At 44.7% G+C, this 1,153,433-nt stretch overlaps 2 protein-coding genes across 4 annotated transcripts in view; one reads left to right on the top strand and one right to left on the bottom strand.

The window, feature by feature from the left end:
• Positions 1-476,093: 476,093 nt before the first annotated feature.
• Positions 476,094-1,046,275, top strand: MYO1H (myosin IH). The gene is made up of 30 exons (XM_069212716.1): positions 476,094-476,261; positions 514,298-514,413; positions 518,523-518,721; positions 523,249-523,329; positions 545,967-546,146; positions 548,674-548,772; positions 556,161-556,274; positions 571,678-571,749; positions 671,068-671,187; positions 675,542-675,609; positions 703,508-703,613; positions 743,405-743,485; positions 764,058-764,149; positions 768,909-769,003; positions 775,540-775,586; positions 791,582-791,662; positions 796,587-796,692; positions 804,824-804,941; positions 816,589-816,702; positions 849,302-849,378; positions 859,460-859,528; positions 909,461-909,545; positions 951,889-952,048; positions 961,812-961,895; positions 962,328-962,421; positions 988,049-988,104; positions 1,002,198-1,002,333; positions 1,005,622-1,005,692; positions 1,012,197-1,012,294; positions 1,046,155-1,046,275. Exons 1-30 carry the CDS (start codon positions 476,124-476,126, stop codon positions 1,046,273-1,046,275), a joined length of 3,078 nt encoding a protein of 1,025 aa, XP_069068817.1. The 5' UTR covers positions 476,094-476,123.
• A 94,277-nt stretch (positions 1,046,276-1,140,552) lies between these two features.
• KCTD10 (potassium channel tetramerization domain containing 10) overlaps positions 1,140,553-1,153,433 on the bottom strand; it is a 92,107-nt gene continuing 79,226 nt past the window's right edge. For 2 of the 3 annotated variants that reach the window (XM_069214753.1, XM_069214751.1), the window contains exon 7: positions 1,140,553-1,141,484. In XM_069214753.1, the coding sequence (XP_069070854.1) occupies positions 1,141,266-1,141,484 (219 nt within the window). In that variant the 3' untranslated portion in view covers positions 1,140,553-1,141,265. The remainder of the gene's footprint in view (positions 1,141,485-1,153,433) is intronic. The other variant, XM_069214752.1, reaches the window with a different exon arrangement.

Here is a 1,153,433-nt window from a genome sequence, read left to right as displayed (position 1 = left end):
AAAGCAGTACTTTTTTGTGCCCCATAAATCTGGATTCCAATCTAATCCTGCATTGACAATTGCAAAATGAACTTTCTTTTGATTTATTTTACCTCTGCGTTTCCGAAATTTGTTCTGCTCAACTTTGACAGGGTTTTCTCTGCCACAGACTGATAGGTATCGGCCTTAGCTTGCAATACCTTATTTTGACAAGACAGCATAGTTACAGTATTTTTAGTTTCAGCTAACTGCCTTTCTAACTGCTGATTCTCCTGTTCCAACAGTTTGCATTTCTCATGCATTTTTCTATAGGAAGAGAGCAGTATCCACCCTTGCCGCCCTAAAATAGATAAATCACCACTTCGTTCAAAAGGTACCTTTTTTAAACATAGAAGCACATTTTGGGGCTCTGTTCCCTCAAGGTATTCATCCCAGGACTCAGAAAGCCCCGAAAAACAAGACCACTCATTTGCCAAAACATTATAAGATTCTTTGATCCACCCTGGAATCTCACATGCACTTTTAGAAATGGTTTGGATGCCGCTTTTGATGTCTTGCCAAACATATTTCACTTTTAAATCTTACCCTTTTCAACCTTTCCCTCCTTTCCAACTGCGCCAAAGTGTTTTGCTATACTTCAGACTAGGAGAAGACAAAATGAAAGGAATGCCAACAATGCAGCACTCTTAGTCTGAGTAATTATTTTTTTAAGGCACTTCTCAAGGTTCGTACAGGGAAAGCGTTTTGGTAAAATTCAGTAACACAAGTACACTTCTGAAAATAATTACATCACTAGAATAATAATGATCATAGAAACAAACAAAGAAAATACACTACTTTAACCATGGATAATATATCTATATTTAGTGATTATATATTCATGCACAACGCAAAGATAAAAATAAGAATTAAGAATGCATCACCATGGGGCATGACATAGCCATCATCTCTGTGCCAGCTGCAAGCCGTGAACCCAAACGACTGCGAAAAGAGAGAACTACCCACAATGGGAATCTGGGCAAAGGCGTCCCCCTCCCAGAAAGAGTTCTGTTTAACCCCGGTCATCAAGCTTACCTCCTAAATACCTTAAACAAGCTGGAGAGGAGAATTCTAGAAAGTCTACCCTCCCATACAGTAAATTGTTGTTCAAACGCCGGCTGTACCAGGTCCGTGTCAAAAGAGCACATTTACAGATTTGCCACATCCCAAGGTACGCTCCCAAGACCAACTGTTCCCTGCCGTACCATGAATATTCTCTGGTACATTCTTATATTTCTCTCACTCCTTCATGTTATGTCCCTGCCTTGCTGAGAAAGAGAGAGAGAGGAGCGAAAAACATGTTGCATAAGTTATGCGTGGAAAAATACCTACACCACCAATATGACAGTGTTTGAAGCTAAGCTAAGCTAAGCACAAAATGGAGTCAGTGGTCAAGATGGAGCTGGGGGTAAAATACAGCTAGCATTACAAGGTATTCCCTTGTCAGTGTCCTCATGTCAATGTTTGTGAGCCAAACCAATATCCCAGTTTCACTGTCCTCCTACCAAAAACCCAATGTTAGTGTTGGTAACCCTGGCACTGTCCCTGTGTCAAAGTTCTAATGTCCTTGTCCGAAAAGGCAGCATCCCAGTATCATTATCTCCATGTTTATGTCTTTGTGTCAGCACCCTTGTAAGTATTCACATATCACTACACTAATATCTTGTCCCCCAGTCAGCCTTTCCATGTCATGTTGCTGTGCTGGTACTGTGTCAGTGTCCCAGTGTAGCTCCCCCATGCCTGTGTCTCAGCATTAGTGATTGTGCCTCATGTCAGTGCTTTAGTCTCCCTGTTCTAGTGTTGTTTTGGTGCTCATGTTTCCGTGTTCTCTTTGCCAGTGGCCTATTGTCAGTGCTGATTTTCCTGTGCCTATTTGTTATTGTCCCTGTGTTAGTGTCCCCTTGCTAGTGTCCTATTGGCTTTGTTTTTTTTTGTCAATGTTGGTACTAATGTGGCAATGAGCCAGCGACGATGTTGGTGCCCCATGTCAGGGGCTCTGTGTCACTAATGGTACATCTGTGTCAGTTTTCCGGGGTCATTGTGAGCCATATCCACCCCAAACCCCATGTAAGTGTTCCAGCCTTAGAGACCCACATACTGTCATAGTTTGCTTACAGACTCCATATTCCAGCCTGAGTCCACTTTGAAACTCTAGGGAGATGGATGAGCACTGGTGGCTGAGGATAAAGATGAAAATTTCTGAAGCCTGGGGGAGCAACAGGCATGTGTGCCCGCTTTGTGTGCCCCAAGGGCACTTTAGTATTACAGAAGGGGCTCAGACACTTATGTGGCCCCTTCTGTAATACAGATAGCACTGGTGCACATGTAGCGCCAACCCTATCTGAGGGGGCATTCCCTCATTTGCCTGGGGGCACAGCCCCATGCAAATAAGGGTATCTACTTACCTCTGTGCTTGCACCATATTATGGACTGAGGTGCAATGATAAAGAAGCTGTTAGGGGGGCGCACTGTCAGTGCACCCCCTAGTAGCAGCCCCTTGGAGGGAGAACAGGGGGACTATGGACCCCGCAACCAGGACATCCCCTTGCAGGCAGGTGCAGTCACTTACTGTACCTACCTGCAAAGGGATCTCTAATCCCTCTTTAAAGTGCAGCTGGGTTGCTTTGAAGCAGCCCCTCTATATTTCACATGAATGTACTGCCCCCATGGCTGTACGAGGTTGCAGCTGCCCTGGGGCGCAGCGCATTCATTATAGTAGGGCGCACTTTCCCTGTTTGCACACTGCACATCTATTTAACGGTGAGCCATGATGCAAACAGGAAAAGTGTGCCCTATGTGTCATAGGGCCCCTAAGGGTCCAAAAAGTGGACCAAGGATGATGTGTATTTTTAGGAAGAGAGGCTTGAAAATAGATGTACAATAATGGGGCAGACTAACTACATTTTTAGCGCAATGCAACACAGCACACTAAAGTTACTGCTCTGTGTTGCAGAAGAGGGAAAAAGCAGTGCAGACTAAAAAACGGTCTGCTGATATTCTTTTACATTGCAGTGGCACTCAGTCAGGCTGCTAGCACCATACACAACCTTTTGCACCATGATGCAAAGTGTGTGTAATGTCTGGCATATATTTGTATTGGAAAAATTCTATGGATAGACCATTTCTATAACATTCCACACATTGGATGTGTGTTACCTCACAGTGCAACAAACATACAATGTGGGAAATGAGGGAATTGTTAAGAGAAATAAACTAATTTGTTCACCTTTGCACCTGTTTCAAGGAGGTGTTATTTTTTTATGCAAAGCCCGGCCTGGCTATCTTATTAGATTGGACTTTGCATCATAAAACACCACCCTGTTAATGCCCAAGTACCAACGATGAAACTTCCCTTAGATGCAAAGTGGTACACAAAGTTGTAAAACTCAATTTGCTCATAGAAAAGGACACCTTTCCTGGACTTTGGCGTAGCACAATGTTTTAGTAAATCTGCCCCAATATTTTTCTGTCAAAGGGCAGGAGAGAGACCAACTTTTAAAAGCAGAGTTGAAAAGTAAAACATACATTTCACTAATACATACATTATAGTGACTTGTGCTGCATTATGATTATCCTTTATATCACACTAATGTTTGTAATGACCATGCAGAAGCATTTTCACTTATCGTGTGAAGTTTGCTTCACAAAGCAATGCAGGTTTTTAATTCTGATGTGTATGCCTTCATACTGAGGTGAAGGAAGTGGCAAAGCAAAATAAGCTTTTATTTTGAAAACTATCCCTTGACTTGTGACAATTGCCTTTTGCACCTGGGGAAGGCCACACATTTCATGGGGGTGCCTAGCTCTTCCAAAGCCCCCATGTAGGAAGTTGGCTCTGTATGCACTATTTCAAAGTAAGGAATAGTATGCACAGAGTCCAAGGGTTCCCCTTAGAGGTAAGATAGTGGCAAAAAGAGATAATTCTAATGCTCTATTTTGTGGTAGTGTGGTCGAGCAGTAGGCTTATCAGAGGGTAGTGTTAAGCATTTGTTGTACACACACAGGCAATAAATGAGGAACACACACACAGAGACAATTCCAGGCCAATAGGTTTTTGTATAGAAAAATATATTTTCTTAGTTTATTTTAAGAACCACAGGTTCGAAATTTACATGTAATACTTCAAATGAAATGTATTGCAGGTAGGTACTTTAGGAACTTTGAATTAGCAAAATAGCATATCCAGTTTTCACATAACTCACATATAGCTATTTTAAAACTAGACACAGTGCAATTTTCAACAGTTCCTGGGGGGAGTAAGAGTTTGTTAGTTTTTGCAGGTAAATAAACCACCTACGGGGTTCAAGTTTGGGTCCAAGGTAGCCCACCGTTGGGGGTTCAGGACAACCCCAAAGTTACCACACCAGCAGCTCAGGGCCGGTCAGGTGCAGAGGTCAAAGTGGTGCCCAAAACGCATAGGCTTCAATGGAGAAGGGGGTGCCCCGGTTCCAGTCTGCCAGCAGGTAAGTACCCGCGTCTTCGGAGGGCAGACCAGGGGGGTTTTGTAGGGCACCGGGGGGGACACAAGTCCACACAGAAAGTACACCCTTAGCGGCACGGGGGCTGCTGGGTGCAGTGTGCAAACAAGCGTCGGATTTTCAATAGGTTTCAATGGGAGACCAAGGGGTCTCTTCAGCGATGCAGGCAGGCAAGGGGGGGGGCTCCTCGGGGTAGCCACCACCTGGGCAAGGGAGAGGGCCACCTGAGGGTCACTCCTGCTCTGGAGGTCAGATCCTTCAGGTCCTGGGGGCTGCGGGTGCAGTGCCTTTACCAGGTGTCAGGTCTTTGAAGCAGGCAGTCGCAGTCAGGGCGAGCCTCGGGATTCCCTCTGCAGGCGTCGCTGTGGGGGCTACTCACAGTCTCGCAGTCACCAGGGAGTCCTCCCTGAAGTGATTGTTCTCCACAAGTCGAGCCGGGGGAGTCGGGTGCAGAGTGCCAAGTCTTACGCTTCCGGCGGGAAACGCGTGTTGTTTCAAAGTTGCTTCTTTGCTGCAAAGTTGCAGTCTTTGGTGAACAGAGCCGCTGTCCTCTGGAGTTCTTGGTCCTTCTAGATGCAGGGCAGTCCTCTGAGGCTTCAGAGGTCGCTGGTCCCTGTGGAAAGCATCGCTGGAGCAGTGTCTTTAGAAGTGGGGAGACAGGCCGGTAGAGCTGGGGCCAAAGCAGTTGGTGTCTCCGTCTTCTCTGCAGGGTTTTTCAGCTTAGCAGTTCTCTTCTTCTTAGGTTGCAGGAATCTGAGTTCCTAGGTTCTGGGGAGCCCTTATTTAGGTCTGGGGGGTTAGTAGCCAATGGCTACTAGCCCTAAGGGTGGGTACACCCTCTTTATGCCTCCTCCCTGAAGGGAGGGGGGCACAGCCCTAATCCTATTGGGGGAATCCTCCATCTGCAAGATGGAGGATTTCTAAAAGTTAGAGTCACCTCAGCTCAGGACACCTTAGGGGCTGTCCTGACTGGCCAGTGACTCCTCCTTGTTTTTCTCATTATCTCCTCCGGCCTTGCCGCCAAAAGTGGGGCCGTGGCCGGAGGGGGCGGGCAACTCCACTAACTGGAGTGCCCTGGGGTGCTGTAACAAAGGGGGTGAGCCTTTGAGGCTCACCGCCAGGTGTTATAGTTCCTGCAGGGGGAGGTGTGAAGCACCTTCACCCAGTACAGGCTTTGTTACTAGCCATAGAGTGACAAAGGCACTCTCCCCATGTGGCCAGCAACATGTCTGGTGCGTGGCTGGCTGCTAAAACTAGTCAGCCTACACGGATAGTCGGTTAAGGTTTCAGGGGGCACCTCTAAGGTGCCCTCTGGGGTGTATGTTACAATACAACATACACTGGCATCAGTGTGCATTTATTGTGCTGAGAAGTTTGATACCAAACTTCACAGTTTTCAGTGTAGCCATTATGGTGCTGTGGAGTTCGTGCATGACAGACTCCCAGACCATATACTCTTATGGCTACCCTGCACTTACAATGTCTAAGGTTTTGCTTAGATATGTAGGGGCATAGTGCTCATGCACTTATGCCCTCACCTATGGTATAGTGCACCCTGCCTTAGGGCTGTAAGGCCTGCTAGAAGGGTGACTTACCTATACTTCATAGGCAGTGTGAGGTTGGCATGGCACCCTGAGGGGAGTGCCATGTCGTCTTAGTCTTTTTATCCCCACTAGCACACACAAGCTGGCAAGCAGTGTGTCTGTGCTGAGTGAGGGGTCCCCAGGGTGGCATAAGATATGCTGCAGCCCTTAGAGACCTTCCCTGGCATCAGGGCCCTTGGTACCAGGGGTACCAGTTACAAGGGGCTTATCTGGATGCCAGGGTGTGCCAATTGTGGAAACAAAAGTACAGGTTAGGGAAAGAAGGCCTCAGCACACTTTTAAATCAAAACTTAGCATCAGCAAAGGCAAAAAGTCAGGGGGTAACTATGCGAATGAGGCATTTCCTTACACCCCATCCTTATAGCTGTTGCTCTTCCTTCATGCAAACAGCACATTTTCTCTTCTAAAGACCTGAGTAACGCAATGGTGTAGGAAAGCCACCTTTTCTGTGTAGTCACCCAGATTTTTCACCTTTTTCTGGGCGGTGGAACTCTATGTATGTTGCCCCTGTTAACTAGTAGTAAAGTACCTGTCTCCCCCTTTAAATATGGATCTATTGGCATATTTCTAATTGGTAAATTTAACTTACTTATCTACCTATTTATCACATGTGTATGTACTTCTTCCTTATGAATACGGAGCTATGGCTCAGTGGAAATATCTAGTGACACAATGGCCAGGCCAAGGGTTCTATCCTGCCAATGGAGCAACCACTTGGCTATTCTTCCCAAGCTTTTAATGTGGATATATATTGTTTCCCCTGCCCTGCTCTTGTAGGTATGGGGTATCATCCATTTGTGTATGGGTTCCTGTCTTTACGTTCCTGTCCTATTATGTTTTTTTTCCCTTCCCTCTGTGTGTGTCCTCGGACATCTTTTTGATCGCTATATTCAGGCATTTTGTGTGTCAGATTCCAATCCTAGCATTTGCTTGATTTTTTCTATGTTGGCTGAAAGAAGGTAGTCATATTTCTTCCTTCTGTCCGACATTTACTCCTTCCTAATCTCATATTGATTTTGTGTTTAGGGCTGTTCCATGGATTTTGACACTCACATTTTGCCTTGCAGACGTCTACAGGTCCTGTGTCTGAACTCCATTCTGGGGGTCGAAGTCAAACATACCTTATATTTCAGAATATTTCATTATTGGGCCCACATATTGGATCACTTTCTCATACGCTGGTAATCCCTCCTGGACTTTGCCACTTTTTGCTCCAGTCCTTTCTTCAGTGACTTTTTTCTGTCTGCTGGACTGTCACTGCCATTGTCTTAACGTTTCTGTGTTTCTACTCACATGGCATTTGTCTGCCGTGTGTAGTTTTATTTCATGTACAGTGAGGTTTCTGTTGGTTTGTATCAACTGGTGATTCTACCAACCTCTTTTAACTTTTAGTCTGCTAGCACTGATTTTCCTGCTTGGCTGGCTTTTCTCTCTTGAGGGGTGTACTCTCTCCCCTCTTTTCTTGTACTCCTGTGTTGTTGCTGTTGATCAACTCTTTTCTTTTTATGTTTCGTATATATTATTATATACAAATAGGCATGTATATCTATATGTCATTTCTGCTACATAGGTCTATGTCTCTATTTTTATATAACCTGGCCCTATGCATATTTATTTATAAATATATGTATGGACACATCCATGTCTTTACATCTATAGCTGTGCGTATGGGTGTCTAGGCATACATCTTCCAGACCTCCTCATTTAACCATTGTATATGATGCATATGGCAAACCTTTCGTGTCTCCTGTCAACTGGCTCTATGTGTCTCACAATTCGGTTACACCTCTCCTCAGGTTTCCTCCTTGGGTGTTCCTGGAGAAGCGCAATCTGTCTTTTGAGTTACTCTCTATAGGAAAGTGCCCCTTTAGCATGGTTATCCCCCGCTTTTTGCCTGATATTGATGCTGACCTGACTGTGTGCTGAAATCCTGCTAACAAGGCCCCACCACCAGTGTTCTTTCCCAAAAACTGTAATATTGTTCCCACAACTGGCACACCCCTGGCACACAGTTAAGTCCCTTGTAAAAGGAAACCATGGTACCAAGGGCCCTGTGGCCAGGGAAGGTCCTGAAGTTCTGCAGCATGTATTATGCTACCCTGGGGGACTATCACCAAGCGCATGCACACTGCCTTTGCAGTTTGTATGTGGTGGTGGGGAGAAAAAGACAAAGTCAACATGGTACCCCCTCTCAGGGTGCCATGCCCACAAACCACTGCATGTGGCAAAGGTAGGTCACCACTCTAGCAGGCCTTACAGCCCTAAGGCAGGGTGTACTATACCACAGGTGAGGGAATAGTTGCATGAGCAATATGCCTCTACAAGTCCATTCTTAGACATTATAAGTGCAGTGTGGCCATACGGTAGTACCGCCCAGGCACCTCGACTGCCAGCATGGGTACTGACGGGTTTCTGCCCTTATTGTGGCAGAAATCCTGTAGTAGCCATATTATGGCAGGGGGAAGACCGCCAGCACTGGCGGTCTTCTGGCACCCTTGGCATCGGCGGATTGCTGAGGAAACCACCGATGTCATAATGAGGGCCATAGTGTGCACAGAGTCCAGGGGTTCCCAGAGGCTCAATAGAGGCTAAAGTAGATAATACTAATGCTCTCTTTTGTGGTAGCATGGTCAAGCATTTAGGCTTATCAGAGGGTAGTGCAAAGCATTTGTTGTACACTCACAGACAATAGAAGAAACACACACCCAATGACTTAACTCCAGACTAATTGTTTTATATAGCAAAAATATATTTTGTTAATTCATTTCTAGAACCACACGATTCAAGTTGCATAAATAAATATTTCACATATGTATGAATACCAGTTTGATTGGGATTAGTAAGTTGTACAGTTTTTAAATAAATGGCAATAATCTGTTTTAAAAGTTCACAGCAATTTTCAGAACAGTTCCTGGGGGGAAGAAAAGTTAATATGTTTTGCAGGTAAGTACAACACTTACAGTTCCAGTCTCTGGGGGTTTGGAAGTCCACTGGTTGGGGTTCAGGTTAACCCCAAACACTCGCCACCAGCAACACGGGGCCGGCCGGATCCAGAGGTCAAAGATGACGCAAGTTTAACATGGGCTCCTATGGAGACTGAGTGCACTCGGTTTCAGATCTGCTGGCAGGTAAGTACCTGCATCTCTGGAGGGCAGACCTGGGAGGTTTAGAGGAGCAGGGTGCAAACAGAGTGTCTGGCTCCCAATGCTTTCCTATGAGGGGTCCTGGGGGTCACCTAGATGCTGCAGGCTGGGTCCATGGGGTCGGTTCTGGAAAACCACAGGCTGGACAAGTAGGAGGGCCGTCTGCTGAACGTTGCTGCACCGGAGGTCTGGTTCTTCAAGGCCAGGGGACTGCAGGTGCAGTGTACCTTTTGGCATCAGATATCTTCATCTGGAGCTTTCACAGTCCGGGTGGTCCTCTGGATTCACACTGCAGTCTTCGTCGTACGAGACAGGAGAGGTCACCCCAGGGTGGGAACTTGCTCAGAATTGACTGGGGATCCTCTCTAGTTGGTTGGGCCACCTAGACACGGGCCGTGGGTGTCCGGTACAGAGTGGTACGGACTTGCGGATCCGGGGAGGCTCTGGAGTCCTTAAATGTAGGTTCTTCTTGGACAGGGCTGCTGTCCCCAGGAGTTCATGGTCCTTTGTGATGCAGCCAGTCCTCTGGAAGCTTGGCAGAGGTTGCTGGACCCGCAGGACGTGTCGCCTTTTGCAGGGCTTTTGAAGCAGAAGACAGGCCAGTAGGGCTGAGGCCAATTCAGTTTTAATCTTCCTCCTTCTCTGCTGAGTTTTCTGCTTAGCAATCCTTCTTCTTTCTTCTTGTGAGGGCGCCAGAAATCTGATGACTTGGGTTCAGGGGAGCCCTTAAATCCTGGATTTAGGGACATTACAGGGGTCAGAGGGCAGTAGCTAACGGCTACTCACCCTGAGGGTGGCTACACCCTTCTTGTGTCCACTCCCTTTGGGGAGGGGGACACAAACTTAACCCTATTGGTCCCTGTCTTCCAAACTAAGATAGCCAATTGTGTAACCAAAGGTACAGATTTTGGGAAAGAACACTGGTACTGTGGCCTGGTTAGCAGGGTCCCACCACACTTTCAATCCAAGTTGGCATCAATGTCAGGCAAAAAGTGTGTGTGTGTGGGGGGGGTAACTATGTCAACAAGGACACTTTCCTACAATCGTCTCTACACCACTGTATTCCCTGACAAACTGGCTCTTCATATCCCTGTTCCCTTTCTGACAAAAGTGGTATTGTCCTTCCACGTCAACCAAAACATCATGTTGCTGACTTTCTTTGCTCCACTTTGCCCTTTCATGGAAAAGGAGAGACTCCAAAACTTTGATAAAAAAGAGGGTTGTTGCTCTGCATTGATTGTACCAAAGACATTTGGGTGGACAATCAATTCTTTGTTGGGTTTGCTGGAGCAAAGAAAGGAAAAGCAGTGTATGAGAGAAACATCTCCAGTTGGATTGTACTCTTCATAAAGATCTGCTGTGCACTGAACAATAAATAACCCCTTGAAGGTTTACAGGCTCATTCCACCACGGCAAAGGCCATGACCACTGGGCTAAGTCACAGAGTTGCTGTTCTGGATCTCGGTCAGGCAACCACCTAGGCATCCCTGCACATGTTTACCAAGCACTACTGCCTAGATAGTCAGGTTCGGCATAATAGGCATTTTGCCTGTTCGGTCCTCCAGGACTTTTTCATCTAATCAGTTTGCAGATCCTCCTCTGGGGAGGTATTGCTTGGGTGTTTAGTGTTTATTCTAAGGTAAAGAATCTACAACTAGAAGTCTCTATCAGATGAACAAGATACTTACCTTTAGTAACACCTTGGCTAGTATAGACTCTACGTAGTTGAAGATTCCTTACTGGGCCTCTCATCTTACCCGCTCTGTGAACTGTGATTTATATTTCAAGTGGTCCTTGAAGACCTCAGTTTTGGCACACTGGTCATCATTTCTCAGTGTGGCTCTGTACTCCTGGCGTGGAAAACAGTCACAAACTAAGATCTGTGTGCTGGGGTGGCGCCTATATAAGCACTTCGCACGTCACTTTCGGCGCGAACAACACCTATAACCTTGAGCTGATCTACACCACCTACCAGTGCTCAGTGGTACTGCTTGAAAATTGCTGGATCTAGTCTGATGCTTGTAGGAAGCTGGCCTGGTGTGTGGTGAGCACCTGTGGTGCTATCACCTTATACCAGGTATCTCCTATTAGGGAGGTGTAGTCAGTGTCTAGGAACCCAGGGCTCTCTAGAGGTAGCTGTGGATGAGTAGCCAAGACTTATCTAGGAGACATGCAAAGCTCATGCAATACCACTGAAGTCACACAGCACTTACACACATGAAAGAACCACTCAGTGTTACAAAAATAAAGGTACGGTAACACAAATACTAAAATACTGAATAGGCAATACCCCAACTGGAGGTAAGTAAACACACTATTTTATGTACATTAGAAGTCAGGAATTAGCATAAAAGCCAGTAGAAAACAGTGAAAGCAATAGTGAGTACTGAAGGCCCTAGGTGAGGACAAAACCATATACTAAGAAAGTAGAATGCGAAGGTCGGCCCCCCACCCAAGGAAGTGAAAGCGGTAGAGGGGAGCTGGAGGAAATAGGAACCCCAAAAGTTAAGTACCAGAGTGCCCCCCAAGTGACCAGGAGAAAAGAGGTTAGTACCTGGTTCTCCCCAAACCCACCAAAAGGACTTTAGAAGAGGATTTAGCAAGACCCAGACAAGACTGCAAGAAACCAAAGGTGGATCCTGGTTGAGGAATACCTGTAAAGGAAGGAGACCAAGTGAAGTTGGAGTGTCCGGTTGTGACAGGAACCACTACCCACCTGCCTGTGGATGCAGGGCCAGGTCAACGGTGAACGATAACAGTCAGCAGTGCAACAATGGAGCAGCTGAAGTGATGCAGCCAACATCCCATGCTGGAGGAACGATTGCAATTTGTGGGTGGTGTGGAGAAACCACCAACAAGTCCTGGCAAAGGCAAATGTCGTGGAAGAAGAAATGCAGAGCTGCAGGGGACCAGCAAGGCCCAGGGGGACTCAACCCATGGAGGGAAGCCCCATGTGACCCCCAACAGTGAGGATAGTCACAGGAAGGGAAGGCATTCCCTGAGGTGACCCACAGGTAGCAAGCACAGGAGTCACGGTGAGGCCCATGTGGCACACTTAGAAAGAAGTCCCACATTGCTGGAGAAGCACATAGAGGGCTGTGCGTCACAGAGAAGAGCACTAGGGGCTGGGGCTAGACAGAGCCTGAAGATCCGTTGAAGGAGATGCTAACAAGCCTTGGTAGCTGCAAGGGACGCTGTGCATGGGATACTGTCCTGCATGCAGAGGAAAAGGCTTAACGTCTCCCAAGTTGGACAGCTGGCAGGGAGGACCAAGGAGACCATCACCTGTGATCCAGGATCTACGCAGCTCTGGAAAAGCGGAGATCCACGCAGCCGGACATTGTTGCAGTTAGTGCCTGTGGATGGAGGGGAGTGACTCCTTCACTCCAAGGGAGATTCCTTCTTGTGCAGACTGAAGACTCATCGCCCTCAAAGAATGCACAGCCGGGGAAATGTTGCAGATGCTGGAAAGAGCCGGAGAAACAATGTTGCAGAGCAGAGTCATTGCTGTAGATGCAGATCGTTGGTTCCTGGAGGGTCCAGTTGTAGTTCAAGTGGCCAGAAGGTGAAGTAAATGTTGCTATCCTGCTGTAATCTTGCACATCGAATCTGAGGACCCATAGAAGAGGGAGACACTAAATAGCCCAGAAAGGGGGATTGGTCACCTAGCAGGATGACCCCCATCAGGAGGGGGCTGTGATGTCACCTGCCTGTCCTGGTCACTCAGATGCTCCAGAGGCCTCTGCCCATCTTAAATTGAAGATGGCAGAATCAAGTGGCCACCTGGAGGAGCTCTGGGCACCACCCCTGGGGTGGTGATGGACAGGGGAGTGGTTACTCCTCTTTCCATTGTCCATTTTCGTGCTAGAGCAGGAACCCGGGGTCCCTGGATTGGTGCAAACTGGTTTATGCAAGGAGGTCACCAAATGTGCCTTTCAAAGCATACTAGTGGCTTGGGGATGCTACCCCTCCCAAGCCATGGAACACCTATTTCCAAAGGGAGAGGGCGTTGCCTCCCTCTCTGAAAGGAAATCGCTTGTTCTGCCTTCTTGGGCTTTAGCTGGTCAAGCAGCAGGAGGGCAGAAACCTGTCTGTAGGATGGCAGCAGGGCGGGCTGCCTGGCAAAACCCTGCAAACTGGTAGGATCAAAGCTGGGGGTCCTCTAAGGAGCCCCCAGAGTGCATGGAATCATACAACCAATGCTGGCAACAGTATTAGGGTATGATTCTGAAATGTTGATACCAAACATGCCCAGGTTCAGAGTTACCATTATGTAGCTGGACACAGGTAGTGACCTATGTCCAGTACACGGGTAAAATGGCTTCCCTGCACTTATGAAGTCCAGGAAAATGGACTTTGTAGGGGTACCTCTACTCATGCAGGGGTGCCCTCACACATAGGTACTTGCACCCTACCCTCTAGGCTAGGAGGGCCTGTCATAGGGGTGACTTACAGTGACCTGGTTCAGTGACCTGTAGTGAAAGGGTGCATGTACCATTTCACACAGGCTGCAATGGCAGGCCTGCAGACACATTTTTCATGGGCTACCATGGGTGGCATAATACATGCTGCAGCCCATGGGGAACCGCTGGTGCCCCAATGCCCTGGGTACGTAGATACCGTATACTAGGGACTTACATGGGGGGCTCTGGTATGGCAATTGTGGGGTGTATTAAGTCAGGAACAACACATTTAGAGGGAGAGAGTGTTAGCACATCAGACCTTAATAAATAAATTTACAAGGAGACGCGAATAGGTTGATGAACCTTTTGACTTGCAATTAAGAATTTCTTACATTAGTTCCAGTACAGGAATCAATAATCAATACAGAATAATCAACAATCAGTAATCAACAAATCAATAATCAATGGAGTCAGTAATTATCACGCACCATGACCTTTTAAGTCATGAATAACCACACCTTTAGTAAAAGTTTAGAATGTTTATTTCCCTATATTAACACTGCTAAGGTCATGTAGATTAATCTCAAGATCAAATGAAACACATACAAAAACAACACTGGTTGTCCAAAGTGGTGGAAGAAACGCAATCTAATCAAAGCTAAAACTACAACACATTCTGAAGTTACAGTGCAAATCAACAGTAGAGTCAACTGAGTCAAGGAGATAAAATACATAAAGTTAAACAGAGAAATCCATCAAGCATTAGTTTCTTTTGTCATAAGTCAGGATTCTCAACTAACATCAGATTAGCATCAGCATGTTGGGCTTAATGCAAAACAGTTTAGTAACACCAATTTGGAAAAAACATCTAACAATGATAGAGTTGTAGACAAAACAGCGCAGTTGGTACCTAGAAAGAAAAAGCTAATATGCATAATAATCACATTTCAATTGTATACCTATCCTTGTTATGGGTCAGCAAAGCAGAATCAGTCTTCGTCCTCAGGACATCAGTCGATCAGCAAGGCATCAGGCTCCCAGTCAGGGAATATGAGCCCAATGAGCCAGAATATCGGAATAATCTGTTTTCTCTCAGAATGTCGGAAAGAATTGTATCTCTCCTAAAGTCTAAAGTCTCTAGCCTCTCTTTTCTCTCTGCGACGTTATCATATCAAAGTCACGTAAACTATCCCCTAATTCTCTATTGGTCAGTTAATCATATGTTTACACTCTGTCCAATAAAACTACCATACCAAATCTATGAATTCTAATATTTCTCCATTCTCATATTGTTGATTGGTTCGTCTTGTGATGTTCTCATCATTCGGCTTGTCAGGTAACAATATTGTTGCAGCTTCCACTCTAGTCAGTATCTTTATTGTTCTTTTCCTGGGAAAGTCAGTTTCACACATATTACACATAAAATGTTGCATTAGAAAGAACATCATCTCCTAACATTCGGTTCTCACGAAAAGCTTCCGTTATGAGCACATTTAAACAATACAATAGACATTTCACAGTTTAATTCACTTGGTCAACATTTTTATTAAACGCTAAGAAATACAGCTTCTCCATGAGGCCTGGCAAAATAGGCCAAGACACTTGCTAAGTTAAGGCCTACAATTAATAAAGCTAAAGCATACTTCATAACCCTTAATATGACATATTACTGCATTAGTCTAACATTTATTCAATATTTCATAAGTATTAATCATTGATTAGTACATTTCGTTAATATTGGTGGCCATTCTTCAAGGTCACATTTCCAAATGTGTGATTTATTTTTCTACGTTATTTCATTTTCTACATAAACTCATTATTCAAAATACATAAACACTCATTAATAATTTCTTATTAAAACACCTGCGCTAGCAAGAGCAGAGTCACTGGGGTCCTGGTTAGCAGGATCCCAGTGAACACAGTCAAAATACACTGACAGCAGGCAAAAAGTGAGGGTAACCATGCCAGAAAGAGGGTACTTTCCTACAATGCCTGTGAAATATTCTAACATAAGGAAATGGAATCTCTACCAGATAAGGAACTACCGAAGAGAAGTAACAACTTCTTCTTACTGAGGGCCTCTGCTGCTGTGAGGGTGAGAACAAAGCCTGTGAAAGACTGCTACCCAGTCCAATCTCACCCCACACTAAGGGGCATATTTACAAGTCCCATGCGCTGCTGGAGAGTCACTTTTTTTGATGCTTCGGGGACACAGAGTGAAGAATCATATCGTTGATGTGGCTTTTCGCAAGCAACAACCATGGGTTTCGATACATTCCAGATTTGCGAGGCTCTGTAAACCTCGGAATGCATCAAAAACATTTGCCTCCCCATGGGAGGCATAACGAGGATAAACCTTTATATTTCTCCTAGTTTTTTCCTCTTTCCACGTGTGCTGAATTCTGCAGCACACATAGACAAGCATTTGCAATGCAACGCTTTTTGCGTTTGCTTGAGTTAGAGCTATAAGCATTGTAAATTCCTAACTAGACTCTTCTTGCCACATAAATTGAAAATGAAAAGTAGAACAGCTGACATAAGCGAGCCAATTCAAAGTGCCACAGCCGCCATGAGCGCGAAGGAGAGACACAAAAGGGAAAAGAAGTGTGCCCGCAGTCAAAGGTATCAGCAATCGTGCAGTGATTCATGTAACAGGGTCGATGGACAAGGCGGTAACAAAACCTCCTCCAGGAGGGACAAACGTAAAGCATTTACCAATAATAACAAAGGATTTTTCAAAGGCAAACTCATGAACGAGTGATAATGATGGGCGTGCGGTGGGTGTGGTTAAAAGCCCAGATAGATTACAACATGCCTGAGCGCTTGCACACTCGACCTAAAAAAGGAAAATGCCTCTATGGATTACTTTTGTGCAATAAGGTGTCCCTTCCTGCACAAACACAATCCTGCTTACAACGCAGGCACCCTTGCCCCATGGTGCAAGGGCGCCTGTGTTGGTGCTAGGCAGCCAAAAAGACGCCAGAGAAGGGGGAGAAGACAGAAATGCACTGTATTTTGATAAAAAAGTTGCATTTCTGCCCTTTCTCTGTGGCACAGGGCAGTGCAGCAAGGTCCCTTGCTGTGCTGCCCTGCGTCACCTTATTGTAAGTATGCCCCTAAGCCCTTTTGCGCTCCATTTGCGTTATAGTGCTAATTCAGAAAAAGGCTCAATGTATGGTTCATCGAATTGCAGGCTTTGACTTTGGATGAGCAGAAGATTTAAGAGTTTGCTTAAGGAGACGGCATCTTATAGTTTCATTTTTTTTTTGTTGTTGTGATTTTATATAGCTGGAACTCGACTTGAAGGTATTGGAGCGTTTTACATGAGCACCAATTACGTTATACAAGGACACATTCACACATTTATTTTTTGTGGCCTTTTAAAAAGAAACCATATCTTCACAAAACACTTTCAACATGAAAGCATTTAAGGTAGTAATCGCTGTGCGCTATTTTAATATTGTGCACTGACGTAACTGAACATTAACTGATGGCCTAATACAAATTTTAATTGTATGAGACCCGCTGCCTTTGTCTGCTGGCAAAAGTAAACAAACAAGACTTTCAAAAAATGTAGTAATAGTCATGCATAATGAAAGAAGGGCAGATTAATTTACTTCGGTTCAAACTGCCAAAACATATTTGAAAGTCAAAGCTGAAAAATAAAAACACGATCCTTTGCCACCATCAAAAGATCCCATGCATATTTTTCCAGTCACCCGTTCATGTGTGCAATGTGCGCTCTACAAATAGTGGCCAAGGGCTTCGCTTCATGTCTGACTTTTAGCTTACCTTTTACCATTACAACAGTCTTTGTATTTGGTAACATAGGTGATGACCTTTCGGAAGTATTTGTTCAAGCAGGAAAAGCTGCTACGTGATTAGCTTTTTTTAAAAGGGTATGGACTTTTGGACAAGGAGCCATATTCAAGTCACGGACCACCAACGCATTGCAGGTGGAGAATACTGGAACTTCATCCCGTCTCCCCGGCCACTCGCTTGTGTTCTGTTATGCTGGTGCTCAGCATATATCGTTGTCTCAATGTGCTGCCTTTGACATCCGCCTGTTCCCGTCCTGGGCTCACTTGCCTCCTATTCTCTCCTTCCAGCCAGGCTCCCTTCTTGTGGCTCATTCCACACATCCATGTTCCCACCACTTCACTTACATTCTCATAGATTTTGCCACCCAAAGTTGGTATAAAGAGGGTGTTCGAGTGTTTTCTTATGCTGGGAACTAGTTCCAGCCTAGTTATGAGAATTCTCCCCACTGTGCCTCGGTGAGGTGTGCAAAACTGGAACACATAGTGGTAAGTGCTGCTGTGGTGCTCGTGCGCTTTAAATCTTTGTCCTGCAATGCTATAGCGTGGAATCGGGTGCTCCTTTTCCTGCTTCCTAACTTCAAGGCACCACAGCTGGCAAAGCCCACGAGGCGATAGGAAGATAAACTCTCCGTGCCACTTCACAAGTTACCAAGTAATAAAGCGAGATAAACACGTTTTATTTTCTCAAGCTCTCTATAAAGTATGGCTCACGAATATCGACTCCAGGATATTGTTTGATCATAATACTGAGGTCAAAATATTAGTATTTTAACCATTACAGGTAAGTATATTTTTCGTTTACAGTAATATTGATGTTTAAGGTGTCGTTTATTCAAATATTTTGGTATTTAATATTGTTTTAATGTGTCTATTATTGTTATGAATTAATCATCCTTTCTACCATATTGTCCTCCATCCAACTCATGCTTCTCTCTTTACCTCACCTCCTTCTCTCTGCCCTACCTGTTTCTCTCTCCCTCGACCCCTGCCCTCCAGACACCTCATCTGCCTTTATCTAGCCTTCGACTCACACTCTAATTTCCACCTTACTCACCTCTCATACCCACACATACCTTCGGACAGTCATATAACATTTTAACAGCACACGCACCGCACACACACTGAGTGAATTATGTACTATTGCTGCACAAGCAGCAAGGTGCAGTGGGACCTAATGAATGCAGGAAAATGGTACTGATTCTAGGTATGTGAGGAAAACTTGCAGAGAGAGACAGTGTTTGCGTGTTTGTTTGTTTAGGGGGAGCTTTTAGCTACTGCCAGCACTTGCCGTGTACTTGTGTTAGGGAAGCTTAAACTGCTTCGGCCCATGACCTCTCTCTGTTATGTTTCGGCGACGCCTGAAAAAAAACCTTTCAGAATTGAAATTACTTGCATTTAAAGTGTAATTGGGTAGACCTTCCGCCACCGATCCCTTTTATATTCCATTTAACTTTCTTTAATGCGTGCTGCAGTTTTTCGTTTGCACCCACTGACTTCGTCCACTAGTTCCATCTCAACCTTTCTCTCAAGTTGCATTAGGCAAATAATAACGAATTCCGAAACCCATGAGGAGATTTAGTATAAACAAACGTAACCTCGGACATTTGCTTGACTGTTTGCTTTGTTGTGAGTAATTGTAGTACAGCGCAGCAAAGAGAGAAAGACCTGTGCTCCATTGTTCCGAAGGGAATAGGCCTAGTCGTGCATATCCTCCTTTCCCTGTTGACGAAAGCGACTCTTTTGGGCTGCCTTTTGATTGACAGTTTTAAACATGTTTCTAATTAAACGTGTTGTTCATTTGAGTGAGAGATATTGTTGACAAGGGGCAGGCACAGAGTTTACAAGACGCTTGCACATGCTACTGGGGAACTTTCTTAAATTCACTAAAAATATACTGCTACAGTGGTTCCAGTGCTGGGCAGTGCGTCCGTAATAATACGGTAATAAAGTGCGGATAGGCTGTCACTTCCTCTGTAGAATCCCAATAAGCTGTCACTTTCTCTGCCCACCTCAGGTCTCCAGAGACTGTAGTTAATAGTGGATGGTGATCCGCTACTTAACCCCTAATCACTGGAGATGAAAATGTAATGATAGCATAGTAGATCACCACCATTTCCCAGGTCTTCTCCTGCCCCCATCAGGTCTTTCTAGACCCTGGGGTAACTATGCAACAGCAGGTGAAGCTGTGGCACCATTATTTGACGTGCCCTCTACCTATCACAGGTGAGTTTAGACCCATAGGGGGCAGCAGACCTTGCAAGACTAGACTAGAAACCAAAACTATTGAAACTATACCCACCCTCAGGAGACAGTAGTGTTACAGGAAATGTAGAATATGAATGTGAAAACATGACACAACAACAGACATTGTCAGAACGTACTATGCAGATGTAAGTAGTAAAAGAACATTGCTGGCCCCAAACCAATACTGACTGAAATAAGGTGAAGAGTTAGCTTGAAGACATACAGAAATAAGTTACTTGAAAGGATTGCAGTTAAAAGCTAACGTGTTTAGCAAGCATGTAGGTATGTACGTCTCTTAACACACAGGTTCACTGGTACGTACTTTGTGTTTCCAAATAGATTGTAACCTGATTACACAATGAGTACAGGAAATCTAATCTGTTCAGACTACACAGAGGTCTTAAGGTTACAATGATAAGGCACACATGGTATTAAGGTTGTACTTAACACAACTATGTATGTATTCTAGATTGAAGAATGGTTAGTTTGCCAAGCATTGTTAAAACCACAAGTGAGGACTGTGTAGAAGACTAGTTTTGAGTTCAGGGGTTACGGGGTCACAGGTGTTCAAATTTGTTTTTGTTTCAATCTATGACTGGCCAGTCAATTATTATTTACTGTTTTGTAATAAAGCATTGTGTGATTCTGTATGTAAGAAGCTGTCTGTGCTACTGCAAATTGAGATCGGCTGCCTGCCTATGTGAGAAAGGTCGATCTCCCTATCGTGACAGAAAAGGGCTGTCCTTGCTTTGCCAAAGAGTTTGCCTTTTTTTCAATTTTTTAAGTTTTGACTTACCCTGCAACAGTAGGGTAAGTCAGGATGGCACTTGTTTTTTGTACATTTAGGGGAAGTGGAAGGGAAAGCTAGAAATACGTGGTGGACTATGGCAGTATCCAAGGCATGCCTTCCCTGCTTTTCCTTTATTTTAAGGACTTTAAAGGAATGCTCCACAGAAGGAAGAAGAGGGTGGTAGAACGCCAGGCATTTCTTTTTACATATTTACTGTGGTGGTGGATGTCGACTAGTACTAGTCATGGTATACTGGGATTGGGACCAGAAATCGGCTGCATTTTGTTGAAGGGAATAATTGGTATCGGTCTCCCAAAGCTCCTTCCTTCCTCCATAGCTGCTAAATGCAATTAGCTTCTGGGGCCAGGCTTATGTGGGGCCATACACAACAAATGAATATAGATGTGTAGCTATTTAGAAGGGAATGGCTTTACTTAGGGATCTAAGTGACATCACAGCCACTTCTATCTTTTGCTGGAGTGGACATAGAATTCATTCTCGTGACTGAGGAGCCTAGCGTCCACAGACTTCAGGTGAAATCTGGTAAACTACATGAATTGCTGAGATTAGCTCAGCAAGGTGGACGATTTAGAAGGCTGACATTAACTACTCGTTTGTCTTCATTCTAAGTTTGGTATAATTCTGAAGCAGGGACCCTGAAGCAGAAAATGATCTCTGATTTAGTCTACATGTTTATGATGAGATTTGGGAGACAACTTGCACTATCGGCCAGTATACACCTACAGCACTGATGGGTTACTACATCAATATCACCACATCTATGTAACAACTACACAGATGACCACTGCAGATCTAGCCTCTACATTGATTTACTTAAGTAAAATGGTATCTAGTAAGCATATTTATTGTAATTAAAAGTCAGTGTTAGTTTAATATTAGGTATTAAAATAAATTGTCAATACCAACTTACTTAATGTAAGTAAATAATTTACTTCAAATAAAGGTTAGGGTACCGGGTAGGACTGGGACAAAAAATAGGCCCACGCACCAAATTAAAAGTGGCCTTCATTAGCAAATAAGATAGCTAAAAAAGTGGCCCAAATTTGTACATCAAGGCAGTTTTAAACTTGTAAAGACAAGCTGTATAATTATTTGCCAGGTATGGGCGACTGCATGCATTTGTGTTTTGCTGCTGACAATGTTTGTGGTGATTTCAGAGAAATCAACAGTAAATACTGTCCCACCATATGATAAAGCAGCCCCACAATTAGCCAACAAACAGCCCTTACACTGATCTATGAAGCCAGCCCTTTGGGGACTGCCAGACTGCCCAATCAGCCAGTTCAACACTGGTAGGATAAGTATTAAATTGAGTTTAACATGTTCAGATATTTGCATACCTCTGTACTGGAGTGTTTTCAAGAACTAGGCATTATGTTGTTTATGTTGTCTAAACACACATACCCATTTGCTCTCCTTGTGCACTCACACAAACTATATATTGTTTTCATCACATTCATGGCTATGATTTGGTGTAACTCCTGCATCAATATTTTACTGCAGCCTAAAGAGCTAATGAAAATGTGGAGACATTTCTTTTGAAAAGTTGTTTAATGATCTGTTTCATGTCTTAAGCAGACAAGCATAAATCCCAGGATTGTAACCAAATTAAAGTTGCCATGAAAGTCTGGAGTCCACTAATGCCAAACCTGTGTGGGTTTTCCTAGTAAATGTAGCCTACACAATGAATTATGTGATATTAGCACAGATCACTAAATAGTGGCAACATCTCTCTTCAAGGTGCACTGTTCATTTGATGAAAGATATCAAACTCAATACTATACAGAAAGCATAAAAACAATATATTTTCTACAGCCCTGGTTGGCTGGTCGGCAGGACACGCTGAACATGACATTTGCCACTTTTTAGCATTTTTTTCCGGGAATATAATTACATTAGATATTGTTTTTATTTGAAAAAAATCTGGCTATGGTTACAATTTCAATTAGCCAAAATAACATTAAATATTAAAAAAATCATTGAATTATAAAATGTTACGCTTGTTGTAGGGTCACCGTGATAGTAAAATAGATTTTAAACGTACCTTGTAAATGCGTTGGTCATTGATGTAGTATCATTAATGTAGTAAGACAAAAATCTGATGTCAAGAAATATCGCCTTTTCATTGCTGTTTTCCAATTATGCATGTAGCCCATAGTTACAAAATCGGCAATTAACAGAGTTAATACCCTCATCAGATGATGCAAGTTAAAGTTAATGCCTTGAGCAGATGGTAATAACACTTACTCATTAAGACCATTCTTTACTGTTGTCCCTTTCCCTAGGAATTAAGATTTAATGCTTTTTGCTCAAAATATTAAAAGTCATCGCCACTGTCTGCTTCATAACCCTGCAATTAAACCTACAATACAGGCAAGCATGGATGGAGGCAGCACTCTAAGCATCTTGCTTGGCGGAGGCATTTTCAGCAGTTAGTTGTTCCTCTGTGTAAACAGTTACTCTGGTGTCAGGATGCTGAAAGACATTTGGCGTGGTAGTGGGAGAGGTTGTCCAGAGCAAACTAAGGAGACTGATTTCCACTACTATTAGTTTTATTCTTAAATATTTCCACTTCTTGCATGAACCTCTTTTGCAACATCGGGGTTAGATGGAAGAGATGCAATGGAAACCAGGCCTTTGTTGATGCTTAGCCTTTGGGGCTGTCTCCCCTCATAAGGTTGAGTCCTTGGAGACATTGCCAACTCCATTCCTTACTCTACTTGTTTTCCATTGATAACAAAGGATCAATGACCTAAACTTGTTACCTTAATTTTGTATTATACCATGTTTGTAGGTCACTTTTATCAGAGGATCTCTAGGTGCTGGCCCTTTCTTGACTTGGCAGTTGAAAGCATTTTTAGGCTAATGTGACTAGTAAAAAATAAATTCTTGCAGCAGCTAACAACCAATGTGTGTTTCTGTAGGAAGCAGAGAAAGATAAGTATAACACCAAGCAAACTGCAGAATGAGCAAATATCTCTTAGTGCAATGTAGTGAGCTTAGGGGTGTCGCGTAGGCTCTCATTATCCTAATGAGACTACTGGATTTTGCGCAGCAAGACCGTTCACAGTGTGGGGGACTAAGTCTGACCCACGGTGAAGGACCCTTGTCACTCTAAATCCGGGTTTTGCTCCGGCTAACTAGCAGTGCCTCATCTCTCCCAAAGGGAAGAGACAACTGGGCAGTCGATCGCATGACATTTTAGCACTTCCCAGGGAAGTCGTGGTCACACAGGTCATAACCGGTTCTCTCATACACAGTACGATCTCATATAGAAATGACAAAGGCAGTTTATGTTTTAAAGATTGGTTTAATAAAACAACTGCATTTTAGATAGCAAAGCGTGAGCTGCAATAACCAGAACTACACAACACAGTAGGATTAAAATAGTAACGATGAGAGTGAAGCACAAGAATAAAGCTATCATAGTGCCGCTGGGTTATGTTCTCCCTAAGTTATATTGCAAGCACAGCATGTTAAGCTATAAGCCTGCCTTTCAGGTTCCCCCGGGAGGACATCAACCCTCATACCTGAGCAAAGGCCTGTGATCTGCATCAGCATCTGCAACGGGGCAGTCAGCATCTAGTTGTAGGTTCCTGGCCGGAATCTCCCTCTGACGTGCACTAGGACTAGGAAGTGTTTTTATAACTAACATGCAGATGTTCTAAGAAAATGTCCCTACGTAAGGATGTGTATTTTCTATGAATACTGAAGACTAAACTTCTACCACGTTTACCGGCAGTGTACCAGACTGTAGCCTTGACTGAAGCACAGGGCGATCAACAATGCATTATTTGAGAACACAGTGCTGAACTAAGCTAAACAGTGTGATAGAAGGAAATTAAAACAAGACCGTAAAACTGGTTATTGTAAAATAACAGTACAAGGCTAAATAAAATGTATCTAGGGCAAAGTGCACAGCGGCCTAGTATGTTAAACTAACGTGCATGAAGCTATATTAAAAATGGCTACACTGGGGGGTGATAGAGCGAACCGTGGTAACAATTTTCCTGTGTTCGGACGCTCTTTAGGCCGATGAATCTTTTGACTAAGTGGGAACTCTCTGTACTCTTAATCGATCAATCGCATCAAATCAATAATCAATAACGTACATAAGCAATACCTTGATCAACATAACACTTAATGATTAATCCGGAATACATTTCGGCGAACCCTGACCTTTCAGCCAGGAATAACCACACCAGTTTATTGCAAAGTTAGTGAATTTATTTCCCTATATTAACAAAGCTAGCACAATATATATGTGTCTCAACACCAAATGATAAACATAAATGAACATTAATAGCTGTCCATAACGTCGGAACAAGTGTAATCTATGTAGCATTTGAATCACAAGGCATTCGATAATAGCAATGCAAAGCACTAATACGATAATCTGTAATGAACTAATTGCATACATTTAGTCAGCATAACAAGGTCTCAAATTGCATCGTGCAACAGAAGGAATCCTCATCTAACCTCAAATTAGCATCGGCATGTGGGACTTCATGCAAAAACAATTTAGCAACATAAATTTAGAAAACTCCTAGCTAGGGCTCTTATCAAAATCAGCAGTTGGTTACCTAAAAGAAACACAATGCAATTTTACAATTTCCTTTCATAATTACCAATTACGATCAGCAATCAATGAAGTCTTCGTCTCACAGGTATCGTTTCTCGGTCAGCATGGGACGGGACAAAGGGGCAGGGGTGAACGGGACAATTGCCTCACGGCGGCAAAGTAAAACTACTACTTCATGCAAAGGGATCAAAGTTAAAGTCTCTAGGGCAAGAATCATCAAAGTCTCTTTCTCTCGATTAGAGAAAGCATCAAAGTCTCTCAAAATGGCGTCGCAGCAAAGTGGGCCATAATAGCTACGAAGTCTGCAAAATGGCGGGTATCGAGCTGGTAATGGCTAAATTTCTTCTCGTGCACCTGGTTTTTATAGACAACAGTTCGAATCCAGTAGGCTCTCCATTGGAGGGTTCATAGGTTAGCTTCAAATTGTCCAATCAAAAACGACAGTTCTCAAGCTTTTACTTAAGCATACATTATCCTTGGAGATGGGTACGCAAATCGCAACATTGTCTACCAATTAGCTCACTTTCAGAGCCTCCATTGTCCGCACCTGCAAGTCGACCTTGAATTAAAGAGAAAATATGCCAGGCTGGCACGAAACTTTAAGATAAGCATGTGAACAGTTTCTGTGGAAAAGTACAGCTTCAAGCAGAAATACACGTTTAATAGCACATTGGAAAAATACAAGCATCTAAACCGTGAGACCAGGCCACTAGGCCAAAGCCTCCGCTAAAGTAATGCTAAGCTAAAGCATTTCAAACAAGCAAATCGTAGCACACGTTTATGATTATGTCGGATTAGTGCAATTCTAATACACCACGTTATATGAAGCACGCGTATAAACGTTGGCAAACTACTCTGAGGGCACATTTTGTCCCCGTACAATCTTTATTAGTTCAGTTAAAGACACACATGATTATTTCACACTACGTTTATGCGTTAATAAATCAAAACCTTCATTTTCTGCTTCATCAGGGGCACAGAAGTATTTGTCAGTTTGAGACTAGATGGCAGCACCGACAATTAAGAAAATAGTTTTCTGGTATCATACTGATGTTACAGGAAAGAGCAGAGAGCAGGAATAACCAGTTCTTGATGACTGCACAAATGCACAGCAAAACTGTCTTATCACACACAAAGACCAAGAAACCAAGGGTATCCATGGATCCAGTTCGCATTTCAGGGCTCTACGTCTTTGCAGCATTTTCCCAGCAACTTAAAGACACCTGAGTTGGAGATGATTTCCTTAAAAAGTTAGGTGTCAGCAGCATAAGGCTGACAGGATGGAGGCTAGAAATAACGAGACACATTAAACAGAGAGGATGAGGAGGGAACCCCTTGGATCCTACAGTTGGTACCAGTAGAAGGGAAGCAAAAATTACTTCTTGGATACACCCACTAAGGAAGCAGTGGAACCAAGTTATGGTGTATTCAGGTACAGCCAACACCAGAGTCTTGCTATTCAGAAGAAAGGCTTGTTCTACAGTGTCAAAGTCCACTGAGAGATCGAATATAACAGAAGCCCCCCTTTATCTATAATCTTCAGTTCTTTATCACTAGCAGAGCCGTATTTGCCTCACCGTCCCCGGCAGGATTGGAATACTGTTTGTATAGGAATAAAGGCATGATGCTGGTGAAGATGGCTGTCAAGCTCCAAAGTCACCACTTTATCTTTGCCCCTTGTCTTTTGCAGGGGGCAGTAATCGGGTGTAGTTTAGATCGGAAAAGGAGTTCAGATTCACCTTCTTCAGGAGGGGAGTGATAATCGCTCTCAACAGGAAGGCAAACCTTTTCCAGTCAGACTACAGAATAAGAGTCTGAAAACTTCAGGGTAATATGTTAGCTGCCGTACAGACCTGCTCTCTATGGGAGAGAGGTTTTGCCAGCTTGTCCTGAGATACGAAGATTCAGTTCTCTCATATCGCTGACATAGTCCATGAAGAATATCTGCATTCCCTTCCTCCTCTACTCATTTGACCAGTTTCATTCCAGCATCGAGTACACCTCGAACGTTCTTGAACATCTAACAGAAATCCAGGGTTATGGGACGGAAGTAAATAAAGAGAGCGCGAATGAGTGTCTCGGATTTTGGCTGGACTCCAGCTGCAATGCACAGGAGCTTTGTCAGGGGGAGTTATTTACTAAGGTTGTGCACCAGAGCTTGCATGGCACAAAGCGATGCAAACTATTGTGTCAATTCCCTTACCAATATAAAAGCATACAGATGCAGTACAAAACTGTGCAGTGTCATTAGAGTGCCTGAGCAACACTTGGTAAACAACCCCCAAAGATCGCAGGATGCAATTGTCAAAGACAACTGAAGAAGGGGCCAAAACAACTTTGGATTGGATTATAACTAATATTGATTTGTAACATCAGCCCACTACCACTTGCTTGTTGCCTCTCATGATCTCCCACAAACGCCTGCAATCCCAACCACTGGCCTAGCTTTCAAACGAAGGGACTCATTTACGAGGCCCTAGCGGCCCACTGCGCATCGGAGCATAATTTTTTAAGGCGCTCCAGTGGCGCAGTGTGCCAGTCCATATTTACAAGGCCACATAAAGCCGCCTTTCGTGGCTTTTCATGACCTTGTAAATATGGACCCCTTTCATACATAATAAAGCGTGAAAGGGCCATTCCAGGGTGTTGCTTGGGGTGTTTCCACGCAACACCCATGGAACCTGAAGGAATCTGGTGCATTCCCAGATTTACAAGTCTGGAAATGTGTCAGATTCCTACGCCACCTTAGGAGTGGCATAAGAGTGACGCAACGGGGAGAAATATCTGTATTTCTCCCTGTTTTTACCTTTTTTATGTGTGCTGATTTCCACTACATTCTGCAGCACACATAGAAAGAGGAAAACAGCTCTTGTGATTGTTTTGGTGCAGGAAGGTGTCCCTTCCTGTACAGAAAACAATGATCCCCACAATACAGGTACCCTTCCTGCATTGACGCATGGAAGCAATTTGTGGGCCAGCGCAGGGCTAGAGGACAGAAATGTGCCGTAACTTGTAGATACAGCGTATTTCTGCCCTTTCCCAGTGGCGCAGGGTGGTGCAGCAAGGCACTTGTTGCGCCTCCCTGCGCCACGGGCATTGTGAATGAGCCCCTAAGAAATTTTAGTCATATTGTGAACAATTTGTATCACGATCAACTATCATTATTATTTGCAATCCTTCCAAACAATCTCATAAGCATGAATTACTTGTTAGTGTGGTCAATATCTTCTCTAACATAGTGCTAGGAAGTGGGCATGAGACAACCAATAAAGCACTATAGAAATATGCGGAAATTAGTTCAGATTGACAGGAGGACAAAAGTGTGAATAAAAGAAAACAAGGGGTTTAGTTATGCCAGAGTAGTCTGGTGAAATAGGGAAATTTCACATTTCGTGAAGTGCAATATTTCCAAACTTACAGAAGGTCAGCAAATATCCTTAGAATATGGTCAGAGCTAGTCTTCAGGGACGGGTGTTTTGCTGCTGCCATCTAAATGGCACTGGAGAAACAAAGTAAGCCGCTGACAAACAGGGAGGATGCACCTCAGCACCATCTTTACCCAGCAGTGGGTAAGCGGGACAAAGTAATTCACTGCTGCCAAAACACAAAAGAGGCTCTCACTCTGTGTCCTGGAGGATGAAGCTAAGTATTCCTTGCAGTGCAGGCCCCCTTTTTTTCAGTTTTTATGATTTGTGAAGACTGTAAAACTGAAAAATCACATTTCGCCAAGTTGGAAGACCATTGACTTCTCAACTACTCCCACCCTTACACAAAAACCTAAATAGACAAGATATTCACCCGCCACCTCACCTGAAAGTGTGGATTACATATGTCAATAAGAGTTTGAATATGTGTATGGCATTCTTGGGGAATGAGTAACTAAATTAATGTAATGTGAGATGACGTGAATTGGTAATTTAGCAATCGTTTCTTTGTGTAAGTATGGTTAGTTCTGATCACATGATATATCAAGGACATGCTCCATAGTTTTGTTCATATGCTTATCAAGTATCGTCCTAAGGGACGCAATGTTCTGTACATTAAACTGCATATTTTCTTGTATGTCGGTTTTCCGCTCCTTTCCCTCTTAAAATCTGATTCTAGCATCAGTGACATAAATGCTCTAATGTGAAATTATATGATTTAAATATGGCGTGTGATCATAAAGAGGGTTTGTTGGGGGTAGCAATTGTGCTTTCCTCATCTTTTTAGTTTGTTTTACACACTGTTGAGCTTCATTATCATTATTCAAATTATATATTTTTTCAGTTAATGTTAAGTTTAAAAAAAAGAATTGAAACACATTTCCCCTAGAAAAAAAAATATGGCTCACTTTTAATAAGGTAAGAAACAATATGTAGTGGTGTGAGGGCAGTGAGCTGTTTTTAGAAGGGTGGTGTAGTGATTGGTTGTGCCGTGAGGAGGCGTAATGCTGAGCACACTAACTACCAGTCAGCGTAAGATCTGACAATACATATACCATAACCCGCAAAGTCAATGACGAGAGAGACTTGCTTAGCCCTGTAACAGCTGCCCCTTTGTGCAGCCACAACTCTACAAGACTTTACCAAGGGCCAAGGGAAGCATTGCCTTGAGGATTATCACTGGCCCCAGGCAATAATGAATATTAGTGGCCAAAGGATGAGCTAATGACCACCAATGGTTACAGACACTAATGTCCAACTATGACCCCAGCTAGTAACTAGCATTGATATGGGCACCAGGTAGTAGTGTGTACCATTGATTTCATGCAATAACAAGTCTCAATAGTCACACGCATTAACGATTGTTAATGAGTATAAACAGTAATGAGTTTCAATTGTCTCAACCATTAATAAGCATCAACAGCCACAGGCAGTAAATAGCATCAAAATAGGCCCCAGGCTTTAATGCGCACCAATTACCTTATCCAGAAATTGTCATCCGTTGCCTTAGGCAGTAACAGGCCTTAATGGATCTCGGCATGAATGAGATTCAATCAGCCCTGGCAGTAATTGGCATCAGTGGCCCCATACAATAAGGAAAATTAATGGAACCAGACAGAAACAAGCATCAGTATTGGCATAGACAGTAATAATTGTCCATGGACCAAAGCAATAATGATACTCAATGGCCTGAAAAAGTGATAGGCATCAATGGCCTTGACCTGCAACAAATATCAATATTGGCATATAGCAGTAATGAACCTCATTTTGTGAAGGTATAATGAGCAACATTGGGCACAAGTAGTAACATGCATTATTGAGCACAAATCAGACAAGGCAGTAATGAGTGTCAATAACTTTAAGGCGAAACGAAAATAAACATATGGCATATCAAAAATATTAAAAAGTAACATCAGAAATATAAAAAGTCACATCAGAAATAACCGGGAACAGCTCTGATCCTCTGTGGAATGCTACCCCAATAGAGGTTGCTATATTCTAATGGGATGAAAAACATGTTTCTTTTTTAATCTGTCTTGATGTTTGGCATCACTGTAAATACTTCAAATAGAAAAACACTGCTAAAAGTGCCAAATCCTGTGATTCTGCACTGTAAACAGTAATTCCTTTTTATGCTCTCTCGTACTATTCACAAATACAAAGTGAGATAGGGGAAAAGGGAGCACTTTATATGTACAGAGCAATTTATTTTTAAAGTGTTTAGAGGTTGGCATGCCCCTGTAATCCCATGTAGTCCCCAATTAGTTCTGTTGTTCTTTCCATGTCACTTGCTGTACCCAAGGGACAGAGTGATTTATGTACCTCTTTATCCTCAACATTGTTCCCTGCCCTTCACTGGTGGCTGGTAATTTTGGCAGGGAGGGGGGGTTGGTGTGCCACACACGCACACATATACACTCACTCACTCCTATGCATTCACAAACACGCACACACGAACAGATACACACACACATTCACAACACTCACTCACAACAAATTCATACATTTATACATACATGCACACACTCACCAAACATTCAAAAAATTTAAACTTTCCTGGTGTGTAGCTCTCAGAGAGCAAAGCCTCAGAGATTCCAGGAGAGTTGGGACTGCTGCCTTCGCTCATTGGAAGGCAGCTTTCCCTCACTCCTCACAGAATAGGATGGGGTCAGTGAGACCTGCTGGCCTCACCCCACTCTGGTGAGGTGTCACTGATAGAACTTGGCCCTGTGCACTTTAAGGCCTAGAACTGAAGCATCCAGGTCTGAGGCAATCAGAGACACTCCCCCTCATCATGAGTGGGAGGGCCTCAAGGCACTTTTGCCAAGCTGAGGAGAGCATGCCCACAGGGCTTCAACATTCTCAGCCTGGCAAAGTTCAGTTCAGGCAGACAGACGCCTACACCTTTAGCGCATGTATACCTCCTGGCTGTCTGACCTGAACAAGGAGATTGTCTGTCAGGCTGACATTTGTTCAGCCTGACAGACACTGTGTTTCTCCGGAAAAAGGTGAGGGGTGTGGCACCTTCACCCATATGAACGGGCCACGGCGGCTGGCCTTGCCCAAGTGCTAGTGAGGGTACACCCCTGTGACAACTTGGAAGCTTGCAGCTGTCCCTGTGTCAAGTTTCAAATTGCAAATGTGACACAAGGGGCTGCTGATAGTTGCCTCAGTTATCGTTGTCTTGGTAAAACCTATTGTGAAGGAGAACCAGCGGACCAGGGCAGTTGGCAGCTGACACTTTGTTATGTGTAAATTGCAATTAGAGGACTGTTTTTCTTTTTTGGAATTTTACTAATGTTCTCAAGAAGGGAAATTCATAGATCTATACCTCAGGCATGCATATTGGACAGTTACCTATTTAGCCTTTTCACAAGCATTGCTAAACCAAAATTCACTACACTTCAAAAAGGCATTGAATGAGGCAGAAATCTACATGCCTTCAAGAAATGGTAGATATTAATTTGTCCATTTTTCCTTATCTTTGCCCCCTCAACTATTTTCGAGAAATATGCCAAAATCAAAGTTAACCTCTTCTATTTAACTTTGCAGTTTGTTGTATATTCTTCAAGGCAAAGTTATTACAAACACAAAAACACATTTTTCTATGGAATATTGTGTAAACTCTAACTACTGGGGTGTTTCTGTACCTTTAAAGTAACATTATGGTTAGATGAAATTTCAGTGGCAACATAACACTTAAAACTAAAAAGACAATTACATTTACCAATTATAATTATCTCAAGTACCTATAACTCATGCCCTAAAGTATATATAACTTATACCCCCCCATCATGCAGAGTGTTTTATCAATGATGTCATTTCAAATGTTGCTGTGATGTTATCAATGATGTCAGAGACCATGTCATAAGTGATGTAATATGTGTGGTAATTAACATGTTAATACCATATGTAAAGCCAACTGCACGTCAAGCACTGCAAGGCCCTGTGTCCAAAACCTCACTGCAGCCAACCCACCCAGCCACCCACTGCAGTGCAAAATTACAATCTACTAAATCAAACACAATAGGTTTTGTCCAACCTATATTCAAAACTCATTTATTTGAAAGTGCTCTATTAAGCATCAATGAAGAAAAGGGAGTTTTAGTGACATAAAATGTTTACCTAAGATCATACAATTTAAGTGGCAAACCGCAATTTATCCTTGTTTTCTGGTTTCACTTTGTACGGATCAGCTACTAAATGAGCATCTACTTGTATATTTATGTAAACCCCTTGGATATATGTCAAGCTGGTTCACCAGGAAATGTTAGGTTAGAAACAATTAATCTGTTTAATATAAGATGTTACAACAAAGGCAGTAGGGGCCACATGTATGAACTTTCAAATTAGCGATTTCCTAATTGCGATTTCCTGTGAATCGCAATTAGGAAAACGCTAATTCAAATGTAGGAAACCCTTTAGAGGTTCATTTGTGATTCGTCGTGGGTCGCAAATAGACCTACCTCATGAATATTAATGAGGTAGGTCGCAATTTGCAACTGATTAGGAATTGCAGCCATCACAGTGATGGTGGCCTGCTGGGCTCAGCAGACCACCATATCTGTGATTTCTTTTAAATTAAGCAAACTTTTTTTTTTTTAAATGCAGCCTGGTTTTCTTAAAGCAAAACGGGATGTGTTTGAAAAGAAAAAAAATGAAATGTTTCAGTTACATTTTTTAACAGTAGGCAGTGTTCCGTAGGACCACTGCCTGCTTCCAAAAAACGTTTTTGCATGCATTCACAAAGGGGCAAGGGGCCGTTGGTGACCAAACAAAAGCTACATACATGTGGCCCTAGGTTCTGTCTTTTTTATTGTGAAAACTGAAACAACAAACAGATGATGGAAGGTATGATTGAATTAATCTCAGTCACTGGAAACTGCTTGGCCCACATTCAATTCCATCACTTTTCACTCACTCAAAACAATGTCCTGCCTGATGTGATTCAGTACCAACCCTGATCCTCACTGAAACAGCCTCTCCTGAAATTCCAGACAAGGCCCCTCATGTTGTGTAAACTACAACTTTGGTGTAGTTCTACAAGGTTTGCTTTCCCAAACATGGGTGACACCGGTGAACTTGGTTCAATGCACCAGTGCTGAATGTGAAAGACAAGTTATTGTAGCCCTACAGAAACCCACTAAATACATAGTTGGAGTGGAGTTGTTGCTTTTGGTTTACTAACAATCCCTGCACCAGGATCAGGGGCACCATGGTAACAGAAGCAAGCCTATTTTATTGTTCACAATATCACATACATATTGCACTAAGAAGAATAGACATGTTTAACTAAAAGCATTTAATACACCAGGATGAACCTGTTTCTCAGCACATCAAAATTACCTTTACAGGATATCATAAAAGAAAGAAGGCACGTTGTGAACAAGAATAAAATTAACTTTTTCTAACATGGCTAAAATGTTATCTGGCCAGGGGGACCGCTGCACTGCCCATGCCAAGTGCATGGGCAGTGCAGGGCCCCCCCTGGGGCACCCCGTCTCCGTCAGCCTTTTTATGGCGGGGTTGGCGCCAAGAAACCGCACGCGGAGAAGGGACCCGTTCTCCCCGGGACAGTGCTGCCTGCAGCACTACCCTGGCGGATTAGGACCACCAGCACCACCAGACCGACACGCAGTCATAATCTGGCAGTGCTGGCAGTCCGACTGTGGTGCTATCGCAATAGTTGTAATGTGGCGATGGTCCGACCACCATCACGACCCTGGCGGTCTTTTGACCACCAGGGTCGTAAAGAGGCCCATAGTGTCAGGACTTATTCAGAATGGAGTCAGACCTTATTAGCTTTACACCACTCCAGAAGGAACCACATGCAACCCCAAGCCAGTTTTGACCTACTTAGGTCTCATCAGTGAAGCATAGCTTGTGTCCTATGGCACAGTAAGCACAGGACCCACTTCTGGGTATACCCGTCACACTTAAAGTGTAAACTGTAAAAACAACAAGGTGATGGAGAGGACATGGCTTAGCAGTTCAGCTGGTCTGTTCCAATTGGACCAGGACCAAGGTTGATTTGCAAATGGCTAGATCCAATCTGAGGTGGCATTCTGGTAAAACAATGTACTGGGATGCAGCCCTGGTAATTACCAGTGGCTGAGATTAATCCAAGCATCCCACTCATCACTCTTTTGTATACTTCAGTGCGATGCCCTTAGTGTGACAAGAATGCCCAAATATGGGTCCCTGGCTCACTTTGCTACTGGAACCAAGCTGCACCTGACTGACAAGCCCTAATAATGGGGCGACTGGTCCTAGGTTGCCTGTGTTCCGGTTTAGAGAGGACCTGGCTTGGACGTTTGGGCTGAACTGTTTCTATTGGATCAGGATTACGACTGATATATGGATATGACTAGGTTTAATCTGAGGTGATATTGTGAGCAAAGAAAGAATGAACTGGGTAATTACCAGTACCTTAGATTAATTCAAACATCCCACCAATCACTTTGTTGTATACTCCTGTTAGTTATTGTGAAAAGCATATGTTAAATCAAATAGGCATTTAAGGATAGAGTATTATTACTCAATTTTAATGCCTGTTGAGAGTTGTTTTGTTACAATGAATCTCACAGAGTGCTAAGGTAAGTAAGGATTTTGGTGTTTTTTACCTCCTCTCACAAATGCTGGGGACAGAAGATTTGCACTGTGATATTCCTTGTTGAGTCCTCTTAGGAGGGGTTGTATATTGTTTTATTAAAGGTAATTTTGAACATATTTGTACTGGCTTCACTGAATGCTTGAAGGTTGCCTTATGCTAAGGTAAAAAAAAAAAGAGAAACTCTATAGCCTTAATTGATAAACATTATGGGCCTCATTACGAGTCTGGTGGTCACGAGACTGCCAGACTCGTGGATGGCAGTGGGACCGCTGCCAATGCTGCAGTCGAGAGCCACATTACAACCCTGGTGGTCGGGCCCCCAGGGAACCGACAGCTCTGCCAGGATCAGAGTTCCCAGCGGTCTGGAGGTAGGGGCCGGTCCTAATCCACCAGGGCAGCGCTGCGAGCAGCGCTGTCCTGGGGATTAGAACGTCATTCTCCATCAGCCTTTTCATGTTTCATTATTTTAATGTGTTTTGGTTGATATGTTATTTTGTTACTATTGTTTACATAAATGTTAATAATTGTTTTTAAAATATAGCTTGATTAATTTTTAAAGGCAATTGATAGTGTGCAGCGGGTATGATTGATGTTTATTATGAAATGTATGTAATACTGATTTATTTTTGTTATTTATTATTTGTGGGCTGGTAGGTTTGTACGGGTATAGGGTGGGAAGTTAATTATATAATGATGAATTATTACATAAATTGTTAATTATTTAATTGATTTTCAGTTATGTAATTTATGGACCACTTATTAATATTACTTGTATTTTGGGTGAGCTGCTAGGTTTATAGGGGTGTAAGATGGGAAGTTAAGTAGTAATTAACATTTTGTTAATTGGTAATTAACACTGATTTATTTTACTTATATTTTGGTTGCAGGATGCTAGGTTTGATGCGATACAAGGTGAGAAGGGAATTAATTAATTAATTGAATACAAATGATTAATTGATAATTAAATTGAATGTTAATTATGTAAATTGTTTTTGTTGTTGTTTATTAATACATATCTTATATTAATTCATATTTTTATTGAGTTTAATATTCTTTTTACATTCACGCTGTTACTCTTATATGTAATGTGTTTGAAGTGAAGTATTTTCCTTACTCTTGCTCACACTGCAGTAGGTGTAGTAAAATAAACCACTTTCCCTAACTGATGTGCTGTTTGGAGTGAAAATAATACATTTTAGCCCTTCAAAATCCAGAGCTTTCCCTACTGTTGTATAGACTGGAGTGGGAATGGCAATTTTACCCCTCTAAAGTCCAACACTTTTCCTACTGTTGCGCTGACTGGAGAGAAATGGCACATTTTACCCCCATGGAATCCAGTGTTTTCCCTACTGTTGCACAGACTAGAGTGGGAATTATACATTTTATGCCTCAGAAGTCCAGCACTTTCTCTACTGTTGCGCTGTTTGAATTGGGATTAGTACATTTTACTCCTCGGAAATCCAATGCTTTCCCTAGTGTTGTGTAGACTGGAGTGGGAATAGTAAAATTCACTCCTCTAAAGTCCAACGCTTTTCCTACTTTTGCTTAGACTGGAGTGGGAATAGTAAATTTCATCCCTCCGAAATCCAGTTCTTCCCCTACTGTTGCACTGATTGGAGTAGGAATAGTAAATCTAACCCCTCCAAAGTCCAACACTTTCCCTACTGTTGCATAAACTAGAGTGGTGACACTATATTTAATATTCTTAGAGTTCAGTCGTTTGTATAATATTGGTTAAATAGATTTTATAGTATTAATAGTTTTATTTATAATTTAGACTATTTGGTTTTATTTTAAAATATATATATAGTATTTGTTGCAAATGTGTTTTGGGGATTTTTAAATTTTTTATATTTTATTTTTTGCCTACATTATTACATTATTTAATATTTTTTCTTATTCAAATGTTTATATTTTTATGGTTTGAGTATGATTAATATATATATATATATATATATATATATATATATATATATATATATATATATATTAATATATTTTATACATATAAATATATATCACTACAACACATTTTTTCAATGAAAACGGAAAACTGACACGTTTTTTGCAAACTGCCTAGCTGTGGATTTTGGTCTCTAGCTCAGCCGGAACATAGGGAAACCTAGCAAACCTATACATTTTTTAAAGCTAAACACCTACAGGAATTCAGAATGGGGTGACTTGTGGGGCTCTCGCCAGGTTCTGTCACCCAGAATCCTTTGCAAACCTCAAAATGTGGCTTAAAAACACTTTTTACGCACATTTCGCTGATGTAAAGGTCTGGGATCTGAGGGGAGCCACAAATTTCCTTCTACCCAGAATTTCCCCAGGTCCCCGATAAAAATGTTACCTCACTTGTGTGTGTAGGCCAAGTACCCGCGATAGGAAAGGTCCTAAAACATATTGTGGCAATAATGATAACTAAGGTGAGTGTACTAATTAGTCCTGGGATTGGGAACCATTTAGGGAAACCCAGACATTTCTGACAAGTAGATATCAAGGGAAGTCCAGGGAGGTATTGCTTGTGAGGATTCCCCAAAGTTTATTTTCCCAGAACGCTCTGAAAAGGTAAACTTTTGAATAAAAACACAATTTTTCCTTGCATTTCTGTGACGTAAACTACAGGAATATGCAGGGATCCACAAACTGCGTACCACCCAGCATTCCCCATCTTGTCCCAATAAAAACGCTACCCCACTGGTCTGCCTGGGCTTAGTGTCCGTGACAGAAATGTATCACAAAACGGTTAATGGTAGTCCTTGTGTCTGTGCTTGCCACCATACACACCTGCTCTGTGGTTTGGGCTAACCCGCTTTTGTCCCGCTGCACAGACTGTGCTTGTGAAGGGACAGCATGACTGTCCACATCGTCTCCCTCAGAATTACTGAAGAGGTGTCGTCGAATGGGACTCTGCCGACTGAAAAATCACTCCCAGATTCTGCTCCATTGTCCTTTACCTCAGACCTATCTCAGTATCTGCTGTCTCAGTCTCTGATCCTGCCTCATAACTGTCCACCATAACCCGGGTTACGGCTTCAGGAGCAGTCGTCCAATGAGACGCCATCTCTGCTACTGGCTAAACAGTCCCTCTAAAACACTAGCCTACATTGGTGGCAGATATTGGAACAAAATTGCTAGTGGCTGTGGGTGATGTGTGCAACAGTAAGTGTCAGTCACCTTATCTTCGCTTCTTCCCTCAATCAGCAGGTTGTCTGAAGACACTGAAAAAAACAAAAAAGACACACTATTACTTCACCTTTCCACATACTCATCATCACAGCCTTTAGTGCTGGTGGCTCCCAGTGCAACAATCCTTTTTGCCGCTCTCCCTCACATGACCTCCTCCATGGATTCCCTCACTACCACCCAGTAAAATTGCCCTTTATCTCTCCATAGCCCCATTTCACATACGTTTCATTTGTTTTGAAGCGCAGGTAACGTCTGGATTTACTAATCCACTCACTAATTCACATAAAATACAGATCTGTTCGTTGCAGCAGGCATATAAACCTTCTGCGCTACTTTATGGCATCAAAACTGCCATTAGGCAACAGTCCGATCTCTTTCTCAAGCAGGAACATAATCACAAGAGTTATTGTAATTGCTGCCTAAAAGCTATGTGTGTGTGTGTATATATATATATATATATATATATACATACATATATATATATATATATATATATATACATGTACACATATATATAGGGAGAGAATGTCTCTCTCTCTCCATGTGTATATGTAAAGTGATCACTTTTATATGTGTGTGTGTGGGGTCCCTGGGGACTGATCGCAACCCCCAGAGAAACCACACATGCAATATATATATTGTGGCATTTGCCACTAGGAAGTTATAGTTACAACCTAGTTTCTATTTAAAAAGTTTTTTTTTTACTTGACTATATCTTTCGAGCTGCTTGACGAATCTTCACAAAACGTTCTAAATAAAATTGCCAGTTCTGTCAGCTGCTGCTTGTAAAGTTTCAGGGTGATTTGTCCGGGGGGGGGCGTGGCTGAGAAAAACACGTTTTCCCCCTTCATTTTTCCATAGGGATTTTGAACAGCGATAGCGCAAAAACTACTGGACGGAATTACACCAAATTTGGCATGAATGTAGGTCCTACTCCATAAAGAGTGGTTTTTTTTGGGTGTAATTCCGTTCAGTAGATTTTGAGGTGAAAACTAATTTGTATATCTAGGTACGCAAAGGATTCGCGACCCCTGACAATCTTGTGCACAGATCTGATTGGCTGAAAACACTTCAACAACAGAAGGGGGCCAGCGTACCAACACCCTGACCTCTTAGCTCTGGTGGTGGGGTCCCAAGGGCTAAAGAGCATTTTAAAAAACGATTTACGAACAGAGACGCGGTGGATCGGCGAATCCGATCGTAAACTTTTTTTAAAAACAAAGCACGGTCTCCTGCCCTCTGTTAGTTTAATGCCCCCGGTGGGCCAAGTCCTGGGGGCTTTTTTTTTTTTAAAGTGGGGGGGGCCTTCTGGCCCCCTACCGATACCCGGGGACCGCCACCTCCCCGGGGCACATTTTTTAGGATGCGGGGTCTGTGTCACCCCCGGCTGTCCCGGGGACCGCCACCTTCCCAGGGCTTTATTGTAATATGCGGGGGGCCACCTGGCCCCCACCCCGCTGCCCCGAGGGCCACCACCCCACTGGGGACCGCAAATGTTTACAAAAATAAAGGGGGTCCCTATTGGACCCCTGCACCCTAGGAACCACCACCCCCGGGCTAGCTTCTCGTTGGAAGGGGGGCGTGCAGCCTTCCTCATGGAGCCTCTGATGGCCCTCGGGACATCCACCCCCCCAGGGCACGGTGCAGCTATGTTCCGGGGGTGCCCACCCCTGGGACATACCTGTTTTCTGTGGCGTGGCTGCAGCACTGCAGCCAAACCACAGCAAATACTTTGGGTTTTCACAGTGGGACATTTAAAGCAGGTCACGCTGTCAAAATCCGAAGTTTCATCTCAGTTCTCTCCACGTGGGCAGGGGAGAGAGATGAAATGCTTCAGTAAGCACAGAGCTGCCGTCAGAGCAGATCCGTTCTTGCTGAAGCATTGGCACTGCGAGGGAAGCGTTAAGGCTTTCCCCGCAGTTCCAGGTAGCCCGGTTTTAATAAAAATAAAAACATTTTAAAAAATAGAGACCGTGGGGGGAGCTCTTGAGGGCTCCCCCGCGGTCACTCAAAGCCTGCAAAGGGCTTTCGATTATTATTTTTTTCCTTTAAAAATAATATTTAAATAAATAAAAAATATATAGGCCCCCTTAAGGGCTCCCCTGCGGTTCCTGAAAACCCACAAAGAGCACAAAAAAAGAAAATGTAAAAAAGAAGACACTCATTACCATTTTTGTTGTTTTATAAAAGAAAATGATACATTTTTATATTAAATCCAACAAAAATATCTTTCTCTCTCATTTTCTCTCTCTCTTTCTGTCTCTCTTTCAATCAATTTCTCCCACTCACACACCCACTTAGACACTTAAGCACCCACTCACAGACCCACTTAGACACTCACGCACCCACTCACAGACCCACTGACACCCTCATGCAGCCACTCACAGACCTGCACACACACAGATGCACTTACTAAAACACTGATGTGTGCACCCTCACACCCAGACAGACAATCTGACAGCCACTCTCACCAAATACACCCTCTCACACCTATTCTCTCACCCAGAAAAGCTGCGGCTAACTTCTGCTGTGCACAGCGAAAGGGCTGCGCACAGCGTGGGTTTGGGTGGTTGAACGGTGTTGGCCGTAGGCTCTGGCTGCTTACAATTAAAAATGTAATATTTGCAGTAAAAGTTTTGACAAAAAAAACTGTGCATGGCAGGGGCGCGAGTTATAGTTACCTTATGGCACGAGTTATAGTTACTTAAGATACCTCTAACTATAACTGGTGAATTCCTACAGTTTTATACATTTAAAATGTGAGCCTAACTATAACTTCCCTGTAACCGTTGTTTTTTTTAAGTGAATATATATGTCTATATATATATATATACATATATATATATATATGTGTGTGTGTGTGTGTGTATATAAAATATATATTTATATATACGTATGTGAGAGAGATTTCTCTCCCTTTATAGACTCTTGCTCTCTCTCTCTCTCTCTCTCTCTCTATATATATATATATATATATATATATATATATATATATTTTTTTTTAATAAGTGTGGCTGGTGTAGGGCATGCAGGAATAGCAGAAATGTTAAAACATACAAAACAGTATTTGGTGAGATTAAAAGTATTAACAAGGCTATTTCATGTGTCTCGGATTACTGAATCTATGTACTACAATGCCCTTGTGGTTTGCAGTATGTTGGCAGCACTATTGGCGCTGTTAAAAAGAGGATTTTGGAACATTATAGGGCCATTAAGAATTATGACACCTCATATCCTGTGGCGAGACATTGGTCAATTCAACATAACAGAGATGCGGACTGTTTGGTATATTTTGGGATTGATAGAGTTGAGAGGAACCCACGTGGAGGGGACAGGGAGAGGCTCCTTAGGATTAGAGAATCGGAATATATTATCCTTCTTGGGTCTAAGACACCGGGGGGCCTCAATGAGGATGAGGAGCTGTATGTGCATGTTGGACAAATGTGAATACCAATCACTGGTAACCTTCATTTTGCTGTTCTCTCCGTTTAAGCACTCTTACATTGATCATAACTTGCAATTTTGAGATACTCGTGTATTATTACCTTTCTGATTATGTATATTTGTGGTATGAGGATTACTCTCAAATGTTTTTTGCATTACCGCGAAATTGGTATTTTTATGGAATTCTTAAGAACATGTCTTGTGTATGGTTTGGGGAAATTATTACTATTTGGTTCAGAATTGGGTGATTTGGTATTAATTCTCACCGTTGTTTAATTTAAAATTCAAAACATATTTCAGTATTTATTGAGTGGTCCCCATCTTGAAAAAAATTCTTCTCAAGAAATTTCCTTAAAAAAGAAATGTCTCTGTAATTATCCCATGTGGAGTAGTATTTCTTTTATGTTCATTAACAAGGGGTATTTAAGCGCAGCTGGGGAAGAGTGCAGGTTTTTTCAATTTGGCCATGATGAAGATACTTTGGTTTTGAAACGCGTTGCCACTTTAAATGCTTTAACATTTTGTTTAAATAAAGCTTTATGGTTGAGGAGTGAACATATTGGGTGCAACTTTCTTTCTTTTTTGCCCTTTAATTTAGTGGCAAAAATAACTCTTTTTAGTATTTACAACGGGTTCCACTACCGTTTCGTTGCACCAGCCTTGTTTGGTGGATGTAGCCGTTATTAGAGGATTGTTTTTCTGTGTTTATATATATATATATATATATATATATATATATATATATACATATATATACACATATATACATATATTGTACCTAGAGGCGGTCGCCACTAGCTAGTTATAGTTAAAGCCATGTTTCCATAGCAAAGGCATTTTTTGACTTGCCTATATCTTTGGTGCCGTTTGACGAATCTTCACAAATTTTCCCCTCAAAACGTGTTTCGATGATTCTTGTTGCGTATGGAAAGTTTTGGGGTGATCCATCAAGTGGGGGCAGAGAAAAAGGGGGGTGAAAAAAGTTGTGTTTCCCATGTTAATTCTCATAGGACTTTTAGACACACCTACAGCCTGAACCACTGGACGGAATTACACCATATTTGGCAGAAAGGTAGCCTTCGGTATGCAGATCACACTTTTGGTGTAAATCTGTTCAGAGGTTTTTGAAATATTTAGGGAAATCCAAATTTGTATATCTCTGGCTGCAATGGCTTCGCAAATATTTTTCACAAATATGCATGCAAAAAGAAGCACTGTAATTGGCTGACCGCAACCTGACTAGAAAGATGCAACCGCCATTTTATTTCACAGGACACGGTCCCTGGGGATGAAATTCCAAATTGAAAGTGGCATAAGTGGTCAGGGTGAAGGTACTCCAACCCCAGGGGTGTGATATAGGTGTCTTTTAGGGGTGAATTATGGGTTTGAAATAATTTTTCAACATCATGGGTGATATTTGCGAAAATTTACAAAATTTCACGAATTTCATGAAATATTCGCAAATATAAAAATAACTTTAAAGAAAAAACGCAGACTCATTCATACCCTAATTCATTCACTCATACATGCACTCAGAGACTCTGGCGCCCTCTCACACACTCACTCAGACACTCATGCGCCCCCTCAGACCCACTCTCGCACACCCACTTTCAGACCCACTGAGACACTCACGCACCCACTTATAGATCCACCGAGAGAGACAGGCCCTGCAGCCATTGGCCGACACACGCACTAATGGGGGTTAAAGTAAATGTGTTTTACTTATATTATTATATATATATATTTCCATAGTAATACATTGATAATAAAAAAAAATATGTAATGTGAAATAAATCTTTGTATTAATTATGTTACATTATATATATATATATATATATATATATATATATATAGTTATATATATATATAGTTATATAAATACAAACACATATATGTGTGTATGTGTGTTTATATAAGTATATATTTATATACAGTATCATTATTAGTGGAATATATTTAATTTACTTTATATTAAATTATTATATTAACATTTGTAACATTTACTATTTTAACCTTTATTTATATTAAAACATTGATATTTTTGTACATTTTTTGGATGATTTTAGTGTCAAAGATATTTGTTTCCGATAATTTTGTACTTACTATGGTAAATATAGGAGCATGATAAAGAAGCAGTATTTTTGATAATATTTTAGTCAACTATATTGTTTAACAAATTTATATTTTTGTCAATTTTGTGGATGATATTAGTGTCAAAAATACATTTTTCCGATGTTTTTGTACGTTCTATAATAAGTGTAGGAGCATGATAGGTAAACAATATTTTTTACAATATTTTTGTCAACTATATTTTTTACCACGGCATTGCGCCAGTGATTCATGCCCAAAACTCCCCAGACAGTGCTAATGAACGGCTTGTTTGCTGCTCATTTAATTTGCAATGCACCCCATGTCATGTGGCCGTTGCTTCTAAGCGACGCGGCCATATTGAGTGCAGTAACATCAGTTATAAGCCAGGCCTATTGGCGTCACTAATGTTTGTTGACGTTGTCCCTCATCACATCCAGAAAATTCCTGGGGGAAAAGTTAAGTAGCATTTTGGCAATCCATAAATCAATCTATTGTGTGAATTGCAATTAGAAAAGGCTGTTTAATTTACATATTTGCCCACTATATCACAGCAGGAGGAAATTAACTTAATACCTAGGCTTTAACATCCCAGGGTGCGCAATCTTCTTCACTTATTTGTAAAATGTCCTCGCCTCCTCTCATCTTAAGCAGACCTAACGAATTGCGACTTGCTAGCTATTCTCAGAATGGTTTGCAAACACAAAATTGTGGTTTGGGATGAACTAGATCTGCCAAACTAAGGAATCAGTGATTTTGCCCAGCGAACCGAATTGCAATCCAAATTGTGAACCCCTATACTGAATCTCTATTTGCGATTTGCTATTCTTAAATATCAGTAATTTACAGATTATGAATAGTCACAGAATTACCTTTTTGCGCGTGCAAATTACCACGAAGTGGAAAGGGTTGCATATAAAAAGCCGCATAGTATGCTTCACAGCTTTCAAAACGGATTCTGTGTTTATGATGATGAGGAGAATGGGGATTTCTTACAGACTTGCAGAGAAGGAGGGGAAAAGAGCGCATTTCTCTGAAGAGGAATAGAATTACTCTGAAGAGGAATAGAACTTTGCTAAGCACAGATTACACTTGGAGGCTTATTGGCGATGGTGAAAGGTATTGAAGTGAACCTCTCTTTCATGTCAAGTACATCAAACCAGGCTCAAAATAGTGCTCCCTGTCTTCTGGCTGTTCCTGAAGCTCCTGAAAATTCAAAATTGTACGAAGTATATTTATATAATGTAGCAAATGCGCGCACTACGCACACACAACTAACATATGTCCCTTTGTATCCACTTCCCATAGACAGATTCCATCTGTTTGTAAATTCATACATTCATGCTACGAGAAATACATATCCATATATTAGTAGTTCCGTATATCATGCTCAATAATCTGTCAATGCGTCTTTATGCGTTTTGAAAAAAAAATATTTTAGAAGTTTCAACGTATTTGGAGTATGTATCAAAGGTAAAACACAAAGATGTATTAATAACTGTTCAAGATACCCTAAATAAAAACAGTAGTGGATATATGAACTACAGATCATACAGTGCATTAGTAACCGTATTACGAGAATTACTATGAAAACATGTAAAAAAAAACTTTGAACAATGTTAAATATCTTAGAAACAGATAATACAACATACTTACATTTGTACTGAATTTTCAAAATGTGGCTGTCAGTGTTATTAGGAGTGCTGAGGTATTGATTTCTAAGACTGCTGACACTGTTTCTAGCTTGAGGATTCTCTCTATCATCTCTGCTATGTTTCTGGGAGGAGGTTCTGTTAATGGTCTGCCTTCTGTAGCACAGGCTATCTTCCCCGGGTTACAATTTTTCCTTGGTATGTGGTCTTAGGAAGGACCATCTCTATCTTATTCCCTCAATGATGCACTTTGTTACACAACAGCATTAATTCTTTCTTGAACGGACTGCCACATTTTCTTTCTAGTGGCCCTAGTTGTAGATTTTCTTGCCAAAATGTTTATCGCTATTTGACACAAATGTCTAAAGGGCTCATTACGAGTTTGGAGATCTGACCGCCAGACCGCCAAACCCACGGGGGTGAGGCTGCAGTCATGCCAGGCCCTTCCCCCATCGTATTACGATGTTTCCACCAAGCTGACCAGCGGAAATATCGTATTATGATGTTTCCTCCGGTCAACCCACCAGAAACAGTGCTGCGACATTGGCAGCAGCTCCTCTAAGGGAGCCAAGGCCAATGCCTTCACACACCAGCACCCTCAGAATGCACACTGTCTGCATTCCGAGGGTGCTGGCAAGGGGGGTCCTGCACTGCCCATGCCACAGGCACGGGCAGTTCAGGGACTCTCCTGTGACCCCCAGCACTGGCTTTCTGCCATCCTTTCCATGGCGGTGCAATTGCCATGGAAGGCTGGCGGAAAGTGGAGTAGTAATCAGCATGGTGGTGCTGCCATGGGCACTGCCGTACCTGACCATAACTCTGACCACAGCCAACCCGTTGAGATCCGTGCTATCAGTGGTGGCAGCAGTCTCCTGGTGGTCCGACTGCCAGGATTGTAATCTGCCGGTCAGACCACCAGGAGTGCAGTGATCCGACCGCTCGCCATCACAGGTTTGGTGGTCCTTGAACCACCAAACTCGTAATGAGCCCCTATGTCTTCCTCACAGAAAGTTTCCTTTCCTTTTGTGTGCTCCATCTGCCTTTTGTGGGTCTTGGTGATAGATTAATTAAAAAAATGACTCCTCTCAAAATCAAAAATCAAATCAAAATCTTTTTTTTTTTTATAGAGCGCACTACTCACCCGTGACGGTCTCAAGGCCCTTGGGGGGGGTGTCAAGGGAGGGGCAAGGAGGGTCACTGTTCGAACAACCATGTCTTGAGGTTCTTTCTGAAGAGCATGAGGTCTTTGGTTTTGCGAAGGTTGGTGGGGAGGGAGTTCCAGGTTTTGGGGGCAAGGTAGGAGAAGGACCTGCCTCCTGTGATGGTGCGTTGGATTCAGGGGACTGTGGCTAGGGCGAGGTCGGATGATCGGAGGTTGCGGGTGGGAGTGTGGAAGTTCACTCATTTGTTGAGGTAGGTTGGGCCGGTGTTGTGGAGGGATTTGTGTGCGTGGATGAGGATCTTGAATGTGATTCTCTTGTCTATGGGGAGCCAGTGAAGGGATTTGAGGTGTGGTGAGATTCGTTTGTGGCGAGGGAGGCCAAGGACGAGGCTTGCGGCTGTGTTCTGGATTCTCTGGAGTTTGCGTTTGAGTGTGGTGCCGGTGTAGAGGGCGTTACCGTAGTCTAGTCTGCTGCTGATGAGTGCATGGGTGACTATCTTCCTGGTCTCTGGGGGAATCCATTTGAAGGATTTTTTTAGAGTGTGGAGTGTGAGGAAGCAGAAGGAGGTTAGAGCATTGATTTGCTGTGTCATGGAGAGGGAGGGGTCCAGGATGATGCTGAGGTTGCGTGCGTGGTTTGCGGGGGTGGGTGTGGGGCCTAGGGCGGTGGGCCACCAGGAGTCGTCCCATGTGGTTTTGTTGGGGCTGAAAATGATGATCTCGGTTTTGTTGGAGTTAAGCTTAAGGTGGTTGGTTGTCATCCAGTTGGCGGTGTCGAGGAGAGCAGCATGTAGGTTGGTTTTGGCAGTGGTGGGGTTGCGGGTGAGGGAGAGGATGAGTTGGGTGTCATCTGCGTAGGAGAGGATAGTGATTCCGTGTGATCGGAGGATGTTGGCTAGGGGGATCATGTAACTGTTGAAGAGTGTGGGGCTGAGGGAGGACCCTTGGGGGACTCCTCAGATGATCTTGGTAGCGGTGGAGTGGAAAGGTGGAAGGCGGACTCTCTGGGTCCGGTCGGTGAGGAAGGAGGTGAGCCAGTCTAAGGCTTTGTGGTGAAGTCCTATGTTGTGGAGGCGTGTGCGGAGTGTGTGGTGGCAGACAGTGTCAAAGGCTGCGGAGAGGTCTAGGAGGATGAGTGCGACGGTCTCGCCTTTGTCGACTTTGGTCCTGATGTCAGTGCATGCGATGAGGGCGGTTTCCGTGCTGTGGTTCTTGCGGAACCTGGATTGTGAGGGGTCAAGAGTGTTGTTTTCTTCGAGGAAGTGGGATAGGTGGGCGTTGACTAGTTTCTCTGCAACCTTGGCGGGGAAAGGGAGGAGGGAGATGGGGTGATAGTTGGAGAGGATCTCCAGGTCGGCTTTGTTTTTTTTTAGGTTAGCAGTGATTTCCGCGTGCTTCCAGTGGTCTGGGTAGGTGGCGGAGTCGAAAGAGGAGTTGAATATGTCGCGGAATATGGGGATGATGGTTGGGTTGACTTTGTTGTAGATGCAATGTGGACAGGGGTCGGAGGGGGATCCGGAGTGGATGGAGTTCATGTTTTTTTCGGTTTCTTCATGTGTGGTGGGGGCCCAGGTGGTGAGTGTGGTGGGAGGGTCATGAGTGGGGGTTGAGTTGGGTGAGTGAGGGGTGTGTGTGGTGGGTGTGTGTGGTATGAAGCTGTAGTGGATGTCCAGGATTTTGTGGTGGAAGTGGCTGGAGAGGGCGTCACATAGGGGCTGTGTGTGTGAGGGGTCTATGTTGCTGGCTTTGGGTTTGGCTAGTTCATTAATGATGGTGGAGAGTTCTTTGCTGTTTTGAGAGTTGTTGTCAAGGTGTGTCTTGTAGTGGTCTCTTTTGGCGGTGCGTATGAGTTGGTGATGGGTGCGAATGGTGGTTTTGAGGGTGGAGAAGTTGGTTGTGGAGGGTTCTTGTCGCCATATTTTCTCCGCTTGGCGGCATTTGCGCTTGGAGTCTGGGAGTTCGGGGGTGAACCATGGGGCGTTCTTCATGTTGCGGGTGGCGATGTGTTTTCTGAGGGGGGGCTAGTGTGTCTGCGCAGGTAGTGATCCATTTAGAGAGGTTGTGTGCTCCTGTGTTGGGGTCGTTGGTGTGGGGGGGGGTTGTGAGCCAGTTGGGAGTTCAGGCGTTCTGTTGGGATCTTGTCCCACATGCGGTAGGGTGTGGTGTGGGGGTTTGGTGAAGGAGAAGTGAACGCAGTGGTGGTCAGTCCAGAGGAGTTCGGTGGTGTGGGTGTAGGCTATGTGTTGGCTTGAGGTGAAAATTGCGTCTAGCGTGTGTCCTGCTGAGTGGGTGGCTGCGGTGACCAGTTGTTTGAGTCCGAGGTTGGTGAGGTTGTCTATGAGGGAGGTAGAGTTGTGGTCTTGTAGGTTCTCCAAGTGAAAGATGAAATCACCAAGGAGGATGTAGTCAGTGGAGTTGAGGACTTGCGAGCTGTTGTTGTCGGCGATGGTGTCGCAGAAGGCGGGGCATGGTCTGTCGATTAGTGTACCTCTGAGGGTGGAGTTGTTGTTAATGTGGATCAGAAAGTGCATGTGTTCTGTATTGTCGATAGTGTCTCAAAAGGTGTGTCTTTCTCAGCTCTCCTTCAGTTGTAGTGCGCTGAAGGAGATTTATTTTCTTTGTATTTAGTGCTTCTGATGTCACATGCTGCCAAAGAAGCATTTGCAAACTGTGATTCTTTATTTTCAATCTGCAATTCGCAACCACCAAGCCGCAAAATACGACTATATAGAAATTGCATCTAGCAAGTTTATGAAAACAGACTGCGATTTTTAAATGCTGGACTTGGTCCTTTCTGCAGGGTTATCCCTACCTTTTTGACTTCACCCTCCTGTTTTGAACCCGTTTTTGTTGGCTTTTAGGACTCTGCAGGCTTTACTACTGCTAACTAGTACTATATTGCATATTTAATTTACTTGTAAGTCCCTAGTAAGGTGGCACTACTTGTGCCCAGGGCCTGTAAGCTAAATGCTACTAGTGGGCCTGCAGCCCTGGTTCTGCCACCCACTTAAGAGGCACTTCAAAAATATCTCATGTCTGCCATTGCAGCCTGTGTGTGCAGTTTTTAAACTGCCATGTCGACCTGTCAGAATGAACCTCTCAAAACCTCCTTTTTAATACATATGTCACCCCTAGTGTAGGCCCTGGACATCACAGAGGGCACATTGTACTGCGTTTAAACAGCTGGATATGTACTTTAAGGTTTTACATATCTTGGTAGTGAAAGACTCTTAAATTTGTTTTTCGCTTCTACAAGGCCTACCTCTCCCATAGGATAACATCGGAGTTACCTTATTACATTTAATAAACTGTAATTTCCATGTTTGGTGTTTTTGGAATTGTAATGAAACATCCTAGCTTACGGTGAAGTGGGATTTTAAATTACAATTTTGAAAATGCCACTTTTCAACAGTTAAGTCTACAAAACTGTGAGGGATAGAAAGCTCAAATTAATATCAGCCACTGGTAGTCACTCAGGGCCGCATCCCAATCCATTGTTATTTTGCACACAGTTTGGACCTAGTTATGCAAATCAGTCTTGACCCTGCTCCGATAGGAACAGTACAGCCCGAACTGCCAAGCAAGGTTCTCCCTGAACCGGAACACAAGACACCCAGAACCAGTTTGCCCTAATTTTGGGCTCATCAGCCAGGTAAAGCTTGGTTCCAGTGACACAGTGTGCACAGGACCTACGTCTGGGCATACCCGTCCCATCTAGGGCAACACAATATATAGATGCAAAACAGTGATGGATGGAATGCTTTGATTAATCTCAGTCACTGGTAATCACTCGGGCCGCATCCCAATCCATCGTTATTTTGCACACCATGCCACCTCAGTTTGGACCCAGTAATATGCAAATCAGTCTTGACTCTGCTGGAATGGGAATAGTCTAGCCTGAACTGCGAAGCCAAGTCCTACCAGAACTTGAACACAAGCAACAAACTGATCCTGGGTTGCTTGTGTTCCTGTTCAGGGAGGACATGGCTTGGCAGTTCAGGCTGGACTGAGCCTTTTGGAGCAGCTTCAAGACTGACTTGCATATACCTGGGTCCAAACTAAGGCAGCATGGTGTGCAAAATAACGACCAGTGACTGAGATTAATTCTAGGATTCCATCCATCACTGTTTTGTATATGTTTAGAAAGTTGGCATTTTCCTGCCTTAGCCATTTGGTGCGTGCAGCTTGTCTCTGGGTCACATTACTGAGTGTAGTTGACAATTTGTGTATTTCTCCTAGTCAGCAACACACAATAGGAGTTTGGGTGTGCCTGGATGGACCATCATTGCCAGGATGTGGTGAGGTGCTGGGCACAGCCCTACTTACACTTGATTAGGCTCTGTCCTGCCTCCACACAAAGGGCTGCATAACCCCTGCAGTTATCCTGGAGACAGGGCATGGAAGGCAGGGCACCTGTGCACTTCAGAGCCATACCCCTAGAAGCTTCTCTCTGCTTCAAAGGCACAACTGGGTATAAATATTGGACCTCAGACTCCAACTCATCAGTACTTTTCTGGAACTGTGGATACTCTGCCGGAAAGAGGGGCTTCTGTGCTGTTGAACGGACCACCAGTCTGCTGAACTGCTGCTCTGAAGGACAGCAGCCCTGCTGTGCTGACCTACTGCCCTCTTTCCTTGGTGAGAAGGACTGGACCTGCACCTCTTGAACCCAGAACCCCAAAGTAACTCCAAGGGCTAGTTGGCTGGCCTCCTGATCTGAAGCCTCAGGGACACAACCAGCTTCCAGCAACTTTGCACCTGCACCTGGACTTTCCCATATGTGAGTCTACCCTGCCATATGGTGCAACTCCTGTCCTGGACCCTTGGAAAGTGGGCCTAAGGTGCTCTGCCAGCCCTGTAGATCCATCAGACCAGTCGCAAAGATCTGCATCACCTCTGCAGCCTCTTCAGAGTCGTCACTGTATGACGCATCCTCGACACCGGCCCTTTTCATCCCTTGTTGACGCCAGTCTCAGCGTCAGCCCGGACTCCGCAAGTTTAGCTGTGTAGCTCTTTGGAGCCATCACATCACATCCTCAGTGCCAGACATCGCATCACAAGCCATCGTCAACAGGATCCTCAATGTCGAAGCAGAACCTCACAATACTTTGCAAATGAGGACTGAAGGTACTTTGTTCAGTAGGCCTAACTGGGTCCCTGTAGCTGGCGTGTGCTCCATCGTGGTCAGCCAGAACTTGTGTTCTGGTCGGGGTTGACCAGATACCCACAGTTGGCGCGATATGGTTTTTAGTGCTGTTTTCACTAAAATCTTTAGAATTGCATATCTCCAGTTCTACTAATTTTAATTTTGGTCTTTTTTATTTATTAAAAAGCACCCTATCTTAATAGCTTGGTGTAGTATCCTTTTTGTCTTGTGTTTTTTAACTTTATTACTGTTTGACGTTTTGCCCAAATACTTTTTACATTTCCTCAAAGCTAAGCCTGACTGCTTTTTGCCAAGCTACCAAAGGATTGAGCACAGGTTAATTTAGGGTTGGCTTGTGCCTCACCCTGGCAAGGATTGTGGTTTCTGCTTGATCAGGGCTCACACCTCAGTCAACCAACAATGGAGATAGTAAAGGTTCCTACAAAAACAATGAGTTCCTAAATGTGATTCCTTAATACTCTCAACTAAGAAATTACTACAATTATTGTTTCCATCACACCAACTAGGCTTAAAGGAGTTTATAATTCATTAGTTATAGAGATTATGTACAAAAGAGGGCTGTTTGTCCACTCATCTTGTCTGCTCCACTCAACTCTGATTTAATATTGCAGGCAAAGATGAATAATCACTAATAGAAGAGGACAACGGGCTGAGTAATACAACTAACTTAAAAGAAATCCAGTGGATTCTACTCGCAATGGAATGTACACCTTACTTCATACTGAAAGTATTAGTAATAAAAGACCATTGATTTTGCTAGTGTGCTGCAAGTAATGATATAGGGCTGGGACACTAAAAAAATTTTTGTTGTTGAAAATTGTACTTAATCTATCCCAATGTTTTCAAATGCTTTACTAATAGGCAGACAATCATAATTTTCACTACCTATGTTTCACCAAGATGAGCTGCGAAAAGGTGAAAATCAGAAAGGTATATCAAGTGCTTAATTCTAACCAATGGTTACAGGTGGGGCCCGCCAGCTCTTATATTTAGGCACGAGTACTTATTTTTCCTCATCAGCATTTGACCTAGAACAAGAGAGAGGACAATACGGAAGGGGGAAAGATGGAGAAAGATAAAGAAAAGATGGAGAAAGAGAAAGATGAAAAAATAGTGACAAAGGGAGAATGTAAGGACAGAATAGAACGTACAGGGGCGAGTTTGAGAGGCAGCAAGTGTCTGGTGACGTATTGAAGATGCATGAAGGGGAATCAGGATTTTGCAGCCTTGGTATTTGGCACAACAACATTCAGCAGCACTGGTGAGCAAATGTTTGGCCTCGGTACTACAATTTTTTATCAATTAAGCACTGCAAAGGTTAACAAAATTATTAGGAACTGGAAAGGACTCAACTTCATTACTCACCTGGTGTGCTAGACTACTGAACTGCAAAATTGAATAAAGATTTTCCAGTATTTGATAACTAAATAGGTAATAAAATTGGTTATTGCTAGCGTCCTTCTTTGCAGTACCAATCACAGTTTGGAATTCAGTTGCACATGCTCTGATTACTTACTGGTAATCTTCATTACTCCGATTCTTCCTTCCTCGTCCCATTCCTTACTTGATGAGTGAATATGCCTATTTACTAATACTGCTCACCACTTCCTAAAGCTGATTTCTACTTCTATCCCTAGCATAGGGATCAACCCATAAATCCACTCCCTCATCCTAGTACTGCCTGTTCTCCACCAAGCTCTTAGCAAAGAGGCTGATGAAGGCAAGCAGGGTGGGAAGGAGCGTCGTAAAGTACTAGGACAAGGTAGGGAGAATTAGAGCAATGAAGATTACTTATAAGTAATCAGAGCATTACCTCCTCATCTCCTTCCTCGTCCAATTCCTTACTTGATGAGGAATAACAGAGCTAACACAGCCTTTCATCAGCAAAAGGAATACACCAATTAAAACTAATAACTAGGGCCGGAAGAATTGACTTGTAATTCTCAAGTCCTGCTTCTGATGTGCCTAAATTATATACCTGTGTTGGGTCCAACTAGTTAAACTGACAGAGACTATCGCTCAGGAGGAATGTATTTCAAGTGTTTACAGGATCTCCTTACTACAGTAATGGAAGAATTAGGAGATAACTGATCAAGACCATCATGCCAGAATAGAGGATAGTTCTTTCCCTTTTTTTTGTTTCTTGTTTTTTTTTTTAACAAGGAGGAAAACAAAATCCTGTAAAGAGAGCAGTTAAGACCATATACGCTGCCACTCTCTTAAAATGGATGTAAATAGTCAGTGCTACAACCAAGAGAAGAATCAATAGTTGTAACTGATTTATGTAAAGAACAGAAACGGAGATTAAGATTCTAACACCTATGAGAAATGAAACTTCCTTTCAGAAGAATGTTATGATGGGGTGCTCTGAAGCAGTACCATAGGACTAATAATCTGAGGGTTAAGATTAAAGGAACATATATGTTAAACTTTTTGGAAAAGAGAAATCTGATTTCACATGATAGATGGGTGGTAAGATATCTTGGGGTGAGACTGGCCCCAGGTTTACCAGGTATTGGTGCAACTTTTCCTGAACACAATTACTCAACCGATGCTCCTTCATTATTAAATTGTAAAGCCCTTCATAATCATGCGCATTGTTGCGTTTTAACCAACCACCTAGTGTCTTTACTGAGAAGTCTATAAAATAAATCCAGGAACAACTCAGAGTTTTTCGAGTCTCCTGAATTTGATTCTGTACTTCTCAGAAGTCAATCCAAATCCCTCAATCAGGGTAGCCTTCATGAGATCATAGGAGGTTGCTTCTTTCTCGTTCAGTTTGAGGAACCTGCAACTACACATTCCTATGAACAGTTCCCAAAGGAGAGTTCCAAAGTACTCTTTCTGACGTTTTCTAAGGCTGTGAACCACTTGATGATGTCATCACCGTCCTTATATTTGGGGACAATCCCTTTGGGGATTTTAGGTCATAGTTTTCTACTCTGTCCCTAGTTATGATATCGATGCCCCCATTCACGGATGCTAAACCCATTTCTGCTCTTTCCCTCTTTATAGCAAAGAGATTCTGTCTCTGGATCTTGAGGAACCTAAGCTACTCTCAATAGAGGGAGGTGTCCTAGACACTTGAGGTACAGATTCCTCTCCTTCAGGTGGTGGACAGTCCCTTTCTTCCTCCTCACTTGAGTTGTCTTGATCCTGACTTACAGGGTCAGTAGCTTAATCAGAAGGATGTGCCTGCTCATACCCTGTCAGTAGCACCTGTAGCTTTGCATTGGTAGGACTTGTGCCTGTTTTTATTTTGTACCCTTTACAGAGGGCTCTTAACTGCTTGTGAGAAAGCTCAAGATAAGGGGTGATGTTGAGCTCCACCACCCTGTACTCTGAGGTACTCATTATTTTACTAAAGTTGGAAACTTTTTGAGCTAGAGAAAAAAATCCTAACACAGTTTGTACAGTACTAACTAGAGTACACTTTTAAAGTATTTACTATTACGGTACAGGGACCTAACCAGTGCCCTAACAGTCCTTTTCGGAATTTGGAAAAATACCTAATTCAAAAAATGCAATTTAACTAAAGGCAATTTTTTTATTGACTTGTGTAGTCACTTATTGACCAAGTGGTATCAGCAAATGCAAAACCGCAGATCCCACCTCTGTTCCACCAATGTAGGAAGCTGGCTCTCTATATAGTGTAATAAAATGAAGAACACTGTACAGAGAGTCCAGTGGATCCCCAAAGATGTGCAGAGGCAGAAATAGATAGGTTTAGAGCTATATTTGTGGTAATGTGTGCGAGCAGCTAGGCTTATCAAGGAGTTATGTTAAGCATTTGTTGCACTCACAAAGGCATTAAATGAGACACACACTCAAAGAATACATCCAAGACCAATTTAGAAAAATAACAGTTGCTTTTATATATGCTTTGAACCCAAGAACGTTGTTGCAAGATAAGCATATTTCAAATTAAAAATACTTTTTTGTACAATTTTCAGGAAAGAGCCCCCAGGAGAAGTGAGCCGCAATGTATGCCTAAGATGGCGGCCACCAGGAGCAGACAGTAAAAGGAGGAGTGGTGTGTCTGCCAGGAAGGTGCTGAATACCCCAAACAGAGAAATGGGCACCAGACAAGCAGTGGCTCGCTGGCGCTGATGTCACCGTCTCCCTTGCTGGAGTGGGACCGGGAGTAGTGGTGACATCTGGTGCTTGCAGATCCGAGTGGCTGTGACCTGCCCACAGCTGAAGGGCATGTGGAGGCAAGTGAGGACTGGGCCACCCCACGCTTGGTAGCTGGAGCCAGTGCTGTGAGACATGTGGTGAGTCCAGGGGGGGAAGCAGTGACGGCCCGAGTGGGGTGCAGCGAGTAAGCAACCGCAGTCTAAACCCTGGGGAGGGGTGGCAACCGCTACTTGACATGCAGCGAGACTGGCGCCCACTGGCCAGATCCTATGAGGCCTGCAGTGTTACAAGAGCATTAAGTCCCTGGTGAGCAGCGAAAGGCAGGGGCTGGGAGAGATGAGAACATGGCTGCCTGAGGCAGTGCTGCCTAGGGATTGCATAAGTGACTTCCAGAGAGACAAAGTCCATTCTATTGGGGTGAGGGGTGAACGCCACCACCACATCACCCCTCATCCCCCAAAAATAACCAGTGGTCTGCGGGCCATGGGGGAATTCGAAGCCGTGCACTGAAGGGAGGTGATGCCACAGGGAGAACTACGCCCGTGGAGGAGAAAGCTAGGCCTGCCCACAGTTTGCTCTGAAGCAAATGGACTGGCAAACACCCCCAACTGAGGCCTGATGAGGGAACGTGACAGTGGCCAGTCTATATGAGACTTTGGGAGAATTGAGGAAAGGAACTTATGCCCAGTGGATGGCAGAGTGGCCCAGTGGCCACATCAGCTGCCCTCTAACGCCACAATAGGACCGCATCCTAAGGGCCCTGTTGTAGCGCTCCCTTGCAGCTTGGGAACTGCGGTGTGTGCACCTGACTCCAGCTTTGGACCATTTCGGTGCGATTAATACTAGCGCAGCGAAACAGTGACCTGCCGCTGGTGTGATTCTGACGGGCAGCCTACCTATGTGATAGCCAAGAATAAAGACTCAGTCATCTTACCAGGGGAAAATTGATAAATACGCTAAGGTGGTGGATTCCCTGCAAACTGAGTACCCACCAACCTCAGCACCGGACAATGCAGAGATTTTGGCTGCGATAAACCAATCAGGGGCAACCCTCCGGACACGCAGATCGGTGAAGTCCAGTCAGAGGTTACACTGCTGCAACAGGACCTCTGCAATTTGCCAGAGCATGTCACAGCAGTGGAGGACCGCATATTTGAATTAGAAGATGTTCAACACTCAATGACAGGAGACTTGACAGACATTAAGACTGTTACCAAGGGCTTGTTCTGGAGAGTTGATGATGCTGAAAACACAATGTAACAATCTACAAATGTTAGGATTTCCAGAAGGGGCAGAAGGGTCTAATATGTCAAAATTCTAATGTAACTGGTTCCGAACGACATTCCAGACACCTGTGCTCTCCAATTGCTTCATCACGGAGAGCCCTCAGTGCACTGGCAGCCAAACCACCTGCGGGTGCCCTACAGCAAGTGATTATTGCACGGTTTCTTAATTTTTATGAGTGTGCTGCATTGTTGAGGGAGGTGAGGCAGATGGGCACTGTTCACTTTGAGTCATTCACAGTAATGCTGTTTCGTGACTACTCCAGGAAAGTACAGAAGCAACGCAGATCATTTGACGCTGTAAATGCGAAGCTCAAGGACAAACAGCTGAAGTACATGCTGCTCTCCCCCTCTGAACTGTAGCAAAAGTAGTTGGGATGAGTGTGGAGAAGGCCGAGCAAGGGGCTAGGCTAAAGATATGGTCCTCTCCCCAGAAAAACAGAGAGCGAAGGAGCAAGTCCACAAGAAGATCCCCGAAAGAACCAGGCAGAGAAGGTGCAGTCAGAGAGCCCCTATCTGAGCCAGATGGAGACAGGGGGACTAGAGGAAACCATCCTTCTTTGGACCGAGGCGAGGATGAAGAAGCCCAACAGCTATTAGTAGTTGAACTGGAAATCAATTGTATTGGATAGGCTTCAGCCCCTCAGATGGGGTAAGGGGACAGTGATGAACTTTGAGACAACTGAAACATGGTGAGGGGGGACAAATGTGATTCTGGAGAAGGAAAGGGCCATATCCTCTGAAGGTGTGCTATCAGAAGGGTGCGAGAGATGATTAGGAAGAGTTGATACCCCTACCTGGTTGCACCATGAGAGAATCAGGGGATCGGCGTTTGTGTAAGCGGGTGGGAAGATTGATTGTGGTGAGTGAATGAGAGGAAGGGGTCTGAAGCAGCTGTCCCTTGGCAGTCCGTAGCACGGTGCAGCAATAGTGGCAAGCAGTGTGAGAGACTCTCGAAGTCAGTGAATGTGTGAGTGGGATATTGCGGAGTGGATGCATTCAGACAGCTGGTGTGGATGACTCTCTGGCAAGGAGGATCCCTGTTACTGCTGCTCTGTGGTATTGTCTGAATGAGTGTGTGCATGTTACTTAGTTGGTAGTGGTACTGTAGGTTCATAAGGGGTTAGATTGGGTTAGGGTGGGTTACAGACCTCTCAAGCCTGGTCCTGCGACGAAGTTGCCTCTTAAGTTATGAGAGTGAATGTGTGGGAGGTCTGGGGGTAGGGAGGGGATGAGGGATGAAAGTATGACAGTCAGGCTGTTAACGTGGTTTATGTGTACTTAAGGTTTGCACATCGAGAGGGACTTACAAATGTAAGGGGTATTTGTCTAATGGAGGGGATAAGACTCAATATATTGCAGAACAAGCAGGATGCAGGTGACTGACTTAGATCACAGACATAGATCAGTCCTCACATGGAATGTAATGGTTAGCGCAATAAGATCAAAAGGGGCAGGTCAAAAGGGGCCATCTTACTTCAGGTGTCTGAAGCCTGATCTAGTCCTCCTGCATGAGACAAATTTTCAGGGAACCCAATGTCACTTTCTGGCTCATGGGGTGTACACTATGCCAGCCCATGCGGGTTCCCAATGGAATCTAGGGGGCTGGCAATTTTGATCCGGAAGTCTTCCCATTTCCAGATATCGAAATCATGGGTGGACCCTCGGGGACATATGCAGCCGTACCGGGTCTCTGCAGCAGGCAGAGTGTCACCATCATCAGTATTACGCACCCCCCACGACTCCAGCACTCCACCCTTGGCAAATTTGCAGGTTTGTTATTGCAGGTTTCAGTGACTGAATCCTCACTACACATCACTGGAGGAGACTAATAATGTGATGTCCCCAACACTAGATAAATCACAGACCAGGGCCACAGTGACCAAGTGCATGCAATTACACATTTTGTGGACACATTAGGCCTGACAGATCTTTGACACCGCTGCCACCCAAATAAGGGAAACTGCTCCTACTACTCAGGAATGCACAAAAGTGTTCTCTAGGCTTGACTATGTCTTCGCTCCGGCAGTGGAAGTGGAAGTCATCCATCGAGTGGACTATCTGGCTAGGGGACTGTCTGACCATGCCCTACTGTGGGTCTCAGTGGGACAAAAGCCCTGTGGAGTTGGGGTGGGTGTCACCTGAACACTTGGGAATTGCAGTACTAGATGACCCTATGGGAGATCCGTGTAGATTCCGAATTAAACTCCACAGAAACTAAAGATTCAGTGGAATTGGCTGTGATTCTTTGGGAAGTCTATAAGGCAGTGATGAGAGATAGGGTGCAAAATATAGTAGCATATAAGAAGAATAAAGCAGTCATGGAGATAGAAGAGCTTGAGTGCCGAATCCTGAAGAAAGAGACTGAACTCATGAACTTATTGAGCCCCTGGGCACAGCGACAAGCTGAAGTTCTCCAATCTGAATATAAAGCATTAGCCACCAATGAAGCACGTACTCAGATATTAGCGGTGCAGCACCGACTATACAAAACTGGAGACAAGGCTGGCTATTTGTTAGCGTGGTTGGGAAACCGGGAGAGGGATCAATGGGTGCACCAAATAGAAGGACCAGAGGGTGTCCTAACTGAAACAAAAAAAGAGATAGTAAACAAATTTGCAAAATCTTTGAAACCAGACACAGGGAACGTCCTGTGGCCTATCATTATCAAATTGCAACATACCTGTCCGAGATAGAAATACCGGCCCTTTCAGATGACAGTTGTCTAGCCCAAGAAGTGGATTTTTCCCTGTCTGAAGTTCAGGCCGCAGTGTCCCAGATGAACTCAAGCAAAATCCCTGGACCAAATGGTCTCTCAGCAGAATTTTTTTTAAAACAGATAGATGTTCTGGCTCCCCATTTGCTCCGGTTGTACGTGACAGCCCAGGAGGATGGGATCCTCCCACCAGACTTACGCAGAGCCACAATAGTAGTTAGCCATAAAGCTGGTAAGCTACTCACCAAGTGTAAATCTTACCGGCCAATAACCCACTCAATGTAGAAACTAAGATATTGGCCACGATGTTGGCCAGTAGACGTATAGGGGCTCATTCCTCCCCTAATCCATAATGATCAGTCGGGCTTCCTGCCAGAGGTAATCTCCGCAGGCTTCACATCTGAATAGAAAAGGTGCAGTGGAGACAGGATTCCTATGTGCTGGTCTCTCTAGATGCCAAGAAGGTCTTTTATGCTGTCCACTGGCCTTTCATGAACAAACGCTGGGAAAACTGGGATTCGGTCTTTAGTTTTTTGAATGGATTGACTTGTTATATATGGCACCTGCAGTGGCAGTAAAGGTCAATAGTATGCTGCCTATGGAGTTACCAATTAGGAAGGGCGCACAACTGGATTTTCCCCCTGCTTTTCCTCATATATGCCCTTAAATTGGAGCCACTGGCATGTCTGGTGTGTCAACACACACAGATTAAGCAATTTAAGAAAACCAGATCGACAGTTGGTGAGGAAAAAATCTTGCTGTACACTGATGACCTCGTTCTCTATCCCACCCATCTGGAAGAGTTGATTCCCTGTGTACTCCAAGTTTCTGAACAATAAGGAGTCCACTCCAGCTGTACTATAAATTGGCATAAAGCGGTCTTGGTCCCTGTAGGTGGGCGACTAAATCCAGCTGACCTCCCTGGGGGACTAAGGGTAAATTGGGAGGGATTACAATATTTGGATATATATGCTATACTCCATCAGGAGAAGTGTATGGAACATAATGTAAGCAAAGTACTAGCAGATTTTTGTGCTGATGCCGAAAGCTGGAAACTGCTTCCCCTCATGACAATGGGCACCATGGCTGTGTTCAAAATGATTACCCTTCCCAAGTTTTTGTATGTTCTTCAAAATACGTACTACTGGGTCCCAGACGAGGTGTTCATCAAGATTGATGAGGTGCTCAGGAAGCTGTATGTATAAGTCCCACCCCAGAATGGAGCTCTGCACTCTGTAAAGAAGCCCCTATAATGGAGGTATAGCTATTCCAGATGTCCGGCCTATTGATGGGCCTCACATCTGATCGTCATAAGTGACTGGGGGCACATGAAGGGTGACCACCCCAACTATGCGCTGAAGAGGTCGCAATTCCACAAAGGCCCTTACCATCACTACCATTATGAAGGAAAGGGAAAAGGATGTCTGCTAGCAGCAACACAAGTAACTTTGGAGGCATTGGATAAGACAAATAAGTGTTTGGGCTGGGCACGTAAAATTCCCAGAGAGATCTCTTTGTGGATGGGTGGTACCATTTAAAGAAATTGGGAAATTGAAAACATTCACTAAATGGGACCGTATCAGCATTTCCAAAGTGGGTGACCTCCTAAAAGGAGGGGGACTCAATGCCCTTTTCATTCCTACAAATGGAATGCCAGCTATGAGATCCGCAATATTATAAATACTTGCAATTTAAGCATATATTGGGGGCAGAGAAACTTCCTACAGACCTCCCGGAATATGCACCTGTTAGAAATGGGGTTTTTGGTTGACAGTCAGGTTACCCTCTGTCCAAGCAAGAACCCTCACTCTAGTCAGGGTAAGTCACACACAATCCAAATTATCCTGTGCCCACCCTCTGGTAGCTTGGCACTGAGCAGTCAGGCTTAACTTAGAAGGCAATGTGTAAAGCATTTGTGCAATAAATCATACAATAACACAATATAACACCACAAAAATACACCACACAGTGTTTAGAAAAATATATAATATTTATCTGGGTATTTGCAGGTCAAAACGATCAAAGATGCAACATGAATTTGTAAAGATATCACTGAAAAGTGATATGAAGTGTCTTAAGTCTCTAAAAAGTAAATAAAGTCTCTTTCAAGCACAAAGTACCTGGTTTGGAGTGGAAAAACTCCGCAGAGGGCCGCAGAAGAGGAGATGCGTGGAAAAAAGGTGTGTGTGTTGGTTACGCCCCTTCACACACGGACTTGCGTCATTATTTTTCATGCGGAGAGACGTGCGTCGTTCTACGGGAGGAAAAATGGTGTGTGCGTCGGTTTCGCCCCTTCACACACTGACTTGCGTTGTTATTTTTCACTCGGGGAAGACGTGCGTCGTTTTCCGGCACGCGGACCGTCTCCTTCTGTGGATCGCGGGATTACCAGATGTCCCAGGGTCTGTGCGTGGATTCCTCGGCTTGTTATCCGGCTGCGCGTCGTTCCGGGGGGCTGTGCGTTGAATTTTCTTTCTCACGGCAGGCGTCACGTCGATTTCCTCTCTAGAAGTCGGGCGGTGTTGTCCATGCGAGGCCGTGCGTCGAAGTTCCGGTCGCACCGCAGGCGTTGCGTCAAGCGACGTCTTTCTGGATCGGCGTGTGGTCAATTTCTCACCACGGAGCAAGCTGTGCGTCGAATCTTTCGCCGCACGAGGAGTCCAAATGAAAAAGAGAAGTCTTTTTGGTCCTGAGACTTCAGGGAACAGGAGGCAAGCTCTATCCAAGCCCTTGGAGAGCACTTTTGCAGCCAGACAAGAGTTCAGCAAGGCAGCAGGCCAACAGCAAGGCAGCAGTCCTTTGTAGAAAGCAGACAGGAGAGTCCTTTGAGCAGCCAGGCAGTTCTTCTTGGCAGGATGCAGGTCCTGGTTCAGGTTTCTTCTCCAGCAAGTGTCTGAGGTGGTAGGGCAGAGGCCCTGTTTTATACTAAATTGTGCCTTTGCAGTGGGGATGACTTCAAAGAGTGGCTAAGAAATGCACCAGGTCCCCTTTCAGTTCAATCCTGTCTGCTGGGGTCCCAGCAGGGGGTGTGGCAGTCTTTTGTGTAAGGGCAGGCCCTCCACCCTCCCAGCCCAGGAATACCCATTCAAAATGCAGATGTATGCAAGTGAGGCTGAGTACCCTGTGTTTGGGGTGTGTCTGAGTGAATGCACGAGGAGCTGTCAACTAAACCTAGCCAGACGTGGATTGAAAGGCACAGAAAGATTTAAGTGCAAAGAAATGTTCACTTTCTAAAAGTGGCATTTCTAGAATAGTAATATTAAATCTTACTTCCCCAGTCAGCAGGATTTTGTATTAACATTCTGGCCATACTAAATATGACCTTCCTGCTCCTTTCAGATCAGCAGCTGCCACTTCAACAATGTATGAGGGCAGCCCCAATGTTAGCCTATGAAGGGAGCATGCCTCACAGTAGTGTAAAAACGAATTTAGGAGTTTTCCACTACCAGGACATATAAACTACACAGATACATGTCCTGCCTTTTACCCACACAGCACCCTGCTCTAGGGGTTACCTAGGGCACACATTAGGGGTGGCTTATATGTAGAAAAAGGGGAGTTTTAGGCTTGGCAAGTACTTTTAAATGCCAAGTCCAAGTGGCAGTGAAACTGCACACACAGGCCTTGCAATGGCAGGCCTGAGAAAAGGTGAAGTGGCTACTTAAGTGGGTGGCACAACCAGTGCTGCAGGCCCACTAGTAGCATTTAATCTACAGGCCCTAGACACATATAGTGCACTCTACTAGGGTCTTACAAGTAAATCAAATAGCCAATCATGGATAAACCAATCAACAGTACAATTTACACAGAGTGCATATGCACTTTAGCACTGGTTAGCAGTGGTAAAGTGCCCAGAGTTCAAAAGCCAACAACAACAGGTCAGAAAAAAATAGGAGGAAGGAGGCAAAAAGTTTGGGGATGACCCTGTCAAAAAGCCAGGTCCAACAGCACCTTTGGAGGGGAGGCTGTTACGGGGGGGAGATCCCAGAGAAGGCAGTGTCTGCCACTTATAAAACTATCACTAATAATATGCCGGATACCCTTCAGAACCTTAAACGCAAATGGGAGAGGGAATTGGGTGAGTTAGTCACACTGGACTGGGAGGTAGCACTGATGTTTCCTCGTGAGGTGGCGAACAAACCTAGGCTGAGACTTATTCAACTCAAAATCCTTCAATGTCCTGATAAAGCACAGTTGCACAGAATGGAAGAAATTGCTCTTAGAATTAGAAGCTCTTGAGACAACATTACTGGAAACCCTAATTATGTGCTACTGGAATACCTAATGATGTAGACCTTCCATGTATGCATACTAGGAGGGATTTAGCGAAACACTGGGGGCCCCTGAAGCACCAACTCTGCGAGAATGGAGGACGGTTTTGCACCTTTGCATGATAGCAGAAAGGATCTCTTACAAAGCCAGGGGATGGCCATGTAAGTTGCGCAAAATATGGCGTGGCTAATTTAACTATTATGAGCTTGACATTCCAGATGAAGTCCATGATGTACTACATGTCTAAAATGCCTAATCCATGTAACCTGATATACTCTGCCTATCATTGTGCTGTGAATTTACTAATGTTCTCGGTCCCTTCAATGTGGAACTATGAAGTAATGCCTGTGCTACTGCTGTCCTATATTTGTATGTATTGAGTACCGGTTGGTGCTCTCTTTGTTACTGTTCAAAAACTAAATAAAAACATTTTTCAAAATAATATTGAGAGGAACCTCAAAATGCTAAGCATCTGCATGGATGTTTTTTTCAAAAAGTGCTACTAATATAGGTGAAAAATGTAAAGATGTCTGTGACACATTTTTGTAACACTCATTTTTCAAAGCTACTGGACAGATGTACACTAAACAAAGCAAAATCACTCCCATGAGTACAAATCTAGTTTTATGGCAAATGTGTATTTCCATTCAGTGTTTTTCTCTGCAGTGGAGAGGAAAGATCCCTATGGAGTTATGAGGTTTTTTGTGCTATATGTATAGTGAAGAGACAGGGGTAGCGCCTCTGTAGCTATAGTAAGGTCAGACTTTCTGTTGAAATTTCTTTTGCTAATGCCCTTTGACAAATCTGCACAAAACTGTCCAAAAAAGTATTCATCAATTAAGGTGCAGATTGGCAAGTTTTTTGCAGATCTATCACGATGTAGGGTTAAAAAAATGTAAAAACGTTTAAATACCCTTAAGAATCTATTGAATTAGCTACTGAAAAATGTTTGAACGGAATTACACTAAAGTTTGCATGAAAGTAGATTTTAACTAAAGGAAGTGCCTCTGGTTAGTTTGGTATAAATCCATTCAGTTGTTTTCCAGAAGTTTCTGTTAGAAAATCAGGTTTTTGTAGATCTCAAACTGAGCTGACCTGTCAGTCAAACTTTGGAAGCTAGAGATATCTGGACCATTAATATGAAAATGGCGAGTGACCCAAATTTCAAATAAACTAAAACTATGGGACGAGTGAGCTTTTTCTCTTGTCTTCCATTTCTTGTCCACAAAGCTATAACAGGTTTGCAGACCTGAAGCTCTTTGATTGGCTGCAACTTGAAGACAAATGTTGCTGCTGCCATTACAGGACATGTGGACTTGGTCCCTATTGCCAGAAGTAGAAATGGAAGGAGCCATAATGAGGTATGGGGTGCATCCTCTTACCCGCTGCTCAAGTGAGGGTGGGGGGCCAAAAGGAACCCACAATGTTTAATAAAAAAGTAATTGTTTCCATAGATCTTGTTGAGAACATGTCTGGCTTCAATGCCCCGGCACAGTCCCCCAGGTTCTTTGGAATCCCAGCAAGGGGTTCCTGGACCATTGTTAAGAATTCTGCAAGAGTTCATGACCTAGTACCAAGCCCATGGACCCCTCTCTTCCCTGACATCTAACAATGATTTAGGAGTTAGCAGGGCCACGAACTCCAAATGTTACATATGTTCATAAGCCCTTAAAAATGTAATACAAAATACAGGGCCGGCCCTGCTTCCAACCCAAAGGCTCATTAGCCAAGGTCGGCTGCACAACGCATGTTTTCTATAGGCCTGGCCAAAGGCCAGGACAAGAGGCCAATTTCAGTTGTACAGTGCCTAATGCCCGGACCAGCAGTCAGCCCTAGCTGCACACTGCCAAAGGATGTGCACAGATAAGGTTAGCTATCCACGGGGGGTTTCGTACAGTACAATGTGCACAGCTGAAGGACATGCACAGCAGAATAAAAAAAACTGAAATTCACTAAAATTGCTGTTTAGAGTGAAATTATGGTTAGCTTTAGTCATGTCTCCTCAAAGTATATGTAAAAAAAACTTCAGAAATTCACTGAAAATGCTCAGTCAAAGTGTAGTTATTGTTATGATTTTAAACTGAAAAACTTCGCAATTCGCACGGCATGGCTAGGACTGCAATCAATAATTCGCTCAATAGCCAACTGTGCTAATGATTTTCAGCATCATAGGTAGTCTTTCGTGAGATATTTTTTTCCCGAAGAGGGCAGCGAAACAGCTGTAGTTCGCAGCTTGCGTTTTTCCATGAAATTAAAAAACATGCCACAAAACTAGAAATTGTGTTTATGATTCCTCATTTCATGGTGGTGTGCTTCGTGAAGCATCGCAGCTCTGTGTAGTCCTCACACAAGTCAGTCGAACAACAAAACCATAGAATTTTGTGAAGCTGATCAGTTTTGCAGAGCACGAGCGAAAAACATTTAATGCACGAAAATCCCCTTCGAGTGGATTTATTGCATTTCGTGCCAACGTTGCTCATTGGGTCTCGTTGAGAACAAAGAAAAAAGCTTCGACTCGGAGAACTACTGTCAAAGTTTCAGGCATATATCCGTCTACGATTATTAGTGACAAAAATAACAGCCTCATTTGCACTGTCTAATTTGCTTTGGATTTTCAGCTGCTATGTCTTTATTTCTCAGCAATGTGAGTAAATGCTCTCAAAGCGTATTTGACCTGGGCTATTTCGTTAGGTCTGTCCCAGTGACCCTTGCCCCAGTGTCTCCGTTAAACAAAACCAGTCTATCCAAGGACCTATCAGGTACTATTACAACTAATGTGGCCTGGCAGTTAGGAGAGAGTCTTTGTTTTTTAATTGGATACTGTGGTTCGAAATGTTTCACATAGATCTTGTACATTTGTGAGGCGTCTACGTGGCACACTTTTATTGGCAATGTGAATAATCAACATAGTTTACTTGGATATATAATGCACAGTTAAGAATATGTTTATTGCGATGGAACGTGTCTTTCCATGTTCACATCTGATATGTCTAACCGTGAAAGGCTATGAAAACTGTTAATGAATATGTACCACAGTTCCAGAAATGTATTTAAAACAAGTTCCACCAGAGCCAGTAGGTCTATTTTCCAATAGTTGAAAACGCGTTTTTGGTGTGGTGCTTGGGATGGTAGTGAAATGGTGGTAGCGGTGTGCTGGAATGTGATAGTGTTACACAGGACTGTGATCGTTTAGTGCAGGGAGGTATAGACTAATAGTGAAGTTTTGCGGGGTGGTGGGGGAGTAGTGCAGTGTCCTCAGGCGGTAGTTTAATTGTGGTATGTGTTACTGCAGTAATGAGGTTGGTAATGAAATTCTATGGATTTGAAAAGTACTCATAAGAGGATAATAAAATGCATTTAAGGGGCCTACAGTGTGAAGTTTCTATGGGTTAGCAGTGCAGTGCTAAGGAAGTGGCAGTGTAGCAGTGTGGGTGTGGTGGCACGTGCCTTCTTACATTCAGTTATATGCTCCTAGTAGTTCTCATTTGATCAGTCTCTCATCTCACATCTGCTCTTTCGCCCTCCCCAATGCACCTAAATTATGACTCATCTTTACTCTTCTATCTGACCTTTTCCTATTTTACACTACGATCTCATTTTTAGGTCTGGCTTGCCAGCTTAACAGTTGCTGGACCTTACTTGTTCAACAGAAACAAGAGATTTCATGAGTATTTCAAAGAGAACGACTGTGGCTCGGTCCAGATCTTGCTCACTCTGAGTATAGCTATTCATTCAGAAAACGATATGAGCTTCCACAGAATGAGTGCTTCTATTGAACTCCTATTGGCTGGTGGTGGGTTTTCCCTAACCTAATATGGCTGCCATGTTCATTCGTAATGATGCGGTGGCATGCAAAGGATAAATACTCTACCGTACTGTAATGACATTGGCTAAAAGGGCTTTTCCCTGATCGATTTGCGAGACACAGCAGCAGCTTGACCAGCAGAGGTGCTATAATGCAGATAGGAACCAACCCGAATGCAGATAGTTACATTTAAACCTCAGTTCAGTTTTTACAGGGTCTAAGTGCTGTAACCGACTGGCCATACTGGTATTTATCAACTTTATTTTGATTTCAGCCAGCTCCATTCTGGCATCAAAGTCATGTATTTCTCCGGGTACCAGACCATCTCCCCTGAAACTCTTAAAACCTTTGCCTGGCCGACATGTATCTTAGAAATACAAGGCTGGAGTTGGGTTCTGCAGTGTGAGCGCCGTTTCATGTCTGCTATGTTCGTATTTTTGCATTCCAGCGAGATTTTGGGCTGACTTCAATCTTAACACTTAAAATCACAATTTCCTCTAAATTAACTGTTTTATCACAATTAAATTTGCATTGATCTAATCACAAAAAAACACTTGTTTTGCATGTTTAAAGTTAAGTGGGCAGACTCAGACTGCTGTTTTTTTCTTTTTAAGCTGTGGAATGGTTCTGATAGAGCGTTCCGACCTAATAAATTACCTGTATTTGGACGCTCTTGGGTCGATGAATCTTTTGACCAAGTGGGGCTCTCTTCACCCGAGATTAGTCAATTTAATCAAATCAATAATCAATAACGAACATAAGCAATGCCCTGATCAACATAACACTTCACAATTAATCCAGAAAACATTTCGGCGAACCATGACCTTCCGGCCATGAATAACCACACCAGTTTATTCAAAGTTAATGAATTTATTTCCCTATATTAACAAAGCTAGCACAATATAAATGTGTCTCAACACCAAATGATATATGTAAATGAACATTAATAGCTGTCCATAACGGCGAAAAAGATGCAATCTATGCAGCATTTGAATAACAATGCATTCGATGATAGCAACGCAAACCACTAAAATTATAATCTGTAATGGGCTAATTGCATACATTAGTCAGCATAACAAGGTCTCAAATTGCATCGTGCAACAAATGAATCCTCATCTAACATCAAATTAGCATCTGCATGTGGGATTTCATGCAAAAACAATTTAGCAACATTAATTTGGAAAACTCCTAACTAGGGCTCTTATCAAAAATCAGCAGTTGGTTACCTAAAAAGAAACACAATGCAATTGTACATTTTCCTTTCATATTTACCAAATTTAATCAGCATTCAAGGAAGTCTTCGTCTCACAGGTACCGGTTTCGATCAGCATGGGACGGGGCAAAGGGGCAGGGTGGACGGGGCAATTGCCTCACAGCGGCAAGATAAAAGGACAAAACTACTACTTCATGCAAAGGGGCAAATCGAAGTTAAAGTCTCTAGGGTGAGAATTACTTAAAGTCTCTTTCTCTCGATTAGAGAAAGCATCAAAGTCTCATTCAAAATGGCGTCGAACATCAATTGGCATCGTAGAAGATGGCAAAATGACGAAGTCGGCAAGATGGGCCATAATGGCTGCAATGTCCGCAATGTCCTCGATAGGTGCAATGGGTAATGGACGATGGCTAATGGCTAATGGCTAATGGCTAATGGCTGCTTTCTTCTTGTGCACCAGGTTTAAATAAACAACAGTTCAAATCCAGTAGGGTCTTCCATTGGAGGGTTCATAGGTTGGCTTCAAATTGTCCAATCAAAAACAACAATTCACAAGCTTCTACCTAGGCATACATTATCCTTGGAGTCGGGAACGTAAGTTGCAACATATTTTACCAATTAACTCACTTTCAGAGCTTCCATTGTCTGCACCTGCAGATTGACCTTGGAGCAAAGAAGAAGATGCCAGGCTGGCACGAAACCTTAAAGATAAGAATGTGAACCGATCTCACTGGAAAAGTACAGCTTCAAGCAAGAATACACGTTTTATTAGCACATTAGAAAAACACGAGCATCTAAACCGTGAGACAAGGCAACTAGGCCGAAGCCTCCACTAAAGTTATGCTAAGTTAAAACATTTCAAACAAGCAAATCATGGCCCACGTTTACGGTTATGTCAGATTAGTACAATTCTAATACATCACGTTATATAAAGCACGCTTATAAATGTTGGCGAACTACTCTGAGGGCACATTTGTCCCCGTACAATCTTTATTAGTTCGGTTAAAGTCACACTTGATTATCGCGGCACTACGTTTATGCGCTAATAAATGTAAAACCTTCGTTTCTGCGTCATCAATCCCTCCTCTGATGACTACTTGTCATCACACAAAACCATTCCCACAAATTTTATTCCATTAAAATTCTGTCAGTTCTCTTTCCCTTTTAGTTCCCCTTGTTCTTGCCTTGTATTCTTCTGCCATTCTTTTCATCATTTTCTCTTCCTTCCTTCTTTTAATTCTTGCCATGATCATTAGTATTCCCCTCTTTATTCCCCAAATCCCAAAGATGCAAATTAGTACTATTAGTATTCCCTGTATTATTTTTAGTAATATTCCATTCCAAATGCCACCAAGCCGATTTCCCACTGAAGCAATTCCCTTTCCAACCTTCTCCCAAACTCCTGGTTCTTTCAATTCCTTCAAGTCTGCACTCTCTTTTGTTAGATTTGCAAGCATTGTTTTAATTTTCACACTGTTGTCTGGTATATACGTGCAACAGTGACGCGCACCAAGCATTTTGCAAACGCCGCCATCCTTTGCTAAAAGAATGTCTAGGGCAAGCCTGTTTTGAAGAGTCATAGCTCTTTCTGCTGCAAGTTCAGCATCCATCAGGATTATAGCACCTGAAAACTTTGTCAACATGTTATCCACTATAGTAGACAACTTTCTTATTTTGATGGAATTCAACACAACTCCCAATGAAGGAATCATGGCTCCAAATATATCTCCTACCACAGCAGCTGCGGTCTCTCTTTTCTGGATACGATGAGATCCAGGCGTCTTTGGAATCACCAATAGGTCATCCAGTTGATAAACCTTTGGGAACACTATACCCAAATAACATCTCCCCCACCATCCCTTTGGAAGACGATAATAGGCATTATGCCCACAAATGTAATATACACCAGGTATGACAGGGTCAAGTCCGTTCAGCATGAATGTCCATTTGGCCTTAAAGATAAACGTATGTTTACATTCACTCGCTCCCACGAAAATGTTATCATAATAAGATTCACCACGATATATACAAAATTTCCCTACATGCCAAGCGTCTAAAGCTATTTTCCCTTGTGTTTTTATTGCGGCAAAAGCATAATTATCTACTGAAGTCCTCTTACTTAGCTCTTTTTCTAATTTCGCATTCATTTGTGCCCTTCTATCATCTGTGCGATCTAAGAAGCTTATTTCTACTGCAGAGAGCGAGCAGGTAAGGTTTTCCCTATGAGCGTGAGCTGTTTCAAAAGGTTGCATTGGCTCGAAAAATTCCCTCATTATTTTAGCATCCCAATCTTTAGCAATCTGGCTTAGTTGCGTTATTATAGGAACATATGCAAAGGTAACATCATAATTTGAGTAAAAATACTGTATGTTAGTTTGACCATAAAATCTAGAAGTTACTAAACTACATGTAATCCCATATGTAAGAGGCATGTGGTGATAAGTCACCCCTTCCGTTACCGATGTCGGTATCTGTGTACACACATAACAATCTTTCGCATCCATAGTCTCAACATATTCTGTTAGTAGGCGATAGAAAACATTATACGAAAGTTCCTTCTTATCATGCAAGTGTCTCTCATCTAATTGTAGTCTTTTCAATGTGGTTAGTTCAGTGACAGTAACAGGAGCAGAAGTAGAAGCATCAATTTTCTCATTCTCACCCTTACCACGCGTTGCAAGCATTATTGCCATTATTATTAGTACACATGCGGTTATCAAGCCTATACACGCATATTTACAATATTTCACTCTACTGTTTTGTGTAGCGTACTTAGTCATGATCTGTATAGAATCAGAGAGCTAGAAGCACCTATAAAAGAAACGATTTAGCAAATTGTTACGAAGCTGAACGAGCGCAATGTTCACACAGTTTTCTTCAGGAGCCCAGTCACTTATCGGTTAGCAGCATTCGTCTCAATTCGGCATTAACTCAGTCTTTTATCAGTTAGCAACGTTATCTCAAATCGGGTTTAAGAGTCAATCAGGTTATCAAAGTCTTATCAAGTTAGCAAATGTCTCATCCGGTTTCAATCAGGTTATCAAAGTCTTATCAAGTTAGCAAATGTCTCATCCGGTTTAGCAATGTCTCAGCTGGTTGTATCACGTTAGATTATAGCAAGCAATGTCATTTATCAGTTTTTCAGTCAATAGTGTCCATAAAACTTTTCTTTTCTATCGGTATCTCTTCTTCTTCGTTCTCGAGGCTAAGAGATACAAATTCGTCAGGCCAATCGTCATTGACTACATATGCCCATTCTGGACCGGAATATCTCCTGTTTGGTATCCTTTTCCTTTTCAATTTTGCATCTCTCTTTGATTCTGCCTCGCTGGTACTTTCCTCTTTGGCCAAGTCTTTTTCTTCACTTGATGTTGGTATCACGACAGACACTTCCTTTCTTTTCTCTTTCACTCTTGGCCCTTCACCGTCGTTCAACCTTTCTCTAGTCCTTACTTTTACTGGTGATATACTTGGTCTTCTCTTTGCACTGTGTCCATTTGATGGACCTGCGATCTCTTCTGAAGAAGTTTGAACAGTTTCGTTCTGTTCTGCCTTGTCCCCTCCTTCTGGGGAGTCAATCAGGTTTTCCTTTTCTTTTTCTGTACCGTCTGCTTCTGGGAAAGCCCTCCTCTGATCAGGCTCTCCTGCTTCTTCACCTCTTTCGAGCCCTTTGTCACCGTTACTTTCTTCAGGCTCTTTGTCACTTTCAGCTGCTTCGTCGCTGTCTGAGGTTTCTCCTTGGTCTTCCCCAAGTGAATCGGTTGTTTCGTCCTCAGAGAATATTTCTCTCTCCTCTATTTCTGCCTGTTCGCTTCTAGTTCTGTTTTGCTCTGTCTCAGCGCTTGGCACTTTGTTATCAGGTACTGGCAGTTTCAGCGCTTCAACTTCCTCATCTGTGGGACACAACACTTTCTTTGTATGACTGGCGTGGATCCAGTTGGGAACTCCCGCACACTTCACAGCGGTAGTGGTCGTCAGGATCACTTGGAAAGGGCCTTTCCAACGGGGTTCCAGACACGACTTCCTCACGTGCTTCTTTATCACGACCCAGTCACCTGCTTTCAGTGTGTGTCCTGGACCTTGGATCGGTGACAAGGTGGTTGCTTCCACCTAGTGAGAGAAAGAGCGAACCACGTCAGCCAGACCTTTGCAGTAGTCTAACACCATATCATCTGTAATATTCAAAATCGCGTTCGCGGGAACTGCAGGAAGTCTCATGGCCCTGCCCATGAGAATTTCGTGCGGGGACAATCCAGTCTTTCTGTCAGGGGTGTTTCTCATTGACATTAACACCAAAGGCAATGCATCAGGCCATTTCAAATTTGTCGATGCACATATTTTCGCCATTCTTGATTTCAGTGTACCATTCATTTGTTCCACCAGTCCTGAGGCTTCAGGGCGATAGCTACAATGCAGTTTTTGCTCAATGTTCAGCGCTGCGCAAAGTAACTTTATCACCTCGTTATTGAAGTGACTTCCTCTATCTGATTCTAAAGAGATCGGGAATCCGAAACGTGGTATCAACTCCCTCAACAATAGTTTTGCAACTGTAAGGCTGTCATTTCTACGTGTGGGGTATGCTTCAATCCAGTGACTAAAAATGCACACAATCACCAACACATACTTCAGACCTCCATGCACAGGCATCTCAATAAAGTCCATCTGCATTCTGCTGAACGGGCCACCCGCCCTACCAATGTGGCTCACGTTCACAACCGTTCCCTTTCCTGGGTTCATCTGTTGACAAATGACACAACAATGGCAAACTGCTTCTGCAACTTGACAGAATCTGGGGTTAAACCAATCAGTTTTGAACAATCTTATCATGGCATCTCTCCCTAGGTGAGCCTGCCCTGATAGAACCGCGCTAGCTGCGATAAGAGACTATTTGGTAAAACAAATTTTCCTTCATTTGAAACCCATAACTCATCTGGTCTCCTTGTACATTGTGACTTAATCCAGGAAGCTCTTTCATCCTCCCTGACGCTATTCTGTAATGCTTTTAGTTCATCCATTGTATCCACGACCTTCAAGGCAAATGCTTCAGCTGGTTCGAGCTCTGGCTCATTTATCAAATTCCATTCATCCCTGAGCAATATACAGTTCAAGGCACAAAATCTTGCGACCTGATCCGCATATGCATTTCCCAGGGAAACATAGTCCTGTCCTTTTGTATGAGCACTACACTTTACCACTGCAATTTCGGCTGGCATCTGAATGGCGTGTAACAATTCCCTTATTCTCTCCCCGTTTTTCACTGGGGACCCTGAAGAGGTCAGGAAACCTCTCTGTGACCATAGTTGCCCAAAGTCGTGCACAATTCCAAACCCGTACTGACTATCAGTGTAAATGGTAACCTTCATCAATGTAGACAGTTGGCATGCTCTTGTAAGGGCTACAAGCTCTGCTACTTGTGCGGAATAGACTCCTTGAAGCCAGGACGCTTCCAAGACACCTGTTACAGTACATACAGCATATCCTGCTTTCAATATTCCCAATGCATCTCTTAAACATGACCCATCAACAAAAACAATTTGGTCATTTTCATCAAGCTTAGTATCCTTAATGTCAGGTCGGGGTTTTGTGCAAAATTCAGTCACCTGAAGGCAGTCGTGCTCGACGTCTTCAGCGTTCTCAATTTCAGCATTTTCACCGGGAAGCAAGGTTGCTGGATTCAACGTAGTGCACCTTTTCAGCTGCACATTCGGTGAGCCCAGAATTATTGTTTCATACCTTGTGAGTCTTGCTCCAGTCATGTGTTGCGTTTGGGAGCGGGTCAAAAGTATCTCAACTGAGTGAGGGACCATGACTGTTAATGGGTGTCCCATCACTATTCCTTCACTCTGAGTGAGGCTGATACCAACTGCTGCTACGGCGCGCAAACACCCTGGCAGTGCTGCTGCGACCGGATCCAAAGTAGCTGAAAAATACGCTACTGGTCTGTTTATGCCACCATGGGCTTGGGTCAAGACAGACAAAGAACATGCATCACGTTCATGACAAAACAATGTGAAAGGCTTTGTGTAATCAGGCATACCTAAAGCTGGAGCCCTGCACATGCATTCTTTCAATTCAATAAAAGCATCCATCTCATCTCCTTTCAGCTCAATTTCATCCAAGGCATCCTTCTGGGTCAGTTTCAGTAAAGGCTTTGCTAGAGTTGAGAAGTTGGGAATCCACTGACGACAGTAGCTCACCATCCCCAAAAACTTCCTCACCTCCCTCCTCGTCTTTGGTGGACTCATTTGAAGTACACTTGTTATTCTTTCCTTCATTATTCTCCGTGACCCTTTCTCTATTTGATGACCCAAATATTTCACTTTCTTCTGACAGAACTGCAACTTTGAAGGAGACACCTTGTGTCCATTCCTTCCCAAATGGTTCAGCAGAGCAATGGTGTCGGCTGTGCAGCCACTTTCTGTCTTAGATGCAATCAGTAAGTCATCAATGTACTGTACTAGGGTTGACTCGAATGGCAATTCTAACGCTTCCAAGTCTTTCTTTAGAATCTGATTGAAAATTGACGGTGACTCAGAAAACCCTTGAGGAATTCGACACCAACTGTAAACTCTGTCTAAGAATTTGAAACAAAAGAGAAATTGGCTGTCCTCATGAAGAGGCACCGAAAAGAATGCTTGTGACAAGTCGATGACTGAGAACCACTCGGCATCGCAAGGGACTTGAAACATTATCACAGCTGGATTTGGTACTACAGGGCAGCATTTAATTATGATGTCATTTATTTTCCTCAAGTCCTGCACAATTCGGACCTTTCCACTCGGCTTTATTAGTCCCATGATTGGTGAATTACATGGACTGCTTAACACTTCTTTCAATACTCCCTGTTTTACAAACTCGTCAATGAGTTGGGCGACTTTCATGAGGGTGTCTTGTGCCATGTGGTATTGTGGGGTCTGGGGAAAGGTTACATTGGGTTTTATGGTCACTTTCACTGGTTCCACTCCTTTCACCAATCCCACCTCTTTTCCTGTCATATCCCACACTTCCTTTCCGACTGTTTCCCGTAATTCAGCTGGAATATCTACTTCAGTTATCATCGGAAAAAGGTTAATCAGAGGATATTCTTCATCGACAGTTTCCATCTCATCCCCTTCTACACTGTCCTCTTCTTCCCCATCACTGCTCGTCTGAATTCTAATTCCATCGTTCGAACACATAATCGAACATCCCAATTTGCACAATAGGTCTCTCCCTAACAGTGCTATCGGGCTTGAGTCACATACCACAAAATTATGTAACCCTTGATAGTTACCAATTCTGACTTGTACTGGATCTGTGATTGGGTTCGTCAGGTGCCTGTTTGCTACTCCCACTACTTGAACTGTTCTCCCTGAGAGTGGCAAATTTGGTACTTCAATGCTCCTAACAGTTGAACGTGGGGCTCCTGTGTCAACCAAGAATGAAACACGATGACCCATAACTCTTCCCTCCACATATGGACCCTTTTGATCAACTTCCAAGGATGCTGCAAGCACACAATTTCCCTCCTCATCTGAACTTTCACTCTCCCATACATTGTTTATTCCATTCTCACTGTGTAGTGGGAACTGTTGTACTGTGCCATTTGTACTCATCACCTGACCCGAGACCTGTGGAGGAACCATCACTTGCTGCTGACTCACTGGTGCCAAGGGTATTTGCATTTGCTGATTAGGTACCATAGGAAACTGCTGTTGCATTGGCTGCATTTGCGTCATCTGCATACGGGGCATCTGCATCTGCTGTGGCTGCATGGGCTGTAATCCCTGCAGCTGATTTATGGTCTGAAAATTTGGGTTTGGACCTCTCATTTTCGGTCCCCTCATTGTCTGGAACGCATTGACATCATTGTTTTGCTGACCAACACCTGCACCTTCCTGCACCACCATCGGGCACTCGCGTTTCCAATGCCCGACGATTCCGCACACGTGACACGGCATCACCCTTTTCATTGCCTGCACACCATTCGGAATCACAACAGTGTTCAAATCCGGACTATTACTCCCAAAGCCTCCTCTGCCTCTGCCTCTCGCCTGTGGCTGAAACACCATATTTCCCTGCGGCTGCGGCTGCGGTATCTGCTGTTGGAACCCTTGCAACCCTTGCAAACCTGTCTGAGCTGCTTTAAGTTGCATCATCATCACTTTCTCTTTCAACCTTTTCTGTTTCACTTCAATTTCGTCGCTACAGTATTTCGCATAATTCAACACCTCATCAATAGGTTTCGACTGCCAACAAATCAAATGCGTCTTTATCATCTGACTTATCTCTGGTCTCAGCCCTTCCACGAATCTAAACACAAAATGAAGCATGTCCTTCGCTTCTATTGTTTCCGTGCCACTGTAGTTCTTGAACGCCTTCAACAACCTCTCATAGTAACCATGAATCGACTCTTTAGCCTCTTGGGCAGTTCGATCAATCTTCTGCCAATCCACATTTTTCGCGGCAACCTTCGTCTTCAAGTGCTCAATCACCTTATAGTACAAGCTCATTACCATAGGTGATGGTGCACCCGTATCCCTGTCTCTCTCTGGTTCACTTGTCGGCCAACCTACAGCCCTTTTGCAGTCTTCCCACAAATCTGCCGGAACCACAATCTCAAAGAGGGTGTTCAGGTCTTCCCAAAGACATTTTGCAAGCTTCACAAACCTATCAGTCTGTTGATACCATTCAATCGGTTTCTCTCTCAGTTTGGGAAAATCATCCGTAAAAGACTGAATGTCGCTTCTGTGCCACGGTACATGTATTAATTTTCCCCCTGCTGTCTCCCTCATTGGTAACATGGTTATTGCATCACTACTCTGTGGTCTTTTCTCGTTGTGCTCTGGGACACTGTCTTTCCTCTTTTCCTTTTTCTTTGCCCATCTGCTTTCCCATTTGTCTAAGCACCTCCACACTTGTGCACTCTGCAGCAATTCTCTAAGGTGTGTTTTCATGCCTGCTGACCTCATGTGTTCAAAGTCTGTGGTCCCGAAATCCAATCTATAGCTCCTGCTCAAGTGTTTTGTCTTGTCTATCTCAACCCCGTTTTTGTCAGCTATTTCTTGCAACCTTCTATGTACCTTGTTCACTTCTCTCGTAATCCTGGGACATAGATACCTCAGCTCTTCTTCCGAGTAGGACTCTAACCTATTCAAACCCATAGTCCCTTCCACCAATTCTTCTGCTTCCATGTTCAACCTTACCCTATTCAGATAGTCTTCTCCCTTCCCACTGGCTGAGCTTTGTGTGGAATTCAGACTGTTGAACCACTGTGTTAGCTGTTGCGCATTCAACCCCATCAGTGTAGCATTCACATCGACTGCCATTGATGGTTGCGGCAACTTTTCAGTGTTCGATGATAGCGGTATCATCAGTGGGGGACTCGACCTCACCACTGTTGACTGAGCACATATGGGACTAAACTCCATCAAGGACCCAGATCCAGTTGGCTGAGCCGCTATCGGAGTTGTCTCTGGAGTGTTTTCTATGCACCTCCTTTCCGTCCCATTCTGCACCACTGATCCTTGACCGCTCATACCTGAGTTAGGCTGAATGTACAAAGGTACCGGTGGACCTACAGTAATGGGTAGGGATATCGCATCTGGGTTCTGTCCATTCCCCAGGTTCTGAGGCATGTTCATTCCCACACTATGGGTCATCATTGCCGGCATGCCCGTCTGACTCCCCGTCATCTGAGCATGTGCGGTTCCCCCCTGCATCTGCTTTTGAGGCATCAAAAACTGGGTTGATTCAGCTTGTGCCAATGTTGGGTTGCGACCATTCTGTACTCCCATTACGGTTGGATCTAGAATCATTCCCGTACTGTTGTCACTGCTGTAGTACCTTGGGACCTGCTGCTGATAATTTTCTGCTGTTTTCAATATAGGCACATCTGGATATATTCTCCTAACCTGCGGTATCTGCGGGGTGAACAGTAAACTCGGGTCCTTAGATCCCGATGGCGTTTCTGAATTCGGAGTTTCATTATTCTGTACCAGTGCCGGAGGGGCAGAACTGGTACTTGGACCTCGTTCACTCTCTACATAATGTGGTGGACGGTCGTTCAGCAATTGCATGATGAGCTCCTCATCCTCTGACTCGTCTTCTCTATCTTTGGAACACCTCCTGTTTGTCTTACAGGTAGCTTTCTTGCCTGTCGCCTCTTCTTCCTTAGCAATTGCGGGAAACAATTTTATCCCCTGCAATATATCTGACCTCCACACCTTCTGTGCATTATCCCACCTAGCGTCCGCTAGTGTCTTTTCTACCTTTCTTATCCTGGTCTCGAACTTCTTTTGCTGTTGCTGTCTAGCCATAATTTCCCAAATCGCTAGAGCCTCAAACTGTGCTGGCCTTGGAGGTACCTTCATGTCATACATCGTGAATCTCAAATTCTCTAGGATCCTTATATTGAATGTCCCATGGATCGGGAACGCTACGCTCCCATGTCTCTCTGTCAGCTTGTGCCATTGCTTTAGCCAAAGGCACGGAGCTACCCCCCTTTCCTCCATTACAATGTAAGCTGGTGTACCTTCGGGTGGCGTCTCCTCTCCTACGCTCGCTTTAATGTAAGACTCCCCCTTCATCGCACTCTTTAATGCTTTCAAAAATTTCATTTTCTCGTCTTTTTATTTCACAAAATTTGTAATCAATAAGTGACTTTAATTCCCGGAATACTCTTCGCTTGCCTTTCCCCTTCCAATCGAGCCCCACGGACTGCGTCCAATCCGTCCGCGACCCTTCTCTGCAACCAACCTATCCCAGCGCGGCTCCTAGTGACGTCACACTCACACACACTGCGGCTGACAAAGCCTCGCGGCTAGTCCTCCTTCACTCAGCTCCTCTCGTAACAACTTCTGGCATGTATCGCGAGCAACCAAATAATAATAAAACAGATCTGTCGGTTTACTACAGGAAGGGTAACACAATCGCTTCAGGACCTTAGGGATTTTTCACTAGCCTCGGCAGTTATTCCATCTTTCTCGGTCCCCACTTTCGCAAGCAAATCTGACCCGCAGAATCTGCTCTCAACTTGTCAATGATCTATTCTAGTGCACTTAGAATTTGTCAAAGCCCGAAGTCAAAGTTTTCTTTCACTCCCTTAACACACGTACCGACTCGTTGACCACGCCCGGTCAACCTATTAAACCGACCAGACCACAACATAAAACAAGTGTCTCATACACTTTTCAACATACTCCGGAGTCTCTTGACCTCGCAGGGCCCGTCTCAACAACAACAACCACGTGGACCTTTTTCTGCACAAAGCGCCACATGCACATGAAGTTCGATAACTTCCCTACTCTCACACTCGGAGTCGCACCTCCGCTATTCTCTAAAATCCTCGCAACCTTTTCAAACAATCTGCGGCAATAAGCTGTGCAAGCGCAAAACCCTGACTTCACTCATACCGTCACTAGTACCGCCAACGCCGATTTCACACCTCCATTCTCTCCATTCGCAAGCTCCGAGATCCCGGGAAAGTCGCGGGGGACTTAGGGCATCATCATTCTCTCAATCTGTTTTACCCAAGAAAAATCTAATTCAACACCATATACCTCTCGAGTGGGGTCCCAAAGGGCGTAACCGTTACCTCTCGAGTGGGGTCCCAAAGGGCGAAACCGTTACCTCTCGAGTGGGGTCCCAAAGGGCGAAACCGTTACCTCTCGAGAAACCGTCCTCTGCTACCATCTACTGATAGAGCGTTCCGACCTAATAAATTACCTGTATTTGGACGCTCTTGGGTCGATGAATCTTTTGACCAAGTGGGGCTCTCTTCACCCGAGATTAGTCAATTTAATCAAATCAATAATCAATAACGAACATAAGCAATGCCCTGATCAACATAACACTTCACAATTAATCCAGAAAACATTTCGGCGAACCATGACCTTCCGGCCATGAATAACCACACCAGTTTATTCAAAGTTAATGAATTTATTTCCCTATATTAACAAAGCTAGCACAATATAAATGTGTCTCAACACCAAATGATATATGTAAATGAACATTAATAGCTGTCCATAACGGCGAAAAAGATGCAATCTATGCAGCATTTGAATAACAATGCATTCGATGATAGCAACGCAAACCACTAAAACTATAATCTGTAATGGGCTAATTGCATACATTAGTCAGCATAACAAGGTCTCAAATTGCATCGTGCAACAAATGAATCCTCATCTAACATCAAATTAGCATCTGCATGTGGGATTTCATGCAAAAACAATTTAGCAACATTAATTTGGAAAACTCCTAACTAGGGCTCTTATCAAAAATCAGCAGTTGGTTACCTAAAAAGAAACACAATGCAATTGTACATTTTCCTTTCATATTTACCAAATTCAATCAGCATTCAAGGAAGTCTTCGTCTCACAGGTTTCGATCAGCATGGGACGGGGCAAAGGGGCAGGGTGGACGGGGCAATTGCCTCACAGCGGCAAGATAAAAGGACAAAACTACTACTTCATGCAAAGGGGCAAATCGAAGTTAAAGTCTCTAGGGCGAGAATTACTTAAAGTCTCTTTCTCTCGATTAGAGAAAGCATCAAAGTCTCATTCAAAATGGCGTCGAACATCAATTGGCATCGTAGAAGATGGCAAAATGACGAAGTCGGCAAGATGGGCCATAATGGCTGCAATGTCCGCAATGTCCTCGATAGGTGCAATGGGTAATGGACGATGGCTAATGGCTAATGGCTAATGGCTAATGGCTAATGGCTGCTTTCTTCTTGTGCACCAGGTTTAAATAAACAACAGTTCAAATCCAGTAGGGTCTTCCATTGGAGGGTTTATAGGTTGGCTTCAAATTGTCCAATCAAAAACAACAATTCACAAGCTTCTACCTAGGCATACATTATCCTTGGAGTCGGGAACGTAAGTTGCAACATATTTTACCAATTAACTCACTTTCAGAGCTTCCATTGTCTGCACCTGCAGATTGACCTTGGAGCAAAGAAGAAGATGCCAGGCTGGCACGAAACCTTAAAGATAAGCATGTGAACCGATCTCACTGGAAAAGTACAGCTTCAAGCAAGAATACACGTTTTATTAGCACATTAGAAAAACACGAGCATCTAAACCGTGAGACAAGGCAACTAGGCCGAAGCCTCCACTAAAGTTATGCTAAGTTAAAACATTTCAAACAAGCAAATCATGGCACACGTTTACGGTTATGTCAGATTAGTACAATTCTAATACATCACGTTATATAAAGCACGCTTATAAATGTTGGCGAACTACTCTGAGGGCACATTTGTCCCCGTACAATCTTTATTAGTTTGGTTAAAGTCACACTTGATTATCGCAGCACTACGTTTATGCGCTAATAAATGTAAAACCTTTGTTTCTGCGTCATCAGTTCCAGGCTAGGTACAACTGGGGTAGTTTAATTGGATGTGTGACTTATGTACCAGGGACCTGAAGTCATGAGTTCTGTTTCTAGGTGTAAGGACTATTGGTCTTCTATGGACACAGATGCCAATAGCACAGCAGAAATATAAGAACAATCTAAGACAAGAGTTTCTGTGCTCATGTTGAGCTCCTTTGCAGAATGTACTATAAAAAGACAAGAGTCGTGTTTGATACTGGTCAGGTAAATGCTGTCTGGCACTGGCTATGGAGTCTCAAAAGGGAAGGGGTGAATGCACAGAAAATAGGCATCCATTTTTGCTCACCTTGCCCATGTTTGCTTTGATTGCATTAATTGCCTTGTAGCCACTGACAATGTAATACCTGTCAGACACCAGTGCTTGTTCTGTAACACTGAAGGTATCTTTATAGCTAGTTGATTTTGAAGACCCTGGCCTCTTTCGGCTTAAGCCCCACTGTTGTCCCTAGATTGTCTCCCTTCCTCTTTTACTATATGCTCCATATGTTGCTATACTGCTACATCTCCATATTTTGGAAACATTGAAAATACCAAAAACATTTATTTCACTTTCTTGTTATTTTAGAAGATATACTGCTGGTTCAGTCTTCCTTGCTTCATACCACCATTGTGTGTGTTTGCAGTTAATGTTCAGTTACTTACTGGTAATCTTCATTACCCCGACTGGGGATCCTGCTCGTCCCAGTCCTAACAAACGAGTCTTGATACCTCACTGACAGCAGTAGCACAGAAGTCCCTTCTCTATTTTTACACATTTTGTTTTTCTATAAAACAACTCCTTCTCCATGTTTCCAAGCAGTGCCCAGTAAGGAGCAACTGGGAGGGAGGGATGGAGGGAAGAGGACTGGGACGAGAAGGATCCCTTATCGTGATAATGAAGATTACTAGTAAGTAACTGAGCATTACCCCCTCATGTGATCCTCCTCATCCCAGTCCTAACAAACGAGGCTTGATACCTCACTGACAGCAGTAGCACAGAAGTCCCTTCTCTATTTTTACACATTTTGTTTTTCTATAAAACAACTCCTTCTCCATGTTTCCAAGCAGTGCCCAGTAAGGAGCAACTGGGAGGGACTGACAGAAAGTGACCAAGCAGAAAGAAATAAGTGAGCACCAAAAAAGGTGGTCTGCATACAAAGTCTATTCATAGAAAGACAAAACTTCATTTAGAAGCATCAGATAAGGCAGCGGAAGCAAAATGCCCATCAAGACATCAACATTGTCACAAACTGAGAGATGGAAGTGGGTAAGCAGACTATAAGGCGACGACAAAGTGGCCGCCCTGCAAATGTCCAGAAAAGAAACACCTCCTGTTTCCTCCCAGGAAGGGTACACTGCCCTAGCAGACCTCCCCTGCACATCCTCTGGGAGAGATTCCTCCACCGCAGCAGAAGCACGGGAAATAGCCTGCCTCACCGTCTGCTATGAGTCTGGGTAGAGACCTCCTGTCCCTTGGACATCGAACAATAAGCCACAAATAAGGATTGTGAAACCCGAAAAGGCTTAGTTGGATCCAAATAAATCAGAATAGCCCTCCTGACTTCCAGGGTAGAAGGAAGGAAAGAGGAGGAATCAGAAAAGGCGGCAAAACCACCACCTGAGAGAAATGAAAAGAAGAAGAAATCTTAGGGACAAACTTTAATTTCAGGCTACGAACCACCCAATCTGGGAAAAACTTTAGGTAGGGTCAGTCAAAATTTCTTTATTCAGCATAATGCCATAAAAATACAGAAGATTTAGAAAACATATTTACATTAAATATGGGGCAGTATTCAGCAAGCATGGCTCACGTTTCCAAGATATAAAGCTACGTACAAATGTATATAACAATATTTCAATAATATTATTTAAAATACAGTATCAGTATCAAACTTAAAATCTGCAAAATCAACACTTAATTAATAAATATTCCCTTCCACCAATTCATACCGTTTCCTAATTGCAAATGCTGATCTAAAGAGGTTTAAAACAGAATAACAGACTTGCGTAGATGGCCATTTTTGAGCATACATCCGTGCATCTTTATGGGAAGGGATGCGTTGTTTCCGAAAAAGAGGCAATATAAAAGTACATCTAGGAGCCAAATAAAGTGGACAAAATAGAAAAAAGTGGCACGTGCTTTGCTTGGAAATGGAATCACAGGGACAATGCTTTTTGCCAAGCGCTTTGCTTAGGAAAGGCCACTCTAAAATTTATCAAATTCAGTCTAAATAAAGCAAGAAGAGAGAATGATGAGTAACTCGGAAACCAAGTTAAGTAAGGTTCCATCAAAATCGAGGTTGAAATCTGAACATAGGGATCAAAAGTTTTCAAGTTCAGAGCCCCCTGTAATCTCAGATTCGAAACATACTCGAAATATCGAGTTTTGACCAATATCTTAGCATTTAAAGGCAGGTACTCTGGATGAGAAAAAATGCTCTCCATGCCTATATTCCGAAATGATGTTTGCAGATAGATGAGCCAAGGAATTCTGTTGAAATTGTCCAATTGGATGCAATCAATCATGCAATCTTGTACCAAACTAGCCACATGATTAGACCAAGATTTCAGCCACAGTAAAAGGTGGGGCACACCAATCAAATCTTCAATGTGACGTAGTCCCAGCTCTTCGTAGCGGATGATATTTGCTACATTGTTTAGTACCAGCAAAAGCCTATGAAAAAATTTATTCTCTATACGTTGCCCCACAGACCCGCCCCATAAATAGTTGCTGATACACATTTAGCATTATAAAGCCTAAGAATCTGGTCAACTGGTCTATGGCCTAATTTGCAAGCAAAGCGAAATATTGCTTCCAAATTCCTCACCTGTTGATGGCCCTTGATAGAAAGATGAGAATTCCATAACATAGAGGAACGTATTTGCAAACCTAGATAGCAAAATTGTTAAACTTTGTTTATATTTCCTCCCATAATAAATCGTTTAGATCTAGTATTTCGGGGGCCATCAATCATGGCAAATGTTTTCGCAAAATTTACTTTCAGAACCAGATTTTTCATAAAAATTAAAAAGAGTTCTAATAGACTTTGGAGGCCATTTGCTGTACGGGCAATTAAAACCGCATCATCCGCATACAGGGGGACAGGGAGTTGTCTTGTTCCCATTTTAGGGAAATCCTTTCCATTATTAATTAAAAAAAATCATAGAGACCATTAATATATAACAAGAATAAAAACGGTGCTAAAATACAGCCCTGTCTAACAACTCTCTTAGAGGGGAAAGGGGAAGAGCTCTCTCCATGCAAATCATACTGCACTGTAAACGTTAAATCAGAATATAATTGCTTAATTAACTCTAAAAGATTCTGATCAACCCCCAAGGATTCCATAATTTGCCAGAGCTTTGCTCTATTTACCAGGTCAAAGGCACTTGATAGATCAATAAAATCAATAAAAGCCAAATGGATGGATTATTTTCTGACAGTAACATATTTACTAAGAATAAGATGCAAATTTAACGCTTGTTCCACTGTACTTAAGCCGGGTCTAAAACCATATTGAATAGGGGAGAGAATCTTTGCCTTAGCAGCCCAATCTTCCAACCAGGTCAAAATCACACTCCCCAGTATCTTAGCAGTGGAATCTATAAGAGAAATTAGCCTGTAACAGGTTGGATCTTGCCTGTTACCCTTTTTTAAAAATAGGGATGATAATGGCTGCTTTCCAGGAGGGGGGAATATTGCTCTTGACTGCGCTTCTTAATACATTTGTATTTAGAAGACCCCAGAAATCCGGCATAGACTTGAAGAGGTCAACAGGGACCCCATCCGGGCCAGGAGCTTTCCCTGGTCTAGAATGAAAAATTGCTGTGATGACCTCAGATAACTCTGGAGAAAAATCTGTTATGTTCAAATTTGATTTCACGGGTCTCTTATTGCTGCTTTCTTCCCCCTCCAAAGAAGTGTCATTATCGGGTTGAAAACCCTCATGAAATGATTCACCCAGACCGCTTCGGGTATATAATAATCATCCTCCTTGTTATCCTGGTCCTTAAAATAGGGATGGTTTATCACCCTCCAGAATTGTGTAGTATCCTTCAGCTCGGTGGCTGCCGAAAGTTACTCCCATGCTCTGTTTCTAATTTCATTTTTCCTCTCTGTCAATACTGCCTTATAATGGCCCCTTGCCCTTCTGACTGAATCCTGTGGAAACGGAATACATCTGAGGGCTATTTTTAGATCTCTATGGACAGTGGTACGAGCGGAGTTGAACCACCGACAGGGCACTGGGGCCCCTGAAGTTCTAGCAGTCACCAGGTGCTCTGAAATAGCATGACTTAATTGCTCGTATTCGGAAACTAATTGCTCATGGGATTGGTGTTTTGACAGGCACAAATTAATAGAGTCCATTTTTTGTTCAATGATTTTCTTGTTAAGTATTTTAGGATCAACCTTTTCCCATTTCAGACGTAGACCAACATTTTTGGTAACAAAGTTCCTTCTCAATTCCCTATTAAGCGATACTGGTTTAAAATCACGAGCAAGTTTAATACATAAAGGCCCGTATTTATACTCCGTTTGCGCCGAATTAGCGTCGTTTTTTTCGACGCAAATTCGGCGCAAAACTAACGCCATATTTATACTTTGGCGTTAGACGCGTCTAGCGCCAAAGTATGGGCAAAGAGCGTCATTTTTTAGCGTGAACGCCTTCCTTGCGTTAATGAGATGCAAGGAAGGCGTTCCCGTCTAAAAAAATGACGGCGACGCAAATGCGTCGTATTTATACTCCCGGGCAAAAATCACGCCCGGGAGGTGGCGGGTCAAAAAACCCCGCATTTGCGCCACTTTTTAACGCCTGGGTCAGGGTAGGCGTTAAGGGGCCTATGGGCTCAAAATGAGCCCACAGGTGCCCTCCCCTGCCCCCAGGGACCCCCCCTGCCACCCCTGCCCACCCCAGGAGGACACCCAAGGATGGAGGGACCCACCCCAGGGACATTCAGGTAAGTTCACGTAAGTATAATTTTTTATATTTTTCAATTTTTTTTGGGTGGCATAGGGGGGCCTTATTTGTGCCCCCCTACATGCCACTATGCCCAATGACCATGCCCAGGGGACATAAGTCCCCTGGGCATGGCCATTGGGCAAGGGGGCATGACTCCTGTCTTTACTAAGACAGGAGTCATTTAAATGGCGTCTGGGCGTCGAAAAAATGGTGCAAATCGGGTTAAGACGATTTTTTAGCGTCAACCCGACTTGCGCCATTTTAAGACGCCCTAGCGCCATTTTCCCCCTACGCCGGCGCTGCCTGGTCTACGTGGTTTTTTCCACGCACACCAGGCAGCGCCGGTCTGCTTGCGCCGGCTAACGCCATTCCATAAATACGGCGCCCGCATGGCGCTTCGGAATGGCGTTAGACGGCGCTAAATTTTTTGACGCTAAACTGCGTTAGCGCAGTTTAGCGTCAAAAAGTATAAATATGGGCCAAAGGGTTATGATCGCTAGCACAGTGCGGTATTATCTTAAAATCATGAATTAAATCAGTATCAAGGAAGCTAATGATAATAAAATCAATAATACTCCCTTTAAAATTACCAGTAAAAGTGGGTATTTTTTTAATGTATGTGGCAGTCTTTTTCCCTTGCGAATACAAGATCATATTTGTAAATAAAACAATTTAAAACTTCCCCTTGTTTTTTGTGAATAAAATGGTTAGACATCTCTCTATCTTCTATAGGTGTACAGCACCCATGTAAAGTTTCCGGGGTACATAATGACATGTTAAAATCTCCATCTCATATAATAATAAACTCATTATCCTGAAGCTTGTCAAAAGAGTCCAGAAAATCTATTATCTCCTTAAAACTTCCTTTCAGGCTATGACATGGGATGTTGTTATAAAAGTTTACCAGCAATATACACTTGCTTCCCTGAGTCAGCAATAAAATACCCATAAAGTATGGTGAAGACCAAATTAAAGATGCCTCCATTTTGGGGAGTTGTAAAGAAACGAGAACTAGGAGGCCCCCACTTGCCCATCCCGCTAAGGAGGGGGTTGCTGGTTGATGAACAGAGTAATAACCATCCAGATAAAAGTGGTCCATTAACCAGGTCTCCTGCAACCAGATTATGGTGGTCATTACAACCCTGGCGGATGATGTTAAAGCGGCAGGAAGACCACCAACAGGCAGGCGGTAAAAAAATTGGAATTACGACCGTGGCGGAAACCGCCAACAAAGACAGCCACTTTAACACTCCGTCCGCCACGGCGGTACAGACAAACAGCTTGGCGGTCACTGCCAACAGACAGGCGGAAGGCAAAGTACCGCCCACAGTATCACAACCTACCAATCCGCCACCTTTTCCGGGGCGGATTCACAGCGGACAAAAACACGGCGGAAACAGGACTTCGAAGGGAAAACGCTCACCTCTACACACCCCACGAGGAATCCGGACGCCATGGAACCCAAGCTGAACATCCTGCCAGCCCTCATCTTCTTGCTCCTCTACCAGGAGCACGAATGCCGGCAGCGAAGACAACGGTGAGTACTGCACCTACGACACAGGGGAGAGGAGGGAAAAAACAGGGACACACACACGCAACACCCCCACCCTCACCCACTACAACACACACACTAACACATATTTATTTATACATTATAGTTACACCCCCTAACCACCCCGGAAGAATGCTAAGACAAAAGGAAATGAGTGTAACCATTGTAATATATTAAAATCAAGTACACAAAAATATATATATACACCATAAACAAAATATACACCAAGCTTAGTAGTCCAGGTAGTGCTCCAATGAAGTCTGTGGAACACTGGGCCCACACGGTATGGGCGATGCCCATACAAGATCCCCGACCATGACGGAGAGAACACTGCAGTGGCATCAGAGAGCAATAAAACAGGCACCTCAGGGGGAGGGAAAGGGGGGCACCTCAGCCGGTTGAGTGCACGATGCCAAATCCACGAGGGGGCCACATGCCCACTGTTCAATCCTGGGGAGTGCAAAGCCACAATCTCTCAAGTCTCTACAGTGGGTGGGTTGCCCACTGTTCTATCCTGGGGAGTGCAAAGCCACAGTCTCTCAAGTCTATACAGTGGGTGGGTTGCCCACTGTGCCATCCTGGGGAGTGCAAAGCCACAGTCACTCAAGTCTCTACAGTGGGTGGTTTGCCCACTGTTCAATCCTGGGGAGTGCAAAGCCACAGTTTCTCAAGTCTATACAGTGGGGGGTTGCCCACTGTGCCATCCTGGGGAGTGCAAAGCCACAGTCTCTCAAGTGGATGACAGTCTCCACTGGTTCTGGAGGGGGCATGGTGCCTAGAGTTCTTCATCCTGCTAAGGACAGAGGTAGTGGATGTATCTCTTACTGGTTCTGGAGGGGGCATGGTGCCCAGAGTGCTTCATCCTGCTAAGGACAGAGGTAGTGGATGTATCTCTCCACTGGTTCTGGAGAGGGCATGGTGCCCAGAGTGCTTCACCCTGCTAAGGACAGAGGTAGTGGATGTATCTCTCCACTGGTTCTGGAGGGGGCATGGTGCCTAGAGTGCTTCATCCTGCTAAGGACACAGGTAGTGGATGACAGTCTCCACTGGTTCTGGAGGGGGCATGGTGCCTAGAGTGCTTCATCCTGCTAAAGACAGAGGTAGTGGATGGGAATATCCACAGGTTCTGGAGGGGGCTCTGTGCCCAGAGTGCTTCATCCTGCTCGTGACGGACTCAGTAGCGTCAGTGCCCTTGGCGCTCATGGGCCAGCGGTGCTTGTGGCGGCGGTGCCCTGTTCAGCGGTGCTTGTAGCGGCGGTGCCCTGTTCAGCAGTGCTTGTAGCGGCGGTGCCCTGTTCAGCGGTGCTTGAGGCGGCGGTGCCCTGTTCCGCGGTGCTTCAGGCGGCGGTGCCCTGTTCAGCGGGCGGAGGCGGCGGTGCCCTGTTCAGCGCTGCTTGTAGCGGCGGTGCCCTGTTCAGCGGTGCTTGAGGCGGCGGTGCACTGTTCAGCGGTGCTTGTAGCGGCGGTGCCCTGTTCAGCGTTGCTTGATGCGGCGGTGCCCTGTTCAGGGGTGCTTGAGGCGGCGGTCCCCTGTTCAGCGGTGCTTGAGGCGGCGGCGCCCTGTTCAGCGCTGCATGAGGCGGCGGTGCCCTGTTCAGCGGTGCTTGTAGCAGCGGTACCCTGTTCAGCGGTGCTTGAGGCAGCAGTGCCCTGTTCAGCAGTGCTTGAGGTTCCGGTGCCCTGTTCAGCGCTGCTTGTAGCGGCGGTGCCCTGTTCAGTGGTGCTTGAGGCGGCGGTGCCCTGTTCAGCGGTGCTTGAGGTGTTGGGCTCCTTTGCAGTGACTCAGCTGCTGGCGGTCCTCTCTGTCCCAGCGGGGCTTGTGCTGGCGGTCCTCTCTGTCCCAGCGGGGCTTGTGCTGGTGGTCCTCTCTAGCCCAGCGGGGCTTGTGCTGGCGGTTCTCTCTAGCCCAGCGGGGCTTGTGCTGGCGGTCCTCTCTAGCCCAGCGGGGCAGGTGCTGGCGGTGGCCTACTGGGCAGCGGGGATGATGGCGGTGGCCTCCTGGGCATCGTGGATGATGGCGGTGGCCTCCTGGGCAGCAGGGATGATGGCGGTCTCCTCCGCCGTGCTGCTCTTCCCAGACTTTCCGGGTTTCTTGTGGCCCTTCCCCACCTTGGAAGGTGTCGCAGCTGACTCCACACTCCCACCGAGACCCCTGGGAGTAGCTTTGGTGTCTGGAGTCTTCCCCCTCTCCCGCCGGGCACTGGCCAACTTTTGATGCTTGACAGGTGGGGGACTGTCCGTGTTGTGGCTCCGTGCCACACTGGCTGCTCTGGTGGCCGGTGCACTCCAGATTCCGGTGACTACAGGCATCACTGGTCCCGGAGATATTGTGGCTGAGGTGCTAGGTTGGGACCTGGAGAGTCGGGCCCTAGGAGATGGACGGGGTGGAGGAGGTGTGCGAAAGAGGTCAAGGTTGGACAGGAAAAGTTTTTGGGAGACACTGGGACGGGTAGCTGGAGGGGGTTTGGGAGTGGAGTAAGAGGTTGTGGTTGTAGAAGGTGTTCGTTTGGTGACTTTGGGTGAAGGTGCATGCGCTGGAGGCTGTCGTGAGGTGGATGGCTGATGGGTGGTTGTGTGCCTGCGTTTGTGTATCTTGGGAGGTGGCGTCACAGACACACTGGGAGAGGACACAAGGGACGTGTGAATGGTAGTGGGAGTGGTGACTGCACGTGAGCGGGTGTGGTGGTGGGTGTGCTGGTGATGGCAGTAGTGGCTGTAGATGTAGTGCATTCAGGTGTGAGTGTAGACGAGAATGGGTAGGTTCTCTCCTGTCGAAGATCAGGTATCGAGTGATTGAACAGATAGAAAATGGCGGTCACGTCCACGGCGATGCGTACCATCACCGCCGGCGTACATTGTCATTGGCTCCCGGGACCCATAGGGTCCAATGTTAACCAATGCAGCATTGCGCCGCAATCTTCGACCGCCTACCACGACGGTGTACAATGCCAGCGCAGTTACCTCACATCCCATTGTCCCACTTTAGAGGTCAGGCAGCCGCCATTTCAGGAGCCCACATGGCTTCATTTTTAACTGCATCACACATACCTAGGCCTAGACTCAACACGCATACAGGCCACTTTTCGGATTAGAATTCGTGTTCTGTATAAGCTGTGGGTACGTACCTCTGAATTGTTTGACTCTGTGTTTGCTGTTGTCCTTCATAGGCACTGTCCGCTGGGACATGTGAGGAGATGGTGGCATCCTCCGGTGTACAGACCGCTGGTGGACCTGTCGACAATGGAGGAAAGACATGTGATCATCACATACAGGCTTGACCATGCCACAATCCAGGAACTGTGTACCCAGCTGGAGCCAGACCTGATGTCAGCTATCCGCCATCCAACAGGAATCCCCCCTCAAGTGCAGGTGCTGTCAGTGCTCCATTTCCTTGCAAGTGGGTCATTTCAAACAACAGTGGCTATAGCATCAGGGATGTCCCAGCCTATGTTTTCCAACGTGTTGTCCAGAGTGTTGTCTGCCCTGCTGAAACACATGCAGAGCTAAATCGTTTTCCCTCAGGTGGAGGACTTGCCTACAGTGAAAGGTGATTTCTATGCCCTGGGACATATCCCCAACATCATAGGTGCCATTGATGGGACCCATGTGGCTTTGGTCCCCCCGCAGGAGTGAACAGGTATACAGAAACCGGAAGAGTTATCATTCGATGAATATGCACATGGTATGTTTGGCAGACCAGTACATCTCCCATGTGAATGCTAAGTTCCCTGGCTCAGTGCATGACGCCTACATCCTGCAGAATAGCAACATCCCTTATGTGATGGGTCAGCTCCAGAGGCACTGTGTGTGGCTATTAGGTGAGCACCTGGAAGCAAGACAGTGGGAATGGTTGTCTGGGGTTATCCCTCCAGGTTAGTGTGTGTCTAACAGTTGTCCCTCGCCATTTGCAGGTGACTCTGGTTACCCCAACCTGTCATGGCTACTGACCCCAGTGAGGAATCCCAGGACAAGGGCAGAGGAACTCTACAATGAGGCCCATGGGCGAACTAGGAGGGTGATCAAGCGGACCTTTGGCCTCCTGAAGGCCAGGTTCAGGTGTCTCCATATGACAGGTGGATCCCTATTCTACTAACCAAAGAAGGTGTGCCAGATCATTGTGGCCTGCTGTATGCTTCACAACTTAGCTTTGCGATGACAGGTGCCTTTTCTGCAGGAGGATGGTCCAGATGGCGGTGTTGTTGCAGCTGTGGAGCCTGTGGACAGTGAAGATGAGGAAGCAGAAGAGGACATGGACAACAGGGACTCGGTGATCCAGCAATATTTCCATTGAGACACAGGTAAGAATACAAACCTGCCTGCTACATGTACTTTAACACTACTACCTCTCGTTTTCACCCAGTGTATGGCAGGGATGTGGAATTCCTAGACGCCCGGGACATCTTGTTTGGGGTCAAGGGCAACAAGTTTTTATGTATACTTTGTCCTTGGGACAAGTAGGCCCAACCCCCTGCAGCACAAACCCTTTGGCTGCCTGATTACAGAGAGTGGAACTCTCTGCAGTTGAGGTAATGTGTTTCCAAAAGATAATGCTGTTCGAACTTGTATTTATGGTTCATTATTTGAAAGCCTTCATTATTAGGGTGAGTGCTGTAAATAAATGTTTTAAGGTCACACTTCACTACTGACGTTGGTTCCAGTACAAAAAAAGAAAACGTGTATACACATGTTTGAAAAGTTTAGGCTATAAGGCTAAGTATAATGCTCCCAGAATGCTCTCTGATTATATGCAAATGAAGTGTCATTTAGTAAAATGTGTTGATGCATGCTAGTATTTCCCAAAAATATTTCTAATGGAAAATCAGTGTAACCGTTTTCAACGCGATTATGGGAAGCATGAAAATAAACAAACACTGACAAAGCCAACTGATCTGACATATTTTTATAAGTCTTTTTGTTTCATCAATGCGTGTCTTGTTTTGAAATGGCTTTTGTAACACTTTATTGTTGTGGGAGCTACCAGGCCCTCAACATTGTAACAAACACTGGCAAACCACCCCCCAAAAAGTTTTTGAACTCTCTAAAAGCACACCAGCGGCATAACAAAGGCCCCGCAGCTGCCCTCCAGGGGGCCCCTTCAGCACAGCACCTGCCCTGAGTGAGTCTGGAGAGGGGGCTCCTCCATGTTGTTTACAAAGGGCCACCCTCCAGTTTAGTTACGTCACTGATTGCCACTGTAGTTCCTGACACTGAACAAAACTACTTTGTGTGGCAATATGCTCCTTGTGGAAGAGCAGAATGCGATCACTCACAGTAAAGCCGGCCGAAAGAGAGAGAAATAGAAGTTTAATAAAAACAAAATGTCTTTGTTAACACCAGACCTAATTAGGAACCAAGACCCACATGTAGGTAGCTTTTTGCATGTCGCAAACAGCGACTTTCGCTGTTTGCGACATGCAAAAAGCACACTGCGATGCACAAACCCAGTTTTGCGATTCGGTAACCTGGTTACCGAATCGCAAAACGGGTTTGCGACTCGCAATTAGTAAGGGGTGTTCACTTCCTAATTGCGACTCGAAGTGCAATGTAGGATTGTTTTGTGACCGCGGGCGCAAACCAATCGCAGTTTGCACCCATTTCAAATGGGTGCTAACACTTTCGCAAAAGGGAAGGGATCCCCATGGGACCCCTCCCCATTGTGAATGTCACTGTAAACATTTTTTCACGTTTCATTTTTTGTTTTTGTTATGCATCTCGTTTTCCTTTAAGGAAAACGGGCTGCATTACAAAAAAAAACAAAAACTGCTTTATTGAAAAGCAGTCACAGACATGGTGGTCTGCTGTCTCCAGCAGGCCACCATCCCTGTGAGGGCCGCCATTCGCGAGGGGGTCGCAAATTGCAACCCACCTCATGATTATTCATGAGGTGGGCATTTGCGAATCCCTTGCGAATCACAGATGGTGTCAGGGACACCATCCTACATTCGGATTAGCGACTCGCAATTTGCAGGTCGCAAATCTGAACCTACCTACATGTGGCCCCAAATTCTTAAAGAAAGTCACAAAAGTGCACCCATGGTATATGTCGTACCCCTATAAAATATTTGTGAACTGTATTTTAGCATGGGTAAATACGATGTGTAGATTTGCTCATGTAAAAATCTATTGAGCATTTGCAAGTTCATTTTCCCTCCAGCCACTTTCTTCCCAACCCTGGAAGAAGTTCTGATTCTGCCATTGTCAGGAGTAAATGTCCAACCTTTCTTATTATGGGAAAATATTAGAGAGAAGCTGGTAAAAATCTTTAAAACATGCAGGTTAGTAGGTTTGCAGACTCAAAGGCATTCCAGCCCTAGAACTATTGCTTACTGCTTCCTCCAGCCCCAGTATGCAGATCTGCAGAAAGGTGGCAAAATAAGGAAATTGCTACAGTAGGGATTGAAACTGCAAGTATTCAAGCCCTACTATGGTAGTAGCCCTGGCATAATCAGAGAGGCTATTATCAGAGCACTTACATAATGAGATTGCTGCCATAATTTGTCGCCACACTACATGGCACCAAAGGGACAAGTAGATCTTTTTACAGGACAAATAGATTTGAGAAGCAACCTGTCCACTGGACAAGTAGATATTTCAATAAATTCCACACCCCTGGTATGGTCACTGAGTTGTCACTTTCCCTTACGATGTCACAGATGTGGGTCCCACTGTGTGACATCTGCTTTGATTCCTCATGGACTAGAGCTGTGTGACATAGATATGTTGACATTACAATTGAAAGAGCTTTTTGCCACAGTAATTGCTAATACACTATTTCGAAATCACAGACTGACTCCAGATTGTTTTGTGCTTCAAGGGTGTTTATTTAAGTGCAAAATTTTGGAGGGGGTTGCAAAATGGTGAGGGGTGATGGTGGAGGAATGTCCATGGCAGAGTCCAGTCTATTAGTCTCACAGGTGCATTGCCCAAATGGGCATAGGAAGTGGAGCTGGGGCAGTTTAAGGATGGACAGGGTGACAAAGTGGGACAGAAGGATGACATTCAGGGCTGTCTCATTTCTTGGTGGGGGTCTTGGCATTGTTCTCTGTCTTTGTTCTGGATCTCAGGGACCGTTTGCGGGGTGGTTCTCCCTCTGCAGGGGGTGGGGTGCTTGTGTGGTGGTCCTGTGGCGGTGCCTACTGTCGACTAGCACCGGTGGAGGTGGTGGGCAGTTCATCATTCAGGGTAGTGTCAGGGGCCCCTTGTTGTGCCACAGTGTCCCTCCTGGTGTTGAGTATTTCCTTCAGCACCCCTACGATGGTGCCCAGGGTGGAATTGAGGGATCTGAGTTCCTCCCTGAAGCCCAAATACTGTTCCTCCTGCAGGCGCTGGGTCTCCTGAAACTTGGCCAGTACCGTTGCCATTGTCTCCTGGGAGTGGTGGTAGGCTCCCATGATGGAGGAGAGGGCCTCGTGGAGAGTGGGTTCCCTTGGCCTGTCGTCCCCCTGTCACACAGCAGCCCTCCCTGTTCCCCTGTGTTCCTGGACCTCCGTCCCCTGGACCGTGTGCCCACTGCCACTGCCCCCAGGTCCCTGTTGTTGTTAGGGTGGTGGGTTAGCCTGGGTTCCCTGTAGTGGTGGACACACTGCTGATTGACGTGTCCTGGGGACAGAGGTATGGGCCCGCTGGGTGGGTGCTGTGCTGGTGTTTCCAGAGGGGGGAAGCTCTGTAGTGGCCTGTGACTGTGTGATGCGAACCGACTGTCCCGAGGTCCCCGATGGGCCGGTCATCTAGATCCAGTTGGACAGAGCTGCTGTCATCACTGTGGGCCTCTTTTGTTGGTGGTGTGGACATGTGTGGACCCTCCTGTCCGGTGACGTTGGGTAGGGGTCCTGCAGGGGTATAAAAGGATGTTTATTACATCTGTGTGTGCCATGGTGTGCAATGGGTGGGTGAACGTGTACCCCAGTGCTTGCATTCCTGTGTGGGACCTTGTGTGATGATGGTTTAGGGGGGTGTATGGGTTTGTGCAGTGGGCATGCTTTGGTGATGGGTGTCCATGCTTTGATGTTGCATGCAGGGCTTGGTGTTGGGATGTGTGGTTTGTGATGTTGGGACATTTGTGAGGGGTTGGAGTGATGGGGGTGAGGGTGTGGGTATGTGATGACATGCAGGTTGGGTGGGGGATGTAATAGTTAAGATTTGACTTACCAGAGTCCATTCCGCAATCTACTCCTGCGAGGCCCTCAGGATGCAGAATCGCCAAGGCCTGCTCCTCCCATGTTGTTAGTTGTGGGGGAGGGGGTGGGGGTCTGCCGCCAGTCCGCTGAACCGCAAGGTGGTGTCTTGAGACCACGGAACGCACCTTCCCCCGTAGGTCGTTCCACCTCTTCCTGATGTCATCCCGATTTCTTGGGTGCTGTCCCACTGCGTTGACCCTGTCCACTATTCTTCGCCATAGCTCTATCTTCCTTGCAATGGGGGTGTGCTGCACCTGTGATCCGAATAGCTGTGGCTCTACCCGGACGATTTCCTCCACCATGACCCTGAGCTCCTCCTCCGAGAACCTGGGGTGTCTTTGCCTGCCATGGGGTGGTGTGGTGTGGGTGATGTGTGGGGTGGTGTGTGTGGTGATAAGTGTGCTGATGTGTAGTGGGGTGTTGTGTGAGGTGCGTGGAAGTTATGTGGGTGATGGTCTGGTGTGCCTGTGGATGCTAGTATTGTTGATGGTGGTGTCTCTCTCTGTGCTTCTTTCTCAATTGTTGTTGTAGGGGTTTGTGGGTGATGTGGGTGTGTGTTTTATATTGTATTGAGTGTGTGGGAGTGGTGTGTGTATGTGTATCAGGTGTGTGTATTTTGAATTGTCCAATGTGGCTATGTTTTGTATGTGTGTGTGTATTTTGAGCGCAGCAGTGTGTACCGCCAATGGAATACCGTGGTTGAAAGACCGCCGCGTGGATCTGTGTGTCGTGATAGTGTGGGCGTATTTCTGTTGGGGTGACGGTGGAGGTTTTGTTTTCGCCAGTTTATCACTGACCTTTGGTGTGGCGGACTTGTGTGGGTGTCTGGGTTTTGGGGGATTCCATGCTGTGGGTCATAATAGCTGTGGATTTCCGCACCCGCGGCAGTGTCTTGGCGGTCTTCTGCACGGCGGTAAGCGGCTTTTACCGCCAATGTTATAATGAGGGTCTATATCATATGTAGATATACATTTTAACCACTCTGCATTTTTTGCCTTTGATCGAAGGCCCGCAATATTGCAGCAAAGTAAAGTAAGCGATTTAGTCCCATCCCTTTCCACTGCTTCCTCATTAAAACTATCCATTAATGGGGCTTAAGGGACATTATCTAGCTCATCAAACCCATGCCGTGATGGAGCAATAACTACCCCGTACCCTCCTCATATCCCTCCTGGGCATCGTCAACACCCTTACCCTCATATCATTCGTTCTCATCTAAAAGGGTCGGGATCTGTTGGCCTCTAAAAGGAGATTTATTTGGCCATGACAAATTATTGGCCAACCCTGGGATACAGTGGCGTTGAGCTACTTTGGAACTAACACGTAGGGGGGATGGATCATAAAAATAACTAAGTGGATAAATGTGAATCCCTTCTTCCTTCGTGGCACGATAATACAGGTCAGCCAGGAAACATTTTACTAAACAGGGGTTGCCAAAATTAATCAAAACACAATCACCCTCAAATGCTTTCCTTGAAGAGCCAATCCAAGTTACTCTGCGAGCCATAAGAATTTTATCAGTCAAATTTCCTTGATAACTAGATTTAGATCTTATCCAATGAGCACACTTCCTCATCAATGCCTGGGTATCTTCGTTATGGCAAGAATTTAATGGGGGTACATTTGCTAAAACCAAAACATACGGCAAGCAGTCAGGGGGAAGTTGTAATGACTTTCCTCTGATGGGAATGGTATTAATATGAATGTAAATCTATTCCAGGCACCATGAAGGGGCTACGCTCCATGGGTTGCACAGGTGGAGGTCCATGGTCGGCTAAAGTTTGGGCCGGAGGTGAGACAGGAGCATTTGGAAGGAAATTATGGGAAGCTTCTCTCTTTTCCGGCACAGCCTCCTCCGAGTAATGATTATTCATACTAGTTGGTCTTAAGACTGATTGGGAAATCATCCTTATCATATTAGAATGTAAATGGTCCAGGTTTTAGTTATCAGGATGACAAGTTTCTCCTCCAGGGCTGCACAAAAGGATTTAAGTAGAGAGTCAATTTTAAGTGTAATATCATCCCGTAGGACTTCCTTCTCTCCATTATCAGTTATAGGAATGTCAGATTACATTTCAAAAGCAGCCAGATGGAAAACAGAGTCTTTCAGATGTGGGTAAGGTTTCCTCTTACCCCCTAGGTCACCTTTAGAATTTTTAGGGCAGGCTCCTGCTTTTCTCTTTTTCAGTGGAGGTGGGGCCACAGGAGGACAATCGGTGTTAAAGTCCTTATGTACTCTAAAGGCATGCATACAAGGAACTTCTGTGCTGGCTGGGGGGAATTGATAATAGTGGCTGGTAAAGGGCCCTGTGCCCCTTGGTTAGATTTAACAAAAACGGTAGGCTCAAGAGGTGGTCTCTGAGTAGACTTATGAGCTGCCCCAATTTTCTCTTCAACCTGCACTAGTTCAGTTTCTATAGCCCCTATAACAGATGACAAATAAATGGAGATAGATGGTTGGGTTTGAGAGCCCAGGGCGCCCTCCCCCTTTGGCATACTAATTTTCCTTTTGCCCATATCACATAGTAGGTCACAGACCCGTATCAAAGTTGATTTTTCCTGGACCGTTGAGTCTTGCCCCGCTCCTGCAGTTTAACTCTCAACTCTCTGTATGGCGAAATTTAGGGGGGTGGCCCAGCCCGGCCTCCTCCGGTCGCTGACGGGCAAAGGACGGGCCCGCCCTTGACCCGGGCTTTGCCCGGGCACGTCCCACGTATCGGCAGCTCTAAGTGTGCTTTGAACACGTTGTAGATTTCTGGCCTGCCCCCTGGTTTCATCGGCTTCTGGGGCACGAAGTCCCTGGTTCAGGCTGCTTGGCTGGCGGCAACAACACAAAACGTTCCGTGTCGCGGGAGCTCCAAGTGCGCTTTAAGCGCGTTGTAGATTTATGGTTCCGCCCCCTGGTTTCGTTGGCTTCTGGGGCACGGAGTCCCCGGTTCTGGCTGCTTGTCTGGTGGCAACAACACAAAACGTAGGGAAAAACAGCCAACATGCCCCCAACTCACCCAAGCATCTGTCCGAGGTTATAGCTACCAGGAAAACCACGTTGCCAGACAACCAGACCAATTCTGCCTCCTCCAAAGGCTAAAACAGAGCCCCATGCAATTCCCTCAAAACAACGGACAAATCCCAAGAAGGAACCAACTTGCAGACAAGGGGCCATTGTAACCTACAGCTCTTAAGCAACGACAAAACCAGGAGAGACAAGGTAGAAAAATAATCTCGAATCGAGAGCCCACTGAGCTGAAAGAGTGCTAGAAGTCAATCCCTTCAAAAACCCATCCCATAAAAAAGTCTGAATTTTAAATGGATCAATATGAACAGGATACTCTGACTGGGCCTTACACCAAGTAGAGAAAGACCCCCAATGGTTACCATAGGACCTCAGGGTAGACTGCTTCCGAGAAGACTGAATAACCACCAGAACTTGTGAGGAGCAACCCAACTGAACCAAGCCTACCCGTTCAATAGTAAGGCCGTCAGACACAACTGAGACATCATTTGAAAGACTGCAGCGTAAACGGAAGGGGAGATGAGCTGCGAGGAAGAACCAAAAACTGACCCCCGGCCATAGTGAGAAGGAGAGGAAACCAATGATGGTGGGGCCAGTAAGGGGCAATGAGAATCACCTTTACCTCTTCCGCCCTGACCTTCTGCACCCCATTCTTCTGGAGAGGAAGTGGAGGAAAGGCATACAACAACCCAGAGGCCAATGGATCGAAAGCGCATCCACCACCCAAGCCTGCGGAGATGGCACTTCCATGCAGAAGTGAAGGCAATGGGCATTCTGTGGAGAGGCAAATAGATCCAGCCAAAGTAACCCGAACCTTTGGAACACTCTGAGGAACAGAGGACAAGCCAAGTGATACATGACAGAGGACAGCAGGTTCCGGCTGAGACTGTCTGCCCAAAAATGTATTTCCCCCCTGATGTACACACCCTTCAGATCCAAAACAATCATCTCTGCCCATGCACAAATCTGGGACGCAACCAAATTCAGGGCTGCACAACCTGTCCCCCTTTGCCTGTTGAGGTAAGCCCTTGTAACTTGGTTGTCTGTCCTGACTACCACATTCAGACCCTTCAGATTCTCTTGAAGATCCAGCATAGCTCACAACACTGCCATGAGTTCCCTCCACTGCGAAGATTGATGACTCTGCCAAGGAGACCAAGGCACACTTTTTTCCAGGAGACCCAAAACCGCCCCCCCGGCCCAACTCCCTGGCATCGGTTGTCAAAAGAACTGTGGGATGGAGCTGAAGCAGAACCCCTTTCTCTAGATTGTCGCTGACCAACCCCCTTGACAGAGCTGGCGAAACCTGGGCTGAGAGAGGAATCAGGACACCGTAGGCCCTTGAGCAGGGATCCCAATGCCTGAGAATGTGAGTCACAATTGGCTTTACATGAAACCTCGCCCAACAAACCACTGCAGTGGAAGCTGCCAACAGCCCTTGCACCCTCAACTAACATCTTGCAGGACTGTGTGAGCGAGAGAGCAAGTCCGTCACTGCCCTCCTGGAGAGACAGAACCCTTTCCTCTGGTAGAAATGCCGCCCCAAGCCGACTGTCTAGATGAGCGCTTATAAACATCTTCATCTGGGAAGGAGGCAGGTGAAACTTCGGAAGATTCACCAAGAGGCTGAAATTGCCCAAGGCCTTGAGCACCAGCTCCACATCCTGTTGAGCCTTCAAAAGAGATGGAGTAGTCCACCAGTCATCCAAATATGGATAAAGCATAACACCTTTCAAATGCAAAAAAGCAACAAAAGGGGCCAATACCTTTGTGAAGAGTCTGGCGAGGTGGCCATGCCGAAAGGAAGGACCTGAAACTGAAAATGTTGGCCGACGACGATGATCCTCAGGAACGACTGACTCTCTATTTGTACTAGCACATGAAAGTAGGCATCTTGGAGGTCCAGGGTTGCCAGATTGTCTCCCTTCATGAGAAGAGAAATGATTGACTGTAAGGACACCATCTGAAATGTTCGACCAACACAAACTTGTTCAGAAACCAGAGATTGCGAATGGGCCGAAACTACACGTCTGGCTTTGGGACCCAAAAACAGAGCTGAGTAAAACCCCAAACCCTGTTGAGTGTCTGGCACTGGAACAATTGCCTTTTTCCGCAGGAGCAAGTCCATTTTCACCTGGAGACACTGCAACTGTCCAGGATCCTTTGGAGAAAGCATAGGTCTGAAATGTGGAGGAGGAAGCTGACCTTTGATTGGAATCTGATAGTCATGTTCCACTACAGAAAGGACCCAACCATCTGTCACCTCCCACTGCCATATAGTAATTTCAGCTGTTGGATAGAAGGGGCACTGGAGAAAGATGGCTGGGACTTATTGTACCCTACCTCAAAAGGGATGGTGTTCTTTGACTTGAAAAACCTTCTTTCGGAAACCAAACTGCTTCTCATCAGTTGCAGTTTTAAAAGGCCCTAAGATCTTCTTTTCCACTGCTTTCTCTAACCATTTCATTGAGTTCTGGACCAAACAATTTTTGGTCCAGAAACAGCAATTTACAAATCAAGCAGTGTTGACCAGCGTCCAACTTCTGGGACTTTAATAATAATGACCTCCTACCCCCAATGGAAGCACCAGCTGCAGAATTCGAGACCCAAAGACAGCATCTGACAAAAACTGTGACAACAGTTCCATACATGCCAATAATTAAGAACGATCATTATGAGCCTGCAGGCAGTCAAACAAAGAATGAAAGTCCTACAAAAGAGCCTTCGTGACATATGCTGCATAAGTGTTAGTAAGAATGCCATAGTTAGAAGCAGCATACGCTAATTTCAGGGCAGGTTCCACTTTCTTATCAATGGGGTCCATAAGGACAGCATCCTCTGAGGCCAAAGAGGAAGAAGACAACATGGATGTTAAAATTGTATTAACCTCAGGCGCCTGAGGAAAGTGGTCATCAAAACCTTCCAACAGTTATTTTTTATAGAGGAAGTGAGGAAACATAGACTTGTCCACGCCATTCCATTCTTTAATGAGCAGATTCTTAATGACCTCAGGAAAAGGTAAACAGTTCACCTTAATAGTGTTATACTGCGCCAGAAACTCATCCTCTTCAAGACTTGGAGCCTCAAACCCCAGTTGATCCCTGATATGAGACAAGACCTCCCTTAATTGGTCAGACTGAATGTACCTGCCCTTACAGTAATCAGTCTCCTCTGTCTCATCATCCAACCTCTGCTGTTTTGCAGGTACCTCCTTTTCCTGCAAAGCTGAATCCACAGCTTCCTTAATCAGGACTGCGAGTCTGCATGAGAAATATGCAGCAATTCCTCAGACTCCTGCTGCTCCAGAGACTGAACATGCTTTGTCTTCTCCAAACACTTTGCCATTGTAACAAACTGTCACCAGGAAGCACAGCATCGCGCTACAGCAGCATGTGTGCTTCTTGTTTATAGATATCACTAAGTATTTGTGTCTCATCTTGCGAGAACCCGGATGCCACAAGAAGAAGTGATGAAGCAGAAAATGAAGGTTTTACATTTATTAGCGCGTAAACGTAGTGTGAAATAATCATGTGTGACTTTAACCGAACTAATAAAGATTGTACGGGGGACAAAATGTGCCCTCAGAGTAGTTTGCCAACATTTATAAGCGTGCTTTATATAACGTGATGTATTAGAATTGCACTAATCCGACATAATCGTAAACGTGTGCTATGATTTGCTTGTTTGAAATGTTTTAGCTTAGCATAACTTTAGTGCAGGCTTCGGCCTAGTTGCCTGGTCTCACGGTTTAGATGCTCGTATTTTTCCAATGTGCTATTAAACGTGTATTTCTGCTTGAAGCTGTACTTTTCCACTGAGACCGTTCACATGCTTATCTTAAGGTTTCGTGCCAGCCTGGCATATTTCTCTTTACTCCAAGGTCGATCTGCAGGTGCGGACAATGGAGGCTCTGAAAGTGAGTTAATTGGTATAAAATGTTGCAACTTGCGTACCCATCTCCAAGGATAATGTATGCTTAAGTAAAAGCTTGAGAACTGTCGTTTTTGATTGGACAATTTGAAGCTAACCTATGAACCCTCCAATGGAAGACCCTACTGGATTTGAACTGTTGTCTATTTAAACCAGGTGCACGAGAAGAAAGCAGCCATTTGCAGCCATTTGCAGCCTTTTGCAGCCATTACAGCCATTGCAGCCATTACCAGCTCGATACCCGCCATTTTGTAGGACTTTGCAGCTATTATGGCCCACTTTGCTGCGACGCCATTTTGAAAGAGACTTTGATGCTTTCTCTAATCGAGAGAAAGAGACCTTAAATGATTCCTGCCCTAGAGACTTTAACTTTGATTTGTCCCTTTGCATGAAGTAGTAGTTTTACTTTGCCGCCGTGAGGCAATTGCCCCGTCCACCCCTGCCCCTTAGTCCCGTCCCATGCTGATCGAAACGGTACCCATGCAGATCGAGAAACGGTACCTGTGAGACGAAGACTTCCTTGAATGCTGATCGTAATTGGTAAATATGAAAGGAAATTGTACAATTGCATTGTGTTTCCTTTAGGTAACCAACTGCTGATTTTGATAAGAGCCCTAGTTAGGAGTTTTTCTAAATTAATGTTGCTAAATTGTTTTTGCATGAAGTCCCACATGCCGATGCTAATTTGAGGTTAGACGAGGATTCCTTATGTCGCACGATGCAATTTGAGATCTTGTTATGCTGACTAAATGTATGCAATTAGCTCGTTACAGATTATAGTTTTAGTGATTTGCATTGCTATTATCGAATGCCTTGTTATTCAAATGCTGCATAGATTGCACTTGTTTCGCCGTTATGGACAGCTATTAATGTTCATATATATATTTATCATTTGGTGTTGAGACACATCTATATTGTGCTAGCTTTGTTAATATAGGGAAATAAAATTCACTAACTTTGAATAAACTGGTGTGGTTATTCCTGGCTGAAAGGTCAGGGTTCGCCGAAATGTATTCTGGATTAATTGTTAAGTGTTATGTCGATCAAGGTATTGCTTATGTTCGTTATTGATTATTGATTTGATTAAATTGACCGATATAGAGTACGGAGAGTCCCACTTAGTCAAAAGATTCATCGGCCTAAAGAGCATCCGAATACAGGTAAATTATTAGTACGGACCGCTCTATCAGTAGATGGTAGCAGAGGATGGTTTCGTCTTTTGGGACCCTGTACTCTTAAAGTACATGGTGTTGAATTAACGGTTACGCATTTTGAGACCCCACTCGAGAAGTTGAATTAGATTTTTCTTGGGTAAAACAGATTGACAGAATGATGATGGGCTAGGTCCACCGCGACTTTCCCGGGATCTCGGAGCTTGCGAATGGAGAGAATGGAGGTGTGGAATCGGCGTTGGCGGTACTAGTGATGGTATGGGTGAAGTTAGGGTTTCGCGCTTGCCCAGCTTATTGCCGCAGATTGTGTGAGAGGGTTGCGAGGAATTTTTTTTCTTTTAGAGGATAGCGGAGGTGCGACTCCGAGTGTAGGAGTAGTGAAGTCGTCGAACTTCATAGAGATAGCGGAGGTGCGACTCCGAGGGTGAGAGTAGGGAAGTCGTCGAACTTCATGTGCGTGTGGTACTTCGTGCATAAAAAGGTCCACGTGGTTGTTGTTGTTGAGGCGGGCCCTGCGAGGTCAAGAGACTCCGGAGTATGTTGTTTTATGTTGTGGTCTGGGCGGTTTAGTAGGTTGATCGGGCGTGGTCAACGAGTTGGTACGTGTGTTAGGGAGTGAAAGAAACTTCGACTTCGGGCTTTGACAAAATTCTAAGTGCACTAGAATAGATCATTGACAAGTTGAGAGTAGGTCTGCGGGTCAGATTTGCTTGCGAACGTGGGGACCGAGAAAGATGGAATAACTGCCGAGGCTAGTGAAAAATCCCTAAGGTCCTGAAGCGATTGTGTTACCCTTCCTGTAGTAAACCGACAGATCTGTTTTATTTTTTGGTAGCTCGCGATACATGCAAGAAGTTGTTACGAGAGGAGCTGAGTGAAGGAGGACTAGCCGCGAGGCTTTGTCAGCCGCAGTGTGTGTGAGTGTGACGTCACTAGGAGCCGCGCTGGGATAGGTTGGTTGGAGAGAAGGGTCGTGCACGGATTGGACGCAGTCCGTGGGGCTCGATTGGAAGGGGAAAGGCAAGCGAAGAGTATTCCGTGAATCAAAGTCACCTATTGATTACAAATTTTGTGAAATAAAAGGACGAGAAAATGAAATTCTTTAAGGCATTTAGGAGTGCGATGAAGGGGGAGTCTTACATTAAAGCGAGCGTAGGAGAGGAGACGCCGCCCGAAGGCACACCAGCTTACATTGTAATGGAAGAGAAGGGGGTAGCTCCGTGTCTTTGGCTAAAGCAATGGCACAAACTGACAGAGAAACATGGGAGCGTAGCGTTCCCGATACATGGGACATTCAATATAAGGATCCTAGAGAATTTGAGATTCACAATGTACGACATGAAGGTACCTCCAAGGCCAGCACAGTTTGAGGCTCTAGCAATTTGGGAACTAATGGCTAGACAGCAACAGCAAAAGAAGTTCGAGACCAGAATGAGAAAGGTAGAAAAGACACTAGCGGACGCTAGGTGGGATAACGCACAGAAGGTGTGGAGGTCAGATGTATTGCAGGGGATAAAATTGTTCCCCGCAATTACTAAGGAAGAAGAGGAGACAGGTAAGAAAGCTACCTGTAAGACAGACAGGAAGTGTTCCAAGGATAGAGAGGACGAGGAAAAGTTGAGAAGAGAAGAGGAGTTAGAGGATGAGGAGTTAATAATGCAATTGCTGAACGACCGTCCACCACCTTATGCAGAGAATGGACAAGGTCCAAGTACCAGTTCTGCCCCTCCGGCACCGGTACAGAACAGTGAAACCCAGAGTTCAGGAGCATCATCGGGATCTAAGGACCCGAGTTTACCGTTCACCCCGCAGATACCGCAGGTTAGGAGAATATATCCAGATGTGCCCATGTTGAAACCAGTAGAAAATTATCAGCCGCAGATGCCAGGGTACTACAGCAGTGACAACAGTGCCGGAATGATTCTAGAACAAACCGTAAGGGGAGTACAGAATGGTCACAACCAGACATTGGCACAAGCCGAATCAACCCAGTTTTTGATGCCTCAAAAACAGATGCAGGGGGGAAACGCACATGCTCAAATGACGGGGAGTCAGATGGGTATGCCGGCAATGATGACCCATGGTGTGGGAATGAACATGCCTCAGAACATGGGAAATGGACAAAACCCAGATGCGATATTGCTACCCATTACTGTAGGTCCACCGGTACCTTTGTACAGTCAGCCTAACTTAGGTATGAGCGGTCAGGGACCAATGCTGCAGAGTGGGACAGAAAGGAGGTGCATAGAAAACACCCCAGGGATAACTCCTATAGCGGCTCAGCCAAATGGATCTGGGTCCTTGATGGAGTTTAGTCCCATATGTGCTCAGTCAACACTGGTGAGGTCCAGCCCCCCCCTGATAATACCTCTAACATCGAACACTGAAAAGTTGCCGCAACCATCAATGGCAGTCGATGTGAACGCTACACTGATGGGGGTGAATGCGCAACAGCTGACACAGTGGTTCAACAGTCTGAATTCCACACAAAGCTCAGCCAGTGGGAAGGGAGAAGACTATCTGAATAGGGTCAGGTTGAACATGGAAGCACAAGAATTGGTGGAAGGGACCATGGGTGTGAATAGGTTAGAGTCCTACTCGGAAGAAGAGCTGAGGTATCTATGTCCCAGGATTACGAAGGAAGTGAACAAGGTACATAAGAGCTTGCAGGAAATAGCCGACAAAAACGGGGTTGACATAGACAAGACAAAACACTTGAGCAGAAGCTACAGGTTGGATTTTGGGACCACAGATTTTGAACATATGAGGTCAGCAGGCATGAAGGCGCACCTTAGAGAACTGCTACAGAGTGCACAAGTGTGGAGGTGCTTAGACAAGTGGGAAAGCAGGTGGGTAAAGAGAAAGGAAAAGAGGAGGGACAGCACTACAGAGCACAATGAGAAAAGACCACAGAGTAGTGATACAGTAACTATGTTACCAATGAGGGAGACAGCAGGGGGAAAATTAATACATGTACCATGGCACAGAAGCGACATTCAGTCTTTTACGGACGATTTTCCCAAACTTAGAGAGAAGCCGATCGAATGGTATCAGCAGACTGACAGGTTTGTGAAGCTTGCAAAATGTCTCTGGGAAGACCTGAATACTCTCTTTGAGATTGTGGTTCCGGCAGATTTGTGGGAGGATTGCAAAAGAGCTGTAGGTTGGCCGACGAGTGAACCAGAGAGAGACAGGGAGACGGGTGCACCATCACCTATGGTGATGAGCCTGTACTATAAGGTGATTGAGCATTTGAAGACGAAGGTAGCAGCGAAAAATGTGGATTGGCAGAAGATCGATCGAACTGCCCAAGAGGCTAAAGAGTCGATTCATAGTTATTATGAGAGGTTGTTGAAGGCGTTTAAGAACTACAGCGGCACGGAAACAATAGAGGCAAAGGACATGCTTCATTTTGTGTTTCGATTCGTGGAAGGGCTGAGACCGGAGATAAGTCAAATGATAAAGTCGCATTTGATTTGCTGGCAGTCGAAACCGATTGATGAGGTGTTGAATTATGCGAAATACTGTAGTGACGAAATTGAAGTGAAACAGAAAAAGCTGAAAGAGAAGGTGATGATGATGCAGCTTAAAGCAGCTCAGACAGGTCTGCAAGGTTTGCAAGGGTTGCAAGGGTTCCAACAACAGGTACCGCAACCGCAGCCGCAGTTACAGGGAAACATGGCGTTTCAGCCACAGGCGAGAGGCAGAGGAGGTTTTGTGAATAATGGTCCGGACTTGAACACTGTTGTGACTGGTGTGCAGGCAATGAAGAAGGTGATGCCGTGTCACGTGTGCGGGATCGTAGGTCATTGGAAACGCGAGTGCCCGATGGTGGTGCAGGAAGGTGCAGGTGTTGGTCAGCAAAACAATGATGTCAATGCATTTCAGACAATGAGGGGACCGAAAATGAGAGGTCCAAACCCAAATTTTCAGACCATAAATCAATTGCAGGGATTACAACCTATGCAGCCGCAGCAGATGCAGATGCCTCGTATGCAGATGACACAAATGCAGCCAATGCAACAGCAGTTACCTATGGTACCTAATCAGCAAATGCAAATACCTTTGGCACCAATGAGTCAGCAGCAAGTGATGGTTCCTCCACAGGTCTCGGGTCAGGTAATGAGTACAAATGGCACCATACAACAGTTCCCACTACACAGTGAGAGTGGAATAAACAATGTATGGGAGAGTGAAAGCTCAGAAGAAGAAGGAGATTGTGTGCTTGCAGCATCCTTGGAAGTTGATCAAAAGGGTCCGTACGTGGAGGGAAGAGTAATGGGTCATCGTGTCTCATTCCTGGTTGACACAGGAGCAACACGTTCAACTGTTAAGAGCAGTGAAGTACCAAATTTGCCACTCTCAGGGAGGACAGTTCAAGTGGTGGGAGTAGCAAACAGACACCTGACGAACCCAATAACAGATCCGGTACCAGTCAGCATCGGTAACTATCAAGGGGTACATCAGTTTGTGGTATGTGACTCAAGCCCGATAGCACTGTTAGGGAGAGACCTATTGTGCAAATTGGGTTGTTCGATCATGTGTTCGAACGAAGGAATAACAATACAGACGAGCAGTGATGGGGAAGAAGAGGACAGTGTAGAGGGGGATGAGATGGAAACTGTCGATGAAGATTACCCTCTGATTTGTCTTTTCCCGATGATAACTGAAGAAGATATTCCAGCCGAATTACGGGAGACAGTCGGAAAGGAAGTGTGGGACATGACAGGGAAAGAGGTGGGATTGATGAAAGGAGTGGAACCAGTGAAAGTGACTGTAAAGCCCAATGCAATCTTTCCCCAGACCCCACAATACCACATGGCACAAGACACCCTCATGAAAGTTGCCCAACTCATTGACGAATTTGTAAAACAGGGAGTACTGAAGGAAGTGTTAAGCAGTCCATGTAATTCACCAATAATGGGACTAATAAAGCCGAGTGGAAAGGTCCGACTTGTGCAGGACTTGAGGAAAATAAACGACATCATAGTCAAGTGCTGCCCTGTCGTACCAAATCCAGCTGTGATAATGTTCCAGGTCCCTTGCGATGCCGAGTGGTTCTCAGTCATCGACTTGTCACAAGCATTCTTCTCGGTGCCTCTTCATGAGGACAGTCAATTTCTCTTTTGTTTCAAATTCTTAGACAGAGTGTACAGTTGGTGTCGAATTCCTCAAGGGTTTTCAGAGTCACCGTCAATCTTCAATCAGATTCTAAAGAAAGACTTGGAAGCATTAGAATTGCCATTCGAGTCAACTCTAGTACAGTATATTGATGACTTATTGATTGCATCAAAGACAGAAAGTGGCTGCACAGCCGATACCATTGCTCTGTTGAACCATTTGGGAAGGAATGGACATAAGGTGTCTCCTTCCAAATTACAGTTCTGTCAGAAGAAAGTGAAATACTTGGGTCACCAGATAGAGAAAGGGTCACGGAGAATAATGAAGGAAAGAATAACGAGTGTACTTCAAATGAGTCCACCAAAGACAAGGAGGGAGGTGAGGAAGTTTTTGGGAATGGTGGGCTACTGTCGCCAGTGGATTCCCAACTTCTCAACTCTAGCGAAGCCTCTACTGAAACTGACCCAGAAGGATGCTTTGGATCAAATTGAGCTGAAAGGAGATGAGATGGATGCTTTTGTTGAATTGAAAGAGTGCATGTGCAGGGCTCCAGCTTTAGGTATGCCTGACTACACAAAGCCTTTCACATTGTTTTGCCATGAACGTGATGCATGTTCTTTGTCTGTCTTGACTCAAGCCCATGGTGGCGTAAACAGACCAGTAGCGTATTTTTTAGCTACTTTGGATCCGGTCGCAGCAGCACTCCCAGGGTGTTTGCGCGCCGTAGCAGCAGTTGGTATCAGCCTCACTCAGAGTGAAGGAATAGTGATGGGACACCCAGTAACAGTCATGGTCCCTCACTCAGTTGAGATACTTTTGACCCGCTCCCGAACGCAACACATGACCGGAGCGAGACTTACAAGATATGAAACGATAATTCTGGGCTCACCGAATGTGCAGCTGAAAAGGTGCACTACGTTGAATCCAGCAACCTTGCTCCCTGGAGAAAATGCTGAAATTGAGAACGCTGAAGACGTCGAGCATGACTGCCTTCAGGTGACTGAATTTTGCACAAAACCTCGACCGGACATTAAGGATACTAAGCTTGATGAAAATGACCAAATTCTTTTTGTTGATGGTTCATGTCTAAGAGACGGGATGGGGATTTTGAAAGCAGGATATGCTGTATGTACTGTAACAGGTGTCTTGGAAGCGGGATGGCTTCAAGGAGTCTATTCTGCACAAGTAGCAGAACTTGTAGCCCTCACAAGAGCATGTCAATTGTCTGCAATGATGAAAGTCACCATTTACACTGATAGTCAGTACGGGTTTGGGATTGTGCACGACTTTGGACAACTATGGTCGCAGAGAGGTTTCCTGACTTCTTCAGGATCCCCAGTGAAAAATGGGGAAAGAATAAGGGAATTGTTACACGCCATTCAAATGCCAGCCGAAGTTGCAGTGGTAAAGTGTAGTGCTCATACAAAAGGACAGGATTATGTTTCTCTGGGAAATGCATATGCGGATCAAGTTGCAAGATTTTGTGCCTTGAACTGTATATTACTCAGGGATGAATGGAATTCGATCAGTGAACCAGAACTCGAACCAGCTGAAGCATTTGCCTTGAAGGTCATAGACACAATAGATGAACTAAAAGCATTACAGAATAACGTCAGGGAGGATGAAAGAGATTCCTGGATTAAATCACAATGTATAAAGAGACCAGATGAGTTATGGGTTTCAAATGAGGGAAAATTTGTCTTGCCAAATAGTCTCTTATCACAGCTTGCGCGGTTCTATCATGGGCAGGCTCACCTAGGGAGAGATGCCATGATAAGATTGTTCAAAACTGATTGGTTTAACCCCAGATTTCGTCAAGCTGCAGAAGCAGTTTGCCATCAATGTGTCACTTGCCAGCAGATGAACCCAGGAAAGGGAACAGTTGTGAGCGCGAGCCACATTGGCAGGGCCAGTGGACCATTTAGCCGAATGCAGATGGACTTCATCGAAATGCCCGTGCATGGAGGTCTGAAGTATGTGTTGGTGATTGTGTGCATTTTTAGTCACTGGATTGAGGCATACCCCACACGTAGAAATGACAGCCTTACAGTTGCAAAGCTATTGTTGAGGGAGTTGATACCACGTTTCGGATTCCCGATCTCTTTAGAATCAGATAGGGGAAGTCACTTCAATAACGAGGTGATAAAGTTACTCTGCGAAGCGCTGAACATTGAGCAAAAACTACATTGTAGCTATCGCCCTGAAGCCTCAGGACTGGTGGAGCAAATGAATGGTACACTGAAATCAAGAATGGCGAAAATATGTGCATCGACAAATTTGAAATGGCCTGACGCATTGCCCTTAGTGCTAATGTCAATGAGAAACACCCCTGATAGAAAGACTGGATTGTCTCCGCACGAAATTCTCATGGGCAGGGCTATGAGACTTCCTGCAGTTCCCGCAAACGCGCTTTTGAATATTACAGATGATATGGTGTTAGACTACTGCAAGGGTCTAGCTGACGTGGTTCGCTCTTTCTCTCACCAGGTGGAAGCGACCACCTTGCCACCGATCCAAGGTCCAGGACACGCACTGAAAGCAGGTGACTGGGTCGTGGTAAAGAAGCACGTGAGAAAGTCGTGTCTGGAACCCCGTTGGAAAGGCCCTTTCCAAGTGATCCTGACGACAACTACCGCTGTGAAGTGTGCGGGAGTTCCCAATTGGATTCACGCCAGTCACACAAAGAAGGTGTTGTGTCCCACAGATGAGGAAGTTGAAGCGCTGAAACTACCAGTGCCTGACAAAACAGTGTTGAGTGCTGAGACAGAGCAAAACCGAACTGAAAGCGGACAGGCAGAAACGGGAGAGAGAGAGATATTCTCTGAGGACGAAGAGACCAACTCGCTTGGGGGAGACCAAGGAGAAAGTTCAGACAGCGACGAAGCAGCTGAAGGTGACAAAGAACCTGAAGCAGCTGAGGGTAGCAAAGAGCCTGAAGCAGCTGAAGGTGACAAAGAACCTGAAGCAGCTGAGAGTGATAAAGAGCCTGACGAAAGTAACGGTGACGAAGGGCTCGAAAAAGGTGAAAAAGCAGGAGAGCCTGATCAGAGGAGGGCTTTCCCAGAAGCAGACGATAGAGAAAAAGAAAAGGAGGACGTGATTGATTCCCCAGAAGGAGGGGACAAGGCAGAACAGAACGAAAAAGTTCAAGCTTCCACAGAAAAGATCGCAGGTCCATCAAATGGACACGGTGCAAAGAGGAGACTAAGTATATCACCAATAAAAGAAAGGACTAAAGAAAGTTTGAACGACGGAGAAAGGCCAAAAGTGAAAGAGAAAAGAAAGGAAGTGACTGTTGTGGAACAATCCTCAAGTGAAGAAAAAGACTTGACAAAAGAGGAAAGTACCAGCGAAGCAGAATCAAAAAGAGAAGCAAAATTGAAAAGGAAAAGGATACCAAACAGGAGATATTCCGGTCCTGAATGGGCATATGTAGTCAATGACGATTGGACTGACGAGTTTGTATCTCTAAGCATCGAGAACGAAGAAGAGGAAGAGATACCAACAGAAAAGAAAAGTTTTATGGACTCTGTCGATTGAAAGGGTAATAAATGATATTGCTTGCTACAATCTAACGTGATACAAACAACCAGCTGAGACATATTGCTAAACCGAATGAGACATTTGCTAAACCGATAAAGACTGAGTTATTGCCGAATTGAGACAAATGCTGCTAACTGATAAGTGACTGGCCTCCTGAAAAGGACGGTGTGAACATTGTGCTCGTTCAGCTTTGTAATTGAATTGCTAAATAGTTTCTTTTACAGGTGCTTCCAGCTCTCTGATTCTATACAGATCATGACTGGGTACGCTACACAAAACAGTAGAAAGAAATATTGTAAATATGTGTGTATAGGCTTGGTAATTGCATGTGTACTAATAATAATGGCAATTGTGCTTGGAATGCATGGAAAGGGTGAGAATGAGAAAATTGAGGCTTCTACTTTTGCTCCTGTTACTGTCACGGAACTAACTGCACGGAAAAGATTAGAATTAGATGAGAGACTCTTGCATGATAAGAAAGAACTTTCCTATAATGTTTTCTATCGCTTGCTAACAGAATATGTTGAGACTATGGATGCGAAGGATTGTTATGTGTGTACACAGATACCGACATCAGTAAAGGAAGGGGTGACTTATCACCACATGCCTCTTACATACGGGATTACATGTAGTATAGTAATGTCTAGGTTTTATGGTCAAACTAACATACAGTATTTTTACTCAAATTATGATGTTACCTTTGCATATGTTCCTATAATAGCGCAGCTAAGCCAGATTGCTAAAGATTGGGATGCTAAAATAATGAGGGAATTTTTCGAGCCAATGCAACCTTTTGAAACGGCTCACGCTCATAGGGAAAATCTCACCTGCTCGCTCTCTGCAGTAGAAATAAGCTTTTTAGATCGCACAGATGATAGAAGGGCACAAATGAAGGCGAAATTAGAAAAAGAGCTACATAAGAGGACTTCAGTAGATAATTATGATTTTGCTGCAATAAAGACACAAGGGAAAATAGCTTTAGATGCTTGGCATGTAGGGAAATTTTGTATATATCGAGGTGAATCTTATTATGACAACATTTTTGTAGGAGCGAGTGAGTGTAAACATACGTTTATCTTTAAGGCCAAATGGACATTCATGATGGACGGACTTGACCCTGTCATTCCAGGTGTATATTACATTTGTGGGTATAATGCCTATTATCGTCTTCCAAAGGGATGGTGGGGGAGATGTTATTTGGGTATAGTGTTCCCAAAGGTTTATCAACTGGATGACCTATCGATGATTCAAAAGACATCTGGATCCCATCGTATCCAGAAAAGAGAGACCGCAGCTGCTGTGGTAGGAGATATATTTGGAGCCATGATTCCTTCATTGGGAGTTGTGCTGAATTCCATCAAAATAAGAAAGTTGTCTACTATAGTGGATAACATGTTGACAAAGTTTTCAGGTGCTATAATCCTGATAGATGCTGAACTTGCAGCGGAAAGAGCCATGACTCTTCAAAACCGGCTTGCTTTAGACATTCTTTTAGCAAAGGATGGCGGTGTTTGCAAAATGCTTGGTGCACGACACTGTTGTACTTATATTCCAGACAATAGTGTGAAAATTAAAACTATGCTTGCTAATTTAACAAAAGAAAGTGCAGATTCGAAGGAATTGAAAGAACCAGGAGTGTGGGAGAAGGTTGGAAAAGGACTTGCTTCAGTGGGACATTGGATTGGGGGAATTTGGAATGGAATATTACTGAAAATAATAGAAGGAATATTAATAGTAATAATTTGCATATTTGGAATTTGGGGAATAAAAAGGGGAATAATAATGATTATGGAAAGAATTAAGAGAAGAAAAGAAGAGAAAATTATGAAAAGAATGGCAGAAGAATACAAAGCGCAAACTAGGGGAACTAAAAGGAAAAGAGAACTGACAGAAATTTAATGGAATAAAATTTGTGGGCATGATTTGGTGTGATGACAAGTAGTCATCAGAGGAGGGATTGATGAAGCAGAAAATGAAGGTTTTACATTTGTTAGCGCGTAAACGTAGTGTGAAATAATCATGTGTGACTTTAACCGAACTAATAAAGATTGTACAGGGGACAAAATGTGCCCTCAGAGTAGTTTGCCAACATTTATAAGCGTGCTTTATATAACGTGATGTATTAGAATTGCACTAATCCGACATAATCGTAAACGTGTGCTATGATTTGCTTGTTTGAAATGTTTTAGCTTAGCATAACTTTAGTGCAGGCTTCGGCCTAGTTGCCTGGTCTCACGGTTTAGATGCTCGTATTTTTCCAATGTGCTATTAAACGTGTATTTCTGCTTGAAGCTGTACTTTTCCACTGAGACCGTTCACATGCTTATCTTAAGGTTTCGTGCCAGCCTGGCATATTTCTCTTTACTCCAAGGTCGATCTGCAGGTGCGGACAATGGAGGCTCTGAAAGTGAGTTAATTGGTATAAAATGTTGCAACTTGCGTACCCATCTCCAAGGATAATGTATGCTTAAGTAAAAGCTTGAGAACTGTTGTTTTTGATTGGACAATTTGAAGCTAACCTATGAACCCTCCAATGGAAGACCCTACTGGATTTGAACTGTTGTCTATTTAAACCAGGTGCACGAGAAGAAAGCAGCCATTTGCAGCCATTTGCAGCCATTTGCAGCCTTTTGCAGCCATTACAGCCATTGCAGCCATTACCAGCTCGATACCCGCCATTTTGTAGGACTTTGCAGCTATTATGGCCCACTTTGCTGCGACGCCATTTTGAAAGAGACTTTGATGCTTTCTCTAATCGAGAGAAAGAGACCTTAAATGATTCCTGCCCTAGAGACTTTAACTTTGATTTGTCCCTTTGCATGAAGTAGTAGTTTTACTTTGCCGCCGTGAGGCAATTGCCCCGTCCACCCCTGCCCCTTAGTCCCGTCCCATGCTGATCGAAACGGTACCCATGCAGATCGAGAAACGGTACCTGTGAGACGAAGACTTCCTTGAATGCTGATCGTAATTGGTAAATATGAAAGGAAATTGTACAATTGCATTGTGTTTCCTTTAGGTAACCAACTGCTGATTTTGATAAGAGCCCTAGTTAGGAGTTTTTCTAAATTAATGTTGCTAAATTGTTTTTGCATGAAGTCCCACATGCCGATGCTAATTTGAGGTTAGACGAGGATTCCTTATGTCGCACGATGCAATTTGAGATCTTGTTATGCTGACTAAATGTATGCAATTAGCTCGTTACAGATTATAGTTTTAGTGATTTGCATTGCTATTATCGAATGCCTTGTTATTCAAATGCTGCATAGATTGCACTTGTTTCGCCGTTATGGACAGCTATTAATGTTCATATATATATTTATCATTTGGTGTTGAGACACATCTATATTGTGCTAGCTTTGTTAATATAGGGAAATAAAATTCACTAACTTTGAATAAACTGGTGTGGTTATTCCTGGCTGAAAGGTCAGGGTTCGCCGAAATGTATTCTGGATTAATTGTTAAGTGTTATGTCGATCAAGGTATTGCTTATGTTCGTTATTGATTATTGATTTGATTAAATTGACCGATATAGAGTACGGAGAGTCCCACTTAGTCAAAAGATTCATCGGCCTAAAGAGCATCCGAATACAGGTAAATTATTAGTACGGACCGCTCTATCAGTAGATGGTAGCAGAGGATGGTTTCGTCTTTTGGGACCCTGTACTCTTAAAGTACATGGTGTTGAATTAACGGTTACGCATTTTGAGACCCCACTCGAGAAGTTGAATTAGATTTTTCTTGGGTAAAACAGATTGACAGAATGATGATGGGCTAGGTCCACCGCGACTTTCCCGGGATCTCGGAGCTTGCGAATGGAGAGAATGGAGGTGTGGAATCGGCGTTGGCGGTACTAGTGATGGTATGGGTGAAGTTAGGGTTTCGCGCTTGCCCAGCTTATTGCCGCAGATTGTGTGAGAGGGTTGCGAGGAATTTTTTTTCTTTTAGAGGATAGCGGAGGTGCGACTCCGAGTGTAGGAGTAGTGAAGTCGTCGAACTTCATAGAGATAGCGGAGGTGCGACTCCGAGGGTGAGAGTAGGGAAGTCGTCGAACTTCATGTGCGTGTGGTGCTTCGTGCATAAAAAGGTCCACGTGGTTGTTGTTGTTGAGGCGGGCCCTGCGAGGTCAAGAGACTCCGGAGTATGTTGTTTTATGTTGTGGTCTGGGCGGTTTAGTAGGTTGATCGGGCGTGGTCAACGAGTTGGTACGTGTGTTAGGGAGTGAAAGAAACTTCGACTTCGGGCTTTGACAAAATTCTAAGTGCACTAGAATAGATCATTGACAAGTTGAGAGTAGGTCTGCGGGTCAGATTTGCTTGCGAACGTGGGGACCGAGAAAGATGGAATAACTGCCGAGGCTAGTGAAAAATCCCTAAGGTCCTGAAGCGATTGTGTTACCCTTCCTGTAGTAAACCGACAGATCTGTTTTATTTTTTGGTAGCTCGCGATACATGCAAGAAGTTGTTACGAGAGGAGCTGAGTGAAGGAGGACTAGCCGCGAGGCTTTGTCAGCCGCAGTGTGTGTGAGTGTGACGTCACTAGGAGCCGCGCTGGGATAGGTTGGTTGGAGAGAAGGGTCGTGCACGGATTGGACGCAGTCCGTGGGGCTCGATTGGAAGGAGAAAGGCAAGCGAAGAGTATTCCGTGAATCAAAGTCACCTATTGATTACAAATTTTGTGAAATAAAAGGACGAGAAAATGAAATTCTTTAAGGCATTTAGGAGTGCGATGAAGGGGGAGTCTTACATTAAAGCGAGCGTAGGAGAGGAGACGCCGCCCGAAGGCACACCAGCTTACATTGTAATGGAAGAGAAGGGGGTAGCTCCGTGTCTTTGGCTAAAGCAATGGCACAAACTGACAGAGAAACATGGGAGCGTAGCGTTCCCGATACATGGGACATTCAATATAAGGATCCTAGAGAATTTGAGATTCACAATGTACGACATGAAGGTACCTCCAAGGCCAGCACAGTTTGAGGCTCTAGCAATTTGGGAACTAATGGCTAGACAGCAACAGCAAAAGAAGTTCGAGACCAGAATGAGAAAGGTAGAAAAGACACTAGCGGACGCTAGGTGGGATAACGCACAGAAGGTGTGGAGGTCAGATGTATTGCAGGGGATAAAATTGTTCCCCGCAATTACTAAGGAAGAAGAGGAGACAGGTAAGAAAGCTACCTGTAAGACAGACAGGAAGTGTTCCAAGGATAGAGAGGACGAGGAAAAGTTGAGAAGAGAAGAGGAGTTAGAGGATGAGGAGTTAATAATGCAATTGCTGAACGACCGTCCACCACCTTATGCAGAGAATGGACAAGGTCCAAGTACCAGTTCTGCCCCTCCGGCACCGGTACAGAACAGTGAAACCCAGAGTTCAGGAGCATCATCGGGATCTAAGGACCCGAGTTTACCGTTCACCCCGCAGATACCGCAGGTTAGGAGAATATATCCAGATGTGCCCATGTTGAAACCAGCAGAAAATTATCAGCCGCAGATGCCAGGGTACTACAGCAGTGACAACAGTGCCGGAATGATTCTAGAACAAACCGTAAGGGGAGTACAGAATGGTCACAACCAGACATTGGCACAAGCCGAATCAACCCAGTTTTTGATGCCTCAAAAACAGATGCAGGGGGGAAACGCACATGCTCAAATGACGGGGAGTCAGATGGGTATGCCGGCAATGATGACCCATGGTGTGGGAATGAACATGCCTCAGAACATGGGAAATGGACAAAACCCAGATGCGATATTGCTACCCATTACTGTAGGTCCACCGGTACCTTTGTACAGTCAGCCTAACTTAGGTATGAGCGGTCAGGGACCAATGCTGCAGAGTGGGACAGAAAGGAGGTGCATAGAAAACACCCCAGGGATAACTCCTATAGCGGCTCAGCCAAATGGATCTGGGTCCTTGATGGAGTTTAGTCCCATATGTGCTCAGTCAACACTGGTGAGGTCGAGCCCCCCCCTGATAATACCTCTAACATCGAACACTGAAAAGTTGCCGCAACCATCAATGGCAGTCGATGTGAACGCTACACTGATGGGGGTGAATGCGCAACAGCTGACACAGTGGTTCAACAGTCTGAATTCCACACAAAGCTCAGCCAGTGGGAAGGGAGAAGACTATCTGAATAGGGTCAGGTTGAACAAGCACAAGAATTGGTGGAAGGGACCATGGGTGTGAATAGGTTAGAGTCCTACTCGGAAGAAGAGCTGAGGTATCTATGTCCCAGGATTACGAAGGAAGTGAACAAGGTACATAAGAGCTTGCAGGAAATAGCCGACAAAAACGGGGTTGACATAGACAAGACAAAACACTTGAGCAGAAGCTACAGGTTGGATTTTGGGACCACAGATTTTGAACATATGAGGTCAGCAGGCATGAAGGCGCACCTTAGAGAACTGCTACAGAGTGCACAAGTGTGGAGGTGCTTAGACAAGTGGGAAAGCAGGTGGGTAAAGAGAAAGGAAAAGAGGAGGGACAGCACTACAGAGCACAATGAGAAAAGACCACAGAGTAGTGATACAGTAACTATGTTACCAATGAGGGAGACAGCAGGGGGAAAATTAATACATGTACCATGGCACAGAAGCGACATTCAGTCTTTTACGGACGATTTTCCCAAACTTAGAGAGAAGCCGATCGAATGGTATCAGCAGACTGACAGGTTTGTGAAGCTTGCAAAATGTCTCTGGGAAGACCTGAATACTCTCTTTGAGATTGTGGTTCCGGCAGATTTGTGGGAGGATTGCAAAAGAGCTGTAGGTTGGCCGACGAGTGAACCAGAGAGAGACAGGGAGACGGGTGCACCATCACCTATGGTGATGAGCCTGTACTATAAGGTGATTGAGCATTTGAAGACGAAGGTAGCAGCGAAAAATGTGGATTGGCAGAAGATCGATCGAACTGCCCAAGAGGCTAAAGAGTCGATTCATAGTTATTATGAGAGGTTGTTGAAGGCGTTTAAGAACTACAGCGGCAAGGAAACAATAGAGGCAAAGGACATGCTTCATTTTGTGTTTCGATTCGTGGAAGGGCTGAGACCGGAGATAAGTCAAATGATAAAGTCACATTTGATTTGCTGGCAGTCGAAACCGATTGATGAGGTGTTGAATTATGCGAAATACTGTAGTGACGAAATTGAAGTGAAACAGAAAAAGCTGAAAGAGAAGGTGATGATGATGCAGCTTAAAGCAGCTCAGACAGGTCTGCAAGTTTTGCAAGGGTTGCAAGGGTTCCAACAACAGGTACCGCAGCCGCAGTTACAGGGAAACATGGCGTTTCAGCCACAGGCGAGAGGCAGAGGAGGTTTTGTGAATAATGGTCCGGACTTGAACACTGTTGTGACTGGTGTGCAGGCAATGAAGAAGGTGATGCCGTGTCACGTGTGCGGGATCGTAGGTCATTGGAAACGCGAGTGCCCGATGGTGGTGCAGGAAGGTGCAGGTGTAGGTGCAGGTGTTGGTCAGCAAAACAATGATGTCAATGCATTTCAGACAATGAGGGGACCGAAAATGAGAGGTCCAAACCCAAATTTTCAGACCATAAATCAATTGCAGGGATTACAACCTATGCAGCCGCAGCAGATGCAGATGCCTTGTATGCAGATGACACAATGCAGCCAATGCAACAGCAGTTACCTATGGTACCTAATCAGCAAATGCAAATACCTTTGGCACCAATGAGTCAGCAGCAAGTGATGGTTCCTCCACAGGTCTCGGGTCAGGTAATGAGTACAAATGGCACCGTACAACAGTTCCCACTACACAGTGAGAGTGGAATAAACAATGTATGGGAGAGTGAAAGCTCAGAAGAAGAAGGAGATTGTGTGCTTGCAGCATCCTTGGAAGTTGATCAAAAGGGTCCGTACGTGGAGGGAAGAGTAATGGGTCATCGTGTCTCATTCCTGGTTGACACAGGAGCAACACGTTCAACTGTTAAGAGCAGTGAAGTACCAAATTTGCCACTCTCAGGGAGGACAGTTCAAGTGGTGGGAGTAGCAAACAGACACCTGACGAACCCAATAACAGATCCGGTACCAGTCAGCATCGGTAACTATCAAGGGGTACATCAGTTTGTGGTATGTGACTCAAGCCCGATAGCACTGTTAGGGAGAGACCTATTGTGCAAATTGGGTTGTTCGATCATGTGTTCGAACGAAGGAATAACAATACAGACGAGCAGTGATGGGGAAGAAGAGGACAGTGTAGAGGGGGATGAGATGGAAACTGTCGATGAAGATTACCCTCTGATTTGTCTTTTCCCGATGATAACTGAAGAAGATATTCCAGCCGAATTACGGGAGACAGTCGGAAAGGAAGTGTGGGACATGACAGGGAAAGAGGTGGGATTGATGAAAGGAGTGGAACCAGTGAAAGTGACTGTAAAGCCCAATGCAATCTTTCCCCAGACCCCACAATACCACATGGCACAAGACACCCTCATGAAAGTTGCCCAACTCATTGACGAATTTGTAAAACAGGGAGTACTGAAGGAAGTGTTAAGCAGTCCATGTAATTCACCAATAATGGGACTAATAAAGCCGAGTGGAAAGGTCCGACTCGTGCAGGACTTGAGGAAAATAAACGACATCATAGTCAAGTGCTGCCCTGTCGTACCAAATCCAGCTGTGATAATGTTCCAGGTCCCTTGCGATGCCGAGTGGTTCTCAGTCATCGACTTGTCACAAGCATTCTTCTCGGTGCCTCTTCATGAGGACAGTCAATTTCTCTTTTGTTTCAAATTCTTAGACAGAGTGTACAGTTGGTGTCGAATTCCTCAAGGGTTTTCGGAGTCACCGTCAATCTTCAATCAGATTCTAAAGAAAGACTTGGAAGCATTAGAATTGCCATTCGAGTCAACTCCAGTACAGTACATTGATGACTTATTGATTGCATCAAAGACAGAAAGTGGCTGCACAGCCAATACCATTGCTCTGTTGAACCATTTGGGAAGGAATGGACATAAGGTGTCTCCTTCCAAATTACAGTTCTGTCAGAAGAAAGTGAAATACTTGGGTCACCAGATAGAGAAAGGGTCACGGAGAATAATGAAGGAAAGAATAACGAGTGTACTTCAAATGAGTCCACCAAAGACAAGGAGGGAGGTGAGGAAGTTTTTGGGAATGGTGGGCTACTGTCGCCAGTGGATTCCCAACTTCTCAACTCTAGCGAAGCCTCTACTGAAACTGACCCAGAAGGATGCTTTGGATCAAATTGAGCTGAAAGGAGATGAGATGGATGCTTTTGTTGAATTGAAAGAGTGCATGTGCAGGGCTCCAGCTTTAGGTATGCCTGACTACACAAAGCCTTTCACATTGTTTTGCCATGAACGTGATGCATGTTCTTTGTCTGTCTTGACTCAAGCCCATGGTGGCGTAAACAGACCAGTAGCGTATTTTTTAGCTACTTTGGATCCGGTCGCAGCAGCACTCCCAGGGTGTTTGCGCGCCGTAGCAGCAGTTGGTATCAGCCTCACTCAGAGTGAAGGAATAGTGATGGGACACCCAGTAACAGTCATGGTCCCTCACTCAGTTGAGATACTTTTGACCCGCTCCCGAACGCAACACATGACCGGAGCGAGACTTACAAGATATGAAACGATAATTCTGGGCTCACCGAATGTGCAGCTGAAAAGGTGCACTACGTTGAATCCAGCAACCTTGCTCCCTGGAGAAAATGCTGAAATTGAGAACGCTGAAGACGTCGAGCATGACTGCCTTCAGGTGACTGAATTTTGCACAAAACCTCGACCGGACATTAAGGATACTAAGCTTGATGAAAATGACCAAATTCTTTTTGTTGATGGTTCATGTCTAAGAGACGGGATGGGGATTTTGAAAGCAGGATATGCTGTATGTACTGTAACAGGTGTCTTGGAAGCGGGATGGCTTCAAGGAGTCTATTCTGCACAAGTAGCAGAACTTGTAGCCCTCACAAGAGCATGTCAATTGTCTGCAATGATGAAAGTCACCATTTACACTGATAGTCAGTACGGGTTTGGGATTGTGCACGACTTTGGACAACTATGGTCGCAGAGAGGTTTCCTGACTTCTTCAGGATCCCCAGTGAAAAATGGGGAAAGAATAAGGGAATTGTTACACGCCATTCAAATGCCAGCCGAAGTTGCAGTGGTAAAGTGTAGTGCTCATACAAAAGGACAGGATTATGTTTCTCTGGGAAATGCATATGCGGATCAAGTTGCAAGATTTTGTGCCTTGAACTGTATATTACTCAGGGATGAATGGAATTCGATCAGTGAACCAGAACTCGAACCAGCTGAAACATTTGCCTTGAAGGTCGTAGACACAATAGATGAACTAAAAGCATTACAGAATAACGTCAGGGAGGATGAAAGAGATTCCTGGATTAAATCACAATGTATAAAGAGACCAGATGAGTTATGGGTTTCAAATGAGGGAAAATTTGTCTTGCCAAATAGTCTCTTATCACAGCTTGCGCGGTTCTATCATGGGCAGGCTCACCTAGGGAGAGATGCCATGATAAGATTGTTCAAAACTGATTGGTTTAACCCCAGATTTCGTCAAGCTGCAGAAGCAGTTTGCCATCGATGTGTCACTTGCCAGCAGATGAACCCAGGAAAGGGAACAGTTGTGAGCGCGAGCCACATTGGCAGGGCCAGTGGACCATTTAGCCGAATGCAGATGGACTTCATCGAAATGCCCGTGCATGGAGGTCTGAAGTATGTGTTGGTGATTGTGTGCATTTTTAGTCACTGGATTGAGGCATACCCCACACGTAGAAATGACAGCCTTACAGTTGCAAAGCTATTGTTGAGGGAGTTGATACCACGTTTCGGATTCCCGATCTCTTTAGAATCAGATAGGGGAAGTCACTTCAATAACGAGGTGATAAAGTTACTCTGCGAAGCGCTGAACATTGAGCAAAAACTACATTGTAGCTATCGCCCTGAAGCCTCAGGACTGGTGGAGCAAATGAATGGTACACTGAAATCAAGAATGGCGAAAATATGTGCATCGACAAATTTGAAATGGCCTGACGCATTGCCCTTAGTGCTAATGTCAATGAGAAACACCCCTGATAGAAAGACTGGATTGTCTCCGCACGAAATTCTCATGGGCAGGGCTATGAGACTTCCTGCAGTTCCCGCAAACGCGCTTTTGAATATTACAGATGATATGGTGTTAGACTACTGCAAGGGTCTAGCTGACGTGGTTCGCTCTTTCTCTCACCAGGTGGAAGCGACCACCTTGCCACCGATCCAAGGTCCAGGACACGCACTGAAAGCAGGTGACTGGGTCATGGTAAAGAAGCACGTGAGAAAGTCGTGTCTGGAACCCCGTTGGAAAGGCCCTTTCCAAGTGATCCTGACGACAACTACCGCTGTGAAGTGTGCGGGAGTTCCCAATTGGATTCACGCCAGTCACACAAAGAAGGTGTTGTGTCCCACAGATGAGGAAGTTGAAGCGCTGAAACTACCAGTGCCTGACAAAACAGTGTTGAGTGCTGAGACAGAGCAAAACCGAACTGAAAGCGGACAGGCAGAAACGGGAGAGAGAGAGATATTCTCTGAGGACGAAGAGACCAACTCGCTTGGGGGAGACCAAGGAGAAAGTTCAGACAGCGACGAAGCAGCTGAAGGTGACAAAGAACCTGAAGCAGCTGAGGGTAGCAAAGAGCCTGAAGCAGCTGAAGGTGACAAAGAACCTGAAGCAGCTGAGAGTGATAAAGAGCCTGACGAAAGTAACGGTGACGAAGGGCTCGAAAAAGGTGAAAAAGCAGGAGAGCCTGATCAGAGGAGGGCTTTCCCAGAAGCAGACGATAGAGAAAAAGAAAAGGAGGACGTGATTGATTCCCCAGAAGGAGGGGACAAGGCAGAACAGAACGAAAAAGTTCAAGCTTCCACAGAAAAGATCGCAGGTCCATCAAATGGACACGGTGCAAAGAGGAGACTAAGTATATCACCAATAAAAGAAAGGACTAAAGAAAGTTTGAACGACGGAGAAAGGCCAAAAGTGAAAGAGAAAAGAAAGGAAGTGACTGTTGTGGAACAATCCTCAAGTGAAGAAAAAGACTTGACAAAAGAGGAAAGTACCAGCGAAGCAGAATCAAAAAGAGAAGCAAAATTGAAAAGGAAAAGGATACCAAACAGGAGATATTCCGGTCCTGAATGGGCATATGTAGTCAATGACGATTGGACTGACGAGTTTGTATCTCTAAGCATCGAGAACGAAGAAGAGGAAGAGATACCAACAGAAAAGAAAAGTTTTATAGACTCTGTCGATTGAAAGGGTAATAAATGATATTGCTTGCTACAATCTAACGTGATACAAACAACCAGCTGAGACATATTGCTAAACCGAATGAGACATTTGCTAAACCGATAAAGACTGAGTTATTGCCGAATTGAGACAAATGCTGCTAACTGATAAGTGACTGGCCTCCTGAAAAGGACGGTGTGAACATTGTGCTCGTTCAGCTTTGTAATTGAATTGCTAAATAGTTTCTTTTACAGGTGCTTCCAGCTCTCTGATTCTATACAGATCATGACTGGGTACGCTACACAAAACAGTAGAAAGAAATATTGTAAATATGTGTGTATAGGCTTGGTAATTGCATGTGTACTAATAATAATGGCAATTGTGCTTGGAATGCATGGAAAGGGTGAGAATGAGAAAATTGAGGCTTCTACTTTTGCTCCTGTTACTGTCACGGAACTAACTGCACGGAAAAGATTATAATTAGATGAGAGACTCTTGCATGATAAGAAAGAACTTTCGTATAATGTTTTCTATCGCTTGCTAACAGAATATGTTGAGACTATGGATGCGAAGGATTGTTATGTGTGTACACAGATACCGACATCAGTAAAGGAAGGGGTGACTTATCACCACATGCCTCTTACATACGGGATTACATGTAGTATAGTAATGTCTAGGTTTTATGGTCAAACTAACATACAGTATTTTTACTCAAATTATGATGTTACCTTTGCATATGTTCCTATAATAGCGCAGCTAAGCCAGATTGCTAAAGATTGGGATGCTAAAATAATGAGGGAATTTTTCGAGCCAATGCAACCTTTTGAAACGGCTCACGCTCATAGGGAAAATCTCACCTGCTCGCTCTCTGCAGTAGAAATAAGCTTTTTAGATCGCACAGATGATAGAAGGGCACAAATGAAGGCGAAATTAGAAAAAGAGCTACATAAGAGGACTTCAGTAGATAATTATGATTTTGCTGCAATAAAGACACAAGGGAAAATAGCTTTAGATGCTTGGCATGTAAGGAAATTTTGTATATATCGAGGTGAATCTTATTATGACAACATTTTTGTAGGAGCGAGTGAGTGTAAACATACGTTTATCTTTAAGGCCAAATGGACATTCATGATGGACGGACTTGACCCTGTCATTCCAGGTGTATATTACATTTGTGGGTATAATGCCTATTATCGTCTTCCAAAGGGATGGTGGGGGAGATGTTATTTGGGTATAGTGTTCCCAAAGGTTTATCAACTGGATGACCTATCGATGATTCAAAAGACATCTGGATCCCATCGTATCCAGAAAAGAGAGACCGCAGCTGCTGTGGTAGGAGATATATTTGGAGCCATGATTCCTTCATTGGGAGTTGTGCTGAATTCCATCAAAATAAGAAAGTTGTCTACTATAGTGGATAACATGTTGACAAAGTTTTCAGGTGCTATAATTCTGATAGATGCTGAACTTGCAGCGGAAAGAGCCATGACTCTTCAAAACCGGCTTGCTTTAGACATTCTTTTAGCAAAGGATGGCGGTGTTTGCAAAATGCTTGGTGCACGACACTGTTGTACTTATATTCCAGACAATAGTGTGAAAATTAAAACTATGCTTGCTAATTTAACAAAAGAAAGTGCAGATTCGAAGGAATTGAAAGAATCAGGAGTGTGGGAGAAGGTTGGAAAAGGACTTGCTTCAGTGGGACATTGGATTGGGGGAATTTGGAATGGAATATTACTGAAAATAATAGAAGGAATATTAATAGTAATAATTTGCATATTTGGAATTTGGGGAATAAAAAGGGGAATAATAATGATTATGGAAAGAATTAAGAGAAGAAAAGAAGAGAAAATTATGAAAAGAATGGCAGAAGAATACAAAGCGCAAACTAGGGGAACTAAAAGGAAAAGAGAACTGACAGAATTTTAATGGAATAAAATTTGTGGGCATGATTTGGTGTGATGACAAGTAGTCATCAGAGGAGGGATTGATGAAGCAGAAAATGAAGGTTTTACATTTGTTAGCGCGTAAACGTAGTGTGAAATAATCATGTGTGACTTTAACCGAACTAATAAAGATTGTACGGGGGACAAAATGTGCCCTCAGAGTAGTTTGCCAACATTTATAAGCGTGCTTTATATAACGTGATGTATTAGAATTGCACTAATCCGACATAATCGTAAACGTGTGCTATGATTTGCTTGTTTGAAATGTTTTAGCTTAGCATAACTTTAGTGCAGGCTTCGGCCTAGTTGCCTGGTCTCACGGTTTAGATGCTCGTATTTTTCCAATGTGCTATTAAACGTGTATTTCTGCTTGAAGCTGTACTTTTCCACTGAGACCGTTCACATGCTTATCTTAAGGTTTCGTGCCAGCCTGGCATATTTCTCTTTACTCCAAGGTCGATCTGCAGGTGCGGACAATGGAGGCTCTGAAAGTGAGTTAATTGGTATAAAATGTTGCAACTTGCGTACCCATCTCCAAGGATAATGTATGCTTAAGTAAAAGCTTGAGAACTGTTGTTTTTGATTGGACAATTTGAAGCTAACCTATGAACCCTCCAATGGAAGACCCTACTGGATTTGAACTGTTGTCTATTTAAACCAGGTGCACGAGAAGAAAGCAGCCATTTGCAGCCATTTGCAGCCATTTGCAGCCTTTTGCAGCCATTACAGCCATTGCAGCCATTACCAGCTCGATACCCGCCATTTTGTAGGACTTTGCAGCTATTATGGCCCACTTTGCTGCGACGCCATTTTGAAAGAGACTTTGATGCTTTCTCTAATCGAGAGAAAGAGACTTTAAATGATTCCTGCCCTAGAGACTTTAACTTTGATTTGTCCCTTTGCATGAAGTAGTAGTTTTACTTTGCCGCCGTGAGGCAATTGCCCCGTCCACCCCTGCCCCTTAGTCCTGTCCCATGCTGATCGAAACGGTACCCATGCAGATCGAGAAACGGTACCTGTGAGACGAAGACTTCCTTGAATGCTGATCGTAATTGGTAAATATGAAAGGAAATTGTACAATTGCATTGTGTTTCCTTTAGGTAACCAACTGCTGATTTTGATAAGAGCCCTAGTTAGGAGTTTTTCTAAATTAATGTTGCTAAATTGTTTTTGCATGAAGTCCCACATGCTGATGCTAATTTGAGGTTAGACGAGGATTCCTTATGTCGCACGATGCAATTTGAGATCTTGTTATGCTGACTAAATGTATGCAATTAGCTCGTTACAGATTATAGTTTTAGTGATTTGCATTGCTATTATCGAATGCCTTGTTATTCAAATGCTGCATAGATTGCACTTGTTTCGCCGTTATGGACAGCTATTAATGTTCATATATGTTTATCATTTGGTGTTGAGACACATCTATATTGTGCTAGCTTTGTTAATATAGGGAAATAAAATTCACTAACTTTGAATAAACTGGTGTGGTTATTCCTGGCTGAAAGGTCAGGGTTCGCCGAAATGTATTCTGGATTAATTGTTAAGTGTTATGTCGATCAAGGTATTGCTTATGTTCGTTATTGATTATTGATTTGATTAAATTGACCGATATAGAGTACGGAGAGTCCCACTTAGTCAAAAGATTCATCGGCCTAAAGAGCGTCCGAATACAGGTAAATTATTAGTACGGACCGCTCTATCAGAAGCAATCAAGCTTTGCCGCCTGTGTCAAAAGCAGACACGTGCAGACACCAGGAAACTGCCAAGCTGGCCCCAGATAACCCCTCATGAACGCGACTGCACTCCCCTGCCCCAGCTCAGGATATGAGCAGGGGACGCGTTCAAAGAGCGGTGGAAACTCACCCCGCCTGCTCCAGCAAAGGCAGCCAGACACGCATGTACCGCTTGCAGTACTCAAGCAAGTGTAAAATTATAAATAGAACACAAATGAGAAATCACAAAACAACGAAGCGGACTATTGTGCTTACCTGCGTCTAGCCACAGGAAACAAAACAGGAGGAGATGGGGGGAGGAGTTGTTTTATTAAAAAATAGTGTAAAAATAGAGAAGGGACTTCTGTGCTACTGCTGTCAGTGAGGTATCAAACCTCATTTGTTAGGAGAGGGACACGGAGGAACATGAGGGAGTAATAATTCGACTTTGTTCTTTCTGAATAGGGTAAAGCTAGGTTCAATGCAACAAGTTATCTAAGGGATCTTTGTTCACCTTTATGCATAGGATTCAATTTAACTTATGATCAGTCAATCAATAGCACCTGCAGCCCACACAAAAAAGTAATTCTTAGGTAAAGCATGTGCAGAGATAAGGCAAGAATAAAGTGTTGTTTATCGTGTAACAGCTATACTTCCACTACTTTGATCACTTTTGTCTATTCTATTCACGTCAGCTATTTAGATACTTTATCAATGGGGCAATTTGGGAATCCTTGTGTAGCATTCAGCTAGCTGCGTGATCAGTCACTGTTACATTTATCAATCCACAAACACACCCACATTCAACCATTCAAATACCCCCGCATTGAGTAACTCACATATGTATACAGCCCCAGACAGACACATTAATAAACTCTCCCCCTCAACTATGAAGTAATTTTACTATTAAAATTCCAGGTCTATTGTTGCATATTATATTGGTATTTTAAAATTGTTTTAACGAAAGTGCTTGGAGACAAATAATATGAATGGAACGAATGGGTGTTGGTAGGGTGAAGGGAATAGTAGCTGTGAGTTGTTGTTGTGATCTGGGTCTGCTGTGGTGGTAGGGGTTGTAGTGTCATGATGGGGAGGCTGTGCAGTGCTGTAGATAAGTAGCAGAATGCTGAGCAGAAAAAGTTGGTAAACTGTAGTGCAGTGCTCAGAGTTGCTATTGGAGTGTATGGAAATGGCAGTGCAGTGGTTATAGAGTGATAGGGCTGTAGTTTAGGGAGTCAGCATCGTGGTGTGGGGTGTCATTTTAGTGCTGACAGTGGTTATACAGTTGTGAGGTGGTGGTGCAGTGCTGGTAGCAGGTAGGGGGCCGTGTGAAGAGGCAGTGCAATTTTGAGTTCGTAATGTAGGCTGGAGTTGTTAGTGCCTTGCTGGCCACTCAGGGGTGTGTGAAGTTGCTAAGTATTAAAACTCGCAAGTGTGATATTTTCTAAACTCTGTGAGCGCTATGGCTTCAGTAACTCATGGAGTTTAAAAAAAAATTCATGAGGAGATGTTTCCTGCTGCAGAAAATTGTTCCTGCTGCAGCGACTTGTAAAGCGGTAAGCGGGCTATACTCAACAGAAGCCCCTGCTCCTTTTCTCAGTCCTCTCCCAGTTCCACCCACTGGCCTAATGAGTCCTGTACTCACCATTGTCTCTGTCTACTCTTGACTAATCTTGCCCATTACCCAAGGAAAGTTTCCTCTTTACTCAGGACCCACAGGGCTCTCACTGCACAACTTTCCCTGCGCCAGGAAATACATTTTCTTTAGAGTTGGAAAGTGTTGGCTTTGTTTCAACAGACAGAAATATATGGAAAACTGACCTGCATTGCTGAAAACAAAGTCATGCATAGCCCTGGCGCTGGGGGAGGATGTGTAGTGATGCTGACTGGTAGTTTGGTACTGAGGGCTAAAGAGGAATATTGGATGGTAGAAGTGGGGTGCAGGCAGGTAGCAATGGCATGTTAGTAAATGATAGTGTGCAGGTGAAGGGTTGTAGTGGCAGAGCAATGGTAGTCATGATAAGCGGTGAAGAAGTAGTGATTAATTTATTTGGACAATGTTGGGTTGAACTATTTTGCTGTGAAGTAGTGATGTGGTGGTGAGTGTTGTATTGTTATAGTTGTGTCAGTGTAGTTGTGTCAGTGTAGAGCTGTAAGGTAATAGTGCAATTTTGGGGATGGGAAGATGGTGTTGGGTGAGATTATGGTTATTGAAGCAAGCATGCAGTACAGTGGTAGGGCAGTTCTAGGGAAGAGCAGCACTTAGGAGTTCTGGAGGTGGTAGTGAATTTAGTGACTGTATCATGTGGAAAAGGCATGAAGTCGTGATGAGGATAAATATGCAGTGTTGGAGGTTTTAGCGTGTTGATAATATGTGGGAGTGTAATGATGATAGTGGTATGGTATTGATGGGAGATAGTGTGTTACTATTGAGTGTAATTACAGTGCTGGTGGAGGCGGCCCTTTAGTGAAGGGTTGTAGTGTGGTTCTGCAAGCTTGGCAGTATTATTATGTGGTAGCACAATGCTGGCTGCTGATAGAGCAATGTTGGAATATATTTGTGATAAAGTATGGGGTGATAGTGCAGTGGTGAGAGGTAATACTGTGGTGCAGTGTGGAAGTAGAGTAGTGTTTGGAGTTTACTGCTGTAGAGTAGGGTGGTTGTGCAGTGAATAGTATGGTAGGTTGGCAGTGAAGTTTAGAGTGATGGTGTATATTGTAATGCTGTGCTCTGGTGGCAGTGTAATGTGGGGCCGGTACTGTCAGCTTGGTGTATAGGTAGTGTAACCTTTGACTCAAACAAACCAGAAAGCTGTTGTATGGTGACTGAGCCATGGCTGATACAAAAGGTATTTTGCAGGAAATGGGATTAATTACAAGCATATATTGCTGAGAAATTTTGGGAGCCAGTAGCTAAGGGTGTTTCTCTCCCTAACATGGATCTTGTCATGAGGTTATTTTAGCGTTTATGTAGACATGTTTATTTTAGCTTGCGTCTGAGGCCTGTGCCCTCTCACCTAGTCATTTGTCATTTTATTTCTTCTATTATTTTAGCAAGGGTTCATTTTAGTGGCAATATTTTATCATTTTTATCAGTTGCATGTAAAATTTAATATTTATTTCTTTGCACGACATTTCATTCTGTGCTTGCTCCAAGACTGTACACAATAGTTTACTGGATATTGCTGGTCCAGAGAGCACAATGTCTACCCTACACAGAAAATATGTGTTGTCACATCAGAGCAGTTCTCAGAACAACAAGATGTTTTATTATAAAACAACATGGCGCCCCACCAACTTAGAGGGGACATTCCAGCCAGCCTGCCAACTCATGCTACATGCCATCGCGTACTTCTCCCACTTCCTTTTTAACAGATATGCCAATAAGCTTGCAAAAAGAGCTTGGAAGGACTGCTGATGTCTCCTCTTATGGGTAGTTGTAATTTTCCAGTCCATTATTAACATTATTATGCAGGCAGTTTTTCCCTTTTCACATTAACATGGTGTGTCTTCAGCAGGCTTTAAACACTTTACTCCGCAGTAAAAAATACTACATGTGAACATGTGTAAAATCCAGGTGACTGTGCTGGGTAGCAAACAGCATTCTACAGCGGGGAACCCAGAAACTTCTAGTTTATCTGTAGTTTCAGAGAAACACTGCTTTAGCCTTTTTACTTGACAAAAAAATCGGTTCAACAACATTGGAGCCATTAAAAAAAAGCACATGCCTCCAAGGTAATAATGTGATCAGTTATGGCACCCCTTTGGGCTTGCCCTGAAGAGCTGTTGACAGTAGTATCATTAGGGGTCCCTGATGAAGAAGAGTCCTGGGTCTCTGAACTTCAGCTCCTCTACAAGCTATTCCTAGAGAAATTTGCAAGCATCTAGTTGTGCCATCATTGCACCTCACAGTATTTCCACAGTATTTCCAGCTTCACAGAGGACCAGCTGACTATTATTTTCACTTTGGGTTGACTAAATAGTGAGGTGTGCCCTTCTACCACCCACTGAAAAGACTCTTTAAAAAAAAAAGAGGATTCTGGCAAGAGCAGAACATAGCATCGACTGGTATCTGTGGAGGGCGTCTTATCAATGGAGCCACTACAAAAGTTTCAAAAACGCAGATAAAAAGTTTTAAACGTCTCTTCTCTTGCTGAGATTACTAACCATTACTAACCATTGAAGAAAGTCTTGAAAAATCATTGTCAATAAAACTGTCCATGACTACCTTATCAACATCTCCACTGTCCATGATCTCTGGGCCTTCATCTAACAAGCTTCTGCCCTCAATGAAGACGAAGCCTGGCTTATGCACAGTGCTTTCGACTAGAACATAACAGTTGATGAACCCATTAATGTTCACATAATTGATGGTGGCACCATCTGGGATTTGGACAGTGATCTCATTGTCAATGACTCACCTGTTAGTGGCATCACCAGTGAAGACTCATCAGTTGATATCTTTTTCGTTGATGACTCCTCTCAGGACAACCTTGTCAATGACAACAAATCTTCATTATTGGCAATAAAGTTGGTTTCAGATAATATTTGATTTAGGGATTCACTCAATTTTACCTCCTTCACATACTTCATACAGCAATGGTGTTCCAGACTCACCCTCTAAACTGTTGGAAACAAAGGCAGAGGAGGGCTTTCATTCAGGGGCTGGGGGACCATTTGGTACTGCATACAGCTCAACTTACCTGAACGTAAAGTGTCATGAGGTGATGATAAAACCCTGGATTATGACAGACACCCACAATATTACGAGGAGAAGGACAGCTCCATGCATACTTGCTTGCATGAAGAAGACAATCAGGGTTGGCATTATGGACACCCCCTTCTAACAGGTTGTATGACAGGTTGTATGACTCTTGCTATGAGGACAATCCTTACCATTAGCCAAGGATGATGCAAGTCCCAGGAGATCTTATAAGAAATCTGCAGTCCACAATGACTGAACACTATACTTGAGGCCAGATTTACTAACATTTTATGTTGTGGGTGTGGCATTTTTTGGCTCAGCCACGATGCAAAATGTATTTTGGGATTTACAAAGCCTTATTTGTATGGCTTTGAAAAAAAACCATAATGTCAGGCAGCGCATGCTGCTGCCTTTGCATTACTCTGTATCGGGAAGGCGCTATATGGGTGGAGGATGCATCCATCCATGTATTTTGGCACAAACCCAGATTTACTAAAGTCTGTAAACCTGGGTTTGCACCAAAATGATGCACCTACCCGAGGCTGGCGTGCAAGGCAAAATGTATTTATTTCTCCTCGTTACTTCCACTTTGAATGTGTGCTGCATTCTGCAGCAAACATACAAAGAGGAATACACTTCTAAGAATAGTTTTGCGCTGGAGTGTATCTTGCGTTAAGGTGCCAGCTTACATTGGTGCAGGGCTTCCATAAGTGTGTCAGCGCAAGGAGAGAGCAGAAGTGAGCCATATTGTAGTAAAAATGGTGCATTTCTGCTCTCTTCCTTTCACGCATAGGAGCACAGCATGTTTCCTTGCTGCACTGAGCGAAAAATGAGCAAATCTGTGCCTACATTTAATGTAAGGTAACCTCAGTTGCAGCCCGAGGGCCCACAACATCCAACACCAGCATCACCTCTATTACCACCACAGGCACCTCGAACTCCCATGGAGCTCCTTCCATGTTAGGCCAAAGTGGGAATGTTGATATATTACAAGGAGGTGGATGGGAAGTTCCCACAAGACTGTACTCTGCTCAACAAACAAACTGTTTCATCTGTGTTTTTAGAGCTGAACTACATCAGTCTATGGCCATCTCATTGTTAAACCATATGACTTGAAAGCAAGACACTGATGCAGAACCGGGCTTCAATCCCTGCTTTTGTACCCAGGCTGAATATATGGTGCCTGATAGCACCTCAATGGGACTCAATGGTCACCCCAAATCTTTAGCTGTAATCATACAAGCAGCACAGAGGAGAGCTTCCAGCTCAGAAACTCCATGTACTGAATGTCTGGACAGGAAGGGTCACAAGATGGATTCTTTCTGCAAAATAAGTTTCCTTATAGGCTGATTTGCCTCTTACGGCAACTAATTCCCTGGCAATTTTAGGCCTTTATGACTGACTGATGCAATTCTTGGGTCTATAACAATCTTAACACTAGCAGTCCTTTTATAGAGGTCATACATGCAGTCCCCCTTTGTTTTGTGATACTTACCAACCATGCCACTACCAGAGGTCGCAACCTCAGCAGTTGCACTACAGACACCAATACTATTTGCCTCTTCAGAGCAGTTCAGAACAAACACCTGGTCATGTTACTTATCACAGCCCAAGAAATAAGCATCAATTGGTCAATATCATAGGACACAGCCCAAGAAATAAGCATCAATTGGTCAATACCATAGGACATCAGATGCCTGAGTCTTCCCACTGGCACCTGATATTCTACACTCTTTCTCCTACCACATCAGAAAAAAGATTTCTGCCTAAGCCCAGGAATTGTCGCCCACCATGTTGGACAGTTAGGTCTTGGAACTGATTTACCTCAATAAATCCCTTGAATTCATAGAGCATCCATTAGCTGTTCCACTGAGAAAAGAAGCCAATCTCCTTCTCTGTCGGCATCAAGCAGAAATCCTTTTGATAACATAGATAAAAGTTATCAAACCTGTTACAAAATCTTAGCAAAACAGAGGCTCCGCCTTGAGACTCTCTCTTATCAGGAAGAAGTCTGGGGATTAATGTCCAATTTCAGACATACATCAACTCAACAAACACTTAAAAAATAATGCTTCTCTCTCATGGTATCTTCATTGATAATTATAAGCACTGAATAGTCCTGCCCATGTGTGGGGATCCTGGATCACTTATGTACGGTATAGCTTCTTAAGTGTAGATGTTCGCCTTTCTTCAGTAAGGCCTGGAGAAGCACTTAAGATAATAATGTTTTGTGGCCTCTAAAAGAAGGCTTTAATGGCCAATTGCTTCAATTTGCATTTAAAAGGGGTAATATATACTTAAAGAACCAGGATAATTAATTGAAATTGCATTATTCGACTATCTAAATCTCATTCACAAACCTTTTTTAAGGGAAAAAGATGAGGAAGAAAGACAACAACATTACTTATAGGCTGCAACTCTGCATGTGTGAAAAGAGAGTCTGTGCCTTTAAGGCCTCACAGCCCACCAGTATCCAATCATAACCAGCATATGGCAGCTACCTCCATTCTTTTTTCTGGATCCGCGTGACAGAATCTTGGAGCACGAGCTCTGACTTTTTGGCTTTTTTTCTTCAAAAATCTCACTAAAACATGTTTGACAACAGCTTAATTCAACGGATTTCATCAGTTCCAGTGTTTTTCTGTTATTGCCTGACAGGAAAATAAATGTCTTTGTCAAATTAAATGCCATCCTGATTTGACAAATGCCCTGCCTGTGGTAGAAGGAAAGCCAAATCAGATCCACATGATCATGTATCATCTGCCTTCCTGGCAGCCACATCCATGATAGATGTCCACACTGCAAGACTTTCTCCAGGTGTACCCTGAAAGACAGGGAGAAGATTCACCTTCATTGAGCAGAAGAGTGAAGCTGGCAGCAGCAGGCACAGTCTGAAGGTGGGACATCAGGGAAGCGAGGAAAGGGTCAGTCCTCTATCAGGGCTCTTCTCCCGTTCTCTGAGGACTCCAGTTGAGGAAGATCCAAAAAGAGAGACCACCTTCAAAAACAGCATCGTTCCTGGTTGACATCAAGGACATTGATGTCAAGACAAGGGCCAGTGCCTACATGCTCACTGACAAGAGCTGGGTTGACAAGGAGACGATGTTCCACATTGAGACATAGGAGGTCGATGTCAAAGGATACCAGGACATTGAGACACAGGAGACGTTCGACATCGAGAAGTCTGTCAACATTAAGCCATAGGAGAAAATTGACATTGAAAGAGTCCAAAAGTCAAGACATAGATGCTTACTATCCACTTCTGACTTAGAATACTTCAAGACATATTCTCCATCATCGACCATCCTACTTCTGGAGTCTCTCTCCTACACCTTTCCCACCTCAGCCACTTCAGCCAGCGCCTCTTTCACCTACTTCACCTCTGCCCCTTCCATGGACAGAGACACCTTTGGAAGTTCCTCCTTCGATCGAGCCCTTTCCGTCTCCTCGGTGATCAAGGTCTTCTCAGTCCAGGTCTCACCATAGATCAAGACCACAAGTGCCTTTGAGACATCGTCATCGGTCTCAGAACACCTCTTCGCGACAATCCTCTTGTCACACTTCTCACTACTGTCCTAGGTCTAGATCCAAATCTAGAACACAATCAAGATGCAGGTCTTCTCATTCTACCCCTTTCTCAAATACTGGAAGATATTCATCAACTCTGGGTGTTCAGTTAGCAGGAAGTACACCAGCTTCTTCAAACAAGGAGACATCATCTGCTTATTCTTTTTTTTTTTTTTAAATATTTTTATTGATTTTCATAGGTAGGAAAAGATGCAAACAAGCAAGCAATGATACAGCACAACTGGCATGTATTAGTATAATAGATGTCAGTTTCAAATGTGTGGCAGGTACGGTACAAGCATTAGATAGCACAAGCCAAAGCACCCCCCATGTCTTAATTTTACTCAACCCCAGAAGTGTCCTTGTCTTGATCAATCCCTCCCCCTCTCTGGGCTCTCCAAGAGGACCACACCTTTTCCCTGTTTCTTAGGGCACCCTCTGCTCAGGTATATTGTCTTTTCGGTGAGCAAGCACCAGTCCATGTTGTTTTGCCTGTCATGTAGCTTTGGCCGGTCTATCGGTCCCCACTTTTGGGCAGTGTTTCTCTTGGCCACCCACAGACCGAGAGAGAGACATATTTTACTGTATCAAGGGGGTGGTCGCTCCAGATATTGAGTATGCCATGTCTGACTGTGTCCTGCATCTTGTAGCCCCTAATTGCATGCATCATGGCTCTGATGGAAAACCAGTAGAGTTTTATTCATGGGCAGCCCCAGATAATATGCAGGAAAGGTCACCTTCCCTGCAGCCCCACAAGCAGGCCACTGTTGGACATCTACCTATGGTTTGTAGAGTAGTTTGTGAATAGTAGGAGTGGTGCAGTATGCGTAGCTGGACCAGCCTGAAGCCTGATTTGATCGCAATCTCCCGGGTGGACCCCAGGGCCTCTTCGCATTTTGCTTTAAGGGCCAGCATGGTGTTGGGAGTGTTATTTAGTATCTTTTTATATATTACAGAAATGGTGTTCTTGGACAGGGTCTTCGAGTGGGGAGGATTCCTCAATGGGCGTTTATGTGTGTCGGCGTTTTTGAGTTGGATATATTTATAGTTTTGCGTAGGCGCTAATTTGTATTTCATGGTCAGTTCGGCCAGGGACTGTCACGCCGCGGCTCCTATGGCGGCCGCGGGTCGCCGCAGCGCGGCATTCCCTTCATGCCGCGGCCTGTGTGCGAGCCTCGGGAGAGGCCGCGGCTGGCGCACAGGCCGCGGGAGAAGCCGCGGTTTGCGCGCAAGCCGCGGGAAGACCAAGAGGCCTGGTCAGGGGTCGCGGCACTCGCCGCGCCCCTTTCTTTAAGTTCTGCCGCAAAGGCAGACGCGGCAGGGCTTGAGACCCCAAGTGGGTTTCAGGCCTGACCGCGCATAGCGCATTTAGTGCACTTTACATCAAGTCTTCCTGTACTAATGAATTAAACATCTGCTCACCACTTACCAATGTCTGCAGGCAAAAGCCGAACCCTTGCACATGGTGGTGTTTTTATGCCTGCCTTTTCCTTTCCCAGCATGCTGCCCACTTCCTCTCTTCCCAGCATGCATTGTTTTTCTTTGTTTAGACGCATGTACCTGATTCACTATTATACTCTTTTTCCCAATCCAAGATGGTGGTGTTTCTACTTCCTGTTTCCTACTTCCTGTCTAGAGGTATATAAGGGGAATTCAGCTGCTTGTTCATTGCGTTGCAACACTCCTTGGTGGTAGTCACGCTCTGACTGGTTTCTTCCTGTGAATCCAGTATTTCCTGACCTGTCTTCGTTTCCAGTCTTCCTGTACTCCGGATCTTCAGCTCTAACGCCTTGGTGTCCTCCTTCTGTTTCAGGGAGTTCCTGTTGGAGGTTTTTTACCCTACTGGGGTTTTTCCTCTGGGACTCCTTCTGGAGGGCACGGACTGTAGTGGCTTGCTATTGTCAAACAGCACCGTGGCTACCGGAAGGGGTCGCCCCTACCTCGGCCAGAGCAGAACCTGCCGGAACCGGGGTCGTTCCCCAACTCTTCTCAACTTCGACGGTAAGCCCATTGAAAACCGTGACAGATTGCAACGCCCAAAAATCCAGTTGCAGTCCGGAACCATGGATAATCCAGTGGCAAATACTGAACCTACGAGCCAGACCCTGCTTATGACAATACAACAACAGACTCAAGAACTCCAACAGCTACGTACTGAAAATACCGTCTATCGACAAGCCTTTGCATCCAGGACCACAGATGTACCCTCAGTAGCTGCCACTACACCTCATTTCTCCGGGGATCCTAACAAATTAAAAGAATTCCTGGATGCCTTGATGGTGTATTTTGCCTTCCGCCCCTCGCAATTTGTACAAGACAAGACCAAGGTGGGGTATTTGATTAGCGCCTTATCGGGGCCAGCATTGGCTTGGGCCACTCCTTTAGTGACAAGAAATGATCCTTGCCTATCTAATTATTCCACCTTTATCACTACTTTTAAACAGATGTTTGAACGCCCTGGACTCGAGGCGTCGGCAGAAGAAGCTCTTTGCGAAATCCAACAAGGGAATCAAGATGTATTACAATACATCACCCGTTTCAGACAATTAGCAGCAGAAACATCCTGGGTGGAATGTACCTTGGTGACACTGTTCCGTAGAGGTCTCAGAGAGGACATTAAGGACGAACTGGTGCACTCTGCTAGAATAGAGAACCTTAAAGGATTGATGGATCAGACTCTGACGATAGAATATCGGTTGAACGAACGAAGAATGGAGAAAAAGAAGAGTCGTTTGCCATCTCACTCAGTGACGTCTCGCACCTTCTCTCATCGTACCGAGGAAGTCCGTCCTGAACCTAAGGGGAATACCGAGGAAGAGCCAATGCAAATTGACACGGCTCGAGGACCTTTATCAGCTAGTGAAAGAGAACATAGACGAAGGAAGTGGCTTTGTCTATATTGTGGTGCAGCTGGTCACCTAATTCGCACCTGCCCCATTCGTCCAACCAAACCCTTGGGAAATGCCAACTCCCGTCCTCAGTGAGAAGGGTGAGGACGGGATATCGTGAAATACCTTCCATTTGTTCTTCCAGGGAGGAAGGAACTGCTCTTTTTCTTTTACCAGTTATCCTTCATTTAACTGATGGCCGGGAAGAAAGAACCTTGGCCTTATTGGACTGCGGAGCCAGTGGCATCTATTTAGATGAAGCCTGGGCCAAAGAACGACAGATAGCACAAATACCTAAGGAAGTACCAGAACAGGTACACACGGTGGATGGATCACTCTTGGCCTCAGGACTCGTACAATATACCACCCCTACCTTCTGTCTACAGTTTGGGAAACACCAAGAAAATCTTTCGTTTGATTTAATTTCATCACCACACCACGTCATGATCCTGGGAATTCCATGGCTCACACGGCACAACCATTACATCAACTGGGAAACAAGAACTATTTCCTTATCCTCTCACTTTTGCCAACACCACTGCTATCTCGCAGGGGATTATTGGTCCCCAAAAGGACTCTTAGCAGCACCCCCTAAGGTAGGATGTTCTATTAACGTCCTACAGGGAGTTCCCAGGCATTATCAGGAATATGCCGATGTATTTCAGAAGCCAGAAAAACCTGAACTGCCACCCCATAGAGAATACGATTGCGCCATCCCTTTAGAACCAGATACAGTGGTTCCTTTCGGGCGAATGTACTCTCACAGAAACGGAAAAGCAGATTCTTAAAGAATACCTTGATGAGAACCTACAAAGCGGGTTGATTGCTCCCTCTTCTTCACCTGCAGGGGCTCCTCTTTTCTTTGTGCCGAAGAAAACTAAAGATTTGCGTCCCTGTATTGATTTCAGAGGATTAAACAAGATCACTATTAAAGATCGGTACCCGTTACCCCTCATAAAGGACAACCTAGAAGCAGTCAGAGGGGCAAAGAGATTCACCAAACTGGATCTCTGAGTAGCCTACCATCTTCTAAGAATTAAAAAGGGTGATGAGCGAAAACCGCTTTTAGAACACCCTTTGGTCACTTCGAATATAGAGTAATGCCATTCGGACTCACCAATGCCCCTTCCATTTTTCAAAGGTTCATGGATTCTATCTTTTCTGATCTTCTGCAACAAACAGTGGTGGTGTATCTTGACGACATTTTCATCTTTTCTGTTCATCCAGAGGAACACTCTAAGCATGTTCGCCAAGTTTTAGAGAGACTCCGACAACACCATTTATTCTGCAAACCTGAAAAGTGCGAGTTTGATCAGACGGAAGTAAAATACTTGGGATATTGCATTAACCAAACTGGAGTCGCCATGGATTCAGACAAGGTGCAAGCTATATTGAATTGGCCATCTCCTTCTTCCATCAAGGAGACTCAGTGTTTTTTGGGATTAGCCAACTTCTATCGACAATTCATAGCAGACTTTGTCCAGAGAACCAGCTATATTACACAAACCCTTAAAAAAAAACATCTAAAGAAGGGCTTTTGTTGGACACAAGACGCAGAGTTAGCCTTTCAGGATTTAAAGAAAGCCTTTATTCAAGCCCCTATTCTATGACACCCAGACACCAGCAAACAATTCATTGTTGTCGCAGACGCCTCAGAAAGAGCCATTGGGGCTGCCTTATTGCAAAGACAAGACGATGATGGTTTAGAACACCCTGTATTCTACCTGTCACACATTTTATCCGATTCCGAGCAGAACTATTCCGTGTTAGAACGTGAATTACTCGCCTTAAAAACCGCTTGCACAGAATGGAGACACTTTTTGATGGGCTCAAAGGAACCTTTTGAAGCCCGGACAGACCACAGAAATCTACAGTGCTTAAGAAACTTTCAGTGTCAAAATAGCCGGCAGGCTCGATGGGCTTTCTTTTTCAGCCAATATGACTTCTATATCACTTACATCCCTGGTTCTCAGAACATCCTGGCGGATGCCTTGTCCCGACGTTACCCTGAGTGCAGCGATTCTACTGTACAGAACCTATTTGACAATAGAAAGATCATTGGGGTAGTACAGACTTTTTTAGACCAAGTCAAGTCCGAATATGCCCGTCTAGAAGAGACAGAGCTGAATAAGTTGTGTCCGCAACTGCATATAGATCAAGGCTATTATTATCATGATAAGGCCCTGTTCTTGCCCACTAAAATAGTACAGACTGAAGCCTTACGTATGTGCCATGATTCCCCTATCGCATGTCATCGAGGAATGAAAGCTACCTAAGAACTTCTGCTTCGCTCCTTCTGGTGGCCAACACTCAAGACAGACACTGAGGAATATGTATCATCTTGTCCTATATGTGCTCAAGCCAAGACACCCCGTACCAAACCAGTAGGTTACTCCGCCCACTACAGTTCCCCCAGGCCCATGGCACACTATCTCCACAGATTTCATGTGCGCATTACCCTCTTCAATGGGAAATCACGTAATAATGGTAACCGTGGACTCCTTCACCAAGATGGCTCACTTCACGGCCTTAAGAAAGTTACCAACGGCGAAAGAATTGGGTCAAATCTTTACACAAGAAATCTTTCGGCTTCATGGATTACCTCAGGTCATTATATCGGATACGGGTCCTCAATATATCTCCCGATTCTGGAATCAATTCTGTAAGACATTGGGAATCAAAGTGGCCTTATCATCTGGGTTCCACCCTCAAACCAATGGACAGACGGAACGACTCAATCAAGGTCTCGAACAATATTTACGTAGCTTCTGCAATGCTACGCAGAGTAATTGGGCTACCTATTTACCGCTTGCAGAATTCTCCTATAACAACTCCATACACAGCGCCTCGAAGGTCTCTCCCTTCTATGGCTCCTACGGTGTCCATCCCAAGGCCTTTCCAACTCCCCTGAGAGATAATTCCAATCTTCCTGCCATCTCCTCCTATGTTCGACAGCTACGGGGTATCCAACGTGTTATCCATTCCAACATTGTGGCCACTAAGTCCTGCATGAAAAGGATAGCAAATAGGAGACGCTGTGCGGCTCCTCAATATCAGGTCCATGATAAAGTCTGGCTCTCCTCTAGATTCCTACCTCTCCGACTCACTCAGAACAAATTCAAACCCCGCTTTTATGGTCCCTTCCTAATTCTCAAAAAGATTAACCCAGTGTCTGTGCGTCTTCGCCTGCCTCGGACGTGGAAGATTCACCCTGTATTCCATGTCTCTCAACTTAAACCTTACCTTCCTGATCCTTTTCACAGACAATTTTCCTGTCCCCCTCCTCTGTTGGTTGATGATGTGCCCGAGTACGAGGTCCAGGAAATCTGTGACTCTCGGCTTTTCCATGGGCGCCTACAATATCTTATTCATTGGAAAGGTTACCCTATGAGTGAGTGTTCCTGGGAGGATGCCCCTTCAGTTCATGCCCCTCTTTTGGTCCGTCGCTTTTTTCGACTCTTCCCTCACAAATCTGGGGCCTCGGGGGGGGACATACTGTCACGCCGCGGCCGCCGCGGCTCCTACGGCGGCCGCGGGCTCGGGTCGCCGCAGCGCGGCATTCCCTTCATGCCGCGGCCTGTGTGCGAGCCTCGGGAGAGGCCGCGGCTGGCGCACAGGCCGCGGGAAGACCAAGAGGCCTGGTCAGGGGTCGCGGCACTCGCCGCGCCCCTTTCTTTAAGTTCTGCCGCAAAGGCAGACGCGGCAGGGCTTGAGACCCCGAGTGGGTTTCAGGCCTGACCGCGCATAGCGCATTTAGTGCACTTTACATCAAGTCTTCCTGTACTAATGAATTAAACATCTGCTCACCACTTACCAATGTCTCCAGGCAAAAGCCGAACCCTTGCACATGGTGGTGTTTTTATGCCTGCCTTTTCCTTTCCCAGCATGCTGCCCACTTCCTCTCTTCCCAGCATGCATTGTTTTTCTTTGTTTAGACGCATGTACCTGATTCACTATTATACTCTTTTCCCCAATCCAAGATGGTGGTGTTTCTACTTCCTGTCTAGAGGTATATAAGGGGAATTCAGCTGCTTGTTCATTGCGTTGCAACACTCCTTGGTGGTAGTCACGCTCTGACTGGTTTCTTCCTGTGAATCTAGTATTTCCTGACCTGTCTTCGTTTCCAGTCTTCCTGTACTCCGGATCTTCAGCTCTAACGCCTTGGTGTCCTCCTTCTGTTTCAGGGAGTTCCTGTTGGAGGTTTTTTACCCTAATGGGGTTTTTCCTCTGTGACTCCTTCTGGAGGGCACGGACTGTAGTGGCTTGCTATTGTCAAACAGCACCGTGGCTACCGGAAGGGGTCGCCCCTACCTCGGCCAGAGCAGAACCTGCCGGAACCGGGGTCGTTCCCCAACTCTTCTCAACTTCGACGGTAAGCCCATTGAAAACCGTGACAGGGACAGTGATGCAGTTGCCTGTCAAACATCGCCTAGCTTGGTAATCCCTATCAATTTCCATTTTGCAAAGCCCTGTAGACTGCCCACTTCAGACAGAAGATTGCTGGTCCAAAGACAGGTCATCTCTGTCAGTCGGCCCTTACAGCCTGAATGTTTGGTGGCCTCCCTCCACATTTGGGTGACTGTTCAGGGGTGCACCGGGAGACCACAAGCTAGTTTAGCCCTGTAGAGTGTTCCCTCATAGCCCTCTATACCTCATGCTAATCTATCTAGACGTGCCACTGAGTCATCCCAGGGTGAGAAGATCCAGTCATTAATTACGGTCAGCTGTGTCGCCCAATGGTATTTGCGGATGTCCAGCAAACCATTCCCCCCATCGTACACTCCCTTGGTAATTTTCTGGAGGCTGGTTTAGGGTGGGCTATTTCCCCAAAGTAAGAGCCAGTGGGAAGCCTCCGTTCAATGGAAAAAGTCTTTGGGCACTATGTATGGGGTATTTTACATAGCATAGATCAGGCATGGGAGGGTCATCATTTTGAACATTGCCGCCCTTCCTAGCGGGGAGTGTGGTAAGGTCTTCCAGTGCTGTACATCCATCTCAAATCATTCCAGGGTGGGTTTGAGGTTGTTTTTGTAGAATATTTGCAGGTCTTGTGTGACGTAAATGCCTAGGTATTTGAATCCCTCTTCCACCATGGCCATGGGGATTTCGCCCCGCAGTGCTGGCGGGGTCCCCTAATTAGGTGCATGAATGATTTCTGCCAATTAATCATGTACCCGGAGTAGGTGCCAAAAATGCAGAGTATCTGCATGAGTCTGGGGATGGTGAATGTGAGGTCTGTGACATAGAATAAAATGTCATCCGCATACAAAGATATGCGTCCTTCTCATGTCTCCCCCAAATAATTACCTGTATCAGAGGATCCCCTCTGATCCAAATCACCAGATGCTACAAGGCTAGGGCAAATATTAATGGGGAAAGTGGACAACGCTGACGTGTTCTGCGATGAAGCTCGAAGGCTCGCGAAGCCACCGAGTTCACCCTCACCCATGCCTCTGGGCACTGATATAGAAGACGGACCAAGCCCAGAAAAACAGGGCCAAATCTGACCATTGTGGTAATACGGTGAGCTTGAGTGTAGGCCATCACCACAAATAGTTGTCTAAGATTAAGTCTGGTGCCTCTGTTGGGCATAAAGCTTGTTTGGTCCAAGTGGATCAAGGTGGTAATGACCTGTCTGATTCTGTTTGACAGTATTTTAGCCAGTAATTTGGCCTCCGCTTTTGGAAGGTATATGGTTTGTTTTTTGTGGATCACCATGATAGTGCCCTGTCACTGGTCCCGAGATAGCCGTCCCATGGCCCTATCTTCATTCCACATATTTAGGATTTGGGGCGCCATCCTGCTCAGTCCTTTATAGAATTTGATCGGTATGCCATTGGGTACCTTAGCCTTCCCTGAGGCAACAGAGCTGATGGCTTGTGCAATTTTGCTAGGTGAGAAGTCTCTATCTGGCATCTATCTGTGTTCAGCTGAGAGTCCGGCGTGGCTACGTCTCCGAGGAAGTCATGAATCTCATCTTTTTGGAAGGTACTCTAGTTCAGAGTAATAGTTTGCAAATTTCTCCGCTATGTCCTCCGCTTTAGTCCTGACTTTCCCACCGGCCGCTGTCATGGTCCCAGCTGTGAGCAGGGCTAGTCATGCCTTATTCATGCCTAATTCCCCCCTTGATGTTGTTACTTTCTTTTCATCACAGTACCAGTTTGAATCATGTTATGCCTTTGAAAACTTCTGCAACTTGGCAACTCAGTTATTTACATAATGACAATGTTTGAAGCAGATCTAGACAAATGCTTGTTGTCAAGATAACTTCTGAACACATGGGCCTCACCCAGGTAACCCAGGAAGCCCATGTCAACTGACGACAACTGCGGGTCCTTTAATTGATCCTCCTAATGGAAAAAAGACAGTTGAAAAACATGTTAAATTACAATAATGGCTCAGACTTAATCCTGCTTAGCCTCATTTAACTTGGAAGTAATGCTTACCTGTCTTCAGCTTTCGGCAGCCTTTCCTTCCCAGCAGCAGTCCTCTCTTCGCAGCGGCATCCATGCCTTCAAAGAGACATGCTTCTCCTCGCAGCGACTCATGTCCTGAGTTCTGTCCTAGTATTTGCAATCTTCTCCGCAGTACCTGTAAAAGGCAGGCAGCTTGCAATTCAACTCTCGATCGTGCTTTCTTGCACTAGCAAAAAGACACAAGTCATCCCAAAATAAGGTAATACAAGATCACAAGTTTTTTGTTTAGTTTGGGATCTTGAGCAGTGCTCATTAACCAAACTTATCAAAAGCCAGCAATAATATTCGGATCAATCTTGTGACTGAAAAGACATTAGAGAAAAGTTGTATTTCTTGTAATAGCTATGCCTTCCTGGATCTTGTGCTTATAGTTCGTTTTCTATCCATTTTTACTTGATCAGAATCTGATGTTGGTGTTCTAAAGACTTTTAGAACAATTGAAAACTATAAACTGATTGGCACTACATATTTACATATGAACCTTGGTCTCTTGATACTTTGTTGTGATTAACCCAGTTATTTTCTCTCAGTGAAATCCTTGTACAAGATAATTCCAGTTCACAATAATTTCTGGATAATTTTTTAATCACACTGGGGAATGTTTCTAGTGTGAATTATTGGTATGTTGATTTGGCATTAGTTAATGCCAATGATCTGTTTGTTTTTGTTGTTTTAAAGTGTGGTTTCATTAGAGGGAAATCTGAGTCCAGACCCTTGTATCTGAATAATCCTGACTGCCATTATCCTGAATACAGAACCAGATATCCTTGAGCCCAGCAGTGTCCGGAGTAGAGAAATCCAAATAAGCAGATGTCCCGGCATGTATCTCTTTCTCTCTCATCCCAGCCCCCCTTCCCCTTGCAAACTCCTAGGGTTGCAGTGTGTCCTTCATTGCTTCCCTGTCAGTTCTCATTGGGATTCGGGGATCATCGTCGCCCCATTGTAACCACATGGAGTTCAGGTGAGCGGCTCGCAATAGCCCCCACCACTCTAGGCACCCTAGTGCGCACCTGGTCTCTCTTTTCTAGTCACACTAGGAGCTTGCAGGCCTTATTCCCTACGTTAGAGACTTTCCTCTGTGTCAGGATATGGGTTTTGCGCTCCGCGTCTTCTGCCAGGTCTCTGTATTCTTTTTCTCTTAATTTGAGGGCATGCACCTGCATCTGTGTACCCTCCCCTCACAGGCCACGTTCCAATACTGCAAATTCATCTTCTAGGCTGTCAATCTTGGCCTCCGTCTTCTTCTTTTTCTCAGCTATCAGTGAGTAGGCCTGAGCCCGCAAGGCAGTTTTGTATACTTCCCAGAAGCATACAAAGTCACCAACCCCACAATGTCTGTGAAGTAGTTGTCTGTTGCCTGTCGCAATGACAGCATGATTTTGCCATCCCTTGTATGTCAAGGACTGATTATTTTTGGGCCTGGAGTAAGCCTGGATTCTTTTCTGAGTTCTAACCACAATGGTGAATTGTCCAATATACTCTGTGCTACATGTTTAGTCAGAATTAGTTTGGAAATGTATGCGTGGTGCATAAGGATATGATCTGAGCATGAGGTGCTGTGGTGTACTCTTGACAGGAATGTATATTGTCTCTCCCCCAGGTGTCAGAGCCACCATGTATCTACCAGGAGTAGAGAAATCCAAATAAGCAGATATCCTGGTATGTCTCTTTTTCTCTCTCATGCCAGCCCCCCTTCCCCTTGCAAACTTCTAGGGTTGCAGTGTGTCCTTCATTGCTTCCCTGTCAGTTCTCATTGGGATTTGGGGATCATCGTCGCCCCATTGGAACCACATAGAGTTCAGGTGTGTGGCTCGCAATAGCCCCCACCACTCTAGGCACCTAAGTGCGCGCCTGGTCTCTCTTTTCTAGTCACACTAGGAGCTTTCAGGCCTTATTCCCTACGTTATAGACTTTCTTCTGTGTCAGGATATGGGTTTTGAGCTCCGTGTCTTCTGCCAGGTCTCTGTATTCTTTTTCTCCTAATTTGAGGACATGTACCTGCATCTCTGTACCCTCCCCTCACAGGCCACGTTCTAATACTGCAAATTCATCTTCTAGGCTGTCAATCTTGGCCTCCGCATTCTTCTTTTTCTCAGCTATCAGTGAGTAGGCCTGAGCCCGCAAGACAGTTTTGTATGCTTTCCAGAAGCATACAAATTTACCAGCCCCACATTGTCTGTGAAGTAATTGTCTGGTGCCTGTCGCAATGACAGCATGATTTTACCATCCCTTGTATGGCAAGGACTGATTATTTTTGGGCCTGGAGAAAGGCTGGACTCTCTTCTGAGTTCTAACCACAGTGGTGAATTGTCCAATATACTCTGTGCTACACGTTTAGTCAGAATTAGTTTAGAAATGTATGCGTGGTGCATAAGGATATTATCTGAGCATGAGGCGCTGTGGTGGATTCCTGACAGGAATGTATATTGTCTCTCCCCCAGGTGTCAGAGACACCATGTATCCACCAGGCCCATGGCCTCCACAAATGTACTCAACGGGGACGTAGACCCCGTCCGCAGAGTGCTTGTGAGTCAGTCCTCTGCTCCTGACATGACAGATTTAAAATCGCCCCCAATATCAACATGCCCTGTGGGAACTGTAGGAGAGCTCGCTAAGTGAAGGTGATCTGGTAATGACATGGTGAAATGTACACAGTTATGATAATGCCATCCAATGTCCCTTATTGGGCCACATACTTCCCCTGTGTGACCCTCCATGTGGTGGTGAGGCTGAATGGTGTAGCATTTTTAATGAGGATGCCTACTCCCCTTGAATCCAGGGTGAAGCCCGTCTGGGCTATTAATGTGTACCCACTGAGGGATAGTACCTTGCATGTGTTACCTAGTAGGCGGGTCTCTTGCAAGAGTACGATGTCCGGGCTGTGCCTGTTTATGTATTGTAAAACTATGCCTCATTTCAGCTTGGGGCCCAGGATATTGACATTCCAGGACATCACTATGAGGGTGTGTCGGGTAGTCTGATGTGGTGGTGTGCTTGACACTGTGTGTGTGTCCCCTATCCTGATCCAGCCTGCCCTGCCCTCGCCGTGAGTCCTTCATTTGCCTGCCGTGCAAACATATAAACTAACCCCAATAACATTCCCCCCCTGACTGCCACCATGCATAGTAGGCTTTGAACTGCCTATAATCCCCCGAGTAGCAGAGCACCTGTGGCCCCAATAAATCTAATACAGTAACTCTTGTTAACTGGGGTGAGGCTGGCACAGTCCCATCAGTTCCCCACTCACGCCCCTCCAGTGAGGATAGTAGTAGGTAATGGGCCCTGCCCAAATCTTCGTATCAATTAACTTTTATCGGGTTCAATGATGGTCAGTAGCAGTATATCCAAATCCTTGGGCTGTGTCACTTGCATGCAATAGTATATGTAGTAAGTTCTTACGTTCCTATGAATGCTGCCACTATGATCAGTGATCACAATGGTTCTCCTCTCCATCATCCGCTGTGGAATTCAGCTCGCAGGGCTGGGTTTCACAATGCCCTCGTTGACAGGATTCCCCCTGCCGTAGGCACCCGTGTTCCTGACCTGTCAGGCACCATCTCTCCAGCCAGTCCCCTGCCTTGCTGAGTGTGCTGATGTGCCAGGTCTTGCCCTCTGCAACGACTCCAAGCCTAGCTGGAAAGAGCATCATATATTTTAAGTCTCTGAAGCAAAGTTCCTTCTTGACTTCCACAAAGCTGTGAATCTGTTGTAGTTGGAGGGTGAAGTCTGGATAGAGGTGGATGGTAGCATTTTCATATTTCTGATCCACGCACTTCTGGCTGCTGGTAGGATGACATCACGGTCCCTAAAATTGAAAATGTGGACAATAATTGTCTGCGGGGGGTGTCTGGCCTAGGAGGTGGGACCAGCGTCTTGTGGACTCGTTCTACATAGAAGAACTTTGATAGGCCCTTGGGTTTCAGTACGTCTAGAATTAAGAACCCATGAAGAGGTCTGCACTATGGCCCTCTGCTTTTTTAGGATGGCAAATAGGCGCAGGTTGTTCCTATGTGAGAGTCCTGCCAAGTCTTCAAGTCTTGCTCGCATCAGCTGGTTGTCTTTTTGTAGGCAGTTGACTCGCTAGCGGAGGGAAGCTGAGGTGTTGGTTAAGTCCGACACTGCAACCTCACTGTCATTCATCTTGTCCCTGAGTTTGTTGACATCTGTCCATAGCTGCACCATCTCCACAACAAAGGAATCGATTTTGGGTTCCAGTGTGTTCTTGACCCCTTATATAGCCGCAAATATCTCAGTGAGGGTTGATTGTGCAAGGGCAGCATCCATCTCCGGAGTTGTCTCTTTGGGCGCCATTTCTGAACCCTGTGTCACTGTAAGAACCGCATATTTGTTGATATTGTTTAGTTGTTGGGGCTTACCCCTTCTGCCCCACACCATTGTGAAGGTTGTGATGCTCCAGATCCCGGGGATCCTATTGTTAGGGCATGTGTCACCACTGCATGCCAGATGGGGACTTGCCCAGTTGTGAGGAACTCTGGGAGCTCTCACTCCTCCCTCTGCGGCCTGTCAGCTTTGCGCATAAAGTCAACACTTTTGTTTGACGGGGACTAGAGAATCTCTTCAGTCTCTTCTCCTATGGGTGTGACTGTCACAGGTCCCAGGTGGTGGGGTTGAATGAGGTTAGTCTTTGGGAAAGAAGGACAGGTGCAATCGCTGGGTTTGGAAAGGCAGCTCATCGCAGGCTTCTTGCAGACCGAATTGCCTTGGCCAGGGTGTCTTGAAGTTTCCGGTTGCTGCTGGTAGGTGAGCGGGATCACCCAGGGCAGGGCTGCGCCGATGGAGGCATGCCCTGGTCCTCACTGCCAGGATGTGCTTGTGATCTATCCCAGTATCCCAGTTGTAGGCCTGCTGCAAGGCCTTGCCAGCTGTAAATGTGTGGCAGTTTCCGATAGGGCCCCCACTCACCGTCCCCTGCCACAGAAGAGGGATCCGATCTTTCCTGCGGCATGATAACTGCTTCTTTCCTGTGGCCACAGTGGCGTTCAATTTCAATGGGACTTGCCTTAAAATAGAGCCTGGACTGTGCTGTCATCGATCCCCGTAGTTCAGGGCGAGAGACTCGCGGATTATGGTCAGATGGCAGGGTTAGGCCTGTCGGGTATGCGGGGCTCTCTTACAGAACGGACGCCATGTTGGGCTATAAGCCACTCCCCTATCTGTTTATTCTTGAACCAGGATACAGCTCCTGGGAGCCATTTTAACTATTAAAGCAGGAAAAGCATGTCCATCTGAAGAGTAGATACATCGAATCTGACCATTTCCAAAAGCTCCAGACACTTAGGTACAAATCTTTACTGGGAATAAGATAGTTCTGTATCCCACTAATTCCACATTGCTGACTACGCATGAACAGAACAACAGGATCGAGACAAACAACTGACATACGGTTAAGTCAGTTTTGGCAACATAATAAGGGTAAAAGAAAACACAATGTCATCACTACAGTGGTGGATCCATAGAAACCACATCTCAATTGAACCATATTTCCAAAGATGGCATTTCACAGTTGTCATGACACCTGACACCTCCTTAGAGGGCCAGGGGAACATCTTCAAACGATGTTGGAGAAGGGTTTCTGGACGCAGTCAGAAGCGTTGCTCCACATGAAAATCCTGGAGCTCGGAGCGATCTGCAGAGGTCTGTATTCTTTTCTTTGCTGTACAAGGACAACAAAAACTTGATATTCCAAATAAAAAAGCAAGGAGTTACTAATTTCCAAACGCTATTAAAGGAAACACAGACATTGTTGTGGTGGGTGTGACAGCATGACATTTCTCTGAAAGCAGAGACTATACCAGGGACCAGCAACTAGTGAATGAATTCACAGCGAAGATTGGGTGGAAAGTGCCACAACTGGGTGACCAGCTCTGGACGTCTTTGCAAGAAGGAGGAACAAAAATGCCAATACTTCGTTAACAGGCATTCACAACCAGGTGCAAGAGGAAATGCTTTTACCATGACATGCCATGTCACCGAGAAATAGACAGAGAGAAAAACAGACCAACAAACAATGAGAATCCTCTTGATATGCTCTACGCCTAGGAAGGTAAGGGCAAACGTGTATGTGGTATCTAAAAACCTATTGCTTATTTGCCAGAAATTCTACTCAGTAAAACGTATTCCACTATATCACAGGTCTACTGATGAAGTCTAAAGAGTCATTCCCATAAGCAACCACTTGGTGGGAAGAAATCCATACCATAAGGCAAAGCTGTTTCAGTAAATAAAATATTGTTTTTATACAATTCCAGCTTGACAGAGTAAATCAAATAGCCCCATCAATTTGCTATAATTGCAGTGAGATGTCATGATTCACTAACCTTGCAATCCTGATTTAGCAGAAGTCATGTGAGCTTCCACGCTTCCCAGAATCCACTACCAAACTTGCACTATTAACATGCAGGTTAGAAGCAAACCTGGGGGAAAGAGAGAGCAACAGAGGCCATGGATGTTGTGACCCAACCTTATTGCACAGCTGGGCCTGATCGGATTGCAGGAGAACTGATATCTATATATAGGACAAGACTTTTAGTATGGTTAAGGAACTGGCTTTGGTAACTAACATCTGATGTTAAATATAAATTACCAGCTTACAATACCTGTATTTCCAACTGTTCTGAAGTGAAACTCAATATTTTGTCCTTAGCTAAAATATGAGAGTTGATACGCAATCTGAAACCAACAGTACAGTTGTAGTACATTGTTCAATAAAATTAGCTACCTTCATTTTTAACTGATAACATACTGTGACTTTCATGATGTTAGTTATAACTGGTTGATAACTGTAATATAAAATGCATTCATTAACATCATATCGTTCAACTGCACTAAAAACAATCAGCTACTTTTTTTAAGTTAATACCATAATTATTTTAATCAATTTATTTTCTATTAAATGTGCTTTTATATGTAATTTATTACATTTATAATGTTATGAATGATTATTTTCTGTGTAATTTGTGTGTGTGTAAATACATTTATTTTGAATGTGATTTTGAATTTTATGGAGGGTGGTTGGGTTTGTAAGGGAGTAGGGTTGGAGGATGATCTATCTATCTATCTGTCTATATATATATATATATATATATATATATATATATATATACACATACATAGAAAAAAGATGAGAGAACTCTGGGTAGCTCCCAAATTTAGTTGGAGAGCAGCTCCAGTAAGCAGCACCCTACAACACCAGCAACCCTCTAGATTTGCTCACCTCAAATGTCTGTTTATCTAGCAAAGTTTTTAAGCATATGATCAGCACAGTGGTATCCACTCCGAGCTTGAGAAGGACAAAGGGCCAGATGTACGAAAGTTTTGCAAATCGCAAATCGGTCGCAGCGCTATTTGCGACCTCGCAAAAAGCAAAATGGTATGTTCCAATGCCATTTCGGAGTTCCAATTAGTTATGCAACCCATTACCGACTCGCAAACATTGCGACTCGCAATTAAAAAGTCGCAAATTGCGAGTAGCAAACCGAATGCACAAGGCAGTCGGAAATTGCGACTAGTCACAAAAAGCCCATTTTGCACACCCAGATTAGCACTGATTCAAAACAGGTGGTAACCAGAAACACAGTATAAAAGGAGACCCAGAATGCATCAGGGTTTCCCAAAATGGCTGCACTATACGTGATTGCATGGAGGAGAAGAGTCCAAGCTGCCCAGCAGAGGAGTAGGACGACGCAAAGACAGGAGAGGATATACCGAACCAGGCAGACCCTATTTCAACAAACTGAGGTCGAGATTTATGATAAATACAGACTGAGCAGCGCAGTTATCCTAGAGATTATTGAACTGCTGAAACCTCAGCTAGAACTCCAGACAATGCGCGGCTGCTCCATCCCCACACATGTACAAGTGCTCTGCTCACTGCACCTCTTGGCTTTGGGTAGCTATCAGGGGGTGATTGCAGTTGCTGATGGGGTGTCCCAAAGTGCCCTGTCACAATTCTTCAGACGGTACCTAGATACCATACTCGCACACATGTCCAGATATATATACCTTCCCAGGAATGAGGCGGAAATTAACAGCACCAAGTTGGACTTCTACAGAATTGCCAACTTCCCCCATGGAATAGGGTGTGTGGACGGGACACATATAATAATTTGCCCACCAGCAAATCTGGAATATATGTTCTGCAATAGGAAATGTACCCACTCACTAAACATCTAGGTGGTATGTGATGCCCATAATGTCATTACTGACATTGTGGCTAAATTTCCAGGGAGTACACATGATGCATACATATTCAGGCACAGTGGGATACACCGACGCCTAGAACATGGGGAGTTTGGCGAAGGATATTTATTAGGTACTGTGTAGTACACTCTGATGTTTTAAATACATGTCACTGCATAACCATGTGATGCCATGCTAATTTTGTCTCTTTGTCACACAGGTGACAGTGCATATGCTCTGAGGCCATGGATACTCACCCCATACCTAACACCTGGCAATCAGAATGAGAGGCGATACAACATAGGACATCGGCGGACCAGAGCTGTCATTGAGAGGACCTTTGGCTTGTTGAAGTCACGTTTCTGATGCCTGCACAAAAGTGGAGGGGAACTCTAGTATGCCCCAGAGACCGCATGCAAGATTGTGGCTACCTGTGCCCTCCTCCACAACATCGCCACCAGACATTGACTACATCTCACCCTTGATGACACAGATTCGGAGGATGAAGAGCAAGAGCTACCACACCGACAGCCTGGGGATGGTAGCATCGCATTGGAGGGCAGACAGAGACGGGACCACATTGCAACTCACTACTTCGGCAGGTACATGGCAACCGTGACAACACACACAAATGTAAGACATACATAGCCAGGTGGTGCAGTACAAAAATTAAATCCCTTTAATGTCAGGAGTGTAATGATTAACTTTTTACATCTCAACAGCAAGAAAAAAGCAAAATGTAATGTCTGACACATTAACATCATGTGCCTCAGGCAAAACACAGAATAGGTAGCTCACACCCTCCTGCGACTATGACCACCATGGCCCAATCCTGGTTGGTCCCCTGATCCTTGGTGGGCACTGCTACTCCGCAGGATGCGTGCTTCCGAGGCAGAAACACTGCTCACGCTGGAGCTGTCGTCACTATCCTGAGGGGTATCGCCAATGCCCCTTGCTGCCTGGGTGGTCTCTATTAGGTCCACTGCATGGCTGATGCACCCTAGTCCCCTTGCTACATCACCAGCAAAATGGCCAAGTTCAACCTGGTGTGCCTTGACAGGCAGGTAGTAGTGGTTGCAAGGTGGCCAATTGCCAGACTCAGTCGGTCCAAACGGGCAGCAGTGTTGCGCTCTCTGCACCTTATATGGGCCCTATCTGCCACCATTTCCCTGACCAAGTCATTGATGGAGCTGGTGAGGTTTGCCATGTTGTTGTTCATGGCAGTGAATTCGTTGTCAATATTGGCAAAACCCTGGGAGAGGGTCTGTTGCAGTCTGCAGATTCCTGCTGTCAGGTTGCCTGCCTCAAGATCAATATCTTTGTCCTCAGTGGTCTCTCGTGCATGGTGGACGAGTGATGTAGTCATGCACTCCCCTGCTGTTACACTGGCTGCCTCGTCTGCTGTGTTGGTGGCAAATTCTTCTCCCTGCACAGTAGGGTTGTTGGTTGTTACTTGTGAGAGACGTGTGGGACACAGGGGGATACACTGTCAGTGCCTCTCATATGTTTGGTGTATCACAATAAATATTTCTCAAAAGTTGGGCTACTGTACTACATTGCCCATAATGCATTGTTCTGTAGGTTGCAATATGGGAATGGAGCATATCTGGATGATGCATGCTTTTGTGTACTGTGGTTGTGTGCATGGTGCATTGAGTGGTGTAAATAAGTGATTTTTGGTACTTATTTTTGGATGTTCCCGGTGCAGAACTGTCCAGGTCTCCGATTCCTACCACAGCCTCTGGCTCCAGAGTGGTCTCCACCATGCTGTCAATGGCTGTAGGAGGTGGTATTGTTGATGGTCCTCCTCCAGTTCTGTGCATCTCCCTCATCCGCTCTGCCACCCTTTCCTTGGTCCTGGACCTGAGTTCGTACCACCTTTTGCAGACCTCATCGATGGTGCGATGGCTGACTCCGATCGCGTTGATCTTACTCAGGATGTCCTGCCAGATCTTCTTCTTTTGTGTGTCAGGGACACTCATTGATGCCTTGCCAAACAAGACATCATAGTGCAGGCAGCACTCCTCAGTCAGGACCTCCAGCTCCTTTTCAGAAAACTTGAGTTTCCTCTTCCTCCCAGCAGTGGGTGTCTCCTAGTCCTGAGCTGACATGGCTGTAGTTGCTCCTCTCAGCTGGGTGTGCCTCTGCTGTCTGTGCTGGGTAGGCTCCTCCCTGTTCCATGGGAGTACTTCCTGGTTCTGATGTCATCACTCAGAACCAGGAAGTGTGTTTTCACCTATTTTATTAGCACCTGCGTGCAATTTGCGACTCCGGACCACACCCTTTTGCAATTTGCGACATTGGGAGGCATGATAGTGAGTCCTCGACTGTGGCGGCTTCTATTTTTTTAAAGGTGCTTTTAAATGTGTTTTTACTTTTATTTTACTTTAAATTATTTACACTTTTAAGCTGTGGGGAGCGCTACGGCAGTTCGCCGTGCGGACACAGAGAGTTGGGAGGTTGGGTTCGGGCCTGTAAGAGCCCGCCCGTACTCCATTGATGCTCCATTTTTGGTGACCTGGGGGAGTCAGGTTAGCAGACTAGTGTTGCCTGTCACGTGCGGGGCGTGTTCCGGGGAAGGGGCCATAATTGTTGGGATGATGTGGCCGCCGAAGGCGTGCCTAAGTCAAGCCCGTCTGTGCCCGTCCGTCAATTTCCCTCAACTAGAGCGCACAGTGGAAGCAATTGCTCTGCTCAGCTAGTTGGTTGTATCCAATCCACATCTGATTGTAAACTTTGCTGCATCCCTCTCATCAGCAATATCTTGAGAGAGTATGGCCTGGACCTCTTCCAAAACCATAGGCAGGACTTGTGCAACCGTATCCCAAACAGTGTGGGAATATGGCCCAATAAGCATGTGGTGTTCACGGACTGCAATGCCAGGCCGGTGAAAGAGAAAATCCTCTTCCGAAGGTATCCAAGCTCTTGGATTCCCTATCCAATGAGGTGGTAGGAAACGTGCCTGATTTATCCTGGAGGTTGAGGTCTGGACCACCAGGTTTCGTCCCCAGGAGAGGGGCAATAGTGGCGAGAAATAATTCTGTCCACAGAAGTGCCCGTACAAGGCTTGGCCCCGAGTAGGACATCAGTGATTAAAGGGGAGTAGGGGCTTTGAAGGGGATACCTTGGGTTGAAACACCTCTGTCAAGACATTGGCCTTAACCTCAACTGTAGACAGCTGAAGGTCCAGAACTTCAACTGCCCTCTGGACCACCATTGTGCAGGAAAGCCCCTTCCTCCGTAGCCACCGTGGGAGGAGAGAAGAGGCCAGTGCCTGGTAAGGTATTCAGACCACTGTCATCAGCTGGGTCTTCAAACCAGGTGTCATTGGCCATAGACTCTGCTAGGGGGTCGGATTAGCGCTAGGGATCCTCAGACCCTCTCCATTCGTGTCCCTCAGAATGCCCTTCAGAGAAATAGGGCGCTGTCTCCAATTCAGGCTGTGTGGGCCTGGATGACTCCAGAACTGTCGTTGAGCAGTTCGGGTCTTGCTTTGAATTAGAGCTGGTAAAGCATCACTAGAACAGTTTCTGGCCTGGGCTGATCTGGAGCCACCATCAGATCCTGAGGGCTGGACTGGTACTGACGGCGGATCCACTGGCAGAGCCCCATACGGAGTCCCTTCTTAACCCATGGGGTCCAAAGGTGCTGGTTAGGGGTTCGACAGCCTAAAAAAGAGACTTCTCACCTCATAAAACTCACAAAGTTGTGCAGGGGTCACTTCAGCTCTAGAAAACTCAGGGAAGCATGGAGCAGAACCAGTGTAAGATGCCGACTCCAAAGGAACAACCTGGGAACAGAGCCTGGATTTGTGTAGTTGTTCCCATGCACTGCCTGATGAATGGGACTGGTGAAAAGAAGTCAAAGACTTCTTGTGGGACTTAACTGAAGAAATCCAGGATTGCAACAATCATTGGCGCAAGCAATACAGAGTGGTCCCAAAACCTCCTTTGCAAATAGGACCTGGAGAGGCCAGAAGCGTCATGGGCCACTCGCAAATGGCTTTCAGATTCCTGGTCCTGCAATCTGAGGAGGCCACAGAGTTGTGGTCCTCTTCCAGGGACCACAGACACACCAAATGGGGGTCTGTCACAGACATTTCCCTGTGGCAGGCACCACAAGGCTTAAAACCAGCCAGTTTCTTCAGGGACATAGTCCAAAACTAGAGAAAATAGGCACACTGGTTGAGTTCAATGAAAAGGTCGAAAAAAATCAGTCAAAGTTGACAGAGGGGAGCTCATCCAGATTCATGCTCATGGTGCGGAAAAAAGGAACTTAGGTCTGCGTGCTGAGGTAGGGCCTATATAGGCACCACATACATCACTTCTGGCATGGATGACGCCACATAGAGCCGAATGATTCCACCTATCAGTGAGCAAGGGGATTGATCAGAAATTTCCAGATCCGGTCTCATGCCTGAGTAATTCGATTCATAAATCTGTTTATTAACATTTTAAACTTTACATTGTTTCTTGTTCTGGCATTTCGTTCAAGTTGGCATATCTTGTTGTGTATTACTTACATCACTAAGCATTATTATTTAGTACATTGGCGACACATTGATGCAGTGCTGTAAGGAAATGCCTCCTTGGCATGGTTACCCCCTGACTTTTTGCATTTGCTGATGCTATGTTTTGAATTGAAAGTGTGCTGAGGCCTGCTAACCAGGCCCTAGCACCAGTGTTCTTTCCCTGACCTGTACGTGTGTTTTAACAATTGGCACACCCTGGCATCCAGGTAACTCCCTTGTAACTGGTACCCCTGGTACCAAGGGCCCTGATGCCAGGGAAGGTCTCTAAGGGCTGCTGCATATCTTATGCCACCCTGGGGACCCCTCACTCAGCACAGACACACTGCTTGCCAGCTTGTGTGTGCTGGTGAGGACAAAACGAGTAAGTCGACATGGCACTCCCCTCAGGGTGCCATGCCAACCTCACACTGCCTATGCAGTATAGATAAGTCACCCCTCTAGCAGGCCTTACAGCCCTAAGGCAGGGTGCACTATACCATAGGTGAGGGCACCAGTGCATGAGCACTGTGCCCCTACAGCGTCTAAGCAAAACCTTAGACATTGTAAGTGCAGGGTAGCCATAAGAGTATATGGTCTGGGAGTCTGTCAAACACGAACTCCACAGCACCATAATGGCTACACTGAAAACTGGGAAGTTTGGTATCAAACTTCTCAGCACAATAAATGCACACTGATGCCAGTGTACATTTTATTGTAAAATACACCCCAGAGGGCACCTTAGAGGTGCCCCCTGAAACCTTAACCAACTACCCGTGTAGGCTGACTGGTTTTAGCAGCCTGCCACACTCGAGACATGTTGCTGGCCACATGGGGAGAGTGCCTTTGTCACTCTGTGGCTAGTAACAAAGCCTGCACTGGGTGGAGATGCTATCACCTCCCCCAGGCAGGAGCTGTAACACCTGGCGGTGAGCCTCAAAGGCTCACCCCCTTTGTTCCAGCACCACAGGGCATTCCAGCTAGTGGAGTTGCCCGCCCCCTCTGGCCACGGCCCCACTTTTGGCGGCAAGGCCGGAGGAAATAATGAGAATAACAAGGAGGAGTCACTGGCCAGTCAGTGTCCTCAGCTGAGGTGACTCTAACTTTTAGAAATCCTCCATCTTGCAGATGGAGGATTCCCCCAATAGGGATAGGAATGTGACCCCCTTCCCTTGGGAGGAGGCACAAAGAGGGTGTACCCACCCTCAGGGCTAGTAGCCATTGGCTACTAACCCCCCAGACCTAAACACGCCCTTAAATTTAGTATTTAAGGGCTCGCCTGAACCTAGGAACTCAGATTCCTGCAACCTAAGAAGAAGAGGACTGCTGAGGTGAAAAACCCTGCAGAGAAGACGGAGACACCAACTGCTTTGGCCCCAGCTCTACCGGCCTGTCTCCCCACTTCTAAAGACACTGCTCCAGCGACACTTTCCCTAGGACCAGCGACCTCTGAATCCTCAGAGGACTGCCCTGCTCTAGAAGGACCAAGAAACTCCAGAGGACAGCGGCTCTGTTCACCCAAGACTGCAACTTTGTTTCAAAGGAGCAACTTCAAGACAACAGCGTTTCCCGCCAGAAGCGTGAGACTTGCACCCCTGCACCCGGCGACTCGACTGGTGGAGAAACAACACTTCAGGGAGGACCCCCCGGCGACTCCGAGACTGTGAGTAACCAAAGTTGTCCCCCCTGATCCCCCACAGTGACGCCTGCAGAGGGAATCCCGAGGCTCCCCCTGACCGCGACTGCCTGATTCTCAGATCCCGACGCCTGAAAAAGACCCTGCACCCGCAACCCCCAGGACCTGAAGGATCGGAACTCCAGTGCAGGAGTGACCCCCAGGAGGCCCTCTCCCTTGCCCAGGTGGTGGCTACCCCGAGGAGCCCCCCCCTTGCCTGCCTGCATCGCTGAAGAGACCCCTTGGTCTCCCATTGATTCCAATTGAAAACCCGACGTGTGTTTGCACACTGCACCCGGCCGCCCCCGTGCTGCTGAGGGTGTACTCTCTGTGCTAACTTGTGTCCCCCCCGGTGCAGTACAAAACCCCCTGGTCTGCCCTCCGAAGACGCGGGTACTTACCTGCTGGCAGACTGGAACCGGGGCACCCCCTTCTCCATTGAAGCCTATGTGTTTTGGGCACCACTTTGAACTCTGCACCTGACCGGCCCTGAGCTGCTGGTGTGGTAACTTTGGGGTTGCTCTGAACCCCCAACAGTGGGCTACCTTGGACCCAAACCTGAACCCCGTAGGTGGTTTACTTTCCTGCAAGAACTAACAATTACTTACCTCCCCTAGGAACTGTGAAAATTGCACTGTCTAGTTTGAAAATAGCTATATGTGTTTTATTTGAAAAGTATATATTCTATTGTGATTATTCAAAGTTCCTAAAGTACTTACCTGCAATACCTTTCATGCAAAGTATTACATGTAGAATTTGAACCTGTGGTTCTTAAAATAAACTAAGAAAAGATATTTTTCTATACCAAAACCTATTGGCCTGGAATTGTCTCTGAGTGTGTGTTCCTCATTTATTGCCTGTGTGTATGTACAACAAATGCTTAACACTACTCCTTTGATAAGCCTACTGCTCGAACACAATACCACAAAATAGGGCATTAGTATTATCTCTTTTGCCACTATCTTACCTCTAAGGGGAACCCTTGGACTCTGTGCATACTATTCCTTACTTTGAAATAGTGCATACAGAGCCAACTTCCTACAAGTGCTTTTTGCAATTTCTCTATGCAGTTGTTCAGGTATTCTTTACAACCATTGTGCTGTTAATAGTTTCCAACATATGTGGCTTTTAATTCCTAGTGTGCTGCGTTTTTGTTGTTCAGTACTGTGAATGTAGCTTAAGTGGTCGTTTGTATGCCTATTTTCTGTTTAGATCGGCACAGCGCTTGATGGCATTTATTAGTATAACGTTTTTTCATCACAATTGTTCGATTATAGTATTTTTGTTAAGAAGACAGACACTATGAATTTTATGTAAGTTAACATTTGAATAGAGAAAAAATCTAAGGAAAAAAAAACCAACAACAATGTTTGCCGGGTTCGGATAGTTATGCGGTCATTTCGGGCGTGACTGTTTTGATGTCAGGGTGGGGGCCAGTTACAACAGGTTGGTTTATCTGTGGAAAGGCTGGGTCAGCTATCTGGTTTGATGTGCATAGTTTTCCCTCCCCATGGTGTCATAGTGTGTCTAGTTAATTTCCGCATTCAGTCCCCTGGTGTGCTGCCTTTACAGGGTTATTGATACTTGTCTGTGTTAGTCCTGTCCCTCTTCTGCTGGGTGTACCCCCGTGTCACGCAGCTGTAGCAAGAGCTCTTCCCAGCAGGCAGAAATCGGGAACTGTTGCAGCCCCAGGGTTTCCTCCTGTCGCAAAGCCGAGCCCTCCGCTCCCGCCCACACCTCAAGCGAGCGCCTCCAGGCATGCACTGCTGGGGGGTCTTGCGACTTCCACCTGTGGGTCACCAATCTCTTTGCCACAATAAGTCCTAAGTCTATGAATCGCGCCTCTGCTCTACGTTGCTTGCTTCTGGGGAACAGTCCTAGAATGCATGTCTCCCATGTGAAGGGTATCTGTTGCACTGTGCAGTTAGATAAGTTGTCAATCACTACTCTCCAGTAGGCGACCAGGCTAGGACAGGGCCACACCATGTGCAACAGGTCCACCCCAGTCTTGCGGCATCGAGGACAGGCCGCATCTTGCCGGTTAAAATATCTATTCACTCGGGCAGGTGTGAGATAGGCTCTGTTTACTATATCATATTGGATTAGGTGGAATCAGGAATTACGTGGTATGTTAAGGTGGCCTGCAAGAGCAGCCTTCCATCGTGCTGTCTCAATCAGGTCGCCGGTGTCTATCTCCCATGCCCTGCGCAATGTGTCATTTTCAGGGGTGGCCTGATTCCTCAAGACGTCCGCTAGCCAGCTAATTTGATGTTGGGCACAGCCCACCACCTGCAAGTACTGTACCAGCAAGTGGGTAGGTGGGGCTGTTGTGATGTCCCCCCATTTGGATCGCAGCACCTTCACCAGAGAGCAGTGTAAAAGAAATTGGCAAGGTGGGAGTACCATTTCTTGAAGTCTAGCAAACGGCAGTAGTTGAGTGTCTTCGTAAAGGTCTCCCAGTGTGTGTTGTTCTATCTCGTGCCATGTGCGTAGCTCGGAATCTGATGTGACCTTGGGGCCTCTAGGTGTACCCAACAACGCCAGCACGGGTGCAAATGGGATCACCGATCTTGTGAGGCAAAGCGATCTGAGGAAACATTTATGGGCTATTCAGAGGTACAATTGCCGTGGGGTTTGTGTGTGCGTGAGTGGGTGGAATAAGTGCTGTATCTGCTGGAGCGGCCATGGTTCCTCCCCTGATGCTCTGTCTGCAAGCTGTGTGCCGGCCAACCACTTGGATATCCACTGGAGTTGGGCTGCTAGATAATAGTGTTCCATGTTGGGGACTTCATGCCTGAGTAATACTCTAAGGTAAGGAATTTGTGACTAGAAGTCTCTGTCAGGCTACTTTTTTCATAACCTTATCTTATTTCACTATTATCCATAGAGTGCTTTCTTACCTGAAAGGAAGTCGATGTTAACAACCTGTATCTGCATATACTTCGTTTCCTCTTCTAGAGAGGTTAATACCACAATAAAAATGTGAGTTCTTAGTGTTATGGTTTAGTTTTAAGTGGTAAGCAGTGTATCCTAGGAGTGAAAGTACCTTGTTGCATTATTAATCAATAACCTAATTATCGACTTGAAGCACACCTTTTTCTTGGTGCTTGCAAACACATCAGCAAATCCACAAGAATAAACGGACGCGCCATCAAGTGAATAATCTTTCAAACTCATTTCCTCCAAAATATTGCCACCAACCGAGTTCAGGGGAAGCTACCCCCCCCATAGTTATTCCATATTACTTTGATTCTGATGGGCACTCCTTTGCCACATAATTACAGGGGGCTTACTCTTTTTTCATGAAGTAATTTGGATGAGCTGAGAACATGACAGCTGCAAAGCGGCTCTACTACTCTGCTTTCTGCTTCCATCACCTCTGAACGCATCAACAGCAAGCCTGCACTGGTAGATGTGGCTGCCCTAAATAGGCGAGCATCCAAAATGGATCCCAAGACTTAGCGAGTCTTGCAAAAGGTCATTCTCGAGAGATTTCAGTACTGTATGCAGTTTCTGTCAAATTAAACAGAAGATGCTGATTTGGCGAAACTATTCTAAGCAGTGAACTCCATTAACATCATGGGCATAATATAGCTCTCTGTTTTTCCTTTTTCCGTAAGTCTATTAGACTCCATTGGCAGCATAATTAAAGACCACAGAGGTTCCATTAAATTCCATACTCATTAACCCCATGAACATCATAGTGGTTAGCATGTTTTTTTTTCCACAAATTAATTTTTAAATCATGACCACACAAAGCACCAGTGATTATGCAACTAAATGGGCTTTTACAGTTTAGCTAAATACGTTTAAATATATGTTGACTAATTTTAATCAAAATATTAATGTAGCTGATATTATTGTACTCTACATAGATATTGCGTAAAGTTAATATTTATGTCCTCAATAAATTTGCTGCAATATTTGTGAATCACAATATTTTTAACCTTAGAACTTGAAGTACATTGCATCAACATTATTGATTAGTGATCAGTTTGGAAGACATGATAACACCAGAGAGCTACGGATTTAGATTTGTTTATTTGTGTTATTCTTCTTCAGTGGACCTAGCTCTTTGTGGATATAAAGGGGGAATGTGCACGGTGCTTTCTGGTAAAAGGCTCACCTCAAAAGCACAGTTTTAGCAGTGTCCTGAATATGTGGTTGTTTCTTTGGATTCTCAGATGTAGCTACCTCTTGTTCCCTAGTTGATCTAAAAACATTCTCAGTGTTCTTTTTTCCACCATATTTTGTGTCTAACACCTGTTGATGGATTGGGCAGAGTTGGTAGATCACAGTTTGCAGGCCAGAACAACACAAAATGGCTGTAGGTGGTTGAACCCATTTGATACAGACAGCCTTGCCAAGATAAATATTTAATTTAGAAATGGTCAGGAGATATCATAAGTAATTAAATATTCTCCAATCAACTTTTCTTAACCTATAAGGCAGTCGCAGGCATTATTATATAGCATCCCTAAAGTATACCACCAAATAGAGCAGTTCTCCAAGCACTTGTGACAGTTTGAGTAGTCAGTCCATAGACAATAGGGCTTGAAGGGCCATCCAGGTATGGTTTAGCAAGTTAAGCCTGTGATTATCAATTCCACTGTCTGATCACATTTCAAATTCTTATCCTTGCATCTAAACATCACCTACCTATGTCTGCATGTGCTTCTATGTGTGTTGTTTCATTACACGTGTAATCACATGTGTGCCTTTATTTGTATATTTACTTATGTCTCTTGTTAGAAATGGGTATTCTGGTTGGCTAGGGTATGCACCTAAGCCAGGCCCAAACCTGCCACTCCAGTCAGGATAAATAAGTTAAACACCAAGGAAAACCTGTGCTCACCCTTTGGTAGCTTTGCGCTGAGCAGCCAGGCTAATCATCAGAGGCGATCTGTAAAGCGTTTGTATAACAAACTCACACAGTAACACAATGAATACACCACAAAAGAGACCCCATACAAGGTTATATATATAAAAAAAAAGTATATTATACATAACTTCGAACAAAAACAACATGAATCATAAATACTGTGCATACTATGCAACCCCTTCTCATTAGCCTGACAGTGCAAGTATCAAAATGATACACCTTATGACATCAGGTCATGAAATGCAACAGTTTGATTAGGAGCAAACCCTATAAATCACTAGGTATCACTGTGAGAACATAAATCACCACAAATCCTCATCAGCAAATGAGGAACAATAAGCCCACATAGGCACAGGGACCTCTGCACTACTAATAGTGGGGACAATTTTAGAGAGCAGGGTTAGAAAGGGGGGATTTAGAACTCAGCTGTAAGATGTTTATATGCCCATGTCCTACCATTTCTACTGAGCATAAGGGATGCATTGCACACATGCACTTTGACACCTATATTAACACTTTCCTGCTTGCTTTAAGTAAGGTAAGGCTTCCTAAAATACACTTTCCCCAAACACTTGCAGACTGGAGTTGGAATAGTACATAATCTTACCCCTGAATACTTGGTTACATTTCATAGAAATAAGGGGACACTTTAACCCTTAGAGCACAGATTGTAGTAGTAGTAAAAGACTTGTGCAACAGTTTCACAATTTCCTTTCTTCTTTCCTGCGTCTTCGGAGGGCAGACCAGGGGGGTTTTGTAGAGCACTGGGGGGGGACACAAGTAGGCACACAAAACACACCCTCAGTGGTACAGGGGCGGCTGGGTGAAGTGTGCAAAGCAGGCTTCGGGTTTTGTATTAGAATCAATGGAGGGACCCAGGGGTCATTCTAGTGGTGCAGGCAGGGCACAGGGGGACTTCTCGGGCCAGCCACCAACTGGGCTAGGCAGAGGGTCGCCTGATGGTCACTCCTGCACTGAGGTTCGGTTCCTTCTGGTCCTGGGGGCTGCAGGTGCAGTGCTTGGTCCAGGCGTCTTGTTCCTTGTTACAGGCAGTCGCGGTCAGAGGGAGCCTTTGGATTCTCTCTGCATGCGTCGCTGTGGGGGTCCAGGGGGTGGTCTTGGGCTACTCATGAGGTTGCAGTCTCCTGGGAGTCCTCCCTGTAGTGTTGGTTCTCTGGAGCTCGAGCCGGGGGCGTTGGGTACAGAGGGTGAAGTATCACGCTTCCGGCGGGAAGAGTGAGTTCTTTAGAAGTTGTTAGAAAGTTGCAAAAATGTTGCTGTAGGTGAACAGTGCTGCTCTTCTCAGGAGTTTCTTGGTCCTTCGGATTTCAGAGGCTTCAGAGGTCGTTGGTCCCTGTCAGATGCGTCGCTGTTGCAGTTTTCTTCGAGTCAGGAGACAGGCCGGTAGGGCTGGGGCCAAAGCAGTTGTCGTCTCTGCAGGGCTTTCAGGTCAGCAGTCCTTCTTTTTTCAGGTTGCAGGAATCTGTTTTCCTAGGTCTAAATACTCAATTTAGGGGTGTGTTTAGGTCAGGAGGGCAGTAGCCAATGGCTTATGTCCCTGAGGGTGGCTACACCCTTCTTGTGCCTCCTCCCTGTGGGGAGAGGGCACATCCCTAATCCTATTGGGGGAATCCTCCAAAGCAAGATGGAGGATTTCCTAAGGCAGGGTTCACCTCAGCTCAGGACACCTTAGGGGCTGTCTTGGCTGCAGGGTGGTGACTCCTTGTTTTTCTCATTATTTCCCCCAGACTTGCCACCAAAAGTGGGGGCAGTGTCTGGGGGCCGGGCAGCTCCGCTAGCTGTGTCCTGGGGCGCTGTAACACCAGGCTTGAGCCTTTGAGGCTCTCTGTCAGGTGTCACAGTTCCTGTAGGAGGAGGTGTGAAGTATCTCCACCCAGTACAGGCTTTGTTCCTGGCCATAGAGTGACAAAGGCACTCACCCCATGTGGCCAGAAACTCGTCTGGATGTGGCAGGCTGGCAGAAACTGGTCAGCCTGGCACTAGTAGTTGGGCTTGTATACAGGGGGCATCTCTAAGATGCCTTCTGTGTGCATTTCTCAATAAATCTCACACTGGCATCAGTGTGTATTTATTGTGCTGAGAAGTTTGATAGCCAACTTCCCAGTATTCAGTGTAGCCATTATGGAACTGTGGAATTTGTGTTTGACAAACTCCCAGACTATATACTCTTTATAGCTACTCTGCACTTACAATGTCTAAGAATTTGCTTAGATACTGTAGGGGCATAGTGCTCCTGCAACTGTGCCCTCACCTGTGGTATAGTTCACCCTGCTTTAGGGCTGTAAGGCCTGCTAGAGGGGTGACTTACCTATGCCATAGGCAGTGGGTTGTGGGCATGGCACTCTGAGGGGAGTGCCATGTCGACTTAGTCCTTTTCTCCCCACCAGCACACACGAGCTGAGGGGCAGTGTGCATGTGCTGAGTGAGGGGTCCCCAGGGTGGCATAATACATGCTGCAGCCCTTAGAGACCTTCCCTGGCCACAGGGCCCTCAGTACCAGGGGTACCATTTACAAGGGACTTAACTGTGTGCCATGGATGTGCCAATTGTGGGAACAAAGGTACAGTTTAGGGAAAGAACACTGATACTAGGGCCTGGTTAACAGGGTCCCAGCACACTCTGTCAAAAGTAGCATCAACAAAAGGCAAAAAGTTAGGGGGTAACCATGCCAACAGTGGCATTTTCTTACACATATCTTCCAGATCTGGAAGTGTAGTGCCTACCTGAATCTCAACCCACCCAAGACAAAGTCCGTTATGTCATAATAACCGCAAACAAGATACAGTACAAGCCTGGCTCAGTGACGGGAACCATGACTACTTCAAACCCCAACTTTCACCTAATGCCATGTTACTCGGATTCACTCTGTACACCAGTCTCAGGCTGAAGGAACACAATGCCAAATAGACAGCCTGGTACCAGCTCTCTCCTAAAGAAAGAGAAATATATTCTTCAAGGAAAAGACTTCAGAACTGCTATTCAAGCTCTCGCATTTGCCCATTGTCTTCCATACCCCCACAGGCATCCCCTTAAGTGCCTCGTGATTGCTGCAGCATGTCTCATGCAGGGCCTGAAGAAATATGACGACATAAACCCATCCTGATGGAACTCCATTGGTTCCCCTTGCTGACCCACACCATCTTCAAAGCCACGTGAATCAATTACAGATACATCATGGCCAGTACCCTTCTTATCTTTCTACAATTACAATTACAGATACATCATGGCTAGTACCCTTCTTATATTTTTGATCTTGTTGATTCTTAAAACAGAAACATTTTCTGCAGAACATATTAACTCCACAAGAATAAGTGAAGGTGACAAGTCAACCATTTCCAAGACAGAGAAGCACCCCGAGTCTGAGTTTTATGATTTTTTATGACTGTTTTAAAAAACAAATTGCAACACAAAATTACACTGCAGCACTCAAATTGCTGTCTACACATCTAACAAACTGGGAAAAACAGTCTAGTAAGCTTTTACATTGGAATATCTGAAAAGCATGCTGCTTGTTTACATCTTTAGAGATTTCCCTGTCACAGGACACCTAGCATTGACAGTTACATGGAAGAGTAAGGGCCTTATTAGAACTTTGGTGGTCTGACTGCCGGACTGCCAATACGAAAGTGGGGAGGCGGCCGAGATGCCAGGACACCAGAAAGAGAAGTGAAAGGATCTTCAGGTAAGAATGCTCTGCCACTCTTATAGTACCTTTGGCTCCAAAAGTCTCTCACAGAGGTAGATCAGGGAAGAAGTCAAGAGTGGTGGAAAAGAGATGACACCACTAATCTCAGGTCTCCAGACATTGGCACTCTCTATTGTTGTTAGTGATCTTGGAAGGAACAGCATTGACTTGTTTACCATTAAAATCATGATCCATCTTAAAACAGGCGTTGAATCCTCAGCATCGCTTGGCATCAGTTAAGTCTCTGAAGGGGAGGAATGTCATTGTTCTGCTTTACGTTGTATCAAAATCAGAGCACATTTTAACATTATATAGATTGCTGTTTAGGCACTTGACATTGACTCATTCTTTAGCAGGAAATCTAGCAATGTTTAAGAGAAGGTTACAGTTATTGCCTTTGCCAGCTGGGACTCCAATACAATTCTAGCCTCCGACCTTCACAATATCAGTAGAATACCCAATGCAAGTCCCTTGAAAACTCTCCGGCTGTGTCAGTTTCAGCCACTAAGCCCAAATTGGTACCCAGGCAAACATGTATGTTTCTAGTCTTTAAGAGGCCTTATTTCCTTTGGTTGTCACCTAGACCAACACTGATTCTAGCAGCAATATCACTTTCCCCTCGTCTTCCTTCTCTTTTGCATCCATGACGCGAGTTAGAGGAAGATCAGCATCTTAGTAAGTAAAGAAGGAAGGGAACTCAATCTTTGTCTTTTGTCTCAGATAGTGATAATGTTTCATCCTACACTGTAATCTTGTTGGCTGACTCCACTAGTTTACAACATTTCAACTTTTCAAGCTGTGATGGCTTATGTAGCATGTAAACTCAACAAGCATTTTGAAACTCCTCACAAGGCAGTACCAATACTCTCCAGCCAAGAGTACTGCCTATCCCTTTTTCACTCCTGACACCAGGATTGCTAGAAATAGTGGAATAATATCTGACACCAGACATGGTGAAACCTGACACTCCACAGATGATGAAGAAGTACAGGCATTCAGAGCTAGGACCCTATGTTTCTAAAGATGGACCCTAAACTTGACTCTGTGATAGTATTAACTGCCTGAAAGAGACTCAGGCAGCTCCTGTAATGTCAGCTCCTCCGAATAGAGTGCACAAGAGGATGGATACAGCAGGCAAAATATAGTTTGGTACACCTTCTACAGCTCTGCGAGCCACCAGCACAACAGCCCCCTAATGCCGATACAACAGATCCCTTCAGGGAAAAGTTCAGAAGATTCACTGAAAGACCACAGTCAGAATTTTTGAGAAGTGGTGTAAGAAATCCTTCCCCTGTCTAGCCAAGAAATTAGTGTGGCCGTTGATAACACCAAGGTTGCTGTTACAGCTTACTTTCTTTGCATCACACTGAGAAGATCACTGCAGATTGCACCTTACAATCTTAAAGTTTGATGACAGCTCAAAATACAAAACATGCCGTTCTTGGGCTCTGTGATGTTTGGGTAGCATGTAAAGAAGGTGATGCTGTGAATAAAAAAATGAGGTTGAAATATTGAGAGCCATTGGTACGGAAGCAAGTAAGAAATTCACAGTTGTGCCACAAAGATCACCGCTGTTATCAGCGACAAAGGGTTCTATCTCGTCAGTGACTGTATAAGTCTCAAAAGCAACAGCAACACCACTGTAAAGGCAGAGTTCCAAAAACAAATTCTCTGACTAACCCCAGTTTGTCATCTCAACAAAATGACTTCTGCCTAACTCTGGACTGTAGCTCCTTCATCACCCTGGAACCCCTCACATTAGCCCCACTTCAGTATTTATTTATTTGTAAAGTGCATACAACCCAATGGGTATCTAAGCGCTCAGAGTGTGAAAAAAAGACCATGACACAATGAAGCAGTTCCTCACCAGAACCTCCTAATCTTTCCTGAATAGCCATGTTTTGACTGCCCTTTGGAATTCCAGATGAGAATCAATCCTTCTGATGTCCAGCGGTAGCATGTTCCAAAGCCTGGCTGCTGCTACTGAGAAGGCTCTCCCCCGAATCTGGCCTGCCTAGATCTGAGTTATTTACTTTCTTGTGCCTTACTGATCTCAAGGCTCTGCTGGGGGCATACCAAGAAAAAACAGTCCTATCCAAAGCCTGACTAATGCAATGCCTTATGCACCAGGCATACTGCTTTGAAGCTAATCAGTTTCATAATCGGAAGCCAATGTAAGGACCTTAAACCCTCCCTCACTGAGTGGCTGTTCGGGAGCCCGAGAATCAAACATACTGCCCCGTTTTGGATCAATTGCAGCTTGTTGAGGGAGTATGGAGCAGAATTTAGATAAAGGGTATTGCAATAATCCAGGCGTGAGATGATAAGCGCCAAAACTATTAGAACCCTAAGCTCTGCTTGAATAAACTGCAGGATCTTTCTGGGCATTTTTTAGTATCCAGTGACATGTCTTTAGAGTCTTACTAACCTGACATTCAAAACACAGTTCCTTGTAAAAAATCCATTCCTAGGATCTTTGCCTCCTTTACAGGAGGGGGTAGAGGGCCACAAGCCTCTGGCCGCCAGCTACTGTTCCACATGGAGCTACTGGACCCAAAGAACAAAATCTCTGTTTTATCACCATTCATTTTAAGCCAATTTTTTTTCATCCAGCTGCTAATCTCCACCTTACAGGACCTAAACCTTGAAGCTACCTCTGTCCAATCCTTACCAATCAGCACAATGATTTGTGTGTCATCCACATAGGAGGCCACCTGAAAGCCTTAAGACTTTATCAATTGTGCCATCAGAGTCACATACAGGTTGAACAGTCACACTGAGGGACGAGCCTTGCCGCACCCCGCATGGCAGCTGAAATGGAGAGGGTGTAAAGTCTCCACAAGTGCCGATATTCATCCTATTTCGAGGAAAGGATTCCAGCAGTTGCAGAACCTTGCCCCTCTGTCCTGCCTGCTGCAGCCTACTCACCAGTAAAGATGGTGAGATGTTATCAAAGGCTGCAGACAGGTCTAACAATATGAGAATGACAGCATCGCCCTGATCCACCTGACCGAATGTAGTCAGAGGCTGATAATAATGTGGACTCCGTGCTGTGGTTGTTCCTAAAGCCATGCTATGATGAGTCTAGGCATTAACTTTTACCTAGAAGTAGGCTATGTGCAGAGTGTATCCATCAAACATTTTCAAAATGTATGGTAGTAGTGGCAGCCTACTGCATCATCAGAAGTTCTTTGTATACCTGTATCTGGATGACTGTGTCATCAAAGCAGACAGTCCAGTCTAGGTAAAGCAAGAACTGCAGACCACAGTCATCCTTTGGTCTGAGTCTACAAATCAAATTCCAGAGGTCGGTCACTACCCCATTTAAAATACTGTCTTACCTAGGCACAGCTCTGGACACAAAGCAAGGAAAAGTGCTCCATTTGAAGAAGAAAGCATCCTCATTATTGAAAAATGGCAACAGCTCAAGATAGTACCAAATGCACTGGCTTGACACATTTCCCCTCTCCTGGGACCATTTAGCATCTTCTTTGTCCTGAATACAAGATTGTACATGAAGCATGTACAATAGTGCCCTGGAGCTCAGTGACTGGAATATCTGAGTGTCTCAAATGGCAAAACAATTCCTTTGGTGGTGGTGCAATTGATTGAACCTGGTTTTGGGAGTTCCAGTCCTACAGAACTTTACATCTTAGGCAATTCCAATTAGCACCTGTATTATAGGCTCACCCAACCAACTTGTCTGTTTAGGGTCTGTGGTTGGCGAAGGATGAATTATAACACATACAATTTCTGGAGCTCAGAGTAGTCCACCTGGTTCAATAGGGCTTCTTATCTTCTTTAATTACTAACAGAGTTCTAGTGCAGAGAGACAACCTCACCACTATCTGAACAAGCAAGGTGGTATGAAATCCAGATCACTGTCTCAGGAGGCACAGAGAATTTGGTTGTGGGTTTAAGTGAGGAACGTGTCAATCTAAGCAATCTGTCTACCAGGCACACAGAATCAACAAGCACACTTAAGGTTGCGTGTAAGTGGTATTTCTGTTGCGTGAACTTAGCCAAAAGGCAGTGAAGCACTGTACAGAGCCAAGGAAGTCAATGATTAATCGGAGAGATGGCTGGTATGTAGATGGTTAATGCATTGTGATATAGGTCCGTATTTAGATCTTGGTTGAGAGATTACTCCATCACAAAGGTGACAGATATCCGTCTGCCGAAATCTAAATACCATTATTTTCTATGGAATTTAGATTTCAGCAGACAGGAGATCTGTCACCGTTGCGACAGAGTAACTCCTCCACCAAGATCTAAATCAGGCCCATGTGTGCTTTTGAGTAGGTGTGTCTTCAACTCTTTAATAAATTAGAGTAGCGTTGGGTGATCCTGATGGATATTTGGATGTTGTTCTAAAACCTGGGTGCCTAGATGAAAAGCCCTAAAGCCTTATTTTGCCATTTTTACAGTTCTTTGTCTGCAGTCTGATGGTGTCCTAGATGCAGGTGTGCTGGGAACCACTGGAGATGACAAGTGCCTGCAGGATAAGCAGATGTGCTGTTCGTGATGCCTTTGTAAATGATGCAGCTGGTATTGACAATGGTGGGGGCCTGTAAGGGGTGACATTGGAGCTCCTTCAGGATGAGGGTGATGTGATCATATTTCTTTAGGCCTTTGCTGTGGAACATAGGATGCCCTTCAGAAGTGCCAGTGTGGAGTCTCAGAGACTCTGAGGCAGGGCATTACCACCATACAAATACAAGAGCATGAGGACTTGAACAGTAGTTTTTAAGTCATTTTCTGGAACACACTGTTTCACTTTCTGGAGAAAAGAGAGGTGGTACAATGCTGTCTTTATTTTTTTGGCAATGTCTTCTGTGAGGGTGAGGCTGGTTTCCAGGGGGAATCCAAGTGACTTTTCAGTTCAAAATCGTCAAGGTTCATGTCAGTGAGCCAGGTTTGCACAGTTTCTTGTTTATTGTTAATGGAAAATGACAAACATTCAGTCTCAGTCTTCAGATAGGTCTGGATGATGTGCAAGCAGTGTTTGAGACATTGGATGTCTGAAGCAGAGGAAACTTTGAAGTAGAGCTGTGTATTTTCGAAATACTGGTAAATCTTGACGCTCTTATCTGTGAATAAGCACCAAGTGGCTCGATGTAGAGGATGAAAATGACAGGGAGTAGTATAGGACTATGTGTACTCCCCAGGTGATAGGGATCCTTTGGCACCTGTAGGTGCCCTGTATAAAAAAAACTGGTGCTAGTTTAATGGGTAGAAGGAGAACCACGTGGAGGACAGTCCTGTTTAATCCCATGTGAGACACCTCAGTGTGTCTAAGGGTGGAACAGTCATCTGTGTTGAAGAAAACTTAGAGATCCAACAATATATTGAGGCAAGTGTCAGCTTCATCTATGGTCTTAGGACATCACAGTGTGTAAGGTAGAAGTCTCTATGCTGCAGCATGATCTGATGCTAGAGTAGTAGTTGTGCAGGAGATGGTTAGCATTAATGGGATCTTTGAGAAGAACTTAGACTGCTTTTTTCCATGATCTTGCCTATCAATGGTAGGTGAGTGATGGGCCAGTAGATGGCAAGGTAATCAGAGTTGAGAAGAGGTTTATTGAGGAATGGGAGAATCTGGCTTGTCTTGAGAGCTTTTCGGAAGATTCCTTGAGCGAAGAAGGCATTGATGATGGTAAGTAGGGGCGAGAGAGCATCCTCATAGATAGCTTTGATGAAGGAGGAGTGGAAGACATCATCTTCATAAGAAGTGGCTTTGCAAGAGTTGAGTGTGTTGGTTACATCTGGGAGGGACAAAGCTTTGAAGTCTATCCATTGCAGGATTCTGTGAGGCGGGAGGGCTTAAGAAATTAGGCAGGCTTAGTGTGCTGCTGGAATTGCATTTGTCCACTGAAGAAGAGGTTGATGGCAATGCAGTTTTTCTGGGGAGTAAGGAATAGGTGGGCCTAGCAGGGGTGTTGATGCAGTGCTTCAATGTCTTAAAAAGTGTTCTGCTTCTGTTGGTGGCTTTATTGGTGGTGTTGTGCTAGCACTTTGTTTTGGGTAATGTAATGAGCTCTCTGTGTGTTGCCCTGAGTGATTCAGTATCACAATGCCCTCAGTATAGTTCTATATTTCTTCCATTTTCTTCTTTACCTGCAGATGGATCGTTTACCTGCAATGTCTTTAAGGTACCTGGATGCTGAAGGCTTTGGCTTGCACTTGTGGATCTTATTTTGGGTGAGGATGTTCACATATTTTTCCAAAAAAGTGCTGAAGTTGTTTAAAAGGGTGTTGGTGTAGGACATGGAGCTGATAAGGTGAGAAATAAGTTCAAGCATTATGTTGTCTATTGTGAAATACAGGGAGAATAACTCATCAGGCAGAGGCATTGACTTCTAAAGCAGTAAAAATCTCCCACGTATTAGCAAAAATCCATCGACGGCTCAAGGCACCCACATTTGAACTCTTAGGGAGGGTGATAAGAGCAAAACTATTACCCTCAATTACTTATGGCCAGTTGGCTTTTCCGGGCAAGTTGACAGTCACTCTAGAGAATGCCTAGATGAGAGCTTACAAAAGGATTCTTAAGATCCCTAGATCAACAAGGCATGCTGGGATATGTCTGGAATTAGACATAATATGGATGGACTTGTTGTGCAAAATAGATATGATAAAGTTTTATCAAAGTGTCAGTAGGGCAGGGGATTGTAGCCTTAGGGGGGCTTTGAAAGTAATTTTCAAAAATAAAACAAGTATCTATCAAAGGCTGAGGACCAGTTCAATCTGGCCCCTGCTTATTCCACAGACCCTGCCATCACGAAAGCTGTTTTGAAGAAAAAACTGAATGTGCTTGGTATGCAAGCTTCAAGAGCCAAAGACATCCTAACACTTAGGGACATCCGTGGAGCTGATGGGCTGCATGAATCGTATGCAACTACCAAAGGCCAGCCCTACCTAAAAGCCCCGCTAGGAGATCGAGTGTTCCAGTACATCCTCCAAATGCGACTGCTAACCTTACCTTCCCGGGAATACCAATGGAAGTGGAAAACCGCACAAGGGCACATGCATGAATGCTCGTTGTGTAAATATCACACAGAATCAATAAAACACCTTCTCTGTTGTTGCCCCAGTCTGGCGTCTGAACGGCATCGTCTACTAAAACCACTGTTCTTGAAACATGGGGTGAGAACATGCAAAGAAGCCCTATGCCTTATTTTTACCCAGTAGTCCCCATGGAACAAGCCTGTTTTGGAAAATTCTTTCAGAAGCTGTGTTCAGCCCTACGCCAGACAAGGAGCCAATCTAGTGAGAGTTCCTGTGGAGGGCGCGGGCCCTCAAAGAAACAGCTCCGACAAGATGGCTAGATGGCTCCTGCCGCCCAAGTCATCCCCCGTCACCTAATGGTCTTGGATATTGGTAATGGGTCTGGGTTAATAGGCGAACAAATTGTTGGCGCTTGCAGAAGGCTGCATTATGGGTATTTACCTGTGTAACAACTTGTGGTTAACACCTGGGTTCCCTAGGTTGGGGCAATCCCCTGGGCATTATAGTATCTTATAGTATTTATAGAAGGTGCTTTGACTAGGCACCTGTTTTTGTTGCAGAACGGTATTTTCTTTAGCGGTTTATTTTATATTTGTACTTTTATTTTAACATGTTGTAATGATTTTAATTATTCAGGCAATAAAAAAAAGATTCATTCAGATATTGTGAAGTCTTTTAGGGATCTGAAGGTTTGGTCTTCTCTTTTGGCTTGACCTTGTTTTCTTGGGAGGATGCTGAGCAGGGGAGGCAGGCATGGTAAAGTGGTTGGTTCAGTCCAGGGATATGGGTGGCTTGCATGGGAGTTTTGGTGGAGTTGAGAAGACATTGTTTAGGCTGTACCAAATTGAGTGTGTGGATGAGGTTTAGGATGGTGTATTTTTTTGAGCTTGTGTTAACTGGGATTTGAAGTCACTCAAGAGGGTTGTGTGGGCATGTCAGATGGTCACGGTGGCGAGGAGATCTGAGAATTCAACAATGAAGTCCTTATTTTTGTCTGGTAATCCCTTTTCTTCCAGGAAGGCCTGTAAATGAGATGGAAATCTGTGTTGCTAAGAGTGAGAAACACCATGTCAACCACTCCGCAGTTGAGTTTTACTTGCTTTTCTGTAGTGCAGGAACAGGAAGGGTATGCGCAGACGAGGGCCCATTGCTCGCGGTGAAAGTGGATTCAAGCTAATTGGCTGATGAGGGCTAATACCTCAAAATCAGTCCCAGGATACTAGATTCTGGTCCAGAGAGGACCTGGCTCATTGTTCTGGCTGGACTGTTCCTACTGGGAGCAGGATCAAGACTGATTTGCATATGGCGGTTTACTGGCGGTTAGACCACCAGGGTTGTTATGTGGTGGTCGGACCGCCACATAGGCAGCGGTCCATACCACCACAGTGAGTGTGGAGGTCCTAAGACCACCACACTCATAATGAGACCCCTTGTATGGTCCATCAGGTGCTACATCTTCAAGGTTCACATGACCTGAGGTCAGTGCTCCAGTGGTATTCACCCAAAAGACAATTAGGATCCTCATCTTTGAGAAAGGTGACTCTCCCTAGGTTTTGGAAGGTGAGATAGGGTGGCCGCTCCATTTCGGCTGCTAAATTGTGGAATACACTTCCGATTCACATTGCCAGTTTAATCTCTCGATACCACTTTCTGAAAAAAATTGATGATCTGGCTATTCTCTGTTCTGTAATTGTTCTCTTGTGGGCAGCGTCTTTCTGCTGGCAGTGCCTTGATACCTTAGGGAATAGCAAACTTTATAAATATTTAGCCTTATCCTTACTTACTAATTTGAAAAGGTAGTTGAAAAAATTAAGTATGCTGATAATAGTATTAAGGCGTAATCCAAAACACTGACAATATGATTGAATTTTTTAAAGAAACTTCTCATTGAGATAATTTTATGGGTCAATGTCAGTGATGACTCAGAAATATAAGTAAACTTTACCAAAGAATAAAACCATTACAACAACCAAAATATTAAAATTAACAAAAGAAATGTTGTTTTTAAGCTCAATGCAGAATCAGCAAAGGAAGAAGATGTAAGACGCAAGGTAGAGATAACATTAGTGAATGTAGTGAAGCCTGAGTAAAAATCCATGGCAAGGGTATGGTGATTTTTTTTAAACAGTAACAACGTTGCTGTTGAGGGTGCTCATGGTGGAAATGAAGGAATCCATCTTGGACTTCATTGCATAATAGAAATACTCCATTCTGTGATATAAAGACTGGGTGGGGGAATTGTTGACCAATAACTGGGTGACAGCATCATGAGTGCATGAGGTAGAAGGGTGTTTTTGTTGACTATTCTCCATCATGACTCCTGCAATGTCAGCTACAGAGTCATCAACCCCATGAAACCAAGAATGGGTGTCTCTGATATCCTCTATAAAGCCCATGTTGGGGCTGACATACCTCCGGACTTCTTCTAAAGTGCCCGTCAAAGTCTTCATCCCCGACTTGACTTCTCACAACAACCGAGGATGTACCTTAACTAGCTTGTTTCTCAAAATTTACTTGGCGATCATCTTGATTTTTCCAGAGCACACTGTGCTGGGGCTAGATCAGAATCGGTCTGGGTCAGATCACTTGGAGACACAACAATTCTATATCCCTTGCCAGGATTGGAGGAGACGTACAGATATTTTTCAGGATTTGGCTATAGGTTTCATTACTCATGGAGGGCAGGTAGGAGTCAAGGTCAGGAGACACATCATTGGCAGGTGCCTGGTCAGGAGACAGTTGTTCTTCCTCTGAAACATAAGTTAACAATCTAATGAACAGTTATATTTTAAAATTAAAGTATTAAATGCTTTTTATATATTTGTTAAGTATGTTTTAAAGTTAAAATAAAGGATTTTTATATATTTGTTAAGTATTTGGTCATAACTGCATTAAATGTTCGCTTGTTTATAGAATTCCAATATAGATATAGACATAGTTATAGGTGTGTATATATACATATATATGTAAATGTAGATAAAGATATAGATTTGTCAAGGGCAGAACATCTTGATGCTGGTTGTAGTGTCTCCTAGGTGCTTAAGAACAGCCTACTATCTCTCAACACAAAGCCAGACTACAGAATGTAGCTGGCAGTCTAGAGGTGCTCCAGAATGATACCCAGCAGGAAGGGAAAAACTGGTGAGCAGAAAAACTTTCCAACTGTCCAAGCCAAGCAGCAGGGGGAAAAGCAAGGCGAAACAAGCAGTCAAGCAAGCACAATGGTGACGCAACTAGACTAAAAATGAATACACTTTTTATAGTGTCAAATAGGATGTGAAAAATTTAGGAAGTAGTTCTGCCATCTTGGATTGAGAATAAATAAATGATATATTCCAGATTCTCTCTCTCTCTCTACATTTGTGTGTTTCTGTGTGTGTGTGTATATATATATATATATATATATATGTATATATATATATATATATATATATATATATAAACACACACAGATGTATACATACACCGTTTGATGAATCGCCACAAAACTTTCCAAAAAAAGTGCTACTTTGTGACTAGTTTGGGCATGGAACGGTTCAGGGTGAACCATCAAGCCAGGGCCAAGAAAAAAGCCAGGGGTCTGGGGGTACCAAAACACATTTTCCCCATTCATTTTTCCATAGGAACTTTAAATATGGCTTCAGTCCAAACAACTGAATGGATTTACACCAAATGTGGCAGAAAGCTATATTTTTGGTCAAGAAAGAGTGCTTCTTTGTGATTTGGTTTAAATCTATTCTGTAGTTTTTGAGCAATGAATGCTCAAAATAATCATATATATCTCACCAAAGAGGATTCATGGAGCCAACAGATCTCATCCTGAGATCTGACTGGCTGCCACCACCTCAACCAGGAAGTATTTTTGGGGACAAAATGTGAAAAGGTAAAACAGACACACATTTTTCTTTAAAGAAAAAATAATACATTGGACTATTTATTTTCACCCCTAAAATGTGTCACAGACGCATAGTTCAATAAAACTTTATAAAATATATTTTTAGGTCGTAATTAAAATATACATCTGATTAAAATTATTGGTAATTATAAATCTGCTTTATATATTGGGTGGGTGTTGAGTGTGGAGGTGGGAGGGCAGAAGTGGCTGCCTGTGAGGGGCTAGCTGCAGGGCCTGGCCATCGGCCAGCCTCTGCAGTAGAACCCCTGCCCTGAACGGTTAAAGACGTGTGGTTAAAGTGCGAGGCAGGAGGTTGCCTTTACGCATGGTAATAAAATATTACTTTATGTTTAAAAAAAAACCTAGCACTGAAAAAAACACATTTTAAATTAACATTATAGTAAGTGAAATGTTCAGTAACAATGTAACATTTTAAACTCTAAAAAACACAGAAATTCACCAGTTACAGTTATCTCAAGTAACTATAACTCATTCCACAAAGTAACTATAACTTGTGCCTTCTCCACGCACTCGTTATACCATTTTTTATTACATCACTTGTGCCATGTTAAAGAATAGTATTTAGTGACTGCAAATCACATCTTTTGTTAGAACAGAGTGCATGGTAGAGTGGTGAGTTCTACATACAGTAGTGTGGCTACAGAGTTGAATACATTGTGTATGGGGATGAGCAAGTTATAATACTTTAAAGGTGTTGAGTAAATCTAGGTTTCCGCCCGCCAGCCTAGTGGGACACTTTTAATGGGTCTGGCGGAGAGGTAGTTAGTGTGGCGGCAACCTCCCCGTCGGAAGTTCGGCAGACGGTGAAAACCGTCTGCCGAACTCCTAATCAGGGCCAAAGTGCTTTAAAGGTAATTCGCTTCCCAACTGGTAACCAGTGAAGTGAGCGCGCGCCCTCCCTCACTGACTGGAATTTGGGTATATTCAAAATAAAGCAAGCTGCAGCATTTTGAATAACATGAAGTTTATTGGGAGAGGATTTGGTAATATTTAGGTAGAGTGCATTGCAGTAGTTAAGGCGAACAGCTATTAACATAATAAACACTGCAATTCTATACTTCACAGGAATAAAAGGAAAAATCTTTCTCAAGATTTTGCCAGTAAAAAACAATTACTGACGGTCCTGTTAACCTGAGTGTCAAATGTAAGTGCATTATCAAATATGAACCCTAGGTGTTTACCAGAAGTCACCAGCGTAGGTAGAGGGCCACATGTTTTTGGCCACCACGACTCTGACCAGACTGAGTGCAGGGTGCCGAATACTAGGAACTCAGTCTTTTCTGCATCCAATTGTAAACAGTTCTCCTTCATCCAGCTCCAATAATCAACATACAGAGGTTAAGTTTATCTGCCACTGAAACCATTTCATCAGATAGGACACAATGGGGGTCATTCTGACCCCGGCGGTCAGGCCGGCGGTGCCCCGCAGGGCATTCTGACCGCGGCGGTAAAGCCGCGGTCAGACCGGCAACACTGGCGGTCTCCCGCCAGTGTACCGCTGCCCTATTGAATCCTCCAAGGCGGCGCAGCTAGCTGCGCCGCCGAGGGGATTCCGACCCCCCCTACCGCCATCCAGTTCCCGGCGGTCCGCCCGCCGGGAACCGGATGGCGGTAGGGGGGGTCGCGGGGCCCCTGGGGGCCCCTGCAGTACCCATGCCACTGGCATGGGCCCTGCAGGGGCCCCCGTAAGAGGGCCCCTACGAGTATTTCACTGTCTGCTTGGCAGACAGTGAAATACGCGACGGGTGCAACAGCACCCGTCGCACCTTCCCACTCCGCCGGCTCGATTACGAGCCGGCATCCTCGTGGGAAGGGAGTTTTTCCCTGGGCTGGCGGGCGGTCTTTTGGCGACCGCCCGCCAGCCCAGGGAAAAACTTAGAATACCCGGTATTTCGGAGGGGGGAACTCTGGCGGGCGGCCTCCGCCGCCCGTCAGGGTCAGAATGACCCCCAATATTCTGAGTGTCATATGACAAGACCTGAAACCCGTATGACTGTATCAAGGCTGCCAATGGTGCTTCATTGAGATCAAACAGAGTAGGGCTGAGTGAGGACCGCTGCAGAACCCCACATGGAAGCTGAAAAGTTCTGATCCGAAGTTGCCACTGCTGACCATCTGGGTTCTATTAGTAAGGAAAGATCCCTGTAAACCCAGTGGTGTCTCTTACTCCTGTCTGGTGCAAACTTTGCATCAGTCGGGAGGGGGACACCGTATCAAATGCAGCTGACAAAAATCCAGCATAACCAGTATGGCAGTGCCATCCTAGTCCACCTGACATCGGATGTAGTCTGCTGCATCACTTGGGCAGATTCGGTACTACTACCACTACAGAAGTCATTCTGTGAGGGCTCCTGAAAGTCTTGCGTGGAAATGAGTTTGGCCAATTTCTGGTTGATGTATTTTTCAAGGCTTTTGGCCGGGGAGGACAGAAGGGAAATAGGCAAAGATTTTTTAAATCATCTGGCTCCCTGACCAACTTTTTGTTTGAGGGGAATAACAATAGCCTCTTTCCAGATTTGAGGAAAGACTCCTACCCAGATTATTTGATGTAGACTCTTTCTGAAAGAAACAAAACGTAACACTGATGTAAAATATAGATTGAGTTCAAGTGCTGACATAGGGGGTTTACTTGACTGCCATTCTCTCCAGACGCTGAACTCGGATCTGACTTATCATGGTCTAAACCATAACTTCTTTCTGGGACCTCGTGAGAGTTAGGACTTCAACTCGATCTATATTTTACAACAGTGTTACGTTTTGCAAGAATTGAAAAAAAGTTGTTACCTTAGAAACGTATTATTTGCGCCTTGAAAAAGTCAAGTTTTTGACGAAACACGTGTCGGCTGTTGTTGGTTTTGAATCACTTCATGGGCTGTGGTTGGCGTTGAATCGCCTCATCTGTTGCAGCTATTGATGGTGTTTGAACCGCTTCATCTTCTGTATGATATACGTGTCTGAATGAGAACTACTTATCATGGAAGAATAAATAAGAAAAATATGGACTGTTTGGGATGTGCCGTGGTCTGATCATTAATCTACTTGTATTTGCTAACCTTCTGGTTACCAAACTTTACACCTTAGTGGCTGGGTGTTACACCACTTGGGCACCCCTTGGAGAATACATATTTGGACTTTTATACATTGTACTATTACTACTTTAGCACAAATTTAGGAAGTGGGAACCACGTTAACACAGCCACTGCTTATTTTACATGTTTACAAGTGTTGGTAAAAAAAACATGGGTTGGATGCACAGAAATGTCCATGCTCTGCCCTTGTGTAGCCTACCTAAATGCAAAGTAACACAAGGCAGTGCTATGAGGTATGTACTAAATCACACAAATTTAATTTGTGTGGCTCACTAAATGCCAAAATGGATTTGGTGTTGGGCCTCCACTATGAAAGTGACAAAACCCCTCTACACAAAATCTTACTAATTGTTGCCGAGAATGTTCTCACAATGTTGTGCTGTGTATACGTTTAATGTGTACAAGTGGGATTTCTACTTAGTGGAAGTGTACATGGGTTTGTTTGAAGAACAGGTGACGGTTTAGCTAGGTTTAGCCTGAGTTTTTTGCACTTTATAAGTTTCATTTAGACATTTCACTATACATTTATGTTTTGTTAGCCAGTGATTCTTTCTGAGATATGGTTTAAAATTATATTTTAGTCATATTGAAATTTTAAATTATGTTATTTGTATATGCAACAATATTATGGAATCGAGATATTTGACAATGCACTTGACAAGTGTGTTACTATAGGCCAACTTGTTATGCAAGAGTGTGTATGTAAAGGATTGTGTAATAAAATGTGTTTGTATTTTAGGAGTTACACATCCTCTGAGTGTATAATTTGGATGTGGTGAACAGCGTACATTTGTGTGACCTGGTTTAGATAGCTGTTACAAAACATTTATATGGTGTGGCTGCTATCTGAGTGCGTGGGCACAACTTTGCATGGTGCATTATATTTGAATCATAATAATGTCCTTTGAATGTAATTGAATTATTTATAATCATCATGTATACAATGTTTTGGAACATTTACATATGAAGCCCAATAATGCAAATGTTCAACTGGTTCCTTTTGCTGGGTGTCTTGGCTATGAAGGAAAGTATGCTTTTTGTGTTTTTGGCATAGTGGAGGGTGTTGTTGTTTTGTGATTAAATGACATTTGTTAGAATTATATTTTATGTTTTGATCTGGCTTCTTATTAGAATAGTAGCCAGTGATACACAATATATTTAATGTTATTGGTCTGATGAAAAACTTTAAGAGATGAAAATCAGTGTGCTCTTTGTTAAGAATGGCCAGATGCTATGGGCAATATTACACTGTTAATACAGGGAGATGACATTATGAAAATAGGGATTAAAGTGTGTATCCTGATTTTAAATTTAAATAAATGATTAGATGTGGAAAGTTTCTAAGAATGCTGATTTTGTGAAATAACCCTGTCTACACAATGTATTGAACAGGGATGTATATTGATGTATTGCAATGTAGCCAAATGTAACATCCCTTAAAAAGTATGCAAGTTATCTGAACACCTTTCTAATGGCCACGCAGGATTTACTGTGAACCTTTACGCTGGTTGAGTGGTTTCCCTCCTGAAGTATGGTGGACCAGCCTACTATGTGCTCAGAATGACTATGACAAATTAACCATCAGCAATTGATTGTCTGTAGTAGGGTTAAACTATCAATTTTAGAGAACTCCATGACATTGTAGGTGTAAGGTCACCCAGACTCACAACCCAACATTTATCCTGCAACCACACAAAATGTTTCCTCAGTCATTTTCTCCATTACACCAGTATTTAAAGAGCAACACAAAGTCTAAAGACACTCCCAAAAATGCACACAGTTTTCTAAGAGCAGGAACACTAGCAATACCTGTGTAACCTTGCAATGTAAAAGTTAATGTTCAAGTGTAATGGTTCTTTGACTCTGATGTTTGTTGATAACCAACGTATGCCCTGCTGCTGCGTTCAAGTATTCTAGACTAAGCAATATTCAACAATTAAAAATAAACGTCCTGCAACAGACCAACAAAATCACATCAACTTACGCCACAGTACAATGCCCCACAACTCACTCTAAAACACACTCAATGGAGTGTGTAGTGTGGGTTTACAAGCTTGTGCCTGCAACCAAGTTGTCCGTATGGGTTCTGAAACTGTGGTCAGGGTGGCATACATTTACGACTCTCATACAAGTTGTTTTTTCTGTCCTGGGATGGCTCTTGCTTGGTCTCTGATTCAGCAGGAAAAATGAAGCACATACTCCACAGGCCAGAACCTGCTTGTTAAGTTTGGCTGTGCGTTGCTGCATCAAAACTGCTCCCATGCTTGATCTCTGCTCTACTCCTGACATACAGGGGGTACTCACAGACCACAAATATCAACACAACTTGGTCTTATACACGATCCCCTTCTCACCATACTTGAATCCTCTACATCAAGAAGGCAACATTTGTATCAAGATAAAAGCACTAAAAAGCACAACAGCCCTCTCTCAATTTCAGAAAGTCAACACAGAAGTGGTCCACATTCTTCGTAAATAAACCATCATGGCATCCAGGGTTCACCTCAGCAGTATTTAAAACTGGCACACATGGGACCCTCTAGCTTTGTGAATGCATCATATGCAGAACAAGGAAATAACGAGGAGAAATAAACCTATTTCCCCTAGTTATGCCTCTGTTGAGATGGTGTGGCATTTTGATGTATTCCCAGATTTACTATTCCTAGATGGTGGATGCTAGGGAATGCCTAGACTCCAGGCATGGAACACATTCCCACCACAGAGTAAAGCAAAGCAGTGACTTGCACTGTTTTGCATTATTCTAGATTTACTAATCCACACAGAGCAACACGAGGTGGCTTTGAGTGGGTTAGTAAATTTGACTTAAAGGCTTGCTTAGCCTTTTGTCACCTTGCATGGTGCAAGGGCAGGAAATCTCAGCCATAGTATATATATATTGGCTTTTTTGAAATTCTTTGAGTTATTTAATTTCTGGACTCCTCGAGGTGGAAGAGAACTTCATCCTGCACAAATCTTCAGAAGTGACAAGGTAATGTTCAATTTCATACGCTCAGCTGGAAACAAAATGTTTACCAACATTGAAGGAGAGTGCAGTTGTGTGCGTCAAACACACGAAAATAAAAATCATTTTTACCCCAGTTGTCCTCCATACAAGGGTCGAAGGACCATTATTAGGCATGAAACATGACAGAAGACAAGTCCTTAATCAGTTGCATCAATAGACACAACATTGCACTACTGAGGCTAATGAAAATATCACACTTATTATCATTGTTAGCCTGAGTTTATGCGCAAATCCAGAAAAACACATGGCCTATTGTTCATGTTTCGTAAAGCTTAACCAGAAGATTTATTATAACAAGTTAATTTAGTTAAATGTAAGTTGTACTATTAGGCCTCTCTCTTCATAAAACATGTGTAATTGTTAAGTCAACAGTGATCTGAGCTCCTGTACCTGGATGCCCTCACTGGTGACAAATCACACTCTACATGTCAATTGATTGTTTCATTGAGTAGTTGAGCTCAGTGCTGCAACACAGAGATATGTCTATGGGTATGTGCAATCAACCCATGTCGAACACTATAAATGATGTGTATGGCAGCACATACTACTCCTTGGAGTTGCAGGATGACCGAGTATATGGTTACAAGAAAAGGCAGTTGAAGATGAAAAAGACATATGCATCTAAAAGTGTAGATCACATTTGCACATCACAGATAGCTTTGGCACGGCCACCATGTCATTCTTTCATTCTGAAACAATAAATTAATATGAGCAATGCCCATCGCACAGGAGGACCTCTGCACTCACAGCAGGTGAAATAACATAGGATATAGATGACTTTGGGTTTTTATGGGCCAGTTTTTTATGCCATTCCACATATAACTATTTATAAACAAATACAATTTACAATATTATTAAAACAACATAAAATATGTTGTTATAACCAAATGAATGGTAAGTGAATGATGGGAAAAGTGTCTTGATGCAAGGATGCATGTGTGGTTGAAGGGATGGGTGAAACTTCTCATGCATCAATGATGTGGAGATGGACATAAGGATGCATGGCTCAAAGGATAAATGTATGGCTGAATGTAAAACAAGATTTATGTCTGAAATAAAGACTGATTTATTAAGTGTTTATTTGTTATAATGGATTTAAAAAGATAATGCAGTATAAAACAGTGAATGCTTACCCACATGTAAACTCAGAAAATCAGATTATCACCAAGTGGATGTAATAATAAATAGACATATGCTTTGATGTAAGAGACACATGTGGTTTTGTATTGTGTGTCTACATGACCTTCTTTGTTTGTTTGTTGCCATCTAAATTTTGGCATAAGTGGTGTGTCGTAAATTACTCACATTTCTAAATTTTACATAAATACACATTAGCCTTTTCTGATTATTCAATTCACAAATATACTGGGGTTAAGATACAATCAAAATACATTTTGTTTGTTGTATTTCAAATGAGACTCATTTATGTTGGTGGTCAACGTTTTTATATAGTTGTAGTTATCTTGAAACAACAAGATATATTTATGCAACATGTGTTCACCAATGTAGCAAATTGGGGTATATATTTCTGTACAGAAATGAAAAAGAAATCAATATCAAGACCTCAATCTTTTTAGTTGAAAAAATGAAATATAAATCAAATTATTATGGAAACAAATTCAAACCAGCTCATTAGCCTATTATGTCTTTTGCTTGAATAATTTGCAATATCTTCAACATCTAGTTCATCAGCAGTTTGGTGCAGAGTGTAACCTTCCCATAATGTGTTACTCTGCATACATATGTTGTGCAGCACAACACAGACCAGAATTATTTTACAGACCATTGGTGAACTTTAAAGCCTTCTCCCTCCTGATTGGTCCAAACCTTGGACTCTGGATTTTAACACAACAAATGCCTGCTCAACACCTTTACGAGTTTTCTTAAGATGTATTAAATTTCTTTTGTCCATCATTTTGAGGATGTGCAAATGGACTCACAATCTATGATTAAAGGGCATATTCGTAATTGCCTAGAAATATGATATAAATATTATTAGTAATAAACATTAGCTAAAACATCAAGTAATACAAAAATATCTAACAAATAGTTGTTCACCCAAAGATAAAAATAAAATAACATTGTGAAAATGAAAGTAAATTTGAAATAATCCTTTCAATTGCACTTGCATTCCAAATGGCAAAGCAAGGCAACACAATTAAGAAATTAAGAAAATGTATAAAGCCATATAAGTGAATTTTTGCAAAAGCTTGCATGCCTTTGTAAAAAATAAACATTAAAAAAAAAAACCCATAAAAAAGTAATGATACGCAGCAGACGGCAGTGTGTGCAATGACAGTTGTTAGTTCCATGCATTCCATTGGTAGAGCATCAATGTTACTGTACATAAACCAAATAAAAGTGACACCATTCTAAGTTTAAAAAATGTTGTAAACCTGGGATGAGGTCTACATTGTGTGCCTAACATTGATACACACAGGGGCGTAGCTGCAGGGGGGAATGTGGGGTGTTACACTCCCCTAATAAATGTATTTTGTGATAACTAGTTGGGTACAGGTGCTCTCAGTCGGGTATGGTGAGATGTCTGTCGGATTTCACCAGGGATTTTTACACACACGTACAAAAGCGAACACACACTCTCTCTCTCTCTTTTTGGAAAGACTTAAAAAAAGTTCTTTTTTTTTATAACGTAATGCGCTTTCTCTCACTTAGTACACCTACCAATCCGCATTCCTCTCCCTTTCCACTGGACTTAAACCCCTCTCCGGCACCTAGCTGGCCGTATAATTTATTGTGACAACATGTGTCAACGTAACAGTTGGGAAATCTAAAGCTAACACCCCCTGAACATACTGACCAAGCTCCACCCCTCAATACACATAAAGAGGTAAAAATAAATATAAATCAACATTATTATGCAGTACACAACGAGGAAAACAATTAATTATAAGGTGTCCCTTCCGACCTAAACAAAATATATAAGGGTGTAACACAGGCTTCCTTGCAGCATGACACAAGGGTACATGCATTGGCAGGACAAGGCACACAGTGGGCAGTGCTAGAAGGTACCTACATTGCCAGATACCTATGTAATGTAGTACATTTGTGATCTCTATGTGTGACACAACACCACAAATTGAATTTTAGAATGTAACTACAACAAAAAGCATTACTTAAGGAAAGTAATAGTTACATACATAAAAAAGTTGAAATTTACTTAATTTCACTAACAGCATTATTTTATATACTTTAGTGAGTAAAATAATAAACTTGCATAGGAAATATAAATAAAAATTATTAATTACATTTTGTCAGAAAAATACATTGTTACCTATCAGAAGTGAGTATCCATAGAGATCATAGTGAAAATGTTGATTAATCAAGCCTTGCTGGAAAATATAGGAGTCCTGCACTTAATGGATATTTGGATCCAATATTGTAAATTGCACTTTATAGTCAACAATTGCGGGAACATTAACTGAATATGTGTGTTTGCAATTGTGGTATATGTGTGCTGTATCTGCAGTTTGCACCACTACACTTGTGAGCGGTCAATTGCTGGATCACCTATTCCTCCCTCAGATCAATGAGGCTTATCCTTCAACAAAATATTCATTCCTTTCTCCTTATCAGATTCAACGTTGACAAAAAAAGCTAACGCTCATAAAAGTGATCTCCATAGCTGGAAAGCGGTTAGAAATGATTGGTGTGCGGTATTTTCTGATTTCATTGCGTGACATCTTGTGCCTGGAGGGACATGTATTCCATTCTGAAGCATTCTGGGTATTGCAATTCACTGCATAAGGCTGAATGACACAGCCTGTGCTTTATGAATTTAGTATCTTTGTGGTGGGATTTGCTTGGGAACACCCACCTTGCATACATTAAAATCTGCACGATGCTAGCAAACTCAATGCAGGACTTGCACAATACAGATCAAGAAAAGCAATGCAATTCACACACTGTGTGGTTTTCTAAGTATGTCCTAAGCCCGTGCATTGATTTGCGTGGATTCGAGCAACAACACAAGAGCTTAGTAAATATGCCCCTAAATTTCTTTTGACAGATACACCAACAGAGTATTTGCAAAGTAACCTGGAAAGCCCATTCAACTTAGCCTTTGGGTGAATTAAAGAGTATATGCCAATATCTGAAGTAATGAGATCTTATAACCAATGCCAATATCATGCCAATATCTGAAGTAATGAGATCTTATAACTTTTATAACCTATTTGGATTGCAGCATCCATTTGTTATGTCTTTATGAAGTGCCTCATTTTATGCTATATATTAGCATGTCCACTTTTATGATGCACTAACAGCACTTCTCGCTCATGTGCGACACTGATGCCCCCCAAGAGCCTGGTTAAGCTACACAAAATGCCAAAATATATATATATACAACAGCGTGAGAAGCCTCATAAAGGCAAGGTTAATTGTGCATTATGGCAAGGAGATGTTGACCACAGCCAGGAAGTTATAATCTGCCTCAGGATTGTGAGATTATCCACATTGTCATTCTGCATCGTTGTCGGAGATTTCGTCCTCATCCTATTAGCTTATTTCTAAATGCTCACGTTTTTGGAAGTACTGTCAATAGAGCAAAGGAATAAGGTCAAGGATCACATAATTGGGTGAAGAGGGGATGTGGTGGTTCTGCCTTCGGCAACGTAGCCACTAGACCACGAGTCGTTTTGCTGTACACAACCTGGTGGTTTCTGCTCCATTTATCCCATCACACTTCTGTCCAATTTGTTTTCCTTGGCAAGGAACAAGTGTTCCATATGTCCCCCAATTGCTGGCCCATAAAAATATATTATTAGTTTTCTGAATGTTTTTGTTATCCTTATCAATAGGATGATAGGAATTTTGTGGCTATGCAGGACTACTTCATGCGAAAGTGTTGAATAAATTAGGAAGCAACGGAAAGGTAAATTATGTAGCAAAAGAAGCCCATTTGTACTGCATGTTATGTGATTGAGGACAAACTATATGGTACATTCTGTGGCATTATCTATGTATGTTGACATTGTAGTTCACATTTATACAAAAGGGCTGCCACCTGTATACAAGGTACAACTTCAGAAAGAACCCTACTCAAAGTCGACCTGATTCACAAAGGTATCCAAACACGTATGTTAACTTCAGGTTAACTTCAACATACAAATTTACATTTTAATTCATTTAAAACCCAGTAACATTCTCAAAAAGTGGTTTTACACTTGTAAAGGTTTACCCCCGTAAATATTTTCATATGAGTAAATCAACTACTTGGGGTGGGAGTGGTACCAGAGCACATATACCCTAAAGGTTCATGCACATTTTCCCCATCGATTCCCACCCTCGAAACAGATTTACTTTTGTCAAGTGCATTAGTAAATCCATTTCCAGGGTGGTAATGGGGAAGAAACACCTCCAAAAGTGGTAGGAGTGCAGGGAATGGGTATTTCTATGTGGATAAGTATTTTCCCACGGAGGAAAAAAGAAATAATTATATTGGAAGTGTTTTTGCACTTGCTTGGGTATTTTCACTAATACATACATGTATATTTGCTATACAAAGATGGATTTTAGGAATACTCTTGACAACACAGAAAATCAGCAATCGCTGCTTTCCAGAAGTACTCATAGAAATCTTATTTATGTCCAAAGTGTAAACTCTGGCATAAACATAGTAGAAAACCTATAGGTTTACATGTACCTTTTTATTTTATGAATTAGGTCTTCCTGGTAAATCTTATTCAAAATGTTATTTATGCACAATTGATTCATTATTCTTGCTTGAACGCAGTCTTATTATGCCTATTCTTTCTAAATTACAGAGTACAATGACTTGTTTAAAACATATGCAGTGCTGCACTGAGCTAAAAAACAGTCTTCAATACACATACTTTGTAATTACAGGTATGCCTCTTTTTTCTACTCATTCAGTTATGTTTTAAAACTTGTCTTCAGCTTCAAGTTTACTCTTTGTGCTCAGGAAGCATATTTCTCCACTAAGAAACAGCCCAGCAATCCAGTATTGTATATTAAATGATATTTTTGTTACATACAGTCTCACTATGACCTTGAAAAAGAGAAATAAATATTTTAAGTTCTTCTGCACTACAAGCACCCTCTGAAATAACTGAAACTTCAACCAAAACTCACATTTGCATGAATAACGAAACATGTTAATGACAAAAAGGAACCATTCAATCATTCTTTGAATGTAAAATTGTTGCTTTCAGATACAGACTAACCCCTATGTCCAAGTTCGACAGTCTGCTATATTAACAACATCTGGTCAAAATTCTTCCCTCCTTAATGCCAGACAACAGCAATTGACAGCTGATGTATGACCACTTAACTTTTGCCAACTGCCCGGCACTACCTTACACCCGGTGTACAGTTTTTGTAACATGTTAGAAATTAGGTTATTAGCTGGGAGAGGTAATGACCTGCCTCAGGTAATAATCACAATAATTGTCAGGCTGAACCACTAAAGTCTCTAAATAAACCTGAACTCAACCTTCTGGCAGCTATGGCACAGATATGGTAGGCTTAACTTAGATGCAATGTGTAAAGTATTTATGCAGTAGTAATGAAGTTGAAATGCAAAACAATAAAAATACCAAAACACATAAGAGGAACCAAAGGTATGAGTTTCTAAATTTTTACGTAGAAATAGTGCCAAGTATCAGAGGGCCAATGATAGTCAATGGTCGCCTTAGAACAGGACCTAGGTGTAATTTGTTGCTGACTGTGATGATCCATGGGTCGGATACACTAACCAGGTTTGTACTGGTCAAAGATTTTACCTTCTGACTTTAGTCCTTTAAGTCCCAATCAACAACATGAGTATAGCTCTAAAGCTCCCCAGGACCCAATGGAGGCACTTAGAAACTCACAGGATGTCAAGCAGAGGCCAACCTCAGAGTCCTTTTGCAGGTCCAGCTGCTACTGGTCAGCTGGGTAGTTGCAATCAAAGGCTTCTTGTACCTTGTGTACCTGTAGGTGGTCAGTGTTATGACGCTAGGAGAGCACTTCTTTGTTCTGGGTACAAGAGAGAGCAGGTCTAGTCCTCCTGGGCTCTTGTTAGGCTGTGGAGACCAAGTTCATTCCTCTTCTGATCTCTTTCAGGCCCAGGAGTGTTCTAAAAAGGATGCCTGGAGACGCCACATTTATTCCTGGCATGAGCTAGTGGGTGGGAATGACCCCACGGGATACCCTAACCAATGGGGTAAAGGTTATGGGGCTAACCCTATATATTTGAGACATTTTCGGGATGGCTGAAGGCTTCATCATTCCTAGCAGACCTGTCAAACAGTCTGTGACACTCAAATGTCAAATGTAGTCCCACTGGGATTGGGGCCTGACTGGCTGGCAGGATAACAGAAGGGGCCTGCTCAATTTTCAGTTAACATTTGTCTGTGACAGCAAAATGTTTTTTTTTAGTTTGAAACAATTTTTTATTCTTTTATAATTTAACAAAAAATACAGCATTCTGTACATATATTGTTTGTCTTAGGCAATGTAAAAAGTAAATAACAGAAATCAAAGCTCCATATACATACATGTGTAAGTCTGTATTATATTGGATAGAAAAATACAGAGAGAAGGTAACATAAAAAACAGCTAGAAACGTGAAGAGAGAAGATAAAGAAGATAACATAAAAGACAGCTAGAAACGTGAAGAGAGAAGATAAAGAAATAGAGTAAGAGTCAGCATGATACTGCTGCGAGATACAGATTACTGAGTGTGATATAAATTCTGGACTGAAGTCTTTTTTTTATCTTCAAACAATCCCATATTAGACCAGAAAACAGTTTCTCATACCTAATCACGGGCTTTCTAGATCCTAATATCAAAGCTGAATCGGACCGCCTAATTCTTGCTCCTCTGCTCAGAGCAGCAATCAAATCTGTTACAGCTAATTGGAAATCTACACATAAAACCGTTTTAAAGTCGTGGTTAAATTGGATAATTCAAATCCGTGGAGCAGACAGCAAATGTTTTGGCCTCTCAAAAAACACCTGAGTGACATGAAAAACCCTTAGCAGACCTTTCAGGCAGGATGTAATATTCAAGCAGGACCTGACACTTTCTTACTAAAGAGGATCCTACCAGCCTTCCCTGCATGTTGTATCAGGTTCAGATGGGACATCAATGCCCATTCAGGTCAGCCTATTTCATCTGGTAGAAGTTCACACTTCACCACAGGACCATCAGCTGCCAAGTCACAATTGGGAGGCACTGAAAGGCCTTAGAGACTTTAGGCAAGCAAATGGTACCTGTAATGGATACAATTCACTTTTATCATTAAATTGAATTTTGTTTAACTCTTTAAAAGAGTAAGTAGACTATTTCTCTAGCTGTTTACTAGGCAGAGATAACATTCATTAAACATCATATTGTACCCAAATGCTTTTTTAAGGAACAGCTAAACTTGCTACAGTGAAAATAGCCTTTTGGCCTTTTCACTGTAAGGGCATGTATAATTTTAAACATTTAGATGTAATATTTTTTAATTCCATGCACCCTGCCTTAATGGGCACTAAGGTCTACTTAAGGGTGTCTTATTAATATTTAAATGGAGGGTTTAAGCCTGTCAAAAAGTGGTTATATTGACAGGTCAAATTCTTAGTTACACCTTGCACCACTGTGCTGCACATGGCAGTCATGTTTGTTATGTGGCTGCACTGGGTAGCACAGTATGTACTGGAGTCCACTGGTGACCTTTAACTTACAGGCACTGGGTACCTTGGTATCACGTGCTACAAATTTATAGCTAAGTTGAATATGTCAATAAGAGGCATTCTAATTTTTCTATGTGCTAATGAGGAGCACAAGCTCTTTACAACGGGCTAGCAGGCTCAAAGTGTGCAGAATTCTGTAGCCAGCAAAATTAGGATTCAGGAAAAAAGCTAATTTTGGGTGACCCTGCAGAAAGGTCATATTTCCAACACATATAAAATCTATAATTTATGCAGCAGAAGATTGACCATATGATTAGGACTAGAGGTTCATATCTACGTGGAAAGAATCTGTGGGGACCACCTAATTCTTGTGGTCCTGCCAACACTTAATCAGGAGAAGCAATCCTATTATAAATTCATGATGTGTTGCATTTGTGACCCTATCTCTTACAGTTAACTTAAATTCCTTGTTCTTCATAAAAGGTGCAGCTTTCCTTGTTGCATTTAGATCCAGTCAATGATATTATTAGTGACTTTTTCTAGAGATATTACAACAAGAATAGTTGTTCTAGATTGTGTTTGGTTCTAAGGGCTAGGCACAGATACCTGCCTTTTAACCTTAATTGTGTATTCCCATATGAGGATGGCTTGAAAATTTTAAACAGTAGACAAAGTAACCAGCCTAACACATTCTGTGAAAATTGAGCAAGCATATGTACTGGCATTGCTATTTCATATCTTTGCATTTGGTCCCTGTAGTGTTGGCAGCTGTTGAAGGGAACATTTTTATGATGCTTTAAATATTTATGTATAGGAATTTTTAGATATACAAGGGCCATCAAACTAGTAAAAATGATTCTTTTATTACTCCTGGATTATACTTGGACTGTAGATGTTTCAAATTTTCTAAAACGAATTTTACCATTTTAAGTTTCACTTTTTGAGGTAATAAAAAACTGATGCTCACTCCGTGTTCCTTAAATAGCCCTAACATCCCAGTATTTACACTTTTTGTTTTCTGTGACAATTAATATGGTATTTGTGATGTAGTGTTTTGTATTGTATTGCAATTGCATTTATATAGCACTTACTACCCCTGGCAAGTTGTTATTAATTATAGCTGTAAATATGTTGGTTATTGGGTTAGTCATGTACACTGAGACAAATGAACCATTTCCTCCTGTTTTCTAATACTGGATTAAGTTAATAGGAGTTAAGGGTAACTATTAAAATCCACCCTCAAAGTCTACACCCACACGGACGACACCCTCAAGACCGCCGAACACCTACACTTCCGTATCCACACCGACCCCAACACCACTCTCAGAGGAACACTCATCTACAGACCTCCCGGACCACGAGCACCGTTCAGCGAATCCATCGCCGACCTCGCCAGCACCCACGCACTCACCTCAACGGACTACATCCTCCTCGGGGACCTAAATTTCCACCTGGAGAACAACACCACCACCAACTCCACAACTCTGATCGACAACCTCACCAACCACGGCCTCAGACAACTCGTCAACACACCCACCCACATCGCCGGACACACGCTTGATCCCATCTTCTCTTCAAGTGCCCACATCACTTTCAACCATACCACCGAACTCCACTGGACTGACCACCACTGTATCCACTTCACTTACAAGAAACATACAGAGCACCACCGCACCCAACAACCACCCCGCCGATGCTGGAGCAAAGTTACCGAAGACCAGCTTACCAACACCAACACCCTCACCCAGAACTCACCCTCCGACCCCACCAACCCAGACACTGCCGCCCACAACCTCACTCTGTGGATCAACGATTGCGCCAACAACCTCGCGCCACTCAAGAAACCCACCGACAACCAAGCCAGAAGAAAAGCCACCTGGTTCACCAACAAGCTCCAAAACTCCAAGCGCGACTGCCAGAAACTAAAAAAGGAATGGCTCCTCAAACGCACACCTGACAGCCTCACAGCCCACAAGGACGCCACCCGCAGGCATCACCAACTCATCAGACAAGCCAAACGATCCCACTTCAAGGACCGCCTGGACAACAACGCACATAACAGCAAAGAGCTCTTCAGCATCGTGAAAGAACTCTCCAACCCCAGCGCCAACGTCAATGACATCCCACCATCCCAAGAACTCTGCGACGCGCTGTCCACCTTTTTCCACCGGAAGATCACTGACATCCACAACAGCTTCAATACCACACCCACGCCAGACCCCACCCCCGAAAGCTCCACCTATGCAAACCGCCTGACCTCCTGGACCAACGTCAATGACACAGAGACATGCGAACTCCATCCACTCAGGTTCTTCGTCAGACCCTTGTCCCCACCACGTATACGCCGACTCTACCATCGCCCCCCAACTACGGAAGATCATCAACATCTCCTTCGAAACAGCGACATTCCCAGAAAGTTGGAAGCACGCCAAAATCCGCGCCCTTCTAAGAAGCCCAAAGCAGACCCCCAACGACCTCAAGAACTTCCGACCGATCTCCCTACTCCCTTTCCCAGCGAAGGTCATTGAAAAAATCATCAACACACAACTAACCAGCCACCTCGAAGACAACGACATCCTGGACCCCTCCCAGTCTGGCTTCAGACGAAACCACAGCACTGAGACCGCCCTTCTCGCCGCCACAGACGACATCAGGCACCAAATGGACAACGGCGAAATATCAGCCCTCATCCTCCTGGACCTATCTGCCACCTTTGACACAGTCTGCCACCGCACCCTGAAAACACGCCTCCACGAAACCGGAATTCAAGGAAAAGCCCTCGACTGGATCATCTCATTCTTCTCAAATAGAACCCAGAGAGTCTGCCTCCCCCCTTCCGCTCCGCAGCCACCGACATCATCTGCGGCGTCCCCCAAGGCTCATCCCTCAGCCTGACACTGTTCAACATCTACATGGCCCCCCTCGCACAAGTGGGCCGACAACACAACCTCAACATTCTCTCCTACGCGGACGACACCCAGCTCACCCTCTCCCTCACCAAGGACCCGCCCACCGCCAAAACTAACCGACACGAAGGAATGAAATCCATCGCCGAATGGATGAGAAGCAACCGTCTGAAACTGAATTCGGACAAGACGGAGGTCCTCATCCTCGGACCCAACCCCTCCGCCTGGAACGACTCCTGGTGGCCTACCTCACTAGGAACCCCACAGACACCAACCGACCATGCACGCAACCTGGGCTTCGTCCTCGACTCCTCCCTCACCATGTCTAAACAGGTCAACGCAGTTTTCTCCTCCTGCTACAACACACTCCGCATGCTCCGTAGGATCTACAAGTGGATCCCTACAGAAACAAGAAGAACGGTGACACAGGCCCTCGTCAGCAGCAGGCTAGACTACGACAACGCAGGCATCCCAACAAAAGACTTACGACGCCTCCAACGCATCCAAAACGCCTCCGCCCGGCAGATCCTCGACGTACCCCGCCGCAGCTACATCTCCCACCACCTGAGAAACCTTCTCTGGCTCCCCATGGACAAGAGGATCACTTTCAAGCTTCTTACCCACGCTCACAAAGCACTCCACAACACCGGACCAGCCTATCTGAACAACAAACTCAGCTTCTACACCCCCACCCGTCAGCTCCGCTCAGCAAACCTCGCCCTCGCCGTCGTTCCCCGCATCCAACGAAAGACCTCCGGCTGCAGATCCTTCTCATACCTCGCTGTCAAGACCTGGAACACCCTCCCTACCGACCTGCGACAGACCCAAGACCTACTCACCTTCAGAAGACTCGTCAAGTCCTGGCTCTTCGATCAGTAACAGCAGCTCCCCCCCCAGCGCCTTGAAACCCTCACGGGTACGTAGAGCGCTTTATAAATTTAATGATTGATTGATTGATAGTTAGAAAAGGTAAGGTATTGCAGGAATTGATACTCAGAAGGAGCATTTATGATTTGCAAGGATGAGGTATTTTCTAATAGCAGTTTTGTATAGCACAAACCTGACTTGAAGGTATTGGAGCGCTTTACATGAGAACCAGTTACATTATCTAAGGACACATTCATTTTTGGTAGGCACAGGGAGATTAAGGCCCTGATCTAGAACTTGGCGGAGGGGAATTCTCTGTCACAAATGTGACAGATATCCGTCTGCCGTATTACAATCCCATTATATTCTAAGGGGATCAAAATACGTCTGATGGGATATCTGTCAAGCTTGTGACGGAGTATTCCAAGCGCCACATTCTAAATCAGGCCCTAAGTGATTTGCCCAGAATCACAGGAGGTTGAACCAATGCTGAGACTCAAACCTGGTTCCCCAGATCCAAAGTTGGCATAGTTAGGTTACATACGTTTAGTGTAGTAGAGTATGACGGCGAGCGTGATACAGCAGGGCATATTTAGAAGCAGTACAGCAGGCAGGTTATGAAGTGAAAAGGTATCTTTCACACAGGAAGGTAGGAGAGAGATTACTCTCTATCTATAAACTAAGCAAATTTTCATGCAGGGTTTATGTTTTTAGAACACTGAGTTAGGATACAATCTGGTGAATTACAAAGAAAGGAAAGGAAAGGCTGAAAGTTGATTACCTGTGTTCATGTGATATATGTTGTTGCATCTTAGATTGTTCCGTTTAGCTGCTGTTGGTGTTGAGACACACTCTTTTTCTTTTTACGCAGGTTGTACATGTACTTCTGATTTTTTTTTTATATGAGGTACTAAACTATGTAGCATGTCCGGATAGCAGGTCGTTTAGCTTTGTCTGCTGAGATTTTAAGGATTGGGCAATCCCTCTTGTTTGCATTTATCATTTCGTTGTGTGTTTGAGATATTCATAGGTGGTACGTTTCTAGGGGTATGTGGTTACTCTTAAGATTTTACAGGGAAATGTAAAAACTAGTTTAACAAAGAAAATATTCGAATTACCCTATTCAAAATCTACATGTGCATTAGTGAGCAAGTAGGGAAGGGAGCTCAAGACAGTTAAAATACCCCTTTAACCACAGTCCTGCAGTCGGAAGCGAGGACTCCAAATAACGTGAGGACACATTTGTTTGAATCATGACTGTTTTCTTGATTACACTCAAATAGCCTTGCCACCAGGAGGGACTCTGGAATATTCTTTGACACTGTCACGGCACCGGGAGTACTGCTTATGTCCCAGGAATGTCACACTGATGCCGCTTAGTGCCTGCCAGATGTTACAACAGACTATGATATATAAAGCACCTTGTGTTCCTCCCTTTTCTGTGTCACTTCTGTTGGACGACAAATGCTGCCACTTGCAACGGTCCTAGTGCTTTCGTGAGTATTTTAAATTCTATGTTTTGGTTGAATTTTCTTTTAAAATGAGCGAAATACTTTTATAGTTCGTGTAAATTGGAGAGTAAGACATTTACCTTCTGACCCACTAAGGCTTACCAGGTGGGGGGTGTACTTTTATTTGTAATAATTCTGATTTACTTGCCCTAGATATATAAGAAAAAAGCCCCGCCTCCTGTTCCCATCTAAACAATTCTGCGGGCTCCAGTAGAGTGCTAACTGCAAGTTAGAATTAAATTACACCGAGGCTCTGAGCAGTATTGTAATTCATGGTAAAATACACTAGGAGTTTAAAACTCTAGCAGAGCATGGAGTCAATAAAGTTAGATGCGGTGGAGTACATTATACTGGATGAACCACAAAAATTGCCCAGAATGTGCTGTGGTATGCAGAATGTTTAGCAACTAGATGGCGGTGTGCAGCAGTTAACACGTGTGCATGCTCTGTATGGTGACTAACCAAACAATAAATCAGACCTGTCTGAAATTCTTCATAAAAAGTGTGACATTTTCGAGGTTATGTTTTGTTGTGGGTTCTGTAACTATAAGAAAATGCAGACAATGTTTACTCAGTGGCCAAAGAGATTATCTTCTATATTTATCCAATACATCAATTAAACTTCAAATAGCTTTTATTTTTCAAGGCTTTAAACAAACATCTTAGTTAATCATACCAGCAGATATTGACCCAACGAACAAAGAAAAGTCGCAATAATATACTTATATGCTCAGGATATAGACAACGTTTCCCTTGAGTTTAGCATTATTGGCAAGGTAAATCAATCTGATCTCTTTTAAAGAGACCTATGTAATGTACACCTTAATTTGGTCAAACGGTCTTGAGTCAGTTCTATAGAAACAGAAAAATGAAAAAGAAATACAATAAATACAATAACATTCCCTCAATTCACAATTCTTGAACGGTCTCGGGGCACTATATTGAACATTTCAAATTTAAAGATCCAAAGGTGAGTAAATATTAATTATGTGAAAAACATTACCGTCATTTTTCAGTAAAACATCATCCAGACCCTTTTACAACAGAGAAAAAACATTTGAGTAATAAATCCAAAGCATAAAAAGTGGGTGACCTTGGGAATACAATTAAAAAATAACGGTCCTTAACTTCTGAACAAGCATTGTTTAGGTAATCTCGCAGTGTTTTTGGCTTTGATGTTTTAATAGTCAAACAACCTTTACATCCTTCTTAATCTAAACCAGCAGTGACACATTTAGCTAACAGATTCAGCCAAGCCAGAAGCCTCGTAGCTTTACCAGTCGCAGCTAGCAGCTCTTAAAAGGGGCTGGGCGGGTGCGGCGCGAAGGGGAGGAACTGGAGGAGGGGAAAGCGAGGGAGGGATACATTATTTTTTTTTGTTTTAAATAATAAAAACTTACCTGAACGCAGGCTGAGCCGCTCCTCCATCTCTGCTGCCTTCTGCTGCAGGCACAGGCTCGCAGCCTACCCTGCGCCAATCCTGACGCTGCTCAAAGCAGTGTCAGGATTGACTGGGAGCGCCGGGTTGGAGACAGCCTACTGCGCATGTGTGTTTGGCCAGCCCATAACGGCCGGCCAAACACACATGTGCTCTGAGGGACTCTCCCTGAGTGCACATTACACTCATGGCCCCACCCATTTCAGATCGAAATGATAATAAACAGTTTCTTATCCTTTCGTTCTGAAAGGTTTGCAGCTTCTGCTGTTGGCGGGGGGGGTGACGCTCCTCAGCCCTTATGGAGATGCTACCCTGGATTACATGCCTAGTGCAGAACAAAAAGGGGTAAACTTTTCACCTTATGTTGGAGTGGATTCGTCAGCTTTGCATTATAATAATGTGAAACTCCCGATGGTTCTATATATTCCTCTAAAACAAGCAAATAATCCGAAATGGATGTCTGCTGAGTCTCATTATTCACATAGATCCTGCATTTGTCTGTGCGAGAGTAGGGAGTGAGCGTGACTTTCCCGAGAGTGGTTCAGTGGGGTAAAGGGAGATGGTCTCCCACTAAGAAAGATTTTTAACCAGGGGGAAAAATGGTGTACTTTCCATCACAATATCTTTAATAAAATGATTAAGAGCATGTGGCTCTGTTCTATAACTGATGTAGAAGGCCTTCAACTGGTAGAGCCCTTGGTAGTGGTGTAAGGAAATGGATCCCTGTTGCAGTTACCCCCCCACTTTTTGCCTGATACTGATGCAGACTTGACTGAGAAGTGTGCCGGGACCCTGCTAACCAGGCCCCAGCACCAGTGTTCTTTCACCTGAAATGTACCATTGTTTTCACAATTGGCACACCCCTGGCACACAGATAAGTCCCTTGTAAAAGGTACCAGTGGTACCAAGGGCCCTGTGACCAGGGAAGGTCCTTAAGGACTGCAGCACATGTTGTGCCACCCTAAGGGACCCCTCACCTAACACATGAACACTGCCATTGTAGATTGTGTGTGTTGGTGGGGAGAAAAAGGCAAAGTCAACATGGCATCCCCCTCAGGATGCCATGCCCACAGTATACTGCCGTTGGTATAGGTAGGTCACCCCTATAGCAGGCCTTACAGCCCTAAGGCAGGGTGCACTATACCACAGGTGAGGGCATAGCTGCATGAGCAATATGCCCCTACAGTGTCTAAGTCCATTCTTAGACATTGTAAGTACAGTGTGGCCATATTAAGTATATGGTCTGGGAGTTTGTCAAAAACGAACTCCACAGCTCCATAATGGCTTCACTGAATACTGGGAAGTTTAGTATCAAACTTTTCAGAATAATAAACCCACACTGATGCCAGTGTTGGAGTTATTATAAAATGCACACAGAGGGCATCTTAGAGATGCCCCCTGTAGTTTACCCAATCCTTCAGTGCAGGACTGACTGGTCTGTGCCAGCCTGCTGCTGAGAGACGAGTTTCTGACCCCCTGGGGTGAGAGCCTTTGTGCTCTCTGAGGCCAGAAACAAAGCCTGCACTGGATGGAGATGCTTAACACCTCCCCCTGCAGGAACTGTAACATCTAGCAGTGAGCCTCAAAGGCTCAAGCTTTGTGTTACAATGCCCCAGAGCACTCCAGCTAGTGGAGATGCCCGCCCCCTGGACACAGCCCCCACCTTTGGCAGCAAGCCCAGGGGAGATAATGAGAAAAACAAAGAGGAATCACCCACCAGTAAGGACAGCCCCTAAGGTGTCCTGAGCTGAGGTGACCCCTGCCTTTAGAAATTCTCCATCTTGGTATTGGAGGATTCCCCCAATAGGATTAGGGATGTGCCCCCCTCCCCGCAGGGGGGAGGCACAAAGAGAGTGTAGCCACCCTCCAGGACAGTAGCCATTGGCTACTGCCCTCCCAGACCTAAACACACCCCTAAATTTAGTATTTAGGGGCTCCCCAGAACCCAGGAAATCAGATTCCTGCATCCTGAAGAAAGAAGAAGGACTGCTGACCTACAAGCCTGCAAAGAAGGAGGAAGACGACAACTGATCTGGCCCCAGCCCTACCGGCCTGTCTCTAACTTCGAAAACCTGCTCCAGCGACGCATCCGACAGGGACCAGCGGCCTCTGAAGCCTCAGAGGACTGCCCTGGATTACAGGACCAAGAAACTCCCGTGAACAGCGGCCCTGTTCAAAACCAGCTACTTCTTTGCAACAAAGAAGCAACTTCCAAAGACTCCACATTTCCCGCCGGAAGCGTGAGACTCTACACTCTGCACCCAACGCCCCTGGCTCGACCTGCAGAAAACCAACACCTCAGGGAGGACTTCCCGGGGACTGCGAGCCCGTGAGTAACCAGGGACTACCCCCCTGAGCCCCCACAGCGACGCTTGCAGAGAGAATCCAGAGGCTCCCCCTGACCGCGACTGCCTGTAACAAGGGACCTGACGCCTGGAACCAACACTGCACCCGCAGCCCCCAGGACCTGAAGGAACCGAACTTCAGTGCAAGAGTGACCCCAGGCGATCCTCTGCCTAGCCCAGGTGGTGACTGTCCCGAGAAGCCCCCCTGTGCCTGCCTGCAACGCTAGAGTGTCCCCCGGGTCTCTCCATTGTTTTCAACCTAAAACCCAACGCCTGCTTTGCTCACTGCACCCGGCCGCCCCTGTGCCGCTGAGGGTGTACTTTGTGTGCCTTCTTGTGTCCCCCCGGTGCTCCACAAAACCCCCCTGGTCTGCCCCCCGAGGACGCAAGTACTTACCTGCTGGCAGACTGGAACCGGAGCACCCCTGTTCCCCAGAGGCGCCTATGCGTTTTGGGCACTTCTTTGACCTCTGCACCTGATCGGCCCTGAGCTGCTGGTGTGGTAACTTTGGGGTTGCCTTGAACCCCCAACGGTGGGCTGCCTATGCCCCAAACTTGAGACTTGTAAGTGTTTTACTTTCCTTCAAAACTAACCTTTACTTACCTCCCCCAGGAACTGTTGATTTTTGCACTGCGTCCACTTTGAAAATAGCTTATTGACATTTTTACAAAGACCGTACATGAAATTTTTTCATTCAAAGTTCCTAAAGTATCTAAGTGAAGTACCTTACATTTAAAGTATTAATTCTAAATCTTGAATCTGCGGTTCTTAAAATAAAATAAGAAAATATATTTTTCAATATAAAAACCTATTGGCCTGGAGTAAGTCTTTGAGTGTGTGTTCCTCATTTATTGCCTGTGTGTGTACAACAAATGCTTAACACTACCCTCTGATAAGCCTACTGCTCGATCACACTACCACAAAATACAGCATTAGAATGATCTACTTTTGACACTATCTTACCTCTAAGGGGAACCCTTGGACTCTGTGCACACTATTTCTTACTTTGAAATAGTATATACAGAGCCAACTTCCTACAAGTGGGCTATAAAGTTATGGTAAGGTAAGGGCATTTGTTTTTATAGCATTCTAATTATTAGCATGAATTGTGTTATACTAAAAGTAGTGAGTGAGAAATTTATTTTTTAATTGATGCTAAAAATATTCATGCAAGTGTTTGTTTAAAGTGCAGTCAGTGTTGTTTTAGGCAGGATCTAGTTTTTATTAGTTTGAAGTGTGCTTTCACACTAGGAAGCTACAAATAAGCACTTGTGCTTTTTCATAATTGGTGCATTACATGAAATTGGTCATCCAGCAGAGCTGTCAGCTGAGAGATATGACAAGCACATTTAACAGAGAAAATGGGCTCTCGGATATTACACCTTAGAAAAGGTGAATCCATTGCAGTCAACAAGAAAAAGACAGTCTTTCCATAAAAGTGCAAGCCTCAACATTGAGCAAACTCGAGTATGACCAAAAGTTTAAAATGTCCAGTGTGCTTAATTGCACAACCCCGACTGTCTATGTGTGCTGGCATTTTTAATCAATCACTTCTTTGATATGCATGTTCTTGTATATGAGCAGATAAATAGGATTGATGTTTATCTTAACGGCCCACATTTGTCCCCTTGAGTTTTAAAAAACGTGGATATTCCCCAGACCTAACAGAGACCTAACCCTTCGAAACGCGTTGCTGCAATAAAATGTGCAAAAACAGAGTACTGAGGCAGCTCAATCCTAAAGCCACCTCGGACCTCTCTAATCCATTTACAGCCACTTCTTGTCCTCACAATTCACTCTTGCAGCTTTCTTCCTTTGTGACGCTTTTTTGGTTTTTCTCTTCCCCCGTACATGTCTTTTGATCGCAGTATATGCAGAAAAAAAGTGGCCCTAAAAAATAAGTGCCAGTGTCACCCACCGGATCAAATTAAACAGTGCGCCCTCTCCAGCTCAGTCCAGTCAGTATTTAGCGGTGCCCCCAAAGCGCAGAGCGGGAAGCTTGGCCCCGAATCCGGTACAGAGTAACATCAAAACTGGCCTGGCTTGCATACTATGCAGACTCAAAGCTCAGCTTCCGCCTGCCCCTTCAAACCATACCCTTTCACAATTCGTCTAAGGGAGGGGTGGGGCCAGCGAGTCTTGTTGACCCCACCCTACCCTGTGACGAGTAGAGAACAGGTGGTGTGGCTGAGACTGCAGTGCTTGACCTACGTCAAGCCTCTGGTACTGTGAGCCTTCAAGCCAAAGCGCTCGGGCAAACTTCACAGCACTCAGTCCTACCAAGTACAACGCATCACAGGTTGGGGTAACGCAAAATAATGCTTCCCCCTCCGCACCGTTTTCAATATCAGGCTAGAACTATTAGCTCTGAAATGGCTCAAGGCGCTCTGCTCAGTTTAGTGCTTTAAATGGGCAGGCACTGTCCTGTACTCAGTACCTGCACTTCTTTAAGTTGGAGGGGACAGCACCTGCACTTCTCAGCACTATTGCATTACATCACAATGGATGAGTAACACAACTTCCCAGGAGCAAATAGATACGCTAAATAAAGAGGACCTGCACTTCAATATTTCCATTTAAAGCACTGGCCCAGAGCAACTGGAGCTTTGCAGAATCTGTTGAGCTCCACAGTAAGAGGGTCGAGCAGAGGCCATTGTTGCCATTGATACTAGGATCACTAGAAAGTGCTGCACCCTTTCCATCAACCCATCCCCTTCCAGAGACGGTTGAGGTACTTCACAGACCTCCTAACGAAAGAGACAGCAGGAAGTCATCCTTCTAGAGAGAGCGATGTTATAAAGTTTGTAGTTCTACAACACTGCACCATCTCAGTAGTGACATGTGGCTGCAGGGTGAGGACTTTAAGTAATCACATACGTTTTAGAGAGTGCTAGTCAGCATTTTTTACTTTGTTGGAAAAAATTAAGGGGGCGGAGCCCAGACACACATGATGGAGAACCGCCCATGCGGGCAAGAGGAGAAGCCCCAAGTGTTCTCTCAGAGAAAGTTGACATCCCAACAGCGCAAGCCAGACGTGGCTTGTACTTTGACAAGACCTTCGCCCTCCAAAATCTCTCTGCTCAATTCACGAGTGACCTTTATCAAGATTGTACCAGAGCAGGAATTCCCATGTCGCCTGGCATCCTGCCATCGGCTTGAGAGACTTTGCTTCCAGGATGTAAAAGAGGAAAGCCACTTCACTGCCAGAGGCTGCAGCTGCCCCAAAGACACTGTAATGAGGGATCTGACCCAGTACTTAATTTGTGCTTGTTGTTTCCGGTGCTGAGCATCGGCACTTATTTCTGAGGGCCGGTGCTTAGTTTTCTGCTTCAAGCATTTACTCTGAGAAATAGACACGTGGGAAAGACGGAGGAAGCGAAAAAAGAAGAAGGTCAGAAAGGGGAAAAGCAGGAGGCTGCAAGAGAGAGCTGCAGGGGCGGGGAGTGGCTGTTAATGGATTGAAGAGGCCTGAGATGGCTTCAGGATTACTCTGCCTCAGTATTAAGTGCTCGCACTTTTAATTGCAGCAGCCGCCTGTTTAAGTGGAGAGGTTTTAGCACCGGCACCTTTTTATTTACAAATTAAGCACTGATCTGACATAAAGTCTGCAGCTGAGCTGCTGAGAGGAAGAGTTGCGTTGTAACAAAAATGATCTGTTCTCTTAACCTTACAAATCCTTTCATAAGCCATAATCAAAATGTGTGGTTCATACACTCTGCTACTTAAACATTCCCGAGAGCTTTCATATTTGTGTTAAAAGCTTCCTCTTCAGCGCAATTCTTGCAAATGTTAATATGGGCCCTATCAGCACATGAAGTACTATTGCTTGGAATCTTCTTCCAAAAGTGTACTTTGACATTTGTTGTTTTTAATATAAATAGCATCTCAGTTTTATGTGTAGACACTGTTAATTTTACATTGAATGTAATGCCGTTTAGTTAGAATATGCAGAGATCTGTTTCTTTGTACCTGTTCATAATATGATAATATCACCAGTGCATCGTCCATAAAAATCCACATATTGTGACCATTCTATGCTCCACTGGACCAGGCATACACCTTCTCATACCAACCCATAATTTGATTGGCATAAGCCAGGGCAAACTCTATAGTAGGTGTGCAACAACATTGTGTGTTAACGGCATGCCATCACACTGTTATGATGCATGCTACACATGGTTTTCAATATGGTTTTGCTCTATACATATAAAATGATTAAGATTTGTGATTACATAGTCTTTTTTTCATGCAACAGGATAAGAAGTAAAGTATTGTAACATTTTTATTCATTGAGGAGGATAATTCTCAGCAATCAGAATTTGCAACATTGTGATTGACTTTGCAAATTATGGCACTATAAATCGCTATACAAAGATGTGAATGTATGATGCGTGATTACTAGTTGGTCTCTTACTAGATACAATTGTGCACACTTTGTAAAACTTTGTAACCAGCTGCATTTAAAACTTTTTTTTTCACAGACACAGGACACATGACCTGAAAATTGAAATCATTGGTGTGAGATACTTGCAGAACTAATATAGGGAATTCACAAGAAACACTACCGATTGGGTTAAGCTATTCTTAACATCTTGGAATGCTCTTTATTCTGAAACCTAAAGTATTATTCATTCAAATGATGAGTGTTACATTTTGGGTGTGAACTCACTGTTTGGCTATTCTCCACAAGCTCATTTGGATAACACAGTTTCTTTGAGGAAGGTAGGCTCTGCTACTAATATCAAATAACTACGCAAGGAGAAATAAAAAAGTGGGTGAAATGAAAATGTAGTTTATATAGGCTCCGTAGATTTCATAGGTTTAGTCATTGGTGTAGACTTCCTCAGCCCTCTCGCAGAAGTTTAGAAATCAAGATTGTTTAGTTACAATAACCTACTTACTTATCAAGAAACATACATATTGGCATAGTTTCGGAATTCCTCCTTCATTAGAGTGAAACAAAAGGTGATAGATTTTTCAAGGAATAGTGGATCAGACACCTCCTTGTGTGTAAGCTTCTGTAGATGGCTTGCAGCTAGGAAAAGTTGTAATTCCATGTACCGCTTCTGTTGTGAGGTTGTCCTGGGGCGTTGGGGGATACCCTGCATTTTGCTTGATTGTTATTCGTAAAGGTTCAACATCTAAGATCAGACCAATATCTTTGCCAGAAAAATCTTAGTCTTCTTCCTTCAAGGAGTCCTGTAAATCAGTGGGTAAGTCTTCCCTTGTCCAAACTGGGAATAATCCAGCGGTTGACTTTTGTGTGCTTAGTGCTCCATCCTCATTTTATGTTTGTAGCTTGACATCATCCGCTGTGCAATAGAACACCCAATTAGGCTTGCAGAGTAAATCCCTGTCCAGTACATTGAATGGACTCAAATCGCATACCACAAACTGAAGGTCCTCTTCAAGGGACATATCTTTACATAGACTTAAGCTGAAACAGGATTCACAATCTGCTTTTTGGTGATGCCTACAACTTGGACATGTTTTCCCAAGAGGGGAAGGTTGGGACTTCTACAATTCTAACAGTGGAGCAAGTAACACCTGTGTTGATCAAAAATTACACTTGGTAGCCATTCAGTGATCCATTCACATATGTGTCACTCTGATCTACCTCAAATTTCTTCCCCTCCCCTCTCAGTCACTGTCATTGTGATTGCTCAGACCCCAGATCTCTGAAACTGTAGAATAATGGGAACTGTTAAAAACAGTCAGGGCCATTGAAAGCTTTTTTCTGAACTCATGGGTTCCGGTTTGAATAAAACCATCTTTCATATTTTTTGGTATCATCAGGGGTGTGGGCATATTAGCATTCTGGAGTCTTTGCATTTGTGTATTTTGCATCTGCATCATATTCATGTTTGTCATCTAATTCGATTAGGATTCAACCTACATTCCTACTTTCAGTTGCACACCTTGTTACAATAATGACACGGAGTAGTCTTTTGAAACATGGCTACATCCATCCCTGAATTTGGGTCAACTGGCATTCATTGCCCTCTATCCTGTGGGACACCATTCCCATTGTGCATCATTTGACTACCACCTTAATAGCCATCTCTCTTCATTCGTGCAACAAGCCCAGTACCCTAAAACAAATTTGCCACATACAGGTCATTATGGAATTCTTTCTGTGTTAACTTTGTTTGAGCCAACATGAACTTGTCTTTGATCCTCCCATGTCTCTCTTCCAAATCATTACTGCAGTACTTTTCATACCATAGGATTTCATCCTGAGACTTTGACTGTCAACAGATCACAGTCTGCTAAACATCTGAGCTCATCTCCAGGCTAAAGCCAAGAATGAACTGAGACACAAAATTAATGAGATTTTTCCTCTCTGGGTTATTGTTGCCACTATGCTGCAGAGAAACCTGCATTAACCATTTGTAATAAGCATGTAATGACTCTTTAGACTCTTGGGTAGTTCTTTATTTTTTCAACCAATCAAACTCTTTCTGCCATACTTTAGTCTTCAAAAGATAATCACCTGGTTATATTATCCATGACAGTAGGAAAAGAAACATTAATTTGAACAACTCTTCGTGGTTCCTCAGTCAGCCGTTACATCAACGTGTTGCGCTCTGTGCACAAATAAGAAGGGACAACAATATCAAAGAAGATGTTCAAATCCACTAAAAGCACACTTGCATTTTTCACAAACCAGTCACCCTGAGTCTACCAAAGGTCCAGATTTCCTCTCAGTTTTTGGAACTTGATTTAGAAATGTGAAAGGATCACTGCAACTCCAAGGTACATGCATTTATTCTCCTTCATGCACTTCTCTCTATCGGTAAGGTATGACCTCTGTGTTGCTTTGGGCACTCTCTCCCTCTGGTTCTCCAGCTTCATCTTTCTTTTTCTTTTTCTTTCCATTCTGAGCCCAACGTCACTCCACCTCAAAATACTGCCAACTAACTCCCCTAGGTGTAATTTAAGCCCAGCCATTTACGTGTTCTTGAGAGTTCCCTCATTTCTGATTATTCTGAAATTCTTCCTTAGATTCGGACTTTTAGACAAATGAACCCTTAACTCAGAGACTATACCCTCTAGAGCTTCACAAGCTTCGTAAGCACACATAGCAGCTTTTTGCTCAGGACTGAATGTTCTCTTCATTGTATCATCTATGAAACTCAACTCAAGAGTTACCTTGATAATTTCATCAAACTCTGACTTTACTACAAAAATATCCAGCGCTCTTTTTTGAGCATGCCTTTCTGGGGTTTGGGACTTGGGGCTTTCCTCAACTTCTATAATAGGCACACTCACATGGGGAGTCACTGCTATTCAGGATGTGCTCCTGAATGTGCGGTAGCAGCAACACCTGATGTAGCAGGGTCTGTTGCAACTGTGGATTTACCTTGGGCTGTTATAATGTCTGAAGTTCTTGGGGCTCCCATTGGTGGACCTGGTGGTTCAAGGCTACACTCTTTGAGGGAGGCTCTGATCCACAAGTTCACTAGCACTTGTGTCTGTAGGCCATAGGGGCCCTACAGCTGTTGATTTCCTCAATCCCGATGAACAATATTATACAGAGGTGGCCAAGAAGCCCATAGGTTGTCTAAAAAGTAATAGCTGGAGACACTGTCACTCATCAATTCTTTCATTATTTGAAGTCTGCTCACCTCATGTACTTTCTCTCTGCTCATTCTCTTGCTTTTGCAGGATACATACTTATACACACCATTTACATCCTCCCTCCATTCTTGTTGTTCTGCATTTAATCTTTCTTCCATCTAACTATGAACTTTATTCTTTGATCAGGTCTGATATTTCTCCTTCTCTTTCACATGTGCAGATCGCTTTCGTGCATTCAAAACCACATATTGTGCAGGTCTGGGTGGGAGTTTCATCTCATACAACACTCACCTCAAATTGTCAATTATTCAGAGATTATAAATTCCACGAGGGTAAAATTGCAAGGACCCTAACTCTCTGTGATCGCATTTGATTGTTTGGCCCAGATACATGTGTGTAAACTTGCCTTGGTTTTCCTGTAAAGTGCGTGTGTTATCTAGGGAGAGGATCCTCTCCCTCACAAACAGGTATTCACACATATTCAATTTATTTTTAAACATCTTTTCATTGTTTTCTGCACATCCATCGACAGCAATTGCAGTTTGTCATAATAGAATTTAGTTGATTTAACATAACATAAAACGTAACTAACAATAACAACTTAGGTCTAATCCCATCCGCAGTTTTCGTTTTCTACAGCGTGCAGCTAAATCACATGTTATAGCTAGTACCATAGTTAGCAGTTGACAGAAACCATCCATTATTTTACATCTTTCTTGTGAATGTGTCGGGGTTCGAAATACAGTGTCTTCTGTTTATGTGTGTTTGCACCAATTGTATATTTTACTTCCATGTAGGACATACATAGTTCGTGCAGGGCTGTATGTGGTCTGTTCACTGTCTACATTTTCGTGGTGTTACCAGGTTTCATGGTGGGCGCTCATCGTTTTTGACCTCCAATTTGGTGACAAATGTTTTCCAGGCATCACACCCAGTGTGTTTCTGACCTTCTTTTAATAACTTACGTAGTACCTGATATTCTGTGTGTGCCCAGCGCAATGTTAAGGCACGCCACATTTTCAGATCTGGCACTTTAGGGTCTTTCCAGTTCATAGTAATCAACCTTTTGTACATTAAGAAAGCTAGGTCTGCAAACCTGTGTATGTACTTGTGCTTTTTATCCCTTTTCCTGACTCGCAATAAAGAGGAGCCGGGATCCGGCGTGAATATAAGGTCTGTTATATCTGAGATATCAGCCACCACCCCGCCATTCCATTTCCAGGGGACCACACTCCCAGACCATATGATAGAAGTTGGCTGATGGGGAGCCACAGGGAGGGAAATGAAAGTCCGCCCCAGGAAACATGGGCTTCAGCCGCGCAGGTGCGAGGTATGTTTGGTGTGTATAGTTAAATTGAGTGTATCGGAACCTAGGGTTTCTTGATACTCTGCGGGTGTGATTTAGGGCTTGGGACCATTTATCAGCTGTCAGCTGGTTCGGTAGAGCAATGTTCCATCGAGTTCTAACGTTTTCCAATCCACTTACGGGGAATGTGTTTAAAACTTTATACGTATTTGTTATGACTTTGGTTTGATTGTCGTATCACAACATATGGTGCATCATTCACACATATTCACTTAACAAAGATCTTCATTTATTGAAAATGTCACCTTTACTCTTCACCCAAGTACAGAATCAATAAACTTCAATTGAAATAACCAGCAGTTCTCAGCAAATTACAATGCAATACACAACAAAACTAGCACCCGATCTCAGCACAAGACCACTGAATTGACAACTCACAGCATTGCATTCTTAGATATAAAGAAGAATCCCAGTGTGGCACAAACTAACTGACCAATACCAGTGTGGCATCTTATGATGTGACTCGCAGCACCTCACAGCGGTTTGCACTCAACAGTGATCACCTTTGCATAAGAAATTATTCCACTAAAGAAAATTAAAAATCAGCAATGACTCCAGGAGAAGAGTGGGGAATATTGCCCTTCTGGCACTATCCTACACGCAAAGTGAATTGCCAAGCAGCGTGAAAACACTCTGACTCATACAATCTGCTTCTGTGCATACAACAAGGTTTAACTGAACACAGTCTCAGTTAGTACACCATCAGAATAGAAGTTTAATAAGCCCTTATCTTTAGTGTGGCCAACAGCACTTCATGGTCCAACACCACAAACCTGAACTGACAAATAACAATTTAATATAACTCAGTATCTAGCCCGGGATCTTCTACTACAAGCAAGTGTGTTTCTCTTCATAAGCAACAGTGATGCACACAAAACCGCATTTCAAATCGCAACTTCAGCACAGAGCCTTTCTACACCCAACTCTAGACCCAACTGGACTCTACACTGCAAACCACACTATGGGCCAGATTTAGATTTCAGTGGACCGGTTACTCTGACACAAAGGTGACCGATATCCTGTCTGCGGAAATATAAACCCCATTGGAAATAATAGGATTTATATTTCGGTGAACAGGATATATGTCACAGAGGTAACAGAGTAACCCGTCCACCGAAATCCAAATCAGGCCTATGTCATCAAAACTGCAAACACCACAGTGGTCAACTTTAGCAAGTAAAGGAGTTTAGTCCTACTTATACTCACTCCTAGGACACCGAAACCTCTTAAAAAACGCCGAACACCACCAATACTCTGATCTGGACCATGGAACCTCAGGGAAGCAGTTTGGGCTGCAACAGATTCTAATTGACTCTGGGGGAAATTCTAATCCTGTAAATCACAGTGGGAATCATCTTCTGCTACAAAATTTGCTGCACCAGGGATGGGATCTTTACCATGCAACCTGTACAAACGCAAGTACAAGCTACATTTGAGCAGATGAACCTTCTGTCCTGGGCTGAGATTTTACATTAACAGATCAATAATACATCAATAATAGCGAAGCATATTAGGCCCCACAAAGATGACAGAGAGTAGTATATTTGCAAACCATGAAGGTTTATTAGCAGATTCATGACTTCAGTGAAGCCAGAGGTGCCAGCAGGTAAAACCTCTAAAATGCAGAATCAAATGAAGATTCAGTCAGGTAAGCAAGAATTAATTTGCCCAGGAGTGTAACTATTTGAGCAGGTGTAAATAAGGCATCTAGACTTTAGACAGTGGAAAGGGGCATCTGTATGTAAGTAGCTCACCAATGCACACATAAATTGTAACATTCTCGATAAAATTCAACACTCCCCATAGTCCTCAGGGAGAGGGGGGGGGGGCAGTCAGGATCTAACTTTCCCTGATACAATGATTTCAGCCTTCTTCCCAGCCATTGCACAATGGACGTTTCTGCTTCATGACCTTCAAGAGCTATCTCTAAGCAGGCTGAGACGTCATGGTCAGTTTTTCCCAGGCATTCGCTGTTCACTCTTTATGGAATGCACACATATAACCAATTTTCACAGAAACAAAATCATTTGCAACATACTAATTAACTCACACTACTGCAGCTTGACCCCTGAAATAATTGACAGAGAGAAAGAACAGAGCAGCCAAGGGTACATTTTAATGTTAGCAAGAGTCAGTTAAACTGAGTCCTTCATTAACTATGGCTAGCTTAACATGAACATCACACTTTATATTTTGTAAATGTGGTGAAAGTTAATGCATATGTTATGCAAAATGACAAATAGAGATACAGTGGCACAATAAGCTTTGGTCACAAGGAATTATGGGCCAGATGTAGCAAAGGGGTTTTCCCATTCTGTGTCAATGGGAAAATGTGTTCGTACATATGGCCCCATGTTCGTGAGTGATGCTAATAACTAATTTTTAATGTGAGTAACACTTTGTTCAATGATGATATTTTATTCACTAGTTGTGTAGTGAGTCCTATCTTGTTTTAATGGGAAACAGGAGTTAGCTTAGCCTTCTGGATTGCGGACCTGTGCCGCCGTCACCTAGTGACTTTTACTCTACTTAGCGTTCTCTGTTTTAGCACAATTATTTCATTATATGTTTCCAAGATGGCTGCATTGTTTCTAGTTAGGCCAATGTTTTAGTTTCACATTATCAGTGACACCATGCTAAGGCGTCAATATCAAGTGACAAAGATAAACAAACTGTAGGTATTCACATTAGGCACTTTCCCTCTTCACGCCTTTAAGGGAATTGTTTACATAAATTACCGTCCCAAGCCTGGCTTGTTATCTATTGTTTGGGAACAGACCTACGTCAGGGGTCTGACCAGTTCTGTATAAATGCACCTCACTTAGACAGATAGTCAGAGGGATTCCGACCAGATGCCATTGCTGCTGTCAATGCTGCATGTCGCCTTGACGCTGACCCAGTCTTCTTGCCCCTACAGAGTCTGAGCTAGACACCTCATTCCAAGTTAACGAGTGTTGAGGGGGCTCTTCTCATGGACATGGCATTGGCAGATTAGGTTTAACACACCTAGCGCTCTTTTAGGTTGGATATTAGGTTCATCATGCTAGGGTATTAGGACATATTTCACATCTCATGTCATTTCATGTCATTGCAAGATGGTGGGGGTCTTTGTTTTAATGACTCTTGTCTTTACCATTTGGTTTCTTGCATTATTCATAATCCTAATCATTGCTGCCCATGCAACGTAGATTGCAGTTTTGTTAAATAAAACCTATTGAAACCTTACTGCATCGCCTTCATTGCTCGTGTTTGATTGAGAAATGTTATTCATGTGAGAAAGGGCTAATCTCCGTTTAACCACAACACTCCCTGAGATGTCACACTCTTGAGTCCATGCTTAAAGGGTGCCACAAATCACCTTTTACTGTTTGGGTTTTTGATAAGGTGCTACTTGTGAGCCGGGAGGGTTGGTACGACAGTTGCGACTTGTTGTAGGGCAGGCATAGTTGCCTACAAACATAAGTACTTTCATCCTTAAACCAGCAGTCTTACCTAGAGCAAGAGTCAAACTACAACAGTGCAATAAATCTAATACATTTTAAGAAGTTTTGATTCATCTGTGAACCACTGAAAGTAGTGAATTGTTGGACCTGTCAGCCTTCGGATGGCATTTTGCCTACCTCCTCCATTTCTTTTTTTGCTGGTCTCGTTTTAGGACTCTGTACACTTTACCACTGTGAACCAGTGCTAAAGTGCATGTGCTCATTCCTTAAAACCTGGTAACATTGATTAATCCTCAATTGGCATATTTAATTTACGTATAAGTCCCTAGTAAAGTGGTACTACATGTACCCAGGGTCTGTAAATGCAATACTACAAGTGGGTCAGCAGCACTTAGTGTGCCACCTACTAATGAACATAGGCCTATAAACATGTCTCAGGCCTGCCATTGCAGCCTGTGTGTGCAGTTTGTAACTGCTTTTTGGACCTGGAAAAAAAACCTTTGGCAAGGCCAAACCTTCCTTTTTAATACATCTAAGTCACCCTTATGGTAGGCCCTAAACAGACCACAGGGCAGGGCGCAATGTACTTAAAACGTGGGACATGTAATTTTAAATTTTGCATGTCCTGGTAGCAAAAAACTCTTAAATTAATTTTTAACTACTGCAAGGCCTACCACTCCCACAGACTAACACCGGAGTTACCTTATTATATTTAATAGGATGTAATTTACAAATGATCGCAGGTAACTAGATTATGTTTGGTGCATTTGGAATTGTAATAAAAAAATCCTAATTTATGGTAAAGGCAGATTATAAAATACAATTTTGAAAATGCCACTTTTAGAAAGTTGGCATTTGTCTGCCTTAACCATTTAGTGGCTGTAGCCTGTACCTGGGTTATATAACTCGGTGTAGTTGAGCTTTGTATATTTCTCCTAGACAGCCACACACAATAGGGAGCTTAGGTGTGCCTGGATGGCCCATCACTAGTAGGATGGGAGGGGGGAGCTGAGCACAGCCCCAATTACCCTTGAATTGGCTGTGTCCTTTCTCCACACAAAGGGCTGTACACCCCCTGTAGTTAGTCTGGAGCCTGGAGCAGGATGCCTGGGGATGACAAAGGGAACCCTTTGGAAGCTGCTTCCCCCAATTCAAAGGCACAACTGAGTATAAATACTGGACCTTCGACACCAGTACATTCTGAATCTGTGTATACTGTGCTAGGAAGGACTGCTGCGCTGAAGAGGCACTGCAACTCTGCTAGACTGCTGCCCTGCTGGACTACTGCCTTGCTGGACTGTTGCCTTGCTGTGCTGACCTGCTGCCTGCGCCCTCTTTGCTTGGTGAGAAGGGCTGGCGTTGACGACACCCTCATGGATGAGACTAGACACCGCATCCGCAGGCACCAACCGCAACAATAACCGGCCACGTGGATCCCCTCTCCTCCGGAACTGCATGGATCCTGCATCACAGATGGTGATCTGGAGTGGTCCCTTTGGCACTCTGTACCAACTGTCCAACTTGGGAGACGGTAAGCTTTTGCCTCTCCTTGTGCACCATGACGTGGGACTCCTCTTCAGGTGTGCTGAGTGGGCCTCACTGTGACTCCTGTGCCTGCTGCCTGTGGGTCACCTGTGGAGGCTACCTCTTCTTCTTGTGACTCTCCCAGCTGCTTAGGGTCACCTCGGACTCCCTTCCTTGAGTTGAGCCCCTGGGCCTTGCTGGTCCTCTTCAGCCTTGCAAAACCTACCTTCTTCTCCGACTCTTGCATTTGCCAAGGCTTTTTGGTGGTTTTCCAGCACCACTGGCTGACTGTATCACGACCGCCAATGTGGGACATCACTTGCATCACTTCTGGAACTCCTCTTCTGCTCCTGTGTTTCACTGCTGACTTTCTTCAGCCACTGTCAACCTGGTCCTGCCTCCACAGAAAGGTAGGTGTGCTGCCACAGCTGGACACTCCAACTCAAACTGGACTTGGTCCCCTTCTTTTACAGGTCCTCTTCTGTCAGGATCCACCTTTGGTTTCTTCCAGTCTTGTCTGGGTCTTGCACAGTCCTTTTCTAAAGTTCTCCTGTGGGTTTGGGGAAAAACAGGTACTTACTTCTTCTCTCCTGGTTGCTGGGGGGCACCCTGGTACTTACCTTTTGGGTTTCCTAGTTGCTCAAGCTCTCATCTACTGATTCCACTTCCTTGGATGGAGGACTAACTTTTACATTCCACTTACTTAGAATATGGTTTGGTCTCCCCCATGGCCTTCACTATTTCTTATTTTTACTATTTGATATTGCTTTCTATGCTAATCTCTGGCTTCTAATGTGCACATAATAGTGTGTTTATTAATTTCTTAGTGGAGTATTGCTTATACAGTATTTTAGTATTTATGTTACTATAATAAAGTACGTTTATTTTTGTAACACAGTGTGGTTCTTTCATGTGTGTAAGTGCTTTGTGACTGTAGTGGTATTACATAAGCTTTGGATGTCTCCTAGATAAGTTTTGGCTTCTCATCCACAGCTTCCTCTAAAGAGCCTTGGCTTCCTAGACACAGTCTACACCTCACTAATAGGGGATACCTGGACCTGATATAAGGTGATAACACCATAGGTGCTCACCACACACCAGGCCAGCTTCTTACACTCGGCACCTTCGGGCCAAGGAGAGTTGGTCAGGGCCCCCTCAGGTTCCACGTCTGTGGCTTCGGCCTCCCCTCTGGGGGGCACTTCTGGATCCACTCTTGGATCCACGCTGACGCCGGTCATGCCAACGCGATTTGGCTGGCAATCAATGTCGAACCTATACTTATCCCGGCGCTCAACTCCGGTTCCATGTTCCATGAGCTCTCCTGGGCCCAGGGCAGATCCTGACCCTTCTTTCTATGGGTATGGATATGGGGATAATGTAGAGGGTCGCTGGACCCTTTATATTACCAGCTTGACTCTGACATGGACTGGGTTCAGGATTTGGGCGACGCTAGCGGACGAGATACCTTTCCTGATGCTGGCATGCTTTCTCCCCCTGCCATGGCTACGGGGGAAGGAGCTTCATACTCCAAAGTGGTAAGAAGGGCTGCTGAGGTTTTGGACCTCGAGTTTCCTTCTGTGGAGGCCAGGACTAATCTCCTGACCAAGGTGCTTCAGCTTGGGGCTTTCAGTTCGGAACCCCTCCTACCCTTTAATGAAGCCCTCATGGACGACCTACTGGGTATCTGGTCCAAACCTAGCAGGCCGCCATTGGCCTGCACCCTCTGACTCAAAATTCTTGACCCAACATCCTACGCCTGAGAGCCTTGTGATACAGGCTTCCTCTTCTTCTGGTGCATTCCCTTCCACTACCCCGGAGAGGGAATAAAAAAGACTGGATAACTTTGGGAAGAAAATGTTTTCTTCCGCCAGTCTAGCGCTGTGGTTCATGAACACCGCATGCCTTTTGGGCCAATACTTCCATACTCTCTGGGGTACGGTCATGCAGGTGCTGCCTTGAGTCCCAGAGGAGGCTTGGGCAGTTCTCTCCCAAGCTGTCACTGGCGGGAGAGATGCAGCAAAGTTCATAATTCCTTGTGTCCTTGTGGACTGAATACGACCGACGCACTAGGTAGATCGGTTGCATCGACAGTAAGCTTGAGGTGCCACACCTGGTTGAGGACATCTGGCTTTTCAATGGAAGTCCAGCAATCTCTATTGGACATGCCCTTTGATGGCACCTGTCTCTTTGGAGACAAAGCGGACTCCAGCGCTCAAAGGAATCCCGGGCTATGGCTCGGTCCCTTGACTTCATAGCTGCTCCTCATCTCCCACAGTCTGCTTTTTGCCCCTTTTGTGGCTGCGGAAGGGGCACCCAGCCGTGTTCATTTCCACCTTGCCACCAACCTGTGCATGCTTCACATCCCCTGTGTGACCATGGGATCCCACGTGCTGGTGGATCAGGGAGCCAGCGGTCCGCCCAGTCCACCCCCACTACCTCCACTTCCTCCAAGCCTCCCTAGTCTGATGGAACATCCCGACCAGTTGGAGGCCGGATCTGCCATCACCTACCCCCCTGGGAATCCATCACCACGGACAGGTGGGTGTTGAAAATTGTCCGAAGGGGCTACTCTCTCCCCTTCGAGACTTCCGCTCCGGCCATGCCACGATCATACGATCATCTGTCAGAGGATGATTTTGCTCTTCTCTGTGAGGAAGTCAAGGCTCTCTTGGCCAAGAGAGCCATAGAGAAGTACCCTGTGCCAGAAGTAGGTTGTGGTTGTTATTCCTGCTACTTTCTGGTGCCTTTACCCATCTTAGATCTCTGGTCCCTCAATCTCTTCCTCAAGAAGGAGAAGTTCAAAATGCTAACTCTAGCTCAGGTCCTGTCTGCCCTGGACACTGGAGACTGGATGGTAGCGTTGGACTTGCAAGAAACCTATTTCCACATTCCCATCCTGCTGGCCCACAGACATTACTTGTGGTTTGTGGTAGGTCATGAGCACTTTCAGTTCAATGTGCTCCCCTTTGGCCTTACCAGTGCTCCTTGGGTGTTCACGAAAGTGATGGTAGTGATTGCAGCTCATCTGTGCAGTTTAGGGGTTTCAGTCTTCCCCTACCTCGACGACTGGCTGTTGAAGGCGAACTAGCCCCAGGCTGTTGTCTCCCACCTCCTGCATTCGCCGGGGTTCACTATAAACATGCTGAAGTCACACCTGACTCCCTCTCAGATGTTCCCCTTCATTGGAGCTGTTCTGGACACAGTGCAGTTTCAGGTTTATCCTCCCGAAAAATGAGTTCAGGATATTTGGGCTATGATTCCGATGATTCAGCCTCTATCCTAGATTTCAGTGAGAATGACTCTGAGGCTGCTGGGCCTTATGGCCTCCTGCATTCTGCTGGTCCAACATGCCAGATAGCATATGCGGGCTCTGCAGTGGAACCAGACGTTCCAGTGGACGCAGCATCAGGGGAATCTATCCGACATGGTCCAGATCTCGGAGGGGACTGCAATAGATGTCCAGTGGTGGCTCTCGGATCCAGAATGGGTCAGCGACAGATCTCTCTCCCTTCCCCAACCAGATCTCACAGTAGTAACAGATGCGTCCCTCCTGGGATGGGGCGGCCATATGGGAGAGGCAGAGATCAGAGGCCTCTGGTCTCTGGCGGAGTACGGGCTCCACATCAACCTTTTGGAGCTCCGGGTAATCCGACTTGCATTGAATGCATTCCTTCCCTGTCTCAAAGGGAAAGTGGTGCAGGTGTTCACCGACAAAACCACCCCCATGTGGTACTTTAACAAGCAGTTCGGAGTGGGGTCGTGACCCTCTGTCAAGAGGCTCTGCGCCTCTGGACATGGCTGGAACGCTAGGGCATTTCCCTGGTGGTTCAACACCTGGCGGACTCTCTGAACGCCAGAGCAGACAAACTCAGCCATCTATGAATAGTCAATCATGAATGGCGTCTCTATCCGGAGGTGGCTCAAGGTCTCTTTCAGCACTGGGGAGAGCCTTGGTTAGATCTGTTCGCCTCTACAAAGAATACAAAATGTCAGCTGTTTTGCACATTGGAGTTTCCAAGGCGCCAGTCACTCGGCGTTGCTTTTTGCCAAGAGTGGAGCTCAGGCCTCCTTTAGGCCTTCCCGCCAATACCACTTCTGCCCAGAGTGCTGAAGAAGATCAGGCATGACCGGGCCCAAGTAATCCTGGTGGCTCCGGACTGGGCATGAAGAGTTTGGTATCCTGAGCTATTGAGTATGGCCATCAATCCTCCGGTTAAACTACCCCTTCGGGAGGATCTTCTGTCACAGCAGCAGGGGACAGTACTTCAATCAAACCTGTCCAGTCTGCGCCTCTTTGTGTGGAGGCTGAGCGCTGGCAGTTGACAGCTTTCGACCTTCCCCCTGAAGTCTGTGATGGAAGGCAGACTTCCCTCCACCAAAATGGTATACACCTGTTGTTGGAGCACATTTGTGGCATGGTGATTCTCTCTCTTGCCCAGCAGGGCTCTGCTCTGGGCACCCTCAAGGGGTATTTGTCTGCCATCTCTGCATTTTTAAGGCTGCCAGACCGACCTTCTCTGTTCAAATCTCCCATTGTTGGGAGGTTTGTTAAAGGACTCACCCACATGGTCCCTCCTATCCGGTTCATCATGCCCCAGTGGGATTTGAACTTGGTCCTTTCATATCTCGTGTGCTATTTTTGAGCCGCTCCACAACTGTCCCCTGCGGCTCTTGACTCTTAAAACTGCCTTCTTGATTACCATCACCTCTGCTCGTAGAGTGCGTGAGCTTCAGGCTTCCTCTTCGAGCCTCCATTTGTAGCTATCCATCCTGACAAAGTGGTGCTTCGTACCAGGGTTCCCTTCTTTTCCAAAGTGGTGACACCTTTTCATGTAGGCCAATCAATCACCTTGCCTACTTTGTACACCCCCCAGCATCCCTCTCATGAGGAGGAGAGAATCCACTGTCTGGATCCAAAAAGAGCCTCAATCGTACCAAAGATTTCTGGGTGGACAATCAACTCTTTATGGGTTATGTGGGTGTGAAGAAAGGAAGGGCAGTGCAGAAGAGGACCATCTTGCAATGGGTAGTCCTCTGCATCAAGATGTGCTACACTTGGCGAAAAAGCAGCCCCTGAGGCATATCCTAGTTGCAGATTCCTTACTGACCCGCTCATCCTCCCTGCTCTGCAAACTGATTTCTAGGGACAGGAACTTCCTTTTAAGGGCCCTTGTTTTGGCGCACTATTCTCAGTGTTTTTCATGGCTCCGCACTACTGGTGTGGAAAGTCGTGATACGAAACTGACTTTAGCACGTTGGGGTGGCACCTATATACGACCGCGACGTTATCACAGCGACCGCGCCTACGATGCCTGCGGAGTCAACGACACCACCTGACGGCGCACAGGGATACTGTTCGAATAAAAATATCCAGATCCAGTCTGACACCTGGGGGAAATTCTAAGGTAAGGAATCTGCAATTAGAAGAGGTCTCTACCAGATATATCATTACTAAAGGTAAGTAACTTGTTCTTTAGTGCCTGTACTTGGGTCACTTGACTGGGTGTAGCGGACAGTTGAGCTTTTCGTATTTCTCCGAGACAGCTGCACACAGGGGCCACAGAGGAGCAATCTCAGAATGCGCACGGTCTGCTACGGCATCTGTTGGTAAAAAATGTTTCAATAACTTTTTACCCACCAAATTCAGTGACTTGTGCATTTCCTGGCCTGAGACTGCTGCCAGGTTAGTTTGAAGGCTTTGAGCCTTAAACTGACTGGTCGTGACACACTGACCTGATATGTAGCCAGCCTGAAAAAATGAATCACTAACCTTGCTAAAATGGCGATCTGCAAAAGGAATGCTACTAAGCCTTCTGTATTCAATCATTTAAGTTTAAAGCATCAGAATATCTTAATCAACAGCATTCCAGAAATCTACAGTCAGCTCCTATTCCTAAAGTGTGCTTTCTTCGTCTAAGTCTTCTTTCGGCTCGGCAACGTATTTGCTTGATGCTAAATGTTGCAATATATTTCTGTTTTTATGCGTGTTTATTTAATTTCTTGGTGATTTATGAAGAGCTCGACATTTTCAGAAAAATTCATGGCTATGTCCTTGGAATAGTGATACGAATGTTTTAAATTTATTAACTCTATTCTGAATGTTGAATCTACATAAACGTACTCATTCTTGTACGAATGTATGAACGTGCTAAGTTTTGTTCAACCATTGCTGTTGGCTTTGAAAAAAATGCATAGGTGCCAAACGTTTTCACCTCACGAAATGTGCATGCAAATTGGGAATAAGAAAAACCTTACTACACAGAAAACTGATCAAAAAGTCCTGCAATTTTGCAAAATGTGAACCTGCAGCAAAATATTCTGTGAAACTTCAAAATACACTTTTCAGGAGAAAACTGGCGAAACATTTGACCATAACAGCCGATCCTCAGGTATTGCACTTATGGACCAATTCCCAAAGGGTCCTATGGTTAGATATATCCGTGCACCTGTATTCATGTCTACTGATGGGCATAAATCAATCCTAAATGCAGTTCAGCAACTCGGGGTGGAAATTTACACCTAGTACTAGGAGAAGATACACTAACCCTGCTAGATGCAGGAAGGAGTGGGGACATGTATGGGTCAAAAACGACAGTAAGTCTGCCAAACGTAGTTCTGCAAAGCATGCGTGGAGATATATCCCTATACTGTATAGAAATATATACTGAAAGAAAGAAATAAACAGACGTGGACAAAGAAACGAATGTACACCTGACAATCATTTATGTTAGGAACCCATAAATAAAACCGAGGAACTCTTTACCATGTGCAAAAAGAAAGCCTTTGTTTAATAAGTCATCAGCTACAGTTGTTTTGTGTGTTATTGTGTGTGTGTGTGTGTCCGTGTTTGAGACATGCAGTGTGCTATGATGTGTTGCTCATGTGTATAATAGTGTCAGCTCCGAGGTGAGTCATTTTTTATAACTCATTAAGAATCTACTCATCTGTAATTTTGTAAAGATGTGCATAAATTGTATTTACAATCTCGTTTATATGGTTGTCATCTATGTCTAAAGTTCTATGTTTTGTTTTACTTTTAGTATTTATTTTAATATTTTTAAAAGTGACTTTTTTCTACAAGGACTAAGGTTGTATGACCATTCTTCCATTTAATTTTCTTTTTTTTGGGGTGAAGGTTTTTGTGCTGGTAGTTTTACCCCTTGCTTCAATTACAGTTCCACAGAAGGCAGTGTGGGTTGTGTGACATACTTTAACTCTAGTTTATTTGAGCCAGTTTGGGCTCTAAGTTTACTGCAATAGACGTGGCTGTAACTTTTCTTAATAGCACCTGACTCACGATTAGTTTTCCTTTCCTCCTTCACTTAGATATTTCCCATTTCCAACCACTCCCTCATTTACAACAAAAATATAGGACTATGGGGCTCATTATGAACACGGCGGGAAACCCCGCCGTGTTCATGCTGGTGGTCTTTTCATAGACCGCCCGCCCCTTTGAGACCCCGCTGGCCGAATTATAAACATTCTGCTGGCCCAACGGGTGGAAAAAGTGTTTCCACCCGCCGGCCCAACAGAATGCATGGCCGGGACATTGCCTACGGCTCCACATGGAGCCGTCGCCAATGCCTCAGTGCGGCGGGTGCAGCAGCACCCGTTACGCAGATCACTGCGCGTGACGGGGCACTGCACGGGGGCCCCTGAACTACCCCCAGTGTGGCCCGGAGCACCCCTTCTGCCAGCCTTTGCCTGGCAGGGGAACCCGCCAGGGAAAGGCTGGGGGAAACAGAGTTCATTAACCGGAGGGAGGCACTGCTTGCAGCACTGCCCTGTCGGATAATGATATCGCCATCATCAGGCTGCCTGTCAGCGGTAGCCTGGTGATGGTGGAGAGCCGCCACATGCAGCCCTCCATGTGTTCATAATACGGCGGTTCAGACCACCAGGCCAGTGGTGGTCTTTTCTGCCACCGCCGGCATGGCAGTCTGAACCACTGGCTTCATAATGAGCCCCTATGTGTGTGGAGTTCAATGCTGTTTCTGCTTAAAACCTTGTGGACGAGAAATAGGGCCAGTGTGGTATAGTACCTATGTGAATGGCATTTATGAGTATGTGAAGTAGTATTACAGAAATACTACTACAATAATCATAAATGGCTTTCTGAATTGGCCCTTTCCTGTCTTTTTTCAGATTCAGACTAGATTGACATCATGTATATAGCATCATCAAAACAACACACATTCATACTAAAGAATCTGACATGACTTAAATGGGGAGGAGTCCTCAGAATACACTCAATAGCATTCAAAATCAAGCACAAACATGGTGAAATAGCTCATCATAAGCTACTGAAATAATTTACTCTTTTACGTCTTGTCAGTTTGTGTTGATAACTGATTTGCTGCATTGTGCACATACTAAAGAGACAAGCTCAACAATAGTGGAGGAGCCCTTGGATCCACTGAATGGAGGGTATAACTGGCACCTGAGCAAGAACATGTCTACTGATGCCCTTCTGAGAGTGCAGCCATTCATGGATGCCACCTATGCAACTCTGGTGAGGTATGGGACTGGGTTGGTCAGCGTGAGCAAGGCTGCCTTTTCCAAGCCTGAATGAGCACTTAAAAATATTACTAGTGGGGCTACACTCGTTCACCCTGGCTTATTGAAGATTGGTGTAATGATGGGCTGTATTGTGATGGTGGTTGTGCAGGTACTTTAAGCACTACCGGAACCGGTGCAGACTTGTAGATGTGTAGTAAAAAGCAAGAGACCAACAACTGCTGTTGAGATAGCCCTTAACAACACACAATTGAATCAGCTTCCAAAATAGGCTAGTGCCCAGATGGAGTGCGTTGCCAAGTAAGATGGACTGGGATGCGATGCTGAAGTGTACATTCACACCACATTGGAAAGATTCCGGAAGTCAGTTGGTGGATAGGCCAGCTGTAGCTGAAATTAAGAAGCACATCAAAGTGATCATGACACATTATTTGGATGAAGTGGCACTTTATGACACAGCTTCAAAACTACGAGTAATAAAGTAGCACTCATAGGTATTTCCTGGCCTTAGCAGCAGCCAGTGAGGAAGTGATTGGTACGCAACTTTAGACTCTTCTGCCCAAGACCTGTTCAACAACATAGTGTTACAAATGCAATAATCAATAGGTGTGCATTAAAAGGTTGAAGGACTGGCACATACCATATATGCAATTATACTTTCTTATGCAGGAACGCTTGGGCTTTGTAAGAAGGTAGGTAATAAATCAGCGGTAAAATAGATGGTGCACAAAACATCATATCTCAGGTGACTCGTACATTTAAACATGGGGCTATTTATATATTTTGCCCTGCTGGACAGCAAACTGTTGAAGTCCCACTTTGAAAATCCCCTGGTGGAAAACCTTAGGAAACTAAGAGAAGACAATGGTAAGAAATTTCTGATGTGAGAGCTGCAACACATAGCATGAACCTGATATCTGAAGCTGCTAAGAGCAACTATAGACCTTTAATGAAATGGAAAAACTCGGCACTTTGTCCATTTGCAACTAAAAACTTACACAATGTCACTCATGGCCAAATAGGAGCATTTTGGAAACAAATAATATTCACATCTGCATTCTTGGAAGACACAAAAGAAGAAAACATTGTCATTTACATAATGTCGCTCTTTCAAGACATATTGAAAGAAGAGACAAAAATCCAAGATGGGATTGAAACAGCTCTTATTGTAAGGAGAATGCAGGCGTCTTGCAATGAGCACCCTAGGAACGTGCTAGTCGAGCTATGAAAGAAAGGATCATGTATCAAGCATGCTCTATATAAACGTTCCTGTACTGTGACAGTGAAGCAGTGGTCACCTAGTATAGGGGACAAGCTTACACACGGTCAGTCCAAGAACACGACAAGCACCAGATTTGGCAGTGCTGGGGCTTGCCTGAAGGTTTGTAATTCCACTAGAAAGACAGAGAGACTAGAATAACCTCACCTAAAAATGGGAAAGAACTACTTATTATTGCAGAAGAAGATGAGTGTTAGGTTGAACCAGACTGAACCAGAGTGAAGAAACAGCAGCCTAAACATTCTAAGAGCTAGAGGGGCAAATTGTCAGGAAGAAGTGGTCTGTGCTGGACTAATGTGGAATGTACCTGTGATGGCATGTGAGATCCTCCATTCAAGTGGAACATAGCGATCCAAATGAACTGCACAGCTGTTTCATATTTTCTTTGTCCCATTTATGTGGGGTGAGGGGTGGGGGAATGAGATGTTAGTGTCCAAAAAGATGCACTGTTTGCATGCTGAGGAGATGGAGCGTGACACCTTAAGCACAACAATGAAATGGGGCACCTGAAATGTGGATTAGAGGAATATGTTTTATTATAACTCGTGAGTTGATGACTACAGTTCATCCGTGAGGTGGGTCACGATTCTTTCCACGATCACATATGCCACACCTAATGTCTTGGAAATTCACGTTTGTGTTTTAGGGGAGATTGTTAATTTACTGGGTGCACACACCTCTGTCTGTATGTCTGGATGTTCATTAATGCCTGTTGTTCTATGAAACACATAAAAATGTATTATATATCTGTGTAATTTGTCTGGACGTAAATATACATTACAAATGATGACTGTGGTTCATCTTTTCAAAGACATCACTGCTAATTGCAACTTTATGCCTATTTTTGACATGATGTTCTGGTGTTACAATATTATTCTCGATGTTCTATCCTACAGCTATTTGTGGGGTGGCATAATAAGTCATTTGATGCATGTGAAAGTTATTTCAAGGTGAGTGGAAAACATAAATTGAATTCCCTGCAAAGAATCTGAGAAGTAAAGAAGCCGCAACCTAACCATTTACATTGCTGGAATGCTTCATGAGATCTTTGATGGGGGTTTCAGTGGTTTGCTATTGCAACCATACACTATTTTTAGAAGATAGGCCAATAACCTTGGCAGTCGCAGCTTGCTGCGCGATAAAGGGTCGGGGCGGCACATGGTGGGGGGGAGGAGGGGAACAAAAACATTTAAGTTTACAAAAAAAAAAGTACCTGCTCAGCTGCAGCGCAGCTGCTCGTTCCTGGTCACTGCAGACAGGCACAGGCTCCCAGCGTGCCCTGCAGCCAATCCTAACGCTGTATGAAATCAGTGTTAGGATTTGCCAGAGGCCCCAGCCAGGGCACTCCCAGGCAGACTAGGAGCTTGTGCCTGCTCTCTCCAGCCCAGCAACACAGTGCCGTGTTGGAGGGAGCACAGTGCGCATGTGTGTTCGGCCGGCCAAACACACATGCGCACATCTTGTAGTTTGGCTCTAGGCTAGACTGCTGGTTTAGGGATGACAGCACTTTTGTAGCTGTTAAGGGCTGCTTTAGATCTCGATTCCTCCTTTCCAAACCGAATTTTCCTCGGGATGGTAAGGTGAGGAGTAATGGAGTTCAACACCCATTGTCCCCATGGTGTCCCGAATGCCTTAGAGCAAAGGCAGGGCCCTGGTCCGAATGGAATGCTGCAACAGCATATGCACTGATAAAGATCAGCAAGTCTTTTATAACAGTTCAAGTGTCAGCTGACCGCTGAAGCCATACCCACAAGAATCTAGAACAAGAATATACAGTGACTAAGATATATTTGTATGCACCATCAGGTGCTAGGGGACCACAATGGTCAAGGTACACACACTGTAGTGGCCTGTTGGACACTAAGAGGGATGTCTGCGGAGGGCATTTGCTGTTTGAGCCCTTTACCTGCTGGCAAATATCACAGCAAAGGACATATTGCTTGTATAGACCTGGCCACCAGAAGTGTTTCTGTAAGAGTGTTATTGTGTCTGCAACACCAACATGTGCAGAGGTGACTCCCTCATGCGCTACTTTGATGAGATCTAATCTCTGGTCTTTGTTGGGGATCACTCAGTCTTCAACCCCAGGAAGTGTTGCATAGGCAACATTGTGTGCACTGATGTGATAAGAGTATTTTGTAGGGTATGCTTTTGGGAGAGGCTTGACTTCAGACAAAGTTTTCACAGCAGCCAAAATGTCATTATCCAATCTTGTCTGGAAACGAGTCACTGCAGCCACAGAAGCTGTCACTACTGCGGATCTGGCCAAATTTTTGCCAATAGCTTGTACTCCTACACATTGGTGGCCCAATGTATGCACTACATGAGCACTCAGTAGCTTATCCTTAAGATCAGCCACCCTCCCCCACAGGGTTCTGTGTTTTATGGTGTTTCAATCACTAGTGATTAAGATAATCATTGTGGGACTGGACGAAGTAGTATGAGTCACAGACAATTAAAGTGAGTTGTCCCAGGTCCGTATGTTCGAGCGCTAAGATAAGGGCTTTGAGTTCAGCCAGCTGGGCTGTGCAGTCCCCTAGGGTCTGCATGTAGGTATTGTGAGGGTGGAATATAACATCCTTCATCACTCTGCTCACGGCTGGACAAGCAGCTGAGTATTGATGTTTAGTACCTACCGCTGGTTGTGCAGAACCATCAGTGTAAATGACAGTATGGTATCTGTCAAGTGGCAAGATGTCTAGAGGTGGGGGGTACTCTTGTTCATATTGGAAGAATTCTTGTTTCTGAAGTGTCGGATTAAAGATGTAATCAACATCGGTGGCAGTCAGGGAGGTTGCCCATTGAATCCAATGTGGATGTAATGCTTTAGCATTGGGAACACTTGCTTTAGTGACAGCCTCTAAGGCTAGCACCGGGGTGACAACAATAATGCGTTTCCCTTGGGCAAGTGGTCTGTCCTTGATGACAGCCATCTGTACAGCGGTTAGACTTTTTTCTGTGGATGCAGATATTGGAGTATAAATGTGATTTCTATGCTATGAGCTATGTGTTGCCTTTGTTAAAGGTGACATAGGTAAACCCAATGGCACCAGTAATTATTCTAATGACCAAATTTGTTTTTTTGTCACATGTGTGTAAGTGTAAGGATGCATGTGGGATCTACTGTCCAGTGTCTGCTAGGAAAATCAAAGCATATTAAGTCATAGAGTGGCTTGATACGTTGTCCGTGGCCAGGAATGTATGCTCTGCCAAAGTTAAAGAAACCAAGTGAAGACTGTATTTTCTTGATTGTATTTGGTGGCTGGAGTTGAGCACACCTCTCTAAAAAAATGTGGGGCCAGGCTCTTGCCCTCGTATGATAGCTCGTATCCTAGGAACAATACACTGAGAAAGGCTATTTTAGTTTTCATAAAATTAAATTTGTAACCAAGGACTGCGAATCCTAGAACGATCCGATCGATCCTGGCAAGATGAATGTTGAGGTCATCATCTGTGAGATAGATATCATCCACGTAAGACAACGCCTCTGGATCAATATCATGCAATATTGATGTTACACGGACTGAGAACAGCCCTAGGCTGTTCTTGTAGCCTTGGGGCAAACGACAGAAGCGTTTTTGTGAGCCGAATGAGAATGCACTTTTGCTCCCCACTTTTGTGTGCTAAGTTCTGGCAGAACAAAACATTGGAGATAGTTTTTATGCACTATGTGATTAATTAGTGTTGTGCTGTGTGAATTTTGTATCACGTATGTGCGAGTATGACTGTTTGAGTGTTTGTAATCTAAGGGTATTCTGTATGAATGGTCAGGTTTTGCAATGGGGAATAACAGATTATTCATTGCTGAGACACAGGGCTCAATTACTCCCTGGTACTCGAGCTGAGTGAGGATCTCCCTCACCGGAGCTTTGGCTTCGTGTTTCACAGGATATTGTGGCTGAGGCTGGGGTGTTGACCTAACAGGTATTACATGGAAAGGAGAATACTTGTCCCAGCCTACATGATTGCGGTATAGTGAAGGTGTTTGCGCTAAAGCCCAATTGACAGCGGAGGCTTGTTTCACCACCTCTAGAACAAGATCAGAGAAAGAAGGCTAAATGACATTGTCCCCATGTGGGAGCTTACAGACGTACTCAGGTGGCCAGTCCCTTTCGGCCAGAAGGATATCACAACTAAGTTCATCCTAGAATATCACACTAATGGTGCGCTCTATGTCTTCCTCAATTTGGATATTTAAATTATAAACCCTGCCCGGTGGGAGAATGCACCTGTCCTAAGTCTTGCTGTCGCAGCCAGATCTTTCAGATTCTGGCAACATATTGTGACCTCTTCCGCACTGTCTAGCAGTGTCACTGCCCAAGTCTTGTTCTTCAGCAATGTTCTTGATTGTACTGGCATTTTTAATTGACAGTGCTGCCATCTTTTTTTTTAAAACTGTGGCTATTGTTGTGTGGGCTTATCTTCTTTTTTGTCTGAAGACTAAAATGAATCCTTTTTCTGTTTCACATAGTCAGGACATCGCTCTGACGGGCCCACTCTCTCGCTACATCTATCCGGTGCATCCTGAAAAGAATGAGAGGGACGTGAATCAGTATATCTGTCAGGAGCTTTTATATTTTCTCGATTTCTGAGATTTAGGGGGTCATTATGACCCCGGCGGTGAGTGGAAATGTGGCGATAGTACCGCCAACAGGCTGGTGATACATACCGCCACATTATGAGAATGGCGAGTTGGGTACCAAGCCACCCCGCCATGCCATGTCTATCTCCAGCCTGGCGGCCGACATAGTACTGCCTATGGCATTAAGAGCTGGTCTATCGCCATAGTTTCCGTGGCGTTAGCAATGCCACGAAAACCATGGCGGTAGGCCTTACTGGTGACAGTGAATTCCTTTCCTGTCATGGGTAGGTGGCTCCCCCGCCTCCCTAACACGCACCTGACACCCCCACACCCCCTCGATCCAAACTACCTCCTGCACCCCCTCCGATTCACACACACTCCCCTCTCCCTCAGATCCTCACACTCCCCCCATCCCACTGATCCACACACTCACCCTCCCACCTCTATACACGCACACCCCCGCAGACACACACCATGCATACACCCAATCACTCACACTGGCATACACGCATTCATACACACATACTTCTAGACTTGCTTGCTCACATTCTTACAACGATCACACTGACATGCAGACACGCACTCACTTCACCATTCTTCCACGCATTCACACACACACTCAGAGATTCATGCACACACTCAGACACACACACACACACACACACACATCCCCCACCACCTCCCCTGCCGGAAGCCCGACTTACCATGGTCGAGGAGGTCTTCCAGCAGGGAACGAAAAGGGATGCTGCTACTGCCGGCAGTGCCCCCCCAGCAGAACACCGCCAGGCCGTATCCAGGTCATGATACGGCTGGCAGCGTTCAACTGGCGTGGTGGTAGCAGCACCAGCTTACCACCGTCTGCCAGTATGATCTCTGGCGGAGTCCCGCTCTTCTTGTGGTGGAAGTCCGGCAGTGATCATAATATGGTGGACGGATGGTAGCCGCAGTGAGGGTATGTTGACGGCCATCACCGCGGCGGTAGGTGGTTCTTACCGCTATTGTTATAATGAGGGCCTATATCTCCTGTCAAAGTTCTCCGGGTGTGGAGAATCTGCTTTCTGACTTAGTCTGTATTTAAGTTGTTTTTGTTTATCTCAGTGCTTTTTAGAACTCTCTGGTGCTTGTTTAGTACATTCCTTAGTGGTGGTGCCATGTATTTCAGGCTTGGCTCCCAAACTACCCCGTACTATACCTGTATTGGCGTTGGAAATTGTTTTCGGTAGCTGTTTCTCCTCTTCCAAGTATTGAATCTTTCAGAGCTGCTGGCACATGGCCAACACTACCTCTTCACCTTTCATGTTACTGAGTATGATTGAGGAGACTACGTTAAAGTTATGCATTAACTTCATCCCCAAATTTAGGGCTGGTGTGGCCCCGTGTTCATTCTAAATTTGTTCTAACGCTTCAGGTAAATTGGCAGGTGTCGGGGTACCATGTGTGGTAGTATAAATTGCAGCACAGACTGGACCCCATGTGGCGTAATCATCCACTGAGGGAACCATCCCAAAGGCCAAGCACATTGTAAGAATTCTATGTTTTTCCTGTGGTCCTGTATCGGGAAACACGGCTTCCAGCTGATTTGTTTTTTGGGCTATCCAGAACAGGGTTTTCTCTCTTTCTGCCCATGTTAGAGTGTACTGTTTGTGGATTAATCTCAGTAGTAGCCAATTGGTATCCAGCAGGTGCTGGTGAGGCTGGACATGCTGGTGTTGTTTTCAGAGTTCGGATTACGAACGGAACAAGTCGTCTATACAGTGTTACTAGCTTAGTGAATAGATTGTCCAAATGTATACCTGGATGAGGTGTACATGTGGCAATCATAGGCCGTGTTGGTCCTTCGTTAACTAAGGGACCTAACCTCACTGGTTGCATTATGTGTGGTACGGCATCGGAATTCCAAGATACTGATATGCCTGCTATCGTTGTGGTACGTTTGCAATTTTTTTATGTATGGAATGTGTATGATCTTTGGTCTTCCTGAGGAAAGGTAAGCCCAGAGTAGAATGTTTCTGTTTGGTAAGCTTCACTAGCTTCTACAACGAATGTGACATCCCCGCCCTTGTCTGTTAAGCCATGTGCTATTAGGTGTAGTGTAAATGCTTGTCTAGCATTCTCAGGAATGTCTATGGCATTAGCCATATTGTGTAATGGGTAAAGAGATGGAACACCAAGTGGGGAAAAAATCCTTTTAACAGTACGAGCTTGAACATCCTACAGCCTAGTTAGGTGCTCCCTGTTCAGCTGAGGAGGCTCCTCCCCAAGACCATGGACATCTCTGTATAATGGTATTTAGGGAACCTGTTGTGTGTGAGACAGTGATAGTCAGGGTATCCGTGAATTAGTGCCTAAACACCATCGTTGGTGGCACCATGTCGTAGTTTGACTCTTTCTCTAGGCAAGGTTGCTGGTTTAGAGATGACAGCACCTTTGTATGTAGGTGACTAGGCCAATCCTACAACAAGTCGCAATTGTCGGCCCAGCCCTCCTGGTTCACAAGCAGTAACTTACCAAAAACCCAAACAGTAAAAGGTAATCTGTGGCAGCCTTTACACATGGACTCAGGAGTGTGAAATCTCACAGAGGTTGTGGTTAAACTGAGATTACCCTTTTTATACATGAGTAAAATGTTTCAGTCACACACAGGCAATGAAAGAGATGCAGTAAAGTTTTCATTAGGTTTTATTAACAAGACTGCAATCTACTGTAAACTGCATGGGCTGCAATGATGAGGATAACGAACAATGCAAGAAACAGAAGACCACCACCATCTTGCAATAAAATGAAATATGAAATAGATGTGAAATAGGCCCTACTACCCTAGAATGATGAACCTAATCTCTAACCTAAAGAGAGCTAGGTGTGTTAAACCTAATCTGCCAGTACCTTGTCTAACTCTCATTACCTTGGAATGAGGTCTCTAGATCAGACTCTGTGGTGACACAAAACTGGGTCAGCATCAAGGCAGCGTGTTGCATAGATAGGGTTGATGGCATCTGGTAGGAATCCCTCCAATTATTTTGTCTGTGTGAGATGTAGGACCCCTGAAACAGGTATGTTCCCAAGCAAGACATGCTTGGGACGGCAATTATATAAACAATCCGCTAAAAAGGTACCTTATGTTACTGTCAGATGAAAGTATGAAAGTACATGATGTAAATACCTACGTATCTCATTTATCTTTGACGCTGATAGTGACGCCTTTATAGAGTGGCACTGATAACATGAAGCTACAACATCTTCCTAACTATAAACACAGTAGCCATCTTGGAAGAAATAAATAAATGTGCTAACACAGAGCAAACTCAGTAGGTTAAAAGTCACTATGTGACGGGGCACAGGCCTGCAAGCAAAAGGCTAAGCTAAACTCCTGATTCCCATTAAATTTAAATAAGATCCACTACACACTGAGGGGAGTGCACAGTGCACTACCTCCCTCCCCGTCATCCCTCATGGCCCCACACCTTTAACAACAAAACAATAATAAACACAGTTCGTGAGGGGGCAACACTCCTCTGCCATAGGGAAGGAGCTGCCACAGAACCTTGGAAATATTAAGAGAGATGAACGAGAGACCTATGTAGAGCAATTACTGATAAGTTACAGCCCGATATCTGGCTAGACTTACCAAAATGCTTCAGGAGAGTTACGCTTAGGGAAGCAGCATACAAGCTAATGCTTCACATTAAACAGATACCTTCAGATACTGCTCTTGGATCCATGTTTCAGGCATGGACATATAAAGAGCATCTCCGGTTGGCATTTCATCTTAAGCGATTATGGTACTTTTGGTGCATGTCCTACAAAATAGCAACACAATTTAAATGAAATGGTGTGAGTAATTACGTTTGGTGCTAACACAAATCAAATGAAAGATGTGACTGTAAAACCTTCCTTATTTTAAACATTGATATACGCATAGTAGATCGGCACTCTTTGACTTCAAATTTGAGAGAAATGTGTGCCAACGTTTAAAAAAGACATATACATAGGAAACTGAATAATCTCTGGACATTGAGTACTCTCTGAAATACAAGGACATTGCCCATGTCAGAACAAAAGCCTGAGAAGAATACCAGTAGATGAAAAGTAGATTAAAGTGAAAATTGAAAAAAGGGGCAAGTCTAAAACAACACACATCATATAAGGAATATTGGAACATTAGAATGTTGGGTGCTTCATTACAGACAAATAGGTAGCTCAGGGCTAATAATGGCTGGCATAGCCTTATGCTCTAACATTCAAATGTTTGTCTTTCTCTCTTCTTTTTTAATTTACAACATTCTATCCTCAGTGGCATGTTTTAATAGCCTCATAGCCCTTCTGCCTCAGGTCTTTCCGGTTGGTAAAGGCCCTCTCCCTTTTTAAAGGTCCTCTTCTGCAGCTCGGACCTATAAGCTCAGGTTCAGGGCTTTTAACAACAGTAAATGCCCTCGGCAGCGGGCTATAAAGCTATATTATGTCTGTGTAGCATTATATATACATAGGATGCATGGAAGGATAACAAAAACTAAAAAGGTAGAACACTCTTAGACCATACAGACAAAACAAGTGAAAGACACTGTGGTTACACGCTATAGGGGAGAATGAAAAAGAAATGTTTTGAATAGTACTTGAAAACGTAAATAAACCATCACAGGTGAAAGTCATGGCCAACAGCTAATGTAGAAAGAACAAAGATGAATACATAATTTAGATGACATATAAAATGAGTTGAGTGCATAAACTGATTTGAAATTGTAGGTTACTTCAGAAGGTTGGAATATGTAGCAAGACATAGTGCTACACAGTTCATTCTCTATATTACTTCTGTTCACTGGTAGAGTAAATGCTTTGAGCTTTGAAAGAACTGGTACATTAGTTATTAAAGAATATTTTGTTCGAATAACATCTTGCCAAATGATAACATTATCAGAAGAAGCACATGTTCTAAGACAGTATTAAGAGGTGTTGGTTTCAGTGATCACGAACTAACAACTAAAGACCCAGTACAACACCAAAATAAGAAAATTAAATGGAGCAGAATAAAATTCCCTTTAAAGTAGGATATGACAACCTCAGTTTAGGACAATAGCAAATTAACCAACTAACTAAAATTGTCATTATCTATTAGGAGATAATAAATAAAGCATAATTAGTATTTTATGCTCAGACACAGCCTCTACAACGATTTTTTTCTGGCTAAAGGGAGAAAATAATTAGGTACAGATGTTGTACTCGCTTCTGGGCTAGAAATGGTACTAGACATGAATGGTAGAAGACAAACTGATTATTCAGTCATAAATATACAGCCTGTCATCAGTAGTTATGGCATATGTTTAAATAAAATGTTAAGGTACTACATCAAAATGCATATCTAAATCTTCATATAATAAAGGTAAGTGAAAGAAATAGGGATTCTGACAAAGCTTGAAAGAGAGATGAGCTTGGTAAATAGACATTTAAAGGGATGTTGCTATAAACCTTTATGTTACGGGATCTACCAATAGCCAGAATGCTGATGATAGATCCTATTTTTAAATGCATAAGTGATCAGAGAGAATACAAATTTGAAAACTTTTTCTAAATGTGTTTATTCATTTTGTATTCCCAGTGGTTACATGCAAGAAGCAGCATTTCTTATACTACCACAAATATGCCTGGTGCTGATGTAAAGTCTCTAAGGTCTGATTCAATTTTTGAATAGGCCCCGACTCCATCTTAGGTGATGGGAGTCACCATGTTTTCCTATTTATGCAGAATCATTGTCATGTCTGCCTTTGATGCAGATGTCATCAGACATTATCATTCTAACTATTGTGTCATTCACACAATGACATAGATGTCACACCTGATCCAACATCAGTCTGGGACAAGTGTCTAGTTATCACAGTGTCAAGATAAATTAAGATCAATCTCACACATAAAGTCAAAACAGTGTAGTCTGAATTGATGTTCATTTACCTTATATGATAATCACTTATAGGAGAATTCCCAGCCCTTGATAAGGCCACTTGTCACGTGACCCCTTGTCAGGAGAGGTCATTCACCCACTTTATTGCACAAGATACTGTTGCAGATTTTCTTGACAGTTGCCAGCACACCAAGAAGATGATACATTGCACCTGATGCAGATAGCAAGCTGAAGCCAAAGGAAAGGACACTGCTGTGTCTCATGTTTTCCTTTTGCAGGGAACACTGCCTTCATGTCTTTCTGCTATGCAGTGTGTTGTTTCCCTTTAGAGTAGCACACAGAAGTAGATTTTGGGGTAGTAGGATTAACATGACATTTTAACTATGTTAGAAATGTTCGTTCTCATCATGCCTTTTTTTATTTTTATGGTATTGTGTGGTTATTTTAGATGTGCTAAGAAACAGGTTTGCGCTGTTGCTATGAAAGCTTTTATTTAAAAGTGTCTATTCATCTTAGTACCATTTGTGTGTGTGATATTGTAAAGAGTGAAATAGCTTTGTTACCGGTATCACAATGCCCCAGATCCCAGTTAAGTGATTGTTATTAACACAAAAGCAATGATTCTACTGCATTTTGTTGGGTGGGCATCTGCAAGGCTCCAATATTCTGACTTTCACATTCAGTGCTGATGCATTGAACCAATTTCACCTGTGGTATCCGTGAGCAAACTTTGTAGAGTTACGCCAGAGTCGTAGATTACGCAACAGTTGGCACCAATCATGAGGCTTGTATCTTATGGTTATGCATTGAGAAGTTCTTTCAATATTCATGCACACGTGAACCATTATTAGATCTTCACAGAGACATCTGTATTAATTACTGGGGATAACAGAGCAACCATGTCCATATGTTTGCCAAGCTTAACTCATAAACGGTTATTTCCGATTCTGTGGGTTTTCTCATTCTTTGATTCCATTTTCAATTGAATCCACTCTCTGTGGCGGTATCTATTGTGATAGGAGCCAACTACAGGGAAGCCGACAGTCAGCATCTTAAGTCACGAGGTGCCCATGATGCGGGGGTGGCCATTACGTTTGTACTAGCTGCACATGTGGTGTATGCATTTGAGCCATTTTACTCGTGCGTGGACCTCGAGCCTCTTGATGCTCCCTTGGGGCAGTTTCAAGCCTACAAAGCTGTGTCGCCACCTGCCCATTATAGAGCTTACCAAAATTTGGAAATCTTCTTTGACTCACCGGGAACACCATAACTGGTTTGCTGGTTAATTGCCACATACTCACAGAAATGTCAGTTTTGGGCCACATAGCAATGAGGTTGTTATGTGGCCAGTCTTCGCTGGTCACTGGTCTGTTCCTTGCCATCACAACCTAGTACCCGCTGAGGTGATAGGAATTTTAAATGACACATTTGCCTTCAACAGGAAACTTTACAGTCCGTACAGCACATGCTGACCTCCAGATCTCATAGCAGGACACTCTAATCCAACACAAGTATAAACCATTAGTCCACAGACTATTAATGCTATCATGGGAAAAGCACCCAAGAAGTGTGATCAAATAGCTTTCCGGGTTTTTCATAAGACCAACAGGTTAGAAGCAGTGTATCCGTATACTCAACCCTAAGACAAGCATAGAATACTGAATATGTGTCTTCCTCATCGAATGCTGCCCCCTGTGTAGGAGTGCACACCTGGAGAAGCATAATTGAATGCATTTACACCAGCACTTATGACACGCCCACATTGGCAATTCTTCCAGTCATACGTAAACAGGTAAAGAATGAGCACAGAGCTGCACCAGCTCTGGACTTAGTACTGAAGTCAATGGGGAACTTCGCCCCAGTTTCCTACATCATCCTAAGCAAAATTAGGAGAAAAGCTTCGGTTCTGCCATACGTCAGCAACTGGAAGCAGTTCCAGTTCAAGTTCATGAACCAGAACTACTAAAATTAATTGCGGAAGTGTATACCTCTGTGGGTGGTGATACCATGGGTACTCGACCAATTAGCTACATTTAACACCCAAAAATACAATGAAGATTCTGTTAAGATGAAATCTACAACAGAAGGGAAGACTTAACAGAGGAAGACAGAGAAAAGATGGACTGGATCATCCACACCCCAGGAATCTGGTAGTGGGGGTTACAATTTAAGGGACCACATTAAAATTAAAAAACCTGATCGGTTTCAGTATTCTGATAGCCGCTCTCCATGTTCTTTTCAGGGCACTGGCAAATGAGCAGAGAGAGGAAGTCAATCTGAGTACTGAATAAAGGTGAAATATGGCATAAAAAATGACGCAGGACCCAAGACTGACATCAGCGTAAAGAGGTAGGAGAATGGATTGGAATGCCTCCCTAACTCAGAGTAAGGCAACACAGCGATGTTTTCTGTTTTACTTTACTCCATATAGATATGGTTGAAAGGTTTGTGCTGCCGTTGTATCTCTAAAAGTGACACAACGGCAGTGCAAGCCTCTCATAAAGATGTCCCCAAACATTTTTAAACCGGGGATAGCAAGACCAGCCTGTTTATCAGACTCATACCAAGTCATTCAGATTATACCTATGTGTCCTGCAGTGAGGATCAGACTGTTCATATTGCATACACGTTTCACTTGTATTCTCTGGCCGAAGAATGTTTTGTTTCCATTGATTCTCATAGCTGTGCAGACAGATATTTTGAATGAGTGCCCCTAAGTGCAGGGGAAACTAATCATTGTAGTTTCTCCCTTACCGGCACTAGAGGCAGCCACCAAAGCAAACATTCCTAATGCTTGCGCCCTTCACCCAAGGTGAGCGCAGTGGACCTCCTCTTTAAGTGCAGTGGATGTAAAGTTTCAGCATGATCCCACTCCTGATACACAAGCTTTTCTCCAGTATGAATAACATGTTGCTCCAAATCCAACTAACTTGCCCATTGAGTCTTACCAAAGCATATTCTATGAGGATGGCCCTGCGCAACCAATGGCAAGAACAAACTTTAAATATTCTGCAGCCTGTACCGTGGTGCAAGGTGTGGTAAAATATGGTGAATTCCATCCACAGTGCACCCACACTACAATTTTAGGTAACAGCACTGCGCAACATGCAGAATTTAATGCCCTGTTACTTGCATTAAAAAAGTCTGAGTCATCAGTTCCCACACTCAGGGCCATATTTATACTTTTTAGCGCTGCATTTGCGCCACTTTTTAACGAAAAAGCGGCGCAAACGTACAAAATACAATTGTATTTTGTAAGTTTGCACCTCTTTTGCGTAAAAAAATGACGCAAATGCGGCGCTAAAAAAGTATAAATATGGGCCTCATTGTGTCCGACTCATCCTTCTGTGTGCGGGTTACAATGACTTGCAACACTGGCGTTTGAATGGATTCAAGGATTCAAAGAGAAAAATCTATAATGAATAAACATCTTTGGGTAAAGGTAACTGTAGTAGAAGATAAGCTTCCATTGGTCCATGTGAGGCACTATTTGGGCCATGAGCATGATGGTGTTCATGCCAAAGGGAACTGCGTGGCTGACATTGCTGCGAAAGCTACAATTCAGACTGTTAGAATAGCAGTCCTAACCAGATCATAAATGAAGATCAAGACAGATAGCTTAACAGCAGTATTCTGTGTGGTATTTTTAGATGTGCTAAGAAACAGGTTTGCGCTGTTGCTATAAAAGCTTTTATTTAAAAGTGTCTATTCATCTTAGTACCATTTGTGTGTGTGATATTGTAAAGAGTGAAATAGCTTTGTTACCGGTACCACAACGCCCCACGCACAAGCAAGCAAGGAAGAAAGCCTCCAGCAGGCTTTCTCCTCAAGAACTCTCACACCCTTAATTCAGACTACACTCTTGCAGTCACATTGCCATGAGTGGGAGACAGAATTATACCCCAAGCTGTCCAGATCAGATTTAATCAAAGAAGCTCATGAGGTATTGGTATCTGCCCACCAAGAGGTAAATTCAACTTTAGCAGTACTACAGCAATGCTACTGGTGGCCTGGTTAATATAAACAGACTTGAGTTTATTTTAGACAGTATGACATTTGTCAACAAATGAAGCCTTCCACTGTCAAAAGACTCTCACCAGGTCTTCTCCCAGTCTCCAACATCCCTTTAAGGGCGATTTATTTGGACCACGTTTGTTCAATAAATTTTGTTAAGCGATATAAGTATATATTTGTGGCAATTGATTAATGTTCTCAATTTCTATGGGAGTAGCCAAAGAGAAATGCAAGTGCTTCAGCGTTGTGAAGGATTTGCAGTATTTGGTAGTGATAGGGGCAGTACATTCATTTAATTCAGATAAGGATCCTGCATATGCCTGTAAGACTTACAGCGATTCAATGTGTGCTCTGTGAGTTTGTCTGCAATTCAGCAACCCATTTAGGGCCGAGTCTAACAGTTTTGTTGAATGTGCTAATGCAGTGATTAAATAAGCCTTCACTGCTATGGTAGTAAGTTCAAGTCTTAATTGGTATTAGAATCTATATGGAGTCCAGAGAGCATTAAATAATTTGCATAGACGAGTATTGGGAGGCCGCATTCCATATGAGGTTCGCTTAGGAGTTGCTATGTATGTGTCTGGCTTAGATAATCTTGGAAAAGTAACAGATGAAGATGACTTTAACTTGGAGAAACATTTGTCAGGTGTTATTCCTTTTTCGCAAGAGTGAAATGGACACAACGCAATTCCCTACTTCCCTGCAAACAACAACGAACTCCAAAGAAGTCACATCTGACACACCTGACCAAAGGGATGGATCTTGACCAAGGTCAGCACCAAGTTTCCACTGTGCGATGTAGGTCATCTTAAAGGCCTCAGCATGGGAGAGGAAAATCAGACCCTGAAAGATATGCTCACTGGCCCAATGAAGGTCGCTGATGTTAGCCAGCAGCCCCAACAGGCTGTGCCTCTAAAAGGAGCATTGGAGGGCAAGGCCCGCTAACAAGATCATTTATGGAGATGCTCTTCGACTCCCTGCATGAGCATGTACAATCAGTCAAACACAAGTTTGCACAGGACTTCAGGGCAGTCCAACATGACCTGATGGAAGTAGGCGAGCAGGTATTCACACTTGTGGACTATAAAATGGTGAGGAGTTCAAGAAACTGAGCCAGGAGGTACTGCATCTGCAGAAATAGCAACTAAATCTTGCAGGCCCACACAGAGGATTTGGAGAACTGCTCACTCCGGAGCAGAGGAGTATCCTTCGTTGAGGACGGAGCAGATATTGTGGTCTTTGTGATGGTCCTATTTTGACATATCCTAGACTCACTGGCAGAGGCACGTGTAAAACTGGACAGTGTACACAGAGTTAATCACGCTGGTCCAGGGAGGACATGCTCCTCGGGCATTCTTGTCTGTGCTCATTATTTTCAGCTCAATGAACAGATCCTTCACAAGGAGAGAAACACCCAACCAGTTCACTTCTACAGCCATAAGTTTGTGCTCTACCAGGACCTTTCTGCCTGATCCACCAGAAGCGCAGAAACTTCTGTCCCATTACTGAATTCCTTAGGAGCAAAGGCATTTCGTATGGCTTGGGGCATCCATTCTGCTTAATCTTTCGCTGGGAGGAGAACCTATACCAAATGAAAACGGTGATGGAAGCACAATGCCTGCTGAAACTCCTGAAAGAGCTGGAACTCGGCTTCCAGTGTTCATCCCCTGTACCTGGTGGATGCTGTCAGCCTCAGTGGCAGCCAGTTGGGGAGTCATCCCCTGGTCTTTGCCCAGATCTGGTTCCTGGTACCACTTGGGAGAACTAATGCATCCTAGGAGGTCTGCTCCCTGGGCCTGCAATGAGGGCGGTGGAGGAGTTAGAATGGACAAGGACAAGATTGCTCTTTATCCTGGAGATAACCATCAGACACCTTCGGAGGTCACACTGGACAATTTATTAGTTCATGCTTTTTGGGTTGTTGGGGTTGTTCAAGGGGATTGTACTCTCACTTCCCCACTTTGATCTCCCTGGGCCTGTTTCCTCTACATTCCTGGGCTCACAGGTGATTCAGCCTCTGGCCACAACACCGGTTTGATGGGAAAGTACTGTTACGCACATGCACACATGCCCACCTTGCCTCAGCTAAAGGTGATCAGTGTTAATATCTGGGGTCCTAATAGCTTGGTTAAGAGGAAGGCAGTGCTATCCTTTCTGGAACATAACAGAGGAGACATTTGCCTCCTCCAAGAAACGCATCTGCTGTCACAAGACTGGCACAAACTCAAATCCTGTCACTACCGACACCAACACTTTTCTTCTATTCACACTAGGACAGGAGAAGTAGCTATATGTTCTCACACTCCTTTACTGGAACGATTGGAAGTAAATTGGTAGAGATTCGGGAGAGGCTCTTACCACTCTGTGTCCAAACAAAAAGGCTTTCCTTTTCAGTCATGTCTGTCTATGTCCCCAATGAGAACCAGGAGCAATTCCTACTGTGAGCAGTATGGGACACCATGGTCACCCCTGATCAGGGTGTATTAATAGTGTGAGACCTCAACCTCGTTTTGTGCTACAGTTAAGATAGATCAGGACAGATGTATGGGCAGGCTGAGGCTCTGTCTAAGGATTGGGAGAGATTGCTGAGAGAGGCAGGTTTTCAAGACTTATGGCGATTAGCACACCTGCACACTAGAGGCTATACCTACTACACTCCTGCCCACAAGACATATGCCTGTTTGGATGACTTCTTAGGCACCCAGCCCCTACGCTCTAGAATACAGACAATTACTAATGAGCCAACAGCACTGTCAGCCATATCCCTGTCTGCCTCAAGATACAACTTGATACCTGACAGGTGACGAGGGGACAGTGTCAGCTGCGGGAAAGGTTGAGCGCACGATCCCTGAGTACCTCCAGACCAACAAATCAGGTGTTGTTTCAGTTTCGACCCTCTGGGAAGTACTTAAGGCTGTGGCCAGAAGGAAGTTATTGTCGTCTCTGCAGCCGACAATAAAGTGCAAGTGGACGTGCAAAGGAAGCTAGAGGAGTGGGTGCTGGAAACTATTCACAAGCGCACCGGAGCACAGAGAGTCTGGTGACAACTTGAGTCCACCCTAGCCTAGTTATGGGGTCTCAACATGGACAGAGCAGAATATGCACCGCTTGTGACACATATTCTATCTAGGTGGAGAAAAGTGTGGGAGGCTTCTGGCTCAGAAGCTACGGGCTGTCCCGTGCGTTTTGCACAGTGTGTGCTTCGTGCACCACTAGGTTTGACTCACCGCATGACGATCACCCTCGAGGAACGTCCGGCCACTCCCTTCAAGTCCTGGGTAACATGCCACCAGAACTCTTCGCCTCCTAGTGATGATCCCTCTAGACAAATCCTCCCTTCCTCAGGACCCAATGCTCTGTTTATTTAAAGGCCTCAAGAATCCTCAAATACCTTTCATTTCCACATCTTCTCCTTGATTGGCCTTCCCTCTGCCCTTTCGCATGCAAATAAAAGCCGGACCCAAGCTTGGCTTTGTTCTTACCTAGGAGAAGGATCTTCAGTTCTTCGCTCTCTATGTCCCAAGTGGCCACAATGGAGTACATCAACTCTTCTTCCCAGCTTCTCCACCCCACAAGGCATCTTCCTGGCAGCAGGACCCTGAGGAATAAAAAAAGAAAGAAAATAAACTTTAAAAAGAGTTTGGTAGCACAAGCGCCCCAAGACATAAAGGTCAGTGTACTCCAACCTTTTAGTCTTTGTATAAGACACTTTGGGAGTCAGCGGTTGGCTTTAATGTGGTGGTAGTACCGCGAACAGGCTTGCGGTACTTATCACCACATTATGACATTGGCGTGTTGGCTTACCACTCCTATCGCAATGGCGGTAGCAGCTGCCGGGCTGGAGATAACGATCTCCGGCGCGGCAGCTGCCATTGTGCCGCCTGCAGGATTATGAACCCACCTACCACCATGGCGGTAGGCCCTATCAGTGACAGGGAATTCCTTCCCTGTCACTGATAGGATGCCCCCACCCCCCTAACTCTCAATCGCCCCCCACCCCCCTACCTCTCCAAACACCATCCCACCCCCTACCTCTCCACCCCCCCACCCCTACAACCACGCCCCCCATACACACACACAAAAAAGCGAACACACACTCTTTCACACATACATACACGCATGCATTCATCCAATTACACACACATATGCACACACTTCAAAATATACACGAAGCACACATTCCGATTTCTATACATACACACACTCACACTTTCATACATTCACGCACGCAATCAACACTAAACACACAGCCGCATTCACACACACACTCACACATACATGCACCCCCCCCCCCCCCACACACACACACATAACAACCCCGACTTACCTGCATCCAGGGGGTCTTCCGGCAGGAGACGGGACGGGGCACTGCTACCGCCAGCAGCGCCCACCAGCAGAACACTGCCAGGCCGTATTATTTTTCATAATACGCCTGGCAGCGCTCTACTGGCGTGACACTGCTGGTGGTAGCAGTGCCACCTTACCGACCTCCGCCAGTATGGCCACAGCTGGATTTCCACCCTTCTTGCGGCGGACATCCGGCTGTGGTCATAACATGGCGGACGGCTGGTAGTGGCGGCAACAGTCTTTTGGCGCCCGTCGCTGAGGCGGTAGGTGGTTTTTACCTTCAATGTCATAATAAGGGCCTTTGTTCTCTCTGAAACTTTTATTATAAAGACTGAGAAATGCTCCTATGCAATAATAGGATGGAACTCGATCCTTAGTTTCCTATGGAGGGAAATAGAAGCATGTTGGACTTAAAAGAGGAACATGGTTATTAGCGATAGTGTAAGCCCAACAAAAGTTTGGAGATTGGAGCCTAATTGGACATTCCTGTGGGGCCTAATCTTAATCACTGATTGTTGTACTTTGATACCTCTTTCTATAATAATAGTAGCCCAACCTCTAGGTTTTCTTTACTAAAGGGTTGTGTGAAGAATGAAAAGCCCCAGATCCTAGAGAAGCCAAAACCCAGGCCTGAATAGATGAGTCATCCGCGCAGAGTGAGAATACCATGACCTTGAAGAACCAGAACCTTATGGGCCTGGCGGCGCAGGGTACGCCTAAAATCTCCTTGGATTCACCTGCCTCAACTAACAGAGACACGGGACACTCTGTCAGGCGTAAAAGATCAGATTTTATTAGCTGCAGCTAGTACAGTTGTCCAAGAAGTACACAAGGTATGTTCTCAGGAGACTGCCACTTTACTTTGTGGCGCACAATCTTATATACCGTATAAAAACCATTTATTAACTACATACACTCCCAGAACACATAGAAAGGAGCCAGTAAGAATAATGTAAAGATAGAACAGAGCCAATAGAAATGTCGGAAAACAAGACAGCACCAATAGAAGGAATTGGAAAACAAAGTATCAAGTGACTTAAGGTTGCCTCCCCTCCAGCTGTGTTTGTCACCCCTCCCTTGAACTAATTCATTAACCGATCCACAACGAAGTTGCATGTGGTGTGATAAGTTTGTGTGCGTTTGGAGGACAGTTGTGAAATGAGAGAATACTAGCAAAGGACAGCGAAGGCCAGACGATAAGATAAGATCGGCGGAGAATAGTGTGAGCCTACAGATAGTTGAAACAAGGATTAGAAAACCAGACAGGGATTAGTGTACTCGGTCAGACCTTAATACCAGCCTTGTAAAGATAGAGGCAGAAGGCTGTTTTGAACACCATGTTGCAGAATAAGCAGAAAAGGCAGAATGGACTTCGTTCGCTGTGCTGCCTGAGTGAAGGCAACATAAAATGGCGGCGGGCCACAAAATGGCGGGTCGATACGATCGTATTAAAAATCGAATTTCCTCAGACCCTCCTTTTGCCAGAACTCAGGCAAGATACACAAACTCATGTTAATCTGAGTCGATGTCTATGGCCATGAGGTCATCAAGCTGTTGCTGTACCATCATTTTGATATTCTCTGCTCTTTGTGACTTGGGTTTGGGAATACATGCAGTAGCACATAGGTTACAGATGGCAGGACCGCAGTGCATACAAAGACAACAAGAGAATATAAAAGCTAAAATTACTCCAAAGAATGTCAATACCTTCCAACCCCATTTGGACAGTAATCCCCAAAACCACTCTGAAAAGGACCAATCTCCTTCGTCCTGATGAATCGACTCGGAGATTATGTGTAACTTAGAGATAGCTTGGTATACTGTCGGAGCGTCATTAGGTATGAAAATACAGCAACTTGATCCGATCAATTTGCATACTCCACCACGGTCCGCAAGAACAAAGTCTAAGGCAACACGGTTCTGCAAGGTCATAAGACGATCAGCCTGTAGTTCAGCTGTAATGTTACTTAAAGCTCCTACAGTGATGTCTATGGTGGTTTCTACGACACGAACCAATTGCCTTATATTTCTGCTGTTGGCCATTGGACCCCAGAAGGGAAGAAATCCTTTGAGGAAATCTCCTCCCTCTTGTCCTGCTGTGTCTTTCGAATCCACAATCCCTCTGCCATATCTATTTTTATGATGGTTCGCAGGAGCGGTGTATGTAGGGGGAAGAAGAAAGGCTATATAACAAGTACCAGAGAAATCAGCTGGCAACCATGTATAAGCCCTATCGTGGCAAACGAAGTATGTACCTTGAGATGGTACTAACGGCAGTGAATTCAGGGCTGAATAAACATATGTATGGGAACATAAACTTTCTCTTTGTCCGGTGTTTGGAGTTCTACCATTTATTTGCAGACAGAAATTTCCTTGTTGGGGTATGACCCGTATCGGAGGAGATTTTCCTTGCTCAACCTTATCATTGAGGCTGGAAATGTAATTAGTTATGTTCCAATTGGTATATGCTTTTCTTTCATCTATGGAAGCTTCACTTTTTTCCATGATTTTAGCCATAGCTACCATTCCCTTTATCAATAAACTATGACTGAAATCTGAACCAACACTATGTGAACTGACAGGTTGTTTAATTTTACTTTGATATGCATTATTGAAAATGACAAAATAAGCCCAAGCGGAACCTTCATAGGAGAATGGAAGAACTAAATATGGCATTCCTTTTTCTACCGTATGTGGTATGAGTCCACACACCCAACAGTCAGTTGTATTGATCACTAACTGATGTTGATGTAACAACTGGACGAAGGAATTGTTAAAGTATTCAGTTCTTCTGATGAGTTCATGCTGGGGAAGAGTGTGAAATAGGTGCGGAGAGATAGTAGAAGAAGATGTAGAGGTAGGAGAAGAGACAACTTTTTGCTGCAGAGTAATAATGATCCAGTTTACAGATGCCAAAAGAATACACGACAATATAATGACGCATAGAGCAATACTACAACGACTATATATTTCTTTACAATTATTCTTTACATTTTTACTTTCTCTTTTATCTAATGTAGCCTCCATCTTTCTAAGTGGATGCTCACGGCAATCTTCCTCAATCACTGTAGTCACGATTATCTACCGTCCTATGACACTGTGAGGTCCTGCAGGCCTATTGCCACTTACTCAGGTCGTAACTAAGACTCCTACCGTGACCCTGCAACCGGGATAGAGTACTACATAGGAGAGAAATTTACAAGTTCTTTGGTCTTGGTCTCAAATTATAGCGTTCCTGTCCAGAGGCAGTCTGGTTTTGAAACAATGTTCCTGGATTTGTCGTGTTCAAGCGACGATGCGATGGTATTGCTTCTTGAAGGATGTCGTCGTCCTCTTTCTCAGAAAGTGTTCCAATTAGACGCGCATCACTGAATGGTACAAATTGCGGAACTTTCTCACTTTCAGAGTCACTGATGCCTCTACGGACCCACTGATCGAAAGGCAAGGGCAAAGGCACTTTCTTGCAGTGCACGGCATGCACCCAGTTTTTCTTTCCTTCGACTTTAACTGCTGTTCTTGTGGTCAAAAGAACCAGGCGTGGCTCTCTCCATCTGGGCTCCAAATTTCTCTGTCGTTGGAAATTTTTCGTGCAGACCCAGTCACCTGGTCGGATGGAATGACCTGGGTCTGTGGAAGCCTCTGGTAGAGCACTCTGAACCTGTTGATGAAGAACACGCAATTTAGTTGTAAGGTCATGCAAGTAGTCAATCAACATCGGGTATGGCAAGTCTGAGTATTTCTTAGGGCGAGGAACTCCCCATACATTAGCTGGGCGACCAAATATCACTTCGTAAGGGCTAAGCCCCAAACGAGAGTGTACTGCTGTTCTGGTGGACAGAAGAGCCAATGGTAAAGCATCAGGCCAATTAAGTCCTGTGCTAGCTTGCACCTTAGCAATTTAAAGCTTCAAGGTTCCATTGTAGCATTCTACTAAACCAGCCGACTGTGGGTGATTTGCCGCGTGGAACTTCTGTTTTATGCCAAGACCTGCACAAACTTTTTGCATGACTTGACCCACAAATTCGCTCCCATTGTCACTCCAGACAATGCGCGGCAAACCAAACCTAGGGAAGAATTCTTTCAAAAGTATTTTGGCAGTTGATAAAGCAGTATTGTCCTTCAGAGGGTAGGCTTCTACCCATCTAGAAAAAGCACATACTACCACCAGAACATATTTGAGGTTGTTGCATCGTTCCATGTGAATATAATCGATCTGCAACACCTCAAATGGATATGTTGGAGGAGCAAAATGACCTGCTGGAGTTGGGGTTCCCTTTCCCGGATTGTACATCAAGCAAACAATACAATGTTTTACTACATTATTTGCACACTTTGGGATCCCCTCATTTTGCCACACTGGAGCCAGAAGTTTACATATTCCTTTTGCACTTAGGTGAGCTGGACCATGTGCCATAGTAACTACAGGTAGTACATAAGCATCTGGTAACAGCCAACGTTGATGTTCTGATAATTCAACCCAACATCCCATCTCATCTAACATTCCTGTACTTTCCTTCCACTTTCTCAACTCATTCTCCGTAGCCTCTCCTTGAATTGATTTCACACTCTCTACTGTATCTTCACACATTCCCTTTTCTCTTACGCAGTTTGCGGGACCTGCAACATACATTCGACTTGTGTTGTCTCTGGCTGTCTTTTTCGCTACCTCATCTGCAAATGCATTTCCTCGACCAACATCGTCCACAATCTTTTTGTGTGCACTACACTTCACGATCGCTATCTGAGTAGGCATTGTAAGTGACTCAAGAAGTTCAGTCACTAATTGACCATGTTGTATCTTAGTACCATGGGAAGTAAAGAATCCTCTTTCCTTCCATAAACGCCCAAAGTTAAACGCTACACCAAAAGCGTATTGGCTATCAGTGTACACGTTTACTCTTTTTCCTTTGGATAACACACACGCTCTAGTTAAGGCTATCAATTCAGCTGCCTGAGCTGAATTATGTCTAATGCGTGCTGTCTCCACAATCGTATGCAAAGTAGTAATAGCGTAGGCTGAAACTGTATCTCCATTCGGGAGCTTGAAACAAGAACCATCTACCCATAGTGTTCCATCTGGATTCACTAATGGCGTGTCTTTTAGGTCAATTCTACCCTTAGTCTCTTCTTCAGTACGGAGAAAACAATCATGCTGTTCAGAGACATCTCTCTCTTCTGGAAGAGGCAACAAAGTAGCTGGATTCAGGGTATTACATCGTTTGATGTGTATGTGACTAGCCAAAAGCGTCAGCTCATATCCGGACAACCGAGCACTCGTAAGATGCTGCGTTTTTGTCCTATTTAGTCAAGTATCCACTGCATGTGGCACCATAACAATGAGAGTATTATCTAGCACTACTCCAGCAGACTGTCGAATAGAAATTGCTGCTGCCGCTGTCGCCTTAAGACAACTAGGCAATGCTTTAGCTACTGGATCTAACGTAGCTGAGAAATATGCGCATGGTCGCTGTTGATCTCCAAAACGCTGCGTTAAGACTGACAATGCACAACCCTCTCTTTCGTGGACATAGAGCGTAAAGGGCCTACTGTAATCAGGAGTACCCAATACAGGAGCAGAACACAAAGCAATACGCAAATCAGTAAAACTCTTCTGACACTCGTCAGTCCACGGAAGAGGCTGAGGCGTATCTTTTAAAGTTAGCGCCAACAGCGGTTTAGCCAATAAAGAGAAACTCGGAATCCACTGTCTACAATAAGAAGTAATGCCCAAAAAAGCACTTACCTCTCTTTGTGTGGATGGCACCGACATTTGTGCAATTGCCTGAATTCGTTCGGGGGTCAATCGTCGTCCCTCCTTTGACAAGAGATGACCCAAATAAGTCACCTCGCGACAGACATATTGTAATTTAGAAGGAGAAACCTTGTGATTCAGATCAAACAAATGACGCAACAGTGCAACGGTCACGTTTTTGCAAATCTCCTCTGAATCAGCGGCAACTAATAAGTCATCCATGTACTGAATGAGAGCGGCACCGGACGGTAAGGAAAAGGCATCAAGATGACATTTTAGAGCTTGACTGTAAATAGAGGGACTTTCACAATAACCTTGAGGTGCGCGTTTAAACCGGAAGCTTCGGCCTCCGAGGGAAAAACCAAAAATATCTCTACTCTCTTCGGCGATGGGAATACTAAAGAAAGCATTCTTTAGATCAATAACTGAAAACCAAGTCGCTGTAGAAGGTATCATCGTCAACAGAGCAGTGATATCTGGGACTACAGGAAACTGCGGTACGACAATCTTGTTTACCTCCCGAAGATCAATTACAAAACGATAAACAGGAGGCTGAGAAGGATCAGTGCGTTTAAGAACCGGAAGAACAGGACTGTTACATGTATTTCCTCTCGTTTCCTCAACCACACCCTTCTGAATCAAATCATGGACAATTTCCAGAAGTGCTTTCTCACCTTCAGTAGAGATTCTGTATTGCGGAATACGTGGCATTTCAGCATTGGGCTTAAGAGTAACAACATAAGGTGGGATCTCAAGACAACCAACGTCATTCGGACCCGTAGCCCAAAGCGTTTCGGGAAGAGAAAGCAATTCAGGTGGGAATTGATCTTTTGATAAGTACATTGGACTAGTCATTTTCTGTCCTAGAGTGAGGTATACACCAGAAGGTGAACAATATATCGTAGCATGCATTCTTTTTAATAGATCTAAACCCAACAGATTTTCACCACAACCATTCGTCAGAAGAAGCGGAGCTTCTAAATCATAAGGGCCTATTGAAACAGGCAAAGGGCAAGAAACTGGATTGCGAACAGGGGCGCCAGAAAATCCTACAGATACATTCGTTAAGCCAGACAAAGGTGCGCCAGGGAGTTTAGAAGGAATGATAGAGCTTCTCATGGCACCAGTATCTAAAAGAAATGGCTCTGAAACACCCATTGTAGTGACATTAACATAAGGTCCATTCTGATCCACTGGAATTGACGTAACCCCCTTACTTTGTCCATGGCTGTCCTATTCAAAATGAAGACTTTCATTCCCTCCTTCAATATACTGATCCTCACTGTAATACTGTGTAGACCTAACATTTTGCTGGTCAAAGTAATTTCCGGAATTTGGAGGAACAAAAGAACGCTGCTCTTGGGTTAACACACCTCGACCTCTACCTCTATTTGCTGACTGAAGACCACCACGACCTCGTGAAGCAGATGTTGCTCCATTACGCTGCAACAATGCCGGACAACTGTTCATAAAATGACCTTCCTCCCTACAATAAGCACATTGATTGGGACCTAGCAAAGGTCTTGGAATGAATGGTTCAGGCTTTTGATACAACCTCTGAAACTGCGGAGGCTGTTGAAACTGAGGCTGAACATAACGAGGAGGATAAGCCTGTTGCAAGAGAACTTTAGTTTTTAATTCTTTCGTCTTTTTCTCTTGTTTTTCCCTTTCTTCTTTGTCTCTATTTTCATAATATTGTGCAGTAGCCAATATCTGGGCGGAAGAAGAAACTGCCCATGAACTCTCGGAGTCTTTTAGCTTGTGTGATAGTTCAGGAAGCAAGTTATATACGAACTTATCCACAAATAATCGCTGTCCCCCTTCTGTAGCCATATCTTGAACTGTGATCAATGAATGTCTCCTCGAATCGGGTAAAGAAATCGGAAACACTTTCATCTTTCTTTTGTTTACATACTGCTAGCTTATCCCAATTAACTCTCAAAGCAGGCATCATTGTTTTCATTAATGTAATAATCCTACCAGGGAGTTCTGAGATCAAAGCGTCGGGCTTTGCACCACCTACTTGACCTCTATCTGCGGCAATAATAGCGTTCCAATCGCCGCCTAATTCTTGAGCGTGATCCTCTCTACGAATTTTAGCCCATATTGTCTGTGGAACTACATTTCCCATCAACATGTCAATATCTGCTAGATTCATAGTACATGCATCAACTGTTTGCGACAACTCTTTATAGTAACCAGCAGGATTTTTGCGTGGATCTGGTAGTGACTGTTTAAGTGCTAAAACTTCAGACCTTTTCCAGGGGACATGTATCCATATGCGCTGAAAATGCGCAGGAATAGCTGGATTAGCACCTGCTGCTGCAACTTCTTCCTTCCATATTGGAGAAACCTCTCTCATGGGATAGTTTTTCAGTGCTGTCCTAACTGAAGGATCAGAATCAGGAAAAGTCTGTGAGAACAATAGGGATCTGAAAGAAATAAGTGTTCTGACAGCGTTTTCAACCTTAGGACCCACAATAAGTCCTTTGTCAAAGTCAGCCTGAACATCTAACAGATCCTGTGGGACCGAACCCAAATTCATATCCTCCCATTCTTTAGCGAGAGTATCGCACATAACTTTAAAAACATATCTCTGCGTAGGTGCATTCCATTGCAGAAAGGTGGACATAATATCAGACGTACTATATTGGGGACCCTTCTTGATCCATCTACAAGCAAGTGAGTCCAATTTTTCTCGCTCTTCGGAGTCTGGGAATTGACTACGAGACTGTCTTCGAGAAAAAGCTGGAGACACATTTAAAGCTTCAAAGAAAGGTGATAAGAGACCAGAGACAGTATCGGCAAATCGCTTACGCATAGATGGAGAATTTGACATAAGGATAGGGGACAAGGTATTAGGTGAATTAACTAAAGGAGCATTAGGAATTGCCAAAGGAGCAGAAGGCAAAGGAGTTAAAGGCAAAGCTGGCATAGGCAATACTTGAGGAGGCAAATGTGGAAAAGCTGGAGCAGGCGGAAGCACAACTGGCGGCTGAACAGGCTGTAACATCGGGGGTGCATTAGCACCTTGTACATAGGGCGGAGGTAATTTCAATAAGTGGGACATTAAGGAATCTTCCTCAAAATCTTTTCTCTTATCAAGGGAAGAGATAGGCAACGTCGGATAGCATTTATCTATTGCCATTCGATGCTGTCTGTCTGAAATTTCCATTGCATTATCTATTTCATCATCTTTGAATTGCTGAGCAGCCTGTATAATCGTCATTCCCTGTGTTTTCCTTTCTCGTTTCGCTTGTTTAATTTCTCTCTGTTTGGCTTCCTTACGCCAAAGGCGAAAAGAGTCAAACATTGCCGGCCGGGCTTTTCTTTTAAATAACGTTGCTTCTAAATTATCTAGCACATCAGTTTCGAAACTACCATTTTCTGGCCATTTTAAAACACCATCTTTCTTTGTATATCGGGTCCATGTCTTATTAAAGGCAATAGGACCAACACCATGTTTAGAATAGAGCTCATATGTGGGAGTTCCAACCGAAGGAATCGGACAGGAGTCCTCAAGCTGGGAGTCCCTATTACAACCAAAGCAACAAAGTTTTCCAAACTTAGTCAGACCAGACATCTCACGATTTTTACTGGCTGTTCACAAACATCAAGGGGGTAAAACTTTCAGTTTACACAGCACAAATGCACTTACCCCTCGGCTTTGGCCACTGCAATGGCCAAATCTAAGGACCTAAGGACAAGACAAAGACCAAAATTTGTGGGCGCGACCCACCAAATACTTAACTAAAGATGTCTTCTTACACCAACAGAGGCCCGTCTATCGTCTCGCTTTACCATACATCATCAAAGAAAGGGCCAAGGCAGGGCGGCAGTCAGGGCAGCAGTCGTCAGTAGCCGTCAGGAAGGAGTAACCGCGCTGAAAAAGACCTTCGGACCACTTCGACATACAGGGGTCGCTTGACGTGGCTCGCGATTCCTCCAGAATTTTCTTGCGGGGTTCCTCACGACCTTCAGGCAGAACCGGTACCGCTGAAGCCGCCCCACGTTGGGCGCCAGTTGAAGAACCAGAACCTTATGGGCCTGGCGGCGCAGGGTACGCCTAAAATCTCCTTGGATTCACCTGCCTTATCTAACAGAGACACGGGACACTCTGTCAGGCGTAAAAGATCAGATTTTATTAGCTGCAGCTAGTACAGTTGTCCAAGAAGTACACAAGGTATGTTCTCAGGAGACTGCCACTTTACTTTGTGGCGCACAATCTTATATACCGTATAAAAACCATTTATTAACTACATACACTCCCAGAACACATAGAAAGGAGCCAGTAAGAATAATGTAAAGATAGAACAGAGCCAATAGAAATGTCGGAAAACAAGACAGCACCAATAGAAGGAATTGGAAAACAAAGTATCAAGTGACTTAAGGTTGCCTCCCCTCCAGCTGTGTTTGTCACCCCTCCCTTGAACTAATTCATTAACCGATCCACAACGAAGTTGCATGTGGTGTGATAAGTTTGTGTGCGTTTGGAGGACAGTTGTGAAATGAGAGAATACTAGCAAAGGACAGCGAAGGCCAGACGATAAGATAAGATCGGCGGAGAATAGTGTGAGCCTACAGATAGTTGAAACAAGGATTAGAAAACCAGACAGGGATTAGTGTACTCGGTCAGACCTTAATACCAGCCTTGTAAAGATAGAGGCAGAAGGCTGTTTTGAACACCATGTTGCAGAATAAGCAGAAAAGGCAGAATGGACTTCGTTCGCTGTGCTGCCTGAGTGAAGGCAATATAAAATGGCGGCGGGCCACAAAATGGCGGGTCGATACGATCGTATTAAAAATCGAATTTCCTCAGACCTCCCTACCTTCTCTTTCCCTCTCCCTTCCTGCCCCCTTTCCCCTGAAGGCTAATTGCCCACACTCATGTTCTCTGTGTGTGTTTAGCCTGGAGGTGAGAGGGTGGATTACCTTCATTCATGCTGAACCTGGATTTCAGGTGAGCAGTACCTTGACACTAAGGGGGTCATTCTGACCCTGGCGGCCCCGGCGGTGCTTTCTTCCCTATTCTGACCGTGGCGGTAAAGCCGCGGTCGCACCGCCGGGGCCGGTGGTTTTCCGCCGTTTTTGCCCCGGCAGTGATAATCCGCCACGCCTAGCTTGTCAGGATTAACCACGCAGCAAGCTGACATCCTGGAAAAACCTATGCAGATGAAGGAGGTCATCTTGGCGATTGCCAGGCTGAAGCTCCACTAGTTGCCCGGCACAGATGGCTTCACAGCCCTCTATTTCACTACCTTCTACCGCACACTTGCCCCAACACTCACCAGACTGTTTAACTCCTTCGCAGACACAAGTGTCTTGCTCTGATCCATGCTAGAAGTCTTGATCTCAGCCATTCCTAAGCCAGGGAAGGACCTAGAGAGCTGAAGCTCTTACTTATTACTGTGGATGCCAAATGATTTACTGGCATCATTGTGGCATTCCTCAAATCTTTAATGCTGAGCTTGGTAGTCTCTGATGAGTCGGGGTATATCCCTCATAGACAGTGTGGAGACAATACTAGAAGGATCATTCTCATTACCCTTCACATTATAGATAAGACCAGGGGATCACAAAGGGAGGTGATGCTTCTGGCCATTGATTCTGCAAAGGCACTTAAAAGGGTTCACTGGCCAAACCTTGATGCAAACCTGAATCATTTTTTCTTTGAAGATCAATTCCGCTGATATCTCTTGAGCAGTTACAATACCGTAGAGCAAATGTGCGAGTAAATGGAATGCTGTCTTGCTCTTTGCTCTTTACGTGAGCCCATGGAAGAGAGGGTCTGTGATGACCCAATGATTACTGGGGTTCGGTTTGTGGGAGAGTCAAACACTCTAAGTCTCTATGCAGATGATGTCTTGGAGGTGCTGGAAACCCCATACACTCACTTCCTCTCTTCCTGGAGGAACCTGAGCACTTTGGAAAGGCGTCAGGATTCCTCATCAACCTCCAGAAATCACAGGACCTTGACCTCACACTCATACCAAGTGTTTGAGAGCGATACTCCACCCTCAACCCCCTAACTTGGTTGGCATCTTCCATTCTGTAGTTGGGGACACAGATAGCCCTGACACTCAAAGATAAGGTGGACATTAACTACAGGGCCTTCTGTGACAGACCAGGGCAGACTTCGCTCAGTGGAGACTCAAGTGCCTTTTGTGGCTCGGGATGGTGGCCCCTCTAAAAATGACCATACTCCTCCGGGTCTTTCTTTTGTTTCAGATATTTCTGCTCGGCCCTTTGAGGGGCATTCTCAAAACACCTGCAGCTGAGCTCCACCATTCTGTCTGGGCTGGCAAATGCCCCCACATAAACCATAACCTCACTTATCGACCCCTGGACAAGGGGGGGTGCTGGAAGTGCCTAAACTTACACTGTACAGTCAAATGACACAGCTCCACTTTTCTGCTGGATGGAGCCAATCCAGTAAGGAGAAACACTGGTGCTTCACAGGAAGCACGGATCCTGGTGCCTATACACCTCCCCGGTCACCAGACCTATCTTGGCAGTATGGAATAGAATGGCCATTAGGAACAGGGTGATGTTCTTCCCCTCACCCCTGACCCTCATTCTGGGCAACCCAAATTTCACCCAGTGACTCTGTCCTACTGATTTTACAACGTGGCAGCGGGCAGGCTGTAGATCTATAGGTCACTTATTTCGCACTGCAGGGCATTGACACTTATCTTGATACACAGCTTCCATGTTTCCCTACTTACATCATATAGGGATTTCCCCTGGTCTTCCCTCTGAAATCTTGACTGGGGCTGCACATTCGCTTAGCACTGGGAGCAGTGCTCCAAGTGAGCTTCTCCCACTGGGGCATGGACAAAACCCCAACACACATGACATGGCTCCATGGAATTTAGCACATCCTGGGCACCGGCCAACGATTTTGGAGACTATAGAGACCTCTGGGTCCCATACACTGCATTGCTCCCCACAGAATTTAACAGACTGATAGGCCCTAAATATTTGTGGCTCCTGAACCTCACTACCGTGTGAGATGGTGAGCAGACAGGGCAGGATGTATTTTAGGCTGACCTTCGAGGGACTCTGGGAGGGTGTGGGATTTAAAGCAGTATTTGGACTGATACAATCATTTTTCACTCTTTGTTCTTCAGCTTGTTTGGATGTTTTCCACCCATTTTACTGCTAGCTAGCTGTGGTATTGTCATCATCCTCCTGTTCCGACATGGAAATCAACAACATGGAGTGCACGTATCCAGCTGAACAAAGATGCTGAGAGACTCTAGTATGTTATTTGGGACATGCTTGGCTATCCAAAATAAGCAAAAACTGGATGCTATCCTTTTTGCAAAATGGATGCTACACAAGTGAATCCTGTATTCTGGTGCATAACTGTCCAATTGAATCATTTTGGACCTACATCTAGAACAGCCTATAGCCTCTTATCTTGATATGAACGCTATGCTGCAACCATTATAAGAGCACCAGAGACAATGCAGAGCAATGCATTTGTCCCTCCTACAAGATGCTGACTATGATACGTGAAGCTCACCATTGACACTTTTTGACACAACAATCAATGAGTGACTTGATTCATTGCTAATGTTCGAGCAATCAAAGGAAGAATTTCCAACATTATCAAGTGCTTCAGATGACCAGCATTTATTGCTGGTGCATCGAATGTGCAAACATATGACAACACAGACACATTATTTAGTTTCTTTAAGGGCCACATGCATGCTATGTGTGCATATTTTTATTCTGACCAATTTTTATTATCACTGTTATGTTTAATTGCCAACACGCATCTCTCTTTAGGGGACACATGAGACAGACTGAATTGTATTTTTGCTTACAACAATGCAAGGCTTAAAATTATTAATGCTTCGCTCATTACATATGCCATTTTATACATTGATCTATATGATGTATTAACTGCCTTTTATTTTATGCTATAGCACATCTTATATATTATGTTTAGGTATTTATTATGTTTAATGTGTTCTATATCCTAGTAGTTTGAGCGCATGGATTTCCTTACACATTAGCTAAATCCCTACATGTTAAGTACGCCCCTATGTCATCACATATAGAAATACAAGCTGGGTTGGCATTAATGGCCCTAAAGTCAGACTCCATTTTTGAGTAGGCTCTGACTCCATCTTAGGAAATGGGAGTCACCATTTTTTCCAGTTTATTCAAAATCATCATCATGTCTGCCATTGACACAGCTGCTGCCTAACTTCATCATTCAAAGAACTGTGAAAGTGTCAAGTCATTCAGACAGTGACATGGATATCACACCTAATCCAACATCATTCTGAGACAAGTGTCTAGTTATCACAATGTGTAGATCAAATAAGAGCAAACACAGATTTATCATCAGGCCATGCTCTAACATGTACCTTGATGCAAATAATCTATGTCAGAAATTCCTGACTTTATGTCAGAAATTCCTATCCTTGATAAGAGATAGTATAAAAGGGCTTCAACTTGACCACCTGCCGGGAAAGGTCCTTTGTCCAGATTATTGCACAAGATACTGCCGGATATGGTCTTGACTGCTGCCAGCACACCAAGCAGATGATAATTCACACTTGATGCAGCAAACAAACTGGTGCCAGGAGAAAGGATGCTGCTGTGTCGCATGCTTTCCTTCACGCCTTTCTGACAACCACAACTTTTGCTGTCAACAAGTTAGCAAGTGTGCTGCCTGTCCCTAAAAAAAAGTCTAAATTGCAAGTTCTACTTTCCATGGTCTCCTAGTGTAGTGCATAGAAGTAGGTTTTAGAGTGCTAAGTTTTAAATGCCATTTAAACTATGTTAGAAATGTTCATTTTATTCTTGTTGTCTAGTTGCTGTTTTTATGATAATCTGTGTAGTTCTTTTAGATGTACTGAGAAACAGGCTTGCCCTGTTGCAATGCATGCTTTAAGTTAAAAGTGTCTATTCTCTCGTAGGGGATTTCCATGTATAGTCATAAGCACTGAATAGTTCCGCGCGCCTGCGGGGACCCCGGAGCACTGATGTGAAGTATATTCTTAAGTGCAAACACCAGCCGTTTGAAGAAAAGGTCTGTCAAAAAACACTTAAGAATAACATTGTGCAGCCTATGTGAACAGCTACACAGGCCAAATTGTTGAAAAGAAAATCAATAGTAGTGTAAATTCATGTTCAAACACCTATTTATTCTAGAAATGTAATAACAAATACATTCTCATACTTTATTTACACCTCTGATGAGAATAAAACAATGCAGGGCAGTGTAGCCCATAGGCTGCCATTATACAGAATGTAAATAGAGCTGTGCCTTTAAGAAAGCAAAGTCTTCCCGTATCCCATCATGCACAGCAACAGGCAGTTGCCTCAGTTCTTTTTTCCGGCTCCTGCTGACAGGACCCTGAAGCATTGAGCTCTACCTCACAAAGCTTTTTGTGACAGAAATTCATTGAAATATCTTCTGAATTTAATTTTCACTCTACGTTTTTACCTTTGAGTGATCATTTTCTACTGATTTCTGTTAAATTCTGACAGAATTTTGAGGTTTTTCTAGTTAGAAATGCCTTCACTTTTTGATAAATGTCCTTCTTGTGGCAGAAAGAAGGCTAAAACAGATCCACATAGGGTCTGTATAATTTGTCTTCCATCCAGCCACAAACCGGAGTCGTGTGACATTTGTAAAACCTTCTCTAGAAGAACCCTTCGTGATAGAGAGAAGATCCGACTTCAGGCGAGAGAGGACAGGAGAAAAAGTGGCCATTCCACTACAGAGCGAGGAGAAGGTCAGGCTTCTACCAGGGCTCAACCTGTTTCCTCCATGACTCCTTCCAGACCTGCTGAAAAACGACATAGATCTCCGACGACGTCGAGAGCGTCGACGTCAAAGCAGGGAACGGCACCAACATGTTCGCCGTCGAGGAGTGGTTCGCCGGCGAGAAAAAGACATCGTTCGCCGTCGACAGCTATTTTGCCGTCGAGGCGGCGAAGACACCCGACGTCGAGAGGATCTGGGTCGCCGTCGACACGGCGAACACAGTCCACGCGAAGGAGATCCGAGTCGGGCTCGCCATCGACACGGCGAGGGAGATCGCCTTTGAGAGAGAGTGTTCGCCGTCGGAGGCGTTCACCGTCACTGCACCGACGTCGAGGGTCGTCGTCGAGAGGTTCTCAGCGGCGAGACGAGTCGACGTCTAGAGGCACTCGCCGTCACCGCAGTTCGACGTCGAGGAGTGCTTCGACGTCGAGAAGACCATCTAAGAGGCCTAGAAGGGTTTATACAACCTCGGAATCCTCGGCCTCGCTTATCCTACTTCCAGCATCGCCACAGCTCTTGCAAAGGCAGTCGCCGTTACCACAGATGCCGGTAACACCTACGGCTCCTCTTCTGGCGCCTCCTCCAGAGCCTGTTCCGAGGACTCCAACGCGATCTGCAGGGCGTTCTGGATATTCGTCGAGGCGTACATCTACCTCTAGGCACCGTCGTCAGGAATCACATCATGGACATTCTTCATCGTCCACACGGGACTACTCTCCAACCTTATCGGACTCACCGTCCCCAAGAGTGTCCCCCATAGATGATGTCAACACATTTCAGGAGGTCTTAGTGAGAGGGGCAACCAAGCTGAATATCCCGCTAGCAGCTCCGGCCCCATCGACATCAGTGATCTTTGAGACCTTGCATCAAAAGACATCTTCACGACCTTTACTTCCACTGGTTCCGGGTCTTCTTGAGCCAGCAATGGACATTTTTCTCACGCCGGCTACAACAAAGTCTGCTCCTTCCAGACTCATTAAAAAGTACCGTCCACCAGAGCAAGATCCTCTATTCTTGAGGTCGGACCCAGTACCAGACTCGGTAGTTATAGTGGCAGCGAAGAAATCGCATTCAACGTCACCGTCTTCCTCTGCTCCTCCAGACAAAGATAGCAGAAAGATCGATGCTGCAGGAAGAAAAGTATGCTCGACGGCATCCATCACCATGAAAGCAGCCAGTGCCACTGCTTTATTAGGGAGATATGATCGATCCCTCTGGGACTCTATACTGCAGTTCGCGGAGCATCTCCCTAGGGACAAAAGGGAAGATTTCCTAGAGGTCGTGAGCGAGGGAGCTATGGTTTCTAACCAGATTATAAGTGCTGCGGCGGATTCTTCAACACTATCCGCACATAACTATGCTCATGGTATAGCGCTCAGGAGACATGCATGGCTGCGGCTTACATCGCTTAAACCCGAAGCACAGCAGAGGATACAGAACCTACCTTTCTCAGGCTCCACTTTGTTCGGCTCTCATGCCGATGACGAGATGGCCAGAATGAAGTCGGAGCTGGATACCCTGAAAGCGGTAGGCATGGAGCGACCTAAAGAACAGCGAAAAGGATTCCGCCCATATCAAAGAAGACTGTTCACCCACAGGTATCAGACTCCACATTGGACGTCTTCACGCCCTCAGCAACAGCAGCAGCAGCAGCATCAGAGGGGCTTCTCCAGAAGGTCGACAAGGGGTCGTTCAACACCTCAGACCCAGACACCTCGACAGGTGCCCGCGTCTAAGCCCTGAATCTTCGCTTCCCCCTCCTCCGTTACCCACTCCGGTAGGGGGAAGTATCTCAAATCATCTGGACGAGTGGCTACGCATCACATCAGACGCCTGGGTTTTGAATATTGTGAGACATGGTTACGTTCTCAGATTCACCAGTCCTCCACCATCTGTTCCACCCAAAACAACCAACCGACACCTCGAAGCTCTTCAGTTAGAAGTCACCATCCTATTGCAAAAAAGAGCCATAGAACCCGTCCCGATCAGCCAGCAAGGGAAGGGGATTTATTCGAGGTATTTCCTTGTGCCAAAAAAAAAAAAAAAGACAAGCAAGAGTTTCGTCCCATTTTAGACCTAAGGACAGCAAACAAGTGGATTCGCAAAGAGAAATTCAGGATGCTATCCTTGCACCAAATTTACCCACATCTTCGTCAGGGCGACTGGCTCTGTGCAGTAGACCTTTGCGACGCTTATTTTCATATTCCGGTGGCCAAGAAACATCGAAAATTCTTAAGGTTCACCGTCGGAAAACATCATTACCAATTTGCGGTTCTGCCCTTCGGCCTAAAATCAGCGCCGAGGACTTTTTCCAAATGCATGGCGGTGGTAGCCGCCCATTTGAGGAAGCATCGAATTTTTGTCTACCCCTATCTAGACGATTGGCTCATAAAGGCCTCCAGTTATCTAGAGACGCAACAACATTTCAAATGGACTCTACAGCTGTTACAGAAACTCGGTCTTCAAGTAAATCTCCTGAAATCCACAGCAACACCGGTTCAGAGGTTGCATTACTTAGGAGCCATTATAGATACAAATCTAGGAAAGGTGTTTCCTTCGGAGGAACGACGATTATCGATTCTCCAAAAGTGCAAACAACTGCAAGAGGCTCCACAGACCACTGCAAGAGTAATAGCTTCCCTACTGGGCTCGATGGCGTCTTGTATCCATCTCGTTCCCAATGCTCGCCTCCATATGAGACCATTACAGGAAAACCTGGAGGATCAATGGAGTCAACTAATGAACGAATGGGAGAACAAAGTCCTCCTTTCTCCCCACGCCTTAAAGTCCCTCAAGTGGTGGTGTCTACCCGACAATCTCTTGGTGGGGATTCCGTTCCAACGACAGCCTCCAGCTCAAACCATCGTAACAGATGCGTCACTGCTCGGATGGGGAGCGCACATGGGACATCTTCGAGTCCAAGGCAAGTGGTCACAGAAAGAGAGTCTCTATCACATCAACCTGCTGGAACTTCGAGCGGTCCACCTTGCGCTCAAAGCTTTCCTTCCCTCTCTGAGAGCGGAAACTCTCCTTCTTCAGACGGACAACGTGGCCACCATGTACTATGTAAACAAACAAGGAGGCACCAGGTCCAGGATTTTATCCAGGGAGGCTCAGACAATCTGGCATTGGCTTCTAGCCAGGAACATGTCGCTAGTAGCAACTCACCTGCCGGGCATCGAGAATGTGCAAGCGGATGCTCTCAGCCGAGTAATGGACGAGAACCACGAGTGGGTTCTACACGACGACGTCGTTCATTCCATTTTCGCACTATGGGGTTCCCCCTCTATAGACCTGTTTGCAACCCCAGAAAACAAAAAATGCCAAAACTTTGCCTCCAGATATTACCATCCAGGGACACTGGGGAATGCCCTGTGGATAAGCTGGTCAGGAGCATTTCTTTACGCCTTTCCACCGCTTCCCCTGATTCCGGCGGTCCTCCAGAAGTTATCCAATGCTCAGTCCAAAATGATCCTGATTGCTCCGGAATGGCCACGACAATGGTGGTTCCCAGACCTTCTTCACCGGTCACTCAAACCACACATCAGGCTCCCTTATCGTCCGGACCTGCTCACGAAGTTCGGAGGGCAGATATCTCATCCCAACCTCTCATCACTGAGTTTGGCAGCATGGCTCCTGAGCTAGTGCAATATGGACACTTGAACTTACCGCAGGACTGTATGGAAATCCTGAGAGAAGCTAAGCGCCCTTCCACACGATCCACTTATGCAAGCAAGTGGAAGAGATTTTGTGTGTGGTGTTTAGACAACAACATTGACCCGATATCCTGTGGAGAAGAGTCTATTCTGCCATACCTCCTAACATTGGCAAAATCGGGCTTACAATTATCATCAATAAAGGTACATTTGGCGGCTCTAACAGCATACAGGAAGAGCCCATCACAACCTTCCTTTTTTCGAATCCCAATTATTAAAGACTTCCTGGAGGGTTTAAAAAAGGTTTTTCCCCCCATTAGAAGGCCGTCTCCTCCATGGGAATTGAATGTTGTCCTATCGCGCCTGATGCTACCTCCATTCGAGCCAATACATAAGGCATTGCTTCAACATCTCACATGGAAAACTGCTTTTCTGGTGGCAATCACTTCAGCGCGTAGGGTCAGTGAAATCCAAGCCCTTTGCTCTCAGGAACCCTACACGGTTTTTCATTCTGCGAAAGTGGTAATGAGAACTCATCCAAAATTTTTACCGAAAGTCGTCTCCGATTTTCATGTGAATCAAACCATTTCACTTCCAACTTTCTTTCAAAATCCAGCTACTCCTGCTGAGAGAACGCTGCACTCTCTGGATGTAAAGAGGGTTTTGAAATTTTACTTGGACAGGACAAAATGCTTACGTAAATCACAACAGCTTTTTGTTAACTATGGCCCACTTAGAACAGGGTTGGGCACGTCTAAGCAGTCACTATCCAGGTGGATTGTTTCATGTATAATGTTATGTTATCAGTTAGCGAACAAGTCCCTCGGTGGTAGGCCAAAAGCCCACTCTACTAGAGGGAAGGCAGCTACTACAGCCTTAATGAGAAATATACCTTTGGCAGAAATATGCAAGGCTGCCACTTGGAAGTCTGTCCATACCTTTACTCAGCATTACTGCCTTGATACAGACGCTAGGGCGGATGCACAGGTTGGACAGGCCTTGCTTAAGAACTTATTTGCATAACTTTAGTGTTTTTGGCACTATTTGTTTCTGTCTGCTCCACTGCGGTTATGGGGATGGGCTTGCTACTCTATTCAGTGCTTATGACTATACATGGAAATCCCCTACGAGAGAAGGAATGGTTTCTTACCTGTAACTCCAGTTCTCTCGTAGGGGTATTTCCATGATAGTCATAAGCAACCCTCCCTCCTCCCCGGTGGAGTTCACATAGAAAAAGTTGCCATAAATATGGTTGATGTTGGTACTCCAACAAAGCTTGTTCCAGGTTAAAAGCCTTCAAAAAGAACTGAGGCAACTGCCTGTTGCTGTGCATGATGGGATACAGGAAGACTTTGCTTTCTTAAAGGCACAGCTCTATTTACATTCTGTATAATGGCAGCCTATGGGCTACACTGCCCTGCATTGTTTTATTCTCATCAGAGGTGTAAATAAAGTATGAGAATGTATTTGTTATTACATTTCTAGAATAAATAGGTGTTTGAACATGAATTTACACTACTATTGATTTTCTTTTCAACAATTTGGCCTGTGTAGCTGTTCACATAGGCTGCACAATGTTATTCTTAAGTGTTTTTTGACAGACCTTTTCTTCAAACGGCTGGTGTTTGCACTTAAGAATATACTTCACATCAGTGCTCCGGGGTCCCCGCAGGCGCGCGGAACTATTCAGTGCTTATGACTATCATGGAAATACTCCTACGAGAGAACTGGAGTTACAGGTAAGAAACCATTCCTTCTTCTTAGTACCATTTGTGTGTGTGATATGGTAAAGCGTGAAATAGGTTTGTTTCCGATACCACAATACTCCAGATACCAGTTTATTGATTGTTAGTAACAGAAAAGCAAATATTCCACTTCAACAATGTATTGGGTGGGGTTCTGTGGGACTACAGTAATCTGTCTTTCACAATCAGCGCTGATGCATTGAATCAGGTTCACCTGTGTTACCCGTGGGCAGGAAAGCAAACCTTGTAGAACCATGCCAGCATTGTAGTTTGTTTTAAAAGGAAACAGGCTACAAACATGACTTAATTAAATTTGTAATTCATGATAAAATAACATTCTCGACAAAATGAAAAAATAGAAGAAAAAGAGAGAATGCGCATACCAAAAGAGTTCAGTAAAATCTGAATTGTGTTAAATAGAAAAAGTTCTAGAGGGCACAAATCTTTGAGAGAAAAAGTTTTAAAGGGCACACATCTTTAAGTCATTGTTTATGCAACAGTGAAAGACAGCAGAAAAAATCAACAGATTAACTTGAAGGTGTTGATGCAAAACAGCAAGTCTGATAGCATGAAGTGAAAGGGCAGCATGCATGTCCAAGGGCAGTGGTCAGCATGATTTCAAACAGTACTATTATACTGGTGCATAGGTTTCGCGTGCCTAAGTTGCCAGTGAGCTACGGCGGCTTGTGGTTTGACCTGTGGTCGAGTTCTAGCAATATGTCACCCCAATTGACTACGCCCCTTGCTCTCCCTCCTTTATATCTCAGGCACTGTTCTACCTTATGTCTGCCTGCACCCATTTGTACAACTCACCTTTCCAGACTGACACAGATGGGGTCTGAAAAGCTTTCCAGTTGATTGATATTGGCCTTTCTGTTTTTTGATATGGACATTAACCTCAATAGGTAGGTTTTGGGGCTATGCAAGTTTGTTTTTTGGGTCCATTACTAATCTGATTGGTTAGGGACACCCAATATATATGAACCACCCGACAAAGCCATGTTGTGGCTCCTTGCACCTCATTACGCCTGGGACATATTTGTACTTCGGGAAAAGCACTGTTTAATTGTGCTGGAGTCAGGTATGTATGATACACATAGTCAAATTGGATTAGCTTAAATCTCTTGAAACTTTAGCTGTGTTTGGGTTGCGGCTCACCCAATCACCATTGGTAAGTGCTTCACCAGGCCCTGCTTTCATTTTGCTCTCAGCCTCCCACGTCTTTATGCTGTCGGTCATTACTGCTCTCCAAAATGCATCTACTGTGGGGCAATGTACCCCCTGTGCCATGATCAAATGTAGCACCTGCTCTGTCTCGGGCTCAGAGCTCAGTGTACCACTCACCTTGTCTGCCACCTTATACAATCCTGCATGCATCAGAAACTGTCCCACAGGAATCCCATACTGCTTTCTCAGTTCGGTAAATGTACTGAGAGGCCCGGAATTGTACAGCAGACCTGGGTCAACTCCAGTTTTAGAGCGAGTTTGCCAGTCATCTGAGTGCCCTTGCGGATTCAGTTTAGGGAAGCACTTTAACAGCAGTTCTGGCAGAATTCAGAATACCTGTCACTGCCCCATTTTATGGTGATATTTTCCCAGCTGTGAATAGATATCTTTAAAAGCACACACCAGACTGTTATATAATTTTGTCGTCTATGTAGGTATTCCACTTTCTGTGTTTTTCCCAATTCTGTACATGCATATGCAAGCTTTGGGGCTTCTGCCTGGCTTACCTAAACTGCTGCCCACTTCAGATTGGCTGTCAAATAATATGACTCAAAATCAAGTACCCCCAAGCCCTCCTTTCTTATGGGCAGTTAGAGCTTTTCCAAGGTGACACTACATCTGCCCAAGTTCCAAATCAGGTTGATGAGGATAGCATTCAGGTTGGCAAAAAAGGACCTGCCTAATACTTATGGTATTTTGGTAAAAAGGTACGGCAACCTCGGCAGTAGCACCACTTTGGCACCCTGTCCATTACTGCAGAGGATTCTTGTCAGAAACTCACCAAACTAGCATCCTGCCAAAATTACCTGCAAATCACTTTTGTTAATGATCAAGTACTTGAACGTATGGTGCTTTTGTGTGAGTCCTTGCTTGTCTGGTTGGGTATCTTCCCAGTCTTTTCTCTAGACACAAAAAAATATGCATGACATTGGCATGCTCACAATGAAACTGGATTCCATCCCCTCTCATTTGTTTTACTTTTTGGGATACACAGTCACCAACCCACTGAAATAAAGCAAGACCTTATCAGCATATAGGCCCTCATTATGACATCAGCAGTCTTTGTAAAAGACCGCCAATGCCACGGGCGCCACAATACCGCCAGTGCTGGCGGTATGTGTGGCACCCGATTATGACCTTTCTGCTGGGCCAGCGGATGGAAACAGCGTTTCTGCCTGCTGGCCTAGCGGAAAAGTCACAACAACATTGAAGCCGGCTCGTAATTGAGCCGGCAGCAATGTTGATGTGCAGCGGGTGCAGCAGCACCCGTCGCGCATTTCACTGCCTGTAATTCAGGCAGTGAAATGCACGATGAGGCTGTGCCTGGGGGCACCTTGAGTCCCCCTTACCACCAGACTTTCTATGGCAGTGTTTACCGCCATGGACAGGCTGGCGGATGGGGACCCATAATCCCAGGGCAGCACTGCTTGCAGCGCTGCCCTGGCGGATTACGACCGCCAGGCTGCCGCATCGTGGGAGCCTGGAAGTACCAGCGATATGACCATGGCGAATGCACCACAGTCATAATACGGCTGGTTGGCACCGCCAGCCGGTTGGCAGTACTACAGCCACCGCCGGCAGGGTGGTCCGGGACCACCGGGTTCGTAATGACCCCCACAGTGAGACTACATGCTTGTGGACATGTACCTCTAAGCTCATTTTGTCAATTCCTTTCCTCATGTGGCTGGCAAACAGCCCCCTGGCAAAAAGCAAAGGAGAAAGGGAAAACCCCTGGCTGGTTGCCTAATGGAAAGCGCCAACTGTACCAGATACCCGACATTAGATAAGAGATATGCTGAAGTGGGCGAGGGCGGAGGCTCAAATGTTACACTCACTCCAGATAGAGGGATGCAGATCAAGGGGATAGATGAATGGGACGCTTTGGTTGCATCACTCGAAACTAAAGACGATAACCGCCCACCATGATCACATGGATAGTACCAACCGACATATACCCATATCTGAAATAGATTAGGATCTAACTGGACCCTGCGGCCTGGAGATATACACCATGATCCTATCCTAATTCTCACGTCATTTGCAACATGCCACACAGTACATATAGCATAAACTAATGCACTTAGGATGACACACAGTGGACATAAGGGACCAGACCAGGGGAGCTTTGATCATGATACACTGATGAAAAGTGGAACAAGAGCTGATTTTGCGATGACTATTGGTCATGGGAGGCCTGTACTGGAGTCCCCCCCACACACCCCTGGCTGACCACCAAGTTAGGCGCTGTGGAGCATTAAACTACTATTGCTAGAAAAATAACATCCCCCGTTGCTGCTCCTTTTTCTGGGTGCTCTCTTTTTGCCCTGCTCCCCCTCTTGCCTCTCCCCCTCCCCCCGTCTCAGTCCCCTCACCATGTAGCTTACCAATTAGGCTCACTTCCACGAGATACCAGATGTTTTAGGGTTAGTTACCTTCTCTCTGAATGCCTATTCGATTATCTCACACCGTTGTACAGTATAGCTCTGTCTTCGCTCTTTGCTCTTCTCTTTTTCTTCACTTTCTGTTTGTCACAAAACTGGATTACGCATTATAAATAATGATAAGAGCAGCGGCAAGTGCTCGGATGTACGTGATACTGTGTTTTCCACATTAATAAAGAGATTTTAAAAACAATCCCTGTCTGGTTGCTCTGTGGACCTGCCAGGCTTCTGATGTTATCTTCCTGCGCTTCACGCAGGCTGTGAGGTTGGTATACAATAATTTTATCCAAGATCCAATTTCCTCTTTTAATCTGAGGTGTAACAATACCTTAATCAGGTATTCCCAATTTAACCTGTTAAACGTTTTTTCCATATTGATGGAAATTACAGCTGCATCTTCCAATATGTGGAAGAGGTAGCATAAGTTAGGAGATATACTCCTTCCTAAGATAAATCCATTCCAATCTGGGTGCACCAGATATGGGTGGACATTCTGGTTCCTGTTTGCTAATACCTTCCCCAGTACATTGCAGTCCAGGTTTAGTCAGGTTTGCACTCAATACAGGGGCAGCACCTCCAGAATTCTTGGGAGAGGACTGGCACTGGACCAATTCCTCTGTTGGGCTCTGACCAACCTCTGGGTGGTCATTTCCAAGGAGACAGTAAAGAGGGAGGTCTGCACTGACTACCACCCTTCTCCAGCTAAGGGACCCATCTATTGCTACAGGCATTACAGCTACTGGCCTATCAGTGACTTTCCCTGGGATAACCCTTACCCGAGCAGCCTCTCCTGGGATATACTGGTTTGAGACCACCAGGCGGTCATGCACAATTGTGTGAGTGGCACAGGTATCTCTCAGGGCAGTGGTTGGGATTCCATTTACCAGTACGTGGTGGAGGTGTCTACTCCCTCTGGAATCTCCAACTCACCTGTGGGGTCCACTTTCAGTTAAAGACTATGAGGACCTCCTCATCTGAGGAGCCATCCCCAATGGCTACACTGGCTACTGCTGTGGCTTACTAGTGGTCTGTTTTGGGACAAGAAGTGCTCTTGGTGTGGGGCCCTTTCTTTTGACAGTTGTGGCACCATGCCTTAGTGGCATCCCAGTTTTTACCCTGGTACCCACCTTTGTTTTGTGAGGTGTTGGGCACTCCCTTCTGAACAGAGTTTTGGGGGCCTAAGGACTTATTTTCTTTATTTCTAGGATGCTGTATATTTTTCTCTTGGAGGGGCTTCCCTGACTCTTTCTTTTGGTCACCCGCTACAGTTCTAGCTTTGGCCACCCTAGTTCTCACCCAATGATCAGCCTTCCTCCCAAACTCTTCAGGGAAGACTGGCCCCAAATCTACTAGGTACTGGTGCAACTTGTCATGGATGCAGTTACTCAAAAGGTGTTCATTCATCATTAAATTGTACAGCCCTTCATAATCATGTACCTTCTTGCCTTCTAACCAACCACCTAGCATTTTTACTGCGAAGTCCACAAATTCTACCCAGTACTGACTGTGGGATTTTTGAGTCCCCCTGAATTTTATGCCTTATTCCTCAGTGGTAAGTGCCAAGCACTCAATGAGGGTACCCTTCATGAGGTCATGGGGGGCAATTCAGTTTCCCACAATATGTGAGCCATTCCATCTTATTGACCAGGCTAGGATGGGTGTGCAGGGTGAAATCCTACAAGATTGGACCTTCAGGTGCACTTAGGTCATCATAGGTTGAACCCTCACTACCTCACGGCCAGCAGGCCACAGGCTTTGACCTGGAGCCCCTGACTCTTTAACTTGTATGTGAGACCTTTAGCAGAGATTGTTGAATCCTACAAGCTGACATTATTCTCATATTCAGATGACACACAAATTGTGGTATCCTTAACATCCCAGCATGACCACAAGGCAGAATCTCTTAAAAGCTGTCTTGCCCAAGTTACATTTTGGTGGAATGGTAATGTGCTAAAGCTGAACGGGGACAAGACGGAGGTTCTGCTGGTGGGCAACCAACCCCCTCTCTGGGGCCCTCATTTGTGGCCTCTGCTATGGGTACTTCTCCTTCACTGGTCCAGGTGGTAAAACAATCTAGGAGTTTGGCTTGATGATAAGCTGTCTATGAGCCAGCAAATCAACAGAGTAGTGACTACCTGTTATAGTATCCTTAAGCAGCTAAGGAAAGCCTTGGTGTTGCTTCCAGCTTCTGCCCAAATAACAGTAGTCCAGGCTCTTGTAATTTCTAGACTGGGCTACAGAAATATTCTGTACCCAGAGGCTGCTACCTCTTTGCTGAAAGGGCTTCAGACCATACAGAATAAGGTTGCATAACTTTTCCCCATCCACCCTGATTTACGACATCAGCCACCTTGTTACATGCCCTTCACTGGCTGCCAACTGAATGTCGGGTTCAATTCAAAGCTTTATGCTGTATGCATAAATGTCTGCTTAATACGTCATTTTTGATGTGTGTCCTGCTTTATACCTAAACGCCTGCTCCGTTTCAGTCACCTGGAACTGGCTGCAGTCCCAGAGTCAAGAGAACCCGTCAAGGTGGCCAGGCATTTGCATATCAGGGACCAAAACTACAAAATACTTTGCCACAATTACTGAGAACTTGTAAATCCCTGACTACCTTTTGTAAGCATCCTAAAACATGGTAGTTTCCATTCTCCTAATAATTGTCTCCTGTGGCTTTAGAGACCTTGGTGAGTTAGTGAGAATGCTAGCGCTGGGAAACATTTTTTAGGTAGCTATGTGGTTTACAAATAACTTAAATAAATACATGCATAGTGAAATGTGAATGTAGCACTTGTGCGAGTGTGTAAGTCATTAATTGGGGAGGTGTGTGACTACTTACAGTGCATGTGTTAAGTGGCCATCCACATGTCCCTCAAGTTCCAATTGCCCGACCAGGCAGACAATTTCTTGAACAAAAGCCCAGCAGTAGTATGTCGCAAGAGGGGGTTGTAACCTATGTCTAGATCAACGTTAATAAAATAATTAAAGCTTCCTTTTTTCAATTGATGCTCTAACTGCTCTTTAATCAGTAGTGGAGTGATCATTTGCCTGTCTGGTGTTAGTGTATAACACCAAAGGTTGGAGCTTCCTGTTGCTCAGCAGTCCAGTCACATAAATGTACTACCCTTTCGGGTCAATCTGGTAGTCCATTACCTTAAATGGAACCCTGGGTCGCACGCAGATCAATAACCACCTAGCATATACATATTAGGTTTTCTCGAGCAGCTGGCAATTCCACTTACACTGTAGTTTTCTGCAGTAAGACAATTTGAACGCTCGCCTCTTTAAATAGGCATGCAGTTGTTGTTTTTTTACAGCATGTCACAATCCTCTCTCATTCCAGGTTACACAATTATAGTCTTCTGGGTGGTCTATTGGTATAGATCAATGTATGTGTGCGTGTGGGCATGTTTGAAAGTCATCTTGGCCCATATCCTCTGTCTCAGTGAACCATGAACTGTAAATGACAATGTCACCTCTGCTTAGATGTGGACTTCCTGTGCCTTTCCCACAGATTGTGCCCTTCCTCTCACTGCTCTTCATTGTCTTTGACTTCAGGAACTGAAACAGCAACTTTCCTACCTTGAAACTCCCGTCCTGGACTGGGCTGTGCTGGAGCTGGTCATAAAAATCCTGCCTGGAGACTCTATATGATTTATCCAGTATGGTGAGTTAATGTTAAGTAGGTAAGCATCCTTTGAATTCTGTGTGGTGTACACACAAAGTTGAGCCAGCTAGGAGGTGCACATTCTTGTTCAACACCACACCAGGGGGACAGCACTACCCAATAGCAGTAACCACCCAGGCTTTGTCATTATATCGCCACATAGGTGATACTGCCTTAACCTGTTCTCGATTCTTTCTATGCAGCTCATATCTGGAATCAGGGCTGCAGAAACACATAGCACACAGAATTCATCTATGTAGCTATATTGTTTAAATAGATAAGTTTATATGTTATCTTGGTATCACCTTAGGCAGCTGCCCTATGTCCACACTTAGTACCACCAGTGTGTTGCTGTCCTTGTTGCTTTTGCTATAGTTTTTCTAGAATCGACTGGCCAACTGGGCTGCGAGAGATGGCCACCACCAAAAGTCCTCTCCCTGCACAACAGTTGGGGTTGTAAGTTGGGACTATTGGGTTTTGTCCTTTTGATTTTGTTTCTTACAAGTACACCTGCTTTGTCTGGTCTTCCAGCTCATGGAGGCACCCACCTTTCCAATGTGTCATGCTGTTCAATCCAGTCCCCCTTCTCTTTGGGCTCAGTGACAAAGTAACTCTTTTGATCCTTCATTATTTGTAGTTTGGCCGCAAACATGAAAGCATATTTCAGTCCCATTTTGTGAAGTTTCCATTTCACCCCCAGGAATGATGATCTATGATGTTGTACATCTGGTGTGTAGTCCAGAAACGTTAGCTCCTTTTGGTTGTCCACTATAAAGGGCAGCTGTTTCCTGACTTGCAGCATTATGGTGTCCCGTCTTTGAAATCCAACAGTTTAGTTTTGATGGGCCTTGTTGCAGACCCTGGTCAGGCGGTGTGTTGGAACCCAATGAGCCCATTCTATGGAGAAAAAAGACAACAAATTCTGTGGCGCAATTAACCCTAGGATCAAATTCTCAAGGTATTTAACCATGTTGTTGTCCTCAGCACCCTCAAGAATGCCTACTATCTGGGTGTTTCTGTATCTGATTCTACTTTTAGTGTCTTCTGTCCTGTCTTCCAGGAACCCCAATCAGTTCATGAATTTCTGCACTTGGAAATGCACCTCTGAGGTCTCAGATTGCAGTTGTATGATGCACAGATATGTAATCTAGGAATGTGTCATCTGCATTTCAATATGACACTCACAGGGCCTGGGCCACAAACAGCATTTTGTAGTACATAAAATGTACTACTACAGTAGTACTATTTAATTATTACAAAATGTGATGCACAAAACTATGACCTACCTTAACCTGTCCTATTTTGTCATGGGGTTATCTTCACATATGTAAGTTTACTACATAGTTGTAAATGTGGGAGGGACCAGGGGAGCAACTGGAAACTGGTGAATATCTACTACTAAATAGAGATGGCTTAAGGAGAAGTAAGGAGGGTTTGGGATGGCCTAGGCAGGGAATTAGGGATGAACACCCACAAAAGAGTAAGCCCATTGCTATTTACAAACTGCACTTCTAAAGTTATTACTGAAACAAATTGACATGTTTGCGAGGGTTAATCTTTGTATATGAAGTACAAAGTAATATGAGGATGAGCAATAACTGTGCAACATTTGAAGATGGTTTACGCTGGAATGAGAAACAGCTTCTGAATGCGAAGAGAGGAGAAGAAGTGAGAGAGAGGGAAGACAGTATGAGAGCAGACAAACCTTTTACCCACCAGATTCCTGCACTGCAATTTATTTTGAAACAGTGATATTTTTGCCTGTTTTCTTACGCTCTTGATTATGTTTGTATCTTTTATCCACTGTGGCTGAGTAGTCCTGTCTTTGCTATATGTGACTGTTATGTTCACAGTCATAACAACACTCCCAGTAAGATTCTAAATAGTTTTATTTGAAGTATATTACAGCAGATCACCAGCCTGCACTCCCAGCTCCAAGTCAGCGATCGACTGACAATATTCAAACCCCTGCATATAGTTGGTGTACAGAGCTTTGTATGTTATCAATGACAAAGGTAATGTTCCAGTGACCTAGGTAGTCAGTGACATAGATAATATTCCAGCAGTAGAATGGTAAAGTAACTTGAACCACAACACATCTTCCTCCCATATAAAATGTACCCAAAAATAAAGGTTGAATGGTTAAATGGGAACAATATATAAGGAAAAGAGAAAAAGGATATTCTACATCAAAAGGAAAATACATGGTCTACACACAGTGCATATCTGTCCTCTTACCCTGTGCTGGTGCACACTGGACTGCCCAGCACTGACTCAGGCACCCTGACACAAGGGTGCAAGGATGCCTGCGTTGCAGGGATGATTGTTTCTGTGCAGGAAGGGACACCTTCCTGTACAAAAAGCATCCATAGAGGCTTTTTCCTCTTTCTATGTGTGCTGCAGAGAGAGAGAGAGGAAAAAATAAAGATATTTATCCTCATTGCATCTCCCCTGGGGAGGTGTAAGAATTTTATATAGTACTCATTTTACAATGCCTTCTAAATCTAGGAATGTGCCTGCACAAACCCATGGGTGTTGCTTGGGAAAACCCATTGCTATGCCCATGGAATGCTAGCCTGACGCAATGTAAGGCAACACAGCAACTTGCACTGCATTGTCTTACACAATATCTTCAAGGCCAGGAAAAGCCACACAAAATGTAGATTTGGGCCTGCAATATGTGCCGTCGGTGCATCACAAAACGCGACACACCGGCAGCACACATGGCTTGTAAACTACCCCCAAAGTCTATCTAGTCACATAATTATTGTACCAAGCAGTTTTGGCTCTCAGACTCTTGACTTCTCATCAGCTCCATCCAGATTAATAACCAATTTCTTTTCCTCTGAAGAGTTGTCACTCACATCATATTTGTCTTCAAACCTTGTCAGCTCTGACATATTTCACACATCACCTAACTCCAACACAGTCACACTCTTCCTCACTTCATAAATAATAAAAGGGCCCAGGAACATAGAACGCCCCTTCTTTAACATACGAGGATTTTGGCCAACACTTTGTCCTCAAATTTCTGTATACCTTTAGGAGCAGCATTTTTCTTATCAAATTGGGTTTTATATGTTTCTTGGTGGATGTTCTGTGAAAATTCAGATCTTCTTCAGAATTAGGCACTTCATTTCTTCCAGCATTTAACTTCCGCCATGCTAGCTTACTCTGAGGCCTTCTACCTCTCAAAGAGGCAAAGGGGGACATAAAGTTAACACAAATAATGGTGTTACAGTGAGCACACCATGTTTCTCTCAAAACATTTTTCAGATAACGTTTTGTAAGAACTGCTCTCTGTGCACAATTTTGTTCATATTTTCTGCCAAACTGTTGGCTTGTGGTGAGTAAAGATCTGTTTTGAAATGTACAATAGATAATTCTTTGAAGAAATTGCACATTTCTCGTGAAACAAATTGTACCCCATTGCCTGTAATCAGACATTTGGGAACACCTTCACTGGAGAATTCCTATGTGAGAAATTCAGTCACACTTCTAGTGTTAGATGAAGCCACACATTTTGTAACCACCCACTTACATGTGTAATCAACTAATCATCATAAGCTAAAAGTTCAAAAGGCCCCCATTGCCCAACCCTAACTTGGTCCAGGGCTCGAATGGAATTTCAATGGGGGATAATGGGGTTGTTTGAGTCCTCCTGCTTTTGTCATTGTTAACACACTGCCAACAATCCTTCATGTCCTCTTCTACTTGGTGATCCATTCCTGGCCACCAGTACCATTCCCACAGCCTAGCCTTAGTCATGCTTCTTCCCAAGTGCCCTCCATGAGCCAGATTAATCTATTTATCTCTTAAATTGCAGGGAGGTATCGCATGATTTTCTCCAATAATTTTTTCCTCCACAATGCAGAGCTCATCCTTCACATTTAAAAAACCCATCAGGGCAATAAGAACATCCATATTATCTGACCAACCTTTTACAATGTATTTTCTTAGTGTCAAAACATTTGCATCCTTAGAGTTTGCTTCATACTATTCCTTGTCATTAACTACAGACTCACACACCCAACCAACCAATTTTATGTCACTGTGTCTGCCATCTTGATCAACTGTTAAGCTTGACAAGCAGTTTAGAATACTATTCTTAGGTCCCTGTATTTACTCCACATTAAAATTGAAATCAGATAGTCCCTTCATCCATCCTCTAATCCTGAGAGATACATTTTCTGCTTCTCTACAAGTAAACATCTGGGAAAGTGGCGATGATAAGAATTAACCACAAATTGTATACTTCGTAAAAAGAATTTGAAGTGCAGAATGGCCCAGTATACGGCCAATGCTTCTTACTCTATTACTGAATATCTCTCCTCAGCTCCTTTTAATGACCGAGATGCAAATGCCACCACCTTCTATTCGCATCCACCACCTGGGATAGCACCGCACCCAACGCTCGGATGCGGGCCTCAGTTGATAAAGCCGTTCTTTTGCATGCATCAAAATGCCTAAGGGGGTCATTCCGACCCTGGCGGTCCATGACCGCCATGTCGGAGGGCGGCGGAAGCACCGCCAACAGGCTGGCGGTGCTTCCTGGGCTATTCTGACCGCGGCGGTAAAGCCACGGTCAGAAAAGGGGAACCGGCGGTTTCCCGCCGGTTTTCCCCTGGCCCAGGGAATCCGCCATGGCGGCGCTGCTTGCAGCACCGCCATGGGGATTCCGACCCCCTTCCCGCCAGCTGACACCGCCAGAACCAGGATGGCGGGAACGGGTGCCGTGGGGCCCCTGGGGGCCCCTGCACTGCCCATGCCACTGGCATGGGCAGTGCAGGGGCCCCCTAACAGGGCCCCACAAAGATTTTCACTGTCTGCTTTGCAGACAGTGAAAATCGCGACGGGTGCCACTGCACCCGTCGCACCCCTGCAACTCCGCCGGCTCCATTCGGAGCCGGCTTCCTCGTTGCAGGGGCTTTCCCGCTGGGCCGGCGGACGGCCTTTTGGCGGTCGCCCGCCGGCCCAGCGGGAAAGTTGGAATGACCGCCGCGGTCTTTTGACCGCGGTGCGGTCATTCGGCAGTAACCGCATGGCTGGCGGCGACCGCCGCCCGCCGCGGTCAGAATGACCGCCTAAGTGTAGGTAACTTTCCAATGTTGCTCTTAATATTCACAAACGCCACCCTGCATTCATCATTCCAATTAAATGTGGAACTCTTCTTTAGCAAAGATCTCAATTGCTGCAATAATCTGTCAAAATTTTGAATAAACCTAGAGCAGAACTTTGCAAATCTTAGGAAGGAACACACCTGATCTCTAGTTTCTGGTGTAGGTACTTCCAATATACTATCTGCCAAATTCAACTTAGGACTCATCATTTCTCCTGAAATTGTATGCTCTAAATAGGTTACAGAAGTCACACATAAAACTTACATTTTTCCTTCTTTATGGCTAGACTTGCCTTGTGAAACTTCCCTAACACTTGCCACAAATTCTCATTGTGCTGCCACTGATCTTTGCCATAAACCAAAATATTTTATGAAGACCTTCCGGAACTTTCTTCATTACCCTTTGAAAGCACGCAGGGGCTGATGCCAGCCCAGAGGTCATACCGATAAACATACAGGCTCCCCCCAAAAGAGTTACAAATGATGTGAAGTGCCTGGAATTGGTGTGGAGTAAAACGTGATGGTATGCAGAGGACAAATCCATGACACCGAATAAGTTTCAATTTTTTTATAATTGCCAATGTTTCCGAAATATTCTGCAAAGTTTCCCTGTCCACCCAGATTTGTTTGTTCAATCCTTGCAGATCAACGCACATTCTAATCTCTTTCCCACCATGTTTTGAGTCCATGACCTCTAGAGACAGCCACTCAGAGCATTCTATTTCTTCAATCACCCCCAGATCCAGCAATTTTGTGAATCCTGTTTAAGAGACACCATCATCAAATGGGGAACTTTTCTCACTTTAGACACAAATGGCACAGCATAATTTATCAAAACAATTTCATGTTCAAACTTGCTTAGCAAACCCACCCCACTACCAAAGACTTTAGGAAACTTAGAACATACATCATGAAGCAACCCATCTGCTGAGAGTGACAACAATTTGTCTTGAGTATTGGGATTCAGAGTTATTCCCATATCCCTCAGATGTCTCCACCCTAACAAGCTTTCACCTCTTCTGGCCACATATACTTTACCCACTGTCTCACAGTCAAAAAACTAGATTTTCATAACAGCATATCGAAGGACATCTTTCTTTACTCTGCCATACCCCCCAGATTGATATTAGGTGTAAGAATCTAAATTTTGTTCTGCCAAATACCATATCCCAGTTATTGTCACCTACCATGGTATCAGGTGTCCCTGAGTCAGCGAGCACTGATAACCTTTTCCCACCTCCTTCAATCACATTCGCATTCAGGCATCTCTAAAGGATCTCCATCCACTAATCCATTGTCCCTCACATGCAAATATCTTTCCCTTTGTGTTTTAGCTCCACGACACACACAAGCATAATGTCATTTCTTTCCACATTTTGTACATGTGGCAAATCTTGGAAAACATCCAGGGCTATTGGAAAGGTGTCCTTCCCTGCCACATCTAAAACATTTCATGCCAACGTTCTTGCTATAGTTGGTATTTTCACTGTTAGGATGTTCCTTACGATTCTCACTGTTAAGATATTTTTTAGGATCCCCATTCTTGTCAACTTCTTTTTTTATTTCATGGACAGTACTTTCCATCTCATGGGTACCTTTACCTTTTTCCTCTCTCATCTCACATACCCACATGCTGGCATTTTTCATGCCCCCACAATAGCCATGATCTCTTTCAAATCAGGATTGTTTTGTCTGACATTTTCCTTGTACCTTAATGTTATTGGTACATCTTACAATTAGTTCTCTGACCAAAGAATCAGTAAGTTGTCCATATTCACCAGTAGATGCTAAGGTCTTCAAAGATGCCACATAACTACCAATTATTTCCTGTTTCCCTGCAGTCTTGTAAAAAACGTATGCCTCTCAAGCACAATTTTGATTTGTAAGCCAAAATGGTTCTCAAGCATCATTACCAACATGTCATATAAATTGTCAAGCTCACCTTCCCCTTGACCAATGGAAATATCATCCAAGCTCTCATACACATTTCTACCTTCAATTCCAAAATTACATAGTAATATAGCTTGTTTCCTCACAGCAGAAAATGTCTTTCCATCAATTGCAAGTAGATTGGAGTCAAATAACTGCTTCCCCCTTTTCCAAGGCAATAAAGGCTCATCGCAGTTCAATGTTCAACAGTATGTAGATATGTTACAAGTGGATGACATTATAGAGAGAAAAACACAAAAATACTTTTTGGTTTTGGTGCTGTCTCTTCTTCACTCTGCAGCTGCTGTCATCTAACAATTATTGCCACAGGCTGTGCTCAAATGATACTTCATATATAAAAGAGACAACCGTGTCACCCACACACACAAGGTTTCCTGGTTGAACACTACAACACAGTTTGAAATCCCCACTGCACAGGCACACTTCCAGATCTGATACGGCCTTTCTGCTGTACGTAATGGGTGCCTCCCAGTCAGACTATGTAATGTGCCATAGCAAGGTTCCTTTGTCAGCCACTGTGATCCGATCCAGCTTGTTCAATTCTGATCTACTGTATCTGCTGAGAACGTTATTCATATCACGTAATGTGTGCAACTGCAGAATTCCGATAAGGCAGCGTCTCTTAAGGTCTGCACTCAATGCTCTAGCACTCAGAGAACACTGCTGCGCAAACACTCCACTTCAGGAGAAGACAGACTGCACCTCTCCAACTGACATCACTATTCAGACAATTAGTGCACCTTCAGCTGTCATACTTGTCACAGAGATTTGTTGAGCTGTCACAATGGCAAAGGCCTGTAAGCCTCTGTCACTAAAGTGCAGCGGTAAGTGAGACCTCTATTAGCAATATTTTAGATGCCGCAAATGCACCCCGCAAAGATCCGCCCCGCTGATGCTGCTCTAAATCACACTCCGACGCCTGTCCCCAGCTGGTGCTTGTCACCAATGTTAAGTTCGCAGTCATAACAACACTCCTGGTAAGATTCCAAGTAGTTTTAATTTGAAGTATATTACAACAGACCACCATCCTGCACTCACAGCTCCAAGTCAGCGATCAACTGACAATATTCAAACGCCTACATATAGTTGCTGTAAAGAGCTTTGTGTTGTCTTCAGTGACATAGGTAATATTCCAGTGACCTAGGGTAGGAAAGCACCCTTTTTGACATGTTTAATCCCCACCCTTTGCTTGGTTTCTGATGTGGTTTTTACTTTTAGTGAACTGGGTTCCTGCTGACCGGGTCCCCAGTGCCAGATCTCTTTCCCCAAAACTGCACAGCTGTTTTGCACAATTGGCAAACTCTTTGGCTACCACTGTAAGTCCCTAGTAAATGGTACCCCGGTACCTAGGGAATGGGGTACTAAGGAAGGTATATGAGGGCTGCAGCACCAGTTGTGCCACCCCCAGAGACCCCCTTACCAATCCCACACAGTGCTGCCTTTGCAGACTGCGTGTGTTGGTGCAGGCTAAATTGAAATCATGACCTGTCCCACACCCCTGTGTGCCAGGTCCCCTATCACTGCATGTGCCAGGTGTAAGTCACCCCTAAGACAGTGTGCATCAAGGCACATGTGAGGGCATATATGCATGAGCTAATATGCCCCTACTATGTTTCTGTCGATTCTCAGACATAGTAAGTGGACAGGGAAGCCACTTCAAATGCATATGCTGAACACTAGTCATTACAGTTCCTCAGCTACATGATGGCTTCTCTGAATCGTGGGATGTTTGGTATCAAACATCTCAGAATAATAAACCCTCACTGACCCCAGTAATGGATTTATTAATAAATGCACACAGAGGGCATCTTAAAGGTGCCCCCTGAAAACCTAACAGCTACTTGTGTGTTGACTGACTGGTTCTGACTAGTTCAGCCACCACAAATGCGTTTCTGGCCCCCCAAGGTAAGAGCCAGTGCTCTTGAGGGCCTGAGACAAATGCTTGCACTGGGCAGAGGTGTGACCTCCTGTCCTAGGCAGGATGGACATTCCAGGGCGGGGAGCTTCAAAAGGACCTGTATCTTTGTATTGTGACCCAGGTCTTTCCAAATGGCAGAAATGACCAACCCCCCTGTCCTGACCCCTCTTTTGGTGGCAGCACAGGTGGGAAAATTAGTTACACTAGGAGAAGTGCCCAATTAATGCCAGTGCCACCCCTAAGGTGGACAAGCTGAAGTGGACACTACTTTTCAAATTCTTTCATTTTGCTTGGAAGGAATTAGGCCACTAGGGTTAGGGCTATGCCCACATTCCAGCAGAAGTGGTCATAAGAAGGGTATAGTAATCCTAAAGGTGGTCATTCCATTTGCCCCTGCCTGGCACTCCCTGTAACACCCCTAAATTGAGTATTTAGGTGGCACCCCTGAACCCTAGAACTCAGATTTCGATAACTTAAGAAGACCTGGACAAAGAGTTGCACCCACATACGAGGAAAAGAAGACGCAGTTAACCACTCCAGACTGCCTGCTGACCTCAAATGACCCATGCACAAGAAGTCAACTCGTCCAGCCTTTATTAAAGACTCAAGTCTCCTGTGGGCAGCAAACCTGCCAGATACTCCAAAGAAAAGAATCTGCAGCTGCTGGAACCCTGGAAAGCCAACACCACTGTGACCACTGCACCCCAAGTCTACGACCCAAGGTGAAGTCATCCAACGATGCCTACATGGGTCCCAGCTGCCCAGAGACCGAGTCCAGTGTGGTCTCACCCATCCTGGACTCTCCCAAGATGCCTAAGGCCTCTGCATGCAGGCCCTCTCTCCCACAGGCTTCAGGTGAGAGAAAATCTGACATCTCCAGCAACCACTGTGCCTGTGATCCCTGACCCCCAGCTGTGGTGGGCCATTGGTGCCAACAATATCCCCGGCTCCTAAGAGCACGAGTTCGGCCTGGGTGCACCCCTGCCAGACCCCCCAATGATGCCTGCAGCCTCAATACACCAGACCCCCTGACTGCTCCAGGACAAGAAAACCTGATGCCTAAAGACACTCCTGCATCCGTCTCCCCTGTGTACAGGAGAAGAGGTCCAAAGGTGCATCCACATCCCCAAGCACCCCAAGTCTACTACTTACCTACCTGCTTGTTGTCCCTGACTGGCTTCTTAGCCAGAGCCTCCAGACTTTTTGTCCCTAGGTCCAACTCCCATAGAGAACCATTGGGTGCCTGACACCTTACTGCACCTCTGCACCTGGCCTCCCCAGTACTGCCTGGTGTGTCCTGTTGGTGTGGTTCTGATCAGTGCCAAAGCACTTACCTTTCCTCCCTGAGATTTGCTTCGTAAGTCATTGTTAACCCTGTGTTTACTGAACATTGTTTCCCTCCATAGGATAACGTTGAGAGAACTCTGCAAATTGCACTGTGTTGTTTTTTTGAAACTGCAAAGTATTTATACTTAAAAATCTACTTACCTGATTACGAAGTTCTTGGGTTAAAACATATATAAAAATAATTGTTACTGTTATAAATTGGCCTAAATTCATTCTTTGTTTGTGTCTCATTTATTTCCTCTGTGAGTTTAACAAATCCTTAGCACTACCCTCTGATAAGCCTAACTGCATGCCCACTCTACCACAAATAGCGCATTAGTCCTATCTGCTTTTGCCTCTGCAATACCAATTGGGGATCCACTGGACTCTGCACAGTGTGCTTAATTTTAGTGCAATATGTAAAGAGCCAGCTTCTTCCACCTAGGTAGCCAGTAACATAGGTAATATTCCAGCAGAAGAATGGTAAAGCAACCAGAACCACAGCAGCGACATAATACAATTTTATCATTATTTGTAGATAAAAGAACACACTCTAAATGGGTTAACTTATGTCAAGCAGTCCAGTTTTCTGAGGTCAGTGTGCCCTGTAGAGCCTCACGAAGTGTGAATGTTCTAAAGTCCTGGAGGTGAAACCTGCTTTTCATGGGATTCCCCTGTGTTTAGATATGTAGTTATAAATCGGTAATTGGGAAACACGAGGCTGTAAATTTACTGGGTTTTTCTGAGTGACATTAAGTAGCCAATAAGAGTGTTTTATATGATGTCACTTAGAACCGCAAGGTGAAAAGAGCCTGTAATTCACTTTTTGCCCATCTCTAATTTTATGTTCTCTCTGGGCTCACTAGATCGTCTGCCCCTGCTTCCAGGATGCACGCAGGGGCAGAGGAATATTGGCGGATCTTTATACATCATGTAATTTTTTTTATTAAAAACATATCCTGGCCTCCTGCCACCTGACCTTGCAACTCACACCGTGTGTCACACGATTTCAGCTCCCTGTACAGGTCATCCAGTGAGGAGCCGAAAATACTCGGTGGCAGAGAAAGCGAACTGGAAGCCACTTCCGAAAATGGCTTTCCAGCTCGTCATTCAAAGTTTTGAACAGTTGACGTCCATTAAGGGGTGTGAAAACACATCAGGACATCGGTGACAGCCTCAGCGACCCTTTGGGGTTTTTTTTAGCTCTTTTTTTTGGACATGGGGTGGGGGTCTCAGTGAGGGGCAGAGTGCCTCTTAGGTATCTCTCTGCATGAGCCCATGCCCCCTCCGAGACCCTCGCCCCTTCATCACATGGTGAAATTAGTTTATAGGTTGGCAGATCTGTGCCACCCACCCCACCACTCATATACCATCACACTCCCCAAATTAAAAAATAAATGCCTGTCTTCTTACCACCTGCTGAAAAACCCTTCCTGTCAATCTACAAATATTCAACAAAAAAATACATGTCCTCCTGCCACCCATCCACACGACCGTCTGCATATACTCCACCCATCCTTGCCAAAACTTTTTGCTCAGGATAAAGCTTCTTATTGAAGCCCTTTACAAGCATATTAACTTTAAACTAGCTTTGTTTTAGGTTGCTCATAAGGACATTCCACCAATGAGGTGGCGTTGCTTTGCGTGCAAATCCATAAATAGATTTGTGAGCGTTCGGCGGTGAGTTCCTCTGTAAAGGTGAACACCCAAACATTCCAATGTTTCTGAATGTACACCAACATTTTGCTGGTAGTTTTTCACCATGAAAATATATTCAAATCGATCGAAAGATAGGGGCGTCCCGTATGGAGAAAAAAACTTACTTTTTAATATCACTTTTTCACAGGCCAAAATGTGAATCTGGAACACTTTGTATGGGAAAACAGTTTTGCATTTCAGTATTGCTTTGTATCTACTACACACATAAATATCCACTAGAGGTCTTTCCAAATGACAAAAAGTTATAACAAATTACTCCAAATATCAGGTAACCATGGGGACATGGTGACAGAAGCCATATTCCTTTGACTGAAATACACCAATGTTCAACCTTAGTGCTGTGATGTCAGAGCTGCCATGTTCCTTTACCCCTAATGATCATTTTAAATTCTTCATCAGTTTCAAGAAGTATCTTGAACTTGGCACATCCAACGGAAAGTAATTCAGCATCGTAGGCATGGTGCTTAATTTGTTCCTTTGCTTCATTTGGTTGAGTCCTTGTCACTCTTTCTGTGTGCATCAAACACGTCCATTAGTGCATGGACGCATCCTGTGAAACTATTTGTCTGTTATGTTCAGTTTGTTACGGTTCTCGATTTCCGAATAATATCACTTACTTTGTGTTCCTTCTTCTTATCCCACAACATGAAATATCCTGTCGAGTTGCTCTGGGATAATGTACTCGCTGATCCATTACAACTTTACCTGTGTAGATTACATTATGTCACCTGGGAGGAGGGCAGATGCTACTGTCTTGTTAGAATCATGTTACTGTTTGAGGAAGCGTTTTCTGTTACAGGATCTGCATAAATAGCAGAAGTCTGACAAAGAACAGGTCAGGTTGGAATAAAATCTTTTGCACGCCTGCTTTCATGACTCCTTCCTTGGAAAGGACTAGAAGGCATAAAGCCAAAAATTGTTAGCCTTTCCATTTACTAAGAATCAATCATTTGGCAAATGTATAATTACAGGTAATCTCGCCTGACACCTATCAAAGAATAATGTGTCTTTTAATCAGCCGCCATAGCACTGAAAGATGACCATATATTATTAGATGGTTAGGAAAGATGTGTATTTACCAGAATTAAGGAAGTGATATCATTAGCCTTTATACATTATGCTTTGCCTGGTAACAGGTTTTCAAGATTTAACTTTAGAAGGTTTACTAAACCAGAGTCTGAATGATGCTGAGAATTACTAGAGGCTTTGTACTCAAAGCGTGGTGGCAATCGGCTCCCTGGATCTAAAGCCAGGGACTGCTTAGCATTGCCAGAATGACGTTCTATCAGTAACCCATCTTTCCGCACTTTCAGCTCTCAATAATTTGCAGTCTTTAATGTATCTGACACCATGGCCTACATTAAAATAAAGTACCACATTCGTGGTTGTTGGAAACTTTCCTTTTCTGCAGGCACACCACAGATTTTTTCTTTCTTTGACTGAAGCCGTTTTCGTGAGTTATAGGACTCTGCACACTTTACTACTGCTCAACAGTGGTAAAGTGGTTGGGCTCTCCTTCTTGATCATGGTGAAACTGGCATACACTTAAATGACACATTTGATAAATAATTACAATTAATTATAATTCTAAGTAATTAAGACATTTTATAAGCCCCTAGTATGTGGTACTATATGTACTCAGGGCATGTAAATTAAATGCTACAAGCGGGCTGCATCACTCGTGCCATCCACTAAAGTAGCACTGTAAACCATGTGTGCAGGCCTGCTCTGCCAGCCCTTGTGTACAGTTATAAACTGACGTTTCGACCTGGCAAAATAAACCTATTGCCAGACCTAAAGCTTTGGGCATCAATTCACCAAAATGCCAGTGGTGGCGGAAGAGACATCATGTGCCTTTTGACTTCCACTTTAGTTTACAGACACATACTTACACATACACAGAAATGTACACGTACACACACACACACTCTCACATACACTCTCACCCGCACGCACGCATGCAACATACATTTAAAAGCATTTTTACTTACCTTAGGTGCCGCGGAAGGGCATATTCACAGTTTATTACACTAATAGTGGATAATATTTTATTTCTCACTATTAGTGACAGAAAACAAATAGAGGGGAGCCCCAACTGGCATCCATAACGTCAATGACTATAATGATATTTGGAGGTAGGATCTCATACAGTGACCTTATTTGCCACTTCTGGTAACATACTCGGGGATTACGCTGATCTATTAGCACATTCTAAAACCATTGGAGGAGGAGTGGGAGCATCTCCCTGTAGTCAAACATTCGGCAAGGGTCCAACGCCACCCATCATAACCACTTGCCTCCCTCCAATGGCTATCGCCCCTTTTTTTGTGAGTATAATAAAAGTCCTCTCCTCAGAACACTCAGACCCACAGACCTCTCTTCAGAACACTTTTGTACCTGTGAAGATCTGAAGAAGGACTGCCCTGCTGTCTGAAGATCCTAAAGGAAGACTGAACTTGCTTGTCTTGAACCCAGTACTCCAGAAGTGACTCCAAGGGTTTGAGGGCTGACCGCCTGTTCAAGCTGCAGGGACACAACAACCTTCCAGAGACCTCCTCCTGCAGCTGTCTTGCTGACCAGTCCCAACTGGACCTGCCCTGAGCCCTGTTTCTGCTTCTGCTGGAATGAGTCCTAACCCCCCAAGTGGTGCCCCTCAGGCCCCTGGACCCTTGGATTGGTGTTAGAGTGTACTCCTCCTGCCTAACCATAAAAGTTAGGACTTAAAAACATTCATGGAAATGTCTACTTTGAGAACCAGTGTGGGACCAGTGCTTGCCTGCTCCCCGATCTGCCAAACTTGCATCACCTGTGAGATTGACTTCACCATAGCTTCTGCTACATTCTTTTCCACAGTAGCAAGTCCTGGTCAGCGGAACTTCACATCTGCAGTATCCAGTCCTGTGGAGCCCTCTTCAGCTACAGCTGGCAGCCTTGCCATGCTGAGGAAGGCCAAGCTCCAAAAAAACATCTAAGCCTCAAGGTAGAAATATTCACTGGTCCTCACATCAAGCACTAATCCATCGATGACCTCCTTGGTGCTAAACTGTGATTTTTGCTGCTTGGAGCTTTTCCCGCCTTCATTGATAGCTTCACCCAGACCTCGTTTAGGGGATCCCTGTTGCTGACAACCCAGTCTTCAGATCCAGTCTTGTGCCTTGCCCTGATGAAGACTTTTCTTTCTTGGAAACTTCTACTACGTCTGAAGGTAACTTTGAGACCGGGTCCAACCTGGTCTTTGTCTCTGACTCGTGCTACATCGCTGTAGACCTTAACTTTTGACTCTGACCCAGCATCGTACAACCAGATAACCGTGGTTGGTGCTTTGTTCTTTTTGGCACTATTTTTTTAAATTTCAGAATTTTTAAATTCATGTCTCGGGTTCCATAATTGGATTTTTGTTATTTTTGTATCATTTTATTCATTAAAATGTACCCCCTTTTTCTAAATTTGTTTGGAATAATTGTTGCGTTGTGTTTTCACTTTATTACTGTTTGAGTGCTCCAAAAATACTAAACACTTTGCCTCTATGTTAAGCCTGACTGCTTTTGTGCTAAGCCACCAGAGGCTTAAGCACAGATTTATTTAGGGACTTCTGTGTTTCATCCTGCCAAGGATTGTGATTATTTTTTGAGGTGGATTCTCATCCCTCCTTAACTAATACTTCAATTTCTAACACTGGTGTAATATGGTTGAAAATTGTGAATTACTGTGCCAATCAGGAGCAATAGCTCACATTTCTGCAGTAATTTCCAATTTCTTAATTGACTATTAGTGTGAAGCTTGGAATATTTTGATATCCATGCATACTGAAATGACAACACCTATCGTATCTATAATTCTCCTCCAGGTGGGGGTCTCCACTGATGAATTACAATCTCCATGTGCGGGATCCCAGAGCACTTTAGTAAACACACAGACACACACATAGGTGGTCATTATGACCCTGGCGGTCTTCGGACCGCCAGGGTAAAGGTGGTGGTTTCACCACCAACAGGCTGGCGGTGAAGACCACCACATTATGACGTGGCGGGTTGGCCTCTGCCAACCCACTACATCTCCACTCATACCGCCAGGGCGGTGGGACCCTCTGGGCCAGAGATGAGCATCTCCGACCTGGCGGTCCACAGAAGACCGCTGGCGGTACTAGGAGCTGCCTTTCCACTGGGGTTTCCAAAGCGGTAGCACCTCCACGAAAACCATGGTGGAAGGGCTACCAGTGACAGGGAATTTCTTCCCTGATGACACCCCACCACCCTCCACGTACAGCAGCCCCCTCTCCCACTCCCCTCCAAGCACTCCCCTACCCCATCCCCCTCCAGGTACAGTACCCCCCTCCACGCATACATGCACACGCACACAGACACCCACACGCACCACGAAGGCACTCATTCACCTAGACTTACATACACGCATTCAATCACACACATCCATACTCGTATTCACCTCAGCACTCATACACGCATTCAGCCATGCCTGCACACACCCATTCAAACATGCATACAGACACCCATACATAAACGCATGCACACACCCATTCAAAAACGCATACACACACCAATAGATACGCACATACCCATTCAAGCATGCATACACACACGTAGCCAAATGCCCACTCACACAGGGACGCACAACACCCCCCATCCTCCTGCCCCCCTCCCCTGTCGGATGATCAACTTAATTCGCGGGGGAGGAGGTCGTATGGCAGGGAACACGAAGGGGCGCTTCCACCTCCGGAAGCTCCCCACCACACAGGACACCGCCATGCTGTATTATTGCACTTAATACGGCGGGTGGGGTTCTTCTGGCTGGGAGGGGCCAGTGGTGGAACCTGCCATGGACCTCCACCCGCCAGCACGACTACTGCTGGATTTCCAGCCAAAGTGTGGCGGAAATCCAGCAATACCCGTAACATGGTGGGCGGAAGACCGCCAGCACTGGCGGTCTTCTGGCACCCGCAGCTAAGAACACCAAAGTCATAAAGATCGCTATAGTCTGTATGCAGATACAAAGCGTATAATATGCTTTAATTACCATTTTTCAGGGAGGGGAGGAGCTAGGGGCTTTGTGACTCACTCACCACTTTACTTCTAGCGAGTCATGGCCCCCTCCCCACACTGCACACTCTATACAACATACGCATCTTTCACTGAAAAAAACGATATTCAACTGAAGTTAAGGTTATTTTTTATTTGTAACACCTTAACATATGCTACGGATTAGAAAGCACAGTTAAAGTATGATTATGAATTAAAACTGAGAAACACTGAAGTTAGCAAGGTATGATTAACTGAGAACCATATGTCGCATTACAGTAATGCAAACCAAAAGTTGAACACCAGTTGTAATAATCATGAACCTACCTTTCATGTGACAGATATATTGAAAATGTCGTAAACAACTGCCCAGATTAGATTATGTACCATATTACCCTTAACATTATGAAAGAGACAACTATGAATGCAGTAGTTTTTATTTCTTTGAGAATGTTATTTAATTACATTGTGTTTTAGGTTTGCTACTTATTGGTGTAAATATTGTGAACGTTGTATTTAGTGTGCAGGCTGTGGTTTGCATGGCTGTTGTGTGAGTCACTGTGTGTGTAATGTATGCTTACATACATATATTTGTAGCTATGTATGTATTAGCCAGCAATAGGGAATGTGTAGTTATGTTTTTTAAACTGTCTTTATTATGCTTTTTTGGTTTAGAAACAACGCACATCTGACCATCTTTGATAACACATTGTTATTCTCACAAGTCCCAGTAGTTTGCAGACACATGCACAGTGATCCTCAAGTTCTCAGGCATGAGAGGGGTTGCAGCTTCAGGTCCATCAGAAGGAGCAACCCTTGCCTCCTGCTCCTCTGCCCATTTTTTCAGTGTATGTGTCAATGCTCTGTGGCGGTGATTCTAGGATCATCCCCTTGTCTCTATCAAGTTCCTGGTAGGATATCAACACTCCTTCCCCACTTTCTCAAATTTCTTGTTATGTCTCTATACAATGTGCACACCCATCACCCACATGTGTATAGTGGACACTTGAGGACTTTCCCACCTTTTTTGCTATGTCTCTCTGCACCAGCGCAGACCCCAGGTGCCAAATGGAATTGCTTCTATGGTAAGTCCGCATCTCCGGGAATGCCTAGAAGTACATATTGTGCAGTGGATGGGACTGGCGCCTCCATTATCGATGTGAGGTCCCCAATAATCTCTCACCAATGTTCCCTAATGAGAGGACAACTTGAGAGCACATAAAAAAATCTCAGGTAACTGGGGGAAGGTACTCAGGCAGTCGTAATACATTCTGTACAATATTTTCAATTGAATGAGCATGAAGTTCGTTTTTATCACGATTTCCCAAGAGTGCATCAATGTGTTTTCCCTGTCCTCATCTTCCATCTGACCCACCTCTACCTCCCATTGGACCCTCACGCGTCACAGGTTATGTGGTCCATTATTAATGAGTATCTGGTAGGTGAGGGAGATCACCTTCCCTGGTGTCACCTCCATCAGTATCCTGTTTTCAATAGGATTACAACACAACCCTCAAGGGTCGCCAATCAATGGATTCTGCCCACAGGGCGTGTCGCAACAGGGAGACCCCGGTGAAGAGTTCAATTCATATTCCTCTTGCAGGTCTGCAAAGGACTACATCCCCCTTGTGCAGACCAGATCTTCCAACGTTGAGATAATAATGGTATTCCATTTAATGTACCATGCTAGTTTTCGGACTACCTTAAGTTTGCCAATTTTTCGGGGAGTGCGGGGAACATCCCACTACAGCTGTGGTGTCCTTCTACATATTGCACTGCATTGTCCCATGCCTCCTGGGATGGCCCCAGTAGCACAGATCTTGGGAAGTTATGGTCTTTGTGCTGTTTGATGAATCCACCCAAAACTCTGCAACCAAATATTCCAGATAATGATTGTGACTGAGTTTCAACATGTGATGTTTCATGGAGATGTGTCCTGGTAAAAAGGAGGGGGTCAGATAATGAGCGGGTTCCATTTTAGGCCCCATGGGAAACTTTGCTTACCGCTACAGTAAAAACCCGTGAACAGAATAACATACAACTTGGCTTGAAAGTAGACATTTACTCAGATATGTGCATTTGCATGGTTTGATGTAAACCCCTTCGGAAGAGTTTTGAGAAATTATCTTTTTTAAGGATTGTGATTATTATTTGAGGTGGATTCTCATCCCTCCTTAACTAATACTTCAATTTCTAACACTGGTATAATACGGTTGAAAATTGTGAATTACTGTGCCAATCAGGTGCAATAGCTCAAATTTCTGCAGTAATTTCCAATTTCTTAAATGACTATTAGTGTCAAGCTTGGAATATTTTGGTATCCATGCATCCTGAAATGACAACACCTATGGTATCTATAATTCTCCTCCAGGTGGGGTCTCCACTGATGAATTACTATCTCCATGTGCGGGATCCCAGAGCACTTTAGTACACACACAGACACACACATAGGTGGTCATTATGACCCTGGCGGTCTTCGGACCGCCAGGGTAAAGGTGGTGGTTTCACCACCAACAGGCTGGCGGTGAAGACCACCACATTATGACGTGGCGGGTTGGCCTCTGCCAACCCACTACATCTCCACTCATACCGCCAGGGCGGTGGGACCCTCTGGGCCAGAGATGAGCATCTCCGACCCGGCGGTCCACAGAAGACGCCGGCGGTACAAGGAGCCGCCTTACCACTGGGGTTTCCAAGGCGGTAGCACCTCCACGAAAACCATGGTGGAAGGGCTACCAGTGACAGGGAATTTCTTCCCTGATGACACCCCACCACCCTCCACGTACAGCAGCCCCCTCTCCCACTCCCCTCCAAGCACTCCCCTACCCAATCCCCCTCCAGGTACAGAACCCCGCTCCCCGCATACATGCACATGCACACGCACACAGACACCCACACGCACCACGAAGGCACTCATTCACCTAGACTTACATACACGCATTCAATCACACACATCCATACTCATATTCACCTCAGCACTCATACACGCATTCAGCCATGCCTGCACACACCCATTCAAACATGCATACAGACACCCATACATAAATGCATGCACACACCCATTCAAAAACGCATACACACACCAATAGATGCGCACATACCCATTCAAGCATGCATACACACACGTAGCCAAACGCCCACTCACACAGGGACGCACAACACCCCCGATCCTCCTGCCCAACTGGCGGGGGAGGAGTTCGTCTGGCAGGGAACAGGAAGGGGCGCTTCCACCTCCGGAAGCTCCCCACCATCAGGACACCGCCATGCTGTATTATTGCACATAATACGGCGGGTGGGGTTCTTCTGGCTGGGAGAGGCCAGTGGTGGAACCACCCATGGACCTCCACCCGCCAGCACGACTACTGCTTGATTTCCAGCCAAAGTGTGGCGGAAATCCAGCAATACCTGTAAGATGGTGGGCGGAAGACCGCCAGCACTGGTGGTCTTCTGGCGCCCACGGCTAAGAACGCCAAAGTCATAAAGATCGCCATAGTCTGTATGCAGATACAAAGAGTATAATATGCTTTAATTACCACTTTTGAGGGAGGGGAGGAGCTAGGGGCTTTGTGACTCACTCACCACTTTACTTCTTGCGAGTCATGGCCCCCTCCCCACACTGCACACTCTATACAACATACGCATCTTTCACTGAAAAAAACGATATTCAACTGAAGTTAAGGTTATTTTTTATTTGTAACACCTTAACATATGTTACGGATTAGAAAGCACAGTTAAAGTATGATTATGAATTAAAACTGAGAAACACTGAAGTTAGCAAGGTATGATTAACTGAGAACCATATGTCGCATTACAGTCATGCAAACCAAAAGTTGAACACCAGTTGTAATAATCATGAACCTACCTTTCATGTGACAGATATATTGAAAATGTTGTAAACAACTGCCCAGATTAGATTATGTACCATATTACCCTTAACATTATGAAAGAGAAAACTATGAATGCAGTAGTTTTTATTTCTTTGAGTATGTTATTTAATTACATTGTGTTTTAGGTTTTCTACTTATTGGTGTAAATATTGTGAACGTTGTATTTAGTGTGCAAGCTGTGGTTTGCATGGCTGTTGTGTGAGTCACTGTGTGTGTAATGTATGCTTACATACATATATTTGTAGCTACGTATGTATAAGCCAGCAATAGGGAATGTGTAGTTATGTTTTTTAAACTGTCTTTATTATGCTTTTTTGGTTTAGAAACAACGCACATCTCTCCATCTTTGATAACACATTGTTATTCTCACGAGTCCCAGTAGTTTGCAGACACATGCACAGTGATCCTCAAGTTCTCAGGCATGAGAGGGGTTGCAGCTTCAGGTCCATCAGAAGGCGCAACCCTTGCCTCCTGCTCCTCTGCCCATTTTTTCAGTGTATGTGTCAATGCTCTGTGGCGGTGATTCTAGGATCATCCCCTTGTCTCTATCAAATTCCTGGTAGGATATCAACACTCCTTCCCCACTTTCTCAAATTTCTTGTTATGTCTCTATACAATGTGCACACCCATCACCCACATGTGTATAGTGGACACTTGAGGACTTTCCCACCTTTTTTGCCATGTCTCTCTGCACCAGCGCGGACCCCAGGTGCAAAAAAGGAATTGCTTCTATGGTAAGTCTGCATCTCCGGGAATGCCTAGAAGTACAGATTGTGCAGTGGATGGGACTGGCGCCTCCATTATCGATGTGAGGTCCCCAATAATCTCTCACCAATGTTCCCTAATGAGAGGACAACTTGAGAGCACATTAAAAAATCTCAGGTAACTGGGGGAAGGTACTCAGGCAGTCGTAATACATTCTGTACAATATTTTCAATTGAATGAGCATGAAGTTTGTTTTTATCACGATTTCCCAAGAGTGCATCAATGTGTTTTCCCTGTCCACATCTTCCATCTGACCCACCTCTACCTCCCATTGGACCCTCACGCGTCACAGGTTATGTGGTCTATTATTAATGAGTATCTGGTAGGTGAGGGAGATCACCTTCCCTGGTGTCACCTCCATCAGTATCCTGTTTTCAATAGGATTACAACACAACCCTCAAGGGTCGCCAATCAATGGATTCTGCCCAAAGGGCGTGTCATACTTGGCAACAGGGAGACCCCGGTGAGGAGTCCAATTCATATTTCTCTTGCAGGTCTGCAAAGACCAACTACATCCCCCTTGTGCAGACCAGATCTTCCAACGTTGAGATACCAATGGTATTCCATTTAATGTACCATGCTAGTTTTCGGACCACCTTAAGTTTGCCAATTTTCCGGGGAGTGCGGGGAACATCCCACTACAGCTGTGGTGTCCTTCTACATATTGCACTGCATTGTCCCATGCCTCCTGGGATGGCCCCAGTAGCACAGATCTTGGGAAGTTATGGTTTTTGTGCTGTTTGATGAATCCACCCAAAACTCTGCAACCAAATATTCCAGATAGTGATTGTGACTGAGTTTCAACATGTGATGTTTCATGGAGATGTGTCCTGGTAAAAAGGAGGGGGTCAAATAATGAGCGGGTTCCATTTTAAGCCCCATGGGAAACTTTACTTACCGCTACAGTAAAAACCCGTGACAGAATAACATACAACTTGTCTTGAAAGTAGACATTTACTCAGATATATGCATTTGCATGGTTTGATGTAAACCCCTTCTGAAGAGTTTTGAGAAATTATCTTTTTTAAGGATTGTGATTATTATTTGAGGTGGATTCTCATCCCTCCTTAACTAATACTTCAATTTCTAACACTGGTGTAATACGGTTGAAAATTGTGAATTACTGTGCCAATCAGGTGCAATAGCTCAAATTTCTGCAGTAATTTCCAATTTCTTAAATGACTATTAGTGTAAAGCTTGGAATATTTTGGCATCCATGCATCCTGAAATGACAACACCTATGGTATCTATAATTCTCCTCCAGGTGGGGGTCTCCACTGATGAATTACTATCTCCATGTGCGGGATCCCAGAGCACTTTAGTACACACACAGACACACACATAGGTGGTCATTATGACCCTGGCGGTCTTCGGACCGCCAGGGTAAAGGTGGTGGTTTCACCACCAACAGGCTGGCGGTGAAGACCACCACATTATGGCTTGGCGGGTTGGCCTCTGCCAACCCACTACATCTCCACTCATACCGCCAGGGCGGTGGGACCCTCTGGGCCAGAGATGAGCGTCTCCGACCCGGCGGTCCACAGAAGACCGCTGGTGGTACTAGGAGCTGCCTTTCCACTGGGGTTTCCAAGGCGGTAGCACCTCCACGAAAACCATGGTGGAAGGGCTACCAGTGACAGGGAATTTCTTCCCTGATGACACCCCACCACCCTCCACGTACAGCAGCCCCCTCTCCCACTCCCCTCCAAGCACTCCCTTACCCCATCCCCCTCCAGGTACAGAACCCCGCTCCCCGCATACATGCACACGCACACAGACACCCACACGCACCACGAAGGCACTCATTCACCTAGACTTACATACATGCATTCAATCACACACATCCATACTTGTATTCACCTCAGCACTCATACACGCATTCAGCCATGCCTGCACACACCCATTCAAACATGCATACAGACACCCATACATAAATGCATGCACACACCCATTCAAAAACGCATACACACACCAATAGATACGCACATACCCATTCAAGCATGCATACAAACACGTAGCCAAACGCCCACTCACACAGGGACGCACAACACCCCCGATCCTCCTGCCCTCCTCCCCTGTCGGATGATCAACTTAACTGGCGGGGGAGGAGGTCGTCTGGCAGGGAACAGGAAGGGGCGCTTCCACCTCCGGAAGCTCCACACCATCAGGACACCGCCATGCTGTATTATTGCACATAATACGGCGGGTGGGGTTCTTCTGGCTGGGAGAGGGCAGTGGTGGAACCACCCATGGACCTCCACCCGCCAGCACGACTACTGCTTGATTTCCAGCCAAAGTGTGGCGGAAATCCAGCAATACCTGTAACATGGTGGGCGGAAGACCTCCAGCAATGGCGGTTTTCTGGCGCCCACGGCTAAGAACGCCAAAGTCATAAAGATCGCCATAGTCTGTATGCAGATACAAAGAGTATAATATGCTTTAATTACCACTTTTGAGGGAGGGGAGGAGCTAGGGGCTTTGTGACTCACTCACCACTTTACTTCTTGCGAGTCATGGCCCCCTCCCCACACTGCACACTCTATACAACATACGCATCTTTCACTGAAAAAAACGATATTCAACTGAAGTTAAGGTTATTTTTTATTTGTAACACCTTAACATATGTTACGGATTAGAAAGCACAGTTAAAGTATGATTATGAATTAAAACTGAGAAACACTGAAGTTAGCAAGGTATGATTAACTGAGAACCATATGTCGCATTACAGTCATGCAAACCAAAAGTTGAACACCAGTTGTAATAATCATGAACCTACCTTTCATGTGACAGATATATTGAAAATGTTGTAAACAACTGCCCAGATTAGATTATGTACCATAATACCCTTAACATTATGAAAGAGAAAACTATGAATGCAGTAGTTTTTATTTCTTTGAGTATGTTATTTAATTACATTGTGTTTTAGGTTTGCTACTTATTGGTGTAAATATTGTGAACGTTGTATTTAGTGTGCAAGCTGTGGTTTGCATGGCTGTTGTGTGAGTCACTGTGTGTGTAATGTATGCTTACATACATATATGTGTAGCTACGTATGTATTAGCCAGCAATAGGGAATGTGTAGTTATGTTTTTTAAACTGTCTTTATTATGCTTTTTTGGTTTAGAAACAACGCACATCTCTCCATCTTTGATAACACATTGTTATTCTCACGAGTCCCAGTAGTTTGCAGACACATGCACAGTGATCCTCAAGTTCTCAGGCATGAGAGGGGTTGCAGCTTCAGGTCCATCAGAAGGCGCAACCCTTGCCTCCTGCTCCTCTGCCCATTTTTTCAGTGTATGTGTCAATGTTCTGTGGCGGTGATTCTAGGATCATCCCCTTGTCTCTATCAAATTCCTGGTAGGATATCAACACTCCTTCCCCACTTTCTCAAATTTCTTGTTATGTCTCTATACAATGTGCACACCCATCACCCACATGTGTATAGTGGACACTTGAGGACTTTCCCACCTTTTTTGCTATGTCTCTCTGCACAAGCGCGGACCCCAGGTGCAAAAAAGGAATTGCTTCTATGGTAAGTCTGCATCTCCGGGAATGCCTAGAAGTACAGATTGTGCAGTGGATGGGACTGGCGCCTCCATTATCGATGTGAGGTCCCCAATAATCTCTCACCAATGTTCCCTAATGAGAGGACAACTTGAGAGCACATTAAAAAATCTCAGGTAACTGGGGGAAGGTACTCAGGCAGTCGTAATACATTCTGTACAATATTTTCAATTGAATGAGCATGAAGTTTGTTTTTATCACGATTTCCCAAGAGTGCATCAATGTGTTTTCCCTGTCCACATCTTCCATCTGACCCACCTCTACCTCCCATTGGACCCTCACGCGTCACAGGTTATGTGGTCTATTATTAATGAGTATCTGGTAGGTGAGGGAGATCATCTTCGCTGGTGTCACCTCCATCAGTATCCTGTTTTCAATAGGATTACAACACAACCCTCAAGGGTCGCCAATCAATGGATTCTGCCCACAGGGCGTGTCGTACTTGGCAACAGGGAGACCCCGGTGAAGAGTCCAATTCATATTCCTCTTGCAGGTCTGCAAAGGACTACATCCCCCTTGTGCAGACCAAATCTTCCAACGTTGAGATACCAATGGTATTCCATTTAATGTGCCATGCTAGTTTTCGGACTACCTTAAGTTTGCCAATTTTCCGGGGAGTGCGGGGAACATCCCACTACAGCTATGGTGTCCTTCTACATATTGCACTGCATTGTCCCATGCCTCCTGGGATGGCCCCAGTTGCACATATCTTGGGAAGTTATGGTTTTTGTGCTTTTTGATGAATCCACCCAAAACTCTGCAACCAAATATTCCAGATAAGTATTGTGACTGAGTTTCAACATGTGATGTTTCATGGAGATGTGTCCTGGTAAAAAGGAGGGGGTCAAATAATGAGCGGGTTCCATTTTAAGCCCCATGGGAAACTTTGCTTACCGCTACAGTAAAAACCCGTGAACAGAATAACATACAACTTGGCTTGAAAGTAGACATTTACTCAGATATGTGCATTTGCATGGTTTCATGTAAACCCCTTCGGAAGAGTTTTGAGAAATTATATTTTTTAAGGATTGTGATTATTATTTGAGGCGCCTTTAAAGCTCCAGGCTTTTCTGTGTGGTCTGTTACTGACCCAGGCAGCATTGGTGTTTCCATCATTCCATATATCCAGCATTCCTCTCTGCCCACCCCCTTGCTTCCAGTCACTTCTCTTAACATGTTAACATGAAGACCAAGGTGCCTGCGTTTGTTAGTCCAGAATATTAGTATTCTTTCTGCCCCCCCCACCCAAACCTAGTGACCATTCCTTCCTCTCCTCTTTCAGTCTTGATGCAGTCCTGATGCAGTCATCCCTCCTTAACTAATACTTCAATTTCTAACACTAGTGTAATATGGTTGAACATTGTGAATTACTGTGCCAATCAGGTTCAATAGCTCAAAATTCTGCAGTAATTTCCAATTTCTTAATTGACTATTAGTGTCAAGCTTGGAATATTTTGGTATCCATGCATCCTGAAATGACAACACCTATGGTATCTATAATTCTCCTCCAGGTGGGGGTCTCCACTGATGAATTACTATCTCCATGTGCGGGATCCCAGAGCACTTTAGTACACACACAGACACACACATAGGTGGTCATTATGACCCTGGCGGTCTTCGGACCGCCAGGGTAAAGGTGGTGGTTTCACCACCAACAGGCTGGCGGTGAAGACCAACACATTATGATGTGGCGGGTTGGCAGTACATCTCCACTCATACCGCCAGGGCGGTGGGACCCTCTGGGCCAGAGATGAGCATCTCCGACCCGGCGGTCCACAGAAGACCGCTGGCGGTACTAGGAGCTGCCTTTCCACTGGGGTTTCCAAGGCGGTAGCACCTCCACGAAAACCATGGTGGAAGGGCTACCAGTGACAGGGAATTTCTTCCCTGATGACACCCCACCACCCTCCACGTACAGCAGCCCCCTCTCCCACTCCCCTCCAAGCACTTCCCTACACCATCCCCCTCCAGGTACAGTACCCCCCTCCCCGCATACATGCACACGCACACAGACACCCACACGCACCACGAAGGCACTCATTCACCTAGACTTACACACACGCATTCAATCACACACATCCATACTTGTATTCATCTCAGCACTCATACACGCATTCAGCCATGCCTGCACACACCCATTCAAACATGCATACAGACACCCATACATAAACGCATGCACACACCCATTCAAAAACGCATACACACACCAATACATACGCACATACCCATTCAAGCATGCATACACACACGTAGCCAAATGCCCACTCACACAGGGACGCACAACACCCCCCATCCTCCTGCCCCCCTCCCCTGTCGGATGATCAACTTAACTGGCGGGGAAGGAGGTCGTCTGGCAGGGAACAGGAAGGGGCGCTTCCACCTCCGGAAGCTCCCCACCATCAGGACACCGCCATGCTGTATTATTGCACATAATACGGCGGGTGGGGTTCTTCTGGCTGGGAGAGGCCAGTGGTGGAACCACCCATGGACCTCCACCCGCCAGCACGACTACTGCTGGATTTCCAGCCAAAGTGTGGCGGAAATCCAGCAATACCTGTTACATGTTGGGCGGAAGACCGCCAGCACTGGCGGTCTTCTGGCGCCCACGGCTAAGAACGCCAAAGTCATAAAGATCGCCATAGTCTGTATGCAGATACAAAAAGTATAATATGCTTTAATTACCATTTTTGAGGGAGGGGAGGAGCTAGGGGCTTTGTGACTCACTCACCACTTTACTTCTTGCGAGTCATGGCCCCCTCCCCACACTGCACACTCTATACAACATACACATCTTTCACTGAAAAAAACGATATTCAACTGAAGTTAAGGTTATTTTTTATTTGTAACACCTTAACATATGTTAGGGATTAGAAAGCACAGTTAAAGTATGATTATGAAATAAAACTGAGAAACACTGAAGTTAGCAAGGTATGATTAACTGAGAACCATATGTCGCATTACAGTCATGCAAACCAAAAGTTGAACACCAGTTGTAGTAATCATGAACCTACCTTTCATGTGATAGATATATTGAAAATGTCGTAAACAACTGCCCTGATTAGATTATGTACCATATTACCCTTAACATTATGAAAGAGACAACTATGAATGCAGTAGTTTTTATTTCTTTGAGTATGTTATTTAATTACATTGTGTTTTAGGTTTGCTACTTATTGGTGTAAATATTGTGAAAGTTGTATTTAGTGTGCAAGCTGTGGTTTGCATGGCTGTTGTGTGAGTCACTGTGTGTGTAATGTATGCTTACATACATATATTTGTAGCTACGTATGTATTAGCCAGCAATAGGGAATGTGTAGTTATGTTTTTTAAACTGTCTTTATTATGCTTTTTTGGTTTAGAAACAACACACATCTCTCCATCTTTGATAACACATTGTTATTCTCACGAGTCCCAGTAGTTTGCAGACACATGCACAGTTTTCCTCAAGTTCTCAGGCATGAGAGGGGTTGCAGCTTCAGGTCCATCAGAAGGAGCAACCCTTGCCTCCTGCTCCTCTGCCCATTTTTTCAGTGTATGTGTCAATGCTCTGTGGCGGTGATTCTAGGATCATCCTCTTGTCTCTATCAAGTTCCTGGTAGGATATCAACACTCCTTCCCCACTTTCTCAAATTTCTTGTTATGTCTCTATACAATGTGCACACCCATCACCCACATGTGTATAGTGGACACTTGAGGACTTTCCCACCTTTTTTGCTATGTCTCTCTGCACCAGCGCGAACCCCAGGTGCAAAAGAGGAATTGCTTCTATGGTAAGTCCGCATCTCCGGGAATGCCTAGAAGTACAGATTGTGCAGTGGATGGGACTGGCAGCTCCATTATCGATGTGAGGTCCCCAATAATCTCTCACCAATGTTCCCTAATGAGAGGACAACTTGAGAGCACATTAAAAAATCTCAGGTAACTGGGGGGAAGGTACTCAGGCAGTCGTAATACATTCTGTACAATATTTTCAATTGAATGAGCATGAAGTTCGTTTTTATCACGATTTCCCAAGAGTGCATCAATGTGTTTTCCCTGTCCACATCTTCAATCTGACCCACCTCTACCTCCCATTGGACCCTCACGCGTCACAGGTTATGTGGTCTATTATTAATGAGTATCTGGTAGGTGAGGGAGATCACCTTCCCTGGTGTCACCTCTATCAGTATCCTGTTTTCAATAGGATTACAACACAACCCTCAAGGGTCGCCAATCAATGGATTCTGCCCACAGGGCGTGTCGTACTTGGCAACAGGGAGACCCCAGTGAAGAGTCCAATTCATATTCCTCTTGCAGGTCTGCAAAGGACTACATCCCCCTTGTGCAGACCAGATCTTCCAACGTTGAGATACCAATGGTATTCCATTTAATGTACCATGCTAGTTTTCGGACTACCTTAAGTTTGCCAATTTTCCGGGGAGTGTGGGGAACATCCCACTACAGCTGTGGTATCCTTCTACATATTGCACTGCAATGTCCCATGCCTCTTGGGATGGCCCCAGTAGCACAGATCTTGGGAAGTTATGGTTTTTGTGCTGTTTGATGAATCCACCCAAAACTCTGCAACCAAATATTCCAGATAGTGATTGTGACTGAGTTTCAACATGTGATGTTTCATGGAGATGTGTCCTGGTAAAAAGGAGGGGGTCAAATAATGAGCGGGTTCCATTTTAAGCCCCATGGGAAACTTTGCTTACCGCTACAGTAAAAACCAGTGAACAGAATAACATACAACTTGGCTTGAAAGTAGACATTTACTCAGATATGTGCATTTGCATGGTTTGATGTAAACCCCTTCAGAAGAGTTTTGAGAAATTATCTTTTTTAAGGGTGTTTTTCAGGCTTCAAAAAGTTCATTACAGAAACATTTTGATAGTTTGTGGACAGTTCGCAGATTCAGACTTGGAAAAATTACATTAAGGAGATATTTTCTCCTGTCACTTATTTCAGATTGGCTCGCTCAGGTCCTAGTCAGGGAACCTAAAAGCTAAGACTAGCTGGCAACTACTGGAAAATTTGTGTTGCAGCTGCTGATACCCTAAGCAGTGCTCAGAGCCTGCATGAAAAAACAAGCATTTGCAATGAAACCGGTCTCACGTTTGCTTGAGCTGGAGCAATTAGCATTGTAAACTCTGATAACGCGTCTAGCCCTTATAAATTACCTGTACCTGGACACGTTGGAGGTCGGTGAACCTTTTAGCCGAGTTGGGCTCTCCTCATCCTAGAATAGTCAGATCACTTAAACCAATAATCAATGTCTATTGTAATCGATAGCCAAATACTCAATTAATAGATCAAAATAACATATTAGGAATCAATTACAGTTGGTATTTTGACGCAACATGACCTTTCAGTCATGAATAACCACACCAGTTTATTAAAAGTTAGTGAATTTATTTCTCTATATTAACAAAACTAGCACAATGTATATAAGTCTCAAAACCAAATGATATATGTATACGAACATTACTAGCTGTCCATAGCGGCGGAAGAAACGTAATCTACGCAAAATCTGAATTATAATGCATTCAGTTATAGCAATACAAATCACTAATATGAGTAATTGAATTTGACTAATTTCATACATCGGTCAGTATAACAAGATTTCAATTCAACATGGTGCGTCAAGTGAATACCTCGACTATCCTCTAATTAGCATTGGCATGTGGGGCTTCATGCAAAATGAATTTAGTTAACACAAATTTGGAAAACTTTTAGTTTGGGCCCTATCAAAATAGCAGTTGGCACCTAAGAAGGAAAACACAGTGCATAATACAATTATCATTTCATAATTACCAAATACAATCAGCATACAAGGAAAGTCTTCGTCCTTCAGGTACCGGTTCGATCAGCATGGGGCAGATATCAAAGGGTCAGAGTTAAGGGCAAGTTTCCTTGCAGCAGCAAAGGAGAATGGGGCAAAGGTACTGCATGGGCAAGACCAGGCAAATTAAAGTTAAAGTCTCTAGGGTGAGAATTCTTAAAGTCTCTTTCTCTGGAATAGAGAAAAGGGCATCAAGATGTCGTCGAAAATGTCGTCTGGTATTTAGCTTCAAAGATGGCATCAAGGAAAAATGGCTGACTGCTCTTTGTCCTGTGGGTTTAAGTAAGAAACATTCCAAATACTTCAGGGTCTTCCATTGGAGGGTTCATAGGGTGGCTTCAATTTGACCAATGAATAGTGTCTTTCTCCTAGTATTCATTTATGCATACATTGTCCTTGGAGCCTTGGAACACAAGTTGCAACAATGTTTGCCAAATATTTCAGTATCAGTGCTTTTATTGTCCGCACCTGCAGAGATTGACCTTGCATCAAAAGGGATGCAATCAGCCTAGCACGAAACCTTGAGATAAGTGTATTAGTCATTTCTACTGGAAAAATACAACCTTTAAATGAAATAATATGTTTTGGTTACTGCAAGTGAAAACCACGCAGTTGAATTTGAGACCAGGCAACTAGGCCAAAGCCTCTACTAAATTTAAGCTAAGCATAAAACAGTTTCAACAAGAAATCATAGCACATATTTGCAATTATGACGGATTACTACATTTTTCAATTCTTCATGATTAATAAAGCTCGTTTATAATAATGGTGAACTACTCCGAGGGCACAATTTCCCTCGTACATTATTTTCTTTACTAAAATCACACTACATTATACGATTTTGGTTACATGATATATGAATATATGTTGGTCCTTCTTTTTCTGCATCATCAATCCCTCCTCTGATGACTAATTATGTAATCACATTAAATCTACCCACAAATTTTATTCCATTAAAATTCTGTTTTAGTAATTTGGCATTTCAGTCAATTCCCTCTTTCTTTTGGTTCCTTTAGATTTTTCTCTGTACAATTCTATCATTTTATTTTGCTCTTTCTCTTCCCTTTTCCTTTTATTTCTTGTTTTCAATATTTTAATAGCTTTCCATATTCCCCAAATACCTAATAGACAAATTAATATTATTAATATTCCTTTTACTATTTTCAGTAAGAATCCGTTCCAAATGTTGCTGACCCAATTTCCCACAGAAGCAAATCCTTTTCCAACCTTCTCCCACACTCCTGGTTCTTTCAATTCTTTCAAATCTGTACTTTTGTTAGTTAAATTTGTAAGCATTTTTCTAATTTGCCCACTGTTGTCCGGAATATAAATACAACAGTGACGTGTACCAAGCATTTTGCAAACCCCGCCATCCTTTGCTAAAAGAATGTCTAAGGCAAGCCGATTTTGAAGAGTCATAGCTCTTTCTGCAGCAAGTTCAGCATCCATCAGGATTATAGCTCCTGAGAATTTTGTCAGCATGTTATCCACAATAGTAGACAACTTTCGTATTTTAATTGAATTCAATATGACTCCTACTGACGGAATCACTGCTCCAAATATATCTCCTACCACACCAGAAGCTGTCTCCCTTTACTGAACATGATGTTATTCAGACAGCTTTGGAAATTTCTTTAAGTCGTCCAGTTGATAAACCTTTGGGAATACTATTCCCAAATAGCATCTCCCATACCATCCCTTAGGAAGACGATAATAGGCGTTAAGTCCACAAATATAATATACCCCTGGAATAACTGGGTCTTGTACATTCAGCATGAACGTCCATTTAGGTTGAAACAAAAACGTATATTTACATTCACTCGTTCCCACAAAAACTGTATCATAATATGATTTATGTCTATGTACACAGAACCTCCCTACATGTAATGTATCTAAAGTTATTTTCCCTTGTGTCTTTATTGCGGCAAAAGCATAGTTATCTACAGATGTCCTCTTCTATAATTCCCTTTCTAATTTCTCCTTCACCTCTTTTCTCCTATCGTCAGTGCGATCTAAGAAGCTTATCTCCATCGGTGAAAGCAAGCATGTAAGGTTCTCTCTATGTGCGTGAGCTGTGTGAAAAGGTGACAATGGCTCAAAGAAACCCCTCATCAATTTTATATAATAATCTGTTGCTACTTTACTCAGGTACTCGATTATGGGGATATATGCAAATGTAACATCCTGATTGGAATAAAAGTAGTGAATATACTCCTGGCCATAAAATCTGGTCATTATTAAACTACATGTAATTCCGTACGTAAGAGGCATGCTATGATATGTCACCCCTTCCACTACTGAGGTAGGTATTTGTGTGCATACATAACAATCTTTTGCATCCATTCTCTCAACATACTCACTCAGCAAGCAATAGAAAACATTGGACGAAAGGTCCTTCTTATCATGCAAATGCCTTTCGTCTTGTTCGAGTCTCTTTAAAGTAGTTAGTTCAGTAGTAGGTTTAGAAGTAGAAGCATCATTCGTTTCTCTCTCATTCTTTCCATGCATTCCAAGAACTATTGCTACAATGATTAGTACACATGCAGTTATTAGACCTATACACACGTATTTACAACCCTTCATCTTATTTCCCTGTGTAGTGTAGCCTGTCATGATCTATATAAAATCAGAAAGTTGAAGACACTTTATCAAATCAGATTTGCAGATATGTATAAAGCTGAACGAGTTCAATGTTCACACGGTTCCTTTTAGCAGCTTAGTCTCTCATCGGTTTAGCAGCGTTGTCTCAAAATTGGTTTCAAAGTCAATCAAGTTAGGGCAATATCTTAGCCGGTTTAAAAGTCAATCAGGTTGTCAATGTCTTATTCGGTAATGTTCATGGAATTTCACTTTTCAAGTGCCAAAGTGAAGTTCTGCTTCTTCGTTCTCAAGACTGAGAGATAGGAATTCGTCTGACCAGTCGTTAGTGGCTTTGTATGTCCACTCTGGACCAGAATATCTTCTACTAGGTATTCTTTTCCTTTTCAATTTTGCATCTCGTTTTGATTCTTTCTCGCTGGTACTTTCTTCCTTGGCTGGGTCTTTCTCTTCACTTGGTGTTGTTATTGTGACAGACACTTCTTTTCTTTTCTATTTCAACTTTGGCCCTTCATTTTCATTTGATATTTCTTTAGTCCTTAGTTTCACTGGTGATATGCTTTGCCTTCGTTTCGCACTGTTTTCACCCGAGGGACCTGTAACCGGTTCTGGATGAGATTGAATGATTTCACCCTGTCCCGTCTCTTTTTCTTCCCCTAGGAGGTCAATCAGGTTTTCTTTTTCTTTTCCTGTATCGTCTGCTTCTGGGAAAGCCTTCCTCTGATCAGGCTCTCCTGCTTCTTCACCTGTCGCAGGCTCTTTGTCACCCTCAGGATCTTCGTCACTTTCTGATGTTTCTCCTCCGTTCTCCTCAAATGGATCAGCTATTTCTCCTTCAGAAAATATCTCTCTCTCCTCTCTTTCTGCTTGTTCACCTCCAGGTTCTCTTTGTTCTGTCTCGGTGCCTGGTACTTCCTTGTCAGTCACCGGCGATTTCAGCGCTTCAACTTCCTCTTCTGTGGGGCACGTCACCCTCTTCGTATGGCTGGCGTGAATCCAGTTGGGAACTCCCGCACACTTCACAGCGGTGGTAGTTGTCAGAATCACTTGAAAAGGTCCTTTCCAACGGGGTTCCAGACACAACTTCCTCACGTGCTTCTTTATCACAACCCAGTCACCTGCTTTCAGGGCGTGTCCTGGACCTTGGATCGGTGGCAAGGTGGTTGCCTCCACCTGGTGAGAAAAAGAGCGCACCACATCAGCTAGACCTTTGTAGTAGTCCAACACTATATCATCTGTAATATTCAAAAGAGCTTTGCAGGAACTGCTGGAAGCCTCATGGCTCTGCCCATGAGGATCTCGTGCGGGGACAGTCCAGTCTTCCTATCAGGGGTGTTTCTCATTGACATTAACACCAAGGGCAATGCGTCAGGCCATTTCAAATTTGTTGATGCACATCTTTTCGCCATCCTCGATTTCAATGTGCCATTCATTTGCTCCACTAGTCCTGATGCTTCAGGGCGGTAGCTACAATGCAATTTTTGCTCAATGTTCAGCGCTGCATACAGTAATTTTATTACTTCGTTATTGAAGTGACTTCCCCTATCTGATTCTAAGGAGATCGGGAATCCAAAACGTGGTATTAGTTCTCTAAAGAGTAGTTTTGCAACTGTAAGGCTGTCATTTCTGCGTGTAGGGTATGCTTCAATCCAGTGACTAAAAATTCACACAATCACCAACACATACTTCAAGCTTCCATGCACTGGCATCTCAATAAAATACATTTGCATCCTGCTGAAGGGACCTCCCGCTCTTCCAATATGGCTCAAATTTACTACTGTTCCCTTCCCTACATTCATTTGTTGGCAAATGACGCAACGATGGCAAACTGCTTCAGCAACTTGACGGAATTTGGGATTAAACCAATCAATTTTGAATAGCCTAACCATGGCATCCCTTCCAAGATGGGCTTGTCCATGATACAGTCTGGCTGACTGCGTCAAAAGACTGTTTGGTAGAACCAATCTCCCTTCACTTGAAACCCACAAATCATCTGGTTTCTTTAAGCATTGTAATTTGCTCCATGAGAGTTTCTCATCCTAACTAACATCGTTCTGTAGGGACTTCAATTCATCGATTGTATCTACAACCTTTAGAGCAAAAGCTTCACTTGGTTCAAGTTCTGGCTCATTTATCAAGTTCCATTTGTCTCTGAGCAATATACAGTTCAATGCGCAAAACCTTGCGACTTGATCTGCATACCCATTTCCCAGAGAAACATAGTTTTGTGATTTTGAGTGTGCACTGCATTTTACCACTGCTCATTCTCCTGGGAGCTGGATGGCATGTAACAATTCTCTTATTCTTTCACCATTTTTCACTGGTGATCCTGAAGAGGTCATGAAGCCTCTTTTTGACCACAACTGTCCAAAGTCATGCACTATTCCAAATCCGTACTGACTGTCAGTGTAAATGGTGACTTTCATTAATGCGGAAAGTTGGCAAGCTCTAGTAAGTGCTACCAGTTCTGCTTCTTGTGCAGAGTAAACTCCTTGAAGCCAAGATGCTTCCAGAACACCTGTTATTGTACATACAGCATATCCTGCTTTCAATATTCCTAGTGCATCTCTTAAACATGAACCATCAGCAAAAATAACTTGATTGTTTTCTTCCAATCGGGTGTCTTTGATGTCAGGTCTTGGTTTTGTACAAAATTCAGTCACCTGAAGACAATCGTGCTCGATGTCTTCAGCGTTCTCAATTTTGACATTTTCACTGGGAAACAAGGTTTCTAGATTCAACGTAGTGCACCTTTTCAGCTGCACATTAGGTGAACCCAAAATTATTGTCTCGTACCTTGTAAGCCTAGCACCAGTCATGTGCTGTGTTCGGGAACGTGTTAAAAGTATCTCGACTGAGTGAGGGACCATGACTGTTAAAGGATGTCCCATCACTATTCCTTCACCCTGATTTAGGCTGATACCAACTGCTGCTACGGCACGCAAGCACCCTGGCAGTGCTGCTGCGACAGGATCCAAAGTAGCTGAAAAATATGCTACTGGTCTGTTTACGCCACCATGGGCTTGAGTCAAGACAGACAAGGAACATGCATCATGTTCATGACAAAACAATGTAAAAGGCTTTGTGTAATCAGGCATACCTAAGGCTGGAGCCCTGCACATGCATTCCTTCAATTCAATAAAAGCATCCATCTCATCTCTTTTCAGCTCTATTTCATCCAGCGCATCTTTCTGGGTCAGTTTTAGTAATGGTTTTGCTAGAGTTGAGAAATTGAGAATCCATTGGCGACAGTAGCTCACCATTCCCAAAAACGTTCTCACCTCCCTTCTTGTTTTCGGTGGCCTCATTTGAAGTACACTTGTTATTCTTTCTTTCATGATTCTTCTCGACCCTTTCTCTATCTGGTGACCCAAATATTTCACTTTCTTCTGGCAGAATTGTAATTTCGAAGGGGACACTTTGTGGCCGTTCCTTCCCAAATGGTTCAATAGGGCAATGGTATCAGCTGTACAGTCACTTGCTGTCTTGGATGCGATCAGCAAATCGTCAATGTACTGTACTAAGGTTGATTCAAATGGTAATTCCAATGATTCCAAATCTTTTCTTAGAATCTGATTGAAAATTGATGGTGACTCCGAAAACCCTTGAGGAATTCGACACCAACTGTAGACTCTGTCTAGGAATTTGAAACAGAAGAGAAATTGGCTGTCCTCATGAAGAGGCACAGAAAAGAATGCTTGTCACAAGTCGATGACTGAGAACCACTCAGCATCACAGGGAACTTGAAACATTATCACAGCTGGATTTGGTACCACGGGACAACATTTGACTATTATGTCATTAATTTTCCTCAAATCCTGAACAATCCGGACCTTTCCGCTCGGTTTTATTAGTCCCATGAATGGTGAATTGCATGGGCTACTTAACACTTCTTTTAGTACTCCCTGTTTTACATACTCATCAATGAGTTGGGCGACTTTCATGAGGGTGTCTTGTGCCATATGGTATTGTGGGGTCTGGGGAAATTTACATTGGGTTTTACAGTCACTTTCACTGGCTCTACTCCTTTGACCATTCCTACTTCTTTCCCTGTCATATCCCACACTTCCTTCCCAACTGTTTCCTGTAACTCAGCAGGAATATTTGCTTCAGTAAGCATTGGATAAAGAGTAATCAAGGGATACTCTTCATCGACAGTTTCCACTTCGTCCCCTCCTACACTGTCCTCTTCTTCCCCATCACTGTTAGTCTGAATTTTAATTCCATCATTTGAACACATAATCGAGCATCCCAATTTACACAATAGATCTCTCCCTAATAGTGATATTGGGCTCGAGTCACACACCAAATCTATGTGACCCTTGATAGTTACCAATTCTGACTTGCACTGGATCTGTGATTGAGTTTGTCAGATACCTATTTGCTACTCCCACTACTTGAAGTGTTCTCCCTGAAAGTGGCAAATTTGGTACTTCGATGCTCCTAACTGTAGAGCGTGTAGCTCCTGTGTCAACCAAGAATGAAACGCGGTGACCCATAACTCTTCCTTCCACATACGGACCCTTATGATCAACTTCTAGGGATGCTGCAAGCATACAATTTCCCTCCTCATCTGAACTTTCATTCTCCCACGCATTGTTCATTCCATTCTCACTGTGTAACGGGAATTGGTGTACTGTGTCACTTTGGTTGATCCCTTGACCCGCGACCTGTTGAGGAAGCATTACTTGCTGCTGATTCATTGGTGCTAAGGGTATTTGCATTTGCTGATTAGGTACCATAGAAAACTGCTGTTGCATTGGCTGCAACTGTGCCATTTGTGCACGGGGCATTTGCACCTGCTGCGATTGTATGGGTTGTAAACCCTGCATCTGATTTACATTATTTTGAAAATTTTGATTTGGACCTCTCAATTTCGGTCCTCTCATATTCTGAAATGCATTGACATCATTGTTTTGCTGACCTACACCTTCCTGCACCATCATTGGGCACTCCCATTTCCAATGCCCGACGATTCCGCACATGTGACATGGCATCACCTTCTTCATTGCCTGTATACCATTCGGAATCATAACAGTATTTAAATCAGGACCATTATTCACAAAACCTCCTTGGCCTCTGCCTGCCATTTGTGGCTGAAACATAGCATTTCCCTATTGTTGCTGCTGCGGAAACTGTTGTTGAAAACCTTGCAAACCTGTCTGAGCTGCTCTAAGCTGCATCACCATCACCTTTTCTTTCAACCTTTTCTGCTTTGTCTCAATCTCATCACTGCAGTATTTTGCGTAGTTCAACACTTCGTCGATCGACTTTGACTGCCAACAAATCAAATGCATTTTAATCATCTGACTGATCTCGGGTCTCAACCCTTCCACAAATCTGAATACAAAATGGAGCATGTCCTTTGCCTCAATCGTTTCCGTGCCACTGTAATTTTTAAACGCTTTCAACAATCTCTCATAATACGCATGTATCGACTCTTTAACTTCTTGTGCTGTTCTGTCAATCCTCTGCCAATCCACATTTTTCGACGCAACTTTTGTTTTCAGGTGCTCAATCACCTTATGGTATAAACTCATCACCGTAGGTGATGGTGCACCAGTGTCCCTGTCCGTTTCTGGTTCACTTGTCGGCCAACTTACAGCCCTCTTACAATATTCCCACAAATCTGCCGGAACCATAATTTTGAATAATGTGTTCAGGTCTTCCCAAAGAAATTTTGCGAGTTTCACAAATCTATCTGTTTGTTGATACCATTCAATCGGCTTCTCTCTTAATTTAGGGAAATCGTCCATAAAGGATTGAATATCGCACCTGTGCCATGGTACATGTACAAGTTTTCCCCCTGCTGTTTCTCTCGTTGGCAACATGGTTATCAGGTCGTCATTCTGTTGTGATTTTTCATTCCGATCTGGGGTACTTTCCTTCTTTTTGTCCTTTTTCTTAACCCACCTGCTCTCCCACTTATCTAGACATCTCCAGACCTGCGCGCTCTGCAGTATCTCCTTAAGGTGTGTTTTCATCCCTGCGGATCTCATGTGTTCAAAGTCTTTTGTCTCAAAGTCTAACCTATAACTTCTGCTCAAGTGTTTAGTCTTACCTATATCGATCTCGTTTCTGTCTGCAATTTCTTGTAACTTCTTGTGTATGCTGCTCACTTCTCTTGTAATCCTAGGGCATATGTATCTCAGCTCTTCTTCTGTGTATGATTCTAACCTGTTCGAACCCATCGTTCCCTCTACTAGTTTATCTGCTTCCATGCCCAATCTTATTTTATTCAGGTATTCTTCTCCCTTCCCGCTGGATGTACTCTGTGGGGAGTTCAGACTGTTGAACCATTGTGTTAGCTGTTGTGCGTTCAACCCCATCAATGTAGCGCTTACACCAGCTGCCACTGATGGTTGCTGCAACGTTTCAGTTTTTGAAGTCAACGGCACTAATAGTGGTGGTTTTGACCTTACCACAGTCGACGGAGCACAAATTGGAATTGGACTAAATCCCGATAAGGACCCAGATCCATTTGGCAGTGTTCCTACCGGGGTTGTTTCTGGAGTGTTTTCTATGCATCTTCTCCCTGTCTCACTTTGTGTCATTACGCCTTGATCGCATACGTTTGGGTTTGCCCGTATATACAATGGCACTGGTGGACCTACGGTGATAGGCAGAGATATTGCATCTGGATTCTGTCTGTTCCCCGAATTCGGTGGCATGTTAATCCCCACATTATGGTTCATCATTGCTGGTATACCTAACTGGCTCTCTGTTACTCGAGTGTACCTCGGCACTTCTTGTACCTGCTTTTGGGGCATCAAAATTTGTGTTGATTCGGCTTGAATCAATGTCTGTCTTTGATAATTCTGTCCTCCCTGCGCCATTAAATCAGAAGTCATTCCCAGATTGTGCTCATCACAGCAGCGCCTTTGAACCTGCGGCTGATAATTATCGACAGGATTCAATTTATGCACGTCAGGATATATCCTCTGAATTTGTGGTATTTGTGGTGAAAGGGGCATATCGGAACTGCTCTGCCTCTGTGATATTCTCAAATTCGGTGTCACATTACCTTGTATTGGTTCTGGAGGGGCAGTATTAATGCTTGAGCCTTTTTCGCTTTCCACGTATGGTGGCGGGCGATCATTTAGCAATTGCATAATGAACTCCTCATCGTCTGACTCGTCTGATCTTTTCGAATTTCTGTTGTTTTCTCTATCTCTGGACTGACTCCTGTTTGTTTTATAGGTAGCTTTTCTTCCTTCCGTCTCTGCTTCGTCAGTAATTGTTGGAAACAATTTAATTCCCTGCAGTACGTCTGATCTCCAAACCTTTTGTGTGCTATCCCATCTAGCATCCGGTAGTGTCTTTTCTACTTTTCTAATTCTTGTCTCAAATTTCTTTTGTTGTTGGTTTCTAGCTATTAGCTCCCAAATTGCTAGTGCCTCAAACTGTGCTGGTCTTGGAGGTACTTTCATGTCGTATAGCGCGAATCTTAGATTCTCCAAAACTCTTAGATTAAATGACCCATGGATAGGGAACGCTACACTTCCATGCTTCTCTGTTAATTTGCACCATTGCTTTAACCAAAGACATGGTGCGACACCATTTTCTTCAATTACAATATAAGCTGGTGTACCCTCAGGCGGTGTTTCTTCTCCTACATTTGCTTTAATGTATACATCTCCCCTCATGGCGCTCTTAAATGCTTTGAAAAATTTCATCTTTCCGTCTTTTATTTTTCTAAAATATGTAATCAATAAGTGACTTTAATTCCCAGAATACTCTTCGCTTCCCTTTCCCCACAAATTGCGCTTCACGGACTGCGTCCAATCCGTGCGCAACCCTTCTCACCAACCAACCTATCCCAGCATGGCTCCTAGTGACGTCACACCCACACACTGCGGCTGACAAAGTCCCGCGGCTTATCCTCTTTCATTCAAATTCACTCAAAACTAATTTCCGCAATATATCGCGAGCACTAACCAAAAAGAAGAAAACAAATCTGTCGGTTTACTACAGGAAGGGTAATACAATCGCTTCAGAAACCTTAGGGATTTTTCACTAGCCTCGGCAGTTATTCCATCTTTCTCGGTTTCCCACTTTCGCAAGCAAAATTTGACCCGCAAATTTTACTCTCAACTTATCAATGAACTATTCTAGTGCACCTTAGAATTCGTCAAATCTCAAAGTCGAAAATTTTCTTTCATTCCTCAATATTCATACTGACTTGTTGACCATGCCCGATCAACCTATTAAACCGAACAGATTACAACATCAATCAAGTGTCTCATACACTTTTCAACATACTCCAGAGTCTCTTGACCTCGCAGGGCCCGTCTCAACATCAACAACCATGTGGACAATTTTTCCTGCACAAAGCGCTACACACATGTGAAGTTCGACGACTTCCCTACTTTCACACTTTGGAGTAACACTCCTCTAAAATCTTTTTTTTTTATTGGGATTTGTAACCCCATAAAATCCTCACAAAACTTCTCAATTAATCTGCAGCAATAAGCTGTGCAAGCGCAAGACCCTAACTTCTCTCATACCGTCACTAGAAACGCCGGAAACATTTTCACACCTCCATTTCCTACATTCGCAAGCTCAGAGATTCTGGGAAAGTCATTGGGGATTTAGGACATCATCATCTCTCCAACTTGTTTTATCAAAGAAAATTCTAACTTAACTCCGTCTATTGTTTGGATGGGGTCCCAAAGGGCCAAACCATCAATCTCTGCTACCATCTACTGATAACGCATCCAGCCCTTATAAATTACCTGTACCTGGACACGTTGGCGATCGGTGAACCTTTTAGCCGAGTTGGGCTCTCCTCATCCTAGAATAGTCGGATCACTTAAACCAATAATCAATGACTATTGTAATCGATAGCCAAATACTCAATTAATAGATCAAAATAACATATTAGGAATCAATAACAGTTGGTATTTAGACGCAACATGACCTTTCAGTCATGAATAACCACACCAGTTTATTAAAAGTTAGTGAATTTATTTCTCTATATTAACAAAGCTAGCACAATGTATATAAGTCTCAAAACCAAATGATATATGTATACGAACATTACTAGCTGTCCATAGCGGCGGAAGAAACATAATCTACGCAAAATCTGAATTATAATGCATTCAGTTATAGCAATACAAATCACTATGAGTAATTGAATTTGACTAATTTCATACATCGGTCAGCATAACAAGATTTCAATTCAACATGGTGCGTCAAGTGAATACCTCGACTATCCTCTAATTAGCATTGGCATGTGGGGCTTCATGCAAAACGAATTTAGTTAACACAAATTTGGAAAACTTTTAGTTTGGGCCCTATCAAAATAGCAGTTGGCACCTAAGAAGGAAAACACAGTGCATAATACAATTATCCTTTCACAATTACCAAATACAATCAGCATACAAGGAAAGTCTTCGTCCTTCAGTTACCGGTTCGATCAGCATGGGGCAGATATCAAAGGGGCAGAGTTAAGGGCAAGTTTCCTTGCAGCAGCAAGGAGAATGGGGCAAAGTTACTGCATGGGCAAGACCGGGCAAATTAAAGTTAAAGTCTCTAGGGTGAGAATTCTTAAAGTCTCTTTTTCTGGAATAGAGAAAAGGGCATCAAGATGTCGTCCAAAATGGCGTCTGGTATTTAGCTTCAAAGATGGCATCAAGGAAAAATGGCTGACTTCTCTTTTTCCGGTGGGTTTAAGTAAGAAACATTCCAAATACTTCAGGGTCTTCCATTGGAGGGTTCATAGGGTGGCTTCAATTTGACCAATGAATAGTGTCTTTCTCCTAGTACTCATTTATGCATACATTGTCCTTGGAGCCTTGGAACACAAGTTGCAACAAGGTTTGCCAAATATTTCAGTATCAGTGCTTTTATTGTCCGCACCTGCAGAGATTGACCTTGCATCAAAAGGGATGCAACCAGCCTAGCACAAAACCTTGAGATAAGTGTATTAGTCATTTCTACTGGAAAAATACAACCTTTAAATGAAATAATATGTTTTGGTTAGTGCAAGTGAAAACCACGCAGTTGAATTTGAGACCAGGCAACTAGGCCAAAGCCTCTACTAAATTTAAGCTAAGCATAAAACAGTTTCAACAAGAAATCATAGCACATATTTGCAATTATGACGGATTACTACATTTTTCAATTCTTCATGATTAATAAAGCTCGTTTATAATAATGGTGAACTACTCTGAGGGCACAATTTCCCTCGTACATTATTTTCTTTACTAAAATCACACTACATTATACGATTTTGGTTACATGATATATGAATATGTGTTGCTCCTTCTTTTTCTGCGTCATCAACTCCTAACCGGACTTTTCTTGCCACTTAAATTGAAAATGAAAATAAAACATTTTCATATCACTAACTGGACTTTTCTTGCCATATAAACTGAAAAGTAAAAGTTTCACATAAGCGAGCTGACGACCGTCATCAGCGCAAAGCAGACACACAAAGGGAAATAAAAGTTCACTTGTAGTGAAATTTATCGGCAAAAGTGCAATTATACATGTAACTGGCAAAAGTGCAATTATCTATGTAACCGGCAAAAGTGCAATTAACTATGTAACAGGGTGGATGTCATGCAAAGCGCTCAACTTCTGCCCAGCGAGATCGCGCTGTGAAAAAAGAAGTCCAGAATCCGGACGGAAAATGTGGAGCCTCGTATATTTTTAGTACCTGGTCGCTGCGCTCGAGGAGGGCTAAACACCGGAAAAGGCATGACTTATGCATGCCATTCACTAATGAAAGCAAGCAGATTTTAAAAGGCAAGCTCACGAACCAATGAAAGAAACTGACGTGACATGGGCGTGGTTTGAAGCCCAAAGAGAGATTACAACACATCACGGAGCACTTTGCGCTTGCCTGTAAAAAGGGCAAAAGGAAGCAGAATGATTAGACCCAGACCCCCAACCCATTTGGTGGGTCAAAGGGGACCCACCACCCCCGCGTTTAGATTCATATAAAAATATATTGTTTTCCACAGAGGGTTTCCTTTTGAGTTCACAAACCTTGCCCTACATATGTAAACTCGACCATGTCAAAACAATGATTGTATTTTCTCTAGGTTTGTAAACTGTGTTGTAAGTTTGGGAACTTGAACATGTCAAAGCAAGTGTGCAACTTCTTCTAGAGTTTGCATACTTTGATGGAAAGCTGCAGACTCTCCTGGAAGTTTAAAATTATTCTGATGCTTCTACCTTTACATACCTTCTACCACATCAAGAAGTGCCCATTTCATAGCAGCAGGAGCCACATGGTCATTTTTTAATACCTTACTTTTGTTAGTGGGATGTATAGCTGTGTTCCACACTGCATCCATCTCTTACCCCTTTAAACAGCTTCCAGGACAGCATGTCAATAGCTTCTCAACTTCAAAACAAGGAAGAAGGGCTGATCTGTGCATTGGGCACTTTGTAAACAGGAAACCACCAAAGACACCAGACAGAAAAAATGAAATGCAAGAAGGATAACATGCAAACTATGCAATATCAATGTCTGTAGTGGAGAAAGAGGTTTATGCTCTTTTGGGACTTCTACAATGCAAAGGCACCTAAAGACAAAATAAGAGCAAGAGTTTGTGAGATTTTGACTTGAATAAGGTTAAAAACAACACCACAACACCAAAGTTTAAGAACTCCACTGGCCGGACACAGAAGCACCAATGCTGCTGCAGGAGTTGGAAAAATATACCAATCCCCAACTCAGCATTTTCACACTGTACTGTATGCAGGGCAAAACTAATATGTGGTGTGGCAAACAAAATCTCATGATTGGAATGAGATGATGAAGGACCACTACATCTAATATCACTGGAAAAAAAATCAAAACTTTGTATAGAATTTTAACCTGCCTCATTGCCACCACAAGGTGTGTACAGTTTTTTTGTAATACAATCATGAGGAATGCATTATGCCATCAGAACACCCAAACAATCACTGAAAAAACACAGGGCCTCATTACGAGTTCGGCAGACGGGACAACCTGTCAGCTGAACTTCCGACGGGGACGTTGCCACCATGTTGGCTACCTCCCCGCTGGGCCCATTACGATTTTCCCACTGGGGTGATGGGTGGAAACCAATGTCAGTCCAGCTGGAAAGTGGCAGCAGCATTGTCTCTGACTCATAATCGAACCAGCGGCAATGCTGCCGCCGCAGGGTGCACTAGCACCCTCGCACAGCAGACAGTGAGCATTGCATTGGCAGTGCAGGAGCCCCCTTGTGGCCCCCTGCACCTGTTCTCCCCCAGCCTTTTCATGCCAGTAATACTGCCATGAAAAAGCTGGCGTAGAAGGGCGGTACTGCATGCTGCGCCGTCCTGGCTGATTCAGACCTCCGCCACCGTCAGCCCGTCGGGATCACTGATCCCGGCGGAGACAGCGGTACCATAGAGTTCTGAACTCCAAGGTCATAATGTGGTGGTCGGACTGCAACAGCCAGAATCAAGACTGCCAGCCTTGTAATCAGGCCCAAAGTAAGAGATGTTACAGTCAGGTTTGACCAGGACTTCCTAAAATATGTTTAAAAGAGGTTAATAAATTCCATGAAAAAACACAGTTAAAGTGAAGTTATGCTTACAAAACAAAGGCCCTCATTATAATACTGGCGGTAAAAACGCCTAACTCCGCGGCGACGGCAGCCAAAAGACCATCGCCGCCACTACCAGCCATCCGCTGTAATATGACCACAGCCGGATTTCCGCCAGAAGGATGGCAGAAATCCGGCTGTGGCCATGCCGGCAGATGGCAGTAAGGTGGCACTGCTGCCAGCAGCAGCGCCATGCCAGTAGACGCCACCAGCCGTATTATGAGAGGTATTCTGCTCGCAGATGCTGCTGCTGGCAGCAGCGCCCTGTCCCGTCTCCTGCCAGAGGACCCCCTGCACACAGGTAAGTGGGTGTAGTGGGTGTTCCGACAGGGGAAGGCGTGGGGGTGCTGTGTGTGTGTGGGGGGGTGTGTATGTTTGTATGTGTGTGTATGCGGGTGTGTGTTGAGTGTTGGATGCGAGTGTGCATGTTTGAAGGTGTGAGTGTGTGCATGTTATGTTTTGTGAATGCGTGTGTGCATTGCATGCATGTTTGAAAGTGTGTGCGGTGTGTGTGATTGGAAGTATGCATGTGTGGATGTTTGTGGGAATGTGTGTGTGTATGTGTGTGTGAAAGGGGTGTGAATGTAGGGGTTGGGGGCATTGGAGAGGCAGTGGGGTGGGGGGTATCTGCAACAGGACAGGGAAGGAATTCCCTGTCACTGATAGTGCGTACCGCCATGGTTTTCGCGGCGGTAAGGAAGCCACGAAAACCTGGCGGTAGGCGGGTCATAATCCTGCGGGTGGAACAGTGACGCCCACCGGGCTGGAGATAGATATCACCAGCCCGGCGGCTATCACCACCATGGCAGTCGGAGTGGTACATTGGTGGGTTAGCTTCAGCCAACCCGCCAATGCCATAATATGGCGGTACGTACCGCCAGCCTGTTGGTGGTACTTACCGCCATATTTCCACCGACCGCCAGGGTCATAATGACCCCCAACATCTAAAACCGTCTGAAATTCACCAGTTATGATCAGATACGCCAAACATAACTTGTTCACTAGGTATGCACTTTTCATGACATATCATGTCACTGATAATAATATTTATAACATCACTGATGCCTTCTCATATGGCATCATTGATGGATTCACTGAAAACATCACTGTTGACATCACCATTGACATCATGATTACATCACTTGTATACTCACTTTCCAATAAATACACTCATATTAAGTAGCTTACCATATACTATCTTGCCTACCCATACTGCTACAACTCATCATACGATAATCATCTCACTACTCTAAGCTCACCTCATTTACATACCATAAAGCAATCACATAACCAATAGCACACAAACACATACCTATCATCATACATTACCCGAGTTACCATCATATACATAATCAACAACTAAGGGCCAGATGTAGGTAGCTAAAAATTTGCGAGTCGGAAATTGAGAATTGTTGCGACTTGCAATTTCCGACTCGCTAACAGGTATCCAACAAGAAAATGCGACTTCATTTTGCGACTCGCAAATGAAGTCGCACCGCAGATTACGAGTCCGCTGTTTGCGAGGTCGCTTTTTGCGACCTCGCTTAAAACGAACAATCAAATTGCGAGTGGGTGTCGCAATTTGCGACTGTGCCGCAAAATGCATGCAGGTGCAGCAGAACAGTCTGGAAAACACTTCCTGGCTCTTGCTGATGACATCACAGGCAGGAAGTTTTCAAATACACCTGGGAGGAGGGAGGACCACACCCATTTCCAACTGCTGAAAAACCACCAGGAGGAACAGCAGCAAGAATGGAGGACTCTAGCAGGAAGAGGAAACTTAAGTTTTCAGAGAAGGAACTGGAGGTGCTGACAGATGAATGCTGCCAGCACCATGACCAGCTATTTGGAAGGGCTGCCCTCAGTGTGCCAGAGACCGACAAAAGGAAGATTTGGACTGACATCCAGGAGAAGGTAAATGCAATAGGGGTGAGCCACAGGAGCACTGAAGAGCTCAAAAAGAGATGGTACGACCTGCGCTCCAGGACCAAGGAGAGGGTGGCAGAGCGCCTCCGGGAGATGAGGGGCACAGGAGGAGGCCCATCCACCGTCACACCACCCACACCCATGGAGGAACGTGTGGAACAGACGCTGGAGACGGAGGCAGTGGCTGGAATTGGAGAGCTGGACACGTCAGCGCCAACACTACAGGGCTGTCACGCCGGACAGTCAGTTTACAAGTGGACTTGGGCCACTTTGCAGGGGATGTGGCTCGTGGACTGGGACGATAAGCCACGCTGTAGACATAATGGAGGCAAGACAGGTGGCTAGGGGCACGGCAGACACACCTCAAGATAGTGAGGAGAGCTCCACCGTCAGTAGTGCATCTGCCACGGACACAAGGGTATTGAGGAGTGGCAGTGCACGTCAGGGATCTGCTGACACTCCAGGCACTAGCCATGCTGAGCGTCCCAGGAGTAGGAGTTGAGCTATGCACTTGCGGACAATTGAGGCACATGAGGTGAATGTGTCCTCATTGCAGGTGGACATTTACAGCCCCTGACCAACAGTTCAGTTCTTTAGTTATTAGGTTCACTTAATAAAAGTTCTTGTTTGTTCCCCTTCACACCTGGGCTCTTTGTGTGTGACATTCGTGTGTGTGGTGACAGGTAGCACATACCTTCCAAAGTATTGGTTTGCAATGTGGTCCCATCTCTGTCTGCCTTGATTTGCAATGCTTCTATCCCCATGATGGCAATGTGGTAGCTCTTGCTCGTCATCCTCCAAATCTGGTTCTTCTGGGGTGAGATATAGCCCACGTCTGGTGGCAATGTTGTGCAGTATAGCGCATGCGCCAACTATCTTGAATGCTGTTATTGGGGCATACTGGAGCGCACCTCCACTTCTGTGGAGGCATCGGAATCTTGCCTTCAACAGTCCAAAGGTCCTCTCTATGACATTTCGGGTCCTCCTATGTGCACTGTTGTATCGCCTCTCAGTCTCATTGCTGGGTGTTAAGTACAGGGTAAGTATCCATGGTCGTAGCGCATATGCACTGTCACCTGTTTGGCACAAAATGAACAATGTTAGCTGGGCATAGATGGGTTCCACATTGATCTGTGTGTATGTCTGCAAGGTGTATTCAGCTATACCTAGGAGATATCCGTCTCCAAACTCCCCATGTTCTAGGCGTTGGTGTATCCCACTGTGCCTGAAAATGTAGGAGTCATGTGTACTCCCTGGAAATTTGGCTACCATGTCAGTGATAACATAATGGGCGTCACATACCACCTGGATGTTCAGTGAGTGGGTACACTTCCGGTTGCGGAACAGATATTCTAGATTTGCAGGAGAGCTTATTTGTATATGTGTCCAGGCTACACACCCTATTACATGAGGGAAGTTGGCAATCCTGTAGAATTCCAACTTGGTGCTGTTGATTTCTGCCTCATTCCTGGGTAGGTATATGTATCTGGACATGTGTGTGAGTATGGCATCTAAGAAACATCTGAAAAACCGTGAGAGTGCACTTTGGGATACCCCACCTGCCACAGCAATGACCCACTGATAGCTACCTGAGGCCAAGAGGTGCAGTGAGCATAGCACTTGTACATGTGTGGGGATGGCACTGCCACGCCCTGTCTGGCGTTGAAGCTGCAGATTGAGTAGATCAATTAATTCTAATATTGCTGCACTGCTAAGTCTGTATTTATCATAAATCTCCTCCTCAGTTTGTTGGAAAAGTGTCTGCCTGGTTCTGTATATCCTCTCCTGTCTCTGGCTCCTCCTCCTACTCTGCTGTGCGGCGTGGACTCTCCTCCTCCTTGCTAGCACATATATCTCCGCCATCTTGAGTAGCCCTGATGCCTTTTGGGTCTCCTTTTATACTTTGGTTCTGGTTACCACCTGCTCTGAGTTAATGGTAAATTGGGTGTGCAAAATGTGCTTTTTGCGACTAGTCACAATTTGCGAGTGGCTTTTTCATATGGTTTGCGACTCGCAAAAAGCGACTTCCTATTTGCGGGTCGCACTATGGGGTCGCAAATTTTGCGAGTCGGTAATGACTTGCGTCGCTATTTGCGATTCGGAAATGGGGTTTTTGCATCCCATTTCCGATTTTTCCGAGTCGCAAATAGCGATTCGGGCCATTTGCGACTCGCAAAATTTGGCTACATCTGGCCCTAAATGCAGAAGCACACGCAACATTTTGCATTCACATTCCTATCATCATATCCTGCTCTACAAAAAAAAAAAATACCCAAACACACCCACTATCAGACAGCTACACACCCGCCAACACCCAAAAATATCATAATAAAATATCACACAGATGGCAAAAAAGAAACTACTTGATGTCACACGGGACTCCACCTACTTTCATACATTCTCAAATCTATCTCATATATCGACATCCTCCCAGTTGTGTGGCCACACACTATCAAAAAAGACATAAAAAACTATTTATATTCAGTCAAGCACTAACGGTCATGAACATAACCAGCATCACAAAGTCAACATCACAAAGTCAACTAATAAAGATTGTTGTCTGTCTTTTAATGTCCTTCTGGGCTTTTTCCTATAGTGCTCAGTCTTCTGGGCTTTCGTAAGGTAAACAAGGAAAATCTGCTTGTGTTTTCCTGCTCTCACAAGAGGGTTATTTCACCAAAAGAGCTACCATTGTGTGAAGAAAAAAATATACTTTCTGTGAGGAAACAGAACCGAAACATTTCAAGTCTCAAAAGACATTGAGTGGTCCGAAGGTTGTGTAAGGTTTTTAAGGGACGAAGCCAAAACGGCCGAGATCTCTGCTCCAGGAAAGTGTTGTCAAGTGGTAGAAAAAGGGTCTGATAGGATAATGTCAGAGTGTGCTTCTTTAAATGAGCAGTGTCCATTTTCCAGTCTATAGCGGAGGGATTTCTACGCATTTCTATAATAACAGCTACTTACGTTCAATAGCAATCGTCTTGAACTTCTAACACAATTAGCAGTGTTGAATGTATGGGGACTTCAGGCAAAATGCCACCAGTGGCTATTGCATGCTCGATTACTAGCAGCGACCACTTCAGTGCATCTTCCAATGTCAACAGCAAACAAGCTTTATACATTTCTATGTTAATGCATCTAAATGCTATAGCAATGGTATACACAGTGCCCCTTGCTCCTAAGAAAGAACATCAGTAATAAGCCTTCCCAACACAGCATGAATTGCCATGTAAATATAAGCCCTAAATATATTTTTCCTGCTAACGTCAGCTTACTGAAAATACACACATTTTACTTTTAAATACAACTTTTTCAGTTTTAGAAACATACACAATTCAACAAACAAAAGCGTTTTAATTTACTAGGTTGCACTACTCCTTAGGGAGCTACTCACAGATAACTTCAGAGCTACCAGTAGCACCCAAGCTATTCGTTGGGGAACCCTGCTGTAGATACTGCAGCCTATCTAATTATATTAAATGCATGTCTCTCACTTTTCCTTTAAAACAGATGTGAAATAGTTTTTTTTTTAATCTGTTCTTATTGGGGTGACATTTTAAAATAACCCTGGATTATGTTTTCAAAATAAGTAAACAAAAATTGACCTATGTAGCCTGCCGCAGACAAATTCCACCACTACATCCAGAATAAAGGAAAGAGTGCATAGGGAGGAATTAGTAAACTGAAGAAATTACAGTTTCTTGTAGGGAAAGTCTGAAGTCAGCCAAAACCCTCTAAGAATTCAGGCTGATCAATCAAGCAGAATAGGCAAGAGTGAGCCTGGAACAGGAGGTAGCATGCTGAAGCAGGAGGAGAGGCACATTTTGGAGTGAGGAACAAGCATGATAAGAGATTTTGCAAAGCTGCAACACAGTCGTCTGACTCTGTCTCCTTTTATATGCTGATAGGAATTTGACCTGAAAGATGAAACAGAACACAACAGGGAGTATTCTTCCTCCATTTTGGGTTGGGAAGGAAGACTCATCGGAAAGAGTCAAAAATAAGGTAACCCCAAAGTAATATCAGGAATAGAACAAACAAAAACTAAAAGGAGAGATCAGGATTAATTCCACAAAGCAATGACACTGTTGACTATGGCTGCAAAATAAACATGGTTAAGAACCAATCGCTGGAAGGCGAATGCATCTGCATGCGTTCAGATGGCCATGCCCGGCCACATCGGAGAAGATGCATGCTGAATAACCAAAAACTAAACTGGTATGTAGTAGAAACCATAGCAAGAGCTTCTCTGCCTTTCAAAAAGGAAAATGCCTCGAACTCACAGTTTTCTTCTTAGAAAATGTGGCACCGGGATCAGGGAATGAGTGAAGCAATTCAGTGCTTACAGTTTCAATGGCAAAACCTCTGAAGAAGAGCAATCAACTAATGATCACAAATGATAAAAAGTGATTGGATCCTGAGGGTGTAGCTCTGGTATCATTAAATTCAAATAAGCTGACAATAGCCTATCAGGGGCTATATTTAGTGATTAAGGGCCTCATTATGACTTTTGCAGTCTTTTAGGAAGACCACCGCGGTGGCGGTCGCCAAAAGACCACCATGTTGGTGGTAATCAGACCGCCGCAATATGAGTCCTACTCTGAGGACCACCACTAAACAGCCACAAGTCTGACAATACCAGGATACAGGAGTGCGGGAAAGAGATGGTTGCACCACCAGCATCGCCAGCCCGACAACATTCCACCCACCAGATTACGACCCACAAATCACCACAGAGGTACTTCTATGGCGGAAAACATTGGCGGTCAGAACCGCTGTGTTCAAATACTCACTTCAGACAGAACAGAGCTCCAAATTGGACTGTTTGAATACCCCACACCTGACACATACACACACCAGACACACCTACTCACTGCACTGTATAACACATCTCCACACAACCCACAATCCTTTGCAACTAAAACGACATTCACTAACAAATTAGCACTTGTACGCCATAGGCACATATACACTTTCCACTCAGCACATACCACACAACTGCACGAACAACACTAAACACACATAATGACTACACACAAACACACAACGAACCACCCCACCCTATCAAGCCCCCTTACACACACAACACCCACCCACCCCCACCCACAACACAACCACCACCATATCCCGACAAAAGCACCCACGCTTCACAGACGATGAGTTGAGGGTCATGGTCGATGAAATTGTTTAGGGTAGAACCACAACTGTTTGGAGCACAGGTCCAGCAAACATCCATTACCAACAAAATGGGATTATGGCAGATAATTGTCAACTCCGTAGGCAACCATCTATGCACAAGGGAGGACATCAGGAGGAGGTGGAACGACCTCAGGGGGAAGGTTTATTCCTTGGCATCGAGACAGCAAATAGGCGTGCAGAAGACTGGCGGTGGGCCCCCACCTCCTCCCCCAGAGTTCACATCGTGGGAGGAGAAGGTCGTGGACATTCTGCATCCAGAGGGCCTGACTGGAATACCCAGAGGGCTGGACTCTGGTAAGTTACTACCACTCCCCTGGCACACAGTTGTCCTGTCCAGCATGCTTCCTCATCACCCAAATACTCCCCAATTCACTCTATCTCCCACTGCACCTCCCACCTAATCACCTAATGCCCCTCTCCTGCATGCTACACCACCACCCAGCCCCAATGCCCACACAGTCCCTGACAAGTGCACCAACAGTGGTGCCAATAACAATCACTACGACTCCCACAATGCACCAGCCGATATCCATCATAACCTGCAATGTGCACATCACATCTCTTGCATGTATGACTATTGCACCAGCTGCACCAACTGGATGCCTCGACTGAGGATCACTACATGGCAATGACAGCAATGCAATGGCACAACACAATGGCAATCAAGGCCAAACACAGCTACACCACTGTCAACAAGACTAATGTCTACTTTCCAGATCAACAACTCTGAAATGGACTGACCATGGTCTTGAAAGTAAGACGGTATACTCCATGCACATGCACAACATGCATAGACAGGACAAGTAACCCTGCATACACACATACCCTCCTCCCACTTGGACACCATGCTGCAATGTACAGCCATTCCCACTCACATCAAGCCAGAATTGCCACAAGCTAACAGGGCACACCTGTGTTGTGAACCATCACACAGGAGCTGAACCCACCCACTGAGCAAAAGTTACTAAGCCTGATTTACACCAACCTCTATGGAGCATGGTACACATGTCACAATACACTATCCACAAACAATGTATGCTGTGCTGCATCTGTCATTGTTGGGAATCGTGTCAAGCCACTGCATGCATCAGACAAAGAGATAACCAAACACATGTCCACCATTTAACTCTCTCTCACTCCATCCATGGGTACCCCTGCCAGTGCCACCATGGAGAAGACACCAGTGACTCCCAGCCCTCCTCAGGATGAAGGCCCCAGGGAGGACAACACTTCTGGATATCTGGACATTCACAACCTACCTGGCCCATCTGGGGCACCTGGTCAGTCTACCACTCCCTGCCTCACCCTGCCCACATCAAACCCCCCACCCTGTGGTTCCAACATTGTAGCCAACCCTTTGCCACCAAACCTGTGTCCCAAGGACAGTTCAATCTATTGTGTGCCCCACAGTAGAGGGACCTGAATCGCCCCCTCACACCCAAGTCAATGAAGGTCCTGGTGACATTGGGAGTGGGCACACCGTGCCAGGGGCACAGGCACATGGGGGCACGGTTATAGGAGGGAACCTGTGGCCCAGGGGATGAGACACCCAAGGGAGTCAACTGACCAGCAAACCATCTCCCAAATCCTGGGAGCATGCCAACTATCCCAGGACAGGATGGGGCAGATCATTACCATGTTGGGGGAAAACCAAAGGCTGCTGAGGGAATACCACCAGGAGGTCATGCAGCGGTGGCAGGCCCACAATGCCACCATGGCCTCCATTGCAGGGGTGCTCAGGGACCTCAATACCACCCGGGTGCTTTCTCCACCCACTAGCAGGCTCCCTCTACTAGCCACATCACAGCTGAGCCTTCAACCTCTGTGGCAGCTAGAGAAATGGAGCCCTGCCAGAAGCATCACATGCCTCTGGCACCCCTCCCTCTGTAGCTGAAGAACCCCAACCCCCCCTGCAAATGTGGATGTCCACCCAAACATCCAGCTGGAGCAGATGCCAACACCAAACCCACTGCCAGGAAGTGAAACTCTCCTGATTTCTCTCCCTCGTGTGCCACTGAGACACCCTGTTGACTATACAATGACATAACTCCATTTCCCCATGGCCCTTGGACACTGGACAAGTGCAACATATAGCTGTGCTACCTACTCTGATGATTACAACTACCATGACCCCACTCATCACCTGTTTGTCACTGTATGTACCATATGTTTTTTACTCACATTTCCCTTGTATGCACAATAAACACAATTGCACACAGCAACTGCCTACGTGTCTTTATTTAAACTTTAACAAATGTCTTGACTGTAAAATATTATGTGGGTATGACCCCCTACACCAACAGGCAGTGTAATGGACAGCAGAGGGAGGCATCATCTGAAGGAAACACAGTGCAACAGATATGTCCTAGGGCAGATGTAAGTGAGTCACTATTCCAGGCCCACACAAGAGTATAGTCACTTATCCAGCCTGTAAAAAAAACATGATAGAGAGTTCCATCAGGAGAGAAGGCGTGGTGCCACATAAATCACATATGCAGTTCATAGTTGCTGTGCCCAGTGTAGATTGTCTCCTAGGCAGGGCACAACATATATTAGTTCAACATCACCAGTCTCAGGAAATATTTCACAAATCACAGTAGCTGCCATCTGCCACGTGCATATCTATAATCTGTAATCAGTTACCAAAGACTAATGGCCATGAATGCCTCTAGCCATAGGTAGCAGAGGCATTGATTAACATAACACAGTAAGTGGGTTTAATGACATGGGAACAGCAGAATGCAGGACACATAGCTTAATACAGGTCTGTCTTTAGGAGATGTGAATCTAGCAACGTGCAGTGAGTTCAAATGTCAGTGAAAAGACATTTTAACTCAGCACCTCACATTCAGTCACCTCCCCCAACACACACACAGGGATAGGAACACATCACACCACTGATGATTCAACTCACGAGGACCTATGTCACCAATGAATGTGGATATACAACACTTGCAAATACACATTCATCATACCTGTATGTCCCTGGAAGTACTGATTGATGAGCTGAGTCCTAGAGTCAGCTGCACCTTCCTCATCTGCCTCCTAATCACTTTCCATGTCTGCATTACCAGCCACTGGCCCAGCTGCCTCGCCATCATCAGCTAGCAATAGTGTCTAACATCTTAGGGCTGGATTGTGGAGCATGCAGCAGACTACAATGACCTGGCATACTTTTTGGGGAGAGTAGAGGGGGGCACCTCCAGAGATGTCCAAGCACCTGAATCTGGCTTTCAGAAGGCCAAATGTCCTTTTGATTACACACCTTGTCCTTCTGTGGGCCTCATTGAAACGGAGTTCACCTTCTGTGGCAGGGTACCTCACTGGTGTCAACAGCCAGAGAAGGTTAGGATAGCCAGAATCACCTGTACGCCCAAAGGTAGGACCTGTTACAACACAGGTACAGCCACAGGGAAGAATGTGATGACAGGTGCTATAACGGAGAAACATATCCAAATGCATACATACCAATGAGCCAAGCCCTCTCTGTGTGTAGTCGTGCCATCATGTGTGGGACATTGTTGTTCCTCAGAATGTAGGAGTCATGCACAGATCCTGGAAACTTGGCAGTCACTTGTGAGATGTACTGGTCTGCCAGACACTCCACCTGAACATTAATCAAGTAACAGTTCTTCCTATTTCTATACAACTGTTCATTGGCACTGGGAGGGACCAAGTCTATTTGGCTGCCATATATGGCCCCTATGACATGAGGGATATGTCCCATATCATAGAAGTCTTCCTTCACATAGGCCAAAACCGCCTGTTGTAGGAACCTGATGTAGCTGTCCAGGTGTTTCAATAGATCACATGGTACATCTTTCAACATAAGACTGAACATGGGCTGTGACATCCTTGCTTTCAAAGCCATTGTATTCTGAAAGGGCCCAGAGGCAATAAAGTTTAGTAGTGACAGTACTTGTACTGTGGGAGGGATGGCACAGGGATTGCGTATGGCAGGAAGAAGATCAGGCTCCAATTGTGTACATAGATCCATGATGGTCTGACGATTTAGACAATAGGGCAGGATGATGTGCTTGTCCTCCATGGTTGCAAGGTCAGCTAGTGGATGGTACACTGGTGCATGTCTCAATCTCCTGATGGCAGGGTATCTAGGATAGAGAGGAGAGAATGTATAAAGTGATAGGCACTTCACACATGTAAGCAGAACATGTCATGTTCACACAAACCAAACACTGTAGGCATGCGTCACACTGCTGACACATGCTATGGGCATGCTAAAGCGGCTTGGACACCATCCTTGATGCACATTGCTGAACATGTAAATCGTTTGTGACACACATCACATGTGTAGTGTACCATATGTGGCACATTGACCTGTCCTGCGCTGATCATGTACATAGTCATGCTACATACCTATATAGTGACAACGCCTATGTGCCTCCATGTATCTGGACATACAAGTCATTTGATATCCTGCCATATCACATCACTGTTTCATACATGTCACATTTCTTTGCAAAAACATGTTGGCACAACATAAGCCCACTCCACAGTTTGGTCATATTTGTGTGATATGTGCATAAAATGGCAGATGCCTGTCCTGCTGCCTTGGACAGTTGGAAGTGACCTAAGTCCGCCGGCGTATGTCGTCATGGCGGTCGCAACCGCCATGCAATGTCTCATTGGTTAACATTGCTGCCCATGGGGGGCACTGAGGCCAGTGGAAATCACCGCTGGCGGTGATGGCCCTGTACGCGGTGGCCATGACCGCCATTTTCTACAGCCTTGCTCACTTGACTCCTGACACTCTTGCAAGCAACACCTCCAAGACCTGAAGTGGTGTGTACTGTCCCTGGGAGCCATCATGCCACGTTCTGCAGGTGATAGGGCCTCAGCCTTCACCCCAGAGGAGCTGGAGAAGCTTGTGGAAGTGGTCCTACCCCTGTATTGACAGCTGTATGGAGCACCAGAGGAGCAGGTGAGCCCAATGTCATTGTCATGTGTGATAGGGGTGTGTGTGATGGTGAATGGGGTGAGTGTACTGGTGAGGTAGTACATGCATGCAGTGGGCATGAAGTGAATGTGTGTGAGCCGAGGGGATGGTAATGTGTGGGCACATGGTGAATCATATATGTATTGTCCACTGCTGTTGGTATGGTGCCAGTGTACATGACTTTCTTCGTCTGCCTGTGTCATTCATGCAGGTGAACGCCCATCAGAAGAAAGGGATCTGGCGTGCCATCACCAAGCAAGTGCGGACCCTGGGGGTCCACAGCCAGCAGAGCACCCGTTGCAGAAAGCATTGGGAGGACCTGAGATGCTGGGCCCGGAATACCACAGAGGCCCAGTTGGGGATGTCCTCCCAACATGGGGTGGTGCCCGCCGGACCCTCACCCGCCACTAATGGCTCACATGTTGGTGGTGGCCTACCCTGAGGTGGCTAGGCATTTGAGGGCAGCACAGCAGCCACAAGGCGGTGAGTACTGACTGTATCCTGGGACTTGGCTAGCCTTAAATGGGATTAGGTGCCTCACTGCAGCCAATGTGACATTGTAGTAAATCCAACATGTTTTTAACTTTTGGAATTTGGTATTATGCACCCTGGCTGAGTATAATTTGTAGATGTGTTGCCATGGTTTACTGTCAGGGGATGTACATCTCTCATATCTAGACCTCTCCATGTCTGGAATGTGGAGATGGTCTAATGACATAGGCACATGTGTGACTCCATCCTACCTATACAATGGATGTGAGTATTTATATCACCCTAAGCATTGTGTATGACCAGCTCCATCCACCTGCATTAGTGGCTTTGAGGTGTCAGGCCACTCCCATCTGTGTAGCATATCTGTAAATGCAACTGTGTGACTCTTGTTTTATCACAGGGACTATATTCATCATGTACTGGTAATGGTATTGACTGAATGTGGGGAATCTACTACGGTTCCACCATAGATATGGCCTTCATGGGACAGGATTATTGGCCTGATAGCTGTATAGCCATATATAGGTGATCTGCTGACTGTAGGGTATGTTTAGGTTGCCAAACTGGGATACTGATACATGTTCAAATGATGAGGACTGGTTGCAAACATCATGCATTTCTATGTGCTAGACTTGTGGGGATGTAACCTTTAAACCAATGGGATAGTACTAGAAGTGGTAAGTGCCTTGGCAGATCTTGTATTTGTCACATGGTATGTGTTTGGCATGTATGACAATACCCTAGCAATTCAAATACTACTTTGCTGAGTTACTGCCTACATCATATCCTAATGGTTAGATGGGGGAACAACTGATGGACTGGGACTATATCTGCTTGCCTTGGACAAGCTGAAGAAGCAGATTAGGGGAGGATTGGGTATTGCATGACACATGGCATGTTGATGTCATTCAAATGTTGCAGTCAGTCTCCTCAGGCTGCCTTATGTAGTAGTAGGATGTGTAATTGGAGTACAGGCAGTTGTGTTAGTCCATGTGTACCTAATGCATCCATATATTTATCTTCTGAGATGTGTGTTGTCTGGGCTCTGTTACAAGTAATGTCATTTCTGGAATGGTGTGTGTGAGACTGGAGTTGTGATATTGCAGAGTCCAACTTGTGTAACCGCATGTGTGGTGGCATTGTAAGTGGCCCATGATGTAATAAGGGTGTTTCTGAAGTACATCTGTTGTGACACTGTACTCAGTGATCGAGTATGGATGTGTTATATGTGCTAGATGGTCCATTGTAGAGGCTTGAAGTGTTTTGTTCTGTGAGCTGCACTTCTAATGGGTGATAGGGGTATAGGGAGGTATGATGTGCATTCGGGCATTCAATTGCTACAGCATCCAGGGCATGCTGTGACAGGAAAAATGTCTTTGATTGTCATCATGTGGATGACTCCAGTAGTGCTGTCCTACTTAGATATTGATGTAGGTGTGAGCATTGGCATATAGTTGTGGGTAGTAGTGACAAGTCGTGACATGATGTAGGTAATGTGTATTGGCACCTGCGAGGGCCTAGTTAGGATATGTATTGTCATAGATGTGGGTACCAGTGTCTAGGAGAGGTATATATTAACCCATTTTCGCCCTATCTCTCTCCCTCCCTCTCTCTCTATTTGTGAGCATCAGCATCGTCAGGCGAAGGAGAAGGGGCACAGATGAGTGGGGAAGCAGCAACCCACAGGACCCAAGAAGCTGCTACCAGTGAGAGAGGGACCCATTGGGACAGAGGGCGAGGAGAGTGCCACTGAGAGACTGGATCTACCACGTCTTCTATGGAATCCTCCTCCAGTGGACACTCCCTGGAGGTGGCCTACCCATCTGGGACCAGCCCAGCACCATTGTTGTCCACCACCCCCCTTACTAGCACCGCCGTCCCTTCAATTCCCCACCCAGTAGTCCGTGCCCGCTCACCCAGGAGGGTGGGCATCTCCTTTGCCACAGGCATCTCTGCCCCTGCCCCAGTCAGCCCTGCTGCCCTCAGTGAGGAGGCGATTGACCTCCTGAGGTCGATCTGTGTGGGTCAGTCGACCATCGTGAATACCATCCAGGGACTGGCAGCTCAAGTGCAGCAGAGCAATTCATTCCTGGAGGGCATTCACGGTGCCCTTGCTGGCCTCCAGAGATCCTTTCAGCCTCTGGCCTCCACACTGACAGCAGCTAGTCTCCCTTTGTCTTCTGTCCCCCCTCCACCTACCTCTTTCCAATCCTAACCTCCTCTCCCCAAGCCCAGCCAAAGCACACAGCCACACAGGCCTGCATCCACCTCAACAGACAAGGGTACCACTGACAAACGCAAGCACCACAAAACCCACCACCGGTATGCACACAAACAACATACACCTGCTGACACACCAACATCCACTACCTACACTGACAACTCCACCACCCCCTCCTTCACAGACATTACACTAGAGACACCTGCAGCCATCACACCAACATACATGGATCCAGCCACAACACCTGTCTTACCCACAGTCAGCACAATATCAGATCCGCAGACATCCACCCCAGTCACTGACACCCCCACATGCAACACATCTGCCATACCTTCAGACACCACCCCAACAGACTGTTACCCATCCAGAATGGCATCTCCTTACACCTCCTCCCAAGACACCTAAATGCCCACACTCACCCACCCAACATACACCCAGCACACACAAGCATTCCACACACGCACTTGCATCCGTGACATCCCCCAAGACACATCCACCAACCACTCTCTCTCCCTCCACTCCCAAATCCTTTTGCCATGACTGCCCCAGTGTGTCATAGAAGCATTTCCTCCTGCAATTTTCCTTGTTTCCTCCTCCTCTCCCACTGCATGATATCCCCAAGCGCTCTTTGTCCCTCACCAAGTCCAACCCTTTCACCTCCAAGTCCTCCTCTGCTAGTGCCCATGACCCTCCCCCTGCCAAGAAGTCTACCTCTCCCAAGCCCAGGCCCAAAGACCCCCCCAAGCCCAAGGACCCCTCCCCCAAACCCAAGCCCAAAGACCCCTCTCCCAAACCCAAGCCCAAACCCCACCTCTCAGCCCCCCAATCCCTGAGGTGCCTGCCTTCCCCCTTGATGTCCCTACCCTGTGGAGGTCATATTGCAGTCAGGAGTCAAGTAGGGGCACACTGAGGTGCCATTTGTGCCTTGGGCACTTTGGACTGGGCAATGGCCTTATCATTGTATATAATATGTATATTAATCATATTCCTATTTATAAGACATCTGGCCCAACCTGTTGTTGGATTAGATGGTAACATACTTGTCCTGCATTTCTTTCTACATTGCTGTTTAGTATTTGTGAGCTTTGGTTTGTGTGTGTGTGTGTGTGTGTGCCTTGTGTGTGTGGGGGTTGTGCTGTCTGTTGTGGCTGGGCTGCATTTGTCCTGCTCTCATTGCTGTGTATTGTGTGTAGGATATGTTTGTTACATGCATGTATCTTTGTGAATTGTGTATTGTTTGTGTTGCCATGTGTAATAGTGGGGTTGTATGTATTTGTGTGGTTGTTGTGTGTGCGTCCCTGTGTGTGGTGATGGCTATGTCATATGCGTTGTGTGTAGTGTTAACGTAGTGTGACATATGCTTCGCTGTATGGCAGTTTGATTGTGTTTATTGGTTGTCAGGTATTGTTACGTGTTGTTAGTATGTGTTGTCATGTGGATGTGTGCAATGTCATTGCTTGGCGTAGCATTTGTATAGTTGTGGTTGTGATGTTGATGTGTGAATCAATGCTGTTGTGTATTGTTGTGTTAGACAGTGCCGATGATGTGTGTCTGCGGGTTGGTGTGTGTATAGCACATGGGTGTTGGCTGTGGTGTGTGTAGTATGGGTGTGCGTGTGTGTATGTAGGTGTGTGTGTGTGCGTATGGGTGTGTGGTTACGTGTGTGTGTAGCCGTGGCAAGACATACCGGATATGAATGTTGTGTGTGCGTGTGTAGTTTGGGTTTTCCCTTCAGTGTGAGGTAGGTGTGTGTACTCATGATTGTTGTCTTCGTTTCCATCGCTGGTTCCGGAGTCATTGTGCAATCAGGAGCAGTGGGACGACTTCCATTTGAGGTTCAAAGGCGGCTCCTGACAGGTATGCGTTCCAGAAGGTGAGTGTTTCCTTTTATAGAGTGGGTTTCCGCCAGGGTTTTTGTGACGGTGGGCCTGTGGCGGAAACTTTGGCGGTGTGCAGCCTCGTAATGTGTCCAACAGAAACATGCTCCCCACTGACATGAAGGTGCCTACCGCTGTCCGCGACAGCATGTCTGCACTGGCAGTACTGGCAGTTGTTTGGCTGCGTTCTGTTGGGGAGATTGCCATGGTCATAATTTGGTGGTCTTCACCGCCAGTCCGTTGGCGGTACAACCGCTGCAGCCAACATGGCGGTCTTGAAACCCCCAAACTTGTAATGAACCCCTAAGTTTTGAACTCTAGTTAAAGGTAAAAGTACTAGACAAGACAACACTGCATTATTAACCCTAACTTTGTTGGTAAGTTAAGGCACAGAAACATAAAGAATAATGAAGGAAAATTCAGCCAATTAGGCAGCATCGTAAAACAAATGGAGAATGCCCATTCTATATTGATGCAGACGGCAGCTTCCAAATCCAAGGATTCTGCATTTTGCCAGTTGCCTCAAAAAGTCAGGTTTTTTAAAAGCGTTATTAAAGGTTCTCTTTAATAAATCATATTTTATTCCTGGATGGAGACTAGTGAAGGCCATTTATACCTTACTTGGATTATAAGTAGGCAACATTTCCTTCTACATCGTAGGACCTTCATTGATGATAATAACTGTTACAATAGATTAGAAAGCTCAGCCCCAACTGACAAACAGTATCCTGAGATGAATGGTAGAATATCACCCTCATCATCCTGTAAACTAGTCAAAAAAGATTCTTCAAAGCAGCTTGATGGTCTGTAGTGTCTCCTCTGGTATATGAATGTATAATGTAATGTTCAGTGAAGGTATGGACAGATCCCCAAGTAGTGGGATTTCAGACTACCTTCAGAGGATTGTTTGTCATCCAAGACACATAAGTTACTTTTCTCTTGGTGGAATGAGCCCCGGTCTTTTCTGTTAAGTTTTACTAGTGGGAAACAACAGTACATGAGACAAAGACTGTTCAGACCTGGATAGGCCTGTACGTAGCATATCATAATTAACTAAGAGCTGATTAGATTTCTTGATGATTTTGTCTAAGTTAAAATACAAGACCCCTTTAACATGAACGGAAAGACATTTTAACTGCATCTAAAGGATTACTAAAAAGACTAGTAACAGGGTGTGGTTAATGTGGAATTCATAAACCACTTTGGGAAGGAAAGGATTGGTTGAAAAAGCAAAAGACGTGGAAGTACCATTGTGCCGAGATTCTTGGCATGTCATCATTGATTATTTATTTGTGGTTGTGCTTGTAGTGCCTGCTCAGTATGCCTGCTTGTGCACTGATGGAAGAGGGACTGCTGTGAGGGACAGGTTCTTGGAAAGAAGCCAATTTCAGATTGTCTGTACCTGCAGAAAAATATACTTGGCTTGGGTCCCGACTTGATTGTTAAAGTAGTGCATCTTTGAGGTATGGTCTACGAAGATTGGAATTGTTTTCTGAGAGAAGGTAAGAAGGTGTTGAGGGCAAAAGGAAGTGCTCTGAGCTTCAAGTGATTGATATGGTATTGGGGCTTCGTCTCCTGGGACAGTAAGTCTTTATATGAGCACCCCAGCCTACAAGGGAGGTAACTGTGACAATGGAATAGGAACATATTGATACACGAACATAGAAATGACTGGTTCACTGGCTGACATTGTCAATTGCACCCTGTTTTCCCAGTTATCTTCCAGTGGGTTCACTGGTCCCCCACGCATCATTTTAGTGGCCTCATAAGGAGTCTCACACTGGAGACAATGAAGATACAAGAACCCATTCAACCTAGTAAAGGTGATATTTGAGCGGTAGGCTTCAGCATTTGGGGACCTGATAACACTTTTGTACATTGATGAAGGAAGCTCTTTTCCTTGGTTTGCACCAGTTTCACCCTGAGATACGACAGTGCCTGGACAGCCTCTATGGTGACTTAGCCAGACTTACATAAAGACCTAGTCAGCGTAGGAGAGAAGCTGCTCTGTGAAAGTCTTATTATGCAAATGTTTAATTGCAAACGAAGGTGCATATTTACGACTTTGGTGACCAGACAGCGCAGCAAGTCACCTCGCTGCACTGTCCTGCATCACAGGGAAAGGGCAGGAATGCACCATATTTATCCAATATGGTGCATTCCTGTACTTTCCCCCTGCACAGGTGCCCTTGTGACACCCTTGAACCATGGTGCAAGTGTGCGTGCGTTGCATGCAGGCTTGTTTTTGTGCAGGAAGAGATACCTTCCACCACAAAGACAATCCAGGCTGGCTTTTTCCTCTTTCTGTGTGTGCTGCAAAATACAGCGTACATAGAAGGAGGAAAAAACAAGGAGAAATAAAGATATTTCTCCTTGTTACACCTCTCCAGGGTAGGCATATCTTTTTGGCACATTCCCAGGTTTACCAGGGTTGGTAAATCTGGAAATGCGTCAAAAAGCATGGAGGTTGCATGGGAAAACCAACACAACCCCCATGGAATGCTTTCCCAGGGCAGAGTAAGACAATGCAGCGATTTGAGCTGCGTTGCCTTATTCGGACTTTTGGAGCCATTCAAAGCCACGCAAAGTGGCTTTGCGTGGGTTCAAAAATATGACTTAGAGGTTTGCGCCATGCATGTACCATGTTGCGTAGCACGACCATGGCGCACACATCTTGTAAATGCACCCCTCAGTTCCCAGTGTCCTGGCTAGTAGTGATCACCAGCAACCCCACCAGTGATATTTATAGGTTGTGACTGAGACTGTAGGAACTGTGGAAAAAGCCTCTATGTGCGTCTGTGCTCCTTCGACTCAAGCACTTCTACGAAGGTCACATCACAGTCCAACCCAAATGAAATTCAATTTGTCACAATGTTTTACTAACTTCCACTGAAAAGAAGATGCACATGAACCTGATACGGTAAGTAAAGAAGTGGAGTAAATTATACAAATGTCATTTGAAAGAAAGCTTGTCTACCGTGCATTTGATTACTCTTTGTCGGATATGTTAGTCTTCTGTTACATTTTTATGGGCTATGCTGTGCTTCGGGACAAATCTTCTTACTTGTAGATGAAGATCTTTTAAAACTTGTGTTTTTACGTTGATATATTTAGGGGAATGCTCATGTGCACTCATTGTAACCTGTGATACCGAGGATGAAGTGTGGCCACTTAATTTACGACTGTATAAATTAACAGATTCATTTCAGCGATACTGTATAGCAACAAACCTGCAAATTGCAATTACTCTTTCAACTATCAAAGAATTTCCTGGCTTTATTGTGAAAGTCTTTTTTTAACCCCGTTTTAACCCCTTCGCTACAGTCCCCCTCACTCCGCTATTGTTGCCATATAGTTCTCACTACAGACATATTTTGTGTTTTGCCAGACCACGTCATCACCCCCAAAAATGTACAGAGAATTTTTGGATCAATCCTGTTTAGCCAATAGCTTGTTTCAGCCAGCTCCCTCCAGCTAGTGCTTGCACAAAGTCATTCACCCAAAGCAGCCCAGACAAATTTTGTCAGAGCGGCCCCCATAAGTTACATAGCGAGCCGGACCTCTGCAATGGGGCGTGGGAGGGCTGGGTTCTCCCCCGAAAAATATTTGGAAAAAAGGGCAAAAACGGTACATTCTACACCACATTTTTCAGGATATATTCACTTGTATTCATTTTCTAAAGCATAGTAAATCATGAACTTACAGTGCACCAGAATTCGGCAACCTTTACTGGGGCTCGTCAATAATTCCCTCACCATCACCCTCTAACAGTGCCTCTCATCTATGTATAGCTCGTCTCCCACATGTATTTCATTTGTTTTATAGCACCTCTTTTACCAGCTTAGGAAGTTGGAGCACTTTACATGACACATACATACAGAGACAATGAATCATACGTGTGTCTATAAGACAAAGGGGACTACAAGGTGTAGGATTTACATGTCATCTATACTGGTAGGCATTTTTTAAGAGTGCTTGGTCTGGGGAAGCATAAACTTAGGATTCCAAACGTAGCACATGGTTTAGGATTGACTTTAATAATAATAATTTACTTCTACCCAAGCAAACTATTTTTAGTAAATTTAGGATAATCATAGACTGGGAAAAACCATAACTTTCTAACCTGTACTGTGCAGTTTGCATGCAGTTCTTCAATGGAGGTTCATAGTTTACTGTTTTGATTATGTTTGTAACTTATGAACTGCACAGTAACAAAAGAATCTTGATGACAAAAGCAGGATCCCACTGAGCTATGTACATAAAATACAGTTCTGTAATCTGCATAGTACATGTTCTTTTCAGCAGGCACATTAACCCTCTGCACTACTTTGGATGAGTCAAAACTGGCACTAGACAAAACTCAATTCTCTTTCCAGTAGGTACATTAATCACCAATAGTTATCTTGGCCCTTTTATTGTTGCCTGAAAACTGTTGGAGATACAAGGAACTCTGCAGTGCTTTTAAAACTATTGCACTGCAACAAAACCACCCCCCAGTAACAAGAGCGGCCCTACCCTTCTAGCCTCCTGAGTAAACGTCCTATGCCCGTTATGGCCACTCCGGCCTTGACACTGTTGCTGCCTTCCTTCGCTCCTTAGCCACCATCCGCACCTCCAGAAACCACAGAGGACTAGAACAATCTGTACATGGCTCACCACTAGCTCAGCAGAACATGCCATTCAAGAAAAATATTCCTACAACAGTGGCTCTGCATGGAGTCTGACGCCTGTGTCTCCTCTGAGCCCTGCCAGTGGGATCCACAACCTGCCATCTTCACAAAGGGTTCCAAAAAATATAGGGGCTGATTTAAGAAAAGTAGCACTGCACCCAGTGCAGCACCACTTTCCTTGCGCCCCTTAGCTCCCCCCTACTGCCCACCATGTGTGCGCCGATACGGTGCACCATGGCACAGGGTAGGGGGCAATAGCATCATTTTTTTGACGCTATTGATGTACTCTGCAGGAGTAGCACCAAATTTTGGCGCTACTCCTGCAGTGTAGTTAGGGGCCCATTGTAGTTAATGGCTTGTACCCTTTTAACACCTGCTCCGAGCAGGCATTAAAAGTGCCGAGAAAAATGGCGCAAGGAAATCTCTTAGATTTCCATGCACCATTTTTTTGCCCCCCCACCCCCAACGGGGGAATGCCCCCATTGCATGCATTATGACTGGCGCAGGCATAATGTAGCGCAAAGGGTTAGAAAGTTACTTTGTAAGTATGGCATTGCGTTTTTGGCCATCGAATGCCACATTAGCATAAAAAAATGACACTAATGTGTTGTTAGGATGGCGCTGAGGGCTCCTAAATCAGACCTGTCAGTTTTCATCTGTTTCTTTGGTTGTTGACATTGCATTCCTCTTACATGTGTGGACTGTGGTGCTATGTACTCATACTTTTAAGTCGGAGGCCTGCCCGTTTTGGGGATTTTAAAATGCGGTCACCTTAAAAGTAAATGGAGCAAATAAAAGTTTCTTTTGCATACTGAAACTGTGTGGTAAACACCCCCGCCTGGTATTCAGATGCACTATGCACAGAGCACTGCTCCTTAGATGTGTTGAAACTTGAGCCGGTAAATGTTACGTGATCAAGTTTCTAGTAACAAGAAAAGTCCCAATCTAAGGTAGTTGCCTCATTAACTAATAACAGGTCTCACCAAACACATCCTTCGTCTGTTTTCTATTTTTAAGCTGTAATCTCTTTTCTTTGTTCATGACACTCAAACATGAATTGTCACAGGGGTGATGTCAGCACGCATTATACTACTGTTCCAGCTGAAAATGTGGTATCTGTGATAGGCTGGGAAGGGAAGCACACAAACGGTGCAGGACATGGTCCGGCAGGGGCTGAACAGGAACAAGAGCTGCCCTTGCAGGCCATGCTTGCTGTGGAGAGCTTCAATCAGATATTCAGGCCTGGCTGGGTGAAATAAAGGAAATAAAGGTGTTTTAGACCGACAGGATATTGGTGCCATCCCAGTAATTATTGGTGCGATGGTGTAGATCCCATGAGTAATGCTTGTGTAAGGATGATATTGCTAATTCTTGGCATGTTATATCATCACTGCTGTTGTTCCAGTCCTCAGCCAATAAGACTGATGCATTATTTGTGCATCCATCCATGCATTCACTAATTCATTCAGACACCCAACAAAGTATGCACTCAGTTATTCATCCATTAATCTGTCCACATACCAATTCACCTATCCACCCAGTTGTTGACTCATGCTCACATTCATCCACTGAACCATCTACATCACCAAATACACAGTCAAAACTTAATGAAGAAGTGCCTTCCTTAATAGCATAGGGCCTGATCTCGATATTGGTGTATGTGTTACCCCATCACAACGGTGACTGATATCCCCGTCCGCCAAAATCTAAATCTCATTTTATGCTATGGGATTTAGATTTCGGCAGACGGGATATCAGTCATCATTGTGATGGAGTTAATCATCTGCCAATATCTAAATCAGGCCCCTAGACTGGTGTATTGGCTTCGGTAATATTCGATTGGACTAGATGTAATATATTAGTTCATTTTCATTGCTGATAACTCTTAAGCTCTTCTGCAAAATGGTCCGTGATGGGGCTCAGCTCAGGGTCAATACTTTGTATGGTTGATGGAGTGATGATCCCCCTCTTTTAAAGCCCCTTAGGCTGTGGCATGCTAGTTTGGATAAGCACTCATGAGTCTTCCACAGTGCATTAGATAATTTAATGAACCACAGAGTACTATACCATCTCATTCCATTGGGAAACTTCTTAAATATTATGGTTCTATCCTGCTGAGCAATTTTGTGGTTGAGGTTCCTCTCTAACAAAAAAGAGTTTGGTTTCAGGTGTTTGTAAATGACACCTTGATAATGAGAGCTACTCCTGCTACTAATGATATTCGAGGGACAATACACATATGCTGGAATATTGTTAGACCTGTCAGCCTTAGGCTGGTCTTCCCCAAATTTTCACCTTCTTTCTGCGTTTTTGCTGATCCTGTTTTGCTGGTCTCAGACTCTTCCCACTTTACCACTGCTCACCAGTACTAAAATGTATGTGCTCCCTCCTTACTGGTACCTGTAAATTAAATGCTACTAGTGGCCTGTAGCACTTATAGTGCCACCTTCTTATGTAGCCCTTTAAACATGTCTCAGGCCTGCCATTGCAGCCTGTGTGTGCAGTTTTAAACTGCCATTTCGGCCTGGCAAAATAAACCTTTTCCCAGGCCAACATATTCCATTTTAATACTTATAAATCAACCCCAGGGTACGCCCTTGACAGCCCAGGGGGCTATGTGCACTTGTACTAGGACTTGTACTTTTAAGTTTTAAATGTCCTGAGAGTGAAAAACACTAAATTTTGTGTTTCACTACTACAAGCCTACCAATCACATAGAATTATATTGGAGAACTTATTACATTTCATAGGCTATAACTTCCAAATGGGCACAGGTAACCAGTTCATATTAGGTGGCTTAGGAATTGTAATGAAAATCCTGTTATGGTAAAGTCAGATTAGAAATTACAAGTTTGAAAATGCCACTCTTAGAACATTACCATTTCCCTGCCTTGCTATTTAGTTCATGCAGTATGCCTCTGGGTCACATGACGGTGTAGCAGACAAGTGGGCATTGTGTATTCCGCCTAGACAGCTAAACACAAAGGAGAGCTTAGGTGTGCCTGAATGGACCTTCTCTCTCTCAGGATCAAGGGTGGAGCTAGGCACAGTCCTATTTATACTTGAATCAGCTGTGTCCTGTCTCCACATAAAGGGCTGCATACCCCCTGTAGTTAGTCTGGAGTCAGGGAAGGTGAGGCAAGAAACCCAAGCACTCCAAAGGAAAGCCTCTAGATGCTTCCCTCAATACAAAGGAGACCCCTGATATAAATATTTGACCTCAAACACCAACTCTTTGGTAAACTTGTGGACCTGTGGAGGACTCTTCCAGGAAGAAGGACTGCTATGCTGCTGAAAGTACTACAACTATGCTGGACTGCTGTTTTGCTGGACTGCTGCCTTGCTGGATTACTGTCCTACTACCCTCCTATCTGAGTCAAAGGGACTAGGACCTAAACCTGGATACAGGAATCAGGATGGTCTGCTGGCCTCCGGTTCAGAGCCTCAGGGACATAGGCTCCCAATCATATTAACCAGCACCCAGATGCAGCTGGAGCAAGTCCCACACCCCCATGTGGTGCCCCTGAAGTCCTGAGCCCTTGGTGTGGCCTCAGAGAGGGGGAATTTGAGTTTTTGAGCTCTTTGCGACCACAAACAGACCAGTTGGTGCCAAAAACTTGTCACTCATACAGCCCACCAACCTGAAGTTCTGTCAGCGCGTTTTGCGCTACAGCCTTGCTTGCTTGTGGGGAGCGCCAACCTGAAGCACTGGTCTGACTGTTTGTGAGGACAACAGGAACTTCATGCTACATCGACCCCCGTCTGTGATGCCAGGCTTGCTCTTCGCACTACATCAACAATCATCCGCGATGATTCCCTGCTCCTCACCGCCCCCTCAACCGTGAAAGGGGACTCTTTGCCCTGGACTGAAAAGGTAACTTTTCAGCAGGACTAACCTGCTCCCTGTACCTAACTTGCATTACATTGCGGTTGGCTCAACTTGTGACTTTCTCCTGGTCTCGCACAACCAGAAAACCGTGAGTGGTGCTTTGGGCTTTATGGTGCTATTTTCTCTTAAATCTTTAAAATAGTAAATCTCTAGTTCTACGTATTGGATTTTTGTAGTTCTTGTCATTATTTATTACATTTTGCTCTATTTCTGTAATCTGGTGTGGGATCATTTGTGTGTTGTGTTTTTACTTTTACTGTTTGAAGTGCTGCATGAATACTTTACATATTGCCTCTGAGTTAAGCCTGACTGCTCTGTGCCAAGTTACCAGAGGGTGGAGCACTGGTTAATTTGGGGTTTGCTTGTGACTTCACCCTGACAAGGATTGTGGTTGCTGCTTGAGTAGGGTCTTACCCCCCCCCACACCACTAGTAACTCAAATCCGTACAGTCATCAACCTTTCTTTTGTAAGAGAAGTCAATATACAGAAAGCTACTGTGTGGTCAATTTACTACTTTTTCTAGTAGAGTAGCATGAAAAGTTACTGAGCTGCATTGTGCAAGTAGAAAAACACAGTGAGACACATATCTACAAAGATTGGTCTGGTATTGGTGTCATTCCCTGTGCTAGTGTTCAAACATGGCTGCCTTGTGCAGCACAGAGCCTTGCACCATGGTGCACATGTGACTGTGCAATATCTAGGATATGGTTTGTACTGGATCTATATTATTCCCATACAAATTTCTCTGTGTAAACAACTTCAAGACAATCCTATGTCTTTCAAGTGTGCTGTAATGTGTAATGTAGCACATATGCAATATGCTGTTTTTTTTTTTTCTTTTTTAGAAATGAACATATTTCACCTTGTATGTGCCTGATTAAAGTAGGCATTAGTTTTGAGGTTATGACGGGTCAGGCTATCTTACTAGGTCAGACTTTACATCAAAATTTATGGGTCTTTATGCAAAGCTGTGTGGAGTGGCGCATACCGTTTTTTGCACAGTGAAAACTGCTCCTTTCCAGCACAAAATTGATTTTGCACAGGATATTAAGTATCATGTGTCTCTTTGTGTCTTTTTGCATCAAGTTAGTGAAAGCACAAACCTTTAGTACATCTGAGCTTAAATGTGTAAATGATCAACACACAGTGATTCTTAATGTTCAACAACTTTTCTAAACAGAGTATGAAGGGCCTTGTCAGTTGGATGCTGGAATAAATAAATGGGAGTATGAACCATAAACAAAATGTGAGGCCATCCCTGGAAAGAAAAGTCACATTACCATCCTGCTGACAATTTTTACCAGCGCATTACAAGATTGGCGGGAGGACCCACCTAAAGGCTGCCGTCCCCACTGGGATCAAAGATCCCAATGGGGTGACGATGGTCGGGTTTGTAACCAGCCATAGCGGAGCTGAACTCAGCACAGCCTGGCTGATTACAACCCCTCTTTCTGCCAGTCTTTTCATGGTGGGGAACCTGCCATGAAAAGGCTGGCAGAATGCCAGTTCCAGAGGCCACAGGGGGGTCCCTGCACTACCCATGCCCATTTTTTTGCAGATAGTGTGCAATCCAAGGGTGCTGGAGTGTTAGCATATTGGCCTCAGCTCCCTTAAAAGAGCCAAGGCCAATATCCTAACACTGATGTAACATGTATTACAAGCTTCCTGCAGGTCAGCCCGGCAGGAACATTGTAATACTTTGGGGGGAACGTCACTACCAAACGTAAGTTTGGTAGTCCTGTGCAGGTACCGCCAAATTCATAACGAGGCCCATAATCTTCTTTCCAGTTAACTTTTTACTTCCAATAGTGTCATCATTTTGTTTTGTTTTTCTTTAACCAGGGCACCCAATATGTTGTCTACCAGCAGCTAATATATAACAGCATATAAATTCCAACTATTTAAGACATCTAAGCAAATCCATCAGGTAAAACATAGTTCTTAATCCATTTGTATTGTACTGTAACTGCTTCTATATAACAATTGCTTATTGGGATTAAGTGTGTGTGCCTAAGGAAACAATTCCACACATTTACCCCAGTTTCTGTGTGGTAGATAGAATTAGCAGAAGTTATGTGTTATACTTAATGGGAGGGTATTAATAGATGGGCTACGGGAAATTTGGTAGTATTGTGTTGCAGGAGTAAGGGCTTCATTATGAGTTTGGCAGTCCCACCACGGGACAGCCAAACTCATGGAACTGACGCCACCGCCACATCGATGATGTTCCTACCGAGCGTATTACAATGTTCCTGCAAGGCTGACCATTGATGTTTGCAGAGTGACCGTCAACGTGAGTGTAGTAGTCCTCGGACCTTCAAACTCATAATGAGGACCTGAGACTTTTGAAGAAGGGCCTGTGATCCTTGAAATTAGGTGTGGATGTTTTCAGAAATGCAATATTAGGGATTAGGGCAAACATACATGTTATTTAGAGGAGTCTGTGCAAACAGAGAAGAGGCATACAGAGGATGGAAAGTAAGGAGAGCTCCATTTGAATGAAAAAGAGAAACAAGAATTGGAAATCTTACATATGCTGGGTATTGCACCTAACCTTTTTTGCAGGGTCAAACAATAATTTTTTCCTTCTGTTACTGAACTTGTCTTTGTTTGAATTAGGACCCTGTGCAATTTTCTCCTGCAAACCAGCAGAAAAGTACTTTTGATGTCTTCCAAATACATGGTAAAATTGGTCTTCATTGGTACACTTTATTGGTACATTTATTGGCTTAATGTACCTATTATATGGTACTACATAATCCCAGGAATCAATGACATAATTCTGAGGAAAACAATATTGACTCATAAAAATGTTGCTAAGAAATGTTGGTTCCAAAAATATTGTCCTCCCGTAGCTAATTAACAAAAACACATGACCAAAATATTGCTGTAAAAAATATAAAAAACACGAATATCAGAAAAAATATTGTTACCTTTAAATAACTATATGAAATAACAAAAATATGGTGGGAAAGCACATTATCAACTACAATAATACTTCAAACAATAATACAAAATATTACAAAATGTTTTTAAAAATCATGTGTACATTGTGCCATAAATAAAATTTTACTTACCATAAATACATAGATCATCAAAAACAATTATCAAATTATAATTTGTAGTATATATTATACTTTTAATGTACATTATATAATTGAAATATTAGTACATCAATATTCAAAATAAAGACATGTAAATAAAATTTACCTTAAATAAATAAATTACACATTATTACAAAAGTAATTAAAAAAAGTAAACATTTCAAACATTAAAGTACAGCATTCAAGATTAAAAATATATACATATTAATAAATACCAACACAGACATATGTTTCACACTAAAACAGAAACACTAATTAGTGACTACTATATAAGGTAATAAATTAAAAAAATTGAACTAGAAGTACACTAACTATTAAAAATTACTTTAAAGCAAACCGACGCAAACAAATAATTAATTAACAAAACAATATAAAAAAGAGAGAAACATGATCTACTTCTCACACACAAAATATTAAACGTGCACAATAACAACATTCTGCTGGATTCTCAATAGAACACCGAAGAAGAAAACAGGAGACAAAATTACAAGTACCTTATAAAGAAAGTTGTAAAATTTAAATTTAAGCAATTCAAACTAACTTAATTTAAAAAATGATAAAGTATATGTAATTACCCAAACATTCTATTTTGATACCTCTAACAATCTTCAGAAACTACAAAATAAGTGTAGCAAAATCAATGACCTATAGAACCAGCAATTAAATTCCACACTCTAACACCTGAACAAAGGTATGTTATAAGTAAGTAAAATCATAAAACGTTTAAACATCAAATAGAAAATACAACTAAAAGCCCACAACCTTTATAAAGAACCAGGAATAAACATTTAACATTTAAAATATAACTAAAACATTTTTCCCCAATAGAAAAAAACTTTCAGACTCACATTTCAACAGCTTCAAAGAAACAGTTAAAAAAGACCAGCAATTATCTTTAACAGCATGCACGTAAGTATACAATGTCAGATCAAAGTAATGTTTTCTGTACACTGGCAAAATAAAATTAGATTAATGACAAAATATTTAACTATATTATTAAACTGTTTTCACACAGAGTAGCAGAAAGAGTGAGACATATGTGATCACAAATAGGTAAATAATTGCTCTTGCACATCAGATATGCTTACAGCCAGTAAAGCACACACACCAAGAATGTAAATTGGAACTGTACCTAATACTACTCTAACTCTTGTTATGTGAGGGCTACTACAAAAAATTATGTTATTATTAATGTGAGAAATCACCACCACCCGCCAGATGTCACCAAAATCAAAGTAAAACATGCAATTCAGGATTAAAAGAAGTGAACACTAGTTCCTAAGAGCCCACTACTAAAATACTAAAAGAAATACTCCTAAAGTATCTGAACACATTAAAGGTCAGCTACTGTCAGTACCCACTTTAAAATGCCTACTAGCACGTACAAAGTCACCAGAAACACTCTAGAAGATACCAAGGCACTGAAGTTCCTGAACACTTGCTACTACTCATAATGATGAATCCTTCTTCCTACATGTCCACCTTAACAATGAAATATGAATACCTATAGTTGCTAATGCAAATAATTTATTAAGACTAAGGCAATGTGAAACAGGGATGATGGACGTAACATTCAAAATGTTCCTTAGACTAGTGGTTCTTAACCTTCTGACTTCTATAGACCCCATGGACTCATTATTGGGATCCGGGGACCCCCCCTGAATCATTATTGAAATCTGGGGACCTCCACTGAGTCATTATTGCAATCTGATGACTACTGCCTAAGCAATTTTGATGCTTTGAACTACAAAACAATACTCAAAAATATGGAAGCAGGCTTTAATTAAACAAATAAACAAACTATTACATTTATTATTTAATTCACAATTATAAAAAAATAAAACATTTAATTTTAATGGCATAATTGGAGCTTTTCTAAATTCAATTGAGGCCACCCATTGCCCATATCATATTCTGTTTGACACTTCCCACAAATCAATCTGATACCAACTTAGAGACTGATTACGACATTGGTGGTCCCCCCACTGGACCGCCAATGCCGTGAGGAGGGCACCTCCATCATGCCAGCGGCATTTCCCCCAGTCATTTTACAATGTTCCCGCCGTCCCGACCGTTGGGAACATTGTATAATGATGTTCTTGCCGGTCAGCCTTCTGGAATCAGTGCTACGGTATAGGTCTCATCTCCCTTAAGGGAGCCAAGGCCAATACTGTAGTACACCAGCACCCTCAGAATGCGCACTGTCTGCAATGTCTGTCGAGGGTGCTGGGCAAGGGGGGCCCATGCACTGCCCAATCCATAGGCAGTGCAGGAGTCCCCCTTTGGCCCACGGCTCTGGCTTTTCTCCGGCCTTACCCTCAAGGGAGCTGAGGCCAATGCTGTAGCACACCAGCACCCTCGGAATGCGCACTGTCTGCTCTGCAGACAGTGCGCATTCGAAGAGTGGTGGGCAGGGGGGCCCCTGCATTTCCGATGCCATGAGCATGGGCTGTGCAGGGGTCTTCCTGTGGCCGCCGGCACGGGCCGTCCACAAGTCTATCCATGGCAGAATGACCACCATGGAAAGGCTGGTCGAAAGTTGAGTTGTAATCAGCATGGCCTCACTGAGTTCAGCTGCCCCGTGGCTGAGTACAACTCACACTTGAGATGGAAAGCTCACACTGAAGCCCTAAAAAATAAAGATCTATCATCAGTTTGGGGGTTAAAACAATTCAGTAGTAAATATGGGGGTCCTTCCCTCAAGCCGGTTATTTCTGCCTTTAAAATATGGGGTGGAAGTTTTAACATTTTCTGGGAAACTAAATTGGGAGACAGAAGAAAGCATTTGCGTAAAGCGTATGCTCTCACTGCCCCCTCAAGTATGCTACAAGCTATAAGAGCAGAATGTCAAATGACGACGTGGACTTACCAGGAACTACAAGCTGCACTGAAGTTCTGGCTAAGTATAGGAGATGAAGGGATTTGTAAGATCGCGAGATTGTGTAAAAAAGAAATAACAATAAATGAGTTACATTGGGCATTACAAATGAGAGGATGGTTAAAAAAGATCGTGTCCTCTTAGGCTTACCCGGCAATCAGTGGTGTGGTGCACAAATTCCAAAACTCCATCTACGAATAATGGTGAAGGAAAGAGCAAGAGAAATAGATCTGAAGTACTTTGAGAGTAAAATATCAACTCAGGCTATGGTAGTTGGATGGAGGAATCCGGAAAACTTTCCCTATATAGAGGCTCTACCCAACCCAAGATTAAGAGACTCAGTACTACAGTTTCGAATTGGGTTGAACCCAGGCTATAGGGATCCCAAAGTAAAAGCATTTCTTAAGGATACCAAGGGCCTATGTACATGCAGCTTACAGCAGAAATATACCATGCAACACCTACTTTTGGATTGTCACTGGTTTTTAGAAGAGTGTAAGATGTTTTTAAAACCAATTTTTAAGGAATATAATATTACTAACCGGGACCAAGCGCTTAGGTTACTCATTGACATGAGATTTTTAAATGTAACCTGTGCACTAGGCCCAAATGGTCTAAGAGGGGTTTTAACTGGACTTATAGGGTCCGGTATAATGTAGGAAGTAAAGAGGAATGAAGAGTTTTAAATACCATAATTGACTATTCTAAAATTACATTGGTTGATGGTACTTTATAAAATGTTGCCACGTTATAACGCGGCATGAAATAAAATGCAGAGCACTTTATATCAGAAATGGTACTTTATGAGAGTATAAGGACCTGAGTCTAATCAGAACTGTAGGTGGGATAATTTGGTTGGCACGTTGCCCTTTATGAAACTATAAGAACTTGAACCTCGTTAAGAATTTTATACGGGATAACTTGGCTGACACAATGTGTTCGGCAGAATTAGTAGGGAAATTAAATTGGTTTAATGTTGGGATAATGTAATGAACCATGTAAGTAGAGCTGGTTAACAAGAATTAGAATTATTAAAGAACTTTGTTTGTGAATGTAGTATGGAATAGAAATTTTTTAATGAATTTGTTTATTTCATTGTTTTTATACTTTTAAGGCTTATGCCAAATAAAATAAATTTTGATTGAATTGAGTACAACTCAGACTGCCATCTACCCATCGGGAACCACATTCCTGGTGCTGATGGTGGTCCCCTTGCAGGGCTGCCCATCAGGGTTGTAATGTGGTGGTCGGACCGCTTGCAGTGCGGCAGTCCGACCATCCCCTTGAATCTGGCAGTCCTTGGACCCCAGACTAGTAATGAGGCCCTTAATTTTTTGCCTCCAATTTCAAATTGCTTCACATTTACAGAATAGCTTAACATTTTCAATGTTCCTTCTTTATTTAGTTATAACTTGTTATTCTGTTCAATTGATAGCTTTATTCAATCATTAAAAAATCATGAAAGCACTCACAGTACAGGGTATTAAACTGCTAATATTATTTAACTTTCTGAGATGTCACGGACCCTTGAGTAGGTGTACTACAAACTACTAACTACTAAACCACATCAAAATAAAAAAATAAACTCCTTTGAGCAGGCGATGATACAAATAATACTTAAGCTATACTCATCGACAGCCATACAAGGCCCTTATTACCATGTTATCAAAAGCATTTGGATATATCTCATAAAATATGCATTAAGTGTAGAATATGCAACAAGCAACCAGTTTGCCTTTGAAATGAAAATATAATTGGACAAGCATATGTCCATGTAACAGAAGTAGCTAACCACTACAACATGCTTGAAGAAAAGCCCATTTTACCAACAAAATGAACATAAATTAAGTTACCTAATGAACTATTTTGATGACACTTGGGTTGGCAGATTACATAGCTCTGGACACAGACTCCAACCAAAATTCCAAATACCATGGGTGGAATGTCAAAGACAGCACAATAGCTCAACAAACCATAACCAACAATGCAGTAGATGGCACAATGCCTTCCAGATCACACTAAGATGAACTCAAACTTCACTGTACAAATTCGTAGCAGCCTTCCCAAAAGAACAAAGATAGGCACAACTAAGGATAGAGCAATCAGTAAGCCAAATTAAACCTATAATAATTAAATAATCAAGTGTGACATGCTACAATGTAAAGGTAAAAGTTTGATTGTGCTACACCTATCTATCCACACATTAACCAACAAAACTTAACAAAATAAAACACCTCCATAACTTAACCATTTTTAATTAAATATTAAACAATTTATTTTTATAGATCAGTCAAAAAACCACAATAATGACATTAAAAATAAGACTAATGAGTAGAGATATGTTTTAAAATGTAATGAAAAATCCACACATCAGCAACCACAAACCATAATATAAGAAACAAACACAACATGAAATCAATTAAATCACATACATTGAAATTAAAACTATTAAATTTCAATTAGATCAAATACACATACATATTTGAGCATAACATTTCCCACCCATAAATAAATAAATATGTGATACTTACAAATCTGTAGCTGTAGGTATTTCCATGTTCACAAAATCCAAACACAAGAATGTAAGAAAAACTCAAAAGAACCCTAATAATGAAAAAGTCCAAAGTAAATCTACCCAAGTAATCCAAAGTCATTAGGACATTAGGTCACATTTACTATTCCCACTGTAATCTAAATCATTTTAGTTAGGTGCTTGACACTAAAGTAGAAACACTTACTATTCACACTTCAATCTAAACCAATCTAGGGAAGGTGCTGGACACTAATGGGGTGACATTTACTATTTCCACTCTATTCCAAACCGATTTGGCAAAGGTTGTGGACACCATATGGGTTACAATTACTATTCCAACTCCAAACTAAACCATTTTGGTGAAGTGTAGGATACTAAAGGAGTTACATGTACTATTCCCACTCCTATCTAAAATAATTTGGTGAAGGTGTTGGACACTAAAGGGGTTACAGTTACTACTCCCACTTCTATCCAAACCAATTTGGGGAAGCTTCACTCAATTATAATAACTATCTTTTTACATTTTCAAGATCAAATAAAAATAATTGTATGTTTGTATTGCCTTACTCTGGCCAGGGAGGTGTTCAATGGGCATTGCGGTGGGTTTTCCCTTGCAACACCCATAGATTTGACGCTGCCTCATATTTACTTAATCATGTATACTGGGGAAGCACCTAAACCTTATGCCTCCCCAGCGGAGGCGCAGCGAGGAGAAATAATTTTATTTCTCCTTGTTTTTTCCTCTTTCCATGTGTGCACCCTTTTGCAGCACACATCGAAAGAGAAAAACGCATCTTGGGCGTGTTTTTTTGCAGGATGGTGCTCCTTCCTGTACAAAAACAATCCTGCATGCAATGCAGACAGCCTTGCACCATGGGGCAAGGGTGCTTGCATTGGTGCTAGGTAGCCGATTGGAGGGTTAGGACTGGAATGCACCATATTGCATAGGTAAGGTGCATTCCTGCCCTTTCACTTTGGCGTAGGGCAACTCAGCAAGAGGATTTGCAGTGCTGCCCTCTGCCAATTCTCCATTAAAAAAAACCTTTATATTTGAAAGATGTAAAACTCATTAATTAAAAAAATAATATAAATGATAGATATACATAACTAATATATAATATTAAATAATCATTGTGTTAATAATAATGTTAATAACAACAACAGCATAATAATAATAATAATAATAATAACTATAATAATAATTATTATTTGTTATTATTATTATTAGTAGTATTAGTAGTATTAGTATTATTATTATTAAAATACAATCAAATAAGCAGCACCTATATTCCTAACACAAAAAAATCTAACAATAAAACAGAAAACTAAATATATACTAAACTATAGCCGACATAACAGAAAAAATAAAATAATACAAAAGAATTGTTATAAAATGCTTCATTTTTTATATAAGAATATCTAATACAATAAAATTATACCATAAAAATAAAAACATGTATTAATTTGTAATACTAAATCACACACTTTGAACTAAATTTGTATCATTAGCAATATCATTTCTAATCATTTGTATACAAATGTACCATACTTTTTCTAAGCGGAAAGACATCCAGTATTACAAAAGAACCAATATTTAATTTTATTTAAAATACATTTGAATATGGTTTTAAAATTATATATACAAATTGTATAAATTTAAATAACAAAATATTCATATTTATTCAAAACACAACATAAACATAAATTACGATATTGTTAAATTTTAATAAACAAAATGAATATTTTTTTTCAATATTGGGAATTAATGTACATAAAAACAAACCTTAAACCGTATAAACCCAAAAGTAAACAACTTACTAAAAATATTGTGACTTTTTTTCAATAAAACTCAGTCACAAAAACAAACTTTAGAAGACTACAAAGGAATAAAACAAATTAAATCAACAACTGCGACAAAATAATTAAATAATAATAATAATGGTTAAGTAAAATGGATGAAAACATTTATAGAAATATATTCGATATAACAAAATGTTTTTAAAAACTAATTTAAAATTAGATGAATGTAAAAAATCTGAAAAATTATTTTCATGCAATTAGAAATATAAAACATTCTATAACAAATTACACAATTATTTTATGGAATTTTCTTTTATTATTGAATTACTGACATATAATTAAAATTACAATGGACAAATTTTAAAAATCTCCCCACTCCTTTCCCCTATAAACCTAGCACACTGCTCTTAAAACATTTAAAAACATACATTTTAAAAATAGTATTAACATAATTAATTATAAATAATAAATAACAACTTTTTGCAATAAATACATCAGAAAGAATTGACAACAAAAGTTTACAAAAACTATTATTAAAGATAACACAAAACACTAACAAATTAAACCCCAAAACAATATTTTATATAACTAAATATTAGCTATCGACATTTTTACAACAATTTTAAAATCAACATGTAAAATTATATCACCTTCGTTATTTATGCCCACAATATTTTGGACATCACAAGATTCAGCAAATGATGTATCTGTATCATGATATTTTTATTTCAATAATTTACCCAAACACCATACCTAGGGCCTATGAATAAAAGGCTAATAGCAGACAGCAGCACTTATTGTACCACCCACTAAAGTAGCCTTTCAAAACTTGTCTCTGGCCTGCCACTGGGGCCTATGTGTGCAGATTTAAACTGCCATTCCAACCTGGCAGAATAAACCTTTTGCCTGGCCTCCTCAGCCTTCACCTAAGGTGGGTCCTAAAGGCTCATAGGGCAGGATGCATTGTATTTAAATGCAGGTTGTGTGTGGTTAAGTTTTACATGTCCTGACAGTGAAAAACTCCTAAAGCAGTTGTTCACTGCTGAAAGGCCTATCCCTCTCATTGACTACCACTGGCTTACCTTATTTTATTTCATAAATGCTAACATTAAATTGGGTGCTAAAGCGACAAGGTGATGAATTGAATGCTTGAATTAATCTCAGCTACTGACGATCGCTCAGCACTAAATCCCATTCCATCATTTTTCACTCATCATGCCACCTCAGATTGGACATATGGACATAGCCATATACAAATCAGTCTTAACCCTGTTCCGCATGGGAATAGTCTAGGCCACGTCCTTCCTGAACGAGAACACAAGCAGCCCAGGACCAGTTTTGCCCTTATTAGTGCTCTTCAGCCATCTGTAGCTTGGTTCCAGTGACACTAGATGACCACGACTGACACTTTGTGCTTTCGGTGCTACTTTCACTTTAAACTTTAAAACTGAATATCTCAGATTCCACTGAATGGATTTTCGTCTTTCCGGTAGCAGTTTTTTGTCATGAGGACCTATTGGACCCAAGTTGGTTTACCCGTTTCTTAGCTTCATTTTCTATTTCATATTTTACTGGTTTTAGCTGCATCGCTTTTAGCAATGAGCTTTTACACACTTCACTTCATCTGCATGATACAATTCTAGGAATATATTGTACGAGTTCCTTGCTTTTGTTAGCCTTTTCTCTACATGTAATCAGTACATTTTGTCCAAGGCTAAGAACACAGTACACAATATCCTAGTGCTAGTGTTGGCCGTTCAGGAGACAGCTTCTTACATCTACACAAAGCAGTGTATTAGAGCCATGCTTCTAACACAATGTTGTAGTATTATAGAAATGATGCACTGACTCTGAAGGAACCAAGGGGCATTCCAGCCATGATCATCCTGGGACAAACAATGTGTTCTATATGCAGCTCTGCTGGCGCTAATCTAAACCAGCTTCCCAAGAGGATTGCCATCAACACTGCAGGCTGATTCCTGACACCATTTCCAGGTATAGGGCTAAGGATAATGCTGTAGATTGGACAGACAAAAGGGTACACTTGCTATGCTCTTAGTATCATCTTAGGGCTAGGAAGGAACCTCTATAACTTCTAGAGCCCATTTGCCATGGTTGGACTGTTCATTATCTGTACCATGTTCATTGTGCTGGTCACTTTGCTTTGTTTCATCTGCCTAATTATCGCAGCTCATTTTCTCACTGCAAGATGATGATTGTTTCAATATCTGCATTTAAACCTCATATATCTCGTGTGTTTCTACTGGGCATGCATGAGTAATACAATGAAATGGTGAGATCTGTTTCAGAGTGTCATTTTCAGGTTGCCATAATCACCTTCTACCCTGGTCAGATTAGGGGTTTAGGTGAGGCACTGTGAGCTAGCCAGGAATTGGGCTTATATTTTCCGATGATGTGGAAGGACTCAGCTCCCCACATTCTGGAGTTCTGCCATCCTTAATCCACAGTCCTATTATCTTAGTAGGAACTGTATAACAATTTATGAAAACACACTCTATTTTTCTAAATTGGTTTGGGATTTTCTTGTGTTGTGTCATCACTTTATCACTGTTTGTACTTTTGTTTGCCAAGCAGACGGTTAAGAACAAGTTAATTTAATGACTTTTGTGGTTTATCTTGACAAGGATTGTGATTGTTGCCTGAGTGGTGCTTCCATCACCTCTCCCCCCACCAAACAATAACCCTATTTCTTACAATGAGTGTATCAGCTATTTGAACTCCCTGTAGGACATAGGACATTTTCTGTTATATTAAAGTAGAATAATCATATATAATATTTTTAAATTATTTGTTGTTTGCAGCACTGTCTCTGAACAGCACTGATCTAGATCTATTTCTCAACTGAAAATAGAAGCATAGTGGACATACACCTAATACTGACATCCTTCTATCACTCTGAAAATAGACAAGAGGACAGAAGCAACTTTGTTTTTCAAGACCCATTGAACTGATACCAACTCACTTCAACTCAGTAGTAGGTGAGTGTTCCCTGTGATCAACTGTGTGCTCTGTCACCTGGTGAGTGTCCACACTCACGTTCACTTTCTGTTCACTTCACAGCAAAATGAGGCTGTCCCACACATGATTACATATGGACCAGAAACTACAGCAGAATAAACCATATTTCACTCAAATGTAGGGTATAATTTTATACCTCCATCAGCTTTTCAATTGTAACAATCAGTTGGTGCATCTTGGACCGTCTGACCCAAACCAAGCTAAGGCACAACATTGTCCATTCATTTGTATCTCAAATCAATCCGATGCCAAAACAATGTGACCAGATACTCTGATCACTTCCAACTCTACCATATACTACTAGATCCCGTGTGCCGGACATGACACATGGAATAAAGTGCAACAAGTGACCATTACATAAGAATGTCTTGTGTACTTTCCTGGTAAATTTGCTACTTTTTTCACTATGACATCTGCTTTAGGGCGGTAGTCAATTGGTTATGCTTTCTATTTATAATGCCTACTATGAAGTACTCTGGCATGTCTGTCTTTATTTGATGCAGTCTTTTGCTCTACTGCTTGGAAACGGCCTTAGCAGTGACAATAGAAATGGCCCTGCAAGACTTTTCTACATTACATCTCTTGCCTTTATGGTATTGTTCACTCAAACTCCTTTACATTTTTCTTAAATTATGATTTTTCTATCCAACAGCAACTTTACTCATCTCATATACATTAAGGTATTATGTTGCTGCTTCTCACTCAGTTCTTGCTTAACTCCTTAACTACTGGGTCTTCTTCCCACAACCCCCACACCCCAGTGCAGAGCCCTTTCTCTGGCTATTTGGAGCAGTTCGCTTTAAGGGCTCCATTACTTTTTTCCACATAAGGTATCCATTCAAAGTTTTTTTGTTTTTTTTTCAAGATCCTGGTATTCTCAAGCTACCCAGAGTTTGTGGATTCCCCTGGAGGGAATCAGGAAAATGGCCAAAATATAGCTACATTTTGAGATTTTTATGGACAAAATAAGAAGTGCTCCTCAAAAAATGGCATCAATGAAAGGTTTGCTATGCTAAAGTAACCATCTTCCCAGCTTTCAGGTTTCATGCAGGGCTGAATCGAAAACAACTCATTATTACTACAGCTTTTGGCATTTTTCAAAGAGGTAGCACATTTTCCCATTTTTGGTACTCTCTCTCATGACTTGCGTGGCTCTTACAAGGTCATTTTACCCAGATGCCCTTGCAAATGTCAAACACCGATACAAAACACACATTTTCTTCACATTTTTGCAATGAAAAGTTCTGGAATCTGTGGGAAGCCACACATTTTCTACCACCCTGAGTTCCCACATGTTCCCTGATAAGAATGATTTTGAGGGAACTCCCATTGACCTTGGTTTGCTACATTTCTGCTGTGGGCACTAGGCCTAGCCACACAAGTACTTCTGCGTTTTTAGGGGCACACGTGGGGTAGCAGTGTGTGGTAGGAATTATATGGACTCCTGTGGATCACAGAAGTTTCCAACACCGAAATGTAAGGAAACTGCTTGATTTCAGGCACAGTTTGAGGATTGAAGGGCATTGTGTGTAAGAAAACCTTGTGGGAGCCACACAAGGCACAACACTCTGGAATCCCTGGGTTGTCTAGTTTTCAAAAATGTCTGTGGTTGGTAGTTTTCCATGGGTGGCTGGGTCAGCACAGACCCAAATCCCGCAGCTATCCTTATCACTGATCTCTCAATGTAGAGATTTAGGACCTTTTGTGTCAAGGTCTCGTGGCCCACCAACCAAGTGAGGTGGCAATTTTATCACGAGACGTGGGGGAATGCTGGGTGGTATGTGTAAGGAAATGCCTCCTTGGCATGGTTACCCCCTGACTTTTTGCCTTTGCTGATGCTAAGTTATTATTTGAAAGTGTGATGGGACCCTGCTAACCAGGCCCCAGCACCAGTGTTCTTTCCCTAAACTGTACCTTTATCTCCACATTTGGCACAACCCTGGCACTCAGGTAAGTCCCTTGTAACTGGTACCCCTGGTACCAAGGGCCCTGATGCCAGGGAAGGTTTCTAAGGGCTGCAGCATGTCTTACGCCACCCTAGGGACCCCTCACTCAGCACATGTACACTGCTTCACAGCTTGTGTGTGCTGGTGGGGAGAAAATGACTAAGTCATGGACTCCCCTCAGAGTGCCATGCCAACCTCACACTGCCAGTGGCATAGCCCTAAGGCAGGGTGCACTATACCACAGGTGAGGGCATAAGTGCATGAGCACTATGCCCCTCCAGTGTCTAAGCCAAACCTTAGACATTGTAAGTGCAGGGTAGCCATAAGAGAATATGGTCTGGGAGTCTGTCATACACGAACTCCACAGTACCATAATGGCTACACTGAAAACTGGGAAGTTTGGTATCAAACTTCTCAGCATAAAAAATGCACACTGATGCCAATGTGCAATTTATTGTAAAATACTCCCAGGGGGCATCTTAGAGATGCCCACTGAAAACATACCCGACTTCCAGTGTAGGCTGACTAGTTTCTGCCAGCCTGCCACACACCAGACATGTTGCTGGCCACATGGGGAGAGTGCCTTTGTCACTCTGTGGCTCGGAACAAAGCCTGTACTGGGTGAAGGGGCTTCTCACCTCCCCCTGCAGGAACTGTAACACCTGGCGGTGAGCCTCAAAGGCTCACCCCCTTTGTTACAGTGCCACAGGGCATCCCAGCTAGTGGAGATGCCCACTCCTCCGGCCACTGCCCCCACTTTTGCCGGCAAGGCTGGAGGAGATAATTAGAAAAACAATAGGAGTCACCCACCAGTCAGGACAGCCCCTAAGGTGTCCTGAGCTGAGGTGACTCTTTTAGAAATCCTCCATCTTGTGGATGGAGGATTCCCCCAATAGGATTAGGGATGTGCCCCCCTCCCCTCAGGGAGGAGGCACAAAGAGGGAGTAGCTACCCTCAAGGACAGTAGCCATTGGCTACTGCCCTCCCAGACCTAAACACACCCCTAAATTCAGTATTTAGGGCCCCCAAGAACCTAGGAAACTAGATTCCTGCAACCTTAACCAGAAGAAGGACTGCTGACCTGAAGCCCTGCAGTGAAGACGGAGACGACAACTGCTTTGGCCCCAGCCCTACCGGCCTGTCTCCCAACTTCGAAGAAAACTGCAACAGCGACGCATCCAACAGGGACCAGCGACCCCTGAAGCCTCAGAGGACTGCCCTGCAACCAAGGACCAAGAAACTCCTGTGAGCAGCAGCCCTGTTCAACAATCTGCTACTTTCTTGCAACAAAGAAACAACTTTAAAGACTTCACGTTTCCCGCCGGAAGTGTGAGACTTTCCACTCTGCACCCGACCCCCCCGGCTCGACCTGTGGAAAACCAACACTACAGGGAGGACTCCCGGCGACTGCGAGCCCGTGAGTAGCCAGAGACGACCCCCCTGAGTCCCCACAGCGACGCCTGCAGAGGAAATCCAGAGGCTCCCCCTGACCGCGACTGCCTGTAACGAGGGACCCGACGCCTGGAACCAACAGTGCACCCGCAGCCCCCAGGACCTGAAGGAACCGAACTCCAGTGCAGGAGCAACCCCCAGGCGACCCTCTGCCTAGCCCAGGTGGTGGCTACCCCAAGGGGCCCCCCCTGTGCCTGCCTGCATCGTTGAAGAGACCCCCGGGTCTCCCCATTGCTTTCAATACAAAACCTGATGCCTGTTTGCACTCTGCACCTGGCCACCCCTGTCCGCTGAGGGTGTACTTTCTGTGCCTGCTTGTGTCCCTCCCTGTGCCCTACAAAACCCCCCTGGTCTGCCCCCCGAGGACGCGGGTACTTACCTGCTGGCAGACTGGAACCGGGGCACCCCTGTTCTCCATTGAAGCCTAGGTGTTTTGGGCACCTCTTTGACCTCTGCACCATTTTACATGCGGGGAGTGCACACCCACAACATCAAATTGCGTCTATTCCTTATGGGGAAATGGTAAGGGCGCGACGAAACTGTAGTCTGGACAATGAATTTTTGCTTCATGTGAATGACATGGGTAAAAGATTTTGAGCACGAGGTTACTCTAACAAAGTAATCAAAAAAGCACAATTAAGAAGCAAAAAAATCAATAGGGAAGACACCCTAAAAACTAGAGATTCCAAGAAAGTGGTAGATGAATCTAACAAGGTGCATTTGATAACAGATTTCAATGATGCATCTATAATTATGGGAAAGATTGTGGCCAAACATTGGCATTTGTTAACACATGAGGAATCAATCAGTAAGCTAGTACCAGCAACAGTGCCCACCACCTACCGAAGAGGTATTACTTTACGGAACATGTTGAGCCCTAGCTTCACTACTGTGCCTCCTGATAAAACCTGGCTATCTGCAAAGATCATTGGTTTCTTTAGATGCGGTAACTGTGGAGTCTGTCGGTGGGCTTGTCATAAGATTAAAGAATTCTCCTTTGAAGGGAAAGTTTACAAAATCTGTACCATGATGAACTGTAACACTACTCATGGTATTTACGTAATACAATGCAAATGTGCTCGCATGTATGTGGGGAGTACAATACGCCCATTAAAGGCAAGGATTGGAGAACATATTCGCTTGCTTAAAAATGGTGATGTAAGATATCCATTAGTTGCTCACATTTTATCATGCAATTCACAATCAGTATATAAGAACTTAGAATTTTTTGGACTGGAACATGTTCCCCGTGACCCAAGGGGGGGTAATCGTGAATTATTGCTACGTAGAAAAGAGGCAATGTGGATAATGAGGTTAAAGGCGGTTGAAGTAGGCCTCAACTCTGACAGAGAGTTGGAGTTCTTTTTGGGAGATCACTGAGAATGTAACGTGTTAACCATTGACATCATTGAAAACATTTTATGTCTAGTTTTAATTTATTCACGTTTAGCTTGTTAATATAAACCATGTTTCCCACACCATTATTTCTCTAATAGATAAGTTATGGTTAATTTGAGGATTATCATGTTAAAGATTTTTTGGGGGGTCTATTCACTGTTTCAATATTTTGTCATGTTTAACTGTGTCAGTCTAAACCAAAATTCTCACACTATATATTTTTTTCTGTAGTGTTTAGTTTTGATTGACCTCAGGTTATAATCAACTTGTCAAAATAATAATCTGTCTCCTTCTTTTTTCTATATCATCTCTACTACTCCTCTGTTGTAAGGGGGCAGGCAGTTTAAAAACAAATTCCATTCTCTAACCTGGACGCATGCCCGAAGTGCAACGTTAACAGCTAATCAAGTTTTGTTGGTGATTTAGTCTATTTATGCATGAGTTTTTATTTATCTTGGCCCCTACGATTTTTATAGTCTTTGATTTTTGTAGTGTTTGACGCATGGAGTCGGCTGATATACTTGACTGCTAACATTAGTTTTGCTTTCCGCGTTGTTCTAAGCAGTGGTTGTTAGTCTTATTGCAACATGCGCGTTGAACTCGCGCTCCGGAAACACTTCGTAATACTGTAGACACGAGACGCGTACTCGCGTACTCGGGACGTAACGTGGTCTATTTTTAGTTACAACGTATTTGTTTCGCTCGTCAACAGGAACGCCGGTAACCAAATTTAAACGGTTGTAGAAGCGAGACGCACCCTCGCGCACTCGCGATGAAGCGTTTCCTTATTATGGAAACACCAATTTTGTTCCATTCATAACTGTAGGAGGTAAGGACTTTTCGGAGAGTGTATCTGGATTATTTCAGTAGAAAATCTTGAACTTTGATTTATGGTGATTGTAGTCTTGGGGACTATAACATTTAAAAGATATTTATTTCTCTTTAGCCTTGAAGTATACGGCCATCAAAAATTCATGAGCTTTTAAAAGTCGAGGAAATAGATGTAAGACTAACGTTTTTAACTATATTTGGACTTTGAAATCGGGCTTGTGGTTACTCATGTAGTCATATTGGGTGTTGTTTATTGATTTAATAGGTATACCTTTCTGATGAAATACTTAGTCAAAATAAGGACACTTTAAAATAACTCAAGATTATAGGAGATTGTAAGTATATATGGTAAAATTAACTTTAACTATACATTGATAAATAGGATGTATTTTTGTTGAATACTCATAATATCTGGCTTGTTGAATTTTAATTGTACTGCACATACATAGATTATTTTGTGTGGGTAAATATGAAGTGGTTCTGGTCATCACATGTATAGGTTTCACCTGTTGTTTTTCTTGTATGTTTAAAAAAAAAAAAATTCTGGTGAATGGTAGCACTGTGAACATCGTCATAGGTTAACCTGATAAGAGCACCAATGAGGGTGTGCTTTAGGTGATGTTTGCTATTTGTTATTGGGTGTTCAGAATGGATCATTTAAAGGCTTGTTAATTAGGTGAATCACTATGCCTCTCACACCATCTGGTGTTCACTGTCTCTCTTTTCTTAAGGACATTTTAGAGTTTACGTTAAGTATTATATAGTTTGAGCATTTTGGTTTCTAATACAAACTATGTATTCATAATTTAGAGCCCTGAAGAAGTCGTTGGGGACAAAAGAACTTTCCCAAGATGAAACACGTGTTGGCTCAATGTGTATGGCTCAAGATGTATCTTCATGAAAGATATTGATTATCAGAAGATGTGATCCAATAAATCTTGGATAAAATTGGACTTTGCAAAGACTGGCGTGATATTCATGTTTGCGTTCACTTGAACTTTACTCACTTGAATTTTGACCTGGTTGACTGTTAACTAGATAACTTTGTTAAAATTGCATTATAAGAGAGAAAAATAAGGGGGGACCTCACATTGTGCTTTACTTACCTGCTGGCAGACTGGAACCGGGGCACCCCTGTTCTCCATTGAAGCCCAGGTGTTTTGGGCACCTCTTTGACCTCTGCACCTGACCGGCCCTGAGCTGCTGGTGTGGTAACTTTGAGGTTGCCTTGAACCCCCAATGGTGGGCTACCTTGGACCCAACTTTGAACCCTGTAAGTGTTTTACTTACCTGTGAACTTAACAATTACTTACCTCCCCCAGGACCTTTCATTTGAAATATTACTTGTAAAACTTGAACCTGTGGTTCTTAAAAGAAACTAAGAAAATATATTTTTCTATACAAAAACCTATTGGCCTGGAGTAAGTCTTTGAGTGTGTGTTCCTCATTTATTGCCTGTGTGTGTACAACACATGCTTAACACTACCCTCTGATAAGCCTACTGCCCGACCACACTGCCACAAAATAGAGCATTAGAATTATCTCTTTTTGACACTATCTGACCTCTAAGGGGAACGCTTGGACTCTGTGCACACTATTTCTTACTTTGAAATAGTATTTACAGAGCCAACTTCCTACATTGGTGGATCAGCGGTGGGATACAAGACTTTGCATTTGCTGGACTACTCAGCCAATACCTGATCACACAACTAAATTCCAAAAATTGTCATTAGAAACTGATTTTTGAAATTTGAGCTATTTTTCTAAATTTTTAAAAGTCCTGCTAGGGCCTTGTGTTAGTCCCTGTTAGCATTTCTTTTAGAGTTAAAAACGTTTTGTAAAAGTTTGGATTAAGTTCTAGATATAGTTTTATATTCTTAAAAAGTATCCCAACTTTTAGAGAAATAATGTCTAGTACAGATGAGATGGGGGTGGAGCTCAACCTCACCCCTTACCTGCATCTTATGATGTCAGAGTTAAGGACTCTCTGTAAAATCAAAAAGATAAAAACTGGATCAAACCCTACCAAAGTACAACTCCAGGAGCTTTTGGCAAAGTTTGCTAGAGACAACCCCTCTGAAGACAACCTTACAGAGGGGGAAACCAGTGACCTGGAGGAGAATTCCCCCCCTCCTGTCCTAGTTAGGGAGCCCAGGGTTTCTGAAACCCTGACTCCACAAGTGATAGTCAGAGATGCTGCTTCTCCCACAGGGGAGTCCAACAGCTCTGGAAGCATTGAGGGCAGCCTCAATGAAGATGACCTCCTGTTATCCAGGATGGCCATAAGATTGGCTTTGGAGAGACAGCTCCTAGCCATAGAAAGGGAAAGACAAGAGATGAGCTTAGCTCCCATAAATGGTGGCAGCAACTTAAATAGGGTCAGAGAAACTACTGACATGCAAAAAATCGCCCAAGGGATTGTAACAAAATATGAAGAGGGTGATGATATCACCAAGTGGTTCACAGCTTTTGAGAGGGCTCGTGCAACCAGAAAAGTAAACAAATCTCACTGGAGTGCTCTCCTTTGGGAAATGTTCACTGGAAAGTGTAGGGATAGAATCCTCACACTCTCTGGAAAAGATGCAGAATCCTATGACCTCATGAAGGCTACCCTGATGGAGGGCTTTGGATTCTCAATTGAGGAGTACAGGATTAGGTTCAGGGGGGCTCAAAAATCCTCGAGCCAGACCTGGGTCGATTTTGTTGACTTCTCAGTCAAAACACTGGATGGTTGGATTAATGGCAGTGGTCTAAATGATTATGAAGAGCTGTATAATTTGTTTATGAAGGAACACCTTTTAAGTAATTGTTTCAATGATAAACTGCATCAGCATCTGGTAGGCCTAGGTCCAATTTCTCGCCAGGAATTGGGAAAGAAGGCAGACTATTGGGTCAAGTCTAGGGTGACCAAGACTTCCACAGGGGGTGACCAAAAGAAAGGGGTCACAAAGACTCCCCAGGGGAAGAGTATTGAGACATCCAAGGGAAAAAATAAAGAGTCTTCTACAGGGCCCCAAAAACCTGCTCAGGAGGGAGGGTCCAAAGCCTCTTCACAATCCTCATTTGGGTACAAGGGTAAAAACTTTGATCCCAAAAAGGCCTGGTGTCGTAGCTATAATCAGCAGGGACACCAAACTGGAGACAAGGCTTGTCCCAAGAAAGGTTCCACTTCTACTACTACTCCAGTTAGCACTGGATTAGCCAGTCTCCAGTTGGGATCAACAGTGTTCCCAGAGCAAATCATGGTCCACACTGAAGCTACATTAGTCTCTGAGGGTGGGGTGGACCTAGCCACACTAGCTGCCTGGCCTCCTAACATGACAAAAATACAGACAGCAGCTCTTTATTAATGGGACTAGTGTAGAAGCCCTGAGGGATACAGGTGCCAATGTCACAATGGTGACAGACAAACTGGTTTCCCCAGGACAATACCTGACTGGACAAACTTATCCAGTCACAAACGCTGACAATCAGACTAAAGTACATCCCATGGCTATGGTAACTTTAGAATGGGGAGGGGTCACTGGCCTGAAACAGGTGGTAGTCTCTTCTGCTATACCAGTTGAATGTCTGCTTGGAAATGATCTGGAGTCCTCAGCATGGGCTGAGGTAGAACTCAAAACCCATGCAGCCCTGCTGGGTATCCCTGAACTGGTGTGTGTCAAGACAAGGACACAGTGCAAGGCTCAGGGTGAAAAAGAGGTGTTGGAGTCTGGAATAATGGCCCAACCCTCCAAGAGAAAAGGAAAGAAGACTGGGGAACCAGCTTCAGCACAGAAAAAGAAAAAGAACCTTTCTTCTCAGGAAGAAGTTCTATCCCCTGAGGGAACTGAGCCTATAGAGTTGGAACCTTATCAGGTTGAGCTCTTGGGCCCAGGGGGACCCACAAGGGAATAACTGTACAAGGGGCAAGAAACACGTCCCCCTCTTGAAGGCCTTAGGCAGCAAGCTGCTGAGGAAACAAAAGGAAATGTCAGTGGAACCCACAGGGTCTATTGGGAAGATGGACTCCTTTACACTGAGGCACGAGATCCAAAACCTGGTGCCACTAGGAGAGTGGTAGTGCCTCAGGCGTTTAGGGAGTTCATTCTAACCTTAGCCCATGACATTCCACTTGCTGGGCATATGGGACAAACCAAGACATGGGAGAGGTTAGTCAACCATTTCTATTGGCCCAACATGTCCCAGAAAGTAAAGGAGTTTTGTGCCTTCTATGCCACCTGTCAAGCCAGTGGTAAGACAGGTGGCCACCCAAAGGCCACCCTCATTCCACTTCCAGTGGTGGGGTCCCCTTTTGAAACAGTGGGAGTGGATATAGTGGGTCCACTTGAACCTCCCACAGCCTCAGGGAATCAGTATATCCTAGTAGTAGTGGATCATGCTACTAGGTACCCCGAAGCAATCCCCCTTAGGTCCACTACTGCCCCTGCAGTAGCCAAAGCACTCATTGGTATCTTTACCAGAGTGGGATTTCCTAAGGAGGTGGTTTCTGACAGAGGTACCAACTTCATGTCAGCTTACCTAAAACACATGTGGAATGAGTGTGGGGTGACTTACAAATTCACCACACCATACCATCCACAAACCAATGGTCTTGTTGAAAGGTTTAACAAGACATTGAAGGGCATGATAACGGGGCTCCCTGAAAAGCTCAAAAGGAGATGGGATGTCCCCTTGCCATGTCTGCTTTTCACCTACAGAGAGGTGCCTCAGAAGGGAGTAGGGTTTTCCCCCTTTGAACTTCTGTTTGGGCATCTTGTTAGGGGACCACTAGCTCTTGTGAAAGAAGGCTGGGAGAGACCTCTTTTTGAGCCTAAGCAAGATATAGTGGACTATGTACTAGGCCTACGTTCAAGGATGGCAGAGTACATGGAGAAGGCAAGCAAAAATCTTGAGGCCAGCCAACAGCTCCAGAAGATGTGGTATGACCAAAAGGCTGCTATGGTTGAGTTTTAGCCAGGGCAGAAAGTCTGGGTTCTGGAGCCCTTGGCTCCCAGGGCACTTTAGGACAAATGGAGAGGCCCTTACCCAGTCCTAGAGAAGAAGAGTGAGGTCACCTACCTGGTGGACCTAGGCACTAGCAGGACCCCCAAGAGGGTGATCCATGTGAACCGCCTTAAACTCTTTCATGACAGGGCAGATGTAAACATGTTAATGGTTACAGATGAGGACCAGGAAACTGAGAGTGAACCTGTCCCTGATCTCCTCTCCTCTGACCCTAAAGATGGCTCAGTAGATGGAGTGGTCCACTCAGACACCCTCTCTGGCCAACAGCAGGCTAACTGCAGGCAAGTCCTCCAACAGTTTGCTGAGCTCTTTTCCCTAAACCCTGGTCAGACACATCTGTGTACCCATGATGTGGACACAGGGGACAGCATGCCTGTCAAAAACAATATTTTTAGACAGTCTGATCAAGTTAAGGAAAGCATCAAAGTGGAAGTCCACAAGATGCTGGAATTAGGAGTGATTGAGCACTCTGACAGCCCATGGGCTAGCCCAGTGGTCTTAGTCCCCAAACCTCACACAAAAGATGGCAAGAGAGAGATGAGGTTCTGTGTGGACTACAGAGGGCTTAATTCTGTCACCAAGACAGATGCCCATCCTATTCCAAGGGCAGATGAGTTAATAGACAAATTGGGTGCTGCCAAATACATAAGTACCTTTGACTTGACAGCAGGGTACAGCCAAATAAGAATGGCACCAGGAGCAAAAGAGAAAACAGCATTCTCTACACCTGATGGGCACTACCCGTTTACTGTGCTGCCCTTTGGCTTAAAGAATGCCCCTGCCCCCTTCCAAAGGTTGGTGAATCAAGTCCTTGCTGGCTTGGAGTCCTTTAGTGCAGCTTATCTTGATGATATTGCTGTGTTTAGCTGCTACTGGCAGGATCACCTGGTCCACCTGAAGAAGGTTTTGCCAGCCCTGCAGGCAGCAGGCCTCTCTATCAAGGCATCTAAATGTCAGATAGGGTAGGGTACTGTGGTTTACTTGGGACACCTTGTAGGTGGAGGCCAAGTTCAGCCACTCCAACCCAAGATCCAGACTATTCTGGACTGGGTAGCTCCAAAAACCCAGACTCAAATCAGGGCATTCCTTGGCTTGACTGGATACTATAGGAGGGTTGTGAAAGGATATGTATCCATAGTGACACCCCTCACAGAACTTACCTCCAAGAAAATGCCCAAGAAGGTTAACTGGACTGTAGAGTGCCAACAGGCCTTTGACACCCTGAAACAAGCTATGTGCACAGCACCAGTTCTTAAAGCTCCAGATTACTCTAAGCAGTTCATTGTGCAGACAGATGCCTCTGAACATGGGATAGGAGCAGTCCTGCCCCAAACAAATGAAGATGGCCTTGACCAGCCTGTTGCTTTCATTAGCAGGAGGTTACTCCCCAGGGAGCAGCGTTGGTGTGCCATTGAGAGGGAGGCCTTTGCTGTGGTCTGGGCCCTGAAGAAGCTGAGACCCATACCTCTTTGGTACTCACTTTGTAGTTCAGACTGACCACAGACCTCTCAGATGGTTCGTGCAAATGAAGGGAGAAAACTCTAAACTGTTGAGGTGGTCCATATCCCTACAGGGAATGGACTTTATAGTGGAACACAGACCTGGGACTGCCCATGCCAATGCAGATGGCCTTTCCAGGTTCTTCCACTTAGAAAATGAAGACTCTCTTGGCAAAGGTTAGTCTCATCCTTTTTCGTTTGGGGGGGTTGTGTAAGGAAATGCCTCCTTGGCATGGTTAACCCCTGACTTTTTGCCTTTGTTGATGCTAAGTTATGATTTAAAAGTGTGCTTGGACCCTGCTAACCAGGCTCCAGCACCAGTGTTCTTTCCCTAAACTGTACCTTTGTCTCCGCAATTGGCACAACCCTGGCACTCAGGTAAGTCCCTTGTAACTGGTACCCCTGGTACCAATAAGCCCTAATGCCAGGGAAGGTTTCTAAGGGCTGCAGCATGTCTTATGCCACCCTAGGGACCCCTCACTCAGCACATGCACACTGCTTCACAGCTTGTGTGTGCGGGTGGGGAGAAAATGACTAAGTGGACATGGCACTCCCCTCAGAGTGCCATGCCAACCTCACACTGCCTGTGGCATAGGTAAGTCACCCCTCTAGCAGGCCTTACAGCCCTAAGGCAGGGTGCACTATACCACAGGTGAGGGAATAAGTGCATGAGCACTATGCTCCTACAGTGTCTAAGCCAAACTTTAGATATTGTAAGTGCAGGGTAGCCATAAGAGTATATGGCCTGGGAGTCTGTCAAACACGAACTCCACAGCACCATAATGGCTACACTGAAAACTGGGAAGTTTGGTATCAAACTTCTCAGCACAATAAATGCACACTGATGCCAGTGTGCAATTTATTGTACAATACACCCAGAGGGCATCTTAGAGATGCCCCCTGAAAACATACCCGACTTCCAGTGTAGGCTGACTAGTTTCTGCCAGCCTGCCAAACACCAGACATGTTGCTGGCCACATGGGGAGAGTGCCTTTGTCACTCTGTGGCCAGGAACAAAGCCTGTACTGGGTGGAGGTGCTTCTCACCTCCCCCTGCAGGAACTGTAACACCTGGCAGTGAGCCTCAAAGGCTCACCCCCTTTGTTACAGTGCCACAGGGCATCCCAGCTAGTGGAGATGCCCGCTCCTCCGGCCACTGCCCCCACTTTTGGCAGCAAGGCTGGAGGAGATCATTAGAAAAACATGGAGGAGTCACCCACCAGTCAGGACAGCCCCTAAGGTGTCCTGAGCTGAGGTGACTCTTACTTTTAGAAATCATCCATCTTGTGGATGGAGGATTCCCCCAATAGGATTAGGGATGTGCCCCCCTCCCCTCAGGGAGGAGGCATAAAGAGAGTGTAGCCACCCTCTAGGACAGTAGCCATTGGCTACTGCCCTCCCAGACCTAAACACACCCCTAAATTCAGTATTTAGGGGCCCCCAGAACCTAGGAAACTAGATTCCTGCAACCTTAACCAGAAGAAGGACTGCTGACCTGAAGCCCTGCAGTGAAGACGGAGATGACAACTGCTTTGGCCCCAGCTCTACCGGCATGTCTCCCAACTTCGAAGAAAACTGCAACAGCGACGCATCCAACAGGGATCAGCGACCCCTGAAGCCTCAGAGGACTGCCCTGCAACCAAGGACCAAGAAACTCCCGTGAACAGCTGCCCTGTTCAACAATCTGCAACTTTCTTGCAACAAAGAAACAACTTTAAAGACTTCACGTTTCCTGCTGGAAGAGTGAGACTTTCCACTCTGCACCCGACGCCCCCGGCTCGACCTGTGGAAAACCAACACTACAGGGAGGACTCCCCGGTGACTGTGAGCCCGTGAGTAGCCAGAGACGACCCCCCTGAGCCCCCACAGCGACGCCTGCAGAGAAAATCCAGAGGCTCCCCCTGACCGCGACTGCCTGTAACAAGGGACCCGATGCCTGGAACCAACACTGCACCGCAGCCCCCAGGACCTGAAGGAACTGAACTCTAGTGCAGGAGCGACCCCCAGGCGACCCTCTGCCTAGCCCAGGTGGTGGCTACCCTTAGGAGCCCCCACTGTGCCTGCCTGCATCGTTGATGAGACCCCCGGGTCTCCCCATTGCTTTCAATACAAAACCCGACGCCTGTTTGCACTCTGCATCCGGCTGCCCCTGTGCCGCTGAGGGTGTACTTTCTGTGCCTGCTTGTGTCCTCCCCGGTGCCCTACAAAACCCCCCTGGTCTGCCCCCGAGGACACGGGTACTTACCTGCTGGCAGCCTGGAACCGGGGCACCCCTGTTCTCCATTGAAGCCTATGTGTTTTGGGCACCTCTTTGACCTCTGGCCCTGAGCTGCTGGTGTGGCAACTTTGGGGTTGCCTTGAACCCCCAACGGTGGGCTACCTTGGACCCAACTTTGAACCCTGTAAGTGTTTTACTTATCTGTGAACTTAACAATTACTTACCTCCCCCAGGAACTATTGATTTTTGCAGTGTCCACTTTTAGAATAGCTTATTGCCATTTTTGCCAAAACTGTACATGGTATTGTGATTATTCAAAGTTCCTAAAGTACCTAAGTGAAATACCTTTCATTTGAAGTATTACTTTTAAATCTTGAACCTGTGGTTCGTAAAATAAACTAAGAAACTATATTTTTCTATATAAAAACCTATTGGCCTGGAGTAAGTCTTTGAGTGTGTGTTCCTTATTTATTGCCTGTGTGTGTACAACAAATGCTTAACACTACCCTCTGATAAGCCTACTGCTCGACCACACTACCACAAAATAGAGCATTAGAATTATCTCTTTTTGCCACTATCTTACCTCCAAGGGGAACCCTTGGACTCTGTGCACACTATTTCTTACTTTGAAATATTATATACAGAGCCAACTTCCTACAGTATGACATGTGGCTCCCTGCAGATTCCAGAAGTTTTTCTCACAGAAATGTGAGGATAATTTGTGTTTGTAGTCAAAGTGTGAGGTTTTCAAGGGAATGTGGGTAAGAAAATGCTGTGGGATCCACCCCAAGCACACCACTCTGGACTCCCCTGCGTGTCTAGTTTTCAGAACTGCCTAGGTGTGGCAGGTTTTCCCACGTGGCAGCTTACCCAAGCCCAAACAGTGCAGCCATTCACCATTTCAAGTGGGACAATATTGGGAGTTAGCCACACTCCCCCTGGCCCATATATAAAAACAGCACCCAAAATAATCCAATGTCCTCTGGTTTGCCAATGGAATGGGATTTTTTGGTCTGCAGGGGAGCAGAAAGACTATTAGAGGTTAAGGGGCAAGGGCAGGGCCTGATGTTAGGATGGGCCAGACCCACATATTTATTTTTATAAAATATATATCCCTGCCACGCAGTCGGCTTTCTGCCCCCCAGGGGAAAATTGGGGGCAAACCTCCTCTCTGCCTGGAGTGGGAGGGGTGCAAAAGGTTAGTTTGCCCCTTTGGTGGCGAGAGTCTGGCCAATGCCAGAGTTCAACAGCTGCACCACTTCATTTTGCCCTAAAGGCAAAATTTCTAGAGTCTGGTGGACTTTCTACTCCTTCGGGGTAGGGGAAGATTTGGGGAATTCTCCTTAATTGGGACAACCCTCCTGGTGTCAGGTGGACTTTCTACTCCCCAGGGGGCAGAGTTGGGGCATTCTTCACAATTGGGATAAACCACCTATCTGCCCCCAGGGGACTCTTGCTGCTTCTGGGGTGGGGTATGGCTTGATGCCTTGCTAGGCCTTACCCTGCTTGTTTTTGCATTAACGCCATTTTGAATTCTCTGGTGTGTAGTGGGCTTTCTACCCCCACTCAGGAGCAAAATTAAGGCAAATCTCATGTCCGGCTACACTGGGCAGAGATATATTAGGAAAGGGGTAGTTTGCCCTTTTTGAGTGATGCCACTCGCAACCCAATCAGTATTTGGGTTGAGATATGCCCTCTGAGCACTGATGCAGTGAAAGTAAAGAGAGCCCATCGGCTCCTGTTGCTGATTGTCATTGCAGAAACCAAAAGCAAGTCTCAGGCTGCTCAGAAAGCTCTTCTCGTGCAGCCTGAGATAAAAATAGAATAAAGGAATCCCTCTGGTGGGAAGCACCCGAGGGCCCTTTATACCTCTCCCCAGTGTCGGCCAATGGCAGACACACTGTGAAGGGAGTGCGGGTGTTGGCTATTGGCCGACACCCTAACTTAAGAGGTTAACTAATTTTTGTTAAACATTCTATATAGTACCTATCGTCCAAGATACATAACTTTGTTTCAAACCCTACCTGCTTTTGTATTTAATCATGTTATGTGCAAAATGTTGTTTCCTCCCCGTATCTTGCTTGTACTCCCCTACCCCTGCATATTGCTTACATAGTGTTCTCTGCATTTTTGGATCTAGTCTTGCAAAAACCGTAGCTATCTCATGTATTCAAAATAAGTAACAACTAAAAAATAGAGATATATACATACATAGAGGGGCTTTTGGGTCAATATTCTTCATCCATTGTTCTGTTCATTTCTCAGCAATCATCATTCAAATTTTACTTCCAAATTCCACAGCATAGATATGGCATAGGGAAATGGGTCAGCCCCCGTCAGCCATAGGCTCTCTCACACTCTCTAGAGTTAATAAAGCCCTATCGCCCTAAAAATAAGTTTACTTCAACATTGTTTTTTTTACTTATCCATTTTTGTCATCTTTGTGTGTTTAAACTTTCTCTTTGGGTTACAGAAATTCAAAACCATCAATACCTATTCTTTGTACCGGCAAGATTCATATTTTCATTTAATGTGTATTACAAAAGTTACAAAATCTGTTTTGTGGCATATGCTTCCAATGAAAAATTGAAAAATATGTAACCATAACATCACTGTACCAAGGCTAGACTTTTTGGCTTTGCAAATGCTAGTTCTCCTTGATAGAGCTCTTTGGCTTTTGTACTTGTCCTTGTGCCATGTTCTCTGATACTCTGTGCTCTGAAGCCCTTCTCTGATACAATGTGCTCTGAAGCCCTTCTCTTTTCAGGGGTTAGTTTGTGCTTTAAAAAGACTATAATTAATCTATTGAACTCTATTATTTTTAAGTCCTTATGTGCACTTTTGGTTTTTAGTTCTCTTGCGTGCTTTTCTCTCCTGCACACTGTACTTTGTTTTCCTCTTTGTGTTCAGTTTTATTATTTTGTCTTTGGCTCTTTCTCACTTTTGTCGGCTTCAATTTCATTTCCTCGCATGCTGTGTTCTTTTATTGTGTTCAGTGGCATCTCACGCTGCTTTTCAGATGAGTTCTGTACCTTTCGTTGCAATACTCTCTGTCTTATATCATTCTTTTATATCCTTTGCTCTCTTTCCCCTCACTCTGTTACTCTCTTTTGCTATCCTTCTCCCTCTCTTTCTCTTTTCTCCTCCTCTATATTTTTTCTTTGTGTTACTGCGTCTCTCTCACACTATGGGGGTGATTTCGACTTTGGTGGATGGTTGCCGCCAGTGCAGCCACCTCCCCACAGGCCCTATTAAGAGTTTCTGCTGGCCCTGTGGGAAACGGCCTACATCTTTGACGTCAGCTCATATTAGAGCCGGCGGCAATGCTGTAGTGGATAGGGTGTACCACCCGTCGCGATAATCACTGTCTGTCATCATGACGGGACTGGCTAGGGGGGCCCCTACACTGCCCATGCTAAGTTCATGGGCTGTGCAGGGCCCCCCCGGGATTCCCATGTTACCGCCATGTAACTGCTGACGGAGAAGGGGGTCGTAATCCCCAGAGCGGTGCTGCTTGCAGATTAGGACCGCCAGCCCCTCCTATGGAGGAAAAGTGGCAGTGCTGGCAGTCCGACCGTGGCGGTAGCCCCAAGGTTGTAATGTGGCAGTGGGACGGCCACATTAGCGGCAGTCCGACCGGCATTGCGACATAATGAGGCCCTATCTGTCGCTCCCAAAGTCTCTCTCTCTTCCATGCCCCTCTCTCTCACACACTCTTTGTTCCCTACCCATTTGCTTACCTCTGTCTCCCTCTTCACACCTCTAACTCCCCTCTCTCTGTTCTCTTTCTAGAAGGTGTATCTCTCTTTTCCCACCTCTCTCTCTACCTTACCAGTGATTTGCAAAGTTAAAGGTTTGAGACCGCAATTTTTTTTTAAGTACTTACCCCATTTTGCGAGTTGGAAAACTATTTCCGAATTGCAAAATAGATGTAACCAGCCACTTCGAATTGCAATTAGGAAGGGTTGTTAGAGAGCTATCCCTTCCTAATTGCAACTAGGATTAGCATGTATCATTTGTTTGCAACCACAGTTGTTTTCATAAACCACTAAACAATTATCCACTCTTACAAAGGTGGCAATACCCGTTTGCAAATGGAGAGCTGTCCCCGTTAAATAGCTTCCCCTTAGGTAACTGTGTCGAGTAACCTAAACACAATTCGACTGAACAACTGTCTACTATCCTTGATGTATTCACGGATTTGATTTTTTTAATGTGCCCACTTCTTTTAATGAACAAGGGCTGCTTTAAAAATATAAATTCCGTTTAGGAATGTAAACACGGGGATTTTGGTGTATTGTTCATTGCAGGTCAACATCCCTGGTTTTGTAGCCAATCACAATCGGCTGCAAATTGCAAGCTGTTTGATTATTGTTCAAGGGGCAGGTCGTTCTGCCATCCCTGGCAATTTTACAAGGTGACCTATTAGTACATAGGTTGCCTCGCAAAATTAAAGACTGGAAGCAAAAAGTTTGTGTGCAATTTGCAACAAGTTTTTGTGATTAGATTTTTAATGTAAACGGCCCATGGTCTGCAAAAGCACACCTCATTCAGGTGATCTTTACAACTATTTAAAATAGCTTAGCTACCAGGTAAATGGACAACCACTTTACTGATTTCTATAAAATGAACACCTTACAATAATTACACATAAAAATAATTTAGTCTGGTGATCAAGATGTGTCATGCAGTTCTGGTTCGAGAAGGTACAGCGGTTCACTGTCAGAGTTTGCAGTAACTGTACAAGGGCACCACCGTAAAACATAAGTGATTAAAGAATTGATAATTTATCATCTGCAGTACTGAGATCAGCAGTATTTCAGCCACATTCCTAATTGGGTATTATTATCAGTCACAGACCTGTAATATCAATGTCGTCTCCAGTGCTTAATTTGTGCTTATTGTTTCTGGTGCTGAGCACCTGCACTTATTTTTGAGGGTGGGGGCTTATTCTTCTGCCTCAAGCATTTGCTGCGAGCAAAAGACACATATGGGAAAGACGGAGGAAGGGAAAAACGAAAAAGTGTCACATTGGGAGAAAGCAGAAAGCTGCAAGAGTGAGCTGAAGGGGCAGGGAGCGGCTGTAAATGGATTAAAAAGGCCCAAAATGGCTTCAGTATTACGCTGCCTCAGTATTCCGTGCTCACACATTTAAATGCAGCAACCCCGTGTTCAAGAGGAGGGCTTTGGGCCCCGGCACCTTTTTATTTACAAATTAAGCACTGGTCGTCTCACAGTAGCTATCCACGACATTTGATCCGATTATTCCACCGAAGCAAACATCAAGGATCAGTTTGATTTTAGTTAAAGAACAATAACTAGAACCACAAAGCAGCCCTTAATCCAAAGCCTTGGAATCATTTCATTTAAATGAAACATCAACCCTTAAAAATGTTAATTTAAACCCACAGGTGCATATTTATAAGACAAATATACATTTGAGCATTTGGGAATTTACAAGCAGTACATAATAGGATACAGACCACATATATTTTAAGATACAAATGTCCAGCTTATGTCAAGGAAGGCTGGATCCATGCCAACTTTATGGGATAACCTCTGCAACACTCTGTCTTCATTTCCCCTCTCTCATGCAAAAGTGTCTCTTCCTTCTCTCTTTATCTTTGTCCTCTGTGTTCTGCCTCTCCTATCCCTCCCCTGTCTTCCTTTCTTTCTATCTTGCAGGAGCCTCGCCTCGCCTTACCTCACCTCTCCTCTCCTCTCCTCTTCTCCCGTCATTGGCCCTTAAGTCGTTTCTGGGGTGGAGAAAGAAAAGATTTGTCTTTATTGGCGTTTTCAGAAAACATCTCAGAGAAATACAGAGAGTAGCGCAGTGATCCCTTAATGCAAATATAAGTTGCCATGTAACCTGGCAAATGCATTGCCACTATATTTCTGTAGTTGGTAAATTATTCATGTTTTGCGACCAGAATTCGGTTGCAACACATTCATACATTCCAATTCTGAATTTGGGAGGCACGCCCCTTCAGAAACCGAATCGGTATTTGGTCACAGACTAAAATTACGATTCGGTATCTTGCTACTGAATCGCAGTTTTGGCTTGATAAATGCTAAAATGCTTTTTTCCGGTCACAAACAGGCCGATTCTCTGAATCAGCCTGTTTTCTACTGGAAAACAAGCTTGCTACATGTGGCCCCTAGTTCTTTTGCAGGAATGAATGAAATCCTTTGTCTAAAGTCTTATAAAAGGACCTGCATTTTCACTGTTTAGAGCTCCATTTTCCCCACTTTAGAAGTCAAATCTATGTCTTAATTTCTATTAAACTTTACTGAGTTCTTTGTGCTTATGATTTGTATGCTAACTTGATTGATATTCCAGGTTCTTTATTCCTGTTTTGTATTCTTAAAATAAAGCTCTAAAAATGTAGGCTGTGTGTGTCACTCTTATTGAGAATGTCACAGCTTCAAGCTTATGTATCTATAAATAGAGAAACTAGTCCAGGTGGGGAGCACCAAAGTCTGCAGAGGGACTAAACCTATCCTGGTCCAAGCAGTTGGCTCGCTTTGGGTAAGCAACTGAGAGAATACACACTAGTTCTGTGCTGGACAGTGTCGAAAATGTACCAGTAGAGAGTGGTGATGGACTATATAGACTACTGTTTCCAAGATAAAGGTTCTTCATCCAGTCCAGGATGCTAGGGCTGGCCCAGTGTTCGTACAAGTGTGTGATTCAGCTGTATATATAGTCATCCCCACAACCACCTTGGATTGCTTCAGATTGGCGCTCCTGTGGAACTCCATGAAATATTAATCCAAACTTTTGTTAGCAGCAGTTTTTTCCCCTGCGTTGATTGCCCGAGGTTTTAAAACTTTGATGCAGTAGTCTACCTGAGGCCTGGGAAAGAGATACTCGACACTGCAATATATACATTATTAAACTTCAGACTGCCAATGTGACCTAATTCCGACGAGGACCAGCCTCCCGCCTCCCAGAAGGACGACTCGTTCTTCACACTTCCACGAATCTAGATACATTATCTTATTGCACCACGACTTGGCTCTGGGGAGAATTTTCTGTTGCGCGCTCCTGCGTCCTTCCTTATTCCAAAAGTTAGTAATTAGCCGCTAATGTATCCCCCTAATCAAAGATCAGCAGTGGATGTAACCCAATCTGGCTGCAGATCCTGTTTCCAGTTCTTATCTCGGAGAAGGGGGCCAATGTGTGTATACATGTATCCGCTGCACAAAGTCACTGAGTCACACAGTGAATTATTGATGGGGCGCACTCAGGCTGAGGAGGTGTCTGGCAGGCCTGGCTGCACAGTGCTATGCTACACTGCTCCAGAATAGCACGCGGCATCTCTTGAGAGGCTTCGCAGGAACTGCTCCGCATAATTACCGCAGCCTTCATCAGCGTGGGAGATGTACACCCAGGTACCTTTAATTATTCGATGGCTGATGCACGACAAGCACCAAGCGAATGCTGATGCGTCAATGACAGCGAAGAAGTCAGGTTTGCTGTTATGTTTTGCGCGGAAAGAGCATGGTTGGCAATATTGATTTTGGAAGGACGTTGAGCAAACGGTGTTCTTGTTCATGAACAGTTTAGTTTGTTGGTTGTGTTTTCCCCCCGCAGGTGCGTTGCCATTTATTTTTCAGATTACAGCAGAGATGTCCAACCCGAGTCCAGGAGGACTGAAGCCGTGCCAGTTGTCCGGGATAGTCACATAAGACAAGTTTACCTACAATGGATGTAAATGGATCTTATTTAGATTGCAGATGTTATCCCACAAAGTTGGCATGGATCCAGCCTTCCTTGACCTCAGCTGGACATCCGTATTTTACAGTATATGTGATCTGCATCCTATTATGTATTGCTTGTAAATTCCCAATTGCTCAAATGTGTATTTGTCTAAAAAAATATGCAACTCTGTGGGTTTAAATGAACTTTTTAAAGATTGATGTTTCATTTAAATGAAACTGATTCCCAAGCTTTAAATGAAAGGCCTCTTTCTGATTCTAGTTATTGTTCTTTAACAAAAATCAAAGTGATCCTTGATGTTTGCTTCGGTGGAATAATCGGATTAAATGTTGTGGATAGCTACTGTGAGGCGACATTGATATTACAGGTCTGTGACTGATAATAATTCCTCATTAGGAATGTGGCTGAAAGACTACTGACCTCAGTACTACAGATGATAAAATAACAATTCTTTATATCATCACTTACGTTTTACGGTGGTGCCCTTGTACAGTTACTGCAAACTCTGACAGTGAACTGCTGTACCTTCCCGAGACAGAACTGCATGACAAAGCTTTATCACCAGACTAAATTATTTTTATGTGTAATTATTGTAAGGTGTTCATTTGCTAGAAATTAGTAAAGTGGTTGTCCTTTTATCTGGTAGTTAAGCTATTTTAAATAGTAGTAAAGATCACCTGAATGAAATGTGCTTTTTCAGACCATTGACCATGTCTACTAAAACATCTGATCACAAATAGTTGTTGCTAAGTGGCAACCAACTTTTTGCTTCCAGTCTTTAATTTTGCGAGGCAACCTATGTACTAATAGGTCACTTTACAAAATTGCCAGGGACTGCAGAACGACCTGCCTCATGCACAATAAACATCTTGCAATTTGCTACCCAATGTGCTTGGCTACAAAACCAGGGATGTTAACCTGCAATGAACAGCACACCAAAATCCCGGTGTTTGCATTCCTAAACGAAATGTTCATTAAAAGAAGTGGGCACCTTTAAAAAATCCAATTTGGGAATACATCAGGGATAGAGGGCAGCGGTCCAGGAGAATTGCGTTGAGATTACCCGACATGATTGCCTAAGGGGAAGCTATTCAATGGGGACAACTTTCAGTTTGCAAATGGGTATTGCCACATTTGTGAAAAGTCCATCGTTTTTACGTGGTTTCCGAACGCAATTGTGGTTGCAAACCAATGATACATGCTAATCCTTGTTGCAATTAGGAAGGGATGTCCCTCTCACACCCCTTCCTAATTGCGATTCGAAGTGGGTGAGTAAATCTATTTTGCAATTCGGAAATGTTTTTCCTATTCGCGAAATAGGGTAAGTGCTTAACAAAAGCAGTTTCGCAGTCTCAGACCTTTAATTTAGCAAATCACTGGTGTGCTACCACAAAGTGGGTTTGTTCCTCTGACCCCATGTTGTATCCCATGCTGCAGAACTGAGATGCATCAGTGTGTGCAACACCTACATCTTCTGAAATCATTGGTGTTTCTTTAAAGTGACAGATCATATAGGTTTCAAATGTATTGAAAGAGAATGTACCTTGAAGGAGAGTGTTCTCACAAGGCGAGGTTCCACTGTGGTGTCTTCACCTTCGCCTGGATGCAGGCGATAAAATACTTTCTTTCTAAAGGTCAGACATTATCTTGATGCCTAAATTTGCAGGCTGGGTGGAGATGGGAAGCGTGCTTGCTGCTACTGCACAAAAGGCACGGACTAGTATGCCGCAGAATCAACCCAATAATATACACAGGCGCTCAAGCATCTAATGTTAGTGTTCAGTGTGTTTATAACATTAATGTGTACGCTTATAGGTCTGTCTCACTAATGTGAATCATAGGCAATTAGGTTTAAACACCTGTATTATTTTTCATCCACTGTCTCATCATGTTTGATCTTGATCTGAGTCTAGTCTTAAATAGAATTGGTAAGCGCATTGTAACGTTTTCTATGTAAGAATGAAAAGCATTTTGTTTTCATCATCAAGCATTGAAACACGAACAGGATTTTTAAACCCTTGATTCACATGAAGAAGGCCACATCTGTGACCAATTTTACACAGTTAACATAAATTACATCACTCTTTTGAATTATGGATTTCGGGGAATGTGAAGTATAGAAAATGAGTTTCTCAGTCTGATGATCTTCTCACCAGTCAGTTAAGGTCCTTGGTCTTTAAATATGACAATCTCTCTGAGCAGTCAAAGTACATTTTCCAACCCAATCAATACCATACCTTCTTTGAGCATACCACCCTTGAAACATAAAGTAAACACATGTGGAGTCATTTAGGGCTAGATGTACAAAGCATTTTTCCGGTGGCAAATGGCCAATGATTTTTCCATTGTACAAAAAACAAAATACAGTTTTGTAACTTGTTAACAAATCACATTTTGCTTTTGCGATTCAGTATTTGGAAGGGGCTTGTTTAGGGCATCCCTTCCAAATACCCAATTGGTATGTTAGGTATTACTGTTTTGCAACTGAATTCCGGTTGCAAAATAGTAATACTTTACCACCAGTTTAAAACTAATGGACCCCGTTCCTTTTGAGAATGGAAGGGACACCATCCACACCATCCCCTTTGAGAATGTAAATGATAATATTTAAGAGCAGGCAGCGATCCCAGTGACTACTGTCTACTGTTAAAAAATGAAACTGAGAAGTTTCATTTTTGCTTTTCAGACGCATCCCACTTTCCTTTAAGGAAAGCGGGCTGCATTTAAAAACAAAAAGATTGCTTTATTAAAAAGCAGTCACAGACATGGTGGTCTGCTGAGCCCAGCTAGCCACCATCCCTGTGATGGCTGCCATTCCCAATGGGTTGCAAATTGCGGCCTGCCTCGTTAATATTCCTGAGGTAGGTCTATTTGCGACCCTCTATGAATCGCTATTGAAACTCAAAGGAGTTTCATACATTAGGAATACTGATTTCCTAATTGTGATTCTGAGTGAAATGCAATGAGGGAATCAGAAATCCTAATGTTAGTACATTTAGCCCTTAGTGTAGAGAGGGCAGTCCACCAAGTTGCTCGTTCAGCATAGGCCATCTCTTGCACCTTTTCGGCAGCACGCCCAGGGCTGGACTGGGAACCAAAAGCAGCTCTGGCAAAAATGTTCATACCAGCCCTGCTCTCTTCGTTCCTGCTCTCTTATCTTTCATTCTTTATCTCCCTCTCCTCTCTCTCTTTCCTCTCTCTCTCTTTTGAAACACCCCGCTATCCCGTGCCTGCTGTTATCACTTTGGGAACCTGGAGATAGTTACAGAGGCATAGATAGCAAACCCCTGCCCTAAAAGTTGGCCTCCAAAGGCTCTGGACCACCGGTGAAACGCCCTGTGGAAAAATGTGGAAAAAATTGGGCAGTCTGGGCCTGAGTACACCACCAGTCATACTTAAATATCCTCACCAATACACCTGGGATTTTTTCCAAAATTGCTTGCACAACTCCAGCAGAAGTCCCTTGAGCAAAATCTAAATGCTGCTCGGCCACACTAGCATTTTTATTTTGTTGCAAAAACAAACTCTAATAATCGGTGTTTATTTCTGTAAAACAAAAAAAAAATCAGTAGGCCTGATATGCTGTGAGTTTTCTCCCCACATATGGGGTGTTATTCCTGTTTTCTTATATTCAGGACCACCAAGCTTGTCCTGCTGGCCCTGAAAATGAAAAATGTACTTCAGTAGGATGACCCTAAATAGGCCAGGCCTTCTGATGTTCATTGACCGCTGAACCCATGACAAATGGCTGTCAGTCAAAAGTTTCATCCTTTGAGGCTTCACCATCGCAAACCTGGAATTTACTTGACTCTAAGTAGAGAAAGGTTACCATAAGTTCAGCAGAAGACACATCTTCCTCTTTCTGGAGGAAGATCCACATCCCCCAAGTTTAAATAACCCTCACATTCTCTGCAACTAGGTGTTCATTGCTAGCTGAGCATTACAAAGATGAGGTGTTTAAACCACCACCTTGGTGCAGATATTGTACTGAAAATGGGTTTGAGGGTTCCAGTTGTATACCTGGTGCCCCCTTTGATGTGGGAGAAGCTTCTGAAGTTTCTCCCCCACAGAAGAGTCTGGAAATTCCTGTGCCTACCCTGGTCCCAGTCTGTCTGGGGACACAATAGGCTAGTATGATGTCCTTTGTGCATGTGAATGAGTTGCGCCACTGCCTTTGACATGCAAGTTCGGTAGGTGACAACTATGCCCTACCCTCTTTTGTGATACTGTCTGGGAGGAATACACAAAGGCCAACTACACCTTGTCCTGTGACCCAGGCACAAGCTACATGCACCAAATGGTTAGGACAAGAAATCACCAACTAACATTTTCAGATTTTTACTTAAAATCCAACTTTACCATTAAAGAGGGTTTTATATTACAATTTCTCAGACACCAGAGATGACATTCCTCCTGCTCCCAAACAAACATTAACACTTATTAAATGTAAGAAGGTGACCCAGTGGTATCCTATATGGGAGAGCTAGGTCTTGCAATAGTGAAAAACGAATTTAAGAGTTTTTCACTATCAGGATATGTAAAACCTAAAAGTACATGTCCAACCTTTTAAATACACCATGCCCTATGGGGTGTTTATGACCTACCCTAGGGTGGAGTTCTAAGTATTAAAAAAGAAGGCTTAGGCCTGGCAAAAAGTTTATTTTGCCACATTGAAATGGAAGGTTCAAACTGCACACACAGGCTGCAATGGCAGACCTGGGAAATGTTTAAAAAGGCTACTTAAGTGGGTGGCACAATAGGTGATGCAGGCCCACCAGTAGAATTTAATTTACAGGCCCTCGGTACAGGCTGTTCCACTTTACTAGGGACTTGCAAGTACATTAAATGTGCCATTTGGGTGAAAGTCAATTGTACCCTGTTTACAGGAGTGAGCAGAAGCACTTTATACTGGTTAGCATTGGTAATATGCACAGAGTCATGGAACCAACAAAAACTAATGCAGCAAAACAGGAGGAGTGAAGGCAAAAGGTATTGGGGGAAACCACACCAAGGATTTCAGGTCTAAAATCTTTGTTCTGCCTTTCAGTCTCCATAGGTTCTGTTTTTTTTTTATTTCTCACTGGTCACATTTCCCACTCTCTCTTCTTTGTTTTTGTTTTCCCTGCCACTCTTATTTTGAATTGCCTTGTCTCTGTGCCTTTTGTCTTCCAACTATATGTGCCTTTGCTCTCCTTCCCCATTACAGTTGTTTCCCTCCCCTCTGTGCTTTCAATGTCCCACTTCACTGTGTTATTGCTCTATGTACCCTTTGTTTCTTTTCCCTATCAGGGGAGTAACAAAGTCCCTAACAGCCCCTGCTGTGCAGGGCCCACAAGGCTTATCTATCTGGAGGGGGCCCCTCCAGGCCCTACTGATGTGAGTGTCAGGGCCCCTTCAGCATATCTTGCAGAGGGGGCCTCTCGCATTTTGTTACACCACTGTTCCCTATTACCATTTTTTGCCATTGATCTCTCACTACTGTGTCTTTGAACCCTCACCCATGTGTGAATTTGCTCTCTCCTCTGCACATTTTTGCCCCTTACCCTATGTTTCTTTCATTTCAAACCCCTACAATAATCAAATATCTCACCCACTTGTGTATTTAGTCTTCCTCCCCTCTTTTCTTAGGACTGAAGCTCTCCCCTTTGTCTTTCATCTCTATTTCTTATAATTTGACATCCCTTCCATTTGTGCTTCTGATCTTCTTCCCCTCTCTACACATCATCTTCCTTCCCTGTGTACAGTCGCTTGCCCTCCCCTCTTCACTGTTGCTCTTCCTTTTCATTGTTTATTTCATTTACCTCCCCTATTGGCCTTTGATCTACCACTTCTTTGTGTCTTTGGTCAGTATTTAATCTCTGCCTTTGCTCCTGTGCCCTCTTTTGACGTTCTTTGGTTTCCTTCCCCTCTGTGTCTTTGTCCTCCCTCCACCCTCTTACTTTAAACCAGTGGTGGCACCTCTGCTATGGCGGAGGAGTGTTGCCCCCCGCCATCAGCAGCAGCTGCAAACCTTTTACTACAAAATGATAATAAACGGTTTATTATCGTTTTGTAGTAAAAGGGTGGGGCATTCGGGATGACAGCACTGAGGAGGAGGGCTCAGCACTCCCTCTCATTGCGCATGTATGTTTGGCTGGACACATGCGCAGTAGACTCTCTCCGCCCCGGCATTATGTTGCTGGACTGGAGAGAGCCTGCACAGCCTCTAAGTCTGCCTGGGAGTGCCCTGGCTGGGTGCTCCCAGTCAATCCTGAAGTTGCTCTGAACAGTGTCAGGATTGGTGCAGGGCAGGCTGGGAGCCCATGCCTCCTGTGAGGAAGAAGGTGCGGCGCGGCGCAGCACGGAGCGGAGGTACGTTTTTCATTTATTTTTTATTTTTTATTTTATTCATATTCCCCAACTCCCAATCCCCCATCCCGCCCCCCTGCCCCAGTGCACCCCCCAACAACCCCAGCGACTGCTTTAAACACCCTCCTGAAGGTTTGTTGGCAGTGAGCACTGGTCACATTAGGCACTGAACACAGATGCTACAAGGTGTCAAATAAACAATAAGATAGGGATACAGACAAAAATATACTGTCCCAAAAATAGAGACTTGGTAATTTTGAACTTGCATGCTTTATTCACATCCTGTTTCTCCTTCACTTCCTACGTGTCATGTGTATATATACATTAAGCAGTTGGTTGAGAGGAGGAAAGAAAGGTGGCCCTTTTGGTTACAAGGCACCAATTTCCAAATTTGCTACATGTAAAAATGTATTTAGTAAACAAGTATGTAAAGATACTGATTGAAGCTGACCTCGGACAACTGTAATTCTGCCTCCGGCAGTGTGTTAGGTTTTGCTACCTTTTCAAGTATGCCAATATAACAATGTTTTACAATTACGTGTGCAGTAATTTAGAAAAACAACAAGAATTCTGATGTAGATATGGCTTGGCGGATTATGCACACAATTAAGTTAATTTTTTACTCAGGTAACCTGTGCATCAGTCATGATTCTGTTTGACTCCTCTCGGTCAGGGGTGGCTGCTGCCAGGAAGGGCTGGTGGGGCAGCGCGCATGTAGGAAAGTACACTCTTTTTTGGCATGGTTACCCCCACTTTTTGCCTACTATCAGTGTGCCTAGACTGTTTTCACTGGGATCCTGCTAACCAGGACCCCAGTAATTGTCCTCTCTCCCTCTAAATTTGCTTGCCTAGGACTTTTGTACACTCCACAATTGGCATACTGGTGCCCCCTTATAAGTCCCTAGTATATGGTATCTAGGTACCCAGGGCATTGGGGCACCAGGGGTTCCCCATGGGCTACAGCATGTATTGTGCCACCCATGGGAGCCCATGCAAAATGTGTCTACAAGCCTGCCATTGCACCCTGCACCAGGTCACCATGAGTCATCCGTATGGTAGGCCTTCCTCACCCAGAGGGCAGGGTGCAGGTCCTTGTGTGTGAGGGCACCCCTGCATGAGCAGAGGTGCCCCTACAAACTCCAGTTCCATTACACTGGATTTCGTAAGTGCAGAGAAACCATTTTACCCGTGTACTGGATGCAGGTCACTACGTGTGTCCAGCTACATAATGGTAACCCCGAACCTGGGCATGTTTGGTATCAAACATGTTGGGATCATGCCCCAATACTGTGACCAGTATTGGCTGTAGATTCAACGCACTCTGGGGAGAGGATCCCCCCCAGTATTGGTCCTACCAGTCTTCTATGGTTTTCCAGGAAGCCTTCGCTGCTGCCACCCCTCCGACACAGTTCTGCCCTCCTGCTGGATGACCAGCTCAAGCAGGGGGAAGGCATAACAAACTATTTCCAGTGGGAGAGGGAGGCAACATCTTCTGCCTTGAATATAGGTGTTACAGGCTTGGGGTGGGTTGCCTCCCCAAGCCACAGGTTTGCATTGAAGGGCAGATTGGGTGCCCTCCTTGCATAAACCAGTTTGCACCAGCTCAGGGACCCTTGGTCCCTGGTCTGGCACAAACTGGCTAAAAGAAAGGGGAGTGACCACTCTCCTGTCCACCGCTACCCCTTGGGTGGTGCCCAGGGCTCCTCCTCTAGGTGGCCACTTGATTCTTCCATTTTCAAACTAAGATGTGCAGAGGCCTCTAGGAGCATCTGAGTGGTGAGGTCAGGCAGGTGATGTCAGAGATCCCTCCTGATAGGTGGTCAACTTGCAAGGTGACCAAACCCCCTTTTAGGCCTATTTAGGGCCTCCTTCGAGGGTGGGTCACCAGATTTGACATGCAACACACCACCAGGACTCCTCTACATTGTTTACTTTCACTTCTGGCCACTGGAACAGCAACTGGACTCTTCAGGAACTGACAAGATGGCAACATTGTTTCTCTGGATCCTTTCAGCAAAAGCAACATTTCCCCAGCTGTTCATCCTCTGAGTTCGGTGAGACTTCAGCCTGCACCAAGAAGCAAGAAGGAATCTCCCTTGGGGTGAAGAAGTCACTCCCCTGCATCTGCAGGCACTTACAGCAACAACGTCTGGCTGCTTGGATCTGCTCTCCTCTGGAACTGTGTGGACCCTGCATCACAGGTGGTGGTCTGGAGTGGTCCCCTTGGTCTTCTCTGCCTGCTGTCTACACAGAGCTGGGGTGGGGGACTTGAAGGGGGCACAATAATAAAAAAATACACTGACTTGCTGCTTCGCCTCCGCCGCTTCCAACACCTTGGCGCTTGCCTTGCTCCCCTCTGTACCCAATTCCGATGCTTCTCTCATGCTATTACACAGCTTGAGAGAAGCGCCGGGATTGGTCTGAATGGGCTGAAATGCCACTCAGGGAGGACGTGGGAGCCTGTGCTTGGTCTCAACCCAGCTCATGTCAGTTTGGCCGGCCTTAGACGGCTGGTCAAACTGACATGCACACTTAGAGTGCACCACTACTCATCCTCCCTGATGATATGGAGGATGCTGTGTAACCTTTCCAAATAATAATAAAATGCATGATACAAATGGAACGTTTCTATTACAAAAACAACCCTAGTAAAAAAGACACATCATGAATGTTTTTTCAAATATAAAATTATTAATGCAAGCATATGGTGGCCATGTATAGATGGTCACAAGTTTTCATTTTTTCTGTGGCACATTCTTGCAATAAAAAATCATTAAAAAAAATTAACCATCGCACCAGCCTGCCAAGGCCACAGCTAATGGCTTTACCAATGCTGTTTTGAAAATGAAATGTCTAGTTTCAGCCCTCAATTCTATTAGCAACACGTTCCATTCATTTGGACCAAGAATGAATGCCAAGCAAACAGCGTTCTTGAAACGAGAAATCCTGGGTGCAGCCGAGGAACAAAGGGGCCTGGATGGCCAGTATGAACCAAGTTTGCCTTGTAGAAATGCAGGACTTTGCTGTCGAGGGGCATGGTGAGTAATGCATAGACGTTAACCAACATATTTTTATTAATGGAGAGCCAGAGATGATCCTTCAGAATTAGGAAAATATGAGAGCATGGTCCATCTATGCAGAGATAACATGATCTGTCCTGCAAGGTTTTGTATCAACTGTAGTTTGACCAGCTGGTACTCAAGCAGCCTCAAAAATAAGACGTTACATTAGTCTTGTGTAAAATGAATAATTAATTGGGCCACAGAAGATCATTTAACTCTGTGGGTCATTCAGAAAAAAACAATTCTACCTGGTCTCATTTTAGTTCCCAATATCTGTGCACGAGACTCTGTATTCTCCGTCTTGTACAGCGCACTTTGCCGACAGTTGTCTCATAAAGAAATCCCACACTCTGCCAAATCAACTCTAGATGTGATTTCTCGCCATCAAGCAGAGTGGCTGAAAAAATAGAGTGTTTTCACATAACATGTGCTGTCGCAGTTGCAGCAATGTCATAGCTCTGCTAATAACATTATTCAAAGCTACAGTTTTGTTGACGGTGGAAGGTTGAAAGACTGAGCTTGTGTGCACATGATTCAAACAGTGAATCTTTAACTAATGCACACATTTCAGTAGAGGATGCATTACTCTCCATGCCTTTTCTATCAGCTGGCATTGTAATCTTTAAGTGTCATTAAGATAGCTATTAATATAAATTCACTATTATTATAATCACTGTTACAACTACGCATATTGAGGTTTTATCTTTGTTGTTACTCCTAACCAGTGCGTGGTTTATGATTCACTACATGAGACAAAAACAGCTGTGGAGATATTTCTTTTCTCTCTGCTGGTGCATGATCATTCTGTAGGTTGATACCAATCAAAGATAATCAAATTAAAGGAACAGTAGACCTTTCTGTGTAAGTGAATTGTTACCTATTGCCAAACAACATGGCTACCGTGGTGGACACAATAACAATCAAATAAGATTGAGACGAGAAGTACTAAATGACTTTCTGCGCAGCACCTTCAAGCTCTGTGTGACTAAGAATCACTCTCTCATGTCAGTATCACACTTAAACATAAAGAACGTGTACCTCTTTGATTTACTACAACAAAAGTGAGCAGTGCAAGAGTATTTCTTGCCATTTTAGAACATTTTAACCAAATGAAAAGCAGGCTTTGTAGACTTGCCTACAAATCTGAAATCAAGACCACTGTAGATTTGTGGCCTGCTTCCGAAGCATTTGATTGAGATTGTAGCGTGTTAAGGTACAAGATCAGCTCAGCTGGAGTTCCATGTAGATGTCCATGTTGCATGCGAGGCCGCACATGATGTAGGTCTCCACACTGCAAGGTGAGGACATATAGGATGCAGGTCTCCGCAATGCAAGAGGAGGGCATACAGGATCTTGCAGGTGCAATTGTGTTCTTTCTGGGCAGATCATGATAAAAACCCATTGAAATACAGACGTGACTGAGTGGTGACTGAAGCACACTCGTGATGAAGAAACTACCAGTCAAGACCACAGAAACAACGGCACTTTCACCATTTCACAAGTAGTTTTTAAATTCCATGTCATTAGCGCTAAACTCGATGGGAAAAGGCAGTGCACCAAAAGAAGGATAGTATGTAGTGTTCATTTGTCTTTCAGTTAGCAATATATGTTTTTGTAGGCGCCTATGCTAATGGTCCATTTAACTTTGCATGATGTTCATATAAAATAAAATGACAGTGATGGGCATTTTTTTCTGTTCCCACAGTTTTTGCATGGGACTCAGAACCATTCCAATCCACACAAAAAACAGTGTTTTTTTTCCCACAGATAAATCCGAAAACTTGCCCATTGACTTCCACAGTCTGTTTCTCACCTGAAATCTGAAGGGTCTCTTTATGAGAGCATGAGAACCATGCCGAGCACTGGATTACTGGCCATGGCCCAAGTCCTCCAACTTCTCATACACAGCCCGAGAAGCAATTGCATTATTAAAAGTGACACTCTGAATGGTGTTTTCTTCAGGATATTCTTTACCTGTCTTGTTGCGTTAAAGTGGGGACAAGCAAAGCAGCAGAGAAGTGGGCAGTGAGGGAGCGGGGTGATGTGGGCCGCACACAATACCAATGCTGGTTTCGTGGCCTGAGCGCGCAACCTCGCAGTGGCTGCGCGGATCCCTCTGACAAGAAAGAGTTGCTAAGAACAAATCTCAATTGTTCCCTGTCATCTTTAAATGAGTGTCAAAGTAGGCAGGGGGGCTTTGACCGTTAACCGAACAATTTAGCTTGCCCGTTGTCAAGTAGGCACCTCCTCCTCTCAGTTTCTCAGCTTAGCCAAGGCCTGGGTCTCCCATAAATGGGCCAGCGCCCCTGCTTTGTACTCGGACTGCTCAGTGTGAAATCTGTGGTGACGTTAAATGTTTTATAATGAATAATTACTCAAAGAGAAATTGGGAGTATATGTGTTGCGGATTGTACTGCATTATGGCTCTGCACTTTGCGCACTCAAATGTTGTCCTTCACAAGCACCAGGATTGTTGCAGGGAGCCTTTGTGCAAATGCGATTCCACGGATTATCTCGAGCTTTTGCATTCCAAGCAGATATCAAAGGCCTCCTTTGGCATACGCAGGGCACTACACCAAAATGGCATCCGCATAGCCCCTCGAAGTATTGAATGCTTGGTCTCTAAAGGAATGTTTCAACGCCGAAGATTTTCTCACTTTTTTCTCGCCCTTTTGATTTTTGAAAATGGGGTTCTTCGACTTGACCCTCTGATTTTCTCAAGGAATAAGTAGCCAGGTTTTAACAAGTTCATGAAAGCAACAGACGGCAGGCCCTTTAGAGCCGTTCACACTTTCCCTCGGCTGATGATTAACCTTAAGGCCACGATTAAATTTCCCATCAATTATTTAGTGCTTTGAAAGATTTAGTGCTGGAATGTGCATGTTCAAAATGTTTGATATGGGTATCTTTTTGTTTTATTAACTGTTGTCACTGCACTAAACCTTTGCTAAGTCCTTGCGCTGCGAATATCTATGTACTGCTACCATCTTTGTTAAATGTATAGAACTCCTTTTATCATTTTATTACTTAACTGTAACACCTTATTTTAGGGTTTTATTTTTATTTTTCAATTTTAATTTTCAATAATGAGGCCCTTAATGTATCTGATTCAAAGAGAGTAATTGTTCATGTATTCATGAAAAATATGTTTATGGTAAAAGAAAGTACACAGAAGTATCAGCGATTAAGTTTGGCCTGTAGGAAAATTGAAGTGTGACTCGTAGTTAGACGTAGGTTTATTGTGGCAACAATAAAGCAGACGTGTCATGCTAAAACAACATGGTTCATGTGGCTGAAACAGCGATCATTGCATCAGAGTTGAAATTTAGGGGCATATCTATTTAAGAGTTGCTTTGCCCTTGCGCCATGCAATGGGGCACAAGAGCGACATAACTCTTAATGTAAATTTATCAAGCCACCTTGCGTGTTGGGCTGGAAAACAGGGGACATCTCTAAGATGCTCTCTGTGTGCATTTCTCATTAAATCCCACACTGGCATCAGTGTGGATTTATTGTGCTGAGAAGTTTGATGCCAAACTTCCCAGTATTCAGTGTAGCCATTATGGAACTGTGGACTTCATGTTTGCAGGCAGTGAAAAGCGTGACTGGTGCTCTTACACCGCAACATTCCCGCCGGCTCGATTATGAGCCGGCGTCAATGTTGTGGGTTGTTTCCTGCTGGCCCAGCAGGAAACTCATAATAGGGCCAGCGGGCGGAAGACCTAACTGGCAGTCTTCCGACCTAACGAGTTTGGCGGGCAGCCTCCACTGCCCACCAAACTCATAATGAGGCCCTAAATGTCATGGAGTTGGGTGGTCACAAGGAATGGTCACGATGGTCAGTTAGACAAAACTTCCCCCACTGCAATGCTGGCTGCAGCACTGTCTAGCTCGAGTTTGGATAAAGGGGTCATCAGGGGGATGTTATCGTCAGCAGAATCAAAAGCTGCCAGAATGTCCAAAAGCATTGACAGGCCTACAATCTCATTGTGGAAGCCTGTATGGTAAGTATTGAGTAGGGATCTGTTGCTACTGAACCGGTTCAGTTGCTTGGCTACACTTTTCTGTAGGATTTTTTTAGGATAAATAATGCTAGGACAGGACAGTAGTTCTCATTGATTTCTGAGTCTCAGGTTGAGTCTAAGAATACATATTTCTAAGCCTCATTTCAGTAATGCAGCAACTTTACCATGAGCAATTGGGGGACGTACAATGTTCTTTCCATGAAGAACAAGAGATGAACGTGCTGATTTTGCCATTATAGGAGGGACTGGGTCCAGTAACTGACTTGAAAGCTTTATGCCAGAATCTATTTCTTTTAGATAGTCTTAGATGAGTGTTCTGAAGAAGGTTCAGTTGGTAATTTAGGGTTCAAGTTGCAGTCATTTGAGAGAAGTGGACGGACAGAAGTCGGCATATCGTTTTTCAATGAATAGTTATGTAAATGCAATATACTGATTATCAGACATAGGAGTAGTGTTTGGGCAAAACAGATTAGTCCCAGAAGGTAGGTATACATAATATTTTGTGGCTGATTTGGGTAATGACTGAGTAAATATTGATTTGCTGTCTTGCATAATGCAAGATGGGTGGAGAGATAAAGATTTTCTTTTAAAAGGCAAAGTCCCCTGCATCCTTTTATTACACATAAATGGGAATCCCATCCTGAAAGTGGCAATCAATAAACTATATTTTGCTGTCAAGTGCCTGGGTCAACAGTCTGAAAGGACCATCAATTATTTCATTAGAAAAGTAGATATATTTTTTATTGCACTGGGAGCACTATAATCTGAACTACTCTGAAGAAACACCTAAAATCCACTTAGGAGGTGAGCTACAGAAATACATAAGGCGGAGGTTAATTATTTTCCAGAATTACTACTTTTTCTCTTCGCTGATATATTTTCAAGTGCAGGCTGTAGGAAACTGTCCCTTGTTGCAGTTACCCTCTCCACCTTTTGCCTGGTATCTGATGCTAACTTGACTGAGTCAGTGCTGGGATCCTGCTAACCAGGCCCCAGCACCAGTGTTCTTTCCTTAAACTGTACCAGTTTCAACAATTGGCACACCCCTGGCACACAGCTAAGTCCCTTGTGAAAGGTACCAGTGGTACCAAGGGCTCTGTGACCAGGAAGGGTCCCTAAGGGCTGCATCATGTATTGTGCCACCCCAAGGGACCCTTCACCAAGCACATGCACACTGCCCTTGCAGGATAGTGTGTGCTGTTATGTGGAAAAAGGTAAAGTCAACATGGCACCCCTTCCAGGGTGCCATGCCCAGAAACCATTGCCTGTGGCCAAGGTAAGTCACCCCTCTAGCAGGCCTTACAGCCCTAAGGCAGGGTGCAATATACCACAAGTGAGGGCATCTGCATGAGCAATATGCCCCTACAGTGTCTAAGCCCATTCGTAGTGCACTGTGGCCATATTAAGTACAAGGGCTGGGAGTCTGTCATTGCGAACTCCACAGCTCCATGGTGGCTCCACTGAAATCTGGGAAGTTTGGTATCAAACTTCTCAGCACAATAAACCCACACTGATGTCAGTGTTGGATTTATTGCAAAATGCACCCAGAGGGCATCTTAGAGATGCCCCCAGTATTTTAACCAACCCTTTAGAGTAAGGCTGACCAGTCTGTGCCAGCCTGCAACTAAAAGATGAGTTTCTGACTCCATGGGGTGAGATCCGATGTGGTCTCTGGGGACAAGAACAAAGCGCTGCACACCTCCCCACTGCAGAAACTGTAAACACTTTGCAGTGAGCCTCAGAGGCTCAGGCCTCCTGTTACAGTGCCCCAGGACACTCCAGCTAGTGGAGGTGACTGCCCGCTGGTCCAAGCCCTACTTTTGGTGGCAGGTCTTGCAGAATAATTATGTAAAACAGGGAGGAGTGGCCACTACAGCTAGGACCACCCCTAAGATGTCCAGAGCTGAAGTGACCCCCTTCCGTGCAGAATCATCCATCTTGTTTTGGAGGGTAGGGACCAATAGGGTTAGAAATATGCATCTCTTCCCAAAGGGAGTGGGCACAGGAAGGGTGCAGCCACCCTAAGGCACAGTAGCCATTGGCTACTACCCTCTGACCCCTGTAACGCCCATAAACCTAGTATTTAGGGGTTTGCCTGAACCTAGCTCAGCAGATTCCTGGTGACCTCAAGAAGAAGTCAAAAAGAGAGAAGAAGGACTGCTAAGCCGACCCCTGCAGTGAAGACTCCAGATGACAACTGACTTGGCCCCAGCCCTACTGGCCTGTCTGCAGCTTCAAAGACCGCTGCTCCAAAAACACAATGCATCCTGCAGGACCAGCGACCTCTACAAACTCCCAGAGGACTGCCTGCCCAGTAGAGGACCAAGAGCTCCTGAGGACAGTGGCCCTGTCCAGAAGAAACCATCAAAAAGGACTCCAGAACCGTCCCGGATACCCAAGCCCTACCCACTCTGCACCTGACGCCCACAGCCCGTGCCAGGTGGCCCACCAGTTCAGAGAAGGTTCCCAGGCAATTCGGACCTTAAGTCCACCCTGGGTTGACCCCTCCTGACCAACACAACAATGCTAGCAGCCTTAATCCGGAAGGCCCCCTGACCTTAACGGATCCAACAAAAGATATCCAGCAATGTCCAGTGGGCGCCTCCTGTGCCTGTCCATCCTTTGGTTTCCCGGAACCGATCCCCTGGACCCAGTCTGCAGCATCTTTAGTGACCCCGCTGTGATTGTGTGCCCCCCCCAGTGCTGATCCAAACCCCTAGGCCCGTCTCCTGGAACCGCAGGTACTTACCTGCAATCTGCTTTCTACCAAGCACCCCCAGTCCTCATAGAATTCTGTTGTAAACCAAATGCCAACTTTGATCTCTGCACCCAGCTGGTCCCGTGTTGCTGGTGGGGCATGTAAGGAAATGCCTCCTTGGCATGGTTGTCCCCTGACCTTTTGCTGATGCCAAGTTATGATTGAAAGTGTGCTGGGACCCTGCTAACCAGGCCCCATCACCAGTGTTCTTTCCCTAAACTGTACCTTTGCTTGCTTCCATAATTGGCACAGCCCTGGCACTCAGATAGGTCCCTTGTAAATGGTACCCCTGGTACCAAGGGCCCTGATGCCAGGGAAGGTCTCTAAGGGCTGCAGCATGTCTTATGCCACCCTGGGGACCCCTCACTCAGCACATGCACACTGCCTCACAGCTTGTGTGTGCTGGTGGGGAGAAAATGACTAAGTCAACATGGCACTCCCCTCAGAGTGCCATGCCAACCTCACACTGCTTGTGGCATAGGTAAGTCACCTCTCTAGCAGGCCTTATAGCCCTAAGGCAGGGTGCACTATTCCACAGGCAAGGGCATATGTGCATGAGCACTATGCCCCTACAGTGTCTAAGCAAAACCTTAGACATTGTAAGTGCAGGGTAGCTATAAGAGTATATGGTCTGGGAGTTTGTCAAACATGAACTCCACAGTTCCATAATGGCTACATTGAAATCTAGGAGGTTTGGTATCAAACTTCTCAGCACAACTTGATGCCAGTGTGGAATTTATTGTAAAATGCACCCAGAGGGCATCTTAGAGATGCCCCCTGAATACCAATCTGACTTCTAGTGTCAGGCTGACCAGTTTCTGCCAGCCTGCCACAACCAGACGAGTTGCTGGCCACATGGGGAGAGTGCCTTTGTCACTCTGTGGCCAGGAACAAATCCAGTACTGGGTGGAGGTCCTTCTCACCTCCCCCTGCAGGAACTGTAACACCTGGCGGTGAGCCTCAAAGGCTCACCCCCTTTGTTACAGCGCCACAGGGCATCCCAGCTAGTGGAGATGCCCGTCCCTCCGGCCACTGCTCCCACTTTTGGCGGCAAGGCTGGAGGAGATAATTAGAAAAACAAGGAGGAGTCACCCACTAGTCAGGACAGCCCCTAAGGTGCCCTGAGCTGAGGTGACCCCTGCCTTTAGAAATCCTCCATCTTAAGTTTGGAGGATTCTTCCAATAGGATTAGGGATGTGCCCCCTCTCCCCGCAGGGAGGAGGCACAAAGAGGGTGTAGCCACCCTTCAGGACAGCAGCCATTGGCTACTGCCCTCCCAGACCTAAACACCCCCCTAAATTTAGTATTTAGGGGCACCCAAAAACCCAGGAAATCAGATTCCTGCAACCTGAACTAAGAAGAATGACTGCTGACCTGCAAGCCTGCAGAGACAACGGAAGACGACAACTGCTTTGACCCCAGCCCTACCGGCCTGTCTCCTGACTCGAAAAACTGCTACAGCGACGCATCCAACTGGGACCAGCGACCTCTGAAGCCTCAGAGGACTGCCCTGAACCTAAGGACCAAGAAACTCCTGTGAGCAGCGGCTCTGCTCAAGAAACAGCAACAATATTGCAACTTTTCTGCAACTTTCAAATACCTCACTCTTCCCGCTGTAAGTGTGAGACTTCACCCTCTGCACCCGACGCCCCGGCTCGAGATCCAGAGAACCAACACCACAGGGAGGACTCCCCATTGACTGCGACCCCGTGAGTAGCCCGAGACGACCTCCCTGGACCCCCACAGCGACGCCTGCAGAGAGAATCCAGAGGCTCCCCCTGACCGCGACTGCCTGTAACAAGGGACCCGACGCCTGGACCAAGCACTGCACCCGCAGCCCCCAGGTCCAGAAGGAACCGAACCTCAGTGCAGGAATGACCCCCAGGTGGCCCTCTGCCTAGTCCAGGTGGTGGCTGGCCCGAGAAGCCCCCCTGTGCCCTGACTGCACCACTAGAGTGACCCCTGGGTCCCTCCATTGAATCCAATACAAAACCCGATGCCTGCTTTGCACACTGCACCCGGCCGCCCCTGTGCCACTGAGGGTGTGTTTTGTGTGCCAACTTGTCCCCCCCCCAGTGCTCTACAAAACCCCCCTGGTCTGCCCCGAGGACGCAGGTACTTACCTGCTGGCAGACTGGAACCGGAGCACCCCCGTTCTCCATAGGCGCCTATATGTTTTGGGCACCTCTTTGACCTCTGCACCTGACCGGCCCTGAGCTGCCGGTTTGGTAACTTGGGGTTGCCTTGGACCCCCAACGGTGGGCTGCTTATGCCCAGGAACTGAGACTTGTAAGTGTCTTACTTACCTCACAATCTAACCTACACTTACCTCCCCCAGGAACTGTTGATTTTTGCTCTGTGTCTACTTTTAAAATAGCTAATTTCCATTTTAACAAAAACTGTACATGTTATTGCTCTAATTCAAAGTTCCTAACTTACCTGTGTGGAGTACCTTGCATTTTATATATTTACTTCAAATCTTGAACTTCTGGTTCTAAAAATAAATTAAGAAAATATATTTTTCTATATAAAAACTATTGGCCTGGAGTTAAGTCTTAGAGTGTGTGTTCCTCATTTATTGCCTGTGTGTGTACAACAAATGCTTAACACTACCCTCTGATAAGCCTACTGCTCGACCACACTACCACAAAATAGAGCATTAGAATTATCTAATTTTGCCACTATCTTACCTCTAAGGGGAACCCTTGGACTCTGTGCACACTATCTCTCACTTTGAGATAGTATATACAGAGCCAACTTCCTACAGGGCACTTTTGGGGTCAGCCTAAACTTTGACCTGTGGACCTCTTAATTCCCAAAGACTAGAATCATAACTCGTGTACTTACCTATTAACTGTGCTAACACTCCCCCCCCGGACTCTATTGACTCCTATGAAAAATTGCAGTGTGTCAACTTTTGAAATTGAAAATTGCTACTTACTTGAAACTGCTTAATCTGGAAAAAATAAACGAAGTACACTTGATACATATGCTCGATAGCTATTGACAACTGTACTTACCTGCAACAAAAATCTTCTGGTGCTAGAAATAAAGTAACAATATATTTTTGCTATATAAAAACAATTGGCCTGGAGTTAGTCATTTCTTCACTGCAAATGCTTTGCACTATCCTCTGATAAGCCTAACTTCTCAACCACACTCCCACAAAATAGAACATTAGTATTATTTACTTTAGCCTCTGTTAAGCCTCTGGGGAACCCCTGGACTCTGTGCACACTATATCTCATTTTGATGTAGTGTATACGGAGCCAGCTTCTTACACAGGCCGATTCCTTAGTCGGTCTCTTAAGGGACAGAAAATTCCACCAATCCTAAAAGCCTCTATATAGACCCTCACCCAGGACAAAATGTAGAATTGGACAGAGGAATGGCAGAGTAGACATCTGCTGCTGCACAAAAGTTGTTGGTAAAGTGTAAGAAATCGGTTTATTCGTCGAGACGAATGAGAGCCCTATTCCAGTAATAAACATATTTCTTGTCAAGGTGACCCACAAACGTCACTAAATAAACCTGTGCTTAACCCTCTAATAGCTTGGCGCAAAAGAAATCAAGTGTAACTTAGTGGTAATGTGTAAATCATTTTTGCATCACTTCAAACAGTAATGAAGTGAAAAACCAACACTAGAAAAATCCCAAGCCGATTTAGAAAAATAGAGTAAATTATTTTAGAGAAAATGACAATAAAACAGCAACAATTCAATATGTAGGAAAGGAGTTAAAATGTTGTAAAGGTTTAGGTGAAAATAGCCCCAAAAAGCACAAAGCACCACTTGTAGTTATCTGGTTGCCCTGGATCGGGTCAAAGTCGCAAGACTGCAATGGAGCCCAGGTCGGATATAGGGACCAGGTTCATCCTGCTGAAGAATTTACCTTTTCACACAGTCCAAGGTCCAGGAACTTCGCATTGGCAGGAGCCACAAAGGTATCATTGTCAATGTGAAGAGCATGTTGCCTTTGGAGGTTTGGGCTGGCAGGAGACATGGGTGGGTAGTGCTGACGGGAAGACCCAGGCACGTTGGATCTTTGCTTTGGTGGGTATTACGGGCAGTCATTCGCTGTCAAGAGAAGCCCAAAACTACTGGATTTTCATCTAGGGTTCAGTTCTTGCATGTGTGAAGCAGGAGGAGTATACTTTGATGCTAGCCAAGGGCCCAGGACTTGGTGGGGTGCGTTGGGAATCAGTACTCACTCCATTAAAGGCTATTAGCAGGGCTCAAGCAGGTTCAGTTGCTGCAGGCAGCTGGGAAGTTGCAGGAAAATCTTCCGAAAGCTTGTTTCATCCCTGTAGCTCAAATAGGAGGTCATCCAACTGACCCTTAGAGTCACCTCTAGGGATCCTGGGTTCAGGGCATGCAGGTCCAGTCTTCCTTCTTAAGACAGCATGGCCGTCTTTCTTCTGAATCATCCACAGGTCCAGGTGTGTTCTGATGAGATGTTTTAAGGATACAATCCATAGAGGTCATATCAGCCTGTGGTTGGTGGTCACCCTCTAATCTTAACTGGTTCTGGTCAGTTCTTCCCCTTCCCCGCTGGGACTGGCTCCAGTCTGTCTAGGGTAACAAAGGGCAGACAGGTATTAGCTGCATTTGCCACTGGCAGAAGAGACAGCTTCAGAAGTCAGGATGGGGTGAGCACAGCCCTCAGGCCACATTTTGAATCTCAGGAAGTGAAGAGTACAACCCTCCAGGCGAAAAGCCCAGGAGAGGAACACCCTGCCCCACACCCAAGGATGTCTTATTCCCTGTCTGGAAGGAATACACATCACACCTTGGGAGAGCCATTACAGTTATGTCACCCTGGATTCTGAAAGAAAGGCACATTTAGTTTAGACAAGAAAATGCCAAATACTTAAAATTCAACTTAACCATTAAAGAGGATTTTAAATTTCAAGTAAAATAAGTAGAATAATTTCTCTATCGGCTCCCAAAATAAAGGTATGACTTATTAAGTGCAATAAGGTAACTACTGTTAGTTTGTGGGAGAGGTCGCCTTGGCACACTGAAAAACAGGTTTAGGAGTTGTAGTATTCAATGTGCCACCCACTAAATTAGCAATGTAAAACATGACTCATGCCAGCCTGTAGTGCAGTTTTAAACTGCCATTTGGACCTGGCAAAATAAACCTTTTGCCAGACCTCCTTCTGTTTTAATACTTTTAAGTCACCCTTCATGTATGCCATAAGAGCTCATAGGGCAGGGTGCATGGTATTTGAGAAGTAGAACATGTGTTTTTACGTTTTACATGTCCTGACAGTGAAAAACTCCTAGATACTGTGTTAGGCCACAACTTCGGAGTTCTCGGTGCCAATAGCACTTGGTTTTCACTTCTAGGTGGGATTTAGGTCTGCCCAGTCCCTTTGCGGGAGCCCTGTAATATAGCAGAGTTGTTTTTTGTTTAACTTGTTTTCAGCTTGTTCAGAGAATACCTCTGTGTGCTTCATAGGGTCTCACTGTATGGGCTTGTGTTTCTTGCTGCTGCCTTCCAGTCATTTACAGTCCCCATCTGTCCAGTGCTTTGGGGCAGAGTCACTAGTGGGTCAACGATTACCTGCTGGGTGCTTGTCCATCTCACCAGGACATCCGATTGCTGCAGTTCTAGCTAGGTGGCCTCAGGCTGCCATGGTCCCCTCCAGACAGTGCTTGCCTCCTCTCTTCCTCTGGCAGGGTGACACCTTCACAGCCTCACATCTCTTGGTCCAGACAGTTTAGCTTCAGTCACTTCCCTTCAGTCTTCCAGTCGCCCACAGACATTACTCTATCGATTTACATCTTTGACTTGCATGGGCTCTGCTTCTCACTGGTATGAGCTGCAACACCACAAGCTGTTGCTACTGCGAACCCCTTTGCAACTTTATTAGTAGCATGTGTAAATTCTATCTGCCATGTTAGATGCACAAGAGTGTGGTGTGTATGAAGCCCAATACCTCCATACTTGATAGATATTCTCAGCACCCAAAGCAGTCGCTTTACAATGCAACCATCTTTGAGCCTGGAAAGGATCCCGTCTCCTAGTAGAGAGTTTGTATAAGAAGTGCTCCGATGGGGGACTTGGGAAAGGCAGAAAGGGATGGAAAGCAAGCTGAAGGGGGCAACAGTCCAGTGGATTCTAAAACCATTTGAAAAGAGAACCAGGAAGCATCACAACTAAGTAAGAGGCATTGATAGATTGAAGACAGGATCAAGGGCTTGAAGAAAATGCATACTTCATTATGTAAGCAGATAGGGAGACAATGGTGGCTAGAAAATTGTAATCCAGAGATAAACGTTCAGGAACATTCTTTAACCCGTTGGCAGCCAAGGACGTAACGTTTACATCCTTGGCTGCGGCGTTCAGGTGCCAAGGACGTAACAGTTACGTCTTTGGACCGGCTCCCCCAGGGCAGGGATGGAAGGGGAATCACTTCCCCTTCCAACCTGGGCCTCCGTGATTCCCCCGTGGCGTCTGATGATGTCAGCGTGCAATCGTGCACTGACCTCATCAGAGGCCTACCTCTCCGTGCTGATCAGATAAGAAATGCAAAAGCATTTCTCCTCCAATCATGTGGAGGGGCCGAGAGAGGCATCAAAGGAAAGGGCTTTCCTTTCCTTTGATGTCTTTCTCGTGATCGGACAGCAGAAATGCCCACTAGACACCAGGAAGTTTTTTTTTGTTTGTTTATGCTTAAGGGGAGAAAATTATTTTGCGGCTGTTTCTGCCCCCAAGGGGGGACAGAAACCACTAGACACCAGGGATCTTTTTTTTTTTTTTATATCTGGGGGCAAAATTAATTCTAGGGAATTTCTGCCACCCTTGGGGGCAGATCAGCCTATTTATATTAGGCCAATCTGCCCCCAAGGGGGGCAGAAACCACTAGACACCACGTTTTTTTTTGTTGTTGTTCAGTTTCACGTGAGGGGAGTGACCCCTTAGGCAAGGGTCGCTCCCCTGGGGGAAAATTATCTTTAGGCCATTTTTGGCCCCCTTGGGGGCAGATCGGCCTATTTTTATTAGGCAAGTCTGCCTCCGAGGGGGGCAGAAACCACTAGACACCAGGGATTTGTATTTTTTTGTGTCAGTTTCACTCAAGGGGAGCGACCCCTTAGGCAGGGGTCGTTCCCCTGGGGAACAAATTTATTTTAGGTCATTTCTGCCCCCCTTGGGGGCAGATCAGCCTATTTCTATTAGGCAAGATCTGCCCCCGGGGGGCAGAAACCACTTAGGCACCAGGGATTGGTGTGTGTGTATGTGTGTTTTTTGTTTGGGGGGGGCAGTCCCTTGGGCAAGGGTCGTTCCCCATGGGGGTACATTACTGTTGGCCATATATTTTTTTTCACAATTGGATGGTGGGGGTATGGCCATACCCCCACCCCAAATAAATGGGTCCAAAGTTGTTCTGCCCACCAGTGGGTAGATGGGGCAATTACCCCGGATCCACACTCTGGGGGGGCAGAAAGTCTACTAGATGCCAAGGAATTAAAAAAAATAGTGTGGAGGTGGCTACCAATCAGTATGGGCACGGTTATGCCCCCACCCCAACTGAAGGGGGTAACAGTCTTTTTGCTCTCTCCTGCACACTAAAACATGTTATCCCACGGCAAGCAAGAGGACATTTGATTATTTTGGGTTTTGGTTTTACATTTGGGCCATGAGAGCTTGGCTAACTCTCAAAATCGTCCTACTTGGAATGGTGAGGGCTGCACTCTTTGGACTTTGGGACGCTGCCATGTAGAATAATCCGCAATACCTAGACACATGTGAAAACTAAACATCTGGGTGAGTCCAGGGTGGTGTGCTTCACATGCACCATTTTACTACCCACAATGCCCTGCAAACCTCCAATTTTGCTGGAAATCACACATTATTTCCACATTTTTGTGATGGAACCTTCCGGAATCTGCAAGAATCGACAAAATTCCTACCACCCAGCATTGTCTCATCTATACCGATAAAAATTCTGCCCCACTTGTCAGCCTAAAAATGTTTTTTTTCAAACTGCCCCTTGGACCTGCTTTGGTTCCTCTTCGATTTCGACATGTTTTTGGCTCTTCCTTGTCACAGGCACTTGGACCACCTACACAAGTGAGGTATCAATTTTACCGGGAGACTGAGGGGAATGCTGGGTGATAGGAAATGTGTCCTGGTGCGGTGATCTTACACACACGTGGGAAAAATTTGATTTTTTAACTAAATTTGAGGTTTGCTGAGGATTCTGGGTAAGAAAACACAGGGGATCCACGCAAGTCACACCTCCCTGGACTCCCTCGGGTGTCTAGTTTTCAGAAATGTCTGGGCTTGGTAGGTTTCCCTAGATGGCTGCTGAGCCCTGGACCAAAAACTCAGGTGCCCCCCCCAAAAACAGGTCGTTTTTTATTTGATAATTTTAATGTGTCCAGATAGTATTTTGGGGCGTTTCCTTTCGCGGGCACTAGGCCTACCCACACAAGTTAGGTACCATTTTTATCGGGTGACTTGGGGGAATGCTGGGTGGAAGGACATTTGTGGCTCCTCTCTGAATCCAGAACTTTCTGTCACCAAAATGTGAGGAAAAAGTGTTTTTTGGGCCAAATTTTTAGGATTCTGGGTAACAGAACCTGGTGAGAGCCCCACAAGTCACCCCATCTTGCCCCATATTGGATTCCCCTAGGTGTCTAGTTTTCAAAAATGCACAGGTTTGGTAGGTTTCCTTAGGTGCCGGCTGAGCCCAAGGCCAAAATCCACAGCTAGGCACTTTCCAAAAAACAGCTTTGTTTTCTTTGGGAAAATGTGATGTGTCCATGTTGTGTTTTGGGGTATTTCCTGTCACGGGCGCTAGCCCTGCCCACAGAAGTGAGGTACCATTTTTATTGGGAGACTTCGGGGAACGCTGGGTCGAAGGAAATTTGTAAAAATGTGATGTGTCCATTTTGCATTTCCTGTCGTGAGCATTAGGCCTACCCACGCAAGTGAGGTACCATTTTTATCGGGAGACTTGGGGAAACACAGAATAGCAAAACAAGTGTTATTCCCCCTTGTCTTTCTCTACATTTTTTCGTTCCAAACATAAGACAGTGTGTAAAAAATACATCTATTTGAGAAATGCCCTGTAATTTACATGCTAGTATGGGCACCCCGAAATTCTGAGATGTGCAAATGACCACTGCTTCTCAACACCTTATCTTGCGCCCATTTTGGAAATACAAAGGTTTTCTTTATGCCTATTTTTCACTCTTTATATTTCAGCAAATTAATTGGTGTATATCCGGTATAGCATGAAAACCCATTGCAAGGTGCAGCTTGTTTATTGGCTCTGGGTACCTAGGGTTCTTGATGAACCTACAAGCCCTATATATCCCCACAACCAGAAGAGTCCAGCAGACGTCACAGTATATTGCTTACAAAAAACCGACATCGCAGGAAAAAGTTACAGAGTAAAACGTGGAGAAAAATAGCCGTTCTTTCAACTAAATGTTTGATTTTTTTTTTCATTTCAGCTGTTATTTTCTGTAGGAAAACCTTGTAGGATCCATACAAATTACCCCTTGCTGAATTCAAAATGTTGTCTATTTTCCAGAAATGTTTAGCTTTCTGGGATCCAGCATCGGTTTCACACCAATTTCTGCCACTAACTGGAAGGAGGGTGAAAGCACAAAAAATAGTAAAAATGGGGTATTTCCCAGTAAAATGCCAATTTTGTGTTGAAAAATAGGGTTTTCTGATTCCAGACTGCCTGTTCCTGAAAGCTGAGAAGATGGTGATTTTAGCACCGCAAACCCTTTGTTGATGCCATTTTCAGGGAAAAAACTACAAGCCACCTTCTGCAGGCCTTTTTTCACATTTGAAAAAAGCACAAAAAAACCAACATTTTCGCTGTATTTTGGATAATTTCTTGGTCTCTTTCAGGGGAACCCACAAACTCTGGATACCTCTAGAATCCCTAGGATGTTGAAAAAAAAGGAAGCAAATTTGGCATGGGTAGCTTATGTGGACAAAACGTTATGAGGGCCTAAGCGCGAACTGCCCCAAATAGCCAAGAAAAGGCCTGGCACCTGAGGGGGCAAAGGCCTGGCAGCGAAGAGGTTAATGATGCTGTTGACATGCACAATGATTAGATTCATGACCTAATTATTAATCTGAGCTTCATGGGTATTAAGAATTTTGAGTAAAGAAGGCTTGCAAAGCACAACATGATCCAAATGACCACAACACAGTGCTGAAAGACGGAAAGTATGTTAACAAGCAGAAATCCAGCACATAGACAGTGACACCCTAAGGATTTGTGGGGCCTGGGCAAGTTAAGTTTTGGGACCCGATGTGGGGGGCATCTTTGAATTTATGACCCCTTTTTGGCTCTTTCAAGTCCCTATGAAGCCAAAAAATACTGAATTACATGTTAAACCTTCAAACACAAGGGCACAAAACAGCTGAAAGCTCAAGTTGCTTGAATTCGACCAGCCAAATAGTACCAGGAATTGATAAAGGCGTTTGCTTTATTGAGTTTGGAAGTAGGGTTTTTATTACTTGCAACAACATTTTATGTGGGATTCATAGTCTATCCAACTTTTTACTCCCACGTTAGGACAACAGTGCTAAGGGTGACTCGTTAGATGTTTAGTTAGAAGTGTTGTGGATTAGTGCATAACATTAAAGTAAGACATGTGCATAAATCACTTAAAATTGTAGCCTTAAGATGCCGAATATTTGTAATCACATCCCCTTTCACTACTGGTGTTCTTGCTGCAACTGTTAAAATAACTTTAACATTGGTTAAAATCTATTATCTTTCTTCTAATTTCTCTTCTCATGCCTTGTCCCTCTTCTCCTTTTGTATGTGTGACCCTGCTGAGTAAGTAAATAGAACAAACTAGGCTATCGAAGCACGCATCAGACAAAAAGAGAACAATATAGCGATCTATGTAATCTCCGACCATAACTAATAAAGTGTATCAATTCACTGATCACGGGGCCCACCACCTCCCCGGGGATAGCGCACAATGGAGGGGGCCTGTGCAGCCCCCTGTGAGGAGCCAATGATGGCCTGGCGACTGCCACCCCTCAGGGCCGGCTCCTGTTATGTCCCCGGGTGCCCACCCCTGGGACATAGCTGTTTGCTTTTGCTTGGTGGGAGCTGAGAGCTGACAGCTCCTGCTTGCAGAAATCGAGTTTTCATCTGTTTCCCTTTATGCAAATATGTGTTCATTGAAACAGGTGAAAACATTGCTCCCACAAGCAGGGAGCTGCTATTTAAAGGGCTCCCTGCTTGTGGGAGCAAGACTGGCTCCCCCGGGAAGTGGGGAGCCAGCTAGGCCCACGGGCCGAGGCTCCCCCCACTCCCTCCCACAGTCCTGTCACACTCTCTCGCTCCCATAATGGAATGGAATAGAGAGAGCTTGATATTGCAATGGTCTCTCCATACAATGACTTCAAAGAGTCAGACTAACAAGATGTTTGGTCCGAATGTTATAGTTACGTTTGGATGCAGAGCAGAAAAAAGTCACTTCTGGCCTAATGGTCAAGGTCTTGTGCTGTCACTGAGTAGGCTGAAGGTTCACATCCTAGTATCGCTTGGCAGTGTGTTTGTTTGTTTATTTACTAGTGTTTTGACTGTTAAACCTTCCTAGTGATGGAACATTTACGTTTCTTTCCAATCACATGCATAGGTTGACTGTCAAAGGTATGTCTGGAAGCATCACAGTATGGAGCCACCTATGGCCTAAAAGTTAAGGTTGCAGAGCCTCACACTGAGAGTTGAGGGTTTTACTCCAGGTGTGTTTGTGGTCATTTACCTTCTTTAATTTATTTTAAACTTCAAAAGTTTAAGGTTCATACTGAAAGGTGCTCTCACTCTTTTTAATTGACAAATCAATTTTTCTTTTCAATTTTTTCAGAAATATCTTATTATAAGTATATCATTCATCTAAGCCTAAAAACTCTCTATTTCGCTCCCTCTCCCTCTCTTTCTCTCTCTCCCAATTTCTCTCTAACAATCTCTTTCTCCCCCTCACACACCCACTCCGACTCTTACGCACCCACTCCCAGACCCACTCAAACACTGATGCATCCACTCACAGACCCACTCAAACTCTGACGCACCCACTCACAGGCCCATGCAGACACTGAAGCACCCAGTCACAGACCCACTCAGACACTGACACACCCAGTCAGAAACCTATACAGTCAGACATCCACTCAGACCCTCACACACCCACTCACAGACCCAAACAGACCCTCACGCACCCACTCACAGACTCACTCAGACACTCATGCAGCCACTCACAGACCCACTCTCTCAGACCCTCACATACCTACTCACAGACCCACTCAGACACTCATGCACCAATTCACAGACCCACTCAGACCCTCACGCACTCACTCACAGACTCACTCAGACACTGACGCACCCACTCATAGACCCCCTCAGACACTGACTCACCCACTCACAGACTCACTCAGACCATCACACATCCACTCACAGAACCACTCAGACCCTCACACACCCACTCTCACCCAGAGACACCTAACACCTGTTTTCACACCTAGTATGACAGATCATTTAACCTTGAGTGGCAAGGAGTTGGGTAATTATAGGGCCTGCGGCCAACCCCCCACTACGCACAGCTGAAGGTCGTGTGTGGTGGTGGTTGGATTCCTGTATAGTAATTAAAATTACTTTACGTTAAAATTTACATTAAAAAAACATAGAAATTCACTGAAAAAAACAAAGGTTACAGGGATGTTGTAGTTAGGAAATAGAATAAAAAAAGCCATAAAAATTCATTAAAAAAAGGTTACAGTTAGGTTCTGAACTTACTCGTACAAAACCTTAGAAATTCATTAGTTACAGTTATTTCAAGTAATATGTGCTGCTAATTACCCCAGATATTACAGCACTCATGACATCTTTTATAACATAATTGATAATATCACTGCAACTTTTGTAGTAATTTTTTTTTTTAAACTTTGCATGGCGGGGCATGATTTATAGTTATCTTAGGGCACGAGATATAGTTACTTGAAATAACTCCAACTATAACTAGTGAATTTCTAAGGTATTGTACGAGTAAATTCAGAACCTAACTATAACATCCCTGTAGCATTGCCAGGACTCCCTCAATGCATTCTGTTTCCTATGTGGGTGTCACTAACTTGTGTATACCACATCAATTTCATTGGTGAACTACCGTGATCAAGGCTACGGCCGCAAAACACTGGTTGGGCTAACTGGGTAATTAAACCACACTTTGCATTGAGGCGGTGTTTGCAATTTCCTTGATCTTTCGATGTGAGCAGTGTTTTTTATCTGTATATATATTTCACTAATTATTCCACCACAGACTATGATGTTCCCCTAATAAATATATGTTTATTTTTTTTAAAGTATTTCTATTTATTTATTTAAAAAATGTTTTTTTTTAACAAGTCTAACATTCACTTTATTTTAATTAAATATATTTAATAGTTTAGAAGCATATGTTTTTGAAGTCTATATTTTGATTTTCGATACTTTGGTCATTTTTATGTTATTTTAAAATATCTATAATATTGTAATCCATATTTGGAGTTTCGATATTTTAAACTTTAAATGTATTTGTATAACGATATTTAGGATTTGATGCTTTGGTTGTTTTATTCATAGGGTTGTCAATATTTTGGGTGTCGATATTTTGCCTTCGATATTTCTATACCACAATATTTGTGGTCTTGATATTTACTATGACAATTCCTAAGGAAAATGAATTAATTGACTGTTAGGACAGTAAAGTCAGTACACTTTACTTTTGGGAAAAACATAGTGTTGAGGTCTATGGCTGGCTGATTTTCAATTGTAGAAATACAGGCCTTTGTATATTAATTTCAGGTAGCACACCAGTTGCTGTGCGAAAACAATGACTGGTTACCAACCTGAAAATATGTTTGCACTGCAACGGATGAACAAATTTAACACAAAGTAAAATTACCATTCTGTAGTGCTAGAAAGTGGCTTATTAATTTGCGAAAAGGAGACCCTTAGCAAAGCAACACGCCCTAGTTAGGTCTCAAAACAAGACATTGAGAAACTCTGACCAACACCTGTAAGCCATGCCACAAGCAGCAGAATGTGCTCCAAAGAAATGCATGCTAAGTACTAGTACCAACAATTTTAAAGTGAAGAATCCAACAAAATAAGATTTCCTAACCAATTTAGGAAACTAGAGAAAAAACTTAGGGCCTGATTACGCGTCTGGCGGTCACAAAACTGCCAGACTCTCGGTCAGACCGCAGTGGCTGTCTGACTGCCACATTACGACGGGGTGATGGCGGTCTTGGTTGTAATCAGCCAGGGCGGTGCTGAACTCAGCGCCGCCTTGCTTATTACAAGCTTGTTCTCCACCAGCCTTTTCTTGGTGGTTTCCCCACCATGAAAAGACAGGAGGAGAACAAGTGCAGGGGGCAACAGGGGGGCCCTCCTGCCCAGCACCGTCATATTCATTCTGAGGGTACTGTTCGGCCCCCTCTGTGCTACAAGATAGCACACAACTCCTTTAAGGTAGCCAAGTGCTATCTCATAGCACTGTGGCGGGCACGCTCTACTTCAAGGTTTCCACCGGTCAGACTGGTGGAAAATTGTAATAAGGGGGGTAGGATGCCACCGCCATCACGGTGGCATCCGCCCCCCAAGTTTGGCGGTCTTGCGTTGAGCCCGCCAAACTCGTATTAAGGCCCTTAATGTGCAATAAAATTTAGCAATATCATTAGAATCAGGTCAAGAGAACAGTGATCTATATTTTTTAAAGTTTTAAGGCAAAATTGAACAGTTTGCACTTGACTGGGACGTAGGTGTGATTTCAGTTGAATATGCAAAGCTGATTGCCCCAGTCTGGGAGGCAAAATTCTTAAATTGAGCAAGGTCCAAGGCGGAGGCTGGTGAGGGTTCCTCGAAGTCAAATATGTCATCCTTAAGCACCAGCTGAAGCTGTTGGTTTTGCTGCTAAAGGTTCTGAGTAGGACAAAACTGGATCTGGTCTTTGCCCAAGTTACTTAATTGCTGTAATGGATTTGTTGCATCACCTTGGTTAAAGGTTTTACTTTCAGACTAAAGGCCTAATTTATATGTTGGCTGTAAGGGTACTCCGTCACAGTTGCCTTTCCGCCAACATAATGGTCTGCCCGTCCGATTTAAATGCAGGTGGGCCTTTGGTGTATTAACGGTGGAAACTACTCCATCTCAGCTGTAATTACACCTCTCCAATGGCCGAACGTTGTAAGTGCCGTCATAGGTTGATTTACCCACCTAATTTAGAAGTAGGGACATACAGGTCAATTTTCACTGTCCATGAACACTAGGAAAAACTTGGTGGTAAGGGGCAGTGAATTTGTGCAAAGTCAAAGTTCAAGCCAGACAATGGATCACTGGGCACTGATATACAGGGCACCTTTTCTGCTCCAACTAATCTACAAAGTCTAATTGTGCTGGAAATTAGCTAGTAACAATAGATCTCCTGGGTAATGTAAATTCTAATGGTTACATTCAAGCTGTTTATGGTTTTGGGTAGAAGGGGTAACCAGCAGAACCTGTGGAGGCTGAATTTAGGGTCAGGGTACTTTCATGTTATAGAACCATGATATCTCTGGAAATGTAAGGGCAGGAATGTGAATTTAAATGAGTCTGAAATCAGGGTGGTCAGCCTCATCCAACACTATACCAGCAGAGCAGAGCTCACCACATGTGCACTGCAGGCCAATTATAGGCCACACAGTGCAGGTGCAGACTGTCTGCGCTTGCGCTGTGTGGCCCATAACTGGGCTTCAGTGCGCAGTCTCAGCCTGACGGCGATGGAGCTGATGCCAGCAGCTCTGGATCCAGGAGGATCATCCCAGGCCTCCTTCTGCCAGCAGCCCGGGCCGGACCTGGTAGGAGGGGCCAGAGGGAGGCAAAGCGCCAGGCCACTGCCAACGAGGACCCAGGTGAGTCCTCGTTTTTCTTTTTTTCCTTTTGTGCACACTGGTGAACAAGAGGTGTGAAACAGAAGCTTTCGCTGCCTACTGCCCTGGCCTGAATTTAAGCCTCTTGTGCACCAGCCTGCCCAGGCCTCTTTCACTGCCTATGGCCCTCCCCTGAATGCGCCCGATCTCAGTAGTGCTAAGCAGGATCAGGCTAGTCAGGCCCGACCCTGCTTAGCGCTTCCGGGGTCGGGTGCTTACAGGTCAGGGTGCCACTCCCCAGCTCACGGAACTCCGCGTCTGCTAAATTCCACGGAGTTTTAAATCAACTCCACAGAATTCCAGAGTGGAACTTTGTAAGCTCAGCCTAGGCCTAGTCCTGAACAGAGTATTAGGATGGGGTGGGCAATTACTGCCGAGTGGCAGCACGGAGGTCTGCACTTTAGTTTAAAGTGCACTTTGGTTTAAAGTGCGCATGTCCCTTTGCCCGGCTGTCTTGCGACGGCCAGCCAGAAATGCACATTTTAAAAATCTGTAACCCAGCTATCTTAGGATAGCTGGGTTAGAGAAAGCACAGGCCTCCTAATAGTGCTGAAAGAGGCTGCTCCCTCCAATCCTGACGCTTCTCTCTTGATGTTCAACAGCATGAGAACAGCGTCAGGATTGGTTAGTGCAGTTTCCTGGTTCCTGCGTTGGAGAATCGAGGAGAGATGAGGAGGATGCTGTGCGGCATGCCATTAAGGTAAGTGCCATTTTTTAAATGTTATTATATTATCGCCCATATTTTGTCCGCCACACTACTATAAATACAAGCCAGCTGCCACTGGCACCCACTGCTTTTCATCTCAGTCGCAAAGAGAGTGGATAATACCCTAAAAGAATGATGAATTATTTGGGCGCTAGAGGACATACATTGAATAGTAACCCCACAGGCAAAGTATTCCATTCCTCTTATTCATTGACTTTAACCATGTACAGTGCTCTGCTGCCTTTTGCTAGGCTCGCACTTTGGAAACACCAAATACGTACATAAATATGTACATTTTTCATATTATGCACACATGCATGAACTACATGGTAGTTGGTTAAATTTTACTACATTAAGGGAATGCTGCCTTTGGTCTCACACACTGAATTCATAGGCTAGGACGAATTCCAACCACAATCTGGTACTGTTTTTGTTACAGTGGGAATAAAACAGGACAGAAATCCCATCCTGGCGTCTACGGCTGGCAGCGCTGGAAGATTCGACCTTTAGAATTGGAGAAGAAATAGAAAGGTAATTCCAGGAAAACAAGTGCAGTGCAGATAAACTGCTTGAAAAGGAGTTTTGTTAAGTTGTGATCTGGGGTTATTGCAATGAAACAAATGCAGAGTTCGAAACAAATGCAGAGTTCGAAAGGCAATTGATGCAGACATTTTGGGAACCGAATATAACATACATGTTTTAGAATGAATAGTTCCGGCAACAAAGGCGAAGAATAGGAATTTTGACCAAGCCAGCATGAAACACATACAACTGACACTCTGTTTAAAATGTCACAACTACAGACAACAAATGGCTGTTAGAAATTAATCAGGCAACAAAGCTGGGAGACTTCTTGCTTGGATGGATCGGCCCACAAGTGAGAGTATTCCCATTACTGAATTTAACGACGGCACAGGACATGTAAAATACACTCCTACCGAAATAAGCAATACTTCCATAATTACTATGCAACGTATGCTCAAATAATGAAGAAGCAGAATAAAGGAAGTTGGACAAATACCTAGATGATACTCGACTGACATGCTTAACTCTCAAACAAAGACACTACACTAACGGATTGATGAGTCTGGAGGAAATATGCACACCGGTGAGAAGTCTAGCACTGTCCAAGACACTGGGTTCAAACAGACTTCTAAAAGAATTCTATAAAAAGCAGCGTCTGCCGCTGCAAATGTCAATGATGGAGGAGTGGGGAGTACAATCGGTACCGGGGAAACAAAGGAAAGAAAAACACACCTTTCCCGCCGTTCCTGGCACAGTCGCCACCTGTCACCTTGCTCGTCACTCCTCTTCTTGTGTTGTTCCAGCATTCAATGGGACAGCAGCATTGGCTCCCCAGCAACCCTGGCACTGCTTTCATGCTAAACGTAGCATGAAAGCAGACTCAGGATTGGTCTGAGCGGCTTGGACTGCAGCTTAAACACAGCCCTGGGGCCTGAGACAGTCAGCCAAACACACATGCGCACTTAGGTGCACTCTCTCCTCCTCCTCCCTCCCACCTCCTATGACCCAGCCCCCCCTCTTCCTGCTGCCTGAGCCAGCAGATGAAAAATAAAACAATATTAAGCTATCCTTTTATTTTTCATCTCCTGGCTTTTGGCCAGGGGGGCGCCGCTCCTCCACCATTGCGGATTAGCAGCTCCTGATAAAAAGCATGTAGGAAATCGGGGTACTAATTGGGTTTGGTTTAAAACCTACTCAAGCACCAACCCAGGGCGTAGCTCGGAGAGGGGGGCTGGAGAGTAAGGGGGGTCAGGGGGATGTTACACCCCCCAAAATATATGCCATATTTAATAAATAGTTGGGTATAGGAGCTTTCAGTTGGGTATGGTAATGTGTCTTGCAGATTTCTTCTGGGATTGTTAAGTACTCACTCAGACAAAACACAAACATACACTTTCATCTCTGTTTTGAAGGCTTTAAAACATGGTTATTTTATATAATACTGTGTTGTAAGTACCCTTCACAATCCACACTCTTTTCCCTTTCCACTGGCCCTTAAGCCCCCCTTGTGCGCTGCTTTCCACATAATGATTAACAGTGTGATTGCTAGCATGATAGTTGGGAAATGTGAAGCTCATACACCCTCAAGGACCCCCTGGATTTAGGAACCGCCTGGTGTGCAGGCTCAAGGTGCATCATAATGCTACAGATGTCATAGTGTTATGCTGCCTCAGGATGGAGGACGTTAAAATTACGCCACCCCCACAAAAAAAAACAATTCCTGCAGACGCCCATGCACACCCTCAGTCTTACTGACCAAGATACCCCCTGGGGCCAACCACAATTCCTCTCAGGGTGAAACACAGGCAAACCGCAAATTTACCTGTGCTCAGCCCTTTAGTAGCTTGGCACAAAGCTGTCAGGCTTATCTTTCGAGAAAATGTGTAAAATACTAATGCAGTACTGTAAACAGCAAGAAGATGAAAACAGAACACAGGAAAAGTTCCACAGTAACATAGAAAAGAATAGAGTAAAGGTTAATAAATTATTTACCACTGATATGACAAAAATCTGTAAAACTCGAGATATGCAATTTTAAAGATCTAGATAAAAAAGTGCTTAGAATCAGAAAGCGCCAACTGTTGTTATCCGGTTGTGCCAGACAGTGCCAAAGTCACATGTTCAGGATAATTGCTATGGAGTGTGAGCTGGGTACTGGGACCACGTTAGACCCCCTGAACAAACTACCTTAAATCCTAGTTGCAGAGCATTGTGAGATCCTGCATTAATTGTGTATCGGGCAATGGCAGTTCTGATGAGCTGCGGGTGGCTTTGCAAGGTCCTGCATCAAGGAAGTGTCAAGCAGCGGCGGTTACGGTGAAACCATTACTGGGCTTATGATGCGACGTCCTGCGTTATTGTAGCTGTGCTGTCAATGGAAGCTTACAGTATGAACTCTTGTGTTGGGGATGGGTCACATAGCAGTGGTTCTGAGGAGCTGCAGGCTGTGACGCATGGTCCAGCATTGGAGGTGCATCATGCAACGACTGTTCTGATGTGGAGCTGCGAGGAGGAGATATAGAGAGTTGCGTTTGTTCTGCCCCACTGCTATGCTGGCAGATCATCTTGAGGCCCCCTTCAAAGGGTCCAGGACTGGGATGGCATCACCTGGAAGACAAGACAACACAGAAGGCAGAGGTCAGGTTCTGGGTTCAACGTGGTTGGAGCCTTTTCTGTCCCTTAAGCTCTGATCAGGAATCCAGCCAACTAGCTCTTGCAGTCACTTCGGTGGTCCTGGATTCAAAATGCAGGTGCAGGCTTTCTCACTCAAGCTTCAGAGCAGCAGGTCAGCAGAGTAGCAGTCCATCTTGCAGCAGAGCACCACTGCAATCTTCCACCGGTCCAGATGTGTACTGAAGAGTTGGGTCTGAGGGTCTAATATTTATCCTTAGCACCAGCTTTAAAAAAGTAGATGTTCTAGATGGTTCCACCCCAGAGGTGTATAGAATGTCCTCCCCAATAATGTTGGCCCCAGTTTTTCTGGGGGCACAAAAAGCTTGAATGAAACACTTTGTGAGTGTGCTGAGACAGAGGCAGTGTGATGAGTAAGTGTGGTAGGTGATAGCTACTCCCCCATCAAGTCCGAGATAGCCCATCCTGCCAACACCTATTCCTCCTTTGTTGCACTATCTGGGGGTAATGCAGAGAGATCGGCTACTAGCTACACTTAGTCATGTGACCCAGGATACAGGCTGTAGACACCAAAGTGTTGGGACAAGAATTTTCTAACTTTCTAAAAGTGCCATTTTCAGAATTGTGACTTAAAATCCAACTTTACCATTAATGAGGGTTTTAAATTACAATTCGTCAGAGACCAAATTAGACATTCCTACCTTCCCCCAATATCACTTATTAAATGTAATAAGGTACCCCAAAGTTATGTGAGAGACAGGCTTTGCATCAGTGAAAAACAAATGTAAGCGTTTTTTCCTACCAGTGCATGTATAAGTTAAAAGTACATGTACCCTTTTTAAATACACTGCACCCTGCCCTATAGACTGTCACACCTACAAAAGGTGTGACATGTATAAGAAAAGAAAGGTTTGGGCATGGCAAAAGGTTTATTTTACTAGGTCGAAATGGAAGTTAAAACTGTCCATATAGACTGCAATGGCAGGTCTGAGACATGTTTTAAGGACCACTTAAGTGGGTGTCACAATGAGTGATGCAGACCCATTAGTAGCATTTAATTTACAGCCCCAGGGTCCATGTGGTACCACTTTACTTGGGACTTATGAGTAAATAAAATGTGCCAATTAAATGTAAGCCAGTTTCACCATGTTTAAAGGAGAGAGCACAAGCATTTTAGCACTTGTCAACATTGGTAAAGTGTGCAGAATCCTAAAGCCAGCAATAACAATTTCAGCAAAAACAGGAGAAGTAAGGCAAAGGTTTGGGGGAAGACCACCACCTAGGGCTGACATGCCTAACAACATTCATGGAACGATTCACTCTGAGATTACAAGAATTATAAGAAACAGTAGCCCATGCCAGATGATTGGCTCAGGTAGATTCTCTCTTGCACACTAAAGTGAAAGACGCATCCCTGAATGAACCTCTGCAAAATGGAAGAAAAATCATTGCATACATTTAAAAATCACTCTTTCCGGATTCAAAAGGTGACCTGGCAAAAATAAGAAACATGTACGCCCAAGATCTAGGCCATGAGCTCTCAGACCAATGATGAAAGACTGTTTTGGATCACCCATCACGAGTATCGAGGAACACAAGGTTTAGGTTGCCGCAATTTAATTTCTTGCATAAAGTATTTGTTAACCCCTAGCAAACTATGGAGGAAGGGAGCTTTTGCTACTTGATGTGGACTTTCTCAATTATAATACATATCTGGAAGAAAACAGTAGCAACACTTGAACAAACATTGGATAGATCTGACCTACTAAGCCTGCAGGACTAGTTTCCAAGCCTGAGGGGGGGGTGTGTGAAATAGATTCCTAGTCACATCTCTGATATTAGCTACAAGATACATGACAACAACATGGAAAATTGCTGGAGGCTCATGAATATATCAATGAGTTAACACAGTACATTACTAAGTACTCAGAGAAGGAAACTTTAAGGGCAGATGCAAGAGGGATTTCCGCTAGGGTGAAGAGGTCACACTGCTGTTCAAAAAATGTACTACCCCTAATACCACACCCAAAAAGTTGCGTGAAAGAGACAATATGTGAGTGATGTCCAAAGAGGGTTGAACAACCAACTGGTTTTCCTTCCCTTGGCCATGTCACTATGCTCCCTGACCAATGGCTAAACATACTCTAGAGCTAGATGATTTTATGACCTACTCCATGCAGCAGACAACAGACAATGTGAAGTAAAATGAGTACTATCCCTCAGTTAGGGATAAAAGTTTAATGTGGGTATGATAATATCATGCAATTTAATATATAAACAGCATGCTGTCATTGTATGGTTAATGTAAACATTAAGAACTCTTAATATCCATGAATGAGGACCAATGACATGTATTTTGCGCTTGTAGAATGTTGATGAAGAAAAACTCTGTAAAATGGTTCAATAAATTGAAATACTAAGCTGCTCCGCTTGAGTGACCATCACACAAGCCCAGTATCAAAACGTCCTCTATCTGAAACCCTAGCCAGCCAACAATCTCCGAAATGTGAAGGGTGTATACTAATAACAAACATTAACTGAGAAACGGTGTTGTTGGTTGACTAGGGAGTGAGCCCTGGTCAAGCAACAGCCACAATCCCTTGCATGGTGAACTACAAAAAGTCACTCAACTAAACTGTGCTTAACCCTGGGGAGCTTGACACAAAAAGCAGCCAAGCATAACTTAGAGGCAATGTGCAAAGTATTTATGCAGAACATAAACAGTAATGAAGAAAAATCCCAAACCAATTTAGAAAAACACAGTAAATTCAACAAAAAAAATTGACACAAAAACAACAGAAATCCAATCAGTAGAACTGGAGTTAAGAATGTTTGAAGTTTCAAGTTAAAAACAGCACCTAAAAGATCAAAGTGCCAACTGCGGACGTCTGGTCTTGCAAGACCAGGTCAAAGTCAAAAGTTAAGGCAAACCGAGAAGGAGTGCGAGTTGAATACAAGAAGTGGATGGGGCCTGGTCAGTGCATAACTTAGAACTTAAAAACATTTTGAGAAAAGAATGTCTGAGAAGGTGGATACTCTTTTGGCGAAGGACAGCTGAAACAGATTTATTGCTGTGGAGAACATAGTGGGAGAAGCCGCAAAATTAATCTGACGATGCACCTTGGGCGGATAGGTGAGGCAGTTGGTCATGGTCTCCTCCAGGTTCCTGGTTCTCAGAGCACTTTTTGTCCAAAGTCCTTGGTTTTAAAAAATGGCCACCTGGGCACTTTTAGCACCGTAACCAAGGGTCTACGAGTGGATGGAGACCTATTAGGGGTTCAGGATTCACTCAGACTGGGTACAGGTGTGGTTCAAGTTGGTGGGAGCCTGTCATGTCCCTGTGGCTCTGAACAGGAGGACAGCAAACTAGCCGATAGATTCACTCAAGGTAGTCCTGGGTGCAGATGGAGGGCTCAACAGCAGGGCTGGTCTTTGAGGTCCTTCCAGGTACAATAGTAGTCTGGGAGAGAGCAAAGCAGATCACAGGAGCAGACAGTCTTCTGAGAGTCCTTCTGCAGGTCCAATAGTGAACTGAAGTGTAAGTCTGAGAGTTCTATTTTTATACCCTGGTGCCCTACTCCTAGAAGGTGGGAGAAATTTCTGGAAAGGTTCTTTGAAGTTCTTGGATTTTCCTTTCTCCGCTGCCCTGGCTCCAAGCTGGTTACAGTGACAATACAGGGTTGTTATGCCTATTATGAGGAGACAGGGCACAGCCTATGAGGGTGCAAGTGGGGCTCTGCTCAGCTCTATTTTCCCCGTCCTGCAAGTTGATAGCCCATTGAAGCTCATCTAATTCCACTACTGTGTGACTGTGAGAGAAGAATTCACAAAGTCTAACTGCTCATGTGACCCAAGACAGGCTGCAGGCACAAAGGGCTAAGGGCAGGAAAATGCCAAATTTCTAAAAGGGGCATTTTCAAAATTGTAATGAAAAATCTAACTTTACCATTAAAGAGGATTTATCATTGCAGTTCCATAGGTATCAAACATGACATATCGACCTCCTCTCAAATAGAAATTACAGCTTATTAAATTTAATGAGGAATCCCTAATGTATCCTGTGTGACGGGTAGGCCTCATAATAGTGAGAAATTAATTTGGGAATTTTTCATTACCAGTACATATAAAACCTAAAAGTACATGTTCTACCTTTTAATTACACAGCATCCTGCCCTATGGGTTACCTAAGGCGTACTTTAGGGGGGGACTTATACGTAATAAAAGGGGAGTCTAAAGCTAGGCAAGGGGATTTAAATTCCAAGTCGACATGGCAGTGTGAGGCTGCATTCAGGCTGCAATGGCAGGCCTGGAACACATTTTAAAGGGCTGCTTATGTGGGTGGCATTTAATTCACAGGCTCTGGGTATATGGTATATCACTCTACAAATAACTTACAAGTAAATTAAATATGCCATTCTTGTAGATGCCATTCAAATCATATTTAGGTAGTGAGCACAAGCACTTTAGCGCTGGTTAGCAGTGGTAAAGTGCACAGAGCCCTAAGGCCAACAGAAGCAAAACTCCAGAAAAATGAAGGCAAGCAGGCAAAAAGTTTTGGGAGAAAACCACCGTAAGGCTAGCAGGTCTAACAGTAATTGAAATGCTCAATGCCCTCCAAATATTACACAGTTCTGATACAATGTTAAATTTATCATATTAATTGGAACTTTAGTTGCAACACAACAGGCAAAGGGCCTGATTCACAAAGGTCAACTTTAAGTGAAATTCACCAACTATGTGAAGAGTTTTACAACTCTGCATGTCCTATCTTTATTATGTGCAGGGATTCCAGTATACTTAGGTGTTCGGAGACTCTGCAATCAGGGCAGAGATCTCTACACATAAAAAGATAGGACATGCACAGTTGTAAAACTACACATGTAGTTTGTGAATTTCACTTAAAGTGTAAACTTACAAAACATTAAACTTACACAAAGTGTAAGTTAACCTTTATGAATCAGGCCCATTGTGAATGCAATGTCAAATCTCTGTAGTATGACACATGTTGGGATGACAGATTTGTAGGTATGCATTTATATTATAGAACATAGATTAAACGTCGGGGACATGGCTACCACCTGAGAAAAATGGACACCTAATAGGAGAGCTCTGCCACGCCAAGGGACAAAAACGGCCCACTCTGCTGATACACCGCCTCCAAAGACACTTTAAACAGTGCACAGCATATAGGAAGGTGTGGTGCGTTCAGCGACTCACGTTTGGTGAAACAACTTCAAGAGAACTACCTCCTATAACAAAGATTTCCAGAAGCTGTCTCACAACACCTGACCTTAAAATGGCTGACAACTTGACTCCACGTGGATGATTCTCTACTCGACTCCCCCAGCATCAATACAAACATCCTACTCCTAGAGGCGAGCAATTAGTGGTACTACTCTACAACACTCTATAGGGGTAGGAACCTAAAATATACAAACTAACCTACCGACCAGAGCAAATATGGCACAGTCCCTCGCATCCTATGCCTGACCCTAAGATGGCCACCTCCATTTAATACAGGTCTTTCTAAAGCATGCTCCAGAACTATCTTACTTCTAAACCAGTGGTTCCCAACCTGTGGTCTGGGGACCCATTAGGGTCTGCAAAGCTTTCTCAGGGGGTCCGCAAATGCTTACAAAATTAAAGAATATTAACAGATTAATAAAGTGATCTAAATACAGTGGCTAAATGTACAACTGAGCATTCTTAAACGTACTGTAAATGTCAAGCAATTTGAAACTGGAGGCTAAAAACTAAATTAGTATCCTCAGATTAATTTGTGGGAGCAGTGCGTATGCATCAAATAGAATATAGAATGGACGATGTGTGGCTTCAATTGAATTTAGAAAAGCCCCAACCTTCCTATTAAAATTCTTATTTTTTTGTTTATTTAGAGTTGTTTGCCAGTTAAACACAATGTATTATCATTTATGCATGTTTTTTGATGGCTGCTTGTTTCTGTATTTTTTGTGTATTGCTTTGGGGTTAAAATCATCTACAATGTTTAGACCGGGGCCCCTGGCTTCCAGTAATGACTCCTTGAGGGGGGTCCCGGATTGCAATATTGATTCAGTGGGGATCCCCTTGTTCCAGTATTGAAAAAGTTGGGGTCACCAGACACCTTGCTATTCAACAATCTGCTTTGTGGCACCATATAAAATTATTTAAGTATTACTACCCCAGGAAGGATACCGACTTCTGCACCTCACCCTACTTCCCAACATTCAGCACCTCTGTCAGACATCTCAAGGACTGCCCCAATCCCACTAGGTGCACCCAACACGAAGTATTCAGTAAGGTTCTCTCTCAAAATGACAGACTCCAAACTGCACGCCCCCAAAGAAGCGAGTGAAGGTCTGAAAGACACCAAACCAGCAGAAAAGAGACACAAGCAGGACCCCCCGGCCCCAAACTCCTCAATAAAATCTAAATCGGAGAACTCCGCAGCTTTAGACCTAATTATGCAGAAAATCGACATGCTACACATGCTTGTTCAATTGACAAAATCCACCACAGAAACTTTACAGAGCGACCTTGGATCTTTGAAACAAGAAATTATACTCTTCTAAAACTTTATCAACCACCTCCGCAAGATGGGCTCGACTGGAAAGGAACATCACCGAACTCGAATCAATCAATCAATCAATCAATCAATCACTGCATTTGTAAAGCGCGCTACATACCCGCAAGGGTATCAAGGCGCTGGGGAGGGGGGGGTGCTACTGGTCGAAGAGCCAGGTCTTGAGGAGTCTTCTGAAGGCCAGCAGGTCCTGGGTCTGTCGTAGGATGGTGGGGAGAGTGTTCCAGGTCTTGGCGGCGAGGTAGGAGAAGGATCTGCCGCCGGCTGTGGTTTTTCGGATGCGGGGGACTGTGGCGAGGGCGAGGTTGGCTGAGCGGAGGCTTCGGGTGGGGGTGTGGAAGCTGAGTCGGTTGTTGAGGTAGGTGGGTCCGGTGTTGTGCAGTGCTTTGTGTGCGTGGATTAGGAGCTTGAAGGTGATCCTTTTGTTGATGGGGAGCCAGTGCAGGCCTCTTAGGTGGAGTGTGATGTGGCTGCGGCGGGGGACATCGAGGATGAGTCGGGCCGAGGCGTTCTGGATGCGTTGGAGTCGTCTCAGGAGCTTGTTTGTAGTTCCTGAGTAGAGGGCGTTCCCGTAGTCGAGTCTGTTGGTGATGAGGGCCTGGGTAACGGTTTTTCTCGTGTCAAGGGGGATCCATTTGAAGATCCTGCGGAGCATACGGAGGGTGTTGAAGCAGGACGCGGAGATGGCATTGACTTGCCTGGTCATGGAGAGAGTGGAGTCGAGGATGACCCCCAGGTTGCGTGCGTGGTCCGTGGGTTCCGGGGCTGTGCCTAGTGACGTGGGCCACCAAGAGTCGTCCCAGGCTGATGGGGTGGGTCCGAGAATGAGGACCTCCGTCTTGTCTGAGTTCAGCTTCAGTCTGCTGTCCTTCATCCAGTCGGCTAAGGCCTTCATTCCTCGGTGGAGGTTAGCTTTGGCGGTGTCGGGATCTTCGGTGAGGGATATGATCAGCTGGGTGTCGTCGGCGTAGGAGATGATGTTGAGGTTGTGTTGTCGTGCGACGTGGGCGAGGGGGGCCATGTAGATATTGAACAGTGTCGGGCTGAGGGAGGATCCCTGTGGGACGCCGCAGATGATCTCAGTGGTTTTGGAGCGGAAGGGTGGGAGGCGGACGCTCTGGGTTCTGCCGGAGAGGAAGGATGTGGTCCAGGCCAGGGCCTTCTCTTGGATACCGGCGTCATGGAGGCGTGCTGATAGGGTGCGGTGGCAGACCGTGTCAAAGGCTGCTGATAGGTCCAGGAGGATGAGGGCAGCTGTTTCTCCTTTGTCCATCAGGGTCCGGATGTCGTCAGTGGCGGCGATGAGGGCGGTCTCGGTGCTGTGGTTACTGCGAAAACCAGATTGGGACGGGTCCAGGATGTTGTTGACTTCGCGGTAGCGGGTCAGCTGTTTGTTGACAATCTTCTCGGTCACTTTTGCCGGGAAAGGGAGCAGGGAGATGGGACGGAAGTTCTTGAGGTCCTTGGGGTCTGCCTTGGGCTTCTTCAGAAGGGCATTGATCTCGGCGTGCTTCCCGCTTTCTGAGAAGGTTGCTGTCTCGAAGGAACAGTTGATTGTTTTCCGGAGGTGGGGCGCGATGGCTGCGCTGGCTTTGTTGAAGACGTGGTGAGGGCAGGGGTCCGATGGGGATCCGGAGTGGATGGAGTTCATGGTTTTGATGGTGTCTTCGTCGCTGACGCTGGACCAGGCGGTCAGGCGACTGGTGCGAGTGGTAGTCGCAGGGGTGGTGGACTCGGTGGTGGGTCGGGGTTGAAACTGTCGTGGATGTCGGTGATCTTGCGGTGGAAGAAGGTGGCCAGGGAGTCACACAGGTCTTGAGATGGCGGGATGTCGTTGGTGATGGAGCTGGGGTTGGAGAGTTCTTTCACGATGCTGAAGAGCTCCTTGGTGTTGTGTGCGTTGTTGTCTAGGCGGTCCTTGAAGGCGGTCTTCTTGGCGGTCCTGATGAGTTGGTGATGTCTGCGGGTGGCACTCTTGAGGGCTGTGTGGTTGTCTGGTGTTCGGTCGTGGAGCCATTTCTTCTCCAGCTTCCGACAGGTGTGCTTGGAGATACGGAGGTCCTCGGTGAACCAGGCGGCTTTCTTGTTGGTGTGGTTGGTTGTAAAGGTCTTGAGAGGGGCAAGGGTGTTGGCGCAGTCGTTGATCCACTGTGTGAGGTTGGTCGCGGCAGTGTCTGGGTCGGTGGGGTTGGTGGGTGGTCTCAGGGCGAGGGCGGTAGTCAGTTGGTCCCCGGTGACCTTGCCCCAGCAGCGGCATGGTAGCTGTTGGGTGCGGTGGTGTGTGGTGGGTTTTCTGAAGGTGAAGTGGACGCATCTGTGGTTGGTCCAGTGTGGTTCGGTGGTGTGGTTGAAGGAGACGTGGGGGCTTGCGGAGAAGATGGGGTCAAGCGTGTGTCCAGCGGCGTGAGTGGGTGTCGTTACTAGTTGTTTGAGTCCGAGGTTGGCGAGGTTGTCGATCAGGGCGGTGGAGTTGGCGTCGTTGTTGTTCTCGAGGTGGAAGTTCAGGTCCCCGAGGAGGATGTAGTCCGTGGAAGCGAGGGCGTGGGTGCTGATGAGGTCAGCGATGGTGTCACTGAACTGTGGGCGGGGTCCGGGAGGTCTGTAGATGAGAGTTCCTCTGAGGGTGGTGTTGGGGTCGGTGTGGATCTGGAAGTGCATGTGCTCGGCGGTGGTGAGGGTGTCATCGGTGTTCGTTGAGATTTTTATGGAGTCTTTGTGGATGATGGCGATTCCTCCTCCCACTCCGTTGGTGCGGTCTCTGCGGGAGATCTTGTAGCCCTGTGGGATGGCTATGGCAATGTCTGGTGCTGAGGTGGCGTTCAGCCAGGTCTCCGTCAGGAAGGCAACGTCAGGGGCAGTGGAGTCTAGGAGGTCCCAAAGTTCGATGGCGTGCTTGCGAGCAGAGCGGGTGTTGAGGAGGATACAGCGGAGGTGGTTGGGTTCTCTGGCTGGTGGTGTGGAGGGTTGGATGCTGGAGAATCTGCAGTTCCGGCAGGTGAAAGGCCCCTGGGTGCGTTTCGGGGTGGCCCGGTAGCAGGGGTGGTCTCGTCTGGTGTTGAGTGCGTGGAGGGTGCTTGCGTCGTAGTGCAGTCTGGCGTTGCGGGGGTGCAGGTCCCAGGGGTTCTGGTGCTGGTGCTGGGTGCGGTCCAGGCGTGGATGGGCGCAGACGGGCTTGCCTTAGGCGCACCCGCTGCGCGCATCCGCTGCGCGCATCCGCTGCGCGGCCGCTTTGCGGCCTCCATATGAGGGCAGAGGGAGGAAGGAGCAGCTGGGAGGTGGGAGCGGGCGGCCAATGGGAGTGAAGGGGGCGGGGCAGCAGGGGCTCAGCAGCAAGGGAAAAACCCGGGGAAAAACCCAGGGGAAAACCCGGGGAAAAAACGGCGGGAAAAGACGGCGGGAGAGGGACAACAGAGCACAGGGGTACAGAAGCAAAACACAGGGGCACAGAATGGAAAAAACAAGTGGCACAGAAGCACAAGCTCAGGGGAATAGAAAAAAGGGAGCGAGTAGTCAGGCGGCAAAAGTGGCAACGGAGGTTCAACCCACAGGGGGCTGCGTGGCAGATGGGGGGAGCGACCTGCCTGGTCGAAGATAGAAATAGAAGGGCCAGCTTGTGCATTTTTGGACTTCCTGGAGGTAGTGGAAACCAAGCTCCTTCCTGTACAACCTTCATTGAAAAATGGACCCCCCACGTACTCAATATAAACTTAGACAAGGACTTTGAAATAATCTGAGCGCACAGAGTGCCCATACATAAGCCTGCAAATAGTGAAAGCCCTCAGTTTCAGACCTCTCCGCTACTCACAGACTGAATCCATCCTCACACAGATGAAGAAAATACAGAGAATTAAGTGGCAAGGTGCCTCCACTGGGATCTCTCAAGATTATTCCAAAGACACTTTCAAGAAATGAAAGGCGTACTTTCCCGAAGGAAAAATCTCGGAAACATCTTTCAATACAATTTTTGCTTATTGGTCCTACACAAACAAATGCAACTTCCAACAGCAAAACCATAATTTTTGAAGACCCTAAGGATCTGGACCCCTACGTTGCGGAAATCCAAGACCTGAAAATGACTTCTTAAAAACTCTGAAGGAATGGCTAACACTTAAATCGAATCCTTCCTACTAATTTTCAATACCTTTCTACTCACTTAGTAACATATGATAATCAAAGCTGCCCACAAAAACCCAATTCACGTTCTTCCCATAACGCTGAAGAACTCTGATTGACCCATGGGATCATCACACTGATGTACAAGCTAATTCTTCCATAATAATTATAACAGGCCGAAATATTTGTTTGAGTTGCTTCCACTTCTTCAAACCGAGACTGAATAAATAAAGTAGTCAGCAACCTACAAAACCTTACCTAAACTAAGCAACTAGCACCTACTAACTAGTAGTAACCTAACAATAAACCCAACAACCTACTATTAACCATAGCCAATGGTAAGATTTCACTTCTCTTCTTCAAGGACTGGTACTGTATCTCTATAATGACCTTCAACCTGCTCTGGTTAAATCAGATGTTTTATAATTGCCTTCAACCAGATGATGGATTTATTGCAATGCTTCTGTCATCTTCTCAGTTTCAACATAATTCAGATTTTTAAAATCTAATATTGATGTAAATTAATATTGATATACCAGCCTCACATTGATGATAATATAATGCAAATCTAGTGCCATCCAGTAGGTACTTAGCTGTTGTCCAATTGTTATCAAAACTGCGCTTTGACCCACAGGTTGGACAATTCAAAAATCACTAATGTTTGACCGCACTACCTACAGAAACCTGAGGTCACTTGACTGACTCACTTCCACATGTGTTGAATCTGTGATGAGAATATGCTGGCACTATGTGAACATTAAGCTGGTACTAGGTTTATAATATGTTGTTTCTAGGTAGACACCTTACTGATGTACTGAACGTGTTGAAACTCTGTTGGCTCTATGTTTACACTATGTTGATATTATGTTAGCACTATAATGACAGTAAGTGGAGGATTTACTGAAACTGTACATTGTACTCCATAAATATAAAATACATCAGGTACCATTTTTTGCAACCCTAACATAAAAACTTAACTCAGCAGAAATATTGACACGTCACCAACTAACACCCACCCCACAAAGAGTCATGAAACTCACTACAAATATTACACTTTCTATATATACTATACCTTAATATAAACAACAGAATACACATTATTATCCCCTCCTACTAAATGGCAACTAATACTTAGACACTGCCATGATTCTTAATACACACCCCATTCTATAAAAGGCACAGCAAGACTGCACTCCGGACCTAGGCTTGACCACTCATTGCCTCCATCACCTCTCCTCAATTAGATTTTGTCAGATGCCTCTCCATGGTATCTAGTTTCTTATCACAAATACTTAATTAATCACTATACTATAATTTTCCTCTCCATTTTCTTTTTACCTTTCATATCTTTCCTCCTGTCCTGTACTGTGCTACTCTGCTATCTCCTTTCCCACCTCCCTATCTCCCTCCCCTTCCTCTCTCACCCATTCCATTTCCCGTCACCCATACCATCCCTTCACATCCATTCAACCACCCTCCCTCCCACCCCCACGTCACCAGCAAACAACAACTGGCATTTAGTTGGTTGCATTGACGAGAAGACTTACCACCCAATCAAACAACAGAAAATCCTAGACTATACACACAAACTTAGGGGGGACCTCATTCTATTTCAAGAAACCAAGGTGGCCATGAAAGAGGCAATCCTCCTAAAAAAAAAAGCATGGATTAGTGACTTATCATGCACCCCAGACACAAACAAAAAATGGACTGATCACCCTTATTTCCAAAGCCTCTGGCCTCACTATCCTGTCCTCAGAAGCAGACACTGAAGGCAGATGGGTTCTTACTAAACTACACAGGGACACAGCTGAAATTATAGACATGGACATGTATGCCCCCAATACCAACAACCCTACTTTTTGGATTAATCTCAATAAAAAACTCTCCACTTTACCTTCCAACTGCAGAATGATTCTAGGAGAAGATTTCAATTTACCCTGGGACGCTACCCTTGACAGGAATTCTGCATGTAAATTTAAACCCAACAAACCCCATAAACATATGCTAAACATGTGCAATTCTTTTAAACTTAAACACATATGGAGACTATTCAATCCCACAGGGAAAGATTACTAATTTTTCTCTCATCCTCACAATACATTCTCTTGCATCAATTATATCTTAATTGATGAAACTCATGTACCAGCCACCTCTTCCCCAACCATTGAACCGATCCTAGTCTCAGACCATACCAGTATTTCATTACCCTATAATATTTCTTGCAATAAATCGGTGTCTGCGAGTGAATATCAGCGGACGACCCACAGAAGAAGGGACCATGACCCCGGAGTTGTCTGACACCAGAGAGCGCCTCACCCGGAAGTAGCTATTTCTTCCGGGTCGAGGACGCAAACAAGGAGGAGAGCGATGAGGAGAAAGGAAGACAAGAGAGAGAAGAGCCGGAGAGCAGAAAAGAGGAAGAGAGACACACGGGGAAGAGCAGAAAGGAGGAGAACGTGATAAAGCAGAAGGAGGACAATAACAGCGAGGAGACAACCAGCGGCAGACGTAGCAAGGAAGAAACAGGAGAGGGAATACCACCCACAAGGAACCTAGAGGCGGCCAGCGCCAGCCACGTTCCAGGAGGAACGTGGCTTAACAAGGTACGATTCCTTTGTGGGTCTAGAGAACAGGATGACCCTAGGGAGGAGAAAGGGGAGGGAGACAGAGACAGAAACAAAACTTAGGAATAGCACATGGAAGTCTTGGGTACACAAAAGAAAAGAACACAAGCACTCACCCTTTTAGGTTTGTCATTTGGGATGCACTATTTCGGTTTTGTTTGTCTGGTGGTCCCTCACTACTCAACCCTCAATAATAAATAGGAAGAATACCTACCTGACAGTCTGCCGTATGTTGTTTTTGTTCCTGAGGTGGTGTTTTGATTTAACCCAGGAAGAGGAGGCCGTGAAAAGTCGAATAACCCTGGGAAAATCCTATCATTGGACTGTTGTTTACCTACCCCGATAGATACAATGGATTCCAAAACACAATAAAATGTTTTTTTTTCTGGCACTTACTGTATGAACTTGTAAAAGTTTTTTAGAAGAAGCTGTCTATGAACCATTCCAGGACACCTTAGAGTATTTCAATCAGGAACAAAAACATGGAGAATAAACAACCTCCTCACGGAGGAACCCTCCTTCAAGAAAATAATCAAAAGAGAGATCAATGAATACATAGAACTCAATAGGCCTTCTAGTCCAAATGCACAAATCATTTGGGACACCCTAGAATGCACTAGCCGCAGGCACATGATTAAAATAACAAAACCAACTAGAACTAAACATAAAAGCATTAGGGAAAGATCTCAAATGCACCAAAGATAAAACTCAATTAAACAATCTAATTAAAATCAAGTATGAATTCAACAAGCTTCTGAGTGACAAAGCCCACTGAATAGTCCAAAAATACAAAGGTATCAATTTCTGTGGACGTAATAAAGCTGGCAAAATAGTTGCATCTTATTCAAAACAGACCAATCAGAAGACAAGAATAACCTCAATGACCAACGAACATGGTGTCACATTGACAAACGAGAAGGACATCCTAAATACCTTTGAAAAATATGACCACACCCTCTACTCCAAAAGTAATAACACATCCTATGACACATGCTTAAACTACCTCAACTTAATTAATGTAAGATAGATGAATCAACGAAAGCATCACTAGAACAATGGATTTCTCACAATGAAATCATAAACGTGATCAGAACAATGAAAGTCAGGAAGGTTCTAGGCCCAGACAGCTTCCCGGCTTCATTCTGTCAATCTTGGGATACCTCCCTAATCACTCCCCTAGAAGACTTATTCACCCACTTCTTAATGGCAACCATTAATTGTTATACCAAAAAAGGGAAAGACCCATCCAATCCCAAGAACTACCGACCCATATAACGCATAAACACAGACTGCAAAATATACGCAAAGGTCCTAGCCCTCAGCCCATTCTCCAAAACATAATGCATCCCTCTCAATGAGGATTTATCAAAAGGAGATTCAGCGCAGATAATATCAGACTTTTTAGCCATGCGAATGAAATAGGCTAGTGATTCCCAACCTGTGGTCCGTGGACCCCTGGGGGGGGAGCTGCAAAGCCTTGCCAAGGGGTCCGTGACTGCTTAGAAAATTAAATAATAATACAGATTAGGTCCCCAACTTTCAGTAATGACTCAGTGGGGGGGGGTTCCCGTATTCCAATAATGATTCAGTGGGGGTCCCTGGGTTACAGTAATGAGAAAGTAAGGGTCCACAGAAGTCAAAAGGTTGGGAATCACTGAAATAGGCAAACCCCTGTACCAACCAACCTGCGAGATAGTATTATATGCATCAAAGGCCTTTGATAAGGTATCGTGGACCTTCCTCCAAGCCTCACTCACCTCCTTCAACTCTGGCCCTGCAAATGATCCTTACTCTATACAAAGAACAGAAAGCTAGACTAAACATCAACTAAAAGTTGTCTAATCCCTTTTATCTCCAACAAGGAACCAGACAAGGATGCCCTCTCCCCGTACTATTTCTACTAATACTAGACCTCTTCTTACATTGATCAGAGAAAATCCATTCATCCTTGGTATCCATTTCTCATCAGGCCCACAAAAACTAGCCGCCTATGCGGATGACATTCTCCTTTTTACCACCCAGGCAAACTAAGCCTTGTCGCATATCCACCATCAATGACTACTCTAAGATGTCACGCTACAGCCTCAACAACGAAAAGACAGAGGTACTTCCTCTCAATGTGTTCTGTAGCAGCTCACACATAAGCCGCTATGGACTCAAATGGGCCCCAGGTAAGACAAAATACCTGGGTATATGGTTCACCCATAACCTTAAAGACTCCGTCGATCTCAAGGAGAAAAATATGCTAAATACCATCAAAGATAGCTTAGACAAATCATCAACCAGGTTCATTCCTTGGTGGGGTAGAATAGAATCTATCAAAATGATGATTACCCCCTCATTAAATTTTTAATCATCATGGCCCCAATATACCTCTCAGACACCTTTTTTCTAAAATAGACACATAACTTACCAAATTCATCTGGAAGTCTAAAAAGACCAGAATTGCCCTAAAGAAACTGACACTTCCTAAAAAACTTGGCAGCCTAAACTTACCTGACTACCTGAGATACTAGCATGCTTTCCTAACCACCACCAACCCATCATCCCCATGGTCCGCTTTTGAAATCATCCTTGCTAAACCCTAATCCTTCACTTCATTTCTAACCGTCAAAAAAAGTAAAACACACTACTCTATAAACATTCTATCCACCACAGCACAGACTCTCTGAAAAATTGACAACAAACTACCCAACAAAATTAAACACTCATGTCTAGCCTCGCTATGGCACAATGAAAACAAGAAGGGAGAATGATGTATGTGGAAAAATCGGCAAAAAAAGATATTCTCCTGGTGAGAGATATCAGCATCCCCTCAGAACCCATACCGTTCTCTCAAATCAAAGACAAATTTGACCTAAACGACCTAGACTTTTACCATTTCCTTAAAATAAAACCACTTATAGCCAAACATAAACCTCCAACACCCCGACCTACCCGACACATTAGAAAAATGTACCAAAGGCAGTAACCTAGTTTCCAGACTATACTCCCTCCTATCCCCCCCAAAACATCACTAAGTAAACCAACACAAGACAAGTGGGAAACTCTACTATTAGACTCCAACAACACTCCAAAGGTCTCATCGGACTGCCATCTACCTGGAGTAGCCTCACTTCCAACATAATAACTCCATCACTAGCACAAAGCAGATACTGGATTGCCAATATAGCCCACTGGACTCCGGCAACACTTTATAAACTAGGCCTCTGATCCTTCGACACATGCTGGAGCTGTCAGAAGGAAACAGGAGACTTATAACACATGCTAATGGAGTGCACCTCCACTAAAATGTTCTGGCAGGACATCAGTAATATGATATCTCAAATACTTCATACAAAATAGACTCCTACTTTAGCCTCTATTACACTAGGCATCCTCCCACTGACATTAAACAGGAATTAAACAAAGAAGACTGTCTCCTATGGGACATTCTAGTCACAGCTGGCCTTAAAGTTCTCCTCAATTAATAGAAATACTCATCCAAACTATCCCCCCACATATGGTGGGAATGGGTCCTGTTCTTCAGAACTGCCTATAACTCACTAAACCTATACTTGAAGACAACACCAATGAAGAATGGTAAACTCTGGTGCAAACTAGACAACTTATGTCTCACTCGTCCATGTAACCACAATCATCTGATCACTCAATCATTTATTCATTAACTCACTCATTCTCCCAACCTACCCATCCTCTTCCCACTCTCCCGCTTCCACCTCTCCCCACTCTCCTGACTCTCCCTCCCCCTCCTCTCCCTACCCACCCCCTTTCCCCATGTACTCCCTACATTTCACCCTCTATCACCTTCATCTTCTCTTCTCTTGTCTCTGCTCTTTTACTCTGTCTCGTTCATCTACAACTGAATGATCACCACAACATCAAAAACCACTCTGTCACAATACATACAATGATTAACCTCACAAATCTCTACTATCTACTTTTATAAATGTGGACCGACTCCTCATGCTATATCCTAAACTACTGTTCCCACTTGAATTGATGGTAGCATGCAATGTATTATTTATTTTCATTTATGTTATTTAATTTTCCTATTGTATAAAATTCCAATAAAACACTCTTGAAATAAAAAAAGAACATAGATTCAAGGTCACTCACTAGGATATTTCCAAACTTATCGTCCACCATTTCATGGATGACAATAACATCTGCATTGATATTTTCTGGTTCATTTTCTACCTTGACAAACCAACTCTCCATGGTGGCAAACACAAAAGCAGACTGCAGAATGTGAATAGTGTTACATGTTTTATGTCAACTCTGTGATACAAAGTCACAATGACCAGATTGAATGGAGTTATTTTTAAGCAACCTGTAGGAGGCTGGCCTGGTTTGTAGTGGGTACAAAAGGTACTTACACCTTATACCAGGTCCAGTTATCCCCTATTAGTGAAATGTTGTTAGTGTATAGAAGCAAGGCTGTTTAGGGGCAGCGGTAGCTGAGCAGCCAAGGCTTATCTAAGAGACATGCAAAGCTCATGCACTACCACTGTAGTCGCACAGTACTTACACACATGAAAGAAAATACTCAGTGTTTAAAAAGTAAAGGTACTTTATTTCTAGTGACACAATTCCAAAAATACCTTAGAAACTATACTCCCTTTGGAGGTAAGTAACATACACAGTATATACACTAGAATGCAGAAATAGCTGTAAAACAGTTAGAAAATAGTGAAAATCACAATAGGTTGTAATGGGCCAAGGGGGAACACAAACCATATACTAAAATAGTGGAATGCGAAAGTCGGTTTCCCCCCTAGGCAAGTGTAGTGTGTAGAGGGGTGCTGGGAGTGTAAGAAAATACCAAAGGTAAGTAATAGAACCCACCCCTGAGCCCAGGAAAGCAGGAGTAAATCACAGTAAGTTTCCTAGAACACACAAGAACACATGATAGAAGATAATGCAAGAACCAGAAGAGACTGCAAGACACCAGCGATGGGTTCCTGGACCTGAAGACCTGAGAAAGAAGAGGACCAAGTTGAAGAAGCACTTAAGAGTCCAGGGAGAACAGGAGCCCCTGCTAACCTGGATGAAGGTGCAAAAGAATAACCAGTGGTGAAGAAGAACAGTCAGTACTGCACCCAAGAAGATGGATGCGGGTTCCTGGTTGGTGCAGATGATGTCCCACACCAGATGGATGATTGCAGTCTGATTTGTGTCGCTGGATTCTGCCAACAAGCCTTGGTACATGCAAAGCACACGGTTAGCGGAAAATGGTGCTGCCTGGGACCAGGAGGGACCTGGTGGCCTCTACCCAGGAGGGGTAGACAGAGGAGGCTCTCAGCAACTCAGAGAGCCCTGAGAAGACCAGGCAGCATGCACAGGAGTCCCACAGCACGGGGACAAAGAAAGTGTAAATGGAGGCCCACGCAGCACAACACAAAGGGATCCCCGCCGCTGGAGAACCACTCAGGAAGCTGTGAGTCACAGGAAGGAGTGCTGGGGGCCTGAGCTGTGCATGAAGAATTCGTGGAAGGTCGTGCACAAGTCTTCGCAACTGAAAAATCATGTGGTCCATGGGGGTACTGTCTTGCGTACGGAGGCAAGCTCTTACCTCCATTAAAGTTGGACAGCTGGACCTTGTGACAGTCAGGGTCACTTCGGTCCACCACCCGTGTTGCTGGATCTATGCTAGTCATCAGGAGAGGGGACCCACGCCATCGGTCATCGCTGCAGAGGGGTGCCTGCTGAAGCAGGGAAGTGACTCCTTCACTGCAAGATAGATTCCTTCACTTCTTCTGGTGCAGGCTGAAGACAGGCAGTCCTCGGAGGATGCAGACCTGGAAACAGTTGCAGTTGCTTGTAGGAGCTGAAGATACAATGTTGCAGAAGTCGTCTTTGCTTCTTTGTTGCAGTTTGTAGAGTTCCTGGAGGGACCGGATGCAGTTTCTTCAGTAGAAGATGAAGTAAAGGATGCAGAGTATTCCTGTTGGAGTCTTGCAATTCGATTCTGAGGAAACACCCAGGAGAGAGACCCTAAATTGCCCTGAAAGGTGGATTGGCTAGCTACACAGATAAGCACCTATCAGGTGAGGCCTCTGACGTCACCTGCTGGCACTGGCTGCTCAGATGCTCCCAGAGTGCCTCACCACCTTGGAATCCAAAATAGAAAAACCCAGGGACACTCTGGAGGAGCTCAGGGCACCACCCCTGGGGTGGTGATAGACAGGGGAGTGGTCCTTTGCCCAGTGTAGTGCCAGAGCAGGGACTGGGCTCCCTGAACTGGTGTAGACTGTATTATGCAAGGAGGACACCATCTGTGCCCTTCAAAGCATTTCCAGAGGCTCTGGGAGGCTACCCCTACCATGCCTGTAACACCTATTTTCAAAGGGAGAGGGTGTAATACCCCTCTCCCAAAGGAAATGCTTTGTTCTGCCTTCCTGAGTTCGAGCTGCTTGAGCAACAGGAGGGCAGAAACCTGTCTGTGAGGTGGCAGCAGCTGGGGCTGACTGGAAAACCTCAGAAGGCTGGTATGGTAGTACTGGGGGTCCACTGTGGAGCCCCCAGAGTGCAAGGAATTGTAAAGCCAAAACTAGAATCAGTATTGGGGTACAAATCCCCAGTGTTGGACACCTTACATGGATATATTCGGAGTTACCATTGTGAAGCTGGACATAGGTATTGACCTATGTCCAGTGCACGCATAAAATGGCATCCCTGCACTTACGAAGTTTGGAAAAATGGTCCTGGACAACGTGGGGGCACCTCTGCTAGTGCAGGGGTGCCCTCACTCACAGGTACTTTGCACCCAGCCTTCAGGGTTGGACGGCCTGACATATAGGTGACTTATAAGTGACCTGGTGCAGTGTAAATGGCTGTGAAATGGTGCATGCACCATTTCACACAATCTGCAATGGCAGTCCTGTAGAAGCCTTTGTATGGGATCCATATGGGTGGCAAAAGTAATGCTGCAGCCCATAGGGATCCACTGGAGCCCTAAAGCCCTGGGTACTTAAGTACCATATACTAGGGACTTATAAGGGGTGATCAATATGTCAATTTGGGATGTAATACTGGATTACCAGTATGTAGTGACAAATTTGGGAAAAGAGAGAGCATAAGCACTGGGGTCCTGGCTAGCAGGATCCCAGTGACACAGTCAAACACACTGTCAAACAGGCCAAAATGGGGGTAACCATGCTAGAAAGAGGCTACTTTTTCACGCAAACCTTGTTGACTGCTATGCAAATCCATTTCAATGATCAGACTTATCATTAGCGCAGTTTTCGCTTTATTTTTCATTTATTATGTTTTGCTCATTCTACACTTTTCACTTGTAAACAATCACAAACACCTACAGAATCAGCGTATTTCTTCGGTGCCATTATCCCAATAAATGCAGAAATATTAGCTAAGCACATTTGTCTTCTATGTCTACTACTATGCACTGGGGAAGGCATATGAAAATATGCTTTAGAACTTTGCATTGAAGGCAGGTTTCTTACTATCTTTTTAGGGGTGAGCGCAAAGCGCTCCATCCCCTGCTGTAATCTCTCTTTGGGCTTCAAACCACGCCCATGTCACGGCGTTTCATTGGTTTGTGGGCTTGCCTTTTAAAATCTGCTTGTTTTCATTTGTGAAAGGAATGCATATGTCATGCCTTTTCCGGTGTTTAGCCCACCTACACAGCACCGTTAAACTACTGAAAACATACAAGGCTCGATGTTTTGAGCATAGTTTCCGGACTACTTTATCTTTTTATTTTCCACACAACACAATCTCACTGGGGTTTACATAGCGCGATCGCACTGCGTTTTTTTTCTTTTAATTTGTGTGGCAAGAAAAGTCAGGTTAGGAATTTACAACGCTAATAGCTCTTTAGTTACCCATCATGTAGATTTATTGCATGGACTCTTCAATACTGTAGTGAAATACATGTAAGGCTTCAAAGACAAAAAGACTAAAATAAAAAAAAAAGCATTGTTTATCGGGTTCGGCCGTAGTAAGCGAACCCTCGTTAGGCAGCAAGAAGTTGCACTCCAGGGCTCCCCATGCTGACTCCTACATAAGTCAAAGCATCTGACTATAGAGGTGAGGGAAAAATGCTTTCTGTGCTTACTTCGCACTGGGAGAAAGGACCTGAAGAGCCACTGCACCTCGCTCCTCAGGATCATCCAAAGTGGAGGACCCAGGATGTTGTGTTGATTTGAAGGACTCTGACCTACTTCAGAAGCAGCTTACCCGGAGGGGATTTCGCCTTCCTCTGTGGGACAAAAGATGGGGGAGAAAGGAGAATTTGCAGACATTTCACCGCAGTGCCCCACAGTGACTGCTGTTTGTGCTCTTTCTTTTTGCCCCTGCTGCCCTCCTCACCCTGTCCACGGGCGTTTCTCCACCTCCAACTGCAAAGTTGTTTAATGAGGCACTGCAGTGCAGGCTGTGAAATGTCAGTCGGCAAAACAAGTAAAGTACAAAGTCCACATGCCAGAAAGAAGTGCAACCTGGCAGGGGAATGGTGGCTAAGCTTCTGCCTGCCCAATTTGTCACCTTACGTTCAAAGCAGGCAGCCATTGAGCTGTCAAAAACTGGAGCTATGCATTCCTAGTGTGGGGCATGACTAGGCTTCACATCTGTTTTCTGCTCACACTGACATCTCATGAACTCATTTCATATATAGGTTTGAAGTGTCTTTGCTTGGTTGATGTCCTAAATCAGTACGAACCTTGGTAACCTCCACTGAGTTTTTGCTCATGGATCTTACATGTCACTGTCCACACATTCAACTTCTCACCCTTGATGCAGGGCCAGACTTGCTGTACTGGGCATCGGACATTTCCCTGGAGGCTGGAAGGGTAGGGACCGGTTTTGTCATAGGGGCCAGTTTTGCAAAAGTGCTGCAATAACAGCCCCCAGTAAAAAAAACAGCAAGCCAGCATAATCCACTCACTCTGTTTCCAGCCTCCTGGGGCCAGCCAGTGCTTCACACAAGCACTCAACTGCTGTTTCTGTGGGACTAGTCTGGCAAAATTGCCAGGGCTGCTTTGGGTTTCCTGTCCAGCCCTGCCTTGATGTGCATAAAGAACTCCCACACGACTGAACATTTTGATGCTCTCTGCAACTCCACTATTTCTCCTGTACATTCCACCTTTTCCGCTGCTGTTGTACCTAGCCCTGTCATGCCTACCTGACTCTTTTCTGCCATTTTTGCCATTTTTGTTTGCAGGAATGAGAAATCTCCCCCTTTCGGAAGTGTCCAGGCCTCTTGCACTAATGGAAGTAGTGGAAATGCCCCCTGGTTTCAAGCAAAACACGTTGTGTGGCCTCTAAGCCAATCAAAAAACAATTAATCCACAAACAGCAGATCGACAGAAAGTCTAGCCTTCATTATTTTATGAAATGGGTCCATTGTTTCATAAGGGTGGCAACGAACTTGGTGCACAGCAAAAACAGTTAAGTATGAATGGGTATGGATGGGTCTGTGTCGTAATTTCGGAATGTGGAACTAGGAAAGGTAGAGTTTTGTTATATAGATAACATTAAAAAAATAAAATTAAATGCCCCCAATTGTGGCAGTAATCTACAGGCTAGTTTTAATAGGCAACTGAGTCACCACAAAAATGCCTCCAGCTATCGTCGACCTTGGCAACTAGATCAGGGGCTCAGTACACCAGAAATGCCTCTCACAATCCACACACAAAACCACTGAAATTCGTTATTTGTAGTTCACAGCGCAAACAAAGTACACAATACCTATTTTAGCCAGCCATGTTTAATACTTGCTAGACTGCAATTTTAGGTGGAGCATAACAGCGTGCAAGCGCTGCTGTTTTAGGGATGAGCTCAAAGTGCTCCGTCTCCTGCTGTAATCTCTCTTTGGGCTTCTAACCACACCCATGTCATGTCAGTCACTTTCATTGGTTCTGGCTTGCCTTTTAAAATCCGCCTACTTTAATTTGTGAAAGTCATGCATATGTAATGCCTTTTCCAGTGTTTAGCCCACCTACCCAGCACCGGTAAACTACAAAAAACATACAAGGCTTGATGTTTTCAACATGGTTTCCGGACTACTTTATATTTTTATTTTCCGTGCATCGTGCTCGGGTTTACATAGTGCGATCGCGCTCGGTTTTTCCGTTTTAAATTTCAGTGCGTTCGCACTGCATTCTACATAGTTCGATTGCGCTGCATTTTTTTTCTTTGAATTTGCGTGGCAATAAATGTCCGGTGGCGGTAGCCATCAACAGCCAGGCAGAAGACAAGGTACCGCCCACCATATTATGACATAGAACACCGCCACGATTTCCGGGGCAGTACCAACGCCATCAAAAGCCTGGCAGAAACAGAACACAGAAGATGAAAGACTCACCCTCGGAGACACAGAGAAGATCAAGACTGCCATGGAACTGGAACTTCAAGTCTTCCCGATGCTCTTCTAAGCCGTGCTCCACCTGCAACACCAACCCTGACAAATATGACGATGGTGAATACAGCCGCCTAGCACACAATGGAGGGATGGAGGAAAAGGAGAGTGACACACACTCACAACACACACCATACACACAACCAGCTGCAGAGGAAAACCAATGTCACAGGACACACTTAATAATAATGCAAGGACTACAACATTCCAGAACTGAAAGTGTAATTGGATGAAAACAGCCACCATATTGTCCATGTGACAAAATACAAATGAGTCACTGTGCAGAAAGGGCCAATGGCCAGTCCAAAGTACAAAAGGCTCACAATGCCACAGGGCACAGTCCAAGCCCCAACTCTTTCCCTGACGTAATCCGCACTACACTGTACAGGGGCATCATGGTGGGAATGGCCAGGCACCTCGGGGGAAGAGGGATGAGTGGCACCGCAGCTGAAGTGGGGAACTTGCCCACTGGTTCTGGCGGGGGCTCCATGCCCATTTTCCTATGCTGGGGAGTGAAAAGTCACATTCTTTGATGTGGGTAACATGCCCACTGGTTCTCGAGGGGGCTCCTTGTACAACTGTCCCTGGGGGTGGCCTACATGCTCTCTGCTGGAGGTGAGGGCTGATGTGTCCCAGCCTGAGGTGAGGGCTGCTGTGTCCCAGCCTGAGATGAAGGTTGCTGTTCCCCAGCTTGAGGTGAGGGCTGCTGTGTCCCAGCCTGAGGTGAGGGCTGCTGTATCCAAGCCTGAGGTGAGGGCACCTTGACCACTGCTGTTGGGGGGGCCTCTTGTCCTGCTTAGTTGGTGGAGTGGGATCCTTCGCGGCTGGTGGAGTGGGATCTTTCCCTTTCCTGGGTGGTGGAGTGGGATCCTTCCTTTTCCTGGGTGGTGGAGTGGGATCCTTCCCTCTCTTGGGTGGTGGAGTGGGATCCTTCCCTGTCTTGCCTCCATGACTAGGAGGTGCCTCCACTGTCCCCGTGGACTGTTTGGCTGAGGTGCTGGGCTGGGTCATTGGGACCTTGCTCTTACAGGCAGGACAGGGGGTGGAGGGGGAGAGAAGAGGTCAAGTTGGGCAAGGAAAAGCTTCTTGGGGACAGTGGGGCAGGATGAGGGAGGTGGGATGGGAGTGTAGGTCGAGGGAGTGGTTGTCGGAGGTGTACGTCTGCTGGACTTGGGTGTAGGTGCATGGGCAGTGTGCTGATGTGAGGTGGAGGGCTTTTGGGTGTCTGTGTGCATGCGTTTGTGTCTCTTAGGAGGTGGGGGACAGACAGTGTGGGAGAGGACACAGGAGACGCTTGGATGGATGTTGTGGAGGTGTCTGCAAGTGAGGTGTGTGTGCTGCTTGGTGTGGTAATGGTGGTGGTGGCTGTTGATGCAGTGCAGGCATGTGTGAGTGCAGATGTGACAGTGAGGGAAGAGGAGGAGGAGGAGGGGGAGACAGTGGAGGCAGTGGATGTTGTTGTGTGTGCAACTGTCTGTTGTTTGTGTGAGTGCTTGTGGCCTGAAGTGTGCTGCCTGTGTTTGTCTGTGCCACTCTTGTGTGTTGGTTTGTGTGCATGCTTGTCTGATTGTGTGCATGGGATGGGTTTGGGTTGAGGAGATTGGGACTGGGAAGTGGTAGTTGGAGGGGGAGCGGTAGAAACAGGGACAGTGGCTTCCATCAGAGAGGAGGCCAGAGCCTGGAATGATCGCTGTTGGGCCGCCAATACATTGTGAAAGCCCTCCAGGAATGCATTGATGCATCTGGGATGCCAGCCCCTCGATGGCATTCACCATGGTAGACTGCCCTACAGAGATGGTTCTCAGGAGGTCAATAGCCTCCTCATTGAGGCAAGCAGGGCTCAAGGGGTCAGGGCCTGAGGTGCCTTGGGCGAAGGAGATGCCCATCCTCCTGGGTGGGTGGGCACGGGCAACTCGGTGAGGGGCTACTGGGAGGGCGGTGCTGGTACAGGGGGTGGCGGCTGTACCTGTAGCTGGGGTGATCCCAGACGTTCCGCCACCACCAGGGAGCTTCCATCGGAGGAGGTATCAGAGTCAGTGTTGTCACCTCCTGTCTCCGCTGGGTCCAAACGTCCTTGGCGATGGCACGCCACAATCCCTTCTTCTGGTGGGTGCTGACCTGCAGAGGAAACGCAGACACGAGGACACCATTACACATACAATCCACCCTTTCACACATATGGCCCACAAAACCCCTTCCATCCCCATTGGTGCACACATTACTCAATGCCCACCATGTAAACTACCACCAGACATACGACTCCCCCAAATGACACAATGCTTGCACACACATCTCCATGCAACCCTGTCACATGCCTCGTGCCCAAGGTGTACTCACATTTTGGTCTGGAGGCACATACAGCTGCCCATACCGTGGTAGGACCCCATCCACCAAATGCTCTAACTCCTCAGAAGTGAAGGCAGGAGCCATGTCCCCGGTCACACGGGCCATGGCAGGATCCAGACACAGGTTACAGCAGCACACGCAGTGTAGGGGTTGTCCTGTGGAAAGTCAGGAATCGAATGAGGTTAGGGACAGAAAATGGCTGTCACGTCCGCGGCGGTGTACACCATCACCGCCGCCGCCGCTGGTGATCCCCATTGGCCACTCTACCCCATAGAGCCACTTGTTATCCAATGAGGAATAGCACGGCGATGCAACACAGCCTTCCGCCATGACATGCAACACCGGCGGAGTTACCTCACTTCCATCTGTCCCTACATACAGGACAGGTGGTTGACATTTTATGGTGGTGGACAATATTCAGATAATAGAGAACTGCGTCATTTCCATTTTTTGCACATACATTGCCATTCCCAATGTCCCATCACTTTCCTGCTCTATGTACCCTGAGGTGGTGGATCCATTGCTTAAAATGTGACAGCCTACTCACTCTTGTGTCCCTTAGGTACCTACCAGTGCAGAGAAATCAGAGGAGGAGACAAGCCCCCATGTACAGACCCCTTGTGGACTTGGCTGCACTGGAGGAGAGGCATATAATACTCACCTATAGACTGGACAGGGCCACAATCACAGAGTTATGTGCTCAGTTGGAGCCTGCTCTGATATCAGCTATCCGTCATCCCACTGGGATCCCCCCTCTAGTGCAGGTTCTATTAGTGCTCCATTTCCTGGCAACTGGTTCATTCCAAGTGACAGTGGGCTTGTCAGCAGGAATGTCACAGTAAATGTTCTCAATCGTGCTGGCAAGGGTTTTGTCTGCCCTGGTGAAACACATGTGCAGCTACATTGCTTTCCCCCAAGTGGAAGATTTGGCCACTGTGATGGCAGGATTCTATGCAATGGAACATGTACCCAACATTATTGGGGTGATCAATGGTACACATGTTGCGTTTGTCCCTCCCCTCCACCAGAATGAACAGGTGTTCAGGAATCGGAAGAGTTTCCTCTCACTCAATGTGTAAATGTTGTGCCTGGCTGACCAGTACATATCCCACGTCACTGCCAAGTATCCTGGGTCGGTGCATGACGCCTTCGTCCTGAGGAATAGTAGCATTCCACATGTGATGGCACAACTACAGAGGCACAGGGTGTGGCTAATTGGTGAGGCCCCCCACCGAATGTATGTCAGTGTATGCCTTCTGGTGTTGACACCATACCATTGTGTAGGGCTAATGTTTGCCCAATACTTGCAGGTGACTCTGGCTACCCAAACCTATTGTGGCTCCTGAACCATGTGAGGAATGCCAGGACAGGGGCTGAGAATTGTTATAATGATGCACCTGGGCAAGCCTCCATCTAACCGGTGGATCCCTGTGCTCCTCACCCGAGAAGGTCTGCCAGATAGTAGTGGCATGCTGCATGTTGCACAACCTGGCCCTCAGACAAAATGTGCCTTATCTGCAGGAGGAGGAGACTGGAAATGCCCCTGTGGCAGCAGTGGACCCGGAGGACAGTTAGGATGAGGAGGCAGAGGAGGATGTGGACAACAGAGCATCAGTTGTACGTCAATACTTCCAATGACACACAGGTGAGACAGTGGAACTAACCATTCCTCTGATTATTGGTGTGTTCTGTGTGGCTGTAGCAGGATGGCATTCACTTCCTTTGCATCTCTACTTACTGTCACCCATGGCTTCTCATTTTGCAGATGTTGGTGATATGACAACACTGTACTGATGTGATGTCTACAGACAGATATAGGTCTTAAAATGTATGCTATCACAGTGTTCAGATCATTTGCGCAAGATATAACTGTTTCCATATATGCAGATTTTCATCACATAAAACACTTTCACTTAGGTTGTGTTCAAGGGTGTTTATTGTAGTGCAAATAATTGATGGAAAAGTGCAGTGGAATGGGGTGATGGTAGAGGTTAGACCAGGGTATTGTTCCAGTCTCTTTGTGGCACAGGTCCAGTGTCCAAGGGGCCATAGGAAGGGGAGCAAAGGCAGTTTAAAGTGGACAAGGTCACAAGGTGGGACACAAGGGTCACATTCAGGAGGGTCTCATTTCCTGGCAGTGGTCTTGGTCTTGGCAAGTGTCTCTGGCTTCTGTCTGGGTCGCAGGGAATGTTTGCGGGGTGGTTCACCTTCTGCAGGAGGAGGGGTGGGTCCTGTGGCAGGGCCTCCTGCCTACTAGCTGCAGCGGAAGTGGTGGGCTGGCCAGTAGACTGGCGAGTGGTAGGGGCCCACTGGTGTGCTGCCCATTCCCTCATGATGTTGCCATATCTGCCAGCACCCCTGCTATGGAGACCATGGTGGTGTTGAGTGCCTGAAAATCCTCCCTGATCTCCTGATAGTGCACCTCCTGCAGCTACTTGTTCTTCTGCATGTTGGTAAGGGTCTGGCCCATCTTGTCCTGGGATTGTTGGTAAGCCCCCAGGACATTACTGAGTGCCTCCTGGAGAGTCGGTTCCCTGGGCCTGTCTTCTCCCTGGCGCACAGCGGTCCTCCCAGGGTCCCTGTTCCCCTGTGCCTCTGTCCCCTGAACGGTGTGCCCACTGCCACTGACCCCAGGTCCCTGATTGTCTTGGGTGAGAGGTGTGGACTGGGGTCACTGTACAGGTGGGCACACTGCTGGTTGACGTGTCCTGGGGACAGAGGTGTGGGGACGTTGGGTGGGTGCTGTGGTGTTGGATACTGATGGGGGAGGCTCTGTGGTAGACTGTGAGTGGGCTGGGGTGGCCAACTGACCAGTGGTCCCTGATGGGCCAGGTAGTTCATCCAAATCTTGAAGTCCAGAGTTACTGTCATCACTGGGGGCGTCTTCTGTTGGGGAACTGGTTAGTTGTGACACCTCCTCGCAGCTCAGATTGGCTGGGGCACCTGTGACATATTGTACATCCCTTGCTTCTCCTCTATTGTTGCTATTGCCATGCCACCTTTGATTGTGCATGGTGATGGATTGTGCGCTTGTTAGTTCTCCATGCTGTGCATGCTTTGGTGATGGGTGCTCATGCAGAGCTGGGAGGGCTGTCCATGCATTGGTATGGCATGCAGGGCTTGGCATTGGGGTTAGTCATATGTGTAGGTGCAGTGTGTGGGATGGAGTGGAGTGATGTGAGTGAGGGTGAGGGGGTGAGATGACATGCAGGTATGGGGGGTGATAAGTAGTAAATATTGACTCAACCAGTGTCTAGTCCTCCGGCTACTCCAGTGAGTCTCTCGAGATGCAGCATTGCCAAGACTATCTCCTCCCATGCTGTGAGCTATGGGGGAGGAGGTAAGGGTCCACCTCCAGTCCTCTGGATGGCGAGCTGGTGCCTTGCTACCATGGAATGTACTTTCCCCTTAGGTCGTTCCACCTCTTCCTGATGTCGTCCCTTGTTCTTGCATGCTGTCCCATGCCGTTCACCCTGTCCACGATTCTCCACCATAGCTCCATCTTCCTGGCAATAGATATTTGCTATACCTGTGCTCCAAACAGCTGTGGCTCTACCCTGACTATTTCTTCAACCATGACCCGCAACTCCTCATCTGTGAAACGGGGGTGCCTTGGTGGGGACATGAGTGTTGTGTGGTGTGTGTTGTGCAGAGGGTGTTAAGTGATGTGATGGGGAGTAGGATGTGGGGTGCATGACGGATGTATGGGTGTTTGTGGTGTGTGTGTGTAGTTGTATCAGTGGTCTTTGTGTTAGTCTTGTGGCGCTTATTGGTATTAGTAAAGGGTGGTGTGTGATGTGGGTGTGTGTTTTATAGAGCTATGAGTTGGTGGGTGTGGTGTGTGTATGAGTGACAGGTGTTTGTGTGTGTTTAGTTTTTTTTAAATCTGATTAGCGTCATTTTTCTGATGCACAACCCCCATGGACATGACTCCTGTCTTAGTAAAGACAGGAGTCATGCCACCCAGCCTAATGGCCATGCCCAGGGGGACTTATGTCCCCTGGGCATGGCCATTGGCATGGCCATTGGGCACAGTGCCATCTAGGGGGGCCCAAGTTAGGCCCCCCTATGGCACTTTGAAAAAGAAATTAAAAATACCTACCTGGACTTACCTGGAATGGGTACCCCCATCCTTAGGTGTCCTCCAGGTGTGGGTGCAGATGGGTGGGGGTGTCCCTGGGGGCAGGGAAGGGCACCTGTTGGCTGCTTCCATGGTCTCTGACCATGAAAATGAGCCCACAGGTCCCACCACGCCTGCCCTGACCCAGGCATTAAATAATGGTGCTAAGCAGACTTTGCGCCATTATGTAAGGCCCTCCTCCTCCTGTGCGTGATTTTTGCACGGGAGGATAAATAAGGCACTAGGACCTTTGAGTCATTTTTTGCCTGGGAACGCTTACTTTGCATCGTATTGATGCAAGGTAGGTTTTCACTGTAACAAAATGATGCTAACTTCATTACTTTGGCGCTAGACGGGTCTAGCACCAAAGTATAAATATGGAGTTAGGTTTGTGTCGAATTAGCGTAAAAAAACAAATAACGCTAATTCGACGCAAACAGAGTATAAATATGGGCCTGTGTATGTCCTCTCTATTATAGTCATGGTAAATTGGGATTTTATGCACTCAAAATAAGGTGGATGGGACATCACTTTTTGGCAGATGTTCTACATCTGTCTAACTTTCTACATTTGTGCTAGTCCAGACTATATTTCTGGAAAAAGCTGCAGACTTGGCTTTAAAACCTGTGTTCATATCTCCCTTATTTAGCTTTCTCTAGAACCAAGAATCTTTGTGAGGTTACAATTAACTTTAAAGGCTTCTAATGAACTGCTTTTTTAGCACAAGCATTAACCTGAACACAGGCAACTCAAGAACAGGTTTTCCCTAGTTGGGACTCTTCAGTCGGGTGCATCGTGGTGTCAGTAGCACAAAGGGCTTGTGACCCATGTCTGAGCATACTCAGCTCACCTAGGGCATTGCACTGAAGTAAAGAAAAAAGTGCTGGTTGGTATGCTTGAGTTAATCTCAGCAATCACTGGTAGTTATTCAGAGCAGCACCCCAATTCATCCGGGGCAGCTCCTCCGCAGTGGCAGAGGGGCATCGCCCCCCCCTGGCTGAGCCAACAGATGAAAAATAAAACGGTAGCTTGCTATCGTTTTATTTTTCATAATTTTTCATCTGCTGGCTCAGCCAGCAGAGTGTGCAAGGAGGAGCGGGGCTGGGCCGCAGGAGGTGGGGAGAGTGCACTAACCGCATGTATGTTTGGTCGGCTGTCTGAGGCAGGCCAAACACACATGCACACTTAGGTTTCTTCAACCCAGCAGGCTTGCGTCCGAGTGGTAGCTATGTTTAGCTTGTAAGCAGCTCCAGGATTGCTGGGAAGCCTGTGCTGGTGTCCCAGCGAATGCTGGGACATCACAAGAGGAGCGAGGCGGAAGGAGACGGCGGCGGGAGATGGGCGGCGCAAAGGTGTTTTTTGTTTTTTTTAAATGTTCTCCAGTCTTCCTCCCACCCCCTCCCCTTGACATATGCGGCGACTGCCGCTGCAATCCATAATTGTTTTCCTCACCATGCCGCCCAAGATGAGACCCAGCCATATGCAAATCAGCCTTGAGCCTTGTACAGTGTTTCATGTGGCCGTCTGTTGCACGCTAGATAGTAAATATGTGCCCAAATATTTTCTAACCTGAAAAAATAAACTACACTTTACTGCTGTCGTTCTTGTTTAATAAATACCTAATTTGCATGTTTTATTCATGTTTCCTTTATCACATACTACTAATATTGAGATTAAAAAGGCCCTGCTTGCGCCTTTAAATGCTCCAGCTTCTTTTTCGACATGTTTGTGACTTTATATCATTTTCAATTATAGTGTCATATTTTCTTTCACATAGCTCGTAATTTTGTCTTCCAAGGTAGGTAAATATTAGGGGCATGATTTGTAAAGATCTTGCTATGAATAGGTATGCTTTACCTTTGTAATACTACTAGTGTACTTCTTGACTTTAAGAGTATGCCAGAAGTATTACAAGAGTAAGTCATAGCCAAAACTTTGTGAATCAGACCTAAGGTGTTGACATCAGTGAACACTCCTTTTGTTGACAGAAGGTAAAAAGGCTGAGTCACCCTCTTTGACATTTTCAAACCTGAGACTTGCATGTTACAACAAATTTCTGCATTTGGCCCTTGTGGCCAGTGAGTCACGCTCAGTGTCTTTTCAAGCCTCACACAAGAGTAGCGTTTATTTCATTCCTTTATCATCTTAGAGAACCCGTACATAATAAGGACAGCATGTCCGATTTCTGGGGATCATACACATGTACAAGGAGACTATAAAATGACCCTATGCATAAATGCAAAAATTATCCTAGCTGGCAGAGTTTTTCATATGCAGCAGAGAGTTAGCACTGAGGTACAGGGATGATGGATTATCATGCAAATAAAATGTTAAATATGCACATTTTGTGAATGAATTATTTACACATATGCAAATATTTTCAAAAATATATCGCATAAAATCGATAGCAATGAAGACACATAGTCCAGGTAACTAGTTAGGGCCTTATGTATAGTTTAGTGGCCAACCCACAAGGTCAGCAGAGCCTCTGCTCCACTGTTGGTAGACTGTCTGCCATATTTAGAGATCTCCACCAAAGAGGCTCGGATCTCTGCGTATTCAGTGGAGCCACAGCAATAGCAGCTTGCAAAGCCACTGAAGCTTTGCTACGTGAGTGCCATATTAGGTGTGCCGTCACAGCAATTTTTTTAAACAAATTCCCAAAGCAAATGTTTGTTATTGAAAAACACAAAAATTGCTGAGGTACACTGGGAGTTGTCTCCTAATGCTTTGAGATAATTTAGCTTGTTTACATGTCAGGACTGCCATCCTTTCCTCCTGTAGGAGGCTGGCCTGGTTTGTAGTGGGTACCTAAGGTACTTACACCCTTATACCAGGTCCAGTTATCCCTTATTAATGAAATGTAGGCAGTGTTCTAGCAGCTTAGGCTGTCTAGGGGTAGCTGCAGCAGAGCATCCAAGGCTGAACTAGGAGACATGCAAAGCTCCTGCAATACCACTATAGTTACACAGTACTTATAAACAATAAAAGACAATGCTCAGTGTTACTAAAGATAAAGGTACTTTATTTTAGTGGCACAAGGCCAAAAATATCTTAGAGGCAATACTCCTTCTGGAGGTAAGTATTATACATAATATATACACTAGTAACCAAAATCAGGTAAGTAAACAGTCATAGAATAGTGCAAACAGTAGAAAATACAAAGATTGTGATGGGCCTAGAGGCAACACAGACCATATACTAAAATAGTGGAATGTGAATGCTGAATTCTCCCCAGGCAAGTGTAGTGGGTAGAGGGGGGCTGGGTGTGTAAGAAAACACCATAGGTAAGTAAAGTACCCCACCCCAGAGTCCAGGAAAGCAGGAGTAAAGTACAGCAAGTTTCCTCAGAACACCCTACAAGCCGTGATGAAGAATTATGCAAGAACCAAGCAAGACTGCAAGCAACCAACGGTGGATTCCTAGACCTGAAGACCAGTGGAGAGAGGAGACCAAAGCCCTCATTACTGTTTTGGAGGTTGCACCGCCAACAGGCAGGCGGTGCAATCTCGGGTATTACGACCGCAGCGGAAGTGCCGTGGTCGTACCGCCGGGACCGGCGCTTTTCCGCCACGTTGGTCCAGGCGGAAATAATCCTCCAGGGCAGCACTGCTTGCAGCGCTGCCGAGGGGATTACGAGTAGGAACCGCCATGAAAAGGCTGGTGGAAAGGGGAGTCGCGGGGCCCCTGGGGGCCCCTGCACTGCCCATGCCTTAGCACCATCCCATGCCTGTGACACCTATTTCCAATGGGAGAGGGTGTAACATTCCTCTCCTAAAGGAAATACACTGTTCTGCCTTCCTGGGATTGAGCTGCACAATCCCCAGGAGGGCAGACACTTGTCTGTGAGGTGGCAGCAGCTGGGGCTGCAGTGGAAACCTCAGAGAGCTAGTTTGGCAGTACCGGGGGTCCATGGTGGAGCCCCGTGGGTGCATGGGATTGCCTCCCCCATACCAGATTTAGATTGGGTTGTGAATTCCATGGTCTTAGACACCTCACATGGCCATATTCGGAGTTACCACTGTGAAGCTACATATATGTATTAACATATATGTACTGGATGCTTATAATAGTGTCCCCGCACTCACAAAGTCAGGGGAATTGGCCCTGGACAAAGTGGGGGCACCTTTGCTAGTGCAAGGGTGCCCTCACACACAACTTTGCACCTAGCCTTCAGTAAATGAAGGTTAGACATATAGGTGACTTATAAGTTACCTGGTGCTGTGAAAAATGGCTGTGAAATAGTGTGTGCTCTATTTCACTCAGGCTGCAGTGGCAGTCCAGAAGAAAGGTTTTTATGAGCTCCTTATGGGTGGCAAAAGAAATGCTGCAGCCCATAAGGATCTCCTGGAACCCCAATGCCCTGGGTACGTACATACCATATACTAGGGACTTATAAGGGGGGTCCAGTGTGCCAATCAGAATTGGAATATGGAGTCACTAAACTGTAGTGACAACTTTGATACACAGAGAGAGGTTAAGCACTGAAGTTCTGGTTAGCAGAACTCCAGAGACACAGTCAAGCATACTGACAACACAAATAGGCCACAAACTATGAGCACAGCAGTCCTGGCTAGCAGGATCCCATTGAGACAGTAAAAACACACTAACAAACACTAACAAACACGCCAAAAATAGGGTAACCATGCTAGAAAGAGGCTACTTTCTCACACCTTCCCGTTCCTGAAGTCATAAAATGTATGTCAGAATGCCTGTCATTTGTAGGGTGGAGGTTCCATTTTATGTTGACCAATTGACTTTTGGCAGATGGGCCATTGGCAAAGGTATATGCTGTATTACCAGCTGATGTTCAACTATTGGAAAGCTGATGCTTCTCCTGACTCTGAACAGAGTGGGTAGGGCATCTGTCATTTTGTGCTGGCTAGCCTGCATCAACCGTTCTCCAAATGAGACCAGTGATCTTAAAAGAACCTTCTTTTACATATCCTCTGTGTCAGCATCATGCCTTTGTCTCTTTCCTCAAATGATACCTCTGGTTTTTGCCCTGTTGTATTTCTATCTGACCCTCTACCACAGAATCTTCACAGTGCATCCCATGAAACGCTAGGGTGAAAAAGGGTCTTGAAGCATGATGTGCAGCTCATTTGTGGGTCAAGGCACAAATATCATGCCACTCTAGTCTGTACAGCCTTCCAGAAACTACTAAGGATACTAAAATCTCACTTGAAGAGTCTACATTGTCTGCAAATCCCTCAATGTCCATGATTCAGACTATTCACCTCAAGGCTTCCAACCGTATCAACTAACAAGTCATCTGAAACTGGTCTCTGCATATTCAGTGGAAGTATTTAGTGGCAGTTCTCGATACGCAGGGCTCCAAACTCTGTATCTCATTTCCTTGAGACTTGAAAAATACTTACTGTGGTTAAGAAGAGACCTGAACATACTTCTCTTCTAATTAGAGCTTGGACTTGTTTATTCAGGACTGGACATGATCTAAAACCAGGCTTCCTGTATGTCCCTGTCAGTCACTCAGGAGCCTAAGACTGGCACGTCTTTTGGGCTTCATCAAAGGAAATGTTCAACTCTTTGCCCAAATCGAGACAGACGCTTTAGAACAATACTGTACTTTTTTTTTTACCCAATTTATGGCACAGCTGCCCTGGATCATACTTTACAACCTGTTTCAACTCTCTGGCTTTCCATGGCATGTGGGTATTTCCCTTTATTGCTGATGTTTGATTACTTTTGTATATTTGTTAGGACGATAATAATCGTATATTTCGAAAAAAATCATTCATTTCTAAAAAAAAAAATGAAAGCTTGTGTTTCAGTAATATCATTTGATGATTTGGGGATACCTACTACTTTTGTGAAGGCTGTTTATCCTCTGTACTGATTATTTTTACATTATTGTCACAGAAGTTTGAGCGTGAAGGATTAGTATAGCCCGAGGGATAAATCTGCCGTCTGAACCTGTAAAATGTGTCTAACTTGAAGTACAGCTCTGCAGTCTACGACTAGACATTGTAAGAACGGCTAAAGTTTATTTTTTCCCCTCTCCGTTCCAACTAGATTCTCATTCATACTAAATTAATATGGAGGGCCTGTCAATTGCAGCTGGCTGTAAAACCTGCTGCTTCTAGGCATATTTACTTGTGAAATTATTCTAAAATGCAGCCATTAGCCCCAGTTTCCGCCGTGTGTTTTAGAGAGGGACATCCCCAAACACTTCTGGGATGTGTCGGGTTCATTTGGCAGGCCTTAAGGCGTTAGAGTAGTTCAAGAATACCCGTGTACAGCATGCGCAAAACCGAAGACATTTTAGTCAATGGCATTGGAAAAGAGTACTGTAAATGCCACCATTATCTCAGATTATACGAAATACCCCTCCCCCCATTCGTATTTCCAGGCCTGCTCATTTTACCAACTAGTATGGTTCGACCAGGGTATTTATAGCCGCACTCCCCGCCAGTTTCAAAACTGTCCAGCCGCCACAGCTTGAAGTAAATCCCCTCCTCCAAGCACTATGAAGTGACAGTATTTTACCTTGTGGCGCTTTATAAAAACTCGACATAGATAGATAGCTAGCTAGCTAGCCCAGGTAAAATCTTGACTCCCACATTCCTCCACTTCCCAGCATCACATTGCGCACCCCCGTTTCGATTGGTGCTCCCACATTGAAAATTGTAGACGCCTTCACTCTGTATATTCTGTATGAGAAGAATCTCATAATACCAGATCTGTGTTATGCTGAAATCCTCTCTGGTTACTTGTTTGAAATTAAAAAAACAGAAACATATTTTAAATCTAATGCATATTTGTATATTGGTCCATTAACCGAATACTGGAACAAGTACCATAGCCTATATTTTAAAGCAGTTTCAAAAGTGATGCTATGCTGCCCTCTGAAGGACAAAACGTATACGTCATGACACACGTCTTCTAAACGTGCCTGTTGCATTCATTGACGCTTTCGTCTCAAGACGCACCCGTCGGGTTCGTGTTTTATATGTAAGAAAACAGGGCGGCGCCAGACACGAAATTAGAAATAACTCCTTGCTTAGCTGGAAGAGGCAATTTTGAGATATGTTGCATCTCTGTAAATCAATGGTATTTTATTTCATTTATTTATATTGAGTATTTGCAGATTGAAGGGTTGCAGACCTCTAAGCATGCTGATGGCATATCAAATCAAAAACATTTATTATGCGCACTACTCACCCGTTAGGGTCTCAAGGCGCTGTGTGTGTGTGTGTGGGGGGGGGGGGGAGGGGGGGTTGTTGCCGTTTACTGCTCAAAAAGCCATGTCTTGAGGTGCTTTCTGAAAGTTAGGAGGTCCTGGGTCTTGCGTCGGTTGGTGGGGAGGGAGTTCCAGGTCTTGGTGGCGAGGTGGGAGAAGGATCTGCCGCCGGAGGTGGTGCGTTGGATGCGGGGGACTGTGGCGAGGGCGAGATCAGCAGAGCAGAGATGTCGAGTTGGTATGTGGAACTTTACTCGTTCGTTGAGGTAGGCTGGTCCAGTGTCATGGAGGGATTTGTGAGCGTGGATGAGGACTTTGAAGAGGATCCTTTTGCTGATGGGCAGCCAGTGTAGGGATGTGAGGTGAGCGGAGATGTGTTCATGGCGGGGGAGGTTGAGGATGAGACGTGCTCCTGGTTCTGGATGCGCTGGAGTTTTTTCTGAAGCTTGGCTGTGGTCCCAGCGTAGAGGGCGTTGCCGTAATCCAGTCTGCTGCTTATGAGGGCATGAGTGACAGTTTTTCTTGTTTCTAAAGGAATCCATTTGAATGACTTTCGTAGTATGCGAAGGGTTTTGAAGCAGGATGACAATATGGTGTTGATTTGCTGGGCCATGGAGAGATGAGTCTAGGACGATGCCAACCAAGGTTGCGTGCGTGGGTGCTGGGGGTGGTCCGAGGGTGGTGGGCCACCAGGACTCGTCCCATGCTGTCTTGTTGGGGCCGAAGATGATGATTTCTGTTTTGTTTGAGTTAAGTTTGAGGTGGCTTGCTGTCATCCATTTGGCGATGTCGAGGAGTCCGGCGTGCAGGTTTGTCTTGGCAGGGGCTGGGTTCCCGGTGAGGGAGATGATGAGCTGCGTGTCGTCTGCGTAAGAGATGATGGTGATTCCGTGGGGGCGGAGGATGTTGGCGAGGGGAGCCATGTATATGTTGAAGAGGGTGGGGCTGAGAGAGGATCCTTGGGGGACCCCGCAGATGATCTTGGTGGCTGGGGACCGGAAGGGAGGGAGGCAAACTCTTTGGGTTCTTTCGGCGAGGAAGGAGGTGAGCCAATGCAGGGCCTTGCGTCGGATTCCTGCGTCAAAAAACCGTGCGCGGAGGGTCTGGTGGCAGACAGTGTCAAAGGCTGCAGAGAGGTCTAGGAGGATGAGGGCGACGGTCTCGCCTTTGTCCACTCTGGTCCTGATGTTGTCTGTGCAGGCGATGAGGGTGGTCTCAGTGCTGTGGTTCTTGCGGAATCCAGACTGGGAGGCATTGAGTATGTTGTTTCCTTCTAAGAAGTGAGATGGTTGGGCATTCACTATCTTCTCAGCGACCTTTGCAGAGAAGGGGAGAAGAGAGATGGGACGGTAGTTTGTGAGGTCTTCCGGGTCTGCTTTGGGTTTTTTGATGAGCGCGTTGACTTGGTCGTGCTTCCAGACGTCTGGGAAGGTTGCGGTGTCGAAGGAGCTGTTGATTACGGCATGGAGCTGGGGAGCGATGATTTAGCTGGCCTTTTTGAAAATGTGGTGAGGGCAGCGGTCTGTGGCTGAGTGGATGGAGTTCATGTTTTATTTTGGTTTCTTCGTCGTTGGTGGGGGTCCAGGTGTGTAGTTGGTTGGTGTGAGAGGGTGTTGTGTTGTTGGTCGTGTTGGTGGTGGTGATAGTGGGTGCTGATGCTGTGAAGCTGTTGTGTATGTCTACGATTTGGAGGTGAAAGTAGTTGGAGAGGGAGTTGCAGAGGTTTTGGGCGTGAGGAGGGTCGATGGTGCTGGATTTGGGTTTGGTGAGTTCTTTGACAATGGCAAAGAGTTCCTTGCTGTTGTCTGTGTTGTTGCCTATGCGTTCTCTGTAGAAGGACCGTTTGGTGGTCCGGATGAGTTGGTGGTGTTTGCGCATAGCTGTTTTGAGGGCTGAGAGATTGCTCATTGAGGGTTCTTGGCCCCATGCTTTCTTAATTTTACGGCATTCTCGTTTGGAAGCTTGGAGGTCTGTGGTGAACCAGGGGGCGGTCTTGATAGTGTGGGTGTTGTTGTTTCTTTTCAATGGGGCGAGGGAGTCTGCACAAGTTGTTAGCCATTGTATGAGGTTGTGGGCAGCAGTGTTGGGGTCGTTGGTGATAGGAGGTGGGGCTTGTGTGAGTTTGGCGATCAGGTGTTCTTTGGAGATCTTGTTCCACTTGCGGTAGGGTGCGGTGTGTTGTTGGTGGTGGGTAGGGGGTTTCATGAAGGAGAAATGGACGCAGTGGTGGTCATAGGGTGCAACTAAGGATTTAGACAACAATCAACATCAATTTAACAGTGCAACCAATTTGGCCATATAATGAAAACACCAAATCAGAAATAAAAGAAAAAGGCTTTATTACAAATTAACACTCGGGTTCATATAAACACATTTCAAGAAAATACTGTAAAGTTGCATTCTTAGCATGCTGTAGCCAAAACCTTCAAAATAATTGAAAATGAGTTAGCATGAGACAAACCAAAACCCTGTGATAGCAATACAGAATATTAGCAGCAGAATCTGGTGTTCTGAAAATAAACGCTCGCCATTCTCCTTACATATTAGTGCACGTCAAAGAATCTAGCTAAGTTAACTAAGGCCAAAAATGTCAAGTTCCCTAGAACCTAAACTATAACAAGCATTTGCAATACAATAGGTCTTGCATTAGCAAGAGTTAGAGCTATTGGCATTGTAAATGATAATGACAACCTCGCATTTGGGAACTCATAAATATATAGCCATGCAGCACATTAAACCCCTATCACAAATAAACTGTTTTTGTGCATTCCTTCATACACTTGGCATTAGACTGTAATGGTCTGTACAGCCCTTACAGAGCACTACAGTAAGAATAGAATTTGAAAGAAACATTGTCACGTAACCATACACATAAAAATGAAAGATAAAGAATATTGCAGTGTAACCATATAACACATTTTCAGGCCTAGCAGGCCTTTTAAATATCATTTAACTGTGGAGTCAGCAGCATGAGGGTGCAGGGCCGCAGGTTGTTACTAGATGTCCCTGGAGAGTCAACAGCAGACGATGCAGTACCACTGATCGTGGTTAGATGTCTCTGTAGAGTCACCAGCAGAAGGTGCAGTACCACTGGCCATGGCTAGATGTCCCTGTGGAGCCAAAAGCACTCAGAGTACAGTGTCACAGAACATTGACAGAACTTCTTCTGACTTCAAAAGCTCAGAATGTCCCCCAAACCCAGAAACGGCTGGAGAAGTACCAGGTCCTCAGTGAAATGGCTGAAATATTGAAATGGCTGAAATATTTAGCCATGCCGTACTTGTGGCTAGATGTCCCTGTCAAGCCTGCTGAGTTAGTAGTGCCCTGGAGAAATTATCATCTTTCCGACCTTGGAGAACATAATGCATTACACATTTGCAGGCCGAGCAAGTTTGTCAGAATATTACTCCATCACAGCCTTTAAAACACAAACACCTCTCAGCTGTGAAAAAATCAAAAAGTTCCAGCTATAAGTGAAAAGTTTAAATATGCATTGAATGGTGGAAGAGGTTATCATTTTTGCCCCCCCTCTAATCTAGTGTGACCCACAAGATGGCCTGGACAGAAACAGCACATCGTTCTGAATGCTTTGATGGTGGTCTCATTGCCCTAGGACCACCACAGACTGAGTTATGGCCAAAAATGTGTTGTAAAAGGAATACCTGCAAAGCATTATGGGGTGAGTTTCCCTGAGTATAGTGAATATTCTAGCATCGGCTCTCCCGCTGTGCTGGGAGAGTCAGTGTTGAGGACTCATTCCTGGGTCGATTTCATACTATATAAAGCCACAAAAAAATGTACAAAACACATGCACACCACAACTAAATTAAGGACTGAATGAAGGGCAAAAACAAAAAAACAAACTGCACATATAAACATAAGTGCTTACTGACAAACACGAGAGGCAGGAAACAAATAAAAATAGTCCATCCAAACAACAGAAAAACATTCCAGGTGTAATTAAACTGTACTTGGCCGGTGTGCCTCAGCCAAGTACAGGAAGTGACGTATCGGCTGCCAAACCAGTTAGGAGGCAGCAAAACAAGAGCGACACTGCCATCAACCTATGGTAAGCGGCAGGTAGCAGGTGGGAGCAACATCCTATACTCATTTCAACAGGTCTTGCAGACAGTGCATGCACGCTGTCTAGGCTCGACCTAAATATATGTCTCTAACTAAAGAACATGAGGGCTAAAAGTGAGGAACAAAAATAAGACAAAAATAATTTGGAAAAATGAAAAAGGAATCTGAAATAAAGGCATTTCAGAAGCTCAGCCAAGAGCCTGCTTAGAGAATTAAGAGTAAGCCTAAGCCACACTCAGCAAAGTAGGTGCAAAGGGGAAAGTCAGAGGTCTGTACCTCTCAAAGTCCAAGGGAATCTATCCTACAATTGATCAGTGTACGTTCTAGTTAATACCGCAAAGAGATCCAAAGGGCACCTCCCATCGATAAGCTTATCACATGGTTTATTCTTGCCCCACACTTTAACTTGAAACATCAAGCTCAGGTCTCACGGCAGTCCTGGGAGCGTTGCTGTCCTTGGTCTCCTGTACAACATTTGCAACATGTATAAATAGGGTCAATCGCCTCTTTCTCAATCTCTCTATGCACCTTCTCCAAGGTTGTTTCTGAGTAAAACAATAGCACATGCATTTCCAAACTAACAATTCATTTGAAAATACCTACAATGAAATGACATGTTAATAGAAATGGAAAACAGTTTCCCTCATTAAAATTAAAGAATTGTAGGTCTAGTAAAGTTAACCTAAGAATATTATTCACAAATGCAAATTTAATTTCATGTTATATTGTGCACACATTTAATTCTACATTATTATAATGTTACACTTTCTTATTCAAACTGCATGCTAAAATTAATAAAACAAAATTTAATTTACCTGTATTTAACTATAATGGAATACTATGTTTCTAAACATGAATCTCTAAACATTATGCACACAATACATAAACTTTTATTGTTTCAAAGGCAATTACATTAAAATAGCGTGAGAATGATTAACACAATATATTAAATTATTACATTTTAATTAGTAGGTCAAGGCACACAGTACATGTTTTTATTCTAATACTACAGTGAATGCACTTATTCTTGACTTCGAGTGCACCACTCTACAGTGGATGATGATTAAAACACACAGGGGGTCATTCTGACCTCGGCGGTAAAAGGCCCTTACCGCCGGTCAGAAGTCCGCCATTCTACCGCCGCGGCCGCGGTAAACCGCCACGGTCATTCTGACCACCAACTGTGAAACCGCCAAAAACCCAACATCCACGGAAGGCCGCCTCATCAGCGGGCAGCGATAAACTGGAGATGACCAAACCTCCACCGCCACGCCAACACAAACACGCCCATGCCATTCTGACCCACGAATCCACGCGGCGGTCTTTCAACCACGGTATTCCATTGGCGGTACACACCGCCGCGCACAAAATACACACACAGCTCCAAAACACAGCCACATTGGACAATTTGAAATACACACACCTGATACACATACACACACACCCAATTAACTATAAAACACACACCCACTTCACCCACAAACCCCTACAACCACAAATATCTGAGAGAAGGCGCAATACACTGAGAGAGAGCACAGGGAACGCAAAGCACAACACACACAGGAACACAACATCATCACCCACACCACATCTACGCACACATCACCACACATCACCACGCACATCACTACAAACACCACCCCACACCTCATCCACACCACCCCATGGCACCCCAAAGACACCCCAGGTTCTCGGACCAAGAACTCAGAGTCATGGTGGAGGAAATTATAAGGGTAGAGCCCCAGCTCTTCGGCACACAGGTGCAGCACACCACTATAGCAAGGAAGGCTGAGCTATGGCAAAGGATCGTAGACAGGGTCAACGCTGTGGGACAGCATCCCAGAAATCGGGAAGATATCCGAAAGCGATGGAACGACCTACGGGGGAACGTGCGCTCGATGGTGTCGCGACACAACATCGCTGTGCAGAAGACTGGCGGCGGACCCCCACCCACTCCACCCCAATTCACAGCATGGGAGCAAGAGGTAGTAAACATCCTGCATCCTGATGGCCTCGCTGGAGTACACGGAGGAATGGACTCTGGTAAGTCGAATCTCAACTACTTCACCCCCCCCCAACCACCAGCATGCCAACCCCCACCCCCACCCTCACCCCCAATCTCAACCCCCCAGCACACATCCTCCCTGCCAATGTCTCACCAGCACAACCCACCCTAAACAACACCAACCCCTGAATGCCAACACAAACCATAGACAGCCATCACCAAAGCATGACCATTGCACATACACATACACCCCCCCCCACCACCACCCTCACAACACCTCCCACAAGGGAATGCCAGCACTGGGGGACAAGGGCACTCAAAATGCACGCCATGGCACACACAAAAACAATAACCATACTCTTTTACCCCTGCAGGGCCCGAACGCCAACACACCGCCACGGAGGGTCCTGATTTGTCCATCCCACCCCCAGAACAGGCCCCCAGTGAGGACAGCAGCTCTGTCGACCTAGAACCTGATGACCAGCCCGGACCATCGGGGACCTCTGGACAGTCGGTTCCCCACACACAGACACAGGCCACAGCAGACCCAACCCCCTCTGGGAACACCAGCACAGCTCCCACCCAGCGGGCCCATGCCTCTGTCTCCAGGACGCGTCAATCAGCGGTGTGTCCGCCACTACAGGGCACCCAGGCTGACCCAACACCCCAACAACAACAGGGACCTGGGGGCAGTGGTAGTGGGCACACCGTCCAGGGGACAGAGGCCCGGGGAAACAGGGCAACTGGGAGGGCTGCTGTGCGACAGGGGGGGGAGGACAGGCCCAGGGAACCGACTCTCCAAGAGGCCCTCACCACCATCATGGGAGCATACCATCACTCCCAGGAGACGATGGCGACGGTACTGGCCAGGTTCACCGAGATCCAGGCACAGCAGGAGGAACGGTACATGGGGTTCAGCAATGAACTCAGGAACATCGGTACCGCTATGGGGACCATAGTCCAGGCCCTCAACCGGATAGAAACCACATTGCGGGACCATGTGGCACCACAAAGGAACCCCTGTCACTAGCCAGGACCAGGAACAGCCTACCACCTCCGCCGGCGCTAGTGGACAGGAGGCCCCACCACAACGACAGGCCACCAGAACCCCACCTCCTGCTGCAGAACAACCACCCCGCAAGAGGAACCTGAGATCTCACAGGAAGACAGAGTAGGATGCCAAGACCCCCGCCAGCATAAGATACCCCCTGATGTCATCCCACTGTCCCACATTGTCACCCTGTCCAACCTTGAACTGACCCTGCTCCATCCTTCCACAGGCATATGGACAATGCACCTGTGAAACTGAGAACTGGACTCTGCCATGGACATAACTCCACCCTCACCCATCACCGTTTTAATATCATGTACCAATATCTAGCACTAAAATAAATCACTCATTGCACTGAAATCATTCAGGAGTCAGCCTGTATTATTTACAAATGTATAACACATTCCTGATCAATAATGTTCAGTTAATTTTGTGATGACAACATACCAATGTCAATAAGCATTAGTCCATGGGCTAACCAAGCTGTAGTCACGCAGTGGGTCATACAGCACTGAAAAGGGAAGGGAAATTCAAACATCAGTTTAAAAGAACTGGGGGGAAATACACAAAGTAAAGATGCAGCAGGCTTTCAGCAAATGTTAAATGGCGTGGGTGATTCTTACCTGTGTGCTACTGAAAATACTGTTGGATAACTGTGTCCCTGTTGTCTGTGTCGTCCCCGTCGTCTTCCTCCTCTTCACTCTCCACAGGCTCCACAGCTGCTACAACACCACCATCTGGACCATCCTCCTGCAGGAAAGGCACCTGACGTCGCAATGCCAGATTGTGAAGCATACAGCAGGCCACGATGATCTGGCACACCTTCTTTGGTGAGTACATCAGGGATCCACCTGTCATATGCAGGCACCTAAACCTGGCCTTCAGGAGGCCAAAGGTTCTTTCTATGATCCTCCTAGTTCGCCCATGGGCCTCATTGTACCGTTCCTCTGCCCTGGTCCGGGGATTCCTCACTGGGGTCAATAGCCAAGGCAGGTTGGGGTAACCAGAGTCACCTATTAGCCACACACGTTGTCTCTGTAGCTGTTCCATCACATAAGGGATGCTGCTATTACGCATAACATACGCGTCATGCACTGACCCAGGGAACTTGGCATTTACATGGGAGATGTACTGGTCAGCCAAACAGACCACCTGGATATTCATAGAATGGTAACTTTTCCTGTTTCTGTACACCTGCTCATCGTCTTTTGGGGGTACTAAAGCCACATGGGTCCCATCAATGGCACCAATGATGTTGGGGATATGTCCAAGGGCATAGAAATCACCCTTCACAGTGGCCAAATCAACCTCCTCAGGGAAAACAATGTAGCTCCGCATGTGTTTCATCAGGGCAGACAACACTCTGGACAAAATCTTTGAAAACATAGGCTGAGACATTCCAGATGACATGGCCACTGTTGTCTGGAATGAGCCACTTGCCAAAAAATGGAGGACTGACAGAACCTGCACAAGAGGGGGAATTCCTGTGGGTTGGCGGATGGGGGACATCAGGGCTGGCTCCAGCTGGGCACACAGTTCATGTATAGTGGCTCGGTCAAGTCGGTATCGTAGTATGATATGGCGTTCTTCCATTGTCGACAGGTCCACCAGCGGTCGGTACACGCGAGGATTCATCCTTCTCCTCGCAAGTCCCAGCGGACGGTGCCTAGGAAGGACAACATGGAGCACAGAGTCAAGCAAATCACAGGTATGTTCACCACAGCTTGCATAGCACACGATTATCTATGTTTTGAAAGGCGTGTATGTGTGTCAATGCAAGGCCTAGGCCTGTGTGACGCAGTACAAATTATGCCATGTGGGCCCTTGAAATGGCGGCTGCCTGACCTGTGAAGTGAGACAATGGGATGTGAGGTCAATGCGCTGGCGTGGCACTCCGTGGCGGTAGGCGGTCGAAGACCGCTATACGAAGCCGCATTAGTTAACATTGAAGCCTATGGGTTTCAGGAGCCAATGACGAGGTGCGCCGGCGGTCGCGGTACGCACCGCCGCGGTGTGCACCGCCGCGGGCGTGACCGCCATTTTCTATCTGCTTAATCACTCGAGACCTGATCATCCACAGGAGAGGACCTATACTGCAAGTGCTGCTGTGACCTCGGTCTGGAAGAGACAATGGCTGCTGCGACTGGGGAAAGGGCCCCTGCCTTCACGTCTGAAGAGTTGGAGAAACTTGTGGATGGGGTGCTCCCCCAGTATGCGTTACTCTACGGTCCTCCAGACCAACAGGTAAGTACACTGGGTGCACATTGAATGGGCTATGCCTGTGTTGAGTGGGGTGGATGTAAGATGGTGGGGTGGGGAGCAAATGAGGAGTGCAACCCACGACAGATGAGAGCATGTGCCACATGGCAAAGTTGGGGAGGGGGGGGCAATCACATCTAACATGCAGATAAATGATGAATTTTCCTTTCCCACCCTGTACATGTCAAATAGGTCAGCGCCCATCAGAAAGTTGACATTTGGCGTGCCATCGCCAAGGAAGTCCGGGCCCTGGGGGTCCACATCAGACGGGGCACCCACTGCCGCAAGAGGTTGGAGGACATCCGCCACGGGACCAGGAAGACCGCTGAGTCACTGCTGGGGATGGCCTCCCAACCTAGGAGGGGTGCCAGTCGTACCCTGACCCCCCTGATGTCCCGGATCCTGGCGGTGGCCTACCCAGATTTGGATGGGCACTTGAGGACATCACAGCAGACACAAGGGGGTGAGTATCAGCACATTCTGCTATCTTTATGCGCAGTGGAGGCGTCTGGGTGGGGGAGGAGGGTTGTGGGTGACATTAGGCCAGGGCGTTTTCTGTAGTGTAGTCCTCTCCTTTAGGCATGGCCCTGTGCCCCCGCCCCCCACCTCTGTAGGGTGCCAAGTACAGCTATCCATGGTCCTGCATCATCCAGGTGTGTATTTGTTGTGCATAGACCTGTAGGCCTGGTCACAAGTACTGAGTAGTATACCCCGATTGCGCAGCGTAGTGCATGAGGCTCCTGTGTCTGTCCTCTCCGCCAACGGTGTTGACATTGCATGCACTCAACCTGTTTTATTATTTCTCCCCCCACCCTTTTTCTTAATCTTCTTGTGCATGTGTGCATTAGCATCATCAGGCGGAGGAGATTTGGCATCGGAGCACGAGGGAGCTGCAAGTCACAAGGCCCCGGTGGGCCGTGGTACAGACACCGAGGGCACCAGTGATCCGGAGGGCGAGGGGAGCACCACAACGGGGACCGGTGGTGACACCAGCGACACCGACACGTCCTCGGATGGGAGCTCCCTAGCGGTGGCGGCAACATCCGGGCCCCCCGCCTCTACAGGTACAGCCGCCACCCAGCGCACCAGCCCCGCCCTCCCAGCAGCCCCTCAGCCTACGCTCCGTGCCCGCTCGCCCAAGAAGGCGGGCATCTCCTTCGCCCCAGGCACCTCAGCCCCTGCCCCTGTCACCCCTGCTGCCCTCAGTGAGGAGGTCATTGACCTCCTTCAGACCATCATTGTTGGGCAGACTACCCTTTTGAATGCCATCTAGGGGGTAGAAAGGGAGGTGCATCGGAGCAGTGCCTACCTGGAGGGCATTCATTCGGGTCAGGCTGCCCATCAACGATCGTTCAATGCTCTGGCCTCAGCACTGACGGCAGCCATTGTCCCTGTTTCCAGCCTCCCTCTTCTAACTGCCTCCACCCTGTCTCTGTCTCCTGTTCCTCTGCCTATCCCATCCACACCATCAGACCAACCTGCACACACCTCAACACCCAAGGTCAGCTCATCCAGACACAAGCACCACAGATCCCACAAACACTCACCCAAGCAACACCCAGATGCAGACATGCCAACAGTCACTACCACCTCTGTGTCCCCCTCCTCCTCGTCTACCTCCTCCCTCCCTGTGACGTCTACACTCACACCTGCATGCACACCACCATCAGCCAGTGCTCCATCCCCAGCACACCCTCCAGTACAGTCCGCACACGTGCAGTCACCATCCCCACTGCCATTTACACGTCCCCTGTGTCCTCTCCCACTGTGTCTGTCACCCCCTCTTCCAAGACACACAAACGCAGGCAGACACCCACCCAACAGCCATCCACCTCACGACAGCCTACGTCACAATCACCTGCACCCAAAGACAGCACACCTGACTCTCCTACAACCACATCCTCTTCCTCCACTCCCATCACCACTACTCCCACCCTTTACCTTGGTCCTAAACATTTTTACCTCTCCAATCTTGACCTCTTTCCCTCCCCTGACCCACCCCCTCCATCTGCTAAGAGTCACAAGAGCACCTCAGCCACCACCAGCCCAGCTTCGAGTGTCACTGTGGTGCATGGGTTCTAGAGTCCACCCTTTGGCAGCAGTGACACTTCTATCAGCAGCAAGGGGACAGCCAGCCCCCCCCAGGCAAGAGGACCCGGAAACTCAAGGGCCGCCGTGAGAGGAGTGCCACGGCTGCCCCCAAGGACCAAAGTTCGGCCACTTCACCTGCCACAACATCCAGGGGAGGCAAGGGCCAGAGAGCCTCTTCTAAGGAGCGAAAGGGCAGCAGGGCGGAGAAGTCAGCCAGCAGGAGCGCGGAGCAGGAGGGACCCACAAGCCCCATCCCGGCTGTAAGGGAGGACACCAAAGGGCCCAGGACTCCGTTACCGAAGGGTCCTGCAACTGCACGGTTGGAGGGCGACTGAGCAGGGATTCCAGGCCAGGTCTGGCTCCCGTGAATTACTGGACAAGCACCGCTGAACAGGGCCCCGCCGTGCAGAAGAGCACCGCTGAACAGGGCCCCGCCGTGCAGAAGAGCACCGCTGAACAGGGCCCCGCCGTGCAGAAGAGCACCGCTGAACAGGGCCCCGCCGTCTCAAGCACCGCTCCGCTGGGCCCTTCCTGTCAAGCACCGCTCCGCTGGGCCCCACCGTCTCAAGCACTGCTCCGCTGGGCCCCGCCGTCTCAAGCACCGCTCCGCTGGGCCCTTCCTGTCAAGCACCGTTCCGCTGGGCCCCACCGTCTCAAGCACCGCTCCGCTGGGCCCTTCCTGTCAAGCACCGCTCCGCTGGGCCCCGCCGTCTCAAGCACCGCTCCGCTGGGCCCTTCCTGTCAAGCACCGCTCCGCTGGGCCCCGCCGTCTCAAGCACCGCTCCGCTGGGCCCCGCCGTCTCAAGCACCACTGGCACAATGACAGTGCCGGATCTGTGTCGAGCTACTGTTCACGGTTCACTGTGCCCACCATGCCTCCTCCTTGACCAGTGGAGACTGTTATCCACCTGATGCACTGTGGCTTTGCACTCCCCAGGATGGTCCAGTGGGCAATCCACCCACTGTAGAGACTTGAGAGACTGTGGCTTTGCACTCCCCAGGATGGCACAGTGGGCAAGCCACCCACTTGTGAGACTTGAGAGACTGTGGCTTTGCACTCCCCAGGATGGTCCAGTGGGCAAGCCACCCACTGTAGAGACTTGAGAGACTGTGGCTTTGCACTCCCCAGGATGGCACAGTGGGCATGGTGGCCCCTTCGTGGATCTGGCGTCGTGGACTCATGTGGCTGTGGTGCCCCCCCCTTCCCTTCCCCCTGAGGTGCCTGTAGTTTTGTCATCAGATGCCCCTGCAGTGTTCTCTCCAAAGGACTCAGGTCTCCTGTGTGGGCTTTGCCCTTGTGTTGATACACTTTGGCCCACGGACACTTGGAATTTCGTTAAATGTGCAGGACTAATTACCTCGGTTTTTCGATTGCACTAAATATTGAATTGATTTTTTAAATTTTTATTGCTATTTGACCATGACTTATCAGAGGCTATTTTTTACATAAATTTTGATTCACAATTTCATTATGTCTTTGCATTTTTCACGGGGGTTTGGGTGGTGTCACTGTGACTTGTTGCTCTGCATTGGTGTGTACATAGTTTGGGGGGGGTGGGGGTCGCATATGTGTATGCCGTAACCTTTCCTCCTCCCCCCTCCCCTGTGTCGTAGGTGCAGTACTCACCGTTGTCGTCTGCGCCGCCGTTCGTACTCGTGGTAGATGAGCAGGTAGACGAGAGCAGGTAGTATGTTTAATTCGGGTTCCATGCTGTCCTCCTTCCTCGTGGAGTGCGTAGAGGTGAGCGTTTTCCCGTTCGTAGTCTGTTTCCGCCGTGTTTTTATCGGCGGTGATCCCGCCCCGGAAAAGGTGGCGGATTGGTGAGTTGTGATAGTGTGGGCGGTACATTGTCTGCCGCCTGTCTGTTGGCGGTGACCGCCGCGCTGTTTGTTTGTACCGCCGTGGCGGTCGGAGTGTTAATGTGGCGGGCTCTGTTGGCGGTTCCCGCCAGGGTCAGAATTCCATTTTTTGGACCGCCGGCCTGTTGGCGGGTTGGCCGCCGCTTTATCACCGACCGCCAGGGTTAGAATCACCCCCACAGTTTGTTATGTTTCATGTGTACATATGAGTCATGTCTATGACGTCAGGGATGGGAGACAATTCTCCTCTGCACCAATGCCATTACCTAATACTCACTGCCAAAGTGTATTGCAATTTCAAAAGACCGCTCTGTCCTTGCTAAAGCGCACATTGATATAGCTTTTCAACCACTAGTACACCAAGAGTGCGCATGGAAGTAGTCTGTTCTATGTGCTCAAAAAGGCTTTTTACACCTGCATTTCAACATGGAAATCAGGGGACAAGTCCTAAGATATATAGGGTTGGGGGAAATTAGCATGAAATATTTATAATGATGTAACAGGAAGTGACTTCACAATATGTGAAGTGTCATAATGCTAGTCCTCTCTCAAAATAGAACTGACCTACTTTACTAAAACAAGTTAACATAATCATGCAGAAAAAGAACACGTTTTTGGTTTGTTTCACTGTTTATAAATAACACCTATGTCTTTGCATGTCATTGTGCAAATGTACCCAGAGATGTTTTAAAGTACTCTTTTTTGAAACAGGGGAACTCACTATCATATCTTTATTCTGCCTTTATAGATCAAACAAAACGCACTAACTGTATCTTTTGGACCAGTCAAACTTGCTGTTAATACACGTTTCTTTTCTGATGTTCTTTATCCAGCTCCAAAGCACAAAAGCACTGCATATTTTCAGTACTATAGGCGATAGACCTGTTCATGGTGTGAAGTTCCTTGTTACTTCTTAGATAAGACCTTGAAAGATAAACCCCTGCAGGGCCTCAATCATAAATAAAGTACTTGCTACCAGCCAAGGAGTGTTTATAAACACCCTGATGCATGATTATATAAATACAAGGGGCAGATTTATCATTATTTCATGCAGCGTAGCAAACCACCTTGCTGTGCTGTGTGAAAGAGAAAGGGAAGGAATGCACGATATATAACATGATACACTGCATACTGTCCTTTCCTTGCACTGGCACACAATATGCTGCCCTGTGCCAATGCAGACATCCTTGCACCCTGGTGCAAGGGTGGGCAGCAGCAATCCTCAAAGGCATTTTCCTCTTTCTAAGTGTGCTGCATTTTGCAGCACACTTAGAGGAAACGAGGAGAACTAAAGAGATTTCTCCTCCTAGTGCCTCCCCTGGGAAGGCGTAGCATTTTGATGCATTCGCAGGTTTACCAGTGTTGGTATATCTGGGAATGCACAAAACTCCATAGCTGGATGCGTGGGAGCACTCATGGAAAAAGCTCCCTGGGGCAGAGTAACGTAAAGCAGTGATTTACACTGCCTTTTGTTACTCTAGGTTTATCAAGCCACTCAAGGACACACAAGGTAGACTTTCGTGGCATGATAAATCTGACTTTGTTGTTGCGTCGCCCTTGTGTGGCGCAACGGTGAGGCAAAACAATGATAAATATTCCCCACAGAGTTTGCAAATGCACACGGCTGCAGTGTTGGGGCATAAGGTGACACTTCTGGGCCTCATACAGACTCGGGTAAGGGAAACTGAGTCCTCCTCTCTAAAATAGTTGGGGGACTCCTTACACTTGTGTCCAGTCCGACTTGTGACCTGATGGAAATAAATTAATAACAGGACAGTTGATGAATACGTGTACAATGGCTGTTTCATTGAGAACCCAAACTGTGATTTTCGGAGTGAATAATGCTTTCTGCCTAATTAACTATCTGGTGCTTCTGGTTTACTGACTTTATGAACCTATGAAAACAATTTTGTTTTATCAGATCAGTCGCTGTACAACTTGCAGTGGTCTCGGCTTGGCTTGAATTGATGGTTTCTGCTCCTCTTGGCGGAGACTCCGTCTCACCAACACGTCCAACACTACTACATTTCAAGGCTCCAGATGTTTAAATTTAGAAAAAAAGAGTCCAGCTCCTGCTTTGATGATAGAAAACGGCAACACTTGAAGTGCATCATATAGAAAGGTAATATCAATTTGGAAATTCAGATACTGAATGTAGGAAAGTATCCTCTTTCTGGCATGGTTACCCCCACTTTCTGCCTTATGTCAGTATGTTTTGACTGTGTTCAATGGGATCCTGCTAACTAGGACCCCAGTGATTGTGCTCTCTCCCCTTTAAACTTACTTGCTTGGACCACAAACCCCCACATTTGGCATACTGGTGCCCCCTTATAATTCCTAGTTTCTGGTACTGAGGTACCCAGGGCATTGGGGCACCAGAGGTCCCCCATGGACTGCAGCATGTATTATGCCACCCATGGCGAGCCCATACGAAGTGTATCTGCAGACCTGCCATTTCTAGCCTGGGTGAAAGGGTGCATGCACCCTTTTCACTACAGGTCACGGCACCAGGTCACTGTAAGTCACCCCTATGGTAGGCCCTCCTAGCCCAGAGGGCAGAGTGAAGGTACCTGTGTGTGAGGGCCCCACCCTCCAATGAGCAGAGGTGCCCCTACAAACTCCAGCTCCATTTTCATGGACTTCGTGATCGGGGAACACCATTTTGCACGTGGACTGGACATAGGTCCCTGCCTATGTCCATCTACATAATGGTAACTATGAACCTGAGCATGTTTGGTATCAAACATGTCAGAATCATACCCCTATACTGTTCCCAGTATTGCAAGTATGATTCAATGCACTCAAGGGGCTCTTTAGAGGACCCTCAGCATTGCTCCTACCAGCTTTCTGGGGTTTTCCAGGCAGCCAAAGCTGCTGCCTCCCCTCAGACGTGTTTCTGCCCTCCTGCTGCTTGAACAGCTCAAGCCCAGAAAGACAGAACAAAGGATTTCCTTTGGGAGAGGGAGGCAACACCCTCTCCCCTTGGGAATAGGTGTTACATGGCTTGCAAGGGGTAGCCTCCCCAAGCCACTGGTATGCTTTGAAGGGCACATTTGGTGCCCTCCTTGGATAAACAAGTCTGCACCGGTTCAGGGACTTCCAGTCCCTGCTCTGGTGCGAAATCGGACAATTGAAAGGGGAGTGACCACTCCCCTGTCCTTCGCCACCGCAGGGGTGGTGCCCAGAGCTCCTCCAGATGGCCCCTTGATTCTGCCATCCTGAATCCAAGGTGCGCAGAGGCCTCTGGGAGCATCTGAGTGGCCAGGTCAGGCATGTGACGTCAGACCCCCCCTCCTGATAAGTTGACTCCTAGCTAGGTGACCAATCTCCCTTTCAAGGCTACTTAGGGTCTTCCTCTAAGGTGGGTCCTCAGATTCAACGGGCAAGACTCCAGCAAGACTCCTCTGCACCGTTTATTTTGACTTATGGCCATTGGAACCGAAACTGGACTCCACAGGAACCTACAGTCTGCAGCTACAGCGACGACTTCTCCCTAAACATTGTTTCTCCTGCTCCTTCCAGCAACTGCAACATTTCCCCAGCTGTCCACCCTCTGAAGGCAGCAAGTCTTCAGCCTGCACAAGAAGCAAGAAGGAATCTCCCTTGGAGTGAAGGAGTCACTTCCCTGTGTCCGCAGGCACCAACTGCAACAACAACCGGCTGCGTGGATCTCCTCTCATTCTGAGCTGCATGGATCCTGCATCACAGGTGGTGGTGCTCTGAAGTGGTGACCTTGGTTCTCTCTGCCAGCTGTCCACCTTTGGTGAAAGTAAGCTCTTGCCTTCCCATGCAGGACAGTTCCCCCATGAACTACATATCTTTCAGCTACCAAGGCTTGTTGGCATCTCCTCCAAGGGATCTTCATGCTCCATGTAGCCCCAGCCCCCAGCACTGTTCCCTGTGATGCACAGCCCTCTGCGTGCCTCTCCTGCAACATGGGACCTTTCTTCAGGTGTGCTGCGTGGCCTTCTCTGTGACTCCTGGGCTCCTTGCCTGTGGGTCTTCTGTGGGAACTGCAGTTTTCTTGTTTGGACTCTCTGCACTGCGGAGGATCACTTGGGACTCCCCCTCATGGTTTGAGTCCCCCTTGGACCTTGCTGGTCCCCAGAAGCTCCACTTGTCCTCTGACCGTGACATTTGCCTTTGCCAAGGCTTGTTGGTGGTTTTTCCGCAACACAGACTGACTGCAATCCTTCGTCCAGCTTGGGACATCAACTGCATCACCCATGAACTCTTCATCTGGTTCAGTGCTGCATTGCTAACTGTCTTAGTCTCCCCATCGACCAACTCCTGCCTCCACAGACGGGTGGGTAGTGGCTTCTGCCACCATCGGACTCTTCAACTGGGACTGGACTTGGTCCCCTTCTTTTCCAGGTCTTTCTCTTCCAGGATCCACCTTTGATTTCTTGCAGGCTTGTCTGGGTCATGCAATATCGTTCTCTGAAGTCCTGTGGGTTGGTTTGGGTAGAACCAGTAACTTACCTCTTTTCTCCTGGTCACTGGGGGGGCACGCCGGTACTTATCTTTGGGATTTCCTAGTACCTCCAGCTCGCCTCTATAGATTCCACTTCCTTGGGTGGGGACCCAACCTTCACATTCCACTTTCTTAGTATATGGTTTGGTCTCCCCCTAGGCCTTCAGTATTGCCTATTGCTTTTCACTGTTTTCTATTGCTTTTTATGCCTATTGCTGATTGATACTGTACATATACAGTGTGTTTACTTACCTCCTTTTGGAGAGTTGCCTATCTAGTATTTTGGTACTTGTGTCACTAAAATAAAATACCTTTTTTTTTGTAACACTGTGTGGTTCTTTCATGTGTGTGTGTGATGTGGGACTACAGAGGTATTGCATGAGCTTTGCATGTCTCCTAGATAAGCCTAGGCTACTCATTCACAGCTACCTCTAGAGAGCCCGGCTTCTAGACACTGCCTACACTTCACTACTATGGGTACACCTGGACCTGGAATGAGGTGATAACACTATAGGTACTCACCACACACTAGGCTAGCTTCCTACATTGAACACTTAAAAATGACGTTATACGTTGCTGTAAATGTTCCTGTAATACTAGCTATCTTATATAATTTCACTCTCCGGATGCTGCCAATATACATTTCCTGTTTATTGAACAGAGATTTGTTATATTACATTAAAGCATTTTCAAAAAATGTCACACTGCAAGTGTGACATCTTCGGTGCAGATATGTCATCATTTAACAGCATTTAAATCTATAACTAGGGGTCATATTTAATTTTGAATTAAATGAAATAGCGCAAAGACTGCACCGTAAAATATTTTTTGCGTTGATCCGCAGAGATGAATCTAATTTAACTGTGATACACTAATGGATTGGCAGCAGATCTAACCATGGGCCAATGAAAGACATTGCTATAGAGCCTGGGTATTAATTATAGTGCCATGCTTCGTTATACAGTGTTGTCTACAATAGCCCCAAGAAACCACGTTGCTAAATTCAAGTGATGGAACTCAGACTCAAAGACGAAGGGGGAGTCACCGCTAGTCAGATGGTGAATTCAAGAACAATCCTGGAACCGAACCATTAAGCTAGTAGCATTGATATGTGGATTAATGTAAAACAACCAGCTGGTCAAAAGCTCAAATCGTAGGGTGTGGCAGTCAAACCATTTTACCCTTTCATCATTGACTAAATGAGTTCCAGTAATCAGGCTCGTAGTAGCACATATCCATTACAGTGCTGCACGTTGCATGAATTGGGCATCAAGTGCTGCATGAAAATAAGGACCAGATTTAGGAAAAGACTGGTCACAAAAAGAGGTTGCAAAATGCGCACCCACTTTTGCGACCACTCTTTAATTTTGGATCGCTATCTAAGTACTAAAATAGGTTGCATCGCAAAAGGTCCTATTACAGTGGGCTGCAGAACAACCAACTTATGAATATTGATTAGGCATATCACTATTTGCGACCCCCTTTTCTTGGCTGTAAACACAGTAATGTAGGCCTGCAAAGAAGAGCAGATCACCATCACTGTATTTGCATTCCTAAATGGAAGCAATTTTTGTTAAAGCAGCTGTGTTCTCTAAAAGAATCAGTGCTGCTTTTTTTTAAATTCAAAATTACAGGGCAATCTCGGAGGGAACATGTAGTTGACACTTGGAGCCACTGCTTGAAGGTGGACAGGCTGATAGTGAGATGGACCAATAGGCATCTACTATATTTTTTATTAATGTTCGGGGCTGTTATGTGTAGTAAACAGAGAAAGGTAAACTAGCATCTTAGAAGCTCTCTGTCACTTGCTGTTGCAGGAAAAATTGGTGCAAGCAGACAACATGCCGCTGAACATGGAGGGGGCACTGACAGCCCGGGACCGAGTTGGGGTTCAGGACTTTGTCCTCTTGGATTCCTTCACCAGTGATGAATCTTTTCTGGACAACCTACGTAAACGTTTTAAGGAGAACCTCATCTATGTAAGTCTACCCTCTTCCTTAATGGCTGTGAGTAATACTGACCTTTTCCATAAAACCAAACCTTGTTGACTGCGGACCTGCTGCAATTTTCTCAGTGCATCTGAAGACAAAGGAACAGCTTGTTAATAAATGACTTCGAGATAAAGGAGGGATCAGTACTAAAGATCCGATTAAAAGCTAGGAGTACGTGCAGAAGTTCTGGGTAGCCAGAATTATAACAAGTTAAACCCCACAGAATAAGGAATAATTGTGTAAGCCAAGTGGTAAATGTGTTTATGGGGGTGGTGGAGGCAGGGGAAGAGGGGGAGGATGGGAAGGGTGGAGGAAGAGAGGGGAGAAGATTGGATGGTAAGGATTTTATCCTCCCCGTTCCTTAGAAGGAGGTTAGGTATAAGCCATGGAACAGGTCCAGGCTGTTATTCAGCTGTTCTCCAAACCAATTGGAACAGCCAGATTTTATTGCCAGTAAATTCAGGTCAGTTGTATTCTGCACCTAACAACTCGGTGTGGGAATAATGGCCCAGTCCTGATTGAGTGTAGCTAAATTCCACACATATATTCAGCTTTTTTTATCTCATAATTGGGGCCTTAGCCTGTATTAAGGTTAGACAGCTCATTAAACGAGATCGACTATTGCTCATATTCTAATGGACCTTGAAGTAAACTGATGAATGCTCACAAACATTTGATGCATGGTTGAGGCACATTATTTTTTAATTGGCCAAATGTGATGTAATACAACTGAAGTCCGCCCTGGCTTTTTGAGCAATCACAACTTTCAATATGGGACATACCGCTCATAGTGGAAAAAAAAGTATAATTCCTACAATGCAAAGTGCTGCATGATACAAAGGAAGATCTGTCTAAGTGTGTCACAAATGATATGGATAGGCATTTGATTATTGGTTGCAATCATTAATCTTAGGCTGGTGATCAGCTATTTAAACCAAATATCAGAGAGGACGTTTTTGGATACCCAGGTCAAATGGGTTTAAGGTGTAAGCCCAGCCTGCAGTGGACTTGTGTTAGACCTGTCAGCTTTAGCGTGGGTTTCCCCTAATTTTTTGCCTTCTTCCTCCACTTTTGCTGACCTCGTCTTTGCTGGTATTAGAACTCTGCACACATTACCACTACTAACAAGTCCTAAAGTGCTTGTGCTCTCTCCTCTAAACATGGTAATATTGACCTATACCCAATTGGCATATTTAGTTTACTTACATAACACCAGTAACCTGGCACTAGTTGCGACTGGGGCCTGTAAATTAAATGCAACACAAATTGCTACCAATGGAACAGTCCAACCCAAACTTAGTTCAACAAGGAAGCGGCAAGTCACATGCCTCTTCAATGCTGCTACCGCTTTCTGGCACACTGATCGAATAAAAAAAAACATGCACTCCAGCCAGGGAGGAGATATGAAGAAAGCTATTTGCTAGACATGCATCCGCACAACGTAAAGCTGTCTCACATAGCATGTAGCCTGTTAAAGGAAAGCGTCAGACGAGCTTAGTTAGCGATGTGGCGTAACATCCAGAGCTGCCGACTTCGGGGCTGGGGAACTGAGTTCGAGTCTTAGCGTCATCTCTAGAGTAATTAATAAAATGAAAGTGGCAACAAATAAAATTAAACAATGGGTTTACTTTAATGCTTTGCATTCATGTGAAACCTGAGGCACGTGTGCGGCACCACTAAAATAAAAGCTGTGTGGGCTCAAAAAACATATAATAAAGGTTTGTATACACATGCTGCAACTGTAAATGGCGAGCTGAGGCAGGAAACAATTAAAATGAAACCTCAAGCGCGTGTGCCGCGCTTCTAAAAAAAAAGCTGTGGGGCTCAAAAAATATATTATTGAAATGTGTATACACATGCTGCAACTGTAAATAGCAGGCCGAGACAGGAAACAAAAAAAACACATTTAGAATGCAATGGTCTTGTGTTTGCTCGAGTTAGAGCTCTGAGCATTGTAAATTACTGACTGGACATTTCTTGCCACACAGACTGAAAATAACAAGAGAAAGAGAGCAAGGGCGAGCTGGCCCAAGAAAAGCCCCCCTCTGATGTTGGTTTATGTTTACAGAGGGAGCTGGTGGGGAGGAGGGACTGAACACACACCCACAGTATAGGACAAACTAGGCAAATACTGAAAAAAAGTCCCTTACAGAAGAAATAAACAGGACATAGCGTAATTCTGCAGTACTTTGTGCTGCTCCCAAAGAGAAAAAGGCAGAACAAAGAGACAGAAGTGGCCCGTAGCAAGCAAGGATTTTTAAGGACATTGGAACCAACAAATGAAATCGCTTGAATTTGCTTGAACCCATATTGTAAGCATACTTAAAAGCATACAACACGTTGAATGCTACGCTCCACCTAAAAAGTGGTAAAGAACAAAACACGTAGACCATGTGTTTGGTTCCGTAGAGGTAAATGGGTGAGGATATGAGTGAAAATATATGTGGATGGGGTCGGCAGAAGTAACTGTGTAAGATTATTTGTGAATGGCAGTAGGGAGTTATTTTACAGCAGGGCCAGTGATAGTAATCAGACATTGTGATAACTTATTTTTTTTATTGGCTTGTCTTGTCCTTGGGCACTAAGATGGACATCTGGTTCGGCTTTTCCAATAAATTCTCTAGCTAATTCACTTTCATACATTTCCGATCTCACAAGCACATATATCTCTAAGATAAAACTCGGTTAAGAATATATTATAATATAACGTAGCCTACTCAAAGCAAACTTTTCAAGTCTCTTTTTTGGGGCGGAACAGCGTTAAAAGCTAAACTGGACTAATTAAACCGTTTATAATTCAACTTTCTACACAGTAGAATTCAGATAAGTGAGGTAGACAGTCAACTTCTTTAAAATATAGTAGAAACAGCTTGCAAAACAATCGCACAATAGAGTACAAATAGTTATACTTTGTTATTTTTTCTGCTTGTAGAGAAAGAATCCTGAACTCTGAGAATTGCCCTTTATCTGGGGTGGGGTGGATTGCACTGAGGTGAGGTGGATTGGAGTGTGGTGAAATGAATTGAGTGGGTTGGGTTGGATTGAGATGGATTGGATTGGATTGGGGTGGATTGGATTGGGGTGGGGTGAACTGGATTGAAGTAGACTGGATCGGAGTGTGGTGGGGTAAGGTGGGGTGTATTGGAGTAGAATTGTTTTTTTTTTTGGAGTGGGTTGCATTGAAATGGAGTGGACTGGGTATGAGTATGGTGTATTGTGGTAAATTGGACTGGAGTGGGGTGAATTGGATTGGAGTGGGGAGACTGGAGTTTGGTTGACTGGATCGACAGGAGTGGACTGAATTAGGGTGGGTTTGAATGGTGTGTGATGGATTGGATTGGTGTGGGATGGATTGATGTGGGTTGGATTAAGGTGGGTTGGAGTTAGGTGGATTGGAGTGGATTGGACAGGAGTGGGGTGGGTTAAGGTGAATTGAATTGGAGTGGGATGGACTGGAGTGTAGTGGATTGGATTAGAGTGGGGTGGGCTGAATTGTGGTGGTGTGGATTGGATAGGGGTGGATTAGGGAAGAGTGTGGTGCATTGGAGTAGAGTGAAGTGGTGTGCAGTGGGCTCGATTGGTGTAGAGTGAGGTGGATTGGAGTAGAGTGGGTAGGATTGCATTAGAGTGGGGTGGAGTAGAGTGGTGAGAGGGAATGTAGTGGTGTAGAGTTGGGTGGGGTGGAGTGGATTAGAGTGGATTGAAATTGTTTGGGTGCACTGAATGGGGTGGATTGGAGTGGGGTGGATTTGATTGGGGTGGGGTGAGTTGAATTAGATTAGGGTGTGGTAGGATGAATTGGAGTGAGGTGCAATTAATTGAGGTAGGGTGGGTGGATTAGATTGGAGTTGGGTGAGATGGATTGAGTCTGGTGAATTGGATTGGAGTGGGGTGGACTGGAGTGGGGTGGAGAAGAATGGAGTGAGGTGGATTGGATTGAGTGGGGTGGATTGGATTGAGGTGGATTGGGGTGGGGTGGAGTGGATTAGATTGGGTGGGTGGGTGCATTGGATTGGAGTGGGGTAGGGTGGAGTGGATTGGACTGGAGTGGGATGAATCGGACTGGAGTGGGGTGGATTACATTGGTGTGATGTGCAGTGGATTTGATTGGTGTGGAGTGGATTGGATTGGAGTGGGGTGGGGTGGATTAAGGTGGTGTGGGGTCAACTGGATTGGAGTGGGGTGGATTAAGGTGAACTGGATTGGACTGGGGTGGATTAATGTGGATTACATTGGAGTGGGATGGGCTGTGTGGATTGTAGTGGGTGGACTCGATTAGATTGGATTGGGATGGGATGGGTTGAACTGGAGTGGGGTGGGTTGGATTGGAATGGGTTGGATTGGAATGGGGTCGGTTGGATTGGGATGTGGTGGTTTGGAGTGGGATGGGTTGGATTGGAGTAGGATGGGTTGGACTGGAGAAGGGTGGGTTGGACTGGAGTAGGTGGACTGGAGTGGGTGGATTGGGGTGAATTGGAGTGGGGTAGATTGGATTGAATCGGAGTGGGGTAGATTGGATTGGTCGGGAGTGGGGTGAATTGGGTTGGTTTGGGGTGGACTGTGGGGGGTTGGGGTGGGGTGAATTGGTTTGGAGTGGGTTGAATTGGGATGGAGTGGGTGAATTGGAAAAGGGTGAGGTGGAGTGGAATGGATCTGGGCAGTCTGGGGTGGGGCAGACTGGAGAGGGGCAGATTGTTTTGGATTACAGTGTGGCAGACTTTTTGTATTGGAGTGGAGCAATTTATTTTGCTTGGAGTGGGACAGATGTTTTTGGATTGGAGTGGGACATATTGTTTTGGATTGGAGTGTGGAAGTTTGTTTTGGATTGGAGTGGAGCAGATTGTATTGGGCAGATTGTTTTGGAATGGAGTGTGAAAGATTGTTTTGGATTGGAGTGGTGCAGATTGGGTTGGGGCATATTGTTTTGGATTGGAGTGGGGCTGACTGGAGTGGATAAGGTTATTATGGACTGAAGTGGGGAAGATTGTTTTGGATTGCAGTGAAGCGGATTGGAATGGGGCTCATTGTTTTGGATTGGAGTGTGACCGATTGTTTTGGATTGGAGTGGTGCAGATTGGTTTGAGGCAGATTGTTTTAGATTGGAGTGTGGCAGACTGGAGCAGGACATGTAATAATGGACTGGAGTGGGACAGATTGTTTTGGATTGGAATGGGGCAGATTGTTTTGGATTGAAGTAGGGTAGATTGTTTTGGATTTGAGTGGGCAGATTGTTTTTTGATTGGAGGGGGCGATTGTTTTGGATTGGAGTGGGGCTGATTGTTTTGGATTGGAGTGGGGCACATTGCTTTGGATTGGAATGGCCAGATTGTTTTGGTTTGAAGTGGGGCATATTGGAGTGGGGCACATTGTTTTGGATTTGAATGGGGCAGATTGTTTTGGTGGGTACTGGGACAGATTGGAGTGGGGCACATTATTTTGGATTGCAGTGGGGCAGTTTTTTTGGATTGTAGTGTGGCAGGTGTTTTGGATTGTAGTGGGGCAGAATGGAGTGGGGTATATTATTTTGGATTGAAGTGGGGCAAATTGTTCTGGATTGAAGTGGGACAGACTGTTTCGGAATTGAGTAGGGCATATTGTTTTGGATTGGAGTGTGCCAGATTGTAGTGGGGCAGATTGTTTTGTATTGGAGTGAGGCAGATTGTTTTAGATTTGAGTGTGGCAGATAGGAGTGGGGCAGATTGTTTTAGATTAGAGTGGGGCAGATTGTTTTTGGATTAGAGTGGGGCAGATTGGATTGGGGAAGATTGTTTTGGATTCGAGTGGGGCAGATTGTTTTGTATTGGAGTGAGGCAGATTGTTTTGGATTGTAATGGGGCAGATTGGTTTGGATTCGAGTGGGGTGGGTTGGAGTGAGGCGGAGTGTGGTGGATCGGGGTGGACTGGACTGGAGTGTAGTAGATTAGATTGGAGTAGGGCAGATTGGATTGGAGTGGGAGGATTGGAGTGGGGCAGATTGTTTCAGATTGGACTGGGGCAGACTGATTTGGATTAGAGTGTGGCAGATATGAATGGGTCAGATTGTTTTAGATTAGAGTGGGACAGATTGTTTTGGATTAGAGTGGGGCAGATTGGATTGGGGCAGTTTGTTTTGGATTGGGGAGACAGATTGTTTTGGATTAGAGTGGGGCAGATTGGATTGGGGCAGATTGTTTTGGTTTGTACTGGGACAGACTGGAGTGGGGCAGATTGTTTTGGATTGTAGTGCAGCAGATTTTTTGGGATTTTAGTGGGGCAGAATGGGGCGGGCATATTGTTTTGGATTGAAGTGGGGCATACTGTTTTGGAATGGAGTTAGGCAGATTGTTTTGGATTGGAGTAGGACAGATTGGAGTGGGGCAGATATTTTGGATTTAAGTGGGGCAAACTGGAGTGGGGCATATTGTTTTTCTAACTACAACAGTGTCTCCCTAGTGATACACATGCGCTAGCGCAGGCTGTCACAGGCTGAACCCTAAAAACAGTGAAGTGGAGGCTGCTGTGATGGCTGTTAGGTATCTGAATAGGACACTGTGGGCTGTGAATTGTACAGGTCCTGTTTGGTCCACCAGGATTAAACTATATCGCATTGCAGTGTACTCATATTTATGAAGTTCTGAGGATTGGTGGAGCCGGCTGCTATTATATAGGATGTGTCTCGTTCAGCAGTGTGACGCTATGCACTCGACAACACGCTCAACTCTTCTCTCCCTCGGCCTGTAGCCTACTCTATGGGAAGGGAAGTCATTTGCATCAGACCAAATCTAAAGTGACTGAAAGATAAACAAGCATTTGCAATGCAACGGGTCTCGCGTTTGCTCATGTTAGAGCTGATCGCGTTGTAAACTCCTAACCCGACCTTTCATCTATCGGCAAAAGTGCGTTTATGTACGTAACACGAAAAAGTGAAATTAACTGTGTAAAGCGCTCGACTTCTGCCAAGCAAAATCGCGCTAGGAAAATAGAGAAAAAGTAGTCCACGATCCGACAGAAAACAGAGAGCCTCGCATGTTTTCTGTACTTGGTCGCTGTGCTCGAGGAGGGCTAGCCACCGTAAAAGGTATGACGTATGCATGCCTTCCACTAATGGAAGCAAGCAGATTTTACTAGGCAAGCCCACGAACCAATGAAAGACACTGACGTGACGTCGACAGGGCTCCGAGCCCTTTTCTAAGAACTAAAGCGTCTCGATGGGATATGCATGCGCGACCGCATGCAACGCAGGCTCGACCCTAAAAATCAAGGTCATTTGTGACCCCAGATATGTAGTGATTAGCATACCTTAGCCTTGCGCTCTAGAATGACAAAGTACTTGTCATACCTTTTACTTGTTCAGTTGGCAGCGTTTAAACTGTACTTGTCTTTAGATCTGTGGAGAACTTCAGGTGTGCATAGGCTCTCAATATGAACCTCGCCCATCAAGAGTTCAACCATTTAAAATTTCCAGTATTTTTATTTTTTTCATACACATAACCCACACATGGGTTCGGAACTCAGACGTTTCAGCATCAAGAGTCACTTTGCTGCATTGTCAGGTTTGAGGACAGGTCAGTGCTTGACTTCCACTCCCACCCAGACACATACTCCATGCGGCGTCTTGCACACCTGTGCCTTTCAGAGGGGTGTTACCTATAAACCATACGTTTAAATCCAGGTCTCACGGATATTTATTTTGTCCCATTCTCCTTCACTCTATGGCTCAGCGAACTTCCTCCGCTCCTTCTTTCAAGCCAGACCTGTGTTAAAAATAGATGCTCCTTCATGGACTGCAGTGATTTGGGAGTCACTATTCTGAGAGGAGTTTTTTTTACATCAAATCTTTCAGCACATTTTTTTCTACTCGAAAAAATGTTATAAGTGGTCCCATTGTGATTGTCTGCTAAGAAGATGCTTATGTAGTGCTGCAGGCACCAGCTACATCTTAAATCAGGCAATATCTTCATAAATATAAACACAATCGTGTGTTGTGCAATAAACAAGGTCTTCCAAAAGTGGTGAAAAGAGGCCTCACCAGCACACACGATTTTCCTTGCTTTTCTTGTAGAGTAACTCAGCGGATTGAAGAATCAGCTGCAGAGCACTGCATGAATCCATCAGGCCACAATTCCAATTGCTTCAGGACTAACTCAGACGTTCTTTCTCCCAAGAGGGCTAAAATGAGCGCCACTGAGCCGGATAACGAGAAGCTGTGGTGGTGGGACCAGCTTCGAGGATTCTTCGTGAGCTGGGGCTGTGAGGTTTTAATCACAATCTTCATGCTCTCTGCTTTCTTTCCAGCTACGAAATTAACTCTCATGTGTGACGCAGGTGAGGGCGATGCAATACCTTATTGTGCCGGGAACTGTCTTTTCCAAACATGATCCAAAGTGGAAAGTCATGTCTCCCTGGACTCTCCCCACTTGCCCCTCGAACACTCATCCTTCACTCCTTTTTGTCAAACCTTATTTGAGACCCTTTGACTATTCCCTTTAGGTTTTTATTATTCCCAATCCCTCACTGTTCTCTGTCCACTTCCCCCCCGAGCCCTCCTCACATTTCCCTCTCCGTATTCCTGTCCGCTCTCCCTTCAAGTCCCTGGCGACTGAGTGTGACTAGAGACACGTTTACAGCTCCATTAGTTGTCAGCACGTTTGTGAAAGTGGAGTAGCGTAGTACCTCTGGGAAACGCACGAGGCACAAAAATGTGATAACTGCCATCTCACAAGGATGATGCAGCGTAGGGCTTCTTTACTCAAAGGGGAACACCCCCTCCTTCGTTTGGAATCAACCAATGCTGAGGTGCTAATAAGAAACAATGACAGGGGCCTGCACGCCATTTAAATCAGCACTGGTCTGTCCCAGAAAGTAGCGGTACCAGAGCATCCGAGAAACTGAACTTAGACCGAGGCATGGACATGAAAATTATATAACAGTGTTATCGTTAGCTCAGGAAATACTCTCAAGTATACAGTTTATTTGCATAAAGAGACATTCTGTTATATTTAAAAGTGAATGCAAATGAGCTCTGTCTTTTAGGGAAAGATGGTTATTTCGCTCAGTAATGCTCCAATTTGTATAGCAACCTTGAGGCGATTCTGCAATGACTCAAACCCAACTAAGATGGCATTTATATTGTGTAGGAAAATAGGGCCAGATGTAGAATAAGATAGAACTGCTAAAATCACAGTTTGCACCATGCAAAAAGCCTTTTGCGATGCATATTCACAATTTGCGAGTCGGTACTGACTCGCAAATTGTGAATGCGACTCGCAAATAGAAAGGGGTGTTCCCTTCCTATTTGCGACTCGCATCGCTATGCTAAATAGCTTTGTGACCGCGAATGCGGTCGCAAAGCAATTCGCAGTTATCACCAGTGTCACACTGGTGGTAACCCATTCGCAAAAGGGAAGGGGTCCCCATGGGACCCCTTCCCCTTTGTGAATGTTGCCAATAAGGGTTTTTCAGAGCAGGCAGTGGTCCAATGGACCAGTGCCTACTCTGAAAAACCGAAACCAAAAGGTTTTGTTATTTTGTTTATTTTGCAACTCGTTTTCCTTTAAGGAAAACGGGCTGCAAAATAAAAAAAAAACTGCTATTTAAAAAGCAGTCACAGACATGGAGGTCTGCTGACTTCAGCAGGCCACCATCCCTGTGAGTGCAGGGACTCGCTATGGGGTCGCAAAATGCGACCCACCTCATTAATATTAATGAGGTGGTTCTTTGCGACCCCATAGCGACTCGCAGTCGGTGTCTGAGACACCGTACTGCATCCGATTTTGCGAATCGGAAATTGCGAGTCGCACCGAATCGCAATTTCCGATTCGCAAAATCGGAAATTACTACATCTGGCCCATAGCTCCTTGTTGCAGTTACACCCCCCCCCACACTTTGTGCCTGATATGGATGCTGACTTGACTGAGAGTGTGCTGTGACCCTGCTAACCAGGCCCCAGCACCAGTGTTCTTTCCCTAAAAATGTACCATTGTTTCTACAATTGGCACACCCCTGGCACACAGATAAGTCCCTTGTAAAAGGTACCAGTGATACCAAGGTCCCTGTGACCAGGGAAGGTCCCTAAGGGCTGCAGCATGTGTTGTGCCACCCTAAGGGACCAATTGCCTAACACATGCACACTGCCATTGCAGATTGTGTGTGTTGGTGGGGAGAAAAAGGCAAAGTCGACATGGCATCCCCCTCAGGATGCTATGCATACAAAATACTATCGGTGGCATAGGTAAGTCACCCCTCTAGCAGGCCTTAAAGCCCTAAGGCAGGGTGCACTATACAACAGGTTAGGGCATAGCTGCATGCACAATATGCCCCTACAGTGTCTAAGTCTAGTCTTAGACATTGTAAGTACAGTGTGGCCATATTAAATATATGGTCTGGGAGTCTGTCAAAACGAGCTCCACAGTTCCATAATGGCTACACTGAACACTGGGAAGTTTGGTATCAAACTTCTCAGAACAATAAACCCACACTGATGCCAGTGCTGGATTTATTTAAAAATGCCCACAGAGGGCATCTTAGAGATGCCCCCTGTATTTTACCCAATCCTTCAGTGCAGTACTGACTGGTCTGTGCCAGCCTGCCACTGAGAGACAAGTTTCTGACGCCCTGGGGTGAGAGCCTTTGTGCTCTCTGGGACCAGAAACAAAGCCTGCACTGAGTGGAGGGCCTTCACACCTCCCCCTGCAGGAACCGTAACACCTAGCAGTGAGCCTCAAAGGCTCAGGCTTTGTGTTACAATGCCCCAGGGCACTCCAGGTAGTGGAGATGCCTGCTCCCCGGACACTTTTGGTGGCATGTCCGGGGAGATAATGAGAAAAACAAGGAGGAGTCACACCCTCATTCAGGTCCACCCCTAAGGTGACCAGAGCTGAAGGGACCCCCTCCTTGGAAAATCCTCCATCTTGTTTTGGAGGATTTAGCTCAATAGGGATAGGGATGTGCTCCCCTCCCCCAAAGGGAGGGAGTACAAGGAGGGTGTAGCCACCCTTAAGGACAGTAGCCATTGGCTACTGCCCTTTGACCCTAACACACTCCTAATTCAGTATTTAGGGGCGACCCTGAACCCAGGATTTCAGATTCCTGCCGACCTACAAAGAAGAAGGACTGCTTAGCTGAAAAGCCCCGCAGAGAAGGAGGAAGATGACAACTGCTTTGGCCCCAGTCCTACCGGCCTGTCTCCAACTTCAGAGAATCTACACCAGCAGCGCATTCTGCGGGACCAGCGACCTCTGCCATCTCAGAGGACTGCCCTGCACCTAAGAAGGATCAAGAACTCCAGTGGACAGCAGACCTGTCCAACCAAGCAAGAAGAAACCATCTTTAAAGGGACTCCCACCTCACTCCAGAAGCATGAGTCCCCACCACTCTGCGCCCAACGCTCCTGGCCCATGTCCGGAGAAACCAATGACCCACAGAGGATCCCCAGGAGACTATGACAAAGTGTCCACCCTGGGCTGACCTCTCTGCACCCCCAGAACGATGCCTGCAGAAGGAATCCCAAGGACACCCCTGGCCGCGACTGCCCAGGACGAAGAAATCCAACACCTTGAAGAAGCACTGCACCCGCAGCCCCCAGGCTCGTGAAGATCCGACCACTGGTGCTGCAGTGACCAGCAGGCGGCCCTCACCTTTGCCCAGGTGGTGGCTGGCCCGAGAAGCCCCCCTTGTGACCTGCCTGCAACGTCTGAGTGACTCCCGGGTCCCTCCATTGAAATCTATTTCAAACCTGAATCCCTGTTTGCCCTCTGCACCCAGCTGCCCCTGTGGCACTGAGGGTGTGCTTTGTGTGCCTACTTGGGACCCCCCCAGTGCTCTACTAAACCCCCCCATTTCTGCTTCCCGAGGACGCAGGTACTTACCTGCCAGCAGACTAGAACTGGGGCACCCACGTCTCTGTAGGCACCTATGTTATTTGGGATCCTCTTTGACCTCTGCACCTGACTGGCCCTGTGTTGCTGGTGCTGGGTGTTTGGGGGTGACTTGAACCCCCAACGGTGGGCTATCTATGCCCTGGAGACTGAACTTGTAAGTGCTTTACTTACTACATCAACCTAACTGTACTTACCTCCCCCAGGAACTGTTGAATTTTGCAGTGTCCACTTTTAAAATAGCTTATTGCCATTTTATGCCAAACTGTGTACATTACTGTTTTGATTCAAAGTCCTATCTATATCTATGCAAAGTACTTTACATATAATGTACTTACCTGCAATTTGAATCTCGTGGTTCTAAAATGAATTAAGAAAATAATATTTTTCTATATAAAAACCTATTGGCCTGGAGTTAAGTCATTGAGTGTGTGTTCTCATTTGTTGCTTGTGTGTGTACAACAAATGCTTAACACTACCCTCTGATAAGCCTAACTGCTCGACCACATTACCACAACTAGAGCATTAGAATTATCTATTATTGCCTCTGTCATGCCTCTTGGGGAACCCCTGGACTCTGTGCACACTATCTCTCATTTTGAGATAGTATACACATCGCCAGCTTCCTACATTGGTGGATCAGCGGTGGGGTTTAAGACTTTGCATTTACTGGACTATTCAGCCAATACCTGATCACACAACTAAATTCCAAAATTGTCATTAGAAAATTGATTTTTGAATTTTGGCTATTTTTCCAAATTTTTAAAAGTCCTGCTAGGGCCTTGTGTAAGTCCCTACGAGCATCTCTTTTTAAGTTTAAAAGTTTTGTAAAACATAGGCTGGCGAGAACGGGTGTCCTGGGGTCCCTGGGGGGCCCTGCACTGCCCATGCCACTGGCATGGGCAGTGCAGGGGCCCCCTAACAGGGCCCCAGCAGACAGTTGAAAGCGCGACGGGTGCAACTGCACCCGTCGCACGCCCGCAACACCGCCGGCTCCATTCGGAGCTGGCTTCAGTGTTGCAGGCCTCCTTCCCGCTGGGCCGGCGGGCACTAACATGGTTAGCGCCCGCCGGCCCAGCGGGAAGGTTGGAATGCCGGCAGCGGTCTTTTGACCGCGTAGCGGCCAAATGGCGGTTCCCGCCTGGCGGGCGGCAACCGCCGCCCGCCAGAGTCGGAATGACCACCATAATGATTAACTCAGAGGAGATGGTGATGGAACTCAACCTCACCCCTTACCTACATCTAGGAATGACAGAGCTAAAGTCCCTTTGTAAGTTAAGAAAAAATACAGCTGGTTCCAACCTTACCAAGGTCTAGATCCAGGAGCTCTTGGCAGAGTACAGAAGGGACCACCCTACTGAAGGGGAAGACCTCCCCTCAGATGGGGAAGAAGTTGGGGATCTGGAGGAAGAACTTCCCCACCCCACCCTAACTAGGAAGACCAGGGTTCCAAGACCCCTGTCTCCACAAATCAGACTCAGCGATTCTGGTTCTTCCACAGTGGAGTCCAGTTCCTCTGTGAACATTGAGGGCAGCCTCAATGAGGAGGACATCCTTTTAGCAAGGATGACCAAAAGATTAGCTTTGGAGAAACTGCTCCTGGCTATAGAAAGGGAGAGAAAAGAAATGGCTTTAGAACCTATAAATGGTGGCAGCAAAAAAATAACTAGGGACAGAGAGTATTCTGACACCCCTAAAATCCCTAAAGGGATTGTCCCCAAATATGAGGATGGTGATGACATCACCAAGTGGTTCATAGCCTTTGAGAGGGCCTGTGGAACCAGAAGATTAAAAAAGTCTCATTGGGGAGCTCTCCTTTGGGAACTGTTTACTGGTAAGTGTAGGGATAGGCTTCTCACACTCACTGGTGCAGATGCTGAATCCTATGACCTCATGAAGGCAACCCTGATTGAGGGCTTTGGATTCACCACTGAGGAGTATAGAATTAGGTTCAGGGGGGCTCACAAAACCTCAAGCCAAACCTGGGTTGATTTTGTAGACTACTCAGTGAAAACACTGGATGGTTGGGTAACTGGAAATGAAGTGCATGACTATGATGGGCTTTATAATTTGTTTATGAAAGAACACATTTTAAGTAACTGCTTCAATGAAAAGATGCATCAATATCTGGTAGACCTAGGTCCAATTTCTCCCCAAGAATTGGGAAAGAAGGCAGACCACTGGGTCAAGACTAGGGTAACCAAAACTTCTACTGGGGTGACCAAAAGAAGGATTACCAAGCCTCCCCAGGAGAAAGTGGGTGACACTCTTAGAAGTAAAGAAAATGAGTCCTCTGTAGGCCCCCTAAAACCTGTCCAGGTGGGTGGTTCCAAGACACATCTCAAAACAAAAGTGGGTACCAGGATAAGAACTGGGATGCCGGTAAGGCATGGTGCCACAACTGTAGACAGACAGGGACCCACACCAAGGACATTTCTTGTCCCAAAAACAAACCCCCTAGCAAAACCCCAGGGGGGACCAGTGTAGCTATTGAGGATGACTCCTCAGATGAGGAGGTCCTCATAGCCTTCAACTGTAGAAAGGGCCCAACAGGTGAGTTGGAGTTTCCTAGACACTTACACCACCTACTGGTGAATGGAATTCCAGCCACTGCCCTGAGAGATACTTGTGCCAGTCACACTGTTGTGCATGACAGGCTGGTGCTCTCAAACCAGTATATCCCAGTTGAGAGTGCCAGAGTAAGGGTTACCCCAGACAAGGTCACTAATAGGCCTGTGGCTTCAGTGCCCCTAGAAGTGGGTGGGACTTTCAGCTGGAGAAGGGTGGTAGTCAGTACAGACCTCCCCCTTTATTGTCTCCTTGGAAAGGACCACCCAGAAGTTGGTCAGAGCCCAAGAGAGGAACTGGTCCAGTGCCAGTCCTCTCTCAAGGATTCCAGGGGTGCTGCCCCTGCGGTAACTGCAAGTAGGCCCCAGAAGAAAAAGAGGAGAAACAGTACAGGAAAGGTGGACACCCTTTAGCCAAGGTTCCAGTAAACCAAGGAGTTTCTGCTCCAGTAAGAGAGAACTCCAAAGATGGCATTGGTAAGGTCTAACCTGACCCACAAGAAGTCCTGACTAGTCAGGCAACTGTTAAGCATGAGTGGGTGGCTCCTCAGCTAACATGAGAAAGAGTGGAAGAAGAGTGTTCACTATAAGAAGTAGCAACCCCCTACTCTACCACAGCAGACAGGCACCCTGAACCCAAAGAAGCCTGTAACTTAGCCCCTTCCCTTGTTGAAGAGCTAAAGGTGTGGTTCTGGGCACTGACAGCTGTTAGTGGCCTCGGCTGGTGTTAGCCTTTATGGCTGCATTGTCCTTGGCATGGTGGTCTGAACCCATGCCAAATAGCAAGTTAGGCCCTCTAACCCTGTTGGTCATGGTGGGGTTACTCCAGCTGTGGGTAACCTCTTTGGGTAAGCTAGGGGTGACCCTGGCTAAGATAGGATTAACAGAGGTGGATACCTCTAGCCCCAAGATAAAAAGATTGGGTGAAGACACTAAAAACACAGACAAGAAGCAATTCAGACTGGGTCCTATCACTGTGGAAGTAGGTCAGTTCCCCAGAGGGAATGACCTTAACAGGAGGATGTAAGGCAGAGTAAGCCCTGCAACAAACCAGCCTGTTTTCCCTACTCTTCCTCGCCTGACAGACTAGGAAGACTTTCCCAGCTTTGGCTGAGTCTCCTGTCCTGTGTAGGAAAATGCCCCTTGTTGCAGTTAGCCCCCCCAACTTTTTGCCTGATATTGATGCTGACTTGACTGAGAGTGTGCTGGGACCCTGCTAACCAGGCTCCAGCACCAGTGTTCTTTCACTAAAAATGTACCATTGTTTCCAAAATTGGCACACCCCTGGCACACAGATAAGTCCCTTGTAAAAGGTGCCAGTGGTACCAAGGGCCCTGTGACCAGGGAAGGTCCCTAAGGGCTGCAGCATGTGTTGTGCCACACTAAGTGACCCCTCACCTAACACATGCACACTGCCATTGCAGATTGTGTGTTTTGGTGGGGAGAAAAAGGCAAAGTCAACATGGCATCCCTCTCAGGATGCCATGCACACAAAATACTGCCTGTGGCATAGGTAAGTCACCCCTCTAGCAGGCCTTGAAACCCTAAGGCAGGGTGCACTATACCACAGGTTAGGGCATAGCTGCATGAGCAATATGCCCCTACAGTGTCTAAGTCTATTCTTAGACATTTTAAGTACAGTGTGGCCATAATAAATATATGGTTTGGGAGTTTGTCAAAACGAACTCCACAGTTCCATAATGGGTACACTGAACACTGGGAAGTTTGGTATCAAACCTCTCAGAATAATAAACCCAGAGTGATGCCAGTGCTCAATGTATTAATAAATGCACACAGAGGGCATCTCAGAGATGCCCCCTGTATTTTACCCAATCCTTCAGTGCAGTACTGACTGGTCTGTGCCAGTCTGCCTCTTGGAGACGACTTTCTGACCCCCTGGGGTGAGAGTCTTTGTGCTCTCTGGGGCCAGAAACAAAGCCTGCACTGAGTGGAGGTGCTTCACACCTCCCCCTGCAGGAACTGTAACACCTAGCAGTGAGCCTCAAAAGCTCAGGCTTTGTGTTACAATGCCCCAGGGCACTCCAGCTAGTGCTGTTGCCCACCCTCAGGACACAGCACCTACTTTTGGTGGCAAGTCCGGGGAGATAGTGAGAAAAACAAGGAGGAGTCACCCACTCAGCCAGGTCCACCCCTAAGCTGACCAGAGCTGAAATGATCCCCTCCTTGGAAAATCCTCCATCTTCTTTCAGAGGATTTAGCTCAATAGGGATAGGGATGTGCTCAGTCTTCGATTTTTCTGCAGAAGGTAAGAAGTGAAGGAAGTGTACTGGCTTTGACTGCAGCAGTTGTTAGAGCACACACACAACAACTGGGCCTTTATATGTGACCATTATCCTCAATATTACTCACCCTTCATGCTGACAAACATACACATTGTTCTATGAAAAAACTCTTAACATATGCAGCACGATCCTTTGTTTCTGTAGTGCACACAATCATTTTGCGAAAGTTTCACATCACAGGGTAATCCTGACCCTGAGCACCGCTGGCCAGTCCATGGGAGATCAGGCTTTCTAGGCAAACCAGGAAATCTCAAATATTTTGAGTGTTGCTATAGAAATGCATGTACAAATTGGTGTTTTTAGGCCAATTTACTCTAGAAATTGTGCTGGAAAATGCACGGTGTGGCCCTCTCCCTTTCTAAAAGAATTCTTAGGAAGGTAACACCCCGGACCCTCCTTATAACAACCGTGCTTGCTGCGCTCATACAGGTAAATTCACCATGTGTTCACTTTCACAGTTTACCGGCCGCCTTTGAAAGGTTGGTTTCAAAATTATTTTATGCTCAAGATGGGCCAACGGTGAGAGAGTTTTTACCTTTTCAAATGGAGGTTATTCTGCCTCTTCCATTAGTCTTATCCTTACTTCTAGATGATTAAGAACCAGGAAGCAAGGTCATTCACATCAGGGTGTTCCACACAATTTATAAGGACCATATGTACGAAAGGAATTTGCATCTCTTAACAGACTGTTCGCAATTTCGGGTCATTAAGTAATGAAAAACTCCCTTTCTTAATGTGCAAAAGGCCTATGCAGTGTCACAAAATGCAATTTCTACCCAGTAGAAATTGCAATTTGCGATTCACAAATAGGAAATCGTAAATAGGGATTTCCTATTCTGATTTCCTAACCACATGTACATAGCATTTCCTGTGACTGATCTCAAAAAGGGGAATTAGGAAATGCTATTACCATTGACTTGGATCTGATGGCAACCAGGTGCCATCCTAAAAAATGCACCCAAAATGCATCTGGATCATTCCCAATGGTGCAGCAACGCATGCCACTACCACAAAATAAACAGGTATTTTGCAGGGCTCTTGCCGTAACATAGATATACATATATATATGTTAGGGAAAGGCTGTTTTTAGGGTTAGGGTGGGTGCTCGACTTTTGTTCGCAAGAGTATTATTATTATTTATTTATTTTTAATCTGTTTTTATTTTTCAATGAAAACATTACAAACATACATATAAATTCAACACAATGCAGGTTACAGCAGAGCAGTATGTCACAAACATATAATGATGCGTGAAGGGCGCACAGAGCATGGTATCCTCAGGGAAGACGAAACTGCACCCCTGTCCCATCCTAAATCCCAATAAGCCCCCGTCCCACATCCAGATGAGACCAGACATTTTATAACATAACCAAGCAAGATAGCTAAATTCCACATTTGGTCGTCAAGAGTGCGGAGAGGGAGATCGTGTGTCCCCATCCTGCGCTGTCCCATTGCTACTCACAGAACTTACGTCCTCCTCATCAGTGAACCTTTCCAGCAGAGCGTCCCAAGCAACCTCCTCAGTGAGTGCCCTTTCATCACTACTTGTCATGCGCATATGTTGCTCCTCTGCCGCCCCGCCCTCCAGCAAATCTCCCAGCCAGGCAGAAGTTGCAGTGGTCCGCACACTCAACCAGCCAATCGCTACTCTATGCTTAGCCAATACTAACGCTAACTGTGCCATCCTATAGACCACCCCTCTACCCCGCGGCCTACGCACCACCCCCAGGAGACATGACAACAGAGTCACCTCCAACTCAATCTCCGTAGCCCCGGAGATCGCGGCTACCATCTCCTGCCAGAATGCAAGAACAATGCTAAAGGACCAAGCCATATGCAGAAATGAAGCATTAAGCTCACCACATCGAGGACAACAAGCCCCTCAACCTGGGTCTATCTTATTTAGCTTGCTGGGAGTGATATACGTTCTATGGACAAAGCTGAAATGCAAAAGTTTAAACCTGTGATTGCAGGAGACAGTTCAGACCAAAGATAAGGCCGCATCCCAATCAACATCCTCAATAGGCAGCCCCAAGTCGACTTTCCATGCCTTACGTCCCATGCTAATCACACCCGGTCGATCCTCCCGTAATGCCTTATAGAACTGAGCGACCAAGTGCGTATCCTCACCCCAGTTAAGAAGACCATTCAATACCGAAGAAGCCCTGGGGGCTATCGGGAACCCATCCCAGATTTCGCAGGTTATACTTTCAAGTTTGGCATATTGCAGAAACTGGCCAGAGCCAAACTCAAAGAGCTCCTGAGCATTGGGGAATGAAATAAATTCCCCATTAGGGTACAAACCACCGACCACCTCACAACCACCCAACTGCCAGGCCTCCATTGACATTGTCCTTACTATATCCCGAAACTGAGACAGATCCCATATCTTTAATTCCCTGTCAAAGGGAGCCCTTCAAAGCACCTGTTTAACCATCTGCTCCCTGATCCCGGCAGTAGTTCTCACTAGATAAGGTGCGTCGGGATCAGATCTGCCCCCAGACATGAGAATATGCGCCAAAGTCCGCCCATCTCACATGCCAGTATACAACCTCTTTTCCCAATTATCAGCCTCTGACATCCATTTCGCGGCACACTGCAGCTGCGCTGCATAATAATATCATATGTTGGGGATTGCCAGTCCCCCCCCTCTAGGTCATTCTGCAAGACGGACAGCGCCACCCTACTTCGCCTGCCCGCCAATACTAGGGAGATCAACAGGCTATCCAAGCATCGAAAAAGCTGAGCAGGCAGTGGATACAAGGAGTTCTGTACCAACTAAAGGCACCAGGGCAAAAACACCATCTTTGCGACTGCGGTCCGACACATAAAAGAAAGGGGCAACTTGTTCCAGAAGGTTACCGAGCGCTCCAGACCGGCAACCACCCGCTCAACATTGTTCATTGTACACATAACAGAATTAGCGATTCAGAAACCCAGGTACCTAAAGCACTCAATCTCCAAGCGCAACCCCAGCCCAGGGAGCCCAGCCAGAGGAACCCCAACCAGAGACCGCAGAGGGAACAAAAGTGATTTTTTCATATTGATTTTAAGACTAGATACAGCCCCGAATACCTTCATTCTCTGCAGCAGCTCCGGCACCGACACATGAGGATCCCGCACATATACCAAAGCGTCATCTGCATACATTCGCAAGAGTATTATAAGTGTTTTGGGTTGGTATGGGTTTTTGGGTATATCTAAAAATATTTATATTCATATATTTTTTTTTAAATGGAAAGGGATTATACTTACCTGTTAATTGTTTTTACTTCACAAATGCCTTCATTATGCATGCCTTTACAACTAAAAATTATGATAATGTACGTATCAAGCAGCTGAGTGTAAACCTGTTTCGTATATATATATATATATATATATTCGTCACAAAATTATTTGTTGATTCCAAAGAGGGCCAGGACACCTCTGTATACTGTTCAAATATGTATTCACAGCACTCAAATTAAATCCAATGCGTTTCGGCAATAAGCCTTGATCACAGCCTAAGTTCATTTCCTTGATCAATATTAGATCTGTCCACATTTGCAAGATAGCATCATTAAACCAGACCTCTACAGTTGCTACTCTTCAGTATCCCTTTTGCATTTTTTTCTTTTGGGGCTCTCTCTCCAAGGAAGCCCAGCAGCTGTTGGTATTTCTAAAAAAAATGTCCAAACTCATAGAAGATTGGCCTGTACTTTACTGATGTGAAATTGGGTTAGATGCCATTTAGGCACAACGACGCAGTAAGAAAATGCATGTGCTTAGTATTCCTGTTCAATTGCTCATCTGTTGCCCTTCAGTGTCAACGCTATGACTGATTATATTCCTGTGTAGACTTCTGTCTGCCTGGCGATTGCTTAGAAAGAGGTAGCTTTCAATAAAAGGTTGATTTTGTTGAACAGTAGACCTCTTTAGGAGATCACTAGGCTAAGGTACGTTGGCAATTCATTTGAAACCCAGTAGAAGCAATGTGTCCAGTGAGGATTAAACCATGAACTGGCTTTAATAGAATAGCTTACATCCTCTAAAAATGCATTAAATGGAAAGTGGTGAAATAAAAATCAGGCTCATGAAAGTGGAATTTGATGCTTTACTTCATGGTAGGAGGCCGCACATTATACCTGAATACAATGCAGTGATAGTGTGAATCGGATCTGTTTTCAATTCTGTTGAGAAAAGATCCCAGCTTTTTGATTATTTTATCATTTTTTCTTCGAAATGTTGTCTTTTGGCACACATCTTTGTTTCAATCTTCATTTATTCTCTTTGTCTTTATATCAAAGGCGTTTGCAGATGTGCTTTTATCCTAGAGGTAAGGTTTATTTCCATAGCCTTGGGCTTGCACAAGGTTCACATGTTGGATTTTTCCCACTGGCGAAATTACAGAAAGATTTGCATACTCGTTCAACAGGATGAAAAATAAACTTCTTCCACAAAGGCAATTGAGACTCTGTTCATCATATGAATCCTAGTCCAAATATCATATGCCTCTTAGACAGCAGAGAGGCAGCAACAAACAAATAAGCACTGGCAAAGACAATGGGTCTCACCTTTGGGACCTATTGTCTTGCCTGTGCTTTTTGGCGATGCTGTACAGCATTCGTAAATAGCACACTGCTTTGTGGGGTTTATATATTATGTAGTAGTTAGCATGAAAAATACGTTTTTGTTCAAAGTGCAGCTAACAATTGGCATTGATTGCAATTAGAATGTTTACGTTGTGTTTGCTTTACATGAATACATTGTTGATAAAGCAATGGGCACTAGGGTGGGTAAGTATTTTTATTATATCCTCTGCCTGCAATGTTTGAGAAATGATTATTGATTTCGCACATTTGCCATAATTTGAGGGAGAATGTGCAGGTTTATGTGAGTTTTTTGCCACATAATTTAGATAACTATGCCCCCCTCACCTTACTCCCTAAATTAGTCCTCCATGTCACATGGTCCTGGTAGCCACGACCTTGGTAAAGCTCTGAAGAGAGGTTTGGGGGCTGCCATTATGATGGAACCATATTTCTTGGAGAACCGTGATATGATTTTCATATTTCACTGTTCTTTGTGAAATATGGATTTTTATATGAGTGCATATATATGTGTGTGTGTATTTATATACACACACACACAGTCAGTGTGAAAAAATCAAAGGTTACCGGGATGTTTTTGTTAGAATAAAAACATAGAAATGCACTTAAAAACCCAAAGGTTACAGTGATGTTATAGTTAGGCTCACATGTTATACATACAAAACCATGGAAATTCACCTGTTATCTCAAGTGACTATAATCCCAGCCCTAAGGTAACCATAACTCGAGCCCCCATCATGCACAGTTTTAACATTAAACATTTTACTGCAAATATCACATTGATATTATCAATGATATTATCAATGATGTTATCAAAGATGTCATGAATGCCGTAATTTGTGGGGTAATTAGCAGTGCATGGCGAGGGCGCGAGTTATAGTTACCTTGACTTGGATGGTAGTTTACAAATTGAAAGCTGTAAAACAGTGCCTGGAGCGGTAAAATGCTTTTTGTCATTTTACAAGTCGATGTGGATGGCACTAGCTAATGCTTTGCTGTAAAAATGGCAAAAAGCATTGTCCCTTTCTAGCTTGGCACTGTGCTAATGCTATGCTTAAAAACTTTAATAAGTTGTATATTGTGAAAAGAACACTCACAGATGCTCTTGAATTCTGCAGTGGTAAATATTTAATGCAAGCAATAGCTCCCCACCTGAAGCATTTCAACCGAAGCCTTACTCACTTAGTTCGTTCATTACCCAATACAAAAAATGGTGATAAGACTAGAGAAAGAGAAGTACACAAAATGATTGTGGTGTTTACTAATGTCTAAGCTGCCATATTGAAGTGGGTTGAAAAACACAAATTTCATGTGTGTGCAACATAGTTAATGCTTTTTCTACTGGGAATTTAATAAATAATGATCATAAATCATGATATAATTAACAACAATAATTAAATATTTTAAAACTTACTTGGCAGCCGCCTTATTATAGTTGATTCCCAATATATAAAACAATTATGGCACAATACCTGGTTAATCCAATAAGAGACCTGTTTGATTGATAGCAATCAATGCCTAATTTAATTTCTCATTATGCATAAGCTACATGAATAATTCTCAAGACTGCAAAAAAATAATCACACACAAAATAAATTGGTCTCTTGTACAAATCAAAACCTGTCATTCATCACTCTAGTGAAGGTGCCATAAAGTTTCTGTGCCAAGCGAGAGTCAGGCCACTCTAAATAAGCAAATAATACCCTCAAAACATAGAGCACAAAATACTGAATATACAACACAATCACTCCCTAAGAAATTGCATTACCCGTACGATTTTGAAAGAGGTGACCATGACTGTAACATAAAACTTTGTATGATCTTTGTATCTTTGAGGTCATAACCATTGCCTTTGATGTGCGAGTTATGGTTTGGGCGTGTGTTTTATGAGTTATGGATTGTGGTTCTAACCATAACTTGTGAAGTTCAGTAGTTTTTAGATTTTAATTCATAATCATGATGACTTTAAAAATGGTTTTTAAATTAAGTGAATTTCTGAGGTTTTTAAAGCATAAAGACTAAAGCTAACCATACCCTCACTTTAACCTTTGTTTTTTCCAGGAATTGTAGTTTTATCGTATAGCACAACCAACAGTTCCCTGTGGCCAAGAACCTGTGTAGGTGGCCAACTCTGCTGCATATAGCCTTTAACCTACAGCCAAGCTCAACACCTAACCCACTGTGGGCAGCCAAACCCACTGCACAGGGCCAAAGGCTGTGCACGGCGGAGGTTAGCAGCTATAGTGCACCCATTTTGTTTGAGTTTTTTTCCGTATCCTAAGGCCTCCTGAAGGTTTGCAGTACCTAGGTAGGGTCTAGGATTCACAAATTCCACATTAAACATACTTTTAAAATACTTTTCAAATATTGCTTTTAATGTCAGGGCTTCACTTTGTCCTTCCTCCCTCTCTTCACTGTAGGCCAGTGGCTCAGAGTGACCTCACTCTGCACCTTTATGTTTTTATTTTTCCCATTAAGGTGCTCAGTGGACTGTGCTAGTTAATAGATGCGCAACAGAGATTGTTATGTGACGACCAGCCAATCAAAGTGTGACAGATTCACAAATCTGCAGCTGGAGAAACCTCTGACTAGTTCAATGGTGTGCCTTTGTTCTTTAATTGGATTCAGAAAATCACAGATAATTCTTTAACTAACAGATACCTCTAAACTGTAATTTCTTCATGTACAGGCTGAAACACATTTTAAATGCTAATTTCTGAAAAACTACTGAACAGATTACACCACATCAAGCAACACACTAAAGTTCTACTTACAAGCTGTTGTCAATTTCGGAGACTCAAGAAGCACAAGAAGTCAAAGTGTGCTTCGACTTCTCCTCGTCCATCAGCCGACATGATGAAGGAGCATTGGCGTTCGAGGCACGGCTCTATGGAGCCTATGACTGCGTCCACTTTGTGCCTCCCAACTTTTCCGGGAGCCGGAGCTACCCTCACTCAGATAAAATACTTTTATGAGAACAAGCGCCTCATTTTTAAGTGGGCCAATTCCTCCGAAGCACCTGCGGGCCGAAGGGTGCCGCATCTGGTTCCTCGCCGGCAGCTTCGGCCTCGGCTCCGATGGTGTCCCCATGAATGCAATCAGGAATCCGGAATGGCTCCGGTCATGCCAACGCAACCTTCCTTTGCACCGGTCCCGACACTGATGCCCCTGGTGCCCACTAGCTGGGCCAGCCCCATAAGCTTCCCTGAATCCGACACAGAGCTGGAGTGGAGTCGATTGACGGCAACTCCGGTGCCAACAGGACTCGAATGTCCTACCTCAGTGTCTCAGCTCTATTCTGAAGGGCTAGGCTGCAGGGAAGAATGGGAGGGATTACTGGACCCTTTAGAATACCAGTCAAAAGGTCAGGACATGAATTGGTGTGAGCAACTGGGTGATGCCAGCTCAGACGTCACACCTGGCTGAGAACATCTGGCTTTTTCGGGGGATGTCCTGGCCTCCCTTATGGACTTGCCCTTTTATAACAAATGTGTCTTTGGAGACAAGGCGGACTAAGCGCTGGAGCGCTTTAAGGACTCACGGGCTATGGCCCAGCACTTGGGCCTCTCAGCCACCGCATATCAACCTTAGTCTGCCTTTCACTCCTTTTGTGGCTACGGAAGGGGAGTTCAACTGCACCAGTCCTATCCAGCCACTGCCCTGCGCACGCTTCCCAACCTATGCACGGGCACGGTTCTTACTGACCCCGTGGGTTGGGTAGGCAGCAGCCTTCTACAACCACCACCACACAAACTGCAGCCTCTAAGACCTCCTAATCATGTCCTTCAAGATCATGAGGTCCTGTTGGTGGCAGACTCCGCCATTATCTCCACCACTGGCAGCCCAACATCAAACAGGTGGGTCCTATAGATCATTCAGAGGGGCTACTTCCTTCCCTTCAAATCTACCCCTTCCTCCATACCGCCATACCTTCATCTTATGTCCTTGCTCAGCGAGGAAGTCAAGGCTCTCTTGGCCAAGGGAGCCATAGACAAAATCCCAGGGCCAGAAGTAGGCTGTGGTTAACACTTGTGCTATTTTCTGTTTCCCAAAAAGGACAAGGGTCTGGGAACCCTCAACTACTTCCTCAAAAAAGAGAAATTCAGGTTGCTCACATTGGCTCAGTTCTTCTCTGCCCTGGATCCCGAAGACTGGATAATAGTGTTGGACTTTCAGTACACCTATTTTCACATCCCTGTCCTGCCTGCCCACAGATGTTACTTGCAGTTCACGGTAGACAATGAGTCCTTTCGGCCTTTTCAGCACCCCTTGAGTGTTCACCAAGGTGATGGCACTGGTTGCAGCTCACCTGCAGAGATCAGGGGTTTCAGTCTTTCCCTATCTTGAGGACATGCTGTTGAAGGTGGGTTAGCCTCAGACTGTCGTCTCCCACCTCCAGACTACGGCGAACCTCCTGCATTTACTGGGGTTCACTATAAACATGCCGAAGTCACACCTGACTCCCTCTCAGATGCAACCTTTCATCTGAGCTGTTCTGGACACAGTGCATTTTAAGCTTATTCTCCTGAGCAGCAAGTCTGGGATATTCAGGCTATGATACCAATATTTCGGCCTCTATCCTGGGTTTTGGTGAGACTGACTCTGAGGCTGCCTAGCCTCATGGCCTTCTGCATCTTGCTAGTGACACATGCCAGATGGCATATGCAGGCTCTCAGAGGGACCTGAAATTAAAGTGGGCACCAACATGGTCCAGATCTTGGTAGACCTGCATTGGTGGCTAACGAACTGTGATTGGGTCAAAGCCAGACCCCTCTTTCTTCCCCAACCAGATCTCACAGCAGTGACAGATATATCACTTCTGGGATGAGGCGGTCGCCTGGGGGAGGTTGAGATCAGAAGACTCCGGATTCCACATAAACATGCTAGAGCTCTGTTCAATATGACTGGCATGAAAGCCTTTCTACCCTCCAGAAAGGGAAAACTAGTGCAGGTGTTCATGGACAACACCACCACCATGTGGTACTGCAACAAACAGGGCAGGGTGGAGTCATGGACTCTATGTCAAGAGGCTCTGCAACTCTGGACATGGCTGGAACAGCAGGGCATATGCCTTTTGGTTCAACAACTGGCAGGTTCCCTGAACGGCAGAGCGGACAACTTCAGACATTGATGCCTAGCAGATCATGAATGGTGTCTCCATACGGATGTGACACAAGATTTCTTTCAGCAGTGGGGAGATCCTTGGTTAGATTTGTTTGTCTCCACAGTGAACACACAATGTCAGTAGTTTTGCATGCTGGAGTTTCCAAGGCGGCTCTCTCTAAGAGATGCTTTTTGTCTCGAGTGGAGCTCAGGCCTCCTGTACGCCTTTCCGTCCAAGCCACTCCTACCCATAGTTCTCAAGAAGATCGGACTGGGCCTAAGTTATTCTTGTGGCTCAGGACTGAGCTTGAAGAGTCTGGGATCCCGGGCTTCTGAACATGAGCATCGACCCTCATTCAGGCTGCCCCTTCAGAAGAATCTTCTGTCGCAGCAGCAGGGGAGGGTCCCCCACCCAAACCTGTCATCTTGAGCTGCGACAGTTGACAGCTTTTGACCTTCTTCCTCAAGTATGCAATGTTGTTCCTGCAGCCAGGCGTCCATTCACCAAAACGACATACGGCTGCCGATGGAGTAAATTTGTATCATATTGTACAGACAAGCCTATTGACCCTCTTTCTGCTCCTCTCTCTGATATCCTTCTTTTTATTCTTACCGTTGCCCAGCAGGGCGCTGCTTTTTGGGTACTCTTTTTTAAAAAAAAATATGTTTTTATTTTATTTAACACAAAGAAGAAAAAAGTAAAAGTGATAACATAGTGTGAATATACAAATCAATGTAATGCAATGCGCTTCATGCAGTTTTCCCCTAGATCTTATGGTTACAATAGTTTATCTATATGTAGCAGTGCACGTGGGAACCACAGGGTGTTAAAAAGGATGTTGGCGAGCACGCTGTAAGTGGAACTAGGAAGGGGGAAACTAATTTGGGAGAACTATGTTGTATGAAAAGAATAAAACAAGAAAATTATCAATAGGGTGGGGGAGTATGGGAGGGCCGGGACAGGAGGGGGGCATCGGGGACATCCCGACCGCGGTCACACACCGGGGGGAGCAGCCCAGAGGCACACATTGCCAGTTGAGCACGCGTCCGGGACCTCCAACCCCCCCCGCTCAGAGTATGTCCATTCCTTTTTGTTTGAGCTTAGTGGGTTGTTTAATTTGTGGAGGGTTGTTCTGGGGAAGCAGTAGAAGTTTGGAGTTGACACAGTTTATAGTGTTAGGAGTGTATTTGTATTTTTTTTATATATATTTTTTTTTTGATTTATCTATTGGGGAGATCATGGTGGGCGTGCATCATCTTTGTTTTCGAGTTTTGTGACCAAGGAGTTCCAAGTATTCAGTCCCTTAATCTGGATCCCCTTGGCCAATAGTGATTGCAGTGTGCGAGCCTCGGCTCTGGCCCAACGCAACAATTCTGAGCGCCACAAGTCGATCCCAGGGGCTGCTGGAGCTTTCCAATGCATAGCTATTAGGCATCTGTATATCACCAGCGCCAGGGCTATGCATCTCAGAGGGTGCTTCCGTTTTTTTTGGGAGGGGGCCTATGCCTAGCAAGCATAGTTCCGGAGTGAAAGGGAGCTTAATTGCCGTCCATTCCGACAACAGGGTTATGATATCATCCCAAGTAGTGTGGATCGTTGGACAATCCCAAGTCATATGAAAGAAATTGGCATCGGAATTTGCACACCTATGGCAGACCTGTGATGATTGGGGGAACATACGTGTGATGCGGTGGGGTGATAGGTAAGTTTGATGCACATAATTGAACTGGGTGTAGCGGAATCGTGGGTTGCGAGAGACTTCTTTTACCATGTTCAGTGCTTGGGACCAGGCACGCTGTGTCAGTGGATTAGACAGCACGCCGTCCCATCTTATTTTTGCTTGGTCTTGATTATGCTCAGTTTGAGCGGCGAGGATCTTGTGTATACTGGATACGTTTAGGGGGGGCGGTTATGCTGCCAAGAATATTGTGGAGCGTGGCGCATATCTTAGGATCTAGGCTACCAGAGCACCAGACAGAGCGTAGCACTTGTCGCACTGCTCCATAAATTATGAAACTACCCTAACCTAAATTGTATTTAGTGGAGAGAGCGTTGAATGTTAGGAGGTGGCCTTCGCTGTATAAATCCCCTATGGTGCTTATGCCCTTATCGATCCATCTACCTAGACCCACCTTGGGAGCTATATCTGCCAGTTTCGAGTTAGCTAGTAGTGGGATCCTGGGAGAGTACGACGGAGATTGAGCGTCTGATAGTACGTAGCGGCCCCACAACTGATGTGCTATTTTCAGAAATATATTCTGTGGGTGTTTGGGGTTCTCACGGTTCATTAAGTATTGAAGTACTCCCGTGTTACCCAAGGAGGAGAGGATCTGTTGTGGTTCCGCTTTGTCAGGGCTACCAATCCAGGCGGACGTCCAGTGCAACTGGGCGGCAGCGTAGTATAGATCAAATCTGGGAACACCCATGCCACCCATGGTCAGTGGTTGATGTATTTTGGTTAACGCTACCCGTCGCCTACCATTTCCCCAAATTAATGCCGTCAGGAGGCTATTCAATGGTTTAAAGAATGAGGCTGGTAGTATCAACGGCAGAGCCATGAAGAAATATAGGAGACGGGGAAGGATTATCATTTTGGCAATGGCCACTCTTCCCATAGGTGAGAGCGGGAGAGAGCTCCAGAAGGGCAAGGAGCCTCTGATAGATCTGATCGCTTGTCCTAAATTTCCATCTCTGAGATCTTGTGTATCATGAACTATGTTTATGCTGAGGTATTTAAAGGTGGAGAAGCACCATTTCAATCCTTCTGGATTGGGGGGTGCTCTGTGAGCCTCAGGAACCGGTCGCATGGGAAATATACACGATTTTGACCAGTTCGCCTCCAATCCGGCAAGTGAGCCGAATTCACGCAGAAGTTTCAATAAGGGAGGCAGGGAATCATTATAATTACGGAGAAAGATAAGGGCGTCGTCTGCATATAGGGATACTATACGGTGCGTTTGGTTCTCCTGGATACCCCATAAGGGAGCGACCAACCGTAGGCGGGCCGCCAAGGGTTCGATGGCAAGGGCGAATAATAGTGGGGATAATGGGCATCCTTGTCTGGTTCCCCTTTCGATTTTAAATGGCTGGGAGATTGTGTCACCTGTCTTGACTCGTGCAATAGGGTTAGTGTAGAGCACCCTTACCCATGCAATGTATGCCCGACCGAAGCCCATGTGGTGGAGGGTCTCCATCAGGAAGGGCCAACCAAGCGTATCGAATGCTTTTTCTATGTCTAAGGACACCGCGACACGGGTGTGATCGTTCTTTGGAGAGTTCGCCATTAACCGTAATAAATTTCTGATATTACAATAGGTGCTGCGTCCGGGGATGAAACCGGACTGATCCTGGTGGATCAGGTCCGTCAAGTATGGGAGCAGTCGGTTGGCCAATAGTTCACCTAATAATTTACAGTCTGTGTTCAAGAGCGATAGGGGTCTGTATGAGCGTACATCTAAAGGGTCGCGGCCTGGTTTAGGGAGTACAGCTATTAGAGCTTCCCGACTAGTGTCAGGAAGTTGGCCCCGATCTCTTGCTTCGGATAACATAGTGAGGTATGGGGTTAAAATTTGCGATGAGAACGTGGTGTAATACTCCGGCGGGAGACCATCGCTACCGGGAGCTTTGTTTTGCGCCAATTGCTGCAGTGCCTGTTGTATTTCTAGTGTGTCTATTGGCTTGTCCAGGTCAGCTATTTGTATAGCGGTCAGGCGGTTTATAGTAATGTCTTCGAAGAACTCGTCTAATTTTGTTGTGGAAGGAGGAGGGTGGGCTTTATAGAGTGTGCAATAGTAGTCCCTGAAGGCGCCATTAATGTCCGCCTGGGTGTTCACGATTAGGCCTGTGCCCAGGCGTATGGCGCCTATGGGGGAGCTCTGTGGATTGGATCTTGTGAGCCATGATAGGAGTTTCCCTGGTCTATCACCCTCCGAGTGTGTGCGAGCCATGTGGTGTCGATAGTCGAAAATACTTAGTCGTTTGTCTGTTTCATACCACTTTGTTCTTGCCTCTGAGAGCTCCGCCTGGCTAATCAGGCCACTAGCGAATTTATTTTCGGAGAGGAGGACTTCGGCTTCTAGGGCGCGTAGTTCGTGTATTAATGTTTGCCTAACCCCTACTATCTTAGATATACAGGCGCCCCTTATTACTGCTTTGTGGGCATCCCATTCAATTGCTCTGGATTTCGTTGTCCCGTCATTTTGAGTGAAGTAGGAAGAGAGCTGTGCGGACAAGTCATTTCTAAAAGGCGGGTCCTGCAGCAATTGGGTTTGTAATCGCCATGTAGGAATGCAGGCGCGAGGTCTGCCCCAACTAATATATGCTATTAGTGGGGTGCGGTCTGAGATTACCCTGGCAGAATATTCGATGCTCGTGATTTTATGTGTTAGGTCCGGAGAAGTGAGAATGAGGTCTATGCGGGTATGGAGAAGGTGTACCGGGGAATAGTAGGAGAATTCACGGTCTTGTGGGTGTAAGTGCCTCCAGGTATCTATTAGGTGGCGATCTAACATCCATTTTCGCAGCAGTTGCGAATTTTTGGTGGCTGGGGTAGCGGCGATAGGGGGGTGTGATCTATCCTTGTCTATTTGCGGGACACAATTCATGTCACCGCCCCAGATACATGCTGTGAGTGAGTCGTTAGATATGTGGGAGATGGTATTGTGTAAAAAGTCTCCTTGCCCTACATTCGGGGAGTATAATCCGTTAATCACCAGCCTCTCTCCGTCTAACTGGCCTATAAGATGTATAAACCTGCCATTTTTATCTGTAACACTTCGTTGTACTATGTAAGGGACCCCTGGCGCTATCCACACGAGGACTCCTCTAGCGAAGGATGAATTACCCGAGCCGTACGTCTGTCCCCCCCAGCTCCTCATTAGTCGGGGAATGTCTTCTGAAAGGATGTGTGTCTCTTGGAGGATGGCAATATGGATGCGGTGTCTTTTTAAGTGTGCGTGTATTTTACTGCGTTTTTTTGTACCCGCCATGCCCTTCACATTCCAGGTCATGATGCTATATGTAGGAGATTTATTCATTGTATTGGGAAGGGGCTTGGCGCGTTGAGTTGCTATCCATTTTGCTTGCAATTTGTGCATGTGGTGCGAACGCCCCGCTCCCGCCCAGCGGGCCCCCCCGGCCCAAGGATACTGTGCTAAATGACAAACAAAAAGAATAAGGAAGAGAGAAACAACAATGAACCAAATAGAAAGGATATGTCGGGGGATACCCGAAATGTAACAATTTGGCACAACCGATGCCTAAACAGCAGTCCAAACGGTGCAGTTCCATTCGGAAATTTCACGGTTGAGGGGTGGCGTGGATTGGTATGGGGTGGGCAACACTTGGTCCACCGGCCGGATAGTTCTGTCCCTTTGTACCTGGTGCGGTGGTCCCGCCCGCAGGAGTCGTTTCAGCGTTTAGTCCGCATGTTCGCTGCAGCCCCGGCCCTCACGCAGGATTCGTGCAAACCTCCGACCGAGCACCCCCGATAAGCCGAGGGTCCCAGTGCACCAGTGCCCGATCCGGGAAGAGCGCGGCAGCCGCCCGTAGGATGATATTAAAGTTTGTCGGCAGAACGCGGGGTGAGGTCTGGGCCATTTAGGAGCTGGGAGAGGGGGGAGCCAGATCCATCTCCAGGAGAGCTGCCATCAGAGGTGCAAGCCGTACTTCTGTTGTCAGCTTGTGATCCAGTGAATGTGCTGGTTTCTATTAAGCTTTGCGTCTGATCTGCTTCCATTTGTGATCTCGTCGGCCGAATTATTGTTTTAGTTTTCTTTTTCTTGTTGCGAGCAGGCGTGATCCATTCTTCTGTTGTATCTTTACTATCAGGGGAGACGGCCAGTCCTTTTGCATTGATCCAGGTCCAAGCATCTTCTGGGGTTGAGAACAAGAGAGTTTTTTCACCGTTAGCTACGCGAAGCCGGGCGGGAAACAATAATGAATAAGAGATACTGTGTTCTCGTAGTAGTTGCTTTATTTTTTAAAATGTGGCACGTTTACGTTGGACTTCCATCGTGTAATCCGGATAAGCGGATATGGTGCTGTTCTCTAAGTTAATGGGGTTAGATTTCCGGAAGTGCTGAAGGACCGAATCTCTCACTCTGTAGTTCAAGAAGCGGGCTATCAGTGGGCGCGGTGGAGCGCCGGGTCGCGGGGGTCTGCCCGGAATTCTGTTTATGGTGCTTTGAATGTTCATTATGTCTGTTAGCCATTTCTCAATGAAGTCCTCGGCTGTTGGAAGTTCCATGCGCTCCGGGATGCCGATAAATCTTATATTGCGCCTTGATCGACCCTCCGCCTCTTCAGTTTTACGTTGCAGCTGTTCTAGTTCTGTTTCCAGGTGTTGGATTTTGCTTTTCATAGTTGTCACTTCTGGTTGAGTTTGTTCTAATGAGAGTTCTGTGGATTGCACTCTATCTTTTAATTTACGGTGGTCTGCGCGTAACTGTGAGACTTCCAGAGCGGCGGCATCTATTTTACTTTCCAGCGATGTTTTCGTCTCCAGTATTGCTTGCATGAGTTTGTCGAATTGGAGGGAGTGCGTTTGTAGTGTCTCGCTCAACTGGAGCAACGTGGGCTCTTGTGTGATTGATCGTCCAGCGATGAGGGGAGGAGCTCCTTCGGATGGGGCCTCCAACTTGGGGTGTTTGGGTTTGACCATGGTTTGATCTGTGTTGCTGGGGAGTATAGCTTGAGGAGGTTTCTTGAGGAGGACCTGTTGGGGCTGTACGGGAGTCTTGTCCGACCTGGTAGCCGCTGGGTTGCTGGCAATACAGGATGGCCACAGGTGGTGTGGTCCTGCTGCAGGGCCCTGTCTGCTTCCGTGCAAGTAGAATCTGTATCATTTCTATCGGTGTTGAACTTGGGGCCAAAGGGCCCGAGTCCCAGGGGAGAGATGTGCCCTTAACTGGCTGTTTTGTAGAATATCCCTTGCAGTGAGACTGCAACTTCGCCCTCCTCCACTGTACAGCAGTTGGTTTTTCCACCTCTTTTTATTTATTTGTTTATTTATTTATTTATTTATTTTATTTTATTTTTTTCACTCTTTTAACCACACCCTTTTTTTGAAATTTTGGGTTCCCTTGTACGAGCCCCTCTCTGAGAGTGCAGCTGCTAGAGTTCGCTGTGGCTCCGATTCCAGGGCGCCAAGTCTCTTTCAGCTGGGGGGAAGAGGCAGGAAGGCACCGGCAAAGAATCGCGGCCTCTCTTCCTGGCCGTCCGCTCTTCGAGTCTAATCAGCCTGGGGAGAGGGGCTCCAAATATTCAGGCCGCTCCGACGGCACCAGCAACCAAAGTCGGCATCTCACTCAGGCGCTCGTCCGCAGATCACCGGGCCCGATCCTGTCTGCCCGGTCCCGCGAGCCCACAGCCCCCGGCCCCAGGGGCGTCGTCGAGACTGCAGCTCCGCTCGCCGGTCGCGCACAGGAGCCCAGAGCGCGACCGGACCACCGTCGGCCCACGGGGCGAAAGGCGCCCCAGCAAAGGCACCCCAGCAATACCCGGCCAGGTGGCACACGAACCTCCAGTGAGCCGCCGGGCGTCAGGGCCCCGGGGCAAACCAGCGCGAGCCGCAGGAAGGCCTGCCACACAACGGGGCTGGGGCCGCAGACACGCTCAGATCCCCGATCCGGGCCAGGGCCACCGCCGAGGTGGTCCAATCGGTTATTTAGGGTGCGGGACTTACCCCAGTTGTTGTGGGGGAGCCCCGGTTGTTCATGGCTATATAGGGATCAGGATTATTATGCAGAAAGGCGGACCGTGAGCGGAGCTCCAAGCTCAAGCGTCCGCTCCGGCCGCCATCTTGACCACGCCCCTGCTTTTTGGGTACTCTTAAGGGTTATCTTTCTGCCTTGTCTGCCTTCTTGTGGCTGCCTTAGCAACCCTCTTTATGTAAATCCCCCATTGTAAATACATTTATGAAGGGTCTTGTACATATGTTTCCCCATTCTCCTTTTCTTATGCCTCAGTGAGACCCTAATTTTGTCCTTACGTTCTTGATGTGTGCTCCTTTCGAGCCACTTCATAATTGTCCCCTCTGGCTACTCATGATCAAAACAGCATTTCTTGTGGCAATTACATCTGCCCAGAGGGTGAGTGAGCTGCCGGCTTGATCATCCAAGCTTCCCTACTTGTCTGTTTTCCCAGACAAACTGGTGCTTCATACTAGGGCCTCTTTCCTACCAAAAGTGGTAGCACCATTTCATGTGGACCAATAGGTCACCCTGCCTACCTTTTATGCTCCTCCACATCCCTATAAAGAAGAGGAGTGACTCCACTGTCTGGACCCAAAAAGAGCATTGTCATTCTATCTTGATCACACAAAAGAGTGCAATCAAAAGAGTTCCAGGTGGACGATCAACTCTTCCTGGGCATGTTGGTGTGAAGAAAGGTCAGGCAGCGCAGAAATGGACCATCTCCCAATGGGTCATTCTCTGCATCAAAATTTGCTATACACTGGCCAAGAAGCAACTCCCTGAGGGCTTGCAGGCTCATTCTACCAGAGCCAAGCTGCTATCACTGCGTTAGCATGTGGGGTCCCAGTCCTGGACATGAGCCAGGCAGCAACATGTAAATTCATGCACTCATTTACCAAATATTACTGCCTATACAATCAGGTCTGCAGGGATGGGCATTTTGACAGTTCAGTCCTACAGGACCCCCTGGTTTAAATTTGTCTGCAGTCCCTCCACCAGCGATGGTATTGCTTGGGTATCAATTCTAAGGTACGGAATCTGCAGCTAGAATTATCCATCAAATGAACATGTTACTTACCTTTGGTAACCCCTTATCTGGTAGAGACAATATCTAGCCACAGATTCCTTACCGACCCACCCATCCTCCCAGCTCTACGGAAAGATTTCTATGATTAGGATGATCCCTTTCAGGTCCCTAGTCTGGACATGAAGTGTCAGTGCACTTTATGGCTCCGCATTCCTGGTGTGGAAAGTTGTGAAAAGTAACTGATGTCAGTGTGCCGAGGTGGTGCCTGTATAGGTGACTCAGATGTCAGTTCTGGTGCGGATGCCATGGACTGTGCCGTGCGGAGCTGATCAATGTCACTTACTGGCATGCAGAGGTACTGCTCACAAAAAACTTCTGGATCCAGTCTGGCGCCTGGGGAAATTTAGAGGTAAGGAATGGATGCAACAATCTTCTTTCTTTAGGATTTAGAAAAGTGCTCTTGCACCAACAATGGATGCAGGATGACAGTGTTTGATGCCAGGTGTCAAGAGCAAATCTTTGATAAGATGATCTTTACTGATTGTTTGGATTTTTTCATTTGGATACTATTTTCATTGAGAATCTAATCACTATTATAATTGGAGCAGCAGAAGGAATGGGTCTGATAGACTTGTGTATATGTGGGATCTTTAGTGATATCAGCATAGAAATGTGCTGGCTACTTGTAGTTATCCATGTTAGTTTAGTGAGGTGTGTCTGGATCTGAACCAACAGGAATAACATTGTGACACCAATCACCGGCATCCGTGCTCACTGCCAGTGAAGAAGGAAGAAGGCATATTGAAACCTACCTGACTGACCACAGCACAATGCAGCAAGGCAGCAGAATTTCACTTTAATGTACATTTCACTACAGTTTACCATTCTTCTTACGTGGAGTCCACATTGAGCATGTTTACAGATGAACTGAAAAGAGCACCCTTTCCCTGATGAAGGACTAGGTGTCCGAAATAAATTTGGGCTTTCTTTCATAATGATGAGCAATTTCAGATTTAAGAATCTGAATACTCGTTATGCACAATAGAAAATAATGATATCGTGAAGCTGTGTGAATAGAACACTGCTCGATGAACAAATCAGTAGCTCTTGTATTTAACAAGTTATTTCTTATTGAATGAGCTCTGCAAGTTGTTACAATTCTCAACTGTGAGTACTGCAGACTATGGGGGTGATTCTGACCCCGGCGTTCCTTGACCGCCGGGGCCAGGGTTGGCGGGAGCACCGCCAACAGGCTGGCGGTGCCCCGCAGGGCATTCTGACTGCGGCGGTTTGGCCGCGGTCAGAAGAGGAAAACCGGCGGTCTCCCGCCGGTTTTCCGCTGCCCAGATGAATCTCCATGAGGGATTCAGACACCCCATACCGCCATCCTGTTCCTGGCGGTTCGCCCGCCAGGAACAGGATGGCGGTATGGGGTGTCGTGGGGCCCCTGGGGGCCCCTGCAGTGCCCATGCCAATGGCATGGGCACTGCAGGGGCCCCCGTAAGCGGGCCCCACTTTGAATTTCACTGTCTGCATTGCAGACAGTGAAATTTGCGACGGGTGCAACTGCACCCGTCGCACCTTCCCACTCCGCCGGCTCCATTCGGAGCCGGCTTCCTCGTGGGAAGGGTGTTTCCCACTGGGCTGGCGGGCGGCCTTTTGGCGGTCGCCCGCCAGCCCAGTGGGAAACCCAGAATCACCGCAGCGGTCTAATGACCGCGGAGCGGTGTTCTGGAGGGGGGAACTCTGGCGGGCGGCCTCCGCCGCCCGTCAGAGTTAGAATGACCCCCTATATTGTCTGATGACATCTAGCACATACATTATATTGGCAATTTCCCATATATGTTGTTTAGATTTATATCTATGTTAAGTTATTTGTATAGCACTGAATTCCACTATGGAGACCACATTCTTTTTTTGTGTTGACTTTTGCATTCTTATACAGTTAATATGGGTCAGAATGGCTTTTACTGATGTGAATATTTGGAGGGCTGCTTGCAGATTTCCAGGGGAAAACGAATTGAACAAGGTGCTTTAAAATGTGGTCACACATGGGTGGTAGATTTGAAGTTGCAGAGGATTTAAAATTGAGTGTGTCTTGCAAGGTGGTTTAACATCGATGGAGTGATGTTTTAACTTTTTTGTTTGTGGCCTTGCAAGTTAGATCGCTGTGTGACTACCCATGAGGAGCTTAAAGGTGATATAAGCTTTAGTTTTTAGCCAATCACTGAATTGAGTATTGGTGTCCTCTCCATTGCTTGAGGGCCGACTGAGACTTCACTCTTTAGATGAACTAGTAGTGCTTTTTCTTTAGTATAAAGTGTGTGCTTCCAATAGTAAGGGTTGAATGTGTCTTACTACCTTGTTACTGCAGGAGCATAGTTCTGTGATATTGTGATGATCCATGGTCTTGAAGATGTTATGGGTCTATATAGTAATTGCTGATTTCATTACCAATAAAGTTTTGGCTTTGTAGGTTGTGGCGATTTTGTCACCAGGGAGAGTGATGGATAATCAAGTGAGTAGACTGTCTACAGCTGGTGTCTGGAAACAGTTAGTTACTAGTTGCCACATAAAACGTTGAGTGATTTCTACACCTAATGCAAATGCAAACGTAAAAAAAGTAGGCTGTAAATAAATTAGTTCCATGAATCACACAATTGTGACTACAGATACATTCATACACAATATATATTTGGCTTGAAAGAAGTATTATTTTGTATTAATTATGTAGTGTAGTTTCTTTGACTTTAGTAAATGCCTGCAATTATGTGATTCTATCTGTCACAGGCTATAGCATGTGAAATCAACCATTACACAATTAATTAAGCATTTGTATCAAGAGTATTCAAAATTGATTTTCCTTCTCGTGTTTCTCTCTATAGACTTACATTGGAACTCTTTTAGTGTCCGTAAATCCATACAAGGATTTTGGCTTATACACACAAAATCAAATGGAGCTTTATCATGGGGTAAATTTCTTCGAACTGCCACCACACATGTAAGTACATAATTGGACCTATGTCCAACTAACAGTAGTAAAACGATTCCTATGTAAAACTTTAATATAAAACATCTTGCTATTTTGCTTTCTGCAAATGTATATTTGTATTGAAAAGATCGGCAAAAGTGAACACCTGAGATAATCTTCACAATGTGCATACACAAAATGTAACTTCAGATTAAGGGCTTAATATAAGAAATTTCCATTTGCAAAAAGAAGTCGAAAATTGTACATCATCCTATTGGAAATGCAAAGGGATTTTATTCTAACAGGTCCATTCACAAAATTCCAAATTGAAGTGGGCTGGAATCCAACCTACTTAGTATTCCGCAGGAGGTTCATAAACTGTGACTCACTGTAATTGGATGCAATCATAGGGATAGTGGCGTGCTGGAGTCATCAGACAACCATGTCTGTGATAGCATTGTAAATAGGGTAACCTTTTTTAAGTTTAGAAGGTTTCTCTTTATAAAATGAGGCTGTTATTAAAATAAAAAGATTTTGTTGTTTGTTTGAACGTTGGCACTGGTCTTGTGGACCACTGCCTACTCCCCAACAAACTTTTTTTTTAACATTCCCAAAGAGACACCTTTCCCATTTGTGAATGCATTGACACCACCTTTGAGGTGCCAGTAAAATTTCAGTGCTCTACACCTGCATTTTGTTTGCACAACATTGATACATACCCTAACAAATCTTTGGAAGGGAGGCCCTAAAGACACCACTTCAAAATAGCATTTTGTCATAGTTTTCTAAACCCACTTTGCAATTCATATATAACAAAATGCCATTTTGCTTTCACAAAGCTTGTGATTTTGCTTAATACAGGCTTTGCCACCAGATTTCATTTGTATTATCTATATGGTAACCAATAATTTGCAGAAAGATCTAGGTGTTGATTAACAGTATTTCAGAAATTCTGAGTTGAGAAGAAACAAGTGTGCCCGAATCATGATTTTGAGGTGTGCTGTAATGCAGCACCTTCAGGGCTTCCAGCTGACCCATTTCATAAGGTAGAACATGGCAGAATATGTAGGTGAAAACAGTCCTAAATTTGAAATTATATATGAACACCATCCACTCCAGCTCACCATCCAACCCCTGCCCTCACCACATCTTTAACAAAGTGATCTCCGTCATCGCACCCCAACTCCGGAAGATCATCAACAGTTCCTTCAAGACCGCCACCTTCCCGGAGAGCTAGAAACACGCCGAGATCAACGCCCTCCTCAAGAAACTCAAGGCAGACCCAAAGGACCTCAAGAACTTTCAGCCCATCTCCCTGCTCCCCTTCCCAGCAAATGTCATCGAGAAAATTGTCAACAAACAACTGACCCGTTTCCTAGAGGAGAACAAAACTCTGGACCCGTCCCAAACCGGATTCCGCAGGAATCACAGCACCAAAACTGCCCTCATCACTGCTACTGACGATATCAGGACCATACTTGACAACGGCGAAACCGCAGCCCTTATCATCCTGGACCTCTTGGCCACGTTCGACACTGTCTGCCACTACACCCTACGCACACGCCTCAACAACGCAGGGATCCGCGACAGTGTCCTGGACTGGATCACCTCCTTCCCCACCGGCACAACTCAGAGAGTCTACCTCCCTCCATTCCACTCTGAAGCCACCAAAATAATCTGCGGCGTACCCAAGGGATCGTCCCTCAGCCCAACCCTCTTTAACGTCTACATGGCACCGCTCGCAAACATTGCCCGAGCTCACAACCTCAACATCGTCTCTTACGCCGGTGACACCGAGCTGATCCTCTCCCTCACCAAGGACCCTGCCACCGCCAAAACCAACCTCCACGAAGGAATGAAGGCCATTGCCGAATGGATGAAGAACCTGCCTGAAACTGAATTCTGGCAAAACTGAGGTCCTGATCCTCGGCTCCACCCCCTCCACATGGGACAACTCCTGGTGGCCTGCCACACTGGGAAACGCACTGACACCCACCAACCATGCACGCAACCTGGGATTCATTCTGGACTCATTTTTATCAATGGCCCAGCAAGTCAACGCCGTCTCTTCCTCCTGCTTCAACACCCTCTGCATGCTTTGGAAGATCTACAAATGGATCCCCAATGAAACCAGAAGGACGGCCACCCAAGCCCTTGTTAGCAGCAAACTGGACTACGGCAACGCCCTCTACACAGGAACCACGTTCAAGCTCCAGAAAAAACTGCAATGCATACAGAACGCCTCCGCCCGCCTCATCCTAGAATCCTCCGCCACAGCCACATCACAGCCCACCTGAGAGTCCTGCACTGGCTCCCCGTCAACAAGAGAATCACGTTCAAACTCCTCACCCATGCTCACAAGGCACTGCACAACACCGGACCAGAATACCTCAACAGACGGCTCTCCTACACCCCGACCTGACAGCTTTGCTCGCTGACCTTGCCCTCGCCACCATCCCACGCATCCACAGAACGACCACTGGAGGCAGATCGATCTCCCACCTTGCCGCCAAGACGTGGAACACTCTTCCCACCCACCTGTGACAGACACAGGATCTACTTTCCTTCAGGAGACACCTCAAGACTTGGCTGTTTGTGTTCGATCAGTAGCAGCCCCCCCATCAGCACCTTGATACCCTCACGGGTGAGTAGTGAGCTTTACAAATGCTTTGATTGATTGATTGATTATGGAATTCGGTGTGGAAACTCCAGTTTACATGGAAATTACCTATGCCTCATGGGACAGACTGTAACAGTGATGTAATTCTTGTGCTGATGTGGAATTCCCAGATTAGAGAAGACCTGGTTCTAGCTCTCCAATCTCACACCACAAAGTTCAGCAAAGTTTTTTTGCTGAATATATGATCACTCATCTCATCCATTTGCAACAACCCTAGTTTAACTCCAACATTAGCTAATAATATTTATGTGATTTGGCAAATGTATTGCAAATTCACGTTTTAAAATCCCTGAGACATCTGGACAGTGTTGGCAAAATTTTAGAAGAAACAAACTCAATTAAGCACAGCATCTCTAAACTTTATAAAACGATTATTAAACAATTGGTAAGTTAGATTGGAACTTTTACTAGAAGACGCTGTGAAAGAAAGCAAGAAACAAGCAATTCATATCAGGATCACCTGTATATACATACTGAAAGAGTAGCATGCAAACTATTTCTCAATTGATATCCTCCACCCTTGAGTCTTTAGAGTATGTTTGATAATGCCTTAGAGAAATGGTGGTGGGAATGTAAAAGCATGTCAAAATTATATACACGTCTGTTGGGAATGCACTGACATTCAGATTTACTGACAAGAAACTATCTGAAGGCAGATGGCAACACAAAAGTAATAATAAGTGGAAATTATTGAGCTAACGGCACAACACACACAATCTACAATACAATGCAAGAAAGTGCTACTTACAAAATATATCAGTGAATATGTAGTACTAGCAAAAAAATTCCACCCATCACAATTTTATTGTATCTGTGAGTGTTTCAGAGCGAGAGGGCATGCCCAAAGCAGGAAGCCTGAGTTTCTTAGACCCAGTTATTAATGCGACCCACAGAGAATACGGAAGAATATTTTACCGATGACTGTTCTTTTGAAGTCCCTCCACAATATATTTGCCTTTAAAGGAAGCCATCCTACTTTTCTAGGTTAGACGCATTAAGTGACACACTATTGTTTTCTTTTAGTGGTTTCCTACATCTCTAACCATGCAGGCAAAGCCAAGCTGCAAAAAGTACATCTGCACGTCGTCTTTATAACCCATAAGAGACAAATGATCCCAAGGTCTTCTTATGCCTGCATCAAGCTGCTCAAGGAGTTCCCTAAGTCCTGAGGGCCTGTGGAATCATGTTGATATTGTTACATCACAGAAGGATTTTGAAAAAAACACTTTTTGTTGGGGTGATTTCATGACAGTCAACAACATTTAATTGTTCATTAATTATCAAAGAAGAGCAAAATGCAACTATAGACACTGTTTGTCTCTGCAAAAGGACTAGTTGCCTCGCATTTAGTAGTTATTTATGTACCTATGTCATACTCTGCGTGATTTGGACTATCTGATGAAATCGATGGAAATATATAAAGTAATATTTTGTCTCTGCATATGATTTTAACCTGTAGCTATGCCATAGCAGACAATGCCTACCGGGTGATGTGCACTGAACGCAATAACCATTTCATCCTGATCTCTGGGGAGAGTGGAGCTGGAAAAACAGAGACATCAAAGAAGATTCTCCAGTACCTGGCAATGGTCTGTCCTACCACACAGAAACTTCAAGTGGTCAGGGATCGTCTTCTCCTATCCAATCCAGTTTTGGAGGTAACTGATGATGTGCGAGACATAATAGTACCAGAAGACAGTTTCTAATGCTGAAATGCAATAGCTAGTGTGAACTGTCTACATGTTCTTGTCACCTAGTTTCTTCGAGTTTAGAACTACATCTAATATGTCCACAATTTACAATTAGTGCTCTTTATTTCTGTGTTTCAAGTGGCATCATTTATAGACTTAGATAGTTATCCAATGGAAACATAAAGTCGTGTGTGCATTTTTAAAATGTTTGTAGTGAATAGGTGCATGGAATGGCAGATTGTTTATTCTGAATTTATGATAGTTTAGATAGAGGTGCATGAGGCCACGCACATTGTTATATAAAAACAAATTGATTGTAGAGTTGCTGAGTTCATTGTTTTTAGAGCAAGACTTATTTCGTATTGTGCATAACAGCTGACAGTGGCTACACAGATTACTCTTCATCGTATTCACTTCTATGTCCTGGTGCTCTTCCTCCCTCAGCTCGTTAGAGAGTAACTGGAATGCTGTTTAATAACCATTGGTTTGATGGCAGGATGCATGTTTTAATATATATTTAAGCCAAGCCCTGTACAATGGTCCAATGGCCATCCCTAGCTTTTTTCTACCTCGTTGTGTATGTTGGAAACTGCTTCTTACAGACTTACTTGATTTCCTAAGGAATCCTCAACGCCGTTTTTCTCCCAAACGTTTTGCTATTTCACACTCCGTTTTCTCTTCTTCCTTAAACTTGGTTAACATATGAAGCAACTCTGGTTTTAAGCCAGGTATGTCCAGTCACCAGCCATTTGCAGTCGGTGAACCACATCATTTCTTCATTTTCTACTTGGAAAACAGTTATCTACCTTTTCTTTCTTTGCCACCTTAGCTACGAGGTCACTCAACAACTGTCTCCATGTCATGAATCATACCGGGGACCCTATCTCTTAGGAGATGCCGGATTGCTTCATTTAGAAGAAACGTTTGGAGTTCAATCTCATTGTCCCTAAGCAAGAAGTATGCACGTGCTTCACAACACAGCCTTTTCCCCCTGTTTCCTGATAACCTGTTTCAGGCAGATTGCTGTCAATGTCCAGGTAAGGAACTTAAACTGTTCAGAGACAAATATGTGTCTGGGAACCAAACATTCCAGAAAATCTATTGCACCATTGTGTAGCATTTCCTCTCTCAGTGCTGAGCTCCTAACATCCTGTCGCACCACAGGATTAAGCCAGTCTGCCCTCCTGGTCAAAATGCTGGGGAATAACTGCACCAAAATGTCAATCCCTCCCTGGGTTAAAGTTGTGGGACCTCATGCCAGTCCTCTCTGGTGACTCGGTTGGTTGCACAAGTAAGTATAACTTAAATTCTTCTATGGATGCAATATTTTGCAGTTCCATCCAATTTAGGCATGACAAAGCTCCTGATTCCTCGAACTTCTTCCCTTGATCAAGCCTGGTTCATACTCAGTGAAAGAAGATGTTGAGAAAAAGAAGTCCCAACATCAAACAACAAGATCATGAATTATGTTTTTCTACCTCAGTGCATTGGCCGGCCCTGCATTCCGAAGCACATTAGCCAAACGCCCTCCCAGGCAGCCGTCTGACTGAGTCCTTCTCTCAAGTTGACTGCAATAAAACCTCCTGGTGGGAGGGCCTTCCAACAATGTAGCAACGTTCATCCCCAGAGTATTTTCATGCAACAGACCTGGAAAGGAGTCCGTGCCAGAATCTTTGCAGTAGTCTTAGGGCTTGATTTAAAGTTTGGCAGAGGGGGTTACTCCATCACAACGTGATGGATATCCAGTCCACCATATTATGATCCCATGATAGCCTCTGGAGATCGTAATATGGCGGATGGGATATCCATCACGTTTGTGACAAAGTAACCTGCCCTCCCAACTCTAAATCAGGCCCTTAGTCTCTATACTCCTGAGGAGCACATTCTGGTACCAGAGCTTCATCTCTTCTGGACTCCATTGCTTCTGTTCCGGGAAGATGGACTCCACTTAAGACAGTTGACTTATCAGATCATGATAACTAGATCTTCAATTGACTCCTCATGTATTGCATCCCTAAAATCCAAACTTAGGCTCAAAAACATTCTAATGGTTGTCTTTGGTCCAGACTCATTCATGAAACCTTGGATACCTAGAGAGAGGTAGACAGTCTCATGTCTATCTGAATTTCCTCTACAATCTTCTGGTAGTCTTACTACAACTCTCAATGGGCGTTCCTAGCACATACTGAGCCACTGCGAATGTAGTCAGCACTCACACCCATAGTTCCTCTATAACCACTGGCACCAATCACTTGCCCTCCCTAGAAGACACCCAACTGAATATCTCAGGAGGATCATCAGGGGTCAGTGGGATTCCAGTTAATCTAGCTTCCAACCCTCTCATTATTTGAGGCTATAATTGTTTGATTCTGACAAAGACACTGATGTCAATACAAGGGAGGCTAAACATTGCACCCACCCAAGTCCACTACTAAGTACTAGAGAAGGTACTTGAGGCTGTGCCCATTGAAATACTGCTGCCCAAAAGGAGAATGGGATAATATATATGCTGGTGACAGCCTTGGCTCTTTGATCTACACCTATACTTTGATCGAGGAACAGGTCATGATACCTGGAAGAAACCACACTCTGAGCAGCTATTTCAGTATTTCAGGCAAACAAAAGCAGTCACCCAAAGACAGGTTCATCTTTGTCTCTGGTCACCCCTCAGCTCACTCTGTAGCAGATATCATTGGTGCATCTTCCCTGGATGTGAGATCTTTAATCTTTCTCTTGGACAAGCGACAAAAAGTCAGATATCCCATGGAAAACAATGTCCAGTCTGCACGTTTCCTAGACAGACAGGCTAATGCAACACCATAATGACAAGCTACCAGCAGCATCTGTGGCAGAAGTCCAATCATTTTACTTCCCTGTGCACAGACTAGACCCAGGATGAATACAGACCTACCTTCAACTTACTGAGTGAAGCACCTGAACAGAAACTGCTGATATCCTGAAACCTCATTGTAAATGCTGCTTGCCTAAGTGCAGGCACATGTGGCTGACGTTTTGGACCTGAAGTTTGAGGCCCAGGACAAGTCATGGGATGAGCAGCCCTCATCCCTCCACAACAAGGTTGTACAACACCAAACAAACTATTAATACCACTACCTACTTAGAGGGAAAAAGAGTGGTGGGATTTGGTTTATCATAGTTTATACAAAGTCAGCCAGTTTCCCTCCGTGCAGAAATTCAAAATGCTGATGCTGTCCTAAGTTCAATCAGCTGTCCAAAAGATGACTGGCTGTGCTCAGTGAATCTTTCAGTTGTTGGCGTTCCTGGTCCTACTCCGTGGAAGGAAATAAAGAACTTCCATTCTTAATAGTCAGTGCTCTAATTCTCTCTTCCTGGTTTTAGTTTTTCTGACTCTGCTGCAGTGCCAGAGAAGCTTCACCTTCGATCCCTGGGTGTTGAAGATAGTTACAGATGAGGGGAAGGTGGAGAGACATCTTTTATTCCACCCACTAACTTGTACAGGGGAGGCACAATTTAGAGAGAAGGGTTGACTGGAAGGAATAGTTTTGCATAGACAGCAGGGCGACTATTGCTAGAAGTGGCATTACCACATGGACTGTGGTTAGAAGTATCATTATCCCATCATAACATGGAGTTGACATTGCTCCATGTATTGATACACTGCTAACTAAAAGGAGAAAGGAGAGGGTCAGAGTAATGAATGTTATAGATCATTAACCCATAGATTCTCATTTATGTTATGAGTATGACTTTTTTACTGACCACAGTTTATTTCAATGACTTATTTAAGGAGTGGATGCATGTTGCGTGGTTGATATGAAATGAAATAGATTTTTTATAGCTCTTTTTACCTGCGGTTGACAGTGGAGAAGGAAGTTTTCAAATTAGTGAATAGAGAAGCACGCACTGTAATCCATACAAAAAATCAGATCTTCAACCAGCGCGGTGATGAGGAATGTGCATTTGGCATCCTGTCATTAACTGCCTGAACCATGCAACATGCCACTATCACTCCAGCACTCACCAGATGTCAGCAGGCATGTATTATGCGCTGGCAGTCATAACCACTTTGATTTCAGTGCTCTCCTAAGTTTCTTTGGTGAGTATGGCTGCCCGATAGTATGTTTTTATTTCTGACATCTTTATTGAAAGCGTGCAATGTTTCATTGAGCAGCAAAATATATATCGTGCTACTTGTATGAATGTATAATACTATTCACCGTCTAAATATGAATCAGAGAAACATTTGTCAATATCTTTACAATGGTTGGTTTGACTTGTCACAACACATGCTTCACATTTTGAAAAATTGAAAATCAGATACATTCTTATAATCCAACATATTTTCATAGTATTTTGCAGAATAATAAATGGAGTTTATCTCAGTGTGCGTAGACTTTAGAATAGGGTGGAATTGGGTTATGAGCGGATTATTTGACCGCGAAAAGACCTGTGGGAAATGTAAAGTATTTTTTAATGTGCATTGATGAAATGTAACCACTTGTTTTCTAATAGGCTTTTGGCAATGCAAAAACTGTGCATAATGATAACTCCAGCAGATTTGGAAAATATATGGACATTCAGTTTGATTACAAGGTAAGGCAGTCATGATATTGGAGTCTATAAACAAAGTAATCAACATATGTATGTGATGTGTGAAATATACAACCTTTGTCCCGCTGGCACTCAAAGTAACGTCTGCCTTTGAAAGGTGGATAAGCTTGAATTGTGCGGGCCCAGATAAGAGCTTGTGATTGAGTGTATATGCAGCTTGATGGCTTATTCTCTGACCCCTGTGACATCTTTGGAGGTTATGCTGTTTACGGCATTGATTCCCTTGAAACAAAAGTTGAAAAGGTGTCTGTTTTGATAAGTAGTCATGAGTCCAAGCACAAAGGTTGTGCTTATTTTGTAAAATACTTAAATGCAGCAGTCCAAAGATGTCCTTAGTACCCAGTGCCATTGCTTCTGAATGTCAGAGTTGCTGCCTAGTTGCTGTCCTGACCTGAATCCACCTCATACCTCTGTCTTCAACCACTCTACACCTCCTTTGAATGTCATTTAATCTTGAAGATTATTTTCAATGCCTGCTTTCTCCCTTTGTCATGGTTTACTATCTTCCTCCTTTCACCTTTTCTTTATCTTGCTCTGGCTCAAATTCTGATGTTTTAAAATAAGCACTGATCCATGAAAATGAATGCTGCTGCCTACCAATTCCAACTACCAACACACATTAATAACAGGCTAAGCAACCCAGCTCAGTAGGGGGCACTTTATAAACATTGACAGCCAGTTGATCATCTGGAAACCACTGTTGAAACCTCTAAATACCTTACTGTTCCCTCAGCTTCAACTGCTTCTTCCTGTTCCATGCCAGGATCAGCAGTGGGTCAGAGCCCTTTATGTATCATTACTTTGTCTCCAGGATCAGTATCAGTAATGTCACGTCTGGAGTGTACTAGACTCTAGTGAGTGTTCTTGCTGAAACTTTCTTCAGCTGTGGAAAGTTTCAGAATAGTCACCAAGCATGCAAAGCTCAGCATATACCAGAAACAAGGCAGTGGGCACTTTAAAAGTCAGGACATTTAAATACTCATCACCTTGGAGGGTGGGGGTGGGGAGAGGGATGGGGGCGAGGCTCGCACCCGAGAGTGATGGCTGCCTGTACTGTCAGTTCCGCGCTCCATCCACCCGCAGATTAGGCCTCATGGCCCATCCGAATGAAAACATGGCATCAACACCAACCAAACACTTGCAATGGTACGGAGGACTGACTGAGAGCTGTTTTCAGCAAGTTAAGTGACCATAGTAGACTGCCATCACCTGGGTCCTCCGCCGTCTCTACGACCCAAAATGGCGACCATCATTTTTCTGTAAGCTTGCTCCTGTGACCGGCTCATTCCTCGCCGACCTGCAGTGACGGACCAAGTGATCTACATTCTCCTCTGCTCAGCACTCCCTCACCTGAAGGGCTAGTAATACCTTTGCAACCTCGACAGAGCCGCTGACCGGCATTACAGTCGCAATCGCAAATCCTGGGCCAATGTTACCAGACTCCGCCACCCTGAGAGCAACGTGATGATGCCTTTACTGTTAGCTGAGCCTGCTCTACACCCCCGTGCGCACCTGCCTTTATCTGTTACTTTTGAGCACACTAGTGGGGTGCATTCTGCTTTAGTCCGACTCTCCTACAGAGTTTTCACCTGATCTGTGCCAAACGCGTGGGGCCGTTATAGGCCTCTATTATTGTTCCTGCGGCCTGTTAACTATCAGTAGTGCATTGCTTATCCCCTTGAGGCCAAGAGGTGACCGACTACTTTCACAGACCAACAGACATCACAAAAGGGAAAATGCTACTTTTTGGCTGAGCTGTGCATTGGTTTTTGTGTGGCCCTAGGTTAAGTCCTGCAGCATTTCGAAATGACAGCAGCAGACATGATGCCTGACCCTAACATGTCACACATACTATCATCGATCACCCCCTAAACCGCAGTTTCCTCTACTGCAAGTCTAAGGCCAGTACACCATAGGAACCCAGGTGAAGTGGTTCTCACTCAAGTTGACCCCAACCTATGACCACTCAGGGAGGACATTCTATTGTCCATCCTGCCAGGTGCTCGCCCAAACAGACTATTTACACAAAGGGAGCGGACACCTGCCTACCTTCAGACAAGTTGTCTAACCTATAAGCACATATGGACCTACAACCCAATATGTTTAACAAATGAAGGTGCACTGCTCATTCCCAACAGATTAACAAGCAATCTATAAATCATGCTTCCAAATGGACTCAGCGATAGCTGGTAAAAACACACCAACTACATGACCAATAAGTGCAGTTGAACTATACACCACGCCACATGCTAAATGCACCCAAATTTCTACTTTTATAAATACCAACATGGCAGATCACAAAGGGAGACAATGAAAAGACCATAAGGAGCAAAAGAATAATAAAACCTCTAGCAAATGACCCAAACCTGACTCTACAGTACCTGAATCCCCAGTCAAACAAAAAAAGGGGTATGTCTGCCAATATAGAAATAATCATCCAGCGTATTTTCGCCCTTCATGATTTAACTGGGGACACCAAGTCCAGCACTGAAGCCATGAGATAATGCATTCAGGCACTGTGCCACAACATTAAGGGTCTCTTTAACAGACTCACCAAAGCTGAGTCCAGGATTAGCTCCTTGGAAGACTCCAATACCTCAACTGCAAAACGTATGGCACACTAATACTGCTCAATGAAGACAATGGTGAGAGAACTTTCTGATCTCAAAGATCACAATCGAAGAGGTAATCTTCTCATTTTTGGCCTACCAGAGAACACTGAAAAAGATGCTAACTTAATTCCTGGAGTTCTGGTTACCACTTACCTTGGGCCTCAAATTCGACAAAAGAATTTTAAATCGAATGGGTGCACAGGATTCCCCCGGGCAAATAGCCCAACCTCACACCTGGTCAACCCAACTGCCTAAGAGCAATGATCTTCCTTCCACTTCGCTATTGCTACACTGAAGCCATCCTCACCCACATGAGGAAAACACAGCATATCCAATGGAACGGTGCGTGCATTACAATTACCCAAGACTATTCCGTAGAAACAGTGTATATAAGAAAGGGCTTTCTGGCACTACGACCATGTCTAAGAGAACGCAACATCTCCTTCTCCTTCATGGGCCCGCAAGATTTTGTATTCTCTTCAAAGGGAAAACAATGATCTTCTGGTCTCCTTCTGAACTCCAAGCGTTTCTGGATACAGCTACCCAAACACTCTTCCCACCCCACGATATTTACAATACTCTGGACCTACCTTGGGAGCCCTCAGTGTTCCTGTACCTGTTTGTTACATTTGGACAACATGACGTCTTGGTTCCTACTGTCACTTTTGCAATGTTACGATTTTACTTACCCTTTCTATTACTCCCTTAGCAAAACATTGTACTTACCTTTACTGTAGCTTGCACTGTTTCATTCTACTTGCTAGTACCATTTGATATGGCTCATGTTCCCTTGATCCTTCCCATATGTTGCACACCATTGCACTTTTCTTTCCCCAAGCTGGCTCTTATGCCAGCTTCTACTTAGAAGTAGGCTTAGTCTTTCTCTCCCACACCCATTCACATATACTCTGGTCCACATTAAAGACCTGTTAATTACCCTCTCGCGCCATCATGTTTTGTTTTGTGACAACACCTCCCTATACATACACTTATTGCTCCTACCATCATCTCTGCACCGGTCAAACTTTCAAACATGACTGCTCCAACCCATCCTACATAGGCAGTACATTAAGAGCTGTATGTCCTAATATTCTGACAAACCCATTGTCAGGATGGAGCTCTCCTGACCCTGTTTGAGCCTGGCCTTCTCATGCCCCACCTCTCTCCATATCTAGTAAGGATAGTGAAAGGTGGCTCGTCTGCTTTACAAAGGGCGGGTGGTGGGTGGGTATGGGTTCTGGGTAATATTATAACTATGCTTTTTTCTCTCTCAATCTGTTATCGCTTTCTCTATCCCCTCTCCCCTCCTCACCTTATCCCAACCTCTTTCTATCCCCATACTCCCCATGGACCAGGTACTCCTAATAACCTGTGCAAGATGCACCCTCAAATCCCCATCCATGCTCCACCCCAAACCAAGCGTCAATCCATTCTCCATCTCCTGGCAGCAATAAAAAATCACATACTTTAGTGACTGACACACTTGAAAGCATTATCACCACCAGGACCTGCCTCAATAACACAAACAATCCAACTCCCAGACAGCTCACACCAAAATCCACACTCATTCCGCAGTGGACCTCACACACTCAGCCTCTTGTATACCAAAGTCTCCTCTCCGTCTCCCCATTGTCTCCTCCAGCACCTGATGGCTGACATTAGAATCCTTTCATTAAATACTAAGGGACTCTCTCATCCAGTAAAACTAAAGAAAATAGCTGAATATTGTAACAGCTGAAAGGAGACATTGTTCTCCTGCAAGAGACCTATATTGTGTCCATCGATGATGCAAGATTTTACAGGCCCTGGATTGCTGACACCCTAATTTCCCCTGCCATAAATTTAAAAAACGGAGTCATCACTTTACTCACAAAAAAAGCCAAGATATCTGTCCTCTCACATTTACATGATCACCAGCGGTGATGGCTCATCACAAGAATTCTTAAGAGCAACAGAAAATTCATCATAGTGAATACTTAGGCCCCTAATGAGAATGCAGTTGCCTTCTGGCAGGACCTGGACAAGTCCTTCTCAGAAATCCCCAACAACACTAACATCACCTTAGGGGTAGATTTTAACATTCCAATGGACGGTGTCCTGGACAGGATCTCTTCCCACAAATTTCATGGCAGTAGATCCCACAAACAGATTCATCTCTGCTGTAAAAACAACAACCTAATAGATATCTGGAGGCTGTTTTAACTCCAGTGTTAGTGACTACACATTCTACTCCCACACACACCAGACCCTCAGATTAATCGATTACATAGCAAATAGACAAGTCTCTAGTGCCTGTGTGTAGGAAAGTACCCTCTTTTTGCCATGGTTACCCCCATTGTCTTCCCGATGTCAGTGTGCTTGACTGTGTTCACTGGGATCCTGCTAACCTGCTCTCCTTTAAATTTTGTTGTTGCATACTGGGAACCAGTATTTCACCCAAAATTGGCATACTGGTGCCCTCCTATAAGTCCCTAGTATATGGTACCTAGGTACCCAGGGCATTGGGGCTCCAGGGCACCCCTATGGGCTGCAGCATTTCTTTTGCCACCCATAGGGAGCCAATGCGAAGGCTTCTGCTGAACTGCCATTGCAGCCTGTGAGAAAAGGTGCATGCACTCTTTCACTGCCATTTACACTGCACCAGGTAACTTATAGGTCACCCCTATAGCAGGCCCTCTAGCCCTGAGGGCAGGGTGCAGAGTACCTGTGTGTGAGGGAACCCCTGCACTAGCAGAGGTGCCCCCACTATCTCCAGGACCATTTTTCCGGACTTCGTGAGTGCGGGGACGTCATTTTACTTGTGTACTGGACATAGATCGCTACCTATGTCCAGCTACATAATGGTAACTCCAAACATAGGCATGTTTGGTATCAAACACGTTGGAATCATACCGCAAAGCTTTTTCAAGCATTGGTTGTATGATTCCATGCACTCTTGTTGCTTCTTAGAGGACCCCCAGTATCGCCCTTCCAGCCTTCTAAGGTTTTCCAGGCCGCCCCAGCTGCTGCCACCTCTCAGACAGGAAGGCAAAACAAAAGATTTCTTTAGGAAAAGGGTGGTACACTCTCTCCCTTTGAAAACAGGTGTTACAAGTAGCCTCCCCGAGCCACTTGAAATGCTTTGAAGGGGACATTTGGTGCCCTCCTTGCAGAATCCAGTCTACACTGGTGCATGGACCCCCAGTCCCTGCTCTGACCCATAACTGGACAAAGGAAAGGGGAATGACCACTCCTGTGTCCATCACCACCCCAGGGGTTGTGCTCAGAGCTCCTCCAGAGGGTCCCCCGGTTTTGCCATCTTGGATTCCATGTTGTCAGGGAACTCTGGGAGCATCTGAGTGACCAGTACCACCGGGTGACGTCAGAGCCCTCCCCTGATAGGTGCTTACCTGTTTAGCTGACCAATCCCCCTTTCAGAGCATTTTAGGGTCTCTCTCTTAGAGGGTTCTTCAGATTCGGATTGTAAAACTCCAGCAGGAATCCTTCTGCATCCTTTACTTCACCTTCTCACTGACCAAACTGCATCTGGACCCTCCAGGAACTCTACAAACTGCAACAAAGAAGCAAATACGACTTCTGCAATATTGTATCTTCAGCTCCTGCCAGCAACTGTAACTGTTTCCCGGTCATGCATCTTCAGAGGACAGCCTGTCTTCAGTCTGCACCAGAAGAACGAAGGAATCTCCCTTGGAGTGAAGAAGTCACTCCCCTGCTTCAGCAGGCACCTCTCCGCATCGACGACCGGCTGCGTGGATCCCCTCTCCTGACGAGCTGTGTGGATCCTGCATCACAGGTGGTGGACTGAAGTGATCCAGACGGTCCTGACACCCTATTGCCCAACTTTGGCAGGAGTAAGAACTTGCCTCCCCATGCAAGACCGTACCCGCAAGCACTGTGCAGCTATCCTGCAACGCACATCTTCCTGAGTGGTCCTCCGGCGGCGTGGGATCATTTGTTGTAGAGCTGCGTGGGCCTCCTTTTGCACCTCCTTTGTCCCCGTGCTGTGGGACTCCTGTGCGTACTGCCTGGTCTTCTGTGGGCTCTCTGAGTTGCTGAGAGGCCCCTCTGGCTCCCCCTCCTGGGTAGATTCCACCAGGTCCCTCCTGGTCCCGGGCAGCACCATTTTCCGCTAACAGAGCAAGGCTTGTTGGCAGAATCCAGTGACACAAACCAGACTGCAATCTTTCATCCAGCGTGGGACATCATCTGCCCCTACCAGGAACCTGCACCCGTCTTCTTGGGTGCAGTACTCACTGTTGTTCTTCATCAGTGGTTCTTCTTTCGCACCTTCATCAGGGTTAGCAGGGGCTCCTGTTCTCCCTGGACACTTCTGTGCTTCTTGGACTTGGTCCCCTTCTTCCACAGGTTTTCAGGTCCAGGAATCCACTGTTGGTGACTTGCAGTCTCTTCTGGTTCTTGCATAATCTTCTTTCTCGTGTTCTTGTGTGTTTTAGGAACGTTACTGTGATTTACACCTGTTTTCCTGGGGCCTAGGGTGGGTTCTATTACTTACCTTTGGTGTTTTCTAATACTCCCAGCGCTTCTCTACATACTACACTAGCCTAGGAGGGAAACCGACATTTGCATTCCACTTTCTTAGTATATGGTTTGTGTTCCCCCAATGCCCATTTCTAACTATTGTGATTTTCACTAATTACACTGTTTTCTGTTTTTACACCTGTTTTTGCATACTAGTGTATATAATTTGTGTATTACTTACCTCCTAAGGGAGAATAGTCTCTTTGGTATTTTTTGTAACACTGGGTATTCCCTTTCATGTGTGTGAGTACTGTGTGACTACAATGGTATTGCATGAGCTTTGCATATCTCCTAGATATGCTTTAGCTGCTCAGCTACAGCTACCCCTAGAGAGCCTGGCTTCTAGACACTGCCTACATTTGACTAATAAGGGATAACTGGACCTTGTATAAGGTATAAGTGCCATAGGCACCCACTACAAACCAGGCCAGCCTCCTACACTGCGGCAATAAAAACCAGGATTGAACATGTACTAGTCAGTCACCATGCATGTATGTCCCTTGACCTCTCCCTTAGAGACACCTACCCACCACAAAGGTTTGGTGCCTCCATAATGCTTTCCTGGAAAATGACCTCTCTAAATCTAAAATAGAGATGAAATATAATACTTCTTGCAAGAAAACAAAGCCGGTGATACCTCTGACATGATTAGGTGGGATGACTTGAAAGCCTCCCTTAATAATCTGGCTGGCATAAGAAACAAAACCCTGAATAATCCATTGAAGCTGAGATTAGGACACTATACGAGGCCATCAGACACTCCTCAGGCTCACAAGACATTCCTAAACTGCATAAACTGCAGTACGGGCACAGAAATGGGTTGACAATGTTAACGCGGAGAAGGTGACGACTAGAAATGTAGCAGGGAAACCCTTACCAGCTACTTGAAGTTTATCAAAACCAAATCTGGGTGCACAGTCACCTCCCCCCAGGAGATTCTTTATGTTTTTCCCAACTTCTATTCTGAATTTTATACCTTCAACACTATAATCAACCCAAATAATGATATTCCAAATCTGAAATCTTGTTTACTCCCATCATCCCAATAGTAGATAAAGACCAACTCAATGCCCCAATTGCCTGCAAAGAAATTTGCTCTGCCATCAAATCCATTACCTCAGGTAAAGCTCCTGGAACCTGATGAGTTCACAGTCACATTCTATAAACCCTTCTCCTCCATCCTTTCAGACCCTTTACTAGCTCTGTATCAATCATTCGCCCCCACAGGTCGAATCTCTGGTTCAGCTGCAGAGGCTACAGTATTCGTTATCCCGAAAGAAGGTAAAGACAATATGGACACTAAAAAATGACAGACTCATATCGTTGATCAATATTGACTGTAAGATATATGCAAGGATTCTGGCAACAAGACTAGAGAAGGTGATCTTAAAACTGGTCGCCCTGACCCTAAATGGATTCTTAAAAGGTAGACTAGCCGCTGAACATTTGCGGCTTCTGCCCACCCTTGCAAAAGCCCGCAAATCGTCTTTACCCACCAGTGCGGTGGCCCTTGATGCAGAAATAGCCTTTGACAAGGTACCAAGGACCTTCCTACATGAGACACTCCACAAGTTCCAGCTAGGATATAACTTCATACGAATGGTGATGGGTCTCTACTCATTGCCAGTGGCCAAAGTCAGGATAAATGGCCGCCTCTCCAAACCATTCCCTCTTGCCCAAGGGATGCCCTCTACCCCCATCCTATTCCTCTTTGTTATCGAGCCACTCATATACTCCCTAAAATCAAACAAAGATATCAAAGACATTCAATTCCACTCCGGCAGACAACTTGTGGAAGCTTATGCCAACGATGTACTGATCTTAATTTAGGAATCTGACAAAGCTCTCCCACACATTATCTTGAAAATAAACAACTACTCAAAGGTTTCAGGCTACTCCCTTAACCACTCGAAAGGGAAATCTTCCCCATGAATACACTACACCTCCACAATCCTACATGACTCCGGACTAAAGTGGCAACCTGATGCACTCAAATATTTGGGGATATAGTTCAGTAGAGACCTCCACACATCTGTCTCAAATATTGAAAACAAGACACTCTCCAAAATAAGAGATCTTTTATCCTCATGGTCCTCTAAGAATCCCACTTGGTGGGGCAAAGTAGGCACTGTAAAAATGGTGATAGCACTCCAGTCAACGTTCTCCCGGGTAAGCTTCCCATAAACCTATCAGCTTCCTTCTTTAAAGCAGTAGAAAAGGTCATCTCAATCTTTTTATGGAAGGGGAAGAGAGCCAGGATTGCTGGTCACACCCTAAAACTGAACAAAACCAGCAGTGGTCTAAATTTGCCTGACTTCTCCAGATACCTGCAGGCATTTCTGGCTTCCCAAGGTAGATGGTGGCTTAATACGATCACAGGCCCCCCTCCCACTTGGCTCCAAATTAGATCCAAGCTGCTTGCTCCTATCCCATCAACATCCACACTGACTATCCGTAATCTCCAAAAACTAAATTTGGATCACTCCTTCCCCATCAAATCGAACACAGTATCAGCCCTACTTAGCGTGGACAAAGTTCTGCCCAACCACATAGCCAACTCCATCCTGGCTTCCCTATGGCACAACCATAAAGTCAAACTAGAAGGCAGTACTCTTTTCTGGAAACAATGGGCAGTAAAAAGTATCAACTCCATTGGAGACTTAGGAAGAGTTGCAAGGCCCGTCCTTTCTCGGAACTAAGTTTGCGCCATGGTCTTCCTCCAATCAAATTTTACAACTTCTTAAAACTAAAAAAGCCACTCCTAAAACCTCACAACCTAGATCTCCCAAACCTCCTAAAGAAACTCAAAAGAATCGGACATGTCGCATCACACATCTATAAACTCTTAGAACTCCAAAGGCTGCATCTTCTTAAGAGACTAAAGAAGAAGTGATCACCATACGTTCCGGAAGACCTTCCTGAAGACCTTCTTCTGCACTTTTCTGACTCTACATGGCACCGAATCTGGCATTTTCACTTCCTAGCTAAAATTAGCCTGACAATTGCACAATCAAGGCTCTGGTCAATACATAACTCATACTGGAGCCCAGTTAAACTTCACAAAATGAGGATACTGCAATCTGATAAATGCTGGCAATGTGAGGAATCCTCTTGATCAACTGAACACATATTCCTTACATGTAAACTCATCCAACCACTATGGTCTAAGATACAATATCTCATTCAGAACATCTTCAAAATTCATTTTACCCTGCCTCTACTAACCTCGACACTTGGGCTCGCAGCACACAATCCCGACATCAGTCTGCCCCCAAATGATCTACTTCTACTGGATCTAATGTTAGTACTAGGCACAAAAACAATTCTAACAGAATGGAAATCCACTACAGAAACCTCCTTTAAAAATGATGGAACTTCTTATGCTCCTTCAGGAGCTCTGACAACATCATGTACAAAACATTACACAGCAGGGTTCCCTCACGCGTCACATGGAACAACCTTGATCTCTACCTCCAAAAAAATGCCCCCCCCCCCACAGACCATGAAGTCCAGGATGGGTGACACCCTCAGGTCTTCACTTTGTAATCTCATTTCCACCCCCTCTAATCCTAGACCATAAATCTTTTTTTATAGGAGACCCTATCTCACTCCCATCACCTCCTCTCCCCCAGCAACCCCTTCTCCTCCCCCTCTCTTACCTATATCTTCCTCCTCTTTTCTCTTAAACCAAGCTCCTGCACACTCGGGTGTCATATTCACACCTCCACTAGGATACCCATCATCCCATCCTCCTTGATCTACTGGTAATTGTGCAAGGTTCATCATCACTTATTTTCATACTACATTTTTTTATGACATTCCAAGTCACTTACTGACATAATGTTCTAGATTATGCATCTGTATGTGAGTTAACTGTCGTCATACAAGCTTGTATATGATTATGTAACTTTACCTGTAGCGTGCATACATCATTTACCATGTATTCTATATCTATTCTTTTGAAATAAATAAAAATGTTTGAACTGAAAAAAAACACTCAACTCCCTTTTCAAAAGAAAGCCACTACCTTACTATGTTAAATTAGTACATAAAAGAATCATAAGTGCACTCTCTTCCAGACAAATTGTCATTCAGTGTAATTGCTGCATAATCGTTCAGTGCAGCATTTGATTTGATATATACTAAGGTGAATGTAGGTGATAGTGGTGGATGATACAGATCTATGTGTTGGTATTTGTGTAGCCCAAATCTAACAAGAGGGCAATAGAGCACTGAGCAGAGAGTAGAGTCCCCGAAAAGATAAATTTGGGCTAAATTATGAGTTATGTGGAGCAAAATTTCTGTGTAGAATTCCACTCCTCAAAATTATGACATGGCTGCTGTTCTCTCTGTGGGCACACTGGTCTGGATTTTACTGGCAGGAAATGTCACTTGGTGAAATTGCCTTAGACTTTGTAGCCCAACCCCTGTTTCCGGCTACTGCCTGACCTATGGGCCAAGGCATGCAGAGCATGTAATACTCCCCCATGCCAAGGAAACATATAACCCTTCCCTCCCCACCCCGTCAGGACTCCCCATCTCTCTTTGCCCCACACATCACTTCTGCAGACATTTACCACAGTTTTAGAGCAAGTGGTAAATGTATGTGTTAAACCTTACCAAATAGGGAATTTAGCAGTGAATTACAGCTGGTAAATCTGGTTCTGCACAGATGTTCCCCATTCCATGGGGTGTAACTTTTAACTGTATGGTACTGGTCAGGTGTCACTACACAGTATCAATATTTATGGATGCAGAGTTTTCTCCACCCCTATACTGTGCAACACATAATTGTATCAAGATTAGTGTCCCTTGAAGAAGTCAGTCTTCAGCTTTTTCCTGAATTTGCAGGAGAGTCAATGTTGTTCTGATTTTGATGGGGGTATGGTTCCAGATCATAATCAGAGAAGGTCAGCCTTCTGGTCTTTTCCTTCTTGCAATATTTGCCTCTAGTATGGAAAAATCAAGGCTCCTGGTCTGGTGCAGTCCTCCAAAACTGCAAAAGTGGTAACTTTGTCTGATACGTTGTTGTTTAATTACTCAGGGCCTTGTTGGTGATGCAGTTGTTTTTCATGGTGATCTGGGTTGTAAGTAGGAGACTGGGTAGATCCTTTAGGATCAGAGTGATGGAGTAAAATGTATTCAGGCCCTTGATGAAATGGGCGGCATGTGTCAGTTTACTTTTAGGGGCACCATGATGGTGTCAGAGAGACCAATGAGTATGGTGTTGATTCAGTCCAACTGGGTGAGGGTTAAGATTCGTACTGTTGTTTTGAGGTCATCTTCCAGGGATAAAGGTTTCTGGATGAAGGGTTGAATCATGCTATCTTGGTCTTCCATGTTAAGTGATTTCTGAATGTGAGGTCTGTATCAAGGGAGAATCCAAGGGACGTAGCATGGTCTGCCCACTAGGGTGTGAACCTTACTATATTTGAGTTGAAGAGCCATGTTTAGATATGAGGGTGTTTGGCACTGGCAGCCCCGTCAGGGATCCAGTTTTGGTTGGGCTGAGCTTCAGGTACATATTTGACATCCACTAGTGCATAATAGGTGGAGCATGGTTGGCAGCATATTGGTGGACCATGGTGTTGCTGTCTGCAAAGATGTGTCTGTGTAGAGGTTGGAGATGCCTGGAGAGAGAATGAAGCCCTGAGGTAATCTTCAGGAGACCAAGAGTTATCTTGTGGTTTCTCTCTGTGCACGCTGGTGTTTGTTGGCTAGGTAGGATAGGAACAGTAGCAGGATAGCAGCCAAGAAGCTCATGCATGTTTTCAGAGTATACATCAGAGCTCGATGGTTGATTGTGCCGAAGGCTGCTTAGAGCTCAAGCAGGACCTGAAGGCTAGTGTAGTTTATAACACTGAGGATGGTGACATCATCGGCTGGTTGAAGTGGGGCCACCTCAGTGCTACATTATAGTCTGAAGCCTAATTGGTAGTCATATAGAAGGTTGTTCTTTCTGATGTGCTCCTGTAGGTGGGTGGAAACCGTTTTCACAAAGTTTACATTTGAAAGAAAAGTGGGTATTGGAGTGGACTTTGCCATGGTGGGACGGCTCCAGGTAGGTTTCTGTAGCAGGGGAAGGATCTGACCTGTCATGAAGGCATTTGGTAATTTTCCTTGGAGGCATTGACAGTATGGAGAACGGATGTTGGAACATGTCCTTGAAGTGATTTATTATTGGAGAAAGGACGTATGTTATCTTCGTAGGCAACTGATACAGATACTGGAGAGGCCCATGTGGAAGACGCGATTGAAGGAGGTCTACTTGGTGGTAAGATGATGGGGGAGGAGTGGAAGTGTGGCAGATTTAGATGTGATTTATTGTCTAGATGAAGATGAAATTGATGTTGCCTTTTTTCAACTGTTGATTGTCTCATTGATAATGTTCTTGTAATAAGTGCACTTTGCTATAAAGAAAAGGGATTGATGGCCAGAGGCAAGAGGGTGAGGTCACTCGGGAGTTTTGACATTCTTTATTTTTTTTGCTCCTGTCCTTATATGGTGCACTTATTTTCCTTAAACTCTCAAGTGTACTAGGGTGCTGAAGGTTTAAATTTGGAGGATTAAGTTCTCAGAACAGCATATCATTCAACATGATTTCTCCTAGCGGTATTGTAGTTGTGAAGAGGGTGTTGACATCTGTGTGGGGTGTAAGTGTCTTGGTAAGTTCTTTAGCTCTTTTTGGAGTTTTACCAAGTGGATGTATTTGAGGCAGCAGAAGGTTAGTATGACTCTTGAGTGTACATTGATGAGTATCAATTGAATGTGATGTGTAGTGGGTACTGTGTGTTCTAGTGATTGTTATCTGAATGACGTTGGAGGTATGCAATATGATTGGTGTGTTTGTGGAGTCTTGGAATGAGTGCTAAGATGGTTTGTGAAATGGTGTTTATGCGACTCATGATGAGGCTGGCTCACCAGGGAAGCAGAGGTTCAGGCCTTAAGTCTTTTAGGTTTGAAACAGTCTCAAGGGATGAATCACTTGGGCGCCCTCTGCTTGGGGCACCCAGGCGATGGGATGCCCTGAAGAATAAAGATTTTTTTAGCAGGTGTAGTGAGCGAAGGATGCTTCAGGTGAGGTTGCATGATTCACCAGCAGTGTCTTCTTGGGCTTTTTAGAGGCTCTGTGTGCCAGTATTGTTGAAGTTTCATCACCCTCAAAGGTGGCAACAAAAAGTCGAGTGAGTGTGGGTGGGGCTACATAACTCACCTGAAGTGCACTTCATAGGCCAGAAACTACCCTGGTATATCATAGTGTCTTTCAGTTTTAATATAGTGTGCTGATTGGATTAGTGGAGGATTACTTTATTAAATCAATAGATCATTGGGAATATATTGATTGAATGAAAGAAAAAAACATACTATTGAGCCTCAGATTCCCAATAATTACTTTAATTTGTATACATTGTTAGGTGCTGACATATACAAACCTGTATGATTAACATGGACCCACCACTCCCTCACTCACTTGTGTTCCATGTTAATACCATTACAATAAAAAAAATGATTATGATTATTATACGCAATCCAAATTAAAATTCAAAAGTCAAGATAGACAAAAAAATTGATGGATGGGAATTAATTATATAAAACCAAAACCTCAAACCTCAACTGAGAATTCATGGTAAGCGGAATTCTACAAAAAGAAGCTCAAGTTTGATATTCTTTATACCATGTGGTTTTCTGAAGACCCCTTCACCACCTGCACACCACATAATCCACTGTGAGTCCCTTTTGCGCCCTCAGTGATGCGGAAGTGCCAGAGTGTCCCTAATCAGAAGGCCTATTCTCAATAGCTCCCAGTGTGCACCAAGGTGCTTAAAAGTAGCTCTTAATATACTTCTTCCCCCCATAATTTGCATGAGCTCTGATGAGCTCTGATCGTTCACTAATGTCTGGGCACAAACCTGAAAGTACCTTTAGAGGCGCAGAATGTAGATAGGTGTTACTTACATCAGGCACCTGGGTAGGCGAAACAAGCCCACAGAAGATCTGTGTAGGCTTCCATAAATGCACCATGCAAATGCATCTGTTTAATACGGATCCTAACAAAAGATATTTAGAAGTATTTATCAGTAAGATGACTTAATATAATCATGAAAGAGAAAACTGCATACCACTAAACCTTGTAGGGTAATATTATATAAACAAAGAAACGTTTGCAAACTCATGATTTTGTAACATCTTACATTCCAGTGACCAACACTCTCTGTAGCTACAAGATCCCTGCTCACCTGTTTTCCCCATAGCACCTGCCTTTCAGACACACTTGGATCACCTTCTTTTCTGCTATTTCAGTTTAGCCTTCCTAAAGCCCCAGGGCTGACTTAAGCTTCTGGGTCAGTCCTGGGATTGCCACTACAATGTTGCTTGGCATCTCTTGGTCTATTTGCAGCGTCTTGGATGTAAATGCCCCTGAAGGTATTGCAGATCTTGGATCCATTTCCCCTTGCATATTGTACTCTGCAGACCATGTCTTCCTTTCAGTTCTTGGGCTATGATGACACCCTCTGCTACACTTGCCATGTTTACTGCCTTTAACTCCCAACATCCACAAGCTCCTGGGCTATGGGATCCTTTTAGCTCCTGGATCTACTAATTCATATGCCTCTCTTCGGCTGTTGGTGTCCAAAGCTTTTGGTTTCCTTGCAGACTCTGGCTGTGGGTCTTTGCATGTATGAGGCTTCTGCACCTACTATCCCACAGTCAAGAGATGTCCGGCCTTTTTTCAGCTTCTTAACTCTCTCCAACTCATGGCTTCCTGACAGCTCCTGGCTCACACTACAGTTCCTGGCCACTGTGTAATGCATCTCCCATTACTCCAGCCTTCCATACAGCCCTCCATATCCTGATTGTGCGCACTGCCTTTAGCTCTGCCTGTAGCCTCTGGCCCTTCCTGCTTCTCGAAATCTTCAGGTACCTTCAGACTCCCACACAGCTCCTTGGATCTGAGCAGCTCTTGGGACTGGAGCTACTTGCAACTCCAGTCCAACTTGCAGCAGCAAGATGCATTTCCCAACTGTTGTGCCACTGCAGATACGCTTTATTGGAGCTCCTGGCCTCCCTAAAGCTCTTGATCTAATTGAGGCTCTAGGGCAATGAGATTCATTCCAAGCTTTGTGTTCTTTAAATTCCTGGGTTCCTACTCACCTCTGACTCTACTCTTTCCGTCTTTCCTTTTGACTTTCTTCTCTCCACAGGTAGGATTGCCACCTGGCTGTGTTTTTCATTGGCCTGCCCTGTTTTTTTTAAATGAGAGATAGTAAGAAAGGAGACAACCCTGCCTGAAGTTAGTAGGCCCCTTTGATCATTATCTACCTCTGCGGCTCTTGGCTTCCATTTAGTTTCTGACCTTCCTGCAGCTCCAGGTAACCCTAAAGGTCTTTGCTCTTCCTTGCAGCTCCTTGTCCTCCCTGCAGTTTCAAACATATGTGCAGCTTGGGCGTTCAGATCTCTTTGTGGGACTTCCTGCTGTTCCTATCCTCACTGCCTTATAGATACCATTCTTTCCAGTCCTACCACTTCTGAATGTAGCCTTCTAGCAGCTTGTCACCTTACTGCAGCCAGTCCCTGGCCTCCATGAAAAAACTGGGTCACCATCACCAGTGGCTTGTTTTTGCCACTTCATATCCTAACTAATTTATACTGACCCTGCAGTTGCTGTCCGCCTCTCTGCTCAAGGTCTCTTTGATGTTTCTGGCCTCCTAGCTCATATTTGAGGGATTTCTGTAGCTCCTCTTTCCCCTCACATATCAGTTTTTCAGTGGTCTAATGTCAGTCTGTATGAAGTAGGAATAACCCATCTAGTAATGGTTTTGCTTTGCATTCCAGTAACTATAATTGTGTTTCCTCATTATAAATTCAGGGCTACAAGCAATAGAAAGCAAATTTAAAACCAGAACTAGATGATCTACAGATTCATGACAAAGAGTACCTTTGAAGTGCCATTCTTATCCTGATACTTATAGCTCTTGGCCCAACACAGAATCCAAATCCATTCCAGGTACTATAGCGCTCCAAGTCATTGCTGCATGTACCTCAGCCCAACCTTGTATAATTGGATAAGTGATCCACCCCTTGCTGCACTGATTTTATGTATCCATTTGGTATGGGCACTTACTGTGGTACTAACTAATTCAGGGTTGTGTGGTGTGGTCACGCTGTAGAGAGTTTGAAACATTTGTGCTAAACTAAGCTGGTTCTCCTATGTACACAAATAGACCAAGGCAGGCCAGACAGAGCACAGACCACTGTGCCTGTTGGACGTCTTCCTGGTTTTTGAGCAGAGGAGACTCATCCATTATCCAGAGACCAGCTTGCTGCCTGGCATACTCTCTGGTACTCCAGGGATGCTCCCGTGACCCAGCAAGTCTTAGAGGTGCTAAATGGCTGCAGAAATGTGTGCTCTCCACTTCTCACCTTTTAGCAGCCACTCACTTGAGGAACAGTTGCTAACACATAGTGCTTTCCCGAGTGAGCTTTCATCTCATTGGCAGGTCACAACAAAGTGTACAACAGCATGTCCTTTTGCCTGGGCTACAGTGGGGCATAATGAGGTTAAAAATGGAATGGCACTCATTACCCACTCTTGTGCCATTTTGGCACCTTTTCTACTTATTCTTCGGTTACTACTTTCCACCATCAATCCATTTGATATAATAGACATATTAGGATTAAAAATCGCTATTTATACTGGAAAACTTGGAAAGCTAGAGGATTGTGTTGGTTATCACAACTTTTCAATAGTAATCAGATGTTATCTTTTTCCTTATCTCCAAAGTAACGTTTCCTTACTATCTGCTTTTAGAACACAGTATGAACTCTTCCACACCTCCCTCACTCATTATATCTCAAACATTGCCCCAAACGTCTTCTTTTCACGCTCGAACGACTACCCTTTTCCCATTATTGGTTACAAATCCCACAACTTCTACTACTTATACATCTCTGCATACTACCACTGACAGAATTAAATCAATGACTGAATTAATTTGGGGAAAAGATGTGCTGGAGTGTGTCCTACTGCTCTATGGGATAAGATTTGGCTTAAACTTCATAAATCTAACGGACTGCCAACACTTTACATACTCTTTATTTTGTTTACCATCATTTATTATTTACTCCAATTACTTTAAAATCCTTCTCTACAACTTAAAGCTCCTCTTGCTGGTCGTGTACGTGTTCCAGTGCTGATTTCAAACATATATTATTTGAATATCCTTCTAATCTCCAGTCTTGGAAAGTAGTTTGGCAACAAATCAGCAAGATGTTTAAGTTTCTATTACTTTTTCCTTATTCAATGTTTTCTTGGGTAGTTTGGCTCCTCATTGGACTCAGTTAGCTCCAAGTCATGAACTGATAGATGTATTGCTGGATGCTGCTTTTCATTTAATAATGTCCAATTTGAAACAGGCTTGCAATTAACGTTCAGGTCTTGGTGGAATGCTGTCTGCTTTCATCACAGGCTTGATACTAACTATGTTTCTCCTATATCCTTAGATATAAAGAACGATATTTCATGGCTCCCAATAACTACCTTTTTATCCCAATCTAACCTACTCGCTAACAAAGCCATTAATGTGTCGTCTGATGTACAGAGCTACCTTGAATTCATGTCTCTGTCTTTTTATTTTCCTAAACCTCTTTATAGTTTTATACATGCATCTATTCAAAGTTTTTTTCTCTCTTTCATGTCTACTGTTTAAATTATTGTATGTTTTGTTTATTATTATGCAGGTAACATTCTTCCTTTCTCCCATCCCCCCTTTTTGCTTAGCCTCCCCCCTCATCTATTAAATGCACTTCCACAGTTTTCACAGCATAAGATGCATATTACTCATATTTATCTCTTCTTCAATAGTTCTATTGTCTACTTTATAATGTACTTCATACCTGTTATGTTTATTGTAATTTATTGTTCTTGTTTATATCAATTACTAAATGCTGTTTATTATTCTTGATAAACTCAAACTTAAGACAAAAATGGAATGGCACTAAAGCTATATATTGATACTTTGGTCCTGGAAATCATACCTTGATTATTTTTTAGATCTAGGAGCCAAAGCCACAAGAAAGATGTATCGTTCTTCCAGTGCCCAGACTCATAAAGATCCCCAAAGAAGAATTTCTTACACCACCCTCCACAAAAGCTATAAAAAAGATGAAGAACAAAAAATTCTCGTCTTCTGACCAGGGTTAACTTTTCTTTAAAATTTCACTAACCGTTATGCTGCCTCAGAAATAGTCTTAATTTGTTTGACTGTTACTTATCTCTTTTGATGCTTGCCTCAGCACCTACCTCCACTCACTGTGCCATTTTGAGACTCTTATAACTCAGATTACCTAGATTAGTTTGTATTTTGTTCTCTAATTTAAATAAAATGAGAGCTGGAAGCAGAGTTTAGCCCAACATGACGGGGGCAGTTGTCTCCCTTGCTCTGCTCCGACCTTAATTCGGGTTAGAATTCCGAGCAAAAATGATGACCCACCCTCCATGGGAAGAAGCAAGCAAAGATTTGTGGAGGTATACTCAGAATTTACAACTCAAATGTACTAAGGGAAGATGCCCAAATATGAGGCAAGATGGCAGATGAGAGCTGCCAGCAGTGGATGTTCTGAAGGGCAACAAGGAAACAGAGGGGGAGGATGACAACTAGGAGAGGCAGGAAGAGGCCTACGATGAGGCAGGGATAGGAGTCCAGCTGGCTGCAAGACCTGAGTACTGGGGGGCAAGAGGTTTGATAGACTGCCAACAGTGCACTGTGATCTGGGCATAGCAGATGGAGGGTATTGGAAAGAGACGCCGGCCAATGAAGTTGAGTCCACCAGTGGTTCACAATGAAAATGGAAACGGGGGCTATTAGAACCCTGGAGCCAGTGAATTGAACAGAGTGGGCAAAATTAGGGCTAAGTAGACAATGCTAGCCTGACAGCGTACCTCTTTGATCCAAAAGCAACAGCTGCAAGCAACAAAAGGTCTGGGGTAAGAAAACCGCTGGTACATAGACATGTGAAGCAACTTCAATAGAGGGACTAAAGCTGATGGTGACAGGACATCCATAGAAAAGAGAGAATCAAGGAAAGTGGGTAAACACCATTAGCATAATTAACAAGCAGAAGCCCAGATTCTTAGAACCCCCAAATTAACGCAATTCAGGCGCAAGAGTAATTAATCAGTTTAATTAACATAATGGAAGGTAGTATGAATGTGAGGGAGAGGAGGCCAAAAAGACTATGAAACTGGATCTGAACATGTTGAATGAATGAATAGCGAGGTGAACTAAAGGGACAAAGCAAAAGGTACAAGAGAGAAAATGAATAAGGGGGAAAAGAAGAATACAAACGAGAGAAGTGGAGGGATCTTCTTGTGTCCCCGCCCTAACAAGGAAAACAGCAGATAAAGCACCCGGAACTGAAGGCATACCACAAGATGGAAGCTGGGAGAAATAAGGGAGACTGTAACCAGGGGTGGTTTTTCCATTGGAGTAGAGGAGTGTCGTCCCCTTGCTGACAGTGCAGCAGGCATGGAAACTAAAATGGTAATGAAGCAATTTCATTACCATTTTATTTATCAGTTCAGTGAGCCGAGTGGCAGTGCTAGGCAAAGACATTGCCCCTGGTTGGCAGAAGGGAGCAGTGGTAGCTGCTGCTTGAGTTTAAAATGTGCATGTCACTTTGGCTGGCTGTCTTGCGACGGCCAGCCTGACATGCGCATTTTAAACCTCTACAACCTGATCTGCTTTAGACAGCTGGGTGGAGAGCAGGCACAGGCATCCAGTGCCTCAAGGAGCATCAAGGCAGACTGCTCCATCCAATCCTGGTGCTTCCCTGATGCTGAATATTAGAAGCAGCATGAGAGCAACATCAGGATTGGAGCCTCTCCACCTCTAGTATTATGTTCGTGCATTTCCTGCAAGCATGTGGTGTGGATGGCGGTGGACATGTTCTTGCGTCTGCTTGAACATTGGTAGCTAATTAGCTGATGCAGGTGCTGGTGTTAATCGCCTATAATACCAGTCAAAGATCGTGAAGGGAGCCGGAGCAAACGGCCTCTGACCCCAGAACAGAGCACTGGAGGATACTGTGCAGGGAAGGAGTATTTCAAAGGAAAACATAGGTTTGAGTTACACATGACACAGTGACCCGTCCCCTGTAACAACTGAGTCTTTATTTCTTTATTTTTTAGAGAGTATTCACGATCCCTATCACCTTACCTACTACTGAGGTATTGATTGAATCCTTCCTGGCAAAGGTAGTGTCAGCTTTGGAGCAAATTAGCTTCTGCTTATGAATTGTTCAGCAAGTTGAAGCCACAGTTGTCAATGTGTTTATTTAGGTTTATATTTTCACACAGGGGTGTTGCTTATTTCAGCTGCCTTACCTAAGGCTACCGATGTACTGTTAAGCTAATTATTCTTTCGGCAAAATACATCACTGCCAGCTCTATCTTATTTCGTCAATATCACGCCCTTTAAGAATGCGCACTGTAAATGGGTCAAACATTTCGCCCCACTGAAAGTAAGTGGCCGCTGCTGACTGCAATACAAAACATGCTGCAAGCACAAGCTTCCAAAAAGTTAGAAACAGTGAGGAAAGACAAAACGTCAGAAGGAGAAATAAAAGTAGTAACCAAGACATCTACTGGCACTGTTTTGGTAGAGGATCAATACATAACAAATCTCCAGCTGGTTTCGTATACTTTGGCACGTGCTAGCAATGGAGAAAAAATGATTACCATCAACCAAATAGTTAAAATGTTCTCTAAACATCTCTGATAACGCCCTTCAACAAAACCGAACAGAGTTGCTTCACACCACCTAGACTTCAAATACTGCACCTGCTTGAAAGTCATAGGGAAAAATCAGTGAAGAAAGAAGGGTACTCAAGTGGGGATAAGGGATGAGAACAATCCTGGAAGAGGGCTATTGAGTGTATGCCAGAGAACTACAAGCCAGTCGTTGAGGAAAAGCAGATCGGCCATAGACGTTAAGCAAAGAGTATACGAACACCGATGTTCTGTGTGGGAAGGGGGTGTTATCATATTATGTGGAGTCTGCAACAAACCAAGTAATGTCTGAATCCATTCGAAAATGCACACAATTTTAGGTAGTATATGTCATTATATGAAAAATGTATAGTAAGAGTTTCATGTTATAAAGTTTACATTTATGGAATTGCTCTTTTGTGGCTTTCTCTTCCAAAATATTAATTGAAGCACAAACTACTACCCCAGACATTGACATGACCAGACATATATTCATTGTGAATGTGCATTGTATCAATTGCTTTTCTTGTTTAAAAACAAACAAAACATTAAGTTGTCGGGCACTTTTGCAAGGTTGTTACTGTAAAAACAGAAATGTATTTCAAGTGTCTAGATGGTCAATAGTTAACGATCCACACTTTTGTTGTTTACAGGATATGCTTGAGGACTTTTTTATCTAAATCATCCATTGTTTCTTCCAGGATGCTCCAGCAGGTGGTCACATCCTGAGTTACCTGATAGAGAAATCGCGAGTTGTCCATCAGAACCAGGGAGAGCGGAATTTCCATATCTTCTACCAGCTGCTGGAGGGAGCAGATGATAAACTGATGAGCTGGCTGGGCCTGGAGCGCAATTCCCAGAAATATAGCTATCTTATACAGGTTAGAATAATTTATTTAATGATACCTGGTGGAGATGGTAGTTAGGGTACACTTTGTGCTTCAGTACGGCGTGTAAGAAAATGATACTAATGACATCTTTAATCACCAGGAGAGTTTTGGACTATGTGTCTCTTATAGTTTGTGCTTTTTACTACTGGTACATTCTGTGAGCAGGCAGTCCAGTAAAACTACAAAATCCTGCAGCTTTTAGATATTAGACTGGATCACCGTGTAGTTTTTACTCAACAAAATACTCATATGGCTCAGTTTTGAGAGGACTGAAAAACTCAAGCATTTCTCTCGTGGCTAGCGAACCTTAAACATTTTAACCTACACTTTTATTAAATTTTATAGTTTGTAAGCATTGCAAAAACTTTGTTTTAACTTCTGGAGTCAGTGTGTGGATACAGTTATTTGAATAGGTTTACAACTCCTAATTCATTAAACGCGCAAAACCCAGCCTTTTCCCTTCTCTCCCTCCTCTCTTACATTCAACTGCAATATTGTGAAATCAGAGTCATTCTACTGAATCTCGAAAATCTTGGGGCCTGATTAGGAAAGCCTCTGAGGTGTAGTTGTTGTAGGAAAGTACCCTCTTTTTGGCATGGTTATCCCCACTTTTTGCCTGTTACAGTGTGCTTATACTGTTTTCACTGGGATCCTGCTAGACAGGATCCCAGTGATTGTGCTTTCTTCCTCTAAATTTGGTTACCTTGGACTTGTGTGCACTCCACAGTTGGCATACCAGTGTCCCCTTATATGTCCCTAGTATATGGTATTTAGGTACCTTCCACAACATATGTTGTATGTACTTACATGGAGCAAAGGCTATTATAAGAAGGTTAGCTATCACAGCTAAAGAATTGTCCCTCTGAGTTTTTTCATAATGTTAATATTAAGTACATCTTTTGGGGAATGGCTTTAGTAGTTGTGACTCACTGTAGCCCCAAGAGACAGCAAGATTCAGGCACTATCAAACAGTTCCTTCCTAATTTCCACAATGGCAAGGTTATCATTCAAATGAATAACAAATCCATACCCAAGTTGCCCACAGAATTTTATTTGAATGAGGAACTTTTTTCTGCACCCATCCCCTCTTGCGGAAGGAAGCTTCATTTTTTGATATAAGAAGATGCTTGTAGTTTTATATTGACAAGATAAAATATCAAGACTGACAAAGCAGTAATTTGTTTCCATCAGTAAACCAGACAAGTGTCATCCACTGTTCAAACAAGGAGTGGCCTTATAGGCAGGAGCCGTCATTACTTTTTATTACACTGAAGCTAGTCAGCCACTAAGGTGCAAAGTTTTAAAACACTCCACATGTGTCATAAAAGCAACAGCAGCACTTTAAACGAGGTGCCTCTGACCAGTATTTGCAGGATCGGCTATCTTCAAGAATGCAATACATTCTTGAGACACTACTGTTTGGACACGGAGGCTGCAAGAGACTCAGTAGTGGAAAAAGCATTTCTTTGTAATCTTTTATATTATGGTGAGCCTACGGTCCCTCTTCCACTGATTGTGTTCTTACACTGTACCTGCTTACTATTCTGAAGCAAAGATGAATCTATGAAAGATCCAATGCTGAAGTTACCTGTAACTTGAATTCCTCAAAGTTACTAGGTTTCATAGCTACACGCAAGACTCCCCACACCTTTTCTTATGATCAACAGATTGAATCTGTATACACTTACACTAAAAAATATGAGGCATGATGGCCTCTAGTGGGAGTGGAGTTCTGAGCACCTTCACCTCATTGGGTTGATTTTTAGTTTTTCTCATTCAGGGGCAGCTCCACTTTCCTTGCGTGCCTTAGTGCACCATGGCGCAGGGTAGGGGCAAAAGCATCCACATTTTTTCTGCTAGTAATGTACTTTTCAGGATTAGTGCTAAAAGTTTGGTGCTAACTGGGAACAGTACATAGGGGCCCTTTGCAACCAATGGTGTGCTCCCTTCTAACGCCTGCCCTGAGGCGTTAAAAATGCTGCAAAAATGGCAATTTTTTCACACACACCCTAACGGGGGAACACCCCACCATGCATGCATTGCAGCACTTTGTAAATCTGGCGTGGTGATTTTGGCCTTGTTGCGCCACATTAGCATAAACAAAAATTATGCTAATGTGGAGCAAGGAGGCGCAAGGCCCTCTTAAATCTGGGCCTAAGTGCTCAGCTACTAAATAGACCCCATTTAAAATCTATTTCTGCTGCAAATTCATTTGTTTGCTACGAAATGCTATTTAACTACAACAAAGCCACCTGCCTCCACAACAAGGATCACTGAAAGATGCCAAATCTGGAGAAACTAAGGTAAAGGTAAGTAACTTTTTTATTACAAATGAAACCATAATATTTGCTATAAGCAAAACTGCTTGGATTGGGTATATAGGACTCTCATGTAAAACAGTACAACCATGAACATGATTAGTCATTATTAAATGTAGGATTTAATTGTTAACTTTCTATTAGAACTGATGTCGAAATAAGGAACTTTTTAGATAGATTGTTTTTCTTTTCTTTCTCAGGGTCGATGTGCCAAAGTGAGTTCCATTGATGACAAGAATAATTGGAAGACTGTTCGCAAAGCCTTCTCAGTTATAGATTTTAGTGAAGCAGACTTTGAGGTATAAAATTAATTTAATTGTATCTCTGGGAAGCACCACATACCTAAATATGTATATTGTCTCTGATGCCATAATGTTGTATTTCTCACTAACTGGTTACCCATGCGGAAGCAGCAGCTGCATGGAATGTCGTCAATAGTTCCATTTGTACTTATTTATTTGGTCAGCATCTTGAGGCGAAGGATTTGATGTCGAAGAATTTTACTAATCATCAGCAAGATCCTTTACCTGCTAAACAATTTATATCCCTCAATGAAAGGCTCACTGCGGAATCTCCATTCCGTGGCCTACCTACGAAATAGTAGCCCACTCAGATTACTTGCATTTTAATTTATCCGATTACTCTTACATTTCTGTTGCCATTTATAGATTAGTCGAAAGGCTAGTCCCTGGATTCAGGTTGCTGCTTTTTTGCCACCTTCATAAAATTATGAGCACAATAGCATTTTGACGTGTAAACTGATCCCGCTAACAAACACCCTGCATCCACATTTTCTAGCTGAGTGCACAAGTACAGAGTTGTGACCTTAATAATGAAAGAAGGGGCAGCAGTTATACAATGAAATTTATGAAGAATATTGGTTCCACATACATGGACAGTTGGCAGCTTGATAGAGTTCACATGAGATTTCCAAAATTCTCCAATTAGAGCATGGAAGGCTTCTGACAGATGGAAATGATCTGAGTAAAGAAGTCCTTTGGTGTTTCAATTCCTATGAGGATGAGTGTATCATTAATAAAAGAACATAATAAAAATACATCAAAATGTTAAATATATCTAGCAAAAGGTGGAAGATATATATTATGTTTGAATTTGTGATGCGAATATGCCCAGTAACACGTGCTGGAGAATTTTTTGGACTGAAATTTAAAAGAAGAAATAAATAACTTAAATCTTGTTTGAGAGAGAAGATTAAAATGAGAGAGAAGCCAAGACGACAATATCAATAGCAGAAAGATGTGATTGCGAGGGTATGGAACAACAGCACTAAATTTATTAAGGCTTATTTCTCTACTCAAAATGAAACCAATTAAATGCTTACAATTGTCATGTGAACTGTCCTACTTTGAACAAAGTCATAATTAGCGCATCAATCCAGTTGTGTAATTCTCTGGCTTCTTTTTTGACATTAATAACAAATGAACCGAGGTTATATTGAACAGTTCAGTGATGGTTTAATTTTTGGTGCATCCCACAGACAGACACAAATAGCCTGAGCAGCCTACAAATGAATGCTTCTAGCCCTAAACTCAAGGAGATTACTCTGTCACGAGTGAATGTCTTGTACCACTTTTTGAATACTTCAGTTTCAGGCTCCACTGTCAACATTTGTCCATGTAGATTTCTAAAAATGTTTTCTCATACCATCAGTCCAGTACTACAGTAGTTGATCAATAGTTCTCTTGTAACTGGCATAATTCTGGTTGAGCTTAATAAAGTGTTGCTAACACTACTCCTTAAGAAATCATCCCTTACCCCGTTGAGCCAATGAGCAGTTGTCCCATCTTAAACGTGCCCTACCTAGGATGCTAGATGGAAAAGACAGGCATTACACTGCTTTAAAACTTTATTGAGGAAATAACATATGCCATTCCCATCTGGAATCACTCAGGTGTGTCCGAGCACATAAATAGTACTACTGGCTCATCCTTAATGGCTATTAGAAGCAATACTACTGTCAAGCCAATACTGGTTTTGGATGAATTAAGTCGAATTTCAGACAGCATAAATACCATGTCTTAGTAACGCAATCTATCAAGCAGCAATTCCTCCTTATTTGTTGGAAACCCACTCACTTGTATAGCCTCTTAGGGCTAGTGTATGTGTGCCTCTCCTGTACAACCTTTACATATGACCATTAGCCAGTTTTATGCAATAATGAATGCTCTGTTTTTTCACTTGTGTGTACTATACACAGTCTTTGTTCCATTTGCACAACCTTCCCACACAAAGCAAGCGTAGTTCTAGGCAGTACCGCACAACTGTTTATGCCTGGATGCAAACCAACTGCATAAAACTTATTGACCTTGTTTCTTACTGGTAATCTTCATTACCCTGATTAGCGGTCCTCCTCATCCCAGTCCTTACAAACTGAGGGGAATGCCTCTCACGACAACCATAGCACAATAATCCTACCTTTATTATTATTATTTTTTTATTATTAAAGCTCCCACCCCACCTCCTCCAGTTATGTTACCAAGCAAAGGCACAAGAGCAACCAGGGAGAGAGGAAAGAAGATTGGGACGAGAAGGACCCCTAATCAGAGTAATGAAGATTACTGGTAAGTAACAAGGTCATTGCCCCCTCATGGTGTCCTCCGTGTCCCAGTCCTTCCAAACTGAACATATAACAAGCATAGAAAAGACCACAGAGCACACATGACACAAATGCAGAATACATTTTTATTCAAACCAAAACAAAAATCACTTTGCAGCAATAGCCACAACCTGTGACCCAAAACGCCCTCTAAGTCAGCACAAAAAGAAAGACTCTTATGATGAAGAAAAGTATGGGGGGAAGACCAAGTGGCTGCCCTGCAGATCTCCAAAAGGGACACACACCAAGCCTAAACCCATGAGGTCAAAACCGCCTTAGTGGACCTACCCTGGACATCAGAAGGAAGAGCCTTCCCGACAACCTCATAAGCACAGGCAATTGTCTGGGGGACCAAATGTTCAAAAGGGGCCCATGCAACCCCCTGAGAACAAGAGCCAGGTCCCAAGGAGGAACTTCCCTTCTAACAGAGGGACATTGCAGTCTGAATTCTGAAGAGACCATAAAACCAAAGGAGAAATAGTAGAAAAATCATCAGAAAAGGACCCGAATGCCCTTGAGGAGCCCAGCACGCAAAAGTCCGAATTTAAAAGGAGTCAATGACTGTAGAAATCTCAGACCGGGTCAAACATCACTTGGAAAAAGAAGCCCAGTGTTTCTTGTAAGATTTAAGGGTTGACTGCCTATGAGATGACTGAATCTCCAGAGACACCTGAGAGGAACAACCCAGAGACTCCGTCCCTATATGCTCAAGTGTCATGCCATCTGATTCAACCTGAGAAGAATCTGGAGAAACAGGCATGGAAAATGAAGAGGAGAGGGTGTGCAAGGGAGATGGAGGACCCAACCCTGGGGCAGAGGCAGAAGGAGAGGAAACCAATGATGCAAAAGGTTCGTAGTATGGGCCAAAACCTCCTTGAGCTGGTCATCCTCAGTGTCAATTTGCCCATGATCACAAAGCTTTGTGACAGGCACCAGTTCCAGGAAGCAGCAATGCCCTACAGCAGTGTTCTGCTTCCTCTTAAATATGGTAACCAGGCAACCCTAAATTTCATCATGTGAGAGCAAGGCACACAAAAACAGTGCAGTCAAACCCCGCTCACCTGCATAATCACATACACATGACAGAGGCTCAGGAAGCACGGTACGTGGCTCTCGAATGGCCCAGCCATAGACACATAGAATTATTCCCTGCCCCAGCTCAGCACATGGGCAAGGAGCACGAACCACAGCCAGTGCACAGCTAGGCCAAAGGCAGCGGTAGCACAAAGAGGCACAGGAGCCTTCAAACAAGCTGTAACCATGAATAAAGATACGTGAGTAAGAAAAGCAAAACTTGCACACAATTAGACCTGGACCACTCGAAGCCAGCGTGCATGGCCACTTTGCGACAGGAACAATAACAGGAGGAGGTGAGGGGGGAGGAGCTTAAATAAAAATAAATAATAATAATAATAATAGTAGGACTAGTGTACCATGGCTGTCGCGAGGGGCATTCCCCACAGTTTGCAAGGACTGGGATTAGGAGGACAACATGAGGGGCTAATGACGATAATACTGAGGTGCTCTTGGGAGGCAAATATGCTAGGTAACAGTTTTTCAGATGTATGACTGGATCGTGTCAGGTGACCTTCAACATCAGCACCTGTAGGAAAGAATTTGGCGGTACTGATTGATAATGACTCATCATTAAGATCTCGAATCAACATAATAGTCAAAGCATGCCTTTATCAACTAAAGGTTCACCTGCATTTTCCCATTACTCCCTGACAGTGCGGGACTTTTGTTGCTGTAGTTACTGTTAATTCCAGCTGTGATTACTTGACTGGGCTTGAGTAACAAATGGAAAAATCAAAAGATTGAAAACATTGCAATATATCTAGCTACCACCTTTGAAGTGAACAGCTTAACTTTGCTGAAAAACAGCATTGGCTTTCAGTAAAAACGTGGGGAAGGTTTAGGAGCCCACACTACAAAACGTTATCTATGAATAATTGTCTTACTATTATATTAGATGCAAATTACTCATGAATATCCACACTTGCTTACAACCATTTTCTGTGAGTAGTAGTGTCTTAGCCCTGGCTTATGTGTAAATTACTCATACATTTCAAGGATTAACACAAGCTTACTCTTTGGAAAATCAGTTTGAAATAGATGGAAATATCACATGTAAGTGACGAGTAAAACACAACCTTTCATGAAAAGTATTCTTTAAATCAGGGCTGAATATTCAGTAATTGACACTTAAGGCAGGAGTAAGGCAGAGTTACTCATAGAAAAACGTTGTGAATCTGGCCCAAAGATACTACAACTGGCACAATGGCCTCTTATGAAGTGGGATCCAGGTTTTTTTCAACAAATTAATTTTATTTTGTCCAAGTGATGGCTACCAGCAAGCAGGGCATCAACATTGTGCATTTTAACGGAGATATATGAAGATCAGTGATAGACATAGACATGAGCGTCCGCAGAATTGTTTTCAGGGGCATCATTTTTTCAGGTGGGGGCATAATTTTAATGTCATCCATCCTGAGGCAGCGTAATTCTACAGAGGCCGTACCTAAATTCAGAGGAGGCAAGCACACCTCCCACTTCTCTTTCTTGCGGACGCCCATGGACATAGAGATTATTTGTAGTTACCTTCAACTTAATCAGCCAGGGCTTTACTCTTGGACAGATTGAGGACATTGTCATTGAAGATCTTGCTTTGAAATGTACCAACTCTTTTCCTTCTGATCGTTCGCAGACCACTTTTCTCCATCCACGTTTTTCCCTCAAGGCTCAGTGATTTCCTGGTTACTGCTTAAGACCTATAAGCTCCCTTTGCCCTCTATGTTATACTTCTTGGGTGTATAATTCTAAATGTACACCAATTGTACGCAGATACTGTTCAACCTGACCAACTTACAAGCTCCATGTATACTCACCTGCTCATACCCGGGCCATTTTGGCTAGTACTATAACCACTCTACATCACTGAATTGTGCTGAAGTTTCTCAAATTAAATTAAACTAAAACTGAGCATATAGATTCTCTTCCACTCCCCTCAACTATTGTCCACAATCTAGGTATCTGCATTGCCTCAAACCTTTCCCTAGAATGCCAGATTTGCAAACTTGCAGGGTCTGGCGTCTGGAAAAGTAAGTGAGTGATTAACTCCTTCCAAGCAGTGGTCTTAGTAACCCTGGTCCCGTCCTGCTTCAACTATGTAAATTCCATGTTTCTGGGTCTTCCTGACAACTCAGTTACATGACTCCAGCTGGTCCAAAATGTTGTAGCCCACTACCCATCTGGCACCAGACGTAAAGACTGTATGACTCCTAAACTTTAAGGTCCCCACTGGGTGCCTTTTGAAAAGTGTGTGATAAGGTAATTCACAACTCTCTTTCTGCTGGCTTCCAAATTCCAGCTTAAAGTCCAAGAGTGACCATTTCGTCCTTCAGGCAAATGGCTATTTGAAATCTGCATGTTATAAACAGTCTCATTTGGGAACTAGGCCTTCTCAATCGTGCCTTCCAAAGAATGGAACAAACACCTTCTTGAGCTTCGATCCTTAAGTCTTCTTTCACAGTCTTTGGTAAAAGAATGAGAACTTTGCTTTTTAACCAATAAAATGATGAAGTTGTTTTTCATATGCAGCTGGAATTTCTGTTTTTAGGTAATAAATCAACTCTAATTGTTTTTACTGACAGGACCTTAGTTATGCTTTTCCTCTCTGTAGTGCCATGAAGCTCCTGTATACATGCACATATATATATATATATATATATATATATATATATATATATATATATATATATATATATATATATATATATATATATGTATATAAATACAAGTTACATAACACCAAGAACAACAATTACCACTGATTGTGTCTCCGGTTGGCTAGCTGTAGAGGACTGTGCCATTATGTGCAGTTGTAGGGCAGAGACGTTTTAAGGCATGGGCAAAATTGGTAATCGCCCAGGGCCCCTACTTTCCAAGAGGCTCCTGGGAAAGTGATGTTTCACTCTCATTATCTCACATATTTGTATTTCATCATCCCAAACACTCTCCCCTTCTCTGCCTACCTCGCTATCTCACTCTTCCTGTCTCTACCTAGTGACATCCCAAGGATTTTTGAGACACTGGACAAGGCATTTTTCTGCTGTTTTTGGGTAACCACATTTCTGAACGTTTAGGTATATTTCAGTACTACTTGAATTAGCAGAAAATGTGTAATGAATTTCTAGGTTTTTCAGAAACAGGGAGACCCAAAATGTGACTTGCCCGCAGCGCCAAAAATCCTTAAGATGACAATGTCGTAGGCTATTTCTGCTACATCTTCGGTATCCATTTACTATTAAGCAAATCTCTAAATAGTTCTGTCCTAAATCTTATTCGCACAAAACGATCATCATAACAACCTCATAAACGCAATACCTCAACATATTAAATAATATTGTCTAATAATCATCTGTGTTCTCCCCCAAAGTCCCCTCCAAAGAAACACCCTGTAAACTAAGAATAATCTGCTATTTGAGCAACAAACATATTTTTTGCATTATTTAAAATCATCTGGTTTTAGGATCACATTCTGAACGATAGCCTTCGATTTTAATCATTTTGAATGTTCACATCTAGGGATAATACATCACGTATCGCCCCCTCTTCAGTCGCCTAAACTAAGAACTAAAAACATGCTTATATGTGTTTTCACAATGTATTTACCTTATGTATTGTTACCTTTGGTGTTTTTAAGTGTGGTTTAAAAACATTCAATTCCCAAACAAAAAATTCACTGTATGACATTTTTAGGCAAAATCTCACTTTCATGTTTGAAGTATTTTTTATAACAAAAAAAGCACTCAGACGTATTAAATCAAACTCCATTTTGGTTCTGTAAAATGCAAATAAATCTTAAATAAATTACCATCAAATCTTACAAATGTATGAACTTGGCACAGTGGCCGGTTCACAAGTTCTTGGGTTTGAACTATTCAGTTTCAGGAAACTTCGTGCACACTTGAACATTAAATTGTGCAATCACATGTTCATTGATGTTCACTATAAGTTTGATGTGATTCTACATGCTTTTATGTCTGGTTCTCTTTTGTCTGGCCGCAGCATCTATTTGGAATCATTGCCAGTGTCTTGCACCTCGGTAACATTCAATTTAGTGAAGATAATCACGGACGTGCTATCATCACCGACGGCAGCCAGATACGATGGATATCCAAGGTATTTTCATACTTATCTTATTTACTCTTCTACATTTCTCCAAGGCCACATCTAGCCACTTCAGAGCACTCTATTATATAGCATAATACCTGCGTGGTGTTCCTTCATTCACTATCTCTTCATTGCTTGGTGAACACTAGCTGGAACAGCAGTGCTTGTAGTCGTTTTTTGAAGTGAATGTGGATAGGCTTAGGGTAGGGGGAAGGTATTCCAGAGTATAGGGTGCTCCTCTTCCAGTGCCCTGACTTACAGCCTCATTACGACGCTGGCTGTCCTAGGACCGCCAGCCTCGTGGTGGCGATCGGACTGCCACACTCCAGGCAGTCTGACCGCCAAATTACAACCTTATTGGGCAGACTCGCCTAAAGACCGCCGTCCCCGCCAGGAACATCATTCCTGATGTGGTGACGGCGGTCAGGGTTGTAACCAGCTAGTGTGGTACTCAACTCAGTGCCACCTGGCTGATTACAACCTCCCTTTCTGCCAGCCTTTTCATGGAAGAGACCCCACCATGAAAAGACTGGTGGAAAGCCAGTGCCGGGGGCCCCCCCGCCCAGCACCATTGGAATGCGCACTGTCTGCTTTGCTGACAGTGCGCATTCCGAGGGTGCTGCTTGGCCCCCTTCTTTGCTACAGTATAGGACTTGGCTCCCTTAAGGGAGCCAAATCCTATATCGTAGCATTGTTCCCGCCGGGCAGCCTGTGTGGAACTGCGTATTAAAATGTTACCGCTGGTCACCCCTGCAGGAACATTGTAATACGCTCAGGGGGGACGTCACCAACATGACACTGGCGTCCTCCCTATGACCTTTGAGGTCCCAGGGTGGGACTGCCAAACTCATAATGACGCCCTTATTTTATGATGTTGGGCCACCTAATAGCGAACTGGGTGCAAGTTACTTTTATTTACTCTGCCTTTAGGTCATACTTATATTAAAAATATGCATTGCATGCCTTAATACTGCAAATATTGTTTGAGACCTACCTTGATTTTAACCAAGCATGCACTTCAAGGTTTAGTACTTGAAATAGGAGTTCCAAATTAAGTACTCTGCTTCCACTGATTTCTATACATTTTCTCACATACATTTGCTATGTAAAAACAGAGTGTATACACAATTGCATTGTGCTGCCATGATTAAGTGCCACACTCATTTATCAAGTATCATAGGATGGAGTAGTTTGAATGAAAGAACATTTAATTCATAGCTCATGTCTTGAGAGCACTCCTATGTAGCGAGCATTGGCAAAGCCAATAGGTCTGGCATTTGCAGCCAGCTTTTTAGCTTTATCAGTTCTCTTTTTTTCATGGTTTTTCTAAAACTGTATTATTGAGGGGGCTGCCGAGTCCTCGCCAATAGAGAAAAAACATTGGATAAAAGCAAATATAATTTTGGTTTGCCTTTGCACTGAAGGGAACAACTTTGTGTGAGTGTGTGGTTCTTGTGAAGTACAGTGAGTCACAATGAAGATAGCCAATAGCAGGAGTGGGCTGACCTATTGCCCATGCTTCATGCTATAGAAAAATGTGAATGGCTCAACAGCAGACCATTGAATGAAGAGGACTGGCTAATAGACCCTAAAAGTAAATGTATATATAAATCTATGTATATATGTATGTGTGTGTGTGTATATATATATATATATATATATATATATATATCTCTCTTCACTGAAAAAACAAAGGTTACAGGGATGTTATAGTTAGGTTCTGCATTTACTTGCACAAAATTATAAAAATTTTGCAAAATAGTTATTTTAAGTAACTATAGCTTGCCCCCTAAGGTAAATAATACTCGCACCGCCATAATGCACAGTATTTTCTTCAATAATTTGACTGCTAATGTTTCATTTGTATTTTTAATGACGTTATAGAAGTTGCCATGAGTGCTGTAATATCTGGGGTAATTAGCAGTGCATGGCGAGGGCGCAATATATAGTTACCTTAGGGTGCGAGTTGTAATTACTTAAAATAACTGCTGAATTTCTGTGGTTTTGTTTGAGTAAATTCAGAACCTAACCTTTGTTGTTTTCAGTGAATTTCGATAGTTTATTAACGTAAAGTAATTTGAATTACTATACGTTAATCCAACCACCGCAGCTACGCCTTTCAGTTAAGAACAATACAGTAAAATATACTCTACAAGTTCACGTTACGATTTCAGTAAAACAATGAAAACCTATCAGGGAACAGTCATATATAAACAAAACATGGTCTCAAATATGCAACAAGCATACACAACACAGCTGCTTTAAATGCATCAAAGCACATTGGTACCTCAAACTCAGAAATCGATACCTTTATTTTCGTAGGTGAGAAGGATTCCTCACCAGTGTCCTCTCTAAGCACTTAAAGATAAACATATATATTTTAAAACAAGCAAGGGCAAAGCCAATCGGTATTGGCTTTGCTAATTCTTGTAGAATCCGGAGAAACCTCTGGCAAAGTCAATAGTGGTGAGTGGCCAGCTTGGATGTCTATTTTGTATACTTCTAAGTTGGACGTCACATTACGCGTAGACGCAACATCACAACCACCTTCAGCTGGGGAACATTAGGTATAACATTAACTATATGAATGCGCAGTGAGTGATTCGCGTACCGAGAGCCACCGAACGAGAGAAAGAGTGAGGAGTGGACATGCACTCCAATTGAGCGATAAAGAGCAAATGTCGGAGAAACATGGAGAAAGAAAAATAGTTACAAAGCTGTCAGAGACAGACATTTTAACATGTCTGAATTGCAAAAATGCCTTTGGTATTTCCACTCTCACAAGAGTTGGCCCTGTACAACACACCGCTTAATTTCTTCTTACTGCTTTACCTTGTACACTGTTAGTGCTTTGAAGTATTACTGAGCTCTATGTGGTGGTTTCTAAAAGCTCTAATATGACGTTTGACATGTCCTATAGCGCTTCCAACAGCAAAACGTCATGCCTCCATATTTAGGGTGCACCTTTTTATTGAATTAACCAAGCAATCCATCAGAAAGTAAATGGTTCCTACTAGCGCTAGTGGCACACGAAGTACCTAGACTATAACCTTCTCCTTGACTAAAATGTCTACCCAGCACTTAAATGTCCGCAGATTATGACATTAGCCATGTCTAGAAATAAATGTATTTTTCTCTCAAAATAGCGATAAATTCAAAGCGCCGTGCGTGTCACGCACCTGCGGTGCAAACTTCTAAGCCGCATTTATTACCGCATAATTATTTCTGTTTACAGCCAAAGATGAAAATTGAAGTTGTTTTGGATGGTAATAATTATGGTGCAGTTCTGAAGAGCATCCCACTTAAGTATGCATATTAATCATCGGCACTTAATAAATGCTCCAGACGCCTTCTTTGAACAAGTTCTTGGGAGTCCCATGGAACAGGATTCAATTGTTATGACAGAGAACTCATTCAGCTACGCTACGTTCTTATCTAATTTCACTGGGCGATAACTGCATTGCCATAGTTCTGCATGAACTGTGAACGAGAAATACGTAAAAATGAAAAAATGGGTTGTAACCATTGTTTAATCTAAGAAATATCCAACGACGTTAAAATTTGAGCAGACTGCTTGTGTTACCTTCTGCAATCATTCACTTGCCTTCTCTTCTCTCAAAACTTTACCAACAAGGTGTTTGCCGCTCCAAAATAACTCCATCCAAAGTCAGCAATAAAGCGCGGCCTGCAGTCTCTTGTAAGCTGTCTTGTTCGCCCCAAAGCTTGCTTGGCTCTATGAAGTAAAAAATAGAGTTATCATAAAGCTGCAGACTATAATAAAATTCAGACTGCATGAAGCAGTGCAGCATGGCACCGAAAAGGAAAAGAAGGTTTGCAGTGTATTCAGATGTGGGGAGCTATAAAAAAAACAGGAAAAGCTGAGCCAGAGCGGAGCCCAGCAAGGGTCTGCTTGGACAAGCGTGTTTTTTTGTTTAATTTTTGTGGTGAATTAGTCACGGTTTCACAGCAATTTTTTTTAAAGTGCTTTTTTCCCTGGTGGGGTCCCTCTGGGGCCCCAGCACCATAGCTAAGAGGTCGGGGTGTCCCTACCCTGGCCCCTTTTTATTTTGTTATCTTTTTTTCAGAGTCCCAAGATGGCTGCCAACACTTCTTGGTTGAAGTGTTGGCAGCCAATCAGATCTCTGCACGAGGTCCAGAGTATTCGCAAAGTCTTTGCACCTCCAGATATCTATATTTAGTTTTCTTTCAATATCTCAAAAACTACTGAGCAGATTTACACCAAACAAGAAAAAGACTTCTTTCTGCACCAAAAGCTACCTTTCTGCCAAATTTGGTGTAATGACCTCCAGTCATTTGGGCTGTAGTCGTGTTCAAAATCCCTACAGGAATTATAATGGGAAATGCACTTTTTAACCCCACCCCCCTCCTTTTTCTCAGCCCCTGCTTGATGGATCACCCCAAAACTTTCCATGTACAGCAAGATTCCCAGGAACACTTTTTTTGGACTATTTCATGAAGATTCGTCAATCGGTGCTAAAGATATAGGGAAGTAAAAAAATCACCTTTTCTATAGAAACATGGTCCAAATTATAATTACCTACTGGCAACCGCCATATATATATATCTACAAACGGTCCACTCAAGGTGCGCTCTTTCCTTCAGTGCCCACATCAGGGAAGGACCATTTCTCTGTATTTTACATCCACACAAGTTTGTGTGGTATTTATTGTAGAGTACTACATATCCCATAATGCTACATAAAGGCATAAGGGGGAGAGAGTATATATAGTCATGAATGGATCACTCATTTACTGTGATCAAGACCTTGTTGGTTGAAACGCGTTGGTGCTGGGGTAATCAGTTGCAGATTAAAGGAGTAATTCAAAGAATCCTTTGAGTGCAGGGTTCTTGACTTTGTGTCAAACTTGTGTGGATATATATATATATATATATATATATATATATATATATATATATATATATATCCACAACAATCGGTCTTCAAAGTGGAGCACTCTGGCTGCTGGTGCACACGTGAGGGTGAAGACCACCACCCTTGTTAAATTCAAACGCAAGAAAGGCGCTGCACTCCCGGAGGTTTCTCTTTGTGGTAACCATTTATTTCTTCCAGAGAGCATGAAATCAGACCCCACAACGCGTTTCGACTATCGTCTTCCTCAAGTGGTATCTCGTCTGCATTCACATTATTAGCGCAATCACAGCTTATATATGCGCGAAGCATTCTGGGACATATTTATTATTACTGGTGCATTCTGGGATTTATAGTTCTCTGATGTGTTCCACCTGGGACTTGTTAGTAAATTGTGACATCATTATTTCCATTTTGGTAATCAGGACGGCTTGATACATTTTCACTTTCAAAACGGCTCCCATGAAGTAGTTTAATTGCCTCATTGCCTTTATCTCCGTGCATCTGCACATTTAACTTTCATGCATATTTTAAACAGTATTCACAAGTCGTGTCTATTTATAAATCATCTCAATGTCACAGTGATTATTTCCTTTCCGTTTTCTCTTCTCACGTTCCTAGAGAACCATTAAATATATTGATTTAAATTCCACATCGCCTCCAGGCCCTCATCCAATTCAAGGGCCGCATCGGTATTGTGAAAAACAAAGGGGCACTTGCTCACCATTTTTCGCGATGAGATTGTCCCATAAGTGGAAGTGTGGCGCAAGGCGCATTGGAAGTTCGACATCCCGTCCTTAGTCTTCCATTGTAAAGTACAAACGCAGAGGCACAGTGTCCCCTCGCCTCCTCTTTCACAATTGATGTTTCAAGAATCCACAGTACCGGGTGCTACCACTCTAAATTCTATCCACAACAATCGGTCTTCAAAGTGGAGCACTCTGGCTGCTGGTGCACACGTGAGGGTGAAGAACACCACCCTTGTTAAATTCAAACGCAAGAAAGGCGCTGCACTCCCGGAGGTTTCTCTTTGTGGTAACCATTTATTTCTTCCAGAGAGCATGAAATCAGACCCCACAACGCGTTTCGACTATCGTCTTCCTCACGTGGTATCTCGTCTGCATTCACATTATTAGCGCAATCACAGCTTATATATGCGCGAAGCATTCTGGGACATATTTATTATTGCTGGTGCATTCTGGGATTGCGCCACACTTCCACTTATGGGACAATCTCATCGCGAAAAATGGTGAGCAAGTGCCCCTTTGTTTTTCACAATACCGATGCGGCCCTTGAATTGGATGAGGGCCTGGAGGCGATGTGGAATTTAAATCAATATATTTAATGGTTCTCTAGGAACGTGAGAAGAGAAAACGGAAAGGAAATAATCACTGTGACATTGAGATGATTTATAAATAGACACGACTTGTGAATACTGTTTAAAATATCGGCATGAAAGTTAAATGTGCAGATGCACGGAGATAAAGGCAATGAGGCAATTAAACTACTTCATGGGAGCCGTTTTGAAAGTGAAAATGTATCAAGCCGTCCTGATTACCAAAATGGAAATAATGATGTCACAATTTACTAACAAGTCCCAGGTGGAACACATCAGAGAACTATAAATCCCAGAATGCACCAGCAATAATAAATATGTCCCAGAATGCTTCGCGCATTAATAAGCTGTGATTGCGCTAACAATGTGAATGCAGACGAGATACCACTTGAGGAAGACGATAGTCGAAACGCGTTGTGGGGTCTGATTTCATGCTCTCTGGAAGAAATAAATGGTTACCACAAAGAGAAACCTCCGGGAGTGCAGCGCCTTTCTTGCGTTTGAATATATATATATATAATTTTAGTAAAATCAAAAGGTCTTGGCTAATGTCACCCAATTATTATAATTGAAAAAGAAATCATGTGGTCTTATATAGAGGAATTAAATTAATGTAGACATCTCAGCTACTACCTTAGGATGTTAAATGGAGGCTGATGCAAAGGTCCTTACCGGTGTCTACAAGGAGAATGTAATCGTTTCGCAAGTCTGGACTAAAAGTTTGGTGCGCACACGACTTTGGACACTTAATTATACCTACTTGTCATAACTGCTGGCATGTGGGTCAAGGACATGTACCGGCCTGCAGATTTCTGCTGCTCTGCAGGTTTTTACTGCTAAGACAGCGGCACTCTCCCTGTATTTTGAAATGTACAGCAAGGAGATAAATTAATTTCTTAAATAAGTTTTTCAACTTTTTCATTAGACCTGATTGTGAAACTATACTTTGCACAGTGAAGTAATTTAACGGGCCGCTTCTTCTGTTCTGTCATAGCTCTTGATGCAAGCGTAGTAATGGACCTGGACATTTATAGAATTGACTGATGGGAATTTGAAATTGCACGGCGAAGGGATTTGATATGGTCACATACTCCCTGCTCTATCCTTGCATTTATAAATTCAATGCAGAGACAGAGGGTGTGTGTGTGTCTCATTTCATTACAGGGCCATGCTTTGTAAACTTATATTTTATTCCACATGAAGTATCTATCTATCTATCTATCTATCTATCTATCTATCTATCTATCTATCTATCTATCTATCTATCTTTATAGTTAGGGTTACCAGGGATAGGGAGATAGGTCCTCCTTGGATTTTTCGCCATTTATACCTTTTTTAAACCGATCCCTTTTTGTACATTGGCGGAGTATGTAAAGTTTTGTGGTGATTGGTCAAGGTGGAGCAAAGATAAAATGGGGTCCCTAAATACGTTAGGGCACCAATGCATTTTCCCTTCCACTTTGTATTCACATGTAATATACAAAAGCTCAGTCTGATTTTGCTGAAATTTGGCAGGGTTATACATCTTGGGTTCTACAGAAAATTAGGGTAAGTACATTTTAAGTTATAAGGCATTTTAACTAAGTGATATCTGTTGTTGCAGTACTTTAGCAAATTTTGCAGAATTTTGAAGTATTACGCAGAAGTACCACAGGACATAGCCATGACAAGTCATTATGTGATTGCCTAATGACTGCTTTTACAAAAGTTAAAGGCAGCCATGTTTCTTTAAGGAAAGCTTTGGCTGTTTTCTGCGTTTCTCCCTTAACTATAGATAAGTATTAGGTTTGATATTTTCCCTACCTAATGAAGTGGTACTAGCTAGAGAAAAATATTTATAAGTTTTTATATTCTTTAAAAGTACCTCAGGAGTATTGCAGTACTTAGAAAAAACAAGAAAAAATATGTTAATTTTTTTTAGAATACACTGTACTACACTATGGGGATCATACCGACCCCAGCGGTCGGTGGTATAGTGGAGGTATTACCACCAACAGGCTGGCGGTACCTACCTCCACTATTATGACATTGGCGGTTTGGACAAAGCCAAACCACCAAGTCAACACACCGACTGCCACAGCGGCATTTTGACCCCGCCCACCGCCATGGTTTTCGTGGTTTCTGTACTGCCATTGAAACAATGGTGGTAGGCACTATCAATGCCAGGGAATTCCTTTCCTGGCACTGATAGGGGTCTCCCACCCCACTCCCCCTCATCAAAGTCCTCCCCCTCCCTTTCCTGACCCCCGGCCGATTTACACACATACATGCGCATACATACACACCCATACACACACGCATACAAACATTCACCCACGCATTCATACAAACTCACAGCAACACTCGCAAACATACATCTAGGCACACACGCAATCTCACAACACAACATGCACGTACTCTCACATCCACTCATGCACACACGCATTACACACGCATGCACACATTCACACACAGTCACACACACCCCCACACAGGCACACAACACCCCCCACCCTGTTCTCCTGTTGGAGAACCTGATTTACCTACTAGCAGGGGGTCCTCTGGCAGGAGACGGGATGCGGAGCTGCTGCCAGCAACAGCGTCCGCCAGCAGAACCGCCAGGCGGTAGGCAGTGTTTTGCTGCCGTGGCATTGCTGCACCTTACCGCCGCTATGGTAATTTCGACAGCCTTCTGGCAGAATTCCGTCTACGGGCATAGTGCCATGGACGGTCAATAGTCACGGCGATGGTATGTCCTAATGAGGGCCTATATTTGGCAAATATAGAGTACTACAGTGTATTTCAATGTATAATACATTTAAATCATCACAAAAGTCTACAGAGTACTGAGGTAATATCTAAAAATGCCTGCGCTCCTTACATTTTGTTTAGAATGCAGTTCTGGAAAAAATTATGGATAATTTGAAATAAATGTATCTCTAACTATTATCAAATTTATAAAGTGTAATCTGTAGGGAACAAATGTAAAACCTACTACTCACCTATATATGAGGCCCTAACTCAGAAAGCAGCAAAAGTGTGCTAAAAATTACATGGCTGACTTTTTCAGCTTATAAAGACAGCCATTAGCCAATCAGATACTGCCTTGTTATTGTTAGGCACCACTGTACCACAAAGTTACTGCGCTATGTGCGGCACAATATATTACTAAGTATTTTAACACTTATAACTTTAACTCTACTCACACTATTGGTGTGCCATATAGTCCTGGAAAGTGTTATAGAGTGAAGTAGAGTGGAGTGCCACAAAGTGGATGATAACATTGTAAACTGGAGTGGCATGGAGTACAGGAAAGTGATGTACAGTTTGGTAGGGGGGAGTGGCATTGATTGTCATAGTAATGAATGGCATAGAGTAGCGGAGAGTGGAGTGGTGTAGAGTGGAGCATAATGGAGTGCAGTAGTGTGTCATAGAGTTAAGTGCAGTACAGTGTGGTGGAGTTGCATAGAGGGATTTGTTTAGTGTGCCCTACAGTGAAGTAGAGTGTCATAGAGTGACACATAGTGGAGTAAAGTGCTGTTAAGTAGCATAGAGTGGAGTAAGGCGTGTACAGTGGAGTGTAGGGGCAAAGAGTGTAATAAAGTGCTATATAGTGGCATAGGGTAGAGTGTTGCAGAGTGGAGTTGCATCGAGTAGCGTAGTGTAGGGTGGAGCGATATAGAATAAAGTGTAGAGTGGCATTCAGTAGCGTTGAGTAGAGAGGAATAGTGTAGAGTGGAGTAAAGTGTCATAAGTTGGAGTGGTGTGTTGTAGAGTAGAGTGTAGTGGTGTAGAGTTGAGTGGCATGTCGTAGAGTACAGTGAAGCAGAATACACTAGAGTAGTAGAGTACACTGGAGTGTCATAGAGTTGAATACCATGTTGTATAGTAGAGTGAAATGGTGTAGAGTGGAATACCATACAATGGTGTGACATAGAATAGAGTGGAATAGCAGAGAATGGAGTGACATAGAGTGGAGTGCTGTAGAGTGGAATAAAGTTAGTTGGAGTAGTACAGAGTGGAGTGGCATACAGTGGAGAGGCATAGACTGGAGTAAAGTACAGTGAGATAGAGTGGAATAGTGTGGAGTGGAGTGGCATACAGTGGAAATGCATACAGTGGAATAGCATAGAGTATAGTGGCGGAGATTTGAGTTGCGTACAGTGGAATAGCGTAGAATGGGGTAGCATAGAGTGCAGTGGGGTACAGTGGAATGCCATAGAGTGGAGTGGCGTAGAGTGGAATGATGTACAGTAGGAGTGTGTACAGTGGAATCCCAAAGAGCAGAGTGGAGTAGACTGGAGTGATGTAAAGTGGAGTGACGTACAGTTTAATAACGTATAGTGGAGTGTCATAGACTGGAGTGGCGTACAATGGAGTGGTGTGTCATAGACTAAAGTGGAGTGGACTGTTGTAGAATAGAATGGCGTGGCATACTATGCGGTAGCATAGACTAGAGTGACATAGAGTCGAGTACCATGTTGTAAGGTAGAGTGGCGTGCCATAGAGTGGAATAATGTAAAGTGGATTTGTGTACAGTGGAGTGACTTAGAGCCAAGTAGCATGTTTCAGCGTAGAGTGAAGTGCTATAGAAATAAATAACATAAAGTGTAGTAGTGTACAGTGGTATAGAGTGGAGTGGCATAGAGTGGATTAGCAAACTGTGCAATAATGTATAGTGGAGTGGTGTAGAGTGAAGTACCATAGAGTGGAGTGATGTACACTGGAATAGCATACAGTGGAGTGGTGTAGAGAGGAGTGGAATTCAGTGGAATAGTGTATAGTGGAGTGCCATATAGTGGAGTGGTATACAATACAATAGTGTAGAGTAGAGTGGCATACACTGAAGTGCCATAGAGTGGAGTGCCTTAGAGGTTAGTGAAATACAATGGAAAAGCATAGAGTGTAGTGACGTTGAGTGGAGTTCATACAGCAGGATAGCGTAGAGTGGAGTGGCGTATAGTGACGTTGCATATAGTGGAGTGGCATAGAGTGGACTGGCATAGAGTGGACTGGCATACAGTAGAATAGCCTACAGTACAGTGGTGTTTTGTGGAGTGGCGTATATTGAAGTTGCATAGAGTGGAATAGAGTAGAGGGGAGTGGGGTACAGTGTAGTGGCATAGAGTGGAGTGGCATGGAGTTGCTTGGAGTGGCATAGAGTGGAGTGGCATACAGTGAAATACAGTAGAGTAGAGTGATGTCGACTGGATTCATGTAGATTGCAGTGGTGTTAAGTGGAGTGGCATAGAGAGGAGTTTTGTAGAGTGAAATATCATTAACTGGAGTAGTGCAGAGTGGAGCGGCATAGACTGCAGTGATGTACAGTGGAATAGTGTAAAGAGGAGTGGCGTACAGTAGAGTAGTGTGTAGTGGAGTGGCGTACATTGGAGAGGCATACAGTGGAAATGCTTAGAGTGTAATGGCATAGACTGGCATTGTGTACAGTGGAATAGCGTAGAGTGAAGTGGTGTACAGTGGAATACCATAGAGTGGAGTGGAGTGGCGTAGAGTTGAGTGGCATACAGTGGAGTGCGTGCAGTGGAATACCAGAGAGTGGAGTGGTGCAGACTAGAGTGGTGTACAGTGGAGTAGTGTACAGTCGAATAGGATATAGTGGAGTGTCATAGACTGACGTGGCTTACAGTAGAGTGGTGTGCCACTGAGTACAGTGGAGTGATGTGCATTAGAGTGGCGTGTTATGGAGTAGAGTGGAGTGGTGTAGAGTACAGTGGCATAGATTGAAGTGGCGTAGCGTCAAGTAGTATGTTATAGAGTAGAGTGGGGTACTGCAGAGTGGAATAATGTATAGTATCATGGCCTAGAATAGAGTGGTGTACAGTTGATTGGCATACTTTGGAATAGCATATAGTGGAGTGGCATAGAGAGGAGTTTTGTAGAGTGAAATATCATTAACTGGAGTAGTGCAGAGTGGAGCGGCATAGACTGCAGTGATGTACAGTGGAATAGTGTAAAGAGGAGTGGCGTACAGTAGAGTAGTGTGTAGTGGAGTGGCGTACATTGGAGAGGCATACAGTGGAAATGCTTAGAGTGTAATGGCATAGACTGGCATTGTGTACAGTGGAATAGCGTAGAGTGAAGTGGTGTACAGTGGAATACCATAGAGTGGAGTGGAGTGGCGTAGAGTTGAGTGGCATACAGTGGAGTGCGTGCAGTGGAATACCAGAGAGTGGAGTGGTGCAGACTAGAGTGGTGTACAGTGGAGTAGTGTACAGTCGAATAGGATATAGTGGAGTGTCATAGACTGACGTGGCTTACAGTAGAGTGGTGTGCCACTGAGTACAGTGGAGTGATGTGCATTAGAGTGGCGTGTTATGGAGTAGAGTGGAGTGGTGTAGAGTACAGTGGCATAGATTGAAGTGGCGTAGCGTCAAGTAGTATGTTATAGAGTAGAGTGGGGTACTGCAGAGTGGAATAATGTATAGTATCATGGCCTAGAATAGAGTGGTGTACAGTTGATTGGCATACTTTGGAATAGCATATAGTGGAGTGGCATAGAGTGCAGTACCATAGAATGGAGTGGTGTACACTGAAATAGCATACATTGTTGCGGCATACAGTGCAGTGGCGTAGAGAGACGTGGTATTTAGTGGAATAGCATAGAGCAGTGGTTCCCAACCTGTGGTCCGGGGACCCTTGGGGGTCCGCGAAGCCTTCTCCAGGGGTCCGCGAGAGCCTAGAAAATTAAAAAATATTAACAAATATTGACAAATTAGATCCACAGCTTCCAGTAATTACTCTGGCGGGGGTCCCCGGATTCCCATGATGATTCAGTGGGGGTCCCTGGGTTCCATTAATGTTAAAGTTGGGGTCCTCAGAAATCAAAAGGTTGGGAACCACTGGCATAGAGTGAAGTGGCATACAGTGGAATAGCATAGAATGGAGTAGTGTAGGGTGGAGTGGCATGGAGTGTAGTAGGGTGATATACACTGAAGTGGCATACAGTGGAGTAGCATGGAGTGGTGTGGCATGCAGTAGAATAGCGTAGAGTTGATTGGTGTAGAGTTTAGTGGGATACAGTGGAATAACGTAGAGTGGAAAACATAGAGTGAAGTGCCATACAGTGTAGTGCCATAGAGTGCAATAGCATGGAGTAGAGTGGCACACAGTGGAGTGGCATAGAGTGGAGTCTTGTAGAGTGGAATACTGTGGATGGTGTAGAGTGAAGTGGCATAGAGTGGAATAGCTTACAGTATAGTGATGTATTGTGGAGTGGTATAAAGTGAAGATGCATAGAATGGATTAGCGTTGAGTGGAGTGGGGTACAGTGCAGTGGCGTAGAGTGTGATACAGAAAAGTGGAGTGGCATAGAGTAGACTGGAGTGGTGTATTGTGGTTTAGCCAAGAGTGGAGTAACATATTGTGGTTTGGCATGTCTCAGAGTGGAGTGGCATTTCAGAGTGGATTGGCGTGGAACATCATGAAGTGGAGTGCACTGTCGTAGAATGGGTTTGCATGACATAGAGAAGAGTGTTGTGTTGTACAGTGAAATCGATTGGTGTGGTGTACAGTGAAGTGTCATTTCGTAGAGTGGAGTGGAGTATCACCTTGTGCAGTCTAGTTAGTTTGAAGGCACATAGAGGGTTATTCTAACTTTGGAGGAGTGTTAATCCGTCCCAAAAGTGACGGTAAAGTGACGGATATACCACCAGCCGTATTACGAGTTCCATAGGATATAATGGACTCGTAATACGGCTGGTGGTAAATCCGTCACGTTTCCGTCACTTTTGGGACGGATTAACAACTCCTCCAAAGTTAGAATAACCCCCATAGTGTGCAAAAGGTTGAATAGATGTACATGAAATTTAGCAGGAATGTAGAATATTGTGTGCAGAGAAACGTAAGGCAGCGACTTGTGAGGCCTTCCTTCTCTTCTGATTTACTAAGGAAAGGAGGGTGATGCATGGTGGTATTGCATTACTTGGTATATCTGACTTAAGTTTTGCATTGCCCTTGCAACGCCATACGTGACGCAAGGATAATGCAATACAATAATAAATATATCCCTTAGTGATATACTCTGCCACGGTATACTGCTTTAACTTCACAGTGTACTGCAGTACATGCTAATGACAAGGCTGTATATGATTGGGTAGTGTCTGCTTTAAGGCATCCATATTATTTGTAGTACAATTTAAGTGTGTTCTGGGTTAAAGCCATCAAATATAGATAAGTTGGTTTTATTGATGTTCGGCTTTATTAAAGTGGCAATAGATAGGGAAATATATTCACATTTAGCTATATATATTTTAAAAAAGGTTTACAGAGTAACCTGTTAGTACCTAGCAAGTACTGTGTTATTTTAAGAAAAAGGTACTTTTTTAAAAACAAATTTTAAGTAGCGCTATAATTTTTAGGTATTACCACAGTATTGTGTAGAATTTTGGAAATAATTAAATACATACAAAAATGAAAATATATTTGTGAAATATAGTGTATTACAGTGTTTTTCAATTTTTTACAATTTTGTAATTTTGTTTTACATACCACAATACTTCTTATGTAGTACTGCCGTACACAGTAAATGTTTTATTTAAAATTATAGAAACTTAAAATTCTTGTTCCCTACTTATTACCACTTTACTAAAGTGTTAATAGGGAAAAGTATAAAACCTAATACTTAGCTACATTAAAGCCCCTAACCCAGAACACAGCCAAAATGTGATTATAACAACATGGCTGCCTTTACCTTTTGTAAAGACAGCCATTAGTCAAACTTATCATGATTTATCATCGCCATGTACAGCAAAAATACGGCACCAACAGGTATCACTAAGTTTAAATGCCTTGTAATGTAAAAAATACTTACCCTAGCAGAGCATAATCTACAATCCTGACAAATTTCATCGAAATCCAACTGGGTGTTTGCCCACTACGTGTGAATACAAAGTCTATGGAAAAATGCATTGGTGCCAAAACATGTTCTTTTCACTACCTTGACCAATCTCCACAATTATTTGGATCATCTGCCTATGTAAGGTATGCAAGGTTTCATGGAGATTTATCAAATGTGTGCAAAGTTATTAGGAAGCAGAAACATGAAATACTATGTATATAGTAATACTTATTTGTTCAATACTATGATCCAGCCTATGCTTACAGATTATAAGTAGTCACAGATTGTCATTCCTAAATGTATACACCAAATTAGGAAGAGGTGATCCTAACTGCTTCTATCCTCTTAGTTGCTAGGTGTTCCACTGTCAATTCTACAAGAAGCCCTGACGCACAGAAAGATCGAAGCCCGGTCAGAAGAGGTAATATGCAATTACAAATACAAAGCTGTTGCATATCAGTAACACCTACAACATGTTTTGTGTGGTCTTTGATTTCATACTGCATTAGTGCAAATGTGTAAAATTTGAGGTTTGATTACAAAAGAGGTTGTACCACCACAACCTCTCCTAACTGCGAGTAATGCATTGTTGGTGATTGTATGTCCAACTATCATATATAGAATTATCATCTGACATAAATAAATATCATTGGATGTGAATGTTCCATTACTGACTCCAATTGAGCAATCTTTTTGTATTAATATTTAGGGCACCAATTTTATGTCAGATGACATTCTGGTACCACACCTTGTTGATAAAGTATGACACCTGAGGGAAGGATGCGGTGCAACAAGAGCATGAACAATTTGTGCCAGATGAGGCTGTAGAATGTACACTGATTTCTCAGCTTTTCACTTATTTTGCAACCTCATCACTAACATGAATTTTGTAAACTATTGACCATGCAGTCATTGCATGAATTATAAAGTCCTGTTGGAGAACTCCTAGGACTTTACAAAAAGACATGTTTCTGGTTTGTACCCATATTCTTGTACCATACTCTGTAGCTGGTGGTGATTATATTGCATTGCAGAGCTTTTAATAGCATTCTCCTATCTCTTAATAGGGCCCCAAAACACTTTAGGTGGTAAAATAGTAGATTCTCAGTTTCTGAGGGGGGAGCGCCCCTCGAGCAATAGGCTAATGCTCCTCCTATCGCCAGTCCTAATGTGCTTCTGCTCCACAGGGGCTTTCTGGGGGACAGAAAGCCTGCTAGACACCAGGGATGATTTCTCTTGGAAGAATGAGTGGGGGCAGCCCGCCTAGGCATTGGGCCTAACCCCATCCCTCAAATGACCCGCAACAGTCTTCCAGAGGGCAGATAAGAGGGATTTAACTCCAAACTGCCCCCAGTGAGAGAGGCAGAAAGCCCACTTGACACCAGGCAGTTGTTCTGTTGGTATAAGGTGTTGGGGTGGCCTGTTCACACACCGGGCCTAGCCTCCACCTCCACTATGACCTCAACAGTCTTTCTGCCCGCCTGCGACTATAGCATCTCCATTATTTTCACAAAAAGGGAAATTATGCATTTGTATGTTTTTTTTTATACATATGGATAGCAGAGTTAGGCTAAGTCCCAACATCGACCTACTTTTATGCTGAATGGCTGCACTTTTCGGGCTCAGGTCATCTGCCTCCTGGGGACACCTACCAAACCCAGACATTTCAGAAAATTAGGCAGCCGTGGGAAACCAGGGTGGTATGACTTGCATGGATCCTATAACGTTTTCTTACCCACAATACCCTGCAAACCTCAAACATTTGCACATTTGCCTTTCATTTCTGTGACATAGACTTCTAGAATCTGCAAGAATGCACAAAATTCCTACCACCAAGCGTTCCCCCACTTGTCCCTCTTGTGGGACTTGACCTAGTGCCTCCAACAGGCACAAATCAAACCAGGGTCAGTGAGAGTCGCTACACAAGACTCTGATTAACCTTGGTTTAATGCTTGCCTCTTGTGTGCACTAGACCCTGCCAAACACGTGAGGTAGCATTTTTATCGTGACAAGTGGGAAAATGGTAGGTGGTAGAAATTTGTGGCTCCAAGTAGATTCCAGAACTTTCTATTACAGAAGTTTGAGAAAAGGGGGTGTTTTTAGTAAATGTTTGAGGTTTGAAAGGGATTCTGAGTAAAACAACTCGGTGAGCGCCATGCAAGTCACACCATCCTCGATTTACCTAGGAGTCTAGTTGTAACATTTTTTACCGGTTTGCCACGTTTCCCTAGGTGCCAGCTGAGCTAAGGCCCAAAATCCACAAATACCCACTTTGCAAACAAAACAGGTAAGTTTTGAGTGGATAAATGTGATGGATCCATGTTGCATTTTGGGGCATTCCCTGTCGTGGGCATCAGGCCTACCCACACAAGTGAGGTACCATTTTTATCAGAGGGCTTGGGGAATGCTGGGTGGAAAAAAGTTTATGGCTCCCCATAGATTCCAGAACTTTCTGTCACAGAAATGTGGGTAAAATGTGTTTTTTAGTCAAAGTTTGAGGTTTGCAAGGGATTCTGGGTAAAACAACCTGGTGAGAGCTGTGCAAGACAACCCATCCCATCCTGGATTCTTCTGTGTCTAGCTTAAAACAAATTACAGGTTTGACTGGCTTCCCTAGGAGCCAGCTGAGCTAAGGTCCAAAATACGCAGCTACCCACTTTGCAAAAAAAGGTCAGTTTTGAGTGGAAAAATTTGATGTATCCATGTTTCATTTTGGGCTGTCTCCCTGTCGCAGGCAATAGGTATACCTAAACAAGTGAGGTACCATGTTTATTAGGAGACATGTGGGAGCATTGAATAGTAGGATAATAATTATTACCAATTGAATTTCGCTGCATTTGTGCCTTTCAAATGTTAGCCAGCGTGTGAGAAATTAGATGTTTTGAAAAATACACTCTAAATCATCTGTTTTTACGGGTACCCACAAATTCGGAGATGTACAAATAACCACTGCTCCTAAACCCCATATCCTGTGCCCATTTCAGAAATACATAGATTACCTTGATACCTTTTTTCACTCTACATACTTCACTAAATGAATTGGTCTATACTCAGGATACAATGAAAAACCATTGTAGGGTGCAGCTCAGTTGTTTGGCTCAGGGTACCTTGGGTTCTCAGAGAACCTACAAACCCTACACCTCCCCACAACCAAAAAGGTCTAGTGTAATGGTTTATTGCTTTTGTAAATCAGCCATCATGACAAAAAGCTGCAGATGAAAACATTGTCAGACAAGGCTATTTTTTCCTACTTGTTTTCAAAATGTCTTTATTTCAACAGCTAGTTACTTTGGGAAAACCTTAAGGGATCTACACATATGACCCCTTGCTGGATTCAGACTTTTGTCTGCTTTTCACAAATATATAGCTTTCCTGGAGCACCCATGGGTTTCACACTGGTTTGCACCACAAATTGGAAGTAGATTGAAAGCACAAAAATAGGAAAAAATGGACTTCCTCTTTGAAAAATGCCAAAACGTTGGTAAACTGTTTTTTTGATTCAGCTCTGCATGTTTCTGAAAGCTAGAAAGATGGTGACTTCAGCACATCGGACATTCATTAATGCAATTTTTATGAAAAAAAAGACACTTTTATCTAGAGCACTTTTTAATATTTTTCCCACAAAACTCAACATTTAGCTATATTTTGGCTATTTCTCAATCCCCTCCTGGGGAATCCACAAACCATGGGTACCTTTAGAATCCCCATGATGTTGGAAACAAAGGACACAGATTTGGTGTGGATAGCTTATGTTGACAAAAGGTTACAGTGGGCAAAGCGTGAAGTACCCCAGATAGCCAAAAAAGACTTAGCAAGGGCCTGGGGGGCTAGCAGCAAAAGATTTAACCATCAGACAGAAGTGAGTTTTGTTTCTATGAGTGATGAGAAAATTCGGGGTTATATAGAGACAAACTATTGGATGTTTGTTTGTAGCTTGAGAGGACAGAGTGCTCGAGTCCCTGCTTCTTTAGTATAGGTTTAATCCAAGATGTTTTCAAGTTGTATGGGAACTCTTCAGTTGATAGGGAGATGTTGATTACTGCTTGGTTTAACATAGCACGGTACATTTAGCAGGAGATCCTTCTGCTTTCATAGCATCTATTACATTACTATTAGCTTTTATAATTAGCAGGTTTTAGGTCTACAATGTAGACAGTTTTTTGAGGGTACTATTATGTGGCAAAGTTTCATGATGAGACCATTAAAATGGTTGTAATTTCCTAATCCAAATTAGAAGTACCTATGTACTTCCTCCAGTTCTTCCTCATTTAACCACAAATGCCTGCATTATCTAAATCTGCCACAAGTCATAATGTCTTATTTTACTTTCTATTTAGGTAGTTGATCAGATTACAATTTTGTTGCTTGCTGAAGTACCATTAAAAACCTATACATATCTGATCAAGCAGCTCAGTGTTGAGGGTGGTACACTGGGATTTGCCAGTGTTCAGTGACCAGCGTACATTGTTTAACTCTAGGCTGACACTTTAATTCCCTAGATGTTGCATGCTTTCCATTTTTTTTTATCATACGAGTGCTCAGGTGTCTAGCTATAGTATTCGAGTGCATGTAGTATTGCCTTAGGTAGTGCTCATCCTTACACTGATGGAGAGTGCTGTCTTTACGCTGCTGAAGAGTACTGTTGAAGAAAGCTGGATTCAAATATTCCCACTATAGAGCATGTCAATTTCTTTTTTACAAATGGTCAGTTCTGTTAATTAGTGGACAGCAAACTGTTTTGCATGGTGGGCTGAACCTTATGGGACCTTCTCAGGGCCAATGGAATTATATTATTGACTTATATCCATTTTCAGACAATCCACTTGAGTTTGGTACTAGAATATTGCAGTCTAAATATTGTTTACATAAAACTAGTGACCCGTTGAAGTTAATGGACACACCAATGGAGCAGTATATTTTGTAAACAATAGTTAAGCCACAATATGTACAGGGAGTGCAGAATTATTAGGCAAATGAGTATTTTGACCACATCATCCTCTTTATGCATGTTGTCTTACTCCAAGCTGTATAGGCTCGAAAGCCTACTACCAATTAAGCATATTAGGTGATGTGCATCTCTGTAATGAGAAGGGGTGTGGTCTAATGACATCAACACCCTATATCAGGTGTGCATAATTATTAGGCAACTTCCTTTCCTTTGGCAAAATGGGTCAAAAGAAGGACTTGACAGGCTCAGAAAAGTCAAAAATAGTGAGATATCTTGCAGAGGGATGCAGCACTCTTAAAATTGCAAAGCTTCTGAAGCGTGATCATCGAACAATCAAGCGTTTCATTCAAAATAGTCAACAGGGTCGCAAGAAGCGTGTGGAAAAACCAAGGCGCAAAATAACTGCCCATGAACTGAGAAAAGTCAAGCGTGCAGCTGCCACGATGCCACTTGCCACCAGTTTGGCCATATTTCAGAGCTGCAACATCACTGGAGTGCCCAAAAGCACAAGGAGTGCAATACTCAGAGACATGGCCAAGGTAAGAAAGGCTGAAAGACGACCACCACTGAACAAGACACACAAGCTGAAACGTCAAGACTGGGCCAAGAAATATCTCAAGACTGATTTTTCTAAGGTTTTATGGACTGATGAAATGAGAGTGAGTCTTGATGGGCCAGATGGATGGGCCCGTGGCTGGATTGGTAAAGGGCAGAGAGCTCCAGTCCGACTCAGACGCCAGCAAGGTGGAGTTGGAGTACTGGTTTGGGCTGGTATCATCAAAGATGAGCTTGTGGGGCCTTTTCGGGTTGAGGATGGAGTCAAGCTCAACTCCCAGTCCTACTGCCAGTTCCTGGAAGACACCTTCTTCAAGCAGTGGTACAGGAAGAAGTCTGCATCCTTCAAGAAAAACATGATTCTCATGCAGGACAATGCTCCATCACACGCGTCCAAGTACTCCACAGCGTGGCTGGCAAGAAAGGGTATAAAAGAAGGAAATCTAATGACATGGCCTCCTTGTTCACCTGATCTGAACCCCATTGAGAACCTGGGGTCCATCATCAAATGTGAGATTTACAAGGAGGGAAAACAGTACACCTCTCTGAACAGTGTCTGGGAGGCTGTGGTTGCTGCTGCACGCAATGTTGATGGTGAACAGATCAAAACACTGACAGAATCCATGGATGGCAGGCTTTTGAGTGTCCTTGCAAAGAAAGGTGGCTATATTGGTCACTGATTTGTTTTTGTTTTGTTTTTGAATGTCAGAAATGTATATTTGTGAATGTTGAGATGTTATATTGGTTTCACTGGTAATAATAAATAATTGAAATGGGTATATATATTTTTTTGTTAAGTTGCCTAATAATTATGCACAGTAATAGTCACCTGCACACACAGATATCCCCCTAACATAGCTAAAACTAAAAACAAACTAAAAACTACTTCCAAAAATATTCAGCTTTGATATTAATGAGTTTTTTGGGTTCATTGAGAACATGGTTGTTGTTCAATAATAAAATTAATCCTCAAAAATACAACTTGCCTAATAATTCTGCACTCCCTGTAGGTCACACAATGTTTATATTTTTGATATTCCCACATACAACCCCACCTTAGTGAGAGTGCTCAGGAGCGTGATTTACAATGTTTCATCTCATGGATCTTTTTAAATTGACTGAGACATTGAGGAAGTTATCAACCATAAACAATTTAGAATTCTGTGAAGCCCATTTGGCCCCACAATGAGGACCCTGAATAGGTAAATGAACTTGAGTAGTTTTATTTCTAATCAAAATCAATCCAATATATATGGATGTCATAAAAATGTTAAAAAGATACAGGATTACAGCTAGCAAGCTGAAATATTACAATCAGTTCAGCCTCATCAGATTAGGATGCAAAGCAATAACAACCACAGAAATACAGAAACAAAGAATGATAAATACGTGCTCTATAAAGAAACCCTGCTCTCTCTCTCTCTCTCTTCTAAACATGTAATGATTCAAAAATTATTTAATCAGAATCCTAGTTAGGTAATGAGGATTGTCCGAATGAAATTTTAGGGAAATTTGGAAATGCTAGAGCATGTCAGCATAGTGAAGGCTGCAGTAGAATACTTCCAGAAAAGGGGGTAAGGGTTAGGCATAAAGCATCACACTTGCAAGAATAAGGGAAGGAGAGAGCACCCTACCCCTCGAATTCTAAGAGAGTCTGTCTCCACTTCCAACAGTGTAAGCATTAATTCAATCAAACAAAACCTTCAACGTCAATGGTATTTCTTCCTGTCCCACCAGAAACCAGTCGGCTCCTAGTCCGTTGTGTGTATTTGCAACATCACCTGAGATTCTCATCCCACAGAACTCGGAAAGTTAATGCAACCTTGAACATCCCCCGTTCCTGATACATGATGAATAGGAGACTTCAGTTGCTCATTAGGTCTTCATGTCTCTTGCCAACATTTCTCTTCTCAGGCCTTACTATCAGCAAAGCTAATACATAGTTGACATAGTTAATAAAGCCTTCAAACATACCTGCAAAAGACAAGGCCTATAGTCAGGCTAACTTAAACCAACTGTAAATGTGCATTTTGAATACATGGTTATATATGCACTCACATACTTGTCAAAACAAATGTTTAACATAAACAAAAAAACATGTTTACTTCTACATATACAATTTAGTGTGTGAATATAATCAGTAAATAATGACAACATGTAAGCATTTTAAATAAACATTAGTGTGCACGTTTATAAAACTTCAGTCTTTCAATAGTTACATTTCATTAATGCATTTAAGTATTCACACACGTTATTACTATTAAGGCACGCAATAAATATAATGTCAAATGTAAATGCGTATTTGTGCAATAATGACGTGTAAAGGATGGAGTCTAAATTGTGCTGCTCCATAACATACAATTTACTGGCAGGGTCTGACATAGCTATGAGGCTGTAATAGTGTAAATACTCCATCACAATCTTCTTGTGGATGGCACCAGCATCAAGCCTCTCCATGCTTGCGGCACTGCTCTAGAATATCGAGTTAGTGCCACACTGCCCCTATTACCCAGTGCTTGCCATTATAGAAATTATAGTGACTTGTGTAGTAGTTCTAATTCAGTAATAAAGAGTGGCAGAAATTCCTACTCTTTATTTTTTTAATAAGTGTAAGGAAATGCCTCTTTTCATATGATCATCCTCAACTTTGGACTAATGTTGCTGTTTTTCTTACTCTGAGAGTGCAACGAGGTCTGTTAACCAGACCCTGTGCCTGTGTCCTTACCCTTGAACTAATATATTGAATTGGCTTATACCTAATTGGCTGAGCTAGCTTACCTGTATGCCCCTAGTAAGTGGTGCCCAGAGAACCCGGGGCCTGTAAGTTAGAGTGTCCTCCAAAGGGATTGCAGCACTGGTAGTGCAGCCCTGGGTGGGACGTGAGTAAAACGAGACTCCCAGCCTACCATTTTCAGGCTGGAAGACCAATCAAACTGCTGGCCCAACTTTACCATTTAAAGCAATGTCAAAGTCAGACTTCCCCTGGTGTATATGTAAGTTACTCCCATGGGGGGCCTATCAAGTCCTAAGGCAGGGTATGACATATTCCACAAGCAGAACATGTAAGGTTTTATGTATTGACAGTGAAAATGCAGAACTGTTGTTATTACTGTGAGCTTGGTGGTCCAATTGGCAAGTACAGAAGTTACACACTGACCCCTCGGCTGTGCTAACTCTGGAATGGTGTGACCAAAGTAAATCATTCAGGGTATTAAACAACCTGTTACTTGCTTTTCAGGTTAAGGTAAAAGGTTGCACTGGGCAACTTTAGCAAAATTGCCACTTTGCCCATCCTGGCTGCACACAGGGCCATGTAGCTAAGACAGCTTTCTGCCCTCCTTGGTTGTCTTGCTTATGGCTCCCATGAAAGGATAGAATAGGGGCCTGCTCTGAAAGGAGGTTTTGCCTCCCTCCTTCAGGAAGCCATATAGATGTTGGCCCAAAAGGTGAGCTCAAAGAAGAGCCACCTTTACAGGGCAAATGGGTAACACTTAAGAGAAGGGTTGCCACATTGTTCAGACAGACAGGCTGGTACTTGGGAGAAGAGATTGGAAACCAGTTGCCAAACCAGTTTTCCGCCGTTGTGTGGCCCCATTGGTAGCTACACCTCTAGGTTGGGCTAGAGAGCTCCACAAGTCAGGAGAATAGACCTGCTATATTGAAACTGGGCAAAATGGTGCATTCTGGGATGCACAGATGCAACACTTTGCAAGGAGTTGTCATCAGGGGGGAGGGAACCAGGTAGCCCATTGGCTGCCACCCGCATCCTGCCCTGAGGGCATTTTCTGAAGAAAAGTAGGGCACCCCTAACTCAGCTATCAACTGGAATCAAAGAAAGACCAAAGAACAACTGCAGTGATGTACTGTGGAACCAGAAAAGAGAGGCTGAACCAGCGTGGGCTGCACTTACTGCATCTGGTGCCTGGCAAAAGAGCGGGAATGTGCCTGTTGTGTCCTGCTCAAGGAGAAGTCATCTCCAGAGCCCAGCCAAAAGTCAAGAGACTTTAGGGTCAGTTAGCTGAGAAGCCTGTTGGGGCAAGTTAGTAGGCCAAAGTCTTCATCTCACTGCCAACCGCTGTTGTGCAGCACCAGGGACCAGACCAAATGCACAAAGTTGCACCTGAGTTAGCTGAGCCTGGGAGTGTTGTGGGTCTGCAGCTGGGACCCCAAGAGGATGGGGTTTTGACCCAGGAAGGATTGACCTGTGACTGTGATACTGTGTGACTAGCAGTCCAGTGGTGAGTAGGCTTTTATCACCACTGAGATCTGGACCGCCTCATCCCTTTCGTGGACTGAGCAGTAGTTGCAACAATAACCCTGTCAACCGTATCGTAGCTACAGCTTCCTTTGAGCATCTTCAGCATCCTTGCATCAAGCCCACTTCCAAATCAAAGCCCTGCAAAGGATAGAAAGTGTCTAGAGCTGACCGAAGTCTGCTTCACCTGCTAAGGTAACTGTTTCTGAGAAGCTGGCTGGTTGCCCTGACTGGTTCCCTCCCAGAGATAGTCACATAATAAGACTCTAAGTGATCGCATTACAGCTTGCCTATACTTTCTGTTAAAAACGTTTCTAACTGTCAATTTTGTTGAATTTGACAGTCCTTGTTCGTGGTTGGGTGAAATAACTTGATTTACCATACTTAGTAGATTCTATATCTCTGGTAGATCTTTTCATTGTTGTGTCTAAAAATACAGTCATTTTTTTAACAAATTGGTGCAGACTTCCTTGGTGTCTTGTCAATTTCATCTTCAATTGTTTTAGTGCTGTTCAAATGGTTTGCACTTGTTCCTTTGTGCAAGCCTTGGTGCTCAGAGCCGCATCTACCCAGGGTTCGACAAATGAAACCTAAGGGTCCTAAAGGGGTTGGTAAGTGAATTATACATTGAGGTCACAGACCCACATCATATAAAACACCTCATCTCCTCACTACAAGTAACACAACTAACAGGTTCATCCTAGCATCTAGAACATACATGTGGGACTTGGCTACAGTGCCTTGACTCCTTCCTGGTTGTACCCTTTCTCTCTCTCTCTCTTTCTCTCGCTGTTTCTCACTCCCCCTGTTTCTTGCCTCTTTTCTTGCCTGTTTCTTGCCTCTTTTCTGTGCCTCTGTTCTTTGTTCCACACCATTTCTCTGTTCTTGTGACTCTGATCTTGTGCCTCTGCTGTTTTTCCTCTTTTTTTGTGCCTCTTTGCTTTGTTTTCTGGCACCTTGTTGTTTGTGCCATTTGCATTTTTGTGCTGCTATGCTCCATTTTTCTCCTTTTCTTCATGCCTTGGTACTCTGTTGAGTCCCTCTTTTTCATTGTTTTATGCCTCATGTTTCATACCTCTGTGCTTTAATTTGTGCCCTTTGTTTTGTGTATCTTGTTATACTCCTCTTCTGCCTACTTTTCTTTATTCTTTCTCTCCCCAGCACTCATTTTCCCACTCTCCTAACTACCACATCACCGCAGCCTTACCAACCACCACCTGTGCTTCTCTCAATACCCAGGATGTACTCAAGGGCGGCCGCAGTGCGGACCAGCCATTAAGTAAGTTTATTCTAGTCCCTAGGACTTACCTGTGCAACTCGCTCCAGCATCTTGATTCCCTCCAGGTCTTTCTCTCTCTTGTTGTGCCTCTCTCACTCTTACTCAGGATTTCTCTGTGTTCTTCTTATTGCCTATTTTTTGGCCTCCTGCTGTGATGTGTGCCATCTTTCTGTTGTACCCTCTGTTCTTATGCCTCTTTTCTGGTACCCTGTGTTATGCAGTCTCACCTGTTTTTATACCAGTGCACTTTGTTTTGTGACATCTCTCTGTTTGAGTCCTTTGTGTTTTTGTGCCTCTGTTTCACAGAGATAGCAGCTCTCTCTTTAGCTGTGGTGTGCCTGTGGTACTTCATGGGATATCAGAGTCGCTCCTGACACTATTTCCACAACAGGATCATCTGGGGAACCTTTTCTGAGGCCGGACACTGCCTTGTTTGGTGCTTTTATCAGAATACTCATTATGGAATCCCAAAAGATTTGACTGTCGAATCTGTCTCTGCCTTTCCAAGATGGTGACCCCATACCAGGAGAGTCAGGTGTAGAGTGAATTGGCTCATTCCCATTCCTAGACTGCCTTACAGACATAATACCGGGCTTCTCATACCCCATGCTCGAAGTGCATTACTGGGTCATGGCAATCCCCTGCTGCACCCAATGTTGCCACCAACTTCAGTTCCTCCATAAGCAGTACTCCATGGCATGCGATTCATAGCAGTGCGCCTGCCACTACCATTCACCAATTGCAGGGAAGTGACTTCTCTTATCTCCTCAGTCTCATCTTTGTGGGACATTAATTTGTTCAGGCCTGCTTGTATGGGGCTTTTTTGAAGTGATGACACCACCTAAAACTTAACCGCTCAGAGTTCGGGAGTGGTTCTTGCAATCTTGACACGTGCAATCCCTGCTATTAAGTGTGTGAACTTTTCTCCTATTATTTGCAACACATTGCACAAAGTGATATTGTTAATCAAAAAGGTCCTAAATTTATCACTACATTCATTGGCAGTTTTCCTCATTAGATAACCTTGTTATTGTTGGTCTACACATAGCCCTGTGACAACAGCGAACCACCTAAGGAAGCACTATCCCTTGTTCAATACTTTTGACTCCTTTGGCTCTACTACTGTGTTGAAGAGTTATGATATACTTTATTTTCGAAGAACGCCAGCGTGCTGTATGGTTGCTCAGTTTACCTGCACTAGGTGTGAGATGCTCCCACATATGGTAGGGTCAATTGCCTCCTGTGGTACAACCTGATCACCATCTGATTTTCTGATCTGACATTCATTATGGGCTTCACACATCGTACCCTGCTCTTCACTACTTCTCTCTGGTTGTAACATCTAACCTGGGTGCTCCACATGGTGGACTTTAAAGATCACAAAGACCAAATAAGCATAAAGAAAAGGATTTGAAAGAGGACCTGAGAAATCTAAGTAGGAACCACCTCTCCCAGGCTCTCCGCTTAAAGATAAATCTGACAACTCACTCATACCGGAAACCATCCTAAAAAACTAAACACAGTCCATAACATTAAGGAAAGTACAATAACTAATATCTATCTGTAGTAGTGGACATAGCAGCAATAAAGGACTTGCAAGATCTTGCAGTAAGGATTACCAACGCTAAAGGAAGAATCAGTGCCTTACAGCGCCATGGTAACCAGTGGAAAAGTATGCAGAAAACAGGCCCTGTGCCAGCTGGACTGAAACATGAGATTACAGAACTGGAAGATAGGAACAGAAAGAGTAACCTCAGAGTCGTTAGTCTTCCAGAAGGCTCAGAAAATGAAGCCCTCTCACCTGTTTACTTTATCGTATAGTAGGCTCTGGCTACTCTGGGGATCTTCTTGAAGGACTTTGAAATTGAAAAGACCCACAGGGTCCCAACATTTCAACCTAACAATCCTTCCTATCCTAGACCTCTAATTTTCAAACCTCTGAGACACCATTTAGAACATATATTGACTCATGTGAGGAAAGTAAAATCAATAGCAAAGATGGGGGGGGGGAGATTTCCACTTCCCAGGATGTTGACAAAGATGCAGTAATAAAGAGAAAATGTTTCCCCCTTATCTGGAAGAGACTCATTGAGAAGTCAATCCAGTACTCCTTCATTGGACTTTCCTTACCTATGGATATAATTCTTGATAGACAACCTGCTTTGAAATTCAGACCCCTAAAGCTCATAAAATTATGTTGCTCCTCTTTTCATCTTGCTGATATATGGAGACTCCACAACCTCACCAGCAGTGATTTTGCATTTTTCTCTCCCCCATCAAAACTTTTCAATACTGTTTAATTAATGGAGAAACCCATCTTAATACAAGAGACATTATCCCACTCTATTGAACCAATAAGTATTTCGGACCGTGACACCATAACCAATACTATTACAATAGTCCTGCCCCACCCAGCAACCACAATTGCGGGATATGTATAATGAAATTCTCAAAAATAACTTGGGTTTCCTCAGATTTTACACAAGGATCAAGTGTTTCTTACAAGAAAATGAAAATTCAGTATCCCCTCTGATGGTGTTATGGGATTCTCTAAAATGTTCAATTAGAGGACATATCATTAGCAAGATGGCTAGAAAAACAGTGAAATCAAACAAGCTATCAGCTTGTTAGCCAAAGACAAAAACTTATTAACAGACCCCCCCAAGAACTCAATTATTTGGTACTCTCTTAAATATTTAAAATATGAATAAAATGTCCTTGTCAGGAAATGGGCATACCTTTGGGTTCACACGCAAAAAGGTAACAAACTCCTCTACCTCAATAGAGCTTCAAAGACTCTGGCAGCATACTTGAAATTTAAAAAGAATAACATTGGCAGATATCAAGCAGGAGTAGTTCCTCTCAAGAAAAGCTGCAAATGGTCGAATCCCTAGTCATTTCCAGCTTTACAGTTTTCACTTTTACATCCAGTCACAGTGGTGCATCCAGGCCAATAAAACCTCTCTTACTGATAAAGCAGCACTTGTATGAGACTACATTCCACCTACACCAACTAAACAGAAGGTTTTTCACTTGTATATTTTTCAGCTTCAAAACCACACCTATATACATAAAGTGTCATCTAGAATGGGACGTTGGTGAAGTATGTCATCTTTGTTGTCGAAGAAGTAGATTTCAGTAGTCAGGCTCACACTCACCCATCTGCAATAGGAATATGCCAGAAGTGCTGCCTTAAAAAGGCCAAAGGGGGCTGGTGTATTTGCCTATATGGACTTGTTTTGTGGTCAAGAAAGGAAGACATGGACATACACTACAAATCTACAAATCTGTCCATACATACATTGCCTAGTTTCTACCAAACAGCAGGTTGCAAAAAGTCATAATATGTGAATATGGTTCACTTTCCATGTTACACAAGTTTGCTTTTTGTCGAAGTCCAAACTTGGCAATCATATAGGGGGTGATTCTAAGTCTGGCGGGCGGCGGAGGCCGCCCGCCAGACTTCCCCCAACAAAATACCACTCCGCGGTCGAAAGACCGCTGAGGGTATTTTGGGATTTGCCCTGGGCTGGCGGGCGACCGCCAAAAGGCCGCCCGCCAGCCCAGGGCAAATCAACCTTCCCACGATGACGCCGGCTCAGAATTGAGCCGGCGTAGTGGGAAGGTGCGACGGGTGCAGTGGCACCCGTCGCGTATTTCAGTGTCTGCAAAGCAGACACTGAAATACAAAGTGGGGCCCCCAGGGGCCCCGCGGCACCCCCTACCGCCATCCTGTTCCTGGCGGGAGACCCGCCAGGAACAGGATGGCGGTAGGGGGTGTCAGAATCCCCATGGCGGCGGAGCGCGCTCCGCCGCCATGGAGGATTCACAGGGGCAGCGGAAAACCGGTCTGTCGGCGGTGCTCCCGCCAACCCTGGCCCCAGCGGTCTCTGACCGCCGGGGTCAGAATGACCCCCATAGTGTTCACAGAGTTCAAGTTTAAAATCTGGGACAATACAGTAGATTATAAATTGCGCATGAAATACATATGTTCACTGATAATTTGGAGCAGGTTCCTCAATGGGACACTGAATTTTACCATGGGATTAATAGAAGACTCATGTTGATGTGCACTAAGTCCCTCAATGTGGCTAATATATTTCTATGGGTATTTTAATGATGCCTCTCATTGTACCAAAAGCATTTCTCACAGGAATGTGATGCAGTACTCTGTGGACTTAATTCCCTTGTAACAGTAAACGGAGTGACCAACATGGGTCCTAAAAGGATCTTCATGGCACGTCCTTGTCATAATATTTATTTTCCTTGATCTCACTGGCATTTCCAATTCTTTTTCTTCTATTGCCAGTGTCACTATCTCTTTCCTTACACCTCATTCGAGCTATTCCAGCTCCAAGGCCTCTATACCTAAACATTGGCAATGGTCTTCAGTTTTTCTTAGTATCACAAATGATTTTGGAACATAGCCTGCACATACAGCTCTACTGACACAAATCAGTTTTTCTATTGGACAAAAGAGACACTTCCACATGTAACTGTACTATGTATCACTAACACTTGGAAAAGAGAGAAAACTAAAAGAGGTTGGGAGCATACTGCCTCACTTCCCAGCACTCAGTTCACCCCAGTGGATTATGGTAATTGCAGTGCATGATAACACGTACTTCAGTGACAGTCTTTAGTTTTTCACCCTTGTTGGTGCAGCCAGTGCTGAGTATCTCTACATGTATTACAGGACAGTTGTCCTTTTGGAACTGATTCTGAAACCAGTTCCCTTCTCCAAGAGTATGGAGAGTCTGCAACACCTCAGTTCCACTTTTCCTTAGCAATGCACTTGTCTCAAACTGGCACTCTGAATTTCTCTAAACCAGGAACAATATTTTCTTTGCTCTGGGCAGTCTACACTCTCTAGATGCAGGGGTTGTTCCACAGTGGCGACAGGAGAAATGTCTACTTGTCACTTGAATTATTTTAGTTAGACAGCAGCTTCCTGAGATAATTATGCGCCAGCCACCCATAGAAGAGTAGTTTGCTAGGGAGGTAAGCATGGAAAGACTTGCACCCCTTTAGCCCTTTTGTTCAGCAGGAGAGTGGCAGAAAATGTAATGAGACACAGTTGGAGACAATATTCTCCATGTCTGATGCAGGAAGGAAGGCATTAATTATTCATTGCACCAGCAGGCATGAGGATTTATATATTTAAAGGTTAAAGGACTATGACGGGGAAACGGTGTTGGGTGTCTTTTACAAGGAGGAGTTACAAAAGATACCTGATGTTCCGCACAGGGTGTACAGGGTTTAAAAGATTCTAAAAAGGAAAGGTAGCAGGGCTAACAAGCAGGCCTTTGTCAAATGGATGGGATAGCCTGAGAAATTTAACAGTTGGGCGTTCACCAGTTCCCTGCAGGGTGTGTGAGTACGGGGAGGTCTCACTGTAGGCATCAAGATGGAGACAGCGCCATTTTATAATACTCTGCCATCTAACACCTTGAAGGACCCCGACAATCAAATTTCTAATTATACAGTGAAACTGGCTAAACCTGGTGATCTAAAAGGGAAGTGGGAGGTAGCCCTAACTGAAATCCAATACTCTAGAACATGGAATACATTTTCAATGCTTAAGGCAAAGTTTACTTTTAAGAGTACTCAGCATCCCTTGATCGTTCAAGCTGGCTTTACTCATGGCTATAACCCATCTGTCGCTGCAGTGGTCGAAGCCAACAACAAATCCATAGCCAACACTGTAACATACACGAATATTCAGCTAGTGTTAGATAACTTTAGAAGGAAGGTGTTTCTTAAAGCTCCAAATCGCAATACTGTGTTTAACTGTACAGGTAAATTAAGAAGGGTTTTAAGAACAGAACAACATATAAAAAGCCAAATAGAACTGGACCTGTCGTGCCCCGATATTAACGGCAGTTTCTATACACTCTACCTGTAAAGCGACATTGTAGAGCCGTAGATGGTCGGGGGCAGTTATTCACCATTGAAAAAAGGGTCCAGATGAAGGGTGAAAATAACCCACTGGTTAATATTCTATACAAGAAACCTATGTTGCAATTTCTGAAAAACATTTTGACACAATTTCCATCATGATCTCCGATGAACAGTCTGAGTGGGTAGCCTTTAAATATGGGAAAGTTATTGTTAAGCTTCATTTAAGGCTGCGAAACAACAGCGACTAATAAGACATCATCATGGTGATCATGAAAACATATGACGACCGCTATATGAACAGCAATTATTACAGAAACCAGGCCAGATATGGACTACTACCAGTGCTTAATTTGTGCTTCTTGTATCAGGTGCAGAGCACCAGCACTTTTTTTTGAGGGTCGGCTCTTACTTTTCTGCCTCAAGTATTTACTGCGAGCAGAAGACACATATGGGAAAGACGGAGGGAGAGAAAACCGAAAAAGTGTCACAATGGGAGATAGCAGAAAGCTGCAAGAATGAGCTGACGGGGCAGGGAGGGGCTTTAAATGGATTTAAGAGGCCCGAGATGGATTCAGGATCACAGTGCCTTAGTTTGCACATTTAGTTGCAGCAGCCGCACGTTTAATAGGAGGGCTTTGGGCACTGGCACGTTTTTATTTACAAATTAAGCACTGACTACTCACCATACTTTCAAGGGGCCCCTCTTACAGACGGGGCTCGTTTGGGGGGTTTCTTCCATAGTTTGTTTAGAAGTACCATGCTTCTTGAGAAGAGGCTGCAAAATTGCAAAACCTCACGTTAAAGCGGCAGCTACAAACATTGCACAGGATGTGGTGGGTTTTGTGATGTCTGCTGTTGTCGAATGCATGGATAAACAACCCCAAGAAGGAGCAGGTCTGGTGTAAAAGTCTTGCACGTGTATTAAAAGGAAGGGAAGGGCTTCAAGGCATAGGGTGCCACCAGCTTCCTATTAAAAAAGACGGTGCTCTTCAAAAAGCGCTCACAAAAAAGATCCGTAGTTCGTTAGAGAGCTTCAAAGAAGAAGGTAATGGTCGGTAGCGTAATTTTTTTTATAGTGCAGCAACCTGAAACATGGCCTTCATCCATTGCGCATCCTGTGAATGCTCCAAATCAGAGTTAGGATTGTTTTCTGTAAAACCCACCCAGACAGGCATTGAAAACAGTATTTTCATGGAGGTATCGCCACTAGCCGCTTTGACGCCTCTGGCGCCAATAGAGTTCTTTGTGTCCAGATCCATGGATATGTATCTGGATCTCAACAATATGCTGCTACACGTTATCTGTTAAATCGTAAAAGTGGACAGTTCCAACATAGCAAATGACGCTAAAGTAGAGACGACTGCTTACCCCATCGCATCCATGTGTAACCAGGTGGAAATCATTCTCAGCGACCGACTTATCACGTAAAGTGACAACATGTACACATATAGGGCCTACATCAAGAGTATTCTAAATTACAGCCATGACGCCCTGGACATCCAGCTTTCAGACATTTTGAAGACATGTGGCTGAATGAGGACAATCAAGGTTTTGTAAAAAGAGCAAGTTTCGCCGCAGGCAGTAGACAATTTGACCTCCTTGGGCGTATACATTCGGACCTTTTTTCCAAAATAAACTGCTTTATCAAGCAAGCATCAGACTGGCTCACGCCAAAGCTTTACAGTTATCGAACGCCAAGTACACCATTGAAAGAGTAGCTCTGAATATATTCAGCATCCCAAACGGTACCAGATTAACCCAGAAGTAAAATTTATTTCTAGGGCAACTAAGAAACTTATTATCGTCGGTTTTGTGGCAATACCATTTTTAGCTGCCTCTATACCTCAAACTCTTTCAGTTTCAAGCACTACAACACCAACTATGCTGCAAGGTCCACAAAGGGTCTGTGATTCCTGCAAAACCATCCACACCTAGTTTTGGAACAGCTAATTTTATCAGGAAATATCTTGGTCTGGTTTTGATAACCGCTAAACACCTTTGGGACTCAGGAGTTGTCGTATCAAGAGAAGGCTATTTTGGATGGCTACATACTGTTTGCTTTTGATCTGACGCCTGAAATGGAAGACGGCGACCACTATAATTTGATCAAAAATGGAAATCTAAAAGCTGAAATACGTTTTAGTAAACCCTTGGCTACGAATGTGAACAGGGTTGTATTCTCAGTATTCAACAGCATCATTCAGGTTAACCATGCCCGAAAGATTCTGTTTGACTATCTTTAAAATATTGTACAACAGACACTGTTTAGTTCTGCGAGTTCTGAAACCATCATAAATATGCTAAGCAATACTTTTAGGTGTTTTTCCTAGCAATGGACTACCTGGGGAAATAGGGTTAGAAAGACCCTGCATGGTCGTCTTTAAAACAGATCCACTCCACATTACAAGGGTTGAACACACTGGGTGGCCCTGTTTTTGGATATCGACAAGACTACAGTGTTTGACAGTTCAGCAGCGTTACCAGAACATAGCATGTATACAAAACCTTTACTCAAGTATGTAAAAAAAGCTGCTGCTAGGGTAGAGTATAACAAGATGTGGATACATGATTCTCTAGCAATCACATGTGGGGAATATTGTATATATATTATTAGTAAAATGTCTGAGGTTATGATGTTTAGAAATGTTTTAAATCTATCTTCGAGCAACCTAGTAAACAATAACAGTATTATTGTGAAATATGTAAAAGAAAACACCAGGTCTACGTCAAGCTTTGTTAATTCTGAATACTGTGTTTGTCAAAAGTGTAAGGTCGTGTAACACTTGTATGTGTAATGATGAATGTCTACAATAAGAGAATTTAAACTTGAATTCAGACTATACATCTTTATTCTGACACCAGGACATTTTTTACTCTTAAAAGATGACAGAAGAGTGTTGAATTTTTTTTAGTACAAATACAACGCTGATAAACTTACTAAAGAAATAAAAGAAGAGAAATCATTCAATAAGTTATCCATTGCAAAACCATACACAAAAACATTTGGAACACATACACATTGGATCAAAAGGCAGAAAAAAAAAAACATCAGACTGTGAGCCACATGTGCCCTATGGACAGGATCTTTTTTTTTTAGGTTCCACAGACGTAGCAGGTGTATTCCAGGAGGGGGATAGCCGGGAAACGAAAGATGCTACTGGTGACTAGAGGATGGGGGATTTCAAACTTTCAAACATACGTCGATGGTTGGCATTGCTGACGATAGTCGAAGGAATGTTGAGTTCCGCGGAGGCGTGCAGAAACTGGTCCCAACTTCTAGCAGCATTCTGGAGAGCTAGTGTTTTAGGGTGTGTGAGAACTTTGACTAGGCCATACATGTGGGATCTAAAAACCGGCTGACCTTTGTAGAGGAATTTGCCCCACTCATTCCATGAGGTCAGGTTTTTAGAAGCCGACATTTTACTTAACAGCATTTGCACTGTCCCTCTATACCTTTGACTTATATTTTTGAAATGTTCTTCAACAAAGACATCTGAGGATGGTGGTGGTGATGATAGTGGTGGTTGTTAATCATGAGGCATTGCAGGGGTTGGTGGAGGCAGTTCAGAGTCAGGGGTCTATAGAGTTAGCTTGTTTTTTCAGTGTTCCATTGCTTGTGATATTGTAAAATGTTTTGAAGAGCTATGGAGTGAAGACCTGCTTTGTTGTGAGGATTTCAATCAGTATGGTTCAAAATGTCTTTAATCTCGGCATCTAGACGTAAAGTTTCATTTTTCCGTATGTCCCAAGCGTCGCCCATTGATGGGCCCAACTGTTCAATTGGTGGTGCGGCACCAAGTATATCTTTTGGGCGTAATCCATCAGTTCCCTGCTGGATGGCTTGTAATTAACGGTAAGGCTATGTCCAACAAAGAACCTATAAAATCACCCAACTGCTTTACCAGTTTCTTCTTAGAAATGAGGGAAGCCCTTTTATTACTAAGCTTCTAGATAAGGTGATGCTTCTTGTTCAACACACGGAGCTGGCTCTCTGATATAGGGGTATTACCTTTTAGGGTGTTTCGGGCAAGTTCTGAAATGGCAGCCACTAAGTCGTCAGAAGCCACGCACAAGATGGTCTTTCTTGCTGTGGGATAGCTGTGACTAGCAGGGCTAAATTACAGCATAGATGCGCGGATATGGTCCACACCTTAAATTATGAGGTTTAGAGTGTAAATGTTACGAAAGTCTTCTTAATGATTCTTTTTATAGGCTCTGGGTGTGGTTTGAGGTAAGTAAGAGACAGGGAGATAAGGTGGCGAAATACCAGCATGTAGTCTGTAGTCTTCTAGAATATTGGGTTTTAAGTCTACCAGTAAGTAGCCGTGTGGGTTTCGTGGAAACATCATTAAAGGCTTCCAAGAAAAACTGTGTGTTTCCAGGGCACATCTGTTTAACTATGATAGATATCTGCTGTTTGTCGTGGAGGTTTTTGAATAAAACAAAGTATGAGGCATTGAGAGCCATAGAACAGGTGCTCTTACACTTCTAAAACAAGCTCTGCACGATGTAGCATATGCTTAGAATGAGATGGTGTGAATATTAAGTAAAAGCTTTTTCTATCTCAGGGTGATCCCCACCTTCACACATAAGATCACCTACAATCACTATGTTTACAAGGCCTGTAGGTAAGAATGTGTCATCATTGAAATTATTAGGGATGCTTTTTATAAATTTGATGTGGGGCAACCTTAGGTATAGTTCCGTATAAAGATCTTGCCAGCATGAATAAAGCCATACAGTATTGTTAGGGATTTTGGATAAAACCCCGGGAGCATTTTCTAATAGCTTCTTTATAAAATAACTTGTACCTCAATTTGGGGGACATGCTAAAACTCAGGAGAACGGATGTTGCAATCTGGTGTCCATAGTTGAGGGGATTTGAGACTCTAATGTACCTTTAATACCCATACAATAGGGTTTTGTAGTCTTCAGTTAGGACCCTTTTATCAAACACAACGCTTATGGTTTTATGCAACGGTTGGGTTGTAATTTCCCACTGTTTTTTGGACCAGACTATTCTAAGCTGTTTTACAACAATTGTTTTATCTTTTTCACGGACACTCGATATAGGGTATTCATTCACCAGATCCTAAAGACTGTCAAAATTGATTTTGATGGTATTGTTAACATTTAAGTTGATGCCTTTGACTTTCATACACACTGCATTGTTAGACTTTTTGTAAGAATAGGCCTTGGGTCCAGATGAGGTGAACTCGACTATGTACTCACCCTTTTTTAGTTCGCTGGTAAAATCTCCTAGATAATCAATTAGTGGAGGGTCTTCAACCCCTACTTTGCTCACAAAAATAACAGAGTCGGTATTGTGATATAAACACATGTCCTGAAGTTTATCCAATGACCTGTAAAGCTCTAAACAAGCGTGAGCGAATCTGAAACAGGCTATGAAGATGTTCATATTGTTACATGTTGTGGGGTACTCTTTTGTGTATTTCCAACACACAGCTGCGGTCTCATTATTGGTAAACTTGCAACTGTACACCTTGTAATGCGGCACAAAAAGGTACTTAAACAGTTTGTCAGAATCTCTTATTATTGTTGTGTTTGAAAGTTTGTACGCGGTGTGCATTTTCTCCATAAGGAGTTGAGGCAGAGTTTGGCTAACTGATGCGTGGCTGGGTTGACTCAATGAACTCGGGTCTCAAGCTTATACCCTTGTGAGCATAGTAATCATCAATGTACTTTTGCTTAGCTGTCTCAATAATACACCATTCTGTAAACTCTGATGCCTCCTGCTTGTCTCTGAGAAATAAATTGATATAGTCAGAAAAAAGCTGGGTTGCAGTCCTTTCGAAGTATTTTACCAAGTCAGTATCCTTTCTCTACGGTCAGTTGTACCTCCGTGCAACACCAGGTCCCCACTAGTATCCTTTGCTGGTCATTGTGTCTGCACTCGTTAGTCTCTTTACTTTCAGTGCATGTTCAACATATTGGGAACATTAGCTTACCATTGACTCTGTACAGTAGTACAAGGGAAGTAAAGTCTCCCGGGTGGATAGATTTGGCATTTCACTAGCCCAAAGTATTCGCCAATGGAATTAAAGTCCCTATGTGTGATGGTGGGGTGGCCTAAGGGGTATAACTTCAGTTTGTTCACAAACGGATACAGACTCCTGAAATTGTAATAATGTATTTTCTCACCCTCACCCAGGGCCCTGTACAGCTGTATAGAGTTTGTATGACCCCCAAATAAGGCCTAGCAGGGTTCCATAGGTTCGGGTAATTTGTGACTCTTAATGAAAGAGTTGAGTTCCGCATATGATATTAGCATATCTAGCCACTCATGCTCCCAAAGGGATCTCATAACAAAGCTGCAGTTTTCAACATTTTGCCCCTTCACCATGTTACAGTGTTGTAAGTGTTCAAACTTGATACCCAACAGTCTGTTAAACTTAGGCAGTTTGTAACAACGAGGACAAATGTGGTAAAAGCACCCGTTGTGTTCAAGGGCAATTGGCACACCGTTAAATACACCATACCCATCTAGAAAATAAGGACCCAAACGGTATTCACCGCCCTGTAAGACTTGCTGAATGAAGATGTTTTCCTTGACAGAGATGTACATGAGCAATTGGATAGAAGGGGTTGAATAACGCATCTGTTTACCATTATAGAGGTCGGGTAGTACTAAAGCTATGCTTTCAGGTTTTAAAAACGTGCTTGTAGGTCGACATACACATGGAAGACAGTGTAATGTGTTGAAAAGGGTCTATTTATTCTATGAATGTTGTCATCTTGGGTGTGTTGGGTTTCAATATATTTTCCTGTTTAGTTATCTCCACCACAACGTCTCTGAAGCTATTGCATGCTTTTCGCAAGATCATTAAATCCACCTGACAGTAAGCTTTCAACTCTTTTTTAAAAATGAATCTTATTTTCACGGTTTTCACCATACCATTCGAGAAAGCTCTCTTTCTCCATAGGCATCATATACTTGACACCGTAGCTGTTGGGCTGAGGCATGGGACCCTCATAATTCTGATTCACCCAGGTGTTAAAAAAGTGGGGGAAATAACCTTTATACCCTGGAAAACCAAAGGCTTTTGGAAACTAGCTCAGTTCCATGGGCAGAGAATTCAGGATATCAATTAACCTTATTTGTAAAGGCACAGCCATTAACAGCATCAGTTTGGAGTCATGGGTGATAAGTTCTACGGACATCTTTTCACGAATCATGGATTATACGATTTTGAGTTATGCGCCATTAGGGTATACCATTTAAATTTTGGCATAATGAAAGTGCTGAGGAAATCATTCATGCATGAACGGCCTTCAAACTCCCAGTTGTCCCTGAAAGTTAGATGATGAGCGTAAATATAGTTAGGTTGGTGTACACCTGTCTCTTGTGTACACTCTATATCGAACACTCTGTAGTCTTCTGTTTTGGTCTGGGGCCACCCTTTAACCATGTAACACATGTGTTCTGTTCTGGCTTGAAAAGATGCCTTACACCTGGGACATGTCATGCCTTTCCATTTGTGATCTTCAGCTATGTAGTCCCCACACCCCCTACAGTCTGTTTTGAGGATGCACGATCAAACCTGTTGTGTATGCTCAAACTGTTTTGAAAGCGGCAAAACAGATTACATGTGCGACATTTCACCTTCTGATCGGTGACTACTACGCAGCCATCTCTTTGACACATTTTATAGTGATTTTCACAATTGTGAGGTGACTGAGTGTTGTAGATGTGGCCGGAATGGGCGCACACGTATTTGGCTCCTAGAAAACCCTTCAAGTTCAAAATGCAATAAAAGTGATTTTCATGATGGAGAACATAAACGTTTTTGTTTTTTACACGCTCCCCGGTTGTGAAGCACTTCCAAGAACCGTTTTGGTAAAGAACTTTTACTGTAACAGCAAAATAGTTCTCAAAAAGCGCTAGGTCCCTAAACCCGACCAGTCAGCCGCTCTAGACATGATATCTGCGTCGGGGTACTGCGATCCTATCCACCAGACACGTGTTAGATGTTCCGTTGTTAAAGTGGAGCAACCAACGCTGTTTCTTTCCAATGAGTTTACTGTACAAGATACCAATAAAGGTCTGGAAACAACCCCCTTATGGCCCCAATCACTAAGAGTGATGACCCTAAAAGTCCCATATGCTACTATTTCTGCCTTTCTCTGTAAAAAGGTTAGAGAGGATTCCTAGAAATTCCACAGCATCAAACACATCACAGGGCGTGCAGCTGGTGAACAAGGGACTGTCAAAGCCCTGCCGTTGGCAGCGTAGTTGGAAGAAATCATTAGGAAACACAGCATGTAACAACCGATCTTTGAGCCTGGTGGATAGCTAAAACTGCTTGATCAGAGGAGTTTATGCCTAGTGGGTTAACAAACCTGAATTATTTGTAATGCTCTGTAGTGTTAAATCTCTCTACATTACGCCTGTACCTTCAAATGCTCTCTTAATACACATGCTCCTAATACTCAGATTGGGGATTGGTGTTGGATAGTGAACTCTCAGGTGAATCATTTTAGGATGGTTGACTTTGGTTCTGAGCAGGCATATTTTTAAGCCTCCACGTAGCACATATTCTGGTTTTCTTTAATTCACTTATTAAAAGCCTGCGCTGCTTACCGCTATTAGTCCACTTTTGTTGCTTACAGACCCAAGCGGTTTTAGGCAACCTTCCACAGCCTATTTGAATGTACTGGTTGTATTTGCGAGCGGCGTACTTGCAGCTTCCCCTACTACAGACCCAGCAGCGAGACCTTCTAGGTGTTCAGGGTATTAGAGTCTCTCAAATTTACCCCATGAATGCCTGAAGATCCTGAAACTCATGACGGTCATTCCTAAATTTAGGTTTTGAGGCATAACGGGGCTGATACATATGGTGCTGTCAATGTGTTAGGAACTTTTAGAACTTGGTTGAGGGGTTCTAGCTGTTTTTTGTTCTTGGGGACTCGTAAGAACCGAAGGGCTTTAGTAAGTTTATTTTGGATCTTCATTTTATATTTTGACCTCTGGACGGCTTTGTTAATAAATGTGGAACTGTCACTCTTTAGGGAGTGCTGTAGGCCTAGGCATGCCAGTATAACACCTATGTCTGCAGCGGCTGATTCACAAGCTTGTAACAGCTCTCTTCTACACCTTTCTACCCTCTGAATTATCTCCCTCTGGTCTTCCCTCAAGGGACTGTTCTCACTTCTCGCCTTCCCAAGTTTTAAGGTCTTAGAGTTCAGCTTGGATTTTAGGTTCTGACAGCCTGTTGCATGTCTTTGACATATGTCCCTAGCATAATTTTTTGGTCCAAAACATCATATTCTGGTCATTAGCTGCGGCAGTTGGGGTGGGGTGTATATTACCATGAAGCGCACCTAGTACAGTTCGAGTTCTCTGCCCCCTACTACAGTCCCATTTTGAAGGTCAGGACTTGGGTGGGTAAAAAAAAACAAGGTCCCAGTACAGGCACTCAGGTGCTCCAGAGGATGGTTCCCTTCTAGACACTGTTTCAAAACTCTGATTTTGAAACCCACTTCACCCTGTACTACTGTCAGGATTGGTTGAGGCGGATGATGGTAGATTTACACTTGATGGGGGGCTGGTGGGATTGTACGCTCCAGGGTGCGTAAACGATGACATTGGATATGAAGAATTTAAATGCTGGTCGTAATAGCTCAGGGTCACAAAGGTGTAGGAAGCGCAGGTACAAGTTATTGCTGAACAGGTTATTGCGGCCCCTAGGGTCTACTCTAGAAGGTACACTGTGTGCGGTGGCTGCTGTCTCAGAAATCTCTATTCCCCCGTCAGTGCCCTGAGAAGCCATGTAATGCAGAATAAGGGTCCTCTATGAGGTGATCATTTTCAAGCCTTGAGTCTCAAAGACTATGTGGGATAGTTATAGATGGTTTTGGGGATGGTCCTCTGAGGAGCACATCTACATTAGACACCTCAGACGTTTAACATTTAGAGATCTGCAGATTATAGGAACCTGTCTGAGGTGTAATAGTATTATTTAAGGATAGATCTAAAGGAACTGTTTGTAGCTCCATGACCATTGACTTCTTCTTCCGATTCTTTAAGGAAAGGTGATTCGCTTTTGGGTTTTTGCATGGCTCGAGATCCCCTTCAATGGTTTTACACAGCCGTTGCTGTTGTGTGTCTGCAGCTGACAGTGCGCACCCTTTGGGGTCTCCAGCCCTCGGCACAAATCGAGTTCCTGTAGAAGTGTTCAATGTACTGGTTATAGGCTTTATCTTGTAAAGTTCTGTAGTGGTTATAGGAAAGAATGTCTTTAAGTCCTACACTTGTATAGGCCTTGCCTGTTTTGTTCTGATGCACAGTGCTGCTCTCACCGGCTGTTGATGGCTGGGTGTTTTGAAGGGTCTTGGTGATGTCCTTTAGAGGTGTCGACGTCTGCTTAACCTTAAGGGGGACTCCTCCAGAAATCTTTTGTGGCAGCTCTACGATGTAAAAAATATATATTAAACCCCTTACTATTTATGCATTCTAGGTTAACAAACCTAAATTCTTCATAATGCTCTGTAGCGCTAAATCTCTCTACAGTACACCTGTACCTTCTAATCCTTTCTAAAAACGCAGACTCTGAATCCTCAGATTGGGGATTGGTGATGGATAGTGAGCTCTCAGGTGAATCATTTTGGGACGACTGACTGATTCTAGCTGTATTTTGTTCTTGAGGACTAGTAAGAACCGGAGGGCTTTAGTAAGTATATCTTGGATCTTCATTTTATATTTTGACCTCTGGATGGCTTTATTAATAAATGTGGAACAATCACTCTTTAGGGAGCCCTGTAGGCCTAGTCATGCCGGTATAACACCTATGTCTGCAGCGGCTGAATTACAAGCTTGTAACAACTCTCTTCTATACCTTTCCACCCTCTGAATTATCTCCCGCTGGGCATCCCTCAAGGGACTGTTCTCGCTTCCCACCTTCCCCAGTTTTAAGGTCTTAGTGTTCAGCTTGGATTTTAGGTTCTGACAGCTTGTTGCATGTCTTTGACATATGTCCCTAGTATAGTTTATTGGTCCAAAATATCATATTCTTGGGCATTAGCTGTGGCAGTTGGAGTAAGGGTGTTTATTACCATGAAGCTCACCTAATATAGTTCTCTCGTTTAGCAACACAAAAGGATGATGGACGGAGTGCTGAACAATGCAAACACTCACCCCCAGTCACAGATCTGGATTTAATCCATCATCCTTTTGCTCACCATGCCACCCCAGTTTGGGCTCAGCCGTATGCAAATCATTCTTGACCCTGTTACTCATGGGAACAGTCCAGCCCTAACTACCAGACGAGGTCCTCTCTGGACCGAAAACAAGCATCCTGTGACCGGTTTCAGGGTATCACCCTTGATCAAGCAGGCTAGCTTGAATCTAGTGGCACAGTGAGCACGGGACCCACATCTGGGCATACCCTTCCCACTTAGGGCAACTTTAGCAACACAAAAGGATGATGGACGAAGTGCTGAACAATGCAAACACTCACCCCAGTCACAGATCTGGGTTTAATCCATTGTTCTTTTGCTCTCCATGCCACCCCAGTTTGGACCCAGCCATATGCAAATCAGTCTTGACCCTGTTCCTCCTGGTAATAGTCTAGCCTGAAATGCCAGGCCAGGTCCTCCCTGGACTGGAAACAAGTATCCTGGGACCGGTTTCAGGGTATCACCCTTCATCAGCCAGGCGAGCTTGAATCCAGTGGCACAGTGAGCACGGGAACCACGTCTGGGCATACCCTTCTCACTGAGGGAAACTTTAGCAACACAAAAGGAGGATGGACGGAGTGCTGAACAATGCAAACAGTCACTCTCAGTCACAGATCTGGGTTTAATCCATCATTCTTTTGCTCACCATGCCACCCCAGTTTGGACCCAGCCATATGCAAATCAGTCTTGACCCTGTTACTCATGGGAACAGTCCAGCCCAAACTGCCAGGCCAGGTCCTCCCTGGGCTGGAAACAAGCATCCTTGGACCTATTTCAGGATATCACCCTTCATCAGCCAGGCTAGCTTGAATCCAGTGGCACAGTAAGCACGGGACCCACGTCTGGCCATACCCTTCCCAGTTAGTTCTCTGGTTACCACGAATAGCCCTATTCTGAAGGTCAGGACTTGGTGGGTCAAAAAAACAGGGTCCCAGTTTGAGCACCCGGGTGCTCCAGAGGATGGTTTCCCACTAGACAGTTTCAAAACTATGGTGTTCATGCTGGCGGTCAAAACACTGACCACCAGCGTCCCCGGATCCCCGCCGGCCAAATAATTAACCTTCCTGTGGGCCGGTGGGTGAAAACATTGTTTCCGCCCACCAGCCCACAGGAAGGCCAGGCCGGGACATTGACGGCGGCGATGCCTCTGTGCGGCGGGTGCAGCTGCACCCGTCGTGCAGAAGTGCACGACTGGGCACTGCACCGGGGCCCCTGCACTGCCCATGCAATGTGCATGGGCAGTGCAGGGGCCCCCATGGGTGCCCCGGGGCACCCCCTCTGCCAGCCTTTCCCTGGCGGGTTGGCAGGAGGATTCGGAAACATTATCCGAGGGGTAGCACGGCTGCCCTGTCGGATGATGTTTCCACCCGCCGCCAGGCTGCCTGACGGAGGAAGCCTGGTGGTGAGTGAGGGCAGCCGATGGCGTCCCTCACCGCGTTCATTATGTGGCGGGTTGGCCCGCCATGCCGGCTGGTGGTTTCACCCGCCAACGCTGGCATGGCGGCCAACCCGCCATGTTCATGATGACCACCTATGATTTTGAAACCCCCTCCATCCTGTACTACTGTCAGGGTATGTTGAGGTGGGTGATGGTAGATTTACACTTGTTTGGGGGCTGGTGGGATCGTACGTTCCAGGGTGTGTAATCAGTGACATCGGATGTGGGGAATTTAAATGCTGTTTGTAATAGCTCAGGGTTGCAAAGGTGTAGGAAGCGCAGGGACAGGGAACAGGTCATTGTTGAGCAGGTGATTGCAGCCCCTCGGGGTCTACCCTAGAAGGCCCACTGTGTGCGGCAGGTGGTGTTTCAGAACACTCCATCACCCTTGTCAGTACCCTGAGAAGCCCTATAATGCAGAATAAGGGTCCTCTATGAGGTGATCATTTTCAAGCCCTGAGTCTCAAAGAGTATGTGGGATAGTTATAGATGGTTTTGGGGATGGTCCTCTGAGGAGCACATCTACATTAGACACCTCAGACGTTGAACATTTAGAGACCTGCGGATTACGGGAACCTGCCTGAGATTTAGTGGTATTTTTTAAGGATAGACCTGTTTTTAGTTCCATGACTTTCGACATCTTCAGATTCTTTAAGGAAAGGCAATTTGTTTTGGGGTTTTTGTATGGCTTGAGATCCCCTTCAATGGTTTTACACAGCCCCTGCTGTTGTGTGTCTGCAGCTGGAAGTGCGCACCCTTTGGGGTCTCAAGCCCTTGGCACAAATGGAGTTCCTGTAGGAGTGTTCAATGTACTGGTTATAGGCTTTATCTTGTACAGTGCTGTAGTGGTTTTAGGAAAGAATGTCTTTAAGGCCTATGCTTATATATGCCTTGCCTGTTTTGTTCTGAAGCACAGTGCAGCTCTCACCGGCTCTTGATGGCTGTGTGTTTTGAAGGGTCTTGGTGATTTCCTTTAGAGGCATTGATGTCCCCTTAGCCTTAAGATGTTCCTTTGCGGTGTCCCTTTCTTTATAGAAGGACCTTATTTAGGCACTGAAGACTTCTTTTTCTGGACCACCTTTATTTCGTGTAGTTCTTCCTTTTGTAGCGCTATGCTGTCATTGTATGTCTCCAGGGGATCTGTAACGCACAACACACATATTAAAAAGACTATGAAAATATAAGACTGCTGTAAAACTGTTACATGGGGGTACAAGCAGACTGTATCTGAAGTGGGGGGTTGGTATTGGGTGTAAATTGTATTATAGAAAGACCCGAGATGGCTTAGGGTTACCAGGTCTCAGGGTTCTGTGCATGCACATTTTAAATACAGCCACCGCGAGTTTCAGAGGAGAGTTTTGGACCCTGACACTTACTTTTCTACATTGAGCATTTACTACAAAAACAAACAAAAACAAGTATTTGCAATGCAAAGGGTCTCGCTTTTGCTAGAGCTATTGGCCTTAAAAAAAATAAGTACAACCCTCAACTAGATGCCGCACTACTGCCACAACCAGAGACTACCTTTGAGAGTGAAGACTGCCACCCTACAATTAACAACACCTTTGGGTGAGTACATGAAAGCATTGTTTTTTATTCGGAAATTGTTCATTATATTGAGGCCGCTCCGACCCTACAGTACCACACACCCTGAAAAACAGCTTAAAGGAGCTGTCAAAGGCTTAAGGTTACAAGCAGGGGTGCCACCCAAAACCTCCAGCAATATGGTGCATGATTAGTCACAATAAATACAAACCCAACCTGCGTTAAAAACTTATCAAAACTACATCGTAAATATAAAACATGTGATACTTATTTAGCTTAAGTAGAAGATGGCTTGCACCTACACTTTGCAAAACAAGCATTTGCAATGCAACGGTTGTCGCATTTGCAAGAGTTAGAGCTATTGACCTTTAAAAAAAAATACAATGCTCAACAAATGACTCACTACTGCCACCCCTACAACCAGAGACTACCCTTGAGGGTGCATTCAGCCACCCTACAAATAATGACGCCTTTGGGTGAGTACATGAAAGTATTGTTTTTTATTTGTAAATTGTTTAGTATATTGAGGCCGCTCTGACCCTACACCACCACACACACTGAAAAACGTCTTCAAGGAGCTGTAAAAGCCTTAAAGTTACAAGCACGGGTGCCACCCAAAACCTTCAGCAATATGATGCATAATTAGTCACAATAAATACAAACCCAGTCTGCAAAACTACATTATTAAAATAAAACATGACATCGTTGTTTACCGTAAGTAGAAGATAGCTTGCACCAACCCTTTGTGCCCTGCCCTTCTGAGCCATACTTTTCTTGTTTATGTCCTGGGGGTAGCCCCGCTTTCCGCAAACGTCCAATAAATAGTTCAAAGTGGCTTGTGAATGTGGTGTGAGTATGATCCCTCAGGGGGCTTCTATAATTGTTACAGCATGCTAATTATGCACAGGTCTCACTTTGGTGAGGGGCGGTGGGGACAGAAACATGTGTTTGTGTTGTGGGGTTTCATTTCATAGCATTGAGATGCTTCAACCAATGATTTTGTCACCCTGGGTTGTCACTTTATACTTTGACATCTGCTAATCACGTTTGAGCCCTCTCGTGGGAAGTTTGAAGCTAGCATCTTTTAGGGTTTCATTTCACAGCCTCTGTCTGCTTCAACCTTTCTATGTGTAAGCCTTTGTGGTCACTTTATATTGGGACATCTGCTAATCATGTTTGACCATTCTCGTGGGACATTTGAAGCAAGCATCTGTGTTTTGGAGGGTTTCATTTCACAGCCTCTGTTTGTTTTAACCTTTTTTTGTGTAAGCCTTTGTGTTTACTTTATACTTTGACATCTGCTAATCACGTTTGAGCCCTCTCGTGAGAAGTTTGGAACAAGCATCTGTGTTGGGGTTTCATTTCACAGCCTCTGTTTGCTTCAACATTTGTATGTGTAAGCCTTTGTGGTCACTTTATACTGGGACATCTGCTAATCATGTTCGACCATTCTCATGGGAAGATTGGAGCAAGCATCTGTGTTGTGTAGGGCTTCATTTCAAAATTGACTAGTTGGTTCTAACGAAAGACACTTCTTTTTTTTTTTAAACACATTTGACCAGCCCCCCTTTGGGCTAGACAGCAATGGGGAGGTTGTCTATGTATTCGCACAGACCCTAGCTCTGATGAGCCAGACAACTAGCAAAGGGCTGTGACTGTCTGAACATGCCCAGGCATGCCCTTATAGACTCAGAAACACCGCACACACCAGTAGGGCTACAATTGTACATATCCCATAGCCCGGACCATATGGTACAACCCTGGCATGTGAGTAACAACCTATGTGACCCCACCTACATCAGTTACGGGGTGGGCTCTCAGTGACTGATGATGTAACTACCGGGGGCAGTGCACCTGTCACTTTTGAGTTTGATAAGTAAAGGTAATCCGGTATTCTACTCATACATTGATTACAAATTATCTGTAAATAATTGACATTACAATTCACTGAATTTATACACAATTCTCACCTCAGCATATGGTCCATCCCACTATTCCTCCCATCCTGTACCCTATACCCCACCCCCCTACATCACCAGAATACATCTTTCCACCTCATAGTTTCGAATTGAAAACCCCGTTGTAGCATGTATACCAGTATATCTGTCTTAATACTCTAGACACCCTCTGCCACACAAAGTCCTTCGGTAATCCTGTCCTATCCACCTCCCCTCACCATCTGGATTGTTACACGTTGGATTCACCCCATGTTCTCCAAATATTTTCACATTTTTTTCTTGCATCCCCTACCTTTATTTATCTCTTTCTCCATTTGCCTGCATTGTCTCATCCCTAATTACTAGTCCTGATTGCGAGGTAGCAGCTTGCCCCCATTTTTCGAGCAATATCCCACTTGGCGACCATACAGCCTGTGTTAACCATTATCCCATATGCCTGACAGGGCTGCCTGGAAACAAGATTCTTGGAATATACACAATCCCAGATGATCTTCTTCAGTTTGTTCTTCTGTGCTCTGCATGTGCAAATTTACATGGGTGTGCAATCATAGTCACACTATTCAAACAAGATTGGAGAGCAAGCCAATTTGCTGTCATCCCCTACACTGATAGATATTTCATCAAACCAACGTGGCAAATTATTTCTGTTTTGTCTCAAATATTGCATTAAAAAAATGTATGTTCTTTTAGCAATACAACCAGAAAGTTTACATTTCCACCCTTTTATTCATATGTATGAGAAATCATGCGTTAGGCTGTTACAAGAGCAAAGGATCTAACGCATCAAAAGATTAAGAGATGAGCTTCTGCACTTGAAGGTTATGAGCCTCTTCAACTGCCAAGCTCTTCTTCTTCGCTATCAAGTGGCACCGAAACCTGCAGTCCTTTTTACCACTGCAGCGTGTAGTTGGTATTCTAGACTAGAACCCTTGACTGGTAAAAGCTTAGTTACATTTTTTCAGATAATTGAGAAAGGTTTCTGGCCTTGCTCATATGTTCTGTTACCTGGTGTTTTTGAACTTCAGCCTGCCTAGGGCATGGGGCTATGGGGCCCAGTTAGACGCACTGGGTTGAGGGCTGGTAGACACAATCCAGTGTCTGGGCAGTGGTCTGTGAGTCTGCACTAAGTAGGTTCCATTCTTGTTTAGCAAAGGATTTTCAGTAATGGACATATATATTGGCACCTGTATTGAACTCAACTTAGTAGCTAGAGTTAAAATGGTTATATCGGCACCTGTTTTGAACTCAACTCAGTAGCCGGAGAGCAAATGGTTTTTGAAGTATGCCACATGGTGGCAGTTTCGTATTATCATACTCTGACCCCTCTCACTGCCTGCTCATGTGTTCATTGGCCTGGTGGGTTTAGTTGTCACTCTCCTTAGTGACTGGGACTGTAGTGACCTTGGCTGGTGCCACTAGCCATTGAGGTAATGGCAGTGCTAAGCTATTTTGATGGTATATGGTTTATGCACTTGGTGATCCACTGGATCTATGACCTGTGACATTAGCCACTTCTTTCTCCAGTATTTGTTCCATTCTAGCGAACCAGGTGTGTTTTCTCAGCCTTATCGTGGTCCTCGCTAACTCCTTGTGGCCATTGTGGGTTGGTTGAAGTGTTCTCTTACTCAAGATCCTGAAGACTTTGGGGTAGCAGAAGGCAGGTTCCTTATAGCATCAGCCCTTCATCAGTTGTTGAAATCTATATGTGTATGTTTAAATGACAACCAGAACTTGTTGCAATTCCAAGGGTGTGATTTGTTTTACTGGTTTTGCAATGTCACTATCTTGGTGAGTCTACAGACATCTATGTACACTTTATCCAGCTTCGTAAACCAGGCTTAAAGTGTTCCACTGTGCTGCAGGTATTTTCATGAGTCTGTGGCTGGCTGGCTGGTAGAGGTTGCAGTGACAGGTACATGGCTGGGTTTTTGGTCTTGGGCTGGTGTTGTAATGTGTGCTGGTAGTCCTTGAGCTGCAGTATCCATTTTTCAGTAGGTAGACATAGATCGGACTAGATCCCTGAAAATGTGATTTGAGAGCCTTGTGTTCAACTTTCGTTTGGAAGGGGTGGTACAGTGATATATGTAAAGTGTCTACAGTCTCAATTAATTGTGCTTATACCTTTCTCAGTGCAGGGTGAGCACAAACTCAGCCAGATAACGTGGATCTCTGATCCTGAGCAGGCAATTCCCAGTAATCACAACATTGGTAGTTCAGCTGACAGGTAGACCATTCATGAGCCACCACCTCAGTACCTTTGTCTCTGTCTTGTGAATGTATGCTCATTACCCAAACACACAATGCTCAATTTCAATTAACTTTTGGATACTAATGCTGATGAAATGTTTGTGACTTAAACATGGCTTAACAAGACATCCCATCACAATGCTGTGGCAGCTATGCCCATGTGGTATTCTACTCTCTATCAAGACAGCAAGGACAAACAAGCATTTGCATTGCAACAGATCTCACATTTGTGAGAGTTAGAGTTATTGGTGTTGTAAATGACAATCTCTTTTACTTATGTGTTTTGGTTTGGAGTGTAGTGGATGTATGCCAGGTGTCACAGCAACCCTTCCAGGCCTGTTGCTGCAGGAGAGAGGACACAACAAGGCTGCCATCTTGGGAGTGTTTTGCCTCATTCCTACAGACTGGCTGTGATACCCGAGAGAAGCAACTCTTTCTAGTGTCTTTACTTTTATCGCACCAAACAAGCCACACAAAGGCACCTTCATGTCATTTAACCCAGAAAATGAGGGGGTCAAGAGAGTTAGGAGCAAAGAAAAGGGGGCAGCTATTAGACCTGGCATCCTTGGGGTGGTCTCCCCTAACTTTTTGCCTCTGCTTCCCAAGTTGTTGCTGTGCTGGACTCTGGGGGTCATTACGACCCTGGCGGTCTCCATGTGGCATCGGAGACCCGTATTACGACTGCGGCGGTAGCGCCGCGGTCGCACCGCCGGGGCCGGCGGTTTCCCGCCGTTTTAGCCCCGGCGGTGATAATCCGCCAGGGCAGCGCTGCAAGCAGCGCTGCCCTGGGGATTATGACTCCCCTACCGCCAGCCTGTTTCTGGCGGTTTGCACCGCCAGGAAGAGGCTGGCGGTAAGGGGAGTCCTGGGGCCCCTGGGGGCCCCTGCACTGCCCATGCCACTGGCATGGGCAGTGCAGGGGCCCCCTAACAGGGCCCTGTGCAGCTTTTCACTGTCTGCACAGCAGACAGTGAAAAGCGCGACGGGTGCTACTGCACCCGTCGCACGGCCGCAACACCGCCGGCTCCATTAGGAGCCGGCTCCTATGTTGCGGCCGCATCCCCGCTGGGCCGGCGGGTGTAAACTAGGTTAACACCCGCTGGCCCAGCGGGGATGTTGTAATGGGGTCCGCGGGAGTGCGGCCGCCGCCCGCCAAGCTTGTAATGACCCCCTCTGTCTTTGCGTTTTTTGTTGCTCTGGGCACTTTACCACGGCTGACCAGTGCTAAATTCCAAGTGCTCCCTATGTGTAAATTGTATGTGTAATTGGCTTTTCAATTATTGGCATATTTGATTTGCTTGTAAGTCCCTAGTAAAGGGCACTAGAGGTACCTAGTGCCTGTAAATCAAATGCTATTAGTGGGCCTGCAGCACTGGTTGTGCCACCCACATGAGTAGCCCTGTAAACATGGTTCAAACCTGCCACCGCCTTGTCTGTGTGTGGAGTTTTAAACTGTCAATTTGACCTGGCAAGTGTACCCACTTGCCAGGCCCAATCCTTCCATTTTTATACATGTGAGGCACCTCTAAGGTAGGCCCTAGGTAAGCCCATGGGCAAGGTGCAGTGTATGTTAAAGGTGGCACATGTACTGATGTGTTTTACATCTCCTAACAGTGAACTACTGCCAAATTCGTTTTTCACCTTTGCAAGACCTATCTCTTTCATAGGTTAACATGGGGGCTGCCTTTAAATATCCTTAAAGTGTAGTTTCCTTTTGAGAGCAGATAGAGATTGGAGTTTGGGGTCTCTGAACTCACAATTTAAAAATACATCTTTTGGTTAAGTTGGTTTTTAAATTGTCTGTTTGAAAATGCCACTTTTAGAAAGTGGGTATTTTCTTGCTTAAATCATTCTGTGACTCTGCCTGCTTGTGTATTCCCTGTCTGGGTCAGACTGATAGTTGGGCTGTTTGTAAATCCCCTCTAGACAGTGACACAAAGGGAGCTCGGGTGTAGCCTGCATATCCTGATGAGGCAGCCGGGCTAGAGTGGTGGGAGGAGGAGTGGTCACTTACACTTGAACGGGCTGTGCCTGCCCCCATACGATGCAATCTCCAACGCATCTTCGCTGGGTGTCAAAGTCATTATGAACTTGCGCGGATCCGAGGTGCCCCGATGGTAAATCAATGCATTGCTCTCTTTCGATGGAGTTAAAGGATGCATCGCCTACCTGACCGGAGAAGAAACGGCACACTGCCTCACTTGCGAGTAAGGAATCGACGCATCACTTACTTTTCCAATGCAAGCTAGCCCATGTGGCTTTATTTTTTTATGCAAACCAGGTACTTTGTGTAAAATCAACGTTTCCTTTGTTTTCTATGGAGTAAGACTCTTATTCTTTTGAAAATTCATAACTTGACTTGTGTATGTTGGATTTTCGTCGTTTTGGTCTTGTTTGATTTAGATAAATATTACATATTTTCCTAAACTGGTGTGGTGTCCATTTCGTAGTGTTTTCACTGTATTACTGTGTGTGTTGGTACAAATAATGTACACATTGCCTCTGAGATAAGCCTTACTACTTGTGCCAAGCTACCACGGGGGTGAGCAGGGGATATCTTGAGTGTGTATCTTCATTGCCCTGACTAGAGTGAGGGTCCCTGCTTGAACAGAGTGAAACTGACTGCCAACCAGAGACCCCATTTCTAACAGCAGCCATATATTTATGTGTGTTAAACATTTAAAGGAATCATTTCTTTACATTGGCAATACCAGCCTGACTTTTAAAAACATTGATAGCATATAAAGAGAATAACAGAAGAGGCAGCTGAACTTAACAGGAGGCTTCAACTGTGTGCAGATTGGTGAAACAGAGCTTCAGTGGTAGGTGTGCTGACAGGATAGGTTTCAGAGGTGCGACATCTGTGACCTTGGGTCAGTGTTTTTAATAGAAATACAGAAGGGCTGATATTCTGTATTCATTTAGAGCACTGCCTTGGGAAAATAGTCTTATGACAGCCCTCAGCTCAGGACTGGATTCTGTAGAACAGATATGTGTACCTGAATCTCTTGGGCCTTTTCAGTGCATACATTGGTGCACTGGCTGATGGTTTTGAAGTCAGAGTTATCTCTGTTGGGGTGGCTAATCAGAAGTTGAAGGCTTGCCTTGTCATCTGGACCACTCAGAGTAGAGCGGGAAGCCGGGGATTGGACAATAGAGTGTTGTTTTGCCTAGACCAGTGGTGCCCAGTGAGGCTCCTACAGGGCTGGTTCATTGGCATTTTTGGGGACTATGAGAAGGATTCAAATGTATGTATTGTTTGGGAATCCAAGGTAGGTCTAGAACCATGTCAGAGTTTCTTGATACCCACATAATATACATTATGTAAACATAATGTATATAGAACTTATTTACACAGTGATTACCCTGGAAGCTTGGCATTGATCCTTCCTGTTTGATGTCTTATACAAAAAAAGACTTCAGTCACAGCAACACATTTGGGTTACATAAGTACAAGCAGTGGCTGGTCCTGGTGGCCACAGTTTGTGAAACAAATATTCTCCTGTTTCAAACATCTCCTGCCCATGTAGTCTTTACTGTTACTGTCCAGGATTGACTTTGAGATGTAGTCTTTGGGGTGTGTACCCTTATAAACAAACACATGTATATTCCTATTGACACGAGGAGGTGTGGTGAAGCACTGAGAGGAACTTCAGTAGAAGCAGGAGTGAGACAAGGGCCACTTGATAGGGTCAGAAAGATATTTTTCTTTACATTGATTTTCCATGTACTTGGTAACCACAACAATCAGAAATAGTGCATAGAGTTTACATCAAATGATGCATGAAAACTTAGTGAAGTGGTTACATGAAGCCAGGAGTTGGAGGAGAGGTGAGCAGAATAAACATTACTGGACTGTGACAGACGGTGAGTGGATCAATATACACAGGAATCCAGACGGTAATGGAGAAGCGCTCTGCACCTGTGCCAGCGATTGTGGGGGGTATTTGAGGTGGTGCCTCATCAAACAGGATGCAGAGGTATTTGAGTTCTGTTTTAGAGAGAGCTTCCGGAAGTGGCATCTGGAAGTTCGCAGTAGCTGTGAGGGGACGGTCTTCAAAGCCATGACAGCAGTGAATTCTGAGAGGAAGAAGTGATGGAGTTTGTTCTACTTTTGTGCACTATGATATGCTGCTCCTCTCAATGTGGCACCCTTGTGTTCTCCTGTTTCAAACATCTCCTGCCCATGTAGTCTTTACTGTTACTGTCCAGGATTGACTTTGAGATGTAGTCTTTGGGGTGTGTACCCATATAAACAAACACATGTATATTCCTATTGACACGAGGAGGTGTGGTGAAGCACTGAAAGGAACTTCAGTAGAAGCAGGAGTGAGACAAGGGCCACTTGATAGGGTCAGAAAGATATTTTCTTGACATTGATTTTCCATGTACTTGGTAACCACAACAATCAGAAATAGTGCATAGTTTTTACATCAAATGATGCATGAGAACTTAGTGAAGTGGTTACATGAAGCCAGGAGTTGGAAGAGGGGTGAGCAGATTAAACATTACTGGACTGTGACAGATGATGAGTGGATCAATATACCCAGGAATCCAGACGGTAACGGAGAAGCGCTCTTCACCTGTGCCAGTGATTGTGGGGGGTATTTGAGGTGGTGCCTCTGCAATCAGGATGAAGGGGTATTCGAGTTCTGTTTTAGACAGCGCATCTGGAAGTGGCATCTGGAAGTTTGCAGTAGCTGTGAGGGGACGGTCTTCAAAGCCATGACAGCAGTGAATTCTGAGAGGAAGAAGTGATGGAGTTTGTTCTACTTTTGTGCACTATGATACGCTGCTCCTCTCAATGTGGCACCCTTGTGTTCGCTTCTTTGCGCGACAGGGTTAGGAAAATGACTGCCTCTACTAACTGAACTCTATTCAAATAGTCCCAATCTACATCCAAACACTAGAAGTGTTGGGTCTGGAGTCACGACTCTTTTTCTGCCATTTTGGAGACAACACCTTTTGCCATCTTCTCGCCTTGAACTAACCTATGTGCTTGGTTGGTGACCCTCCGGAGGTTGTCAAGAGCATGTGCTATTTCCTAGTGTTAAGCTCTACTCAAGTCAGTTGGTTAATGCACCCACTGCAGCGGTCTTGACAGAACGAGAATGTCACAGATTAGAATCCTGACATAGCCTTTTCACCGCTTCATCTTTGCAAGGTCGATGCAAATGAATTATAGTGATTTTGTTAAGAATGCCACCTGCTTAGCAGCACTATGAAATGACAGACCTTGTGTTACCAAGTGCTATATAAAAAAAAGAGTTATTCCCACACTGACTGTTAGAAATGGGGTCTTTGGTTGGCAGTCAGGTTACCCCCTATCCAAGCAAGGACACTCACTCTAGCCAGGGTAAGTTACACACAATCCAAATTATCCTGTGCCCACTCTCAGGGAGCTTGGCACTGAGCAGTCAGGCTTAACTTAGAAGGCAATGTGTAAAGTATTTGTGCAATAAATCATGCACTAACACAGAATAAACATCACAAAAGTACACCAAGCAGGTTCAGAAAAATATAGAATATTTATCTGAGTAGAATAAGGTCAAAACGATCAAGATTTGATAAGTACAAGTTGAAATATCACTTTGGAAATGATCAATAAAGTATTTAGTTCTTTAAAAGCAATAAGTGTCTCTTGCAAGCACAAAGTACCTGGTTTGCATCTAAATTATCCGCACAGGATCACAGAGGAGGAGATGTGTAGAAAACAGGGGGTTGTGTGTGTCGGTTTCTCCAGGTGCACACAGACAATGCATCAATGTTTTCCCACGCAGCAAGGGCTTTGCGTTGATTTCCGGCATGAAGGCTTGGATCCTCTTCGGGTTGAGGGGTATTTGGACACCCCGGGGATGATGCAGAGAAATCCTGGGTGTGCAGGACGAAGTCACAGGAGCTGCGTCAATCCGGTGGGCGATAGGAGAAATTTCTGTTGCACGGCAGGCACTGTGGTGATTCTTCTCGCAGGAAGTCGGGCTGCGTCATTCCTGGTCGGCGATGCGTCGATCCAGTGGGCTGTGCGTCGAAGTTCCAGTCGCAATGCTGGCACTGTGTCAATCTCCACTCAGGAAGCCGGGCTTTGTCGTTCTGGTTCGGCGTGCAGTGATTTTCTCACCACTGGGTAGGCTGTGCGTCAATTCCGGCAGTTCTTTGCAGGGATGAAGTGTTTTTGGCCCTGAGACTTCAGGAAACAAGAGGCAAGGTCAATCCAAGCCCTTGGAGAGCACTTCTCAGCAGAGCCAGAGGGCAGCAAGGCAGCAGGGCAACAGCCAGACAGCAGTATTTTGCAGAAAAGCAGTCAGGTGAGTCCTTTGGGAAACTAGGTAGCTCCTCTTAGCAGCTTGCAGGTTTTGGTTCAGAGTTCCTTTCTCAGTAGGTATCTTGTCAAGAAGTGTCTGAGTTGGTAGGGTCAGAGACTTTGTATAAATACCAAAATGTGCCTTTGAAGTGGGGAAGACTTCAAAGGGTGGCTTAGAAGTGCACAAGTTCCCCTTTCAGTTCCATCCGGTCTGCCAGGGTCCCAGTAGGGTGTTTGGCAGTCCATTGTGTGAGGGGAAGCCACTGTCCTTTGACATATGTGTCAGGCCCTCCACCCTCCCAGCCAAGGAAGACCCATTCAGTATGCAGATGTGTGCAGGTGTGACTGACCATCCTGTGTTTGGGGTTGTCTGAGTGAAATAAACAAGGGAGCTGTCAACTAACCTAGCCAGGTGTGGATTGGAAGGCACAAAAGGATTTAAGTGTAGAGAAATGCTCACTTTCTAAAAGTGGCATTTCTAGAATTGTAATATTAAATCCAACTTCACCAGTAAGCAGGATTTTCTATTACAATTCTGGCCATCCTAAATATGACCTGGCTACTCCTTTCAGATAAGAATCTACCACTCAAACAGTATACGAGGGTAGCCCTAATGTTATCCTATGAAAGGAGCAGGCCTCACAGCAGTGTAAAATGAATTTAGGAGTTTTACACTACCAGGACACAGAGAACACACATGTTCATGTCCTGCCTTTTACCTACATAGCACCCTGCCCAATGGGCTACCTAGGGCCTACCTTAGGGGTGACTTATATGTAGAAAAAGGGGAGTTTAAGGCTTGGCAATTATTTTCAAATGCCAAGTCGAAGTAGCAGTGAAACTGCACACACAGGCCCTGCAAAGCCAGACCTGAGACATGGTTAGAGGCTACTTATGTGAATGGCACAACCAGTGCTGCAGGCCCACTAGTAGTATTTCCTTTACAGGCCCGGGGCATATGTAGTGCACTTTGCTAGGGACTTACAAGTAAATGAAATATGTCAATTGGGTATGAGCCAATGTCACCATGTTTTTGGGGAGGGGGCATATGCACTTTAGCACTGATTAGCAGTGGTAAAGTGCGCAAAGTCCTAAAGCCAGCAAAAATGAGGTCAGAAAATGAGAAGGAGGAAGGCAAAAAGTTTGGTGGTGACCCTGCAGAAAGGCCATTTCCAACACTGACCCAAGACGAACCAGACAAAGCACCCTAGGGGAGAGGATGTGGCATAAGGTCCAGAGCTTCCAACATTGGAGCTGGGGAACACAGTTCGAGTCTCGGCGCCGGCTCAACATCCTGTGGTTATAGGCAAATCACTTAATCATCCCTTGCTACTAAAATGAGTTCTTGTGAATGTAACCGGTGCTCACATAAAGCACTGTAATAAATTTGTGCCAAGTTTGCGCTTAATAAAACTGCAAAAAAACAAAAACTCTCCAATACATTTGTGTCGAGTTAGCGCTACATAATACTGCAAAAAAAAAAAAAGACCCTGCAGACATCGCAAAGAAACAGCAAGATGCCTAAAAATAAGGAAGAGGAAGAAACAACGTACCACCATAAGCGCGAAGCGGCGAGGCAAAAGAAAACAAGGGAGGAAGGGGCAAGTGGCCAAGGTGGCACAAGAGTTAACAAACAACAGCGGAAGGAGGGTGATTGGGTGGTGGGACAAGCAAGAATGCGGCGTGGGGGGTGCGATTTAAGCACTATGGACGATGCAGTAGGGTCTGTGTACAGTGTCCATGAGCTACAGAATTGTAAGCACATTGACTCACAGGAGCAGGAAACCAAGAAAAAACATGGTCCCCCAAAAGAACAGATAAACGTGACAAAACGTAATTATACAGTAGTTAGTCCCTGCTCCCATAGAGAAAAAGGAGGGACAAAGAGGCATAACTGACCACTAGCAAGCAACGATTTTTAAATTACACTGAAATGAACTAGTGAAATGGCTTTAAGCCCACAGACGTAAGTATACTAAAAGTATACAAGTGTCGCGATTCACCCTGGACTTACCGTCCATACTGGAGAGGGATGGTGAGCGGCCCCGGTTCCTGCAAGTCCTGCTCTGGCAGAGGTATGGGCGACCCCTTCCGGTAGCCACGGTGCTGCTTGACAATAGTAAGCCACTACAGCCCGTGCCCTCCAGAAGGAGTCCCAGAGGAAAAACCCCAAGGGGGAAAAAACCTACAACAGGAACTCCCTGAAACAGATGGAGGACACAAGGATTAGAACTCAAGATCCTGGATATCTGGAAGACTGAAGACAGAACAAGAATGACTGGTGTCTCAAAAGAAAACCAGCCGGAGCGTGACCACCACCGCTGAAGTGTTGCAACGCAATGAGAAGAAGAGAAGGTTCCCCTTATATACCCCTAGACAGGAAGTGATAAACAGGAAGAAGTAACACCACCATCTTGGTTTGGGAAGAAACCATAACTAAAGATAGAAAACATGCCCCTGAGTAAGAGGAACAAATGCATGCAGGGAAGAAGGGAAGTGCACAGCATGCTGGGAAGGAAAAAGCATGCTTTAAAAACTAGGCATGAATAATCAGGAAGGTCCCAAGCGTGTGGCAGGTGAGTGGTGCTATGGAGGGGGGCCAAGGCGTCCCAAAACAGAATTAACCTCGCGCGCTGAGTGCAGCGAGGACCGTGACCCAATTCTGGGTCTCCAGCCCTGCCGTGCTCTAAATGCAGCGCGCGGTCAGAGAAAAGGGCTGCTGCGGGTGCCGCGACACTTGACCCGGACCGCGGCTTCCCCCGCGGCCCGCTTGCGGGCTGCCGCGGTTTCCCCCGCGGTTAGGCAGGGTTGCGCCACAGCGGCTCGCGGCGCAACAACAAGAGGCCTGCGCTTATGCTCGACCTAAAAAGGTAGTTGGGGAGTGGCCACTGTTTTTTGGGGGGATTCAATTCAGTGCTGTGCTTTCCAGTTGGGTAATCTCAGGGAGTCGGAAAGATGAGACTTTTGGGATGTGGCCCAAGCAATCGCCAGTGGCTGAGAATAATTCAAGTGTTTCATCCATCACTTTGTTTTTTGATGCCCTAAGTGTGACAGGTATGCCTAGACGTGGGTCCCCTGTTTACTGTGTCCCTGGAACCAAGTTATATCTGGCTGATGATGATGACTAGAGCAAAACTGGTCCTGGGTTGTTTGTGTTGTGGTTCAGGGAGGACCTGAAATGGCAGTTCAGGTAAGACTGTTCCCATTGGAGCAGGGTCAAGACTGATTTGGATATGGCAGGGCCCAAACTGAGGTGGCATGGTGTGCAAAATAACAATGGATTGGGATGTGGCCATAGTAATTACTGGTGCCTGAGATTAATTCAAACATTCCATCCATCACTTTTTGTATGCTTTAATGTGTCACCCTAAGTGTGATGAGTATGTCTAGATGTGGTTCTCATGTGCACTCTGTCACTGAAACCGAGCTATACCGAGCTGATGGTCCCATAATTAGGATGAAACCGGTCCTTGGTTGTTTGTCCTCTGGTTCAGAGAGGAGCTGGCTTGGCAGCTTGATCTGGACTGTTTTTATTGGAGCAGGATCAAGACTGATTTGCATGTGGCTGGGTCCAAGCTAAGGAGCATGGTATGCAAAATAACAATGAGTTGGGATGTGGCCTTGTGTAATTAACAGTGGCTGAGATTATTTAAGCATTCCATCCATCACTTTTTGTATTCTTTTGTGTGAAAATACAGCAGGCCCAAAATAGCATTATTTTAATGTTTTGCCGTTCTTTATTAGGAAGTTTAATTGCCTTCTGGTTCGGGATTGCCAGGGGTCACAGCATCGACACGGCCGTGCTGCTTGTGACACCTGGCACTTCCTCTGTGATCCCTGGCAGGTCGATAGAACAAAATCAAGGGCCAAATGCAAACAGGATGCTGATAAGAACTGTTTACTTCCAGAAACATCTGGTGTCAGCCACTTCCTGTTTTGTGAAATAAATATATTGATCCTGGCAATGTACTTTCTGAACAACTGTCCTCATGTGGGTAGATTTCAAAGATTAATATGATAAATTATCCTTAAAATGTAAGGGATAATTTCGCTATGCTGGCCAGATAGATGTGATTCATGCTTGGGTAAACTCTGTGATCTGCTGCTAGGCACAATGGGCCAGATGTAGCAACCCGTTTGCGAGTCGCAAACGTGGGTTTGGCATGCAGAAATGCATATTGCGAGTCGTTACCGACTCGCAATATGCATTTGCGACTCGCAAATAGGAAGGGGTGTTCCCTTCCTATTTGCGAGTCGCTGTGGGATGCAATACCATTTGCGACTGCGTACGCGGTCGCAAATGGCATCGCAGTTACCATCCACTTCAAGTGGATGGTAACCCACTCGCAAATTGGAAGGGGTCCCCATGGGACCCCTTCCAGTTTGTGACTGGACCCCAAAATATTTTTTCAGGGGAGGGAGTGGTCCAAAGGACCACTCCCTGCCCTGAAAAAATACCGAAACAAAAGGTTTCGTTTTTTTTGCAGTGCAGCTCGTTTTCCTGTCAGGAAAACGGGATACACTTCATTAAAAAAAAACTGCTTTATTTAAAAGCAGGACGCGAACATGGAGGTCTGCTGACGTCAGCAGGCCTCCATGTTAGCGAGTGCCTATACTCGCAATGGGGCCGCAATTTGCGACCCACCTCATGAATATTCATGAGGTGGGTCATTGCGACCCCATTGCGAGTCGCAGTCGGTGTCTGAGACACCGTACTGCATAGCAAATTGCGACTTGCAATTTGCGAGTTGGATGGACTCGCAAATTTCAAGTCGCAATTTTGCTTTTTGCTACATCTGGCCCAATATGTTCATTGAAACATACTCATTTATGTAATCAACCAAGCTTGGTGGGCTAATTTACTGGGTGCCTGGCAGCCTTCAGAATTGTTGCATGTACATAACTGCCAGTGGGGCCCATGGCCTATGTGTTTTTGTCAAGTGGTCCTAACTTTTAATTCTATACGATTGTATTCAGGGAATCGTAGTTTTCCTTTTACCCCAAAAAGCGTGCACATAAAAATCACAGCAGGCAATCTACTGGTAGACAGTAAGCACGCTCTGCTTGAAGGTGTTTCTTATGAGATTCTGCATTTTTGTAGATTTCAACACCTCATCCATTTTTGCGAGGAGTCTTGAATTGCTGATTACTTCCCACTTTGTACCCATTTTGTGAATGTGACTTTCCCTCTCACTAGATATATTGTAATGTGTAAGGGAGTTTTTCATAGTGTTTGCCCCAACGGCGTCTAAACTGTGATGGCAGCTTGTACTGCTGCTTGTTCCCAGCGTTGTCTTGAGAAGGACACTCACATATAGATGTCTTTTGGGCGTCACCCTGGGCTTGATTTCTGACTCCTTCTAGGTTGCTTGCAACCAGTATTCATTTTGGAGACACCACTGGCTTGCTCCGAGAGATGGAGATTTAAATAAATCTACTTTCAGGGCTGGGGAACTACCAGTCACGCCCTTGGAAGCAGCTGAGTACAGAGGGCCAGCCAAGCCCTGCCCTCTTGTTGCACTTTTGCATGTGTGCAACAGGATCCCAAATTACAATTCCGCAGCTCTGAGGTTATGTCACCAGCTATGTATGCCACCGCGAGATGCATAAAAAAGGCTAGCTGTTCCCTTTCAGTTCTTAAACAAAGGGAGCTATACCTACATCGCTCTGACAGGGCCCCTTTCCTGTTGGTTACAGCAACATCTTCAAAGCAAAAACAGTTGTGGTACTGGAAGTGCTTTGTGATTGCACATTAATGTTGCTAAATTGCTCAATGTCATAAAAAGGGAAAGATAGACCTGAATAGGTTGTCCCTGGTGACATGGCCTATCCGATAACATTACTAGACATTAATAGCAGTTTAAGGGCTCGATAAAGAGAAGATTGCACTTCTGGTAGATACTGAGAACAGAGCCAAACCTTGCAATTATAAAATCTTTTTTTTAATCATTTATATGTCACCCCACCAAGGAACATAACTGCTACGTCAGCTATGCAGTTTTGGCAACTTCAGACAGCCCTGGCCTTTCCGCCAATAGCACTTTCCATTTTTGCAAATGTTCTCCTTTCCCTTATATGCATGAGGTTAAAAACAGAAGCATTCAATGTTCTTAGCTGAAGAGCTGAAACTGGCTGAGGATATTGAACTTTCTATGTATCATTCTTACGTAGTTGCACATTTTATTTTTCTGCCTCTCCCTAGAGTGCGGACAAGCACAGCCTTGCCATTAAGAACAGCATGATTCTGATGGTGCTGAGTCAAGGGATGCCTATCTGGGCTTAGGAATATGCTACTATGTTTTTCAGGTAGAAAGAGACAATGAGGAGCCAGTAAAGCCAGAGAGAGGACAGAATAATAACAGAATAATTAGGCAAATAAAGAGCATAGGGGAGAAACTAAGACAAACGGAAGGGTAGACAAAGAATGGGATAGACAGACAAAGGAAAAAATGAGAGTTATAAAGGGATAGTCAGGAGATCACAGTTAGAGAAAGAGTCATCCAGCTAAACAGAGAGCCATAGAGAATATGAGAGAGAGAAACAGAGGAATATATAGAGAGAAACAGAGAGTTCGAAGCAGGGCAAGAGAGTGAGATGGTGATAAAGATAGAAAAAGAGCTCAAGAATGAGACAAGAGGAGAAGGGTAGGAAAGACATTTAAGCTACAGACTTAAAGAGCTAGTGAATAGTAGCGTGAGGCTGAAATTGTCCTATGGGCACTATTGGTTCCTCCTAGAACACGTCAACTTTGCTTACCTTTTTCATGTCTTTGAGTGTTCTTTAAATTTATAAAGCACAGGAAGGGGTGCCCCATCACCCCACTGCCCTAAGCTTCTCTCATGCTTAAGAAATTATACTGGGATATTTTTGTTATATCCCAGTTAATGTTGAATGGGTAATATAAAAAGCAAACACTGGGGACATAATGTGTTTCTTGCCCTTATTGGCACAAGCATGCAGTTTCTAATCACTATTGCTAAGGTTCCAACTTAATGCTTGTATTATTGACCCTTACTTTTTAGGTCGAGCATAGCAGCGCACAAGTGCTGCTTTTCCGATGTGTTGGCTTTTATCTGGGCTTTTAACCACACCCACTGCACATCCATCACTATCAATCATGGGCTTGCCTTTCAAAAATCCTTTGTTATCATTGGTAAATGCTTTACGCTTGTCCCTTCTTGGGGCGGTTTTGTTACCGCCTTGGCCATCGACTCTGTTACGTGGATAATTGCACTTTTGCCAATAACTTTGGCTGTAAGCAAATTTATTTTTCCTCTTGTGTCTCTCATTCGCGCTCACACTCATGGCGGCTGTAGTGCTTTGAATCGGCTTACTTATGTCAACTGTTTTACTTTTCTAGAGCATGTAAACAAAAAAAAAAGAGGTGATCGGAAGGAGGTGACTTTTCTGAAGAGAACAAACCTTAGTTTCTTTAAAATGCAGGTTATTTCAAACACACACCACACACGGAAACATGCACACATGGCAGACAAACACACACAAGGCCGCACACACACATGGAAACATTCAAACACAACATAAACCCAGACACGCATATAGCCACACACAGACAACACACGCACATCTCTCTCTGCTGTTTTACAGAATCAGTTGCATGTAATGAAACATTTAGGCCTTGATTACGATGTTGGCGGTCATTAGACCGCCAGCCTTGCTGTGGCGGTCTTACTGCCGCAGATCCGGTGGTAAAGACCGCCACATTACAAGTTGTGGGGTTTGGAAGAAGCCAAACGGCCACAACGTCGCCTAGCCCGCGGGTGCGGTCGCAGCGACACGGCAGGTGGTGAGCTCCTTCAGACCGGCGGCAGGCCTCTGCCTGCTGGCCGGATTTGGAGGCTGCAGACCACCAGGCTTTCCCTGGTGGTCACCCCACCACGAAAACCCTGGCGGTAACGCACCTAGTGACAGGAATCCCCATTCCTGTCACCGGTACACACACCCCCACACGTCCACACTCTTACAAACATGCACTCCACTTACCCATGCACTCGCTGCATACACCCCCATTCACTCAGAGACACACACTGAAACACGCACAATGAAACACGCATTCACGCACACACGCACACAAACACCCCAATTCACATGCACACACACACAAACATTCACATTCAATTGCATACACGCACGCATTCACAAGCCTCCTCCACATACACTCCCTCATACTACACCCCCTCCCTCTCCACATACACGCACTCATACTAAACACCCTCCCCCTCTGCATATTCGCACTCATAATACACCCCCAGCCCCTCCGCATACTCGTGCTCATACACTCACACATGCAGACACCCCCCACATGCCTTCCGCATTCAAATTACCACACACGCACTCACACATGCAGACACACACATTCAGACAACCCCCTTTTCGGACAATCACTTACCTTCTCCGTCGAGGAGGTCGTCCAGGAGGGGATGGGTCCTGGTGGTTTTGCACCATCAGCACCACCATGCCAGCAAGACTCCGCCAAGCTGTACAACAGCTCGTAATACGGTGGGCAGAGTCTTGCTGAAGTGGTGGTGCTGGTGATGCAACCGCCTCTTCAACTCCGTTGGCCAGGCCGATAGTGTTGGACTTCCACCTGTAAAAGGGCGGAAGTCCACACACAACTCCATATATGGCAGTCAGCATACTGCCAGCTCTGGCGGTATACTGGCTGCAGCGGCTTCGGCGGTCTTTGAAAAAGACCACCAAAGTCATAATGAGGGCATTAGTACTGGCCTAGGCTTCACTTCTTGTAGTGCTCACCGCACATGTTCACACTTTAATTTCCCATGTGCCAGAGCTTAATTTGTAAATAAAAACATGCCGGTGCCAGTGGTGGCTCCTCCGTTAGGGTGGAGGAGCGCCCCCTCCCCACCAGCAGCAAAAGCTGCAAAACCTTTCACAACGAAAGGATAATAAACTGTGTTTATTATCCTTTCTTTGTGAAATGGGCGGGCCATTGTGGGTGACGAGCAGTGAGGGAGTGCACTGTGCACTCCCCTCAGAGCGCATGTGTGTTTGGCCAGGTGTCTCGGGCCGGCCAAACACACATGCGCAGTGTGGTCTCTCCAGTCCGCCACTGTGTTGCCAGGCTGAAGAGAGCAGGCACAGGCTCCCAGTCTGCTTGAGAGCGCTCTGGCTGGATGCTTCCAGCCAATCCTGACACTGCTCTGAGCAGCCTCAGGATTGCCGCAGGGCAGGCTTTTGAGCCTGTGCCTGCAGCGACGGGAGAAAGAGGAGAGATGCAGCAGCAGAGCAGGTAAGTTTTATTTTATATTTCTTATTTTTTTAAACAAATGTTACCCCCGCTTAGCGCACCCGCCCGCCGCACACCTTGTGAGCGCAGCGAGACGCGACTGGCCGGTACCTAAAGCTCTCCTTTGAAACACGTGGCTGCTGCAATTAAATGTGCGAGCATGGAATACTGAGGCAGTGTAATCCTGAAGCCATCTCTGGCCTCTTTAATTCATTTACAGCCACCCCTTGCCCCTTCAGTTCACTCTTGCAGCATTCTATCTTCTTCCTTTGTGACGTTTTTTTTGTTTTTCCCTGCCTCAGTCTTTTCCATACGTGTCAGAGACCATGGAAGTGAGCCCACAGGTCCCTTAACGCCTGCCCTCATCCAGGCGTTACAAAACGGCGCACATCAGGCTGTGCGATGTTTTTTAAGGCCCGCCCTCTCCTGTGCGTCAAAATGATGCTGCAGTATAAATAAGGATCATAGGCCTTAAAGTCATTTTTTGGGCAGGAACGCCTACCTTGCATGTCATTAACGCAAGACGGTTTCCCGCATCCAAAAAATGATGCACACGGAGGAATTTTGACGTCTGCTGGGTCGGGCTTCATAGTATAAATATGGTGTACGGTTTGCGCCGAATGTGCATCAAAATTTTTGACGCACATTCGCTCAAACAGAGCCTAAATATGCCCCTAAGTGCCCCCACTCTGCTTTGAAGCTGAACAAGTTGAATCAAAGAAACAGGAAACGGACAAGTCTAAATCAGAGCTTTGAGTTCCATGACATTAGTAAAGCACAAGCCAATTAAGCACATTGCATGTGGGACCTATTCCGTTGCTGGATCCGCCATGGATCTGCAGCTTCCTTGTAAGTGATTACACAAGGAAGTGACGTCTGCCCACGATTCACAACCCTGGCTAGGAATTGGAGTGGATCTGCGACTATTATGTACCATTGATGTGATGTTTGTGTTTAATGGGGCGGGCCTTTCCTTGCTTGATCTTTCTATTTCTCTATTTGATTGGAGAAAAGTCAATAAACACAATAAAAACAAAAAAACAAGGAAGTGACCTCTCAAGCAAACCACTCACTCTTATGAAAAGACGCCTATTTTGACAGCCTAAACTGTTATAGAAACTTAGGCCCATATTTATACTTTTTTAGCGCCGCATTTGCACCGCTTTTTGACGTAAAAGCGGAGCAAACTTACAAAATACATGACGCAAATGCGGCGCTAAAAAGTATAAATATGGACCTTAGACTTATACACATATTCACATTGTGCTATGTTTTACTGATGGCTAAAGTGGTTTCATGCAAATAGCATAGGCGAAGTGTTAAAGAGACCTTGTCCATTTTGTTGCACGCCAGGCCTGAGAACGTGGCTAGTAAAGTACCTATTCATAGTTTTAGCTTGTAATGGATGAGTTGGTTGTTGTGCAAGAGGGCCAGAGAGATGTCCACTGCAGGTTTGTCCCTGTGCTTAAGCATATCCCTTTTACAGACCATTGGCAGATTCATTGGTTAGCACTTTTAACTGATAGTACCTCCTCTGTAAATCTGTGGGTAGCAAGGTGAGACCCAGGGGAAAGCACCCATGATATTATTATTTTCTGCATTTTCCGTTGAGATAATATTCTCTTTATTCTACGTATCACTTATTTGTATGTGCAATGTATATATTCATATCTAAAAACACATTTATACTGTTCCTTGTGTTTGTATATGAGTTGAAAGAAGTGAATGTTTAAGGCTATAAATGAGTCTGCCTTTATGTCACTTCATGTTATAGAGTAGGTTTCGAACAGTATGCGTTTATATTAAAGGCAGTCAAGCTGACGGTTGACTTTATTTGGTGGTACTAAGATGTCAACAGACCAGCTTTCTAAGCCGATTGATCACACACGTTATCAATCAGATGTAATCGATGTAAATCAGATATCTTCTCAACTTTAACTTTCATTGGAATGGATGCAGCTGGTAAGAGTATATGCCATTTTCATCCCACCCCACCAGTTTAACGTCCTATGCTGCCTCTAACTGTGCCTAACATGGTGGCCTGATTAGACACCTACATCCAGCTTTGCTACCTTACAGGGTCACCTTCTAATTTCTCGCATTCTAGGCCTTCACCATTTGCTTACCATTTGTTATGCGATCACATGGTTTAGGATTACTACCACATTGCACATTTGCTGACCCTATACAGAGCTTCAGTGCCTTTTTGCTAAGTTTGTGCTATCAAAATACCATAAACGCCTCTATCCTTAGTGCAGAAACCAAGAGCTCTCTGAGGCTACCTCGCTGACCTTCAGCCTTTACACGAACCCTAAATATATACAGGAATCTGCCTAAAGTAGGAAAGTATATCAAAGGTGTATGCCTTGGAAACAATGCATAATGTTTTGCCAGTTAACATGATTGTGAATAGCATGAGTTGGGTTATTTTACTGACATTAAGAGGAGGTGATGCTTCCTGAAAGAAAGCAAAACTGTATACTTTTTGGAATCAATATGCTCCATTCACTACCTGTCTGCATCTAACTATTTTTTTGTATATGTCTGTGCGTTATTGTCACATCCTGTGATGCTGTCAGTTCAAAACGATGCGTGATGCTTCTTCCTGTGATGTCATCAAGGTTAAAAATTATGTGATGTCACTTCATATGATGTCACATGAGAGGGTCAAGGGATATGTGATGTCACTTCCGCTACTCCTAGCATGTTGCTGAATCGACGTCTATGTAGACTGCATTAAAAACTACAGCAGTCAAATAAAAATAGTTATGTTTTTGAACCTCCGCTGAATCAGTACATAAAGGCAGGGTGTTCCGCTTTAAATTCATATGAGGAGCTTCAAGCTGACTCGGTATTATCTTGAAACTAAGTTGAAGAGCAGTCAAAAGTAAGGTGCCCAGGTTTTGAAAAGGAAAAACCGGGACAAGTCAGACATAAAAGTAGGACTAAAGCCTTTATTATCACTTTTATATCTGGCCTGTCCTGTTAATGTTTTTGTGTGTTTACAAACACACACAGATATGGGAGGAGGCAGCAAGCGGACGGGCAGGAACCAATAAATTACTTCTTCTAGTATTTAAGACTCTAGAGGTGCATATGAAAGGAGGGCCTACCTTTCGCTTCTGATTCGTATGTTGACCTGACCTTTGTCCCAAAAACCTTGACATTTATTTAAAATTAACAAACGCAGTTGCAGGTTGACCTGACCTTTGTCCTAAAAATCGTGACATTTATCTAAAATTAACAAAAGCGTTGGGACACCGGGACAGTCCTCTGAAAATCAGGACTGTCCGGGGAAATCCGGGACGTCTGGCCAACCTGGAAAAGAAAACAACTCTTTCTCAAAATAAAAAGTAGAAAACGTCTGTTAAACGATTCCACCTGAAATTCCTGTTCTGGTGGTAAAGAATAAAGTTGTTTAACCATCGTATGTGATAATCGACCTACACCCACTGGATTTGATCCTGAAGAATCTTCTCATACGTAAGGCTGGAGTGGCTGTGACGTAACATTGATGAAAGGTTAATCACTATAGTAACACCCATATTCTAAGACCTGCAGTCTACTCAGTTGTCCGAGGTTCTCCTACTTCACCATTGTACTCTGCCCTGGCCACTGAGCAGTTCCCACTATCTGGTGAAGAAGACGAGGGCGCGAACGGCACAGGAGCCGCAGGAAGATGAAAACCGTGGAGTCTGAGACGGGTAAGAGCCAGCCACTTGTAGCACCAGTGCCAAGTTTCCAAGCCGTCTTAAAATGTTAAGGGGCCTGATCTGGTTTCCACGTCTCGTTGCATATGTACAATTCGCGAACTAAATGCGAGGCATAATTCGATGCAAGATGTTTGACGAAAGTAATCTCTCGTTATTTTTTTGAGTTATCATAAAATAGAACAGCCCTTAAATGTGCACTTAATAAAAGTGGAATTTTACCATGGGCGTCAATTCACCAAAATGGCAGGGGTAGCGGGAGTGACATCACTAGTCATTTAGGTCCATATTTATACTTTTTTTAGCGCTACGTTTGTGCCGCTTTTTGACGCAAAAACGGTGCAAATTTACACAATACAATTGTATTTTGTAAGTTAGCGCCGCTTTTGCGTCAAAAAATGAGGCAAATGTGGCGCTAATAAAAGTGTAAATATGGCCCTTAATCTTTACTTTGACACAAGGAGGCTTACACGTACACACCATTCACACACACTCTCACATAAACACACTCTCACGTGCAAGTACGCATACAACATACATTTAAAAGCATTTTTACGTACTTTAGCTGCCCCACAGTGTCATATTCCAGCTAACAGTACTCCATTTTTATGACACTAATAGTAATTAATAATATTCACTATTTGTGTAATAAAAACATTGACAGAAAACCAGAGAAGTGGAGCCTCAACCGACGTCCATTAGGACAAGCTGTGTCGAGGCACTGAAATTTGCCACCTCTGAGGCCAAAGGTCACAAAGGCAGTGCCAGGAGTAGCAAGGGGCATGCAAGGGGTCGTAACTGCGACCACTGACAACCCGTATGCACTAGCCGAAAAAACAGCAACCATATGTGCCATGCGTGAGATACCCTGTGTTAATATTCAAACTTACAAATGTTACAATCCATGTGATCAGCCACAAACGTTGACAACAGCATGCACTTGTGCCACATGCGGGATGCCATACCACAAGTAGGCATAAATTGTATTATATTGTTTATTGCCATATCAACCTCAAGTTAAAAGAGAGGACACCAAGATGAAGGGCAAAAAGGGTGACAGTATGGTGATGGAGCCAAGTGCAGACAAAGAGTACACAGGGAAACATGAGAGTAGTGCACATTGAACATGAAAGATACAATAAAAGCAAGGGCAGTGGGAAACAAGCTGTAACTTTTGCTATTAAAACTAGATAAGGTTTGATTTTCCATAGAAAGAGCATATTTTGGTTTGCTAACAACTTTGGCCCTGTTTGATGAATCATTACAAAACATTAATAAAATGTTCATCCACATCAGCTCCTTCCTGGAAAGTTTCGGGGTGATATATCAAGCGGGGACCGAGAAAAAAGGAGGGTCCCATAACACAAAATCCCCATGCATTTTTCATAGACTTCCTAAAACAAGAAACAGAAAAAAACTGCTGAATGGAATTACACCAAATTCAACAGGAAGCTCGATTTTAGTCTGCACATTGTGCTTTTTGTGATTTGGTATTAATCTGTTCAGTAGTTTTTGAGAAAATAAGAGTAAAATATTATTGTGTATTTTGGTTGTTGCGCTCGCAAGAGTGTGGAGAGACTCTCGCGGGAGCACCAATTTAATAATATAGAGTTTTGATTGGCCAAGGGAGCTTTATTTCCCTTGAGCTATCATGCTCCTGTGGGAGTCAGACTCATGCAAGCACTCTGATTGTCTGCCAGCTGTAAAAAAGTAGCATCTTTCTAGCATGGTTAACTCCACTTTTTGCCTGGTGTCAGTGTGTTTAGATTGTAGTACATTGGGATCCTGCTAATCAGGACCCCAGTATCTGCTCTCTTTCCTCTAAATTTAGTTGTCTGCTTATGTTTACACCCCTCAATTGGCATACTGGTGCACCCATGTAAGTCCCTACTATATGGTGCTTAGGTACTCAGGGCATTGGTACACCAGGGGTCTCCGATGGGCAGCAGCATGTATTAATGCCACCCATGGGAGCCCATGCAAACTGTGTCTGCAGGCCTGCCATTGCAGCCTGCGTGAAATGATGCATGCACTTTCACTCTAGATATACGTCTTGCCTTATATCATGGTCACTGCACTTGGACACTGTAAGTCACCCCTATGGCAGGCCCTTCAGCCCAGGGGTAGGGCACATGGTCCTGAGTAGGACGGCACCTCTGAATGAGCAGAGGTGCCCATACAAACCCCAGACTCCATTCACTGGATTTTGTAAATGCACATACCATTTTAAAGTATGTAGTGGACACTGGTCATCACCAGTAGCCCAACTACATAATGGCTTCACCAACCCCAGGCATCTTTGTTATCAAACATGTTGGAATCATGGGGGCATCTGACTGGTTAGGCCAGGTGGGTGACGTCCCTGACCCCCTCTGATAGGTGGGTCACTGCAGATAGTGTCCAACCTCCTTTTAGGGTTACTTAAGGGCTCCCCTGAGGGTTGGTCCCTAGATTCATCAAGCGAGACTCTACAAAGGAACTCTCTGCAAGACTCTTTTACAACCTGGCCTCTTGACCCACAGCTAGTCTGCCTAAGGAACTGAAACAAGACTGCATCCAGTTGGGAGGACTCCCACTGCAACATTCTTTCTCTAGATCCTGTAAGACTTCTGCAACATCCGTGGCTGTGCCTCTTTGAGGGTCACAAGGACTTTGTTTGCACCAGAAAGCAAAAAGGAATCTCCCTTGGAGTGAAGGAGTTACTTCCCTGCATCCGCAGGACCCTCAATGACAACAATCGGCTGGAGGATCCTGCTATCCCACGGACATCAAGAAGGCTGTGCAACACAGGTGGTGGTTCTGTGGTCCCCCTCCAGCTCCAACTTGTCTTAACACTCCAAGAAGCCCCAGCCTCCAGCACTCTGCAACTCCAAGAACAGCATCCACTATGCAACTCCTGCAGCGTGGGACTCCTTTTTTGTTGTGCTGCTGAGGCCTCCCTGCAACTCCTTTGGCCTGCTGCCAACAATTCCTCCTGGCTTTCCTTTGTGTTGAGGGCCAGCCCTGACTCCCCTCCAAGGGTCGAGTCTCTTGAACCATGCTGGTCCCCAAAATCCTGCAAACTTCCTTGCACCGACTTCTTGGATTTGCCATTGCTTGTTGGTGGTCCTGCTGACCCTTCTGCAATCCAGTGGCCGACATAGGAGAGCTCGTGGGCAACTCCAAGGATCTTCCTGCATCACCTGGACTTTGCAGCCGGACTTCTTCCTTAATTGACCTGCAGGAACATCTCCTCAAGACGGGTGGGCATTGCCTACTTCCACCGCCTGGACATCACAAGTGGTCTGGACACTGTTCTCTCTTCTTTTTCAGGTTCTTCTTGTCCAGAATCTACCTGTAGGTTGCACCGGCCAGGTCCACGGGTCGCAACAGCTGCTGAATAAATGAGGCTCCCATTTACTTCAACAAAGGTTTTCCAACATCACTTCACGCTTATGCACCTGGGCTCCTGGTGTAGGTACTCCTCTTTTCTGGGTATCCATGGGTGGGGGCACTATTGAACCTTCTTTGGGCCAACTGGTTTCCTCAGGGTCCTCAGGGAAGGGTCCTGAATCCTAAAAAGTCCAACCGCGATCTTTCTTTGTTACCCTGTGAGACACCTGACGAGATAACACCTGCACCCGGGCTCCTGGGGGATTTCTATTACTTACCTTGGGTGATTTCACACTCTACCAGCCCCTAAGAACCTAACATACTTACCTTGGTTGGGCACCTCCAGTCTTATACCACTTTCTTAGTATATACTTTGGCCTCCCCCATAGGGCTCCATCTATTCCTATGCTTTTTCTGTTTGTTTCTAAGTATATTTACTGTGTGTAGATATCTCCAAGTGGAGATATACCAACGTTAGGATAGTACACATGTTATAATAAAAAATACTTTATTTTTGCAACACTTGGTGTGGTTCTTTCTTGTGTGGATATCACTGACTGGTTACTGTGGTATTGTAAGTGCTTTACACTCCTCCTTGATAAGCCTTAGCTGTTCTCCACAGCTACCCCTAGAGAGCTTTGGTTGTCTAGGGTTCAAAACATTATTACTAAGGGTTGCCTGGACTCAGTATAGGGTGCCACCTTAGGTGTACACCTTAAACTGAGCCAGTCTCCTACACCAGCAACATGTGAAAATTTTTGTTGGCAGCCATTACGGATCTCAGGAACTTAGTCCTCTGTCCTGAAGTTATAATAAAGGATATATGGGGGAAGGGTGTAACCTGATGTCCTAGGTCCCATGGGGAGACCGAGAGGGACCCACACCTGAGCCTCAAAAGGCCCTGGAGAGCCCACCCTCAGGCCCAATTAGTTTAAGGGAGTGAGCCAATAATGGCCCCAGGAACACCATCCCTCCTCACAGGCTATGTCCTGGGGAGCCCACCCTGGGTCATAGTGGTTTCCCTGCCTGCACCAGTGGGGGCAGGGAAACCTGTGTTTGCTCTCTCCTGGCGGGAGCCTTTTCAAAATTCCCACCAAGCGGGAGCAAACACCAAGCCTGCTCCTAGCAAGCAATAGCTTAAAAAAAGCTCTTGCCAGCTGGGAGTGAAGTTTAGATCTGTTTTCCTGCCTGCAGTGATGCGGGCAGGGAAGCAGATCTAAATATTGCTCCCACCCACAGGGCCCCCTGTGGCTCTAACAACACTATGATGGGTGCCCTGGATGGGCACCGGGGCACCCACCTTTAAAGGGTGAGGGTCCTGGGGCATGGGGTGTCCGGCACCGAAATCGGTCCAGGGAAGTGGCTGCATCCCCTCTCCCTGTGCAAAATGCTACTAGGCCCCAGGGGATTGGGTTCCTGGGGCCAAAGCTGGCCTGTGGAGAGGGGCTGCATGCCCCTCTCAAAATGGTGCTGAGCCCCATGAGGATGGGGCCTCTGGGGCGAAATTTGCCCCAGAGAGGGAAGGGCTCGCGTGCCCCCTCAAAATAATGCTAGGCCCCTGGAGATGAGGTCCCCAGGGGTGAGATCAGGCCAGGGAGGGGGCCTCATGTGCCCCCTCCCCTTTATTTAAAAGAGTGGCCCTGGGGGATGGGGTCCCCAGGGCCAAAATCAGCTTTAGGAGGAGGCTACCTGCCCCCACCCCCTAAAACGTATGCTATACCCCAGGGGATGAGGTCCTTGCAGTCAAAATCCACCTAGGAAGGGGAGGCACACATGCCCTCCCCTCTACTTTATTTGAAAGTGTGGCCCTGGGGAATGGGGTCATTAGGGCCTAGCAAGGCCCAGGGAGGGGAGCCACCCGTCCCCTTCCCCTTTCAAAAAGAAAAAAGACCCTGGGGATGGGCCAGGCTCTGTGGCCAACCTGAGGGGCGGCCAGGCCCTGCAAAGACCGGCGTGGCAGGGAGTTAGATTTACGTATCATAATTAAATGTTACTTTATGTTAAACAAAACCCTAGAAATTCACTGAAAAAACTAAATGTTAAAGTAATGTTATAGCTAGATGTGACAAAAGATCTGTTTTTATTGAAAAAAAAATAGTTAGATATTCACCGAACAAAACAAAGGTTACAGTAGTGTTATAGTTTGGTGAATTTGTCAGTGCAACATTAATGTTTTGAACTAAAAACAACCACCGAAATTCACCAGCTATAGTTAGCAGTGCTAACTATAACTTGCCCCCCCACCATTGACTGCTTATGACCTCACTAATGTCATCACTCGTGACATATTCCATGATATCCTTTATGATAGCACTTGATAACATCATCCAAGCTTCTTTTGTACACACTGCTTTTTAAATGTGTATACATCAGATCTACGAAAGTAAGTGCAAAATAGCTTAGAATAAAATGATGCTTTACTGCTATCATACATACAACCCCTATGTACTGCTATAATACATACAACACCCATAGGTGAAGCAATTGTGTTATTTGCAACATTGACCCTATACCATACACTTCATGGATAGCTGAGTTCACGTTGACCATGAACCACAGGTAAAAGGGTATCCTATCCTGCACACAGTGTTCAATCTGTATACAACTGTTCAGCATAAATCAAGTTCCTACAGAAACTCAAGCCCTGTTACATAGCTAATGCCCGACTGCGGACCCTCTTTACCTGTATCAAATCCCTGACAGTCACTGAACCTACATTGAGAAAAGAAGTGCAAATAATTAGACAAAAGAGTACTAGTAACACTGTTTACTCTATGGAGAGAGTTTAGTCTGTACCACACTTTTTTCTGCCAGTGAAACTTTCATTACAAAATACACCACAGAGTATTAAAATGTATATACTAAACACGGTGTATATTCAATGTAAAAAAAGTCCAAAGAGTGACTATTCACTTAAAATAACTACGTTTTGCAGGTGCTAAAGATCATACCACTTGCAGCCTGGATGCTGTGGTGAAAATGTTACAGATAACCCAACTTCTGAGGCAAAAAAAGCACATGAACATAGATTAGTACCTGTTGCACGCAGTCTTCTATGTGAAGTAGACATTGTCATGCTGAGATGATTCTTTCTAATAACTCAAAGCTTCTTTCAATGCTGAGGGGCATATTTAAGAAAAATGCCGCACAACTGTGCTAGCTTAAAAAAATGTAACATGAGCTAGTGCCCTCTGTGCACCATATTTATAAATTGACGCACGGTGACGCTAAGGAATGGTTAGCGCCAAAACAAATAACGCAAACCCTTGTGTCATGCTGTAAGTAAAAATTATACTAATGCTGCAAAAGTGTCATTAGACCATTTTGCAGTACTTTCTTTGATGAAAAACGGGTTAGCCCCATATTTAACAGCATTAGAGTTAAAAAAACATGCAGACACTAACCTACACTAAATTAACTTATCTTAACTTACCTCTGCAGCTATCTATCCTAATCAAAATGTATCTTAAAAATGTAATGCCACACTCAAAACATTGTCCCCCCACCCCCTTATGAGACACGATACGAGTAGGACAATATAAACTAAGGCTACACATGTACTAACTTACCCTACATCCTAAACAAATATATATTCTTTTGTCAGTTTTTTGGGGATTTTTTTTTTATAAACTTAGAAACCTCTACATAACCCCCCACCCAAAGCCCACAAAATAAAAAAAATACTAAATGCCACCCCCAACACTAACCTACAACTAACCTAAACTACTGTATTTAACAAACCTAACACTACCACTTAAAATGATACTAATAGTAAAAAGGAGAAGGGAAAGAACTGGGAAGCTGTGCTACAAATTTTTTGCAGTCTCTTAGGTTTCTTTTTGCAGTACTTTAGCAATTTGTAGTTTCAGGCTTTGCCTTTTTCTAATTTGTCCAATATTGCCGTCATGGCTGCCATGTCTCGTCTCATATCTGCCTCAAAGGTTGAGGTTATGGCTGGAGCAGGTGGCTGGTGGAGTGCCTGACTGTGGATAAGTGCAGATGATGTGGAGGGGGTAGGAACTGCAGAGTCCCCCCTGACCCAGCGTTTTTCCCCAATGTGGCCTGCACAGTTGTGGCCAGTAGCGTAGGTCCCCCATGAGGAAAGGCAAGCCAAGACCCAGTGGATTACTCTCTCCGATATTTCTTTGCCATCCTTTGGTACCCGGCTTGTACCTCATTGATGTTTCTGCATTGTTTCTATGCTGGGGTCATATTGGCAGCTAAACACGAGGAGAACATGGCATCAAATACAGCATTGGGTGGCGGTAGAACAGACATGCAATGTACACAGCAACATTGTCAAACTCCAAATCAATACTAATTTCCTACCAGCCATCTACAGTATCATGTACATGTCACTTGGCTAACAGCTATCCATTGTTGACCATCAGGGCCCAGAGGTAAGTGGACTACTGCGTCCTTGCACAAAATTTGTGTCATCATACTAGTGAGGATCAAGTGGCCCAACAAGTCCCAAATTCCTGTGCCGTAGTCAATAAGCGGTGCAGTGTATGCAATCCACCACTTTGACACCACTAGGGCTACATCAAGCCTTGGCCAGGCATCATGGATGCAAGGTGGGGGTCATCTGATAGGGGGACAGGAAACTTGCCACCGGCAAGTCTAAGGTTTGCCAAAGCATCATTCATGTGTTCTTGGGTTAACACCTGCTCAGAGCACACGTTACAAGGGAGCACACCATTGCTCACAATGGGCCTCCATGTACAGTTTAGGGTTAGTGCCCATATAGTTTGCCCAAAGCCTGAACAGTACATCTATGTGGTCTACAGATTTTGTACCTATTGCCCCTACCCTGTGGTATGGTGTGCAAATTGTGTAATGCGGCACACACATGGTAGCTGTATGGGTGCCCTAAGGGGCACAGGAAGATTGGTACTGCACTGGCTGCAGCTACAGTATTCCTGTTTACTGAACTGCATGTGCATATGCATGTCAGACATCTCCTAAGTACCAGATATACACTCAGCATTCACATTCTATGCACACGTGATGCGACCAAGATCACTCACAAATTTCACGATGGGTAGACCATGTTGATAATTCTGCACACATCCAGCTTGCTACAATCCATAGACATGTCCCACAGCCATCTGGAGCAGAGTTGTACTCTCACTGTGTACTCAACTGACTGTTGGCCAGTACAATAAGGCTCCTTGCATGACTGCTGCCTCACTGAAAATCTGAAGAATAGTGAGGCACCAGTGGTGCAAGTGTCTCCTACATAAGTCCCCTAGACACCTCAACTCATGTACATCATCTGTACCATTTCCTGAGTAACTGAAAGCTACGTGTGGCACACAGTGCTGTAAAAAGTGCTGTGACAAATTTGTTAGCAACTGGCGTGCTATTCAGATAAACAGCACCTCTGACACATACATTGAATGACATCATTTTGTATGTGGGCATGGTTTTCTTTTCCTAACACTCACAATTCCATAGCAGCACACGTTGGCACTTGTGCAAAAATCAACTCATTCTCCATCCTCAACATAGCATCGGACATAATGTCGGACATAATGTCCATATCCTAACTCAGATGGCGTTATATCATTGGTCTCAAAACACATTTCATCATTGCATTGCACACATCATACCCTCTCACACAAAACCATAGAATGACACATGTGACGCACAAGGTGACACTTACTGGCTGCATTGGGGGCTTTAAATCGGGACACTTCTCCACTGGTGTAGGGTGGAGGCCCACCTGCAATACATGGCAGGAAAACAAATCTTAGTGATTTTTGGACATTTCTGTGCATGGACAACAGTTACACATTCAACTTGTTAAGCTTAGGAAGCAAGTCAACTTAGTGATAGGTCAGAACAACTGCCAAACATAAACAAATCTGTCTGTGAAACAAATGGCCAGATAATGGAGGCCCTGGCACCACTAAAGCATCACTTTCCCTGACACTTCTGTGATTCATTTCACTGCACCATAGGTACATGGAGGTGTAACGCAGCTGTTTTGTTGCGTTACACCTCCATGTACATATGGGGCAGCATGACACAGTATTCTGCATCAGAGGGGCATACAATGGTTCTTGCAGTGACCGTCCCATTGTAACACCCATTGCATTTGACCCTGCTACAAATGTTGAAGACATCTTACTCATTATCAGCACCAAAAGACTAACAACTGCTCAGGGGTGATGTGAGCATAGCAAAGTATTGAGGAATGCATTGATACATCCTTGTTTCTTGTTTCTTATATGTGTGCACCATTTGAAGGCACACACGACAGAGCTAAAATGCCATGGCATTTTCCTTATGTTCACATAGTTGTCCTTTCCCGCACAATAACTGAATAACATTAGAATGTCTTGCCACTACAATGTGGGCTGCCGTTATTGCCATAGTAGACCATTTATGTCTAGGAAGGGATACCAACCTGCGCATATACCCTCCCCTCAACACAGACACACTTGCACTGTGGTCCAAGTATGCCTGCTTTGGTGCAGGCTGCTGAGTAATGTGATAGTGCTGGCGCAGATGCAGGCCTGCCCCATACTGTCAGTAATACAGGGCAGGCCTGTGGTACAAATTCAGCACATGTGTGTCTGATATTTGAAACTTTATGGGGTGTATGTGATACACAATGTACACAAAGCGGAATGTGCAAGTAGTCTGGACCCGGTGCATAGCTAAGCTCTCTTATATGCCATTGGCCAAAGACACAAAGAGGCAGATTTAAGGAAAGTGGTGCTGCACCTAGTGCATCGCAACTTTTCTTGCGCCCCTTAGTACCCCCTCTCCCCCACCATGTGTGCACCGTATTTAATATACGGAGCACCATGGCACAGGTAGAGGGCAATTAAGTCATTTTATTTAGACACAATTGAAATACTCTGCAGGAGTAGCAGCAAAATATTGGCACAACTCCTGTAGAGTACATAGGGGCCCATCATATATAATGGTATGTCCCCTTTTAACGCCTGCTCTGAGCAGATGTTAAAAGTGCAGGAAAAAATGGCCCAAGTAAATCTTAAAGATTTCTCTGTGCCATTTATTTGCCCCCCCCTAACAGGGGTAGGCCCCCTTTGCATACATTATGCCTGGCAAAGGCATAATGTTGTGCAAGGCTTAACAAAGTGGCGTTACACATGCCTAGCACCACTTTGTTAATACAGTCAGAAAAAAATGCCACTTTAGCGCTGCCTTAGCGTCAGTAATACATTTTGCAATGGCAGTGCGAAGGTCCAAAATAACCTGTCTTTACTGTTGACAAAACATGCTGCAGTCAACCTTATGTCTGCCTGTCATGCACATGCAAATAAGGATGTTGGCATGCAAATAGGGTACCTACCAACTGGTCCACCAATCTGAATCCCCAGGTGATCCAGTAGATCTTGCTCCCGTGCAATGAGGTCTGCTCAATGGTGTTTTAACTGGTGGTCAATGCGCAAAACTCTGAAAAGTCTGTGTAGGTGGTGGAGCACCTTACCCCACCGCAGCTTCTGTGCCGCTGTGGGGTAGCCCCGTATTACCTGACCACCCAAAATTAGCATCATGGGTAGGTAGTGCTGCACCAGCCAGTGGAACCCTCCCAGTTCATCTCCACTCATCTTCGTTGCTCTCCCTTTCCCACACATTTTGCAATATAAGGAAACTGCAAATGAAAGAGCCCCAAAAAACATGAGTTAACTACCCCACCTAACCCCAAATACCCCAACAAACTATGCTACCCCAAGACACACAACCCACAATACAATGACAAATACAGGACAAAAACACTATAAAAGACTGAGGAAAAAGGAAAAAAGCACCCAACAGGACACAGCACAAAACTCTCCCAAAACACCACTCCTAGACCTGCACCTGCCCCACACACCCTCACACAGACAAAAAGTCTATGAAATAAAAGTGAAAGTGAAATCACTGTACAATGTATGCAGCCAGGAAGCCTGTTACATCACTTCCTGGGCATGTGCATCACGTTTACTGATGTGCGTTGTTCTTTTGATGCATGACGGTCATGTGTCGATCTTTTCCTCATTGAGGCTGACAAGGCCTCAAGACTTGCGATTGACGCGCTGGGGCCAGACATAATTTTTTTATTTGCAGTGTATGGAGTATTGGCGTTTGCGTCTAAAAAGTTTACATATGACAGGCATGCGTGGTATTTCTTCCCATGAAAGGCTGACAAGGCCTGTGGACTTGCGATTGACGTGCAGGGACCAGGAGTCATTTTTTGGCATAGCGTAGTATGGAATATTGCCATTTGCGTCAACATTTTTGGAATGCGTGGATTTTGTTGAGGCTTACAATGCACCTATATTCACATACCATGTCACAGGGGCTATGCATATATGTTGTCAGTATTGTGTAGTGAATCCTAGTTTGTTTTAATGGGATACAGGAGTTAACTTAGCCTGTGGCTTGCAGACTCGTGCCCCATCACCCAGTGACTTCTACCCTACTTAGCTTGCTCTGTTTTAGCACATTTATTTAATTAAATCTTTTAAGATGGCTGCCTTTTTTTGGGTTAGGCCCATGTTTTAGTTTGCATTATCAGTGTCACCGCGCTAAGGCATCAAAATCAAGCGACAAAGAAAAACAAACTGTAGGTGTTCACTTTAGGTACTTTTCCTCTTCATGCTTTCACGGGAATTGTGTATATTAATTACTGCACCAAGCATGCCTTGTTATCTATTGTTTGGGAACAAATCTACGTCAGGGGTCCAAGTAGATCTGTATAAATACTCCTCACTTTAACAGATAGTCAGAGGGATTCCAACCAGATGCCATCACTGTAGTCGATGCTGCACGTCGCCTTGATGCTGACCCAGTCCTTGTGTCCCTACGGAGTCTGAGCTAGAGACCTCATTCCAGGGTAATAAGGATTGGGGGCTCTTCTCATGGACATGACATTGGCAGATTGAGGTTTAACATACCTAGCTCTCTTTTATTAGGTTAGAGGTTAGGTTCACTATGCTAGGGTACTAGAACATATTTCACACTTCATGTCATTTAATGATACTGCAAGATGGTGGGGGTCTTTGTGTTAATGACTCTAGTCTTTACCATTATGTTCCTTGGACTGTTCGTTATCCTAATCATTGCAGCTCATGCAACTTATCGCTGTTTTGCTAAAATAAAACCTATTGAAAACTCTACTGCATCTTCTTCATTGCTTGTGTGTGATTGAGACATGTTATTAATGTGCAAAAGGGGTAATCTCTGTTTAACCACAATACTCCCTGAGATGTCACACTCTTGAGTCCATGCGTAAAGGCTGCTACAAATCACCTTTAACTGTTTTGGGTTTTTGGTGAGGTACTGCTTGTGAGCCGGAAGGGTTGGGACGACAGTTGTGTTTTGTTGTAAGACTGGCATAGTCGCCTACAAACATAAGTACTGTCATCCTTAAACCAGCAGTCTTGCCTAGAACAAGAGTCTAACTAGGACAATGATACGGCTACCTAAGTGTGCATGTGTGTTCATATTTTTACAGTAACATCGGTATGTGTCACCATTATGTTTGTATGTGTGTGTGATGCATGCGATGACTGATACTGTTTGCATATGTGCATGTGTTGGTAGACTTTGTCCACATAGATGTTACCACATGTGTACCAGGAGTGTACATATGTGATCTAACACGTATTTGTGGGCATACCACATTGTCATGTCTGATTTCCAAATGTATGTTTAACAACATAACAATAGATATGTTGGGCTATGTCCAATACATGGTCATGCATTGGATACCCGTGACAAATCATATTCAGAGGATGCAGTGGACTATGGCTGGGTTGATTTCACGTAACCCCTGGCAATGTGAGTGCATGTGTGTCCAAACTGTGGTGTGTTGTTAGGTTCGGGATGCTCTGCTACACGTGTAAGATATGTTTCCCCGTGCATCTATGATGCAGGAGATGGTGTACTCACATGTGTCAATGAAGACTGGTATGTGCCGTATGTGTGGAAAGACATGCGTAGTGTCATATGTGTAAAAAATCCCACAGCGGTGTGTTCATGGGATATGAAACCTCACATATCTATCTTCCTGCATGGACACATGTTGGACATTGTTAAATGGCTGTGTAACCTACGTTTCCGTGTGTGGGAACACATCTGATGGTCATTAAGTACCAGGCCTGTGCCATTTAAGTGGCACATGTGTACAGAGAAATCAGACATATGTGTGCATGCCACAAACTAGGTACCTACAATCGACCACAACATGTTTGTTATGACTGTCACATACAATGGCATAAAACTGTGTAGCAGTGTTGCAGTCAGGCACTGATGACAGCCTAGTCATCATTGCTACAGTGGGACTTTTTGTGCCCACACAGACCCATGGTTCCATGTTTTTAACGCAGGTTGACGGTGCTCCACTCAGCTCAGTCCACTGTGCACCTTCATCAAGCTCCTGACTGTGTCAAGAGTCAATGTAGCCTCAGCATGGGAATTAAGGGGTGTTGGGCGGGGATCTAGCCTCATCATGATAACTCTTCAGCAGAGCAATGCACAGTCCTCTGCAGACAGACACCTGCACAAATGTGATCACATGGCCTGGGATTTTCATTTTCCTTTGGGGTACTTGATGTCAGGCTTGCCCTATCATGTACAGAGGACTGGCTGCTTGTACGCGTGGACATGTCTCATCATTTGGCATGGTCTGACAGACATGATAATACATTCTTAGTAATTTCCATTTGCAGCTTGATTAGGGCTTGTAGCTCTAGTGTAACTTGTTTTTTTGTATGACCCAGGGAACAGATGATGTCATCTGTCACTGCCTTGTGTCAAATAGTATGCGATGGGCAACTACAACTTTGTTGTCGTAGCAAACATGAGTGGGTTATGTACTGACCTAGAATCCTCTGTGAACATATGCACATATGTGGGGTAATCACATGGTGACATTGTTGTGTTGCACAGTCAATATTGGTCTATGTGTGTACCTTCTCCAACATTTACGGCATATCGTGTCTGGAATAGATTTGGTCTTACATTGCTGGCATTGTTTAGGCTGCTTACACTTTGTACACATCTTCTACTGCTAAATTGTCTGGTCATGTATGGACAGGATGCTGTGTGTGACTTGTGTAATTTGAAGATCTACACATCTTCTACTACTGGCTATGCAATAGTTTCCCTCCCATTTCCAGGCTTTGCAAGATTACATGACTTCCACACACATATGATAGTACATCAGCCACAGCACTTTTGTATTCTCCAAGTGACCTCCTCATGTTGTATCTCCAAGTGTCTGGGAGAGTCTATGAGCTGTCTTTCCACATACTTTGGTGTACATGGGTATGCACTCACATCTGCATTCCACAACCTATGTCACTGTCACCTTTTGTCTATCGTGTTAGTGTTTGAAATCATCTCAGCTCTGGATTTTTTATTTGCCACATGCAACATATCTGTCTCCTTCTTCACCCATCCAATTTAGGATGGGTCTGTTAAATGTTTGGACATTGCTAGACATACATGAACATCCCACACCTGATTGGCATGTTGGAGACCTAGACATTTTAGGGATTTTGTCACAGTAGTTAACTTGCTCTTGGTCAGGCATGTGAGTGGCAATGAAAGGTATGTTTTCACATGTGGTGTGTGATGGTATCATACAGACTATACTAGCTTACCTTGCTGAAACATGTCAACCATTGTAGATAATTGCATACCCTTTCCTACCTAGGCTATACACCCGTACACCAGTCTTCACATGTACATCCAGATTAGCTGCAGGCATGTGTCAAGACAGCAGATTTGTGTGACAAGTGTGTTAGAATGTACATAGGGAGTGTGACAGACTCTGCCTACATTCTACCCACACATTCATTTGGAGGTGCATTCTCCCATGTTATTGTTAATTCCTGACTATGGGCCATATGTATGGGGAGTGGATCAGCACCCACTGCTGCTTCACTTGTCTAGCAACCCTTAGCGCACTCCACAGCCAAAATGTGTGTGCTATATTTTAGGTACAGCACACCATATGGCAGGGTTGGGGCCAATAGTGGTGCCGTTACGTAACGCCATTGATATACGGTGCAGGGTTAGTCTCAAACTTTGTTTCCTAACCCTGAACAGTCAATGAAAGTCCATTGATCCCAGTGGTGTCCCCCTTGTCACACGTGCTCAGTGCTTGCGTAGCAGCTACCCACCTGAGATGTGAGTTTAGTTCCTATTTTTCTAATGCACCATTTGGAAACAGCCTCTACCGTATGTATGCCCCCCCCCTGCATACATCTTGCCTGACATGGTCATGATGTGGGGAAAAGGGTAGGATTTTGCACAATGTGTACTTAATGCCACATATTGTTTCTGGTGCATGGATCTAGGCCTTTGAAAGGCCGTGAATTATGTGACACTGATGTGTAGCATGGAGGCGCTAGACCTTCTTACATCACAATTTATGTTCCAACCATCTTTGTAACTGTTGTGTTTCTCTCCTGCTCTCTGAGATATGAGCAACATTCCAATGGTATATGTAATGGGTAATGAGTACACCATGGACATTCTGGTGCAAAGTGATTTATTGGTGATATTTACAAAGTGATATCAGTTGTACAGTGTCTAGGTGTAGAAGTTCTGTACAATTTGTTGTCTCCGGCGAACTCCAACAGCAGTGTTTCATAGTTCCCACTCCATCTGTGCTGCACCCTTGTCATCCTCCTCCTCATTGGGGACATCTTCCAGTTAATCCTAGGGGACATTAGTCTGTATAAATATGTTATGCGAGATAGCACATACAAGTATCATCTTGCATACCAGGGGTGGTGCATACAACAGGCTTCCTCCTGTCAGGGCCAGGCATCTGACCCTTGAGTTCAGGAGCCCAAATGTCCTCTCCACCACATTTCGTGTCCTTCTGTGCCATTCATTGTATGCCCACTCTTCCACCGTTGCCCTCATCCTCCTCGACCTTTCCACAGACTTCAACATCGGATGTCACCCCACCCTTTGCACATGCCTCTTTGATGCCGGAATTCGCCACAGAGCCCTGGACTGGCTCACCTTCTTCCTCTCCAGAAGAACACAAAGAGTTTGCCTCCCCCGTTCCGGTCAAAGGCCACCAAGACCATCTGCGGAGTCCCCCAGGGATCCTCTCTCAGCCCCACCCTCTTCAATATCTACATGGCTCCACTTGCCAACATCGTCTGATCCCACGACCTCAACATCGTCTCCTACGCGGTCGACACTCAGCTCATCCTCTCTCTCACGAAGAACCCTGCAACCGCCAAGAACGATCTCCACACCGGACTCCACGCTATTGCCAACTGGATGAAAGCAAGCCACCTCAAGCTGAATTCAGAAAAGACCAAGATCATCATCTTCGGCCCCAACAGGTCAGCATGGGACGACTCCTGGTGGCCGGCCACCCTGGGGTCGCCCCCAACACACACCACCCATGCACGCAACCTCGGCTTCATACTAGACTCTTCACTCTCCATGACCAGCAAGTAAACGCCATTTCGTCCTCATGCTTCAACACCCTTTGAATGCTCCGCAAGACCTTCAGGTGGATTCCCGTGGAAACTAGAAGAACGTTCACCCATGCCCTCATTAGCAGCAGACTGAACTACGGCAACGCCCTCTACGTGGGAACAATGGCTAAGCTCCAGAAAAAACTTCAGCGCATCTCATCCTCAACCTCCCTCACCACAAACACATCTCAGCCCACCTCAGGGACCTCAACTGGCTACCCGTCGACAAAAGGATCGTCTTCAAAATCCTAATCCACGCTCACAAAGCTCTCCTCAACACCGGTCCGGCCTACCTCAACGATCGACTCAACTTCCACAACCTGACACACTAGCTCCACTCCGCCAACCTCCCCCTCGCAATAGTCCCCCGCATTCACTGTACCACAACCGGCAGCAGATCCTTCTCCCACCTCGCCGCCAAAGCCTGGAACTCCCTCCCTGCCAACCTACGTATGACCCAGGACCTCCTGACCTTCAGGAAGTACCTCAAGACCTGGCTCTTCGAGCAGTAGCACACCCCCTCCAGCGTCTTGAGACCCTTCTGGGTGGGTAGTGCGCTCAACAAATTTACTGATTGATTGATTGATTGCCGGTTTGCCAAAAGGAGTCATCACCCATGGCTGGATGCTGTAACCTTGGTTGGCTGCAAGGGAATGAGAGAACATGTGTCGGTCATGCATATTTTTAGTTTCGTATGTTTCACAGCAGATGTTAGTTTTAGGTGGAGTGGTGGCTCAGACTTGCTTCTGGTACTATGTGTGTTCCTGTTTTGTAGAATGGTTGCATTGATTTGTGTTGATGGACATTACTATCATGGGTTGTGGCTCAGGGACCTGGTGATTCTCAAAATTAATCGGAACTGACAGTTCAACCATGCCAAATATGTGTTGTGTTGTCCATATTTGAGGCTGTGAACCTACCACCTCCTTGCACCACAATGGTGTCATTTGTATTGACACCATGGTAGCCCTACAAATCCAAACTCAGGCCTCCATGTTACCATGTGGCACTACACATGCAGTGCAACACTTAGGCCCTCATTACAACCTTGGTGGTCGGACGAGGCTGACCGCCAAGGTTGAACCACCAGACGGCCGCCCATGCTGCCGGAAAACCGCCGGCCACATTTGGACATCCCCGCTGGGCCGTAACATTGCAGCTGGCTCCTAATGGAGCCGGCGGCAATGTGGCAGTTCGGCGGGTGCAGAAGCACCCGTCGCGCTTTTCACTGTCTGCAAGCAGACAGTGAAAATCGCGATGGGGCTGTGCCTGGGGGCCCCGCAACTCCCCTTCCCACCAGCCTTTCCATGGCGGTCTCTACCGCCATGGACAGGCTTGCGGAAAGGGGAGTCAAAATCCCCAGGGCAGCGCTGCCCTGGCAGATTCAAACCACCGTGACAACCATGGCAGAAAACCGGCGGTGTGACCGCGGCACTACCGCCGCAGTCAAAATATGGCGATTTGTACCGCCAGCCTGCTAGCAGTACGATCGCCACTTCAACCCTGGTGGTCTTTGACCGCCAGGGTTGTAAGGTGGGCCTTAGTGTCCCTCTGTGGTAGATTATGCCTGTGCCAGCCATCATGTGTACAAGGGTGTGATTCACACAATTGGAGGAGTAGCAAAATAGGTGCAGAGGAATCTCCAAGGTTCCTAAACATGATTTATCACAGACACTTTCAACACATGCACAGAGCAGGCGTTGGGAGGGGGCACACCATATTTTTGCATGGGTCCCTAAGGACAGTGCAGGAAAGGTCAGCTATGTTCTCAATACTCCTACAGAGTTCTACTATGGCATCCATTATCTTGACAGTATTGTACCTACTCTGTGCCATGCTGGGCCGTTTCTTGTATATGGCGCACACACTGTGGCATTAGGGGGTGCTAAGGGATGCATGTGAAGTGGCACTGAACTAGGTGCTGCACCACTTTTCATTAATCTGCCCCATTGTCTTTCATGGCTGGTGATGTATTCCTATGTGTGCAGCACAATGCAGCAGGCAGGTGAAGGTGCACACAACGAGTATGTCAGATATACGTAGGTGATATGTAGTTGGTAATGGCAACACTTTGGTGGCCTTTGATATTGGTGCCACCAGAGACTTGAACACCATGACAAATGTGGGGCTGGGCCTATGTGTGACTTTCTTTACATTGACATGGCCTATGCCATTCACATAGCTGAGCTATTCATTGTTTGGTGTTATGTGTGTGGGATCTGTATTTAGTTGTCCATTGGGCACTTGTAGTGGTTTTGGCCTGGCTTCTGTATGCAAAGGGGACATAGGTCCATTTGTCCTTCACGTGGTGTGCCAGTCAGGTTGTGGGTGTATTTTGTACATATGGGTGTATGTGTGTGTGATGTGCAATGAATGCAGTATAGTGTGGCATATGTGTTGTCTGTACATCAGTGTTCCCCTGCCCATGTGTGTTTAGTGTGGTGTATGTCTTGTTTGTCCTACAAGGTTGGTGTGTTGTCTGTGTAGTGATTGTTATGGTGGCTTACCTATGAGTAGCCCATTGCCATATTGCCCATCCTGGAACCACTCGTTGATGGTGGACTGCTGGAATATGTATGCATCATGAACGCTGCAGGGAGATTTGATTGGGACGTTCGTGAAGACCCCTAGGTGGTCCACAATGGCTTGCACATTTATCGAATGGGTGTGTTTGCGGTTCCTGAAGAGGTGATCCGTTTCTGCAGGTGCCACAAGTTGGACAGGGTTGCAGTCCATTACACCAGCACATGCTGGAAGCCTGCAATTAAGTAGAAACCTTGCTTGGTCTCCTGCTGCAGTTGCTGGGTTTGGGGAAACAAATGGGGTGGGGTGTGAGGCGGATGATTGCATTAATATTCGATGCAAATCGGGCTTTGTATCATTTTCTGGGATTGGTTCCTTAATGTGTGTTGTTTTAGCGTCTGGGTGTAAATATGGCGCTGGAGGGCTAGTGTTGTTTTATATTTTATATTTAAGGGAACGCCTATCTTGCATATCATTGTCGCGAAACAACGCAAGGTGGGTTGGTGCTCCCAAAAAATGACACTAACTCAGATATTGTGTCGCTAGACGGGTCTAATGACAAAATATAAATATGGCGGTAGGTTAGTGCCAGCTTTGTGTTAATAGAAATGGCACAAATGCGGCGCAAACTTTTCTTAAATATGCGTACTACTAATACTACGTACATGTAGTATGTAGAATCTTTGCCATGCTGGAAACTTTTTCTGTAATACCAAAAACTTGTGTCAATACAAAGATTTATAACGTGTTCAAGACCTCTACACACCGAAGATGTAATAGGAGCACCTGTGTTCATACTTATACCAGTTAGCTCGACACAGGCTGTACAAAATCAGGTAAAAAAATAATATGGTATTTACCCGCCTCTATGTAAACATTAAACCAAACTAACACACTCCCTGGATGATGTTCTCAGTGATGTCATCTGTGATCCGAGGTGGCATAAATTATGCCTTAGAACATGTCATGAGTAATGACAGTGCATGGTGGGATGCAAGTTATAGTTCGTACTGCTAACTAGAACTGGTGAATTTCTATGACATTAATGTTGCCACTGACAAATTCACCTAACTATAATGTTACTTTTTCAGTGAATACATTTATATGGACTTAAGAACCCTGGTGTGCTTGGATGTACACAAACTATCAATGTATGTCTTAAAGGTCTCACAAATAATGCAACATCTAGACACAGACCTCTCATTAATTTGAAAATACTCATCAATAGCAACCCTACTTTTGGATCTTACCTCCTTTTGGATCTCAGTACTACATCTAATTAATCCTCAGATGGGAATCTTCACTAAAGGTGTCACAGGAAGCCCAGGTCTCGATCAACACTGTTTACTGCAGAATTCTCTGCTTTATATAGCCCTGCCAAGTCCCACGCAAAGTCATGCATTTATAGCGCCTCCTTGACACCACCGGCGGTAAGGTAGCAGGAAGGGAAAAGCCCCCCAAGCAATCTTGAGCAAGCAGCGAAGACCCACTCTGGCAGAGTATTCGATTGCAGTACTACTGCACACTCACTGTGGAAAGTACGTTTCCATGAACGTCAGGTAATGAGTGGGTAACGCTGGCCTGGGGGATTAGCCGCACTGGCTGCAAAATTCATCATCTCAGCTGCTGCGGACTGGCTGAAGCCACATTCATGTGATATGGTGTCACATGATTGCATAGACAGTGTGTGCCCGGCATTTGCTGCTAGGGTGACCACCCGTCTGTAAATTTCACGGACTCTCCGTAATTTTGCCCTGCTGTCCGTTGTCCGTGATGAAAGTCTTCACGGTCAGCATTTGTCCGTAATTTCAGCCTTTCACCTAAAGGACAACGGAGGCAGGGCGAAATTACTGGCAGATCAGTTTCCCCAGCTGGAATGAAGGGCAGGAAGTCTCCTGTGTTCTGAGGGAGGGGCAGACAGATAAGAAAAGGCCTTCTTACCAGGGTGTCTCCTTCCCTAAAGAAATGCAAATGTGGGTAACTGGTAAACCTGCAAATGTAAAGAGGCTTGAAAACCTGCATTGACTTTAATCAAAGGAGTCACTTGAAGCTTTCTGATGGCAAAGATATTTTATATTAGAGAGGTACTGTAATGGTGAGCTGTAGAGTGTGTGGTTTTAATGGACTTTTATACATTTTATACCTAATACTAACACTTTTTATATTATTCAAATTTGTATTTGAGAAGCACTTTTTTTATTTAACCGAACTGTATTTGCGCATTTTGTAGCAGCCTATATTATGATGTAATTGTATTTATATCACGCTTACTACCCCTGATGAGGCATTGAATACATATTTAAAATAAGGACTTACACATTCACAGCCCTTTCAGGAACCTCTGTACCTCATAGTACTAACAAACTTGGCAAAGCCAATAGGTCTTGTTTACATAAGAGTTATTGGCTTTGCCAATGTGTTTTAGCCATGTTATGCACCAGAGTGGCTGCTGTTCAACATGGCTAAAGGTTAGTGGCATAGTGGTGTGGAGTGGATTGGCATAGGAGCAGTGGTGTAGAGCCCAGTGGTGCAGAGTACAATGCAGTGGGGTACAGTGCAGTTGTTTAGAGTGCATTGGCGTACAGTGCAGTGGTTTAGAGTGCAGTAGCATGGAGTGGCGTGGGACACAGTAGAGTGGCATAGAGTGCAGTGGAGTAGAGTGGCAGAGAGTGCAGTAGTGCAGAGGCATAGAGTGCAGAGTAGACTCACGTGGCAGAGAGTGCAGTGGCGTAGTATAGAGTGGTGCAGTGCAAAGTAGAGTATAGTGTTGTAGAGTGCAGTTGCGTAGAGTGGAGTGATGTAGAGTAGAGTGGCATAGAGTGTAGTGGCATAGATTGCAGTGGCCTAGAATGCAGTAGTACAGAGTAGATTGGTGTACAGTACAGTGGCGGAGAGTGCAATGTTGCAGAGTAGAGTGTCAGTGCAGTGATGTAAAGTACAGTAGAGTGGCACAGAGAGCAGTGGCAGAGTACAGTGGTGCAGAGTAGAGGGCAGTGACATACAGTGCAGCTGTTTAGGGTGCACTGACAGAGTGCAGTGGCATAGAGTGGCATGGGGCAGAGTAGAGTAGCATAGAGTGCAGTGGACTAGAGTGTATTGGTGCAGAATGTAGTAGTACAGAGTTGATTGGTGTAGAGTATAGTAGCGACCAGTGCAGTGTTGCAGAGTAAAGTGTCAGCTTGCAGTGGTGCAGAGTGCATTGAACTAGAGTGCACTGGTCAGAGTGGCGTAGAGTGCAGTGGCGTAGAATAGATTGTTTCATAGTAGAGTGCAGTTGCATAGAGTGGAGAGGTGCAGGGTAGAGTGCAGTGGCATAGAATGCAGTGGCACAGAGTACAGTGTGGCGTAAATAGATTGTTTCACAGTAGAGTGAAGTGGCTTGGAGTGGAGTTATGCAGGGTAGAATGGAGTTGCACAGAGTGGCATAGAGTGTGATGACATAGAGTAAAGTGGTGTAGAGTGCCGTGGCATAGAGTGCAGAGATGCAGAGTAGATTAAAGTGACGTACAGTGTATCAATGTAGAGTGCAGGGGCATAGAGTTGAGTGTTACAGAGTAAAGTGCACTAGCATAGCGTGTATTAGCTTTGAGTGCAGTTGCATATAGTGCAGTGTTGCAGAGTCACATAGAGTGGAGTTGTGGGAACTGGATTGGTGTTGCCTAGACTGGAGTGGTATAGCGTACAGAGGAGCAGAGCGCAGTGGTGTAGAGAGGCTGAAAGTGCATTGGGATAGAATAGAGTGGTACAGAATAGAGTAGAGAAGCATAGTGTGAAGTAGCATAGAGTGCAGTGGCAAAATGTGGAGTGGTTCAGAATGGAGAAGAGTGCAGAGCAGTGGCATGGAATGGTGTAAAGTGGAGTGATGCAGAGTAGGGTGCAGTGGTGTGGAGTGGTGCAGAGCAGCGTGGAGTGGAGTATGCATGGTGTGGTAACACACTGCCATTACAGACAACACATTTTTTATTGAAATGATCATTACATTTGCACAGACGTACAGTTTTTCAAATCAAATTATACTGTGCAGAGACGATGATGTGTGGAAATTGCATCACCTAATGCAATGATTTGTTTAAATTCATATAAAGGTATTTGTTTCCAGCACAGTTTAGGATTAACAAAAATGTGCTTCATTTGTACTCCTAATTCTGATATATTCTGAAGTTTATTTAAATGTTGTCATGTGATAGAAATAACTCTTTCCTAACCCCATTATCCAGCTAGATTGTCGCATAAATCCTCTCACCTTGAAGTCAGAGAAAGAAAAGTAAACACTAAGTTCCCACCGAAATCAGAGCCTGACATTTGACTTTGTTCTTTGAGTGCACCGCAAATGTGATGAGATAAGAACAAGATTTACAGGCCTGTTTACCGAAAGGGAGCACTCAGCAGGATACTGTAAATAAGGTTTGTGCAAGGGAAGGAATGAACTCAAGCTGCATAGCCTAAAACAAATAAAGCCAGCAAATTGAAAGCAACAAAATGTGAGTTACAAACCACAAGGCCAATGGCAAGCATCGGGCAGAGTGCATTCCCAAGGAAGCACCATGAATGTGCTTAAAGTGACAGCCCTGGGATACATTGTGGGGAAAGTCCAGTATTTTACTCCAGTCCGTACCTTGCAGAGGTTTGGCCAAATCAATTACCCAGGTAGTATGACTAGAAGACCTTGAGTGGTTTCCTTGTTGCAGGAAAGGTCTGCACATCAATTCTATCAGTTTGCCACCAGTTCCTATGGTGTAGACCTTCTAGCACACCTCTTGTAGGGTTAGTGCTAGGTGGCAGACATGAAATAGGGCATTTAATGATTATTTAAGGTGGCTGTAAGTAAGGAGTTGACCTGGGTGAAGATGGCAGTCTGCCATAAGGGTTTGGAAATTTAGTAGCTCGTCATCCAGAAACAAATCCCCCAATTTTAAGCTACCTGCAGCATGCTACTGATGGAGTTGCTCTGAGCACAGCCGTCCTGTGCGAGTGAGAAGGCTTAGCAAAGGTAGTGCAGGAGCACAGGGTTTCTTCGTGCCAGTGAGTTTACAGGTTCCAGCAAGACAAGAGAAAGCTGTGCATGAAAACTATGGATGGTGATCTGTAGAATGGTCAGTAGGAAGCAATGAGCAGTGCATTAAGCCCTCCTTAAAGTCTTTACTGATAAACCCCATCTCATGCAGGGAGGTGGGCAGAAAGCCAGCGTGCCACCCACGGGACCTGTGCAGCTGAATAATAGCATTCTAAGTCCAGAAGACCTAATCCACCCGTAGTCACAGGCAGCTTTATAGTGGAAATAGCTACCCGATGGCGCCGCAGCAACCAAATCAGATGTGTGGCATAGCTGAAGAAGGAATGAAGAACGAGCAGGAGAAGGTTTGCGAAATAATACTATCATTGGGGTAGCACACCATCTTCACTAGTGCCACTTGGCTCACTACAGAAAGCAGAAGAGAAGACCTAAAAGCTAACTGGGCTTGGATAGACCGTGATGCTCTGCTGAGATTTCCATCCTGGAAATCAGTGGGAGAATGGTAAATATTAATCACTAGGTATCGAAAGGTAACCGGTTCCCAGTTCAATCTGAGATCTAATTGTACATAAAGGGGAAAACAGTGTCATACGTTAAAGAAACACTAATTATATTTTACATTTTTTACAGTTTGTTTGTGCAATTTACGTCCCAAATATTTTGAAGATTCTATATGTACTTGACACTTAGGGATAACCCAGATCACTATTTTGGCTTTTGCTCAATTTATAAACCATTTAAAGACATGGACAAAGCGGGCAATTGCCTTGCACAACCTTGCAAGGGGTCTGGCCCCTGCTCATACTTCACAGCACGAACAGCAGACTATTGCACCAGAAGAGTTTGCAAAGGTGGATGGGTGTTGCTTCTTCAACCACTTGACAGTGCCTCTTCTGTTTCTCCCCTGTGTGCAGAGACAACTCCCTAGGTACCCAATACCTTCCGATAGTCTTGGTGGACCCATCTTGTCTTATTTTAGGAATTGTCCCACCTTGTTCTTCTCTTCCTTATTTATCCAGTTCTGAGCAACAACCCTTTGAATCACTTGCCGTGGATCTCCCATTTGATCTCAATTTCATCCTCCTCTTTTATTATCGGTAGTCCGAGCTCCCATTTCTAGATAAATGTAGTCCCAGATATACAGTCTAGTGCTGTGAGACTGCAGACAAGTTGTGGGCACCTCACATCCTGACATTAGGTGTGAGACTGTCGCACACACCATCTGCCCTGACTCTTTAAAAAAAAATTAGGTTGAAAGTCCATGGGCGGTTGGGGTAAGCCAGATGTTTTTTTTAAATTTGTTTAAACTAGCATAATGTTTATTACCTTAATGTTTCCCAAACTGTTTGCCAGGGGTTTTAAAATGTTCAGAAACATAATTAAAATGTTGCTGTTACTTTCTCTTCAAGAAAGAATCAGTAGATTTGGGTAGGCGTGATGGCCTTGGTGATTGGCCGACGCTACTGAACAAGGACGTAATGTGACACCTGAATGTAGCATACCAGGAGGCAATCGCAAAAAGACCACAGTGAATAAATAGTGCTATGTTAATAAACAGTAAATAAATGCACTGACAACATAGTGAGGCATGGCCTCCCTTGTGTGTGTCTGTAAAACTCATGGTTGTTCTTGAATGTCAGTCCAGAATTTGCTTCAATGCCAGGTGGTCACCCTATTTGCTGCCAAGTCAACAGTTTCTCAGAGTCATAGTGCAGGCCACAGCCCAGCAGTTTATGTTCCTTTAGTTTGTCGCTACCCGCCATGCAGCAGTAATTATATTGGTGCGTCCTGGATCATGCACAACGGTATTCATTGTCCGTCGAGAGGTCGCACGTTCAGTCATCGCAGAGACAGGATCATGATGAGAGGATGATCATTATACAAAAGGATCTGACTAATGTGATAGGTGCTGCAAGATTCGTTGTGGCTGCGTTGTAATACTAATAATATTTCGACTATTTAATATACAGCCTGAGCCGGTAGATCACTGCTCACGTCAGCTGGTGCGCAGCAGGCTGGACTCAGCAGACACTCAGACTGAGTGTAATATTGATTAATTAGCAGCAGTTGAGAGATCCGCAATGCATTCATTTATTGCCAGGGTGCAGCCCGGGACTAGGGGCCATATGTACGAACACATTTTCCCATAGACATAGAATGGGTAAAACCCTTTGCTACATCTGGCCCTAGGGCCGATCGGGGCATGCTAAATTTACATTTTCTGCCTGGGCCCCCAGGAATTGTTGCAGACCTCCCGGCACACGGTATCCGACCTCGACACATGCTGAGTCCGAGAGCAGGTGTGCTGAGTCTTTAAAAGGCACACACACTGGTGGCTCTCAAGCGGTGCCACCACCACTGTTCAATTTATAAGTAGCTAAAACAGCCTCTCACTGTCGTGGTCCGTCGTGAGTCAGACTTCAATCTCTCATCTTCAGCAGCAGTTTTGACTTCCGTTAGAGTACGGCAGGGGGTTAATATGCTACCCGCATATTACAGAACCGTATGAAATGTGGATAGCTCTGTGGGATTACTGGTTTTATCACAGGGCACTAGGTTAGTTCCTCTCCTTTTAAAGTTCCTTGCCACAGTTTCAAGATCTTCTTAAAGTTTCTTGTTGCTCATATGGGTATAATTTCGGATATGTATCAACTTCCATTGACTTCTTTGCATGATTTTAGTCGTGAGAAAGTGTCACTGTAAGTGTCACATTTGGTAATTTAATGTCTGTCACTCATACTTACAGTAAAACTATGGAAATATCAATTCAAAAACTTGGCAGCTATGAGTTTCTTGTTGCTCAAATGGGTGCAATTTCTGATATTTATTTTTCCCTCAGCTTCATTACTTGATTTTACTAGCAAGGAAGTGTCACTCATAGTCATTAAAATGTCACTCATAATTATGCGGAAATTATGAAAATGTCACACATAGCAACCTGAATCCCTGGCAGCTATGTTTGTGATATGCAAGATGTATTTTTAACTTGCATGTTTGGTCTCAGAACTACTCACCAGGTACGGTTGATTTTGCAGAGGTAATCCTATATTCTATAGACATGATCCACCCGTACTTCACACCTTGGCTGTCCTGTTGATGTATATAAACCAAGAGTGTTCAATTTGAGCCAGTTGTTGCCTGCTGGGTCCACCGGCATACATGTTTCAGGACCAGCACTTATGGTTTCTCATCTGACATTTCCCGAGAGCAAGAGAGGGAAAAACATGCAAAGTGTAAAGAAAGAGAAAGATGGAAAAACTGTCACAAAGGGTGAAAGCAGGAACCTGGGGGAGTGAGATAAAAGAGATGGGAGTGTCTTGTGATGATTTACTGAAGCATGAGGTGGATTCAAGACAAAGCAGCCATGGTTTCTGTACCTCAAAATGTAATGATGACAGCCATGAGCTTCTGGGCAGAGTTTTGGACACCAGCACTCATTCTTTTACAATTTAAGCACTGTATACAAATCATAAAAGGGTGTCTCCAGGATGCTCTGATGACGTATAAATAGAACATGGTAGCCAATGAGCCCAGTGGCTTTCATACATTTTGTTTCGACCTGTGTGCTGCCCCCCAGTAAGGAGGCAGATTTGTTTGGATTTTTTCGTAGGCTTAGAACAAAATTCTTGCTGGGGCACAGAACTGTGTGTCTGTGCCCAGTAGTGAGTCAGTCATTGTTTGGATGTTTTCTGAGCAGTGTCTTGATACTTGCCTTAGCAAGGAACTGTGGGTGGCAAAAGTGCAGTGTGACTCAGCTTTTTCAACCCTAATTTTTTGGTCAGAAATCAGACCTTCAAACATGCTATTCCATTATACCCAGTAGATTCTTCCTCTAGCAGGCATGCATATTGTTTCTCTTTTGTTCAAAAGCCCATGATACCCAGATTCAGTAATAAAGCATTGATTTACAACGTTGTTTCTCTGTGTACCAAACAGACATTGTGAGAAACTGGGGCTGATTGCAGAGGCCCCATAACTTTTTGCCCCCATTTTCCACTTTATGCTGGTGTTTTCCTGACTCTGATGGTGCCCTGTGTACTGCTAACCAGTCCCAGGGCCTGTGCTCTGTGTAAAATGGATATGCAAATTAGGCTAATTATAATTGGCTAAGTTAACCTACCTATAAGTCCCTAGTATATGGTAGGGCATGTAGGTTTAGGGACCACAGCATAGGTGATGCACACCTAGGTGCATTGCTGAGGTGCCCAGTGTCATTTTAAAAGCAAGCCTGCCTTGCTGGCTGCTTTTAAATTAAAGTTATATGCAAATTCGACTTTGGAATTAAAGGTACTTCCAAAGTTTTAAACTACCTTATTTTTACATATAAGTCACCCCTAAGGTGTGCCCTATGTGCCCCTAGGGCTGGGTGCCATGTAACTATAAGCAGGGACTTTATAAAAATAGATTTATAAGCCCTGGTGAGGTAAAAACAGCCAAATTCGTTTTTCCCTCATTGAAGTAAATGGCCTTCATAGGCTAGAATGGGCAGACTTTATTTTAAATTTTAAAGTCTCCTTAAATGTTACATACCAAGAATTTGGTATCAAATTGATTGTTATAATAAATCCCACAACTTCCAGTTGTTGGATTTAATATAACTAGTGCAGGTAAAAAGTTTAGACTTTACTTAAAAAGTTGCCAATTTCAGCTCTGCATTGTTTTTGCTGCTGTGCTCTGATTGGCCAGCCTGCAGCAGCTTCTGCCAGGCCACTTTAATGAGGTGTGAAGTGGCCTGGCTTCACACAAAGGAATGTGCTTGGGGGAGAGAATCTCCCCTCAGCAGATGGTGAGGCAGGAAGGGGGAGGGCTGCCAAACTGGTCTTCAAAGGCAGAGAAGGACATCTGGAGCACCCAGCAACACCCCCACATCCTGCAACCCCAGACAGCTAGGTGCCCCCTTGATTAGATTAGGAGAGGGCAGGAGAGGGGTGTGTTTATGATTTTTAGCCACACCAGTGGGTGGGCTCAGCCAGATCTCTCCTCCAAAAATCAGATTCATCCATTTTGGATTTTTAGAGACTGTTGCCTTCTGGGATGGATTTTTGCCACACTTCCCAGGAAGTGGTCATCACAGGGGGACGACCCTGTCCCTGATTGGAGAACCAGGGCCCCCCTGCTTTTCACCCAGGAGCAAGGATAAAACTGGCAGACCTGCACCCACGCCTCAGATCCCCTCCAGAATTCAACAAGAAAGGAACTAAAGAAGAAGAAGGACTGCCCTGCTGGACCCCTGGCCTGCACCTGGACCCTGCACTCAGAAAGACTGCACCAGCTGCACACTTGGGCTTCACCACAAGAAGGACTTTGCCTGGCTTCCACTGGTTCAAGGAGGGACTCCCTGTTTGCTACAGGTGAAAAATTGCTAACCAGAGTCCCCTGCACCAACTCCTGAAAAAGTGACCAGCTGACCACTGTCCAGTGGCCAAAAAGGAGTTTGCGCCAGGTGCATTCTGGGAGTTGAAGTCCGCACTTCCCAAGGACCATCACAGAACTTCTGGACCCTTGGGGTGAGCTGTGGACCCCAAAAGAACCTTAAAAGAACATCTGGGTGAAGCCCCAGAAGTTTGGAAAAGATTGGAGAATTTTTGGAAAAAAGCTCCATAAAGTGACCGACCCGACGCGGAAATTCTAGCCGGCTTGCCTCAACCGCGACCCGGCCTGACTTCGTGGTTCGTCCCGGTAAAGAAAAACATCCAAAAAAGAGACTAAGTCCGAACGTAAAAAGTTGACCGGGACCTTCCAGCCATCGTATCCGAGAAGGGCTCCACGGACGTCGGATCAAGATCCAGGTTTACCCCGGTCGAAGGATTTTCATCTCGAAAAAACGACTAAGTCCGAAGGTAAAAATCACCACCGAGGAAACCGACTTCGCGTATCCGGACAAGGGCTCCAGGAGGTCGGATCCAACTGGCAGGTTCGTCCCGGTGAAGAAAAACTTCAAAATAAAGACTAAGTCAGAAGGTAACTTTTTAACCGAGGCCTCCCGCGACCTGTAGCCGAGCAGGGCTCCATCGCGGTCGGCCTGAAAGTTTGACTTTGCCCCGGTCCTGGTGCAACCAGATGACCCGATTGGCGCTTTTTGTTTCTAAGCGCTAGAAAATAATAATACTTAAAAAATTCATATCTCCGATTCCCCTGAACCGATTTTAATCGTTTTTGTGTCATTTTAAAGATAAAAATATAAGCTATTTTTATAAATTGGTTTTGGATTTTTAAACTGTTTCCTGTGTTTTATTTAATTACTGTTTTGTGATATTTGAATGCTTTACACTTTGTCTCCTAAGTTAAGCCTTGACGCTCGATGCCAAGCTACCAAGGGTAGAGCTGGGATTAATTTACTGAGACCTAACTGTACTTTTGTGGAGGTTTGTGGCTTGTTGCTAGGTGTAGGTACCTACCTGCCCTACCAATAACCCATTTTCCAACATAATTGGAAGCAGCGACGGGATCCTGTACTTGTGTTCAATATCACGTTACAGTTTTAGATAAAACAAATTAAAAATCCTTTAAATTGTCCTAGTGCAAAAATTGTTTTTAATTTTTAATTTTAATTTTTTTTTTTAATTAATTTGGATTAATTTCAATTATTGAATTTTTGTAATTTTTCTAAATTCTTGTTACCAATTTTTGCAAAAAGTTTTTGTTGACACAAAACTAGGGAACCATGGAGCTTGATCTGGCTAGCCTACCCACACTGACAGTAGTCCAGCTTAGGGGGTTGTGTATTGAGAGAGGGTTGCCTGCAACCCCTGATCTCAGGAAGCAAATCCTGATTAAATCCCTGACAGCATGGGCTGAGGGCCAAGAGGTAGAGACAGAGGAAGCTCCAGAGGAGGAAGAAAAAGAGGAAGATGCTAACTCTAACCACTCAGGGGAGGGAAGGCATCAGACCCCAAGTGAGGAAGAGGAGGAACGGTCCTCAATGGATACAGTCACTAGGGGCAGACCCAAAGCTAGTGGTAGGAAGAGGGTCCTTTCAGGAGGAGAGAACCCATCCATCAGGGAAAGAGAGCTGGAAGCCCAGCTAGCCTACATAGCTTTGGAAGCAGAGAAGCTGGCCCTAGAAAAGAAAAAGTGGGCATACAAAGAAAAAAGAGATGGAAGCAGCGATAAAGAAGCTGAGGTGTCCATGGGTGGGGGAGTTTGCCCCAGATTACCCAAGGGGGTGGTCCCTGCTTATGTAGAGGGGGATGACATAGATAAGTGGCTGGAGGCCTTTGAGAGGGCACTCCAAATGAGAAAGGTTAGGCCTCAATACTGGGGTTCCCTTTTGTGGGAGTTGGTCCCCAACTCAGGGAGGGATAGGCTTCTGACCTTAAGGGGGGAGGAGGCAGATTCATACCCTAGTATGAAAAGGTGCTTAGCCAAGAAGTTTGGTCTGACCCCAGAGCAATATAGAATGAAGTTCAGGGACACCCAGAAGGTCAGTACCCAGTCTTGGGTTGACTTTGTGGACACCTCACTAAAGGCACTAGAGGGCTGGATTATTGGCAACAAAGTAAATACTTATGAGGGGTTATACAATCTGATCATGAGAGAGCACATCTTGACCAATTGTATCCAAGAAAGGTTACGCCAGCATCTAGTGGACTCTAAGCTGACCAACCCTAGAGAGCTAGGGGAGGCAGCTGATGAGTGGTTGAGAACCAGGGTGGTTGTCAAGTCCCAGGGGGGAGACTCCGAGAAGGGGGGGACAGGTCCCCAAAAACCTAAGGAGGGAGGTGGTAAGCCCACCACAGAGACTCCCTCTGTACCCCAGAACCCTAAGAAGGAGGAGAGTAAATCCCACTCCCACTCTGACATGCAGAGACAGGGAGACCCAGGGTTAAAAAAGCTCTTGGACAGTAGGGCTTGCTTTGACTGTCAGCAGACAGGTCACTTCAGAGGAGATGCAGCCTGTCCAAAGAAGGTGGTTAGCACTGGGCTGTCCAGTGTAGCCATAGAGGAGGATTCCTCAGATGATGAAGTCCTCCTAGCATTGTGCTGGGAGACAGGACCAGATGGTAAGCTGGTGATCCCTGAGGGTGGGAGTAGGCACTTCCACCACATTCAAGTGAATGGGATCCCTACCACTGGCCTGAGAGACACCGGTGCCAGTCACACTATAGTGAGTGACCGGTTAGTGACCCCAGACATGTATGTCCCAGGAAAGACAAAGAAAGTCAGGATAGCCACAGGGGAGGTCACCTCCAAACCTGTAGCCATAGTGCCCCTAGAGAGGGAGGGTATCCTTGACTGGATTAGGGTGGTAGTCAGTGCTGACCTTCCCCTAGATTGTATCCTGGGCAATGACCTCCCAGAGGTGAGTCTGGTCACAGATGGGGTGGTCGCCCAGGGCGCCCCCCCAACCCAAAGTCCTGGGGAGTCAGTCCCTACAGTTAGGAGACAGGGGTCCCCAAGAAAAGGAAAGAAGAAAAGGAAGGGTAGGCCACTCTTAAAGAGAGTTCCAGGAAGCCAAAGGCCTTCTGCCCCAGTAGGGGGGGAGCCCAGAGTTGGCACTGGTGAGGCCTCACCTGACCCCAAGGAAGTCCTGAGTAGTCAGGCAGCTGTCCAGATGCAAGGTGTTGCCCCTGCACTGACAGAAGGGAGAGTGGAAGGAGGGTGTCTGCCACAGGAGGTGGTAGCCCCCCACTCTAGACAGCAAGAGGGGTGCCAGGACCCCAAAGATGCCCCTAAAGCAGCTCAGCCACCTGTCAGTGGAGAGCTTAGGGTGTGGTTCTGGGTACTGACAGCTGTCAGTAGCCTCTGCTGGGTGCTAGCCTTCCTGGCAGCACTGTACTTGGCCTGGGAGGCAGACCCCAAGGCCAATAGCAAAGTAGGCCCCCTGACCCTGTTGGTCATGGTGGGGTTGCTCAAGTGTTGGGTGACCTCTTTGGGTAAGCTAGGTGTTGCCCTAGCAAAGTTAGGAGTAGGGGAGGTGGGCACCTCACTACCCAAGTTGGCAGAGAGAGAGGAGGAAGACCCCCCTAGAGGGAAGTTTCAGTTTGAAATGGGTCCTTTCATTGTTGGGGTGGGTTGACTACCCAGAGGGAGAGACCCTGACAGGAGGATGTAAGGCAGAGTAGGCCCTGCAAAGGAACAGCCAGTTTTCTTCACTGTCTTCCTCGCCTAACAAGCCAGGAAGACTCTCCCAGGGTTGGGCTGAGTCTCCTGGGCGTGTGGGCTGGGGGGGGGGTTGTGTGAGAAACTGGGGCTGATTGCAGAGGCCCCATAACTTTTTGCCCCCATTTTCCACTTTATGCTGGTGTTTTCCTGACTCTGATGGTGCCCTGGGTACTGCTAACCAGTCCCAGGGCCCGTGCTCTGTGTAAAATGGATATGCAAATTAGGCTAATTATAATTGGCTAAGTTAACCTACCTATAAGTCCCTAGTATATGGTAGGGCATGTAGGTTTAGGGACCACAGCATAGGTGGTGCACACCTAGGTGCATTGCTGAGGTGCCCAGTGTCATTTTAAAAGCAAGCCTGCCTTGCTGGCTGCTTTTAAATTAAAGTTATATGCAAATTCGACTTTGGAATTAAAGGTACTTCCAAAGTTTTAAACTACCTTATTTTTACATATAAGTCACCCCTAAGGTGTGCCCTATGTGCCCCTAGGGCTGGGTGCCATGTAACTATAAGCAGGGACTTTATAAAAATAGATTTATAAGCCCTGGTGAGGTAAAAACAGCCAAATTCGTTTTTCCCTCATTGAAGTAAATGGCCTTCATAGGCTAGAATGGGCAGACTTTATTTTAAATTTTAAAGTCTCCTTAAATGTTACATACCAAGAATTTGGTATCAAATTGATTGTTATAATAAATCCCACAACTTCCAGTTGTTGGATTTAATATAACTAGTGCAGGTAAAAAGTTTAGACTTTACCTAAAAAGTTGCCAATTTCAGCTCTGCATTGTTTTTGCTGCTGTGCTCTGATTGGCCAGCCTGCAGCAGCTTCTGCCAGGCCACTTTAATGAGGTGTGAAGTGGCCTGGCTTCACACAAAGGAATGTGCTTGGGGGAGAGAATCTCCCCTCAGCAGATGGTGAGGCAGGAAGGGGGAGGGCTGCCAAACTGGTCTTCAAAGGCAGAGAAGGACATCTGGAGCACCCAGCAACACCCCCACATCCTGCAACCCCAGACAGCTAGGTGCCCCCTTGATTAGATTAGGAGAGGGCAGGAGAGGGGTGTGTTTATGATTTTTAGCCACACCAGTGGGTGGGCTCAGCCAGATCTCTCCTCCAAAAATCAGATTCATCCATTTTGGATTTTTAGAGACTGTTGCCTTCTGGGATGGATTTTTGCCACACTTCCCAGGAAGTGGTCATCACAGGGGGACGACCCTGTCCCTGATTGGAGAACCAGGGCCCCCCTGCTTTTCACCCAGGAGCAAGGATAAAACTGGCAGACCTGCACCCACGCCTCAGATCCCCTCCAGAATTCAACAAGAAAGGAACTAAATAAGAAGAAGGACTGCCCTGCTGGACCCCTGGCCTGCACCTGGACCCTGCACTCAGAAAGACTGCACCAGCTGCACACTTGGGCTTCACCACAAGAAGGACTTTGCCTGGCTTCCACTGGTTCAAGGAGGGACTCCCTGTTTGCTACAGGTGAAAAATTGCTAACCAGAGTCCCCTGCACCAACTCCTGAAAAAGTGACCAGCTGACCACTGTCCAGTGGCCAAAAAGGAGTTTGCGCCAGGTGCATTCTGGGAGTTGAAGTCCGCACTTCCCAAGGACCATCACAGAACTTCTGGACCCTTGGGGTGAGCTGTGGACCCCAAAAGAACCTTAAAAGAACATCTGGGTGAAGCCCCAGAAGTTTGGAAAAGATTTGAGAATTTTTGGAAAAAAGCTCCATAAAGTGACCGACCCGACGCGGAAATTCTAGCCGGCTTGCCTCAACCGCGACCCGGCCTGACTTCGTGGTTCGTCCCGGTAAAGAAAAACATCCAAAAAAGAGACTAAGTCCGAACGTAAAAAGTTGACCGGGACCTTCCAGCCATCGTATCCGAGAAGGGCTCCACGGACGTCGGATCAAGATCCAGGTTTACCCCGGTTGAAGGATTTTCATCTCGAAAAAACGACTAAGTCCGAAGGTAAAAATCACCACCGAGGAAACCGACTTCGCGTATCCGGACAAGGGCTCCAGGAGGTCGGATCCAACTGGCAGGTTCGTCCCGGTGAAGAAAAACTTCGAAATAAAGACTAAGTCAGAAGGTAACTTTTTAACCGAGGCCTCCCGCGACCTGTAGCCGAGCAGGGCTCCATCGCGGTCGGCCTGAAAGTTTGACTTTGCCCCGGTCCTGGTGCAACCAGATGACCCGATTGGCGCTTTTTGTTTCTAAGCGCTAGAAAATAATAATACTTTAAAAATTCATATCTCCGATTCCCCTGAACCGATTTTAATCGTTTTTGTGTCATTTTAAAGATAAAAATATAAGCTATTTTTATAAATTGGTTTTGGATTTTTAAACTGTTTCCTGTGTTTTATTTAATTACTGTTTTGTGATATTTGAATGCTTTACACTTTGTCTCCTAAGTTAAGCCTTGACGCTCGATGCCAAGCTACCAAGGGTAGAGCTGGGATTAATTTAATGAGACCTAACTGTACTTTTGTGGAGGTTTGTGGCTTGTTGCTAGGTGTAGGTATCTACCTGCCCTACCAATAACTCATTTTCCAACAGACATCACTTGATAACAAAACATCGAATAGCAATTGGAGAGAATGTAACCAAGAATCTGAGTTTAGGATAGGGGATGCTTTGTACTGCCTGCATTCTGGATTATCCTCAGTGCTAGGGGTTCTTGTGTAAATTGCTTTACAACATGAAGCCAAAAATATAGAGAGATTCAATAGATGATAGCAAGTTCCCTACCACCCTTCTTTTCAACACATCCCTCAATTAAAACGGTATTCCACAAGTTGTACTGCCCATAACAGCAAATGCTAAACAACGCAACCAAAGAAAGTTCTTGACTGTAGCTTGGAATTAGCTTGACATTTGGACAGTGATTAACTGCAATATTTTTTCCAGTGGTCAGCTGATATGTAGGGAAATCTACCAACCCCAAACTATATACAAGGAGAAATCCTGGGTGGAGTGGCTCGAGGTGATGCCACCATGCCTTCCTACCCACAATTCCCTGAAAATATCAGAAATTGGTTAAAATTAGACTTTCTTCAAATTTCTGTGGCAGATTGTTCCAGAATTTGTGCAGAACAGCAAAACTACTACTACTGAGTGTTTTCACACTTCTATTTCTAAAAACAATGCCTCACATGTGAGTGGGACTATCATTACTGACAAGAGCAGGTCAAATCTGTAGCCATGTAAAGTTGATATACTATTATTGTGGTCTTCACATGGTCAAAGATTTAGCCTATTTCTGCCATGTGCGTTCTGTCCACCGAAACATGTGGGTCACTGTTATGAGAGAAGTGTGTGAACAATGGATGCCATTCGCCACTTGCAGGGGATTCTGAGTAATAAAATGTGTTGGGATTCCTGCAAGCCATATCACTCTGGTTTTTCTCTGGGTCTCTAGTTTTCAGAAATGTGTGGGGTTGGTAAGTTCATATGAGTGGCTGCCAATGTGGCACCCAACCACTGCAGATAGTGGAATCTCTCCCAGTCAAAAATAATCCATGGAGTTTAGAGTGTAGGTCCCGTCTGAAACTTATGGAAACACCACACACATCTTATAACCACACAGATATAAGACCCAGGGGAATACAGATACAAGCTTGCATTGGCAGGACTATGGCCCTTAATACGAGTCTGGCGGTCTACTGACTGGCCGGCAGTGAAGACTGCCAGATTACGAGTGTGGCGGTTTGGCCTGGGCCAAACAGCCACTTTCCCGTTCCTACCACCAGGGTGGTCAGACTGCCAGGCCGGACATAAGCGTCTCCGAACCGGCAGTCCATCAAAGACTGCTGGCTCTATTATGAGTCCCCTTTCCGCCAGGGATTTCGTGGTGGAAATCCGTGGAGGAAAGGCTACCAGCGACAGGAATTTACATTCCTGTTGCCGGTAGACAACTTCCCCACCCTCCCATCTACACAAGTGCACACCACCCCCTTCCTTTACAACATTCCCACCCCCACCATCTGAGCCTCCCCGTAAGTCCCCACGCTCCCAGTAGTAACACCTCCAAACCCCCTGCATACACGTACTTAACCCCCAGACCCCGTACTAACCCCAGCATACACTCATGCACCCACAGACACGCACACCCGACACTCACTCACTCACACTCACGACACCCTTATAGTTATGCTCACACTCACAACAGCCTTATAGTCACACACACACGCACACACGCAACACCCCCGAATCCATACACACATACATGCACAAACGCACAACACCCCCACTCACACACACACTCACTACATTCAGCCCCATTCACATGCATACACACTCCATCTCCCCACCCCCTCCTTTCCTCAATATACATACACACACAACCCCCCTCTGTCTACATGCATGCACACACGCACCCCGACCCAGCATTCACATTCACCCACACACGCATCACCATCACCACATCCACACAGAGACACACACGCACGCACAAACACTCCTTCTCCCTCCCTCCATTCATGACATGCATACACACACACATCCATTCACACACCCACCCCCTTCCCCTTGCGGAGGACACTTACCTTGTCAGACGAGGTGCTCCTCCCTGAGGGGACGGGGCCCGGCGCTCCCACCACCGGCAGCACCCCGCCATCAGGACGCCACCAGCCTTATTACAGGTTGTAATAAGGCTGGCGGAGTCCTTTGGGCGGGGCCGGCAGTGGAACCGCCTCTGTACCGGTGACCGCCAGCATGACTGCTGGCGACTTTCCACCTAAAGAATGGCGGAAAGCTGCCAGCAGTCATAATATGGTGTTCTGCAGACCATCAGCATTGGCGGTCTAGTGGTGGCTTTGGTGGTTTTGGAAAAAGACTGCCAAAGTCATAATGAGGGCCTATGTGTCTGAATGAGGAGACAGAAGGAAACAACCATGGTTTGAGAATTTGTTTTCAGTGCATGGTCCACCCAGTCTATCAGAGTGAGGGAGGTTAGGCTACTAACAAAAGATACCTTATACTGAATAAATATTAAAAAATATATGCTTGTGGTATATTTCTATGCAACCCAGTGGTGATACTTGCCACGAAAAAATAAGTATCCCAACCCAGCATTTTGCTTGCAGTTTCTCTCCAATTTACAAAATACACTGCACCCAGTTTATCATCTGTGGACACACCACACCCAAAGAAAATACAAACATTTGAGGTGACCACACTCCCAGGAGACCCACAGGGACAAAATTTGGGATAAGCCTTGGCAGGGATATGTACCTGCCTCAGAGAGACTGGAGTGAATTGCCATGTTCTGAGAGACAAATTGCTAAAAACTAACAAATGTCATGTCCAGTGTATAATATTGGCCAGCTAATCAGGGCCTGGGAGTCTTGCTTGCACCAATAGATAGATTCCTTAGGTTGTACAAAATTAGAAAATATATAATTTTTATAATTCCCACGGAGTCTTGACTTTGATATTTGTCATCAAATGAACCGTGCAACAAGAACTGTGATACTGCCTCACTTTAGTACTCTCAGCTATTATTATATAATTAATTGTTTTGTAGACATTTCCTAGAAAACCCCCGCACATTTGGAATTGCCACGCTTTAGACTTTCAAAGCAATATTTCTTTGCTTATGCTTCTGTGATTTGTGTTCCTCTATTTGAGAAACGGAACACAATATTGAACAATTATGTTAAAAAATCACAATAGGGCCACTTTTTTAATTATAGCTCCAGACATCAATGAGAAATTAATGCAGGGTTTGCACCAATATGTAGCCCTTAATGTGGCTAAAAATATAGATAATATAGGTGCACAAAGAGACAAAAGACATATATGTGGTTAAACTACTGCTGATTTTTTTCTTAAAAAAGCTGCCGCACAGAGATGCACAAACAACCTGGCATTGAATGGGATAATGGTTGGCTCATTCACGCCATATTCAACAACTACTTAAGCGTCTAGATACACATTTTATGCAATGTTCTGCAAGAGCAAGGGATGAATATAAACTCTAAGTCTCACCTTGTGACATCTCCATGACACTTTCAAAACCTCACTGTTGAGTCGATGTGTGAGAAATATCCCCCTCAAAGATAAGGATTCAGACTGATAAACTTCTGATTCTGTATGGCAAGCTATCGGGACAACTGCTCCAGTTTTTTCTTGGGTGGTTTCATAAAGGTTTGTCAATAGCTTCCAAAGACCTAAAGGATCCCCATTCGAGCTGTCATTCTTTCTTGGGGGGCCTCAGAGGGGCTGAGCCTTTCTTCATCACATTATTTAATGATTTTTGGTTGTTGACTCCTTAGGTATTGGTTAAACTATGTCGGGGTTTCAAAAGTTGCAATCATCTCCATACTTTTTTGATGCCTGAGCTACAGCCTTCTCCTTTTGATAGCAATCACATTTGTGGGCCATTTACATGGTTTGGTCTCATAACTGCAAATGTCCCTTGAAGCCTTTGTTGAAAAGTCTGGTTCCCCATTCTTGTCTAAAGCATTGTTATGGTTTTGTCTGATGCAAGTGACTGCACTCCCAGCAGGTGAAGAGGAGACTTTCTAGGACTGGACATCTTGGTGTATATGGAAACCTCAGTGGAGAATTGTGAGTGGTTCTCATTGTCTGTAAATTACACAATCTTTCACTAGTGACTGGGATAGATTGTTGATCATAAATGCATGATGCCCAGCAGGAATAGGTAGTCTCCATTTGTACTTGGGTGGCGGTAACATGGGCAGTGGCTCATTGTATACCTATGTAAGCTGTTTACTTGGCTGTAGCATCTTCACCAATTTTCCCATGCCATTGAAAACAACAGATGGAGAGTCTTCTTCTATCAAGGTGGAATGTGCAGTGCTTCATGATACTTTACAGTGAAATGTGTCTCAGGTGTCTTGTGTGCATGTAATGTTCTTATTTGTGATACTCGCTTTATAACTGCTACGTCGTCCTCTTTTGATGTCTACTCTTAGAGAAGCTTTTTGACAAGAGTGACAGACTAGAGAATAATGCTTTGATTGCTTATTGTCAATAATTTTCCCTTTGTCATCACCTTTCTTATAAATGGCTACTGGTTCGGGATTGTGGGCTTAAAAGAGGATATTGTATGGTAATTAGAGTTTAATCCCAAAGAGAGTGTCTGTTAAAAGAGAGTGAAGTGGACTGACTGCAATGATGAATACTTTGAGGTGATCCAAGCATTATTTAGATACCACCCTCCTTCTGCCCTGGCATCACTTGAAAGTAATGCACACTAATTAGGTTTACAAAAGCAAAAAGAACAGATGATAGACAGAATGCTAAACAATGCAAACATTGACCCCCATTCACAAAGATCTGGGTTTAATCCATCTTTTTTGCCCACAACGCAATCCCAGTTTGGACCCACCCGTAGGCAAATCAGTCTTGGCCCTGCTCCCCATGGGAATAGTCCAGCCTGAACTGCTAAGCCAAGTTTTCCCTGGACCAGAAACAAGCATCCTGGGACCTTTTTCGGGCATCACCGCTCATCAACCATGCTAACTTGAAGCCAGTGGCGCTATGAGCACAGGACCCACATTTGGGCATACCTTTTACCCTCTTAGGGTAACAAAATAAAAAAGAACAGAAGATGGACGAAATGTGAACAATGCAAACACTCACCCCCAGTCACAAAGATATGGGTTTAATCCATCTTTTTTTTGCCATCGCAGTTGGACCCAGCCATATATATGCAAATCAGTCTTGGCCTTGCTCCCCATGGGAATAGTCCAGCCCGAATTGCCAGGCCAGGTCCTCCTTGGACCGGAAACAAGCATCCTGGGACCGGTTTCAGGGTATCATCCCTCATCAGCCAGGCTGGCTTGAATCCAGGGGTGCAGTAAGCATGGAACCCATGTCTGGGCATACCTTTCTCACTTAGGATGACAAAAGCAAAAATAACAAATGATGGACCAAATGCTGAACAATGCAAACATTCACCCCCAGTCACAGAGATCTGGTGGAGCAGACTATACCAAGGGTAGAATCTAATTTTGGTTCTAGCAAATTGTTCACAATAAGCCTTAAATCCATTTATACTGTATGCTTGGTACAGCGGCCTGCAAAATTGTTGTTGCGCTGACCCCCTCCCTATTCAAAATTGTACTTGTGCTGACATCAATTGCATTAGGTATGGGGTGAATTGTGACGTGACTTGTAGATCTTCCCTTCCTTCTGTTGCATCAGTGCAAGCCTCGGAGAGGTAACTGCTCCTCCCTCCAATTCAAACTGGTCTTTGCTGTTGCTTCCTCTTTGTGCTTTCCTCCTGGGCTCTCCTCGAGTGCTTTTTGCTGCACTCTTTTTATACTTTGCTCAGTGCTCTGTTACAGTGCTCTCCGTTTTACCCTCCTTTTCATGCTCTCCTCAGGTGCTCTCTTCCAGTCAGGGTTTTGTGGGTGGGATGGATCCTTCCAGGTCTCAGACTCGGGGGTAATTAAAAACGCACTTTGAAACGGGTCCTTATTGGGCCCTATATTTATGTCCTTTACTGGCAAATAACACTGATCGATTTCTGAACAATTAATGTAAAAAGCATTAAGTTAATCAGTTCCTGTTTATATTTCACACATTTTACTTAAGCTTACATCCCCTAAGAGTGTTAGCTATTACAGGATGTTGTGTTTCTGTATTTTTTATTTAGCATATTGCACTTGTATTGACCATACTTTGAACTAAGTCTCCTCCAAGTGCTCATAACGGGCCACAATTGAGCACTGTTGAGTGGAAGTCCGAGGCAGCACGAGTTGATCACAATGCCTGTCAGTGGATCATAAAAGTGTTCAAAATACAGTCATCCAATCCTTAGCCTCTTTGCAGAGTGCACAGAGCAATAGTCATGTACTTTAGTCACAATTGTGCTTCCTTATGAATGTGTGCCTGAAGGAGTTTCACAGTTGTCAAACTATTGACAAGTTGCAAGGAAAAAAAATACATTGCTTACAGGTCAGTGGGTGTGTTGTGTGTTTGGGGGGTGGTGACATAAAGGAGATGCAAGGAAGTGCATTCAGGAGAGAGTGGAAAGAAGGTGGTGAAGAGGACAAAGCTGAGGTGTAAGATATGCAGATTTGACGATAAAAAGGCTGTAAAGGTTTAAAAGAATGAACACAACAAGTGAGATTGAGACACAAATCTCTACCCCTTTCACAGGCTGCTGTAAAAGTTAATTGTCTCACAATTTCCAAACTGAAACATTTTCAATATTAATTTTTTACCAAAAAATCATTGTTGTTACTAATTTATCTTAAACAGCTAACAACCATTGCCAAAGCCAACAGTCCTGGCTGGTTTTAGGTGTATGTCTGTTGCTATGTGATATGAATGGATGCAATAACAGCATGCATGCAGATGGACCAAAATGCTGATTGAGTAGCACAATATGGAAATCACAAACATTTTAGGTTAGGTGTTTGTCCCTTAATTACTGGCCACACCCCTTTTAGAGACCCCCCACCTTTTTCATCCCACCTAAAACTCTGCTTCCAGTGCTTCCAATGTTTCACCAGTGTTGCTTCTTCCGTAGTGTATGTTTTCCTCTCCTCTGCATGCTTTCCTCTGTTGTGGTTTGTTTTCACCTTCACTGCCTGCTCTGTTCTCCCCACTGCTTCTTCTTCTCAGTGTTCTATGCTGTTCAGTTCCATTGCTTTCTGTTCTTGCTGTTCTCTGTTGCCCTGTCCTCTTTGTGACCACATCCGGTGGACTAGGCTACCCGCTCCTCTTAACCCTCTTTTCTGGCAGCACTTTCTTTTACAACCTCCTCTTCATGGCTCTCTTCCAGTGCTGTCTTCCAGCACCTGCTCTTTGTGATCTCCTCCGCTGCTTTCCGCTGCCCCCTCCTCTTGAAGCTCTTCTTGAGAGGTCTTCTTCTGTGCTGTCCTCTAGAGATATCTTCCAGTGCTTTCCTCCAGTGTTATTCCCCTCCTCTCCTCTTCATGCTCCCCTGTAGTGCTTTCCACTATCTTCTCACTGTGCTTTTCACCAGAGGTGTCTTTTGGTGCTTTCCTCTAGCGCTCTGTTCCATTGCAGTGTTCCTCACTGCTCTTCCTCTTCATGCTCTCCACCAGTGCCCCTCACTGCCTGTTCCTGATAGTATTCTAGTCCAGTGCTCTCCTCTGCTACACCCTCATTGTGCTGTCCTATAGGGTTCTCTGCTAATCCCTTCTTTGTGCTCTCCTTCAGTTCTCCCTTCTCTTAGTGATCTTTTCAGGTGCTCTTCCCTGGAGCATGCTTGTGATCTATGCTTTTTGTATATTGCTAGACTGGTGATTGTTTAATTATGCACTTTGAAAGTATTTGCACTTTTTCCTTTGCTTCACTAACTACAGTTAGCATAGATTCTGCTATTAGGTACTTGCTGCTATTATTTGTTTTTATTCTACAGGATGTGTTAATCATGGTGTTTTCACTTGTCTGTAATGCATGCTTCTTAAATCATGTAATTAGCATCGTTTACACTACAGAAATGACAAATACAAACAGACAAACATCTGTATCAATGTTCTGAAGCATCAATGCTGTTTTCATCTGCAGCCTCGTTTTTCTGTCTGTTTTTGTCCTGCTTACTAATAAAGCCATGATGGTTGAAATTAAGATTGCTCGGTTAATTTTAAATACTTTAGAGTGGTTATTATCATACACACCCCCTGATAGACGCAAGTGTGTGGCATGCAGATAATTCCCACTCGTTTATGTCTCTTGCAGCTGGCAGGATACTGAATTATATCATATGTGCTCCTTGTGTATATTGTCAGTTGAGTCTTTAAAATTACAGGTTTGGGATTGTCTTTCAAAGTTCCAAGTAATTTTCAATCAATGCCAATTCTAGTTTAGACCTTATGAAGTTGTTCTTTGTTCTTCAGTGATATGCAGTTCCTAAGACAATAGGACCACTCCTTGGCGTTGTTCTGGTTCCTGTCTCAGTTACATATTCTGTTCTTGACAACAATGTTACGAATGCTGCAATTTATATGTTAAGAGTGTTTCTCACTTTATTAGAACTTTGAGCATGGCAATATAGAGCCATTTCCTTACATGTTGGAGGTTTCAATTGAAAATATGCCAGATTTTCTAGTGTTGGAGCAAAGTGGTAGGTGGTGTGCTGGGGGAGCGGTGGCCCCCTCCATGTGCTTTGCAGGGAAGGGCCCTCAAGTTTTGTTATGCCTTTGGTGCATGGCAGAAATATTCTGCACCAGCGCTAGGGAGAGAAGAAAAGAGTGCCATATATCTGTAGATGTGGCGCTCTCCTGCTTCCTCCCTGTCACGCTGGGTTGGGAGACATTTTGTTAAATCTGCTGCTATCTTTTCATACACTGCCCTTGAGACTGCCCCAGAATGCTCCTTTAATTCAGAGAGAGGTAGTAATACTTTGCTACTCCATAATTCCTACATGTTAATGATAACCTATCATCTTGCATAGGGGGTTCCTCTAAATTCCAGATGGCTTTAGTCTAATTTCAAGAATTGTTACTTGGTTTATAGCTTTCTAACTGGCTAGAAAGTGATTATTTTAAACATGAGATAAGATATTGTTACACGTAGGTCTGAATGTTTTATTCTTATATTGCAATCATGACATCATTATATGTGCTACTTGCTTCAAAACTAAGCAAAAACTGTCATATTTTAAATCTGACAAATACAAAGAAAATGTTATTTTTTGCCGCAGCTTCTTACACCGTTGGATGTAGAACTGTCATACTATGCTCGCGATGCTGTAGCAAAAGCAATTTATGGAAGGACATTTAACTGGCTGGTCAACAAAATCAATGGATCATTAGCCAATAAGGTGAGTGAATGAAAACTCATTGAAGTTGACATATAAAGGAACCCGAGAAACTTTGTACCTGTAGTCAAGCGAAAATTAGGATGATTGTTATTTTATACTTTTATAAGTGTTGAAGGTATTATTCCTTTTTATATAGGCAAATACATTTACTGTCTTCTCAAGCAACGTAGCAGATGTGGCAACAACAGAAAATATTTTTAATAGCTAGTCATCCACGTTTGCCACTCAACACAACAGTACAAAAAGTAAAACATTCAAAAATAGGATTTAGAAAAACGTTTTCAAGTGTTCCATTAATACGGCTTTTACTTTCAGTAGAGCAGCAGGACTCATATTTTTGAATTGTGCCAAGATGGTGGTCAACCACTTGAAATGGGTTTTGCTTCACTTTTTACAAATGCCATTCCTTAACCTTCTCAAAATGAAGACACGTCTTAAAAATTAAACAAATTCTAATTCTGAGGCACACTGAAGTTACTCACGGTTCTGACGTCTGAATTCTTTCTCTTTTTATTCCTGGCTCATGGTGAGAACAGAATGATTGTTTTTCTCAAACTGTACCCTTGCTGTTTCATTCACTTTTCCAATGTGTTCAAATAGAACAGCTCAGTCGTTTTTTACATGTGTATACTTTTTAGTACAAGAGTGTTAGACTTGGCATCCTTGGCTTGGTCTACCCTTACGTTTTGTCTCTGTTTCCCAGGATGTTGATGTGTGCCGGATTCGGTTTCTGCTGTTTTTGATGCTCTGGGCACTTTACCACTGCTATCCAGTGCTAAAGTGCAAGTGCTTCTATGAGAAATGTATGTGTAATTGGCTTTCCACAATTGGCATATTTCATCTACTAGTAAGTCCCTAGTACAGTGCACTAGAGGTGCCCAGGGCCTGTAAATCAAATGCTACTAGTGGGCCTGCAGCACTGGTTGTGCCACCCACATGAGTAGCCCTGTAAACATGGCTCAGACCTGCCCCTGCAGTGCCTGTGTGTGCAGTTTTAAACTGCCAATTCAAGCTGGCAAGTATACCCACTTACCAGGCCTAAACCTTCCCTTTTCATATGTCTAAGGCACCCCTAAGGTAGGATCTAGGTAGTCCCATGGGCAAGGTGCAGTGTATGTTTAAGGTAGGATATATACTAATGTGTTTTATTTGTCCTTACAGTGAAATACTGCCAAATTCGTTTTTTACTATGCAAGGCCTAGCTCTCTCATAGGTTAACATGGGGGCTGCCTTTAAATAGTTTTAAAGTGCAGATTCCCTTTGGGAGCAGATGGAAATTTGGTGTTTAGGGTCTCTGAACTCACAATTTAAAAATACATCTTTTGGTAAAGGTTGTTTTTAGATTGTGTGTTTGAAAATGCCACTTTTAGAAAGTAGGCATTTTCTTGCTTAAACTATTCTGTGACTCTGCCTGTTTGTGGATTCCCTGCCTGGGTCAGTTTGACATTTGCACTGTTTGCACCTCTCCTCTAGACAGTGACACAAAGGGAGCTGGGGTGTAGCCTCCATATCCTGATGGGGTGCGCATCCAATTCAGAGTGCATGCTGTTGAGAGCTTTCCTTACCTAGATTATTCTTCTATCAAAAGCATCAAACAATCTTTTGGCTGCAGAATGTATACACAGCTCATCACAGGAAAGAACAGCAGTGACGGGTGTGTCTGCCTCCAGACATGGAGTGTACCTGAGAGACGTTTAGTAAAAAGCTACTGATCCCCAACTGAAAAGTACCTGCAGATTAAATCCTCAGACCTCAGGTCGATGAGGATAGTCCTACAATCACTCCTTCATGGGATTGAGGGATAGGAGAAGCATGAAGACACAAAATAGACAAACCACTCTTTAATCTCCTAGTCCAACAAATCTCACTATTGTTTTCTCTTATCTCCTTAATCACACTTCTGAACCCACAGTTCAAGAGGACCTTGTGCAGCATTACTCTCCCTGCACAAATGTGTCCTAGAAAATTCTGGTATCTGAATCTGCTACACATTTGATGCTATTGCTCTCTCATGCTGTAGGGTTCAGAAAAATGTTTTGGCTAATAACAATGCTCTGACATTTACCACGATCCAGCAAATGAATCACAGCCACTGAAATGGCAACTAAAATTCTAGAATACGGACATCTCAATTTACCTAAGGAGTCTATGAAGTTGTTATGTTAATCCAGGATGGGACGTACATCGAGATCACAATCTAAAAAGTGGAATTTATTTTATTTTCAAAGCTTCGAAATAATCACCAATTACTGGCAATTCATCTACATCAGATTGTGCCTTATTTTCAACAGGTAGCATATGCCTTTCCTATTACTTACTAGCAGCTGAATGACATCCTGTAGGTATGAAATATAAAGTATCGTCCTTAGACCTAACCTACATGTTATTAGAACATAAACACTGTTCTGCCGGATTTGAAATATTGCAGTGCTGTAAACTTCAGTTTCTCTCTTGAAAAAAGTATTTAATAGTTGTCGTCGCATCAGGTAGATCAAAAGTACAAAGCTAAGGAATCAAAGATTCCTGCTCCAAGTAGCAACTGATATTCTTGTCAACTATGTCATATTCATGTCATCATACCTGCTTTCTCTATAAAGCTGGAAATCTTCTAGAGAGACCTCTGTACACTCTAGGTGTCATAATGGTCCTGAGATATTATATCCAGACGTGATTATTGGCTGTCGATCAACAAATCAGTTGTTTCTAGCATATGGGCATGGGCAATCTTCTAGAGAGAACTCTGTACACTTTGGATGGCAAAACGGTTCTGAGACAGTATAGACAGGCAGAATTAATGACTGCCAACTGTTTCTGGCATATGGGTATTCCAATATGTGGTAGAAATTATCAAAGCAAGGTATAGCTCAATGGATTACTGCAAGTATCAAGTTACTGGAGACTTGGTTCCAACTGCATCCCCCCAAGCAAACATATTTCCAATCTATTTGCAAAGAGGCATTTTGGAAGACACAAGATGCATTCACAAGTCACAATTACCTTTATACAAATGCAAGAGCTGAGATGTAAACAGGGCACTCTGTGCTGAAAAAAACATTTTGTTGAAGTTTCACCTTTCAGTCTTACCAGGTAAGCAATGCTTTGTGTTCTATTTCAAGCCTGTTAGTTTATGAAAGATCCAGTGCAGGAGAAGAAAAAAGTTTTAGTTTTTTACCTGTAACTAAGGTTATCCTGCAAATGCATCTTTTAAACTTTCATACATTAACAAGAGACACATCCACGAAGCCGTTCAATATGTAGAATTGTACTCCCCATGCTACTAAACTTTCTGAAGACTTCAGAGACATTACTTGAAGTCCGTTCACATACTAGCTGAAAGAAACAGACTCAAAATGAGGTGGATGAGATCTAACTTTGGACATTGTTTTATGTTTTTTCGAAAACTTACGTAGACTTAGGGCCAGATGTATCTAAAAACCAAATTGCATTTCTTAAATTGCGAATTTTAAGAAATCGCTATTTAAGAAATGCAAAATGGTATGTATGATTTTTTAGATTCGGTAATAGCGATTTCTTAAAATTCGCAAATGCTATTACCGAATCGCAAATAGAGAATCCAACTCCATTTGCACCTATGGGCCTGCTGCAAATGGTTTTGCATTTCCTAAATTGCGAATTCCAGTTAAGAATTAGCAATTTAGGAAATGCAAATCCCAGGGTGCTGGGGGCCTAAGGGCCCCCTCTGCTGCACCCCAAAAATATTTTTACGGATATGTGAAGCAAACACATGCCTTAGGGGCATGTGTGCGCTACATGTCAATTTTAAAAATGCATTTCAAATGCATTTTTAAAATTTGCACATGGTTACCACCAAACTTTTGTTGGTGGTAATTGCATTTCCTAAATGCCCAATTCGCATTTAGGAAATGCTTGAAACATGGCTTAAGTAATCGCAAATAAGGATTTCTTATTTGCGATTTCCTATTTAGAGAATCGCAATTTGTGATTCTCTAAATGGGGTCGCAATTTTAAGGAATCGCTATTTTAGCGATTCCTTAAAATTGCACTGCGAATGCCTTTCATACATTCTGAAAGGCATTTTTGCATTTGCAAACGGCCGAATTTTGCGATTCGCACCGTTTGCGAATGCAAAATCGCTTGATACATCTGGCCCTTAATTACCAATGATTCCCTGTCAGGTGATCAGTACTATTCAAAACATGTGATCCTGAAAGGGATACCATTCTTGGAGATCTGTAGTTATAAGTAAGCAACTTATTTTTATCTAGGTTAAGTTTTCTATCTATTAATACTTCATGTGACAACAACGGGTAGGGTTCTCTGTAAGATTTGAAGCCTTCTCACTGTGTAACCCTTTTAATAATGTACTTCACAGGATCCACCAAAAACAAATGTGATTGGACTACTCGACATATATGGATTTGAAGTTCTGGAAACGAACAGGTAGGTTTGTCATTAGTTTTCAATTGATGCTCTTGCAAGTCCATCTAGCAAGTACCTAGCTAGCACATCTATCATTCAATACAGTGTCATATGTGCCAACAAATGTAAAGTTCAGTTTATTGCCTTATGTTGTTTAATGTAAAACATTGCAATGCAAGTTATTCAGAGCAATATTCTGCTATCTTTAAATTAATATATGCTTAGTGATTACCATGGAAAGCAGCGTATTTATCTCACACTAGTATACAAGGCAGTCTTTGAAATATAGACAGTATTTTGAGGTTCCGGTGTTAACTTACAATGTAAAATATCGGTCATTGGTCTCCATTCTCCATTGTAGGTGCAGATACGTAGGAAGTGTTTGCTTAGAGCTGATTGGGTCACTAGGTGCAGGTCCTCCATGTGACCTCCTGTGAATACACAGAAATACTGTGCATTTTCCGCATATTCATTAGTTCTCTGACTGTGTTTGGCGAATGGATGATGGCTTGCTAGAGTCAGCAGGCTGGGCTTCCCCTGTGATACAGAACATTATTGTGGAAGGCTGTGTACACTTGTGTCACTGGATCTTCTTTGCAAGTCCATATTCATTGATCCTCTGTATGAGCTAAGAGAAGGGATTACAAATTGCTGAGCGCCGCAGACTTTTTGTTCTCCATCCAAAAGGCTGAAATTGGCAGTCGGTTTCGAAAGTCCCTTGGTACTGAGAGCGTGCAGGTGCATGAGTGACAATCTCTCATCTGTTGGATCTTTTTAAGTTGATTGAGACGTCAATAGGTCATGATTCATCTCTCAATACCGAGAAGACCTTGCAGTATTTTACCAAATAAATATGTGTGTGATTAGCACTGATTTGTACTTTAGAATTCGTCAGTTCCCCTTCATAGGATATCAACATGTAATAACCAGCATATTAACTTAGCGGGAACTAGTGAATCTTGAACAGTATTTTTCAAAATACTATTAAAATTTAACAAAATAATAGCAACAATAAAACACTGCGATCTTTTCTACATAGATTTGCAGCGGAGACTGCCCTTTAAAACCACTAACCTTGCAGCATCCACAATTATAGCACCAATCACAGGTCGTTTTGTTCACTATTTCTGCACAGTCAGAGTTTGCGTCTCTGAACACCATGGTGTTGAATATAGTGCACACTGTAACGGAATGAAAATAAAACATGTCACAGAGAGACAAGGAAAACGTCTTCAGGACATTTGGGCCATGTTTGGACTGGTCCACCTCATTCACTTACCAGCTTCTTAAGATCTGCGCTTGATCCAAAGATCATTTTCCTCTTAGTAAAATAAAGAATATGTCATCTTTACTCTTATTTTGAGCTAACATGGTAGTGATTATCCCAACTTTGGCTGTGACCGGGACAGCATCAAGGCCACCATCAACACTGAGGAACCTTTTTACACTTGCTCTGGCATACGGTTGTCGTCAACATTGCACTGGTGCTTGAATGTGGCTTGGGGATTGATGGAATCACTTTTAACCTCAATTCATTTTACCATGTTGTTTTCGTTGTGGATTAATTCCTCAAAATCGAGCCACTGGTTGATAAGGCACTCAGTGCAGAGGGTACTTACTATCTGTATTACACCACCTGAGAAATTACGTTTCAAAAATGTAACAGCAGAGGAGACTATAGACTCTACTCCAGCATTTCTAACAGGAAAGCTTCTAATTCTACTAGATGCAAATGTCACCTTTAGCTTCTCTTAAGAAACATAGTAGGATTGAGTAGAGCTTTTTTGTAGGCATAAATACCACGCTCAGTAGAGACCAGCTCAGAATTACCTCTCCACCTGAGCTAAGAGTTAATGTGAGACTCACATTATCTACTGGTCCTCCTAGCATCAGTGAAATAATCATACAACCATCCCCTGCTGATGAAACTTTGTATTTCAGGAGAATCCCAGGAAATTAGAAGAGCTCCTTGTTAGCTATGTCCCATCTACAGCAGTTAGAACATCAGTGATGTTCAAGTCTTTGGAGCCCACTAAAAGTGAAGAGTGTTTTTAGCACCAGTTCTAAAGCAAATGATAAACTGTTCTTACCCCAATCTTCCACTACACTGCTCCTTCTGATAATCATCTATTTGTAATAGACCACATGCCAACAAAAATTATGGTAGTTTTCAGTGGAGACGAAAAGATGAGCAAAACGTTTTTCCGCTCTTTGTTCAGCATGCATCACTTTCCTCCCAGAAAATAGCAATCAGATTGGAAATGGGTTAGTGCCAGGAGCACATAAGCCCTCTGGATAGTTAGTTACGGCAATCTAGACAACAGAATGGATAAAAATGGGTAATTATTCATAGCACAACATTGCTGAAGGTAGACAATAAGCCACAAAGTTTTTTCACTGGGCAGTGGTTGCAAAAAATGTGGCACATGGATTGTTTTGGGGGGCGTTTCACCCTTCATCCACATTTCACTGAAGGTCAGCAGAAGATTTTACACCTGCCTTCTAAACATTTCAGGAAATACCTTGTTTGGAGTACAAGTTGTTGGGACTGTTCAAATTAAGGCCTAGTATCAGACAAAGATATAGACGGAGGCCTAAAAAAGGACGAAAACGTTATTGAAACCTCTTTATGCACACCAGAAGAACCATTATTTTCAAAATCAGCAAATTCCTCCTTTTCAAAAGCAGCAACTATATCAAAGACCCAGGTGTCATTCAAGAAAAGGAAACAGCAGTGACTAATTCCTACATCTTCCAGTACTCTGAACTATGATACTTTTAAGAAATCAATTTCACATAGTCTTGTTAGGACATTTCTATATGTTCTTGGTCCCTATATATAATCCAGAATGAACAGAGTCTACATATGAAAGCTAAGCCACCACAACACATATTCAGTATAGCAGTACCAAAGTACAAGAAATAGGCAATAGAAAAAGTTCCAAGTTACCAACAAAAAGAAGACATATCCTCAAGATATTTCTGGTACAGCCATATGATTGTGACCTCACCTGAATCTGAAATGCATCAATACAGCTATCAGTAAGGAGACATAATGAATGTTTGTTGTGGTGCAAATAGGTCCTTATATCCAAAAAAGAATGGCTCTTTATAACAAATTTCTACATTGCCTATTATTACCTTCAGAGAAAGCTTTTTAGGAAGGATATGAAAACCTGGTTATTCAATATAGAATGAGCTTCTATCCTTCTTGTTCCTTGGTCTTCTGGATAGCAGCATAGCTAGCGCCAAGCCGCCTTCGGGCAATCGAGCGCTTTATAAATCTCATCAACACTAACAATAAATACTAGAGGTTCCAAGATGAGTCTTTAACTTTTTGTTTTAGGGCTTTGTAATGTGATCTGGATTCTGCTCTATGCTTCTTCTCCAGTTACATGGAAGTGGTGGCACCAGCATAAACTTTTCACTGTTTAACATATGTTAACTAAAGACACTAGTACCATACTGTTGGACTTTTTGCCTCTTGCAGGGTAATCTCTGATCTTTTTGCCTCCTACCTCCTATTTTTTCTGACCTGTTTTTGTTGGCTTTTGAACTCTAAGCACTGTACCACTGCTAACCATTGCTAAAGTGCATATGCTCTCTGTGTAAGTTGGATTGTTGATTGGTTTATCCATGAGTGGCATATTTGATTTACTAGTAAGTCCCTAGTAAAGTGCACTAGAGGTGCCCAGAGCCTGTAAATCAAATGCTACTAGTGGGTCTACAGAACAGGTTGTGACACCCACATTAGCATCCCTGTAATCATGGCTCAGACCTGCCTCTGCAATGTCTCTGTGTGCAGTTTTAAACTTCCAATTCGACTTGGCAAGTGTACCCACTTGCCAGGCCTAAACCTTCCCTTTTCTTACATGTAAGACACCCCTAAGGTAGGCCCTAGGTAGCCCCATGGACAGGGTGCAGTGTATGTGTAAGGTAGGACATATTCTAATGTGTTTATATGCCCTGACAGTGAAATACTGCCAAATTCGTTTTTCACTGTTACAAGGCCTATCTCTCTCATAGGTTAACATGGGTGCTGCCTTTAAATATGATTAAAGCGTATAGTCCCTTTGGGAGCAGATAGACATGTGGAGTTTGAGGTCTCTGAACTCACAATTTAAACATACATCTTTTAGTGAAGTTGGTTTTGTGTGTTTGAAAATGCCACTTTTAGAAAGTAGGAATTTTCTTGCTTAAACCATTCTGTGACTCTGTCTGTTTGAGGATTCCCTCTCTGGGTTAGTTTGACAGTTGGCCTGTTTGCACCTCTCTCTAGACAGTGATGCAGAGGGAGCTGGGGTGTAGCCTGAATATCCTGATAAGCCATCTGTACTAGGAGGGTGGGGAGGAGTGGTCACTTACACCTGAAAGGGCTGTGCCTGCCCTCACACAATGTAGTCTCCAACCCCCTGCTGTGAGTCTGGGGCCTGGCCTGGGCAAGGCAGGATCTCACAAACAAGAGGGACTTTCCTTTGAAGTAAGCCTACTTCAAAGGCCAAAATGGGTATAAGAAGAGCACCCAAACCCCTGAAAAATTGGATCACTTCTGGAAATCAAGAGGAACCTCTGCCTGGAGAAGAGCTGAAGAGCTGAGGAGAAGTACTGCCCTGCCGATAACTGTGCTTTGTGGAGCTATCCTGCAGTTGCTGCTTCTGCCTGTGCAAGGGGACAAAGACTGGACTTTGTTGTGCATTCCTGCTTGTGATGAAATCTCCAAGGGTTTGTCCTGCGCTTGCCTCCTGTTGTTGAAGTCTCAGGGCCATCGAAGACTTCTCCTGCCAGCACCTGGACTTTCTGCTGAGACTCCTGCCCTGCCAAGTGTGCCCTATCCAGTTCATGGGGCCTTGAAAGGTGAAGCTGGCAGACCAAGACTGAAACTCCACACACACAGACCGCAGTGCGGGGAAATTTCCGACGCACCTTCCAAGACGGGGCTGAGAAAAGATGCGCTGCCGGCTTCGCTGCTGAAATCTACGCTCCACCTGCATTGCGGCTGAAAGATCGACGCACGCGGCTGGAAAAACGACGTGCAACACCTGCTGACGGAGGCTGTTAACGTCGCAACCCCACATGGTGCGGTTTTTTGATACCATGCGACCGGATTTTCGACACAAACCTAGCTGGGCGTAGAAAAACAACACAAAGCCTGTCCGGACCCGAGGTGCCTGTCTGGATCGACGCATCGCTCTCCTGCGGAGAGGAAAAACGACGCACACTGACCCGACCGGAGGAGGAACGATGCACGGTCTAGCTTGCCAGTGAGAAATCGATGCATCGCTGTCCTTTTCCGACACACACTCGCCTGTGCAGTGTTATTTTGACACAACCCAGGTACGTTTTCACGCTAACAGTGTTAGCACTGTTTTATAAGGATTTAAGACTCTTTTTGCTTTTTAATTCATAACTTGACTTGTGTATGGTGGATTTTTGTCATTTTGGTCTTGTTTAGATAAATATTACCTATTTTTCTAAACCTGAGTTGTGTCAGTTTGTAGTGTTTTCCTGAGTTACTGTGTGTGTTGGTACAAATACTTTACACCTAGACTCTGAAGTTAAGCCTACCTGCTTGTGCCAAGCTACCAAGGGATTGAGCGGGGGTTAACTGAGGGTGATTCTCCTTTACCCTGACTAGAGTGAGGGTCCTTGCTTGGACAGGGGGTAACCTGACTGCCAACTAAAGACCCCATTTCTAGCACATACCTACCCGCTTTTCCCAAATGACAACATAATCTTCATACACAACTGTGAGGGAAAATGAACTAAGAGTTTATATTCACAAGAATGAAGGAAATATGTGATAAAGTGGCGTTTTTCTCCAATACATTTTCTACTATAGCTTTTTGTCTAACTACTTTAAAAGCCACCCCTAGAGAAATAACTAGTCCCTCACACCTTCTATCACCCAAACAAAATGTACATTGTATTAGTCTCAGAATTACTGGTTTGTTGTCTGATTTGCTTCTGCAGTTCCTTCTAAACACAACCCTAACCATTGACTTCAGTGTCAGGACACCTGCACTACCATATACAGTCTGAAAAACATAAAGTCGGTGAAATTCAAGCTATTAATGCACCAATTCATCTAAAAAGATGGTCACGATGTGGATCAAATATCTTTTGTCAGCATACAATTATGCTATTTTTTGTATCAAAGAATCAATGTGGTGTGAGCATTTCCTGAATACTTTGTGTGAAGAATATCATGCTTGAAAGAGCAATTGACATGTACGTTGTAACACTGGAACTGGAAGTTATTGTGTGACTCTATTGTTACTTGTGCCTCTGCCACTCACCACGTTTGGCCCAACGAAGATGCAGAGCAAAACAAGATTACAATCTCACACCAAACAAGTAATAGTTTGTTGTCATTACCCTTGCTGTTTTTGAAACGTTATCTGGATAGTTGAGACCTAGCAGATGCAAATATGCTTTGTTGAAAAATGGAGTAGTTTTTCTTTTGTATATTTAATGACTAGTAAAGCTCAACCATAACAATATAACAAACCATGTAAACAGCCACTAAAATGTTTACCATCTGTTTAATGAGCCACATGCTTTTTTTGCACTTCCAACTTTCAAATATGTCACACTCATCCACATTGTAGAATGGTCCAGATATCTGTCTCTCTGCCTAAATGTAGGAAATCAGATTACTGGTTAAGGTGGGTGAAACCCTACTCAAGTAGCAACTATAATTCCTGTTAGGATGAAACACGAGCAAACCTCAAATTAACCTCTTCACTGCCAGGCCTTTTCTCCTCCTGTGCCGAGCTTTTTTTTGGCTATTTGGGGCAGTTTGCGCTTAGGCCCTCGTAACGTTTTGTCCACATAAGCTACCCACACCAAATTTGTGTCCTTGTTTTCCAACATCCTAGGGATTTTAGAGGTACCCAGACTTTGTGGGTTCCCCTGAAGGAGACCAATAAATTAGGCAAAATACAGCAACATTTTATTTTTTTTAATTTGGAAAACGGGCTGCAGAAAAAGGATTGTGGTTCTTTCCCTGAAAATGGCATCAACAAAGGGTTTGCAGTGCTAAAATCACCATCTTCCCAGCTTTCAGGAACAGGCACATTTTTTAACACAATGTTGGCGTTTTACTGAGACATACCCCATTTGGACTATTTTTTCGTTCCAGTTAGTGACAAAAATGGGTGTGAAACCAACTTCTGGATCCCAGAAATCTAAACATTTCTGAAAGTAGACAAAATTCTTAATTCAGTAAGTGGTCATTTGTATAGATCCTACAAGGTTTGCCTATAGAAAATAACAGCTAAAATAAAAAAATATTGAAATTGAGGTGAAAAAACTGCCATTTCTCTCAACGTTTTAATCTCTTCTGGTTGCGAGGATATATAGGGCTTGTGGGTTCATCACGAACCCTAGGTACCCAGAGCAAATAAATGAGCTGCACCTTGCAGTGGGTTTTCATTCTGTACTGGGTATACAGCAATTCATGTGCAGAAATATAAAAAGTGAAAAATAGGTATCAAGGAAACCTTTGTATTTCCAAAATGGGCACAAGATAAGGTGTTGAGAAGTAGTGGTTATTTGCACATCTCTGAATTCCGGGGTCCCCATACTAGCATGTGAATTACAGTGCATTTCTCAAATAGATGTCTATTGTACACCCTGTCTTACATTTGGAAGGCAAAAATGTAGAGAAAGAAAACGGGCAATAACACTTGTTCTTCTATTCTGTGTTCCCCCAAGTCTCCAGATATAAATGGTACCTCACTTGCACAGGTAGGCCTAATGCCCGCAACAGGAAACTCAACATGGACACATCACATTTTTACATTGAAATCTGTAAAAAAAAAATCTGTTTTTTGCAAAGTGCCTAGCTGTGCATTTTGGCCTCTAGCTCAGCCGGCACCTAGGGAAACTTATCAAACCTGTGCATTTTTTAAACCTAGACACCTAGGGGAATCCAAGATGGGGTGACCTGTTGGACTCTCACCAGGTTCTGTTAACCAGAATCCTTTGCAAACCTCAAAATTTAGCCCAAACAAAACGTTTTCCTCACATTTCGGTGACAGAAAATTTTGGAATCTGAGAGGAGCCACAAATTTCCTTCCACCCAGTGTTCCCCCAAGTCTCCCAATAAAAATGGTACCTCACTTGTGTGGGTAGGCCTAGTGCCCGCCACAGGAAATGCCCCAAAACACAACGTGCACACATCACATTTTCCTAAAGAAAACAGAGCTGTTTTTGCAAAGTGCCTAGCTGTGGATTTTGGCCTCTAGCTCAGCCGGCACCTAGGAAAACCTACCAAACCTGGACATTTCTGAAGACTAGACAGCTAGGGGAATTCAGAATGGGGTGACTTGTGGGGCTCTCACCAGGTTCGGTTACCCAGAATCCTTTGCAAACCTCAAAATTGGGCCAAAAAATACTTTTTCCTCACATTTAGGTGACAGAAAGTTCTGCAATCTGAGATGAGCCACAAATGTCCTTCCACCCAGCGTTCCTCAAAGTCTTCTGATAAAAATGGTACCTCACTTGTGTGGGTAGGCCTAGTGCCCGCGACAGGAAATGCCCCAAAACCCAATGTGGACACATAACATTTTCCCATTGAAAATAGAGCTGTTTTTTGCAAAGTGCCTAGCCGTGTATTTTGGCCTCAAGCTCAGCCGGCACCTAGGGAAACCTACCAAACCGGTGCATTTTTTAAAACTAGACACCTAGAGGAATGCAAGATGGGGTGACTTGTGGAGCTCTCACTAGGTTCTGTTACCCAGAATGCTTTGCAAACCTCACAATTTGGGCAAAAAACACTTTTTCCTCACATTTCGGTGACAGAAAGGTCTGGAATCTGAGAGGAGCCACACATTTCCTTCTATCCAGCATTCTCCTAAGTCTCCTGATAAAAATGGTACCACACTTGTGTGAGTAGGCCTAGTGCCCGTGAAAGGAAATGCCCCCAAAACACTATGTGGACACATCAAAGTTATCAAATACAAACTACCTGTTTTTGCAGGGGGGGACCTGTGTTTTTGGTCCTGGGCTCAGCAGCCATATAGGAAAACCTACCAAACCCAAACATTTCTGAAAACTAGACACCCGAGGGAGTTCAGGGAGGTGTGACTTGAGTGGATCCCCCAGTGTTTTCTTACCCAGAATCCTCAGCACACCTCAAATTTAGCTAAAAAAATCACATCTTTCCCACATTTCTGTGTGGGATCACTGCACCAGCACAAATTTCCTACCACCCAATGTTCCACCAAGTCTCCTGGTAAAAATGATGCCTCACTTGTGTAGGTGGGCCAAGTGCCTGTGGCAGGGAAGAGCCAAAAACATGTCGAAAATGAGAGGGAACCAAAGCAAGTCCAAAAGGGCAGTTTGAAAAAAAGTATTTTTAGGCTGACAAGTGGGGCAAAATTTCTATCGGTATAGATGCAACAATGCTGGGTGGAAGGAATTTTGTGGAGTCCTGCAGATTCCGGAAAGTTCCATCACAAAAATGTGGGAAAATTGTGTGATTTCCATCAAAGTTGGAGGTTTGCAGGGCATTGTGGATAAGAAAATGGTGCAGGGCGCATGTGATCCACGACACCCTGGACTCGCCCAGATGTTTGGTATTCAGATGTGTCTAGGTTTCATAGATTTTTCTACATTGCAGTGACCCAAAGTCCAAAAAGTGCAGCCCTCACCATTCCAAATGGGGCGATTTTGAGAATTAGACAAGCTCTCATGGCCGAAATGTAAAACCAAAACCCAAAATAATCAAAAGTCCTCTTGCTTGCCGTGGGATAAGATGCCCATACTGGTTGGTAGCCACCACCCCAGTATTTTTAATTTTTTATAATTCCCTGGCATCTAGTAGGCTTTCTCCCCCTTGAGGGGATTGTGGGGTAATTGCCCCATCTGCCCATCGGTGGGCAGAACAACTTTGTCCCTATTTATTTAGGGTGGGGTGTGTCCATACCCCACCCTCTTTTTAAAAAGAAATTCTTACCTGATGTCTGGTGGGGTTTAAGCCCCCCTGGGGAGCAGATGAGCCTTACGAAAATAGGCCGATCTGCCCCCGGGGGGCAGAACTGGCCTAAAATGAATTTCCCCCCTAGGGGAGCGACCCTTGTCTAAGGGGTCACTCCCCTTGCGTGAAATAGGCACAGAAAAAAATCCCTGGTTTCTAGTGGTTTCTGCCCCCTTGAGGGCAGATTGGCCTAATAAGAATAGGCCCAGCTGTAAAAAAAAAAAAAAAGAAATCCCTGGTGCCTAGTGGTTTCTGACCCCCTTTGGGGCAGATCGGCCTAATTAAAATAGGCCAATCTGCCCCCATAGGGGCAGAAATGGCCTAAAATAAATTTGCCACCCCATGGGAGCGGCCCTTGCCTAAGGGGTCGCTCCCCTTGCGTGAAACTGACCTAAAAAGAAATCCCCAGTGTCTAGTGGTTTCTGCCCACGGCCTTATAAAAATAGGCCGATCTGCAAGGGGGCCAGAAATGGCCTAAAAACAATTTGCCCCCCCCCCACCAGAGGAGCAACCTTTGCCTAAAAGGTCGCTCCCGTTATCAATGTAAACAACAACAAAAAATCCCTGTTGTCTAGTAGCTTCTACCCCTGGGGCCGATCGGCCTAATCAATATAGGCCGATCTGCCCCCGGGGGGGGGCAGAAATGGCCTTAGAAAAAATGCCCCCCAGGGGAGCAACCCTTGCCCAAGGGGTCGCTCCCCTTTCATGCCAATAACAAAAGAAAAAAAATCCCTGGTGTCTAGTCGCTTTGCGATCGAGCTGTAGAATGACATCAAAAGAAAGGAAAGGAGAATGACATCAAAAGAAAGGAAAATCCTTTCCTTTCTTTTGATGTCTCTGCCTGTCCTCTCCTCCCGAGCGGAAGAGAAATGCTTAGCATTCCATCGTGATGGGAGGTGTCCTCTGATGAGGTCAGCATGTGACTACACGCTGACGTCATCAGACGTCACTTGGAGGGATTGGGGGTGAAGTGATTCCCCTCCCAGCCCTGCCCTGGGGGTGGAGGGGAAGCCGAGCTCCGGTGCCGGCTGTGCAGCGGACGTAACCATTACGTCCGTGGCACAGAAGCAGTTAACCTGTACCCTCTGGTGCCATGGCAGAAAGCAGTCAGGCTTACCTTTGAGACAATGTGTAAAGTATTTATGTAGCGCTTGAACAGTAATAAAGTAAAAATCCAAAACAAGAAAAGCCCACACCAATTTAGAAAAATAAAGGAACCAGAAATATGCAATTTTAAAGATTTGAGTGAAATCAGTGCTTAGAACCACACAACTCTAGTTATCTGGTCATGCCAGACTGTGAATAAGTTCAGGATGACCATGATGAGCATGGGTGGATACAGGAACTAAGCTAGCCCTGCTATACAAAGTACCTTAAATCCTGGTTGTGGAGCATTGCAAGATCCTGCATCAGGGATGTGTCCAACAGTGGTGGTTCTGAGAAGCTGTGGGCTGCGGCGTGAGGTCCTGCACAGCAGCAGTTCCGATAAAGCTGACAATGGGGCATCAAGGATGCCGATGACGAAGACTTGAGATGCAAAGTCCTGCATCATAGCTGCATTATGCAGCAGCGGATCAGAGGTACTGCTGGCTCTGATGCAAGGTCCTGCATCAGAGATGCGTCACTTAGTAACAGTTCTGATACAGAGATGCGAGTTGATGTGTCACGCTGCATCAGTTCTGCCGAAGAGTCCACAGCTGGCCTGGCAGAGCACGTTCAGGCCCAGTTCCAAGGGTCCAGGACTAGGGTGGTACCACTTGGGATGCAAAACTCACAGCAGGCAGAGTCCAGGAGCTGGGTTCCAGGTGGGTGGAATCTTTTCTGTCCCTAAGGCTCTGATCAGTAGGCCATCCAACTAGCCCTTGGAGTCACTCTGGTGGTCCTTGATTCAAGATGCAGGTCCAGTTCTTCTCACTCAGGCAGCAGGAAAGTAGGGCAGCAGGGCAGCAGAGTAACAATCCTTCTTGCAGTAGAGCAGCACAGCTGTCCTCCTTCTGAGTCTTCCATGGGTCAAGATGTTTACTGAAGAGTCGAATGTGAGGGTCCATTATTTATGCTTGGTTCCAGTTTTGAAGTAGGGCAAAGTTCTGGAGATTTCTACCCCCAGAGGTGTTTGGAATTTCCTGCCTACCTGTCCGGGCACCAGCTTGGCTGGGGTACAAAAGACTAGTGTGAAACCCTTTCTAAGTGTGCTGAGGTAGAGCTGTCACGACTTTAAAGCCTCTTACTGCAGTAATCTGCTAGTCTCTGCGCATCATCCACCCAGTTATTTTCAAACGGCACATCGGTATTGATAAAGATCTCCGGCAAAGTGCCCCCTACATGGGGAGCCCATCAGACATTGCAGCGCCGGTCTGACGAGGAGCACACCCAATGATGAAGCATGACATCCAATTGGATGTGTGCGGGTTTTTGCTTCTATCCTTAGGGTTGACCTGTTTTCTTTCTTTTTCCTTTTTCTGTTTCGAACAGTGTACCTTTTGTTTGTTTATATCTCTGTGCACCACCTAGTTTCTTGCTTGTTCTGGATTGACCAAGGTAGGGGTGACCCTTTCCAGTAGCCACGGTGCTGCTGTTAATGAAACACCAAGCAGGCCGTAACCTCCAGAAGGAGTCCCAGAGGGGAAAAAAACAGCAGGGAAAAACCTCTAATCAAGGAACTCCTGAAAGATAAGAAAAGAAAAAATATTGAGGCACAAAAAAGGACTGGAACAAAAACTGAAGTCAGGAAAAAGGTAGAATCCAAATCCTGGGATACAGGTGTGAGGAGCATAAATGGAACGGAAGTGTTTGCAATGCAAGGAACAGAAGACAAACTGTGCTTATATACAGACAAAACAGGAAGTAATGAAAACACTATCTTGGATTGAGAAGAGCCACATAAAGGTACATGGAAAAATAGCCATAGTATAAGATATGAAGCAAACCATGCAGGGGAAGAATACAGACTTCTTGGAAAGAGAAAATATGGCCAAAGAAGAAACAAAAAGAAAAAGGGAAAAAGAAGAGAAGAAGAAAAACAGCAACAAACAGGTAAGAAAATTTAAGGGGACTAAAGGTGAAGGCAGCGAAAAACCGAGCCTAAAGGAAAGGACTCAGGTCGCCCTGCAGCCCGAAATACAGGTTGCGAACTGAAAGCGGCCCACGGCAGAAACAGATGTCCGAGACGCGGACCGCTGATCTGACCGCGGTCTGCGAGTGGGGTGCCACCGGTCTGCGCGGCGTCACAAGAGCCTTTGTGATGTGTAAGTCAGATTGGTGACAGCTCCACCCTCCTATCAAGCCAAAGATGGCCCATTGTGCCAACACCTATCCCCCTTTGTCTCACTGTCTGGGAGTAATACACAAAGACCAACTTCCATGTACATCTAATCATGTGACCCAGGTTACAGGTTGCAGGCAGCAAATGCTAGGAATAGAAAATGCTAACTTTCTATAAGTGGCATTTTCAGAATGAATTGTGAGTTAAAATCCGACTTTAATATTAAAGAGTGTTTTAAATTACAGTTCTTTAGGTGCCAAACTCAACTTTTCTACCTGCTTCCAATTGAAAGTTATCACTTATTAAGGGAAATAAGGTAACCCAGTGTTATCTGATGTGGATGTAGTGCTTGCAGTCATGAAAAACAAGTTTAAGAGTTTTTCACTACCAGGACATGTAAGACTTAAAAGTGCATTTCCCACTTATCATATAGGCTGCACCATGCCCTTTCAGCTTGTTAGGTGCTGGGTACATGAGGTACACTTTTCTTAGGTTCGTATAACTAAATTAAATGTGCCAATAAAGTATAATCCATTGTTACCATGTGTTAGGGAGTGAGAACACATGCTTTGACACTGCTCAGCAGTGGTAAAGTGCACAGAGTCCTAAGGCTAACAGAAACAAGATCAGCAAAAATGGAGGAGTAACACATGAACTTTGGGGGAAGACCACTTTAAGGCTGATTGGTCTAACACTGAAGACATATCTTCCAATGTCACAATAACTCTATTACTTCAGGAAGGAATCTACATTTAAAACTGAGATGCAGTCACTTTTTGTTTTCAATATGAGAATAATGAAAAATGTTACATTTTTGCATAGAGTCACAGCACCACTAAAGGGTATGCCAGAATGAGTCATAGATCTACAGACAATATGCAAGTGTACTCTTTCCTTTCCCATCTAGAAAAAAAACACACTCACTCTCAGTCTTTGCAGGAATAACGTTCTAGGGTGGAAAATTACCTTAAAAAAGTTTGTAAATAATATTAAAATTACAGGTTTGTGGGTGTTCATTAACGTCTACAGTATTACCACTGCAGAACACCAGTTGCTTTACACATTATCACAAATGTATAACAACAGAGGATAATCTGCTGTAGACCAGCAGGTGGAAATGTCTGCTGATATGTGCACATAATTTACACTTACATGCTCAAACATGTTGGTTCATCCTAAATATGTTGAAAGATTCTCCCTTAAATAGTAAGCCATACCCAGCCCAGAAAGCCTAGAAACACAAAGATGAAACATGATATATCAATGTAGTTCAATGAAAACTGGAGCAGTTGAAGCTTTAATCATAACTGTACAAAGATACAAGAATACCTTACTTGATGACTGCAAATAAATAAACTATCAATTAATGAATGAAATATCTTACCCATCGGGCCATCATAGAAATTTTAAGGCATGGGCAATTGCCCGGGACCCCCACTTCCAAGCGGCCCCCTGGGAAAGTGAACTGTCACTCTAGCTCACTTCTTTGTATGTCCTTCCCTCAATCTTCAACACATAATTCAATATTCTTAGGCAACATAGGGATTGAATTAGCAGAAAGTAAAATTCAAAGTTGCTCCAAACAGGGGCCTTCAAACTATTTCCTGCTTAGGGCCCCCAAAATCCCCAAGACGTCACTGGCAGTCACTCCTTTCTGAAAGAGAATGCACTTCTATGCATCCAGGTCTGAAACTTTTTTCTCCTAACATAAGATCACATCCAGCGAACTTGCACTTAGTGAGTTTATATATCAATAGGAATGGTGATACAATTTCCTGCTAGGTAAATAAACATTTGAGCATTTCTTAAAAGGGTAGCACAACATAATATAAAAAATTGACGTACTCCTAAAAGCATGCAGTCTATTCAATCAAAAATAAAAATTCCTCCTTTTCCGGAAGCATTTGAATTCTATTCCTTTCAGAGGAGATTTGTCAAAAAGATGTGCAGTGGTATCGATCCAGGTAGTGGAAGAAGTTAATTCTTCTTTTGGAGTTTTATGTTTGAATGATCAGGGATGGAAGAAACTCCCACTCCACATCACATTCTCCACCTCTCTTGAAATCTGCAAGTAGTTGACTGGGCTTTTCAATTAACTAACCTACCCTAGACGGGGCTAGGCACACACAACTGCTCAGTGCCAGGATACCCTATTGGGTGATAACATGCTCATCTGATAGGGGCTTCTAGCTGCAGATTCCTTTCGTTAGAATCATCCCCAGGTGTCGGACTGGATTCAGTGAGCAGTACCCCTGTGTGCTGGTAGGTGGTATAGTTTGGCTCCACATGGTGTTGTTTGCTTCATCCATGCTGGAAGTGACATGCTCAGTGCCTAAATAGGTGCTATCCCAGTGCGCTGATGTCAGTTCTTTTTTTTCAGAGCCTTTCAGCACAGATCCGAAGAAAGCTAACTCCAGTAATTTTCTGACTAACCTTTTACGACTTGTTTGTAGAATGTTTTTGACATTTTCCTCTTGGTGCTGCAGGAATTTCCACTAGGAAGACTAGTTTCAAGACCTGCAGTGTGAGTCACTGACAGCTTTTGGTGACAGACATGCATCTTTTCTGCTCGTGACAGTTTTGATCCCAGTTGAGACGAAGGTCCTTTGATCGGTCACAGAGCCATTGATCTTCGATGCCGTAGAAGTTGCCCAAGCATTCTGGTACCACAAATTGAGGAAGAGTAAGAAGTCAAAGATGTCTTCAATCTCACCCCGTCCATTGAAGTCAGCCGATGAGATGAGGGAGCATCGTAATTCAAGGACTAGATCTGTGGTTGAGCCTGGGCTGGCTCTGCACCTCCACAAGTTTGTGAGAGCCAGAGCTACTCCTGACAAACTCAGTGAATTAAATGAGGCATTGCACCTCATGAATGGGGGTGCCCTCAGCAGGTGGCAAGCCTTTCGGGCTCACAGGTTCAGGAGGGGCCCACACTGGTTCCCTGCCAATGGGTCCTCCCTCCACGCCACTCAGGCTCCTTGGATCCACAGGTGGATCCAGACCAGCGACGCTTGTACTACCTCGATTTTCACCTGCACCGGTCCCACTGTCGACACTCCAGGTGCTGTCCCCATTCTTATCCCAGACTCCGACACAGAGCCAGATGGGTGTTGTCCAATGCAGACTCCGGTGCTTACTATGGGCTAGGACTCAGGAAGATTGGTAGGGGCCACTGGACCCCAAAGAATACCAGCTCCTAAACCCAGACATAGACTAGTGTGAGGAACTGGTGGATGCCAGTGTGATAGACACCTCTTCAGATGCTGGTTAGGTCTCTTCGTCTACCATGGCTATCGCGAAGGGTGCAACATTTGCTGTTTTGGTGAGGAGGTTGGCCGAGGTCCTGGACCTTCAGCTGCCCTCGGTTGCTGTCAAGACTAGCGTCTTGGCAGAAGTGATTCAGCTGAGAGTCACCTCCTCAGAACCACTTCTCCCATTTAACAAAGTACTCACGGATGTCCTTCTTGGGGCCTGGTCCAAGCCCTGCACAGTGCAATTGCCTATCACCACATGAGACCCCCTCTTCCTTACCAAACAGCCCACCCTGGAGAGGTTGCTGGTTTATGCCTCCACTTCCCAAGTAAATCCTGGCATATTCCCTACCACTCCACTGGATAGGGAATCCAGGAGCAAGAACACTACAGACGGTAAAATGTTTTCTTCTGCCAGCCTGGCATTGTAGTCTGTGAACACCTCATGCCCTTTGTGCTGTTATTCCCATTCTTTGTTGGATGCGGTTATGCAGATGCTGAGGTGGCCGGGCCATACTGTCTCAAGCTATTGCGGATGAGAGAGATGCAGCTATATTTACCATTAAATATGGAGTGGACACGACTGGTTCTCTAGACAGGCCTTTTTCTTTGTCTTAAGTCTTTTCTGGGGATGTCCAAGCTTTGCTTATGTACATGCTTTTGATGGCTGCCATATCTTTGGAGACATGGAGGACTCCGACCTCGAGCGCTTCAAGGACAGCAGGGCTACATCCAGGTCCTTGGGTCATTCCATGGCCCCTGTCAACCTCTGTCCGCATTTTGCTCATTTTGTGGCCACGGAATGGGCTTCCAGCCAATCCTATTCTTGGCTAGTCACTATGTTCCGCAATCTTCCCAGCCTCTGCCTGACCGAGGATGCAGCACCCACAGACCTTGTGGGTCAGGCAGCCAGAGGTCCATCCAGTTCATGACCCCTGACAGCTGCAGCCTTCAAGCCTTTTTAGTTTTCTCTCCGACCATCATGGGCAACCAGTGGGTGACAGGATATGCCATCACCTGCACCTCTGTAGGTCAATAACCTCAGACCCCTGGGTTCTGCAGATTGTTTGGAGGGGCTACTCCCTCCCCTTCATGACTACCTCTCCATCCATGCCACCCTCTTACGACAGGCTGAGGGAGGACCATCTAGCATTACTCCTCCACTTAGACCGGCAGCTCTCTTGGCCAAAGGAGCTATCCAGAGGGTGGTAGCATCAGAAGTAGGTTGTGGTTGCTATCCCTTCTACTTTCTGGTACCAAAGAAAGGCTAAGGCCTCCATCCTGTCCTAGACCTGCGCCCTCTCAATTTCTTCCTGAAAAAGGAGAAATTCAAAATGCTCACGCCCTCTCAAATCCTATCTGCCCTAGAACAAGGAGACTAGATGGTAGCGATGGACTCACAGGAGGCATACTTCCACCTCACTGTCCTGTCTGCCCACAGACATTACCTGCAGTTCAAAAGCACTTTCAATTCACTGTGCTTCCCACCCTCAGGTGTTCACCAAGGTGATGTAGGTGGTTGCAGCTCATCTGCGGAGATCAGTGGTGCCAGTCTCCCCTATCTCAACAATTGTCTGATGAAGATGGGCTAGTCCCAGGCAGTCGCCTCCCACCTCCAGACTACGGCAGACACCTTGCGTTTACTGGGGTTCACTATCAACATGCCAAAGTCACACCTGTTCTGGACACAGTTCAGTTTCTGGCTTATCCTCCCAAGTGGCGAGTCCAGGATATACAGGCTGTGATACCAATATTTCAGCCTCTGTCCTGGTTTTCGGTGAGACTGACTCTTAAGCTGCTGTGCCTCATGGCCTCCTGCATCCTGCTTATGACACATGCTCACTGGCATATGAGGGCTCTGCCATGGAACCTGAAGTTCCAGTAAGCACAGCATCAGGAGAATCTCTGTAACATGGTCCAGATCTCAGAGGGAACTGCAAAAGATCTGCAGTGGACAGTGTTTGGGTCAGTAGCAGATCCCTTTCCCTTAACCAATCAGATCTGATAGTGACAGATGCAACACTCCTGGGAAGGGGTGGCCATCTGTAAGAGGTGGAAATTAGAGGCCTCTGGTCTCCGGCAGAATCCAGACTTCACATCAACCTACTAGAGTTCCAGGTGATCCGTCTGGCACTGAAAGGTTTTCTACACTCCATCAAAGGAAAGCTAGTGCAGGTGTTTACAGACACCAACACCGGCATTTGGTACTGTAACACACAGGGCCATGAGGGGTCTTGGACCCTTTGTCAAGAGGCCCTCGACTCTGGACACGGCTTTAACATCAGGTCAAATCCTGGTGGGCTCTCAGAAAGCCAGGGCAGACAAATTCAGCCAAAGATGCCTAGCGGATCACGAATGGCATCTTCATCCAGAGGTGTTGCAAGGTCTCATTCAGCAGATGGCCTTGGTTAGATCTGTTCACCACTGCTGAGAATGTCAGCAGTTTTGCACAATGGAATTTCCAAGACGGCTCTGGCTCAGATATGCTTTTCATCTTGAGTGGATCTCAGTCCTCCTGTACGCCTTTACGCCAACACCACTCCTGCCCAGTCGTCCCTGTGGCTCAGGACTGGGCTTAGAGAGTTTTGTATCCCGAGCTGTTGAGCATGGCCATTGGTCCTCCGATTAGGCAGCCCCTTTGGGAGGATCTCCTGTGGCAGCAGCAGCAGCAGGGGAAGGTCCTCCACCCAAACCCGGCTACTTTCTGCCTTTATGTGTGGAGATTGAGTGGTGACAGCTGATAGCTTTTGACCTTCTGCCCGAAGTTTGGAATGGTATCTTGGCAGCCAGGCATCCCTCCACCAAGGCAGTTTACACCTACTGCTTGGTAGCAAGCATCTTGACCCCGCACTGCTCTCCTTCCTCTGGTCCCTCTATTTATTCTTTCTCTTGCCCAGCAGGGCTCTGCTATAGGCACCTTAAAGGGCTATCTTTCTGCCATCTCAGCATTGCTGCAGTTGCCAGATCAGCCATACCACTTCAAATCCCCTGTTGTGCATAGGTATTTGAAAGGTCTTCAACACATGTTCCCACCTTCGCCCTTCATCATGCCTCAGGGGGGACCTCAATCTAGTACTTACGTTTCTGTTGTGTGCTCCTTTTGAGCCTCTACACAACTGTCCTTTTAGGCTCCTGACCATCAAGATGGACTTTCTAGTGGCAATAGCACCTGCCCAGAGGGTCAGTGAGCTCCAGGCCTTGTCATCTAAGCCTCTGTACCTAAATGTATTCCTATATAAGCTGGTTCTTTGCACTAGAGCTTCCTTCCTGTTGAAAGTTGTCAATCGATTTCATGTAGGCCAGTCCATCACTTTTCCTACATTTTACACTCTGCCACATCCCTCTTAGAAAGAGGAGCGACACATCCAACTAGATCCAAAAAGAGCGTTGTTGTTCTACCTTGACCGCACAAAAGAGTACCTGGTGGACGACCAACTCTATGTGGGGTATGTTGGAGCGACAATTGCTCTGCATTAAAATTTGCTAAGCACTGACCAAGAAGCAACCACTTGAAGTTTTGCATGCTTATTCCACCAGAGCTAAGGCTGCGACCACTGTGTTAGCAGCCAGAGTGCGGGTCTTAGATATCTGCCAGGCAGCCGCATGGACTTCTGTGCACACATTCATCAAGCGCTACTGCCTGGACAGGCAGGTCAGTCGGGATGGGCACTTTGCTCACTCGGTCCTACAGGACTTTTTTTGTATGAATCTTTTGCAGACCAACCTCTGGAGAGGTATTACTTGGGTATCTTTTCTAAAGTAAGGAATCTGTGGCTAGAAGTGAATAAGTTACTTATCTTCTGTAACACCTTATCTGGTAGAGACTTTATCTAGCTGCAGATTCCTTACCGACCTACCCAACCTGCCTGCTCCATGCTCAGATTTCTAGGGACAGGGCTTTCCTCTTCTCAGGGTCTTAGTTTTTCACATCAATGGACAGTGTTCTTCATGGCTCCACGCTCCTGGCATAGAAAGTTGTAAACATAAACTGACATCAGCACATGGGGTGCCTATTTTGGCACCAGCATCTCACTTCCAGCATGGATGCTGCCATGCAGAGACGAACAACGGCTTCTACTGGAGCTCAGGGGTATTGCTCACAAAAAATATCCAGATCCAGTCTAATGCATGGGGATAATTCTAAGGTAAAGAATCAGTGGCTAGCTAGAGTCTCTACCAGATAAGGCGTTACCTGAAGTAAGTAACTTGTCTACAAATACACATTACATAACATTCACTTATTACTTTACTGACCGACTCATTTACCTTGGTCAGGCACTCCTTTCTTCATTACATCACTTATTCAATCCAGAACTCTCTCAGTCATACTGACCCACTCATTTCATCAACAGGTTGCGTGCACATTCAACCTTTTACTCTATAGTCAACATTTATTTTTTGTTGTTGTGAACTTGGACCAAGTGGAAGTAATTCATATCCTATAGTACATATTTTCAGGATTCATATCATAACATGTAATTCTGAGAGCAGAATGTTTTAAAAAAAAATAACATTCACATTAGCTTCCACATCCTTGCCCTTTGGCTCCCACTTGTAACTGACAAACAGATGCTGTTGGTAGTGGTAGTGTGAAGCTTCTATTCCCTTAGCAACATCGTACCTTCCAAGGGGGAAGATAAATGGGCTAAGGATTTTGGCAGGTGGGAAGGAGAGTCGTAGGCTGACATCATTTCCAGGACAGAACATAGCAATGCTCACGTCAAAGCAATAGGGCTAACACCATAGATTAATGCATGTTGTCTTTCCAATACATTCAACAGACATGAACAGTTCAAGATAATTTTGTTCCGTTGGTAGTGACCTCAGTAAAATGTTCAGGGTGGCCCAGCCAATTGGAAGTATTATTTCATGGGCAACAACTAGAATTATTTTCCAACTCACAGAGCATTCTTTAGTTTTTTTTCACATTTGGATTTCTAAGTTTACTGCTTTTCACCTTCCTCGTCCTGATCTGTATACGTCTGATGTTTCTTTTTTGGTATGATGTTGTCTTGCTTGATGCGATCACTGGTGCTCTGACTATGCAGTGTCGGCTAGCTAGAAAGAAGGATATACCGTCCATTTCTTGTGTATTTGCAGACAAATGTGGAAAGTGAACAGATGGGTGAGGTTTTGCTCTGGAATACTAGGATGTGAAGATACAGTCACAAGGTCTGACAACCTTTGACCGTGCTTCTGCAGGCAGGTGGCTCCCCGCTACGCCATCCGCGCCACCTCCTCACCGGCTTTGCTTTCCATTCTATCCCGCCACTGCGTCCCCTGCGCCCCCTCCCACCTCCCCCCTTCTCCTCACCGTCCTGTTTCCTGATTTTCCCACCGCTGCATCCCCTGCGGCCCCTCCCCCCCTTCTCCTCACTGTCCTGTTTCCTGATTTTCCCGCTGCTGCGTCCCCTGCAGCCCCTCCCGACTCCCCCCTTCTCCTCACCGTCCTGTTTCCTGATTTTCCCGCCGCTGTGCCCCCTGCAGCCCCACCCCCCATCCCTCCCATTCGCCAAGCCCTCCCTCCTCCCAGCTGCCACTCCCACCCTCCCCTCCTCTTATGGCAGCCGCGGTGCGGTAGCAGGGAGCAACCTTTGACCCTGCTTCTGCAGGCAGGTCGCTCCCCGCTCCGCCATCCGTGCCACCTCCTCACCGGCTTTGCTTTCCATTTTATCCTGCCCCTGCGTCCCCTGCGGCCCCTCCCCCTTCTCCTCAACGTCCTGTTTCCTGATTTTGCCGCCGCTGAGTCCCCTGCGGCCCCTCCCTCCTCCACCCTTCTCCTCACCGTCCTGTTTCCTGATTTTCCCGCCGCTGTGTCCCCTGCGGCCCATCCCACCTCCCCCTTCTCCTCACCGTCCTGTTTCCTGATTTTCCCGCCGCTGCGCCCCCTGCGGCCTCACCCCCCCAGCCCTCTCATTCGCCAAGCCCTCCCTCCTCCCAGCTGCCACTACCACCCTCCCCTCCTCTTATGGCAGCCGCGGTGCGGCTGCGCCACTGGCGCGCCAAAGGCAAGCCCGTCTGCGTCTGTCCGCACCAAGACCGTGACCAGCTCCAGTCCACCTGGCCCTCTCAGACACACCCACTCCCCCCTCACCCTCCACTCTCTCAACCCAGGCCCCCGCCCCACATGCACCCCATCTAGCCCCACACACACTCATGGCCCCTTCACCTGTCACTTCTCCTGCTCCTCATCCCTCACACCACACACCAACCATAGCGACCCCACCTTTAACAAACACAACACCCCCAACACAAGACTCACACACCCTGCCCCCAGCAACCAACCCCGCAGCACACCAGCCCACAACCAGAACACACCCCGCAACAACACCCTCACGCACCACACCAATGCCACCCACCACAACCACCTCAACTGCCTGCTCCTCAACATCCGCTCCCCTCACAAACATGCCAAAGAACTCTGGGACCTCATCACATCACACTCACCTGCCATCGCCTTCCTCACGGAAACCTGGTCCAACCCCTCCTCAGAACCTGACATAGCCATAGCCACCCCCAAGGGATACAAACTCCAACACAAAGACCGCCTCAACAGGCCAGGCGGTGGCATTGCCATCCTACACAGAGACACCATCATAGTCACCACCAGCTCCCAAGACACTATCGACAACACTGAACACATGCACTTCCTCATCCACATTAACAACAACTCCACCCTCAGAGGTACACTAATTTAAAGACCACCTGGACCACGCCCGCCTTCTGCGACACCATCGCCGACAGCATCAACTTGCACGCCCTCACCTTCGCAGACTACATCATCCTCGGTGATTTCAACTTTCACTTAGAAAACCTACAAGACCACAACACTACCTCCCTCATAGACAACCTCACCAACCTCGGACTCAAACAACTGGTCACCGCACCCACCCACTCAGCAGGACACATACTTGACGCAATTTTCACCACAAGCCAACACATAGCCTACACCCACACCACCGAACTCCTCTGGACTGACCACCACTGCGTCCACTTCTCCTTCACTAAACCCCCCACACACTACCATCAACACACCACACCCTACCGCATGTGGGACAAGATCCCCACAGAACGACTAAACTCCCAACTAGCCCACAACCCCCCCCACGCCAAAGACCCTAACACAGGAGCACACAACCTCTCCAAATGGATCACTACCTGCGCAGACACACTAGCACCCCTCAGAAAACACATCGCCACCCGCCACATCAAGAACGCCCCTGAACTCCAAGACTCCAAGCGCAAATGCCGCCAAGCTGAGAAAATATGGCGACTAGAACCTTCCACAACCAACTTCTCCACCCTCAAAACCACTTGAGCTTGAGATGGTTAGTGGTCATCCAGTTGGCAGTGTCTAGGAGAGCGGCGTGTAGGTTGGTTTTGGCGGTGGTGGGGTTGCGGGTGAGGGAGAGGATGAGTTGGGTGTCATCTGCATATGAGAGGAGGGTGATTCCGTGTGCTCGGAGAATGTTGGCTAGGGGGATCATGTAGATGTTGAAGAGTGTGGGGCTGAGAGAGGACCCTTGGGGGACTCCGCAGGTGATCTTGGTAGTGTTGGAGTGGAAGGGCGGGAGGCGGAATTTCTGGGTTCGGTCGGTGAGGAAGGAGGAGAGCCAGTCTAACGCTTTGTGGCGGATTCCTATGTTGTGTAGGCGTGTGTGGTGTCAGACGGTATCAAAAGCTGCGGAGAGGTCTAGGAGGATGAGTTTGACGGTCTCGCCTTTGTCGACTTTGGTCCTGATGTCGTCAGTGCATGCAATGAGGGCAGGTTCTGTGCTGTGGTTCTTGCAGGACCCAGATTGTGAGGGGTCAAGGGTGTTGGTTTCTTCGAGGAAGTGGGATAGGCGAGTGTTGACTAATTTCTCTGCAACCTTGGCGGGGAACGGGAGGAGGGAGATGGGGCGGTAGTTGGAGAGGATCTCCGGGTTGGCTTGTTTTTTTTTTAGGAGAGCGGTAATTTCTGCGTGCTTCCAGGGGTCTGGGTAGGTGGCGGAGTCTAAAGAGGAGTTGATTATGTTGTAGAGTATGGGGGCGATGGTAGGGCTAGCTTTGTTGTAGATGCGTTGTGGACAGGGGTTTGAGGGGGAACGGGAGTGGATGGAGTTCATGGTTTTTTCAGTTTCTTTGTGTGTGGTAGGGGTCCATGTGGATAGTGTGGTGGAGTCTTGAGGGGGGGTTGAGTTGGGTGGGAGAGGGGTATGTGTGGTGGGTGTGTGTGATGTGAAGCTGTTGTGGATGTCTAGGATTTTGTGGAGGAAGTGGTTGGAAAGTGCGTCACATACGGGCTGTGTGTGTGTGGGTCTATGTTGCTGGCTTTGTTTTTGGCAAGTTCGTTGATGATGGTGAAGAGTTCTTTACTGTTTTGTGAGTTGTTGTCAAGGCGTGTCTTGTAGTGAACTCTTTTAGCAGTGCGTATGAGTTGGTGATGGGTGCGAATGTTGGTTTTGAGTGTGGAGACGTTGGTTGAGGAGGGTTTTATTTTCCATATTTTCTCAGCTTGGCGGCATTTGCACTTGGAGTTCAGGGGTGACCCATGGGGCGTTCTTGATGTTGCGGTGGTGATGTGTCTTCTGAGGGGTGCTAGTGTGTCTGCGCAGGTAGTGATCGATTTGGAGAGATGTGTGCTCCTGCGCTGGGGTCGTTGGTGTGGGGGGGGTTATGGGCCAGTTGGGAGTTTAGACGTTCTGTTGGGATCTTTTCCCACAAGAGGCAGGGTGTGGTGTGTTGACGGTAGTGTGTGGGGGGTTTGGTGAAGGAGAAGTAGACGCAGCGGTGGTCTGTCCAGGAGAGTTCGGTGGTGTAGGTGTAGGCTATGTGTTGGCTTGAGGTGAAGATTGCGTCCAGCGTGTGTCCTGCTGAGTGGGTGGGTGCGGTGACCAGTTGTTTGAGTCCGAGGTTGTTGAGGTTGTCTATGAGGGAGTTAGTGTTGTGGTCTTGTGGGTTTTCTAAGTGAAAGTTGAAATCACTGAGGATGATGTAGTCTGTGGAGGTGAGGGCGTACGTGCTGATGCTGTCTGCGATGGTGTCGCAGAAGGCGGGGCGTGGTCCGGGTGGTCTGTAGACTAGTGTACCTCTGTGGGTCGAGTTGTTGTTGATGTGGACGAGGAATTGCATGTGTTCAGTGTTGCCGATAGTGTCTTGGGAGCTGGTGGTGACTTTGATGGTGTCTCTGTGTAGGATGGCGATGCCTTCGCCTGGCTTGTTTAGGCGGTCTTTGTGTTGGAGTTTGTATCCCTTGGGGGTGGCTATGGCTATGTCGGGTTCTGAGGAGAGGTTGGTCCAGGTTTCCGTGAGGAAGGCGATGTCAGGTGTAGTGATGAGCTCCCAGAGTTCTATGGCATGTTTGTGAAGGGAGCGGATGTTGAGTAGCAGGCAGTTCAGGTGGTTGTGGTGGGTGGCGTTGGTGTGGTGCGTGAGGGTGTTGTTGCGGGGTGTGTTCTGGTTGTGGGCTGGTGTGCTGCGGGGTTGGTTGGTGGGGGCAGGGTGGGTGAGTTTTGTGTTGGGGGTGTTGTGTTTGTTGAGGGTGGGGTCGCTATGGTTGGTGTGTGGTGTGAGGGATGACGAGCAGGAGAAGTGGCAGGTGTAGCAGGTGAAGGGGCCATGAGTGTGTGTGGGGCTAGATGTGGTGCATGTGGGGTGGGGGTCGGGGTTGAGGGAGTGGAGGGTGAGGGTGAGGGGGGAGTAGGTGTGTCTGGGAGGACCAGGGGTTTTGGCGATGGGCGCGGTCTAGGCGCGGACGGGCTTGCCTTTGGCGCGCCAAAGGCACGCCAGCGGCGCGGCCACTCGGCCTCGCCGCAGATGCCATAAGAGGAGGGGAGGGTGGGAGTGGCAGCTGGGTGGCGGTAGGGCCTGTCCTATGAGAGGGCTGGGGGGTGGGGCCGCAGGGGATGCAGCGGCGGGGTTTTGGAGAGAGAAGAAATGTGGGAGAAGAACAGAGAGAGAAGAACGGTGAGAGAAAGAAGGGGGGAGGCAGGAGGGGCCGCAGGGGACGCAGCGGCGGGGTTTTGGAGAGAGAAGAAAGGTGAGAGAAGAACGGAGAGAGAACGATGAGAGAAAGGAGGGGGGAGGCGGGAGGGGCCGCAGGGGACGCAGCGGGAGGGTTTGGAGAGAGAGAGGATGGGAGAAGGAGGTGGCGCAGAGGGCAAGGCGGGGAGCGGCCTACTTGCAAGCAGGGTCGAAGTAATTAAAGGCAATTCTTCCCATAACTGCTGGCAATAATGCCTAATTATTTCCCTACTTAGATGATTGTTTAATTTGTTATTTTCAGGTTTTGCCAAATTGAAACATCTTTTTTAGACTTTGGCCCTCATTATGGTCCTGGCAGCCCGAAGACCGACAGGGCCATGGTAGCGGTCTCACCGGCGACGGGCCAGCGGTGAAGACTGCCATCTTATGAGTGTGGGCCAAGCCGGCACATCCCCACCTGTACTGCCAGGGCGCTTGGATAACCGGACCAGAGATTACCATCGCCACAAAAACCCTGGTGGAAAGGCTACCAGTGACAGGAAATTTCTTTCCTGCCACTGGTAGACGACTCCCCCACCCCAACCCCCCTTCCCTTCCCAGAACCCCTCCTCCTCCCACCCCCTTCCATACCAGAACCTTCCCATCCCCTGCATTCACTCACACGCACCCACACACTGTATACACTCATTCACCAACACTTACATACACGCCTTCACTCACATGCATACATACACGCATTCACTCACATGCATACATACAAGCATTCGCTCACACGCATAAGTACACGCATTCACTTCAACAATCAACAATCACTTCAACAATCATATACCCATACACACACCCATACACACATGCATATACACACATGCATTCAAACACCCACTTCCACACGCATACACACACACATTCAAACACCCACTCAAACACGCACACACAACACCCTCCACCCTACCACCCTCCCCTCCCTTGTCGGGCGATCAGCTTAACTTGTCCGGTGAGAAGGTCGTCTGGCAGGGAACGGGTGCTTCCACCGCCAGCAGCGCCGTGCCATCAGGGCACCGAGTCCTTTTGGTGGGGTGGGGCTAGCCGCTTACACGACTACTGAAGGATTTCCCCCCAAATTGTGGCAGACATCCTTTAGTACCCGTAATATGGTGGTCAGAAAACCACCAGCACTGGTGGTCTTCATGGCTCCCGTGGCTGCAGCGGTCTTGTGAAAAGACCGCTGAAGTCATAATGAGGGCCTTTCTCTTTTTTACTGGTCATTATGATGTCATTGCTCAATTTAACAGTCACCCGCCTATAAATTGCTGAAAATATTTTGTGGGTTTAGTAATAATGTCTTAATGGGAACTTAATTTCCACATAGTATCTTCCTTCTTTACAATTACTAAACGGATGATTGTTTTTAGTGACAAACAGTTCTATACATTTCTTTTTTAAACTCATTATCACCAGCTTTGAACAATTCTGCATCAATTACTGCAATGAGAAACTTCAGCAACTGTTCATAGAGATGACTCTGAAGGCTGAGCAGGAGGAATATGAGATGGAAGGAATAGAGGTGAGAGATGGATTCTTTACTTTATCTATAAACTGTTATGATAAAGTGTACATTTACCCTTCCTCAGAGCCCACTTGCTACCCACTTGCAGAACTCACTTAAAGCACCCAGTGCCTATCCACTTTACTGCTTCCCACTGATAGCCTTGGCAATTCCTGTTTGTAGGTAGCAATCACTGTTTACCACAGTTGTCTTCATAGTTCCAAACCAACATTACCACTCTCTGAGCTCCCTTTCCTAATCATCCACTCTTCATAAAGTTTTTCCAGCCCTCCTTCACACCAGTCACACCATCTGAGTGCAAAAGGGTAAATAGGAATTAGGAAAACACACCATACTGATGATTAAAACATTAGGTTTCATAAATGTATCAAATCTTGCGTTTTGTTGACAAATGTATTTTGTAATTCCAGGAAATGTACTTTGGGCTTCCCAGGTCACAAACCTGTGAAATACCGTAAAAAAAAATTGATCTGCTGTCCATTGTGATTGTTTGTTTTGCCATAGTGAAATCAGGAATAGTGAACTGACAAAAAGATGCTAGGAAGAAAGTCCCCAGTCTTCAGAATAGAAAGAGAAGAACACAGCATCTAGGAGAGGGAAAATAAGCAAGCCAAAAAAAAAACATTGCCAAGTAAGAAATTACAAACTACAATTCGATAGAAGGTTAAAAAATACAAATAACGATTAGGTAAAAATAGCATCACTAAAGAAACAAGGGAATGAAGTGCAAATAAAAGACAAGTACTACTCATCGTATTGCAAAGCACTGAAAACATGGTTTACATGTTTTATATATAGTGTAGTCATTGAACTCCTTCCTATAACAACCTGGAAGTACTGACATCCACTACACCACCTTGGGATGTTATGGGCACAATTTCCCAAAGGCCCAGTAGGTGTCAATAGCAGTCAGCAAGCGGCTGTTTCACAAAAAGACGAGCAACATGACCTCTGGGATCCCTTGACTTGACGCTAAGAAAAACAGGCGCCATTCTCCAAAACCATGAAGCCGAAGAAACCCTGTAAGATATCCCACCACCCGCCTCCCAGGAGAAGATTAGGACGATAGTGAAGGTTGGGCAGATTAGCCATGCAAGATGCATAGTTAGAGCACCACACACACCAGCTCACCGTTGGATCTCTTGAAGGTGTCACTGCTGCAGAAGAAGGCAGTGCATGGTGCCAGTGCAGGTAAGACTGGGAAGAACCAAGACACTATTGTTAATGGCGAAGGGAAGAACAAACTTATCTAGGGACATCAGTTATTTTTCAGTGGGGAGCCATAATGGAGAATTCAGATGTGTAATAAAGAGCCAACGGGAGCTTTGGTGAACAAGGAATGATGTTTGTCATGTGAAAAAGTTGGCCACATTTAGACTACCTGTTGGCTCATGATCCATAAATTTACTAGCGATACCCAGAGTTTTTTCCTGGCATCATAAAAGCTGAAAATGTTGTGGTCACAGAGTTAAAAAAATCTTGAGAAGGCCTTATTGAAAACACACATAATATAAACTTAACAACAAACGTTTGTCAGACTTGATTCGAGGGGCTGTAAGCTACGTGGCATGCAGAAGTTACTGGGCCTCAGCCTTGAGGCTGCGATGGTTATTGCCTGGTATCCATCCTACTATGGCGCTGCAAAACTGGGCCAAGTTCAGCCCCTTTAGCTCCTGACTTTCAGTGGTAGTAAAGGCGAGCAGTCCCAGGCTTTTCAGTAAAGTAGTATGGGGGTGTTCTAGCTGAGACTCCAAGAGCCACCTGGCAGCGCAAGAACATATTCTATAATCTAGTGGTTTACTTTGGTAAAGTAAAGTACTGTTATACACGCAGAAAACATAATGCTGCACAGAACAGACTACAGGTACAAAGTTTTCATGGCACTGGGGCAACTGCGTTTAGGGTCCTGCATAGCCCCCTCTTTGTGTGAGTGTGGACTAGGTAGAGCCACTCAGACCTTCTTGGTGACTGGCTAGGAGCTGCAGCAGGCATCTGAATTGCTCTGTCTTCTAGAAGGAGGCACACCGGCAGAGGGTTATTCCACACTCGGGCCATGACCACAGCAGGCAGCAGGCAGCAGGCAGCAGAGGAGACTGCTGCCTGGAGTCTGTGCAGGTGTGAAGTGCTGCAGGGTTGATGCAGGCCTGCAGCTGATGAGGAGCCCACATCTGGGCTTCAGTTGTGATGGTGATTTGGGTCACGAGGTCAAAAGTCATGGCCCACCTCAGTGTAGTTTTTCAGGCAGTGCTGTCCGCCATTGGCACACTTTGTTGACGCAGCAGCGCAGTCTGCTTCAGCACAGCTCATTGTTGCAGTGGCACAGTCTGCTCTGGCATAGTTTATTGTTGCAGTGGTGAAGTCCACATAGGCATAGTTCGATGTTGCAGTAGCACAATCCACTTGCGCAAAGTTCCTTGTTGCAGCAGCACAGTTTGCTCTGGCACAGTTCATTGTTGGCATATTTTCTGACTGGAACTGCTTGCCTGAAGAGGCTGTATTCAGGCTACCTCGTGCACTTTGTTCAGCTGTCCTGTTTGGACTGGCCCTCATAAACCAGAGGTGAAGCTGCTCCTGGCTCTCTCTGTACATTCACACCTCCAGAAGTGTTGGCAGGCTCCTTCACTTTCTCAGCAGGCAGGTGGGTTCTAGGCTCGTCAGGTCAAGGGAATAGATGTACCTTCCAAGCAAGATTCTAGGTAATGTCTCTCCACATCTGGGAAGCTGGCTGTCAGGCAGACCCCAGCTCTGGATGCACTTCAGTCCTCTGAGTATGCTATGCTGCTGTTCACTCCTTTGTATGATTAAAGAGAACTTAGAACTAGAACAGCAAGTGGATCAGTGGCTCCCACCTTTATACCGTGAAGGCAACCCGGGGCTGTTCATTATCTTTTCTGACCAAGTTAGAGATGGTTCTTCTTTCAAGTCACTTCGCCAGGCTGTTCTGTAAACACAGCCTTTGCATAGAGTGATACAGCAGGGTAGTTTCCATTCTAGAATACCCACACCACAGGTACTCAGCAGTCATCAGGAAAAGACATGAAAGGCAGGCCTCACTTAAAAGACCCTTCTAAGAATAAACAACAGAGACCACAATACTCCCCTTCACCCCCACCATAACTCAAATGGCAGTGCTCAGGAATACTAAGCTACTTTCAGTAAAAGGGCCTAATCAAATGTCTAAAGGAGCATTATCTTCTTTTTCCCTACGTCATTGTAGAGGTCTCTTCCCTCCAGCATCACGTATGGCAGCAATTCATACCCACTGTGTAGGAAAGTGGAGTATTATTTGGTGTGGGGGGGGTTAGTCCTCATCATGTAATACTCTCACATACCCAGAGATGGTCCTTGGATTCACACTAGTAAACCCTTAGCTCAGTCCAGGTACTGTGGCAAAGAGCAGTCAGGCTTTCCTGAGAGGAATATGTATTAAGCATTTCATAGTACAGACATGGACGATTATTGACATGACCAGGAAGAAATCTGACAACAATTTATAAAAATAGAGCTTATTTAAATTTAGACACCAACCAAACAGTACAGGTTCGGGAGAACCAGAGATATTGATTTCAGAAGCACCAGAAAATCAGTGCAGAAATGACATTTAGACATTGCAGTGAATTCAATGGGAAAATGTCATATGTTGCAAAAATGCACTTAAAAGACAAGTTCCATGGAACCCTTGGGGGATAGGCTAGTGCATTCCCTGGGACCAATCACGACAGTCAGAGCAGTTTTGCCTTGCCTGTAGAGTCTGGGTGCAGAGTTGTCCTGGTTGTCCCTGGTGCTGAATGGATCTCGCGTTGAAGTCAATGGCAGGTATGCCACTGGTGACAAACGGCTACTTAAAGGTCAAGCTTCAGGGAGCCCTTGCAGGGTTAAATTAGTGCAGGCCCTGGGCCCAGGTCACAACAGTCAGTTCACTTCTACCAGGCAAGTGGGGTCCGGGTGCTGAGTTATCCTGGCTGTCCATGGCCCCAAACAGGGCTTGCGCTGATGCTGATTTTACAGTACACGCAGTGCTGCGGCAAAGGGGATGCGAAAACTCAGGTATGGGGCCATTGCTGATGTCAGTCACAGGTGCTGGGCAGTGCTTTCCTCTTGCAGCATCAAGTTAAGGGGTCAGTCACCTGGCTGGAGACCAACAAGCCTTGGTAGCGTTAACCACTGCAAGATGATTTGGAGACATCTGGAGGTCCGCTGGAGTGTAGTAGAGGCCTGTAACTTTGTGGAAGATTGGACTACAACTCCCACAATGCACTTCACAAATTGAATCTGGTCGATCCCTCGGCCAGCCAGATGGCTAGTGATTCTTTGGTTCTAGAGTGTCTTTTTACCTGCTGTTTGCAGGGCACTGGTTCCACTATTCCAAGGGAGACTGGGGGTACTTCTGGCTTCCACAAGGATCCCTCTGGTCGAGAGTGATGAATTTCAGCCAAGGATGAAGGTTGAACCCGCAGTTTGCAGTCTGTTGCCTCAGAGTTTCCCTCTTTTGCTTTGGAGCAGTGGGCAGTGTTTGGTTGTCAGCGATGCAGAGATTCTGTGTTTCCTTCTTTGAAGTTAGTCCATCATATCTGAGGTTCAGGTGTCAGGGTTGTCCCTTAAATCCTGGATTTAGGGGAGTTAGGAGTTGTGGAGACTAATGGCCAATGGGCAGCTATCTCCTACAGCTAATCCGACCCTGAGGTGATCACATCCGGTGGGTCAGGTCACTTTTAGCTATCAAGAACCCTCTATTCTGCCACTCCTAAGATGGCTGAAATCTAACTTTAGTGCACGGACTGGGCTGCTCACCCTGGAGGTGCGATCAACCTTCTGGGGTATGCACAGTCCTACATAACTAATTTCCTGCCTGTCCACGAGAAAATGTACCTGGGGGTAGGGTGGGGGCTGTTTCTTCACTGGAGGATGGTTCAAATTGCTGTCAGGGGCAGTGCAGCCTTTGAAGCTCACACGCTGATGGCTCTATTCACTAGCCTGCCTGCTTCAGCCCTTTGTTCTGACCTCTGAGAGCACCCAGGCTGCCTGGCAGGAGGTCAGAACTCTGTTTTGGCAGCAGCCTGCACAGGGAAAAGCGAGGGTTACTCGTCCAGAGCACAAAGGAGGGTGGCATATAGGAGGGCAATGTCTAGTGTGTCACCTGGGCCCATGCCAGCTGTTCCTCAACACAAGATTTGTGTTGGGGGAAAGAAGGTACATTGTTTGACACCACACTCAACATATCTATGCAGTACCATAATGGAGCTAGCTGCCTTGGTCAACTGGAGCTTAAGTCCCATGTTATCCAAAGGACCGGCCTGCACTTGTAGTTTACCTTAATGGAAAGGATGGCATAGAAGCATATAAGTTTGTACTTACATGCCTGCACCTCAAATATAATGCACCCTGTCTCCTTAGCTGCAGTTACTTTCTTTAGGGGTGTCTCACATATATGTAAGGCAGTGTATGGGACTGTGTCACTCATGGTGAGGGCACAGTCAAATTTGAGCAGTTTGCTCCGCTCTGGCAGTCTGCAACGGCAGGCCTGCCATCAGCAGTTTGCATGGGTCCTCAAGGGTGGTACATCCTCATGCTGCAGCCCTAGGGACCCCTTTACCACTTGAGCCCGTACCCTGGGTGCCATTTACTAGGGACCTACAAAAGGGGTAAAGGTTCACCATGTCGAAATGACAATTTAGAGAGAGAACACATATAAGGCGGCCTCTTTATCAGGTCTCAGTGCACTATCAGAGTTGAAAATCCAGCATTTAGGGATTCAAATGGGGGCAAAAAGTGGGGGGAATCTGTAAATAGCCCAGTTTTCTTACACACCCCTCCCCTTCCAGCCAACACGCCCAGGAGACTCAACCCAACCCTGGGGGAGTTTACCTGGCTTGTCAGGCAAGGAAGAATGTAAAGAAAACTGCCTGTAATATTGTAGGGCCTACTCTGCCTTACATCCTCCTGTCTGGGTCACTCCCTCTGGGCAGTCGACTGATCTCAACAGCAATAGGACCCATTCCAAACTGAGCCTTCCCTACAGCTTTGTCTTTTTCTTCCTCCCCTTTTAGTCTGTGATGCGGTGCTTACCTCACCTAACCCTACTTTTGCTAAAATGACACCGAGCTTGCCCACAGAGGTTACAAAACACTTGAGCAACCCCACGACAAACAACAGGGCCGAAGGGCCTAACTTGCTCCTGGTTATAAGGTCTGTCTCCTGTGGCAAGCACAGGGCTGCCATGAAGGCCAACAGGGGCCACTGATAACTGTCAGAGGCCAAAACTACACCATAAACTCCCCACTGACAGGTGGTTGAGCTTCTCTAGGGGCAACAGTGGAGTCTTGCAACCTCCCTTTCTATTTAGAGTGGGGGCTTACCACGTTGTGCAGCATACATCCTTCTTCTTTCCCTTCTGTCAGTTCAGGAGGGGGATTCACCCTGCTGCTTGACAGCTGCCTGACTTTTCAGGACATCTTTTGTGGGAGGTGAAACCTCACCAGTGCCCACTTTGTGCCTTTCTTTCAATGGGACCAGACTAACCACTGGGAGGTCATTGCCTTGGGTACAACCACCTTACACCACCCTAACTTCACCACCTCAGGAAACACCAGTTCCTTGACACCACACAGTCCTGGTTCGGGCCCAACTACAGTACACAAACAGCACTCATTGCAACCACAAACAACATCCGCATGATGCTTGACAGAGGCGAAACAGCAGCCCTCATTCTCCTGGACCCCTCTGCAGCATTTGATATGGTCTTATACCCCATCCTCATCAGACGCCTTAAAGAGATTGGCATCCAGAGACCCACTCTTCTCTCGATCTGCTCCTTCCTAACAGATAGAGCACAAGCTATCAGCCAGGCATCTTATTCCTTGGAAGACTGCAGACTCATCTACAGAGTGCCTCATGGCTCATTGCTTATTGCTCAGCCCTACCTTCTTCAACATGCACATATGCCTCTGGCGAACATCGTCCATGCACACAACATCAACATCCTCTCCTATGCAGATGACTTGCAACTCATGCTCTCCCTCTCAGACAAGATCCCCAACTCAAAAAACAAATAGGGTTGGGCAGAATGTATCATTCAGCCTGCATAATTGGAGGAATTTGGTGAGTTCTGCCCAATCATTTGTATGTTACTTCGCAGAGTAAAACTCTGCCGATTTCACCCACCCACGGAAACAAGTTCACCACCCGCATGACTGAACTCACTAACTGGATGAAAGCCAACTGTCTCAACCTCAACACCAACAAGACAGAAGTATTGCTCTTCGGGAAGAACACCTCATCATGGGTCCTCATGGTGGCTGGCCAAATTCGGACCCACACCCAGAACCCACATAGGAACCTTGGGATAATCATCGACAGCAAAGCGGACATGGCTGCACAAGTCAATGCCGTCACTGCATTCTGCTTCCACACTTTGAAGATTTTGAGGAAGATCTTCAAATGGCTCCCAAAACACTAGAAAACTGTCACTCACACCCCAGCTATCAACAAATTGGACAACAGAAACTTCCTCTACTCTGGAATCACCAAGCAAATCACTGAAAGACTACATACAATCCAGATTTCGGTAGCCAGGCTCATCCTCAGCCTCCCACACAGAACTCACACCACAACTACTTTGACTCCCAATACTCAAATGTGCTCAATTCAAACTCCTCACACACAAATTGAAAGCACTCTACACAAGCCATGCCCCACCTACTTGAACAGTTGCATTTCCTTCCACCAACCACCCAGACACCTCCATTTTGCAGAACTCCTACTGGCACACATCCTTCATAACACAACCAGATCAGGAGGACAGCTGCTCTCTTACATCGCTCCTAAAGTGTGGAATGACCTACTGTCACAAATCGGAGCCTCTTCCTCTCTTCTTGAATTCCACAAAAAGCTAAAGACCTGGCTTTTTTAATTAACCACCCTACCATAGGAAGGGCTAGGCACAGACACCTGCTCTGCACTAAGATATCGTTGCAGGTGATAGTGCGCTTTGCAAATACACATAACATAACAAATGTGTAAGGGATAAAAAGAGTCTCATGATTACGGCTAAGGAAGCCCTAGATATTTCCAGCGAAGCATTGTATTTTAATTTGCTTGTTTTTTGTTTGCTTTTTGATTTCATGAGGGAGTAGAATTTTTGTGAGTTATTTGTAAAATTGTCTGTAAAATCAGTTGACATCATGTTTAATGCTGTCGTTTTCTTTTGACTGATATAGTTTTCTTTATTGGTTTGTTTTGAATGCTGAATTTGTAAAAACAAAAATGAAAATAGGTGTAGCCAATGCCCAATTTGTTGCCTACTGTAGTCCAGAGTTTGACCTCTACTCAAAGCCAAAACCAAGTTTATTGTTTCAGTTAATTAAAAAAAGAACAATGTTGGCATTGGAAATAACACCGTATAATGATACTATAAAGAAAAATAACACAATCTGCTAACGGAAGTGTATTTAAAGTGCATCTGTGCTTCGTAAAACGTGATTGCAACCAACTGACCTTATGCTATGTTATATAGTTGAAGATCATCTCAAGAAAGATGCTTTAGCAATTAGAGGACCGATTGGTTCAGCTAAGTTAAAATATGTCTGTTAAGATCAATTAGAAGATCAGTTGGTTCAACTAAGCTAAAACCATATCTATTAACATCAAAACCCAGTTAAAAATACAACCTTATCAATATGTAAAAACACTATCATATCCAGGGGTGTAGCTCATTTACTATGATTGGGAGGGTGCTAGCTTCTGATTTCTGGACAAACACGCCAGCGCATGATATTAAAATACATTATACAAGAAGCAAGGCACACAAGAGGGGCTTAAGAAACAGTGGAAAGAGAGAGGGATAGGTAGGATCCTAAGTGAGAGAAAGCACATTATTTTGTGAAATAATCAACATTTTTTAAGTCTTTCCAAATAGAGAGAGGGTGTGTGTGAGTTTTTGTCTCTTGTGTGCAAAAATTCCTGATGAAATCCGAGAGTCACCGTACCATACACGACTGGAAGCACCCAACTATTTATCACAAAATACATTTATTAGGGGGGTATAACAACTCACACGCGCTCCCTCAAGCTACACCCCTGATCCGACCATGTATAATATTCTTTAGAAAAGGCACAATGCCTCAACTCATGGGCACGGCAGCCTTTCACCATTGACGTTTCATCAAGACCGACTGACCACAGGTTATTGTCCAGCAGTAAAGCATTAGTTGGAGTTTCACTGGGCAAAAGGGAGGCTGCCATCACAAATTTCACCAATTTGCAATTCAACTGAGCGTTGCTGGGTTGAGACTCGCTATTATTGCTCCTGTGAATGTTTGAAAGCTTCCGGCATTAAAACTACTTTTTAGTCGACTGGTGCAAAGCTTATAGAGACAGGGACATATGCAGACCAGACATGGAAAGTCCTATTTCTTGGTGTTGCAGAACCTACAAGTAGTTGGGCCACTTTCATTTCCAGGGTAGTTGACTGGCCAGTGCGGGTAGTCAGCGAAAGGTAGGACCATCAGTCTTCTTTGGATGCAAGCAGGGAAGACATTAATTAGATATATAGTGGGCTTCGAGCCATAATATTTGATCACCATTCAGGAGTGAGATTGAGATCTAAAACTGTTTTTGTCATCCAAATGTGACTGCGCCTTTACCGCTTTGTTCACCACTCACTTGAAGGCTCAAAAGGGTATGTTCTTATCTCAAACTGCAGCAATTTTATAGAACTGAACAGATATGTGTGGGAGGCCGATTGTAGATCATTTTCCAGGGTGGACCATAGTGATCTATTTTATGGATTTTCGTGACCCTTCCAAATTTTGTAACAGCATTTTATCAAAGCAGCCATTCTGCCAAGGTCTTGCTTTATAAGCCCAAACTCCAATCATATTCTTTAAGCCGAGGATGAATTTTGGAGGAGGGAGAAGGCCCACCGAAAAGCACTGGCATGCAGCCTGTACAGAAGAGCTGCCTCTACTGTCCAGGTATAGCTCCAGATATTTGTAGCTGCTGGCCTCCTCCACAATTGCATAATCAAAAAGGATCTTAAATTGACGCCCAGGATGGTGGGAGATTGTCATGGTTTTTGTCATGTTGATCTTGAGTTTCTTATTTTTGACATAGGATTTTAGGGCCAGATGTAGGAAGCATTTTGCACGGTGCAAACTGCTAAAATCGCAGTTTGCGCCATGCAAAATGCACATCGTGATGCTCATTCACATTTTGCGAGTCTGTACCGATGTGAATGGGAAGGTGTCCCCTTCCTATTTGCGACTCGCACCGCGATGCTAAATTGCTTTGTGACCGCGAACACGGTCGCAAAGCAATTCGCAGTTACCACCAGTGTCACACTGGTGGTAACCCATTTGCAAAAGGGACCCCCTTCCCCTTTGTGAATGTTGCCAAAAATGTTTTTTCAGAGCAGGCAGTGGTCCAATGGACCACTGCCTGCTCTGAAAAAACGAAACCAAATGGTTTCGGTATTTTTTTTGTATTGCAACTCGTTTTCCTTTAAGGAAAACAGTCTGCAATACAAAAAAAAAACTGTTTTATTTAAAAAGCAGTCACAGACATGGAGGTCTGCTGTCTCCAGCAGGCCACCATCCCTGTGAGTGCAGGGAATCGCTATGGGGTCGCAAAATGCGACCCACCTCATTAATATTATCTTTGCGACCCCATAGCAATTCGCAGACGGTGTCTGAAACACCGTTCTGCATCTGAATTTGCGATTCGGAAATTGCTACATCTGGCCCTTAATTCATTAGCGAGTCTTACGTTTGTCAAGCTGAAGAGCAGGATGTCATCTGCATAGGACAAGTGAGACAAACAAAGAGTACCCAAGTGAACGGGAAGCAAGATGGCCTGGTCTAACTCTGGCGACAAGTCTGCCATGAACAGATAGAAAAGGTGGGGTGCCAACACGCACCCCTGCTTGAGGCCTTGATGGATTGGTATCCTCCTTGATACTCTTGTACTGTCCCCTGTTTCCACTTGGAGTCATGTTCTGGTGTGTAGCTGTTCAATAGCTCGTGCCATTGTTTGAGGGATTGCCCATTTTCTCATTTTGTTCCAGAGGATCCCTCAATTGACTCATTTGAATGCTGCTTTAAAGCCTATAAGGCAGAGATGTAGTTTCTTCCTTGCTCGCTTGCATCTGTCGAATATGAAGGAAGCTGCTAAGATGTTTGTTGTGGTGCCAAGACCTCAGTAAACCCTGACTGGTTAATGGGTACTACGTTATTCATCTTTGACCAGTCCATGAGGCTGGCCAGGATTAGAGAGGCATAATGGTTGACCACCACATCCAGGAGTGCTACAAACCTGTAATTGGCTCATTGAACCTATTCCCTCCTCTAAAGACTGGATTGATGATGGATCCGAGCCAACTCAGTGGAATGGAGCCTGTTAAGTGCATCTCTATATAGTGCTGATAGCGTATTCGCCCAGAACTTAGGATCTTCTTTGAAAATGGCCTGTGGAATACCTTTTGACACTGGTGTCCTGTCACAGAATCCACCTTCTATCACCTTTTTGAGTTGAGATGGAGAGTACAGGTCACCTTTGTCCGTAAAGAGGTATGATTCGTTTTCATCTATTACGTTGGTTACTTTTATATCTTCAGTTGGAGAAAGCAAGTCCCAGATGTGACTGGGAAGATGCGATTGCTTGTCATCTCCTCTTTTGAGGCCGTTGGTAGTCATGGTCTCGTGTAGACTGGCTGTTTCATTATACTGGGACTTCTTTCAACTTTGCATATATAATTTGCAGGCATAACTCTTGAGGAACTGCAGGCTATCACAAATATATGGGAGGTGAAGTACTGGGTTTTTCAGAACCCAGTGGTGCCAGGGAACACACCCTAAGACTTTGAGTCCTTCCTGTTTCAGACTACAGAAACACAGAGTCTTCTTGGTGAAGTCAAAGATCTTGTTTATTGGCTGCAGCCAGTAACAGGTATCCTAGAAGTACAACACGGTGTATATTCTCAGGAGACTGCTCCCCTTGCAAAGCTAACCTTCTCTTTTATACAAAATATTATGCTTTAGGCAAACATTCCTTATTTTACAGTTGACCATTCACATATTTTCACTACAAAGAAATAGCAGGGTTATGATGACAAGCCATATTTCAGTTTGTCCAGCCCTCAATCAATTACCCGGCAAGGCTCAGTACTTTCATCAGATATCGACGGACCCCCAATATAAACAGGCACCTCCTCCTTGTAAAGCAAGTCATAAAGAAAGAAACAGGGACAGGTGTGTGTAAGATTAGGCATGGTTTGTGTGTGATGAAAAGGTTTTATGATGTGTTGTGCCTTGATACTAATCTCATTTGGCCACTGGGAAAGAAACTGGCCGAACAGGTTTTGGCTTCCGGCAGTGGAGTCAGCTTGCTCAGGTCACAGAGGAGTCAGCAAAGATGTACGTGTCCTTCAGACTCGTTTTCAGCATTAGTCATTGGCCTATGTGAGGGCAATCACAAAATGGCTGTCGTTTAAATGGAACCTCAGAGTTTCAGGACAGAAACTCTGATATTCGGGTGATTTCGTCACCTGAATATGAATACAATGCTTGTGCGTACTATTCTAACCATTCTCGGTCTGCTGATACCAAAATCGTTGTGATACGACGATGTTTATAACACGGGTCCAGAATTTTCAGTACCACAGACCCTCTTTTTGCCCTTACATAGGCAATAACCCATACTCACGCTAATCTGAGTCCAGGTCTATATTCATAAAGTCGTTGAGATGTTGCTGTAGCATCATCCTATTACTTAGCTCATCTTTTGATACAGGTTTCCTTACACACGATGTAGCACAGAGGCCACATATTGCAGGAGCACACTGTACACACAAACAGGACAGGAAAAGAATGGCTAAGATCATCCCAATGACTACCAGAGTCTTCCATCCCCAGGCGGATATCAGCTCCCAGAACCACCCCATCAATGACCAATCTCCTTTATCCACGTGAATAGATTTGGAGATCTTATGCAGTTTGGAAATGGCCTTGTAGACTGTCGGAGCGTTATCTGGGATGAAAACACAACAACTTGATTGGATCACTTTACATACCCCACCTCGGTCTGCAAGTATGACGTCTAATGCGACCCTGTTCTGAAGAGTCATAAGGCGATCCGACTGGAGCTCAGCAGTCAAATTACTAAGGGCACCAGCGGTTTCAACTACCGTGGATTCAACCACCCTTGTCAATTGCCTTATGTTCCTGCTGTTAACCATAGGACCCCAAAACGGCAGAAAACCCTTTACGAAATCTCCAAATTCTTGTCCTGTAGTGTCTTCTTTACTTATGACACCTCTAACTATCCTTGTCTTATGGTAATCTGCCGCGGCCGTGTAGGTGGGAGGTAACAGGAAGGAAACAAAACATGTGCCTGAGAAGTCAGGGGGCAACCATGTATAGGCTCTAGTATGGCAGATGAAATAGGTACCCTTAGCTGCTAATAACGAAGGAGAAGTCTGAGACGCAAAAACATATGTTTCAGTGCAGATACTTTTCCCTAACTGAGCTCTGGGATTCTTGCCATTACCTTGCAGACATAGGTGACCCTGATGGGGTACAATCCAAATCAAGGAGGATCTCTTTGCTCGCTGGTTCCCACTCAGAGTAACTCCATATCCTGTTATGTTCCATCCAATATATGCTAGTGTCTCATCTCTCGGGATAGTCTCATAGGAAATATCTTCCCTAATCAAATCTACTATACCCTTAGCTAGAGCACTATTCTTAGGATTATCTTTCACAGAACGTAGGGGGTTGGCTTCATACGCGTATATGAACACCGTTCTATATGCCCACATAGAACCATTATGGCTGAAAGGCAGGACCAGATAAGGGATACCTTTATCAGTAGTATGAGGCATAAGACCACACACCCAACAGTTAGTTGTGTTCACTACTAATTGGTGTTGGTGTAGAAGCTGAATGAATGAATTGTTGACAAATTCTAATCTTCTGGCAGACTCGTGTTCAGGCAGGGGGTGAAAAGAATGCGAGGAAACAGTAGAAGGAGGTATGGGCTGTGTAATGGGTGCAAATGTCACTTGAAAAGAGAATAAAACATATCCTATTAAAAACGTCATTACACTGAGCAACATGAAAATACATAATATCAAAAATCGTTTCTTTGTCATTATTATAGACATTCTGGCTTTAAAATCCATCTGTTTGGCAGGTCTCTCATTCTTGAAAAACTCCATCCTCTCTTATTGCTGCTCACGGTGGTAGGGTGTTCTATGCTAGGGAATGCTTCTGTCAGTCCAGGGCAACTCCCTTAGACCGACCAGAACTGTCGACCTAACTTCTTCAGCTGCACTCCAAAGACTTGGGCAACCACGACCCTACAGCTGAACCCGGATGGCGGTTCGAAAAGAAAAAAACAAAAATAAGAAAGTTTCTCGGATGAGAGAGCCGCACTTTTAAAAAAAATAGCAAAGGAACGGGAAAAAATGATTTGTCCTTAGTTCTTGGTCTCAAATTATAACGGCTTTTTCCAGGTACTGTCTGGTTCTGGAACAAGAGTTCAGGCTCTGTAGTGTTCAATCGAATTGACGGTGGCACAGCTTCTTGCAAATTATTGTCACTTTCTCGTTCAGAAATTGTTCCTTTTACACGTGCATCGCTAAATGGCAAAAAACGAGGCACAGTCTCAGTCTCAGAGTCAGCGATCCCCTCCTGGACCCACTGATCGTACGGTAGAGGAAGTGTACGCCGTGGATCCAGTTATTTTTCCCTTCCACTCGAACAGCTAATCTTGTTGAGAGAAGGACGAGGTGGGGGCCGGTCATTCTTTGTCCGCTGGAAGTTCTTGACCAGCACCCATGATCCAGGATCGATAAGATGTCCTGGAGCTTCAGAGACCTGAGGCAGAGTATCGTGAACCTGTTGGTGTAGAACACACAATTTAGCCGTCAATTCATACAAATAATCAAGCAGTACAGGGTGTTCGATCTCACTGAATTTTGTTGGTCTTGGCACTCCCCATATGTTGGCCGGGCGGCCAAACACAATTTCATAGGGACTAAGTCCCACTCGCGAATGCACAGTCATTCTTGTTGATAGGAGTGCTAAAGGCAGAGCGTCAGGCCATTTAAGACCAGAGCTCGCTTGTATCTTTGCCAACTTCAGTTTTAGCGTGCCATTATAGCACTCTACTAGTCCAGCTGATTGGGGGTGATTTGCAGCGTGGAATTTTTGCTGGATACCTAGCCCCTCACATACTTTTTTCATCACTCGACCCACAAATTCACTCCCATTATCACTCCAGACCATTCTCGGCATTCCAAACCTAGGGAAGAATTCTTTGGCAAGGGCTTTAGCTGTGGATAAGGCAGTGTTGTCTTTTAAGGGATATGCTTCTACCCATCTTGAAAAGGCACAAACAACAACGAGTACGTATTTCAGATTGTTGCACCTTTCCATGTGGATGAAATCTAGCTGCAAAACCTCGAACGGATACGTTGTAGGCGCAAAATGACCAGCTGGAGTTGGGGTTCCCCTACCAGGATTGTATTTCAGACACACCATGCAATTCTTGACCACATTCTCTGCACATTTAGGAATTCCAGCATTTTGCCATACTGGAGCCAACAACTTACAAATCCCTTTCACACTGATATGGGCCATTCCATGAGCCATTGTCACCACTGCAAGCACATACGCATCGGGTAACAACCATCGCTGATGTTCTGACAAGTCAACCCAACAACCATTTTCATCCAATTTACCCGTACTTTCTTTCCACACATTCAACTCTTTCTCTGAAGCTTCAGCTTGAAGAGACTTCACACCCTCTATCGTATCTTCACACATTCCAACGTCACCAACCCATCTTGCGGGGCCTGCAACATACATTCGATTCATCACATCTTTTGCTGTTTCTTTTGCGATTTCGTCAGCAAATGCATTGCCACGACCGACATCATCAGTAACCTTCTTGTGTACACTGCATTTCACAATCGCAACTTGTAATGGCAAGGTCAGTGACTCAAGAAGCTCATTCACCAACTGACCATGCTGAATTTTAGTTCCATGCGAAGTCAGGAACCCACGTTCTTTCCACAATTGTCCAAAACTATGGGCCACACCAAACGCATACTGGCTGTCGGTATATATGGTCACTTTCATTCCTTTCGATAACACACACGCTCTCGTAAGTGCAATCAGATCTGCTGCTTGAGCTGAATTATGTGGTATGCGTGCAGCTTCAACAATCGTATGCAAAGTTGTGACAGCATATGCTGCAGTCGTATCACCATTCGGAAGCTTGAAGCATGAACCATCCACCCATAAGGTACCATCACACTTTACAAGAGGAGTATCTTTAAGATCTACTCTCCCTTTCGTTTCTTCTTCTGTCCTAAGAAAACAGTCATGTTGTTCAACATCATCTGTTTCTACTGAAATCGGCAATAACGTGGCTGGATTGAACGTATTGCACCTCTTTATGTGCACATGACTCGCTAACAGTGTCAACTCGTAACCTGACAATCGAGCACTAGTTAAATGCTGTGTCTTGGTCCTGTTTAACAACGTGTCCACTGCATGTGGAACCATCACAATCAACATATTATTCATCACTAACCCAGCAGACTGTCGAATAGAAACAGCTGCTGACGCTGTGGCTCTCAAGCAACTTGGCAATGCTTTAGCTACCGATCCAAAGTCGGTGAAAAATATGCGCATGGGTGCTGCTTGTCTCCAAAAGACTGTGTCAGCACTGACAATGCACAACCCTCTCTCTCATGGACATACAGTGTAAAGGGCTTACTGTAGTCGGGGGTACCCAACACAGGAGCCGAACACAATGCATTACGCAATTCGGAAAAACTTTTCTGACAATCTTCAGACCACGGAACGGGATTCGGTGTATCTTTATAGGTCAATGCTACCAAAGGTTTGGCCAGCAAAGAAAAATTCGGTATCCATTGTCTGCAGTATGATGTAATGCCCAAGAAAGCACGTACTTCTCTCTGTGTCCTTGGCACACTCAATTTTGCAATTGCCTGAATTCTTTCTGAGGTCAGTTTCCTTCCCTCCTTCGATAAGAGATGACCTAAGTAGGTCACTTCTTGTCGACAATATTGCAGTTTTGAAAGGGACACTTTGTGATGTAAATCAGACAAATGACGCAACAACAACAAGGTGGCTTCTTTACAAATCTCTTCAGTATCTGTAGCGACTAGCAAATCATCAATGTACTGAATAAGGGTAGCGCCGTCAGGTAAAACAATTGCATCAAGCTGTGTTTTTAAAGCCTGACTATATATTGATGGACTTTCACAGTAGCCTTGAGGAGCGCGTTTGAAGCGGAAACTTCGGCCTCCTAAACTGAAGCCAAAAATATCCCTGCTCTCCTCGGCAATCGGGATGCTGAAGAAAGCATTCTTTAAGTCAAACACCGAGAACCAGGTGGCGGAAGCTGGAATCATAGTTAATATGGCAGTGATATCAGGAACAACTGGAAACTGTGGCACAACTATTTTATTTACCTCTCTAAGATCAATCACGAACCTGTAAACAGGTGGCTTAGAGGGGTCAGTACGTTTCAAAACAGGCAGAACAGGACTATTACAAACGTTGCCTCTTGTCTCTTCAATTACATCTTTTTCAATTAAATCATAAATGATCGCTAGCAACGCCTTTTCACCTTCACTAGAGATCTTGTATTGTTGAATGCGTGGTAATTTAACATTGGCTTTCAATGTCACAACATAAGGCGGTATTTCCAAAAGACCCACATCATTAGGACCAGTAGCCCAAATGATATCAGGAAGAAACGACAATTCAGTCGGACGTTTATCCTTCGACAAATACATTGGAGAGACCGTTTTCCTACCCAGTGTAAGTTGTACTCCAGAAGGAGAACAATATAATGTTGCATACAATCTTTTCAACAAATCCAGTCCTAACAAGTTTTCACCACAACCTGTCATCAGAATAAGGGGTGCTTCCAATTCACAAGGTCCAACAGAAAGGGACATAGGACTAGAAATCGGGTTCCTAACTGGGGCGCCAGAAAAACCTACTGAAACATTCATCTCGCCAGACAAAGGTGCGCCAGGGAGTTTTGAGTGCATAATAGAACTCTTTGTAGCACCAGTATCCAACAAAAAAAGGCTCCGACACACCTGATGTAATCACCTTAACATAAGGTCCATTCTGATCTACTGGAACTAAAAAAACTCCCTCTCTCCATCTATGGCTGTCCTAGCAATTATTACCTTCCAGATTCTCATCTTCTGTATAGTAGTCGTCAGCATAGTACTGAGCCGTCCTACCAGACGTGTTATGTTGCTGGTCAAAGCTATTCATTGAGTTTTGAGACGGAAAGGAACGCGTGTTCTTGGGGAAACTTCCACGTCCTCTACCTCTAGGAGCTTGTTGAACACCTCGACCTCTTGCGCCAGAAGCATCATTCGTACGCTGTAACAAAATAGGACAACTATACTTGAAATGACCCTCTTCTTTACAATATGAACACTGACTGGGACCTACAGGAACACGTGGTTGAGAAAACTCGAACCTTTGCGAGTTTCTCTGGAACTGTTGAGGTTGCTGATAGTTACTCTGACCACCACGTGGCGGATACGCCTGTTGTAAAAGAACCTTCGTCTTTAATTCTTTAGTTTTCTTGTCTGCTCTATCCTTCTCATCTTTATCCCTATTTTCGTAGTACTGTGCAGTAGCCAATATTTGTGCTGAAGAGGAAACGGCCCAAGAACTCTCTGAATCCTTCAATTTCTTACACAGCTCGGCAAGCAAATTGTGCACGAACTTGTCGACGAACAACCGTTGACCACCTTCTGTACTCATATCTTGACCACTGTGGTCGATAAACATTTCCTCAAACCTGGTGAAGAAATCAGACACTGTTTCATCTTTCTTCTGCTTACACGCAGATAGTTTATCCCAATTCACACGCATCGCAGGCATTAAAGTCTTCATGTAAGTAATGATCCTAGCAGGCAGTTCTGCTACCAAAGGCTCAGGCTTGGCACCACCAACTTGTCTATCATTTGCAGCATTAATATTAGCCCATGAGTCACCTAACTCTTGCGCATGATCTGTATGGCGAATCAATCCCCACAAAGGCTGTGGAACAACATTCCCAAATAACATGTCTATGTCGGCTAAATTCATAATGCATGAGTCTGCAGTCTGTGATACTTCCTTATAATACCCTGCAGGGTTTTTACGGGAATCAGGCAAAGTCTGCTTAAGGGCTAAAACTTCAGCTCGCTTCCACAGAACATGTACCCAAACACGCTGAAAATGGGCTGGGACAGCATCAATTTGATTAGCAACATCAGCCTCAACGGCGTCCTTCCATACCGGAGGGACTTCTCTCAGTGGGTACTGTCGCACCTTTTTTTTAACAGAGGAGTCATGTTCGAACAATGACTGAGAAGGATCCTTATTCCTAAAGGAAAACAACGTCGCAACTGCTTTCTCAACATCGGAACCCACAATTGTGCCCTTTGCAAACTCAAACCGTACACGGCACAAATCAGGCGGATTTGTTTCCAAATCATTATCCTCCAATTCCTCACAAAGGAAAGCACACATTTTCTCAAAAACGTATCTTTGTTTCGGTGCTTCCCATTGACAGAAGACATCCATAACAGACTCTACATCGTAGCTTGAAGGGTAAACAACCCATTTACGCGCCATACGGTCAAACATTTCTCTCTCTCGAGAATTAGGCAGTTGACTACGCGACTGCTTACGCTCCAAATCTGGGGTCACACCAGACAACCCAAAGAGAGGAAATATAAGGCTGGCAACAGTATCTGTCATTCTCTGTCGGACAGAAGGAGAAGTTGATGAAAGAATAGGAGGAAAAACAGAGGGAGGCAAGGCAGACGCAGAGGCAGACTCAGAGGCAGTATCAGGAAGAACACCAGAAGAGGCAGTCGATGTAGTACATAAAGTTGTAGGAGGCACAGATGGAGCAGGTAGTGAAGTCGGCGGCCCTTGAAGGGGCTGCGCCATAGTAGTAGGAGCCAACTGAAGAGGAGCTGGCGGCTGTGGAAGAACCTGAGGCACAATAACCGGAGGTTGCACAGCTAAAGGTTGCGGAGGTGCTGTAGCATTCTGTGCATAAGGGGGTGGCGACCTCAACAAGTGTGACATTGAAGGATCTTTCTCAAGTTCTTTTGCTGCATCTTGCTGAAGAAGCGGAAAAACTGGATAACATTTATCGGTCACCATTTTACGTTGCCTGTGCAACTGCTCATTTATCTGTTCTTCTTCATCATCTTTAAACTGTATGGCAGCTTGCATTATCGAGATACCCTCTTCCCTCTTATTTCTCTTTGCTAATTTAATTTCCTTCTGTTTGGCTTCCTTACGCCATAGGCGGAAAGAGTCAAACATCGCCGGCCGGGCTTTCTTCTTAAAAAGTTTAACCTCCAGATTATCCAGAATCTCTGTGTCAAAACTACCATATTGGGGCCATTTTAAAACACCATCTTTCCTGGTGTATTGGATCCATACTTCATTATATATGATGGGGCCTATGCCATGTTTCACATATAGTTCATAGGTTGGAGTTCCAATCGGAGGAACCGGACACGAGTCCTCCAATCGGGAATCCCTATTATAACCAAGACAAAACAAATTTCCATGTCTGCTAAGACCAGGCATCTTCGCTCTCCAGTCTAGCTTCAAACTTCAAAGGATTATCGAATACGATAGTCTCGTGAATACACGAATCCCTCGGCTTTGGTACTTGCAAGTTCCAAATCAAAGATCCCAAGGGGATACCAAACTAAGAACCAAACTAAGGACTGGGAGACGCTCCACTTATACTTAACTGAGGTATCGATGACGTTACCAGAAGACTCGTTTATCGTTTCGCTCTACCAAATCATCAAGGGTCCAAAACAGGGCGATAGTCAGGGCAGCAGTCCTTCGTAGCCGTCGGAAAGCGGGGAACCTCGCAGCAAAGACTTTCGGCCCACGTCAACATACAGGGGTCGATGAAGTGGCGGCCTCCCTCCAGAATTTTCACACGGAGCTCCTCACGAACCTCTGGCTTGGACCGGTACCGCTGAAATCGCCCCACGTTGGGCGCCAACTGAAGTGCTGGGTTTTTCAGAACCCAGTGGTGCCAGGGAACACACCCTAAGACTTCGAGTCCTTCCTGTTTCAGACTACAGAAACACAGAGTCTTCTTGGTGAAGTCAAAGATCTTGTTTATTGGCTGCAGCCAGTAACAGGTATCCTAGAAGTACAGCACGGTGTATATTCTCAGGAGACTGCTCCCCTTGCAAAGCTAACCTTCTCTTTTATACAAAATATTATGCTTTAGGCAAACATTCCTTATTTTACAGTTGACCATTCACATATTTTCACTACAAAGAAATAGCAGGGTTATGATGACAAGCCATATTTCAGTTTGTCCAGCCCTCAATCAATTACCCGGCAAGGCTCAGTACTTTCATCAGATATCGACGGACCCCCAATATAAACAGGCACCTCCTCCTTGTAAAGCAAGTCATAAAGAAAGAAACAGGGACAGGTGTGTGTAAGATTAGGCATGGTTTGTGTGTGATGAAAAGGTTTTATGATGTGTTGTGCCTTGATACTAATCTCATTTGGCCACTGGGAAAGAAACTGGCCGAACAGGTTTTGGCTTCAGGCAGTGGAGTCAGCTTGCTCAGGTCACAGAGGAGTCAGCAAAGATGTACGTGTCCTTCAGACTCGTTTTCAGCATTAGTCATTGGCCTATGTGAGGGCAATCACAAAATGGCTGTCGTTTAAATGGAACCTCAGAGTTTCAGGACTATTCTAACCATTCTCGGTCTGCTGATACCAAAATCGTTGTGATACAACGATGTTTATAACACGGGTCCAGAATTTTCAGTACCACAGAGGGATGAGCTACCCATACTGACTTCAACATTGTATGAATTGATTATGGCATTTATCGGGCTACTGAGGCCATCGATTATCTCCCAGAACTTCCTGGGTTTAGTCTACCTGGCATTACATGTCAATCATGTCTAAAAGGCCTAGTTACCTGACATCTTATCTTCCCAAATTTGTTTTTTATACTCTTTTCTTAGAGCGTTTAGTTTTCCCCAGGGGAAGGGTTGCTCACCTACCTTCCTAAAGGTTCTAGTATTTTCTCTTATTTCTTTCCTTAGGGTATTGCTTTTGGACAAAAGATGTGTTTGCCCATTTTCCTAGGCTGTGGCCTCTTATAACTGGAGCAGCGTAAGTTAGTAGTTCAGCACTGAAGTCCAGCCAAAAGTTGGTTGGTTGTAATACTAGTACTTGCCACCAAAAGGTCCCTGACTAGGAGGTCCAGATGAGCTATTGTACTGTAGCTTAATTTCAGACGCTTTAAATTTGTTGAGTTTATTGTGCCTATAGCTGCTGAAGCCAGCGAGTAAACTAAGGGACTAAGGGCCACATGTACGTACCTTTTTTCTTATCGCAAACAGCCCTATTCGCAGAATCGGCCCGTTTGCAACGAGAAAAATGCTTTTTGGTATGTACAGACCCATTTTTGCGATTCAGTAATCTATTTACTGATTCTCAAAAAGGGTTTGCGAGTCACAATTAGGAAGGGGTGTTCCCTTCCTAATTGCGAGTCGCAGTCTGATGTATGATTGTTTTGTGACCGCAAATGCGGTCACAAAACAATCACAGTTAGCACCAGTCTCAAATTGGTGCTATCACATTCACAAATGGGAAGGGGTCCCCAGGGGACCTCTTCCCATTTGTAAATGGCAGCAAAAATATTGTTTCAGAGCAGGCAGTGGTCCCACTGTCTGCTCTGAAAAAATTAAAAGAAAACTTTTCATTTTTGTTTCTGAAATGCATCTTGTTTTCCTTTAAGGAAAACGGACTGCATTTAAAAAAAAAAAATTTTTAAAAAATGCTTTATTTAAAAGCAGTCACAGACATGGTGGTGTGCTGTCTCCAGCAGGTCACCATCCCTGTGAGGGCAGCCATTCTCAATGGGGTCGCAAATTGCGACCTACCTCACGAGTATTCATGAGGTAGGTCATTTGCGACCCCATTGCGAATCACAAACAGTGTAAGGTACACTGTTGTACATAAGGTTTTGTGGCTCGCAATTTGCGACTTGCAAACGAGTTGCAAATTGAAAGTCACAAAACTCGGGGTCGTACATCTGGCTCTTAGTCCTAGTGAAGCATCTAATAGGAGTGATCACTATTCACAGTAAATTGAATTTTATATGATTGGAGCAAATAAATCAATTGACTTCTACCCAGCCCCTGGCCATGCAAAATGACCCTCCAAAGGCATATTCCTCTCTCCCTCTTTGTTTGCCCCTGACACTGAACAATGCTGTGGTTTATTGTTTCTCTCTCTCTATCTCTCTATCTCTCTCTCTCTCTCTCTCTCACCTTCCCGCCTGTCTCTCTCTTTCTCTCTCTGCCCATCCCCTGCTCATCTCTTCGTGCTGGCATTGGCTTTTTATTGGTGGTTGGCCAACTTGGAATGGCACTTCTTTACTTCCAAGATGGCCGAATGTTGTGTTTTGAAGTAAAAGGGCAGCAATCATGGCACTATAGAAAATAGCATCTGCATGTGAGCCGCCGCTAGTGGCTTTTCCACACCTGGTGCAATTTTATAAGCACTGGCAAATTCAATAGCAGCAAACAACACACATTGGCAAAGGAAGACTAATTGGCTTTGCCAACCCCTATTAGTCATTGCTAAAGACACATGCTTCCAGCAAAAGGCAAGTTCTATCTCACCTCTGCAGTTGTGAAACTCTGTTGGGAAAATTCAAATGTGTGTCAACAGTTGACAAGAGTAAACTTCATAGAGCACGTGTTAATGTGGTCAATCCTAAACAAACCTTTATACTCTTTTTCAAAGCATGAGCACCTAGTGAGGAGAATCAGTGAAAATCTTTACTGTGGCTGATTCTAAGTTAAGGGACTATTAAGACTGCCTGTTATTGCCAGGAATAGTAGTTGCCAAATATTGGCCATTTTCTTTTCATCTGAGAGCCTCAGCTGGAGACTGTGATCCACTGGACAATCTTGGGCACCAGAGTTCATTGAAAACATTTAAACTGCTAGATCCAGAAAACTGCAACAATCAAACACCTTATTTTTGATGCCAATCTTATTTTAATATTATTGCCCAATCCCACGCAGGAACAGGTTAAACACTGAGTTGTCTTGGAAATCCCTATCAATTATTGCTAGGCGGTCGTACAGTACTTAATAAGTGCTGGTGATTACAGGTATTTAGCACCAGCATTTATTTTTGGGGATCAAGACTTATTTTTCTTCACCAAACTTTGACCTAGATTAAGAGAAATACAACAAAGGTGGAATAAAGGGAAAAAAGAAAGATAGGAAACAGTGAGAAAGAAAGCCAAGAAATCCAAAGTGTAAGAATCCTCTCAATTACCATGGGTGCCAAGCTATCACTGAATGCAGAGGTGGACAAAGTAGCCAAATCAAGATTTCTCAAAATTAAAACATTGTGATGCATCTTCCTGCACCTAAGATTACCTCACAAGGTTTAAGCTACCATGGCTCTTGTCCTATCAACTGGATCACGCTAATAGCCTGCACCATGTCTCACATTTGTCAACTATGAGAAGCTTACAGAGAATTCAGAACGCTGCTGCAAGACTACTCCTACATGTAAACCCACAAGCACACATCTAGCCTACACTGAGGGCCCTCCATTGGTTATCAGTTGCAATAAGATCCACCTTCAAGCTGCTTTGCATCCCACACAAAGCAAAAAATGACAATGTAACTCTCTTCAGCAGGAAAAAAATCAACACATGCATACAACAAAGGAACTACATTCAAGATTGGCCCCGCCTCAAAGTTACTACATTGAAGACAAAAAACATACATGGAACATCTTTCTCTATTCCTGCAGCCAAACTGTGGAATACACTACCCATACACATAAGACAACAATCTTAGCTTCAGAAGATTGTAGGAGGCTGGCCTGGTTTATAGTGGGTACCTAAGGTACTTACACCTTATACCAGGTCCATTTATCCCTTATTAGTGAAATGTAGGCAGTGTCTAGAAGCCAGGCTCTCTAGAGGTAGCTGTGGATGAGCAGCCAAGGCTTATCTAGGAGACATGCAAAGCTCATGCAATACTACTGTAGTCACACAGTACTCACACCCATGAAAGAAAATACTCAGGTCCATATTTATACTTTTTTAGTGCCTCATTTGCGTCGTTTTTTGACGCAAAATCGGCGCAAACTTACAAAATACAATTGTATTTTGATGGTTTGCGACGTTTTTGCGTCAAAAAGCGGCGCAAATGCGGCGCTAAAAAAGTATAAATATGGGCTTAAGTGTTACAAAAATAAAGGTACTTTATTTTGGTGACACAAAAACCCCAAAATACCATACAGACTATACTCCCTTGGAAAGGTGAGTAATACACAAAATATATACACTAGTATGCACAAACAGGTGTAAAAACAGTTAGAAAACAGTGCAATTAGTGAAAATCACAATTGCTAGAAATGGGCCTAGGGGTAGCACAAACTATATACTAAGAAAGTGGAATGTGAAAGTTGGTCTCTCACCTAGGTAAGTGTAGTATGTAGAGGGGAGCTCAGAATGCTAGAAAAACCCAAAGGTAAGTACTTGAACCCACCCCAGTGACCAGGAAAGCAGGAGTAAATCACAATAACTTTCCCAGAACGCACACAGAAACCAGAAGAAGAATTATGCAAGAACCAGAAGAGACTGCAAGACACCAACAGTGGATTCCTGGACCTGAGGACCTGTGGAAGAAGGGGACCAAGTCCAAGAGGCACAGAAGAGTCCAGGGAGCCCCTGCTAATCCAGATGAAGGTTCAAAAGGAGATCCATGGGTGAAGAAGAACAGTCAGTGCTGCACCCAAGAAGATGGAGTTGGGTTCCTGTTTAGTGCAAATGATGTTGCACGCCAGATGGAGGATCGCAGTCTGGTTTGCATCTCTGGAGTCCGCCAACAAGCCTTGGTACATGCAAAGCTCACAGTTAGCAGAAAATGGCACTGCTTGGGACCAGGAAGGACCAGGTGGACTCTACCCAGGAGGGGGAGTCAAAGAGGGCTCTCAGCAACACAGAGAGCCCACAGAAGACCAGGCAGCGTGCACAGGAGTCCCACAGCATGGGGACAAAGGAGGTGCAAAAGGAGGCCCATGCAGCACTACAACAAAGGCTCCCACGCCACCGGAGAACCACTAAGAAAGATGCGCGTTGCAGGATAGAGTGCTGGCAGACGGAGCTGCACAGTACATGAAGAACTTTACAGAAGGATGCCAACAAGCCTTGGCAACTGTAAATCATGCGGTGCACGGGGGTACTGTCTTGCATGGGGAGGCAAGCTCTTACCTCCACCAAAGTTGCACAGTAGAATGTCAGGACCATCCAGACCACTTCAGTCTACCACCCATGATGCAGGATCCACATAGCTCATCAGGAGAGGGGATCCACGCTGCCAGTCATCGATGCAGAGAGGTGCCTGCTGAAGCAGGGGAGTTACTCCTTCACTCCAAGGGAGATTCCTTTGCTCTTCTGGTGCAGGCTGAAGACAGGCTGTCCTCTGAGGATGCACGACTGGGAAACAGTTGCAGTTGCTGGCAGGAGTTGAAGATACAATGTTGCAAAAGTCATCTTTACTTCTTTGTTGCAGTTTGTAGAGTTTCTGGAGGGTCCAGATGCAGTTTCTTCAGTGAGGAGGTGAAGTGGAGAATGCAGAGGATTCCTGCTGGAGTCTTGCAATCCAAATCTGAAGAACCACCCAAAGGAGAGACCCTAAAAATCCCTGAAAGCGGGATTGGTCAGCTAAACAGGTAAGCACCTATCAGGAGAGGGCTCTGACATCACCTACTGGCACTGACCACTCAGGTGCTCTCAGAGTTCCTTGCCAACTTGGAATCCAAGATGGCAAAACCCAGGGACCCTCTGGAGGAGCTCTGAGCACCACCACTGGGGTGGCGATGGACAGGGGAGTGGTCACTCCCCTTTCCTTTGTCCAATTTCACGCCAGAGCAGGGACTGGGGGTCACTGCACCGGTGTAGACTGGATTATGCAAGGAGGGCACCAAATGTTCCCTTTAAAGCATTTCTACTGGATTGTGGAGCCCCCCCGTCCCAAGCCTGTAACACCTATTTCCAAAGGGAGAGGGTGTAACACCCCTCTCCCAAAGGAAATCCTTGGTTGTGCCTTCCTGGGCTTGAGCTGTTCAAGCCACAGGAGGGCAGAAACCTGTCTGAGAGGTGGCAGCCACTGGGGCTGCCTGGAAAACCTCAGAAGGCTGGAATGGCAATACTGGGGATCCTCTAAGGAGCCCCCAGAGTGCATAGAATCTTACAACCAATGCTTGCAAAAGCCTTGGGGTATGATTCCAACATGTTTGATACCAAGCACGCCTTTGTTTGGAGTTACCATTATGTAGCTTGACATATGTAGTGACCTATGTCCAGTACACGTATAAAATGGTGACCCCGCAAGCACGAAGTCTGGGGAAAGGGGCCTGGAGGTTGTGGGGCACCTCTGCTAGTGCAGGGGTGCCCTCACACACAGGTACTCTGCACTCTGCCCTCAGGGCTGGGAGGCCTACTATAGGGGTGACTTATAAGTGACCTGGTGCAGTGTAAAAGGCAGTGAAAAGGTGCATGCACCTCTTCACACAGGCTGCAATTGCAGTCCTGCAGAAGCCTTTGCATGGGCTTCCTCTGGGTGGCAAAAGATATGCTGCAGCCCATAGGGATCCCCTGGAACCCCAATGCCCTGGGTACCTAAGTACCATATACTAGGGACTTATAAGGGGGCACCAGTATGCCAGTTGTGGGTGAAATACTGGGTTACCAGTATGCAACAACAACATTTAGAGGAGAGAGAGCATAATCAGTGGGGTCCTGGGTAGCAGAATCCCAGTAGACACAGTCAAGCACACTGACATCAGGCAGAAAATGGGGGTAACCATGACAAAAAGAGGGTACTTTCCTACAAAGATTAGTTAAGAACAGTCTCTTCTCCACATGACAATCCTAAGCAAAACACAGCACTGTATCACAACTGTATACTGGGATATGTCCAACTATGTTTCTCACAGTATACAGATGAAGTTGTGATTATACGTGCCATTGTACATCCTGTTATGGGCTGATGCATTCATATGAACAATGTTCCCTCTAATTATTGTCCGCTGTGCTCACCAGTTATATGTGTGTGAGCACAATTTTCTCAACTGTGTGCAAGACCAGGAGTAGTGAAGATCCCTGGAACAAATTATTGGGGTGATAGGAGAGCTAGCTAATAGAGGTTGGAGGCTGAAGAGGTCCATAGAAAATAATGACCAAAAAACAGCGAAAGAGAAGCAAGTATGTCATCAGTTGCTTCTAATAGAGATCCAATTCTACAATGTGAACTCTGAATGTGCTCTCCTGAAGCCCAATTGCTTGGCAGAGAGTGGCAAAATGTTTTTGCCAACTGGAAACAGACACCTGTTCGTTGACAGAAACTACTGAACCTTCCAAAATTGGGCAATCATCAGAGAAGCATGGTTCTGAGCCTTGCCTTATTGGAGCATAAAACAGGCTCTGCGTTGAAACTTTAGTGAACAAAGGGTGGAGGTGGTTTTTCTCTCAAAATTTAAAGATACTTTCTCGTCCTGTCTGCAGCCCAGGCAATGTCCATACAAATAGGAAGGAACAAGAGACAACAAAGGAAATGTTGCCTTTGGTCTCAGCAACCCGGAGTTTTTCACCTGAGTTTTTAAAAAGGAACCACGGCCACATGCACTCACCCAGCACCCCCATGCCCGTTAAAATGAAAGTAGCCAATAACACTATTAGGTCAAATCCCATATTTTTACCACGCAGTTCACAGATCCGTTACAATAATACTGCACAGGTAAACAACTCAACGAATAGTCACATGACCACTACAATTTGACCTTACCTCACTGTACAATTAATTGTAAACCCTTTCACCCGGGTTTTTGTTATATAACTTTTTTAAAATACATGTGAAAAAACACGACATGAACCTTGTTTGCACACCTGCCATGTACATATGCACTTCACAAATATAAAGTCAAAACATATAAATAAACACACAGAGGATAAAAAGGTGGAGGTTGCCCACATTCCTCCTTTAACTTAGAGCACACGGTTCGAAGAAAGGTGCGCCCGTATAAGTGCTGAGTCATGCATTTAGCCTCTTCAGAACTGAATCCCTTGCTCTGTACAAGCATTACTGGGTAATAGTGTCAGCACTGTATTAAGGAAGACGGGCTTGAACAAATAGTAAACAGGTTTTGGCTGCTAAACAACACTAGCAGGTTTTCCATAAGAGCCACATGGCGCTAAAATTCTCAAACATCGAATATGTCAGAAATTAAAATAAATATATTTATACAAGCTCAGTTGTCATTTTTCCCTAAAATGCTGCGCATCTAATGTGGCAATATTACTTTGCTCCTTGCCCTTCCACTTAAATCTGTAAAATATCTAGAACAATTAGGAACGTTTTCAATAGGTGTGGTTTATCTGTTGCTTTATAACATTTTCAAAGCACACATATAGTCAATGCACTTATTGTAAAAATAACAAAGGGCAACACCTCAGCTTACCTTGATCAATACCCTCATTCACTTGCAGGAAAAAAATGATTAGTTACATAGAGCAGACATTTCACCACTGACATATCAATAAATTGCTACTGGCAGCCCATGAGGGTTGTACTTTGTGTGGAAACCCCAAATCAGAAATGTAGGAACCTGCCGATTTGTATCTTAATAAACTCTTTCAAAAGCGTATTACTAAGTTCAGTAGCTTTACAAACTAAACTACCATGTCCAATGTGCCTCAAGTAAAATGAAGCAACATGAGAAAATATATCTTTTAATTATTGCAGCACATCATTTAAGAACCCACACACTTTAATGAGTAGTTTACTTAATTGCAACATGATGTAGTATGTTTTTCTACAGTCCAAAGAAAATTTAACTATTTAGCAGGCAACATTTTAATATCTGAATCATAGTGGCTCAAAAGACAAATGGCCTGATTTAGATTTCGGTGGAGAGGTTACTCAGTCACAATGGTGAGGGATATCCCATTGCCAAAATCTAAATACCATATAGTATTTAGATTTTGGCAACAGGATATGCGCCGAGATTGAAATCAGGCCCAAAGTCTCCCATTACATTATATTCTGAACCAGGCCTGAGGTCATGTAGTCAGAGGTGCCTCCACAGAATACTCCTTGCCGGCTGTGAAAATAGGGCATTGAACTTGTTTCAGTAACTGGTGTTTGTTCACCTAGGAGTCTGGAGCTACAGCAGAAAAGTGTTACACAAAAGGCAGCACATTAGCAAAACCTTATTTTTAGTGATGCTGGTTAGGAGTAAAGCAGAGAAGCAACCAAAGCCCAGCAGAAAAGCGTTACTGCTGCCTTGAGGAGATTATCTCTAAAAGAGAATGGTAAGGCCAACTGGTTCGTCATAATTGCTGTGTGCGCAGAAATGGATGGGAAACCAATTCTGGATCCTGGACAGCTAAACATTTCTGAAAAGTAGACAACCTTCTGAATTCATCAAGGGGTCGTTTGTGTAGATCCTTCAAGGTTTTCCTTCAGAAAGTAACAGCTTAAATAAAAAAATATTGAAATTGAGGTGAAAAAAAGCATTTCTGTCTACGTTTTTCTTCTGTAACTTTTCCCTATGGCAATTTTTTTAAAGTACTATACTGTAACTATAAATCATTCTGTGTGCGTTACAAAGGCAGTGTCTGCATGTGCCTCTGAGCATGCACATTAGAGGGAACATTGCATATGACACAAATGCATATTGCACAACAAGATACATGTATTTGTATCACACAATGCCATAATTACTGCTTCTCTTTACATTGAGGTGCATATCTGATAGAGAGTTCTATTTGCAGATTCCTTACTCTTTGAATTCCCCCAAGTGTCAGATTGCATACGGAGACTTTTCTTGGAGCAGTACCTCTGCACGCCGTCAGGTGCCAACATTCGACTCCGCGGGCGTCAATGGCATTGTGTTTACCGTGATAATGTTGCAGTTGTATATAGGTGCCACCCCGGTGCGCTGGTGTCAGTTCTTTTCTTTCTGCGCCAGCCTATGCACAGTTTCGGTGAGGAGCTACCTCAGTCATTTTTTGACTACAACAACATTTTTGTCAAACAATTTTGCAGAGGTCATCGATGCATTGAGGTATGTCCCGCAAGACCGGTTTTAAGCCCTGTGACTCCTGTCACCGAATGATGTCGGTGACGGATACGCACCTCGTGTGTCTTTGGTGCCTGGAGTGCAATCACAACCCGTAGTCGTGCGCGTGTCGGGCCATGAACCTGAAAACTTTGAGGGAGCGGTCCCTAAAGCTAATGGCGGCCAGACACTCGACCCCGCGGCGCTCACGGTCTCTTTCACGAGGAAGGTCTCGAGACCGGCCGTGGAGTCACCACCACTCTTCATCCTAGAAGTCATCGGGACATTCGAGTCATAAGAAAAAGAAGTTGAAGAAAAACAAATGTTCTTCAACTTCACCCCATCGCTTGGACGATGCTGCGAGGGAAGAGTGTCAACGCTCTAGGCCTCTGTCCTTGGGAACCTCCATCTGGGTCCGCCCGTGCTTCCCCAACTTCCCAGGAGCCGGAGCACCCCCGCCCAGCTAAAAGAGTTTTATGAGGCAATGCGCCTCATTTTTGGGCAGACTGACCCACCTTCGGCACCCACGAGCACAGGTGAGTCAGTGAGGGCCCCCTCAGGTTCGAAGTCGTCGGCATCGGCCACGGCTCCGAAAGGCTCCTCCGGATCCAATCTCGAATCTCGGTCGTGCCACAGCAACCTTCCCCGGCGTCAGGTCAGACGTCGACACTCCCAACGTCAGTTGGGCCCACAATCGACATCAATCCTATACTCATTCCCCACCACCCAGAGCCGGAACGATGTCGCTTGATGCAAATTCAGTTTTCTATGGGCTCTCCTGGGCCCAGGGTTGATCCAGACCCTCATACTTACGAGTATGGCTACGGGTAGAGTTTAGAGGGTCCATTGGACCCTTCAGTATACCAGCTTGACCCCCAAATGGACTGGGTGCAGGAATCGGGAGATACCAGTGGTATAGGCACCTCCCCTGACACTGGTCTGCTCTCTCACCTTACCATGGCTACAAAGGAGGGTGCCACATACTCCATGATGGTGAGAAGGGCGGCTGATGTCTTGGACCTTAGCTACCTTTTGAGGAGGTTACGCCTAACATCCTAACCAATGTGCTTCAGCCGGGATCTTTCACATCAGACCCCCTTCTCCCCTTTAATGAGGCACTGACGGATATCCTTTTGGGTACTTGGTCCAGACCAAGCACAGGCGCTCCTGTGAATAGAACAATTACCCGCCACCATTGTTCTGGGCCAACAGACCTGAAATTACTCACCCAACACCCCACGCCTGAGAGCCTTGTGATCCAGGCTTTTACTTCTTCCTCTGGCGCATTCCCTGACATCCCCCCAATAGGTAATCAAAAAGACCGGATAATTTGGGGAAGAAAATGTTTTCTTCTGTCAGTCTATCGCTGCGGTCGGTGAACATCGCATGCCTTTTGGGCTGCTATTCTCATACTCTCTGGGATATGATCGCGCAGGTGCTGCCTACAGTTGCGGCAGAGACCCGAACTGTCCTCTCCCAAGTGCTTGCAGATGGGAGAGATGCAGCCAAGTTCATCAGCTGCTGTGGACTGGATGCGACCAACTCTATAGGCAGATTGATTGCATCGACGGTGGCACTAAGACATCATGCCTGGCTGGGAACATCTGGATTCTCGGTGGATGTCCAGCAAACTTTGATGGACATGCCCTTTGATGGCACCCGTCTCTTCAGAGACAAGACTCGGTGCTCGAGCGCTTTAGGGATTCCTGAGCCACGGCCCGTCCCTTGGCCTCGCACCTGTCCCTAGACCCCACAAGTCCACCTCTCACCCCTTTCGTAGCTTTGGAAGGGGCACCAAACCACGTCCTTTTCCACCGAGCCATCGACCAATGCATGCTGTACAGCCCCTGCGCGGTCACAGGATCCCACGATCTCAGGGCTCAGGGAGACAGTGGGTGGCACAGTCCACACCTACCCCCTCCTCCTCAGTCTCCAAAACTTCCTGGTCCGTCAGAACACCTGGAATCAGTTGGAGGCAGGATTCGCCATCATCTGCCCCACTGGAGATCCATTACCACGGACAGGTGGGTCCTCCAGATGGTTCGTAAAGGGCTACTCCCTCCCTTTTGAGTCTTCTCCTCCAGCCATGGCACTTTCATTCGACCACATATCGGAGGATCACATGGCACTTCTCTGCGAGGAAATCAAAGCTCTTTTGGCCAAAAGAGCTATAGAGAGGGTCCCTGCATCAGAAGTAGGCCACGGTTGTTATTCCTGCTACTTTCTGGTGCCAAAGAAGGACAAGGGCCTTCGTCCTATCTTCTACTCTTTGGTCCCTCAATCTCTTCCTCAAAAAGGAGAAGTTGAAGATGCTGACATTGGCTCAGGTCTTATCTGCCCTGGACCTGGGAGAGAGGATGGTGTCGTTGGACTTGCAGGACGCATACTTCCTCATCCCGTCTTGCTGTCCCACAGACGTTACCTAAGATACGTGATAGGCCACGAGCACTTTCAGTTTACCGTGCTCCCCTTTGGCCTTACCAGCGCCCCTCAGATGGTCACGAAGGTAATGGTAGTGGATGCAGCTCATCTGCGCAGGTTAGGGGTCCCAGTCTTCCCCAACCTCGACGACTGGCTGTTGAAGGCGGATACGCCCCAGAAAGTCATCTCCCATCGCCAGACTATGGAGAACCTTTTGCATTCGCTGGAGTTCACTATAAACATGCCAAAGGCGCACCTGACTCCTTCTCAGAAAAGCCCCCTTTCATAGGAGCTGTTCTGGACACAGTGCAGTTTCGGGCTTATCCTCCTAAAAAGCAAGTCCAGGATATTCGGGCTATGATACCGATGTTTCAGCCTCTGTCCTGGATTTCGGTGAGAATGACTCTGAGGATGCTGGGCCTCATGGCCTGCTGCATCCTGCGGGTTCAAAAGGCCAGATGGCATATGCGGGCTCTGCAGTGGGACCTGAAGTTCCAGTGGGCGCAGCATCAGGGTAGACTCTCCGACAAAGTCCAGGTCTCGGAAGGAACTGCGAAAGATCTTCAGTGGTGGCTAACGAATCAAGATTGGGTCAAAGGCAGATCCTTCTCCTTTCCCCAACCAGACATCACAGTAGTGATAGATGTGTCTCTCCTGGGATATGGCGACCACATAGGAGAGGAGAGATCAGAGGCCTTTTGTCTCTGGTGGAATCCGGGCTTCATATCAATCTATTGGAGCTCCGTGCAATTCGACTAGCAATGAAAGCATTTCTTCCCTCTCTCAAAGGGAAAGCAGTGCAAGTGTTCATGGACAACACAACCGCCATGTAGTACTGCAACAAACAAGGTGGAGTGGGGTTGTGCACTCTTTGTCGAGAGGATCTTTGTCTTTAGACTTCGCTGGAACATCAGGAGATTTCCCTGGTGGTTCAACATCTGGCGGGTTCCTTGATTGCTAGAGCAGATGAACTCAGCAGACGGTGCATAGGCGATCACGAATGGGGCTCCATCCGGAGGTGTAGCGGGGTCTCTTTCAGCAGTGGGGAGAGCCTTGGTTAGATGACTTTGCCTCTGCAGAGAATGCGCAATGTCAGCTGTTTTGTGCATTGGAGTTTCCAAGGCGGCATTCCCTCAGCGACGCCATTCATCTCGAATGAAGCTCAGCCCTCCTGTATACCTTTCCACCTGTACCACTTCTGCCCAGAGTTCTGAAGAAGATCAGGCAAGATTGTGCTCAAGTTATTCTGGTGGCTCCGGACTGGGCACGAAAAGTCTGGTATCCTGAGCTCTTAAGCATGGACATAGCTCCTCTGATCAGACTGCCCATTCGGGAGGATCTTCTGTCACAGCAGCAGGATAGGGTAATTCTTTCAAACCTTTCCACTCTCCGCCTTCTTGCGTGGAGATTTAGCGGCGACAGTTGATGAATTTTGATCTTCCACCCGAAGTCTGTAACGTCTTTTTGGCAGCCAGACGTCCCTCCACCAAATCGGTATACGCCTGTCGTTGGAAAACATTTGTGACATGGTATGTCGACAAATCTGTCGATCTTCTCTCTGCACCTCTTTCTGAAGTTCTGCTCTTTGTTCTTTCTCTTGCCCAACAGGGCTCCACCTTGGACACCCTCAAGGGTTATCTTTCTGCTATCTCTGCCTCCTGAGACTACCTGACCAACCTTCTTTATTCAAATCTCCCATTTTAGGGATGTTTCTCAAAGGCCTCACACATCTCTTCCCACCTATCCCATTTATCATCCCCCAATGAGATTTAAATTTAATCCTCACATATCTGATATGCACTCCATTCGAGCCGCTTCATAGCTGTCCTTTATGGCTCCTAACCATCAAGACTGCCTTCTTGGTTGCCATTATCTCTGCTCGCAGGATAAGTGAGCTCCAATCTCTGTCATCTAAACCACCAGTACATCCTGACAAAGTGGTACTCCAGACTAGGGCTTCTTTTCTCCCTAAACTGGTAACACCCTTCCACGTAGGTCAATCCATCACCTTGCCTACTTTTTACCCACCCCCACATCCTCACATGAGGAGGAAAGACTCCACCGCCTAGACCCAAAAAGAGCATTGGCATTCTATCTTGATTGTACTAAAGACTTCCGGGTGGACGATCAACTGTAGGATATGTTGGAGTGAAGAAAGGGAAGGCGGTGCAAGAGAGAACCATTTCACAATGGGTCCTCCTATGCATCAAAATATGCTATGCTTAGGCTAAGAAGCAACCCCCTGAGGGTTTGCGAGCTCACTTAACTAGAGCAACTGCAGCTACCACAGCGTTAGCACAAGGCATTCCAGTCCTGGATATCTGTCAGGCAGCCACGTGGGCATCTCTGCACACGTTTGCCAAGTACTACTGCCTAGACAGTCAGGTCCATAGGGACGGCTACTTTGGTCGTTCGGTCCTACAGGACTTCCTGGTGTTATCTTGGTTCGCAGTCCACCTCTGGTGATGGTATTGCTTGTGTATCTAATCTATCCAAAAGGTAAGGAATCTGCAAATAGAAGTCTCTATCAGATGTACAAGTTACTTACCTTCAGTAACGATATATCTGGTAGAGACATAGGGGGTCATTACGACCTTGGCGGGCGGCGGTACGGTAACCGCCATGCGGCCGCCAATGCGGCCGCACTCACATGGCCCCCATTATGACATTCCCGCTGGGCCGGCAGGCACAAACCAAGTTTGCGCCTGCCGGCCCAGCGGGGATGAGGCCGCAGCATAGGAGCCGGCTCCTAATGGAGCTGGCCGTGTTGCGGCCGTGCGACGGTGCAGTTGCACCTGTCGCGCTTTTCACTGTCTGCTATGCAGACAGTGAAAAGCTGGCCGGGGACCTGTTAGGGGGCCCCTGCACTGCCCATGCCAGTGGCATGGGCAGTGCAGGGGCCCCCAGGGGCCCCTGGACACCCCTTACCGCCAGCCTATTCCTGGCAGTGCAAACCGCCAGAAACAGGCTGGTGGTAGGGGTGTCATAATCCCCAGGGCATCGCTGCTTGCAGCGCTGCCCTGGCGGATTATCACTGCCGGGGCTAAAACGGCGGGAAACCGCCGGCCCCGGCAGTGCGACCGCGGTGCTTCCACCGCGGTCGTAATAGGGCTGGAAGCACCGCCAGCCTGTTGGCGGTGCTTCCGTCCTTTTAGCCCTGGCGGTCTCGGACCGCCAGGGTCAAAATGACCCCCATATTCTAGTTGCAGATTCCTTACCGACCCGCCCATCCTTCCCACTCTACAAACTGATTTCTAGGGACTGGAACTTTCCTTAAAGGGCCCTAGCTTTGGCGCACCACTATTAGTGTTCTTCATGGCTCTGTGCTTCTGGCATGGAAAGGCGTGAAAAGAAACTCATGTCAGCGTGCCAGGGAGTGCCTATATACGACTGCAATGTTGTCATGGAGAACACAACGCCACCTGCGCCCATGGAGTCGACCAACCCCACGCGACGGCATGCAGAGGTACTGCTCAAAGAAAAGTCTCCGGATCCAGTCTGACGCCTGGGGGAATTCAAAAGATAAGGAATCTGCAACTAGAAAATGTCTCTACCAGATATATCGTTACCGAAGGTAAGTACCCTGTACATATAGAAGAGTTTACATCTGCCACTAAACCTTTAAGAATGCCATGAGTTTTTTTTAATCCATCCTAAGTAAAAAGTGCACATCAGACCATGTGAATATTGTTGCTTCCTTTCACTTATGGGTATTTATATAAAGAGATTTTTTCCAGCCTTCTCAAACTTTTCCCTCATTTTTTAGCCATGTCACCCAAATAACAGGCACACACGACCACTACTTACAAAAAACACTTATTACCCCCCTTTCAAATCCATTCCCATCATTTATTCACTACTCTAAACTCTACTAAACACACAAAAAATCAAGAGTGCAAACCTAACATAACTAATGCACAAAGAAAAGAAAAAGAAATGTACTATTCTACTAACCTCTAATCTTGGGTTCCAGAGCAGCGGGCTATGCGCCTCAAGGCACTTCTTTTTTTTTTTACAATATTTTAACTATCTTCCCTTTATTACATGAATAGTACATCAGAATGATAGTGAAAAGAAAAGTTGAGTAATACAAATAAAACAAGAACAAAATAATACAGGAAAATAAGCAAAGAGAGAATGAGCCGAGTCTCAAATCAAACTCAACACTTATTGTTTGACCCCGGAACCAAAAACCAGCGCCCATTTAAATGAGCACTACAACGTCTCATCAGGAGTAGTGAGTGCTATTTAATATAATTTATATTTAGAATTACACTTTAAACATTTTCAGTAGCAATGAGTTTTGGAAACGCCTTCAGCCAGTGAATCTATCACTCTGCTAAAGGAGCAGAAAAAAATGCTCCACACTAGAAGGTGGTACCAGTGAATCACGCCTAAACGCAGCCAAACGCCGTACGACATGACAGCAGCAAGACCAATTTGTCAGGGTTGAGATTCCCACATGTTAAATTCCTATACTTGACTTACGGCTGCCTACCCAAAAGCGTAGCAGAGCAGGATACCCCACTAATTGTCAAGCAAGGTACGATGAACCTCCACATAAGCCCGACGGAGGCTCTGGCCCTCTGCTTATATCTGCGACAGGCTTGTCTGCCACTAATCATACATTTGGCCCATTGACTGTGTCCTATGTGAAACCTAGACGCAAGACTGCCCAAAGAGTCTACATAATTGCTACCGAATAATTGCAAGCTGCACGATAAAGCAAAAAAACTTTCAAAAAAGTGGTAGTCACTATCTTGTTTTATGTTACCCTTGACTACGTTAAGCCTATTTGGTGTTCGAATGCTGGAATCATAAGTGCAAATAACATCTGATTTCTGCACTTTTTACATTTATTTTAACAGATCTGCACTGTATATTGAAGACATTTATTTTTAGAGAAAATGCCCGTAACTCCGCCTTGACATCCACTAAATATTTTAACTTATGTTTAATATAATGTCTCAAACCAACCTTCATACTACTCCTTCTGAGGAAATTGTAACTTCTTGGCCAGCGCTACCACTGGTTCATTCAAAGAAATAAAGGACCTTATTTAAAGTCGGCAGGCTGCACTCAGTTCCGTCAGGTCAGTGGAAGGATATATACCTCTGCTTTGGCAGATTACTTCCTGCACTATTTAGAGATTCCCTCAAAGGTGGCTGAGATCCCTGTGCTTTCAGTGGAGCCACAGACACTTCGCTGTGCCTGAAGAGCAACGTTTTTGCTTTCCAAATAAAAACTCCCAAAGTAGGAATTTGTTTTTAACAAACAAAAATAATTGCCCTGGACATACTGACAGTTTTTTACAGCATGTAGAGTCATTGATTCTAGGCTTTCCGTGGTGGTCCTGAACAGAAAAAAATGCCTTTGGAGCAACCACATTCACAGGTGACCAACTTAACAAATATAAATATATGTAAAAAAAAAGAAGACTTTTCAAAAGTCCAGCGTCCTTCGTAGGGTCCAAAGTCAGTCAAAAGAAAACAGGAAGCGCGTCATTTGTTCCTCCCTTTTGTGGTGACACTTGGGTAACGGGGGGGGCATCTTGGAAGAACTTTTGGCTAGGGAATTGGTTCTGTCGCAAATGAGAAATAGCTCAAGTGTAAGGACTGCATTAAGGCAGACCAGGACTCGGAGTAATAAAGATCACTTGTAAGTAACCGGGGCACTAGTGAGGATAGTCTGATATCCATCATTAATGGCCCAATGAAAGTTGGTCCATCAGTCAAAGGTTTTCGCCAGCGAAGGCATGTGTCACTACCGTTAGACACATGATGGTTCCCCTGACTCTAAATAGAATAGTGGTGTGTCGAGTACACTGATGCTAAACTCTAAAGAAGCACCTAAATCTTAGTCAGCCTTTAAAAGCAATAGCGTTCGGCGCTGTGAGTCAGTAGGGAGATAATGCAGTCTCACTTGATATTGGTGAGGTACTGGCTGCAACTGACAGTCCTTAGATTTATAGCAGGGTACTGGATCATTTAAATGTACTTTAACATATCTCAGTATTCATCTCTGTATAGTACATGCCGTTGAATTTAACTGTGGTTTAAGTTTAAAAAAGGTGCAGTACTTTTCACTTCTGAGCAAAACCCTGAGACAATCCTCTTGTGGGTGACTTCCTCTTCTGTGTGATTGCAGTGGGAACCAGTGCAGTTCTTCAACAACAAGATCATCTGTGACCTGGTTGAGCAGAAACACAAAGGAATTATCTCCATAATGGTAGGAACATGATAAATGTGACACACTTTATTTGACAGTATATTTAAATTTGCAGCGTTAATGTTTAGATTAAGAACCTTTTGCCTTGTGCCTGCGTATGTGTAACATAACACCAAGTAATTTCTTGTACCCTGGGTACAGTATTTCCCAGGTGTGATATTACTTTCCAAAGCCAGGTTGGGGGATAACACAATAATACCACACATTTTCCTTTCTTGAGCTACAAAACACAGAATCTTGCGGGTACTCTTACTCACATTCTGGCACTAATTACCTGCTCATCTTTCAAGATTTGTTAAGGAAAAAACCATGGGTGCAAAATGTGTGAACATCTTGTTCTCCTGATCTTGGCACAGACCTATTCCCAAATTCGGATTAATAAGGCTATTGGAATGCTAGAGAATTGTTTGTGCAATGTATTTAGAAAACAATTCAATTAATACGTACTAATTAATGGGCAACTTACATATATTTTCTACACATACCCCACTCAATTACTGGGTAAATACTGGTTGCTTCAACCTATTATACATTTTGTCCATCAGCCCATAGTTACATGCCTTGGCTTCCGTGGCTGCAGCAACTTGGTATGACTTTAATTTTTTCCCCTTCTAGGTTTCAAGCTATTTAGATTACACATATTAATTATTAAGGCAACAAACATAGGGGGTCATTCCGACCCTGGCGGTCCACGACCGCCAGGGCCGGGGACCACGGAAGCACCGCCAACGGGCTGGCGGTGCTTCCAGGGCCATTCTGACCGCGGCGGTAAAGCCGCGGTCAGAAAAGGGGAACCGGCGGTTTTCCCCTGGCCCAGGGAATCCTCCATGGCGGCGCTGCTTGCAGCACCGCCATGGGGATTCCGACCCCCTTCCCGCCAGCCTGTTTCTGGCGGTTTTCACTGCCAGAAACAGAATGGCAGGAACGGGTGTCGTGGGGCCCCTGGGGGCCCCTGCACTGCCCATGCCACTGGCATGGGCAGTGCAGGGGCCCCCTAACAGGGCACCATAAAGATTTTCACTGTCTGCTTTGCAGACAGTGAAAATCGCGACAGGTGCCACTGCACCTGTCGCACCCCTGCAACTCCGCCGGCTCCATTCGGAGCCGGCTTCCTTGTTGCAGGGTCTTTCCCGCTGGGCCGGCGGGCGCCCTTTTGGCGGTCGCCCGCCGGCCCTGCGGGAAAGTCGAACTGACCCCGCGGTCTTTTGACGGGGGAACTTTGGCGGGCGGCCTCCGCCACCCGCCAAAGTTGGAATGACCCCCTGTGTGTGCATGCTTGTTTAATGTTACTTTTCATTCCAATGTGATATCAGGTTTGCTTGAGTATTTTTACAGTGTATAATCAGAGGTGCATTTTCTGTTCTAAAATAACTGTTACTGAATTGCACTCAAAATTTCATGTAACCTGATAATTCAATTTCTTATTTCCTATTATAATTAAAAGAACATATTTTCACAAAATAAAAATAAGTAAAAAGGCATTAGGCCTGTTTTCTGCTATTTGTTTATTCTGAAAGACTCTCCAATAGCAGCTAATGTTATATAAGTTAGGACAGAGTTGGAACACTTCTCGCCAGGAGGCTCAGATAAGTCAAACCATGCAGAATCGCTTCATCTACGTTTCCTAAAGGCTAACAGGAGGTGTAGTCACCCTTCAATTGCTGAGGGCTTATAAGCCTTTCTCTCGCCTCAGACGAGGAAAGCAGACTATGACACTGTACTGAACAGTGACTTCATTGTTCGAAGCAGGTATGAGACTGTGAACCATCTTTGGAACTCGAATTAGGCTTTCTTTTGGTCCTGAGTCTAGTTTAGTAAACAAAGAAATGAGGGTGGGATTTATATAAATTTAAATAGCCAGTACATTATAATAGTGCCTGTTCATCACATTACTCATAAACGTTGTGGCTACCATTCTGTTTGTCTTTTTAATAGTTAAAACACATGTTGTGTGCACTACGATAAGATTTAAATTAAAAAAAACATTTTTAAGTGTATCCATTGTTTCGTAGTACTCTTGAGTGTGCTTTTTTAATGTGAAAGAGGGTTTTGGATTCTACTAATTATCCCTGTGGTATTTTATGGTTCAAATCATTTTATTGAAACTTAACGTAGAACAACAGAGCCCACCTACATCCTAGAGGCCGGTGAGGAAAAGAAACAAGGGGAGGGAGAAGAAGGAGGGGTGGGAGGTTGGGAGAAACAAGGGGTACCAAGGAGGGAGGAGGAGGGGTGGCATCAAAAGTCTGGGAAGAAAGTTAGTGCTGCTGGTAGCCATCTCCATCACTGTGTGCTGTCTCAGAGCAGAGGGTCGCTGCTACCGGCTGGGGGCTGTGAGCCAGAGTACTCAAAAATAGATGAGACATGTGAGTTCTCAGAATTTGTCTGCCAAACACTGGATACAGGGTGCCCAGGTTTTGTTGAACTGCTGGAGTCTCTTTTCAAGAGAGGCCATTCATTTGATGGCCACTAGATCCCATAGTTTGTCAAGCCATTTGAGGTGGGTCGGAACATTGTCTTTGCCCCAGGTGGCTAGGAGGACCTGCTTGGCCACACAGAGGGACAGTCTAATGTCCTTCCCTTTAAGGGAGTGTAGGGGGTATGTCAGAACATTGGGTAAACCCAATAGGATGTAACTGGGAAATCAGGGGCGGTCGGTATTGTAGATTTCGTCTATAGCCTGGAGAATTTCATCCCAATAGTTTTTCACGTTGGGGCACCACCGAAGTAGGTGAGTGAGCCTTTCAGTCTTGCCACAGTTATGCCAGCATTTATCAGAGACACCTGCTGTCCACTGTGCCACCCTAGTGGGAGTGTAGTACCATAGTGGGTGATTTTTAACTAGAGTCTCTGTACCAGAGGCACTTTGGGCAGAGGTCGCGTGCTCCCCCAAGGATATCCAACTATTCTTTATCTGTGAAAGACTGTTTTCTGTCTGAATTCCCATCTCTTTTGCTCTTTTGCACTGGTGAGTTGGACGGGCGGAAGGCATTGTCAAGGAAGCCATAAATGTCGGACAGAAACTACTTATCGTTAGATCGGGTAATGATCCCGTTCTCAAAGGGCGTCATCCGCTGGCCAGCGTGAGGGAATACTCCTGGATCAGAAGCCTAGTGTAGACTTGTTGAGTACCTCCATTCCTCGAACGGTGGGAGGCCATAGGAAACTTGTAACTGGGTGAATGATTGGAGACCTGCATGGTCAAATTGATCGCACAGCCATTTACAATTCGCTTCCTCCCAGGCCTGATACTCTTTACCCCATCGGGCTGGTGGGAAAATCAGGATTACCCAGAATCGGAGTGAGTAGAGACAGGTAAGTAGAGAGATGCTTCTTGATGATCACCAACTCCTAGGCGGCCACTGAGGTTCTGACCACTCTGGGTATGTACACTCTCTGTGGCCTACGCTTTTTAGGGAGCCACTGGATTTTCCATATATGGATCCTGGCTACCGTCTGCTCTATGAAGCACCAATGTTTCTCTGTGAGTGGTCTCATCCATTCCACCATGTAGTTCAACTGTGCCGCTCTGTACTAGTTGTGAAGGTGAAGGATGCCAAAGCTGCCTTCAGTCATTGCCAAATATGTTCTCTTTTATTGCCATCCATGACTTTTTGCCTTCCCCAATAAAACTAATTTAAGTGCTCTTGTCTCAGGCCAAGGCATTGGTGACCCGCCACAGAGGCAACGTCTGCATCACGTACAGTATTTGTGGCAGGAGACTCATTTTCACTGTCACAATTTTCCCCAACCGCTAAAGACCACCTGTATGCCATGTTTGGAGCTTGGTCTGAGCCATGGCAAAGAGATCTGAATAGTTCCTCTCAACAGTCTTGACCAGTGATAGGCAGATTTTGAGGCCCAGGTTGGGAAGCCATTGCTTGGCCCAAGGAAGGGTGCAGAGTTGTTCCAGACGGGTCCTTTCATCTCGTGTGCTGGAGAGGCCCAGGATCTGAGACTTTTGGAGGTCACCTTGGAGAATGACACTGCACCAAACACCTCCAACTCCCGGAGCAGTGAAGGGACTGATTTTTGAGGCATGGTTAAGGTTACCCCAACATTATCTGCATACAGTGCAAGGGTTTGCTCCCATCCTCCCAGGTACATGTCTGAAATCTGATTTTGGGACCAAATCCATTCAGCCAGGGGCTCCATATAGACAGCAAAGAGAAGCGGGACAGCCAACATGCCTGCTGCGTTCCTCAATGAATAGGAAAGGCATTAGAGGTAGTGCCATTCACACAGACACGAGCAGTGGGCTGGCAGTAGCTGCTAGTGATGCACTTCCTGTAAAGGGGATCTGTGCCCAGTCAGTCTAGAACGTGAAGCAATAAGGGCCAATTAACTCAATCAAATGCCTTCTCCATGTTGATCGAAGCCAGGATAAAAAGGTATGCAGGACTTTATCTATTAAATGAAGCAGACTTTTAATGTTATCGCTGCTTGTCCTTTCTGGGATGAATCCTATTTGGTCTGAATCAATGAAGCCTTGCATATGTGGATGAAAGCAGGCAGTCAATATACCAGTGAAGAGTTTGGCGTCAACATTGAGAAGGGAGATTCGGCTATATGAGGAGCATTGGTTCGGTTCTTTCCTCGGCTTGGTGAGTACAGTGATGAACGCTTCCCACATCTAGCTGGTAGTTTTCCAGGATCCCCACTGGAGTTATATACCTGGGTGAGTATAGGTGGCAGTTGTTCTCCGAAGACTTTATGGAATTGGAAAGGTGAACCCATAAAGCCATAGGTCTTTGTCTGGATCGAGGCGTGCAATGGAAGCTAATACTTCAGTGGCCTTGATATCAGCCTCTAGTGCATCAGACACTATACTCAGAAGGGTGGTAGAGCCAAAAATAGAAAGATATTTAGTCATCTGATCCATATCTGCCTCCACTGCAGTATACAAGGTGGTGTAGTATCGTTCAAAGTCCACTGCAGTGTCACCACCTGACTTCTCAATTCCTCAGTCCTCCAGATGTATCTCCTCTATCCTAGTAGCCTGAACCCTAGCTCTTAGTTTGCATGCTAATGGGTATCCAGCCTTATTGCCTCCAGAATATAACTTCTGCCTGGTATGTAGTTGAGCATACTCCGATCTAACCACATACATTACCTTGAGGTATTTCCTGGCCAGAGTAACTTCTTGTGGGCCCCGGTTTGCTTATGTTGGTCCTCTAAAACCACCACTTGTCTCTCTGTACCCTCTCTTTTCAATTATGTGTCTGTGTTGGGCGTAGAGAGATATAAGAAGACTTCTGATCACAGCCTTGAGGGTGTCATTGGCTTGGAGGTAATATTGTATGGCGTGTTGGATCTCCTTGCAGATGGAGTGATATGTAAGAAGCTGATTGTTATGTCTCCACTGTCGAATAAATTTGCTGACTTGAGGGACTTGAGTGGGGACTGAAATTGGAGCATGGTCTGACAGCACCATGACTCACACCTCTACCTGTGTGATTACAGCCACCATCCATGGGGATGCAGGAAAATAATCAAGCCTGCTGTATGTTTGGTGGGAAGCAAAAAAGATGGTGTAAGTCTTGCTCTGAGGATGGAGGAAGCGCCAGTCATCGATAAGACCTACGTCTTATCCACTTGGCACCCATGGTAGAGAAATTCTGTTCTGTGGGTGGAGCTATTAAGTTCCTGGTTCTGCACCAGATTGAAGTCCTCCCTCACAAGAAGTTATCCATCGGTGGAGGCAAGGACCCGGCTGAGGCTTGACTGAAGAAAATGCTTCTGGTGATCAGTGGGGCATGGATTTTTGCCAGTGTGAATGTGTAGGTTCCCAGGATGATTTGCAGGGAGAGGAGCTGACCTGGTAGCTCCACCAGGATCCTCTTGACATGGTCCCTGAATTTATGAGCTAGTAATACGGCCACCCATGCCCTCTTTCTGGGACCGTAGGACAGGTACTGGTACAGGAACTAATTACAGTGCAGTCTCCTACAGACTGTGTAAGTAGGTGGGTCTCTTGAAGGAGGGTGAGGGCACATTCCATGTCCTTCAGCTTGGCCAGCACCACAATGTGTTTTGCCAGTGCATTTAACTCCCTATTTTGATCATGTAGTCGCCCAGGAGAGATCCTTAAAGAATTGCAGTAAGGCGGTGGCTCTGGAGAATCCACAGCATCAAAAAAGCCCAGCATGGTAAGATGGAGGGAGCAACTGATGAGATCCCACCATTGGTGTAGGGAAGGGGTTCAACAAGTAACAGCAAAGGAACCTGGGAGTTCAAAAAGTGAAAAAACATTCTGTCTACATGGTGGGGTCCAAAATCAGTAATCTGGGAACTGCAGTCTGATCCTGACCTTAGACCCACGCCCGCAGAGCCCGGAAGAGGAAGATTACATGTACTGTGGCAATCCCATCATCTAAATCTGTTGTGACCCCCCCCCCCCCGGGAGGAGCCAAACCACAGCCAGTGTGAAAGAGCCCCAGACATCTTTGTCAGTGTTCTTCGTCCACAGACATCTCTTGTTGTATGCGTTGCAAGAGCTCAGTGCATTCCCTGTGGCTTTCTGCAGCAGTTGGTTTACAGACCCTCACTTTGTGAGCTAGTCTGGCTTGTGGCTTAGGACCCCCATTTGAGGGCAAGGCCGTGGACTTTGAAGCAGTGTTGCTCGGGAGGTCCAGACCCAGGATGGAACGGGCCTCTTAACCATACGGGTGATGTGTGTTTCTTGTCCCCATATGAAGATGAGTCCAATGGGATGTCCCCACCGGTATTTGACTTCCTTATCCCGCAAGAAGGTGATGATCTCCCGGAAAGCACAGCGACGTTGAAGCGTATTAGGGGAAAGGTCTTGAAAGAGCCCCCCTTTGACTCTATCAAAGAGTATGTGACTGGGATTGCGTGCTACTGCCATGAGGGCCTTTTTCTGGTAACAGTAGTGGAAGCAGTTCTGTATGTCCTGAGGCGTACTCAGCAAGGTGGCAGGGTGGCCCACCTCATTAGTGCAGTCACAAACATGTCTGTTTCTGACAATTTTGGGAGTATTTGCTCAAAACGGGCATAGGATGAAGCTCTTCAGTTCTTCGTTCTCCTCATTCAGAGGGACACCCCTAATCCAGATACGAAAGCAACGGGACCTGTTATCCAAGTCCTCTAGACACATGCGTAGGTCAAGATGTTGGTCTTGTAGGTCCAGGAAGTATGCCAGTGGGTATCCAGCTCTTCCTCTCTGGCATCAATGCCATCTTCCTACAGCACCACCATGAACGGCAATTCAACAAAATATCAGGGCTACCGGAAGTGACATCACACACCCTTTGACCCTTGATAACATCGCAGGAGGTTGCATCACATACTTAGCCTGGAGGTAGAGATGTAAGGGGTCACATGGCCTTTGACCCTTGATAACATCATAGGAATTGATATCACTGAAGATGAAAAAATAAACAGTGAAATAAAACAATAGGCTCAAGATTATTAAAATGAACTAAAAAGTTGTGAAAGATGGTATCAGTAAATTTAAGTTATCATGGATACCCAACTTTCACTGAATGGCAAGTCATTTAGAGTCACCTTGGACAACAACGTAACCCTCAAGAAACACAATACCAAAAAACAAAGATGACCTGGTACCAACTCTTTCTTCTAAAAAAACTGAAGGTTTTTCTACCAGAAAGCAGCTTTAGAATTGCAAGCCTTTGTACTTTTGCATCTAGATACTGGTAATATCCTGCTCCATGGCCTTGCAGATGCCACTATGGCACCCATGAAGGGCATCTAACATGCCCCAACATGTTTTAACACGGGCTTAAAGAAATCTGACCACATGACCCACATCCTCATGGAACTCTGCTGGCTCCTTTTGCCAGCCCACATCAGCTTCTTGACCTTCATCATTCACAAACCCATCTTGACCAACATACAGTTATCTTTGAAAACAAGTTCACTGTCTCCAGTGGTTCCCACTACCCATGCAGCATGGACACTGTCAGACTGCAGACTAAGAAGTGTAAGAAAATACAAGATCTCCACTGCATGGCGGGATACTAGAAGGAGGGCCCAATCTTGAGCCTGTTTATGTCCTTACCATGTGTGCTGAGTAGAGGACTCTCAACCTATGATAGTGGGTCATGAAGAAGAGCCAGAATGTGATTCAATCAACAAATGACTGCTTGTCGGTTCTTCTTCCTTATTAATCATTTCAACCATTGATGGTGAATGGCTGAGAGGTTAAGACGGTTCAGATGCATTCCTAGATACCTGCTTCACAGGGACCTTTTAAGAAGAAACATGTTGATCACTTTCATGGATTGAATTAATCCACATTTGTGTTTTTAACCCTTGACCCACTGAGGACGGGAATAAATCATTATTTGTGAGACAGATTTATCCCTTTCATACATCTGTACTCTTTTGCACACATACACCAGTACGACTCCTTTTTGTATTACACTCAAATAGGTCCCCTCAGCCAAGGGTAATAGCCCACGCCTCTGTTTTCCACAGATAGAAGTGTGAGAATGATAAAGCATGCCACCCTAGGGTGAATGAGGGCTTAAGTCCTTTACAGTAGAGGACCTGGTACCTATAGGTGTACAGCAGTGGTTCCCAAACTTTTGACTTCTGTGGACCCCCATTTTATCACTACTGGAGCCCGGGGACCGCCATTGAATCATTATTGGAACCCGGGAACCCCCACTGAGTCATTACTGATAGTTGGGACCTAATATTAATACATTTTTTAAGCAGTCGCGGACCCCCTGAGGAGGCTTTGCAGATCCCCAGGTGTCCCCGGCCCACAGGTTGGGAACCACTGGTGTACAGTGTTAGCCCATGTTCTACTTTTCCCATGGTCTCCCTTCTTTCTCTCCACTTACTCGTGGGTTTCCCTTGCTATTATTTATTTAAAACTTGCCAGTCTTGTGGTGGGTGCATGTGCTATGTTGGTTTTAAAGAGTACAGTTGGACTAGCATATGGTGCTTTGCAAGAAAAAAAATACTTTGTTATCAAAGACTGAGAAATCAGAAGTGATTTAAACTAAGTATTGATTTTAAATTTGAGAGAGTATAGGCTAGAACACACAAATCCAATAGCAACCGTCTGGTTAGACTCAAAGTAATAGTACTAAATAGTAAATAAAAACAAACATAGTATCTTTGTTTGCCCTTCCATCAAGCATGGTGTGGTCAAGCTAAGGAAAGTAGCATGCAGAACAAACCTGCCTGGCATGAGAGCATGACTCCTACCCTTTGGAACTGTAGCTGCTCCATCACTCCCCATCTCACATATCTCTTGGTTTGTGTCAAGAATAAGAAATTTGAAGAAATATAGAACTCTGGCATACCATCCTCTCTTTCTGAGAACTGGCCAAAAACCTGCTTTAGTGGTTGTCATCTTATTGGCAAAAGTATGCATCTCCATCACTTACCACAATTGAAAAAAGGTTTATTACATGGTAGAAACATTTCTAAATGTGGCTTTGCAGTCGAAAGACCAGCAGCATCAGTCCAAAACTTTGTTGGTGATCATGCATTTGCTTACAGCCACAGGACTACACAGTATTAGGGTGCTGTACCATGAAACAACAAAATGAATAGCACTTTACAAAGAAGCAGCAATGCACATTCCATAGCCTACTTGAGGACAATGGGGCACTGTCTCAAGTGATTATGACACCCAACAAGACGAGACAACAGTGTATTCTGGCACCTCTATGATTTCCCATCAACACTTCTGATGCACCCAAGTCTCTAGAGCATATGAAATACTTTCCACCAAAATTGCAAATTGCACTAAGAGCTCACACCAACTTTGTATTTTGTTGATTATGCTGTCTTGTGTTTTCCACAAGTAGTATCAGAAGAAATAAAAAAATCCCCACCTCCTCCCTGATGAACTCAACGATATGGTGAAGTATTGAAGGAGGTGTGCCTCAATGGACAACAAAAATAAACTAATTTTCAACTCAAGTGATTAACTCAATAGTGGATTGTGCCGGGCCGGGTATCAGAGAACCGGCCCAGCAGTTCCCGGGGGCAAGGGACATAGACAGAAAAAAGAAAGAAAAGGGAAAGAAAGAGAAGGAAAGAAAACAATGGCAACATTTACCTCTTCACCAACCCTCTTCTATGTTTGTTTTTGTCTCCCCCTGCACCTCCTGAGTCATTCCCTGCAAAAAGAAGAAAGGAGAAGGATAAAGATCACAGGAGAAAACGGGCAAGAAAGAAAACAGAGAAAGAAAAAGAAAGGAAAACCCAAAGAGCAAGAAAGGAACTATAGAATTGTTATTCAGCAGACAACAAAAACTTCAATAAAAATCATATATATATATATATATATATATATCGGTTACCGCCTACAAATCTCCATTACTGTGTGCCTGCGACAGTGGTGTCAGAAGTGGGATCTGTTTTAGTCTCGGCGAACCTGAATCAGACAGGGTTCAGTGATGGAGGAAAAACCTACACTAGCTGATATGATTGCCCAGTTGGCGGAAGGACAGAGGCATCTAGAGCTGATATGGGAGAAGCAATTAAAGGAGGCCAAGGAAGAACAAGAAGCCTTGCAGACTGCCTTAAAGAGTCAGGCCACAATTATCACCAATAACCAGCTGGTTCATGAAACCGCTATCTGGAAGTTAACCGAGACCATGGCAAGTAGTAAGGTACACCTCAATGTCCCCAGTAGTGTCCTCCAAAAATATCAGGACAACGAAGCCCCTGATTCTTTCTTTACTAATTTTGAATGGGACGCTAGTTCTGCGAATTGGCCAACAGGGAGGTGGGGTCAGTACATAACACCTTTACTAACAGGGAACTTGCAGGCTGCCTACCAGGCAGTAAATCCCAGAGGTGTCACTCCATATACAGAGATCAAGAAAGCCATACAAGTAGGACTGGATCAAGAGAGCTATCGAGTTCTGTTCCGACAAACAAAATGGGCACCCTAGGAGACTCCTCGTACCCTTTATTATAGAGTACAGTATGCAGCAGGAAAATGCCCACAGAAACGTCCAAAGATGACATGTTTGAAACTGTGGTACTAGAACAATACCTAGAGGCCCTGTCCACCTCTACACGAAACTGGATCCAACAACATTCTGACCTCAATAACAACACTGCTATTGAACTCGCCTGTGCCTTCCACCGAGCCCCGGAGTTTAAAAGCTCCCATGCGAAACCCACGATTATAGCCACCCGTGGTCCTAATCCCAAACCACTCCTAACAAAAGCTTTACCAGGACCTAGCATGGAAAAAAACAGTAGCCCATGTTATCCCTCCAAACATTTCACAATGGGACCACAGTGCTTCCATTGTGCCGAGTGGGGCCATATAGCGAGACATTGTCCTCTCAAAAAAGAGCAGGAAGAACCAATGGAAATAGGAATAACGAAAGGACGGGTCTTGTGGTTAGGACAAACTATGACAAGATATACTACCACTATGAGGGTGAATAAAGAAGAGAGGATCATATTTATTGACTTTGGGTGTAGTCAAAGTGTAGTGAACCAAACATATGTGCGTCCCGAGCAATGGGATCCAAATACCCAAGCATTAATCACTTGTGTACACGGAGACAAGAGGACCTACCCTGTTGCCACCATAGGGATAAACTGGAAGGGAACAGAAGAGTGTCTCTCCATAGAGGTGATTCCCAATTTAGGGGAAGATCTTATTATAGGGACTGACTATGAGGCCTTCCCTGAACTATTGGACACATTAAATCAGAAAAACCTTGTTGAGTCTTGGTGGACTGAAGCTCCCTTTGTATCTTCAGATATAGCAGAAACCAGCATAAAAAAGAGACTCACTAAATCACAAAAAACAAGAACAAAAACGATTATCAAGATGATCTTACTAAAAACATATCAACTGTACAAGAGTCCCCGAAGATCATAATGTCCATTGCCGGACACTTTCAGCAGTCTCAAAGAGAAGACCCAACCTTAAAGAATGCGTGGCATATAGCCTTAAAGTCCAATACTCACTCGGGAGAAAACCGAGGAGGTTATAACCAAACTATTGTAATGGCCAGGCGTATATGGCGATATTAGGAAACACTGTCAGACCTGTCCCAAATGCCAATTAATAAACCCCTCCACTGATCCCAAAGTTCCCCTCTATCCTTTGTCCATAATAGAAGTTCACTTTACAAGGGTCGGCATGGATTTGGTTGGTCCCTTAATTCCATCCATAAAGGGCCACCAATACCTCCTAGTCCTAGTTGATTGTGCTACCCGGTATCCAGAAGCCATTCCACTAGCCAGTATGACCACGAAGACAATATCCCAAGCTACGATAGAGTTTTTTTCTAGAGTAGGATTCCCCAAGGAGATCCTTACGGACCAGGGGACTCCTTTTATGTCCAGATTGATGTCCGAAGTATGTCAAGCATTAGGGGTAAAACAGATCAGGACCTCAGTCTATGGTCTTGTGGAATGCTATAATAAAACTATTAAGGACCTCCTGCGCAAGATCATTAACGACTCAGGGAAAAACTGGGAAAATAAATTACCCCTTGTTCTATAAGCTTTGCAAACCCATGTACAGTCGTCCACAGGACACAGTCCTTTTGAGCTTCTTTTTGGTAGACAACCCTGTACCGTATTAGATATGTTAGTGGAATAGTGGGAAGAGACTGATGAGGAAATCAAAGATGTTCTAACATACACTAAAGACTTAAAAGAAACCTTACACACTGATTGGGAAGAAGCCCATAAGTGTTTGAAGGAAGCTCAAGAAAAACAAAAAGCCTATTATGTTTCCCACAGCAGACACCGAACATTAGCAGGTCAAAAAGTGTTAGTGCTATTACCCACAACAGAGAACAAACTACTCGCCCATTGGCAGGGACCCTATACTGTCCTGGAACAGGTCACTCCTGTAACCTACAGAATTGAAATACCTCATGTGTCAGGTAGAGAGCAAATATACCACATCAACCTTCTAAAGATATGGCATGATACAGATGAACCCCTCAGTAATAGGTATATTTCTACTGGTGATGAAGGTGATATACCTCTATATCCACAGAAACAATAGAACAGAGAGAAACACTTATGCCCCAGCTTAGTGATTCCCTCTCACCCGAACAACGTTCCCAAGTATCCGCTTTAGTGAGTGCTAACCTCGATGTATTTTCAAAAATACCAGGAAAAACCCACTTAATACAACACCATCTCAGAACAATAAGTGACAGAGTATTCCGACACAGGCCATATAGAATACTGGAAACCAGATGGAAAGTAGTAGAACAGGAAGTGAGAGAAATGTTACAGGCTGGAATTATTGAACCTTCTACCAGTCCCTGGTGCTCTCCCATAGTCTTAGTACCGAAACCCGACAGGAGTATTAGATTTTGTATTGACTTTAGGCAATTGAATGCTCTGTCCTACTTTGACACCTATCCAATGCCTAAAATTGATGATTTACTTGAGCGGTTAGGGAAGGCCAGATATATGACCACCCTAATCTAACTAAAGGTTATTGGCAGATCCCTCTGAAAGAAGAAGATAAAAAAAAAACAGCATTCGCAACTCCCTCTGGACTCTACCAGTTTACTATTCTCCCTTTTGGGTTGCATGGTGCACCGGCTACTTTTCAACGACTAATTGATAGGGTGCTACGTCCGTTTCAGGACTATGCAGCTGCTTACTTTGATGACATTGTTATCTACAGTACAACATGGAAGGAACATACCACCCACCTAACCAGTATTTTACACGCTTTTAGGTAAGCAGGCTTCACTGCAAACCCCGAGAAATGTAGAGTAGGATACGATAACACTCATTACCTAGGGTATGTGATAGGACATGGACTGGTGAAATCTCAGATAGAAATAGTATACGCCATCACACAAATACAAAAGGATATGAGGGCTTTTTTAGGGATGGTGGGATATTAACGGTGATTCATTCATCACTTCTTAGAGATAGCAGCCCCACTCACTGCCCTACTGGGCAAGAATAAGCCCAATCAGATCACTCATCTCACTGATACTGAGAAAAACAGTTTTGAGCACCTAAAACATCTCCTGACAATTGAACCTGTACTGCATTGCCCTGATTTCCAAAAACCCTTTCAGGTTCAAACGGATGCCTCCGATCAAGGGTTAGGAGCAGCTCTCTCGCAAAAAGATGAAAATTTACTTTTTGATCCTATAGTCTTCCTTAGTGGGAAACGTCTACCCTGTGAACAACGGTATCCAACCCTTGAGAAGGAATGTCTCGAGATCAAATGGGCTGTTGAATCCTTGCGATATTATTTAACCAGTCGTTATTCACATTACTCACTGATCACGCCCCTTTAACGTGGTTGGAACGCCATAAGGATACCAATGCACGGGTCCTCCAGTGGTTTTTATCACTCCAACCTTTCTCCTTCCTTGTACAGCATTCGCCTGGCTCCCTTCTCTCCAACGCAGACTACCTGTCCAGATATCCTTCTAGCAAGTGGCTCCAACAGCCACTGTCCAGGGGGAGTGAATGTGCCGGGCCGGCTATCAGAGAACCGGCCCAGCAGTTCCCCGGGGGCATCATCACGGCTGGCGCACATGACCCGGATGTACAACTCCTCGCATCCAATCAGGAGTCAGATGTGGATGAAGGCAGGGTGTTTAAAGGGGAAAGGAACGTCACCAAGCGGCCAGCGGGTGCTTGGGAATTGCTTCCCACGCCATACGGATCACACAGTGTAGGAGTAGAAGACGCCAGCACTGAGGGGAGGACGGAAACAGCAGCCCGACGACTGCCCAAAGAACCAGTGGAATGACCAGGAGGTGACGAGGCATACCAACCGGCCACTCTCTGGGGAGAGCGTGGCCTCATCAGGTACGGTCCTATAAACAGGACGCAAGGGAAAAGCAAATCAGGACTGGTGGGGGGAGGGAGGAAAAATCACCTAAAGGGTTTTATAATTCTGTGTCATTTGTTTGTTTTGGGTGTTACCACTGCCGATGTTTTTGTTCTGTTCACCGGGAAGGAAAACTGAGTGATTTCTCCTGGGAATTGTGGCAGCACGGATAACGTACAACACAAGCGTGTTACAATTGATATATTTTGTTTTTTTTTTACGGGTTGCTTAATCTGAGTTTATTTGCACGGTTGTTATAAACATGGTATAGAACAAACGGGCAGGACATCAAAGGAAAGAATAGAGATAAAAGAGGAAAAGAGCATTCATTTATTTGGTTTACTTGTTTATACGCGCACCAAAATTAAGTGAACAAAGAAAAGGCAGAAACTGGAAAGAAACTCGAGGAAAAAAAAAAGACAAAAATAATAATAAGTACAGACAGGGAAAGACGGCAAGACCAGCAAGCAAAAGAAAAACGGAAAGGATACAAAAGGGAAAAGAAAGGAAGTAGAAAAGGGACATAGACAGAAAAAATAAAGAAAAGGGAAAGAAAGAGAAGGAAAGAAAATAGTGGCAATACTTACCTCTTCACCAACCCTCTTCTATGTTTGTTTTTGTCTCCCCCTGCGCCTCCTGAGTCATTCCTTGCGAAAAGAAGAAAGGAAAAGGATAAAGATCCCAGGAGAAAACAGACAAGAAAGAAAAAGAAAGGAAAACCCAAAGACCAAGAAAGGAACTATAGAATTGTTATTCAGCAGACAACAAAAACTTGAATAAAAATCATATATATATATATATATATATATATATAGATAGATAGATAGATAGATAGATAGATAGATAGATAGATAGATAGATATAGATAGATATCAATTACCGCCTACGAATCTCCATTACTGTGCACCTGTGACACGGATCTACAACCACCTTAAAATGGTTTTCAGGTTTTAATGAATGTTGTCCATTTAATTCATTCTGCACCATTTCACTGGATTTTTGGTTTAAAATAGAAAGAGAAAGGGTGTGGCAGTCCTTCCTTGCTTATATAGTTGGTTTATGATTCAAATTGTATTTCTTTTAAAGGAAATAAATACATTCACTTATTGTGGTCTTTACACAGGCATGTTTTAAAAAGATATATTTAGCTGAATAGCGATTTCTGTCTGTAGAAGTCTTCAAGTTCAAACAAATGAGTGGATAGCTTGAAAATGTATGAATCCAATCAAGATCCCCATGGTGGAGAACCAGCTTACAGATAATTAGTTTTCCTGACATACATTTGGTTATGTTGGTTTTGTTTTGATACTGGGCTCCATAGTTACTATGTTCCCCATCGAAGTTCAAAAATGTGTCTGTGGCTTCTGTCTATTGTGCAGTGCCTAATTTGTAAAATAATAGGATCTAGGCTCTAACGTTTTACTCAAAAACCTGCTGTTCCACTGCTGAATGTCAGTGTACTGATAACTAGAGTTATCTAATCTCAATTCCACCTAATCCATCCTTCATCAACAACCATACTCTCCCTGCCCTATTATCTCGCTCTTGTAGTTTCAGTTTCATCCCTACTTTGTCCTTTTGTGACAGTGTTTTTGTGCTTACCTTCCTCCTTCTTTCCCCATTGCTCCCTTTCTTTCCCTTGTTCTGGGTCAAAGACTGATGATGAAAAATAAGTACCAGTCCCAAAACAAGCACTTGCAAAGCCAGTAGGTCAAGCCTATACAATAGCTATTGGCTTTGCCAATGTGTTTTAGCCATATTTTACACCAGCATGGCTGCAATTCAACATGCCAATAAAATGAGTGCTGTAGAGGAGAGTAGCATGGAGTGGAGTGGTGTAGAGTGGAGTAGAGTATTGTATAGTGTACTGTCATAGAGTGGAGTGGTGTAGAGTGGAGTTGAGTGCCATAGGGAGGAGTAGAGCATTGTAGATCAGAGTGGCATATAGTGGAGGGTGTAAAGTGGAATATAGTGTTGTGTTGTAGAGTGGAGTGACAGAGAGTGTCATAGAGTTGAGAGTCATAGACTGGAGTGGGGTAGAGCGGAGAATGGAGTGGCAAGTGTGGTGTAGAGTGAGTGGCATAAAGGAGAGCAGATTGTCATAGACTGGAATGAAGTACAGTGTATTAACGTGGAGTGGCCTAGAGTGGAGCAGAGTGTCAAAGAGTGTGTTGGCATAGAGTGGAGTGGCATAGAGTGGTGTAGATTGTCAGACAGGGAATGGAGTAGTGTCAAAGAGTGGAGTATAGTGTTGTAGAGTGGAGTGTCGTAGAGTGGCATAAAGTGGAGTAGAGTGGAGAGATGTAGAATGGAGTGCTGTAGAGTGTTCTTGAGCGGTGTACAGTGGAATGTTGTGGAGTGGCATAGAGTGGAGTAGGATGTTTTAGAGTGGCATACAGTGTCACAAAGTGGAGTGGCATAAGTGGAGTGGCATTGAATGGAGTAGAGTGTTGTAGAATGGAGTGGCGTGGAGTAGAGTGTCATGAAGTGGCGTGGAGTAGTGTCATAAAATGAAGTGGCATGGAACAGAATGTCATAGACTAGAGGGTGTAGAGTGGAGTAGAGTGGCATAGAGTGGAGAAGAGTAGTGTAAAGTGGCAGTAGTGTAAAGTGGCATGGAGTGTCCATGAGTGAAGTGTCATGGACTAGAGTTTTGCTGAGTGTCGTAGAGTGAAGTGTAATAAAGGGGCGTAGAGTGGAGGGGTGTAGAGTGGCATAGTGTGGAGGAGAGTAGAGTATCATATACTAAAGTAGTGTCATAGAGTGGAGTGGCATGGAGTCGAATGGAGTAGAGTGTCATGGAGTGGTGTAGAGTGGAATAAAATGCAGTGGAGAAATGTAGAGTGGAGTGGCATAGAGTAGAGGAGAGTGTTGTGGAGTGAAGTTGAGTGGGACAGAGTGGAGTGGCAAAGAGTGGGATAGAGTGGTGTACAGTATAGTGGCATAGAATGGAGTTGCATAGAGTGGAGTAAAGTGGTGTGCTGTAGAGTGGAGTGGCGTAGGGTAGAATAGACTGGTGCAGAGTGGCATGGTGTAGAGTGGAGTGGCATGGAGTGGAATGGCATAGACTGGAGTAAAGTGTCATAGAGTGGAAGGATGTGGAATGGCATAGAGTAGCGTGGAGTGAGGTAGAGTGGCATAGAGAGGAGTAGAGTGGAGTGGCATAGAGAGGAGTAGAATGTCATAGAGTGGAGTGGATTATAGTGGAATAGAGTGAAGTATTTATGGTTTGGTAGCACACTGTCATTACATAAAACACATTTTCAGTTGAAATAACCATTACATTTGCACAGACTTACAGTTATACTGGTGAAATTATACCACATACAAAAGATAATGAATGGAAATCGGCATCACATAGGGGGTCATTCTAAGTCCAGCGGGCGGCGGAGGCCGCCCGCCAGACTTCCCCCACCAAAATACCGCTCCGCGGTCGTAAGACCGCTGAGGGTATTTTGGGATTTGCCCTGGGCTGGCGGGCGACCGCCAAAAGGCCGCCCGCCAGCCCAGGGCAAATCAACCTTCCCACGAGGACGCCGGCTCAGAATTGAGCCGGCGTAGTGGGAAGGTGCGACGGGTACAGTGGCACCCGTCACGTATTTCAGTGTCTGCAATGCAGACACTGAAATACAAAGTGGGGCCCTCTTACGGGGGCCCCTGCAGTGCCCATGCCATGGGCATGGGCACGGGCACTGCAGGGGCCCCCAGGGGCCCCGCGGCACCCCCTACCGCCATCCTGTTCCTGGCGGGAGACCCGCCAGGAACAGGATGGCGGTAGGGGGTTTCAGAATCCCCATGGCGGCGGAGCGCGCTCCGCCGCCATGGAGGATTCTGTAGGGCAGCGGAAAACCGGCGGGAGACCGTCGGTTTTCCTAGTCTGACTGTGGCCGAACCGCCGCGGTCAGAATGCCCTGCGGGGCACCGCCGGTCTGTCGGCGGTGCTCCCGCCGACCCTGGCCCCGGCGGTCTGAGACCGCCGTGGTCAGAATGACCCCCATAGTGTATTGATTTTTTTATTGTATTGAGATATTTGTTTACACCACACTTCACAATTACCAGAAATGTGCTTCATTTGTGCTTCCCTAAATCTGATGTATTCTGAAATATGTGTACAATTAATTTACTGACATTTACATTTTGTTTTGTGCTAGAAGAAATAACATTCCACAATCTTCCCTTTCAACCCCCATTACCCAGCAAGATTTTCACATAAATTCTCTCACTTTACAGTTAGAGGAAGAAAAGTAAACACCAACCTCACAGAGACTGACATTTGACCTTTTTCTTTGAATGCACAGCACATGATAAGATACAAACAAAGATATTTTAAGACCTCTTTATTGCTCATTCACTGCTGAACTCCAGCATGGTTATTTTGTGGGTACTTCAGCACCCCCCACTCCCGTACTACTGTCGCCTAAAGCATGGGTGTGAGATTATGGAAGAGGATTATTTAAGTACTACTATTACTCATGAACATTGACCAAAATAAACAGGCTCGAAAACAGAACATTGTTCCTCACAAGCATGCAAGATTGATCATTGGTAGTGATCAAGATAAGGACAATCATTCAAGCAGAAAGATAGGAGCAGGAAACCTTTTCAACTAAATACATCACGTTTACTGCTCTGATCTAACATAAGGGAGACAACTGAAACAAGAGAACAGTCGTGAAAGATTACAAGGAGCTAGTCAGAGTGGTGTTAAACAGGCTATGCTCCTCTGAGGGACTAAGACGTGGGACAGCCTAAAACAAATAAAACCATCAAATAGGAAGCAAGCAAATGATACAAAACACAAAACCAATGGGAAGCAATGGGAAGAATGGATTCCTAGAGAAGCTTTTGGAATGTCCCCACTATGGGGGTTATTCTAACTTTGGAGGAGGTGTTAATCCGTCCCAAAAGTGACGGAAAAGTGACGGATTTACCACCAGCCGTATTACGAGTCCATTATATCCTATGGAACTCGTAATACGGCTGGTGGTATATCCGTCACTTTACCGTCACTTTTGGGACGGATTACCACTCCTCCAAAGTTAGAATAACCCCTTATGTCTTTGAAACCAGATTGTCTGGTAGGCTTCAACCTAAAAAGAGAGGCGGTGAACCCCACCTGTAACCACTGGCTCAAATTAAGCACTGCCATTGAGTGCCTTCAGAATGGGGTGGGTGGACTTAGGGAATTGGATTCTTTTTTGGTCACCCACCTCCCTTCACATTCCTCGATTCTTCACATTTCATTTATGACTAGGAATATCTGTCAATTGAGGGGCATATTAATGGCTGCACCATTGATGCATCATGTTGTCAGAGGTTACCAACAGTGTCACTGTGACACTATGGGACTCAAGTGACATTCGGCGCTCCGTAACAGCATGAAAACGTTTTTGCAAGGTTTCCGCATGGGGAAGGCTATTGCTGCATTAAAAAACCATCTACTGATAGAATACTGTACCCACCAGGACTAACATTACAAAAATTGCATGATAGAATACTGTACCTACCAGAACTAACATTACCAAAAGTGCATAACTTTTTCTTCTAATAAATGATTCATTGGTTCTATGTCTTAGCATGACAGAAATGAGTGAATAAAAAAAATATGAGAACTCAACATCATGCCCATGACCACCAGGATTTTCTTCAGTGTGTATAAGAGGTTCAAAACGAAGAGCTCTGTTTCTTTGAGACAATTGCACTACTTTTCATAAAGCACCTTCTTTACCGTCTAAATAATTTAACAAAAGATCTTTGCTGTTTAAGGATGAAGAATGCCTACGGCCCGGAGAAGCTACAGATTTGAGTTTCCTGGCAAAGCTGGAGGAGAAAGTAGGAGACCATCCTCACTTCCTGACGTACGCATGTATACTTTGCAAATCTTACACAAAAAGTGCCCTATCATAGTGATACAACGTAGTAGTCCTGCTCCATTATACCACGAAGTAACAGATAGATTATTCAAATGGGAAATGCATAATTTCTAGTGAGCTTAGACTGTCAGTGCAAATATATTTCCTATATATGCACACACTGGCATTCAGCTTCACTTTTAAGACACTAGAACTCACCTCCCCCCCCAACGTTGTTCATTACAAGATGGGCATTGAGGTCGTTTATGAAGACGTTGCTTTAGAGACATTTATCTTGAAAAAAGACGATGGTGAAATCATTCTTGTTCTTGGTAAATGATGGTAAAGAGTTACAAAATAGTGTTTCCTAGGTGTCCCAGTTCATTTGTTCAGATCATGACGACAAAGACTACGTTGACAAATTGATTGTAAAACATTGGCCAATGGAAAGTAGTTCAAAACACAATGAAATGCCAGTGTGGTCTGCCAGTTGCAATCTAAATACGAAGCATCGAAGTATTGTGGCAGAAATGATTAGAGCATCTATAAAGCTTATGATAGAGGGTAGTCTAAATACTCCTATAAAACCAAACAACACGGTTCATGTAATTAGATTGCCGGTTAGCTTGTGTACCTTATGTTTTGTATTCGTTATTGAATAAGTGGTAATTTGTACTTCATTTCGAGAGTGACATGTATATGAAATGATAATTACCCCCAACGACATCAAATATTTACGTATATTGGGGCTGATTACAACTTTGGAGGAGGTGTTAATCCGTCCCAAAAGTGACGGTAAAGTGCCGGATATACCACCAGCCGTATTACGAATCAATTACATCCTATGGAAGTCGTAATACGGCTGGTGGTATATCCGTCACTTTACCGTCACTTTTGGGACGGATTAACACCTCCTCCAAAGTTGTTCTCAGGCCCACTATCTGTCTCCTAATGTTTGGCTGTGCATTCCAAGACGTTCAATATATGTCCCTTTATAAGTAATTCATAGAATGTGAATGCCTAAAATAATTATTGTGTAATGATTCCAAAGTTGTCAATTGCAGTTTTTTTTACAAGGGATAATATTCTTGAACACTGAATATATCTGCCCGCATACCAATTTCCCAAAACGTTTTTTAAAATCTAGATTTAAACTCATCATGTGACTGAAACAATATTAATATGCATAGGTGATGACATTTACTTCATTTTGTTTAAATAACATTGTAAAAGTCAATTAACCGAAAAAAATTATAGGATGGGTTTCAATATATAGTGGTCTTGCTGCCATCTTTTACTTTCCCTTTAAAAAAGAGAAAAAACTGACGAGGTAAACCTAGGGATGCCACCGGTCAAAGAGATGATGGCTCCTTTGTAATTAGTCTTTCTCCCAATTAGCAGTCTCCATTTGAAATCCTGCCTATGTTTTTGCACGGGGTTATCGAAGGCTGTGGAGGCGCTGTTTCTATTCACAAAGACCATCAAGCCTGAAGTTATTTAAGATATGGAGTCCTCTTGCTGAGGTGTCTCTGGACTGCATTGAGGAGCGTGTTTCCCTTCTTCACCTACCTCCCCATCACCACACCCAGTAACTTGGAAGGTCCTGGTTTCCGAGGTCAATCAGCAGTCAGTGTGGCTACGCAGCTGTCACAATGTGGCCTGTTGCCACCTGTGAGAGGCTGTTATGTAGTTGAAATGCACCTCTTAAGGCTGGGCTTAAAGTGAGGCCTTGATTTGCAGCAAAAGAGCAGGGTGTATGGTACTCATGGAGGTAGACAAGTGACTCTCAGGCCCCTTTGTGTATACATTCTCAGGCTATGACATGGCTTCAGTTTCTTGCCACTGTCACCTCACCTGTGGTGGTGAAAGAATTCTTCTATGTCTGGTTTGGGTGGCTTGGAAATGTGGGCCGCCATCCCTGTGATTTTGTCCCCCAATTTTCACTTGAAGGGAACTTATGAGGATTTTTTGTCTGGGTTCAAATTGCAGTCAGTTGTTACTGGGCAGTATCCATGGTGAGTTTTATATTTTTGCTTATTAATAGTCATTAGCATTGGTCGTTTCCCACTGCTATCCTTTGATCTCATGTACTACTACACGTTAATTGGATTGTTAAGTTATTCTCTTTGTACACTGCGGTGTAACAAAGGCCACCACAGGCCCTGCGGTGTGGGGACCCCGAGCTCCAGGGGGCCCCTTCAGCACAGCATCTTGACCTGAGAGCTCTTGAGTGAGTCTGGAGGGGGCGCCCTCTATGTACTGTGCAGTGGGACTCCCTCAAGTTTCGTTACACCACTGTACACTTAACCTTCCAAATGTAGCAAGGTTGGGCAATCAAGTCTAGCTCAAGAGACAATAATAGTCTTGGAACACAGATACATAAGTAATCACAACATCTGGTTGTTTGTGACGCTGGCATTGTACACAATTCAAGGGAGACCATTAATGACAACAGGAAGTCTCCAAAATCAGTGTTTCATCAATAGGATTGCTGGCATTGGAACCAAGCTTATCACCTCCATTAGGTACAATGTGCTTTCAAATTTAAGAGGCTCTTATCTGTTTAATAGCTGATTACTGTGAAGATTTGTTTATAATGCATGAATATGTTAATTCTATAGTGTGCAGTTAGTCAAAAGGCAACATTTCAGTCAGAGAGGTCACCTTGAGCTGTGAGCTCACAGCTGGTGCCTTTCAGAGTGGTCTTTTCCGCTTTCTAAAACCGGATTGCTAGGCCCAAATAGTACCAAGCAGCCATTCTACAGTGGAGGTGGACTACATTGTTTATGGTTCCTGGAACCCCTTCAAACTGAGGAGAAGTATAATCACCTCAGGACATGAGAAACCACTCCCCACAGTCTCAAATTCTATCATTTTGGTTCACCCAAGATGGAGCTGATCCTCCATCCTAACCTACTGCTGTGAAACAGAGGCCAGGCCTCAGGTCGAAGCTGAAACTCTTATGTTCTGCCCTTTCATTTGTTCCTCAGAGCAACAGATTAATCTCCATCATCTTTACATTGGATGCATTAAGTTTCTCCTCTGCTTCCTGCTGGGAAGTGATCCCTCAAGCAACAATGAAGGGGCAGTAAGGACGTTAACACATTGTTGAATGCCTCGTAGTATGTGATTAGTGTATAAGGACCATTGGCAGGATGCAAATGTGCTTATAGGAGCAGGGCCAGAGCAGCAGAATCTTCAGCGCAGGATTGCTTCTGATGCTACTTTAACCTGGTTCAGAATGAAGTTTATCTCTTAATACTTCAAAGGTATGCTGAAGGAAACGTGGAAAAAGCTGGACATTGGTGCATATTTAGTAGTCGTGGCCTAGCTAATCAATTATACGACTGAGATGACAATCACAATTGAAGGATTTTATTTCACACTCTCTCATGACTCTATAGGCAGGACCCCATAATTAAACAGAAACAGCCACTAAAGAAATCATCAATGTCCGTGCTTAATATGAATGTGATACACACTTGTTAACTGGAAAAAGAGGGAAGACAGGAATGGGGAGTGTTAGTTAATTGTCTTAGCTCAAGGGGTGGGATATGGCGAAGGATGAGGATAGGTTTGTTTTAGTTCACATAGATGTTACTTCTAGATACTTGCAAACAAGGCCGACTTTAGCGCTGGTGGTGCCCGGATGGACAATATTTCCCCCCCCCCCCCTCCCATGACCTCTTCCTCTGATTCCCTTACTACCACCCAACAAAAGTGCCCCTCACCTCTCCATAGTCCTTCTTTCATAGATATGTGATTTGTTTTAAATCGCTGTAAAGGTTGGCTGCAGTCGCGGCTGGCAACTGTGAAAAGGGGCGGGTGTGGGGAGAATAAAACAAAAATGTAAAAAAATATGTTTAAAAAAACTTACCTGTACTTCGCCGCCTCTCCACCGCACTCCAGGCACCCAGCCTGCCCTTAGGCCAATCATGACGTTGCTCAAAGCAGCATTATGATTGGCGGGAGTGCTCTGGCTGGGTGCTCCAATGCAGACTGGGAGCCTGAGCTTGCTCTCTCCAACCCGGCAACACCAGTGCCGGGTTGGAGAGAGCCCTTGATGCATGTGTGTTTGGCTAGCCCAAGATAGCCAGCTAAACATACATGCACACTGAGGGGACTGCTCTGTACACTCCCCTCAATACTCGTCACCCCCATGGCCCCGCCCCTTTAAAAATAAAACGATAATAAACACAGTTTATTATTGTTTTATTTTTAAAGGTTTGCAGCTCCTGCTGCTGGCAGGGACTGGGGGCGATGCTCCTCCGCCATAGTGGAGGAGCCTCCCCTGTTTGTCTCTACTAATCCACTCAGTTATCCACATTAACATACAGATCTGTTCTATGCAGCAGGCATATTAACCCTCTGTGTTACTTTATGGTGAGTTAAAATCGCTACTACCCCTACTAGACAAAACTCCAATTTCTCTTTCTCTAGCAGGAATATCAATCACAAGATTTGGCTTGACATTTTTATTGCTGCCTGAAAACGTAGCCGAATAAGGGATTCTGCATCAGGTGCTTTTAATTCGTAAGTTATTACTGATCACAGCCCCCCCCCCCCTCCAAGGTTAGTGCCCCCTTTCCAGGTCAGCACCCAGAGGGGCCGCTCCGGTCGCATCTCCTAAAGCTGACCCTGCTTGGAAATGTTCTACTTTCTAAGTAACATCTTAATGCTAAAGGGAAAAATTATGACTTGCCAGTCTTTAAATGTTTACTTCAAGATGTTCACACTTTATTTTTTGACTTATCTATTTCTCTAGCCGGAAACTTGCAGATCAAGCAGCTCGGAAAACAATTGATTGGGTTGATTTCCGACTTATCCACTATGCAGGAGAGGTGACCTACTGTGCAGTAGGTGAGTGGATTATTATTTGTCAAGTAAGTTTAGAAGAGAAAAGTAATTGTGACAAAGTTCTTCTTTAAAGCGACCTCAATTTTGCATTTTTTGTGGAATTCAAATGTAATATAGTTAGGCAGTGTTTACTTTAATACATTGCCTTAAAGGGTAATATTTAAAGCAGACAATCAAAACAGCCCAATTTAGAATTAGAACAATTTGAATGTAGTATGTACTCATAGAGTAGTATGTAAAAGAAGTATATAAGATTTATATTTCAGAAAAAAGAAATGCACGTATAAATTGCACCTTTACAAACTCAGTCGTCTCTAGACCCCTTTCTACAACTGAAAGTGTGATGATTTATCTTCTGTATGAAAAACAAGTTGAGGCATACCCTCATCTTTGGTGGTGGGTTGTTACATAACCTCTAGGCATGAAGGAAGAAAGGCCTGTCTTATGTAGTTGGATCTAGGCATTACTACCAGGGAAGCAGAAGTTAAGAGTCCTCTGGTTCTGTTTTTTGAGAGCGTGTGGGCTAGAAAGCTCCTTTCCTGCATTTAAAATGAAGGACAATCCACCTTGAAGTCACCTTTCACTGAAAGCCATGAAGACAAGCAGTTGCACTTATGAAGTCACAATATTTCTTTTTTGGCCATCTCTTCGTACTTAGCATCTTACTGTTGAAGCTTTGTTACTAATCATTTCTCCAATCACAGTATGATATTCCTCTTTCAGAATGGTGTATGAAAAGTGAATGCTACTGATCTATTGAAACAGGTTGAATTTAACATTTGCTACTCTTCTTGAGCTACATTCTCCAGTATTGGACCTTTCAAAGATTGATATTACAGGTCTGAATCCTCGTTACCAGTGCTTAATTTGAGCCAGTGGTTTCCGGTGCTTGGCACCAACACTTAATTGTTAATATCGGCTCCTATGATAGTATGCCACATGGTGGCGCTGTTATTGTAATTTAAAGAAGAGCAGAACAACAGTTGCTAAACATACAATCTACCTAAAAAATGACTGATTCCTGCCTCCCAAGCCCTTGTTATTCCTTTTAGGGTCTGGAATATTCTGAATTGTCCCACTTGTAGGAGTATGATGGTTAGTGATTGAGTAATTGGCAGCACTGACAGGGCAGTTGGAGGTGCAAGCTGCAGTGGCCTCCTGATAAGGGCCCGGTACTTATTTTTTGCAAATCAAGCACTGCTTGTTTCGTTAATGAAGTCATTATTTCACAAAGGCTACATGAACACCATTTAAAACTATATCCACCGTTTATGTTTTTTTTTTCCTTTTATCATTTAGTAATTAGAGTTTCAATTCCACCTCTCAAACTCAGCTTAGATTCTCTCACAACACATTGTGTTAGGTAGACATGTTGAAATGTTGCTCACAATTACAATTGCTTGATATGGGTTTATAATGAGCTTTAATGTTTTTTAGAGGCAGCTCTACTACACAAGATTTTGATAGATGGCTTGCCTACTTTCTAGGAGGAATCCTTGCTCTTTTCAAAGAAATGTTCTTAACATTATGAAACAGAAAACAAGCAAAGTATTTCCAAAGGAGTAAAGTATCCCCTGCCATACATTATAAAGATATTGCAAGTCACAGAGGAGTTCCATAACCATAGGGAGGAACAAGGCCGAATGCTGAGTTCCTTTAAAGGGTTATGGCAGTCTGAGATGGCTTGCAATAGCCCTATCATGCACATCAGGGGTAGTTTATCCCATATAATACATGGTCACACCATCATCTTCCCCACAAAGCACCTAAAACCTTGATGCGTAGCTCTTTCATATGAAAGAGAGAGCATGTTTGCAAACATAAAGAATAAAAATAAAACCTCTAGTACAAAACTAAACACAAAAAAAGCCTGTGAGATATTTGCTGCAAGCAGATGTTAAAAACAGTTTAATACAAGTCAGTTGTTCAAAAAAAGATGCAGTAGCTATGAATGTGTAGAAACATGCAGACAGATTCTAGCTTTTCTCTATCTAAGAAGTGCAAAAACATAAACATGGTCTCTCTGCTTGTCTTTGTAAGCTGCTCAACAGAAGAAAGAAAAGCAAGGTTCTGTTTTCAGTCCTTTTAACAGCTGCTTCAGATATGCTCCATGACCTAACCTGCCTTTCACCTGGCTGCTGGCAGGAGGCATTGTGAGTCACAAGTCGCAGTTTATAAAGAAATTAGAGACTGCCATTTATACAGAGATTGCAGAAACCTATGTATTATATCTACATTACACACCTCCCAGAGGATTACCTTTAAATTGAAAATATAATTGACCAAGTAAGCAAGCAACCTGATTAAGAACAAGTTGCTCCATCTACGTCCTTGACTTTAAGCAAACTTGTGAATGAACTACCCTGACTCTTGATGTGGCCCTTTCACTTGTTGATCACAGCAATATATGTTCTGCAGAATCCTGAAAAGATCTAAACACATTACACTGTCCTTCAATTAACTTTAACGGCTGCCAGTCAAATAAAATGTCAAATGTAAAAATCTTTGTTCTTTCAACAAGGCCTTTCATGGTTCAGCTCTAGGTCTGTGTGAAGTTACGAAACACTGGACCTTGCAACTCACTTTTTTAAACTTCACCAGTTTTATGAACCGAGAAGCTTGTGTTTTTTTCAAAGAATGTGTACTTAAAAAGGACCTTCCCTTCTACATGAACACGCCCACAATGATGATGCAGTGCTGCCAATGCACTGCTCAGCAGCCTTTTACTGTGGTTGTCCACTGGTGCCTGTATATCTGTCATTTGAACATGGGACATTTAGCAGCAGGAAAAGCAGATGGTACATGGTTGAACAGTGGCTATTGTGATCCTCAGAGTAACAGCAGATAAAAACAATTCTCTGCAGCGGTGTCCCATCCATGTTAAACAGGACATCCAGCTTCAGGGATTCTAGCTTGGTGAGTGAAGTGAATGTAAGCCTTGAGTGATGTCATAGAACCTAACATACTTCAGTGAAGAGCAGAATTTCTGAGATGTAGGTATTCACTTCACCCACCGCTTACCTGGTAAAAGTTCCTATCTAAATGTTTACACCATACTTTTCAACCACCTGCTAAGGTCGGCTTCCAAATTCAGTCCTACTGTGATGTTGTCAAGATACAAACAATTCGGCGGAAGGTCTCAATACTTTCAAGTCTTCTTGTTTTCAAACTCCTAGCCTGTAATTCTTCACCTTTAGGAACATTTCAGAAAAATCCCAAAAGACCGAATGAGCAATTCCTGTTATCCTTGCATAGGGTAAGATTATCTATTACACCTCTTTGTGCCGTTTCCTTTGCCGCTTCAATTTTTACATAGCATGTAACACTTTCTGTGATTGCCCTAGCATGTACAAAATCAATACAGTGCATTTAATTCCTTCCTTCATCATGAGCATGATTTGTGAAGTTTTTCCTCTGTGATATTGAAGTCTCACAAAAGAAGGTACATTTTCCTGGTGAGGAGGCTATGGAAAATGAACATTCACCTGCCTCTGTGAGATGTATGTCTCTTTAGGGTTCTCTTAAGTGTCATAAGCACATACCTTTTAAGCCTCATGTGAGAGAGAGTGAGACAAAGGTGTGGTCCCAGCTAAAAAGGAAAATTACAAAATGGATTGTTCCCCTTACAATGCCACTCTGGACTTTCAGACAGAATCTACTTATGATTCTAGACATCAAGCAAGAGATTCAGAGGTTCGTAGACCCCAATTAGAGCCAGTATGAAGGAACTTAAGACCTGGTCTTTGCTATTCACGGTCTCCTCTGATGTCACTATCAATATGTCTTCCTCCAACAATAACTGTGCTTCTCTAAGATCATCCAGATCATCCACTACCAAGATGCTGAGTCCAGTGATCTCAGCTTCATTATGCACACACATGACATTCACCCCTTTAAAGACTGGACTCCCAATGGTGACCTCCTTGTCATAGAAAACATCATCACTGTACTCCATTTGGAGAGCACGGTTGATAACCTAGTCTTCATCAATTATTATCATACCATCAGGCATCAGTTATTTTCCATGTGATTGCATTTCTTAGCCTCTCAAAGTATTGATGAATGTCTACAAAGACTTTACATTCTTTTATTAAAGATATTTTGAGATGTTTCCTAAAAGTGTAGCCATCTGTATTTCAGCCATTTCTTTTCTAGCAAATAGAGACATTTGTGGGAAAAATACTTTTTTTGCCATTGCACAATATTTATCTCCCAACCATTACATCTGCAAACTGTAGCTTTACCTGAAATACATTGAAAAGGTAACCATCATCTTTGAGAGGAACCTTGCAAAGACAGTTCCTCTTTTAATTTGAAATGAGTGATAGCATTGCATACATTGAACACTGAATAACTCCACAATATACTATTGACAGAACAAACAAATTTAGAACAAAAGCCAATTACTTTTTCTGGATTTTAGATGCACAGTTAAAGTACAGTAACTGTTAGAACAGCTTCTGTCTTTCCAGATAAACACTGCTTCATTTTCTGATCAAAGAATTTGAGATCCAGAGTTGGAGAAGAAAGTTACTTACATATGATTTGTTATCATTGCTATCCTTGCTAGCTTACATGTAATCCACCCAGAAGCCCAGTGTTGTGTAATATGGTAAGCATGTACCACATGTTTTCCACTACCATAGAGAAGATGATTTTGGGGCAGACCTTAAAGCCTATATATTCAGTTGGCTAAGAGACAAATGAGGAAACAAATGAATTGGATGGGCTTCATTATTAAGTGATGATTTCAGCTTTATTTCTAAACAATGTTACAAGTATATTTAGAATTTCCCTTCTTATCACTGAGAATCTTCAAAGCATGTGAATCTATGAGTTATACCAAGAATGGAGTTCCTGAGTCACAAGAAGTTATCTTTTTCTGTCCCTGCATATGGTCTGGGTATTGTGGATGGCTTAGAACTATTTATCTTGGCTGGACCTACAATGATTATCTGTTTGGAAATATCTACATTTAGTCAGTTTTATTCATTGGGCTAAGAGTTTGTTCAAGGTTGTGTTCAGTTTAGCAGGGGCCTGTTTTTATCTCAGAATCAGGCTTATCTAATAGTAAGTAAAACTGAATTAAGTCCTTCATAGATAAATAGGGTTGGGGACAGCACGAAACAGGACAGCAGGAACCCTCAAGGAAACCTATAGTCCACTTTGCAGGAAGAAAATTCAAATACAACAGACCCCCCCTTTCTTGTTTTTAACTGAGAGAAAGGTCCTGCATGTGTGTCCCCTTTTAGGCACTGACTAATAATAATCTATTGAGTATAATCATTTCATCCGATGTGCCAGATGCAACAGAGATGCTGTCCTCAATCTACACACTCCAGCATCATTATTGGATAAGTTAACAAAGATATTTTTGGCAACATGCCAAGGCTGGAATCTTGATCCACATTAGAATCAAATTTGTCCTGGAGTTGTTCATCTACTTTCCTCTAAGAAAGTGTCCCTGTGATGAGCATCTCAGCGTAGGTGTAAAATTGTTGTGATTGCCAGGATCCAAACTAACCTCCTTCAAAATCCTGTAACTTTTGCTGTTTTAAGGGTGGCTGGTATAGCACCTAGCTCCAGGGAGATTGATGAATTGAGTATCAACTGTTCTTGGTTTATCCTATAGTTTCTCAACACCCATTCCTGGAGGTGGTCAGGTGGTAGATTCTATATGGGGGGAGGTTCAAAGTGAAATATCTACAAACTAAGCTTTCTGTATAATCAGTCATCATGGACCTGTTGTACATCGCTTTACTTATTTGATAAGGATTCACATTTATCAGTCACTTCAGTGCTTTTGGCTGCATAGAGTGTTCACTGATACTCTTCTCCGTGTGCATGATGATTGTGTGCATATTGCTACATTTCTCTCCAATACGAGCATACGTTCAGGCGGAATTTGATTCTCCTTTCAGCCATTCTGAAGCAAGCTAGATGCAAGTGCCACATTTGAATAGCCTTTACCCACAATATGCAAATGTATTGTGCTATGTAATGCAACCATTTTTGCAGAGTACATGTGCACTTGGAACATTCCTTTGCACTTAATGAGAGACCGATGGAAAGTTAAGAATGACAAGGCAGGAATAGGGAGCCTTTTGGCTGATATGAAGATTCTTAAAGGGGCCATCCAGTGAAGCTTAACATCAGTTCACTAACAATTACCAAGAATAGCCATCCCAGAATATTCCTTTGTTCGGTGATGTCTGCTTAGGTTGAAACCTGTTCTGGTATCATTCACCCGATGACCCCTTTAATTTTCTTTATGTTTCAACAAATTTCAAGTATAACAGATTGAATCATTCGGTCAGATATAGATATATCACATTGCTTCTGGTACTACTAACATTGTTTATTATTTCTAGGGTGCACTCAAATTAGAATATTAGACTCCTAGTCATTTTATGACCCAAGTATAGCTCTTTTATGCTGTAAGACCATAGGATACCCAGGTGCATGTACTAACAAACCCTCTAGCATCTAAATACTTGTACTTGTCAGTGTCAACACTTACTATGTCAACTTTTTTGCAGGATTTTTGGAAAAGAATAATGATCTCTTATACAGAAACCTGAAGGAGGTAAGACTGATAAACAGGGTGCTTCCTTTGCATTCAGTAAGATTGCTTTACAACAACATTTTCAATGGATTCATATTTGGTAATGTATGTAATAATATATGGCTTAAGGGAAAACATTTATGACACTCTAAATCCCAATGAGATATGATATTTAACACAGTAGGGGGGGGGGGGGTACGCGCCGGTCCTTGTCAGTACTAGCTGTTGTTTCAGGCGTTTCTATGAGGTGAGTTATTTGGTATGTGAATAAAGTATGTATGCCTATAGAAAAGAGAAAAAGAGAGTGGTGGAAGTGACTTGAAAGCTATAGTTGAATTGTTTGAAGGCATTAAATGGCCACAATACGTGTAATCTGGCATGTATGTTTGTATAGTATGAGAAATTGTTAGTATTAATGAAGTAGGAATGCCTATGTGAATCCCTGGCGGGCAGAACGCCTCCATCTCTGAATAAATAATTAAATTAGCACTACCAAAATATCCTTATTGTAGCCTGTGTTCCTAAAGGAGATACGGGGTACTACAAAGTAAATTTGAGGCACTATGCATCAGTCCCAGAGACCTATAGACTGCCATGTGATGCCTGAAGGTGACATTGACACAGTAGAAACTGTCTAATGTATAGCTTCTGCTTTGTGAACGATGGTTTGAAAACAAGAGTTTGCGACACAGAGATTGTCACAAACAATCTCTGCGTGGTTGAGAGGCCAAAGGCCACAGAATGTCATAAACCATTGATTTATTTCCTTGTTAGTCACAAGAAAGGTGGGGTGAGCATTTACCGCCTGATTTCTTTGAAATTCTCCAGAAATTGCTATGCAGACCTGCTTTTTCCACCCACAAAGCCCGCAATTTGGCCCATTTCATGCTATGCAAATACAAAATCATTCTGAAAGGGGCTTATCCTGCTCCTGTTCTCTGTGCTGTGTCGACACAGAAGGAGGTCTTAGCATTTCTTTCTCCAGTCTTCAATGCAATGCAAAAAATCTCCAAGTTAGTGTATGAGCTCAGAAACTCAGGGCAGTCATGTGCGCGGAACTCAAACAGAAAAGAACTGTGAAATATTAAAGATAACAAACTTACATTTCTGTAGGTATGTCTTAGCATCTTTAATTTGCTATGGATCTTTTTTTTTTAAGGTAAATCAGCTTTATTAAAATCAAAATACATATAGGTTACATACCAACAATACAAGACATTTGTCACACTGATAATGATAGCATTTTAAAAGGAATTGTAAAAGCTGTTTAACATTTTAAAAGTATAAAAAGGGGAAGAAACAATGAAAACGGAACAAGACCATTCACAATGCAAAAAATGCATTGGATTTTCAACAGGTAAATAAAAGAAAAAAAGTAATATTCAAAAAGGCATAAATGTAAGCCAAATTAAAATTCACTCAAGAACTGAGAAAATAAAGAATTCATGGTGGCTTAAAATTCTCAGATAATGTACAATTAGTAGAGTTAAAAGTAACAGCATTAAGATAATCAGTCAAAGGTAACCAGTACAAATCTCTATTTATGGAAGGGCAGCATAAAGAGGTAAAAGCAATATCTAGTCTATGGTAGTGACAAACATTATTCCACCAAGGTTTATAGGAAACATTGGATGAATTTTTCCAATTGAGAGTAATTTGTTGAAAGGCCAGAGATAACATGAGATCCAACAATTTTAAATTATCATCATCTGAACCAATGTCCGCAGAGAGACTACCTAAAAAAAGCACCAGTGGAGATGATTGGGATTGCAATTGAAAAATGCAGGTAAATTGACATCAAACTTTTCTCCAAAAAGAGACAGTAGGAGGACACTCAAAAAGGATATGCATAAGTTCTCCCCTTGGGCTACCGCAGGACCAGCAACTTGAAGTGGAGGATACAGAAAATGTTGCTATAGTAGAAGGGGTAAAACAAAGTCTGTGATAAAGAAAGAAAAGTGACTGTGTGGTAGAAGCTGATCTGGATATTTTATAAGATCGATGCCACACCTTTTCCAAAAGGAAACAGTCCAGGTACATCCCAAATCCAATTCCCATTGAGATTCAATTTTAGATTTAGGACGCGTCAAAACAGGAGACTGAAAAAGTTTATAGATATTCGATGCCTTAGGATACGAGATAAGAAAGGAGGACAAAGAAAAGGGTAATTCCGAAGAAGAAGAAGGGGAAGGCAAGGAAATAAGTACATCAAGAATAATATTAATAAGAAGAAGATATTTAGGCATAAATGAATTGGGACAATGAAATAGAGGTTGGAAATGTGAAAAAGAAAGTAGAGTATTATTGGAGAATAAATCTTTGACCCAAACTATATTTCTTTGTCACCAGGATTTCCAAAATAAGGGTTTTTTATTAATAGTGATAAGACAATTATGCCAAATATGGGAGTTCAGAAAAGAGGAATGAGAAACAGATGGAGGTAACTAGTGAGAACGCAGAAGAGAACAAGTATGTTTAAAAAGCAGAGAGGAGATAAGTGAAATATTATAGGAAAAGGATACCACCTCACTAGGGGAAAAAGGCAAAAGAAAAGAACACTCAATATCCAACCATAATGGAGTCAACCTAGATTCTGACAGGGAGACCCACCTACAAGCTTGACTCAAACAAAAGGATTTTTGATACAATCTAAAATAAGGAAAATTGACTCCTCCCTCCTGTTTAGAATGGCGAAGATGACTAAGAGAAATTCTAGATTTCTTATTGTGCCAGAGGAGTTTAGACAATCTGAAGTCCAATTGTGTGAAAAAGGTACCAGGTAAAGGAAGCGGAATCATGGTTAGGGTATATAAAATGCTAGGAGAAATCCTCATTTTAATGGAGTCAAGACGACCCCACCACGATAAAAATAAGAGATTCCAAGCCAGAATCAATCTATCAACTTTCTCTAAAGCCTCTGAAATATTTACTTCAATGGACTTTTTAATGGATGAAGTGAACCAAATGCCTAAATATTTAATCTTGGAAGAATTCCAGTGAAAACCAGTGATATCAAACGATGCTTTAAAACTAAATTTTGTTAGAGGGAGGATTTCAGTTTTATCCAAATTTATCTTATAACCTGAAACCAAGGAAAAACCCTCAATTTCCCGAAGTAGAGACGGAATCGAGAGCTCAGGGTTTGAGATATAGAAAAGTATATAATCTGCATACGCCGTTAATTTTAAATGTTTCTCGCCATACTGGAAACCTTACATTTTAATGTTATTTCTAATACCTCGATAAAAAGGGCTCAAGAGCTAGAATAAATAGGAGTGGAGAGAGTGGACACCCTTGACGTACACCTCGGCGTAATACAAAATATCTAGACAATTTCCCATTTACCAATATCGATGCCATTCGAGATTAATTAAGAGATAAATGAAATGAAGTGAGGCCCTATACCATGCCAAGCTAAAGCTTTTAATAACAAAGACCAGTCTAACCGGTCGAACACTTTCTTAGCATCTAACGAAATTGCCGCTAAAGAATATGACAGAGCGGGAGCTTTCTTGAGTACATTAAAGAATGTTCTAGAATTGTCAGAAGCAAGTCTACCTTTGACAAAACCCGTTTGTTCCTTACTTATCAGCGCAGGTAAAAGGTTATCAAGACGTCGGGCTAATAATTTAGCAAAGATTTTATAATCTGTATTGAGAAGAGAGATTGGTCTAAATTTTACCGAGAGTATGATCCTTACCATCCTTTGGAATTAGGCAAATCGAAGCTTCCTGAAATATGCCCCCTGTAGAGCCAGAACCCACGAAGAACTGGAAAAGGTGAAAAACTTTGGGAAGTAACATGTCAGAAAAATGTAAATAAAATTCCACTGTAAATCCATCTGGACCAGGAGTTTTACCTTTTTTTAGAGATTGAAGGGCTCTAAAAATTTCTAATGAAGTAATATCTGCTTCAAGTGAAGTAGCGTCAATCAGTGTCTTATTAGGGTTTGGAATATTCTTTAAATAATCATCAATCTGTAAGGGGGTCGGGACAGACTCAGGAGTATAAAGTGTCTGATAATAATTAACAAATTCAGCTAAAATATCTTCATCCTTAAAAAGGGACTCACCAGTATCTGAAACTATAGACTTCACATTATGGCGTTGCTTTCGGACTTTTAAATAATTAGCCAGAAGCTTCCCCACTCTATTTCGACCTCCATAATAACAGGCACTACTACGTAGAAGAAAAGAGGAAGCATTATCCGTTGAAATTTTGTTAAATTGCAGTTATGCCTGAATAAGTTCTTGTATATTAAAATTGGAGGAGGAAGAATAATACTGATGTTCTAAGCATTTAATTTTGAGAAGCAGTGCTTGATGCTGGGCATTGAAAGTTTTCTTTTTATTAGAAACAAAATTTATTATATGACCATGAGCCGCAGCCTTAAACGAATCCCATAACAATTGTGGAGAAACGTGAGCATCTTCATTAAATCAAAAAAAATTGTCGGCAAAGGCAACAAAGGAAGTAGAAAATTTAGAATCAAGTAATAAAGAATTATTAAAACGCCACCTATTGGATTTGGGATGTACCAGGAGCAAGTCAAAATCTGTAATGACTGGGGCATGATCAGATATTACCATAGGTTCAATGGAGGAGTTAATAAGGTTTTGGGATAATGATTTAGAAACAAAAATATGGTCAAGTCTAGATAAGGAGCCATGTGATGGAGAATAAAACAAAAAATCCCTATTATCAGGGTTACAAGTTCTCCATGAGTCAATTAAATTGCATTGTGAGAAAAATGCCTTAAATTGTTTATGCATTTTATGGGGAGAAAATTGAATTACAGATTGCCTATCTATAAAGGGATCAAGAATTTGATTGCAATCCCCTCCAATAAGAAGAAAATCATCATTATAATGCAAACATTGTTTAGTAATATTGGTCCAGAAAAGATAATCTGAATTATTTGGACCATAAATATTGCCAATAGTCATTGTAATCCCATTAATACTAAGCCTCACAAAGATCCACCTGCCATCAGAACCCGAATCTTGCGAAATAACATTAACTGATAACTTTTTATGGCAAAGCACAATTACACCATTTATCTTTGTACACGAAGGTGAAGTAAAAACATTGCCCACCCAGCCTTTTTTGAGTTTCAGAGCTTCAGAATCCGTCAAATGGGTCTCCTGTAGAAGAATCAAGTCTGGATTATATTTAGATAAGTGGGATAAAATCCTCTGCCTTTTGATTGGATTAATAAAAACTTTGACATTCCAAGAAACAACCCTGAATTTACGTTACATAACCACATATATACACGGAAGGCCTTGTACCATAAATAACTGAAAATACACTTAAGCGAAAAGAAAACAGAAAAAAACAAAAGGAGAGAAGAGTAAAGGGAAAACAGCAGGAAAAAGGATGGAAAATAGTCAAGAAAAAAAGGAGAGACAGTACATGTCAAATAAAGACGACTGCAAAAACATACCTGAGATGAATGAACAATAGGGGAGGGGTGGTGACAGCACAGACTGAAGACGGCACAGCAAGGGAACGGAACGCATCAACGGACAACGGTTACGAGCAAAAATAATGATTATAGAACACCAGGAACCTGTGAAAAGAAAACAATACATTAACAAATAGGGTCTGTAGTCACGGCAATATAATTTACTGTATAAACTGCATATGAAGGACCATCAATTATAACGCAGTAGTAATGAAAGGGCATAATAAATTAAGAAACTTATATAGTCAACGTGTAGAAGGACCAGCTGTTTCCATAGAATTTGTAGAGTGTAGTCGTAGAAAATCACGAAGAACTGCAGGAGAGGTAAATGAAGTGGTCTTGTTTTGATATGTCACTTTGAACAAACACGGATGAAATAATCCAAAACGAGCTCCCAAGTCACAAAGCTGTGGACAAAGATCCAAAAACTCTTTCCTCCTGTCTGCTGTAGCTTTGGACACATCCTGTGAGATGAAAATTTTACTTCCCTGCCAAGAAATTCGTTTTTTGGCTTTCGCAGCTTTAAGAATTCTCAATAAGTCAGTAAATTCAAGAAAGAAAATAATCATGCCTCTTGGTTTAGATGTGGAGGAATGCGGAGAACGATGACCAATGCGGTGTGCTCTTTGGATGTTCAATACTGTAGAAGATGGTAGACCCACCAACGGTGGAAAGAATGAGGTAAAAAATGAAATTGGGTCACTCCCTTCAAGACCCTCCGGTAATCCATAAAGGCGAAGATTATTGCGTCTATTTCTGTTTTCCAAATCCTTCGTAAGAGTCTTCAAGGTTGCTACTTCCTTCTCCAAACTAATAATTTTATGTGTTTCATCCTGCATGTCGCTGACTCTTTGTTCCAAAGCAGAGACTCTCACTTCCATTTGAGACCACTGAGAATCAAGATTTTGTATCCGAGAATTAGTTTCTTCTATAAAAGGACGCAATGCGCGTATTTCATCAAGCACAAGTTCAGGAGAAATCGGTGAGGGAGATTTTACTGGAGAAGGTGGGTCCTGTTTGACCCTCTTATGAGTGGATGTAGAAATGTTCTGCGGAACCTTAGGCGAAGAAGAACATGAGGAAGACATCTTTGATATGGAAGAAAAAGACGCTGCAGCGGAAGTTTCCAGTTGTAAAAAGTGCGAAAGTTTGCCAGCTGAGGAGGACTGATGCAACAGAGATTTTATTTTCTTTAGTTTGCCCATATAAAAATAAAAAGCCTTCTATAAGGAAGCAAGTGACACAGGAACTCCAAAAATATGTTAACGAAACAGCAAAAATAAATAACCAGGCTTGCGCAAAAAAGAAAGTTAAATATTCAAAAAAGTATAATGTAATGGTGAGCAAAGTTAGTCAAAATGGGCGCACTCATGAGGAGAAGTAAGAAAACGTAATTACAGAGTCAGGAAATAAGCTAGGCAGCCCAAAAAATGATAAAAAGGCTCACTAAAACATCCCATAGTTGTTCCTAGTAAAACGACATGAAAAAAATGCAAAAAAAGTATCTGCCAGTAAAAACTCACCTGACGATGCGCGGAGCTCCGTAATCAGGCAGCCATCTTTGTCGCCTGCTCGCCACTATGGATCATTTTAATTAAGGTGTTATGAGATGCTGATGAGTCACCTCAATGATCATGACCACACTGCATAACAATCATTTTATGAGGACTGCTAGATAAGAATAGCCTCTATTAACATATTTATGATGTTGGGCAGTGAATATTTGCTCAGTGACCATGTTTTCTGGTACCTTTTCAGGGGCATTAGTTTTGAGGACCCTCTGGTTGTCGTGCCTTTGTGTTTGCCACTATGGATGTCTACAAATCAATTTTAATCAACCATCTGGCCCTGTGTGCTCATATTTTTCAACATGATGGGGAATGCTATTGAACAATTAACAATGATGATAATCTGCATATGTCCTTTTCTGTTCGTTTTGCTTGAAGGAAATATAGAAAACAATTTTGGATCAGACTGTTTGATGCTCTGATGAATGTGCAGGACTATGCATAAAAATTAATAAGTGTAGAAACATGCTGACTTCTGAAAGCTCTGAATGTGAACTTTTGTTGGTTTTTAATCATATTGGTTGGTGACAATATTAAAGATTTATGTAATACACACTCACACTTTTTTAGTATATTTTACGACTTTATTGTCCCAACTTTGCCACGATCTGGACTGAATCACATAGTATTAGTTTTGATATCACAGATGAAATGTTAGAGTTACTCACTCAGTGCTGGGTAAAAAGCCCGAGGATGAAGCATGTGTTAAAGTTGCATAAGATAGGAGACTGACTAAAATTACAGCAAGGGATACCATACTTGTAGTATTTTCAGGTCCAAAAATTGTCTTGTTATATTCATGATAGGTGGAAATACAAGGTGGACTGACAAAAGAATATGGGCTCAGTTGCTTAAGTGAACGGCCACTCGGATTAGCTAACATAGGGCACGCAAGGGCCTCCAAAACAATAGGTACAATACCATCATCTCTACCTGGCTCTCTGACTTTGTTGTGGGATGTAATGCCACCCGAGTATGAATACTTGTACAACATTACCAAAGCCATTTGCACAGGCACAATATAGGGCAGAAATTATGTTCTTGTCGATGCACAACATTTTTTCATTCTGTAGCATCATGAAAGAATCTTGTTTATTACTGTGATTAGCACTCGAAATGCTGGGAACTATACTAATAATACCATACCATTCCTGGTAATTCTGACACGAATCTCAGCAGTGCTTATTTGCTGGAGAAAAGATTTTGAATTCCTGGCAGAAACTGAGTTTATGCCAAGTATCTCAAATGATTGGTCCCAGTTCTATGTTGGGGAAAATGATCTCAAGTTATGGTCTGTTTGCCATCACTCAGCATATGCTGCCCAACGACTGATCTGCAGACAGCGCAGAATATCCTCAAAGGTCACTTACACTGAAGAGATCAACACCTCCATGCGAATCAAAATTTGGTCAATTTTTTAAGCAAACAATTGAAAACCATTCTCTTGCTCCTGGTATTCAAGCCACCGTCCCTATCAGTCTGCATTTTTTTCTGTAAAGAGATTTTATTAGTTTTCAACACATATACAATGGTTGGTGAACCATACAGTTAACATTTATGACCTGCTTACTCCGATACTTCAGATAAACAACAAAATAATTACTCCCGCTCTACAGTTCCTCCCTGAGCCGGGTTGAGAAGCACCAAAACATTATTATCAGACTCTGATTCTGGGCTGAGGTGACGATCCCAACAGTCATCGCTGTCATGGGTACGATCAAAGGTAAATCAACAATGGAATAACACCTAAGTGAGGATGAGGGGAAACATGGAGGCCAGCTGACACACCAGCCAGGAGCTTTTTGTCTCCCCGATGTTGCAGGCAGAAAATAATGCACAATAATGCACAATCAACCATGACAATGAGTTAAAGTACCTACCTTGCGGGAGCCGGTGGGACCTGCTTGGTACTTTTCATGCTTTCACATTCTGGTGTTTTTCCCCGTCTCACTGATTGGTTAAGTGGCTGCCTGGATGCAGGATCTCCTCGAGGAGTGTGACGCTGAGGTGGAGGGGCAGCAGGTAACACTTGGAGGCCAATAGTTGCTGGCGGCTCAAGGGCTCCATAGAGACTGACGCGTCTTAGCCCAAATCGGCTTCCGTGGTCTTGTGGGCAGCTCAGGGCGTTCAAACACTAGTAAGCTTAGTTACAGAGGAGAAGCAAAGTGAAGGAGACAATCAACATATTAGCCCTACACGAGGCACAAGAGTCACAGCAGCTAATCTTTCAGAGTCAGTACGGAGAGCTCCTCAAGAGGTGGTTAAATTGCCAGTGGCAGCAAAGAGAATCCCTTGTAAGGAGACAGCACATCTGGGCACAACAGGTCCTTCGGAAGCAGACTCAGTGAAACTTAAATTTACTAAAACAGATGTACACTGAGAAGTAAATAGATTGGGTTGGAATTACTGCAAACTATAAGGAGGGATAGTGGTAGTACACAGCAGGACAGTAGCATTGACAGAGGAGATCAAATGCAAATTTTCAATTTTGGAGAAGAACCAAGCTAAAATACAAGGGGCATGCAATAGATTGGTACTTGAAATAACTGATCTTATGGAAAGGCTATTCTCAATGGAAGATGTGTTGGAGGTATCAAACAAGGAGGTATCATAAAGAGATTCAAGCACAGCGTACTGGTACAAAAGAACTCCAACAAAAGATAGAACTCTTAGAAAATAACTCAAAAATGAATAACATAAGAGTTTTAAATATTCCAGAAGGAGCGGAAGGGGGACACTTGAAAGAGTTTATGACTAACTTGATTAAGGAGTGCATCCCCTTGGTAGACTCAAAGCATCTTGAAGCTGACATACAGAGAATACACTGTGACCCATATAAAAGGAACCCAAATAAAGAGAAACCCAGGAAGATATTAGTTATCTTTAAAATCTATTCACTGAAGGAGCAGATTCAATAGCTTTCAAAAAGGTGACCTGTCCTTCTGTATCAGGTCAGACATCTCCTGGGCGACTCAGGGTAGAAAAGGGAAATTGGATAAATATATCCATAAATTAATATCCTTAGCTGCCATTGCTCAAATAAAGTTTTCCAGCAATGCTAAGGATAATGGTGACTAATAAGATGTATAACATTAAAGATCCCACCAAAGATGAAAGCCTGATGCAGCAGATAAAGGCACATCATAAGTAATCATCCAAGAGTCAAGGTCAAGGGTACAATGAGTTACTTAATATGGATATTGGGAAGGTTCCTCAGGAAGGAGGGGTGGTGGGGGGGTCTTTCAGAGAGCACACAATTAGGTTAAACAATAGGTATACTAGTCACTGGGTGACGAGCATGAAGGAGAAAAATATAAAAAGAAAGAAGTCCTCATTTGTGGCAATAGATGTGGGAAAGACTAATGAATTTTTTAAGTCTAAGTTTCTATACAATGGTTTATCTATTTAAAAGCCCTCGCTTAGGGGTCCTGGCATGGAATGTAAATGGAATCAGAGTATCTAGTAGGAGAAGGAGAATCCTAGAATTCCTGAAGCAATTAGATGGTGATGTTATAATACTCCAGTGAACATACCTAACTCAGAAAGAATGGGCTAAAATACTCAAGGGGCAGAAATGGATTAGCCAATTGATATGTACTTTTCAGTGATTCACTGTAAAGGTGGTGGCCATCTTACTGAATACATCTGTACAAGCATCTATGGAAAATTATCTGGTTGACTCCTGGGGGAGATGGGTGATAGTAAATGTCAATATTCATAGAGTAGGATATTCCTTCATAGGTTACTATTGTCCAGATGTTGAGGATCAGATGCCACTCCGGGAACTCTATAGTCAACTAGTAGAAGGGGGAATCATATAGTGACGGTGGGGACTTTAATGTATTGCTTGATCCTACTCTAGAGAAATCCACTGTTAGATCAGTGGTTAATTCCCCCAAGATGCAGGAGTGTGTTCATCATATAATGAAAGCTATGGGATTAGTGGATGTGTGGCGGAAGAGGGAAGGGCAAGAGAAGGCTTTTATCTACTACAATAACAAATATGACCATGCCTCCCAAATAGATTTCTTCTTGATAGGTATAAGGCTGGGGCAAAAAAGTAAAAGGAGTGATACATCAGCCAGAACACTTATCAGATCACTCTGCAGTGAAGTTAGAGCTTCTGATAGGTAGGAATTCTATATCAACTAGATGGACCTTACTAGGAGACTCATCAAATATTAAACAACTAAAAAGGGAGACATTAGAGGTCTTCGAGACCAACCGAAAGTCTGCACCCACATATATTATATGGGATACACATAAAGTCTTAATCCAGGGAACAATTATTAGTTATGCAGCTTATAAACGAAGGGAGAATAAGTTCAGAGTGAGAGAGTTAGAATTAAAAATCGAGGAGTTACAAAACGTTGTGAATCACTGTATTGATGCTCTGGAACAGATAGCTCTATTTGAGAAGGTCAAAGATGCAAGAAGTGCACTGGCGGACTACCTCGAAAAAAGGGTACAGAGAAAATGGGAAGCCAGCAAATTAGCACACTAAGAATAAGGGGAAGGTTGTGGAAAACACTGGCCTCAAAGACGAGGGCAGATAGTTCTAAAAACGGAGTTAAGGAAATAGTAAATAAGGAGACAGGGGAACATTACTTAGAAGATTCAAGCATAGAGACAGTTTTTGCTATTTTTTACAGGATCTGTACACAAATGATTTAAAGGTGCCAAAAGAGCAGATAGAGAATTGGCTTAAAGAAGTTGTCCTCCCTGTACTGCAAATAGATTTAAAACAGAACTTAAATCAAGAAATAAGCATAGAGGAAGTAGAAAAAGAACAAAGGGTATTTAAAAAGGGGAAGGCACCAGACCCTGATTGCCCACCATATGAGTTATATAGTGTCCTTAAAGGTGAGCTAGCTCCTTTTTCTTCACGAGGCACCTAAATAAAGTATATGTAGAGGGACAAACACACCTATGTTAGCGCGACAAGGCTCTAATGACCATAATTGTAAAGCCTAATAAATATCCCAAAATGTGTGAATCATATAGACCAATATCATTGTTGAACAATGACTATAAGATCTTCACACAAATATTGGCCAAAAGGAGGGAGAAGTAATGGGGGGCTCGTGCATGAAAATAAAAAGGGTTTTATGAAAGGCAGGCAGGCAGTTATGTGAACTGACACATGACCTATTGAGTGCAATAGATGTGGCGATAGATACAAATTCCCCTCTCACTATTATGACTTTTGATGCCGCCAAGGCCTTCAATCGGGTGGCCTGTCCATTCTTGTATGAAGTAATGAAGCAAAACAGTCTAGGAGAAAACTTCCTCAGGGCAATTAGGGCTATCAACAAAAAACCCACAGCAAGGGCTATAGTTAATGGAAATCTGATAAATCAGTTCCAGATAGGACGAGGAATACAACAAGTGTGTCCACTGCCCCCCTACTTTCTAATCTTTATATTGAATCTCTAGCAAACAGAATCAGGAAAACGCAGGAGATCTTGCCCTTTCAACATCATAATTGGGTGAAGAAAGTGACAGTCTATGCAGATGACTTGATGATATGTATGCAAGACTTTACACACTCTTTTACTGTTATTTTCAATATAATAAATGATTTTGGGAGGGTCTCTGGATATTTTGTAAACCAACAGAAAACTGAACTGAGATGACACATCTGATAGCCCCATCCAAAATGAGGAAATCAGGTATCTAGGGGTCCAGGTGGTGAAAGACTTGGAAAAAATGGCACAAATATACTTTGATAATCTCATTTTAGAAGCCAAGAAACTGCTGCACTCATGGGCTTACCTCCCGCTTTCAATACTCAAAAGATCCAACATAATAAAAATGATGATACTCCTGAAGTTTACTTTTATCTTTAACGCACTACCTTTGAACTTTAAGACAGAATGGCTTAGAAAACAACAGGGTGAACTGGGTAGTTTTTCTTGGCTTATAAGGGCACAATAACTGCTTGGAGGAAATTACGTAAGCATAAATTATAGGACGGTCTAGCCTTGCCTGATTTTCAGCTATATTGCTGAGCCTTCCAGTTGAAAAACATTGGAATACTGTTAAAGAGGGATTTTCTACAGAGATCCTCTTTTTATCAAGCCCTGACCAAAAATCTCCTGGAAGTAGGCGACTACTCCCTTTTCAAATTTGGTCACCCAAAATATTTTAAAAACGTTAAATCAAGAACTTTGTGCACTGCATGCAAGGTATGGATTCAGACAAGGTGGATATTATGAGTCCTGTACTACAACGGCTGGGCAGCAATACGGGAGTCACCGGGAATGCCGGGCTGTTTGCAGGACTCACTAGCTGAACCCTTAAAGGATGCCGGGATAACAAGATGGGGTCAATTCATGAAGGGGGCGTCCTGAGGTCATGGCAAAACTATCCGGCATTACTGATAACAGGCTCTCAAAATGTAATTTCTGCCAGCTGGTGATCTGGGTAAAGGAATAGGGCAATGAAGGGAGAGATAGCATGCAATGGGTGGAGAAAATACAAAGCATCCACCTCCAGAGGAAAGAGGTATACAAATGGTTTTGCATGGTAGTGCAAAGTGAAGATGGACCCCTTACACTGCCAGAAGAAATTTAAGAAGCAGACCTGCCATCATTGGAGTTACAGGGCTTATGGCAAGTATCAATGTCTGCAGTTTGGCCCTTTGTTAAATTTGCACGACTCAGGAGGAATCATCTCTTCACAATGCATAGGGACTGTTGTTCTCCGAAGAAGCTGTCAAAGCTCTGAGAGTGGAAGGTGAGGTGTTGCCCCAATGCAGCCAGGAACAAGCACATGATGTCCACTTATTCTGTCAGTGTTCGAATATCCAACTCTTCTGGCAGGAAGTGGGTAAGATAATAACAGACACAGTTGCAAAAGAGATCAAGGTAATATTTGCTCTTGTAATGTTTGGTGTTCTCGCAGTTAAAGGGCCTAAAGGCAAGCTTGGAAAGTCACAGTCATAATTACTATTCATACCAATATTGATTGCAGGCAGAGAAATTTGCCTGAAATGGGTGTCCATCTCATACTGAATGGGGGCAATCGGCACAGCTGTTTGGTAGGATGCATTGTGTCAGCAGTTCAGAAAAACAGGTTAAGAAGTGGAAACCGTTTTTGGCACGGTATATGAAATAAGGAGAGGAGGAGAGCTCGGAGGTCCAAGGATTAAAGACAATCACCAAAGGAGAAGTGCAGAGTATGTGCTATGGAAACTCCCAAGATATGTTAAATGAGGCCTGGTCCAGAAGTAAGTGGCCCTCGGATGGTCGGGCCCTGTTGGTATCCTACTAGGTTTCCTTGCCTCTTGTCTCATATGAGGACCAAAAAAAAAACAAAGGGAAATCAACATTCACTGTGAAGACTGTTGTAGCAGCTCTGCTCATTCAGGTTCTGTCTGCCCCCCGTGCGCTGTCGCCGCTAGGGGAGGACACCTCTAAGGCAGGGTCCAGCTCATTCATACACTCAATCAAACTCTTCCATTCTCTGGCCACCCCATTGGAACCACAGCCTCTCTTGGCCTCTTGAAACAACACTCCATTCTCATATCCTGCCCATTTTGAAGCTCTTTCCGCCAAGCTATTTCTCAGGGTCACCAGTTGGCCTTCCAGTTCTGGGTAATTTCCTGCTTTTCCAGAATCACTGCCAAGTCTATAAACCTGTTTTTTATCTTATTGTTTGCCAGGTGTGGGAACCAACTCAGCAGGCACAGTCCTGGTGAGGATGAGACTTTGCACTGGGTAATAACAGCCACATAGGATATGATCCCCTCCCAAAACACCTCTAAGGAAGGGTAGGACCACAGCATATGATATATTTCTGCCCCTAAGGCTGCACACCTAGCAGATCAACACAGTGGCAGTCCTTGTAGCAGCAGGGTAGTTCTTCTTCCTGGCACAGTATCCACAGGCCCAGAACTGTACTGAGTTGGTGGTGCAAGGGTCCAGTACTTATATCCAGTTGTGCCTTTGAAGTGGGGGGAACTTCAAAGTAAAGTTTTGAAGTGCACAAAGTCCCTTCCCTTCCTGACCTGGCTCCAGACTCACTATAAGGAGGTATGCATCTCTGTGTGGGTAAAAGCCCAGCACTTTTAGGTGCAACTGTCTGCTTCTTCCTCCCTTCCGGCCTAGGAAGACCCATCAGCCTGATGATGGGTCATCAGGAAGTGAATGGACCATCAGGTAAACCTAAGCTCCCTTTGTGTGTGTCTGTCTGCAGGGAATACATAGCAGCCCCTGTGGAATGAAAGAATCTATTCACCCTACCTGGGGTGAGGTACTCCCTATGAAAGGCATAAAGGTTTATCAATTTAAGTCAAGCGTTTCTAGACACTAGAAATAGTTAATATTTTCACCCAGTCTCACTCCGGGATTGGGATCCCCAGATCTTCCTTCCACTGCTTCCAGAGACCGTCCAGGGGTTCCATCACATCTGCTGTAAGGGCCTATAAAACAGAAAATCACCTTGAACGTATTGGAGGTCATACAAATGAGATGTCAGCTCTGTGGTGTGGGTGGTTCTGTCAATCCCACCCCCTTATCCATCTACTTGCCACCAAATAACTACTATATTTCCAATGAGCTCCTCTCTGTACTCTCCATAGCTTTATGCACACATTTAAACATCATGCCGCTGCCTCAGCTGCTACATTCCAGCCTGTAAGCTTAACCTTATCTACTGTCAGTAAGCACCACACAGTGTGGTAATGCTAGCTATGTGGTAATACCTATTCTTATAAAAACAAATCTGTCTTGTGGTATACATTTATAACAGAACATTATGGTGTGTGACTACGATGTATGTTTGGAAGTGGTACTAAAGCAATTCTGCACTGATACCTTTGTGACAGAGGAGGAGGGGTTATTAAATAGAGCCAAATCCAAAACGTCTGAAGTGCTTGGAGAAGTCTCCTTTGCAAGGTCATGCATGGGTAATCAGATGATTGAGTTTCCAGGGACTCCCGCCAAATGCGATCTTAGTTGTTCTTTTTTTCATTTTAGGTATTGATAAAATCTAAGAACTACATTTTAAGAGACTGTTTTCATTCATCGGAATTGGACAACAGAAAAAGACCTGAAACTGTGAGTAACATTTGATAGGTTTTTACATATACTGTCTCAAATCCCTTGCAACCACCATAGTAACTGGGAGGAAAATAAAATAATGCCTTGATTCAAAAATTAATTTCAGGATTTAGGACTGCAAGGAATTAATAAAAGGGAGCTTGCATTTTTAAATTATATTACTCCATGTTAGTAGATTCCCTGCAAAGGATGGGGAAAGGTTCTTTAAACTGTTGACAGTTTGTGTATGCCTGAAAATGGCTGGAGATGTTTTCCTGCCAAAGGCAGGAGCAAATCCTTTTCCACATATGAAGGGAAAGAGAACACACCAACCTTTGAGGAAAAGTTGGACGTAAGGGAAGGGATTTTTCCATGGGAAAATATTTGGTCCACCGAGAAAAGAATATGCTATTGCCCTAAGGTTTTGGCATTCTGCCGGTATTACCATACTCTGTGTGCAGTTACACTGGTGAAAATGACAGTACACAGGCCCAAAAAGGAAGTCACAATATTTTACCTGCAGTGGTCCAGAAACCTGAGCAGCTTGCCAGGCATAGCCCAACAAAGCTTGTGAAATGGGAAAAGTGAAAATTGTCCATCCGTACCAAGATATAACGCTGCGGGTGAAGATTGACAGTTTAGTACTGGGGTCAAAGTATTTAATATTTGATGGAGGCAGTTGTAAAGTCTCTCCAGTAAGGATTTCTGGGTGAAAACAATGAATGATAGTACTGTGGTGGGGACCTTCATCGACTAATGACAGAGATGTATTCCATACCATTGACTGAAACTCCCATTAGGATTGTTTGATCAATACCACCAATAAAACTATTACAACTTTTAAAAATAATAACAATGCTATTGTTATGCATTCCTCCTCTTTAAAAAAAACAAATAATCTGACCCTTTATGTTCTATGTTATGCCATAAAAACTGAAATGATAATGTGGCTTGTGGCAGAAGTAGACAGCCTTGAAGGTTGAACATTTCTTGATAAGCAGCCAGTAGAACTTGACTAAAAAGCCAGATTTTCTGGGCTTTCTATCAATACCGACCCTGAGATGGGTGGTGGAATTTCGGATGAGCTGAAGTCTGTTGATAAGAAATGCAGGTAGCCTAACTTTAACAACATTACATTTGTCAAGCCTACATATGATCAAAGCATAGACAAGAATGACTTTGAAGGAGTTAGTGAGCATCTTAACTCCTTCAAGATCCTTAATCATATTCAACATCAAAAAACAGATGGTTGTTAGCTTGTTGATATGGGCTTCATCAGAGAGACCAATTCTGAGATTGCAAGCAGTGTCAGTTGGGATGTGGCAGATACCAAAAGAGTCGGGCCACCAGTCAGAAGCCGTGATAGTGCAATTACTAAAAACAAGAATTTTGATTTTATTCATATTCAGACAAAGAGAGTTGCCATTCACCCATTTAACGACCTGGCAGAGACTGCTTAAATTGAAACTGAAGGGAGGCAAAGTCACCTTGCAGCCTTAGGATAATTTGAGATTTGAAAAAAACTGCAGGCCATAGTCAGCAATCAGGTCAGCCAGAGTAGTAACATACAGGTTGAAGACCATGGGGATGAGTCAAGATCACTGAGGAACTCCACAATTGATGGCCCTACCGAAAAGGAAATCTCTTGCATCTCAGTGTCAAAAAAAGAAGCAAACCAACTAGAGACAGCGTCTTGGAGGCCAGTTGCAGCAAGCTGGGTAAGGAGAATGTCATAGGAGACTGTACTCTGCTAACAAATGAAGGAGAATCAAACCATGGTACCTTCAGAATACAGAGTCATCCTGATATGGTCAGCAGAGGTAGAAAGCAACATATCTGTGCTCATACCAGAGCACAAACGGATTGATGGGGATGGGAAATAGAGTGGTCAATATATTTAGAAAGGAGAGCATAGACATGTCTCTCAACAAAATATGGTCTATAGGTAGCTGGAGTGAGGGTTTCTTCAGTAACTTAATAACAAGGTTAACTTTCCAAGAACTACCCCTGTCTTGAGGGATTAGTTACAGAGTCATAGTAAAACAGTAATAACTTTAGTAATCCTGGCAGGACAAGGATCAAGTGGGGAGCCAGGCAAGATATACTTGATTATGAAGGTAGTGCCATCCATTTTATCCAGGGTGAAATAAAACAAAATAAGGAGTCTAATAGAGGAGATAAAGGATAAACCAGAAAGCAGATTGACGGTAGGAACAGCTGTGTTAGGAGTGAGGAAGCTAGGAATGAAAAAGCTCAAAATCTGATAAATCATAGTGTGAAAAAGTCAGAGAGATCCCAGCACAGCTGTTGAGACCTGATTCTCCTTTGTGTTTTTTAATGGACAGGAGCCGATCATTCACATTTGATTCAATGATGATTCTTTGGCAGCCCAGTGTCTGAGCCAATGGCAGTGCCAACTCCTTTTGAATTATACTGCTGGCTCCCCAGGGCAACCTCATGAGAAAACAAGGAACACAGCCCTACCTTAGCTACCAGCCCACTTTTACTACCACATAGACCATGATGCCAACCTTCAGCTTTACATTTGTCACATTTTATACATTACTGCAGTAAGCAGTGTGTCCTATAGCCATACTATTGCACATGTTTAAGGTGATTTTGGATAAGGAGTAGAACAACTTCCTTCAATGGAAAACAGTGATGCAGCAGAGATATGACTGCTATCTTTTGTCACAAAATAGATCTAAATGGGACAATATATTCATTTAAATGTATTAATGTCTAACAGTTTAAATGTAAAGTGATGCACTGAAAACCCATATTGATGTGCATTTACTGTAGGTTACAGTATTGAAGTCATGTGGTGTAGCCCTGAAATGATAAGTTTAGAATTTTTTTTTTATATTTCCTGTTTCCTTATCATTTTGATTAATAGCTTGCATTAACACGATAATGCATCTCTTAAAGCAAACCGTGAATGCCACATGTCATATTTACGGTCATGTTTTACAAGGTATTTTTCCCCTTTTTAATGAATTGTAGCTTGCTTCCTGATTAAGAATAATTGATGAAAAGTTAATGATTTTGATTTAAATGACTTAATTTTGTTTAATAAAATGTGTCTTTTAATTCTGTTTTGCTTAGTTTAACCATAGAGATTTGCTAGGCATTTAACTTTGCAGAAATCTAGGGAAGCTTCCGTTTCTCATGCTAATGTGACATTTCTTGCAGGTTTTGTTCACATGAAGTGTTAGTTTATTTCTTCCAAAATTACATTCTCACAGAAGTGCTAGTCTGTAAATCAGATGTCCTATTGTTTTATGCCTTGTGAGATCGGGAAAGTGCCCTTCGATGTGGTACATGGAGAAACTATGGGCAGATTAAATACAAATGTTTCAAATTTCATACAGGAGAAGAAGGTGGACCCCTTTCCCATGTTGGTAATGGGAATCTTTACAAATATTGCAGATGTCCAATGTGTGATGTTCCCTGATTGTATGATGGAATCTTTAAATCCTAAATTGTTCATTTTTCAGCAGATCATAACATTTTGTGGTCTTTAACTTATTGCTCCCCAAAGAACTTGGAGCAGTCTTCCCCTGACCCCGCTTAGGAGCAGTCCCTACTTTTGCCTTGCTTGAACCTTCAAGCATTGCCAATACCCCACAAACACTTTGTCATTTTTCTGTTATGCTGTTGACCAAAGAGTTTGTTGAATCCTTTTGCCCTTAGGCACTATTGCTGGAGATTTTCTGCATGGACTTTTTCTATGGAGTCTTGTAGGCATAGATTTCAAAGCCTTTATTCTTCAACCATCCTCCAATGCTGAAAGATTAGATTTAGGATTGTTATGACCCTGTCAGAAGACTCTTGACAGAGCTTCTTAAAGCTGGCGCTTTCTATTTTAACTTACTTTTTATCACTCTTAGTAAGTCTCCATGTGGCCCAGATGTAATTCTTTTCCAAATTCTTTTTGTCCTATTTTTGATTTTTACTTTTTGTCCTTAAATTTGATTGCCCAGCATATGTCTGTTAGTGACATTATCCACATTGGGATTTTCTTTATTTGTAACTAACTTTGATGCATTTAACATGTTTCAAGTTGAGGAGAGCTGGTCACGTGTATCCAGTGACCATCAAATGTTGTTATTGTTATTTTGTGTTGTTTTCACTGGGTGATTAGTACGTCTAATGTTAATTAAGTTTTGTTTCTCTCAAAGACTTGGACACCCCAAGGTGGTCTTGTATCTCTATAGTTTATTTCTGAGAATCGTTTACATTCAATTGTGCATTATTTTGTAATTAAACTCTGAAGCTTTATTTATAACATGGTTTTCCTTGTGTGGCCACATTGGTCATACTGTAACTTAAATATGTTGTGAAGGTTTGTGAATTCCAACTATTTCTCACCTCCAGATAGGTGAGAAGATTGTCAACTTCATTAAAGCATTTACCTAAGTGTAAAATGCTCCAGCAACAGTTTACGTCCCTGCTACGTGCCCCAACTGAGCACAGATAGTGGATGCTCACAAACTCCCTGTCCCCTGTATGTGAACAATACTCAGATTTAACTTTGCATCTTGTTTGAAAGGCTACCATGCAGAGGGTCATAGTTCATCACCAAAAGTAAGTGTGGTTTCATCAACATGACGGTATCTCCTCCTCCCTAACCCCAGCTTGCTAGGTGGATCATTTATTTGAGCACTGATATGTATACTGGTGAAAAACCTGTCAAGGGAGACAGTTATTGCCAGATTTCTGCTGAAGTATTCTCCACCAATGGAGGCAGTAGACTTAGGCACTTTTTCAGAACAACTGTAACCACCATGTCGGAGTGCTTTAGTTCTCCTCTGAAACCTAATACATAGGGTGAAATGTCTTTATCTCATTAAAGGAATATGGGGGAAAATTGAATTCTTCAAAATAACTTACGTATTATTTTAAGCTGGATTAAATAAAGTTTCGTAATTTCCTTATACAGGTTACTACTCAGTTCAAGCACAGCCTCGCTAGTCTAATAGAAATCTTGATGGCAAAGGAGCCTGCCTACATCCGGTGTATCAAGCCAAATTCTGCCAAACAGCCTGGTAAGAGATTTATCATTCAGTCAAATGCTGTATACGTTCTTCAGCCTATCATCTACATGTAGTTCATATTTTGTTCTCCTCCAAACTTCCTTACCTTGTTTCTTGTTCAGAACCTCCACTTGTCTAACAGTCATCCGGCTTTATATGGCTCTGTTCCTCCTGCTAAAATCTACAAATACAGAGCTTACTACCCTGCCCACATATCTAATATCTAATCATAGTCTCACCCCAACTTCCTATTCCCCTTCCTACCACCAGAAAAGAATGAACTTAATTGGACTTTTGAGTCATTTTACACTTCTACAATAATAGCCACCCATTTCCATCTAAAGACCAATATACGCATGTCCCTATGACTTATATTTAAATCTTCAAAGCACATTAGTTCACAGTAAATTATATTATTTTAATAGCCTAATTATTATTTCACCCCTTGTGATAAAATCATCAACTTTGCCACAAGCATACTCATCAACCTGCCCAGAAGATCTCATACCTATAGATAAAGACACCATGCCTCTGGAACTATTTACAAAGGTAAATATATATATATATATATATATATATATATATATATATATATATATATATATATATATATATATATATATATATATATATATATATTTTAATCTATATTTACTCACCTGCTTACAACCAGACCTAAGTGTAAGTTTACATTTTTTTGCTAATCACCATTTCTGAGTGCAGATTTCCATCTAAAAGTAGAATTACATGTCTCTAACCTCTCAGTTCACGGGGTCAAACACCAAAGACTGAATTTACAAATGTAAAATTACCACTTGTAAATTTTCACAGGTTGGTGGTGATGTCCACCACTGTGGTGGGGATCCTCATATAGGAAGTTATTAGGAACATTAATAATGTTTATTAATTAAAAATATTTTAAACAAATTGAAATGTAAAATATAATTGAAAACTCATTTAAGATAATTATTTAACCTAAAAATATTAAATTAAAACAAAACTATCATTAACTCTTTAAAATGAATGTTTATTAAATATTTAAGGAAGTAAGATAACATTTGTATTCCATTAACATTTTTTTTTAATTAAAAACTGTTACATTTGCTAGCATCTCGGTAATTATTATTTAGAACATTTAATAAAATTGTTTAATGTGCTTAATTCATTACAATTCATTTTAAATGTTTAATAAAAATGTTAAATATAATTTAATGATTTTATTTTTTTATAAATAAAAAGTCAAAATAATTCAAATATTTTAACAACATTTCCTATTGGGTGTTAAGATTCAGGCCCTCATTTTTACTTCAGCGGACGGAAAAGCCCGCAAGCCGAAGTCCCACAGTCAGGTCACCACCAGTGCAGTGGCCTTCCCGCAACCTCTATTACGAGTTTCCTGCTGGGTCAGCGGGCAGAAACAGAGATTCTGTCTGCTGGCCCAGCGGAAAACAGCCCACAACATTGACGCTGCCTCATAATTGAGCTGGAGGCAATGTTGCGCAGACAGTGAAAAGCATGGTGGGGCTGGCCTTGGGGGCCCTTGCGCCCCCCCATGCCAAGTGCATGGGCAGTGTAGGGGCCCCCGCGGGGACCCCTGCACCCTGTCTCTGCCAGCATTTACATGGCAGTGCACTGCCATGTAAATGCCGATGGAGAGAGGGGGTCGTATTCCCCAGGGCAGATCTGCTTGCAGCGCTGCAATGGTGGATTGAGACCGCTGGCACCACCAGGCCGCCGGCCAGCAAAAATGTGGCAGTGCTGGCAGCCCAACGGTGGAGCATTTGCCACCGTCATAATGTGGAGGCCAGACTGCCACATTGGCGGCTGTCCGACCGCGACCCACCAGAGTCGTAATTAGGGCCTCAGTCTCCATTATTTACTGTGGAACTGTGTTGCAGTACCTGCGAGGTATCGTGTGTGGTGCTAGACTTACTCTGAAGCTGAGCTGGAGTGCATTTACCTGTGATTTACAACCTTTAAAGCTGTAGTAATTTGAAAAGTCTAGTTTGCAAATAGTAATGGTGTTATTCTTTGTGGGTTTATGTTTATATTAGTATGTTTTCCATAAACCCCTTGTTATATAATTGTTACCCATTTGCTACCACCCCCCACTAACTCACACATATACACCTAGACAGCACACTTACAAGTGTGGAAATCTCTGCCACGTCGACTGAGATCTTCACATAGAAAAGATAAGAGAATTGGTGGTCTCCACATGTAAGTTTGTGAATAGCATTTTGTAGTGTGAGAGTAGTACTACAGTACCACTACTTTATGTAGTTTAAGATGAAGTTTGTAAATAGGCCTCTCATTGGTTAAAGGCTAAGCACAACGCGCAATAAAAAAGTCTCACTCTGATCACAAAGCCATTTATGGCTCAATTATCAGCTCCCAACTGTCTCTCTCAACTGGCATCAAGTGATGTCCCTGCTAATACTCCATGGTTGACCATTTCTCTTCATTGTCCTACAGTTCCAACTACTTGATCCCCTACTCTGGATCTTACTTCTAAAACATATACAAGCTACCATCTCCACTAGAGAATTTAGACTAATTCTAAAAACTCACGTTTTCGCTAGTGAAAGTAATCCCCTGACTTCTGAGGTAAACCACTAGCCCAATTACTTAACTGTAATTTTGCAGCATGGTATCTTTTATAGATTGACATACGTGAATAATTTCTGACTGTGAAGCTGGGAGTCCCCTGAGGATAGTTCTATATCAGTACCAAGAAATTATATTAGAAAACAGCTTTAAATAATACACCTTTAGTAGCATTGAAACATAATCAACAAATAAACTGAGGTTGCACTGATGTCCGCTACCCCAGAGCCCATCATACTTCAGATTTCTACCACACGTTGTATGGAAAGAAGTTCCTCTCAGAGCTCTGCTCTGATATCTATCTTTTATTGAATTTTCTAACTATTTAACTTTTAAACTATTAAGAATTAAGTGAACCTGTGCCTCTAGAGTGTTGTTTCAGTGGAAGGCATTGAAGGACTTATGTGATTATATGGCTGAGCCACTGAAGAAAGACCTTTGTGAAGCGCATGGCTCCTGTGGAGAGATAAGGCTGTTTATAGACAACCCACATGCATAAGCCCAAGGATAATAAAATGTGTTGCAAATTCTCTAAGTTATAGAGACAGCTGACTTCTCAGATGGCAGCAGATGATAAAAGCCAATGGCCTGGCCTCTTCTGACCATTCTAAGGCTGGTCTTCCTGAAACTCCTCTCTCAGACATCTGTAGAGCTGCAACTTGGAAAAGCTTCCATAATTTTACAACATTGTACAGCTTGAATGCAGACTGTTAAGAGAACCATCCTTTGTACAACAATTTTAAGTCATCTCTTCTATTAAAGTGAGCCCCTTCTTGCTTATCTATAATCCATTTATTGAGGTCATAGACTGCTATGTATCTAATGTGATTATGAACTGAATACTGTTTCCAATTCTGATTTAGGCATGCTAAAATATGAAAGAGCTACTGCTTGAGACAAAGATTTACTTGTGCCTACACTTCTCCAGTGTTAGTATCTTTCATAGATGCACAACCAACTTTCCATCCTCTCAGATCAGAAGCTTTTATCTATGTCCTTTGACACTGTTGTTCAGAAATCTGACACATGGTAGCCTCTGTGGGGAGTGCACTGTCACCTCACTTGATGAAGTTTGAGTTTTTAATAACAAGGTGATTGTGCTACTAGATTTGTATTGTTTAAGTTATCCTCTAATTAAATCTATTGGCTTTGCTACGAACAGATGTCTTCAATCTGTGGGGCATGGCACCCAAGGGGGGTGTGGAGTCATGGGAAGGGGGTCATGCATTCCCCTGCCTTTTTGTCAACACAAAAAGGATTCATGAAAAACCAATCCCCTTCTTTTCAGAAAAAAGACAACCACCCCAAACAGTTAATTCTGATAGTTTAAATGCTTCAGCTGAAGTGTCATTCAGGCAGTGTCCTGTGCTGTGAAACCGATGCCTGGCAGACAGATATACACCTTCCTGCCAGAGTGCCTGCTGCTGCCTGAAAGAAATGCAAATGTGCCCTACAAGTTAATCTGCAAATGTAAAGGTACTGGTTTTAATTGATCGAATTGTTGTCATAACAAATATTTATTATTTTTGAGTGGTAGTGCAGTTATCAACTGAGATGTGAAGTGAGTGCTTTTAATTGTAATAGTATTTACATAGCGCTTACTACTCCTGAGGAGGTGGTGAATAGGCAGTTAAAAAATTGCATTGCCTACAGTCTGGGTATTGCTAAAATCTATATTTTGGAAGCACCATTTTATCGTAAAACTTTTAAGGCATCTTGTAGCAGTCCATTTTATACTGCGGGTAATGCAAAATTTAAATAATGACTTACATATTCACAGTGCTTTCTGTCACAGGTTGTGACAGTGTAACACAAAAAATACACAAGGCACTATTTTCCACTGCACCACCCATGATTTATTTCTGTGGCTCTCTGGTTACACACAGACCACTGCAGTGCATTAACTAATAGAGGTTTCATAATGTACTATCATGCATTTCCCAATGAGTAACAACTTTTTAAATTTATTTTTCTTTAAAGCTGCATGTTATTTTATATGTAGCTACCTGAAGGTAAGAGCCCTAAAAAAACTTACATAATATTTTGTTTTTAGCCACACCTTTGACCCTGCCCCCACACTCACTGAGACCACCCCTGTTGCATGCAGCATTACATTCCACATACTTTTTCTAATGCACTTTGACAGCTGGTTGGCCTGGCTGCCCATTTCTGTGCGGATGCTGGGAGGTTAACAAGAATTGAAGCACTGCACTGCACATTGCACTGGCGCCTCAGTGAGTACAGTTCACACCTCACAATATAGCTGGCACTAGTCGTGCTGGCCTGAGGGCTCAGCTGCGCTGGCTACAGCAGTGAGACTCACTCAGCCCGGGCGGCAAGCAGCAATTAGGTTTCTTTTTCGCACTGCTGCCTGTGCCTCCAGTTTGGTGCCTCATTGACAATGTGCAACCTTAATTTTGGGCTAATTTGAACCTTGTATATGTGTTTTTTAATTTGAAGCCCACTCCACCTTCAAGTCGTGCAGACATGCACTGTCCTAAAGTACTGTGCTACCTGCTGCCACACCTGCTCTTCGCCCAGACAGTGCTTGGCTCAGCATATGACTCCACCCCTGAACGTAGGCCAGCTCTCACTCCCAGGCAGCAGAGAGAGAGAAAGCAGTGTGTCACAGGTGCACACATTAATTAATCCCTATGGTGCATGATGGCAGAGTACAGATACCACTGGCTCGGGAAGCACTATCACATGGCTATTCGAGATCAGACTCTCAAGGCCCTCCAGCATCCTCCAAACATGACTGAAGCCAACAACAGCAGCTAAGTAACATAACCAGGAGTAACCCACAAACCTGTGGTTTGCCAATACGATGATGAGGAGTATCACGTTCTAGATATTTGTCAGGTGGTGGTCCTTACGCCTAAAATATTTTGACAGGGATGTCTCGGCATCAAAAAGTTTGAAGATCTCGGCTGTAGTACTCCTAGCTTTCCAACAGGGAATGCTTCAAGTATGAATCTATGAAACATATCAAGACCGGAGAACTTTAGTTACAGGTAATACTGTATTTGTATGCAATGCAAATTGTCTTTTGTGAACATCACTACTACTATTCTTTGAACTTAAAACATCAATATACTGTATTTATGTTTTTTATAATTGTTTATTCATTCATAGTGATGCCTTCAGTAATTCACCTGTATATTTTTTCACCCATCTGTAATAAACTTATGCTCTGTTTGATAGTAATTATACAGGATATTAATAGGTTAAAGCCTAAATGATATTTGAAGGAAGGACATTAAGCGTTAACAGGATGCTAGCAGATGGACATCTGAAGTTGGTTACTTCTATGACTAACTTGGGATTAGATTTGCTCCCATGTTGAGTTGACCACAGCTTCTTTATGTTGGCAGGCTGGGTGTATGAATGCTGTCTAGAGTATCAACTGTTTATGAGTGTGGCAGAGTACTGACTGTTCATTCCCTTCTCCCTTGCAGAAGCAAAAGTATGTTTGTGTTTGAGACCTTGTTGGAATATATGTTTTACATGACTTGAAGCTAAAATTAATGTTTTATTTTCATTATCTTTGAATAAAGTAAAACATATGTCATTGTATGAAAAATATTTTTAAATATACAAAAATATTTTTCAATTTACTTTCATATTTTCCTCATGCCTCCATTGATTACTGTAAGAATGTGCTGCAGTACAATTGATTGGCTATGTGTGGTGGTTTACTTACTCCAAGGCTGGAGGAGATTTGAGCCTATTTTTCAGTAGTACTACTGAAGCAGATGCAGTTGTAACTAAGTTGTAAGTAACAATTGCCTTACTCTTTTATGAGTATGTTTTAGTATTTGCATGCCCCTTCCTAAACCTCTTAGTAACAAATACTCTCCGTTTTCAAACAACTTTTCCTGTCCCTCCCACATTTACTACAGAAACATGTACAGCCATGCCTGGAACGCTCATGGTGGAGATGTCTGCACATAAGGCATAAGACAGGTGCAGGTGGAGATCTTTGACTGCAGATTTGTGAAAAGCATTTTTGATTACATATAGTAGCACTTATGAAGTACTATTTCCCCACTCAAAAATGCTTTTGTGAATGTCCCAATAGTGGGCTTGCGTTTGAAATTTCGAGGTAAACTGGCTACTTTCATCCAGGTGGATGGTAGGGGAACAGGTCCAGTCTGATAGGCTTTCCGCTGTGAGTCAACAGATGCGCCTCATTTGTATGTCCGAAGATTAGTGTCCATTCTGAAGACAAATAAGCAGGGATATTCAGCTTCACTCACACTGTTATATAACCATTCTGATAGCTGTTCGGTTTACTCTGTGGCATCATTTGACCACACTATAGAGCTTGCAAAAGTGAAAACCCATGTTCTTGGACCCCAGTGATATTCAAGTGAGTGATAGCATGCAACAGGCATGCTTTTTCTATAACTTTTTATTGGAATCTTCAGTTTGCAGCATGTTGGTGTAAAGACATGGATAGCAAATTCACAGTAGGTAGAAATAATAAAGATGATAATAAGTTTTGTAAATATTCAGCACCCAGTTGAAGTCAGAAGTAGGTCTTTGGGTGTAGATGCAGTTGCTACCCCTACCTAACTGTTGCACTCTTGACCAGAGCTAACTTTAAAAAAATAGTCTATTGGTTATTATGATAGATTGTGTAGTGAAAATCCCAGTTATAATGTAAAATGGTGATGGCAATTATATTATAGACAAGACATGCTATTGGAATTTAGACACATGCAGCACATTTGCTTCTGCTGGGTGGGAGGGACAAACAGTCAATATACCCTTCTTTCTGGGATGCCTTATAATGTCAAAATGGTTTGAAATGAGCAGTGAGATATATCTATATCTATATATATAATGTAGCAGTAAGTTTATTTTTATTGCTGTAACAATGAACAACGTTGCTTTTGACATTGCTCACATTAATCCATTTGTAGGAAAGTGATAGATATTTTGTGACTCAGACCAGTCAATGCAATTTTGGGTCCTTATTTAGAGTTTGTTGGGTGGGATACCCAGAGAGAATGTGACAGTACACTGTATTACAAGTGGCATAGGCTATATCCAGTATTTGTAATACAGTAGACCAGTCATTCCCTACATTTTTGACAGGAGGTCTGATTTGGATTTTGGTGGATGGGTTACTCAATCACAACGGTTACAGATATCCCATCCGCCTAAATATAAATCCCATTATTTCCCAAGGGATGTATATATCGGAGGACGGGATATTCAAATAACCAGTCTTCCGAAATCTAAATCAGGCCCAGAGTCTTCTACAGGCCAAACTGTAAATAAGGTCCTTAGTTGGAAATGACAAGTGAAAGTAATCTCCTATCACATTCTCAAACACTGTACATTGTTGTGCTTATTTGCAAAGTAAGTGATTGTATATATCATTTGGTACTTGGGGAGTCTAAACATTCTAGTTGTTTTTCCTGCCTGCGGATTGGCTCAACAGTAAAGTCAAGAACTGTGACTAAATGCTTCGCTTCAACTGATGACTTGTTGTCAATTACTTTGTATGCTTGATAACTGATTCTAGGTAAATTTGATGACGTTCTTGTTCAGCACCAAGTGAAGTATCTAGGACTTATGGAGCATTTGCGTGTGAGGCGAGCTGGATTTGCCTATCGTCGGAAGTATGAACTGTTCTTACAAAGGTAAAGCTCTTGAGTTACAAACCTTTATAAAGGGTTTTGAAAAAAATGGGTAAGTTTGTGCTGATCTTATAGACATGCGTACTCTTTCAATGTGAGTCCAGAAACTTCTGTCTGTTGGGAATATTTCATGAGATGTCCTCAAAGAATGGTTTAGTAGCCCAATTAATGATTGACTCATGAACTGAATCCTTTTGCTTCTTATTTTCATGGAATACATATGATGCTCAGTTTCCTCAAAGCATAACACAAGGAAAATGTTTCTGATGTCTGTACTGAGAGATTTGCAGCCTAAACAGGTTCAAGCAGACTGGTGCCCCCACCGTCGGTGGATTCGGCCTTATGGGCCCTCTGGGATGCAGCTCCCTCTGTCGCCGGTGCCTCTGCTCCTCCGCCAGATGATGCTAATGCACATAAGGACAGGGTGACAAAACAAAAAGTGGGGGGAAGAGACACTTGGTCAATGGCTGATCCAACACCACCGTTGGCGTACACGACACACACACACACAGGGAACAGCCCTACGCACCAGGCAATGCACTACCAGTTACAATGCTAGTCACCAGGCCATGAACAGGAATACCTAACCACAATAGCAGTATACCTTGCACCCACAGACCACTGCCCAGTAGTGGATGCCTACTAGCTTGGTAGGAGGTGGTGTTCTTCAGCCCCTGTCCAACATGGGACCTACCCTGGAATGTCCGGCCTGGCCTCGGGGCACCCACAGGCCCACATCCCCCATCCGGACCCCACCCCACCACACGCAAGTAGTATTTTGGGAAACTGTGCTCACCCCCTTGTGGCTGCTGTGATGCCCTCAAGCGCCCATCCGGATAGGCCACCGCGAGTATGCGGGCCATCAGGGGGGTCAGGGTTCAACGGGCACCCCTTCCTCGTTGAGAGGCCATCCCCAGCTGGGCCTCTGCCATCTTCCTTGCCCAGAGTCTCAGGTCCTCCCACCGTTTGCGACAGAGGGTGCTCCGCCTGCCTAGACCCCCAGGGTCCACAGTTCCTTGACAATGGCACGCCATATACCCTTTTTCTGATGGGCGCTGACCTGCAGAAAAATGAACATAGAAAAAGTTATCAGTCAGACGTCCGGCCGGTTACACTCATGGCCCACCATAGCCCTTACAACCCCTTATGCACAGACTTTGCCCACAATACATGCATCACGCTGCCCGGAACCCTTCCACCAACCCCCCCACACGAAGCCCTCACACATCACTCCTTGCATTCATGCCCCTTGCATCGTGCTCACAGTGTACTCACCTGCTGGTCTGGAGGCCCATACAGCATTCAGTACTGGGGTAGGACCCTATCCACCAGTCTCTCCAGCTCCTCAGCGGTGAAGGCAGGGGAACTTTCCCCAGTGACACGAGCCATGGTCGGTTCCAGACACAGGTCACAGCAGCACTTGCAGTGTAGGTCCTCTCCTGTTCAAGGTCAGGTAGCAAGTGAGTGAACAGATAGAAAATGTCGGTCACGTCCGCGGCGGTGCGTACCGTCACCGCCGGCGTACATCACCATTGGCCATTGTAACCCATAGGGCCCAATGACAACCAATGAGGAGTTGCACGGGGGTACTCGACTGCCTCCCTCAACGACACACAACGTCAGCGGCATTACCTCATTTCCACATGTCCATACACACAGGACAGGTGGATGCCATTTCAGAGGGGGGGAGACCATGGCATCTAACTGCGTCACAGTACCATTTTGGCCTATCCAACAAAATACTGTTACAGTCACAACATTCGATGCAGTATAGTGTTTGGAAATGTGGTATACTGACCAGCTGCTCCCCGTTTTGCCCCCTAGATTACATCTGCTGCGGATGAATAGGAGATGAAGACATCTTCCTGGGTACAGACCCCTGGTGGACTTGGCAACAATGGAGGACAGGCACATTATCCTCACCTATAGACCGGACAGGGCCACAATCACAGAGCTGTGTGCCCAATTGGAGCCTGCCCTAATCTCTGCTATCCGTCACCCCACCGGGATGCCCCCTCTTGTGCAAGTCCTATCTGTGTTCCATTTCTTGGCAACTGGCTCCTTCCAAGTGACAGTGGGCTTGGCAGCAGGAATGTCACAGCCAATGTTCTCAATAGTGCTGACCACAGTGTTGTTTGCCCTGATTAAACACATGCGCAGCTACATTGTTTTCCCCCAGGTGAAGGGTTTGGCCACAGTGAAAGCTGACTTCAATGTAATGGGGCATATCCCCAACATCATTGGGGCAATCAATGGTACACATATTGCATTTGTCCCTCCCCAAGCTTTCACTCCATGAATGTGCTGATAGTGTGCCTGGTGGACCAGTACATCTCCCATGTCAATGCAAAGGATCCTGGGTCTGTGCATGATGCCTTTATCCTGAGGAATAGCAGCATCCCATATGTGATGGGTCAACTCCAGAGGCACCGGGTGTGGCTAGTAGGTGAGCCCTGGTTCCCACCCAGTTTATGTTGGTGTATGGGTATGGTGTTGGTCATAAGGGTTAGTGTGTGGTTAATAGGTATCCCTCGATATTTGCAGGTGACTCTGGCTACCCCAACCGCTACTGACCACTGTGAGGAATCCCAGGACAAGGGCAGAGGAATGTTACAATGAGTCACATGGGTGAACAAGAAGAATAATAGAAAGGACATTCAGCCTCCTGAAGGCAAGGTTTCGTTGCCTCCATCTAACTAGTGGATCCCTGTGCTACTCATGCCAGATAATCGTGGCATGCTGCATGTTGCATAACCTTGCCTTGAGACGCCAGGTGCCTTTTCTGCAGGAGGATGAGGTTGGAGATTGGCGTGTGGCAGCAGTGGACCCTGTGGACAGTGAAGATGAGGAGGCAGAGGATGAGGATGAGGACAACAGAACAACAATTATACGACAGTACTTCCAGTGACACACAGGAAACACACTGTAACTTCACTTTACATTGACAGTTTTGTGTTTGACATTGTACATGGCAGGCAGATTCTCCCAATTCTATGACCACTGTCACAGTGTCCTTTCCTCGAGATCTGCACGTTGCTGAACAAAAAGCCCACCTTCCGGCGTCACCAACTCAGAAAGCTATTATAGCACAGAGTTATGATGAAGCCAGTCGGGGGGAAGGGAATTCGGGTAGGGAACAGCAGGGAGAGAGATCTGAAAAGAAAAGGTTAGAACAAATATGCACTTAATCATTCATAGAAATATAACTCATCAATAGACTCTTGACTAAATGCGTCTCCGATATCAGATGGAGACCCCTTTTGAAATGAGGGCAAAGCCCCTTCTTTGAATCATGGAACAAGAATAAACTACGACCTCAGAACCAAGAGATGGCAAGAGCTTTGGACAATGATCATCATGGAACAAGAATAAACTACAACCTCAGAACCAAGAGATGGCAAGAGCTTTGGACTATGATCATACTCAGAATATCAATCCTGTAACATCTATGCATTCATAATATAAACCTTTGATCATGACCTAGAAAATCTCAAAGAATTAAATATGCTTTTCACATATTATGCTTTCCAAAAAACAATGAAAACCATGATTTGCTTATCTCCAGAAATACTTTCAAATTCACAACTATAAAGGCCGAAAAGATTTTCCTCATTGAACTTGAAGCGCTTTACTTATAGTAGCAGGAAGCGCTTTTACTTGTCTTGCCTGAAGCGCTATGCTCGTTATGCTAAGGGAGCGCTTTACTCATGTGGCCTGAATCACTTTGATTGTTGTGCCAAGAGGCTTTTACTCCTGTGGATTGAATCGCTTTGATTGCCGTGCCAAGAGCGCTTTTCATCAGTGGACTGAAGTGCTTAAATTGCTGTGCCAAGAGCGCTTTACACCTGTAAACTGAAGCGCTTGAATTGCTGTGCCAAGAGCGCTTTACACCTGTGGACTGAAGCCCTTGAATTGCCGTGCCAAGAGCGCTTTACACCTGTGGACTGAAGCGCTTGAATTGCCGTGCCAAGAGCGCTTTACATCTGTGAACTGAAGCACTTGAATTGTCGTGCAAAGAGCGCTTTACATCTGTGCTCTGAAACGCCTTTGATCGTCGCGCCAAGGCCGCTGTACTCTGGAAACTGAAAATGTTTTGCTCATTGTGCTAAGGGGCGCTTTACTTCTGGAAGTAATGACTTTCTCCAAAATTGGATTCATCAAGGCCTTACCGCTACGAGTACCACCTACTCATTTTTGAATTCACCATGGAAACAAGAATACTTCGATTGGATGTCACTCTGCCATCCAGGAACTCTGCTGTTCTTCAGAGAACCCCGCACGAGGTCTGACTGCATTGAAGTCTTCAAAATAGTGAGCAACGTGCTTGGGTGTGGCTGGGCTTTATAGGCCTGCCACACACCAAGATGGCTGCTGCCTCTAAAAACATGGAAATTGTAGCCTCTTCATGAAATAGCACTGATAAGTGCATCTGTCCCCCAATGTCCTGAACCTGCAGCTCTATGAGCTTTGCCACAGGGCAGACGACGCTGATGGGCACCTTTGGAACAAGAGGAGGTGACAAGTGGTGTGCATAAAGCGCCGCAAAGCCACACAGTGGAGTTTCGGGCGGGACCTGGACCGCGCATAGCCTTATTCCTGACATTACACCCCTCTCCCAAGCGCGGTCCAGGACCCGGTTTACCAGGACGGAGGAGGTGAAATCGACCTCAGAACCAAGAGATGGCAAGAAACTTTAGACTATGATCATCATGGGACAAGAATAACCTACGACCTCAGAACCAAGAGATGGCAAGAGCTTTGGACTATGATCATACTCAGAATATCAATCCTGTGACATCTATGCATTCATAACATAAACCTTTGATCATGACCTAGAAAATCTCTAAGAATTAAATATGCTTTTCACATATTATGCTTTCCAAAAAACAATGAAAACTATGATTTGCTTATCTCCAAAAACACTTTCACATTCACAACTATAAAGGCCGAAAAGATTTTACTCATTGAACTTGAAGCGCTTTACTTATAATACCAGGAAGCGATTTTACTTGTCTTGCCTGAAGTGCCACGCTCGTTATGCTAAGGAGGTGCTTTACTCATGTGGCCTGAATCACTTTGATTGTTGTGCCAAGAGGCTTTTACTTCTGTGGATTGAAGCGCTTTGATTGCCGTGCCAAGAGCGCCTTTTATCTGTGGACTGAAGCGCTTGAATTACCATGCCAAGAGCGCTTTACACCTGTGGACTGAAGCGCTTGAATTTCTGTGCCAAGAGCGCTTTACACATGTGGACTCAAGCGCTTGAATTGCCGTGCCAAGAGCGCTTTACACCTGTGGACTGAAGCGCTTGAATTGCCATGCCAAGAGTGCTTTACATCTGTGAACTGAAGCGCTTGAACTGCCGTGCAAAGAGCGCTTTACATCTGTGAACTGAAGCACTTGAATTGTCGTGCAAAGAGCGCTTTGCATCTGTGCTCTGAAATGCCTTTGATCGTCGCGCCAAGGCCGCTGTACTCTGGAAACTGAAAACGCTTTGCTCATTGTGCTAAGGGGCGCTTTACTTCTGGAAGAAATGACTTCCTCCAAAATTGGATTCATCAAGGCCTTTCCGCTACATGTACGACCTACTCGTTTTTGAATTCACCATGGAAACAAGGATACTTTGATTGGATGTCACTCTGCCATGTAGGAACCCTGCTCTTTTTTAGAGAACCCCCCCCCGAGGTCTGACTCCATCGAAGTCTTCAAAATAGTGAGCAACGTGCTTGGGTGTGGCTGGACTTTATAGGCCTGCCACACCCCAAGATGGCTCCTGCCTTTAAAAACATGGGAATTGTAATCCCTTCATGGAATAGCACTGATAAGTGCATCTTGTCCACCAATGTCCTGAACCTGCAGCTCTATGAGCTTTGCCACAGGGCAGACGATGCTGATAGCCACCTTTGGAACAAGAGGAGATGACAAGTGGTGCGCATAAAATGCCTCAGAGCAGCGCAGCAGAGTTTCGGGCGGGACCTGGACCGCGCATGGCCTTATTCCTGACAGCCACTTACTGTACCCTTTGGCATCTCTATTTTCAGATATCTGTGCCCCACTCTGGCACCTGGTGTGTTGACCGCAGCCTACTACAGGTCATTCCTATGTATTTATTCCTGTACAGTTGTATTGCAGTGTTTAAAGCTTGTTAAACAAATACTTTGTTCAATCAATTGACAGACTCCATACTTGTATTTTTTAAATGGTGTTTATTTAAGTGCTAAGAAGTAGACGGGATAATGAAATGGGCTGGGTTGATGGTGGAGGAAAGTCCATGATAGAATCCAGTCTATTTGGATCACAGGTGCATTGTCCAAGGGGGCATAGGAAGGGTAGAAATGACAGTTCAAGGTGGACAGGGTGATAGAGTGGGACACAAGGGTGACAATCAGGAGAGTCTTATTTCCTGGCAGGGGTCTTGACAATGTTCTCTGGCTTCTGCCTGGATCGCAGGGACCGTTTGTGGGGTGGTTCTCCTTCTGCAGGAGGAGGGGTGCTGGTGGCCTGTTGTTCCTGTGACGGGGTCTCCTCATGTCCACTAGCGTCAGCGGAGGTGGAGGGCTGTTCACCGGTGTTGCTAGTGTCAGGGGCTCGGTGGTGTGCCACTGTCTCCCTCATGGTGTTGGCCATGTCTGCCAGCATCACTGCAATGGTGACCAGGGTGGGGCGGATGTCCTTCAGGTCCTCCCTGATCCCCAGGTACTGTCCCTCCTGCAGTCGCTGGGTCTGCTGTAACTTGTCCAGTATCTGGCCCATCATCTCCTGGGAATGGTGGTATGCTCCCAGGATGTTGGTGAGGGCCTCCTGGAGAGTCAGTTCCATGGGCCTGTCCTCCCACTGTCGCACAGCAGTCCTCCCAGCTTCCCTGTTGTCCTGTGCCTCTGTCCCCTGAACCGTGTGCCCACTGCCACTGACCCCAGGTCCCTGATCGTCATTTGTTTGTGGGGTGTCCTGGGGTCCCTTAGTGGTGAACACACAGCTGATTGACGTGTCCTGGGGACAGAGGTATGGGCCCACTGGGTGGGTGCTGTTCTGGTGTTTCCTGAGGGGGGAGGCTCTGTGGTGGTATGAGATAGTGCATGGGTAACCGACTGTCCGGAGATCCCTGATGGGCTAGGTTGGTCATCCAGATCCAGGTGTCCAGAGCTGCTGTCATCACTGGCGGTATATTGGCAGCAGTCAGCATGGTGGTAAGCGGTACTTACCACCAATGTCATTATGAGGGCCTATATCTAATTTTGATATAGTATATACAGAGCCAGTTTCTTTCAGGGTGTCAAAGGCCTTTTGACAGTCAAGAGTCCAGTTTACCTTCTTTGGCATCTTCTTTGAGGTCAGTTCAGTGAGAGGTGTCACAATGGATCCATACCCCTACACACATGCCATCAAAAATACTTGATAATTGTACCTTCATTAATGATACCAATTGTTCACACCTCCATGCCGATATAAGTACCACAACCTTCACATCAATGTTTAATACTTCATAGACATGCATGGCCCCATTGACAGTTATTTAATTGATGACCACTTCGTCAATGGTACCCATGTCTATGACACCACAGTGGATGGCTGCATTGTGGCAAACTAGATTTTTCGGTGCCTCTGATTCTTTTGGCCTTCTTTATGTCATTCCTTCAATTAGACCATTTTAACAATTACAAATACATTGGTGTTGCCCCCAAGGATCCTTGAAGAATCTCCTTCATGTCTGGAAGGTGAGGACATCGAAAGATGAAGAAGTATCTGTCCTTGATTCAGATGGTTCACAGGATTGTTCAAGGATAGTGAAGACCAAGATAATGAGGCAGTTCATCCTCATGACTTGGATACCTATTTGATACTCAGTGATTCATCGATGATTATCCCTATCACCAACCATTGCTCTACATGAATCAGTCAGGGTTTCCACCTCTTCCCTTGGTCAATGTCCCAGAAGCCTTTTAGGACATTTTATAACAGATAAAATAATGCGTTGGAACCATTTACTCACTCTGAGCTACTAATCAGAGTCCCCCAGGTCTGAAATCTTTGGCAACATAGCTGCTTTTGCAACCTCCTTCATTTTAACTAAACTCTTCAGACCAACACCACTGTTTGCTAAAGGCACTTTCTTCGCTCCCATCTGGTGCTACTCACCATGTGGTGCAGCATAAATCTGTAGCTTTGTCATCCTTTGAGCCTCACCCCTGAAGAAAGAGAAACATAACTGGTGCGGAACAACACTTTTTCAGATGTTTTAGTTATGATGATAGCAGTGTTGACAAAGGCAGCACACATAAAGCTGATGCAGCCCGAGTGTGATGATTATGTAATGGATGACAATATATACACAGCTTTGACAATTGACAGAGTTTTTCAGAAGTTCAACCTGCCAAACTTCACCATCAAAAACCTTCATTCCTTTTTTATTTTATAAGGCTAGATTCTCTATTACAAGCATCCCTTTTCTTGTTCGCCTGTGGAAAAAAGGGCTTGCCTTCATGACAAACTCAAAAACTGTACTGGCCTCCCTTATGGGGCTTGTGTAAAAGTAAAAGACTGTTGACTGCTCCAGCTTGTATACTAGTCAACGTAAGACTGTCAGTAATTTCTGCAGCTGCCCAAAGATGATTGTACAATCCTTTCTAACCCTGAGTCATGCCCCCCATACAAGTAAGACTTCCACCTTCTACCTTGGGCAAGATAGTAGGTTTTGCATGAAGTTACGAGCAGAATGCAAAGAACAAGCTAAAGCTTGGTTTCAGGTTTGAGGCCCATTGCTGGGGGAGTCATGTGTAGCTGCAGTTGGCTGAGGACATCCTTCTGCCCAAGGTCCACCCTATGGTGGTTGATATCCCTTTGTTGACCAGTAGCTCTTTGTCAAAGATGTAGGCCAACGAGCTATCAAAGCAGACACAGTGTGCACTCTTGAAATCTTGCAGTCTAGAGGTGGCTTTCAGTCTGTGAGGAGGCACTCGTATGAGCAATGCAGGAGAATAGCATTTGATTCTAGACTTAAGGACGCTAATTAGGTTTATTAAGAAATAGTCTTTTAGGATGATCACACTCTTCCATGTCCTGCAATACATCAAAATGATTAACTTTCATCTTGTTGTATGTTTATTTGCCTGTACCGATCCATCAGAAACACAGGATGTTCCTTCAGTTCAACGATCACCACCATCAGTTTAGGTCACAGCACTTTTGTCCTCTTCCGGTACCAAAAGTCTTCACCAGATTCATATATCAAGTGGAGCACATCTGCGACGGCAGACTGTAAGGGTGCTCCCCTACCTGCATGATTGACTCTTCAAGGGTCTGTTTTCTGGTTGCACAAAACAGGTAGTAAACATCACCACACATCTTTCCAGAAGATGGATCTCCCCTTAAACTATATAAAAATCAATGATTGTCACAGGTCAACAGACTGTGTTCCCAAGCTCTTGCATGTGCACAACTGTCCTCATGGCTTGGCAATCACAAAAAAAAGATGACAAACTAACATCACTCGCAACCTGCATTCATTGGACCCTCAATTTCATCTCACCGTGGAAGAATCCCTCAAGGCTTGGGAGCACCTCTACATGGTCTTTCCACCAGAGGGCTAAGTTCTCCAGAGAAGACACAAATCTTCCTCAGTGTCCTGGAACCGAGGGTAGTAGGGTTAGACTGAAAGCCTTCCTACCCACCATTGCAAGCCAAAGGGCCGTTATCAGAATGGATAATCCTCCATTATTCAAGAAAAGAAGGCAGAACAACAATTTAGCTGCTGTCACAAGAAGCTCAGAAAGCTTGGTACTGGATCCTTCTTCACAATGTCAAATTGTCAGTGGAGCAGGATCTAGGTCTGCAGAATGTAGTGGTAAATGTCCAAAGCAGGCACAGTTGGAGTTGATGTTAGTGGGAAATCAACACAAAACAGCTGAAAGTGATTTACAACAGGTGGACCCAGCCCACCTAGATCTGTTTTCACCTCCAAACAATGCAAAAAGCGCACTCTGTTCAAGCAATTCATTATACCCAGCAACACAGGGAGGCTCTCTGTCGATTCTTTGGTCAGGAATCTTTGCACTTGCTCTTCCTTCAGTCTCCCTTCTGCAGCGCGTTCTCAGAAAAATTAAGAAAGAGCAATGCAAACTGATTCTGGAAGCATCAGCTTGGGCCAGGCGGTTCTTGTACGCACATTTCAGGGATCTGCCAGTGAACATTCTGATTCAGTCCAGAACAGATCCTTGACTTCTGACCAAGGATTATGGTCAGATTATGCACCACAGTCTGCCATCACATCACCTGATGGCTTGGCTGCTAGAGACTTTAAATATGGCTCTCTCAACATTCAAGCTGACTGCCAGGCCATACTGAAAGCAGTAAAAACAATCTCGACAAACAAATCATGTTCCTTAGAATGGAAAATGTCTGCTTTTGGGTAGCAGATCATAATCAGGAACCCCTGGCCATGTATCCTCTTGATATACTGCTCTATCTATTACATCTTCTAAAATCTGCCCTGGAGTATGCTTTAATTTGTGCCCATTGGCTGTTGTTTGAGAGAAACTGGGGGCTCCTTCAACCCCATTTCTTTTCTCTACCAGAGTAGTCTAGAAGACGGGCATAGTTTGACATTTTCCTCCTGTATCAACACACCAATAGGCCTGAGAGCTCAATCTGGTGCTAGGTGCTGTAATGAGAATTCTTGTTGAGCCCATCCACCAATCTCATATTTAAATGTTGTGGCCAGGAGAAGTAAGGAGCTCCAAACTTTATCCATTCAGCCCCTCTATCTAAAATTCAAAAAATCTAAAGTCACCCTTGCAAAAAAAAACAACACTTTTTATGATTAAAGTGTCTTTGTCATTTCATCTAAATCAAAACAGCCACTTTGGACTTTCTTTCTTCAGTTTACCACCATGCTGAAAGGGGCTTGGATTCTTTAAATGTTTAACATTGCTAAAATTCTATATTGACACAACTAAGCCACTTGGGAAATTTGGGGAATTGTTCATTCCCCTTGGCAATGCAAGCAAAATATAGCTAAGAGAGTGTCAGCATGCAACGCTTTCTGGCATAAAAAATATAATAGACTTCTCAGGAGCAGTGCTAGAGGTCACTCCAGTAGGGACATGGCGATGACAGCTGCACTGTTTGCAGGAGTGCTGATTTATGAGATTTGCAAAGCAGCAACATGGGAATACATGCATGGGTTTCAGTAATGTTACTGCTCCAATGTCCAGACTGAATAAGAAATGTCATTATTCTGCTTACACGTCATGTCTGTACTGTTATGGCAATCCTTGTTGAAGCATGTGAATCTATGAAAGATCCAATGTTGCTTATGATTACTCTAAGGAATATTTCCCTGACTAGCTGAGAAAATCTGAGTAGCTCAACCAGTGTGGGGAGCTGGAGCTTTGTGTCTCTCCGACTCATTGGCCAAAGTTCAAGTCACACAATGGGGTGATGGATGAACTATATATAGTCTATGGCTGTTTCAGTTTTATTTAGTTGTGTGTAAATACTGCCATATCAAAATTGATTTGTCAGAATTGCCAGTGAGATGACAGGAAATATTAAAACAAGTGAATCTTTACAATATACTAAACTTAGAGAACTGTGGTTTCTGCTAAGTAAATGTTCTTGCTTACTGTACTTTTTCTGATGATGTGTGTCTTTTCAGATACAAAGCCTTGTGTCCAGATACATGGCCCCACTGGCGTGGCCCCCCGGAGAAGGGAGTGGAGAGACTTGTGAAGTATGTTGGCTACAAACCTGAAGAATACAAAATGGGAAGGTAAAACCACATTAAAGAGAGTGGAAGGTCTTCAAGAGCTTCATACTGCCCATCACACTTAAGTCATCATACAAATACCTTCATAATATCAAATATTAGATGCAAGACACTTGGGAAATTATGTTTATGAATGTGATGGTAACTCTAGGGCTTTAAAGTCATAAAGAAGCAAACAACTCATTACCGGATGTATTTCTTAACCATCCATCATAAGATACAATATGAAGAGCCACACAAGTACATATTGCGTACGATTGGTTTATACATTTAGCCATCTGTAACTGAAGCAACAATTAGATCTATTTGTTCTAGTTCATAATTCATGATATCAGGTGTGCAGCGTCACTTTTCTTGCACCCTATTGCCCCCTACCTTCACCATGTGTGCGTCTTATTTAAAATATTGCGCACCATTGACGCAGGGTAGGATGCAATAGCGTAAACATTTTTGATGCTGTTGATGTACTGTTCAGGGTTAGCGCCTACATTTTGGTGCTAACCCTGAACAGTAAATAGGGGCCCATTGTAACCAATGGTTTGCCCCCTCCGAGCAGATGTTAAAAGTAGCAGCAAAAAATGATGCAGTGGATATTCCACTGTGCCATTTTTGCGGTCCCCCTAAGGGGAGAATGCCCCCTTTGCATACATTATGCATAGCACATGCATAATTTGGTGCAAAAGGTTACAAAGTAGCGCAATGCATGCATTGTGCCACGTTGTAAATATGCCACTGCGATGTGTGAAGCCTAACGCCACATTACCGTCAAAAAATTATGCTAATGGTGCACTAGCGCTTCTTAAATCTGGGCCCAAATCTTTCAAGCTCTATTGAACTTTCATGAAACAGTTGGTACAAAGAGATGTAGTTCCATTATAAAGGCGCAAGCTGATTCTGGTAGCATAAGCTTGGGTCAGGCAGTTCCGGTATTGCTCAGTGAACATTCTGATTCAGTCCAGAACAGATCCTTGACTTCTGACCAAGGATCATGTATCTCCATTTTAAAGGCACAAAACAGAGAGTCAGGTCCGTAAAGGAGTTTGGTCTTCCCTCCTCATGATTGCAGAGGCAGCATGGACCCAATGTTCTCCTGTGGCCATCTGATAACTGACAAAAGATAGATACCTGCCAGTCAGATGGCCTCAGGCAAAGTGTCAGGAAACACACAACACACTAAAACACAGATTGCAAAACAATATAGGGTAAATAACAAAGAAAGGCATTTTGTACATTCAACTACAGATAAATAAAAATAGAAATTGCTCCCCTGACTCCCAGTCTACTGCAACACTGCTACCACAAGCCTTTTAGCCCTTAAATGACCACTTAACCTACCTCATGGTTACTACACTATTACCAGTATCAGCAGCACTCATTAGTGTATGTGTGCAACCTATGGGATTATCTAACAACAATACACCAAAGGAAGCGTACTGGAAGTTAAAAGGAACAGGTATTACTTTTAGTTATACATTTTTGAGGCCAGCCTAGGTTTTGCTCATCTATTTCTTTTGCATGAAAAATGAAAAGGGGCAAAAAAAAGAAAACAAAGACAGATTTGTATGAGGGAGACCTCTCAAAATCTACTGTAATATTTTACTACACTGCTTTAGCAACTGCTTTGTGTGACATGCATGCCGTACTAAGAAGTATATACATATAGGGATAGTGCAGTATGTATATGCATTGTGTGCTACATACATGTAGCACTGTATTCTACATCATTAGTGCAAGACACCACTACCTAACACCAACATAACAAGTACAAAACATTATACGGACATATCCTTCATAAGGGACGTAAATGTATAGTGTCTGTGTAACACTGAGTGCCTGTACTTATGTAGAAATGAAAGTATCTATGTGCAACAACCAGTAGAAAAAGACTGAAGTGCACACAAAATGTAAGCACTAAGACTTCGGGCTTCAAGGAAAACAAGCCTAGTCACCACTACAAATGTACCTAAATCCATACAATATAGTACTAATACTCAGGGCTTCAATAATAACAAGCCTAGCTGTCAGGGGCATATGTCCTAACACCACCGTAGAGCCCCTTCACCAAACCCTACCTGATATAGCTCAGGCCCTAGTGTCTGGTATCAAGTTCTGATGCCAAACAGAACCTAATGCTAAATCGCAGGTGAGCATTCCAGGTGAAGGTAGTCTGGATCCAGAGTACTGCAACCACCACTTCACCTGGAACTGTTCTCAGCGTGAAGCATTGAGAAAGAGAAGTCGGAGGTATACATCCACATAATCTGAAGATACTGACTAAGAATTGTGGGTCTTCTGAGAGTCCAGGAAATGCCACAAGAGGACTGTAACATGCACCTGGAAGGGGCAGATAATTTACAACTTTTTGGAGGTGGCCTGCTGCTGCTTGGAAGCTAAGAAAGGTGACTAGAAACAATAGAGCCTTTCATTTGTTGAACAACACTGTGACACATGAATGTGCCTGGAGTGCATTACTTAGGATTTTATTGACAGGGATCCATATGCCAAAAATACCATAACTGTGCCTATGGTGCGGCTACTCCAGCCCTCTGTCATCATACACTGACACAGGGATAGACTTATGATGTTCAGAAACATGTGGCTATGGTTCCTGGTACCATAATCCTGTAATATATATATTACTTACCAGTGTTTGTACTAACGATTTGGAAGAACATTCAGTGTGCAAAAGACACTCTCCCACACCATTATTTTTGCCACTGTCAGTTCTCTAATCCACAGGCATCATAATGCCAGAGGCAAATGCAGTCAGTGTAAGTATAATCTTAGGCACCTCCTGTGACCAGAACTTCAGGTCAGTATCATTACCCATGATATTAATCAACACAATGTATTACTGATCATAAGAATTACTGACGAACATTCTGTTGCTCTATAGTTCTGCAACATTGTGTCTTTCACAGATCTGAAACAGTTAGATAACTATTTAATTTCATGGAAAGCTTAAATTAACCTTTTAACCATCTTTATTTGTGTTGCTACTGGTGACAAAACTACTGTTGACAAGAGCACCATCAACAAAGACTGTCAATGACAAATCTGTCAGTTACAACACTGTTGATAAGTACACTCGACAAAGCCAACATAATTGATGGTGAGGACACTATCAATAAGGCAATATTCTTTTCCTTCTGAAGTTACTTTTCATTCAGAGAGGGGTTTTCCATTAATGATACCAACTGAGCCTAAATTACTAAGGGACTGATTATGATTTTGGCAGTCTTCAGACCGCCAAACTCGTGGTAGCAGTCAGACTGCCCCAGTCCTGGCAGTCCAACCGCCAGATTACAATCCTGGCAGTCAGACAGCCAAGTGATTGCTGCCACCGTGGGGATCATCATTGATCCCAATGGGGTGGAAGAGGTTGACGTCGTGGTCAGCCAGGACAGTGCCCATGGCAGCACCGCTTGGCACACAACTTCACTTTCCGCCAACATTTTATTGGCGGCCACAAGGGGGCCACAAGGGGGACCTTGCACTGCCGACAATTATGTCTAGGGAAGTGCAGAGGCCCTCCTGCCAGCACCCTTCAAATGTGCACTGTCTGCTGTGCAGACACTGCATTCCAAGGGTGCTAGTGGGCAACAGCATTGGCCTCGGCTCCCTAATGGAGCTGAAGCCAATGCCACTGCACTGTTTCCACCTGGATGACCAGTGGAAACATCGTATTACGACATTTCTGCCGGTCAGCCGGGTGGAAACATCGTAATATGACAGGGGGTGAGGCCGCCCACTTGACGGTGGCCTCATCCCCAGGGCTTTAGCGGTCCGCTGATCGGTCCACCAAAGTCGTAATCAGGCCCTAGGTAAAGTATCTCAACATCCTCCACATAAGCTTCTCAATTCAGAATTCCAACACTTTCCCTAGGTTTGCTCTGGCTGAAGTAGTAGTAATAAATCCAATCCCACCGAAGTTCAACAATTTCTCTACTGTTGCTTACGTTGGAATGGGATTAGTAAATCTGACCTCTCCAAAGTCCAACAGTTTCCCTACTATTACTTACGTTTGCGTTGGAATATTAAATTTGACCCTTTCAAAGTCCAACACCTTTCCTACTGATGGGTAGTTTGGAGTTACAGTAGTGAATTTGATCCTCTCCCCCCAAAGTCTAATTTTTGTATCTGTTTTTTAAAAATTGTTTTTAAATATTTTTCGGTTTTGATTTTTAAACTTAGCTTAATATAATTGTTTTATTATTTATTTTTGTAGTAAGTTTTTTAATTAATTTATTTTTATTGTAATGTTGTTATTGTATTTTTTACATTTTTAATATCTAGTTGTTATAATTATGATTGTTTTTTTTACTAATTTTGTATTATTTATGTGTAAATATATATTTTTTTAATTATGTTTACTATCTTTTGCAATTATTTCACAATATATAGTTTTATTTTCTGTTTGTAAATTATATACTTTTTAATATATTTTTATATCAGGAGCATTTTTTTATGTACTATTATTTTTAGAGCTAGTATATATATGTTAAAGTTAATCTAGTTTATAATAGTTAAAATACTGGATGTTTACTAAATACATGACGATATTGTGGTCTTCTATATTTTTGTTTTTGATATTCATGAATTTACATTAAAAAGTATGTAAAGTGGATAGTTGTATTCTCATTTCTTTTGGCGATATTTTTGTCCCAGATACTTTTGTTGCTGATATTTTGTCATATAACCAGTCTGATTGCTGAAAGTACTGAAGCAAAGACTTCACTAGCTTTTTGAAGGGCTCAGAAAAGGAGGTCAGCTCTTCTGTCGAGGAGGATGTCAGTTATGTGATTACAACCATTTCAATTACAGCAGCAGCCTTTCAATCAGTCCTATTTCCGCCAACCGTGCAAAGTATAACCTGCTTTCGCTTATATGAAACAGGCCCGCACAGAAGAGATGGAAAGCCTTCAAAATCACAGGACGCTAGCAAAAAACACTGACTTCCAGCAAGGCACTGTCCATGCCATTCCACTTCCATCATTGTTGGGTCTTTTGGGGGAGAATGTCATCTTTCTTGTGAAACAGAGTACCATTACTATGGCCTAATGGCCCTTGACCTAGGTAGTTATGGGCATACTGTACATCTCTTTGAGACTGCTGCTTACACTGTGACACAAGCTGACTCATCAGCCTATGTATCTCCTGCAAGCCAAAATCCTTTCCATAATACATAAAGGAGCTGTAGAACCAGTTCTCACATCCCATAGAAAGGGAAGATTCTATTAATGCGTCTTCCTCGTCCCAGAAAGCATTCAGGCTAGTTGAAGCCATTCTTGGATATTTGGCAACAAAGCAAATACCTTGAAACATATGTTATTACATCTTTGGATTTGCAGAACTCTTTCTTACAGATGCCCAACTACACCAAACATCGGACATATTTGTACTTCTGTTTTGCCCATTACCATTATCACTTCAAAGTGCTCCTATTTTGTTTCAAATCTGCCTCAAGGATAACCTCAAAATGCAAGATGCTGGTGATAGCCTATCTCAGGAGACATTATCACCACGTATTCCCTTTGTGTAGATGATTTGCTGGTAAAGGGAGATTCATTCCAGTTTGACAAAGCAGCCATGAAAATCTATCTATGGCTCTTCAACAAAGTAGGCCTAATCCTGAGTATAGAAATGTCTTCACTTATACCTCAGAAATGCGTACAATTCGAAGGAAACATTCTGGATACCAATAAAAAAAGTACTTTTGCATTAGAAGACTGACCACCTATCCCTACACAATTTTGCCAAAGAACTACAAAAAACACTCGATGTAGGTATGTCTTTTCAAGTTTTTATCGGGATGATGTCACCCTGCTTTCCTGTAATCCCATTCTGCCACTTACACTAGAGGCCACTATAGGAGGAACTTGACAACCAATGATTCCAGATTACAGGTTAATTCAACAACTGGATGAATCATGCAAGTAAATGTGAATGCGCCTTAATAAAACATGGTATTTAGAGGAACTATAGTAATAAACACGCATATTACTACAGGGCAAAGGTCAAATTTGTGTTTAGCATCACAATCCAAATGAACTTTACTGCCTAACATATTACATATCACAATAGCTTTACACAGGGCAACTACTCTCCTAATAGCATGAGGTCTTGTCAGTGGGATTTTATCTTACTGCATAAATGTAACCCCTTGCATACTGGTTTTGGTAAAATAACTTTTGTTAAGACAAGTACACGTGAAAAAATACCTTGGTAAAATTATATATGCAGATGCGCAGAGTATAATGTGCTGTTTACACCATAACTATTGCTGAGGGAGGAGAGGGGCATCATGTGTGCCTCTCTATACATATATATATACTACTAGGAGAAACATTTCTATTCAAACTTCTGTTCCACAGATTTTTGGTAAGGTACATATATTAACAGTAGAAGGGGTTAGACATCAACCCCACCTACAGTGTTAAAAAAACATACTTTTTACTAAAGTATGTCTATATGTACAACAGCCCTATTCCTATTGTATATTTTTTCTCCAATACTAAGAATATTATATGCATTTTAATAGATAATTAATTTAGGTGAAATAAAATGAAGGTACTGTAAAATGGAAATCCATATTTGACAATTTGTTTAAATTGTGGAATTCTAATAAAAATGATTCATCTAACAATTATATTGTTTCTGATTTCAAAACATAACAAGAAAACCCATACAACCCACAAGACACATTCAAAAATATAATTGAAACACTTAATTAGAAACCACAACATTTTATCATTATTTATAAATACATTTTTTAATGACATGTTTTGCAACTTACCATATTTAATAAGTATTTATTTAATGATTAATTATGAACAAATAAAACAATACCCACCATTTCCCAATAATCTCTACAGTACCCAAATAGATTTCAAAACAAGTAACAATTTTTTATAAAATTCTAAATCCTTCTTAAAGAAATAATACTTTGTTTCTTCAATTGTGGCTTCTTGCAGATGAAGATAGTGAGTGCAATGACTTCCCTAATGCAACACTAAAAATCAAAGTGAAAAGCCATTTAATATCTCAAGAGCCTGAGGCCTACAGAATCTAGACCAGTCAAGGCACACCACACTCACTATCCCTTCTTATAAAAGCAGATTCTGTCTAAATGACCCAATGGTTTGATCCAACATACAATATATAATGTATACTCGTTTTACTGGGCTGTAAAAACTTTACACACATGTAGCCACACTGTAGGTTAAGTGGTTATGAGAAGGAATCAGTTTTACACTTGCTTTGTTGCTGTACCAAATTCATTTCTGAATGCTGATTTGTACTTGTGCTGAGGCTCGTGATGGCACTTACATGTTCAGCCAAGGTGTGTACGAGTCCTACTTTCACTCATGTCTCTGTATAAAAGGCATAAATGTCTTTGACCAAGGGGAGCGGACAACCCATTTAGCTAATTTGCCCATAATATACAGCGATCAACACCATCAAAGGCCGCTGAGTAGTCAACGAAACAAATCAACAGGGGAATAACCAAACGCAATGTGGAATTGTATTCCATATCAGACAACACTACAATGATGTCAATGGTGAAGCACCTCTGTCTGAATCCGGTTTGATAGAAAGGTTTGATTTTGTTGCTGTCAACCCAGTACTTTAGTGCACCTGAAAAATTCTTCCATAAGCCTTTGCTGCAATATCCACTAAGGGAGTTAGTAGCAATACTTGGCTAGGTCAGATCGATCTCCCTTCTTTTAGAGAAGATGTAGAATGGACCCACGTCAGGACTGAGAGATTTGGGCATACAGGAATGATGGGTGGTACAGAGGAGTTAACTAGTGTGCCCAATATTCTTAACAGAAACCCTTGCAAACCATTGGGACCAGGGCACCATTTACTCTAACTGATTTTATAGCCCTTATGGTGCAGATTCTGGTACTCAGTTCAGTGGATTAATTATAGTTCTCAGGTTGGTGCTTTGGCTTGGATGATGGAAGCTGATTGCCCCATTTTTAGTGATGTTTAGAGTGATTTGATATGATCAACCCATTTTGCTTGTTGTACCCCATTTAACCTTGAATCCAGCTTTTTGTCTGAGCCTTTTTACAATTTTTCAGAATTTGTTCTGATCCTCTCGGATTAATAGTCTGGACTATTTCCCTCATAAAATGTCTTTTTTTTCTCCTATAGAGTGGTACGGTAAAGCCTTCTGCTCTCAGTTGGAGAGCTGCTGCCTTGTTAACCTTTGTCTTAGTGCATATATTTTGTGTATATGTAATAGCCGTTTTGAATCTCTTTACTTTGAAACAGTATCAAGGTTTGGGCTTGTGAACCCTATTTTGCATTGTGAAGGATGATCAAGGCTCATTGTATACTGGAGGATTTTGGATGTTAAAGCTACTATTGTTTTTGCCAAGTACTAACATAATATTTGGCATTTGTGAAGTTGATAAACAGGTCAGCATCTGCCATTTCCACTTGTCATGTTTTGAATTTGTTCAGTTAACCTTTGCTCCAAGTCAGAACTGTCAGGGTTGCATATCACACTTAAATATTCAGCGGGGGTACACCCAGACTTAATGAAGTGGCCAGGGGCAGGTAGCCACTTTCCTTTTGTTGTAAAAACCAGAGAACAGTACTTATAGAACAGTGCTACTCTGAAGTAATAAATATAATCAAGTGTGGACAGACCCCATTTACGAAGGGTGGGTCCTCTCCAGGGGGACTGCAGGCATGTAGAGTTTCTAGGTGATGTTGTATGAGGCAAAAACATCAGCAATCGTTTGCCCTAGTATGGATGAACCATTTACAGAGGCGCCCTTAGAGCCCAAGTTGCACAGATTAGTTATGCTGTAGTGTTGCAAGGGTTCTCTGTTTTGTCTTTTCAACAGCCTCTGGGGAGGTTCAGGTAGATGCTGATGATAAGAATTGAGGAGAGGAAGGTCAGTTGTGTGTTATACTGTTTGTCCACATGTTCAAATAACAATCTATTCAAATCTATTAGAAGCATATAAAATATTTAAACACATAATCAACAAAAGTAAAAGATTAGTTCACCAATGAATAATTATTAAATAATGATACATTTAATAATAAATGTATATTTATAAGCACTTCCCACCCTACTTCAACACAAACACAACACAGCAAGCAGAGGTGGATACCTCTAACCCCAAAATAGAGAGAATGGGTGAAGACACTAAACACACAGACAAGAGGAAATTCAGACTAGGTCCTATCCAGGAAGTATGTCAGTTCCCCAGAGGGAGTGACCTGAACAGGAGGATGTAAGGCAGAGTAGGCCCTACAACAAACCAGCCTGTTTTCCCTACTCTTCCTTGCCTGACAAACTACGAAGACTCTCCCAGCTTTGGCTGAGTCTCCCGGCCTGTGGGCTGGGGGGGCTTGTGTAGGAAAATAGCTCCCTGTTGCAGTTACCCCCCACTTTTTGCCTGATATTGATGCTGACTTGATGGGGAAGTGTGCTGGGACCCTGCTAACCAGGCCCCAGCACCAGTGTTCTTTCACTTAAAAATGTACCATTGTTCCACAATTGGCACATCCCTGGCACACAGATAAGTCCCTTGCAAAAGGTACCAGTGGTACCAAGGGCCCTGTGACCAAGGAAGGTCCCTAAGGGCTGCAGCATATGTTGTGCCACCCTATGGGACCCCTCACCTAACACATGCACACTGCTGCTGCAGATTGTGTGTATTCGTGGGGAGAAAAAGGCGACATGGCATCTCCCTCAGGATGCCATGCACACAAAATGCTGCCTGTGACATAGGTAAATCACCCCTCTAGCAGGGCTTACAGCCCTAAGGCAGGGTGCACTATACAACAGATTAGGGCATAGCTGCATGAGCAATATGCCCCTACAGTGTCTAAGTATTTTCTTAGACATTGTAAGTACAGTGTGGCCATATTAAGTATATGGTCTGGGAGTTTGTCAAAGCAAACTCCACAGCTTCATGATAGCTACACGAATACTGGGAAGTTTGGTATCAAACTTCTCAGAATAATAAACCCACACTGATGCCAGTGCTGGATTTATTAACAAATGCACACAGAGGGCATCTTAGAGATGCCCCCTGTATTTTACCCAATCCTTCAGTGCAGGACTGACTGGTCTGTGCCAGCCTGCCACTGAGATGTGTTTCTGGCCCCCTAGGGGGAGAGCATTTGTGCTGTCTGAGGCCAGAAACAAAGCCTGCACTGGGTGGAGGTGCTTAACACCTCCCCCCTGCAGGAACTGTAACACCTAGCAGTGAGCCTCAAAGGCTCAGGCTTCGTGTTACAATGCCCCAGGGCACTCTAGCTAGTGGAGATTCCCGCCCCCCTGGACACAGCCACCACTTTTGGCGGCAAGTCCAGAGGAGCAAAATTGTTATAAAAATAGTCATGGACCCAAACCAGGGACATTTGTTGTGGCTGCTAGACAAACAGTCTACAGGGTAAATGTAAATGCCCATTTCCTTTATTAGCATATCGCCCATGTGGACATGATCTACCGAGACCTATTTATTGTGGTGGCAATACCCAGAATTTTATACGGAGCATATTAGGTAAAAAAGGGTAACAATTATCTAAAAGAAAATGAATGGCTTAACATTCTGAGCCTTATGACATCTGAGAACAATCCTCAAATATGGTATGACCAGAAGTAGGGGCGACTAGGTAGATGAGGGACACATTCCATTTGTGAAATGGAAAATCCTTTTAACGTAGCGTCCAGAACAAATAATATTGATATGTGCAGCCACAACCAATATATGGGCAAAGGTAGCACTCTCTATACTTAACAATGCAAGCCCATGTGGGCTGGAATGTCTCCCCAAAATCGATAGTGAGCCGCACATAATTGAATGCTGTATCTCAGGGAGACCTACAAGGTAAGGATTCACACCAAAATAAGGCAAAGTGCCATTTCTTTGTCCAAATTTAAGCCAAACTGGGTTAATGTATAGAAGTCAAGTATGTACCTAGGCTCCAATTTACGAAGTAGCTTTTCACTGTCCCCCCTCTTACACTAGGTAGAATTATGTCCAGGACCCCAAGCGGAGTTATTTCTCATTGCCATAATGTTTCTCCACAAAGTGCTGTGCCACCGGATACTGATGATTGTTATGTCTAATAGCTCTTTAGTGTTCTAATATCCATTTCTTCACTTTGTGTACAATGCTCCCTAAATGCATCAAATGACATGGGCAGATTAGGGCATACACACAGAACTCTGTATTACAGGTGACAAATCTACAAATCTCAAAAAGTTCTAATAGTGTTAGGAATTGTTAGACAGGTCATGTCTGTGCTATTGCTACATGCCTTACTGTTCTTACAGCAGAAGAATCCCTTCCGTTGTGAGATAACTCATTCTGTACTGGTAACGTGATTCATACTTAATCTGCCTGTCAATGCCTGACTGCACCTAAAAGTAATCTGAGGACTGAGGGCTTCAAAGCATTTTATCACATCTTCTGCTGTCAAAATGTGCCAGTATTTATGAAGTACTTTTCTGATGTTATGTGTCTGGTTGGAATATGTTATGAATCTCACAGTTTTAAGTTCTTCCCTACATGTTTCTGTTTTCGGGCAGAACAGGTTATCCCTAGATACTTGGTGCCACATGTAGTCAGAGCGACTTGCAATTTGCGAGTCGCAAATCCGAATGTAGGGCAGTGTCCTTGACACTAATTGCGATTCGCAAGGGGGTAGCAAATGCCCACCTCATGAATATTCATGAAGTAGGTCGCAATTTGCGACCCCCTTGGGAATGGCGGCCCTCAAAGGGATGGTGGCCTGCTGGAGACAGCAGACCACCATGTCTGAGACTGCTTTTCAATAAAGCAGTTTTTTTTTTTTTGTAATGCAGCCCGTTTTCCTTAAAGGAAAACGAGATGCATTACAAAAACAAAAAATGAAACGTTTTTGTTTCATTTTTTCAGAGCAGGCAGTGATCCATAGGACCACTGCCTGCTCTGAAAACATGTTTTCTGTGACATTCACAAAGGGGAAGGGGTCTCCGGGGACCCCTTCCCATTTGCAAATGTGTTACCACCAGTGTGACACTGGTGGTAACTGCGATTGCTTTGCGACCACGTTCGCAGTCGCAAAGTAATCCAACATCGCACTGTGAGTCGCAATTTGAAAGGGAACACCCCTTCCTAATTGCGAGTCGCAAACCAGTTTTGCGATCCAGTAACAATGTTACTGAATCGTAAAACTGAGTTTGTGCATCGGGAACTGCATTTTGCACATCGCAAACAGCCAAATTAGCTGTTTGCGACGTGCAAAATCGTTCGTACATGTGGCCCTTGATCCATTCTGGCTTAGGCCTGCTATAAAAGTTTTCATGGGGAAGGCCCTCTCCTTAAATCTCTCAATCTTACTTTCCAGTTCAAAGCTCTTAGGGGTGCTGCAGTTTCCTTTAGCCCTCCACAGTTCACCTTAAGGGATACTAAGGATAGAAATCATGTGGTGGCAAATATGAGACTGTTCACCGCAGTGGGTTTCCTGTACAGTTTAGGTTCGAGTCTCCCTTCCTCACCCCTACCTCAACATCCAGAAATGTTATGTTGATCTTACTAATCTGACAAGTAAATCTCAAGTTTAACTCATTGTTCTTAAGGGGGCATGGCCAAGATGGCGACCGGAGCGGCAGCATAAACTGCAGCTCTGATCCCTGGCCCGCACAATTATCCTGCTAGTGGCGCCCTTGCCCCCCTTTCGTGGGGACCGAGCGATGCTTAAGGTGCCGCCTGGGGGGCTTCATCGATGCCCGCGGCTGAAAACAAAGAACTGCCACCGATTCAGTGTGCGGCGGGCGCCCGGCCGGCCGCGGGCTGCACCCGCTTCGGAACCTGCACGCTCGCTGAGTGCACTACGCAGGATTCCTCACGACCTGTGGTTGGTGCTCGGGTCCGCGCTGGGCCGGCGGAGCATACCGCCGGTGATCAGACTTCGACGAGAGTGCAGGAGTCGTGCACTGGCCCGAGAGGATCAGCCTGGAGTGGCGGCGCCGGCCGGGTCTTCCCTGCAGTGACACCGCCCCTCTCGGCTCAAGTTCTGCCGGAGCAGGCTTGCCCGAGCTTCATCCCTCTGGGGAGACAGCCGCTGGAGACATCGGTGTCCCGGCTCCCCCCATTCACCGGAGGCTGTGCCATGCACCGCAGCCGGCCTGGAGGCCAGGCCGCGCAAATAATATTACCGCGCGGCCTCACAAGTTGCAGCTGCCATTTTACATTTTGAATCCTCGTCCGGCAAGGATGTTGGACTCTGCAATGCCGGCTCCACCAGTAAAGGGGTACATGCCGCAAGGAGATGCACCGCATCGGGGCGGCGACCCTGAGGAGAAACTTTGTGGCGCAATCGTGTTATGGCACTGATCCATGGCGCTCTCACGCCCTGCATGGTGTGGCCCGCGGGAGCTGGCTCGCAACCCCAAGCACCCTGGGTTTGTGGATTGTGCTGGATTGCCTGGTGTGATCGCCCAAACGTGTCGCCCTGACAGATTTTTTATTTTTTTTGCGGACATACAGCTTTTTCATGGCAGTCCCTATTATCCAGATCCCCGCCTAATATTGAATCGCGCTTCACCTAAGGAGGGGTGAGGCAACAAGAACACATCTGACGGACAGGAGCAAAGCGTACAAAGGGCTCGGTCGACTGCAAGAGGTGAGCTTTTCGGCAACATTTATCGAGTCGCAGTGCGCTGCCGTGCTAGTTATCCTCTTGTGACCCAAGGCAACCCGAACAGTTATAACCTTTAACAAACTCCGCAGTGCTCTGCCCTCACCCCACTAGCATCATAAATCCCTACCAGCATCATAACTTCCAGGCTTTGCAAGTAATGGCCAACGCCTTAGGCTACTAATCTCCAATATCTTCGTCCTGCCTCTGCCTCACTCGGCCTCAACACCCAGGCCAGACTGGTGTGACGCCTGACTCGCCCGCACTTATTGCTTTGTGTTCACTTGTTGCGTTAACGTCCACGTAATTGTGCACTTGCCAAATGGTCAAGCCAAAGACCACACGAGCACCTCCGGGCAAAATGGACCACACTACCTCATCCCCTTCAGAGGCCCACGCCACCACGCAAGTGGCCTTGCAGAAGCTGGAACTCACCTTACAATCACATACGTCACAATTTGAAAAGATATTGCAAGCCATTCTAGACACTAAGACCACCCTGGAAGCTAAAATAGGCTCGGTAACAGAAGATCTCAACATACTTCGTACTGATCAACACGCACTGGCCGACAGGGTGTCCGAACTTGAAAAAGACACTGCAACCCTTCCCCGCTCTGTGAAAGATCTCCAATCGCAACTAGCGCATCTATCAACAGAAGTGGACTCCTTAAAACGCAGAGCTGAGGACGCAGAGGGCAGGTCCCATCGCAATAACATTCGATTGGTGGGGTTCCCTGAATGCACCGAGGGCCTAAGCGCTGAATTATTCATAGAGCAATGGCTCACAGACACAATTCTTAAAGACAACATCCCGAAGTTCTTCTCCGTTGAGAGGGCTCACAGGATCCCCGGCAGACCCCCCTCACCTGGCTCACAACCACGCCCGCTTATAGTAAGAATCCTTAACTATCGAGATAGAGATCTTATCCTACAGCTATTCCGCAAATCTGGCCCGGTAAGCTTTGAAAATGCGGTGATTACAGCTTATCCAGACTTTACAGCAGAAGTGCAGAAGAAGCGAAATTCTTTTTACCGTGTTAAGACATGCCTCCGCAAACACAGCATCAAGTATGCGCTGATGTTCCCAGCCAGACTCCGGGTGCAGGACGACACTCGTTCATTTTTTTCACCACTCTGGAAGATGCCTGGACTTGGCTGCATGCCAAGGGTCTAGCCGACCCGCTAGACACACGCACACAGGACGATAATAGACCTTTCTCCACTCCGGGTCACAGGCAACGCAAAAAACAGGGGGCTAAACCCTCGCCTGAACAGGCACAGACCGAACGCTCCCGGCTCCTGCGGGCTACATCCAGATTCGTTAATGCATCGCCCACTGCCTTATGCACACAAACGGACGTGGATCTGGAACAGGACGTAAACTCTTACTCAGCGGAGTCCTCGCGGGTTCCTTCCCTCACACCACGCACAGCGGACGACATCTGCTGAGCAGTTAAGTTCCACCTGTTCCCGCTCTCCGGATGCGTTGGTATGACTCCCCCTTTCTCTGGCTGCTTTGTGGCTAATGGACGCCACTAATGTTTCCTCACTGTGGCGCGAGGCCCGTGTGCGTCCCCCGGGCGGTGTACTTTGTTCTTTGCACCATGAGTAACCCAGGCAGGGTAAATCCATGACTCTGCACCACTGCCCTCTGGCACCCCCCTGTTCCATATGGACCATTCTCTCACGCCGGCAACCGCCGGAATTGTTTTCTATCTTTTAGTAATTCAACTGTTGTTATATTTCGTTTTAGTGTGCACCTTTTTATTTGGTGGTTGATTTTGTCAAAGGCTAGTTAACTGTAAATGCGGCAGCAAACGTACATGTCATATCTACTATAGCAATAGGATCACAGCTCACAATATAACAGTCATCGACTGGCCAATCTTAGCGGGCAAGCGTCACAACATTGTCATAATGGGAGTGGCAGATACCCACTCCTCCGGTTACACGACAGCCACAAAAATATTATGGCCACCCAAACGCACCAAGGTATCTTGAAATATAAGATACTCACATGGAATATTAGAGGCATGGCAACCCCACGGAACCGTCAAAGGGTCTATGCCTTTCTCAAGAGGCATCAAGTACACATAGCTCTATTACAAGAGACACATCTCTCTAAATCCACGCTGGAAAGCACACGTTCAAAATGGAAAGGTCAATTGCATGGCACCACTTCTTCTTCTTTTGCCCGTGGAGTAGCCATTTGGATTGCTCCTGGAGTCCCATTTGCCTTATCTCGCACACAATGCGACCCAAATGGTAGACATGTGATACTCGAAGGCACCCTTGATGGGTCCCCTTTAGCCCTGGTTGCACTGTACTCCCCAAATACAAATCAACGCGATTTTCTATCCACGCTCTCCACCAGTAATCTCAGTGACCCCACACTAGAATGCATGTGGGGGGGTGACTTCAACAGTGTCCTAGACACTCAAATAGATTGCACGTTTCCCCCACTCACCACGGCCCCTTCCAATCGTGCCTCACAAGCTCTAGCAAGCTGGGCATCAAACAACGGCCTGAGGGATGTATGGAGGGAGAGCCACCCCACCCACCGCGAATATTCTTACTACTCCCCAGTACATAAGCTACATACCAGAATAGATATGTTCTTTGTATCTGCAACCGTTATTCACAAAGTATGCATGTCCGAATACGTAGCGCGCACTATATCAGACCATAACACTTTATGCGTAACAATGGCTTGGGGCCACACGCACACTCGTATACCAACATGGCGATTGCAGCCAGAAGCTCTTTTAGACCCCCCCCCCTTTCAAACAGATATGCCCATAAGAATAGCCGATTACTTTCTATGGAACAAAAACACAACCTCATCCCGCGCTACAGAGTGGGACGCCCACAAAGTGGTGATACGTGGACATTGCCTTCCGCCCACGGTGGTGGTAAGAAAAGTACTCACCAAAGAATTACAAGATTTGGAGGTAAAACTCTGCAGAGCAGAGAATGTGATCGCCAGTGAAGAGTCCACACTAACAACATTGAACTCGCTTATGGCTGCCCACAAGGAAGCAGACAACAGATTAAGTAAACACGACTATAGACATTACATGGCAAGACAACACGCTGAGGGAGACAGGTCGATTGGCTTGGCTGACCCGCCAGCCATGGCAGCCAACACCCATTGGTGCAATACGTTTAAACGCTAATGTCATTGTTAACACTCAGGCAGGCATCAATGACGCCTTTTCTACATACTACCGCACCCTTTACACGCCCCCCCATCTCCTGGAGCAGCACCTCACTGACATACTACACATTGTCTCTCAAAACCAACTTATCCTCGATAATACGGCTACTCTGGATGGCCCTATTACTATTGAAGAGCTGTGCAAATGGCACGCAGCAAAACCCCCGGTTCAGATGGTCTACCGGTAGACTATTTTAATTCTCACGCTATCCATCTACTACACCCACTCATAGAGGTATTCAACGAAGCACACCACAACTTACAATTGCCAGACTCTATGCGCGAGGCTTTGATAGTCGTCCTCCCAAAAGCGGGCCGCGACCCTCTCGATGTTAAATTGTACAGGCCGCTCTCCCTACTCAATACAGATTGCAAATTATTAGGGAAAGTACTTGCAAATAGGCTCCTCCCCTACCTACCAAGCTTAGTACACCACGACCAGTCCGGCTTTATTCCTGGTAGAAGTACCTTCTTACATATCAGAAGACTCCTACACATAATGCATAGCAACACAAACATTGAAGCGGTGGCCCTCTCCCTAGATATTGAAAAAGCATTTGATACGCTAAGCTGGAATTATCTCCTATGTACACTCAAAGCATTCGGTTTCAGTCCCAGCTTTATCAACTGGATCAAAACGCTCTACTCCATGCCCACAGCCCGCGTCAAAAATGGTCGCTCTATCTCCAAAGCATTCCCTATAGGTAGAGGCACCAGACAAGGCTGTCCACTATCTCCTTTGCTATTAGCTATTGCCATGGAACCATTAGCAATTAAACTACGCAGCTACGCACACATATGGGGCATTCCGGAGTCTAACACTTATCACATTATGGGGGTCATTCCGACCCCGGCGGGCGGCGGGCAGCGCCCGCCGGGCGGAAACCGCCCAAAGACCACACCGCGGTCAAATGACCGCGGGGGTCATTTTAACTTTCCCGCTGGGCCGGCGGGCGATCTCCAAAGATCGCCCGCCGGCCCAGCGGGAAAGCCCCTGCAAAGAGGAAGCCGGCTCCGAATGGAGCCGGCGGATTTGCAGGGGTGCGACGGGTGCAGTGGCACCCGTTGCGATTTTCAGTGTCTGCAAAGCAGACACTGAAAATCTTTGTGGGGCCCTGTTAGGGGGCCCCTGCACTGCCCATGCCAGTGGCATGGGCAGTGCAGGGGCCCCACGACACCCGTTCCCGCCAGCCTGGTTCTGGCGGTGAAAACCGCCAGAAACAGGCTGGCGGGAAGGGGGTCGGAATCCCCATGGCGGCGCTGCAAGCAGTGCCGCCATGGTGGATTCCCTGGGCCAGGGGTAAACCGTCTGGAAACCGCCGTTTCCCCTTTTCTGACCACGGCTTTACCGCCGCGGTCAGAATAGCCCAGGAAGCACCGCCAGCCTGTTGGCGGTGCTTCCGTGGTCCCCGGCCCTGGCGGTCCATGACCATGGTCGGAATTACCCCCTATATCCTTATATGCAGATGATGCCCTAATATACTTGCGCAACCACTCAGCCTTTATGGCAGAGGTACTGAAGTTGCTGGACTCCTTTGCCCTCGCCTCTGGTCTGCATGTCAATTGGTCCAAGTCAAGTACCTTCCCTCTTACCTTTATCCCGGTTGACCGTCATATGGCACTGCCACAATATAAACTACTGTGGTCACACACAACCTTTAAATATCTCGGAGTGCAGATCTATCACTCTATCACAGATCTAAAAGAGGGCAACATTGACAGGGTACTCGGCACCACCCGTAGCTCAATACCTTTTTGGAGCTCGCTCCCCTTATCCCCCATGGGTCCGGTAGCGATAGCCAAGATGCTTATCCTTCCAAGGTTTTTATATTATTTTACTGCCCTCCCATTGTGCCTACCACGCTCGTTCTTTAGCAAACTGCAGTCAATATTAACCGACCTACTCTGGGGCAAAGATAGACGTAGAGTAGCGTTGACTATAACACAACACTCGCAGGAGATGGGTGGGCTGGGTATGCCTAACTTCGAAAGATACTACGCAGCTGCTCAACTATCGTGGCTATCCACATGGCTTCAAGATACTCTTGCGGAAAGCATAATGTTGCAGACATATATAGCCCCGCAAAAGTTGCTGTTTACAATGCTATCTGTCCCTCCCCCTCTACTCCCAAAACTAATACTGTTGGAAGCAGCTCGCTTTTGTTGGCGCAGATACGTCCAAAGCAAGACTCCCTCTCCCCCTTATTCACCCTTGCTACCGCTGTTTCAATTGCCAGGCACCCAAACCCTCTCAACAGATCATGACACGCGGAAAATAAAAACACAGAAGGTGGGCGATTTAAATTCGAGCTGCGAGATGCACACCTTTGCGGAACTGGTGTCTACCGGAGTGATGCACAACGGGGCCTTCCTGACATACAGCGCCATTAAGCGGCTACTTAATAACCTCAGGGGTGTCGGTAGCGCTGAGCCTCCTGAGTCCCCATTACTTACCATCATCCTTACCATAGGTAGCACAAAAGGCATTATAACTAAATTATATAAAGCATTGCTTGCGGCGGTTTGCACCACCCTGCTGCATGCTAAGGCACGTTGGGACTCTGTCCTCCCCTCACCACTACCACAAAAGACCTGGATCGCCGCTCTTGCAATGATCAAATCAATAACCCGTAATCCTCACCTGCGTTATACCCAATTCAACTATATTCACCACTCATATTTACCCGCAGCCCGCATCCAAAGAATAGATCCGAACACAACCCCGACATGCCCAAGATGCGCTACTCCGGCAGCTGACTTTTACCATATGGTTTGGAGCTGCCACTCAATAAACTCAGCCTGGCACCGCATTACGGACGTCACAGAAGACATCTCATCCCACACTCTGTTGCCTACGCCAGACTCCTGCTTACTTGGCATACGCCACCGCACCAGAGTGGATAAACAGATACACAGATTCATAGATTTAGCATTCGTGGTTTTCAAACGACTAATAGCAATGCACTGGAAAGCTCCACACGTCCCTAACCACCTGTCTTGGCTTCGTGACTTACATAGCCGAGCGCAGGCTGAAGCCCAGACACTCCACTCATTGCAACAGAAGGGGCTCATTCAGGAGGGCCCGAAGCTTAGGACACTTTTGTGGTGGCAATAGAAGCCAGAGATGACATGTACCCCCCGTGAATGGGGCACCATACATACCTATCACAGCTCTGGCTGACACCGTCAGCACGCTAATTAAGCTGCCCCAATTTCATTCATTCTCAATCATACTCACTATCAACATCCTCACCCCTCCCCACAATGTAATTTCGCATCACACTAGGACACTTTCTTTGCGGTCAAGTCTACATGCAACCCATACCTAGATCACTTAATTTTACTCTTGCCCTGTACCCTGTCAAGCCCCACAAAACATAATCCACACCTCAGTGGTGACCCCCGCCTTATTCACACATATTAGCTGTACCCCTTCTTTTCACTTCCCCCACTTACTGTTGGGGATTGCCTATACTAGCAATGACATTAATAGTGATTAGCTGCATCGTTAATTGGCAATTAGTTAATACATAGTTTTCAAGCTGAATGCTGCTTTATTTCTTCTTTTTTTCTCTTTTTCTATTTTCATGTTGTTTTATATTTGCTTTTTTCGTTTTTCTTCGTTCCTTTTGCCACCTTATTGTGTAATAATGCTGTGCAAGTTTATATAAGTAAGCAAATGGATCGCAAAATTATTAACAGCCAATGTACTGTTGTGTGAATGTTACGATTAATAAACAGATTTTCTTTTTAAAACTCATTGTTCTTAAGGGTTTCCACAAAACCTGCAGCTAATTTCTCATCACTCTTCCATATAGCAAAAACAACATCTATGTAACAAAGCCATAGATCCACATGTTTTTCAAACTCCGAAAGACTGCTGGCCACCTGTTCCTCCCACCAGCCTAGTAAAAGATTTGCATAGCTGGGGGTGAAACAGGTGCCCCTCACAGTCTCAAGTGTCTGTTTGTAAATCTTGCCATCAAATATGAAGAAATTGTTAGTAAGACAAACCTGTATCATTGCAGTCAACATTTCTGAATGCAACAAATAGCACAAAGGTCTGGCTCTCATGAAATGCCTGCAGGTGCTCACACCAACATCATGTAAGATGCTGGTGTACAGGCTTGTAACATTTAAAGTCATCAGCATGAAGTCCTCCTCTAAGTGTACACCTTCGATTATGAACAGGAAATGGGTAGTGTCTTTCAAATATGCTGGTAGGGCTGTAACCAAAGGCATAGAAAGTAATCAATGCATTTTGAGGTATTTTCCAACAGGCACCCGATAGAAGACACTATAGGTCCGCCTGGTGGATTCTTGGGATCTTTGTGTAATTTAGGTAATACAACAGAAGAGGAATTCTAGATTTGCCACACTTCATAAATATGTATACTTCCCATTTTAGAAGGCCTTTATCCCTCCAGTCTGCCATAGAATGAATTGCCAGGCAGCTGCCTCATTCCTTCTTCCATGTACATCTGTTTGGACAGAACAACCACATGATAAAAATGTTGTAAAATATTACTAAGGTAAAACACCACAGAAGCTCTTCTATAAAAACAAGAATGAACAGAATATAGGCCTTACATAATCAAGGAGCCAGCCTCTACCAAGAACATCTAAGGGTTCCATCTCAACCACACCGTACCCTCCCCTGTGTTGCAAAAAGGGTTTAGGTTCTTTTGGGTTCTTTGTAACATATGGTTGACTATATTAAATTCTCCTACATGGTGGTCAGCAATTCCAAAATGTTATCCTGTGCCATAAAACTTTTCAGTGAAAAAACACCACTATAAATGATCTTCGCGGTGTCAGCATGGACAAAGAAACAACTATTGCCTCTAGGAGTAGAGTTAGAGCATCCTTGCTCAGACTGATGGGAGGAAAAAGCCCAATACAGTGAATGGGCTGAAAATAGATCAAATGCATGCAGATAAAATAAAATGTAATACATAGGAATGTAGTACACATAGGAGAATAAATCTGGCAGAGTCCAACCTATCGGTGGGAAATTAATTAAAACAACATGAACATTTTTGAAAAATACTAGTGTCAAAGAACTGCACTTACTTTTTTATTAAAGTATTGTGTGTGTTTTTAAGTGATCTCCTGCAATCTTCCACGCTTCTTTATTAGATTCACGAATGTAAATCTTTGTGTGTCTGATGAATTAAAAAGAGTGGTCACAGTACCAGCTTCTCCCCATGCAGTACAAAGGATGCTCAAAGTCCTTGCAGTGCAAACATTTATTTTTCACAAAAATTCACAATCTACCTGCCTCATTAAGTCTGAAGAAATCTGATTGTATCTCCTTGTGAAAAGTAGTCAATGCTGGGATGATCCAGCATTCACTTTTGAGTGTGCCTGCACTGCAACTACTAATCTTTAAAGGGATCATCCAGTGAATGTTGTCACAGTAGGTCTCCAAACCCAAGCACAGATCATCAAACAAAGTCCCATTCTGAGCGGCCTGTTTTTAGTGATTGATAAAGGTGCAGGCAGGGCTGTCTTTTTTGGCGCCCCAGCCCATGACCACCTCGTTGGATTCCCTCACTACCACCCGGCAAATGATCCCCTCATCTCTCCATAGCCCCCATTTCACATACATTCATTTGTTTTAAAGCGCTTGTAAAGGCTGGCATTACTAATCCACTCAGCTATCCACATAAAATATAGCTCTGTTATTTGCAGCAGGCACGTTAACCCTCTATGCTACTTTATGGCGAGTCAAAGCTGCTGCTAAACAAAACTCCGATCTCTCTCTCTAACAATAACATTAATCACAAGAGTTATCTTGACATTTTAGTTGCTTCCTGAAAGCTGGACGCACATGGAACTTTTCAGCAGATGCTTTTAAATCCAACTTTTGGTAAGTTATTGCTAAACACAATGCCACTCTGAGGTCAGCGCCCCAAATCCAGGTCAGAAGCCACACCGCTCGCACCGCTCGCACCGCCCTAAAGCCAGCCCTGGGTGTAAGGAGTTTTTGTCTTCTTTCGAGAACACCTTTAAGGGGCTAGTGGCCACAATGGTAAATGTGCACATTGTGATTGTGAGCTCCGAGGAGGGCTTGCAAAAATCTCCAGGCCCTCTCTCCACACCTCCTGATGTCTGCAGCCTGCACAAGCAGAGAGTAAGCTTCAAATGTTGACAGCTTACAGTTTACAAATGATGACCACCATACCTTGGTGTTGGAAAATGGGTTATTGGTAAGGGCAGGTAGGTACCTACACTTAGCAATAGGCCACTAACCTCCACTTAGGTCCAGTTAGGTCTCAGTAAATTAAACCCAGCTCAACCCTTGGTAGCTTGGCAACGAGCGTCAAGGCTTAACTTAGGAGTCATAGTGTAAAGCATTCAAATATCCCAAAACAGTATTTAAATAAAACACAGGAAACAGTTTAAAAATCCAAAACCAATTTATAAAAATAGATTATACTTATATCTTTAAAATGACACCAAAACGAATAAAATCAGATAAGGGGAACCGGAGATATGAATTTTTAAAGAATTATAATTTTTTTAGCGCCTAGAAACAAAAAGCGTCAATCGGGTCATCTGGTTGCACCTCGACCGGGGAAAAGTCAAAGTTTCAGGCCGACCGCGATGGAGCCCTGCTCGGCTACAGGCCGCGGGAGGCCTCGGTTAAAATGTTACCTTCACACTTAGGCCCTCTTTCTAAGCCAGACTTCCCCCCTCCAAAATACCGCTCCGCGGTCCAGAGACCGCAGAGGGTATTCCAAGTTATCCCCTGGGCTGGCGGGCGGCCGCCAAAAGGCCGCCCGCCAGCCCAGGGGAAAACAACCTTCCCACGATGAAGCCGGCTCGTAATCGAGCCGGCGGAGTGGGAAGGTGTGACGGGTGCTACTGCACCCGTCACGTATTTCACTGTCTGCTATGCAGACAGTGAAATACTAGCGGGCCCTCTTACGGGGGCCCCTGCAGTGCCCATGCCATTGGCATGGGCACTGCAGGGGCCCCCAGGGGCACCCCAAGACACCCCCTACCGCCATCCTGTTCCTGGCGGGCGAACCGCCAGGAACAGGATGGCGGTAGGGGGTGTCAGAATCCCCAAGGCGGCGCAGCATGCTGCGCCGCCTTGGAGGATTCATTTGGGCAGCGGGAAACTGGCGGGAGACCGCCAGTTGTCCCGGTCCGACCGCGGCGTTACCGCCGCGGTCGGAATGCCCAAGGGAGCACCGCCGGCCTGTCGGCGGTGCTCCCGCCCCCGTTGACCCTGGCGGTTCTGTACCGCCAGGGTCATAATGAGGCCCTTAGTCTTTTTTTCAAAGATTTTCTTCAGTGGGACGAACCTTCCAGTCCAATCCGACCTCCTGGAGCCCTTCTCCGGATACGCAATGCTGGAATCCTCGGTGGAGATTTTTACCTTCGGACTTAGTCGTTTTTTCGAGGTGAAAATCCTTCGACCGGGGTAAACCTGGATCTTGATCCGACGTCCATGGAGCCCTTCTCGGATACGATGGCTGGGAGGTCCCGGTCAACTTTTTACCTTCGGACTTAGTCTCTTTTTCTGAGATTTTTCTTTACCGGGACGAACCAGCAAATCAGGCCAGGTCACGGTTGAGGCAAGCCGGCTAGAGTTGCCGCAGCGGGTCGGTCCCTCTATGGAGCTTTTTTACAAAAATTCTCCAAACTTCTGGGGCTTCTCCCAGATGTCCTTTTAAGGTTCTTTTGGGGTCCACAGCTCACCCCAAGGGTCTAGATGTTCTGAGATGGTCCTTGGGGGGTGCGGACTACAACTCCCAGAATGCACCTGGCGCAACCTCCTTTTTGGCCACTGGATAGTGGTCAGCTGGTCGCTTTCTTCAGGAGTTGGTGCAGGGGACTCTGGTTAGCAATTTTTTACCTGTAGCAAACACGGAGTCCCTCCTTGAACCAGTTGAAGCCAGGCAAAATCCTTCTTGTGGTGAAGCCCAAGTGTGCAGCTGGTGCAGTCCTTCTGAGTGCAGGTTCCAGGTGCAGGCCAGGGGTCCAGCAGGGCAGTCCTTCTTCTTCTGTTGTTCTTCCTTGTTGGATGTGGTAGGGAACTGAGATGTGGGTGCAGGTCTGCCAGTTTTATCCTTGCTCCTGGATGAAAAGCAGGGGGGTCCTGGTTCTCCAATCAGGTGCAGGGTCCTTCCCCCTGTGATGACCACTTCCTGGGAAGTGTGGCAAAAATCAATCCCAGGAGGCAACATTCTCTAAAAATCCATCATGGCTGAATCTGATTTTTGGAGGTTACATCTGGCAGAGCCCACCCACTGGTGTGGCTAAAAATCATGAACACACCCCTCTCCTGCCCTCTCCTAATCTAATCAAGGGGGCACCTAGTTGTCTGGGGTTGCAGGATGTGGGGGTGTTGCTGGTTGCTCCAAATGTCCTTCTCTGCCTTTGAAGACCAGTTTGGCAGCCCTCCCTCTTCCTGCCTCACCATCTGCTGAGGGGAGATTCCCTCCCACAGGCACATTCCTTTGTGTGAAGCCAGGCAACTTCTTCACACCTCATCAAGGCAGCTTGGCCAAGCTACTAGAGCTGGCCAATCAGAGCACAGCAGCAAAAACAATGCAGGGCTGAAATTGGCAACTTTTTGGGTAAAGTTTAAAACTCTTTACCTGAACAAGTTATATTAAATCCCACAACTGGAAGTTGTGGGATTTATTACAACAATTAATTTGATACCAAACTCTTGGTATGCATCATTTAAGGAGACTTTAAAAATTTAAATAAAGTCTCCCCATTTTAGCCTATGAAGGCCATTTACTACAATGAGGGAAAAACGAATTTGGCTGTTTTTACCTCACCAGGGCTTATAAAACTATTTTTTATAAAGTCCCTGCTTATAGTTACATAGCATCCAGCCCTAGGGGCACATAGAGCACACCTTAGGGGTGACTTATATGTAAAAATAAGGTCGTTTAAGACTTTGGAACTACTTTTAATTCCAAAGTCGAATTTGCATATACCTTTAATTTAAAAGCAGCCAGCAAGGCAGGCCTGCCTTTAAAATGACACTGGGCACCTCAGCAGTGCACCTATGGGTGCACTACCTATGTTGTGGTCCCTAAACCTACATGCCCTACCATATACTAGGGACTTATAGGTACGTTAACTTAGCCAATTATAATTAGCCTAATTTGCATATCCATTTTACACAGAGCACAGGCCCTGGGACTGGTTAGCAGTACCCAGGGCACCATCAGAGTCAGGAAAACACCAGCAAACAGTGGAAAATGGGGGCAAAAAGTTAGGGGGCCTCTGCAATCAGCCCTGTTTTCTTACACTTGGCAAGTGCAAACCAATCCATGCTTTACAACTTTAAAAGTGGTCACAAAGCATTTGTTAATTCCCTGACATTACAATGGGGGAGGACAGCCCCTTAGCCACCTCCTTACCATTGTAACTGGTAAGGCTTTGAAATGCTTGCATTCTTTCTCTTACTGCTCTTAACCATTTCCTACAGATCTCCCTTCTTGCCACAATCATCATATAAAACAACAGTTTAGCTCCATCTCTACCCATCTTCTGCGCCTCATATGAACAGCCAAACATCACTATCAGAGGTCTTACCTTCAGGCTTGTGGAAAGAATCTCCTTAATTGAATCAGCCACCTTTTGCCAAAACTTACGGAGTAGAGGGCAATCAACAAACATATGTAGATCGTCAGCTGATGCCGAACCACATTTCTTACACCTCACCACGTTATCCTGTCTCAGTCTGGACAATTTTTTAGGAGTCCAAAAGGCTCTGTGAATAGAAAATAGATGATTTGATTTCACCTTAATGCAGCCGGTTTAACAGTATTATACAGAAGTGTAGTGGATACTTGCCAAAGGTCTTTAAGCTGCGGCTCCGGCAAGCACTCCCTCCAGATTTCTTCTGGGAGATTAAATTCGCCATCCATAATGTCCATCATCAGCCACTTCTTTCTTCAGCGGAGTATCCAGCTGAATCTGGTCCTCAAGTCCTTTAGTACTTCCCACTTCCTCTGTCACATTCCCTACCCAAGTATACATCTGAAGGTATTTAAACTTAGACAGCCTTCCTCCTACCTCCATATTAAGATTATCAAACTCCCTAAGTTCACCATTATAAAAGAGATGTCTCCTTTGCACAAAACCTGCCTCTTTCAGAAGAATAGCCAGGGTGTCTTTAGTCCACTCCGGGGAGCCAGGAGAATCCCAGATCAGCACATACTCATTATAATATGACAGCCTTGTGATCTTCCTCACCTCATACCACAACACTGCCCAATCATGTAGTATCTTAAATCAATTTTTTTTAAAGAACTTAGGATCCCCAAACTTATACAAAAAACTCCTCTGGACCTCCTGACCTTCCATCATAGCAATTAACACCTGCACCAGCTCTGAATGCATTACAATTCTGTCTTACATTTTTTAACAGATAAGCCATGCGTAGTACTGCATATCAGGAGCCGCAAGACCACTTTTTTCTTTCTTCCTCCTGAGCTTTTTCCATGATATACGAACACCTTTACATGCCCAAATAAAACTGCAAATTTTCACCTGCAATTTCTTTAAAGTCTTGTTAAACATTAATGGCAATGCATTGAAAATAAAAGTGAATTTATGAACAATCACCATTTTTACAGCATTAATCTGACCTATTATAGTTAGTGGAAGGTTAAGCCATTTTCTCAGTAAAAGGTCCACCTCCCTCATGACCCAAGCAAGATTTGTTTCCGCCATTTTACATAGATCATGTGTTACAGTGATCCCCAAATATTTAACTTCTTTATTTACATTCACTAAATCATTTAGTTCCATATTCCATGCCATAATTTCGGACTTTTGTTTATTAACAGCATTCCAGAAATTCCCCCAAAATCCTCCATTAACTCTTGTAGAACTGGTTTGGCCTGACTTAAATTCGCTGTATAAATCATTAAATCATCTGCTTATAAAGAAACCTTCCAGACCAGATCTCCACACCGGAAAGGAAGTATTCTCTTATCTCTCCTAATTGTACTTGCTAATGGTTCAATATAAAGGTCAAATAATAATGGGGATAACGGGCACCCCTGTCTCGTCCTTCTTTCTATTTTTACTGGAGGAGTGAGCATACCATTAACTAAAATTCTTGCATTTGGGTCATGATAGATTTTTTTTGTGATGTTCTAATACATTGGCCTCCAATTTTATGTGATTCACATACCGGAATCAAATAACTCCAATTAACCCTTTTGAATGCTTTTGTTGCATCCACCATTACCACTGCCAAAGGCATATGCATAAAAGTGGCTAAATCGATCGACCCTACCAATCCCTGTGTCAATTCATGCATATCCCTGTGCATGAGTTTCCCCATAAAAATCCCTAGTCTATCAGCCAGGAGTTCAGCAAAGATTTTATAATCACAATTTAAAAGTGATATTGGATGGTATGAATCACACTTTCTGGGGTCTTTACCGGGTTTTAAGATTAACGTAATAATCACCTGTTTCCAAGAAGGAGGAAGATTCTCATCCTCCCCATAATATTATCACATAATTGCTTACGAACTTTAGAAGTACCACTATCCAGAACTCGATAAACCTCCATGGGTGACCCATCTGGTCCTGATGCCTTCCCCAATTTGCCAGCTAGAATGACCCGTTCTACCTCACTCTGCTGAAACGGATCATTCTCCCTGACCCCCTCTTATCCCTTCAAACATCATATAACCCTCATTGGGACATCATTACCCGAATCTGACCCTGCATTTTCTTGTTTATTTTGGACCTACTACCCGCTGATCTATCTAATTCTTAGTTCAATACAACATTAAAATCTCCTGCCCAAATTATGGAATCTAAATATTGCAAAAGAAGATCTGAAAGTTCCCTTAATGGGCCTACATCATCCCTATTAGGACCATAGTATCCTACCAAGGTAAAGACATATTCAAAAGCAAACAGCTTCCCCAACACCCACTTCCCTGAGTTATCTATGGAACCTTCCAGAAAAGTAATATTGGCATGATTCTTGATTAGAACAGCCACCCCTTTACTACCACTGAAACAATTTGAGCTAGCTATCTGCTGAACCCACCTGCATGACTCAAAAACTTCAAAACATTCCTCCCAAGAAAGATGGGTCTCTTGTAAGATCAAAACATCAAACGGGGCATCCTTCAAATATTGCACCAACCTTTTCTGCCTACTCTTTACCCTAAGACCATTTACATTCCAAGACATGAGTCTCAATTTCTTTACTGCCATTTTCTGAAATCAAAACCACCTACCTTCTTCCACCCCTCCACCCATCACTTCCCCGCCCCCCAGGTCTATCTACAACAATGAGGATCTTTTTTTTCCTAATATGCTCCCCACCACCATCACCCTTCACCTTGCCCATCCCCCTCCTCCCCAGGGAATCCACCCAATCATTAACCTGACCAAACTCAGAGGAGGGTCACCGTACCTAAATTGGGGCATCGCCCTTATTAAAAAAAAAAAAAAACTCCTTACCGGGAAAAACAATAGAAGCTTAGGTCAGACCTTTCTCATTCCCGCTCCCTTTCTCAATTTTCCTGATCAACTCGTCCACCTCCTTCCAGTCCGTAAAACTATACATTTTGTTATTCACCATAACCTTTAATGAAGCAGGGAATTTTAACTGAGCTGTTGCACCAAGTTTTTTCAACATGTCTTTTACCCAGCTCCCACTGTTTATTTAAAGTCACAGACGCTAGGTCTGACCTAATTTCAAATGGGGATCTGTTTACTGACAATGATTTCTTTTTTAACGCCAGAGCCAAAATATGTTCCTTCAGTGAGTATGTTTGAAAATAAACTAAAATTTTCCTTGGTCTATCCCTGTTGGAAGGCATTTTTGCCGGGACCCGGTGCACCTTCTGAATATCTTTAGCAATGTCCTCCTCTGATTCTTCCACATTCACATCCTGCTTTATCAATCAAACCATGAAACCTTTTAAATCACCTTCTTCCAACCCTTCCGGGACCCTGAGAAACCTCAGATTATTCCTCCTCTGATTATTTTCCAGGGATTCCATTTTAGCCATTACCCCTGCTTCCTCTTTTTTAAATATCTTATTTGCTCTTTATTTTCCTCCACCACCATCCTTAACTCGCCCACCTCCTCCTCCAAAGAAGCTGTCCAGCCCCCAGGTCATCAATTTTCTTCCCTAAGTCTTCACAGAGACCCCTAATCTCTGCCTGATTGGCATTAAAATTCTCAAAGCCACCCTTCAGTTCCACAGATAATGCTTTCAACATATCCGCAATTGAGTGCCCATGATCTTCTCCAACGGGTTAAAAATCTTGTACTGCATTTACCTCCTCTTGCCTCTCTACAGATCTCACAGAAAAGAAACACTGCAAAACACCTCACCCATCCACCCGGAGGTCTGGGCTCATGCCCTCTGAACTAGCAGCAGACTCTAACTTGTCCGATTTATCCAGCTCTTGCATACTCGCACCCCCGGTTGACATTCTGGGTGATCCTGGCAATACTCTAAAATAAGTCCTTACTGATGGGGTAACCCGGACTTTTCTATAGTTCAAACCTCCAACACTCTTCACATCCAGTCTATACATTTTGTTATTCACCATAACCTTTAATGAAGCAGGGAATTTTAACTGAGCTGTTGCACCACGTTTTTTCAACATGTCTTTTACCCAGCTCCCACTGTTTATTTAAAGTCACAGACGCTAGGTCTGACCTAATTTCAAATGGGGATCTGTTTACTGACAATGATTTCTTTTTTAACGCCAGAGCCAAAATATGTTCCTTCAGTGAGTATGTTTGAAAATAAACTAAAATTTTCCTTGGTCTATCCCTGTTGGAAGGCATTTTTGCCGGGACCCGGTGCACCCTCTGAATATCTTTAGCAATGTCCTCCTCTGATTCTTCCACATTCACATCCTGCTTTATCAATCAAACCATGAAACCTTTTAAATCACCTTCTTCCAACCCTTCCGGGACCCTGAGAAACCTCAGATTATTCCTCCTCTGATTATTTTCCAGGGATTCCATTTTAGCCATTACCCCTGCTTCCTCTTTTTTAAATATCTTATTTGCTCTTTATTTTCCTCCACCACCATCCTTAACTCGCCCACCTCCTCCTCCAAAGAAGCTGTCCAGCCCCCAGGTCATCAATTTTCTTCCCTAAGTCTTCACAGAGACCCCTAATCTCTGCCTGATTGGCATTAAAAGTCTCAAAGCCACCCTTCAGTTCCACAGATAATGCTTTCAACATATCCGCAATTGAGTGCCCATGATCTTCTCCAACGGGTTAAAAATCTTGTACTGCATTTACCTCCTCTTGCCTCTCTACAGATCTCACAGAAAAGAAACACTGCAAAACACCTCACCCATCCACCCGGAGGTCTGGGCTCATGCCCTCTGAACTAGCAGCAGAATCTAACTTGTCCGATTTATCCAGCTCTTGCATACTCGCACCCCCGGTTGACATTCTGGGTGATCCTGGCAATACTCGAAAATAAGTCCTTACTGATGGGGTAACCCGGACTTTTCTATAGTTCAAACCTCCAACACTCTTCACATCCAGTCTCTTTATAACGGAACTATTATTGTGTTTCGCCTTACTTCTCGCTGTAGAGGGTTTCTGGAGAGGGACCAAACATCAGCACTTATGATATTTCTGCCTCATGGTGGAGATGTTTGTGTAATTTAAAGATGAGCAGAAGAACAGTTGCTAAATATACTTTATGCATTAAAACAATTGATTCCTGCCTCCCAAGCTCCTGTTATACCTTTGGGGGTCTGGAATAGACTGAATCCTCCCAGTTGTAGGAGTGTGATGGTTAGTAGTTGTGTAATTGGCAGTGCTGGCAGGGCACCCTTCAGAGGTGCCCATTAAGGTTGAGATCACATACGGTTTTCAAGATACCCACATTAGATGATTTGCAAAACGTGGAAACTCATGTACACTCCCAGAGGTCATTCCGAAAACTTGGCTTGCACCTGGTACTGGGTTCACATTTAAAGTCCTACTAATGGCCTTTTAAAGATAACTATTGACAATGTAAGTTAGTTAAATGTGGACACAAAGCATGTGCCATAACTGAACACTCAGAATATCTGGGGTGGATCTTTGCAAAATGGAGCTATATTGAACGACTGCAAACCTTTTGAATCTTTCAGAATTTTAAGGTGCCACTGTTTTGCTTCATAAGAAAGGCATAGTAGAAAGCGCTTTATAAAAAAAAAGTTATTATTGTCAATATTATTATTTGTGGAAAAACGCGCTAACGTATTTCTAGTGCTAAATCTCAGCCGGTGGGGGCAACCGCACTCATTTTATGGAACCAACACATATTTTTCTGCATTGGACATTTACGGTCAGCTAGAGAGGGAAAACATACAAAACAGAAAGACAGAGGTAGAAAAAGACGGAAAAGCATCAGAAAACTAAAAAAACTGAAGACTGCAGGAGTGAGGTAAAGGATCAGGGAGTGTCTGGCACTGGATTAAAGACGCCTGAGTTGAATTCAATACTACTTAGCCTTGGTATTCTGCGCACCCACACCTATTTGCACGGCCGCGAACTTCTGAGCAGTTTGGGGCTCCAGCATTTATTCTTTTACAAATTAAGCACTCCGTGTGGCAAATCACATTGACGCTAATGTGCTTGATTGCAAATTGTTTTCACGCTGACTTGCAAAATTGCAGTGTTATAAATGGATAAATATGCATGTTTCCAATAATCTGATATGTTTGTTTATTTGACTGTAGGACAAAATTATTCATCCGCTTCCCACGCACACTCTTCGCCACTGTGGATGCATTCGAAGTGAAAAAGAATCAACTAGGTACAGTTTATCCAATATTCTTCAGAAAATCCACATGAGGTATTTGAAAAAGGTTGTTGTCACGGTGGCAGTTTGAGGTACTGAGGGTTCTTGTCCAGCAAAATAAGCTACCATTATTGCTACTGTTTCTCGTTTGATCGCTCTCCTGACCTCTGTGTGACAGTGTGAACCCCAGGAATGTCCCTCACTGTTGCCTTGTGAGGCTAAGCAGCTGGGCAGTGTTCTCCTGTGAGAATGTACAGAGATGATGAGTTGAAATCATTCTTTTACGCCCTTAATACGAGTTGGCTGTTAAATACCGATATTTGTAGTAACTCCTGTGTGACTGCACATATTACAAGTATTGCGATAAAAATCGCATCCCCAACACTAATCGCATATTGGGGAAAAATGAGAAGTAAATATCATGACAAGTGGATGTTGGTGCTGGAAGACCCACAAATGGTCATGTTATTCCTCTTTACTGGAGAAGATCACATAATTGGGTGGAATATCTCACATCTGACAAATTTGCCCCAATTACTGGCCAACTTCTAATAAAGACATTCGAATTCTAGTAAAACTAGGGCTTTACAGCAGAGTGTCCACATTAAAACAGAGCGAAATCTGGAACATGTGTTGTAGAATGATTTAGAATTTCGACAGTGCGTGTTTGCACAGTTGAGAAGTTGAGTGTCTAGCAACTATGTAGTATGAATGCTCTTAAAACTTCTCCGGATCCTAACTTGCAACACTGGAATCCTCCTGAAAATATAAATGGGGAAAAAGGGACCCTAAGCAATATTCACATACGGGTGATTTCCTGTCACTTGAAGACCTGCCTTGGTTGGGGGACTTCGAATGAGAGGGAATCACCACTCTGTAAGTGAGGAGTAGCAGTTCGTTACCCATTGCAGCTCAGGACTAACTACAGCCCTGAACCACAATGAAGAAAAGACCTCTGCAGGCAGCCAAGTGTTTTCTTGCAGTGGAATTTTACACTCCTCCTCAACATGACATCACTCTGCAGGTATTCGGCGGCAGTGCTTTACCTGTAAAGACTGGGGCCCAAAGATTTTTTTAAGAGCTGCCATGACACTACTGAATGCTTGGGTTGGTGGCGGCCAAGTTTGCCAAGTCTTAATTCTACCTTATTCCTCTTTCTTCCACCACTCCCGGTCTCTTTATTTCACTCTTGCAGGATCTTTTTCATCCTTGTTTTCGCAAATTGCAAAGTTTACCAATTCAACGATTACCTAAGATGTCAGAGGATCTCATAAAATATCTTAGTGGTTGAAATCTTACTTATATTCTAAGCCTGTCAGAATATAGGTTTATAGGCTACTGGTATCACATTTTAAGGTTCTGTAGCGTAGAAACACCAGGCTATTCCAACAGGAACATCTACATGTGTAAAATTACTCTTACACTTTTGATTAGTCAGTCAGTCAAATATCTTTATTCACTACATATCTGTAGCATAAAAGCACATTCAGAAAATGGCAACATAATTCAAATACAAATTAATAAGCATTTAAAATAACACATAACACCATCTCACTGAGCTAGTCTTGAGAGAAATACAGGCACAAATTCGTATCAAATGAAAATAACACGTAGTCCTTTTCTTGAACACAGCTGTTTTATGATAATGCACTTTTCCTTCATTTTAAAATCTGCCTAATAAAGGAAGCCACCAAACAGCGTATCAAGGGGCTATGTAGCTGTTACAAAAACAGCAGGGCAGGTCTGCACTATTGAAGTATGAAAACTTTATATAATAGCTTTAAAAATGTCCTTCTACGTATATGATAAAAGGTGCAAAAGAGCGTTATATGTAGGGTTGTCTGGGTGGATATACCATCACAGGGGTAAGGAGTCAAATCCGATAAAGTGCAATAATTAGCTGGGCATCCCACCATGAGGGGTGATAAATAAAAGCAAAATCCCATGAGGACAAAGTGATTTTGGCTATTCTGAATGAGGGATAAATAATATCAAAGACCCTCATGCATGTGGACCAAGTTGAACCTTGACTTGTCCACTTCACCTCCCATTTTTTGACTTTGACTTGTCCAAATATAGTTGTCCTAGTCTAGTCTTTTTAATATGTGGATAGGAGAGGTCAGGAGAACTAATTAAGTCCAGGTGCCCTATCACCTCACAGACAAATTTCAGATAGGCAAACCATAGGCAAACCATGGGATATGAAGAGCAGCATCTAATCTCAGGTAGTCTTTTACGACCAATTTGTTAAGGCCCGCTTCATCCATAGTCCAAATGGAATACCAAAGTAGCAGTGGTGCAAATTTGATTCTGTTCATTATAAAAAGCATCCCCAGTTCAGCATGGCAAATCACATTGGCACAACTGCACGGTACAGCCAATACATTTTTAATAATAAGATATTTTCAGCCACTTCAAATCCTATGCACATCCACCATGCCCCAAACACCCACTCCATAGGTGGCAACAGCCAAGCCTTTACTTGCATGGATAGATAATAGCTTTTCACAGGTTTGGAGCCTAATTTCTTTACAGAAATCATACAGGCCCATGATGGATTTCTCATAAGCTGCTATCGGATTTAGCAGCATAGCTTTACAAATCTACTTGTTCTCAAATAGGACACCTAGATAGGAGAAAGAAGCAACCTCTCAGACCTTAACACTTATAAAATAGAAGATTCTTTCCAACAGTCTTGCTTCACAGATCATGGTGAATGTTTTGATCAACCCTTAAGTCTAAGTCTGACATGGAATCATCAATTAGGTCCTGGGGCCCTTTCCCTGTTCTGGCCACTAAAATAGAATCATCGGGGTATAAATAATGGGAAGGGTGGCAGTCCCTCCATACAGTACATCCTTTGCGCTAGTCCTTAACATTTTCCCACTCTGTTTATATACAGGGAGGATAGAAAAGGGGCAAGAACACTACCCTATCTTATACCCCTTCTTATCTTAAAATGTTCTGTGCATTCGCCCTCACTGCCAAAGCAGATATGCGCATTAGCATCAACGTAGAGTAGTCTGATAAAGGTAACAGTACTCTTTTCCACCCCTAAGGCCTTGACGATGGACCATAGCTTGGAGTGTGAGTCGCAGTCCAATGCAGCTGTAAGGTCCATAAAGGCAAGGAAAATAGTGCCCCTCTTAGCGACTGTACATTTGCTTATTATTAGGGTTAGGTTGAGGCATTGCTCCACTCCTCCCAATCCCTTTTTAAAACCATATTGGGTATCACTTAGAATATTGTTCGTGATGCCCAGTCCTCCAATCTCTGCAACAGGATACGCCCCATGACCTTGACTGTAGAATCTAACAGGGAGATAGACCTGTAATTCTTAGGCTAGGATTTATCTCCCTTATTGTTGATCAGAACAATTACAGATGCATTCCAGGTTTCTGGTTGCCTACACCTATCAAGTGCATTAAAACATTAACAAGCAAGGGGGGCCCAAAGATCAGGACAATCTAAGAACACATCTACGGGAACCCCATCAGAGCCTGGTGCCTAACCCCTACTGATTTCCTTTAAACCCCTTTGGACATCAGCTAACTTGAACATCAGATGGTTAGACCGCTGTACAGACTTTCCTTGCCCTTTATTACCTGAGTCTGACTGACCTGAGTAAATGTCAGAAAAGTGTTCTATCCACCTTGATTTCTAGATGTGTATTTCAGTTGTGGATGTGGATTTCAGTTGTGGGATCCCTAAAAAAAGAAGCATCTATCACCTTCCAAAAGGCAGCGCTATCTTTTTTTGTGGCTCGCCATCAGCAGTGCCTGCTAAGCCTCCTTGCTTAACTGTATTTCTTCTGGCTGCCAGGGCCGCCTTATGGCATACATGCACCTCTCTCGTTGGTGCCAATGCTTTAGGCTTAATATGGAGGACCTTATGTAGATCCTTCAGGGCTTTGGTGCAAGCAATGTCAAACCATCCACTCTTATTTAATGCACACAAGCGGCTATCGTAGATTGATGACTGCCTAATTAATGCTGTAATGTCAGAGAATGCTGATCTAATCGCTGAGGCTCCTGCTTGGGTATCTAGGCATATTACTACCATTGCATGCTTTTGTTGGATAATAGAGGGGAGGAAATTAGAGTAATCCTATTTTTCCCACTTAATAGAAAAGCTGTTTTTCCTATCCAGTATTGGCTCGTATTCTACTTTAATGCAGGATTTTCTTCTATAAGTTTTTCCAACTATGGCAGATTTTTTAAAGCAATATATTGTTACATCTGCTGGACTCTTCTGGTTGCAGGACATATAGGGCTAGTAGGTTCATTAAAAACCCTAGGTACCTAGAGCCAATAAATGAGCTGCAACTTGCAATGGGTTTTTATTGTGTACCGGGTATACAGCAATTCATTTGGTGAAACATAAAGAGTGAAAAATAGATATCAAGGAATTTGTATTTTTGTATTTCCAAAATGGGCACAAGATACGGTGTTGAGAAGCAGTGGTTATTTGCACATATCTGAATTTTAGGGTCCCCATACTAGCATGTGAATTACAGGGCATTTCTCAAATATACTTATTTTTTACACACTGTCTTACATTTAGAAGGAAAAAATGTAGAGAAAGACAAGGGGCAATAACACATGTTCTGCTTTTCTGTGTTTCCCCAAGTCTCCCGATAAAAAAGGTACCTCACTTGTGTGGATAGGCCTACTGCCCGCAACAGGAAATGCAACATGGACAAATCACATTTTTACATTGAAATCTGATGTGTTTTTTGGAAAGTGCTTAGTTGTGGATTTTGGCCTCTAGCTCAGCTGGCACCTAGAGAAACCTAGCAAACCTGTGCATTTTTTTAAACTATACACCTAGGGGAATCCAGGATGGGGTGACTTTTGGGGCTCTCACCAGGTTCTGTTACCTAGAATCCTTTGCATATCTTAGAATTTGGCCCAAAAAACACTTTTCCCTCAGATTTCGGTGCTGCAAAGTTCTGGAATCTGAGAAGAGCCACAAACTTACTTCCACCCAGCATTCCCCCAAGTCTCCCGATAAAAATGGTTGCTCACTTGGTGGGTAGGCCTAGTGCCGGCGACAGGAAATGCCCCAAAACACAACGTGTACACTTCTCTTTTTACCAAAGAAAACTGACCTGTTTTTTGCAAAGTGCTTAGCTGTGGATTTTGGCCTCTAGCTCAGCCGGCACCTAGGGAAACCTAGCAAACCTATTTATGTTTGGGAACTAGACACCTAGGGGAATTCAGAATGGGGTGACTAGTGGCACTCTCACCAAGTTCTATTACCCAGAATCCTTTGTAGACCTCAAAATTCGGCAGAAAAAAACACTTTTTCCTCAGATTTGGGTGCTGCAAAGTTGTGGAATCTGAAAGGAGCCACAAACTTCCTTCCCCCCAGCTTTCCCCGAAGTCGTCCGATAAAAATGGTACCTCACTTGTGAGGGTAGGCCTAGTGGCTGCAACAGGAAATGCCCCAAAACACAACGTGGACCCATCACATTTTCCCAAAGAAAACGGACCTGTTTTTTGCAAAGTGCCTAGCTGTGTGGTCTTTGGCCCCTAGCTCAGCCGGCACCTAGGGAAACCTAGCAAACCTATACATTTGTGAAAAGGAGACATTTATGAGAATTCAGAATAGGGAGACTTGTGTGCTCTCACCAGGTTCTGTTACCCAGAATCCTTTGCAAACCTCAACATTTGGCAAAAAAAACATTTTTCCTCACATTTAGGTGATAGAAAGTTCTGGAATCTGAGAGGAGCCACAAAATTTCCTTCCGCCCAGCATTCCCCAGATAAAAACGGTACCTCACTGGGTAGGACTAGTGCCTGTGTCAGGAATGGATCACACAGCCGTCAATGTTAGTCCTTACATGAGGGCAACTGTTGACCCTGGGGTGATCCATTCCCGATGCAGGCACTAGGTACAGACACTCAGGTTGGGTACCGTTTTTATCAGGACAGGTGGTGAAACATTGGATGTTAGGATTTTTCTGGATCCCAGCATATTCCTCTAGTTTGTGTGACAGAAATGCAAGAATAAAGGAGAGTTTTTATTTAACATTTCACCTTTGCAGGGTATTCTGGGTAAGAAAACTTTGGGGAATCCACACAAGTCACACCTCAGTGGACTCCCCTGGTGTCTAATTTCCAGAAATGTCTGAGTTTGGTAGGTTTGCCTATATGGCCGCCAAGGCTGGGACCAAAAATGCAGGTGCCTGCCTTACAAATCACAACACAAAAAACGTACACAGTTCCACTGAAGGATACAGGAATAAATCCCCAAAGAACACAAGGAGAACGGTCCCTGTGGGCCTGATAAAGCTGGAACAAGAGCCCTCACTCAACAGTTGGTGACATGCTTCATCATTGGGCTTTTGCTCCTCGTCAGGCCGGTGCTGCAATGCCTGACGGGCCCCTCATGGGGGCTCTTTGCCGGAGATCTTTTGATATAGAATTGCAGGTTGATGATTGCTAGAATGTGGGATTTATTTCTGTATCCCTCAGTGGAACTGTGTACGTTTTTTGTGTTGTGATTTATATGGGAGTTCCGCACACAGGACCAGCTTTTTTTTTCAAATTTCCCACCACTCTAGCCCTTTTCGTTTATTTTTTGCCTGCCTTACAAAACCAGGTTGTTGTGATGGATAATTTTTATGTCTCCACAATACGATTTGAGCAGTGGAATTTGGGGCTGAACTGAATTGGGGTGCTCCCAAGAGAGCACTCTCTCTGTGCTTGCTGCTACATACACCTGCTCTCTGGGTTGGGCTAACCCGCTATTGTCCCGCTGCACAGACTGTGCTTGCAAAGGGACAGCAGGACTGTCATCATCACCTCCCTCAGAATCACTGGAAGAGGAGTTGTCAGAAAAATCACTCCCGGAGTCTGCACCATTGTCCTATCCCTCAGATGCTGTCTCAGTATCTGCTGTCTCAGTCTCTGATTTTACATCAGAGCTGTCCTCTATAACCCGAGTTAGGGCTTCAGCAGCAGTCATCCAATGAGTCGCCATCTCTGCTTCTGGTTAAACTCTGGCTCTAAAACACTAGGCTACATAGACAGTCACAAAATTGCTGGTGAATGTGTGTGTGATGCGTGCAACATTACAGGTCAGTCACCTTACCTTCGCTTCTTCCCTCAATCAGCATGTTCTCTCGAGACACTCAAAAAAACAAAAAAGACACACTATTACTTCACCTTGTCACATACAATCATCACAGTCTATAGCTCCTCTGGTGCCCAGTCCAACAATTATTATTGGTGCTACCACCCCCATGACCTCCTTCTCGGATTCCCTCACTACCACCTAGCAGAAAATGCCCTTCATCTCTCCATAACCCCCCTCGCTCATACATTTAATTTCTATTATAGCGCAGGTAATGGCTGGCTTTACTAATCCACTCAGCTATTTACATAAAATATAGATGTGATCTTTGCAGTAGGCATATAAACCTTCTGTGCTACTTTATGGCATCGAAACTGCCACTAGACGAACGTCAGATCCTTTTGTAGCAGAAACATAATCACAAGAGTTACTTGACTTTTTTATTGCTGCCTAAAAGCTACAGTTGAAACACGTCAGTTGAGGTATGTTCATTGCCTTGAAGATACAAGCTGCAACTGCACGAAAACTGCTGGGGAATATATATATATATATATATATATATATATATATATATATATATATACATATATATATATATATATATATATATATATATATATATATATATATGTAAAGAGATCACTTTTATATGTCGGTGTGGTTTTCCTGTGGACCAATCGCAGCCCCCAGGGAAACCACACACACATTGACAAAAGTGATCTTTTGACAAGGGCCGTATGCAGATTAGGGTTGGTTGGTCAGAGGGTTTGGCCGCAGGGACTGGCTGCAGGCGAACCCTTGCGGGCAAGGCCAACCGCCGCTGCACCCTCACGCCCTTGCCATGCACTGCTAATTACCCCAGAAATTATGGCAGTGATGACATCTTTGATAACATCATTGATATCACTGTAAAATTTGCAATAACATTTTTGATGAAAAAACTGTGCATGGCGGGGTGTGAGTTATAGTTACCTTAGGGCACAAGTCATAGTTACTTGAGATAACTCTAATTATAACTGATGACTTTCTATGGTTTTGTGTATTTAAAATGTGAGCATAACAATAGCATCCCTGTAACCTTTGGTTTTATATAGTTTGATTTTATATTACTGCACTATTATGAAAATGTTAAATTAAATTTGTTATAAATATAAGTATATTAAATTAAATTAAAGTTATTTTTTATATATTTTCTTAAATGAAACCTGCCTAATATAAAATATTGTATTTATTTATTTTGTATTACAAGTTATTAGAAGTTATGCATACAAATAATTTAATTTAATAAAAAAGAAAGTTAAATTTATTTTTTAAACAAAAAAGATTTTTACGCTATTTTAGAACAGAATATGTATTTATATTTAAATTTTTAACGTTAAAATATTGTTATATATATTTGAAAAACAATAAAATGAGTCAGTTTATTTTAAGATTATTTCTTATGGGGTTTTATTTTAAGTCACTACCTAAATTATTTTCTATGGGGAGCATTGCAATACTTGTGAGTGGTCAAGTGTGGAGATGGATTTATTCCACATTTATATTTGCAACTGTTTGAGGTCTTTTTGACGGTTGTAACTTTATAAGTGCAGTTTGTGAATAGCAAGGGCCTTACTCTTTTATGGGTGGGTGAATGTTCCTTCCCAAGCCTCTTCCTAGCACTCATCCTTGCTCCTTTGAAAACTCCTACCCGTTAGCTGTAAATACTCCAGATTTTCTAGCGTCCCTCCCTATTTACTGCAAAAAAGTGTACCTACTTTTGAGAAGATCACAGCAGTTGGGGCAGAGTTCACTGTACATGAATGGTAAGTGAGGTGGTCAACTCCAGATGCTGGAGTGTGAATAGTATTTTGTAAACATACTACAAAATAAAATTTTTGAATAGGTCCCAAAACATTGTATAGCGTTGCAGATCCTACGAGTGTAGATATTTCCATAGAAATCTGCATAAGAAGCATTAATCTTGCACTATTGTTGGACCTTTACGCCCATATATATACCTCTTTAGCGCCGCATTTGCGTAATTTTTGGATGCAAAAGCGGCGCAAGCTTACAAAATACAATTGTATTTTGTAAATTTGCGCAAATGCGGTGCTAAAAAGTATAAATATGGGCCTTACTTCTTCATCCACACATTCATCCACCATGTAGTGTCAGATTTCCCAGGGAATGTCTCGGGAATTTAACTATTTTGTACCATGAACCCTGGAGTGTTGCACTGGTGTGTTGTGGACACACTAGTGCTAACGGCGCCAAACCACTTTGTAGACCATATATGCACTCTGCTACCTTAAGACCATTGTGGGCAGCTTACTTAAGGTGCCATCACGAATGACCTACCAAGGGCTTCAGATTTCAACAAAATGAGTATGTTACTGAAGGAAAAGAGCACCCAAACACAAAAGCATAATTTGGCCTGGGACACCTAAATTCCTTGCACTAAAGGGATGTGGATCAGAGGACAAGTGTGGTGTGCACACTTTTATGATGAATGTTCTTTTTTGACAGTATAGTGTATATGGTATTCCTCATATTACTGAGGTTGTGTAACCTTTTGAACGTGAAAAACTGGCAAGAAATGCCAATATGAGTAAAATTCTTTCTGTTGCCTGTCTAGAAAGAGTGTTCTGAACATTACAGAAAAAAGATCCCTCCATCTCACCAAACATCTTGTTTTCTGCCCTCTCTCTACCAAATCTGTGAGTTCTTGGAGTTGTAGTCTGGGTTTAGTTGAGCAAAAACAATTAGGCACACCTTAAGATAATGATTTGTTAAAGGAAAGCCAAGGTTTAAACTCCAACCTGTCACAAAAGCAACATCCTCAAAGTCAAAGCTGAATCTGACTGCTTCAAAGTCGACACTTATGTAGTTGTTTTTTTCTTTTGTGTGTATGTGTGAGCAGCCATGTGTGTGCATGTGCAAATCAATCAGTTTGACTGAGATCAAAGATGCAAAAACTGTTGTTCTTTCAAATCTGAGCAAAAGCCTACATAAAACCATCAATTTTTGTCTGTAGTTTCTAAGATCCAGGCCAGATATAAAGGATGTCTAGGTCTCAGAGCCTTCCGGAAGCAGAAAAAAGCAGGTATGCCTCAAGCTTGTATATATTTCTAAATGTATTTGAACATTTGTTACGTGCTATCAGCTGATCTGCCATTCCCTCTTCTCATGTAAAATATTGCTGACTGCTCTTTTACCAGATTTTCTGTATTTGCTTGGCGATTTCCACTATTACAGCGCACGGATCTAAATAAGTTGGAACTGGTTGACCAAGTTATTTCTACCTCTCGTCTTTGGAATTGTGTGCAGTTCTTGTAACAAAGGCCCCCACAGCCCCCGCGGTGCAGGGGAGAGGGGCTGAGCTCCAGGGGGCCCTTCAGCACAGTACACTGTCCATGGGCGGTGAGCACTTGCCCTGAGAGTTCCCGACTGGATGGGTACTTTGCAGGGATGTCCCCTCAAGTTTCATTATGCCACTGATAACTTGCCATCTAGTTTGGGTGTATCCTGACCAGGGGCTTGACCTAGGTATCACCCAAATGGAACAGGCACCACTCTAGCATTCCAGGTCTTCTATACATGTCCTACAAATGCCACATATGAAGAAGTGTTTTATGGAGACTCTTTCGGCATGTCCTGTTTTCTGCTCTTGCTTGACAGCTCAGCTGAACACGACCAATATACACAGAGAGAACTTTGACTCACTTGTCTTGTAGCCAACCCCAAATATTTCTCTTTCACTTGATGCTTATGACTGTTTAGCATACCATTTGTCTTCTTATGGAGTGCTTGACTTGGACTGCTATGCATGAGGTACTGTTTTACCTCTCAAAAATACACTAAATCATCAGACATTCCATTTTTTTATCCTGTAGATGTGTTACATGCAGAAAGCAACAGTTTTTTGTTCACTACAGTAGGCTTTTAAAAACATATTTGAGTATAAATACAAGTCAGACCTATTGGCTTTGCCAATGCTTGTGGTACACTGTCCTTGAAATGTGTCATTTATTTATCTAGTACAGAGTTTTATGCAGCACAGCTCATCAACTTACTATCAATAAAGTGGGCTAAGATAAGCAGTTGAAGTAGGGCTGCCCAAGAACCGGACAACAATAAAACTAATTCCATAGAATTCTACTTGATGTGATGCATAGAGTTTAAAACTAGTGCTCCTTGATCTCTCCTCTTTTAGTCAAAAGCCTACTATAGAACACCAGCCTTCACAGCTCATTTGTCAGCAGTTTTCTGAATTGGAGATGATGAGGTTAGCTTTTCACATTGGGTTTAGGGTATAAGGCACGTGTTGACTAATCTTTCTAATAGGCACCAGCGGAGTACTTTTACAGTCAGCTCTGGTCTTTTTTACATAGGTGTTAGAAATGGGGTCTTTGGTTGGCAGTCAGGTTACCCCCTGTCCAAGCAAGGACCCTCACTGTAGTCAGGGTAAGTCACACACAATACAAATTATCCTGGGCCCACCCTCTGGTAGCTTGGCACTGAGCAGTCAGGCTTAACTTAGAAGGCAATGTGTAAAGTATTTGTGCAATAAATCATGCAATAACACAGTATAAACACCACAAAAATACACCACACAGGTTTAGAAAAATATAGAATATTTATCTGGATAAAATAAGGTCAAAACGATCGAGATTTAATGAGTACACATTGAAATATCACTTTAGAGAATGATAAAAAGAGTCTTAAGTTCTTAAGAGCAATAAGTGTCTCTTGCAAGCACAAAGTACCTGGTTTGCGTCTAAATTATCCGCAAGGGACCGCAGAGGAGGAGATGCGTGGAAAACGGGGAGGTGTTCGTTGGTTTCTCCAGGTGCACACAGACAATGTGTCACTGCTTTTTCAGGCAACAAGGGCTTTGCATCGATTTCTGGCACGCAGACCTGGATCCTCTTCGGGTTGCGGGGTATTTGGACGATGCAGAGAAATCCTGGGCGGTCAGGACGAAGTCACAGGAGCTGCATTGATCTGGTGGGCGATGCAGGGAAATTTCTGTAGCACGGCAGGTGCTGCGTCGATTCTTATTGCAGGAAGTCGGGCTGCGTCGTTCCGGCTCAGCTATGCGACGATCCACTGGGCCGTGCGTAAAAGTTCCAGTCGCAATGCGTTGATCTCCACTCGGGGAGCCGGGCTTCGTTGTTCCGGTTCGGCATGCAGTGATTTTCTCACCGCAATTCAGGCTGTGTGTCGTTTCTGGCAGGCTGTGCATCAAAATTTCACCGCACAAGGAGTTCTTTGCAGAGATGAAGTCTTTTTGGCCATGAGACGTCAGAAAACAGGAGGCAAGCTTAATCCAAGCCCTTGGAGGGCACTTTCTCAGCAGAGACAGAGGGCAGCAAGGCAGCAGGGCAACAGCAAGGCAGCAGTCCTTTTCAGCAAAGCAGTCAGGTGAGTCCTTTGGGCAGCCAGGCAGCTTCTCTTGGCAGATTGCAGGTTCTGGTTCAGAGTTTCTTCCCCAGTGGTATCTTGTCCAGAAGGTAGGGCCAGAGGCCCTGTTTAAATACCCAAATCTGCCTTTGAAGTGGGGGAGACTTCAAAGAGTGGCTTAGAAGTGCACAAGGTCCCCTTTCAGTTCCATCCTGTCTGCCAGGGTCCTAGTAGGGGGTTTTGTAGTCCATTGTGTGAGGGCAGGCCACTGTCCTTTGACATGTAAGTGTCAGGCCCTCCAACCTCCCAGCCCAGGAAGACCCATTCAGTATGCAGATGTGTGCAGGTGTGACTGGGCATCCTGTGTTTGGGGTTGTCTGAGTGAAATGCACAAGGGAGCTACCAACTGACCCAGCCAGACATGGATTGTAAGGCACAGAAGGATTTAAGTGCTGAGAAATGCTCACTTTCTAAAAGTGGCATTTCTAAAATAGTAATATTAAATCCAACTTTACCAGTCAGCAGGATTTTGTATAAGCATTCTGGCCATAATGAATATGGCCTTGTTACTCCTTTCAGATCAGAATCTACCACTCAAACAGTATATGAGGGTAGCCATAATGCTATCCTATGAAAGGAGCAGGCCTTGAGGCAGTGTAAAACGAATTTAGGAGTTTTACACCACCAGGACATATAGAACACACATGTGCTTGTCCTGCCTTTTACCTACGTAGCACCCTGCTCTATGGGCTACCTGGGGCCTACCTTAGGGGTGACATATGTAGAAAAAGGGGAGTTTAAGGCTTGGCAAGTACTTTTAAATGCCAAGTCGAAGTGGCAGTGAAACTGCACACACAGGCACTGCAGTGGCAGGCCTGAGACATGGTTAGGGGGCTACTTATGTGGGTGGCACAACCAGTGCTGCAGCCACTTGTAGCATTTAATTGACAGGCCCTGGGCACATGTAGTGCACTTAACTAGGGACTTACAAGTAAATTAAATAAGCCAATTGGGTATGAGCCAATGTCACCATGTTTTAAGGAGAGAGCATAGGTACTTTAGCACTGATTAGCAGTGGTAAAGTGCGCAGAGTCCTAAAGCCAGCAAAAATGAGGTCCGAAAAAGAGGAGGAGGAAGGCAAAAAGTTTGGGGTGACCCTGCAGAAAAAGTATTTTCCAACACCCGTGCTAATGAATGTATGGCTTTGTGGCTTGTCTTGCTGTGTACCCTGAATATCAACCCAAGATTATCGATGGGACACAATACTGAGGACAAAAAGTTGAAAAAAATATTGACAGTTAAGTAAGTCTAGAGTTTCTATACTTAACTCCACATTTGTATAATTTTGTGGTATATATATCTTCAAAGTACATAAATACAGAGTTAGGAATAGTAAATCTATACTACCTTATATTCACTTACCTTTAGATATTTTGTCCTACAATATTCTGTCCTTGATATTCTTGTACCACAATATTCAATCAATCCCAGTGGTGAAATAGAGAAATTGGTACTTCTCCGTTTCACCGCTGGGATTGATTGAAGTCCCACAACACCTTCTGCATCCTCCTCGCTGGCTGTAGCCCCTGCTACTTTTTGCCAATGTACTCCCCTTCCTGCCTGACCTCCGTTCTTAACATGTCCAACCTGGCTACCTCATATTGTCCTCTGATGGAATTCATTATTTGGGAACCGTAGCGCCTTTACTAGAGCACTTGTCTTTTCCTTGACTTTCTCTGTTTCAGATTTACAATTCTTTGAGACCTGATGACGATCCCACTATTCATGATGGGATTGAAATGCTGCAGACCTTAAAATACACAGTACCTATATGATTGTACACATTGCATTTTCTTGAAGGACCATGCTTTTCTTGTTTTACTGATACATGTGTTGATCATGCTTTATCACCTGGATGTATCACTTCAAAAAGAAAGCACCAAGCACGTTTTCATGCAACCACATTCACATATGTTTTCTTTATAAAAGATAATTTGTTTGTTTATTTAATTTTTAATCTATCAAATTGCCATTGGGTACTTTGCATTGTACAGATTATTACTAGGGACCATTGTTTGCTGTAATGTATTTTTTACCCCCTGCCCATAGTGATCCTTCGGTTTCCCTTGTTAAATGGTACAATAAGCCGCCTGTTGCGAGTTAGTAACCGCAGCTGCTTGTTCACCACTGACTGCCTAAGTGCAGCCTAGGAAACCAAACCCTGGCACTCAAAAGTTGCACCCAAGTCTTCCGGACACAGGAGAGTAATCAAAGGGCAGTTTGGTTGCCCAAGGAAGACACTTGTCACAGTCAAATGCAATTGTTGGTTTTGCTGTGACCAGAGATAAGTAGACTAGTGGCACCTGTTTTTTGGCTGGACTTCACCTGGACTTCGAGGACCATCGATCTCTGTGGTCCAAGTTGCCCCACTGTATTTGTGGACCAAGGGGTGGCCCCAGGAAGACCCCTATCAACTGGATCAGCATCCTCAGTATCTTCGTTATCGTTTAACCTTTGCATCAGGACCACTCCATTAATGCCTATGGTGATTCGCCAATAGAGCCTTGAACTGGACTGGAGACTGCTTTGACTGCAAGGTAACTGTCCTGTTAAGCCTTACTGGTCTCCACAGAGTACCAGAACACAGCTTTATAAAAAGTTTTCAAAAATATTTAAAGTAATCACTAATTACAGTAGTTACCAATGCCTGTTTGTATTACGAGTGAAAATCTGTGATTTACTATTTATTAAAAAAAATTATCTCTCCGGAACCCTTTCAAAAATATTTAAAGTAATCACTAATTGCAGTAGTTACCAATGCCTGTTTGCATTACGAGTGAAAATCTGTGATTTACTATTTATTAAAAAAAATTATCTCTCCGGAACCCTTTGGTGTCTAAACATTGATAAAAAATAAGGGTGCTAGGCAACACAGCAACTCATACTACCAGCTGTGCCAAAAATAGGAAAAAGAAGAGCACGCAGTGTGCTTGTAAGCAAACTATGATAGATTATCAACAGGTCACATACTACACCATGATTTGTCCACATCAAGGTTCCACACCATCTGCATCACTTCAGGAACACCTCATCATCTTCTTTGCTGCACAGCTGATCTTCTTCTTCCTCCGTCGACCTGGTCCTGCATCCACAGAAGGGTGGGTAGTGGCTCCTGTCACGACCGGATACTCCATCAATAACTAGACTTGGTCCCCTTCCTTTGCAGGTCCTCTTTGCCAGAATCCACCCTTGGGTTCTTCCAGTCTGGTCTGGGTCTTGCACAATCCTTTTCCTAAGTCCTCATGTTAGTCTTGGGGGTCACTCTGGTGCTCACCTCTTGGGGTTCCTTGTTCCTTCAGCTCCCCTCTAATGAATCCACATACTTGTATCTTGCATTCAACTTTCTTAGTATATGGTTTGGACCTCCCCTAGGTCGCTCACTACTTTGTAATACTTTTGCCAATCCTTGTTGTTTTTATGCTCCTTACTGATTGCTATTTTGTATAAAATTAGTATGTTTACTTGCCTCCAGTTGGGGGGACTGCCTATTAGTATTCTACTATTTGTGTTACCATAATAAAGTACCTTTTTAAAACACTGTGTGGTTCTTTCATGTGTGATATTGCTTTGTGACTATAGTGGTATTGCGTAAGCTTTGCATGTCTCCTAGATAAGTCTTGGCTGCTCCTTCACAGCTACCTCTAGAAAGCCCTGGCTTCCTAGACATTGCCTACACTTCACTAATAGGGGATACCTGGACCTAGTATAAGGTGATAACACCATAGGTGCTCGCCACACACCAGGCCAGCTTCCTACAGCATAGTTTTCGAAGAAATAAATGTGTATGTTTCAGGCAGCTTTTCTTGACGCTGCACTTCATGACTCCACCTCCTTTTTATTGTCACACCTTGACCTCCAATTTAAGGGTTCCCAGTGTAAGGTTTTTTCTAATCCAGCACTGCTGTCTTGCCAGGCAAGTGAACTGTTAAGAGGCGGGGTGGGTGGGGTCAAATTGAAGAAGATTAAGGAAAAACTGTCTGACATCATCAGGTAGAACAAGAAGTATTCGTCTCCCCAAAAGTGCCCTGTTGTGGCTGCTTACCCTCATTGTGGTTCCTATTTGTCCTAATGTTCCTGGCCCCAGCTTATACTTCCTTTCATCTGTTGCCTCCAGCCTCAGGCCTATTCTGCTCTTCCATCACAGGGCCGATTAGCAGCAAAAATGAAGTGCAGAGATAAATAGGCATGTGTAAGGAACAGTATAAACCAACTCTCAAATGTTTTTTCTAAACCCTTACGCATGGTCCTGCCTGCTGCTGTCTTCTGTTTACCTTCCTGCTACTGCCTTACAAGACAGTCCTGTCACCCCGTGTGGTACCTGTTACTAATAGTAAAGCAGGCAAGCGCGCCTTCTCTTTCACTGACGCCGAGTGGGTATTGTGTGGTACTTGATGCATTTGTGATAAAGGGAGAGGGTGTGGATGGCTGCATCTCAGGCGTTGTGCAGGGTTGTCTGCAGACCAGGAACTGAGCACATTCCTTTGCTGAGCCTCATCTGTCTTTCTCTCCACTCTCTTGTGCACGCACCACACCTACACCGGTTTCCGTATGATGCAAAATACAGGTAAACATCGGCTTTCTACGAGGGAACTGGTTATGAAACATATGCACTATTTCTGCTTTTGCAGAAACTGTTTTTTTCTTTTAGTGAAGGGATGTTGCACTTGTGATGTCAAAATATGTACTGGACCTGCATTAGGGAAGCTTGCGTGCCTCTACCCGTGCTTTAGTTGTAATGCATTGTAATGAAGTATTGAAAAAATTACTTTTCGCTATACAGACACAGTTGCCATTGCCAAGTGTCTGTTTATATGGCTGTGGCAAATCAAAATCTGACTTTGGACCCAGATCCTGGAATAAGAGACTTGATAGTCAGACATCAGAAGTGTAATAGTGCCCCGTTGAATAGGAAATGGTAGAGGTAGAAAACATTACAATCTCTGAGGGAAAACATTCGTTCCCAGAGGCGTAGTCTTATATTTTGATTTCCTGTGAATATTTGAAATTGTGTTTCTATCGTCAAAGATATGGATTCCCTGACACAGCCAATTTTCACAGAAATTATAGTTTGGGTTGACATATTAATCCCTTAGTACACATAGTGGAAATGTCCAGTGTCATGTTAAGGATTTTTTGAGGTCCTAGGCAAAAAAAATTCTCTGGCTCCTATATGGACTATTTAATTTAAATAAGTAAGAACCTACCCATATCATATCCATGGTGCATTTTCCCATCTGACTTCAGATATAGGCAAGGACAACTCTTTGCAAGAGGCCACCTACATAGGTGTACAACTGTCTGTCAAATGAAATAGAAGACAGACTGGAATCTCAGCCAAAATGCTTGAAAAGCAGACTAAAAAGGTTGATGAATTATGGCTTTCAATTAACTGAACTATTGTATGAGCAGTCTCAATACACTATACAATATTTGCAGAAAACATTCATTGTTTCCTTTATGGAAAGATTTAAGACCCCGATGCCAACTACTCGCTTTTGTGTCCTAAATGTAATTATTTTCAGATGGGCTTTTTCTTACTGTCACCTTCTACCTAGTAGACCTACTGTAATTATGATTTATCTAAAACCACGTTAGGGATAGCTTGTTATTCAAACCAACGTATGAGTAGCGTCCATGAACCTACTCTGCAGAAAGGGTATACTAATGAGAATGAAAAACCGTCTGTGTTCTGACAGCACCTCCAGCCCAGAAAATCTGGGAGAAGAAAGCTCCCGAAAGATGCAAATGTTTAAAACTTTGGATCCATCCTATGATCAGTAAAATAACGTATAAACGGCCACTGTGACTGAATGCTTCGCATAGTTGTGTACAAGGGCACGAAGCGATGCCAGTTCTAACTCATACATCCTCACCATCTCAATTATTTATTCATCAATTTATCCCAGCACCAAAGCACTCTGTTATTTACTTATCATCCCAACTCTCATTCTTTGATCAGTCCTTGCACTGTCATCCATCCTAATTCTTTCATTTATCTGTCCTTACAGTCATTCATCCCTCTGACCTTGCACTCATTCACTAATTCTCAGACTCGACTCATATTTATTCATTCATACAACCTCACACTTTCATTCATCAATCCGCAGACTCACATTCACCCGTCTTTGTGAATCCATGAATTAATTTAGCCATCTTCACAATCCTATGCATGCACCAGCATTCCTCTTTCTTTGTCCTACTCTCTGTCGCACACACAGCCATATACACCCACCAATTAGTAACAGCGGCAGATTTGCGAACAATGAACATTAAAAACATTAGGATAATGTGTGTTAGCGATTTAGTTCCTCTCTTACTTCACATTTTACTCAATCTTGCATTCCCCAAAGTGAGTTTTATCTTGCTGTGTTTCTATATTTTTTTCGTGTATCTTGTTACTTTTGTATAGTGCATACTTTGACTCCTGCCAGGTGTTTATGAGGGGCTTTGATTGAGAGCTCTGGCGCTGAGGCTGAGTCTGAAGGCAAAGCAAAATGCCTGTCAGTGGGTTGGTCTCTCTGCAAAGCACACAGAACAATGGTCATGTATTCCAGTTACAATTGAAATTCAGTGTAAATGTGTGTGAAGTGGGTGCATAGATGTCAAAATATTTGTAAGGCAAAAAAGCAAAAGGAAATAAAGTGCTTAAATGTCAATGAGTGCATTGTATGTTTGGGGTGGTAAAATGAGGGAGATGCAAGTGAAAAGAGGGTGGTGAAGAGGGAAGAGAGGAGATTGAAAATGTGCAGAGAGATGAGATGCGTCTAGAAAAAAGAAATACATTTCTAACAAAAAACACACAGAACTCAAGGCATTACTTCTTCCACAGGCCTCGATAATATTTAATTCACAGTCTCACAATTTCAGAATTGAAACATCTCCAATGTTATTTATAACAAATCTTTGTTGTTACTCATTTATCTGAAACAGCTAACAACCATTGACAAAGCTAGTAGTACTTACAGGTTTTAGGTGTATGTCAGTTGTTGTGTTATATTTCTGAATGCAATTGTATTGCAGAGAAAAATCAAACGACAGGTCGGGTGGCACATTTATACTCTGTTTGCGGCGAATGTGCGTCAAAAATTTTGACGCACAATCGGCGCAAACCCTGCCCCATATTTATACTTTGACGCCCGCGGGGTCGGACGTCAAAGTATAAATATGGGGCAGGGTTTGCGCCGATTGTGCGTAATTTTTTTTGATTTTTTACAATTGTATTGCAGAGAAAAATCAAACGACAGGTCGGGTGGCACATTTATACTCTGTTTGCGCCGAATGTGCGTCAAAATTTTTGACGCACAATCGGCGCAAACCCTGCCCCATATTTATACTTTGACGTCCGACCCCGCGGGCGTCAAAATTCCACTGTGTGCGTCATTTTTTGGAAGGGGGAACCAGCCTTGCGTTAATTATACAGTATGCAAGGTAGGCGTTCCCTTCCAAAAAATGACTTTAAGGCCTGTGCCCCATATTTATACTCTGCCGTCATTTTGACGCACAGGAGGGGGTGGGCCTTAAAAAACGACGTACAGCCTGATGGGCGCCGTTTTTTAACGCCTGGGTCAGGGCAGGCGTTAAGGGACCTGTGGGCTGGGAAGGAGCCCAGAGGTGCCCTCCCCTGCCCCAGGGACACCCCCTGCCACCCTTGCCCACCCCAGGAGGACACCCAAGGATGGAAGGACCCATCCCAGGGAAGGAAAGGTAAGTTCGGGTAAGTATTTTTTTCAGATTTTTTTTGTGGGATAGGGGGGCCTGATTTGGGCCCCCCTACATGCCACTATGCCCAATGGCCATGCCCAGGGGACATAAGTCCCCTGGGCATGGCCATTGGGCAAGGGGGCATGACTCCTGTCTTTGCTAAGACAGGAGTCATGTCAATGGAGGTTGGGCATAAAAAAAAAATGGCGCAAATCCGGTTTGAGGCCTGAATTTTGCCTCAGACCTGACTTGCCCCATTTTTTGACGCCCAACCTCCATTTTCCCATACGCCGGCGCTGCCTGGTGTGAGTCATTTTTTTTGACGCACACCAGTCCGCAGCGCCGGCTAACTTCATTCCATAAATAAGGCACCCGCATGGCGCGTTGGAATGGCGTTAGCCGGCGGTAAAATCTTTGACGCACAACTGCATTGGCGCAGTTGTGCGTCAAAAAGTATAAATATGGGCCTAGGAGTCACAGAAATTTATTTTATAAATCCCTTTTAGAGAGCCCCCACTTTTTTCATTCCACTTAAAGACTTGTCTGCACATAATTCTGTATGACTGATTGCAGCCAGCAGCTGTGAGTCCTTCCCGATGCCTGGTTAGAGCATTTTCTTCCAAACTTTATACCGCATGCAGTGCAAGACACTGGGCAAGCACATACTTTATTGGGCCTGAAGTTGTGGCACTGTACAATTTGCACATTAAAGTAACTGTTGAACATATAAATGCAGTAAGATATGGTGCAATTTTTAATGTGTTTAATATTTCAAGCCCATACATTCCCACTGCTTTATAAACCTTGCTTTCTCACTAAATTAATTTTTTGTCAGATGCATCATTTGTCAATCTTTTTTCATTTTTTCTTGGGAGCAGAACCCACCCTGCACCCTACATTTGTCCATTAAGCTTGTTAGCTTCGCTCTCTACATAAAAGTCATACCCAACTTTTACGCCCCACCACTTTCAAATGTCACCAGCCAGTGCTGCTAGAGTTTGAGTGTGCCCTTGAAAGATCTGAGGCTTCAAGAACAGTATCTGGTAGGGACGTCTAGCCACAGATTCCCTGCCCTTGAATTTCCCAGGCCTCAGACTGGACTCTGAAGATTTTTTGTGAACAATACTCCAGCGCACCGATAGGTGGTAACGATCGGCTCTGCGTGGCAGCATCCACATCGCTCGCACCAGAGGTGACGTTCACATCACCTATATAGGCGCCACCTCGATGCACTGTCAGTTCTTTTCTTTCTGCGCTGGTTAATGCTGATCGGGAAAAGAGGTACCCCTCTGTCATTTTTTGACAGACTTTTTTTGATGTTTTGTTGACTTCATTTTTGTGGACGTTTTCCTCCTGGTGTGTTGAGGATGTCTTCGAGAAAGACAGGGTTTAATCCATGTGTCACCTGTCGCCATGTCGAGTACGGATCCACAACTAGTGTGTCTGTGGTGTCTCAAGCACGACCACGATTCAAAGTCATGCTCAGACTTCTGGGCCATGGCACCGAAGGCTTTGAGGGAGCAGTCCCTAAAGCTGCTAGCAGCCCGGCAGGCAACACCGCGTCACACAACTCCTAGGACATTTCAGTCCCAATCAAGGGGAAGGTCAGGGGACCACTACAGGAACCTCAAGTCCGCTTCTTCCCACTCCAAGTCATTGAGACATTCAGAAAAGAGGCATACATTCCCACTGCTTTATAAACCTTGCTTTCTCACTAAATTCATTTTTTGTCAGATGCACCATTTGTCAATCTTTTTTAATTTTTTTCTTGGGAGCAGAACCCACTCTGGACCCTACATTTGTCCATTAAGCTTGTTCGCTTCGATCTCTACATCAAAAAGTCATACCCAACTTTTACACCCCACCACTTTCAAATGTCACCAGCCAGTGCTGCTAGAGTTTGAGTGTGCCCTTGAAATATCTGAGGCTTGAAGAAAAGTATCTGGTAGGGACGACTAGCCACAGATTCCCTGCCCTTGAATTTCCCAGGCCGCAGACTGGACTCTGAAGATTTTTTGTGAGCAATACTCCAGCGCACCGATAGGTGGTAACGATCGGCTCTGCGCGGCAGCATCCGCATCGCTCGCACCAGAGGTGACGTTCACATCACCTATATAGGCGCCACCTCGATGCACTGTCAGTTCTTTTCTTTCTGCGCTGGTTAATGCTGATCGGGAGAAGAGGTACCCCTCTGTCATTTTTTTCCAGACTTTTTTTGATATTTTCTTGACTTCATTTTTGTGGACGTTTTCCTCCTGGTGTGTTGAGGATGTCTTCGAGAAAGACAGGGTTTAATCCATGTGTCACCCTTCACCATGCCATGTCGAGTACGGATCCACAACTAGTGTGTCTGTGGTGTCTCAAGCGCGACCACGATTCAAAGTCATGCTCAGACTTCTGGGCCATTGCACCGAAGGCTTTGAGGGAGTAGTCCCTAAAGCTGCTAGCAGCCCGGCAGGCAATGCCGCGTCACACAACTCCTAGGACATCTCAGTCCCAATCAAGGGGAAGGTCAGGGGACCGCTACAGGAACCCCAAGTCCGCTTCTTCCCACTCCAAGTCATTGAGACATTCAGAAAAGAGGCATAAGAAACACAAGAAGTCAAAGAGTGCTTTGACTTCTCCTTGTCTGTCGGGTGATGTGATGATGGAACATCGGTGATTGAGGCATGGTTCTTGAAAGCCGTTGCCAGATTCGACTCCACTCCTCCCCACTTTTCTGGGAGCTGGAGTGACCCATAATCAGGTAAAATAATTTTACAAGGCCATTTGCCATGTATCTGAGTGAGCTGACCCTTCCAGAGTGCCGTCGGGCCCATCGGTGTCAGAGGGAGCCCCATCAGGTTCCATGCCAACGGCTCCGGCTCCGATGGGCCCCAGTGGATCCAATCACTGATATATACCAATGCCATTCGTGCCACCATGACCTTCCCCAATGCCGGTCCCAACGCAGATGCTCCCGGCGCTGTTAGCCCCATTTGGATTCCCAAATCCAACACGGAGTCGGAACAAAGTCGACAAATGCTGATTTTTGGTTCCAACAGCACCCATGTATCCTAGGTCAATGTCTGAGCCCCATTCTGAAGGACTAGGTTCGGGGAACAAAGGGAAGGGTCACTGGACCATGCGATGTCGGGTACGAACATAGAATGCCAGGGAAGCATGGACTGGTGTGAGGAACTGGGTGATGCCAGCAGACTGGATATGTCTCCAGATGCTGGCATGCTTTCTCCCCCTACCGTGGCTACAGAAGAGGGAGCAACATATGGTGAAGGGGGAAGCTGAGGTCCTAGAGCTTGAGTTGCCTTTGATGACAGTCAAGACTAACATCTTGATGAAAGTGCTGTAGCCAGGAGCTTCCACTTCCGAACCTCTGCTCCTTTCAGTGAAGCACAGATATCCTACTGGAAACCTGGTCCAAGCTCAGCACAAGATTTCAATGAATAGGACAATTGTCCCCCTGCCCATGTACCGCACCTGGGGACACAAACTTCCTCAACCAACACCACTTCCATGAGAGCTTGGTAGTCCAAGCCTTTACCTCCAGTGACATGTTCCCTGCAACACCCCCACACAAGGAATTCAAGAGGATGGATAGCTTCGGAAAGATGTTTTCTTCCAGTAGCCTGGCATTGTAGTCGATGAATACCACATGCTTATTGGGCCGATGTTCCCACATTTTGTGGGACACAGTTACGCAAGTGCTGCCACATGTCCCAGAGGAGGCCCAGGCCATTCTCTGCCAAGACATCAAAGACAGAAGAGACACAGTGAAATTCACCATTAGATGTGGTTTAGACATGACCGAATGTCTGGGCAGAATGGTTTCCACAATGGTGGTGCTTCATTGCCACGCCTGGCTGAGAACATCTGGCCTTTAAGGGGATGTCCAGGCTTCCCTTATGGCCATTCCCTTTGATGGCAATTGTCTCTTCGGAGAGAAAGCAGACTCAGCGCTGGATCACTTCAAGGACTTGTGGGCTACGGCCAAGTCCTTGGGTCTCTTAGCAGCCCCACCTCCTTAGCAGTCCGCCTTTCAATCCTTTTGTGGCTATGGAAGGGGCATTAAACTGTGCCAAACCCATTCCAGCCACTGCCCCATGCAGGCTTCCCATGATTCATACCGACCCCGTGGGTCAGGTAGCCAGAGGTCTGCTACAACCACCACCACCCCTGCAGCTTGTAAACCCTCATAATTTTGCCCTACAAGATCATGGACATCCAGTTGGTGGGAGAATCCGTCATCATTTCCACCACTGGCAGTCCGTATCGGACAGGTGGGTCTTACAGATCATTCACAGGGGCTACTCTTTCCCTTTTGAATCCTCCCCTCCCCCATGCCTCCATCTCATGGACGGTCGATGGAGGATCATTCATCCTTGCTCTGCAAGGAAGTCATGGCTGTCTTGCCTTCCTTTCACCCTGCCTGATTTTATGCAAGTATTTAGGATTCTCGTTTCAGCTGCAGACAGAAGCCTTTCCCTTTGTCTATTGTTTGGGTGAAAAGAGACCAGTTAATTTTTGCAAAGTTCCAGGCAGCATTGCACCGTATGTGAAGCAATTTTAATAACGCTTGATCAATACAAACAAGAGACAGTTTTTGTGTTCAAAGGTGCAAATTTTGTGTAAAGATAGTGGATAATGTAGTAGGTGCAGTAAATTCATATTTGCCTTGAAAAAGCTGCAGTCAGTGACTTGCTTTTTTCCAATGGAACGATGAAAGCTAAGCCTTCATACATGCCCTTTTAGTCATCTCCATTTCTCTCTCTCCCTTTGATCTTTCTTTCGCTCTCTCACTGCCAGTGACACCATCTATGACTTTAAATGTAATTTCCTAGCAACAGACCACCATATACCATAGCAGTGCTTATTCCTTTAATGGAGTACAGCCATTGCCACCACAACACCACTGACACGAAGGGAGCACTATAGTCAACATTACAATGAAAGGCTGGTCTCCACTTGATAGCAGTCCCATCAGCATTATTTTCACAAACAGTTCTCCACATTTTAGCTTGTGTTGTAAGAAATGCGTGTAAAATATGTGTCCTGACAAAATACTATGGAAAGAATATTGTGAGACAAAACTCTTCTGTCTTAAGTATTGCAATTTCAAAGATATTGTGGGTAAGAATATTGCATGAATGAGTATAACCTTTTAATATTTTTAATATCATTAAAATCATACTGTGTCACATCATAATTTTTATAGTTTTTTTATGTGTATTTTGTGTTTTTTGTTGTAATATATAGTATTTGTTTTTAAACTGTTTGTATACTGTTTATAATGATTTTAGGAGTGGGACATTAGGTTTATAAAACAAAATAGCATGAGGGGTAATTTAAAAATGTGATTTTTGAATCTGCCATGTAAACAATACTTGTTATGTTATTTTTTCCTTGTGAGTTTGAGAAATGTTTCCTTTTTTAATGAAATTATATCTTTTCATATTAATATAATTTCTATATGTAACATTTCTAATTTGTTTTTAATTTGTTATTTAGGTTTAATATTGCTATATTTTTGGGTACTTTCAATACATGTTTTATTTAATTTTGTAAACATTTTTTTCTCCTTGATAATGAAAATGATTTTTTGTTGAATATATTTGTTGGTATTAAAATAAGGGTGATTTTGTCATACGTGTTTTGTACACAGGGCATTTCAAATTCATATAATTTAACTTTATAATTTAAAAAATGTTATTTTTTAATTTTTTTAAAGAAAAATGTCTTCTAAAGTTAAACATAGTTAATATTTTGACAGTTACAGTAATTATTTGTTTTCTGAGTTTTCGTACTGTTCTCAATTTTTACCTTTTTATGTTGTGTGGTTTACTTTTTTGGGATAATTAAAACAGGTTTTTTAAATGTATCCTTTTTAGTATAATGTCTACTGTAAGTTTGTGGAAGTAGTGATTTTAAAATATAAAAGTTCAACACTGCACCTAATGCTGTTAAGTTTGGAGTGGGAATAGTAAATCTGACCTCTTTAAAGTCCAACACTTTCTCCAGTGTGCTTTAGGCTCTGTTTTATACATTAGTGGACGGAGGGTTGGCAGGCAGGGCAACAGAGTAATGTACTCTATTGCCTTGACTGCAGCTCTTCCTGCCAAATATGAAATGACTGCTAAGCTGGCAGTAATTTCTTGAAGCATTGCCAGGCATTGCCATCAAGGCAGTTCCTGTCAATTCTTTTTGCAGTTTGACGCACAGCTCTGTCAAACAAGATTGAGCCACACAGCATATTGTTCACTTTTTTCCATTGAACAAGAAAATCCAAAAGTGGGATTTTCTTTTTGAAAATAAAGTCAATGCTGTCCCTGCCATGGATGAACCACGGGTGAACTCTGCACTTTTACTGTCAGGGTTTACTCTTGGGGGAGACATAGTAGGCTCTGCCGTGATCAGGCCAAAGATCCCCCCACATTTAAATTGGGTGGGCAGGCCACAGTCTTGGTGGCATGGGTACTCCTTTGCCATTGTGACAGAGTGTCCATACCCCCAAGTAATAAATTAGGCCCTAAGTTTGGTGCGGGAATAGTAAATCTGCTCCCTTATTGAAAGTCCAACTCTTGTCTTAAAATGTTTAGATGTGGCTTTTGAATATTAAATCTAACTTCCAAAGTCCAGCATTTTACCCACTGGGGTTAACTTTGGTGCTGGAATGATAAATCTGAACCCCAGAAAATCCAACACTTCCCCCACTACAGTTAAGTGTGGAGTTGGAATAACAAATCTGAACCTATGAAAGTCCACCCCTTTCCCTAATGTAGGTAAGTTTGCAGTAGGAATACTAGATTTGACTACCTTCCCCCCTTAAAGTCCATCACTTTCCCCAAATTGGCTACGTTTGGAGTGGGAATAATACATTTCAATCCTCCAAAGGCCATTGCTTTTCCCCATGTAATTAAGTTTGGAGTTTGAATAGTAAATTACTCCCCTCTCCCCCACCAATGTCCAACACTTTCCCAAATGTCGTTATGTTTGTAGTTGGAAAAGCAAACTGAACACCTCCAAAGACCAATATTTTCCCAAAGTAGCAAGGTTTGGAGTAGGAACAGTTAATGTGATACACATAAACTGTTGGCATTTGTTTGTATATTTTATTTTGCACATTAAAATGATACAGTCATTCATAGTGTATATTTTTGGTGTTTTTATTGTGGTGTTTATAAAGTATCTTTTTTATATCCTATTATATGCATTTATTTTCTAAACATCTCTTTCAATACACAATATGTTTTTACTGCACATCATTTTTAAATAACTACACCAAGGATTTTGGGATTTTTTTTTATTTCCAAGAAAAAACATTTTGTTTACTTTAGAATGATTACAATTATACTTGTGATACAGTGGTATTTATGCAAGTTGTTTAAACATGTTGTGCAATAATTTCTTACAAGCATTAATTTTTTTATATTACATTTTAAACATTGTTGTATTATAATGGTTTTCTATTTTTATCCTTTTTTTATTTATATTTATAAATAACCCATTTTTGAATAATTTGTGAACAGATATTTAAACATTTAAATATGTTTATTATTTTATCAATCATAATAAACAAAATACATTTTAACATTGATTTCTATGAAAAGAAAGTCTTTTTTTATTTTCATTTCCACCATTTTTTCCAGTTTCTTTGTTTTTCTAGTCTTTCTTCATCACTTTTTGCTGTTCATGGAGTTTGCAGTTGCAGTTTCCTGTGGATGGCATCCAGTACAGGTAAGACTATTTTAAACTTGTTTTCTAAGGGTTTAGTGGTAGGTGTTTAGACCGAGGGCCTGATTACGACTTTGGCGGTTGGACCGCTAGACCGCCATGTTGGCGGTCCTGAAAATACTGCTATGCCGGTGGCCTTCTAGACTGCCCTATAGCGAGTTGCACAAGCAGGACCTCTGACCACCAAGCAAAAATGGCAGATCACCAGCATTGCGGCAGCCTGGAAACAGGCGCATCGACCTCCGAGCATATTACAATCACACAGTTGCTGTGGCAGCCCTCTTGAGGTGGTCAGCCAGTGGTGGTCTGGACCACGGCAGTTCATGGTCAGCAAAGTAACAGACAACTGCACATTGGATAGATTTAAGAACAACACAGCTGACACACATTGACCAAGTGGAATCACCTGCAAAGGACACTATAAAACACACCCTTTCACAGACTGCAATCATTTGCATTTCCACTGCAAGACACAGAGCCCGAAAAACCTTATTTTCCGTAGAATTGATAGACTAGACATCCCTTTTTTCACCATCCCGTTTAACACCCTGCACACACTTTTGTCTATTCATAACCTATTGCCCTTCCCCTGTTAAGTAAGTCTCTGTCACCCGTAGTTTTCTCCCACCATGTCATGTTAAATAAATCTCAGTTTTTCCGAAGATGAGTTAAGAGTCATGGTGGATGAAATCATGAGTAGAGCCACAATTATATGGAGCACAAGTCCAGTATGCTCCTCTCAGCAGGAAAATGGAAATGTGGGACAGGATTGTCGACAGAGTGAATGCTGTAGGCACCACCCTGCGCACAAAGGAGGACATAAGGAAGAGGTGGAATCCCTGGGGGAGTGATGTCTGGTAAGCAGCAATGCAAATAATATCACCAAATTTCAATGTCATGCATGCTCACAGCTCACCTTTACCTACTGTCTTGTTCATGTACCCCACCAACATTCAATATGCAGAGTATCTGAGTGTTAACACTGTCAATGTGCATTTTTGGACCCAACATCGCAGCTATCAAGGCCCATCACATGTCATATGTCCAAATAGAAAAACAACAGATGATGGACGGAATGTAGAACAAATCAAACATTCACCCCCAGTCACAGATCTGGGTTTAATCCATCAGTTTTTGCTTGCCATGCCATTCCAGTTTGAATCCAACCATATGCAAATCAGTCTTGACCCTGTTCCCCCTGGGAACAGTCCAGCCCGAACTGCCAGGCCTGGGGCCCCTGGACCAGAAACAAGCATCCTGGGACTGGTTTCAGGGTATCATCCTTTCTCAGCCAGGCCTGCTTGAATCTGGTGGCAAAGCAAGCACGTGACCCACGTCTGGGCGTACCCTTCCCACTTGTGGCAACAAACGCAAAAACAACAAATGATGGACGGAATGCAGAACAAATCAAACATTCCCCCCCAGTCACAGATCTGGGTTTAATCCATCAGTTTGTTTTTGCTTGCCATGCCATTCCAGTTTAAACCCAGCCATATGCAAATCAGTCTTGACTCTGTTCCCATGGGAACAGTCCAGCCCGAACTGCCAGGCCAGGTCCTCCATGGACCAGAAACAAGCATCTTGGGACCGGTTTCAGGGTATCACCCTTCATCACCCAGGCTAGCTTGAATCTGGTGCATAGCAAGCACGGGACCCATGTCACTGGTAGGAGGATACACACTCCCCTTACACTCCCCAGACGCATCCCCCCTCTCCTCCATCCACGCTCCCCCCCCCTCCTGGTCCCCCCATACACGCACACTCTCAGGCACACACCACTCATTCACACACTCACTCACACAGCATACATGCATTCATACAAACATGCATCCATTTATTCACAAACGCATCCGTACACACATTCATACTGACACGCAGACACGCATTCACATTTCCATTCATGCATGCATTTTCACACATGCACACGCACATACAAACAACACTACACACTTTCACATTCATGCACACACTCACACATTCATGCACACACACCCCCACACACACAACACCCTCCACCCACCTCCCCCGCGAGAAACCCGACTTACCTGACTTCTGGCAGGGGACACAAAGGGGCGCTGCTCCTGCCAGCAGTGCCCACCAGCAGAACACCGCCAGGCTGTATTTGTTGACATAATATGGCTGGTGGCGTTCCACTTGCGTGGGTAGCAGCGCCACCTTAACACCGTCCACCAGTATGCCCACAGCCGGCTGTGGTCATATTTTGGCGGATGGATGTTAGCAGCGGCAACGGTCTTTTGGCGGCCGTCGCCACTGCGGTAGGCGGCACTTGCTGCCAATGTTATAATGTGACCCTAATTCATCAAACGGCATATGTGTGAAACAGAGTTAACAGTCGACAATCAGTGACTAATGGTACACAAGGTAATGTCCAAGTAATAGTTGTTTGCCCTCAAATCATCTTGTAGTTTCATGAAGGTAAATCTACCAGCGCCATGGTAGGCCTCAGAGTAAAGACCAACCAGAAAATGTGAGTCCTGGATGGGACCTAGTCCAGGCTGTGGGAGAGTCACTGTGGCTATGCAGCTGTGGCACTGTGCCTACTCCCAGTACACCAGCAGATCCTGTCATGTGGACAATATGGTGCTCTAGTGGCAAAATGTGCCCTGAATGCCTCAGTCCATTGACTAGAATAGGAATGGGTGCTGAGGTACATCCCAGAAGCAGTCCATGTCTGCTTTTTGCATCATTGTCAATGTGTGCCTTTGACTCATAGCAGGTCCCTTACTCCCACAACTCAGTTGTCACCTTCACAAAAGTCATATTTGTACCGTACAGGCTTATTGCTCGAATGACAGTCCCACAGTGCAGACAGTGTGTAGATTCATGGGAGGCCATGACATGTGAATCAGTAGATTGGTCACATAGCAGAAATTGTACAATGCATGCCTTTATATGTTGGATGCCATCTCTGTAGGATAGACACATATGTCCAAAGGAGTGTTCTGAGGTACAGGTACATACCACAGAAACCCCCCCGAAGAGGCATGAGTCGCATTTGGTAGGCCACAGGACATGTGCAGAGAAGACATTTTCTATACCCACCATGCCAGCCTCTTCATTGTTACTCAAGTGTAAGGATGAAGTATGTACTGTGGAAGGTGCCTGTGGGGACTGTATGCAATAAGTCAATCTCACAGAGTGTGAATGCGTTGGTTCATTCATGCCTAAGAACCCACATGTGTGAAGTGTTTCATTGTGGACACATCACATTACATGTTACATGTTGCTGGAGCATGGGCTACCTGATGTCAGTAGGCTTGTTTAGTCACTGAGCAGGGTAGTGAGTGAGTCTGCAGATGGTTGCAAATGTCTGTAGTCATGTCTGTGTACTTATTGGCTTGTGTGCTTTACACTTGTGGTGTGTAGACAAATTGAAAATGTTTAGCTTGTTGTCACTGCCATGTGTGACACAACCATTTGTGTCAAAACTTGTGTTTGTAATCTTTTGATTTGTCTCTTGCATTCATACAGGAAAACGCCCATCGGAAGTAGGAGATATGGAAAGCCATTGCCCAGAAAGCGTGGACCCTGGGGATCCAGAGCAGACAGAGCGCCTACTGTCGCAAGAGGTGGGTAGACCTCAGACCCTGAGCCTGGAAGATGGCAGAGGTCCAGCTGGGGCTTTCCTCCCAACATAGGCGGGGCGCACGTTGGACTATGACCCCCTTAATGTCCTGCATCCTGGTGGTGGCATACCTAGACTTTGATGGGCGTTTGAGGGGAGCACAGCAGCCACAAGGAGGTGAGTACAGGGCATAGTAATGCCTGTCACTTTGCCAAGTTAATGTGTCAGTTTCTGACATCTTCCCCTGCCGATTCGGGATGAGCCATGTGTGGCCCATTAGATTACTCTTTGTGTAGATATGTCATGTGGTGCATACTAATGTGCCTTGTCTATTGGCTCAGGGACCTAGGACACAACTGGGTATAATCCACAAATCAATCAATCAATCAATCAAAAAATTTATAGAGAATGCTACTTACCCGTGAGGGTCTCAAGGCGCTGGGGGGAGGGGGCCAAGGGTGGGGGGGAGGCTGATTACTGTTCGAAAAGCCACGTCTTGACATTTTTTCTGAAGAGCAGGAGGTTCTGAGTCTTGTGGAGGTTGGTGGGGAGGGAATTCCAGGCCTTGGGGGCGAGGTAGGAAAAGGATCTGCCTCCGGTGGTGGCGTGTTGTATGCAGGGGACAGTGGCGAGTGCGAGGTCGGCGGAGCGGAGGTGGCGAGTGGGGGTGTGGAAGTTTACCCTTTCGTTTAGGTAGGTTGGTCCAGTATTGTGGAGGGATTTGTGTGCGTGGATGAGGATTTTGAAGGTGATCCTCTTGTCGATCGGAAGCCAGTGGAGGGATCTGAGGTGTGAGGAGATGTGTTCATGGCGTGGGAGGTCCAGGATGAGGCGGGCGGCTGCGTTCTGGTCTCCATGGGAATCCATTTGACGGTTTTTTGCAGTATGCGGAGGGTGTTGAAACAGGAGGAGGTGATGGTGTTGATTTGCTGGGTCATGGAGAGGGAAGGGTCCAGGATGATGCTGAGGTTACGTGCGTGGTTTGAGGGTGTTGTTGGGGAACCTAGGGCGGTGGGGCTGAGGGGGACTCCGCAGATGATTTTGGTGGCTGTGGAGTGGAAGGGAGGGAGGCAGACTTTCTGGGTTCTTTCGGTGAGGAAGGAGGGCAGCCAGTCTAGGGCCTTGTGTTGAATACCTGCGTTGTGGGGGCATGTGAGTAGTGTTTGGTGGCAGACAGTGTTGAAGGCAGCGGAGAGGTCCAGGAGGATGAGTGTGACGGTCTCGCCCTTGTCGACTCTGGTTCTAATGTCATCAGTACATGCAATGAGGGCGGTCTCAGTGCTGTGGTTCTTGCGGAATCCAGACTGGGAGGTGTCAAGTGCGTTGCTTTCCTCTAGGTAGTTAGACAGGCGGGCGTTCACTAGTTTTTCAGCGACCTCGGCGGGGAAGGGGAGAATCAAAATTGGGTGGTAGTTGGTGAGGTCATGAGGGTCTGCTTTGGGCTTTTTCAGTAGTGCGGTGACTTCTGCGTGCTTCCAGGGGTCTGGGAAGGTGGCAGGTCAAAAGAGCTGTTGATTATGTTGCAAAGCTTGGGAGCGATGGTTGGGCTGGCTTTGTTGAAAACGCGGTGGGGGCAGGGGTCCGAGGAGGAGCCTGAGTAGATGGAATTCATTGTTTTTTCAGTTTCTTAGTCGTTGGTAGGGGCCAAGGTGAGTAGTAGGTTCGGGGGGTGAGTCTTTGCTGATCGTGTCGGTGGTGTGGGCGGCGGGTTCGTGTGGTGTGAAGCTGTTGTGTATGTCTAAGATTGTGTGGTGGAAGTGGTTGGAGAGGGAGTCGCAGAGGAGTTGTGTGTGCATGGGGTCGATGTTGCTGGCTTTGGGTTTGGAGAGCTCTTTGATGATGGTAAAGAGTTCCTTGCTGTTGTGTGAGTTACTGTCTATGCGTTCCTTGTAGAATGCTCTTTTGGTGGTGTGTATGAGTTGGCAGTGTTTGTGTATGGTGGTTTTCAGGGTGGAGAAGTTGGTGGTTGAGGGTCCCTGTCGCCAAGCTTTCTCTGTTTTGAAGCATAAACGCTTGGAGGCTTAGAGTTCAGTGGTAAACTAGACGGTGCTCTTGATGTTGCGGGAGGTGATGTTTCTTCTAAAAGGGGCGAGTGAGTCTGCGCAGGTTGTGATCAATTGTGTGAAGTTATGGGCAGTAATGTTGGGGTCGTTGGTGTTGGGGGGGTTCTGAACGAGTTGGACATTCAGGTGTTCGGTGGGGATCTTGGCCCACATGCAGTAGGGTGTGGTGTATTGGTGGTGGTGTGTGGGGGGTTTGGAGAAGGAGAAGTGGATGCAGTGGTGGTCAGTCCAGTGGAGTTCGGTGGTGTGAGTGTAGGTTATGTGGCTGCTCGAGGTAAAGATTGCGTCTAGTGTGTGCCCTGCTGAGTGGGTGGGTGCTGTGACCAGTTGTTTGAGTCCGAACTTTGTGAGGTTATCTAGAAGGGATGAGGAGTTGTGGTCGTGGGGGTTCTCCAGGTGAAAGTTAAAGTCACCAAGGAGGATGTAGTCTGTGGAGGTGAGGGCATGAGGGCTGATGGTGTCAGCGATGGCGTCACAGAAGGGGGGAACGAGGACCTGGGGGTCTGTAGATGAGGGTACCTCTGAGGGTGGTGTTGTCGTTTATGTGAATTAGGAAGTGCATGTGTTCTGCGCTGTCTAGGGTGTTGTGTGTTTTGGTGGTGACCTTAATAGTATTTTTGTGTATAATGGCAATGCCACCTCCTGGTTTGTTTAAGCGGTCTCTACGATGGAGTTTGTATCCATCTGGGGTGGCTATGTCTGGCTCACATGAGGTGTTCATCCAAGTTTCCGTGAGGAAGACAATGTCTGGTGAGTGTGATGTGATAAGGTCCCAGAGTTCAATGGAATGCTTGTGTATGGAGCGGGTGTTTAGGAGTATGCAGTTAAGGTAGTGTGGGGGCTGTTGTTGTTGTGCTGCGTGATGGTGTTGGTGTGGGGGGTGTTAGTGGTGTTGTGGGGTGTGTTGGAGTGGAGGGTTTTGATGTTGCTGTGGGTTGTGGTGGTGTTGTTGTGGAGCGTGTTAGGGTTGTGGGGCTTGTTGGTGTTCGAGTAGGGTCTGTTGGGGTGGGTGAGAACTGTGTGAGAATCTTCTCCGTTGATGTTGTGACATTTGTTGTGGGGAGTGTTGGGGTTGGTGTGGGGCGTATGGATGTTTCTGGTGTTTGAGGGGGAGCACGAGAACCAGCAAGCATAGCAGGTGAAAGGTCCCTGAGTGTGTTTGGGGTTGTCTTGGGTGCAGGTGGGGAGTAGTCCTGGGTTGAGGGAGTGGAGTGTGGTTGTAGAATAGTGATGTGTGGGGGGGTCTGGGTTGGGGTACCAGGGGGACTAGCGCTGGGTGCAGCTGGGCACGGACTTGTGCAGACGGGCTTGCCTCTGCCGCACCTCCAGCGTGCCAGCAGCGCAGCCACACAGCGGCCGCCATTAAGAGGGTGGGGTGGGAGGGTGGAGCAGCTGGGAGGCGGGATGGAGGGCCAATGGGTGTGAAGCAGTGACCGGCCGGAGCTGGTAGCAAAAACGGGCAGTAAAACACAGGCAGACGAAAGATAAACAGGGGGGGGCAGAAACGCGCTAAGCAAAGCAGCGTGGAAAAACACAGAGGGTCAGGACTGATGAGACAAATACAGATTGGACGCTAAAAACTGCAATATTAAACGGCGATACAATTTACAGAAACACAGAAGGGTTGCTTACGAGGCAGAAGCAGGGAAAGCCTACCACTAGGCACCAGGGATGAGGTGCAGGCGGGTGCCTGTGGGTGGAGGAGGGCCTCGAACTGCTGTCCAGGTGGCAGTTGTCACTATCAGGGGCACAGGGGCAGGCTGGTGGAGCCAAGTGAAACTCCTGGGCAGAACCCGGTCAGGGAGTTACACGGGGCTCCGCGCAGCAGCTGCCATTAAGAGGGTGGGGTGGGAGGGTGGAGCAGCTGGGAGGCGGGAGGGCCAATGGGTGTGCAAGGGGGGCGGGCCGCAGGGGAGGCAGCAGCAGGGGGAAGCAGTGACCGGCCGGAGCCGGTAGCAAAAACTGGCGGTAAAACACAGGCAGACGAAAGATAAACAGCGGGGCCAGGGGGGCAGCGACGCGCTGAGCGAAGCAGAGCAGAAAAACACAGAGGGTCAGGACGGATGAGCCAAATACAGATTGGATGCTAAAAACTGCAATATTAAACGGCGATACAATTTACAGAAACACAGAAGGGTTACTTACGCAGCAGAAGCGGGGAAAGCCTACCTCTAGGCACCAGGGATGAGGCGCAGGCGGGTGCCCACGGGTGGAGGAGGGCATCGAACTGCTGTCCAGGCAGGCAGGCAGGCTGGTGGAGCCAAGTGACACCCATTTGCTCTCTCAGGACAACACATGGCTGTGTACATTGATCAAGCGAGTAATGTTTGTTGTTGTTGTGGGTGTAAACTCTACACTACAGACCATTACTCCTTAATGTTACAGGACAAAGGAAAGGAAGGTATGGATCACTGCCCTCAGCCATGTGTCTGGTAAAATGAGTATAAGGCATCTGACACCCAGAGGCTACTTGTCTTCAGCATATGACGAGTGCTAGTGCCTAACTACTGTCTGTAATGTAAAGCTGGCCATCATACATGTGACAGAGCATACATTGTACTTTGGGTGCAGCTACAGATCAATACTTTCCCTTGGTAAGTGGGAACTGTCCATTGACATGGTATGTGTGCTAAGACTGTTGCCAACATTCCATGTGCCCACATGTAAGCATGTGTCCCTTTCTCTTTTTACAAAATGTGTACACTGCTGTTTCGTGCATGGTCTACCTATTTATGGGATGATTTCTGTAATCCATCACATATATGTGCATGCCAACCTGTGTTTGAAATAGCATTTGCAATGGAGCTACATTTCATGTGGTGCCACAGACAGGAGTGTGTCACCATTGATTGTTGACTGACACGTACCCTCACCCATCATTGCATGTCATCTGGCATGTACAACTATAGTAGCTATGAGGGACATGACATGTATGCCTAGATTATTTAGCCACAATGTGCATTTCCATGCCATTGATCATGTAGGTAAGTGCACTGCCTATGCAGGAGTGCCTCCTCTATTAGGGCAGAGGAGCGTCGCCCCCGCCAGCAGCAGAAGCTGCAAAACTTTCACAACAAGGGGATAATAAACCATGTTTATTATCCCCTCGTTATGAAGGGGGCAGGGCATCTAGGGTGAGGAACTGTGAGAGGGAGTGCTCGGCACTTCCCTTTACTGTGCATGTATGTTTGGCCGGCTGGCTCGAGACGGCCAAACACACATGTGCGGTAGACGCCGGAGAGAGCCTGCACAGGCTCACAGTCTGCCTGGTGGCACCCAGCCAGGGCGCTGCCAGCCAATCCTGATGCTGCTTCGAGCAGCATCAGGATTGGCCGCAGGGCAGGCTGGGAGCCTGTGCCTGTGTGTGCAGCCAGGAGGGAAGGAGGGAAGAGGAGCGCGGCACAGGACCACGCCAAAAAGGTAAGTGTTTTTTATTTATTTAATTTAATTACATTTTAGGTGGCCTGCCTCCCCACCCCTGCGCGCCACCCCGCCCCACTCCTTTCGAGCAAAGCGGCTGCGACTGTGCATATGTGTAATGGAGAAGGCTTGTAACCATGCATCATGGAGTGACTTGCAGTTATGTTGGAATCATGTGTTTTTGGTTACACCCATTCATCCACAGACATCTGGGTTTGTAGGACCAACATCGAGACAGTGATGTAGCGTTCCATTGGGCAACATGTTTAGGGCCTTCGACTAGTACTTGCAAATCTCAGTGCCTCTCCAACATACAAAAGATTAATGGCGTCTACTGATGCAATCAGAGTATTCCATTGTAAGGGAGGGCAGACATTAGTGGTGATTTCCGAGTGGCTTGATGATTCATTGTGTTGTGGATTTTAGGGACATATCTCCCTGACATTTAGCACATTTTGTCTACAGCATCCATTTCCATGCCAAATGTGTACCATATCTGAGCAACATTAGTACTGCCTCCATGACTCCACTGGGACAAATATCACCTGGTGAAGTGTGCATTGTTGATGTTTTCAGTGTGACATGAGTATTGCAATGTCCCTTCTCCAGGCTACTGTAATGCTGTCAGCAACATGTCATGATTTTGGAGGATGAGGGGAGTGCCACAGAGGAGACCGGATCTACATCATCATCATCGGATTCTACCTTCGGTGGCCACTCCCTAGTGGTAGCAGACCCATAGGGACCTCCTCCTGTACCATCTCTGTCTGCCACCCCCAGTTCCATCACCACCCTACCTGTTTCTCCCCACCGAGGTGGCCATGCCCACTCACCCAAGAGGGAAGGCATCTCCTTTGCCGCAGGCACCTCTGTCCCAGCCCCTGTTGCCGCTACTGCCCTAAGTGAGAAGGCTATTTACCTCCTGAGGAGCATCTCTGTGGGTCAGACTGCCATTGTGAATGCCATCCAGGGGTTGGCCATTCAACTTCAGCAGACAAATGCTTTCCTGGAAGGTATTCATAGTGCCATGTCTGGCCTACAGAGATCTTTTCAGGCTCCGGCCTCCACACTGATGGCAGCCAGTCACCCCCACATTCCTCCTCCACCTCCCTCTTCCCAATCCAAACTCCCTATTCCACTACCTATCCCAAGCACACAGACACATTGGCATGCACCCACCTCAATACACACAAGCAGCACACATGGAAACAAACACCAAAAGATACACCAACACGTACCCAGTCACAACATCAGCCACCGCTTCACCAGACACCCCTACTACCCCCACTAATACACACACCGCATCGAGCAGACCCACAGGTAACACAACAATAGCCAGTGACACATCCACCATACCCAGCAAACCCACATACACCACCCAAACACACAGACAGATCCAACACATCCCCCATAGCTGTAGACACCAACCCAACAGACACTCAAACATCCACCACATCCAGCATACCTGCAGACACCACCCCAACAGACACACAAACATCCACCACTCCCACATCACCCAACACCTCCGCCTCCCAGCCCCCAAGACACATATGTCCCCACACTCACACATGGAACAGTCACCACCCAAACAGAAGCATACCTCACACACGCACACACCCAAGACATCTACACCAACACACCAGACAACCACTCCCTCAACCTCCAAATCCCCATCCCCTTCTGATGACCATCCCTGTGTTCCAAATGAGAGTTTCCTTTTCGACCTTGCCCTTTCCCCTGTTACCTCCAAACCCCCTCCCAAACCCGAGAGGCCCCCACCCACACCCCAACCCATCCCTCCCACATCCAAGTCCTCCACTGTCACACCTGCCCACTCCCCCGGCAAGCACCCATACCCCTCCTACCCCAGGAAGAAGCCTACCCCTCCAAAGAAACAGTCCACCCCTCCCAAACTCAAACTCAGCCTTCCCAAATCCAGTCCCACCCAGCGAAAGGCTGATCCTGAGATGCCTGCCTGCCCACTTGATGCCCCATCCTGTGGAGAGTCCCTGGCAATGATTGGAGTCAAGTGTGGGCACAACCATGCATGGACATTAATTGGACAGGCCAGTGGCCTTTGATCTTCTTCATTTCAATTCAATAAACCCAAGTAGTTTTTTTTTGGTTACATATTTGTCCTGCAATTCCTTTCTACCTTTATGTTGTTCCTGAGTAATTTGTGTTGTATGCCTACAGTTGTGTGTTTCAGCATGACTGCTGATCCATTTGATGTTGTTTGTGACATCTGACTTTGTGGGCAGTTGTGGTCTTACCCAAGACAAAGGTAGATGATGACTGTATGGATATGTGGGTGTTACTCCAAATAGGGTGACATTGCATTGTTTTATGTTTGGTACAGTACGTATTTCATCTTGTGCGTCCAATGTCAGGATGTATGGTGTTAGACTTGTCCCCCAGATATGGACTGTATATTTGTCTCATGTGTGACAGCTTGTATTTTGCTTTTTCAGACATGGAGGGTGTTTAAATGTGAAAGCTTCCTTTGGATTTGACTATGCATGTGTCATTTTGGCAGAGTGTACCTTTCAGCTACTTCATCTAGATGTATGGGCCATGCTGCTGCAGTTATATGTGCTTTCTTGACTTCAGCTTCTACATTATGCAGATGGGCATGTCACTTGGCTCTAGTATTGTTTGTCCCTGAGATACCTAAAGGGCCAGTTCATATGCAAATGTTGTTTTAGGGGCATGCTGCCATCCCTATTGTGCAGGTAATGTTTGCATAGTGAGCTTTGGATATTTGTCTCTCTAACTATTGTGCATCCCATTGCAAGTCCATTGTGTTGCAATATGGGTATTTTGTGGGTCAATTGCAGGGCTTTTTCATGGGAGGGGTGTTTGTGTCCATGACACATCCATACATATGTGTGTTGAATCTGACGACAGTCCATGGCTTGTGTGCAATGTGAGGGTGTTAGTTGTATTGGTAGATGTGATGTTGCTGCACTGTTCCTGTTGTATGACACAATGTTGTATGCACTTCATTGTCCCTGTGCCTAAGATGTGCAAATGGGTGCCTTTGTGTAGTGTGGCAGTGCAGCGAGTGACTTGCCCAAAGGGGGTGTTTAATGGCTGTGAATGTGTCCTTTTGTGTGAATGACTCCGACCCAGGACACAATGACAAGTGTACTTGGTGCCCATAGCATAGGCCTAATATCATGTGGACCACAGCGCGAGGATCAGTTGTTAAGGTTAATGACACAGGTATGTATGTGTACTTACCATCAGTTGTGTCCACGGTGGTGTGGATTTTGGGTTACATCTATGAGCAGCAGCAGGACAAGTGTGATGGGCTCCATGGCAGCACAGGACGTGTAACACTGCCTGCAGGTGAGTTGCTTCCTTTATACTCTCTGTTTCTGCCTGCTGATACGTGGTGGTTTGACCACCACGGTCATGTTGGCGGTGTGCAACGTCATAATGAGTGCGACAAAAACACTGGCTCCATCGACCTGTTTGTCCTGCCTCATCACCGCAGCAGTCTGCACTGCCTGGCAGTGTCAGCGGTACAATAACGGTCTTCTTTGCTCCATAGGCACACCAATATTGTAATACAGTGGTCCAACCAACAAAGCAAATGGCGGTCAGACCGCCACATGCCACCATGGTGGTGCACGGACTGCCAAACTCGTAATCAGGCTCTTAGTTAGACTAGTCTTTGTAGTTGAATGTGGTTTTGGGGTATTTTTTAATCTAATATATGTTAGCCACTTCACGTTGTTGCTGTAGGCTTTATTGTGAAATGCATTCTTTGTGTGTATTGGATGTGTATTCTTTGTGTTTAGCTTTGATTGTAAAGCTTTGTTGCCCTTTTTGTTTTATACTCTCTTTGTAAGAGTTTTTGGGTGGTTGTATATATGTTTCTAGTTTATTTTCAGAGGACAGAATTTATTTTGATTGTAGATGCTTTTTTTCAAGGAAAAATATTTGGTTATTCTTTAACCAACTATTTTACTTTCTCTTGATTTTTCAGTTTTCCTGAAGCACTTACTTATTTGTTTTCTTTTTTCTGGTTTTGTGTGGATTCATTGAAATATTGGACTCTTATTGGGTGTTCTATTTTTCTCTGGTTTACTTATAAATTTTTAAGCTCCCTTTTATCGATAAGACTGTATATTTTGGATCATTGTTTTACTGACCAGGACTTCAGCTGCAAACTTTTAAGTCTTTTCTTATTTTTTTTATTCAAATTATTGGTTGGACACTGTTGAGTTTTTGATCTTATGTTTATTTACTTATTATCCATCTACATATCATTTTTATTATGTCATCATAATTTTATGGGTGGTGCAAATGTTTTTGTTTATTTAATATAATATTGTATCTCTAATTATTTGCAAACATTAATCATTATAATTTTTTATTATCAATAGGAATTACATTTTTTGAATTTTTTAAATTCCAATTGGCATTTGAAATTTCCTTAAATATTATTTAGAAATAAATATTATTAAGCATATGAGTGTATGTCTTTAGGGAGTAAATGTTGGTGTTTTTTTCAGTTTGCTTAAAGCAGGGTTCTTGTTAATACATCTTGATATGGTAGGCAGGAGATGTTAGAAAAGAGTCTTATTTTAAATACTAGGAGTTTGTGCATTTGTTTATTTTGTTTGGAGATTTTTGATTTGCCTTGGTTTTGGGATTGTTTCATTCTAAGTTTCCGGAAGTTTTGTCCTTTTTTGAGTATTTCTAGGAATTGATAGAGTGGCATCTTCCAAATGTTCTTTGCAAGGGATTGTGCCACCCTTCCACTGTATTCTTTGTCTTTGCTTCTTGGGACATTGTGCTGTCATAGACAACCCACCATGCAATGTGATACTCAGGTTAGCATTTATGGCCTGATTGGTGCAGGCGATCAATCCACGTATCCTAAAAAAATCCATTAGTGGAGCTTGTTTTATTTCATGTTTATTGGTAATAAGGCTTCAGCTACCAAATACCTTTTGGTGATTTCTGTTACAGGGATGTATGCAAACATATTTTATTTCATTTGCAAATTCTAGGTTAGTTGCATATTCTGTGCTCTTTGTAGATTTTGTTAGATTCCTACATATGCTTTGGCTACGATAATATTAGCACTCCTGAATTGAGGTTTGTGTGTAGACTTTACGTAATGTCGAAATCATTACCTGTTCAAATCTATGATTATGTTTTGTAGGTTATATTTGTTAGTTTGTTATTTTATGTATGTTAGCATTTCATTATATTTTTCTCTATGTTAGATAACAGTGTATACATTAATGAGATGTTCGTATTTTGTTATTCACCATGTATTGTGTATATCTGATGGAACAGTGGAGGGTATGACTTAAACGCGCCAATCATCATCCATGTGTTACATTGACCCTAAGGTTAGTAAATTATTATTTGTAGAATAATTTATTATTGGTTTTGAGGTCGTCATATTGTAAAAATGTGTATTTTTAATAAATGATTGGTGAGTTTTGGGGTATGTCTATATTGTTACATTTTTTAGGTGCCCTTGGTGTACTCGTAGCTTTTCATTGTGTGCTGGCAATTACTCTTTTTAGGATTAGTATGACAGGGAGAAGGTCTGTTGTTTGTTCAGGAACATTTTGCATAATATTTTTCAGTGTAGTTGTGGCTGGCTCTTGTGAGCTCACACCTGCCTCTTTTAGGTTCTGTAAAATATTTTTGAGGTCTATATCAGTAATATTAGGGGGATGGCTATGTTCCCTAATGCTTTCAACTATAAGTTAATAAATGTTTCTCTCTTTGGAATTCAATGTGTTTAGCTGTTTCCTGATTCCGACATTTTATCTGTTGGTCTGAGAGTAAGAAAATATAACTATAATTTAATTTAAAAAACAATATGCAATGCTACATTTATTTTCACTTTTCTTTTATTACAGGTGCACATTTTAATTTAGTTCTGGATATAGGGCCTGATTTAGATCTTGGCGGAGGGGGTTACTCCATCACAAACATGATGGATATCCCGTCTGCCATAATACGATCCTATTACAGCCTATGGGGATTGTAACACGGCAGACGGGATAGCAGTAACATTTGTGACAGAGTATTTCCTCCGACAGGATCTAAATCAGGCCCATAGTCAGTCAGTCAGTCAGTCAAAATAACTTTATTTGGCGGTTAGCCACAAAAGTAAACATGCATACATAAAGATCATCATAAAATACAGTACTTATGACATTCATTAAAAATAAGTCTATTAAATCTAAATTTACCACCCAAACTTACTAAAACAGTAAAAAATAAGTACTTATAAAAACATATATAACAATGAGACAATATAGTAAAAGGACAATGCCTAATTTCTCTTAATAAATGATCACATTACCAATTCATATCGATTTCTAATAGTGATAGCGGATTTAATAAAACTAAGAATAGAAATACAAATTTGTTTGGTTGAGAGGCTTTGGATGCCAATCAATCCTTCTTTGTAGGAAGAAGTGTGCAAATTACGCAAAATGGGTAATAAAAAGGATTTCCTGGGAACCGAGTAAAGTTTACAAAATAAGATAAAGTGGCAAGTACTTTGTTTTGAAAAGTTATCACAAGGGCATGGAGGTAGTGTTTTTTCCCACACAAATTTTATCCGAAACGCCACTCTAAAATGGATCAGATTAAGTCTAAAAGATACGAGTGAAGAATATAAAGAAGGGGTCGGGAACCAAACAAAATAAGGTTCTAACAAGTCTGATGATAAAATTTGTGTATATGAATTAAAAGAGCTCAGTTTCTCTGCCATTTAGTATCTAAGATTCATGACATACTCTTTATGTCTAAATTTAACAATTTCTTTCGCATTAGCTGGCATGAGCTCTGGTTTAAAATACATAAACTCTAAATCCAAGTTTCGGAAGCCATTGTGAACAAAGTTTAGCCATGGAATTTTGTTACAGTTTGATAATAAGAAACAATCTTTTACACAATCTTGTGTTAAAGAAGCCGCCGGATTTGACCATACTTTTATCCATAGCAAAAGTGGGGCAATATCTATCAGATCTGTAATATAGCGGATTCCTAATTCCTCATGGCATAAAATGTTCGCTATGTTCTTAGGTACCATAAGTAGCCGATGAAGGAATTTATTCTCTGCAAGCTGCAAAGTGTTTGGACTAATATATCCCCAAAGGCCACCCCCATAGATTGCCGCCGAAACACATTTAGAGTTGTAGAGCGTGAGAATCTGATGGACCGGTCTATGCCCTAATCTATGGGCAAAGCGAAAGATTGCCTCAACATTTCTTACCAATTGTTGAAGCTTAAAATTCAAATGGAATTTCCAAGACAGAGTGGAACTTAAATACAGACCTAGATAGCAAAAGTCTTTTACCTTTGTCAGGGTATTCCCCCCTATTCTAAAACATCTGGTATGAGTATTTTTAGGGCCGCATGTCATAACATGTGATTTTTTAAAATTGACTTTCAAATCCAGCTCTCGTGTGTGTGTTAAAAAAAGATCCAAGAGAGTCTGTAGACCATTGGCCGTGCGGGCAATTAAAACAGCATCATCGGCATATAATAAAATTGGCAATTGTCTAAAACTCATCCTTGGGAAATCCTTACCATTTTGGACCAAACAATTGTGCAAGCCATTTATGTACAATAAAAACAGGAAAGGTGCCAGTGTACATCCCTGTCTGACACCTCGAGTGGAAGCAAGGGGATGGGACCTTTCACTGTGTTGACCAAACTGGATTAAAATATGGAGGTCAGAGTATAAGCGTTTGATCAAAATTAGCAAATCTTGCTCAATCCCCATTTTATCCATTATAACCCACAATTTTGCTCTATTTACCATATCAAATGCACTAGACAGGTCTATGAATGCTAAATGGATAGGTTCCCTTTTGGCAATTACATATTTACTGAGGATAAGATGTAAATTTAAGGCCTGGTCCACTGTACCTAATCCAGGCCTAAACCCATATTGAGTTGGCGATAAAATGTTTGACCTTACAACCCAATCCTCAAGCCGGGTCAAGAAGACACTCCCCAGAATCTTTGCAGTAGAGTCTATTACAGAAATGGGTCTATAATAGAAGGGGTCAAGCCTGTTACCCTTTTTGAAAATTGGAACGATAACTGCCGTTAACCATGAAGAGGGAATAGCGCTTTGAATAGCACTGTTCAGAACGTTTGTGATCAGTGGAACCCACAGATCAGGTAGAGATTTAAATAGATCAACCGGTATCCCATCAGGGCCAGGGGCTTTCCTTAGTTTCATTTTAGTTATTGCTGCACTAATCTCGTGTGCCTCAAGTAAGATGGCGCTCTTAGCTGGATTTGGAGTAGCCAAAAGTGGGAGGCCACATCCCTTCCCTCCGTCATTGGGATTATCTGCCAATTGAAATACAGATGAAAAATGGTCTACCCAAACCCCCTCTGGTATCAAACAGTCATCTTCCCTGTTTTCCTTTCCTGAGAAATATGGGTGATTAACCACCTTCCAAAATTGAGAGGGATCACGTAGTTCTATCGCTGCCATAAGGTCTTCCCAAGCGCTAGTACGTACTTCATTCTTTCTTTCTTCCAGGACTGATTTATATCGGCCCCTGGCCTGCTTAATTAAATCCTGATTACGTGGAATGGTTTTGATCGCTAACTTTAGATCTCTATGGGCAGCCGTACAGGCAGAGTTAAACCACGTTGAGGTTTTGCATCTTTGGGATGTTGGGCACACAACAGTGCCTGAGAAATAGCACAACTTAAAGATTCAAAAGCATTAATAAGGTGGAATGGGGTGGGTTGCAGGGACAAGCAAGTGTTTATGTCAGCCTTATTTTGAGTGATAAGGTTCGTATGAAAAGTGTTAGAGTTTACTCTCTCCCACCTTATACGAGGGCCGGAATTTCTTTTAAACACCTCTTTCCCTTCATATGCAATCCTAGGTAATGTTACTCTAGTTTTAAAGGATAGTTTTATGCTCAAGGGGTTATGGTCACTAGCACAATGAGAATTAATTTTGAAATCCACTATTGAACGTAAAAGTGAAGAGTTAATCAGGATAAAATCAATAACGCTACCGTTAATACTTCCAGTATAGGTGGGTATTTCTCTTATCTGACTGTTTGCAATATCCCTTGCAAAGGCAAGATCAAATTTATAAATAAGAGTGTTCAAGGCATTTCCTAAATTAGAATGAATAAAATGAGTGAGTGACTCTCTGCCATCTATTGCGGTGCCACATAAATGAGGTAATTCATACTTACATAACTGAACATTAAAATCACCAACCCAAATCGGGTCAAATTCCCTATCCTGAAGTTTCCCAGCTGAGTCTAATTGGTCTATAAGCTCTTCGAGAGTTCCTGACAAAGCAGCACTTGGAATGTTATTATAAAAGTTTAAGAGTAAAATATCTTTTCGTCCGGATATTGATAATAAAACTACCAGAAAAAAAGCAGAAGACCAAATCAATGAAACCTCAATTTTTGGTAGTAATAATGACACTAGTACCAAAAGGGCACCACTTACTCTGCCTGCTCTAGATGGAGTAGCTGGCTGAGATACAGAATAGTATCCATCTAAAAAGAAGGGTGTCGTAAGCCAAGTTTCTTGAAAACAAATGATGTCAAATGTAGATATAAATTCCAGCCATTCCAAATTTTCAACTTTAGAACGCAACCCAGCAATGTTCCAACTAATTAAGGATAACAGTGCGTTACTCTGCTGGGGCTTTTTCCCAGACTCCTCGATTATGGCCGTATCTGTTGTAAGATGTGGAAAGCTAACTAACTCATCAGGCCCTATGGGTGATTGCAAAAGTGCGCACACTCCCATCAGCTCTGGTTCCTGTAAATATTCATTTGGGAGCCCCAATCCCTCCGATTGTCAATCTATTGCGTCGAGGGAAGAGTGATTTTGAGTAGCCCCAGAGTCAAAAATGGGGTTCTGTACAGGTGCCTTTGTTAGAATATTTTTACCATGAGAAACCCTCATAGGAGGAAGTGGTAAAGTGGGCGGCCTGTAGAAAAATCTTAATGGATGGACTTTAATTCCACCTTCCCCTTTTGGACTCGATGGTAGAGACGCCAACAAATGATTAACACAATGAGAATTTGCAAAATTAATCACTATGCAATCACCTTCATATGTTTTTTTGGATAAGCCTAACCACTTCACCCTTCTAGCCATAATTATTCTATTATTTAAATCATCTTGGTGTCTAAGCTTTTGGCTCATCCAATGTTCACATTTCCTTATTAGCGCATGAGTATCTTCCTTCTGAACGCAATCAAGAGGTGGAACATTTGCTAAAACTAAAACATATGGCAAGCTATCCGGAGGAAGCTGTAGAACCTCCTTTGTGCTAGTAAAAGATCTAGATTTAAAAGCAACTTCAGGCTTTGGTAAGTCAATCGCACCACCAGCCAGAGTAGACCGGGGATCAGTTAGTAAGTCACCATGGGGATTGCGGATAGGTATGCGATGGGACGGGAGTTGGTTGCAGTTCATTAAACGGTTAGCCTGCTGAGAAGCAGTGAAATCAGACACCAAATTCGGAGTAGGGGGAAGGGAGTTTGAACTAGATTTTGGAGTGGGCTGCTGAGGCAGATGTTTAAAAATAGTTTCTTGTAGCTGCTCGAATTTGGAATCAATGAGTAATATTAGCTTCTCCTCTAGAGCCGAAAAAAAAGGTTTGAGGATTAAGTCTAAGTTGGTCGAATGAATGTCTCTTGACATCCTGCAGTCTGAGCCTGGATCGCCCAATGTTGAAATTTCCTTTGGAAGAGAGTCGGCCGGGATATCCGTTGGTGTAAAAAAAAAAAAAAACGTTCCTTAACCTTCGTTGGGTGTTTGAGTAACTTATTACACTTACGGAATCCTCCAGCTTTTCTTTTTTTGGGGGGAGGGGGAGTGTCGGCTAAGTGTTCGTTGTTAGCCATGTTAAACGGCTGTAAAGAATGCGAAGCATTAACATCATCTTCGGGCAGGGGCAAGATAAACTCACGGGGAACAATTGGAGAGACAGCGTACTGTATATAAGTCGTAGGTTCTAAAGAGGTTCTTTGGGTCAAATTATTTGCCACCCCAATTCTTTCTTCCACTTGGACAATTTCAGTTTCAATGGCCCCAATAACTGAAGATAAGTAACTAGTTATTGATGATTGGACGGGCATAGCGTGTGCTCCATCGGCCCCAGGTGTGGTGGTCTTTCTTTTACCCATCGTCTTGCAAGTAATAAAACACCAATCTGAGCCAATATGAATAAAATAAAATGCAGGGAGGTAGTGGCAGTATGAGATAGTAATTAGATAAATGGAACTGCTCCCTTAGCGGATCTTACTTAAATATCAATTACTTAGGGCCTCCTAAGCCGTGAAAAACCAACTATGAAGAAGCAATCACAGGAGAAAAAAAAAGAGCAATACCTCTTGAGTCTGATAAGCCTGATCCAGAAGTCCCAAGTGAATTCTCAGAGGGGTGGCCCAGCCCAGCCTCTTCCGGGCGCTGAAGGGCGAAGGACGGGTCCGCCCTTGGCCCGGGCTTTGCCCGGGCGCCGCCCACGCGCGTCCCGCGACAGCGGGAGCGCGATCCAAAATTAAAGGGCTCCTGCCCTAAGGTCCGCCTCCTGCCTCCTCAGCACAACGCGCTTCCATAGTCTTTACCTAGTTTTAGTTGTGGGCTTCTTTACAGGTTTGGTGTAGTGTTTGGCACAGTCTTGTGTAGTTGCAGTACGTTGAGAGGGAAAAATGTGTTAGGTGTATTGGTTTATTTTTTAATGTAAAATTTAGAGGGTTTAATTTATTTTTTAAATCTATTACATTGCTATTTTCAGTTTAATTTTAGTTGTGAGCTTTTGTTTACCATATGTACTTTCATGGTGGACTAGTTTGCATTTTGAGTAGTTTGGTGTCCGTGTCTTTATTTTCTTGTCCGCTTTTTTTCCTTCTTATAGAAGATGCACCTGCTATGTGGAGAAATAACATGTAGCACAGTTTCAATTATTTGTTATGGTAACATCCTTTTTCTTCTATATTCATTTTGTTGCTTTTCGTTATTGACAAACTCACTTTGTTTGAAGAATTTAGTGGTTTGTTGAAGTGCTGCAATCTTTTTTGTGGTTTTGCCATCCAACAGAGTGACAATGTCCTGATCTAATTCTCTTTTAGGAAGCATTGTGTTGTGCATTTCAGTGGCTTTTTTATACATCTTGATAATTGGAAAAGCATTTCTATTTGTTAATTATGTTTAAGTTTAGTTCGATTGGAGACTAATTTGATTTTTTCTGCACCAAATTTGGTAAGAGCAAATTAGTTTATAGTGTTTTTGTTATTTTATATTTATTTTATTTTGTATATATATATATATACATATATATATATATATATAGAGAGAGAGAGAGAGAGAGAGAAAGAGAGAGAGAGAGATGGTGTAATATTGAATGTTTTATTCAGAATTATGTAGACTTTTCATCATTCAGTATTTTGGTTTTCCTAATTGCAGTTATGTTTCCCTAGTTTTAATGTGTGGTCAATGTTTGTCATTTCTTTACATTTGTTTACAATATTGTTTTTTCTTTAGATTTAGATTTTTGCCCTCAAAATTTGCATGTTTACTCTTTAAGTATAAAGTTGTGATATGTATGGTTTTTAATTTTTGGGTGATATTTGTGAATGGCTATGTTGTTTTTCTTGATATAGTGTCATACAACCACTCATGGATAACGTGCATACAGAAAGGTTTGTGAATTGGTTAGAAGTTGTAACATACTAATTTGCACAGATCTTACCGGTGTACTGTTTTTGTTTCTTCCTTTCTATCTGGCAGTATTCTGAGTTCATCGATAACTTGAAATTGACTGCAGATAGTGAATGCTCATCATTTCAAATCATGAGTTATGAACTAACTGCGCTTAGTTCCTGTTTTTTTTAAACAGATTTTTATTGCTTTTATACAGACACAAAGAGTACAATATGAATAGTTGCTAGAATATTTTCAGGTTTTACAGGTTCAAAATGCATGTATTACATGTAAATTGTACATTGTAAGTCAGCTCACTGATCATGTTGTAATGTTATACATCTGGGCCATATCCACGCATGCACGTAACACCATTCGAGCAACTTTTAACAACCTCCCCCCTCTCTCCTTCCCCACTCTAGGTTACCCATGGTAATACAATTTGGTGGGGCTCCCTCAGATGGTGTTGTTTGCTACCTTCTCCATCCCCAGTTACAATCATGGTGCGATGTGGCCTTGGTCAGGAAGTAAGCAACAGTCAGAGTAGTCAGGATCTGGCCCCTTTAGACATTCTACCAGAACATCCCATGCTCTCACCGCTTCCATAGTGATGCGCCATCTGTACCCTTTCTGAAGCAGTACTGCTCCCTCATACCCTGCCCATTTTGTAAGGGTCTCCTTCCAATTATCTACCAGAGGGCTCGTGGCTGCTTTCCACTTCATTGTAATCTCACGTTTTGCCAGAATCAAAGCTAAGTCTTCAGATTTAGTTGTTATCTTGTGTTTAGCTGGGAAAGGGAACCCCACAGTAAACAAGTCAGTACAGAGCAGGGAAGAGTCCTATCTGTTATGTTATTAATGCAGTACACCACTCCCCTCCAATAGCCTCTCAGACGGTGGCAGTCCCACACCATGTGTATAATTTCATCCCCTTGTGCTCCACAATATGGGCACCACACATCCTGCAATCCATAGGTTCACTTGATTTTGCCCGGGGTGAGATAGGTTCTGCGTAAATAATAGTAGTTAATCAATTTGAATCTGGCATTGAGGGACATCGGACACATATTAGTCAGGATTGTTGCCCATTGGGTGCCTATAACTGGGATTCCCATGTCATCTTCCCATTTTTAGCACAATTCTGTCAGTGGTGCATGAACATCACTCCTAAGTGCCTGGTACAACAGTGTGATTTCCCACCTTTTGCCAGTTGTAGTACAGAGTATGGTACTATTCTGATGGATTGGGGGTTCCATTGACCCCTATCCCCATTGGTTTCGCACTGTCAACATCATTCTACGGTGCAATAGGAACTGTCCCTGAGACAATTCATATGTCTCCATTATTGCCTGGAAAGATAGCAGTTGTCCATCCCTATATAGGTCACCCACTTGAGTAATGCCACATGTTGCCCATTCAGTTACCCCTTATATCATTCCCGTCCCGGTCAAAGACCCCAGTGTCTATAACAGCAAATCCATAGAGTACGGAATGAGGGTTCAGGTACGTTGTAGGCAATGCAGCCTACAGTGTTGGTATGACCGGAGGTCTCCCAAGTTGTCAGTTAGAGGTCTTGTAGGTGTTAAGAGGATCCGAAACACTGAATGCAGGGTCGGTGTGTCTCTAGGAATCTCTCCCTCCGGGTTCAATCGTATGTGAAGTTATTGGTGAAACACTGGATTTGGGCGAATAGATAGTACAGTTCAAGGTCGGGCAGCTAGTCCTCCATCAGTGATAGGCCAGAATAATTTAGTCATGGCCACTTGATGTCTGCCCATGCCTCATGTAAGCTCTATCATCAGTGAGTTAAGTTCCACAAACAATCTGCGGAGTACAACCACTTGTAATGTAACCAAGGAGTAAAGCAGATGGGGAAGAGCCACCATCTTCGCTACCGCTAGGGGGAGTGTCATCCAGAGGCCCACGCTTGAACTGAAGGCTCTAATGTCTGTGCCTATAATGCCCTCTAGGATATCCTTGGAATCCTGGTATATTCTAACTCCCAGATATTTCATGCAGCAGCTCTCCCACATGAGACCATAAAGGTCCTGTGGCTTTTGCATGCGGTGGCTCAGGGGGAACACTAATGACTTCTGCCAGTTTATGCGAAGGCCAAATATGGTGCCAAATCGGTCCATCAGCGACTTAGCACCAGGAAGACCCCTCTCCGCATTAGTCAGGAATAGGAGCATATCGTCTGGATATAGTGCAATCCGTTGGGAAGCATCGTAGTGGTACAAACCCTAGTAGGAGGGCCCTATTCATACTCTGGTGGCCAATGGCTCAACCGCAAGCATAAATAAAAAGGGTGAGAGGGGGTAACCCTTTCTGGTTCCTCTACCAGCCACATATGAATCAGATATTACTCAACTTGTCCGCACCTGAGCCAGGGGCCCGGAGTACAGGAGTTTAGTCCAGTGGACAAATCCCTCCCCCAGTCACATTGTTTACAAGACCTGATAAAGGTAGTCCCATCTAAGGCTATCAAAGGCATTTTCTATGTCTATTGATACAATTATCTCTCTGTCCTCCTCTGAGGGCAATTTTGAAAATAGAGAGCAGTCTGCATATGTTTAGAGCTGTGTTCCATCAAGGGATGAAACCTCTCTGATCAGGGTGTGCAAGCTGTGTCATGTGTGGAAGGAGGCGAGATGCCAGATATACGATTCAGGATTTTATAATCCACATTAAGCACCGATAGTGGTTGGTATGATTTGACATCTTGGAGGGGTCGACCTGGTTCAGCAGAGGGATCACCAACTCCTCCCCTGTGGTCATGGGTAGTTGGCCAGCATCCCGAATGGCTGCATATATGTCGACTAGTTTAGAAGCTAGATCATATGCATAAGCTGCATAAAATGTAACGGGGAAGGCATCAGATCCCAGCAGTTTCCCCCTAGCCATATTCTTAATGGGCCTGGCAGTGCTGCTGGTCCCAAGAATGCCTCAAGGATGTCCTGTAGCCCCGCAGGAAAAGATGCATATAGGTTTGTATAGTAGACCTCAAATCTGCGGTTGGATTCACTCTGGCCAAAAAGGTACCCACCTGTTTCCGATTCCACTTCTAATATTGGGTAGCACCTGGAGGTGGGTCTGGTGAGCCATGCCATCAAGGTCCCTGCCTTATCACACTCTGCATGTACCTTGATCATGTATTCCCGGTGATCAAAACACCTGATTTTGTCAAGGCTGACTGCCAGCTGTTCTTTAGTTTCAAGGAGTTGAAGCTGGGTTACCGGGACAAGCTTTTCCCAGGCCTCCCCCTGAGTCTCAACTTCCCAGAGGAGAGTTTGTCAGACACCCACCACCCCAGAAATGCACCTGCCTCTTAAAACTGTCTTGAAGGGGACCCGCTCCATCAGGGGGTGCTCTAGTGAACCTACATTCTCTAAAAAGTAGTTTCAGATGGCCTCATCAATGATCTTTTGGAGCACTGCGTCATCTAGAGCTTCTACACGAACTCACCAGTCTGGAATTTTGGGTCATTCCCTTTACCAGTTGAGTGGCATCAGTTTTGGATTGTGATTCAATATTGTGTGACAGGGGTACTCTGTGTGTCATACTGTTTGGTGTACTCCTGGTGAGCAAAAGAAGGCATCTAATCTGACATGTAACATGTGCATGCTAGAAAAGAATGAATAACCCCTGTCCAGAGGGTGTAGTCTCCTCCAGGAGCCCATGAACCCCCATCTCAGTTGCCAGTCACAGAATGTTTGTGCCAGCCTTATCACAGGAGAATTATTCAAGGGCAGGTGTGACCAGTCAAGGGTAGGGTTGGTGACACTATTAAGGTCTCCCCCCAAAATGATCAGTTGAGTCAGGTATAGTGCTAATGTGTGGGACAGCATGTCAAAGAATTTCCCCTGATCAGCGTTGGGTGCATAAAGACCAATAATGGTCAAATCCTGACCCTCTGGCCTGTGTGATATAAGAACATATCTCCCATTGGGGTCTATGAGTGCATACGTTTTTTTAAATGGGACCCATGAAGGATTCAGTTCAGGACATCCCTCGCAAAAGCTGAATACATCGTGGCATACATCTGTCCCCTCCAGCATTTGCGAAGCACCTTCCTCTCCAGGCCTGTCAAGTGGTTTTCCTGCAGTATTGCAATATGAGCTCTTGCCTTTTTAAATACGCCTGCACTTGGTGTCGGTTAGTCCTGCTCTTTAGAACCTGGTGTTCCAAATAATTAATGTATACTTCTTGGGAGAAGCCATGGTAGAATTATTGAGTAGTTTTCCAGCAGCTCTTTCCATAGGGTGAGAGCAAAAGGAGAGTCAGGGTGTCTTGTCCATTTTCTAGAGAGTGGGGTGGTGGCGGTGGGTGGGCCCTGCAACAGCAGTTTAAACTAAAACAATACAACAATATCCCAACTTCCCAGTCCCAGGACTAGAAGTAAACACACCCACACCCAAACCAGCAGCCAACTAGGCAACATTTGTGCATTCATCTTATGCACAATTAGAGGGTGAGGGGGCAGTCTATCTGTAGTGAGTCCCCAGGCCTTGCCACCTGCCATTCAGATATTAAGCAGAATCAAAGTGGTATAATCATGCCCTGGCTAGTTTTGTGAGGTATCATGTAATTGGAATTTTCTTCGATCCTCCGTTTCAGGGTCTTTGCGACATTTGGCGAACAGGAGTTTACATAACCAGTATTTCTCCCCCCTCAGCATTGCAGAGTGTAGGGTGCATTCTATTACTCGCCCCCTCAGCATATGTTCGGCCACCTACTTCCTGTAACAGGATATCAAATTAGTTCAGCTGCTGTCCTGGGCATAACCTGTGAAAGGGAAACATCTGTGGCACCCAATTTGTTCGAGGCCATGCCTGAATTCAGAGTCCACCAGTTCCTCAACTCTCATCTGATGGGAGAGTGGACATCCTCCCTCTGATAGTTGCCAATTCCACCACCATATGGTTGCACTCCTGTAAAGCCTGGGAGCAGGAGTGAATCACCCCTGTATCAGATTCTGCCTGTCTTCTCTGGCCTCTTTAGGAGCGACGCTGCACGTCCCTGGAAGGGCTACCCTCCCGACAAGGGAGTTGTTCGATCCATTCCCAGACTTGGAGCGGAGAAGTGAAAATGTGTGTTGAATTGTTATGGTTGACCTTGATTCAAGCGGGGAACAGCATCGCATAGGTAAGATCAATTTTCCTTAGTTGATGTTTGGCCTCTGTGAAGGACGTTCTCTGCTGTTGTACTGCCTTAGAGAAGACAAGAAATATCATAACTCTGCTATTTTCCACAGTGAAATCTCCCTTTAGTTGGGTCTGGGACAAGATACGGTCTCTGTCTTTAAAATGAAATACTATGGCAATGTGATTGTCTCAGAGGAGTCCCAGGTCTGTGTGCATGGTATCTATTTTGGGCTCCAGTGCCTCGCAGGATGCTGCTATTGCTTGTAGAACATTGTCTAGTGTAGCGCTATGGCATCCCTCTATGTCAGGGCCCACAGGCCCAACCATGATCCCCAGTGCAATTTCAACAGCGTCCTGAGCTGGATCAGGGTCTTTTGCGTCGCTTTTCTCTGAAAACCTGCCCACCGCGAAGTGGTCCGAAGGTGTGGTGGCAGGGGAGTGCCCCAGTCCCCTCAAGTATGCCTTGTGCCACTGGTAGTGAGTGTCTCAGATCAGGCCAGCCAGAATGTCCCCAAAATACTGTTGGGGCAGTTACAGTGCACCACTCGCACTTTGTGGTGTTACACCCTGTTGGATCTAGTACAAGGGCCCTTGTATTTATTGGACACAGTTCGGGTTGGAGGCGGTTCCCGTCCACCACACCCAGGTGGCATCTAATGTCCCAAAAACACCCATCTGCATTTAAGTAATCAGTGGTGCTGCGTGTCTCTTTGGCGCTTATCAGGTACGGGGGCGCAGAGGGATTCACCCTTGTTCTCCAGGCAGACTCTAACCCTCATTACGATCCTGGCGTGGTGGTCGGTCTGCCGCCAATGTGGCAGTCCGACAACCACATTACGACCGTGGCAGTTGCACCACGGTTGGTCCGCCAGCACCGCCACTTCTCCATTTCAGGGGCTGGCTGTCCTAATCTGCCAGGGCAGTTCTAAAGCAGCACTGCCTTGGGGATTTGGAGTCCGCTCTCCACCGGCTTTTACATGGCGGTTGGACCGTCATGTAAAAGCTGGTGGAGATGGGGCAACGGGGGCCCCATGGGGGCCCCTTTACTGCCCATGCACTTGGCATGCTTGACAGACAGTGAAAAGCGCGACGGGTGTTGCTGCACCCGATCCATCTCAACATTGCTGCCAGCTCTATTATGAGCCAGGGTCAATGTTGTGGGCTGTTTCCTGCTGGGCTGGAGGGTGAAAACTCACCAGGCCCGCAACCACCAACAAGATTTTCTGTGGGGGGCAGCCCCACCAGCTCAGGCATGTCCAAGTCGCCCTCTTCACTCAAGCAGAATGTGGGGGGAGGCCCCAAGTATCTTCGGTGGAGTCCGGCAGCCATCTCCACCCACGACTTCAGTCAGGGCACACAGGACACGAAGGAAGGCCGGCCAGGGGTGTCCATTGTCAGTCATGCACAGGCTATTGCATCGACGGTCACCATCTTTGCCCGGAGCAGCAGTGCAATCCGGTCCCCCTTGCAAGGTCAGAACACTGCACTGCTCAAGCAGGGCATCTGTCGCACAGCAGTGAAGAATCAGGGGGTTGCCCGTGTCAAATTTTGTGGGCAAGATCCCTCAATTTTCATGCTGGATGGGTCTGAATAGAAAAGCTCAGCCAGGAGCTCCGCCGGTTCGCTTCTTAACACATCAGCGCCAAGCCACACACCCCTAGTCCCTGTTTTTTGCCTATGCAGATTCCAGTTGAAGCATGAATAAATATATTCTGTCAAAACAATGAACGAAGAAGATGCCAGTGAAGTAATGCCAGATGCAAAGAATGTTACACCACCCTGCTGTCCTTTTCAATTTGTAATTGTGTGCAAAAACGGCCGACACAGCATGCAGTAACCGTATTTCCCCTGGAAATGTTCTAGGCCCAGTTTGTACAAGTAATGAGCTCATAAGTGTTAGTGAGTTTCTAATGGGTAGATGTTGGGAACGTCGGTTACCACTGACATCCTGTAGAGTGAAGTAATGTGCAGAAATATTGTAGGGTATTCTGTCTCTCTGCAGCTAAAGCCCAACGAAAGGATAGGTAGAGACTAACCATTCTCCTCACATAAGGATTAAAGATGTATACAGAATTTTTAGGGGAAATCTTATAAAAGTTATATAAAAAATAAGTCCTACTTCCTGCTGCATGAGTAAGTGAACTCCACACGAACTTCACATGCTCTGAATCCCTCTTCAGCATGAAAGTACTTATTAAGAAGGGTGGTGGCACAGTTTATTTACATGCAGCATTATATAAAATAATGTATGATCATGAAAGCATATATTTTTTTTAATTTATGATTATTCCACTGTTGAATTGACTTGTCACTCTAAAAGACCAGTGGGATGGCTTACAATGTAGTGGGCCAGAATAAATGGCTTAAATAAGCAGATCGTCAGCGATTCTAAAATCACCCTTCTAGACTGTTAGAAATTATCAACCACCAGCGAAGCCACCGATGGTGCCATCATCAATAGATCCACTGATCAATCAAAGACAGCAACCAGTGTGCACCAGGTCACCACTTGTTATGCACTGGTAGGCCCAACCTATTTAGGGTGGGGGTTCTAAGGCATATTTTCTGACCCAGTGATTTTGGTCCACAGTAAAATACATGGCAGTCCTGTGCAATGAAAACAAACATTGACTTCCACGTGCATAGAGAAAACGTCCTGTACCCCAGGGCTATTCTGGAGTAATAAATTGAATGCTGAGCAGGCTGCATTAGCATGTCTGCCACTCGCAATTCACCTGCAACGAAAATGCATCTGTGGCGGAAGCAGAAGCACTTTCAACACAGAGGTCCTTGCCAGACAGGAGGGGAGGAGAGATGAGGTTCTTTGTCATCCCAAGAGGCTGGCAAGCAGCAAGCCAAACAATACATGAACCACTACGTCCTCATCTAAACCATAGACTGCCTATATACAAGTGAAACTGTATAGATGTATACATAAAAGTACATCTAATCATGCCTGAAGAATCGGCCCAGAATGATCGATCCATGTAAAAGGTCTACACTCTTATTGATCTTTCAGGTTGCAGAAAGGGAGGGGGTGTGGGCTCCCCTCCCTGAGTGTTGGTAAGGTCCCAGGGACCCTATCCCTAGGGGATCGTTTTCAATTTTTATGGGGAGAGGGCGGGTGCGGCAGACCCCCTCCCCCCCAGGCTTTTGAAAGGCCCCAGGAGCCATGAAAAGTATTTGATGTCACTTGATAAGTGGCCATTGTGTTTTGCTTGGTTTTTGTGGAGGGCAGAAGCCCACACACCTGTGATAGGTTGTTCTAGTGTCAGCAGTCAGGGCCACTCGCAGAGGTTCTCGGGTGGTGGGGAAAGCTGATTGAGAAGCTAAAGATGGCGTGGTCCATGCTATGATCAATCAACTAGCATAATTGATCGGATAATAATAGGAACTAGGTGTTATTTTAATGAGGGCATTGGAAACTCGACAGTTGCAGTCAGTAGAACCCCCTGTGCTCCTTCAGAGGTGGTGGGATGGGCTTTTGTTAAGAGAAAAATAATCTGATTTGAAAAGCACAGACATGGAGCCAGAAGAAAATCCTGAGAGACATATCTTAAATTGTTTTACACAGGGTAATTTAAAGACAGTTGGTGGTCGATCCTTTTAGTGGTAGAAGCTATGAAATGGAAATATTTGCCCCTTTTCCCTTGTCAACAACCGAATCCATAGATATTCCCAATAAATGAATATTGTAGTGGGGTATTTTGTTGTTTTCCTAGCATGTTGGCAGGGCGGAGCAACGTTTTTGTGTTTTACCACAAAGATTCCTGTCTAGGGAGAAAGAACGTTTGCAATTAATAAAGCCATAACATTACAAAACGTAACATAACGTAGATGATAGTTTTAGATTTGTTGCGGAATTGTTCTAATTTTGGCACGGTGCCATTATTATGACTCGTGCGTTCCTTCAATGTACTTGCACTGTCATCTGCACCAAATGCTGCAACTGAGGCATGACTCCGTTTGAACTAAATAGACTATTGCGTCCATTATGTGCAAGGGAGGTGAAAGCGGCTCACACAGTTTATGTATCTTCCAGGTTAAGTTACATGCAAATTAATTTTTTGACACGTGGTTAAAATTCTGTTGTCTGTAGGCCACGATGACATTTTTAGGTCTTGCCTACAGAAAGATTTCAGCTCTCTGTTTACGAAAGACCTCTTGTCAACCAACAGCTTACCATTGTGACATTCTCGTCACTTTCATTTGTGTGCTTTTTAATTGATGGCTTTGCTTTCTGCTCTTGTGCTTGGTCGTCCCCGGAGCACATCTTCTTTACCATTCTTTTGAATGGATGTCCTCTTCCATTTGTACCCATTCAAGGAACTACTTATTTTCTTTTTCTTTCAGCACTCCATGAGAGTGCAAGAATTTTTTGGTTCTTTACTTCACCTGCTGCTCCCCTCACGCACTCACCTCTCCATACGCTTGGGCTTGCTCGATCAGCCACATCATGGTACCATGGTTTCCCATTGCTTTCCTTACCCCTGCTTTGCTTTCCTTTTCTGTTTTTTTTTGCCTCCCCGTCCTTGCCCAGCCTCAAGCGCCTCCATTGCTAACTCGCGCCACGCTAACTCCCTGTTACTTCCACCCACCCACTCCTTCATTGCTCCTCCATATTCATTGGCCTTTAAAAAATATTTTATATTTATTCATATTTTTGCCAGGCCCAGCAACTGCTATTTGCTGTCAGCCTGCTCTGCATTAGCAATTTGCAAAAGTAAAGTTTCACTTTTTTTTTTTACCAAGGCAGGTGATGTCTACCATCTTGGATCAGTAAATAAAAAATAATTTGCCCACGCAGCCATGGCTGTGTCATCACACCTTTTTTCGTTCTTTTTTCCAGTGCTGTACATCAAATCAAATAGGTAAAAAAGGTGGGAGGGATTGGCTTTGAAAGTACTTGCTTAAATTAATGGTCCCTTAAATCATGAACTTCCCTGAAGGATTATTTGCTTGTTTGACGTATGTAATAATTCTATTTTTTTTCTATTTGCAATTTGGGACAATTTGAAGATGTTATGTTTTTTACAGACTGTAAATATTTTTAAATTGAATATTGAAATTTGAAAAATATATGTCTATTTTGGTATTAAAATTCTAGTTAGTTTTTTATCATCACATTAGAGCACAATCAAATCTGTTCTACTAAAATATACCTACCTATTGTCTAAAAGAGACAAAATATTTACCAAACATAACCAGTTTCTGTTTCTGTCCTTTTATAGCTATAAAATTAGAAGCTTGCTGGAGAGGAGTATTGGCACGAAGGGAGGCCAGGAAGAGGGCATGGGCCGTGGAGACAATCAAAAGGTAAATTTTGGCTTTTGACAAGGGGTAGCTTAATGTTTGGCACTAGAATTAGAATTGGTATGGGAAACTAAGTGGCAGGCATTGTGGGGATCCCTGCAGATTCCAAAACTTCTCCTCACAGATATTTGCGGAAAATGCATGATTTTAGCCAAAGTTTGATGTTTGCAGGCATTTCTGGTAAGAAATGCTGGTATGATCAATGCAAGCCTCACCACTTTAGAGATGTCTGAGTCTCTAGGTTTCAGAAATGGCTGGGTTCGTGGTGTTCCCTGGTTGCCAGACAACCTGAAGCCTGGATAAATGAATGACAGATTTATAGAGAGCATGACTACTCAACAAAGTGTCCCAGTGCTGCAACGCCCAAGATCTGTCCACAACAACCCCCTTTAGATACGACAAAAATCAAAAAGGAACAGCCACTGTCCTCCACCCCATGGACTCTTGACACCATGACCCCAAAAGCAAACATAACAGAGGGTTCAAGAAGGATAGTAATGTTGCATCCTGTTGCTTAAATTCTGCGGGTCCTGCTTATTAAAGGCCAGATTGATGAAAGTAAGTGCCTTGAAAAGAATCCTCTTCTTCATAGAGAGTCAGTGCAAGTCTCACAGATGTCAGGCAACTGATTCTTGTCTGCAAATGCCAAGAATGGGGCAAGCCTCAGGACTCTGTACTGTCTGAAGTTTTTTACCCATTTGTCTGGAATACCCAAATCCAGAATAATGACAATCCAAACTGGCTGTTATCAAAGCATGGGCAACTGTCCTACAGCCTGCTTAAGCAAGAGGATAAAAAAATGTCTTTACGGGATGTAGCAAAGAAATGCAGGTTTCAACCACAACCAGAATCTGGGGAAGAAGAGAGAGTTTATCATTGATCCTAACACCCACGTTCTTGGCTACTGAGGTGGGCAAAGGTATAGAAGGTAGGTCTTTGGGCCAACAGGCATTAACCCACTGTTAATTCGCTTGCCCAAATAAAATAGTCTATGCTTTTTTCTGCATTGTGTTTTAGATGACCTTCCCATAGCCAATGCAGCAAATTTACCAGGCACACATGGAAAGTGGATCATATGTCTGTTGAAGAATGGTCAAAAGTGAGGAGCAGCTGGGTATTGTCCGTATAGGAATTTGTGACCATTGCAGGATGTGATCACTCATAGGATTCAATGAGTTTAGCAAGAGAGAATATATAAATGTTAAATAATGTTGTTCTAAAAGAAGAGCCCTGTGGCAACCCAAACACTGGCTACTTGCTAGACAAGAAATATGGAGCTAGCCAAAAATCCTGCTCTGTCAGGTGTCCAGAATAGTGAAGCCATTAATGATGGCAAGAGAGGAAATTCTTATTACTCCCCACTCCTCTGGCCCCCTAAGTCAAGATTATGCGCAAAAGAGTCCACACTTTTTCTAGCTTGCCCTGGGCAGGAAGACTGTTGGGGCTCTAGAAGTGCATGCGCAGCCAGATGTGAGGATGGGCCGGACCCCATCCCATTTTTTTATATAAACCTTCAATTCAATGGGCTTTCATCCCTCCTATGGACAGATTGAAATACGTTTTCCAATCTTCACCTAGGTGGGTAAAAAAAAAAAAGATTAATTATGGGGTGGGGATATGGCTTGAAACTGTCTGGCCCCATCCCATTCTTTTGGAAAAAAAACTTATGTGGCTGAAGTGCGCTTTCTACACCATGGGCGAGGGTTCAAATTGGGAGTAAATCCTCCACTGTACACACTTATCATCACAGTGACAATCACCAAGAACTTTGGACGCATGGACCCTTCCCTCATGTTCAGAATTTCTTCCTTTAAAAGAAAATCCTTATGGTGCTTGAAGAGCAGCATTCTTCAACCAGTTGTTGCTCTGGGCCAGTCCGTTCCAGCTATTGTTTTGACACAATGGGAATCACATGTTAGATCCACTCAGAGAAGTATTTCTCTCTCAGCGTCATGTTTTTAGCTATTAGATGTATTATTCAGTGCTTAATTTGTAAATAAAAACACACCAGTGCCCAAAGCCCTCCTCTTAAACATGCGCCTGCTGCAATTAAATGTGCGAACACGCAATATTGAGGCAGTGTAATCCTGAAGCTATCTCGGTCCTCTTCAATACATTTAAAGCCACTCCCTGCCCCTTCAGCTCACTCTTGCGGATTTCTGCTTTCTCCCATTGTGACGCTTTTTCGTTTTTCTCTTTCTCTGTCTTTCCCATATGTGCCTTTTGCTCACAGTAAATGCTTGAGGCAAAAATATAAGTGCCAGCCCTCAAAAATACGTGTTGGTGCTCTGCATCGGAAAAAAACAAGAACAAGTTAAGCACTGGTATTATTCCCTATCCTCAGGTGTGTTTCCTTGGCAGTGCAGCATCAGTCACAAAGGAATATGTGCTTCAAGGCAGAAGCCATTTGGAACTAGTTTCACCAGGTCAGGGAAGTGATTGAGTTGTTAACCAAGGCTCCTTGCAATCCTCAGTAGGCTGCTACTCCACATTTCATCAGTGATTTTTTGCCTCATTAAAGAAGATAATAGGCTATGTACCTATCATTGGGTGTCATAACACCACTGGATATTTTCTAAGATACAACCCTTACTGACAGAATCCCTCACCCCCATTTCTATTTTTTGTGTGATGACACATTGAAGGCATAACCTCAGTAGCGGCTCGCAGGGTGGTGCGGGGGGAGTGGGGCAATGAACAGTAATTTAATTATTTTTTTTTAAAACACATACCTTCCCTCACCACCGCGCCGCTCCTCTCCTCCGTCGCTGCGGGTAGGCACAGGCTCCCAGCCTGTCCTGTGGCCAATCCTGACGCATCCTGACGGAGGCTGTGTTGCCGGGCTGAAGAGACCCTAATGCGCATGTGTGTTTGGCTCCCCCTCGCTGTTCGTCACCCCCGTGGCCCCACCCCTTTACCAGAAAACAATAATAAACTCAGTTTATTATTGTTTTCTGGTAAAGGTTTAGCAGCTGCCGCTGCTTGCATGGGGGTAACACTCCTCCGCTGAAGGAGGCGCCCTTGCATAATCTAGACAAGTAACACAAAGCTTGGTCATATCCAGTAAGTCCTTTGTCCCCATCTTTTGATGCTCCCAGTTGCAATCCTAAACCTTAAGCATTATTCCCCAATACAATCACTCTCACCAGACCTGTGTCCTAGAGAGAACTTCGAGCAATTGGATTCAAAATGTGTCAACCATCTTCCCCAGGGGAAAGCAGACATAAAATCTATAAATCCTTAGTCTCGGTATTGATCATGTAACAGTGAGATAAATCGGATACCTTTCAAAAAATTGATGTGAAACAACATTCACACTCTGAAACTTTTAAAAACGGATCTATGGAGGGCATTGATCTTTTTTAACATGAAGAAATAACCCAGTCTTTTGCTTCCGTGATTTTTTAGGCGTGTATGTTGCATGCAGTTTTACACTTCCCCATTGACTGTTGAACAATGATACCGTTAGCACATAACATACTCTGTTGAGCTATAGCCGAGGTGAGCTTCTAGTATGTATTTATATAGTTTGAGACCTCTCCTCTCCTCTGCTTCATACAGTAACACCCCAGTCTAAAATAAAGATTAAAAGAAACATCCCATTTCTGATATGTTTCTTCTTAAATCTATTAGATAAAGCAGTGGGTTAACGCTACAGAAAACTGCGTACAATCTGCTGATCACTGTTTAGTATCTGTCTCAATATTTATACATAAGGAAATACAATAATTTTCTGTCTCAGCTGAACCAGTTATCAAAATATCAGTTTTCCTGCAGATTCGTAGCCAGCCTCTTCAGTTTATTACTTAAAACATGAGTTCTAAATGACTAAGCAAATTGGAGAAATAAATAAAATTTGAAATCTCAAACAAAAAGATACTCCACACTCACTCCTATTTTTAATGGTATTAGTATCTATTTGTACTTCTACTTATGACAGCTCTTACTCCTACTCCTACTTGGTCCTACTGTCGATGGCATCCCAATCAATTACTCCTTCTGACCAATACACTACACCACACTACAATACATTATAACACCACCAAAGCTGCAGGATAAGTCTCACAGATGCCACCTTGTCCTCCTATGAGACTTTTTTATTCAGCGGAAAAAGCAGAAAGATGAGCATTCATTTGGACCCAGTACCGGCCCTACTCAGCTACATGTGAAAATAAGAATTTAAAAATAAGGAAGAACACCACCATTTTGGAAATAATTAAGAGGACCATAGCAGAGATTATGAAGGCGAAGAGAAGGGCATGCAATGGGGTTATGGTCAGCACCATAACGACTATCCAGCTCATGAACATTATGAGAAACCATAGTATTGTGATAAGCCCACAGTGAGAGTTCTGCAAATCTTGTAGACAAACTTCAATAGACAAATTTCATCAATGATGTATAATAGACAAGATTTCCACATTCCTCTGATTCTGCAAGGCACCGCCACAGAAGATAACCCATCAACATCTATTGTTGCAGCAAAAGCAGATTCTTTCCATGATTGCCCTGGAGACATTGGATACTATCCCCAAATCCATTCAGGATCGTACTCAAGGCTTTTTCTTACACATAAAATATCTGGGGAGTGGTGAGTCCTTTTGCAGCGGAGGCAGATCCACATTTATCAACAAATACAATCATTCAGGTAGTTCACACTACAAGACATCATCCAGCTCCTTCAAATTAATAAGCACATGAATGTACTGCATTTGGAAGATGCCTACGTGTATTTTCCAATTCATCCGGACACTGCAAATACTTGCAGTCTTAAATAGCCAAAGACCATTATCAGTTAAGGATGCTCAAGTCAGCTCCAATAATTTTTGCAAACTACGTAGCCCCTCTGGCAGCATTTCTAAGGTTAAAAAGGACACCAGATATTTCCGTACTGGGACATCTGGAGCGTCTGGAGTAACTCATCTGAAGTTGCAGACTTCAAATGATGTATGCCCGAATCTTTTTCAAAGTCAGAGCCTTTCATCCATCCTGGTCAGGTGCCTTTAACTTTCCATGTGCATTCCGTTCCTGGAAATGAACCTGAACACAGTTTTGGAGACTACTCCCTGTCACAAGAGGGAATCAAGTAGTTTCAGGCCCTGTCTTCAGGAATCTAGGGCGCTTACAACAGTGACAGTGTATCCTTGCAGTCCCACCTAGGAATGATGTCCTATGTCCTATGCATTCTGTTGTGTGCCAATAGTAGATTTCACTCAGTTGGCTGAAAATGTGATCTTTGCAAGAGGATCAATTCACACCTAAAATCAGGAACATGTCCAAATGGTGGAAAATGCCATCAAACATGATGACGTGATTACATTTTCAGCAAGAAGCAGCTCATTTTGTAATGATCACTGATGCATTCCTATAAAGATGGTGCTTTCACTTGCAGGACCTGGAAGCCTTAGGCCTTCGATCAGAGACAGAAGTGCAACTTTGCATAATCATCCTAGACCTCAATGCTGTCTGACAAGATCTGCAATTTTTTCTCTCAAGCTTGATATTTTTTGTGTGAGGATATGCAATACAACAACTTTGTTTTCTATCTTTCATCAGTGGGGCAATCCAGCTCTGAATCAGTTTGCGACATCCTACAACAAAAATTGCTGATTGTTTACAAGCAGGCGGTGGAACCTGGGATTGAAGGGAGAGTTGCATTTGGTGTCATGGCTGAAGATCTTTGCATATGGTTTTCCACCACTTCTCCTCATTACATGAGTATTCAGGAAGGTGAAGTAGGATCCATGCAAGCTGATTCTCGTTGCTTTGGCATGATTTGTTAATCTTGATTCATTTCTCCTCCATTAGTCTCATTAGTCATAAGACCCAAGAATTCACCTGGGCAATCAAGATGATCAGCTGTCCAGAGAAAAACATCAAATTCTTCACCAAAAAAACAACATCACTACATTTGACATTATGGCTCCTAAATACTTAGCGTTTTCATGATCAGATCTTCCTTCCCATGACTGAAGTGTACTGCATCATGCTAACGAACTTTCAACAATTACAGCTTACCAAGAAGAGGTTTTGAATCAGGTTGCATCTTGTAACTTTGGAACTACTTCAAGTGCTTCCATACTTATTGGAAGTAGCCAGATTTGATCTCAAGCAAGCTTTTATTCATTTGGTCGCAACAGCAAGATTTCATTGTTCTTCAAATTCAACCTTCTTGTTAGCTTCTAGAATCATCAAACAGTTCATAAAAGGACTTTTCATAGCATTTCCGCCAACATGTCAGCATCCTATAGCATGAGACTTGAACACAAATCTTGCTCAATTAACTATAAGCACCCCTTAAGCCAATACATAGGGGAGACATTTAAAATGTAACATGGAAAACAGTTTCTTATAGGCCATGACATTAGTATGAAAAGTAAATGAGATCCAATCTTTTACTGTTGAAGAAAAGTTTCTACAAGTTCAAAACAACATTATAGTGCAGACTAATTTAAAGTTCATTCAAGAAGTGCTTACAGATGTCCATTTAAACAAACTTGTATTTTTTAGATTTTACATACTGAATCCTATAACAGTTACTGAACAAACTCTTCACTTATTAGATATTCAACAATGTTTGAAATTCAATTTTGATCGAACAAAGACTTTAGCGGATCAGAGCAACTGTTTGTGGCCTTCAAACCCCAAACCCCCAAAACAATTTGCTTATCTCCACACACAGCGTAGCTAGATTTATACCTTCTATAATTACATTCTGCCATTTCAGAGAAACCTTATGCCAGCTTCTCAGTAGCCGACATCTGCAGAGAGGCGACATGGTGAAGCAGTACTGTCTGAATACAGAAGGGTCTAGGGCTTCAGAAGTGTGCCAGGTAGTCCTTCGAAATCTATTTCACTTCTTTACTAAGATATCCTAAATTAATGCTCCAACATGTATTGATGCATAGCATTTGAATATTATGAAATTTGACTCTGCGGGCTATTCCGATTCAAGAATGTGAATTTATAAATTATCCAATGTGGAAGAAAAAAGATACTTAATCTGTCACTGAACGTCTCCAACAGTAGTATCTTTCATAGATTCACATACAATCTGCTCTCTTTTCTAGAAAAAGGTTTTCCATGCTTTCTCCATTCATCCCTGTTCTATAGAAAATCTGAACAATGGTAGCTTCTGCGAGAATGGAGATCAATCTGCCTTCACCTCCCTGGCTGTACATTAAGACCTTTCTGAGTCGGTGAATGGGACACTAAAGCAAATGTATTTTTCTGTCTAAACTTGACATTACCGTTACTGCATAAATTACCATGGAACTCCCAGCTCAACAATGGGGAATGAATATCAATCATATGAATTTTTGTTAAATACTAATGCCATTGAACTCTGTAGTTACTGGTTAAGTAACTTTTTTGTTACTATTACTACTTCTGATTAATGCCTCCACTTACTAATGCCTACTCATACACATGCTCTTATTTAATTCCACTCATTCATAATCATTAATAGTTATTGCTACTCTCTGAGGATGTTCTTACAATATTCTGGCAGATTTTAATGTCTGTATTTTAAGAGTTCAGGAGCCAGGCTGACAATCTCACCGATCGAAGCTTAGGATGCAAGGCTTGGCCTACAAACCTGAATAGGAGATGTGGTCTGCATGGCAGTCTCTTGTGTGGACCTTTGACAAGTGTAGAAAGTTAGTGCACCACAACTGCTGTGGCCACTCTGAAGCTATGATAATCATTCTCGTTCTGTCCTACACTAGTTTGATGAGAACCAATTTGATCCAATTTGATCCACGGTATTAGAGGAAATGCAAAAAACAAACTTCTTTGACCAGTAGATCACATGAGCAATCCCCAGTGTTCCTGGATGGTAACACCTGAATGAGTAATTTGGGCATTTCCCTTGTCTACATTTACAAATAAACTGCCATCTGGAAAACCCCATTTATTTGACTCATAATCATAATTATCTTGAATTAGCCTAGTAGATAATCTGTTGAGCTTGTATTCCTGGTAGGTGGAGTGCTGTGATGTACAGGTTCCTTACAATCAACTATCTCCAAATTGTCTTTGCTTCTAGAGACAGCACTTTGGATCTTGTGCCTCCCTGTCTGTTGAGATAAAACATTGTTGTGGTGTTGTCTGACTGAGTAAGCAAGGAAGCTTGGTAGAAACACTTTCAGGGTCAGATGACCTACTTTCAACTCCAAGAGGTTCATGTGGTAGGTTTTTTCTTTCTATGACTATAAGCTTAGAATCTGAGGACCATTTATATGAAGTCCACAGCCCAGGATAAAATCACTTTTAACAATGATTTTCCGTGACAGCTGCCGAAAATCTGAAGTTGGGGGTGGAGTGTAGGGGGGCTACAGGTTCAGGGGAGACCAGAGATATAGGCCCTCATTACAACATTGGCGGTAAATCCCGCTTACCACCGTGCAGAAGACCGCCAACACACCGCAGCGGCAGCGGAATTCCGCTACAGCTATTACGACCCACAGCTCGGAATCCGCCGAAATCTAGACACACACACAAGTCTGCCACACCAAAGGTCAGTGATAAACTGGCGATAACTTAACCTCCACCGTCACGCCAACAGGAATACGCTCACACTATCACGATCCACGCGGCGGTCTTTCAACCGCGGTATTCCATTGGCGGTACACACCGCCGCACTCAAAATACACACACATTTCCAAAACATAACCACATTGGACAATTCGAAATACACACACCACTCCCACACACCCAATACAATATAAAACACACACCCACATTACCCACAAACTCTTACTACCAAAAATTGAGAACGAAGCACAGAGAGCGACACCACCATCAACAAACTAGCATCCACAGGCACACAACACCATCACTCACACAACATCCACGCACCTCACACAACACACACAAACACATCCCCTCACACATCACAACACACACCACCTCACATATCACCCACACCACATCATGGCACCGCAAAGACACCCCAGGTTCTCTGAGGAGGAGCTCAGGGTCATGGTGGAGGAAATCGTCCGTGTAGAGCCACAGCTATTTGGATCACAGGTGCAGCACACCTCCATAGCTAGGAAGATGTAGCTATGGCTCAGAATCGTAGATAGGGTCAGCGCAGTGGGACAGTGTAGCCGGGTGTTGGAATCCTCACACATTAAACAGGGAGCGGAACGCCGCTTCCTCGACCCCAGCAGACATGACTATGAGAATATCGGGAATACGGATGGCCGGATTCCCGACAAAATACCTGAGGGACTTGAGGACGGAACGACGATCTCCATGATTGGGAACCCGGATATCCGGGTTCCCGACGTTATAGAAAGTGAGGACGAACTACGCGCGGCGCGAGCGTTTACAAACAGAGACGCCGAGGAAGGAGACGCGGAGAGCGGTGAAAGAGAGGAGACGTCCACCATACGGAAAAGGGAGGAAGAAGCCCCGAACACCAGTCCAGGAGACACTGCTACGGGACAGGGAGGTCCTGAGGAGTTTGAGTGCTGCCACGTCCCTGGAGGGACGTGGCTCAGCCAGGTACGGTCCTGTTTAAAGGACAGCCTACGTTTCATGGTAGGAGGGAGGGAGCTGCAGGAGGCGAGGGGAGGAGAGGAGGGGGTGGAGGAAGGGGACCAGAGGGGAGAGAGGGAAGGGTTTGAGAAGGGCACTTATATACCAACAAAGAGCCCAGAAATAGAGACCATTTAATAAATAACTGAACACCCACAGAAGTGACTTTACGGGATTGCTGAGCCTATCATCACGATATTCTACCTGTGGGGAGGGGACCATTATTTATTTTTCTCTCTTTTTTTTCTCTCTCTCTCTCTCTCTCTCTCTCTCTCTCCCCCCCCCCCCCCCTCTTTTCTCTTTTCACGAAACACACGCCAGTATAACAACCCTAGACTTACTGACATTTTCGTTCCTCTTGTTTTCCTGGTCCACCTGGAACACCGTCGGAGAACATCCTCTCGAGTCATCAGGAACCCCGAGGGAGCAGTAGGCAACGGAGAATTACCAACCAACCGCCCTCATAACAGTGGACATTTCAAAGTTAAAACTTGCTATAATAAAGCCACGTTTACTCACCCTACCAATTGAGTACCTTAGTCCTTCTTGTCGCTACACCCACTGCCACAGACAGCATCCAAGAACACAGGATGACATCAGGAAGAGGTGGAACGACCTACAGGGGAAGGTACGTTCCGTGGTCTCAAGACACCAGAATGCAGTTCAGAGGATTGGCGGCGGAGCCCCACCTCCTCCCCCACAACTAACAACATGGGAGGAGCAGGTCTTGGCTATACTGCATCCTGAGGGCCTCGTAGGAGTAGCAGGAGGAATGCACTCTGGTAAGTCAGATCTTAACTATTAAATCCCCCACCCTACCTGCATGCTATCACATACCCCCACCTTCACCCTCACCCCCAACACTCCAACACCTCACATATGTCCCACTATCACAAACCACCCATCCCAACACCAAGCCCTGCATGCAACACCAAAGCATGGACACCCATCACCAAAGCATGTCCACTACAGATACCCACACAGATCCCCAAACCAAATATTGCACAAGGTCCTAGACAAGAATGTAAGCACTGGGGTAAAGGGTCACCCACCCATTGCACACAATGGCACACACAGATGCAATAATCATGCCTTTACACCCCTGCAGGACGTGCCCACTCCCCCCACAGGAGAGGCCCACAGTGATGACAGCAGCTCTGTCCAACTGGATCTAGATGACCAGCCCGGCCCATCTGGGACCTCGGGACAGTCGGTTCCCCTCACACTGGCACATGCCACCACAGAGCCTCCCCCTCAGGAAACACCAGCACAGCACCCACCCAGCGGGCCCATACCTCAAGCAGCAGTGTGTCCACCACTTCAGGGAACCCAGGGAAGCCCACAAACCCAAGAACATCAGGGACCTGGGGGCAGTGGCAGTGGGCACACGGTTCAGAGGACAGAGGAACAGGAAAACAGGGGAACTGGGAGGACTGCTGTGCGACAGGGGGAGGACAGGCCCATGAAACCCACTCTCCACGAGGCCCTCTCCAACATCATGGGAGCGTACCATCATTCCCAGGAGGCAATGGCAACGTACTGGCCAAGTTTCAGGAGACCCCGCGGCTGCAGGAGGAACAGTATTTGGGGATCAGGGAGGAACTCAAGTCCCTCAACACCACCCTGGTCACCATTGTAGGGGTGCTGAAGGACCTTGTGAACACCAGGAGGCACAACAAGGGGCCCCTGACACTAGCCTTGATGATGAACTGCCCACCACCTCCACCGACGCTAGTGGACAGGAGGCACCGCCACAGGACCACGACACAAGCACCCCACCCCCTGCAGATGGAGAACCACCCCGCAAACAGTCCCTGAGATCCAGGACAAAGACAGAGAACAATGGCAAGACCCGCGCCAAGAAATGAGACCACCCTGAATGTCATCCTTCTGTCCCACTTCATCGTCCTGTCCATCATTAAACTGCCTTAGCTCCACTTTCTATGCCCCTTTGTACAATGCACCTGTGAAACAAATAACTGGACTCTGCCATGGACATTCCTCCACCATCACCCCTGACCATTTTACAACCCCCTCCACTAATTTGCACTTAAATAAACACCCTTGAATCACAAAACAATCTGGAGTCAGTCTGTGCTTTCACAAATATGTATTTGCAATAACTAAGGAAAATAGCAATGTCCACTGTATTGCCAACATTCCTATGTCACACAGCTCTAGTCCGTGAGGTAACATAGCAGAGGTCACACAGTGGGACCCACATCTGTGAAATAGAAAGGCAAAGTGACAAGTCAGGGTCCATACACTGGGTGAAAGTGACAGACATTTGATAGGTCTAACAATTGTATGAGATGTAGGAGGCAGTGATGTCTTCTTTCCTGTGTCTCACTGGAAGTATTGTTGGATCACGTTGTTTCTGTTGTCGATATCCTCTTCTTCTGCCTCCTCTTCTTCACTGTCCACAGGCTCCACAGCTGCCACAAGACCTCCTTCTGGACCATCCTCCTGCAGAAAAGGCACCTGTCGTTGCAAAGCCAAGTTGTGCAGCATACAGCAGGCCATGATAATCTGGCACACCTTCTTTGGTGAGTAGTACAGAGAACCACCTGTCATATGGAGGCACCGGAATCTGGCCTTCAGGAGGCTGAAGGTTCTTTCTATAATCCTCCTAGTTCACCCGTGTGCCTCATTGTAGTGTTCCTCTGCCCTTTCCTGGGATTTCTCACTGGGGTCAGTAGCCATGACAGGTTGGGGTACCCAGAGTCACCTGAAAATATCGAGGGACAACTGTTAGACACACACTAACCCTTAGGGACAACCCCAGACAACTATTCACAGGGTATAGGGGTCCTTGCCCTCACCTATTAGCCACACACGGTGCCTCTGGAGTTGCCCCATCACATAAGTGATGCTGCTATTCCTCAAAACGTAAACGTCATGCACTGAGCCAGGAAACTTGGCATTCACATAGAAGATGTACTGGTAAGCCAAACACACCATCTGCACATTCATTGAATGATAGCTCTTCCTGTTTCTGTACACCTGTTCATTCCTGCGTGGGGGTACCAAGGCCACATGTGTCCCATCAATGGCACCTATGATGTTGGGGATATGTCCCAGGGCATAGAAGTCACCTTTCACTGTAGACAAATCCTCCACCTGAGGGAAAACGATGTAGCTGCGCATGTGATTCAGCAGGGCAGACAACACTCTGGACAACACGTTTGAGAACATAGGCTGGGACATCCCTGATGCAATAGCCACTGTTGTTTAAAAGGACCTACTGGCCAGGAAATGGAGTACTGACAGGACCTGCAGTAGAGGGGGGATTCCTGTGGGATGGCGGATAGCTGAAATCAGGTCTGGCTCCAACTGGGCACACAGTTCATGGATTGTTGCACGATCAAGTCTGTAGGTGACTATTACATGTCTCTCTTCCATTGTCAACAGGTCCACCAGTGGTCTGTACATCGGAGGATGCCGCCATCTCCTCACCTGCCCCAGCGGACGTGCCCTATGGACGAGAACAGCGAGCACAGAGTCAGCCAACACTGAGGTAGTAAAAAAAGAATTTATTGCACACATTTGTCAATCCGCTATGTGCCTGTCGCTGTGTGTATGCAAGGCCTAGATATGTGTGACGCATTAAAAAATAATGCCATGTGGCCCCCTCAAATGGTGGCTGCCTGACCTGTAATGTGGGACAAGGGGATATGAGGTAAATGCACTGGTGTTCTACACCGTTGCGGTAGGCGGTTAAAGACCGCGGCGCAATCCTGCATTGGTTAACATTGGGCCCTATGGGTCTCAGGAGCCAATGACGATGTACGCCGGTGGTGACAGCACGCACCGCCGCTGACGTGACCGCCATTTTCTGTCTGTTCACTCACTTGATACCTGACCTTCGACAGGAGAGGACCTACACTGCAAGTGCTGCTGTGACCTCAGTCTGGAAACGACGATGGCTCATGTGTCTGGGGAAAGAGCCCCTGCCTTCACTTTGGAGGAGTTGGACAAGTTAGTGGATGGGGTCCTCCCCCTGTACACGCTACTCTATGGTCCTCCAGACAAACAGGTGAGTACCCTGTGAGCATGCTGTATGGAAAATGCCTGTTTGGACTGGTGTGGATGGAAGATACAGGGGGGGGGACTGAGGCCTGCATAAGCGAACGGTGAGTGTATGTGCGTCAGGGCAAGGGTGGGAACGTGGGCCAATGACAGTGACGGTCCGGGCGGTTGAAGTTTTTCCTTTTCCACGGTACTATTCCTCTAAGTCAGCACCCACCAGAAGAAGGATATTTGGCGTGCCATCGCCAAGGACGTCCGGACCCTGGGGGTCCACCACAGAAGGAGCACCCACTGCCGGAACAGATGGGAGGACATTCGCTGCTGGAGCAAAAGACGGCAGAGGCCGAGCTTGGGATGGCCTCCCAACTTGGGAGGGATACCCATCGCACCATGACCCCCCTGATGTTCTGGATCCTGCCGGTGGCATATCCAGAGTTGGATGGGTGCTTGAGGGCATCACAGCAGCCACAAGGGGGTAAGTACAGTCTCATTCAGCTGGCTCTGCGCGCATTAGGAGGTGTCTGGTTGGGGGAGGTGGGCAGTGGGTTCCTCTAGGCCAGGGTGAGCATTGTAGGCAAGGACCCTTTGTGAGGCAGGCTATGTGGCCCCCCATCCCCACCAGTGGTAAGAGCCATCTACACCTAGACAGGCTCCTGTGACCTCCATGTGTGCAGCAATCGGGCATAGGCCTTGCACCCCATGTCCCTATGATTAATTAGGGAACTCTAAGTGCATGGCGTAGTGCAGAGGGCTGCTGTGTCTGTAGTGTCCGCCAACGGTAGCAGTATTGCATGCACTGAAGATGTCTTTCTTCTTTCTTCCCCCCCCTTTTTGTGGTCTCCCTGTTCTTGTGTGCATTAACATCACCAGGCGGAGGGGCAGTGCCACTTGAGCAGGAGGGAGCTGCATCCCACATGCCTTGGAGGGCGAAACAACAGAGTCTGAAGTCACCAGTGGGATGGAAGGGCCAGGGGAGCTCCACAGCGGGGAAAGGAGCAGAGACCAGCGACTCCTCTGATGGGAGCTTCATTGCGGTGGCGGGCCCCTCTTTGCCCACCGCATCAACAGGTATAGCCGCCACCCCCCCTACCAGCACCGCCCTCCTAGCAGCCCCTCAGCGTGTGTCCTGTGGCTGCTCACCCAGGAGGATGGGCATCTCCTATGCCCCAGGAACCTCAGGCCCTGCCCCAGTCAGCCCTGCTGCCCTCAGTGAGGAGGCCATTGACCTCCTGAGATCCTTCACTGTTGGGCAGTCTACCATTCTGAATGTCATCCAGGGTGTAGAGAGGCAGTTGCAGCAAACAAATGCATACCTGGAGGGCATTCATTCTGGCCAGGCAGCCCAACAGAGAGCATTTCAGGCTCTTGCCTCAGCACTGATGGCAGCCATTGTCACTGTGTCCAGCCTCCCCCCTCCAACTTCATCCACCCAGGCCCAATCCCCTGTACCTTAGCCTATCCCAAGCACACCATCAGACCAGCATGCACACACATCAACACACAAGGGTGGCTCAGGCAAACATAAGCACCACACATCCCACAGGCATTCACACAAGCATCATACCCATGCACACATACCAACATCCACTGCCTCCACTGTGTCCCCCTCCTCCACGTCTCCCTCCTCCCTCCCAGTCTCGTCTCCACTCACACCTGCATGCACTACATCCTCAACCACTACCTCCATCACCAGCAAGCCCATCACCACACACCGCTCACGTGCACTCACCACCCCCACTACCATTCACACATCCCTTGTGTCTTCTCCCAGTGTGTCTGTGAGCCTCCTCCCAAAGTACACAAATGCAGTCACACACCCACCCAACAGCTATCCACCTCACAACAGCCTACAGCCCATGCACCTTCACCCAAAGTCACCAAACGAACACCTCCTACAACCACTACCTCTTCCACCACTCCCATACGCCCTCCATCTTCCCGTCCCAGTGTGCCTAAAAAACTTTTCCTATCAAATGTTGACCTCTTCCACACACCTCCCCCCCATCCGCCCCCTAGGACCTGCCTTTCCAGGTCCCAACCCAGTACCTCAGCCACCACATCACCGGGCACAGTGGTGCCAGCAATAACGGGATTTTGGAGTGCGCCAAGCAACAGGGCTGCCAATGTCCCAAGGAGTGAGGGCAAGGACATTCCACCACCTCCAAAACAGAAAAAGTTGCCCACATCCCGGAGGGAGAAGGCCAAAATACCTGCCACCAAGGGCTCAGTCAAGATAAAAATTGAAAGTGGCAAGACAGCTGCGCCACCATCCAAGGTGGGGAAGGGCCTGAAAATCAAAGGCAGGTCAATGCCAACCTGCACGGCGGACAAGACCGCCACCAGCACCACCACCTGCACCGCCGCTACAGACACTGCCAACCTGCACCCCAGACACTGAGCCCTTCACCAGCACTGCTGTCAGTGAGCCCACCACCAGCACCTCTGCTACTGACACCGCCGCCAGCACCGCAGTCAGTGAGCCCGCCACCAGCACCGCCGCTACTGACACCGCCGCCAGCACCGCAGTCAGTGAGCCCGCAACCAGCACTGCCGCTACTGACACCGCCACCAGCACCCCAGACACTGAGCCCTTCACCAGCACCGCCGTCAGTGAGCCCGCCACCAGCACCGCCGCTACTTACACCACCGCCAGCACTGCAGTCAGTGAGCCTGCCACCAACACCGCCGCTACTGACACCGCCGCCAGCACCGCCAGCGGCCCGCAAAATCCTGAGCCAGTGGCACCACCGCAAACATGGCTGCCATCCCCAGTGGTCAGTCGTACAAGGCTGGTGGTCAGTTCCAGGAGCATGGGCAGCTTGCATATTGCACCACCGTCAGTGGAGTGTCACATCCACTACCTCAGTCCTTGGCAGGATGAAGCACTCTGGGCACAAAGCCCCCTCCAGAACCAGTGGAGTATCACATCCACTACCTCAGTCCTTGGCAGGATTAAGCACTCTGGGCACAAAGCCCCCTCCGGAACCAGTGGAGTATCACATCCACTACCTCAGTCCTTGGCAGGATGAAGCACTCTGGGCACAAAGCCCCCTCCAGAACCAGTGGAGAAAGGCATCCACTACCTCAGTCCTTGGCAGGATAAAGCACTCTGGGCACAAAGCCCCCTCCAGAACCAGTGGAGAAAGACATCCACTACCTCAGTCCTTGGCAGGATGAAGCACTCTGGGCACAAAGCCCCTCCATAACCAGTGGAGAAAGGCATCCACTTGTGATACTGTGGCTCAGCACTCCCCAGGATAAAGCAGTGGGCAACCCACCCACTGGAGAGACTTGAGAGACTGTGGCTAAGCACTCCACAGGATAAAGCAGTGGGCAAACCACCCACTGGAGAGACTGGAGAGACTTGAGAGACGGTGGCTTTGCACTCCACAGGATGAAGCAGTGGGCAAACCACCCACTGGAGAGACTTGAGAGACTGTGGCTTTGCACTCTCCAGGATAAAGCAGTGGGCAAAGCACCCACTGGAGAGACTTGAGAGACTGTGGCTTTGGACTCTCCAGGAAAAAGCAGTGGGCAACCCACCCAATGGAGAGTCTTGAGAGACTGTGGCTTTGCACTCCCCAGGATAAAGCAGTGGGCAAACCACCCACTGGAGAGACTTGAGAGACTGTGGCTTTGCACTCCCCAGGACACATCAATGGGCATGGAGGCCCCTCGTGGAGCTGGCGTCATGCACTCATCCTGCTGCGGTGCCCCCTCTTCCCTTCCCCCTCAGGTGCCTGTTTCATTTTGATCTGATGCCCCAGCAGTGTTCTCTCCGTTTCGAGTCTGGTATGTAGTGTGGGCCTCGCCCATGTATTTTGGGCTCAGTGGTCCACGGACTATGAATGGTGCACTACCCGGACTTGCATAGTTGGTCTACATAATTGTTTATACTGTATCTGGAGTTTTGACTAATGTATTTTTATTGATTACAATTGTTACAATCATTTCCTTTTGTCATTGCGTTCTTCCAGGGGGGGTTGGGGGGCGTAAATGGAATGTTGCAGCATATATTAGTATATGTGTTGTTGTGGGTGAGGGTGGGGGTGTTGCGTGTTGCGTGTTGCGTGTGTGTGTCACTCTCTTTTCCCTCCCCCCTCCCCTGTGTTGTAGGTGCAGTACTCACCGTGGTCGTCGCCGCCGTCTTTCGTGCTCCTGGTAGAGGAGCAGGAATACTATCGCAGGGAGTTTTCGGAGTTCTGGCTCCATGGCGTCCTGGTTCCTCGTGGGTTGTGTAGAGGTGAGTGTTTCCCCTTCCAAGTCCTGTTTCCACCGTGTTTTTGTTTGCGTTGAATCCGCCCCAGAAAAGGTGGCGGATTGGCCTGTCATAATAGTGTGGGCAGTACATTGTCTTCCGCCTGTCTGTTGGCGGTGTCCACCAAGCTGTTTGTTTGTACCGCCTTTTGCGGTCCGAGTGTTATAGTGTCTGTCTATGTTGGCTGTTTCCACCATGGTCGTGATTCAATTTTTTTTTCCGCCTGCCTGTTGGCGGTCTTACCGCCGCTTTAACACCAACCGCCAGGGTTGTAATGAGGACCATAATATTTTTTTAAAACATACCTGTCCTGCCACCGGCCACCTCGCTCCTCTTTGTTCCTGCTCCTGATGGTGTCCCAGCAGTCCCTGGGACACCAGCACATGCTCCCCATGTAATCCTGGCGCTGGTCTTATGCTATACCTAGCATGAGAGCAGCGTCAGGATTGGTCTGAGCGGCTTGGTCTGCTGCTCAGACAGTGCATTGGAGTCTGTGTTGTTTCTCCAACCGGGTGTGCAAACCAGCTGAGTTGGAGAAACCTAAGTGCTCACGTCAGTTACAGCTGGCCAAATTGACATGTACACTTAAGTGCACTCCACTCCTCCTCCCCCCTCCTATGGCCTGGCCCCGACCCTTCCGGCACACGCTGGCTCAGCCTGCAGCTGAAAAATAAAACAATAAAACGATAGTAAAAAAAAAAATCTTTTTCATCTCCTGGCTCTGAGCCAGTGGGGAGATGCTCCTCCACCATTGTGGAGGAGCAGCCGCTGATGGTTTTAGAAGGCTCTTCTGGCTGAAAAGGGAGACCCTTTAGCAGACGGGATGATCAGCAGCACCCTGGAAGGGTGAATAACGCAGTCTGTGAAACAGTTAACTTGTCCTCCCAACTGTCTGACACAACAGGTCCTCCAGGCATTGTTGCAATGAACTCATCTGCAGATTGTCGTTTGGGACCAGAAAGAGGAGAAAGCCATTGAACTCATGAGTGATGAGATCTGATGGATTTTCAGGCTCAAACACTTCAGGCATCTAAAACAAAGACCCTCCTTGGGATATACACTCTTGAGGTTTTGTGTCTATGAGTACTCCCAAGTAATGTATTAGTGTACTGTAGACGGCACTGACATCTAACCAAAGCAAGTTTAGATAGTATTGAGACTGTTTCTTCACAGTGAAAATCGGGATGGTGAATTGAACGTCAGAGAATAGCAACTATCTACAATGGCATTTTTTATTTTAGCCTTTTGACTTCTGTGAACCCACACTGGAATCATCTGGGGACCCCCACCGAACCATTACTGGAAGCCTTTATCCCCGGTCAAACCAATTTCTACAATTTGAACCTCAAACTTTGCACAAAAATACAGATATGAGTATATATTAAACAAATACACAAATAGTTAAATAGTTTAAATCACAAACAAATATAGAAAAACATAATTTTTTATTTTATGGGAAAGGGTGGAGTTTTACTACATTAATTTCAATTCTAAAAGGCAAAGCAACATGCTAGAGTCTAGTATATTACTTTATCTTTTTCGCTCCCCGTGCATACTTTCTGTTTGCTGTATTCGTCAGCTCTGGGAATCAATCAAAGAATGACAACCTACTTTTTAGCCTCTAATTCCAAATTCCGTTACACATTTACAGAACATTTAACGTTCTCAATTTTTCTTCTTTGTTTATATATCCTTTATTAATTTGTTAATATTATTTAATTTTCTAAACAGTTTCAGACCACCTGAGTAGCATTGCAGACTCCCAGGGGTCCATGGTCCATAGTTTAAGAACTGCTGCTCTTCCATAATTAATTTCCATCTGTCTATCATGATCTTTTTCCACTCTACCAGATGATTGCTGGTGCTTCCTCCTACCATAGTGGTGAACAGAAGAGGAGAAAGATGGGAGGCACTGTTTGGATTGCTTTCCTACAGCCGCTTATGTATGCTGGCTGCCTCTTCCTTTCATAACTTTCCACGGTTGAAAGGTTTTCTGAAGCTGTTGTTGATGCTACTGTCGGGGCAACTGAGGGGCTTGAATCCTCTGATGATGGATCCAGCGGTCATAAGGCTTAAAGGTATGCCTTTCGTAATCTTTTCCAATTCTCTAAGCCAACTGCTTTTAGTGTTTCTGTCTCAGCTTCTATCTGCTGCATTTCTTTGTCGTCATGAGCTCTGAACAAAGTTGGCCCAGAGAAAGGAAGATTTAGAATTATTTGTTGAGCCTTCAGCCTTAAACCTGTGGGATTAGCCACAAAGACTGGCGAAGACCCAGGCTATGACAATATCCACGGGTAGTTGGGTCGGCAGGTACAGCATCCACACTGATGACTTGGATAGATACTATAATGCACTCTTGGAGTACTTCTGAGAAGTCCTTCCTGTCCTCTTGAGGTGGCTTGTCTTGAAATCATTAAAGAGCCTCCCATGAAAGCTTATCATATTACCCAAGTCAGATAATGGCGCTGGCTGTTTTCATAGCATTAGCCACTGTACCACAGTGTTTTTCAGTGTTTTTTTTTTGACAATGCTATTATGGCAGAGTCAGGAGGAGGACCTGCATGCAGGAAAAGAGGGTCCAACTTGGGAGACGTGTACTTCTTTTGCAGCCACGAAGGGGTACACTTGGCTGAACCCGAAGTTAGGAACATCTCCATTGGAGCTTCAAAATGTCCTGGAACCAATGACAGCAATGGGCAAGTAGAAGATCAAGGATGTAGTATCTCTAAGATGACTGAAAACAGGTTGCGCCATTGGAATTGACAGATTAAGTTTGTTGGCCCCTCTCACCAAAACCTCATGAAAGATGGAGATTTGTTCAACAGGGGAAACGCTAGATGGTGGTGAATCCATAAGAGTCAGAGAGTAGTGACAAACTGATGAACATATAGTAAAGTGAGTGCAATGAGAGGATCTCAAATGTCAAGACGATCTGTGCCAATGCACTGACCTTCAGCAAGGAGTAGATATAGAATGGTGTCTATACCGATGATGTTTAGGAGTCTGGTGACAAGAATGGTGACAACCTCACCTACTTTTAGAATGTCTTCCTGGGGTTGGGACCTTGTCCTGGAAGATTTTAGTCTCTTACCTGGCGTTATGCTAGACTCATCAGGTTAGAGAGAGGCAATCGAAGAAGGCAAGCTCGACGGAGGTAGAGCTGGCATAGGTAGCATTGATGAAAGAGGAGGCACTATAGGCTACATAGGGTGAGGTGACTGGCAGAACAGACAGTTCTAATTGTGCAGGATGAGGTCATGGAGAGACCCCATCCCCAGGAGTGTAATATGAGGAAGAAGTAAAGAAAACCACTTGCAACACTTCCCTTATCAGAGACATTGAGCAGTCTGAGACTGGAGAACTATTCTGATTTATTTTCTTAATTTGCAGAGCCAGTCTTCAGGGATGGAAAGATGTGCTATGAAATGAATGCCTCAATGTAGGAAAGTGCCTCTTTTGACATAGTCACCCCCCACTTTTTGCCTGGTTTCTGGTGTAGTTTCTACTGAAAGTGCACTGGGTTCCTGCTAACCAGGACCCCAGTGCCAGATCCCTTCTCCCAAAACTGCTAAGCCATTTTTCCCATGTGGCGAAACCTTTAGCACCCACTGTAAGTCCCTAGTAAATGGTACCCCTGGAACATAGGGCCTGGGAGACTAAGGAGGGTCCCTAAGGGCTGTAGCATGAATTATGCTACCCTAAAGGACCCCTCACCAAGCACATGATAGGCTTTCACTGCAGACTGCATGTCTTGGTGCAGACAAAAGTGAAAACACAACATGGCATTTAGGATTTGGCCTGTGTGCCATGTCCCCTAAACACTGCATGCAATATGTGTAAGTAACCCCTCTAGCAGGCCTTACAGTGCTAAGGCCGGTGCATTATATTACATGTGAAAGGCATATCTGCACGAGTAGATATGCCCCTGCTATGTATTTGTTGATTCTAAGTCATTTTAAATGCTTGTGCTGGACACTGGTCACTACGAGTTTCCCAGCTACATGATGGTTTCCCTGAACATAGGGATATTTTGTATCAGAAATCTCAAGTTAATAAACTCTCACTGATACCAGTGAGGGATTTATTGATAGCTGCACCTAGAGGGCCTCTTAGAGGTTCCCCCTGAAAACCTACCAGCTACTAGTGGGTTGACTGATCAGTTCAGCCACCATAGATGCATTTCTGCCCCTCCCCCGCCCCAAGGTGAGAGCCAGCGCACTCAAGGGCCAGAGATGAAAGTCTGCGCTGGACGGGGATGTTATCACCTCACCCAGGCAGGATGGACATTTCAGGATAGGAAGCTTCAAAGGCCTAGCCTCCTTTGTAATGTGACCCAGGTCTCTCCTGACCCCACTTTTGGCGGAAGTACAGCAGGAAATACTTGTCTGATTAGGGGGTGTGCCCACTTCATGCCAGTCCCAGCCCTAAGGACAAGCTGAAGTGGACACTAATTTGCAAAATCCTCCATCTTGTTTGGAAGGAATTAGGCCACTAGGGTTAGGGTTATGCCTACTTCCCCGCAGAAGTGGTCATAGGAAGGGTGCAGTCACCCTAAAGTTGGTCAGCCCATTAGCTACCACCTGGCACTCCATGTAATGCCCCTAAATTGAGTATTTAGGTGGCACCCTTGAATCTAGAACTTAGATCCTGATAGCCTAAGAAGCAAAGAACAAAGAAGAGCTGCACCTGCAGAAGAGGAAAAAAGAAGCAACTGAATTGGTACCAGCACTATCGGCCTGCCTACTGACCTCAATGGATTCTGCCTAAAAAGATGTCTCGTCTTGCAGCTGAGCCTCCAAGAAACCCAGGAGGACCTACTGCTTTCCATAAAGCCTCAAAACTCCTGTGAGCAGCGGATCTGCTCTGCTACAAAGTCTCAAGAAAGGACTCTGCAGCCTCCAGAAAAGCAAAGACCCAACACCTGAAGTGTCCTCAGCACCCTACGTCCACGACCCAAGGTGAAGCCAACCAATGGTGTCAGCAAGGCCTCCAGCTGTCCAGAGCCGAGTCCACTAAGGTTTTCCCCCTTCTGGACTCCCCCAAGTTGCCTGCAGCCTTACACACAGGCCCCCTCTCCCGTGGCCTTGTGGTGAGAAAAAATAGATGCTTGCAGCAACAACTGCACCCGTCGCCCCTGAACCCATTTGAGGTGGGTCACTGGTGCCAACAACGTCCCCCAGCTCCTCTGAGCTCAAGTGCACCCTGGGTCTCCCCCTGCTGCACTCCCCGACAGTGCCTGCAGCCTCAACATGCAGGACCACCTGACCGTGAGTACTCCCAGATAAAGAAACCCCATTCCTAAGGACACCCCTGCATCCGTCGCCCCCGGGCCCAGGAGAAAAGGTTCACCTACATCCCTGAGCCCCACAAGTCTAGAACCTACCTGCTTGTTGTCCTCAACTGGTTTCCTAGCCAGAGCCTGCAGCTTGTTTGTCACGAGGACCAACTTCCATTCAAAACCATTGGGCACCTGATGCCTTACTGCACCCGGCCTCCCCAGTGCTGCCAGGAGTAGCCTGCTGATGTGGTTCTGATCAGTGCCCAGTACTTAGCTTAACTCTCTGAGATTGGCCTCGTAAGTCGTTGTTAACCCTGTGTTTGCTGAACATTGTTTTTCCTCCAGAGGTTAACATTGAAGAACTCTGAGAATTGAACTGTGTTGAATTTTGAATCTGAAAAGTCTTTATGCTAGAAAAAAGTACTTACCTGGTTACGAAGTTCTTGGATTTGAAACATATATAAAAATAAATATTATTTTTCTAAATGGTCTCAGATTTATTCTTTGAGCGTGTGCCTTCTTTATTGCCTCTCTGAGTACAATAAATGCTTAACTGCTTAACACTACCCTCTGATAAGCCTAACTGCACTCCGACACTACCACAAAACAGAGCATTTGTCCTATCTACTTTTCTTCTGCAAACCAAATGGGGATCCACTGGACTCTGTGCATGGTGTACTTCTTTTTAGTGCACCACATAGAGAGTCAGCTTCCTACACTCAACATAAATGTTTTCTCGACTTCAGCCTTCCTCTCCTCGATGTCAAGCTACCTCTGAATAGCGTGCAGGTGTTGACAGAGACAACACTTGATGTCATAGACCTTTACATTGAACAGGTTTGTTTTCTTCTCTTGATGTAAGATGAAATCCCAGATTTCTGTAAAGGCGACCACAGTATTTTTCCTCATGTTGTGGTCAGCAAAGCACATTGCTCAGTCTTGTTAGAGTTTTGCGGGACAATTTTTCTAACGGCTAATGCTCTGTGGAGCAGCAGGGCTTTGTTTATTTGCGCTTCAACTTTCCACAAAAGTGAATTACCAGTTCTGATCACCAAATAGTCAGTCTTCCCTATCCAACAATGGTCCACCCATCCTCACTCCTTCCTGAAATATTTGCATGCCCCGAAAATCATATTTTAGGATTTGGTTATGTTAAACTCCAAATCCCTCAGAGCACAAAAATCTATGAATTTATTAAGTAAATTCTGCAATCCCAGGGTTGCCATACAATGTAGAAGCATTGTGAACACAGTTGTTTAAGAAGTCTGTGGCCTCATTTATATAGAGTACAAGGCTGGGGCTAAAATGCACCCATGTCTTACACCATGTTCCACATGGATACAGTCAGTTAGCTCTCCATGGTTAACCCACTTCACTTGGGCGTAATTATTTTCATGTAGCCTAATTGTTACATCTAGACTATTTCAAGGTACGCCCAGTGACTTGAGGGTGTCCTAAAGTGTGTTCCTAGACACAAGATCGATAGCAACCCTTGCGTCAACAAAAGTCACATGGAAAGGTTCCTTTTTTATTTTGGGATGCTTCCAACAAATTAAAAACTTTATTAGTTCTACTGGTTCCACTCCTAAACCCTCCTTGGTAAGGTGATAGAACCTGTGTCTCATTCATCCACTCCGTTTTCTTGTTAAGCAACTGTCTGGCAAATAGTGTCTGTAAATGATCTATCAAACTAATTGGTCTATTTTTCACTGGTGCACTCCTTTCAACTTTCCTAAGAATAGGTGATGCCAAGACTCAGGAATGTTAGCTCCATAAAATATTCTATCAGACAACAGATATACTTCCAGCTCTGATTTCTAAAGATCCCTGGAATTTTGTCTGGGCCCGGAGCCTTCTTTGTTTCTATTGCTTTTAAAGTATAAGATAGGGAAAAATAAGGAATATTGATTCCTAGAATCAGAACCAGAGGACAGGACACTAAGGCCCTCATTCTGACCCTGGCAGTCGGTGATAAAGCGGCGGCCAAGCCGCCAACAGGCCGGCGGTCTAAAATATGCAATTCTGACCCTGGCGGGAACCGCCAACACAGCCCGCCAACTTAACACTCCGCCCGCCACAGCGGTACAAACAAACAGCGCGGCGGTTCCCGCCAACAGCCAGGCGGCAGACAATGTACCGCCCACCCTATTACGACCTACCAATCTGCCACCTTTTCCGGGGCGGGAGCACCGCCGATAAGAACACGGCGGAAACAGACTACGAACGGGAAAACGCTCACCTCTACGCACTCCACGCGAGATTCCGGCAGCATGGAACCAGAGTTGCAGGTCATCCCCGCACTCCTATTCCTGCTCATATACCAGGAGCACGCCCGGCGGCGCGGAAGACATCGGTGAGTACTGCACCTACGACACAGGGGAGGGAAAAGATTACCGGCACACACCCACCCACCCACACCCACTACAACACACACATCAATGCATTCCCACAGATCACTGTCACAACCCACAAACCACCCCCCTCCGAAATAATGCAAAGACCAAAAGAAGAGATCATAAACGGGCAGATATATTGAAATATGGACACCTGTAATCGTAATAAATAAATAAACTATATACAAAATATATACAGCTACTAAATGTAGTCCAACCACTGTCCGTGGATCACAGGGTTCCTGTGCAAAGGGGCAAGGCCCAGTCCCACGACAAGAACTCCACGGAGAGAACACTGCAGGGGCATCAGAAAGAAAATCGGACAGGCACCTCAGGGGGAAGGGAAGGGGGGGCACCTCAGCCACTTGAGTACACGTCGCCAGATCCACGAGGGGACTCCATGACCACTGGCCCATCCTGGGGAGAGCAAAGCCACAGTCCATACAGTCCATACAGTGGGTGGCCTGCCCACTGGGCCATCCTGGAGAGAGCAAAGCCACAGTCCAAACAGTCCATACAGTGGGTGGCCTGCCCACTGGGCCATCCTGGGGAGAGCAAAGCCACAGTCCATACAGTCCATAACAGACCACACTGCCACTGGAGGAGGCAAGTTGGCCAGAGGACATCCTGCAGCCCTGCCCGAGATAGATCCTGCCCTGCCACGTCTGCCAAAGGGCCAGCGGTTCTTGCCTTGAAGGGCCCAGTTCAGCAGTTCTTGAGACGGCGGGGCCCAGCGGAGCGGTGCTTGAGACGGCGGGGCCCAGTTCAGCGGTCCTTGCCCTGAAGGGCCCAGTTCAGCGGTTCATGAGACGGCGGGGCCCAGCGGGGCCCAGCGGAGCGGTGCTTGAGACGGCGGGGCCCATTTCAGCGCTCCTTGCCTTGAAGGGCCCAGTTCAGCGGTTCTTGAGACGGCGGGGCCCAGTTCAGCGGTTCTTGAGACGGCGGGGCCCAGTTCAGCGGTTCTTGAGACGGCGGGGCCCAGTTCAGCGGTTCTTGAGACGGCGGGGCCCAGTTCAGCGGTTCTTGAGACGGCGGGGCCCAGGTCAGCGCTCCTTGCCTTGAAGGGCCCAGTTCAGCGCTCCTTGCCTTGAAGGGCCCAGTTCAGCGCTCCTTGCCTTGAAGGGCCCAGTTCAGCGGTTCTTGAGACGGCGGGGCCCAGGTCAGCGCTCCTTGCCTTGAAGGGCCCAGTTCAGCGCTCCTTGCCTTGAAGGGCCCAGTTCAGCGGTTCTTGAGACGGCGGGGCCCAGGTCAGCGCTCCTTGCCTTGAAGGGCCCAGTTCAGCGCTCCTTGCCTTGAAGGGCCCAGTTCAGCGGTTCTTGAGACGGCGGGGCCCAGTTCAGGGGTTCTTGAGACGGCGGGGCCCAGTTCAGCGGTTCTTGAGACGGCGGGGCCCAGGTCAGCGCTCCTTGCCTTGAAGGGCCCAGTTCAGCGCTCCTTGCCTTGAAGGGCCCAGTTCAGCGCTCCTTGCCTTGAAGGGCCCAGTTCAGCGGTTCTTGAGACGGCGGGGCCCAGGTCAGCGCTCCTTGCCTTGAAGGGCCCAGTTCAGCGCTCCTTGCCTTGAAGGGCCCAGTTCAGCGCTCCTTGCCTTGAAGGGCCCAGTTCAGCGGTTCTTGAGACGGCGGGGCCCAGGTCAGCGCTCCTTGCCTTGAAGGGCCCAGTTCAGCGCTCCTTGCCTTGAAGGGCCCAGTTCAGCGGTTCTTGAGACGGCGGGGCCCAGTTCAGCGGTTCTTGAGACGGTGGGGCCCAGGTCAGCGCTCCTTGCCTTGAAGGGCCCAGTTCAGCGCTCCTTGCCTTGAAGGGCCCAGTTCAGCGGTTCTTGAGACGGCGGGGCCCAGTTCAGCGGTTCTTGAGACGGCGGGGCCCTGTTCAGCGGTTCTTGAGACGGCGGGGCCCAGTTCAGCGGTTCTTGAGACGGCGGCCGGTCTATGGCCAACTGCTAATTGCCTGGTGGTGCCCTCCTGGGCAGCGGGGATGGTGCTCCTTCAATGCCCACCTGGGCTGTGGGTGGTGGGGCCCTCCTGGCCAGCTGGGCTGGGTCCTCCCTGGGCAGCGGCTATGGGGGTGGTGGGCTCTCCCGGGGCAGCTGTGCCGGTTCCTCCAGGGGCAGCGGCTATGGGGGTTGTGGGCTCCTCCTGGGCAGCAGGCCTGCTGCCTGACCTCTCCGACTTGCTGCCCTTGCCCTCCTTAGTCGTCGGCCTGTGGCCCTTTCCTCCCTTTGGAGCTGTGGCTGGTGACTGTCTCTGGGTGGTGTCCGGGGGGGATGTAGAAGGCGGGCTCCTGCGGCGCCCCTTCCGCCTTCTGCTCCTCTTCCCAGGGGGTGGGCTGGCTGTCCCCTTGCTGCTGGGCGAAGATCCAGACATGCGGGCTGGCGGGCTCCAATACCCCTGCACCCTTGTCAAGGGGGCTGCAGGGCTGGTGGTGGCTGAGGTGCTCTTCTTACCCCGACGAGAAGGAGGGGGGGGCTCAGGGTCAGGAAAGAAGTTAGTAGTGGCGAGGAAGAGCTTCTTGGGACAATGGAGAGTGGTAGGTACAGTGGGAATGGGAGTGGAGGGAGAGGATGTGGTTGTAGGTGAGTCACGTTTGCTGTCTTTGGGTGCAGGAGGGATAGGCTGTCGTGAGGTGGATGGCTGTTGGGTGGGTGGGAGGCTGCGTTTGTGTGGTGTGGAAGAGGGGGTGACAGACACAGTGGGAGAGGACACAGGGGACGTGTAAATGGCAGTGGGGGTGGTGACTGCACGTGTGCGGACTGGAGTGGAGGGTGTGCTGGTGATGGAAACACTGGCTGATGGTGAGGTGAATGGAGGTGTGAGTGTAGACGTCACAGGGAGGGAGGAGGGAGACGAGGAGGTGGGGGTCACAGAGGTGGTAGTGACTGTTGGCATGTCTGCATCGGAATGTTGCGTGTGTGAATGTCTGCGTGATCTGTGGTGCTTATGTTTGGATGAGCTTCTCTTGGGTGTTGAGGTGTGTGCAGGCTGGTCTGATGGTGTGGGTGGGACAGGCAGAGGAACAGAAGACTGGGAGGAGGGAGTTAGTAGAGGCAGGCAGGAGACAGGGACAATGGCTGCCGTCAGTGCTGAGGCCAGAGCCTGGAACGATCGCTGATGGGCAGCCTGACCCGAATGAATGCCCTCCAGGTACGCATTGCTGCGATGAACCTCCCTCTCCACCCCCTGGATGGCATTCAAAAGGGTAGTCTGCCCAACAATGAGCGTTCGGAGGAGGTCAATGACCTCCTCACTGAGGGCAGCGGGGGTAACAGGGGCAGGGCCTGAGGTGCCTGGGGCGAAGGAGATGCCCGGCTTCCTGGCAGAGCGGGCACGGGGCGAACGCTGAGGGGCTGCTGGGAGGGCGGAGATGGTGCGCTGGGTGGCGGCTGTACCTGTAATGGCGGGGGGCACGGATGGTGCCACCCCCGCAAGGGAGCCCCCTTCCGAGGACGTGTCCGTGTCGCTGCAGGCTCCAGTCGTCCCCGTCGTGGAGCTCCCCTCGCCCTCCGTCTCACTGGTCCAGTCTGACTCTGTGGCATGGCCCTCCTGGGCCATGTGAGATGCAGCTCCCTCCTGCCCCGATGCCACTTCTCCTCCGCCTGATGATGCTGATGCACACAAGCACAGAAAGACAAACAAAAAGGGGGGGGGAGAGAGAAATAAAGGGATATTGAGTACATGGATCTCCGGTACAGTTAGCGGACATGACAGACACAGATGCCCCCTGCACTAAGTTGCGCACTTGGGGTCCGCTACGCATTCCGTGGAACATGCCCTACACGCCTAGAGTTGACAACTGCACCCATGGATGACACGGCCCAGGGATGGCTGTACTGACAAACTACTGAGGGTGGTGGCTGGGGACACAGGGGCTTACGGGGGTGCCCAGCCTACAGATATCGCCCTGGCCTAGGGGGACCCCCAGCCATCCTCCCCCAACCAGACACCTCCACTGCGCGACAACAGAGTAGATAATGCTTGTACTCACCCCCTTGTGTCTGCTGTGCTGCCCTCACGCGCCCATCCAATTCAGGGTAGGCCACCGCCAGGATCCGGAACATCAGGGGGCTCAGTTGACGGCAGGCACCCCGCCTACGTTGGGAGGCCATCCCCAGCAGAGACTCGGCGGTCTTCTTGGTCCCGCGGCGGATGTCCTCCCACCTCTTGCGGCAGTGGGTGCCCCGTCGATGGTGGACCCCCAGGGTCCGGACTTCCTTGGCGATGGCACGCCAAATCCCGATCTTCTCATGGGCGCGGACCTATGTGACACGTACAGGGAGGGAGAAATACCACGTTCAAGTTTGTCAGCATTTTCCTTGCCAGTGGCCCAACGCCCCCCATCCCCGCCAGGCCCCCCGCCAGGCCCCCCGCCAGGCCCCCCGCCAGGCCCAACATGCCCCCCATCCCCGCCATGCCCCCGCCAGGCCCAACATGCCCCCCATCCCCGCCAGGCCCCCCGCCAGGCCCCCCGCCAGGCCCAACATGCCCCCCATCCCCGCCAGGCCCCCCGCCAGGCCCCCCGCCAGGCCCAACATGCCCCCCATCCCCGCCATGCCCCCCGCCAGGCCCAACATGCCCCCCATCCCCGCCAGGCCCCCCGCCAGGCCCCCCGCCAGGCCCAACATGCCCCCCATCCCCGCCAGGCCCCCCGCCAGGCCCCCCGCCAGGCCCAACATGCCCCCCATCCCCGCCATGCCCCCTGCCAGGCCCAACATGCCCCCCATCCCCGCCAGGCCCCCCGCCAGGCCCCCCGCCAGGCCCAACATGCCCCCCATCCCCGCCAGGCCCCCCGCCAGGCCCCCCGCCAGGCCCAACATGCCCCCCATCCCCGCCAGGCCCCCCGCCAGGCCCCCCGCCAGGCCCAACATGCCCCCCATCCCCGCCATGCCCCCCGCCAGGCCCAACATGCCCCCCATCCCCGCCATGCCCCCCGCCAGGCCCAACATGCCCCCCATCCCCGCCAGGCCCCCCGCCAGGCCCCCCGCCAGGCCCAACATGCCCCCCATCCCTGCCATGCCCCCCGCCAGGCCCAACATGCCCCCCATCCCCGCCAGGCCCCCCGCCAGGCCCCCAAGCCAGCCAGTGTCCCCAAATCCAGATTGAATTAAACTCACTTGTTGGTCTGGAGGACCGTAGAGTAGCGCATACTGGGGGAGGACCCCATCCACGAGTTTCTCCAACTCCTCTCCAGTGAAGGCAGGGGCCCTTTCCCCAGGTGCAGCAGCCATTGTCCCTTCCAGACCGAGGTCACAGCAACACTTGCAGTATAGGTCCTCTCCTGTGAAAGTTCAAGTCGCAAGTGGATAAGTAGATAGAAAATGGCGGTCACGTCCGCGGCAGTGCGTACCGCGGCGGTGCGTCCCGCCACCGCCGGCGCCCTTCGCCATTGGCTCCTGAAACCCATAGGCTTCAATGTTAACCAATGCGGCTTTGCGCCGCGGTCTTCGCCCGCCGCCCGCCGCGGTGTGCCACGCCAGCGCATTGACCTCACATCCCATTGTCACACTTCACAGGTCAGGCAGCCGCCATTTCCAGGGCCCACATGGCTCAATTTCAACTGCGTCACACAGGCCTAGGCCTTGCATAGCCACTCAGACACGCCATTCACTGCATAGAGAATCGTATACTGTGCTAGCTGTGAGTACGTACCTGTGGGTTGCTTGACTGTGTGCTCCATGTTGTCCTTCCTAGGCACCGTCCGCTGGGTTGGACGAGGAGACGGATGAATCCTCCCGTGTACCGACCGCTGGTGGACCTGTCGACAATGGAAGAACGCCACATTATCCTGACTTACCGTCTTAACCGTGCCACTATCCATGAACTGTGTGCCCAGCTGGAGCCCGACCTGATGTCCCCCATCCGCCAACCCACAGGGATTCCCCCTCTGGTGCAGGTCATGTCAGTACTCCATTTCTTGGCAAGTGGGTCATTTCAGACAACCGTGGGAATTGCTTCTGGGATGTCTCAGCCCATGTTTTCGAAGGTGTTATCCAGAGTGTTGTCTGCCCTGATGAAATCCGTGAGGAGCTACATCATTTTCCCTGAGGTGGGCGAATTGGCTACAGTGAAGGGTGATTTCTACGCCCTTGGACATATTCCCAACGTAATTGGTGCCATTGATGGGACCCATGTGGCTTTGGTTCCCCCAAGAGACAGGGAGCAGGTGTACAGGAACAGAAAAAATTACCATTCAATGAACATCCAGGTGGTGTGTTTGGCTGACCAGTACATCTCGCATGTCAATGCCAAATTCCCAGGGTCAGTGCATGACGCCTACATCCTCAGGAATAGCAGCATCCCTTACGTGATGGAACAGCTACAGAGACACCGTGTATGGCTAGTGGGGGACTCTGGGTACCCCAACCTGTCGTGGCTACTGACCCCAGTAAGGAATCCCCGGACCAGGGCAGAGGAACGGTACAATGAGGCCCATGGGCATACTAGGAGGGTGATCGAACGCACCTTTGGCCTCCTAAAGGCCAGGTTTAGGTGCCTGCATATGACAGGTGGATCCCTAATGTACTCACCTAAGAAGGTGTGTTACATCATCGTGGCCTGCTGCATGCTTCACAACCTGGCTTTGCGCCGCCAGGTGCCTTTCCTGCAGGAGGATGGTCGAGACGGTGGTGTTGTGGCAGCGGTGGAACCTGAGGAGAGTGACGAGGAGGAAGACGACGGGGCTGAAACAGACAACAGGGACAGAATCATTGAACAGTACTTCCAATAGGACACAGGTAACATTTCAAAGATAATTTAGTAAATGTTAACTACTCTCCAGCATCTCTGCTGCCTGTCTATTTGCCCCAGTGTATGATGACTGAGTTTTGGCTTTTCCCTCCCTATTTCAGATCTGGGGTCCCCACTACGAGTCCTGTGCTTCGTTTCCCCATGGACTACAGCTTTGTGGCAGCTGTTTGTTGACTTCACCATGTACAAGGACATATTTGCACTGTCATGTCAATTACAATCTATTGAAATCACAGCCAGACTCCAGATATTTTGGTGCAAAATAGGTGTTTATTGAAGTGCTCAAAATGGGATGGGTGGTTTCAAGTGGGTGGGGGCTATGGTGAAGGAATGTCCATGGCAGAGTCCAGAGTAACAGTCACACAGGTGCATTGTCCAGAGGCCTGTGGAGAGATGGAGCATGGGCAGTTCAAGGATGGACAGGGTGACAATGTGGGACAGTGGGATGACATCAGGTGGTATCCATTGCTGGCGGGGGTCTTGACATCCTACTCTGTCTTCTTGCGAGATCTCAGGGCCTTCTTGCGGGGTGGTTCTTCTCCTGCAGGAGGTGGGGGTCTGGTGGGCTGCTGCTGTGCGGGGGCCTCCTGTCCACTAGCGCCGGCGGAGGTGGTTGGCTGTTCTTGGTCCAGGCTAGTGGCAGGGGCCCTTGGGTGTTGTTCAGTGTCCGCCCTGGTGTTTACGAGGTCCTGCAGCAGCCCTACCATGGTAACCAGGGTGGTGTTGATGGCTCTGATGTCCTCCCTGTACCCCCGATAGTGTTCCTCCTGCAGTGCCTGGATCTCCTGGAACCGGGCCAGTACCGTCGCCATCGTCTCCTGGGAGCGGTTGTATGCTCCCATGATGGTGGTGAGGACCTCGTGGAGAGTGGGTTCCCTGGGCCTCTCCTCCCCCCCCGTCGCACAGCTGCCCTCCGAGTTCCCCTGTTTCCCTGGGCCTCTGCCCCCTGGCCGGTGTGCCCACTACCACTGCCCCCAGGTCCCTGTTGTTGTTGGGGTGGTGGGTTATCCTGGGTGCCCTGTAGTGGTAGACACACCGCAGATTGACGCGCCCTGGAGACAGAGGCATGGGCCCGCTGGGTGGGAGCTGTGCTGGTGTTCCCAGAGGGGTTAGGGTCTGTAGTGGCCTGGGCCTGTGTGAGGGGAACCGACTGTCCAGAGGTCCCCGATGGTCCGGGCTCGTCATCGGTGTCCAGGTCGACAGAGCTGCTGTCATCGCTGACGGCCTCTTGGGTGGGGGGTGTGGATAATTCTGGCCCCTCCGCCGCGGTGTGTTGACGGTCGGGTCCTGCAGGGGTATAGAGGTATGGTTATAGTTTCAATGTGTGGCATATGGGTGTATCTGTGGGTTCTCGTGTCCCCAAGTGCTGGCATTCGTGTGTGGGGGCTTTGGTGAGGGTGGCTTGTGGGGGGGATGTGTATATGCATTGGGCATGCTTTGGTGATGGGTGTCCATGCTTAGTGGACGCATGCAGGCCTAGGTTTTGGGATGTGTGGGTTGTGATGGTGAGACATTGGCGGGGAATAGGTGTGCTGGGGGTGGGGGTGAGGATGGTGGTGGGGGTGAGGATGGTGGTGGGGGTGAGGATGGTGGTGGGGGTGAGGGTGGGGGTGAGGATGGGGGTGGGGGTGAGGGTGGGGTTCGAGGATGGGGGTGAGGGTTGGGGTCTGATTTGGCATGCAGGTGGGGGGGAAGCAGTATTGAAGCTTCAACTTACCAGTATCCATTCCTCCGCCGACTCCTGCGAGGCCGTCAGGATGCAGGATGTTCAAGACTTCCTCCTCCCATGATGTGAATTGTGGGAGTTGAGGTGGGGGTCCTCCGCCAGTCTTCTGCACGGCGATGTTGTGCCTGGATACCATGGAACGCACCTTCCCCCGTAGGTCGTTCCATCGCTTCCTGATGTCTTCCCGATTTCTGGGGTGCTGTCCCACTGCGTTCACCCTGTCGACAATCCTCTGCCATAGCTCCATCCTCCGGGCAATGCTAGTGTATTGTATCTGTGTGCCGAACAGCTGGGGCTCTACCCGAACGATTTCCTCCACCATGACCCTGAGTTCTTCGTCTGTGAAGCGGGGTTGTCTTTGGGGTGCCATGGGGTGGTGTGTATGATGTGTGGGGTGGAGTATGTGTATTTAAGTGAGTTGAGTGTGGTGGTGTGTGTTGTTTTGTGTGTGGATAGTGTGTGGGTGATGGTGTTGAGTGGCTGTGGCTGTTATTTTTTGGATGCTGGTGTCTCGCTCTTGCCTTCTTTACGAATTTTTTAGCGTAGGGGTTTGTGGGTGATGTGGGTGTGTGTTTTATATTGTATTGTGTGTGTGGGAGTGGTGTGTGTATGTGTATCAGGTGTGTGGGATTCAAATCGTCCAATGTGGCTGGGTTTTGTTCGTTTGTGTGTATTCTGACCGCGGCGGTGTGTCCCGCCAATGGAATACCGCGTTTGAATGACCGCCGCGTGGATTCGTGGGTCGTAATGGCATGGGCGTATTTCTGTTGGCGTGACGGTGGAGGTTTTGTCACCTCCACCTTTCCGCCGACCGCTGGTCTGGCGGTCTGTTGTGGCGGTCGGATTTTCGGAGGTTTGCCTTCTGCGGGTCAGAATGACCGTGGCGGGTTTCCGCGACCGCGGCGGGATTATGGAGGATTTCTGACCGGCGGTAGGCGCCTTTTACCGCCGAGGTCAGAATGACCCCCTAAGTCTATATGGATTACAGTGGCTTCACTCATGCCATTGGAATAAAGGTTTGCAAAATAGTTGTCCCCCACTTGAGGCTGTATATGATGATCTGTGGTAATATTGTCATACCTGCTCCCATGTGAAATAATGTGCCAAAAAGCTTTTATCATTCCTTTTAGCAGCTTCAAGAAGATATGCTCAGTTTTCTTCATCCTAGTTCCTCTTACTGACATCTAAGACGTCTGTAATTGGCTCTTGTTTCTCTAATAACAAGGCTTGGATGATTTTATTGCTGGAACAAGCGCTGTTTTAGCCTTTCTACAATTGCTGGTATACCATGGGGTTGACCTACGTGGTGAAGGAAGGGAAGTTCCAGTTATTTTTGTGCATATTTCATTCATAATGCCACATAAAGACTAATGAATTTGATAAAAGTGCTCAAGACTTGCTGGTTGAGGGGCATGACCAGCAACCCAACATGGCGGTCGCGATTTAGCAAAGCTCCCAACCCCTGCTGCCTTCTCATCTAATCCGCCTGTTACCTGTCTCGCCCCCGACCACCCCCCCTCAGTTGCGGCTGAGTATGGACTGTGCCAGAAAAATATGGCCAGACGTCACTGGGGCCACGGAGCTGGGCTGTGCCTCATGTACCGATGGCGCTTACTACTGGAATACGCATAGGAGTTGGGTGGGCGAGCTGGAGTGAAACTAAGCAGACCTTCGACAGGGGCCCTGACCAAAGGTGACTCTGCGGGGAGAGAGGCCCTGTCGCTAAATGACTGGCCTGTCACGGAGGCCACTCTTGGCAGACTGATTGACTATGGACCCCAGCCTGAAGGCGGGGCCTGCAAGAAGGGGCCTGGAACTTCTGCTTTCTGTGGTGGAGGCTCTCTTGGCAGCTGCGGACTAGAGCAGGCCTGTGAGCCCCTACAACCGCTGGTGAGGCCGGGTGGCTGTGAGTGACTTTCCCTCTGCTGTGATCCCGAGGCTGGGCAGGAGGGGACCCACCTGCAGTGACTGTCAGGGCTACCAGCGATGAGTGAAAGGCCCGCGACAGGGCTTTCAGCTGGAGGGACTGATCCTGGTGCATATTGCAAGGGAGAGCACAACCGGCCTACACAGAGACCTTTGGGGGGGTCTGATTCCCGCCCGCAACATCAGTGTTTAGTGAAGGCACTTCATGAAGGGCGCTGTGGCCTCCTGGATCCTCTGCCCCCAAAAAGAATTAAACCACGTGGCCTGCCCAGGGCCCAGACTGCCTGAAACTGCCTATAACTGTGAGAGCGGGGCCTGGCGGGTGAGGAAAGACCCACCCGGTCGACTGGTGTGGCCCGAGTGGCACCAGGAACCGACAGTGATGACCCTTGATGGAGGGGAGGGGCACACACACTGGGGTTGGAGAGCAGACTTGCTGCTGGCCCGGACAGAGAAAGACCCGGACCGGTGGGGCCAACACCTGCTGGAGACTGCCTCACGACAAGCTCAGAGTCTGAAACACCAGTCTGACCGGCAGGTGAGTGGAGTCGTACACACTGAAAAGCCCCTGTCTGGGGGCCTAGTCCCTTGGGGGGCACATGAGAGTGTCCTCCTTTCTCCCTGCCTGGCACGCAGCGGTAAGTGGTGCCCTGTCACCCATAGCACAGAAGAGATTGCTGAGAAGCTGTAATGCTGCTCCCGGGCCAGCGCCTCAATATGGTGGCTGGAAAAGGTGTAAAAAACACACAACAAAGCAAAATGGACAAGTATACAGACTCCATGAACATACCGAGAGAGGACAGATCTCCAGCCCCTGACTGCCAGCCAGGCCAGAGTGAAGAAATGTTGAAACCTACTCTTAGAGAGATATGGCCGTCATCCGGAGTGTAAAGGGTGCCCTTGAGCCTAAAATTGACTTTGTGGTGGTGGAATTGTCGCTGCTGCGGGCTAACATCAACAAAATGAATGACCTCCAGGACACAGAAAACAGGTGGCAAACGTCTCCGGTGCTACCGTCATGCTCCATAAACTAAAGGACAGCCTGCAGAGAGACAAGCAAGACTGGAGAACATGGAGGGAAGGTCCAGGAGTAACAACGTCCGCTTGGTAGGAGTATGTGCAGAGGGGCAGGGGGTCCGAGCATAGACCTCTTTGTTGAAAATGTAATTCTTAAATATTCTGCAGCCTTAGGGTCTCTCAAAGCTTTTCTCTTTCTGGACCGGGCCCACTGGGTGCCCATGACCACCCCCAGATCAGGGTGCTCCCTAATAGCCAGAATATTTAATCACAGAGACAGGGATGTCATACTCCAGGTTGCATGACGCAAGACAGATTTGAAATACGAGAACACCTCAGTCAGCCTATACCCAGGCTTCACTCTCAAAGTCCAACAACAGTGATGCAGCTTCACTGAAGTCAGAAAGTCACTCCAAAACAAAGAGCACAAATACATGATGCTCTTCCCAGCTAAGCTGCGTGTGCTTGCCATAGGAGATACATGGCACTTTGAAAGCCCCAAGACAGCCTGGGAATGGCTGGAGGGCTGGTGCCCAGTGGTGGACAGGGAGGCCCCTGCCAGGCATGGGGGGAAGCGGGCAGTGAAACAGCCAAAGACAAACTTGCGGTAACTCAAGATGGAGATACAGATAAACTGAATAAACGAACCTGACAGCCCTTGCATCCTGCTGAGACCTGACTTCCTCTTTTTTCGTCCCCTCCCTTCTTCAGTTTATCACCCTCCTTCTTTTTTTATTCTAGTTTAGATACTAGGCTCGGCTCTCTGCATCTGTGACAGAGGAGGGGTAGCGGCCTAGCTCTGAGAAACTTTAGTGAAATAATACGCCTAGAGAGGAGGCGACTAGATATTCAATCCATATAGGATGGGACTAGACGCAGGGGGCCTGGTTGGGGAGACTCTCCCCCAGTTCTAAGTTTGCTACAGTGTTATCAGGGGTGCCTGGCACCCTGCTAGTTGAGGTCAGGTGGTTATTTTAGAACCCACCATGCAGAGTGGCAAGGGGGGTGGATTAGTTGTTGATAATGGGATTTATGATTTCAGACATGCCACACTGGGCTGGAGATTAATCCCAAGAGATAAATGTCAGGATTTAACATGAATAAAACACCATGGCACATGGACCTCCCACCTAACTCAAGGTCCTATTGTGGAACGTAATTGGGCTGGGTGACAAGGTCAAGTGAGGGATGGTACCCCAATATCTCAAACGACAAAGCCCTGACATTGTACTGCTACAGGAGACTCACCTCCTGGGTAACTCCTGTACAGCCATGTTGGGATGCTGATACACCATGATTGCACATGCAGGCTACACTACAGACCCTAGGGGAGTGGGAATCCTACAAAAAAACGCAGTCCCATTTATTCCACACAACACCTGGACAGACCCCCCAAGGGAAATACGTGGCTCAGTTAGGCATGTGGCAGGGACTACCCATCAACCTGTGCTCAATCTATATCCCACCCCAGGAATATCAGAGGAATATCAGACCACTCGCCAGTATGACTCGACCTATGGGGACAATCCAACAAATTTAAGGGACCTACAGCTATTAGTGCCTGGCACCTCACAGACAAAACTTTGAATCACAAACTTAAACAGGCCTCTACATCCTATTTTGAGACTAATAAGGGATTGATCATCTGACAGTTAACACTGTAGGAAGCGCACAAGAAAGTGATCTGGGGACAAGCGTAGTCCATGATTCCTGGGGAGGGGGGACAACAAGAGAACCTTGAGACCCTAGAATTGGAGATCATGGCTCTGGAGACAGAGGACGAAGGGAGAGAGGGAAGAAAGAGCGCATTCCCTTAAACTCAAGCAGAGAATGACTCTGAGGTTGTTGGGTCTCATGGCCTCTTGCATCTTGTTTGTGACACATGCCAGATGGCATATGCGGGCTCTGCAGTGGAATCTGAAGTTCCAGTGGGTGCCGCATCAGGGGAATCTCTCCGACATGGTCCAGATCTTGGTGGGAACTGCAAAGGATCTGCAGTGGTGGCTAACGATTCACAATTGGGTCAGAGGCAGACCCCGCTCCCTTCCCCAACCAGATCTGACAGTAGTGACATATTTGTCGCTCCTGGGATGGGGCGGCCATCTGGGAGACGTGGAGATCAGAGGACTTTGGTCTTCGACGGAATCCGGACTCAACATCAACTTGCTGGAGCTCTGAGCATTCTGACTGGCATTAAAAGCATTTTTTACTTGCCATCAAGTGAAGGCTAGCGCAGGTGTTTATGGACAACACGGCCGCCATGTGGTACTGCAACAAACAAGGCCGGGTGGGGTTGTGGACACTTTGTCAGGAGGCCCTGCGTCTCTGGTCATGGCTGGAACAGCAGGGCATATCCCTGGTGGTTCAGCACGTGACAGGTTCTTTGAACCCCAGAACGGACTAACTCAGCTGCAATTGCCTAGCTGATCACAAGTGGCATCTCCATCCGTAGGTGGTGCAAGGTCTCTTTCAGCATTGGGGGGAGCCTTGGTTAAATCAGTTTGCCTCGGAAGAGAACATGCAATGTCAGCAGTTTTGCACGCTGGAGTTTCCAAGTCAGCGATCGCTCAGAGATGCTTTTCGTCTTGAGTGGAGCTCAGGCCTCCTATACGCATTTCTGCTCATACCACTCTTGCTGAGAGTTGTCAAGAAGATCAAGAATGACTGGGCCCATCCTTGTGGCTCCGGACTGGGCATGGAGACTTTGGTATACGAGCTTCTGCAGTTGACCATCAATCCTCTGATCAGGCTGCCTCTTCAGGAGGATCTGCTGGCGCAGCAGCAGGAGAGGGTTCTCCATCCAAACCTGTCAACTCTCCGCCTTCTTGTGCAGAGATTGAGTGGCGACATTTGACAGCTTTTGACTTTCCTCCCAAAGTCTGTAATGCCATTCTGGCAGCCAGGAGTTCCACTACCAAGACAGTGTACACCTGCAGATGGAAGAAGTTTGTAATATATTGTACAGAGAAATCTATTGACCCTCTTTCTGCTTCTCTCTCTGATGTTCTTCTTTTTATTCTTACACTTGCCCATCAGGGCTCTGCTTTGGGTACTTTGAACGGTTACCTTTATGCTCTTTCTGCCTTCTTGCCGCTACCTGACAAACCCTCTTTATTGAAGTCCCCTATTACAAATAGATTCCTCAAAGGTGTCATACAAATGTTCCCTCCTTCGCCTTTCATTGTGCCTCAGTGGGACCTTAATTTGGTTCTTACATTTTTAATGTGTGCTCCTTTTGAGCCTCTACTCAATTGTTCCCTCTGACTGCTTATGCTCAAAATAGCATTTCTTGTGGAAAAAACATCCACCCAGAGGGTAAGTCAGCTGCTGGTTTTGTCATTCAAGCCTACCTGCTTGACTGTGTTTCCAGACAAACTTGTGTTTCGCACTAGGGCCTCTCTCCTCCCGAAAGTGCTAACACCATTTCATGTGGGCCAATCTGTCTACGCTCCTCTACATCCTCCCAAAGAAAATTAGCGACTCCACCATCTGGAATCAAAAAGAGCATTGTCATTCTACCTTGACAGCACAAAGGAGTTACGGGTGGACAACCAATACTTCGTGGGGTATTCTCGTGCAAAGAAAGGTCGAGCGGTGCAGATAAGAAATATCTCCTGATGGGTCTTTTTCTGCATTAAAATCTGCTACACTTTGGCCAAGAAGCAACCCCCTGAGGGCTTGCGGGCTCATTCCACCAGAGCCAAAGCTATGACCACTATGTTAGCTCATGCAGTCCAAGTCCTGAACATCTGCCTGGCAGCAATGTGGGCAACCCGGACACATTTATCAAACACTACTGCCTGGACAGTCACGGTCTGCAGGTTTGAGCATTTTGCCCGTTCAATCCTGCAGGACTTTCTAGTTTAACAAATTTGTCCACAGCCCATCACCCGGGCTGGTATTGCTTGGGTATCTATTCAAAGGTAAGGAGTCTGCAGCTAGAAGTCTCTAGCAGATGAACAAGTTACTTACCTTCAGTAACGCCTTATCTAGTAGAGATTATATCTAGCCGCAGATTCCTTACCAGCTCTCCCGTTCTCCCCGCTCTGTGGAAAGACTTCTAGGGTTAAGGATACTCCATTTCAGGGCCCTAGTTGGACACACCAGTGTCAATGCACTTCATGGCTCCATGCTCCTGACGTGGAAAGTCATGAAAAGGTAACTGACGTCAGCATACCAAGGTGGTGCCCATATAGGTGACCGCGACGTCACTTCTGGTGTGGACAAAGCCTAACAGTGCCATGCGGGACCGATCAACGCCACCTCCCGGGGCAGGGTACGACTCACAAAAAATCTTCCATATCCAGTCTGACACCTGGAAATTAAAAGAAATGAATCTGTGGCTAGATATTGTCTCTACCAGATAAGGTGTTACCAAAGGTAAGTAACTTGTTCTTTAGGGATATCTTTGCCTAGATAAGCAGCCCACCAAGTGGATTATCTGAATTTATTGGAAATGCTTTAATACTATAGGTCATAAAACTCACCCTATACACTGGCCTAAGTATTTTTTAAACAGACTGACTTCGATCATTAAAGTGGTCCCACTCCTGGAAGTTCTCCAAGATTACATCTGTAAGCCATTACTAAGATCAACCAAAACAGCTTTGCTTATACTCAAGGAAGACACGCTTGAACCAGGAGTAATCATAAATGTGACCTGTGTACTGATCAGGGCCACATTTCTATCAAATCTAAGTACCCTACTTACATATAACTCCACTTTAACCATTGTTTTTTTAGTGAGTTTCTATGTTTTGTTACAGAAAATAATATATTTTTATGACATGTCTATGGCCAACCTCCATCTGCGGATAGCCAGCCGTGCATGTCGGGGAGTTGGCCAGCGGCCAGGCCCTGTTCCCAACACCCCTCGCAGGCAGCCCTCCTACCCATAAACCCGTACCATACATGAGGGGGCTGTGCTGGCTCCCGCAGAAGTCCCGCCTTTCCATGATGACCTGTCAATTTTTTTTTTCATTTTGTGCTGAGGGACAGTGCATCTGGGATTTCCCAGAACGGCTAGAAGTTCCCGGTATGCCTACCCTGTCATATCTTTCTTCATCTTTTGTTTCTAGATTCAGGGGCAGAGTTCCCGAGTCCTGTAGCGGCGGACAAAACATTTTTCTTCATGTTGCGGCCTCCAGTCACTTTGTTCAGTTCAGGGGGAGTCTCGCAGGACCGATCAATAAGACTCATGTTTTGATTAATTTCTGTGGAGTTCTGTGGCAACAGATATCTATAAAATTTTAACCCAAGAGATTGTCTGCAAAAACATATGCAACTTGTGCAGTATGAGATGCTGATTTCCATGTTTTTCCATTGGTATTAAGCAAAAGTGAGATAATCCAGTTGTAAATTACACCATACAGTGCATTTCAATGAACACAAGTTATACATTAATCATGTATTGTACCATTTGTCTGCCTTCTCATTTAGATTTATAAAAGGATTCATCAACCGAAAGAACCCACCTGGACCTGACAATGCAGGTTTTGTAAGTTTCATGCAATACACCTATCTATCGAAGCTAAAGGATCATCTGCCAAAAAACGTCCTGGATAAGAGATGGCTGGCACCTCCTGTGGCAATGGAAAAGGTGAGTGCTGCTACACAGCACCCAAACGTTCCTGCATATCTATGTTCTCTTGCATATCATTGAGCAACGTGGTGTAGCAAGAATGCCATGGACCTTAACGCATTAAAGGAAAATGGCCCTCTGTGATTAGTGAACATGTTCTTCTCCTGCTAAAATACAGATGAGAATCTTGCACATTCTAGAACATTATTTTTTTAAGACTTTGCAAGATGCCCCATGAGGTACCAGCAGCTTTGCAGAGACTTTTATATATATAATTTTCAGATTGAGCCCAACTCTCCTTCTGGTTGCTTAGAGCCTAAGGTGTGTTATAAAAGGTAGCTCCTAGGTTTTACAGGGAAATCCAATAATCTGGGTATGCCCACTGAGAGCTGCACACACAAAAATAAAATGGCAATGAAAAGCTTTCATTGCCATTTTATTTTTACAGAGCAGTACGCACCAGCCCAGTGTCATACTGGGGATGTTCTCAGGTGCCAGTTGGCAGCAGAGGACTGGAGCACTGGCTTTACTGGACACTCCAAATTGCGCATGTCACATAGGCCGGCTGTTTTGCTCCGGCCAAAGTGACATGCACATTTTGAAGCTCTCCACTCAGCTGTCTTAAGCACAGGCCTCTATGGCCTTAAAGAGCATCCAGCCAGGCTGCTCCATCTAATCCAGGTGCTGTTCTCATGCTGGTTAACAGCATGAAAGCAGCATCTGGATTGGTTAGGGCAGCTCTTCCTTCATCGGCAAAGGGGAAGAGCACCTTGAAACCGTTGGCTTTTTAAGTGAATTTCTAAAGTTTTTAAAATTCTGTTTCCTAACTACAACATCCCTACAACCTTTGGTTTTTCCAGTGAATTATTATAGTATTTATACTGTAAAGTAATTTTCATTACTAAACATTAATCCAACCCCTGCTGCGCACAGCCTTTGGCAATGTGTGGTGGGAGTTGGCCACAGAGCCTGGCCTGTTGACAGTCCCTGCGGCCAACCCCTATAACCACACACATCCATGCCACGCACGGCCATGGGTCGTGAGTGGTGGGGGTTGGTCGCAGGGCCTGGCTGGGGCCAACCCTCTAGCCATTCAACCCAAGCTGGGCTCAGCCTTTGGGCATGTGCAGCAGCAGTTGGCTGCAGGGCCTGCCTCTCTGGGTGTGAGAATAGGTGTGAGAGTGTGTCTCTGGCTACCTCGTTGGTTCAATGCCCAGTGTGGTGGTTGGGGGCTGTGCAGCCCCTCTCCCGCGGCTGATTTTGACCCCCCTCCCCAGGCCAATCTCAGCCCTGGGTACCCCATCCCCTGGAGCCTGGCCATGTCACCTGGGTGCCTCTCCGGGTACTCTGTCACCATCGTTGGGGACCGTAGGGGGAGCCTCAAGGCCCCTGCGGTCCCGGCCGGCTCCCCGCAATCCAGCAGGAGCAAGCACTGCTGTCACAGACAGGGAGCTGCTAAAGATGCAGCTTCCTGTCTGTGAGAGGAATTGTTTCCTCTGTTTCCCTGCCCCTATGTCGGCCAGGGTCCACAGGGTTGTGGGGTGTCTGTGCGGTCCCCCCTTTAATTTAAATGAATAGTTTTGTGGAGGTGGCTGGCCCTGGGGCTACGGAGGGCCATGTGGCCCCCACTCACTTGCAATTCATTTCCCTGGGGAGGTGGTAGTGGGTCTGGTGCTGCAAAGGACCACCCTTAATCATTTTTTTCTGCCCTGAGGAAGTTGGGGCCACACAAGCTCCCTGCATAAATCTGAAATTCATTCCTGGGAAGGTGGCGGTTTGTCAGAGTGTGGAGGTGGCACGCAGCTTCCCCTTACTTGCAATGAATTGCCCCTAGGAGGTGGTGGTCCCCAGGACATAAATAAGCCCAGGAGGGGGGGGCATGTGCACCCTTCCTTTATTTTTAGATGCCCACAGGACCTGGCCCACCTGAGGGCTTTATTAAAGCAAGCGTTGGAGGTTCTGAATATACTCACACAAAATCATGGAAATTCAACAGTTATAGTTATGACTAGCTTAAGTAACTATAACTCGTGCCCTAAGGCAACTATTACTCATGCCCCTCCATGCACAGTTTTGTCATCAATATTTTTTACTGCATATGTTGCATTGATATTATGAATGATGTTATCAAAGATGTCATAAGTGGTGTAATATGTGGGGTGATTAGCAGTGTATGGCAAGGGCGCAAGTTATAGTTACCCTAGGGCACAATGCTTTCTTGCCTTGACAGGGTCCCACTGGGACCCCAGGACCAAGGCTAGAGGGTGAGGGTTTTCGTACCATGCCTCCTTTTCTTTATTTTTGCAGTTTTTTTTGGCTGCCAACATTTCCTGGTTGAAGTGTTGGCAGCCAATCAGATCTCTGCACAAGATTGGATATTCATTGGGACCCTGGATATCTCAAAAACTACTGAACAGATTTACACCAAATAACAAAAAGCATGCTTTCCGGACGAAAAGCTACCTTTCTGCCAAATTTGGTGTAATTCCGTCCAGCAGTTCAGGCTGTAGTCATTTTCAAAACTGCTATGTTAATTAAAATAGGAACCACACTTTTTCTGCCCCCCCCTTTTCTCTCGGCCTCCTCTTGATGGATCACCCCGAAACTTTACATGTACAACAAGACCCTTGGGCATACTTTTTTATAAAAAATTACATAAAGGTTCATCAAGCCTTAGATATAGCCAAGTCGAAAAACGAGTTTTTCTATGCAAACTAGGTCCTAACTATAACTACCTACTGGTGACCGTCAGTAGGGGATATATATATATATATATATATATATATATATCTTATAAAAGTTACTGTTTAATGAGACACCGGCACTTCAAACAACTTGAATGTTTAATTATAGGCTTTTAAAGTCTTTCAAGAGTAACAAAGTATCGACTTGCGACGGCTACGCGTTTTAACCATTGCGGTCTTCTTAACTATGCCAAATCATTACATTACAGAGGCCCCCTCTCCCATAGAAAATATACCATTTGCTGTACTAAACATAAAAGACAGATTTAGAAGTGAAAATGACGGAATCTAAACGCAAATATTCTAAATTTCGCCATTCTGTTTCCGCAAATTGGTGGTTTTTGATCTGATTGAATTATGGAAGAACAGCAGGGACACATTTGCCAGTAAACTAACACCAGGCCAACGAGCAGCATTAATATCATTAAACAAAGCAACCTCTTTTGTGATCAAACCAGCTGATAAAGGTGGTAATGTAGTGTTATGGGATCTGGAAAAATATCAAAGGGAAGCGAGGAGACAGTTGTTACTTTCAAATTGTTTTCAGAGGTCAACGGTGACAGCATATCGAACCTCACTAACCGTATTTTAGGATTTACTTGTAGATAGTTACAATTGTGGTCTTCTCACGGATGGTGAGTTTAAATTTTGACAGTCAAGAAACCGGTGGCACCTTGTTTTTATATGTTGCCAAAAATTCATAAGGACAGTAGGAATCCCCCTGGCAGACCAATAGTATCGGCGAGAGGCAGTTTATTAGAGAACACTTTGCTATACCTTGATTATTTTTTAAGTCCCTATGTACTTAGCCTGGTATCATATAGTAGGGATAGTATGGATTTCATCACTAAGATACAAAATATCCTGTGAAATCCAACTATATCATGGTTACCATATATGTAATCTCCTTGTCTACTTGCATCCCACATGATTTAGGTATTCAGGCATGTCAGCATGTTTTTTAGGGACAAGCCTATCAGGTTATCTGAACCTTCTGAATTGCTCTTGAGAATGTTGAGGTTTTGTTTGGAGAATATTTTTTCTTATTTGAAGATCAATGGTATAGGCAGACCACAGGGACTGCGATGGGAAGTTCCTTCACTCCAAGCTATGCCTGTCTGTTCTTGGGGAGGTGGGAGACACAACATGTAATGTTGGATGAAAATGAGAAATGGTCTAAACATATAATTCTCTGGACGAGATATATTGATGATATCTTTGCAATTTGGGATGATCCAGAGGCAGTGTTATAGGATTTCTTGGACCGGCTACCTAATAATGAGTTCAATTTAAGTTTCACACATAAAACACATAGACAACTTATGGAATTTCTGGATGTTGAGGTCACAGTTGAAGGAGGTACTCTTCAGACCAGACTTTTTAGGAAAAGTATGGCGGGAAATAGCATCCTACATGCTTATAGCCATCACCCACCAAAATTGAAGTGGAGTACACCTTATGGGGAATTACTTAGAGCAACTGTAGTACGCCCCATAGCTTTCAAAACAAACAAGCAAATATGATTAGGAGATTTAAATCTAGGGGGTACCCAATAAAAGTGATCAAGGATGCTTGTCAAAAGGTGGCAGGGGTACAAAGGAAAATGAGAATACCCTGAGATGCATCACTACTTACAGTGCTTAGTCCCACCAGGTGAGGAAGATTCTGACAACATTTTGTCATCTGGTAAGGACAGACAGGGTGATTGGCCGGATTGTCAGTCCGCATCCAAAGGTAACATACAGAAAAAGTAGCTCCCTACAGGACATGCTAGTGCATAGCTACCAGATTAAAAATAGGGAGACTTTTCTAGGCAAACAACAAGGTTTTTTCAAATGTGCGAAATGTAAGGCCTGTAAAAACAGTGTGAGCTGCAAAAAGTACATGTCACCCACAGGAAAGGAAGTTAAGATCAAGACGTTTTTTGAATTGTAACTCCAAAAGATTTTTTAATTGTAACTCCGATTTTGCTGTTTATGTTCTCACTTGTCCATGTGGGCTCCGATATGTGGGTAGTAAAATTTTTCCGATGAAGAAACACATTTTTGAACATTGGCGTGCCATCTGGAACAATGATGTAACCTATCCAGTAGCCCGCCATTGTAATTTGATACATGAAGGAAAAGTTGAAAAAATGTCATTCTTTGGAATTGACAGGGCACTACCAACCCCAAGGTCGGGGTGACAGTTAGCGGATTCTCAGAAGAATGGAAGTACATAATTTGATTAAACAGCAGACATTCGTGGGGATTGAACCAGGATGAGGAACTTTATGTGCATATAGGTTAACCCCCAGAGTCTGTTAATAGTGTCACATTTTATTTTGAATTTGTTTTGAGGTTCTGGGATTATTTCAGACTTGCATTCAATTGTTGGCCTGTACTCCCGAAACTATACATGGATAAGATTTTAATTTCATGAGTTGAGTAAAAAAAGATGATTTGTGGGTTAAATGACAGGTGGCCACTAGGCCAGAAAATGTCAAGAGTATGATGCCACTGGGCTTGCTATGTTATAAAATGTATTTTGGAATTGTATTTTGGAAATAGAATGGCGAAATTTCGAATATTTGGGTTTAGATACCGTCATTTTATATATGTTCTTGGTTTATTTAGAATTATATACTAGGTTTGTATAGTATTTTTTTCACTTATAAATCTGTGTTTTATGTTTAGTACAGCAAATGGTATATTTTCTATGGGAGAGGGGGCCTCTGTAATGATATGGGCCAATGAAGAAGACCGCAATGGTTGAAACGCGTAGCCGTCGCAAGTCGATACATTGTTACTCTTGAAAGACTTTAAAAGCCTATAATTAAACATTCAAGTTGTTTGGAGTGCCGGTGTCTGACTAATCAGTAACTTTTATAATTATTTACGGGTCCTGCGCCCGTAGCGGTGGACCGACTTCGTGTGGCGAAGTCAGGAAGAAAAGCAGGAAGCGCTTTGTTGGTAATATATATATATATATATTTATATATATATATATATATATTTATGCCACCAGTAACACGTGAAGAGCCTCACCTCAAGTGGAGTAGAGTATGCTGCTGGAGGAGCACACCAGCAAAATAAAGATGCTCTCTCTCATGACCAGTTGAAATCAAGTGACATTTATTTATTTGAACAGTATCTCCTAATACGTTTTCGGCTTACTGCTGGCTTGATATATTAATTGCGCAGTTGTGGTCACTACAATGTAGTTCTAGTGAGATCACAGTTTGCATAGGAAGAATGTTTTTTGTTCGCCGATAACCTTGGAGCAATTTGACAAATCTTTATGAAACCTTCCAGAAAAAGTTCATCCACCTCAGCTCCTACCTGGAAAGTTTTGAGGTGATCCATTAAGTGGGAGCCAAGAAAAAGGAGGGGATCCAAAACATAATGTTTCCATGCTCATTTCCATGCACAATTTTGGGAAGCGATATTTAAAAAATGGCTGAACAGAATTATACCAAATTTGGCAGCACCAAATTTGGCAGAAAGAACTTCACTCATTATTTGGTTAAGTCCATTCATCCATTTTTGAGAAATTTGCGTTTAAAGAGATTTCTGTTTTTCTGCAGAGGGGGTGTACTTTGGCACACCAGTCCAAAGTCTATTCACAAGATGCATAGACTTTCACCTAAATGAACCAGTTTCTTAAAGCCTTTTTCCAGAACCCTCCCACATCTGCAGAATTGGTGCTGCATTCCTTAGATGTCTGAAGATGACATAAGTTCAACACTGACCTTACCAAATGACTTCAGAGGTCTGACTAGCTTTTATTGGTCTTTGGTGACCCGCAAAAGAAACATCCACTCTCAAAACAAGGCAGTGGGTGATGGATTGTAGCAGATGGACTGCAGCAGAGACTGTTTTTGTCACAGAAAGGCTGGTTATCCCTTATGCTCTACAGAGTCTACATATTCTACTACGGTGGTAGAAGCAGCAGCACCTTTCTATGCTGGTGTTCATTTATCAGATATATGTACAGCAGCAATGTGGAAGAGCTGCCACACATTTACAAGATACAGATTCTTCAAGAGAATCATCAGTTTGCCAAGCAGCCTTGCGTAATTTCTTTCATTGAAAAAAGCCTTTTTCATTTGTACCAGTTCATGTCTTCAATTTATTAATGTGTTTTTTACTGAAAATGGATGATAGATGCTATTCAGATTCATGTGTGAATCTATGAAAGATCAAATTCTAGAGAAGAATATGTTGTTAACCTATAACTACAGTACTCCAATATTGGTTGGTTTAATAAATGGCAAGTGGCCATCCCTGATCAGATACTCTGGTTGCTTATATCCTTTCAAATTTGTACTATAGAAATCTGCTAAATTGTGGTTGAAGTATTTGAATTTATGAAAGAGGCCAACATTGGAGAACTGCGGTTAGGTAAGTAACGTCTTTCATTTGTTGATGGAAAGGACACATTATGTGGTATTTTGAGGCACATTCTCTGACTGAATTGTTTGATCCCTTTGAGCTAGAAGCAACACTTTTTGTTGAAATGTCCAAATTGCATGTCCACGTTATGTGGCAAGTGTGTTCAATCCATAATTTTGCAGCTTCGTAATAGTATAATTTCACTAGCTCTGTCCATTTGTCATTGCTTTATCAACGATCTGTTCATGAAATGTAAACAAAACCTGAACATTGGAATTCTAATCAGTAGCCATTGTTAGCTGCACCTTGAAGAGAACAGCTTCAGCAATCTGTCCTTTCCACAGAAAATGTTTTAACAACACACAGGGTATTTTATGACATTCTACAATCGCAACTACGTAATCACCTATTGATTTCATCTTTGTATTGCAGACAACCAATATAGCTGATTATTTTGCTTACTTTTTTTAAAAACACATTCCCCTGTTTGGAAAACACCCTTTCCAAGCTAACTACCTCCACGTAAACATGTAATATATAAAATACATAATGGGCAAAATACATTATACGGTACTATAATGCCATCGCAGTGTTATGGTGACGTTTACAAAGTTCTATGAATTCTCAGTCTGTGTAGTCCCAGACTGTTGTCCATCGCTTCACACTAATTCACTGTGTGATATGCTCACCCTTCAGAGTTATCACAGAAGTATGTCATGTGAAGGCAAATGTGATGCTGACATCAGATTAGCACTAAACTCCTACAATTCATAAAACGCTGAAGAATAACCGCTTCAAGGGACACTGCACCTGACTTGACAGTCTACCCTTGACCTTCTCTTAATGTATGTTTCCAAGGGACATGCCCGCTATTTACTGCACTGTTGTTCTTGCACTAGGCTAACTCTCTGCACATTCCAACAGATACATAGGTTAATGTAAGTTACATTGAGCTTCTCTTACTGGATTTCTACATCACTATAGTGTCTGCCGCCCTGTCCATGCTTTGGGTGTTTGCTGATGAAAATGATGAAAAAGTATACTGTCCTCTCCAATGGTGGATATGTTGAACATTTTGTATAGCACTGCAGCTCCGAACTGGGCCCATGTATTAGAATAAGTGTGTCAGGATTCCTTGATACGCCACTCTTATTTATTCCTAACATTGCACAACCTCTCGGTTCTTCCTTGCACAGACCTCAGCATGATAAGCAGAGTGTGGCCAATTGTAGATTGATCCAGGTTTACTCAGCGAGTCCTGAGCCTCTTTGTGTGATGAATTTCTATTGCCAGTTGTAGGTCCTCCTGAGCCCAGGCTTACGAAAGTCAGGGACGTCATCATTTTCTTATCCTTCAGGAACCCCAAAACACACACGTCACATTTGTAGCTCTCAGTTAGTTTTCCAGTCACTCTAGACATTGCCTGTCAAATCTTCAGTCAAGGTGTGGAGCTTCTCCAGTCCATGAAATGCTTGCGGAGTTTAACTTTTTCTACACGTATCATTTTTCTTTCCAGGGTCGTTACTCATTTTTAAATTTATTTTCTTTAGGGAATGTACAGTCTTTACACTAATGTAACTTTGTCTGCTAAGGATCGTGACTGCCTCCTTTGCATTTGAGTCGATTTCTAATAGTGCAGGTCCTCAAGGAGAAAAAAATACCTTGTTCTCCTAAGCGTTACTGTCTTTCGTGGTACAGCCTTGAACTTCATAGGATGAATGCCATACATGCCACCCTGTGCCTAGAGGATCTCTCTCCACTAAGCCTCGCCAGCACCTCCTAAATTGTACCAGGATCACCTTCTAACCCTATTTCAGAAGTCGATTAGCTCTAAGTCTTTCACCATTGGGGAGTTCTTTCCCAACACCTTTTGTGCGGCTATCTTCGAATTCTACTTTTTTCTATTCTTCATTGTGGTTTTTCCATTACACATAACACAAAGGAACATGGTATCCATGTTGAAACGGTATTAATATATATTAAAAAAAAATACAAAACATTGAATTCAAAGATGGCCAACTGACACCACTGGGAAAGCCAATACATGCAGTGGTGAAACAAGACTAATTGTTTTTGGTTTGTTTGAGCTTCGATACCTCGCTCTTTTCTCATTTGGAAGATAGCCGTGATCCCACTAGAAGATGCTCTTGGAGAGTTAGGGTTTGCTAGTTTCATGTAAGTGTGTCTATGAACCATTTAGTCATTAGTGGATTTGTTTACCTTTTATGTTTTCTTGTTTCAAATGATTATTTTGGGGGAACATAGTCAAGCACGGTTGTTATTGTGGTACTTGCTCTCCATAGAGTTTTGGTGAAGGAAATGACCTGCTTCGTTGCTGTGTAAATCACTTCCTGATGCCATGTACACAGATATTTCTATCCCAGTATGTAAGATAGTAGCTCCATCTTCATTATTTTCGGCAGCTTTGCCTTTCATCCACCAGGCGAATATTGTAAACGAAGTCTATATCTTTATGAATTCAATAAAATTCCCACGATGGAGTACTATGATTACAAGTAAGTAATGTTTTGTTAGTTAAAGTCTATATTAAATGAGCATTTTAATGCCCAAACGTATTTTGTAGATGTTTGTAACAAATAATTGTATTGGGTCCTGCTTTCATCGTGCAATTAATCATTGAGACCTGTCTGTTTTATGATGTAGACCTCCGAAATACTGCACAAGCTATGCATTAGAACCATGGTGCGAAAATACTGTCGCGGAATTACACCACAAAAAGTACTTCAGGTATGTTTTTGTAACACATAGGTAATTTTTATTTTTCACTTAGAATAAACATTGTTATTATATGTGATTTATTTATGTTTTCTAGGGTTTTTAATCGCACTTTAGTTGTATTTCCTCCAGAGTGGAGCTGACTAGTAACTGGGGTGCTCTGAGTAGAATTACAGTGCCCTATCTAATAACATTGCAAAGGGAGGGGGCTTAGGTAAACAGACTTGGAGGAAGTAAAAAAATATTAGATAACCAAAATATAAGTACAATAGACATAGATTCTTAAGGGTAGAACTGAGGAAAAAGTCTTAGTATACAAACGCCTCACAAAGTGCCATAATTATTTAAAGAAAAAGTACCTACTTATAGGGAAGCTACCTAATAGGTGGGAAGGGAACTGAGAATGTAAAACCTATTTACCTTGTTTTTTTTTCAACTTTCTAGATGCAGCAGAAAACAGTGACAAGCAATATATTCAAAGGGAAGAAGGATGGGTACAAACAGAGTTTAAATAAGCCTTTTTTAGACACCAGGCTCAGTAAGCATTCAACTTAAAAGTGCCTCACTTTGCGTGGAGAAGTGGTTTGTGGAGGAAGTGACATTGAACCTTTCCTGTGTATTTCATACTTTCATGTTATAATAGTGGCTATGTACACTGTGATTTTGTTTCCTTAGATCACTTCTGAATTGGAGGCTGTCTGCCAGCCTGTACAGAGACGAGAGAGGAATGGATCATAGACTAACATATTGTTAAAAACCTTGTCCATACCATAGGCAAAGACTTTCCCTGCTTTTTCTCTAGCCTTCATTTTATCTTGTGTTTTGTGCTGAGATTCGTGCTCGACAGCCTTTTAGGGGCTCATGAGTAATTCACACACCAAAGTTTGGCCATTTACAAACTTTTCTCTAATCTTTTTTGAGCTTGGGAATGATCAAACCTTTCTAGGGTGAGCTAGATATTGGAACACCCACAACATTAGTGGTATTATTAGGAGAGGGGTTTCACTATGGGGAAAGTATTTTACTCATGACTGATTTGTTTTAAAGTCAGTTGCTCAAAGGTAAGGTAATTTCCATACACAATTGTACAACAGCATATGCAAAAGTCATCTGCAGAATTATTCATCCTAATGCACAAATATTTTCCATAATTACACCTGGGAACCAGCAACATTTATAGGTTGCCTGGTGTTGCCTGAGAAGATTTTGTTAATGTCAAAAGTCAGAAATCTGCAAAGATGTAAGGTCGGGCAAGTGTGTAAACATTTTTAACATTTCCTTGTTAATCACGCCAATATGCGACTTTCTGTTTTGCTCCTTATGTGGTTGTAGGGACTGATGGTGATAGAATGAATAGAGTTTGGATGCCAAAGCTATCACTTTCTTTTGGGATGGAAAATATTAGTTTGGAAGACCTAGGATTAGGCTTTTCAGTCATGTTTGCTTAGTACACGTTTTTGGAAGAGGGTTACATCAAAGTGCCATGGATGGGAAGTAAGCATGGATTCTGTGAACATTATGGCATGGAATATCAGGCAGCAACATATGTGAAGTTTAGTAAGCAGAAGTGTACAAAAGGCTGCAAATGAAAGAATATGGAGGTGTGGCATCAGTAGCAAACTGATAATGGAAGGGGCGCTACAAGAGAGAAAAATTATAATTTTAGTTTTGAATTAGATTAATTTAAAGTATGTCAATGGTAAACCATAATTTATATTTTAAAGTAGGAGAATGGTAAATTTGAAGACAAAGAATTCAGAGTCAACCATAATAAGGTGTTAGAAAAAGACAAATGAGTAATTATGTAACTGAAGGGGTGTTGATAGCGAGGAAGAGGGTTCCAAAGAACAAGCTTTTGGGGAAGGTCCTGACATGTGTATTGATGTCAACTTGGCTGTGCAACAGGGCAAAGAATATGATTGATCAGCTAGATAGCAGAACAAGGACAGTAATGTGTCTAAATATTCCCAAGCTATTTAGGGGCATGTCATGTATATCATGGACAGCTATGTCAAACAAAATAGATACAACCTAGAGGACAAGAATGAAGGTGACATGGTTGTGTTAGACATTGATAATACCTTTGGAAATTAGACCGAGGGTGGTTCCTGTGAAATGTATTTTGCATGACCATCTTTATTTGAAACTGCTGAGATGGTTGGAGGTGAGGTACAAAGTGATCTTATTGAAGACTAGTCTCCTGAGGCTGGTGAAAAACATAAAGGAGAGTGATCTAGGATTTATTAGAAGTGGGCATTAGGGAACGTTTAATATTGGTGTGAATTCTGATATATTTAGTGCAAATGAGTCGGGAGGCGTTGAGATCGGATAGGTCTTAAAGTTCTAGAGGAAAGAACGCTTTGATGGTTTGGGCGAAGGTTTCTGAGGAGTGCAGGAATGGCTATTTTGATAGCAGATACATTTAGTTAGAGAAGATTATAAGATCCATGGGTTTGCTGTCAGTGTTGGTGGAGAGAAAGTGAATGCTAAGAATGGCATGATCAGATAGCAGTGCAGAAAGTAGGCATTTGTCAGTGTGGTTATTGATGTGAAGTTCAATGTCACAGAGACATAAGTAGCAGAGTGAGGAGAGGGCATCCATAATGAAGTAAATATTCTCACATAGAGTTACACAGTACTCAGACAAGATGTGGAGGAGTAATATTTAATAGCATCCAGATAATAGTGCAGAGTGTTGAATCCACTACTATAAAGTAACTCTCTATTAAAATCTTCTTCATGCAGGGTCCTCATCACTTCAAACTTCCAAGTCATAAGACTGAATATGGCAAACTCCATTCCCAGCAGCAGATACTCAGAGGTGCCAGAATGACTAGGCTTGTGGGTGTGTCCATGCATCATCACATGTAGCAAAATAGCTCTATAAAGGCACCACCGCCAATGGTGTAAATACTCTAGCTTCGCTCATTTTTGTGATTCCCTTCAAAGGATAAATGAAAGTTGTCTGGGAAGTCTAATGTGGATTGTTTGAATGAGGATTGTTATGAAATGCTTGGAGACATTTGTTGTGGGTCTGAAGGGCACTACTTTCACTCATTGCTAGAGACACAGATTCAGTAGGGTTTCACCGCTTCCCACAATTGAACTCCAAGTCATAGTCCCTCTCTAATTTCCAAAATAGAGGTTTCTGCTGCTCAAAGATAAAGTTGCAATGCTGTCTGAAGCACCCACCGACGACTTCTCTTTCACTTCCAGAGAGTTAAGGCTGTGGAAAAGTCCTCTACCCAATCAAGGTGATTCTTGTAAAAGATAAAACTGATGCCCTCATTTACAAGGAGCTTGTGCTGCCCTTTTTTGATGCAGTGGCAGCACAATCAGTGCTCCACACTGCTCTGTATCTACAAACTGATGCTTTGGACCCAATGCGTTAGTTTGTAAAGGCCTACATCACAATATACCTGCGCCAGTTATAATGTATGCAGGTTAGGTGTTCCCACGTTAAAAGCCACACAGAACTTACGCAGTGAAATTTACTTTTCACTGCGTCACTCTGCGACTTGACTGTGTCAAAATGCTTACACATGCTCATGCCAGGCGTAAGAATTGACTTGTGCCTTTTAACATAGGGCTCTCATTTGTTTTCTGATGCTTTGCTGGAATTGCATCATTTTTTCGGTGCAACTCCAGCAATGTGTCACTTTAGCACCAAAAGATGTGTCAGAATTTGCTCCACAGAGCTCTGTATTGTAAACACAGCACATCCATCGTGTCATTAGGGCATTTGCGGCAGGCGCAAGAAATCCGATGCATCGATTTTGATGCGTTAGATTCTTGAAAATGAGATCCTGAATGTTTTCCTTCTTGACTGAGAATGCAAGAGGTTACCTGGGCCAAAAACATTGTAACCTTGCAGGTCTAGCTTACTGTGCAAGTAATTCTGCTTGCCTTCTAAATTGCCTTTCTTGTGTGCTTGAGAAATGGCAAAGCTGATCATTACTGCTTGTCCAGGACATGCAAGGGCTTTTTCAGCATTTGCTATCTGATGCGATGGAAGTGTGTAAGCATGCCACTCTGGACTCAGTATATGCCATTGCTTCATCCTTAGGTATATGTGATGTGCTGTTCTTGTGAGCAATGGGATTTTCTAGAGATATCGAGTAGTGTCTATTAGATTTACAATTTCATGGCAAGAAACTGTTTGGCAAATAATAACCAGGAAATGTTGAAAGAAAGCTAGATGTCTTATCATACATTGCCTGTCCAATCCTTTCGCTAAAAATGTTGGAAGCACTAAGACCACTGCAGCACTGTTTCACTATCCATAGTGAGACTGAGGTGTGGTTCTTGTTGGGACCATCATATTTTTGATCTTGTTTTACCTTTGACTAAGATGAGCTTAATAAGAATTATGCTGATTTTGAGCCTATCCTGGCTGAAATACCAGGTTTTTGAGAAGCAACCCGATAACAGTTCATGATAAAAGCTCAAATTGATTTTATACTTTTTCAAGAGTACCCAGAACATATTTCTCCCTAATATGGTTCTTGCAGAACCTGGTATGTTTCTGATGGTAGCCCCTCTTCGAGCAAATGCATTATTCTTCCCTGAAACCCTTTAAGATTGACCATTACTTAAGGCATAGACCTTGAGGCTTTGCACAGGTTTTGCATTAAGCAATTTTTCACTTTGTTTTGGTCGTTCGACCTTCATTTCACTTTGTTTCCTGAAAGTAACTTTCGAATTTCATGTTTGTCTATGATTAGTCTTTTAGCGTCCTTTCCTTCTCCTCATTCTTCTAAGCAGGCAAACTAGTTGAGGTATCCTTCTCTAAAGATTGTTCTCAGTTTGGGCGCAATAATTAACCCAAATCCTGTCATTATGTAAACAGCTTCTCGAAAACAACATATAACAAGGAAAATTGTATACTGCGGATTAAATGGGTGCACACATGAAAATATAGACACAACAGAAAAAACTGCCCCTGAAGACGTAAAGACGCTTAATAAAAGGATCATGACAGCAACACAAATGGGAGAGCAAATTAATCTGACACTAGTTAACAATGTACTGGAGAATTGCAAGAAGGCAGGCACCAGGCACAAATGATCTACTGGACTTGCTATTTAACGCAGATCCAGATTTCCGGTCCTAGCATGTATCACTGTTGTATCAAGCCCTTTTCATGTACGCGCAGGTTCAGCAAACTTGATGCTGATTTACACTGCATCGAATACTTAAGGAGAACACCAAGGACCCAGCAAGTTATCAGTTGATACCTTTAATAAATGTGGAGGCAAAATCATATGCAATCATTCTTCTAAAAGATCGATAAGACTGGGATTTTGGAACTGGGCAATGGGCTGGTGCCTCAGGGTCACATTGGGCTGGTGGTTTAGAGCCTCAGGCAACTGGTCCACAGAGCCTTACAGTTTTGCAGGGCCCCTTCCAGGCTACTGAAAAGTGTCTTCTTAGCCACACCCTCTCCCACCCGACCCAGGTCCAGGTCCAGGTGTTTCTCTGGCCCTTGAGCCATTCTCACCTCGGACCTCCATGTGTCCGACTCAGCCCAACAGCAGTATTTTCCATCTGACCTCTCCCTGCCCAGCTACACATTCTGGCCATGATGGACAGGGGAGGAGGGAGTATAGGATGAGCGTTGTCACTTCCCCCAACTGTCTTTTTGGCCCTGATGGAGTGGGTGTTCATTTGCACAGACTTCGCTGTGAGGCCACGTTTCCCAGAGAATAAAATAGAGAAGCAATAAACTACTTCAGACTGCCAGCATAGGCTCAGCATCCCGTGATTCTGGCCAATTCACTTAATCTAAAAAGACCTAAAATTAAAAAATTAGTTTTATCTAGTACTCATGTAAATCGCTCAAGTGCCTGGGGGGCGAGTTCACACAAGCTGGTCAGATTCTGCAAAGGCTCGAGCCATGATAAATAAAAGGACAATTTATACAAAAACATAATATTCCTTTTTAACATGGCTCTTTTGCCTTTGTCTAGATTTCACTATGCCACCTTTAGAACACATTATAATTTGTTTTGTTTTCATTACATTTGCTTTTAAAATACAGGGAGTGCAGAATTATTAGGCAAATGAGTATTTTGACCACATCATCCTCTTTATGCATGTTGTCTTACTCCAAGCTGTATAGGCTCGAAAGCCTACTACCAATTAAGCATATTAGGTGATGTGCATCTCTGTAATGAGAAGGGGTGTGGTCTAATGACATCAACACCCTATATCAGGTGTGCATAATTATTAGGCAACTTCCTTTCCTTTGGCAAAATGGGTCAAAAGAAGGACTTGACAGGCTCAGAAAAGTCAAAAATAGTGAGATATCTTGCAGAGGGATGCAGCACTCTTAAAATTGCAAAGCTTCTGAAGCGTGATCATCGAACAATCAAGCGTTTCATTCAAAATAGTCAACAGGGTTGCAAGAAGCGTGTGGAAAAACCAAGGCGCAAAATAACTGCCCATGAACTGAGAAAAGTCAAGCGTGCAGCTGCCACGATGCCACTTGCCACCAGTTTGGCCATATTACAGAGCTGCAACATCACTGGAGTGCCCAAAAGCACAAGGTGTGCAATACTCAGAGACATGGCCAAGGTAAGAAAGGCTGAAAGACGACCACCACTGAACAAGACACACAAGCTGAAACGTCAAGACTGGGCCAAGAAATATCTCAAGACTGATTTTTATAAGGTTTTATGGACTGATGAAATGAGAGTGAGTCTTGATGGGCCGGATGGATGGGCCCGTGGCTGGACTGGTAAAGGGCAGAGAGCTCCAGTCCGACTCAGACGCCAGCAAGGTGGAGGTGGAGTACTGGTTTGGGCTGGTATCATCAAAGATGAGCTTGTGGGGCCTTTTCGGGTTGAGGATGGAGTCAAGCTCAACTCCCAGTCCTACTGCCAGTTCCTGGAAGACACCTTCTTCAAGCAGTGGTACAGGAAGAAGTATGCATCCTTCAAGAAAAACATGATTTTCATGCAGGACAATGCTCCATCACACGCATCCAAGTACTCCACAGCGTGGCTGGCAAGAAAGGGTATAAAAGAAGGAAATCTAATGACATGGCCTCCTTGTTCACCTGATCTGAACCCAATTGAGAACCTGTGGTCCATCATCAAATGTGAGATTTACAAGGAGGGAAAACAGTACACCTCTCTGAACAGTGTCTGGGAGGCTGTGGTTGCTGCTGCACGCAATGTTGATGGTGAACAGATCAAAACACTGACAGAATCCATGGATGGCAGGCTTTTGAGTGTCCTTGCAAAGAAAGGTGGCTATATTGGTCACTGATTTGTTTTTGTTTTGTTTTTGAATGTCAGAAATGTATATTTGTGAATGTTGAGATGTTATATTGGTTTCACTGGTAATAATAAATAATTGAAATGGGTATATATATTTTTTTGTTAAGTTGCCTAATAATTATGCACAGTAATAGTCACCTGCACACACAGATATCCCCCTAACATAGCTAAAACTAAAAACAAACTAAAAACTACTTCCAAAAATATTCAGCTTTGATATTAATGAGTTTTTTGGGTTCATTGAGAACATGGTTGTTGTTCAATAATAAAATTAATCCTCAAAAATACAACTTGCCTAATAATTCTGCACTCCCTGTATATACTGATAAGAGGAAAAATACTGTTTGTGGGTGATTTTCTTCATTTTCGTATCAACCAGGACAGTGAAATACCAGTCATGCTAGTAAAAAAACGGCCAGGTGGCAACCCTAACCAGATCAGTGGTTCTGGCCCTTGGGACATTTTTGTTCACCTCGCCAGCCCAGCCAAACTGCAGTGATTCTATAGTTTTCACCAATGTAACTGTCTCTGTAAGATTGAAAATGCTTAATTTATCACAAATGTATCTAACAATGAGTTAAATGAGTCTAAACAAATAGCGATCCATTAAAGGAACCATCCGGAAATGTGGTCCACTTGTTTTTGGAAGTGCGCGGGCCTAATTGTGATCCCAACCCGACCCTGTTGGGCAGATAAATAAAAAAATAATACCCTGCTATCATACTGGATTCACACAAAAAGCTTTAAACTTGGATAGTATCATCTCACTCTCATATCTAGCCCACCGTTCAAACTGCGCTTTCCAGCCAACGGGCTTCGGTTGCTACATAGACTACTCTGCAACCCCATGGTGGAGTAGTCAGACAAATACAATGGAGGAAGCTTGTCGACTGGGATATCCTCCAAGCAATACTTAAACTGATAATCACACTCTAGTCAGAAACGATTTTTACAAACGGGGTATCAAACAAGGATGCGTAATGGCCCTGCTGCTGTTTTCCACCGCTGATCTCTGGACTGGAATACCAAAGGCGAAAACCTTTCCCGCAAGGATATGCGAGGAGTATTTCCTCCTCTCCGTTGACCAGCGTCCTCTTTTACCGCTGTTCTTGACATGCATCAGAGTCTGGGTATCATTATTTTAGAGTGTGAAATGTGCAGCTCTTATATGGATGTTTATTTATGCTTTGTTGAATATTTGAGAGTAGCCTTACTTGACTATCTGGTGTATAGTATGTTCCTGATCCACCACAATATGTTTTTCTTTTTATAAAGTATGGGAAAATAATGAAAGTTCGATCTATTAAACAATGTGTAATATATAAATTAATACACACACTTAATCTTAAACCGTTTCTTATGCATTATTTTGTTTTACAACTATCCAATTAACCTACCAAGTAAACCCCCGGTAAACCTGCAGGACACAATTCACAAAGGTTTGATTAAAAAAATCAGAAATCTACACATTTTAGATTAACAGCTTAATATTGTGTGGATTTTTCACTTTGAAACGATTCACAAGGATTCTGTGCAGTGTGAATGGAAATATATGGCTGTCATAGAATTCTATGCACACTTTTATTCCTCCCTGCATACTCAGATTGTCTATCTATTGCATCTTGCATGACCAACCCAGATCTTCCTGTAGCATCTGAGACATTTTAAGGATTTTGGAGGCCCTGGGCCAAATGTATTTTAGGGGCCCCTGTTAGGAACAACTATGAATTTATCATCAAGTTTCATCTCTTTCATGCTCTCCTCAGCAAGGTCACCTGACAGTGCACAGACACACTTGTCCGAATTCTAAATGTATTTGCATCTAATATTAAGGGATAGTGAAGTGTGTGCACTAATATTACTGCAAATAATCTCTGTGATACCCTCAGATTTTCCCATCTGAGGTCCTGTTTTGATCTAAAAAACTTTATCTGATAGAGACTTCTAGTTGCAGATTCCTTACCTTAGAATTGCTTCCAGGCGTCAGACTGGATCTGGAGATTTTTCTTCAAGCAATACCCTTGCGCGTCTGTAGGTGGCGTTGGTTGACTTCGCAGGCGTCGTGGGCGTCGTAGTCGCTGTGATGACATCAGGAGTAGTACATAGATGCCGCCTCAGCACAGTGACATCAGTTTTTTTCTTTCCGCACCACACGCTGAGAGAGCAAACCTGGTCTCTTTTTGACCTGGTTCAACCGTTTTCTTGAGTTATTGGGTGAGTTTGTGGTGCTTCAAGACGTCCCCGAAGACTGGTTTCAAGCCGTGCGAGGACTGTCACCGCATGATGTCGGTGACGGATCCTCATCAGGTTTGTTTGTGGGGCCTGGAGCACGACCATGACCCGAAGTCGTGCCCCAACTGCCGGGTCATGCATCTGACGGCCTTGAGAGAGCGTTCTCTCAAGCTAATGGCAGCCCAGCGCTCGACTCCGCGTAGGTCCCGGTGTCGCTCAAGAGGAAGGTCTCTACACCATTCGCAGAGAAACCACCATTCTTCTTCCTCCAAATCTTCGGGCACAGGTTAGAAGAATTCAAAGTGGTCCCGTTGCCTTTCGACTTCGCCCCATCGCTCGGCTGATGCAATGCGGGAGAAGCGTCAATGCTCAAGGCCTCTGTCCTCCAAGCCTGCTTCTAGGTACGCTCCACGCTTCCCCGAATTTCCGAGAGCTGGAGCGACCCCTCCCAACTTAAAGAGTTCTATGAGGCCATGCGCCTCATTTTTGGGAGGACCGACCCCGGTATGGCACCTTCGGGCCCTGGGGGTTCGGTTGAGGGGCCTTCGGGTTCCGTGCCGGTGGCACCGTACCACTGAGACTTTCCCCGGCGCCGGTTCGATTGTCGACGCTCCTGGCGTCAGTAGTGCCCACTATCAACGTCAACCCAATCCTTATACCTGATGACTCGGAGTCGGAGCGCAGTCACCTGACGCCACCTTTGTCCCCGATGGGGCCTACTCACCCCAGGTTGGATTTGGACCCTGTTGGACCTGGCCCTTTTACAGGGTCATTCCCCAGACTTTTTGCTTTTTGCCTCCTTATTTTTCTGACCTTTGATGGCTGACGTTTTGACTCTGAGCACTTTTTCACTGCTAACCAGTGCTAAAGTGCATGTGCTCTCTCTTACAAATTTGGTATGATTGGATTATTTACCTACAAGTCCCTTGTAAAGTGGTATCCCTATACCCAGGGCCTGTAAATTAAATCCTACTAGTGGGCCTGCAGCATTGCTTGCGCCACCCACTGAAGTAGCCTGTCAAACCTGTCTAAGGCCTGCTAGCGCAGATCCTGTGTGCGCAGTTTCCTGCCACAGGGACCTGGCATCTAAATTTACTTGCCAGGCCCAGAACTCCCCTTTTACTACATGTAAGTCACCCCTAAGGTACGCCCTAGCTAGCCCTTTGGGCAGGGTGCCATGTATGTAGAAGGAAGGACATGTGCCATGTTGCTTGGCCTGTCCTGGTAGTGACAAACAGCCTAACTTGGTGTCTCACTGCTGTGAGTGCTGCCTTCTCATAGGATGTGTAAGGGGTATTGTCTGATTTATGAGGGGTAGCGTAGGCATGTTTGGTATGGTTGTGATAGTGGTGAGAAATGCTGCTTACTGGTGTAGGTGTATTTTTTATTACTGTCACAGAAATGCCACTTCTAGAAAGTGCTTATCTGTGCTTATGACTAAGGTGTTTTGCAGCTTGCCTCCAATCCACGTCTGGCCAGGCTGAAAGTTGGGGCTTTGTGCATACTTCTCAGACAGCCTGAACACAGGGAGGGTGGAGGTGACACAGAGGTGCATCTACATATTGTAAAGCCTTCCTGGGCTGAGAGAAGGGAGAGGCAGGGCACACCTGCATTTGTAAAGTCTGTGCCCTGGCTTCACACAATAGGGTCGTTAACCCCCCACTGATGTTTGGAACCTGTGCTGAAAGAAGAGAGGGGGCACTCCCAGAACCAGTTGTAACTGGCTGGAACCTCCTCTCCCTACTATTGTAAAACACTGTAAGAACTGACTATAAGTACAGGGGAATTTTCCCCACAATTTGAACATTCTTGGAACTTGAAACTGGACACAGAACGCTGATGAATGGACTCACCAGGAAACGACCTTGGACTGCTGCTGTTGTGCTGACCTGTGACCTGCCTGGTCACTAGGAGGAACTGCCACCATCTGCACCCCTTTTGCTGTCCTGTAGCTGGGCCCACCAGCCCTGTGCTCCTTCTTGTTTTGGTTGCTCCCAGGGGCAGGGTGCTGTGACCCCTCACCCCTGCAAACCCTTCTACAAACTTTGCCCATAGCGCCTTGGCAAGGGCGTGCTTGTTGTGGCTGAAGGAAAATCACAGCCGCAGCCCAGGCTGCAGATTTGACCTGAGCGATGTGAAAAGCGCTTTATTTTTAGCCCAGATCACTGCCACAGCCGCTGCCAGGCTGCAGATTTGGTCTCAGCGCTAAGTAAAGTGTTTTATTTGGAGCCCGGATCACCGCCGCAGCCGGGTTCTCCAACTAACTTGGAGCACGGGGATCGCGCTCCTCTCCGTGCCCCCAGGGCACCAACAAACTCACTGGAAGGAGCGAGCCACTCCTACCGTGTCCCCGGGTGACGCGCCCTTTTCAGAGCGCCCCCGGGGTACACCTCGGCTCCCCTTCTGCAACGCTGCTTCCCTCAAGGACGAGGGAAAGCAGAAACGCGGCTCTCGCACCGGACTGGGTGCGTCCGCCAGGGGAAACAGGTGAGGAGCCTCATCAGATGCCCTTGCTTCCCCCGCTTCCCCATTAGGCAGCCGCACCGCGGACAAGGGCGTCTGCCTCTTTGCAAGCAGGACGCGGGGGAGAAAGGGAGTTCCCTTTCCCCCGGTCACTGCGCTAGGGGCGCGATCGCCCCGACTCCTCTAAAACCTTTGGCTTTTGGCCCCCCCCTCGGAGAGGGCCATTAAAGGGCTCAGGGGCCCCAAGGATCACGGATCCCCAGAGGGGCCCGGTCTTTCATTTTAGAGGGGGTACAGACCGCCCCTCTCTACCAGCAACCCCCGTTTTGCGCATAGGAGCGCTGGGGGCCCCAGTGCTCACCTTTTAGGCACTGGAAGTGCCTAAACCAACTGGAAACAGGTACTGTTCAGGGAATATAGGCCCTAGAAGCCTAGTACAGACTTATAGATGTTTTAGGTTTCCCACCTGTTTACTGTTTTTTACATATATGTGCTAATGTTCCTTTTATGGGGATTTTGGAATTGTTCATGACAAGTGCATATATCTTTTACTATAATTCCTGACTACTGCTTATGTTGCAGAATCCTGAGTATTTACGTGTTCTAATGTGACAACTGCATATTCCTGCAGAGTATTAGTAACTTGTGTAACATTCTGACAACTGCTAAGGTAGCAGGGTATTATTCATGTGTAATGTTGGTCTAATTATGTTTTGTGCAATACAGATTATTTTTACAATTGCTCAGTGTTGTGGTTACTTTGTGCTGTACATTTTGCGTCACGTGTGTTGTGTGTGTTGTGCAAACGCTTTACACATTGCCTCAGGGTTAAGCCTGACTGCTCGTGCCAAGCTACCAAGGGGGTGAGCAGGTGTTATCTTGGACATGTAACTCCCTAGCCCTGACTAGAGTGGGTAAGTTCTGCCTGGCTGAGGTGCATACGCTAGCCAACCAGAAACCCCATTTCTAACAGACCCTTTTTCCGATGGGTAGGAATTTGGGGAAGGATTGGAGAGGTCCCTGGAGCCTTATGAATACCAGGATGACCCATCTTTGTACTGGGCACAGGAATTGGGCGAGGCCAGTGGACTGGACACTTCTCCAGACACTAGCATGCTGTCTCCTCCTACCGTGGCTTCGGCGGAAGGAGCGACTTATGCTATGGTGGTCAGTAGGGCGGCTGGGATCCTTGGCCTTGACCTCTACAGCTACCTACTGTAGAGGTCAGGTCCAATCTCCTGACAGAGGTGCTTCAACCAGGTGCTACACATCTGAGCCCCTTTTACCATTCAGTGAGGCACTCACCGATGTCCTTTTGGGTACTTGGACCAAACCCAACACAGGGGCTCCTGTGAAAAGGACTATCGCACGCCGCCATCGGCCCGCCCCGAAGACCCTAAATTCCTGTCCCAACTCCCCACACCTGACAGTCTTGCCATCCAGGCTTCCTCTTCCTCAGCCACATTCCCTTTCGTACCCCTGGATAGGGAATCAACAAGACTGGAACAATTTTGGAAAAATATGTTTTCTTCCTCCAGTCTCGCGCTGCGGTCCGTGAACACTGCATGCCTTTTGGGCCGCTATACCCACTCTCTGTGGGAGTCGGTTGCCCAAGTTTTGCCGCAGATATCGGAGGAGGCCCATGCTATTGTCTCCCAAGCTGTCAATGATGGGAGAAATGCAGCAAAGTTCACGATCCGATGTGGGCTGGACACGAGCGACTCTCTGGGCAGATCGGTTGCTACGACGGTGGCCTTGAGATGCCATGCCTGGTTGCATACTTCTGGTTTTTCGGGGGATGTCCAACAGTCTCTCATGGACATGCCCTTTGATGGCTCCCGTCTCTTTGGAGACAAAGCAGACTCAGCCTTAGAGAGATACGGCTCAGTCCCTTGGTCTTTCCGCTGCCCTTCACCCCCAGCAGTCTGCTTTTCGCCCCTTTCGTGGCCACGGATGAGGCTCCCTGTCGTGTCAGCCACCATGCCACCCATTCTGTTCAGCCGCTGCATGGCCAGGGACGCGGGATCCCATATGGGTGTGGGACAGGGAATCAGAGGTCTGCCCAGTCCACCCCTGCCCCCGCTGCAGCCTCCAAACCCTCCTAGTCAGTCCCCTCACTCCGATCCACTTGGCCGCAGGATTCGCCATCACCTGCCCCACAGGGAATCCACCACTACTGACAGGTGGGTTTTGCAGATAGTTCGAAAAAGCTATTCCCTCCCTTTCGAATCTGCCCCACCGGCCATGCCTCCATCACTCAGCCAACTTTTGGAGGATCATTTGGCACCTCTCCGTCAGGAAGTCATGGCTCTCTTGGCCAAGGGAGCTATAGAGTAGGTCCCTGTGCCAGAAGTAGGTCGTGGTTGTTATTCCTGCTAATTTCTGGTGCTGAAAAAGGACAAAAGTTTGTCCTTTCCCAGACCTTCGGGACCTCAACTACTGCCTTAAGAAGGAGAACTTCAAAAAGCTCACCTTGGCTCAGGTTCTGTCTGCCTTAGACCCAGGAGACTGGATGGTAGTGTTGGACTTGCAGGAAGCTTAAGCACATTCCCATCCTGCCTGCCCACCGACGTTACCTACGATTTGTGCTAGGTCACGAGCACTATCAGTTTACTGTGCTCCCCTTTGGCCTTCCAGTGCCCCTCGGGTGTTCACGAACGTGATGACGGTGGCTGCAGCTCATTTGTGCACGTTAGGGGTCTCAGTCTTTCCCTACCTCGACGACTGGCTGTTGAAGGCAGACTCACCCCAGAAAGTCATCTCCCACCTTCAGACTTCGGTGAGCCTCCTGCACATGCTGGGGTTCACTATCAACATGCCAAAGTTACACCTGACTGTTCTGGACACTGCAATTTCAGGCTAATCCTCCCAAAAAGCGAGTCCAACATATTCAGGCTATGATTACGAGACTTTCGGCCTCTGTCTTGGGTTTTGGTGAGGCTGACTCAGGCTGTTGGGCCTCATGGCCTCCTCCATCCTGATAGTGGCACATGCCAGATGGCATATGCGGGCTCTGCACTGAGACTTGAAGTTCCAGTGGGCGCAGCATCAGGGGAATCTCTCCGACATGGTCCAGATCTCGGAGGGGACTGCAAAAGACCTGCAGTGGTGGCTTTCCAATAAGCATTGGATCAATGGCAGATCCCTCTCCCTTCCTCAACCAAATCTATCTATAGTGACAGATGCGTCGCTTCTGGGTTAGGGTGGCCACATGGGAGAGGCGGCGATCAGAGACCTTTGGTCTCCTGCAGAGTCTGCGCTCCATATCAACCTCCTGGAGCTCTGGGCGATTGGCTTGCATTGAAACCATTTCTTCCCTGTCTCAAAGGGAAAGTAGTGCAGGTGTTCACTGACAATACTACTGCCATATGGTACTGCAACAAACAGGGCGGAGTAGGGTCCTGGACCCTTTGTCAGGAGGCACTACGCCTCTGGACACGGCTGGAACATCAGGGCATTACCCTGGTGGTTCAGCGTCTGGCGGGTTCTCTCAATACCAGCACGGACTAACTCAGCCATCAATGAACAGCCGATCACGAATGGCGTCTCCACCTGGAGGTGGCGCAAGGTCTCTTTCAGCAGTGGGGAGAGCCTTGGTTAGATCTGTTCACCTCTGCAGAGAACGCACAATGTCAGCTGTTTACGGCTTTTGGCCTATACCACTTCTGCCCAAAGTTCTCAAGAAGATCAGGAATGACTGGGCCAAAGTCATCTTGCTGGCTCCGGACTGGGAACAGAGAGTATAGTATCCAGAGCTACTGAGTATGGCCATCGATCCTCCACTCAGACTGCCTCTTCGGGCGGATCTTCTGTCGCAGCAGCAGGGGACAGTTCTCCCAAAATGTCCAATCTCTGCCTTCATTAGTGGAGATTGAGCAGCGACAGTTGACGACTTTTGATCTTCTACCCAAAGTCTTTAACGTTATCTTGGCAGCCAGTCGTACTTCCACCAAAACGGTTTATGCCTATCATTGGCGTAACTTGTGGCATGGTGCACCAACAAATCTGTTGATTCCCTCTCTGCCCCTCTATCTGAGGTTCTTTTGTTCATTCTTTCTTTGGCCCAGCAGGGCTCTGCTTTCGGCACCATTAAAGGGTATTTATCTGCCATTTCGGCCTTTCTTAGGTTACCTGATCAGCCCTCACTCTTTAAATCTCCTATTGTGAGTAGATTCCTAAAAGGTCTCACCCACTTACTTCCTCCCACTCCATTTATCATGCCTCAGTGGGACCTCAATCTTGTCTTACTTATTTAATGTGTACTCCCTTTGAGCCCATGGACAATTGCCCCTTACGGCTCCTCACTTTCAAGACTGTCTTTCTTGTTGCCATCACTTCTGCTCAGGATGAGTGAGCTTCGGGCCCTTTCGTCCAAACCTCCATTCTTGTCTGTGCACTCTGACAAAGTGGTGTTGCGCACTATGGCTTCTTTCCTTTCCAAATGTCTGCAAAATGTAATTTACTCTCACACATTATCTACATTAAAAATAAATTAAAGGAAAACAGTATTTAAAACAATCTCTTTAAGCTAAATGGCTGGGCCTTAAGGTACAGCATTAACCCTCCCTGCCGTCGGACAAGAGGGCAATGGAACCGGAGTGTTATATCCAGAGACTGTATGGGGCATGGAGGTAGCCCACCCTGCCCTATCCGATAGCGATGGTGGTGAAGTCATGGAAAAGGGTGACTCAGGAGGTGATCTGTAGGGTACCTTGACACTAGAAAGTCCCCTGTGGAATACTAACCTATTTCGGGAGTTGCACTGGGTGGAGGGACATAGAAAGTGGGACCTACTTGGAATTTCCAAAGTTGGGGATATCTGGAAGAATGGCGAGCCGCTCTCCTTTGCTAAACTGCAGGCGGAGTACGAATTGACTGGAAGTCAATTCCTGAGACATCAGCAATTGAGGCACGTCTTGGGAAAGTGCACTGCCCTAAGGGACGGAATGGAGGACAAGTTCCTGCTAGAGTATATGGTGCTGTTGGCTCCCCTGATGAGTCATGCAGTGTCCCAAATCGATTGTACGATGAAACAACGACTTCAAAAACAACTACTGCCTTAACAACGAGGTCGGAACACCGACCTCGTTGCTACTACTAATGATTTTACCACGAATGCCTTAACAACGATATTTCGTTGTAAAGGCATTCCTGATAAAATCATTAGCAATAGGCACCATTCACCCTACATCCCTCACCCCACCCCCCCAACCCCACCCCAAAACCTAAAACCCCCTGACCCCCCACCCACTCCCCAAAACCAAAAATGCCCCACCCCCCCAACCCCACCCTAAAACCTAAAACTCCCTGACCCCCCACCCACTCCCCAAAACCAAAAACGCCCCACCCCCCCAACCCCACCCTAAAACCTAAAACCCCCTGACCCCCACCCACTCCCCAAAACCAAAAAGGCCCCAACCTCCCCAACCACACCCCAAAACCTAAAACCTCCTGAACCCCCACCCACTCCCCAAAACCAAAAACGCCCCACCCCCCAACCCCAACCCAAAACCTAAAACCCCCTGACCCCCCACCCAATCCCCAAAACGACCCACCCCCCCAACCCCACCCTTAAACCTAAAACCCCCTGACCCCCACCCACTCCCCAAAACCAAAAACGCCCCACCCCCCAAACCCCATCCCAAAACCTAAAACCCCCTGACCCCCCACCCACTCCCCAAAACCAAAAACACCCCACTCCCCCAACCCCACCCCAAAACCTAAAACCCCCTGACCCCCCACCCACTCCCCAATACCTAAACCCACCACTTACCTTCGCCAACTCCCTTCTTTGTACCTTAACCATGCATGTTCGTTGTTCAGAACATACGTAGTTAAAGCACAAAAAAACGGAGTCGTGGTTAAAAAAAGCGTTGTTGCGCTTTCGTTAACCACGACTTTTGTAAAAAAAAAGTCGTAAAAAAGGATGTTTCCCTCCCAAATCTATTCTACGCTGCTTCACAATAGCCTCTTACCACTTGACACACTACAGGGGAAACGGGAGGGACATCTGGGTAGGCTTGAGTACGATGACTGGGGTTTGGAGTGTAGTTACTCAGGAAAAGTGGGGAGCAGGGCCATGTTTTGGTTAATCTAACTGAAACTCTTCACAAATCGTATTACACAAGGACTCGGCTTTTCAGTATGGGGTGGGCACCAATCAATGATGCATGCCTGCGGGGCTGCTGGATGCATGGTACCCTGATCCATTCGATAATGGAGAGCCCAGCGGTAGACAATAGTATTTCGGATGTACTGGATTGTGAAGTGCAATTCACCCTCAATTGATCTCCCTCAAGGTATTGGGAGAACAAATCCTCCGGATCTTATGAATCACAATGCCTTGATCTTCAGTAACATGGCCCTGATGGTGCTGCGGAGAGATTTCATCAAATGCCGGGGGGCGAGCTCAATACCTACCATGCAGGAGTGGGAGGAAGGCATTGGTTGGTGAATGGGGGAAGAAAAGATGTTATATCGTACACCCACCACTTACCTTCGCCAACTCCCTTCTTTGTACCTTAACCATGCATGTTCGTTGTTCAGAACATACGTAGTTAAAGCACAAAAAAACGGAGTCGTGGTTAAAAAAAGCGTTGTTGCGCTTTCGTTAACCACGACTTTTGTAAAAAAAAAAGTCGTAAAAAAGGATGTTTCCCTCCCAAATCTATTCTACGCTGCTTCACAATAGCCTCTTACCACTTGACACACTACAGGGGAAACGGGAGGGACATCTGGGTAGGCTTGAGTACGATGACTGGGGTTTGGAGTGTAGTTACTCAGGAAAAGTGGGGAGCAGGGCCATGTTTTGGTTAATCTAACTGAAACTCTTCACAAATCGTATTACACAAGGACTCGGCTTTTCAGTATGGGGTGGGCACCAATCAATGATGCATGCCTGCGGGGCTGCTGGATGCATGGTACCCTGATCCATTCGATAATGGAGAGCCCAGCGGTAGACAATAGTATTTCGGATGTACTGGATTGTGAAGTGCAACTCACCCTCAACTGATCTCCCTCAAGGTATTGGGAGAACAAATCCTCCGGATCTTATGAATCACAATGCCTTGATCTTCAGTAACATGGCCCTGATGGTGCTGCGGAGAGATTTCATCAAATGCCGGGGGGCGAGCTCAATACCTACCATGCAGGAGTGGGAGGAAGGCATTGGTTGGTGAATGGGGGAAGAAAAGATGTTATATCGTACAAGGGGCTGTTCTTGAAAATTCAATAAAATATGAGGTCCATGGATGGAAGAAAGAGACTTTAAAAAAAAAAAAGATTTTTTTATTGGCATTTTTATCATAGCACAACAGTATTACAGCAAAGGTCAAAACATCAATGATCAGATCAATAGCAGTTATGAACAATTACATCAACAAATGGTTCAACAGTTACCTCAAAAGGAGCAGTTCTCCTATTTTTTTACCAAATATCATATAATGTACTGAAGTTTCCCAGTGGGAGGCTGGCACTCAAAATACTGGTTCGTCAAGGGTAATTTTCATTTGAGGTACGTAGGTCAGGGTTGCTCTGCCCTTTGGTGTGTATCTCACGGGGTACGTCTGTATTGCTGGAAGTGATCAGAAAAGAAAAAAATTTTTGAAACTTTCTGGGAACCCAAGGTGTTAGGGTGATCCATGCATCCCTGTATATTAATCTCTGCAGGATTGAAAGGGGGGAATATTGGAATGTAGGGAGAACGGGACAAAACAGGAATGGACCGTATGGGGGGACAGGCTGCAAGTCCCAGTGCGTGTTGGGTTATGGTAATCAATTAGGAGGCGCTAAGGCCCTCCCAGCTATGTCAGTCCCCTGGGCGCCCAAGGATGAAGATAGGGTTGTGTACCCAAGAAGTGTGTGACAGCCCATATGTCCAGTGGCAGAGATCCACATCTGTGGTACATTAGGTCTGTGGTCTGTCGAGGGAATGTACTGCTTCTTGTAGATTGATCACTTATGTGTCCCACACAATGGGACCACCTCCTCCTCCCCTAATGTGGGAGTCCAGAGTCATCACATCCACCTCAGCTACAGTCCACTTAAGGGCCACCCATAACCAATAGTCAATCAAGGGTGGTTGCACTGCCTTTCCTGCCATGGCTATAAGCCGTTGAAAGAGGACCATGGTCAAATCTGCCCATTTCAGTTAATGCTAAGTGCGTTTTGTGTGCTTGGTAATACCGAGAAGACAGTGCATAGGGTCAGGGGAGGAGCCTCCCATTCATCACCATCTATATACACTCCAGAACCTGCCCCCATACCTGTGCCAATGGAGACTAGTACCACAGCAAATGAAAAAAGGTCACATCCTGGTGTCTGCAACAGGGGCACACTGCCCTGACCCCCGGGAACATCTTATGCAACTGATGTGGTGTTAAATAGATATGATGTAGACAACTTAATTTGGTCAATTTCAGGAGGGCATTAGGAGACACACATTTTACTTGTTTGAGCACCATCTCCCACTTTTTTGGCAACAGAGCCGTCCCCAAACATGCATCCCATCAGGACTTGATGAGACCTGCAATATACGTGTTAGCGGCTTGTAACGTAGCATAAAACATTATGAGAGCCCTTTGTTCCAGTCCATGTATCAATATGCACTGCAACCCATGGTGCAGGGCAGGGGCCTCATGCCCCACCTCCCATATGTCTCTTATTGCCAGAACTAGGGCATTATAGGCCAAGAACGCTCTCCCAGACCATAAACGTCCTGCACATCTGGAAAGAAACAGAAGCTCCCCGTCCATGTATAAGTCTCCTATACATGTCACCCCTGCCTAGTCAAGGCATCTGGTCATGCGTCTCCCATAAGTCCCTCATCCTGGGCACATTCCAAAGCAGCAGCTGCAGGGCATATGGTGGAATCTGGCACCTCAGCTAGATATATCTACCCCAACAAAGTTTAGCAGTTTGCGCCAATCTGCTCATCTTACTTGACAGGCCACATGGCGCCAGCAGCCATCGAAGCAAGAGGCTTGACAGGATGAAGGTCCAGGGGAGGATGAAAGAAACATGATTTTGGAAAAGGGGAGGCTCTGACCGAGGTGGAAGGCAGTGCAACAATGATACATTGTGCATTAGAGAGCTGCAGAGGCCGATCTCATGTGTAGTGTGGGGCCAGATGTAGGTAGGCTTTTGCACCTCGCAAACGGCGAAAAACGCCGTTTGCGAGGTGCAAAAGCCCTCAAGCGATGCAGAAACACATTTTGCGAGTCGGAACCGACTCGCAAAATGTGTTTCCGACTCGCAAATAGGAAGGGGTGTTCCCTTCCTATTTGCGACTCGCACCGCGATTTAAGTTGATTTGTGACCGCGAAAGTGGTCGCAAATCAACTTGCAGTTACCATCCACTTGAAGTGGATGGTAACTCATTCGCAAAGGGGAAGGGGTCCCCACGGGACCCCTTCCCCTTTGTGAATGCTCACAAAATTATTTTTTCAGAGCAGGCAGTGGTCCTATGGACCACTGCCTACTCTGAAAAAAACCGAAACAAAAGGTTTCGGTATTTTTTTCTATTTGCAGCTCGTTTTCCTTTAAGGAAAACGGGCTGCAAAGAGAAAAAAAAAAACTGCTTTATTTAAAAGCAGTCACGGAGATGGTGGTCTGCTGTCTCCAGCAGGCCACCCTCCCCGTGAGTGCCTAGACTCGCTATGGGGTCGCAAACTGCGACCCACCTCATAAATATTTATGAGGTGGGTCTTTGCGACCCCATAGCGAGTTGCAGAAGGTGTCTGAGACACCTTTCTGCATTCCAAATTGCGACTTGCAATTTGCAAGTCGCAGGGACTCGCAAATTGCAAATCGCAATTTGGAATCTTTCTACATCTGGCCTGTGGTACCATAATTAGCGATTGCAACTTGCTTGGCAATGACATCAATGCCTTTAATGCATACACTGTTGGCAGATGAACTGAAGGCAGAGCTGAATGCTGAGCAGTCGCCATGGTTTGTTTGCCTGCTTGGAATTAATTATTTTTTACACAAATGAACTTTTAAAGGCATTAGTGCTGGAACAACTTTCAGATTGGGGGTGCTGCCATCAAATATATTCTGAAAAATCGAGCATTGCACGAAGAACAAGTGTCATAAATAAGCCACACCAGTTCAGCAAGAGAGTGGTAAGGGTATAGTATGTAGCTGGTGTCGCATTTAGGAGCACACTGTCACAAATATATTATTAAAGTATGGTGAAAGTAGCACACTGTCATTTACAGGCAGCACATTTACAGCTTATTTGGTATGACCGCTGAATTTGCACAGACATACAATTTTACAGATAAAACTACATAGCACAGAAACAATAATGTGTGCCAATTTCAGTGAATATATGTTATTTGTGCATCACAAAGTGCAAAGTGTCTTGATTTATTTTGATCATATTAAAGTCATTGATTTCATCACACTTCAAAATTAGAAAAAGAAAGGCCCAGATTTAAGAAGGTCTAGCGCCTCATTGCGCCACATTAGCAATTTTTTTTATGACTCTAATGTGGCTCAACGAGGCCAAATTCTCCATGTCAGATTTACAAAGTGGCTCACTGCATGTATTGTGCCACTTTGTAACCCTTTGGGCCACATTGGGGGCATTCCCCCGTTAGGGGGACCACAAAAATGGTGCAGTGGAATCTATGAGATTCCACTGTGCAATTTTTAGTGGCTATCTTTAATGCCTGCACAGAGCAGACGTTAAAACGGGGCACACCATTATTCTTAAATGTGGGCCAAAGTGTTTTATTTGTGCTTCCCTGACTGTTCATTTATTTTGAAATATTTACACAGTTCAAATACAGGTATTTGAATTGTGTTGTGTGTTAGAAAAAAAACTAGCAAGATTTTCACACAGTTTACATTTTGTAGTATAAGAAAGAAAAGTAAACGCCAGCCTCCGTGTTAAAAGAATAAACAGCAATTTATCAGAAGACTGACATTTGCCTCTGTCTTTGAATGCAGATCAAATGCAAGAAGATAGCACAAAATTTAAAGTCACATTTTATGCTCATCACCTTCAGAACTCCAGCATTGTTATTTTCGGAGTGCTGCATTACCCCACTGGCCCCTTACTTCTGGCGCCTAGGTTCAAAGTAGAAATTTGTGTTCTGTAAAACAAAAAGTAATTGGTTCTTACATACAGGGAGCTTTCTCTCTGAGCCTGGGGACCATTGTAAGCTTTCCGTGTCTCATGGTGGACTTTAGCACAGAAAGCCAATGATGGTCACTTTGCCCTAAATATAACAAGGCAGTCGTTGCTGAAACCTGGACGGCCAGTTGCCGAAGTACCATCAGAGAAAGGGTTTTTGAGGGTGATTATCTTGAGTTCAGTCTTTTTTTTTAGGAGAGGAGGTGTACATTATATCATTTGTTTTCTTCAATGATGATTGCCTGCTTTGTAAAAAAGAAAACACTGGATAGTGGCACACTGTTAAACTATGTTCATATATATGCAGCTACTGATAAAAACATTGTATGACAGATGTAGGAAGCTGGCTCTGTATATACTATATCAAAATGAGATATATTGTGCACAGAGTCCAGGGGTTCCCCAGAGGCTTGACAGAGGCAATAATAGATAATACTAATGCTCTATTTGTGGTAGTGTTGTCGAGCAGTTAGGCTTATCAGAGGGTAGTGTTAAGCATTTGTTGTACACATACAAGCAATAGATGAAACACACACTCAATGACAACTCCAGACCAATAGGATTTTATATAGAAAAATATGTTTTGTTAATTTATTTCTAGAACCACAAAATTCAGTTTGCAGGTAAGTACATAAAATGTAAGGTACTTTGCATAGTTATACTTAGAACTTTGAATGAAATCAACAATATATACAGTTTTCTTTAAAATGACAAAAAGCTATTTTAAAAATGGACACTGCAATTTTCAACAGTTCCTGAGGAAAGAAAAGATTGTACAGTCTTATAGGTAAGTATTCAACTTACAGTTCTTATCTCCAGGTTTTAGGTAGTCCATCGTTGGGGGTTAAAGTTAACCCCAAACTCCCACCACCAGCGACATGGGGCCAGCCGGGTGCAGAGGTCAAAGGAGAGCCAAGTTAACGTGGGCTGCTATGGAGATAGGGGTACTCTGAATTCGGTCAGCCAGCAGGTAAGTACCCGCTACGCGAAGGGCAGACTAGAGGGGGATTAGAAGACCACTGGAGGGGCCACAAGTAGGCACCAAACAAACACCCTCAGCAGCACAGGGGCAGCCGGGTTCAGGGTGCAAACAGGACGTCAGGTTTCCAATGCAGGTCTACGGGAGACCCCGGGGGCCAATCAGAGGCTGCAGGCGAGGTCTGGGGATGTCTCGGGCATACCACTGGTCAGAAAGGGAAGAGGGCTGCCTACTGGTTGATACTGCACCGGGGATCGATTTCTCCAAGGCCTGGGGGCTGCGGGTGCAGTTGTCCTTCAGGTGTCGGTTATCTTCGTCTGGAGCTCAAAGTCAGGGGGGTCCTCTGGATTCTTTCTGCAGGCGTCGTCGTGGGGGCCTGGAGGGGTCAACCCAGGGTGGGGTCTTGTTCCCAATGGCCTAGGGACCCATTCTTGCTAGGGGAACTACCTGGACACGGGTCGTCGGCATCAGGTGCACAGGGGTCAGGACTCACACATCCGGAGTGAGGTGGGAGTCCTTGGTTGAAAGTTTCTTTTGGACAGAGCCGATGTCCTCAGGACTTCTTGGTCCTTTGGGGTGCAGGGCAGCCTTCTGGAGTTGTCAGAGGTCGCTGGGCCTGCTGGATGCGTCGCTGTTCTTCTTGCAGGTTTTTTGAAGCAGGAGACAGGCTGGTAGGGCTGGGTCCAAAGCAGTTGTCATCTTCCTTCTTCTCTGCTGGGGTTTTCAGCTTAGCAGTCCTTCTTCTCTTTGTAGGTCACCAGGAATCTTCTGAGCTGGGCTCAGGGAGGCCCTTAAATCCTGAATTTAAGGGTGTGTTAGGGGTCAGAGGGCAGTAGCTAATGGCTACTGTCCCTGAGGGTGGCTAAACCCTCCTTGTGCCCACTCCCTTTGGGGAGGGGGGCACATTCCTATCCCTATTGGTCCCTGTCCTCCAAACCAAAATGGAGGATTCTGCAGGGAGGGGGTCACCTCAGCTCTGGTCACCTTAGGGGTGGACCTGGCTGGGGTGGTCACTCCTCCCTGTATTCCCTAATTTTCCCACCAGACTTGCAGCCAAAAGTGGGGCTTTGTCCAGGGAGGGGCATCTCCCCTAGCTGGAGTGCCCTGGGGCACTGTAACCCAAGGCTTGAGCCTTTGAGGCTCACCGCCAGGTGTTACAGTTCCTGCAGGGGGAGGTGTGAAGTACCTCCACCCAGGACAGGCTTTGTTTCTTATCACAGAGTGCACAAAGGCACTCACCCCATGTGGTCAGAAACTCGTCTGAAAGTGGCAGGCTGGCACAGATTGGTCAGTCCTACACTAGCAGTTTGGCTAACATACAGGGGGCATCTCTAAGATGCCCTCTGTGTGCATTTTTCAATAAATCTCACACTGGCATCAGTGTGGGTTTATTGTGCTGAGAGGTTTGATGCCAACCTTCCCAGTATTCAGTGAAGCCATTATGATGCTGTGCGGTTCATAATGTCAGACTCCCAGACTATATACTCAATATGGCTACACTGCACATAAAATGTCTAAGAATGGACTTCGACACTGTAGGGGCATATTGCTCATGCAGTTATGCCCTCACCTGTGGTATAGTGCACCCTGCCTTAGGGCTGTAAGGCCTGCTAGAGGGGTGACCTAACTGTGCCATAGACAGTGGTTTGTGGGCATTCCACCCTGAGATGGGTGCCATGTCGACTTTGCCTTTTTCTCCCAACCAGCACACACAAGCTGCAAGGCAGTGTGCATGGGCTGAGTGAGGGGTCCCCCAGGGGCTGCAGCCCTTAGAGACTTTCCCTGGCCACAGGGCCCTTGGTACCATGGGTAGCTTTTACAAGGGACTTAACTTTGAGCCAGGGCTGTGCCAATTGTGGAAACAAAGGTACAGTTTTAGGGAAAGAACACTGGTGCAGGGGCCTGGTTAGCAGGGTCCCAGCACACTTTCAATCAAAGTTGGCATCAACACTAGGCAAGAAGTGGGGAGTAACCGTGCCAACAGTGGCACTTTCCTACAACAGATAATTTGTCTTGTGCATGCGTTGTTGTACTATACTAATTTTGACATATTTTTCTTTCTTAGATGAACAGGACATCAGCCCCAAAGTGTTACAATTAATTAGCAGTGAGAGGATTAAGGTAAGAATAATGTGAAGCTAAACAACTCCCAGTGTTGAGTGTACCAAAAGAGTGTGTTGCACAAAAATGTTGTGTTGAACATGTATTATAATTAGTAAGTAAACATTTATAAACAGCAAGCAAACATTTAAACCTACATTTGTGCATGTGCAAATACTATAAAAGACAAAAATATGTAAAGTGAAACATATATGAATACACAAAGCCTGAAGAGAAAGTCATTCCAAAACAAACACACACCCAATCTGCTATCAAATAGTAGTGCATAACGAGACATATAAAAACAAAGTCACATGCATATAACCTGCCCCAGTACACACATTAAATAAATAACATTAAAAAGTGTCTCAGCTGTAACTCTACCTTTCAAGGAAGAAAGGTGGATTTTGCAGAGAATGTGTTGCACCACTGGTCAGTTACCCAACACTATGGAATAAAAACAAGAATACAGTGTGGAGTTTGAGCTGCACAGGTATTTCGCTTCCTCAGCTTAGCTTCAGCTTTTAGCGAGTATCAAAGTGATTAAATTATCCATTGTAACTACTTTTAAGTAAATTGCAAATAAACATTCGTTTGGCTGAAAATTGCTTTGGTACACACAATGAGGCTTTCATAAGCTGCTCGCCTCTGTCACTCTTAAACCGGATCTGCCCATTTAATGTGGGTTCTCCATGTAGGGCGTGCAGCATGTTGAAAAGTTATAATATAAAAAGGTAGGAAAGTGAAAAAAGTGTTAAAAAAGCAACTCACAACCAACCATCCATACATCCTTTATGCCTTGTCATAACACTAACTAAAACAAAGTTGTAATGTCATATGAGAAACTCAAAGAAAATAAAAGTGTGCGAGAAGCAAATCAGAGGCAAAGGTTAAAAGACGAAAGTGGGGAGGGCCTGAAAGAGAAATAAATAGGTACGAGTGAGAAAAGAGGATAGAATGCACCGAGATGCATTGTGATGGAAAGGGAAGAGTTCAGACAGAAAGACTAAAGAAGGTGGAAAGAACAGGAGACAAGCGACAGCAAGCAGGCCAGAAAAACTGGTAGATGTGAGTGGGTGCATTGAAAAGGTTGGTGAGAAAAGGGGCCGATGTGAGGAGGAGTGGTGGTCAGATAGAATCTGGAGAATTTAGAAAAATAGGAAATTACAGTAAAATGGTGAAATAATTAAAGAAGTTGGGTAAAGGTGAGTGAACATAGAAGATGAGACAAGGTGAAAAGAATAGCAAGAATTTGGAAACCTGAAGACAGCAGGAAGGAAGATGGGAAATGAGAAGTTACAGAGAAAGTAAGAATGAACAGAGGGAACAGGGAAGATGAGAAGAAGAAAAGGAGAAAACAACAGCAGAGAGACTGGGAAGAGAACCAGTAAAGGAAAAGAATGGGACACGATTCCTTCAGAACAGGGGGTACAAAAGAAGGAAAATATAGCGAATCTGTTTGTAAAGTGTGAAACCGATAATGGAGAGCATAATAAAACGGAGAAGGAAGAACAGAGGAAGAAGAGAACGCCGATAATATGGCTTAAAATGAAAAGTGCACATAGAAGGAAAACCTGGAAAAAGAAGGTGCATTGTGGAAGGAATTGCGTGCGATGCGTGGCAAAGAATGTTTTTATAATCACCACTACAAACTTCAGGGACACGAGGAAGCTGCTTCTATCTAATGAACCTTATAAACCAAAGTAATTAAAAAGGGCAGCAGTATTTGCAACTGTCGACGTGGTTCAATATGGAGTGGCTCTGTAATTGTATCATACAATAGATGCATTTGTTTGTTTTTTAACAATATGTGATTTCTCAAAACAACGCTAGAGAGACCCCTGTATATACCATGAACACACATAGATATACTCACTGGTTTATTTTGTTTGGTTCGTTTCTAACAAGATTTAACTTACAATAGGAAACATCTACCTACTTGTGTAAATACATTTCTGTCATGAACGAACCACATCTTTCTTCTAACAAGGTTCAGCGTTGTGTAGAAAGCTAAAACATTCCAGGTTTGAAAGCAAAATGAATGCCAAATAGATCTGTAAATTGCTTCAATCGAATTATTTGCCTGCCACTCACGCACAAAAATGAAAAAAAATATTTAAATGTTAACGTCTGGAAAAATCTCAGAAAAATGCTCTATGAAAAAAAGTTAATTGTTATTCCTTTTAGTTAATGAAAACCATAACGTGTGCACCATACATGATTAAATAGCAAGACATCTAAGTAAAATTCCACTTAAATCTCAGTTGAATGCCTCTTCCTGGATTCGATGGGTACATTTTACAACAGTCAACTTTAATGAGGCATCATTCGATTAAAATAATGATCGGTAGCTTTAAAATCCAATTTTAGTTCAGTCCTATTATCTAGGTATTTAGTTAACCCTGTCCTATTAGTCTTCCACCGGTTCTTCTAAAACAATCATTTATTTAAAGATTTCGCTCTGTTTTGGGTTTCCCTGGGAATCCCCATTTTTAGGTGCAGGTTTCAATTACACCGCTCGGTTTTTATAAGAACTTCTATTTCTCACCATTCTGTGTATCAACAAGAGACCTGCTGCAAAGTCTGCCCATCTTTGTTGCTCTTTATTTTCCAAATATAAGTAGAAAGGACAGAACCAGCTACCCATCCTCACTGCCCAGCCTGCCTCCCAACCCCAACACACACCAAAAGACCCCTAGGAGAGAAGATGTAGTGTAATGTCCAGAGCTACTGACTTTGGAACTCGGGAACCAGGTTCGAGTCTTGGCTTTGGCTCAACACCCTCTGATTCTGGGCAAATCCCTTAATCTCCCAATGCCTTCCAAAAATGATTGTGTCCTTGTGTGGTATAACTGGTGCTCAGGTAAAGCTCTCCAATACCTTTGGGTCGGGTTTGCGCTATACAAAACTGCCAAAAAACAAATAAATAAATAAAAAAGAACTCCCTGCCAGCTTGCAGCCTTTGTGGGGCACTGACACCGCAAATAAACAGCGAGATGCCTGGAAACGAGGAAGAAACAACATACCCCCTGGAATTGAAGCAGCAAGGCAAAAGAAAAAAGTAGTGCAACAACATGAAGATACATGGCTGATAATAATGCAATAATTCATGTAACAGGGTCAGTCTCCTGGTGGTAACATAACAGCCTCAAAGTGGACAAACATAAAGCATTTACCTAAGAAACCAAAGGAATTTTGAAAGGCAGGCCAAGGAACGAATGAAAGTGATGGGCGTTGTTGAGAGACAGCACATAAGCGCTGCCTAGGCTTGACCTCAACACATTTGGATCTTTTAAAAGCTCCTTCCCACAAACTCTTCCCACACTACACACGTCATTTTTCTTACATTTTTATATTCATTAGCCCCCTTAACCTCTACCAATGTCATTTTTCTCAGTTTATCATGCTAATTAGTGAAATGGTCTTAAGGTGAATATAAACATCAATATCATTTATTGCAACTTTTGAGCACTAATGATTAACCAAGTACAGGAGGCCAACGCAGCACCGTCCTACTTCTACTGCAGGCTCCCATCATCTGAGAAAGCGATTCCAGACATTCCAAAAAGGAATCTAAGGGACATAGAGTAAGTATATGGTAGAGAGTCCAGAACTGCATTAGCAACACAAGAATTACTTCTTCATAAACAGAGGCTCTGTAGCAGGCACTAGTGTTAGGTTGTGGGAGGTACACTATGCAGAACATGGGGCATCATTTGTCCAAGAAATATTAGAAAGCAAAAATTGGCCGGATACTATTTTGAATGTCTCCTTGGAAAAATAAATGTTCATCTTGTATGTCGGCTGTGTGATTTCATCCTATAATTCTCACCTGAGCTGCACAGGGTCTGATGACAAAGAAGGCCTACATTTTAGAGTTAGGAGATAGTCAGAGAGAAATCTAAGGATTCTTGTCTTTTGGAAGGTGTATGACACTGTCTCAGTAGGGGGCAGGTAGGAATGTCCATGAAACTTTCTCTGCAGGGAACAGATGGGAATGTCCACTCATTGGCCGGTGAAGTGTGAACCGACAACATGTATAAACAAGCATTTGCAATGCAATGGGTCTTGCATTTGCTAGGCTTAGAACTACTAGCGTTGCAAAGTCCTATCCGGACTTTTATTGCCACATAAAGTGAAAATGAAAAGTAATACAGTTTTACTTAAGTGACCCGATTTAAAGCGCCACGCCATGAGCGTGAAGGAGCACACAAAATGAAACAGAAGTTCGCTCGCAGTCAAAGGTATCGGCAAATGTAAAGCGAGATTGCACTGCGTAGGAAATAAAAAGAAAAATTAGTCAATAAACCATGCTGAAAACATGGAGCCTTGTATGTTGTCAGTAGTTGGCTGGTGCGCTCGAGGAGGGCAAAATACTGGAAAAGGCATGACGTATGCATGCCTTTCTCAAATCAAGCAATTTTTAAAAGGCAAGCCCATGAACCAATGAAACTGATGGGCGTGCAGTGGGCATGGTTAAAAGCTCACAGAGAGATTACAGCAGACTAGAGCGATTGTGTGCTCTACCCTAAAACTCCTATCACATTTAGGGTAAGACCACATCCCACCATGTGCTTTTTAAAATGTGGATCTAAGTTTGATGAGTTTCAGAGCATTCTGCCTGACCAGTAGTGACTTGTAAGTCCTTTACTAAGTGCATTTAGGATATCTTTTAGACATAGGTCTATCCAGTAGTAGCCATGTGAAGATGCTGAAGCAGATGAAATGTCCGGCAAAACCCTAGGAACACTAGGTTCTGATGAACTACAGAGTCTCAGGAGCGTATTTCCTTTGCATAGAATGACCAGAAATGCGACTGAATCGGTGTGATCCGCATTGTCGACTACTGCAAAAAGGTTAGGATTCTCATTGTAGATTAATGGTGATAATTCGAGAAGAATATACTGTTTTCCTCCTGTGCTAACTGGAGATTATCAATTAGTCTGTATGACGAAATGCATGGGGACAACTGCTTGTAGACCAATAGGTTGCAGGTGACTGAGAGATTAAAGTATCAAATTAGCAAAATCAGTAACCTATAGTCCAGCAAGAACACTGAGAATATTTATCGGAGAACTCCTAAAAGAAGTCCTTTTTTACAGCATTTGGGGGATAGATAGGATGAGATGTATAAATGCAGGAGTCAGGTAGGTATCTATCTAGCGCATGTGTGTAATGCAAGGGTCTATGGCAGTGGTTCCCAACCTGTGGTCCGGGGACCCCTGGGGGTCTGCGAAGCCTCCTCAGGGGGTCCCTGACTGCTTAGAAAATTATATAATATTAGCAGATTGGGACCCCAGCTTTCAGTAATGACTCAGTGGAGGGAATCCTGGATCACAATAATGATTCAGTGGGAGTCCCCGGGCTCCAGTATTGACAGAGTGGGGGTCCACAGAAGTCAAAAGGTTGGGAACCACTGGTCTATGGCATTGGCGGGGATGTAGGCCAATTGCTATCTATTCTACTAAGATCTGCATAGAGGAGTGTAAAGGCTGGGGAAGGGCCTAGATAGGTGTGAGCCTGTGGCCTCTGTAGAGTTGCTCCCATTTACTACATAGTCTGAGGTGTTAACCATAGATTACTACACTGAAAAATTGGAGGATGTTGATGGTCAATTTTAGCAGTTAGCTAGGTGTGTGACACACAGGATTTAAAATAAATCGCAAGTATAAATCTGGAATATTCCAAGTGTGCTCGATTTCCACTAGGAATTAAGTTGTACTTCCTTTTTTTCTGTCCATAATACAGTATTTAATTGTATTAGATAATTTCGTTTTCGCTCTGGTGGCAGTGACGTCACACAACTTTTTATCTCTAAGATAGCATCATAGGAAGAGACATATTACCTTCAACTCTGATTGCATCACAGGAATTGATGTCCTGTAACATTTGACACTGATGCCATCACAGAAAGTGACCAATTGTCATTATTGCACAGACCTCTTGTGAGGTTTACCCCAATGCAGGTAGATTGGTTTAAGAATACTAAGGGGGCACATTCAGAGAAAATTCGCATTTTCTGAGAGGGAACAGATTTGAATGATGATCAGGCACCGTCCTGTGCATGTGACCCTGGCCAATATAACCTTGTGCCACTGACAAGATCGTGCTTAAGAAGTAAAAATAAAAGTATACATAGCACGCAAAGTGAAAGAATGCATAATATGAGAATACAGAAGGCTGTTTCGGAACTCAGTGTAGGACAGCACCATTTTAAAGGAAAAAGTCAGACATGTTCATTAATGCATTCGATTCAGGTACACGCATACACATTGGCCCGTATTTATACTTTTTTTGCGCCGCATTTGCGTCGTTTTTTGACGCAAAAACGGCGCAAACTTGCAAAACGCCATTGTATTTTGTAGGTTTGCGCAGTTTTGTGTCAAAAAGCGGCGCAAATGCGGCGCTTATTGTGTTTTAAAAAAATACAGTTGATTGTCAACCAGTACAAAATCACAAATCGATATTACCATTCTTGTATGCTGCTGCAAGATAATTTTATTCCCTAAAACTATAATTTAGTAGATCTGCGTGCTTATAATAATGTTTTATAAATTCATGTGCAGTGTTCTGGTGAAAAATATAGTAATTAAATGCATGTTTTTAACTCTTGATGCATCTAGCTTGAATGCTAGCTTGATAGCAGCATCACAAGGTCTCCAAAACAAAAATGCAAGTTAAAAAACACATAAAACCGATTAAACTCAAAATGTATAAGATCTGTGCTTAATCACACTTTTGAGAAGAAAACACCACTATGTACAACATGCTGAATAGTATTTGTGGGATGTTTGTTTTCAACCTAACCAAAAAAAGGACGGTCTTTTCCTTGTTATGCTTTCCTTCATACTTGGGATATCTTATAAAATGCAATCATTTGACATACACTTTTTGTTGTGTCAGCATATGCTGGTCGGGGTGGCAAGGTGGTGGCAGTAGAGGGGTGGCGCCCGCTACCACTGACGACCCCTCAATGAAACCAATAGCTGATTGTTGCACCGCGTGTAGAGACGAGATGGTACTGCTCTCCCCACCCACAGTGAATAATTACAATATGATTAATTAAAAATAAATGTTAATCTAAAGCAGACAATGCACATGCAGAAAACCTTGCCTGAAAAATGCAGCTGTTGTAGCTAAAAATGATATATGTATATCAATAAACAATATATATTCACACAGACGGGACACAAAAAGCATGTACCAAAGCTTCCAGTCTGACAAGAGCTGAATGCTTTAGAATTAAATTCATAATAATTACAGAGAGTATGAAACACAAGCAACATTGCCTAAATAAAAAAAAAATAGTAAACACAAAATATTTTCGAACTTTTTGAAATGTACTACATACATTTCCTACAAATAGTATTACTTGTCTGGCCATAGCTCCTTAGTTACATTGATAGCTAACTTAACCTTGGAAAGGACTAAACGTTTGTCCTTGATTTGTTCTAGAACTTAGATGCCTTTCCATTATTTCTCATTATAATTTACATTATAATGTTTTATTTTAAATTAAAATCTCAATTTCAGTGCGAAAGTAGTGCTGTTTTGCTCTAAAACAAAACCCAGACTGCTTTCTAAGCTCAAGCTAACCAATGTTGACATGCTGATTTCAAAACATCCTCGGTCTGTCTACGGTTTGTTTTTTCCATCATCTTCAGGGGCAGAAAGCACTATGAACTGTTAGCAAAATAGTAACACCCTCTCTGCCCTGGTAGCAAACCAGAGCCTCAATTTACACCAATGGTCCTTGCAACTCTGCAAGAGTCAATATTTAAACAATTAGCCACTACTACTTTGCTTACTTACTGGATTGTGTTTCCCATCTTAAATAATAACTAAAACGCACAAATCCATTTTATTAAGGGTGGTCATGAGTACTTTTATGTTCAAAATCTAAGTGTAATTTGATACACACGTTCTTAAACATATTTAAGATATCTAATGTAGATTTTGAGACATGCCCAATTTTCTAATTAATATATTTTTCAGCCAAGCTGTAGTTCAATAATTACGTTTCTTGGGCTACTGGAGAGACCAATTAGCCCATGCTAGCGTGCCTGGAGAAAAGTCTGCTGACCTCTGGCAGTGCAAAGGCTTTCTGGGACAAAATGAGGAACAGTGAGAGGAGTCATTAAGTTTCTGAATGAAAATCATCGTATTGTAAGAGTTCTTGTCACCTGCTCGGGACTCAGGTGCAGATTTACAAAAAAGTGGCGCATCTGTCCCAATGCGCCACTTTTCTTGCCTACCCCTACCCCCATCTAACGACACCATGGTTGTGCTGTATTTATAATACGGTGCACCATGCCAGTCTTTAGCACAATAGCGTCCAAATTTTGGACGCTATTGTGGTGCTTTGCTGCACGCTAGTGCAGGAAAGCACAGGGAGGCCCATAGGTTACTATGGGTGTGTCATTTTAACGCCTACTCTGAGCAGGCGTTAGAAATAACAGGAAAAATGGCACAGTGAAATGTTGTAAATTTCACTGCATCATTTTTATGGGCCTCCCTGTGTCAGAATGCCCCCCTTTGCATACATTCTGCCTGATGCAGGTATTATGTGGCACAAGGGTTTACAAAGAGGGGCAATGCAAGAACTGCGCCACTTTGTACATACGGTGCGGGGAAAAGGTCACCTTAGCTTAAAAAAAATTACACAAGGTGGTGCAAGGGGCTTGTACATATGCTCCTCATGGTCTATGAGAAACAAAAAAAGGAGTGACGGCTAGGTGCCTTCACAAATACTTGCAGAATTACTTTGTTAGAATTTTAATTGACTTTGTTTTTAACGTGGTTGGGGCGTTTTTATTTTAGGAAGGTTCCTTCCGTCATACTGGAATATATCCAGAAGCTCTGTGGGATTTTGGTACATGAAAAGTAAATCCCGTTGGAGATTTGTTGCATCACAGTACTGTGAAATATGTCTGTCCATGGGAAGTATTTTAGCATTCCCTAGTATTCATTAACCTAATAACACAAGCATAATTTCCACAGAGACCTAGCAAAACTACTTTTGTACCGAAGTAGAGAAGAACAAGAAAGAAAATGACTTGGACACCTGTGGAAAAAATGCTTCCCAGAAAAGCCAACCATTTACATTCCCTTGCTGAAAAGGACTTGTACCAAAGTAGTTTCTAGAGGCAATCTCCTGACCTAGATTTAATGTGTATTAAGATTAAGCTACACACAAATTACACCAAGTAACATTTTAAGTGATGGAACTGATCCCATTGAATGAGTTACTGACAAAAATAAATAAAATACTGCTTTAAGCGGAGGCTCTCTTGATTGATAGGTTAACGCATTATGATAGAAAAACATAAAGAAACAACGGGAGTCCACTTCATTGCTGTGATTAAGTTTGTCATTCTTAGGTGTTTAAACTATAAAATATAAACTAAAGAAATGCTTGCAAGTGTGAGAGTGGCAAGTAAATAAAGGATCAAAGAATAGCCCCATTGAATGGCTTATTGCAGCTGATTGAGAATACTGCCAGTTGGATCAAGACTTTAATGTGGACTCCGTTACATGTCTATGGAGGATGACTATAGGCACCATGGATTTAGATGGACTTTGGGCTTTAAAATCTTAATTACTTCACTTACTTTGTTACATTCATAGATGAACTTATTTTCCTTAATTTCTTGGTATTACTAGTTTTACCATTTATTAAATGCACATCTGACCTTAATAAATAAACTTAAAAGGGGACGCGAATAGGTCGATGAACTTTTGGACTCACAATTAAGATGTTCCCACCATAAATCCAGTACAGACAGATTAATTATCAATATTTGAATCGACAACATCAATAATCAACAGTAATCAATGACATTATTAATCAATAGAGTCAGTAATTGTCACTCACCATGACCTTTCAGTCATGAATAACCACACCCTTTTAGGAAAAGTTAGAATATTATTTCCCTATATTAACAATGCTAACGTCATGTAAATTAATCTCAAAATCAAATCATATAGAAACAACATTAGCTGTACAAATGTGCGGAAGAACCTCAGTCTAATCAAGGCTTGAACTATTACACATTCTAAGGTTATGGTACAGATTAATAACAAGAACAATTGTGCAAACTATATCACCTACATTTAGGTTCAGCAGAGAAATTCATCAAACATTATTCTCTATTGAAAGATTTTCATTAGTGAGAATCCTTAACTAACACCAGATTAGCATCAGCATGTTGGGCTTCATGCAAAACAATTTAGTAACACAAATTTGGAAAACATCTAACTGTGGCTCTATCAAAACAGTGCAGTTGGTACCTAGAAAGAAAAAGCAAATAGGCATAACAAACACATGTGTACAATAATACCTCTCCTCAATTGGATCGGCAAGATAATCTTCGTCATCAGGACATCAGTTCGGTCAGCAAGGCATCAGGATTCAGCATCAAAGTTCAGAAAATGCAAAGTCTCTAAGCATTAAAGTTAAGCACGTCTCTTGTCAAGATGGAAAATATGCAATAATGGGCTCTGTGGCAAATGGCAAAATGCTCAATGGCTCGAAGGAATGCTGGTTTCTTCTCAGTGCAGTCTTGTTAAGTTAAATTCCCTAAAACTTCTTCCCAACTCCCTAGTGGTCAAAGGATTGCATGTTCACACTTTGTCCAATAAACTAAAACTTCAAATCTATGAATTCTACCATTACTCGGTTCACATGTCGCTGATTGGTTTCTCCTGCAATGTCCTCATCATCCGGCTCGTCAGGTAACAATATTGTTGCATCTTCTACTCCAGTCAGTGTCTCCATTGTTCTCCTCCTGAGAAAGTCAGTTACACACACATTACACACATAATGTTACTGTTAGAAATGGGGTCTTTGGTTGACAGTCAGGTTACCCCCTGTTCAAGCAAGGACCCTCACTCTAGTTAGGATAAAAGAGAATCACCCTCAGCTAACCCCTGCTTACCCCCTTGGTAGCTTGGCAGAGCAGTAGGCTTAACCTCAGAGTGCTGGGCGTAAAGTATTTGTACCAACACACACAGTAACTTAATGAAAACACTACAAAATGACACAACACCAGTTTAGAAAAATAGGAAATATTTATCTAGACAAAACAAGACCAAAACGACAAAAATCCAACATACACAAGTCAAGTTATGATTTTTAAAAGGTTTAAAATAAAAAGAGTCTTTAGGTAGTTGTAACAACACACTAGCGCTGCTAGCGTGAAAATGTACCTGGTTTGCGTCAAAAATAACCCCGCACGGGCTGTGCGCGTCGAAAATAACCCTGCACGGTTATATGCGTCGAAAACAACTCGGCACGGCGATGCGCGTCGAAACAGCCAGCCACGCGACGGTCCGAAAGTCCCGCGGCGCAGGTTGCGATCTCTCAGCCTTCGTCAGCGATGCTGCGCGTCGTTTCTCCTGCTCCGGGCGTCGATTCTCCGGTCGCGTTTCCTGCGGCGTCGTTTCTCAGCTGCGGAGCCGGCGTCGCGTCGTTTTCTCAGCCGCGATCGGATTCGCGTCGATCTTTTCTCCGCACGGCGCGCGGTGCGTGTATTTTTGTCCTTGGGCTGCCAGCCTCTCCTTTCAGGGTCCCAGGAACTGGAAGGGCACCACAGAGCAGAGTAGGGGTCTCTCCAGAGACTCCAGGTGCTGGCAGGAAGAAGTCTTTGCTATCCCTGAGACTTCAATAACAGGAGGCAAGCTCTACATCAAGCCCTTGGAGATTTCTTCTTCAAGATGGAAGGCACACAAAGTCCAGTCTTTGCCCTCTTACTCTGGCAGAAGCAGCACTGCAGGAAAGCTCCACAAAGCACAGTCACAGGCAGGGCAGCACTTGTTCCTCAGCGATCAGCTCTTCTCCAGGCAGAGGTTCCCCTTGATTCCAGAAGTGTTTCTAAAGTTTGTAAGTTTGGGTGCCCTTCTTATACTCATTTTAGTCTTTGAAGTCACCTTTCTTCAAAGGGGACTCACACCTTCTTGTGAGATCCTGCCTTGCCCAGGCAAGGCCTCAGACACACACCAGGGGGCTGGAGACAGCATTGTCAGAGGCAGGCACAGTCCTTTCAGATGAGAGTGACCACTCCACCCCTCCCTCCTAGCAGAGATGGCTAATCAGGAATGCAGATCACACCCCAGCTCCCTTTGTGTCACTGTCTGGTGTGAGGTGAAAAACAACCCAACTGTCAACTGACCCAGACAGGGAATCCACAAACAAGGCAGAGTCACAGAATGGTTTAAGCAAGAAAATGCTCACTTTCTAAAAGTGGCATTTTCAAACGCACAATCTCAAAATCAACTTTACTAAAAGATGCATTTTTAAATTGTGAGTTCAGGGATCCCAAACTCCACCTGTCCATCTCTTCTCTAGGGGAATCTACACTTTAATCATATTTAAAGGTAGCCCCCATATTATCCTATGAGAGAGAGACAGACCTTGCAACAGTGAAAACGAAATTGGCAGTATTTCACTGTCAGGACATATAAACCACATTACTATATGTCCTACCTTATCCATACACTGCACCCTGCCCTTGGGGCTACCTAGGGCATACCTTAGGGGTGCCTTACATGTAAGAAAAGGGAAGGTTTAGGCCTGGCAAGTGGGTACACTTGCCAAGTCGAATTTACAGTGTAAAAATACACACACAGACACTGCAGTGGCAGGTCTGAGACATGATTACAGAGCTACTTATGTGGGTGGCACAACCAGTGCTGCAGGCCCACTAGTAGCATTTGATTTACAGGCCCTGGCACCTCTAGTGCACCTTACTAGGGACTTACTAGTAAATCAAATATGCCAATCATGGATAAACCACTTACATACAATTTAAACAGGAGAGCATATGCACTTTAGCACTGGTTAGCAGTGGTAAAGTGCTCAGAGTTGAAAAGCCAACAGCAACATGTCAGAAAAATATAGGAGGCAGGAGGCAAAAAAGTCTGGGGATGACCCTGCAAAAGCAAAAGTCCAACAGTTACATTTAGCAAGAACAGCATCTTCTAGCAGTTGGTTCTCATGAGAAAACTTTCCAGCTACAAGCACATTTAAACTACAATGGGAAATCACAATTTAACTCTCTAGGACAGCCATTTTATTAAACGTTAAGAAATACAGCTTGACACGAGGCCTGGCAACTAAGCCAAGACCTTCGCTAAGTTAAGGCCTATAATTAATAAAGCTAATACAAAAGGCATAACCCTTAACATATACTCAACATTTCATAGTATTAGACTATTAATAAGTACACCTCATGAACATTGGTGGCCACTTATCGTGATCACATTTTCAAATGCATGCATTATTTTTCTATTGTTATTACATTTTCTATGCAAATTCATTTCTCAGGATACATGAACACACATGAATTTTTTTTTTTTGTAAAACACCTGCAGTCGCATATGTGATGGAGATATTGTACAGTGAATATGTCTGAATATTAACATTTAAAGAAAACATAAAAAGAACATTGATTATGTGGAAACTGTTCACTTGAGGATTCAAACACTCTGCAGCCAGGCCAGATAGAGGGTTTCTACCAGCATGAATTGGATTGTTGCAGTCCCACATGGGTCTGTTTGAAAACTTATAACAGTTTTTACAAGTATAACAAGCGCGGGCTTATGAAACATAATTCCATTGCCCAATAAGCCAGTTTTTCACAGCCATATATCGCATGAGCAGGAGCATGGCCATGGTCCGACCGTCACTGCAAGGGTCGTAATTAGGGCCACAGTGTCTTGCTTTATAAATATCATTTAAAAAATAAAGTGATTTTACCAGGATGTCACAATTTAGAGGCACGCTTAAGTTCTATCAATAAACTGAGTATTATATTATAAAATTGTTATGGCACGCTGAAACCATTGTGAACTTATGGAACTTTAAAAATAAATAATTAGTGTAGAAACAACAGTCATACAAATCTAAAACTGAAAAAAACTGTATGAGTAATATTTACATGCGTATCGGTCATTATAACTAAAAACAAATGTTGATCCAGGAAAATGGCGTCTTCAAAGTTGATTATATAAACGTTATTTCTATATTTTTTTATATTCAACCTGTTGCCCCTTTTAATATGTGGAACAAGAAGAAACAAAGTAATATAGATTTCAACTGTCAACCTTTTTTGTAGTATGGTACACCAGTGATTAAATATGACAGAAATGGTTTCAAGGCACGGCCGCGTCAGCTCCTGATCACACAGTCTGCAGTGTACGTAGTGGAACTGGCCAAGATCAAGCAGAAAATTGACTTTGCATCCCTCAAAGGTAACCAATTGTGTATTTCAAAAATGTAAATGACATACCAGTGGCAAGAAATATGTCAAGCACTTAAAATGGAGTGAAACTTGTATATGATGGATAGTGTCTTGCATATCACATCTTATCAGAAGAACAGACCTCATCTGTTCAAAAATAGTGTCCAAGGTTAGTGTCACTCTTTTGAGGAACATACCTATGCATGCATGAAATTTTCAGGCAGAGTAATTTGCCTTTAGTTATTTGTTTTGTGGTAAAGATCAGCACAGCAGAGCTAAAAACGACAGACTGTCATTGATCAATGTCCTGTCATTTCAAATTACCTATCAACTTTCTAAGATCAGACCAACTAACTAATGCTCAATTTTATCAGATCAGTTTGGCCTCATATGACCAGAGGAACATCAGCAGTGGGCAACAACGACCCAAGGGGGGAAAACTGAATTGGAGAGACAACATTTTCTTTTAGTTACCACAAAACCACTAGAGGAAGTCATCATCCCTCAGAGCCCACCTCCCAAAGAGCTTCAAAACAGTCATGTCCCGGAACAACAATCCCCACTCCAGACTGATCCTTTTAAGGACTACATATTTTATTTTGCTACCAAATGCCTGTTTAGTGGATCACTAGGAGTCGTTACCCTGTATTGAATGCTTGTTTCTCAACTCACTTTACCTACAGTTCAACCTACATCTATGCAGATGAGAAAGTATCCAGATAGCCTTCGGCACCTTTGCTCCAATCTAAATAAAGCTAAAAAAGTTTTTTTACCGATTTGCAGGTGAATAACCATTGAAGGCATACACCAATACATCCTATGCACAATTTCTTATGACTATCTACAAATAATATTTCCTTTTGAAAAGTGTTCGGAATGTTTAAACTATCTTGGTCTGTAAACAACAATTTAGAATTTGATTATTTCAGCTGCTCTTAAGTGCATTCTGCCTTGATATTTGAGGATCCATTCTCTTTCTGTTCTTCGCTATAATAAATAGTTATAACTTTCAGAAAACGAAACTGCCATGTACCAAAGCCTGCTCCCAAATCAGTGCAAGTGAAAAAATACTAAAGTTCATGGACGTTTGCATTTTGCATAGAGAGGTTGATACCTTGGACATCTTTATAACCCCGATCATAGAAGTGAACCTGTAAGAGCCTTCACACACATTCAGGCACTATTACCTGTAATAGTGATAATATCTAAGTTCCAAAATAAGGGCCTGTTTTAAGTCCTGGTGGAGGGGACTTCTCTGTCACAAATGTGATAGATATCCCATCTGCCTTATTTCGATCCCATGATATACTATGGAGGTCATAATAAGGCGGATGGGATATCTGTCATGTTTGCAATAGAGTATTCCCTCCGCCAAGACCTAAATTAGGTCCTAGGATATTAATAGGCACTCATGTTTAAATCAAGTAGCTTTACAGGATTGAAGATGAGCCTGGATTGTGTTTGGATGATGGCATGCAGAGGTGCTCCCACGGACTCACAAAGAAAAGCAGTAATATTGGCCTTTTGACTGGTGCAATCCCCATGGGACTGAACAGACTCTAAGATGGTCAGATGGAAAAACCCCAAATTAGTAGGGTAGTTTAAGGCACTTGCAATGTGGTAAATTGATTATAGATATAATTGTTTTCTATGCTGAGAACAGGTAATATGGAAAGCTCAAAGGGTCTTTCCAGTAACTCAGATAGTGAAGTTAGCTGGACATCAGATGCACTACTGTCTTTTACTTTTTCTTTGTACTTCGTACCACTGGTTACTTATTGTGTATGCCAGTGAAGTATTGTCAGGAATTCCTGTGATTTCATACTTTGCACACCAATGGTGGTCACTACATATTCCAGTGAAATGTAAGTCCTGCTCAATATGAGTGCCCATTCTGAGTGATTCAGTGTCAACCTAATGGTGAGCCTAGGCCAACTTTTTTATGTCGTTTTAGGAAATATTGGGATATCTTTTGTGTACAATAAAGATTTGTCAGTCATGTTTCTTTGCAGGTCGTTGCAGAGTTTGCTCCTTGTTGGTACCTTTGTTTGCGCGGGTATGTCCTGACAAGTTCTTCCCAGTCACAGGCTTCATTTTTACTATAGAGCGTAAATGTAATTTCTTGGAGTCTGACTGGTTCAAGTGCAATAATGACAAAATGAGATTTACTATGACCTTGGAGATTCAGGCCTGGGTTTTATTGTGCATGAAATAATGAAGCAAAAACAATTACATATCTATGGAAGCTGTTAAATATTAAGGGCCTTATTTAGGATTTGACTGATGGTACTCTTTCCATCAGTGTAGCACAGGACATACAAGGTTTTGGTGGATGGTGGCCATCGATTTTGATGGCCGTTTACCAAGCTTTTCCAAAGGTTTTTTTTTCTGAAACAAACTTCCAAATAGGAGTCAGAAACACAAAAACCTAGTGACCCCCATGTTGTAACTCTCCCAGGGTGTGGGGGACATTATATTTTTTGTCAATCACCACCAAGTTTTTCCTGTCGGTGACAGACAGGCGAAAATAGACTTTATACCATCCACCATAATTAGAGCGGATAGTGTAATGTCCTTCCTCCAACACCTTCAACTCCATTGGGCCATGATAAGAAGTTTTCTATCAACTGAGCTATCGGCGGTCCAGTTGACAGAAAACAAAAAATCTGAACGGCTCTAATTTAGGTGGGAGGACCAAAGGTTAAGCTGTACTCTGTTGTGTTTGTATTAGAGTACGCTGTCTGCCAAATGCTAAATCGGGCCCTAAGTAATCAGGGGAAATGTAAATATAATAATTGGCATAGTTCTGTATTTATTATAGCATTGTGAAAGGGCAGACAGCTATACCATCTATAACAGTGGTTCCCAACCTGTGGTCCGGGGACCCCTGGGGGTCCGCAAAGCCTTCACAGGGGGTCTACGAGAGCCTCGAAAATTAAAAAATATTAACAATTATTGACAAATTAGGTCCCCAGATTCCAGTAATGACTCAGGCGGGGCTCCCCGGATTCCCATGATGATTCAGTGGGGGTCCCTGGGTTCCAATAATGTTAAAGTGGGGGTCCACAGAAATGAAAAGGTTGGGAACCACTGATCTATAATATTAATTTGGTAATTTCTGTAGGTCTGCATCTCGAATTACAATAAATAAGATGGTAAATAGATGGGTTTAAAATAGTTCAGTATAAATAAAAACACATTAAATGAAATGAAAGGTATTACCATGTTAGGACAGAAATTGGCATTACATAAATCAAAAAATATTTAAAGTACTCTGAATTTTACATTTATCTTTTAGGTATTTCTGTCAGTAACCTGAGTGATGGGATCTTTGTCATTCATGTGCCTGCTGAAGACAATAAACAAAAGGTGGGAATTCACTTTAATTGTTGAGTAGTTTCTACCTGATATTAGTTTACTTTTTCCATCCAGGTCATTAATGTAAGATACCATGAAGTATAAATGAAAGAGCCCCATCTGATGTTGAACTATGTTTTGTTGTCCATGTATATTTGTACAATCTATACGCAATTCAATAAATGCCTAAGGATATTTTTAAGGATATCTATACTTTTCTTTTAATATCTTACACAACATCCTAGGCCAGACAGTGTGTATAAGTGTAAAAGCAACAATTAACATAAAAAAGGCAAGATAATCATGTTTTTAGTTGATAACAAAGCAAAGAGTGCGAAAACCTGGTAATGATAACTTGTGCTTTTTTACCAAAGGATCCAGGAAAATGTTTATGAAATAGAACAGGCAAAGTCTGCAAAATAACTAGGGGGCAGATTTAAGAGCCTATAGCACCTCCTTGCGCCACATTAGCGTCATTTTTTTTACACTAATGTGGCCCAACGAGGCCAAAATTGCAGCGCCAAATTTACAAAGTGACGCAAAGCATGCATTGGGCCACTTTGTAACATTTTGCGCTACATTATGCATGCGCCATGCATAATGTATGCAGAGGGGGCATTCCCCCATTAGGGGAGGCAAAAAGTGGAGCAAACAAATCTAAGAGATTTCTTTGCGTCAGTTTTTTTTACACTTGTAAGGCTTGCTCATAGTAGGCATTAAAAGGAGGCACACCATTGTTTACAATGGGCCTCAATAGGCTTTACAGGATTAGCATCAACATTTTTTACGCTAATCCTGCAAAGCTCTGAAGTAGCGTAAAAAATTATGACGCTTGTTTCCTAACTACCGGCATGGTGCGCTGAATATTAAATACTGCGCACTCATGGTGACAGTAGGGGGGGTGCTAAGGGCCACAAGAAAAGTGGCGCTGCACTGTGTGCAGCGCCACTTTTCTTGCATCAGGGCCCTTATCTTGAAAATAACTTCAAAGAAGAAACTAAACTTCTGAGACGATGTGTTAATTTGGGGAAAACAATTAATCAGCAAGTATGGTAAACTACTATACTACATCAAAGAGGCGTACATGTAATTAAAAATAAATGTCAAGAGAGTTAGAGCCTCTGGGATGTACATCACCCTCAGGTATGAAAACTAAACAAACCAAGAAATTAATTACAATGAAGATCTTCAAGTTACGGCACCATTTCATGATGACTATTCAATTATGGCTAGATTTTGAACACTTGTGCAGAAAAATAAATTAGTTAGATTTTGCACAGGACTTTACTAACAAAATCCAATTTGCATTTACACAATTTTCTCATCTTGCTGAAATGCAATGAAAGCACTGGAAATTATAACCATGTGTTCCTTCTTAGTGCAAAAAATGAGATTGTATAAAGAGGTGGTAAATTAAATTCACTTATCACTTTAAATGAAGAAAGTTCCTAAAATTGCAATATTCAGTGAATTGAAAGACCTACTTTAATAGATTAAAATCTACATTTAGAAAAATGTAAATTCCCTTGCAGACCAAAGATTGAGATCACCCATTCGCTTCAATGTTAAGCAATGTGAAATTGTGAGCTTTCAGAGTGGATAGGCATAAATAGCCCTGAATTTCTCTAGGAGTGAAATGAGGGAGCCCATCTTCTCCAGGGTAGTTGTTACTTAGGGGAGGTTGGAACGAAGGTTGTACCCAAAATGAATATGTAAAAAAGTCTGTCAAATGGTGCTTTGTGCAGCACAATTGTCTATGAAAGTGATTACATTTCACAGGTTTTATAGAAACTTCTGATTGGCAGTCCTTGAAATATTCCAGTACAAATATTGTGCATCACTAACGCTCAACACTCCACTTGAACGTTTGAGACTTACTCAGCTGTTCACTCCGCAGGAGAATTTTAATAACATGGTACACATAATATGCCAAGTCATCATTATGCGATGGAGTGACACAATTGAAATAGAAATAATTACCACTGGGATACTAGTAATTGTGACATGTGTGGCTACCTTAATGTGAAAAATTCCTACAATGCCCATGGATGCCATTGATACATGGCTGTCATTATGACAGAAGCTGCACCAATATGTCAGTTCTGACCACATTATATGAGTGCCACCATTATGCCACAGATTACCAGCAATATATAAGTGCTAACCACCAAAACGCTGACATGACTGTCATTAAGGCAGGTATAGCCACCATAATTGCAGGAATACAACAGTAGGTAGGACTTGATTTAATCATAAGATCCAAAGAGGTAGATCAATTTGTGATCAATTTGTGTAATAGGTTGACAGCTATGGAATTAGCTAATATCATATCTAAAACAAATAACCAAATGTATCCTTATTTAAATGAAACTACAAAATAAGCCAGTCCATGGACTTACACCCACTGCAGCTCCACTGAGACCAACTTTTCTTCACAAAGGGGTAAGGCCCCATCAATGCAGTTCACCGTCCAGAATGGGCAAGTTTCTCTCTGCAAGATACATCTATCAAACTCGGGGTGCGTGGAGGCAGCCAGTATTAGGTTGGTGCAGCTTGCACCCATGGAGGTGGGTCTGTTGTCCCTGTATCCAAAAGCCAACCTGTGTTATGTAATTGTAAGCAGAAGTATGTGAAGTAGAGTGGCACAGATCTGCAAGTGCCATGGACCAGAGTACATGAACACCTGGGCAAGGTGTCTATGTCTAGACGTCTACCTTCTGTCCTAATTACCCTTAGCATTATGATTAATTTGTTTTATACAACTTCTTTGTAGATAAGAATGTAGAGGGTGTTGTGCAAGTTACCCTCAAATTATTATTAATAGTTAAGATACCTGCTTTGGTTCCTGCTTTCACTTAGGGAAATAATGGTTACAAAATTTGGGGAAGTTAATTGCAGCCAGAATTGCCAAAAGAACAAGACCTAACACCTGGGGAATAGATTGAACTATTTAGGTTTACTGAAGAGGCTACCTACTATCCCAGCCTGTCGTTTTTAAATCAGTGGAGGACGGTATACATTGATAAGACTGCTGTACAGGAAACACATTGTCCGATGTGACTAATGATCCCGGGAGGGCGATCTGTTTGTAAAAGGTTTTCTGAGTCTCCTGAAATGGTTTATAATTTGCCAGATATTACCTCAGTTAAATCATTCTTTGGCAACACTAGCCTAAATAATAATCCTCGGAGTCCTATAACTCAGACCCCACTAACTAAGAAAGTTCCCAAGTTTTAATCTTGTAGTACACCAGGCAAACTCTCATCATCCACTTCCAATATTTCCAGGTAACAGAAACTTAAAATGAATGCCTCTTTTCACTCAACCAGGGATTATGCGCAATAATCTGGCTCACTCCACTGCTTGGAACAAATTTTATCTTCTCGAAAAATTAGCCTGAAACAATTACAGTTAATTTGTATCATATCCTAGATGTCTTGACTGTAATACTCCTGAATTACTCCTAAAACAGAGGCAAATTTGGGAGGAAATAATGGCAAAGAAGGTCTAAGAGAAGGCATGGACGTTGGTTTATAGATTGGTTGCCCTTCCCCTTTTGAACTAGACAATCTAGTTACAGTTCCTGATTCATGGTTATTGTGTAATAAGAACAGGACGCCTTTAACTAATGCTCCATGTGCCTCTGTTACAATCTTTAATAAAAAAGAAAAAGCGTGAGCAATCAAAATTCACTAGTCAACCAATAGTTCCCAAAAAGGGTGGCAAACTGAGTTAAAGAAGGAATTGTCAAAAATTGAAAGATTTGCTTCTGAAATGATTTCTCACGAGCATATCACAAAAAGACTAATGAATACTTCAGCCCGTCTATGCATTAGTTAATCAACTCCACAGGGGAATTTGATCCCCCACAATGTAACACAGGATATGGGTGAGTGTGAATCCTTAAAAAGGCAGATTTTGCAGCCTAACCATGATTCCACCAATGGATCTCCAAATGCGCCAACACCCTAGCACCTCTCCGTAAGACCTCAGCTAAACACCACCTCATGAAGGCCAGCTGGTTTTCCCCCCGCACTCCAGGACTCCAGACGCACCTGCAGACAGCTAGAGAAAAGATGGAGGACTAGCAAGTGCCCGGAATACTTCGAGGCTTTCAAAGTGGGCACCAAATCCCACCACCACCTCATCAGAGTCACCAGGAAAGCCACCTTGCAGGACCACATCAGCGCCACAGCTCACAACACCAAAGAGCTCTTCACCATGGTGAAAGAGTTTGCCAACCCCCAATCAGAAACAGAAAGCATCCCTCCATCTCAAGATCTCTGTGACAGGCTAACTTTTTCCACTGGAAAACCAAAGACATATCTGACAGCTTCGATCCCAAGACCCTCTGAGCTTTCCAATAACCCACCAGATCCATCTCATCGAGCCACCACAGACTCTGCACCGCTAGACCACCCTCACCTTAGAGGACACTCACACCATCATGAGCAGCATTCATTCCGGAGCCCTTAAAGACCCCGTCCTCACCACATTTTCAACAAGGCCAACACATCCATTGCACCAAGCTCTGACACACCCTCAGCTGTTCCATAGAGACAGACACTTTCCCAGAAGACTGAAAGCCGAGATCCACCCGCTCTTCAAGAAACCCACGGCTGACCCCCTGCACCTCAAGAATTACCGCCCGATCTCTCTACTGCCTTTCCCAGCCAAGGTCATAGAAAAGGCCATCAACGCTCAGCTCTGGAAGCACCGTGAGCACAACAACATCCTGGACAACTCCCAATCAGGTTTCATGAGTAAGCATAGCACAGAGACCACCATCCACACGGCCACAGATGACATCCACTCGTTCCTCGACCGCGGCCATACAGCCTCATCCTACTGGACCTATTGGCTGCCTTCAACATAGTCTCACACCTCACCCTCTGCTCCAGGCTCCACGCGCCAGCATCTGCAGAAAGGCTCTACAATGGTTAAACTCCTGCCTGTCTGACCAAACACAGAGCAGACTTCCGCCTTACCTGTCAGAACCTACTGAGATCAGCTGCGGAGTTCCACAGGGCTCGTCCCTGAGCCACACACTCTTCAACGCCAGGGACCACAGACTGAACATTATCTCCTATGCCGATGATACCCAGCTAATCATCTCACTGACTGAAAACCCCACTACTGCCAAGAAGAAATTTCACAACGGAATGGAAGCCGTCACCGCCTGGATGAAGGACAGCTGCCTTAAGCTCAACTCCAACAAGACCAAGATCCTCATCCTTGGAGCATCCACATCAGCCTGGGACGACTCCTGGTGGCCATCGACCCTCAGCACACCCCCAAACAAACCTGCATGCAACCTCAGCATCATCCTGGACTCATCGCTCACCATGACCAGCCATTCAATTCAGTTGCATCCTCCTGCTTTCACACACTCCAACTTCACCTGAAGATCTACAAATGGATCCCAAAAGACTGCTGCAAAACTGTAAACCATGCCCTGGATACCAGCAGACTCGACTATGGCAACCCCCTCTATGCCTGTACCACCCAGAAGAACCTCAAGAAATTACAGCATATCCAAAACGCCTCTGTCAGACTCATCCTGGACGTTCCCCACTGCAAAAATATCTCCAATCACCTAAGAGAACTCCACTGGATCCCTATCGAGAAGGGAATTAACTTCAGGCTCTTCATCCACAGTTACAAGACCCTCCATGACCTAGGACTCGCCTACCTCAACCACTGCATCACCTTCTACTCCCCCACCAGACCTCTCTGCTCTGCTCAACAAGCACTAGCCACTGTGCCCTGCATACGAAAGACCTCGGCTGGCGAAAGATCCTTCCCCTACTTCGTAGCAAAGAGATAGAACAACCTGCCTCTGCACCTCAGGCAGTCACCACTGCTACCCCAATTCAGGAAAGACCTTAAAACCTGGCTCTTCGACTGAAGCTCAGACGACTAACCTCTTTAGTGCCTTGAGACCCTTATGGGTGAGTAGTTGCACTTTACAAACTCTGATTGATTGATTGGTTTGACACCCTAGCCCAGTGCACCTGCTCCTAGCATCCTCTTCATTTTTCTATGATTTTGCTAACTCTCTCACACAGAACAAATACCTTCCAGGGCCTGTTCACTGGAATGGGTTTAAAACTTTATTCTAAATGTTCTTTGTGGTAATATACAGATGCAATTGGAGACTCTTTCACTCTCCGTGTCCACAAGTCCCAACCTCCTCTACTTTTAAAACTTAGGGCAGAGGGCTGTTACAATCTCTTGTTGACTCTACCTTCCAGTGCCTCCAGATACCACCTTTCCAAAATTGCTTTAGGGTTGTTCGTGGGTTAGTGTACTAATTAATCTTTTTTACGCAAGCACATTTTAGAAACATTTAAAATACTGTTTTGATCATATCATGGTAGCACATGTAAACACATTAATCTCTTAAATACTAGTTAATACATCTAGCTGTTTATTTTGATGAATGCTATGAAGTCACAAAAAGTATCATGTATTATGATGTAAGTCTGTATTTTTTTCCTTTATTCTTGCTCCCAGGGAGATGCAATCTTACACTGTGACCAGATCTTTGAAACCATCACCAAATTGTGTATGCTGACCAAAAAAGAAAACAGTGTAAATGTTGTCCAGGGAAGGTATGAATCTGTGCATGCATGCACGCACATCCATGTTTGCCAATATTCTTATGCTTAACATACTCCATATGTATTTGTTTTTATCAAAGTGCATTGGTTAATAAAGGTCTGAATATATTTAAGAAGTAATAGCCTAGCATTTTTTTGAAAGGTCATCTTTCTACTTGTTCTTGGGAGGCTAAACGTGTGGAAATTGAGAATTTTAATGTTTAAAGAAAAACACCCTTCCCAGGATACATAAGCTGAAGCCCAATGAATGGGAAATCACGAATTGTAGGGGTGTTTAACAGCTAAATGTTCATTCTGTAAGACAAATTGTACAATAAAGAAGACAATATCTTGTTGTTACTGCCTTCTCGCCTCCAAACAAACCCACTTGCTTGGCTTGTTGTGTCACTGATAAGTAGAAGCTCTACCACAACAATCATTTCCATAAGGTGAAGTGAAGCAGTCTTGCAACCTAGCCATGGTTTGGCAGGGGCACAGAGCAGAAGGGGCCTTCTGGACCTCAACCGTGATGGCTGAGGTCAGTTGGCCCTTGTTCTGTCCTACTATGGCTTTACAAACTGTACCAAGTACAACCCTTTTTTTCAGTGTAGTCTCAGGGTAGCTAGGGCAAGCAGTTACATGCTTTCAATGGAGGTAGTGTTGTGGGTAAGAGCTCAGAACTCAACAGTTGATCAACGGACACAATGGCCCTCATCATGACATTGGCGGTAAGTGATAAAGTGGCAGGAATACGGCCAACAGGCCAGTGGTAATTACCGCCAAATTATGACCATGGCGGTGAGAACTCCCATAGACAGCCAATGTACCACACCATCCGCCAGGGCGTTAACACCACGCACCACGGCGGTCGCCATCAACAGCCAGGCAGAAGACAAAGTACCACCCACCATGTAATGACACAGGAAACTGCCAGGATTTCCGGGGCGGTGCCAATGCCATCAAAAGCTTGGCGGAAACACATTACAGAAAAAGAAAGACTCACCTTCAGGGACACAGAGGATTCCGCAGCGTCCATGGAATCAGAACTTCATGTCTTCCCGATGCTCATCTACGGCGTGGTCCACCTGGAACACCAACGCCGACGAAGACAACGGTGAGTACAGCCACCTAGCTCACAAGGGAGGGAGGGAGGAAAACGAGAGTGACACACGCACAACACACACCAGACACACATACACCATACACACAACCAGCTACAGACCTAAACCAATCGCACACGACACACACCACAATAAAACAAGGACCAGATTTCGGAAGTACTGAAAATGTATTAGCAAGGGAAAAGCCACCACATGAACCTGATATGTACAATTGTCGCCAAAGGGCCAATGCCCAGTCCAAAGTACAAAGGGTCCACATGGCCACAGTGCACAGTCCAAGGCCCAACTTGTACCTGACATCAACTGCTCAGAACTCTGCAGGGGCATAATTTTGCACTTGGGCAGGCACCTCAGGGGGATGGGGGTGGGGGGGCACCTCAGCTGCAATCAGGAACTTTCCCGCTGGTTCTGGAAGGGGCTCCATGCCCATTTCTCTGTGCTGGGGAGTGCAAGGCCACTGTCTCTCAGGTGGGTGACTTGCCCACTGGTTCTGGAAGGGGCTCCATGCCCATTTCTTTGTGCTGGGGAGTACAAGGCCATAATCTCTCAGGTGCGTGACTTGCCCACTGGTTCTGGAGGGGGCTCCATGCCCATTTCTCTGTGATGGGGAGTGCAAGGTCACAGTCTCTCAGGTGGGTGACTTGCCCACTTGTTCTGGAGGGGGTCCATGCCCATTTTTCTGTGCTGGGGAGTGCAAGGCCACAGTCTCACAGGTGGGTGACTTGCCCACTGGTTCTTGAGGGGGTTCCATGCCCATTTCTCTGTGTTGGGGAGTGCAAGGCCACAGTCTCCCACGTGGGTGACTTGCCCACTGGCTCTGGAGGGGGCTCCATGCCCATTTCTCTGTCCTGGGAGTGCAAGGTCACAGTCTCTCAGGTGGGTGGCATGCCCACTGGTTCTGGAGGGGGCTCATTGTACAGCAGTCCCAGGACGGTAGCCTACATGCCCTGTGCTGGAGGTGAGGCCTGCACTGTCTCATCTGGAGGTGAGGGCTGCACTATGTCAGCTGGTGAAGGCGCCTCCTGAGCAGCCTCTGCTGGAGGTGAGGGCTCCGTGACCGCTGGTGGTGGTGTCATCCTGCCAGCCTCTGCTGGAGTCAAGGGCTTCTTAGCCTTCATGGCAGATGTCGAGAGCTTCTTCCCCTTCATGGCAGGAGGTGCGGCCTCCTTCCCCTTCATGGCAGGAGTCAAGGGCTTCTTCCCCTTCATGGCAGAAGTTGAGGACTTCTTCCCCTTAATTGCAGTGGCTGTGGGATCCTTACCTTTCCTGGCTGGTGGAGTGGGAACCATCACTGCCTTGCCTCCATGACTAGGAGGTACCTCGACTGTCCACGTGGACTGTTTGGCTGAGGGGCTGGGTCGTTGGGACCCTGCTTTTACAGGCAGGACAGGGGGGAGGGGGAGGGTAGAGGTCAAGTTGGGCAAGGAAAAGCTTTTTAGGGACAGTGGGGCAGGAAGAGGGAGGAGGGATGGGAGTGGAGGTTGAGGGAGTGGTTGTTGGATGAGTATGTCTGCTGGACTTGGGTGCAGGTGCATAGGGAGTGTGCTGATGTGAGGTGGATGGCTGTTGGGTGTCTGATTGCTTGTGTTTGTGACCTTTAGGAGGAGGGGGGACAGAAAGGGTTGGAGAGGACACAGGGGACGTGTGCATGAATGTTGTGGAGGTGTCTGCTAATGAGGTGTGTGTGCTGCTTGGTGTGGTGATGCTGGTGGTGGATGTTAAAGTGGTGCATGCAGGTGTGAGTGAGGACGTGACTGTGAGGGAGTCGGAGGAGGAGGAGGGGGAGACAGTGGAGGCAGGGGATGTGGTTGTGTCTGCAACTGTCTGATGTGTGCGTGAGTGCTTGTGTGTTGAAGTGTGGTGCCTGTGTTTGTGCTACTCTTGTGTGTTGTCCTGTGTGCATGCTCGTCTGTAGGTGTGCATGGGATGGGTTGGGGTTGAGGAGACTGGGACTGGGAAGTGGTAGTTGGAGGGGGGGTAGGGACAGGGATAATGACTGCCATCCGAGAAGAGGCCAGAGCCTGAATCGATCTCTGTTGGGCCATCAATCCACCATGGATGCCCTCCAGGAATGCATTGCATTGCTGCATCTGGGATGACAGCTCCTGGATGGCATTCACAATGGTTGACTGCCCTGCAGAGATGGATCTCAGGAGGTCAATAGCCTCCTCACTCAGGGCAGCAAGGCCACTGGGGCAGGGCCTGAGGTGCCTGGGGCGAAGGAGATGCCCACCCTCCTGGGTGAGCAGACACGGGCAACTCGCTGAGGGGCTACTGGGAGGGTGGTGGTGGTACGAGGGTGGCTGCTGTACCTGCAGCTGGGGTGGTCACACAGAGATGTCCGCCACACCAGTGAGCTTGAATCGGAGGAGGTATCTGAGGCTGTGTTGTCGCCTCCTGTCTCTGCTGTGGTGCTCCCCTCACCCTCCATCTGACAGGTTCACTCGGCATTGGAGGATTCTGCCTCCTGGGTCCTGTGGGATGCAGCTCCGTCTGTCGCCGGTGACCCTGCTCCTTCACCAGATGATGCTAATCCACACATGGACAGGATGACAGAAGATAAAGGGGAGAGATAAAGAGAACACTGGGTCAATTACTGCACAAACACCGCTGTTGGCATACACAGCATCGTCACACACAGGGATCAGGATTGAGCAATATGCATTGCACTGCCATTGATTTGGCTAGATGCCACAGCAAGATGAGGGCCAAACACTGCCAACTGCATGCCTCCTGGGACCCACAAAGCCCGGTCTGACATGAAATGCAACCTAGCTAGGTTACCTTGTTTTCCCTTTCAACCATTACCCTGGAGCTGATTCACGCTGCTATGTCTGGCCTGGCATTAGGGGCACCCATTAACTGACACACACCACCCGGATCCCATGCCACCTACCAATTATTGTAGTAATGCCCACTGTACTCACCACCTTGTGGCTGCTGTGATGCCCTCAAGCGCCCATCCAGCTCTGGGTAGGCCACCGCCAGTATGCGGGCCATCAGAGGGGCAGGTTCCGATAGGCACCCCTTCCTCATTGGGAGACCATCCCCAGCTAGGCCTCCACGGTCTTCCATGCCCAGTATCTCAGGTCCTTCCACCGTTTCCATTAGTGGGTGCTCTGCCTGCCATAGCCCCGCAGGGTCACACATCCTTGGCGATGGCACGGCATAATCCCTTCTTGTGATGGGCGCTGACCTGCAGAGGCGATACAGATGGGAAGAGACCATTACACATACAATCCAGCCTGTCACAGATATGGCCCACCAATCCTGTTTACTTCACCATTGGCACACACGTCGCCTGTCGCACACCATGTACACCACCACATGACATCACTCACACCCATGACACGATGCTGGCACACGCATCTCCATGCATCCTTCATACATGCATTGTGCCCAAGGTGTACTCGCCTGTTGGTCTGGAGGCCCATACAGCAGTCCATACTGGGGTAGGACCCCATCCACCAATCACTCCAACTCCTCTGAAGTGAAGGCAGTGGCCCTTTCCCCGGTCACACGGGCCATGGTAGGTTCGAGACACATGTCACAGCAGCACACTCAGTGTAGGTGTTCTCCTGTTGAAGGTCAGGAAACAAGTGAGAAATCAGATATAAAATGGCAGTCATGTCCGCAGCGGTGTACACCGTCACCGCCGGTGCAGATCCCTATTGGCCACTGTACTCCATAGAGCCCCATATTATCCAATGAGGAATTGCACGGTGGTGCAAGACCGCCTTCCGCCATGACACCCAGCGTCAGCGTAGTTACCGCACTTCCACCTGTCCCTACATACAGGACAGGCTGTAGCCATGTAATGGTGATAGACAACCATCAGATTTACCTTTACTGTGTCACTGCCTAGATTTGCACATACCTGTCATTCCCACTGTCCCATCACATAAATGCAACATGTACGCTGAGGTTGTGGTTCCATTGTTCAAATTGTGACAGTCTACTCACTCTTGTGTCCCTTAGATACCTACCACTGTGGATCAATGGGAGGAGAAGACAAACCCTGTGTACAGACCCCTTGTGGACTTAGCTACACTGGAGGACTGGCACATAATACTCACCTAAAGACTGGACAGGGCCATAATCACAGAGCTGTGGGCCCAGTCGGAGCCTGACCTGATCAGCTATCCGTCATCCCACTGGGATCCCCCCTCTTGTGCAAGTGCAACCAGTGCTTCATTTCCTGGCAACTGGTTCTTTCCAAGTGAGAGTGGGCTTGGCAGCAGGAATGTCACAGCCAATGTTTTCTATAGTGCTGGCAAGGGTCTTGTCTGCCCTGGTGAAACACATGTGCAGCTATATTGCTTTCCCCCCACGTGGAAGATTTGACCACTGTAAAGGCAGGATTCTATGCAATGGGCCATATCCCCAATATAATTGGTGCGATTGACGGTACACATGTTGCGTTAGTGCCCCCCCCCCAACCAAAATGAACAGGTGTTCAGGAATCGTAAGAGTTTCCACTCACTGAATGTGCAAATTGTTTGTCTGGCGGACCAGTACATCTCCCATATCACTGCTGAGCATCTTGGGTCTGTGCATGATGCCTTCGTCCTGAGGAATAGCAGCATTCCAAATTTGATGGCCCTACTACAGAGGCACAGAGTGTGGCTAATAGGTGAGCCAGATCCCCCACCCACTGTATGTCAGTGTATGCCTTCAGGTGTTCTCCCCATAGCATTATGTGAGGCTAAATATTGTACCTCAAAACATGCAGGTGAGTCTGGCTACCCAAACCTATCGTGGCTGCTGACCCCTGTGAGGAATGCCAGGACAGGGGCTGAGGACCTTTATAATGAAGCACATGGGCGAACCAGAAGAATAATCAAGCGGACCTTCGGCCTCCTGAAGGCCAGGTTCAGGCGCCTCCATCTGACAGGTGGATCCCTGTGCTGCTCACCTGGAAAGGTCTGCCAGATAGTGGTGGCATGCTGCATGTTGCACAACCTGGCCCTCAGACGACATGTGCCTTTTCTGCAGGAGGAGGGGACTGGAGATGAGTCTGTGGCAAAAGTGGACCCTGAGGACAGTGAGGATGTGGAGGCAGAGGATGAGGATGAGGACAACAGAAGATCAGTTATACGACAATACTTCCAATGACGAACAGGTGGGACAGTGGAACTGAACATTACTCTGACTATTGATTTATATGTGTGCCTGTGGCATGATGGCATTCAATTCCTTTGCATATCAACTTACTGTCACCTATGGCTTCTCATTTTCCAGATGTTTGTGATATGACAACATTGTCGTGATGTGATCACTACAGACAGTTCCAGGTCATTATTTGTTAGCTATCACAGTGTTCAGATCATTTGCACCCGATGTGACTGTTCCCACAAATGCACATTTAAGACACATAAAACAGTGTTACTCAAATTGTGTTCAAGGGTGTTTATTGTAGTGCTATAAAATTGAGGGTAAAGTGCAATGGAATGGGGTAATGGTGGAGGAAAGTCCAGGGCATTGTTCCAGTCAGTTTGTAGCACAGGTCCAGTGTCCAAGGGGCCATAGGAAGGGGAGCAATTACTGTTCAAATGGACAAGGTGACAGGGTGGGACACAAGGGGGACAATCAGGAGAGTATCATTTTCTGATGGTGGTCTTGGTCTTGGCAAGTGTCTCTGGCTTCTGTCCGGTTCGCAGGGAACGTTTGCGGGGTGGTTCACCTTCTGCAGGGGGAGGGGTGCTGGTGGCCTGTGGGTCCTGTGGCGGGGCCTCCTGTCCACTAGCTGTAGCGGAAGTTGAGGGCTGGTCAATAGACTGGCTAGTGGTAGGGGCCCGCTGCTGTGCAGTCCATTTCCTGATGTTGTTGGCAATGTCTGCCAGCACCCCTGCTATGGAGATCATGGTGGTATTGAGGGACTGCAAGTCGTCCCTGATCTCCTGATGGTGTTCCTCCTGCAGCCACTTATTCTCCTGCATGTTGTTCAGGATCTAGCCCATCGTGTCCTGGGATTGTTGGTAGGCACCCAGGACATTGGTGAGTGCCTCTTGGAGAGTTGGTTCCCTGGTCCTGTCCTCCCACTGGCGCACGGGGGTCCTCCCAGTTTCCCTGTTGCCCCTGTCCCCTGAAAGGTGTGCCCACTGCCACTGACCCTGAAGAACCAGAACCTTATGGGCCTGGCGGCGCAGGGTACGCCTGAAATCTCCTTGGATTCACCTGCCTCAACTAACAGAGACACGGGACACTCTGTCAGGCGTAAAAGATCAGATTTTATTAGCTGCAGCTAGTACAGTTGTCCAAGAAGTACACAAGGTATGTTCTCAGGAGACTGCCACTTTACTTTGTGGCGCACAATCTTATATACCGTATAAAAACCATTTATTAACTACATACACTCCCAGAACACATAGAAAGGAGCCAGTAAGAATAATGTAAAGATAGAACAGAGCCAATAGAAATGTCGGAAAACAAGACAGCACCAATAGAAGGAATTGGAAAACAAAGTATCAAGTGACTTAAGGTTGCCTCCCCTCCAGCTGTGTTTGTCACCCCTCCCTTGAACTAATTCATTAACCGATCCACAACGAAGTTGCATGTGGTGTGATAAGTTTGTGTGCGTTTGGAGGACAGTTGTGAAATGAGAGAATACTAGCAAAGGACAGCGAAGGCCAGACGATAAGATAAGATCGGCGGAGAATAGTGTGAGCCTACAGATAGTTGAAACAAGGATTAGAAAACCAGACAGGGATTAGTGTACTCGGTCAGATCTTAATACCAGCCTTGTAAAGATAGAGGCAGAAGGCTGTTTTGAACACCATGTTGCAGAATAAGCAGAAAAGGCAGAATGGACTTCGTTCGCTGTGCTGCCTGAGTGAAGGCAACATAAAATGGCGGCGGGCCACAAAATGGCGGGTCGATACGATCGTATTAAAAATCGAATTTCCTCAGACCCTCCTTTTGCCAGAACTCAGGCAAGATACACAAACTCATGTTAATCTGAGTCGATGTCTATGGCCATGAGGTCATCAAGCTGTTGCTGTACCATCATTTTGATATTCTCTGCTCTTTGTGACTTGGGTTTGGGAATACATGCAGTAGCACATAGGTTGCAGATGGCAGGACCGCAGTGCATACAAAGACAACAAGAGAATATAAAAGCTAAAATTACTCCAAAGAATGTCAATACCTTCCAACCCCATTTGGACAGTAATCCCCAAAACCACTCTGAAAAGGACCAATCTCCTTCGTCCTGATGAATCGACTCGGAGATTATGTGTAACTTAGAGATAGCTTGGTATACTGTCGGAGCGTCATTAGGTATGAAAATACAGCAACTTGATCCGATCAATTTGCATACTCCACCACGGTCCGCAAGAACAAAGTCTAAGGCAACACGGTTCTGCAAGGTCATAAGACGATCAGCCTGTAGTTCAGCTGTAATGTTACTTAAAGCTCCTACAGTGATGTCTATGGTGGTTTCTACGACACGAACCAATTGCCTTATATTTCTGCTGTTGGCCATTGGACCCCAGAAGGGAAGAAATCCTTTGAGGAAATCTCCTCCCTCTTGTCCTGCTGTGTCTTTCGAATCCACAATCCCTCTGCCATATCTATTTTTATGATGGTTCGCAGGAGCGGTGTATGTAGGGGGAAGAAGAAAGGCTATATAACAAGTACCAGAGAAATCAGCTGGCAACCATGTATAAGCCCTATCGTGGCAAACGAAGTATGTACCTTGAGATGGTACTAACGGCAGTGAATTCAGGGCTGAATAAACATATGTATGGGAACATAAACTTTCTCTTTGTCCGGTGTTTGGAGTTCTACCATTTATTTGCAGACAGAAATTTCCTTGTTGGGGTATGACCCGTATCGGAGGAGATTTTCCTTGCTCAACCTTATCATTGAGGCTGGAAATGTAATCAGTTATGTTCCAATTGGTATATGCTTTTCTTTCATCTATGGAAGCTTCACTTTTTTCCATGATTTTAGCCATAGCTACCATTCCCTTTATCAATAAACTATGACTGAAATCTGAACCAACACTATGTGAACTGACAGGTTGTTTAATTTTACTTTGATATGCATTATTGAAAATGACAAAATAAGCCCAAGCGGAACCTTCATAGGAGAATGGAAGAACTAAATATGGCATTCCTTTTTCTACCGTATGTGGTATGAGTCCACACACCCAACAGTCAGTTGTATTGATCACTAACTGATGTTGATGTAACAACTGGACGAAGGAATTGTTAAAGTATTCAGTTCTTCTGATGAGTTCATGCTGGGGAAGAGTGTGAAATAGGTGCGGAGAGATAGTAGAAGAAGATGTAGAGGTAGGAGAAGAGACAACTTTTTGCTGCAGAGTAATAATGATCCAGTTTACAGATGCCAAAAGAATACACGACAATATAATGACGCATAGAGCAATACTACAACGACTACATATTTCTTTACAATTATTCTTTACATTTTTACTTTCTCTTTTATCTAATGTAGCCTCCATCTTTCTAAGTGGATGCTCACGGCAATCTTCCTCAATCACTGTAGTCACGATTATCTACCGTCCTATGACACTGTGAGGTCCTGCAGGCCTATTGCCACTTACTCAGGTCGTAACTAAGACTCCTACCGTGACCCTGCAACCGGGATAGAGTACTACATAGGAGAGAAATTTACAAGTTCTTTGGTCTTGGTCTCAAATTATGGCGTTCCTGTCCAGAGGCAGTCTGGTTTTGAAACAATGTTCCTGGATTTGTCGTGTTCAAGCGACGATGCGATGGTATTGCTTCTTGGAGGATGTCGTCGTCCTCTTTCTCAGAAAGTGTTCCAATTAGACGCGCATCACTGAATGGTACAAATTGCGGAACTTTCTCACTATCAGAGTCACTGATGCCTCTACGGACCCACTGATCGAAAGGCAAGGGCAAAGGCACTTTCTTGCAGTGCACGGCATGCACCCAGTTTTTCTTTCCTTCGACTTTAACTGCTGTTCTTGTGGTCAAAAGAACCAGGCGTGGCTCTCTCCATCTGGGCTCCAAATTTCTCTGTCGTTGGAAATTTTTCGTGCAGACCCAGTCACCTGGTCGGATGGAATGACCTGGGTCTGTGGAAGCCTCTGGTAGAGCACTCTGAACCTGTTGATGAAGAACACGCAATTTAGTTGTAAGGTCATGCAAGTAGTCAATCAACATCGGGTCTGTTGATCTCCAAAACGCTGCGTTAAGACTGACAATGCACAACCCTCTCTTTCGTGGACATAGAGCGTAAAGGGCTTACTGTAATCAGGAGTACCCAATACAGGAGCAGAACACAAAGCAATACGCAAATCAGTAAAACTCTTCTGACACTCGTCAGTCCACGGAAGAGGCTGAGGCGTATCTTTTAAAGTTAGCGCCAACAGCGGTTTAGCCAATAAAGAGAAACTCGGAATCCACTGTCTACAATAAGAAGTAATGCCCAAAAAAGCACGTACCTCTCTTTGTGTGGATGGCACTGACATTTGTGCAATTGCCTGAATTCGTTCGGGGGTCAATCGTCGTCCCTCCTTTGACAAGAGATGACCCAAATAAGTCACCTCGCGACAGACATATTGTAATTTAGAAGGAGAAACCTTGTGATTTAGATCAAACAAATGACGCAACAGTGCAACGGTCACGTTTTTGCAAATCTCCTCTGAATCAGCGGCAACTAATAAGTCATCCATGTACTGAATGAGAGCGGCACCGGACGGTAAGGAAAAGGCATCAAGATGACATTTTAGAGCTTGACTGTAAATAGAGGGACTTTCACCATAACCTTGAGGTGCGCGTTTAAACCGGAAGCTTCGGCCTCCGAGGGAAAAACCAAAAATATCTCTACTCTCTTCGGCGATGGGAATACTAAAGAAAGCATTCTTTAAATCAATAACTGAAAACCAAGTCGCTGTAGAAGGTATCATCGTCAACAGAGCAGTGATATCTGGGACTACAGGAAACTGCGGTACGACAATCTTGTTTACCTCCCGAAGATCAATTACAAAACGATAAACAGGAGGCTGAGAAGGATCAGTGCGTTTAAGAACCGGAAGAACAGGACTGTTACATGTATTTCCTCTCGTTTCCTCAACCACACCCTTCTGAATCAAATCATGGACAATTTCCAGAAGTGCTTTCTCACCTTCAGTAGAGATTCTGTATTGCGGAATACGTGGCATTTCAGCATTGGGCTTAAGAGTAACAACATAAGGTGGGATCTCAAGACAACCAACGTCATTCGGACCCGTAGCCCAAAGCGTTTCGGGAAGAGAAAGCAATTCAGATGGGAATTGATCTTTTGATAAGTACATTGGACTAGTCATTTTCTGTCCTAGAGTGAGGTATACACCAGAAGGTGAACAATATATCGTAGCATGCATTCTTTTTAATAGATCTAAACCCAACAGATTTTCACCACAACCATTCGTCAGAAGAAGCGGAGCTTCTAAATCATAAGGGCCTATTGAAACAGGCAAAGGGCAAGAAACTGGATTGCGAACAGGGGCGCCAGAAAATCCTACAGATACATTCGTTAAGCCAGACAAAGGTGCGCCAGGGAGTTTAGAATGAATGATAGAGCTTCTCATGGCACCAGTATCTAAAAGAAATGGCTCTGAAACACCCATTGTAGTGACATTAACATAAGGTCCATTCTGATCCACTGGAATTGACGTAACCCCCTTACTTTGTCCATGGCTGTCCTATTCAAAATGAAGACTTTCATTCCCTCCTTCAATATACTGATCCTCACTGTAATACTGTGTAGACCTAACATTTTGCTGGTCAAAGTAATTTCCGGAAGTTGGAGGAACAAAAGAACGCTGCTCTTGGGTTAACACACCTCGACCTCTACCTCTATTTGCTGACTGAGAACCACCACGACCTCGTGAAGCAGATGTTGCTCCATTACGCTGCAACAATGCCGGACAACTGTTCTTAAAATGACCTTCCTCCCTACAATAAGCACATTGATTGGGACCTAGCAAAGGTCTTGGAATGAATGGTTCAGGCTTTTGATACAACCTCTGAAACTGCGGAGGCTGTTGAAACTGAGGCTGAACATAACGAGGAGGATAAGCCTGTTGCAAGAGAACTTTAGTTTTTAATTCTTTCGTCTTTTTCTCTTGTTTTTCCCTTTCTTCTTTGTCTCTATTTTCATAATATTGTGCAGTAGCCAATATCTGGGCGGAAGAAGAAACTGCCCATGAACTCTCGGAGTCTTTTAGCTTGTGTGATAGTTCAGGAAGCAAGTTATATACGAACTTATCCACAAATAATCGCTGTCCCCCTTCTGTAGCCATATCTTGACCACTGTGATCAATGAATGTCTCCTCGAATCGGGTAAAGAAATCGGAAACACTTTCATCTTTCTTTTGTTTACATACTGCTAGCTTATCCCAATTAACTCTCAAAGCAGGCATCATTGTTTTCATTAATGTAATAATCCTACCAGGGAGTTCTGAGATCAAAGCGTCGGGCTTTGCACCACCTACTTGACCTCTATCTGCGGCAATAATAGCGTTCCAATCGCCGCCTAATTCTTGAGCGTGATCCTCTCTACGAATTTTAGCCCATATTGTCTGTGGAACTACATTTCCCATCAACATGTCAATATCTGCTAGATTCATAGTACATGCATCAACTGTTTGCGACAACTCTTTATAGTAACCAGCAGGATTTTTGCGTGGATCTGGTAGTGACTGTTTAAGTGCTAAAACTTCAGACCTTTTCCAGGGGACATGTATCCATATGCGCTGAAAATGCGCAGGAATAGCTGGATTAGCACCTGCTGCTGCAACTTCTTCCTTCCATATTGGAGAAACCTCTCTCATGGGATAGTTTTTCAGTGCTGTCCTAACTGAAGGATCAGAATCAGGAAAAGTCTGTGAGAACAATAGGGATCTGAAAGAAATAAGTGTTCTGACAGCGTTTTCAACCTTAGAACCCACAATAAGTCCTTTGTCAAAGTCAGCCTGAACATCTAACAGATCCTGTGGGACCGAACCCAAATTCATATCCTCCCATTCTTTAGCGAGAGTATCGCACATAACTTTAAAAACATATCTCTGCGTAGGTGCATTCCATTGCAGAAAGGTGGACATAATATCAGACGTACTATATTGGGGACCCTTCTTGATCCATCTACAAGCAAGTGAGTCCAATTTTTCTCGCTCTTCAGAGTCTGGGAATTGACTACGAGACTGTCTTCGAGAAAAAGCTGGAGACACATTTAAAGCTTCAAAGAAAGGTGATAAGAGACCAGAGACAGTATCGGTAAATCGCTTACGCATAGATGGAGAATTTGACATAAGGATAGGGGACAAGGTATTAGGTGAATTAACTAAAGGAGCATTAGAAATTGCCAAAGGAGCAGAAGGCAAAGGAGTTAAAGGCAAAGCTGGCATAGGCAATACTTGAGGAGGCAAATGTGGAAAAGCTGGAGCAGGCGGAAGCACAACTGGCGGCTGAACAGGCTGTAACATCGGGGGTGCATTAGCACCTTGTACATAGGGCGGAGGCAATTTCAATAAGTGGGACATTAAGGAATCTTCCTCAAAATCTTTTCTCTTATCAAGGGAAGAGATAGGCAACGTCGGATAGCATTTATCTATTGCCATTCGATGCTGTCTGTCTGAAATTTCCATTGCATTATCTATTTCATCATCTTTGAATTGCTGAGCAGCCTGTATAATCGTCATTCCCTGTGTTTTCCTATCTCGTTTCGCTTGTTTAATTTCTCTCTGTTTGGCTTCCTTACGCCAAAGGCGAAAAGAGTCAAACATTGCCGGCCGGGCTTTTCTTTTAAATAACGTTGCTTCTAAATTATCTAGCACATCAGTTTCGAAACTACCATTTTTTGGCCATTTTAAAACACCATCTTTCTTTGTATATCGGGTCCATGTCTTATTAAAGGCAATAGGACCAACACCATGTTTAGAATAGAGCTCATATGTGGGAGTTCCAACCGAAGGAATCGGACAGGAGTCCTCAAACTGGGAGTCCCTATTACAACCAAAGCAACAAAGTTTTCCAAACTTAGTCAGACCAGACATCTCACGATTTTTACTGGCTGTTCACAAACATCAAGGGGGTAAAACTTTCAGTTTACACAGCACAAATGCACTTACCCCTCGACTTTGGCCACTGCAATGGCCAAATCTAAGGACCTAAGGACAAAACAAAGACCAAAATTTGTGGGCGCGACCCACCAAATACTTAACTAAGGATGTCTTCTTACACCAACAGAGGCCCGTCTATCGTCTCGCTTTACCATACATCATCAAAGAAAGGGCCAAGGCAGGGCGGCAGTCAGGGCAGCAGTCGTCAGTAGCCGTCAGGAAGGAGTAACCGCGCTGAAAAAGACCTTCGGACCACTTCGACATACAGGGGTCGCTTGACGTGGCTCGCGATTCCTCCAGAATTTTCTTACGGGGTTCCTCACGACCTTCAGGCAGAACCGGTACCGCTGAAGCCGCCCCACGTTGGGCGCCAGTTGAAGAACCAGAACCTTATGGGCCTGGCGGCGCAGGGTACGCCTGAAATCTCCTTGGATTCACCTGCCTCAACTAACAGAGACACGGGACACTCTGTCAGGCGTAAAACATCAGATTTTATTAGCTGCAGCTAGTACAGTTGTCCAAGAAGTACACAAGGTATGTTCTCAGGAGACTGCCACTTTACTTTGTGGCGCACAATCTTATATACCGTATAAAAACCATTTATTAACTACATACACTCCCAGAACACATAGAAAGGAGCCAGTAAGAATAATGTAAAGATAGAACAGAGCCAATAGAAATGTCGGAAAACAAGACAGCACCAATAGAAGGAATTGAAAAACAAAGTATCAAGTGACTTAAGGTTGCCTCCCCTCCAGCTGTGTTTGTCACCCCTCCCTTGAACTAATTCATTAACCGATCCACAACGAAGTTGCATGTGGTGTGATAAGTTTGTGTGCGTTTGGAGGACAGTTGTGAAATGAGAGAATACTAGCAAAGGACAGCGAAGGCCAGACGATAAGATAAGATCGGCGGAGAATAGTGTGAGCCTACAGATAGTTGAAACAAGGATTAGAAAACCAGACAGGGATTAGTGTACTCGGTCAGACCTTAATACCAGCCTTGTAAAGATAGAGGCAGAAGGCTGTTTTGAACACCATGTTGCAGAATAAGCAGAAAAGGCAGAATGGACTTCGTTCGCTGTGCTGCCTGAGTGAAGGCAACATAAAATGGCGGCGGGCCACAAAATGGCGGGTCGATACGATCGTATTAAAAATCGAATTTCCTCAACCCCAGGTCCCTGATTGTCTTGGGTAAAAGGTATGGACTGGGGTCCCTCTTCAGGTGGGCACAGTGCTGATTGACATGTCCTCGGGACAGAGGTGTCGGTACGCTGGGTGGGTGCTGTGGTGTTGGTAACTGTTGGGGGAGGCTCTGTGGTGGACTGAGAGTGGGCTGGGTTGACCGACTTTGCAGTGGTCCTGTTGGGCCAGCTTGTTGATCCAGATCCTGGAGTCCAGATTTACTGTCATCACTGGGTGCATCTTCTGTTGGGGGACTGAATAATCGTGGCACCTCCTCTCCACTGAGATTGGCTGGGGCACCTCTGGGGGTGTAAGTCCTGTATTATGTTTCATGCCTGTGACATGTTGTACATCCCTATCTTCCCCTCTATGGTTGCTTTTTCCCTGCCACCTTTGTTTGTGTATGGTGATGTATTGTGTGATTGTTAGATTCCCCATGCTGTGGATGCTTTGGTGATGGGTGTCCATGCAGGGCTGGGAGGGCAGGCCATGCATTGGTATAGTATGCAGTGCTAGGCATTGGGGTTAGCCATATGTGTAGGTGCAGTGTGTGGGATGGAGTGGAGTGATGGTAGTGAGGGTGAGGGGGTGTGATGGCATGCAGGTATGGGGGTGATAAGTGGTAAATATTGACTTACCAGTGACCAGTCCTCCAGCTACTCCAGCGAGTCTCTCAGGATGCAGTAATGCCAAGACTTGCTCCTCCCATGCTGTGAGCTGCGGGGGAGGAGGTGGGGGTCCACCGCCAGTCCTGTGTATGGCGAGCTGGTGCCTTGCTGCCACCGAGCGCACCTTCCCACGTAGGTCATTTCACCTCTTCCTGATGTTGTCCCTTGTTCTTTGATGCTGTCCCCCAGCGTTTACCCTGTCCACAATTCTCCACAATAGCTCCATCTTCCTTGCAATGGATATCTGCTTTACCTGTGCTCCAAAGAGCTGTGGCTCTACCCTGACTATTTCGATCACCATGACCCGCAACTCCTCATCTGTGAAACGGGGGTGCCTTTGTGGGGCCATGGGTGTTGTGTGATGTTGGTAAGTGTGTGGGTGTTGGGCGGTGTGATTGGGTGTGCATAGTGGAGTGCGTGAGGGATGTATGGGTGTGTGTGTATTTGTTGCAGTGATCTTGATGTCTATCTGGTGGCAATGATTTGTATTCGTAAAGGGTTGTGGGTAATGTGTGTGTGTGTTTTATAGTGGAGTGAGTGGGTGGGTGTGGTGTGTGTATGGGTGTCAGGTGTGTGTTGTTTGAATTGGCCAAGGTTGTATAGTTTAGTATTTGGTTGTCCATTCTGAGCGCCGCCGTGTGTACCACCAGTGGTTTACCGCCGTTGAATTCCACCGTGGTGATTCGTGGGTCATGATGTGGTGAGCGTTGTTCTGTTGGCTTAACGGTATGGTTGTTGGTTCCAACACTTTAGCACTGACCTTTGGGCTGGCAGATTTGTGTATGTGGCTGTATTCTGTCAGTTTGGTGTGTGTGACGTAATATGGCGAACGGATATTTTCCATCGCAGCCGTATGTTGGCATCCGTCAGCGTGGCGGTAAGCATATTTTGCCGCCAATGTCATGATGACGGCCAATAACCCAGCCCCAAATTTATACTTTTTAGCGCAAACCTGAGCTAACGCAGGTCTGCGTAAAAAAATATAGCACCATTCCTAGACACTGGCCGGGCGCTATATTTATGGAATGGCGCTAGCCAGCGCTAAGGCCCTGTTAGCGTCCTTGTGAAGGATGCTAACAGGGCCGGCGGGGCGTAGGGGGAACCGGGGCTTGTGCGCCAAATTATGGCACTACACTGTTTAGAGGCAAAAAGAAAATGGCCTCTCCACAGTGTACCGCCATTTGCTGGCACACAAGCCTCATGGACATGGCTCCTGTCTTAATAAAGACAGGAGCCATGCCCACCACTCCAATGGCCATGCCCAGGGAACACATGTTCCCTGGGCATGGCCATTAGGGCCAGCGCCGTGCAGGGGGCCCCATGTCAGGGCCCCGAGCGGTGTTTGGCCTAAAAAAAAACATACTCACCCGGACTTACCTTAGATGGGTCCCCCATCCTTAGGTGACCTCTTGGTGTGGGTAGGGGTGGGTGGGGATGTCCCTGGGGACAGGGAAGGGCACCTGTGTGCAATTTCCATGGTCTCTGACCATGAAAATCTGCCTACAGGTCCCCTTATGTCTGCATAGACCCAGGCGTTAAATAATGGAACTAAGCAAGCTTAGCGCCATTATTTAAGGCTCCCATCCCCCCATACTGGATTTTAGCATGGGGGGATAAATATGGCGCAAAGGCCATATCGTCCTTTTCTGGAAGGGGAATGCCTACCTTGCATCTCATTGACGCAAGGTAGCTGTTCCCCTCCAGAAAACAACGTAAACTTCACAACTTTGGCGCTAGACGTGTCTAGCACCAAAGTATAAATATGGAGTTAGGTTTGCGCTGAATTAGCATTAAAAAAAATGACGCTAATTCAGCGCAAACCAAGAATAAATATGGGCCCTAATGTCAAGCATAGTGTTTGTGTTTTTGTAAAAGCAAGTACTTTAATCACATAGCAGAACTAAATAATACACGTTCAATTACATTAGCAAAAACAGGGTTGTAGCCTGTAGCCTTGTTTGCAATCTCAATATGCCCTATATACCTTCACCCTGGGTAACAGTATTCTCTCCCAACAGGGTGACCCCAGAATCTACAGTCCCCAATATTGTGTGGCAAAGACATAATTTAGGAACAGATGCAGATTATGTCACAGTCACCCCAATAGGATGAGATGCACTCAATTTAATAGTTTAGCTTGAGCAGAAAGTATCATGTCCTCACTCCCAGTTTTCTCAGAGAGCATCTCAGTCACTTGCTCTGGTCGCAGGTGAAACCCTGCTGTGCCTGTAAGGTAATTTTGCAGATCAGATAATGTGATGGGTAGAGCCTGTGCCTTACATTCTCACAGCAGCTTCTCCTCAGCACCAGCATTGATGGAAGATTACAGCATGGTGGATCCAGATATCATGGCATAGCTTCTTCATCATTTGTGGCCTTCCAAGCCATCCTGCACCTCTCAGCTGTGACGTGTACCACCACACTGAACTTTCCGTATCAAACGGCACATATAATGACTTCACAATATCTACCTGCACTATATCATCAAAGTTAGTAGATGTGGAGTTAGAGTAGTAAATCCATGCTTCCCTGTGTATGCTTAGCTTGGCAATATAGTGGTAGTTGATATTATGAAGTCAATATATGTGCAGGTTGATATTTCTGCATCGAGTATTTTGACACGCAACCCTAATGCATTTTAGAGCACAATGTAAAGCAAAATGGCACCAAAAGATGCCAAGATCAGTCACAGCTGTACAGCTTACTAATGGGGATGTCATTAAAGACACTGGTGAACACTTGCACTGTTGAAGTGTATCTGAGATGACGTGTAAATACCAGGTACAAATTGCACTTGGCCTGTGACCAAAGCTTGGGAGCCACAATTGATTCGGGAGGTTGTCTCCGCCAAAGGAACTTTTATAAAAGATGGGGCCAAATTGTTCATTTTAAGGCATACATTGACTAAAAATAAAAAGATTTTGAAAAAAACCCACCCAAGAATGGCCAATAATTTAATTGTGAGCCATGTTATCTCGGCTCTCACCAATGGTGTTTGGGGTTCACCTCTCAAGAAAACTGCATTTTTCAGCAACATTTCACTAGAAAATTGATTAAAAAGTCACAAGTTAGTTTTTAAAATGTATGAAATATCAAATTTTGTTAACACAGTTCACTTCCTTACGTTTTCCATCCTGCCCATTCAGAGTAGATTGACAATAAACTCTGAAGGGATCGGCTAAAAGCTTGCTTTGCACAGAAAGTAACAGGCAACGTATGCCTGTCTCCTCCTTTTCCAAACAACACATTCCTAGCTGACTTCACTATTGACCTGGGAAATGAGTAATGCTGATTTTCCACGTAATTCCTGTAGGAAAGTGCCCCTTTTGGAATGGGTACACCCCACTTTTTACCTGATATTGATGCTGACCTGACTGAAAGTGGGTTGGAATCTTTTTAACCAGGCCCCAGCACCAGTGTTCTTTCCCTAAACTGTACCATTGTTCCCACAATTGGCACACCCTTAAATCACAGCTAAGTCCCTCATATAAGGTACAAGTGGTACCAAGGGCTCTGTGCCCAGGGAGGAACCCTAAGGGACCCCTCACCAAGCGCATGCTCACTGCCACTGCAGATTATGCGTGCTGATGGGGAGAAAAAGGTAAACTCAAAATGGTATCCCTCTCAGGGTTCCATACACCACTGCCTATGGCATAGGTAAGTCACCCCTGTAGCAGGCCTTACAGCCCTAAGGCAGAGCACACTATACCACAGGTGAGGAAATAGCTGCATGAGCAATATGCCCCTACAGCAGTGGTCTTCAAACTTTTCACTGCTGCGCCTCCCCACCCAGTGGAAACAAATCATCGCCCCCACCCTCTGAAGTTATCAAAAATATTCAGTTAAATTGCCAGTGTTTATAAATGTCTACACATTTAATCATTGCAGTTAGGCTTCGTTACAGTTTTAAAAATGCAATCATATATATGATGCCAAACATACTATTCTGGTTAGGTAGGCTTTACTAATGTGTAAAAGTATTCACAGTGTGATTATTAGAAGTGTGGGTGGGGGTTTTGAAGAGTATTTGGAGTCCCTTTCTTTTTACACAAACATCCAGCTTGAATATAAATGACAAAACATGTTAGTCAGAGCGGTTTACTGCTGCTCATTTTTTCAGTTTAAAACAGAGCCCTGTTGTCAGCATAATTCTTCTCTTGGCCAGACTCTGGCACCCCCTCTAGGGTCATTTGCGGCCCGCCCCCCAGTTTGAAGACCCTTGCCCAACAGTGTCTAAGTCCATTCTTAGACATTGTAAGTGCAGTGTGACCCCATTAAGTACATGGGCTGGGAGGTTGTCATTACGAACTCCACAGCTCCATGATGGCTTCACTGAAGGCTAGGAAGTTTGGCATCAAACTTCTTAGCACAATACACCCACACTGATGCCAGTGTTGGGTTTATTGTACAATGCACCCAGAGGGCATCTTAAAGATGCCCCCTGTATTTTAACCAACCCTTTGGTCTGTGCCAGCCTGCTACTAAAAGACAAGTTTCTGACCCCATGGGGTGAGGGCCTTTGTGCCCTCTGGAGTCAGAAACAAAGCCTGCTCTGGGTGGAGGTGCTTCACATCTTCCCCTGCAGGAACTGCAACACTTGGCTGTGAGCCTCATAAGCTCAAGCCTCCTGTTACAGTGCCCCAGGGCAATCCATCTAGTGGAGATGCCCACCCCCTGGACGAAGCCCCACTTTTGGAGGCAAGTCCGGCAGGAAACTTACGTAAAACAAGTAGGAGTGACAACTCCAGATAGGACCATCCCTAAGGTGTCCAGAGCTGAAGTGACCCTCTCCCTTCAGAATCCTCCATCTTGTTTTGGAGGACAGAGACCAATAGGGTTAGGAATGTGCCCTCCTCCCCAAAGGGAGTGGGCACAGGAAAGGTGTAGACACCCTCAAGGACAGTAGCCATTGGCTACTGCCCTATGACCCCGTAACTCCCTTAAATATAGGATTTAAGGGCTCCCCTGAACCTAGCTTACCAGATTCCTGGTGACCTCAACACGAGTAAAAAGAAGAAGAACTGCTAAGCCAACCCCAACAGAGAAGACTCCAGACACCAACTGACTTGGCCCCAGCCCTACCAGACTGCCTGCAGCTTCAGAAGCCATGCTACAAAAAGACTACGCATCTTGCAGGAACAGCAACCTCTACAAACCCCAGAGGACTGCCTGCCCACCAGAGGACCAGGAACTCCTGAGAACAGCGGCCCTGTCCACAAGTCCACAAGAAACTCCAAGAAGGACTCCAGAACCTCCCCAGATCTGGGAGTCCTGCCCACTCTACACCCGGCACCCATGGCCCATGTCCAGGTGGCCCACCGGTCCAGAGCAGGTCCCCAGGTAATCCCAAACATGTGTCCACCCTGGGGTGACCCGTCCCAGCCAACACAACAACACCTGCAGCCTGAATCCAGAGGACCCCCCTGACCACAAAAAAAGATACTCAACGTCCAAAGGTACCCCTGCACCCGCAGCCCCTTGGCCTTCAGGAGTCCGAACGATAGTCCAGCAGCATTCAGCAGGCGGCCCTTCTCCTTGTCCAGCCTTTGGTTTTGCAGAACTGGACCAGCATCTTTGTGACTCCCGGGGTCCCCCTATTGAAAAGCATTGGGAGCCCAACGTTGCATTTGCACCCTGCACCCAGCTGCCCCTGTGCCGCTGAGGGTGTGGGTTTGGGGCTAACCTGTGGCCCCCCAGTGCTTAGCTAAACCCCCCAAGTCTGCCCTCTGAAGTTGCGGGTACTTACCTGCCAGCAGATCTGTTTCCGAGTGATCCCATTCTAAACCCAGCACCAACTTTGACCTCTGCACTCAGCCGGCCCGTTCTGCTGGTGGTGCACCTTTGGGGTCAGCCTAAACTTTGACCTGTGAAAATCCTAAATCCTGAAGACTGGAACTGTACATTTTGTACATACCTGTTTTCTGTGCTAATACTTTTCCCTTCCAGGGCTCTATTGGACTGTTATGGAAAATTGCACTGTGTCAACTTTTGAAATAGAAAATTGCTACTAATACTTGTAAACTGCTTTAGCTGCTAAAATCAAACTAAGTACATTTGATACATATGCTTGATACCTACTTACAACTGTATTTACCTGCAACAATAAAGTAATAAAGTAACAAAAAAATGTATTTTTGTTATATAAAAACAATTGGCCTTTAGTTAGTCATTGAGTGTGTGCCTCATTTATTGACTGTGTGTACAACAAATGCTTTGCACTACCATCTGATAAGCCTAACTACTCGACCACACTACCACAACAAAAAATCATTAGTATTATCTGATTTAGCCTCTACTAAGCATCTGGGGAACCTCTGGACTCTGTGCACAATATATCTCATTTTGATACAATATATACAGAGCCAGCTTTCTACACTTCTGTTAGAAATGGGGTTTTTGGTTGGCAGTCAGGTTGCCCTCTGTCCAAGCAAGAACCCTCACTCTAGTCAGGGTAAGTCACACACAATCCAAAATCAGCCTGTGCTCACCCTCCGGTAGCTTGGCACGAGCAGTCAGGCTTAACTTAGAAGGCAATGTGTAAAGCATTTGTGCAATAAATCATACAACACCATAGCATAACACCACAAAAATACACCACACAGTGTTTAGAAAAATATATAATATTTATCTGGGTATCTTCAGGTCAAAACGATCAAAGTTGCAATACGAATTTGTAAAGATATCACTGAAAAGTGATATAAAGTGTCTTAAGTCTTTAGAAAGTAAACAAAGTCTCTTTCAAACACAAAGTACCTGGTTTCTGGTGGAAAATCTCCTCAGAGGGCCACAGGAGAAGAGGTGCGTGGAAAACTGGTGTGTGCGTCGATTTCTCCTCAGCACACACGGACTTGCGTCGTTATTTTCCACGCGGGGAGTCGGGCGTCGTCTTCCGGCGCGCGGACAGTGTCTTACTGTGGTTTGCGGGGAGTACCAGATGTCCCCGGTCTGTGCGTCCATATTCCTGCTTGTTTTCCGGCTGCGCGTCGTTCTGCGGGGCTGCGCGTCGAAGTTTCAATCTCACGGCAGGCGTCGCGTCGATTTCTCCGGCGGAGTCGGGCGGCGTTGTCCTTGCGAGGCCGTGCGTCAAAGTTTTGATCTCACGGCAGGCGTCGCGTCGATTTCTCCCGGAAAGTCAGGCGGCGTTGTCCTTGCGAGGCCGTGCGTCAAAGTTTCGATCTCACGGCAGGCGTCGTGTCGATTTCTCCTGCAGAGTCGGGCGGCGTTGTCCTTGCGAGGCCGTGCGTCAAAGTTTTGATCTCACGGCAGGCGTCGCGTCGATTTCTCCCGGGAAGTCGGGCGGCGTTGTCCTTGCGAGGCCGTGCGTCAAAGTTTCGGTCGTCCCGAAGACGTCACGTTGATCAGCGTCGGTGTGCGGCGTTTTTCTTGCCGCGGAACAAGCTGTGCGTCGAAAAGTTCGGCGCACGGAGCGTCCAAGAGGAAGAGAGAAGTCTTTTTGGTCCTGAGACTTCAGGGAACAGGAGGCAAGCTCTATCCAAGCCCTTGGAGAGCACTTTTACAGCCAGACAAGAGTTCAGCAAGGCAGCAGGCCAACAGCAAGGCAGCAGTCCTTTGTAGAAAAGCAGACAGGTGAGTCCTTTGAGCAGCCAGGCAGTTCTTCTTGGCAGGATGTAGTTTCTGGTTCAGGTTTCTTCTCCAGCAAGTGTCTGATGAGGTAGGGCAGAGGCCCTGTTTTATACTAAGTTGTGCCTTTGAGGTGGGGGTGACTTCAAAGAGTGTCTAAGAAATGCACCAAGCCCCCTTTCAGTTCAATCCTGTCTGCCAGAGTCCCAGTAGGGGGTGTGGCAGTCCATTGTGTGAGGGCAGGCCCTCCACCCTCCCAGCCCAGGAAGACCCATTCAAAATGCAGATGTATGCAAGTGAGGCTGAGTACCCTGTGTTTGGGGTGTGTCTGAGTGAATGCACAAGGAGCTGTCAACTAAACCTAGCCAGACGTGGATTGAAGGGCACAACAAGGTTTTAGTGCAAAGAAATGCTCACTTTCTAAAAGTGGCATTTCTAGAATAGTAATATTAAATCCGACTTCACCAGTCAGCAGGATTTTATATTACCATTCTGGCCATACTAAATATGACCTTCCTGCTCCTTTCAGATCAGCAGCTGCCACTTCAACAATGTATGAGAGCAGCCCCAATGTTAGCCTATGAAGGGAGCAGGCCTCACAGTAGTGTAAAAACGAATTTAGGAGTTTTACACTACCAGGACATATAACCACACAAGTACATGTCCTGCCTTTTACCCACACAGCACCCTGCTCTAGGGGTTACCTAGGGCACACATTAGGGGTGACTTATGTATAGAAAAAGGGGAGTTCTAGGCTTGGCAAGTACCTTTAAATGCCAAGTCGAAGTGGCAGTGAAACTGCACACACAGGCCTTGCAATGGCAGGCCTGAGACAAGGTTAAGGGGCTACTGAGGTGGGTGGCACAACCAGTGCTGCAGGCCCACTAGTAGCATTTAATCTACCTGCCCTAGGCACATGTAGTGCACTCTACCAGGGACTTACAAGTAAATTAAATAGTCAATCATGGATAAACCAATCAGTAGTACAATTTACACAGAGAGCATATGCACTTTAGCACTGGTTAGCAGTGGTAAAGTGCCCAGAGGTCAAAAGCCAACAACAACAGGTCAGAAAAAATAGGAGGAAGGAGGCAAAAAGTTTGGGGGTGTCCCCGTCAAAAAGCCAGGTCCAACATGACCCCCTACCAGCCTAAAGCCAGGGGAGAACAATCACTATCCTGATGTACTTCCCTGCTTGAGGCGACAGAACAAGGACCCAGGCCCACAACAGCAGGGGCATGCTCCAGTTCTTCGCCTTCCTGACTCCAATTGGATCCCTCTGTCCATACTCTCAGGGGCCACTAAGCCAACCCATGGGGAACCTTTCTCCTTACCTGCGGATCCCATCTGTGCAGCACCTAACCTTACTTTGCTCACAGATGTATCCCAGGAGCAGGATAGTACCACCATGACCAACACAGTGGTGTTGCCCACTCTACCCCCAGGGTGTGACACTTGTGCCCTCCCCAGGGATAACTCTGTCCACCCGGACAGCAAGCCACAGTGATTACTGACAGCTGCCAGGGATGAGAGCCAGGCCCCAGGCCTCTCAAAGCTCTCCAACCACTGTGGCTGTGGAGAGTGGGGGGTGGTAGCCCCAGGTGCTGGGCACCCTTTAACCACTCTCCCTTCCACCAGGTCAGGGATGACAGCCTGAACCTGGTCCTCCCCTCTGGGGCTCTGTACCCTCCCTCCTGGAGCGGTACCACCAGAGTCCAACATGGTCAGGGTGCTTACAGAAGTCACCCTGTACCATTCCTCCACCAGTGCAGGGCGGTTAACCTGCAACTGGCCCTCCAACCTCGGATCTGTACCTTCAGGTTGGACTAGGGCCCGGGGTGAGGCTTCCCTCCCCCTGCCCTCCCTTCTGGGGTCCAGCACCCTCCAACTAGGAGTGGCCTCCTCAGAAGACAACATGGTAGGGGCACTGTTATCCGTAGCCCCTCCCTCCAGGTCCGGGGGGACACCCTGAACCTGGTCTTCCGGCCCAGGGTCTGTACCCTCAGACTGGATCACTGCCTGGCAAACCAGGACTTTCTGGGAGGCACACCTACCCCCCACCAGGTCAGAGTTTAACCTCTGCACCTGACCATTCAACTCAGAGTCACCACCCTGAAGTTGAACAATTGCCTGGCATGCCATGACTTCCTGGAGGGCACACTGACCCTCCACCAGGTCAGAGTTTAACCTCTGAACTTGGCCATTCAACTCAGAGTCACCACCCTGAAGTTGAACAATTGCCTGGCACTCCAGGACTTCCTGGGAGGCACACCTACCTCCCACCAGGTCGGAGGTTAACCTCTGAACCTGGTTCTCCAACCCAGGGTCACCACCCTGAGGTTGAACAATTGCCTGGCACGCCAGGACTTTCTGGGGGGCACACCTACCCCCCACCAGGCCAGAGTTTAACCTCTGAACCCAGTTTTCCAACCCAGAGTCAGCACCCTGAGGTTGGACAACTGCCTGGTACACCAGGACTTCCAGGGAGGCACACCTACCTCCCACCAGGTCAGAGTTTAACCCCTGAGCCTGGTGCCCCAACCCAGGTTGGGCAATTGCCTGGCACGCCAGGACTTTCTGGGGGGCACACCTACCCCCCACCAGGTCAGAGTTTAACCTCTGAGCCTGGTGCCCCAACCCAGGGTCACCACCCTGAGGTTGGGCAATTGCCTGGCACGCCAGGACTTTCTGGGGGGCACACCTACCCCCCACCAGGTCAGAGTTTAACCTCTGAACCTGGTCATCCAACCCAGAGTCACCACCCTGAGGTTGAACAATTGCCTGGCACGCCAGGACTTTCTGGGGGGCACACCTACCCCCCACCAGGTCAGAGTTTAACCTCTGAACCCTGTTATCCAACCCAGAGTCAGCACCCTGAGGTTGGACAACTGCCTGGTACACCAGGACTTCTTGGGAGGCACATCTACCTCCCACCAGGTCAGAGTTTAACCTCTGAACCTGGGTATCCAACCCAGAGTCACCACCCTGAGGTTGAATCTTTGCCTGGCATGCCAGGACTTCCTGGGGGGCACTCTCACCCCCCACAAGGGACACACCGTCCCCAAGGGCCACACAAGAGTCTGGTTGGCGCAGGTCTCCCGACCTCTGCCCATCCGGCAGAGTCTGGGTTTCCCCCAAACCAGAAACGGTTTCACCTGGGTCATTCCTGGGGGGCTCTGCTCTCAGAGCTGTCCCCTAACTCTCAAGGTCCTCCACTGGGGTCTGCAACCCCCTCTCAACCCTATGTCTGGACTTCTGCACCCCCTCACTAGGAGGGGTACTGCCAGACACCAGAACTGTTGGGATGCTGGCTACAGTCACCCCCCCAAGTTCTTCTGACACTGCGGGGCTTCCCTCAAAAGGTGGCCCTACGGTACAGGCTAGGCTTCCCTCCTGGTGTTCCCTCATGGAACCCTCTAGGACCTGGGACCTACCTGGGACACTACAATCCTTTCCCACCTCACTCGGTTGGGAACCACCTAGACCACTCCCTTCAGGAGCACCCCCAAATGCCTTTTCAGACTCTCTGGTACTCACCCAGAAGTCTGCCTCCATTGTAAGTTCCCTGGGGTCAGAGAACTCACACTCCACCTGGTGTTGGCGTAGCTCTGGAAAATAAGGACTAGACATATGCTCTCCAGCAATTACATCACTCTGCCCTTCACATGTATTAACCACAGTACCCTTCACCCAACCACCCAGTAACTCAACCTTGGAAAAGCACTCTACTTCACCCTCCTGAGACTGGTGAGACAGTATCTGTCTGTCCCTGACACTCAACCCATACTCTTCTGGGATGTCTCTACACTCTATATCCAGGACGTCCACCAGGGGGGAACCCTTTTCTCTGTCACTCTCTGCTAGAGTCAGTAAATTGTCCCTCCCCCCAGTAGGAATATGACTCCCTGTGCCAGTTCCCCAATCCTTCTCAGGGACCCTGTGCATAACGGGAACTACCTCATACCCTTGAACTGCCTGGGGTGTGTCAACTCCCTTCTTCAAGTTGGGCACCACATCTCTGGGCTTGTGCCCTTCTTCAGCAGTACTAGATGCAAGATTTTTGCTGCCACCATCTGAACTGGACTCAGCCCTTCCGGCCTCCAGTTTCAGCTCTTTACAGCTCAGCTCTTGAGCTGCAATCTTTTCTTCTTCCAGGGCTCAGAGTCTTTTTGCCTCAACCTCTGCAAGATACTCCTCTAATTGTTGCTCCTGTCGCCTTTGACCTCGGAGCTATTCATCTATTTCTGGGTCACTGTCCAAATCTGAGTAGTCTTCCTCCTCAGGTGCGTAGTCCTCCTCCTCATCTGAGGGGTACGTAGTCATTTGGTTTCTTGCTGCCTCTCTCTCTGCCCATCTTTCCTCCCCCCAGACTATGTAGTGATGGAGCATCTCTGCCTTAGTAGATCTCCTTGCTACAGGAAGGCCCCATTTTCTGCAAAGCTTCCTTAGGTCAGCCTTAGTGAGGTGGTCAGTACGAACAAAGAATGAGTAGGTACACAATCCCATTCTGATAAGATCTTATCAGCAAAAACCAAAATTCAAAGTCCAAAATATCAATAGTATATCCAGGAGGACATCAGAGAACCAACAGCCAAAAAAAGATGAAAAATCAAGTTGACCTTCAACTGTGGGTAGGTAGTGAAATACTTAGCTATTGTATGTCACTGCACAAACACAAGTCCTATCCTCACCGCTGATCACCAATGTTAGAAATGGGGTTTTTGGTTGGCAGTCAGGTTGCCCTCTGTCCAAGCAAGAACCCTCACTCTAGTCAGGGTAAGTCACACACAATCCAAAATCAGCCTGTGCTCACCCACCGGTAGCTTGGCACGAGCAGTCAGGCTTAACTTAGAAGGCAATGTGTAAAGCATTTGTGCAATAAATCATACAACACCATAGCATAACACCACAAAAATACACCACACAGTGTTTAGAAAAATATATAATATTTATCTGGGTATCTTCAGGTCAAAACGATCAAAGTTGCAATACGAATTTGTAAAGATATCACTAAAAAGTGATAGAGAGTGTCTTAAGTCTTTAGAAAGTAAACAAAGTCTCTTTCAAACACAAAGTACCTGGTTTCTGGTGGAAAATCTCCTCAGAGGGCCGCAGGAGAAGAGGTGCGTGGAAAACTGGTGTGTGCGTCGATTTCTCCTCAGCACACACGGACTTGCGTCGTTATTTTCCACGCGGGGAGTCGGGCATCGTCTTCCGGCGCGAGGACAGTCTCTTACTGTGCTTTGCGGGGAGTACCAGATGTCCCGGGTCTGTGTGTGGATTTTCCTGCTTGTTTTCCGGCTGCGCGTCGTTCTGCGGGGCTGCGCGTCGAAGTTTCGATCTCACGGCAGGCGTCGCGTCGATTTCTCCCTGGCGGAGTCGGGCGGCGTTGTCCTTGCAAGGCCGTGCGTCAAAGTTTGGATCTCACGGCAGGCGTCTCGTCGATTTCTCCCGGAAAGTCGGGCGGCGTTGTCCTTGTGAGGCCGTGCGACTAAGTTTCGATCTCACGGCAGGCGTCGCGTCGATTTCTCCTGCGGAGTCGGGCGGCATTGTCCTTGCGAGGCCGTGCGTCAAAGTTTTGATCTCACGGCAGGCGTTGCGTCGATTTCTCCCGGGAAGTCGGGCGGCGTTGTCCTTGCGAGGCCGTGCGTCAAAGTTTCGGTCGTCCCGAAGACGTCGCGTTGATCAGCGTCGGTGTGCGGCGTTTTTCTTGCCGCGGAACAAGCTGTGCATCGAAAAGTTCAGCGCACGGAGCGTCCAAGAGGAAGAGAGAAGTCTTTTTGGTCCTGAGACTTCAGGGAACAGGAGGCAAGCTCTATCCAAGCCCTTGGAGAGCACTTTTACAGCCAGACAAGAGTTCAGCAAGGCAGCAGGCCAACAGCAAGGCAGCAGTCCTTTGTAGAAAAGCAGACAGGTGAGTCCTTTGAGCAGCCAGGCAGTTCTTCTTGGCAGGATGTAGTTTCTGGTTCAGGTTTCTTCTCCAGCAAGTGTCTGATGAGGTAGGGCAGAGGCCCTGTTTTATACTAAGTTGTGCCTTTGAAGTGGGGGTGACTTCAAAGAGTGTCTAAGAAATGCACCAAGCCCCCTTTCAGTTCAATCCTGTCTGCCAGAGTCCCAGTAGGGGGTGTGGCAGTCCTTTGTGTGAGGGCAGGCCCTCCACCCTCCCAGCCCAGGAAGACCCATTCAAAATGCAGATGTATGCAAGTGAGGCTGAGTACCCTGTGTTTGGGGTGTGTCTGAGTGAATGCACAAGGAGCTGTCAACTAAACCTATCCAGACGTGGATTGAAGGGCACAACAAGGTTTTAGTGCAAAGAAATGCTCACTTTCTAAAAGTGGCATTTCTAGAATAGTAAGATTAAATCCGACTTCACCAGTCAGCAGGATTTTATATTACCATTCTGGCCATTCTAAATATGACCTTCCTGCTCCTTTCAGATCAGCAGCTGCCACTTCAACAATGTATGAGAGCAGCCCCAATGTTAGCCTATGAAGGGAGCAGGCCTCACAGTAGTGTAAAAACGAATTTAGGAGTTTTACACTACCAGGACATATAACCACACAAGTACATGTCCTGCCTTTTACCCACACAGCACCCTGCTCTAGGGGTTACCTAGGGCACACATTAGGGGTGACTTATGTATAGAAAAAGGGGAGTTCTAGGCTTGGCAAGTACCTTTAAATGCCAAGTCGAAGTGGCAGTGAAACTGCACACACAGGCCTTGCAATGGCAGGCCTGAGACAAGGTTAAGGGGCTACTGAGGTGGGTGGCACAACCAGTGCTGCAGGCCCACAAGTAGCATTTAATCTACCTGCCCTAGGCACATGTAGTGCACTCTACCAGGGACTTACAAGTAAATTAAATAGTCAATCATGGATAAACCAATCAGTAGTACAATTTACACAGAGAGCATATGCACTTTAGCACTGGTTAGCAGTGGTAAAGTGCCCAGAGGTCAAAAGCCAACAACAACAGGTCAGAAAAAATAGGAGGAAGGAGGCAAAAAGTTTGGGGGTGTCCCCGTCAAAAAGCCAGGTCCAACAACTTCCCTTCTACAATTTTACAACCTACACCAGCAGTCTGCCGCACCTACGCACAACAAAGGCTGGTTTTCAGACCTCATCATTCCAAATCCATCCTAAATCAAGTGCAGCTCCAAGCACTCTGAAACACAAATAAGTGACAGCACTGTTAAAGAAACCCAATCTCCTACCAGGAGTCTTGTTGAACTACTGTCAAATTTTCAACATCACAGGATTAGACAAGACAATGGAGAAATGTGTTTCCACACAACTGATTACATTAATGCACAAAATGTTCTCACCAGCTACCACTCTGGTTTCCATACGGGATATGGCATTGAAACAGACTCGCTAAAAATTACAGATAGTGGGCCAGATGTAGCAAATTTAAAATTTGCGAGGTGCAAAGTGCGAGTCCATGCGACTCGCACTTTGCACCTCGCAAATTGGTATGCAGTACGGTGTCTCAGACACCGACTGCAACTCGCTATGGGGTCGCAATGACCCACCTCATGAATATTCATGAGGTGGGTCGCAAATTGTGGCCCCATAGCGAGTATAGGCACTCGCAAACATGGAGGCCTGCTGTCGTCAGCAGACCTCCATGTTCGTGACTGCTTTTAAATAAAGCAGTTTTTTTTTTTTTAAGTGTAGCCCGTTTTCCTTACAGGAAAACGAGCTGCACTTAAAAAAAAAACGAAACCTTTAGTTTCTGTATTTTTTCAGGGCAGGGAGTGGTCCCTTGGACCACTCCCTGCCCTGCAAAAATATTTGTGGGTCCAGTCACAAACTGGAAGGGGTCCCATAGGGACCCCTTCCAATTTGCGAGTGGGTTACCATCCACTTGAAGTGGATGGTAACTGCGATGCCATTTGCGACCGCGTACGCGGTCGCAAATGGTATTGCATACCACTCAGACTCGCAAATAGGAAGGGAACACCCCTTCCTATTTGCGAGTCGGAAATGCATATTGCGAGTCGGTACCGACTCGCAATATGCATTTCTGCATAGCAAAGAGGCATTTGCACCTCGCAAACGGCGATTTTCGCCGTTTGCGACGTGCAAATACTTTGCTACATCTGGCCCAGTGTTCATTAAATGATGGATGGGGCGACTTCTGCCTCCTAATACTTCAAGATCTCAAAGCAGCTTTATTGACCACAAATGTCATCTCTCTATGTTTGAAAAACAGTTCAGAACCTCTGGATAGATTTTAACCTAGTTTTCCTTTTTTAACATGTTGCAAATTGTCAAGATCGAAAGTAAGCATCTAATCCTGCTATCATATCAAGTTAGATACTAGAAGTCACCATCCTTGCCCCTGCTGTTGTCATGTATGGAACCACTGTGTGAAGTGCGGGAGGGAACAGGAGTCGCAATCCACCAGTAGGCCGATGATACACAAGTTTACCTAAAAACCTCTTCACTGTCTGACATCTATGCCCTCCAATCTGTGCTATTAATTATACAGCCATGGGTGACTGAAAGATTCCTAACATTAAATACTTAAAAAACTTGAAGTCATGAACAGCTTCAATCCTGTAATGCTAAAAAATCGAATTATTGCAGAATTCCTACCATTCCTCTTACCAATGTTTATCTCAGTTTGAATCATACTTGAACACTCATGTCTATAATCCCTTTCATAACCAAATTAAAAGATGATGTCTGCAGGTCTGGCTTTGCTTTGTTTTCTGCTGTACTCCGGGTGAGATTTAATGCTAAAACATGTATTGTCTCAAATATTGTCAACACAGGACTTTTTTGGGCTCAGGATACACTGGATGAGAAAAAGATAGCGAGAGGCCTGGGACGAAACTGAGGTTCCTACTGAGAGGGCTAAAGCGGTGTTGGTTGCAAGGGAATTTTGGGGCATATTTATACTCTGTTTGTGCTGGATTTGCCCCATTTTTTAATATGCGAATTCGGCGCAAACTTAACTCCATATTTATACTTTGGCGCTAGACCCGTCTAACGCCAAATCTATGGAGTGAGAGTATTTTTTTTACAGTAGAAACCTACCTTGCATTAATGACAAGCAAGGTAGGCGTACCCAGGCAAAAAATGACTCACAGGCATTTGCGCCTTATTTATACTCCCATGCAAAAAAGACGCACGGAGGGGGAGGGCCTTAAAAAATTACTCTAAACCGGTTTTGAGTAATTTTTTAACGCCTGGGTCGGGGCAGGCATTAAGGGACCTGTAGGCTCATTTCCATGGTCTCTGACCATGGAAGCAGTCCACAGGTGCCCTTCCCTGCCCCCAGGGACACCCCCTGCCACCCTCGCCCACCCCTGGAGGACACCCATAGATGGGGGGACCCATCTACGGTAAGTAGAGGTATTTTATTTTACGTAGAAGTAGCATGGGGGGCCTAACTTGGGCCCCCCTACATACTACTGTGCCCAATGGCCATTCCCAGGGGACACAAGTCCCCTGGGCATGGCCATTGGGCAGGGGGGCATGACTCCTGACAGGAGTCATTTCCATGGGGGTTGTGTGTCAACAAATGACGCTAGTCAGGTTAGAGTCCATATTTTGGGCTCTAACCTGACTTGCACCATTCTTTGGCGCACAACCCCCAGTCTTCCTTACGCCTCCGCTGCCCGGTTAGAGTAATTTATTTTGACACTAACCAGGCCGCAGCACCGGCTACCGTAATTCCATAAATATGACACTCGGCTGGCGCGTTGGAATGGTGGTAGCCGGCGTTATACTTTTTGACGCAAATCTGCACTAGCGCAGATTTGCGTCAAAAAGTATAAATATGGGCCTTTGTGTGTTGTTGTGCATGCCTCTGCTTGAGTATTTTTCTCTTCCCCATTCCCTTCCGCACTTTTCCTCCACCTCTTGAGGCTTGGGAGGCAGACTTATATCATTAATCAGAGATGATAGTGTTGTTAGTTTTCTTACTTGAAGGTCTTTTAAAATACAAATTTTAAAAAAAATCATAATCCCAATCAGCCTTTATTCTTCAGAATGCACTTCAAAAAACGCTATTAAAGTTGACGTGAATGTAAACAGCGTCACAAGATTTGGACTTTTCTTTAATGTTAACTTGTGGCAAGCAAACTTTTTCAAACAGCAGATTTTTGAATTTCAACTTGTTTTCTACTATTTGCCAAAGTCGCTACATTAAGAACATTGTCATAGACAAATAACAAAGAAAAATAATTGCAAAATGCATTTGTGTTTTCCAGCGTTAAATTTAATTTTATGGGGAAAGAAGGGACTATTGTCTTCACAAGCGGACAGGAGCCACAAGTTTACAAAGCCAAGAACGGACATTTAACAGTGGTGAGTGTAACTTTGTTGACCTAATATGTGAACAAAAGTCCAGCGTTCTTGCTATGATGGAGCCATAAATGAAAATAATATTTTACTTAATATAACCAACATGCATGCTTTACAGATTTTCCGTAGGCTTGTTTCCAAACTGGACATTTCCCTTGCGATCTCAGGAGGTACAACAATCAACCCTTGCTGGGCTGCTAATTTGTGGACAATCTAGTGGCTCAGAGAAGGCATTGTCCTGTAACCCTCTGAACTAACTTGGTCAGAATTTGTTTTACAGAGAAGACAGATTTTTGACCATTACAGCGATTACCATAAAATATATTCTCCACTGGTGCATAGGAATTTAGTTACATTTGTCCCAATAATTCAACAGCTGGTTCATCATTTTTCTGCGCATGTCAATATATGAGAAGCATATTCAATAGTCTCATCATATGTGCATGGGCACATAAGACACCTGCTTCGTAGGTGATCCATAAGGAGAAGTTCTCCAGTTCTTTAGCCACATGTACAATGCAAGCCTGCATTACCGGGACAGTGTCAAACACTACTTGTACGCATAAAACATTCTCTGTTGTGAGATTAGAGAAGATCATCATATTTTTTTCTTATGGACTGCTGATAGGAAAGCTTCATGACTATTGCCTAGATTCCAAAATGTCTGAATGTGTCCAGTCACACTGTGGCATCGAAACCATACATAGATACATCTAATGTTGTGGATACTTTCACCTCTGGCTAAAGGAGGGGAACATCTATCAGGTGGTTCTCCACGTATGCCTAAACCTTGAGATCTGCCATTACTTTTTGAGAGATGGTATTTTGTTGGAACCTTTCTAAACTGTGCATGGGGAATTCTGAATCACGTGCAAGAATCCTCTTAGGCTATGACAGGTTAAAGCTATGACTTCTAGTTCCCCAGGCCACCACAATGAACAGCTATGAGCACTGAAGTTGCTGCTCTAGGCTATGGGGAACTCGTTCCCCACTATTATCCTGCAGTGCCTGTTAAAAAAATTATATGGGTAGAGATCAGTGATAATTTGGTTAATAGGACTCCAAGGACTCTCAGTAGACCTGAGATATTCAGAGACCCAGAGACTTCTGGAAAACTGGGGGGCATAGTTACAGTCTTTTGATGCAGGGCAGTACTGCACGTGTTCTTGCGGCACTGCCCTGCGTCAAAACAAAAGGACAGGAATGATCTGTATCTACAAGATATGGCGCATTCCTGCCCTTTTCCCCTGCGCTGGCACACAATGGGCTCCCATGTGCCAATGAAGGCACCATGGTTCAAGGGTGTCTGTGTTGCAGGGATGATTGTTTTTGTGAAAAAAGGGACACCTTCCTGCACAAAAACAATTCCAAGAGGCGTTTTCCTCTATGTGTGCTGCAACAAGGAGAAATTAAAATATTTCTCCGCATTGCATCTCCCTTATGCCCCAAAATCCATGGGTGTTGCATGGGAACATCCACTGCAACACCCATAGAACGCCTCTTTGACACAGAGTAAGGCTACGCAGCAACTTGTGCTGTGTTGCCTTACTCCATATCTACAAGGCCACGAAAAGCTACGCAAAGTGGCTTCGGGTGACCTCGTAGATATGGCCTGCAGCCTGCGTCGTCGGTGTGTCAAAAAAAATGATGCACCAGTGGTGCAAGCCACATCTAAATATGGCCCTGGATGTTTGGATGTCACCATCCCCATGGCACTGGCAAGCTTGGGCTGGCACAGCTGACATTAGATGGTACACATTACACTGCTACACATTTATCTAGCTTCAAACTGTCTCGCCATGTTCTCAATGTGGTGGACACACACGGCTACATGGTAGTTCCCTGGGTGATCTTCTCCATGGGAACACTGTTTATGGTTTCAGGTTGTATGACTTCCCCTGCAGGTGTCAGCAATTCTGCTGATATTAAGGGGCATACTTACCAGCCCCTAGTGCTACCTTGCGATGTCCTAGCATAATTGTTTATTTTTTTACGCTAAGTCAGCGTTAAGGTGGCCTTTCTCCCACACGTATTTACAAAGTAGTGCAATGCTTGCATTGCACCACTTTGTAAACTCTTGCGCCACATTACGCCTGCACCAGACATAATGTGTGCAATGGGGGTATTCCGACCCAAGAGGGCCCGAAAAAATGGTGCAGTGAAATTTACTTTTCATTGTGCCATTTTTTTTGTCACTTTTAACACCAGCTCAGAGCAGGTGTTAAAATGACACACCCATTTTAATCAATGGGCCTCCCTGTGCTTTCCTGCCCAAGCATCAACATTTTTGATGCTAGTGTAGCAAAGCAACACAATAGCATAAAACATTGTTTCACCGGTGATGAAAGGAAAGCCGGTGGATATTTGCATCAATGAATAGAGGACAGAGAATGGAATCACACATAGCCTCTATTGTTTAAAAGAGCAGTGAACCTGCTGTCTTCGTCTTTTACAATTGCAGTTGAAAAACTACATGTCTCGCAGACTTTCGGACAACAAAACCTACTACATTAGACGGTGACTTCTGTTTAGATCTATCTGAAAGATGGGGGCAAAATATGGTTTCTCAGTGGCAAACCCTGAACATTTTTAGATCTAGACCTTGCTGTCCTAGATCAGACAATGCAAAAGCTATAACATCCTTTCCGCACCGATTCAAACCTACAGCATGTAGCCTTGGTAGGCCCTGAGACTAGGTATTACAATAGCCACCTCTACCGGATGTTTTTATATTGTGATTTGTGACTGAAGCAATGTAATGGCTGGATCAATAAACAAGCGGACCTGTCCTGATGATAAAGGAACGTCTTTTCAAAGAGTTCTTTGAAAAAGAAATTCATTATTGATGACCTTGTAACAGCTGTGAAGTTTGATGTCACCTTGAGGCTTCAAGTGCTGTAATTACCACCATAGATTTATGGACCGATATAGGGAGCACCCAAGACAAAGGTATTTTCAGATTCTAGGCCATATTTTGTTTTGGAGCCAGTTTGAGTGGTGTTATAATGGGTATCCCGGAAGTGAATTGTATACATCTTGAAATATGGTACCCAAAATCTCAATTCATAACAAGCCAAATATTTCCTGATAGCCACACATTTATTTGTAGGCTCTTTTGGAACAGAAAATGAGCTGTCTCTCCACAGAAGAAGTAGCAAATGATGGACTTAGATGACTGTCAATATCCTGCCACGTTTGTCCTCCCAGACCGGACCAAAGAGGTCAGGTTGACATGCTTTGGTAGAGGTAGTGGACCTTATTTGGAGATCGGTGAATACAGGACATGTGCCAAAAAGTATTAATGCCCAAAGTTTTCTGAATCAAATTCTTTAAGAATACCAACTTCAGTGATTGCCTGAGAAGAAATGATAGGTCAAAACCATGTCTGCCGAATTATCCCGTAGTCTTGGCAGATGATGGACCCCCCAGATTAGATATAGTACTTCTGGCCTAGAGAGGTAGACGGAATGACAGCTTCCAAGAGCCAGCTTGCAGATAAGACTTGAACAATTCATGGGAACTACGATGGGAAGTGGTGCCTTGGCTCTAGCGTCATTGGTGGGCCCTGAGTGGATCCTGCTCGGAGCTGCACATTGATGGCGGGGGTCAGGAAACGTCTGCACTACCTGCATTACAGAGGTATGGGTCAGTTATGTGCGAATGGGGATTGCAATTCACCTGTTTTCGGTTTTGTGACATAGGCTACGTGAGGCGGCGCTGGACGGCCCACTGGACTTCAAGGTTTTCTATGGGCGACAGACCCCGAAAGTGTTGATATGGAACGTCAACAAGTTGGGTAGTAAGATCAGGTGCACCATAGTCTTCTAATGCCTGTGTATGCATGCCCCTGACATAGCCCTCCTGCAAGATTCACACCTGAAAGGTAAGCGATATAAAGCCCTGGATAGATTTGGATATTCCCTGACAGTGCATGCTGGCTGCATCATGGAATCTAGGGGAACAGGCATCCTCATCAACAAGTCCACACCCTTCATTTTGGCCCCCACTTGGGGTGTCTCTCTGGGCCGGTTTGTGGTGTTGTCCGTAGTGTTTGAAGGCCACGTGCTAAACATTTGTTATGTATATGCCCCACAGAAATTACAAGTGCATATACTTACTGACATTGGGACCCTACTGTTAAGAGATGCCACCCAGGATCCTTGTCATGGGGGGGACTTGAACTTGGGTTAGATAAGGAATCATGGGCTCGGACCCAGGGAGACTCGGAGTCATTGCGGGCATTCATAAAGACACTGGGCCTGGTGGATTTATGGCAGGATAATAACCCGGGGGTGCAACAATATACCAAATTTTCAGTGACGCATTGGTAGCTATTCCTGCTTAGATTATATACTCACCCTACAGGCCCATGCGGGGAATTTGAGGGATTCAGTCCATAAGCCATGCACACCACAGTGTTTAGAAAAATATATAATATTTATCAGGATAATTGTAGGTCAAAAAGAATAAAGTTGCAATGGGAAATTGTAGAGATATCACTGAAAAGTGATATAAAGTGTCTTAAGTCTGTAGAATATAAACAAAGTCTCTTTCAAGCACAAGTACCTGGTTTAGAGTGGAAAAATCTCCTCAGAGGGCCACAAAAGAAGAGGTGCGTGGAAAAAGGGTGTGTGCGTCGATTTCTCCCCAGCACACACGGACTTGTGTCGTTATTTTCCACGCGGGGAAGTCGTGCGTCGTTTTCCGGTGCGCGGACAGTCTCTTTTCGTGGATCGCGGGAATTACCAGATGTCCCGGGTCTGTGCGTGGATTTTCCTGCTTGTTTTCCGGCTGCACGTCGTTCTGCGGGGCTGCGCGTCAAAATTACGATCTCACGGTAGGCGTCGCGTCGATTTCTCCTCTAGAGGTCGGGCGGCGTTGTCCTTGCGAAGCCGTGCGTCGGATTTTCGGTCGTCCCAAGAGCGTCGCATCGATCAGCGTCGGTGTGCAGCGTTTTTCTCGCCGCGGAACAAGCTGTGCGTCAAATTTATCGGCGCACGGAGCGTCCAAGTGAAAGAGGGAAGTCTTTTTGGTCCTGAGACTTCAGGGAACAGGAGGCAAGCTCTATCCAAGCCCTTGGAGAGCACTTTCACAGCCAGACAAGAGTTCAGCAAGGCAGCAGGCCAACAGCAAGGCAGCAGTCCTTTGTAGAAAGCAGACAGGTGAGTCCTTTGAGCAGCCAGGCAGTTCTTCTTGGCAGGATGTAGTTTCTGGTTCAGGTTTCTTCTCCAGCAAGTGTCTGATGAGGTAGGGCAGAGGCCCTGTTTTATACCCAAATGTGCCTTTGAAGTGGGGGAGACTTCAAAGAGTGGCTAAGAAGTGCACCAGGTCCCCTTTCAGTTCAATCCTGTCTGCCAGGGTCCCAGTAGGGGGTGTGGCAGTCCTTTGTGTGAGAGCAGGCCCTCCACCCTCCCAGCCCAGGAAGACCCATTCAAAATGCAGATGTATGCAAGTGAGGCTGAGTACCCTGTGTTTGGGGTGTGTCTGAGTGAATGCACAAGGAGCTATCAACCAAGCCCAGCCAGACATGGATTGTAAGGCACAGAAAGATTTAAGTGCAAAGAAATGCTCACTTTCTAAAAGTGGCATTTCTAGAATAGTAATATTAAATCCGACTTCACCAGTCAGCAGGATTTTGTATTACCATTCTGGCCATAATAAATATGACTTTCCTGCTCCTTTCAGATCAGCAGCTGCCAGTTCAACAATGTATGAGGGCAGCCCCAATGTTAGCCTATGAAGGGAGCAGGCCTCACAGTAGTGTAAAAACGAATTTAGGAGTTTTACACTACCAGGACATATAATTACACAGGTACATGTCCTGCCTTTTACCTACACAGCACCCTGCTCCAGGGGTTACCTAGGGCACACATTAAGGGTGACTTATATGTAGAAAAAGGGGAGTTCTAGGCTTGGCAAGTACTTTTAAATGCCAAGTCGAGGTGGCAGTGAAACTGCACACACAGGCCTTGCAATGGCAAGCCTGAGACAAGGTTAAGGGGGCTACTTAAGTGGGTGGCACAACCAGTGCTGCAGGTCCACTAGTAGCATTTAATCTACAGGCCCTAGGCACATGTAGTGCACATTACTAGGGACTTATAAGTAGATTAAATAGTCCAATCAGGTATGATCCAAAGTTACCATGTTTTAAAAAGGAAGAGAGCATATGCACTTTAGCACTGGTTAGCAGTGGTAAAGTGCGCAGAGTCTAAAAGCCAGCAAAACAGGGTCCAAAAAGTGGAGGGAGGCAGGCAAAAAGTTAGGGGTGACCACCCTAAGGCATGTCAGGTCTAACATGTGTCCCCCCCAGCTGAAAGTGGGGAGAGCTACCCGACCTCCTGGGAGCTCTCATCGCTAAGGCCGAAGTATCTGGAGAGACCATCAGCATTGGTGTGGTCAACCCCTGGGCGATGCTCCACCGTAAAGTCCATCCCCTGTAGGGAAATGGACCATCTCAAGAGTTTTGGATTCTCACCCCTCATCTGCATGAGCCATCTGAGAGGCCTGTGGTCTGTCTGAACCCGGAAGTTAGTCCCAAACAGGTAGGGTCTTAGCTTCTTCAGTGCCCAGACCACAGCAAATGCTTCTCTTTCAATAGCACTCCACCTTTGTTCCCGTGGTAATAATCTTCTGCTAATAAAGACTACTGGTAGGTCTGAGCCCTCCTCATTCAGCTGTGCTAGAACAGCCCCTATGCCATGCTCTGAAGCGTCTGTCTGAACAATAAATTCCTGGGAGTAGTCAGGGGCCTTGAGCACGGGGGCCGTGCACATGGCTTCCTTCAGAGAATCAAAGGCTTTCTGACAGGCCTCTGTCCAATTCACCAACCTAGGTTGTTTCTTGGAAGTGAGTTCAGTCAAGGGGGACACAATGGTACCATAGCCCTTGACGAACCTGCGGTAATATCCAGTGAGGCCCAAAAAGGCTCTCACCTCAGTCTGTGTTCTAGGTGGTTGCCAGGCCTTGATAGTTTCAATCTTGGCCTGGAGCGGCTGCACCCTTCCACCACCTACGAGGTGTCCCAAGTACACCACGGAACCCTGCCCAATCTGGCACTTACTAGCCTTGATAGTCAGGCCTGCCTGTTGCAGGGCCTGAAGCACCTCCTTGAGGTGGAGCAGGTGTTCCTCCCAGCTGGAACTGTAGACAGCTATGTCGTCTAGGTAAGCTGCACAGAAGGCATCTTTACCAGCTAGGACCCCGTTAACCAACCGTTGGAAGGTAGCGGGGGCATTTTTCAGCCCAAATGGCATCACCCGGAATTGGTAATGGCCATCAGGGGTGGAAAAAGTAGATCTTTCTTTAGCCCCCTCAGTCAGGCCGATCTGCCAGTACCCAGAAGTAAGATCGAACGTACTCAGGAACTTGGCAGCGCCTAGCCTGTCAACGAGCTCATCAGCTCGGGGGATGGGGTGAGCATCAGTCCGGGTGACTGAATTGAGACCCCGGTAGTCCACACAGAACCGGAGTTCTGGTTTCGCACCTGGGGCGGTAGCCTTGGGAACCAATACAACAGGGCTGGCCCAGGGACTACTGGATTTCTCAATAACCCCCAAAGTCAAAATCTTGGAGACCTCCTCCTTGATGCTGGCCTTCACCTTATCTGACAACCTGTAAATGTTGTTCTTTACAGGAGCACTGTCACCTGTGTCAATGTCATGCACACAGAGGTGGGTTAGTCCAGGTGTAAGGGAGAACAGGGGGGAGAACTGCTCTAACAGATCATAGCAGTCCCCTCTCTGTGTTGGAGTCAAGGAGTCAGAGAGAATGACACCACCTACTGACCCATCCCTTTCTTTGACAGCGAGGAGGTCGGGGAGAGGTTCACTCTCCTCTTCCATGCCCTCATCGGTGACTAGGAGCATACTGACCTCAGACCTCTCAAAGTGAGGTTTGAGCCGGTTGTGATGGAGGACCCTTAGGGGTTGCCTAGGGGTCTTGAGGTCCACTACGTAAGTGGCCTCCCCTTTACGCTCCTTGATCTCAAAGGGGCCAGTCCAGCAGTCCTGGAGAGCCCTGGGCTCTACTGGCTCCATCACCCAAACTCTGTCTCCAGGTGAGAACTCAACTAGAGTGGCCTTTTGGTCGTACCACTCCTTCATCACCTCTTGACTGGCCTCGAGGTTACTCTGGGCCTCCTTCCAGAAGCGTTGGGTTTGTTTGCGGAGGGCCAGCATGTAGCTGACCACATCCTGGGGAGGGGCTTGGGGAGCTCTCTCCCAGCCCTCCTTAACGATGCTTAGGGGTCCCCTGACAGGGTGACCATAGAGAAGTTCAAAGGGGCTGAACCCCACCCCTTTCTGGGGCACCTCTCTATACGCAAACAACAGGCAGGGTAAGAGGACGTCCCACTTACGCCTCATGGCCTCAGTCAGGCCACCAATCATGCCTTTCAGGGTCTGGTTGAATCTCTCAACCAGCCCATTGGTTTGAGGATGATAAGGGGTGGTAAACCGGTAGGTCACCCCACACTCATCCCACAGGGTCTTCATGTATGCAGACATGAAGTTTGTGCCCCTGTCAGACACGACCTCCTTAGGGAATCCCACACGGGTAAATATTCCCATCAGGGCTCTGGTCACTACCTTTGCAGTCACTGTTCTCAGAGGGATTGCCTCTGGATAGCGGGTGGCATGGTCCACCAAAACCAGGATAAACCTGTTGCCCAGGGCAGTTTTGGGGTCCAAGGGACCAACAATGTCGATTCCCACCCTTTCAAAGGGGGTGCCAACGACTGGGAGTGGGATCAGGGGAGCTTTAAGCCGTTTCCCTGCCTTCCCACTAGCCTGGCAGGTGGGGCAAGCTCTGCAGAAGTTATCTGAGGCTTTCCTCATTCTGGGCCAATGAAAGTGGGTGTTAAGCCTGTCAAATGTCTTGTCTTGGCCCAGGTGTCCTGCCAGGGGAATGTCGTGAGCCAGGCCTAGTAGGAATTTCCGGTAACACTGGGGGACCACCAGCACACAGTGTGGCCCAGGACCTGGAATTCCACGCTCACTGTAAAGGAGATCATTCTCCCAGTAAATATGGTGAGCGCCAGAGGCGTCACCTGCTGCGTGGTCGGTGGCCTGCTTCCTCAGACCCTCAAGGGTGGGGCATTCTCTCTGCGCCTTGCAGAATGCTTCCCTGGTTGGCCCTCCCTCTACTTGCCAGCCAGCAAGTTCAGGTAGGTTACCCAGGGCAGCTATGTCCTCCCCGGTTGGCTCGGGGGCCTCCTTTTCCTCAGGGACCTCGTCTACCACCATGGGAACATTGGAGGCGGGTTTCCCGCGCCCCTAGCCACCCTCTTGGGGGGCGGTCTGGGCCATTTTTCCAGGCTCCAGATGCCCTTGACTCCCTTCCCGGGCAGCCATGGACCTGGTGGTAATGCAGACCCACTCAGGTAACCCTAACATCTCCAGGTGAGATCTGAGCTCTACTTCTTTCCAAGCAGTGTGCTCAAGATCATTGCCTAACAGACAATCTACAGGCATGGCAGGACTCACAGCTACTTTCAGAGTACCAGAGACCCCCCCCCACTCAAAGGGAACCAGAGCCACCGGTAGGTGACTCTCACGATTGTCAGCGACTATGACCTGGTGGAATGTATTAGGGATTATCTGCTCTGTGGACACCAGCTGACTCTTGATAGTAGTCATACTGGCTCCTGTGTCACGCAGAGCCTCCACCTTCTGCCCATTAATGGTGACCCACTGCCTGTACTTGGAAGTATTTCGGGGCATGTGGGCTTTGGGCACCATTTCTCTTTCTCCCAGGGACACTAGGGAAATCTCTACTTGCTCCCCAAAGCTATCTGGGTCCATCTCCCCTCCAAGCGCTACACTAGTTAGCCCAGGTGTCTGTCCGGTAGTGGACGGTGTCCTTTTGGAGCACTGGGGGTCGCCTTTATAGTGACCATACTGGTAACACTCCATACATTTGGGGTTGGATTTCCCTGACTTATCAAATGTCCCTGGCTTCTTCCCAAATCTAGAGAAGGAATGGTTGCCACCCCCTCCCTGGGAATTCTTTTGGGGGCCTTTTGAGAGTTCCTTATCTGTAAGTTTATCTCCCCCCTCTTTCTTCTGTTGGGAACCCTGACCACCTTTGTGGGAGTCCCCCCCAGGTACCTTTTTGGACACTCTGGTGCTAACCCAGAGGTCCGCCTCCTCAGCAAGCTTCCTGGGATCAGTCAGCTTACTATCTACCAAGTGCTGGCGCAACTCTGTAAAAGTAGTATTAAGCATATGCTCTCTCAGAATCAAGTCATATAACCCTTTATAGTCATTTACTTTGTTGCCCCACACCCATCCATTCAGTGCCTTACTTGGAAAGTCAAAGAAATCTACCCATGTTTGTGTGTTTTGTTTGGTGCTGTCCCTGAACCTCTGACGGTATCCTTCAGGGGTCAGCCCAAACTTGGCAAGTAAAGTGGCTTTCTGAAGTGGGCATGTGTTTTGATCAGGTTGATCCAATGTGAGAAGTGTGTCCCTCCCCAATGGCGGCACATAACCCCACATAGCTACCGCCCGTTGCCCTTCAGGAACCTCATGAGCCCTTAGTGCAACTTCATAAGCAGCTAACCACTTATCTATGTCATCTCCCACCACAAAACTGGGCACCACATTTTTGGGTATACGAACCTTCTTTTCTCCAGCAGGTCCTGTCTGTATGCTGCCACCATTATTGCTGGATTCAGACTATCTCGCCTTGATCTCCAGCTCCTTGAGACTCAGTTCATGAGCCAACAATAGTTTCTTTTCAGCCAAAGCTCTTTCAGCTTCCACCTGTTTGGCTGCTCTTTCAGCTTCCGCTTGTTTGGCTGCCCTTTCAGCTTCTGCTTGAATCTGTTTGGCTGTTCTTTCAGCTTCAATCTGTTTGGCTGCTCTTTCAGCCTCAGTTTGTTTGGCTTCTCTCTCTCTGCCCTTCTCTCCTCCTGTTGAGCCTCAATTTTCAGTTTTGCCATTTGCAATTGGAACTCCCTTTCCTCTCTCCTTTCCTTTGCGGTCAGGCTTTGCATAGAGACACTGCTCCCTGGTCTGGAAGGGGGCACAATTGCAGTGGTAACACCATCCACAGATAGTGAAAATTCCCCTGAGGTGCCATTTTCTGGCTCCTCTTCCTCATCATCCTCTAAATGGGCTTCTGCCCAGGCCCTCAGCGCCACTTGAAAGTCCTCCTTTCTGGAGGCCCCTTGGGTGGGTACCCTCAATGCCCTGCAGAATCCTCTTAGTTGTTTGACCGTATATGTATCCAACTGGACTAGGTCAAAGTCCCCTGTCTGAGACCCAGTCAGAGACATGTTGAGTGAGGATTTAGTTTTTGAAAATTGTCAGGAAAAAAAAACAGATTTGCAAAAAGAGATAAAAAGCCAAGTTGACCTTCAACTGTGGGTAGGTAGTGAAATACTTAGCTACTGTATGTCACTGCACAAATACACCGCTGATCACCAATGTTAGAAATGGGGTTTTTGTTTGGCAGTCAGGTTACCCCCTGTCCAAGCAAAAGCCCTCACTCTAGTCAGGGTAAGTCACACACAATCCAAGATTATCCTGTGCCCACCCTCTGGTAGCTTGGCACGAGCAGTCAGGCTTAACTTAGAAGGCAATGTGTAAAGTATTTGTGCAATAAATCATACAATACCACCATATAGCACCACAAAAATACACCACACAGTGTTTAGAAAAATATATCATATTTATCAGGATAATTGTAGGTCAAAAAGAATAAAGTTGCAATGGGAAATTGTAGAGATATCACTGAAAAGTGATATAAAGTGTCTTAAGTCTGTAGAATATAAACAAAGTCTCTTTCAAGCACAAGTACCTGGTTTAGAGTGGAAAAATCTCCTCAGAGGGCCACAAAAGAAGAGGTGCGTGGAAAAAGGGTGTGTGCGTCGATTTCTCCCCAGCACACATGGACTTGCGTCGTTATTTTCCACGCGGGGAAGTCGTGCGTCGTTTTCCGGCGCGCGGACAGTCTCTTTTCGTGGATCGTGGGAATTACCAGATGTCCCGGGTCTGTGCGTGGATTTTCCTGCTTGTTTTCCGGCTGCGCGTCGTTCTGCGGGGCTGCGCGTCGAAATTACGATCTCACCGCAGGCGTCGCGTCGATTTCTCCTCTAGAGGTCAGGCGGCGTTGTCCTTGCGAAGCCGTGCGTCGGATTTTCGGTCGTCCCAAGAGCGTTGCGTCGATCAGCGTCGGTGTGCACGTTTTTCTCACCGCGGAACAAGCTGTGCGTCAAATTTATCGGCGCACGGAGCGTCCAAGTGAAAGAGGGAAGTCTTTTTGGTCCTGAGACTTCAGGGAACAGGAGGCAAGCTCTATCCAAGCCCTTGGAGAGCACTTTCACAGCCAGACAAGAGTTCAGCAAGGCAGCAGGCCAACAGCAAGGCAGCAGTCCTTTGTAGAAAGCAGACAGGTGAGTCCTTTGAGCAGCCAGGCAGTTCTTCTTGGCAGGATGTAGTTTCTGGTTCAGGTTTCTTCTCCAGCAAGTGTCTGATGAGATAGGGCAGAGGCCCTGTTTTATACCCAAATGTGCCTTTGAAGTGGGGGAGACTTCAAAGAGTGGCTAAGAAGTGCACCAGGTCCCCTTTCAGTTCAATCCTGTCTGCCAGGGTCCCAGTAGGGGGTGTGGCAGTCCTTTGTGTGAGAGCAGGCCCTCCACCCTCCCAGCCCAGGAAGACCCATTCAAAATGCAGATGTATGCAAGTGAGGCTGAGTACCCTGTGTTTGGGGTGTGTCTGAGTGAATGCACAAGGAGCTGTCAACCAAGCCCAGCCAGACGTGGATTGTAAGGCACAGAAAGATTTAAGTGCAAAGAAATGCTCACTTTCTAAAAGTGGCATTTCTAGAATAGTAATATTAAATCCGACTTCACCAGTCAGCAGGATTTTGTATTACCATTCTGGCCATACTAAATATGACTTTCCTGCTCCTTTCAGATCAGCAGCTGCCACTTCAACAATGTATGAGGGCAGCCCCAATGTTAGCCTATGAAGGGAGCAGGCCTCACAGTAGTGTAAAAACGAATTTAGGAGTTTTACACTACCAGGACATATAATTACACAGGTACATGTCCTGCCTTTTACCTACACAGCACCCTGCTCCAGGGGTTACCTAGGGCACACATTAAGGGTGACTTATATGTAGAAAAAGGGGAGTTCTAGGCTTGGCAAGTACTTTTAAATGCCATGTCGAGGTGGCAGTGAAACTGCACACACAGGCCTTGCAATGGCAAGCCTGAGACAAGGTTAAGAGGGCTACTTAAGTGGGTGGCACAACCAGTGCTGCAGGTCCACTAGTAGCATTTAATCTACAGGCCCTAGGCACATGTAGTGCACATTACTAGGGACTTATAAGTAGATTAAATAGTCCAATCAGGTATGATCCAAAGTTACCATGTTTTAAAAAGGAAGAGAGCATATGCACTTTAGCACTGGTTAGCAGTGGTAAAGTGCGCAGAGTCTAAAAGCCAGCAAAACAGGGTCCAAAAAGTGGAGGGAGGCAGGCAAAAAGTTAGGGGTGACCACCCTAAGGCATGTCAGGTCTAACACAAAGACACTGTTGATTCTGCCTGACGTCTATGGGAGGCTTTCAAAAGAGTTATTAAAGGACATGGGCAGGACCTAATAGAGGGGAAAAAGAAGGAAAACCGATTGCAGTGTGAGACAAAAGAACGGGACATAGATGCCCTGGATGGCCAACTATTAGCGGGTGGGAGGACAGACTTTTGTCTCCAAAACCAACTGTGCCTCAAGCAGCTCGAACTGAGGAAGCTCGTGGACCATCACGCTCAGGCTCATGGACTAGCAACCCAGTGTAGACTATACAATGTTGGCAAAGGAACCATTAAACTACTGGTGTGGCCATGGCTGGCTTTAGGACTGGTGCAACAGTTTATTGTGGCGCTCCCCCACCCCATGACCACCTCCTCGGTTTCACTCACTACTGCTGGCAAATGTGCCCCTCATCTCTCCATCGTTCCCCTACATACATTCATGTGTTTCAAAGCACTTGTAAAGACTGGCTTTACTAATCCACTCAGCTAGCCACATAAAATATAGGGGCATATTTAAGAGACCCCATCGCCATTCTAACGCCACATTAGCATCATTTTTCTTCCGTTAATGTGGTGTTATAAGGCCAAAAGTGCCGTGCCATATTTACAAAGTGGCACAATGCATGCATTGCTCCACTTTGCATACATTATCCCTGGCGCAGGCATAATGTAGCGCAAAGGGATACAAAGGTTGCATTCTCCCCTTAAGGGGGGGGGGGGCAAACACATGGCGCAAAGAAATCTGCCATTTTTTTTTCTGGCACTTTTAACGTCTGCTCAGAGCAGGCATTAAAGGGAAGCTTCCATTGGTTGCAATGGGCCTCTGGGTGCTTTGCAGGATTAGCATAAAAAAAAATTACGCTAATCCTGCACAGCGCCAGACTAATGTAAAACATTCTGACACTAGTCCCCTAACTACCGCCATGTTGTGCCGTATTTTAAATACAGCACACATGGTGGTGTTAGGAGAGCTCTAATGGGTGCAAGAAAAGTGATGCAGCACTGTGTGCAGCACCACTTTTTTCAAGTATGCCCCATAGGGACATATTTAAGAGCCCCTAGTGGCATTCTAACGCTGCATTAGTGTAATTTGTTTTAAGCTAATGTAGTGTTAGGAGGCCAAAAACGCTGCGCCATATTTACAAAGTGGCGCAATGCATGCATTGCGCCACTTTGTAACCCACTGTGCTACATTATGCCTGCACCAGGCACAATGAATGCAAAGGGGACACCCCCGTTAGGGTGGGCTAAAAAAATGGCGCAAAGAAATCTGGCAGATTTCTTTGCATCATTTTTTTGGGCGCTTTTAATTCCTGCTCAGAGCAGGCATTGAAAGGAGGCTTCCATTGGTTACAAAGGGCCTCTGGGTGCTTTGCAAGATTAGCATCAAACTTTTTGACGCTAATCCTGCAAAGAGCCGGACTTGCGTAAACAATTCTGATGCTAGTCCCCTAACTACTGCCATGGTGCGCCGTATTTTAAATATGGCGCACACATGGTGGCATTAGGGGGGCACAAAAAAAGTGGCACTGCACTGTATGCCGCGCCCCTTTTCTTAAATATGCCCCATAGTTCTGTTTTTTGCAGCAGGCATGTTAACCCTCAATGCTACTTTATGTTGAGTCAAAGCTGCCATTAGGCAAAACTCCCATCTCTCTGGCTAGCAGGAACATTAATCAGAAGAGGTATCCTGACATAGTAATTGTTTCTTGAAGGCTAAACGCACTAAGAACTTTTCAGCAGGTGCTTTTAAATCGCAAGTTTCGTAAGTAATTGCTAAACACAGCGCCCCCCTGAGTTCAGCTCATGGTGCAGTCGCACCGCTCGCACCACCCAAAAGCCGGCCCTGGGTGTGGCTTGACATGAGAGATCAGGGAGAAAGTTCACACTTTGAACAGGCGGCACTTCTCTTCCTATATGCCAAAATGGCCTGTGACAGTGTAGAGTGGCACTATATATTTGTGACCCTTGAACGATTAGGTTTTGGTCGGAGGTTTTTTGCCTGGGTGCGACTCCTTTACCAGGACCCACTGGCATGGGTGTGAGTCAATGCCACAATGGCCAGTGCCTTAACCCTGAAAAGGGGCACACAACAGGGGTGCTCTGTCTCCCCCATAATGTTTGTCCTGGCATTCAAGCTTCTGGTGGCCTAAGTCCACCAGGACCCCGTAATAGGGGGGGTGTAGGCTAGTGAAGTGTGGGAGGAGCGTATTTCTCTCTATGCCAATGACATATTGCTCTGTTACTAATCTGCTCTGGTCCTTCACAGCATCTTCTTGCATATATTCTGAATCTTTGGAGAACACTCGGGGTACCAAATTAATTGGGGCAAGTCCTTGATCTTTCTGCTGATGGTAGATGCTCCTACTTTACCTTTGGGTTGCACCAATCTTATAGTTTGGGATGGGTTTGGTATTTACATTACGGAATACCTGGAAAATTTCCTGCGGGAGAACCATCTCTCACAATTGGGCAGACTTCACAGGGATGTGGAACAGTGACAGACCCTCCTGTTGTTACTAATGGGTAGAGCCGCCCTTTTCAAGATGATGACATTATCACAACTGTTATATGTTCTCCAGAGCACTCCATATAAAGTCTCCCCAAATGTTTTTAGGCAGATTGAGCAGGGTCAGACTGCTATTGTGGGGCAGAGGTAGTTCCCACATTGCACTTTGTAAACTACAAATGGGAGTCTACTAGGGGGGTGGGCTGTCCCTGACATTCTCAGGTACTATTGGGCTGCACAGTTAGGGCCCACCAATAATTAGGCAGTCATGGGCCAGGCAGAGCCAGCATTTCGTGCCAACAAAGATGCTATGGGGAATGGAGGTTAATGGGCAGCACTATATAAGCAGTCGGGCGAGGGGGCCCTGCCGACTCACACCCAGACAGTAGTCCTGGTGTGGAATGAGGCAACAAGATGCTTGGTTTGGGGGGGTAAAACTGAGTGCTCAGACCCCGTTGTGGAATAGCGACGTCCTGCGGGAGGTTGGGGCCCTTAGCAGGTTTAAGAAATGGGTGCTGTTGAGCATTGAGAATCTGGGTGATGTGTGAAGGGGGCAGGCAATGGTGATGTTTGACACCCTGTGCTAAGGATATGAGATGGTAGACATCAAGCACTACCCACTACCCCTTTCAACCCCCCTGGAGTGTAAGGCTGTCTCCATGACATATTAGAAATTGATGAACAATTACCCTGACCCACTGACTGCCCTGGGAGATGCCTGAGAGAGAGGTATAGGTGCACTAGAGGATGATGATTGGGTAGAGGTTATCCAAAGCCCAAGGGAGGTAACAATGGAGGCCCTTTTCAGGTTGATCCAGCTATGGATACTTCAAGGGGAATATTACTCCAGGGTACAGCTGCACAAGATGGGTCATGGGGGCTTGTCACTTTGTCTGAGGAAGTGTGGGCACTTTCTTTCATATCCTATGATCATGCCCTTGGGAGCGTGGCTAACCGCCCAAGATGGCGGTCGTCCGATAGCAGAGCTCCTGGCCCGGGCCCCCTAAAACCATGTGAATCTGTACTAAAATGGGACCATCCACGAAGAAGAGACTAACTACTACTCGGGGTCAAAAGCCAGGCACCCACTAGGCTGACGGCGACCATCGGATCGATGCTGCGTGAGCGAGACGAGGCCTGTTTGGAGGTTGGGCCTGTCGAGCGGGGCAAGCCACCCGTACGAGGCGGCCGTCAGACTGGGGACGCGCCGCTGGGTGCGGATGAAACGACAACAACACAACGGTGAGAGGCGCCAGACGGGGAAGGCTAGGCGGGAGAACCTTTGTCCCCGTGGTTTCCAAACCCACCCCCTTCCCTAGCGGCGCGCTGTACGCACCAACAACCAAGAGGTAGACGCGACCGGGGCCATTGAGGAGCAGGCTCAATAGAAGAGAATACAAGATCAGTCTAAAGATTCGCTGGATCGATGGCTTGAGCCGGTGAGTGTTGTTTGCCGTAACTACAACTGCGGCCAACAATAGCGGTGAGTGGAGGTCGGGACTGTGACACTACGACCTGGCTTGTGCTGGAGGCTGAGGTCCCCCTCTGCTTATGGGACAGCATGCTATGTGAACCACGACAAAAGGATGGAGTGTAGGGGAGGGGAGGTGCTAGTGTACTCGCCGGCTGAGGCACATATCGTGAGGTGGAGCGCAGAGATCTAGCTCTGAAGTTATAAATGGCAAAGCCGCACACCCCATGTAATAACGCACCTAATAATGTGTAAAGATAAGGAGACTGAAACCAAATAAAGACCAGAACCGGTGCTAACGCCTGAGCGCCTTTCTCTTGGCCTGAGACTTTCACCGAACAAGCAAAAGAAAAGGATAATATAATCGGCTGAGATAGTGGAGATAGTGACATTACCAGGTAAACACCACGCCTTGCACGGGAAACAAATCGGAGGGCCCGAACTGCCCTTGGTCGGTCATACGACGTATAGACCAGAACATGGGCCACACCAAGGGCAAACATCTCGAAGGTGTGGAATCTTCAGCCTCTGGAACCACTATGTCGGCCCCGCCAATAGATGGCTCGATGGACAAACTGGACGTCATTCTGCAAGAAATTCGAGAATCAAGACAGGTGATAGAACAGAGACTGGGTTCTATCACATTGGAATTGGGTATCCTTAAAGATGATTAAAAAAAACTAGCAGACGGAATCAAATGTAACGGACATCCTCCCTGCCCATAAGGAACATAAAAATGCTATTGAACAATCGCAACAACAAGTAGAAGCATTGCAGGAGAGAGTCGAAGATGCAGAAGGAAGATCCCGATGAAATAGCGTCTGCATAATTGGTCTACCGGAAGGAAAGGAAGGACGAAACCCCACACAATATGTGGAAGACTGGCTGAAAATGATAGCAAAAGCTGGATTGCCAACCTACTTTACAATTGAAAGAGCGCATTGGATACCTGGCAGGAAACCCCAACCAGGATCACCGCCGAGACCCCTGATAGCTAGACTACTAAACTACAGGGATTGTGACACAATACTACAGATGGCGAGAGAAGCAGAACCTGTCATTGTAGATAATACCAGAGTATCCCTATACCCAGACTATACACTAGCAGTCCAGAGACGTAGAGCTTCCTTCCAAGCTGTTAAAAAAAGGCTCAAAGCGGAAGGACTTCCGTATACCTTACTATTCTCGGCCCGATTAAGAGTCACTTATATTCAAAAGGCACACTTTTTTGATACACCAGAATTAGTGCGCGACTGGCTAGACACAACCTTTCCACACCCAGGACCTAAGGAACACGAGGACACCCTACCACTGAGACAGGCCCACCAGCCACATAAAGACAAGTGAAACCACCGTCACTCTGCCCAACGACAAGCAGGCCCAACCTTGTTGCAAGTAATAGAGGGACAGAATAATGCAATACAGTCAGCATATTCCATGCAAAGAGTGGATTCTCCCCCTCATGGTATGGCTTCCTCGATAGATAGCACCATTGTGTCGGACTCGGAGGGGAGCCTGCCACTGTTCCCCTCTATCACCCTGCAGACAGCGCAGGAACTTTAATAAATAACCTAAGAGATGAAAAACTTTTAATGGCCCACTATAAACATAAAGACTACAATCCCAGAATTGTAAAACCACACGAAAGGACCACATAATTCAGGCAGAGGCTTGAGCCATAAATAATGCACACCACTGCAATGATAATGAGCATTGCATGCTGGTATAGTACTCAGGAATAAGTTTATATGCCATGTTGCACAATATAACTCTGAAGCATCATGAAGTAATTGATATATATAATATAATATATGACATGACATGTTGACTTCTACTGGATAATCTACTGTATGGCTTATAATAAAATCAATAAAAATGTGTTTAAAAAAAAATCCTAATATCTTGCCCACTGATACAAGACTGTTGTGCTTGGACAGGCAGTTCCCCTAGATGCTAAGCTGCTGCTCTTAAATATTTCTGGAGAAGAGACCTGGCTGAGCTATCAAAGTAATGGCTGACAACTGCAGCAATTGTGGCCAGTCATACTATAGTGCATGTCTGTGGTCCCCTCCCCGACTGGAGGAGTGGAAGACTGACCTACTCAAAGGACAGAGTGAGTGGTCTATCAGAGTAGAAGCTTTCCTAAGAAATGGTACAAAGTGTGGGGTGAGTGGTGTGCCTACTGTTAGACCTGACAGCCTTAGGGTGGTCATCCTCCAACTTTTTGCCTGCCTCTCTCCATTTTTATTGGTGGTCATCCCCCAAGTTTTTGCCTGCCTCCCTCCATTTTTCTCACTCTGTTTTTGCTGATTTTAGGAACCTGCGCATTTTATCACTGCGAACCAGGGATAAAGTGCATGTGCTCTCTTCCCTAAACATGGTAACATTGGATTCCTACCCACATGGCATATTTAATTTACCGATAAGTCCCTAATAAAGGGCACTAAATGTGACCAGGGCCTGTAAATTAAATGCTACTAGTGAGCCTGCAGCACTGATTGTGCCTCCCACCTAAGTAGCCCCTTAACCATGTCTCAGGCCTGCCATTGCAAGACCTGTGTGTGCAGTTTCACTGCCACTTCGACTTGGCATTAAAAACTACTTGCCAAGCCTTAAACACCCTACATAGAGGTCACCCTTAAGGTAGACCCCAGGTAGCCCACAGGGCAGGGTGCTATGTAGGTAAAAGGCAGGACATGTACTGATGTGTTTTACATGTCCTGGTAGTGAAAAACACATACATTTGTTTTCCATTACTGTGAGGCCTGCCCCTCTCGTAGACTATCATTAGAACTGCTCTCATATACTTTTAAGTGGTAGATTCTGATCTGGAAGGAGTAGCCCTGTCGTTTTTAATATTGCCAGAATGGTAATAGAAAATCCTGCTTATTTGTGAAGTTGGATTTAATGTTATTATTTCAGAAATGGCACTTTTAAAAAGTAGGCATTCATCTGCACTTACTGCCATCTGTGCCTTATATCCTCTGTCTCCAATCCACACCTGGTCTGTGCTGGTTGACAGCTTCCCTTGTGCATTCCACCCAGACAGCCATAAACACAGGACACTCAAGTCACATCTGCATTCATCTGCATACTGAATGAGTCTCCCTGGGCAGGAAGAGTGGAAGGGCTCCCTCTCACATTTCAAAGGCCAGTCGCCTGCCCTCACACAAAGGACTGATAACTCCCCACAGTGATCCTGGCAGACAGGACTAGGCTGAAAGGGGACCTTGTGCACTTCACAACCACTCTTTGAAGTTTCACCCACTTCACTTCAAAGGCATTTTGGGATATATAAAATGGGTCTCTGACCCAGTGCTTGATTTGTGAATAAAAATGTGCTGGTACCCAAATCCCTTCTCTGAAACTCACGGCTGCTGCAATTAACTGTGCAAGCACAGAATACTGAAGGAGCATAATCCTGAAGCCATCACTGGCCTCTTCAACCCATTTAAAGCCACTCCCTGACCCTTCAGCTCACTCTTGCAGCTTTCTACTTTCTCCCATTGTGACGCTTTTTCTTTTTTCTCATACTCCGTCTTTCCCAAATGTGTCTTTTCTTGCAGTAAATGCTTGAGGCAGAAAAATAAGTGCCAGCCCTCAAAAATAAATGCCCGTGCTGTGCACTGGAAACAGCAGGCACAAATTAAGCACTGCTCTGACCCCACCAAATCAAACGCCTCTGGATCTACACGTACACTGTGTCAGAGGAACTGCCTGGCTGCCCAAAGGACTCATCTGGACTGCTTTGATGAGAAGGAATCCTGCCCTGCTGGTTGCCCAGCTGCTCTGCTTGCCTAAAACCTTGCTGGAAGAACTCTGCCTTCCCCAAAACTGCTCTCCAAGGGCTTGGCTTGAGCTTTCTTCCTGTTCTGAAGTCCCAGGGCCAAAAGAGACTTCACCAGCTAGCTTTTAGCTAGTTTTCCGACTACAGGGACGCCAAGAATGACTTCAGCAATGTCAGCACTGATGCCGCAGCTGCTCCCCCTCTGTGTAGATCACTTCACGCAACGACCGCGGCCTGCAACGAAAGTCCAACGCCGCCTCTGATGTCACCCAGTGTGATTGCGACACTGCGAATTTGACTCATCATGTCTTGACCGACTGGATTCATCTACCCCGCCGGGACATAAGGAACCAAAGCCACACCACTGACGTTGCACCAGCTCCCTATGCAACTGAACAGAACCGGCACCTCACAGTATAGAACCAACGCCTCACCTTCCAGGAAGCTGTAAGGGACTGGCACCGCACTGGCTCCAGCAACACTTCATCTCCGTATCCGTGCGATGTCTTTGTTTCTTCTTTTCCAAAGGTACTGTGCCTGGGGGGTCCGTGTGACTCCGTGACTGGTGCCTATGGTGTCGGACTATTGAGAACAACTCCATCAATGACGCTGTGATAGCTACAGTTGGAGTTATTGAGTTTCTAAGAGCTTTAGTGGGACTTTATCTTTAAAAATTCATAACTTTGCTTGAGTACATTGGATTTTCATTGTTTTGACCTTATTTTATTCAGATAAATATTATCTATTTTTTGTGGTGTTTTCACTGTGTTACTGTATGGTTTATTGCACAAATACTTTACACACTGCCTTCTAAGTTAAGCGTGACTGCTCGGTGCCAAGCTACCACTGGGGGAGCAAAGGATCATTTGGATTGTGTTGTGACTTACTTGGACAAGGGTGAATACCTCTGCCAATTAGAGACCCGATTTCTAACACCGACCATGGGGAAAGAGCAAGGGGGGGCGAGAGGAGGGAGGGTGAAAGGAATGTAATAGTCCGAAATCTAATTGGTAGACCATTACTACCTCTACTTTAAGGAGATGCTTCAAGACTCCATTGTATTCTGCTCTCTTTCTATGAATGCTGTGAAATGTATTGGTTGCTGCTTTTCTTGTTTTCTGGGCATTAGTTCTTGCTTTTTAATAAAAAGATTATTTAAAAAAGCATGTCTGCTCGGTCTGGGATGCAGTATGTGGCCCTCACTCTACATATAACTGTACAGTGGTAGCATGCACATCCTTGGCTATAATTATTAGGACAGTGGGACACGGCTTACTATTTTTTGTTTGAGACATCTCAACAACATTCAAGAACAATTTCAGCTGTTTAAAATTTGAGCCAGTGTGTTAACATGACACAAAAGCGATGTCTCATTTACCTGACCAAGGAACTTGAGGTATGGAAACCTGACCGGCCTCCCTGAATCAGCACCTCGACCTGGAACAACATTAATCTACTTAATCACTTCTAGGCTACAGCCAGTATTAGGCTATTCTGGCACCTTTAGGTCTCTATTACTGGTATGGTACAAGGGCACCTCAGGATATTTTCACAGCAGTGTCTTTGTGAGCCTCTGTGTGAAGCAGCCATGTCCCGTTCTCTGGCACTAGGCCCTACAACACAAGTGGTACAGCATTTTTATCGTCAGAAGTGGCGCAATGCTGGGTGGTAGGAATTTTGTGGATTCTGGAAGTTTCCATCATACAAATGTGAGGAAAATAAGGGGCATATTTATACTCCGTTTGCGCCGGAATTGCGTCGTTTTTTTTGACGCAATTCCGACGCAAAACTAACTCCATATTTATACTTTGGCGTTAGACGCGTCTAGCGCCAAAGTCCATGGAGTTAGCGTCATTTTTTAGCGTGGACACCTACTTTGCGTTAATTATATGCAAGGTAGGCGTTCCCGTCTAAAAAATCGACTCCGAGGCATGTGCGTCGGATTTATACTCCCGGGCAAAATTCACGCCCGGGAGTGGGCGGGTCAAAAAAAATGACGTACGCCCGCTTTTGCGCCGTTTTTTAGCGCCTGCAAAAGGCAGGCGTTAAGGGACCTGTGGGCTCTGAAGGAGCCCAGAGGTGCCCTCCCATGCCCCCAGGGACACCCCCTGTCACCCTTGCCCACCCCAGGAGGACACCCAAGGCTGGAGGGACCCATCCCAGGGACATTAAGGTAAGTATTTTTTTTATTTTTTTTGTGGCATAGGGGGGCCTGATTTGTGCCCCCCTACATGCCACTATGCCCAGTGACCATGCCCAGGGGACAGAAGTCCTCTGGGCATGGCCATTGGGCAAGGGGGCATGACTTCTGTCTTTGCTAAGACAGGAGTCATTTCTATGGGGTTTGGGAGTGAAAAAAAATGGCGCAAATCGGGTTGAGGCGAAAAAATTTCCTCAACCTGACTTGCCCCATTTCTTGACGCCCAAGCCCCATATCCCCCTACGCCGGCGCTGCCTGGTGTACGTCGTTTTTTTTAACGCACACCAGACGGCGCCGCCGGCTAACGTCATTCAATAAATACGGCGCCCGCATGGCGCTTCAGAATGGCGTTAGCCGGCGCTAATTTTTTTGATGCAAAACTGCGTTAGCGCAGTTTTGCGTCAAAAATTATAAATATGGGCCTTAGTGTTTTTAGTCAATGTTTGAGGCTTGCAGAGCATTGTAGGTAAGAAAATGGTGTGGGATGCATGTGAAGCAGACTACACTGACCCATTCGGGCCAACTGCACCCGTCGCACCTTCCCACTACGCCGGCTCCATTCGGAGCCGGCTTCCTCGTGGGAAGGGTTTCCCGCTGGGCTGGCGGGCGGCCTTCTGGCGGTCGCCCGCCAGCCCAGCGGGAAAGCCAGAATGGCCTCCGCGGTCTTTTGACCGCGGAGCGGCCATATGGCCGCCCGCCGGCCTCGGAATGAGGCCCTAAGTCAACATTGCACTCCCCTCAGGGTGTCATGCCCACAACCCACTGCCTGTGGCATAGGTAAGTCACCCCTCTAGCAGACCTTACAGCCCTAAGGCAGGGTGCACTATACCACAGGTGAGGGTATAGCTGCATGAGCACTATGTGCCTACAGTGTCTAAGCCAATTCTTAGACATTGTAAGTGCAGGGTAGCCATAAAGAGTATAGGGTCTGGGAGTTTGTCAAACATGAATTCCACAGTTCCATAATGGCTACACTGAATACTGGGAAGTTTGGTATCGAACTTCTCAGCACAATAAATCCACACTGATGCCAGTGTGGGATTTATTGAGAAATGCACACAGAGGGCATTGTAGAGATGCCCCCTGCATGTCAGCCCAACTGCTAGTGCTAGGCTGACCTGTCTCTGCCAGCCTGCCACTTCCAGACTAGTTTCTGCCCACATGGGGTGAGTGCCTTTGTGCACTCTGTGACCAGGAACAAAGTCTGTCCTGAGTGGAGGTGCTTCACACCTCCCCCTGCAGGAACTGTAACACCTGGCGGTGAGCCTCAAAGGCTCAAGCCTGGTGTTACAACGCCCCAGGGCACTCCAGCTACTGGAGATGCCCACCCACCCAGACACAGCCCCCACTTTTGGCGGCAGGTCCGGAGGAGATAATGAGAAAAACAAGGAGGAGTCACCGACAGCCCCTAAGGTGTCCAGAGCTGAGTTGACCCCTTCCTTAGAAAATCCTCCATCTTGCTTTGGAGGATTTAACCCAATAGGATTAGGGATGAGCCCCCCTCCCCAAAGGGAAGAGGCACAAGGAGGGTGTAGACACCCTCAGGGACAGTAGTCATTGGCTACTGCCCTCCAGCCCTAAACACACCCCTAAGTCTAGTATTTAGGGGCAACCCTGAACCCAGGAAATCAGATTCCTGATGACCTACAAAGAAGAAGGACTGTTGACCTGAAAACCCCGCAGAGAAGGAGACAACAACTGCTTTGGCCCCAGCCCTACCGGCCTGTCTCCAGATTCAGAGAACCTGCAACAGCGACGCATCCTGCGGGCCCAGAGACATCTGCCAACTCAGAGGACTGCCTTGCAATTCCAAAGGACCAAGAAACTCCTGTGGAAAGTGGCTCTGTCCAAAACAATAAGAAGAAACCATCTTTAAAGTGACTCTCACCTCACTCCTGAAGCATGAGTCTCCACCACTTTGCACCCGACACCTCTGTGTCCAGAGAAAACAACACCGCAGAGGGGACCCCCAGGTGACTCCAACGAGGTGTCCACCCTGTGACAACCTCCCTGCACCCCCACAACGACGCCTGCAGAGAGAATCCAGACAACTGCCCAGTAACAAAGAACCCGACTCCTGGAAGAAGCACTGCACCCGCAGCCGCAGCCCGAGAGGTACCAACTACTGGTGCAGAAGTGACCATCAGGCGGCCCCCACCTTTGCCCAGTCAGTGGCTGGCCCAAGAAGCCCCCCTGTGCCCTCCCTGCCTGCATAGTCAGAGTGACCCCCGGGTCTCTTTATTGATTACAATACAAAAACCCGATGTCTTGTTTGTACACTGCACCCGGTCGCCCCTGTGCCGCTGAGGGTGTATTTTGTGTGCCTGTTTGGGACCCCCTCAGGGCTCTACAAAACCCCCCTGGTCTGCTCCCCGAGGACGCAGGTACTTACCTGCTAGCAGACTAGAACCGGAGCATCCCTAGTCTCCATAGGCGCCTATGTTATTAGGGCCCCTTTTTGACCTCTCCACCTGACCAGCCCTGTGTTGCTGGTGCTGGGTGTTTGTGGTTAAATTGAACCCCCAACGCTGGGCTGCCTATGCCCCAGAGACCGAACTTGTAAGTGCTTTACTTACCTGACAAACTAACCTTTACTTACCTCCCCAGGAGCTGTTGAATTTTGCATTGTCCACTTTTAAAATAGCTTATTGCTATTTTATGCTAAACTGTGTACATTACTGTTTTGATTCAACGTTCTATATTTACCTATGCCAAGTACCTTACAATTGATGTACTTACCGGCAATTTGAATCCTGTGATTCTAAAATAAATTAAGAAAATAATATTTTTCTATATAAAAACCTATTGGCCTGGAGTTAAGTCTTTGAGTGTGTGTTCCCATTTATTGCCTCTCTGTGTAAAATAAATGCTTAACACTACCCTCTGATAAGCCTAACTGTTCAACCACCCTACCACAAATAGAACATTAGTATTATCTATTATTGCCACTACCAACCTCTAAGTGGAACCCCCAGACTCTGTGCACACTATCTCTCACTTTGAGATAGTATTTATAGAGCCAGCTTCCTACATTGGTGGATCAGCGGTGGAGGTCTAATACTTTGCCTTTCCTGGACTACTCTGCCAATACCTGATCACATGACCAAATTCCAAAATTGTCATTAGGAAATTGATTTTTGAATTTTCAATTTCTTTCTACATTTTGAAAAGTCCTGCTAGGGCCTTGTGTAAGTCCCTGTTAGCATTTCTTTTTAAAAGTTCATAAATTTAGGATTTAAGTTCTAGAAGTAGTTTTTAGTTTCTTAAAAAGTAATCCCAACTTTTAGAGAGAGAATGAGTAACTCAGAGGGGATGGTGTTGGAACTCAACCTCACCCCTTACCTGCATCTAGGAATGTCAGAGCTAAGGTCCCTCTGCAAGATAAAAAAAGATCAAAAGTGGGTCCAACCCTACCAAGGTCAAGCTCCAGGAGGTCTTGGCAGAGTATACAAGGGACCACCCCTCTGAGATGGACGATCCTCCCTCAGATGGGGATGAAATTAGTGAACAGGAGGAAGAACTTCCCCCTTGCTGTCCTAATTAGGGAGAACAGGGCTCCAAGAACCCTGTCTCCACAAATTATAGTCAGAGAGCCTGGTTCTTCTGCAGGGGAGTCCAGTCCCTCTGTAAGCATTGAGGACAGCCTCATTGAAGAGGACATCCTTTTAGAAAGGATGGTCAAAAGATTAGCTTTAGAGAAGCAGCTCCTAGCCATAGAAAGGGAAAGAAAAAAAATGTGTTTAACACCCATAAATTGTGGCAGCAATTTAAATAGGGTCAGAGAGAACACTGACATCCTAAAAATCCCCAAAGGGATTGTAACTAAATATGAAGAAGGTGATGACATCACCAAATGGTTCACAGCTTTTGAGAGAGCTTTTGCAACCAGAAAAGTAAGCAGATCTCACTGGGGAGCTCTCCTGTGGGAAATGTTCACTGGTAAGTGTAGGGATAGACTCCTAACACTATCTGGTAAGGATACAGAATCCTAAGACCTTGTAAAGGCTGCCCTGATTGAGGGCTTTGGATTCTCAAATGAGAAGTATAGAATTAGGTTCAGGGGGCCTCACAAAACCTCGAGCCAGTCCTGGGTTGACTTTGTTGACTTCTCAGTCAAAACACTAGATGGTTGGATAACTGGCAGTGGAGTGAGTGACTATGATGGGCTGTATAATTTATTTATGAAAGTAGATTTGTTAGGTAATTGCTTTAATGATAAGTTGCATCAACATCTGGTAGACCTAGGTCCAATTATTTCTCCCCAAGAATTGGGAAAGAAGAAGGCAGATCACTGGGTCAAGACAAGGGTGGCCAAGACATCCACAGGGGTGACCAAAAGGAATGTGTCACAAAGCCTCCCCAGGGGAAGGGTGGTAAGACATCCAAGGACAAAAACAAAGAGTCTTCTCAAGGACCCCAAAAATCTGCTCAGGTGGGTGGGCCTCGAGCCTCTTCACAGTCCGCAAATGGGTACAAGAGTAAGAACTATGATCCCAAGAAGGCCTGGTGTCACAACAGTAGACAGCATGGACACCAAACTGGAGACAAGGCCTGTCCCATGGAAAGTCCCACAACTACTACTCCAGTTAGAACTGGAATAGCCAGTCTCCAGGTGGGATCAACCATGTGCCCAGAGCAAATCAGGGTTCACACTGAAGCTACTTTAGTCTCAGCGGGTGGGGTGGATTTAGCCACACTAGCTGCCTGGCTGCCTAACATGCAAAAATACAGCCAGCAACTCCTTATAAATGGAAACAAGGTAGAAGCCCTAAGGGATACAGGTGCCAGTGTCACCATGGTGACAGACAAACTGGTTTCCCTAGGACAGTATCTGGCTGGACAGATATAGCTAGTCACCAATGCTGACAATGAAACTAAAGTCCATCCCATGGCAATGGTGACTTTAGCATGGGGAGGGGTTACTGGCCTGAAACAGATGGTGGTCTCTTCTGCAATTCCAGTAGAGTGTTTGCTAGGGAATGATCTGGAGTCCTCAGCATGGGCTGAAGTAGAGCTCAAGACCCATGCAGCCATGCTGGGTATTCCTGAACTGGTGTGTGTTAAGACAAGAGCACAAAGCAGAGCACAGGGTGAAAAAGAAGTGTTGGAGCCTGGAATAATGGCCCAACCTTCCAAGAGAAAAGGGAAGAGGACTGGTGGACCAGCCTCTACACAGCAAAAGAAACAGGACCTCTCTTCCCAGGAAGATGTCCTATCCCATGAGGGAACTGAGTCCATTGAGTTGGAGCCTTATCAGGTAGAGCTCTTGGGCCCAGGGGGACCCTTAGGGGAACAGCTGTGCCAGGGACAAAAGACCTGTCCCACTCTAGAAGGCCTGAGAAAGCAAGCAGCTGAGCAAGAAAAAGGAAGTGTCAGTGGATCCCACTGGGTCTGTTGGGAGGAGGGACTCCTTTACACTGAGGCAAGAGATCCCAAACCCGGTGCCACTAGGAGAGTGGTAGTGCCTCAGGAGTTTAGAGAATTCATCCTCACCTTAGCCCATGACTTTCCCCTTGCTGGGCATTTGGGACAAACCAAGACTCGGGAGAGATTAGCCAACCATTTCTATTGGCCCAATATGTCCCAAAAGGTAAGGGAGTGTTGCAGCTCCTGTGTCACCTGTCAAGCAAGTGGCAAGACAGGTGGCCATCCAAAGGCCCCCCTCCTTCCACTTCCAGTGGTGGCGGTCCCCTTTGAAAGGGTTGGTGTGGACATAGTGTGTCCACTTGAACCTCCGACATCAGGTAACCAATACATACTGGTAGTAGTGGATCATGCTACCAGTTACCCTGAGGCAATTCCCCTTAGGTCAACTACTGCCCCTGCAGTAGCCGAGGCACTCATAGGTATCTTTACCAGAGTGGGTTTTCATAAGGAGGTGGTTTCTGGCAGAGATACCAACTTCATGTCAGCTAACCTGAAAAATATGTGAAATGAGTGTGGGGTGACTTACAAATTCACCACACCTTACCATCCACAAACCAATGGTGTTGTGGAAAAATGTAACAAGACATTGAAGGGCATGATCATGGGGCTCCCTGAAAAACTCAAAAGGAGATGGGATGTCCTCCTGCTATGTCTGCTTTTCGGCTACAGGTAGGTGCCACAGAAGGGAGTAGGGTTTCCCCCTTTGAGCTTTTGTTTGGCCATCCTGTAAGGGGACCACTGGCACTTGTAAAAGAAGCCTGGGAGAGACCTCTCCATGAGCCTAAACAAGATGTAGTGGACTATGTACTAGGCTTCCGTTCCAGGATGGGGGAGTACATGGAAAATGCAAGCAAAAACCTTGAGCTCAGCCAACAACTCCAGAAGTTGTGGTATCACCAAAAGGCTGCAATGGTTGAATTTCATCCAGGGCAGAAAGTCTGGGTTCTGGAGCCTGTGGCTCCCAGGGCACCCCAGGACAGATGGAGCGGCCCTTATCCAGTGCTAGAAAAGAAGAGTCAGGTCACTTACCTAGTGGACCTGGGCACTAGCAGGACACCCAAGAGGGTGATCCATGTTAACTGCCTTAAACTCTACAATGACAGGGCAGACATAACCATGTTGATGGTTACTGATGAGGATCAGGAAGTAGAGAGTGAACCTCTCCCTGACGTCCTCTCAGCTGACCCTAATGATGGCTCAGTAGATGGAGTTGTCTACTCAGACACCCTCTCTGGCCAACAGCAAGCTGACTACAGGCAAGTCCTACAGCAGTTTGCTGAGATCTTTTCTTTGACCCCTGGTCAGACACACCTGTGTACCCAATGATGTGGACACATGAGACAGTTTACCTGTCAGGAATAAAATATTCAGACAATCTGACCAAGTCAAGGAAAGCATCAAAGTGGAAGTCCACAAGATGCTGGAGTTGTGAGTGATAGAGCACTCTGACAGTCCCTGGGCTAGCCCAGTGGTCTTGGTCCCCAAACCTCACACCAAGGATGGAAAGAGAGAGATGATGTTTTGTGTGGACTACAGGGGGCTCAACTCTGTCACCAAGACAGATGCTCACCCCATACTGAGGGCAGATGAACTAATTGACAAATTAGGTGCAGCCAAATTCTTAAGTACCTTTGACTTAACAGCAGGGTACTGGCAAATCAAAATGGCACTTGGAGCAAAAGAGAAAACAGCATTCTCAACACCTGATGGGCATTATCAGTTTACTGTTATGCCCTTTGGCTTAAAGAATGCCCCTGCCACCTTCCAAAGGTTGGTGAATCAAGTCCTTGCTGGCTTGGAGTCCTTTAGTGCAGCATATCCAGATGACATTGCTGTCTTTATCTCCAACTGGCAGGATCACCTGGTACACCGGAAGAAGGTTTTGCAGGCCTTGCAAGCAGCAGGCCTCTCTATCAAGGCATCCAGATGTCAGATAGGGCATGGTACGTTGGTTTACTTGAGACACCTGGTAGGTGGATGCCAAGTGCAGCCATTACAACCCAATATACTGACAGTTCTGGACTGGGAAGCTCCAAAAACCCAGACTCAAGTCAGGGCATTCCTTGACTTGACTGGATTCTATAGGAGGTTTGTGAAGGGATATGGATCCACGGTGATTCCCCTCACAGAACTTACCTCCAAAAAGATGCCCAATAAGGTTAACTGGACCTTGGACTGTCAAAAAGCCTTTGACATCCTGAAAAAAGCAATCTGCTCAGCACCAGTTTTGAAAGCTCCAGATTATTCTAAGCAATTCATTGTTCAGACAGATGCCTCTGAACATGGGGTAGGGGCAGTCCTATCCCAAACCAATGATGATGGTCTTTACCAGCCTGTTGCTTTTATTAGCAGGAGGTTACTCGCCAGGGAGCAGTGTTGGAGTGCTATTGAGAGGGAGGCCTTTGCTGTGGTTTGGTCACTGAAAAGTTGAGACCAAACCTGTTTATTCACTTTATAGTTCAAACTGACCACAGACCTCTCAGATGGCTTATTCAGATGAAAGGAGAGAACCCTAATCCGTTGAGGTGGTCCATACCCCTACAGGGAATGGACTTTGTAGTGGAATACAGACCTGGGACTGCCCATGCCAATGCAGATGGCCTTTCCTGGTTCTTCCACTTACAAAATGAATACTCTCTTGGGAAAGGTTAGTCTCATCTACTTTCATTTGGGGGAGGTGGTTGTGTAGGAAAATGCCACTGTTTGCATGGTTACCCCCTAACATTTTGCCTTTTGTTGAAGCCAGCTTTGACTGAAAGTGTGCTGGGACCCTGCTAACCAGGCCCCAGCAACAGTGTTCTTTCCCTAAAACTGTACATTTGTCTCCACAATTGGACAGCCCTGGCACACAGATAAGTCCCTTGTAAATTGTACCCCTGGTGCCAAGGGCCCTGTGGCCAGCGAAGGTCTCTAAGGACTGCAACATGTATTATGCCACCCTGAAGACCCCTCACTCAGCACATGCACATTGCCTCACAGCTTGTGTGTGCTGGTGAGGAGAAAAAGACTAAGTCAATATGGCACTCTCCTCAGGGTGCCATGCCAACAACCCACTGCCTGTGGCATAGGTAAGTCACCCCTCTAGCAGACCTTACAGCCCTAAGGCAGGGTGCACTTAGCCAATTCTTAGACATTATAAGTGCAGGGTAGCCATAAAGAGTTTATGGTCTGAGAGTTTGTCAAACACGATCTCCACAGTTCCATAATGGCTACATTGAATACTGGGAAGTTTGGTATCAAAGTTATCAGCACAATAAATCCACACTGGTGTCAGTGTGGGATTTATTGAGAAATGCACACTGAGGGCATCTTAAAGATGCCCCCTGCATGCCAGCCCAACTGCTAGTGCTAGGCTGACCGGTCTCTGCCAGCCTGCCACTTCCAGACTAGTGTCTGGCCACATGGGGTGAGTGTCTTTGTGCACTCTGTGACCAGGAACAAAGTCTGTCCTGAGCGGAGGTGCTTCACACCTCCCCCTGCAGGAACTGTAACACCTGGCGGTGAGCCTCAAAGGCTCAAGCCTGGTGTTACAACGCCCCAGGGCACTCCAGCTACTGGAGATGCCCACCCACCCAGACACAGCCCCCACTTTTGGCGGCAAGTCCGGAGGAGATAATGAGAAAAACAAGGAGGAGTCATCCTCCAGCCAGGACAGCCCCTAAGGTGTCCAGAGCTGAGGTGACCCCTTCCTTAGAAAATCCTCCATCTTGCTTTGGAGTATTTAGCCCAATAGGATTAGGGATGTGCACCTCTCCCCAAAGGGAGGAGGCACAAGGAGGATGTAGCCACCCTAAGGGACAGTAGCCAATGGCTAGTGCCCTCCAGCCCCAAACACACCCCGAAGTCTAGTATTTAGGGGCGACCCTGGACCCAGGAAATCAGATACCTGATGACCTACAAAGAAGAAGGACTGCTGACCTGAAAACCCCGCAGAGAAGAAGATGACAACTGCTTTGGCCCCAGCCCTACCGGCCTGTCTCCAGATTCAGAGAACCTGCAACAGCGACGCATCCTGGGGGCCCAGCGACCTCTGCCGACTCAGAGTACTGAGAGGAACCAACTACCAGTGCAGAAGTGACCAGCAGGCACCCCTCACCTTTGCCTAGTTGCCCGGGAAGCTCCGCTGTGCCCTGCCTGTATCGTCAGAGTGACCACTGTGTCCCTCCATTGATTCCAATACAAAACATGACGCCTTGCTTGCACACTGCACCCGGTCGCTGCTGAGGGTGTATTTTGTGTGCCTGATTGGGACCCCCCCCCAGTGCTCTACAAAACCCCCCTGGTCTGCTCCCCGAGGACGCAGGTACTTACCTGCTAGCAGACTGGAACCGGAGCACCCCTAGTCTCCATAGGTGCCTATGTTATTTGGGCCCGTTTTTTACCTCTCCACCTGACCAGCCCTGTGTTGCTGGTGCTGGGTGTTTGGGGTTAACTTGAACCCCCAATGGTGGGCTGCCTATGCCCCAGGGACTGTACTTTAAGTGCTTTACTTACCTGACAAACTAACCTTTACTGACCTACCCCCGGAACTGTTGAATTTTGCAGTGTCCACTTTTAAAATAGCTTATTGCCATTTTCTGCTAAACTGTGTACATTAATGTTTTGATTCAAAGTTCTTTATTTACACATGCCAAGTACCTTACAATTTATGTACTTACTTGTAATCTGAATCCTGTGGTTCTAATATAAATTAAGAAAATAATATTTTTCTATATAAAAACCTATTGGCCTGGAGTTAAGTCTTTGGGTGTATGTTCCTATTTATTGCCTGTGTGTGTACAACAAATGCTTAACACCACCCTCTGATAAGCCTAACTGCTCGACCACACTACCACAAATAGAGCATTAGTATTATCTATTATTGCCACTATCAAACTCTAAGGGGAACCCCTGGACTCTGTGCACACTATCTCTCACTTTGAGATAGTATATACAGAGCCAGCTTCCTACAATTACCAATAGTCCACTAGGCATTGTTTGGAATCTGGACCCCGGTTTTGTCCAGTGAACTTTATAAAAGAACTCCCTCTGGTAGGTCCAAACCAGATGGTTGAGCACGCCCTGGCGACATTGTCCTACTAGGGTGGGCAGAGGTCTATGATGAAGCATGACACTATTGTGTGAGACCATCTCTTCCATAATAGGAACTTTCCTCTTACTCTCACTCATAGAGGGATACTTGGGGAACCATGAGTATATCCTTAGTAGGGTCAACCTCGAATTAAGCAATCCCCTTTTTTTAGAATGGTGGGTTTGGATTATTGGGGCCTGCCTCAAATGGAGACATCCAGCTTAACTTAGTTCCTCCTCCACACTTTTTGTGTGAATAGACGCTTCCTGAGCAACAATGATCCTCATTGCTCCCCTATGGCTAATTAAGTTGTAGTTTCTGGACCTTTTTTCAAATGTTTTTACAATCACAAATGAAGTTTCCATGCAACCTGAACCTGTCAACCAGACTTCATGGTTAGCTGTCCCACCCTGAAGTAATCGAATTTGGCAACAAGGCTCTTGAGATCAGACTAGAGCTAAGGTGCAGTCTGTTTCGAGAAAATTCCACCTTGCAACTATAACAGTGTTCAAAAGGGACCGCACTAAAAAACATTTGTCATGGTCCCAGTAGTTAAAGACTTCTTGGAGGACTTAAAGAAAATCTTTCCTAACAGGGCACCTTCACTTCCACGGAAATTAAAATTAGTACTTTTTAATTTGATATCTCCTTCAATTCAGCTCGTACAGATGACTTTATTGCACAATCTTTTGTGGAAGAAAACTGTTTTAGTTGCTATCAATGTAGCATGTAGAGATAATGAACTGTAGGTCTTTCCACCTATTGAACCCTATAGGGTATTCTACTCATAAGACAGTCATCTGAAATTACTCTAGTTTTTTTTGCCTAAGATGGTTTCAGATCTGTGTATCAATCAGTCCATTACCCAACTAGTCTTCTTCAGTAACCCTGGCACTCCTGTTTACTTTTTTTTAGTCATGTTTTCCTTTCCTTGTGTCCATGTAGTAGGTTAAGGTTAAGTTTACAGTTGATGCAATACAGTGTTGGCAAGCGTGTGTGTTTCTTTTTACAAATGTGGAACATTTACAAAAGTTCTGAAAACTGCCTTTGGTAGGGGTGGTTGGCTACAACGGACTTTTCACACTCTAATTTGCCCATGGATTTAAAGTATTCTGGGGTCCAAGCGCACACAACAGGGAATTAGTCTAACTTTAATGACTTAATTTAAGATGCCCACAATGCAGAACCAGGTCTATAAGTAAGTAACCATTTTATATTTTTCCACTGAAAAATGTCATACATTGCAAAAGGAAAAATGTACTGTGCACATTTTGTCGCTGTTCATGAAGACCATTTAAATTTAAGAAATTAAAATGTCATTGCATAATCTTTGTTGAAGGTGTCAGTCAAAATCAAGTCGTGACGGAAACTAGAAGATCAGATGTGGGAATGCATCTACTCAACAAACCACCAGGAACTTCATCTGAAGCACACAGTACACACTACACACATTTTTTTATATTGTCCAATTCATGGATTATTAGAGACATGCTTCCTCTCAAGACATCTTGCCAGAATACTCAGAGGATTCCTACACAAATAAGAAGGTTGGCTTCTGAGCATTGCTAATACTATACAGCCAACAAGTTAAGTCTACTTCATGAGACCAACAACAACTCAAAGTTTTATTTATGAATCTAGTAAATGTCATCTTTTGAAAAAGGGGCATGGTCGGCTTGCAATGATCATTTCTGCTAAAAGTAAGTCTGTGAATAAAACATTTGTCAAAACTAGATGACAACCATAGTGAGGAATTGTGACATTCATACAGTTATCCCAAGCAGGAACAGTTTGGGGTTTGCTGATGTAAACTCCCTGCTTCAGGTACTGATATGCAAGGCATATGCATTACAGGACCGTGCTTGGTTCTACAGTGTGAAGGCCAGTTATTTGTTGGGATCATTATTTTTTGCTACAGTTTGCATCAGCAGATTCCCTCTATGCAAACCCCAGAATTATAAAGTGATTGGCTGTGTACTTTTCATCTGTTCAGGGCAACAAATGGGTGGGGATATTACGTTTCACAAGTCCATGAATGCCAATAAGCTCTAGCAAGCCCACATAATATGCATATTTATATGTGATTGCAAAAGCATAAACTGTTGTCTATTAGGACACTAAATATATTTTTAGTTGTAGCTTGTTATGGTGATATATTAATCAAAAGTCACAAATGCCATAATATGTATGTACCCACTGCAGGACTGATGTCTCAGGGGATAATCCACAAGGGACCAGTGCTTTGCATTGCCATACTTGGCATAGAAATCCACAGTTTTATGCTGTTTTTTCATTGTATTTTAACCACTTTTGTCAAAGTTCACCGTAGGGTAATTCTGGCAACGTACCATAGGTGTGGCATGAGCTTTCCCAATGCAACTGTCAGACTATTGACGACAAGAATGTTGTGCCACACAATATGGTAGCAGACAACCAATATATTGACAACAGAAGCACCTATAATTAACATGTATTATTCTTAACCCCTTGAAGATATAGATAACATCAAGAATGGGACACAACTCTATGGCCAAGTATTACAGAAAGCCCCACACATCCCCTGACATTGGTGTAGAATTGACCAGTTCCCTTGGCTAGCACCCTGTCCCAGGAAACCTAGTCCATGAATGTGGCATACGTTCTAAAGAATATTCTCCCTTCCATTAACTTCTCTATGTATATATCAGTAGTGAACACTATCATTCAAACATGAGGCCACTAATTCTGTCTATCTTGAATTTTCAGACATATTCCTACATAAGCTGCAACGTAAGCAAAATGTTACCTTACGATTGCTTTAAAAAACGGCCAGAAGATCACAATGTTACCAGTACTGTGATCTCTATACTGTCTAACCATGTGATATCGGGTAATGTTTAAGACCCTACCAATTGTTCATAAAGCCCTAAACCTCAGATCACTATCCTTCCTAGACAATATATTTTTCTTCTATCAACTGTCACGCTCTCTCAGATTGGTAAATCAGTTCTTGCTTGCCAGCAGTAGGACCAGAACTGTCACTTATGGAGATAGTGTCTTTTCTGTAGCAGCGCCCAAACTGTGAAACGCTATCCCTTTGAGTCTGCAGGCAGAAACAAATCTACAGTTTTAGATATCAGGTGAAACCCCGGCTTTTTAATAATAGTGTATCTTCTGGCATTTTCCCCTCAGTCCTTTTCGGTTTTAATGTTGTGGCATCAGTGCACAAGCTCTCTACAAATAAGTTATAAAATAGAATATTATTGGTGTGGTGTTAAGTATAGTAACCCTATACTTAACAATATGTGCTTAGCTGTCAATATTTTGGTCGTCAGTATTTTTGCTATAATATTTTTGTAGCACAATATTTAGCTCTTGATATCCTTTTACTATATCCCCATTGCTGAGAGCCATATGAAGTTCCATTCTGATATTGGGGTGCAGGCCAAAAAAACTAATGATGACTCTCTCACTGCTCCCCCCTCCCCCAAAATTCATGCAGAGGTTGGATTGCATCATTGCCTTTTGAGCTGACCCCTTGTTTTGCTAACCTAGAAATTGCAGACTCACCAGAGGTCCTCTGCAAAGCTAAGAATTCTCCACCCATTTATATGATGGATTATAAACGTTGGGTTTTATGAAGATGCTGGTGATGTAACACCTATTGGCCTTTAAGACAGTTAAAGTAGGTTGTGTGAGAAAAAACACTACTAAAATCACATTTTAGGTCTACATAGAGGTTACATTTCATAGTATTTTCGAGGTTGGTAGGTAGTTGTTACTATTACCTTGGGGTTATCTTCATGACATCCATGATATGGAAAATGTGTGTGAAAATTCAAATTCAAAAGGCAGCAACAGCAGCTGACGGTTTGTGCTTTAAAAATGTACTAGGGAGAAATAACATTTTCAATTGGTTAAGGAGCATTCTGCTAAATGTAATGAATGTAGGAACTCCTCTTGTTTTTCTCTATATTAGAAAAAAACTGACTCAAAATAGGAAATCTTGAAAGGGCCTTAGACTATGGTCTTTTACACCAGTAAGTGAGGGCAGGTATCGAGACAGACTAACTTTGTATGGGTTAGAGTTGACTATATGTTTTGGCTAAGCATCAAAAAGCATAGTTGATCTCACTTGTAAATTAAGTCCTGGCAGAAAGTTCTAGGTTGGTAGCAGAAAATGAAAATGTTTTCCATTGTGGGGCTTGCAGTGCTCGGCAGTTACAATTAGGTGAAAAAGTCAGTCATTCCAACCATGACTGACAAAGGCGAGGGTAAGCGCTAAACTGACTTGCTTGAGTGAAGAAATTGATAGTACATTATTAACAATCTAAAAGCACCTGCTCTTTGTGGTGAACATTACTTTGGATGGGAGGGTGCTGTTCTTTTCAGAGGAGAAATCCACAGTTTATATAACTATGGGAGAAACTGATCATCAATTGAATAAAGATATGATATGGAAATTGATTAAAATAACAAATATTTGGCGCTTGTTAGGCGTCGTCTTCACTCTGCCCTCTTTCCTATCACACTTTGTGATTCACGAGACAGTAACATTGCCCATCTTCTAAATGCAAGTAACAGAGAGATCATCCTTGCAGTCACAATATTTTAAAGAACCACATTACCGTCTATATAGGATGTAATGTCTGTAAAGATCCAGGTATGCATATTTGTGTATTTGTAAGTGGTAAGGGCGTTCCCTGTCCTTTTATTGTTATTATGGCTTTTTAGCATCTGTTTGCTAACGTATAGGACCTTATTTGTAATGTTTTTCTTTTTTCACATTTGTAAAGGCTTAGTCAAGTACAGTAAAAGACTGAATTAAGGAGTGTTCAAATACTCGTGCAATTATACTATCTTATTTTATAATTGCACTTTTTTCAACACCTAATATGTAATTTGTTTATGCATCACAAGCTCTGCCTCTCTCGCCCTTGGATTCTACAGATTTATAGACGAACTATGCTGGAGGTGCAGTGATCATTATGGAATCCCTTTTTGCATAAGGATGTACATTTGGTACATTTGAAGTTCTGTTAAAAAACGATATATCAAATATTCAGTTTACATGACGTCTGTGCTCTTCAAATGTCTTTAATATTGCAGACATGTAAGGTGGTCAAAATAACATAATAAAAACGTTCTGGGGTAATTTTCATTGACGTTTTACGTTGGTTTTGCTGATTAAAGATATGGATTCTGAAACTGCCTTCGCCTTAATTTTTTTTAAATGTTTGAATAGATCTTGAGTATCTCTTTGGAATCAGTAGCCCAGCCACCATGAGATTTCATTATTTTTGCAGTTATGTGTCGAAGTCGATAGTGGGGATACTGCTAACTCGCCTTCTGCATTCTTCAAAGCAAGTAAATAACTCCTGGAGTTGTGTTTCTATTTAAATTCATTTGATTTGGGTCACCTTGATTTTTTCGTCAAAAGTAGACTGCATTTTTAACTAAAAATGAACTAATCCTTTGTAGCATGCACCTATGAATCTCTGCTTGCCTGCTGGATTTTGCAGATGAAAAGTGACCTGACAGTTTAAGCAGACGTCCCTTTTGAGGTAGGATCAGGTTCAGTTGCATAAATGTGGTCTCCTTCAGTAATGGCATAGACAAGCTAAACAAACGACAGCAAATGCTACTGATGATGTTTCCCAGGTATTGAGATGCTTTAGCTCAAGCACTTCAATAAAATTCTTTCTTCTTTCTCGTATTATACATCACATACGCATAATGTTCATTTTTATGGTCCAAAATGTTTGCTTATCAGAGTAATCGAGCTATTATTTATATCAGTTACAGTAGCACTAAGGCCTTAAAGGCGTCTAGAAGGTGATTCAGGTACCCAAGGCAGGTTCCAGTCGGTGTTCTGTGACCATCATTTATCAGTAGTCGCAGTGAGATTAATTACAAACGATGCCAGTGTGTGCACATACACACGTAAACAACTGCGTACGTATTGCGTTGTTGACCCATTAAAAAAACAGATCTGCAGTCTTAAACTTAAGTCTCATGTGGCACATACACATGGGGTAGCATTTCTGTATGATATTTAAGGGCCCCTTGTATCACATCAGCGCCGTCATAGCGTAAGTTTTTTTATGCTAGGGCAGCGCTAAAGTGGCTGTTTCCCCGTGCCATATTTACAAAGTGGTGCAATGCATGCATTGCACCACTTTGTAATCTCTTGCTTCACATTATGCCTGTGCCATGCATAATGTATGCAAGGGGGGGGCATTCTAACGCTAGGAGGCTCACAAAAAATGACGCAGTGAAATTTAAAAGATTTCACTGCGCCATTTTTGGCATCATTGTTTGATGCCTGTTCACAGCAGGTGTTAAATGACGCTCCCATAGAAATCCATGCGCCTCCTTGCACTTTGCTACACTAGCGTCAAAATTTTTGAAGCTAGTGTAGCGATGCATCTCAATAACATCAAAAACATTGACGCTATTGAGCTGACAACTGCCATGGTGCGCCGTATTATAAATACAACGCAACCATGGTGTCGTTAGGTGCCGGTAGGGGGGGGACGCATAAAAAGTGGCGCATCAGCTCTGATGCACCACTTTTTCTTAAATGAGCCCAGGTTTATTATCATGACCATTGGTATCTGCCAGGATTACTAAAAGGTGATAGAAGTGTATTTAAAAGTCTCATCATTAGGCTACAACGAATATTGAAAGAAAAGCAGGCAGTCAGAAATTTTCCTTAACCTGAACAAGTCAATAAACCCCACCCCAAATTGTTTCATTGTTTTCCAGAAAAGTTACGAATAGCATTTTAATTTATTTTTACTATCCATCAGGCTATTTGGGTTTGAATCAGGACACACAACTAACTACCCACTATGACTAGGAACCTTGGATACTGCCACAAACATCTCTTCTGAGTCAAAGTTCAAGGTAGTTGAACATGTGGCACATCTCAAGAGATGCAGGGGCTCCTTCTTTTGAAATGCACTCAGGCCAGATTTAACAGAAAATGGCAGTGCGTGGCGCCAAATCTGGCAGCGCCATGCATCGTCATTTTCAAAATGCAGGGATGCGCCACTATTAAAAGAATATGGCGCACCCCTGTGTTTCCCCTTGCAAGGATGGCTGCGTTGAGGGGGAGATGGTTTTTGTGCAGGAAAAAACTGCTTCCTGCATAAAAACAATCTTAAATGGTGATTTGCTATTTCTATGTGTGCTGCAGAATGCCCATGAAGACATGAGACTGTGGGCCTTATTCCATGCACCCCTCAAATTTGCGCAATTCCTGGTATAAATATATTCAATACTGTAAGTGTTAATCATTATTGAATTCTGAGTCACCTTGCAGAATGAACAGCTGTAAAAAGGGCATGCTTTTAGCTCTTTCTCAACTCGTTCATCTAGGTGAGGGAACCACATGACTTGTTGCCTCAGGCTCTCAGGTAGGATGATTTTCGGGCCTCTCAATACGATACTCTCTTGAGCAACAGTTACCTCATCCTGTACATTTTTGAACTTTTGGAATTCAACATCATCAGCAAAAATTCAAACACTTGTCTTCCAAGATTGCGTTGTAATGAGGTCTTTGAGGGCTAGCATGTATTTATCTGCCTTGGTAGCAACAATAATCTGTTCATTGGATAGAGTGCTGATATGCTGGACCTCACAATGAAATTGAGATACTCTTCAGCTGCTCTGGATGTCGAACTGTGGTGATGTAGCAGCACATGAAAAGTAGTCTGTAGGGTTTATATCCTTCCCCGGCATGTGTTAAAACTATCTGCGCATAGATTGTACCTCATTAATACTGGTATAATATATCCTACTATAGTAATTAGCAAGACAAAACTGACCAGTCAACTTTTGCAAAGGACGTTCTGCTGTGCAGCAACATATTGCTGTTTGTGCTAGAAACCAAAACCTTTTTTTTGTTACAATCTGCTGGTTATGCCGAAGATAATTGTTTATGTGGCACATCCACAATTATGCAAACAACACTGGCTGCACAAACGCATCATTCCAGAGGCCCTGTTCATAGCTCACTGTGCTTTATTAAGATTGTATTTTATGAACTGAAATGAACAAAAGTATCTTGGGGACAAAAACAGTAACCCACTGAACTACCTACATAAATATTTTTCTTTGCGCATGATACACATTGAGTTTTGCTGTAGGAATACTATCCCCCTGCTCTACTTTCAGATAAATCAAATCTTGACTATGCAAAACTCCATCTCTCAACAGATGCATTAATCACCAGAGTCGAATTGATGTTTTCATTATAAACTGCTGGCACAAAGGGACTCTGGAGTCAATGCCTTTAACCCTGCAAAAAAGTGTCAAAATTCATCCGATACCCAGAGTTTGGCCCCTGGTGCGGTGACACCAGCTTCTGTACAAAATCATAATGCCATACCCTGAGGGTAGGGGAGGAAGAGGCCCAGCACATGCTGTGAATGGACAGGGAGAGCCATTATAATTTTGTAAGTTACAATCACTAGCAAACAGAATGACAATTGGCCGATAGCAGTCTGTGGCAGGTCGTGGAGGGGCTGCTGCAGACCCTGGAGATCACAGAAGTGTCAGTTGGCTCTGTGAGTGTTTAAGAAATTAGGCTTTTTCATGGGGACAGCTCATCTCTCAGCAATATGCAGAATTACAGATAAAAAGTGTCCGTATAAGGGCTCTTCATGGACAATGGACGTGAGGACCAAATAACGGACGGTCTGTGAAATTTAGGGACAGGTGGTCACCCTACATGACACAAACCGTATCAGCATTAACCAATCAGCATGATTTCCATAGTGGTAGTTTGGTTCTAATGACTCTCTGAAACAGCAAAGTAGCAGAACTCTCACCAGTTGTGGGATGAGGAATCGATCGATAGGCAGGATAAGTGTTGGGGACAGGGCTTGATACAGATTGATTCCTTCCATCAATCCTTGCTGAATTACCCTCTTGAGGGTGCGCATAAATCATTCAACAACACCATTGGCTTGGGGCCAGAGAAGTGTGCTCTTTTGAAGCTTAACAACGAGTCAATCAAGAAACGCCTTGAAATCTTTCCTATTGAAAGGTGGGCCATTGTCAGATTTGAGAATAGCAGGGATACCCCATGCTGCACGTAGTTGTACTTTTGCATTTGCAATCAAGTCCATGAAATGACGACAGGAACTGACTCACAATTTCAGTATGGGAATGGATGTTGTAGTTGAGAGATATCAGTCCTATGTCAGCAGCAGTGCCAAAGCTAAGCAAGCATGCACAAGATGAAGTACTTTCAAGAACATGGATTGGCACATGCACTCATGTATTTTGTGTCGCAAAGTTGTTGTAAAGGACCCTTGACTCTGTAACGGTTGTCAAGCAACCTTTGTGTTTGACGGAGTGAGGCGTGGCACTGGAGACAAACTGTTAAACTTTTCCACTGGCATGATGTTAATTAACGTACCACTGTCTATAATGAAGTTTATGGGGCAGCCGTTCACTTTTAGTGTGATTTATGGACAATGTCCAAATGAATTGTGCATGTTGTTCCTTAGTCAATATCATTAGCACCATCCATCTTATTTAATGGTGATTAATAAAGATATTGAAGAGCCTTTATTCAATTAACTTGATGAAGATCTACTGTGCTTGGTTTTTACTTGTTGTAACTGATGTTGCCTTTTGGCCTTGTGGGCCTGAAGAGAATGCTTCTGGGACCTTCTGCCTGCCATTTTCTCTTCTTGCTGTGACGCATTTGGTTTCTCTCTCTCTTTGCAGACCATTATGAAGTGTTTTTCTTTCCCACAACCTTTGCACATTTGTCCTCTGGTGGGACATTTACCTTCATGGGGAAATGAAAACCCACATCAGATGCCTAACTTTATCTTCTTCAGAGATGTCGACTTGTGTGCATCTGTTTTGTGCATTTGCTTGCTTTTCATGCTCAACGCAGACTCATTACACACTATTCCTGCTTCCATATCAGCAGCTTGTTGCATCAGCTAATTTTTCTGCCCTTGCAGCCATTAGTATTTTCCCCAAACTGGGTGGCTCTCTCAACATGCATCTTCTGAAGGACTCTGAAAGGCAGCCATCAAATGTGCATGGCTTCTTCATCATTAAAGTCACAGAATTAACAGTGTTTGAGAAGTGTATCAAGTCTCTCAACAAATTCATACATCGTTGCACTAGCTTATTGTCATACTTGGTTAATGATGTACCTTTTTTAGTTGACATTCGGCATTAAATTGAACTTGGCATCCAACGCTTCTTTTATCTTTTGGTATGATGCTGCATCAGCTTGTGAGACTTTCTTTAGCACTTCTTTCACTCCATCACCAGCAAATTTTTACAAATATTGAATGATTTTCTTATTGTCTTCTTCTTTTAGTGCATATATGAAGTAATCAAACCTTTCGATCCATGTAGTCCACCTGGCGCCAACGTTCTGCTTCTTTGTGGTATCCAACAAAGGTGGTGTAGCCGCATCATACTTTGCACTTCCTTCGGTGCAATTGAGAGCGTCCTGTTGTTCAGGCAGCATTCATCTTGTACAGCAGGACTGGCAACCTTGCCACATAACCCTCTTTGCTTGGGGCCTGGTCGGTACACCTGATTTTTGAGGTCATATAAAGCTTTACTCACTAGTGCCGGTAAGCAAGTTTCTGTTTTCGTACTTGCTATCATTGCTTTTAGCACTTGCTTTGTATTGATGATGGCTCAGTGTTATGGTGCAGAGAAGTATTTTCTTTTAGCTTTACGAAGGATTTTGTAGGCTTTTCGAATGTGCTTCTCTACAGGGCCTTCACCATCTTTGTTGGCTGTGGGCAGGCTGGAGTGGGACTTTGACTCCACACATGCCAATCACAGACCGCTTTGCATCAATTTTGGGGTGCATGTGGCATGCATGAGCAGTCTGCTCTACCTTGCAAACTCTCCGGGAGAGCAGCTTTGTTTCTTCAGGGCATGTATCCTCTACTCGTCACCAGTGGTAGTGTCTTCCCCAGCCCGGGAACATGTATATGAATACAACACACACAGTGCTCCTTATTCTTCAACATACTATTAGGTTCCCCTTGCATTGCTTCATAACTTTTATAGCCACACCTTAACACTTCCCGTCCAATTAATTCCTATCTAGAGTCCACCCAGGACTGGGAGGGCCCTAACTTGCATGATATCAAGGCACTAAAACATTATCGTTGATACAAGACATATAGTAGACCACTGTAGCGGACTACTATGTATCAAATGTAGCAGGAAGTGATTTGATTAGGTTTTTATAGCGTAGAAAAAAGGTGCATATCTGGTATTCCCCAGGAACCTAGAAATCAATATACTAGTTAGACAATGAAAAGTTTTCATGCTATTGCGTTTAGAATTTTCAATTCTATAAAGGACACGGAGGCGAGGACTATGCTTCTCTGTCTATGCTTTTAATAAAAACAGCAGCCAATAAAAAAGCACTTCAACAAAAAACTACAAATCCCATGAACCCACCATAGCACCATAACGACCATAGAGTCCAACCCTATCAAACGTTCCTGACACGAAGACTCTTCCTCTTTCTTTGCACAATGTCAGATATACAGCACTAATGCCGAAAAAGTCACAAATGAACCTGGAGTCCAGAACTGAAGAACAACCAACTTCCGAACCAGAAGAACGAAAATCCCATCAACAACTTAGGAGGAGAAGATCTTCCGTGGGATCCGAACAAAGGACTCATTTATCCTCTTGACCTAGGAAAAAGAAAAATATAACAAGCCATAAACACTGCCTCATATATGATTGATATCGCAGAAAATAATCAACACACAATTTTTTTAAAACAAATTTCATGCAATATAACAGGGTGGGAATTTCAATAAACTATTTGTTTCATATCATAACAAAATTATGAAAACAAAGTATAACATATCAGAAACATCATAACCATGGACGGGATTATCCTCGCCTCCGTATCCTTCATAGAATTGAAAATTCTAAACGCGATAGCTAGAAAAATTTTCATTCTATGCCAGGACCGGAGGCTCAGATTATGCTAGTTCAAAGTCCTGTCAGTACCACAGAAGACACAACCAAAATAGGCTTATAATAAAACCTTTTAAACGTGGAATCAGATGACCAATCCGCTGTGTTCAAAATATCTTCCAAACAAGAACCAAGGGCAAAAGATTTTGATGCCATAGCACCCCTAACGGAGTCAGCTCCAAACTTGGAAGTGTCAATGCCCGCTTCAGACAAAATCCATCTCACCCATCTAGCCAGAGTAGCCGAAGAAACTGGGCTAAATGGGTTTTGGAGAGAAATAAGCAGTTGACCCAACAAGTCAGATCAAAATTCTAATGTACTTACCTCATAATCCTTTAGGCATTGAACAACACAAACTTTGTGATTATCCGGAAAAGCTGGATAGGACACCAGTCTGGTATTGCACTTAGTCCTTCCACCTATGACAAAAGAAACACCTTCAGGAGAGAACCGTCTCCCTGCTAAATGCAAAGCTTTAACGTCGGAAACACATTTACAAGAAATGAGACAAAGAAGAATAGTAAGTTTAGCAGACAGTTGCTTTCTGGAAAGGTATTTATTAGAAGGCCAGGAGTCTAAAAACTGAAGAATGATGTTAACATCCCAGAGCTCTGAGTACTTGGGGAGAGGGGGATTTAACATCCTAATGCCTCGATTAAGTTTACAAACAGGTAACTGGCCCACAGGTCTACCACCAATAAAGACATGACCGTCAGAAATGGCTGAACAAAAATTGTTAATGGAATTATAAGCCATCCCAGAAGCGGCTAAAGAAGCCAGAAAATTCAGGATCAAAGTACAAGCTGCATTAAAGGGATCTGAACCCCGTGAAGAACACCAACCACACCATCACCTCCAAGTGGAGGTATAACGTTTTTGTGTGTTGGGGGCCCAGGATTGATTGATGAATTTCTGAGCTTCGTTCGAAAAGCTTGGGAGGTTCCAGTTTTGCCTGTAAGACGCCAAGCTAAAAGGGACAACTGACCTGACAGGATCAAGGGGTGAGGAGACCCCACCAGATCCAGAAGTAGGTTCCAACTCCAGGGCAAGAGACTGGGGGGAGCACAGGCTAGCTCCAACAGGATGGGAAACCAAGACTGGGTTCTCCAAAATGGAGAGATCAAGACCATTTCCGCTTGTTGTCTCTGAAGAAACGTTAGGACCCTGGGAATCATTACCATAGGAGGGAATGCATAAGAGAGGAATGGAGTCCAATCTTGGAGGAAAGCATCTGTCACTCCCGGATCCAGACGCCAACTAAAGTACATGGGAAGCTGAGAATTCAGTCGGGAAGCAAACAGATCGATTGTGCACGGACCCCACATCATCATGATAGCCCTGAAAACTCGTGGATGCAACCTCCAATCGCTGGAATCTGTCAAGTGACAGGAATGCCAATCCACAATCACATTACGTTGACCCGGAAGATATTCCGCAGTCACCGAAATGTGATGAAGAATGCAATAATGCCAAAAGTCTTTGGCAATCTCCGTCAGCAAAGGGGAACGGGTCCCTCCCAGCTTGTTCACGTATCGAACAACTGACACATTGTCCATCCTGAGAAGAATGCAACATTTTGCTTTGCCCACGGTGAAGCTGCGAATCGCAAAGGAGCCCGCTAAGAGCTCTACGCAATTGATATGCAGAGATAGCTCCTGCTGGGACCAGTGACCCCCCCGTAGATATGCGGCTGCAACTAGCCCCCCAGCCCCATAGACTGGCATCCGCTTCTATGATCAGGTCCGGGAAGCAGGGAAAAATGGCTCTCCCATTCCATGCTTCCACGTGAGATAACCACCAAGAAATTTCCATCTTCGCCTCCTCTGAGAGGGGAACAGACTGGCAGCCCCTGTTCAGGTGCATGATCTTGAGGTGTTGAAGGGACCTGTAATGTAGAGGTCCTGGAACTATCACTTGAATTGAAGAGGCTAGCAACCCCACCAGACGGGTTAGGGACCTCAAAGATAGTCATCCTGGATAAGGCTAGTCTCAATTCTTTCTTGAAATTCCTCACCTTTGTTGGAGGAAGAATCAACCGAGCCGAAGGGGAGTCCACCAAGAACCTAGGAATTCTATAGATTGAGAAGCGATTAAAATGGATTTTTGGATGTTGATGACGAAGCCTAGGTTCTGAAGAAGGGAGATCGCCCATTCCAGATGGTTCATAACCGTTTGGGGAGATTGGGACATCATTATTATGACGTCCAGATAAATGATGAGACGGACTCCCCTGGCTCTTAGGCATTCCACCACCGGTTTCATCAGCTTCGTGAAGCACCACGGGCCGATGTAAGGCCAAATGGAAGAACCTTGAACTCATAGATCTTCCCCTCCCAAAGAAACTTGAGGAAGCGTCTGTGGTGAGGGAAGATAGGAACGGAAAGATAAGCATCTTTCAGGTCCAGACGGACCATCCAATCTCCAGTCAGAGAATGGCCCTTGGTAAATGGATGCCCTCCATTTTGAAATGGTGATACAGTATCCATTGATTGAATTCTTTTAGATTGAGGACCAACCTTGAGCCCCCACCTTTCTTGTCTACTAGAAAAATGGGGCTCACGAACCCTCAGAGGTGTAACACTGATTCCTCTATCGCATCCTTGGATAGAAGAGTCATAATTTCTTTTTGAATGGTGATCTGATCTGAGAGGGAAAAATACAGAGTGTTGGGAAACGGAAGTTGAAGGGCGGACTGGAAGAATTCTATTTTGAATCCCTGAACAGATTCTAGCACCCACAGGTCGTTTGAATTTTTTTGCCAATTGTGAAGGAAATATTGAGTGCGACCCCCTAAAGAAACTTCTTCCCATGGAATAATTCTCACCTGTAGAGGAGGAATCCTGGATGGCTGCCGCAGTGCCCCTGAATCTTCCTTTACGGAAACGGCCTCTGAACGGACGTCTTGAGGGGTAGAAGGAAGAAGCTTGGTCTTGGTAGCCACCGCTACCTCTTTGACCCTGGAAGCTGTCTCCGGATGGATTTTGATAACCTCGGCCGAACGGTCGCCCCCTGAAACCTCCGGCCTGAGAAAAAAGAGGTCGCAGAGCTCTCTTGATGGAGCCTTGAGTCTTGTCTAGGCTGGAGAAATTTGAAACAAACTTGGAAAGTTCCTTGAGAAAGGGAGCTCCAAATAAAAGGCCTTGAGCTGCTAGACCCGCTTCGGATGAAGCTAAATCAGCCAATTTGGGGTCAAGTTTCATAAGAATAGAACAACATCACTCATTAGAAAGGGCACAGTTAGGATTGCCCAAGAGACATATTGCGCGTTGAGACCAACCAATCAGAGTGTCCGCATCAATAGGAGAGTTAGATGCCTTTGCCTGATATGCCATTTCCAGGATCTTAGTTAGAGGGCCAGATAAGTCTAAAAGCTCGTCCTGACAGGACTTCCAAGCCCTATTGATATGATTCTTAGGGTCTTTAGTGTATTTCTTTAGGTAGGTCACCATAGATGGATATCTCAGGAGTCTCTGCCACCTTGTCGGGGAGGTCAGGTATCGGGCATTCAGAACGCAAACGTGTGCAAACCTCCTTATCAAATTCCTGACGAATGTGCCTCTTCACATATTCGGAAACTTCAGGGGGAGGAAGCCAGGATGTGGATCTAGGGAGAATAATCTCACCCGGTTCAAAAGTTAGCAATCTAGCCTGCTTCGGATTGGAGGTATGATGGGTTTTTGCTTTATGCTTGCGTGAAGGGTGTGAATCAGTTTTTGATGATTCTTGAGAAGAGGCATCAGAGACATCTGATAACTCTTCAGAGCAGGGTGCAGCAGGCATACTTTATGGGTGTTCATTAGTCAAAGAAGCTGCAAGTTTTTAGAAGGCTTCAGAATGAATCTCTTTAGATGGTAGAGACGTGGACTCATCATTAAGTCCTCCGGTGGGAGGAAGCCAGCCTTGTTGCTGAGCAAAATCGTAAAGGTGGTGCTTCAAAGGAGTAATAGCCTTAGCCAAGGCATCATTAATGGTTTGGCGCATGCCTACATCCAAAGCCTGCACCAGATCCTGTTCAAAGGACCCTGTGTGACTTTCTTCAAAATAATTTTCATCCCCCTCTTGATATTCTTCATACATGGCTGGGAAGGCAACTCAATATAGCTAGAATATATCTATAACGTTCAATATATATTTATATATATATATATATATATATATATATATATATATATATATATATAAAATGCCAATCACCACTATGATCAAAGAGGGTCCAAGGGAGAGCTGTAAAATGTGGACCCCAAATGCAGCAGAAATAGAAGTAGAGTGTGGAGGGAACACTCAACAGCCCTAGGCAAAGCCTCTAAACATTTTACAACCCTTGGAGAACAACAGATCAGCAGGGCGTTCAGGGGGAGCACAAGGAACAAGGCCCGTAATCAATTGAAAGCCCACGGTGTTCAGAACTGTAGAACACACGTGGGTATAGGCGTGCTGGAAGCTAATGAGGCGCGCAAGCCGGTAAATTCCTTAGAAGAGGAAAAGACACGTCGGCCGGCTCGCGCGCAGCGAGGCATGCAATAAGAGATAAAAATAGGACTGTGCGGCGAGGCACCGCAGTCCAGGCTCCCCAGCAAGTACCGCTCCAGTCAACGTAGCGGCAAGCCACCAATGAATAACATTCCAGGAATAACTTTGAAATATAAAACTAATACATGTGGGAATTCGTAATTGAAAAACACGCGAGAAGCGCATATAAGAGAAACAAAATCAACAATATTAACAATACAGATAATCGTGCTAAGAAGTATACACTTAACTGGCTGTGGAGAAGCAAAGAAAGAAGATGAGTGTTCGTGTCAGGTAGGTTTTATAGGGTTGGACTCTAAGGTCGTTATCGTGCTATGGTAGGTTCATGGGATTTTTCGTTTTTTGTTGAAGTGCTTTTTTTATTGGCTGCTGTTTTTATTAAAAGCATAGGAAGAGAAGCATAATCCGAGCCTCCGGTCCTGACATAGAATAGTACATTCAGATCTACAGATATTTTCTTTTACGTGTATTACTTTTACCAGGAAATCACTTTATAGCCAAGGCTAGAACATGCACTTCTGTCACTGTTTTAAGAAGAAACACAGTCTGCCAGCAAATATTGGTTTCTGTGTTTATTCAGCACAGTCATTTTGCAAAAATTTAGATTTATACTGATGTGCTTTTGTGAAAAATGACTCAGTTCATGTGACACTTGAGAGTGATAAAATAGGTGGACAGCATAAAGATCAGAACACAAGTGTTTTGGTTATACAGCCCCACGTTTAATGCATAGAAAGTATTGCTCAATTATGTGACATCCATGCCATCAAACCAAAAACATTTACTATCAAAGACATTTTAATCCCCTATGTAAATAACTTCCAATGTAGTATTCCTCTGGACAAATGAACAAGTTACTTACCTTCCGTATTACTCTAATCTGTTTAGAAGTGTACCAGGCCACAAACGTATTTCAACAACAGGCATATATAGATTTGGCATTTAGGCACCTAGCTGCCAAGCTATGTCCACAACTTTGGGAGGAACCCAAAGACACTCAACTCCAGGCATGGAGGTGTATGATGTGCAGGTTCTGGTGAAGACTTCTACTCTGTTGCTGCAACAAGAAAGCCTCCTAAAAGGGCAGCCTGATCGGAAGACAGATGCTCATGCCCATGAGTTCAAGATACTATACTCTCTATGCCCAATCCAGAGCCACTAGTGACTTGGGCCCAGTAGCTCCTACTCTTCAGGGCGCGAGCAGGAATGGTATCAGCAGTAAGGCGCCTAGGACTCCTGAGTTCCACTATCAGCAGAATGAGCCTCCAAGCGAGAGCTGCTTTGGTAACTCCAAAGAGCACAAATGCTGATATTGCACATTCTCAGCAGTGGTGAACAGATTGAGTCAAGGTTCCCCTCCATTTTCAGAAGAGACCATGCACCACCTCAAGTGCAAACGCCATTCTTGATTCACTAGGAATCAATGGCTGAGTTTGTCTGGTGTTCAAAGATTCTGCCAGGTGACACACCAGCAGGAAAATCCTCTTGTACCAGCCATGTCCAGTGGTACATGCCCTTGCGCACATGGCCCACAACCCCACCTTGCCCTGCTTGTTGCAGTACCACATGGTGGTGGTGTTGTCTGTGAACATCTAAACCAGTTTACCTTTGATGGAAGGCTCTCAACTCCAACATGTTGTTGTTGAGCCGGGCCACAGACCTCTGATCTTCACCTATCCCAAATGGTTGCACCAGCCCAGAAGCGATACATCAGTCACCACTGTCAGCTCAGGGTGTGACATTGAGAGAGGTCTCCTGCTGAGCTAATTGTAATCCCACAGCCGCCGCTTCATATCTTTTGCCATCTCCTCTGAAATCGGGACTTGGGCGGAGAGGCCACCCTGGTGCTGTTGCCACTGGGACTTCAGAACACTCTGCCTGAATATGCCATTTCTCGTGCTTGACCAGCTTAATGCAGGAGGCCATCACTCCCTGCAGCCTCAGAGTCATACTCACTGAGACCTAGGACAAAGGTAGAAACATCAGGATCATAATCAATATGACTAGGACTCTCTGCTGCGGAAGATAGGCGTGAACTGCACTGTGTCCAGAATGGGTCAGAAAAAGGGAGCATCTGTAAAGGAGTTAGTTGTGACTTTGGCACATTGATGGTGAACTCCAACAGTGTGAGGAGGTTCTCCATAGTTTGGAGGTGGATGACAACTGCCTAGGGCGAGCCCACCTTCAACAGCCAGTCGTTGAGGAAGGTGAAGACTGGAACCCAAGACCTCTAAAGACATGCTACAACCACCACCATCACTTTCATGAGCATCCAAGGGGCGCTGGTGAGGATAAAGGGGAGTATGGTGAATTGAAAAATCTCCTGCACCACTGTGAACTGCAGGTAGTGCCTTTGAGCCTGCAGAACATAGATATGAAAATAAGCATCCTGCAGGTCCAACAGCACCACCCAGTCTCCTGGGTTGAGGGCAGAAAAGACCTTGGCCAGAGTGAGCATCTTAAATTTGTCCTTCCATGTGAAGGCACTGAGAGGGCATATATCAAAGATAGGATGTAGGTTGCTATCACTTTTTCAGCACTAGGAAGCAATGGGTATTAAAGCCACATCTCACTTCTGGCATCAGCACCCTCTCTACAGCTCCTTTGGTCAAAAGACCCTGCATTCTCTGCCATAACAAGAACCGTTTGGTATCTAAGGCTTCCATTGGAATGCAGTGATGCTTTTAGAACATTACGGGAAAGCCTGTTCTGTAAGGGAATGTATTGTGTTTGAAGGTGGAGGAGCCTGAAGCAAGAGCGTAGCGGATGGCTGAGATGAGTCTCTTGACTTAATAAACATTATTTGAAGAAAGCTAATTTGTTCATCTTTGCTGGGAAGGAAACCTACTTTTCCACACTGACGATGAGGAAAATTGTCACATCTCAATGTTTTACTCAGGAGATGAGGTTAAGGATTGGCCCAATGCAATATTTCTCCTCACTTATTTGAAGGTACATGAATGTTCTGGTAACTGAGTTGACTCTTTGGCTGTTAGTAGTATGGAGGACCCAAAGTGAAGTATTTTTAAACATTAACACGGCCAGCAGCAACAACTCACCATTATTTGCCTCACAGTGGTCAGGTGTGCTGACCTGCATCGTGTGTCTAGTAGCACGCACCTGCGTCTGCCTCGTGGTATCCCTCTAAGGCAGCTCTTGCTCGCTGTTCAGCGTGGAGTTCTGCAGACATCATTTGTAGTGCCCTCATCAGATTGTCACCAAAAGAAAACAAACCCCAACAAGCAGAACTTCCTGTAGATGCTATGCGGAACATCACACAGAGATAACAAGTGGAATTTCCTCCGAAAAGTATCTTACATGGTTTGATGTTGCCCATTTTGTGAAGTTTGTGGGCTCTTCATTGTCTTTGCGAGGTGCCAGAACACTGTGGTTGTTCAGGAGACAGTGTCATCGGACAGGCAGTTTGAAGGGACCCTATTCTAAACTTTGACATTTAGTGTCTGGTGTTATTACTGCACAGTCAAGGGGACACCTTGTGAATGCACACCTAGTGAATTTGTGCCTGATTTGATTACTTCATGGTAATGGATACGCCTTGTCATTTTGTGCCTTCATTAATTAAATCACTGTGATGGGCACACCTTTCTGAAGTGGTGCTTATAATAATTTCCCCCTGTATCAGGCATACTTATACCATTTTCCTTAAGGAATAACAACATTTCACTCCAATTTTAGTTTAATGATGTTGTGTAATGTAGATTTTCCTAGTAATTTATGAAGGGAAGTCTTAATTTTCTTAAAAACACTGAGGCGAGTATTATGCATTTTCTTTTCTTGTTTATTCAATAGCAGGAGTCAAGAAACTACAATTCCCAGAAGGCCAAACACAAGCAGGCCAATGGGAAACAAACAGTAGTCAGTAATATCCACCAATCACAGTGCAGCCTACGCTTAAATACCTATCTGGACTGCGAATAGCCCTCTTTTCTTGTGCGAGGGTCAAACAGTATGAAACAAGGGTAAAATAGAACAAATGATGCAAAAATCCATAACAAAAGCCAATAAGTCTTGACAAAATTTCATTAACCGGATCTCAGAAGTGGACAAAAGGCCATCCGGATGAAGACGGCAATGCTGTAAAGGCCGAGTAAATGGAAGTGAGCAGTGACGATCAGCTGAAGGATGATGTTCATAATGAAGCTTGTGAAGGAATAGATGATGCTGAAAGGGAGGGAAAAACAATCATAGAAATTATTAGTTGAGGCGGGGTAATACTCGCCTATGCGTCTTTAATAAAATTAAGACTTTCCTTCATAAATTACTAGGGAAATCTTCATTTTATGGCAAGACCAGAGGCTCATATTATGCTAGTTTAAAGTGATTTAATAACGTTTAAAGAAGCATGTTGTATTGGTTTACAATAAAACACTTTAAACACATTATCATTAGACCAGTCAGCCGATTTGAGAATGTCCTCCAAACGAGAGCCAGCCCAAAAAGCTTTGGAAGCCATGGCACCTCTAGCAGAATGGGCCCTAAAAGAGGAAGTATCAATACCCGCTAAGGACATAACCGATTTAACCCAACGGGCTAGAGTGGGGAGGAAACAGGTTTGAAAGGTTTTTTTAAGGAAATGAGGAGTTGGGATTCTGAGGAAGATCTCAAATCGGCTGTTTTTTGTTCATATATCTTTAGACATTGACCTACACAAAGTTTAGGGTGGTCAGGAAAATAGGGGTAAACTGTTGCCAAATTAGTTTTTGTACATCTATGAACATTAAATAAAATGCCAGAAGGAGTAAAATGACTGGCAGTAATATTGAGAGCTCTTACATCAGAAAGACGTTTAAATGAAACTAAGCATAGCAACATAGATAGCTTCGCAGACAATTTCTTCAATGGAAGCATGACGTTATCTAGCTAAGATAAGAAGAGATTAAAAACAACATTACCATCCCACAACAAACTGTATTTAGGTAAAGGAGGATTGGAAAACTTTATTCCCTTCAACAGATGACAAACCAGAGGATGTTCACCAACAGGTTTACCATTAATGTAAGGATGATAAGAAGAAATCGCCGACATGTAAAGATTGATAGTACGATATAACTTACCTTTACTAGCTTCAGCTGCAAGGAAATTAACTATGAAAGTTACATCTGCTGAAAGGGGATTGATACTTTTTCCCATGCACCAGCTGTGCCATATGGACAATGCTGATCTGTAGGTATTTTATGTACTTGATGCCCAGGAATGTTCGATGAAGTATGAAGCTTTAGCCGAAATAACTGGGACTGGTAGGGAATCCCTTTCCATACTGAAAGGGTGAGAAGGTTGTCTAAAATCAACTTGTGAGGAAGACCGAGGGGATTGGTGAGACTGACCAGAAAGGAGGTAAGAAGAAAGGGGAAATCTATTGCCAACTCTAGTAGAGAAGGAAACCAAACTTGGGATTGCCAAAACGGAGCTATAAGGACTACCACTGCCTGTTGGCGTCTGATATAGGCTACACATCTGTTTATTATGATAAAAGGAGGAAAGGTGTAGTTGAGAGATGTTGACCAATCCTGAGAGAAAGCATCGAAGGCTAGAGCTGGCAGATCTGGACGCCAGCTGAAGAATTGAGGTAACTGAGTATTGAGTCGTGATGCAAAAAGGTCAACCTTGAATGGGCCCCATTTGCGAGAAAATGCCTGAAAAACTGAGGGATGAAGTCTCCAATCTCTCGAATCTTGAAGATAACGCGAATGCCAGTCTGCTACCGTATTGAGATTGCCTGGGATATATTCTGCCTGGACAGAAATCCTTCTTTGAAGACAAAACTCCCAAAACCCTTTCGCAAATTCCGCTAAAGGTTTGGATCTTGTGCCTCCCAGACGGTTGATATATCGGACCGCTGATATGTTGTCCATCCTGAGAAGAACTGAACAACAAACCCGGTCTCTTGCAAGACTTTTGATCACAAAGGAGCCGGCAAGCATCTCTAAACAGTTGATGTGCAACTGTGACTCCTGTAGGGACCATGTACCTCCAGTCGAGATTGGACCACACCGGGCTCCCCAACCAGACAGGCTTGCATCGGATTCTAGTACTAGATCTTGGGCTGATGCAAATATAGTCCTGCCGTTCCAGGCGTCTAAATGGTCTATCCACCATTGAAGTTCTGCATAAGAATGTTGATCCAAGACGACATTGTCCGTGTAAGCGAGACCCTTTTGAAGATGACGTATTTTGAGGCTTTGAAGGGCTCTGTAATGAAGAGGACCTGGAAAGATGGCCTGAATGGAAGAGGATAGAAGGCCTACAATCCTTGCTAAAGATCTTAGAGATATAAGAGACTTGCATATGGTTTGAAGAATCTTGGACTTTATGGATATTACTTTTGCAGAAGGAAGATGAAGTGTGGCAGAGACAGAATCCACAAGAAAACCTAAAAACTCTATGCGTTGGACTGGAACTAGAGAAGACATTTTGTTGTTTATGAGAAAGCCTAGATCGGAGAGAAGAGTGCAAGTCAAGTGAACATGAGATTGGAGTAAAGGATGGTTCTGATTCATAATAAGGATATTGTCTAGATAAATAATTAATCTGACTCCTTGTGCTCTGAGGAAAGCTACAACCGGTATCATGAGTTTTGTGAAGCACCAGGGAGCTAAGAGAGACCGAAACGTAGGGAGAAGAAATGATAAGTTTGGTTTGTCCATTCAAACTGCAAGAATTTCCTGGAATCTGGATGCATGGGAACTGAAAGGTAGGCATCCGGGAGGTCCAAACGAACCATCCAATCGCCCAGAAGAAGAGAATCTCTGAGATGGAAAATAGTCTCCATTTCGAAGTGACGATAAACAACGAACTGGTTGAAATGTTTCAAGTTGATGACTGGGTGCATCTTTTTGTTCTTCTTGTGAACCAGAAAAACTGAACTGATGAAACCTGAAGGGTCTAACTAACAAGGAACAATTGCGTGTTTCTGAAGAAGAGACTTGATTTCCCCCGAAATCGCTAAAGTCATCTCTTGGGAGAATCTGGGAGGCTGAGGAAATTGAAGCTGAATAGGCTCCGTATAAAGCTCAATAGTGTAGCCCTGAACGGTGTTTATAACCCATCTATCTGATGTTATCGACTGTCATTTTTGGAGAAACAAAAGAAGGCGACCCCCTATGGTAAGAAAGGCCAGAAAAAGGACTTACCGGTTTGGGATGAAAGTCTGGAAGCTCGGTTGCCTTTGTTGCGGAAACCGCGTCTTCTCTGCGGATAAAATTGCGGTCTGTATACTTGATATGAGGCATTGAAGGCACCACGGGAACCCTGGTTGTTGTAGGAACGGCCAGCAAAGCGGTTCCTGCCTCTGCCGGCCCTGGCAAAAACCCGATTGTTAAACATCTTCTTGAGGGATTGTTGGGCCTTGTTTAATGAGGCAAAAGTTGACACATATTTACTTAACTCTTTGATGAAGGAATCCCCAAAAAGGAGCCCCTCTGCTTTGATGCCTGGATCAGATACTGCCAGATTGACCAGTTTGGGATCCAGTTTAAGGAGAAGGCCTTTTCTTCGTTCCTGGGTAATTGCAGCATTAGCATTCCCTAAGAGACAAAAAGATCTCTGGACCCATAAGGACAGGTCCACCGGGTCGATGGTACAGTTGTCTAGACTAGCAGCTTCAGCCAAATTGAATATGCGAGTTAGAGGACCCACCACATCCAAGAGTTTGCCCTGGCATGTGGACCAGGCTTTGTCTACACCCTTACGTGGGTCTTTGCCAAACTTGGTAAAGAAAGTAATAAAAGAAGGGTCAATGGCTGGAGTAGATGTAATCTTAGAAGGCAAAGAAGGTTGAGGGCATTCGGTGCGGAGCTTAGCCATGGTTTGCTTGTCCAAAGACGTACATAGTATGGAGGCAACATAATCTCCCACGTGATCCGCAGGAAACCATTCCGTGGAGTTAGGATGGTGAATGTCATTTGGGTTAAACATAGGAAACCCTTCCGCATCAGATATTACTAGAGGAGGAGGAGAAAACACAGTGTCCACATCATCATCAGATTTGTCTGCATCAGAGACAGAATCCGGACCATCATCATCAGTATCAAGGATACCGGTAATCACAATAGGCCAGTAATGTGCTTGGATTTTTGTGAGCATTTGAGAGACGATTTAGTTTTGATACTTGAAAATCCCTCCTTTAAAGGAGGCCTGTGAGGAGCCGCGTCCTCTGCCTTTTGTGAGGAAATCTCACCAACTAACGCCATTTTAGGAATGTTTTTGGAAAAGAGGTGTTTTCTGCTTTCCCCCGCAGACTGGGCCAAAATCATCTTAGATACTAAGCTTAGGACAGAATTTTCTATTTTTTTTTTTTTTACAGTTTATTGATAGAGGCTGAAACAGACTGCTCAACAGAACATTGAATAAAATCATTTAATTGTTCATCCTCCTCAGAAACAATCTTTGTTAAGGGAGAGCCCTCCGTTTCCATTGTAAAATAAGAGAAACTGAATGCAGGAGAGAAAAAGGTTATAAAGGGTTAAAATTTCCTCAACCGGAAGAAAACTAACATGGCTCCGCCTATGGGCGGAGAAAAGGGGTTGGTCCGTGTGAGAGAAATCCTCAGCAGTCGAAGGCAGAAGGAGCGACGTGCAGGTAAGATTAAGGCTTGGGAAAGTTTTCCTCCAAACTGGGTAAATACCTGGGAAACGCCGTTTCTCTCAAGCACTGACAATAAATGGAGTTGCGCTGAGAGAAAACAGCAGTTTAGAATGCCGGCAGTTGGGAAACAGCGCGCGCGTGAGGGAAGATGCACTTTGAAAAGAATGCAGCTACAAGCCGACTAAAAGCAAAACGGAAAACAAAAGCGTGCGCGCTGCGCAATAAAACCTAAAACAACTATGACATACATTAATAAAGGAATAATATAATAAATAATGAAAACAAGCAAAGTTTTGTAATACTTATCTTGACTGCGAGCAGCAAGAAAAGAGGGCTGTTCACTGTCAAGATAGGTATTTAGGGGTAGGCTGCCCTGTGATCGGTGGATATTACCGACTATCGTTTGTTTCCCATTGGCCTGCTTGCGTTTGGCCTTCTGGGAATTGTAGTTTCTTGACTGCTGCTATTGAATAAACAAGAAAAGAAAATTAATAATATGAGCCTCCGATCTTGCCATACAATTTTTGGCAAGACCGGAGTCTCATATTATTACAGGAAGGGACCCTGCCACATAGTTGTGTGTCAGTGTTAGTGATCTTTTAATTTGTGTTTTAATTAGGCGGCTGTAAGGCTATTTACTATGCAGATTGTTACTGCACCTCCATTTTTCTTGCCATACCCAGGAGAGCCCAGTATACAATTTGGAAAATGGAAGAAAGTGTTTGAATGATATGCTAGAGTATGTACATCATACTTAAGCTTGGAGAGGAAGACAGCTTTATTGTTACATTGTTTGGGTCCCGAAGGACAAGAAGTCTTCAACCATCTTCCTGATGTAGCATATAGTGGCGCTTTAAGTTTGAATGAATATGAACTGTGTATAAAGAAATTTGACATTCACTATTTGTCAAAAATCAGCACTATTTTAGAGAGAAATCACCTTTGTGGGAGGGTACAAAGGAATGATGAGACTGTCAGACTACATTGCTGACTTGAGGAAATTAGCATCTTCATGTATGGTTTTGGGAACTGTGGAAGAGAGAACCAGAGATCAATGCATGTTAGGATGCAACATAGATAAGGTCGGAGATGAACTGTGGCAAAAAGATGACCCCCCACACTAGATTAGGTTATTATGCTGACAAAAGAATTGAGTGATCAATAATGGGTGTGGTGGATTTCAAAAACGACTCAGGGCAAGAAGTGACCGTAGTCAAGTAGAAATCTAGCCCACAGGATAGTGTAGGAGGCTGGCCTGGCTTATAGTGGGTACCTTGTGGTACTTACACCTTGTGCCAGGTCTAGTTATCCCTTATTAGTAGATTAGAGGTGTTCTAGCAGCTTAGGCAGATAGAGGTAGCTATAGAAGAGCAGCTTAGGCTGAACTAGGAGACATGCAAAGCTCCTACTATACCACTTATATCACTTAGCACTATATCATAAGAAACACAATACTCAGAGTTACTAAAAATAAAGGTACTTTATTTTAGTGACAATATGCCAAAAATATCTCAGAGGATATACTCCCTTGGGAGGTAAGTAAAATACACCAAATATACACAAAAACCAAAATCAGGTAAGTAAAACACTTACAAAAGTAGTGCAAACACTGTAGAACACAACAGAATGCAATAGGAGACAATAGGCCTAGGGGCAACACAAACCATATACTCCAAAAGTGGAATGCGAAGCACGAATGGACCCCAGGCCTAGTGTAGTGTGTAGAGGGTCGCTGGGAGTGTTAGAAAACACGAAGGGTGTCCAAGATACCCCACTCCAAGACCCTCAAAAGTAGGAGTAAAGTTACCCTACTACCCCAGCAGAAAGACAGTAAAGCCGAGATAGGGGATTCTGCAAAGACAACAACTGATTGCAAAGCACTGAAGATGGATTCCTAGACCTGAGGACCTGCAAAGGAAGGGGACCAAGTCCAAGAGTCACGCAAGTGTCCGGGGGGGGGCAGGAGCCCACTAAACCCCGGATGAAGGTGCAAAAGGGCTGCCTTCGGGTGGAAGAAGCCAAAGATTCTGCAACAATGGAAGGTGCCAGGAACTTCTCCTTTGGTCAGAAGATGTCCCACAGCGTGCTGAAGGATGCAGAGTTGTTTCCACGCAGAAAGACTGCAAACAAGCCTTGCTAGCTGCAAGAGTCGCGTTTGAAGGTTTTGGGTGCTGCCAGGGCCCAGGAAGGACCAGGAGGTCGCCCCTTGGAGGAGGAGACAGAGGGGGCGCTCAACAACAGAGACAGCCCACGGCGGTCGTCTCAGCACAACAAAAGAGGGTCCCACGAAGTCGGAATCCAACTCAGCGAGTTGGGCAATGCAGTACAGAGTGATGGGGGCTTGGGCTATGCTGTGCACAAAGGAAGTCTTGCAAAAGTGCACAGGAGCCCTAGCAGCTGCAGTTCACTCAGTACACAGGATTACTGTCTGGCGTGGGGAGGCAAGGACTTACCTCCACCAAACTTGGACAGGAGGGCCACTGGACTGTCGGGACACTTGGACCCAGCTCCTGTGTTCCAGGGACCACGCTTGTCAAGATGAGAGGAGACCCAGAGGACCGGTGATGCAGAAGTTTGGTGCCTGCATTAGCAGGGGGAAGATTCCGTCGACCCACGGGAGACTTCGTCTTGGCTACCAGTGCAGGGTGAAGGCAGACAGCCCCTAGAGCATGCACCACCAGGAAACAGTAGGGAAAGCTGGCAGGATGAGGCGCTACAATGTTGCTGGTAGTCTTCTTGCTACTTTGTTGTGGTTTTGCAGGCGTCCTGGAGCAGTCAGTGGTCGATCCTTGGCAGAAGTCGAAGAGAGAAGTGCAGAGGAACTCTGGTGATCTCTTGTATTTGTTATCTGATGAGAAACCCACAGGAGAGACCCTAAATAGCCCTCAGAGGAGGATTGGCTACAGAGAGGTAAGCACCTATAAGAATGGGTCTCTGACGTCACCTGCTGGCACTGGCCACTGAGAAGTCTCCATTGTGCCCTCACACCTCTGCATTGAAGATGGCAGAGGTCTGAGACACACTGGAGGAGATCTGGGCACCTCCCCTGGGGAGGTGATGGTCAGGGGAGTGGTCACTCCCCTTTCCTTTGTCCAGTTTCGCACCAGAGCAGGGCTGGGGGGATCCCTGAACCAGTGTAGACTGGCTTATGCAAGGAGGGCACCATCTGTGCCCTTCAAAGCATTTCCAGAGGCCAGGAGAGGCTACTCCTCTCAGGCCCTTAACACCTATTTCCAAAGGGAGAGGGTGTAACACCCTCTCTCAGAGGAAATCCTTTGTTCTACCTTCCTGGGACTGGGCTGCCCAGGCCCCAGGGGGGCAGAAACCTGTCTGAGGGTTGGCAGCAGGGGTAGCTGCAGAGAAAACCTTGGAGAGCTAGTTTGGCAGTACCCGGGCTCTATGCTCGAGTCCCAGGGATGCATGGAATTGTCCCCCCAATACCAAAATAGTATTGGGGTGACAATTCCATGATCCTAGACATGTTACATGGCCATGTTCAGAGTTACCCTTGTGCCGCTACATATAGGTATTGACCTATATGTAGTTCACGCATGTAATGATGTCCCCGCACTCATAAAGTCTGGGGAATTTGCCCTGAACAATGTGGGGGCACCTTGGCTAGTACCAGGGTGCCCTCACACTAAGTAACGTTGCATCTAACCTTCACTAAGTGAGGGTTAGACATATAGGTGACTTATAAGTTACTTAACTGCAGTGTAAAATGGCTGTGAAATAACGTGGATGTTATTTCACTCAGGCTGCAGTGGCAGTCCTGTGTAAGAAATGTCTGAGCTCCCTATGGGTGGCAAGAGAAATGCTTCAGCCCATAGGGATCTCCTGGAACCCCAATACCCTGGGTACCTAGGTACCATATGCTAGGGAATTATAAGGGTGTTCCAGTGTGCCAATCAGAATTGGTGAAAAATAGTCACTAGCCTGCAGTGACACTTTTAAAAGCAGAGAGAGCATAAACACTGAGGTTCTGGTTAGCAGAGCCTCAGTGATACAGTTAGGCACCACACAGGGAACACATATAGGCCACAAACTATGAGCACTGGGGTCCTGGCTAACAGGATCCCAGTAACACATATCAAACGCACTGACAACATAGGGTTTCCACTCTGAGCACTGGGGCCCTGGCTAGCAGGATCCCAGTGAGACAGTAAAAACACCCTGACATATACTCACAAACAGGCCAAGTGTGGGGGTAACAAGGCTAGAAAGAGGCTACCTTCCTACAAGAAGAAAGTGAGCACTAAAATAAAGTACTATGGATGTGGAAGTAGGAACCATTTAGCTTATTATAAGGAATATCCTGCTGTGAAAGCTGGGTGTAGAAATTGTGGGAAGGGTGACTTTCAGAGTGAGTGCAAGGACAAGAAAACGAAGGAGAAAGTTAAAGAAGTGTATATAAGACAAGATGAGAGTGACGACAAGCTTGAGATAGTATTACAAGCTGAAGGTGAGTGTAGGAAAATCCCATTGATGAAATTTTGGTAGAAGGGAAGAGCATGAAGGTCCCGTTTGACACGGGTGCAAAAATAACCATTGTGTCCAACAACCTCTGTAAAGACCACAACACAACTTTGTAGGAAGATAAAATTACAAAAACCTGATATCAAACCATACGCTTATGAAGGTGAACCCATAAAACATGAAGGATATTTTATGAGTTTGGTTGAATATAAGCGGCTTTGCATTACTGGAAAGGTGTATTTATTGTCACACAGGGACAGCATACTGAGCTGGTTTCACCAGAAGAATCTAAGGCCCATATTTATACTCTGTTGGCACCGGATTTGCGTCATTATTTTGTAGGTGAAAACCTACCTTGCGCTAATGACATGCAACGTAGGCTTTCCCGAGCAAAAAATGTCTCTAAGGCATGTGCTCCTTATTTGTACTCCGACATTTAAATAATGCACAGGAGGAGGTGGCCCTTAATCATGGCGCCAAGACAGATTTGCACTGTTTTTTAACGCCTGGGTCAGGGCAGGCATTAGGGGACCTGTGGGCTCATTTCCATGGTGGGAGACCATGGAAGCAGTCCACAGGTGCCCTTCCCTGCACCCAGGGAGACCCCCTGCCACCCTTGCCCACCCCTGGAGAACACCCATGGATGGGGGGACCCATCTATGGTGAGTGCAGGTAAGTGCAGGTAAGTATTTTTTTTATTTATTTTGAAGTGGCATAGGGGGGCCTAACTTGGGACCCCCTACATGCCACAGTACCCAATGGCCATGCGCAGGGGACAGAAGTCTAACCTGGCTACCACCAGCTATCTGTTTTGCATGGGAGTACTAACAATTATGTTCTCAATGCCATATTTTATTCAGAAAAGCATTTTAACACCAGGTGCGACAAGTGAAAAGGGGCTTGCAAAATTTCTTGCTCTCTGAAAGTTAGTCACAAGGCCATCCTTCATTGCATGGACTTGGAAGAAAAAATACATGTGCTTTCCTTCTATACACTTCTGCAAAAAGGACATTATCAGTATCTGAAATAGCAACATAGGGAGCTGTGCAGTAGTAGGTCCTTTCCTCTCCATTGGGCTTTTTCCCCTCAGTGCGCTTTAATCACTTGTTTATTAGTGAATACCAGTGTGAGTTTTGTTCCCCCCTACTGGAATGCAACAGAAATGTTTGGGAGACATACTCTGTAATTGGGGAATCTAGGGATTGTGATATGGGACATTCTGTGTATAGCATCTACTACTGTCCACTTCTGTGTATGTCATTACCACAGTCCCTGCAGCATTTCTGGACTTGGACGTAAATGAAAGTGCTTTAGTTATATGTAAGGCCAATGGAATTATGTGGCAGGAAAAGACCAAATTGGGAAGCAGGGTTTACCAATTTATGTGGCAAGAAAAGTCCAGTTATGAATTTACAATGCCAATAGCTCTAACTCAAGCAAACACGAGACCCACTGCATTGCAAATGCTTGTTTTCATGGCCACAGCACTCACCAACCACGTGGAGAACAAGGGCAATCTCCCTTTACTCCGGCTGCTGCACCCTCAAAACTTTTTTCGCGTGCTCTTGGTGGCACACCCTTACCCAGAGCGGCTCACAAAGGACCACCTCTCTGTGAAAAATTACGTCTCTTCCTCAGCAAAGATGGACAAACAAGGTAGCTTTTTTCAAATGGCGTTTATTAAGTCAGGAGACTCATCTCAATCATCCGTTACGCTCTTGCTTCAGGCTCCTCCACTTTCAAATTATAAAATTCCCTTACAGAACAGGTTTTCCCATAACGTTTTAAAGACATCACTGCCTTCCAGTGGAAGCCTTAGAGACCACGCACCTCCCTTTTTTACAACAATAAACAATCCTTCCCACATACCAACAAGGAAAAATATAAGAACAGAAGGGCAAAGCACATGACATAAATATAACAGCCTAACATATCAAAAGATTAAATAAGACCAAAAAAATAAAGTTAATAACAAGGCATATGGGCAATGCATGGATATGTACAGTAAAATGAAAGGCAACTGTCCATCACCCTCTACTGTACTCTTCTAAGTACTTGGGTGCTTTTACATCCCTTTTGCTCCTTCTCACCTCCACACTATCTCTCTTTGCCTTACTTCTCTTGTCTTCTCTTTCTTCACTCGCTGTCCTCATTTCTTCATCAGCTCTCACTACCAGATTCTAAGCATGTGAGTCACTTGTCTTAACTACATTAATAATCACTCTCATGGGACCTGAAGATCTATAACCATGACCAACTCCTGGTTTTCTGATTCTCACCCAATCACCTACTCTCATCTTAATCACCTTCACCCCTTTTCTATCATCAGACCACTCCTTCCTCTTATTCAGTTTTCTTTCAAGCCACCCCTCCTTATCTCCACCATCACTTTGACACTTTGTATTCACCCAAAAAGGAGATATCAAACTGTTGGGTTTCCTTCCTTTGAACAACTCAAAAGGAGTCCTCCCAGTCACTGAGTGTGGAGTCAAACGATAACTTCCACTCTTCTACACATGTCATTTTTCCACTCTATCTCAGAATCTTTGGCTAACTGAATGGTTTCCTTTAATACACTATTAAAACGTTCAACCATGCCGTTGGCCTCAGGATGATAAAAGGTGCACCTTTAGTGTTGGACACCGTTTTCACTTAAGGACTTCTCCATTTCTTTCGACACCAATTGAACGCCGTTGTCCATTAACATCACATCCGGCGGTTTGTTTTCAGTCACACAGGTGAAGGTTATTTCCGGCCATCTTGAAAATATGTCCATCAGAACCAACACATACTTCATTCCATTCTTAGATGGTATGGGACTCAATATATCCAATGCCACTTCCTGCCATGGGCCATACAGCAACTTCCAAACAACCATACATTGTTTCTGAGGTTTCAACACTTTCTCCCTTCTACAACACTTCATGTAATCCCTAACATGCCTCTCCACCTCCATATCCATCCCAAGCCACCAATACAACAACCTCAACCATTCCTTAGTTTTAGATAGCCTTAGTTGCCCTTTGTGATCTCTAATCAAAAGTACACCTTTAAGAGCGACTGGAGGCACCTATCTTGTTCACCTGTTGTTTTTCAGGCAGCTCATTTTTCACACTCCAAACCTTTTCACATTCCACTCCCCAGTCATTTCTCATAGTCCATCCACCGTTAAGAAGCTGAAAAACGTCTTGAAATATCTCACCACTTTCAATCGCTACCTTCCATCTGTCCTGAGAAATCACCCCACACTCCAGAACTTTTCACCCCTCATTCCTCATCCTCTTTCCACCACTAAAAAGCTGAAAAACAGCTTGAATTACTAATTACTGTATTACTCTCAATCTCTGCTCTCCATCTGTCCTCAAAAATCACCCCTCCTTCAATTTCACAAACAAAAGTATCCTCTTCTTTGTCACTCTCTTTCCCACACACATTTTCCTCGTGCATTACAAATCTAGACAATCCGCTATAATGTTTTTCACACCTGCAATATATTTGACAGAAAGCCTATATTCTTGTAGTGCTATCACCTGCTCAAGATTGGTCAATGGTCCTCTTTCAAAATATCTCCTTCGACGATTTGTGATCTGTTTTGACAGTGAAATCACAGCCCCACAAAAGCATTCTCATCTTTCTCACCGCACAGTATATCACCAACAACTCCCTTTCAATCACCGAATAATGCATCCCAGGCCCCTTCAAACTCTGCAAGGCAAACATGATAGTTCTTTCTGACCCACCCTCACCTTGGATCAACACAGCTCCTAATCCTTTCAAACTTGCATCGGTTGCCAATATTGAGTTTAGGGTAGGGCCAAAACTTCTCAGTTCGGGAGCTGCAGCTAGTTAAGATTTTATAATATTAAAGTTTCGTTCCCATCTCTCGGCTCACAAAAAGTCCTTACCTTTCTTCAATAACTTCCTCTGTCTTTCACTCTTCTCTGCAAAATTTGACACAATCCTACCATAGTAGGATTCCCAAGAATGTTAACAGTTCTTCTTTGTTTGTGGGATGGGGAGAGACCAAACCTTTGATGGCATCAACCAAACCAGCTTTAGGCCTAATTCCTTCTGCTGAAACCTCATGTCCCAAACATTCAATAAGAGACTGTTTGAACCTACATTTCTCTCCCTTTATGGCTAGACTCACATCTTCCAGCCTCTTGAGCACTTCTCTCACGTGTCTTCCATGTTGTTCTTTATCACATCCAGATATTAGCATGTCATCCTAATATTGATCCCTTACAACTCCTTCAACACTCGATCCATGACTCACTGGAAGATTGAAGCTGCAGAGACTAAACCAAACGTCATCCTTTTTTATCTGAATGTGCCAAAAGGCATGATGAAAGCTATAGGATCCTTTTCTCTTCCAGTAAAATCTGATGGTAAGCAGATTATAGATCAATGGAGGAAAACATCCTTGCACCACCAAATGAAGTCAACATGTCTGCAATCTTAGGAATTGGATACTTAACATCATTAAACATCTTTGCCTTCCTTGCAGCTACAACTGGAGCTAACCACTCAGGTCCTTCCACCTCCTTTATGGCCCCCTCTCTTTGTAAGTTATCCAATTCTGTCTGCATCTCCTCTCTCACATACAAAGGCAAACTGCATACCATACTACACAACGGTTGTGCAATCTTCCTTTTCTTAATCCTGTGCATATATCCCTTCAGACATCCAAGTTCCTTTCTGAACAATGAAGGAGATTCCTTCATCATTTCCAATTTAAAATTCTCGCCCATAGCATCATCCCCAACAACCTGAACATTCTGATCTACATTTTTCAAAATCATGGTTGGATCACCATACAGATCTAGCATCACTCTTAGGCCCATATTTATACTTTTTGACGCAAATCAGCGCTAGCACAGATTTGCGTCAAAAAGTGTAACACCGGCTAACGCCATTCCAACGTGCCAGCCGGGCACCTTATTTATGGAATGACTACTGTCCGCTACTTTTGTATAGAGCTGTAAAACATTTTTTGTATATTTTCCTACATTTTGATCTGAGTGGCCAGAGCGTCTTTGATTTCCCTCATCCATGTCTCCAGAGGAACCAGGACTCCATATCAACGTATAGGCGCTCCGGGCGATCCGACTGGTATTGAAAGCATTTCTTCCTATTGTGAAAGGGAAGATAGTGCAGGTGTTCACGGACAACACTACCGCAATGTGGTACTATCAAGAGGCCCTGCATCTCTGGATGTGGCTGGAACAGCAGGGGATAACCCTGGTGGTTCAACACCTGGCAGTTTCTCTGAACGCCAGGGCAGACAAACTCAGCCGTCGGTGCTTAGCGGATCACAAATGGTATCTCCACCCGGAGGTGGTGCAAGGACTCTTTCAGCAGTGGGGAAAGCCTTGGTTAGATCTGTTTGTCTCCGCAGAGAACACGCAATGTCAGCAGTATTGCGCATTGGAATTTCCAAGGCGTCAGTAGCTCGGCGACACTTTTTGTAGCGAGTGGAATTCAGGCCTCTGTACGCCTTTCTGCCCATACCTCTTCTGCCCAGAGTTCTCAAGAAGATCAAGAACGACTGGGCCCAAGTGATCTTAGTGGTTCCGGAGTGGGCAAGGAGAGTTTGGTATCCCAAGCTTCTGAAAATGAGCATCAATCCTCCAATCAGGTTGCCCCTTCAGGAGGATCTTCTGTCGTAGCAGCAGGGGAAGGTTCTCCACCTGAACCTGTCAACTCTGCGTCTACATGCATGGAGATTGAGCGACAGTTGATGGCTTTTGACCTTTCTCCCAAAGTCTGTAAAGATATTTTGGCAGCTAGGCTTCCCTCCACTAAAATGGTATACGCGTGCCATTGGAAATGCTTTTTATATTATTGTACACAAAGGTCTATTGATCCTCTTTCAGCTTCTCTTTCTGATATCCTTCTCTTTATTCTATCCCTGGCCCAATACGGTTCTGCCTTGGTTACTCTCAAGGACTATCTTTCTGCCTTATCGGCATTTCTTCGGCTACCTGATCAGCCTTTTCTTTTCGAATCTCCCATTGTACATAGGTTCCTCAAAGGGCTTGTACATATGTTTCCTCCTACGCCCTTTGTTATGCCCCAGTGGGATTTCAATCTGGTCCTCACATTTTTAATGTGAGCTCCTTTTGAGCCCTTACACAATTGTCCCCTCCGGTTGCTCACCATCAAAACAGCCTTCTTAGTGGCAATAACATCTGCCAGGACAGTGAGTGAGATGCAAGCTCTTTCATCCAAACCACAGTATCTCACCATGTTCCCAGACAAGGTGGTTCTTAGAACACATGCCTCTTTCCTCCCTAAGGTGGTGACCCCATTTCATCTAGGTCAGAATATTACCCTGCCCACCTTCTTTGCTCCACCGCAACACTCTAAGGAAGAGGAGCGACTCCACCGGCTAGACCCAAAAAGAGTGTTGTCATTCTACCTTGACCACACAAAAGAGCTCTGGGTGGATGACCAACTCTTTGTGCGGTATATGGGAGCAAAGAAGGGTCAGCAGTGCAGAAGCAAACCATTTCACGCTGGGTCGTTCTTTGCATCAAGATCTGCTACGCATCGGCCAAGAAGCAGCCTCCTGAGGGAACAGCTGCTAACACTGCACTAGCTCAGGGCGCTTCAGTCCTGGCTATTTGTCAGGCAGCAACGTGGGCATCCTTGCACACATTTGCAAAATATTACTGCCTGGACAGCAGGTACGGAGAAATGGACACTTTGCCCGTTCGGTCCTACAGGACTTTTTAGTGTAAGTAGAGGTATCTGCAGCCCAACACCAGGAGGTTATGGCTTGAGTATATATTCAAAGTAAGGAATCTGCACCTAGAAGTCTCTATCAGATGAACAAGTTACTTAGAATCGGTAACGCATTATCTGGTAGAGATTCTATCAAGCTGCAGATTCCTTACACCCACCCATGCCTCCTTGCTCTGCAGATATGTCTAGTAGGGTTAGGGTGTATCCCTTTTAGGGCCCTAGTTTTGCACAGACGAACTGTTGGTTCTATCCATGACTCAGCGCTTCTGGCGTGGATGCTCGTGGGTAAAAGAACTGATGTACGCGCGCTGGGGTGGTGCCTCGATAGGTGACCGTGACATCATAGACAGCTCCAACAACGCTGACGATGCATGCAGATCTGTAGGACGCCACCTGATGGCGTGCGCATGGTACTGCTCAGCAAAGAAATTGCGGATTCGAAGCTGACGCCAGGGAATTCAAAGGTAATGAATCTGCAGGTAGATAGAGTTTCTACTAGATAATGTGTTGCCGAAGAAAGTGACTTGTTCATTAAGTTTGACTTAGTAGAAAGGAGACTACTCAAAATTCGAAATCATTTGCTGATCTCCTCAGAGTTTCATTCATCTTAAAAATTGACCTTTTCTGGGTAATGTTGCTGACATGTTTTGACGGGTAATCGTTTTTAGAACATCCCATTCGGAATAGACTTCAAATACAGACATCTATATATAAATATACCATACTGGCACTGCTGCTGTTGAATATAAGTCTCACACGATGTTGTTCCGTCAGACTCCTTAATAATGTACATGCAGTATGGAGTACGGTCTAAGTGATAATTTAAAAAAAATGATTTTAAGTCTGGGAGACGTTACATGATTTCCTCAAAAAAATTATGTAAATAAACCACAGAAAAAAAAAAATTTAAATAGGAAACAAAAGCAAACGGCTGACAGAAAGCCCTGAAGAAACAAGTTCGGGCTCTATGAAACTTAAAAGTGGCATGGCTACCACAGAGTACAAAGGAGACACAAAAACAATTATACAAACCTAGTTGTCTTTCAAAGTGCTCCAATACCGCTGACTGAGATTGCGCTTTCTGAAACTTCTAAGTGCCATGGCAGCCATGAGCATGAGGACGAAGGAGAGAGACAAAAGGAAAAAGGAGTTTGCCTACAGTAAAACATATTAGCAATCGTTTAATTATCCATGTAATAGGGTTGGTCCCAAGCTGGTAACAAACTAGCCTCAAGGCGAGACAAACAAAAAGCATTTACCTACAACATCAAGGGATTTTTGAAAGGTAGGCCAAGGAACGAATGAAAGTGAGGGGCGTGAGTTGGGCGTGGTGCAAGCCCACAATTAGATAACAACACGTTGGAAAGCAGCGATTGCACGCTGCTACGCTCAACCTAAAAATGAGGGGAACAATGCACCATATGGAATTTCTGGTGATAATGAAAGCTCCTACCGTGGCCATGGAGGGGGTGAAACTGATGCTGCAGCTGTTGTGGGAGTGCAGAAAGGCCCAGGGAGCATGCCGTCACCTTGCTGTCTTTGCAGTGCTCTGGGGCTAAATCGGCTTTGTCCCCAAGCAGTTAATTTTGCATTGGCTACATCACCGCCGACCTGCATAACCTGTAAAAGGATAGCATGGGCTTCTTCCGGACTATAGGTAGAACCTGAGTGACTGAGTCCCATAAAGCATGAGTAGCAGCCCAGAAGACAGATGATGTCTACAGAACAAAGAGCCAAGCTTGTGGAATAAAAGACCCTTTTCTCAAGGCTCTATTTTTATTTCAATTCCCTGTCAGTGGGAGTACTAGGGAAGGATATTGGTTGGATTTTGACTGCCCAATGTTTGTACCACTAGGATCTCAAGCGTCGGGTGCTGGGTGCGTAGATACGATCATACAGAGCAGGTCGATGGCACCTGGCAACCAGCCAATTGACAGAGGGCCCTAAACAGAGTTTAGCCTAGATCCCCAATTGGTATGTATAAGCTCCTCATTAAAGAGGAGAAGGGGCTCGGAACCTACATGGTACAGCTGAAGCACCTCAGTTAAAACATTTGTCTTGCCTTCCTGGGTAAGAAGTTAAAGATCTAAGACTTCTGCCACCCTTTGCATAACCATGGCGAAAGAGGAACTTTCTTACAGGGCAGGGCCTGGAAGCAAAGTCAATCCAGTGTCTGGGGAAGTATACAGGCTACTGGTGTCCAGGAGGTACTCATACCAGTTGTCCTCCTGATAAGTTTGGACAGCTCAGTCTCAAACCTCATAGCCACCATTGTCTGACACTGTGCTTAACAATTCATGTAGGACCTGAGTTGGCTGCTGTCGTCTGGAGTCGATGGTGCCAGTGGTTCGTGTTCAGGCAAAGGTGCTGGCGAAGGAGAGGAGATCCTGAAATGAACCCAGAGGGCCCAGTTGGTGGGGGAATCCCAGTTTAGAGGCCTTGAAGCTCCTTGGTGCCCGCTGGTGCACCAGAGGGAGCTGGTAACATTCCAAAGAACCACATTATGGCTTTGTGTAATGCTTCAATCTATTGTGGTGTCTTGGACGGCTCGGAAATTCCAGCTGTCGTGGGACAAGTGTCGGAATTGACTCCGAAGAAGAAAGGCTTCGGAAGCAAAACCTCGGTGCAGGATGATGCCTTCACACCTTCTCGGGAGATCAAGAATGACTGGATGAGACAGAGTCCCATTTGGACGTTACATTTGTTCTTGCACTTACCAGACGATTTAGATTGCGAATAAAATCTGCTGCTTGTCCCTTGCACACTGAAGGATTTAGAAAGTCATAATAACCTAAAACGAGATGAGGGGTAGTGCCCAATCAGCATCTAATGGAGTGGACAGAATGGACTGATGTCAGAGCATGGGTGGCACCTATATATTTCTATGCATGTCATATCTGGCACTGAACACCACCAAAGCAGAGCCATCAGCGCCCCTAGCTGGTTCACAGGGGTACTGCTAAAGATTTTATGGGTTCAGTCTGCCCCCTGGGGGTATGTTTAAAAAGTGAGAGTCTGAGTTTAGAAGTCTCAATCAGAAAATAGCAACACGCTTTGTGTTGATGTCACTAACTAAAGACATTTAAAGACATTGTTTGCAATCCAGTAGTGCCCATTACATTCTCACGAGGAGAACAAATCTCGTATGCCTGACCATCTGGGAAAGTGGGCTCCACTTCATACAACATCTCCATTCAATCGGAGATGGGATGACATCCTAGAGCATCCACTAAGGCCTGACCTGAGCCTGGGTCTTGTACTTTGAACACGTTTAGAGCCTAGTCACTATGCACACAGGCAGCCCAGCATCAACAGAACTGCAATATAGCCTGGACTATATTAAGGCTTGAACCACAGTTTTTCTTGAGTATTTTAAATGGATTGGGATATTTATTTATTATTTCCATTACGTAGAAAGAAGCTGGAGGTACGTTTACCAATATGGGTTCATTGTTAGAGATGACTCCAATGTTCGGTGCAGAAGTAACAAGGTAGCAGGGGATTGAAACTCTCAAACCACCAGGCAGCCATCTGAGGTGAAGATTTGCCAAACAACATGATCCCAGTTCTGTTGATGTTTTGGCAAAGTGAGTTGAATATCTATCCATCTGGCTACTGCCAGGGTGTGAAGAGAGGATTGAGTCCAACTGTAGGGCTGGAACAGTATTCGGAGTGGGGATCCTGGCCATGGACATCGCCTAACTAAAGCCATAAAGGATGTGGGTCCAATGCTTAATTTGTAAATAAGAAGGTGCCGGTGCCCAAAGCCCTCTTAAACACGCGGCTGCTACAATTAAATGTGCGAACACGGACTACTGAGGCAGCGTAAACCCGAAGCTATCTCGGACCTCTTCAATACATTTAAAAGCCACTCCATCCCCCTTCAGCTCACACCTGCAGCTTTCTGCTTTCTCACTGTCAGCACCCGAACCAACAAGCACAAAGTAAGCACCGTGTGGGTCACAAATAAGGTAAAGAAGAGCTGGAGCCTAGCCAGTGAGAGCAGCGGTGTCCAGTGAAATATATTTCCCCAATGCACTGCTAAAGCCTGGGTGGTTGGATATTGTGATTTACATAGAATACATCCTTCAGTGAAATGACCACTTTGTGCATTTAAATCGCGTGAAACAACTAATGACCGCCAGCTTTGGTTGAGGACGAGCAAGACGTTAATCACTATTCACAATCTACTTATGTATGTATGTACGTATGAATGTAGGTATTAATGAAACACCTGACGCACAGTAGTGTCTGTAGGTGAACTGGCGCTGTGCTTGGGCATTCCATCTCTGGTAAAAGGTCCTAACCCGACTTCCACCGATCACTACTCCTTGCAGATATTTGAAATGAGGATTGTTTCAGCCCAACTGCCTGTTGCTGTTCTGCCTCCGAGGAGTAGGGCACCTGATCATAATAAACTTCCTCAATTATTCTGAACTAACAGAAAGTGTTTTGCGTCTCGAAGAGAGCCTCTCTCCCTCTGACATTACTACTTGGAAAGTCAAAGAAATTCCATAGTTCTGTTGATAGTTGTGAATAGCTGTCAGACTGTGTTTCTTGAAATACCAGGGACAGACCAAGCGACCAAACTAATATGCTACAGGTCAGTGCCAAATAACCTGTTTTGTGCCCTATGCCATGCCTGCTAAGTAGGATTAACAGATGTCTCCATGGCTGCAGGATAGTGTCTCTATTATAAATCGTTGGCTGCTTTGGAAACAAACAAGAATTGCCACTCCAAGAATGTATTGAGAAGATAAGCCCAGGACTGGCGCAATGCTTGCCACAAAAGAAGTGATCGGGCAACTCTATTCCTAACGCCACGCAATACAGGCAAAGTTGTGACTCAGCAGATCCCTTGCAGCATCCTCACCTAACTGACTCAATGCATCCTAGTTAAGAGTTGATACCTGCACATGTCGGGGAGATGGGGGTGAGGAAAAGGGTGAAGAAGATGCAAAATAAGCTTAACCTAGGCTGCCGCTTTCCAACCTATCCTCCTTGCAAGTTAACTGCAACTGTAAACTGTGGTAAATATGTATTAATTAAAAAATGCAACTGTGTAAGGTATTACCTATACTAATTATCAATTCATAATATATTAAACTATGTGTGGTCAACTCATAATTGTGTGAGTTACTAATCTGCGTTTTGAGCGCCCACTGGCAAGAACTCTGGCCCTGATTTATACTTTTTTAGCGCCGCATGTGCATCATTTTTTTACGTAAAAGCGGAGCAACTTAGAAAAATTCAATTATATTTTGCAAGTTTGCACCACTTTTGAGACAAAGAATGACGCAAATGCGGTGCTAAAAAGTATAAATCAGGCCCTCAGTCTGAAAATCACCTTATTCAGGGCACAAGTCCGGGGTACAGGCAGGTGGACAGCATCCACCCACTATTTTCACAGTTTGGACGCCAAGAAGCTGGGCCCCTGTAAAATATAGTGAATTAGTCCGTGTGTTGTGGGACACTTTCAGAAGTGCTTGTACACACTTTCAGCAGTACCTTGTACGCTTTTGTTCGTTCTGAGCAGCAACGTGCAATAAAGGAGAGGGCTTTCTTATTTTAAATTCCTGCTAGGCCAGGACGAAGACTGACATTAAGGGGCATCAGGCTTCCTTTTGTTTGACTATCCTGGCTGGAAGCAGATTGGAGCATCACGCCTGGCTGCAACTAAGAAAACAAATGCACACAACTTATTATCACTTCACAGGTACTTAAGTGAGGCATGGTTTTCCCTTTGTTCAGTGCCCATATATATAAGTTATGCATGCAGTGTATGTGTTGGTCTGTCCCAGTATTTATACAAACAATTATTTAAATACCACTATTTTGCTTTATTTCCTTTGTAACGCTACGTAGTGCATTGCAGGGTGTCTGTGCGCTTTACATCATACATACATTGACAATAAATGATACATGTGTAAATCAATGTACAGGATATGTTATATAATACAGTGAGGGTTACAAGGTGTAGGAGTCACATGTCCTTCATAGCTCCCTGCACTATATTAGAAGAATTACAAGTTGTGAACTTCAAATTAAAAAAGGATGTTTGTGTTCAAAGCAGTAACCCACTTACCTATTTACCTATCTACCTAAAATAAAAATCTGTCATCTGCATAATACATGATGTGCTTTGCAGGAGACCTGTTAACCCTCAATGCTACTTTGATTCAAAACTGTGACTAAGCAAAGCATAGATCTCTCCAGCAAATGTGTTACCTTCCTGAGTTATTTTACCATTGTTGTTATTCCCTGGGATGTACCGGGCACACAATCATGTCTGCAGCAAGCGCCTTAACCCCATAAGATAAATTAAAATGCAAGCTTTGCTGCCAATTAAGCAGAACTGATTTATTGCCACATTTCTCTTTGCTGCCAATTTCTTTGTGGCAGAGATTATTTAAAAAAAAAAGTATAAATTGAGGCTCAGGTTTTGTATAGGGGTTGTGTTCATTTTTTGGCACAACCCCAAGGCAAAATCTCACGTATTACAAGAGAACTGCTAAATATAGGTCTGAGGTGATAAGATCTGATGCCAATTCCTGCGAGGTCATGGGTTGTGATGCAGTGTGCCACGATGTAGTGCGCCTTGATGTCACTTGCCTACTGCCTAACTTGGCTAGTCCCCCCACTTCTTTTTTTAGGACTTGTTACCTGACCATATTACTGACACACTACTGATAAAGAACTCAAGCGCTCTAAAGATAGAATTGAATAACCAGTGATCGACTCTTAGCCAGGAGTTGAAGACAAAGTAATAGTACAATAGTACTGTGATTCAACACCCTGATGCAAACACTGAACAAGACAGTGAACAAAAGGAAAGGCTAATTAACACCTGATGTGTCGAGTGTACATATATGGAAAAACCAGGTTCCGGAGTTAACAGAGGCAAGTAGGTACGTATTTATACCCTGCTCTACATATAGAGGTAAAACCCATTAAGGGAAATAACTGGTCCTCTAGACATTATCCTCCCGATTAATATCACCGGATAAAAAGGAGGCATGACATGGTAACACAGGTATGGAGTACACATTTATATCTGGGCCATATAGGACATTTATATCAACACCAACATTTTGCTGGTGGAAATGTGGCATCGTTTTTGCTGCTTGTTAAGCATCAGAAAAACAGAGTTAAACTGTCCCACAAAATCAAGGTTACAGTTATACTTATAAGGCATGAAAACAATAATACCTGCTGAAAATGGGTTTTATCACACTTTTGTGTTAGCACTGCACTAAGCAAGAGCCAATATGTAAGATTAAGGGCATGTAAGCCAATAATACATTATGCAGTGTTTTTTCGTGTGCTATTGTGGATTTGAAATTCAAATAAGACACATAACACTGAGAAATAATCTGTTGTAAAGTAAAATGACTGTGCCATTGTTTACTTAAAGGATTAAAAGGTTAAAGGCCAGATGTAATATTGTATTAGTTGCAAAAATTGGTCACAAATTACACATCAACTTTTTGCGACCAGCATCTGATTTTGTCAACTAAACCACATTCTATTAGGTTAATTTGCAAAAACACAATTTGCACAGCAGAAGAGCTGCCTAATGAATACCCAGAAGACAAGTCGCAATTTGTGATCCTCAGGGACAGCTGGACACCATCCCGATGTTTGCACTTTCAAATGCATTCCCATAACGAAGATGGAACCGATTTAAAGAGAAACGTTTTATTTGTAATAACATTTGGGGGGCAGCGGGATCACTGCCTGACAGACCACGATTTTCAAATCAGACACCATCTGCTTTGTGAATACGTTTCCAGAAACTGTTTAATGGTTTGCGACTGGAACTGCAGTCATAATCGAAAGCTGAACTGCAAACCAAATTGCAATTTGGAGGAAAACCCTTTTTACATTCCTTCAAAACCACGATTCGGTAGGGGGCGAAAACGACTCGTAAATGGGTTTTGGACATTTGGAAACCAGTGATTTTGTGAATCGCAGGGTGCGTGGTTGCAAAATACTTTCATAGATGTAGCCCCAGTGACGCTCATTTGTACGTTTCATTTCACAATCTTCTATCCCAGCAAGAGCTTCCTTCAAGTTTAAAAATTAGCTCTATTTGGCAAAGAAATGAAAGGTAAGCAAAGACTTTCACGTTATGAGAACTGGCAGTAATTTATTTTAGGAAATTATCTGACTTGACATCCTCTTTTTGAATAAACCGCATAAGCTGGAAGAAAACAAACATTTCAGAGACAACTCATAGCTGCGTATCCAGCTCAAACCATCAGAGGTCCCCCCAACCCTATTTCATGCACCCACGGAGCCCAGACTAGCGCGAGAATCGGTTGAGTGTCTTCTTCATAAGTATGAAACCTCAATCCAAGCGAGTGAATCAGATTGTCTTTTCTATCATTAGCTATTATTTTTTCCACATGCAACAAAGCAAAAGCACAGCGCTGTTGTTTTTTCCCTTAAGAATTAAACAATCTAATCCTATGTCATTTTTCTCATCCTTAATAAACCTCGATGGTTTATGGTCCGGAGTGAAATATCCGCTGACTTAAGCACTCACTTCATTTAAGTATAAAAGGAAGAAAATGCAACTACCTCATAATTAATTTTGATTGGTCCATTATTCTAAGAATTCTTGTTTGGTGTATTACTTAATCTCTCTCTATGTATCTATCTTCTTGTCTATCAGCTCTGTCATCTGCCTGCCCATATCTATAGCGGTCTTTATCTTTGTCTATATTTATACATGTTTTTGTCTACATCTGCCTGTGTTTAGCTATCTCTATATCTGTTTCTTTTATTCAGTGTGTAAGGAAATGCTGCTGTTTTTTTGACTTAGAGTGCACTGAGGCCTGCTATCCAGACCTCAGTGCCCTGACCTAAAAACTTGTATGTTACATTGGCTATACCCAATTGGCATAGGCTAACATACCTGTAAGTCCCTAATACACGGTACTCAGGGCCTATAGGTTAGAATGTCACCCAGGGATTGCAGCAATGGTAGTGCAGCTTCGGGTGCAGTTAAAAAAAGCAGTTTATAACTATGGCAAAGTCAAATCTCCCCTTAAAACATATGGAAGTCACCTCTATGGGAGGCACACTGACCGCTAAGGCTGCATGCAGCATATTTCATGGGCAATGACATGTATTCTGTATGTTCTGGCAGGGAAAACGTGAAACTGTCATTTTTAATGTGGATAGACTTGATCGCCCTGTTGATGAGTGCCTGGTTAGAGCCGCACTAACCCCTGAACTGTGCGACCAAAGATGATAATCTAAGGAATCGAACAACTTGTTACAATAAACCCAACTTGATTCTCAAATCGAAATTAATGCAACAAGTTACAGTGTGCAACTATTAAACATGTTCTGCTTTGTTGCCTTCGATCTCCTGTGCCCTTAATGGTTGCACTTGGAGCTTGAACCAGAGACAGCTTCAAGGGTGGACCCTCTAAAAATAAATGCCCCCACAACTGAAAAATAAAATGGTAATAAACTAAGGAGCATACTTATAATGCCCTAGCGCCAACTTGCGCCACATTAACATAATTATTTTTTATGTTAATAAGGCCCAACAAGGCCGAAATCCCCGCAACGTATTTACAGCATGGCGCAAGCATGCATTGCACCACTCTGTAACGCTTTACACTACATTTTACCTGCGCCAGGCATAATGTCTGCAAAGGGGGCACTCTCCCGTTAGTGGAGCCGGAAAAATGGCGGCAGGAAATCTATGAGATTTCCTTGTGCCATTTTTTAGGGCACTTTTAACACCTGCTCAAGAGCAGGCGTTAAAAGGAGGCTTCCATTCTTTAGAATGGGGCCCTATGTACTCTGCAGGAGTAGCGCCAATACTTTGGCGCTACTCCTGCAGAGTACATTAATAGCGTCATGGGAAATTATGCTATTGCCCCCTACCCTGCGCCATGGAGCTTCGTATTTTAAATATGGCACACACATGGTGGCAGTAGAGAGGTGCAGGGAAAGTGAGCGGGACTCAGTGCAGCGCCACTTTCCATAAATCTGCCCCCAAGTGTATTACCATTTTGTTTTTCAATGCCCTGTCCGGAACAGATTGTCAAGATGGGGCGGGGTGGGGCAATTGCTGCCGAGTGGCAGCAGGGAGCTGTGCACTTGTTTAAAATGTGCATGTCCCTTTGGCCGGTTGTCTTGCGATGGCTAGCCAGATATGCACACTTTAAACATCTCTAACCTAGCTGTCATATCACAGCTGGGTTAGAGAAAGCACAGGCCTCCAGCGTTCTTGTGAGCGCTGAGAGAGCCCGCTCCCACCAATCCGGACGCTACTTCCATGGTGGTTACCAGCATGAAAGCAGCTTCAGGACTGGTTTAGTGGTGTTTTCCTGGTCCCGCACATTGGAGCTTCCAGGAGCAGGAAGATACCTGCAGGTAAGTGACTTTTTATTTATTTATTATTATTATTGTGTCCCCCGCACCTCCGTAAACATAAGCCAGCAACCACTGGATAGCTTTCTGCCCATCTAGAGCATTTAAATGCTTTAAACTAGTTTATTTGTTTAAGTCTTGCTGCTCAGAGCCCCAGCTACCCAGGGTTGAGCCTAATGTTTCACAAACGAAACCTACTGGTTCTAAAGGGATTGACTGGTAAGTGTACTGCATGGTGAAGTTGCACAATCACGCTATATAACATGCCCCATTTCCTCACACACTATCTACCTGTCTCAGTCTCCTCTTTTGTATGTGTCTGTTCATCTCTGCATCCTTTTCTTTTTCTGCCTCCACCACTCTACCCCTCTAAATCTAAGTCCATTTAAGTTAAATATATCCTGAACCTGTACATTCTGGGCACAATCTGGCCCCATTTCTGTGCCACCAGCAGTCTCAGTCAAACACAAAACACGTGTACTGCTTTTTCACTGCGTTCACAGCAGCTGAAAGTGGGGGCATTCTAAATCACACAGCTATAGCCACAAAGACCTCGGTTATGGGTAGATTCATTGAAGCAGTACTTAACCATCAAGCAAAATTACTTCTTAGCGTTAAACTGATAACCTACAACACTTTAGAAACCTTATCTCTATGCTTCTGCAAACACAAGGGTATCTAGAAAAATCTCCTACGTTTTCAGGCTGGTGGCCTCTTCCTGTATCCCAGAAGTTACTCTCATCAACTCCAGTTCTGGCACTGGAGTGACAATCACAATGCCAGGGTGAGTATCTGAAAAACAGTGATATAAATTCAGACAGCAACTAAGGGTGCGCAAAATATGTATTTATTTCTGAAATTATGCAAAATATCAGAAACATTAGATGAAAATACATGCAAATTACACAAAACAGACTTTGGGGTATCTTGATTTACAAATTCAACAAGTGGGCACACATCACATTCAAAATACACCAAAGACATCAACAAGGGGACAGGTTCTTGAGTAAAGTGTCTCAGTCAACAAATTTACTGCTCAAACCTGTATCCTGAAAGAGACTCCTGGGACAGAAAAGTCCCTTGCATTGTGGCAAACGTGCACCCGAGAGCCTCAGCTGCAACGATATCTGGACCTCTGGTGTTTATTTTTGGTCATGGGCGAACACAGATCATGTGTGTGCGCCATGACCTAGGCCTGTGTCACGGACTGCGGTCTTGGAGTTCTACCCTCATAAGTGGTGAAGGGCAACTGCCCTTAAGAAGAAGTTAAGTAGCACAAGAGCAGAGGTGGTAGCATATCACATCATACCCACTTGTGTAAAGTTCCACTGATTCCATTTCATATTTGAAGCCCAGGGTCTTGAGGAAGGCAAGTGGGAGAGCACTCCAGATAGATTGGTGGATTTCTACATTCTTCAGAGCTGGCTGGTACACAGTGTAGGCACTTCAAAAGGGCTCTTCGATTCTGAAAAGGTCATAGGTTAGTGGGGGCCTATGCACATCACAGGAGGGAGATCAGCCTAATAGGGGGATTTTAGCAGGGCCTTTGTAACATTTTGATATGAACATATCAGTGATGTATACTTTCAAGTAATGTCCTCGAACGACTGTCATGGACTGTGTTGAGCTGCTATCTGGGTTGAGGTGACTCCTATTGTGACCGATTGCTTTCTGGTCAAAGCACAGGACAGAGGAGTGGGCACTTCAAAGGTGGCATCCCCCGCAAAATTAGCTTCATATCTATGACTATAAATGGCCTGGCCTGGGCTGTACTTCAACATGGAGAAGCTCGGTAAGAGTTATGCCTTGCGTGACAACTACTGTGGATTAAGGTCTGCCAGTCCCCCAGCTGTTCGAGGGGACAGCATACATGGAAACCAACACCACCTGCCCTGTAGCCTGGAACCCTAAAATCTGTCTGCCTGCCTAGACCAGAGGACCATGTGAGTAGGAGGAGGGGAATAGGTCCAGTGGGTGATCTTAGTGAGTGGATCTCTGTAGTGAGATATGATATAACAGCTCTTGCACCAATTGGACCACTCCTCACCAGGAAAAAATCAGGAAAGGAGGCAGGGGATTTAGGAGTAATGGACCCAGGGAGAGAAATTGAGAGAAAGGGAAAAGAAACTAGGAGAGTGAAAGGACAGCCCTTGAGAAGAAGAAGCTTATGATAGCAGCAATAGCAGATACATCAGTGACTGACTCAATTCACCAGTTAAGGTCAGACTGTGGCCAAGATTCCAAGAGAGCTTGTGAACGTGAATGTGGAATTACAGGATATCTTTTAAGGACAGGCCTTGAATGAGGTGTCTATAGCAGCTGTTTTAATGGGTTGCATGCAAATGCAATGGATAGTTGTCATTGGAAGGATACCTGTGGCAGACCAGATGTGCTATGAGAGAATGAAGGAAGCTGTGATTAAAAGGTTCGGACTGAAGCCAACTTAGTACCTCCATAGCTTCAAGGAATGCCAGACAGCCGATGATGTTCCATTTGAGACCTGGATTTGTGTGTATTATGTGATTTGAATGAGTGGCCAGAGAGATGCAAGCCAAGGATTTTCAGCCCCTTAACCAAGTGACAGTCACAGAGACTGGAAGAGGAGTGCTCTACACCACTTAGACAATAGTATCGGTAAAGCCAATAGGTTTCGCCCATGCGAGTTCGGTTAGCTTTGGTAATTTTGTTTTTACATGATGCACAGCAGCATCCGCTTCCAAGCAACATGGTGAAAAAAGAAAGTGCTATAATGCGGCCAGCTTTTAGTGCGTCATAGCGCTTTTTTGTTTAATTTAATTTTAAACCATATTACGCACAACCCATGCTGCTGTGTTTAAAAACATTACCAAAGTCAAATAGCTCTGTGCAAGCTAAATTGCTTTGTTAATGTTTTTTAAAGATAATACACAAGCGTGCACCATGGCTTAAAGTAAATAAAAACATCACTGTGGCGTGGCCAGCACTGACTGAATCATGGCGCTTTGTTTGTTTACTTTAACTGACAAAGCCACTAGAAAGTACATAGGCGAAACCTATTGACTTGGCCAATGCTTGTTGAAACAATTGCTCAGTTCATCGGAGAACAAAAGTAAATAAATGGCTTTTTGGTAGAGACTATTAGTTTTTTCCCTCCGTTACTTTAAAGACATCTTGCAGCAAAAGTGTAAAATTATGATAACATCACTTCAGAATTCAAAGTGTATTTCATTAACATGCAGAACTGTTTCACCTTAGTAAATCAGATTATATCAGTGCACTGAGAAGTTTTTAGTTTTTAAAGTGATAATTTTTTAAACATGAATCTAGAAAAATTCATTCTTCCCCCACCCTGGCAACATTGCCAATGGTGAACTAATAAGCGAGTCAGTTATTACGTGACCCTTTGGGTGGCCTAGGTTCCTACTATACATGAACAACATTTTAGTTTATTAAATCAGACACAGGAGAAAGCTTTGTACAGTGCGCATCCTGTATTTCAAGTCCTTTTATATGTGATAGTGGAGAAATAGTGAAAAAAACAATTGCCTAAGGTCACACAACTTGGTAAAGTGGGGAAGCCAGGATTAATCCCAGGTTTCTGGTTTCACATTGTACAATTCACCCACTAGATGTATATGCTTGGTTTCTCCTAAACCCACCTGACCTCCAAAACACCCCTGTATCACTCCAACCATGACCGCCACCCTGTTGGCATCAATGAGGCCCTCGGTCACATCACAGACCAAAACGTAGGCCCTCTGGAAAATCTCTGTGAGTAGCCATGAGCTAGAACAACGCATAATATCAGTGGCCTGGTAGTGCAGAAAGAGACACCTTCCTGTACAAAAACAGTCCTGGGAGGCATTTTCCTCCTTCTATGTGTGCTGCTGCTTCTTAATGCAGCATACATAGAAAGAGGTAACAACAAGGAGAAATAAATATATTTCTCCTTGTCGCGCCTGCCCTGGGGAATCTGAGAATGCATCAAAACCCATGGGTGAAGCGTGGGAATGGCCACCGCAATGTCCATGGTACGCCTCCCTGACGCAGTGTAATGCAATGCACCAACCTGCGCTGTGTTGCCTTACAACATATCTACACAGCCATGAAAAGTCATGCAAAGTGGCTTTGCGTGGTCTTGTACATGTGGGCTTCCACTATACACAGTCAGTGCATCACAAAAGGAGACACACCTGTGGCTCACAGGGCTTTTAAATATGCCACTAGGTCTTTGTGAGCTCACCGGTTCTGCTGTGCGAGAGCTGCTCTCTAAACTGCTGGTTCTCACAGAAATATAGGCCAAGGGTGAAGGAGAGGCTATAAACTACCACATAACCTTGGTTGAATACTAATAGCAAACATTGTGCAAGTGCTCTCATTGGGGGAAGCTAGATAAATATGAGGCATGTATATATAACGTTTCAGTCATGAAAATGCGTTGGCGGGGAAAAAAAATAAAAAAATGATAATTTTGCTGCCAGTTTTATGTGCAGTGGTCTCAGCAAAAGAGCCCAGGTGCTAGTAGATGAAGTCTGTGATGGCCCTGAGACTTCATAACAGGAGGCAAGCACAGTCCAAGCCCTTGGAGAAACTTCACAAGCATGATTTCAGAAAGCAAAGTCCAGTCCTTTCACTCCCAAGGCAGAAGCGGCCCCAGCAGGCCAGCAAAGCTATACGAAGAGTGGCAGGTCCTCCTCAAGCATCAAGCCCTTATCCTTGGCAGAGGTTCCTCTTCATCCAGAAGCAATCTAAAAGTCTAGGGTTTTAGGTCCAATACTTATACCCCTTTCTACTTTGAAGTAGGCAAACTTCAAAGGAAAGTCTTTCTAGTGCACAAGACCCTGCCTCGTCCTTGCCCTGCCGCAGACACACACTAGGGGGGTTGGAGACTGTATTGTGAGAGGACAGGCACAGCCCATTCAAGTGCAGGTGTCAGCTCCTCCCTCTACTCTAGTCCAGGAAGACCCATCAGGAAATGCAGTTCACACCTCAGCTCCCTTTGTGTCACTCTCTAGAGGGAATTCATAAACAGCCCAACTATCAGTTAGACCCAGATGTGTGATCAGTAGCCAGGCAGAAGTACAGAATGGTTAAGCAAGAAAATGCCCACTTTCTAAAAGTGGTATTTTAAAACTTACAATCTAAAAAACAACACCACTAAAAGATGTTTTTAAATTGTGAGTTCAGCGACCCCAAACTCCACATCTCTATCTGCTCCCAATGGAAATTACACTTGGAAGGTATTTCTAGGCAATCCCCATGTTAACCTATGGGAGAGATAAGCCTTGCAATAGTGAAAGACAAATTTGGCAGTATTTTACTATCAGGACATGTAAAACACACTAGCACACACAGATACTGCAGTGGCAGGTCTGAAACATGTTTATAGGGCTACTCATGTGGGTGGCATAATCAGTGTTGCAGGCCTACCAGTAGCATTTGATTTACAGGCCCTGGGCACCTCTAGTGCACTTTACATACTAGTAAATCAAATATGCCAATCGTGAAAAGCCAATTACCAATACAATTTAGACAGAGAACATATCCACTTTAGCATTGGTTAGCAGTGGTAAAGTGTCCAGAGTCCTAAATCCAACAAAAACAGGTCAGAACAAATAGGAGGAAGAAGGCAAAACATGTAGGGATTACCCTGCAAAGAGGGAAAGGTCTAACAGGATCAAACCATGACAAAGCTCTTTGAACCACACACCCTACACTGTGCAACATGCAATCCATGAAGGTGAGTGCTTCAGTACCCCACATACGGGTAATAAGCACTACATAAACAGTAGTGGTAGAACTCTTTTCAGAGAGGGGGTGCTGCCATCAGTTTTACATCACCGAGTCACAGGGATTGTGAAAAATTAATATAAAGAACAAGTGCAGAAAATGAGCCCCAGACATTCAGCTGGAGAGTGGTCAAAATGTGGAATGGAGCAAGTGGTGCATTTTGGAGCACACTGCCGCAAGTCCATTACTAAAGCATTGTGTGGTAGTGCACTGTCATTTACATAAAGGGCCTTTTTAATTGAAATGGTGATTACATTTGCATAGGCAAGTTTTACTAATAAAACTATATAGTGCACAAATGTGTGGAAATCGGGTTTCAGTGAATAATTATCATTTGCACATCACAAAGTAAAGTGTCATGATTTATTTTGATCCTAATCTCACTTCAAAATTACAAAAAAATGACTGTTTTCATATCTGCTGATGCATTCTGAAATATTTGTAGAGCCTATTTACATGTATTTAAATATTGTAGTGCTAGAACAAATAACACCCTACAGTCTTTCCTTTCACACTGCCTTGACTCCACACATACTGCCACATAATTCACTTTAAAAATACCTCTAATTTTGTAGTTGGGGATAAAAAGTAAACACCAGTCTCTATGTTAAAGGAATAAGCAGCGATTTGGCAGTTGACAGCCTGACATTTGACCTCTTTTCTTTCACAGCACACATGCCAAGATAAAGACAAAATGTAAAGGCATCTTTATTTCCCATTAACCTTGTGAAGCGCAGCACAGTTTATTGGGGGGGGGGGGGAGGGTGAATGAAGGGGTGAGAGGTGCTGCAGCAATCACCGCTCCCATACTTCCAGCACTTGCGTATATAAATGTTACTGTACAACTGAGATAAATGCTGAAAATACATGTAAAGTCAAAAATACAAATAAAGCAGTATGTTAATTACCCTGTAAACATCTACTTGTAGTGTGTAGTGCTCCAGATTCACATGCTATGCACACTCCTGCCATCTAGTTTTGGGCTTTGATTGTACAGCCTGTTTTTCTCCAAGTCTTTTGTTGATGATGTGGTGTTGAGACACCACCTCTTCATACGAATGCTCATGGTCAATGACCCTAGCGTTAGATTGTTAATTTTTACCGTCACTGTGGCGAGTGAGGATAGAGCTATTGAAGATATATAAATAACCAAGCAATATAAACGTAAGCAAAATATATGTACATAAATATATAGAATATAATATTCATAACATCTGATAAGAAATAATGCTTGCTGGGGAGGTGGAGGGGGCTTGTGAATCTGCAACTTACAGGCTTCAAATAGATGCTTAGAGGGTAACATACTCCATTCTTGCATTTGTAGTTATCCTGTCGCTGTGAGATTAGATGGTGCAGATGTCTGGAATAATGTTCTTAATGCTGTTTGCCCAAGAGCTTGTTGTCTTGCTTGGACATCCACAAAATTGTGCTTAGTAAATGTGTATGTATTTATCCATATAGCTGCCGTACAAAGGAAAGCTAAAGGAATGTTACCTAGAAAAGCCACAGAAGACCTTTCCTCCTTGTAGAAGGTGCTCACGGAACTGTTGCCAATGTTCTTGGTTTTAATAAAACATATCTTCAAGTGTTTGATTATCCATCTGGCAATGCCTGCTTTGGAACCTGGGTTGAAAAAGCAACAAACTGCTCTGTTTTTCTAAAAGGTTTAGTCCTTTCAAAGTCATATATTAATGCTCTCTTGACATCAAATGTATGAAGTGCTCTTTCTGCAACTGTCTCTGGTCTTGGAAAGAAAACCAACTGCTTGAATAAAGTGCAGAAGTAAAATGACCTTAGGAAGGAACTGTGAGTGTGTCCCAAGTCATATCTTTTCATGCAAAACGTGAAAGTAAGGTGCTTCTACAGTAAAAACATGTATTTCAATAACACTTCAAAAGGAAAGCAACTTTCTACAACATAAATTGTAATGGACAGGAATTTAATGGCTCATAAAGGTGATGACATTAGCCCAGCGAGTACAACATTTAAATTCCATAAGGAAACCAGTGGTGTCCGTGGAGGAATTACTCTTTTAACCCTTCAATTGAAGCTTTAATGGCTAGTAAACGGAACATGGACCAGTGTTTTCGGTTTTTCAAGTATGCTGCAATAACAGTGAGATGCAGTCCAATGGAAGTGTATGCTAATTTGGATTATTGTAAGTGTAATAAATAGTAGATCATCTGTTATACTGTGGGTGCATAATGGTTTAAGTGCTACTAAGTTCGACAGCAGTGGGCAAATATTTTTCACTTAGCTGCTTAACAGGCTCTAGTGATAGGTCTTAATTCTTCTCTAACAATATCCATACAATCTGGTGATAACTGCAAGTAACCAAAGTCTATGACTTCAGGATCCTAATTTCGAGGTTGAGTTGTTTGGGACTGGGATGTCTGACTGCCCTTGCGGTGAGTGAGAAGGTCTAGGATGTTGGGGAGCCACTTGGAACACATTAGGGACAACTCTAGAATTGTTGCTGTGCCTACGTTGGAGCTACCAGAATCATCTTGAGAAATGTCTGTCTGAGTTTCCTGACAAGGTGTGGAATGAGTGGAATAGGCAGAAAAGCATAGGCAAATATCCCTGACCAATTCATCTATAGTGCATTTTCAATGAGCAGTGGGAGGTGATACCTGTAGGCAAAGTTTTGGTATTTTGCATTTTCTGTAGTGGTAAACAGGTCCACGTCCAACATCCCACATGGATGAAGGACTCGGGTGTAGTTCCGAAACATGGACTTGTTGCTGTCTCCTGCTTAAAAGGTCTGCCACCCAGGTTTACATCCTGGGAGGGGAGATGTTCTGCCAGAAGGTGGATATAATGGCAAAATGATCAAGTCCAAACCTCCTGTGCTAAGCGAGACAACTGGGTTAAGTGCTTGTCCCCCCTGCTTCTGGATGTAATAAATAGCAGTCATGCTATCTGTATTCAGGATGACAACCTTCTGGGAAATGTTAAAAGCTAACTGAATTGCAATGAGTTCTGACATACTGACATGTAGCGTTTGTTGGTGACTTGCCCACAAGCCCTGGACCACCTTGTTCTCCATATGCGCCCCCCATCCTGTGAGTGATGTACTTGTTGATAGTCACCTGCAGAACTAGGTCCATAAATGGTCTGCCTTTGAGGAGAATGTCTGTGCCACACCACTGTAATGAGTGATGGACTCTGGTGGAATCAACAGTAGATCCTCTAAATTGCCCTCTGCTTGTGACCACTGATGCTAGACAGTGGGAGGCAATAGCTATGCAGGAGGCCGTCATGCTCAGGAGATGCATCACTAAACTCCAATTTGTGTAACAGATTGATGGTGGTCTGTGTCTTTTAGACACTTCGTTCTGCTTGAACTCTTTATCAGCGAATGGTCTGGGTATGGAAGACATGAATGCTGTCTCTTCTTTATAGTACTGCCATGACTGCTAGATATTTGGTAAATACTTGGGGTGCCATTGTCATCCCAATACCTTGAACAGATAAAGACATCCACTTACCACAGACCTCAAATAACAGATGTGCCAGATGGATGGGATGTGATAGTAAGTGTCCTTTAGTTCCAGTGCCACCATGTTTAAGTGTTCTGACAAGATATAGTAGTTGAGAGTTTGAAGATTTAGTATCAGCCTCTGTGCCGCATCCTTTTTTGGGTATTAGAAAGTAACAGGAATTTACCACTTAGCCCTGGCGTTGCTTTGAAACGGGCTCTCTGGCCCCTTACAAAAGCAGTGCTTTTATCTCCTCTTTGAGAAGATGCAGGTATTGAGGGCTGATGGTCTGTCTACGTGGCGGTATGTATGGAGGGTTTGACTCAAGTTCTAGGCATTATCCTTGCTGAGCAATTGACAGCACCTGCTGGTTGGAAGTAATTTCTGTCTATAGATGGTGAAACTGCTGTAGTCTTCCCCCAACAGGTGCTGTGTGATTGGGGGGAGGAATGTGAGGGGAGTAAATGCTTTGAGGTGGAGTGCTCCTTTTTAGGGGTACTTCTAACTCTCTGGTTACCCTTGTATTCCCCCCCCCATAATAACCTTAACCTTCCTGTTGGTTGTATGATTCCTGTTGTTTTTGGTAGGAGTAGTAGTCGATGGTGGTGGTTTTAGCCACACCTCTGCCCTGGTATCTACAAAAAGAACAGCTTCATAGGGGTTGCTGTCTGCAATGCACCCATGGATTTTGCAGTCAGTGTCCTTCTTGAATTTCTCCAATTCATCTACTTCTGGGCAAAAGAGGTGGTCCACATCAAATGGGACATTGAGGAGGTGTTGTTGCCCCTCAGGTTTAACCCTGAAATGCTCAGCCAAGCATGCCTGTGCAATATAATGGAGGACTTAATCCCTAATGCAGTGGGATCTGCACCGTCTAGGCCACATCTCACTGTAACATTAGAAATTTGTTTGCCCTCATTAACCCGTTTCTCTACTCTTTTCTTTGTATTGCTCACGAAGGTGCTGTAGTAGCTCTTCCATGTCACCCCAGGTAGCTCAGTTGTAATGGGAGAGCGAGTCTACTGAATTGGCAATGCACCAATGGTTAGCATGGCCAACTGCCATGTGCTTGCCTGCCACATTGAGGCGCCTGCTCTCCTTCTCATGGGGAGGGGCATCACTTGTTCTCAGTCACACTGCGGTCTACCAAGCTCTAGTGACCACAAAGGAATCCACTTCACAGTGTCCCCTAATGTCCAGTGGGTCAGTAGAGAAAAGCTTATAGTTGTGCTCAACAAGGGGATCAAGTACCCTTGATTTGACTGTCTCTTTGAAAATGTCAGTGAAACTGTTAGCATTGACCCTATCATGGGTAAGTATTGAACTGAGCGCTCAGTTCTGGAGAATGCCTCTACCAAAAAGTTACTTTCCTCCTGAGTGGTGCGCAAATGGACCTTATTGTACTCAACTGCACGCTGAAGGACACTGTGGTATGAGGAAGGGTCATGTGGAAGTGAGGTTTTGACTGAGACTGGCACGTTTATGTCAGGGTCTTGAGGATCTAGATCATATTCATCCCAGGGATTGGGGCTGTCTGGGTGCCGCACATCAAGCTCATCACCATGAGATTAGTTTGTAGAACTGCTAATGTCTAAATTCAGTGAGTGAGTGGATGCATGTGATATTGATCTAGGTGGTTGTGTAGTGTTTAATGGCATAGGGCTGGTAGCTTTATGCTCAGCAGTGTTTTTCTTTGGTGGAGGCCTAGGTTGGTCAATATCCAGCCTCTTTCTTTTATAGGATAACCTTCCAGTTACTATTTTCACCTAAAAAGTATTTTTCTCTTTATAAGTCCTTGACAGTTTTTCAAAGACATTACCCTTCAATTCAGGATCTACAGCAGTTTCAAAGAAACCTCTTTTGCCGGTGGCTTGTCCTTGTGGGTCTTTTTTGACTGATGTTCCTGTAGAGTGTAGACTTTCGATGTTATCTTCTATGTTGATGGCTTTTGTGGATTCAACAGCGTGCGCCTGCTCGGCTCCGATCGCTTTTCTGGCACAAAGGGGTGCTTGGTGAGTATCGTTTCAACACTGTCAAGGGGTGCAAAGGGGTTGATGGCTTCACTGGCACCGATAGCTGTTGAGGCTTTGAGGGCTGTTTGTCTACCCCACGTTTGCCCCTAGGGCCTGGAGGGCGATTGGAATCAATACAGTTATTGTCCTGTCTCAGCTTCGAGGCATGGTCTTTGTGCTTTTTAGAGCCAATGGGCTGTGGTGCATCAAGGAGGTGGTGGGGTTATGGGTTTCAAGTATGCAAGGGTCTGGTGACTGCATACTCATAACCCTCAGAGTGGTGTTCTTCTTGGGGCCAGATCCTGCAGGTGTGGGCTCCTCACGCAGTTCTATGGTTGGAGGTGATGGTTCACCTCTATTCTCCTCTTGAGGACGATCAGAGATGTCGAAAGTGGCATAGTGTGGAGTGCACAAGATGGCGTATACTTTGTGGTCCACTTCTTCCTCCTCTCCGCTAGTGGCAACCAATTCTTTCTCCACTGAGAATTCAGCCTCTGCTGCCATCTCTTTATTGTGTTAGATGTCAATTGCATAGGGAGTGAAGGGTCTTTGTGTTGTTGAACAGGTTGCAGGCTGTGCAATCCTTTTTGTTGTACTTCGGTGACAGAAAGAGGTTACAGATGTCATGTTGGTCTGAATAGACGTACTTTGCCCCCAGACTGTGGGCACTTTTGGAATATTCTCTACTTCTCGTCCATCACCTGGAGTTGCATTCTTGGCGATGTAGGGGAAGGGACACACACAATGGGCAACCTTGGTAAATGAAGATGTGAAAATCAGTAGGGAAAACTTGATGATCAATTAAGTTGAGCGCGAAGAGTAAGCAAGTATTGATGTGTAGGAACGACTCTGTCTGTTTCACAGCAATATTCAAGGGCACAGACATCGCATGGAGGTCCAGTACTACCCATCTGAACCTGAAAAGAAATGGAGCTGCTGACCATGCACACTTACTCAAAGAGGTGAAGTCTCAACATCACACATTAACAAAAGAGTTCTTTGAGAAAAACAAGTAGAAGAGTCAGAGTCCAACAGTAGATGTCAGGAGCGTGCACAGCTCCTGCGGCCGACACATGCTACAAGTACAATGTTTTAAGTGATTTCAACTCAGGAAAAGAGTTTAAATGGTATGAGTCAAAATGAGTGACAAAGAAGTATGCTTTCATGTTAGGACTGCATTGATTGCTCGACATTTGGGCAGGCGCAAAACACCAAGGTTTTGGGTAAGAGGGGGAACAGGTTACCCACTTGCCCCCACACAAACGGCTGGCCTGGTGTGTAATATTAGCAGCCCTAAAGGAACAGATAAAGCTATGTATATATAATTTTTTTAACAGGAAGGAGGAAAGAAAATTTGTGATATGGTAGGTGAGTGATGAGGTAGAAGCAATGGGCATGGGAGGGAGGGCTTGAACAGATGTCAGAGATATTAAGGAATGATGAGCATTAGGGATGCACTGTAGGAGGCACAGCAGGAGTACTGACTGCGGGGAGGAAGGGGTAGGGATGACTGAAAGAACCCAGCGCACATGACAAACAAGGAGATTGAGCAGGGAAACGTGCACTGCCAATGAGTGCTGAATACTAAACAATAAAAAGAGCCTCCCTAGCACCCCCCACACCTCCCTGCCTGCGCATCCACCCTTTGCCTGCCCCTCACAGACCCCCTGCCCCCAACAAGTATGCAGTGCAAGGATACAATTCATCTAATTGGAATGCTGCTCCTAGGTGGGACAAACAGAAGAAAACGGAGTAAAGCCATCAAACCTAGGAGACAGAGAACACCGCCATACAGTATTGAGCAATGGCCTAACCCAAACTTCACTCTGTGTGCATACAAATCAATAGGTCTAGGAAACAGATAGCAAAAGTTATCTGAAGCAGAGATCTAAAAATGGAAGCTGTGCATGACTGCATCTATTCTCACACTCAGCAACAACTAATGCTGCTGCACAGCTCCGTACCTGAAGTGAACTTCATGCAACTACTGTGATCGATAAACCCCATATTGCATAGAAAATCCTATCAGTCCTGCTCTTGAAAAGGTTTCAGGAATCCAATGCAAATCAAAGTTCTTTGTGGATTTGTAAGGTGTACGAAGTGCTATATAAATCAAACATTTTTAAATTATGCAGCCTTCATTTCGAGAACTGGAGGTTTAAACTACGCACTATATTTATAACCTGTCTTTGAGCAGCACAACAAAAAAGAAATATATAACTTTCCAACTACATTGATAAAGATGTGTTGTATTTCAGATTGCTAAAGTTATATTGTTGTTAAGTGACATGTGCATAGGATCCACAAGAGCTTTTTAATCTGTATTTATTCAAAAAACCTAAGATGAAAAAACATTGATGACCAACAAAAAAAGCACATTCTAAGTCATTGATTCGGATAAAGTTTACAGTATTCAGTCACGCTTACAATGAAAAAACACTGGAGAGTTTAACAACCGCTCATTTATGGTTGTGTATGTATTACAAGAACCATTACAAAGATTGTTACAGCTGGATTCTTAAACATGATACCAAAAAGTAACATTTCATGAATCTTATTCATAAGAGAAAAAAAAAAATATAGAAATACATTTCTGAACGTTCGTCTACATCATAGACAAAGACAGTACATACACATATTTGTCTACCCCTTGCTCCACTAACCGTAGGAAGAGCAAGTGATTTTAAAATCACCAGAATTTATAGAACATTGAAAAAGACAGTACAGTACATCAACATTTTGTAGAATACTGAAAATGCTCAGGACGGTGTGTTCCAGATGGACTGGAAAATAAATGGTGCACTATTATGTGTAGTAAAAAAGTGATACAGTGTTTTTCTAAGTGTAATCACAGGACTTCTTGTAGAAAAATAAATGTACAATGACCCTGGTTTGAATCCAAAGGATGGTGCAAACTTCACAGACCTTAAATAATAGTCACATTGTGGCCCATGGCAGGCACTGTCATTTGTAATAATGTGGCTTCCTTGTACTATGTGCTGTGGAGTATATGTCGACCTCTCACTGATGGAGATGAGCTCTGTCATCTGGACGCTTGATATGAATCCTCCGTACACGTTCAATCCGATCACGCTCTTCGTCCTCATCTAGGTGATTTGAACGTCCAGCAGCACCACCCGTTGCTTCCAGCAGTGCATTATCGGGACCTGGGCCATCCAATGCTTCGTACAGCAAAATGTTCAGTGTCTCTTCATATATTCGAGCTTCTGGAAACTCCACCTGTGGGACCATAACACATTTATATAAACTACAAAATCATTAACAGGGTATTCACACAGCACTTTGCAGAGGAGTTGTCTTTTCAGTAAATAAACAAAAGTTTGATAAATGGTAGTAGGCTAGAGCTTGCAAGTGGCATTCAATCGGGTTTATGTAATTTTTTTGTTGACAATAAGTCAGAGGGCGATATAACTTTTACCAGGCAGCCTGCCTGGTAGCTGTTTTCCAGTGCATCCACTGTAACTGCAGATACTGTGAAGGCATAAAGAAGCAGGCAGGAGGGGAACTCTATGGCAGGTGGTGGCCGTCCAGGGGAGTGGAGGCCACAAGCTCCACTATATACTGAGTGGGAGACCTGTTTTATTGGTCCTGTTCAAGAAACCTTTTTCTTTGCTGAAGTAAAGTCTCAAAATTAAAGTTCTCTCAATCGCGCTCTCTCTCTCTATATCTGTTTGTGGCATTAGTCACTGCAGATTCACATGCTGTGCACATCCCGCCATCTGGTGTTGGGCTCGGAGTGTTACAAGTCGTTTTTCTTTGAAGAAGTCTTTTCGAGTCACGAGATCAAGGGACTCCTCCCATTTCGGCTCCATTGCGCATGGGCGTCGACTCCATCTTAGACTGTTTTCCCCGCAGAGGGTGAGGTAGGAGTTGTGTATGCTAGTGATAGTGCCCATGCAATGGAGTGAATACGTATGTACATAATGTAGTTTAAAGTAATATATTTACAAATTTACAAATGTTCAAGATCAACTTCTAAACGGCTACAGGCTCCCGGGGAGGTGGGTGGGCGCATGTGAATCTGCAGCGACTAATGCCACGAACAGATGTACACTGGGTAAGTGACATTTTCCGTTCGATGGCATGTGTAGCTGCAGATACACATGCTGTGCATAGACTAGTAAGCAGTTATCTCCCCAAAAGCGGTGGTTCAGCCTGTAGGAGTTGAAGTTGTTTGAAACAATGTTCGTAGTACTGCTTGACCTACTGTGGCTTGTTGTGCCGTTAACACATCCACACAGTAGTGTTTGGTAAATGTATGAGGCGTAGACCATGTAGCTGCCTTACATATTTCGGTCATTGGAATATTTCCTAGAAAGGCCATGGTAGCACCTTTCTTTCTAGTTGAGTGTGCCTTTGGTGTAATAGGCACACTTTGGTGTAATAGGCACTCTTTTTGCTTTAAGATAACAGGTTTGAATGCACTTAACTATCCTTCTAGCAATGCCTTGTTTAGAAATTGGATTTCCTGTAGGAGGTTTTTGGAAAGCAATAAATAATTGTTTTGTTTTTCGAATTAGTTTTGTTCTGTCAATGTAGTACATTAACGCTCTTTTGATGTCTAATGTATGTAGTGCTCTTTCAGCTACAGAATCTGGCTGTGGGAAGAACACTGGTAATTCTACTGTTTGATTCAAGTGGAACGGTGATATGACTTTTGGTAAGAATTTAGGATTTGTCCGTAGAACTACTTTATGCTTGTGTATTTGAATAAATGGTTCTTGTATGGTAAATGCTTGAATCTCACTTACTCTTCTCAGAGATGTGATGGCAATTAAGAATGCAACTTTCCATGTTAAGTATTGCATTTCACAAGAGTGCATGGGCTCAAAAGGTGGACCCATGAGTCGTGTTAAGACAATGTTGAGGTTCCATGAAGGAACTGGTGTGTTCTTGGTGGTATAATTCTCTTTAGGCCTTCCATTAACGCTTTTATGACTGGTATCCTAAATAGTGAAGTTGAGTGCGTAATTTGCAGGTAAGCTGAAATTGTGGTAAGATGTATCTTAATGGAAGAAAAAGCTAGCTTTGACTTTTGCAAATGTAAGTATTTTACGATGTCTCTGGCAGATGCGAATTTGATTATTATGGCAGTAATAAACAAATCTTTTCCACTTATTTGCATAGCAATGTCTAGTGGTAGGTTGTCTGGCTTGTTTTAGGACCTCCATACATTCCTGTGTAAGGTCTAAGTGTCCGAACTCTAGGACTTCAGGAGCCAAATTGCTAGATTCAGCGATGCTGGATTTGAGTGTCTGATCTGTTTGTGTTGCGTTAACAGATCTGGTCTGTTTGGTAGTTTGACATGAGGCACTACTGAGAGGTCTAGTAGTGTTGTGTACCAAGGTTGTCTTGCCCATGTTGGCGCTATTAGTATGAGTTTGAGTTTGTTTTGACTCAACTTGTTTACTAGATATGGAAGGAGTGGGAGAGGGGGAAAAGCGTAAGCAAATATCCCTGACCAACTCATCCATAACACATTGCCCTGAGACTGATGTTGTGGGTACCTGGATGCGAAGTTTTGGCATTTTGCATTTTCCTTTGTTGCAAATAGATCTATTTGTGGTGTTCCCCAACTCTGGAAGTAAGTGTTCAATATTTAGGGGTGAATCTCCCATTTGTGGATCTGTTGGTGATCCCGAGAGAGATTGTCTGCTAACTGATTCTGAATTCCTGGAATAAATTGTGCTATTAGGCGAATGTGGTTGTGAATCGCCCAATGCCATATTCTTTGTGCCAGAAGACACAACTGTGTTGAGTGTGTCCCTCCCTGTTTGTTTAGGTAATACATCGTTGTCATGTTGTCTGTTTTGACAAGAATGTGTTTGTGGCTTATTATGGGTTGAAATGCTTTTAGCGCTAGAAATACTGCCAATAGTTCTAAGTGATTTATGTGAAACTGTTTTTGCTGAGTGTCCCATTGTCCTTGGATGCTGTGTTGATTGAGGTGTGCTCCCCACCCTATCATGGAGGCATCTGTTGTTATTACATATTGTGGCACTGGGTCTTGGAAAGGCCGCCCTTGGTTTAAATTTATACTGTTCCACCATTGAAGCGAGGTGTATGTTTGGCGGTCTATCAACACCAGATCTAGAAGTTGACCCTGTGCCTGGGACCATTGTGATGCTAGGCACTGTTGTAAGGGCTGCATGTGCAACCTTGAGTTTGGGACAATGGCTATGCATGAGGACATCATGCCTAGAAGTTTCATCACCATTTTGACTTGTATTTTTTGTTTTGGATACATGGCCTGTATTACACTGTGAAATGCCTGAACCCTTTGTGGACTTGGAGTGGCAATCCCTTTTGCTGTGTTGATTGTCGCCCCTAAGTATTGCTGTGTTTGACACGGCAGAAGGTGTGACTTTGTGTAGTTGATTGAGAAACCTAGTTTGTGGAGGGTTTCTATGACATACTTTGTGTGTTGTGAACACCGTTCTAGCGTGTTGGTTTTGATTAGCCAATCGTCTAGGTACGGGAACACATGTATTTGCTGCCTTCTGATATGTGCAGCTACGACTGCCAGGCACTTTGTAAAAACTCTTGGCGCAGTTGTTATTCCGAATGGCAACACCTTGAATTGGTAATGTACCCCTTGGAATACAAACCTTAAGTACTTTCTGTGTGAAGGATGTATCGGTATATGGAAATATGCATCCTTTAGGTCTAGTGTTGACATGTAGTCTTGTTGTTTGAGCAGTGGGATTAAGTCCTGTAATGTCACCATGTGAAAGTGATCTGATTTGATGTAGGTATTTAATGTTCTGAGATCTAATATAGGTCTCAGACTCTTGTCTTTTTTGGGTATGAGAAAGTACAGAGAGTAAACTCCTGTTCCTTTCTGTTGGTTTGGTACTAATTCTATTGCTTCTTTCTGTAGCAATGCCTGAACCTCTAGTCCTAGAAGATCTATATGTTGTTTTGACATATTGTGTGTTTTCGGTGGGACATTTGGAGGGAATTTGAGAAATTCTATGCAATAACCATGCTGGATAATTGCCAGTACCCAAGTGTCTGTTGTTATCTCCTCCCAATGTTCGTAAAATGTGCTTAGTCTCCCCCCCACAGGTGTTATGTGTTGGGGATGTGTGACTTGGAAGTCACTGCTTGTTTTGAGGAGTTTTGGGGCTTTGGAACTTCCCTCTACTTTTTTGGAACTGTCCCCCTCTATATTGTCCCCGAAAACTTCCTCGCAGATATTGGCTCTGATAAGTGGGCCTTGTTTGTGAGGTCGTGGGTTCTGTGCTTTGCCCTCAAAACTGTGTTTTTCGAAATGTGCCTCTGCTCTGTGGGGAGTAGAGTGCGCCCATGGCTTTGGCCGTATCAGTGTCTTTCTTAAGTTTTTCAATAGCAGTGTCCACCTCCGGCCCAAACAACTGCTGTCCGTTAAATGGCATATTCAGCACAGCTTGCTGTATTTCTGGTTTAAATCCTGATGTACGCAGCCATGCACGTCTCCTTATTGTCACTGCTGTGTTGACAGTTCTAGCAGCTGTGTCTGCTGCATCCATTGCTGACCGTATCTGATTGTTGGAGATACTCTGTCCTTCTACTACTTGCTGTGCTCTCTTCTGGAACTCCTTGGGCAAATGTTCTATAAAGTGTTGCATTTCGTCCCAATGAGCCCTATCGTATCTGGCCAACAAAGCCTGTGAGTTTGCAATACGCCACTGGTTTGCTGCCTGTCCCACCACTCTTTTGCCTGCTGCGTCGAATTTTCGACTTTCTTTATCTGGAGGTGGTGCATCTCCTGAAGTATGTGAGTTCGCTCTCTTGCGAGCTGCCCCTACTACAACTGAGTCCGGTGTTAGCTGTTGTGTGATGTGCATGGGGTCTGTTGGTGGCGGTTTATATTTTTTCTCCACTCTTGGAGTAATGGCCCTTCCTTTTACAGGCTCCTCAAACACTTGTTTGGAATGTTTTAGCATTCCGGGAAGCATGGGAAGACTCTGGTACTGGCTGTGTGTGAAACGACGGTGTATTAAATAGAAAGTCGTCTTCAATGGGCTCTGCATGCAGGCTGACATTGTGAAATGCCACTGCCCTCGACACCACCTGTGCGTAGGCTGTACTATCTTCTGGTGGCGACGGTCTAGTTGGGTAACAGTCAGGACTATTATCTGACACTGGCGCATCATAAAGGTCTCATGCGTCAGGGTCATCTTGACTCATCCCTGTATGAGTTGGGGATTGCATCATAGGTGGAGTGGCTACCGGTGATGTTTGCGGCGAGTATTGTGGAGACGGTGGCGGGCTTACTTGTTTAGCCACCTTTGCCTGTGGCTGCTTGTCTTTCTCCTGGAAGGCAAGTTTGCTTTTCATCCTAATAGGAGGGAGAGTGCTGATCTTTCCCGTTTCTTTTTGGATGTGGAGCTTTCTTTGGGTGTAGTCTGGCTCCATTGTCTCCAATTCCTGTCCAAATCTATGTATTTTCATTTGTGAGGACAGGCCTTGTTCCTCTGAGTAGGAACTTGATTTCGGTTCCGAGGCCGGATGTTTCGGTATCGAAACCTTTTCGGCTACTTTTTTCGGCTCCGACTAAACCTTTTTTACTTTCGGCGTCGTTGTCTCTCGGTGCCGACTCATTTAGGTGCCGCTTTCTAGGTGCCGAACTTGCTCGGAGCCGCTATCTCGGGCCCGAGATTGCTGTGTGGCGGTATCTTGACCGGAGTCGGATGACTTCGACACCAGCGTGCCCTTTTTCGGTGCCAATGATCGGTCACCTATTTTTCGGGTTCAGCCATGGCCTGTTGGCGGTGGCGTCCCCTGGGCTTTTGTGGTCTTCTCGTGAGTTTTATGTTTCAACGTCTTACTCACGGTTTTCGGCGTCTCTTCGGGATCGATCTCTTCCGAATCCGATTCCTGGATGGAGAAGGTTTCTTCTTCCTCCTTGAAACGCCCTTGTCCTGTCGGCACCGATGCCATTTGCAGTCTTCTTGCTCTTCGGTCTCTTAGTGTCTTCCTGGACCGAAACGCTCGACAGGCTTCACAAGTATCTTCCTTGTGTTCTGGCGACAAACACAAGTTACAGACCAGATGCTGATCTGTATATGGATACTTGTTATGGCATTTTGGACAGAAGCGGAATGGGGTCCGTTCCATCAGCCTTGAAGAGACACGTGGCCGGGCCGACCAGGCCCCGACGGGGGATCGAAAAAACCCCGAAGGGCCACCGGAGCTCTTCAAAAGTCGGTGTCGATCTGTTATAACTAACCCAATACCGAACGCAAACAATACCGACGATTTTTCCGATATTAACTAACTTTCCGAACCGAAACCCGGAGCGAAAAGGAACACATCCGAACCCGATGGCGGAAAAAAAACAATCTAAGATGGAGTCGACGCCCATGCGCAATGGAGCCGAAATGGGAGGAGTCCCTCGATCTCGTGACTCGAAAAGACTTCTTCAAAGAAAAACAACTTGTAACACTCCGAGCCCAACACCAGATGGCGGGATGTGCACAGCATGTGTATCTGCAGCTACACGCCATCGAACATATATATATATATTAATTACACACCACGTGGAGCTATGGAGAGAAAACAGCTGACCATGTAATAATAATAAAATAGACCCTGACAGCTACAGCTTAAAACAGATCCAATTAAGCTCTCTCCAAACCCAATCCCAGTTCCATCACAAAGGACAACATCACATGAATACATAACAGCATCAGCCACTTCACCTTTCACTAGAGGCTAGGATAAATATGAGCATTAAAGTGGATGACATAACAGCTCTTAATAATCGTGTTCTGACTGACGAAAAAAAGAGGTCCAACTATCAACAGGCCCTTGTAAAGAAAGCAGAGAGCTTTGGAACGCTGGGGTTACAGATGGACTCCCACGCCACTTTTTAAAAAATTTGGTTTACATGGTGCCTTGGTTCTATGTGTTTAATGAACATACACCCTCCACCCTGAGGGACTAAACGACAGCCCACACTGGGTTATGGCCCCAATCCCTAAAGTCCCAAGTCTATGTGCCTCACTTCCCAGGGCGGGCAGGTGGAGATTGGAGGATTTACCCCAATCGGCTCCTAGAGGTGCTGACTGTATGTACACTGCCCTGCCCTGGCATTAACCTTCCCCTAAAGCCCGATCAGTTTTTCGGTCTCCTTTGGGACCTAGAACATCCACATGCTAAGTGAGAGGAAATTCAGATTCTGTTGAGTAGTTTTGACTTATGGTCCAGCAGAGTGGAGGTAAATCCCAACTTCTGTTCATTTACCATGGTGAAAGATTGAAATGTTAAGGCTCTAGTTCAGCAGGGAACCACGCCCTCCTTCCTGAGGGACAGAACGACAGCCCACACTGGGTTATGGCCCCAATCTCAAAAGCCCCACGTCTATCTGCCTCCCTTCCCAGGGTGGGCAGGTGGAGATTGGAGAATTTATCCCAATCAGCTCCTAGAGGTGCGGACTGTAAACTGCCCTGCCCTGGTATTAACCTGCCCCTAAAGCCTGATCAGTCTTTCCGTCCCCTCTGGGGCCTAGAACATCCACATGCTAAGTGAGAGAAAATTCTGATTCTGTTGAGTCTAGTTTCGACATATGGACCAGCAGAGTGGAGGTAAATCCCAACTTCTGTTCATTTACCATGGTGAAAGATAGAAATATTAAGGCTCTAGTAAATCGGGTAACCAGGCAATCCTAATAACCCTGTTTTACGCTGGCTTTTTATAGGACCAATGAGGCTGCTGGATTTGGGCAGCAGCATCACCTGAATTGTGGGGAACTAAGCAGAATCCCACACCATGTCACAACTGTCAGCCTAATCCGTTTGCAGCCAGCTTGCAGCGCCTCATCTCTGCCCAAGAGCAGGGACAATTTGTGGCAACCGAGCGCACAACATTATGATTTCTTAGGGAAATCGTGGTGGATCAAATCTCATCCTTTTCTCTAATTAGTCTTACACATGCAAAGACAAACAAAGGCAGGAAATGGTTCAGTAAGATTTATTGAACCAGCTGCGTCTTTGATAAAATAACATGTAATGCAATAATTAGAATGATGAAACATATTAAAAGCAAAATGGTGACAAGGAAAGGGAAACAGGAAAAGTCCAACCATACTGTCACTATGCACAATATATGTGATTCCTACCTAAGATATGTTAGAGCACAGCAGGATAAGCCCTAAACCACCCTTCAGGATTCCCCCGGGGAAGACATCACCCCCCATACCTCAGTAGGACACTAGTGAAGAAGCCTGTTACCTATAAAGATAACATCCCCATATGGGCTAGGGAAACAGTTGTCTCAGTAAGCAGCTGTAACGAAGTCAGACAGGATGCTGTCATGGTCATCTGGCAGGAACCTCCCGCTAACGTGCATGGGACAGGGAAATGCTTTTATAATAAAACAACTGATGTTCTGAGAAAATGTCCCCAGGTAAAAATATGTGTGTTTCTGTGAATGTTAGAGACACAGTGTACCACTTGTGCCGACAATCCTATCACGCTGCAGCCTTGAGTAAGGCACAGAGTGAAAGAATATCATGCTAAGAAATGTAATGTTTTCCTAGGCGAAAGGACAACTAGATAAAGAAAGTAGAACACCACCATGAATGTGGCTGATTCTAAAATAATAAAACGAAGAAGAATAAAATGTTACTAGGCTAAAGGGCACAAGCAGCAGGTCTAGTTGCTAAAAGAACGTGCCCAGAGACATCACTAAAATGGCTCAACAACACCTGGACATTTCTGAAAGACAGACATGCAGGAAAGTCAGTGCAGCATTACTTGTGTAGATCAACACATTATCTTACCCAGGAAGCCCTGTGAACATTACAGAATGGATCAAAGACAGCATTTTTTTTACCATATTTATGTAACAGAAAACTGGTTCACTAGCCAAAATCTTACCACCCTGCATTCCAACGTTTCTCCCAATTGAAACACTGCCCTACGTAATTGTGGGTGGACCTAACACATGTCATAGGAACGAACCAAAATTATGTTCAGACGCCGTGGATATCACATTGACTTTATACGGTTCAAACTTTGACAGGTTGCAGTTACAGCGGAGGAAGGGGCAGGTGCAATGGAGTGGGAACACTGAGTGGTACAAACTTAGTTGATCCTTGCAGATTCTAGGACTCTCACTCACAGAAATGGGAAGAAAATGTGTGATTTTAGCTGAAGTTTGTATTTTACAGAATATTCCACATAAGCAACTGAAGTGGGTTCACACAGGTTACACCACCTTGGACTTCACTGGGTGCCTGATTTTCAGAAATATCTGGGCTTGGTAGCTTTTCCTGAGTGGCAGTCGAGTTTGGACCAAAACACCACAGCTAACCACATTGCAAGAATGTGTCTGTTTTCTAGGCAAAATCTTGAGGGTGTCCATGTTACGTTTTGGGAATTTTTCTGTAAAGGGTAGTATGCCTAGCCACACAAGTGATGTGCACTTTTTTATTGTGAGAAGTGTGGGAAGGCTCAGTGGTAGGAATTTTGTTGATCCGCGCAAATACCAAAACCTTCCCTTACAGAAATGTGAGGAAAATGTGCAGACCCCACTATGTTTTCCTACCCACACTGCCCTGCAAACACTGGCTAAAATCACACAAGTCTCCCCACTGTGGACTTCTCGGAGTCTAGCTTTCAGAAATGTTGGGATCTAATAGTTTTTCCCAATGTAGAAGTCAAGCCCAGGCACAATCACCGCAGCTACCCACAACAGAATGTGTCAGTTCTTAAGGTGAGAACTTGTTGTGTTCCGGTTGCCTTTGAGGGCTTACTTGTCATGGGCGAAGCACCAGCCACACAAGTGGGGAAGCACCAGCCACACAAGTGAGGTACTGATTTTAGCAGAAGTATGGGAACACAGATTAGTAGAACGCTTGTTATCAATCCGATTTCTAGTTTTGGCTTCCAAAGGTAAGCCAGTGTGCAAGAAAACACATTTTACAACTCTCTGAATTACATAATATTATAGGCAAACCTCATTACATAATATTATGGGTATACCCAAATTCAGAGTTGTTCAAATAACCCCTATTCCTAAACTCAGTGTCCTGAGAATATTGACAATTCATAAGTTTTCTTCCTACCCATTTTTCACTCATCAAATAAATTTACCATTCAAACTAATGGAGGATTGGTACACAATGAAAAATTGTAAACCGGAATTTTATTGTTGGTTAAGGGTAGTGCATTCTTTTGGACAGCCCAAAAAATCCTAGAGATGTCCTTGCAGAAGGGTCCGAACAGCATTAATGGAATACGTTTGTAAATCGGCCACCTGGGTATTACAGATGTTGGCACCCTTTTCTATGATCTATTACTTATCTTAATTTTTATTTCAACGATTCGTTTATTTGGAAAAACCACGAGCGGTCTACAGGAATGACCCCTTGCTGAAATGAGAATTTTATCTACCTTTCGTAAATGTATTAATATCTGGATTCGCACTTGGGTTCCAGACCTGTTACCACCACAAAATGCAAGTAGGTAGAAACCACAAATATTAGAAAAAGTAACTTTTTCTTGCTTTTTTGGTATTTTTTTTTTTTTTTTTTTTTTAACTACTTTGCCTTTTACAGTAAATTCGGAAAAAGTTGATCTAAGCACAGCAAACCTTTTGTTGATGCTCTTTTTAGAAAGAAGTCACTTTGTTGCACAGCACCCCCCCCCCTTTCAAAAAAAAAAAACAAAAAAAAAAAAAAAAAAAAAGAAAACCTAAATTGTTGATTTATTTTGGCAATTTTCTTGGTCCAGAGGAATCTTCAGGGGTGCTCAGCGGTTAAGAGATTAACAGCTGATAGTGCTTTATCATATATTGTGTAACTTTGGTAAGTGCAGACGTGGTCTGTGAAAAGATGGCTACTGGCTGCAGGGTCGGCTTTAGCACTGGTGGTGCCCAGTACAACACAGTATTTTACTACCTCTCCTCAAAATGACCTCCTGCTCTGTGGAGTCACTCGCTACCACCGACAACTGTGCCCCTCATCACTTCTTAGCCAAATCAGGATGATGGATGACTGGGGAAAAACAGCTCTATGATACCATAGGTCACTGTGCTATATTATGATTGCAATTTATGAAAAGCAAGTGATAAAAGGATTTCTGTGATAAAAGCAGTAACCTACTGACCTATCTAAATAAAATACAGTTCTGTGATCTGCATGGTAAACGCTCATTGCAGCAGGCACATTATCCTTCTGCACTACTTAATGAGAAATCAAAACTGCCACTAGACAACTCTGATCTCTCTCCAGCAAGAACATTAATCAATTTAGAGTTGCCTTGACATTTTTATTGTTGCCTGAAAATGGCTAGAAATGCAAGAAACTGCAACAGGAGCTTTTAAACCCATAAGAAATTTGTAAATAGCGTAAATATCCATATGTGGTCTTGAGAGTGGCCATAAAGAACAAGTTACTTATCTTTGGTAATGCCTTATCTGGTAGAGGGTGTGGAGGGATAGCCTTGAAGAAGATGGACTAGCCCATTTGGATGATCTGTAAATATCGCCTTTCGAAGTAATGAAGTAATGGATTGCCAGTGGGGCAGGTGATGGCAAATCCTGCCGCCAACTGGTGTTCATGGTGGTTGGGAGGGTTTTGAGGCTGATGTGCGGGAGGGGGTAAGGGGACAACTGATCAGACTGCTGGGCACCTGTCCCAGGGTAGTTCCATGCCCTTGCCCACGCAGAGGCTAGGCAGCATGCTAGTACAGTGGCTGGATGGGAATTGGCGTGGTTGGTAGCCCCTTTCCATAGCCACAAAAGGACCAAAATGCAGATTGGGGGATAAGGGGCCACCGCGAGGCCCAAGGACCTGGCTGTAGCCCAACAATCCTTTAAGCACTCAAGTGCCAAATCTGCCTGACCTCCAAAGAGACTGGTTCCATCAAAGGGTATGTCCATAAGGTAAGCATGGACATCCCCTGAAAAGCCAGACGTTCTCAGGACAGGTGTGGCACCTAAGGGCTGCTATTGATGAAACTTCTCTGCCTAGTGTCCCGCAATGGATTATGAACTTGGTCTCTCTCGCCTGCAACGGCTTGAGAGACTACATCTAGGGCCTCCTCGGGGGCAGGGGAATAAGCCACAGGAAATAGAGGCCTGGACCACCAAGCTCTCATGGGTTGAGTGCTGCATCAGGAAACAAGGGCCCCCAGGTGCAGGGTGAAGGCAGCAGGAAATCACAGGAGCCCCTGTGCT

This window comes from Pleurodeles waltl, chromosome 11, assembly GCF_031143425.1.
Source record: "Pleurodeles waltl isolate 20211129_DDA chromosome 11, aPleWal1.hap1.20221129, whole genome shotgun sequence".
Classification (NCBI taxonomy): Eukaryota; Metazoa; Chordata; class Amphibia; order Caudata; family Salamandridae; genus Pleurodeles; species Pleurodeles waltl.
Note: the sequence above shows the minus strand (reverse complement) of the source record. Positions and strands in the feature narration are given on the sequence as shown.

Excerpts from the sequence above, each read along its gene's own strand:
- MYO1H (XM_069212716.1), top strand. The coding sequence starts at position 476,124 with ATGCCGCTGAACATGGAGGGGGCACTGACAGCCCGGGACCGAGTTGGG. Across the intron at positions 791,663-796,586 it reads ACAGAAAAAGACCTGAAACT|GTTACTACTCAGTTCAAGCA; the intron begins GTGAGTAACATT and ends TTCCTTATACAG. Across the intron at positions 962,422-988,048 it reads TTTTTTAGACACCAGGCTCA|ATGAACAGGACATCAGCCCC; the intron begins GTAAGCATTCAA and ends TTTCTTTCTTAG.